General features: G+C 42.1%; 1 protein-coding gene and 1 long non-coding RNA gene across 12 annotated transcripts; one reads left to right on the top strand and one right to left on the bottom strand.

The window, feature by feature from the left end:
* Positions 1-305,317: 305,317 nt before the first annotated feature.
* Positions 305,318-320,896, top strand: LOC121465463. Its single transcript, XR_005976664.1, has 3 exons — positions 305,318-305,339; positions 306,680-306,757; positions 320,849-320,896. It is a non-coding gene; the product is annotated as an uncharacterized LOC121465463 (long non-coding RNA).
* A 35,764-nt stretch (positions 320,897-356,660) lies between these two features.
* Positions 356,661-923,613, bottom strand: Sema6d (semaphorin 6D). 11 transcript variants are annotated; one of them, XM_041678890.1, is made up of 22 exons: positions 923,382-923,613; positions 864,858-864,980; positions 716,187-716,267; positions 527,938-527,965; positions 368,719-368,880; positions 368,204-368,315; positions 367,616-367,676; positions 367,435-367,497; positions 367,227-367,328; positions 366,896-366,986; positions 366,327-366,446; positions 365,587-365,675; positions 364,663-364,880; positions 364,422-364,553; positions 363,956-364,111; positions 363,699-363,866; positions 362,826-362,966; positions 362,653-362,730; positions 362,244-362,305; positions 361,831-361,887; positions 360,240-360,407; positions 356,661-358,544 (listed from the first exon to the last, which is right to left on the bottom strand). In XM_041678890.1, the coding sequence occupies exons 5-22, from the start codon at positions 368,825-368,827 to the stop codon at positions 357,259-357,261; spliced, it is 3,213 nt and encodes a 1,070-aa protein (XP_041534824.1). In that variant the 5' UTR covers positions 368,828-368,880; positions 527,938-527,965; positions 716,187-716,267; positions 864,858-864,980; positions 923,382-923,613; the 3' UTR covers positions 356,661-357,258. The 11 variants fall into 11 exon arrangements, with proteins under 11 accessions (XP_041534824.1, XP_041534818.1, XP_041534825.1 ...); XM_041678884.1 differs by having other exon boundaries at positions 356,662-358,544; positions 363,699-363,872; XM_041678891.1 differs by having other exon boundaries at positions 356,662-358,544; positions 360,252-360,407; positions 363,699-363,872.
* Positions 923,614-1,153,433: the final 229,820 nt, after the last annotated feature.

Raw genomic sequence — 1,153,433 nt, 5'->3', positions numbered from 1 at the left:
TAATGGGCTAATCAGTGTTTTAACTAACACAGTTTCTGTATGGTTATTTTGGGACTAAGCTAGCCGGGTGGCTAGGACAAACAAGCAGCCCTCTCCTTGCCCACGTAAAGAGGAGCTCCCCTCAGGTTCGGGCACAGGCTCAGCTAGGGAAGAGTCGCGGGATGGGAAGGAATCCGTATTGTGCACTGTGCCAATTGATGGTTTCGTTTCTGGATTTTTATTTTAGTGTTATTTTGTAAAAATATTTTATTTTGTTTTTGAGATTATCATATAATTATATCATCATCTCCTCTCCTTTCTGTCCTCCAAATCCTCATATATCCTCTTCGCTCTTCAACTTCTCTTTTCACTGTTGATGTAGATGTATATGTATATACAAGTATCTTCCTAAATATAGCCTGCTCCATCTGTATAATGCTACCGCACGCATGTTTTCAGGCTGATAGTTTGGTTATTGTGTAACCAGCTGCTGTGCTCCTCCCTGGGGAAGACTATGTCTCCCACACTCAGCCTTTCTTACTTGCCCATAGTCCTTTGCATAGGCTTGAGGCCTTGTGCTCTTTTCCTCCTCCACTTTAGCAAGTTTATTGATGTTTTTCTTGGTCTCATGTTTTGGCAGCCAGGTTGGTGAGGCCGTATGGGCACAATTTCTGACATTATTAGAAGACGCAGTTTCACAGCAAATTCCCTGTTCCTCTGGCTCAGACAATCTTTCCAAACCCCTTTACCACGCTCCCCAAGCCTTAGGTCTGGAGGTTGTTTTGTAGATGTTTACATCAGCACTGGGCTCCGAAACTCTGCATTTTGGTTGGTTGTGGTTTCTGCAGTGCTCTCCTCTTGCAAAGAGAAGCTTCCTGGATGAGGACAGAGGTTGTCTGAAGCTGTGAAGTGGAGGAAACGGCAGTCCTGTTGCAAGGACATTTCAGACGTGACGGGAACGGGTCATAACAGATTTGGGTAGGCTCTGCGTCTAATGGTGGTACATTTCTAAGGAAAGATAACCTTTAGCCTGAGAGCTTCAGAGAGACAGAGCCAGGATGTGTGTAGCATAGACAGGATTACTTGAAGGAACAGGCTCATGATATGGCTCAAATCTACAGGCCAAGGAGCAATCTTCAGACCCAGAGAAGAGAGCTCAGCTTTTGGCAGCACAGTCCCTTCTGGTTTCAGGACTCAGTCTCCTGTTCTATTCCAGCTTCCTGCTAATCAGTCGTGGTCCACCTACATTAGAATGGGCAACCTGCTTTACTCCAAGTATTGACCACTGTCGCAAACACTGGTCCTCTCCCAATATTCTCATAGAATCGTTCGGATTAGCACTTGATTAAGCATCTGAGGAACATGCTTCATTCAGTCAAGTCGGTACAGAAACTAACCATCCCAGAGACATACAGACCAAGATGAAGGCAGCGTGAAGACTGAAGCAGAGACTAGCAAGGCGGATGCCAAGGAAGATGATGCAGGACCCGAGAGGCAGGATGTTTTCTCCCTAAGGGACTCTAAGCAATCCTCTCTCAGTATTTTCATTCTGAAGAGCTGACATGCAGATCTGTGAATAAACATGCTTGTGCTGTAAGCTACCAGGCTGCTGGCATCTTGTTGCTGTAAAACCTGGGAAAACAACATGTAGATAAACTCCTGAGAGCCATAGCTGCCTTCCCTGTTAGAGGAAGAGTCTCGGGCACTGCTGAGAATAATGCAGGCCCACAGCTTAGTGTGGACCTGGGAAGAACTAGGGAGGACAAAGATTAGCTTTGATGTGGGCTTCTCAGGGTCGACCACCCAAAATTCAAAGGCAAGCCTTCCTGAAAAGAATGGCAGTATCTATACCAGAAAAGCAGGGTCAGCTTTCTTAAGTGGGAAGCCGTGTTTCAAAGTCAATAAGAAAATTATGGCATTTGAAAGGCATAATTGGGAAACAGTATACAAAAGGAATAATGAATGACCAGTAGACAGACATGTGATTGGTCCAGCTCCTTGGGAGGCTGGCTGCCTAGAATCACACTCAGGATTTCCTCCCCACCGATGCCTGTAAAGATCTGTCTCCAGGGGAGCAGAGGGAAGGCCTTCACTGAGCCAGATCCAGCAAAGTGGGCACTGTGTGGCTTGATCTCTCAGTGGGAGGAATCGGTGCAAAACTGGAGTAGAGATATTTGGAAATGGAAACAAACAATCAGCTAAAGGAAAGCCATGGGTCTGTGGAAGTCCACTTCACCTCAGCACAGTGACATGTACGAGAAAAATGTAAGAATTCCAGGGAGGAGGACTCACTGGAGGCTAAGAATAGTTCAAGCTGGAGGGAACTGTTTGGTTCAGGTTGTTATACCAGTGCTTTCCACTGGGGGCTGTGGTGTGGAATATTTAACTATGTAAAAATGTGTTACATTTGTTTATGCTGCAGAATAGGAGTTTAACTATGTGAAGGTGTGTGACGTTTGTTTCTGCTGCCTTTGTTAATGATGTAAAGATGTGTTTCATTTGTTTATGCTGCATTTGTTCAGTTATATAAATATGTGTTGCTGTTTCACCTTGCCTGCCTAAGGCACCTGATTGGTCTAATAAAAAGTGGACTGACCAATTGCTAGGCAGAAGAGTGATAGGAAGGGAAGGAAGGTGGAGAGAATAAATAGGAGGAGAAATCTAGGCCAAGCATTCATAACTAATGAGAAGTCTCCATGTCATGATTTGGGAGCTGGTTAGTGGCCCAAAAGAAAAGAAAAAAGAAAAAAAGCTTGGTACAGGACTAGACTCTAGAATCCTCAAAAAGCCTTTTACACGCTCCATGTCTACCAGACTGTTGGTAACAGCACCATTTGCAAAGACTCTGAATTGGGAGCTATCCAAATATACATCCATGGTAGTCTGGATAAATAATTAGGGAGCTGTCCCTTAATGAAGCACCGTTCAACAATGAGGATGGAGTACCAACCTCTCAACAGGAGGGAAATCTCTGAAATAAAATGTTCAGGAAAAGCCCCTTTTAAATTTCCATAGTTAGGCAACATGTCAATGAGAAGAGGGCCTGGGGGTGAACTACGTGCACAAACATTCTGCCATCTGTATTCCTTTCTGTAAAGCCAATCTAAAACTCCAAAGTCTTACAAGGGATGTGGATGTAGTTCTGTGGCAGAGTGTCTCCTTAGCAGGCTCCAGAGTCAGTTTCCAGAAGTGTCAAGCGGAAGCTTATATATTAAAGAGCTGTCTGGGTTGTTTCCTAGGATAAAAATACCCCAACAAAAGCAAATGAAGAGAAAAAGGGATTTATTGTAGCTCACCATTGCAGGTTACAGTCTACCGTGGGTGGGACGGCACAGCTTGGGGCACTTTGAAGAACTGATCCCGGTCGAGATCCGAGAGCAACGAGTTAACCAACATAACTAGTTATCAGCTGGCTTTCACTACCCTTACAGTTCAGAATCCTATGCCTAAGGAACAGTGCCACCCACAGTGGGCAGGTCTATCCCACTTCAGTGTGTTTAAGATGATCCCCAGCAGACATGCCCACAGGCCCACTTGATCTAGACAATGCCCCATTGAGACATTTCCCTGGTGATTCTTGACGTGTCAAGTTGACAACTGGAACAACCATCCCAATAGTATACTGTATGCGCGATTGAATCTACATCATCCTCAAAGATGGACAAAGTTAGTCTGCTATTAGAAGCTGAGCTAGTTACCATTGGGGGAGTGGTATGCCTGGAAGGGCAAATGAGGAGACTTTCATTGTGATGTCCATCTACTGATCTCTGTGGTAGTCATGTCACATTGCTCTGTGCTTTTGTGAAAATGTATTGAGCTGTACGCCTGTGGGCTTTTTTTTCTGTGCATATATTTTGTGACAAAAAGCTTAATGCTCTTTTAACTCCTAGTCCTATCAAGACTAAATTAGAACGTGTATGTGTGTGTGTGGGGGGTCCTTGGTAATTTTTACTGTGTCCCAGCTTAACTTGTATCTGAGATTGTTTGTCGCTGCTGTTCGTCTTGTAGGCAGAGGAGTTAGACACCAGTATTGCACAGCATCACACATTCCAACTTCTCCCCCAAGAGGTAGCGCTCAGAGCTCTTGGATCCCCAAAGATGGGAGGGACTGAGGCTAGCAGGACTCCGCAAGAGGTGTGCATTTTCAGCCCAGGAAACACTCACCTTCCGATTCTCATTTTTTCTTTTTCTGGGGATGTCTATGCTTCTGCCTGGGAATTTAATTCTCCATCTTAAATGCCCTTGTCTAATGTTGGCCCGTTAGGGGCAAGCGCTGTGAACAAGGCCTCGCCATGCTTCCCACAAACAGTTAGGGAGCAAATAGTCTCATGCATCTTGAGAATTATATTTTAACTAATTTGTTCTTTCTTGAGTCTCTACTTGAGATTTCAGGAAAGTGTGGGGGAACTAAATGGCAGAAGAAACATTCTCCTGCTTTCCTGATGGGCACCCTCAGAGTGTGGAAGTTAGCGTCTAGTGTGTAACATATCCATATGTGGAAATCTGGGGAGAGCGAGGTTTCTAAGGGGCAAGGACTAACAGGTTCTGGGCTTACGGAAGGGCTGTGCTCCGTGGGCAAGTGTGTGTGTTGAGTCACCCCTTCATTCTTCCAGACAGTTCAGTGGACTCCCCAATGGGACCCCTATCCATTGTGAGCATGGATGAATTCATGCTGATACATCCCATTCCTTGGTCTCATACTGGGTTAGAACACACCAACACCAACTAATGACAACTGACATTTGCTGAGTGGCCAAGTCATACCATGTACATTCTACAAATTATTTAATTTAAGCTCACTTCAGTCCTATGAGTACTTACTTTCTGGTTGAACATGTGGATGCCCAGAATGAACAACTTCTCAAGGTCCCAGCACCCGTGTCAGAAGCACAGCAGGCTGTGCTGAAGCAATTGAGTTCCACAGCACACGCCCTTCCTGTGGTGGGGTTCTTCTTCTGAAGGGATGATGCTCTGGTTTGATCCCTTCTCTCCATCCACACTCCTCTAAGTGACAGACCTTGTCATCTTGCTCATTCTTTTCCTCCTTCTTCCCTCCCTCCCTTCCTTCCTTCCTTCCTTCCTTCCTTCCTTCCTATCTTCTCACAGTTAGTTTGAAAGGATACCTCCTACTTCCCCCACTTCTCATTTCTATGAAGAGTACCTAGTAAGTTCAACAATGCTAGGATGCTTGGGACTTGCTGTGTCATTTCTTTGCAGAGTATTTGGACTTGAGGAAAAACTCCACAGTATGGACAATACATCACCCTGGTGTGTTCATGAAGGTGACAAGAATTCATCCAGATCAATCAGGACGTGATCTATTTGGGTAAATTTTATGGCGATGCAGGTGTATCCGTTTGTGTTTCTATTGGACACTCACAGAGTGGAATGATTCCACACAAGACTGTATAGACCACAGTGACTAACGCTTTGGGCCGCTGGCCTGGGGGAGAAGACTCTGGCCATCCTGTGTCTAACTCAGGGTGGGCCCAGGGCAAAGCTGATGTACAGGTGTTCTACAGTGCCCATTTCTTCTTCTGGGCATTTCAGGTCCTTCCTGTCAGTGAATGTGAGGCTGGGGTCACATGGAAATTGCATCACTTGGGTCATTACTGATTCTGCTAGCACGTGGTGTGCCATGGTGGGGTAGGGAGCAGCATCCTCATTGAATAGTCACTGGCACTTTGGCAGTGGAAGGGTCACTGTCCTCCTCCCAAAAACAAGTGATATATTATGCACCAAGTTTTCCCATGTACAAGCATCAGGGCAGCCCCAGCGGATGAGGCTGACATCTCTGCCGGGACACATGAGGAGGCAGGTTGGGATGCTTGACACGCCACAGCACAGGGGATATAAGATGTGAGTTTTGTTTTCTGTATTGCACGTGGATTTTGCATAGAAGAAGACACTTAAGGTCTCTGTGCTCAAAACAATAAAATCTGACATTGACCTGAAACACTTAAAGTTAGCCACAGTGTCTGTGTTTTTATTTCCTTTTTGATAAGGGCCCATTCTACTGCTGTTTCGTGGTAAGGATGGTATGCGATTGCAGATAACAATAGAACGTAAGGATGCTACTTCTAGCTCCACTCTGGAAGCCACTAAAGAGGAATGCTCAGCTCCTCTACAAATTCTACTGATTAATATGCAGAAGCAGGAACTTTACAACAGTGGCACATGATCCATAGGGTGAGGATTTCTCTGGCTGGGGCTTACTCAAGTACGAGGATTTCACATTTTCTCCTGGATGTTGTGGCCTCAGTCACTCAGTAGGTGCCCATGTGACTTCATGCCTCACACTGTGCCTCTGGGCTCTGTGAAGTTGGTACAGCAATGGGAATTCAGAAATTCACAATGGAGACAATGCTAACTCATGTTAGCTTGGGTTCCCTGGAAAGAAAAGTTAAGGTTCAAGCTTGTTAGCACAGCTTGGTTTTAGGGAGCAGGGGCTGAGGACTGTGGGAGTGGGACAGAACAGAGAAGGAGCAAGAAGGGTGCTAATAGAACTAATTTCCTCCAACTGAGTGAGATATTTTGCTCGATTTCACAAGATAATTTAAGAAAGAGTATCAGCTGGATTTTGGGATGATCCACCCTGAGGAGATAAATGGTGGCTTATCCACCACTTCCTGTTTTCTCAATCAGCTCCAGAAGAGTTCTGCCACGTGTTCTTTACTGCCTGTGGATCCTTAGCTATACGCACAGCCCCTGAGTCTAGCAAACTCCTGGAGCAGAGTGGGGAAGTCAAAGCTGCTGCATCTGTGTCTTCCTCTGGCTCTCAGAATTCCCGGATTCTGTATAAACTTGGCTCTCCAGTCAGCACCTGCAGCTATCTGTGGCTTTCTCTGGGTAGAGAAGTGTGCTAAGTCCACATGCCAGGGAGCTAACAACCCTGGGAGTTGAGAGGTGATGGACGGATGCTTTGCTACCTTACTGGATATGCTCATTAGAACGCATGCGCTGTGCGGTCTTGTCTTCTGAGACTCTGGGTAGTGTCTAAGTTAGCTACAGCAGCAACTTATCCACCAATGCATTCTTCATCTGCTGCCTTCTGGTTCCTCTCTCATCTTGCTATCCCTTCATCAATGGTCCTGGGGTTTCTGGGGATGTGACTTGGTGATAGAGGTGATGGAGCACTGCCTAGCAGATGTGAGACCCTGGTGTAGTAGGAGACTGCTTGTTTGTTTCCCGGCTGCCCGGCAGTTCAGCCCTGACATAACCACACAGAATCTATATTAATTAAATCACTGCTTGGTCCATTAGCTCTAGCTTCTTATCGGCTAACTCTTACGTAGTAATTTAATCCATTTCTATTAATCTGTGTATTGCCATGAGGATGTGGCTCACCCGGCAAAGTTCTGGCATCTGTCTCCAGCAGGGCTACATGGCATCTCTCCTGACTCCGCCTTTCTTCTCCCAGCATTCAGTTTAGATTTCCCTGCCTAGCTCTGTTCTACCCTATCAGGCCAAGCCAGTTTCTTTATTAACCAGTGGTATTCACACATACAGAGGGGAATCCTACATAACCCTAGATTCAATCTCTCTCTCTCTCTCTCTCTCTCTCTCTCTCTCTCTCTCTCTGATGGAGGAAGGTCATTGGCTAATAAAGGAACTGCCCTGGCCCATTTTATTGGTTAGGACATAGGTAGGTGGAGTAAACAGATCAGAACGCTGGGAGGAAGAGGAAGTGAGGTCAGAGACTCCACAGCTCTCTCGGGAGCAGACGCCTCAGAGAGAGATGCCATGCTCCTGGCTCCTGGGCAGATGCACGCTATGAAGCTCCGACCCAGGATGGACTAGGCTAGAATCTTCCCGGTAAGACCGGTTCTCACAGATTATTAGAGATGGGTTGATCGGGATAACAGGATTAGCCAGTAAGGGCTAGGGCTAAAGGGCCAAGCAGTGATTAAAAGAATACAGTGTCTGTGTAATTATTTTGGGCATAAGCTAGCCGGGCAGGCGGCCGGGGGTGCTGAGAACGCAGCCCCGCCGCCACCCCTATTACTACAGTTGGCGCCCAGACATGTGGACAACTAAACCCATTTAAAAAACCTGAGAAGGCTTAAAAATAAGGGAAAGAGAGTTTAACACAGATTTTTGCTGTTTGTTGGTGGCGTGCTGTAGAGAGATTTCCTGATTCGGCAACAGTAGCAGAAAAAAATGCTGTGTCATTTTAAAGCATGACTTCCTGGGGCTGTGCCGCCATTGTGATCTCTGTCTGGCTCCTGCAGGAGACAGAGCTTTTGAATAGAGCATTTGGAGTAAAGTGCTACGATTTGTTTGATGGCAACTAGACTCGCTGTGTTCTTGGGTCTGCTCTTCTTGTTAGAGGCAAGCATGCGCTTTCATCTAAGAGACGCTTCCTGACTCAGCTTTAGCTGCAAAGCCTGCAGCTCATTAAGAGGTCCTGCCACGAAACACTTAAACGGTGTTGACGAAAAGCTGAACGCATGCTTTTCGGTTTTCAGCCATAGCAGGAAAAAAGCTGCGCCGTTTAAAAATGCCGGCTTTCTGGGTTGTCCTGCCAGGGCAAACTCTGACTCTTTTACACAGGCGGTTTGTGCGGTTTGCAAGCACAGGCTGCTGAAGCTCGCTTGCTGGTAGGGACCTTGAAATGCCGTAGAGTTGTCACAGTAAACATGGCTACAGCCAGTACCTCAGCCATGAGGCTGAAAAGCTAAGGAATGGGCTGGATCCAGCCGGCAAAGCAACGCCTTTAATCCTACTGATATTGCATGGTAAATTAAAGACTCATGTGGTCAGAAAAAGAGAGATATACAGTAAAGAGAGATTCAAAGACAAAGAAAATTTTTAAATGGTTTACAGTGTGTTAAAAATATATGCAGACTAAAAGTTGAAGTTCTTAAAGTAAAAAACAAAAAAAGGAAGAGAGTTGTTGTGTGTGGTAGCACACACCTTTAATCCCAGTGCCTAGAAGGCAGAGACAAACAGATCTCTGTGAGTTCAAGGTGTAGTAGTGTACACCTTTAATCCCAATGCCTGGGAGGCAGAGACAGGCGGATCTCTGAGAGTTCAAAGACAGCCTGGTCTACAGAGTTACTTCAGGTCAAAGATATAGAGAACCTGTCTCAAAAAGCAAAAAGTTAAAAGTAAAAATAAACGAAATAGAGGTTAAAACAAAGCTGTACAAAGATGGAAAATACACAGAGAATCTTGATACTGTATGCTATTATGCTCTCTTTGAATTGTTTGAATGCTGAGGAAGGAGCAACAGCTGCTAAAAGATATTTATTTATAAATACTGCTGAACTAATCCGACATAGATATTTTGGTGCCTTGACTTTGAAATTTGGATCTAAGGACATGATGCTTTGGAAAGGAGTTTCTTATTTTGTTTTCACAGAGGATGAGACCCTGTTCATTTCTTCTATTCCGATTTGGTATGATGGACCACGCCCTCCTGAAGGGATGGTGTGAACGCCTTCAAAAAATTGCTTCGCTCAACTGCCAACTGAGATGAAACTAGCACACAGGTTATACCATGAAAGACCAAATTAACGACGCCCCCATTCAGCAGGAAGCAGTTTGGAGAGAAATAACTGCGCCCAAATTCCCAAAAAAATGTTTATAAATGTTCTTTTACATTTAAAGGGGGATATGATATAGATATGAATAATTTGCATTAGTATAGATTTTGCTTTATTGATAGCGATTTAAGGTCAATTTTGTTAAATGTATAAGTATTTCTGATATTGATTAAGGTATTGTGATTGTGTAGTTCATTTAAAAATGTAATGTATATAGGTAGTTAATAGATAATCATAATAGTCAAGTTTGTAGTCATGTTAGTTAGATTTTCTAGATATATAGAGATATATTTTAGATAGACATTCTTCATGTCTTTCAAAGATTACAGAATAGGACATTTAATGTTTTAATAACTGAGGACTTTTCATGACAATGAGACACTCTGCTCCTGGCAGCACCAATCTATTTCAAGAGGAAGATGGGCATCGAAGAGGCTCGTTATGGAGTTTTGATAGCCATTTGGGCAAGAAACTGCTCTTGCCTGGACTATTGCATAAACTGGACACAGAGAACCCGCAGAGAGAGGACTACTGAACTTGCCTAAGGTGAGATGATCTTTCGGGGTTCCTGATTCATTTTGAAAGAGTCTGCGAGACATTCTGCAGGACACAACAGATAGTGACTGAACTGACTTTGAATTTTCCTGCTTTATGGAAATGTCTGCTGGATACCATGGGCCTGAAGGCTGAAGATGGATGCCCCAACGGTACAAAAGAACTTTGGGTGACTGTCCAGGCAGCGAGATGTCTTTGTCATTTCTAGAGTTTGAAGTTTCTTAGTTCTTGTTTACTTAGGTAATATTATATCTTTCTGGAGTCTTTGATGGAGTTAAGAATAGTTAGTTATAGTTATACTTTTCCGTAGTTATGATAAAGATTATTGTAACTTTTACTTGATAACTGTTTTGTTATTTAAAGCCTTTTTTTTTTGTTTAAACCGAAAAAGGGGAAATGATGGAGGAAGGTCATTGGCTAATAAAGGAACTGCCCTGGCCCATTTTATTGGTTAGGACATAGGTAGGTGGAGTAAACAGATCAGAACGCTGGGAGGAAGAGGAAGTGAGCGCAGAGACTCCACAGCTCTCTCGGGAGCAGACGCCTCAGAGAGAGACGCCATGCTCCTGGCTCCTGGGCAGATGCACGCTATGAAGCTCCGACCCAGGATGGACTAGGCTAGAATCTTCCCGGTAAGACCGGTTCTCACAGATTATTAGAGATGGGTTGATCGGGATAACAGGATTAGCCAGTAAGGGCTAGGGCTAAAGGGCCAAGCAGTGATTAAAAGAATACAGTGTCTGTGTAATTATTTTGGGCATAAGCTAGCCGGGCAGGCGGCCGGGGGTGCTGAGAACGCAGCCCCGCCGCCACCCCTATTACTACATCTCTCTCTCTCTCTCTCTCTCTCTCTCTCTCTCTCTCTCACATACACATACACACATACATGGTGACTAGGAAAGATAGGTGGGGGGTGGGAGGGAGAGAGAGATGGGGGCAGAGAGATTTAAACTAAAATTTAGAGTAACCTGGCACTGTGGTACACACCTTCAATACTAGCACTTGGGAAGTAGGGCAAGGTGGATCAGGAGTTCAAAGTCATCTTTGGCAACATAATGAGCTGAGGGCAGCCTGGGCTCCCTGGGTGTTAAGACTCGATCGGGAAACAACAGCCAACTATTACTAGAATCACCTCTCAACACTTCTCTTAGCACCTGATCCAGGGAGAGCCCAACCTTAGGGAACGAAGAGGCCCTTGTGGAGGTGAGAGCATTGTAGTTCAGGCCAGTGGCAAGTGCTGCCGTATTATGTCTCTGTAAAGTTGCTCGAGGGCACTAGAACTGGTCGCTAATGGCCACTGAGGCAGTGGTCAGGGGAAGCTGAGGGGATTAAAGGTATCATAGGCATTAATAAAGTATCATACACACTGGAAAAAGAATCATAGCTCAGTAGCGTAAGTAGTATTTACCCTCGTAGTGACCACGCTAAACACAATGTGACATGTGACCAGTGCCATAAGTCTCACCATCTGTCAAATGATATCCTAAAACCTCTGAAGATTAAGTCCCTGGGGGCGGGTGTGGAGAAATGATTCGGCTTTTAAGCATACTGACTGCCCTTACAGAGGTCTGGAATCCCATCCCCAGCACCCACAGGGTGGTTTGCAAACATTTATAACACCCGCTCCAGGAGTTCTGACACCCTCTTCTGGCCCCCACAAGCACCTGGCATGCATATGCTATGTAGACATGCATGCAAGCATCGTACCCATACACAAAAAATAAATATAAAATATAAAAAGATCAAGTCATTTTCCGAAGGTAATACTAAGGAAAGGACAGCAGTGGTACCGGAACCCGTGTCCCCATGCCCCACCCCCACCCCAGGGAGAATGTCTGTGTCCTTGGTTCAGGCTGATGAGTCTTAGTCACAGCTATGTAGGTGCTCATGGCCGTGGTAGCCAGCCAGCCTGTTCCACTGATGTCTGCCAGAGCCAGTCCCTTAGGTGGATGTGTCAGTGAGTGTACACAGGATATAGGGAGTGTGAGAGGTGGGGGAATATGAAGATATAGACCATTTCCCTGAGAGAGAGAGAGAGAGAGAGAGAGAGAGCGAGCCTCCTATTTCTGCAAGCAAAAACCCGGCTGAACGCTGGTTCTCGGTTTGGGTGTTTTTCCAGGCCCAGGGGCTGTTTCTAAATTAAACTCTTAACTAGCCATCTAGTAACACAGAACAAAGCGACTCTTGGGTGACTTGAGTCTAAATGGGTCAAAGGCAGTGATATTAAAGTTTCTCACACACACACACACACACACACACACACACACACACACACACACACACATTAAAAAGTGCAGTCTCCAGAGAGGCTGGCCCCTGTGGACAGTTCCCACGGAGGTAGCACGTCAGAGAAAGACTGTCTCAGCCAAACCCCAAGCCCCATTGGCCTTCTTGCCAGGGCTTCTTACTGAACTCGAGAGGAGCCCGTCTTCCTAAGTCCCTGCTGTCTGTCAGAGCCGAGGACCCATTTCTGTGCAAATGATTCACTGTTAGAATTTATGCCACTTCATCGCAGTCTCAGGGACTCTATTTTTTTTTTTTATGTCGGTTCCTGTGTAGTGTTTCAATGAGTCTTTCTTCTTCTGTCTGTCTCTCTAGCCCACCTTTGCCAACACATTTGAAACAGCAGCCGCGGGCTGGCTTTGCGCCTCACCCCAACCTCTCTCTGCCTCTAGCAATCATTCCTGACAAGTGCGGAGCGGGCAGGCGCGATGACGTCATCACGGAGGATGCGAGGAAAGGGAGCTTTTGGTCCTCCAGCCGCCACATGCTGTGAGTTCAGCAAAATCGGTCGTACCCCCGCGGTCTTCTCTTCTGTTTGAACATAAAAGTCTCTGTGGCTATCAGTCCCTCTCCAGGGCCCTGCTTTTAAGAACACAAGAGGGAGGAAAGGATTAGAACGGTTTAGAGTATCTGGAGTCTTCTCATTCACAAGCATTCTCAGTGAAAATTTGTCCTTGTGGCAGTTCAGTTAAAAAGGCAAAACCACATAGGACCAGCACTGTGTCCCCAAATGTGTGGCAGAGGGACAGCGTTTATAAGAAGTAGACAGGCTGACTGATATGTGGACACATCACAAATGGGGCCACCTAGCCTTGGTGTGCTCAGCTGCAGACATTCTAGTCTCAAGGTAGGGGAGGGATCCAGAGTCGGGAAAATAGACTTCTTCTCTCTGCATTTTAATGCCAGTGGATACAGTTTCCAAAGCCTGGCTACGGCGCCTGCCAGTTCCTTTGCATTTGGCTTTGGCTTTTAACGAGCACCCAGAGTGTCATCTCGCAAGCTTTTTGCTGAGCATCTAGACAATGCCTCCAGGGCGCCGTGCTGTGGCAGCGACTGCCGGACTGCCTGGGACGTTACAGAGGCTTCTACTCAGTCACTTCGCTTCCGCTTCCGTGGCTCCTGGCAGGCAGTTGGATCTGGGAGCGGAACAGATTTCCAAGAACGTGCATCGCAACCTGCGAAGCGTTCTGCTGCGCTGGTGGCATATGCTGACTGAGAATAGTGCCCACTTAACAGGCTGTGCAGGCACAGGAAAGGAATCTGATGTGCGCTCGCCCTGACATGCTGCTGTACATGTGGAAGCCGGGATAAAGTTGAGCAGCAGATGGAAAACTCCGAACCTTTTATTGGCCATATGTCACTTTTGAGTGTTGGCCAACAAACCAAATTTGTAGCTAATATATAATGATTTAAGCAGAAAAAAAAAAAAGAGCAGCCGTGCTTTGATTCTTGAGGCTGCTCCTCCTCCAGCTCCCTTAGCTGGTGGGAGTTCCTGGATGCTCGTCTTCAGCCTTGCACTGCCTCCCTGTATAATCCCTAGGTGGTTTCATCTCCCCAGCCCCATGTGTGAGCCACCTCCAACTTGACCTGTTTCTCTGCTGCTTCTTCCTTGAAGACTGAACCACCAGACTTTTTGTTATTACAACGATTTTTCAGTTTGATAGAAAATGCTCCAAGGAATGGACATCAATGTTCTGCCGGCTGGACAGAGTCTTTGGTTTTCTCCGATGTCTCCTCCAGTGCCAGCATCTCGCCAACCCCTCTGGGTGCCTGGGATGGCTTCCTGTTCAACCCAAAGTGCTTGTCCTTGGCATAGACTCGTGGGAGGGCAGCCCTTCCTGATTTATGAGGTTGTGACCTAGGAGGGAACTCCCCTGGAAAAATGCCACTCTCTTCCTGTCAGAGTCATCTAGGAGGAAATGATGGATGTTAGGAATAAAGAGACCGGGCCATCTTCTGGCTCTTTATTCTTTTTGGCTCTTCTGTCTCATGCATGGAAGCGCCAAGACGCCATTCTCAGCAGCCACGGACAGACTGGCTGGCTTCATGCTTGTGGCCCGGGAGAAGACGGTCCCTGTCTTAAAGTGTGAGTTAGGTACTTGTGCCGGGAAAAGCCAAGAAAGGAGAGAGGGCCATGGGAATTTAAGCCTGCAGACCTGCCAACAACTCAGCGGTTCAGGCAGGAGTGTGTCATTGCTGCAGCTGTCTCAAAGCGACTCTACAGTTGACATCTTAACCAACCCCATCCCAAGTTTCTGTACATTAATTCCCACAAAATTCAGCCTTCTCCCAATGTTATTCAAAAGTCATGGAGCAGCATCGTGACTAAAACTACAGCAGAGTGTGTCAAACGCAACGATTTCCGCAACATCTGGAGGAAAGCCCATTAAATAGGGAATAAAATTCACATTCATCATGGATGCTTGCACTGCTTTTGAGTTTTTATGAAGAGAGGAAATAGAAGCATCTTTCCTGTGGGGAGCTTCAGCTATCTGTTCCTGTGCTGCACTGGACACCCCACAAAGAACTGGAGTTTGGTTTATGTATTTGCAGGAGTTGACTGTCCTTTTAGGTCTAATTAAGATTTTCATCTCGAAGCAACTTTACTTTGGGGAGTTTCCAGGGAGGCTAGAAGGGCTGTGTGAACCGCCAGGTGTGCATGGCTAACCATCAGAGCATCTTTTACACGGGAGAAGATTGGAGAGCACCCAAGTGCTCATTGTTGGAGAGCCAAGTGATTGCACGGCCACACAGCAGAGTGCAGCTGTGCAGAGCAACGGTGGTCTCCAGACCCAGAGGACTGAACTCCAGGGCCCATGCCAGTGGAAGCCAGGCACAGAGCAGAGTGTATGTGTCCAGACGGTATTTGTTCATGCTCAGAAAAGGATTGTTTGGAAGGCTATAGAAGGGAGCAGGCTGGGGAGACCCAAGGAAAGGGCATAGAGGAGGCAACACGCTGGTGATGTTTTTATCTTTCAGGATCTACTCTTTGTACCCTCTGCTCTGAGGAATCTCTCTCTCCTGGCTCACCTCTGACATATTCTAAATGCCAAAGCCTCCAGCTTCCTCGATTTCTCTGTGCACTGTGAACCACACACTCCTTTAGCACAAAGCCACTCTGTCCAGTCTACCAAAATTCTGTTCAGTAGCCCTGTGTGCTAGAGGTGGAGCCGAGCTCTCGGACTGCCTGCCGTCTTTGCATGGTTGTTATAGTGGTTGTGCTGCAATCTCCATTTTCCAAATGAAGATGTGGAGGCCCGGAGAAGTAATCTTGCCTTGATTTATGTGGGTCTGAAGTATTGAACTCCACAGAGCTTATCTCCAGGGCAAGTTTATCATGATGTTTTACGTGCAGGCCACACAGCAACACTTTCCCACCCTGTCTGCTGTCTGTTCACCTCAGCTCCCCTCAGCTCCGCACTGACTTGTTTCTACTACACTACACACACGCTACCACACACATGCAGACACGCTAATGTGCACACATCTTTACTGGCTCTACTTTCTTCCCAAAAAAGAGTGTATTCAAGGTCCCACCTCCATCGTTGTCTCTCTAGTACCTACCTCCCATCTTCTCAGAAGAGTTTTGACTCACCCAATGGGTGTGCCTTCCAAGCCTGTGCCTATGTAAGCAGGCACTCATTTCCTCCCATCTGTTGGACATTTCATCTTGTTGAAACCAAAGAACCACCTTGCCTGGAAAGTAGTCTCCTCACTGACCTTTACCCCCAAGAAATCAGCAGAGTATTCAGGCCACATTGAAAGCATAAAGAAGCTGGTTCTGAGATTAGTGAACACATCAGAAATAGCAGCAACAGAGTAGATGAACTTGGAAGCAAGAATAAAGGGCAAGCAGGTAAAAAAGCAAAATGATCTCCTTCTTTCATGTCCTTTTATCCGGGCTGTCACCATGAGCTGCTTCCTGAATTCAGGCCAGACTTCCCGCATCGACTGAGGATTCTTACAGACATGTCCACAGGCCAACCTGATGTAGACAAACCTTCACTGAAGCTCTCTTCTCAGGGAAGTGTAGGCTCACTCAATTAAATTTAAGCCCAACTCCACCCCTTATCAACATGACATACAAACATATCACTTAAAAGCCAACACCTTTCACCCCTTTCTCCTCTCATCTTAGTTACCTCTCTCTCTCTCTCTCTCTCTCTCTCTCTCTCTCTCTCTCTCTCTCCCCCCCCCCCCTCCCTCCCACCCTCCTTTCCTCTGATCCTGGAGGAGGGAACCCAGTGCCCCACTACTGATCTCCATCTCATTCGTTTCCCTTTCTAAGTTAAGATAGAAAAACAACGGGGAAAAGTGTGCCTAAGTTGCCCAGTCAGGCTTGGAACTTTAAGCCTCTAAAACTTGTAATCCTCCTGCCTCAGCCTTCATGAGCTGCCATGCCCCACTCCACCTTTAGTCTTGCTCTTCTCCAACAATAAGGACCCCTCATATGGCATGGTACCTGTGAAATCAGCACGAGCACTGTCAAGTACTAACCAGGATTTTAAAAATGAAACTCCACAAATGAAAAGGCTAAGACTACATGCTACTCTAAAGCTGCCAATTCTCCATAAATTAACTATAAAACTAACAGACTCTGAGTAAAATTACTAAGTGTTATTAAATATTTTCGTGAAATTGGATACACTGGGATAAGAGTTTCAGCGGAGAAGCAAGCATGCCAGAATATCCAGGAAAATTTGGAAAAGGAGGACTGAATGGGAGGAGCAACCCCCTCCACCACTCCCTTGTAAAGCCGGGGACAGTAACCTAAGTAATACAGATTCATATCTGTGCATGGATATACAGAACCACAGGATCAACAGAACTGAAGCTGACCTTGCTACTGGTGAGGATGTAGGGCTTAATAAAGGTTGAATATCTTCATAAGTACAGAGTAGTTTTACAATTCAATAAATAATGCTGGGACAATTGAGTAGCCATCTGGAAAATAATAGAGTTGTATTTCTAAAACTCTTCCTAACAAAATGAGCGCCAGATGGACTATCAACACGGAAGTTTAACTGTCAAGGGTCTAGAAAAACACTGAAAAGCTATTTAATGGTCTTGCAGTTGAAAAGGCCTTTTGAAGCATGATAAAATTAAGGAGTCATGAAAGAAAAGATGAATACATTTGGCCATAAAAATCAAACATTTCTCCATGGTAGAAACACTAAATAAAGTCAAAAGACAATTCAGGTACAGGTTAAAAAAATATTTGTAACAACCAAGTCAGATGAAGGGCTAAATCTGTTAAAATACAACAAACTTCTAGAAATCAATAGAAAAAGAATCAGCATTGTATTGGAAAACATGCCTGGGTCCCTCACAACTGGCATGCATGATTCAAATAGCATTTTAAAACTGACAGTCCAAGATTTCACGAATGTATTTTTTTTTTTTTTGGATTTTCGAGACAGGGTTTCTCTGTAGCTTTTGGTTCCTGTCCTGGAACTAGCTCTTGTAGACCAGGCTGGCCTCGAACTCAGAGATCCGCCTGCCTCTGCCTCCCGAGTGCTGGGATTAAAGGCATGCGCCACCACTGCCCGGCCCGAATGTATTTTTGACCAGCTTGTTTTGACAAACCCATAGGGAACTATACACTGGGATGGAAACTAGAACTCTGAAGGCTGCAACTTCAGAATCTCCACCGAAATCTACTGTGTGAAACCCTTTACACGTCACCTGCATACTGGGAATGTCTCCTCCAATCACATAGACTCTCACAATTAAAAACCTGTGTCTGAAGAAATATAGAAATATTTCAATGCATTTCCTGTAACATTGACCATGGTAGTGCGCTTTATCATTAAAAAGATTAAAGAAAAAGTAAAAGAAAACAGAAAAACAAAGCACAGAGACTATCGAGCTACTCTCTGTTGTGTCGGTTGTGTTTGTCTGGTGTCAGAATGGAAAAGCCTGGGCTCTTTCACCCGTCTTCTCTGCCCTCTACACTCCTTACGCTCTGGTTGTGTTGTTAGCCTGTGTGTTCCCATTTGAACTTCCCGTTCCTTTCTGTGCTGTCCCTCCCTGCCGTCCTTCACTTGCTGAGCCCTCATCCGGTCTCCATGCATCCTTATCGTGAAGGGCTGCTGGGTCCTCCTCTGTTGCCCATCCCAACTACAAGTCTGTCTGCATTCACCTTTTTTTTGTTGTTGTTTGTTTAAACAAGGGATTTGGCATTTTTGCTTAGTTGGTATCTGTGTGACAGGGGAGGGGCACAAACATACCATGGCCTGGATGTGGAATTCAGAGGACAACTTCCCTGTGGAAATCCATTCTTGTCTTCCACCTTGCGTGTCCATGGCATCAGGCTTGGTGGCAAGTCTCTTTACCAGAAGAGCCAACTCACTGGCCCCTGCTCTTACATTTGACACCATCCTTTTGCCACAGGAATTTGGGGTAACCTCTTTAAAAAATAATGATATCTTGAGACTCTTCCTTTGATGAAATACAACAGATATTAGACAAAATTGGCTTACATTTTATACCCAAGACAAAAATACCTTCTTTGTTCTTCTTTGATTACATAAATAATATACACATATTTTTAAAAAATGGAAAACGTCAGACCTGGCCCCCATGTGTGTACATGTCTGTGATGTATGTGGTATGCATGTAAAAGATAAAAGAAAAATAAGTTTCTTTGAGTAGAATTCTTAGACAAAGAATATACTTATGTCAAAAAGTTGAAATGTGTTATCATAATGATCTCTGGAAAGATTCATAGTTTATTTAATACCATTGACCAAGACCCCAGTATGTGCCAAGAGCCTCGTGTTGGGTTGTTGTGGAGTCTGATATGTTGTTGAAGGAAGATTCATAGCATTGTTGAGTTGGTAGACATGATTTGACTCAGTTGGAAGTTCAAGGGTGATTTCCCGAAGGAGGAGGAATTAAAGGTAAGGCCTGATGATCAAACAGGTGTCAACCGGCTAACGAGAGAAGTGAGTGCTCACTGGCTCATAGAAACACAGCTGGACCGGAAGTGAAGAGAGCTTGCTTGGAAATGGGTGAGGGGTGGGCATGGACTGACGAGGCTGTAAGGAAAAAGAACCAACCAGAGGTGGGCTTAGAGGTCATGACAAAGATCCTACTTTAATTTTTAATTTTTTTTAAAGATTTATTTCCTTATTTTATGTATATGAGTACTCTATCTGCATGTACGACTTTAAGCCAGACAAGGGTATCAGATTCCACTACAGATGGTTGAGAGTCACCATGTGGGTGCTGGGAATTGAACTCAGATCCTCTGAATGAGTAGCCAGTGCTCTTAACCTCTGAGCCACCTCTCCAGCCCCCTGCTTTATTTTTTAACAGGAAGAAGAGATATAAGTAGAGTCTGAGGATCATCTTTATATCTTGAAAGATAATTTTGGCTGAGTAGAGGGAACTGAGTAGAAGAAGCAAGATGGAAGACAAGTTGATAAGGTAGGAGATCGTTGCAGGAATCCAAGTGGCAAGTGAAAATAGCGTAAACAGTTACAGACAGGCACAGTCAAGGCAGAAGTACAGGAGAGCAGGTGGTTTTCTGAGTTTTAAAAAATGAATATATTTCATTATTTTTTGCCTTTGCCAATCTTAAGTTGTATGCATCGTTTACAACATAGAGTATATAAATACAGTATATGTATATATATTATAATATTATATATAAAATGTTTTTTGATAATGATTGAGGTTGAACATCTTTTTGTATTATATTGACTGTTTTCATTTTCACTTCTTTCTTTTGAATTACTTATGAATGCCCTTTAGCCATTTTCTTCCTGAGGCATGTAATCTCTTTCCTTCCAGAAGGTAGTCCAAGGTCCCAGGCTGCATTTTCATTACCATGTGTTTGCTGTCCCACTGACAGATGAGACTTCCTAGCTTTGATTTATCATTTAATTAAATATGCAAATAAATTATTATCATGTTGATAAAAGACAGAACTTAATAAGAATCCCTGTGCAAAATCAAAGCAAGGTTAAACCAACCTAAAATACCTAATGAATAACTGACCGTCAACAACATACACGATATAGGTTGTGTGATTTGGGGTGTGTGTGTGTATACCATAGCTAAATAAGACCGTCTTTTCCTTCATTATTTATGGTTTGGTATGATGCCTAAAAGTTTCCCCATCTGAAAGATTCAAAAAGTTATCTTGTGCTGCTTTCACAACCATATATTTTCAGGTTCTATCAAAGACCATGCAAACCAGACATCTTTAGCCCAATCTCCATCCTCTCTACCCCCAGCTTTACCAGATGGACAATAAAAAACAGTGTTGAGTTAGTGCTTCGGATATAAAACCAGCAATGTAAAACTGGCCCTGTGTCAGCTTTTGCTACCCCGAATGGCTTTGACTTTGCAGCTAACATGGACACAGATCAACGTCCTCCCTAGGTTTACATATCATGTCTCTGTATATGGGCCAAGGGGCTACCAGACCATGAGTTTTTGGAAGACAGAAAACACATCTATTTAATTCCTTTGGTGCATATGTGGCTGGACCTCCTTCACAGCCTCAGTCAGCAGAACATTGCAATACATTGTTCCGTAAAGACGGCACAAATTCTCAGCCCAGTGAGGAGGTAGGGTGCTTGTCAGCGCTATGGGGCAGTTAGGGTGAGTAAGCTCTCACCAGAAGCCACACAGTATGGCAAATACAGCGACTCAGGCTGAGCAAAGTTGCTGAACACTTTCTCTTGTCTCCTTTAAACCCTCTCCAAAGAGAGTAAAAAGCCAACACAACAGAATACACCCCCTCCCTATTAAGTACCCGTATGAGGATGTTGTTTGCTTCAAATTTTCCTCAAGCGTTTGCATTCATCATGTTTGGATCCTTAGTGTTTTATCATGGATTTCTGGGTACAGCAGAGTCAGGGCTGGCAGAACCCATGAATTGGGTGGAAATCCTCTGATTCCTGCCCATGCAGTACTTAGTTGTAATCAAAAACAAAACAAAACAAAAAACCCCCCAAAAAACCAGAAAAACAAAAACAAAACAAAACAAAAAACCAAAACAAAAAAATCCAATAACCAAAAAACCAATTTATTTCCCTTTCCAATTCTTCTATGCATTTTGGGGGGAAATTGGACTCTGTTGGAAACATGCCATCATTACACAGGCTGTCAGGTCAAGTTCATCTTAGACTCTGCAAGGGGGTTAGTCATTGAAGCAGTGCTGTCTTCAGCAGCTTCTTAGCACAGAGCCAGCAGACCGTCTTGCTGCACTGAGGCATTGGTCTGGGTGGGCTGAAAGCCTGGCTTTCTTTCTGTCCTGGGTGGCCAGCAGGTCCTGGTTGACTTGGACAGAAGCTGTCAGCTGGAAACCTTCAGATTCTGCATGGATGTTTACCTCTTCTCTGGGCAAAGGAGGCAGGGAATTGAGGCACTTGTGCAACACCGGACAAAGTTCATTTGAACAGTTCTGGTTGCCATTTGAACAGTTCTGGTTGCCATTTGAACAGTTCTGGTTGCCATTTGAACAGTTCTGGTTGCCATTTGAACAGTTCTGGTTGCAAGGAGCAAGCCGTTTTGAACCTCAGTTTCTTTATCTGAAAACCTCACAGAAAAGGGCTCCAGATGATTTGGGGAGAGCGACCAATCCAGATGTCCAGTAGATGCTCCCATGATGAGTATTAAGAGAACATAATTTCCCAGCTGTCGAGCTACTTCAGGCTTCCTGTCTCTCTTGGGCTGCTGACCGGAAGATTCCCCGAGCATCAAGGACAACAAAAGACAGACTTTGTCCTGATTTCTTGCCACAGTAAAGTTTTCAGAATGTAGATTCCTTGCTGTTTTGAAAGCCTGGATGACGACTCCCTGGTATCTCTTCAAATGCTTCAGCCTGTGAGTTATGGCTTCCGCTGACCTCTCTGCAGGGTGGGACAATGGCAGGCAACATCTGTGGGCCACAGTAAAGAGCCAGCAGATCAAAGCTGCAGCTGGGTTAATGATGCTGTGGTGTTGGTGTAGCCGTCTTGAGGGTGATAAAAAAAAAGAGAGAAAGTGAAATAAGGAGAAAATATCCCAAATTCCCAAACAAAGGCAGATGTTTTGTCTTAGGAAAGAAGCTTGAAGGATATCAATTCAGAAATTTGACAGTCTAACAGCAAACTGAATACTTAACTGGATTAAAGCATATTAAAAGACATTTTACAGTAAAATTGACCCTTCAAAGAAATACAATCTAAATCCCCTCGATTCCTAAGCTTCTCACTTTCTTCCTTTCTTCAGTATACAAGTCACTCTTCCTATTACCATCTCTCAGGCTCAGGATGGGCTGGCCTGGAGATGTGATGGATGGAACCTCCTCTTGGGAATTTCAGAAATTCTATCTGTCGACTTGTCTGGCTCCAGCAGAGACCAACGTTAGGGAGTCTAGTGTGGTGGCGTTGTAAGGAGGGAATGGTCCCTGGGTCTGCAGGACAGTGCAGAGAGCCCTGAGATTTGTGAGCACGCAATTCTGTTCTCACTGGGTGCTCTACTCAGGTATGACTGTGGGAAAGTAACTCCACTTCTTACTGTCATTCTCATTCAGACTTCAAAGTCATGCATGGATTTGCTGTGTATAGCTATGTTGGTGAAATGTACGCTCTGGGATATGTAGGACTTCAAATAAAGGCTGTGTCCTCTTTGCTAAGGCTCTGTCTGCCTGAAGGGGTGACTGTTTGAATGAGACACTCTCTTAAAATGGGACAGAGGTGAGATTTTGGAAGTTGAAACCTAAGCAATACAGCTAAGGTCACAGCAGATCAAGGCTGGCTTAGGTCAAAAGGAGTCTAAGTCTGCTAGAGTCAGTATGGGGCAGTCCGGAAGGTGAAGAGGCGTGTCAGAGGAGAGGGAGACAGGAAGCCATCTGCAGAGCACCCGGGGAGTAGCCCTCCAAGGTGACTTGGCTTTTGGCCTAGCCTTGGTTCCAAGATAAGGTTCAAAGAAAGCGGAGAGAAGGCTGCATCCACTCCCTACAGGCGGCAGGCAGATGCTGGGTGCTGGCTGGGATGCACGTAGGGGGAGGCTGTGGAGAGATTGAAGTTGGCAGACAGGGAGAAGGCAGAGATAAAAGCAGAAAAGAAAATGAAATAGACCAAAGTCTCTGTTTTTAGGTAATGAATAGCTGCAATTCATCTACTTTTATGTTGTCTGGAGTTTGTCCCTTACAGTGTCTACTCTCCATGCTAAAGTGGTTTCTTGGGCCTGCCTGAGTCCTATGCACTGACTTCCCATTAGGTGTGAAGATGCCATAGGGTGGAAAGATGCATCATGGGAACAAGGGGGAAACTACAGTGCTATTAAAAATTAATAAAAATGAATAAAGAGAGAGGAAGGAAGCCGGTCTACTTGGAATTCCCTAGTTCAGTTTTCATTAGCCAGTCAGATGGGTTATGAGCTGCATACAGGAACAGCAAATAGCAAACGATTTTAGGAAAGACTTCAGGGAGTGGGGCAGAGAAGAGGGGATCAGGTTCTAGACCAGTAAGAGTCTCTAGAGCAGAGGTTCTCAACCTTCCCGATCCTGCAGCCCTTCATGTTGTGGTGACCCCCAGCCAGGCGATTACTTCATTACTACCTCATAACTGTGATTTTGCTACTGTAGTGAATCTTATGTTTTTCGATTGTCTTAAGTGACCCCTGTGAAAGGGTTGTTCGACCCCAAAAGGGGTAGCTAAATAGAGTTGAGAACCACTACTCCAGAAGGAGAGGTGTTGGAAGATACAGCGAGCTCCTTAAAGGAAACCTCTCTTCAAAGCTAATTCAGATCTTTTGTGTCCTGGAAAGAGGGCTGATTTCATTCATGGAAGCCACAGGAGGAAGTCAACAGCAGCTTCAGAGAAGGCAGTGTGTGTGTGTGTGGGGGGGGGGTGGGTGCTTTGGTTAAGCCCACCTATTGAGAATCAGAGCACTACCACAGTTTAAAGCCAAATTAGAAGTAAAGTTTAATTAAATACTGGCCAGGTGGATGGATTCTGGCCAGGTCCACACCCAGGTTCCTGGAAAATGGCCCCAAGTCATGGTTTGCATCAGCTTAAGAAGGAAAATTCATAATTCATTGTATTTCCTGTCAGGGGTAAGCTTACATCCTGACATACCTCTAGCCTTCATGCAATCAGGAGCAAGCATATATCCTTATGTATTTCCTGCATGTGAACCTCCTGCCCACATGTAATCAAGTACATCTTGTGCAGTTGCATCAAATAAACTTGTTTAGGGACATGAAAACTTGTGGCTTGTTATCTCCCATAAACCTTACCCTCCAGTATTTCAGGAACCATCTGTCCTTGGGCAAGGGACTTGCAGATCAGAGGCATTTTTGTTTCATGGATCTCTAGGGCATAGTAATTAAAACTTAAAATGTAACTTTGGCTCTCACAATGTGACCTGGAGGTAGTTTGGAAGAAGACCTTGGCTCTACTTTGAACTCAGACAAGGGACTTTGTTCAGTGAGATATGGTAAGAAGCAGCAAGGAGAGGGGTCTTATTTGAAGCCGACTCCGTACCCAAGGTCAACCATGATACCTAAAAGCTATTCTCCCAGCTGCTTGTGTACCCAGTACTTTGCCAAGATGTTTAAAGCTTTCCTGTGAGAGCATATCAGTCAGGTCAGAACATAGAGCGTGCAGCCTGGAGCAGGGCATGGGATCCAAACACGATAAGAGCAAAGGAGTTTCCCTGGGGACTGTGAATGTGTTCCAGGCCAGGTGGCGGGCTCTGTTATGGTCAATCTCAAAGATCAACTTGATGGGACTGAGAATCAAACCCCTGGGCAAATCAGAGGACATTTCTAAGGGAAGTTTAACTGAGGAGGGAAGACCCACCCAGAATGTGATTGGTACCATGTAGCCTTCTATGGGCTAGGACCTTCGGCAAAATAGAAAAAAGAAGCATTTATACGGGTCTTTGTTTCCTGACCTAGATGCTATGGGACCTCATACTCCTGGTGTCACATCTTCCCTGCTGTGATGGATCATACCGACGACTCTATGCCAGGTAATCCTGCTCTCTCCGACAGTGCTGCTATTTAAATGTTTACTTATTTATTATTTTGGGCATGCATGTGGCATGGTGTGGAGGCCAGAGGACACCCTCCACCTCTACATGAGTTTCAGGGATTGAAGTCAGGCTACTAGTGTTTCCTGGCAGGTGCTGACTCCTATCACTGGCTTCAAAGCTGCCATCAGGTACTTGGTTACAACAAGAACCATTTAACTAAGATGGCTCAGTGGTTAAGGGTACTCACTGTTCTTGTAGAGGACATAGGCTCCATCCCCAGCGCCCACATGGTATTGTCTGTAACTCTAGTACTAGGGAATCTGATGCCCACTTCTGGTTTTCTAAGGCATTGTACATGTGTGTGGTACATACATTCAGGCAAAGCATCCATACACATAAATTATTATTTTTCTTATTGTTGTTGTTGTTACTATTATTTACCTAGTATAAGGTCTTCTATCTTCAAGGTTCTTTTTCATTTTCTGAGACTGACATAAATCTCTTGTATCTTGACTTGATACCTGCATTCCAGTCCCCATGAAATTCCAGAGAGTTTCAAATAAGTGTAAGCAGAGACGGGACACCCTACCAACCCAGAATGGAGCCTGAAGCATCCTTCCTGCAGCCAGATGCTGTGGCTACACACAGCATCTCACCTGTGTGAGAGCCACTGCCGGTGGAGCTCCCCATACTCACACGCCCTCCCGAGAATCTTAGCTCATCCTTAGTAAGCAGGCAGCATTTCTCATTCATTAAGCAAGAACTCAGAGTCTAGTAAAGGTAAACATCCTGCTAGGATCACAGTGCCTAGGTGTCCAGCCGCACCGACTCTGATTTTTCTAATTAATTCCATTTGCAGAGCTACTGTTGGGATTTCTAAGATTTTCCTCAAATTCTCAGCTTATTTCACAAAACCTTTACAGACATTCAAGCTTACCTTGAAGAACATTGTCAAATCAGGACTACTGTGGTGGTTTGAATGAGGAAGGCTCCCATAGGCTCACGAGTTTGCATGTTTGGTCTCCAGTTAGTAGAACTGTTGGGAAGGGCTGGAGGTGTAGCTACCGTGACCCCCAAATATGCTCTGGTACAAACATAGCAGCCTGGAATATGTCTACAAAACTGTGGAATGCAGTATGCTATGATGTACCAAAACTTAACCATGTACCTGCGGATCCTATGGACTTCTAGGGCTCAGAGATAAAGCAAGGGTTATGTTACACCTTACTGAACTGAGAACTCTTGCCCCCTTCAGCATGGCTCCTCACTTTCAGGGAAGATGTTGAACCTCTGTTGTGGTTCACTGTCTTTGTGGATATGTTGCAATATTCTTAGGGAGATCCACCCAAACCCCCAAAAGCCCCTATGCAAAGAACTGACAGATTAAGAGACTGGGTTGTCCTCTGTGGTGGCTTGAATGGGAATGACTCCCATAGGTCCCTATATTTGAATGCTTAGTCACCAGGGAGTAGAACTATTTGGGAAGGATTAGGAGGTGTGGCCTTGTTAGAGGAGGTGTTTCAGTAGGATTTGAGATTTCAAAAGCTCACATTAGGCCCAGTCTCTCCATCTCTCCTTCCCTCCTTCCCTCTGTCCCTCCCTCTCTCCCTCTTCCCTTCCCTCACTCTCTCCCTCCTTTGGTCCCCTTGCCTGCAGATCAGGATGTGAAGCCCTCAGCTACTGTTCTAGCACCTTGCTTGTCTGCTTTCTGCTACGGTTGTAATGGACTAACCCTCTCTAAAATTATAAGCAAGCCCCTAATTAAATACCCCCTGTTTTATTGTAAGAGGTGCCCTGGTAACAGTGTCTCTTTACAGCAATGGAACAGTAACTAACACACCCTTCACATGATGTTACACCTGAGCTCATGGAAAGATTGGTTCCATTGTCAGACTGGTTTGTAGGAGCCCTGATCATGTCTAACATGGGTTATCAGCACTAGATAGAGTCTACAGCTTCCCCAGGTCCTGAGATACTTGCATCATTTGGTCCAGGATGTGCAAGTGCTATTGAGTGTTTGAATGTTTTATTCATGACTCAGAGTAACTGGAATAATGCTGAAGCCATCACCAAAGCATTCCAAAACTAGGTAAAGTTTCACACTGATGTGGGAGTGTCATATATCAATCTGTTGATTTCATTGGTTAAGCAATAAAGAAACTGCTTGGTCCTCATAGGTTAAAACATAGGTGGGAGGAGTAAACAGAACAGAAGGCTGGGAGAAAGAAGCTGAGTCAGGAGTCACCATGATTCTCCCACTCCAGGCAGATGCAGGTTAAGATCATTCCTGGTAAGCCAGCTCATGGGCTACAGCAGATTATTAGAAATGGGCTAGTCCAGGTGCGAGGGCTAGCCTAGAAGAGGCTAGATAGAAATGGGCCAAGCGGTGTTTAAAAGAATACAGTTTCCATGTAATTATTTCGGGTAAAGCTAGCCATGTGGGCGGCCAGGTGCCGGGGACGCAGCCCCGCCGCTCCTATTTCAACAGATGGCGCCCAGACGTGATGGGCTAAATTCACTTAAAAACCTGAGAAGGCTTAAAAATAAGGGAGAGAGAGTTTAACACAGATTTTTGCTGTTTGTTGGTGGTGTGCTGTAGAGAGATTTCCTGATTCGTCAACAGCAGCAGAAAAAATGCTGCGTCATTTTAAAGTGTGGTTTCTTGGGACTGTGCCGCCAGTGCAAACTCTGGCTTTAAAGCATTTCAACTGCTTTTATGGGACTGGATGTTTCTGTTCCCGCTTGGGATCGAAAGGAGAGTGCTCTGAGACCGTGCCAATGGCTCAGCCGCAGCTCAGAGGTACAAGCAGCTCCGCCATGCTAGTGGTGCAATATGCAAGGATCAGAGGCACGAGTGGCTTCGCCATGTTGGACTGGGCGGGGCCAGCAGGCAGTACCTGTTTTTGACCTCGGAATGTCACAGCTTAGATTCTTAAGTGCCTAGTGATTTAAAGGCACAAATCAAAAGTGCTCCTAGATAGTACAAAATTGCAGATTCACAATAGGACAGATTCAGACCACTAAATGAGTCACACTGTTGGATGAATGTACGTAGGCTTGAGAGAGAGAAGAAAAAGAATATAGAGAATAAAGTTAATGGTTTAAAAAAAAAGGTAAAGTCTTTAAAAGAGACAGAGTACTGATAGTTAAGAGATTAAAAGAAATAAAGAAAAATAAGCCATGTAAAAATGGAAAATTCACAGAGAGCCTGGATTATGTACATTGTGCTTTCTTTAAAATTTTTGACTGTAAAGGAGCTAAGTACAGAGAGACATTTCATTACATGGGCTGCCAAGCTAAAACAGAATGGATATAAGGGTATTATGATTTCAAAATTTGGGTCTAAGAATATGATGCTTTGGAGAGGGTCTTCTTTTGTTTTCACAGAGGACCAGACCCTGTGGATTTCTTCTATTCCAATTTGGTAGGATAGACCACGCCCTCCTGAAAGGTTGTTGTGAACATCTTCAGAAAATTGCTTCGCTCAACTGCCAACTGAGATGAAACTAGCACACAGGTTATACCATGAAAGACCTAATTAACGATGCCCCCATTCAGCAGAAAGCAATTTGGAGAGAAAAAACTGCACCCATGTTCCCAAAATATTGTTTATAAATGTTCTTTTACATCTAAAGGGGGATATGATATAGGTATGAATAATTTGCATTGGTATGGATTTTAAGGTCAATTTTGTTATATGTGTATGTATTTTTGATCTTGAATAAGGTGTGATTGTGTAGTTCATTTTTAAAATGTAATGAATAATTAGGAAATATAGGTTGTTGATGGATAATCATAAATAATAGTCAAGTTTGTAGTCATGTTACTTAGATTTTCTAGATATATAGAGATATATTTCAGATAAGCATTCTTCATATCTCTCAAAGGCTACAGAATATGGCATTTAAAAGATTCTAATAACTTAGGACTTTTCATGACAATGAGACATGTCTGCTCCTGGCGGCACCAATCTACTTCGAGAGGAAGATGGGCATCGAAGAGTATCGTTATGGAGTTTGATAGCCATTTGGGCAAGAAACTGCTCTTGCCTGGACTGTTGCATAAACTGGACAAAGAGAACCCGCAGAGAGAGGACTGCTGAACTTGCCTAAAGATGAGATGGTCTTTCGGGGTTCCTGACTCATGAAAGAGTCTGCGAGACATTCTGCAGGACACAGCAGAAAGTGACTGAACTGTCTTTGGAATTTCCTGCTTGATAATAATGTCTGCTGGATACTTTGGGCCTGTAGGCTGAAGATGGATGCCCCAACGGTACAAAAGAACTTTGGGTGACTGTCCAGGCAGCGAGATGTCTCTGTCATTTCTAGAGTTTTCTTATTCCTTGTTTACTTAGGTAGTATTATATCCTTCTGGAGTCTTTGATGGAGTTGAAGAATGAATAGATAGTTATAGTTTTCCTTAGTTATGATAAAAGATAAAATAGATATAAATATTGTAACTGTAATTCTTGCTTGATAACTGTTTTGCTATATGTAATTTTGCTATGTTAAAGTTAAAGCCTTCCTTTTTTTGTTTAAACAGAAAAAGGGGAAGTGATGTGGGAGTGTCATATATCAATCTGTTGATTTCATTGGTTAAGCAATAAAGAAACTGCTTGGTCCTCATAGGTTAAAACATAGGTGGGAGGAGTAAACAGAACAGAATGCTGGGAGAAAGAAGCTGAGTCAGGAGTCACCATGATTCTCCCACTCCAGGCAGATGCAGGTTAAGATCATTCCTGGTAAGCCAGCTCGTGGGCTACAGCATATTATTAGAAATGGGCTAGTCCAGGTGCGAGAGCTAGCCTAGAAGAGGCTAGATAGAAATGGGCCAAGCGGTATTTAAAAGAATACAGTTTCCATGTAATTATTTCAGGTAAAGCTAGCCGTGGGGGCGGCCGGGTGCCGGGGACGCAGCCCCGCCGCTCCTATTGCAACATCACACACAGAAAATGACCAGCAAATTTGTTAATGTGTTGAGGGACCAACAGTAAGAGTCCTCCACAAGACTTGCCTTCAACATAAGAAGGATGTCTACCTTGTAACCACTCTCCCTTGCAGCCCAGTGGTATATGCACGGTTTTCCCCATAGCTACAGGAGGCTTTCATCTTTCCCTTTTCCTCAAAGCGGGGAGGCAAGAAATCCAGACATCAAGGAACAAAGCCAAATACTACAAAAAGCTAATGGACTATTCACTCCAAATGAGAACTTTAAAGAGGCACTTTATATGCAGAAAGGACCCAGAGCCAGCACCAATGTTCTTATAAGCAGAAAAACAAAATCTACAAATCAAGTTGTAGGGAAAGGGTATCATCGTATCCCTTCATATATTCTGAGCCCGTGTGTGATTGTGGAGGACTTCATGAGACATCCTGCTTTGTCAGTAACAAGCAACAGTCCTAGGTTTGCCTAATAACCATTCAAAACCTCATCCAGACCCGGCCTAGGTTCTTCTCATTTGTCTTGTTTGCTGTCTTGCTGATGTTCACTGGATGAGCAAGCTTTTTCCTAACTCATGCTGTGGCTGGCATCCAGAATACCACTGGGACCAAAGGCGGTGGATTTTTCTCTCTGTCTCACAGGGAACAAGATAGAAATCCTCCTAGCAATGCATCTGTCTTCTAGCTTGTGTTGAGAGTGACACACATCGCAGTCCTCCTTGGCCATCCAGGAATGGATGGACTGAAGACGCTCCAGTGTCTGCTATGCTCCTCTCACTTTGTGTGCTGCTGTCTGGCAACAGAAGCACTCATGAGAACCCCTGCACTTAGACTCCAGGGCCCTGCTCCGACCAGGTGCAGAGTGGTTAGGTGATGTACACAGTATCTGGAGCAGGCAGTGGTTTAGCTGGGAGGAGAGCGGTTGGATGACAGGAAGGGATAGTTTGTATTTACATGGTGCTTTGGTTCTCGGAAGGAGTGCATGTGGCTAGTCTGGTCCTTCAGCCTTCACAATGCCATCCCTGTGTCACCCTCGTGGCACGGAGAAGTAACTTTTCCACTTTATAGGGTCCATCACCGTCTTTTGTTCTTGAGTTCGGGGCTGCCTCTGCATTCCACAGGTACATTCAAGATGAACTGATAAGCATGAATTGAGGGCATGGACTGTCACACAAAGCAATGTGACCACAGAGGCAAGTGAAAGCAGTGACACTTGGGTCATAGTGCAGAGAACTCCTGCTTCAAGAAGCCATTGTCTCCAAGTATGGGCTTTGGATAGACATCTTTTGGGGGGACAGTGGGTATAGACTATGCCTGATGCTGCTCTGTCTACCTTAATGGTCTTCGCCTTGTCACGAGGATTAGGAAAATGTTTACAGTGGTGGTTGGCACTGTCAGTGAGTGCGTTATTGGGATTTCCACCACAGCTGAGTTCACTGCGTTAGCTTTCTAGCCTCCCCTTTTATCCAGCATCTTTTGTTTATAGATCCTGGACCCTATACAAGATCTGCTCAATCATAGCCTCTAGTTGGAGGCTGGGAGCTTGCATTTTATTAAATGTCCTTGGCAATTCTGCAAACTGGCTGAGGGAGCCAATTCTCCAACCTGCCCCGGAGCCAACTTAAGCTAATGTTCCTTACCATGGTCCGACTTCTTCCCTCCAGCTACTCTTTTCTCTGGCTAAGCTGTCTACTGTAGCTGTCAATGCCTGTTTCCTCATCTTTTTTTTTTTTTTTTTTTTTAGAAGGAGCTGTTGTTTCCTCTAAGCTCATCTGGCCTTCCCTGCATCCTGGCTGTACTCAGCTCTTTCTTCCCCTTCCACTACAGGCTCTCTCCGGCCTGAGTGTATGCAAAGCAGACACTTCTTTTTTTCCCTACATTTTCTCCACCTCTTCCTCTTTGTCTAGCAGACTGTGAGCCATGGTTGGGATGTTGATGAGGAGGCCATGGTACTCCTTCACCAGTCACTTCTGCATGGAATCTTCCACTTTCATCCACTCCTGGGCAGATTTTTTTTCTGTACCAGTTCAAGACCACACCTGGCCCCTCCAGACCTGTGTTGTGCGATTGGTCCCATGCCAGTGCTTTCCACCTTGCCTACTCACGCAGGATGTGAGTCTCCTCCCCATGGCTATCGCTATGGTTGGATATGGCTCAGAGTGATCTCTGTCTGTGGTCTGGCTGCTTAGCCAGGCCGCTGACCTCATCCCTGCACTTGAACATGATGGTCCTTGCTATGGGTAGAAGAGAATTCTTAGTCTGAACTAGGAAACTCTTCAGTGGCAAGGAGGTCAGAGATCAGGCTGGAGATACAGCCTCGTCTCAAGTGATAAACCTTTCCTGGAGATGTGGAACAAGGACAAAGGCAGCCAAGAGACAGACACTCCTGGGCTTCTGCAGCCATCTCTTCCAACTTGTAGGCTTATTTGACTCTCCTCTCTATTGGGTTTTCATTCCCTTCCAGTCCTTCCCTTGCTTTGTCCTTTGCCGCAAGGGGTTCAGAGTGGGAGGATAGTGGCAGGGGTGGGGATGGGGGTGGGATGTGATAGTGACATCCTGTCATTGGCATAGGAAGCCCACAGGCATGGAGCTTCCTTGGGGGGGAAGTCTTCTGTCTCCCCACATTGCTTTGTTCCTAAAGGAAGAGAGGGCACAGTGACTTGTCCCGAGGAAAATTTATTATCTCTTATTTCTTCAATGTGACTCTTCTCTAATCATCAAAGTTAATGATTTCTGCAAAAACCTATGCTTCTACATAGTCTTCCAGTTGACAAATACTTACTCAGATAAATTCTGCCCAGGGCCTTGGGACAGGGGTACCTGCAACAGGCATGGAGGGGGAAAAGACAGAGACAAGCCTGTGACTTTCACAAGGCCCGCGGCAGTGCAGACCTCCAGGAATGGATCTCTAGTAGAATCAGACAACTGATGGAACTAAAGGCAATTGGGGAATTACACATCAAACTCAAGGCCCAGAAGGTCTCAGGAAATCCTTGTTGGCTGGTGTACCTAAGAGAAGCGTCGCGGCAGAGGAAGCCCTGTGACCGGTCGTGAAGGTCAGGTGGGCTTGTCACCAGACAGATAGGTGAGGTGGCTCTCTAGGTGGAGTCAGCCTAGGTCGCAGGGTTTGGGATGGTTCTGATGTATTTGCACAGTAAACAGTGTTTCCTTTGGGTGAACCTGGGGTTTCTGAGAAGGGAAGTGAATGAGAAAGCCGGAGATGCTCAGGGCAGGTCAGGGAGCTCCATGTCCCAGGCACACATGTAAGATCTGATGTGACCGAGGGCCACACTGAGCCAAATCTTGTTTGGAAGCTGAGTCTCTCCTCCTAGATCAGGAAGATCCCAACACTGCAGCATGGGAGTGATGTGGGAGTGTCATATATCAATCTGTTGATTTCATTGGTTAAGCAATAAAGAAACTGCTTGGGCCTCATAGGTTAAAACATAGGTGGGAGGAGTAAACAGAACAGAATGCTGGGAGAGAGAAGCTGAGTCAGGGAGTCACCATGATTCTCCCACTCCAGGCAGATGCAGGTTAAGATCATTCCTGGTAAGCCAGCTCTTGGGCTACATAGATTATTAGAAATGGGCTAGTCCAGGTGCAAGAGTTAGCTGAGAAAAGGCTAGATATAATGGGCCAAGCGGTGTTTAAAAGAATACAGTTTCTGTGTAATTATTTCGGGGCATAAGCTTAAGCTAGCCATGTGGGCAGCCGGGTGCAGGGGACGCAGCCCCGCTGCTCTTATTACAACATGGGAGGAACGGGCGGTGGCCATAACATCCTGGGGAAGGTAGATAGTGCAGGAATGGACTATTCCATGGCAACCATTTCTGGTGGCATGAAGAATAACTAAGATCTGCTTGGTACAGGGAGGCTGTTTATGCTTCTGGACACTGATTTCTGTGGCTAGGAAGCCCTTCAGCCCAATGCTCATTTCCATTATTCTGTCTAATGTGCATCTTGTGTAAGAGCAAGCCATCTAGGGATAATATAACAAATCATAGTCCATGCTACAGAAAAAGAAGGGAGTAAGGGGAACATATGCAGAGGACCACAGAACCATGGAGAACATCTTAGGAGATGTTATACTATAGTGTTTAAACACAGTAAGGACCGAGCACAGCCTTGTTTATAGCCAGTGCTTTGTTTTGTCTTGTTAATGAATTTCAGGATAATGGTTGAAATCTAATTAAGTGTTTTGGAAGTTGTGGTTTAGCTGTTTTCAGTTGTGCAATGTTCCGAGCTTCTTCTTGGGACTAGAAGACATCCTGGCGTGTTAACCAGTTGTTACAAGGCCTTTGATTAGGTGATTGCTCCATCCCAGCCAGGAAGTATGTGTGTTGGGCTTTGGTTTTTGGTAAGAATATATCCTTGGGATAGTATGTTTATCATGCCGGGTCTCAGAGGTGGAAATCACATTACTGTCTTTATGGTGTCTTTTTGGGGATGTTGAAATGTGCGGGTGACAGGGCATGTAAAGAACCAGATGGAAATCATCCAGCTCCATAAAAACACTTACGGGAACTCAAAGGCGCAAGGCCAGGACCTGGACAAAATTAATCGTCTGTATTCTTTTCCCTTGTCATTATGGATCTTCCTTTTCTTTCAGAACCGTTGATCCGTCAAAGAATAATTGCAAATATTGTGACAAAATAGTATCATTTTCGTTCTCAGTAAGAGGACAAGAAAGACCACCCAAGTGGAAAGAAAACAATTAGCCATTGTAATTATCAACAGTACATTGCCAATGATGCTTAAGTATGTTCTCGTGGTAATGTTATGTACTGATATGGTTAAAGTGAATATAAGAATAGATTTTCTTCTCTTTCCTTTTGGCAGGACATGGTGGGGGAGGGTGGTTGGAGTTGGGAAGCTGCTTGTCGGAACAAAAAGGACTCCAAGGCAGCAACGAGAATCAAATCGCAGACATGTCTCCAAGAAGAAGGCGAGCTTGATGTCTGGCTCCGCTAGTTCTCTCAGGGCCAGTGTAGCGATTCGACATGAACCAAAGCTCTTTATATAACACAAATTCACTTTCTTTAATACTGGAAAGCAAAGTTCAAATTCAGTTGTTTCCAAGGCTGCATTCCTGCTGCCGTCTCTGGGGAACAATCTTCCCTTGCCTTTCCCTGCGCCTGCTGGCTTCAGGCGCTCCGTGCTGAGTGCTTAGAGCTCTGACTACCGTCTCTCTACCATCTCCTCTGTGTGGCTCCACATCCGAAACCTCCTCTTAGAGGTGCAGTGTGAATCCGGGTCAGTCTCTGAGATCTTCAGCCCTACGCACAGGGTTCTTACACACGCACAGACTCCTTGGGACACAACACCAAAGGTGCACCATCTGCTGGCACAGGGCGAGACACAGCATGTCCAATAGACCGTGGAGCAGTCTCCTGCATTCTGTGCGAGTGGATGAAGCTGTAGGAGTCCCTGAGCATCCTTGGAACAAAAGGAGTTGTATAATTTACTGGAGAGAGTTTGTAAATTTGTTTTTCAAAGCATGGTGCGTTCTGAAATCTTATCAACAACTTTCCCAACAGACTGAAAGGCTGAGAATTAGATTGGCCAAGAGAAAGCAATCTGCAAGAGACAGTCATTCCAAACAGCCCTTGCTACTCTTGTTTTCTTCTGAGACACAGAACACGTTGAACTAGTCTAGTCGGACATCTGAAAACATTAAATCTCTGAAAAACTGAAGGGTTATAGAGTAAAGAAATGCCTTTAGAACAAGTCCTTCCTAAACAAACCCGAGACATCCTATATAAATATTGTACATGTTAGTTCTTAACGATGCTCCAAGAAGGCCGAGTTCTCTGTAAAGCGCCTCTGGTTTGCTTCTGCTCTCTGAGAAAACAGCCACTCATGTGTTCGGCTCACTCTCCTGCAGTGTTTGAGACAGACCTAGTGAAATTGCAGGGTTCCCCTTTTCAGAGTAAGCAGCAAGAACAAAATCATGTCAGCATCATTTCCCAGTTTCATTTTTAATTGGCTAGTGTGCCATTGATCACCGGAGAAGAAGCGAGTAAATGAGGTTTGGCTTGGGCTTAGGAACCTGCATTATTACCTTGCGCATTCATTTATATCATTTCCCACCATCCACCTGAAGTGTAGTTATTTATTAGCATCGTGGTGTGGTTACAGATCTATCTGCAGGGCTTAACGATGGAAATTGAAACTCTGTGATGATTTAGTTGAAAGTTACCGGAGCGTTTGCAAAGCTGCCAGGATTACAAGAGAAACCACATGAAGAAAATGTCTGCGCTACTTGCTCTAAAGTGGGTATTCAAACATCGTCAGCGCTCTTACCCACAGAAAGCTTCTCTAATTTATAAGCTCCTGGATGAGGGATGAAGGTAGCTGTAGGTCTGAGGGAAAGTAGCTCGTAAGAATGACATTAGGAAGAGTGATTGCGTGTTTTAACACATAAATCAGGAAATAGGACAAAAGAATTCCCCTGATTTGTTAATTTACTTGCCTCTTAAACGGTATCCCCAGTTAATAAATCATATAGAAAACATTAAAAATAAAAAAAGCACAAATCTCTTATTCAACAAGCAGTGTATACCACTTTTATGACCGGCGTGGTTTTAGTGGTCAATGGGAGAAAGAACGAGCAGATAAAGCAAGTGTCTGCAGATGGAATTCAATCACTTTTCCAACAGGTGTTTATCAAGTGCTTCTACAGACCAAGTATGGGCTCTTGTCGATGCTCAGCCGCTTCATAGACACATACATCTGTGATTGCAACCGCTTGGGGGCTCAGATGGCTCTGAGCGCTGTCCCTGGGGTTTCTGGGAGTGCTCAGAAGTCTGCCAGGAGTCTCTTGACCCTTCTTGGTTCTTTGTGTCGGAACTAACTATGCTTGAGCTCGGTAGACTTGAGTCCCAGAGTACAGAAGTAGCAGATTTGGGCTGAAATTTTGCTCTCATTTCCCTGATGCCTGCATGACCACAGGCTCAAGCTATAATTATAGGAATCGACACTAGAAGTTTATCTTACTAGGAGTGGGCCCTGTGACCTAGGACTGGCAGTACCATTGCTGCGAGCACTCTGGGTCACAGTGTTCAGCTAGTTTGTTATTTTATTCTCCCTGTGGCCATGACCTCTCCCTGCAATTGTCTTCACATGCCATTCTGGTGGTCTCTGGTCTCCTTATACAGCCTCAGGACATCAGTTCCTTTCATGTACTAAGTACCCCTGAGATCTATACCCACTAGGCTGAGATATACATATGTGTAACTTTGTTGGTTTTTTTTTAAAGCTGAAAATAAAATTCTCTTTCTTACTGTATAGTGTGACCATGGTTTTCCTCCCCCAGCTCTTCTCAGAATCTGCCCCCCTCTCCACCACTTAAATTCATGCCTTCTTTCTGTCTATCTTAGAAAATAAACAGCCAGCTGGGCAGTGATGGTGCACACTTTTAATCCCAGCACTTGGGAGGCAGAGACAGGCAGCTCTCTCTGAGTTTAAGGCCAGCCTGGTCTACAAGAGCTAGTTCCAGGACAGGCTCCAAAGCTACAGAGAAACCCTGTCTCGAAAAACAAAACAAAACAAACAACCCCCCCCCAAAAAAAAACAAATAAAAACCCCCCAGAATTTAGAAGCAAAAAGAAAAAAAAAACCATAGGAAACACCACATGCACACCCACACCCACATACATACACACTAAAGCACAAAATCAGAAGCCATAATATCCAAGCAAAATACCAATAAACAAAAACTGCCCAAACAAAGCAATCTGACACAGAAGTTTTCAAAAATACCAGTGAGTTAGCTTTGTGTTGGCTACTTACTACTGAGTATGGGACCTACCATGAAGTGGGGTTAATATACCCAGTGAGACTGCACCAGAGCAATAAATAAATAAATTTCCTTTGCAAGCAGATGTCATTTAGAGATAGAAAACAGATTATACCTGAGGAATTTGGGGATGGTGGGCTTGGGAATATAACCACTAGGCCCAAACTAAACAGCATGAAGTTCAAGGCAGGGCAGCCAGCCCGCAATTTACAGAAGTAAACACATAGATGAACTAGCAACCAACCACAAAGGTAAAATCCAAATGCTGATACGGCTCATAGAAAGAAATGATGTTGAAGTCTGGGGACAGTAATTAGAAACATGGGTTTTGTGGCAAAGATAAATTAACTGACAAAAAACCAAGTGATCTATATCCAGATCTTCAGGATGGAGAATCACAGCTTCGGTGTGGTTTACCATTCAATACACAAATATCGAACTTCTCTGAAGCAGTGTGCTGGGCGGTGGTTACCCAGCCATGATTCAACTGGCCTTTCAGTAGCTTCTGGCTTCAGAAAGTGTCAGAAAGATATGACCTGGAAAGATATGCCACTTCTTTACACGTGTCCTGTGAACCAAGAAGAGAGATTGGTACCTAGCCCAGTTGTCATCAGAGAAGCTTCATCCAGCAGCTGATGGAAACAGAGGCAGGCCCACAGTTAAACATTAGGCAGATGTCTAGGGAACTGAGATATCTAGGGAATCCTGGAGAAGACAGGGAAAAAGGACTGTAGAGGGACGGTCAAGGATACCACAAGAAACCTCACAGAATCAACCAACCTGGGCTCGCAGGGGCTCACAGAGACTGAACTGCCAATCAGAGAGCTTACATGGCACTAACCTAGACCCTCTACAATATGTTATAGTTGTGTAGCTTGGTCCTCTTGTGGGACTCCTGACAGTGGGAACAGGGACTGTCTCTGTCTCTACTGGCTTTTTGGACTCTGCTCCTTATACTGTTTCTCCTTGCCCAGCCTTGATACAAGGAAAGGTGCTTAGTCTTATTGAAACTTGATATGCCATGTTTTGTTGATACTCATGGGAGCCCTGCCCTTTCCTAAACAGAAATAGAGGAGGAGTGTATTTCTTTTTTTTTTCTTTTTCTTTTTCTTTTTTTGGTTTTGCGAGACAGGGTTTCTCTGTGGTTTTGGAGCCTGTCCTGGAACTAGCTCTTGTAGACCAGGCTGGTCTCGAACTCACAGAGATCCGCCTGCCTCTGCCTCCCAAGTGCTGGGATTAAAGGTGTGCGCCACCACCGCCCAGCTAGGAGGAGTGCATTGAGGGATGAAATAGAAGGGGATAAGAGGAGGGAGAAGAAACTGTGACCAGGATGTAAAATAAACTAAATAAATTTAAAAAAATGCACAACCAAATAAAAAGGAATGACTTTTCTACCTTTAAATGGGAAGAGACAATCCAAAAGAATAACTTCTGACTCAAATATATGAACTCCAAATTTCAATATTTGTGAATAAAATGTTATGGGAATACTTTCAAGCTTATACATCTTTGTGCTACTGCCCATGGCCGCCTTGGGGACAGAGACTACATAAGCCACACATGCTAGAAAACTCAGTGTCCTTATGCCCCTGGGACAAGAGAGTGGGTGACATAAGAAGTATAAGACTTATACAAAAACGTGGAGGTAAAGATGTCCTCCAATGTGTTTCTGGGGCAGAGGTTGCGAAGGAGGTTTAGTTTACACTTTCCCGATTCTCTCTGGAACCAAAATACAACCAATGTAAGAGACTTGAGAATGATGGTTCTTCATTGGCTGTCACCCATACCAGAACCCGGAAGGAACAAGATAAAGAAATGAGCATTCTGTAATATACTACTTTATAAGCCGTAGCAACAACACTTCAACTTATTCATCATTCTACTTTTTACACACAAGCCTGACTTCTGCTATCTTACCCACTGTCCCCTATGTGTTATTAAAACACTGTTTGGCCAAGATAGCCTACACGAGATGGAGTTAAAGAGAAAGGGCTATGTATCAGTCATCTGCAAGGTATGCTTTCCAACCCTCAGCAAGCCCAGGGTTCTGCAGGGTCTGTGTGGTGAGTTTTCTAGTGTGGCCTGAGGAAAGGGTTCTCTTCGAGAGACTCCTTCCTCCTGGAACCTAGGATAGGAAGATGTGATTCTGATTTCAGTGAGAAAGGCTGTACTATCGAGCATGGCCAATCTCTTCCCCCTCACTTGGCTGAGGATTGCTGAGGGAGGTAACAGATCCAGGACTCTTAAGCCCAGTGTTCCTTTTACCTTGGGGTTTGTCAGGTGAAAGTGCAAGCTCATCTTCTGATGGGCTCCACATGGGTTCAGGGAGAGGAGACCAGCACTGGGTGGGTAAAAACATCTTGCTTGTGTCCTTACGCTGCCTGCCAGCAGCTTTGTGACTTGAGGAGATTTACTTGTCTTCCACGCTCTGGTGATTTTTAAATGAGAAGAAGTAATATCAGCTTTATCACTGGGTTATTGTGAGTTTTAAATAAATTAATTCATAAAAGCAATTTAGAATATCTGGCACACAGGTGGGTGCTTAATGTTTGCAGTGACGATAGTAATTAATGATGGTGGTGATGCCGGTGACGGTCATGAACATAGTGATGGTGATGATGCTAGTGACAGTGTGATGACCATGGTGATGGTGGTGATGCTGCTGATGATAATGATGACCATGGTGATGGCAATGATGTTGATGATGATAATGATTACCATGGTGACGGTGGTGATGCTGAAGATGATGGTGACCCTTTTGACTTTTCTCCTTTAGCGATACCAGAATCAACCCTAAACACTATTTAAGAATCTTGATAATCTAATTGCATCTCCCCCTACTTGAGGTCCTTTTCAGAGTTCTCTCCAGATCCCCATTATCATTTATTTATTGTCCGGCCTCTGTTCTGTCCCCTTAATCCTGATTATAGTGACCTAACACATATGCCAAGGCACCAGTTTGTTATCAGTGTGAGCAGCATGGGGAGACTCAATGCTACAGCAAACCACAGTTGACCTGCTTTCTAACTTAGATCACCTATCATTCCCTGTGCCTCAGAAGCAGAGGCCACCACAGCTTGTCAGACTGAATTGAATTCTGTTCTTGCTTTGACAGTGATGAAGGTCCCGTTCTCAACAATGTATTGCTGCCTTAAATCAGCCTTGAGTTTGAAGGCTGAACAGGTATCCAGTTACTTACACTGAACTCTTGGTGCCTTCCACCGGGCTGTTCTGCCCTAGGAAACAGTTTTACACCCCCAGCCTGACTGACACAAGGAATGTGTTATGATTCTTCAGGAGGATTGATCCTTAGCCATAGTTTCCAGGGAGCCTTCTACCCTTGCTTGCTTCCTTATCCGTGGCTGACTAATTTGTTATTGACTCAGTGTCCTTCTCCTTGCACTTGGCTGCTCACCTCCATGGCAGAGATGCTGGCAAAGGCCTGACCGGATTGTAGAGAGGGGGATGTTTCAGCTATCAATTTCTGTGGAACAAATGATCCCAAACTTAGCTGCCTGAAACAGCAGGTGTCTGCTATCTCAGTTGCAGTGGATCAAGAGACTGGAAGTGGCATCCTTGAGTTAGAAGGACTCGGGATCTCAGAATGCTGCAAGTAAGATGTCACCCAGGAAAGCAGTCATCTGAGAGGTAGAAGATACCCCAAGATCATTGGTTGAGATACTGGCTGGAGGCTTCGGTCTCTTGACATGGTGGTCTCGCTACGGGCTAATCACACAATCCAGTAGCTTCCTCCATGTGAGCAGAGATCTGTGGAAGTGGCAACTACAGATTTTATAACATGGCACGGACGAGGGGCACCTCTGTGCACTGTGCTCATTCAGTGCCATGGGGGAACGTCTATACTGAGTCTGCCACAAGTGGAGGCTGGGCATCACAGCCTGCTCTCTGGCTTCTCATTTTCCCACCACTGTCATGGGTAGCACATCTTCATTCTTGCCCGAGGAGACAGCATTTAATATTTAATAGATGAATCAGCTTGTATTAAACCAGACTGAGAAGATGTGGTTCCTCAGGTGTCCTTTCTCAAAGATAGGTCAACGCAACTCAAGCACAACGTCTCTTCACCTGTGAAATGAGAAAATCCACTTCTCCATCTGCTGCTGCAGCAGTGGACAGTGCAGGGAACACAGAAGAACCACCTTGGGCATTCCCGTCCATGAAGGAGAAAAGGGGGGCAAGAAGTCATTGGTGCTTCAGAAACAGCAATCCTAACTCCAGGTGAAAGATTCAAACATTCTTTTGCTAAGTGTGGAAGTCTGGGAATAATTCTCCCTGGGCTGGAGGCTTTTTGCTTCCTTTCTGAGTTTTCTATCTTTTTGTGTGTGTGTGCAGATGAGAGGGTGTGCAGGTGCACAGGAGTGTGCAGGTGAGGGGCAGGCAGGTGCACAGGTGTGTGCAGGTGAGGGGTGGGCAGGTGCAGAGGACTGTGCAGGTGAGGGGTGGGCAGGTGCAGAGGACTGTGCAGGTGAGGGGTGGGCAGGTGCATAGGAGTGTGAGGGTGACAGCAGGCAGTGCACAGGAGTGTGTGCAGGTTAGGGGTGGGCAGGTGCACAGGAGTGTGCAGTTGAGGGGTGAACAAGCGCACAGGAGTGTGCAGGTGAGGGGCAAGCAGGTACACAGGTGTGTGCAGGTGAGGGGTGGGCAGGTGCAGAGGAGTGTGCAGGTGGGGGTGGGCAGGTGCATAGGAGTGTGAGGGTGATGGCAGGCAGTGCACAGGAGTGTGCAGGTGAGGGGCAGGCAGGTGCACAGGTGTGTGCAGGTGAGGGGTGGGCAGGTGCAGAGGAGTGTGAGGGTGAGGGCAGGCAGTGCACAGGAGTGTGTGCAGGTGAGGGGTGGGCAGGTGCAGAGGAGTGTGCAGGTGGGGGTGGGCAGGTGCTTAGGAGTGTGAGGGTGAGGGCAGGCAGTGCACAGGAGTGTGTGCAGGTGAGGGGTGGGCAGGTGCAGAGGAGTGTGTGCAGGTGAGGGGTGGGCAGGTGCAGAGGAGTGTGTGCAGGTGGGGGTGGGCAGGTGCACAGGAGTGTGTGCAGGTGGGGGTGGGCAGGTACACAGGAGTGTGTGCAGGTCGGGGTGGGCAGGTGCACAGGAGTGTGTGCAGGTGAGGGGTGGGCAGGTGCGGAGGAGTGTGCAGGTGAGGGGTGGGCAGGTGCAGAGGAGTGTGCAGGTGAGGGGTGGGCAGGTGCAGAGGAGTGTGCAGGTGAGGGGTGGGCAGGTGCACAGGAGTGTGTGCAGGTGGGGGTGGGCAGGTGCACAAGAGTGTGTGCAGGTGAGGGGTGGGCAGGTGCAGAGGAGTGTGCAGGTGAGGGGTGTGCAGGTGCAGAGGAGTGTGCGGGTGAGCAGTGGGGAGAGGACAACTTTGGAGATTGTTCCTTGGATGCTTTAAGAGAACAGCATCAATATCAATATATTTACATATAATAAATATATAACACATAATAATAAAATTATTACTAATCGTTATTTTATATAGTGTCTCTCACTGGTCCAGAGCTCCCTAAGTAGATTGGCCTGGGTGGGCAGGTCTGTCCATCTCTGACTCCCCAACTCTATGATTATAAATGTGCAACCCCAAGTCTGGCTTTCCCACAGAGATCTGGGGCTTAGCCTCAGGTCCTAGGGTTTTTAAAGCAAGCGCTTTCCCGACTTTCTCGGTAGCAGTCATGGCATCTGTGAGGACAGCTTGTATTTTCCTCATTTCCCTGCATCTCCATTCTTGTCACACTCACTGGCCAGAAGTTCTAGCACGGTGCTGGGGAGGGGGGCGGGAGGGGTGAGAGGTGAGTCTTCAGAGATGAGACGCTTGGTTTTTATGAATCAGCTGGACCAGGCCGTGAGATATCCAGATAGCTGGCTAAATATCAGTTCTGGGTGTGTCTAAAATGTTTCTGCAAGTGATCCTGCCTTTGAATTGGTAGGCTAGATGTAACTGGTGCCTCTCAGCATTGTGGGTGGATGTCATTCAGGAGCCTGAATAGAAACAACAACAACAACAAAATCAAACCAAAAACCAAACTAAACAGCCCAGGAACATTGGATTTACCCAACCTGGCCACCCCACCCCAGGCTGGTTACTTGAGCAGAACACCACCCCTCTGCTCTCACACTCCTGCTTCTTAGTTAACTGTGGCCTAAAATCATCTTTTCTCTCACCTTCTCCCTCCCTCCCTCCCTCCCTCCCTCCCTCCCTCCCTCCGTCCCTCCCTCCCTCCCTCCGTCCCTCCGTCCCTCCCTCCCTCCCTCCCTCCCTCCGTCCCTCCGTCCCTCCCTCCCTCCCTCCGTCCCTCCGTCCCTCCCTCCCTCCCTCCCTCCCTCCCTCCCTCCGTCCCTCCCTCCCTCCCTCCCTCCCTCCGTCCCTCCGTCCCTCCCTCCCTCCCTCCCTCCCTCCCTCCCTCCGTCCCTCCCTCCCTCCGTCCCTCCCTCCCTCCCTCCCTCCCTCCCTCCCTCCCTCCCTCCCTCCCACAAGTTGCTGTGTTCTCTGGAGAACCATGGTCAACAGGAGGAAAGCTCTGAGTTTTTCTCACCCCACTGTGGTGCTAACTGTAGATATATATTTGCTTCATCCTGCCTTGGAGGCAGGTTCTCACTGTTCCCCAGGCTGAAATGGAACTCACCCTGTAGTTCAGAATGGCCTCTAACTCCAGGCTCCTAGCCCCGCCTCCTGAATGCTGGCGATGACATATGCGAAACCATCTGTACCTGAGGATTGTTCCGAAGGCTTTAAAGGCCAACTTATTTAATAGTTATGTTTCCTCTTCTTAAGCTTATTGATAAGTCATTACCTAGGATATGATTTCTCTTGGTGAATATTTCATGTGTTTTATAAACAATATCCTGCTATTGCTTCTTCTATAAATGTTAATTAGGCCAAATTGATTTCGTTCATGTCTATATTCTTATTTATTTTTGAATATTTTTTTGTAAAGTAGTGAAAGGGGTGCAATTTTTAAATACAAGTATAGAATTAGCCATTTTTATTTCCCATTCTATTCCTTTGGTTGAATTTAGTCTGATACTTTGTCCTTATAGAGCAGTGGTTCTCAACCTTTCTAGTGCTGTGACTCTTTAATACAGTTCCTCATGTTGTGGTGACCCCAGCCATACAATTATTTCATTGCTACTTCATACTGTAATTTTCCTACTGTTATGGATTGTGATGTAAGTATCTGATATGCGACCCCAAAGGGGTTGCGGCCAACAGGTTGAGAACTACTGTTCTGAATGAGTAGGTGGTATATGAGTACGGAACCCAAGATATCTACTTGAGAGCTGCATTGAGGGGGTCACAGAACTGGCTTTTATAATCCTCCATTTGTCTGCAGTCAGCTATCAAAGGCAGGCTACCCCAGAAGGTAGGCCTGATAATGGTGAGGTAACTCTTTTTAGCTGAGGTTCATAGCTCACAGCCTTCTCCCAGTAAGTAGTCCTCCCAAGCAATTGGGGGAACAAGTCTTCATCCTAGAAGGAATACGAAGACCTAGGTAAGACATGACTGACCAAATTCAAGATATCTCCTTGGGTTTGGATTTTAGCTAATCAGCACTTCAGTACAATTAGACTTATGTGATATTTGTATTTTATTCAGAAATCTTAATTTAGGGCTAGTATGTCTCAGGGAGTTGATCCTCTCGTCAATATTTGATATCTTTTTATTACTGTTATTTCCCTTGACATGAAGTTTACATGGTTTGACATTAAGAACCACTGAGGTTTCCTTACTTCCTCCGGCTTTACTTTGTGTAGTGTTTTCAGGAAACACCAATCAAAAGACTGACATTGTTCTGTCCTAAAACAGTGGCAGCAATAGCTAAAATGTACTATCAGAAACTGAGTTTAAATATTATGGTATTGACTGTGTTCTCTCTGCTAAGCAATCTGCCAAATGCTGTATTATTCATTAATCCCCAAATACCGTGATTATCTCTGTTTCCAACAGTTAATAGAGGGGATTGCTAAAATAAGATATTTGTTGGCTAAAATCACACTGTAACTAAGTAATAGACGCAGAACTCAAAGTTTAGTCTGATTCTATGATTTAATGTCTTAACCACTAGATTATTCCCATTGTCTTGTTTTTGAGCTTGGGGTTGCTGATGGCTTTTCCTTTGCAATGGGCCAGTTAGGAAGTAGATTACGTGTACAGGCCGTAGAGTTTTTCTGACAGCTGCAGCCTCTCCCTATAACACAAAACACCTGTGGTGTAGCCTTAGCAGCCTTCCAATACAGCGTTATTTAGAGAACAGGCGGTGAGTTGGGCCATTTTGAGATGCCATTTACCAAGTCCTCTAAGTTTTAGGTGGATTCCTTAGATCCGATCTGTTGAAATCTGTATTTCTCTTGTTCTTATTTTGTAAGTTCATTCCAGGTCATCATAGCTAGCAGCAGAGCTTAATTCATATTTCAGTTAGTCATATGTGCTTTAAATCAAACCTATTTCCCTCATTACAAGTATTTTTTTCCTATTGAGATTTTTTATTTATTTATTTTTTTAGTGTATTTGTCTGTCTTTGCAGTATCTTAGATAAGGCAGACTCAAAGGCATTGTGGAAACACTGGATTGCAGGGCTCTGCCAAGGGGAATAGGAAGGTGCTTCATGGTAGGATAAAGCTTCACTGCAGCCTGCCTGTGGGATCTTGAATCACCGAGGCTTATCCAGCACACAGCTGCATACAACTCCAGTGGTCACTCTAGCTGTACACAACTCCAGTGTTCACTCCCATGAAAGAGTCACTTAGATCCTCCCGTGGGCTTCCAATGTCATGTGTCACGGGACTGAATCCTTAAAGAGAGTCCCTCTGTGTCCTTCTTGGAGATGTGCTGGGAAGGACACAGATACCCTTGCTCTTGAGGTTTGTGCCAAGTGACCTGAAGTGTGCCCTTGTGGCACCCACTCTCACTGTCTAGTTCCAGACTTTGAAGTCTTACAAAATGAAAGAGGGAAGTTTCTTCTACAAAATAGTCTAAAATTATAAATTCACTTTTTACTGCAGGGTAATAAAAACACCAGATCTCTCTCTCTCTCTCTCTCTCTCTCTCTCTCTCTCTCTCTCTTTTGCAATACACATGCAAATGCACACACACACAAATATCAATGACAAATGCAAAATACATACTTAGGAATAAATTTAAAGGAGAGCGGTTCTAAGACATAACATTCTAAACTTTTTTTGAAAATATTGAAAAATGGAAACAAATAAAATGAGAAGACAACATTTCATTAATATAGTTTTGACAAAATCATCATTACATGGATTGTAGTTATCTAAGAACTGATGGTTTTGTTTTTTAGAGGGGGACATCTTGAGTTGAGATTTCCAGGAGGACTACAGTTTCCTTGCAGAGTTGGGTTTCTAGTGCTGTAGCCTGGGAAAGGGGTAGTGAGTGGGGCAAGCTGAGAAAGGCCTGCACGGCAATTGGAAGAGGGCTCCCCTATGCTCGTGGGCAGTCCTGGTACGAGCTCAAACCTCGAGAACTGCACTGAGCTGGGACAGAGGACTGGCTTGTGTGGCCCCTCATCCACAGGCCATCATCCAATGCATGCTATTTCTGGAAGGAGGCCTGATCAAGGGGAGCCGTACTCTGCTCCAGCCAAGTGTACATCTGCAGCAATATCCTGGCAGGACACCTAGCATCTGGGGAGTAAGTGTTTGCTCTGGAATGAAGACCTGGTGGTTCATCACAACATTGGCCAGAGACAGGAAACTGCACACAATTTCCGTCTTTCTAGTTTGAAACAACAATAATAAAAAGCAATGGTGTGTATTACCAATATAAAACAATATAAACAATATAAAACAATAGCTTTAACCAAGAAGAATGATGGGGAATTTTCTTCAAGATATTGCAATGCACTAGGGAGTGGCCTGCAACCAACACTGACTTGCATAAGGATACGTAGGCTGACTGACAGAAGAGAAACACAAGGCCAGAGCTATATAAACTGACAAGATGATCCTCCATGGTACGGGTAAGGGGAACGTTTTTACTGTAGCTATGAGAGAGAGAGAGAGAGAGAGAGAGAGAGAGAGAGAGAGAGAGAGAGGCTGAGGCATCTGGAACAGGCCAGAGTAGAGGGAGAAAGCAGTGAAGGCTGAGAGGAAGCCTGAACGTGGCCAGCAGACTGGACCTGGGCACAAGAGAAGCAGGAACAGGGCAGAGAGAGAGGAACATAGGGAAAGGGAGGGCACGGGAAAGCAGAGAGGTGGGGAGGAGGGACACACAGAGAGAGTGTATCCAAAATAGCAGGGTTATAAGGAGAAGCTGATGGGAAGTCCACAAGTTAGGCAAGCTCTGGGAAGCCTTGAGAGCGGGAGAGAGGGGCTAGGAGGCCAGCGGGAATAATCTACTGGGTGCTTGCGATACCGAATGAGCCTGCCTGGAGACCAGCATGCACTTTTGCGTATTGACAGACTCCACAGACAGCCATTTGTCCCTTGCACCTCTATGAATTTGGGGAAATGGAGTTTCCTTTGGACTCGACAAGAACCATTGTCTGATTCCTAAGACATGTCGCATCTTGGTGTGGTAGAAACAACACTGGGTCCAAAATGAAAGTAAATTCCTTAGCTATCAACTTAAACTTCTGAATTGAAATTTTAAACGTAAAAATGAAAACCTAATAATACGGAAGCATGTAATAATAAAGGAGGAAATAGACTTTGTGAGTGTGAGGGCTAAGACAGAAAAATTAGCTCCCAAATGAGGTTAACATGTCAGAATGGCAGTATACCTACAGTAATTCACAAATCTTGCATTGATAAGAAGCTTATTATATAACAGACAGTGTTCTTAGGACTTGATGGGGATTATATCTAATCCTAAAAGCATGTATTTATTTTTATTTTTATTTTTATTATTATTATTAGTACTAGTAGTAGCAGTAGTAGTATTAGCCATACTGCAGATTGAATCCTGGGCCTCACACATGGTAGGTAAGCACTTTACCTATAAGCTATAACACTTATATCCCCAAATTTCTCTCTCTTTCTCATTTTATATTTGCGTGTGTATGCACACGTGTGTGTGCGTGTGTGTGTGTGTTTATGCATGTGCGGTGAGTGGAATGGGAAATGTTCCCCTAGGCTCAGACATCTAACCGCTTGCTCTCTGGTGGGTGGCACTGTTTGGGAGGTGGCCCCGTCATGCTGGAAGAAGTCCATCACTGAGGATGGGCCTTAGGAGTCACAGCCGCAGCCTCCTTCCAGTGTGCTCTCTCTGCTTTGTGGCTCGTGTTTAAGGTGTGTTTCCTGAGTGCTTTGCTACTTAAGTCATACCTGCTGCTTGATATCATGAGGGGCTTGTATCTCTTTGGAGCCATTTGCCAAAGTAACCCCTTCCTTCTCTAAGTTGCCTTGGTCATAGTGTTTTATCATAGCAATGGAAAAGTAGCTAATACAAGAGTCGTTCTAGAGAAACAGAATACCTAAACTGATGACATGATCTCTGCATGGTTAAGGGAAAGTTTGTTTTGTTTTGTTTTTTTGTTTTTTGTTTTTGTTTTTTTTTATTGTAGATACGAGAGAGAAAAAAGGCAGAGACATCTGGAAGAGTTCAGAGCAGAGGGAGAAAGAAGTAGATTGAATAAGGCCAGCAGATTAAACATGGCGGAAGGGAAGCAGGAGCAGAGAGGAGCAGGGGAAGCAGGGAAACAGAGAGAAAGAGGATATCAAATATAGCAGGGTTGTAAAGAGAATGCGCAGTTGGGGAGCCAAACCAGGGAACTGAGGGAATTTAGGGTAGGGGAGGAGGTGAGAAGGGGCAGGATGCTATCATGGACTTTGAAATGTGTAACAGGTACTTGTGATACCGAGGGAGCAGGAGGCCAGCATGGGTTTGCTTATACTAATAGCCACAATGGACAGCCATTTGTCCCTTCTGCCAGTAATAGGGGAAATGACTCCTTTTGGTAGAGGAGAACTGACTTTACAAGTTCCTGAGGAACTAACTGTCAGGAATCTTCCTACATTTCAGGTTGAGCCCATTTCTAGATATTTGTGGAAATAGAGTTTCCTTTGCACCTGACAAAGAATAGTAAGGATTAATATTTTATGGTGAACTTGGTGGTATCTGGATCTGTCTCTTCAACTCCAGGAAATCTACAGCTACTCCCCTCGTAGCATGAGGAACACTGAAAACTGCATTATAAAACCTTTGATGGGCTTAGTAAGATAAATGAATCTGATACTCCCAATTTACCTCTTGGGTGGAGCATGAAATTTAGGACTCTTAAAAAAAAGCATTTAACAATTTATGCAAAAATGAAAAAAAAAAACAAACCAAACAAGGATTCGGTCTGGTTGCCTCTAGTATCTCTGGATGAACCGAGAAAGAAAAATCATGAGCTCAGTAATAAAATTAGCCAGCCCCAGATTTGCATAAACAGTCTAAAGACGTAGTGCTCAGCCTTCCTAATGTTGTAACCCTTTAATACAGTCCTCATGTTGTGATGACCCCAACCATAAAATTACTTCATTGCTACTTCATAACTGTAATTTTGCTACTGTTATGAATTATAGCATAAATATCTGATATGCAGAATATCTGCTATGCAACCCCTGTGGGATCACAACCCACAGGTTGTTCTAAGTGTGCCCTGGAAGAGAATCTTCTCTTCAGTAGCCACAGAATGCAAGTTGCTGAATATCAAAGCCAAGTCTTCATTATAAAATGAATTAATCTGTGGCAGAAATTCAAATCCCTGCCTGGGAGGGTGCTAGCAATCAAAGCAAAGGCACCAGTAAGTGCCGAGTGGACTCCTGTAACTCTAAGTGCCGAGTGGACTCCTGTAACTCTAAGTGTGGAGTGGACTCCTGTAACTCGGGGTGGAGATGTGTGATCGGAGGACCTGGATGAGGCTGAGGACTTTGAACTCTTAACTTCTGAAGGGTCTGTCTCACCGGAGGAATCAGTCTCTCCATTCTCCGCAGAGTATGCATCCCTACTTGCCTCCTGCAGGATATCCCAGCAAAGACTAAAGGCCAGCACTTCTGCAGGAATCCCCAGGTCTCTGGTGCCAGATTGGGCCTGCTAAGACACCCAGACTGATGGAAAAACAAAACAAAACAACTAAAACAACCACTGGATTCTTGACCCCTCTAGTCTGAGACAGTCATTGCGGGACTGCCTGGACCACATCTTGTAATCCAGTCCAATAAATCCCCCTTTAAAACATCCATTTATCTGTAAGTTATGTTCCTTTAGAGAACCTTTACAGAATCAATATGTGTGTGTTTGTGTGTGTGTGTGTGTGTGTGTGTGTGTGTATGCAGATCAAAGTCAATTGTGGTTGTCATTCTTCAGGACCTGTGTGCCTTGTTGAGACAGGGGCTGTCACTATGACCTGGAGTTGCCAATTAGTCTAGGCTGGCCATCATGTAGCCCCAGGGATCTACCTGTCTATATCTCACCAGGATCAGTATTATAGGTGCACCACAGTATTCTTGGATTTTTACGTGGGTTCTAGGGTTCAAATTCTGTTCCTTCTGCTTGTGGAGCAAGCAGTTTATTGGAAGAACTATCTTCCTAACCATCTCCCTTTTTCTTTTTAGTTTTATTTTGAGACAGGTGCTCCTAAATTTGCCCAGGCTAGCCTTGAACAGACAATCCTCTTGCAATAGCCTCCTGAGTCGTTGGAGTTGTACAACTGGGCTTTGCTTTAACATGTTATTATGGTCTCTGTTTCACACAGGAGCAGACCAAGGACTAGACAGGGCTATCAGGTACTCAAGTTAACTCAAGTCAAGTTAAACAAGGACCACGAAAAGTGCAGCTCTGAACCAGTTTGGAACGGGCTATGCTATAAACGAACATAAATGACAGCGACATCCCAGCAAAGAACCTTCACAGGAAAGACTGATCCATTTCCAGTTATGGGTATGAATATTTTGTTTACATGTATGTATGTCCTCTACACATGTGTCTGGTGCCAGAAGAGAGCATCAGATTCCCTGAACTCGAGTTACAAGTGGTTATGAGCCACCCTGATGGTGTTGGGAACTAAACCTAAGTCCTCTTCAAGCACAACACAGGCACCTAACCACTGAGTCATCTCTCCAGCTCCTTGCAAGCAAATACTAAGACAGAGAAGTAAACTAGAATGACAAGAGTGTAGGGAAATAGTTACTTTACCACAGCTAGTGAGAAAGCTGAGTTCAAATTTTTGAAAGAATTTTTTAAAAGGTTTAGCAATATTTTATTAAAAGTTTTGTCCCAGATATGCTACTAATAAAAAAGGTTATCTTAAGAAAAGTGTATGTGTTTGCATGTGCATATATGTACTCATATGTATATGTGTGTATGAATGTTTGTGTGTGCATGTATGCGTGTATGTGTAAGCATGTTTGTGCATGTGGACATATGTGTGCATGTATGTGCATGTGTATCTGGAGTAATGACAAGATTTTATCTCTTAAAGAAGAAGGTATTTTTGAGCTGGATGTGGTGGCACATGTCTTTAATCCAAGCTCCCAGGAGGCAGAGGCAGGTTAGTTTGAGGCTAACCTGTTTTATAGAGTGAGTTCCAGGACAGCCAGGGTTACTCCAGTGAAATCCTGTCTCAAAAAAATAAATAAATAAAAATGAAAAAAGAAAAGAAAAGAAGACGACGATGACGACAAAGAAGAAAAAGAAGAAGAAGAAGAAGAAGAAGAAGAAGAAGAAGAAGAAGAAGAAGAAGAAGAAATTTCAACTACTGTTTGATCATTACTGGAAAGCATGTGCATCTACATTAACCTGTGGGAAACTGGTTCAGATTTTCTCACAGAGGAAGGAAGATATGCACAGGGCAGTGCATGTAACACCAGAGGTGTCCTTCCTAAAATGTTGGAAGTGTTACGCGTAGATGGTGAGTTTATGAAGATTTTTCTCTTCATCAACCCTTAGGTCCTCCTTTTCCACCATGGGCTAGTGTGACTCACGTCATTGCACACAGATTTTGGAACTTATTATTGCCTTTGAGCAGATATCTTTAATTCTCGAGGCTTTCCAAAAATGGTCACCTGCAGTTACCTTTTGAGTTCAGCATTTAAAATTTCCGATAAAATGTGCTTCAACCTGGTCCTTTGACTTCCTTCTTGCTGCTTTTTAGCATGGCTCCTCAGGGTGTGTTTGCTCCTTGTACGGAGAGAGCAGAGAGAGCGTGCTGTGTCATTTGATGAGTACAGCAGGCAGGAAACAAAGCTGTACCATATTCTAAGTAGGTGTGGATCTGAATGAATCGGCTGAGGAGAGGCTTTGGGATAGTTTCTCAGGATCTTTACTTTCTTTTTAGTATTTTGTATTCAGGGGGAAATTGAGAGCCTGAGGAGGAGAGAGAATCTTTCAGGTTTCTAGGTTTTTAAAATTCGTGTCTTGAAGCCCATCCACTGAGTTTCCTCTCCAGGATCCCTGGACTCTCCCTGCCCTTGAATTTAAATATCTTCCGGAGAAAGGAGAGAAAATGGGACTTTAGTTTTTAGTTTTCAGGGCTGATTTAGAGAGGCAAATAGCTCACAGGTGGTGTCAAAGTCTCTGTTTTTATTTTTGCATGCCCACAGTCCCTTTGCTGACATTGCCTCCGCGTTCCTTCTGCCTCCATAGGATTCCTACGTATACAACCAAGAAGAGGGAAGAAAGAGGCTCATGTGACAGCGTTGCCATGGACACAGCGGGTGCAAGTGGGTGTGAAGCCTTCTCAAATAGAGCAGAGTTTATGATACCACAATGGCTGTAAATGGCCTTGTTCTTTTTTTTTTCTCAAGTAATTAATTGAATACTTCATTTGATCACAGTTTATTGATCTGCTGAATATGAATTTCATTCCCATGTGTGCCAAAAACCAAGCTACTTCTGTCCTCAAGCAACTCATAGGTCAAAATTCTGATACATGGATGTTCATCTGGGTGGCTCAGAGAGTTGCAAGAGGACAGGTTTCTAGACCTAATCTCAGACCTACTGTGTCCAAACTGCTAAGGGGACGGTTATGAAACCTTAAATTTAGCAAAGTTTACCAGCTACATCCTTCATTGATCTCTGCTCTGAGGATCACTGCTAGAGAGCGTTGGCTTTGTGATGTGTGAAAGGAAATACTAGTAACTAAGAGGCCACCTCCAATGTGTTTGCTAAGCCAGCCAGCCCTTCTTTTACTCGTCTGTTACCCCATTTCTCCTGTGAGCACCCACATCAAGGATGACATTCTTTCCTGTTGCTAGGTAATCAGCCTCCCAAACACAGCACTCTATAGCCACAATGATGTGCTTTCCCACAATCCCGTGGGCTGGCTTGGATCTGCTGTGTGATTCTCCTGTCTGCCTGGTATAGCCAAGGCCACTCAGGTGGCTGGATTAAGTTGGGTGGTCCGAGAGACATTTTGTCATCTGAGGGTCCCTCTCCAATGCCTCTCACTATTTGCACCTTGTGTTCATTTGTTATAAGACTTTGAAAAAGAAAGAAAAGGAACTAGATACTGGAGACAGATGGGCCTCATCATGCCACACTGTCTAGCAATCAGAGCAGGGGTCAGTCCGACCCAGACCTACTAAAGGAGAAATGGACCCACCTCTTGTTGAAAAGAACAGGAAAATGCCGATGATAGTCTCTAGTTGACAGAGATTTTTGAAGATCCCCTTGAGTTCTTGTGCTGACTTATAACTTTTTCCCACCTGTTGACTTCAAAATGCTTCAGGTTAGCAGCCCAAAGACTGCTCTAGAAACTGGGCAGCTTAGGTGAACATCTTGGCTAATGTGTGAGTAGCCATAAATGAGCCATAAAGTTTAGTAGGGGAAGGCTGCAAACAGAAGATGGGTCCCACCATAGTGACTATGTAAAAGAGAGCTAGTGACAGATGAAGGGCAAACAAGGTTGCGGATGCAGTTGCCAGGCGAGCACACGGTTGGATGTGTCTAGACACCAATGCACAGTGAAGCCACAGTTGGATATTGTAATAGTTCTCGTCTTTTTAAGTAGGAGTCCAGATTTTTCAGGCTATAAATAGAAATTCTTTTTTTTCCTGCTTTGTTCTATGGCTGGACATTATTGGGTACCCCAGGTTAGGTTGGCTCTGGAAAATGGTGAGTTTGGATGGATGGAGCAAGCAAGCAGCAGTGGAATGCCAGGTCCCTGCTGGCCTCATGGAGCTAATACTTGGGATATGAGTCAGGTTATGTTTCTTCATCCAAATACCTAAATTTAGGTTGCTTTAAGTTAATACTAACTCCTTGCAAGAGCTATGAGGCCAAATGGAATCTAGCCTTCCGCACTGCCTTCCTCTTCTGGGAATACTTCCCCTGCCATCTTACTCCCGCCACGGTGTCTTTCTGTTGTTGGAGGGAATGCTGGCTATGGCTGCCTTGGGGCTTCTGTGCCACTCTAGTTCTGCCTGGGATGTCCCTCCCCTACAGTCTCTGTCTGTATTCAGGGTATCACTCTCTATAAAGGAGAATGTCTCCTCCACGCTAACCATTCCCATCATCTCGACTTGCTATCTCCATGAACCTGCCATGTCCACCATACCATACGGCAAACTGCTTATTTCCTTGTCTCTCTTTATGCTGTATGCTGTCGTCTCTCTTTCCTCAGCTTCAGAAAAGCAGTGGAATTTTTTCTGCTATTGTTTTTAGTGCTTGAGGCAGGACCTAGTGCCTTGTGGGTACTCAGGAATAATTTATTAAAAGCAAAAGAACCTTCTTGTGAGACTTATATAACTAAATATAAAACCTAGGTCATAGTAGCTCTCTCTCCTCTCTCCCTCTCTTTTTCTCCATCCCTCCCTCTCCTTCCCTTTTTCTTTCTCCTCCTCTCCTTGCCATGCCACTGATTTAATCGAGGGTTTTGTACAGTAGCCCATAGCCCTTGAGCACTTGTTGCACTGATCTCTCAGCCATGGGTTGCAGAGCAAAGAGACTTCCAACTTCTCTGTGACTTAGGCATGTATTTAGTTTTTCTGTCTCTTCTGACACGAAGATCATGGAAGAGACTCAGCTTCTACAAATCTTAAGGAATTATAGGGAGGAAAACATTTTGGCAAAATACCAATGACCTCTCTATTTCCTATTAGGGTCTTGTTTAGGGTGAGAACACTACTGTCAAGTTCACAGTTAATTGCTTTGAGTCCATTCTGTTGGAGGAGAAAAACATTGTGAACTTATTACAGTCTTAATGTACGAGGAAGGAAGGGGGATGCTGGGACTCCTGGGGAGGAAGGGAAAACCAACGGAGAACAGAGGTGTCAGAGTCTCAGACACTGAGAGAAAGGACTGAGGTGGGGAGGGTATCTTTTGTATGCTTATTTTTCCTTGCTTTTGAGACAGTAGCCAAGGCTAGCCAGGTACTTGTAAGCCTCCTTCGTCCACCTTCACAGGTAGAGCAGCACTCCAGGTGAGATGTGGGGCCTGATACTGTCCAGGCACATTGCAACACATGCCAGGAAGATGTAGGTGAAACTTTGTTGGGTTGAGAATTCTCAAATAAACTGTGGTTATTTTTCTAAAACATGAATAAGCATAAAGACCCAGGTTTGTCTCAAATGACTGGGCTGAAATTCCATTTCATCATTTCACCTGTGAGATCAGAGGGGCATTGCTCAATCATCTTTCTGAATCCCAGTTTTACCTTCTATTAGGAAGGGGCTGGGGTTAGAAAAGAACTACCTTGCTGGGTTGTTAGGGAGGCTGTGTGAAAGATTGTGAGCAAGGCACCGGGAACACACACATCTGTTTACATCATGGCTGCTGCTCATCAGAGGTAGAATAGAATAGTAACCACCATCCCGGTTCCAGCATTTCATAACCCCAAATTTCTGCATTTCATTGTCCATGTGGTGTTGTTGGGGTTTCTGTCCTGCCCAGTTCCTGCAATTGTTAAGTCCCAAAGAAATCACACAGAGGTCTACACTAGTTATAAACTGATTGGCCCATTAGCTCAGGCTTCCTATTAACTCTTATAACTTATATTAGCCCATTATTCTTGTCTATGCTAGCTACGTGGCTCAGTACCTTATTCAGCAAAGCAGTCACAGTTTACTTCTTCTGTGGCTGAGTCATGACTGTGGACCAAGCGTTCCTCTTCCCAGAATTCTCCTATTCTTGTTTCCCAGCCTCTACTTCCTGCCTGGTTGTCCTGCCTATACTTCCTGCCGGGCTGCTGGCCAATCAGCATTTTATTAAAATACAATTAACAGGGCACAAACCATTGTCCCACAGCAATGTGGCACAGTAAATATAATAAATACAAGATGAATGGCTCCAAAGTGCTGTGGAAGTCAGACAGTATTAAGCAGTGAAATTAAATGGCTAAGTGTCATAAATAAATGCTAGTTATTACCCAGTGCTAAGGACCAGTTACTATCACCTGCCCTAGGCATTCACCTCTAGACCAGCTCCTGAAAACATGATGGTCCTTCATCCTGACTTTGGTCCCCACCCTCTTCCATCCTTCCAGTTGCAGCATCAGGCTCCCCTGGCTGCTCTCAGGATCCCCAGATAGAAGGTAAACACAGACTATTTTCTTGTCGGACTGCCATGAGTGATCCTAGGGGCCATGAAGGAAGGTCATATTTTAAGAGCTAGCACTGCAGATCTATCTGAAGGTAGCCAGAACTGCTGATGAAGAAGGGTGCCCATTTCTCTCCCAGAAGGCTTTATAAAATGAAAGCCTTGCCTGAAGATGGAGTCTGGATCCTAGGACATCTCAAGATCCCCCTCATTAATATTCCTCCTCACTCTCTGAGTTTGTCTAGCTGCTCTTTCCGAAAGTAAGTCCTTTCAGTAATTAAATCTCTGAAGGTGCTGGGCATTCATTATCTTGAGCATTAATTCTGAAGGCCGATCAGGGGATTCTGCAATTTCAAATCATTTGGTAAATGGTCATTTGATTATTACTTTGGAGGGAGTTAGAAAGAGATCTTTGGACTCCATTGTTGTTCGGATGCCTGTTCTTGAGGTTTCTGTGTTTAAAGATCTTTGATTAAATGGCTGTACATATAGATATCCTTTGGAGTTGCCTTGTAGACACACTGTCTCTCTGTGCTACAAGAGCTGCTTAGGGACTGGACACGTCTGTGTCCTTGTGCGTCTCTCCCTGTCTGTCATAATATAGGGCATAATCAATACATAGTTTGTGCTGTTTGAGTTTTTCACTGGAGGTTAGTTTTGACCTTTCAAAAACTCACACCAATCTGAGAGGGAATCGGCTAATTGATTAGGGTCAAATTTAGAACTATAAGCTGAAGAAAACCCATCATCCATCCGTTATTTAGAAATAGTTGATGAAGATCTCTTATAATTCTGAACGATCTTTAAGTGTATATGAACCTTACTTTTGGTTGTCAATTTGTCACAAGTGGAGTCACGCCAAAAAAGAATTTTACCCAGATCAGGTTGGCTTGTGGGGATATGGACTGTTTCCCAATCAGCACTTGCCTTTTGGGGGGATTATGAAGGTATTTGAGGCCAGAACATTGACATCCTAATTCTGGGAGTATAAGAGAATATAATTTTCAGAGAATGTAAACTTGAATACCCCATGACACAATGCTGAGTCTCTAGATACCCCAGAACATACACTTAGATACACTGTGGTTTTGGTGAAATTCTCTGGCTCTGGAGTTTCCTAATTTGCCAAGACAAAGGTGCCAGTGAGATGTTGGTTGCCTTGCAGGTCTGAGACTAGAGGTGATGATGGTCCACAACACCAGCTTCAAGGACCAATTGAACAAGGCTTACGTTTCTTTCAAAAATGTAAATTCAGAAAAAGGCCCAGCTCAGGGCTATTGAAGGGACTAAAATGACTGAGTGTGGAAGACAATGTGGGAAGCATCAGATCTATAGCACAGTGGTACCCAGAAAGAGGTTAATCTTGTCTGTGAAGGGAACACTTTCTGCATCTGAGAGCATCCTGATCCTTGGCACACCAAGGAAAGAAGAAAATAGTCTGTGCGGGCTTTCCTGCTCAGGAAGCTGCAATGTGCTGCCTCTTAAGATGGGAAGCCTTGCTATGTTCCCATAGGCTTTTCTATCCACCCTTCCTTGTCTTTGTTCTCCCTGGTGATCTATTAAATAGAACCGTCTATTCCTTGTAAACATGGTTTAATGATTGCGTAGTATCTTTGCATGAAGTTCTTCCTAACGAAGGCTCAAGACAAACGGTTTTTAGAGCTTCTCCAATGCTCCTTGGCTCCCCAACCTTCCTGTGGACAGTTCTCTGAGTCTTGGTCCATGAACTGAGCTCCACTCTCTGGGCAGCGGAAGCTGAAAAATCTTCATCTCTAATGTGGAGTAAGGATGGCGCTGATGACAACCAGATGAGTCACTGCTAGAGACAAAGGTATCACATATTCTATTGACATTTCTTGCCAAGGGGATGAGATGAGTCCATTTTAGTAGAGTTTAGCTGAGTACCCGCTACATGGGAAGCACTATTAAAGTGTTAATTTAAAAACTGTACTATGTAAATTAGTTTCCATACCCTTCTTTTCTTAAGGCCATCAGAGGAAGGTGTTTGCTGCCTCTGAAGCCAATTTTAGGCAACCCATTCAGTTCCACAATTAAGAAAAAACATCAGCCTTTCCACAGCTCCCCAAGACAACAGGTGCCCTGGAAAGGTTCCCTCTTTTCTTGGTTCCGTCCCCTTCTTTTGTGTTCTATCTTTCCTTCCTTCCTTCCTTCCTTCCTTCCTTCCTTCCTCCCTCCCTCCCTCCCTCCTTCCCTCCCTCCCTTCCTCCCTCCCTCCTTCCCTTCCTTCTTTCTCTTTCTTTTCTGGGGGCGGGTACCGTGGCATTCCAAGGCTGTCTGCTGTGATCTTCCCCCTGACATCTGCACTTTTTACTGCTGTACCACACGAGTCATGAGGGGGTCTCTGACAGAGGTGCAGCTGTTCTGTGGCAATCAAAGAGCTTCTCATGCTCTGCTCCCAGGCACATGGCAGTGCAGCAAATTGCAGCTCAGATGCCAGCAAAAAGCCAAGCCCTCTTTCATCTCTCTCCTTTGAAGACACCCTTTGTCGTGTTTTCTCGTGAATAGCATCTTGAGGCAGTGTTCAGTTTGGCCTGTTTGTCTTGCTTTTCATTCTGCTTTCCACTTGGAGAGGCCATGGAAAGCCTGGGTCTGTGGAGAAAGTCCTCTGCAGACCACACAGAAAGGACTAACTTTGGGGGCCTTGCCACAGCCACTGGCCTGTTCAGGATGCCTTATCTGCTCAACCTTCATTGCTCCTTACAGGGAACTAACACAAAGTTACCAGCAAAGATCATGGAATGACCTCTAAAATAGATGAGTTTCCTCATTGAAATTTGTGCATCAAAGTTAGGGCTATTATGTAAAATCTCTGTGTTTCAAATATTTTCATCTGGTTGCTGTGAATCATGGAGCAACGTTGAAGCCAAGAATTTGTTTAGGGAGCATGTTGGGTCCTGGGACTAACTACAGCCTGGAGATTTTGTTCCTCATACAAGTAAAAAGCAGAGAGATAGAGATAGATGATAGATAGATAGATAGATAGATAGATAGATAGACAGACTAAGTTCTGTGTTTGGCATTGGCTATTGCTTTTCATTACCAGATGTTTCCACCCAGACTCAGTGGCCTAAGGAAGACGCCATAGTGTAGGATGGTTGAACTGTCTAAATTCTGTCTTAAAAAGGGTCCCATGAGAAGTCCTGAGGTCATCAGAAAGATCCTGATGGACAGGGCTTTCATCTTGATTCTGCTGCTTGCTCTAACAAGATTTGTTAACAAGGTCTGGTCCTTGGCCAGGTAGGGTGCGTTGTTGAGAATTTCAGTCGCCATGTGAGGAGCAGAGGACCGTTTCTGTTTTCCCAGGCCTAGCACCAAATCTGGGATGAGAATCTACACTGGGCACCCACTGAACAAGCAAGAGACATACGTTATATCCAAGCTTTGTATTACCCTAGTTCTCTTGGGAAAAGAATCCTCCCAGGGTCCACATTTCTGTTACAGAATCAAGTACGGTCGACGGCAGTTTCAAAGTATGGCTGCTGTATATCCGGTGTCAAACCCCAGAATGCTTTCTCTAGTATATAGGCCGTTTAGAATACTGTCACTTTTCCACTGAGCAGTGAGGCCATCTCTCCATGATTTGCTGGTGTTGAAATCCTAACAAAGAGAATGTTGTAGAATTGATTTTGCACACTTAGGTCTTATCACTAAAGGTATTCTGTTCAATGCTTTCTTTCTCCTTACCTCTTCTTTTACTTGACATTGAAATCCAGCCCCCATGTTTTAAAGCAGCTCATGCTGCATACAGGAGTTTGATTTCACAGCAGAGTAACCAAGACCCTGAGCTTGGGTCAGTGGACGGTCCAGGTTTCAAGCTTAGTATGGCTGTTACCATGCGTGGTAGGCCACTGTCTGAGGTCCTTGTTTTCCCAAGTATTATTCCTTCAGTTTGGGAATAAGGGCATTCTTCCTTTCTATTCGGTGGCTTTAATGGAGCCACAGAGTTCATTTGTTGTACGCTTACTCCCCAGTGAAGCACTGCTGAGAAATGGGACGTTTAAGAGGTACCCAGGTTATGAGGGCTCTGCAGGAGGGGGTTCACGATGCCCAGGGTGAGTTTGTTGTACAGACATACTAAACATCTGTGTAGAGGAACTTTAGTACTGCAACACACACCAAAGAGAGCTGTCTGTGCCTTATATACATCTGGACGAGTTGTGCGTGCTGTCCTGGCTCTTATCCTTGTTTCAGAAGGGTACAATAGTCCGTCTGCACAGAAGCCAGGGTAGGGGACAGGAAAGTGTCACACTCTTAGAGCCTGAGTGTCTGGCCCCAGCTCTTCTGTTAACTATTTACCAGTTTAACTTCCCCGTACTCTAGTTTCCCCAGCCATCAAAATAGAACTGCTGTGGTTCCTTCCTCATAGAGCTGCTGATCTACCTTAAGGAACTCAGTCACCAGAACAGTGCTTGGCCTGTTCGCTGTTAGAAAATATCATTTCGTATCAGTTACCGATATTTCTCTTTTTTCCTGATTTCTTTTTTAATTAATTAATTTATTTATTAAGGATTTCTGACTCCTCCTCGCCACCGCCTCCCATTTCCCTCCCCCTCCCCCGATCAAGACCCCCTCCCTCATCAGCTCGAAGAGCAATCAGGGTTCCCTGACCTGTGGGAAGTCCAAGGACCACCCACCTCCATCCAGGTCTAGTAAGGTGAGCATCCAAACTGCCTAGGCTCCTCCAAAGCCAGTACGTGCAGTAGGATCAAAAACCCATTGCCATTGTTCTTGAGATCTCAGTAGTCCTCATTGTCCGCTATGTTCAGCAAGTCCGGTTTTATCCCATGCTTTTTCAGACCCAGGAAACAGAGCGAGGGCATTTTGTAAGTTACCGATATTTCAAGCCAGCATTTTAACCACCTCCAGTGTTCTGTTTCGGCCAGATGTGTTGGTACCTCCAACTACCAGCCTGATTCTGATCTTGAGCACGTGAGCTTATAAAGACGATCCTTTCTTTTCACACTAATTATTTGTAGAGCATGTGAATAGGTGTGTAAACCAAAATACATTTTGTGAGACACTTGAGAAAATTGGATAGTTCTCCATAGACCCTCAGGGGAGCCAATGGACATACGGCCTAAGAGGCCAGAGAAATGTCGCTGTCCTAATTCAGAGATATGGAGATATAGATTATTAGATAGAACTTGGCAATGGTGCACAACATGGCAATTACTATAGAGACCTTATAGACTGACCTGCTCAGTGACAGGCAAGGACCCAGGGCTAAAGTGGCTGCTCTATACTGTCCCCTCTGTATCAGATATGAATCAGGGCCTTGACCACTTTATGTCCCAGATAACCTAGTTCATTTATTATTTTTTTTGAGTCAACTAATTAATTTAGATTGTTGTGACAAATGACTTGGGTTTTCTATTTTGCAATTATCTATTCATCATTTTTTTTGTTTTTTTTTTCTTGAATAAAAACTGTGGTAGACAGGTAGTTGTGACAAAGCAATATATTTAGAGAAAAGCGTCATTGCTCAAACTAGCTGAGTGTCAGAAGTAGTGTCAGAAACATGCAATTACCAGTTTGCCTTGTAGTCGGAAAGCTCTGTTGGTGTGCTAGCTAGATTAGGTGTGTGATACCATTTCTGCCTTCAGTTCAGGTGACTCTGAGGATACCAGGAGGCGCACCAGCCTTCAGGCATTGCTGTCGCTCAGAACCCCTCTTTGATGTGTTGGAACAAATGTATTATCAATACAAAATAAAAGTGGAAAGCTTGCCTTGGCCCTTGGTGCCCTTGCTAGCCTTCTGTACCAGTTGCTGGGTTTCTATTGCTTCAGGTCTTTGCTGCTTCAGTGTGCTGTTTAGGTGGTAAAGGCCCCCTCATTTGAAGCCTCTGCCTCAGAGCTGGCTTAATGAGGTCCCTGGAACTGGTGCTATGTTTTCCTGCACAATTTTAGGTTCCCAGAGAGATGGATGGCGTGAGACGGGCAGAGGGGGCTCATCAAATAGGCCTGAGCTACCAAGAGCTCCGACTGCGATTCCATCATGTGGTATTGGATGGCAGTGGAGTGGGATGAGGTGTCCCTTTGACAGAAAGACAGTTGAAAGGGAAAGAAAGTCGGGAGATAAATGTTTCCGTTGGGGACTAGGAGTAGAGGCCACTGTGTCTGAACATATATGGGTTCTAGGCTGCAGTGGCTTTTGAATGTTCCAGGGGAGATTTCTATCTGACATAGGACAAGGCTTTAATTAAAATTTCTCTTAAGGAAAGAAACTTTTCTTTGCGTGTTGGGTACTAGGATTAATCTCAGTTCGGATGATGTCCCCATGTGGCTGGTGAAAGAATAAAAGAGCCCAGATGTATAGACAGTGGGTGGTCGTGCCTTCTCCCTCCCCGGTCAGCTTTCATTTGAATGGCAGTTCTTTGCAAATAAAAAAGTAGAAATGTGCATATACACAGAGAGATAGAGGGAGGCAGAGAGAGAGAGAGAGAGAGAGAGAGAGAGAGAGAGAGAGAGACAGAGAGACAGAGAGGCATACACACAGACATCTTAGACGAAGGTATCTTTATTTTCTTGACTATAGAGAGCTCTCTGCCTCAGTCTCTAACAGGGAGATGATACACAACCTTGTGGGAAGGAAGTCCACTCAATGCTTTCCCACTTTCCCGGTGAAGTCCTTCTCCCTCTCAGCCAGTTCTCAAGGCTGCAATTTCCCACTTGATTGCAGTGCAGCCTGATGACTGGGAGAGTCAGAGAACTCAGCTGTGAACCCAGACTCTTCTATTTTCTTGGTGTGAGACCGTAGGTGTTAAAGTATCATCGTGGAGGCTTCATTCCCTCAGCTGTAAAATGGGATCTTTTCCATTGCTGCGTGATGGCAGAGCTGGTGACACCATCCATATAACTGTAAGGTAAGGTCCTTGTCAACTATCACGTACTCAGTCCTTGTTACCAGTGTTAACAACAAACAAGTACTTGGCCATGGTGGAGACAAAGGGTGAGATTACATCACTCGGAAGAAAAAGACATCGAAGAATAAAGTTCATTGAAAGCAACATGATTTGGAATAAAAAGCTTAGCTATAACGGAAGACTGTTGTGTGGGTGTGTTTATCCTGATGCATTGACAGTATGGAGATATTACCAAATTAGTTAGATGATTTATCTTATCAAAGTGCTGGTAATATTGGGTGTGGGAGGTTACTTATTGGGAAAAATGTGCCAAGCATGGTGGTTTGCTTGAGGATAGCCCCTTAGGCTCATGTGTTTGAATGATTAATTACCAGGGAGTGGAAGAGTTTGGGATGGATTAGGAGGTGTGAGATGTTGGAGACAGTGTGTCACCGGAAGTTAGTTTTGACCTTTCAAAAACCCACACCAATCTCAGTCTCTCTCTGTCTGCTGTCTTTGGATCAGGCCATAAAGATCTCAGCTGCTGCTCTAGAGTGATGCCGTGCTTCTTGCTATGATGATCATGGACTAATCGTCTATACCTGTAAGCAAACCTCCAATTGAACGCTTTATAAGAGTTGCCTTGATCAAAGTGTCTCTTCATAGCAATAAGACAGTAACCAAAACATTGAGCAAGGCTGACAACCTATGTTTGGATCCCTGGAACCCATCTAATTTAATAATAATAGCAATAATAATAGTAACAAAAGGAATACAGATGTGGTGGTGTGTATTTGTAATGTCAGCTCTCCTAGATTTGCAGGAACCCCTGGAAGCTCACTCGGGAGTAAGTCACACAATGGAAAACAAGAGACTCTGCCTCAGAAACAAGGTGGAGAGTGACAGCTGACACCTGAGCAGTCTTCCCTTTAAGAGATAGCGCCTAATGAGAGGATGTTGGCCCATGAAGAAGATATTGGGACTCTGGTCACTTCCTTCCCCTTCTGATTCTGGGTCACAGTGAGATGAACATCTTTTTCTACCACCTCCTCCCACTAATATCAACATCCTCTCCTAGACTGGTCCATGGGTTGCATTCAGTGTCCCCACTGTCCATGCTTTACAGTAAGGTTCTCTTAGTGTGGAAGATTCTAAAAACTTGGACAAACACAGCATCAGGCAGCACAGAGTCAGTTCCACGAATAAGGCTCTGCCCATTCATACCTTCCTTCCTACTCTTGGCAACCATTGCTTTCTTTTCTTTATGGTGTCCATGGTTCAGCCTTTTCTTCAACATCATGTAGCTGGTGTCCCATAATATGCAGCCTTTGTAGGCTGACCTCTTTCCTGGAAATATGTATTTAGGGCCCCATGTGTTCCTGTGACTTGATAGCTTGTTCCCTTTCAGCTGGACTAATATCCGCTTGTTGGATAAAATCCCACTGTCCTTCACCTGGCAAAGGACGCCTTGGTTCCTTCCACATTTTAGCAATTATGAATAAAACTGCTGTAAATTGTCCCTAGTCAGTATTTGCATGCACTCAAATCTTCAACTCAATTTTCTGGAGTAAAACTTATGTTTAAAACCAAGGAGCTTGGCTGCTGACCATATTGTAAGAGGATGCTCCAATGTCAAATGTCTTCCACCCCAGCTGACCGTGTTTCACTTACACAGAAAGTTCCTTTGCCTCACGCCGTCACAGATGCTCAGTCCTGTCAGTGTGTGGCACTCTGGTCCTTCTGGACATCTCTTGCTGCCATGTGACTTCCTGTGCGTTCCATCACAACTAGGTCTACGGTATCTCTTGCTGACCCTTGCTTCTTGTCTTTCATCTTTGGGGATAAAATGGCCAATAGTGTGCCTCCTTTTTAATTAGGATGATTATTTTCTTATGGTTGAATTTTGGGAGTTCTTTGAATATTTTAGTTAGCAGTCTTTGATTAGATAAACGTTGAGCACATATTTCCTCCCCGGCTCCGGCTTTTTCTCCTAGTGGCGGTATCTCTCGCAGTCCAGAAGGCTGCATTTTAGTGGCGTTCTTCCCAGCAATTTCTCTTGTGGATGATACCTTCATTCATTTTCCTCTAGAGCACCACTGCTAAACCCAAGGCTACCCGAGCTTTCCTCCGCGTCGTCTTTTAGGACTTTGATAGTTTTGGGTTCTCCATCTGAAGTTAATTTTGGAGAAGGGTATAAAGATCCCCCCCCCCCCCAGATGTGGCTGTTTGTGTCTTCCTTTCGGTGTGGCGGTTCATCATCTGGAGGGGTTGGTGTGGAGGTTTACAAGGGCAATTTACTGATTCATTTTGGGCCGTCACTGTTGGCACTGGACACTAGTAGCCAGAGCCTCTGCATCTCTCAAGCAAGGTGCACTGTAAGGTTCTAAGAGGGAGCGTCCCTTGCTGCTTTCCCACACCTACCAGTTTTTGACACATTGGATTAAATTTCAGCCCTGGGCCAATTTGTCAAAGAAACAGGAAATGTCTGTTGCGATGACATATTTGCCTGCAGCTGAGGTTTGAAACCAGGTGGTAGTTTTTTTTTTTTTTTCTTTTAGAGAAGCAATTTCTCTCCGTGGGAGAGGTTGAATCACTGGGTCAGCTCAGCACAAAACCTTTTGCTTTGTGCGGATGAGCCTTTGATATTAAGAAAATCTTTTGATAAATATGTTTAGCCATGCTGAGAAATTCTGGAGAAACTTGAGGAAATAAAGGAGACAGTCTTTTGGGGGTGACTACCGGGAGAAATACCAAACCTAACTAGATAGTGATTTTTGTCAGTATCCAAAGGGTGGGTAAACGGCTGTAGCCTCGTTATCAGCGCCCTGAAGAGACGGAGGGATAAGAGGCTGGGAAGCATAGTTTTCACTGCCCCAGAGGAACCTATGGTTCTGACAGATATTGAGAACTACAGAAGAATCCCTGGTTCATTTTTTTTTCATCTCCTGGGAAAGATAAGGACTTGCTGCTGCCGTTAGCCTGAGCTGGCTGTGGGGTAAGGGAAGTCACTGCCGTCTCTCCCTCCTGCTATCCTGCCTTTGTGACTCTATTGCAGGAAAAATCAGTAGTTAATGCTGAAGACAAATCCAGCAGCACCCACAGAGCATAGCTCCCTGGTGCCTGCAGAACAAAGATGTCATTTGTGGCCTTGGTAAAGAATTGTCATGACTACAGAGGCCTGGATCTTCTGTGCTGAGGAAACCATTTTAGCAACAGATGCTGAGGTGTCTTATCTATGCATCGTATTGGGTATCATCCAAAACCAGCTACAGATGCAAGAGAAGCCCAGTGTAGAGGAAGGCATCGCACACGTTAAAAGCCAGTGTTCCTTCCTCTTGGCTCCTGGGGTTGGGTTGCTCAGCTTGGGTCCAGGAGCTGTCTGTCCATTTGCCCTTGCAGCCATAAGGTGCTCACTTGTATAAGAAGCCAGAGAGAAGCGTGGAGCTTGGCAGGAAGCACCACTAGCGGTGGCCATTCACAAAGTTCCAGGTGTCCCAAGGCAAACACTTTGCTGTATTGATCGGTGACCTCCATCCCATTTTCTAACTATAAAAATTGCTTTGTGCTTTATAGGTTGATTTATAAGTAACCCCTCCCCCTTTCAAATGAAGTAATTGCCTTAAGGCATTTACCAATGGTTGTTTAAACACATAGGATTGGTCATGATAATGACACGAATCATTATAACAGGGCCACCATCCACTGTGGTGCAGACCCCATGCTAGGAGCTTTGCCTCTCTTTCCTTATTCACCCTTATGACAATCATACTAATCCATCCTCTACGAGTACCTCAAAAGAGTGACAAACTGCAAAAGGAGGCTACTGGGCATTTTTAGTATGCATGTTTTTGCTAGTTATGCTTTGAAATTTTAGCTTATTGCTTCCTTAGAACATGTTACCTAGGGGATTTGACTCATGGTGTAGGTATGTAGTTGGGAAGTCAAGCTATATAGGTTGGCTGCCTATTTTTAAAAGGTGACTGCAGGCTAACATGAACAACCATAAAAAGGAAAGGTAGCCACATCTCACCAGCTCTCCTCCAGCCAAAAGTTGGAGCTGGATAGTGCTATGTGTCTTCGTAGATGAGGAGACTCTTCGGCACAGCCGGCAAATGGTGGCATCAAAGCCAAACTGGTATCCCTGCAATGTACTGGTCGCCTGGCTTCTCTACAAAGCTGGGTGTGGTGGGGTGTGAGCTCATCAAAGACTGTGGAGGTGTGGTGATGGGGAGGGAAGATGAGGATGCCTTTTGGGAGCAACTCCGACTGGCCTTTTGAAGACTGAAGTCTTCCTTTCTCTGAGGCCACCTATGCCTTCTGTTTATGATGCAGTTGGGTTTCTACTGGCAGTGACAAAGCCTAGAAATAGGCAAGCCCGGTCAGAGGCCAATACTTGGGGGTGTCTTAACAGCAGCCCATTGGCTTAGTCAGTGCCTGCTTCCTCTGGAAACTCTCCCGCCTCAGGTAACTGTCACAGCAGATGAATGTATCGTAAGACAAACTGACCGACGCTGACTATCCAGTGCTAGACCACCACACTAAGCTGGGCCAGCCGCTGGGGCTTCACTGGGAATGTAGACATGAAACTTAGAAGTTCTAGCCTTGGTGGGGCTATGAGTGTCCTGGGAAGAGGAAACTGCTCATCTGCAGCAGGAGTGGGTGATGTAGCTGCTTAAGGACGGAGTCAGAGACGGGATGCGGGTTATGTTCCAGGCACAGGCTCGGTTTGTTTCTGAGGCCCCTGGGTCCTTGTTCTGGTGCTCAGCGTGATTATGCGTGAAAAATTTAATATCGTAGAGGAAAGCTGTACGTCTGCTTCAATCAGTTAAGTGGGCTTCTGTTCTTGGAAAGGGGTCCTGACCTGTAGTGTCTGTGGTCCAGGTCTGGGTAGGAGGAGATGCCTGAAAAGGTGGGACATGCAAGTGTGGTGGGGATGCTGGCTGAGGTAAAGAATTGGAGAGAATAACTGTCCCTACGGTTTCTGTGAAACACTGACAAACCGAAGACGCAGAACACAGTACCAGGTGTAATAAGATGATGCAACTGTTGGGGTGGGGGTGCAAAGCTTACCCTGGCTGATGATGCAACTGTTGGGGTGGGGGATGGAAAGCTCACCCTGGCTCTGTGACTTCTAGGTTGGAATGGATGTGGTGATCGTGAACAGGAGGATGGAGGATCGGGAAGTTGCAGCTGATTCACCGAAGGGGTCCATGATGAAAGCAGGGAAGCATGGGCACCAGCGGCGGAAAAGAGATTGTGAACAGAGCCCTCTGGAACAGCCCCGGAAAGGGAACTGGAGTGGCTCAGGGCTCCTGCGATCCCTGAGGTCTGTGGCTGCCCACACAAGCTGAGTAGGACAGAGAAGGAACCTGGGCTCAGATGGAAGGCAGCTAGCAGAACTACCGTGCTGGACTCACAAGTAGCAAAGACCATTATTAATTACAAGTCTTTGTCTCTCTGTCGTGACTCTGTGGGGTGCTAGCAGATTCACACAGAAGCAAAACCACCTCTGTCTTTTTGAAATGTTCCCCCATCCTTCTTCTAAGAATACTCTCTGATCCTGTGAACATTAACTGAAACAAAGGGAGAACCAGGGAGAGCATCAGGTGGAATTCTTGCTCCATTTTACCAAATTAGGTTAAAATAAAAGGGAAAGGAGCGCCAATGACCCAGTGGTTAAGAGCACTGGCTGGTTTTCCGGAAGATGCAGGTTTGATTCCCAGCATCCACATGGTAGCTCACAATCATCCGTGACTCCAGTTCCAGGGGATCTGGTGCCCTCTTCTGGCCCCCCACAGACACCAGGAATGTACACGGTAAATACACATGTGAAAGCAAAACACCCATATACATAAAATAAAATAAATCTTAAAAAACTATGAAATAAAATGAGAAAGAGAGAGAGAGAGAGAGAGAGAGAGAGAGAAATTGCTTTGTAGAGAGAGGTTAAGAAAAGCTGTGCCACACAGAGAAAGAATACACTCTCCAGATGCTAGGCATAAGATTTTTCTAAAGAATATTTAGATTCTTTCTTCTGGAATGGTTTCTTAGTCTTCACTGCAATAAGTCCTATGACCCTCGAGGAGAGCATTTCCCCTTGGGTGGTCCCAGCTCCATCTGGCAATATGTACCAGGTTGTATTTGTGGGAAATTGATTATTCACGTGCCATTTCACACGCTCTATATGTGAATAAGAGAGAAATGTTCTGGGTGTTGTGCACTGTTGAATCTGCGCACGTGGTGACCTCAGCACATTTAATCAAAGCATTATAAGCAATTACTGATTCACCCGTCTTGAGAGAACATTACCTGGGGCCCAGGAAAGGCAGCGTGTAAGCACGGAAAAACCTTATTAGTTTGTAGGGAGGGGGCGATAAGATTTCAAGCATAGCCTTGTCCTGGTGGAATACTCATTCTCGGGGAAGCTGCTTGCAGCATCTCGGGGAAGTTGGATTGCAGCAGCAAAGAGGCCTTTGGCCTCTGCTTACATTAATCTTTTAAGCGGAAATGAAGCCGCCTAGAAACATGTGGATCTCCAAATGGAGGAGCGCCTGGTACTTAGACCATGGGCACTTTAGGAATCACAGTGAAGACCAAATGTGGTACGGTACCTGTGGGCCTCTTAGAGGATCTTCCTCCTGGGGCTGAGTCAGTGGAGCAGGCCAGACAGCTTTGTTTGTTTCCGGGAGGCAACTCATCAGAAAAGGACAAGACGAGCATCTCTGGCTGATGGGCTGTTAGAGGTTTAAAGAGTTTGCCTTGGATGACCTCAGGGAAAAACACCATCCTCTCTGGCTTAATGCGAATTAAATTTTCGATTACTCCAGAGGCAGGAAAGGCAAAGTCTCCAAGCATGCTTATTTGTGGGAAGGAGGATGAAATCAAACACTCCAGCAGAAGGATGCCTCGCTGATCCCAGGGCATCACCCCTTGCCACTCAGTGGCAGGGGAAATTTGATTTGAGGGGAACAGATATTTTAACCGGAGCGCTCCAAATCCACCTCCACATGTTTGATTCTGAGAGAATAGCTATACTAATTTGCATAACCTGGGAAGGAAATGGAGCATTTCCATACTTCCTTTTCCTCCCTGTAGTAAGAATATTTCATATGTCTTTAGTAGTTAAAGGAAAATTCAACATAGGAATGTGTGGTCCTCTTTAGGGTGTCTTCTTGTGATTTGCCATATACATGGGTGTAGAGGATCCCCTCCCTGGGGTGCTCAACAAAAATAGGAATTGGAGAAAGGAGAAAGTCTCACGATTTTCACTAGTGAAAATTATGTGTCCTTTTCACCTGCTTGAAAGAAGGCAGGAGGAAGTAAGTGTGTGTGTGTGCATGTGAACATGTGTGTTTGTGTGTGTGAGAGTGTATACTTCCTTGAGAGTTTGGGCAAGCAGTCTATTCTATAGGCAAGAAAGAACAATCCACTATAGATGTATTTGGGTCTAGAATCAAAGGTCTGGGTATGTAGTTCAATGGTAGATCACTTGCCTAGATAAGTGAGTTACTGGGTGTGATCCTCAACACAGGAAAGGAATACTAAGTTTCCATGAGTTTGGAGTAATTTGGCTGTAGGTGTTCTTGACTAGTACACACCCCTTGGATGTGTTTGATTTGGAGAAGGTATGACCTTGAGAGTTCTGAGTATTTTCTATACCCTTGTTTGGAGGCAAGTGTGTGGTTCTGAGGGTCCCTAGCACACCAAGAACACATTTTTCCATGGATCCCTTCCCACAATGGCTGCTTGGAAACTTAATACAGCAGAAAACTATGAAAAGAACAGACACCCTGCATATTTCCAAGCCTTTTGTACAATATGTATATATGTATGTATTTATATTCATGTATATATATATATGTATATATATATATATATTAGTGTTTCATTGTGACATTTTCTATATGTAGATAATGTGACATCACTAAATTTTCCTCCTGTTACCATCTCTTGCTCCATGGGTGCGCATCCTATTCTCTAACACTTTTTCTTCTACTTTTCTTTCTTTTTGGGACTTTCTGTTTGCATAAGGAAACACATGATGCTTGTTTTTCTGTGTCTTGCTTATCCCACTAACATAATCTCTGGTTCCATCCATTTTCCTGCCAATGTCATGAGTCCCTTCTCAATGGGCAAGTAACAGTCTGTTATGTTGCTAGTCCACTTTTTGTTTAGAGCATTTTTCTGATTTTTGACAGAATTGGCCTAGAACTCACTCCATAGCCCAGTAGGTTGATTGTTTTATACTGTTGGTGGGAATGAATGAAGATTAATACAACCATGATGGAGATTGACATGGAAGCTCCTCAAACACTCTCTTTATTTAAAGTGTACTGAGATCTGATAATAAAAGCAAAAGCTTCCCGAAAGGTATATGTGATATAGGTGGTATGTTCAAGTATAGGTGTATAAGCTTAGATTTTCAATCACCAAGCAAGATGCTTCAAAATTGAGGAAAATGTACAAAACTCTGAAGCCTTTATGCGCTAGTCATGATTATGACATCTGATTGTCTCTGAGGCACCTGAGGATGTTTAGAGTGTGACACATGCCTTTCATGAAGGAAGTCCCTCCATTTCAGGAAAGGATTAGCTAGAGTTGTTTGTACTGTTTAGTTTGTTGAATAACTTTTATGAATCCCCTTATCTGAAATGAATGTTGAACTAGGAACAAGGCTCACAATAGGTCTTTAGAGAATGCTAGGAAATGAGAGCTTGCAGGTGGAGGATCAATGGTGATGGTGTAAGCCAAGTCCTGATCAACCGCACTGTGCAGGATGCCATAAGATGGTGTGTAGAGTGAAGCTTCTGTCCTGCCCAGTCTAGTAGTCATTCAATCCCAAACAAACACAGAGGCTTTTATTAATTATGAACTGTTTTACCTGTTTATTCAAGCTTATTGTTGACTAGCTCTTACAACTTAAATTAACCCATAATTCTGGTCAGTTTAGCCATGTGGCTTGGTACCTTTTATCAGGAAGGCATTCTCATCTTGTTTCCTCTGTGTCTGGCTAGTGACTGAATCTCTGACTTTCCTTTCCCCATAATTCTGTTAGTCTGGTTGCCTTAACTTATACTTCCTGCCAGGCTACTGGCCAATCAGCATTTTATTAAACCAATATGAATGATAAATCTTTATAGTGTACAAGAGCATTATTCCACAGCATTTCTTTTTTTTTTTCTTTTCAAAATAAGACCCTGAATCTAATCTCCTTTGTTTAGCTTTTTTTCCTGACCACTGTCTACAACAATTTGGAATCAACACATTTAACAAAGACAAACATCCATAGCCCAGTTTTGGGGAATGTGGGCATAGTTTTCAAGGCTACTTCCTGCTGATAATCTTATGGGAATCCAAAGAAAATTTAGAATTATGATCAAGTCCTGACTGGAGTATTCTGTGAAGCTTGATCATCTCAGCCAACAGTCTTGAGACTGTTCTGGATATAGAACTCAGAGGAAACTGCAACAGAGGTGCTCAAAAACATTAAATTATCTGGGCCATTAGCTCCTATCAGAGATTTTTCATGGGGTCTCCCTTTATCAAACCTTATTTTTCTTAACCCAGAATGAATCTACAGCCTCTCATTTACCATGGAAACAAAAACAAAACCTCTTCTCCAATGGAGCATATCTTTTGACTTAAATTTTGAAGTCAAGGTGTTTTTAAAATATATAAATTGGATTAATCTAGCAGCATATATAACCAAATGTCTTTTAGCAGCTCTTGTTCCTTCCTCAGCCATCAAATAGTTCTAAGACAACACAATAACCTACAGTATCCAAGTTCTCTGTGTGTTTTCCATCTTTATGTGGCTTTTTTAAAAACTCTATTTCTTTTATTTTTATTTTGTTTTTGGTTTTTTGAGACAAGGTTTATATTTGTATCTTTGGTTGTCCTAGAACTCACTCTGTAGATCAGGCTGGCCTTGAACTCACAGAGATCCACCTGCCTCTGCCCCCCAAATGCTAAGATTAAAGGCATGTGCCACCATACCATGATACTCTATTTTCTTTTTCTAAAAAGAACTTTCTCTATCCTTTTTCTTTTCTCTCCCAAACATACATGTATTTTTAAACACACTGCAAATTGTTTAGAGTTTTTTCATCTGAATCTATCTTTACTTTATATATCTACCTTTTCTGAGCACATGAGTCTTTATCTGCTGAATGGAATGACTAGTTCAAATATCAATCCATTTTTAAATAATTGAACAGACACTTTAGTGTATATTTATAGAGAGAGACAGAGACAGAGAGGAGGGAGGGAGGGAGAGAGAAGGCAACTAGTAAGGCCCATAGTCACCAAAGAAAGTCAGCAAATAGTTCAGTGTTGGCAAGAAACCTTTGGCAGAGTACCTCTTAAGCTGTAATCCCAAATCTTTGATAAAAGAGACATCTTCTCTAACCACTGCTAATGGGGCAACTTTAAAAAACATCATCATAAAGTCCTAACTAGAGAAATGAAAACTTAGTGGGAAATCTCACAAGCATACCTTGAAGATGAGCCATCTCCATTAATTATGAAAACATGGGCCATAATTGCACCTCAGTGTGGCATGCTAGGGACACTGGTATGCCAGAATGCTCCTGACTTGTGTATTCAGGCTGTGGCTAGTGGGAAGATAGCAGGTTTAGTGTGGGCTAAAAATCATCCCCTCAAATAATTAGAAAGAAGGAGGCCTGGGAGTATTTTATCTGGAAAGACAACTGAGGGACACAGGAAGCCATCTGGATCATGTGACAGATGCCTCATTCTGATTTCTTCTGGCTGAGAATCTGTTGGTAAAAACAACAGAAATAGACGAGCTTTGGTTCCCCAGGGAACCTTTGGGGGAGGTAGGCTCTATTTAAGTCAGAGGACCATGTTCTTTAAGCCAAAGTGGTCCCTTGGCAGGTTGGTTGTACCCGAAGCTTCTTGTACAGAGTGTATCTGAACGGAACGTCAGCTTGTTCAGGAGATGACACTTCTGTGTCCACACTTGAGCGCACAACTATATGTGCTGCAGAAGTTATACTTTAACTGAAAATGAAATCTGAAAAGCAAACACATGAAGTCTGTCCTTTTAGCCACACCCCAGGCAGTCCCATTTCCCCTTTTCTCATCCAACTATCTAGATCTCCAAGTCTTCCTGCTTCCAGATGCCCCTTTGCACAGAACACCCACCCTAGTCCTGTGCAAAGTCAAACACACTAATTTTACTCCTTGGGTGAGAAGCCTGCCTAGATTCCAAGTCTCTATGAAAACTACATTGCCAGTACCTGCTGTGGCCTTCCAGCAGTGCTCAGTCAAGGTATCTCTGTTCCCGTCTCTCCTCTCCAGCACATGTGTCCCCAGCTCTAATTTCCCTTACACTTATTGTTTCTTTCTCTGGACTCCCTTCAGCCCAGCTAAGAATTCATGTTCTTTGGGCAGTCTTTCTGATGGGCCCAAGAGCATCATTCACTGATTACCTTTGATGTATACTGCACACTGCTCTCTCTGCTCTGTCTGCTCTCCCCCTACTCTCTCTCTCTCCCCCATTCCTTTCCCTCTCCTCTGCATTTTAGGCAACCACTGAACCACAGATACCTAATGCAAAGAACTAGTAAAAAGATCTTTGGAAGGGTTGGGGAGGAGGCTTGATGTGCAAACATAAGGGCTTGTGTTTAGATTCCAGCACACACATGCAAATCCAGGCATGGCCGCATGCGTGTGTAACCCTGGCACTAGAGATAGAGGTGTATACAGCAGGATCACTGGGCTTGACGGCCGCCAGCTTAGCAGAAAATGGCCAGCTCTAGGTTCACTGAGAGGCCTTGCCTTAAGAAAATACAGTGGAGAGTGATGGAAGATACCCAGCATTGTCCTTCGGCCTCAGTGTGCACAAGTGCACAAGCATGCACACACACACACACACACACACACACACACACTCTCACACCGAGGAATTCAGAAAATTCTATGATTGCCCCTATATCTGAGGCCCATGCTAAGGATTTAAATGGCAGCCTGCAAACCATGTGCTTACATACTGAGAAATTGTCAGTCAAGACAGGTCCATCTTCCTGTTTTGCCAAGCACATTCTGTTTGTGGCATTACCAAATATGCATAAAGCTGCTTACTTTTTAATTGCTAAAAGTCGGCAAAATACCAAAGAGGACTGAATTTAAATTATCAACGAATGTCTGAGAATTCTTCTGATGAGTTGGTGACATTTGCATGAGAACAAAACGAACACATACATAATTCATAAATTATCATATATTTATTGCATGAAGTTTGTTCTTTCACCTTAACCTTGGCAAAGAAGAATCACTAATTGTGTGATTTTTTTTTCAAATAATTTTAGCCCTCTTTGTACTAGAGAGTAAAAATGATTTGGTGTACATTTTCAAAAAATTTGAAACGGGGTTGACATTTTATTTTTAAAGAGCTAACTTCCTTTAAGTGTCTTATCAAATAAAAGGATTGGCAGTTCTGGTGAACAGGACTTCCCTGGATGCCGAGACAAGTGCCAGTGTCCCACTTCGTGCATGCCTATTGCCCCACATGCAGTGTGAGCTATTTAATATTGCAAAAATATTCGGCAGTTGCTACAGGCAGCTGTTGCCAACACCTCGGCAATCCGCCTCGGCAACTACGATCTGGAATAGAAGAAAAAAGAATCTCGGCGTGACTTGGAGATAGAACTTCATTCTGCACAGCTTCACTTCAGTAATGCTACTGCAGGGCGAGCATTTGATGGGCTAATAGATCCGTTTTTTTCTCTCAGCTAAGCAGGAACTGTTTTCACCCAGAAGCCGTGTCTGTCATGGATGCTGGACAAGCAGCCAGGTCTTCCCAGCAACCGGGCACGGTTAGTTGCCTTTTGTTTTGAGGGTGGAGAGCAAGAGATGTAATGTAGTGTTTGCCTTGGACCCGAGAAGAGCAAGCTGCAGGAGCAGATGACTTCAGCTGAGACTCATGCCTCAGTGCAGAGCGCTGCAGCCTTGAGTGGCAAAAATGCCTGCATATTTGTCACACAGTGTTTCGATGTGTGCACCCTCTAGTCCATGCAAGACCTAACGAGCAAGGCAGAGCACACAGGCCCTGGGCCCCAGTACAGGAGCATAGCATGTTTTGGATGTCATAAAAAAGACAGGAGGTGGCCGTGTTTGGGCTGAGTACAAGCCTGAGGTATTGAAGGGTTTGGTTTCTTCTGCAGCATCTCTCTTGAGCTGCTGATAGCTGAACTCTCATGGTCTTCTGTGTGCTTTTGTCCTAATGTCTCCTTTCCTCTCATTTTTAAAATAATGTCATCAGTTGTATACAGTTAGGATCTACCGCAACCACCTCACCTCACCTTAGCTACCTCTTTAAAGGTGCCATTTCTAAGTGCAATCGTGCCCTGGCATCTCAGCTCTAGGACTTCAACACATGAGTGTGATGGGGTATATTACATACTCGGTGCACAGCTGTGATAAAATACCCAACAGAATCAAATCAGGGGCAAGGATTTCTTATGGTTCGTGGTTTCAGATATGGACCCACCAGGCGAGAAAGGGATGGTTGAACAGCCCATGCCCAGTAGTGGGAGGATGTGACCAAGGCTGTTCACACTACAGTGGATTAGGAACCAGAGAGGCATGAACCACAACCTGGATATCGTTCACAGGTCCTTGCCCTAGTGACCCACTCACCAACGAGGCCCTACCTCCCAAAGTTTCCAGAACCTCCCACAATAGAACTATGAGAATCCAAGAATCCAAAGCACTCACCTGCCAGGAAACATTTCACATTCAAACCCTAAGGGGAAGGATGGAAATAATTTATAACAGATTTTAAACGGATCTTTTATTGTGGGTAGCCCTGTCTGGCCTCGGCCTCCCCTTGAAGACCAGTACCTGTCTCTGACTCATGGAGATCCACCTGCCTCTGTCTACTAAATGCAGGAATTAAAGGTGTGTGCCACAGGGCCCAACAGTTATCTTTCTTTGAAGTTAATATCAGAATTTCTTTGAATTACCCTAACTCCAGTGCAAAAATTCAGTGCCTGTGTGGACAACAGTTCCCAATGAGGACAGCGCTAGGAAACACGGGGATGATGTTAGCTTATTTAACTGCCCTAAACACCTCCCTGTAGAGGCAAGCAGGCTGTCTGTATGACCACATCTCGTGGGGAGCTGCTGGGCACCGTGCTTGCTCTGGTGGACCCAGATGTCTTTCTCATTTGCAGCAGGCAGAAGTTCTGCCCCACAAGGCTCGACAAGGAGTCGAGAAAGATCTCGCAATGGCCGTGAGCAGGAAAGATGGGAAAGATAGTTGACAACTTGGTGAATCTGACTGTTTCAGAGGTCTTCTTGGCATATGGGGTCCTGATTGAGGGTATCTGTTGCGGGAGGTCCTCCCACTCCTCCAGCCTATCACCGCTGAGGTACCAGCCCACTGGGGCGTGGTTTCTCTCCCTTTAAAAAAGCGGCCACTTCCCTCTCCTCTCTCTCTTCACTTCCTGCTCCGCCTGCGACTAGACTCCTTTCCTGGTTGCGAAGAGGGCTGTTGCCTGGGACAGTGATCTGTAAGTTTTTTCCCCTTTAAATAAATACCACCCTAATAATCATAACCCCGAATTGGTGTGGCATTGTTTGTGACTTACGCCTTCAGGTATCTGTGTGAACAACATATATATTTGACCTGTACTTGGTCCTCCAAGGCCACCACCAAAACAGCAAAGCAAGCCTTGTCATTGACAGATTTCTTTGCTGTTGGGGGGGATTAATGTACGTCTTAGCTGATTTAACATTAGTTCTTCTCATCAAGTTCCCCCAATCTTGTCCTTGTCTTCTTTTTGTGTGTAACTCACTGTGTTTAATTAGAGTTGCTTGCATGAGCACAGCTGGGAGGTTATTTGCTGAAGCATGGGATCAAAATTTATTACATACATGCATAAAACTGTCAAAGAATAAAAAAATTGAAAAAATAGAATATGAGATCTATGAATTGCCTAAGAGTGTACAGAGCCTAGCATTTTGGCTCATAAGAATATAGGAGTGCACTCAGGAATCTCTTTCTTCTTAAGGACATAAAGGAAAAGTGGGACTTGCCGTCCTGTATTTGATGATAGACCCTTCTGAGAGATGCATTGTTAGGTGCTTTTGTCTGGGCGGGCATCTTAGAATGTGCTGAAACTGACAGCTACAGTGTCCCTAGGCAATCTAATCTGGTACCACTGTCATGTCACAGCCCAGCATGCACCTCTGGTGTCACTCAGAAGTGACTGTTGTGTTTCAGTATTCTCGACCTTCAGCAGAGCCCTGGCCCTCTGAAAAGTCTGTCGTCTGTAGATGTTTCCTGGCGTTATGAACATAATTAACTACAGTGTAACACGGAACTAAGCACACATTATTTTGTCTCCATATCCCCTGTGTAGCTATACAATCAAAACAAATTTACAAGTTTAGTAAAGAACAGCCTGTAAGAGCCAGTTCTTCCACGTTAATGCTAATATTCCTTTAACTTAAAAATATTTTACTGTGACAAAAAGTGATATATGTGTATAGCATGCCTTTTAATACTACACCTCACATTAAAGTTGAATAAGAACCCATATTTTACCAAAAAATTAATCAGCTACATTTTATAGCTTCCTTCAAGGGGAGCTTCTACTCTAACTGTGCAGACGAGACTTTGGTGTGAATGTGGTCAGTGTGAATATGAGACTTTGGTGTGAATGTGGTCAGTGTGAATATGAGACTTTGGTGTGAATGTGGTCAGTGTGAATATGGATCACACAACCCCGAGTGGGCCTTGGGTTTCAGGATTCTGTCACCACTCTGGGCTTCGTGAAGATGGCGCAGACTCCCTGCACTCTCTTGTCTTATTGTACTCACAAGCCATGGACAGCACTCTCTCCTGGTTGTCTGCTCGATGTGTTATAGGCTTTAATTCATGCTTCGGTAAACAAGAACCCTGACATAAGATGCGTTCACGCTCTTGAGACCGGTGACATCACCCATAGCACTCAGACTGAGTGAGAGTTGTAGGGGCCAAAGTCTGGCGTGACACAGTGTTTGTCCGTATTGCTGAGACACCATTCAGTTCCACAGTGTGTGGTGCTGTGTGGTATAGTCAGAGAATTATGTACTCATTACCACCACTTTGGAGCATTTTTGCCACTTGTCCCCCGTTAACTGCATTTCTTCATTGTCTTCTAAATCTTCATCCTTTCTAGCCCACGAACCCCCTGGCAATTTTCTGTTTCCACAGGCTCGTACACTGTGGAGTTGTCTGTGTAATGGGTTCGTATAATCTGCAGACTGTATGTGTGGCTTCTTTCTGAGCTTCGTGTTCTCCAAGCTCATTTTGTTGCCCCAGGACCTTGAGTCTTTTGTGGCTGAATAATGTTGCCCTTGAGGGACTTCACATGTAGCTGTTCGTTTCTTGTGGCTGTTTGGGTTGTTTCCACTCTGGGCTCTTTAGGAACCATCACAAGTTAGTGTGCTGGTATGTTTCCATGCTCGTGGGTGTGGAAACAGAGGCCACACAGAAGCTCTGTTTAACTTCTCCAGGAACGGCTGGGATGGCTTCCATAGCAGGTGGATTGTTCTCTTTCTTTTTAAGAGGGTTCCAGTATCTCCAGCTTCTTTCAGAACTTTCTATTGTGTGCCATTTTGAAAAGTTATAGCCGTCCTAGGGATATGAAGTGGCGTTCCACTGTGGTTTGATTTCTATTCCTCTGATCATATGGTTTAAAATACAGTGTTCTGAATGGGCATTCAGCGGACAGGAGACAGTGAAACAAAGTGTTGGGATTGCTAAATCCCAGGTTCTTGGACTCACTACACAACCTTGGTAAGACTTCAGCATCTCGAATGTTAGCTCCCTCATATCCAACTTGGAATCATTACTCTTTGGTACCAAGGTGAGGACTCACTGAAAAAGTTTTTGGCATGACAGCTGCCCGGCACCTGGCAAGGTCTCCCAAACACAGTAATCTCTACTCCTCCTGGCTTTGAAACCCTAAAGGCCTTGTCCTGGTTTCTAGCTCCCTGTCAGCCTTTGGTAGGCTCACCATGTTGGCAGTGTTGGGCTTGGTATGCCGGGCGGAGGAGGGTACAGCTAGGCACGCCTCAGGACTCATTTGGTAGCCACCTGGAGCCTGTTCTGCTTCTGAGTGGGACATTTGTAGTTGAGGACTCTATGGAATTCTCTGGAGGAGTTATGAGAATATAGGCCAAAGTGAAACATTTGTCGGGACCTCAAAAAGTTTGGGCAGAGGTGGGGATGGCCCATTCTCTATGATTGTTAGACACAGCCGTCACTTGTTCAAACCAACAAGCAGGGCAAGTTTTACGACACCTTTACATAGTCATAGAGCTGGGGCATTTCTGCCTACGCAGTTAGGATAAGCAGCACCCAACCCTGGCACCGGGTGACGTTTACCCCCTCGACTCCATTCTCTTTGCTGGATACTGTTGAACCATCTCTGCCTTACACAAATTTCTGTCCTGCTCTAAGGTCACCCAGAGAATCATTAGGGGTTTCTGATTTTCATTTGTTCTCCAAGCCTGTGCTTTGCAGAAGACAAAATGACCTCTGTTCCATTAGAAGGAATTAACGGACACTAATTTATAGTCATTTTGCTTCCCATTAAATGTTGAATGGAGGCTATAAAAGTCCTGGGTAGAGGCCATCCAGGAGGTCCTAGACTTGGAATATCTGTGGCCAAATGATTCTGGACTTCCAAATCAAATCCCACTGGAGGACTGGTGTTGCTCCTTTGCATGGTGTTGGATGCCCCTAAATCTTTGTGTTGGGCATTGAAGCAAAAAAAAAAAATTGCTATGAGGTTTCTTAGAAAGCCGATGGCTTCAGGAAGCTGCCAGAGCAGTGTGAACACATCAAGCGCCACTGAGGCTCCTTCATAAGGCACAGTGTGTCCTCCAAAAAGGTTAGGCAGCAACGGGGGCACTACCAGAAGCAAGAGCCTCCTTCCCTTCTCCAGTGTACCTCACCTTGCTCACAGCGTTTTGGGGGTAAGGACAAGAATGTCCAAACTAGGAAGCATGTGCTGCAGGAAAATGCTATTCGGTGAGCCTCCAGGCACTGACCCCAGCTGGCAGCACCACAGGTGCACCTCGGTAAACACGCTGAGGGCTTGGGAAAGGTTGGTTGAATGGGGCTAATGGTCTCTCAAATGTCTTGTCCTGCTTCTTTTGAACTAAGGATGCAACCAGGGAGAAGGAGTTAGCAAAGGCATCCTAAGAAGGTGAAGATGTATGGGGGGCATGGAAGCAAAACAGAGGACTGATGGGGTTAACACTTATTAAAGAAAAGCAGTTTGCAAAGGCAAAGAAAAGAACGGTGCACGAGGGAGGGTGAGTCAGTCAGTTAGTCAGTCAGTTGTCAGTCAGTCAGTCAGTCAGTTGTCGGTCAGTCAGTCAGTTGTCAGTCAGTCAGTTGTCAGTCAGTCAGTCAGTCAGTCAGTTGTCAGTCAGTCAGTCAGTCAGTCAGTCAGTCAGTCAGTTGTCAGTCAGTCAGTCAGTCAGTCAGTTGTCGGTCAGTCAGTCAGTTGTCGGTCAGTTGTCAGTCAGTTGTTGGTCAGTCAGTCAGTCAGTTGTCAGTCAGTCAGTTGTCAGTCAGTCAGTCAGTTGTCGGTCAGTCAGTTGTCAGTTGTCGGTCAGTCAGTCAGTCAGTCAGTCAGTTGTCGGTCAGTCAGTCAGTCAGTCAGTTGTCAGTCAGTCAGTTGTCAGTCAGTCAGTCAGTTGTCAGTCAGTTGTCAGTCAGTCAGTCAGTCAGTTGTCAGTCAGTCAGTCAGTCAGTTGTCAGTCAGTTGTCAGTCAGTCAGTCAGTCAGTTGTCGGTCAGTCAGTCAGTCAGTTGTCAGTCAGTCAGTTGTCAGTCAGTCAGTCAGTTGTCAGTCAGTCAGTCAGTCAGTCAGTTGTCAGTCAGTCAGTTGTCAGTCAGTCAGTCAGTCAGTTGTCAGTCAGTCAGTCAGTCAGTCAGTTGTCGGTCAGTCAGTCAGTCAGTTGTCGGTCAGCCAGTCAGTCAGTTGGCAATCAGTCAGTCATCAGCCTAAGGGTTTGTTTCAAGCCCTGACCAGCTTCAGGAGTAGAAGAAACCTAGGGAATCCCCTCAGATTATAAGTATGGGAAGTCATGTCACATTTTGAACATTGATCATTTCAGGTGTAAATATTCATCAATGAGAGTATCCAATAATGATATCCTCATAGGGTTCTGATAAGACTGTGTACAGGGGAGCATTTTGTAAACCAAAGGCACTGTCTCATGTGTACCACTAGACTTTATGGCCACTCACTGATCCAGAAGCTGGATCAAAACCATGCAACGGCTCTAAAAATAATAGGCTTTTTTTTTATTATACCCTGGTTCATAGTGACTCAGACCAAGTCAACAGTTATCAGTTGGGGTATGGTCACATAAATAGGGGGCTTTGATTAAGACAGTCACATTTTTAGACTCTACAAAGTCTTGGCATGCATCTCCTCCTACTCTGTGGTGTACTTGGTAGGCACATCAATATCTCATAAGCAGTCCCAGGTGGAGGCTTAGCCTGTCTCTCCACCAGGATAAGTGGGCGTGAGGGTGCCGAGTGGAGGGCTACTGAACGATGACATGGTGAAGGACAGTGCGGTGGCTACGTCACTGCACTCATCTCCCGAGTTTGCAGTCTTACTGGAGACAGAGCCTCTCAGGTAAGAAGGGCTGAGCCTGAGTCTTGTTTAGTTATATGACCTTAGGTTAACTTCCCAGCATCTCAGATGTGTTATCTGGAACAGGAAGAAAGTGTGGGGACTAGTCACAACAGCATTCCAAAGGATTTGGGAGGACAAAATAGGAGACAGTGTGTTTCTCAAACTGTTTAAATGAGGAGCATGCTAGGAGTCTATTTTTTCGTCCTGTAGACTGTCCTCTGTCCCTCAGGGGAAGCCTGGATGGCTTTTCCGTATAAGGTCTGCGTTCTGTCACAGGTGCCTGGGACCCACCGAGTTCTTGCTTGCTGATTAAGTGCTCATCACAACCTTTACGTCTTGCTATGACTTTTTAGACCAACTGGCTGGGAAGAGGTGAGAACTGTACCATCCATGACAGAGCTCAAGGGCCAGGCTGCACTTCTAAGGAAGCCGCTCTCTGGCTGTCATTGGCTGTGAATACCTGCTGTGTGCACTTTCCATCATTTTTATGATAAAGAAGGCGTCGTCTGTGGCGTCTGCAGAATCCTGCTCGAGAAGCCAGTTAGTTTAGGGCATTTCATTTCAGATCACTTCTCAAGACTTCGGCGGCACTGTTTCTTATTCCAGCTGGCAGTAGATCTTCCTCAGACTGACAATAGCATGTCATCTTTTGAGCCTAACTATAGCCATTTAGAAGTTTCTCAATCCCAAGCAAGGGCATTTGTTTTCTTTAAGGTGGCGGCTTCTTTAAGGCTGCCTGCCTGATCCTGTCTGTTTAGGAACGAAGCTCCTACTAGGTCCTCACAGAGCTGGGCTTCTCTGCCCCCAGCTTCTTTCTTAGAACTCAGAAATGGCTCATCCAATACGAGTTACAGAAGGCACCTGCACACTAGGTTTGACTGGTAGCTCATAGGTGCGCCTGGCCCAGCATATGAAGGGAGACGGAGTTAGCATTCAGTATGATGTGTAGCTATCTGGAGAAAATCTGTTCTTACACAGTCAGGATTTTTTTTTATTTCACCTGGGGGAAGCTGACATCTTTCAATACTTATGATGCACTGCCAACATATTTTCTCCCTTTTGGGTGCCAGCAGCAACTGCCAGAATTTTTTCAATAGAGAGAGATAGGGTTGACAGTTTTATTTTGCTACTGTCTTTGAGAGACAGAGGGAGTTTATTTAATACCAAATTCTTAGGTCATTGACTATAAAGTCATGCATCTATCTTAAGCCTTAGTTTGATAAAATTAATGAGCTAGGAGCCATTCTTTGCGGAAGGAAAGCATCATAGAGAAAGCACTAATTCTAAGAGCTGAAGACCAGGACTTGAATCCTAGCTTTCCCACCAATTAGTTTGATGGTCACATGTGAGACATTTAACCTTTGTTCATGTTAATATCCTGCCTTGTAAGGTGGGGGATAATAAGGACTTCAAATCAGCCCGTGAGTGTGATTGCAGGTGACACCAAGGGGAAGATTATCATCCCGGAGACATTATCCTTAGAGCCACTGTGAGCTGGGAGGTACATCTTAAATTTCTTGGACTTGATCCTGTAATTTTACAGATGAGAGGAATTGATTCCTGCTGTCTATAAACCATCTAGTTTATGCTATTTTGTTGTATCTGCTAAGCAAAGGAAGATAATATTTAGCATACATAACTGTAGCGTATCTCAGAAACTCACAGAACTTAGACATTGCCTTGCCCACCCAAAAAGATACCAGGGCTAGGGCTTGAAAAATAATGGCCAACTTGCTTTTGATGACTGAATTTTATCCCAGCATCTTCTAAAATCTTTTTTGTCAATTCACATGTGTTCACGGAGTTCACATGCGTGCACGGAGTTCACATGTGTTCACGGAGTTCACATGCGTGCACAGAGTTCACATGTGTGCACGGAGTTCACATGCGTGCATGGAGTTCACATGCGTGAATGGAGTTCACATGCATGAATGGAGTTCACATGTGTGCATGGAGTTCACATGTGTTCACGGAGTTCACATGTGTGCACGGAGTTCACATGTGTGCACGGAGTTCACAGGGATGAGAATTATTCCTGCTCTGACAAATGCACTGAGGTGCAACAGCTAGGCCCAGAGGGAGACGCCAGGAAAGTTGGAAGGAAGGGCGGAGGGCAAAAACAGGAAGATGGCGAGAGCTGTCCAGATAGTAGCGCAGTCCATGAAAAGCCGCAAGACTGCTGATTTGAAAGAATGCCACAGCTGGAGATTGCCAGGCTGGAGAGCCCAGAGGAAGGTGAGATAAGATTGGAAAGGAAGTGAGGAGCCTGAGCTTTCATTGTATGAGTAAGAATGAGCAGACAGATTTTCTGGAAGGATATGATACCTAGGCTTTGCTTTGGTCTTGCAGGGGTGCAGGGAAAGGTGTTGGTCTAGACTCTCGTGCATGTTGGTCAAACGTTTCAGCATTGAGTTGCATCCTCAGCTTAGGATTTACATCTTAAAACTTCCCACGGCTGCTGGTTGAAGTGAATCAGATGTGAGCCTGGCCCCTGGCCCACAGGGATTCTGGGTAAGCTATGGTCTGAGTCTCTGAGAGAAGATAGTCCTGACTTTGGAATAGGATACTGGCTTTAAGAGGAGTGTTTCAGGTCCTGGGAGACATTAATGAGGCAGCCTTGGAGATTTTCTTATGAAGTTTCAGCGAGAGGAACAAGGGATCCCAGCAAGGAGTCTTGAGAGATCATGGGGAACTTAAGGGAAGGTAGAAAACAGAGCTTTGGAAGGCAGGGAGTGGCAAGGAGACCTCAGTGCAAATGTCCTGTTCTTGCACCTATGCATTCTGCACTAAGCTGAAGTTGCTCAAACTGGTTCCAACTTCAAGTAGATTTTGTTTTAGATATAAACTACACTGGGTTGTTTAACTCCTTAGTCAGTTTTGTTTATGGGTAGGCACCGTTGAAAAAAAATGTTGCTATCTAGTCCTCAGCTCCAAGTTTCCAGCCCCATGGAATGTGGATTTCACTAGCACAGGCTCTTTCCGCTCCCTGTTCACCCTTCCTGCTCGCTAACTTTCACCAATGACCCAGTAAGTTCACTTAGCCTGAGGCCATCTAAAACTTTTCTATCACTTGTTTTCAGTTTATTGGCATTGTCACCCCAGGCAGCTGGTTAAGCTTGGTCCTGGCTGAACATTCCCACCTACATTGGAGGTGCTTTCACGACCTCTGGCAGCCTGGAGCCCACTGTAGGCAGCTTTAATGTTTTGGATGCAAAACTGACCCATGACATCCCACCCATTAAAGCCTTAAGTGCCCTCTATTGGCAACACATTCGTTCTATGGCGTGGAAAGGATGTTTGCGCACAAGACTAACATGGAGAATGTCCCATGAAGACGTGATTTTATTCCATCAGCTTCACTCTTGGACATCACTTCATCCAGCTGTCTATCCATCCAATGAATACACACAAGTCTGTTGAGAGTTCACTGTGTTCTGACGATGAGGCACCAGTGAGGAAAGGAAGCAGTTTGACTTGTCTGTACTTCTCCTTGATGATATGGAGACAGACCGAGGAGGATGGGGAGGTCCGGCCTGGGATGATGCAGCCAGGGACAATAACTACATGACTTGTGTTCCCTTGCCACAATCTCCCCTCATGTTTGTTTGGGTTTTTGAGTGAAAATTTTGTGAATGTCTTATACTAGATGGCTGTGGCTGTGTAAGACACTCATGCCTTCTTAAATATCAGACGTAAGGCAGGCGTGGTGGTGGATGCCTGCAATCCTAGCATTGGAAAGGCAGAGGTAGGAGGACCAGGAGTTCAAGGTCATCCTCTGCTTCGCAGGGAATTCAAGGCCAGTCTGGTATTCATGAGACCCTGTCTTTAAATAGATACATAGTAAGTGTGTAAAATAAAATTAAGACATGTTTTAAAATGTCTACTAGCCTAAGGATAAAAGTGTTACCCAGCTGAATGCACCAGGATCCTTCTGGGACTGTGAGAGTTCCTTGGTACATATACACATATGACGGCATCTAGAAAGAGTGTCCATAAGAAAGAGAGAGAGAGAGAGAGAGAGAGAGAGAGAGAGAGAGAGAGGAGACAAAATCATACTTTGATACAGGTAGAGATGACAGAGTGGGCCTGAAGCTGGGGAGCTGGGTTTGAACCCTTAATGCGTATGTTAAAAGTCAAGAACAGCAGGGCATGCTTCACTTCCAGCACCAGAGAGGTGGAGACAGGAGGAGTCCTGTGGCTTACTGTCTAGCCAGTGTGGCCACACTGTGAGCTCCAAGTTCAGTGATATATCCTGTGGCGAACAAACAAACAAACAAACAAACAAGCAAAATTAGGGAGCTAAATTAAAGTAGGCCTTGAAGGAAAGATTAAGAATTTTGAAGAGGCAGGAAAACCAGTTTGAAAGTTGAGGATTGCGTATGGAGATTTTGCATAAAATCTCTTCTTCAGAGCACAATGAATTATCCTGAATTCCAAGAGCATAGAGTTTTGAGAGTAGGTAGGGAAGGGAGAGGCTAGGAGAGACTACAGCTGGACTGAGAAGGGCATAGGTTGTCATTGCAGGAGTCTGAGCAAACAGTGCCCTGGTGCTACAGGTGGAGAGCCATGGACAGGCGCTCTTCGCTACATCACTGGGTGGGACCTAGACAGAGTGGGGGGCAGTTCCAGGGGATCAGCCCAGAATCCCCTTCACCGACTCTTGCTCTCCTAAGTCGTGGGATGAAGCCTAGTATTCTTTCTGTTCAAATACTTCATGTAAAACCCAAACACTGTGCAGGTTGGTACTTTGCCGATGTCCGGTGGCTCACTCACGGTGCTCACTAGGAGAGGAGGTGGCCTAGAGAGGTGAAGCCATTTCCCAATGTCACCAGCTAATTATTGGCAGAAGCAGGACTCAAAGGCAGCCCTTCTGTTCCCAGTCACGCACTCCCAGCTGACCCGGGCTGAGAGTTTTGACCCATGTGGGTTTCTCATTCGCCTCCTCTCTTGCTTCTTTCTGCATGGGTGGATGGAAGAAAGGGCAGGCTTCCTTCCAGGGTGCTGGAAGTTTTGTGTCCCAGCCAAGGTCAGTTCAACGTTCTTATTAACATAAGGTAGATAATAGGTGCCTGAAATCCGTGGACATAAATATTGTAATGTAGCCATATCGTGTTGCAGTTTCTTTCAAACCAGCACTTCAGTTTTTATTTACTTTTATGTATTGCTGGCTTAGGGCCACGAGGTTTTCCATCAACAGAAATGGCTGCTGATTGAAGCTATTTGCTTTCTCCTCTAGCAAAGAGGGGAGCGAGGCCCTTTCTCCAAAGCAGGTGTTTTTAGATCAAGATGGGCCGCTGAATGGCACAGTAGGGAATAGACTTAGCAAAGCCGTGCAGTAAATTGAACTGGTGTCGGCTCCCGATTTAATGCAATCCTCAATTTTGTCATGAATTATATATTCTTCTTCAGATTGATCATTCCTCTCACTGATAAAGGGACAGTGCTGTGCCTAGTGGGTTTGGCCCCTGACCTAAGAGATATTCTGATATTTGATACATCAAAATTCCCTGGGATGACAAGTTGGATGAACTCTAAAAGCTATAAATCTGCAGAGCCAAGAGAGGGGTGGGGCAGGCTGGGCGAAGAACTCTCCTCTCCCCTGAATGCACCTCCATCGACCGCCATAATGGCCCGCAGTTCCTTGTCAGCTTTGTACCCGGTGTAATTTGCAGATTGATTGTTATTCTTTGGAAGCCTTTCTTAATTAAATAGTAACTGCATTTATTACCCTTGGACAAAGGAGATAGATGAGCTTCTTGACAGAGGACAGGCTTAGTTTCTTGGATAGTTTCGACTATAATGGACTATAGTGTTCATAACTCCTGGACATCTCTTTTCCCAGCAGGGTGTCTACCAGGAGGGCAAACCAAGCAAGCCAGCATCACCTTATAGAGAAATACAAATGGGATGCTTTGCCTTGTCTTGCTTCTCTAGGCCGTGGTTGCAAACATTAACTCCTCAAACTTGTCTGACAGTTTCTGTGGATCAGATGGGGAAACTGAGGCACAAGGAATTTAGAGGTTTGCCAAAGCTTGTCTAAAGCAGAAAAAAAGGGACTAATATGAAACATGAGTGAGTGACCTTGTACTTCAAGCTGAGTTTCTTCAGCATCTTTTTGGACCCTCTGGAGGTGGCTTGAACTGCCACCTTTCTAACAAGGCCAGTGACTATGAATCCTCAATAGGTTTCAGAAAGAGTTGGGAGTGTGTATGTGGTCTGGGCCACAGCTGGGGATTTTTTAAATGTGCATCAGGACCCAGGGTATGCATCTTCCATGTTCTTCCAGTCGATGAGATGGCCAATCGTGGTGCAGAATGCACAGCCAAGCTTTCTTGTCACACAGGATCATACAAGGAAATGTGATGCAGAGTCAGGATGCCTGACATCGAACCCAGTGAGTGGGGACACTCGGGAACACGTAGTGCCACCTGGAGAACCTCAGCACCCTTGGAAGGTAGAACTTTGTCCTTGCCTCTGGGAAACATATCCTCCTACCCTGGAGATTCATGTCTCTTTGATAAAACTCTCCTGACTTAGAGCCATGGCAGCCTAACAGTTGGTCCAAGGTAATATGTTCCTTTTATCCACACTGACCCTCTCATACTTCACAGCCCTCCTCATTTCTTCCCTTCCTCCACCTAATTTCCCTGTACTCCTGGAGGCCTGCTTTATGAACTGCCTTTCCCATGGCATTCTCAATGCCTCCTCTCGGAAACTGCACCTTTCCTCGTCTCTCTGGGGCTTTGTGCCTGCACGACTTCTTCCTTAGCTGTTGTACATGTGTCAGCCTGTGGAGAGAGACTCGCTCGCCAGCTCTGTGTCCCTCATCATCAGCCACCACAGAGACTTACATAATGGCATTTATTTGTGGAGTTCAGTTGACTGCTTAACTTATGCTACTTCTGAGCAGCTGGCCCCAGTGATCCTCTACTGATTAGAGACATATACACACACATTTGCTTCCTAGAGAGTGAAGAGTTGAGAAGTCCACATTGGCAACTGGTATGGGCCACAGAAGTCATTAAATGCTATGTCTCTGTGAACATGGTGGCACCATTCAGCCATCCCGTGACTGCTGTGTCCAAGGCGCTTTTCAGAGTCAGCTTGCATGTCGCCTTGCTGTGCTCTGGGCTGACTTTACTCATTATCGGAGCAGAAGTCCATTTCTGTTTCATTTGTTCCCCTTCTCAGCTCCTTTCCTTCTTTGTTGTCAAGCGTGACAGCCTGTTCCATGGTGCCCGCCCTTCCTCTAGTCTTCAGCAGCGGTCTCCAGGCGAGGCGGGGGTGGGCAAAGGATGGTGCTGCTTCCGAGGGCGGTTGGAGGGATGGAGGCTACAGGCTGGAGTAAAGAGGGAGTTCTACCTTCTCTCTCCATCCTCTGCAGATCCCACACTGTGATGATGGGCCCAGGGCCTCTCTGTGTACCGTGTCAGGTCTGGTAAAGTGTCTTAAAATGGCCTTGAGGGAGGAATTTAGGTAAGCAGGATGTAACTAGGATTGGGGTAGTACATAGCTTTCTGTTAGAGCAACATTGATCAGAGAGCTAAGAAGATAAAGTCCTCAGGCTCCACACATCTGTCAGCAGACACCGGAAGTGGCTCTGAAGGGCTACTCAACCAGTGCTGGGTGACTTCTCAGATCCTACCCCAGACCACCTTCCCCACAGACTCTGGCCATGCTGGGAGGCTCTGGCCCAGGATCCATGGGACTCCCTTCGCTGAAATACCCCTTTCTCTTCCCGCACTGCCTAGGTAATCTTGGTTCTGCTTTGGATACTTGATTTTACCCATTCACCAAAGCCAGAGGTCTTCTTTGAGACCCCCTGATCAGAGTTATTCTATGTTGAGATCATTATGTTGAGTTATTCTATGTCGAGCACTATTGAGTTTTCAGAACAGGAAATTTTTCCTTGAGGGGCAACATCGTAGAACATTGAACAATGTCTCCATCTCTTACCTACTAGAAGTAAGTAGCATCTCTTTTATTGTGACGGAAACGTCTCTAGCTGTAGTTAAGTGTTCCTTGGGGGCTAAGAGCCAGGCTTCTCCCACCTGAGAGGTATGGCTTTAGACTGCTGTCTCAAACTCACTCCCTAAGTTTTTTCCTCTCTAACATTTGCTACATTCTTCATACTTCTGGATTCCTTTGTATGCGTGTATGTCATTGTGTGGAGTGTATGAGTACGTGTATGTGGGTGTATGTTCTCATGCATGTGTGCAGAGGCCAGACGAGGAGGTTTCTTTCCCTGTTCTATTAACCTCTGCTTTGTTTTCTTCACATGGGGTCTGCCGCTGAACCCGGAACTAGCCTGGCAGCCAGCAAACCCCAGGGATTCTTCTATCTTTGTCCCCCACAGTGTTGGGGTTATAGGCTTGTCCACAGCCACACACAGCTTTTTCCATGAGAGCTTAGGATTCCAACTCAGGACCTCATGCTTTCATAGCAAGTGCCCCCATCCATCGAGTCCCCTCTCCCCTACCCCACATGTTTCTTGGGGCTTGTTTGATGTTCCCTTTCTTCCCCAACTATCAGCATCCTGCTGGCAGGCAGTGTCTAATGTTCTTTGCTGTGCCTAAGCTTTCAAGCCATACTAATGCTGGCAAAGGAGTGGATAGCAAAGACCTCCCGAAGATACCTCTCTGATTTCCTCTTATGACAAATGGTTGCTGTGGAAGATGTTGAGAGTGGTGGTTTTAGCACTGAACGTGTGAGCTGCTAAGTGTCTTCAGTTAGGAGACTGGATGGAATTTGGGCTCTCGGCCAAGCACCCCATGGGTAACTAATTAAACTACAACTGCTCCCTCCATAGTCAGGTGCTAAGTGTTCCCAAGAAGGGGCTGATGTCACGTGGGGAGTGACCTTTAAGTGGATCAAGAGTCACATGAATATGGAATGCCTCTCTCTCCTCTCTCTGGAGAGGTCATTTGACACATGTCCTGAGGGGATAGGATCATGCTTGAAAGCTTTAGAAAACAGCCCTTTCTCATTGCCACTGGAGTGGGCACAGCCTTCCGGTGTGTGATGTGGGCGGCGGTGGAGGAAGCCTGGCACTGTGTGGGGGCGGGGGTTGCAGGAGTTGCCTGGAGCAGCATTCTTCAGACTTGAAGGTTCCAGCATGTATGATTTATTGCTTTATTTTTCTCTCCTTCCATCCCTTTTTACGACAGGGCAAAGGACCATAAGCAGAGACAAATGGAGACCCTTTAGGCCCGCCTTTGATGTCTAGGGCCTTTGCTGCCTGGGGAACTGTGTGCCAGGCCTGGTGCTAGGAGCTTTCTTGTGCATGGTCTCAATAAGTTCCACAGCCCAGGGAAGGTGGGCCGTCCCTCTGCTTCCTGGAGGAGCGAATGGAAGCGGCAGCCAGCTGTTGTATGGATCACACATCTGGAAAGGAGCTGTCTAGTTCTCTCTGGGCTCCTCTGTGCCTGCCTCAAGCCTGACCGGAAACCCTTCCACCCTATACTTCTGTTTCAGGAGCTACAATGAGTGGCTTGTGGCATGATAAAAGCTGTCGTCACCACTGGCCCCGTGACTGCACCTGACTGTGTCTTTGAAAATCTCTTTATGCAACTGCAGCTGAATTTTCTTAGCCGTCGCACTTCCGAGATAGCATAGGTCTCTAGAAACAAAAGAAAAGCTGAGAACTATAGAAGCATGAACTCGGGAGGACAAAGGCTAGAGGAAGCATTGTGATGATAGCCTGGAAGACTGTGGCTGGGAGAGTAAAAACCCATGCCTTGGACACTCGGGTGGGGTGTGTGCAATTCAGGTGTTTGGATCAGGAATGAAAAGGGGTGCAGGGTGATGGGGGAGAGCCAAAAATATAGAGCAATTCCCATTTTCAGAGTACCAGAAAGAGTGTAGGTGGAGGAAGCGGCGAGGGTCCTTCCAGCTCCTGTCTTGTTGCCCACCCCTGCTTTTGAACCTCAGCAGAAAATGTGAGAATATTCAGAGAAAGGTGAACCAGGAGAGCCTTAGGCCTAGAGTGCCACTTACAGCCCAGACCCGGGCAAACACAGTCCAGGCAAACAGGAATTAAATTAAGATCTGCAGACTGAATGATAGGATCCCAATAACCTCTACTCTAGACAGTGTCCTGGGGTCTATCAACACCCCCATGGAAGAGAAGTCTCTTTGAGAGGAGCTCAACAGAGATATCTCCCGGAGGACGGTCCAGCATGCCCACATTCATTAGCCATCGGCTCTTCAGGCAATTTACACTGCCATGTTGTAAATCAGTGGTTTTCAACTAGTGGGTCATGACCCCTTTGGGGGGACTGAACAGCCCTTTCACAGGGGTCCCATGCCAGATATGGCTTATCAGGTATTTACATTACAATTCATAACAGTAGCAAAGTTACAGTTATGAAGTAGCAATGAAGATGATTTTATGGTTGGGGGCGTCACTACAACGTGAAGGACCTATATTAAAGGCTCACAGCCTTAGGAAGGTTGAGAACCACTGGTGTAAACTACCATACTGCAAAAAGTGTGTTTTTTTTGCAGCTACTGGAAAACCCATGTACTTGCTTTTCACGGCCTAAGAGATAGCAAGCTTGCTTTGGTATCTGCTTTTGACAGCATTCTGGGTGCGAAGGCCTGGTGCATTTCCCCATTACACATTTTAGCCTCCTTTCCAAACTTACTTCTTCATCCTTCCTTCTCAGCATCCAATCTCTCAACCCAGTTTCTGTCCGCTGGTTTTTGGTTTGAATTAGATGAAGGCTTGGATCTACTTCATGGGGGACCAGTGGATTAAATCCTCACTCCCTGCTCTTGATCCTGGCTGTATCGTTTGCTATTTTATCATGTTGGTGGCTTGTGTTTCTCATATCTTATGCCCTCTTTCCGTCTTACTCTGAAGCCTGTAAGCACAATCTCAGATGTCTGGGAATAAATAACAAGAGATTTGAAGCTTTTTGTGCTCTTGCCAGATTCCATTATCTAGAAATATGTTGGCAATCTTATATAAACATATGTTTAAATTTCTATAACCAAATGTATCCTTATGGATGACTTATTATTATAGCTGAATATGACTATAAAAATGTAACTTTATTTACAGGTGTGATCTATTATATGAATCTACATTTTTATTCAATCTTATGCGTACTCAAGGAAGAATGTGTCAGATTTTCCCCCTTGAGAATAAAATCACATTATTTGTGAAGACTTAGCAGAGATGAAATTAGTGTAAGCAGCAGTTACTCTATTGAATCTATTGAATAAATATTCCCAACATATAGAACAGTCAAATGTTCAAAGATGATGTTAGGAAATATTTCAAGGTGACCTTAGCTCCAGAGTTAAAACAAACAAACAAAGAAAAAATGGTGTGAAGGCCCGTCCAAGTGTATATTTTACAGAAGAAAGTCGGGGTGGAGTAGGTGTGGGGTGAGTTTTGAAGCCAGATCATGAGTTCAAGGTCTTTGTTTATTGACTCTGTGATCTTGGGGTAGCGGCATCACCTTTCTAAGGGGCCTGGCTAAGATGGAGATCTCCTTAACTATTGCATAGTTTGTTATGCATTGGGTGATTACATATGCAAGCACATTTGACTGTAAATTGTTACCCATTTAAATTGCTGTGCATCCAATCCTATTTGATTTGTTTTGTTTTAGCCCATTGGTTCCAGTGCTTTAGGGCAAACACTTGTTGGATGATAAATTAGCGAATTTGTGAGACAGTGCTTTACAATTATTTTGCCGGCATCCAAGTCATTTATAGATATTTATAAAAATCAATGATTTATACATTGTTCCTGGGTAGCCAGAGCGTTTGATTCGGAAATAAAAGTTAACTATTTGGGCTTTCAAGTCTCCTGATTTGGGACATTTAATAGCAGTATTTATTAAGAGAAATTGTCATCATCTTGCTCAAATATGAGATCATAGATTTTTTAAAAATTTAGATATAAAAACATCTTTTTTTGTTTTTACATACAAGGCAACTGAAGCTCAGAGACACTTTAGAAGCCAATAAATTTATATCATTTATTCCCTCTGTAAGTCTAGAGTAATTGTGGATGCATGCCCAGGAAGCACACTCTTAAAGGATGTTTTTAAAAATGTGTTAAGCATCGTGGACAATATGAGACAGAAGCATATCTTTAATGAGCTCGTCATCTAGACCTACTCAAGATGCTTCAGTGTCCTGATGCACTAATGCTGATCTGGTACCACAGGGCCAGCAGGGTGCTTCCAGGGGTGGCTTTGACATGAGGGAGTAGCCTTGTGTCACAGGAGAGCATCAGATGAGGCTGGCTTTGTGATACAGGAGAGCATCAGATGAGTTTTTAAGGAAGCACTTCTGGGAAAGAGAGTGTGGGGAGCAGGAGAATGAGATCATTCAAGCGAGGTTAGAATTCTGCTGGCATCTGTCCAGGGCAGATTAACCTGATCCATTGAAGGAATCACAGGGGTGAGCTACACATCAGTATGCTCTTGTCTCGAACGTAAAACAACTAGGCTCTTCATAGTCTTGTTCTACTTGGCCATTGGCTAAGGGCTGTGATGGGTAGCATTAGAAAATATGTTGATCGCTAGGCCCCTTAAGCCTTTGAGAGTATGGCCAAATTAACCCCAAGAGCCAGAGAGAATGTTTCTGAAGAAAGTCACAGGGCACGCACAGAAGGATGCCAGATGTGCAGAAGTAATGAGCAGAGTCTCAGGCAACCTTGGGGACAAACCAGCAGCTCCCACAGGGCTTGGTTAATGACAGAGGTTTAAGGTAGGAAGGGCAGTACAGGCATCATTGCAGCATGGATAGAAGAAGTAATCTGCTTATTCTCTCTCTCCCTCTACCCCTCTCTCTCCTCTGCTACCTTCTCTTCATTCTCCCATTCTTCCCCTCCTCTCTCCACCCTCATCTTCTTCCCGATTAGTTTTTCTTTCTGTAATTTGGTTTTAAGGGAAAGACAGCCAGTGGAGTCTCCTCCAACAGAAGGAGGATTGGACGGTTGTTTACCCCGAGACATCTTAGAAAGGCCCGGCCCTGGGACAAAGCAGAAGAAACAGAAACAGCAGGCCCTCCAGAGTTACACCTTTACTCAGAACAAACAGGACTTGTGGATCTTCTCCTGCGTGAAGCTGGTGTGGCTCATGTGTCTGCTCTAATCTACTGCATTCTCTCGGTAAAGCAGCTCCTCCCCACTCTGTATACCTTCGTCTACTTTGTAACCAAGTGGTCCTTGTTCATGGGCTCCTCCATACCCAAAGACTTCCCCGTATCTCAACTTTTCACTTTCGCTTCTGTTTCTCCTCCTCCTCCCTCCTCAGCATGTCGGACCTCAGATTCCAGGGAAAGACGATTGGGGCAGGAGGCATTTAGTGGTAGTGCAATGATAAATTGCTGCCCCCTCTAAATTATTACCCTAAACCTAGATGCTCTAAGCTGATCTGCCTGACTTTGCTTGAGGTAGACAGCAGGGTCCTACAATTTAATATAGCTTCTGTTCTAGTTCATTATGTCCCGTGCTCTAAACACTGACCAAAGCCAACAGAAAGGAACCTGGAAGCAGGAACTGAAGCATAGACCATGAAGAATGCTCCTTAACTTGCTCAGTGGTCTTTAATATACATCCCAAGATGGTGTGACCCACGGTAAGAAAGTCCTGCTCACATCACTCAAGAAAACGCCTCACAAGCGTACCTCAGACCGTGATGGAAGCAATGCTTCAGTTGAGATTCCCTCTTTCCAGGTCTGTGCAGGTCTCTGTGGAGCAGACAAAAAAAGAACTATGACAGTTCTATTTGGCACTGTGCTGAGTACATGTATTAATTAACTTATTTAATATTTTACATATATTAATTTATTCAATCATTTCATTCATTCTATCAACACACATTTAATTTCATCCATATTTATTTAATTATCCTGTAAGGGTGCTCTAAAATTACCTGCAGCTTGTTGATGAAGAAACTAAGTCCCAGAATTTATATAACTGGTAAATGGTGAGTTTCTTCCTTCAAGGGGCTGTGAATCATTAGCTTACAAGGGATCTATGGACAGGAAGGTCCCAGAACTGGTCCTTAGTCAACAGCTTTGTTTCCACATTAAAGTTCATCAGTTGTAATCATTAAGTCGCATGTCTGTCTAAGTAGAACGGAGCCTGAGGGGTGATAGGGTGTCAGACGTGGGACAAGGAGTTATTTTAATACTTTGGGTTTAAAATGAACAAAATATAAAATAATAATAATAATAATAATAAACAATAACAGCCTTTGCTGCATGGGTTTCTCTACTAGTTCCAGTTTTGACATAATGTTTAGGGTGAGAGCCCCAATCTCTAGTAATTGGGTACCAAACCTGGGATGTCTGCAGCAATGGCACTGTGTTCCTTGAACAAAGCCTGTATTTTTGGAGATGCTCCATGTTACCACTGCTCCAAGAGCAGATCTTCTCCATCGTGAGGGGCCTGCCAGGCTGGATGCATGGAACTAAAGTACCGCAGTTCCCCCTTATGTAGCACCAAGGACTCTGTAGGAATAACAACTCTGACATCTCTTGGCAACCTGGAAACACATAGATTGCTTCTATTTAGTCATTGTTTTAAAAGGGTAGAATTAAGTATTGTTTTCTCATTGAAAAGAGTAACCACAAAGAGATGGGGGACACATAGTTTTGGCCTTTGTCCACACAGAAATGCTTCATCAGGCAGACAGCCTTTAAAAGCCTGAAGGAAGATGTTCGGGGAGGAGGAGAGAATGCAAACGTGACTCCCACACCTGGCTTCCTACTTCCTTGGCTCACTGAAGTCAGATCACCTTGGCAAGAGCTGTAAAAGCATCCTTACACACAAGATCTGTGTCCCAGTCGTGCAATGAGTCAGAAATGTGACGAACCCAGTTATCCACCACTAAACTTCTTCATTCCCTCACAGAAAGGAAGGTCGAAATACACCTGAGAATGAAGGAACGCTTAGCAGGACCCTCTGAGGTGCCTTAACAGATACTTTCTGCCTCACTCTGTCCTGTGGTTGCCTGATGATCGAGTGGCTGTGCTCTGGATGAATGGAAAACAGTTGTCGGACTTGGTGTCTTCAGCCTTGTCTCAGATTGTAACCACAGTTCCGCACCGTGGTTTCTTGTCTGGAAATGGAAGTTATTGGTCACCACGATCCTTTTCAGACTCTATGGAAAGAGACTTCTTTGAATATGGAGGATTAGGTGACCCAGACTCTCAGAAGGAAAACTAGGGTTGGATCAATGAAGGCTGACATTAAGTCTAACATTAGCTGAATTTCATCTTAGATGCTGGATTATGTCTTAGCTTCTTGAGCTATAAAAACAGCAATGCAAGTAAGATCAGCAATGAGGAAGAAAGGTTGACTTTGGCCTAGGGTTCAGAGGTCTCAACCTTGGCTACTGGCCTCCATTGCTTGAGGCCTGTGACCACACAATCTGTTACAACAGAAGCATGTGGCAGAGGGGCTGCTTACCTTTTGATGTGGCCAAGAAGTACAGGAGAGGGATGGGAGGAGGCCAGGGTTCCAAGATTCCCATCAAGACACCTCTCCAATAACCTAGGCTCCATCCACCTGAGAATAACCTCACAGACTAGAAGCGAGCCTTCCACACATGTGCCTTCAGGAAGCATGCCAGAGCCAAGCTGCTTTTCAAATCTAGCATACAGTACACATGTTTCTTAGGGTTTCTATTGCTGTAATCAAGCACCATAACCAAAATCAACTTGAGAAGAAAAAGCATTCTTTCAGCTTATAATTACAGATCCCAATCCAACACTGGAAGAAGGCAGGGCAGGAGCTCAAACAGGGTAAGAACCTGGAGGCAGGAGCTGCTGCAGAGGCCATGAAGATGTGGTCCTTATTGACTTGTTCCTCATGGATTTCTCAACCTGCTTTCTTATAACACCCTGGAACAACCAGCTCAGGGGTGACAATCATCTGGGCCCTTCTGCATCAACCATCAATGAAGAAAATTCACCACAGACTTGCCCACACACCTATCTGATGGGGGACATTTTCTCAAATGAGGTTCCCTCTTTCAATATGTCTCTAGATTGTGTCGAGTTCACATCAAATGAACCAGTATACTGTTTGTCTGTGACTCCTATATGCAGCGGCTCCTGAGCCTGACAAGTCTGCACCCAGGTCTCCTTCCCAGTCCAAGTGCTTCCCAGTGTCGTCCTCCTTTTCCCAGAGCAGTTTCTGGTGACAGTACACCAGACAAGCAGGGGCAAGCATGGGATGACTGCTGCCCTGGAGAGATGAAGCTGCTCAGCTCACAGTGCCCACAGAGGTCCTCTCAAGGTGCCTCCTCCAGAGATGTAATTGGAAATGCAATAAGGCCCCATTTTATGCTCATTGAACTCTTCCTTCTAGCTTCTGCTTAGCCAAAGGGCACATGGTCCCTCCTTCCAAGAGAAGAGAGAAGCCAAGGCAGGCACGTCCACAGAAGCCTTTCTGTAAGTCTCTGTTTTGCAAGGCTCTTTCCCAAGGCAGGATTTTCATATCCTTTGCCTCATTACTGTATTAACCCTTGTCAACATTTCTTTCTACGTTTCGTGTCTTATTGTTTGAGATAGTATCTCGTTCTGTTGCTCAGGTTGGCTTTGAACTCCTTGGCTCCAATGACCCTTCTTCCTCAGCTTCCCAGGTAGCTGACCCTATAGGTGTGGGCCAGTGACCCAGCTCTAAGACTTTTGTGCTTTATTCAGGCAAGTGGAAGAGAAAAGAAAATGATGGCTTTTACTACTTCATGGTTAGCCAAGGAGTAGGAAAACTGCAAATAAAAGACTGGAAAAGAGGCGTGGAAGCAGCTGGGCTAAGGCCCAGTTTCCACAAGAGGATACTGAAGGAAGGAACCCCAGGGCCTGGAAGACCCACATTACATGGCTCCTTAAACAATTATGCCATGGGAAGAAGTCACCTTTGGTTCATTTTCCTTGAATAAAAACACAAAAGGATATATTTCTAGCTTTTTAAGGGACTGCCACCCTAATTTATGACATTTGTAGGTAACTGGATAGAGCTGGCCATAATCAACCATTCTGAGTGAGGTAACTCAGACCCAGAAAGAAATGACACACGTTCAGTTTCCTATGTGGATGCTAGCTTTAAATCTCGAGGTGTGTGTGTGTGTGTGTGTGTGTGTGTTTAAACTGGAGTACCCATAGAAGGCAGGAAACTGATGATGTACCATGGGGAGGGAGGTTCAAGGAGGAGAAGATAGAGTGTAGGTGGGATGGAGGAGGAATAGAGGTAGAAGGGATAACTTGGGCAGCTCATGGGAGGGCAGGGCAGAGAAGGTAATGTAGGGAAGGACAGCTAACACTGAGAGTCTTTGCTACAATAACAGCTGGCCTGGAAATAGATGCCCACAAATGCAGCAGTGGCATGAATGATATGGGGTACTAATCACGTTCTCGTTGGACTTTGAGGTCCACTCTACTAGACAGAACTCATGCCTGGCACAGTTAATGGGACTAAGAACCCATGGCTTGCTAGGTCATAAGCCCTAGAGGGGAACCTGTTAACTATTAATGTGCTATATAGACATGGAATTAAACCATCTTGTTTACCAAGATCTTGTCTTTATACTTAGGGATTAGCCTGTCTCTCGACTAAGACAAAATACCCGCATAGATAGGGAGAACGGTCATGAAGTCCCATTCCAATGAGCTGGTGGTAACTTATGGCTGCCGGGAGAGAGAGAGGGGCAGTTTTCTTCAGGGATGTGGCCCATGAGAGGCTCACTATCAAGTTTGCCTTAGCCGGACTACCGGTGACCGCTACCGCTTCTGGTTCTCCCTCCTTGCTCCTGAAGTTCTCTCAGTAGACAAGCCCCCTTCTTCTGACCCAGACCCTCAGAAATCAAAACTTGAGCTGTTGATAATTTACCCAGTCAGAGACACCTCTTATGGCAGCAGAAAACAAGCAAGGGAAGGCATCAATAACATGGTTTCTCTAGAAAAAAAATCAGTTTCAGGATCGGTCACATCTCAATAAAAACAAACTACAGGTTTCCTTCTTCACACCAGGAAGCCCTGCCTGTCCCAGAGCGGAGACCAGCAGTGAACTGAGCTATGCAAGCACCGAGTCACGACAGCTCAGAGTGCTCTGGCGATAAGGGCTGTGAAAACTAAATCCGAAGTGCCATGGGAGTTGAGGGAAGGGAGAGATTTCAATTTTCTTTGAATATCGACTTGCTGCTGCATAATAACTGTAATATCTTCTAATAATGACAGCCAGACATTTCTCACAAGGGCTAATGAATCACTCCATTTAGCTGTGACAACAGCAAGGGAAGACATATCTTCAAGGGCCCAGGCGTGATTTTCCTAGCCTTGTCCCAGGGATATAATGTGCTTAAACCTTATGACAAATTGACTGCTTGTGGCGAATCTACATGAACCCTTTCAAGAAAAAAATGGAAGTCTGGGCCTGAGCTAATGGGTTATTATTGGCAAGGGAAATAAAATTTGGGCGGGGAGGGTATAGCTAGACAGAAGGACTTGGAAAAGCTGTAGAGTTCATGCTTGGCTTGGGAAGTTGGGAACCGGAACCGTTCAAAAGGCAGGGGCAAGCCTTCCTTCAACCACAAGCCATCATGTGTTCGATGTGCAACATTCATTTTGTGTACTGAGGCTGAGGGTAAAGCCACCAGACAGTTGCACAGAATAATGGGAAGGAAGTTTAAAAATTGATTAAAAAACAAAATGAAATAATAGGGGAGAGTACTGTGCCATGGGTTGTTTTAGTTACATTTTGTCTTTGTGATATTGATTTTCTAGAAAGGAACAACCCCTCATTTACACTGCCAGTCATGCTTTGATGTGCCCAAGTCCCAGTTGGGATGTTTGGCCAAGGTTTCATTCTGTGCCTTTGCAAAGAGGAAGTCAGAGCTGTATTTGGACTACTTCGGAAGTACAGTCTTGTCTCGGCAGAAGCATGAGTCCCCATATGCACATCATCTTGTTTAGTTAGTGAACATAATGAACAACAATCATCATTGTTGTTGTCTTTGCCATCATTACCATCCTCATCATGCTTGCCCTTTAGTAGCTTCAAGTCCTGGGTGCCCTGTGGTCAGGAGACACATGCCTGAAGAGCTGTAGAATCGAGCAGCCTGGCAGAGAAGGAGCAGGCCTAGGCAGTCTTTCAGAACCCAAGTGGCTACAGCTTTGTACAGTTCCTTGGTCCTTACCCACATCTCTTCTGTTAATGGGACTCAGCCACCCTGTAAGTGCCAGCTCTTTCCTCAGCCTTTTAGCTGTGTCCCTCACATGCCCTCTGACTTCTTGATCTGTAAACCCACGGTTATAGCCTCCTCATAACCTGGCTTTTTCATGGCTCATGGTGGCCGCAAGTCTTATCTTACAAACATGGCCTTTCCTTCCTGCTAATGTCTGACCCCACCATAATTGAAAATGCAGTCAGACCAATTTGTTCTCTTTTGTAGCAACTAAATTAATTTTAGAGATGTGGATAATTGGTTTCTGTACAAATTAGCTCTCAGTGGGTTACATGGTGTTGATCTGTGGGGGAAAAGGAGGCTCAGTCTTTTGGGGTTGGCACTGGGATGACCTACAGCAATACAGTGATGTGAATGAGAAAGACTCCCATAGGTTCATGTTTGAATACTTGGTTCAGTTGGTGGAACTGTTGGGAGGGTTAGGAGGTGCAGTCTTGTTGAGGGGGTGTCACCGGGGGTGGTCTTTGAGATGTCAAAAGATAAGTACTATTTCCACTGTGGTCTCTCCGTCTTCCTGTTTGAGAACCATATGTGAGCTCTGGACTGTTTCCGCTGCCATATTTTTGTTCTATCACCGTGGACTCCAGCTCTCTGAAACAGTGGCATGCCCAATTAAATGCCTTCTTCTATGAGTGGCCTTGGTTGATGTTTTATCACAGCAGTGGAATGGTAACTGAGACAAGCAGGGACCGCAGGCAGATGCATAAAATGCGCATGGAACATCTCTCAGGGAACCTTCCCTCATCTGTCCCCGTAACCTCTCTGCCAGTTAGGAGAACCAAGGTCCAAGCCTGTGGATACTGGAGCTGGTGGTTCAGAAAGCTCTTGTGTAATTTCTACCCATCAGTAGTCATGGCAGGTCAATACTCTCTGCAGATGTCCTTGGAAGACTTGTCAAGGCCCTTCAATACTGGGCAAATTGGTTTAAATGAATTTGTCACTGAAAGTGATCAATGGCAGAACAGAGCGGACAAAGATGTCTCTTCCGGCACCCTTCTGTCACTCCACTTGTGAGAAATGGGTGCACCACATATCAGCCTTGGTGGTGATGAGGGAAGGGTTTTTACAGCCAGCAGCAGGCTTGACAGCAAACCCAACACTGGCTGGATTAATTCAGAACAGGTGTGTTGTATGGGCAGCACAGTGTTCTGGGAGTCTCCCCAAAGCTTCAGAAACCGTGTGTCTGTATATAACCCAATCATGTCTCTGTCATGGCTGCTGAGCCTCACAGTTCAGTTTTCTCCTTAGCATTGTAATTAGAGTTTCTATCTCCGTACTAAACTTGGGGCGGAAAGGGTATATTTCAGCTTACAATTCTCAGATAACCCTCCACCACCAAGAAAAGTCAAGGAGAACCTCCAGGCAGGATCCTGGAGGCAGCAATTGAAGCAGAGGCCATGGAGGGGTGCTGCTAACTGGCTTGCTCCTTATAGCTTACTCAACCTGCTTTCTTATAGAACCCAGGACCACTTGTCCAGGACTGGCACCACTCTTAGAAGGCTAGACCCTCCCACATATATCATTAATCAAGAAAATGGTTGCTAGATTGCAGATTGGCTACATTTACAGAGGCATTTGAGGGTACCTTTCCCAGAAGACTCTAGTTTGTGTCAAATTGACAAAAACCTCGCCAGGACAGCTCTTCAGCCTAGGACTCCTGCTGCTAAAACTGGGCCACACTTGCTCCTAGAAAACAGGTATCTCTCCCATCACTTTTTATCCGATCAGACTTTCTAAAGCCCAGGTCTTTCCCAGTTGACAAATGGAAGAGGGCTGGCCGGATGATAGTTCTGGGTTTTTGCCCCATCCTTGCTGTAAGGAGAGCCAGTAATCCAGGGGCTTGACGGTTTCAACAGGGAGTAGCTGAATGAAGGGCCTTTTCCCAAACATAGATCTGAGTTTCTCATACTGGGAGAAAATTAAAGAAGGGCTCTCCCCTGAAGTTCTGGGCAGCCTTAGGACAGGGGAACACCATGAAAAAAGTGTTTTATGAAGATGGTCTGGCCAGTGTTTGCAGAGTAGTACTTTAAACTATTTGTTTATTTATTTATCTAATTATTTGCCTGTTTAGTTTTTTTGTGTTTGTGTGCATGTGCATGTGTGTATACACGTGTGCAAAGATGTGCTTGTCTCTCCATTCTCTTTTCAAAACCTGAGGATGACTTTAGCATCTTCCACTATAGTTCATTGTCTTTTGGCGGCGGTTGGGGGCGGGGGGGGGGGGAGACAAGGTTTCTTACTGGGCCCAAAGCATGCTGTTTCTGGTAGAATACCTGCAAGCCCCAGGGATCTGCTGTCTTCACACTCCAAGGCCCTGCCGGATTCAGCTTGTATGTGGGTTCTGGAGACCTGAAATCAGTTCCTGGAAGTTGCACAATCATCCCTTAACCTACTGAACCATCTCCCAGACCAGCAAGATATTTTACAAGTGAGATTTATAGCCGAGAGCTTACCAAAGCTTACCTAAGGAGAGTTAGGAACAATATGCAGGGTCCGCACACCTACGTAGGAGACCTGATTGCTTTATTGTGTCTCAGTAGGGAAGGGAACTGTAGCTCTAACATGTATAACGCCTTCTTAAACATAGTTTGACCTTTCTGTTCTTGTTGAGAATACACTAGGACAGACTGGAGGCTACATGGACGGATACACAAATAGAAGATGTGTAGGGGTCATGTCGGAAAGGAAACTTCCATTCAGAGGCCTGAGCTAAGCTCCATGACCATGTTCACTTGATGCTTGTGGAGACTTAGGTAGGGTAATCCTACCATGAACCTTAGATGTATGATCTATATCACAAGGGTAAGAGCACCTACTGTGTAGTGTCACACTGAGAGTTAAGTTAATGTGGGAAGAAGTTGGCAGAGGAGCTTGTCCAAAGTGGGCTGCTCATAAGTACTCGTATTAATAATGCTATTCCTGTGTGTGGCCACTAAGGGTGGGCTATTTGGGTACCATGGAGGTGAGGCAGGGGAGGAAATCTGAGAGGGATGGGGAAGTTGGAATAGACAGGAGTGGGTGATGGACAGGATGATGGATGGATGCGTGTGAGATGACTCATCAACGAAGTGTCTGTGATTTATTGATGAGCCATCTTCTGATTGGTTCTCAGCATTAAATTATTTTGATTTCAGCTGACACTTTTCAGATAAAATGAAAGAACAACTGAGAATTTGTTCTGATAACAATGGACCTTCTGAGACCCCAAAGACTAGCTTAGCTATATCAGAGAGAAACTAGGGAAGAGGCAGTTTCTTCTCTACATTCTTTATAAAGAGAAAATGGCTAGAAAAAGAGAGAAAAACTCTACATCAGACTCTAGCCAGTGCCCCCACCCAGATCCAGTCTCATTGCCTTAAATTCTCATTCCAGGGCAATAGGTTATAAATTGCAAACAAATAGCTAGCTCGCCTTAGGGATTGGGTATCTCACGAATAAAAGAGTCAGAGACCCAGAAGGACAATGGTAGAAAGTAGCCTAATGTCCAGATCTCACCTCTAAGCTGAGCTGAATGTCCCTGTGCTGTCACCCCAGAACAGGGCTCCCGGACAGTTTTGTCTGTCCTTACCAGGGAGAGGCGACTGTTGCTAAGTCACATGCTTGTCACACTAGCTGCTTCCACACTGGGCTCATCTCCTCTAGCTGAGGGCAACTTGGGGACAAAAGGCAGAATTTGTAGATAACCCAAGGAGGCTTCAAATTACCCGATACCTGAGTATTCAGAGTGTGTTCAGGAACCAGAAGCTTCAGCATGAACTTGGGAGCTTGGGAGAAACAGAGTCTTTGGGCTGCTACCTGAGACCTACTCAGCCCACCTGTACTTTAACATGGTCCCCAGAAAACAGGGATATCATTAAGTTCTGAAGGAGAGATGGAAGGAGACAAGCTTTCTGGAAAGTAAAATGATGAGGCACCAGAAGAAAGAGAACACAGTGAGTAGTTAACTTGCGAAGAAGCATTTGGCCTTGAATGTAAGAACCTTCCCAACGTTGTCTGGGACCTGCAGGAAGCAGCCTGTCACCAGCTCCAGGTGCAGAGCCACCTGCTGAAGTAGGCTTATTAAGCTCAGCATGAGCTGGGCACTTGCCTTCCTCCCTTCAATGAGAAACAGATTGCGGGGCTGCAGGCTATGCGATGGCGACAGTGGCAACTTCCTGTTCTCTCCCCAAAGTCACCTGCAATCCTGAGGGATGCTACCAACCCCAGATCACCCTGCCTGGGATTTCAGACTCTGGTATAGTGTAACTTTCTCAACAAGGTGGTCCTTTGAAAACCTCTCTACGTTAGTAACAAAGCAAAACATCATCACCACCCAGGAGCTCATCAGGGTGTAAAAGCCCCAGAGTTTTTACAGAGTACCTAGCAATGGAGCCCAGAGATCTGTTAATTCACATATGGAGCCTCCAAACATGAGATGGAAGTGAAGTAGCTCCCCTTTGGCCTGACCTCATAGGGGTTGCTCACCAAGATTTTCTTCTCTGATGGCTGTTATATTCCTAAACTATCAGCAAGAAGGAAAAAAAAAATAGCCAAGTTTTCTGTTTCAGTGAGAATCTTTGTAAGTAAGGTAGCTTCCTAACATATGTACACATGCTCCCTGCCCTTCACTCCCTCTCTCTTTTCCTCCCTCCCTCCTTCCCTCTCTCTCTCTTCTCTCTTTTTTCTTTCTCTCTCTCTCTCTCTCTCTCTCTCTCTCTCTCTCTCTCTCTCACCCACACACACACACACAGAGTTTTGTGCACTGTCCCCATCAGGTTCTTCATCACACATAGACACACACACACGTAGACACACACACGTAGACACATACAAACACAGACACATAGACACACACACACGTAGACACATACAAACACAGACACATAGACACACACACACGTAGACACACACACGTAGACACATACAAACACAGACACATAGACACACACACACAGACACACACACATAGACACACACAAACACAGACACAGAAACATGCACACACATTTTCTCTGTTTCAATCCCTGTTCTTCATCTAAATAAATAAGGAGATGATATCAAAACCATTCAGTAGCTTCTGTGTGACCTGGAAGTCAGGGATGATTTGGGTTTTGCCTTGTCAGATTAAACTGAATGCACAGTTCTGTGAAGTTACCCCAAAGGAGACATCCCCCTGGAAATGAGGCCATCTTCTCTTGCGTATAGTGAGGCTGTGTAGTATTTTGGTGGGGTCTGTTGGAGTAACCACAGACGTGGAAAACCTCAACTATTTTCTGCCTTATTTTGTGAATTCCCTTTTTATTACAGTTCAGCAATGCTGCTATGCCTCCAGTCCTCTCCAAAGAAGAGCTTCAGCTACCTGTGCCTGCTTTCTGGTTCCCCTTTCCTGAAATGTGAGAGGCCGTCTTGAGAGGCATAGCAACAGTGTTGGTGTTAGACGCTGGGAACTATCTGTTTTTTAAGGAGCAAGATGCTGGTCTTTGGGGGGTCTTAGTGATGCCCTGCTCTGTGTCCAGCTCCACAGCTCAGTGTACTTTAATGAGTGCGTGAGTGTGCATTTGACGTGTGATGGAAAGGTCATAGAGCAGCCAATAGGAGAGCGAGTGCAAAGGCAGTGTCTGGCAATGCAGCTCCTAGATCTAGACATGCCTTGAGTAGCTGCGGAGTGTTGGAGAAAGTGTGTTTAACTAGGATGAGAAAACGTGGGCTCTGGTCCTTGACCAGAATGCAGATTCACTTTCCTGTAGAAGTCTGAGCATTATCCTGTTACATCCCGTCAAATGGTGATATTAATACATGTCCTGCCTATTCCACAGAGACGACTACACCTAAGTCATAGGTACAGTCCTTCCGTGTCTGCAACCTGTCTCCTGGGAAGGGCGGAAATGATGAACGGGTGGGCTCTTCCAGCTGGGTGGTCCCCAGCCTCTTAGGGGAAGGACTCTAACTCTTTGGTGTTGGTGAACAAAAATTTCTTTCAGAGTGCCCTCATACGCCTCCTGAAACAAAACGTGGTTCTTTAGCAAAGCCTTTGTTTGTCTGGATTCAGAGCCGTCCAGAGGAGCCACAAAAAAGGATCCCTCACCCCCGAGTGCCCACGAGACTCCGCTGCCAGTGTCCCCTTCCACCCAAGCACGATGTCCAGCCTCATGAAGACAGTCTCTGTTCTCAGGAACATATCTGCCCTCCGTGAAGTTGAATAGTGCCCATTCTCTGCCCCTTTGCACCTTTATTTCAAAGGATCTCAAGGCCACGATGCACTCTGCAGCCTGCTTCCTGCTGGTGGACAATAAGGAGTCTTTCACTGACTACCCCAGTTGAAATGCCAGCACCCCAGCCATGCAGCATCCAGACAGCTGCTCTGGGCTGGGCAGAGCACATCTCTCCATTACAGATCATTAGAATGCCGTATGCTAACCAGGGCTCAGTAAGACAACATAAAAAAATAAAGTGTGGATTTTTACAAAACTCATATACCCAAACCAACTTTTCCACCAATCCCAAGAAGCCAGAATAGTCTCATTAAATGAAGATGCAAATTTAGGTCCTGTTTGCTTTTGGTCTACGGCAAATGGCCCTTTCTATAAACAATCAGACTTCTTAAAACACGTCTGTATAAAGACACTTAAGTGTAATAGAATAAACTTCACTCGTTTGGGTTCCCGAATACCTGTGGGTAGCAATGTGTTTATCCTGAAGCAGTTCGGCAAAGGGCTCACTGTGTGTCAGACCTGGGCTAGGAGCTGGGACCCTGACATTAATGGATGTTTCCCTGGGCCCAGACTCTAGCGTACTAATTGTGTATGGAACTGTCAAACACATCCAGATGATCACATTTCCTATGTTGAAGGAGAAAACTTGGGACAACTTCAGACCTCTGACTTGTGGTCTTACTAATAAGTGGACTCTTGGGAAAGCATCTCTAATACTCAGCGCCACTCACTGTGTGTAAACAGCCTGAACATCAGCTCTGAGCATGCCTCCCAATGTTTCAGTGTTTTTTCTTGTACCAGCTACAATGGAAACACAACTTTTTTTGTTGTTTGCTTCAAAAAGTGTTCAAAATTTTGGTTTGATGGGATATATATATTTACATATACATATACAATACATGTGTATACATATATAATACATACACATAATACATACGTATTATATATATACGTATGTATTATATGTGTATCTTAAAGTTCCTAAGCAAATGCTGCACAGATGAAGAAATTTAAGAGTGATTAATCTACTGATTCACATGCTGGTCTAACCAAGTGCCTGGAAGCCCTCACCACCCCAGCTCTTTGGTTTCTGTACTGTGTGTGTGTGTGTGTGTGTGTGTGTGTGTGTGTGTGTAGCAGGTAGCTACTTTTAAAGTTATCATGACTCCCTCATAGAATCCCTTAGGTCTATTGTGGGGGGAACAATAGTTTTCAGATATTTAATTGACCATACGGGCGGGGCACAAATGGGGGAAAGTGGGAAACATGGGCTTCTTGAAGCTCAACCTTCCTCCTATATCCCCTCCCCCACCAAATTCCATCTTCCCAGGGGACAGTTTCCTTAGAGACAACGGATTGAACTGCAGATGACATCATCTTAGAGGCGAGGGAAGGCACATTAAATATTCATAAGTCATATAATCGAGCACTCCTCACACCTCTTGCCCAGTTTCTGACACTAGGGCCTGGGATGGAACCAGATGCAAGTAATATATTTACCAATTTCTGGTCTCACCGCCAATGCTGGTCCAGCGGCCGCGGTTTGGAAAACACTGATTTTTCATAGTATCTATCACAATAGTTTACAACGGAGGGAACGGAAGTTTAATGTGTGCTTAGGGTTTAATGAGACCATCAGCAGACAATTATTGACCCCTTCCCCACTACTCACGCTGTGCAAGGTCCAGGGTTCTTTTCAGTCTGCATGGAGCAGCCCCAACTTTGGTTACCCTTAACTGAGAACTGACTTCTCCAATATCAGACACAGTTCCTGAACACTGTGGAGTGGACCTTCTCAAAGGCAAGGGGAGAAACTAGCCAACTTTGAGATGTTTGAGGCTTATGAAAACATCATGTTAATAAAACAAATCTGTAAATTAAGCATTAATTTACTGTCGTCCTAAGATGATGGCCTGTAGGTGGCAGTGTCTTCCTTCTCTATGTAAAGCCCAGGTCCATTTCCCCCAATGCTCAGGGAGTTACAGATCACACCACTGCCTGGGATGGGTGGGACACGGGGCAATGGGATCTAGAATTCGAGAACAGTACCGTTCCTGATAGACACATGAGGATTGAGAGGGTTGAAAATGTTTTTATTTTCTACTTTAACAAAACGACCTAGTTATCGTTTATCCTCCTGAGAAGAGCTGGAAACTGGACCAGGATAAGCACAGTGCTCTCTCTGGCACTTAGGAGTTCGCTCTGTGGAGGCTCTGAGGCTTCTGGCTGCCAAAGCATCCTTTGATGAATAAAAGCTGGGGGTGAGGAGGGAGATTTGGGGGAAAATATTCTAGGAACGGCATCACAGAAATGCCAAAGGGAGAGGAACAAGCCTGTGATTGTTCGTTAAGAACGGACAATGATTTGCCATGAGTTCCCTATTTCCATATGACCCGGGCCTTGCAGATGGCCTGTGGTCACAAGGTTTCCATTTTGTCAGCCGTCACTGACGCGGAGGAAGAAACTTCCCTCTGCTTTCAACTCTATGATGCAACCATCCGTGCAGCACGGGCTCTGCACTCAGTTCTGTCTCCTTCTCAAGAGCCTGCCCTGGTCCCCTTTGCCCGCTTGCCCCTGAAAGCCACGGAACCTGAGCCACCTCTGTGTCGACTTCTCCTCTGTCTCCACCGAGGGAGTCACGGAGACCTCGCACTGTCTTCTCTCAAGCCGTGCAAACATCACGTGAAGTCCCTCCCAGTTCATCCTCCTTGACTGCACCCCACTCTTACAAATTTAAACTGTTGCCTCCAAGCGTGAGCAGAAATAAGTGTAACTTTCCGGCGGTGCTCCAGGCAAGAGGAATCCTTTCCTTCTTATTCCTTCAGACTCATCTCCCTACTCTCCCTCCTGCATTTATGGAACCCCAAACTTCAAAAATAATTTTCGACATTTGCTTTTTGTACATTTTGTTCCTATATAATTATAACATAGCAAATTATAGTATATTTAATATATAATTTTATATGTTAAAATATATTGAATTTATAGCAAATATATCCAATATACTTATTTGTATGTTTAATAGAATATATATGTTAAATAAAATATTAACATAATTTAATTAATAATAATAATATCTGCTTTTGGAGATTAAATGTTCCTGTGGGGAGCACTTTCCACAGTCTCTTACATGGCCGTAGTCATCATTTCACAAAGCCTACAGCATTCTGTAGTGTGACATGCCTTTGTCACACTAATGTGAAGTGCCTGTAGCAGTGGGAAGTCACTTCAGCACACTATCATACGAAGTGCCTTTAGCCTGCCGTAGTGTGATGTGGTGATATGTCTTCAACATACTTTAGTGTGCTGTGCCTTCAGCACACTGTGGTGTCGCATGCCCCCAGCACGCTGTGGTGTAACGTGTCCCCAGCACACTATGGTGCAGCGTGCCCCCAGCACGCTGTGGTGTAGCGTGCCCCAGCACGCTGTGGTGTAGTGTGCCCCAGCACGCTGTGGTGTAACGTGCCCCCAGTACGCTGTGGTGTAGTGTGCCCCCAGCACGCTGTGGTGTAGTGTGCCCCCAGCACGCTGTGGTGTAGTGTGCCCCAGCACGCTGTGGTGTGGTGCCCCCCGCACGCTGTGGTGTAGTGTGTCCCAGCACGCTGTGGTGTAGTGTACCCCAGCACGCTGTGGTGTAGTGTGCCCCCAGCACGCTGTGGTGTAGTGTACCCCAGCACGCTGTGGTGTAGTGTGCCCCAGCACTCTGTGGTGTAGTGTGCCCCAGCACGCTGGAATGTGTCGTGCATGTTTACCAGTTGTTTCCGACTCTCAGCCCTGCCTTGCTTCTTTCCATTGCCCACTGATAGCAGTCATAATGCAGTGACTAGCTTATTTCCTTATCGTTTTCATTTATTTCATAATTAGAGATCGGTATATACTTAATTCCTTAACAAATTTTATCCTAAAATACTTGAATTAATGAAATTGGTTGTCCGGCACTTCATACGCTTATACAATGTACTCCCACCTCCCACTCCTATCTGTCTCCCCGCCTCCTTTTTCCAAAGGTCCTTTGGTTTCACTTTGTGACCTCTGAGTCTGTAGCCATAGGCTTGGAACTCTCCGCTGAGAGGCTCACCAGTGGGCGCGACAGAAGACAAGGACTCTCCCTCTACTGGATTCTGTCTGTAACCGGCGGTTCAGCAGGGATGAGGGGAGTCCCACAGAACCCTCCCCACCATGCTCATCGCCGACAGGGCCAGTCTGGTGCAGGCTCAGTGCAGGTAATTGCAGAAAATAAAGAGAAAGGAGAGCGTTTTATTCTTCCTCATATCCCCAAGGCCCAGCAGAGAGGTAGGCAGTGGATGATAAATAAGTGTGCCGTGCTTCTAATCAATTAATCCCACTCAAGATAGCACTTTCTTCTGCTTCCCCAGTGAAATCTCCTTTTCCTACCCCAGATGTTCCCTTCTGGGCATTATTTGACTTGGCAAGTCAATAAATGGCTTGACTTCCATAAGAGGGAGGATGGTACAAAGAGAAAGGCGGAAATGATGAAATAAAAATGTGTGGGCAATGAACTACCAGCTTCCACAGGTCCTGGAGGTCACCAACACCCCTTCAGCGTCGTCACCGACTGGACCAGCTGCCTTTTGGGTCTTCCTAGATAAATTGACCTTTCTTTAAGTATCACAATTCATGTAGATTAAAAATTCTTTCTTTCTTTTTTCCTCTTATGCATTCCCTGTTGCATGTTCTATCGTATTAGTATGACAGTGTGGCCATTATCTGCTTTGCCTGCTGTCTTCAGCAACTGACCTAAAAGTGAGGTCTTGAACATCGCCCTGCTTTTAATGGGAGGATCTGATTCAACAGGCTTTTAAATTCATCTGTGTGATTGTCTAGCTCGTCCATGGGGCCAGAGGCCTCTGTATCTCAGGACGTGTCATGGGTGTTCATGATCCCGAGTACACACCACTTTGATACTGGCCAGCGGCGTGCATTGGTATTCCCTGTGATGTTGAGGGTGAAATGCAGAGAATGCTCAGAGCGGACCTTTAGAAGGAGGCTTGGGGGCCCATACCGCGGCTGCGAGAATGGCGTTTGATCATCTAACCCGGGCCATCACTGTCAATGACTGATAAAGCACAACTCTTATTGCCATAGGAAGTGGAGAAAAGACTCGATATGGTAACACACCCCTTTCATCACAGCATTTGGGTAGTGGGGGCCAGAGAACCCCAGGCCAGCCTGAGAGAGCAGTGACTGTCATGATGGTCTGCCGTGGGCTGTTGTGTGGGATGACGGGTGTTCACCCTGGAGAGGCACAGCAGACTCAAAAAGTGAACCAAAGAAGACTGGACCTATGTGTGCCACTTCCCCTAAGCCCCAGTGGAGTGGGAGTCAGTGCCACACAGCAGCACCCTAAAGGAAGCAGTGGCTGCAGCTTGTGCTGGGCTTGACAATGCTACACACCGGAATTCACCACAGAGAGCCTCAGTCTGTGCAGAAGCCTCAAGGACACTTTCTTTTTGCCCCAGATCTATGGTGACTTCTAATACCTTCCCAGCATGGCAATGCCGGTTGCCTGCAGTCATTCTGTAGAGATGTTTCCCTGCTGGAGTGAGATAAACTTGGAGGATTTCAGCTTTGTGTGACCTAGAAGACAGCAAATGGTTACAAATGCCTGGAGTGAGGGAAATGTTCTAAACAGAAACTATATCCTGGAAAGACTAATGTCTAGCCACTGCTAACTACACTGACAGATATTTGAGATTTACACACACAATATATATATTATGACCAATAAAATGGTCCAACACCTACATTTTTACTAGATGAGATATATAATGGGTATGTATTTAAGGCGTTATGGTAACAGGAACACCAAAGTATCCACTCCTAGCTTAACGACGTCTGATGCTGACGAGCGTCCTCCCCGCTGGGATCACTTTTCTTCATCCACATCTGGAATTTTACTCTTTCTGTCACCTTTCTTCACGGTTTTTACATTTATGTCTCTAAATAATCTATTTAGATTTTCATAAATGGAGCTTTATGGAAATGGGATATAATACTATATGACTTGATTGTGTGTGTGTGTGTACATAGGTATGCATCATCCAGAAATATTTTCCTCTTTATCCTTTTGCTTTGAGAATTCTTTATATTCATTGCTTTCTGATACTTCATGAAAACAAAATAACAAATTATTTGTGTAAACTCTTATCAATGGACAGTTAGCGCTTTCCAGGTGTAAGGATCCCAAAAGGCTGTAAGGGACATCCACGCTGTGTTTTGGAGCACAGATACAAATATCTCCTGACATGAAAATACTTATACCAGAAGAAATGTTATCTTAACTTGGCTGTGTTAATGCATTTAGCACAAGGGCACACACTCTGATGATGTGGACGTTTGGGAAGTAGCGACAATAATTTCCCCTAAAGTATCTAAGCAGTGAGTCTAAGAGAGCCGTGGTTACCATAAGGCGGTCTGCAGGACCTGGCCGGGTGGGATAATGGGTCTTCAGACTAGAGAGATATGGGAGGCCCAGATGGTAAGCAGAACTGTTTGCCAGAGTGATCCTATCAACGTACACTTCTGTTAGCATGCCAGGCAGTTCAGACTGTCATCTATACTGGTCTACATCAGCTGTTGCCAGGCTTCTACACCTAAGCCAACAAAGTAAGAACAAAGCAGTTGAGGTTTTAATTTGCATCCTACTTTTGATGAAGCTGAGCACACACACACACACACACACACACACACACACACACACACGTACATATATAAATGTATAGATGTGTGTGTATTTATTGCTCATAAGTATTTCTTCTTCCATGAAATGCATATATATATCCAAATTTAATGGGAATAATGCTTAATTTTAGATATTACTTATATGTACAATTTGTTAATCATTTGCCAGTTACAATGTGTGGCAAATGCCTTCTACTAGCTGTGAGTCAAGTTTTAGTTTTTTCATAAGATTATGTTAATATTTGACTATTTACTACATACATCTATATGGAGAAAGTAAATTCTGAGCCGTTTTAGATCCTGGTGCCTGGCACAAAGCAGTGTTGATCTTTGGAGGATTGCAGTAGAATTAAACAGCTAAGGCCTTGTCCTCACTGTTTACATCCTACACAAAGGGAACGGTTGGTTAGTTGTTGCTGAGTGGTTGTTCAGGAAGAAGAAAATGGAGGCAAACTGCGGTCGTTTTCTGTTTGCTACGAAGAGACCATTATATCTCAGCCCACTCTTTCTGCTTCCACTCTGAATGGAGACAGAAGTGCCCCCCACAGACAGAGAAAGTGGAAGATGAGGGTCAATAGCTGCAAGGTTGGAAAGAGTTGGGGCGAGCACAGTTCCTGCCCCTGCCCTCTCCACTGACCCACCAGCTCCAGCTCTTCCTGTCATGACTTCCAGCGCATCCCTTCCTACCCACTGACCTGTTCATAGGTTATTTACTGTGTTTTCCTGAATCCAGGGCAGATGATAAATCCTAGCGGCGTCAGTCTTTTGTTGATCATGGTGTCCTGGTGGTTCTCAGAACAAAACATCAAGCAAATAACAAAATCCCCACTCATTACATAGATGAACCAAGACTCGTGTTTACCCATCCTGCCCTCTTCTCTCCCCCCTGGCTGTTATCTCAGCTTGCTCTGTGTTGCTTCAATCACCTCCACTTCTTCAGCATAAAAAAAGATTTATCATCATTTATAGTCGAGATAAATATACTTTGATTTTCTGTCCTGCTCAACTTGTTTTAAAAAAAAATCAATGGCTTGGACAATGCCATTGATATCAACTAGATCGAATCCACGCCTGTGTGAATCAGAGGGATGGAGTGAGTGGCCGAGTCTATAGGAATAGAAGTGAATAAACACTAACACATACCTTCCCAGTGGGGGACAAAAGGCACAGCGATGTAAACTGTAGAGAAAATGTCCATGTCAGTGGTCGACACTCATTGGACACTCAGGGTTCCTTGACTCTTCTTCAGTGAGAACGCCACATCGTTCCTCGCCTTTGGGCTATTTCTTCCTTTTTTTATTAAGAATTTTTTTAATACAATCTTTTCTCATTTTACATAACTATCCCTTTACCACTCCCTTCCCTCCTCCCACTTTCCCCACATTTCTCCCACCCTACCTCCCCATCCATTTCTTGGAAAGGGTAAAGCTTCCCATGGGGAGTCAACAAAGTCTGACATTTCACTTTGTGGCAAGACCAGGGCCCTCCCACCTATATCTAGGCTGAGTAAGGTATCCCTTCAAAAAGAATTGTGCTCCGAGACACCAGTTCAAATACTAGGATTAAATCCTGATCCCACTGCCAGTGGCCCCACAGACTGCCCAAGCCTCACAACTGTCCCCCACATTCAAAGGGCCTAGTTTGGTCCTATGCAGGTTCTCCTGCTATCAGTTCAGAGTCAGTGAGCTCTCAGTAGCTCAGGTCATAATTCCATGGGTATCACCATCATGTTCTTGACCCCTTTGTTTATATTATTGCTCCTCACTCTCTTGGGTTGGTCTCTGGTAGCTTGGCCCAGCGCTTCACTGGAGATCTCTGTGTCTGCTTCCATCAGTTGCTGGTTGAAGGTTCTATGATGACAATTAAGGTAGTCTTCAATCTAATTATAGGGGAAGGCCAATTTAGGTGTCCTCTCCACTGTTTCTTAGAGTCTTAGCTGGGGTCATCCTTGAGGATTCCTGGGAATTTCCCTAGTGCTCTGTTTTTCCTATAGCCTTTTAATGGTTCCCTCGATCAAGATATCTCTTTCCTTTGTCTCCCTCACTGTCCTTAGCCCTTCTTGAGCACCCCATTCCCTCATGTTCTCCTCCCTCCCCTTCTCCCCTCTACATACCCTTCCATCCTCCCTTCTTGCCCCTTCCTAATTTTCTCAGGAGGTCTTATCTGTTTCCCCTTACCAGGGGAATCAACGTATGTCTCTCTTAGGGTTCTCCTTGTTACCTAGCTTCTCTGTGATCATGGGCTATAGACCGCTATCCTTTGTTTTATGTCTAATACCCACTTATGAGTGAGTACATACCATGTTTGTCTATCTGGGTCTGGGTCACCTCACTCAGGATGTTTTTTCTAGTTCCATCCATTTGCATGCAAATTTCAAGATGTCTTTGTATTTTACCGCTGAGTAGTACTCCATTGTGTAAATGTACCACATTTTCTTTATTCAGTCTTCGGTTGAGGGGCATCTAGGTTGTTTCCAGGTTCTGGCTATGACAAATAATGCTGCTATGAACACAGTCAAGCACATGTCCTTCTGGTATGAGTGTACATCCTTTGGGTATATGTCCAAGAGTGGTATTGATGAATCCTGAGGTAGATTGATTCCCAATTTTCCGAGAAATCGCCATACTAATTTCCAAAGTGTCTATATAAGTTTGCACTCCTACTAGCAATGGAGGAGTGTTACCCTTACTCCACATCCTCTCCAGCATAATCAATCATTGGTGATTTTGATCTTATCCATTCTGACCAGTTTAAGATGGTACGTATCTCAGAGTTGTTTTGATTTGCATTTTCCTGATGGCTAAGGATGTTGAGCATTTTCTTAGTGTCTTTTCAATCATTTGCAATTCTTCTTTTGAGAATTCTCTATTTAAATCTGTATCCCATTTTTTATTGTATTGTTTGGTAATTTGATGTCTAGTTTCTTGAGTTCTTCATATAATTTAGAGATAAGTCCTCTGTCTGATGTTGGGTTAGTAAAGATCTTTTCCCATTCAGTAGGCTGCCATTTTGTCTTAGTGACTGTATCCTTTGCCTTACAAAAGCTTCTGAGTTTCAGGAAGTCCCATTTATTAATTGTTGTTCTCAGTGTCTGTGCTACTGGTATTATATTTAGGAAGTGGTCTCCTGTGCCAATGCATTCAAGGCTACTTCCCACTTTCTCTTCTATCATTTTCAGTGTGGTTGGATTTATGTTGAGGTCTTTGACTTATTTGGACTTAAGTTTTGATCATGGGGATAGATATAGATCTATTTGAATTCTTTTACATGTTGACATCCAGTTATGCCAGCATCATTTGTTGAGGATGCTTTCTTTGTTCCATTGTTTTAATTAGTGTCTTTGTCAAAAATCAGGTGTTCAACGATGTGCGGATCAATATCAGGGTCTTTGATTCAATTTCATTGGTTCACATGTCTGTTTTGATGCCAATACCAAGCTGTTTTCATTACTGTAAGCTCCACAATAGAGCTTGATGCCAGGGATAGTGATGCCTCCAGAAGTTCTTTTATTGTACAGGATTGTTTTGGCTCTTCTGGATTTTTTGTTTTTCCATATGAATTTAAGTATTGTTCTTTCAAGGTTTGTGAAGAACTGTATTTGGATTTTGATGGGGATTGCCTTGAGTCTGTAGATTACTTTTGGCAAGATTACCATTTTTACTATGTTGATCCTACCTATCCGAGAGCATGGGAGAGCTTTTCATTTTCTGATATCTTCTGCAATTTCTTTCTTTAAAGACATAAAGAAACCTGTTTTTGTCACACAGGTTCACTCTTTTGTTTAGTGTTATCCCAAGATATTTTATGTTATTTGTGGGTATTGTAAATGGTGATGTTTCTCTGATTTTTTCCTCAGCACCTTTATCATTTGTATATAGAAGGTTTACTGATTTTTTTTGAGTTGCTCTTGTATCCTGTTGATGCCAGAAGTTACAAAATAATTCCACACTAGTTCAGAATTATGTATAGTAAAGGGTTATTTATTTAGAGGAGACTTACAGATCACTGTCATAGATCACAGTTCTCTGCACGAATGGGGAACAGGAACAGAGTCTAGCAGCCAGAAGTGAGAGCAGGAAGTAAGAGAGCTAGTGCAGGCTTTACAGCTGCATTTATAGTATAAGAGACCATGCCCAAGTAGGCTGGTATCTTAAAGGCTACTGGCCAAGGAGTGGAAGGAACTCCCACAGCACCCTGCCACATTACTGAAACTGTTTATCAGCTGTAAGACTTCCCTCATCAAGTTTTTGGGGTCATTTATGTATACTATCATATCATCTGCAAATTGTGAAATTTGGCTTATTCCTTTCCAATTTGGATCCCTTTGATCTCCTTTTGTTGTCTTATTGCTCTAGCTAGAACTTTGAGTACTATGTTCAGTAAGTATGGAGGGAGTGGACAGCCTTGTCTTGTTCCTAATTTTAATAGAATTGCTTTGAGTTTCTCTCCATTTAATTTGATGTTGGCTGTTATATTGCTTTTATTATGTTTAGATATGTTCCTTATGCTCCTGATCTCATCAAGACCTTTTTTTTTTTATCATGAAGGGGTCTATGATTTTGTTGAATGCTTTTTCAGCATCTAATGAGATGATAATATGTTTTTTTCATTCAGTTTATTTATATGGTGAATTACATTGATATGTTGAACCAACCCTACATCATCAAGTTGGGATGAAGCCAACTTGATCATGGTGGATGGTTTATTGATGTGTTCTTGGATTTAGTTTGCTAGTATTTTATTGAGTATTTTTGCATCAATGTTCATGAGGGAAACAGGTCTGTAATTCTCATTCTTAGCTGCATCTTTGGTGGCTTGGGTATCAGGATAACTGTCACCTCATAAAAAGAATTTGACAATGTTCCTTCTGTTCCTGTTGTGTGGAGAAATTTGAGGAGTATAGGTATTAGCTTTTCTTTGAAATTCTGGTAGAATTCTGCACTAAAACCATCTGGCCCTTGGCTTTTTTTATTGGGAGACTTTTGATGACCACTTTATTTCCATAAGGGTTATAGGTCTATTAAAATTGTTTATCTGTTCTTTATTTAATTTTGGTATGTGGTACCTATCTATAAAATTGTCCATTTCCTTTAAACTTTCCAATTTTGTGAAATACAGGTTTTTGAAGTATGACCTGATGATTCTCTATATTTCCTCTGCATCTGTTGTTATGTTCAACTTTTCATTTCTGATTTTGTTGATTTATATATTCTCTCTGTGCCTTTTGGTTAGTTTGGATAAAGGTTTGTCTGTCTTGTTGATTTTCTCAAAGAACCAACTCTTTGTCTAGTTGATTCTTTTTATTGCTTTCTTTGTTTCTATTTTATTGATTTCAGCCCTCAATTTTATTATTTTCTGGCATCAATTCCTTCTGGATGAGTTTGCTTCCATTTGTCCTAGAGTCTTCAGGTGTGCTGTTAAGTCACTTGTGTGAGATTTCTCCAGGTTCTTTATGTAGGCATTTAGTTCTATGAACTTTCCTCTTAGTACTGCTTTCAAAGTATCCCATAAGTTTGAGTATGTTGTGCATTTATTTTCATTGAATTCTAGGAAGTCTTTAATGTCCTTTTTTATTTCCTCCTTGGCCCAGGAATGATCCAGTTGAACACTATTCAATTTCCAAGAGTTTGTAGGTTTTATGCAATTTGTGTTGCTATTGAGTTTTAACATTAAGCCATGGTGATAAGATACATGGGGTTATTTCAATTTTTTTGTATCTGATGAGATTTGTTTTGTGACCAAGTATGTTGTAAGTTTTAGAGAAGGTTCCATGAAGTGCTAAGAAGAAAGTATATTCTTTTTGTTTGGGTGAAATGTTTTGAAGATGTCTATTAAGTCCATTTAAGTAATGATATGTTAGTTCTCTTATTTATCTGTCAAGTTTCTGTCTGGAAGACCTGTCCATTGGTGAGAGTTGAGTGCTGAAGTTTCCTACAATTAGTGTGTAGGGTTTGATGTGCAATTTAAGCTTTAGTAATGTTTCTTTTACATATGTGGGTGCTCTTGTATTTAGTGCATAGATGTTCAGAACAGAAATTCCATCTTGATGGATTTTTCCTGTGATGAGTAGGAAGTGTCCTTCTCCATCTCTTTTGATTGACTTTAGTTTGAAGTCTATTTTGTTAGATATTAGGATAGCTACATCTGCTTTTTTCTTAGGTTCATTTGATTGAAATATCTTTTTATAATCCTTTACTCTGGGGCAATGCTTGTCTTAGAGATTGAGGGGTATTTCTTGTATGCAGCAGAAGGATGGATCCTGTTTTCATATCCATTCTGTTAACCTGTGTCTTTTTTAGGTGAATTGAGTCCATTGATATTAAGAGATATTAGTGACCGGTAATTGTTTGTTCCTGTTATTTTTTGGTGGAATGATGTGGGATTTCCCTCTGTATGCTGTAAATATGCTTTATTACCGTTGGTTAATAAAGAAGCTGCTTTGGGCATATGACAGTGCAGAATAGGGCAAAATGGGAATTTCAAGCAGAGATAGAGGAGAAAAGAAGGTGGAGTCAGGGAGATACCATGTAGCCACCAGAGGAGAAATAAGCCTGTGCACCAATACTGGTAAACCAGCCTTGTAGTAAAATATAAAATAATAAAAATGGGTTAATTTAAGATGTAAGAGCTATCTAGAAATACGCTTAAGCTATTGGCCAAACAGTATTGCAATTAATATAGTTTCTGTGTGATTATTTTGAGTCTGGACAGCTGGGAAATGAACAAGCATCTCTGTCTACAAATTAGTGCCCAACATGGGGCTAACTACATCCACATAAAACCCGAGAAAATTTGGAAAAAAATTTCTAGACAAAACAAACAAACAAACAAAAGAAAACAAACAAACTGTTTAGTCCAGCTTTTTGGTAGCCACTTCCCCCCCCCCCCCATGGGCTCTGTTTGCTGGTGACAAGAAGGGGTGCCACAGCTTGTTTAAGAAAAGGTTTACTAACTCAGCACAAGAAATGGCAGCTTCCATGGTAGTGTTTGTGTGTTTTCCTTCTTTGGGGTTTGCTAGTGTAATGTGTGAGGTTATTTGTCTGTGTTTCTGTGGGTGCAGTTAATTTCCTTGGGTTGGCGTTTTCTTTCTAATACCTTCTTTAACACTGGGTTTGTGGATAGGTAATGTTTAAATTTGGTTTTGTCATGAAATAACTTGATTTCTTCATCTATGGTGATTTAAAGCTTTGCTGGGTATAGTCTGAGCTTGCATCTGTGATCTCTTAGTGTCTGGCTTTCACAGTTTCCATTGAGAAGTCAGGTGTGATTCTGATGGGTCTTCTTTATATGTAACTTGGCCTTTTTTCTTTGCAGCTCTTAATATTCTTTCTTTATTCTGTATGTCTAGTGTTTTGATTATTATATGGTGAGGGATCTTTCTTTTTCTGATCCAGTCTATTTGGTGTTCTGTAAGTTTCTTATACCTTCATAGATATATCCTTCTTTAGGTTGGGAAAATTTTCTTCCATGATTTTGTTGAATATAGTTTCTGTGCCTTTGAGCTGGAGTTCTCCTTCTTCTATTCTTATTATTCTTAGATTTGGTCTTTTTATGGTGTCCCAGACTTCCTGGATGTTTTATGTTAAGGATTTGTTGAATTTAATGTTTTCTTTGACTGATGAATATATTCATCTATTAGATATAAATGAATCTATATCATCTAATAGAATTCCTCTATGGTATCTTTAACTCCTGAGAGTCTCTCTTTCATCTCTTATAATCTGTTAGTTATACTTACATCTGTAGTTCCTGTTTATTTACCCAGATTTTCCATTTCCAGAATTCCATTGGTTTGTGTTTTCTTTATTGCCTCTATTTCAGTTTTCAAGTCTTCAACTGTTTGAGCTGTTTGCTTCACCTCTTTGATTGTTTTTTCTTGGGTTTCTTTAAGAGATTTATTGATTTCCCCCCAATATATTGTTTGTCTTTTCCTCCATTTCTTGAAGGGAATTTTTAATTTCTTCTTTAAGGGTCTCTATCATCTTCATAAAGTTATTTTGAAGGTCATTTTCTTCTGGGTTGAGATGTTCAGGTCTTCCTGTTGTAGGACCACTAGGTTCTGGTGGCACCATATTGGTCCTTATGTTGTTGGAAGTATTCTTACACTGCTGTCTGCCCATCTTTTCCTTCAGTGGGTGCAGGTGGGGCCTGTGCTTCAGAGGGTCCCTCTTCCTCCAATTGATGAAGGTGGGGCCTGTAGTTTAGGTGGTTACTCTTCCTTTGGATGAAGGTGGGTTTATGCCTCTAGTGGGTGCTGACTAGGCTGTGGGGCTCCTCTCCAGGGGCAGTCTGGGCAAAGGCTCTGGTGGTCACAGATGTGGTGGAGGATGGTAACGACTGTGTGGAGGCTGCTTGGGGTCTCTGGGGCTTGGTGGGTGGGTTGGGGTGTTCCTTCCTGGGCAAGGGCTAGAGAGCTAAGCCCTCTAAGCCGGGTCCCAGATGCTTACCTCTCCAGGGACAGTCTGGACCAAGGCTCACTTTTGGGCTATTTTATAGGTATGTAAATTGTAGATAACCCATCACAGATAAAATAAATTTTTTCTGTACTGTGGAAAGTCAAGTGGCACTGTTGATCAATGAGTCTTTGGATCCATTTAAAGACTTCTTTGAATGAGCAGAAATATCTGCCCGGTTCTTCCACTAACTGATGAATTAAATAAAAACCTCACTACATTTTCATGGCATGTTTAAGTGACAATCATGAGTTTATCTCATTTGGAGGATTATTCTTTAACAAAATAGAAAGGGAGAAAATCTAAATAATGGCTCCTGTGGAAAACATTTATGTTCTTAGCGCAGTGTGAGCTACCAGAGGCTGTAACTGAGCACTGTTTATTTGGATATTAAATACATCACTTGGAATTACTATTCTAAGCCCCTGGTCAACTCTTTTCCGTGGTGACCAAACAACTGATCATTTCAATAGTTGTTATTATGAACCATTTAAAAATATGGTGGGAAGCCGGGCGATGGTGGCACACGCCTTTAATCCCAGCACTCGGGAGGCAGAGGCAGGCGGATCTCTGTGAGTTCGAGACCAGCCTGGTCTACAGAGCTAGTTCCAGGACAGGCTCCAAAGCCACAGAGAAACCCTGTCTCGAAAAACCAAAAAAAAAAAAAAAAGAAAAAGAAAAAAAATATGGTGGGAAAACCATTATGGTTTTCTTCCTTAATTGAATGTTTCATTATTCCTGATAGCATTTTATTCTAAAAAAATGTGGGTTGGTTAGAGTTTATAAGACATTCATCTAGGATCTTATTCTAGAAAGTCTATAAATATTTCCTTAGAAAGTATTTTCCAAGTCCAATATCTGTTCTATTCAATAAGAATCTGTGTGTCTGTGTTTGTGTGTCTGTGTGTGTGTGTGTGTGTGTATGAGAGAGAGAATGAGAGAGAGGCAAATAATTATTTGCCTAATTATTTATCATAAATGCAAAAGAATAAGTCATTGTGTCTATTTTTCTCTGAAAATCAATATTTGTATAAATTTAATATATTTCTAAATTTAGTGTCTCTCTGTCATTATTTCAAGTGGTCATAAATGGGCTAGGCATTCCTGCTTTGAAAATAGTCTCCATACATCTTAAGAATAAAAAAGACATAGAAAAACTTAAATTCACCTTTTCTTTCTTAAAATATAGCCCGAGTAAAGGATGCTTTTAGGCATGGCTATATTGGAACAAGAGTGCTACAAATGCTGACTGAAATTATACACTTCTCTCATCCATACTTGACCAAAAGATAATTTCAGGCATTGCTTCGGTTCTGTGACTGCCAGCATCTGGAGGTCAGGACTGGGCGTGGCCAATTCAGGGTGCTTCCTGTGAGGAGAATAGAATGCAAAAGAGTAGAAATTTGAAAGTAATGCTCAAAGATGAGGCGGAATCACCCCTTTCCTAAGCATGAGCATATTTTATATCTTTCATAACTGTTCTTTCTTCTTCTTTGAGAGTTGCCATCTGTCCTTAACAATCCATTACTTAAGTTCATTTGATCATCCTCTGTAATGTCTAGACTTGAGGGTTTGACCTTAGAAATTAAGAAGTCTTTCAATCCCTCATTACCTCATTTGTAAAACAGTGTTACAAAAGGATTTTTCTCGTCTCTTTGCATGGTTGTTTGATTTAGATCAAATTTGAGCATGTTTGGTCAAAAGGATATTTTCAATTAAATCTGATGAAATAAGCCCTATCTACTCTGTGGTCTCTGTGGTTCTATGTAACTACAAAGGGTATGCAACTGTGCAGGTAAAGGTGCTTGCCTGATGGCTTGAGTTTATCACCTGGGACCAACATGTTGGAAGGACAGAACAGACTCTCGGGGCTCTCCTCTGACCTCCACGTGAGCACCCTGGTAAGCACACTCTCCCACCTCTGACCTCCACGTGAGCACCCTGGTAAGCACGCTCTCCCACCTCTGACCTCCACGTGAGCACCCTGGTAAGCACACTCTCCCACACCCACACACTTACGCACTCACTCTAAATAAAAACACGTAACTGAAAAATCCAACAGAGGCGAACACAAGTGGTGCAGATACAGTCTCCATAAAAACGGGTCTCCAATGCGCATGTGCACATGATGCATCCAATGTCATGCTGCTTTACTGAGCCTGGATCAAGACATCTAGGAGGAGTGAATGTGATCAGGGTGCATTCTTAAATAATCAATAAAAGCACAATGCTGAAAAAAAAGTCTAGGATAGAGCCAGTGACTCTGCACTTCAGCAGGTCTCAATCGATACCCAGTTCGGTGGCTAGGTCCCAAACTCTTGATGGGTCAACAAGAGGCAGAGTCTAAGAAAAACTAGATATCCTTATATGCTCAAACTTAGGGGAAACTGGAAAGTTCAGTGTTGGCCGAAACACAGGAAAAGACTTGTGGTCTTAAATGATGGTGAGAATTCACTTCTGATACCTGAACTCAAGATGAAGCTTAAGATTGCTTTCATTGTTGCTAAGGAAACAAAACCCAGTGCCACCTATCTGGTCACATGTTGGGATAAGGGCACTCACCTGCGTAGGATTCCAAGCGAGGATGATCGACACCGCTTCTGAAATAGTGTATGAAGCTGTTTAGCCAAAAAGAACGATGCTGTTTTGCCACTTGGTTTCCCTTTCGCATGTGCATATACATGTTGAAGCTTTGTTTGCTAATGTGTCTTTGTCTGCACATGCCTTCTTACACATGAGTTCATGGAGAGTCAGAGCATCTTCTATTTTCTCTGTAGACAAACGTGCTTTATGTTTGTAATAATATTGATGTCGTTGTTTCGTTTCATTAAACATCAATTAGGCTCCCGAGATAGTGAAAGCAATTCCTTCCCCCAGGCTGATCAGCTCTTGCTGGAACGACCACGTTACTGGCTTCTCATCCCATGAGGTGTCTGCAGCAAAGGTACAAAATTGGATAAAGCCATCTTTACAGTCCACTGACTCATTAGGTGTCCCCTCTCAGGTGACCCAGGCATTGTTTTTGCTCTTAGTGTCATGATGACCTTGTACCAATTTCCTTGCTCAAACCCCATTCTGCTCTCAAAAACGCCCCTTCCTTGTCTCCTCAATTTGGAGCTACTATAACCAATCCATCTCTAGAAGACTCCACTTTAACCTTGATGTCATCAGCTGGAGAATCTGTTCCTTGTTGCCTGAAAGGAGCTGCTGGCTTCTTGGCTGGGAGCCCTCCCGGTTCTCATCTTACCCTGCCAGCTGCTCTCTTCCCTCTGCCCTCCTCTCTCTCTCCCATGCTCCCCAGGAGTCAGCTGGACCCTGCTTGTCTTGAGTTCAGCTCCATTTCTGGGTGCTCTTTGGAAGACTGCAAGCCATCCGCAGTGCAAGGCCCTCTCTAAATTGTTGTTTAACTACCCAAGGACAGTTCATTCCTTGCGGCTTTTTCTGTCACTGGTTTTCAACAGTTATTTCCCCCTCGCCACTCAACTTAGAGATCCAGCTCTTTAAACACCAATGTCTCGGCTCCCTGTGCAGAAGTTTTGGATCATATATGCTTTTGATACCAAAGTCTTGGACAAGAAAATGTTTATTAAAACATGGATGATAAACTAATTTGAGAACTTGCAGGATGGATGCAAGGGGCCATTCAGCTCAAATGTTAATTGGGGCTTCTACTGGTATCTCTGAGGGGAAAGATAATTTTAGAAATCTGGATGAGGCTAACCGTTCTTTCCAGACACATTCCAGAGCTGACCACTGTCTGGAGCTTGCCTATTGTCCTGGGTCATCCTGATGCCATGGTAACTGCCCCCTCTGTTGCTATCCAGTATCTGAGCTGCCAAATAAGACAGGATGGAGCAGAGAATGCTTCTCAGGACTCTTTACCTGGCCTTATTCTGCCCCCGCCCCCCTCCAAGAGGGAAGAATGGTACCTACTGAAGAAGCACACAGACTGAAACTGAAAATTGAAGTTCATCTGAGGGAGGGCTTGAGAAATTTACGTGTGTAACACAGCCCCTGGCCACCCGCACCCCATACCCAGAACTCCCGGGTTGTGTAGGACATGCTATCCAGCTTTAGCTTCCCTGCTTCTTTGGCCAACCTCTAACGCTAGGAGGACAGCCCTAACCAGCCTGCCTGGTTCTCTGTCCTTTGCCTGAGAAGATAATTCCAAGTCTCTCCTGCAGATAGACAGCAGAGGTTTCCAGCCTTATTGGTGGCCGAGCCTCCGTATCCTGCTTCACGAACACTTCCCAGCCGAAAGCTTTGGACTTTGCTTCACGAGGTCAGCACTAATATCAGAGCACTCCATTCCTTCCTTCTACTCAATCCTATTTAGGAACTCCAAACCTAGCTACATCACTAAGAATGGTCGTGCTTTAAATTGTTTCCTCATTGTTGACATCTGACATACTTTAGCTTTGAGAAGTCCCAACTATAAACCAGTAAAGAGACTGGGCAGAGTCTGGCTTTATTTACCTGCCTCATTCTTTGCTGGCAGCTCTAAGATCAGCAGTAGCCATGTTTCCCTATGGAGACAGAGTTGCCTGGGCTTCTGCTGCTGCAGCTCCACCCTGCCGATAGAGGCTTGTTCTGAGTTTCTTGTCTAGTCCTTCCTCCGAGTCCCAGAGGCTGTTCCTCGAAAGCTAAATTCTCATAAATGGCACCCTGTTTTCTAGATGGTGGATGAGCATGGTAAAAAGAATGAAAGGAACAAAGAAAACCTAAGTAAGAGATTGAGAGAAGAAATTAAGCTAAATCAAAAAGCAGTGTATAGACTTGATTCCCAGCACTCTGAATCAACAGCTTAACAGATTGTCTATGTAAGAAAATCTATATTTTCTTCTATTTTTATTGGTTTTTATGGTAATGAATCAGCTAAATATTTTTCTATTGTCTTCCTTACATTTTAAGAATTTTTCTTTTAATAGTCAAGTGTTATAATGGTCTGAATTTGGTTTAGTTTATGGTGTTGGTTTAGGACAGCCTCAGGGATCAGGGAAGACCATATTGGAGGTGCTGGAGGTACAGAGGCATATCTGCTTGCCGTGCTCATGGGCACTCTCCAGAACCACAGGTGTGACCCAGATTTTTATCCCTTTGAAGGGTTCTGCTTTTGGATAACACTCCCTGTGTGATATTTGGTCCTAGATGCAAGAACAATATTGACTGAACTTAATTTGAGTATTCTTGAAATGAACTTAGAGATGCCAAGAAATTCTTTTTCAGCCCAACCCCTCCCAAAGAAGAAAACTAAACAAGAAAAGAAGAGGAAAGATTCACTTGCTGCTTATCATGAAGTCTAAAACATGCTAGGGTCTTTGGAGGAGGAAGGCATTTTGTGTAATTTTAAAATGGGAGAAATTTCAGAAATTTCAGAAAAATTTGAAAGTTGGATAATAAAGAAAATGGAACCTTTCTTTATAGCAGCATAAACCAAAATAAATTCAGACCATTATAATACTTGAGTATCAAAAGAAAACAATACTTAAAACACAAGGAAGAATAAGGTAAATATTTAGCTGATTCCATTCCAGAAAACCCTCTCCACAGCATTGGAAGAGACTATGGAGGAAAATACAGATTTGCTTATGTAGTGAGATAAGAATCAAATGTGTCAAGCTGGATTAGAAATAGCATTAGACACCGTATGTCAGATTGGAGGAATTTGCTTTAAATAACGTAAATGTCTGAGCAGTTTTTCCAAAGCAATATGAAAAACTCTTAAGACGTTCATTGACAAATCAGGTTTTTAGAAAAGCATGAGGAATTCACGTGTGAATAAACTTTCAGTTTCATGAGCAGTCAAAGAAATGCAAAATAAAATGATAAGTGTCTACTGTTCATATGAAAAGCTGTCACTAAAACTTAGCCAAATGGGACTCAGGTGATAGTGGGATGATATAGAAAATTTTATACTCTGGGCAGACAGTTCATCTGATAGCTTCCAGTTTAGAATTAAGCATCAAAAAATTGAAATAAGTGAACATAATACACATACACCCCCCACATGCCACACACTGCACATACATATATAATATTTGAGACAGAGCTAAAGTTGCCATTTGTTGTAGGAGGCCACTTGTTTGTTCCCAGCTGCTTAGACCAAAAATAACCACACAGAAACTGTATTATTTGCAATACTGTGTGGCCAATAGTTTAAGTGTATTTCTGGCTAACTCATACATTAATCTAACCTATCTCCATTAATCTGTGTATTGTCATGTGGCTGTGGCTTACCAGCAAAATTTTAGCATGTCTGTCTCTGGCGGCAGCTTCATGGCTTCTCTCTGACTCCACCTTCTTTCTTCCAACCTTCAGTTTAGCTTTCCTTGACTAGCTCTACTCCTTTGCCCTATCACAGGCCAAGGCAGCTTTTTTATTCATTAATGATAATCACAGCATAGGGAGGGGAATCCCACATCACCTCCCCTTTTCTGTCTAAATGAAAAGGAAGGTTTTAACTTTAACATGGTAAAATTATGTATAATAAAACAGCAACCAAGCAAGAATTACAGTTACAATATTTATATCTACCTTATATTTTATCATAACTAACAAAAACTATAACTATCTGTTCTTTAACTCCATCAAAGACTCCAAAAGGATATAATACTACCTAAGTAAACAGGAAGTGCAATGTAAGCAACTTACAAAACTCTAGACTTGACAGAGACATCTTGCTACCTGGACAGTCACCCAGAGTTCTTCTGTATCATTGGGGCATCCAATCTTCAGCCCACAGGCCCATAGTATCCAGAGAACTTTTCCACAAATCAGGAAATTTCAAAGACAGTCACTTTCTTCTGTATCCTGCAGAATGTCTGGCAGACTCTTTCATGAAGCAGGAACCACAAAGGACCATCTCACCTTTAGGCAAACTCATCAGTCATCTGCCCATGGGTCCACATGTCCATCTCACACACCATAACATCAAGCAGTCCAGGCAAGAACAGTTTCTTGCCCAAATGGCTAACAAACTCCATAAGGAGCCTCTTCAACGCCCATCTTCCTCTTGAAGTAATTGGTGCTGACAGGAGCAGATGTGTCTCATTGTCATGAAAAGTTCTAAGTTATTAAAATATTTCAGAAAATGGAAACTAGGGTTTCCAATATGCTAGACAAGTACTCAACCAATCAAGTCCTATCTTCACCACCACCACCCTGCCCCCATGTATAAAAGGGGTAAGGAAAAATGCAGCTAAATTATAAAAGTTGGAAATAACTAATAAATCATAAAAATCTGTGTGCCACACTAGTAGAGTGCAATATAAAAGTAAAACATATGAAATGAGAAAAATACCATTGATATAACTTTGTATTAAAAAATAAAAAAATAGGTCAACTTTAACAGCATCTATGTATTAGCTTTCTATTGCTGCAATGATAAATCACCACAGACTTAATGGCTTAATACCATGTAGTTGACTATTTTAAAGTCCTGGCGTGCATCTCAAGGTCTTGAACCAGCATCTGCAGAGCTGTGTTTGCTCTCAAAGGCTCGTGGTAGAATCCACTTTCTTGTTCACTCCAATTTGGTGGAGGGCATTCCCTGAGGTTGCTGGATGAGGGCCTGGGTCATTGCTCTCTGCTTTTAACCCACATGAGGTAACATCATGGATGGGAGAAGGCAGAAACAATGAAAAAGTTAGCTAATAGAGGGGAGCGCTGTGACATGCTGAGCTCTGGACGTGATATGGCTGTGGCCCACATCAACTCACAGTAGTCCTAGTCATCTACGGAAGACCAAGTCTGTCAAAATCCCCCGTAGATGGGGAGGAACCATGAGGCCCGTCCTTGGTAGAGGAGTTTTGGTCAGTTGATGGCTACTGAGGGAAGATGAGTCACTTTTTGTGGGGATACGGCCACTAGGAGATTGCTCACACTACAGAAGATAACCCCACACCCATGAGCATAGAGACAAAACTAGCTGGACTCAGGAGGAATTTTAATAACAATAATAGCAAGAAAAGGACATGAAATCAGGAGAACAGTGTGCAACAGATAATATTAGAGAGACGCAGTGGTTGATAGATACAATTAAAATACATTGCATAAATGTAAAGATTTTCAGAAAGTAAGTAAAATATTAAAAATTCTCTAATGTTCTTTTAATTTTCCTGAAGTCAGGAAAAATATCAACACAGTGATTTGGGCTGGGCTAACAGCCCAGCTGGGGGAACAATTAACACACAGTTAGGGACTGCTCTGTGAGTTTCCTCTTCAAAGGGGACGTCTAATGGGGGAGAATCCCCTGATAGTAATATCCTGTGGAATCTGAATGCCTTTTTCACTTTCCAGTGGGTATTTCCCATAGCCTTAGGCCTTTCTTGAAAGACACTGGTTCAGTGCATGCACATTGTCATGAAGGATAGTCAGTCAACACACACTTGGAGATCTTTAATGTCTCACGGTTACAGGTATTGGTGGCACACAGCGGCTGAGGTCAGAAGGCTGTGTATTGGTATGTGTAGCTTTTTCTGAGACTAACAGATTATATAAACTAAGGGAAAATAACATTCTCTGATCAACACTACAAGACTCTGCTCGGTACTGAATATTTTGTCTATTTTCTGTTCCTTTGACCCTAGGTCCTTATTGGGCCATGACGCTATCTTGCCTTTCCTTTCTCTTTATTTAAAGTGTATTAATACAATCCTCTTTTAATCCTAGAAGGTGTTTTCCCACCTACCTAGTTCCCACAGACAACGCTGCCTTCTCTGCCACCCTCCTGTCTGTCAACACTCAACTCCCCGTTCTTATCCCCTTTATTTTAAACCCACATGGCCAGAATGAATGACTTACTGCAAAACAGAATACCGATGGCCCCCTTCCAAGAGAGCTTTCCCGATGGATGCTTTCTCCTTCCCTGTGGAACTTCTGGCTCCTCCACTCCTTGGTCTTGTGTTGCTTTGGGGATTTTCATGATTAGAGTGGCAGAGAGAAAGGGCAGACCAGAGAGCAGTCTGGAGTGACAGTGTCCTTCACCCCAGAGCTGCTCTTTGCTGTAAAGACTCTATTCTCTCACTAACTCCAAGCCAAGCAACTGGGTTCTCACTGCCAACCTTAATAGACACTTCCGGTAGAGAGTGACTGTTCTAAGCTTAAGGGCCATTAACTCTAGCTTCAGTAAATGCAATGGCACTGCTCCCTGGGCCCATAAGCAGTCCATTAGGCCACACTCGGGTTACTTGACTCCTTGCCTGTCCACTTCATTGTCTTCAGTGTCGCTCTAGACTCATGTCCCTTAGCTCCGTGTTCTCTCTGCACTGTTCTTCCTAAGCTCCCGCAGGTAAACTCTCACCTTCTCTGCCTTCTGTCTCTGATCTTTGCTTGTTGAGAAAAGACATAGTCTACATTGGCTATGTTATACATTATCATTCCTGTGTTGTACAATACCAATTGTTTGATTTTCAGCTTACTTCTTATAACGAGTAATTCAACTATGTCAGAATATCTGCACAGGTCCTTCACAATAACAATAACAGTAGTATTATGATTGCTGTGATTTTTTTAATTATTAAATTGTGATTGCTAATAATTGTACAACATTATTGTTGCCTGATAATACTATCAGCAAATATTGCTATTGTACTTAACCATATTCCACACCTAAGTATTTAACGACGATTAAATCACTGACTTCTCCCATTAACCTTAGAAGATAGGGAGGGATTGCTAACCCTTCCATTTATGAAGCCACAAAGTGTTTAACCAGTCCTTGGTGGTCGGGTGCTGGGTGACAGTCTGTGCTCTACTGTATCCCTTAGTGTAGTCTACCCATTCCCATTCTCTCAGTGGACCATTTCTCTTCTGATGTCATGGAGAAAATCAAGGCCATGTGGACATGGGCTTTCTGACTTATCTTCTGTTTCTGTATTTTATCTTTTGGTCCCTAAGACCATTCTGGCTGCTTCACTTTAATCTCAGAAAATGGTATTTTCCTGGCCCATTAGGCAGCCCTGATGAGTTCTTGGCCCGCTCTCTCTAAAGAGGCACATTTGCACCAAATTGTTCCTGTTCATTCCTAGGATCTTTAGTTTTTCCTCCCTTGAGAGCCTCAGCTTTGCTAAGTGTTGGTCTCCTCCTCATCCTAAGAATGTCTGAGCCTCGAATATTGCATCAGGGAGAATGTGACTGTTCCTTTTTCCTTCTCAGGTCATGTCCTTGTATCCAGGTATCTGCTTTGAGTTCCAGGTCTTGCCTTGCCTTTCACAACTTTGGGCTCCTAATTGTGTTCAGGGAACGATTGTCCCAGTGGGTTGATTAGCTTGTCCCTGCCTTGTCTCCTAGAGGTGATTACATCCCCTTAGAAACAGAAACTGTGCGTGTCTCCATCAATTAACTAGCCAGCTAATGGTTTCATTAAAGCATTTTTTTTCTCCGAATGCCTACTGTACATTAGCGATCCCAATCAGAATTAAGAACCCAAAACGAATGTAGCTGCCCTTGAATCTGGCCCTGGTAAAGGGTAGCTAGCTACCTGCAGTAATACCACAATGAGAGTTTTGGTGGGGAATCTGGACATAGGCACTGTGCAGAAACCATTCTTACATCATTAAAACTTTAGGAAAAGAGACATATCCACAGTTTACTGATAAGGCAACTGGCCCATGCAAAATATTTAAGTTTCCTGATGTTGTGCAGCTAAATATGAGATCATGTACCTATGATATGCATAGGGTGGATGACCTGAGAGCCTAGAGGACAGACATCTGGGGAGGAGAGTCACTCCACAGGGTTCAGCAGCATCAAATTTGCATCTTGGAGGAGGAATAGGTATTTGGTGGACTGGAACATGATTCAGACCAAAGAGTCTCCTTGGCGTAATTCCAGGACACACCGCTGTGAAGTAGTCAATAGTCATGAGCTTCAGCAATGCTTCTGCCCAGGAAATTCAGGGCATGAATAAGCTGGGAGTCCTTAGATGGTGACTGTGTGATAGAAAGACTTGCAGCATAAAAACATTAGAGATTTCCGTTATGTTTTAATGTTTAGCAAAGGGCTGAATTGTTTAAACAATCTATCTCACACTGGAATTGCAAGTAAATGCGTCTCACAGGGTTGGAGCCAGAACCTGTGGCATTCCTATGAGCTGGAACAGTTCAGAGCCTTCTTAAATTCATTATTATGTAACTTTCTGTACCTTCCATCTTTTCTTATTGTAGTTTGTGAGTTTTCATCCTTGGGGATGAGGAAGGTGAAGTAATTTAAGACACTCCTTGGTCTGTTGCAGAAGGATCCAGAGACATCGCAGTCTGAACCCACTCTTTATTCTTGTCCATTCAGATGTGCAGTGGGCTGTGAAAGATTGGAATATCCAGTCCAAGCAGCTATGGTCCTGGTTGAGGAAAGGGCAACATCCAGGCAAGGGGCCTAATGCTTACATCTCTGCAGTATTACTATGAGGATGTTACCCATAATCTTCACTAAGAGTGAGCTGACAGCTTTGGCAGGCCTAGGCTCAGTCTACAGAACCATTCCTGACTCCCCTATCCAGGAGTTCTTTCCTCAGGTTCACAATTCAGACCTCTGTCTTTAGCTTACGGTAGAGAGAACTTGCCTTGCTGCTCCTTGACTTGGTCATGTGACTGAGAATCAGGCAGATCTTCCCAACCTGTGTCTCTGATGCCATCAGTTCCATGGGAAAGTAACTAAACCAGGCTTAATATAGCAGGTCACGTTTGGACTGTTAAAAGTCTTTAACTCATGAAGATAAATTCTAAAGTCTCCAAGAAAGGGGGAGAATTTTAAAACTGTGTTGCTCTTAGAAGCAGCTTCTTTCTGGAGCAGTATTAGAGTGCTAAGTGTTCTGTCCAGCAGGTTTGGGGACATGCTGCGCAGTGCTCTTATAGGCAAACAGTAACACTGTTCTTACTGACTTAAAATGCATGACAGTAAGTTGTGGCATGTCTAGGCCTTTTCCAGGTAACTAGAAAATTATATATGGACGGTGCAACTAGTATTTCTCAAAGTTTTTTTGTTGTTCCTAGAATCTGTTACATGTTTTGTGGGCTACCAGTCTGAGATACTTCTCTCTGCCTCTGTCTTTCCTCATGTCTCTGCCTCTCTCCTCCAAGCAGGATTAGCTTTCACGAACCCTCCACTGTCTCAAAGCAAGGTGATAAAGTAGGAAATGCAAGTAGCTTATGCATCACTATGGGATGGGTTCCAAAGGCCCAAGTCCTTGGAGAAAATCAGAGGATTTCGAATTCCTTAAAAAAGAGTATCTGGGGTACAGACACACAATCAAGAAGGACAATTCTACAATTAGAATCGGATGATAAAGGAAAATACCAAGGGAGGGAGAAAGGAGTGCACAGAGCTAAGGCCTGAGGCAGATGAACACGGCGAGGCTTGGAGGAAGACAACTGGGTGGCAGATGAAGGACAGGAACTGAGTGTGGCAGTACAGAAAGATCTTCATCTTCCAAGGCTAGGTGAGACGCAGTAGCAAGCTTGGCTGGAGATGACCTCACCTGTAACCTGTGTGTGGGTGACTGATCTAGGATCCAGGGAGCAGCATACTCCTCGGGCCAGGGTTTGGCATCCTCAAGAACCTTCCAGGGAACTGTGGAGTGGTTTAAAGGCTGCTGTGAAGGCTTGGGTTTGAATTCCTAAACAACTGGAAAAAGCATACTATTATAAAAGGTGAGGAGAGTTTAAATACTCTCAGTCCTTGCCTTTTCTAGGGCTGGGACTGCCTACAATCAGGTCCCAAGGTGAGTGAGCATCTCTCTCCACACCAAATCTCCGGCTCTTGAGATGTCCCCATTTTAATACCTGCCCTTATAAAATTTGCCCAGCATCAGCCCATCATTCACGTCTTGATATTTGTCATAGTTAGCACACAGCATCCTCTACCAACCTGGTCTTCTGGTGACTAGGAAAGCGGTTAATGAAGCTCCATAGACTTCGGTATACGGGGAAAGGACACTGGTTCTTTGAACTGGCTCGTTATCCTCATCTGCAAGATGAGCCAGCTGCAGCAGAACATCCCTGAGCTTGGTCCAGTGCAGGCGTGCATGATCCCCCATCCCCCTGAATAGCACAGGCAGGCTTACAGGCACCATTTTTGGAATGCTTACTTTTTCCATTCCCTTAATCAAGGCCGTATTCTCATGGACTGAAGGGCCTTAGTTTGTGCCTTCTTGAAAAGTGACATTATCTAATTTATTTGTTACTCAACTTATAACCCAACCATTCATTTACATATTATTGAGTGTTTACCATATCACTGGGTTGCAAAAACTAATACATGATCACTCTCTAAAAAAAGTTTAAGGGCGAATGCATTGATTCTCAATCTTTCCTGTAGCCAGGAAGCCCTGGTGGACACTGATAAAATCCTATTATATTAGGAGTCAATATTTATTGAGCACTTACAGCCTGCCAGGCTCTCTGCTTGTTTCAGATGTGGTTTTTATTCCTCATTTCTTTGATGTACTTTTCTTCCATTTACACATGAAGGGATGGAAACTTAAGCTCAAGTACCCGTGGTTAATGAACTTATAGAAGCAGGATTGTGTCCGGAGCAGCTCACAGTGAGAGTCTACGTTCTCTATCCTGGAACAATACCGGCTGCTTCTGAAGCTAGCAGCTAAAAGCCACACTGTACAGTAGCAGGTTCTGAGATTCAGTGTCATGTGCTCGACAGTCATTGTCTCATTTAATACTAACAACAGCTCATAAATGGCCAGTTTCACAATCTACAGAGAGCGGAGAAATTCTTTACTTAAAAGGCTTAAATCACTAGCCCCAGGGTACCCATCTGATATCAGAGGGAGGTGAGGTTCAAAGAGTATGCCTGGACACACCTTCAGGTCCCCAGACTCCTTGTCCGATAACCAGGGAGACAAGACTCAAAAGAAGCATATTTATTAGCAGCAAGGGCAGTGTGAAGTCTAAAAGAACAGCAGGAATTGGTCCGTGGACTGAAGGAAAGCTCACCTGTGAGCTGAGGTTTGAAAGGGAGGAGGGACATAACCCTAGAGAGAAAAGCATTACGGGTAGAGACAGAGAAACAAAAAGTGAGGAACAAGACAAGAGTGTCAGGCCAAGAAGGTGAGAATTGGGGCATTCTAGGTCCTGGAATTGAGCAAAGGAGTTTGAATGTCCTTTGGAGTCAGCTTCAGGGTGACTAACTGGGTTTCAGATATGGGGTGTCTTGCTAGGTTGCTCTTGTAGAGGGATACTCTGTCAAGGAGTTCAGGGATGATCAGAGGTGTTTGGTGGTGGGGGCAGCAAGTCCTACAGGGCGTGTGTTGGAGGAGTGGAGAGACAAGAAAGAAGACTTATGCTATTGTAACCAAGGCTCAGTGTGATAAGAGGCCAAATTAGGGGCACATTAATTTGAGAGATGCTAAAGGGAGAAAGAGTGAAAGAAAGATATGGCTGTAGTCTAGGCAACCCCCAAGAAAAGTCTGAGAAGTAGGGCCAGGATTCAGTTGTCTGGTGACCCCTAGGAGGTGGAGGAAGAATGGCTGAAGGGGAAATGAGATGGCAAATGGCTTGGAGCTGAACTGCACGGCGAGTTTTTAGCTGGAAATGTTCCGTCATCCCCTCTCTTTGCGAGGCACAGGGAGGCTGAAATGACATGGAGGGTTTACACTCCTGGGAGATGCGCACAAAGTGCTGAATTGGATTCCTACCTCGGAATCAAGCGTCTTTCGGAAATGAGATCATTGATCATTGAGCTGGGCGTGGAGGCGCATGCCTTTAATCCCAGTACTCAGTAGGCAGAGGCAGGAAGGCAGATCTCTGTGAGTTTGAGGCCAACCTGGTCCACAGAGTGAGTTCCAGGACAACCAAAGATACACAGAGAAACCTTGAATCCAAAAACCTGAAAAAAATAAAAAATAAAAGGAAATGAGATGATCATATCATTGTAGATGTACTTAGTTCAGACACAGTCATTCTGGATTCGGGTGACGGCTAACCTGTTAGGACAGGTGTCCTTATTAGAAGGACCGTTCTCTCTCAGACACACACGTAGGGTCACTGTGTAGAGATGATGAAGATGAGGTCTTGTTGATACAGGAATGACAAAGATTTCCAGAAGTGACGAGAGAGAGAGAGAGAGAGAGAGAGAGAGAGAGAGAGAGATAAATAAATAGAGCCTTCTGAACCTCAGAAGGAGCCAACACTGAAGACATCGCAGAACTGTAGCACAGTGGATTTTTCATGTTCAAGATTCCACACTTGTGGAACTGTGATCTGGCAGCCCTGCCTAGCCAAAGCACCAAGTAACCAATGATGGCCCCTTCTCTGAGGAGAAGTGTAAACCAACTGACTTAAGCTGCTTTGAGGTCAGGACTATTCTGACCTGGGATTTTGAGTGGCAAAACAATCCGTGGAGTCATGAGGAAATTAATAGAGAAGGCTGGAGATGGAGAAGGCCTAGCAGGGGCGGGGAGGGGGTGGGCATGACACCTGTTGTGAAGCGCCTAGAGCTCAATGTGGCAATGAAAAAACCCAGGTAGAGCCTTGGTACCGGAAATACCACCCAAGGAAACACACCTGCAGAGGGAGTGAAACTGGGAGAAGACGCTGAGGTCTGATTGGAAGAGTCCTTAGGATCTCCCACTCAGAACTGTCGCAAGCCATTGTCATGAAGGTAGCTGTAGTGAGGATGAAGGCAGGAGCCGAGGGCAGACGACCACCTGGTCAGGCAGGAGGCGAGCAGGAGGCCGCTTGCTGTATCCAATACGGTGAAAAGTCTACACATACAGAGTCATCCGTGTATACAAGGCAAATGCGAGCCTTGTGTTGTCCTGCCGTGAGTGACATCCATTCTCACTGCCTCCTTCAGCCGTGAAATTGTCCCTGATCTAGGAACACCCACCTGGCTGTCCTTGAGGTTCAGGAAATGGGCTGGGCCCCGTGCTGGCGATGTTGGGTTTGCAGATTCCTCCTTTTCTTTATTTTATGGTCCAGGAGAGAGTTGTTTTATTAAGGGATTCAAGGAAGAACGGAGGAAAAGATCCACCTTTCCGAGTGGACTGAGTGTAAGGGGTAGGCTTGTCAGCCACTTCTGGCTGATGGTGTGTTTGTTCACTTCTGATACGAGTGAGCATGCATGCCTAGATCACTCCAGTGACAGGGAAGCACCTCCCATTCCTGGAGACCTTTGTCTCACCAAGTGTGCTCACCCGGATGTACCTCATATGATCCTTGTAAGCCATCGAAGTAAATTCTGGCACGAATTTGCACAATCCATCACGACTGTCAGTAAGAATTCATTTATTGACTCTGTAATAATTGTCATACATCCGCCTTTCAGCCCCACTGGGGATTACATTCTCAAGCAGTAAGGAAATATGACTTTCAGTGAATTAAGAGATCTTTATGTAGTTTATAAAATGACCAAAAACGCTGGGCTGGGCACGTTATCTAAAGATTCAAGCAGATATCAGGCAGGGCCTCTTAGAGAGCTTTGACTGACAGGACAAAATGTACGAACGAGGAGTGATGATCCAGTAAGAGGCTTTTATCAGGGCAAATGTGGGAAGCAGAACTGCTTTGAATGGCTTTGCTGATTGCTTTGGAATGTTCCCTGAAGAGTTTATTGAGCAGGTGGGGTAGAAAGGAATTCATCCTGCTGGAGGGAGCGGGAGGCTCCCAGCAGAGGGTGCTCTGCTCTCCTCTCCACAGGGTTTGCTTGTTGGAAAGCTCCAAGGATTGCTGCTAGCAGGCCCGGGTGCCTGAGGATAGGAGGGGTCTTTCCTTGTTGAGCTTTGGAGGCTCTGTGCCCACCCCAGTTCAGATAATACCTGGGGGCGTGGCAGGTAAAGTATTAGGAACAAAAGGTTTCCATACAGATGCCTAGAGCTATCTTAAAATATAGCTTCACTTGGAAGGAAGAAGGGAGGGCGGGAAGGAGGGAAGGAAAGAAGAGAGGAAGGAAAGAAGGAACGAAGAAAGGAAGGAGCAGACATTGCTCCAACTTTTGTGCATTGGATGATCTCGCTACTCAGAGTGGCCCATGAAGCAGCAGGATCAGAAACAATGGGAAATGCTGAAATGTAGGCAGCCTGATGTCACTGCAAGCCTCCGGGGCTTTGCTCTGTCCGAGGACACTCCAGTAGGCCAATCTAAACGACAGCAGTCAATAGGTGCTCAGAGCACAGTTTTACTTAAACACAACAAGGTTGTTTATTTAACCTACAACGGGCCTAGTCATCCCCACACAGGCCTTCCCGTCAGTGTTTGTTAGGTCTGCAGGGGAATGATTGACGGTACAGAGGCCATCCTGGGACTTCCGCCCCTCACCACCTTCCATATGGCAGCAGGAGCATCGTTCTTTGCCTCAAGTTAGCTTGGGAGAAATTATCCTCAATTCTGTTGAGCCAGTAGAGTGTTGGGGACATGGAGGAGAATCATGGGCATTGCAGTTGGATGTGGCTTCAAATCTAACTTACCTCTCAGAGTCTATATCCACTATAAAATAAAGCCATAAAAAACTGGGATTTTAGCTACCCTGTAGGGTGTTTTTTTTTTTTTTAAGCTTCTCTATTATTGTATACTTTCTAGAATCTAAACACATCTAGACAATTACTGGCAAGCACATTGAGGTTTTTTGTTTATTTATTTGTTTGTTGTATTTTGTTTCCCAAAAGTCAAGAGCCTCACTAACTCCTACCACCTCTTCTACAAGTAGAACGAGGTTCAGCTGCGTCAGGCATTCATCTTCGTCAAGACCCGGCTTTCTTATGTGCATCATAAGATTCAGCTGATCCTTGAGATCCTGCCCAGGATGGGACTAGAGAATGCTTCTTATTCCTGCCAGACACACACACAGGGATGTGTTCCTTACTCTGTCTGTTCCTGCCCCCTTCTCACTTCTTGGGCTACCACTAAATGCACAAGCCAACTGTCTCTGCAACTAAAGCCCGTCGGCTTAGCATAATTCCCTTGGGGTGCCAGTTCTTGCCCTACAAGTTGGCATTCTAGGTGAACTCCACATGGTGAGCAGTCCTAACCCAGCCCAGATGACTGATGTGAGGAGGTGGCTCCTAACACAGAGAGTGTGGCTGGGCTGCACCCTGTTACCGAGACATTATAATCCCACTTAGAGACAACATAGAGATCTCAAGACTTAAAAGATGCCCAACCATGAGTCATTCTTCTTACCATGAGTGTAATGAAACCTTGGAATCACGGCCTCATTCTTGGGGGGAATGTCACAGTAACGTACACATTATCAACTTAATTTTAAAAAGCAGTTGTGAAATTCAGCTCAACTTGGCGCTGCTGGTTAAGCAATTTTGGCTTTGGCTGGGGGTTCTTGAGGTGAGCGGGTGTTTGCTTTGTGGCTGGGGCTGCTGAGAGGCGCACAGCCAAGATGGTTAATCTGGGTTTTCTCTTTTTTTTTGCTGAATAAGGGGTTTACCTGAGTCACTATGGTCACCCCCATACCCCCTCTTACCTTCCCCAGACCCCCTCTTCTGCTCCGTCCTTCCTGAGAACCAAAGGCAAAACAAAAGCAAAGCCCAAGGAGAACACAAGCCTACTGCTTGTTTCTTGGAGGTCCAGTGGTGAGGAAGGAAAGAAGGCTCGCTAGTTCATTTCCTGGGTGTGCTTGCTGCGTCTGGGAGTTGTCTCTCACCTCTCTGATTCTTTTCCTTGCTATCCTGATGGAGGAAGGTCATTGGCTAATAAAGACACTGCCCTGGCCCATTTTATTGGTTAGAGGATAGGTGGGAGGAGTAAACAGAACAAAATGCTGGGAGGAAGAGGAAGTGAGCTTAGAGACTTGACAGCTCTCCTCTAGGAAGCAGATGCCTGAGAGAGACGCCATGCCCCGCTCCCGGCATGAAGCTCCGACCCAGGATGGACTAGGCTAGAATCTTCCCGGTAAGACCGGTTCTCACAGATTATTAGAGATGGGTTGATCGGGATGTGAGAATTAGCCTGTAAGTGCTAGAGCTAAAGGGCCAAGCAGTGCTTAAAAGAATACAGTGTCTGTGTAATTATTTTGGGGCATAAGCTAGCCGAGCAGGCGGCCGAGTGCTGGGAATGCAGCCCCGCCGCCCCCATTACAACAGATTGGCGCCCAGACGCGTGGACAGCTAAACCCACTTAAAAAACCTGAGAAGGCTTAAAAATAAGGGAGCGAGAGTTTAACACAGATTTTGCTGTTTGTTGGTGGCGTGCTGTAGAGAGATTTCCTGATTCGGCAACAGTAGCAGAAAAAATGCTGTGTCATTTTAAAGCGCGACTTCCTGGGGCTGTGCTGCCTTTGCAATCTCTGTCTGGCTCCTGCGGGAGACCGAGATTTTGAATAGAGCATTTGGAGTAAAGTGCTACGATTTGTTTGATGGCAACTAGACTCGCTGTGTTCTCGGGTCTGCTCTGCTTGTTAGAGGCAAGCATGCGCTTTCATCTAAGAGAGGCTTCCTGACTCAGCTTTAGCTGCAAAGCCTGCAGCTCATTAAGAGGTCCTGCCACGAAACACTTAAATGGTGTTGACGAAAAGCTGAACGCATGCTTTTCGGTTTTCAGCCGTAGCAGGAAAAAAGCTGCGCCGTTTAAAAATGCCGGCTTTCTGGGCTGTCCTGCCAGGACAAACTCTGACTCTCTTACGCAGGCGGTTTGTGCGGTTTGCAAGCAAAGGCTGCTGAAGCTCGCTTGCTGGCTACAGCCAGTACCTCAGTCATGAGGCTGGAAAGCTAAGGAATGGGCTGGATCCAGCCGGCAAAGCCACGCCTTTAATCCTACTGATATTGCTTGGTAAATTAAAGACTCGTGTGGTCAGAAAAAGAGAGATATACAGTAAAGAGAGATTCAAAGACAAAGAAAATTTCTAAATGGTTTGAAGTGTGTTAAAAATATATGCAGACTAAAAGTTGAAGTTCTTAAAGTAAAAAACAAATAAAGGAAGAGAGTTGTGTGTGGTAGCACACGCCTTTAATCCCAGTGCCTAGAAGGCAGAGACAAACAGATCTCTGTGAGTTCAAGGTGTAGTAGTGTACACCTTTAATCCCGAATGCCTGGGAGGCAGAGACAGGTGGATCTCTGAGAGTTCAAAGACAGCCTGGTCTACAGAGTTATTCTAGGTCAAAGATACAGAGAACTTATCTCAAAAAGCAAAAAGTTAAAAGTAAGAATAAACAAAATAGAGGTTAAAATAAAACGAACAAAGATGGAAAATACACAGAGAATCTTGATACTGTATGCTATTATGCTCTCTTTGAATCGTTTGAATGCTGAGGAAGGAGCAACAACTGCTAAAAGATATTTATTTATAAATACTGCTGAACTAATCCAACATAGATATTTTGAATTTGTATCTAAGGATATGATACTTTGGAAAGGAGTTTCTTATTTTGTTTTCACAGAGGATGAGACGCTGTTCATTTCTTCTATTCCGATTTGGTATGATGGACCACGTCCTCCTGAATGGTTCCTGTGCACGCCTTCAAAAAATTGCTTCACTCAACTGCCAACTGAGACGAAACTAGCACATAGGTTATACCATGAAAGACCTAATTAACGACGCCCCCATTCAGCAGGAGCAGTTTGGAGAGAAAAAACTGCGCCCATGTTCCCAAATATGGTTTATAAACGTTCTTTTACATTTAAAGGGGGATATGATATAGATATGAATAATTTGCATTAGTATAGATTTCGCTTTATTGATAGAGATTTAAGGTCAATTTTGTTATATATATAAGTGTTTCTGATTTTGATTAAGGTATCGTGATTGTGTAGTTTATTTAAATATGTACTGTATAATTAAGAAATATAGGTTGTTAATGGATAATCATCGATAATAGTAAAGCTTGTAGTCATGTTAGATTTTCTAGATATATAGAGATATATTTTAGATAGACATTCTTCATGTCTTTCAAAGATTACAGAATAGGACATTTAATGTTTTAATAACTTAGGATTTTTCATGACAATGAGACACTCTGCTCCTGGCATCACCAATCTACTTCAAGAGGAAGATGGGCATCGAAGAGGCTCGTTATGGAGTTTGATAGCCATTTGGGCAAGAAACTGCTCTTGCCTGGACTATTGCATAAACTGGACACAGAGAACCCGCAGAGAGAGGACTACTGAACTTGCCTAAGGTGAGATGATCTTTCGGGGTTCCTGATTCATGAAAGAGTCTGTGAGACATTCTGCAGGACACAACAGATAGTGACTGAACTGACTTTGAATTTTCCTGCTTTATGGAAATGTCTGCTGGATACCATGGGCCTGAAGGCCGAAGATGGATGCCCCAATGGTACAAAAGAACTTTGGGTGACTGTCCAGGCAGCGAGATGTCTTTGTCATTTCTAGAGTTTGAAGTTTCTTAGTTCTTGTTTACTTAGGTAATATTATATCTTTCTGGAGTCTTTGATGGAGTTAAGAATAGTTAGTTATAGTTATAGTTTTCCTTAGTTATGATAAAGATTATTGTAACTTTTACTTGATAACTGTTTTGTTATATGTAATTTTGCTATGTTAAAGTTAAAGCCTTTTTTTTTTGTTTAAACCGAAAAAGGGGAAATGATGGAGGAAGGTCATTGGCTAATAAAGACACTGCCCTGGCCCATTTTATTGGTTAGAGGATAGGTGGGAGGAGTAAACAGAACAAAATGCTGGGAGGAAGAGGAAGTGAGCTCAGAGACTTGACAGCTCTCCTCTAGGGAGCAGATGCCTGAGAGAGACGCCATGCCCCGCTCCCGGCATGAAGCTCCGACCCAGGATGGACTAGGCTAGAATCTTCCCGGTAAGACCGGTTCTCACAGATTATTAGAGATGGGTTGATCGGGATGTGAGAATTAGCCTGTAAGTGCTAGAGCTAAAGGGCCAAGCAGTGCTTAAAAGAATACAGTGTCTGTGTAATTATTTTGGGGCATAAGCTAGCCGAGCAGGCGGCCGAGTGCTGGGAACGCAGCCCCGCTGCCCCCATTACAACACTATCCCACATGATTCACAACTTTGCCTGTGCTGTCTGTGAGTCTCCACTTCTCTGGAGCCACGTTCTCATTCTCAGAGACACTTCGTGGCACTGCTGTGTCCACCATCTTAGGTGGGAAGTAGAGCCCTGCTCTAGGTGGGAGCTGCTCCAGAGCTAGGCAGACCACTCTTTCTACTCTTCCACAGAGAAAAATTTGATTTAAGTTTGTAGTTGTTCTGAATTTTGAAGAAACAAGTGATCAATATGCCCATAAATATTTATCAAGAGCTTAGCTTCATCCGCTTTACCAGAGGCGTGGACGAGCAAGGATCTCGGCAAGACTGCGATGTTAGGGGGAGAAGTTCCTGGGCTTCAGGTTCCAGAAAGAGCCTGGCGCAGTTCTAAGAGGAACAGCTGGGTGGGGATTGTAGCCTAAGAGGCTTGCTGTAGAATGCAGATTTCACCCAAGTTTTGACTTAGAAAACGAGGCGAGTTTGCCGTCTCGCTCTTTAACACATTCCCTTGCTATCGTGTACGATTAACGTGTCAATTAGCCTCATGATCAAGCTGCTGCTCCCCCGGAACACTCCATCTCTCCAACAGTTGGTGCGGACTGCAGTAGTCTGTTGACTCCAGTGGGAGGGTAGGACCAAGAGAATCTTGACTCCACAATGTCCCATCCCCCACTTCCCAGACATGTGCATGTCCTTGCAGACCGTGACTCCTGTTTTCACTCAAAAAGAACCCCACTAGATTTCAAGGAAACACTTGTGCTCTGTCTTCAATAAGTTCCTACTGCGTAGGAGCAAGATGACAATGTGATCAACAACTAGTACCTGACTCATTCACACAAGGAGTCCTGGAGGACCAGTTTGGACATTTGGAGCTGTTTCTCTCTGTAGAGTACAGGCGCTGAAGAGGGTTCAGAGAAAAAAAAAAAGATCAACGCCATGGGGAGAAGGAAAGCAGGTAGTAGAGTTGAGCTTGTGGGAAGCTTCCTGTTGATGCCAGACCAAGAGCATTTGTGGTGGCTGTCAGCAAAGGTTCCATGGGTGTAAGGGTGTAAAGACAGGAGCTTCTTAACCTTTCTGATAAGTCTTGGCCAGAAGGAGCAAAGATCTGCATCTCAGAAAGGGATGCTGTGGGTACCGAGCTCCAATTCTCCCTCGTGGTTCGCTCTGCAGCAAAGGAAGCCTTGGCAGACGCTATGGCTTTGATGTTATATTACCTCATCTTCATGTCACAAGAGCTCCTTCTTGCACTGTAGCTTCTCTGTCTCCTCTCTTGGCCAACACCTCCTCAGGCTTCGGTCCTGCTCATTAGGTCTTTATTTACTCTATGAGTCCATTCTCTGAGGCACCTGTGGTGCTTGACATCACCAATTCCCTTTGGAAGAAGTAAGAGACCCATCGTTTTGCTCCCAAGTCCAAGAGATTGATGCTAGGACTCTTTTTTTCTCTCTTCAACCATCATCTGCTCCAGGAATGAAGTAAGAGCTGGTTGCGTGGATTATTATAATCCAAGGATAAACATGAAGAGAAAAAGACTGGTCTGGCCTGGTACAACATAAGATGTCTGGAGCAATTACTGACATTGTTCACTTCTGGTCTTTAAGTAGAACTGTGTCTAAGGAGAGTAACAGCAGGTGGCGAGTGTTGGTAGGGTCTTGTTCCATAACTTCCCTCTACCTACAAGAATCATTCTATGGGGCAGTTGTACTTTAACAGACAGAAAAATCCCACAGGAAGAAGAGAAGGATGGACCCTTGTTCCCTATGTTGAGCCTGGCCATGAGCGGGAGGGAAAGGGTCCACCAGCTTCTTCCAACCCTTCCCAGAGTCCTTGATCATGCTTCCTTGGCCAGCACTGCAATGGTATAATTATTTTCCTTTTGCATACCCTCCATGTAGCTATATACTCCCTGAGGGTGCTCTGCTTTTGGAGCCCAAGTAGTGGAAACAGAATGAATCCAAGTTGGGTGGAAGCAGGAAAGGCATTCCCCCCACCCCAGAACACAAAAGACTAGGTGCGCATGCACCTGATCCTTGTTCACTGCCCATAGCCAATGAGTGAAGCTTTGTCCAGTGCTGTATTGTGAGCTTTGAAGTGACATAAAAGCCCAAATTAAGTGTGTCTGGAGACTCAACTATATACTCTTTGGTATAATCTAGATTACTGTGCTCTCCTGCAAACTCAGAGAACTGGGATACTTAAAAGACGGTGTTCAGGGTTCCTCCCAAGCTCTCCCTTGCATCTAGCTGCAAGGCCGTGGGCTGTAGTTTTGCACTGTATGTTAGTTTCCTCTACCCTGTGCTGTGATTGTTTAGGGTGGGGGCAATATGTTTCCTATATTACCCATAATGCTGAATGCTTTGCCTTGTACATAGAAAGGATCATAAATGCCTGTGAGCTGGATGGACAAATAGAGAATATTATATAAAATTAAAAAAAAAATAAAAAAAAAGAACCATTTCACAGCTGGGTGTAGCGTCAAACCTCTTTAATCCCAGCACTTATCTCTGTGAATTCTGGACCAGCCTGGTCTATGCAGAGAGTTGCATGACAGCCAGAACTGCTACATAGAGAGAAGAAGAAGGAGGAGGAGGAGGAGGAGGAGGAGGAGGAGGAGGAGGAGAAGAAGAAGAAGAAGAAGAAGAAGAAGAAGAAGAAGAAGAAGAAGACTTGCTACTAGCTAAGGCTTTAAAGAAAGGCACCCACGGTGACAGAAACAAGGAATGGGGAGGGTTTGGGATATGGAGGGGTGGAATTGAGGAGACGCGAGGGGGCAATGAAGTGGGAAGCAGGGGGCATTAGCAAGGAGCAGAGGATACACAGGAAGATTACCTGGGGCAAGGCTGAGAGGCCCAGAAGGAAGGGCTGCTGCCAGCTGAGAGGTAGGAGCCATTAAAATGTATAATGGACCCTTGTTCTCAATAACAATGGAGTGGATCTCACCAGCTTTGACAAAAGTGGCGACACCAAGCTAGAGGCAAATTCTGCGAAGAATTTCCATGGCGTGTCCTTACAGCCAAAAACCATAGATAACGCAAAGCAAGGGACACCTAAAAATAGCGCTTAGAAGTTTTATCCCACAGATAAGTTTTTCCTATTTCTTTTGGAGAAATTCTTCACGTTTTAGAAAAATTGGGAACAGTGAATGCCAGCGTTAAGCCTCAGAAAGGAAGTTATGATTTCAGTTTCTCACTCTGTCACCTTTTAGTGGTATAGCTTGGCGCAAATTGCTTAATATCTCCAAACCCCAGATTCCTTATCTGTAATGCAGGAACCATTAAGATGCCCTTCTTGTGATTGGGGGGATGGCTGCTGAGCTGCTGCAAGCGGCTGGAAAGTGGCTGTTGAGAACAGCAAGCTTACCCCACGCTGCTCTCTTTCCCACAGTCTCACGGTTGGGGGGTGGGGTGGGACCTGATAAACTAATTTTTATGAGACAGCAGAAGGGAAAATGCAAAATGATGTAGCTTCCAATTGTCTCTGTCGCTGATTGTTGGCTAACTCTGGGCCAAGCGCTGGTCTTTAATGAATGGGAGTATGAAACTTATCAAGATTAATGACTGTCACAGCTGGTAGCCAGATGTTTACACGGTTCCCCGTGTTTCGTTGCAAATATATCAGTGGAAAGGGTTGAAAGATAGAATTAAGCAAATAAGTGCATTATTTTGAGAATAAATAAGTGTTGTTTTGGAGGGTAGGAGATTAAGGGCCTAATGTATCTTGATTAGACTAATATTAAAAATTAACATTTATAAGCCGTTGATCTAATTGAGGTATTATTCAACTGGAGTCACTTGTGGAGGGGACTGATATGGCGTGCCTGCTTATGGCTAGACAGCCAGCAGTCGGGTAGCCCCTAGCTGTGCAGCACGTGACTTCTCTGGCCTCAAGTATGAAAGGGCAAATCATCGCGCTTAATCGAGGAAGGATAAAACGATTTTGTTTTGCACGTACATTTAGGTTCTATTTTGGCATCATAATTATTTTTGCAGCTGTTAGAATTGTACAAAGCCTAATAGGGAAATAGATTGGAACCTAGACTAGCTCAGTACTTTGCAGAGGAGTCCAGTAAATAAAAACTCGGTGACTGACTGACCTTATTCATGTCACTGCTCCTAAGCTCCAACTCTTGAGTGAATGGAAAAAGGTTAATTGGTTGGAATAAATTCATGGGAGTTCATTTATTTATTTATTTTAGAAGCAGCCTGGATGTGAGTGATTACAACAACACAAATGGATGGAGGAGACAGGTTTGGCACACATGATCATCTTGACCCAGTGAGGAAGATGGGAAAGGCACTGCCCACTCTGGTCTTGAATAGTCAAGGGGCACAGTCAGAAGTGACCACGCTGTGCAGGGAGAGAGTACGGATGGCATGGAGCAGAGTTCAGAAGCTCCAGTAATTACATTTATTTTCCCGACTTAGAAAGTCAAATCACAAAGCTCTGCAGTAGCGCCTCACTTCCCCCTGCAGTAACAGGAGGCCAGGGATTATCCACAGGGCACCCACAGACAGCATTTAAAACTCATAACCCACAAACACCAGTGTAAAAAGTCCACACATAGAAACTCTTTGATCCTGTCCATGCCCTCAATGAGCTGCCAAGCCCAAACTGCATAGAAACATTTAAACAGAGGAATGTGATGGGCAGAGGCCCTGACCTCCCCAAACACATTGAAGCTCAAATCCTTGAAGCTCTGCATACATTTATGTTCCCTATCAAGGGAGGACTAAGAAGCAGAATTGGGGTCACTAATCAGTCGACCTTAAAATAGGAAAATTTCCTTACATTTTTCTACGTGGGTTCAACCTAATCACAATGCTATTTAAATAATGGACAAGGAGAAGGCAATGTCAGAATGAAGTGACGTGGCGTTCTGAGGCAGGGTCTTGCACTGGGGAGTCACACTGCTGACTGAGCCATATTCCAAGCCCCAGCATTAACGCCTGAAAGGAAAGTTCATTGGCAACTTCCATTTTACTTTCTTAAGAACCACGTATCCTGTGCCAGTGAGATGGCTCCGTGAGGAAAGGCGCTGGCACCCACTCCTGAGGTGACCTGAACTCCACCCCCAGGCCCCAAGTGCTGGAAGAAGAGAACAAACTCCTCCAAGCTGTCCTTTGCCTTCCACAGCTTACAACCCCTCCACTAACAGGTTACTATTCTACTTCCAAAGGTTTTTCTCTGGAATATTCTAGCAAGCTTTGAAAGAAGCTAGGGTCACTTTCCGGACACTCCCTCCTGTAAGCTTGTGAGGAAGCAGCAGTATCAGAATGGGAAGTGACTTTTACTGATGGATTCTCTCTGCATCTAACTTTGTTCTTCCACAGCTCTCTCCAAACCTGAGCTCCAGAGATTTCATGCCTAGAGGTACAACTAGGACATGACCTCCTGTTCCTCTTTGTGCCCTGCCGAGCCCTCCCACGTGCCCTCCCACGTGGCTTGCCCACAGGACCACCCACAGGTAGATAGCAACCCACTGGGAAATTCCCAGTATCCATCATGGCGGTGAATACTGCCAACACTGGTGGCTTGTGGAATGCCATTTTTCTGTGCCCTTTCAATACACTAGCAGAGTGATTCTTGTGATCACTGCCAACCTGTAGAGAATTACAGAATGGATTTTTTTGTGTGTGTGTGAAAGACTGAATTTACATAGCTTTGTCTTCTGTTGCTTATTGGGACTGGGGGAAGATGCTGCCTTTTATACACAATTTGTGTGGCTTTATTGGAGGTCACTGGATTAGATTCACCCTGCTCACTCACTGGCCTGGAATTGTTCTGCGTGTGCTAAGGCTTAGCATTGAACCATCTCTTTTTCGATGATCTTTTTTAGATTTGCATTGCTGTTTCTGCCTGCAAATTATTTTACGCAATGCCTGCCCCAACCCAATACACACAGAAGCCTAGGATTTGATATATTTTAGATCTATTTTTCCATTGGTAAGTTCAGGACCCAGGAATAACATCATGAACTCGACTGGGGTGAATCCTCTTCACGTTGGTGTCTCATTTATCACACAGTGTTTGTATTCAGTTAAAGAAACAAATAGCTAAAGGAAGATACAGAGCCACGAGCCCATGTCTGTGTTTCGTGAGACTGACTCCATTTGTGCCTTTCTCTACATGGGCGTTGTGAGCGGCTCTTTCCAGTGTGGTCTTCAGCAGCATTCTCTCCTCTGCCCCCAAATGTGCAGCACCAGACCTTCCCCAAGACTTCAGTTATTACCAAAGGTTCCCAAATGGCAGAAGCTCTGCAGCTGAGAGCCAATGCATTACAGCAATGGTTCTCAGTCTTCCTAATGTTGCCACCCTTGAATACAGTCCCTCATGTTGTGGGGAACCCCAACTATAAAATTACTTTATTTCTACTTCATACCTGTGATTTTGCTACTGTTAGGAATCGTAATGCAAGTATCTGATATGCAGGGTATCTGGTAGAAGACCCTAAAGGGGTCATGGCCCACAGGTTGAGAACTGCATTAGAAGGCTCCTAAATGCCCAGCTTCAATCATCAACTTTGGGAATGATGAGCAGGCTCAGCTGTCACTCAACTGTGTGGCTCGCCTGTGGTCACGTTGTTGACAGGAGTTACAAGGCTTGGATGTGTGGTCTTAGCTACAGGCAAAAGCATATGTGCTCAGTAGATGGGGAGCTGGGGAGCTGGGGGGGCTGGGGGCTGGGGGGCTGGGGAGCTGGGGGGCTGGGGGGCTGGAGGGCTGGGAGGCTGGGGGTCTGGGCTTGCACACTCTGCTTGGCTCTGTTCTCCAGCAATCGGGAAGGCGGGGCTTTTACTTTCCAGCTGTGAGTGACCACAACTCAGACTAACAGTGTGACCCCAACATACTTGAATGTGCTAAGTAGAAATGGTCACAACCATAATTTTTCTAAAATTATTCTTGTTTTGATTAAAAAGAGAAGGTTCTTGAAGTTGGGAAATGAGGTAGTATTTTATTGACCGTTTCTTTAACAGCTATGGATCTGTCCTGACACTGGCTGCTTCATGTCCTGTCCTGCTGGCATCCTAAATAGAACCTGAGTCCAAGTTCATTACCATTTGCCCCCAGATAGTATTTCAAACTATCTCATATTCTGTTCCCTAACCTTGAGACAAGAGATGCCTAATTCTGTCACTCTCCTTCAGTCCTTCCAATATACAACCGCCAAATAATCTCTCAGTGCACAGTAAGTACAGTGTCTTCCTAAACCAAAGCTGGGTTAAGCTTCATTAAAAATGAAAAGTAGTTCTCAGTAACCCCAGAGTTCAAATTTTATATCTCAAAAATTAGGGTCTGTATTCTATCCATTTAACCTGTGTTTTCCTCCTTCCTTTTTTTCTCCCCCTTCCTTCCTTCTTTCCTTCTTTCTCTCCTTCCCCCATTCCTTATCTTCCTGATTTTCTCCTCTCCTCTCCCTGTTCCATTATCTTTTAATCAAAGTGTGACCCAAAGTTAACCTGCGTTATAATCTACAAAGAAGCAGGTTATAATGCAGGTTTTCTTCCTAATCTGAGAATGCCTGTGATAAAGATCTGATTATGTCTACAAATTAGCTTACTGTCCCACCCCCCCAGGTGTGTTCAGCCTTTGGGCACTGCAATAGAACATTGCTCCTTTAAGTTCCTGCTTGAGACCTGAAGCCCAGTAACATAGTGTTTTACCTAAGCTGGCAATTTTGTGAGAGGCACATGCACGACTGTCTGATGGTGCACGCGGCGTGTGGGTGGCAGGTTAGACTCACCTGTAAACCCCGAGTGTTTCCTCTGGGTGCTTTTCCCCTTAGGGCAGCCAGAGAGAGCTAGCAGGATGGAGAGTAGGAGAGATGAGAGGAGGCCAGTGGCTACAGCTCATGTGCCAGAAAATGTGGCAGGCCCTTTCCACTGAGTCTCTCATGAAATATTTGTAACCCTGCCCTGCACTTTATAGAGACGTAAATAGAGGCTTGGCAAGGCTCGTGTACTTGTCTGGTGACTTGCACTTGCTATGCAGGTTAAAATCCCATTGCAAATCCATGAAGTCAGTACTCAGCTATGACCTTGCACTTCACTGGTTTCTCGATACAATTATATTACATATTTTATGGAGGACACTCTTTGGGTAGGAGATCTTGACAAAAATGCCACAGTGGAATGAACATTGACCATACCATCAACCTTTGCTTGATTTCTGATTTGGGCATTTATTGGTACCCTCCAGATTGACCTAGGGTGTGGCCGTGCGCCTGTGGCTAGTAAGAGACCAGGTGATGGGAAAGAGGAGGGTAAAGATTAGACCTGTAAAGACAGGGAGCCACTGGGTGGCAAGAAAGATGCCTGGAAATTTCCACCTGACTGCTGTTTACGTCCTGGAACTTAGTGCCACAGCTAACCAAGCTTGAAGGGAAGTTATACCATGTTTTTGTTGCTGTTATTTGTTAATTTTATGTGGTATGGAGTCCAACAAAAACTCAGGGATGAATGGCTATTTGGGGGACTCTCTCTATTGTCCCAACACAGTAAACATCTGTCTCCCTGCGTATGCTGCATCACTTTTGCCAGGGATTCAAAACATCTGAACAAACAGCTGGAGGGGAAGGCTTTATCTCAGCCCTGTTGCAAAGGCCTCAGTCCATGCCACGGTTAGCTTGCACCATCACCAAGGGTCTCCATTACCAAGGGTCTCCATCAACAAGAGTTCCCATCACCAAGGATCTCCATCACCAAGGGTCTCCATCACCAAGAGTCTCCATCCCCAAGGGTCTCCATCACCAAGAGTCTCCATCACCAAGGGTCTCCATCACCAAGAGTCTCCATCACCAAGGGTCTCCATCACCAAGGGTCTCCAGCACCAAGGGTTTCCATCACCAAGATGTAGAGCATCTTGGCCGCAGGAAGGGGAGCTGCTTGCCTCACAGTTCACAGGAGGCAGGAAGCAGGAAGATCAAGGGGAGACTGGGGACAAGATGTAGTCTTCAAAAGCATGGCTTTATAGCACGCTGGGTCTCAGACTCTGAATTTCCTCTGTGCATAAGCCTTCTCCACTGACCAGTGCTCTGGATCCAGTGAGTCGGGGTATATGATTTGAGCCAAGCCAAACACATGAAATAGAAACAAACCCCAAGACTTGCCTTTGCCCATGGTATCTGCTAAGAAGGGCATAGACTATGAACAGTAAACTGGAGGTCCTTGGAGATTAGAGCTATCTTGGAGGGGCCAGGAGACAGGAAAAGATGGGTTGTGGTCACACCACTGAGTCCCTAGATATTTTCCTGTCTGAAGCTAGGGACTATCCTAGTTTTATCCTAGGAAGTCTTATATACAAATGACAATAATTTTCTTATTTTGCTCAAGCTGATCTGAATAGAATGTTTCCTATTTTTTTAAAAAGAAATAGAATTCAATAAATGGTCAGTATTAAAATGCACATAAGATACTTTCAGTTCCTCCCACAACATACATCTTTGCATATAATAGATTCTCCAGAAGGGATGACTGAGAGAATGAAAGTAAGTAGGAGGGAAGGAAGGAAGGAAGGAAGGAAGGAAGGAAGGAAGGAAGTCAGGCAGGCAGACTGACTCAGGCCACCCCCATTAGGCTACAAGAATTTTGTTACTTTCTTTTGTTTTAAATACCCTTTCTGGCCACACACATTTAGGAGCCCCAGTTATGAAAACTATTCCAGAAGATGTTTCTCAGAATTTATCTAAAGACCTCTAGTTGCAGGAAGACTGTGCCCACTCCTGAAAGAGGAGCCTCACCCAAAGAGTTTGATAAGCATATTCATGACTTCTTGGTGACAGTATACAGTGGGGGTACACTGGAGACAGCATTTCAACGTTGCCAGTGGGCACCCTCATATAGATGACTGCGCAGGCCTGTCGGAAGTGGGCAGAGGAAATGATTCTGCAGCAGATCTTTTCAAGGGGCAGGGGCACAGGAAAACAATTCAAGTCCTTATTATGTGAACCCAGTTTGCTTTAGAACTGCATGGACTTTCAACAAAAGGCACATGTACCCACATGGATAAAACAGAGAGCAAGAGAGGACCACGGGTCACACAGTCATAGCCAATTACCTTTATCAATTGCTAACCTTGGTTTTATGGGGTTTTTTTTTTTTTGGTTGTTGTTTTTGTTTGTTTGTTTTTTGCTTTTGGGGCAGAGTATTTCTCTTAGCCCTGGCTGATGCTGAGGTTAGTTTTCCCACCTCAGCCTCCCCAGTGCTAGAATTCTAAGTGTGAGCCACCACACCCAGGGACAAGCTTCTCTAGTAACGCGGAACATCTGGAGCTTTGCCATTCAGAGTTAAACACACTGTTCTAAGCATTTAACTGATTTCATTTTCACCTAATTCTCAAAGCAGTTCCTTGAAGGTTGTTCTTATTACTAAAATTTATGATAAGGAAAGTTAGAATAGAGGGGCAATTGATCAGCTCATGGAAGCCAGTAATATATGCAACAGAATATCTTTTTTTAAATATATATATATATCACCTGAGGGGCTGCCAAACACTGGCCACACCACATACTCAACTCACTTGACGGGTTCCAAGACTTTCACAGCTACCTTATACAGGGCCTTTGGCTTTACTGGAAGAGAGTCCCATTAAGTACCTCGGGCAGGCCTGGGACTTCCTACAGAGACCAGGCAGGTCTGTTCCATGGAGAGCAGAGCGTGGGGTGGGCAGAGATAAGGGTGTTCACTGCACACTGTCAGCCAGGGTTTCAACCGAATCCCTGCTCTTCTGCCGACTGACTGATGACCTTAGCTAATCACTATCATGTTCTAATAATTTGCTGGCAAATAGCTTAATGTCAGATAAACCCTAGATTGCTAGCTGGAGTTCTATGAAATCATCCCCCCCCCTTCCAATGTCCTTTGTGAACTGTATCATTGTATATTTTATTCTGATATTGCTGTTTTTGCTGCTCAATATGGATGACAAAACTTAAAAACTTAAGCCAACCATTCGGGGGGGGGGGCTTTAAACTGAAAAACTGACAAGCGTTGGTTGGGTGTGAAGTAAAGCTAAGGGACAGCGCCCATCAGACCACCTCACTGCCTTTGCCAATCTGCAAGAAAGCGCATCAAATTCAAAAGTGGACTTGGCAGGCAGGCTGGCTGCTTCTCTGTCCTTGAGCTGCAGAGATGAACTCTCTTGTTTGTTGCTGTTAAGCACAGACAGAACAAACTCCCTGTTTGAGTGTCCTGAGAGCAGGAAGAAAGAGTGCTATTGTCATTCAGAGCTTGTGACTCAGGAGGAGCTGGAGCACCAGCGAGTGGCAATGGGGGAATGATACTGTTACAGAAATCAAGGGCACATCGCCAGGAGCCTGAAAATGCTATCACCTTCGTGGCACTGTGTACAATGATGTACAACGTGATTGCTTAAGTTCAAGTAGTATGTGCATGCGCGCGCGCACACACACACACACACACACACACACACACACACACGAGTGCATGCAGGTATACATGTATTAGGCTAGAAGACCCAATCCAGTAGGGATCAATCACGCTTTTGGCTTATCCAACTTCTGCAAACTATGGTCATGAGCAGCCTTTGTTGTATCATTCTGAACTTTACTGGCAAGGTCAAGGGTCAAACAAGAGCATGTGGCCTGAGACAGAGCTCCTTGCCCTCTAATAGTTGGGATTTCCATCTTAATCAGAGGTGTACAGGTGGTCCCACACTCAAATTACTCCTTAATCTAAATGTTTTCCCACAGGGGAAAAGAATACAAACGCAATTATCAGAGAAAGGCATTGACCTGGTTTATACTCAAGGGAGGATGCAGTGCCCTGGTGCCTCTATTTCTAGGACTGAGTTAGTTCTTTTGGCTTCTGTCTTCTGCTCTCTGCTTCCCTGCTTTCTCTCAGCGCTTTGCTCCCCTCCTCCATTTGTTCTTAGGCATGTCTTTTTCATCTGTCTCTCTCTCTTGGCTTCACTTTCTGTGTTCCTTGTAAACTGTCCCCTGGTGGTGTGTACTGTGACCCTCGGGCCACAGGGGCCAGTCCCCATCCTGCTCAAGCTAATTCTATTACTTCCGGTTAACATATGTCATGCGGTGCCCCTCGAGGTCAGCATTCATTGGTTAGAATAGTGCTATTATGGCTGATATGTGCAGGATTAAGAGAAAAGCAAAGAGGGCTTCTTTTTAGGAGTCTCATGGTTTCTGGGATCAACACATTACTGCAGCTGATGGGCAGGACCCTTGCTTCCCAGTCCCTCTGATTCAAAACATCTAAAGTAAGTTTATGTGGTAACGAAGGCATAGTAACTGTGAGTCAAAGGCAGTCACATCAAATCAAATAGTGCTTTTAAATTCCTCTCTGAAGACACTCAGGTCTCGCCATCAGGTTGAGGAGAGTAACCAATAGCCTTGCCCATAGCCTGGGATGTTTGGTGGTTTCCATGGGACCCCTATGGCCAATGACCTTAACAAAATGTAAGCCATTCCTGGCACTGGAGGTTTTACTTGGTAACATAAGAGTTCTATTTGGGGCATCGTCTCCCCTATTATTGGTGATTCCATTTAGATTCCTTTCATGTGTGTCTATATTTTAGGAAATATCGATGGTAAGAGGTTTCCCTGAGCCCTTCAGTGCTAATGTCACTCCCCATAATCCCTCCTTTACCCATCTCTTCTGTCCCCCTCCCTGTTTAATCCTCCTGTTCTAGTTTCCCCTCTATCTCTCCATAACACTACACTCTACTTCCCCTTCCTTGGGAAGATCCTCCCCTACCTCTAGCTTCTTCCTAGGTATCTAACTTCTGTGATTATTTGGATTATAGCACACATACTGAGGCTTAACTACTAGCATTCACCCATGAGAGAAAACATATGGTATGTATCTCTTCCAGTCTTGGTTACCTTACTCAGGATGATTCTTTTCTAGCTCCAGACTTTGGGACACTCAGTTTTAAACGTGATGTCCTCATCAAACCCCTCCCCTCACGACTCAGAGATCTATCTGGAAGAGAAGGCAGAGAGATTGTAAGAGCCTGAGGTGATGGGAAACCCCAAGGAAATAGTATCTTCCAGACACAGTAGGACTGACGTATATATGTGAACTCAAAGAGACTATAGCAGTGTGCATATGTGTGCAGGTTCAAATCACATGGGGTCCCAGCACTGAGACAGGGAAGTAAATGTGGGCTTTCACCAAGAAGCTATCTGTAGTTGATACCCACTGGCAAAGGAAAATTAGTGGAGTTTAATTGGGTATATTAACCACACTTGCCCCATGACCAGGAGTCCTGGGCCTCGTGAGACAAATTGAAGGTATTTTTGTAGACTTCTTTTTGTCTCATCTTGCTTTGTTTGGGCATTCTTTGTCCTGTATATTGCATCTGGCAGCTGAGAGAACTAAAAGGGGTAGCCTAGTCCACACTATTGAGGCTTTGCCTTTTACCCCAAGCCTGCCCTGAGCCTTGTATAGAGGATTTGCTTGTATATTGTAATTCTTTGTGTGGTATATATGTATGTGTGTTTCTTATTTTGTTTTGTTTGTTTTTGTTGTTTGTGTTCAAAAAGAAAGAGAGAGAGAGAGAAAGAGTGTAAGTTAGTAGGTAGGGAGGTAGGGATGATCTGGGAGGGAGTGGGGGCGAGGAGAAACATGATCAAAACATATCTTTTTGTTGTTGTTGTTTTTAAAGACATTCAGAGCTCTTGAATTTCTATTCAAGAATGGTATAGTTTTACTAGTAAAAGGGAGTCCCTAGGTACTTTGCCAGAGAGTGGTATGTTCCTTCCTCCAGCCACTCCATAGTGAGCTACTGGGAAGCCCAAATAGCCTTTGTGAAGGCTCAGGGTGAAAGGCAAAGCCCCAATAGTATGGGCTAGGCTATCCCTTTTAGTTCTCTCGGCTGCCAGATGCAATTCCATTTCATCTTAAAAATAATATTTTGATCCCCGACTGTTTCTGGCTAAATGTTACCTTTGACAAGCTATGCACAAATCACCGTTCACAGCCACACTCCCTTTGTGGCCGATTCTGCTTTCAGCAGTGTCGGAGGGAAGGAGGGCTCTCAGAAGGATGTGTGTGCATTTGATATGCCTGTCCCTGCTCGCTCTGAAGGTCAACTCTAGCATGCCTTCCTGGCAGGCTGACATTCCCCAGGCTCTCCAGACATCTCCCACTAGGCTCTGGAAGCTTCCTAGCCCTCCCCATCTTAGACCAAGAAGTAAATCTAGATACTTCTTTTTAAGGCTAGCTTTGAGCCTCATGGTGCTCCTCTGTGTTGAAGAAGAGAAAGGAAAGGCAAGACTCTGGCTGCCATCTCCCTGTATGTTTGAGGATCTGTGTATGTGCGTGTTCCCAGCCACACAATTTTAGGAGGTTGTTTTGTTGAAGGCAAAAGATGGGGTGAATTCTAAGCTCGAGAAAGAAGTGGCTCTGAACAACTATTATAGCTTTTCTTGGGAACTTTATATGCGGATTCGAAGTTCACTTCATTTTTACCTTGCCTTTAGCTTTGCATGCATTATATACATGAAGAACAATAAATATAACACAAACATACTTGCACATGCATTCTTGTGTTTATATGCATGCATGTGTTATAATATATAGCATAAAGAAAAATGAAGTGAACTCTCATGCAATATAGCATACTGCTTTAGAAAGACGAAAGCAGGGGTACCAATCGCTTGTATCCATAGCTCTATATCCATAATTGAATTTTCCTTTCTTCTCCTATCTATTGTTTCTTTTTACTATGTTGTTTTTTTAAATATGTGTCATTGGCATATTCTTTTTTACTATGTTGTTTTTGTTAATATATGCCATTGGCATATTCTTTTTACTATGTTGTTTTTGTTAATATATAATATAATAAAACTGGCATATTTGCCTGTTTTAAAATATTACATAGACTGGTTTCTGTGATTGAACCTCACCTTTTCTTTCAATACAATCTGAGCTTTGTCTAAGCTAATATGCATATGTAGCTACAGTTCATTCATCTGCACTGCTCTACAGCATATGCTATGACTGCATCATCTGTTGCAACAGTTATCATCTGTTGTTTATGGACATTATAATATGGCCTGGGCTTCTGTGTGCACACTCCCACCTTATCGCTAATACACATAAGCCGTAGTTTCTCTAGGGCACAGATTATGTCTGAGAGAGCAGGATCTCCAGGGAGATCCAGCATCTATTTTACTGCCTTCGGCGAAATAACTTTCCAAAGTGGCTGTAGGGCTGTACACTGCTAAGAGCCGTCCGTGAAGCCAGTCACATGGAAAATCCATGCCGGTGTTTCCCGTTGCCACCCAGAGTGTCTGCAATGTGGAAGGGTGCATCACTGAGTTGTTTATATTTCTCTGCATACTGACAGGCCTTAACATCTTTGCAAGCCTTGTTTACCATCTATATTTGTTTAGGATTTGGATTTATTTTTTTGCTGTTTTTCTTCTGGGATTATTTTTGCTTTTTACTTGTCAATCGATGCAAAAAATTTAAAATATATTCAAATACTCTCTTGCATTTCCATGTGATATTTTTTTACTTTGCTTATGATGCCTTATACATTTTAATGTTTATTTTATACACTTTGTTTATTTACTTATTCACTTATTCATTTGAGACAGGGCTCACTAAGTTGTTTGAGCTGGCTTGGAACTCAATCAATAACACACAGTAGCTTTGGACTTATGATCCTCCTGTCTCAGTCTTCTGAGTTCTGGAATTGCAGGTATACACTAACACACTAAGTGTATACACAGTTCAAACACCGATATTTCCCCCTATGATTAAGTTTTTCATCATGTTAAATGAATCATTTCTGATATGAAGATCTTTAAGCTGTCTGTTCTCTGCTAAAAGTTTTCAGCTTTCACTCGGATGCTACTGGCTGCAACATTATAACTGTTTTCATTCGAGGTGTGGGAAATCAAGGTTTTGCTTTTCTTGTTTCCTTTGTCAAGTGGATGATCAGAAGTCTGTGGATCTGCTCCAGCTGAGCAGAACAAGATGCCAAGACCAGACAGGTTAAACAAAGAAAATATTTTGGGGGAGGGGGCTATAAAATCAAAGTTGCCGTTGGGCTGACTTCCAGGTGTGCCTCTCTTGCTGGATTGTAGTCAGCCTCTTGTGTGGGGACTCTCTGATGCCACCTCCTCTTCTTACAAGGATTCAGGTCTCATTCAGTCAATTGTCCTCCTTTGTGATGTCGTTCACTTTCGTTACTGCCTTATTGGTTCGATTTCCAAATGAGGTCACACATGGGGATTGGGGCTGTGACTATGCATTAGGGGAGGAGGTGAGCCAGACCATCCATAGCAAGTGTGTTACCAGGTTACTCTTATCACATGAGCTATGGCTCCACTCTGCTGTGCTTCTGCTCATACGGTGACCGCCTTAAACTCCATTCTCTGCTGTGTATTCCAGTCAGGGGGTCTAGGTGCTACACCTTTATCAAGGCCAAGTGTGTGGAGTTAGAGCCTTGCATGGAGCCAGGATTTTCCAACTTCACCTTATCATTCCGCCTTAGGAGTATAGAGATTTAACATTCTGTTGATCTATATCAAGTTTAGAAGCAATTTTGTCCATTTCTACTAATAATCTTCTAAGGATTTATGGGAGAAATCATTGAATCTGTAAGTCATCTGGGGAAAATGGATATACTTATAGCATTGAAGGTTTGAATCCTTGAACGTATTTCTCTCTCTCTCTCTTTCTCCCGCCCTCCTTCCATTTATTTTTCTTTCTTCTCACAGGAAAATATTCTGATATGTTTGACATAAGTTCTTTGGACGTAGCCTGGCTAGCCTTAACTGTCAGCCTAACGTTACAGCCTAGAACCATCTGAGCCTCGGCAAAAGAACTGCCTGGTCATGCTGGCCTGTGGGCACATCTGTGATGTAGGAAAAGAGAAGAGTGTAGGTGGGTGCAGTCCTCTCTTCTTAATTGATGTAGAAGAACATAGCCCACTGTGGGTCGCACCATTCCCGAGCAAGTGCTCTTGACCTGTGTAAGAAAGCTAGCTGAGTCTAAACCTCCCTAAAGCCAGCTAGCAAGCAGCACCCTCCATAGGTCCTGATGTACTTTGGCTGTAAATTGAGTTCCTTGACCAGAGGTAACTTTGTGTGGAATAGCAAGCTGGCCTGCCTTTAAGATTCAGCCTTGAATTCCTGCCCCGATGACCCCCTCAATGATGGACCTTAACCTGTAAGTGGAAATAAACCTGTTCTTACCCTGCTGCTTTGGTCATGGTATTTTCATAGGAAACAATGAAACTAGAGCAATATGTATCACGGCAACATAAGCAGTAATTTTTGGTGTATTTCTATTGCTCTGGCCAATATTGTATAATATACTCTCTTAGTGTTGTTTCTTAGGTGTATTTGAGCACTAGTTTCTGTATCTGGACTTAAGGTTGCTACACTGTGAGCAAAGCAGGTATCCTTTTAAACCTATCTACTTCCTCCCCCTCAGTTACCACCGCAGAAATGCTCCCGCTTTCTGCGCCTGATAAGTTATGTATTTGTTTTAATCTAAAAATGTATGCCTTTTTTTTAAATTTTCTGCTTCTTGGCATTACATGTTCTCCGTACTTTCTTATTTAATGTAATATGCTTTGTAACTGTAGGCATAGTCCCTTTCATTCCCGATTTCTTGTGCACTTGTACTTGAATATTTTCTTGGCTGATTTCCCCATAGATTTGTTTTGTTGTTTTCTGGTTTTGTCTTTTGAACCTTTTCCTCTAAGCCGTCTTTTGGATTTGTTGATTCTCTGTCTCTATTTTCTACTTTGTCTGTGAGCGCCACTGTTATGGAAATTTTAAAATACAAGAATAATATTGATTGGCACAGGCCAGGTGCGCTTATATGTATAGCAGTACACCTTACATGTATAACAGTACACCTTATATGTATAACAGTATACCTTACATGTGATCTTGTTTTCACCTCGCGATAGATTTAGGAGGGAAACACTAGCATTCCGACTGTTGAACAAATTAGGAAACATGAAATTCACAGGGCCACTGTGATGAGAAATGGAAATTCAAACCCAAGTCAACACTGAGTTCCTCCTCTATGTTCGCAGAGCAGAGCAGAAGGAGAGACAGTGTGTAACTCCAGGGAATACATTAGAGGGGGCAGGCATTCGGGTGTGCTACGAGGCACAGAAGAGTTTTGCTGAATTCGGACTTGATGCCATATCCCGTCCCTGGCTCTCCCTCTGCAGCGCTTTGATGCTAAGGGCGGTCGATGGAGAGAACTCAATTACCGTATGAGTCCCACGTAGCCTTTTCATTTCCAGCTATATCTGAGCCAAAAGATAATGGAACGCTTCCTGCAAATTATCAAATTGTCTTGCTATGAATTGCAATTTTTTTAAAAAAAAATTCAATTTTTGAATTAACTCACAAACAGCTTTCCAGGCATTTTCAAAGCTGTTTCTAGTTCTTACACAGCCGACAACGTCAGCAGCTGTTAAGCAGACAGGCCTTTTACTATAACCACCCCGCAGATGAAAATATCAGAAGTTCAGTGACGCGCTCAAGGTCACAGACGTAGCAGGAAGCTATGGGTCTAGCCTCTCACACTGCCTACTGCTTTTCCCCCTCACTCACACTTTTCACATCCATGGAGACTGACTTTTAGGTCTCCATGAAAGGCACCGATAGGTAAAACAGCGTAATAAAATGTTGTGTAAGTTGTAGATATAAGGGAGTTGTGAAAATAAAACATTGTGAGATTTGGAGAGAGGATTAAGGGAAATTTTCTGTGTGCGTCCTGCAAGTATGTGCACACCCAGGTGTGTTGGTAGGGGGCTGTGTGTAAAATATTATGAGAGATTTAGGTAGAGGATTATGGGATGTGTGTGCATGGAGGGTTGGGTGTGCAGATGGGTACATACGTGTGAGCATGTGTGTATGTGTGCTAGGATGCACTTGGGGATCAAGGACAGTCTTGGGTGTTATTCTTTGGAAGCCATCCACCTTGTTTCTGAGACAGGTTTCTCACGGAACCTGAAGCACATGACTTACAGAAACTGGTGATCTACATTACTAGTCGTTTTGAAAAGATTCTCTCTCTCTCTCTCTCTCTCTTTGATTTTTCAAAACAGAGATTTTCTGTGTATCTCTGGCTGTCTTGGAACTCACTCTTTAAACCAGGCTGGCCTCAAACTCACAGAGATCTGCCTGCCTCTGCCTCCCTTGAATGCTGAGGTTAAAGGCGTGCACCACAACCGCTTGGCTACATCACTATTCTTAAAATCATTTTTATTAATAACAATTGTGTATCCGGGCTGCTGAATGGCCTGTCTTTTCAAACACTTGGTTGCCTTAGGACAATGCCTTCAAGCCCTCAGCTCCAGCCACAGACCTTGTAGCTGAATCTCAGACTCATCATTCATTCCTGTTGGTGTCACCATCCCTAAATTCCAAGTCAGATACACTCACAGGAGCTGGGGGTGAAGCTCAGCTGACATGGTGTTCACCGAAGATTTACTCCAAGGCCCCGGGTTTATTCTCTTGTACTACACAGAACTCATAGATGCAGAGGCAAGAGAATCAGAAGCTGAAGGTCATTTGCAGCTACGTACAGAGCTTGAGGCTAGCCTGGGCTACACAAGACCCTGTTTCAAAAAAGCAAACAACAGCGTGCTAGCATGTTTCTCCCAGCATTTTCACAAGTTCCTGGCCCATCAGGAACCCCAGCTCACTTCTCATATCTCATTTTCTGACGTCACACATCTCTTCTCATTTATGTCCTTATTCACTAAATCCTACGGGTTAGCCCTCCCTTGCACTGATCCAAATCTCACTCCTTTTCTCTCTCCAATAGGCCTACTTGGCAAAACCACAGCCTTGGTTACATGAGGTCATCCACACCTCTCCTCCTGCATCTGGGCAGGGTATAGCCAGAGAGGGTGTAGGAGTGGGGGCGGAAGCTGTCACCTTGCTGCAGAGACACACTTTAAATTTACAGGCGCAGACCCCACCTGGGCCCTCGACACTGCCTAGCCAATTTCTTCTTCTCTCTAGTCAATTTACTTCCCACTCTTTGAGAAAATTATTTCACACCTTCTGTCTCCTCAGACCTAGGCTACGTTTTTTCACTCGGAGCTGATCATCTCATTTCCTACCTTGCTGAGAAGCAAGAGCAATCAGAAGACAGAAAGCATCTTCCTGCAGAGAATGCATAGCCCTCTCGGGGCCCCATCTCCTGCCTCTGCTCCCTGCTAAGTCCTGGGCACGACCTGGCCTCCTCTCCACCCGCAGCCGCTCGCCTCAGCACCGTTGCTTTCCTAGTCTCTGCTCGCTCCCTGGTCAGGCAGACATAGAGGAGCACACACGTGGTTAGGGAGGAGTTCCTCACGCTCTTCCAGGTGAGGGAGGGGCAGAGGAGCACATGCTGATGAGTGACTAGGAACTTGGTTCTGCCTTCCATCTCATTCTGCTTTCTGCTCTACCCAGCAAACACAAGGAAGAGACCTTGTTTATAACTGTCCATCAGTGCAGGAGTTTCAGGAAAAGACGTCCTTACTTCTCTGTATAATGTTATCATTTATATTTTAGTTAGTAGAACCAGACCCACCTATCAATAATTTAGTAAGTAGCAAATCATACTTTGATATTTCACTGCTTGTTTCCTGTTTCTCAGAAGCAGCACTCGGGAATATGCCAAGAGGCTGTTTTTATTCAGTTTTGTCAAACTCTTGACAAATCCTATCTTTAAACACCTTCTTCCCCCCCCCCCCCCCAGTCTCATTCACTGCTAGCTTGCCCTTGTCTTCTACCTGGTAGACTAAAATTGGCGTAAGGATGCCCCTGTATTCCCCCTATATAATAAACTGCAGTATGACCTAGTGGTAGACTAATGAAAAACCAAGCTAGGAGTACACTTTCGTAGCAGATAGTTGTGCCTCGGTCCTTCACAGCAGCAGGACTCCAGTCACTTATGGGTGGCCATTTACCATGTTCAAACCAGGCAAAAGCCAAGTCAACCAATCAAGCTGTCTTTCTACCCACCAGTCCCACACGAAGTGGGGCTCTCCGCTCCTCTTCGGCTTCAGAAAGAAGCCCAATTTGAGAGCCACTCTCTGCTCGATTAAATTCTGCTAAGTTTAATTTGTCTGAAGTTTTCAGTTGAACATGCCTCTTTCAGCTTTCAATATACCAGCGAAACTGTTCTGTCGGACAAGGGGCACTAGCAGATGCCACGTTCGGTGGTCAGTTCTCAGCGCATGCGTCTCTCGCTCTTCCCGCCTCATTTGCCACAAATGATTACCCCAGCTTCCTTAAGACGAAATGCTTCCTACCCCCAGCCTGCCCTCCCAGAATTCCAGAACTTTCTTGGACACTTCCGAGGTTGGTTCTCTTTTACTTCACAGATGAGCATGCGTCACGTCCTTCTCAGTCTTCATTTTCCTAAGCTGACGTCACCATTCAGTGCAGTGTGTTCTAGACTCCAATCCTTTTCTTGTACCTGCTCTTGGCTTCCTTTTGGATTTCCTCCCTCCACTCCAATCCATTCCTTGTGCCCACCCTTGGCTTCCTTTTGAATTCATAGCTTCTTTTTCTTTCATGGTGTTGTTACACACGTCCACACAGGTGTTTTAGTGTGTGTGTGTGTGTGTGTGTGTGTGTGTGTGCAATAGACAAACAGATAAATGCAACCTGCTCTGTGCATTTCATGTTATCTGGTTGCTTGTACTTTATGATTTCGGAGCTGACCACTTGACACTGAATATCCTATCAGTGGGCTCATCCATAGGGAAGACTAATTTTTCCACTTGGCATCCCTTAGTTGCCTGTAGTTATTATTATTATTATTATTATTATTATTATTATTATTATTATTATTATTATTTGTCTAGTGTTAGGGTCCAGTCAGAGCCCTCTTCCATGTCAGCATGTCTATTGGTGTTGTGCTTGTTCAGGTCTTGTTTAGGTTTCTGCTTCTCTGATGGTGATGATGAATCACACTCAGCTCTTTCCACACCACTGTACTTCAGGATGCAGAAGGAGCATCTAGCTCCATTTCACGCTGCCGTGCTGTTTCCATGCTTATGGGTAACAACACTTTCTTTTGACTCCCCTCCCGGAACCCTAATACTTTCATTATTTCCCATCATCCTCCAGGTTTGGCACCCCAGCTCACAGGTGCCGACCTCCATCTTTGGTTTGACTGCTGTTTTTTTCAATGTCCCTCCAGACATGCCTTTGGCACATTGTCACTTTTCCAGATGATTCTCCCCCTAGACTCTCCCTTGGCTCTCATTTCGCTGTCATCCTCTCAGAGACACTTTCCCCGGTCACCCCGTTGTAAGTCAAAAACCCCTGGAATTAGCATCCCCTGTTGTTGTTTTCCCATGCTTTGTTCCCAGGACTTTTCTAACACAGCACACATATTATCTTATTTGCCTGCACATTGTCTGTCTCCCCAGCTAGAATACAAATAAGATCTGTGAGGACAGTGATTGTGCCTGTTTGGTTTCTGAAAACAATGTCCAATCATGGTAACGCTGCCTGTACTTGTTGGACAACTCAATGGGTGGTGGACTGAATCTGAGCAGAATTCAGCTTTCCTCTAGCTGGTCCGGCCTTGCCTGGCTCTCTTGGACAGCGGCTCTCAGCTCCCGTCTCCTGCTGCCTGCGTTCTCCATCTCTTAGCCACGACCCCATATTCCTGCATTTCTCTCTGCATCCTTAACTCCTTACCTCTCAACAAATATAGAAACTTCTCAGAGGTCATTTTTGCAACATGTATATATAAAAATATTTTTCAAAGTTTTACATCAAAATTCGTTGTATAGAAATATATTCTAAGGAAAGTTTTATATATATACATATATATGCAAAGATGTTTATCTCATCTTTAATCAGAGGAGTAAAAAAGTTAGAAATAGTATAAATATTCATTACCTGGTGGGAACATGAATTGCATAGACAATGAATAAACAAAGGATGACTAGATATATATCTCAACATGGCGACATATTTATATGTTAAGAACGGTAAAATATCAGGCTATAGGATAGTGTGGTGATTTGAATAATAATGCCCCCCATAGGCTCATGTATTTGAATGCTTTGTCACCAGGGATTGGCACTATTTGAGAAGAATTAGAAGGTGTGGTCTTGGTGCAGGAAGTGGTTCATTGCAGGTGGGCTTTGAGGTTTCTAAAGCCCATGCCAGACCCAGTCTTTCTCTGCCTGAGCGTCAGAATGCAGCTCTCAGCTACTTCTCCAGCACCATGCCCCCCATGATGATAGTGTACTAAGCCTCTGAAACGGTAAGCAAGCTCACAATTAAATGCTTTCTTTGATAAGAATTGCCTTAGCCATGGTGTCTTTCCCAGCAATCAAACAGTGACCAGGACAGATGGGAAGAATGCTATTTTGTTTGCTATGAAGTAATTCATATATGCCACATGGGGTACAGAAGCAGAGTCTTATAACTTTATCTGTTCTTTAGACTCAGGTTGGTAGAAAGAGGCAGGGTTTCTGGGTAAAACTCTTTAAGTTTAGAAATGGGAAGACATACCAGAAAAGAAAAGATTGATACAGGTTGACATTACTCCCAAAGTTCACACAGATAGAAACTTCATATGTGTGTGAAGCTAGGAAATATTTTCAGTAAGTATGGACATGGTTATATAAATACATCACTCAAATTGATAAGGAAAGCACCAAGTTTTGTGGGTTATTATTTTAAGATGTGTTCCATTTGTTTTTGCTGTGGAACATTTGTTTAATGATGCAAAGATGTGCTGCATTCTTTTAGGTTGCATTTGTTTAACTCTGTGAAGCTGTGTTACTTTGCCTGCCTAAAACATATGATTGGTCTAACAAAGAGCTGAATGGCTAGTAGCTAGGCAGGAAAAGAAAAGGCGGGGCTGGCAGGCAAAGTGTATAAACAGAAGGAGAAATCTAGGAAGAGAGGATTGAGGAGGGAGAAAGAAGGAGGAGGACTACAGGGGCCAGCCACCCAGACAAGGGATCAGCCACCCAGACACACAGCAAGATACGGAGTAAGACATAAGAAAGGTATACAGTAATAGAGGAAGGTAAAAACCCAGAGGCAAAAGGTATGTTGTATAATTTAAGTTAATAAAAACTGGCTAGCAATAAGCCAAGCTAAGACTGGTCATTCCTAAGTAAAAATAAACCTCCATGTGTGTATTTATTTGGAAGCTACGTGGTGGCTCCACCCCCAAAGTGCAAAAAGCCAAAAGAGTAAACAAACAAACAAACAAAACCCCCAAAACCAACCAACTACAACCAAGCCTAAAGCGTGAAATGGCTAGCAAATGGTGAAGAGACAGAACTAGCAAAGTCAGGAGTGAGTGTTCTTGATCACCAGGGCTCAAACATTAGCTGAAAACTCAGTGGCTTGTTGTGTTAGGGAAGGGATTGTGTGACTACTGATGCCTGTGAGTGTGCATTTGTGAGCAACAGAGTCTATACACATGTGCGTAGACATACCCTACCCAACAGGGACAAAACCATTCTGTGTGATAAGCTTCTATGTGGAGGACACCCCACTCTGGGACTGACGAAGAGTATTCACTGAATCTCTGTTGTGTGCAGATGTGGTGGCATTTATGGGCAACTGACGGGCATTCTAAAGGAACATTTTCTACCATTATATCTTTCTAGTTTAGAAAGCTACTTCATAATTATCAGCGTTGTGTGTGTTTGATTATAGTTTTTGAACACAATGCAATGCATATCAGAGGTATGGTGCCACCTGTCATTCCAGTAGGAAGGGAAGCTGAGGCAGAAAAAAAAAATAAATTGTGGGCAGTTTGAAGCTACACAGTGAGAAGCTGTCTTAAAAAAAAAGATACCCTCCTGACCCAGTCTTTTTTTTTTTTAAAAAAGGTTTAATTATTCTGATGCTATTTTATTTGTAATATATTTTCTGTCCTTTATCAATGTAATCTACTTACTTACATCATGTTTTAGTGTAACTTACAAGAAAAATAACATGCCAGAGAAAATTGCTTTGTAAATGTAAAAATGTAAATCAAGTAAAATTCCATTGCAAGTCATTGGTGAGGCTCTCTCTAACATTGATTGCTGGGACAAAATACCGTCAAAGCAGCCGCTGCCTTATTATGCAGACTGCAAAATGAACTTTAAAAAACTCCAAAAGGTCAATGTCTTTCTTTTTTCCAATCAGGCTGGGTAAAAACAGGGCATTAGAATGAAAAACTATTAAAATTATGTTCCTTACTCCTGAGCCGAAAACTGTTTACAACACATAATTCTAAAAGTGTGAGTCCCGCTTCAGCTTTGGCATTGGGATGATTTTATTAAATGTAGGCATGGACATTCTGCAATTTGGTAAGAAGTGGAGAGGCAGGAGGATCGCAGAGGGAAAGGGTGGACAGGCGGGGATGGTGACCTAAGGGACCTACTGTTGTCAGGCCAACAAGAGTCCATCTTTGAAATCTGCGGTGGAGTTCAGAGGTCAAGGGCTTCCCCAGTATGCCCGAGGTTCTGGGTTTAATCCCCAGAACTACAGGAAAACCAAACATAACACATGAGAAAGCACACCTGAGGATGCACTCTCAAAGCAGACTTTCCGCTGACCACGCCCTTCTCACAGGGACGGAAATACTTAGCTGTCAAGAGCATTCATGAATTCTGATGCTCCTGTACGTGGGCTTGGAAAGCAGTGGACTAGTCCAAGGAAAGAAAACACAGGAGACCAAATTTCTTAACAGGGTCTTCAAAAGCCTCCTCACTTCCTGTTTGGCTTCTCTCCAACAACTCCTTGCCACGCTCACAGCACACAGGTCTGGCATTTTAGCTTCCTTGGTTGGTTGTCTTCTTAGAGCTTCTATAGACCATCCTTATCCTGGTCCCTGGTTCTCCTATACCCTTGACTGAAGTAGCATCTCTTGATAAGAATGACTTAGAACCTTTATTCCTCAGACCTAGGGTCTGTGCTCTGATTTGCAAACCAGGCTCTCCGTCTAGATGATCACCTTAGCATTTATATCCTGTATATGAATATATACATATTCATCTCTATGCAGCCCTCATCACAAGACTCTCAGATCCCAGATAGTATGGGCCATCGCATTCAACTTGCTATTCATCATCTAGTGGCTGGATGAAATTTACATGACACTTTCTCCCAACTCATATGTTGAAATGTAACCTCCTTAATTATGATAGCAGTGGGTAGGCCTGGTAGGAATGGACAAAGGTGGGTCCTCCAGGAGAAGACAGGCAACTGTTAGGACTGCTCTCCTCAAGACTCAAACAGTAGAACCTCATCCCTCAGACACACCAGGCCCACACTAGACACTGAGTCTTCCAGTTCCTTGATCTTGGAGTTCTCTCGTGAGAACCATGAGGCATTCCATTTCTGTTCTCCATAACTTATCTAGGTTCGGGTATTTTGTTATAGCGGCATAAGCCCCTAGGATGGTGTACAATACGCATTTGAGTGACAAGCAAAGGGTAATTGGTAAGCAGTCCCTGACCAGCTAAGCCTGCATGGGAGGCCTGGATGACACTAGCTTATGAGATACGGGGGTAGAAAGGAGAAACTGGAAAATATCAATCGTTAGCTTGATTTATTTCAAAACTTTGCTGTAAAGTTTGGGGAAGAAGCCAAATCTTCAAAAAAAAGAAAAAAAAATTAGCCACAGAGAAATGCCCAGCCAGGCAATCGCTCTCTCTGGACTCGCAGGGGGTTATCTCCACAGCTTGTTTTCTCAGGAGCGCCCACCTTCTCAGATGCCTTTCTGATAGATTAAACCAGGAAGCCACAAATGGGATTCCTGGGGACACTCGTTGGCTTTTCTGGGGTGAAGGCAGGGAGCTTCTCCTGGGGTGAAACATCTATGGTTTCTCTTTGCTCATGTCTTCCTGATTCATGGATCTTGACACCATATCCATTTGGTACCCTGTGGCTGTGTGTTAGCTGCAGACGCTGGGAATCACTCTCTGCAGTAAAAACTTGGGCAGCTTCTCTCCCCCCTGTCTTCCCTCCCCCTCCCCACTACTGCTCAAGTTAAATCTTTTTGTTTGGTGGGAATTACTAAGAGACATGCTCAAAGCCCAGTGAAGGTAGTCCCCTTTCTCCTTATAGCTCCATGGAGGGGAATCAGTAAGGTACTCTCCAACTGGCCTTATTCAAGGCCTTAGGGAGGTTTTTCAGTCTCTACCACAACCCGGAGAGTAACATCTTGAGCTTAGCATTTCCTTCAAAGATAGATTATTTCCAGATTATAGAGCAGGCCCCTTAAGTAGCCTGGGAAAGACAGACCATTAAGTATGACAACATACCCAGCCCGCTCAAAGCCCTTCCCTTCTGCTAACAAGCTGCATGCAGCAAGCAATCATTTCTGCAGCTTCTGGACATTATTCCAGGATGTCCCTGGAGTTAGCCCACCACCTTCCCAGAGTGTTGGGTGTCACAGATCGGACAACTTTACAGCCATTTCTACCTCTCATCATGTGAAACTTACTGAACAAAGATGACCCACACTCAAGGACACCCTAGGCAACATGACCCGCAAAGGCTGCTGGGTAGTCGCAAGGCCCTGCCTGCCCACTGGCACTGCTGTTGATCAGAACCAGCTAAAGTAGGGCTGACCCGTGAGGATATGCCCCCCCCGCCCCCTTGGATCTCTCTCTCCTTCCCTCATTATCTGTCTTTCCCTGACTCTCCTCTCCCTCACAGGATCTGACAATTGAATTTTAGACTGGCCTTTTGGGGGATTATTTGTTCTTTTCTATAGGGTTCCAAGCCTAATCCTCAGCTCCAGGCTAAATCCTTGCTCTTAGCAACTGCTGGGGGCTTGTTAACTGGCACCTTGGTGCTTGGATCCCTTCCCAGGCTTCTGAATATGTCTCTGTCCCTAGACCTTGATCTCCGAAGTCCCTTTCCAGTTTTCCCAACCCTCTTCTCTCTCTGGTCATGATTGAGCACCAGCTGCTAACTTCCTAGTCACCTACCACAGCAGCTCAGTTTTCTAGGCTTACCCCATCCTTCCTTAATCCCCTTTCTTCAATTGTTCCCCCACCCCATCCCTTCCAGGAACCTACTACCTTAGTGTGTTTGATTACTATTTCTGCCTTCACTGTCTTGTTTCTCAGTCACTGATGACCCCAGTGTGTATTAGCATTTCAAAGCCTTTACTATCAACTGTTTGCTTCTGCTTAAACAAAATCCCTGGTGTTATTAATTGGTACAGAACTAGACAAGGTATCAATTTTCATTGTTTTTTTTTTTTTTTGTAAATACTTACCTTGGACTATTTTAGCCTTTTCTAGTGTGGCTTGCCTTGGCCAGTGGACTTAGAAATCTGGAAACAGTAGTACCTAAAGTCTGTTAGAATTTGATTGATGAGTAAGACCAGGATTCCAGGTTTCCATATAATGTTTCCATTCCCAAGGAAATGGGAGACAGCCCACAGTGGCCATCTTCATTTTCACATACCCTTTGGATTTGATTTTCGCCCCATTACCAGATTCCTCTTTCCAGTTCACTGTCCTGCCACTTCCTTGCCCATTTTGGCAGATGTGAAGGTTGAGAAGCCATTGCTTCACACATTTCCTATGGGAGGAATGGACACTGGGAATGGAGGCGTGGGTCTGAAACTTCACATTCTTTCAGTATAAAAGGTGAAGTCATGTTTGTAACATATTAAAAGTGAGACCCTTAGGACTGCTGTAATTCCTCCTGAGAGTGCAGTTGGAAAAATAGTTGGGACAGTTTTGTCTATATGAGAGGAAGAAAAAAGAAAGGCAAGAAAAACATCCAAAGGGTCCTCAACAGGCTTTGCCATAGACATCAGGAAGATTGGTGACTTCTCGGCCACCATTGCCTACCATAAGATGTGCACTTTGGAGAAGATGTCAAGGAGCCTTTTGCCAGCTGATGTGAGCTCAGGAGGCGAGCATTAAGTTTCTCCTGTTACAACCTCGTGTCCCCATTAAGACACAAGGTTAATGGGGAAAGTTCCTGGACATTATAGTTAATGGAAGCTTTGTTTAATAAGGGAAGGCATAATTTTGTAGTTGGCTAGACTGTGTACCAGGAACTTTTCACCAGAACCCTGCAGAGGCCTATAGGCAGTGCCTTACCAGCAAGAAATGCCTTCCGTGTGTACCAGCTGTAATGCCCAGGGGATGCGGGCAGTATGGGCCAAACCTAAGGGAAACCCAAAAATGAAAATCTGTTTGTTGAAGTCTCTACTAGACAACTGGTGCGGGAGAATTGTCTGTATTCTGTCAATCATGTTTTAAATAAATGCTGATTGGCCAGGCAGGAAGTATAGGCGGGAAAACCAGACAAAAAGTAGAGGTAGCGCAGTGAAGTGAGAACAGGAGAATTCTGGGAGGAAGGAAGCCCATTCTTCTGAGTCCTGCCCAGACCACAGAAGAAGCAGGATGTGACCTGCCCTGCTGATAAAAGTACTGAGCCATGTGGCTAACATAGATAAGAATAATGGGCTATATAAGTTATAAGAGTTAGTAAGAAGCCTGAGCTAATGGACCAATCAGTTTATAACCTATGCAGACCTGTGTGTGATTTTCTCTGTGACAAAATGGCTGGGGGACTGGGAGGGACAGAAACCCCAACAAGCCTGGCCCTTCATGATACAGACATCAGCATCTGTAAAAATGGCAACAGTGTATCTGGTAATCTTCTTTAGCAAGGGAACATGATCAGTTAGGACACAGGACGTCATATTCCAGCCTTAAGAAATTCTCTTCTAGAAACAGGTAGTGTTGTTGGGAGGTACAAGGAGAGATTGGCCAGGGTGGCCTTCAGGGAGTTTCTTTGGTATTTTATATAGTTTGGCCCACTATTTGATTGTCTATGTGTAACTCTGTCTCTGTCTCTCTCTGTGTGTATACACATGTGTGTGCTTAGGAAGGCCAAAAGTTGATGTTGGGTGTGTTCTCCAATTTTTTTCCAGTTTATTTTCTGAGAGAGGATCTCACTGTACCCACAGCTCACTGATTTGGAGCCCTGAGGTTCCAACTGCTCTTCATCACACCCCTTCACACAAGTGCGGGTGTGTGTGTGTGTGTGTGTGTGTGTGAAAAGGTAGGTCCTTGTTCTTACAGAGCAGGCACTCTGCCCTCTGAGCCACCTCCCAGGCTCACCTGCTGTTTAATGAACTGTTTACAGGAAAGATCCTCTTTGAAGATGGAAAAGGTGGTATTGTGAAGATAAGAGGGGAAATTGAAAACCAAACATGGTTCAATAGTGTCTGTCCTGGGGAAATTCAAGAGGCAAAGCGCTGGGACAGACTTAAAGCACACATTTTAATTAGGAAAGTAGCACATACTGATTGCTCAAAATAATGACATCACACACACACACACACACACACACACACACCAGGCACACACAACAAACAGACAGACAGAGAGAGAATAATGCACTTACATCTGCATTGCTCCAGAGAAAATAGAAATAGCACTTTTTTCATTTTAGATTTTCCTGTTTCCCTTCTAAACGTTATTTTCCTACGGATATTTTTTTTTTTACCTAGTTGAAATAGTATTTCTAAAAGGTATGTGCAACTTACTAATCTGTTTAAAAACACATATTATTAAATATTTCTTATATCTTTTTATTGCCATATAAAATTTTTCAATCAGATAACTATTTTTTCATTTATTCCAGGATGGCAGTCTCTTGAACATGTTAATTTATTTCCTGTGTTGGAAGATAAACTCCTTAATGTACAAGCTTTTATCCAAAATTCAAATTATTTTTCTTAGGCTGTATTCCTGGAAGTATATAAACTGGGCCAAAGGATTGTGACGCTTTTCAGGTTCGTGATGTATTTTGACAAATTGCTTTAGCAAAGGGTGGTACCAATTTGCACTCCCACCCGCAGAGGACTGAGTAAGACAATTTTCAAAGTCTTTGCTAATTGGAAAAGTTAGAAATAGCATTCAATTTTGGCTTTACTTTGTATTATTTTCTTTCCACTAAACTTGAAAGACTTCTCATCTCATCAGCTAGTTGGGAAACAAGATCTTTTTAAAAAGAAAATCATGTGCAAATTGAGAATCTTGTTAGGGCTTCCTACTATTTTGCAAAGGTTGATGCGAGCTACAACATATGATGGAAACTGAACAAAAATGAGAGCTATTAAGTAAGCCCCTACCAACAGAACATATTAGCTTATACGTTCATGGTATCAAATGCCATTTGGAAGGGAGCTGAGAGAACGTGTCCCGGGATTCTACTAGAATCAGGCCTGGGGGAGGCAAGAGAAAGTGACATTTTGAGAAAGCATTTCCTTGGGAAGATGAGAGGGTCTGGGAAAATGAGTCTGGAGATGCAAGCAGGTGATGTAAGGGTGAGCACCACATTTACTGTAGCCCTGCAGGGCTGCTGTGGAGTCAGGTGATGTAGGTGTGGGCACCACGTTTATTGTTGCCCTGCAGGTCTGCTGTAGAGTCAGGTGATGTAGGTGTGGGTACCACGTTTACTGTAGCCCTGCAGGGCTGCTGTGGATCGGGTGATGTAGGTGTGGGCACCACGTTTACTGTAGCCCTGCAGGGCTGCTCTGGATCGGGTGATGTAGGTGTGGGTGCCACGGTTACTGTTGCCCTGCAGGGCTGCTGTGGAGGCAGGCACTGTTGTTCCCATCTCAGCAGAGAGGGTATGCTCAGTCATCGTTCAGGCCACTAGGGAGACAAAGTGTACATTTTCTCAATGTCCAGGCAAGCACATGGAAGGCTGGGTAAGAAGGGCATGGGAAAGGAAAGAAGGCTTTCATGCTGAGTCTGCTCAAGGCCTCTCTCCAGATGAGAAGCAAGGATTCCGAGCAATTAACAGAAGTAACTGTGAAGGTTGGCTACACAGGAACAATAATCCTTTTCATTTAAAAAAAATTTATTATTTTTAAATTTTGTATGAAAGGGCATTTTGCTTGTATGTATGGGTATGCACCACTTGTGTGCCTGGTGCTTTCAGAGGCCAGAAGAGAGTGTCAGGTCCCCTGGAACCGGAGTTACAGACAGGTGTGAAGTTGCCATGTGGGTGCTGGGAATTGAACCTGGGTCCTCTGGAAGAGCAGCTAGTGCTTGGTAGTCCTTTGTTTCAAATCAGAATGTTAAAATAGCAATGAACCACATTTAAGGTTAAGCCTCATGCACTTGCTCTTTCCAGAGCTATAAACCTGCACTTTTTTTTATTTTTAGTAATTCCACCTCTCTCTATAAAAAACAAAAACAAAACACTCCCTAAACCGCACAGTTTTTTTTTTTCTCCCTGTGTAACCCTTGTGACCTATGTGGCCTTATCAGACTTCAATCCTGTCCAGGGTACCTTCAGAGCCACTTTATGACCTCACTGACCAACAGGAGGGACAGGTGTGTGTGTGTGCATATGCATGTGTGTGCAGGCATGAGCATGTGTGTGTGTATGTGTGTGTGTGTGTTGTGGAAGAGGTTCCCAAGAAATCATTTGAAGGATATAAATAGAAGTCCTGTGTATAGCTACTTGGACACACTTGAGAGCCCAAACCCACAGCTTCTGAGCACACTGTCCTTCCCCAGAACCTCTCTCTTAACTCTGCACTTAGATTTCTGTTGAAATATCATCCTCGCTCCAACTCTGCTTCACACCAGCTTTCCCTAAGGTTCTCTTCGGCTTCCCTTGAAGAGAGGTCTCTGAAGAGAATTCCTCTGGCTGCGGCAGGCCACAGCATGACATGGGTATCAAGCCTCCACCCACTGTCACAGGCACAAGCTGTCTACCTCCAGGTTGCTCTCTGTCAAAGCAGGCGGTGTCTCCTGCGAGGACACGCACATCCTTGAGCACAGCTGGGCAGATAAACAGCCGAGGCCTCCTGAATGTCAGGTGGAGCATCCATCTTTCCCCAGGAATCCTGTGATCACCTTCACATCTGCGGGCATTAAACACGGCAGCTCAGTCTCTTGTTTAGACTCCCTGTTGTACGAGTCATAGTTCAGGGTCTATTTTCCTGCTTACCGGTATCTAGAGGCTGCTATGGAGGAGGTTACTATGCTATGGATGAGGTCCCATGCTCAAGGCTTGGGACATTCGTTTAATGGTTCTATCGACCTTCCTGTAGCAAGGTGCATGCCTCCCTGACTAACATACCTACATCCCTGGCTAGGTTTGGAATGTGCACGAAAACGTTATTATTTTACATAATCAAAAGGGCAGAGGCACTTCCTTTTTCTTTTATGAACCGCCCTTCCCTTTCCTCTCCTTCCTTCCTGGGATATCCCCATCCCTTCCTTTCCTGAACAATTCAGAAAGCCTTGGGGGAGGGCAGCCTGCCCGAGGAGGGGGTGGTGTGAGTCAGTAGCAGGATGTGGGGTGCCTCCTGGGATAATGAGTAGACTAGGAAACATTTTAAGATATAATGGGAGTCAGGTTTCTCATTGTCAGAGAAGGGAAGTACAGCCGTGAAAAGAAAAAATTAGGGAGGTAGATATATCGCTGAGAGAGAGGTGACCGGTCTCAGTACACAGATCCCTGCAGGGTCACGGATGTGAATCATGTATCCAGGCCACAACACTAAGGTCCAGCTCTCTTGAAAGAGACACAAGTGGGCAGACACCCCCACTCCTACCCTTGGAGGTGAAACCACCAGGCATGAGACCTTGAGTCTATCTCTGCTTCCCTGGGCTTCCCTTTTCCCTCTGCCCCACACGGACCCTGGCTCTCATGGAACCTCTCCACTCCAGGGCTTTGTTCCTTCTCTGTGAAGAGGACTGAGCTATAGGTCACACAGCCTCAAAGAAAAGAACAGAATGAACGCAAAGGCCACCAAGGATGAGGCACTTCTGCCCCAAGAGTTATCCCCACAATAGGCCACCTTGCCTCTCTGACTTTAGTGTCCCCATACACTCCTGAGATGAATCTATCTATCAGTCTTATCTGTCTATATGCATACATACATCCTCTAACTTTATACATAGACAGTCTGGGAATAGAAATACCCCAACAGCAAGGAGGATATTCATGTCTCAGTAACTACATGCTAATAAATAAACCAAGAAACCCCAGAGATGAGACAGAGAACATAGAGTTCTGAAGCGACTCCTTGTGTCAGAAGGTAAAGATGTCTCCAATAAACAGGGTACATGGTGGAGGGGACATGCCAAAAAGACACAGAAATTAGCCTGAGGGGTTCCCACACACTGACTCTTGGACAATATAGCAAAACAAACAGTTATTATAACAAAGCTACTGAGAAAAGGCAGGGAGCCTAAGAGGAGTTTCTTTGTCCTGTAGGGAGTAGCAGGGACTCGGCTAGAAGTCAATAGGTCTCTTGTCATGTGGGGCTCACGTGTAGGCACTAGGAAGAGATACGCTGCATAGAAGTGGACAGTGGAGACAGGGTTTAGCGTGGGAGAGTCAGTCCGGGTTTTGACTGTGTGCTGTCTGACTGTGTGCTGTCTGACTGTGTGCTGTCTGACTGTGTACTGTCTGACTGTGTGTTGTCTGACTGTGTACTGTCTGACTCAGTGCTGTCTGACTGTGTGCTGTCTGACTGTGTGCTGTCTGACTGTGTACTGTCTGACTGTGTGCTGTCTGACTGTATACTGTCCGACTGTGTGCTGTCTGTGTGCTGTCTGACTGTGTACTGTCTGACTGTGTGCTGTCTGACTGTGTACTGTCCGACTCAGTGCTGTCTGACTGTGTGCTGTCTGACTGTGTACTGTCTGACTCAGTGCTGTCCGACTGAGTGCTGTCCGACTGTGTACTGTCTGACTGTGTGCTGTCTGACTGTGTGCTGTCTGACTGTGTACTGTCCGACTGTGTGCTGTCCGACTGTGTACTGTCTGACTGTGTGCTGTCTGACTGTGTGCTGTCTGACAGTGTACTGTCCGACTGTGTGCTGTCCGACTGTGTGCTGTCCAACTGTGTGCTGTCCGACTGTGTGCTGTCCGACTGTGTGCTGTCTGACTGTGTGCTGTCTGACTGTGTACTGTCCGACTCAGTGCTGTCCGACTGAGTGCTGTCTGACTGTGTGTTGTCTGACTGAGTGCTGTCTGACTGTATACTGTCCGACTGTGTGCTGTCTGACTCTGTGCTGTCTGACTGTGTGCTGTCTGACTGTGTGCTGTCTGACTGTGTGCTGTCTGACTGTGTACTGTCTGACTCAGTGCTGTCTGACTGAGTGCTGTCTGACTGTGTGTTGTCTGACTGAGTGCTGTCTGACTGTATACTCTCCGACTGTGTGCTGTCTGACTGTGTGCTGTCTGACTGTGTCCTGTCTGACTGTGTGCTGTCCGACTGTGTGCTGTCCGACTGTGTGCTGTCTGACTGTGTGCTGTCTGTGTGTTGTCTGACTGTGTGCTGTCTGACTGTGTACTGTCCGACTCAGTGCTGTCCGACTGAGTGCTGTCTGACTGTGTGTTGTCTGACTGAGTGCTGTCTGACTGTATACTGTCCGACTGTGTGCTGTCTGACTGTGTGCTGTCTGACTGTGTACTGTCTGACTGAGTGCTGTCTGACTGTGTGCTGTCTGACTGTGTACTGTCTGACTGAGTGCTGTCTGACTCTGTGCTGTCTGACTGTGTGCTGTCTGACTGTGTACTGTCTGACTGTGTGCTGTCTGACTGTGTGCTGTCCGACTCAGTACTGTCTGACTGTGTACTGTCTGACTGTGTGCTGTCTGACTGTGTGCTCTCTGACTGTGTGCTGTCCGACTGTGTCCTGTCTGACTGTGTGCTGTCTGACTGTGTGCTGTCTATGTGCTGTCTGACTGTGTACTGTCCGACTCAGTGCTGTCTGACTGAGTGCTGTCTGACTGTGTGTTGTCTGACTGAGTGCTGTCTGACTGTATACTGTCCGACTGTGTGCTGTCTGACTGTGTGCTGTCTGACTGTGTACTGTCTGACTGTGTGCTGTCTGACTGTGTACTGTCTGACTCAGTGCTGTCTGACTGAGTGCTGTCTGACTGTGTGCTGTCTGACTGAGTGCTGTCTGACTGTGTGCTGTCTGACTGTGTGCTGTCTGACTGTGTGCTGTCTGACTGTGTACTGTCCGACTGAGTGCTGTCCGACTGTGTGCTGTCTGACTGTGTGCTGTCTGACTGTGTGCTGTCCGACTGAGTGCTGTCCGACTGTGTGCTGTCTGACTGTGTGCTGTCCGACTCAGTGCTGTCTGACTGAGTGCTGTCTGACTGAGTGCTGTCTGACTGTGTGCTGTCCGACTGAGTGCTGTCCGACTGTGTGCTGTCTGACTGTGTGCTGTCTGACTGTGTGCTGTCTGACTGTGTGCTGTCTGACTGTGTGCTGTCTTACTGTGTGCTGTTATCACTCATCAGGGCATCAGATGTAACTGTGAAAACCGCTGCTCAGACACCCTGGCCTGTTCGAGGAGCATCCAGGATGATCATGCAGAGTCTTTATGCATGCCAGATAACATCGGTGTCTTCCACTTGATGGAGACACCCAGACCACTCTCACTTCACTTATCCTTTCTCTGCTTGTGACCTACACTGTGGCATGCCCACTTGCTATAGCCTTTGCCTCAGCCCCATTTTTCTCGGCCTGTAGCTGTGGGCCTCTTGGATGAAAGAAGGGGACTATAGTAATTCTGGTTTGAATTTTATACTGCTTTTTTTTGCCTCCAGAAAAAGGCAGTAGGTTTCCTTTTCTTTATGGATTTTTATCCCAGGCAGTAAGTTTGCATTTTCCCTGTAATGTGGGCTCCTTTTCCTCACTTACAGTGTGTCTTTTTCTACCACTACATTACAAAGAGCAGAGGAGGTGGATGTGACCACTGTCACCTCAAACTGTCAACAATACAGTTATTTCCATACAGGTAGATCAGAAAGAGGCCCAATCCCTGCTCTAGAAAGAGTGCACAGAATCCTCCAGACAAATAGAAAGGGGAAAAGAATGAAGAACCCCTTAGTACAACATCCTAAGCTCAAATAACCCTTTGGATTCTGGTCTGCCCAAGGAGGGGGGCTTCTCTACTTGAAGTTTGAAAACTTGCCAATGACCCTCATTTCCATCTGGAGATGAACTGTGTTCCTGTCTTTAGTTCTCCTTACCTGTTAGTCAGGTACCAAGCCCACGCCTTCCTGGTAGGAGTTGGCTCTGGTCTCCACCCTAGTGTACTGCAGTCACAACTCTGATTCCCCATCACATTCTGAGCCAAGATCTGCTTTGCAGGGATTGTCTTTCTGGCCAGGATCGCCTCCTTCTGCCAAGGGACAGGCAAGCAAGCCTTCTACCATGGTGATCCATGATGTCATGCAGCCTTTTCCCATCGTTTCTAAGTGAGGTGATGAGGAAGAGGACCGCAGAGGTGGTGCTATAGGCTGGTGATGACAGAGCCAACTCAAAGCAGAGCCGAGACCAAGGCCCACGGTTTCTTTCTCTTCTTGTAGTGTGCTGCTATGGGCAGTCTGAAAGTGGAGATGCTAGTGGCAGAATAAAAAAAAAAGTAGAAAATTTAGGAAGACATAAGGCAAGGAACTAGAGTCCCCTCTTACCTATTTCATCTAGAACAGAAAAAAGAGGGGCCAAATAAGCAAATTATTTGGATATTGACTTAAAACAGTTTTTCTCAACAGCTGAGTTGAGTCAAATAATATTTTTTTTTGTGTGTGTGTGTGATGGGTCCTGTCCCGTGCATTGCAGTGTGCTTACCTGCTTTGCTGGCTTCCAGCTACTACAGGTGCTGCACCTCCAAAACAGTTTCCTCTGAGAGATTGAAGCATCCTACCCTGTAGGAAACCTGAAGAGCAGGAAGGTGAACAACTCAAATAGTTACAGGAAGTTCCCCAAACTGACCAGATTCTCTAGGCCCCTTCCTGCAAGAGTAAGCAATAAAATCTGAGAGTCCATCTCACACAGAAGAAAGTTGAGCTGCTGAGAGTCTGGGGCCAGACCAGATGCCTGGAAGAAACAGAAATCACCCCAGCTGCCTGGAAGAGCTTTGGACAACCGAGGCACCTGGAAAGGTTGCTCTCCAGCCCGTTGAGCTGATTAGAGCTGCACAGTGGGCTCCAGGTTCCCAGCGTTGTGACCTGACACCCATGCTGTCGTAGGCTTTGGTTTACAACTGTCTTTGAGTCACTTCTGCTCCTGTAACTCCTCGCCCACATTCCCGTGAGCAACCCCCACCAAACTCACTGGTTCGCCAAGTTGGGCTTTAGTGGCATCCATAGTTAGGGTCTGTTGTGTCTTCTGTATCTGGGGTGAGTAGATGTGTGTGTTGTCACACAGCACCCCCTGAGCCCAAAGTCACTCTTGGCTGAGGACATCTGTTCAATGACTTGACTGGAACCAAGCCGTCTGGATACCCAACAATAGGTTATGAGTTCTTAGATTCTGGCAGGCAGTACAACTTCAGCCTGTGTGTCTCAGGCTCTGGAGAGAGACTGCCCATCTTGAGTGGTGACTGAACCACTTACTGGCGCCATGGCTTCCCTTGGGCTAAACTGTCTTTTTTTTGTTTTTTTGTTTTTTTGAGACAGGGTTTCTCTGTGGTTTTTGGAGCCTGTCCTGGAACTAGCTCTGTAGACCAGGCTGGCCTCGAACTCACAGAGATCAGCCTGCCTCTGCCTCCTGAGTGCCGGGATTAAAGGCGTGCGCCACCACCGTCCGGCTTCTTGGGCTAAACTGTTTAGGGCTACACAATATTATCTGCAAAACACTTCTAAGAGTGTTTGTCAAACAGAGATGTTTAATAATCAAAGAGAGGGCAGGGATGTAGCTCAGTGGCACAGTGCTTGCCTGGCATGCGCGAGGTCTTGGTTTCGATGGCCAGGGAGAATGAGGAAACCTTGAAGACTGTGTGCTGGAGTGGATCACAGCATTCTAGATGGCTCATTGCCACTTGCGTTTGCTCAATTACAGTTTGGTAACTGATTGAGAAATTAGATTTGTCGTCACTTAAGGAGTTTATTCTGAAAAACAGAACCAGATCAATGTTGACTAAATGTCACACTAAGTGGAAGTGGCAAGGAAAGCAACTAAGGTGCCCCATCTTTGCTTCAAATGCAAAAATAGATGGGGAGGTCTCCATGTTTGTTTAAAATGAAGAAAGAAATGGTATCGATTGCTCAGACCTCAGGAGCTTTTGTTCTATGTTGTCTTCAGGCAGTTTACCAGAAATGCTTACATGGGAGTGATTTTGGAGCGCAACCTGTCTCCTCTTTAGCATCTAGAACAGCCTATGCTGCCAGTATTCTTATTTAGGGTCCCTGCAGTCAGAAAACAGAAATGCTTCAGCATGATTAAGCCATGCTAAGTCCACTATTAGTCGCAGGATGTAAATCCCGGAAGACACTGCAATAATGTTACCAGAGCTCTCTGTGCCATTGTCCCTGGACTTCCTGGAAATAGTTTGTGGGAATGAAAAAGTCCCCTGGGACAGCCACAGTATGGCCATGGCTAGGCTCCCAGAGCCTGTAACCCTCACATGGCATGCGTGAAGGCGCTCCGGCCGCGGAGCGGTCTCCAAGCCGTGCAGTTTGACTTGGCGGTTGTCTGCCTTCCACACTTGTGTTAGATCCTCTGCCAGAAGTATACATTTATTTCCTTTTTCCCAGCCTAGAAATGTTTGATCACACCGACTCCTCTCCCTCCTGTGACCATCCTTTAAAGAATGGCGGCAGCTCGCTGCATCTGGAACACTGGATTTTGTTGTACTGTTCCACATGTGTTAGCTTTTTCGCGAATGTTGCTCTTGCCTCAGAAACGGTTGTCAGCTCAGTAGAGAATTTCCCTCCCCCCAACCCACGTGATCCTTTTGTAGTTTGCTTCTTCTTTTTTTTTTCTTAACAAACAACAAAATAGCCTTATATGCTTTGCAGTTCACAATGTTCAATCTTAATTAAACTAAGTTCAGCATGCAAGCGGAAATGACTAGCGGTGAGGGGCCGATTTCTAACACTCATTGGCACATTCGTTCTAAATTTAGACAGTGCCCTCCGAGGCCTCCCGATTGAATCACAACCTTATAATTAATATTTCCTGTTCTTCCGCTCGGTGTGAAGTCGTCAGGCCCAGTGGCACTTGGCTATATTTGCAGTATTTATTCTTTACAGATTGTATGCCACTGTCTACGACCCAAAACCAGGAAACAAGATGACTGAAAAATACAGTCTGAGTGGCAACTACAAAATTCCAGCTGAATAGCTTGAGCCAAAAAGAAGTCTCAGGCCTAAGGGAAAAAAATCTTGTTTTTGAGGTATGATATGTTCAGCTCAGTGGTTAAAGCTTTTGCCTGGCATGACTAAGGCCCTAGGTTCCGTCCCCAGTGTAGCAGAAAGAATCTTATTTTCAAAGTAAAATCTATTAATGTATGTATATCAAATCAAATCCTATTATACTAATAAATGAGTTTGTGAATACACACCTGTGCATAAATGAATAAAGATGGATAAAGGATTTTATAGGGTATTTATTTGTTTATTTATTGCCCTTTTTATTGAAAAACCTTTTTTATATAGTATGTTCTGATCTTGATTTTCCTCTTCCTCAGCTCCCCCAGCCTCTACCCAGCTCACTACCTAGCCAACTCCATACCTTTTCTTTAAAAAACAAAAACCAATACACACCACACATATACGACACACCATATATGCACACACAGTGCCATATACACACACACATATACCACACACATACACACCCCGCCACAGACACATCACATACCACATACATACACCTCACACCATATATACACATACAATATCATATGCATACACGCACACATCACACATACACACACCCCACACACATCACATACCACACACACACACACACACACACACACACCGCACATACACACACACACACACACATACGCACACAAACACACACATACCACAAGAATTTAATTTTGGAAACCTTTCAGTTCATTGTGATATGCTGGGAATTCCAAATTGTATTAGAATTGTGTGAGGGAGGCAAAGGTGTGAAGAACAGGATCCAGAAAGTCAGTAACCATCTAAAAATTGACAATGCCAAGGAGACCAGAGTCAACGGGGATTTTGGAGCTGACTCCGTGGCTGCTCAAGGCATGGGTGCTCCTCTTGAAATCACAGGCTGAAATGTGTTGATTGGCTTTAGTGATGACGCTGCACAATAGTAACCAAAAGATTTGGAGTGCTCTGGGTTCTCTCTCTCTCTCTCTCTCTCTCTCTCTCTCTCTCTCTGTAAAAATCATGTCTTAGATGAAATAGCAACTGCTGAAGTAGGCCAAAAGTGGACCGAGTCTATTCACAGTTAAAGGATTCTGGCTCCATAGCAGGGCACGAGAAACCATAGCTAAACATCCCTTACATGGGTGCCTCACTCATGGAGAAGTTTCGGTCACTGGAGGTGAGAGAGTCATCTCTTTGTCTGGAATGTGTCCAGTTAGCTGTACACTGGACCCTGGACCACCCAGTGCCTTTACTCTCAGGGAATGAGGCTATGTCTTAGAGAACTTTGAATAGTTCTATCCCTCTCCCTATGAAATAAGCCCCTGCTGGCTAGGGGTCTTGATTGCCAGGGCTGGAAATGTTTGGCTAAGGATGACAAGGGAATGAAGAAAGGATAGCTGTACAGACGCACGTCCCGAAGATCTGGGGCCAGCTTAGGGTGGGCTCATTCCAATGAAGTGACACCCAGTACTATCCGTAGCCTAGAACCTCAGCATGTTCATCTGGTCCAGCACAGCGAGAGGGTTTAGATAGTCTCAGGAGAAGGTGTTTGTAGGTCAGCTGTGAGCATCCAGGAGGAGAAAGCTGCTCTTGCTTGGTTTCTTCACACTGATCAATTGTCCATAAACATTTCTACTCAGACCTCGGACAAAGCTTAGTCATTCCTCGGAGCCAGGCCTGTGTGGATAATGGCCAATATCCCAATCCTGCGTGGGTCTGAAGCCTTGGAATGTTCACAGCACACACACAGGACTCCCCTCACTCAGGGCTTCCTCCGCTCCCCACACTTGATGTCTCTATGAGAATGGGCATTTTGATGATCTTCCAGGTTACTCAAAGGCTCTGTGATATTTGAATATCAAATGCCTTGAGGCACTGCCTTGTTGGTCTGTCACTTCCGAGTTCTGTGTTCTTTTCTAAATGTGTCATGGCAAGGGCTCTGAAGTCCTTTCCCACCGTTCTCACCTACGTCATGACATCCTCATGTGGCTGCCAAGCGCATCTCCATGGCATCCTTTGGATGACACAAGGCTTGCAGGCTCCCAGAGGCTTCCTGTGACCTTCAGGGTTGAGTCTGGACCTCGCCCTCACTGGCCTGTGCTCCAGCTGCACCCACAGAGCCACGGGCGCTTATCATTTCCCTGCCGGGGAGGAAGCAGCTCAGTGATCATGGAAACTGTGAGTTTGACGGTCTGGGAAGTTTCCGGAGGAGATTAGAGATGGCAGGAGTCCAAGGAGCCCAGAACTTGCCTTGTTTTCTTTGAACATTTTGTTTCCTGCCCTGGGAGGAAAGTGGCCGCCTTGCTCAGCTCTCTGCCTCGATTTTGTCATCAGACTCCCAGAGCCAACTGCAATGGCATCCGTTCTAGGCACATCTTCTCTTAGCAGTCTTGGTTTGCTCCAGGAGTTACTTTCCCTGCACTGGACACAGGCCGCTGTGTATCAGACTGGAACAGTGTGTAGGTTTCAGTCTTTGAAAGCAGGTGCAGACTGAGATTCAGGAGCAAAAGAGTCATTTGGGATCAACATCTTTGACCAGAAGACAGAGGAAGCAGGAGTTGGTAAAAGAACACTTCAAGTTTGTGATAAAGACCTGGAAAAGCCCTTGTGTTAGTTGGTTTCCTATTGCTGTGGCAAAATACCTGAAAAAAATTAACTTGAAAAAAAGAGAAAGGTCGTTTGGGATCATGGTTTCAGTCTGTGGTTGTTTGGTCCTGAAGCAAGACGGAATAACATGGCCGGGACCAGGTAGTGGATAAGTAGTTTATCTCAAGTTTCCAGAAAGAGGAGAGAGAAGGAAGCAGGGAGGAGAGAGTGGGGAGGGAGAAAAGAGGAGGAGAAGGATAGAGTGGGAAGTAGAGATAGAGAGAAGAAAGAGGGAGAGAGGAAGAGAGAGAGAGAAAGAGTAGGGAACGGGGGAGGAGTATGAGGGAGCATCAAGGAGCATCAAGGAGCCCTGGGAGGTCAGTATCTCCCGTGAGCTAAGTTCCTTCCACAAGGCACCACCTCATCAATGTGCCATCACCTTCCCACAGCATCAGCAGCTGGGACCAGGACTGTAAACATGGAGCTTTTTCTGGGAGCCTTAAGATCAAAGCCATAAGGACCTATGTCAATACAGCAGGCTGTTCTAGAAAGAGTTCTGGATACTCGGCGTCTGGGACAACATGACGGGGGTCTTTCTAATTTTGCCTGACTTATCAGGTGCAATATCCCAAGGAGGACATGACCACTGTTCAGCAGCTTTCTACAGCTGAGGGCCTGGCAGTGACAAGCCTTCTTCAGAGTCCCATGTATTCACCAAACTTTACTGGTTTTTTTTTTTTTTTTTAGTCTGAGATTATGAACTTTAAACTTTCTCCAAGGGGAGAAAAGATATTTTCAAACATTAAATGCAAAATGTAGCATAGGTCACAGTATATAACAGGAATTCTGTCCAGTGTCCCTAAATGAAGAACTCATTTCCTGAGCTCTGTCCTTGTCCTTTCTCATTTGTCCCACCTCACCCTTTAGTCTGACAGAGGCGTGGGGACTGTGCGTGTATTTCTTAGACATCTGCTCTGTCCTCATCATCTTCCACTTCCCTGCTCTGTCTTCGCTTATCTCTTGTCTTTACCCCCGGCAAAGCTGTTTGTTGATGATTCCCACTGCTCAAACCAAGGACAGCCAGGCTACAGGAATCATAGGCCCACAGGGAATGACACTATTAGGAGATGTGGCCTTGGTGGAGAAGGTGTGGCCTTGGTAGAGAAGGTGTGGTCTTGTTGGCTGAAGTGTGTCTTGTCACTAAGGGTGGGCTTTGAGGTTTCAGGTGCTCAAGCCAATATAGGGTCTCACTCTTCCTGCTGCCTGCAGGTCAGTCCAGATGTAGAACTCTCAGCTATGTCTCTGGTGCTTGTCACCATGTTTCCCGCCATGATGGTAATGGATTAAACCTCTGAACTGTAAGGTAGCTCCAATTACAATGTTTTCCTTTAGAGGAGTTGCTGTGGTCATGGTGTCTCTTTACTGCAAAAGAAACCCTAACTAAAAAACATGGTTTGACATTGGTGGACAGGCTGTTGATAACTTTATCTCATCATGTTAAATTAAGAAGAGGGTGTGAGTTTCATAACGCAGATGAAGATGGCGTTGACCTCTAAGCCCAGACAAGTAAAGTAAAATAAAGCCCTGTGCCTTTCCTCATTTCATCATAATAATTTGGTGTCCTACTGAACTCGGGTTCTAAATGAGCTAAACGGGTTTGTGCCTGGACATCTGGAATTCGGTCTTGGAAAAACTGAAGTAGGACAGTACTTTTCACAGCCCTTATGGGGGCGGCCACAGCGCTGTTCTTCAAGACATAATAAAAACAAACCACGAATTCAAACAGAAAAAGTATGTACTAACTACAACACCTAAGTTTGTATTATTCACTCCAATAGATATGACATCAGTTTGAGTAAAAATAAGTAGAACATAATTTAGGAAAAAGAACAATTTAATAAACAGGTGGGCAACATGCACTGAATGCTCCTGCGGGTAAATAGAGAGACTCAGTTGACAAAGAACTTAGTTGTTCCACAGTCAAAGCTGAACCAAAAGTTAGCTTTAATGGATTTGCCAGACTCCACCTGCGTTGATTATGCAGCGTGCTTATCAATATTTAGAATTTGCAGTGTAACAAGTGAGCTTCTGTCTTGTTGACTGATAAATCCAAACTATGTGGGCTTGATGAGAGCAGGATGTGCGCTCATGACACCGGCATGAACTTCTGTGCTTTGTCTCTGAACACAGTTACACAGAAAACAACTGTGTAGAAGGAGATGGCTGGGAATGAGGGCAGCTCTCTCAGAGCAGTGATCCTGAGCCTTAGAACATTAACTCCTATCCAAAATTAAAACATAATGTATTTTCCAAACTCATTTTCAGCATGATTCGGCAGCCAGTTTCAGAAACATAACCCCGAAGTTATAATTACATTTAAGCTTTCTTTTGGTGATCAAAATGAATCCTGAGTCTTCTATGATTGGAGGGTACAATAACTAGTTAACCCTAAGCCGCCACCAGTCATAGCACAGTCCTGTGACAAAGGATACAGACTGAGAGGCAAGCAAAATGCAGCTGAAGATGTGGGGACACAGAGAAAACTCTCACCCTGAAAGACGAAGGGCTGAGAAGGAGAAGCATTCGGTGGAGTCTGTTAAGAGCCACAGAATTGCCCCCGTGCCTGACTCTGCAATACTGTGTCTGTAGCTGAGGGTCTTTGTCAGTGGAACCACCTTCCTGCATCAACATATTTGAATATATTTCAGTTCTGTGCAGCAAAAGGTTCTCTAGCCAAGATATTAGATGACATCAATGCACCATGCTTAAAAAAACAAATTGGAGCAATTTCCTAATCCCCTTCTCTCCCAAAAAGGTTATGCAGCTTCTGCTACAAGTAATCCAGACAGATATTGCCTCCAGAATACAAGTCTAAATACTGTTTGCTTGGAAATTCACTCACGGTGTTATTTTATTTTTTAAATCAAAACACTTCTGTAAGATTGTGCTATGGTAGCCTCCATGTTTATTTCCGTAGGAGACCATACTGACTCATGTTACTTACAGAGAGAATCCATAAACTATAAAGTAGGAAGGGAAGAAGAGAGCAACAGGCCAATTGTCGTCTTCAGATTATGTTCCAAGCTCGTGGTGCATGTTGTCTGTGGACTGTTTAGGAAAGGGACATCCCTACCACCAGCTCAGGCCGAGGCTGATGCCACCGATGACAAGGCACTAAAGTTGTTACGACAAAGGTGGTGAAAAGTGGAGTCCTATTATGGAGGGGACTTTCTCAGGGGAAACTGAGGTAATTCTAGCTGTCTTTTCCTTGGGCATAGAAATTGGATGCTCTTCTCAGCATTCTAGCCTACTGCTAAACAAACTCTGTAGACTCTTTGTTTCTGTCATTTGTTCAGTAGCAGAACCTGTCTACTTTGCCCTGCTCGTGTGGGTGTTTAGTATTTGCCATGAGCTCTGGACACGATGCTTATGTACTCTGGGTTTGCATGGATGTGCTTAGGGAGTTAAAACACAGAGTTTTCATTTTGCCCCTCCTAATGACTAGACAGTAATTATATTAACTAATACTCTCTCTCTCTCTCTCTCCCTCCCTCCCTCTCTCTCTCTCTCTCTCTCTCTCTCTCTCTCTCTCTCTCACACACACACACACACACACATATATATAGCCAGAGGTCTTTCCATTTGTCAACTGCTTAGTCATTTCCTGGGAGACGCTAGAGTCCTGCGTTAGGATACCTCGTTACTCTGCTGGAAAAGGACAATTCTAAATTACTATCCTGGAACCAAGCTAAATTAAAAGACATACATAACAACAGTATGGAGGACTTGTGAATCACCGGTTGCACTTTGGTATTCCTAATAAATCTCAGCATTGGTGAAGAAGATGCCCTGGATAACTCAAAGCTCTTCCTTCTTGGAGCAATGGAGCATGTTAATAATTCTATATTTTGGGGAAGTGAAAAGAAAACAGAAACCGCCAAGCAGTGGTGGCGCACGCCTTTATTCCTAGTACTCAGGAGGCAGAGACAGGCAGGTCTCTGTGAGTTTAAAGCCAGCCTGGTCTACAGAGCAAGTTCTAGGACAGTCAAAATACAGAGAAATCCTGTCTCAAAACACAAACAAAGGGATAGAAACCATTAGCACTGTAATTGTGGCCCCCAGCAAATGATAATCCAGCTGGAACATATTTCGCCTCAAACCCTTGGTTTATTCCCATGTGAATTCATTATACAATTGACAAAGTAAAAAAACAAACAAACTCAAATCTTTCACTAGGAGAGCAGAAGTCAGTATTGTTTCTCACCTTTGGACTGATGAATGTCCAGCTAGTTTGACAACGGTCTATGAAACCATTGTGTGTGTGTGTGTGTGTGTGTGTGTGTGTGTGTGTTTCTTTTGTCTATCACTTTTTTGAACTCCAAATGTTTGCTCCTAGCTCTGAGGGTGGAGCAAACATTGATGATACCGCAGAATGTATCTAGCTGTTTTGAAAGTTATTCTCCATGAGCGCAGGCCCAGCTCTTGGAGGTGAGGACTCGGGCACAGGCAGTTTTTGCACACACTACTTTTGGGAAGCAGCTTGCTAAAGTGGGGGCGGCAAAGCACCCCACACTTGGCTCTCAGCCCCACAGCTGTTGCCAGCAGGCCGTTTGGATGTGTCAGTTCACAAAGCTCTCCGGAGGCTGCTGTCAATTTTCATTTCTGTCACTGTGAAGTTGTTGGCTGTGCTTAGCATTGTCTTCCTTTTGTGGTGGGGGTGTCATCTTTACCCAAGCCGTCATGCTACATGTAGGCAAACTGTGTAAGCAATTTGGGGAACTAAACTTAAACATTCATGTTGTGTCTCAGATGCGCCTCATGAAGGGCTCTGTTCCTCCTCCTCCAGCTTAGGCTTGGGTTGCAGAGTTCGGATGATGATACTGTATTCACGGAAAAGAGGATTTTGTTCGAAGATGCTCAAAAATCCTCAAAGGCATTTTTCAGACAGCATTATGTAAATTATTACCTGAATACACGGATTGTTCTCTTGTACAACAGAGCCTCAGACGTCAGACAGTCCTGCATAGATTTAGAATATTGACAAGACTTCTGTTATCCACCTACTCATTAGCAAGGACTTTGGAGTTCCTACTATGCACCAGACACAGAAAGTCACTGCCTGTATTCTCTTTACTGGGTCTCATAGCCTGGACCTGGAGTGATGTGTAGATTGGATTTATCTGAGGTACGGTTTACCTCTTGTCCTGCTCTGTCTTTTCCGGGTAGAATCCTGCTATTGCCAGGACTCTGGGAACAGGGACTTATACCTCTTTCTTACTCCTGGTTATAATTCTTCTCTGGGATGAAGACTGTACACCTGACACAGTCAGTTGCTGGGATCCCACTCTAGAGAGCTTTGTTGGTTGATGGTGTCTTTGCACAGGGCTCCGGTGTTTTAGGGTTTGTTGTCTTTCAGTGGCCAGCTGAGAAGCCTTCCTTCGAAGTCAGCTGTCGTCTGGAGCATGGCTGAGAATGACAGTTCTTTGGAGGTTTTCAGAAAGGGCTCAGCATTCTTCTTTACCAAGGTTTTGAAATCTTATTTTTTAATATTTGACATTTGTTTTGCATCATGCACACCCATTGGACATGCTGCTGTGTTACGTGGGGACCTTAGAGAAGCGTGCGATGTAATTCCAGCACATCCAATCCCATAGCCCTCCTTCAACTGTCTCTTTTCCCCAGACAGTTTTGCTCTCCCCCCCCCTTTGCCCTCTCTCTGTCACACACACACACACGAGCTCAGTCTTACACATCTACATACAATCTAAAATCTAAGAGCTACAGATGAGTGAAAACATGATATTTGTAGTTCTGAGGCTGGTTTAGTTCACTTAACATTATTATCTCCTGTTGCACCCATTTCCTGTAAACAACACAACTTTATTCTTTATGACTAAAAAACATCCCGTGCCTCTGCATACCACATTTCCTTATCCTCTGCTCTGCTGCTGGACACCTATATAGGGTCTATTCACTGCCAAACATAGCATATGAAGTATCTCTGTGACGGCAGAGTTCTTTGGGTACATCTAGGAGGTTCACTCAGTCCTCATGGCCCAAGAAGGGACTTCTGTAACTCCGTTTCTCTGCCATTAATTCTGCCCTTTGCTTAACACAGTTTAGCCATATATCAGAAATTCCTATGCACAAATGGATCAAGTTAGTGAACAATTACCTGTGGTGCTAATATTTGATTTGGGGGGTGGGAGCAGAGGGTATAACTTAGTGGTGGAGTATGTGCTTCTCATGTTCAGGACCAAAGAAAAAATTTCTTATTTTCTGTAAGTGACTAGTAGTGGAATTAATAGTGCTATTTTGCAGTTCTTTTCAGATAGATACTTACTTGACTGTATAACAGTCCAGTGGTAACTGCAGCTGTGATCTCCATTTAAGAAGGCAATAAATAAGTCACAGAGTAATGGGCTCTCTCTAGATCAGAGCTAGCAGGCAGTATGGCTGAAGTTCAAGCCCAGCCTCGCCAGCACACATCCATCACTGTCATCCCATGGTGCTTCTCCAGAGCTGGGGGATAATTTAGGTTCATATAATGACCAGATAAAATATCCCTCTAAACACTGAAATACTACTAGTTGACTAATCCATGTCTGTACCCCATCAAGGCATACCCACACCCATCCATATCTACTCGTACCCCCTCACAGCCACCCATATACATGCACACACATACCCCCCCGTACCCACACCCCCACACTCATACACACAGCCAAACATTTCCACCCACACCCATACCCACATACATCCGCCCATACCACCCCACACCCATACACTTACATCTCAGTATATAAACGATAAGTATGAACAAGAATATTGAGTGAAATGCTGAAGTTCTATTACTATAAAGCATGCAGAGGCCAGCATGCCAAGCTGTAACCATGTAGTGTTTTACTCATTTCTGGTATCAATGAGCCCTTGTCACATCGACATTAAGAGTTAGAAGAGTTGTCCCACACTGCTGTTGGAGACACAGTGCCTTGCTGTAGGAAGATCTGGGATACTACACTGTCAATGTCTCTTCCATCACCTCAGCCTCTGATTTTGGAGTTCCCCTAAAATGTCTTTGTGCTGGCTAATTTTACCTCAGTTTGCCACTGGCTAGAGTCATCTGAGAGGAGAGAACCCTGATTTAGAAAACGCCTCCATACGATTGGGCTATAGGCAAGTGAAGTAGTAAGGGCAGCGGCGGGGCTGCGTCCCCAGCACCCCGGCCGCCTGCTCTGCTAGCTTATGCCCCGAAATAATTACACGGACACTGTATTCCTCCGAACACTGCCTGGCCCATTCTCTTCTAGGCTAATTCTCACATATTAATTTAGCCCATTTCTAATCATCTGTGTGTAGCACCCCAAGGTGCACTTACCGGGAAGATTCTAGCCTATGTCCATCCTGGGTCGGAGCTTCATCCCGGGAGCGGGGCATGGCGTCTCTCTCTGAGGCGTCTGCTCCCGAGAGAGCTGTGGAGTCTCTGAGCTCACTTCCTCTTCCTCCCAGCGTTCTGATCTGTTTACTCCACCTACCTATGTCCTAACCAATAAAATGGGCCAGGGCAGTTCCTTTATTAGCCAATGACCTTCCTCCATCATTTCCCCTTTTTCAGTTTAAACAAAAAAAAAAGGCTTTAACATAGCAAAATTACATATAACAAAACAGTTATCAAGTAAAAGTTACAATAATCTTTATCATAACTACGGAAAACTATAACTATAACTAACTATTCTTAACTCCATCAAAGACTCCAGAAAGATATAATATTACCTAAGTAAACAAGAACTAAGAAATTTCAAACTCTAGAAATGACAAAGATATCTTGCTGCCTGGACAGTCACCCAAAGTTCTTTTGTACCATTGGGGCATCCATCTTCAGCCTTCAGGCCCATGGTATCCAGCAGACATTTCCATAAAGCAGGAAAATTCAAAGTCAGTTCAGTCACTATCTGTTGTGTCCTGCAGAATGTCTCGCAGACTCTTTCAAAATGAATCAGGAACCCCGAAAGATCATCTCACCTTAGGCAAGTTCAGTAGTCCTCTCTCTGCGGGTTCTCTGTGTCCAGTTTATGCAATAGTCCAGGCAAGAGCAGTTTCTTGCCCAAATGGCTATCAAACTCCATAAGGTGCCTCTTCGATGCCCATCTTCCTCTTGAAGTAGATTGGTGCTATATCATATCCCCCTTTAAATGTAAAAGAACATTTATAAACATTTTTTGGGAATAAGGGCGCAGTTATTTCTCTCCAAACTGCTTCCTGCTGAATGGGGGCGTCGTTAATTAGGTCTTTCATAGGTGTGCTAGTTTCATCTCAGTTGACAGTTGAGCGAAGCAATTTTTTGAAGGCGTTCACACCAACCCTTCAGGAGGGCGTGGTCCATCATACCAAATTGGAATAGAAGAAGTGAACAGCGTCTCATCCTCTGTGAAAACAAAATAAGAAACTCTTTTCCAAAGTATCATATCCTTAGATACAAATTCAAAATATCTATGTTGGATTAGTTCAGCAGCATTTATAAACAAATATCTTTTAGCAGCGGTTGCTCCTTCCTCAGCATTCAAATAATTCAAAGAGAGCATAATAGCATACAGTGTCAAAATTCTCTGTCTATTTTCCATCTTTGTTCGTTTTATTTTAACCTCTATTTTGTTTATTTTTACTTTTAACTTTTTGCTTTTTGAGATAGGTTCTCTGTGTCTTTGACCTGAAGTAACTTTGTAGACCAGGCTGTCTTTGAACTCTCAGAGATCCGCCTGTCTCTGCCTCCCAGGCATTCAGGATTAAAGGTGTTTGCTACTACACCTTGAACTCACAGAGATCTGTTAGTCTCTGCCTTCTAGGCACTGGGATTAAAGGCGTGTGCTACCACACACAATAACTCTCTTTCTTTTTTTGTTTTTTACTTTAAGAACTTCAAATTTTAGTCTGCATATATTTTTAACACACTTCAAACCATTTAGAAATTTTCTTTGTCTTTGAATCTCTCTCTACTGTATATCTCTCTTTTTCTGACCACATGAATCTTTAATTTACCAAGCAATCTCAGTAGGACTAAAGGCGTGGCTTTGCCGGCTAGATCCAGTCCATTCCTTAGCTTTCCAGCCTCATGGCGGATATACAGGCTGTAGCCATGTTTACTGCAACAACTGTATGGCATTTCAAGGTCCCTGCCAGCACGTGAGCTACAACAGACAACACTCAAGTCCTCTCTCTTGGTAGCCGGCCCTCCTGCCTCAAACAGTCAGAGTTTGCCCTGGCAGGATAGCCCAGAAAGCCAGCATTTTTAAATGGCACAGCTTTTTTCCTGTTACGGCTGAAAACTGAAAAGCATGTGTTCAGCTTTTTGTCAACACCATTTAAGTGTTTCGTGGCAGGACCTCTTAATGAGCTGCAGGCTTTGCAGCTAAAGCTGAGTCAGGAAGCCTCTCTTAGATGAAAGCGCATGCTTGCCTCTAACAAGCTGAGCAGACCCGAGAACACAGCGAGTCTAGTTGCCATCAAACAAATCGTAGCACTTTACTCCAAATGCTCTATTTAAAAGCTCTGTCTCCCGCAGGAGCCAGACAGAGATCGCAATGGCGGCACAGCCCCAGGAAGTGGCGTTTTAAAATGACACAGGGTTTTATCTGCTACTGTTGCTGAATCAGGAAATCTCTCTACAGCACACCACCAACAAACAGCAAAAATCTGTGTTAAACTCTCTCTCCCTTATTTTTAAGCCTTCTCCGGTTTTTTAAGTGGGTTTAGTTCATCACGTGGGGCGCCATATGTAGTAATAGGGGCGGCGGGGCCGCGTTCCCAGCACCCCAGCCGCCCGCTCTGCTAGCTTATGCCCCGAAATAATTACATGGACACTGTATTCCTCCGAACACTGCCTGGCCCATTCTCTTCTAGGCTAATTCTCACATATTAATTTAGCCCATTTCTAATCATCTGTGTGTAGCACCCCAAGGTGCACTTACCGGGAAGATTCTAGCCTATGTCCATCCTGGGTCGGAGCTTCATCCCGGGAGCGGGGCATGGCGTCTCTCTCTGAGGCGTCTGCTCCCGAGAGAGCTGTGGAGTCTCTGAGCTCACTTCCTCTTCCTCCCAGCGTTCTGATCTGTTTACTCCACCTACCTATGTCCTAACCAATAAAATGGGCCAGGGCAGTTCCTTTATTAGCCAATGACCTTCCTCCATCAGGCAAGCTTGTAGGGCAATTTTCTTAATTAGTGACTGATGTGGGAGGGTCCAGGCCACCATGGGTGGTGTCATCCCTGGCCTGGTGATCCTGGTTCTATAAGAAAGCAGGTTGATCAAGCAGTACCCTTCCATCAGCTTCTGCTTCCAGGTTCCTGCCCTGACTTTTGAGTTTGATCTCCTGTCCTGACTTCCTTCAGCGATGAACAGTGGTGTGGAAGCATAAGACAAACAAGCCCTTTCCTACCCAAGTTGCTTTTGGTCATGGTGTTTCATTAAGGAAATAGTAATCCAAACTAAGACAGTCTTGCATGAAGATTTCCTTGCAGATAAAATAGATGCTACAATTTTGTCTCTTTCACAATTATGTTAAGAGGTAAAAAAAATAATTTATGAATGGAAGTCCTGTGAAATGGACTGTTTTAATGAAATGCTGGGAGAGCTCTTTAAAACCAGATTATATTTTAAACTATTACCTCCAGGCGCTCCCTAGAAATAACACTCTCTCCAAGTAGTTTTTATTAACAAGAAATAGCATATCTAATAAAGGTCATGAAATTCCTCTCAAGTGCATGAGAAAATCTCTCTCTCCCTCTCTCTCTCTCTCTCTCTCTCTCTCTCTCTCTCTCTCTCCTCCATCTGCCACTTGTGTGGTCACACGGTGACTCATTGTTAAACCCCCTTTTGCTTTCTCTGCTGTCATTGATTTGATGATTAATAACTTATAAACAAGTGGCTCCTCTTTCAGTTTTCTCTGCAACCCCCAGAGAGCATAAGATCTCTATTTCCTAGCTGCCCTCTTCCCCAGTCTGGTGGGATGTAGCTCACCAGGCAGGGTTAGTTTACATGGGGGGCAATGTCTTCTCCAGGAGTCAGAGTTGAAGAGAATGAACACATTTCTGCTAAGATGGTTTCTGCTGTTGCCAGTTGAGTGAAGCAACTTAATGAACCACCAAGCAGCCGAGGGACTCATCTAGAGACACGACAACAAAAAACAAGGCCCTTGTCAGAAGTCCCTTCCTCAGTCACGGAGGAGGTGTTACCTGAGAGTACCACTTTTGGGATTTGGTTGCTGTGAAGCATATCTATGCTCTGTGCTGGGTGATAGAAAGTGAGGATCATAAGACAGCCCCCCCCCCATACAGCTTGTTGTAGGCAGGAGCTGTGCAGCCCCCTGCAGTAGACTCCCATCTCAAACTCACACTATACCATTTCATTGCCAGCCTCTTTTAAAAGCACATTTATTAGGATATAATTCACATACCACAAAATTGCCTCTTTAAACTATGCCACTGGGTGTCTTTTCAGTATGTCTGTGGAATTGTACCCTATCATTCAGCCATCACCACAGTCCACTGTAGGACATTTTTAGTGTCCAGGAAGAAGTTTCAGGCACATAGGCAGTCTCCCTCCAATCCTCCTTCCCCACTCCACTACAGTCCCCACCACTGGCAAACCCTAACCCATGTCAACCCGGTCACAACCACTGGCAAACACTAACCCACATCACCCCAATCTCCACCACAGGCAAACACTAACCCACGTCACTCCAGTCCCCACCGCTGGCAAACCACTAACCCATGTCACCCCAGTCCCTACCACCCCACGTTCTGTCCTCTTGTGTCCAGCTTATCAAACCCTGAGGCTCATGCTTGTCATAGCCGGTGTCAGTGCATAGCTCCTCATCATGAGCAATAACATTGCATTCTGTGGACAGACTACGTGAGTCTTTCCAAGATCATGTGCTAGAAACTGACGTCCTGACCTAACAGCATTGGAGATTGAGCCGTATGAGAAGCAATCAGACCATGTGGGCTCTGCTTTCATGAACAGATCAGTGTCACTATCATGAAGTGGGCTCAGTAGGGGAATGCGTATCTTGTGAAAGGATATGCCCAGCCCCTTTCCATTCTCTTGCTCTCTTGCCTCTAATGCAGCTAGAAAACATCACTGATGCTGATTTCTGGTCCCTAACTTCCCATTTTTAGAATCATTTCTTTTCATTTGAAATCCCACGGTCTCACATATCCTGTCAGAGCAGAACAAAGCAGGCTAAGACACAACACATTTTATGGATCTACTCATGTATTTTGAGTGTGGGGCTACTATGAATAATGAACATTCATAGGAAAAGTTCTATCTGACCATGTGTGTTGTGGCTTGGATATGAGGTCTCCTGTAAAATGCTCGTGTGTTGAAGTCCCGCTTCCCAGTGAGGTAGTGTCAGAACTGGGGTCCTGGGGAAAGCGACTGTTGTGGGAGGGCTTTGATCCCATCAATGTCTTACCTTTGATGAACTCATAGAAGGAAGAAGGCAGGGCCTAACTGGAAGTTACTGAAGGCATACCTTGGAGATACAACACCCATGGACTCTTCCTCCATACTCCCTAGCCACCAGGAGGTAAGAACTCTCTGCCACGTGCTCCCACTACCAAGATCTCCTGCCTCTCTTGAGACCCAATAGGCCCAGCCCACCTTGGTTGAGATCTTTGAAACCATGAGCCAAAGCAACACCTTTTTCTTCTTTTCAACAAATTCTCCCAGATATTTGCCACAGTGATGAAATCTGGTTAGCATGGTGTATTAGTTTCTTTTCTGTTTCTGTGATAAAATATCATAACCCAAAGCAACTTAAGGAAGAAAGTGCTCATTTTGACTTACCATTCTAGATGTTTAGAGTCCACAACAGTGGGTAACCTAGTTTGGTTTTCTCTTATTGTGATAAAACATTGAGCAAAAGCAACTTGGAAAGAAAGAATTTATTTCATCATGAAAGGAAGTCAGGGCACGAACTCAAGGCAAAGGCCATGGAGGAACACCCCTATTACTCAAGGCTTGTTCAGTATGTTTTCTTAGACCATCCTAGGACCACTCGCCTAGGGGTGGTGCCGCCCACAGAGGGCTGAATCCACATCAATCATCAGTGAAGAAAGTATCCACAGACAAGCCTAAAAGCCAATCTGAGGGAGGCATTTTCTCAGTTGAGGGTCCCTCTACGCAGATGACTCTAACGTGTGTTCAGATGACAAAAGTCTAACCAGTGCAGCAGGCAGACATGGTGGCAGGAACTGGAAGCTGCTAATCACATTCTCACCCCAACACGAGTGGGGGGGCATTCATAGGACTGGAGAAAAGCTATGTACCCTCAAAGACTGACCCCAGTGGCATATATCCTCCCGCAAGTCTTTAACTCCTGATGCTTCCCTAACCTCCCTGAAAAGAGCCACCAGCTGGGGACCCAGCGTTCTAAGGGTATTTCTCATCAAAATCACCACGCATTGTGTACTTTTTTTTTCGGACACATTCTAGGAGTTGAACTACCAGGTTGGTTTGTGATTGTACACAAAATACTTGTCTATCTGTGCAAAGAAGACCCTTCAGCATCACTAGAAGGAAACTAGATTTGGAGTATGATGATTCCCATGGCTGCACATTAGATAGTTAGGAGATCTTTTATATTTAGTTTCAAAACTTGAAACCAGACCTACTGGGATAGCCATAACATAAGCTATTTTATAATTAAGTAAACAAACCCCAGAGTGAGTGTCATCCTCTGCCTCAGAGTCCTGCTGGAGTGGATAAGCCAGGATTTCTCCAGCTGCTGCCAAAAAATGCATTTGGCATCCGCTCAGAACCATGCCCTCTCCTGAGGCACTTTGGAAGGTCTAGCCTGAGTGACATTTGTAAGAAAACATGCTTGAAGTTACTGGGTCATTTTGTGTGCCTAGGAGCCAGGGCAGAGGGAGCGGCTGTATGAGATGGAGCCAGCTGAAGCTGAGAGGGCGGCGGAAAGGATACGTGATGCTAAGCGATGTTTCCAGACTTCAGCATCCACATGCTTGCTCAGTGCTCGAAAGTCAGAGGAGGTTACTGGGATCCTGATCTCCATCCGGGTCCTGGCTTCCCCTACCATCAATCACAGGGCTGCAGACCCTAAAGGACCTCACTGGAGCTATTACTGCTGCTTAAACCCTGAGAAGTCAAGGACCCAAATTTGTCTCCTCTTAGCTTTTCTAGATAAACTAATGCTTATAAGAACCAAAGATCCCACACCCGGTGAACTGGGAAGAGCGAGGAGAAGACACGCACGCTCCCAGTCCCATTCCTCTCTTGCATAACCAGCAGATCTCATCCAGTCTTTCAATTCAATTAAGTTCCCCAAGCTTAATCATCTGGCGCCTGTTTCAAAGTTGGGCCGCTTCATGGTAGAGTGGAAAGGCAGCTTCACACCAGAAATCAAGAACAATTGAAAACAAAACGTGAAGCCTACTGGATAGACTGTGTGCTCGACATGCCCAAGGCCCTGGGTTCCATTCCCAGCACCGAACCATCCTCAAAACACCTGAAAAGAGGAGACAATTAGGAAGTTACAGGATAGCATTAGCACGCTGCCTGGGCAGCCTTCCTCCGTCTCCTGCACACCACACAATGGCCTTCAAGACTGTCTTTGTTCTGGTGTTTCTCTGGGCTCTCTTGCCCACGGAGACTCCCCCACCCCTTTCCTTCCTCTGGGTAGGTTTTAATTGGGTAGACACTGCTTCTCAGACTTGAAAGTACACAGGCGTCACCTGAGGTCTTGTTAAAACACGGATTCTGACTCAGCACATTGGGAGCAGCCCGAGAACCTGTTTCTCTAACAAGTGTGTGGGTGATACCAGTGCGTGCCATATGCTTTGGGATGGGCAGATTATTTGATTATTTTAGTCTCTGCTTTCTGCGTTCTCTAGGGAGTAGGCAGAGGCTCCTGGGTGCCTGCCCTAAAGCAGGCACCCCTAGGCCAAAGAAACTCCTTTTCCAAGGAAGGAGAGCGCCTGATTTCTCTTGTGCTTCTTCAAGGGAGAACCCCGCCAGGCCTCTGTGACACTGTCCCAATTCTCTCATTTCTTCAGAGACACTGAGGAACAGCCTTCTTATATTACATAACAGAACAGAAAAATCACACTGGCATGGTTTCTAAACAGAGGGACTTTTAATAAGCCAGGCGCGCAGACATTACAAATTCTCATTCCGCCTTGCATTTTGTCATCTATCTTCTGGGAATGAGGCTTAGAGATCGTGGTGTAACTCACTTAGAACAACAGACAATTGTCACAGCCTGTTAATTCCATCTGCTTCTGACGGGGAGGGGAAAATGGTTCCGTAGTGAAGTCAGAGGGGCTCAGACCCAGACAGGGGTTTTCCTGAGGGTCCCACAGCGAGAGCTGTTGTATAATGAGAGGAGCAAAGGAAAGGAAAAAAAGAGCGCCTTGGCCGCCGGGTGATTGAGGCTTCTGTCTGCCAATCATGCTTGATGACGTTTGAGCCTTCTCTTCAGAAAACAACAACAACAACAACAACAACAACAAAAACACAAAGCACTGTCTGTGGGAGTCGCAGTGTAGATAAGGAGAGGAATGAAAGGGATGTTAGCTCCAGTCACATGTTGTGTCTACATGTGGACCAGGCCTCTAACTGAAGTGCCCACAAATTACCAAGTGCTTTTGAAACCAAAAAGGTCACTGCCTAAACATCCCTCAGTTTCTTTAGCTTAGATTTCTTTTTATAAATTGAAACTTTATTTAAAAAATAAGACAGCATGCACCTGAATTAATCAGACCCGAGATCTATACATCTCAGTGTATAGACTTTTACGCAGAACAGTCATTAGGAAGCTGTGCATAGGTACATTGGATTCACATTCATTTCATGACTAAGATTATTGGTTTTACTGTGTAAAATGTGTATAATTTCAGGATGACTTCAGCAGTCCACTTACTGTTGTTGGGAGCCAGGATTTTCCGCCATCCGACTTGGGACTTATGTCATCTTGGGTAAGCAGTTCAACCTTTTTGGCTTTCCTTTGTTGGTGAGCTGATGGGACAGACTCGTGCTATTTTCCCTTGGAATAAGTATTGGATTAAAATACTATACGTCATTCAAGTAACGATGACTAATGCGGAGTTGGGGTTCGTTTCTTTGGTGCAGAGCCCTTATACACTAATCCACACTAGGGATGCCAAAAGATGCTAGGATGTGCTATTTCCTGAAGAAACTACTATGTCCAATCTGATCACAAAGGCCACCTCCATTCCGTCATTGCCTAGCCTCCCACCCTCTGAGTAAAAGCCCTTTTCTCTCCCATTACCTGCCTCCTAGCCTCTGAGTCAGAGGCCATCCCCTCTTTCTCATTCCTTGTCCCCCATTATCTGAGAGTCAGAGACCCACCCACCCCTCATCCTGTGAGTCAGAGACCCTCCCCTCTCGTCCCCTGTCCCCTACCCTCCAAGTTTTAACAGCATGTCTTGTGACTTGATGATTTGAATACAAGTGGGAAATGATCATTATATAATACCTGAATTCTAAATAAGTTTACATAGTTAGCAATTATTTTTAAATTTTTAAAATAAATTTAGTAGCTCCCATTTCTCAAGTTCCCAACTTAGAGATTTTCCAGAGCCTTCCTGCAAGCCTTGAAAAGTCCCCTCCATTCAGTCCTTGCGTTGACATATGAAGTTGATGTCAATTATAAAAGCTTGAGTGAATTCAATACTTTCATACATTGCAAGTCAAAGTTGTGTGCATCTGAAGCTAATTACTTAGGCTCCCGAGACTGTTCTTTAATTACTTGACCAGGGGAATGTTTGTATGATTTAAACATTAGCTTCAATATTCTCAGTCAAATGTTTTAGGCTCTTATAAAAGCACATCAGATTGATTTTTATGGCCAAGCTAATGGTTGAAAACTTCTTTTGAAAGTGGTCCAGAGAAAGAAAATAGACTTCAGACAGGTTGATTCGAGGAGAGGGACAGATACAAGGGAAGCTAAAGTTCATTATCAGCTACCATCTCGGGAGCTAGAGAGTCCTCTAGGAGTCATTTCCAGGACAAGAAATTATGAGTTATCCATTTCCCTCAGCACTTGAGAGTCTTCCTCAGGGGGTGGCATTGTTGGTGCAGGAGCCCCAGTAGCAAGCAGGCTATTACAGTAACCCACGCGGTGAAGCCTAGCCGTCTATTCATTTTAATTTCTTGGGTAATTGGTTTCATCTATTAGCAGTCAGCCACATATTTAAGCCACAAATGACTTTTCTCCATTAAAAAAAAATCAACAAAAAACTCTTTCCTCTTGGGTGTGATGGTCAACTGAGCCAATAAGCCTGGTGGATTTTGTTAGCTTCTTCTATCAATGACTTCCGACACCCCTGGGATTGCTAAATAAGGTCTACTCAGTGACTCCTGCCAATTATTTTTTCCCTTTAACAAAAATGTCCCAGAAATGTTGTGCATTTTGCCATCAGTTTTCCTTGATTATAAAACCCAGATTTATAAAATGGACTTAGTGGAATTCACGATTTCCGCAGAACACTGCGGACGGCAGTTTAATATGTCATTTTCGAAGGACGGGAGGAGCTGAGTGGCTTTTACGGTCAGCAATAAAAGCGCTCCTTCCTAAGAGACAGCACCGTGATTTTTATGTGTTTCTTGCATCTCAAACGTGGATTTACTTGAACTACAAAACATTTACACTTTTCACAACCAACAAGTTATTGACTTTGCAAAGGAAATGTGAAGAGACTCTCTGCTGCCTTCCCTGTCACCCGTCCCAAATGCCTGCGTTTTCTTCTGCTGTCGTCACTATTATCCAATAACCATGCCCGGGATAAACAAGCCAGTGTGGCCCATTGGAAGCTGGAGCTGAAATGTCCTGCCATGATCTTATGGGGAGAATGATGTGATTTATATTATCCTTGAAAGGATGACAGACATCTGCTCAGAGCAGACAAAAATCATCATTTGTAGTTGCCCGTTGCTGGAATTCTATGGCATTCATTGGGATGTGTGTGATTTATATTCGTGCAAAGCTCTCACTTCCTGGGTACCACCAGCACTGATCGCCAGAGGCCTCCTCTCCAATTGTGAAACATGGTCAAAGGGAGAAAAAGAGGAAGGATTTATTACTTATAAGGTTAGAGCAAGAAAAGACAATATTCTATCTTGGAAGAGTCTTTGGGGTCAGTGAAACTAGCTGGCTTACCAGAAATTTTCTGTGTTTCAAAATCTCATTATGAAAGATTTCAAACTCAAAAGATATTACTGTGATATCTATATGACAGAAGGGTAAACAGATTTTGTGAGTGGTCCTCTAATATCTCTCTCTCTCTCTCTCTGTCTCTGTCTCTCTCTCTCTCTCTCTCTCTCTCTCTGTCTCTCATTTTTGGATTTTGAGACAGGGTCGTACTGTGTAATCCGGGATGGCCTGGAATTCTTTAGGTAGGCCAGATGGACTCAAACTCACAACTATCTTCTTCCCTCTGCCTTCATATATTAGGGGATACCTAGCCCTTCCCTGATATAACTTTGTAAAGTAAGTATTATGTCAAAATTACATTGAAACCCTCTTGTCATTCACCCCCTATTTGCTTTATATAAATGCAATTTTCAAAATTTCCCATGCATTACTGCACATGTACATTACTATAGTCCATGTGTGTCTTGAGAAACGTCCTAGGAACCCACCCACATATTTATAATTCATCTATTTACAAATCACTGAGTGGTTTTCTTTGTATCCATAGATAATTGAAGTCATTGTCACCTTGAATTCTACTGCTTCTTAATTTCCTTAGAAGGAAATCCTGTGCCTTTTCTTGATCCCCTTCCATATTCCTCCTAAGGCACTGTTAATCTATTTTCTGTTCCCACGAATGTATCTGGAAATTCCATACTCGCAAATTACATACGTGTTGTTTTGTGCCTGGTTTCTTTCACTGAGCACAGTAGTTTGGGCTTTGTTTATATTATAACACTCCATCATCACGTGCCCATGCCAGAATCCATTTGTCAGCCGATGACAGACAGCTTTTTTTTCTGCCTTTTGGCTCTTATGAGTGATGTCACCATCAACATTTGCATCTGTGTTATTGTTTCTTTGGGCTTGTACTAATGACTGCGTGTTGGTTTTTAATCCAGACAGTCCAGTTCATTGTAAATGCCACATGGGGCTTTGCTGTACTAACAAGTCTAATGTGTTTCTCTTTTCTCTCTGTCTCTGGTCCTCTGTGATATCCTTCTGTCTCTGTGTGCATGTTGGGTGTCTTCCTCCCACAGATATGACTACATGATAGACTTCTCTAGTCTGCATATTTTCCGCCAACGTCTCCTTCAGCAAAGCAAACACATGTCAAACACATTTCACTCAAGACATAAAGCATAGTCCTTACCCACATTTCTCCAAACTCATGACCTCTGTCAATATTTTGGCCTACATATCACTCATAACTTGCTTTAATATCCCTCTTCCTGGGCATTAGTGCAGTCGAGCCCAGTCCCATGGGCTTATTGATTGTTTCCCCACTTCCTCTACAGAATTTCATAGAGATTGATTGCAGCTTCCTATTGTATTTTTGTATCAATTTGAAATATTCTTTATAGATTATTTTATGTCCATTAAAAGAGATTTCAAGTATCTTCTCCTGGCCTTATCCATTTCCCTCAAATTTTATTGCTCTTTTGTGCGATGTGTGTAGGTGTACACGGGGTGTGTGGATGGGAGGGTGTTGTGTGCACTTCATGGTGTGTGTGGAGGTCAGAGGGTAACAGTATGGGGTCCGTTCTCTCCTTCTGCCTGTATGTGGGATCCAGAATCAAACTGAGGTGTAGATGGAGGGATGGAGATGGCTTGTTCATTCCCAGTCGCCTACATCTGAATAATCACACAGAAACTATATTAATTACAGCACTCTTTGGCCAAAAACTTGGGCATATATCTTGCTAGCCCTTATATCTTAAATTAACCCATTTCTATCATTCTGTGTTTTACTATGAAGCCCATGGTTTGTTACTTCTTGCTTCTTGGGCAGCTACATGATGTCTGCCTCCTTCAGCAGCTACATGGAGTCTCTGACTCTTCTCTCTCTCTCTCTCTCTCTGTATGGATTTCCTGCCTGGCTTTACACTGCTGAACTGTTAGCCGAAACAGCTTCTTTACTAACCAATGGTAATAAAACGTATTCACAGCATACAGAGGAGAATCCCACATCACTGAGGCCATCAAGCATTTTTCCTGCTGAGCCATCTCACCGGCCTCTGTTTTCCTCATTTTTTTCCCCTTGAGATAAAAAATCTCACTGAACAGCCCAGGTTGGCCTGAATGTCCCAAGTGCTGGGATTACAAGTGTGTACCACCATGCCTGGCTTCCATTTCCCTAAAATAAAAAGAAAATATATCTTTTCTGGATAAGGTGGAATATATCTATAATCCCCAAACTCTGGAGGCAGGAGGATAATGATTATGAGGCCAACTTATGTTACATAATGAAGCTCTGTCCACATTAAATAAATACATTGATTTTAAATTTTAATACAAATTTGCCAGTGTTTTTCTTTATGACACAAATATCTTACAGCCTGCTTCTAAAATTCCTTTCTGTGGGTTGAGGAGGTAGCTTAGTTGGTAAAGTGCTTGCTATGGAGGACCGAGAGCCTCAGTTGGCTCCCCAAAGTCCAAGGAAACACCGAGGTATACGGACCTGTGCCTATAATTCCAGGGCTGGGAATGTGTGGGAAAGCATGGGTGAGTCTTGGGTCCTAGCAAGAGACTCTGTGTAAAACACACCATGGGTGAATTGTTCATAAGCTGTACCCAGGGGTGTCATTGGTCCCCGTGTTATCAGAAATATACATGAGCACATGTGCACACACATAGATGTGGTCCCAGTGGACACTCACACAAGCAATTCTTTCCAAAGACAATGGTACTCTCCTTTGTTTTGTTTCTATGTAGTGCTTAGTTTGGGAATTTTTCATACTAAACCTTAAGTTCATTTGGAATACTATATGTGTGTGTTTTCATGGAGTTAATTTAAAAAATCTAATTTTGCTAATTTTGCTTTTAAAAAATTATCTTTTTAAACACTTAATTGTCCTAGCATTGTATACTAAATACATTACTCCCCTTACCTTGAAATAACATTTTTATGCATATATATATATAAACATGCATATATATGTATATACGTTGTATTAGGGGTTTGTATAATTTGTGTGTATTGAGGAAAGAGTGTAGAAAGAGGAGAGTATTTATGTCTTGGCTCCATCTTTTGTTTACCATAGTATCAAGGCCACATTATTATTTAACTTTATAGCTAATCTTGTATCTGAGAAGATAAATCCCTTTCCTTCCCTCCACTTTTATGCTTATCTTCAAAATTATCTAAAATATTTATTATTTTTTGTTATTCCATTTACACATTAGACTACATCAAAATTGTTACTATACATGTGCTAAGTCCCATAAAAAGGTCTTTGGCCTTTTTTATGGCAATAGTATAAAATTTATACCTTTGTATCTTTACTGAGGTAAGTACGCAATGCAAAGTGGAGTTTGTAATTTCCAAGTGAGTTCATGGCCGAAAGGAAACAGTATAGCAAACTCTAGGATCTTCACAACCATAACTGGACATCCACAGAGTGTGATGTGTCAGCCTTTCCGGTGTGAAGATAGCCATTGTTGGACTACGAAGATCATATCTGGTAAGCCAATCTAATAAACTCCCTTTAAAACGGATTCATCCTGCCACTTCTGTTCTACCGAGAACCCCAACTAACACCAGTGAATATCCCTGGAATCTCTCACTGCAGAGAATGAAACTGAACAAGAAGAGTCCCAGCTGCAGTGTTCTGCATCTATAAGGCTGCTCCTAGCCAGTGACATCATGTGGCAGTGATCTTTCTGGATCCAGTAGACTCAGTAGCCTCTAACAGGCTCAGTATGGTGGTATGCTGTGCTCTCAATGTTCAAGAGGCAGAGGCAGGAGGATCTCAACTTAAGGTCATACTGGGCTGTCTCAAAAGTTGAAAGTATCTCAAAAACAAACAAAAATCAACATTTTCACATACCACCTTGAATGCGTGGAATGCCCAAACCTGCATACTGATTGTGTTTTTAAAGAAAAATTTAGCTGAATGAAACTGCAATGAATAAAGTACATTTTAAAGAATAAATATTGGTAAAGGGAATATTTACCAGGCTTAAGTACAGCAACTATTAATTTGTAATCTCAGCACAGCCTCGAAATTTACAAAAGCGGTGGAAGAGATGACTTAGTGGCCAAGGGTGCCTGCTGCCCAGCCTGACGAGCCCTGTCCCATCTTTACATGGTCAAGAGAGAGAAGTCGACTTCAGAAAGCTATGCTCTGACCTCCACATGAAGTCTGTGGCAGGTGTGTTTCTGTGCCTTTAAGTTAGTTAATATACATGCACGCACAAACATATGTGCATATATGCACACCCTTTGGGTTTTCTCTTCTGGCTCCATGTCCTCAATCTCTTTCTTTCCTTGTGGGCTCATCTTTAGCATACACTCTGCCTGCCCATCCTTTTCCTGATGGCTTGGGCTGCAAGCCTAGGCTGGTTTGAATTAACCTCTGCAGGTATAAAGGGGCACCACCCACACCAAGGCCCTATCACGCAGCACGGGAGTCTCTGAGACAGGCTGGTGCTCACTGGGACTCCAGACCACACTAGGTACAGAAAGGACTGCGGCTTCTCTCTTTGACTAGAACCCAGCAGATTCTCAGGAGCTGACGTCTAGTCATGGGCAACACATGCTTGGGCCTGCTTTTCATTTTGTTTTCCTTCAGGGAAAGATTACATTGTCACCCAACTCTCGAACAGAAACTGACAGACTTCTACATCACGCTGCTAACAAGGGACGTTTCCAAGGCCACCCTTCCACAGAGACTGGCATTTTCAGATGAGCCAGCTTCACCCAGAAGACCGTTCCCAAAACCTGGCCAAATGAATGTTCCTTTTGCTCTGAACACTGCCAGCCCCACGCTGGCTCTGGGGACCCTGCCTCATATGCTTCCAGTTCTTCCTGTTGTTGGTTTTTGCCACTGTTGTTTTTCACCTCTTGTTTGCATTCCACTTTTGTTTCTGGTACCTTGTGAATGTGTATGTGAGCATGTTGTTGCGTTTTTCGCAGCGCTCTCTAACTGGAGAATCTCTGCAGCTGGAGGATCTTAATTCCTCTTTCTCCGTTGTCTTGTTCAGAAAGACTCCCCCTGCAGTCAGTTACTAGCAGCGTACGGGCTCTGGTGCAAGAAGGCCCGGGAAATGCAGCAAACTGAAAATTATTCAGGACCATGGGAACACGGGTTCGCCCAACAATAGACATCCTGCCTTGCCATTTCTATAAATGACTTCTAAAACTGTGCTATGCACTAGGAAATAGAATTAATGTTCAGGGAAACAAATGCAAGAAATTCTTTATGGCCTCTGTACTGAAGGAAAACCAAGCACACAGTTTGTCAGGAGATAGAGAAGCCCAGGGATGGGAGTCCTGGGATCTGAGATACTGATCAGTGTCCCCTTGTCCAAGAACAGGGGGTCCTGTTAGATTTGCACCTGTCTCCATCCCCAAATGCTAGAGAACAGCACACCATCTGGACGGTGCAGAAGATAAGCACCTGCTAGTTTAGAATAATCTCAGGCTCCTCGCTCTTCTGTCTAACCAGTCAGCCATCGAGGAAAGAGAGATCATATTACTTTGCTAGAAATTGTGAAGAAAAGAAAAGAAACATAGAAAGCAGGACGCTATGCCAGCGTAAACGCCTAAGAAGCCGACAGTTTGGGAATGAGGACGTCCTGGAAGAGCGTGCGGGTCTCCGGCTCGTGGTGTTTTCTGCTCTTCTCCCCATTCTACCCTTGCACACATGGACTTGTGACGAAGTAATCATGTTTTGGAGAGGAAAACCACCGTCCCAGAGGGTTTCATGGCATCTAGATTATTTAGCTTTTGAAGCTGAAGCGTGTTTGTACCCCACCTCCCAGCTGCTTCCTCTGTGTCGCCAGCCTTCTGTTTTTCTTCAGGTGATCTAGTGGAGTCCTGACTCGCCCCAGCCAATCCCAGCCATTCCTTTTTCCTGGCAGCATCTGACTCTGATAGCAGTTGTGTGACCTACGGCATGAGAGCTGGGTGTGGGGGGAGCTGGTAGAAGATTTCCAGAAGGCTCTTCCTTCTCAGAAGAGATAAAAGAAGCTAGATGTAACAGTCCAGTAATCCAGGACTCAGGAAACTGAGGCAAGACTATCAGAAGACGAACTTGGAAGACACAGTGAGCCTGTTTCAGATGGGCATAGTGGACAAACAAGTGATCGCGAGCAAATCTGTTGTCTGATTAGACGCTGTTGTTTGTCAGTGTTGTTTCTGGTTGTGGAGTCATCTTGTGAGTGTGAGGAACACCCTCTCAAGATGAGGCCAGTGTGCTGGCATTACACTGTCTGCTGGTGTTCTTGTGTTAACTTGACACAAGCTAGAGTCATTTGCCCCAGCTGAGAAAATGCCATCAGATTGGCTTATGGACAAGACTATGGTGCTTTTTCTTAATTAGTGATTGGTGTGAGAGGGCCCTGCCCACTGTGCTATCACTGGCCAGTTGGTCCAGGCTGAACAAACCATGGGGAACAAGCCAGTAAGCAGTGCCCCTCCATGGCCTCTGTATCATCTCCTGCCTCAACTTCCCTTCATGATGGATTGCCAGAAGGACAGGTAAGCCGAGATAAACCCTTTCCTCCCAAGTTTTTTTTTTCTTTCCACAGTGATAGAAACCCTAATTGAGACACAGTGGACCGAAGGAACCATCACAAACAGAACAGTTCTTAGCGGCCAACCTCCAAGTAAACAATCTAATCTTTCATCTTGGTTTATTTGTTGGTTATTTTCTCGTTAAAACTGCTAGCTGTTGGTGGCCATCCATCTTAGGCTTCCAACTGTGAACTGTCAGGGACAGTATGATGCAGGTCTTTGGGGTTGTTCCAGGACAGCAGGGAAGATGTCTGTATGACACCAGAGGATTTGGTCTTTCCTAGGAACCCTAGGCTCTGACAGCTGGTGCCAAAGTGGAAAAACACCCCCAGAAGGTCAGACATCTGCCTTACTCCCTACTCCTCCATCCAACCAACCCAATTACAGACACAGAGACAGAGGCCCACTGGGAGTTGAATTCCCCACTTTCATTCCCCATCACCACCCTTATCCCAGCTCTGCTATATGATGCTGTATGATGCTGTACAGACAGGCTTTCATTCGGAGGTGGTAGAAGAATAAAACCGAGAGCGAAATGCTCAAGATTCTGGAAAGAATAAGGAGGCAACAGAGGACCCAATGTGTGTCACCAGCGGTTGTTTACCTCTTTCAGTGACTAGTAAGGTTTTTTTTTGTGTGTGTGTGGGGGGGGCATTGAGGAGGTCTCAGTCAGTCTCTCTGCTTCCTGCTTAGCTTCTGTCTCCATTGTCACTTGTCTTGGGCTTCTGTCCCTGGTGGCTGGGGTCCCAACAAAATACAGGGGATTTACCGTTCAAACAAGAAGATAATCACCCAGAAATCAGATTCAAATTTGCACTGACTAAAGAGACGCTAGAGAAAGAAAAGTGTTATGAAACCTTTTCCTTCTCACAGACTTGGTCCTGGGTCTGGGGAGCCCACCTTGTGTGTGCAAACAGGCTGTATTTACTTGAATTGGAAGCCCTTCCAAATGCTTAGAAGATGGGAAAGTTTGTCACTGATGTAGAAGAATTAATGCTTATCTTGTTAACTGTCAAAGCTCAAAAAAAAAAAAAAAAAAGAAATCCTCTACAAACCCAACTTTGGTTAGATCCCAAATGCTGTTCCTACACCAAAGAAATAAGAAGTCAGACTTCTCATTTGTGCAGGCAAAAATTACGATGCATGTCATGCTGTCATTATACAAAGTGACTTTTTTTTAAGTAAATAAAATAAGCAAGCAAACACACACATACACACACACAAACCCCTCAGAGGCTCACCAATGCCTCAACCTGGAGCAATAAAGCTGTGTTGAAACACTTGCCATTAGCGACCATATGGTGTCAAGCACCTGGGATGTCCTCTTGACAGTGTTGGCTCATGCCTTGGCCCCTTGTTGAAGAAGCATCTCTACTGACAACACAGCATTTAGGGACCCACCCTGGGTGCTGTGATTCTCTGAGTTCAGAGTCTAGTGCCCCCTATTTGCTGTTCAGGGTTTCCTAGACTACTTTTTGAATCAGAGAAAGTTTGCACTCAGTGTTTCCTTGCGACTTCTCCCCATGCCCTGTCCCTGTCAGCATCTTTTGTGCAGATCACCGACAGGGAAGAAGCTGCCTTTGATAAATCTTGGCATTGAAGGGAATAGGTCTGAAAGATGAGAAGAGCTACTTGCTTGATGAGTCTTCCTCTGCTGCTCTCGAGTTTTCTAACTTGAACTTTCAGACTATAAGAGTTGTAATCCTCAGTAACACCAAAGGCAAAGTCATTTTCTGCTTGTAGTACTGCAGATCAAGAAATCTTAGAACTCAGAAGCCAGACAAATGACAGATACATTCACAGATTTCCAGACAACATAGCAAAGAACTCTTAATGCAGATAGAGGTGCAAAGTGAGGAAAAGGCTTCTATTGATGCTCTGAATGCATTGAGCTCACTGGTTTTTGCCTTTTAGATTTAATCTCTCACTGCATGGGAAGAATTTGGCCAGAAGAGGGTATATAGGTAGGTTCTGGATGACACCTGCTTGTTGTCCTTTATTCTTCCCCAGTGGGTTTTGTTACAACAGAGCCAATAAAAAGCACTTTTAATTTTCTAGGGCAATCTCCCAGTGTTCAGACAACGTAATCTTCTCTGAGATCAAGTTTCTGACCGTCTTTCATTAAGCTGCTTGAACCAGCAGGGAAAGTTCAGTAAGAAAGCGTGGGTCACTGTGAGCTACAGTAACATCCAGTCTGGCAAGACAGGTCCAGTGGTGCAATAATGGCACAGATGTCTCAGGAATAACCAACAGTTGTCTGCTTCAATTTAAAGCCATTCAATATGAGGGAACTCATGTCCAGAACTGTAAACCTGGCTAAGAGTCCAAGGCCTGAAAGATCACAGAGGCTAGAGGCTAAGGGAAAATCTATTACTACCGTTTTTTGATAAATTGACATTTATTCAAGTGCCTTCTAAATACTTATTCTTCTAACCATAGATGATGAGCGTTATTCTTCTTTCTGCAGTGCATGTTGGCTAACACAGAGACTCACTCACAGCTGGTCAGAGTGTAGGAATAACTGACTGTGGAGTGCTCACTCCCAGATGAGCCATCTCCATTACTCCTTTGGTCCTTAAAGCTCAGGGAAGATCGCTGAAGAGGAGATGAAATTATTGTAAGAGCCAGGAGACCAGGAGTACTACTGTGAAATATCTTCTGGGTAGGACAGGGATATTGTTTCTGTGAACTCGCTAAAGCTGTGCTGCCTTCACAATACCTGTGAAAGACCACACTGGCCAACATGAAAGCATGGATGAAGGGCAGGCTCACGAGGCCCCAGGCTTAGTGGTGGAGCCACAGGCATTTAATGGCTTCTTGGGGGAAGATAGTCAGCTTTCTTCAGGGACACGGTCCCTGGTCCAAAAGACAAGTCGCGCTACATTCATGTGTGTGTATGGGCAAAGCTAATTGGACTCAGTGGGTTATACTGTGGAGGAAAACTTCTGTAAGAATCTGTTACTGTGAGACTGATTGACTGATTAGAATTTCAGTGCTGTGGGGGATTGAAATGTTACATGTCAAGAGACTAATTACCTTGTCTTGGGCTGACTCTAGCCCTCGGGACCAGCCAGGCCGGGCCCACCTCTGGGTCTGAACTAATAATATCTTGTGACTAATAGATAGAAACTTTTTGAAATCTATTAAGGTGGCAGAGCTCTATAGTCCACCAATCCGAAAGCTACGAATGCCATCAGATAGCATCGTGGGCCTATAGGAAAGTTTCCCCCGTCTTCCTATAACTGTTTCTCTGGGGTCCCCACCAATGTCTTTTAAACTTGCCTTGGTTTATGACTTCCTTTGTTCTGAAAACTATACATGATGCTGCTTCCACGTTGGAACATGGAATTTTCAGTAGCCTGAATATTTGTTCCAGTGCCATGACCATTCAAAATAGTTTCAGAATAAACCATTTCTTATTTCTTTTAAGATGAGAAGTGTGATTTTTTGCATCAGCAATACAAAATTATATGTGATATTACATATTATATATATATATAATATTTTTTAAAATATAAAGAAAGGGACATGAAGTTGAGAGGGGGGTGTAGGTGTGTGAATATGACAAAATTGCCCTGTATTCGTGCATGAAACCCACAAGGAATTGTGAAAGAGACAGAGTAGGCTAAGAGAGATCTTAGCAGTGCTCAATAGGCCATGTGCATAATATGTTTGCATCTGTAATCAACTTGTGTGAAAAATGCAAACCACTGGGACTCCTGTGAGAGGTTTGCTTCTCCAGATTATCTGAAGCAGGAAAACCCAGCTTAAATTTGGGAGGAACCTTCTGGTGGCTGCCCAGATAACAGGACATGGAAGAAGCTGCCTTTTGACTGTGCGCCCTCTCACTTTCTAAGGAGCTCATTTATGCCGCCACTGGAACTTTGCTTCACTGATAGTAGAACTTCAGGCTTCCAACAAAGACCGGCAGCTCTCCAGGCCTTCTCCAGGCCTTCCATGCCAGACAAACACTGTTGAGACTTCCAGCCTCATGGACTGACAATACAAGATTCCCAGCCTTTCCAGTGTGAGATGCTAAATCCCCTTCCAATGTATGTATGTATGTGTGTGTGTGTGTGCGTTTATTCTATTTGCTCTGTCCTTTAGAAAACCCTGACTTATATGCATAGTGCCTGCCTTCCCCAGCAAATATACAACCATGCTCTATTTCTTACACAGTTGTTGCTGGGGTGTGGGTTCACTCTTCTCTATCATTTGTGTCTTTCAAGTGCTAGTCTTGAAGCCTCTCTCTCCACTCTACCTCTGCAAAGCTTATATTCCTTGGAATGAAGCGGGTCCAGAGACGACCTTATTTATCTTCAGCTAGTTCTAGCCTTCTGGAAACTTACAGGAAAGGTAACAAGAATGGCAGTATCATTTTGAACCTGTCTACAGGACTCCTCTGTTGGGAGCAACTGATGCTTTACGTGTAGAAGATACAATCCCGTCCTTCCATTTTTTCTCTTTGTTATTTTATTTTTATCTATTTCCCTTTTGTGGTTTAGGAGGCCCGCAGACTGCACCTAAACCAAAATGCTATGCTATGCTGGAAGGCAGGTGGTCTGTAAGACCCCAGGGATCAGCAGCCGTTGTCAGAAACTATGAGAGCCACGGCTCTGGAGATGGTTATTTCAGCAGAAGGTTCCAATAATAAGCATTCTGCACTAGAGAGACATCTGGAGTCAGAATTCTCCTCTGGTTCTTTTTATATTCATGTAGGCAGTGCAAAGGAAACCAAAATCTTTGATAATGGGGTTCGCCCTAACTCATATAATGTATCTATTTCCACTTAGGGAGAGTAAGTGATGGCTTGGCATTGGTTTGGAGACTTTCTTAGATTCAAAGAATATGCTATGTGTGCAAATCAATGCTCCTAATTGCCAAGGAGGAGCCCATTCCTGACTCAGTCTTTACCGTTCATCCATCATCAATGCCGCACCAGCTTAGACATCCATCTCACGAACGGGAGCCCTGTTCTCAACATCCTATGTATGGAAACTCAACTTCATTGTGTCAACAGCTCCATGGGGGTCGATATTTTCAGTTTCTAGATAAGGGACTTGAGCAGAAATGTTGGAATATTTACCCAAGATCATATAGAGAGCACTTGGGGGAGGGGCTACTGACTCCTCCTGCCCAGTGTTATTTATTGATAACATACTTGCTTATTCATGCTGGTCACAGTTTAGCTGAAATCCCTGTTCAGTCAGGTTGATGCTTAAGATGCTAGTGTACAGAGAGGACCGGAGACAGGCCCCTTACTGTACTACCTAAAGAACTTTAGTTACAGGATGGAGGAAAGATTCTGGAATCCTCAGGGAAGGATGAGGACTAGGCAACATAAAACTTGGGGAATTTTTTTAATTGTTAAGGAGAGAATATTTCAATATTTTAGTGATGAGAAGTAAGTGCATCCTTACGTGACTTGAATATTTGCATGGCACAAATATTATTTAATTTTCTTTGACCGAAAACCCTTTTCTCTTTAACCGAGAATAAAAACACCAGTTATGCAATTTTGCCAACACACGCAATTCGATATTATTCACTTTTTGAGGGAAATATCTACATGGACTTTATCTTTGGACTCTTCCTCTGGAATTAGTTTAGGTGCGACTAGTTCAAAAGCAATATTTACATGTATAATTCATGGCGGGTGTAAGTATGGAATTAGTAAAGGAAGAATGCCCCGCGGGTGAGAGCGCACCTCCATCTGCATCTGTGTGGCTCAGGTCTCTCTGGCAGTGCAGTGCAGTTTAGCTATCCTCTGAGGAGCCCAAATGGAATTATAAGAATCAGATAAAGAAATCATTCACAAAACGTGTTCATTTAATGAGATTAGCTATCCTTGAAAGAACGAATAAGGAGTGTACCAACGTGAAGCTGAAATTGCCGCCCAGCACTTTAAACACTTGCATTGGTTTAAATATGTTACTGAATGCAAATAACCTGCCCTAGGTGGGGGGAGTGAGAGCCTCGGCAGTAATATCTATTGAAAGCAAAATGCATTCTCAGATCAAGCGCTGCGATCATTGTTTGCACACAGGTGTGTATCATGAGGAGCGTGTTAAGAAAAACTGGAATGAAGAGGAGGCTCTTAGGTCAGGATGACTCCAGATCTTCCACAAGCGAAATATAAACGGTGGGTGCAACGAAACCAGGGATGCAACCAGTTTTGGAAAACACCAGCTGACAGCTACCTAGAAGTCCTCACGTTTGCCCGTCAAACACATTTTGGCTCTTGCACTCAGCCCATAAATGCTGGCCACCCATGCCGGGGAGCATTCTGCACATCTCTGTGTCTGAGCATTGCTTGATTCAGATTCGGAAATGGCCCCTTGCACAAATAAATTCTATCAAATTTATATTATCTAAATGTTTTATTTTAAAAGATAAAATCAGTTAATAGCTTACTTTACCCAAGTGTAAGCTACTAAGCACACCCTCTCCCCAAAAAATCCTTCTAGTGGACCGTTACAACTTGGATGTGGTACATCAGCCCTTACTCACCTGGTAGCCTTGTGTAACCAGATACCAGAAGGTCCTAAGGTGATGATCTCATTTTAATAAGCAGCAATGAGCCAGACCCTTAAAGCTACTAGGGTACTTTCCCCTCAGCATTGAGAAAGGCTGCTTAGGTCCCAGGCCAGGCAGGATTCCTTCTGAGAAACTCATCCGTGATTCTCCTGGCGACAGTTGCTAGTTCTGGGGAGTTAAACCCCATGAATGTGCTGGCACACCCAAAAATGCTCACCTGAGCTTTTTCTTTTCTTCAATAAAAGGGCTGATGGGGAAATTTAAACTTGCCTTTGTGTGGGGAAGAGACTATAGCCAGTGGATAAATGCAGCCTGTCTTCTTGTGAACATCTCTGAGTTCCAGGCATGGGATCTAGGAAGTCTACATTTCTTTGCTGTTTGGCTGTTTTCCAGACCTCCCTGAACTGGTGACAAGCCAGTTATGAAAAGTATCAGGCAGGAAAAGAACTGAACCAGTTGACATCATGGCTTTTCTCTCGTCCCAGGCCTGGACGTTTTTAATGCTGTGCTTGAATTATAGGTCCAGAAGGGTGTCCCTCTGAACGCCTGCTACCTTACTTACGACGGCTCTGAGGGTAGAAACACAGCACAGTTGACACTTCCGGGAGTAGGCCCTCTGATTGGCTGGCTGCTGCATCTGCTCAGCCTGCGGGCGTTTCTTTAGCCCGAATCTTGCCAGCCCCTCATAAAGCGCTCCTCTAGGGGATAGGACTGTGGTCCGACCTGATACTATAATCCCAGTTACAAGCTGACCAGGCCATTCTCTGATTACAGGGCTCCTGGGTTTCGGGTTAAGATTTACTTCCTTAGCTTTGAATGACAGAGGCTGCTCTAGAGAGTCATTTTCCTTTCTCTTTTTATAACTCCTGTGTTTCAAGTTGGTCGGGTAACCTGGTGCAATGACCAACAATAGAGACAAAAAAATCCAGCCATAACTTACAAGGCTTAAACCACCATCCCACTGCAAACTTGAAATCACTTGCGTTCTAGGACATTCACCAGAGTCTAACCAATCACGGGGGCTTCCTTTGACCACTCCTTCTTGTCCCCATCAAATATCCCAGTATGAGAAGAAGCCATGTTGATGGGATATTTGTACTATATTATCTCGAATTATGTCAGACTTATGTCTGATGATTTGTGTTGATTCATGAATCTTTAAGGGGTCGTCCAGCTTCAACCTGACTCATTCCGCAGCAGTGATTTACCTAAGATCCAGTTCAATGGGGTGCAAAAGCGCTGCCTGCGTTCATGTGAGCTCCAGAACCCCTGTGCAAATGATGCTGTTCACCACTAACAAAAACCATTGGACGGTTACATGGTATGACGGATGAATGCAAATGAAAGAGACAGCACACAAGTCCGGGTAGGGGATTCCATTTCAGATTGTCTTCGGAGCTCCCGTATCTACGTTCTTCACATGATTCCGTTTTATGCACCAAGATCAATTTTACACTGGACACAGAACAGATGTAGACTGTACTTTCCAAGTCAAAGCTAATCCAAGATAGGCTGGGATTGGAAATTTATTTGGAAAGGAATTGCAAACATACGCCTGAAGTTAGCAGGAAACTCACTACCCGCTTCCGGTGTCTGTATCCCACCTCTGTTTGCAGTCCAGTCCAGTCCAGTATCCTCCAAGTGATGCTCAGAGAACCGCAGATCTAGGTAAAATCAGAAGTCTAAGTTACTTTTTCTATGGCAGGTCAACAGATTATATTCCAATTTTCAGAATGATTAATTAGGTTTTTATGTATCAGATTATCTGCTAAAATAAGGGAAGTCAATGTTTTAGCTTTGAATTAAGATAGAAGATGCACAAAGGTGAGTGAATGTGTTAGGTTTGGTGAATCGCCTCAAACTGAATATATTTATGTCAACAACACTCAGACAGCAATTTCATGTCACAGCCCATGCGTGGCAGTCCCTAAAGTCACCAATGCTCTCTCAAACTCCAGACAACCACCTCCTCACCTTATAACTGTATACATTAGTATCTGTTCTTTTATACTTCTCAGAAATGGATAGGTGTTAAATGTATTTGCTGGGGTGAAGGGGTCATAGTTAATAAGAATCTTCCATGCTTTTGCGTTATTTGAAATCACTCATGCATTGTATGACTAAATCACGATTTATTTAGCCATTCTATCACTGCTAGACATTTGAGTGATTAGCCCAAAGATTTTTTTATTGTGTTGAGCTGTTAGAAAAAATAACAACCCACCTCCGGCTGGAGAGACGACGCAGCTGGTAAAGTGGCTGCCGTGAAGCATGGAGACTGCATTTGGATCCCTAGGGACCAGGTCAAGCCAGCTGCGGCCTGTAACCTTGACACTCCTATGGCAAGGTGAAAAGAAGGACAGGAGAATTCCTGAGAGTTCCGCAGTCTTGACCTGACAGGTGCCAAGGTCAAGAGGAGACTGTGTCAAACAAAGTGGAAGGTGAGCAACGCGCACAGCTGTCCTTGACCCATCACAGGCGCTCAGGGGTGCATACGCCGGCACTTGCTCACATGAGCCGCAGACAAGGAAGAATGAAGCCATTCCCTCAATGGGAGTAAGGCATTTTAGAGATTTGATAGATTCTCCCAAGGGAACAATGCTAGCTCAGACTGTGGAATTGGTAAAGTCTCTGATGCCGAGGACGGACTAGGTTTGTCTCTCTGTCTCTCTCCCCGCACCGTGTGTGTGTGTGTGTGTGTGTGTGAGAGAGAGAGAGAGAGAGAGAGAGAGAGAGAGAGAGACAGGAAGAGAGAGAGAGAGAGAGAAAGAGAGAGGGAGAGAGAGAGAGAGAGAGAGAGAGAGAGAGAGAGAGAGAGAGAGAGAGAGATTCCCAGCCAGCACTTTGCATTGAGCCCTTCCGTGGCTGGAACCCGAGCCTGGCAGTATGGAGCATTAATGCTGCATGCTCCAGTCAGAATGAATGGCTGAATTATTGTGACATTAGTAAACCGATAATTCGTTTCCTCAGTCATTGTTCCTCACCTCAAGCTGGTTAGCCAAGCCTTTTCAAAAGCTTGCCTTGCCCGACCTGCTCCCGGTTACAGTCCATTTCCAGCTCCTCTGTATAAAATGCAATCTTGTCAAAGGAGAGACACCTGCTCTCAGCAGGAGCCCTTCTCGCCGGCTGCCAAATCCTGTGTTACAGTGTCTAGAAACAAAATGATCTTTCCATCTGGAATGTGTCCGCCATGACTGCCTGCCTCGAGTTCACTGCCAACCTCTTCTGCCAGAACGAGGCAGAGAAACGAAGCAGGAAGGCTCTGGGAAGTGAATTTTGATGATTTTTCTTGACATTGTGGTTGTAAAGTTATTTTTCTCTGAAGGAGGTCTGTTTGCTTCATAGGTGACCTCAGCTAAATATGTGTGGCTTCTAGTGGTGGGGAACCTTCATTTATGGCCTAAATTTGAATTTATTTTTGTTACCCATTTTGAAGTTTTACAAACCTTGTTTTAGTTTTCATTCTTCTTCATGAAGACTCCCTGATCCTTGGGATCACAGCCTCCCTCTGAGGCAGAACAGGCTAGAAGGCAAGCAGTTGTTCTTGACTTTCCCTTTATAGGTCAAGTTCTTTGTTCTGGGTAGAATTTTATTTATTTATTTATTTATTTATTTATTAAAGGAATACTGAGAACTCAAGAACAATCGCAGTGGGTTTTTGATCCGACTGCACGTACTGGCTTTGGGGGAGCCTAGGCAGTTTGGATGCTCACCTTAGGAGACCTGGATAGAGGTGGGCGGTCCTTGGGCTTCCCACAGGTCAGGGAACCCTGATTGCTCTTCGAGCAGATGAGGGAGGGGGACTTGATCGGGGGAGGGAAATGGGAAGCGGTTGTAGGGAGGAGGCAGAAATCCTTAATAAATAAATAAATTAAAAAAAGATTTCTGTCTCTTCCCTGCCACCGCCTCCCATTTCCCTCCCCCTCCCCCAATCAAGTCCCCCTCCCTCGTCAGCCCAAAGAGCAACCAGGGGTCCCTGCCCTGTGGGAAGTCCAAGGACCACCCACCTCCAACCAGGTCTAGTAAGGTGAGCATCCAAACTGCCTAGGCTCCCACAAAGCCAGTACGTGCAGTAGGATCAAAAACCCATTGCCATTGTTCTTGAGTTCTCAGTAGTCCTCATTGTCCGCTATGTTCAGCGAGTCTGGTTTTATTCTGGGTATAATTTTTAACAGTACCCGTCAAGTCCATCTGATGGGCAAGGCATGCATAGCATCCCTTTATCTTGGTGAGAATTTATCAGTGTCCCTATGATTTCCGGCTCCCTGCTGTTTGGAGCCTTGGAGAAGCAGATGTCATCTGAAATGTTTTCCTGACTGTTCTCTGTTGATAGCTACTTAGCAGAACTTTGAGACTTAGGAGTATTTGCTATGGATGGGCCATCCATAGGCACATCAGCCTGTAGGCCCATGTAGGGCAGACAGCTTGGTGTTTTGAGATGTCGTATGGGAAATAAAAACTTAAACTCTCTCAAGGCATTCTATAAATCATAAAACATAACACAATTGTAATTTTAGTTGAGTCCAGGAATAATTAAATATTTGAAAAGTGTCTAAATACTCTTTGCCTCCAAATTGAATGCAATCCCCCCAAAACAGCTCCAAAGGAAAAACTCCAATGGAAAAAACTCTTCACTTGTAGAAGCCCAGCACTAATCTTCCTCCAAATTCATTTTCTCTGCAGGTGAGTAACATCCCGTGGGCTCCTTCCTTGCATCCTATTTAATTAAAACAACAGTAATCAACGGCTCATCTAGCTCACTCTCAATAAACGATTGTAATCTGCACAAGTCTGTTTTGTTTACTTGTTGCACCTTGTCCAGGAAGAGAAAAGGTAGGTGTCGCCTTGGTGATGTATGTGAGGAGGCTACAGTGCCGAGGGAACAAACTCCATTTAGCCATGAAGCATTTCCTCCCCTGCAAGCTCAGAAAAGATTTCCAATTATTTGTAAACTGATAACATTGTATGGTTTCCTACTTATTACAGACAAGACACCAGAAAACAACAGGTTTCACAAAACTGCCCAGCAGCCCATTAGCTGTGCAGCGGTGCTAAATATCCATCATGGGTGTCCCCTGTGGAACCTGCTAAGGGAGCAGAAAGGAAGGAGTTTCCCATCAGGACTCTGAAAGCTAAGAAATCAAAAGCAAGATATGGCTCCTCCCACTAATGATCCAGCTGTGGAGGACTGAAGTGTGTGTGTGTGTGTGTGTGTGTGTGTGTGTGTGTGTGTGTGTAGGTAGGTAGGTAGGATGGGGGGAGGAAAGAGAGGGAGGGAGGGAGAGAGAGACTGAGAGACAGACGGAGGGAGGGAGGGAGGGAGGGAAGATGGGAGGGAAGGAGGAGGGAAGAAGGATAGGAGGGAAAGACAAACAGAGAGACAGACAGAGGGAGAGGGAGTAAGAGGGAGGGCGGGAAACAAGACAGAGGAACAGAGAGGGAGAGCTGAAAAGAGACAGAAAGAGAGACAGACAGATAGACAGACAGACAGACAGACAGAGGGAGAGATGGAGAGAACATGGATGGTACATACCCAGTAAAAAAAAAGTCAACAAATGTCCCAGATCTCCTAACTGTGAATGGATGTTTTATTACGAACTCTTCCTGGACAGCTTAGTGATTGCTAGCTCAGTTTTCAAGATTGAAAAGTTATTTTTTCCCTTCATCTCAATGTAGATAAATTCCTATTATACTACGCTACAAGCAGGAAGCAATTCAACCACGCTAAGCCAGAGACGCTGAGACAAGATAAATGACTCCAGGTCAGTGGGGCGTATTTAAATCCTTCCGACCAACGCTTTGAAAGTTGATCTTTTATGATTTTTGCCTTCCTAAGGTATTCCCTCCTCAGATGCTGGGATCCATATTGCATCTGTGTGGGCACACTAGAAACAGAAAGATAGATGCCAAGCTAAAAAATTCCAAAAGCTGAGAAAGCTTAAGGATTTGTGATGATGATATTAGCACTTTGAATGTAGAAAATAACAATTTAATATGACTGGTGATTCCAAACATTCTAGAATTAGAGGCACTGGCTTTAAAAAGAAATTACTACTTGTGGGTTCGACAATCTGGTAAAGGGATAAAAAAAAAAAAGAGCCATCTTCTAATCTCAATGGTTCATAATAGAAGGCAAGGCCATAACCTTCAGGTAGCCACTGAATGGAGACCCAGATCTCTGCCTGGTCATCTTTCTGACAGGCCCTCAGCTTCTGCATCTATACCAGTTCATGATGCTGAATCAGTTCTGAGAGTAGGAAGTGATTTGGGGAAACAGGTGGGTTCTCATCAATGGTTCAAAGTCAAGTCCACAGATTGGCACCTGGTTGAGAAGTATCTGGAAATCCGGACTAGCTGAACATAGCGGACAATGAGGAATACTGAGAATTCAAGAACAATTGCAGTGGGTTTTTGATCCTACTGCACGTACTGGCTTTGTGGGAGCCTAGGCAGTTTGAATGCTCACCTTATGAGACCTGGATAGAGGTGGGCAGTCCTTAGGCTTCCCACAGGTCAGGGAACCCTGATTGCTCTTCGAGCAGATGAGGGAGGGGGACTTGATCGGGGGAGGGGGAGGGAAATGGGAAGCGGTTGTGGGGACGAGGCAGAAATCCTTAATAAATAAATAAATTTAAAAAAGAAAAAAAAACATCCATAAAAAAAAAGAAGTATCTGGAGTTGTCATTAAAAATCCACATTTGGAGGGGGGGCATTTTAGGTCTTTTGCATCAGTCCTTTGACTTGAGTCCCAGAGATCTGCATTTACTAGTGGCCTATTCAAACTGTGGTTGGTGTTGCTGTCCAGGAATGTCACTGTCCTCACACAGATCACTGTGCGAGAGCTGTGTTCATACTGTTGCCCTTTATCCCTGGAGTCACCCAAATCATTCTGGTGTTCGGGGAACCACCAGGGCCACTTTAAGCTGTCACCACTAAGGCCTTCTAAATGTGTATATATATTTTAAAATCAGGCCTGGTCCTACCCTGTGATGATACATAAGACACGCATGCTCTGAATTCAAGGTACCGCTGCAGCTTCCTTCACGTGGGGTCTTGTCACTATCATGAGAACATAGGCAGTTTTTCTTCCAGAGAGTACCTTTTGTACTATTCCTCACAATGCTCTGGCAAGGGTCTGCACATCGTCATTCCTGGCAGGAGTTGACCCTGGGAGGAGAGTCACAGATGTGAGGACCAAGGGACAACAGGACAGAGGCGAAACAGAGTGGCCCTGACCAGTACTTTTATACCCCCTGCACAGTTTGGGAATCCCTGAGGAGCATGAGACAGAGTCTCGGACATTCATAGCCAAGGGGATACGCTACTGCTATCGGCCTGAGCACACACCCATAAATCTACCCCCTCTGCAATACACCACTCAAGTACAGAAAGACTATCTTCATGATTGCTAAAATGCTTGGTCCCTTCAAGGAAAAGGCTCAGACAGAACCCACAGGTAACAGAAATTAGATGAGGTCTGAACTATTTACAAGTGGATGAGCTCTTGAATGACGGTTGACCTATGGTATTCATACATCATAATCAGAGGGCAGAGTTCTCCAACCACGACCAGTTTTAACAGCCTGAATATGGAGATGCCCACCCTCACGTGACAGACTTTTGCCTAAACAAGAGGAGCAGAGCAAGAGTATCCATAAGAACAAAGTGTGAAAATGCCAGAATGAAACCCATTGTGTTGCATGGTGTGCTGGTTTGTTTTTGTCAACTTTACAAGTACTGGTGTCCCCTTAAAGAGAGACCTCAACTGAGGAATTGCTGCCATAGGGTGGGGGGCAGTGGGAACATCTGACTGTGGTGGTTTGAATGAGAACGGCTTCCGTGGGCTGAAATATTTGAATATTTGGTCCCCAGTTTGTGATCTATTGGAGAAAGACTAGGAGAGTTGGCCTTGTTGGAAATGTATCACTGTGAGCATGTTTTGAAGTTTCAAAAATTCATGCAATCCCCAGCCTGCCTCTCTCTGCCTCCTGCTTGTGGATCAAGATGTGAGCTCTCAGGTGCTTTTGCCACCATGGACTCTAACCCTCTGGAACCATGAGGCCAGCTAAACTTCATATTCTGTGTTGGTCCTGGTGTTTTTTGCATACCAGGAGAAAAGAAACTAACACACAGACTGAGGTGGGAGGGTTCAGCCCCCTGTGGGTCCACCTTTCCTTGGCAGGTGGACCTGGTTGTGTAGGAAAGGTAGTTGAGCAAGCCAAGGTCTAGAAGCCAATAAATGATGTTTTTCAATGGTCTCTGTTTTCTGTTCCTGTCTTCAGCTCCTGCCCTGATTTTTCTCCATGATGAACTGTAAGCTGAAAGATGAAACAGACCCTGTCCTCCCCAAGTGGCATTTTATTTGTATTTTATCCCAGCAACAGAATGTGAACTAGAACGTAAAATCGGCACACAAAACATAGGATACTGCTTTAGTGGACCTGACTGGGTTTTGTTGGTATTGCTTGTTTGGTTGGTTTTATTTGGGGGGAAGATTCTGGAAGCATTTGGAACCTTGGACTGCAAGTGCTCAGATCTTAATGAGCCTTTATTGTGGGCACTTGGAAGATAAGAATATTGAGAGAACTGCAGACGATGAAGGCCTTGACCTAAGAGGGGTTAGAGACTCTACCTAGGCCACTCCTGTGATAGATTTGAGTTAAGAAGCCGTGGAAGTGGAACCTTTGTTTTTCTGGCACAACAGCTGTGCCAAAAAATCAGCTGTGATTAATAAGAGACCAGCAGCATTGAGGTGAAATCTCCTGAGAAATATTTCCTCGGGGTCAGCACACAGAAGCTGTGGTCCAGAAAGTGAGAGGGCTGTGTCCCGAGCTGGCAATAGAACTTGGCGATTCTGTGAAAGTGTCTCCATGTGGTAGTGGTTTTGAAGGCATGAGGGGGTTGTGGAGAGCAAGTAAGCCTTGGGTCAGACTTTCCCTGAAGAGAGGCCAGGAGGCCATTTGTGAAGGTGCAGCCTTAGCTGTGGTGGAGACTCTCGAAGATTGGAGATGCCAGGGCTGTGAGATGACCACCAAGGCAAGTGTCAGCTGTGAGTGAGTGGGACTGAGCCCACAGGACGCCCTGTGTGTGCTGTGGATGGCAGACATGGAGTTGCCTAAGCCCTTTGGAGCCCAGAAGGCGGTGAGTCAGAGACAACAGACACCGAGCTGTTTACACTGTAGAATTTGGGTTTTGCTTTGATCTTATTATAACCGTGACCTGGTTCTTACCTGTTGGGATAAGAAGTATTTAATTTGTTTCTGATTATACAGGAGCACACAGTTAAGATGGTAGTATTTTAAAGAGAAAGGGGACTTTTAAGTGACAGCATTTAAAAAAAAAAGATCATAGGCTTTTAAAATCCAGAGCATGTTTTACATTGTGATATTGGCATGAGATCTTGGAGACAGATAAGAAAGGGAAGGTTATCCTTTAATAATGATGTGTTTGTCTGTCAAGTTGACAGGGAGTCATTTGTGCTGGGTAGCTTTTTTCGACTTGGCACAAATTAGAGTCGCTAGGGAAGAAGGTATCTCAGTCACGGAGTTGCCTCTACCAGGCTGGTGGGTAGGCACATTTGTGGGGTATTTTTTAAATTAGTGGCTGATGTGTGAGGACCCAGTCCAATGTTGGGGTGTGCTACCCCTGACAGGTGGTCCTACGATGTATAAGAAATGTAGCTGAGCAAGGCATGGAGAAGAAGTCTGTAAACAACATTTTTCCATGGTCTCTGCTTCAGTTTCTTTCCCTAAGTACCTGCCTTGGGTTTGTGCCTTGGCTTCCCGTAATGATGGGTTGGAGTCTCTAAGCTAAATAAACCACCCTTTCCTCCCCACATTGCTTTCAGTTGGCTTTTTATCACAGCAACAGAAAGCAAACTAGGTCATAGGTTATTTAAAAATAGTAAAAACCAGGCATATCCTTGAATGAGAACAAGTGGGCACTAAAGCGTAGCATGTGTAAGCTATAATACCCACCAGAAGCAGCAGTTGGCTAATTGCTAGGTGATGTCATTTCCTAATAGATACCTCTTGCGGGTGGGATTGTGTTGGTGCTCTTACTGCATCAAAACAAAGCTCTTTAACCTAGAGAAGCGAAGCACTGTTGTGACACTTGTGGATTCTGAAGTGACGCCACGCACTATGAAGGAAGATCTGGGGAACTAGATAGGGATGTTGTTTATTTACTCAATGGCTCGCTTTCCCACTGAAACCCTTTGAAACCCAGGATATACGCCATGGTGACGATGTCTTAGGCAGTTGTTTCTAAAGCCAAAATTAACTCATTCCCTGTATTCTGGAGTTGGAATTTTGTTTTGTTCCACCTAACCCTGACGTCCCTCTGTCGTATGTGATCACTGTCCCACTTCTGTGTCCCCAGTCAGTAATGGGCTCCCTGGGAGCAGAGTCTGCACCAACTCTACCTTTCAGAAGGCCATAGCGACTTGGGGAAAGCAAGAGCTCCTGAGCATCTGTTAAGCTAAAGTTTACAGCTGAATAGCAGAAGTTATGAGCTGGTCTTCTATACACCAAGAGTGTCTTTATTTTTCTGATATAATGGTGTATCAGCATATTTCACACTAAACCCGACATCTCTGGAGTCTCCCAAGACTATAACCTGGTGGGAAAGATTAGCAGCTGTCTCTTCAGAGGGACCGTGCTCCTGGTTTCCCCCAGTCGCTCTCCATCACTTATGTTGCCTGTGGTCACCTTGTCACCCTTCTCCAGGAAGCTTTCTCTGACCTTCCCTGACGTTAGCCCAGAGGAAACACCTCCACGTGAAGATGCCTGGTGCATCTGTGTTTACAGAGGGGGTCTGGAGCTAGCTAATCTGACCAGTTGCTTGCTAGCTGTCGAGCAATCAGTTAGCTGGCGGTGCTGGATGATCTGAGCTAGTCTCTGAGTTGACGAAAGTTGTCTGATCATAGTTTGGTTTAGTGTTTAAGGCTTGTTGGCTTCCTGGAATGCTAATAAAGCTTCTGTGTGAGATTAGTATAGATAACATTAATATTAGCATCGATACCTCTTCTTAGTCTGAATTTCCTTGGGCTTGACACTTTTATAAAGCCTTTCTCATTAATTATTTCTACCAGTCCACTCAGGGCTTTATAAATGGACATGGTTTGCTCTCCCGCAGACCTGTAGTTGGCTGTCTGCTCTCAGACCTTGCTATGCTGGGACTCAGTGCTGGCCATGGCCTCCGGCCTCCAGATGTGATGATAGGTATCTCCCAGCGGTCTTTCATCTCTTGCCAGTCCCTCCGTTACTGACCAGCCCGTTTTCTTTTCTCAAAGTTGAAACATCACAATCTTCTTACATTCCTTCTAGCTCTCTGGGTATCTCTGTGCAAATTTTCTTCCATAATTACCTCTACTCAATCAATGTTAGAAATCTGCAAGACTGAATTCTGGTCTTTTTCTGACTCCATTCTATATATTCTGGCAAAGCAAACAAAACAAACGTAAAGCGCCTTATTAATGTCTGCCCTCAGCTTCTACTCCCACTGGAGTGATATTATCCGCCTGTTTATCAATAGCCCTTATCTTTCTAGGGAGCTATTAAATAATCTGTGTCTTCTTTAGGATGTCTCAAGGGCATTTCAGCTTTAACTTATCCCCCAAATAAATTCTTACTCCTTCCCAAATCGATCCTCTTGCAGAGGTCTGAAGCTCAGTGAATAGCACAGCTGCCCACTTCCTCCTCGCTGCTTTCTCACTGATGGGATTGAATACAAGGCCAAAGTCAACTTAAGGGAGAAGAGGTTGGTTTCAGCTCACACTTTGGAAGTATTCAGTACATTCGTGTGGAGGAGGCATGCCCACAGGTGTTCTCTAAGGCAGAGGGAGTGTCTACAGCTGATAGCCACATCTCAGTGACTAGGAAAGAAAGACTGCCCACGATGTCAGGTGAGGCTATAAGAATTCAAGACTCGTCCCTACCCCCACAGAGCCCCACTTGTTATGTGAGGACTGAACAAAAGGTTCTACAGCCTCCCAAGGTAGCACCACCAGGTTCAGACCAAGCGCTCAAAGTCATCAGCTTGTAGATCTATAGAGACTATTTTACATTCATATGACATAGTCCACTCCAGTCCCATAGGCGCATGGCCTCATAAAGCAAAACATATTGTGACTGAATTCAAAAGTTCCCATAGAATTATAGCTTATAGTCCCAATCCCATGCAAAAGTGCAAAGTTCAAAAGCCTTCTTCTGTGCCTCCAGATAATCTCTTGTGGGGGTCCTGTTCAATTAAAACTCAAATTATATATCTTTAATGTACAATGACACAGGATAACCATTCATATTCCAAAAGAGAAAACTGGGAGAATAGCAGTGAAAATTTGGGCCAAAGGACCAAAACCTCCTAGGCAAACGCCAAGTCCTACAATTTGTGGTAGCTCCAAGGGATCAGAGTAGCCCTCCCCCAACTCTGACCTAAAGCAGGCATGGTATGCTGGCTACTTATACATCAAATCGGTACAAGCTAGAGTCATTTGGTAAGAGGATGCCCCAACTGAAAGGATACCCCCAACAGACTGGCCTGTAGTTAAGCCTATGTTGCATTTTCTTGATTGATGATTGATGTGGGAGGGACCAGCTCACTGTGGGCAGTGCCACCCCTGAGCTGGTGGTTCTAGATGCTGTAAGAAAGCAGGCCGAGCAAACCGTGGAAAACAAGCCAGTAAGCAACACTTTTCCATGGTTTCTGTATCCGTTCCCCGTTTTCCCTGTATTGAGTCCCTGCCTTGAATTCCCTCAGTCATAGACTGTGATATGTAACTGTGAGCTGAAAGAAAGCCTTTTCTCCCCAGCTTGTTTTTGGCTATTGTCTGTATCACAGCAATAGAAAACAACTAAGACTTGGTCTTTCTCTTGCACTGTGTCTACCCGCTGCCTACAGTTCTCCTCTGCAGACAGTCTTTGTTTCTGCTACCTCTGGTATTCACAGCTTCCCACGCAACCTTCACAAGAACTCTGTTGGGAGAAGCCAATGTTGCCACATGTTTTCTAGTCCCAGTGGCCTTCTGGAACCTTAGCACAAGCCTCATTATTGCATCTTTTTTTTTTTTTTTTTTAATTTTATGGTTTTTTTTTTATTGCGAAAAGAAGAAAAAAAACATAAACAAAAAACAAGTTTCCACCTCCTCCCAGCCTCCCATTTCCCATCCCCTCCTCCCACCCTTCTCCCCCTCCTCCCACCCTTCTCCCCCTCCTCCCACCCTTCTCCCCCTCCCCCCACTCCTCTCCCCCTCCCTCTCCAGTCCACAGAGCAGTCCGGGTTCCCTGCCCTGTGGTAAGTCCTAGGTCATTATTGCATCTTGCATGTCTTCAAAATAAGCACTACACAGTACACGGATGATGCCAAGTTCTGTGCCTTCTTGAGCTACAGCGTGGTTCCCTTGGCCTACGACTGCAATGGTCTCTGGGTGCCTTCCTGGCTAATCCTGTGGCAGGCATTTTCCTCGGCATCTGCTTTCCCCAGGTTCATCTTTTCAGACAGTTTCCTTTAAAATTAGTTTGCACTGTTGTGCCCTGGATCTCTAGCTGAGTGGAGTCATGCCCTCCATGCATCCATCTCATTGTCGCCATGCAGAGTCCGCGGTTTCTCCTTAACGGAGCCAGTCTCTAGCTATTCGTACCCGTGCTGTCTACAAATGTAACTGCGTTCACCCTCCTTCCTTGCCAAACTGTATGTTCATATTTTTCTGCTTTGCTTTCTGGTCTATCTTGCTGGAAATCTGCGTAAATGCAGCAAGCAGTACCCATGCCACAGCCTGGATGTTACATTGTCTTGACACTCCCCTCACCAAAGAGTTCAGACTAGGACTTTTGAATTTAATCTCATTTCAGCTTCCACAGTCAGGATGTGGGCACACACAATCCTATTTTTTGTCGAATATACCGCAGATGGTTTTGTAGCTCATTTCCTTGTCAAGTCCTTGTTCCCTCCTAAGGCCTCATGAGCACTGTGTTTAATGACTAGATTCCTGCTGACCCTGCTGTTGTGGCCCATTAAGTTCTTCTTATGGCGTTCTAGGACTTCTCTCGCCCTACAGTTCCGAAGATTTCAGCATTCCCCCCACAAACCAGTTCTAAAGACCTGTAAACCACACAATTAAGTTTCTCACAGCAGTGGCCCCATTTCTTGGTCCCAGGGTTCTTTGTATTTGTGTGTGTGTGTGTGTGTGTGTGTGTGTGTGTGTGAGTGTGTGTGTGTGTGATTATGACAAAATATATGGCAAAAAGTCACTAAGGGAGAATAAGTTTATTGGGGCTCACAGTTGAGGGGAGCTGGTCCACCTTGGTAAGGAATGCATATTAGCAAAAGGCAGTGAGAATGTGAGGAGGTGGTTTGGTCATATTTTAGAGGAACAGGCAGCAGAACCTGGACAGGAAGCAAGCCCTGCTACAAACCCAGACCCTCTTCCTCTGCAGAGACTCTATTTCTTAAGGGGACTAACGAGGACCATACTTCCCTATGCATCACCACCAGCTGGGAACCCAGTATCTAAACCCTCGAGCCTGTAGGGGAAGATTTCACATTCAAACCACAGCACCGCTATGCAAATGAGAGGACAGGATAATGTACGATGCCTGCCTCTCCACTTGATGGTAATCCCTCGCCAAGTCCAACATGCACATGCCTTGAATCTGTCCACTTGCCTCCCTCTCTCTCATCCTCTTCTGATCCGAGCTCCCATTAGCTATCACCTGGGTAACTCAGCTGGCTCAATACCTGGCCTCTTCCAGTTCATTTCTTGCATAAAGCCAGGGTAATCTAAATGCAAATGTGATCATGCTTAAAGAACCCCTTTAGTGGGCTTTCCTTGCTCTTAGAATAAAGACCGGAATGCTTAAACAAGGTGTGCACGGTTTGTCCTCCACCTGCTTTTTTCCCCTGAAGTCCCACTTACCAATCCTATCCCATCTTTCGTTGTGCACAGACTACCCTGGATGTCTCTGCATTCTCAAATGCTGTATAGTCTCCTGAATAGACGGAGCCTTTGTTTATATGGTTTCTTATGTCCACATCTGTCTGCTTTCTTTCTAAAACATACGCCTTCAATTAAGTACTTCCTTCTTTCTTTCACTTTCTCTTAAATAGCCCTTTTCCAGAAAGCCCTTATTTTCTTCCTGTTCTAGTTGGCATCTTTGTTGCTGTGATGAAACACTCATGAAAAACAACATGGGAAGAAATGAATTTATTTCTGCTTAGAGAGTACAGTCCATTACTGATGGAAGTCAGGGCAGGAACCCTAGGCAGGAACCTGGACACAGGAGCTGAAGCAGAGACAATGGAAGAGTGTGACATACTGGATTGCTTTTTATGACTTGCTCATCTACCTTTTTTATACATCTCAGGCTCACATACCCAAGTATGGCATTGCCTCCAGTGGACTGCGACCTCCTACCTCAATCATTAGTCAAGAAAGTGCCCCATAGGTGTATCTACAGACCACACTTATGGAGACAGCCCTCTTCCTAGGCAAACTCAGTATGTATATAGTTGAAAAAAACATAACCAGTGCAACTGACTTCTCATCAGCTTGACACATGATTGTTGCCTATAAAACATAGTCATTTTCTTATTTATCCCCGAGATCTTGTGTATTCTCATGATACCATCACAATAATCAATACAGTCCAGATTCGGAGATTCTACAGTCTCTAATGGTTTTAACACCAGTACAAAATCTCTTTAAAATCCAAAGTGGGCTCCAGTAAAATAACAAAATAAGTTTAATGCTTTCCTATTCCAACAGAGAAGAAGCAGGACACAGTTACAATCAGATCAAAGCAAAACAACAATCCAACAGTTTAAGTAGCACAGCGTTCAATGACTGGGACTCATTCATGAAGTTCTGGGCTCCAAAGGGTTTGGGCAGTTCCACCTCTCCAACTCTGCCATCTATAGCACACATAAGTTGTCTTGTGGGCTCAGGGTGGCTCCACTTCACAGCTGATGCTGTCCTTAGTGGTCATCTGACAGTCTTAGCATCTCCAGTATTCTGGCATCTTCACTGAGGAGGCTGCACCTTTGCCAATGGCCTCCTGGTCTCTCTTCAGGGACTCTCACTCTGCCACACAGTGCTAAGACTGAACTTCTCCCCATGACCCTTTCATTCCTGTATTCTTTACTGCAACTGATGCTGCTCTTTCACCAATGGTATCCCCTAGCCTCCCTAAACAGTGTCATGCTTCAGGGCTCTCCAGGACCCCATTGTGCCTACAAAATCAGTACCACATGGGAGACTCTTAAACACTGGTTAAGTCCAGCAGCCAGCACAAAATCTAGCTTTGTACCCCCACCATCAGAGCAGAACTTATGTGTGCTGATCCTGAGAAAACACTTCCCAGATTTCATGTCAATGATGTTGATCTCTTTCTTCTTAGTCATAGGTGATTTCTTGGCCCCAGGTAACCAGTGCCGATTGTCCTGATAAAAACAAAGGTTTCATTTCAATGGTGCTATTCATATACCTTAATTTTTCAGCCCCAGCTGACTAGAGCCACAGATTCTTAATTCAAAATATCTTAAGAATTAACAGGTCCTAAAGCAACTCAGGAAAAATAGATATCTGTGGCGCCTGTTAGCTTACCAAAGCCCAGGCTAGCCTTGGCTCACTCAGTACATGTGGCTCTTCCCAGTTCTCCCAACTACCCTAAACTTCTTCAGCCCGTGGACTTTTCCTTCCCATAGCTTCTCATTCCTATACACCCCTGCTATTTCAGCCATGCTCTTCTCTCTTGCGCCTCTCTCTTGATCTCCTTTGCTTACACCCTCTTCTCCTCTTTCACTCTCCAATCTTTCTTTTCACAGCCTGGCTCAGGCTACTGGTCATGTTTTGTTTGTTTGCTTTTGGTTTGGTTTTGCTTTTTTTTTTATTTAATTTTTACATCCCAACCAAAGTTTGCCCTCCTTCCTCTCCTTCCAGTTTCTCCTTCCCCTCTTCCCCTCTTGCTATCCCTTTTTCCTCTGTTTCAGTAGAATACCAACTCAGCCGCAAACCCTTCAGCCTACAATTTGTCCTGCCTATAAGATGTACTAGGGTAAAGATGGTACAGAAATTGTGGGAGTGACCAACTAATGACTGGCCCAGCTAGAGACCTATACTCTGAGAGGGAGCCCACTGGAGGGCCAGAACCCAGAGTCGAGATACCCCAGAGACCTTGGATAGAGCGAAACATGACTGGCAATAAACAAACAAACAGTCAATTAAATGGTTCTTAATGATATTCTGCCATCCTCATAGATTGTGGTGCCTAACCCAGCTGCCACCAGAGAAACTTCACCAAGTGAAGGTGTTTATCAGCTGTAGGAGTTGTCTGATGGAATTATTGGGGTCACTTATATATACTATCATATCATCTGCAAATACCAATACTTTGACTTCTTACTTTCTAATCTGTATCCCCTTGATTTTCTTAAGCTGTCTTATTGCTCTAGTACTATATTGGGTAGATATTGAGAGGGTAGACAGCCTTATCTTGGCTCTGATATTAGTGGAACTGCTATAAATTTCTCTCCACTTAATTTAATATTAACTATGGACTTGCTATATATCGCCTTTATTATGTTTAGCTATGTGTTTTGTATCCCTGATCTTTCTAAGACTTTTCTCATGAAAGGGTGTTGGATTTTTGTCAAAGGCTTTTGCAGCATCTGGTGAGATCGTGTGTGTGTGTGTTTTCAGTTTCTTTATTTGGTGGATTACACTGACAATTTTGATATGTTCTTGGATTTCAAATCTTTTACTGAGTATTTTTGCATCTATGTTCATGGGGGAAATTGGTTTGTAATTCTTTTTCTTTGTTAGGTCTTTGTATGGTTTGGGTATCAGGGTGATTGTGGTCTCATAAAATGAATTGGGCAATGTTCCTTCAGTTTCTATTTTGTAAAATAATGTGAGGAGTGCTGGCATCAGCTCTTCTTTGAAAAACTGCAGGAATTCTATGCTGAAACCATCCGGCTGTGGACTTTTCTTGGTTGGGACACTTTTAATGACTGTTTCTATTTCTTTGGGGGTTTTGTGTCTATTTAAATTCTGTATCCGATCTTGATTTAACTTTGGTAAGTGGTATCTATCAAGAAAATTGGTGTGCCAGGCAATGATGATGCATGTCTTTCATCCCAGCACTTGTGAGGAAGAGACAGATGGATCTTTGTGAGTTTGAGGACAGCCTGGTCCTCAAAGTGAGTTCCAGGACAGTCAGAGCTGTTACATAGAGAAATCCTGCAAAAAAAAAAGAAAGAAAGAAAGATAAAAGAAAAGGAAGGAAAGAAAGAACGAAAAAAGGAAAGAAAAAAGAAAGAAAGAAAAATTTCCATTTAGACTGTTCAATTTTGTGGAGTACAGGTTTTTGAAGTATGACCTAATGATTCCTTGGATTTCCCCAGTGTCTGTTATGTCCCCCCTTTCATTTCTGATTTTGTTAATTTAGATATTCTCTCTCTGCCTTGTGGTTAGTTTGGATAACTCTTTGTTTCATTGATTCTTTGTATTGCTCTCTTTGTTTCTATTTTATTGAATTCAGCCCTTGGTTTGATGATTTTTCTGCCGTGTACTCCTCTTGGGTGTGTCTGTTTTTTTTCCTTATGGAGCTCTCGGGACTGCTGTTAAGTCACTGCTATAATAACTCTCTAATTTCTTCATGTGGACACTTAGTGCTGTGAACTTTCATCTTAGCCCTGCTTTCATTGAGTCCCATAGGTTTGGGTATGTTGTGCATTCGTTTTCATCAAATTCTAGGAAGTCTTCTCTCTTATTTTTTCAGTGACCCATCGGTAATTCAGTAGAGAGTTGTTCAATTTCCATGAGTTTGAGGGTTTCTGTTGTTGTTGTTGAAATCCAATTCTAATCCACAGTGGTATAGGGGGTTATTTCAATTTTCTTGTGTCTGTTGAGGCTTGCTTTGTGGCCTAGTATATGGTCAGTTTTGGAGAAGGTTCTGCGAAAAAGTATTTTCTTTTGTGAGCACTTGATTTTTAACAAAGAAGTAAAAATCATACAATGGAAAAAAGAAGGCATCTTCAACAAATGGTTCTGATGTAACTGGATGTCTACATGTAGAAGAATACAAATAGATCCTTATCTATCACCCTGCACTAAACTCAAGTCAAAGTGATCAAAGACCTCAACATAAAACCAGACACACTAAACATGATAGAAGAGAAAGTGGGAAAGTGGGAAGTAGCCTTGAATGCACTGGCACAGGAGACAACTTCCCCGACAGAACGCCAATTGCACGGACACTAAGATAAACAATTAACAAATAGGACATCATGAAACCACATGTAAGACAAATGACACTGTCCACAGGACAAAAAGGCAGCCCACAGAATGGGAAAAGATTTTCTTCAACTTTGCATCTGATAGAGGGCGAATATACAAAATATATAAAGAACTCAAGAAACCAGATATCAATAAACCAAATAGTTCAATTAAGAAGCAGGGTACAGCCAGGTGGTGGTGGTGCATGCCTTTAATCCCAGCCCTCGGGAGGCAGAGGCAGATGGATCTCTATGAGTTCAAGGCCAGCCTGGTCTATAAGAGCTAGTTCCATGGCAGGACAGGCTCCAAAGCTACAGAGAAACCCTGTATCAAAGGGGGGTGGGGGGGTTAGTGTGAAGATCCAAACAGAGAATTCTCAATAGAGAAATAGCAAACAGCCAAGAAACACTTAAAGAAATGTTTATCATCCTTAGCCATCAGGGAAATGCAAATCAAAATGACACTGAGATTCCATCTTACATTTGTCAGAATGGTTAAGATCAAAAATACAAATGACTGCTCATGTTGAAGAAGATGTGGAGCAAGGGGGACACTCTTCCATTGTTTGTGGGATCGCAAACTTGTACAGCCCCTTTGGAAATCAATATAACTGTTTCTCAGAGAATTGGTAATCAGTTTTCCTTAAGACCTAGCTATACCATTCCTGGGTATGTATATATCCAAAGGATGCTCCACCATACAACAAGGACACTTGCTCAACTATGTTCATAGCAACTTTATTCATAATAGCCAGAAACTGGAAATGGCTTAAATGTCCCTCAACCAAAGAATGGAAAAAAGAAAATTTGGTACATTTACAAAATGGAGTATTACTTCAGCTGTTCAAAGCAATGGCATCAAGAAATTTGCATGCAAATGGATAGAACTAGAAAAGATCATCCTGAGTGAGGCAACCCAGACTCAGAAAGTCACACATGGTATGTACTCACTCATAAATTCATATTAATAGTAAAATAAAGGAGAACCATGCTACAATTCACAGACCCAGAGGAGCTAAGTAGCAAGGAGGACTCAAGAGGAGGACATGGACTCACCACGAAGGAAACATAGAATGTACATTGCCAATGGAGGCGGGGGTGAGACCTGGAATGGGGAATGGGGATGGGAAGGAGAGATCAAGTTGGGGGAGGATGGAGGAAGAGAGTACCTGGAAAGACAACTGGAATCTTGGGGCATCTCTGGGATGAGCTAGAAGCCCAGTGCAATGGAAATTCCCAGGAATCTATGAGGGTGACCCTAGCTAAGACTACTAGCAAAAGGGGTTCCACTTAAGCCTGAATCAGTCATTTGTGTACTACAGAGGAGAAAATTTTATTTTAGGGTAAAATTTCATTTGGTAATTCCGTTTATTAGAAACATATAAGCCCAGCCTAGCCCAACACCCTGTTATACTTCATCAAGAGCCTTTCCTCTTTTCTAGCACATCGTATAAACTGCCGACAGAGCAAAGTGCATAGAAATTCCTTACAGAAAACAAGAACAGAGTTCATGTCATCTCTACCCACACCCGAAATTTCAAATTCTTTTGTGGCTTCAGAAAACAAATGGTAAAGTTGGATGACTAATGACAGAAGCCGCTTTAGGAAGGCCATTACAGGGAAACTGGAGGCAATATTTTGACTGATTTGGCACAACAAGCAAGCCGCGCTGATAAGTTTCTAAATTGGTACTATCATGATCTTTAGCAATTGTGTATTGTAAATCATTCGTCAATCAAGCACTCAATATACCGTGGTGTGCTCCAACAAGGACAGGCTAAATATGATAATTAGGTAAGATTCTGATCATTATATGAACATGAAGGGAGGGCTTCTGTTGAGTGCGTGGTTATGCATGGTTATCTGGGTATCTGTATGACATAACTAATTATCGCTCCTTCTAAAGCACAGAGACACTAATGAACTCCTGTTTAACTTCCTGTTCGGGCTTGGGTTTAGATAGTCTAAGAAGAATTCCATAGTACTATTATATAATACTAGTATCTTCAATTTCTAATCACTATTTTGCTAATTGAGAAATTCTTGCCTTAATAACCCGGGATGAGTAGAACTATATTTTTCAGGATTCTTTTCCAGGCGATAGTGGGCAGACTTCATGGGAAAAAACATTCATAACTGAATAACAAGAGATTCATAGCAAATATTTAAAAGCCAGAAGAGCTGTGCTCTCTGGGTTGTGGAATATTTTTATGACAAACAAATGAACATGCAAGTAGAAGAGTGTGTTTTCCAGAGTGTTCTGCTTGGCCTTTGAAAGGCCAGTGTTCAGTGATACCCACTCCTCTGGATGCAGAAGGCAAAGCTGTGTGCATTTAGCAACCTTGCCTCTCTGTATCTAGCTGTTTCTCATACTAGAAATGACCGTCAGTGAACACAAAGGAGGGCAGTCATTGCTTAAAGCAGGATGAACATTGAGGCCTCCTCCCCATCAGGCACTCCGACCAGTTGGTGTTTTGCTTGAGATCAACGCTGATCTGCAGTGGGAGATTGAACACAGCCTTGGCTGAACTGTGGTTCTGAGCGCTGCATCATCCAGGAATTGAATCCTCTCACACAACCCGTGACACACACTCATTTATCTTCCCGAACCACATTTGACTAATCAGATTCTCTTCTTTTCCTCGTTGTGGCTTTTATTCGTGCTTTTTTTTTTTTTTTTTAGATAGACGAGAAAACAGAGTTATCCTCCCAACCTCTCCATACAATTAACATCAAGGAGAAAGAACAGACTTCACGACCACAGAGAAAAATATTATCCAATTACATACTGAAACCGGGACAAATAATTATGTCAATAAAACTGATTGGCACACACAAAAAAAGCCAGCCCCACGAAACCAGGAAATCTGGCAGAACAATAAGACTTTTACCGACTGCAGGATCTCATCCCCCTTTCGGTCTGTCACCTGCTAACGCAACTGGACACATAGACAGTGGTTAATGGAGCCAGAGATGTGAATATAAATGTTGCGGCCAGAGTCAGTTAGAGGCAAGTTAATCAGGAGGGCTGGATGCATCTGTGTTCTGGGGAGGGGGCCTTTCACCCTCCTGTGCAAACCTTCACATAACTGCACGAACTAAGCAGCCTTCCAGGCTTTCTTAACATAACTCTTTTTTTTTTCTCACAGACAACTTAGAAAGGAAAGGAAGTATTTTAGCTATGTGAATACACCAGCCTTAGAATTCTGTCTTCTAGACATGAGGGAGGAAGGCTCAATTCACAGCCATGCATCTTTGCAGCAAAACAGCAAGCCTCCACACACAGCCTTCTCTGACTGTTCAGCTGCTTGAGGCCGATGGTTCTGGATTGTGGAGGTAGACCATGTCTATCCAAAGGGATGGGTTCAGTTGGCACTAGCCTTGCAGTCCCAGTGCAGAGGATACAGTCACAATTTGGGTTGTGAGTTTGTAGATACAAAGTACTCAATGCTCAAGAGTACCTGAGTCAATGCAATATTGCTAAAAGGGAATAGAAACCCAGCTCCCATTGGTTCCAGAGAGCCTGGATAAGGTAGGTAATAGGCCATGTGGGTCTTGTTCTCATATGTGTGTCTGAATTCCTACTCAGAGGAGCTTAGGTGCTTGGGAGGTTAATTAACTAAGGCTACTTAGCATACGATTTCATTCATTATTGCTATAGAGAAGTAATTTTACCCTTAATTTTCTCTAGCAGTTATAGAGTGACTGCTAGAGAAATGCCATGTTGGCTTGGCCTCAGACATAACCATCTCCCGGTCATATTATTCTCCAATTGGAGTGACTCCTAAGTATTATGGATCTAGTTGTAGGACAGGACAAGGGCCTAGTACTTAACTAAGACATAAAGGTAGATTTGCAATTACAGTATTTTTTTTTTAAGATCCAATGTCTACAGTAAATTTCTAATAACCAAAAGCCAGTTTAGCTCTTGTATCTAAAACAATGCTGGGTCTTTTCCAAGTGGGTTTGTTCCTTTCTCTAAAGGACAGAATGGCATTAGCAATGAATGCCAATATCTGTGTGACCAAGAGAAAAGGGGAAGCAGGATGGTCCCCTCGTGCCATGCCCTTCCATGCCAGAGAGCCAGCTGTGGGACCGGAGGATGAAGTGAGGAACTAGGGTCAGCCAAGATGCCAACTGGACATACGGAAATGTGCCTTGCCAGGCCCATGTGAAGGTCTGATGACCGAGAAGAATGGCTGGGGCTGGGCTGGAATAGAAAGGGCTTTGAAATTGTGATCTTCATATTGTGTAACAGATTCTTATCTGCATTCACAAAGCATCAAAGTAAAGATTCACATTCTTCTCTTCTGAAAGACAAGGGGTCTCTAGGCAGGAGTTGGAAAGGAAATTCTCAGGAACAACTGGCTGGACCTCCTCAGAGTTCTTCTTCAGTTTCCTGTGTGTCTCATCGCCACTGACCTACGAGTGAAACCACTCTGTAAGTGCCGAGTCTCCTGCCTCTGGGAGACTTAGAGAACAAAGACGGCCTAAGGAAGGAGGGTCATCTTTTTCCCAAGGAGCATCTCCAGCTGACTTGCTGTACCACACGGAGCTATGGTCAGTCTTTTCTCCACTCCTGCACTGAACCCTGCGGGGCTATACGTGGTGACTAGCTGCAGCCCTCTGAAGAACAGTGTTTAAGAGGTGATGTCACAGGGAGCTGAGCCCAAGACCTGTCAAGTGTGCACAGCCTACACACTGGAGAGTCGACCCCACAGGAGTTACCAAGGCTAGGATCCAAAGTTAAAACACCCACGCCTGGGGCTTCCTTCCCAAGCCCTGTCAGTGCCTGGGACACAGAGGGCTGGAGGGATGCGGAGAAGAGTGTCTTCTGCTATTCTATGCTGATGTTTAAAGTAGGTGTTATTTTTGAGTGGTTTGAAGTTGGCTGAAGAATGAGAAAGAAGTACAAAGTTCCCAACGGGAGGCCTCACACTTCCCCTCCCCCTCCTCCTCTTTACACCTTGCCTGAGTGTGGTGTATTTCTTACAGACTAACGCCCTGATGGGTCGTTAATTAGCATTCATAGTTTACATGAGGGCTCGCTCTGTGTTACACGTTTGATTGGTTTTGACAGATGCATTATGACAAGTATTCACCATTCCATTGTCACACAGAGCAGTGCCATTGTCCTAAAAGTACCCCTCGCTGGCTCCATCTCTCCATCTTTTCTCTACTAGCTCCCAGCTATGACCTCTAGCATTGCCTTTTCCAGAACATCATATAGTTAGCATCAATGTATCACATAGCTTTTCAGATTGCATTGCTTCATTTGGTAATACGTAATTACATTTCTTTCATTTGTGGCTTGCTAACTCAGTTTTTTCAACACTAAATAATACTCCCATCATGAGGCCGCACTGGTTGATTTATTCATTAAATACAAGGAGACATCTTGGTTGCTTCCACGTTTTGGCAACTATGGTTAAAGACGCTAAAAATATTTAAGAGCAGTTGTACCAATGCGTGATCCCATTAGGCCACAGGGAAAGAAAAGTGTACTAAACCCATATCCTCGACACAACACATGGCTGTGTGATGATAGCTGGCTCATCAGTCTTGGCTAAGCGAGCAACGGAATGTGCAACAAATCTTGTGCGTGCGGAGTATCGTGGACAGAACGTAGTTCTCTCAAATCCCTACGCTGAAACTGCAATTACCCGGCGTGAGTCAGAACGGATCACAAGATACACAATGGAATCCACTTTAAGACTTTATTCAGAAAGAGAAAGACAGACGCACAGACCTGAGGAAGCTGGCACAGAAAGAGAGCATAGAGCAAGCGTGTCCAGCTTTTAAAGAGTGCCTAGCGCATGCGCACAGGGGCTTACATAGCTGTGGCACATATAGATCATGTGACCATGCTGCACTTGCTCGGCCCTGGAACCCAGAAGTGCCAGCTCTTGGGGTGGCTAGACGTTTTGCCAAAGGACCGAGTAATGGAAATGATAAACAGAAGCTCCAGCTTTCCAAGTGAATATGTCGGGACTTACTATATCTACAGTGTGTTTTAATGAGGTCATGGTGGTGTGATTCTGTGTACTTAAAGGAAAAGTCACCGGTGATCTCTCTTTATGCAAACAAGTGGAGAGGTAACAATCCACAAGACAGAAAGATGCCTCACCAGTATCTCCTGTACCTTGGTTTTAGATTTCTGGCCCTCAGAATTTTGAGCAAGTCCTTTCCGTCATTTGAGCCCCCAAGCCTGTGATGCTTTTGTTATCATAGCCTGAGGAGACAATGGTATGGAGTCTGTTTCTCATGGGGCTGTTGGTGATTGAAAGGTCAAGAATGGAGGTGAAGCCATGTAAACATATTCTGCAGCATCACTAGGGGTCTGCAAAGCAGGTGCCATCACCCCCAGCTCAGATGTAAGCAGTGCGTGGACAAAAGGTGCGGGACAGGGCTCCAGGAAGGCATCCAAACCACTTCCTTGAAACCCATTCCCAGATAGAAATTTCTCAGGCAGGCAACCAGGTCAAAGTGCACACATAACTTGAGTGCAAAGTCCTGCTGTCAGCTCCGCCCGTTCATGCTTCCCCCAAAATAGTTAAGCCTACTTCGGCATGCTGCTCTTGCCACCATGAAACACAAATCTTGTCAACCTCATGAACAAATTAAATTAATATTTAGTTGGTAATTATTGATGTGGGAGGTTTTTATTTCTTCTTTGACTTATCAGTTACTTTATTTCTCTAAAAGTTTGCTCATATTTTTGGTGAAATTGTAAGGAACCTTTGTATACTAAGGTGATGACTAAGGACCAGTCTTTGCATCATGAATCTTAGGTGGACTGGTGTGATGTTTGCTGGATTTTGCAATGCTACTACAATTAATTGATTGATTTGTTTACATTTCATCCTTAGATGCTGTGTTCTGAAATTCGCACGGTGAGGATTAACTTGCATTTCTCTCTATTTGCATTCATTCCTTTGTTTTGAATTCTGCAATTAAATCTTTAATTATCCTGGAAATTCCCTTTAAAAAGTAAACAGTGTGAATGTTCTGGCTGCATTTAAAAAGCACGAGAGCTGCTCTGGGAGCCATTCCTCCCATCCAAGCACTAACCAGGCCCAGTCCTGCTCAGCTTCCAAGAGCAGAGGCTATCGGGCAGGCACCATGCATCCAGTATGACATAGACTCTGAGCACTATTTCTCCCTGTCATCTTGAAATATTTGTGCTGAATCTGAAGGCCTCTCATTGACAGTACAGGTCAAGAAAAAGAAGGTAGGCAGCGAGGGAAAAAAATAAAATGGGACCTAGAAGGAAATTTTGTTTTATTTTCAAAGCCATGTAGAAAACTCATTTGAGTTTTTTTTTTTTTTTTTCCATCTTCTGAATAAGCAGATTTGACAGGACGTTCAGTGATGCTTCTATCCAGCCCGGCCTTAGAAGATTAGGGATGCAAAGGGCAAACCGTGTCTTTCGTCTGCTCTCTCTGAAATAGTCCCGCTGTATCCCAAACAAAACATCATATCAGAATATGATCTGAAATTATGCTTGAGCTTAGAGACTGCTGGAAGCAGCGAGGATCCTGGAGCATTCTGGTCACCGATCACTTTGCTGATAAGGACATCAATTCCTAGAGGACCCACCGGGATCCCTCCTCTGGCTAGCTGCTGAGGTCTCTCTGTGGCTCCTCCTCGCTCTCAGCTCCCCGGCCACCATCCCTCCATACCCTCATCCCTTCCGTTTCATGTGACTTTTCTTCTGCTCAGAATTCTTTCCCCCACTGTAGTAATAAGAGGCGGCAGGGCTGCGTCCCCCACACCCGGCCGCCCACATGGCTAGCTTATGCCCCAAAATAATTACACAGACACTGTATTCTTTTAAGCACTACTTGGCCCTTTAGCTCTAGCGCTTACAGGCTAATTTTCACATCCCGATCAACCCATCTCTAATAATCTGTGAGAACCGGTCTTACCGGGAAGATTCTAGCCTAGTCCATCCTGGGTCGGAGCTTCATCCCAGGAGCTGGGCATCGCGTCTCTCTCTGAGGCATCTGCTCCCGAGAGAGCAGAGCTGTGTAGTCTCTGACCTCACTTCCTCTTCCTCCCAGCATTCTGTCCTGTTTTCTCCTCCCACCTATCCTCTAACCAATTAAACGGGCCAGGGCAGTGCCTTTATTAGCCAATGACCTTCCTCCATCATTTCCCCTTTTTCGGTTTAAACAAAAAAAAAGGCTTTAACTTTAACATAGCAAAATTACATATAACAAAACAGTTATCAAGTAAAAGTTACAATAATCTTTATCATAACTAAGGAAAACTATAACTATAACTAACTATTCTTAACTCCATCAAAGACTCCAGAAAGATATAATATTACCTAAGTAAACAAGAACTAAGAAACTTCAAACTCTAGAAATGACAAAGACATCTCGCTGCCTGGACAGTCACCCAAAGTTCTTTTGTACCGTTGGGACATCCATCTTCAGCCTTCAGGCCCATGGTATCCAGCAGACATTTCCATAAAGCAGGAAAATTCAAAGTCAGTTCAGTCACTATCTGTTGTGTCCTGCAGAATGTCTCGCAGACTCTTTCAAAATGAATCAGGAACCCCGAAAGATCATCTCACCTTAGGCAAGTTCAGTAGTCCTCTCTCTGTGGGTTCTCTGTGTCCAGTTTATGCAATAGTCCAGGCAAGAGCAGTTTCTTGCCCAAATGGCTACCAAACTCCATAACGAGCCTCTTCGATGCCCATCTTCCTCTTGAAGTAGATTGGTGCTGCCAGGAGCAGAGTGTCTCATTGTCATGAAAAGTCCTCAGTTATTAAAACATTAAATGTCCTATTCTGTAATCTTTGAAAGACATGAAGAATGTCTATCTAACTGAAATACATCTCTATATATCTAGAAAAATCTAACTAACATGACTACAAGCTTTACTATTATCGATGATTATCCATTAACAACCTATATTTCTTAATTATACAGTACATATTTAAATGAACTACACAATCACAATACCTTAATCAAAATCAGAAACACTTATACATATAACAAAATTGACCTTAAATCTCTATCAATAAAGCAAAATCTATACTAATGCAAATTATTCATATCTATATCATATCCCTCTTTAAATGTAAAAGAACGTTTATAAACCATATTTGGGAACATGGGCGCAGTTTTTTCTCTCCAAACTGCTTCCTGCTGAATGGGGGCGTCGTTAATTAGGTCTTTCATGGTATAACCTGTGTGCTAGTTTCATCTCAGTTGGCAGTTGAGCGAAGCAATTTTCTGAAGATGTTCACAACAACCTTTCAGGAGGGCGTGGTCCATCATACCAAATCGGAATAGAAGAAATGAACAGCGTCTCATCCTCTGTGAAAACAAAATAAGAAACTCCTTTCCAAAGTATCATGTCCTTAGATCCAAATTTCAAATTTAAGGCATTTTTAAAGTATCTATGTTGGATTAGTTCAGCAGCATTTATAAATAAATATCTTTTAGCATCTGTTGCTCCTTCCTCAGCATTTAAATAATTTAAAGAGAGCATAATAGCATACAGTATCAAGATTCTCTGTGTATTTTCCATCTTTGTGCAGTTTTGTTTTAACCTCTATTTCGTTTATTTTTACTTTTAACCCTTTGCTTTTTGAGACAGGTTCTCTGTGTCTTTGACCTGAAGTAACTCTGTAGACCAGGCTGTCTTTGAACTCTCAGAGATCTGCCTATCTCTGCCTCCCAGGCATTCGGGATTAAAGGTGTACACTACTACACCTTGAACTCACAGAGATCTGTTTGTCTCTGCCTTCTAGGCACTGGGATTAAAGGCGTGTGCTACCACACACAACAACTCTCTTCCTTTTTTTTATGTTTTTTACTTTAAGAACTTCAACTTTTAGTCTGCATATATTTTTAACACATTGTAAACCATTTAAAAATTTTCTTTGTCTCTGAATCTCTCTTTACTGTATATCTCTCTTTTTCTGACCACATGAGTCTTTAATTTACCAAGCAATATCAGTAGGACTAAAGGCGTGGCTTTGCCAGCTAGATCCAGTCCATTCCTTAGCTTTCCAGCCTCATGGCGGATATACAGGCTGTAGCCATGTTTACTGCAACAACTGTATGGCATTTCAAGGTCCCTGCCAAGCAAGTGAGCTACAACAGACAACACTCAAGTCCTCTCTCTCGGTAGCCAGCCCTCCTGCCTCAAACAGTCAGAGTTTGCCCTGGCAGGATGGCCCAGAAAGCCGGCATTTTTAAACGGTGCAGCTTTTTTCCTGCTACGGCTGAAAACCGAAAAGCATGCGTTCAGCTTTTAATCAACACCATTTAAGTGTTTCGTGGCAGGACCTCTTAAGGAGCTGCAGACTTTGCAGCTAAAGCTGAGTCGGGAAGCCTCTCTTAGATGAGGTGCTTGCTTGCCTCTGGCAAGCAGAGTAGACCCAAGAACACAGCGAGTCTAGTTGCCATCAAACAAATTGTAGCACTTTACTCCAAATGCTCTATTCAAAAGCTCTGTCTCCCGCAGGAGCCAGACAGATCACAATGGCGGCACAGCCCCAGGAAGTCGCGCTTTAAAATGACACAGCCTTTTTTCTGCTACTGTTGCTGAATCAGGAAATCTCTCTACAGCACGCCACCAACAAACAGCAAAAATCTGTGTTAAACTCTCTTTCCCTTATTTTTAAGCCTTCTCAGGTTTTTTAAGTGGGTTTAGTTGTTCACACGTCTGGGCGCCAAATGTAGTAATAAGAGGCGGCAGGGCTGCGTCCCCCACACCCCACAATCATGGTTTCCTCCTGTCCCTGAGTATGATGCTATGTGACAGTGAAGGCTGGGGACTGAGGTGGCTTGCAACCAGAACTGCATAATGGCTTGAATTTCTTCTCAGGAAATTTACCACTTAAGGCTGCCATGTGTTTTTAGCCCCCCTTGGGCACTTTAAAATATTGTTCCCCTAAGGGGACTAGAGATCTTTTTACTTTTCTTAGGAGAAAATGATTACAGCCAAAGCAATAAAAATCCTTCCTCTTTTGCCTAAAAGCAGTGAAATGATTACCTATATCCTTAATTTAAATTCCCTCTGACAGTGCCGCCACCACTGCAGCTGGAGGGGATGAACCGACCGTCTATTGTCAGCGCAGAGGCAGAAGGGAATTTTATTGACCAGGGAGGATAATACGCATTAGGGAAGTCAAGCAGGTCTGCACTGACCTATTGGAATACAGTGTGGGGTCAAAGGGCACAGGGTCTGAGCTGGAAAGCATCCTTAGCTTAAATGCCAGTGGTGTCCCTTTGTGCATTCTGCTGCGACCCTTTGCCTGGTCACCGGTCCCTCTGGGGCTGGCAGGAGAGCGGCTTTCAGCGGCTGGCTGCTTATCCTTGGTTTCGCGAAGAGCTTGCTGCCAGTCCTCTTGGGGCTGCTGCTTGAGTTGGAGCACAACAGCTGACGGCTGCATCGTCAGTCCCAGGAATTCCATCTACATGTTTCCAGGGCCTTGGTCCAGCAGGCCACTCCTTAGGGGGATGGCTTATTGTGTTTGTCCTTAAAAAGGAGCCCTCAGAAACCACTCCAGGGAATGTCCAACCAGCAAGCCTGCTCGCATTACACCCCTCCCCCTCCACTGCTGAGTGTCTCTGAGAAGTGCCTCTCTAGGGACCCTTGTTCCTGGTAATATCAAGACCCAGCAATGCATGGGACTTCTTGTTTATTTTTTTCCCTTGTTTTCCATGCCCAGGGGGACAGTGACTTGCTCTGAGGTCATTGTGAGTTCAGCTAATGTCCTGGGAACTGGCTTCAGGCTGCCTTCCCTGTGCCCGCTGCAGCCTCTGTATACTTTCTGTGCGTGTCTCATTAGGTAGGTATTGCTAGTGTCCCTCCTTGACAAGAGAAGAAATGTGTGACCCGAGGTCTTAGTTACTTCTGCTGCTGTGCTCAGACACCGTAGCCAAGACAGTTTATGAAAGAAAGCATTTAGATTGGGGCTTACACTTTCAGAGGACTAGAATTTGTGACCATCGTGGTGGGAAGCATGGCAGCAGCTATGGCATAAGAGCAGGAGCCAAGGGCTTGCAGCCTGAGACACAGCGCAAGGCAGAGAGAGCTTACTCAAAATGACATAAGTTTTTTTGAAACCTCAGAGCCCACTCCCAGTGACATACCTCGTCACCAAAGCCATCCCCCCTAATCCTTCCTGAACAGTTCCACCAACTTGGGACCAGTATTCAACCACACAAGCCTATGGGGGGCATTTTCATTTACAACCACACCAACTAAACTTGTACTAAGTACCTGTCCCAGAACAACACAGTCACTGAGAGAAGAACAGTGATGTGAATCACGGTTCACGCCTGCTCCTAACACTATTTTCTCTTGTACTTTCTGGATTCCCCTGGAAATGGCTATCTTGATATCCTGCCCAGAGTCACTGTTGACAGAAGGCACTCAATTTCCTACACAGTGGCAGTGTTGAGTGGGGACTGTCTGTGGTATCCTTATCTGCCTGGGAAGTTACATATCTCCTTATTCCAGGAGTTGTCCCCGAGGCTAACTGATCAACTCGAAGCACAGCTTCTTCTGTGGCGTGTTCTCTGGGGTCAGGCTAAAGCAATACCACCTGAGAGGACATGCTTCCTAAACTTTAATTCCTAGACCAGCTTTACTTTCCTAAACACCCCATGACAGTACGACTACCACCTCTCCCCCTCTTTGAAAATCCTCTTAAGGATTCTAGGGGACCAAACCTCAGGCAGTTCCCAAAGTCTCCACTATGATTTTTTATAATGGCTTCATGTTAGAACTTGTTTTTTTTTTTCCAATGTAACATCACCATGGGCTCACATAGCTCCTGTCATGTTATGCAAAAACAGCTTCTTTTTTTTTCCCCCTGGATCTTTAAAAGTTCTTTAAGATAAGTTAGATCTCCTTGGTCAGTTTGAGCCACGTGGATTTGATGAAAGAGAGGCATGTGATTGACAATAGAAGAAGAAAATGAAAGCAGATGGGGCCTGAGGTGCCAGCAGGAGATGGCTCATGGTGCCACGGAGACTGACAAAGTGATCCGAGATTGCTTACCACTTGCTGGCCTGCCACGGTCGTCACAGAACAAAAGAGCCCGCAGTCCTACATCCTACTGGGATGACGCCAGGAAAATGGCCATCGTGGATTGATGGTATAATTGTCTGTGAACACGAAGCCAGGGATCTCCAGGTGAGGAAGGAGGGGGAAGTGGGAAGGTTGCGGGAAATGAGGGCGAGAAAGACTCCGCCTGGCTTTGACTGTGCTAGGTAGAAGGGCAAGCTGGTGGAGATGGTGGCCAGCTTTGCATTCTTCTCGGCTTGCAGGTGAGCTTGTGACAGGCTGTGACAGAGGCGCTTCCTTCCTGGTAAACAGGCACGGCCGAACTTTCCAGCATAAGCATCAACTGTTCCAACAGTATTAGCTCCAAGTGCAGATGAGGGGGAGAGTGCCTCCCAAAATTGCACAGTGTTCTGACTCTCAGCCAAGAGGATGACTTTCTGCCGCTGGCTCTCCATGAATCAGCAGATGGTGCCTTTGTTTGTTGGGCAGAAGCACGAGAGCTTACAGGCCAGAGTGCCAGAGGAGACTTCAGGTCATAAGCAAAGGGCTTAGGGTCCAAACTTCCTCCCTTCTCTTTCCCCAGGGAGCCAGTTTGGGATGTATCTGAGACTACAGATTGTGGATGGCTATTGAGTTGACTCATGGCTGTTGGCAATGTCATTACAATTTTAGATAGGAGAGGCTTGACATGGAGCCAGAACAAGGGCTTGGCTGGTTTCAGGCAGAACAGATTGGGAGGCCAAGACCCTAAGCATGCACACACCGGGGTGCTCAGACAACTCAGGCAGGTGGGAAGGAGGTCTAGACAAGCAGGTTGCGCTCAGCAGAAGCAGGGTGCAATCACACAGGTGTCCTGTGGAACTTGAGTGAGATTGGTTCTGATTGCTGCCACAAGAGTGCTTGCAGCAAGGCCCTCCAGCAGAGAGGGGGTATGAGGGAAACCACCAATCAGGTTACAGCAAGTGGTCCAAGGTCTGGATCCAGAATTTTAATTCACCAGAGGTCAGGTATAGACAATGCAGAGTTTTGCTTTGCTGCACCAAAGCCCATCTTCTTAACTTTGTGTCCTGACTAGTTCAAGAGCACAGAGAGCCTTCACGCCTTAGGTGGGGTACTGTTTCTAACTCCCTCAGCTAAGACTGCCTTAGTAAAATCTAAACTTGTTATCACTTATGCTTAAAACTTGGTAGCTCTGACCCAGATATGGTGATACACGTCTGTCCTAGTGCTTCAAAGTTGGCATGTATGTGCACATGTGTGCATGTATTATATATGCATGTAAGTATGCATGTACATGTGTATGCATGTATGTTTGTGCACCACATGCATGCAGTGCCTGTGGACGACAGGAAAGAGTCTCAGATTCTCTGGAACTGGAGTTTCAGGCAGTTGTAAATTACCGTGTGCATGCTGGGAATCAAACCTGGGTCTTCTAGAAGAGCAGCCAGTACTTGTATCAGCTGAGCCAGTTCTCCAGCCCCAGCTCTCTGCTTTCCTAGATGGCATCTTCTTGCTGTGTTTTCAGATGGTGAAAGAGCAAAGGAATTTTCCTAAAGCCTCTTCATAAGGGTGACAATCCTATTGGCGATGGTTCTTCCCTCACAACTTGATTATTATTTCTTAAAGGCCTTGCCTCCCTGGGCTGTTGGCAATTAGGTTCCATCGTGTGAATTTCAGGAGGACATAAATCTTCAGCCAACAGCAGAAGGCTTGGATGAGTAAGTGATCACAAGGTCAGGTTTACCAAGGGTGAGACTCTGATTCCGACAGGATGAGGAGGACTTCTGGCTTCCGGAGGGAATTTTTCTTCCTTTGTGTGGCTGTTAATTTTGGTTGTCAACAAAGGATGAGGAAAACTCAGGATGATTGATCTAGTCTATCTGCAGAACATACAGACCCATGGAAGAATGAGCCAAATGGATGTCACAGACCTCATTTATAAAGGATACCAAACAGGGATCAGAATGGTGTGTTGGGTGTCCAAACCCAGGTCTAAAAAGTCCTTAGTGTGCTGCACCTATGTGCCTGAATATGCCCGAGGGAATTTAGCATCATCTTTCCAGGACTCTTGACCCTTCTTATGTCCACTTAGAGATGGTGCCATTTTAAGCAGGGAATGATTTGAAAATAGTTTGTAAAAGATATGAGTGTGCATATGAAAACTGTGGAAAACAGGTCAAAGAATGCCATCATGAAAGGCATTTAGGATTTCCATAATCCCAGATCAATGCCTAATATTTAGATAAAAATCACAAATGAGCTAATCAAATTAGGAATGGATACACACACATCTGTGCACTCCACCACCTCCTTCGGGCAGTTACATGCATTCCTACCACTGTCTGAATGACTTTGGATTCCAGGAAATGGGATGTCTTCCCCATGGTCATGCAGCTGGTAGTTATGGAGCCCAGGATGGAAGTCAGCAGTCTGATTATGGATTAAAGATGCAGGTTTCTCATGTGTAAATGAACATGTTTCATCTGGATCCTGCAAGTAAGACTCATTGTGGACAGGTTTTAATATATGGCATGGGTTAAAAAAAAAAAAAAACCCAAAACTACAAGTGACCACTAATCTAGCCAAGAAATTATTGTTTTTTTAAACAATGCAATGTCTGCCATTGAAAATTTATATATATGTAGGATGTTATACATGCATTGCTTTGTAATCCAATTTTTTCCCTTCATAATTTCTTGTATTTCCCATGTCATTAATTTTTATGACATCATTCAATTATCAAAATGTATCATGACATACTTACTGGATTTCTTGTTAGGTGTTTGTCTCTGTCTTCTTATTTTTGCAGCTACAAACTGAATTGACATTAACATCTTTGAAAAGTGCATCTTTATGTACATCTGGATTAATCTGACTATATTAAGTTTCTAGAAGAATATACATATACATATGCATACACACACATATGTGTGAAAGGGAACACACATTTATTAGGTTTTTTAAAGTCACATCTTCCGAATTGGTTGGAGTTCTTCCTCCAGAGCATCAGGTGCCTTTTCTTGGTATGCATAATAGGCCTTGGTAAGAATAATGCTCAGTGTTTTGAGTATTTTTCAGAAGATCAAACCATAGCAACATTGAGTTGGGAGAAACTTCCGAAGCTGGTGGTTCCACCTCTTTCTCTGGGCAAACAACAGTGTTTAACCTGAAGGTGAGAAGTGTCAATAACGCTAACAGCAGCAGAATTTCAAAATGCTGCCATCCCAGTTCAAACAAAGCCATTCATAAGCCTGGCCTGGGCGGTTGTGTCTCAAGACTGGTGGGGCATCCATGTCAGAACTGTCTTAACTAGGAGACGGAACCAGATTTAGTGCGAGGATTTTGGAAGGAATGGAAGATTCTGAATACCACTGTTAGGTCCTAGCTTGTGTGTTTATTATTGCCACTATAGCTAATACTGTAAATTTAAGAGCCCAAAGTGATAGAAATTTATCTTAAATTCCCAAAGAAGTCTGAAGTCAAGATTGGGCAAGATCGATTCTGTAGCAGGACATCTACAGGGTTTTGTTTTTTTTTCCCTAACTTTGGAGCTGCTGGCGCTCTGGCTTCCATACCAATGTCTGCATCCTGTGTTATTACATTCCTTTCTCTATGCAGTCAAGCTGCTCTCTGTCTCCTTTTCACAAGGACACTGGTGATTCTACTGAGGCCAACCCAAGTAATCCATAACAATCTCCCTGTGTCTGAATCTTTAACTTGAAGGCCCAGATGCAGACTTGGTTTGAAGGCCAAGGAAGCTGTGACGGGATTGCGAAGGGAAATATGCTGATATGTCACAACTACTTTCCAGATCACAGTAGGGAATGGCAGCTACTTGGAACAATGTCAAAGAAATATCACTCCTGAGACCCCAAGGCCATCCGTAAACAGGACTTCATGAGGGTCACAACATCACAAGGCTCAAATGCTTGGAATCAGCCAGCACTTTGTGAGATGCTGGCAGACCTAGGTATGCTTGTGATGCTCACTTGGCCTAGTAACCCCTGCCTTGGTATTAAAGAAATGGAAGAGGAAAAAGGCAGCTTCAGAAGGGAACCTCCAGGACTATTATTAAGAGTCCATAGAGAATATGGACTCAGGAACCATCTGAGGGTTGGAGGAGCTTACACTGAATTGACTTGGTGAGGTCAAGACAGAATATTGTTGACTTCCCAACCGTTAACCTCACATCTCCAAGCTGGTGGACCTGGAATGATGCGGATTATACAAACACTCCTGTGCTGTGTGGCAAGAAAAAGTCTGTGGCATAAAAGACCATCCTTACCACACAGCTGCAGTGATGGCTAACAAGTGTAGCCACACCTTTGAAGAAGTTTCTTCCTGATCTTCCCTTCCCCCATCTGATCTCCATATTTTTTCCATATTTTTTAAAAGGGTAAAATGACTTTCATTTTATATGAAATGAAAATATTCTGGTATACTTTGCTGATCTCATCTCTAATTTCTCTTCTGACCTTTTTCCTCTTCTCTAATCTGAAACACCGATGTGAACAACATCACATAAGCCTATTTTAATGCAACTGATACAAAAGTCACTCAAAATGTCTCCAGCAGAGAGAACTTTGCAAACAGGCTTTCTGAGATGGAGGAGTATCTCTGCTTTGGGCTAGAGGCCAGACTGGAGACTTCATTTCTCCCTGCTTCTACAGCCCTCCTCCTCAGTTGGCTTTGTCCTCATGTGGCTCTCCTCATTTGACCAGAAATGGCTGTCGCAAACCCAATCTTTGTATCTGGGAACTATTATCAAAAAATAAATAAATAAATAAATCTCCCAGTAGCTCTCTTTGACGGTGAAAATCTTGCTGGGTAGCTTCAATAAGCAGCTAGCCCTTTTCTCGATCATCACTGATGACCTTGAGTTTCTGAATGAGCATGTGGTCCAGGGGTGGACTGTGGCTGCTTCCCAGGGAAGTACCTGCAGAGCCTAACAGTCAAAGAAAGAGTGATTGAAGAAGCAACAATATCTGCACCAACAGTGGGAGCCTCAGGAATGCCGCATGTCTATGCAATCATAGACATGGATTTTTCACACAGGACCCCTGATGATTACCTATATACGCTCATGTTAAAGAGGTGCCAATCCACTTCTTTGAGAAAGGGGAAGCAGAAGCCGGGGAGAAGCTATATGCACCTGCAGCACAGATCTTCCTGTGATGGTGTTAAATTGATTTTGACAGCATTTTTCATGGAGAAGACTGCAAAATGATTTGAACAGTTATCATCTATCAGTTTAAATGTTTTCAATGACAAACGAACTCCCAACTCAATGAGTTTACAAGAATAAGGGAAAATTATATCTTAGAGTACAAAATATTACAAAGTAGGCTAATTCCTGGGCTGGTTCATTCTCTTTAGATTATGTTCCCTTTTGTCGAGACCAAGTTTTGTTATCTAGCCAGAGTGTTCAAGGCTAGCCTCAAACTCACAAGCCTTCCACCTCACCCTCCCGAATGCTGGGATTGCAGGCACGTGACACCTTCCCCAGATTAGCTTTTCCTTAAAGATTCCCAATGGCCTCACTCATATTTCACTGGCCAAGACTGTCCTCTATACCTACCTCTAACTTGCTTCTACTAAGGCAGAAGCTTTATCACCACTTTGGCTCTTCAGAATGTATCTGTAACTATGAGAGGAAGAGTGGGCCTCAAACCCAAATCAGGTCCTCACCATCAGGGAGGGAAAGGCATTGGCATGCAGGGGCCAACAGATACAGCTGTTATCTGTAGAACTTCTTTTTGTTTTTGTTTTTTTTTTCTATTTACACTTCCTATTTCTCAGAATGGCCAAATTACTTTGAATCTGGTGTTTTATAGCTCAACCTGAAAATAGTTAATTTTCTTTGCTATTATGTTTGGAATTTTAAGTGGAAGCTAGGAAATGTTTTAAGGAGAAAAAGAAAATAGACAAAACCAGTAGGCATGGACGTTCAGAGTTCTGATTGAATGTGATAAAGGGTAGATGAAATAAAGACAAGGCTTGAAGGAACCCTCTAGATGATAGGTCTTATTTGTTTTGTGTTTGGGCAAGCGCACCTCCTTTTCCCAGGCCTGCAGCTGAGGGCCGGGCTGTCTGGGATTAATACAGCTTCTGGCGCTGTGCTCTCCTAGCCTTGGGGCACACATTCAAATTGTCATAGTTGGTCTGCCTCACTGTGACATTCTTCAGTGAGGAAAGCAAAAGATTGTGCGGCTGGTGAGGACTATGGCCAAACATTAGCCCTCCACACAAGAAAGTCACGGGCTTTTTAGCACCTAGCCTTGTTTTCCTTCATTAAGGTTAAATAATACCAAGTTCACTCTTGGTTTCCTTAGGACAAGGCCCAGCAGTGGGTGAATTAGAGGCCACTTAATTATGCCTCGTGCTGTGTCAATCCTCTGAGATTGCTAGGGCTTGTTAGGGAAGGGTGGACAATCTGAGCCCCCTCTGACTGCAGCCTGTGAATGGGATCTCCTTGGCCTCTGTCTAATAATAAGACCGCACTCTGGTGGCCCTTGGATGCCTGCCTTGTGACCTGCCAGGCTGTTGTGGTCAGGGCAGTGGGTGGCTTTGCGATGGCTTTATTTGGTTGCTGAATGGACATTCTCCTCATGATTTCCTTTGTTCTCATTTTATTAGCAACCTCCCTGGGCAGAGGCATTTGTACATGTGTGGCCATGGCAAGGAGGAATATTGCAGGTTCACAGGGAGGGGAACAGTCCCTCGGGCACTTCATCCATCTTGGTGGGTTTGTTTCTTCAGTGTTTTGGACTTTTTTAGATTTTTACAAGACTCAGATAATTTATAATTTAGGGTTGTACAAGTGCCAAATCCTTACTTAATCAGGCCCCTAAAGTGGAGTAGCCAATTCAGTGCTTTTAACTACTGAGCAATGGGCAGTATTATCTCTTTGTGAGCAACTGAAGCCTGAAGAGACTGTGTCTTCCTCTTGGCCACATAGCAAGGAGGTGGTAGATGTGGAGGTAAAAACCAGGCTTAATTTGCATCGGAGTGTGTGCTTTTTACTGCCCAGAGAGACAGAAAACTGAGCCCCACCCTCTTCTTTGATTTTGTTCCTGAAGGAAAGTGGGCACTGAAGCATAGCACAGCCCCAGGCCTCTTACTCTTCAGGTGGTTTGCTTGGTGCCAAACCAGGAAGGACAGAGAAGCACAGATCTCACTTTTTATCCCTGGGGCAGCCACCAAATTCTCCAAGATGAATACTTCTATTTATTAGCTGTTGTTGGCCCAGACCTAAAGGTACCAATTCTCTCTCTCTCCCTCCTCACTCCCACCCTCCCCCTCTCTCTTTCTCTCTCTGTGACACACACACACACACACACACACACACACACACACACCAAATAAGCAAAAGAAACGTTAGTCAGACTTCTCTAGAACAAATAGTATTTGTTCTCTCTGTATGTGTGTGGGGGGGGGTGGGTGTGGTGGGTGTTGGGGGGATGTTCATTCTGCATGACACAGTTTAGTATGTAGTTTTGGTTAATATATTTATGGAGGCTGAGATGTCCTTTCCTGCCATGTTGGGGGCTCATGAGAAGTGGCAGTGTAGGTTCAGGGTAGATAGTAGACGATAGAGCTTCCAGCCCAGTCTAAAGCCCTGAGAATGAGAAGCATCAATGACAGAAGATATGTGTCTCCACTAAAGCAAAGCAAATCCAGCCTGCCTTTGCCTTTTGTAGCATCCAGGCTCACCATGAATTGGATGATGACTATCTATCCACTCAGGGAGGAGCATCTGAGTTATTCACTCCAATTCCCAAGTTAATGTCAGTAACATCCTCAGACATACCCCACATAAAATTTAACCAGATATCTGGCATCAAGTTGACACACAAAATTTACTGTGACAAGTACCTTTGACTGGATGAAGGTAGTGTTATCAAAGGAACAGGTCCCACGTCTTTCTTTTTAAAATATAACTCAGACATACCATTTTAATCTTGTTAACACACTTTTTTTTTTTTTTTTTTTTTTTTGGTTTTTCGAGACAGGGTTTCTCTGTGGTTTTGGAGCCTGTCCTGGAACTAGCTCTTGTAGACCAAGCTGGTCTCAAACTCACAGAGATCCGCCTGCCTCTGCCTCCTAAGTGCTGGGATTAAAGGCGTGCGCCACCACTGCCCGGCTTAACACACTTTTTAAATGGCTGCTGTATAGATAGCCCTGGGCAAGGCACTCAACATCTCTGAGTGTTGAAGACAGTGTCCACCATGCAGTACTGAGAGGGTTCAACAAAGCGAGACAGAAGTTGAATTTAGCAGAATGTTTTTAAGTGCCATCATCATTATCATAGTTATTTGCCTCCATGTCAGAGAACAATGTCAGGTAGATTTCTAAAGAAGATTTCAGGTGCCTAGATACTTTGTGTCACAACTCTTAAGAAAGGCCTTGGTCACTAGATCACTGCGCTGTAGGGAACGGGCCCGGAATTCTGATCACAGCGAGTAGTATGTCTACGGATTTCCATTCCCACATCAGGTGCCTCTTTCTCATCTCTATTGCTTGGGCCAGCTTTCCCATTCCTGGCCTACTATAGCCATCCACATTTCAAGAAACAAATATAAGAATATTCCCCTTCCAGGTAGGTGAGCATCCCTAGCATTTTCCCCAATGAGTATTTTTAAACTTGAGATTTGTATGGCTCATTCAGAACCATTTTACCAGAAAAGGCAGCCTCAGGGAAAATAACTTAAAAGGACACGTGAAAGATGGACTCGGCCTGTCTTGGTGATAACAGAAATATTGCTGTTATTAATATCAGGCACTTAGAGAGCTCTGCCTTCCAAAGGAGCTCAAAGCATCGCTCATATATTATCTTATTGTCCCCTGCCATATGCGAGGATGTAAAAGACAGGAATAGGAAATCTTCGGGAATATAAAAGAAAAAGAAAAGGAAAAAAAAAAAAAACGCTGTTCACCGAAGTTCTTTGGGTTGAACCCGATCCAGACCAAAACATCACAGCCTGGTAGGGGGAGCTAATGAATCATTTTCCTAGAAGCACAGGTCACCGAGAGGCAGGTGTGTGAAAGTTGCCCTTGGAGGAAGACACCTGTGTCTCACCTGGGGAGGGAGAGGATGTGCTTTGCCACTCTGGACTTGGCAGTACCCTTCAGGACACACAGTTGACCTTCCTGGCGACGCAGCCCCCATGAGAGACTGATTCCAGTGTCCCTCCCTTGCCATTCAATAATGTCAACCTCTGAGCTACGGACCTCTTGTTTGAAGGGCTCCATGGTGGGTCAAGTAGTGGAGGATACCTGGGGTTATATTCTTCTACTGCCTAATAATGAAGAATTCTACACAGTATTGCACAAATAAAAAGCTACCATCAAGTTATAACATTTATGACATTTATTTATGCTCCAACCTTCAGCCTTAGTCTAGTCTAGACCATTCCAATTCATATCCATATTCATCCTAACTGGTGCTTGACAGAGTGTGAGCGTAGCAGCAGAGGGTGACAGGCCCACATGGGTGTAAGTACCGTGATCTCATGCTGACTGGCAGTACAAGGAGGGCTCAATCCCATCTTCGCACGAAGAGGAATATATGAGTTCCTGTGCTGCCTTCCCTTCATGATGGACTATAAGCTACCGGATGAAATAGACCCTTTCCTCCTTGAGTTGACATTGGTCACTGCTTTTGTCAAAACAGCAGGAAGCAAAGTAAAATAATAGCCACACTGGTTATTGGGGTGGGGAAGAAGAAGAAAGATAAAGGATTTTATAAACTTTGTGAGCTGAGCTTAATGATTAATAGTGTAAATGCCATTGATGGGCAAGAACCCAAGCCCTGCCCTCAAGGAGAGGTAGCTGCTATATTCGTTATGTATTCCTTTTACATCTTAGTTGATGATGTAAAAGCTCCAAGTAGGATTAGAAGTCTTGCTAAAAGAGCAGTGAGGGAAAAAAAACAAAAAACAAAAAAACAACAACAACAACAAGCAAACCCTCCTGGGTTGAGGTAGCTCTGGGACTTAGCAATTTGAGACACAGCAATTACAGTTCTTTCGGTCAGGACTGACCTTTGAGGAGATTGGCTCACTTGTAGAAGGTCAACATCCCCTGGTCCTAGCACAAGCAAGTTCTGAGCATGGCAATAAAACGTAGCCAGATAACCACATAGAGTCTTTCTCTTTCTCCTATCCAGCGGTGATCTGAGGTTCTTCAATCCTTCCAGAACACACTGATTACATAGTTAACTCTCATACATAATGTGGGTACTGGAAAATCAGCCTTTACAAGGCAATCAAAGTTGGGGAGTCTTCCTGTTAGAGACTTGAAATGTGTTTTCACAGCAAGTTAGCAGTTGTTCCTGAATGAGTTTATTCCAAGGATCTTGCACTTTCCCCCAGCTCCTGGTTGAGGCGGGTTACGCAGGGTCCTGATGGGTTACAGTAGGATGGTGAGTCCATCCAGGAAGGAGAAAAGTGAGCAATTGTGCACTCTATCAAGTCTCCATTTTCCAACTTGTACTTTCAAATTTCTGTATTCAGACTCGAAGAAGAAAAATCAGTCTCCTTGAAGACTCTTGAATGGCAAGTGTTCTCTGCTGTGTTACTCCATTTTGTGGACAGTAAGAACCCACATCCCCAACTCAACAGAGGACAACTCACAGCTCTGCTCAGAGCCTGACTTCCTGATTCTTTATTCTCCTCTATCATCCAAAACTGGCCTTGTGTCTATTCCAGAGAGGCACGCCTGTGTTCCAAACTGGGAAAAGGTTACTTTCTCAGACCAGAGGCTTGAAATCAATCTGGGAACCAACTGGAAATACCTTTCAAACAGCCTAGATTTCACTGTCAGGAAAGGGAGGGTGGATTTTTAACTCCTCTTTGTTTCTTTCTTTCTTTGTTTCTTTCTTTCTCTCTCGTTCTCTCTCTTTCTCTTCCTTCCTTTCTTCTTTTTTATTTTTAGAATACTCACTCTTGTATTCTTAAGGTTTGTTTTGTGGGATGATGATGCATCTAGGTGGCAGAGTAATTGCCTCATATGTGTGGTTTTGAGTTTGATTCCTAGTACTTAAAGAAAGAAAAGAGGGAGGGAGGGAGGAAGGGAAGGAGGGAGGAAAGAAGACTAGTACTGAGTTTAGTTCTGAGTTTCTTTGAAGCATTACTAGAAAGTCTGTTTTTTTCTCAGAAAAACATTGGTGACAGACCCAACACTAGGATGGTGTTCAGATGCTGCCTGTCACATTGTCTTCACTTATAAATCCTGGACCTCACAAAACTCAGGAAAGGCTCTTCTCACTGGTCCCAGGCCTGTGGATTATTTTTACTCTGTAATCATGTGGAGACAATTTTATATTTATTTCTTTTCTGGAAAGAAAATAAAGATTATGGCAAAGCAATCCATAACCTAGATGATATTAAAGTTCCATTCACCTCTGCTATCTATTGGTGACTGATGCAGAACAAAGATCATCAGATCAGAAGGGTCTGTCATCAGTAAGGGGAGCTGATCCTCAGGCCCCAGGTGAGTGTTTCACCCACAGGGCTGGAGCTGGCCCAGGGGGAGTCTATTTGGGCTTCTGTGCCTGAGTTCTGACTTCACAACAAACTTGGTACCATTTTCAGCAGTAAATTTCTTATGAAACAGAAGTCTAGAGGGCGTCTCGCCTTGCCCCCATGCTGACTGTAATTCCTCTTGCTTCTGGTGGCCAACAGAAGAGGAGACCTTGATGACCTGACTTGTGCTGTGTTCCAGGGAGCTGAAGGTTCACAATCTCAAGAGACCTCAACTTCACTTGTTTGTATAAACAGTCATGAACCCAGAAAAACAGGTACCAGAAGAGGGTTACCAGGACCCCAATCACCCAACAAAAGGCTGCAGAGAATAGTGAATATGAAAAATGTCTCCCTCATTCCTAAGTAATAAGCTCAGACTGATTAGAAAAACATATTTAGAAGATATTATTTCAATGCTATACAAATAGGCACCTATAGAAAAGAATAAATAAAAGATCCCTTCTGGTTAAAGCGCAATCACCACACCAGATGTGGCAGCATGTGCCTGTAATGCCAGCAGTGAGAAGCGGAAGAAACAGGGTTACCACCAGTTCAAGGCCAGCTTATCCTACAAAGTAAGACTCTGTTTTCGGAACCAATACTAAATAAACTAACCACTATTGCCAAAAAAAAGCTAAACAATCAATAAAAAAGATTGAAGTCTGATCTATTTCTCAGAAAAGAGAAGTAAAAAAGAAGACAGAAAAAAATCAAGATAAGATAATATATGTAGGAAAAGGAAACATCTGGGAATGATCATCGAATCAATACATTCTTTAGCAGGAAAAGAATTGGGGATGGGTGAGAAATAAAGAAGAAGAAATTTTCCCAGAGCCCTAATTCTGGCATGGTCCAATGGAAACGGTATCCAAGGATTAACTCCGAAGAATAGAGAGATCCCTCCTCTGGACACAGTCTTGTGAGCCAGATTACTGAAGGGGAGATATGACCTCCACACCTACAGATTTCCAAGTACTGGGGATTGAACCTGGGGCCTTGTGCATTTTAGGAAAATGCTCTAGCACTGAGCTTCTCAACCCTGAAGAAATTATGTTTTAAATACCTGAAAAAAATGAACAAATAGATATCAGTCTTCTCAAGAAGCAGCATTGGATGCCCTGAGACAGTGAAACAAGAAACTTCCAAGTACTAAGGGAGAATGAAGTTTGTGTCCATTCGGGGGGGGGGGGGGAATCTTTCCAGATAGACACACTCAGGAAATGCATGTCTTTACTAGCAATGTGCAAGTATGAGTCTATGAAACTCGTGAGTATGTGCAAAAAGTCAAGCTATAGCTTGTGCTGATGGACTTCTGCCATAACCCCTGGAAGTCTGTCCAGGCAGCTTGTCTCCCGGCAGCTGCTGGCATGGACAGAGAATACCCTCACATTGCTGTCCTGAGGCCCATAGGCTTTCATTACACCGGCCGTTGCCACTGCCACCTCTCAGAAAGAGCTTTTGATGGTACCTACTTCTGGGTGTATTTTTTCCCTAACTTGGTTCCTGAGCAGACAGTGGATGGCTGAACCTTGAGTAACTTGCTCGTGGTGCAGTGACAACGGAGTTGAGGAAAGTGGACTGAGACATTTGAGTTAGCAGTGGAGGAAGCTAAGCTTTTGTTCAGAAAGACTCATCTGTGGGAAGTCCCCATATATTGAAGGAAAGTTTAGATTCTGACTAGAAAAAAATAAGCAAATGACCACACAAGCTATCTTAGGCATGTGTGATGATATGTTAAAAGAAAAAAAAAAATGACACCTAATGTGGACAAGTTAGAAAAACAGATAAAAGAAGGAATATAGTAGTATAATTACATTGATGAAGGAAAAGTGAACGGGATCTGGGCTACAGTGATGCGCTGAGGATATAGGCTTCCAGCTTTGCCATTAGACATATTCCTACCATTGACTGGGGACCACAAGCAAATCTCGCAAAGGGGAAAATGTAATCCTAGCAACTTGTTCCAACTAATAATACACACCATTTACATAACTATAATAAGACAGATACATTTTTGTCTTCACTTACAGTGTTTTATATTTGTAAATAAATTCCTTACTTGTAGCTGGAGGACAGAATGAAACTGATCTTAACATTGACCAGTGCATGATGTAGGGATGAGAGGCTGTGTTGTTGGGGACAAGAGACAGGTGGAGAACAAGCCCTCTTCGCTTCACAGGAAGGTCATCAAACATCCGTGGGGCAAGAGATGTATTCACAGGAGCAAAGAGAAGCGCTCCAAAAGGGTTAGATTTTAACCATCACCAGCTGGGACTAAAGAAGGGGAACGGCATGAAGAGTCAGAGCTTCGTGTTTTTTAGCTGGACGTTAATTAATTGAAAAACTTCTAAATCTGGCAAGATGCTGTGTTACAAACTTACCCTAGAGGTGAGGGAATAGCCCAGAACAAGTGAATTGACTGATCATGGTGGATATAGCTGTGGGCAATGAGAATGAAGAGAAGGAAGGAAGGATGCCTGGGTTTTCAGCAGCATGTCCTGAGCCATTAGTGTGTATGCACATCTGCACCTCCCCACATATCTGCAGTTTCTGCATCCATAGATTCAACTGGCTATGGATGGGAAACCCATGAAAAAGTAAGAGTGTGTGGTGAACACATATCGGCCTTTTATGTCACCAATCCCAAACATTACAGTACAATGGATATATATAAAACATTTGCCTTGTAATTTGTGTATGAAGCCTGTAGATACCAATAGAACTGAAAAACTCCATGAAGACAAAAAGACAGTAAGTGTTTTCATGGAAAAGAACCAACTATTCTCTTTGAGAAAAGCAAACACTAGATTGATGATCATTTGAAACAGATTAGAGAATTACTTTTAAAAAATTTGTAATATCATATACATAGTTTTGTCAAGCTCACAGTTAAAGAACAATGACTTACTTTAGTCTTTCCTGAAAATTACTCCCAAATATCATGGCCTAAATTTCAGTTTTAAAAGATATCCGCAAAGACCTTAGCGGAAAACTCTTTTTTCCCGCCAAGCACCTTACTTTGACAGAAGCTGTGAGTTCCACAGTTAATTCTCTTCTCTAGGTCAGTGTGTTACATGAAAGACAGATCAACCCTGACAAGAGGGAACAAATACCATCATTAGCAAAACCCTAACAATGGGGAACAACTTGCTGAATTGGGGTCAGTTTGTCTGCCTGGTGATGCTGTTCCTCTTCGTGGTTTCGTACTTGACTCATCCCCATTATGTGCTTGACAGTTTTGTAACTAATTGTAGGTAATTTTAAATCTTCATTTTTGGAAAGTTTATATATATATATATATTATATAAATATATATTTATATATAAATATATAATATTATATATTATATATAAATATATAATATTATATATATTATATATTATATATATTATGTAATATATATATATAATACATATTTTAAGAGATGTGGGCATACACAGAGAGTGTTCACCCAGAGTTTCAGCCGAAGCAGGAAACAAAACAGCAGAACCCCTCTGAAACCTTTGGATGCTAACCATGGCTAGAAAATGGAGTGGATGGCAAAGTCTGCTAGAATAGGGGCTCTTGAAACCCCCAGGATCCACATCTTGGATAAGTTTAAGGGAGTATAAAAGCAGAGAGAATCCTAAGTGATACGCTAAGACCATGTCAGAGCAGAAGCTTCAGCTGTGACAGGCAATGTAGTGGGAACCCAAGGGGACCTCCCTCCAGTGCCTTTTTAAGTCATCTTCAGTCTTCAGTGGACTGCCGTCTCGTTGGCTACTCATGTGGTTTCTTTCACCTCGTGGGACACTTGTCACCAAGAAAGGCGTAGTAGCTGTAAACTCGTTTGATTACCATGGGACTTGGTAGTTCACTGAATCTCTTTTGCATTCAACAGTATTAGAGTTAGGTAAGACTCCGGGTTGCTTGAGCAGAAATTTCCTCAGCTAACAAGCACAAAATAACCCAGATTGTGTACTTTTCCTAGGAGATTTGCCTATGCTTTCTAATGTTAAACTTTTGCACAGTGTGCTTGACATTGGGTTCCCAATTCTCCTCCGTCCTTGCAAACACTTGGGAAGAAGCCTTAGATGTAAAAGGAAGTGTTCTGGGTAGCCCCAGGTAACCTCAAGGTCAACTCTACTTAGGTCTGCACACACCCTTGGTGACCTGTTAGGCAGTTCTACTGAAAACAAAACCCACCTACTGTAATCTCTCCTGACCTTAGTGAAGGTCATATGGACTCTGGGTGCTTTCCGAGGTAAACTCTTTACTAGACAAGCTTCCCTCTCTCCTACTTAGTATACAGAAGAGGGTTAGAAGTTTGCTCGTTTTCCTCTATGAGGAGGATCATAGCTAACACGAGCAATTTTCACCAACCCTTGGCCTCCACCTCATTCAGGTCCTAGTGCATCTTGCTAAGAACAGAGTTCTTAGACTTTCTAAATTGATTCTTGATCTTTCTTTCCACTGCTCCTTCGTCTGTCTCCTAAGAGAAAAGTGCTTTGTCTTTTTCGATGCTGAAACCTGAACCCCCTGAGCAATGATTAATATTTGTTTGTTAACTGTTCACTCTCTGTGAGCTATTTCAAATCCCATGCTTCACAGTCTAACCCAGGTTCTAAGAGTGCTTGGTCCATCCACTCTGCCCGTCTCTACTCCTGTGGACTCCATCAGCCATGTTCTTCACTTGACCTCATTCGGTTTTCACTTCCTTTATTGGACACTGGCATACCATTTGTGCACGCAGCTTCTCAACTAACCTTTAAAAGCTGATGCCATTAGCTACCCATTTCAATGGACTGACAGTATTCTTGAAACCTAAATGCTATGCTGTGGTATACAGGACTCTGATGTGGCTATGGTCCATATGCCTGTGCCTCCAGCCTCATCATGGCCTACTTTTCTCCTAGTCCCAACATTTCTCTCACTGTGGATGTCTTTCACTTAGTTGAACATGGCTAAGTTCTTTTTCAGACTGAGACTTTCATACATTTGAAGACTTCTTTCTTTTCTCCCAATCTTTTGTTGGAGGATGCCCCCCCCCCCCTTCTTGCTCTCTAATCAGCCTTTCATCATCACTCCTCAAAGTTTTTCTCTGTGCCTTCTAAAGTAAGCTAGAGCTTCTGCTAATACAACACGAACTGCGGGATTCATCAGCACTTGAGCTGCTGTGCTAGGGTCTATGTTTATGAGCATGTGTGTTTGTCAGACACCTGCCTGCTACTCAAACATGACTTATATGCTGGATGGGAGTGCATCTCATTCATCTGATATGAATATCAGTGTTATGGTTCATATTTGAAATGCCCCTATGAGACTCATGGTTTGGACACTCAGGCCTCACACCAGCCCTGGTGCCAGTTTGAAGGACTGGGAGCTTTGTAGAGTTTGGGCCTTGACAACAAGTCATTAGCGGAGGGCCTGTAAAGGTATAGCTTCATTTCTGGTCTGTTCTTTCATCTTCTTGGTCTCTACCTGGTCTCCATGGCAACAATCATCACCACAAAATCCTATGCTCATGGGATGAGTCTTTCCGGCTACCATGTCTTTTCCACAATGATGGACCGAAAGCCACCAAAACCATGAGTCAAAGTGAATCAGTTTTCTCTTAATACAATAATGAGAAAACAAAACATAGGTAGGTAACCTACAAAAAAAACCTCATTGACTATTTGAACAAGTAAAGTATAGATAGTGAATGCTAATTTGTGTGTCCTTAGAGTCTGTGAAAATGGGTTTCTGAGTGGTAAATTAAAATATGACAGAAAAACTTAAAGTCTGTTGGCCACTAGTGAGGACAGGCCAAACCAGACATGAGCACACAGAATGGAAAGAAGATGAGGCAATGGGATGAGAGAAAGTGGGACTAGTCAGCTCTAACAGAAACAAGGCTATTCCTGGGTGTTGCACATCTGCACAGAGCTCCTTGGCCGAGGACACTACGCCATCAAAGTTTGAAAGCTGCATCCTTGTTTTATTTTTTTCTTTTTATAAAGATTCATTTTTACTTATGTGCTTGCATGTGTATCCATCTACATGTGTTGCATGTAAGTGCAGGTACCAACAGAGACCAGAAGAGGGCACGGGAGCCCTGGAGCTAGAGTTAGAGGGAATTTTGAGTAGGTGTTGGGGGACCAAACTCAAATCCTCTACAAGAGCACAAGTGCTCCTAACCCCTGAACCATCTCTCCAGGCCCCACATGTATATGATTGTAGATTGTCTACCAGTTATATTATAAAGCACAAAAGAAAATAATTTTGATATGGTATTTTTATTCATTCAACATATCTAAAATAGTATTATTTCAACATGGAGCCAATATAGAAAGTTAATGAGGCATTTACACTGCTTTTCAAAGAACTTTTCACAGGTTAGGATATTACACATGCAGCAACTCACAGTTCAGACCATTTACATTGGAAGTATCCAATAATCACTGAGGCCGGCAAGTGACTACCATTCATGGACAGCTTTGCAGGTTTTGTGTGTTTATAACAGTATGCCACAGACTGGGGAACTTAAACTGCAGACAACTAGCTCTCAAAACCAGAGTAGCAGTATGGCCAAGTTTTTGGTAAGGGCATTCTTCTTGGCTTGATGACAGCTGCCTTCTAGTTTTGTCTTCTAGGGGCAGAGAGGGAGAGAGAGGGAGGAAGGGAAGAAGAAGGGACAAGAAGGGAGAGGAGCATTGGTCTCCTTTATTCACCTTATAAGGCCATTAATCTTATCTTTCAATTCCCATCTTCATGATGTCATATAAGCCTAATCGCTGTCCAGAGATCTTGTCTCTAAATATACAATGGGAAGGTGAGGTTTTTTTTCTGCATATACATTTTTTAGACATTCATGCACTCACTTCTCAGTTGGTTTCTTCAGAAGCTTATCTGCACCAACCGTGAGCTTGACCTGATGTTCTTATGTGAGGGTACTATGTCAGGTAGGCCATGACTCCTTAGATGGCACACCCCTGGAGTCTGGCTTGCTCACCTGGTATGTCAGGCTGACGTGCAAGAGAGGAAGCACTTGTGTGTGCCTCCAGAATACAGAGCCAGAATGGAATTTCAAGGGGGCAGATTGCTTTGAGAAGTTTAAACAATAAAGAGCCCTGTTCTGCAGATCTTTTTATGAAAAGAGCCAGGCAGAGGCTGATGCCCACTTGGGCCAGGATTCAATAATTCACTGAGAGCTGCTATCAGATGATCTTCCAAGTGGCTTGGAACCAGGAGATTGTATAATTGAATTAATCTTGCAACACTCTTCCAATAACCAGTATTTTCTTGCAGACTTTCATTTTGCATTGGAAAATGCTTTAGGTGACGTTTTATTTTCTTAGCAAAAATAGGTTTTTTTTTTAAACTCTGGCTACAGATGCTGAAAGAACGAAAACTAGGGGAGGGGAGGACTCTTTGTAACCCATTGTTACCTGACTGAATTTTACCCTCTGCTGCATGTTAGGTTTGTCTATATAATACTATTTTTTGACTACATGTTAACTGACAGTAGCTCATTTTTGTTTGTATTTTTGTCAATGAAATGCCAGCAGCATGAAGCAATCAGTGCTATTTCCCAATAGAGAGATTTTTCTATTATAAGTCTCAGCAAGACTAGCAAATGCTGACTTATCATGGTGTCTCTGCCCAGCTTGTTAGGCACCGACATAATATGTTATGCCTCTTTTCGTTGTTCACCATAGCCTTGGTCAAGGGCAGGCCTCTTTGCTGACCTCCTGTTTCCTTTGCAGAGAATATAGTTCGTTCCAGCCAGAAAGCAAAGGAAACAAAATATTATCCCTCTTTTTAAGTTGAAGAACGTATAGAAATAAAGTTGATAATATGAACAGTACAATATTGTAGTTTACAGCAATGAGCATTTCTTATTTGCTTTGCTGAAGTATTAAAGCTAAAATTGTATTGGTTTATATGAAAATGTCCCCCCAGGATCTCGGGCATTTCAACACTTGGTCTCCAGCTGATGGCACATTTTTTGGGGATGTCTAGGTGGTGCAGCTTTCCTGGAGAAAGTGCGTCGCTGGGCATAGGCTTTGAAACCACATCTAGTTTCCTTTCTCTGCGTCGTGCTAATGTTAGAAGATGTGAGTTCTCAGCTTCATGCCTCTTAGTCATGCAGATTGCTGCCATGCCTTTCCACCAAGATGGTTGTTCTCATCCCTCTAGAGGTGTAATTCAAAATGCGAAACCCTTTCTTCCATGAGTTATCTTGGACACAGTATTTTAGCAACAGAAACTAGCTAATGCAAACTTCTTCTAGAAATTCACAAATTCACTTCTGGTATTTTGGATATGGTTATTTTTAGGCCCAAGTACTTCCTTTCTTTGTGGAGAGAGTATTGCTCTTTCAACTCAGAACCATTTTCTACACGGTCTTTACTCTTCAATCATGGCCTGGCTCCCACCCTCCTTGCATGCATTGCCTATGCAACACCTGCACCAGGATCCCATTATGATACAGTAATGCTTTGTTCTCTGTTTGCCCAGCCTAGGGAGCAGGCTCCTTGGGTTCTCTTGGCTCTTCATAGGCTCTTCTTGCCCTATCAGCTACCAGAGAGGACACATTCAAAGACTCAGCTCAGGCATTAACTCTGTAGTCTAAGCCATAGGAAAAGCTATGGGATGCTGAACAACATCCTACTAGAAGTAATTTCACTCAGGTGAACATACGATCCCCTTTCTGTTTTAATCTTACTAACTCAGTCTTTCATTTTGTAATATATTGTTTTATGTTTGCTTATTTAAAATACTGTTGCTTATTTGTAAACTATTTCTTGAATAACCATATTATGCCAGCCACAATGCAGAGAGTAAAATTCATTTTATGTATGCAGGGATGCATTTTTTTAAAACACTACCCTCACTGTGAAATTTGTAACTCACAGAGTGGACAATGTGTGGTGTCATGTGGTGGGCCTGTGGGGAGGGAGAGAAAGCTCGCAGAAGAGGCGGGCTGTGAGCCAGGCTTTCAGGAATGCTGGGCACTCCTGGCAGTTGGCAGAGGGAGGGTGGGGGCAGCAGTCCAGGCAGGGAGGATAAAACAGAAAGCACAGGGTATGGAGGAACAACAGGTGATAAGGTAACCGAGCTGTGGTGGAATGTCTCCGAAGCTTTGTGCTGGCAGACTGTACGAAGAATAAGGGTTAGGTTATTTTTGCCGTAGGGACTTTGCTGTGTCTCCCTTAATCTCTAGGATTACAAACAAAAATCTAGCTGAAGATAGAGACTATGGAGCCTTCTAGAATATGAGAAACAATTACGCCACATTTTGGTAGTGGTGGCAGCCATTGTGGCCTGCTCCGTCCTCTCCTTCTCTCTTTTCTCCTCTGTTAGAAAATATAAGAATGCTTTTTGTTGTTATGATTTTGCAGACAACAGTGCATAGATTGTCTGAACGTGGAGATATTGGGTGACACTCTGTACCGGTTTCCTATTCAGAAACAAGACATAGTTATTTCATAAATACCCAATGTTACCGAGATGAGCTCTGCGGGGCAGGATCTGCTGTGGAGGGCTCTGGGCAGTGCTGGGTAGAATGTCTAAATTCAAGTAACCACCTCAAAGCCCTATTGTAATGAAATTGCCCTTAACATGAATGCAGACACTCACACGCAGGCCTGTGGCCACAGAAAAAGGAGCAACCCCACCATCTGGAAAGGGCCATGCAGTTTTCTGAGATAGCATGACTGTAGGCTTATCTCCCGAATTGAATTTGTGGATCCCATGTGAAAAGAAAATACACAGTGAAAACCTGTGCTCTAGACAGCTTCAGTATCCCACAGCGAACACAGTGGAAAACGGCTGACACAACAGAGCCTAATGACTCGAAAGGTAGGAGCAGGAGCTGTAGAGCTGGAACGGTGACAGCGTGCGTGCCTGAAGGTAGAATCATCCAGGGGCCACACTGCATGGTGCGTGCAGACACAACCTGGATCCTCAACACACACGGTTCCTTGGCTTAACTTCTGATAAAGTACCGTTTACTTATGCATAGGATTAATTCTAAGTCTTTGCTGCTGACCTAAATGCCATGTTCTTCCAGCCTCCAAAGAACGAAAGCAGCAAGCTTCCAACCTCGCAAACTCACCACCATAAGCACCTTTCGGAGCTCCCCTGAGCCACGCCAGAGACTCCAGCACACGTTCAGAAAGAGGTGTAAGCGATCGATGCGCTGACTTTGAACAAGCGTAAGCTTCTTATACTTTAACCAGTTTCTCCAAACGCTGTCTCAACTTCCCTCAGTCACCTGTGACGATTCCTCATCCGTGAGTGTAAGCATCTGTTTCTTCCTCCTGAAGCTCTGTCACCCAAATCGACTGTGTCACCTTAATACTCATCTATTCTCTCCTTTTCTACATCAGCCTCTTTTATCTAAACGCTTACCTTAAATTAACCCATTTCTATCAGTTTATATTTTACCAAGAGGCTCGCAGCTTGTTATCTCACACCTTGCTTCTCTTGAAGCTCTGGCTCTTATTTCGAGAAAGCAGAAATATTCGCCCCATTCCTTTGCATTTTAGTAGCTACTTACAGGATGGTTTTTAATTACACACAGTATAGCAGTCATAAGCCACGTGATCTACTCTGCCAGCTGTGAAAAGCAAGTCTGATATTGTGAAGAGAGCGGGCTCCTCCAGACTGGCCCCAACCTGACAGGTCCTCACAGTCCTCAGCAGACAGCTCATGTTTGGTTCATCCACGTACATCACAGATATGTCGTGACAAATAGGGATAAGAAAGGTTTATGGTTCCCCCCAAGGAATCTGATGGCGAAGGATACCTAGCCTCCTTAAAATGGGGTGTTCAGGCTGGGAGGATGGCCTCAGCGGGTGAGTGCTTGCTGTGGAAATAGGAAAACGTGAGGTCAGCTCCCCAGCATCACACAAAAGCTGAGCATGGCAGCATATGTCCTTAACCCCAGTGCTGGGGGTGGAGACAGGTAGATGTCCACAACTCACTGGCCAGCCAGTCCAGCTGAAGCAGCAAGCTTCAGGTTCAGTGAGAGAGCTTGTCTCAAAAAAAAAAATGTGTAGTGTGATGAAGAAGGATATCCAGCATTTTCCCAGGGCTCTGCATGTCCACACACACACATACACAGACACACGTGCGCACACCCTACCACACACTAAATAAAACAGGCTGTTCTGTATAGAGTAATTAAAATCATTGTGATACACTTCAAAATATGGCTATTTAGTCTCCCCACCATCTGTCTCGAGTCTCCAGAGATGCTCTGTGAAGAGTTTAGATTGCTGAGATACTGGGATCTAAATTTAAATCCGAAGCGATGTGTGGCCTCAGATCAACCTCTTCCTGAGTATAGTTGTCTCATGATCCAGGTAAAGATGCCTTAACATCAAATGGACATGCCCGTTTTCTGGGACAGGTGAGCATCTCATTTATATTTAGTCCACATTCGTAATATTCAAACAATATTTGTTCTGTTGCATGGTGAGCTGTTTGTGGCCTAAAGACACCTCAGATCTTTGACTGACAATCTTCCCTGGTCATGGCTCTGTCCAGCCTTCTTCTTTATCAGACTCACTGGGCAGGATGGAACTAACCATCCAGGAGCCATTGCTGGCTGTGAAAGCCTTCTCAGAGGGTCTATGCTATGTCACCTCCCCCAGCAAACCAGAACCTCCAGACACCTCGAGTGTATCAGACACCAGCACCTCCTGCTTTCTCCAGCTGGTCTCACACACAAGGGCACAGGAGCAAGGTCTGACTAGTCAAATGTCTCTGTGTCACTTGGCTGTCAAGACTGCAGCTTTCACTGTCACACAGTGGTGCCCTTTGGATCAGAAGAGCCCCGGTGTCTACAGACTCGATTTTCTGGACTGCTAGCTTGTGTCTGAGTACATTTCCCAAGCATGGCACTATATGGTTCTAGGAAATGCTGATACAACTGTAGCAATTTTCTCCAATTTGTTCCTGACAAAGAATTCTCTTCAAAATTGAGTTGGCTTCTTTTCTTTTGTTCAAAAATGCTGGTAAACACAATTAGCCTCATTAACCTCAGTTTCTATTTCATAACCCAAATTAGCCTACAATCACTGGTTTGCTGGAAAGCACAGTTGTTATTAGTATTTGACTGATACAAAAAAATCTGCCTCTTTAAAAATCTTCTTTGACATTTCAGTGCATAGGAAAACAAGTCTGAACCTTCCTACGTTAGCATTGGGGATGGAAGTAAAAATAAATCGGGGAGTTAAATCAGGGATCTCAAGCTGAGACATGAAAAGCGGTGTTCTTGGATGTGGGAACTGGAGAGGAGGCACGCGCTAGTGTGCAGGTAGATGGGATGAAGCCTGCTTTCTGTGGCCAAAGCAGGTTACTGATGACACTGACGGACATGCCATCTACAGGCCAAATCAAGCTCTCATGAGAGAAGAAAGGGAGAGAGAAAGAGAGAGGGAGGGAGCGAGCGGGAGAGGGAGAGAGAGACTAGAGAAAAGGATTTGCCTCCTTGGCAGGGTTAAAAATGTCACTGAAATCCATACTGGTGGCCAGCTTAGGTGCTGACACCCTTTTGTGGGAGCAATGTGAAAGTCACATTTTGTGAGCAGTCTCCACGTTTGATCTTTCTCCAGCTGTCACCTAGAGACAGACTGCCCATATTCTCCTAATCTACAAACTGGGGTCAGGAATCCAATCAGAAAGTTGTCTGGCCATTGTTGATACAGTACTCAAAGCAGATGGATAACATGGTTTGTTTCTTTTTGTTCAACAGCTAATCTAGAAAAATAAAGACAAAAAAGTGGGGGAGGGGAAACTAAGTTGAAGTAGTTCAGCTAGGTCTTTGGAGGGTATTAAATGCATATGGCCAGCGGAGTCAGGCCACGGCAGGCATCCATCAGAAGGAGCGCATAAGTCTGATTAGTCCCTGGCTAGTTTAGTCTGTTCTGGCTACTATTAGGGTCTGAGAGAAGCCCTCAAAGAAGACCAACAGCCATGTATGCAATAACAAGAGTGCTTTATTAATTCCAACGTTGGGGTGGCATTTGACGACCTCCAAAGAAGGTCACAGCTCCCTTTAAGCAGAGTTAGGGTAATTCCAGAGAAGAGGGATTAATCTGGGGCTGATTGGTGGAGGGAAGATAAGTACGGGGACTGATTGGTGGAAGGTCCTAGTGGTTAGGAACCTTCCAACAGCAGAGTGGCAAAAGCTGTCTTTGGTTATTAGGAGAACTTGGGGGCGCCTGCTGAGCTGGCAGAAGGGGCCGTGGTTTTTCTGAGGACGGTCTGCTTAGCTCTGTCCCATTTTAGTGAATTAAAACTAAGGCTTAGATTTCTATCAGGCTACTAGGAGAGTCTAGTCTGCATGCACGTACACACACACACACACACACACACACACACACACACATGGTAGACTACAACATATATTCATTTCTGATAGTCACACAAGGTAAGAAGCCCGTATCAAGGCAGATGCTATGGCCGCGAACAGCTCAATTCCTAACAAATAGTCTGCCATCTTCTTGCTCAGCTTTCACACAGTAGAGAGGGCAAGGGGCTCTGTGGGGGGTCTCATTTATGAAGACACTAATATCATTTATGATGGATGCGTCCTCATCACTTAATCACCCTCTAAGGCCTCTTGACATCATTCCATTGTGCAGGAAAGATTTCAGTGTGGGTTTAGGCAGGGAATGAGCATTCAGGTGAGGAACTAGGTACTTAGTGAGGGCAGCGTCCTAGTGTTGACTCTTCTGGGCTGTTTGAATTGTGGACAGCATTATAACAAGAAATATGTCACTGCTCAGAAATGTAAAACTAGTAGGACTCTGTGTGTGTGTGTGTGTGTGTGTGTGCGCGCGCGCACGCGTGCTCGCGCGTGTGCGTGGAATGTAAACCACAGAAAAATATACTAGTTAGTTGTGGCCAAGTTGGCATGAACGAGAGTCATTTTGAAAAAGGAAACCTTAATTGAGAAGATGTCTTCATTAGATTTGCCTATAGGCAAATCTCTGGAACATTTTCTTGATTAGTGATTGACATGGGAGGCCCAGGTCACTGTGGGTGGTGCCACCCCAGGTGGTATAGAAAGCAAATTCAGCAAGCGTGGAGAAACAAGCCAGCCAGAAGCATCACTCTATGACCTCTGATGGAGTTCCTGCCTTCGGTGTCTTGCTTGAGTTCTTGCCCTGCTTGAACCTTGGCTTCTTTCAGTGATGAACTGTGTTTGGGACAAAGAAGCCAAACAAACCCTTTCCACCCCAAAATGGTTTCGGTCGTGGTCTTTTTCACAGCAATAGAAAGCGAACCAGACAAGCAGCTTTGTAGGTCCTTAGGCTGTATCTGGGGTAACTTCAGATAAGATTTGTGGGATAGCACCCTCCTATGCTAGGGAGATGACAGATCTATGTGTAGAAAACATCCCTTCTTTTATTGGCTATTAGGAGTCCCAAAACCTGTCTATCTCTGAAACTCTCTGGGAAGATAATAAACAAGGCCCGAACAAACCACTGTTAAGGTTCTTAAAAGAGACACGGTCCTGTCCTTACCTGCTCCCTCCCTCCTGGCTGTACCACTCAGCAAATTCTTCATTTCCAAAGTCCAGACTCAGATGATGCCCTGGGCGTGCACCTGCTCCAGGACCCTGCAGTGTCTCTGTCTATGCAGACACTGGCTAAAGGGCTGCAAAGGGAGGCCAGGTGTCCTGTCTGGTGGCCAAATTGCAAGTATGAAGTTTTATAACGCAAAGGGAGGTTCTCTCATGTAATCCTCTAACCTCCTAACAAGCCCCATAATAGTGAAATGAAATAGTCAATCAGTTAGGAACCAATGTGGGGCAGGAAAGTAGTTTTCATTAGGGACCCAGGACGTCAGAAGCAATAAAGTCACAAGAGGGGAAATTAGTCTTATTTTCTCTGTAGCTAGCTGGAGAGAACCGTATGTGGCATGCCACTGTGTGTCTGTGTGTGGCAGTGTCTCTGAAGCATCTTTCTCACTCTCTCCGTTTTGTTCATGTAGGAGGCTCTGTTTGTGCACTAGGCAGTGGGAATGGCCGTGCTTCTGGGAAGTGGATCTCATCATTAGAACTTCCTTGACAGGAGTATCTCATTTCAACTTACATCCCCAGCAATGTACCCTACCAGAACTGCTGTCTTCCAAATAATGACAGACAACCTTTACTTTCTGAAACGTGGTGTTGATTGCTGAGCCCCCCCATCCCCACCCCCACCAGATTCCACCTCCTCTGAGAGGTATCTCAGACATACACTCCCCGCCCCCCATTTTAATCTCCATTTGTTTCAAGCTAATATCACATATCCTCCAGAAAGAGGGAAGACCCTGGGGGTGGTTATTTTGACAAGCTATTCCGGATAGGAACCTCTCTCTTTCCCTGACATTCATGTCTTGTTTCTTTTGGGTAATTAAACACAGAAAAGGTCACCTAGCATTCTGGCAATAACAGGAAATGGGGAGGGGAGCAACAACAAACAATACAAGGAAGGCAGCACTATTTTTACTTTTCTTCCCGTTTCTCTAGGAGGAATTAGCTATTTATTGATTATTCATATGCCACCTCCTTCCTCTAAGACTCTCAAGGCAGGGCGATTTTAAAGCACCCCAGAAACACCTGCATGTGACTAAGTTTAATTTCTTGGCAAAACGCCATCGCCACACCAAGACGAAAATTTGATTTGAGGGCTTCTAAGTTTCAGTGAAATGGAAAATTTGTCTCTGTGACAGCATCTGTACTCAGTGGTACCTGTTCTCTCTCCCACCATCCGCTCCTGTTAGCTTCAGGGAAGTGCTTCCCAGCTTGCCTTGCTAAGATGCCCAAGCTAAAACAGCCCTCCGCACGATTCCACTCTTTTCAATTTCCTGTGCATTCTCATCTCAGCTCCACAAGGAGTACAGACTGCGTTTCCACATCCAAGAATTTCAAGACCCTGGGTGATGATGAACCTCCTTCAATGGGGCACCATAGCTGATTGACGACTGTCTAGGCCAGTTCAAAGTACATCATCAATTGCAAATCTGGTCCCTTCTTGTTAAACCGAGTCTTTGTCATGCTGTGAACATGACTTTGGCTTTCCCCCCTCCGCAGCCACTGCCATGCTCTTCTTTAGGCCTTAAGCTGTCTTTATAAATAGTTCCCATTCTCCATGGTTTTGCTAAAAGACTACTGTCATAGGAGGCATAAGAACTGGTTTTTGTTCTTCAACACAGGCACTCAGCAACAACAGCACGCAGCAGCCTGACATACCCACCCCCAGACATGCACACTGCTCTCCGGGGCAGCTGTGTGGCTTTGATGGTTTCACCTCTGTTCATCCACCTATCAGCAGGCAACTACATGCCACTCTTGGCTGAATCCTCTCACACGGAAGGGGCTTGGCGAGCTCTGAGATCACCGAGGAAGGCCTTCACAAGGAACCCTGTATTTCCTCCACATGGTTTCTCATCTCTCAACAAGTGACTCAGGGTTGGTCTTAGAAAACTGTCAAGTTTGTGGAAGAAAGAAAGACAAGGAGGACCCCTTCAACCTCAGCTCAGGGTTGGCACATCGGCCTTTTGGCTACATCCTTGGGTTTGAGCAAGGCCACCACAGTTGCAGAGCTTAAGGAAAAAAGCTGTACCCCTTGTTGGTAAGACTCTCAAAATCACATCTCCCTGGGAGAGGATGGGAGGAAAAGAGTGAAGAAAACGTGTGCCCTCCATCTGCCGCAAAGCTTTGGATTACCTGGCTCAAAGAAGTTCTCAGCTGTGGTTTATTTCTGCTGGTTTTGAAAGCTATTTTAAAATGGGTTTATTTACACATTTATTTTATCTCCATTTATGACTCCTTCACAGTCAGGAACTGCGTCTCATTTATTGTTTGGGCCTCGGGTTGCTCAGCGCACTAGACATATCTCAAATAGAAGCATCCTAAAACCAAGGCAAGACAGAAAAGAGAGACAGAAGAATTTTAGATCCAGCCTGACCTCAAGAGATTATCTCTCCCGTCAGCCAGGTTGGCATGACCCTCTCTGAATGGAGGATGATGAGAACAGCCACCAGAGCGCTGACAGCAGCCTCCTAATCTAGACTCGCTGCCGTTCCTGAGGCTTCGGCATCCATATTCCCATTTTTCATCAGAGATCAGCCATCTTCCAATTTCCTCTTTGCTTTCCCCGCCTGCCTTCTCTCACTGAGCGGCAACTTGACCCTTGGCTGGTAACAGAGATGACTCTATGTCTTTCCTAGACTTTGAAGCCTGAGGCACAGTAGGAGATGACTTCCACCTTAAAGTGATTATTTAATCAAGGGGTTTCAGGAGAATTACAGTGTGGGGCATACTGGCTCCCTGGTACTTCCTGGAGCCCTTCCTAGTGCTCCTTTCATCAATGCCCCTAAGGCCTTCAGACGTGTTGTGTTCCCTCCACTTATCACGTCCCGTTGCTCCATCTTTCTGACGGAGCTATGTATGGGGACAATGAAGGCAGTGAAGGGCAGGTTTCACTGAGCAGGAGAAATGGGGAGACAGGGTTACACAGATCTCCTTTTGATGAAAGCTCTCCACTCTGCAGAGTGAGGTTCAGTTCAAACTTCAGGTTTATAATGAAGCTTGCTCCCACCATGACTTCCCTTGTCACTATCTGAGGCCTTGGTTTGCAGAACTCTGTAGCAAGGACTTTTATTATCAGGACACATCCCAATAGTTCTCAATTCTCCAGTCACAGAGCTGAGAAAGAAGAGCCTGGCTTTTGTTCCCTAAAACACCTTTTAAAGAAAGCCACACATAGCCCAAATCTGAGCCCTCTGTTTGAGATTTTTGTCTATTTTCTAGCTCAGTTAGTAATCCAATGCCTTTCTGATTTGCCTGAGCCTCTGTCTATGAGTCAGCTCTTACCTTGATGTGACTGTGGCTTTGAGGCTTTGGGATAATCTGGTAACTCATTCATTCTTCCCAGCCACAGAGCTAAGTTGACTGGGGTTCTGTTAAGCTACCTGTCTTCAAAGTGACTGCTTCCCCATAACCTTGTCAAGCATCATTCTTCACTGAACTCCAGTACCCTTGGAACTTGGCCTTCTTGTTAGAAAAGATACTTCGTAGAAAGTGTACGATACTTCTGGGGGAGGGGTTGGATCCGTTACTCCAAAATCAGTTGTTTTATTTCGCCATAATCAAGATAGAGTTGAAAATTCATGAGTCAGTTCTCTCTTTAGACTGCCTAGAAATGGTTATTAGACCTGAAAATTGGTAACATGCTTCAGGGAAAGAGAATGTGCTTTTCTAAATTCTCTTAGATCAAAGGGACCAAAGCTCAACTGTACCTTGAGCAAAATGCAGAATGTATTGATCCATATAAACCAGGGAGAAACTGGATACAGAAACTTGGCTACACATCACATACAATTCACATACAAATGTAGGTAGTAACGACAAAGAAGGAAGTTATTTCATGGTTTCCAAACACTTCCCTGAAAACCCACTCTGTTGTCTTCCTTCCTCAGAGATTTTGTGATTGCTTTCACATTATACACACACACACACACACACACACACACACACACACACACTTTGGGGAGAAGATTGATTTCATCAACAAAGCATGAGGTCCCGACTTTGGTCTCTAGCACCCACAGAAGAGCAGAGTGTAGCATCACAGGTCTATAATTCCAGTGCCCAGGAGGTGGAGACTAAGTTTAATTTTAATTTAACATACACAAATTCATGGTCTCTGGCCTCCTTTTTTAATTGTTACACACATGCACACATACACACACATAATCTGTTCAGTCCATATAATATAACTTGTATGTATATAATTTCAGGACTGACCACTTGGCGTTAGATAACCAATTGGGAGACTCTTCCCAGGGAAGACTGTTTCTCCTGCTCTCTACATTCCTTAGAAGCTTGTAGTTCTTAGTCCAAGGGTGGGGCCTGTGAGATTCCCCCTTCCATGTTAGCACATCTGTTAGTGTTGTTCTTGTTCAGATGTCATTTAGGCAGTCATGTTTATAAGACTTCATGGATGTAGCCTTCTGACATTTCTAGGAGACACAGTCTCCCAGTAGACACTCCAGTCCTCTGGATCTTACAGTCCTTCCTGCCCCTCTTCCTTGATGCTCTGGGAGCCTTAAGTGAAGGAGTTATGGTGCAGATAGTTCACTTGGAGCTGGTTCTACCTGATAGCTTATTCTCTGCATTTTGATTGACTGTAGTTTTTTGTAATGGTCTCTGTTGCAAGGAGAAATTTCTCTGTTGAGGGTTGAGAGCTACACTTGTTTGTGGTATAAAGGTAAGTATTTAGAGTATGGGTAGGGATTATGGTGGTTTAGTTAAGTGACGGTTGTAGGTTTTCCAAGATCCATGACCTCACCAGCCCCAGGTGGTTGGCTAGGTTTCCAGTACCGGGCATGATTTCTCTCTTGTTCTACAGGTTCTAAGTATTTTAAGATTCACCTAGGTTATTTTTTGAGGATTGAAAAGTTGGTCCTATTTCATTTCTTAGTCTCCCATTACACAGACAAGTCACAGCCTATTCTCAAATTACTGGAAAATGAATTGTTTTCAGTTCGCAGATATGGCATGCAAACATGTAATGAGCATTTGAACAAAACCTTTGGTGAAATCGCATTTTCAGTTCTCTTAGTTAAATACCGAGAAATGGATGGCGGAGCGTATAATGGCACAAGAAACACTTCGACCTGCAGTGTTTAAGCTCCAGCAGTGGCCCAGCCTGCCCTTCACCTCAGTGTGCCAGCCTACGGAGGCACCATAACTGTCAGAGCCCTTGGTGTGTTAACTGCCACTTTCCCTACGTAACTTAGCAGTAGGTCGCAAACGATCATTCAACGTCAACATCATTAAAGGAGGAAAAGATCCTTGGACACATGCCTTATTAGAATCTATGGAAGTTCTCTGAAAGACAGGGATGTAAAAGCCACCCCCTCCTCCCCTCCTACACACTAATGTGTACACAGTTCTGAATGTGCAGGTCTGTTGTCCCCAGCCAAGTCACAGTCAAACTGAAGCCCTGGACTGTTGGGACTAATTGAGTCCTGGCTTTCAGCTGCTCTACCCTGCTAGAACCTTCTAATTGAAGTTACTAGAAGCTGTGCCTAGCTTAGAGAATCAGAGGATGGGATTTTCACATGTTGGCCATTGACTGCAGTGTATTTAAGTCTACATGGTGTTAATAAAGAGGGGCTTTGGTATCAGAGTTAAAGGACGGCATGTCGGTCTGTCTCTGCGTCTGTATTCTCAACCTCCAGCCCCTTTCCAGAAGCTCACGAACTGGGTTCTCGCACACAGAGCACAGACACAGGGGCGCCATGTGCAGCGCTGGTCTTCCCCAGAAATTGTTCTCATGACTTCCATTGTTGTTTTTGTTTATTCTTTTGAGAATTTCATGCATCAGCGAGGGCTTTCACCCCCTCCATTCCAGGTCAAAAATTATTTCAAGAGGTATAGTAATTTCCCTCATGGGGTCATAGGTTTTATCCTTATTGATGGCATTTTAGTTTCGTCTCTTCCCCAAAGAAGGTGTTGATAAAACTTTGAATGCCCGAGTTTATTCTGGAATGTGGCCCCAGGAAGCCCTGCGGAGGCATGGGAGGTGTGGGGGGAGGTGAAAGGCTGTTGGCATCATGGCTCATCCATACTGTAAAGTGCAGAGCAAGAACATAATGATGGTGATGGTGGTGGTGGTGGCGGAGGTGGTGGCGGAAGCTTTGCCCCTTGGCTGTCATCTTCTACCCTTCCTGGCTGAGGGTCCCTTCAGGGGTACAGTCACTGACTCTTCTGTGGCATGGAACGGGTTAAACAAATTTTGCAGCCAGATGATCCCACTGCCAGCAACTTAAGAGGAGTGTCTTAGTTAGGGTTTTATGGCTATGAAGAGACACCATGACCACGGCAACTCTTATAAAGGAGACATTTAATTGTGGTGGCTCCTAGGTTCCGTTCACCATGGCAGGGAGCATGGCAGACGTGGTGCTGGAGCTGGGGGTCCTTACATCTTGATCCACAGGCAACAGAAAGTCCATTGACTGTCACACTGAGTGAAGCTAGAGAAAAAACCTTAAAGCCCACCCCACAGTGACACTTCCAACAGAATGCGTGGCCCAGATTAAAGGTGCACCCTCCAACCTCAAGGTCTGGATTAAAGGCATGCGTCGTCATCCAGCCTCCTGCAATAAGACCACACTTTCTTCAAAAAAGCCACACTTCCTAATAGTGCCACTACCTGTGAACTTATGGGGAATCAAATACATTCAAACTAGCACAGGGAGTCAAATGGAAAAACTTTTCTTAGGAGTTTGGGGACCAAATTTGATGTCACGAGTGGGCTAGAAGGAGAGATGCAGCATTAGCATGATGGTGTCATATGACATATAATGTCCCCTGAAATCACTTCTGGAGTAGGCCAAGGAGGGGAAAGGGGCGGGAGGGATACTTTTGGTGGGTGACAGGGTAGAGATGGTGTTGATGGTGTGGGGTCTATTCTCCGTCACTTGGTGACAACTGCTGGTGGGACATTGCAAGCTTCAGTTGATGTTATCGCTTCAAGAGACTTGCAGTGGAATCCAAACTGTAGTCTCTGTATAACTTTTAACTCTAGTCCATAATTGCTATTCCTGATACTTTCTCAAAGATGCCCAAAGAATGCCCCTCTCTTCTTCCTTCTGTGTTCACTTTTATCTTCGAGGAGAACTTTCAGTCGTTGGAACTTTGCAAACATACTTACTGAGCAACTGTTATGTGACAACTGCGTTACACACTGAGGATCCAAAGACAGCACCGGCGGACTGTGCCAAGCACAGTCTGCACAGCTTCCTGCCTGCTAGGCCGAGAGTCCGAGTATGTACGGGAACATGGGCTAGCTTGTGTTTCTCCTTTGCTTGCTTTGATTCTAGAACATATCTGGAGGGCTTAATCATCATCTCCTGATATTAAACAGTTCCTCTCTTGACCATCAGTGACAACTTTAGAGAGAGCTGCTGATTTTGTCCCAGACTCCCGATCCTCATTGCCGACATTATGTTTATCAGAGTCCAGGTGGTTCATCCTTAGGTCTCTGTCTCTGCACCTTCTTACTTTTCCTTGTGCTTTGTCCAGTCCTGAGATTTGTATTTCCGATTCCCATCTGCCATCCCTTCCTATGAATTTCAAGCTATAGATTTTATTTCAAATTTCCATAATTCCTTTTTTCCATGAATTTCCATAATTCATGCTTGTGAGTTCCTACTGGCCTCTGGTTTCTCATAACCCTGACCGTGTTTATGTCTTTCCCGTCTTTGGGTCTGACATCATGTTTTGCTTCATTTCTCTGGCCTGGTCTGCTAGACCACAGTTTCTACCCGGAAAATGTTGGTTTTTAGCCCCACATAGCCTTTCTTTGTGGACAGGCCACAATACAGGCTCCAGCCCTCTGCACACTTTCTCCCTGCTCATCTTACCCCACCAAGCCTGCTGGCTCCTACTATAGGATTGCTCCCCTAATTAGTTGGTATATCATGCTCAGTGTGTAGAAGTTATGTGATCTATCCCCACCCTGCTTCTACCCACCAACCATAGCATCATCCATAGTTCTTGCCTGGCATTTATGATAATAGTTGATAAATGGAAATTTTCCCAACCATTCTTGCTAGACTGTGTAATTCATTTTCCGTAGGAAGGATTGCCTCCTGCCATCCGTACATCTGCTTGGTCTGTGATGCCCATGGAGACAGGCCTTGGGTTTCTTGTTTTATTCAATAGGTTGTAATCCATTCTGATATTGTTATCTTGAAGTTCAAGTTGCAAAATTTGGCCATTAGAAGATCCTACTTTTGTGATTCCTACTGTTCCCTTTGTCTTTGATCATTTACTTAGTTTGTATCATGTAATAAAGTGCTCTGGATTTAGCTTTACACAAGACTTGTTCCTTCTGAACAAGTTGAGTGTGTGTATCTGTGCATTAATATGCATGTATATATGTGCATTTATATGCATGGATATATGTATATATGTATTTGTTTTATAAATTTTAATTAGTTAATTAATTTATTAAAAAGCTATTTTTTCTCATTTTACATACCAATCCCAGTTCCCACTCACTCGTCTCCTCCCGCTCCCTCCACCATCCCTCCCATTCCACCCCCATCCATTCTTCAGAGAGGGTAAGGATTTCCATGGACAGAGAGTCAACAAAGTCTAGTACATTGTAGGAACAAGGCTCTCCCTACTATATCTAGGCTGAGCAAGATATCCCTCCAAGAGAATAGGCTCCAAAAAGCCAGTATAAGCAGTAGGGATAAATCCTGGTCTCACTGCCAGTGATCATGCAGTCTGTTTCAGCCATACAACTGTCATCCACATTCAGAGGGCATAGTTTGGTCCTATGCTGGTTCCGCTGCTGTCAGGCTAGAGTTAGTGAGCTCCCATTAGCTCAGGTCATCTGTTTCAGTGGGTGTCCCCATCATGGCCTTAAACTTGGTATTCTCACTCCTTCCATTCTTCAGCTGGACTTTGGGAGCTCAGCCCAGTACTCCTCTGTGGCTCTCTGTCTCTGCTTCCATCAACTGCTGGATGAAGGTTCTATGATAACATTTAAGACAGTCATCAATTTGACTACAGGGCAAGTCCAGTTCAGGAGCTCTCCATCTCTGTCCTTCTTCCATCTCGACCATCCCATATTCCCTCCTCTTTCCCTTCTGCCCTCACTTCTCCCTCCACCCCCATACTTCCAATTTTCTCAGGAGATCATGCATAATTTTCTTTCCTAGGAGGATCTAACTCATTATCCTTTGCTTTACATAATTGAACAAATATCCTTGTTGTATGATTGAGCATCCTTTGGGTCTATGCCCAAGAGTGGTATTGCTGGGTCTTGAGGCAGGTGGATTCCCAGTTTTCTGAGAAAATGCCATACTGATTTCCAAAGTGGTTGTATTTGTATAAGTGTGTCTGTGTGCATGTTTGTATATATGTATATTTCTGTGTAGATATCTGTATCCATGTGTGCATCTGTGTATATGTTTGTATGTGTATCTGTGTCAGTGTGCCTATGTGTATTTGTGTGCCTGTGTGTATGTTTATGTGTATGTGTGTATGTATGCTTGTATGTGTATATTGTGTGCCTCATTGTTTGTATATGTATCTGTGTATATATATATATGTGTGTGTGTGTGTATGTGTGTACACAGCTTATATTTTGTCCACATTTTAAAACGCCAACTGTTCTTGAAACTGAGAGTTCTCCTTTCATCTTGAAGCTGCAATGCAGGGTTGCAGAAGCTGATCTCACCATTCCCTCCTCACACTTGCCATTCTCTTCTTTCTGTGTGGCAATTTTTGTGGCTAAAATCCTGTGAAAGATTTTTCTCTTTCTACTTACCTTGACTTTGAATATTTTCTCAAATAACTGATAACCCACTTAAATGCCATCTTGCAGCCTACATAGTATTTCATGATTAATCATTTTTCATTTAATGTCCAGGTTGTTTTTGGTAAATGACAGTACTGAGAAGGTCCTTTTCCATGCTGCAGTGGTACTGGGTTCCAGGTTCACTCGTTATCCATCCTCTGTTTCCCGTGACAAGTTCTGGGGTCACTGGCCTCTGTCTGATTTCATCACTCACAAAAATTGCAGGGCAGGCTCAAAGAAAGACACCAGCTATGTCCCCACTCTTTCTTAAATAGTTTCTCTGTCAGAAGCTGAACACCATTCTTGGCTGCACCAGAAAAGCCTTAGTGTGTCTAGATTCTTTCACTGACTATAACCTCTTTCTTTCCACATAACCCACCTTCCTCTGTCTTGCCAAGATATGAGCATGGGTCCCATGGTTTCGTTCTCTGAACTGCTCCTCTTCCCTTGGTTGTTTCTCAATTCCATTTGCTTGGCTTATTCATGCCCTGTATTAAATCCTCTTCATTGGAAAAGGTCTTTCTGGGTAGATTTTCACTGTGCTTCATTGGGCCCCTATACTTCCTATGTACAGCCTCTTTATTGAGAAACAAATACTATCAGATCAAGAAACAAAATACTATCAGAAGTTGAAATGAAAAAGATTTCCTTCTACAAATAGAGAAAGTGACATCATCCATAAAAGGGCAGCAAGCACCATACTGGAAATGCTGATAGTTAGATCTATTTTCTTTCAATATTCAAAATAAATTAAATATGTATATTTACACATATAATCTACTAAATGAAAAATAAAATGACTTTAATATGTAGAGACTGAATAATTTTAAATTTTAATATATAACTGGTTAAAAGAGCTTTGAAAGAATGCAGGTTGCTATTTATTTATTTATAAAGAAAAAATAAAAAAAGAAATTGAAGAAGATACCAGAAAATGGAAAGATCTCCCATGCTCTTGGATAGGTAGGATCAACATAATAAAAATGGCAATCCTACTAAAAGCAATCTATAAATTCAATGCAATCCCCATCAAAATCCCAACACAATTCTTCACAGACCTTGAAAGAACAATACTCAACTTCATGTGGAAAAACAAGAACTGCAGGATAGCCAAAACAATCCTGTACAATAAAGGAACTTCTAGAGGCATCACCACCCCTGACATCAAGCTCTATTATCGAGCTACAGTAATGAAAACATCCTGGTACTGGCATAAAAACAGACAAGTTGACCAATGGAATCAAATCAAAGATCTGGATATTAATCCACACACCTACAAACACCTGATTTTTGACAAAGACGCTAAAAGTATTCAATGATAAAAAGAGAGCATCTTCAACACATAGTGCTGGCATAACTGAATGTCAACATGTAGAAGAATGAAAATAGATCCATATCTATCCCCATGCACAAAACTAAAGTCCAAATAGATTAAAGACCTCAATATCAAGCCGACCACACTGAACCTGAAAAAAGATGAAGTGGGAAGTAGCTTTCAATGCATGGGCACAGGAGACCACTTTCTAAATATAACACCAGTAGCACAGACATTGAGAGCAACAATAAATAAAGGGGACCTTCTGAAACTGAGAAGCTTCTGTAAAGCAAGGGACATGGTCAATAAGACAAAAAGGCAGCCCTTGGAATGTGGGTGACAGTTGTATGTCTGGGGCAGACTGCGTGATCACTGGCATTGAGACCAGGAGTTATCCCTACTGTCTGTATAGGCTTTTTGAAATCTATTTTCTTTGGAGGGATACTTTGCTCAGCCTAGATATAGTAGGGATGACCCTGGGTTTTTCCTCAAAGCAGTGTGCCTTACCCTATCTAAGGAGTGGATAGGCTGGGGTGAGGTGGAAGTTTGAAGGAACAGAGGAGGAGAGGGAGTGGGAACTAGAATTGGTATGTAAAATGAAAAAAAAAAGATAGTTTTTTTGTTCTTTTTTAATTAAAATTAAAAAATCAATGTATAAATGCTTAAAGCAGCTTTGAAAGAATTTGTTTGTATGAGAGAGACACACAGGCAGACAGAAAGCACAAAGGCTGGGGGGACGGCAATGCATAGCACCTACATAAGGTCAGAGGATTATCTTGTCTTCCACATTATTGTTTCTGCTGTGATGCTTTGGACTCCAGGCTAGTTGTCCTATGGGCTGTTCTGTCTTGAGCCCATCCTACTGGAGGAACACTGGGATTTCACCTGTGCTTCGCCACAGCTGCCTTTTATATGGCTTCCAAGAGTTGAACTCAGGTGGTCAGGTCTGTGGGTCTAGCCATTTTTAGCCACCGAACCAGGCCCCCAGGATAAAAGTTTTCTCAGCCAGTTCCCTGTGACCTGTTTTTATCACTGCTCTCAAGAGTTGGTCTACGCGGATGAGAGCCCTCTCTGTAGACTGATTACTATGAAATACCATTCTACTCTCATAGTTATGTATAGAGGTGAATATAAATGATCTAAGGTTATTGATGAGAATAAAGTAATCTATGAGACTGTTCCCATCTCTTAAACCCTATATTCCACAGTGCCGCGTGTGTGTGTGTGTGTGTGTGTGTGTGTGTGTGTGTGTAGACCAAAGTTTAAGTTTGGATGTCATTCCTCAGAATTGTCTACCTTATTTACTGAGACAAGGTAACTTAGTTCAGGTTTCTATTGCTGTAAATGGACACCTTTACCATGGCAACCCTTACAAAAGAAAATATTTAGTTGAGGCAGCTTACGGTTTCAGAGGTTCCGTTCTTTATCATCATGGTGGGGAGCATGGTGACCTGCAAACAGACATGGTGTTGGGAACATAGCTGGGAGTCCTAGATCTTACAGGCAACAGGAAGTCAGCTGAGACACTGGGCAGTATCCTGAATACAGCAAACCCCCAAATCCTCCCCTACAGTGACACAGTGCCTCTAACAAAGCCACACCCACACCAACAAAGCCACATCAGCTAATAATGCCACTCCCTACGAACTTATGGGGACATTCACACTACCACACAAATTTTTTCACTAAGGCTCAGAGCCCACAGAAATGCTTAGATTGACTGGCCAGAAAGATCCAGGAACCCACTTGTCTCTACATCCCCTGTGCTGAGATTACAAACAAGCACTACCACATTTGACTCCTTCCTTGAGTTCTGGTGATGGCATTAAGGTCCCGTATCCATGGAGAAAGTACTTTACACACTGAGTCATTTCCCAGCCCCTCCATGGTCGTTTCTTGCTGTCATCACTTTAACCACACAGCTAGGCCACAGTGGTTAGAAAGGGCACATGTTCTCTTGTCTTCCTCCTGGGCTTTTGTGGTTTAATTCTTCCGTCAAATGAGCTCACCAAGAGATGCGTGCCTGGGTCCTGGTACTTTCCAGGTGTCGCTTCCTCTGTCTCTCTTCGGCTTTGTTGGTCTATGATCTGACTATCCCTGCTCTGCTTTACACCGAATTCACCCCCCCCCACACACACACATCGTCTCCTTTATCATCTTCAACACCTCTTCCCCGTTATGGGTCAGTTCTCAGATTCTCTGTTCTTATACTAATTTACTAAAATTTTGGGTGCCTCATTTTTAAGTGTTTACTATCCCAACACAGGCATCCTTTGCATGTAACGTTTTGTCTATAATTCTGGGTAGACTGACCCCAGCTGGATGCCAAACCAGGCTCTGAACTTGATTATGGCCACTGACACTCCATTCTGGGCGGCCAAGTGTCTGCTATGACTTCTGGTCAGCACAGTAGCACAACCCCAGCTACCCAGGAAGCTTGAGGTGGAGAAGTGACAAGGTCAAGGTTATTCCTAGAAATTTAGGAGGATTCTGTATCAAATTTTAAAGATCATTGTTTGAGGGGGTTGAAAGGTATAGCCCAGGGGGCCCAGCTTGTGTCTCACACGGGTGACGGTGTGTCTTCAGTCTCTGGCACAGCACAAAGTGCTGTGTACTGGAAAGGCTCACTATGCTGAAGAAAGCTGACTGTCCAAGAGTCAGAATTTTTGTGACTCCATGTTTAAACTACTAATAGCTTGAAATGTGTGGTGATTGTGTGAATAAAAATGGTCCCTGTAGGCTCAGAGGGAGTTCCACTGTAAGGTGTGGCTTTATTGAAGCAGGTATGGTCTTGGAGGAGGAAGTGTGGTACTAGGGATGGGCTTTGAAGTGTTCAAAGCTCAGGCCAGGCCTTGGGGCCCACAGTCTCTTTCTGCTGCCTGCAGATCTACTGTGTGTGCCTGCACACTGCCATGCTTCCCGCAATGAAAATAAAGGACTAACCTCTGAAACTGTAAGTCAGACCCAATTAAATGTTTTCGTGTATAAGAGTTGCTGTGATCATGGTGTCTTTTCATCGCAGTAGAACACTGACTAAGACATGTATGATTTTTTTTCTAACTCCCAGAAAGTAGGTTATCAGCATACTACTGTGTTTGGGTAATTAAAATAAGAGTAGTGAAAAGAAAGAAATGGTTTCCAATCGTGACTAATCAGACAAATTTTGTTGAGAATAATATTTTAATTTTTTTTTTTTTGGTTTTTCAAGACAGAGTTTCTCTGTGTTGCTTTGGAGCCTGTCCTAGAACTAGCTCTTGTAGACCAGACTGGCCTCAAACTCACAGAAATCCACCTGCCTCTGCCGCCCGAATGCTGGAATTAAAGGCGTGCGCCTCCACTGCCCAGCGAGAATAGATTTTTAATTGAAAATCCTTTTTAGGTGGTCTTTTGGAAGTTCATGTCAAAAAGCTGTTCAAACAGGTAGGCAAAAAAAGAAAAAGGATGGTTAACTGGATTTCACCAAAATGGACTGACAGCTGGGGAACCTGCATGGGACCGGAGTAGACCTTCTGAATGTGGGGAACAGTTACATGGCTTGATCTCTGTGTTGGGGGGATACCTGGCAGCTGCAACAAGGCCTATCTTGGGTGCATGAACTGGCTTTTTGGGGCCCATTTGCTATGGTGGGATGCCTTGCTCATCCTTGATCCAGGGGGGAGAGGCTTGGTCCTGCCTCAGGTTGGTATGCCAGACCTTGTTGACTCCCCAAGGAAGGCCTGACCCCCTCTGAAGAGTGGATGAGGAATGGGAAGGGGGAGGTGGGAGGTGGGAGAAAGGAGGGGAGGGAATTGGGCTTGGTATGTAAAATGAAAAGCTTCTGAATGAAAACGTATGAAAATAAAGAAAAGATACACCATACCCTAGAAAACACAGCCTTGGAGCGACCAAGGAATTTGTATTAACTATATAATGTGTCTACAAGTCACCAATCGATAAGGCACTTCCATAATGAAGTGGGGAAAGGTATGAAAAGATACTCCTCAAAAGAAGATGTGCAAGTGGCCAAAAATCACATGGGGAAATAGCTTGATAACATCAGAAGTGACAATTTTACCCTCAGGGAGGGAGAGAGGGCTCTCATACACTGCTGGCAGAAGTGTACAGTATAGCTGCTCTGGAAAACCTCTGGCAGCTCCTTGTGTGTTACACACACACACCCCCTTTTGATCTTGTAATTCTACTTCTCACCAAGAGAAATAAAACCAACCCACAAAAGATTTGCCAAAGACTTCAAGACAGTTTTGTTAATTCCCGCATGGTTGCAGCAGCCTGCCTCTGCAGTAGAGACAGCTGCATGGTCACCTGTTGCCAGGTGCCTTTCCCCCACCGGCTATGTGACACGTACACCCCTTAAGAGTGCCCGCCAGGCACAGCTTGCTCTTTTGCCTCTTGTACCTCTCTTGCCTTTCTTGCTTGTTTTGCCTCTCTTCTTCCTCTTGTCTCTTTCCTGTGCTGTCTGTCTGTCTGTCTGCTGCCTGCCTCTCTCATGTTCTCAGTCCAACACTTTCACTCCCCGACTCTGCTCCCCCAATAAACCTCTTTTTTGTTGTTTTGTTTTGTTTTTTTGAGACAAGGTTTCCCTGTAGCTTTGGAGCCTGTCCTGGAACTAGCTCTTGTAGACCAGGCTGGTCTCAAAATCACTGAGATCCTTCTGCCTCTGCCTCCCGAGTGCTGGGATTAAAGGCATGTGCCGTCACCTAGCTTTTTTTTTTTCCCAATAAACCTCTTGTGCTAACTCTGTGGTGTGTTTCTTAGTGGCTAACCTGGGCAAGGCCTTAAAGGTGCCCACTTCACCTTTTTCTTTTTTATCCTTTCAAATTTTACTCACAGTAGCTTTAAACTGGAAACAACCCAAAAGTCTGTCAGTAGCAGCGTGGGTATAGACATTGTAGTACAGTTGCATCATGGAATACAACTAAGCAATAAAAAGGAACAAATCACTAATGTGGGCATCAACATGAATATTAACACTCGCTTCACAAAGGAATCAGATGCCAGAGTCTATAGTGCTTCTACCTTTGTGGAATTCAAGAACAGACAAAACTACCGTTGACATCAAAACAGCAGTTTCCTTGCAGGGAGTCAGTGCATTTGGGGGTAACTACGAAGAGATGCAAGGAAGTTTCTAGGGTGACAAGTGACTCTGCTTCCTGCTTAGGGTATAAACTCCAGTGCGTGAGTTTATCAGAGCTCATGATCTATATGCAAACCCAGGGCTACATAATAAACAAGAATAAAATTAAATCCTCCCCTCCAAAAAGCAACTTAAATAACAATGCCCAAATGGAGCCATCTCTTGACGTTTCAAGGGCAGGGAGGGATCGAAGCTTTATCTGCTTTAATGATAGAAAGTACAGATCATCAAATGTGAAGGAGGACACGGCAGAAAGCAGCTTACCTTAGAGCATTGCCCGGTTCACACGGTGCTGTCTTAATGCCCTCCACCAATCACTCTGCTTCAGCTTAATGGTGCCCCAGGAATAGTACTCGTATTCCTGGTTTGACCTGTTTATTCATTGGTGGAAGTAATCAATTCAATAAATCACTGCAAGCCTCTCCCGCTGTTTGTTAGTATGGAGCTGATGAGCGACAGGGCAGCCTTGAGGCTCCGTGGGACCTGCATCCCAGCTTTGCTGACTGTCACCCAGCCATGAAGATTTGAGACGCTCAAAGGAGCAGTTAGCAAGCTGAAAGCGGTCACTGAGGAAGACTGGAGGCTCGGGCTGATAGAGCAGTTCTAAAACAAGGTGTGCAGCCTGCCTGCCAACAGGCTACCGGTGTGCTTCCAGAGCAAGATGGCTGCAGTACTATCCATTAGCAGGGGCCATTCGGGTGATCCCTCAACAGTGAGTCCCGAGCCGTGGACGTTCGTGTTAGTGCTAGCTTTAAAGTAAAGACATTCCTAATTGACTGACTATGTCTCAGTACTCTTCTGGACGTTTCTAGGAATTCCTGCATGGTTTCTGTGCACCTTGGCATCACCCGTCAGCACTCTCGATCTCTTCTAGTCTGTGAGGTCCTAGGACCTACAATGTGAGGTCAACTCATCCAAAGTCGCTTTGCCACCAGGTGGTTCCTAGATTTCATGGCTTGCCAAGCCCTACTGAAGACATAGGGAGACATAGAAACAGCACTTTCTGGAAATATACCAGAATGGGTTGCCTTAGTTTGGGCCACAGCAAGCACAGCACAAGCTGAATCCTGTTTCACGTGGAAGCCCCAACCCTGCTCACGACTGTCTAATTATGATCAATAACATGTTTGTATTAATAACCGTGTACTTGGCTATAGCCTTGATTCTCTAATCAAAACTCCTTTAAATAATAGTCCAGCCCCGCCTCACACAGACACCCCTGTCCGTTTTATTGAAAGCTGAATTAAAAATAGAGCATGTTGTATTCCTTTTAACTCATTTACTATAGGTTATTATGTGTCCCTGATGTCAGTGACATTTGGGCTAGAGGTCTGTGGAAACATCTTAGCCTGGGACAGAGGGCTGAAAAGCAAAGGTCGCTGGAACAATTGCTGTGTGTCATGCTCTGACTGCCTCTCACTTCCGTGCACCGTGGGCACCGAGTGTCAGTTTCTGCTCCCTGGCTGTCTTCCTCTAGGCCTGTGAGATCAGTGAGGGTCCTGAGTCTAAACCAAATGGAAAAGGCAGTTTGGTCACTCCTACGACTGTGCTGGAAGCCAGCACGCAATGGGGGCACACTTGCGCCAATTGTTTTATGGCCAACCAGTTGCTTCCACATCAGCTCTCGTCTCTGGTCATATGTGAGGGTGCCTGTGGTAGGACAGAGGTCTCCAGTAAGCCGCGTTTAGCCTCATCTAATGTTTCCTGACCACAGTTTTCTGAACCTTGCTCTCCCAAATCAACTTTTAAATAGGCCCTGCTAACATTTTCATGTCAAACAAGAAAACACCGAGCCTTCTTGTTCTTGGCTGTAGCCTCCATGACCCTTATTCTGCTGTGGTGGCAGCCTCCTTTCCCAGGAGACTTCTGACCCATTGCTGATGCTAATTCACAGGAGCGGGTTCGCGTATGGCTACATAGACTGGGGCAGACAGGGAGCTTGCAGGCTGAGCCCAAGGGAAAACAAACCCAGATGAGTATTTAAAACAGGTCTAAACAAAAGAATAGGCGCTTGACACAAGAAAATCCTCCTCTGCAGAGTTCTCTCAGCCTGTCTTTTGACTGTCTTTCTGGCCTCTGTCTTACTGTCCTGCCACCATATTCCGGTATTCATGAAAAATTCTAGGCATGATATAGGACCTGGGAGGTTTTGAGTTTACTGCCTGGTTGTGTTTCTTCCACTGTGCGGGCTTAAGAAACCAGAGCTGAAAATGAAAATGTTCACCAGCAATTTTTCCATCAGTGCACCAGGGGAAACAGTCATACTGCCTCTTCCTCCTTCTTTTCCCCTTAAATAAATAGCACTAAAAATTACAGAGGCACAGCTTGGGATGACTTTAAAAGCACACCCCTAGATCCCCATGAAGATAAGCAGCAGCCCCATTAAGGGGCTCCACCATCAGCTAAAAGGGATGTCTTGGGTCCACAGTGGGGAAGGAGGAGAGATGCTTTCACAAAAATAGCATAATTTGTTTCCTGGAGAAGACGAAGAGTAAAACACAGGCTGTATTCCTCCCTGTCTACCTTGCCGGTCTCCCCCGTGGAAACCTGAAGAAGCTTAATGCTCACGAAGGAGAGATCAAAATGAGAGTGTGGTGAAGAAGCCTCATGAAGGGCCGGAACAGAAATGCTGAGCAGTGAGGGTTTTCCCCGAGATCCTCGTGCCTTTCAATAAAGATAGGGAAGAGGAGGCCCCTTTCTATCTTCCTTCAGCAAATGCAGGCAGACTCAGCTAATGGCAAAGGTGAGCCAGCAGAATGGAAACCATTCTGTTTTCTTTTGAGCAAACATCAAGTGCTTTTGTGTGCCCAGCATTGTGCCTGCTAGAAGAAAAAAAAAAAAACATTTTAAAGACTCAACCACAGAACTCATTTTGGTAAAAGGACTTTCCAGGAACTAAACATTTGACTCAAATGACCCAAATGCCAACCACAGCTGAAATACCCGGTCCTGGATGTCCGTGCAAGGGCTGTGCTGTTTCTCTACTTCCTCCAACTCGATTGTGTGCAGTACGTGACATCGCTTACATGAGACAGTGACCAGATTTCTCCCCTCCGTTTGACCTCAGTTTCTCTGGATGTGTGGCTGTAGAATCATCTGACTTTGAGTCATTCAGAGCCTTCTGGCAGATGCTCTGTGCACTAAAAGTCTCGATGTGCTTGTTTGCAGTCACGGTCCAGACACACAGTCAGGACTCTGCTTGGTATCCACACACTGGATCTATAAAGTGCCTTACTGAGACACTCTGGAACTGCTCACTAAGGGAGTTGCCTAGCTTTCAGTCACCATGCATCCTTTTCTGTTTGGTGAATACAAAGATTGCCCAAATGTGCATTCTATGTTCGGGACAGTGTACTGTCACAAAAGCCAGTCTTCTGTTTGCAAATGTAGGTGGCTCAGTGATACTGCCTGCAGCTGAAGGTGGCCATGTTAGTATTTTGTCTTTTTACAACCTAGGATGGGTGTGTGTGTGTGTGTGTGTGTGTGTGTGTGCATTTGTGTATGTGTGTGTCTCTATGTGGGGGGGATGGGACTCGAAAGGTGGAATGGAAATGGAACTAGGCATTTTTGCAGAAATTACACAATTGTAAATTGTTGATAAAATGTCAGTTTGTGTGTGACCCCTTAACAGCATCAAAAGAACAATTGCTTGGAAGCTGAAAAATAACCATTTCAGTGAGCAAACAGGTGCACTTGTCTAGGTGCCGCACCTGAGAGCTTCCTTATCTCTCCAGCTAACCAGGATTGCAGAAACCAAGGCCTCACTTGCCCACTAGTCTGAGGAAAGGCACCCAAAGCTCCCTAGAGCCCCCCATGTCCTGACAGCAAAGCAGATCACTTCCAGGGAAGACAATTGCCTGTTTACTTTTCATTGCATTGAAAACTGAAGGTATTTCATAATCAACTGAAGACATCTCATAATAAGCTGAAGATAAATCATAATAGGATCAGAAAATTCTTTCTGAATATTTCACTGCGCTGTGCTCTTTTGGCAACTCTACAAGAAATAGTGCTGAGAAAGACTAATAAATCTAGGTGGGTATGAAAAGCTTAGGGACGTTATTTATAAAAACTTAACCTGCTGGAGGACGTCTTTCTCCAGGTGTAGAATGAGGAATTACTTAACTCTTTTGAAGCTTCTCGGAGAGTTTACTATAAACTATGGATACCATTTGCTCGTTCTCTTTGTCTTTGATACTTTTTAGGCAGGGTCTTGTGAAGCCCACGTTAGTTTTGAACTTATTATGAAGCTGAGGGTCACTTTGAGCTTCTGATCCTCCTGCCTCCACCTCCCACGTGCTGGGGTTGCAGGTGTGCACCACCACAGGCCTGGCAATTTGTTGTCCAGGTTTGCTTATACTTATTCTAAATCTTGGAAGTGAGAAACAGACCTTCAAAATCACTTCGGAGTGGCAATCAGATAAACACATTTGTTGTTTGGCGCAGGGATGGGTGTGAGAGACCAGTCCTGAGGTGAGTTCAGATGCTAAGTCCATTCCCGGTGCCAAGCAGAGTGCAGGCACTGTAGACTTATTTTCCTTTTCCTCCCCTTCAGATATCCTGAGAGTTCGATAAAAGTGAGTGGTCATAAGCTATGGCATTAAATGAAGGTGCATTGGTGGGGCCTTTAGTCTGGACATGTGTGCCATGGTGACCCTATTCCTAGTTGTCTTGACTACCTAATGTCAGCTACCAAATCACCTGAAAGCTTCTGGCTCAAGATGTTAACTGCATATAACAACTTAGATGAGTTAAGAACTTGAGTGCTGAACTGAATATCCTGGTTCTGGATCACCTACATTATTGCCATCAAGGCGTTGATAAGGGTGACAGATGTGTGAAGGTCTGGCCGTGACCAGAGGATTAGATTCCAAGATGGCCCACTCACAACTGTGAGCAAGAGGTCTCAGTTCTATGTAAGATATAGTCCTCATCCAACGTAGAGCATCCTCAGTGTGTGGCAGCTGGCATTCCCAGGATGTGAGGACCTGCAGAGACCATGGGAGAAGCTACTGACTTCTATGACTTCGTATTTAAACTCACACACTGTTGAGTCTGTCTTATTCCTTCTATTAGAATCAAGTCACCAAGTCAGGCCCATACTAAAGGGATAAGAAAGTAACCTCCATCTCTTAAATGGGGCGGGGGGGGGTGAATTATAGATATGTCTTATAATCATCCCAGTGACTGAATAGAAGTTCTGATTTGTGCAGAAAGAAAGGAAAAATACAATCTCCTAAGTCTGTTTGGACCCTCTTTGTTGTCTCGGATAATTTGCCTTCTAAGCCCCAGGCCCACCCGTATCATATTTGCCTTCTAAGGCCCAGGCCCACCCCTATCATATTTCGACACCACTCAGTTTAATTGCCTTCTTCCCACACTGACTCGGAACTGTTGACCTTCCATTAATAAATCTCAGCACCACACTCAATCTATGATTAAAAAGAACTGAAAACAGATAGACTCAGATGCTCGCAAAACATGGAGTTGAAAGTTGAAAACCCCCTCACCCCAAAGCCCCCATGAATTCAGAAGACAAAGGCGAAGGAGGCATGGAAAGAGAAGAATTCTCTCTCCACTCATGGGATTTTCCTCTTGACTGCAGCATCCATGAGTTCCAGGAACTGTTGCTAAGGCTTCCCAGAGGATTCCCTTGGCTCCTGGAGAGGGTGGGCAATTCATCAATGTGGGGCCAGCATGACATCTCGCCCATCACACCTCTGCAGCTCCCCTGAGCTTCTCCCCCCTGCTTAGTAGTAATCATGGCCCTAAATCACTCCCAGCTCATTATGGTCCAGACTCTGCCCATAGACAACACTATAACCCACCAGGAAGTCTGATGAGCCTTTCACCGACTCCCTTTCATGCTTGCTAGCCGCTTCTGGGATTAGCAGCTCACAGGGCACAGCCGGCCCTAATGGCCTTATCACTTGGCTACCTGCTTCTGCCTCCCAAAGGGAACACCCCTTAGTGTATCTGAGCCAGAGAGTCTGGCCGAACCATCCTATTACTGTTTTATATAAAGCACTTACAGAATTCCTAGAGGGGAGAGGAGTCTCTAAGGAGAACTTGTCTCATTAAGTGTAGCCTGCTCTCCAATCAGTCAGAGAGGTTCTGAGTAGAGAACTAAGACCTTTGGGGGGCTTGGTGGTGCTAATGCACTGACCTCCAGGTACAGGGGCACCGTAATGGGGGGAATGATCTCAAAGGAGAAGGAAGAAACCATGCTTTTGTCCTCCGCCCCACTTAATGGGGTGGAGGAAGCCGAGACAGCTATAGAATGATAAAAATGTACCCAACATCAAAGCTCCAGGGTTCCCACACCTAAAAACTCCCCATGATATGTTCTTCCCTTCCTTTCTTTCTTTTTAGAAATTCTCCTCTCTCTGCTCTATAGGATGCTCAACTTAGCCCTAGATAGATAAAGAAAATGGCTTCTGAAGATGTGGTCTTTTAAAAGCCTAGAGAAGAAAGACCAGACATTTCTTTAAAAGGCTTCTAGCCACAATGTCTTTCAACTCTGATTTATAGGAACCAGTCAAAGAAACTCCTGGGAAAAGGCTTTTCCCCCCTTGCTAAGAAAGCATCACAGAAAACAAGCCAACTCCCAGGTTGACAGGATGCTGTCTGCAGAGAACTTGGGGGTTGCATTTAGAAAGGTTTGCAGAGCAACCCAGCGAATCAGAATGCAAGGCTTTCTGAATGCCAACTCATCAGGGAACTCATTCTGTCGCAGGTTCTGCAGAGACATGAGCCTTCATCACTGTGGCACATAACGCCAGGGCTGCTCTCTGAAGATCATTTTTGTTGCCAGAGTGGTCCTGGAAGGTTTCTCCCTCTTCTCCCCCAGGCTACTCAATGCAGGGAACAGCATTTTAAGCAAGCATTTGTGCCTGGTGGCTTGGGAAGGCATCAAGAGGGAGAGAGCAAGGAAGAGAGGAGGGAGGGAAGGAGGGAGGGAGGGAGGGAGGGAGGGAGGGAGGGAGTGCATGTGGCAACACTATTTTCCAATATCAGAGGATCTCAGTTGAGCAATGTTGCAAGTAGAGAAATGTGTTGAACCAAGACTCGGTTTGGTTCTTTGACAGTGAGGGCCATGATCATTAGAACTAAAAGCAGGTCTTCAGGTGTTTCTTCCTGAGAATCTTCAGCAGATAAACTATCGGTCACCTTTAGAGTAAGTTGTTAAGGGATTGGAATACTGGACTCTCAAGCTCAGTGAAAGGAAGTGAGGGAAAAAAGTGCTGTCTTCTTTTCTTGTTTGAGCTGTAAGAGTTACCATAAAATTCACACTTCTTACCGCGTGTGTGGCTGGCCGTGGTCCAGATGATGTCTGTTCCCAGCTTGAGGGTGACTTAGAACAGTCTTTTGCTGCCTACCTTGGATGGGCATGCAGAGGAAGTGACAAGAAAGTTATCACTGTTGTAAGATGCAGGGGGAGCTGCCTGCTTGTTATTACAGCAAGCGTATCCTGTTCAGTGTGATATATGTGATGGACAGTCCTCTTCAGAAGAGGGGACTTACATTGCTAAGTACTTTTTGTAACAGGGATTTATGCTTATAGAAACATCTCTCTAGATGAGGCTTTGAAAATGCCTCATGTCTGATCCAGGGGCCCATATATTATCTTTGCCACAAGAAAAAAAAAGATGAAAAATATAGCTTTATATGAGACTTTGGTGAAATAAGAACTTAGCCAGGTTTTTTTTTCCAATCTCGCTATTAAAACTTACAATTAAGCTAGTATATCTTTTCCCCTCTTTTTATTATAATGTCTGTCTTCCACAAAATGTATGTGTTTGTCATTTCCAGTAATAACGGGCAATTTCATGTCCAAAATTTCAGCAAATCAAGTTCTAGGGCAGTAATCATCATCAGATCATCCTTTAAATAAGATCTGGGCAGATGGTGATCATGGGCTACTCATGCTCCATAGGTGATGAAATCCAGCAATATTTGTCTACAGTGTAATTATTTTTCTGACGAACTCTTCCTACATCAGCCATCTATACAAAAGACTTAGGAACGGATCTGGTTCCGGACCCACAGGTCCTATAACAAAAGGTTATAAGCATGAAGCTATCACCATTTTCTCATCATCCAGTGGGCCCAGGTGTGGTGGCACATAGCTTCAATCCCAGCAGCTAGCTAAAACAGAAGGGTCTCAAATTCCAGGCTGGAATGGACTGCATAGTAAGATTCTGTCTAAAAGAAAAAACCCACAAGAGACAGACCTGAATATTCAACTGGGCACTGAGAGGTGACATATGAGGAACTGGCAGGGTAAGGCTCGTTGTTTATTTGTTATGACTTCCTAAACAATGGGCGAAACCCTTGACTATACATAGAACAATAGATCAGATCCCCTAGAACACACCTAAGGCAGGGTTGAAATGCTGGTGTTTCACTGAGGTGGACCAGGGCATATGAAGAGTGTCTCAAAGAACTGGCAAAGCACATGAAAGGCACTGGCTCCTGTGCCAGCCACAGGTTCGAAAAGAAAAACAGTTGGCTGCTTGCAGAGCTCTGTGGTTGTTAAGAGAGCCCCCTGCCCTGTAGACCAATCAGGGAGAAGGGTCAGTTTACCTGTTTATGTCTCTCTGTTTCCGCCTCTGCTCACCAGGTGTACCTCACTGGTACCAGCGATAACCGGCAATTTCATGGCCAAATTTGAGCAGAATCAAGTTCTAGGGCAGTGATCAGGTAAGATCCATGGCCCGATCCCAACATAAGCGCGCAGAATTTAATTGTAAGAATTGTACCATCTGTGGAGATGATGGTTAGAGTTGGAATTTTGTTATATGTGGAGAAATGAGTACTTAAAGATGGCCGGAGGGCTGTGGAGCTGCTTAAGAGAAAGCATGAATAAGGCTGAACACGAACAGTGCAATCTGTATCAAAACTGGTGTACCTTGACAATCCAGACTGTTGAACGTTACCAAGCCCATTCAGCTTCCTGGAAACTCTGCCAAGACGAGCTTGGAGTGATTGTAAGTCCTTTGTGAATACCCTTTTCAAAGCCAAAATACCTAGAGATCACACACCTAACACTGCAGCCAGGCAGGGCTTGCCGGTACCCATGCATGTCCACAACCCAGCCTGTAAACATGCTTATTAGACCACTGAATTGCTGAAGTAATTGGACTAAGTAGGCTCTGTCCATCTGGGGCCAGAAATCATTCAATTAGTCAAACCATGATTATCATAAATACCAATAAGCCTGACTCTGGCAATCCTTTCCAGGATGCAATGTGGTCTGGAAGTCAGAGGTGTGGGGAGAAGGATGCACACAGTGCCTTGATGAGAACACTTCAGGGACAAGGCTCCAAGTTGCATCATTTTAAAAGTATTTTAAATTTATTTGTGTGTGTGTGTGTGTGTGTGTGTGTGTGTGTGTGTGTGTGTGTTTGGGTGTGCACGTATATGTGCAGGTGCCCACAGAGACCAGAGGTATCAGATTCTCTCAAACTGGAGTTACAGCTGGTTAGAGGTGTCTGACATGGGTACCAAACTTATGTCTCCTCCAAGACCATCAGGCACTCTTTACTGCTGTGCCGTCTTCTCTCCAGCTCCAATGGTGCCTTATTTTAAAGAACTCTACATAATCCAGTGTCTCCTGAAAGGTTTCATCATATACCATTCCTTTCTGTGTAACAACAATCTACCATGTGAGGAACCAGTAGCATAGAAAATATGCCACCTCTAGGCTGCCTTGAAGTGACATGTAACAGGCTCGAATTCTGGCAGCTTAGAACTAAGTGAGCATTGTGCTCCAGGCCCGCTTGTGACATCAATTCTCTGTCACTTTAAAATCAAGTCACACACCCACACTCTGACTTAGTTTCTTCATTCTCTAAATAGAAAAAAAAAATACTGTCTTACAAGACCGTCAGGAAAAGCAGATCAAGGACTGGATGCAAAGGCATTTTGAAGTTAAAAGGCAAGGCAAGAGAACTCCCCACTCCTCAAATGAACAATGTGGCTTACGATGGATTCAACAAGCGCTCTCCTTTTTACAAATGAGTTCTGCACTGATCTGAGCAGGTTTTGTCTTTTTCAGCAGACTCTCACATCAGTTTATGAATGCAGAGAGCCAAGAAGAGCGGATGTTGAGTGGTTGCCAGAGTGAAATGAGCGAGCCCTGCTGCCAGCTTCCCACCAAAAAGTAGGTGCTTGGACCGTTTTTATTCAAAAGCGGCTCTTTGAATGCACTCTGTGCTGAATAAACACCCCCAAACGCGTGTGTGGCTTCCTTGCTGTGGAGACAGGGTGGGAGTCACTCAGTTTAAGTGCACACATCTCTCCTGAAGCAAAATGGAAAGAGAAGAAGATGCAGTCATAAAATCCTAGGATGAAAAAATAGAAAGGGACTTTAAGGTTTATCTGGCCCCTTCCCCTGTTTGGCAGAGCTGTAAACAGCCTTATTCTTGATAAAGTGACTTTTGGAAGAAGGGCTAACTCAGTTTCCTCTTGTGGAACCCAGCATCTCACTTCCAGCTTTTGCTCTGGAAGCTGCGGCAGGACAGTCAGCCTTCAAATATAACTCAACCACACAAGAGCGTGCCAGGATTGCATAAAACCCCTCTATGGTTAGACTATGAAATGTCCCCCATATGTTTTAGTTCACAGTCCTCTACCTGGCAGTGGTATTTTAGAAGGCTCTGGAACTTTTAGGAGGTGGCCTATGGCTGCAGAAAGTGGGTCACCTTATCAAGGAGTGATTTGAGGGTTCAAAGCCTGGATCCTACTTCCCTTCTGCTCCCTGCTTCCTGATTGTAAATACAATGTGACCAGCTAGCTAGCTGTCTCACACCCCTGTTGTCCTTCCTTCCCCTCAGACTGTAAGCCACAACAAACTCTCCTCCCTTACAGGCTTCTTGCCAGCTATCTGGGACCAGCCATCAGAAACTAAGTGATACGACTCCCCATGGAGGCTGTGCAGACACTCAGCCTGCACTGTGGCTAAAATGGCTTTTCTACAGAGACTGCCAGAGAGGAGATGAAGCAGGCTGTGTGTCTTAGTCAGAGCTCGAGATAGGACAGGGGAGGCTGTGGCTGAGCTATGCTCTGATCCGTGGAAGGAGGTTTTAGAGTGTGTGCCTTGCACAATAGCTCTGTTTTCTAGGCAAGGAACTTGGCTCTTATAGCTCCTGTCTGCCCGTCACTGGCTACACATTTCCACAGAGAATGTTTTTCCCAAGTGACGTGGTTCTTGTCCTCAGAGGCAGTTGTCTGGAGGAAAGGGCAGCTGGGAGATGTTGCCAGACTCTCCTACAGCATCAGGTAAGGTTTGGGTCACAGCGAGGTCAGGGATCTGAGCCTGGCATCCCCAGCGTGCAGCTCACAAGCTGAGCATGGTTAGGGGAAAGAAGAGGCAATGCCTAAGATTACTGGCTTGGAGACAGGTATTCCCTAGGACTCCTGGGGGCTGGATAGGACAGGAAGCCTCGCAACCCACTTTGTCTGAGTGAGTCATTGTCCTTCTCCTCTTCACATGTCCTTTAGGGTCCCTCCTAGGTTTCCGCTGCAATGATTAACAAAGGCAAGGAACAAGACATGTGTGATGATGTCCCCAGTGCCTTGGTAAGCAACCCCTAGCCCCAGAAATTCATCAACAACTGTTTCCATCTGCAGAGGGAGTGGTGAGCTGGAAGGAGGGCTCCTGGAGTAACAGTGGGCATAGCGTTCCACCTTGAAGGGCCTGGAGAGCATCTCTTTTACCCCGTCTCAGGTCGGAACGCAAACTCCTGCTCTCGGCCACATGAGTCAGCAAAGGTGGGAATGTTCCTTGATTTTGCACAAACATAAGTCAACAGTGCTTGCGAAAACAACCCACTCTTCTTATCTCACCCTGAAGAAAATGTTAGTCCTTTTCTTTGGAGAGATTAGGTCTCGACATCTGTAGCATAGCTCACATAACACTGTGTTGTTGGGAATGAACTGAGCACACCCCCACTGGAGGAAATAGAGGCTCAGGGAAGTTTAAGCAGCTTGCAAGCTCTCTCTTGTCATACTGGGGGTTGAGCCTCATGAATACCAATCAAGTGTTTTACCACATAGCCATATGCTTAGACCTTTCTGTGCAAAATTTTAGCACGAGGTTTAACTAAAGTTCCCCAGGCTGTCCCTGACCTCACTATCGCATAGGTAGGCCTCAAAACATGTGGTCTTTTCTGCCTCAGCCTCTCATTTAACTAGGATTACAGACCTGAGTCAATAAGTCCAGCTAAGTGTCACTGTTACATATACACGTGTTTGTGTGCACGTATATGCATGTGCTCAGAGGCCAGAGGCCAGTATCTGACTTTTTCCTCTTTTTCTGTCGACTTCATCTTGAGACAGACTCTCAATGAATCTGAAGCTCAGTGTGTTTTCTAGACTGATGGGCCAGCAAGCTTTAGGGACAGTCCCGCCTCTATCTCCCAGCCTCTTGTTTATAGATGTGTAACTCTGCCTGGATATTTACATAGGTGCTGGGTATCCAAACTCAGGTTCTCGTGGTTTTGCAGCAGATACTTTACCCATCTCTCTAGCCCAAAGTATGTCTCTTTTAAGTTAGCAAACAACTGGATGTCAAAATATCAAAGCTTTGGCTGAGAAACAAATATTCCCATTTGCATCAAAGCCAGTGACTGCCCTCGAGAAGGTGTGGTGCCCCCAAGAAGGCACAGTGCCCATGTGCTCTATTCAAAGTCAATGGGGAAGGGGAAGGTGTTAGGTACTGGGAGGGACGTGAGACTGGCCTGAGCGAATCTGGAGACGGTCTTCCCCAAACTTAGAGAATGGGTCAAATATTGAAATTCAGGGAAGTCAGACAAGGTGGGACAGGAAAGCACAGCTTGAAGGAGGCAGAGCTGAGTAGAGGAGGTGTCGTCAGAGCGGGGCATGGTGGGTCTGGCAGAAGGACGGCACACTGAGGTAGTCTGGAAGGGAAATGCGGGTGAACTTTGGTTTGGAAACCAGGCTGTGAGTGTGGTGGTAATGGAGAAGGGATGAAGATCGAGTTCCCAAAGTCGGCTGAACTTGGAAGCAGGGATGTGGTGGGTCCTGCCAGAAGGGGCCACATGGATAACATTCCCTTGTAGAATGTGTTATTTTGGGGTGCTGAAGATGTGTCTGAAGTAAGCACTATTAAATTACAATGGCCCCAAGTGAGATCAGTGTAACCCGCTGGGTAATACCCCAGAAAGTGTGTCGAGAGCTAATGGCAGCTGGCTGAAAACAAGATAATGGCAGGAAAGCATACAGAGGAGGCACCAGGGGCACGGAGCTGGGTGCCAAGGGACAGGAAAATGCTGAGAGAGGCAGCCTCACAATTTGTGCCCGAGGTTGGTGTACAGGGTCAGATATGAGGGTAAAGGGAATAGTCTGGTAGGCACTGGTGCCAGGAACTCTTATAGTTTCTCTTTTCCTTCTGAAATTTCAATAGACTTCTGACAATACATCGATAAACCAGAAGAACTTGCAGTGGTCAACGTGCCTATGTATGGGAGCCACAGAGGAAGTGGAGGCCCACAGGGAACAGGGTAGCTGGTCATTAGAGAGAGATAAACTAAGGGACAGAGGTCAGAGCTGCTGGTGGTAGGACATAGGTCATGAGAAGCGAGGGGAAGGAGGTGGACAGCCTCAAGGGTTGTCTTGTGACGGACGGAGCTAAGCCCCCAGGTGACAGCCACCTGGGGTCATCTCTAACAAAGCCAGGTGTCAGATCTCTACTCCGTCTAGTCTTCTGTGGGTACAAAGTTGTCACTAAACTGGGAGGATATCACCAGCAAAGGCCCTGTCACTGCACTAGAGATGTTTATCTTTCTTCTTAGAAAGGACAGCTCTTCAGAGGTCTTCCTGCATCTGCCGAGACCTCCCGTTGCAACAGCCAACTGGAAACCCATCAAATAGATGTTTGAGGTAACATATGCCAATCCCTCTAAGTGTCTAGACCCTCAGTCCTGAAAGGGAACCCACCTTATCTCAGCGGGGAGGTATCGCTTCTCACCTCCAGCCTTGGGGAGCAAACGGTCCAGGTTCCACACCCACCAGATTTGATTGGAAGCAGGAAGGCGAGGAAACTGGGCAGGAGACGCGCTCCTCTGCTGTGGAGGAACTGTGAGAGTCGACTCCAAACAGGGCTGTTCTTAGGCTGTGCTAGGAATCTGCTTTTACAGGCACCAGTTCCCATGCACTGGTGCAGATTTTACAGTAAATCAGTTTTAATTATCTTGAAGATATGCATCATGTTTACCTATGAATTTGGATGATACTGCCTGCCACTTCTTTTTAAAATTTTTAAAAATGTTATTTGTGTGAGCATACGCTACAAGTATGTAGGTACCCAAAGAGGCCAAAAGACCAGAATCCCCTGGAGCTGGAGTTAAAGGTGGCAAGAAGTCATCAGACCACCTTTTCTGATATTAAATCGTGGATATTATCTACCACTGGGAGTCAGTATTCTTTAAATTTAATTAATATACTCTTTATGTGTATGAACATTTTGCCTGCATATATGTCTGTATTTGTGTACCACGTGCATACGTGGTGCTCAGGGAGGCGGAAAGAGGTCTTTAGATCCCTGGAAATTAGAGTTATAAACAGTTGTGAACTATCATGTGGGTGCCCAGAACTGAACTCAGGTCCTGTGCAAGAGTAGCAAGCACTCTTGACCACTGAGCCATTCATGTAGCCCCTTCTCTAGTCAGTGTTTAGGGTGACTGACTGCTTGTGTGCTGATTAGCAGCCTAGCCTTCTTGGAACAGAGCTGGCAAGTGTCAAGAACACCATCCGCAGAAATCGTGGATTATGATTTCTGAAGAGAGTGTTGTTTCTAGCTAGTGTTCTTAGTTCAATAGCGAGGGAAATTCAAGTACCAAAAAAACAGTGATGAGGTCAAAGGCCTCCTGCCCAAAGCCTTGGGAGAGAACTGACGCATTGTCTTTAAATCGCTGCATAATCGACATATATTTTGATTTACCATTGTGGCACTCCCAAACTCCTGACTGTGCCAAGCCTCTGAGCTTGAGAGTCATGTGTGACACAGCAGCACATAGCCAATACATGGTCTAATGTAGCAAATTTAGAACAAGGCACGAGGAAGAACTGAAACCAATACATGCTTCAGACCATGAAATGACTTGTCTCTCTCTGAATGCCTCCCAATCTCAGACGAGATGGAACATGAGAAGTGGGGGAGGATGCAGCTACACAAATGGATTCCTCTTAAGATAATAGGTACATGCAAGGGAAAAGTCATTCAGGTATGTTGAGGTAATGGTTAGAGATATTCCCAGTGAGCAGAGAGTCCGGAGACTTAAGTTGTTTCACTGTGAACCTCACTGACGTCTTGATTTCTCAGAAGGTGGCATTGCTGAAAACAGGGATCAATTTACACCTTAAGAAGTGTGGAGGATTTAGTGAGAGGGCAGACAGCAAATCTTAAATAAAACAGAGACTTGGCCAAATCACTGCTTTTGGCCCTCTCAGGCAGCCCTCGTTGAGATGGCTTCTTTCTGAGATCGTTCTAAATTGTAAACAACCAGTATAGACATCTTGCCCTGGTTCTCAAGGAGGGAACTCAGCAAAGGAACACAAGCAAAACATATGGCCAACATCTTACATCTCCTAGTAGTAACAGTGGTTCCCATTTTTTTCTCCCCAGGAAGTAACCAACTGCCACTACTTTGGGCTCTGGTGTCATTGTCAAACACTTTCTCCTCCTTTTCATGACACATGTATATGATTTGGCCAATAAGAATGACTATTTATCTCATCAGACAGGTGGATGTCTTCAGGGGGAATACATGTGCTTAAATTTGAACCAACAGCACCTCCCTGGAAATTCTCCATTGGGGAAGCATCTGAGGATGGGTGCTCTTGCCTTAACTGAATTACTTTTCAGCTAGCTAGGAGCCCCAGGTTGATAGCTAAAAGGCGTGGTCACCTCATGCAGAGTCTGAATTAGCAGGTGAGGTTCTACATGTTTCTAAATTATACTGTTGGTGTGCTTCTTGGTGGTATAAGCAAATAAATCACCTTTATGTTAAGTGTCCGTCATGGGTAAACATTTCAATACCAGCTGATTTGTTAACACAGACAAGAGACAATATTCCTACAGTAGTCCCTGAGAATCAGAAAACTGAAACGTGACACGTATATTTTAGCAGAAAATACTCGAGAGGTAAAACAAATAGGAACAGCAAAGAAAAGATAACTAAAAAGGTAAAAATTGAGCAATCAGGGTGTAGAGAAGAAATGAGAGAGAAAGACATCTTCCCAAGATGAAAGGCGCACAGAGGGGAGAAAAAATGTGAGCTAGCATCTCAGAGCGGTGGCCAACAGCTGAAGCTAGAATCCCAATTAGAATTCTTATTTATAAAAGTGAGCAATGAAGGATAAATGCAAAGGCAAAGACATGAATACATGACCTGCATGGTGTGTATGTGTTATGTGGATTACAGCTACAACCATGTTTACAAACAATACCTCTGTCATGTAGGCCAAGCATCGTGTGAGGCAGCTGTCATGGTTTGGATGGGAAATGTCCCAGTCAGGCTTGTGTATTTGAACCCCTTGTTGAAATACGGAGCGGCGGGCTGTGTCCCGCCACCCAGCTAGCTTTACCCGAAATAATTACACGGAAACTGTATTCTTTTAAACACTGCCTGACCCATTAGTTTCAGTTTCTTATTGGCTAGCTTTTACATATTGATCTAACCCATTTCTATTAATCTGTGTAGCCCATGAGCTGGCTTACCAGGAATGATCTTAACCTGCATCTGTCTGGAGTGGGAGAATCATGGCGACTCCCTGACTTAGCTTCTTTCTCCCAACATTCCATTCTGTTTACTCCGCCTACCTAAGGGTTGGCCTATCAAATGGGTCTAGGCAGTTTCTTTATTAATAAGAAATCACTCCCACATCATTTCCCCTTTTTCTGTTTAAACAAAAAAGAAAGGCTTTAACTTTAACATAGTAAAATTACATATAGCAAAACAGTTATCAAGCAAGAATTACAGTTACAATATTTATATCTATTTTATCTTTTATCATAACTAAGGAAAACTATAACTATCTATTTATTCTTCAACTCCATCAAAGACTCCAGAAGGATATAATACTACCTAAGTAAACAAGAAATAAGAAAACTCTAGAAATGACAGAGACATCTTGCTGCCTGGACAGTCACCCAAAGTTCTTTTGTATGGTTGGGACATCCATCTTCAGCCTTCAGGCCCATAGTATCCAGCAGACATTTCCATGAAGCAGGAAATTTCAAAGACAGTTCAGTCACTATCTGCTGTGTCCTGCAGAATGTCTTGCAGACTCTTTCATGAGTCATGAACCCCAAAAGACCGTCTCACCTTTAGGCAAGTTCAGCAGTCCTCTCTCTGAGGGTTCTCTGTGTCCATTTTATGCAACAGTCCAGGCAAGAGCAGTTTCTTGCCCAAATGGCTATCCAACTCCATAAGGATCCTCTTCGATGCCCATCTTCCTCTCGAAGTAGATTGGTGCCACCAGGAGCAGATATGTCTCATTGTCATGAAAAGTCCTAAGTTATTAAAACATTAAATGCCATATTCTGCAGTCTTTGAAAGATATGAAGAATGTCTATCTAACTGAAATGTATCTCTATATATCTAGAAAATCTAACTAACATGACTACAAGCTTGACTATTATTGATGATTAACCATTAACCTATATTTCTTAATTATACATTACATTTTTAAATGAACTACACAATCACAATACCTTAATCAAGATCAGAAATACATATACATATAACAAAATTGACTGTAAAATCCACACCAATGCAAATTACTCATACTTATATCATTTCCCCCTTTAAATGTAAAAGAACATTTACAAACAATATTTTGGGAACATGGGCGCAGTTTTTTCTCTCCAAACTGCTTCCTGCTGAATGGGGTCGCTGTTAATCAGATCATTTAGGGTGTAACCTGTGTGCCAGGTTTATCTCAGTTGCCAGTTGAGTGAAGTAATTTTTTGAGGGTGTTCACAGGAACTTTTCGGGAGGTCGTGGTCTATCATACCATATCGGGATAGATGCAATCCACAGGGTCTGGTCCTCTGTGAAAACAAAAGAAGACCCTTTCCAAAGCATCATATCCTTAGACCCAAATTCTGAAGTCATACCCTCATGATATCCGTTTTGGTTCCACTTGGCAGCCCATATAATGAAATGTCTCTCTGTACTTAGCTCCGTTACAGTCAAAAATTTTAAAGAAAACACAATGTACATAATCCAGACTCTCTGTGAATTTTCCATTTTTACGTGGCTTATTTTTCTTTATTTCTTTTAATCTCTTAACTATCTGTACTCTGTCTCTAAAGACTTTACCTTTTTTTTTAAACCATTAACTTTATTTTTTATATTCTTTTTTTTCTCTCTCTCAAGTCTATGTGCATTCATCCAACAGTGTGGTCTTTTATGTCTGAATCTGTTTTATTGTGAATCTGTAACATTTTTTTACTATCCAGGAACATTTTTTAAAATGTTAAGCAGTTCTTAAAAACTTAAGTTGCGCCATGTACAGGTAATATGGTACCGCCTGTGTCCTGCCCAGTTGAAACCTTAAATGTGCTGTTTTTATGGTAATTACGGTAGTTCTTGCCTGAGACCAGCACAGTTCAGCATGGCAGAGCTGAGCCAAGCCGCTCCTGCCTCAGAGCCATTTGGTGCCCCTGAGCCACACACAGTTTCAGGCACATAGTAGTCCACATTGCCATCAAGCAAGCCGTAGAGCTTTACTCCAAATGCTCCATTCAAAAGCTCTGTCTCCCACAGGAGCCAGACAGAGATCGCAATGGCGGCACAGCCCAGAAAGCCGGCATTTTAAAATGACGCAGCTTTTTTTCTGCTGCTGTTGCTGAATCAGGAACTCTCTCTACAGCAAGCCACCAACAAACAGCCAAAAGCTGTGTTAAACTCTGTTTTCTTCTGTGATAAAAATTAAGCTCTCTCAGGTTTTACGTGGAGTTCATTAGCACATTGGGTGCCACTCTGTTGAAATACAGAGCGGCGGGCTGTGTCCCGCCACCCGGCTAGCTTTACCCGAAATAATTACACGGAAACTGTATTCTTTTACACACTGCCTGACCCATTAGTTTCAGTTTCTTATTGGCTAGCTTTTACATATTGATCTAACCCATTTCTATTAATCTGTATAGCCCACGAGCTGGCTTACCAGGAATGATCTTAACCTGCATCTGTCTGGAGTGGGAGAATCATGGCGACTCCCTGACTCAGCTTCTTTCTCCCAGCATTCCGTTCTGTTTACTCCGCCTACCTAAGGGTTGGCCTATCAAATGGGTCTAGGCAGTTTCTTTATTAATAAGAAATCACTCCCACATCAACCCCTGGTCCCTTGCTTGGGCTGTTTTGGAAGGTAGTGGAACCTTTTTTGGAAGGGGGCATGGATGGTGGAGGTTGATCACTGGGGTGGGCCTCTTCTGCCAATCTCTCTGCTTCTTGGTAGCCACTGTGATTGACTCAGCCATTTGACACAGCTGTGAGCCCCTAACACCATGATGGACTACGTAACATGAACTATGAACTAGAATAAAACTTCTTCCTTGAAGTTGTCCCTATCAGGTATTCTGCAGCAACGACAAGAAAAGGAAGTAGTATAGCTTCAGTACTGCGTTTACTGTTTATAAGTTAGAGCCCTAGGGAAATAAGTTCATTTCATAAGTGAGAAAAAAAGGGGTATAAAGAAATTCAGTAATTAAGCAAGAGCACTTTAAAATGACAGAGATGGGGTTGAAACATGTTCTAGTAGTGTTGATGTTCTAAGCTGACATGTATTGCAATTTCTCATATGGTGTGTAAAACAAATGGAGTCAGAATGCTCAACAATACAACACAGGAAAAGCAAAGGCATGTTAGTAGTAACAGTAAATCTGATATGTGTGTGTATATATATATATATACACACACACACATATATTCCATACTTCTATAGCCAGAAAAACAAGTACAAAATTATCTTCATGACTAAAGCAATTCAGGATAAAAAAGAAGAAAGAGCCTTATGGGTTCTGAACAAATAGTAAGGGTAAGATAAAATAAGAGTGACTTCTGACTTCTTAGTGACCTTTGGTGACAAACTACCTTTGATCAGTCATGTGAAAATCCATACGAAAAATATTTTGATATCTTATCATTATATCTACCTTAATTTATATTTTTGATTTAAACTTATTCATATGTCACGTGAAAAAAATGTATTTACATCATATACTTAGTTAAAAAATAATTTAATGGAGCAATTATAATTCAACAAAATACATTAGATGGCTGCAACATGAGGTAGTGACTAGCAGTCACAGATGAGGACCTGCATCATTTTCATGTCGGAGCACAGGGTTATTCACTGATTGTGACACATGAGCATCTTTTCAACTCTGCCTCTCCAAGAGAATATGGGGCAAGCAGTTCAGCTTTCACTCGTGTTCTCAACAAAACACAATAAAATCTTGGTTTTAAAGTGAAACGAAGCATGCCCATTAACCGTGTCCTTGGGATGAAAAGAACAAGAGATGCCACCAGTATGTCACTCCTCGAATCCTTTACCACCATGGGACACACACGAGGAAAATCTCAGTTACACAGACACAGCAGGTGATGCTACTAACGTACAAATATCTGTATTATACTCAGTAAATTAGGTATACCTTTATTCCAATACTTATTGATACATTGGAGTACATCAGTGATGTGGGAGTGATTTCTTATTAATAAAGAAACTGCCTAGACCCATTTGATAGGCCAACCCTTAGGTAGGCGGAGTAAACAGAATGGAATGTTGGGAGAAAGAAGCTAAGTCAGGGAGTCTCCATGATTCTCCCACTCCAGACAGATGCAGGTTAAGATCATTCCTGGTAAGCCAGCTCTTGGGCTACACAGATTAATAGAAATGGGTTAGATCAATATGTAAAAGCTAGCCAATAAGAAACTGAAACTAATGGGTCAGGCAGTGTTGAAAAGAATACAGTTTCCATGTAATTATTTTGGGTAAAGCTAGCCGGGTGGCGGGACACAGCCCGCCGCTTCGTATTACAACAGAGTGGCGCCCAACGTGCTAATGAACTCCATGTAAAACCTAAGAGGGCTTAAAAAGGAGAGAGAGAGAATTTAAAACAGCTTTTTGCTGTTTGTGGGTTGCATGCCGCAAATAAATTGTCCTGACTCAGCAGCAGAAAAAAACTGGCTGTTTTAAAATGTCGGCTTTCTGGGCTGTGCCGCCATTGCGATCTCTGTCTGGCTCCTGCGGGAGACAGAGCTTTTAAATGGAGCATTTGAAATAAAGCTCTACGGCTTACTTGATGACAATGTGGACTGCTATGTGCCTGAAACTGTGTGTGGCTCAGGGGCACCAAATGGCTCTGAGGCAGGAGCGGCTTGGCTCAGCTCTGCCATGCTAAACTGTGCTGGTCTCAGGCAGGAACTACCATAATTACCATAAAAACAGCACATTTAAGGTTTCAACTGGACAGGACACAGGCGGTACCGTATTACCTGTACATGGCACAACTTAAGTTTTTAAGAACTGCTTAACATTTTAAAAAATGCTCCTGGATAGTAAAAAAATGTTACAAATTCACAATAAAACAGATTCAGACATAAAAGACCACACTGTTGTATAAATACACATAGACTTGAGAGAGAAAAAAAAATATAAAAAATAAAGTTAATGGTTTAAAAAAAAAGGTAAAGTCTTTAAAGAGACAAAATACAGATAGTTAAGAGATTAAAAAAAATAAAAAAAATAAGCCACGTAAAAATAAAAAATTCACAGAGAGTCTGGATTATGTACATTATGTTTTCTTTAAAATTTTTGACTGTAAAGGAGCTAAGTACAGAAAGACATTTCATTCTATGGGCTGCCAAGTAAAACCAAAACGGATATCATAAGGGTATGACTTCAGAATTTGGGTCTAAGGATATGATGCTTTGAAAAGGGTCTTCTTTTGTTTTCACAGAGGACCAGACCCTGTGGATTGCATCTATCCCGATATGGTATGATAGACCACGACCTCCCGAAAAGTTCCTGTGAACACCCTCAAAAAATTACTTCATTCAACTGGCAACTGAGATAAACCTGGCACACAGGTTACACCCTAAATGATCTGATTAACAGCGCCCCCATTCAGCAGGAAGCAGTTTGGAGAGAAAAAACTGCGCCCATGTTCCCAAAATATTGTTTGTAAATGTTCTTTTACATTTAAAGGGGGAAATGATATAGGTATAAGTAATTTGCATTGGTGTGGATTTTACAGTCAATTTTGTTATATGTATATGTATTTCTGATCTTGATTAAGGTATTGTGATTGCGTAGTTCATTTAAAAATGTAATGTATAATTAAGAAATATAGGTTAATGGTTAATCATCAATAATAGTCAATCTTATAGTCATGTTAGTTAGATTTTCTAGATATATAGAGATACATTTCAGTTAGATAGATATTCTTCATATCTTTCAAAGACTGCAGAATATGGCATTCAATGTTTTAATAACTTGGGACTTTTCATGACAATAATATCTGCTCCTGGCAGCACCAATCTACTTCAAGAGGAAGACGGGCATCGAAGAAACTGCTCTTGCCTGGACTGTTGCATAAAATGGACACAGAGAACCCACAGAGAGAGGACTGCTGAACTTGCCTAAAGGTGAAACGGTCTTTTGGGGTTCATGACTCATGAAAGAGTCTGCGAGACATTCTACAGGACACAGCAGATAGTGACTAAACTGTCTTTAAAATTTCCTGCTTCATGGAAATGTCTGCTGGATACTATGGGCCTGAAGGCTGAAGATGGATGTCCCAACCATACAAAAGAACTTTGGGTGACTGTCCAGGCAGCAAGATGTCTCTGTCATTTCTAGAGTTTTCTTATTTCTTGTTTACTTAGGTAGTATTATATCCTTCTGGAGTCTTTGATGGAGTTAAAGAATGAATAGATAGTTATAGTTTTCCTTAGTAATGATAAAAAATAAAATAGATATAAATATTGTAACTGTAATTCTTGCTTGATAACTGTTTTGCTATATATAATTTTACTATGTTAAAGTTAAAGCCTTTCTTTTTTGTTTAAACAGAAAAAGGGGAAATGATGTGGGAGTGATTTCTTATTAATAAAGAAACTGCCTAGACCCATTTGATAGGCCAACCCTTAGGTAGGCGGAGTAAACAGAATGGAATGCTGGGAGAAAGAAGCTAAGTCAGGGAGTCGCCATGATTCTCCCACTCCAGACAGACGCAGGTTAAGATCATTCCTGGTAAGCCAGCTCTTGGGCTACACAGATTAATAGAAATGGGTTAGATCAATATGTAAAAGCTAGCCAATAAGAAACTGAAACTAATGGGTCAGGCAGTGTTTAAAAGAATACAGTTTCCATGTAATTATTTTGGGTAAAGCTAGCCGGGTGGTGGGACACAGCCCGCCGCTTCGTATTACAACACATCAGTAGCAATAAAAATAATGACATTACCTGGTCAGAGATAGGTTACCATTTCTAGCCATCTCTCAAAGGTGAGTGTCAACTTGAGCCTGAGTACTCCAAACAATGAGAACCAGCACAACCCTTGGAGAGAGAAAAGCACCAACAGCCATAGCTGCACACTTACTTTTCAGTTCTGCTCTGTGGAGGTGCATTTGCTAGGGTGGAAGAAAACAGTGTAATTTCACTTAGCAGTTTGCATTTGTAACCTTTAAATCTTTGGCATAGAGAAAATGGTTTTTCATTCTGCGGACCTCACAAATGTTAGGACCGGCCTGGGTGACACAGAGAAATAACACAGACAGGATATGGCTTTACTTGTATTTTATAGCTAAGATCAAGAAACACTGTCAAAGGCCAAAATAGCTTCTGCTGCTTTCTCTTTCTCCTTTCTTTCTTCTTCCTCCTTTCTTCCTTCCTTCCTCTCCCTCCTTTTCTCTCTCTCTCCCTTCCTTCTCTCTTCCCTCCCTCTCTTCCTTCTTCCTTTACTTTCTCCATTCCTTCTTCCTCCCTCCCTCCACTTTCATTTTCTTTTTTCTTTCTCGCCACCACTCTTTCTTGTTTTCTTCATTTATTGTTTTTGTTCTTTGAGACAAGTCTTGTTTTATAACTATGTAGCCCAGGCTGTCCTGAAACTTCCTTTGGAATCAGGCTGGTCTAAAACTAGTGACCTTGCCCTTTTTCAGCCTTTGGAATGACAGGATTCCAGGTGTGTGCCAATAGACAGGAACCCTCTGTGCAGTCTAGCCTGACTTTGGACTAGCATTCCTGTGACCTTTTCTTCCTTCTGTATGAAAACACTAGGATTATTGCAGTGCTCAGACTTTAGAGACACATCTGGCATGGGTGCCCTATTTGTAGTTGAGCATTCCATAGATGTGTATTCTCCTCATTTGCCCAGTTTTGTGTGTCTGCATTAACCACCATTGAGTGCACAAAGAAACTTCCCAGATGAGGTCAGAGAGCGACACTAAACTATGGATCCAAAAATAGGACCTTAGAGGGAAGCTAATGTGTTCATTAGCAAAACAATAATAGTAGTTTTACCCCTAATACTGGAGTTCCCCAGGGATAAGTGCTTGGCCAGATTTGTAGAACCAGGCACATGTTTCATCCTGTGGAGTAGACTTTAAGTCCAATTGGAAGTGACTGGTTACCCCATAGCAACCCTGCCACTGTTACATGGGCCTATCTTCCCACATAAGACATTACTATAGTTCACAGGACTCATAGCTGAACAGGACTGATGATGACCTCCTGCCCTGAAAACACCCTGTCCAGGACTATGAAAGCTAGCCAGCTTGGAACCAGCTTGATTTCTTCAAGTCTAGTGACCAAAGTGTATGGTACCTTCAAGAATAGGGTCTTACCATCAGGTTGCTGCAGACAAGCAAAAGCCATGGCTAAAGCCTGTGTTGTTTGAGATATCCGGGTAATCTTGAAGCAAAACTGAAGCGAAGCTCTCCTGCCCCTGGCACTGGACTTTGTGTCTGACTTCTGGGAGATGCATTATGTCCTGTGTAGAATAACTCCAACTAAACTCTGTTTTAAGAAATTAAATGTTTTTTTTTAATGTGTATGGGTGTTTTGCACACAAGTAAGTCTTTGGAACACACATATGTCTGGTGTCTATAGAGGCCAAACAAGGATGTCACGTGCCCTGAAGCTGGGGTGACAGCTGCAAGCTGCCTTGTAAGTACCTGGAATTGAAGCAGGTCCTTTGGAAGAGCAGCCAGCACTGGGACTAGTCTATATAATCTATAATACACTTAGGAAGTTTACAAAATGGGTTTCCAGGTGACTTTTCAAAGCATCCTTATTGTTACTTATCTTTTGCCGCCATCCCCTCCCCAGCACTACCCTCTCTCCCCTCCCTTCACATTTAAACCTCCTTCCCCATTATTCTCCCTTTCCCCTTCATCTTACTGGGTTCTACTGCCCCTCTCCTTGAGATCCATCTTCCCCTTCCCACATCGGTCCCTTCCTAGCTGCCTGCATTCTACAGGTGGATCGGGTTAAACACTCAAAGCTAAAGATCCAGACAGGAATAAAAACATGGGACCCTTGTCTTTGCTGGTTCTGGGTACCTCACTCAGTATAATTTTTACTATTTTCATTCCACGTACCTGTAAGTTTTATAATTGCATTTTTTTTTCTTGACAGCTGAATAGAGTTCAAGGCTCAGAGAGCATTGCCTGGGGAGAGATGCTGTAAGAGCTACCATGTGAAGGACCAGAGCAAAAGGGTGAACCTGATGGAGCCACACCCACACTGACAGTGCCTGCAGTAGGCCTGTGCTTAATTAAGTCTGACCACAGGCTAAGCTAATGCGGAATGGGGAGGCTCTCAAGAGTCCCCGCCCCTAGCTGAGGAGCTGCTGGCACTTGATGTCATCTGGAGGAGAGAACACTATTTTCTTCTAGGAATGTGGCCCCTGGAAGAGAGACTGATCATGGTTCAGAGACTATCCTTAGACCCGTGTTTGTGTGTGTGTATGTGTGTGTGTATGTGTGTGTGTGATGTCTCTGGCTGAAGGTCCTTCACATCCTTGATTTACTTTCTTCTTTGTACTCCATATCACATGCATATTTTCCCATGGGTAGTTATTACTTTTACCAAAATATAGAAATGAATGTGTATGTGGGTGTTTATAGAAAACAGATTTAAAAAAATTGGTTTACCAGCAACTGATACTTGTTGGGCAATTTGTTTAATTGGGGTTCCTGACTCAGTGGCATCAGCCGGTATCAACCTGCTAGACTCCACCTGAGTTAATCTGCCTCATTCGGTGATTTGCAAAGCACCATATGCTGCCCCGACTGAATGTTTTACACAGTATGAAATAATTCCTGTTGACAGGATAACCACAATTACAGCAGGTAGGCTAAACTACGGGAAAACAATAATCAAATTAAGGAAACAGTAAGTAGACAATTACCTGTGCCCACTACCAAATGTTGCCACTAATCCGTTCAGGATGTCTGCAGAGCATTTGGCTGCCAACAGCTTGAGGGACACTTAGGGGGATGTTGGGGTGTGGGCACGGGCCCTCTGGAACGCACGTGTTTATGAGCTGCTTAGGACTTATTAGTGGCATTCAGTCTTAATTTTTGCCACAGTCTGAAACTTGAGTATTTAGCCCATGCCTCAGAACCTGAAGGTAGAGGCCCGGATCAAGACTGTAGCTATACATCTGCTTTTCTGCTTGGCTGGATGGTGTGTGCCTTAGATTAATCACTGATTTTTTTTTTGTTAATTTGAGTATCGAAAGTCAATGTTTAATTATTCAACCCAAACTACAGTTGCATCATCTGCAACAAGTCCTGATTCTCTGCTCTGTCACCGTCTTTTGTCACCAATGAGCAAGACACCGCAGAGTGAGTGGGGAGATTGCCCGCAAAGAGTCACAGTTCTCAGCATGTGGGTCGCGACCCCAGATGGAGGGTTATTGAGCCCTTTCACGGGGGTCACCATAGATCATCAGAAAACACAGACATGTACATTATGATCAATAACAGTAGCAACATTGCACTTCTGAAGCAGCAGTGAACATGGTTTTATGGCTGGGGGGGGGGGGGTGTCACTCCAATGTGGGGAGCTGTATTAAAATGTCCCAGCATTGGGAAGGTTGAGAACCACTGCTCACAGAGTCCTGCTGAAGCAAGCTCGCCACAGGCACTAGTCAGCCCTTCCCTTTCCTTCCCTCACCTTCTCTTCATCAGGATGAACCAATTGATACCTGTGTGCCCCCCACCCCCCCCCCCATGAAAACGCAGCTGCTTAATCTTCCCAACATGTGCTCCTGGCCAGGGCTGGGCCCCCCAAACCTTAAAGGTCAACGTTTCATTGGGCAGTGCCTCTAAGAGTGAGCAAAACTGCTTTTTGGAAGGAGGTTGAAGGATGCCATAGACCCAAGAATGCTTTTAAAAATGTGTTTTTAGATTCATTTATTTTATTGATTTATGTCTATAGTAGTTATGCCTGCATGTATTTGTGTCTGCCTGGTACCCTCAAAGGTCATAAGAGGGTGTCAGAGTCTCTGGTTCTGGAGTTACAGATGGCAGTGAGCTGTTGTGTTTCTAACCACTGAGCTAACTCTCTAGCCCAAGAAGGATTTTAATGTCTCCTGAAGCTAGAAGAGAAACTCCTGAAGGGACACTAGCCCATCTGAGCATGGGACTCTGGCAGCTTTTGCCCTTCCACCCTTTCCCTCTGCCTTGAAAACAAACAACCAAACCAAAATAAAACATTAGATTACTAACCACCAAGGTCTCTTTCCTTCTTTGACCACTTCCTCCTCCTGAGGCTGACTACCAAGGTCCAGCTATTAAAGTATTGAAGTCCAGCCATCAAAAACCCCCTTTGGTTCACCTCATTAACAGGCCCAATCAAAATTAAACACCTCACCCTAACATGGGGCTTCCCGTTTTACCTTTATAAACTGCTGTTTGCCTATGAGTCACGTCTGTCTCCCTTTCCCTTGTCCCCTGCCCCTTCTCCCTCATCCCCATCTCCTTTATCATGCCATCCTAGCCTCTTCTAACACAGACCTCCCCTTTTTCTCTTCTTAAAAATTACACTTGCAAGGTCATTTGCTGCTGTTTTTCTGCCTGAGTCAGAAAGCAGCCATTTTGATTTTTCTTCCCCGCCTAATAAGGGATCTCTCTGCAAAAACAGGTGTTTGGGTATGGTTTGTGATCAACTCAAGGTCTAGGAGGAAGCCCCTGCAGTAGTGTAAGTGTGGGCATTTTGGTGACTTAGGTCTTTAAGAACACTAAATCAAAATTTGCCTTCCAGAACCTTTTGCCAGACAAATCAGTATGTCACTTACTAAAACTTAAGAAGCCATAGTGTCTAACATACGTGTGGAAGAGCAGGGAAGCGTGGCAACCGAAGCTTAAGGGTGAGGTATAAAACCACACTGCACAGTTCTGATGTAAAGGTACCACAAAGTCCGGGTGTTGCCACCTGCAGCGATTGACATTAGCATAATCAAGTTTACTTGCTTTTAGTTTATGACTTGCAGACCACAGTGAGGCTTGATTTGTTTTGTTTCTTCTAAATTATGGGCTGTAGCTTGGAAAACAAGAAAGCAGTTAGAGAAGATGCTTACAGCATCTGGAGAGACTAGCGGTACCCTGGTTTTCTCGGAAAGAGACCACGAAACCCAACACTGAAGCATGGAGAGATTTCTTTTTTTTTTTTCTTTTTTTATTGAGAAAAGGAGAAAAAAAAAACAAGTTTCCACCTCCTCCCAGCCTCCCATTTCCCTCCCCCTCCTCCCCCCCTACGCCCCCTCCTCCCACCCTTCTCCCCCTCCCCCCACTCCTTTCCCCCTCCCTCTCCAGTCCAAAGAGCAGTCAGGGTTTTCTGCCCTGTGGTAAGACCTAGGACCTCCCACCTCCGTCCATATCTAGGAAGGTGAACATCCAAACTGGCTGGGCGACCACAAAGCCATCACATTACATAGGATCAAACCCCCGTGCCATTGTCCTTTGCGTCTCATCAGCCCTCATTGTTCGCCATGTTCAGAGAGTCCAGTTTTATCCCATGCTTTTTCAGTCACAGTCCAGCCGGTCTTGGTGAGCTCTCAATAGATCAGCTCCACTGTCTCAGTGGGTGGGTGCATCCCTCGTGGTCCCGACTTCTTTGCTCATGTTCTCCCTCCTTCTGCTCCTCATTGGGACTTTGGGAGCTCAGTCCAGTGCTCCATTGTGGGTCTCTGTCTCTATCTCCATCCATCACCAGATGAAGGTTCTATGATGATATGCAAGGTATTCGTCAGTATTGCTCAAGGATAGGGTCATTTCAGGTTCCCTATTCTCAACTGCCCAAGGAACTAACTGGGGACCTCAGCTTGGGCACCTGGGAGCCCCTCTAGGGTCAGGTCTCTTGCCAACCCTAAAGTGGTTCCCTTAACTAAGAATTGTGGTTCCGTGCTCCCCTGTCCAACCTTCCTTTATCCCAATCCATGGAGAGATTTCTTACTAGACTTCCCACTTAAAGTGGGTTTCTCTGTCTGAGATGCCTCCCCAGCTGGCATCTCCCCAGAAAGTATTTCTGTGTACCATGGACCTAGTTGGTGTCCTTAGAGATCAGAAGAGAGTATCAGCTCCCCTGGGACTTGGTTGCGTGTAAGTGCTGGGAATCGAACCTAGGTCCTCTCTGCAAGAACAACCAGTGTTTTTACCTGCTGAACTAACTCCCCATCCCCAAGAAAGGTTTTAAATGACTGCTAACAAACTCCCCAATATCTACTCCCCCCCCCCACACACACAGAGGCACGTACACATGCACACCTCTTCTTCCTCTGTCTTTGGCTTCAAAGTTCCCTATCCCAAGAATGACACGGATTTCCTGAGAACACCTAATCATATTGTTTGAGTTGTGAGACTCTGGCTTAGAAACAAACAGCATACATTGCTCTGATGTGACCAAGTGTTCTAGAGCCAAGTTCACCTCAAAGGACAAGGGCAGTGTCACCACGGAGAAATTCAGGCTCTGAACTCACAGCTTACTTCCCAAATCATAGGCCAGCATCACCCAGTCCCCATGCCTCTTTCATACATCTGTAGTTGCTAAGACATTCATGTTAATACAACCACTGATGGTCTATAGATATGCTTTTGTAATCAAGATCTAATGTCTGTTTTTGTCTCCTCAACAGACCCCTCCTGCCTTGCCACACACACAGAGGAGAGGAGGGAGAGAGAACCTTGTTTTAGGGGATGCCATATTATTTATAAATATATTCTCTCTTTTGATAACCAGGTATCTGTTTCTTTTTGGTACATAGACTCACAGCCTCTCCCTCTCCACCCTGGCCATTTCCCAATGATCTGCCTGCCTGAGCACTGGTCATGTCAGCTTTCCTATGCCAGCTACTCAGCTTAGCCTCTGGCTGTGACTCCTGGCATTTCAGCTGAGGCCAGCGGAGCCTCTGTTGCTTGGATATCAATGCAGGCAGCAAACCTTTTTTCTGAGTGTTCCTTTGGCCCTAGATACAAAGAGGAAAAGAAGCTAGAGCTACTTCAAGTCTCCTGTTCAAAGAGCAATTTAGCTCATCAAAAGCCAAACTCGTAGGCATCCCATGCCCTCATCTGTTCCTCTCCTGCAAAATTACCCCAGCTAAACGTAAGGTATTCCCACCCTGTGATTGTACAAGCTGAAACCCCAGATCAGAGTTACTGGGGTCTCCTTTTCCCTCATGCTCGCAGGCACTCCATCAGTGAGAAGGCTCCTCAGGGAAGCACTCTCTTGTCCTGTCTATCCCACTCAACCCTTATTCTAGGCTGCCAATTCCTGAACTTGGTTTCCCTGCTACCAGCTTTATTATGTCAAAACAGGGTCATATGTTCAAAATCATTTTCGGGAATATAACTATAAACCTCCCCATTGAAATCACCAACTGGCCATTTTAGGGAACACCTAAGCAGGATACTGTGGCCGTTGGTCTTTGCCCTTCCTTATCTTGGCTTCTTCCCCTTCTCCCCTTCTCTCTACTCTTCGAGCTCATGGGATCGATCATCTCCTCTGTATCCATTCCCGCTGCCTCTTCTGGCTGACTCTCTGGGGCTCTCTTCCTATAGGAGCAGCATGGTAACCTTTCTCTGCTCAAGGTGTTGTTCACAGTGAGGACAACCCCTAGCGCACAGTCTGAAGCAAGTTCTCACGCTAGTCTAATACTCTTGCTATCTAGGCTTGTCACTCTACGCAGTGCCTCTCTGTCTTAGGTCCTTTCCTGTTGCTATGACAAGACACCAAGACCAAGGCAACTTATAGAAGAAAGAACTTCTTTGGGGGCTCACTATAGCTCATGACCATCATGATGCGAGCATGGCCTCAGACAGGCAGGCATGGCGCTGGAGCCATAGCTGAGAGTTTACATCTGAGATGCAACCATGAGATAGAAAGAGCTAAATGAAAACCACACCAGCTTTTGAAACCTTGAAGCTCACCCCAAGTGACACATTTCCTCCAATAAGGCTACCCCTCTGAATCTTTCAAGCAGTTCCACCAAGGGGGCAAGTATGAGCCTACGGAGGCTGTTCGCATTTAAACCACAACACTTTCTGAGGTTTTGCTTTGTTTTGCTTTCTGTTCCTGGGCATATCACCATTGGACTATAAACTCTAGAGAGTAACTACTTTTAATATTGGCTTACTTTTTTCCTTAAACTGAAGAGAATTGTGACATGAGATGACAAGTGCTAGCCTTGCTTCTGTGTTTGCTTGTCTCCAAGTTAATTACTCTTTGTGAAAAAGGGAATGTCAAAACTAGCTGTGGAGGTTGGGACCATCACATCGATGGATCCATACTTGACCCACGCTTGGAGCGAGCCTGACAGGAGCAGCTGTGAGGAAGACTTTACCTAGCATGGCACTGTAGTTGGGGTGCACTCAAAGAACACCTCCTACTGAGCACAAGGCAACAGAGTCTTGTGAAAAAGAGGGGATGGGGTGAACCAATAAACCTTTGACTCCCCCTCCCCACACACATCCACAAAGAGGGAAGCATTTCCTTCCGGGCTTCACCTTTCAATGGAGTGTGTTTCTGCCACTATCAGACTAATGTCCTGTTCAGGTAGATTGGTCTGTTCAGCACAGAGGCAGACAACACAGAGGAAGTCTGCATCCTAACTCAGAGAACTTAATCCAAGACCATACCATGGGTTGTCCGAACACCAAATGACAAAACATAAAGACGGATTACTTCAAAATGCACAGACTGCTTCGGTGCACAGTGTTTTGCCTCCCGTCTTCCCGAGTTCTGCCTTTACCTCTAGCTCTCTACATCAGTCTTCCTATGACATTCTCAACATTCTCCTTCTTTTCTCTCGTTCATGCTCATTCCTATCTATGACTTTGAGAATATTTAAAATACTAGACTCCCTCTCTTAGACAAAAAAAAGAAATCTCTTTCCTGAGCTTCAGACATTTATGCCCACATGCCAGTCAGATATTTAAATTAACAGCTTTATTGAGAGGAAAGAAGCATATGATGAGCTTCACATATTTGGAGAAAAAATTTGCTACATATGGCAGCTGCATACAGAATCAAGGGATGTAGGGTCCTCTGTGCTGTCCTTCTCATCCTCCATATTCCCAGGAGAACTAATATGCTTTTACTGTATGCAGGAGAACTAATATGCTTTTACTGTGTGTCATTTTTCATGTGCTTGCTGGAGTTTACATAGGGGAGCTATTTAGTATCTGTCCTTTGATGCCTAGTCTCTTTCGCTTAGCAACACTCTGGCAAGGTGCATTCAAACTCCTAATTCAGTAGCTCATCATCTCATTTTATTGCCAAAGAGCGTCCTATTGAAAAGTTCTACTTCAGTTATTTATGTATTTGATCACTGATGTTCTTTATTGTTTATGGCTCTGATGAACAGAACTACTAAGAAGTTGCTTCATTTCTTATCCATAAATGCCCAGGAGTGAAACATCTATCAAAAGAAGAAGAAGAAGAAGAAGAAGAAGAAGAAGAAGAAGAAGAAGAAGAAGAAGAAGAAGAAGAAGAAAACATGAAATTGCTTCTAAAGTTTGCAGCTTTGGAACCTATGGGATAAGCCAAGTACAGAGGAAGTGAGCCTATTTATATGACTCTGACTGTGTACAAGCTCCACTGTGCCTTTATCTTTGCCAAACACAATTAGGGCTGGCTGTGTTACCTTCAGCCATTACATTTAGTTAGGGAATTGTTAGGGGAGGTAGATGGGGAAAGGGAGGGGATGGGAGGAGAGGACAGAGGGGAAACTGTAAAATAAATGAAAAAGTTATTTAAATAAAGATATAATAAAAATACAGCTCTCTGCTCTCCCCCTCAATATCTTGTTTCAGTGATATTCTTGAAAATCCTGTGTGGGTCTCTGACATCTTCTCACAAAGAAACTAACACCTCCTACAAACTTGGCCACTCCCTTCCTCCTTCATACTGCATCCCTGTGCTATAACGGACACACCCAGCAGGTACCTTATCCAATTGCAAGAAAGGAAAATAAATGAACACCCACAGCATTACTGTGCACACTGGAATTCACTACAAACATTAACAGCCATTTCCCCAATTCTAGGGACCAGTGAGCTACATCACAATCCAAGCCGAAACTGAAAATGAGCTTCCTTTGAAAGGGGAATCTTCAGGGAGTCTGCCTTCAGGACAGCACCAATCGCAGTGAAATACAGCATTCATATTTCTGAGAAATAAGCCAAAAGAGGGCACTAGCAAGAGACGGCTACAAATTGTCATTCCTTTTGAGTTTCATGCTTACGATTTAAAAACTTACCACCCAAGGGAGAAAAGAACTCAGAGGCTTCCCAGCCATGAGTAGTAAGAAGCAGGACTGTTTCGGAGATGCCCGTGGGATGGCTCCAAAAGCCTTCTACCTGGAGGACTGTGTGCTCCCACTCCCCTCATGGCCTTAAACAAACCCTATGAGGAGCTGGAGAAAGGAGATCCACCTTACAGCGCCCTCCCCCCCCCCATTGGGTTCACCTTTCCCTTGCTAAGTCATGCACTGCAGAAGGGGCAAGTTTACTCTTTCTTCACGTCAGTAAATAAAAGTTGTAGCTACTGAATGCACTCATGGCAGACTCCAGCCAATGAGAAAGGATAGTTTTAAATGAAAATTTATTGGACTTAATATTATCTTCATCATCACTACTACTGCTAAGCATCAGCATTGTGTGTGTGCAAGCGTGCATGGCACTGCATACACTCAAGAGTCAGAAGACAGCTGGTGGCAATCAGTTCTGTCTCCCTCTTTACTGTGTAGTTTCCGGGGACCAAATTGAAGCTATAGGGCTTGATGGCAAGAGCTTTTGCCTGCTGAACCACCTCATTGGCTCAGACCTTTAATGCCCAATCTCCATGGATTGTATTTAGTTGAGTACCCCACTCCACACCTCACTCGGTAATTGGTCTCATACCTCTTTTGCCTTCCAGTCTTGTGCCCTGCATTTTATGGAGACCTTGTAAAGTCACCTGAAGTTTCTAAGGAGAGAGGACTCTGATTTTAGGATGTGGACCTGCTCCGTATGACTGGGGCCTAAATTCTTCATGAGCTGAAAACCAGCTGTTCTCAGGGCCAATAAATCAGGAAAGCTGTCTGGGCCTGGCTGCTAGAGGAGCTATCCTGTGACCACTCTTGCAAGTAGGAAGAGGAGGGTGGGGGTAGGGTGCTTGAGATGAAAGGCAGGATTTCCTGTGGAAACTCTGCTTGGGCCTCTGCAGTTAGCGATCCGGCTTCTCCTCATCAAGTGCTAAGTGTGAGCCAGTGTGAGCCATTGGCTATCCATTTACCTCATTACAAAAACAGGCATTGCCTTCACCTGAGCAAGACCCAAAGCATCGCTTCAGACGTGCTTGTGGTAACACTGGTAAGAGGCGAAAGAGGAAATGACTTCATTTCCAGCTTCAAAGGGGAGATTCCCAAGTTCCGGTACAGGGACAGCCCTTACGATTTCAGAGATCGGATCTTGATGTGTCCACACTTACTCCCTTCTCCGTTGTTAGGGGACCTGGATGTGGGCAGATTGGAGGTGGTGGTAGGCTTTTGGCATGTTTGTTGTGAATATGGGCTGACTGGGGAGTGTGAGCCACTCAGCGTGGAAGTGATCTCTGCCACATTTGTGTCTGGCCTTCAGCTGAACTGGCTGTGTCATAGAAGACATCCAGATATTACCCTAGCTGTGAATGCCGGGAAGGGAAGTGAGCCTTGCTCAGAGCAGCCTCTGGCCATCTCTGCTACTGTGGTCTCCATGGATTGACACTGTTTTAGAAGATTGTGGAGCTTTTTGAGCATGGGACTTACCTGGCAGACACAGTGCCTACCTGGCAGGACTTCCATGTTTGGGGGCACTGCTACTCTGGTTCAAGCTGTTTTCTGATCGACTAATGTAGTGAGTCTCAACCTTCCTATTGCTGTGACCCTTTCATACAGTTTCTCATGTTGTGGTGACCCCCAACTATGAAATTATCTTCACTGCACTTCATAACTGTAGCTTTGCTACTCATAGGAATCATAATGTAAATGTCTGTGTTTTCTAAGGGTCTTAGATGATCCCTGTGGAAAAGATCATTCAGTCCCCACAGGGTTGAGAAACATTGCTCTAACATGTGAGCAAGCCACATGCCATTTCCACCGTCACAGACATGTCTCTCCTACTCCCAGAACAGCACCATTCTTTCCCGTCATGAAGCTGAGAGCCCAGATAAGTTCCTTCTTCATTAAGCTACCACCTTTGTCTTGGGGAAATGAATGAATCTGAGTTGGCCCCGATGATTTGCCACCTTCAGTCCAGCCCAGTCACCATCTGCATTACCCCCCAAAGACCCCATTCAACCCACAGTCAACTATTGACCCATAGAAAGGGAACACAAATTTTTTAATTAATTAATTCATTTATTAATTAATTAAAGATTTCTGCCTCCTCCCCGCCACCACTTCCCATTTCCCTCCCCTTCCCTCAATCAAGTCCCCCTCCCTCATCAGCTCGAAGAGCAATCAGGGTTCCCTGCCCTGTGGGAAGTCCAAGGATCACCCACCTCCATCCTGGTCTAGTAAGGTGAGCATCCAAACTGCCTAGGCTCCCCCAAAGCCAGTACGTGCAGTAGGATCAAAAACCCATTGCCATTGTTCTTGAGTTCTCAGTAGTCCTCATTGTCCGCTATGTTCAGAGAGTCCGGTTTTATCCCATGCTTTTTCAGACCCAGGCCAGCTAGCCTTGGTGGGTTCCTGATAGAACATCCCCATTGTCTCAGTGTGTGGGTGCACCCCTCGCGGTCCTGAGTTCCTTGCTCATGCTCTCTCTCCTTCTGCTCCTGATTTGGACCTTGAGATTTCAGTCAGGTGCTCCAATGTGGGTCTCTGTCTCTGTCTCCTTTCATCGCCTGATGAAGGTTAATATTCAGGAGGATGCCTATATGTTTTTCTTTGGATTCACCTTCTTATTTAGCTTCTCTAGGATCGCGAATTATAGGCTCAATGTCCTTTATTTTTGGCTAGGAACCAAATATGAGTGAGTACATCCCATGAAGGGAACACAATTTTTGACCTATAGATTGATGATGGTTGTTTCTCCGGCTGCCAGGCTTTAGAATGTGTCTTATAGAGGAAGTCACTCCTGGAGCCCTGGGCAAGGACAACTCCTATAAGCCTCTGCAGCTTATGTTGCTTTTCAAGATCTCAGCCTATTCTTTTGTATTTTCTCTAAATTTTATCTTTAAAAAAAACCTTGCAAATAAAAGCTAAGGCTATATTAACAATAAGTAATAAAATAAAAATGAATAAGGCTAATTGTTTTTCTAGTTGTAGTTCTGTCATGAGCCTTCTTGTTTTGGGTGGTAAATAAGTCCATAGAATAGGTTTGATACTGAAAGCATACAAATTCAGTGTGAAGTCTCACAGCTTCTGTTCTGAGTGCCACTTCTAAATGCATAGACGTTCATTATGATGTAGAGACTGTGTCTGGTTAGTATTGGTGAGTGATGTTTTCTATTCGTCTTTATCCATATAACTTCAGTTAATGTTTCTCCCTTAGAGTCAGATATCCAGGACCATGGACGTGTGTTTCCCGTGGGAGCAACTGGGCTTGTATATGAGTTTCAGGCTTTGCTCTCGTAGCGTATGCAGCTGCCAACTCAAAATAATAGACCTGCTCTCCGCCGATCCCGGGCACTCTGTTACCTGAACTTTCCTGGTTGCTGGGACTGTGATTTTAAAGTTGAAGCTAGATAGGGAGATGAGGATTCTGCTATAGAGAAAGCAAATGCATCTTTACAAAATTGTTCTTATAAGACCTGGGCAGGGAAGCACACGGGCAGCGAGAATTTGCGTACTGACGTACTTGGCTCGCTTTAATCTTCCGTCTTTTCTCTCACTCATTCTGCTTCTCTTCCCCAGTACTCCTGTCCTCAAAGCCATGCGGCCTTTCAGGATACAGATGCACAGTTCCCAATTATCAGGCCCCCTTCATGCCATTTTCTCCTCATTTTCTCTTTCTTTGGCCCAGCTAAAATTAGCATCGCTTGCTGGGACCTGTAGTTAACCCAGCACACAGCTCGTTCTCTGAGTGGGCAGCCAAGAACACCTTCTCAGCCTGGATCCCAGGGCGGGCGTGGATGTACTGTGCTGAGGGCATCAACATGGTGCTCAGCCACACGTGTTTGTTTCTATTCTAAGGGATACATTTGGCTGTTTATTAAGCAGCAAGAAACAGTGTAATCTTCACCTGCTGACAAAATGAATGTTGGGGAGATGCTTCTAGATGCATGGCATTGATGTCTGAACAGTAATCAGCTGAGTTTCAGTGCGGCTCCCGGGAAGCAGAATTTTACTAGGGAATCTGACATCCCCAAATGGCATTTTTATTTGATCCAGGCCCCAAAAGAACTTTACTTAGCTGAGCAAAAGCAAGATGTATTTACGAATTTGATGTGTCAAAGTTACCTCATCTCATTTATTAGGAGGTCTTATCATTTCTGGTTCCTTCATTTCAAGATGTAGGATATTTACTAAAAAAGCCCAAGAAGAAACCAAGTTAGACGAAGGAAGACTGAATGGGTTAGTCAGGATGCTTTTCAAGTTATAGGAAAATTATGGTAACTATGTACTTTATTCTCCAAAGTAGGATAGTAAGGGAAATGAGGAACTTGTAATAATTATATCAAGACAACAGGTGCTAACCCGGCGAGTCCTAGGGACAGGGCTGTTCAAAATCTGCCAGGTCAAGGAACTGAAGAGATAGCTGTGAGCCATGTACTTCCCAGTGCAGGTACGAAGACCTGAGCTTGACCCCCAGAGCTCCCACGGCAGGGTATTTGCAATGACGCTTGCTTGTAGTTCTAGTGCTTTGGAGACAGAGGCAGGAGGATGCCAGAGGGTTGTTGGACAGTCAGCCTAGCCTAACGGGGGAGCACAAGAGTCCCTGTGAGGAACCCTGTCTTAGAAAACAAGGTAAATAACTTCCGAAGAATGTCACCCAAGGGGGATGCCCTTTGACCTCCACATGCACACAAACATATGTGCATCTTTATTTGCACACGTGCATGCACACACACACACACACACACACACACACAGAGAGAGAGAGAGAGAGAGAGAGAGAGAGAGAGAGAGAAGAAATATCCCAAGTAAGATGGGCTTAAGTAATGAAAGAGGTTCACTGGCCTAGACAACAGGAAGTCCAGCAGTCCAGAGGCTGGGTGGGCTTCCAATTAGTTCTACCAGCTTATAGCATCTCCCCTCTGCCTTCTCGGCTGCAGTTGTATCCTGCTTCTCATGGTTGTTGGAAGGACACAAGAAGCATTTGGAGTACCAGGCTTCAGCTTTCAATCAGTAGCAGAAACAGCACATCTGCCCTGGCGTTCCAAGTGAGGATGCCAAGGCTCAGGTCCGTAGGGCACGTGCCCAGTGTCATATACCCTACGCTGCCAAGGAAAGGGAGCACCTTGACTAGCTTCCTCCGCAAGGGTTCACTGTTCCAGCAGTGAGGAAGCAGTTTCTCATCAGCGGCTGGAACAATTTTCTCCATAAAATCTTGATAATGTTTGAAAATCATTTTTAAAAGGCCGGCAAAAGGACTCAGCAGGCAGAGGTCCTTGTGCACAGGGGTGGTGACAGGAGCTGAATCTCTGAATCTGATAAGGTGACAGGAAAGACCCAACTTCTAGGAGTTGTCCACACACCCACAAATGAAGAAATGGTGAAATTTTAAGAAGGGGAGAAGATGAATATGGAATGGGTAGCCAGCAAAATGTCCACTCTATAGAAACAAACTTATATTTAATCAAGTCACTCCTTAATGCTCTGACTGTAAATGGAGGCTTCTGGGGTCGGTTCCCAGAGTGAAACCAAGTCTCCACCTTTCATTCTCATGTGACCTTAGGCAAGGTGTTTAAACCAGGCCTTATTTCTCCATCCCCCAAACAAGGAAATGACAGTAACTTCCTTGTACAGCTGCCATGGGATTAGCAAGAAACTACTATACAGTGGGATTATGACAGTGTCTGTCCTGTAGTAAGTGCTTCACAAATGGCAGCATCACCAAAATGGCCATCAGACAGCTGCTTAAAAGGTTTGTGACGTCATATGTAGTGGAGGGTTGGGGCCCTGTGCCCTGAGGCATGCCACGGGACAGAACTTCTCTTTCGCAAGGGAGGTCAACTAATTCTAATCTCCCCTCCAGTCTGCCTCTGAAGTGGCCATAAATAAATTTTGTAATCTGCTCTAGACACGCAGATCTCACAACAACACTAGGCAGATCTTGTGACCGAGCATTCCAGAAACTTCCTGTCCATACCCTGAGGGAAGGAATGCCATACAGAGAGGTGAAGAAGAAAGCTGGAGGCAAACAAGCTTTGTCCACTTTCCTCAGAGAATGTTCTTGGCATCTAATATTTTTAAAACCTCCATAAAATGCAGGACAGGACCTCCCAGCTCCGAGAAAACTGTGGCTTTTACCAGAAGCCAGGTGAGACACATCTGCTGCTGCGGTCCCCTGAGGACATGGCTATATAGTGCCTGTGCTTGGAACCTGATACTTCACCCTGGCTGCTCCCTCATCTGCCAGTTTCCCAGTTGTCCTTTACAGAGAGTTGAGAGCCATAAGCAGGGTGTTGCACTGTGGGCCACTCCTGCAAATCCACCAAATTTGGTTCTATGGAGCCTTAATCTGTAACTGATTGACCAGCAATTCCATAGCCCCAGACGTGTGCCTAGGCCTGCAGTGTGGACAGTTAGGGTCACCAAACCCTCAGTCCAGACGGAATGCAGCAGAAGACACCCCAGTTCTGCTGCAGAGCAGCTTGCTTTCCTGAAGGGAAGGATCCTCACACCTTTTGAGGCCACAGAAGTCCTTTGTGTTGATTGCGGTGTGAGAGTAAAAGAAAAAAGCTTGTGGTTTTATTGTTGTTTTTCTTTGTTTTGTATTTGTTTTGTAGACATATGTTATCAGTAGTGCAGAAATTCACTTACTTGGTTGAGGGGAAAATTCGAAAGGCAGGTGTAAGCTGAAGAGGAATGGGGAGGGGGTGTGGGTCCTGGCCGGAGCTGAAGAGCAATACAAAAGATGAGACCACCTGTCAGGTAAAGCCAAGTGCCAGAAAAGGTCAGATGTCTGCAGCCAAAGGTGAGTCAGTCTTTCATCTTTTCTTTTAATACATTTTTCTCTTTAAAAAAAAAATAGAAGTTGCATAATTACATCATTTCTCCCTTCCCTTTCCTATTTCCAAAACCTACCTGCTTTCCTTCAAATTTATGGCCCTGTTTTTCACTAATTGCTATCACATGCATATGTGTCCATGCATATACATACATATTCCTAAATACAACTCTTTCTGTCTGTATAAGGTTTCATGTATGTATGTTTCCAGGGCTGACCGTTTGGCATTCTTAAAACCACCACATGGTAGATTATAGGAGTTTCCCAGTGTTTCACAGCCAAGAGAGTCTCTCAGATTTAAGATAAATCCCCCTGGTTGTCACATCAGGCCAATTTATGTCTTCACAGGGATAAAAGCATGGGGGAATGATTTAGAGGCGGGAGTCAAGGTGGTGCTTTAGAGATGCCACAGCAGAAAGGGGATGAGGCTTAGTGACAACCACTTCTTGGTGACAGGAGAAAGGGAGTGTCAGATGGAGGCCTGTGATAGCGAGTGTGAAAGACTAGGGAGACAATGGTATCGCTGACAAAGAGGGAGAAGGCGGAGGTTGGCCTCCTAGATCTGCAGTTGAATTTATAAGCACAGGATTGGCATGACCAGGGCCTTGAGAGGAAAGTCAAAATGATGTCAGAGTAGTGGCGAAGGCGTTTTCCCCTCTGCTCTATTTTCCTCAGCACAAGCAGGGAGCTGGAAAGCAAGCAGAGAGAAAATGAGAGAAAAATGTGGCAACAATAAAAACATCTACAGATTTGTACATATTCTGCCCAAGTGTACTCATTAGCATTCTGTCAATGTTAGGTGCTATCTAGTCCTACTTTTGGGTGTGAGCACGAAAGAAGGCAAAGTGGGTATTTTTATTTTTGCTTCGTAGGGGCTTTTGTAACAAAAGCAGTATTTCAAAAATGCTTTTTGTTACAAGGCAAGTTACCTTATGACATTGTGTTCTTAATACAGACTGAACCAAACATGTGCACAATTTAGTTTTATTCTCTGCGGATTTTTAGGGTTAGATTTGAATAGATTCTTACAGTCAAAGCACCACACACACACACAAACACACATACACGCACATACACACTGTAGTCTAGTTAGGCATAGGAAAAATGAGTAAACTTCAATGGCTGGACTTTGTGTAGACAGAAGTTTCTGTTGTGCCTAGTCCCACAGCCATTCAGTCCCAACAAAATATACAGAGATTTATATTAATTATAAACTGTTTGGCCTATTGTTCAGGCTTATTATTAACTAGCTCTTACAATTTAAATTAACCCATAATTCTTATCTATGTTTAGCCAAGTGGTTTGGCACCTTACTCAGTGAGGTATTCTCATCTTGTTTCCTCTCCATCTGGCTAGTGACTGCAGACTGAACCTTTCCTCTTCTGAAAATTCTCCTAGTCTGGTCACCCTGCCTATACTTCCTGCTTGGCTACTGGCCAATCAGCTTTTTATTAACCAATATGAGTGACAAATCTTTACAGCACACAAGAGCATTATCCCACGGAAACTTTGTTTCACTAAAACCATCAAAAACATGGCATACCGATAGAATGGCAATCTGTCCTTTTCTTTACAATGGCCTTCCCTTATCATTACCTGAATGCTGTAGGGAATCCTTTGGCCAGTAGCCTTTAAGTTACCCACCCACTTGGGCATGACCTCATATACTATAAACCGCCGATATAAAGTGGATTTGATTGCTGTTCCCCATCTGAGCAGAGGACTGTGATCTGTGAGTCTACCCCTTTATTATACTCAATCCTGAGCTAGTATGGGATTCCTTTTTAGCATCCATCTTCATCTGATGCCCAATGTGGATCCCGACTTCACAGCTTCCTTTTAATCTAAACAGAAAAGGGAAAATGGTGTGGGAGGTCCTTCTGTCTATGTGTTGCTTCTATTGGTTAGTAAATAAAGAAACTGTCTTAGGCCTGCACAGAGCAGAATAGAGAGAGGTAGACAGTGAAAACTAAGCTGAATACTGGGAGAAAGAAGGCAGAGTCAGAGTCATGTAGTTCCACTAGAGACAGATGCCGGAACTTTACTCAGTAAGCCACAGCCTCATGATGATACACAGATTAATGGAGATGAGTTAATTTAAGATATGAGTTAGCCAGAAATACGCTTAAGCTATTGGCCAACCAGTATTGCAAATAATATGGTTTCTGTGTGACTATTTCAGGGCTGAGTAACCAGGAACAAACAAGTGGCCTCCTACTACACTTGTGCAAACTATCTTTTCCCATCATGCATCTGCCTCTCTGGCTCACTCGAAGGGTAGGTAAAAAAGAATGAATGTTATCCTGGGAAAGCCCTGACCCATTCCTGAAATCCCTCAGCCATCCTACTTTAACTCATGGGTAATACTCTTCTCTGTTGAGGTTTGCCTATGAAACTGGACACCCAAAACTCGGTCATGCTATAAGAAGCACATTCACCCTTCAAGAGTATGCCTGTACCCTGTAATAAACTTCCTTCTGATTATTTACTCTGTTTTCTTTATGTATTCTTTCTCTGATAAAGACAGAGACCAGAAATCCTGAATAAAGGTTTCACTCCAGTCTATATTGTTAGATACTTCCATAACCTTCATCCAAAAGATAAACAGGTACATAGACAGACAGACATGCAGGCAGGCAGACAGACAGATACACAGAATTCTTTTCTTACTGTCAGTGTCTACAAAAGACCAATTATCCAAATTCTCATTGCTGATTAATATAATTCCATTAAAGGAAAGAAGTATTTTCATTACAAAAGGTTACCTAAGATTTTTAAGCCCTTAAAATTTTCTTCCTGTATGTGTAGAATCTAGGAATTTCTGAACTGAGGATAATAAAATACGCCTCTGCCTCTGGAGTTTGCATCTGGCTTCGGAGGTGCAGATGTGTGATTGTAATGCTGGGCTAAATTAAAATTCAAAAGGGGACTCTGTCTTGCCCAAGACCAAGTACGGAATCTTATTTTTCTGTTTTTGCTCCTCCAGCATGCTTTGATTCTGAAACCAGCTTTAGGGTTTTTAGTATCACTATCTCATCATCATTATTAAACCAATGGCAAGCAGCATGTTCCGTCTGTGTGACTAGTAGTTGCTCAAGTGATGGTTGCAAACAAATGAGTCAATGAATCCATTGTCTTTGACAGAATCAATTCAGTGACTCAAGCTTTTTCATTGGCAGTTTTGAATTGTTACTTTTATCAATTCAAAGTTATGGATACAATGAAGTAATATTTCATGTTTTTGAATGTGTCTTTCCCTGATTTATAAACTTGTTTAAGAATTTAATTTTTGCTTACCCACTTGACCTACTACTGTCCACTCGTCTCAATTATTTAACAGCTTAAATAGACACTTAATAAGTATGTAAATGGCAGCACCTTAACAAAATGCGGGTTTCTTCCTAAGTGTCAATTATATGCCTCGACATTCCCATCTATCTGAGTGTGTCAGTAAGACTCCAATTACACTGGTTTACAGCTGATGGAATTACGGAAAAAGAAGATCTCTCTCCTACATACTTATTAGACCTCAGTAAGTGTTCCTCTGCAATCTGGTGCTATTCAATTATCAAGTAATAACTGTCTTAATGAATCTAATTGAAAAGCTTATTTCAGACTCCTATCCCAAAGAAGAGCCTTCACTTGGTGGAGTCATTCTCCTGGATTGAGCCTGGTTTGTTACCCAGAAAGAAGCGGCTTCCTGCAGCAGACAGTCACACTCTGAAAGCCTATAAAGAATTTTAAAGGCATCTGTGTTTCTGTGGTTTGTATGGCATGAAAGATAAGGCCCGACTCAACCTTGCTACTCCAGGCTGCGTGATCGAGAACACCACCAACCTACATACATTTTCCCGCTCAGTCTCTACAACACCCCCTGAAATGGTTATACATTATTATCCCAACTGAAGAGATTTAGAAACTGAGCATATTCTATTTTTGCAGGACAGAAAATTCAAGTAGTTTATATGTTAATAAATGGTAGGGATCATGATTCAACCATGGGGTGGTGTTTCTATCCCTCTGAATCTACCACAGAGTATAAAATTGTTCACAAGAGCAAATATTTGGAATGAATGTTAGTGTCTATATGGTGACATTTCTGGTTCCTCAGGAAGTTCAGGCCAAACTTACACAACAAAGTGGGGACCCATGCAAGTCTCTGAGGCCCAGGCCTGAAGGACAGTGCTGTTTTGTTTTGCTTTGTTGTAAGACAGTCTTGCTTGCTCAAACTCATGTAGATCAGGCTAGCCTCAGACCCTTGATCCTCCTACATCAAGTTGACCAAGGCCAACCTGGTCTACATGAAGCTGGGATTATGGAAGTCAGGTGTATGTTGATCTGAATGGAACTACATGGCTTAAAAACAACACTTAGAAAACAAAACTGCATAAACTAAATATGCAATACACTACTCGCAAATCTCTAGCTTTTATATCATATTCTTCCTTTTTTGTAATTTTGTCTAGATCTACAATTGCATAATTAAACTCCTTCACTGCCAAGTCTAGAAATTATCTGATATATAAAGAGACATCTTAAAACATCTCACTGTGCCAATTATTTCCTTTTATTAGCAAATTTGATCTCTATAATGTCTTGCGTGTATGCAATGCATTCTGGTTCCTCTCCCTGGTACCTTTCATGTCCTTCTCCCCTCTGCTAGCCCTGCTTCTCCCTCACGAATGTCTTTCCCATGTTCATTAGTTGTTGTTTGGTTAGTGTCCTACATACTTAAACAGGACATACTGTGTACATCAAGGTCTATTGGTATCACAATGCAATATATGGACATACAACAAAATGCTATGCTTTTTCCTCTCCCAGAGAGTTAGTTAGTTACCAAAATACCAGAAGTGAAATGTAGGACCCAGTGCAGCCCTTCCTCATCTGAGGCTGACAGTTAGGGAGCCTGGCTTACACAGGCCCACTGCCTGGAGACACCGCTGTTATGAATTGCCGGTTGCCACTTGCCATGACCTGTAGTACTTAAAAGCTGGCGTTTAGCAACCTTCTCCCTATCTTTCAATTCTTATATTTTTTCTGTCTCCTCTTTTCATTGTCCCTTGAACTCTAAGGGGTTGGAGTCACTGCCTTTGTCAGAATGAATGCCTGGCTTTCCCTTATTCTCAGCTGCTTTGAGGCCATGGGTCACCGCATTCACCTCTGTTCAGGGATGTTTCTCTGATTAAAGTCGAAGGTGTGAATGTCTATGGGTGTAAACCTGGACACTTAGGAGCTGGAGAGGTGTCTCAGTTGTTTAGGAACATTTACTGCTCTTCCAGCGGACCCAGGTTTGATTCCCAGTATCCATATGGCAGTTCATCACTGTCTAGTAATTCTGATTCCAGGGGATCCATTGCTTTCTTTTGACCTCTGTGAACACCACGTATTCATATGGTAGACTGACACACACACAGGTCAAACACTTAGGCACATACATTAAAGAGCAAATAAAGAAACATTTAGAAAGTGGTTTGTTGCTATGCCAATTAGCTAAGCAACACTATTAGGATCCCCTCTAGGATCTAAGATTTTTCAGTTGTGGGGTTTGGATGGGGTTATCAGTATTAAGCATGTATTACTTCTTATAGAGAAGGCCTTTCAAATTTAATCAATAAGAGGGTGTTTGCCCCCATAATGGTTATGTTGTTACTGCACCAATGAACTCATCACACCTGGTAGGGTAGCATTACAGTGCTGGAGTTCCCAGCTGGCTACAACCATGCATGCTGCAGCCCCCACAACCATAGCAACTGCAGAACACATCTGATGCTATGATTGGTAGCCATGAGGAGCTTCCATCCCAGTCCCACCAGCTAGATTCCTCCATAGCGTGTCCCCAAGATGTGACATCCACAGTAAGAGGGCTTTTTATCCTCTGATCCTGGTGTGGAACTCCGAGCAATGGCAGGAGAGCACATGGGCCATCCTTCCTGTGGAAATATCTCTCTCTTGACACTGGGGCTTTTGTTCCCGTTACACCCGGTACCAGTCTTGTTTACCTTTGTAGGTTTTGTATGAGATAACAGTATCTTTGGAAAATGAGTTTCATAGCATTAACTTTCATTCTGTTTTGTAGGATAATTTAAATACAATGGCTGTGATTTCTTCTTTGAAGACCTAGGAGAATTCTGCAGTGCATCTGCCTGCCTTGTCCAGGGTTGTTGTTTGTTTGCTAGTTTGCTTTTTGTTGTTTTCTTTTGGGACTTTGTTTTAAGTTAGGAGTATTTATCATGGTTTTAGTCTCATTGATGGTTACAGGTCCATTTAAAAATTATTTATGACATCTTGGTTTAATTTTAATAGGCCATATACACCTATAAATCCAGCCCTTTCCTTACATTTTTCAACCTAGTAGAATGTATATTTTTGCATTTTCATTGGTATCTGTTATAATGCCTTCCTTTTCATCTCTAATCGTATCGATTTGGGTGCTCTCTTATCTTCTTTTGGTTAACTGATCCAAGAGTTTGCCAATTTTACTTATCTTTTCAAAGAGCCAACTCTTTGTTTTCATTGATTCTATATATTTTTGCTCTATGGTTGTTTCTTTAATTCTGCCTTGATCTTATGGATCTTTCCCTGTCTCTCACTTTTTAGTTTGTTTTGTTCTTGTTTTTTTCCAAGGGGTTAAAGGTGCATGCTTAAGTTGTCTGTAGGGATTTCTCATTTTTATGCACGTTGTTTTGTTTTTGATGTAGGTATTCAGCATTACAAATTTCCTCTTATAACTCCCTCCATTGTGTTTGATAGATGTGAGTATTTTCATTTCCATTCAATTCTAGAAATTTTGTTTTTATTTTATTCATGATGTCTGTAGTGACCCGGTTCCTATTCAGTAGTGTTCTGTTGGTCTCCACACGCCAGTGTCCTCCATAGTTTCTGTTGGTGCAGATGTCTAACTTTATTCTATCATGGTCAGATAGAATTAAGGATGCTACTTTAATTTTCCTATATTTGTTAAGGGTTTATCTGCATCCTAAAATGTGGTCTAAGATAGAAAATTCCATTTTTTAGTGTTTGGGTGATGTTCTGTAGGTATCTGTGCAGGCTAAGATATAATAATCTAGTTTTATTATTTCTGTATCTTGATATCTAGGTTTTTGAATATCATTTATTAAAGATGCTATTTTCTCTAGTGTGTGTGTATTTTTTGGAGGCAGCAAAAAAAAAGATGGATCCTGTGCTTTACTCCAATAAGTTACTCTGTGTTTTCTTATTGGGGAACTGAAATCATTAGTATTCAGAGTTAATATTGAAAGTTGTGTATTAATTCTGGCTACTTTGATGACTGTGTGGCGTCCCCTTAGACATCTTTTGATTAGCTGGCCTGGTTTTGCTTATTTTTCCCTGTAGCCTCTTAGCTATATCTACCTTCAGTCTGAAGTAATTCGCCCAGGGTCTTCTGCCTTCTGTAGAATGTGCTTAAGGGTCAGACATTTTTTTTAATTTGTTTAAATGACTTTAAAAAGAACTTTCCTCTTCATATGTAAATGCATTTTATTCATATCAAATCTGTTTTTTACTCCCACCTCCAACTTTGGGGTTCCCATGCCATACCTTTCTCCCACTTTCATGTTCTATCTATCTATCTATCTATCTATCTATCTATCTATCTATCTACAAATACACACATACAAGTATATACATATGAAAACACATATAATGTACTGAGCCTAGTTATAGTTACCCACATGTACACTGTTAAAAGACTGTTAACTGTAGCATGAACAACCCACAAAGTTCCCCAGTTGATGGAGGAGGGTCATCTTTTTATCTGTTGTTTTATTGGTTAAGTAATAAAGAAACTGCTTGGCCTCTGATAGGACAGAAAATTAGGTAGGCAGAGTAGACAAAACAAAATACTGGAAGAAAAAAGCTAAGTCAGTGGGTCGCCATGATTCTCCCACTCCAGACAGACGCAGGTTAAGATCTTCCCTGGTAAGCCACCTCGTGGGCTACACAGAGTATTAAAAATGGGTTAGATCAATATGTAAGAGCTAGCCAAAAAGAGGCTGAAACTAATGGGCCAAGCATTGTTTAAAAAAAATACAATTTCCGTGTAATTATTTCGGGTAAAGCTAGCCAGGTGACAGGAAGCAGCCCGCTGCTCCTATTACAACACCCAGTCTGGAAGAAAACTGACTTTCTCTCCCATCAACTGCCTGTGGCCTCGGGAGGCAGAGCTCCACCATCCCAGCTGGAACCCTGACTAGACTGATGCTTCGCTTGTCTTGTGCAGCACCCACAGCTGTAGAGTTCACAAGTGCAGCTTCTGAGTTCATGAGTCCAGAAGATACCGTTGTTCAGCTGTCCTTCCCGACCTCTGGCTCTTAACGGTCTTTGCACTTCCTCCTCCCCAGTATTCCCTGAGTCCTGCAGGAAGAAGAAGTGATAAAGATGTCCTAGCAGGAGGAGCACTCTGCGGTCAATCATTCTTTGCACTTTGATCATCTGTGGTTTTCTGTGTTAGTGTCCATTCCCTGCCAAAAGAACCCTCTTTAATGAGGGGTGTGAGCTGGGCTAATCTGTGTCTTAACTAAATACGCATTTACAAGATAGACACTGTATCAATTTAGCGGAAAGATAATACTAGGAACTCTTCCAGGGTCTATGACCTCTCTAGACATGGATTCTTGGCCTGGCTTATAATATTAAACATGAGCTCCCTCCTATTGACCTATCCTTAAATCCACTCAGATCACTGCTGATGATGTCCCAAGACATTCATGCCACTAGGTCACAAATGCTTGTGCCTTACCAGGCAGGTTGTTAGTGTGTAGTGTGGTTCACAGCTGAGGAAGAACGAACTATCTATCTATCTATCTATCTATCTATCTATCTATCTATCTATCTATCATCTGTCTATCTATCCATCTCTCTATCCATCTTCTCAGCCTGTCTGACACCTTTTAGAATATGAGCAATGACCGTCAGGGAGGAGGTTTCTAGTTTAGTATTAACTTGATTTTTCCAAGTCCTATGACTATGTGGCATGGTGTTTTCATCAATATGGTCTCACCATCAAGTACTTGTGGGCAACCAAGTAAAACGGCAATAATTTGTACTATTTGCTGAGGTCTTTTGGGCCACTCAATCCTACCCCTGGGACTGGACGTTTTGTTGACTGGTCTATGGTTTCTGAGTTGAGCATTAAGCCTCCATATGGAATAAATATAATTTTCCTCTCACACACATACTGAATATATATGAGCATATTATATATGAATATATATTCAGTATTCTTTGAAGGACTGGTTTAGTGGCTATGAATTCCTTTAGCTTGTTTACAACATAGAACTTTTTTCTTTCTCCTTCAACTATAGCAGATTGTTATGTTGGATAAATAATTAGTCTGGACTTGCATCTATAGTCTTTTAAGGCATAAGGCACATTACCCCAAGCTCTTCCGGCTTTTAAAGTTTCCATGGTCTTCATGTACGACCTTTGACTTTTCTCTTATAGCTTGACACATGCTTTCTTTGTTCTGTAATTTTAGTGTTTTAACTATAATATAATGTGGGGGGTTTCTTTCTGGCCCTATCTCTTTGGTGTTCTGCATAGCTATTTTACCTGAATGGGCATATCCTTCCATAGTTTTAGAAATTTTTCTTCATATATTTTATTGAAGAATTGGCCTATGCCTTCAACTAGGAATTCTTCACTTTCTCCTTATTAGCAGTTTGATCTTTTATGGTGTCTCAAAGTTTCCTCAAATTCCATTCGTGAGTTTTCATTTTCTTTGATTCAGTGGTCCAATTTCTCAAACCCTGTGTTATATCTGACCCATTCTAGTCTTACAATTTTGACTGAGTTTTTTTTTTTTTCCAGTTGGGTTGTTGAACTTTTCACTGCTGTCTTCATTTCAGCCTAGATTTTCTTTTGTACTTCAAGTTCTTGGTTGAAGTCACTTTTCATATCCTGAATTCTGTTCATTGTTCTTCTAGTCTCTTCTTTCTGTTTCTTGGCCCTCCATCAGGAGTTTAGCAATGTCCCCATTAAGTTCATCCAGGAGTTTATCCACTTCCTTGAGTTCTTTGAATGTGTTTATAACTGCTCATTTAACTTTGTATCCTGAAATCCTTCTGGGCTGTCCTTGTCAAGGAACACTGTTATAGGATTCATTATCTTTGTGGAGGACAAAACTCTCTTGGCTTTTCCTATTGCATCTCTTTCTCTGTTGGGACCTGGATATCTGGACTTATGTTCTTGGCTGTGTATTTTGTATGAGTTTGTAGTCCCATCTGGGGTTAGTGGAGGTTTGGTTCTATTTTTTTTTGTTGTTGTTGTTTGTTTGCATTTTATGCCATCCTATCTTAGTTGATTTTATAACTGGGAGAAAAGGCTTCATGTTCAGTCTTTCAGACACTTGGTATGGACTTGTGAATGGGGAGGCTGGGATAATTCCAGTTTGGCGGCTTCGAGAGGAACACACCAGGGCCCATCATGTGTGACTTAGTCTTGTTTTTGTTCATTTGTTTATTTTGGAATGGTTTTATTTCCTCTTGATTTATAAAATATAGCCTAGTGGGTATAATATTGTCGTCGATAGCTATAATGTTTTATAGTTTGGAACACGTTTCGTAGCCCTCAGCTTTGAAAGTTCCTATCTAGTAGTCAGTCATTATTCTAATGGGCCTGTCTTTATCTATGACTTGGACCTTCTCTCTTGCCTATTTCAGCATCCTTTCTACGTTTTTGATTTTTGTCTTTTAACTTTGTGCCATGAGGCATTTCTTTTATGGTCCTGTCTATTTGATGCTCTATAGAACAAACCTCTTTAGTGAGATTTTGGGGGTTTTCTCTTATGATTTTATTGAAAACAATTACAATGTCTTTGTCCTGGAATTCTTTTCTTGCATTGTTATAGTTTATATTTTTCAGTTTCCATTGGAACCAAAAAGATCCTCTGTGTTTTACTTATGCATTTAAAAATGATTGTTCTCTTTGAGCATATGACCCAGTTCCTCTGTCTCATCTTTTAGTCCTGATCCTCTGACTTCCACATGGTATATTCTGCCAGCAGAGCTGCACACTGAACGTTGTATTTGGCTAATTGAATTTTCCTTTTCCAGCATTGTTCAACTTAGTCTTTCTTCAATATTTCTATTTCTTTATTGAATTCATTTTTCATGTCCTGAATTCACTTTCTTATTTCATTCAGCTGTTTGTTTTTCTCTCAATCTTCAATCAATTTTTTTCCTGTTCTCTCTCAGCTCAGTTGGATGTCTGTGAAATCTTTAAATATGTTTGCCATTGCCGCCTTTGCTTTTGCTGTAAGCTTTCATTGTTTGCTTTTTCTTTTTAGTTTGTGGGCTGAGATCCTGACCTCACACATTAGGTAAGTGCCTTACAGGGAGCTGTGTGCCCAGCTGGGTTTTAAATTTTGTTGATTTCCTCACCGTGGAATCTCAGGTAAAGTGGATAACTTAAGTTTGGTGTACTCTCACTGGCTTTGGTAGGTGTTCTCATAGGCTCAGCAGTTGACGCCCAATAAAGGCCCATGTGATGAATGAACCATTGGGTTGGCAGGAGTGTCTCCATTCAATGCACTCCAGTTCCCAGGGAGTGTGCTTTTCTCTCCCACAGGCCTAGCTCCACTACGAGGAGAAATAATACTATGGCCGTTTTTCCCCGCGCCATGTTGTATTTTCATCAATCATCACTATACTAGAACAAAGAGGAGAACTCGGCTCTCAGATTCGAGTCCCCTAGAGAACTATAGGCTGGTGCAGGGTACCCAGTTGACGGTGTAGTTATGGGTTTTGTCCACGTGGAAAGGAGCCCTTTCTCTACACCATGGCTAAGAGTACAGGCATGACAATGTGTGATATATGCATCCTCTAGATGCTTACGACACTTCCTGCCACTTTTCCTGAGCTCCTGTCTCTTTGGTCAGTGGGATACTCCTGCTTCTCCATTTCCTATCAAGGCTAGAGATTTTCTTCATTTTCAGCTTGCCCACCATTTTCTTGAAATAATCTGTACCATTGTGCTCTAAACCCCGATTGCAAGTGCTCCCATAGGACTGCTGGTGCTCCCCCTTGGGCTCTTATAGTGAGAGACTTGTTTTAATCTTTTTCTAATCTCCGTTTGCTAGTATACCGTATATTGTTTATAAAAGACCTCTGATACACGCCTGCTTGATGAAATGAAGGTTTTCATTAAACAGACAATTCTGTCTTATAAGCATAATTTACAGACACCTGTGAGAGAAATGAGCTCTCATCACTGAGGCCGGGTTGGGAAGGGCCTAGCATGCAAGACCCAAGAGGCTGGGTTTTGTGATTACTTACTGGTTTTGCTGTGGAAAGAATGGAAAGTTTTTTTTTGTTTGTTTGTTTGTTTTTTTAGCAATCAGAGGGTGATTTCATGATTAAGGCAGATTTAGAAAGTTCATTTCGATGGTTGTGTAGACATTTGATGTGTGTCTGAGTTTTTGTTTTGTTGCCAAATTGACAATGGAAACTTTTACTGAGAATAAAAGGTTTTGGAACTCAAGTCCAGGTGCCGCTGTCTTCATTCTAACTGCTCACTGGTGGGGATAAATGTACCTTACCCACCCGCCATAGGCTAGTGCAGGGCAGAGTTTCAGAAGGCGGTGTGTCCCCATGAGACCAGTACACAGCCGCCTGTTCTATTATTTATCATTTCCATAAAGAGCTGAGTTATGAGGAGCATCCAGATTCTTAATGACCATGCAAGGGAAGGTACTCTCTGCTAACATCCTTCTGGAAAACAGAATGCTCTGGGCTTCAACAGTCTTCAAAGTGACATCAAAATTGCATGATTTTTTAGCCAGGTAAGATATGAAAAACTCAGTTTGAAGAAGATTGTGGGTTTACATCCACCTTGTGAGAGGCTGGTAGTGATTTTCACACCTTCACGTACCCTTTGGCCAAAGCACTTAGGATTTTCCCATCCAAACTATTCGTTCATCAGAGTCTTGTGAAGAACACTTCAAATTACTAACGTCTGGGTGCGGAGTAGAGATAATGATTTATTTTAATTATTTGTTCTGGGATCTGGCCCAGACACTGACATTTTTAGAAGTTTCCTAAGTGATTTTAATATCTAACCAGATTCGAAAAATCATTAAAATAATATAAGCGAATATGCAGATAGCTAGCTACACAGCAGACATGGGAGAGTTTCACACTGTCTGTTCCTATTAGTCCATCCACTGTGAGTGTTCTGTTACTTAGGGTGCTCTCAGCTGGTAAAAAGGTTTTGATAAAAGTTGGAATAAGAAAGACATTATTCTTTTCACTCATAGAAACTGTAGACATATTTTTGCTGATAGTTTAGAATACGTGTGTGTGTGTGTGTGTGTGTGTGTGTGTGTGTGTAAAGAGAGGGGGGTAGGGAGAAGGAGGGATAAAGAGAGAGGAGAGAAAGAATATGACAGAGCTCATTCCTAAAATTCTAATTCCTTGCTGGCTATATAAACTAAGAATCCCAGAAATGTCTCTGCAGGAGGGAAAGGAGGGAGAGGAGGAGGAGAAGGACGTCGTCTTTCTGGGGAGGTCTTACAAAGTGTAGGAAATTGCATCTTTAAAAGTAGGAAGGAGGGAGAAACCTCAGGAAATTTGGCAAAGGGGCGTGGCTCTTCTGACATCCTCAACTGGCATGCTGAGAGGATTAAGCTGCTAATTACTTTGTATTTTCTCAAGTTCTCATTACCATAATCACCTCATTGTCTTCAAAGCTACCTGCTGTCCTTCAGCTGCCTTGAATCAGGGAAGAAAAGACAAAGGGGAACAGAGAACTCTAAATCACAGCCCTTCCAGTCTGGAAGATGGATGAGGGCTGCACAACTTCTTTCTCCTTTGTGAAGAAACCCCTCAGTTCTCCCAGCGTACCCTCTTTCTTATTTTTAGAGACAGTCTGGATGGCCATCCTGGGACTTACTTTGTAGGCCGATATTGAATTGCAGTGATCCTCCTGCCTCTCCCCGGTTGGGATTACAGGCTACAGAAGTGAGCCAGTGCCCGGCCCACAAAGTCTTTTTCTGCCTTTTGGTACCTTCACATATTCAGAGTCCACACATCTCCAGAGATGCTCTGTTTAGATGCTTTAGCAACCAGATGGCATTGAACTTGAACACTGCTCTGTCCTCTCCCTTGTTACCACATCCAATCTTTGGGGAATTTATTTTTGGTGGACAGAAAATTCATCCCTTTTTTGAGACCAATTAACTAAGCAAAGTCAGATTTCTCCAGAACGTCTGTTTTTCTTTTATAAAGCATACTTAGAATAAGAATGTGCAAAAAATTAAAAGCACATATGATGTGGGATGACCTGCTGTATGGTGTGGATATGTGCTGCTTCTTCAGTTGATGAATAGAGCTTCTTTAGCCTATGGCAGAGCAGAATATAGCTAGGTGGGAAAGTCAAACTGAGTACAGGGAGAAAGAAGGCAGAGTCAGGAGATGCCAAAATCCCCCAGGGAAGAAAGAGGTGAGTTAACAAACTACTAGTCTCATGGTAAAATATAGAATAATAGAAATGGGTTAATTTAAGTTGTAAGAGCTAGTTAATAATAAGCCTGAGCTAATAGAACAGTTTGCAATTAAATATTACGCTTCTGAGACGTATTCAGGAACTGGCGGGTAGGAGAGAAATGTCCATATATTCAAATATATATATATTTGAAAGAAGCACTTTTTAAAAAGTATTTCCATTTTAATGATTATAACCAGTTTTAGTATTTTTGCATGATTCTTTCTAGAAACACACACATATGACATATAAAATAAATTTGAATTTTATTGCTTTCTTTGGTTTTAGTATTCTCCCATTTTCATTCATTTGTAATCCATGCTCATCTTAGTTAAGCAAACATTGTGGTCTCTTTAGAGCTGAGCTCCATAAGTAATCAGAAATAAGCATTTACTACATCCAAGGACTATGATGGGATAACTCAGGTAGTCTTAACCTGTGCGGCTGGAAGAAGCTGCTGTCAATTCATTTGGCATCTTAGTTGTATGGACCTTCCCAGTACATACTGACCAACCAAAGCCCAGTTTACGGGACCCAGTGAATGCTAAGTCTCTCAACCTGAGATGTCACGGACTTCAGGGCCTCACTATGCCCAAATGCTAGGCAATACTCGACAGCTGTCACTTTGCAGGAATATCCCAGGAGCACCACATTCTCTTTCCAGCTTCCTCAAGCTGTCCATGGTTAGTGCTTCAGAGAGAGGCTGAAGAAGACGCCAATCCTCTTATTTGGGAAACTGATTTGTAAATGCTAAGATGCTGTATATTTTTGTCTTTCCTCTCCCACTCTGGGCCATATGCTTCTCCAATGCTTATTAGCATTAGAAGGTCCAATTCTCTGGCCAGGCCTTGCCACCTAACTGACAGTGTGATTCTTGGGCAGTCACCGTATCTGTTTCCTGCCTCCCAGAAAGGCTTGTCGGTTCAAATGAACAGAAAACCATTTTCAACTACCAATATGCAACTTCAGTTCAGTATTAAAAACCAACCAACCAACTAACCAACCAACCAACCAACCAACCAAACAAACAAACAAACATTTTCCAAATAAGAAATCAATACTCCTACCTCCAGAGCCCCTGTGGCACTTCATGGTGTAAATCCTCTTTGCTTATGTTCCACCGACGCAAAGCAAACTCAGCCCGTGGGTTTTCTTTTCTAGTGCTTGATGTGGAATGTTTATTACAGTGGCCACGCATGTGAGTGGGTTCAGTGACTGTCTCACTTCTCAGTGGCAGGCTGGCATGTAACCCTGAACACGGTGATCATTCTACTTCCGTGGCTTCTCCTCTCTGCGTGAAGTACTGGAGACGGAGTAACCTTCCAGACCCGTAGACCCTTTTCAACCTGATACGGAAGGTGTGAGCTTGTGCCCTGGGCATGAGCATATGTGACTGAGCCGGGATTTGTGAGCTGACTATCCTTTATACCTCCATAGCTGTCAGAGCCCCACTGAATTTAATGCCTATACAGTGAAAAAGGGAATACTAAATCTTACTCCTAAGAAACTGTTGAGGATTAACTGGACAGGGATCCAAAGCCCCTGGAAATAATGTATACATATGACGTCCCTGTATTTTATTTTTCCCTTCACTATCCAAACCCAGAATAAAGAGCCCGAATGTGTTCCAGAGATTAATCACTCTATAATCAATATCTAATTTAAAAAAGAATTATATCGAAATACAGGGGCTAGAAATATGCCATTTTCTTTTGTATGTGATTCTAGTTGACTCAGGGCCTAAATGTCTAGGACATTGTCTGACCCCTCCCTTCGTCCGCTACATGACTCCACCACGAGGTAGATTGATATTACTAGAGGTTCACTCCTTGTTGTTGATGGTATTGAAACTATTTGATAAAGACTGAAACACCGACAGAGATTTAAGTGTTTAACATGTTCTATATGCAAAAAGAGTAAACATCAAATATAGATCCAAGTGAAGTAGCTTAAAGGGCATTGTTTATCATGCCGTATTTTTATTGCTAATCTCACATATATTGCTCATCCAACAGGGAAAAGGCCCCACACATTCATAAATGGCCTACAAACCAAGCTCTGGAATGAGTAATATTTAAGCCCAGCATTCATAAAGCAAGGAATAGAATTACCGAGCTGACAGAGACCATAGAACTGTCAGAGAAACAAATGCCAAACCGCCTCTGCTCAAAAATGAGATAGCTTAAGTTGAGAGGGGTGGAGTAGCCTACTCAGTCAAGCGTTAAGAGTTAGTCAGACCCATAGCTCTTCAGCCACGATTGGAGGGCTGTCTGGAAACCGTGTTCCTTGCTACCCTCTAACGAGGATGAGGGGACGAATGTGAAGTTAGGCGCTCTCAAATGTTAGAAAGGTAAGTCCCTCTGGTGCCTGAGCAGTATTTAGACTACCATGTCACTGTCTGATTTGAGAAATGCTCTCTCTCACTCTTCTGAGCCTGAATCAGCATTTCCAGGGTTCTGTCGGGCTCCAACAGTGCTATTTCCTAGAGTACTCTAAGTCAGTGAACTGCGGGGAGAGGAGCTTGGGTGTGCTGTCTTGGGTACTTGGTTGTATTTGTGCCTTTTCTCTGTAGCTTAAAAATGGATTCTCTGAAAATCCTCAAATCCCTCTGCCGTCCTGCTCTCCAGTAGGACGCGAGCATCCATCCTCCGAAAGTGAAGCTTGCTCTTTTTTAGGCACAGCCTGCATTAAACCATCAAGGATGCCTACGAAAAAATAAAATAAAACAAAACAAAACAAAAAAAAAAAACAGCTAGGAACACCCATGAAAAGAGGAGAAAAACGATGCCCTTTCTGAAAGAAAGGAAAACCCAATGGACCTAGAGAAATTGCTGTCCATAATATAAGAAGTAGCAAGGTCATAAAAACGTGCACTCGGGGAAGTAATGCAGTGCGAACATTAGGCCAACGACACATTTTTCTTATGTCTCTCCACCAGTTTGCCCCAAAGCAGCTGCAAACTGATGCTTGCAGGTCCTTTTCAGAAAAACAATGCCTTCCTGGCTGACTCTCAGTGCTGGACAGGGGCTTTCAGAAAGCCACGTGCAGCGGCAGAACGGCTGCCTACAAAGACGAATCGACACGCCTGTCACCAACTTAGGTTGAAAGAATTCCTGAAACAAATGAGCAAGTCCAAAGCCAAAATAAAGGGGGAGCCTAATTTTATTTTTTCGAGAGAGTCTTACTTGGCCTAGGCTAGCCTTGACCTTAAAGATAGTCTTAAACCCTGATCCTCCTGCTTAAACTTCCCAAGAACCAATGTTGCAGGCATGTAGCCATACTCTGTGTATCATTTCTGAGAATGAACACTAAACTACCTGCACACTAGGCAAGCACTTGACCAACTGAGACACACACAGCCTTCACCCCAATTTCCACAATGATTCCCCATCTCTCTGAACGGCTGCACGTGATGCAGGACGTGAAATGAAAAGGGGCTCAGGCCACTGGACGGACACTCGGGTCCAGATGTCCCTAACCCCTGGTAAAAGGATACCATAAAAGGGGTGAGACCCTAGATGGGGTACGGCAGTGTCTGCCTAAGATGCTACTGAGGTCTTCTGACAAAGGTCTTAGAAAAGCTGCAGGTAGTCTTTGGCTGGGAGAAGCTGCTGAACCCAACAGGCAGAGGCTGGGTACAACCTTCACTGCATCAGAGACGGCTTTGTGCCCATCCATAAGGGCCAGGGCCAGCTGGTCCCAGCGAGTTACCTGCTAAGTGAAATGCCACAGAATCCTACTTACACTTTCATGTTTGCGGAATTCATCTCTTATTATACAATGTGTGGAAGCCTTCCATGCACCAACAGCAAGAACGGTTGGCCAGTTATAATTCTGAACTAACGTTTTCATTTTCAGGTGATAATTTGAGTCATGAATTCTTTGTGTGATATTTCTGTATTTATATATGTGTGTGCATGTTTGTATGTTGGTGCATGCGTGCCATGGCACATGTGTACAGATCAGAGGAGTCCATCTTCCTCCATGCTTGAGACAGGGTCTCTTGTTCATCTCAGCTTATACTACCCTAGCAGGCCTATTTGGGGGACTCTCCTGTCTCCCATCTGTTAGGAGCACCGGTGTTAGAAAGTGCCACTGTACCAAGCTAAAGATGCTGGGGGTTCAAACTCTGGTCCTGATGATTGCACACCAAGCACTGTACCCACCTAGCCATTCCCCAGCCCAAAGAGTATAAATTCTAAAATGCTCTTCGAACTAGACCAAGGCATAAGATCAGCATTTGGTTGTGGATGCAGGATCATCAGCCATGTGATTTTCTGAACTACTTGTCTAACTTCAGGCTCCAGCCTTTAACAAGTCTTCCAAGGGGAAAATGGGAGCATAATGTAAAAAGGTCACAAATATTTCTGATAAGAATGTTACTAGACTTTGAAATAAATATAGCATGGCTAACATAAAAAAAATGACGTATAAACCTCTTAAATGTCAAAAGGCAGGGTGTAATGACTTGGATATTTTATTTTGACTTTACATGCGGTGTTAAAAACCCAAAGTACATATTATTTACACATCCACAATACAAGTTTACAAGATATCTATACATGTTAAAGTACTCTATAAAAGAGTATAGAGCCACTTCACTTTAGGGTTATTTTTTTTTTATGCCGTACCATTAAAAAAGATACAATCTGTGTTTACCTTTGCACAAATGGATAAAGCATTTAAAAATTAAATTAACAGAATAGAGACTAAACTCCATGTTAGAAATTTCAACATAAATACTGATAGAACTCACAGTACACTCTAAGGCAGCACAATGTTACAAGATGTTAGCGGGGTCACACAGAGTTACCACGCTGGGATTAATATTTGTAAGGTAAATGCAGACACATCGTGGGTGGCAGACTGTGTAGTGCTTACTGTTGGTTGGTTTAATTGATTAAAGTGTAATATTTTAGTTGCAAAGCTGAAGTAGTTTGAGAACAGGTGTTTCAGCTTTTAAGGAATCAATGTTTTTTTTTTTTCTCTCTCTAGAAAAGAATATTCTTGAAGGAAAAGACCAACTCCATCAATATTCTACATTGTGTATAAAAACGACCTGGTGTTCTGCACCCGTTCCTCCCCGCAAGTAATGCATGCCATCGTCACTGTCCCAAGATAGCGGCTGAACCCTACCTGACTGGGTCAGGAGCCTTCCTCAGCTGTGGTACTTTCTGACTAGGTTGGACAAATGACCGACTGATGTGCAGTGGGTTAACCAAAGTTGTCAGTAGGCTGCACACACCATCAGCCTTCAGTGGGCTCTGCCAAGCTACGTGGAGATGGCGTTAGAGACATGGTTTCCGCAGGTGCCACGTTCCCTGGGAACCCTCATCTGACTTCACATTTCCAGAAGAGCAGGGGTGGAATGTTTATCATGACAAGGGCGGGTGCTGCTTCTGATTCCGGTGCGTGGGGGACGGGGAGGGGGCGGGGGCGGGGAGAGTTCAACAACAAATTGCTCGAGGTTGCTTTCTGACTTTGTAAGAAGTCATTGGGCGCTGGCTGAAGAACATTTACAACTGGCACATGGGAAATGATGCGCTAATAGTGGAAACACTTCACATACTGCAGAACTTCTACCACTCTCGTGAATAAGGCACAAGATGCACAGATCCGGGTAAACTCACATGTGGTATTTACAGTTCACTGTCACTGCCTGCATGACTCAGGAGAGCATCATCAGAACACAGCACAGAGGACAGGGCGGCACCAGTGTGGGCTTTAAGGCCCTCCCTGGTGAGCCGACTACAATTCCTTTTCCATCTCTTTCTTTCGTCCTCTGTTTTGGTTTTCTCTTTTTGTCTTGGGGGAAGCAAGGGTGAACAGAAGAAAATTTTTTGCTATGCGGAAAATAAAAATAACACAATCAAAAAAAACACTTATGAGTGTGTCGAGGGTTAGGTAGCTTTGATTCACAGTGGACGGGTAAACGTTACTACTGAATACTGGTAGATACATCAAGGGTACATCTTAGTAACTCTAACTTCTTAAGCTGGCAAGGCTGGAAGAGAAGTTCTGATGAATAGCAGCACAAAATTATTTAGAACTCTTACATGTTCTTACATGACATTGGGTACCACATAGGTTAAGTTAATCACTTGACAGTCAAAGGAGCCTCGACTTCCTTTCTCGGAGCTGAACACAATGAACTGGTGGTGTGGGAGGAAGTTAGCTGTCTTCAGTCATGCTTAGTGTAAACAACTCCATAGTACAAAAAGACGCAATGGGCACCTAAATAAATCCTAATGGGTACAGAACTCTCTCTCTCCCCCCCCTCCCCCCCCCCCTCTCTCTCTCTCACACACACACACACACACCCCTCTCACACAGTTTTGTTGGTGGCATCAAATAAAAAAAACAGTGCCACACATGAAAAAAAAAATGCTACAGTTTGGGTCAAAGATTGATATTTTTTTTTTTTTTTTTTTAGCAAACTGCTTGGTAATCTACAAGCTCATTTTGTTTTGAGACATTCCCATCTTTTCATTTTGACATTTGTGCAAGAGGCAAGGTGAATGCATACATATTAAAATGTTCACATTTAATGGGAAGACCACACATAATGGCAGTCTAAATTGAACCCATTTTCAAGTATTTGTTCAGTCTTCTGAGTACTGTGTCAGCTCTTTCTACTGGCGAAGGGAGCCCTTCCAGGCTACACACCCCTTCAGCGTCAAACAAGAGAAATGGAATGACCAGAACCTCCCTTTGCTTCAGGCAAGTACACAGAAGCCAGGATGCAGTAGCTACATGTGGCAAGTTCTGATGTTACCAAAGTTACAGAGTTTCTTTGGCTACTTGTTTCTCTTAAAATACAAGCAGGTATCTTGTCATAAGGTACCCTCACAGCGACCTCAACAACAGGGACAGGATAAAGCCACACAAGAATAGCACACTTGAGGCCTAGTAAGTGTATTTGTTCAGTGGTCTGACCGATGTGGTTTGAGGAACAAAGGAAGGCTTTGGTGGCACATCAGGTTTTAAGGATGGTGTCCTCTTTAGTCCCGTCCTGGGTAGGGTGCCATTACTGGTATAGCTGCTCTGTCTAGAGAGGGAAGGCTGCAGGTGGACACTCACGGGTGTCCCCTGAATGTAGTCCACCTTCGCCCCCGTGGGAGTAGGCATATACCCTCCACGGTTCATACTCGGCTGTCTGGATAATAAAACACCATTAGGTGAGTTTAAGTTTTTAGGCACGGCTGATATAGAGTGCCTCTGGGAGGAATTTTTATGATAACCCCTTTGTCTTTCCAGAGATGTCATTGGAACCCCGGGAGTGGTAGGGACATCGACTCTCTTGGTTGGACTATTTCTGGGGAGTGTTGAGGGAGGGGAGTACAGAGATGCCTCCCGGTTAGGGACCTTGGGTGGGACCTCAGACATAGGTCCTACGGGGTCCAGCATGAGGGTCTGATGCGCCATATGGATTTCTCCCATGATGGCTTTGGGGTTACTGTTTGGGTCATTCAGATGCTTCAGGAGGTCGTTAAGGGTGTTTCTGGAATCCACAGAACGCCGGTGCTCCCTCTTACTGGACTTTGTAAGAGGGTGGTCGATGTTCTGAAGCTTCTTTTCGGCTTTGTGAGCATTAGAGTTTGAAAATGACGTGTTGTAGTCGTGGGTGGCGTTTGGAAGAACAATAGCGCTGGGGATGTGCCCGTGACTTAGCGGGGAGTGGGGTGGAGGACTGGAAGGAAAACACTGGGGGTGTTCTCTCCTCGAAGCACCGTGGCCATGGGCCTTGTCCGAGTGGCTCTTCATGGCCTGCAGGGTCTTCTGGTGGAGCACAGGCGTGGACTCGGGTGTGGGGAGAGCAGCCAGCTCTGGAGGCTGGCCTCGATGCTCCATGACCATGGATTTTGTATCCGCGTTGGGTGGCAGCTCCTTCCGACTGGTCAGCAGGTTGCTGTAGAGTTTAGGAGAATCAATGTTCTGTTGGTATTCCTTGACGGGACTGTCAAAGAGGCCATTCAGCTTGGCAAAGCTTCCACTGGAGTCGGTGCACGACTGGGCTGATTCGGCGTCTTTATGGATCTTTCTGTTCTTGCGAACGAACATGTCACGGTAGCAGTATACAGCCACGCCTGCAATGAACGCACCCAGGACGAAAGCTGCGAACACACAGGTGATGAGGACGTTCATATGGACCATCTGGTTGGAGTCTCCAGATTGAACTTCCCACCGTACACCTGCAACAGATATGGGAAGACTTTGAACGAGGTGCTTTCCAAACAATGATAAATACAAAAGTGCTTACACTGAACCAATGCTATCTTCAAATGCCCTATAGGCCTAGCTTATAGGATCAACAGATCCTCACGTTTCCCATCTATTTCCCCTCCCCCTTAAATCACACTACAGTCTCCAGAAACATATATGCTTGCTGCGAAAGGCAACATGACTCTTATCTTCCATTTGGCATATATCCCCCCTCCTTTCCTCCAATCTCCCTTAAGCAGCTGTTAGGAATTTTAAGAGTTTCTATCTAAAGAGAGGAGTTAGAGTATGCCAGAAAACATTTACCTTACGCTTCTCCCCTAATTCCTAAATCAGGACTAAAGAGTTGCAGCTGGAGTTAAGGCAATGCCTGAATTAGCAAAAACACACATCACGGTAGGTAAAAGAGCTATGCTAATACAGTTGTGTTAACCAGAACAAAAGCGTAGCTGGCTACAAACTAAAATCAGGTCCTTGGTCAGGGTTAATTACAATGTACTCTGGCGCATTCTCGTCTTCACGGATCTACTTTGAAATTTCATCTTGGGATGAAATATTCACGAAGTAGCTACTATGTAAGAAAGCCGGGCAGTGTGAGAAAATCATCTATGTATTAGTTTCAGAAATATCGCTAAATTATCTGGAGGTATTTGAGGAATACTTAAATTAGACCTAGGGAGTGAAGAGTGAGTTAGTTGGTAACCACTGGAGATTTTAATGCAACCACAGACATCTAAGGATCGATTAAAGAAGGGTTAGATTAAGAGGTATTCAAGTCCATTCTGTGTTATCCATGCAACTATCCCAGAGTAACTGAGTCCGAGCGAGTGGGAAGGTTCTCTGGTGTTAAGAGAGTACTACTAAGGCCTTTAATATTAGTTGGTTTAAATCAGCTGTCAATGTTATGGAAATTTCATGGCATTGTGAAAGACCAGGAGAGAGAGGAAGAAAGAAATGGTATTACTGAAGAAATCAACAGAAATAATGAGTATAAAATTGTTTTCAATGAAAATATAAAAAAAAACAAAAATCAACAGAAGTAAATCATAAATGACAAGGCAATGCGGTAAGAACTGATTGGAAACCTGATACCACCGTGTATGCACAAAGGGATAGACTTCTTTTCCCCAGAGGAGTAAATCTAATAAGCAAATTGGTCAGGCAGCTTTTAAACTTCATCTATTATGTGCCGAGAGTAGTAATTATGGACAAGCACTATGTCATGTTTTATGGCTTGTGGCATCTGAGTGACATGTCACTCCACATAGCCTTTCCGCATCACAGGTCCAGCTGAAGCTAAGCAAGGGGCAGAGAAAGCCTCCTAGATAGATAGAATTTTGGTAACAGGATATTTGTCATCTGAGTTTTTTTTTTCATTTTTTTTTTTTTGATATCAAGAGGGTGACCCTCAAAATTCTCTGATATTCAGCAGGCTCTCAGTGTCTCCAGGCCGAAACTGGCGCAGATTAGAATGCCTGAGTGGCTCTTTCAGGAGCTATGTCTCGGGTAGGAATGCACTCAGACTTTAACCACGGGGACAGCCAAGTCACTGTGGCCAGAGAACCTAGAGGAAGGCACCTCTAGTTCTACGGAGCTTCACCTCTGAGAGCCGTGCGAGGAGTCAGGTTTCCATGCAGTTGGAGAGGAGGTGCCTGGCCAGGCCTTACCCTTTGGGATACCTGATATAGTATCAGTAAAATCAGAAGTGTATGGGCCATCTTGAACTACAAATTTCCGGGAGCTCGTCAGTTTAGGTCTCCAGGTATCAACCACTTTAGATGTAATTTCTGGGCTACTTGCCACAGTGGCAACAGAAGATGAAGATACCTCCATGTCTGTGGTGGCAAACACAGATGTCCATTAACACGGCTAGCGTTGGAAGAGTTTTCTGATTGCTTTGTTGCACTTTTACCGTCTGAGAAATCCTGCCTAAGAACTGGGTTAAAAGCACACCAGGGGGACTATTCCAAATCCTTGTCATGTAAGAGAAGTGTAAAAACTAAAAACGGACAAGGAGGACAAGTTTATGCAGATTTCAAAAGTAAAGATATGAGAACATTCCTACTGAAGTCTCCTCGTGGAAACGTAACGTGAGCCCCAGCTCGGGATGATCCTGCTTCCCTCCAGATCTTGGGGTTCATTTGATTTATTTGTAATATGTATAGTACAGAGGACTTTTGTGAATGGTTGGGGTCTTTTACCCTTCCCTGGAGAAGCTATAACGGAATTATAGGAAATACCTGGCCAAGGCCAAGCAAACAGCTGATTTTGGACCGGATAAACCAGTTCTGCCTATGAGGCCATTGTGCTTCTCCAGGGCCTCTTGTCCATTTGGAGATTTCTCACTGCACTGAGAGGTCCCATCCACATGCACACAAACCTTGCTGTGCTCTCTGAAATGCCTGGGGAGTTTCTTCCAAAGAGTTAGCAGTAACTCATGCACAGGCAATGGCATTTATACACTGACTAGGGATGCTGAGATCCTAGAGATGGGTCATCCTTTTCTCCTCCCCTGAGGGATAAAACTGATGGGAACCCTAGAAGCAGTGTAGACCAAAGAGCAACTGAACCTCTCTGGATCCATTACCAGCTTTAACCTAGTAGATTTCCACGAATATACAAGCATATGCTTTTAGACATGGTAGAGACTGATCCAAGAGTCCCAGAATTCTAAGCAAACACAGACAGATGTGCACGGAGACCCCACTGTACATCGTCACACATCAAAGTCCAGCTTCATTCACCTGAAGCTTCTCTCACACCACTGAGATCACAACATTCAGAGATTCCTGGGATTGCCACAAAACATTCAAAAAAGATCTTGAAAACTCAGAAATACACATTTTCGCAAAATGTGTATTGTTCATTCCTTGGTCTTATGAAAGGCGGGGAGAGAAGGGGGACATTATGCGGTTCCGTCATCCATGGAACATAGATGGCCAGAGGGAGCATTCACAATGCAAGGGGTTGAGAGAGAAGGAAGCTGGGCGGCCGGCGTGCAGTTGAAATGCGGTACATGTCAGCCCACTTGACTTTCCTTAAGGATGTGCCTGGGTCAGTGATGAATCAATAACATGCTACAATGGGTGGACGGCTGAGTAAGAAAACATCTTTCAGGACCTTCAGAGGGTTTATGAGTCAAAGCAGAAAAATGAAGGGCTGCCAAACTGCGCAAAAGGAGGAGGGGGAGAGGGGCTGAAAATGCTGAACCGAAGGAAAGAAAAGGTTGTTAATTCAAAAAAATTAAAAAAAACTAACCAGATGTTGGACCGCCAAATATTTGGTAATCTGGTGTAGTTGAAGTAGGCAAACTTTCTAAAGGGATTAAAGGAACAAGTGATCAGTGAGAAGCAACCGAAAGAAAGCAAAAAGTTTATGAACTCCAAGTCATAGGGAAAAGTCAAAAGGAAAGACTACAAATTAAAAGTCTACCGGCTAGACTACCTTTCTCTAGATTGCTTTTAACAGAAGTTCAAATGGGGAAGAAAAAGAAAAATTCAGAATCTTTTCTAACGGACCCCCATGACCAAACAGCTCAGCTTTTGTGAAGTTTACGTCAAATGCTAGGTGGTTTGTGTCCCGAGTCATTCTAAAGGCTGGTTGTAAAATAATGTTGGCGTGCAACCGTAGTCAAAAGCAGCAGCAGGAGGGCAGGGAGGCGTCTGTCTTACCGTGGCAGTCCCCTAGGTGGGCCGTGTTGCCGTATTCCATGTCTTGTTCATATCCTCCAGCGCTGTGGTTATGGAAAGCAAAGAAGTCTTCAGTTAACAGCCTTCATAGGGACACAAGGGACAACCAGGACAGAGCCGAGAACACAGACTGATTAGTGACGGTAAGCAGAGAGAACACACTGACGATTCAACAAACTTGCCGAAGGAACTACTTGTTAGTTTATCTAGGATGTTTGAGAGAGTGGAATGTTCTTCCCCAGAATGCACTGCCCTCAAGGGCTGCTGAGTCTAAATCCCGTTTCCCTTGCATATTTTAGGTTTTTCTCTTTTAAAAACTTTGCCCGTACCAGAAAAAGAAATAAAGGAAACGAAAAGCAATATATCTGGTTAGGTGGTCCGGGGTACTTACAGCATCCCTAAGGTCACTCTCTCACAAACGCCCTGGCTTAACCAGCCACAGTACGGGTCCCGTGAGGCAATGCAGGACCTGTAGAAAAACCAGACAAGCTGTGACGTGGATTTTCTTAATCAGCACAGAAAATGCCACTGCAAGCCGGAATGCGCGGGGAAACACCAGCTTACTTTTTACAGGCTCCGTAGCGCTCACAGCGGCTGAGGGGGATGCGCACAACGCAGCTGGAGAAGGCCACGTATAAAGCATGGTGATCTTTGTCCAACTGTAATGAGACGACCTTCCTATCCTCCTCGCTCTCAGCGCTGCACCTGTTTTGTGGGTACGGTTTGAAGATATACACTGAAGTCACACCCACGCCAACGATACATGAGGTGTGTGGGATTTGGCGGCTAAAGCAAGCCAAGGAATTGTGGGATATGGCTCTATGCTTTTGCATAGCCGGGTCCATTTCAAGCTGAACAAAGGGCGTTTAAAAGGGCTGAATGGCATGGCTGCTGTGAAGAGTGTGCTGGACTCTAGAGAAAGAGAAGGATGCTATTCTAACGTGCTTAAGTCCTCCCGTGCCAGAGGCCTCTGGGTGTCTGTCTCATGTGCTCTATTCCTCTCGCTTACTTCTTCTGTATTTTAATTGTCTGAACATTCTCAGCTCCCTGGCTAGAACAAAAAGCTAAACACTTAAGTCTATCCTCGGTGAGCATGCTTACAATCAACTGTACCACACGCGGCCTCCTGAAATAGATCTGCGAGGTAAGATGGTGCTGAAATGTTCTCATTTTTCACCGGTGAGAAAGAAGGGCTGACTTATTTTTAAGCTCATCAGCTGTTCACTCTCCTTGCCCTAGTGGGCTTTACAAAAACAAACAAGCCTGAAAGGTATTTCAAGGGGGAGATAAGTAATAAAAGAAGAAATAAAACTCAAACAGAACCCGTAAAAATCACCACTAATTTAGAAGTCTGAGAGGAAATGGCCAGAGGAGATACACACCAAGCCTTTTTTTTTTTGAGCAGAGCTGAAGAGATTTCTCCTCAGACGTACTTACTTGGCTTGGTTGTATGCTTCAATCTCTTCAAGCAATACGCTGTCATTCAAAGAGAAGGGACTGGTCTTCGCCAGTACTTTAAGCACCACACCAGCTTCAGAGCCAACAAAGATGACTGTGTAGTTCTGATAGGGCCCTGCTGCACGGTCCACTTCGATGGCCGTCAACCTGTACCTAGCAGAGGAGAGAGGCAAGTCAGACCAGGCAGTGGGCAGTCACCGAGCTGTGCGGTAGAAGTAGACTACCCTTGGTCTCACCTGACCCGTGTCTTTGTGAACCAGGGCTCATCAGCGATGGGCGGAACAGCAGAGTCCATCAGGGGATGGGATTTGATGAAAGACAGGGTCTCATCTGGGAAGTCGATGGAAGTTTTGTAAGCTTCCGCGAGGCCGTGTTCGGCACAACAGCCAGGCCTGAAATGCAAACGGCGATCTTCAATCATTCTCTCTCACATAATTGTATTTAAGGAGTGAGCACGCCTTCCGTGGGAAAGAGGTCAAGAGAGGAATGAATGGCAGCAAAGCCAGAGGAGCAATATAATGCTCCAGAATTCCACGGGCCCTTCACATCCACAGGCACAGGGTGTAACAGGACACCATTTACTGACTTTCTGGGGGCTGCCTCAGAGGATTGCCCTGCTGGGAGGGAGGACAGACAGACAGAGGGTTCCAAGGTTCACAGTGGTTTTGTTCAATACAAAAACCTTTCGACTCTTTTCCTTACCTTGGTTTTGGTACTTTGTCTTCGGGGACTGCCGTCCAAACAGAGTCAGGGGTTTTCTGTTCTTTGAATCGCCCTTTGAACACTTTCTCAATGTCGTCCATGCTGAAGGCACAGACTGCAGAGCCGGGAATGCTGAAAAATGAGAAAACCGTGAGGAAGAGGCTGGCAATGGGGGCCATGCCAGGGTCCAACAAGGAGCACAGTGCACCCCTGGGAGGAGCAGGGTTCTGCTGGTTCCCACCTGTTGAGCTGCGTGGTGAAGACCCCAATCACGGTGGGGATGCCATTGATCTGTATTATGTCTGTGATGGACTGCAGGACGTCGAAATAGAAAAAGGAATCTCCGGGGACAGAGCAGTTAAGCCGAGCCTTCAGGAAGGAAGTCCAGTGTTTCTCCAGGACCCGCTGTGAGCCACCCATGTCGTTCTTACAAATGCGAGCCACGCGGGAGTACACAGCCTACCGGGAGACAAAAGCCAAGCGATGGACGAGGTTATGAGCATGGAAGAGGAACATGGCAAAATGCTGCTACTTAGGGGAGGGACAAAAACAAAAACAAACAAACCAACTCGATGTCTGGCTCAAAACTAGCTGCCCCCTCACTGCTTCCGAATAGGAAGCGAGCAGTGGAGAGTTTTCCCCACACTGCCAAACACGCTCCCCAGACATGAGCTAGCTACCATCCGGGCAGAATGAAAACCATGTCTGAACTTCTGTATCTAACTTTTTCTATTGCTTCTCATTTTAAAAAGTGGTGTCACAGAATGTGGTCACAGAAGAGACTGATGTACTCAAGGAGTTCATGTACTTATACAGAAACACTCTAAATTGAATGGGGCACGGGGGGTCCCCTTCTCCATTCTGCCTTTGACATGGGAAATGATGAGACCATCAATGGCTGTCTAAAGAGTGAAAAAGAAGCCCCCACTTTCTGTGGTGATAGAAATGAAAGCCCGAGGAGGCAGCTGTTCCCACTTTGGGCATTGGGAGGTGTTTCCCAGCCATCAGCTGTACCATCAGCAACCCGGTTCCCTTACTCGGCCTCACATGCACTGAAGCAAGCTCTCTAAAACAGGACAGGAGAGCACCCAGAAGTCTGCCAAGGTGGGTGCGATTCCACGTGGTTCAAGTTCACACTGCAGCATATCTAGCTGTATATACTTGCCTTGCCCAAGTTATTGTGTTCCACAGCGATTTCTCGGAAGAAGAAATAGACATAGTTTCCATATTCGATAGCATGAAGAAAGTGTGGTTCTGGAAGAAAATTGAAAACAAACCATTCTTAAGGGATGATTCAGTTAGTGTAAGACCCCCAGCGGCCAGGTATGCTGCATAACTGCCCTTGCAGCAATGATTCCTTGGAGTCCCAACATGGGTGTGTTCAACTTCAGGAGCCTGTCTTTAAAGTCAGCTAATGGACTGTAAACACGGCCTACAGGGAACTGAACTACAGCAAAGGTCTTTGTTTCAACAGATTTGTTCATTAACCTATTTAGCTAGGGAAGGAAACCTCATATTGAGATTTTTGTTTTTAAACCTCGGAAGAACAAAATGACTCTACATGACTTAACTCATTGGTTCTCACTACTAACGTTCCAAGATGGGTGGACAGGCAAGGGAGGGTAGATAGTATTGCGTGCATTTGGAGTGAGACAAACTGATACCCGAAGACAAGGCCTCTCTTTAGCTGTTGGATTTTGCTTCGGTCACTTGCATACTGGCCTGGATGAATGTCCCTGATGACATGTCGACTGGTCTGATCATTCCCTGTCAATGCCCCATTCATAAGCAAAACACCACGCGCTTATTCTAGATGAGCAATCAAAAGTCCTGCCCTGAGCTCCCTGGTGGCCTTGGCCATCTGAGCATCCCCAGCAACCCAACGGCATTGCTCCTCACGGGTACCTTTGATCCATTTGGAATCATATTTTATTGTGCGAAGGGCAGATCCATCCCCCATGCTTCTGTAAATGACAGCATCACTGGCCAGGAAGTCAGCCACTGTGGCAGAATAGAGCTTCCCATCTGAAACCAGAGTTATAATTTGGTAAAATAACCATAATTCCCTACGGCATGTCAGCATGGTCACCTTCCGCAATGTTTCACCTGTCACCATTCATTATCCGTGCAGTAACCCACACCTGGGCTCACCCTCGCCCTCTAATTGGCTGTCCTACGATATTACCTACTTTGACAGATGAAGGGTCTACACACCAAAAATTAAGCAATGTATTCAGGGTCAGCAGCTTAGCTAATGACAGAGCCACGTGCAAGAAGGCTTATATCCCAGTCACTGAGATACTCTTTTTTTTTTTTTTAATGTATTCTTCCTGACAATTTGCTCAACTGGCTTTAGCTGCTGAAATGCTTATGTCAAAGTATCCACCCAAAGTCTGAGCTTTCTCCTTCCTTTAAATTCTTATCTACCTTCAATGTCATTAATCCTTGATATTCAGAACACCACAGCTTCTTACCAGCAAAAAGGGCAACGTTGGTTTGTCGGGCATCAAATGGGCAGCGTGCCAGGCCGCTAATTTCTTCCCCATCATACTCTAAGGTATTCAACTGCAAGAGGAAAGAAAAAAATAGCTGGTGTCACATCTGTTCAATGTACTTATTTGAAGGCAATATTGCTTTATTTATACTGAAATTCTATTTGAGGGATTCTGCTTTGCATTCTCTTATAACACGAGAGATAAAACAAATCACTGGGTTACAGCACGGAAGGTTCAGCTCTACTAGCAAACCAGTGAAGGATAATATAGTTGAAGGGGAAAAATAAGTCATCATCTAAAACATGCTTACCCTATAGTATCTACACATCGGGTTGAAAGCATTGGTACCACAGACAAAAACCATCTCATCGTTTCTTGGAACAAAGACTTTGATGAAGTTGTGGCACTCATCCTAAGGGAAGAATAAGTACACGGCTGTGAGACATCTCCTGTGCTGATGTTATGATGGCGAGCCCACAAAGCGGGGGACATAGCAGGCACACAGCCGCCGCACTCACCTTATGCTTGCCTTTCATCGCGCAGTTTTCTCGATCCTGTTGTCTGGACCTCCACGTCAGCTTCTAGATTAACCAAGTAAAATCAAAGTTCAGTTTTAAAAGGCTGCGCTTTTGGAGGGGGGCGTGACTGAAGTTCAGAGGGTGTGTGAATACATTTGCCCTCTTGTAGCTAGCGGCTCACCTTGCTTGGTATGACCTCTGTTTTGGGGATTTCATTTAAGTTCACTGTATAGACTTGATCTCTGTTGGAAACAAGGCAGTAAGTCATATCACGTGAAGGCGTAGGTGCTGAGCTTATTTCATCTTTACAGAGCTGCCATGACTGCTCTTTGAAGATCACCAGGCTTTTCCGTGACTTCAGCGAAGTCAACAGAGTACTGTTTCATTAGTGAGCTACTTCTGTGAAATCACCACAGTCAAGGACCAAAGGAGGCCCTTGCTTCCAGGCTTGGACAAACTGACAGCGCTTTAGCGTGGCCCTATTACTGATATTTGCTCGAATAATTCTAAGTTAGAAAAGAATAAAGGATGAATTTTCCCCTGCTGCTTTAGGACAAAAGAATGACGTGTGATTTCTGGACGTGTCACAGAGGGCCGTGGCTCTGTATTCTGTGCCTGCTACCCAGCATGCTCTTCATGGACAGTATTTTTGGCTACTTGCAATTCTTGATCACAATCACATATTAGTTTTTCATGAACTAGACACATTAATGCAAGCACCACAAGAGAAAAGAATTTTAATCTAATAAACCAACGAAAGGAAAATTACCTGCCAGCAATATAAAGTGTGTCTCGAATTTTCAACATCAGCTGAAAGTCCAGCCTATGCTGCGATTCGTTGCCTGAAGGGCGTCCTCTAAAAACCGGATATTGCCTTGAATCTGCAAGTAAAAACAGGCTAAACCATCAGTCAGGATTACAGAGTTGAAGAATCAATAGACAGCATTGATTAGCTGTATATAGTACTTGTAGGAAGGGTTTTAACTAAATTCCTCTCTTAAGGTCTTGAATATAAATTAGTAAAAGATGGAGAATGTCAGTAAAATGGTCTTTTTCTTTTTTACTGAAAACACACAATTTTTACATATGGGCTGCCGCAGGACAGCACCCAGCAGAACTGGCTCCGTTTCTGCACGGTCGAGGAAAGAAACGCAGATGATTTATTATTGTGCAAAACATTGTAAAGACGTATTAAAATCTGTCTCTGGTGCTGAAAATGGATATACACAGAAGACAAACTTAAGGTTTCCTTTGTAAATGATGAGGCGGCTTGGGACGACTTACAGTGATAATCAACAGTGTTAAGGGGCTCGTCGTCTTCAGGGAAGCTGACCGCCCGTAACCTGGAGGCCAGAAGGAACAGCACGCAGAACCATAGCAGAAAGAACCTCATGGTTGGCCAAGAAGAAATCTGAGGGCCGCTCCTCAGAAATCCCACCTAGCTACCTGGAAGACAAAAGCATCATGGAAGACCTTTATGCGGTGGGGAAATCACCTTCTCTGTAGACGATTCTATTTTTTGCCCACCTCTTCCCATAGCTCCCTGTCTACAGAGATACCTGGCAGCGGCAGACAGGTATCTGCTAAAACAGACAGAAGGCAGCGCTCGGCTAACACCTGGTGAACATATTGATGCTTTAGGTTCATTTGCCAGGATTTTGGAGGCAACTCTGTGTCGTAGTGGCAAAACCACCAGATCCACAAACAGAAGTGTTGGCTGCTGACTTGGCAAGGAAGCCGGTAAAGTAGGGATCAGAATTTTAACTAAACTCCAATCTGTATCCCTTACCCCAGTTCTGAAACACATAAATACAACACGTCTCTTCCTCCCAGGAAAGGCCCAAGCTGCCTTGAAAAGCCAGAGCTCATGACCTTGCCCTCAGCCACTGGCTTTTTGCACCATCGCCCAAGCCAAGCCACAGTTCTGCATTCTCAAACAGGTGTTTTGAAGACTGGCTTGCAAAAAGAAATCAGTGACCTTGCATTAGGGCGAAAGGGATCGAAAAGAAATAAGACAATTTTGTGAAAACCAATTGGTAAAGCAGGAGGTGACAGAGTGGGCCGGCTGGTACCAAGCTTCTAGGGACACCGACATTCTACCATAAAACCACTCAGGAGCAAACCAATGTCCTAAGTCCACAGTCCTCTACGCTTTATTGGAATTTGAGCTGTAGGGGGCCTTAGGAACCATCAGTCCCGACACCCTCCTTTGTTAGATGGGAAAACTAAAGACTGGCAAAAGGCTGGATTCAGTCCGACTTTCATGGAGCCTCAGGGGCAAGGCTGGAGTCCAGAGCAGTCAGCTGAGTCCCTGACCAGACTCTCCGCTCCAAACCGCAGAGAGAGAAATGGATGTTTTTCCTTCAAACAGATGGCATTTTGAGAGGAATGGCTATATTCGTCATTTCTACTGAAGTTATGTTTCACAGATATTAAATCACACATTAAATATGTACAGTTACTGTAGATCAATACCCCAATAAAACCATGAAAACAGAACAGAGTTAAAAAGATCTGTGTACGTTAGCGACTCATTGATAAAATGAATTGTGTTTTCTGGGCCGATGGGAGCGTCCCCTCTCTGGGATTCTAAGGATTTCATCAATGCCATCTTCTCACAACCAGAGCTGTCACGACACTCAGTGATCAAAAAAGGGCTCCCTCTGTACACCTAAGAACTGTGGGGGCAAATGATAAAAAGCCGTCTCAAATTCTGGAGAATACAATCATTCAATAAATTAAAAAATGCGAATATGCACAGCACACACTATTTAATTTGAACAAAAGCAAAAGTCAAATACAGATGAGTAAAACTGTAATTTTAAAAGCAGGCCTAGTTTTATATGGCGAGAATAATGCTTTAATAAAATCTCTGTTAATAGATAATGAGTCCAGAAGTGAGTTAATAAATAAAAATGCTTCACAAAAAAAAAAATGGGTGAATGGAAATGAATCGAGCTTGCAAATGGATGGAACTCTGCCACTGCTGGCTGACTGACCACAAACGATCTCTAGAACTGGTCTCCTCTATAAAATATGGGAATAGCAAGCCGGGAGGTGGTGGTGCACACCTTTAATCCCAGAGGCAGGTGGATCTCTGTGGGTTCAAGGCCAGCCTGGTCTACAAACAAGAGCTAGCTCCAGGACAGATGAGCAAATGCCTGCCTGTTGTACAGTAGAATCTAAGCATGTTAGCACTGTGTGCGACCAGGTTAGTCTCCAGAGTCTGGACACCGTCTAGTGAAAAGCCGTGCTAAAAACTAATGGCAATTAGTCCAATTTCTCTTACAAATAAAAGGCTGTTTTAAAAAACACCAAAGGACTATGTTGAGAATAGATGTTACAGCTCATACCCACTTATCAGCAAACCTTCTCTTGAGAATTTTACCAAGCCAAACCCATGACTGTATTTCTAGTATTTCTGCCTCACACGCTTTCGGCTGTGACAGCACAGCCTTATTCCCCTTGCCACATCTTCTGAAGCAGCCTCTCCGGGTCTTGTCTCTTATGCTTTCTGATTGTCAAGATCCCAGACGATTCTAGCAGCCTAAAAAGACTAATGATGCTCTAAGCACCAAGTCTGGCTGTGGCTCCAGTCCCGAACTGTATCTTCTGGATGGAAAGTCACTTGGCTCTTTCTGCCCAGAATCATAAAAAAATGATCTCCAACGCTCAACTGCTCCTAAAGAAATGTGGCAAGACGCGTGCAGAAACAGAAAGTTGTGTGAGGCTTTCTGCCACGGCTCAAACCAGCCAGGCAGCATCTGAATTTCCCCACACAGGAAGTGGCCCTCATCTTCAAGATCTTAAGCCAGGTCATGCTGACTCATAGCTCGCCCCTAGCTAGGGCTGTGCTGTCACTTCCTGTAGCACCTCAGCTGACATTCAGAGCCCTTCTCCCCATGCCCTGCCGCAGAATCAAGTACACCACCAATGGCTTCCTGCCAACAAAGCAAGTTCTTTAAAAAAAAAAAAAAAAAACAATCCATTCAACCCAACCTTCAGCCACCTCACCTGCAGACTGACGACTGTACAGTTCTCCCACTCTACCTGTTTTCAAGAAAAGAGAAGGTGATCCTGAGCTAGTTGTCTCCAAGGTTAAACCACTCCATCCTGCAGGGGAACTACCTAAGTAGGGAGGTGAACAACAACAATAGAATAGCTTCCAGAACACCCTAAAACTGACCAGATTTACTAGGCCCACCCAGCAGGAGGAAGCAGGAAGCAGCTGCAAGGAAGACTGAGGGGGGAAAGCACAAAGAAGACTCCAGAACAAGAACAGCTGCCTGGAAGAGCTTTAGGTCAACTGAGGCACCTGGGAAAGACACTCTCCTGCCCGTTGAGCTGCAGGCGGGCTGTGAAGGGTGCTCCAGGTTCCCAGCTTTTGTAGGCTGTCACCCATGCTGGGATGGGTTTAGTTGCTGCAGCTGTCTTTTGAGTTATTTATGTTCCTATAAGTAACCAGTCCCTTACCCATATTCCTGTAAGTAACCACAATAAAATGCATTGGTTCACCAAGTTGGGCTTTGGTGGTCTATTGTGGGTTCCCTGTCTGAGGGGAGAAGAGAATTTTGTTTTCTCTCCCCAGGAAACTATTTGCCACACAATAGGTAACAGTACTTGTGAGAAAAGCAGCATCACCCAGTCACCCAGAGAGAACTATTCACACAGTTCAGTATTAACCACCCATTGCTAGACATTCCAACCCTATGTGGAGAGCAAGTAAGAAAACTAGGTCTACAGATACACTATACATTAGAGTTATCAAGCGTATATTCAAGGAACAATGCTGTGTGTAAGCGTGGCGGTACCCATGGTGTATGTGTACGTGGCGGTACCCATGGTGTATGTGAACGTGGTGGTACCCCTCTTTAATCCCACTGCTTGGATCTCTGATTTGAGGTTAGTCTGGTTTTCTTAGAGAGTTGCAAACTAGCCAGAGCAATGTGTGAGAGTCTGTCTCAAAACAAACAATGCAAACCTGTGCAAAATTTACTGAAGGATAAAGGAGACAAAGGGAATGTCACCCAAGAACCAGAATCTATAGAGCAGAATTAAGTGGAAATCTTACAGCAAAATCTACATGCAACTAAAAAGTCTTAATAACTGTGTTTAGTAAGGAGTTGGTGGTCACTGAAGAGAATTATCAGTGAACTGGAAAATAAGTTGAAAGAAGTTATCAGACAGAAATATGGAGAGGGCCGGTGGTGGTGGTGGCGCACACCTTTGATCCCAGCACTCAGGAGGCAGAGGCACAGGTGAATCTCTGTGAGTTCGAGGCCAGCCTGGTCTACAGAGCGAGTTCCAGGACAGGCTCCAAAGCTACAGAGAAACCCTGTCTTGAGAAACAAAAATCAAAAAAGAAAGAAAGAAATATGGATAGCTAATACTGGAAAAGGCAAATCAGAAGAGTAAAAACAAAAAAAAAAAACACATGATATTTAGAGAGAAAAATAACAGAAGGAATATTTAGCAAAGTAATGATACTATTTTTTCTGAAATTGACAAAAGACTATAAGCTACCCATTAATAAAAACTTTAAGAACTTCTAAATAGAAAGAAAAATCATACTTAGACATATTATACTGTAGATACTAAAAAACAAACTTAAAAAAACATTAAAAGCTAAAAAAGATGTATTACCTTCAAAAGAACAAGAATGGTCCTGACAGCTGACTTGTCGATAGAAATGATGGAAGGCAGTAGACCATAGAATGAGATTTTTAAAAGTGTTGAAAGAAAATAAATTTCCAGCATAGAATTCTGTGAGCATTGGAGGCAGTTTTTTTTTTCTTTTTAAAAAACACAAAAATGTTTTATACAAACAAACCTTAAGAAAGTTTCTGTTAGCAGATCCAAACTCAAATGGAGGTTTTAGGCACAAGAGTTTACACAGAGGTCAAAGCAATCCCTTTTTATATTCAAAATGCAGAGATCATATTTGAAACCCATGACTCCCAGATAAAGAAGCTAGTCCCTAGTCTGTGGCCTTCTGAAAGCCCTTTGACATCCAGGAAAGAAAGTTCCATCCTACCTGTGACCCAGTCACCAGGGCTCAATGGGGAGCACTTCAGCACCGTTGAGTCCTCCTACCCAGGATCTAGGACCTAGAAGCTGAACTGCTTTCTTCTGGCTTCCTGATGACTCTTCTGGCCCTTGAGCCTTCCTTGGCTTTGCTTGTCAAGGCTCACGTCCTTCTTCCCTTTCAGTATGTCTGATAACATCTCAGTTTTTCTAGAGCTTTCCAAAGATTTTAGTGGTTCCCTCACTCATGAGTCCACCCTGTGATTCCTTCTCTGAAACTAGGAAGTCAAAAGCCAAGCCTGGCTCAGCTAGATCCTAACCCTCTGGTCCTCGCAGCCTGCTTGCTTCCCCAATTCCATTCTCGCTGTTCATTCTTCTCATCGGAACCTTTAGCCCACTAGCTGGTCTTTTCTCTCTAGTCTCAACATTTCTCTCAGATACTATAATTAAAGGTCATGCATTTCTTGAATATGTCTATAGATGCTGCAGACTCCCCTGCCTGCAAGAACCTTCTTACAGGGGCCCTATCCTGGACAAATGGCCATTAATCTCCATATCTACCCCACAGCATGGAACATTTGCTTTGCTTCAGTCACAAGGAACAGAGCTCTTGACCACCAACTACTGATGGCAGTTTGAGACTCCAAAGAGATCCTGGTTTGTTTTCTAAACTTGACTATTTTTTAAAAAAACAAACTTGAAAGTTTCTAGTTTCAATTGACAGTCTACATAACCCTGCTTTCTGTGCTCAGCAAAATAACTAAGTCTGACAAAGGAGCATCTTCAATACCTTGCCTCATCCCAAGACACACTGACTCTTCCCTGTGCTCTTTAACCAGCTTCTGAAGTCTTTTCTTCATGTGGCGGGTGTGTGTGTACACATGCACATACTGTATGCTTTCCTCTGGGCATGTATGTATCCAAGTGGAGTGTGTCAATCTGCATGAGGCCAGAGGCTAATACTATGTATTTTCCTTGATCTCCGGGGTCTCTTACTGAACTTGGAGCTCTTTTGCTGATGACGGTTAGCCTACAATACCTCACCACCACCCACAGACACCAGCACTGGGACTGGAGACATCTGTTGTCATGCCCGGCGTCACCACAGATGCTGGAGATCCGAATTCAGGTCAGTGCAATACTTTATTCACCAAACTTTCCCCCCAGATCCTTCACCTTCAGTCTTTTCTTGAACAGAAAGACCACACTCTCCCACGCCCCTTCTCTCTCTATTCTCTCCCCATCTCTTATAGAAGATGACTTTTAATTGATAATTGATCGAATACTGTTGGGTATTCATATTGTCTCAACCCTCATCTCAGCAAAAGAACAAACACTCCCATCACCCAGGTCCTGCAGCTACTTCCTCTCTCTCCCCGTCCATTCATGGAGGCTTAAACTGTTTATTCTCCCTCTCACCATTTCCTCACCTCCTCCCCAGTCATCTACATCCTGAGTTCTTACTCTTTCTAAACAAGGCCTCTCTGTGAAGACACCGAATACCACAGATATTTACAGCTCTGGGCCACACTCTGCCCAGGGTCCTTTAGTCACATCTGTCTGTTTATCAAAGTGCCCACTTCAGCTGAGACAAGGTTTTACTCTACAGCCCAGGTTGTCTGGAAGTTCAAGCCCAGGCTGGCCTAGAACTCTTGAATTCTTCTTGCATAGCCTCCTCCTGCTGTGATTGTGGAGACTTGAAAGACCACACTTGGCTCCTCCCAGTATTTCAAACCACCACCTTTCTGTTTCCTTCTTCCGACACTTCCTTCTGACCATTTTTCAGCCTCCTGTTCATCTCCTTTTTAATTTTTTCTTCTTCAGACAGAGTCTCACCAAGTTGGCTTCAACCCTGGGGGTTCTCCTGCTTCAGCCTCTACAGCCCCAGGACTGCGGGCATGCACCTGCCACCATCCTGGCTCCCCCATTCATTTTCTAGATGCAACAAGAAATATCTTTCCAAGATGTAAGCCTTGGCATGTGACTGCAGAGCCCTCCAAAACCTTCCTATCAAAGCCCCAGTGCTGTGAATGTGGTCTTCTGGGCTGTTCTCATCCTGTGTCCTCTCCTTTTCAGCTTCATATTAAGCCTCTATCCCTCCTAAATGGAGTTTCTGCCACCATGGCATGGTGCTGGGCACTGGAAGATGGTATGTACCACTGGCACCAACAAGGAATTTTTCAACTTATCCTCTGCTCGGGACCTTCTCCTCTCCCTCTTTGACCCATTTACCTTTAACTCCTCATTTCTTCCCCTTTTTCGAGATAGAGTCTTGCTATGTATCCCTGAATGGTATTGAACCTGCTACGTAGCTTAGTTTACAAACTTCCTTTCACCAGTCCTCCTGTCTGCGCTGAGTGCTGGGATTACACACACACACACACACACCACCCTGACCAATGTGGACAGAGGTTCTTGATTTCTGTTCTTGGCCTCCTTAATCACAAGATTTTAGAGCTCCCAAAAGATTCTCCTGTCCCAGAGGGATATCTGGCTAGGTTATCAACTCTGGAGGCAACTTCTGGAACTGCAGACTCTCGGAGGGCAACAGGAGCTTTTCGGACGCCAATTTAATTTAGATTTATATCAGACTATTAAAGAGCAACAGAAGGTAGCAGACTCCAGGAGGACAGGCATCTGGGGCTCCACTCTCAACAGCATTGATTTCACTGCAAAGGCTGTGGACTAAAGAGAGAGGGGGGCAATCTGGAATTAATGAATGCCATCTACTCTGGAGTCTGGTGATGATCACAATGATGGCCCCTGGAGTTATAGAAATTCTGCCTGACAGCCTTGTAAGCCAGGATGGGAAAAGAACAACGGGTTTGGGGAAACTGAAAGAAAAGAGAAGCAAGTTACTTGCTATTCCTTGGAACCTACCACGATATGGAACAGAAACTGAAGGCCAGTTACGGAAGAGAGATTTATTCCACATTCACTTGTGTGGATTCTATAGAGAAGTGTGCTCTATGTAGGAGTTTGGGCTTGAATCGGTCATTTACAATAGTACGTAATCAGACGGGTGGGTGGCATGACTTTTGGGTCATAAGCAAGTGGTAAGCTCACTACTATGTGTGATGACATGGCAGGACCATAAGCCACCCGTGTGTGTATGTAGACTCCAGATAGACCCTTAAGTAGTGTTGGAAGAGAGTCATCCGGGTCCTACAGTCTGGGTGTCTCCTCACATCCAGGCTTCCAAGGATCTTGCCTGATGAGGTGTCTTGGAGAAGAGCTCCTCTTTCATTGAAGACATCTCTCCTGTGAGCCTACACCCCGGCCTTTAAACAGGTTCCAGGTAGTAATGAATGCATCCTCTTAGGAAGTGAGAAGGCGGCAGCTGAAAGGCCTTGACTCTGAGACCCTTATCTCTCTGGGGATAAAGACGGTTAGAAGGAAGAGGTGTCCAGCACGACCGTGTCAACCGTGTTAATGACAGGCTACAATTAACCTCCTAAAACCTTGCTCTGTGATAAATACTGAGGAAATGACAACGTAGCTGTCTGGTTTTAAGTTTTGTATTGTGCAGCCCTGCAGACCAGGAGAATCTGGGAGGATGTGCTTGCTCAGTACCAAGAGGACCATGTCAGGAAGTCTCCTATCAGTGTCAGTGACATCGAGGGAAGAGAGAGACCATAGACCAGGTCACTGCAGACCTGGGTCAGACACGAGTTGTTCCGCTCCACTGGCCTGAGTTTCTTCACGTGTTCTATCAAAATGCATATGAACCTTTATTTCTTGAAGGGCACATGATCTTCTTCTGAGGGTCATAGGTAAGGCTCTGAGTTCCCTTTCAGCTACCCTTCTTGGATCAATATTAACCTGGTGCAACCCCAAGCCCCACTGGGCTTCTCTCTCTCATCATAAAAGCATCCCAAGCAAGTCTAATCAGAAACAAATCCTGTTTGTACCATTCCCCACTCCCCACCACCTTTCCCAGCCAGACTTCTTTGATGAGCAATCTGAACCCATGGTCTCTACTTTATCACTTTTAACCTACTTCGGTCTAGCTTAGCTCCTGCCCACCCATAATCAAGTCCAAAGCAAGCAATCCTCATTCTAAGGCCTGGTTAATCAAGGCATGTAACAACGCTGTACATGTTTGCTGGTCACTCCTGTGATTCTTGATACTCCATCTCTTTGGACGGGCTGATCTGGAATGCTCCAGGTGCCAGAGATCAGCAACCTCTCCCAGGTCATCTCAACAGGCCAGGTTCCTCAGACCGTGTTCTTCAGGTCTTAGTCAGAATCTTTAGAGAGTTATTTGCCTCATATCTGCCTTCTTCACTGTCGCCAGCTCCCCGAACCTTAGAACCTCATGTTCAACACAGACCTTGTTCCTAACCCAGATCCAGCTGCCCAAATCTCTGCCAGATACAATTCAGTTTTCTAGACTCTGAAAGCTGAGCCCGAGAATCCTCACTTGGACATTGTCGTCTGAACAACCCCTACAGGCGCAGGCTTACTGCTCACAGTGCCTGGATTCATATCTACTTCATATTATTTTCTAGTCATGTGGCTCTGGATATGTCGCTGACACCATGCAAATTCTTCTACGGAACTCATCACTGTACATGTCTCTATTCAATTTGGATGACAACATTACATTAACAGATTTTTGCAACCAGTCTCTCCAAGAGAAATGGGATGGCTGGATGTCAAAGCATTCTCTTCCATCCCAGCATCAGGCACAGAGCCTGGCCTCAAGGAGGTTGCCTGAAAATATTTAATAGTTACAGGACAAAGGCAGCATGTGGGGCTTACGCATTAGGATGGACACTGATGCAGTGGATGGTCTTTCAAGGCTAATGTATGCAATCTACATGAGCCCTCGGGTCATAAGCCTCAGACTGTGAAATCAAAAGGCTGTAGGACAGATGGCAACAGCTGCTGATTTTCACGTCTGCCCGTTGCTAGAAAACCAGTCTTTGGTACCAGAGGAACCCAGGACGAGGAGCTAAGTTATTCAATTTCCCGGTCACCCCTGCCCCATATTCCATTTCTGCTCACTTCATAGCTTTCCTGAAACAGAGAAGAGTGGTTCTCGAGAGAGACGCTAGGCATGCACAAGTCTGTCAAAGAAGCCTACTTGATTTGATTCTATGACCCAGCAAACGTCACAGAAAGTCAGCCTGCCTCCTAGGTGGCGGAGGCTTGAGACTCTGCACTGGGAATTTCTTTGCTTTGTTAGATGGCCATTTTTTCTATTCTAAAGTAAGCTGTCCTAAAGCACAATGTAGGATAAATCAGTATGTACACACTCATGCTTTCTTTCCTTAGGGCTAACAGAAGAGAAAAAGGAGGCAGTGGGTACCACACAAGGGAGAGAAGGCAGGAGCTGAGGTGCAGACTCTGTTTGGTCTATGATTAATGGCTTGTTTTAAAAATCTATGTTTCTTAAACCTTGATCCAATTCTGATTATTTTCCGTTTGTTTTATGTGCATGAGAAGAGCTGGCAAGTTGAAGAAGTTTTGTGACGAGCAGCAGGTTTTCATTATGTGTCCGGATGTTCTTAAATCAATGAGCACTACTATTGGAACTGGGAAAGCTTCGGTAATTCTATTAATAATTCCAAGAGGAACTGAAGTGAAAACAAATTGAGCAGGAAGGGACAGAGAACAGGACCTAACCCGTCTTTGCCAGATTCTAAGTCAACCAGAATAGAGATTGCACAATGTGTCCTGTAATCAGAACCACTGCTGTGGGGCAGATAATTCCAGTCAAAACTTGCCCACAAGATTTTGCCTGTCAGCCTTCAACTCGGAGAGGATAACATTTTTTAAAGCTAAATTGTTCTAGCAACAGTCCTCATTTAGGGTGAAACTAACACAAGCAACTGATGAGAAGTCAGGAAGAGGCTGGATCTCAGGCAGAAGAATGCGCTATCTGGGACAATGGCAAACTATCTGAAGAGATTGAGATGAGGACCCGCTCTGTGAGAATATAAACAGGAACCTTTTGCAATCAAAAAGAAAAAAAAAAAAAGAAAGAAAGAAAGTGCATAGCAAGAGACTACTGTGGCAGGAAGGAATAACAGTCTTCCTTTTGTATTGTTATTTTTATGCAGAGGACGGAATGGTTTCCAGGCTAACGAGTTAGCAGAGACATTAGCAGCAAGGTCATCCATCATCATGCTTTCTTCACTCCAGGTCTCAGGCAGGCTGTTCCCCTTCTTTGGCCTCTAGAAAAAGTAACTGCTCTAGACAGAAGAAGGACCCGGGCTCTTGGGAAGACTCCATGCCAAAGGCCTCAGCTTGTCTTTGGAACACCAGCTTTCTCCACCAGATGACTTGCTGTGGCTGCCATATGGCTTGTGTGTGACATTCTGCTGGGGATAATGGGGCCCGGGTGTGTGCCTGAGTGCTGCCCACGGGGTCAGGACGGCAGAAGTAAGGAATGTGTGCTCCTCTTCTACCGACAGGTCAGATGCGACCACTCTGTAGCCTTAGCTTGCAATATTATTCAGGGTGAAATATTGTTTCCGAGAACATGAATAGTGCACGGGCAAGGGGGGCGAAGAAGGGCTACTGCTATTCTGTCTGGCAAGGGAAGAGACTAAGCCGGGAAATGAAGGCACAGAGGCTGCAAGAGCACAGAGGCTGGGACGCAGCAGCAGCATTGCACCGGGATCCAGGGACCTCTGTTTATCACCGCGAGAGCAGCGCTACCTCACTCTACCGCGAGGGGCTCCGGTCTTCATGCACAGGGCCCGGTGAACCACTTACAGAGGTCTTCAAATGGTGTCTTGTTTTGAAATTGTTGACAGGTTTATAGAAGGGTTAAGATTCAAACCAGCCAGAGAAAGAAAAGTGGTATTCAAGATCAAACGAAGGAGCATTTAAAGTCAAGAACAGTAGGTCTGTCATCCAGTGTTCAGCACCTTGTATCTGTCTTCTGCATGTACACATGGAGACACGTATGTGTGTGAAATAGCAAGTGACGAATACAGAGAAGGACTTCTACCCTGATAGACAGAGGGTCATTGAAATGCTTCCTTAGCTGTCCACACGGTTCTGAATTGTTCACAAGTAGAGGGATAAAAGGCAGGACCCTGGACTACTGTTGCAACTTCCAGTAAGGTACAAATTTGCTTGTTTTTTTCCCTTAAATAATTACTTTTTTGACAGACAAATTTTTGTTAGACGGAAGGAAGTTCCTAGAGAGTTAGGTCCAGTCCACTAGTCCAGTGCCAAAAAATGAAGCCACCGTTGAGAAACCAGGACCGGAGGATTTCATTGCCAAGCGGAATTCCCAGGAGGGCCTACATAGGTGTGGACCACAGCTCTACTGCAATTCTCTGACGCTGCACTTTGGTAATGTTTGGAGCCACAGAAGCAGAACTGGAGTCTAGGTAAATCTGCACAGATTCTCAGGACCTCCGCTGCTGATCCTTACTAAACACAGGACAAAGGCGTGAGCAGAATTCACTCTTCTACTGCCCTCTACTTACCCCACCCACTACTGAGCAGTGGGGTACACTCAGTAGAGTAGGGGGGTGCCCAGCAGTTTAGCTTCGCTACCCACCCAGCTCCCTGACCTTGAACTTGCTAATTAACCCCTTTGTACTTCAGTTGCCCTGTAAAAGGGGGTGGGGTGGGGTAGCTGCCTCCTTGGATTACTGAGGAGGGATCAGCCTTCTAAAGAACTTCTCGAGTTCCTGGCACAGGGAAGCACCTAATGTTTTTATTCAGGGTGGGTGTCGGGAAGCCTGTTCAAGGCTTAAGCCGTGACCTTGAGGACGGGCGTGGGGCTCCAAGACTGGAGACAACCAGGCTTCAAACGTTTTTCTCTCCCTTCACTCTTCCTCCCTTTTCTGAGCCACCCCAGAGGATGTTAATCTTACCTTCCTTACCAAACACACCTGGAGGTTAGAGGAGGCTAGAAAAAAAAAAATCTGGATTTTCCTCTGAATGCCTTTAAGGATCCCTGAGGCCGGAGGAAAGCGAGCCCCCTCCTCCAGCTTCCATCTGTACAGTCAGAGCCGGGGCTAGACCACAGCTGATCTCCAGCACTGCTTCTAACTCATCAGATTCTATGTTTGTGAATTTGGTGCCTGGGCTCTTTAACCAAATGATTTCCAATTCATACTTGTAAATTTCTGCTATAGCATCAGCGTTGCCTAGGATACAAAGTGCATGTGCTTGGTCTCCACACAGAGACAGCGGGGTTCTGCTCTGCAATCTCTGCCTGTGATCTTCCAAGCCAAACCACAAATGGAATTTGCATAGCAAATGAGTCTCCACTGGGACTTAAGAAAGTAGGCCTGACACTCTGATGGGGTCCCAGATGACAGGAAAGGACACATTTGTTCCCCTACAACCAGGTGGCCACAGGACACATGGACTTTAGGTATTTCCTGCCCCAGGGGTGAGGAGCTGCAAGTCTCTCACAGGGCACCACTTTCTTTTCTAATTAACGATGATAACGCACACCGGAAGCTTAGTTCACACACACTCAGGAGCTCTACCCAGGCTTCTAAGGCCCTCCCTGTACCCAACTTCACAGTTGATAGAGTTGATAAATTACTCCTGGCCTGAAAGAGGGGCGCCCAACTCTCCAGTAGTATTCAGCTTAGCTTAGAGAATAAGCATCTTAGTTTTCAAAGGAAATATATTTCTTACCTACTCTAAAGGTTTAGGCACACACCGGATCTCTGGAGAACTTCATGTCAGGGGCCTGAGAAGAGAGGTCGTATCTGTGCTGTTCTCTGTTTTATCTTTAGAACCCACAACTGTGTTTGGTATCTGGCATCTGTTTCCACGACCTCTTGCTGAAATAGGGATGGGTTTTTGCTGTGCAGACCAGGGGTTAATGAACCACTTGAGGGCATATAGCTTCTCAGAGGCTTCCGGACCATCTGTCCTCAGGCCCACTGCTCTCCCTCTCACCTCAAGAGCTAGTCTCAGAGAGCCTCAGAACAGTCTTGTGTAGACAACAGTAGTTTCCACAATGTCACCAACAAAGCCCTACAATTATGGTGCCCAAGAAGAAGCAGATAGAAACAATGGATCGGGCCTCTCTTAAAACCCTGTCTACTGGACAAGGGAAGACTCAGTACTGACAAGTGCGGCCTTCAGCCTTCTGCTCTTGTGTATGCCTTCTCACCACCTGGAGCCCTTTCCTCTTCCTTCTCACGAAGAATTCCTGAAAGTTCAACCCCCCTGTGCCATGCTTCTTCTTCTTTACCATGAAGCGGCGTGGCTGTTGATTTGGGTGCTGCAAGCTGTGCCATCTGTGTCTAGAAACAAATTCCTGAGAGAAGGCTTGGTTAAGTGAACTGTGGCCAACCTTGCCCCTTATGAAGAAAAGAAGGTGGGAAGCTTTCAAAGGGCACTTCCCCCTCATGAGGGTGAGCTAGTTAACCTTGGTAGTCAACTTGACTGGACCCCGAAGCAACTGAGAGCTAAGCTGTTCCACGTAGTTGCAAAGTATTTCCTTGACCCAGTGATGTGAAGCTGGGGGGCCCACAGTAGATGACAGCACCACCTTCCAGGGGTAGCTCACCCTGACTTAACAAGGCACTGGCGAGCTCATCTGCCCTATTGTGGCTGCTGTCTCTGTTCCTCTACCATGATTATAATCCAGTTTTATGGGGCTTCTAATGAAGAACCAAGACCACTGGCTTCCCAGGAATGCTTAGGCCTTCAGCAACTGCTCAGGTAGCCACTTCATAAGTGGAAAAATTACTGGGTTCCCAGTCTCTCCAACATGAAGACAGCCATTACTGGACTACCCAGACCATATCCTGTGTGCCAATCTATTAAGTCCCCTTGCGATAGGTATTCATCCTAACAGTTCTTCTCGCTAGAGGACAGTTAAGTGGCAACATCGGCAATGGTTACACCAGTTATGAAGAGAAACACTATAACATTAAATTATGCCCATCACTTGAGAGCCACCCTTTCTGATGGTATGGGTCTGACCACTGGGCTGTCCCTGATTCTGCAATTCCTGGAATACACACAGATGCTTATGTTGTTCCAGGGGCAGGCTCTGATTGATTGCCCATCAAGCCTAAAGCCTACAGCTTCAAATTCTATCCTAGTCACTGGAAATGTCCCACGGGTGGGGGGGGGTAGGGTGGTGGGGTGTGCTAGAACACAATGTGGCTATAGACGGGTAAAAAGCCCGAACAATAGGAAAATCATCGAGAGGAAATTAGCCTAATTACCTTAGTAAGGAAAAGAGGATTGCTTTCCTTTACACCTCCTACCCTAACAGATTTACAGCTCTCTGATGAAAAGAAAGGATTACAAAGCCAGGGAGGCAAGAGTGTAGACTCTTTATCTAAGAGTTCACTGGGACAAAGTGAGGTGGCCAGCAAAGAGTTCTAACAGGACGGGGTGGGGGAGGGGGTGATGATGGGGATGGGGTGGGGAGACAAGAAGGCCTTGGGCTGGGGTGTGAGTGGCTTCCTATGGTCTTTCCAAAATGGGTGGGAAACAGGGCTGCGGTCCCTTATTCATCATGGTGAAGGCCCTAGCGGCCTTCAGATGAGTGCGTACTAAAAGCACAGAGGTCTTGTGCAACACAGGTAGGGGTGCTTTTGAGGTATTCTAACCATAACTCTCATGCCCTCAGAGCTACCTCAGTGCCTCTGTGACACCCTCTCAGTCTGTGCTATCTCTCTGCTGTCCCAGAAAGAAACAGGGTGTCCGTGAATAAAGACAACCCCAAGCAGTGAGGAACTTCCTGTACGCGTGGGGGCTTCCTGGGAGCCCCCCAGCTCCCAGTCTTACCTTCTCTGAGGTGGCAAAAGGATGTGTGCCTCTGCTGACCACCTCACTAAGACTTTAGAGGGGCATGTGAGAAAATACGAGTAAAAATACTTTCTAAGTCGTGAAGGTGCTATCCAAGTGGGGAAGAGGCTGTGCTATTACGAGGACTTTATTTAGCCACAGTTTGCAGAGCCCAGGAGGCTGGTGTTGCTTCTGTTGGAGCTCAGAAAAAGCCCCCGTCCAAGGGAGCAGTAACTTTGCAAGTCCCCAGCCCTGCTGGAACTCCCAGAATTCTCCTCCACCATCCTGGAGAGCAGGCGAGTTCTTCCGCACCAAAGTCCTTCCTGAAGACCCATCCACAGCTCGGCCATGTCTCCCTCTGCTCTTGAGGGCACGCCCTGCACGACTACAATGACGGACTTGCATGGCCGGCAGCATGCTCTGCAGCTACTTGCCGGACTTTCTGGTTGAGCTGTGAGTTTGCAGGCTCTGTCACACAGAAGAGAATCAAGTTCAGGGACCAAGGCCTTGCCAAGCTATTCCCTCTGGCAGCCCCGCAGAAGGAGCAGAGTTTCCCACGGTGTTCTTGGTTTGCTTCCACGTGACACATCCCGGAGTTCTGTATGCACTATGCAGATGCTGGTAATTGGGAAACAGTGATTGATCACTGCAGGCCAGGGCTGACTTTGAACAGAGCTCTAGGCCCTGTGCTAAGGTGAGCACTCACTGGGAGCCATTTTTTCAAATTTACCAATAAGGAAATGAAGAGGTGACTTGTCTTCAGTCACAACACAGCAGGCCTTAAGTCTGTCAGATGCCATTGTCTGGGGACTTGGTTAGTAGACCAGAAAAAGTTAACACTGATTAAAAGGAAAATGACAGGGGAAAGGAATTTTAAGTCTTTAAAGAAATCTTTTTCCTATTTTTAGCTCAGTTTTATTATTTTTAAGACAGGAACATTGCCCACATTTCTTCCTCTAGTCAGATGACTTGACAGGTAGCTACCAGAAAAGTAAATAAATCAAAGCTAGGAAAGAAAAGGGGGTGGAGGTCCCTGCTGGAAGCCAGGCCTGAAGCCACAGCTGTCAAAGCCTGGAGAGCGAGCGCCAGTCCCACCTGTTTCTTCTCCCTTCACCTTCACAGTCAAGTCTCAGCCCTGGGCAGCGGACTCTCTCTGACCACCCACCAACACCTACGTTTGCCTTTAGGTGGTTACTGGGCTTGAGAAGGCTGCAGTCACCTTCAGTCTGAAGGAGACAGAGTTCTGAACACTCTCGACAAAGTTGCTCCAGCCTCCTTGGAGACAAGCAGAGTGTCAAAAGATTAGGGCCCCCTCTTTCCAGGCCCTTCAGATTAAGAGGTTTCCTTACCAACTTCTTTTGGCTGATTTGGCAGAGGGGGCATGCTGGGGAGCACATAGCATGCCTGTGCTATTCTGCAAGGCTTGCCTACTTCTGGAACTTTCTCTTTTCAACAACAAAGCCCAGTGAGACAGGCGTTCCCATCTCTACTCCTCGTCGGCAGACTTTTAAAAAGTGACAACATGGAAGACTCTCCTGGACGATGGCCCAGCTTCTTGCCACATCCAAGAAACAGCATCTCCATAAAACCGAGAGAAGGAACAAGTTTTGATTCTAAGCTACTCTAGGGCTGCAATGCTGCTCAGTGGTAGAGTACCTGCACTATACACACAAGGCCGTGGGTTCTCTCAAAAACAAAAACTGGCCAACCAATAAATACAATAAAAACATTTTAGTTTCACCTCCTAGTATCTGTAACACTGGAGAAACACCTTACATCTGACAACAGGAAAACCATCTGGATCTATAATACACAGTTGTTTGAAAGGGCACAGACCGGATAGACCAAAAAAAAAAAAAAAAAAAAACCTGTAAATAATGCAAATAAATGCCAGTAGTAGCAATGTTTGCAAGTACTGCCGTCAGCAGCATGACTCCCAATCGTTTCTGTCTCCTGCCCTATGTTACTCATGTGTTTAAAAAGAACTTCTGGTTATTTCACCACGGCCTTCTATGGTTCAGATTCTCCCCCTGGAAGAGATTCTGGAAGACTGGCTCAAGAAACTACAGATCAAACAATTTCCTAACAACTGTGTCTCAGGATTTCTACTGCTGTGATGAAATACCATGACCACAGTAACTTGGGAAGAAAGGGTTTATTTGGCCTTCACTTCCACATCACTACTCATCATCAATGGAAGACAGGGCAGGAACTCAAGCAAGGCCCGAGCCTGGAGGCAGAGGCCATGGAGTAACCCTGCTTCCTAGCTTGCTCATCTTGCTTTCTCCTAGAACCAAGGACCACCATCCTGGGGTGACCCTACCTACAGGGGGCTGAGCCCTCCTACAGCAACCGCTAATTTAGAAAATGCCCTAAAGGCTTGTCTACAGCTTCATCCTATGGAGGCATTATCTCAATTGAGGCTTCCTCCTCTCAGAGGACTCTAGCTTGTGTCAAGTTGACAGAAAAACTAGCCAGTATAACTAGTAATAGAGACATTGAAATCAACCATTCAGTAGTTGGGTGGGGTTCTCTAAATCCAGCTGCTAGCCCATTCAAAGGTTAAGAATTTTCCCAGGATTAACGGCAACACATATACCGGACACCTTTATTCTTTTTGAGGTACACCACACACTTGGCCCCAAAACCCTTCAATCTGTCTTAACAGAGAAGGGCAATAGGTTGCTAGAAGCCACACACAGCCACACAGCCTGGTTTCTTATGGCAGGTTGCAGGGGTGAATGACAGAACTGTTTGTCTAACAGGGCACCAACCAGCTCAGGAGAGGCTGGGCTGGAGTCCGTGCAGCCGAAAAGGTATTTTAGATGCACAGAAAACCTTCTCCTTGAGTCTCTAAGAAGCAGTGGTACAGAGGCAAGCACACAACCCCTCCTTGCCACAGGTGTCCCATAGGCCAGCTTCCCAGCTTCCCAAAGGGCTAGAAACACTGTATGACAGCTTAGGCACATCATCACCAGCTGTTTTCAAATTCTTCACCTCTGAAAGTGAGTGAGCCCTCTCTGCAAATCTGCCAACTGGAGTAGAATTTGGCTGAAGGGATGCTAGCGCCAGTTCTGACATAAGACGTAATAATGGGGTAGTGCCCATATCTTAATGTTTGTCATGGGAACCTAGCCACCGTAGTAGTGGAAGGAAGCCCAAATTGCCACGGAGAAGCCTGCGTGGCCAGATCCACTGCAGAGAGAGACAGGCTGTTGCTCTTAGCTGTAAGGAAACATCTTGCTGATGGGCGGCACCCGGTCATCATCACCTCAAGACTGGCTCCTCCAGCCTCAGCCACGCTACCTCAGAAACTAGTTGGAACAGAGCGGAGTGTTTCCTGAGCTCTGTCTAAACACAGAGAATTGGCAAGCGTGCGAACTTCAAACGCTAGGATTTGGAACGGTCGCCCATGTAGTTTGGTCGGGGATATCCTCCACCCTGAGCTTGGGGTGTGTGTGTGTGTGTGTGTAAATCCTTTCCTAGACTGTCTCACTATTGTCTCTGTCCTGAAATAGCATTTCCTTTGTTCGCTCCTCTCAGTTCAGCAGAAGAGTGAAATTAGCTGTCAGCGCTGGGCACCCTGTGGACCCAGTGACTTTGGTCAGAGCCCAGATGCTCTGACAATTGTCCAGGAGCAGCCTTCACGCTAGTCTACGTCTCACCCAGGATGGAGTTAGTCCTTAAAATGTCTTGTTCCTGTGTCTTCAATAAAATAAAACCAGGCTCCTTGTTAGCAATCATAGAAGTAAATACTAGCTTAAGGAAGTATGATTTCATACAGGTCAAGTGGCTTTGCTTGGAGGGACATTAAGTGTGTATGAACCTGTGTGTGCATGGCGTATGCATTAGTGTGTGCATATGTGGATGCCGGTTTTACATGGAGTGCTTTTATTACTCTTCATGTTTCTTTTTGAGATGGGTTCTCTCATGGAAACTGGAGTTTACTGACTTACTGGGCTGGATAGCTAGTGGGCTCTGGATTCTCCCACTTCTGCCTCTCACTGCCGGAATTACAGGTGCGCACTGGTCATGTCTGCCTTTCTCTGGATGCTGGGGATACAAACTCAGGTCCTAAAGCTTGTGCAGCTAGCACTTCACTCACTGAGATATGGACCCGGGACCCTACTAGTTATTCTTTTTAAAGGATAATACGGATGAAATGAACACATTGCACATGGAAGGGTAACAGCACAAACAGTTTAGAAAATAATCTGTTGAGGTATAACACACACTGGGAAAAAGACAGCATCTTCAACAAGTGGTGTTCGTCAAACTGAACGGCTGCATGGAGAAGAACGCAAATAGATGCATCCTTATCACCCTGCACAAAACTCAAACCCAAAGGGATCAAAGACCGTAACATGAAACCGGACATAGTGAGCCTGACAAAAGAGAAAATGGGAACAGTTTTGAGCTAATTGGCACAGAGATGACTTTTTGAACAGAACTCCATTAGCACAGGCACTAAAAGCAACAATTAATGCATAGAATTTCATGAAACTGAAAGGCTTCCGCACAGTAAAGGACACTGTCACTGAGACAAACACAGTCTATAGAATGAGAAAAGATTTTTACCAACTACGCATCCGATAGAGGGTTAATATCCAAAATAATAATGAACTCAAGAAACCAGATAACAAAATGAACCAAGAAAACAACTAAACCAATAAAAATGGGGTTCAGAACTAAAACAAAAGAATTCTTAATAGAAAACTCAAATGGCCGAGACACAAATGTTCAACATCCACAGCCATCAGGACACTGTTAATCAAAACTACTTTGAGATTCATCTTACACCTGTCAGGATGGCTGAGATCAATAAAGTAAGTGACAGCTCATGTTGGTGAGGATGTGGAGTAGAAAGATCATTCTTCCATTGTTTGTACAGTTACCATAGAAATCGTGTAGTGACTTCTCAGGACGACGGGAATCAATCTACCCCAAGATCCAGATAATCTTGGGCATTTACCTGGAAGAGATGTCATCTTACCACAGAAACATTTGCTCCACCATGTTCACCGCAGTCTACTCATAATAGCCAGAAATGAAAAACAAACTACATGTGCCTCAACAGAAAAATGGGTAAAGAAAATGTAGTACCATTTATAGAATGGAGTATTACTCAACAGTTAAAAAATGAAATCATAAGTTTCAGAGACGAATGGATGGAGCAGAGAAAAAAAGATCACTCTGAGTGGGGCTTCCCAGACCCAGAAAGACAAAATATAGTATGTATTCACTTATATGTGGATATTAGCTTTTAATTAATATTCAAGCTACAATCCATAGAACCACAAAGATTAGGTATAGAATAAAGAACTAAGGGCACAGACCTTGTTAGGAAAAGCAAATGGAATTATTATAGATGGGTGGGTGGGTGGATAGATAGATGGATGGAGATATGAATGGATGGGGACCTGGAACAGCAAGATCTAGTGGGGAGGAGACAAGGGACAGAATATAGGCAGAGGCAGCTAAAATTAAGGGCTATGTGAGGGGAAGTATGAAAAACTATCACAGTAGAAACTTCTTAAAGCATATACCTATATGAAGGCAATCTAAATGAAATTATCAAATAATTGGGGAGACAAAATCCCAACTGGTTATCTCTTGCCACCAGATAAAAATTCCAGTACCAGGACTCGGTTACATTTAATTAAGTTGTTGGCCAAAGAGATCCCATGGGAACTCCCAAACAACTCAGGCTACTGCCACAACCACATGTTGCTCTCCACAAACCGACACCAAGGCCCCATTGTTGAAGACAACACATGTATAACTTTTTAAACACAGACAGGTCGAGCTGGAACCTACAGAGTACCCCTATGCTCTAGCGACTTTGGTACAGGTACTCTGCATGCTACCAAAAGAGCAGCATCAACACTAAGCCAGCCACAGACTTGGTAATCTACAATGGTGTCCTGCTTCTAAGATACCCTAGGGTAATGATGGCAAAATGAAAAGAAGAGGAAAGAATCAAACAAAATGAAAAAGAAAAATAATCTGTTGAGGTGAAATATCCCCCCTCTTCCCCAAACGTGTACATGTCAAAATTGGTCGTCTTTAACTTAGTTTTACTTCTGACAATTTATCACAAGGAAAATCTAAAGTATGAAGGAAAAAAGACAAGAAGATCTTATTGACAACAAAAATAAAGAGATAACAGCACATCTGAACATATAAAAAGTTTAGATAAAAGTCTATTTCATCAGACTCGTGGAGTAAAAAATAATGAGATTAAAATTAAATCTTCAATTTATGATGTAATGGTAAGTGGGAAAAAAATAAAAGTACAAAATTATGTGTTTACATTTTCTAATTACAGCTATATAAAAATGATACAAAGTAGCAGGAAATAGAAAACCATGGTTATTTCTGAGTTATTTCCCCTTAAAATAATACTTTGTAAATTTTTAAGATAAGAAGCAGAGAGGAGTCCAGTATGGTGGTTCATGGTTGTAATCAAAGCATTCAAAGGCTGAGGCAGGAAGATTGCTGCAGCGGCAGGCTTAATCTGGGCTACACAGTAAGTTCCAGAAAAAATCTGAGCTACAAAGAACCAAAATACATAAATATGAAAAAATAGAAAAGATGAGGAGGAAATGCACCATTAAGTAAATAGAGTTACTGTCCATTCACACAAGCAAAGTGTTTCTTCATGAAGACAGCTGTCATTTGCTTTTATGTGAGTGTTTAGTTCTCACGTATATATGCACAAGTATATGTCTGGTGCCCTTGGAAGCCAGAAGAAGGTATCAGATTCCCTAGATTTGGAGTTACAGGCTGGAAACCAAACCTGGGTCCTCTGCTAGAGCAGTAAGTCCTTAAAACTACTGGGGCATCTCTCCAGGCTCCATTTCCCATTTTTAATATAAGCCTTATTCAGACTGTCATAAGCATCCACAGCAAATTAAAAGTCACTTTTTTCTGTTGGTACCAGGATTATGGGAACTTTTACATTAAAGTTAAAAATTATAGTCACGTAGAAGAAGAAAATCTGTTACAGACACCTCAGTGATCAGATCTATACCACCGAAATCTAGTAAAACAAAAACAAAAACAAAACAAAACAACCCCCCCCCCAAAAAAAACCCACTGCAACTAAGCACATAAATCTTGAAAACCAAAATCACTGGTAGACCAGTTGCTCAAATATTATGATCTCCTTCCTGCCCTGTAAAATCACACATAGGAAAATACCCAAGGATAATCAGGCACTTCCAAATCCCAGTCTCCTGGTGAAGCCCTGATGATCATGCCTAAACACAGGATGCTCTGCCAGCTCCTTGCTCTTCACTGGGACCATCACCCTACAACATCATTACCCAGATAAGTGACCAGGTTCTATACAGCACATAACTTCTATTGGAATGTGTAAATAATCATTAACTGTCTGTTTTCAGAAACAATCTTATATGGCTGGATTGTCTCCATTTGCTTTGAAGGCGACGGTGGTTGGAACTCAGTCTACTGAGGAACTTGGTCACTATGAGCCCCATTTGTCAAGCATAAGACACATATTAGAGCAGAGAAGGCTGAGCTGTCTTCCTGCCTTTATTTGTCGGCGCAACAGGTCAGCACGCAGCCATCTCTGTAGGCCCACGCAACACTTGTAAACATAGCCCTTAGACCACATCTCTTCAAAATGGAGGTCCTGACCCCATCTGGGGTCACGTAATTGGATGAGGTGGTGTCAACAAGAGGCTTCTGAATGTGCAACAAGGAACTGAAAACCCAGCGTGGCATGAGTCGGAGGTATTTCTGGTAGCATTTGCCATGCTGTGTCATGGGACCTCACCACAGCCTTTGTTCTTAATGCATCCTGCTGGCTCTTACTGCTGAGCCTAACATAAGGCCGCCTAGCACTGTCGAAAGATGTGGGAAGCACGCTGGCTCCGATTGAGCCTACTGTATGTTATACAGTGTTGTTACTGTAACACGGTTTTCTGCTCTTATCGAACGCTAATAGTTTCCAAAACCCAGTTGCTTTTAGTATTTCCCTGCTGGAGTTCCTCAGCATTTAAAGAACAAACCAGCGTAACTTCAGACTGTACTGCATTAGACTTTAAAAACATTGGACTTGAAACGCTGCTGTTCGAGTTGTTAACTTGCATTTTCACTTTAAAAAATTAAATTCTTACATGAATTTTGGCTTGAGACTAGAAGAGAATTTGCAACAGTTTCTGAAATAGCCCTGAACATAAACTTCCAATTTTGGACCACATGTTTATGCTAACTATTGTAAGATCAAAGTATTAAACACCTCTGAAAAATGTTGAAGATATTCTCTGTCAAATATTCAGCTAGGAATGAATTCTGTATGTAGAAATAAACAAGCACCTCTATCTCACTAGTGTGCAGGGTTGCTTTCTTCTTTAATAAATTATAAAATTACACATACACCAAAAAATAATTTCAAAATAAATTTTTTATGTTTCATTATCAACAAATGTTTGATCGTGTACCTATTTTATAAGACCGGATACCCAAGGTACTCATGTACCCAGGAGTCTGTCAAAGCTCCTCAGGAAAGGGGTTGTGAATGGAACCAAGGTGCTAAAGCTATTGACTCAGAAAACCATCAACGGTGAAACTGGATGTGGCGGCTCCCAGATGCCATTCCAAAACTTGCAAGGCAGAGGCAAGAGGATCAGCCCAAGTCCGAAGCCAGCCAGACTACAGAGTGAGTCTCAGGGCACCAATGAAGGCTATGCAGCAAGAACATGTTTCAAAATACCAAACCAAACCAACCAAACCAATTGGTGCTGGGAAAACGGCTCACGGTGAAAACACCTGTCAGACCAAGCACGAGGACTGGACTGGGGCCAGATAGCAAATCCTTAGCACCCATGTAGGTGTCAGATGGGCATGGAAACCTGTCTGTAACTCTAGAATTTGGAAGACAGCAAACAAGGACCCAACCTCCATGCCTACAAGAGTGAGCCGGCCTGACAGACCAGCTATGTCAGTGAGCTTTGGGTTCAATAGTAAAACCACACCTTAATGAGTAAGTAGAAGGTGACTGAGGAAGACTCGCAGTTCAGCCCAAGGCCTGCATCTGCATTTGCACACGCGCAGAAATAGTCACACACATGCATTCAAACATGCACGCACACACACCACACACACACACATACACAAGCAAACCAAACACAAAATAGTTGGCATAAACCATGAAACAAAATAAATGGCAAAGTAAAACCCCCAAACCCAAAGTAAAAACTGACCAAACAGAGCCCAATCCATGGAGGATTGGTGAAGTATCTCACGAAAGGAAATACAAATTTTCATTCTATTCTAAGCCTTCCCCGCTAAGCACTCCCCCTCTTGCATAGCAAAACAGGAAGATGTCAAGACATTCTCTACTAGTGTACAACTAAATTAAGTATGGTTAAATTAAGAGATAAATAAGCTGCCCCCCTGAGACTAAGGCAGGAAGATTGAGACTGCAGGTCTGCCTTGGCTATCCACTGAAGACTGTCTAAATAAATACCTTTTACAAGACCCAATGATATTGTTCATAGTGCTCGGCCTCTCTGCCTCAATCTACATTTTTTAGTTGCTTAAAATAATCTACATTAAAACCAATGAACTGGTGTCACAGTAAAAGCTAATTAATAAAAAAAAATCATAATACTAAGTGTCATTCCTTTGATCCCAGGCTCCTGACGCCATGACTTACGTTGTCCAGGCTTCTGCCATGCATCAGACGGCAGAAGGCTGCCCATCTCTCTGTTGAAACAAGGCAGCCATCTGTTTGCCAGAGAGGCAAGCTTTTGATGCTAGTGTTTAGGTGGGTGACTAGAGATGCTCAGATTATAACATTATTTTTTTTTCTTGCCCGATCTATCTAAAATGGACTCAAGGGGCTGGAGACTCAGCAGTTAAGAATAGTAAAGAACCCAAGCTCGATTCCCAGCACCCATATCTGGCAGCTCATATATAGTTATATATGTTATAGCTATAGTCATCTGCCTGTAACTCCGACTCCAGGGGATCTGATGTCACCTCTGGCGTCTGTGAGTTCCTACACATTCATGGCATACACTCACGTATACACACCTATACAAATAAATAAAAGTCTTAAAGTTTGCACACATTAGGGTAGTTGCAAGTAGCACTGACGATATATCTAAAAGTGCTTTTGGAACCTCAGCTAAGTTAACAGGCATTCTTTGGGCTTTAAATCCTGAAGTTTCCAAGGGACCTCCACCTGATGAGAAGTCCGTGTCTGCTATTATATATCCGTTGATGTTTCACATGTAAAGGTGCCCACAGAGCTCTGGCAGGATGGACGAGCCAGTCAGGCCTAACACATCAACAGTAGCACTTTCCTCGTGCACCTTAGACACAGATTCTCAAGAATTTGCTTGGCCCTTGTACCTTTCCTGAAAGCTAACTTAAGACGACAGGGGACATACCGAGAGCTGGCATTGCTGTGGTACCGTGATGAACACAGCACTGCTTTGATTGGCTAGCACTCCTGCCAGAGTCTTGGCAGGAAGCCAGACAATTCTGAAGGATGCCGATACTGGTATATAAGACTTTTAAGGTCTCAGATATGGATTATGTTTTTAAGTATGGCCAAAGCACAGGAGTGAGTTAAGTCTCCTTGGGGAAATTAGCATAAAATCTATAGAGAGGAAAGGACAGATCCAAGTGAGAAGAGCAGAGGGATGCCAGGGCCCATCAATCTGACTGCATGCTGGAAAGCCACCTACAGTGTGCAGGCCTCTACTAGACATCAAAGATACTAACTGTCCCAAGAGAAGTCTAATTTCAATGATTCCTTTGGTTCTATAATCCCTATGTCCCAATTTCTAGTTCAGAGAACATGGTTGCTGCAGACAAAACCCCAACTCTGACCCGCCAGCATATCACTTATAGCTTACTCTTTTAAAGTGTGAAGATCATGTCTTCATTTACAACAAAATCCAAGGCCTGGAAAACTTAGGGGGCTTCCTGGACGGTTGGCACAGTGGGGTCTCAGATCCAGGGGTAGTGAGTCCTTCTAGCTTAAACCTCCACAGTCAACACATAGCCTCAGGGCCAGTCAAGCGGTTGGCAGGGCCCAGGCACGGTGGAAAAGAGGTCTGTTAGGAATGTTAAGATGCTAACAACAGAGTATTCTTAGCAAGACAGGACCAAGTGCCCTACACAGGTCACATGCCCATACAGCTGACCCCGTTAGCAATTATTCCAGCAGATGCTACTTCGTTTTGTTTTTGGAGGCAAAAAGGAAGTCAGATTTTAATGATAGAAAATGAATTTTGTTTAAAAAGAATCATGGCATGAACAAATAAATAAGTAAGAATGTTAAGGGTCTTGATATCTAAAAAAAATCACTAAGATGCAAGGATAGGCTGAGCTGATTCCATAACTCATTGTAAGTACTCTGTCCATTACCTGTATCATAATCATAGAATATCGTGCAGCATAGTAAATGTTTGGCAGGGCCAGACTGCGTCTAACAGGCAAGCGGCAATGTATGTGTGGTAGACTGGCCCAGAATGGCTTCAGCAATGCCGTGTTCTGATCAGACCTGACCATGGCATTTCTCCTTCTTTGTGAAGGTAACCACCCAAATGAGGTTCCCTCGTAGCCAACCTATACACAAAGATCTCGAAGGCTTTCCTACGTGAATGTTCCATGTACCGCCACACATGTTTGATTTGAAAAGAAGAGTGACACACTGGTGAACCTACTACAACTCGCTGGATCCCATGCCAAGTGCTTTCCATCAGTTACAGTGGGAACGGCTCACGCCGTTCCTGTTAGGCGGAATCACTACACCAGTTTATCAGAGGTGAAAACGAGACTCCCAAGAGGTTCATTAGCAGGGGCCGACTCTGAGCTTAGGAGCGTTCAGATCATGGGTTCAAGAGCTGGGAAAGAAACGGTGAAGGTTGCACTGACAAAGGAGCGGGGGCAGAGCCACTGTCTTCCTCTATGAGGCAATACTTCCTTGATAAAGTCTCAGTGATGTTTCACCTTGCTGCGCAAAAAAAAAAAAAATGCAACTATAAAATACCGAAAGTAGAAATCGCAGATATTGAAAATCTAGGTAGTTAATTTTTATAGCTCCATGCAAAGGCGGATCAGCTGTACAAAGATAGGTAGAAGAGGGTCCTCCTTGCCCAGGTTTTATGGTACTTTAGACCTGATTTATTGTTTAATTGTACCAGGAAGAAAGAGGCTAAAAATGGACAAAGGATAAGAACGCTTATGCAGACGAACTGCATTTAGGTACCTGCACTCTGTGAGAAAGAAGCTTAAGGAGCAGTGACTTTCCTTGGTAGACACAGGACCCATCACTGGTACTAGAAACACAGTAAACTTGAACTTGGGACTTCAGGGGTTAACGACTTTTTTTTTTCCTTTAAGTAGGAGCAGGAGAAAACTGTGAATTTACCATCATGAAATGTCTCGGTGTTTCTGAAAACCCAGTTAGCGTTTCTGACTCTCAGCAGATGAAAGTGCCTTTATAATTATGACTATATTTACTGTGATGTTTCCAAGTTAATCTGGCAGGGGGTCCTTGTTTCTCGTCTTAAACAAGCTTCGGGGAAAAGAGGGAAGCAGGGAGAAAGCAAACGTATGCTTTACACTGAGCCCACGTTCGGTAGCATTTTCCTCCCGTGTCAAACACTTTCTGTATTTTTAACCGGCTAGTCAAGTGTAATTTCTATTTCAGGTGTGTAAAACATTTAAATAATGGAGAAAAAAAATATTTCTTGCCAACCACGAAACTTGTACTGTCTGGAAGCACCCACGGCTTTACTGTTGTAATGTACACAGCAGAAACGTAGCATGTATAGGTGACAAGGTGCAGCTGTAAAGAGCTCGGTAGCCAAATACTACTTTCCCCATGCTGCCAGGAGTGTACCCGTCTCCCCTACCTGGGACACTCACGACAGTCCCACTCTCTGGTCGAACCCTGGCTTAGACTCCAGATTTGAGAGGGAAGTCTATCACTTGCTAAGCCATTCTGACAAGACTGGCCTCTCTGGATCTGCTGGATCCAGATGCTGCTCACCTGAAAGCCAGGTAGGAAAACCCACGGAAAACACCCAAACCTTTGTTAAGTTTGTCTAGCTAAAGAATGAATGGAGCTCAAAGCCAGCGCATCTGAGGACTCCTTATAACATGACACGAGGCACCTTTGAACCCCAGTTCTGTTTTCAGCCCACAGCATCCTCATCACAGAAAGCCCGGCATCTGGAGCAGCATGGAGTTCCAACAACACCAAGGTTGGCTCCCATGCAGTGTGCTCAACGGTTCTATGTCTCTTTAAGAAGACTTTCTCCATTTTCCAGGATGGGAAGCCGAGCCTCAGAGCGACTATCTACTCAATTTCTGGCATCCACCAGACAAGCCAGGGTTCCCACCTCTGTCTATCTTGACTTCAGAGGCTCTGTGTGGAGTACAAACCTCCCAGTGTGTGGTAGCAATGGATCATTCCAGGAATCTAGACTGACACACACGAGTGTCAAGGATGTCTCTATAACAGCGTAGTTACTTTTCATAATTCTGAGTCTGGTGAAATCATGAAGGTAGTAAGATGATTTGAGGGAAAATGTGATCAAGTTTCAAGTTCCAGTGGTGGGAACTGAGCAATGGTCCTCGCCAAGCTTGCACCTGGGCTGGACCTCCTCATCTTTGCTTCTGTGAGTTGGGCAGTCCAGGGAGCTGAGACTGCAGAGAGCATCTGGATTAAATGCTAGCATGCTTTAGAAAGAGGCATATTTGTTAAAGGAAACATAGGAATTCTATCCTATTTAGAAGGCTGCTTTTCTATGCTTTCATGCATCTACTGCAAAGTCTGGTCTGAAAATATCAGCCGGAAAATTCCAGAAACAAATGACCCATCAGTTTTAGGTCAAGTAGCCTTGAGTCACGTGAGGAAGTCTCAGCTATCTCACTCAGCCTTGCCTTGTCTGTGATAACATTTTAGACCTGCCTGGGAAGGGAGGGAGTTTTAGAAGGACTGTCTGCATTAGGCTGGCCTTAGGGCACCTCTGCGAGAGATAATCTCGACTGAGCTAATTGAGGCGGGAAATCCTGCCCATGGTTGGTGGCATCATTTCCTGGAAATGGGATCCTGGATTGTGTAAGGGTGGAGAAAGCTGAGCACTGGCAGGCCAGCCTTCAGCCACTGCTTCCCGCTCTTGACTCTGGATACAATGCGACTAGCTGCAGCGAGTTCCTGATGCCTTCACCATCCTTCAACCTGGAATTGGAAACCAAATGACCCCTTTCTCCCTTAACTGGCTTTTTTTAGGGTATTTTATCACAGCAACAGGAAATGAAACCAGGGCACCTTCCCAGCTGGTCTAGGAATCCTCTCTCTATCCGGGGACGCCACACTATGGAAGCCAACTGCCTACTGGACACTTAGCAGCTGTCTCAAGGATCAGCTGGACGGCTGCTGATATTAACAGTGCTCAGCCCAAGCAACCCTTTCTCTGACTCGGTAATGACTTCAAAGTCTAACAGTGATCCAGACAGCTGAGGTGTGCCTGAGAGAAGCCATTAAGTTACGTGTAAGGCAAAAGCAAAAATACAGTAAAGGTGTTTTGAAAAATACCACATTAACCCAGCGTTTACTAGTGTGTACTACTTACTGCAATGCTTCCATTTGGTATTAGCTATTGCTGTTAATCTCTTACTGAGTCTAATTTACACATTATCCTTTATTACAGGTATTTATCTCTATATGGGGGACACATGGTATATATAGCATTCAAGGCGCTGAGGTTTCAGGCTCCCACTGAAGGAGGTTCTGGAATGAATTCCCCATGGATGTTGGGGGACTACTGCATTCAATCAAAAATGACAAATTTGTTTTGGAGGTGCTACCACCCCCTCCTTTTTCACAAAAGATTTTGCTAATCAATGAAGACATTCTCTCTCTGACTTTGGATGCCAGCCTAAAATTTTCTGCAATACAATCAGAAACAGTCACAGCCCATAAGCCAGGGCCGGCTCTGTACTTTGAAACTCCTTGCCCTGTCTCTGCTACATGTTGGAAGGGGGGATGGCTCTTCAGGGACGAAAGTGAAAATTACACACCAAGAAACTGTGCTACAACATCCTAGCAAGTCCCGAGAGCTGAATGAGGTGCAGTTATTGCTAACTGAAAATATTATCTATGTATTTCTGAAAATTGAGTCTAAAAACTATATTAACAGCAATGAAGTGTAAGTGATCCCCAAAGAAAAAGACAGAGTGCTGTAAAATGTAAATGACAGTAATAAATTCGAAAAGTCAGGCTATCTGTTGTTGGTCTCCGTACGCACACAACTGTGGTGCACACAACTGGATCGTGCTCACGTTGTGAACTCGGTTGTTAAATCACTGCCGCCTTTGCTCTTACAACCGAGGAAGATACAATCTGGAGATACATGGAGCATTATAGAACCCTGAAGGTTCTAGGTGCTATTTTACCCTCCAATTCACTTTGTTCTAAGAAGAGAATGATGGCCGTTAGGCCGGGGCCTCTGCCAGGCCTCAGGCTGGTGCCCAACAAGGCAAGCTTCCAGATTACTAGCTCTGTACTTTTAATCTATTTTCAAATACAGTTTTGGCTTTCAAAATTATAACTGAATTTACACACAAGACAGAAGAGGGGCCCTGACATCTTTTGACTGTTCTTCAAATTCTAGCAGAACACAGACTCCTGATTGAGTGAGTAACTGGCCTTTGGGAAACGTCAAGCTTCATCAGCCAGAGACAGTCGTGGTCATCAGGGATGGGTACAACAGTCTTGCTTGAGAAACTCCATCCAGTTGGCCAAGAGGCAGTGCCAAAACCAGCAGGTGACAAGACAGTTGCTCCTGACACTTTCTCCATTTACCCTTGCTGAGTGGACAGTTCCTCTGAAATACTTTCCCACAGATTTCAAGCTTCAAAATGGCCCAGGTCCCCAAATTGTCCCTGCTTTATTTGGCCATTTTTTTTTCCCAGAGAAAGGCAAGAGGTCTCATGAGCCCCTTGCCATCCAGTTAGTAAATACCTACTCTCAGGAAAACAAACAAAAACGCAAATGTGTAGCAGACATAAGATCAGTACAGTTAGTTAATGTCCGGGTTGTCACCAACTATCATGACTCTATTTCAAAGCTGCCAATTGACTCCCAGTCCCAACACTGTGATTCTCACCACTCATGCCTCTTGGTTTTACTCTTTGCTCCACCAGTTAAACTGAAGAGCTTTATGGCGAGTGGTTGAGATCATGGGCTTCAAAGTCAGAACTGGGCAGAAATTCTGACTCTACTACTTCAAGGTCCTCACAGGGACTGAACTATGCTGGGCAGAGTAACGTCCCCACCCTTAAGAAGTGGTAACACTTGAGTTCCCACAATCTGTAAATACCCTGACCTTCTTGGCAAGAGGGAGAGTAAGCTAAGGACCTTAAATTTGGGAACTGATCCTGAATCATCTGTAGGGACCAAAGTAATTGTGATGGTCCTAAAGAATGCGGAAGAGGGAGGCTGGCAGGCCAGAGACGCCGATCTGAAGTAGAAGAGAGAGAATAACTGCGAAACTGGAGGAAGGGGCAAGAAGCAAGAAGGACTAAACATGACCTCGGAGGCCGGAAGAGCCCTCCTGGCACTGACGTGCCCTGCTTCGAGCCCACTGGCACACACCTCAGACTTCAGACTCCTTCTGACTATAAAGTAATGCATCCCAATTGTCTTAGGTTATGGTTTGCAGCCATCTATGGCAGGTGACATTTCTGGGAGAATTAGTGTTGTTTTCTACATAATGGGAATAAAACAAGTCGCTGTCCCAAAGGACCGCCGCAGGTCCCTGAGTGAATGTAAATAAAGCCCCTTCGGTGCTCCACACAGATTAAGAACTCAGTGTTCAGTCATTATGCCCATGATATTCCCCGGCGTCAATGCACAGACTGTTGTTTACAGTAAGCGGTGATTTTACTGTGTGTAATGGCACCTTGCATTTTAACAGCGCTTCCATGTTCATGCACTGTTTTATCTGACGCTCAAGGCGATTTCACGGGGCAGCAGAGCAGCATCCGATGAGGAAACTGGCTTTGCCAAGCATGGATGGAGGGCAAGGCAGCTGTTTCTAAGTGCAGTGGGCTCCTGACCTCAAGCTGTGCCTTCTATCAGTCGACAGATGCATCACCTACGTAGGATGAGACTAATGGATAACGAGGAAGCTACACAGTGATGGGACGGCATGCTCCAGACACACACTTTCCCGGGTGGGATCAGCCAGGAGTTTCAGCCAAGCCTCCAGCCCCCACTCCCCCGAGCATGGCAGAAACCTGTCTAATGTGTCTAGTCAATTGTGCAAAGCACCAGAGGAAGAGTTACATTCTGACCACAGCAGGCAATCACCTGGTGCCCTGAAGCATGAAGTGTGATTACCCTTATCTCAGTTTATCACTGAATCAAGAACTGTTGCTAGGAATATTGGCCCAGGGCTCCCGCTTATGAAATGATATAGGCCAGTCAGCAGAAATAAGTCAGGCCCTTTTTCTTTCATGATTTCTGCTCACTGTGGAAATCTTTTTACACACTAGAGGGGTTTGTTGTTGTTGTTGTTTTGTTTTGTTTTTAATAAGCCTCTTTAGCTTGGAGCGTATTTTATCGCTTTCTCTTCTCTTTCATAAGCTAAGTGAGATGCTCTGGGCTAGCAGGAATAGGTCATACCTACCTAGCGGCCTCTTCATGCCAGCCTTGCTGTCCAGTCATGTGCTGATGTGGTAGCCTGTATTTCTCCCAGATGCTAGGCCATTGGCAGACACAGGACTGTCAGGGGTACCATGGCTACACTGCAAGCTCTTTTCTGAAAGGGTCAACAGACAGCAGCATTATTTACCTGGTGTGCCTGGAGGAGGGTTAGGGCTCTGCGAATCTGAATTTTAACCTGTGTGATGTTGACGAGTATTAAAGTCTCAGGATGGCTGGTTATGGGTCTGAGACCTGGATTGGCTCAGGAGTGTGCCTGAAGAGTTTAAGGCAACTTTCACCAATCCGGGAGCCACCAGCACAGAAAACACACCATCCTTCCACACCACCGGCTGTGTGCTCCAGAGTCTGACACCATGATGGACAAACAGCAGATACCTAGGGTGGAGATCTTCCACAGAGGTATGGAGGGGCTGAGGGCTGTCTCCACACTGCCTGTGACTGTCCCCTTCCTAGCCTACTGGACGGAGGGTGCTGTGGATCTGAAGTCCCAGCCCGCACCCCAGTCAAAGAGCAGAGACAGATTCACATGCATCAAGGAGCACAGAATGAAGGCTAAGAGCATATGCTCTGGAGCCAGACTACATCTATTTTTACCTAACAGACAGAGGTGTATTTAAAACACGACTGCATGCCAAGCTCTATTATAAGTGCTCCTCAAATATTAATTCATTTATGTCTCACAACCCTCTTCAGACACAGGTGCTACCAGCACAGTCTTCCTTTTAGAAGCCCCAGAGAGGCTAAGTAACTTGTTTCAGATCACACAGTTTCTCTGTCACACTAGACTCCGGCTCACGGATCCTAACTTCTTCCTCTCATTGTTGGGTTTAACGAGAACACACTTAACCCTCCCTGCCTCAGTTTCTTCCTCTGTACGTGCAAGTCTTGTTAACAGTAGCCATCTTTAAAAAAAAATGCTGATCAAGGGATTTAGCATATTTACTTGCGTGTCAGACGCATGGTGAGGATTCCCATCTGCCAGCCCCTTGCTCCCATTCTCGGGGGCGGGGAGAGGATTAAAGGAGGCAACATATTTAAAGCACTAGGCACGATGCCATGACACACGGCAAGCACACAGCAAGTGCTGTTATTATTAGCCCCATTGAGCCGGGCCAGCTTATTTTAGATCAGGTCTAGAAGCAACTGTGGTGGGCACAGGGGAGCCGTGTGTCTGTCCTTCACGTCAAGCCGCCGTGCAGGCAGCAGACCAGCTAGCTACTAGACTTAGCAGGCTCTCTGTTCTAAGTCACCGGGATATTCCTAAAAAGTTTCCCATGTTGCATTTGCTCGTGATTAGCCCTCTCCCTAGGGACCTATTTTGCAATTTGTGATTGATGATTAATCGGCAGCGATTCTTCACTGAGACTGTCATGTAAAGTACTGACTTGTGAGAGACAAGCGGACCTTGGAAAACTGGACTGGGGGTAGGGGTGAGGCTTGGCAAAGCAGCTCACCTGACCATTCCTAATGTGCTTGTTTTCTTCTTATTCCTCCTTCGTTACATATTCTAATAAGCATACTTACATTTCGGAACGTCTGGTCTTTCCCCCGCGCCCCCCTCCGAACTTTATTACATCCACCATTAAACTTAACTGTGTGTTGATTCTAATTGATGTTAACCTATGGGTTAAAGGTTAACAATGGCTGAGAAGCACTCCCGGTCCCACTGAGCTTGGAGGAAGGTTTGTGACAGAGTAAGGGAAGTAACAGTGCTGGCGAGGAAACAACACAGGGAGCCACGGGTGGCAGAAGTTTGTCCTGGGAGCTCAGAACCACAAAAGAACGTTCGCTTCCTAAAGGATGTAGTCATAATTTTCCCCGTCATTTTCCTCCATTAGGAAGACGCTGCCCTAGCCTCCAACCACCCCTTGCCATGGAAGACTTTACCAGCTGTGCGATAAAACTCACTAATCCATTTATTACAACCTTTGCTGACCTAGTGTGTCTTCCTTGGCTGACTTTCACCAGGCCACAGCCTCAGGGAGCTGCCATCTAAGTGGGACGGGCACTCCAGTTCATTATCAGGGTCCTACTTCTCTCCTGCCAACTTGCTTACATACACGTGCAACTGTTTTAAAAATTAAAAGTCTATGTTCAAAGTCTTTTTGTGGTAAAAAGAAAAAGCTAAGGCAGATACGCCAGCAGCCTAGTGAGGGGAGGTCTTGCTGGGTCCTCAGCACTGACTTTGTGAATACAGACATGATCCACCTGCAGCTGGCATGGGGTTTGTATTCCTCAGCGCGGAGCGGTCTGAGTTGTCACAGGTTGATCCCATGCATTCTGATGGCTGACTCTATGGGGCCAGCAGCCCAAGGATACTCGATTCAGCGTTGTGACTCGCATAGCCAACGGCCACTGTGCACCTGAAACACAGCTCTGAAGAAGGGAAGGACTCAGAATAGACAACTGACCTTGACCCCAATCCCACCCCACCCCAGGGCCTCTGCCTAAGCTGTCCTCTATGCCTGGAATGCCTTCTCTTTCAACAGCTCCCCCTCCGCCTCTTACGGCCCACCTGTCCAAATGCTACCTAGCTCAAGAACCAGCTCAAATATCAGTGGCTCTACAAAACCCTCCCTGACCACCCTCGCCAGAAATAACCTTCCTTTCCTCGGCTTCCACAGGGCTGGGCATACCTTCTCTGGCACTTAAAACCCACCGCATTCTGCCGTGGCTGTTCACCTAGAGCTCTGGAATCTTGTCATGCTCCTTTTAGGACGCGTGCAGAGCAGACACTTGGTCAAAGCTGCACCAGCATGTTTGCGCCAGCAATGGCAAGAACAGAAACTGCGGAATACGTTACTATGTCTGCGGCCTTTCTTTTGTCGATTGCTTCTAAAACTATCTTTCCTCGATCCGCCAATCACCCAAGGGAGTCTTGGGTTCTTCCAAGCACTCCTGTAATAACAAGTGAGGTGCGAGACAAGGTGGAGCTGCCCAGCGTCCTGGTTTGCTGCTGACGGTCCAACTGAGGGACAGAAGTGTTTCCTTGGTGAGCTTCCTCTGCTCCAGCTCTTTGGTGCCAGGACAAACTCTCTTGCCTCTACTGCTAAATACGGACTCCAATAACAGGCTAAGTGGTTGCAGATCCTCCCGAGGCCTTATTATACATGTACTGACACACTGAACTCTTACTCTTAAAACCTAGGTTTCCTTCCCTTAAATATATACTGAAAACCGTAAATTTCAGCATCATGTGCAATGGCAATGCATATCTAGTTTTTAGACTTTCCTTTCATAGGAATTCTGAATAAAAAAGGCACAATAACAAGGAAGTTACTGCATGGGAGACAAAGTCTCAGCAGGGTTTGATCGCTCAGGTCAAAGTTCATCTAAGCACTAAGAACAGTGGGAGGCCTGCTGGAATCTAGTCAGGCTTCAGACAAATCCCTTCAACCCTGAAACTGTGACCCTGGGAAATGAGACAGTGGTACATAATAGATTGTCACTTAGCAGGATCAGGAAGCAAAGAAAGGACAAGTACACCCAGACAGCACTTTTCTGAGAGTTCATTGCCAAATGATCCTAGACAAGAAAACCCAACAAGGAGAGCAGTGCTGGGTGAGGGGCCCTTCTGCGACCACTGAAGAGGTCACAGTTGTCCGACCACCAGGAATACATGTAGGAGAAGAATAGAACCCTATGGTTTAGGTTAGCAAGAAAGACACAGCTCAAGAACATCCCCACAAGGGTAAGTCACTCAATAAAAATATTTTCCCCCAAATGTAACTTCTTCATTCAGAAGAGCCAGAAACACCAAAGCAATCCAGTACTGCGAAGAGAAACTGTGGGCTGGAATGCTTAGAGGTTTGGCTTCCCTACTGGGTGACTCTGTTTTCTCGATGATCAACTCATGTTAAGGGAGCCTACCTCCTGTAGATGTTTGACTCTTCCACACAACCAAGATAAAGATCTTATTAGCATGTCTAGAATGTAATCACCACACTATGTTCATTGTGGGCACTGTGATTTCTGCTCCCTCTTTTTCTCTCTTCTTCCTCCATCAATATCACCCTCCTTCTCCCTACTACTTTGTGGTTGGGTTCACTCACACCAAAGCATGAAATGATCGCACCCCTTCTGCACATCAAATTCCCAAAGAAGTATTCTCTGTTAGAAAAGTTCAAACCGGTGAATGAAAAGCTGTATCTTGTAAGAAATTCACCCACCCAATACATGTTATCCTTTCCCCAACAAGCAATGGCTACCCTTACAGATATAGAGAGCGGGAAACAACAAAATGTCATCAAAAGCGTGTGTATATGGACCGCAGGACTATATTTAAGTCCATCACACAGTCTGTGTAAAGGGATGGAGTAAGGGTGTGTGTAGGTCACTGAAGAGCTAGACAGGTCTTTTTCTGTCTCTAGTGGTTCTGGGTCACAGGCTTAAGGCTATTTTTAGTCCCCTTTTCACGTTTCCGATAGAGTAAGTTCTGAAGGCGTAGGATGAGCAGGGACTGGACGCAGCTTTCTCATTCTATAATTCTGTGGCTAAATCGTATCAGGTCTAAAGTGTCACTGCTGTGGCCACAAAGTGGCATGTGGGTAAAAGACCAGCCAGCAGGCCTGCAGGCAGGTGTACTTCCAAGACTGGATGAGGGCCTGGCACAGGTTATCAAAGGATGAAACTTCCTGTTCTGGGTGTTAACTTTAGTTACCACAGCCAGACAATGCTGCCAGTGGTGTGGAAGAAAAAATAGCTGTAGCCAGCTGTGCTATTCACAGTTGGATGGGTTCTGTGTACCTCCAAATGGTGATAGAGCCAGCAGCCTGTTGTAGCCAAGGACAGGATGATGGATGGTCTACATACTGTGTCCAAGTGCAGAGAATGGCAGAAGTTCACTTCAGGGTTGTTAAAATGCTAATCTGGGGGAGTTAACAAAGTCTGATAGAAAAGTTTGGGAAGTACGAACACCTCACGCGGGCTCTGCACTCCGCCGCTGAGCTGCAGGCCCTTAGATGCTCTCTGCTCGATGTTTTGTTTGGTTTTCTTCTTTGAAGTAAGAAGTTTGAGGAGTTTTCCTGCTGGGGAGAACTGAGAACCGCCTCAGCAGTCAGCTACACTGCCCCTGTCATCAAGGTCTGATAGGAAAACAGCCTGATGACAGCCACCTCGACTGACAAGTGTCCGGTCGTGCTTAACGGAGTCACGGGGTCTAGTGCTTCCGTGGGGCACAGGAAGAAATCAAGATACTTTTCCTCCCAACTGAGTTGTCAGCTGCTCTCAACAGCATCCCAAGACACTGGATTGGGTAGACGTTTGCTGTTAGACCTCTGTTCACATAAGCCTCAGAGAATGCCGCCTCCCCCTGGTGTGGCCGACCCAGGATGCAAACCACACTGACAGCCCGTTCATCAGTGCTGAGGGCAGGAAGGCCTGCACTGGGAACATTAGGCGCAGATTATCTTGTTTTCAAGTTTTGTGATACGGCAATTTGCACACACAGAAAAAGAGACATATATTTCCATGTCTTGCCCCACAGATCTGGTTTTCCAGTCAGCTGCGCACATGCAAAAGCGTGTCTGGCCACAGGGTGTTGGCTCAGGGCTACAGCTCCTTAACAAATGGCAGGTACTCACTCAAGGAGTATAGACGAGCTGGCCTACCTCACCTGCCTCTCGCTTCCTCTAGAAATAAATCCAGACTATGCGGGCTTAAAGAGCCTCGATAGCAATAAAAGACAATATTTTGTCCTGCAATGTGTTAGGGTAGGAGTTTGCCTCCTATGGCTGCTGCACTAATACTGGTCAGGCATTCAGCCAAGCTCTTAGCTCTGAATAAAACGCCATCAGAAGAGTGAAAAATGACCCCATTTCAGATGCATTTCTCACTCTTTGTATCTTAGTGAAACTCACAGGCAAGAACAATGACTAAGCTAATTACCATGGCTCGTTATGAGGGAACAGCAAGAAGAGCTCCCTCAGACTCAGTCCGTCCTCAACCGTTATGGGTATCTCTCCGAATCAAAGTTCTGAACCCAAGCGACTTGCTCACGGCCTTTCAAGGAACAGAAACTACCAGGCAGGATGCAAAGGCCCACTTACCCAAATCAGTTACTGGACAGTCTTCCTGTGCAGCAAGCCAGTGAACTGAAGCCCCCTGGATTTTAAAGTTGCCCTCGCTCTAAGGACTAAGGCTGACGTCACAGTCATCTTTCAAATCCATCAAACCAAGGGAGGCATGACCAGATGGTTCTGGTGCTATTAGAGGACATCAAAAAGGGGGAAATGGGGTGGCAAAATGCCCACAGATCTAAATCAAACTCAAGTTAACCAGATGTCTGGTCATGGAGACATCACAGTGTTCCTGGCACATTCTCCTGCACCACAGAAAGGCTGCTCAGAGAGGGGACCTAAGTAGCAGCCTTAGGAGAAACGGGATGGGTACCAATTTTATGTAGGATCCAATAAAAAATGCTTACTGGATTGTTGATGTTCCTGAGCGTGCCAAGCAGAGAAATCTTAGGATCTTGTATTTAACTGTCTTTGGGCGCACATCTCAGAGACCTAAACAAAAGCACTGGCAGACTAAAAAGCAAATCTCAATTACGGGTGAGCTGTAGTTTATCTGCAGATGTTTAGGCTCTCGGTGACACAGACCCGATCCTAGAGCTTATCTGTAATTTTTATGTATCTAAGCCGGGGTAAATGTTTGTGTGTAATACGTGCTAGTTTGAGAGAATGAGCCTGTCACTCACTACATTAAACGCCACTGAAGACAAGTTAATTTCCTAGGGTAGATACTCAACACCATGAAGAAACAAAGCAGCAGGATCTATTGTTTTATACCACCGAAAAGAGAGGAAAACACTTCCTCCAACTGTCTAAGATTTTACAATGCAAGGAAGAAAAGCCTTGAAGGTTTTCTCCAAATGGGGAGTATTTCTCCCATTCAGGGAACAGAGACTAAACCAATTGAATAAGAATGTTAACTCTTTCCCTGGGACCTCAGCATTGAAATAAACAAAAGGACCTACTTTATGGCATCAAGAATCAAGTAGAAGGAAGGGGCAAGGCACTCATATTTTGGTACTTACAATTTGTAGTAGCTCCAAGTTCTGGGAGGAGATTTCTCATAAGTAACCAGAAGCTGTGTTGATTTAAGGGAAAGACGCCTGAGTGGCCGACATGGGGTCCAGTTACTGTACACAAAGTCTGGGGGAAACATCTATAATAACGCTGTCCCACTTCGAGGATACTGGAATTGGTTACTGACCTACTGACAGGTCCAATTCCTCTGGCGCTCTAACTCATATCCTACAGCAATGCCACCTCCAACACCCTGACCCCCACCCTGGCAATTTTAAAAAAGCCAAGTGCAAGATTTAAACAGTCTTCTACTAATGGTCCTGCTAGACTATTAATGAGAAAAATTCTAAACTCAGTTTGCATCCACACCTCCAAGTCCTTTCTGGCCTTTAATTTAGAACCTAAGAGTTAGACCTGCCACTTGGAGCTGAAAGCGCTCCCAAATCTCCCAGGGCGGCTACTGCCTCTGTTTCTACAGACCGTCACTGCAGCAAGAGCTGGAAGTTTCCCTACCTGGATGTTGGGCTCGCCTTGCCTGCCGCTGCTCCCGGCTACAGGACGCCTTTGGCCGCTAAAGAAGCGGCTCATACAAAATTGACTCTTCCTTATTTGTTTCCATCCATAATTGATGGGAAGCTGAGAGCGTAACACGTCTCCAGGCTGAGCCCTTGCCGACTGGCTAAGACCCTGTCCACAACGCTTCGGTGAGTCATTTCCAGCCAGCGAACAAAGCAGGCAAAGTTGCGGGGGAGAGTGACTGGGAGCCTGGCGGGTGGGTGCCCACGGTCCCCGCGTGGACAGCCAGTGTCTCCGCGCTCCTGGGCTGTCCTGCGTCCTCGGGGCAGAGGCTGGCCGGCGGCCTGGGTTGCGCTGGTGGTGCAAGCCCCGCAGCAAGGAAGGCGGGCCAACCCTGACGGTGTGCGGGGCAGCACCGAGCCCGCCGTGCCTGGAAGAAACTTTTCCTCGCGGCCCCGGGTGTCTTTTCTTCCCTTAGGGGTGCGCCTAGGAGGAGGGCCGAGCCGCCCGCCCCGCCCCCCAGGCCGCCCACCGGCCGGCTGGGACCGGTCAGCCAGACCTCCCCAGGCGCCTCGGGCACCACTGGAGACCGAGGGGCTTGGGAAAGCTATGAACTCCACGGAGCTGCGACACTACACCCACGCAAACACACGCGCCCGCACACAGCTGCGCTGCGGGCTGGGGGTCCCACCCCCATCACGCACCCAGAGCGACAGCCGAGCTTCGGAGACCGTCTTACCTCTCATGGGGAAAGCCTGCGTTAAAAGACAGACAAATAAAGCTTGTCACGACCAAACGGAAAAGCCGACCAAGACAGTGTGCAGAAAGAGCAATCCCTCGGTCTCGGGTCTCGCCTTGCGATCCAGCCCAAAACTCGCCAGCTCCAGCCCTGACGGCAGCGGCGGCGGCGGGACCCAGCGCGAGCAAAACAAACCGCTGCCCTGCAAATGGTGTAATTCGATCCATCTCCGAGTCGCTCCCCGAGAGCCCGGCTCCCTCGCCGCTCTGCAGCTCCCACCGCGGCCAGCGCCGCCCAGAGCCCCACGCGCGCCGCGGCCTCGACCCTGGTGGCCTCCGCGTCCCTGCTCGCGCTCGGCCGCGCGCCCAGGCTCTCCCACCTTAGAGGAGCCGCTCCTCCCGCGCCTCCTGGAGCCGGGTCGTCCTGCTGGCGCCGCCTCTGTAGCCTGCAAAGCCGCCTCTCCCTTCCCTCCCTCTCCCTTCCTCCAGGCGCCCTCTCTACTCTCCCAGCCGCCCCCAGACGTCCCGAGGACAAATCGCTGCAGCCCAGTGGTGCTGTGGGCGCAGTTGTACCCAGAACTTCAGTCTTAGTTTTCTAGTCTAAGATTTATTTTTGAACTCATTCTTCTAAGCCCCCTCCCCCATTTATCTTTATAATCACTAAGCAAAACAGCTGGTAAGAAGCAATAAAACATAGCTGTATCTTTAGAAAATACAGAAATTGCCTACTAAAAATCTTATTTCCACTTTGAATGAAAGCCATTCAGTACAGTATAATTTTGCAGGCTAATGAACCGGTTTTACAGGCGAGTGTTTCGTTTAATACGTTGTGGGAGAAATGAAAATGTCCTTGAAGGCGACATCATTTAAGATGGACTGTCATAAATGAAGTAAAAGAATCATATATTCCCAAACAAGAGGATCTTCATTCAAAGTTCATATCCAAGAACGGGCTGTGTTTATTCATTTGCAATCTAATCATGTATCACTTAAGGGTTCTAACTGGCTGGAATCAACCAAGGAGCCTCCGCTGGGGGGGGGGGGGGTAAGAGAGGGAGGGAGGGGAGAGGAGGGGAGAGGAGGGGAGGGGAGGGGAGGGGAGGGGAGGGAGGGAGGGGAGAGGAGAGAATTTCCGCCAACTTTTGGTTTTCCCTTGAGTGTGGTTAATTACCGTGGAAAGAGAGTCGGGCCATGCAGGAGGCATATTCTTGTCCGAGGTTCTTTTTGCTAGCCCCCCCATACATGTTTACATTTATGAAGAATATACCAGAAAAAGGCATCCTGATTAACACTTGGTAGCCAAAAGCAAGCCAGGAGAGAAAGGGCAGCCTTTTAAAATGCAAGCTAACCCCCCCCCCCCAGTCCCTCCTATTACAAGAAAGGGGTATGGGGCGGAAAGAGCAGCTTCTGAGACTCACTCAGTGGTTTTTCTGCTGTTAAGTCTTTTGTTGCCTGGTTGGCTGGTGTTTTCTGGTTGTGCTGGGCTCTGACATCATTGCAAGTTACTTGGCAGTCAGGGCCCTCCCCTAGCCAACTTCTGACCCAGAAAGCTGGGGCTGTTTCCTGGCCAGCGGTCATTTCTTGTTTTCTGCCCTGCAGGCAGAGGGTACTGGGCACTGCATGAAGATATTAAGAGTTGGAGGAGGAAAGGGCTACTTGGGTGGTGATGGAAGGAGTCACCAGCCACCTAGGAACAGGTTTGTGAGTTGTCCCATGTCAGCAGTAGCAACAGAAGTTCATTCCTCCAGATTCCTGCCCACCTCCCCAATCTCACCGTGTGGGTCAGGCTGGACTGCAACTCCTTGTTTAGAGCAGCTTGGCCTCAAACTTAAGGCAATCCTCCTGCTTCAGCCTCTGGAGTGTTGTTACACCTGGCTTAGATTGAGTTCCTCTACATGTGGGCAGGTTTAGAAGGACAAAGACCCAGAAGTGACAGTTTTACTCCAGACTGAGTCCTTAAATCCAGGAATAACAAGAAATAATGGTCAGCTGGGTGCTGGAGAATAAACTGATGGTCACTTGGGAACCATGAATTACATGTTTTCACTCTTAAGTATCAGTCTGGACCTCGGGGTCATGCTTGGATTTGCTGTGCTGGAGGCCAGGAAGCCAGAGGATGGCATGGGAACTCTTGAGGGTTTGTCCTGTCCCTGATGGGGAGTGGTGGAAGGAAACTGACACTCTTTATTTGGTCTCCAGTGGAAAGAGATCCAAACCAGGCCCTCAGGCAGCTGCCAGTGCTGTGGCTCATCTGATTCCTGTCCTTACTGCTGACTCTACACCATTCAACTCTTTAACCCTGTTGACTTCTGCCAATTCCCGGTTCTCCCCACCCACCCTACGCTCTAAGCACTAGTATTGGCTGGTACTCAATGGTACCCCAGAAAGCCAACTCTCATGATGTTTCTGTTCTCTGTGGTACTCTATCATGTTTCTTAGCTTCGTTTCTGGTTTCTTACTGAACAGCTCTTGTTTAGGTGGCACATTTCCCTAATCCTGCAAACCTTTTGTCTGGATCTGAGTGTCTTCTGTGCTCCAAAATGCTGTTTGTTTTTGTTTTGTTTAGGTTATGTCCCAACTGGCCACGTCTTAATGGAGCAGGGTTCTCGCCTTCTTTCCTTCCTTGTGCAGGCCTGGTTCCTTACACAGGATGCGCTCTCTGTAAATACTGGTTGAGCCAGTATGACACTGGAGCCTGCCACCTTCTCGTACTCTCTTCTGGGCCAGATAAGAAAGAACTGTCCTCTTGCCATCACTATATTATATAATCCCCCCATACTTTGTGTTCCAAGATCTCACAGTGCCACTGAGAGTATTTGTTAGATGTTTGTCAATGAGTGAACAGAAGCCCTTGGCTCTTTTCACTCCCCTACAAACTTCGAAGGCTAGATTCTACCCGGATAGCAAATATGCTTTTGCATTTTCTGCATGGTTTTCCCATCAATGGTACGCAATAACTCGTTTCCAATTGAATTCGAAGCATAATAGCTATCTAGAATCTACAGAAAATCTTTGTGTATGAATCTCAGTAAAATGTATCAATCATCAGATAGTACAGTTCCTTAACCATTACTGCTATTAGACAAATACCATGCTTAACATATGCCAAGCTGTTCTAAGCTCTTAAAAGTATTAGCATGCAGCAATTCTATGAAGCAAGTACTATTATTAACACCATTTTTAAGGTGAGGAAACTGAAAGAGAGACATTTTAGTGTTTTGGTTAATGTCATACCTGTAACTGGGATTTCTATGCTCCCTCTTACTTTATGAGGTCTGAACAGCAACCACTAAGAATGAAGTTTTTGGAGTTTATAAAGTTTGATTTCCAATCCAGCTACTTCCCAGTAGATTAGTGATTTGGATAATTTATTTAACCACAGTGGGCTTCATTTTCCTTATTTGAAAAACAAGGATGTTAATAAAACTTTAAATGGCTTCCGTAGTAGACTGGTCATTATAACACATGTGACTTGTGAACCCCCTTGCCAGGAGCACAGAAGGCACTGAGTAAATGCTAGGCAACGCTTTCTAGATGCCATGAAGGCAGTGCAATCTTGGGATACTACAGAATTGGGTTAGAAACATAATCCAAACTTACAGTAAGTGTGAGACTCATGACTCAATGGGTGTGTTAATAAATTTTTGTCACTGCTACCTCCACTCCTCTATCCATGTGATATGTCTTTTAATTCAAGTGTACAAACTATTATTCAATCGATAGGAACAACGTTTACCGCTACCTCCACTCCTCTATCCATGTGATATGTCTTTTAATTCAGGTGTACAAACTATTATCCAATCGATAAGAACAACTTTTTGCGTGGATTTTCATGAATAGCATCGTGTAGAACGTAGAATCCCATAGATGAAGGTATTGTAATTGAAATGTCAAAGGGAGAGGTGTTTTCTCCAATGGCTTCAGTTTGGAATGCGCAGACACTGTTCCTTGCATTCACACATTATAGAAAGTGCTTTTGTGGCAAGGGATTGCTTTCAAAACTAATCTAAGCTCTCCATGACATGATAAATCATTAATAATATAGACTCACATCTCTGCATCTGCGTAGACACAGCTGGCCTCCTTGTGTCAAGAGTTTGCATATGAAAGTGACTCTGCCAAGATATTTCATTTTAATGAAAAATATTTATCATGGTAAATCTTAAGCTTCAAGATTTTGCTGGCATAATTCATTTCTATTGCTATGTTCTACGCTAGTGTAGCACATAGCCATACCCATATTTGGAATAAGAAAATGTGCTTTTTAAACTTATTTTGATTCCTACCCTATCTTAGCATAAATATTTTCTGCCATTCACTCTGTGTAAAGAAAATGCACCATGCATTTTGTCGAAAGAATCATCAGTGACTTCTCAACTTTTCCTAATGCCTTCACAGGAACCACTGCTGGGCATGGGTGTGTTTGAGCGGAAGGAAAGATGCAGGTTTTCCAAAAACCATTGTTTATCCACCAGTCACATGCACAGCCTTCAACTTTGAATGCTATTTAGGTTCTCTGGGGGAAGATGAGCATATGCATGATTATATCTGATTTATACACACACACACACGTGTGTGTGTGTGTGTGTGTGTGTGTGTGTGTGTGTGTATGTACATGCTATCACCCATACAACTGCTCTGAGTCATTTGTGAGTTATGAGGAAAAACACTTATTTAAACCCATGAATATCTGTAATAAAGCAAATCTCACCGTTTAAGCTACAAGTGTCTGCATTAATGGTGAGGGTCACAAGATTGTTTCTCCAGAGCTTTTCAGCATCAACAGATTCTCTATATAGAAAAAAAGTGGCTGGCCCTTAGAGGTACCAAAAGTGATTCGTTGCCAGAAGCCACTAGAGCCACCTACTGGCTGAAAACACAGAACAAACCAAAACAAATAAACAAAACAGAATAGGATTCTGGGTAATTAATATCTTTCCAAATAAAGCCTCTCCAAATGCATGCTCTGCCTTTTCTGTTTTGCTTTTCAGTCAGGGTGTACAATAGATAGTTTACTAACGGCAAATGTATGGGGTTATTACAAATTATACTGCTAAAATGTGAAGGAGGGAAGGCATTCCATTTGGGGGACAGAAAGAAATTGATACTGTGCTATAAAAATCAATAGTAAGCCTTATTAGTGTTCAGCTGTAATAATAGGCTTGTTCCGAATTCCCAAAGTCCAGTTACATGCTGATGCAGCGGCAAGGTCGATCAGATCATTCGCCACCAGGCGTTTAAACCTGCGCCTTGGAAGCTGGTGGCACTGAGTCCAAAGTGATGCCAATGAGGGGTCACTTGCACTCTCTGCACCCGTCACTTACAAGGATCTTTGGACACTGCTGTAAAAAAAATCTCAGAAGAAACACAGTGTGTCTAACCTTTGGTGCCATAAAGTAATATGTCCTCAGTTTCCTTGACCCCCAGATACCTATGGCCTTTGAACCTGCCGTTGGGTACTCTGTCAACAAACAAAATCGTGGCAGACCTGAACATTTTTATGACAAACTTTCTCACCAGTTGATCCCAGCGATCAAGCTCCATTTAAACGTTAGTGATTCATTTCGCTAGCTCTGCAGCAGCTGTCTGAACTTACATCTTTAAGAAAAGATTAAGAGGAAGGACTAGCAGAAAACTCCATGGACATTCTGCATCTGTTACAAAGCAAGGCAAAACAAACAAGCTGGCTGAAAGGTTTCTGGAAAGTTCCTAACAGACTTGTACAAGCCCTGGCTTTGACTGCTGACCTGGTACGGGTACCCCAGCAGCTCACTCTTCAGGTCTTGTCCCATAAAGATGTGTCTCTGACAAGTGTGTGCACATGTGCGCATTTTCCTCTGTATTCTCGGGTATGAGCTTTACGACTGCTTTTACTATATTAAAATCTTTGGAATTATGTTTATAAACTATTCCAATATGCTCTGAATTTCTGGGTCATAATTACCAAATAAACAGATTCATTTCTCACCACAAGTTTTAATTAAGAACTCTAGTTACACGATTATTTTCTAATGAATAATACCCACTCAGTACCCAGGCACACTATTAAGTGTTTTGACTCAAGAGCGTGTTTTCTAAAGACAGTTCCTGTGAATCTGTTTCTCATTTGTAAGCCATCAACCTTGGTAGCTGTCATATTAGAACAAAAGGACAAGCCTTGTTTTCTGCATCAATATAGGTGGGAGATTTGGGAGGAGAGGGTCATTCATGATTGCTGGAAATAAATTAATTTGACAGGAACTGTTAATCAGCCATGATTTCAGCTTGTAGTGACTGTCCGACTGATGAAGTCTATGTTTTAGTTGTGGTTAGACCCTTTGCCTAGGCTATCCTTTCATCGAGTATTAGCTGGGCCTTTAGTTATACAAGAGGTCCACAGAGTAGCTTGTTTGAAAGCATGGCCCCTGTCTGGGCTCCTGATCCTTAAATATATCTTTATGCCTTCCAACCTAGTGAGGAAACAGTTTGGTTTTGATTTATTTGCCAGCTTTTATGCTGAAGAGTAAAAAATATAAATAAAAAAGTAATCTATTTTTGATAGCAGGTGAACGCGCAGCCTGTGGAAGAAAGGATGTGGTCTCTTTAGAAACTACAGCTAGACTTAACCGTTTCACAGGAAACCACCAGGAACACAGAAATGCCCAGAGTCAATGAGTTCTAGGCATTGTGTGAGAAAATGGGGGACACGACACCCATCTACTCACTTCAGATAAGGAGGCCACGACAGACCAAAGTGCAGATATAACCAAAGTCCAACTTGGTGAACCAATGAGTTTTATTAGGGTTACCTACAAGGACATGGGGGAGGGGTTCCATACAGGAGCGGCAATGGCTCAAAGACAGCTGTGTCACCAAGGCCCACCCCTGCATGAGCAAGAGCACCCCGGGAACCTGGGGTACACTGAACAGCCGGCATGCAGCTCAGCAGGTTGGAGAAGGTCCTCAGGTGACTCAGTTGGCCTAACTCTTCTCTAGTCAGCTCAGTCCTGCTGCTTTCTGCTTCTTCCAAGCTGCTGGTCAGCACTTAGAGTCTCCCCCCCTCCCCCCGACCTTTTTGTGCAGTTTCCATTGCTTACTCTGGTGGTGGTAGAACGGGGGAGCGGCTAGAGAATCTGGTTGGTTTCAGGGACCTCCAGAAGTTATTTTGAGTTTGTTCACCTTCCTGTTTAAATAGCTGGGAATACTTCAATGGAATATTTGAATCTTGTAGGAGAGATTATTCAAAGATGGAAGATTTCAACCTTGTAGGACACTGTTACACAACACTAGGGGAACAGGGACCCTCCCAGATAAAAATCACAGTCTTCGCAAAATCTAAGGGTTCCAGAATGACTAGAAGGAGAGAGAATCACTCATTCATTCTTGCATGCATTCATTTCGCCGTTCATTATTAATAGCAGCAGTCTGCTTTGTGTAAAGCCCTGTGCCAAGATAAATGAGAAATAGCTCACATTCAGACAGCAACTGAAAATTTGAAAAGCAGTTTTATCATTCAGAATCCCGGCAGGGAACAGATGGCATACTTGACTTGGGTAATTCGAGGAGCCGTTTGTGAAGGTGAGAGTGGGGTGCAGGGAGAACACAGGGGCCAGTTACCCCAGGGGCTGTTCTACCCTCAGTGTCTAAGGAACTAGAGGAGGAAGCGATGAGCAGAACCTGCGGTCAGGGAGGCAAACAGAGCCCCTGCAAGAAGCACTGACCTTCAGCAGAAGGACTCTGCCAGCCTGAGGTAACCTGTGCTGTGGGGAAGGAAGGAAGTAGCAAGGGTCACCCTTTCTGGTCCCCCACTGTGTGTTTCATTGGTTCAGCCTCACTGGGGCCAGAAGGCAAGGAAGTCACTGATACCTTCCTTAGATTCAATCTCCTCCTCCTGTGAGAAGCAAAGTCAAGGGAAAGACTTTGAGTAGGTCTGGTGGAGCAAATAGAAAGTCATTTTATTTTGGCCTTATAGAAAACTTTGTGAAGGACGCTTTGGCTGTGGGATTGCTTCCCGGAAGCAGGTAGCTGAGTAGAGCTACATCCGGAAACCGGAACTGCTGAATGTAGTTCTGAGCTTATCAGGGCTCCTCTACTCTCTGCCCTTTGATCTTCCTTATTACACTTATATCACCACACAACCTTATTAATACATTTATCACCAGCCTTTGTGGGTGAGGGGACTGAGTCTTTTTTGTTGTTGTTGTTATTTTAGTCTAGAATGCTGGCTGGGACAGGGACCCTGGCACTTTTGAGAGATGGGATAATGAGTGAGAGAGTGAGCACCCTAGCTGGGCAGGAAATGGATCACATGACATGAAGCTGTGGACAGTCAGCCCGATGGTACAGGATAAAGGCAGTGGATGGATACAGGGAACAATGAGTCACGGTGAAGGTTATTAAAGGCTTCGCCGCAGGGAGGGCTCCTAGGAGTGAGTGAGTGAAGTTCACTGAAGACAGGCATCAGGGATGCAGGTCTCAGCAAAGGAATTACTATAGGGGAGATGGAGGAGGGGAAAGTGGGAGGGTATGGCAGACTTGGGGCTTGTGCATGATACCAGAGGCCAGTAGTGACTGAGAAAGCTAGAACACACGTGGAGGACACAAGAACTGCCACTGGGCCTTGAAGGTTTTCCTGGGTGTTTAGAAGACACATATTTTTGAGGGTATAAATGGTTGGAATGATCTTCAGCAGCCACTCGAACATCAGAGACAAGGAGGAAATATTAAATATTGGCAGGAGCAAGATAGAGGAAGCTATCAAGAGAGCAACTTGCTGGAAGGGTCCAGGAGTGGATGATGTCACAGTGGAGGAGCTGGAGGTGGCTACAATAGGCTCAGGGGCCAAGGCGCTTCTCAGACTCTTCAGAGAGATATGGGAACATGAAGTGATTCCCATGGAATGGAAGCATAATTCCCATAAACAAGAAGAAGGACAAGCTGGACTGCTCAAGTTACAGGGATGTTAGTTTGTTGGGCCATAGCAGCAAGATCTTCTCCTCCATTATCCTGCAAAGATCAAGGGCAGAACAGAGGAAATCCTAGCAGAGGCCCAGTATGGATTCAGAGTTAACAGGAGCGCAATTGACCAGTTCTTCACTTTGAGGCAACTGGAAGAAAAATATGAAGAATTTTCAAAAGACATACATGTCTGCTACATGGACTTCAGGAAGGCATTCAATAGCATTTGGAGGAAAGGACTTTGGGAAGCCATGAGGTTCGACAGGTACCCAGAAAAAAAATCATAAGAATATTAGAAAATGTCTATAAAGATACCTTTGCATCAGTCAAAGTCTGTGGAGAACTTAGTGATCAGGTTAAGGCAATCTTAGGAGTGTTGCAGGGAAGTGTTCTCTCACCACTATTCTTTAATATATTTCTGGAATTAATAATAACAACAGCCCTGGAGGATGAGGAGAGAGGTGTGCAGATAGTTAGTGTGTGAATCAATAATTGCATTTCACCGATGATACAGCACTACTTGCTGAAAGTCCAAACGAGCTGCAGGCCCTGGTAAATAGAGTGGTGGAAGTCAGTGAAAACCTTGGTGTGAAAGTAAACATGGAGAAGACTGAGATACAACACATGGGAAGGGCGCACAAGGATGTTAACATTGTAATAAAGAATCAGAACCTCAAGCAGTCAACTTTGTCTGTCCGGGAGGACACCTCAGTTCAAACAAAGGAACGATTTCAGATATCATGAGGCAGATAGGGATAGTGAGGGCTGCATTCCAGGCACTAGGAAAGGTTTGGTTAGCAAGAGACATAACGACAACAAAGTTACAAGTCCATGAGACACTTGTCTTGAGCCACCTTCTTTACAGCTCTGAAACCTGGACAATGCTCCTCAGAATAGCGGTCGAATGTGTTTGAGATGGCGTGTCTCAGGAGGATTCTAGGTGTCACATGAAGAGATAGACTGCACAATGATGACAATAAGAAACATCTTCATCTACAGAAGAAAGTAAACTACAGGGTAGTTTGAGATACTTCGACAACGTTATGAGAATGAATGACAGCAGATACCGGAAGATAACATTGCTTGGAGGAGTAGATGGGATAAGACAAAGAGGAAGGCCCTAAAAATGCTGGGTAGACAGCATAAAGGAAGACTGTGGAACCTTGGGTATGACAATAACACAAGCATCTAGGACTGCCCAGGATAGGAACAACTGGAGAACCGCCATAAACGGGCTGCCCATGCATGCTTAAGCATTCCCGGGACATAAATGATGAATAAAATGACGGGTCTTGAGGGTTTACTTGGAAGACACATCTTTTTGAGGGTATAAATGGTCGGAATGATCTTGGGGTGTTAGAGCTTTGAAAACAGTGTCATCCAAATGCTCCTCAGCCAGAAACTCAAGGGAAAAGGGAAATACTTTAAGAGGTGAGAGTGGAGGAGGAAGGACGTTGGTTGTCCTTGGGAACGGACGACACTGGCAGTGGAAGCAGAAGCCTAAGGAGCATAGCCATGTCCACTAGCAGCACACTGAGTCACAAATGCTTGGTTGGACATCAGGGAGGGGTCTGGGCACTTCCCATAAGGCTCCTAGTCCTAGCTGATATAACGCAAGTTGAATTAGTATGAGTGAGGGAGCCACAGAAAGTGGAATGTATTTGCAGAAGAGGGAAACTGAGTTTTGTTTGGATGTAGACCTTAAAGTGCTAGCATAGCCTCCATGAGTAGACAGTCATCAAGACACTGGGAATAATGTAGATGATGATGGCGGTGGTGATGATGATGATAATATTGATAATAAGAGCTACTATTATTTTCATTATCATTATTATTACAGCTAGTAGATCAGGGAAACTTCCATCTTCCAGGGGAATACTAATCTGACTTCTGTGCCTTGGGTGCTTAGAATGCTCAGAGGGCCTGGACACAGCTTGTCATCCTCCACATACCTGGACTCTGTCACCCATGCGGATGCCCTCTGAGGAGAGCTACGGCCTCCTTCCCACTCTCACACGCAGCTTCTATGCAGGAAAAGTGGGCCTGGTGGCTCCCTGCTCACTGCATTTCTCCACTGTCTCTGAGCTGACAGTTCCGTGACATGCTTTGCGCTTGACACAGAGGATGCCGTTGGAAACTTCTGAAACTTTCTTTGAAACTGTCCAAATCCATTAGTCTAGAAAGGCTTCAGGGACTCTGGTCCCCTAATATGGTATAATTGAGGAATATGTGGCTACAATTAATTTGCTTAACCATAATCGCTCATGTAGAATTAAGAAACCTTAGGCCGCGATCATTAGCACTTGCTTCGAAGACCTCGGGGAATCTGAAAAAAAATACAGCTCAATGGATTCTCTGACTTTTCTCGGGCAATATGCAGATCTCTGTTTTACTTGGTTGAAAGGTTAGGATGGAACAGTAAAGAATGGCTCACTTCTGGATGATGAAAAGGGGGACCGATACAATGTGCACTTCTTGGCCAGGGTGAATTTGGAAGCAGCTTTTTAAAGGCAACTTAGGATAACGCGGTTAAGAGAATCATAAGAACAGCCATATAATTTATTTTTGTTTTTTGAGACAGGGCCGTGTGATATTGTCTAGGCTTATTTTCAGGTATTCTGAGTGGCTGAGACTCCGGGTCCATCACCGGAATTTCCTCTGCTTCTGCATCCTATGGGTCATTCCCAAACCACTTCTCTGGTGCTCTCCTAAAGTGGGGTGTGGGGGTAGAGAAGCAGGGTGGAAAGGACGGCAAATGAGAAATCTAATTAAATTTAATGGCACATATCCAAGAAAAAAAAAAAGTAAGTCTTGACTAACATCTGTAGTTTCAATTTCTGACTTGTAAATTCTGGCATTGCCAGGAACTTGCGCTTTTCCCTTTTTTGCCCAACTATCTGGTATTAATGGGAGGAGAAATAAAATAGATATAAGTACTTGTTAATTTCATAGAAACCACTTCAAATTACACAGACTGTCATAGAATGTATGTTTAATTATATAAGCAACCTTTGCATTAGAAATTTCACTTTATTACCCTCCCGTAAACATTTTATGAATCCGTTTAGTTTATGGTTGCTTTAAGAGTAACTGAGAGGCAGGGATAAACTACAGAGATTCTTTTCTTGTGTCTTAAACGCCTCCCATTAGAACTATAATTTAGTGCCGTGTGTAACCGAGCAACTCCAAAGCAGAGATGGGACAAATCTATACTTTCATTATTTAGTCAAATGTTGGGAAAGCAGCATTTGGCTTTTAATGAATATTTAATATGTCGGGAAGCTCTCAGGACTCAACGTTAGCAGTGGGATCTGGTTGATTGCAGCAGGGACCAAACTGGCATCTGGCCTCCTGAGTTCTTTCTCCCCCTTTCTTCCTTTGATATTTCTTAAGCCGCAAAGAGGCAGGCAGAACTCCCACAGCAACCTTTACTCAGAAAGTCCCCCCACTCCCTACCCCCTATCCCATCCCCTGGTGCTCCGGAATGGAAGATTAGGGAGAGGACCCCCTACACTCTACTGCTCCCAACTGTGGAGGAGCTGTTACCTTTGGTCCTCATCCTCAGAGCGTACCTATTCTTTGATGATTTCTGAGACCCAGTGGCCCCCACAAGCTGCTGGGAAAACTGGGTGCAGAGCCATTTTTGTAACAGCAGCACAGACTTTGGTTCTTGCTCATGTCTCTCTTGGTCAGAGTCTTGTGGGAAGGAATACCAGGCCTTCCAGGCTGGTCAGAGGTGAGACTGGATGTAGAGGGAGGGACTGCCTGTGTGGGTGGGGGGAAAGGGGAAGCATTAAGTAACATACTCAGAAAGATGTGAATTTTAGACCCTGTCTGTAAAGTAAGTCATGATACCCTTTAAAAATCATTCGTATGTTATTTAATTCTGTTTTTTTTTTTTTTAACTAGGGTAAGTATCAACAGTAGAAGCTTTGAATATTCATTTGTTTCATCTCTGGGATCTCACAATGGCATGTTCCAGCTTGTCGGACCTACTTCCCTTGGTCATTGTGATTCAGAACAAAGTAAACAACATTTGTGAAACCATCTAAGTTTTAAGAGTGGAAACTCTAAAACCCCGTATAAAGCCGACAGACTCGTAAAGACCAGTGTTCAATCTGTGGCCATGTCAGAGGTCTTGGGGTGTTTTGTTAGACTGTATACACCATGCTAGCCACCCTCCTGCCCATATGCTAAGCACTCACAGCCCAACCTTCTGCTAGGACCCTTGACTACTGCTGCTTCGTTATTCGCTCTTAATGTTGTCTCCCATAGGTTCCTCCCAGTTTTCAGTAGTGAGTTCTGGTCAACATGGGCCTGGTTCTTATCACTGGGCCTCAGAACCTTGCCCACGTACACGCCTACTGAGTGGCTGGCTTGAATGTTACTGCAGAGTACCAAGCAGGCAGTTGTACTGCTACTAACACGGTACCTTTAAACGTATCTTGGTTCTTTCTGTGAAACAAAACTGGAGTAGGATAATTTGCCACATGTAAGCTCTTCCCTCCAAAATTAAACCGGGCAGCTCCTTTTAAATAGAAAACAGAACTACAGCGATTAGAAATCAGTTGCTGCTAATATCTAATGTGATTTCTGAGGTGCTGGCTAACGTAATAAGAAAAGAAAGCAAAATATAATTATGGAAAATAGCAAACATAATGTTTTGAAAGGTTAAGTGGGTCTAGCATTGTTAAAAGTTCATAAAATTTTAATTTTCTTTCTTTCAAGCATATTTTTTAATTAAATATCTCTCTCTCTCTCTCTCTCTCTCTCGTGTGTGTGTGTGTGCGTGTGTGTGTGTGTACGTACAAGTGCCCAGGGATGCCAGAAGAGGAAGACCCATCCTCTGGAGCTGGAGTTACAGGTAGTGAACTACCTGATGTGGGTACTGGGGACTGAACTCTGCCAGAGCAGTCAGTGCTCTTAACCACTGAGCCATCTCTGCAGCCCTGAAAACCGCTGTCTTCTCTATATATCTAAAAGACATGTAAGTGTCGTTGTAACACATAAGGGACAAAATAACCCCTTTTAAAGAGTAAACCAAGCATACGGTTGTGAGGAAAAACTTGGATCTAAATGTGAGGACTATGATGGTGTTCCTCAGAGGAACAAAAAGAAGGACTGGCTACATGGAGGTCCTGATGTTTTCTCTGTGTAAGGCATCAGTTCAATAGAACCTTCCGTCACCTCCGGGTCTCAGAGTTCAGTGTCCCTGTAATTACACTATGAGGTCCTTCTGCAAAGACATAAAAGGCTGCTTTGAAAAAGTTCAGACTGTGCTACAGCTCTAGTTTCAAAAATTCTGGGGGAGAAAGTAATTCTTGGCTCTTCCTGTAATTACGAACGCTTTATAGCTACTGCAATTAAAACAGCATTACAGTGGTGGAGGGAGGAGCCTCAAAGAAGGTGACAGAAGAGAACGCACAGATAGATACATGGATGTTATTAAACAGCATATGATATGAATTCAGACTACGGTTATCTTAGCATTCAAGCAACAAGCAAAATTAATTATCAAATAACCAGTTTGATAAACGGTTTATCTGCTTGGGGTGTGTGCTTGCAAATGCTAATATCCTATTTCACACCCCATCATTCCAAAAAAAATTCTAATAACCAGCTAAAATTTAAAATGTGGAAAAATGAAAGTGAGTGTTTCTACAGACTTGGAGTAACAAAGGTTCTTCTAAATATGACATAATACCAAATACCATAGGGAAAAAGGTATTTTTCTAACTATAAAAACTTAGTCAGGTATGGTGGTACACACCTTTAGTCTTTAGCCCTTAACACAGGGGAATCAATCGGGTAGATTTCTGAGTTTGAAGTCAGCCTGGTCTATAGAGATGGTTCCAGGATAACCAGAACTACACAGAGAAATCCTACCTCAAACCCCCACCAAAGAATAAAAATGTATGTACAGTACAAAACAGATGTTACCGTGGCAATCAGAAAGAATTCACAGTAAGCACTAGAGCACCAGGGCCCTGGTTACGACAGTGGCTGTACTGAGCAACAATTCCCTTACCAAAGACTTCCTGCTTTGCTGCTTTCCAGAGCTGGGAATCGACTCAGGGCTTCACTCAGGCAGGACCAGCGTTCTATCAAGGAACGCTACCTCCAGCCTCAAATTCACACCTTTAGACCCAACAAGTCAGTGCCGTTTTGTATATTAGAACTGGGTGTCTGCCGTTGTCCTCACTCAGTCTGCTCTCATCGTCACAAACAGGAAGTCAGTGTGCAGAGCCACCAGTTCTCCCTCGTCTTCCCCTTTGCTACCAGCAGCAACCAGCCTACTCTCTGTCTCTATGGCTTTGTCTTGGGCTAGTTCAAGGATATTGGCCCATATAATATGTGGCCTCTCTATGACTGACCCCTCTCACTTTGCATAGAGCTTTCAAAGTTTGTTTATATTGTAGCATGTGTCAATACTTTGCTTTTTAATGTTTAAATAAAATTGCTTTGAATGGACATACCATGTTTAATTTACATTGTCATTCACAAAGGGTTGGGTAATTTCTACTTTATTGTCTATTAGAATTAATGTTTCTATAAATGCTTGTATGCAAGTTTTTTACATGGATAGATGCTTTTATGTTTTCTTGGATATATACTTATAAGTGGAGTGTATGTGTGTGAGTGTGAACTGTTGTAGGTGATCTTTCTCTATTTTTCTCCACTTTATTTTTTGAGGCAAGATCTCTCATAGAATTGGAGCTTGATGTTTTGGCGAGGCTGACTGGACAGCATGCCTTCAGGATTGCCTGTCTTGCCCTGACCCCAACACTGGAGTTACAGGCGTGGGCTTCCATGCCTGGTTATTAATGTGCATTCTGGGAACAGAACTCAGGACCTCAGGTTTGGTAAGCAAGCACCTCACCATCTCACAGCCCAAGTTGTGGAATCCTATGATAATATTTGTGCTTAGGCTTTTAAAGAACCCTCAAATACATGAACACCCTAACTGTGCCATAACTTCACCAACACTTTCTCTGTCTAAGTAGATCACCGTACTGTGTGTAAAATGATATGGTGTTTTTTCCATCTTTTATGTGCCTACTGACTTTTTGGATATCTTCTTTGAAAATGCATATTTTATGATTAGGGTATTTGTATTTTGAATATCTTCTTTGAAAATGCGTATTTTATGATTAGGGTATTTATATTTTGAATATCTTCTTTGAAAATGTCTATTTTATGATTAGGGTATTTATATTTTGAATATCTTCTTTGAAAATGCCTATTTTATGATTAGGGTATTTATATTTTGAATATCTTCTTTGAAAATGCCCTATTTTATGATTAGGGTATTTGTATTTTGTTGTTGAGTCTCGGAGCTCTTTATATATTATGAATTCATTTCCTCATCTTTGCAAGATTTGCAAGGGTCTTCTCCAATTACCTGGGTTTCTTTCTACCACGTTCCCCTTTTCTTTCCTCTTCGGTTCCTTTACTCCATCTCGTTCTCCTTTTCTCCCTCTTTTTCTTTTTCCTTTTGATGTGTTTTCTTTTTGCCTTATTCAGAAACCAAATACACGGAACATTTCATAACTCTTGTTCATTGTTTTACATAATTAAGGGAGACAAGAATAAAAATATGTATGTATAATTATTTGTGGAAGTATTAAGAGATGTTGGATCGGTACAAAGAACAGTTGAAATGACTAACTTGGGGGAGGTACGGCAGGAGATGGGAGTCATATATTTTAGTGTGTCTTTCTTTGCAATATCTTGAGTTTTTGAGTCATCAATTACCTTTCAAAATTATTCATGAATTAAAAGTTATGTGTCATATGATTTTAACATTTACATTTATATAAATAAAATGATTTTTCTTGTATAAGCAAAACCAAGCTGTTTACCTGCTGCAGTTGTTCTGGTTCCTCATAGCTGTAACAAGCCTTCGCATCATACTAGGAAAGGGTGCAGACCTGCCTTGCAGCACAATGGCCGGGATGTGGGCAAGCCAGGATCTGAAGTCCATCCTCTATTTGATCTCAGTCCAGATCTTCATACAATGAAAGCAATTCTTTGTACTTTCTTGATGATGCCTTTGAAGCTCCAAACTCTTCATTTGAAGTTGCCTGTCTAGCTTGTAGGTTATTATCTGCACTTTCTTGCAACTGTATTTTTTAGACAGGATTTCATATACACTATGTTGGCCTCAGACTTGCTGTTAATGCTGAGGCTAGTATTAAATTCCAGACCCTCCTGCCTCCACCCCAAAATGCTGAGATTACAGGGGTGCAGCAGCATACCTGGCTCCACGGCAGCACTTTTGATGTCATAGCTAAGAAGCCATTACCTGACACAGGTCATGAAAGCTTACGCCTGCGTTTCCAGTATGAGCACATGCTCTTACATGTTGGTCTGTAATCAATTTTGTCTTAAATCTTATATGAGGCAGTGGCTTGAGTTTATGGCCTTGCATGTGAAAGGATTGATATTTTTAATATAGTCAGAGCACTTTAATAAGAAAAGTACAGCATGCCAATAATAAAATGGACAAATGGTGTTGAATAGGCAATTTCAGCTAACTGACCTGTAAAGAGATATTAACTATAGTAATAATCAAAATGCAAATTAAAATAATGAATTATCATTTACATTCAATGAAGTTAGTAGAAAAATTCATCACTTACAGTGATAATATGCATTCTTAGACTTTTAGAGTAATGTTGTATGTTAATTCTGTGTGTATGGAAAAAGTATACTTTATACTGAAATAAAAATAAGCTATAAAAAGATGGTATAAAGAGATTATTATATAAATATATAACCATTTTTAAAAATCAGTGTCAAATAGGGATACATGTATGTATATGTTGTGTTCATGTGTGCATACATGTGCGTATGCATGCAGATGATGTGTGCACATATATGCATGTGTTTGTTGTATGCTTGTATGTGCCTGTAGATGTGTGTATTAATGTGTGTGTACGTGTGTATTCATGTGTGTATGAAGTTTGTGTGTATATGTGCATGTATATGTGTATACGTGCATGATGTTTGTGCATATGTACATGTGTATTAATATGTGCATGATGTGTGTACATGTATATTCATATATGTACATGCATGTATGTACATATGTGTGCATGTATATGCGTGCATATCATGCATGTGTGTGCATGCACGTATATGCATGTGTGTATTCATGTGTGTGTGTACATGTTCATTCATTTGTGCATGTATGGTATATATAAAAAGATAAGTCTTTTTTTCTGTACTCCCTCATGTACTGTGATTTCTTTATCTTTCCTTGAGCAGGAATTAATTCTACTTTCAGGAAAACTTATTAAACTTACTAAAGTTTTCTAAAATAATTCATATATTTGATTCAAATACATATATACACAGACATGCATATATACTACACACACACACACACACACACACACACATAAAACTTTCCATTTCTCCTTGCCTTGAAAAGATAAAGAAACAGACCATATTTAAAGTATTATTTTAGTCTCTATTATAGATTTGGCTATTTTAGGGAGCTGAGTGTAGTGTGGTTGTGCACGCTTGTGTATGTCAGGATTCATCTGTGGATTCTTTGGTAGGAATTATCTGGGTAATTCTATTGATCTTTCACTTTCCTCTACGTCAGTACAAATTCAAAGGGAAGAAATCATCTCTCACATGCATTATTTTTCTCTGCATGGCTGTCTGGAAACCGTCACAAAATGGATTGCAGCATAATGGTATCTTTTCTCATTTCCTACCCGAATACTGACATGCACAGAAGTTCGTATGTCTTACCAAAATGTGTTCTGTTTCTGATATATGATATGCATAACAGTTATAGTCTGCCATAAAGTCAAATAAATAAATGCAATCTGTTGTATTTAAATAGCAAAATTGCATTTGCTGTCTGACAAATATTTTTATTGATTATACAGAATACCTCCAAAGTACTATAAAGTGAATGCATAGCCTATAAGGATTCAATTCTACCATGTCATAAATTACAGTTATCTGGAGTTAATGAGTTGGCTACAGTAAACTTAAATATTGGATTAAAAATTTGCCTTAGAATGTAGAATACTTGAGCTCGGGAGATCACTCAATTGGTAAGAGCATCCTGCATGGGCACGGCAACCTGAGTCCAAATGCTCAGCATTCATGTAAACAGCCAGGTGAGGTCACTTGCATGCCTGTAACCCAGTGCAATGGGGAGGCAGGAAAACAGGAGGATCACTGGAGGTCGGTGGCCACTGATCTAGATCCAGGGTCAGTGAGAGATTGTGATTCAAAGGAGTAAGGTGGAGAGCAATAGAACAGATAGATAGCCTATGTCCTCCTCTGGCCTCCCCTGGGTGCACAGTCACATACACACTACAGCACACACACACACACTACACTACCATACACCACATATACACTACAGCACACACACACACACACACACACACACACTACACTACCATACACCACATATACACTATAGCACACACACACACACTACACTACCATACACCACACACACACACACACACACACACTACACTACCATACACCACATATACACTACAGCACACACACACACACTACACTACCATACACCACACACACACTACACTACCATACACCACATATACACTACAGCACAGTCACCACTATGTGACATTCACACGACAGCACAAATGCTACAGCACACGACAGCACAAATGCTACAGCATGCTCACGCATACCCGCGTTACACTATCCTCAAATACACTATATGCACAAATATTATAACATAGTTACATGCAACACATACAAACATACATGTTTTAGATACACCATGCACACTCACATACACTAACACACAAGCACAAACAAACACATGCACACACAACTTCAAAAAATTCTTTTGGAGTATTGCAATAGGATGTGTGCTTTTAAAATACATGAAAACTTTGAAATAATATTTTGCTCTTATTGTTATTAATGATGATGACTTCATTGCAATTATAAATTAAAAATGTTTATATTTAAAAATACTCTGCTCTTTGTAATAAATGAACTCACATTGAAACCATGTTCAAACTCGCTCTGTTTATCCTGTCCTTTAAACAGGCACACAATTGCACTTACACAGATGTGGCCGCGGGTACTATACATTCTATAGGTTTGGACAAATTTGCACTTACACAGATGTGGCCGCGGGTACTATACATTCTATAGGTTTGGACAAATTAGCACTTACACAGATGTGGCCGCGGGCACTATACATTCTATAGGTTTGGACAAATTTGTGGTGAAATGTATCTACCATTAGAGTATCATACAGAATAGTTCTAAAGCTTTAAATACTGCAATGTTCCATGCAGCAATGTTATTCATACTCCAATTTAGGTACCGAAAAAGAGGAATTTTCCTTTTGCAAAATATTTAAAGATGGAGTCATAAAAGTGTGTGGCCTTGCAGACTGGCCATGTCGCTAACTTCATATGTTTAAGTTTCCTTCCGTGTTTTGCCATTCGCTTACTAGAGAACATGTTAGTTGGCTCCAAGTACTGGCAATTAGGAACTGCCAAATTCTTCATGTCCAGCTTTTCTCTATATGTGAGTTTTCACCTTTGGATGAATACCAAGGAGTTTAAGGGCAGGATGGTATGGTAAGAACATGGTTAGTTTCTAAAACCAGCACTAATGATTCGGTTTTCTTGTGCACTTGACAGCCTAGAGTCATTTGGGAAGCGGTCTACTGGAAAGGACACCAGACACGGGCATGGGCAGGTGCGTCAATGTGCTATGTGTCTCTGTTTCATTTTCTGGACTTGCTTCATCAGCTAGAAAAGACTGCAGTGGAGAAGACAGGAATGGGCAATGTCCAGACAGACATGGAGTCAACAAATTCAATATTCAAGCCCTGATTCTGTCGTAGATGATTGGGGAATTTAATTTGGTGAGTTTGATTTCTTCACGTATTGAATGGTGATGATATTAGGCTTTAAGGTTATTAAGGCTTTAAATGAGATGCTATAAGCCAAACACTTGGCACAGTATTTGGTACAAAGTAGGACAGCAATAACTATGAGTCTTTCCCCTAAGTCCTATTATTTAAAGAGGGTTGGTTTCTGAGATAAAATATTGGTGCTCATTGAGCAAAGATGAATGAAAGAGAAGGTTGAATAAAAATACTTGGAAAAACCAATAAAGGCATTTTCCTCTCGTCGTCACTGGGCCAGGCACACAGTGCTCGATAATTTGGGTAGATAATTAGGACAACAAATGCAATTTAGTGATTTCTGTACTTCATGTTCTATCTCTTCTATGCTCAGCCACTTCCCTTATACCAGCTTTTTTCTCAGCTGTTTTAAATGTAAGTTTATTGACTGATACAAAAGAGAACGCCACAGCTACTACTTGAAGGGTGGTAGCTAGGTTGGAAAGTATTAAGAAAACCACACCATCTAGGGATCTGGTCTCTCTCTAGCTCATGCGATAAACAGACATATATTATGCAAACTCTGACACTAGATATGTGAGATGTCGCAGTGACAGAATGGCTGTGGCCACAGGAAGGCTTATGTGGGAAAAGCAGATACTTGACTCTTTATGTCAGCTTATGGGTACAGCAAGAGATACCTGTACACTACGCCTTTCTTTGTGTGTTAGCCATATCAAAGGAAAGTAAATGGGATGAAGAAAAAGCGGCAGGTGAAATCCAGACTAGAATGGAGTCCCAAGTTAATACACATTTATAACTTAGTGGACTCACAGTTTTTAGGGACCGTTTATATAAGAAAACTTTGTTTCCCTCCCAAGAAGTTTCCCTGGTTAGGAGGTTTGGGTAGCCATGCCTTGAAGAAGTCTTAAGGGAATTTTGTTTCTATTATTAGGGGTTTTGCAGCACTAGGAAAGAGCATTAAAAAAAATTTGTTCCTGTGTTGGAAAATTTGTTCACTGTGTCCCTTATAGGCAGCTAAACTCACAGTGTCTGCTTCTCACTTTCTGACCTCTTGCAGAGCAGAAGAATTTCTAAAACTGCTTGCTTTTCACTGTTTTCTGACCACCCCCCCTTCATGAGGACCACTGTTCAAATATTAAATTTTATAGACTATAAAAATATAATCTTAACGGGATCTCAATACATCACAATTTTAATAAAGGGAAATAGTCATCTTGAGGAGAAATGAAAACATGGATGATTTCCAGCACGCGTGTGTTAAATACTCAATGATTTCTGAGAGAACAGACAATATTGAAGGATTCTAAGGATCATCTACAGACAGATCTTCTGTTTTATTGATGTAACCACTGAGACCCAGAGAGTTAATGATCCTCTGGGCTTAGTGAATTAGGCAAACACTTTATGAGAATTGGATCTAAGACATTTTACATAAGAATATTCTCCAGAGAAAGCTGGTCTTGGGTTCACAAGAATGAAAGAGCTGTCCCTGTTCCTCACCTGCTACGACACTCAAGAGAGTGGTCTTATACCTCATCTGGGTAGCACAACAGAGCCAACCTTGCTGACAGGGGCATGTGGCCCTACAAATATGCGCGAGAGATTTGGTCCAAGCCCTCAACTGTCATATGGTGGAGTGGGTGAAGGAGAGATGACCCCCACACCCTTTCCTTCTTTGCTGACTGTTGTTGGCAGCAGGGAGTGCAGGTGAACTGGCTCTGAGGGAGTGAGGGCAGGAAAGTTGACCCCCACACACTTATCTTCTATGAGGGGGAAAGAGTAAGGGAAAGATGCCTCCCCCACACTTGCCACCTGCAACAGGTGGGAGAACAGGCCCTGCACCATGACTGAGCCAAACAGTAGAGCTGGCTCTGGTGGGGTGAGTGCCGGTGAGCCTACTCTTTACTGCCTGATGCAGTGGGTGAGCTAGCCAGGGCAATGCTGGAGACTTGCTCTGTTGGTATGGATGAGGGAAAGCTAGCAGACTGACCAACCCAGCTACTGCCCAAGCCCAGAGCCAGTGCTATGAGTTGGCCCACCCCAACATTCACCTCATCTGTGAACTGCTAGAACATGTGAAAAGCCTGGACCTGCAGATCCAAAGCCTCTGGATCTCCATGACATAAGACAACAACTGGAAATCCGCGAGGAGTCCCAGGGAGGGCCCAGTACTGATGGTGTAGCGGACACCAGAGGCCTAGAACCAGACCAATGACTCACTGCGATGGATACTTACAATAAAGATGTATAGACTGAAGGATATAGTGTGTGACTCACTGTGTCACACTGCAGCTTCCACATGGAGATGTGTATATGTTTGTGTGTGTGCGTGTGTGTGTATGTTAGTTTGGTTGTATTTGTTGGGATTAAGAGGGTTCAGGGACACAAATTCTCTCAAATATAGTTCATTGGATAACTGTATGAAAATAATTAGAGATAAACTAAAATAAGTTAAAGCATGGAATTCAATAAATAATAAGTCAATGGGGGAAAATATTGCCACGATCTTTGATAGTGGAAGAATAAATGAGGTAACAAGCAAGTAAGAGCCATGGCCATTGGTAGAGATCTTCTAGGTGTGCCCAGAAGTTTCTGTGGGAGCTCAGCGAGGAATCAGGTAGGACTTAGGGGTTTCAGAAGAGTTGGATAGTGTCTGAGTACAGTTCATGTCAGGACCACTCTGGAAATAGAAGTGGCTTTCTTGTCGTTCTCTGCTCTGGCAATGTGGAAAGAGAAAAAAAAAACAAAAAAAACTCAGGTCTGTGTGTCCTGGTTCCTTGGTACTTATAAGTTTAAAGATATGCATTGCTTTTGCACTTCCTGGACAAGAGAAATGCAGCGGACACAGTCTAGTATGGTCTTTAAAACCTGGCATTTGCAAAGAGGGAGAGCAGAAGGACAGGAACTATATCATGTCCCTACTTAGTCATTCTATAGCTGCTTACTAAATGACGGCAAGAACTCCATCACGTGGGTAGGATATGAAGGATGACGGTGATGGTCATGATGAGGATGAAAACCATGGCTATGAACATAGCCATTCCCATGTGTTATGCTCCCATTTATTCTAGCCCTATTCACCACTTAATAAACCTCTGAGGTGGATACTGTCACAAGTACTGTATCTGTGATATGTATCCTGTCCAGAGAACAGAGGCTCAAGCACCAGCTCTGTCACTATCATGGAACACAATGAGAGAAACCTGAACTTCAGCAAAGCAACCTTAGTTTCTTGTCTACAAAATGGAAATGATCTACATGACAGTGCTGTTGAAGAAGGGTCCTTCTTCACAGCTCTTGGCTTCCAAGAAGTTCCTAGCAGATGTTAGGTCCTCCCTACATTCTCAATTCTTTCTCTTTATTTGTGGCTTCAAGAGCCATCACCTGATGCTTTTGCCAAGAAGAGACACCATGACAGAGAACTGCCCCCAAATTGTTATAATGTTTATTTGTTGAAATGTTTGTGAGACTTGCAGTCATAGGGAGTAAATCCCATAGCTTGATGCTCAGACATATTACACCTCAGGAAACCCTGAGGTTTGACATCCTGGAGGTGCTGAGCAAGACATCTTGCTCAGGAGTCTTGCAGAATTTTACTGCAGACAATTTTGGGATGGGCAGAGGTTGCAGAATTTCAAATTATTACTTGCACAGAATAATGTATCTTTATGTATTTGAAGTCCCAGATACCTAAAGAAAGGGAGGATTTAAAGCACGGTTTGTAATACATAAATAAAGTAAAATAAAACCCATGATGTGGAATTCTCCTCTGTATGATGTGACTATGTTTTATTACCATTGGTTAATAAAGAAGTTTCTTTGGGCCTACACAGGCATAATAAAGCTAGACAGAAAAAACTAAACTGAATGCTGGGAGAAAGTCAGAGAGAATCCATGTAGCTGCTTTCAGAAGACAGATGCACAGGAACCTTGCCAGTAAGCCACAGCCATGTGGCAATTCACAGATGAACAGAAATGGGTTAATTTAAGATATAAGAGTTAGCCAGAAATAGGCTTGAGTTATTGGCCAAACAGTATTGCAATTAATACAGATTTTTGTGTGGTTATTTCGAGTCTGGTTGGCTGGGAACAAATGAACAGCCTCCCCCAAGAAACCCAGGAAGAGAGGAGTTTGAAAACATCAAGTCTAGTAGTATTGAGACAAATGAGAAAACATCTTTTGTGCATATTCAGCAGTGTGAACAAAGGTGCATGGTTGTAGGTGTGTATGTGTGTGTGTGTGTGTGTGTGTACGCTTTGCAACTGATGTCTGCAAATGTGCACAATAGTTACCCATGGCCTATTGACCACAGGCCATCACCAGAACCTGTTCTGACTGGATACACTGGTGTTTTATTAGTTACAAATGTCGACCAAGTTTATCATAGATCAATAACTCATTACATGCTCAGAATATACAAAAATCCAATATGAATCAGCTTGCTGTCACATCTAAGTATTTAAATCTCACACCAATATGGACTTTAAGTCATGTGACTCCCATTTTTCTTTCCTAGACAAGCTCTGGTGATTGAGATATATTTTGTATTTTTTTTTTTTTTTTTTAGAAATAGCTTTTTGCTTTCACATCATTTGGAAGTTTTGACAAAAGGAAAAGTATCAAGTGATGTTAGGTCTCTAGATTTTTATAAAACATACATATTTCTCTGTGTATGTACACATTCATGCCTGTGTACAATACTCACCTCCTTTGTAGATAAAAGCCATCAGAAGTTTTAGTAAGTTGACGTAGCATAGCTCAATCGAGAACAACAAATCTCTCCCAGCTGGTTTTAGCTAAGCCATCGTTGGGACATTGTGAGGGATTTAACGATGCCCAGACTCTGGCTACACAGTTTAGTCCATGGTCTGTTAGGGCCTGAGATGCAGCCTAACTAGACAGTCTGTATATTATTATTCTAGCAAGAATCTTAAAGGCAAATAAAAACATACTACCCTTTCTTCTTTGCCTATCTGTATTTGAAAATGCCAATTTCAGCCTTAGCATTGATATTCCAAATCATGCTAAGTCCACAGAACTTTGATCTTCACTGGACTCAGCCAAGGACCTTAACTGAGGGTGCCCACCAAACAAACACCGACCTCCTAGTGCTCAGCAAGCTGACTGTCTGTCTTCCTTAGGCCTTAAGCTCAGGAGGCACATGCCAAGTACGAGGCTGTCAGTCGATGAATAAATCATCTTTATCAATATTTCCTTTAGATTTGCCTATAGCAATGTCTATTCAAAGTCAGCCATGTTTGGAGCTCAGGATTCTTACCCCAGTATCAGCATACATTGTTTCTGTCTTAATAAGGACAAGAGATGCTCTAATTGACACAGACGTGTTACAAATCTTCCCTGCCACACTTCTCTCTCTTGTCACTTGTATATCAAGATGTTTCTGATCTGAGAAAAGCTTCCGTGTTCTTCATGCACCTGACTGACGAAAAAAAAAAAAGCTTGGGCTGCCAGACACATGTTGATCTTTTTGAGCTGGACTGTTTGTATTCATATGAGCCTAGAAAAATACTGCCATTTGTATCAGGTGAGTGGGCACAGGGTTCAACTACAGGTCTGTGAGCCTGATAGCTATAGGCAGGAGGTATGAGTACTACTCAGACTGTCCTGCAATAGCTAGGACGGCAGGAATGAGTCATAAGGAAGTTTCTTACATAGTTAAGGAGAGGTAAGATTTCTTTCTTCCTTTCTTTCTTTCTTTCTTTCTTCTGTCTGTCTTCCTTCCTTCCTTTTTTTTTTTAAACAAAACTTGGGAATTTGAATGTGGAATAGTACAGGTTTCTTTTGTTTTTGCTTTGTACTTTCTAGGCATTGTCTCACTTTGCACCCTGGAATCTGGAACTCACTGGTACTCCAGGCTGACCTTGAACTTGTGATTTTCTAGCTTCAGCCTCCCTGTAGTTAGGGTGACAGGAATGAGCCAGCGCACCTGGCTTTCAAGTTTTTTTTTTTTTAAATTTAAAAATATATTTTTAGTAATGAATAAAGCCTATGTGTATATAGGTATTCTATATTTGAATGTGTGTGTGCATGTGTGCGTGCAGGTAGTATAATGTTCAAACCAGTATAAATACATCTATATTTTCAAATATCTATTATTTCTATATGATGAAAATATTCAATATCCTTTCTTCTAGCACTTGCAACACACATTGTCATTATCTATAGCCCTCCAGATAAGACCGCTTAGTCATGTCTGAACGTAACTCAGTAGCCTTTGATCAGCCTCTGCCCTCCCGCCCTCCCTCCACATTGCTTCCCCAGACTCTGGAAACCACCATTCTATTCCACAAGACTGACTTTTCAATATTCTAGACAGAAGTGAGATCATGTGATTCTTGTCTTTCTGTGCCTGACCTAGTTCACAAAGCATAATGATCTCCAGGTCCAGGCTCAGTGCCATGAACGACAGGACTTCATCCCTTCTTGTGGGGGGAGCATCGTTCTGTAGTGTATCCATTCCCCTGGCCTATATCTGCTCAGCTGGTGAATGCATGGGTATTGCCGTAGCTTGGCCACAGTGAATAGTACCACAGCAAAATAGACGTGCAGATGTGTGCTCCACATACTAATTTCATTTCCTTTGGACACGCCCTCGGTAGAGAGACTGCCAGCTCATATGGGAGTTTTATTTTTAACTTTTGTGGGATTTCCATGCTGTTTCCTACATTTGTTTATAATCCCGCCAGCTGTGTGCTGAGGCTCCTTTCTCCTCGTCTCTCTGCTGGCACCTGTTGTCTTTTGCCTTTGAAACAGCCATTCACACTTGGGTTTCCAGTTTCACTTCACTGATGATTAGAGATAAAGAACAGTCTTCTTCTCTATTCCTGGTGGCCAGTTGGACATCTTCTCTTGAGAAATGTCTACCTGAGTAGACACTTAGTTCATATTTGTGGGGATTCTCTTGGTCCGTTTTTGCTTCCGTTTTATTTATTTGGCTATCGAGTTCCCAAAGTTTCTTATTACCCTGGATCAGACTGAGGTAGACTGTAAACTTTCTAATGTTACATACACCACTTTGTAGAGTCATAGTTTCTGGTGGAAAGGGATCACAGCTTTCTTGGTTCCCTTGCAGCCATCGTGCATAAAAATCAGTGCCTTCCATGAACTTTCCTCAAGGGTGGCACATATCACATACTTGTTTGGACATTAGTTCTTGGATTCCTCTTAAAGATTGTCTGATTAGCAATTTTCCATGGAGCCCAAGAATGTGTCTTTCTAACAAGGTTGCAGGAGACTCCCCCAGCTAATCTTGGGGCCCTGGATTGAGGATCATGGCAGTAAATTGTTGTAAGATATTCCAGACCTCTCTATGCCTCAGAGTACTTTGGAAAGCTCTGGAAAATACCACATACCATGTCCGTGTCTTTAATTATTTTTATTTTATTTTTAATTCCAGGTGATTCTAAGGATGTATAAGCAGAAACAAGAACCACCACTTTAGAGGTTACAGGTTTTAATGGTGAGTGTAAGGTAGAGAAGGGTTGAATTGGGTCAGGTGACTCCTTTCCCTTTTAATTGTGTAGATGGCGAATATTTCCTTCTATTTCTAGTCATACATATTGTAACTATTTGGTAGGGCTGACATAGCAGAGGGTAGGTGTCTTTTACAGCAACAATTATGTTTCACAATGACAGAGGCCAGCAGTCCAGAAACGAAATATCTGGAAGGTGGCTTCCTTCTGGTGCCCCTCAGGGAGGGGTCTACTTCACACCTTCCTTCCTGGCATGTGGATGCTGATCTCTCTACTTCCCCCACCCCCGCCCCACAGTCTCCTCTGTATGGGGGTTGGTGTGATAGTTTGAATACAATTGGTCCCCATAATCTCACAGGGAGTGGACTGGCATCGTTAGGAGGTGTGGCTTGTTGGAGTAGGTGTGGCTTTGGAGGAAGTGTGTCACTGTGGAGGTGGGCTTTGAGGTCTTTTGTTTATGCTTCACTTAAACAGGAAGGTGTCATAGTCTCCTTCCTGTTGCCTGCAAGATGTAGGATTCTCAGTTACAGCTTCAGGACCATGTCTGCCTTCACACAGCCATGCTCCCCGTCATGATGGTAATGGACCATACTTCTGAAACTGTAAGTGAGCCCCCCCCCAATAAAATTGATTTCTTTATAAAAGTTGCTATGGTCATGGTGTTTTTTCACAGCATTAGAAACCCTAACTTAGACAGTTGGGTGGAGTTTCTGTGTTTAGATTTCTTTCTTTGGTACACATAAGAGCCATATCAGACTATAGCCGTCTCTGATATTCTCAGATTAGCTTGATTATGCCATTTTGTGTGTGTGTGGGGGGGGCACTGGGATGGAAGAGTGAACCTGGGAAGAATGGGAAGTGAGTGTGATTGAGGTACACTGTACACAATTCCCAAATGATAAAAATATTTCATTGGGGAAATTTTTTATCTCCAGATAAAGTCATATTCTGAGGAATTAGAGACAGGACTTTAATAGGTGAATTTTGTTTCCTTTGAGGGAGGAGAGCAGAGGAATATCAACCTCTAACACAGGTTGAGCCTTCTAATATTGAGACTATGGAGGATGGGAGGCAGGTAGGCTCTGCTTGATTCCTGTTTCAAACCACAGCTTACTCTAGTCATAGAAAACCAGCCTTTTGTAATGGTCCCTTTCAACCTATGGCACAGGCTCTCAACTTTTCACAGTGATTTTGAGGCAAAGAAGTGGTACACCAGAATGAGCACCCAGGTCATTGCTATTCAACCATAAACCAGTCATACATTTCCAGGAGCCCATCAAGGGACACCTAGGGATCCCAAGCAAACCTGCATATCTTTCCAGTGTAGATGACAAAGAACTCTCTGTTTTTACATGGATTTGCCATGCTCTGAGCACCGAAGAGACAGACCTAATGTAGTTTTGGTTTTTCTAAGTATAATGTACTTTAAAAGTAATGAGACAACATTTAAGCTGCAGGACAACTTAATTCTTGATGCTGAAATAGCACTTGGGGGTTATTTTAGGCAGAGAAAAATTATCTAATCAGGTCTTAGCATGATTATTTCCTTGTCAGATCATAGTATAGTATTCTGATAAGTCCACAGAGGAAAAGGAAAACTGAAATACATATGTTTCCACCCATGAGGGGAATGAAGGCAAAGGCAGGTGTGCGAGAGAGTGCACGCGTGTGTGCATGCCTGCTTCTGCTACTCCACCAATAACTTTTAGAAAAATATGCAAAGTTGAGCAAAATCCCAGACTAAGGGAAAAAATGAACCTTCTGAATTGTTTTGACAATTATGTAGAAGAGGTTTTCTGTGTTTCAGCCACTCTTACCATGTCTCACCACCACTACCTCCTCCCCTTTCTCCTCTTTTTAAAGACAGGGTCTCACTCTACTGCCCAGGCTGGGATCGAACTCATGAACTCAAGTGATTCTTCCAGAGTAGCTGGGATGTAAGGTATGAGCAGTTGGGTAGACTCACTTTGCATTTCTATAGCAACCCAGACTCTTTCAGGTCTCAGAGTTTCTGCCTTTACTGTCCCATCTGCTAGCAATACTGGTCTAGAGCAGTTTTGATAACCTGAAGTTCATATACAATGTTGCCTCTTGATGGTTTTCTTCTATTATTCCATATGCATAGTTTTCTTTCTGGTTTTTCTTTTAAAAAGACAGTGCACATGGTGTGTGTGTGTGTGTGTGTGTGTGTGTGTGTGTGTGTGTGTTTTCTTTTGTTTCTTGGCTTTCCTTTTCTTTATGATAGAAATTCTATGAAAGAAATACCTACTCAACACTTTGTACACGGTAAGCACACAGTTCAGACTTTTTTAAATGAATGATCTGTGCATACTAAAGAAGGGGGCACGGGCCCATGCAGTTGACCAGTGTGTTACATTAAATAGACTCATCGATTCCACGTCCCACCTGGGATGGTTGATATGTTTCCATTGGCACCTACTATGAGCTTAGTTCCACCTGGGAGCCTTATATATATAATCTAAGACTTAAATCCATCTTTCAAGGTAGATGCTATTAACAGTGTTTGCTGAAGAGAAAGCTAATGGTTTGTTCAAGACTAAAGACCTAAAAATCAATAAAAAAAAAAAAAAGAAAAAAAAAGACTAAAAACCTACAAATTAGATTAAGGCTTTTGCCTTAAAAGACAGCCAGTTGAGCAAGTGTGGCAAACCTCCTCAGGACATATCACCTGGTTGGCATACTTTTATCAGTATTCAATCACACAGGGACCAAAGTAACTGACAACAGAATTCAGTTATGTGATGACCAAGAATGCTTTTCTGCATCCAGGATTTCAGCTTTCCCTGAGCAGGTCCCTAAAAAGCAAGGTGACTCAAATTGTCCCTATGAAAATGAAATTCAAAGGAATGATCACAACTAAAACCTGTCTTAAAATTCCTAACACAAAAGCATTGTTGAGCAAGATAAATGTGAGCAGATAGCACTGACAAGTTCAGCAATGTCAAACCAACTTAATTTCTGTTTTGAGCCACGGGAAGGGCATTGTGTCCACGCCCCTTCTTCCTGGACTCTCCTTATCCTGTGTGAGCATTTAAGGAATAGAAAGTGTATTATGCTCACAATGATTAAATATGGCTTATACATGGTGACTCAGAGTTGGATTGCCCTGTCTTTGCCAAGATCCATAGCCAGTCAGGATTCATTTCCTTTGTCTTCCTTCGAAGCTCTTATTTCTCTTTTGGAAAGTCCTTTCAGCCCACCAAATATGCACCTGATATGTTTGCTGAGCTGTGGTATATGGGTAATTTGTGGTTGGAAACCCTACTCAAGAATACTTACTAAAGTGTATGGACTGTTAGCTCTAGGAACCTTAGCAAATATTGTGCCATGTCCTGATATTTCCAGTCAGGAAACTCGGTACAGTTGGGTGGGTTGCCAGCTACATCTCGAAATGGTACACTGAGAACTCAGAAGTGACATAGGTCAGGAAGTCCTCAGAAATATTTTGCCTCCTTGATGTTTTTCATGCATGTAACCCTGAATCATAGGTCTACGGTTGGAAAGTACCTTAAAGAATTTTTTTCCCTTTTCTGTCTGTCTGAACTTGTCCTTGTCTCTACCAAATTTCTTAGGTCTTCCTCAACCCCAGTGAAACACCTGTATGATGAGGTAAGTTTTGCTTCCATGGCCTTAGAAATGTGTGTTGAATATATAAGTACTTAATAGTATAAATTCAGTTTTATGTTATTGGTTTTCTAATAGTTGAACACTGGCATTTGCTTCAATAGTCCTTAGATTCACCTTGGTCTTTGGATTCCAAATTGCCTGGACCCTTTTGTAAAGCTGATTCTACAGTGTTCATGTGGGATGTCCTTCTGTATGTGTGTTGCTTTATTGGTTGATGAATAAAGTTATTTTGGCCAATGACTTAATAGAGTAAAGCCAGGTGGTAAATCCAAACAGAGATATATGAAGTAGACAGAGTCAGAGAGACACCATGTAGTTGCTGAAGAAGAGAGGCACCCTGAACCTTTCCAGTAAGCAACAGCCTTGTGGCGATACACAGATAAATAGAAATGGACTAATTTAAGATATAAGAGCTAACTAGGAATACGCCTAAGCCATTGGTCAAGCAGGGTTGTAATTAATATCGTTTTTGTGTGCTTATTCGGGTATGGGCAGCAGGGAAACTAAAGTGCAGCCTTCACCTACACAGTACTGTCTAATACAGTGTGTGATGTTATGCTTGTTCCTATCAGCTCCAAGGAGGACAAGTCAAGACACAAGAATTTTAGGATTAGGTATTTCACCTGGACTTTATTTCTTCGATAGTAACATTAAATTATTGACTCTATTAATTCATTCTATCTTCAAACCCTATTCTTCAGCTTCATTTACACCCCTTACTTTGTCTACACCACACACACATATGTATACATATATATACACACACACATATTTAAATACTTAGGTCTTACAGTGAGTTTAGATTTCCTTCAAGTGCCCTCAAGATTGTTATACCCAGTCTTATTTTGGTCACCTATACTTGAACAAACCAGAGGGACATCAAATTCTACACATCTTAAATTTTCATCAGTGTTTGCTTTCCTTAACCTTCTGTCTCCTAAATGATCTAATCTTGACTATTATGATCAGATGACAAGAGACTCAAATGAGAAACACTGGTCTTCATCTGTGAGTCTTCCCTGTCCCCACATAGCTAATAACATTCAGTTATGTCTGCCTCAGAAACTCTGACTTCCCCTTTGAGCTCTGTCACTGGGCGTCAGTCTGTGTTGCCTAGGTTTCTTCTCTATTTTTCCATGTATATCCAGGTTCCTCTTTGTGAGACTCTTATCATATTACTTCCTTGCTTCAAACTGTTCAGTAAATTCCCGTTGTTTTTACAATAAAATTCCATCACTTAGCAGTGCTTGAGAGACCTCCCACTTGCGGCTCACAGTACAGTTCTGTTCCTTCAGTAAGTCATGCTCTATACTGCTCTATCTGGAACATTCCACTGTATGTATCCTTCTTGGCTACTTCCAAGACATTTTCTCTTTTAAGAGCAAAATGTAAATGTCACTGCTTAGGGGTGTGGAAACCATCTCCTGACAATTCAGCACCGCCAAAGTTTCTCCTATCACAACACCTGGCTTTACAGTTACATTCTGCTACTTTATTGGACTGCTTCTCCTAGTGGGTCCATGTGCTGTAACACAGACAGGCCACTCCATAGACAGAGTACCAAGTATGACGGCAAGCCAATCAGGCGGTTACAATTTTCCCAAGAAAGGAACAAAGTGGTGCTGTAAAGATGCACATTTCTAGCTATGCTTAGTGCCTAATTCTTTCTTTTTGGGGTATTTTTATTGTTACTATTAGCAGTATTTCAATTTGAAATCACTTGTATATGTGCCACTTGCCTGGTTCACCAACAATTTTGATGTTCATAAAGGAATGCACACGCATGTTGAGGGGATGATAAGGTTATGTCCTGAAAGGTATTGCATGTGACAGGAGAACTGGAGGCATGGGGAAAGAGAGAAGTAACCCTGGGAACCGCCTCCTAGCCTCTCCAGATGCCCCCACAGTGACTCTGCATGATGCCTGTTGTTCACCCACATGACACTAGTGACTTGAGGAAATGTACTAGCATCGAATATGTCCTAACGTCTGAGTGTGTGTGTGCGTGTGTACATGTAAGGTGTGTTTTCCTGCAGAATTTCATTCTGTACAGTGTGGGATTTTCTTTTTACTGAAGTATTTGAAGTTGTTCTAACCATGATTAGATGCCTGACACTTCCCAGCTAGGATTGAAACTACCACTGAAACGACTGCCAAAAAAAAAAAAAACCTTTCAGAAGTTTTGAACATAATTAAGTGACCCTTCTAAAATATCTAAATACTTAATGCATTTTCTCATTTTTTGAATTCAATCGCTGACACAATTTTACTTGTGAACTATTGTAAATAGTTTTATAAAATGACCCCTAGTGAGAGTAGGTTAGAATATAAATAATTGAACACATGACCTACAGTCCTCCTAATCACATGTCTTAGCACCCCGCAGGAACGCACCGTCCGTTTTCCATTTGCTCGCAAGTTAAGAGTCAATGTCCATTATGCTTTTATTTCTCATCTGTCCCACAAATCCAGACCCACTGCCCTTTGGCGGAACCTCTTCAGGAGTTCTACTCACCCCCAGGGTATCTCAAATACGCTTCTTCTAATCAAGCCAAGTTTCGCTCTGGTCTTGAGATCTTGCAGAGGTACTGAGCAGCGTCTTCTTGAAGTGCAGAGCCATTGTGGGGACATGAGACATCTTAGTGGGGATAGTTTTCCTGTCGGGTTTTATTAGACACCGTGTGTCGCTGGCCGTAGAGCCTCTGAGGGGCATCTGTTCCCAGACCCTTTGCCGGTCTCACCGTCTCAAGGTCCTCCCACCAGTCCAGATGGGAAGTCCTCCCTCTCCTTTCATGGTTTGCCTTGCGGCTTCCATGGTATACCCCACCAACCCCAGAATGTGGAAGAAGCATTTCCAGGTGGGGCAATTTTGATAACTGTGGAGGATACCATAAGATAAATCCCTTCCCACTCCCCATTCACAGGTTCAGTGGGCTGCTCAGCAATGTAACCATCCCTACACGGCCTTTTACAAGGCTTCCTGCTCAACTAGGCAACAAGCTCCAAAGGCAAAATCTAGCCCGACTCTGCGATGCCTCCCGTGTGCGCAGCCTTCCCTGAGCGGCCCGTTCTCCTTTGCTGTCCCTCACGCTCCTCTGATTTACACCACTCAGTGATCTGTTAACACGAGAGCACTGGCCTCAGGTTCTGATTCCTACAAACTCACAGACAATTGCTGCGAAGGTTACATAAAGCATCACTTCGCAAGAGTGCCGAATGCTACCGTGGCCTCTTCGAGATGCACAAGCTGAATCCCGAAAGTGAAAGGCCAATCTCCTCCATACTTAGGGATCCCTCAGCGGAAGTTGAAACCCTGAAGCAATGTGTTTCTCAGCACCACATTTACTCCTGAAAGTCAGCACATGCTTTCTTCTTCCTCCCCACTCCTCTTCTGCGGAGGAAGTGTATCTACAGTTTATCAGATCAGTCTTTGCTCAGCTTCTGCCCTCCGACTCTTGCCTCTGATTGAGTCTCGATGGGAGAAGTCATACGGTGAGTTAAACCAATTCATGAGAGAGCAAATGAATGAATGGAGTGACTCTCATTTTTTTAATCAAAATTAATAGATTTTGAATAATTAAAAGTGAGATTGGTTGTGATAAACCTGCCAAGTCATGTGAAATTTTAAAGGGAATTTCCATGTCTTATAATTTGCTAAATATTTAACTTTCAATTATTATTGTATAACTGCCAAAATAGAAAGCTTAGGCAAGCAATGTTCCTTTATGCATTTAACAAATTATTACTAAGCTCCTGGAATGTGACTGTAATCTTAGAGCCCTAGCAGGAGACATTGCAGAGAACTGCACAGTCAAATCTTCCTGCTTTCAGGGAATTGCATGCTATGTCATGCCTCTGATTTCAGTGCTGATTGTAACCCAGGTTTTAGAACAAATGGTTATACATTATGATGGTTAATCTCTACTGTCCACCAGAAGAGATCTAGAATTACCTGGAGAAAGAGCCACTGGGCATGACTAAGGAGGATTCTCTTAACTAGGTGAAGGGGCGAGGGAAGACCTGCCCACTGCGGTTGGCACCATTCCCCAGGGATTCTGGAGCTGAACACAAGTAGTGTTCACTGCTTGCTCCTCCTTGGTTTGGGATGTGATGTGGCCAGCTGCTTCAGATTTCAGGCATTATGACTCCTTGCCATGATCGGTTGGACCCTCTTCACCTCTAGTCAGAATAAGTCCCCCCCACCAATTGCTTCTGTCAGGGTATTTTACCACAGAGACAGGACAAGAAACTAAGACAAATATGATACCAAATAAGCACACACACGTAAAGTTGTCATAGTCTTAAGAATAGTACCTAGTATGTAGTCTGTATTCAATGAACGCTAGCAGCTATTACTATCATTATTGATTTTTAAATTATTGCTATCAATGGCAAAGCAGGCTGGGGAATACTACCTGAAATACCATAGTTCCCATGAAGATAATGCAAGCATGACCACAAAACCACCCTTCTAGTGTAGGCAGTATTGCTGTGGTCTTGGGGGCATCAGCATCTTTTGGGAAGAGTGGAATGGGGCATGTTGCTTTCCTTACTTGCAAAGTGCTCAGGTATGAGGACCTTTGAGCCTGCCGTTCTGATGTTGACTCTACATAAAGATAGAAACCAATCTCTACTCCTTCGTAGAGCTGTGCCTCCTTGTTGCTGGTCCTTAGTAGCTCTTGGGTTTTGCTATTATTAGGTATTGGACTTTGGAAGGCCAATAAGTACATGTTAATAGAAAGAAAAAAAGCATTAGTTACAGATTACAAGGTCAGAACACAATGCATTTCCTTTGTATAGCCAATAGCTCGCTCATCCATGGCCCCACCACCTGAACTCCCATGGAAGAGGGATCGTTAATGAGCCTGGACATAATTAAACAACTGTTTTGTGTATGTGATGCAGGATGCCTGTTGATAAAAATAACCCATATCAATGTACATTAAATAAATGTACAAAGCTGATTTTTTTCTTTAAAGAATAGCTACAAGACATGAAAGTAAACTTCGATTTGCATTCATGTAAAATAGTTGATTCAAGATGAGGGTCATGTTTTCCACATGCAGACTTCATAATAGATACAAATCTAAAGATTATGACATTTTATAGACTATTACTATTTTCTGTCTCTGCAGCCTGGAAATTACCACTTCTAGATGCCAGTCTTAGGATAAAAATATGAACATATACTAATCACCCCACTTCATAGCCTGTTCTTTGCTTCTCTGGGCTGCCATGGGAATTAGGTCAGAAGCAGGCTCGCTGCATTCAGGGGCATTGAGATCAGGCTGTACCTTTCCCTAAGTTGTTTTCATAGGGCATAAAGCTTTTGTTTTCAGGCTAAACTTTATCCTTAAAGTCTCCATTTTAAAAATGGCATTAAAATTCACTTTGAGGACAGAGGGTGATTCCCTTCCCTGAGCTAGATACATGAGCATCACCTTCTGTCCAGAAACTCATAGGAGGCACAGACTGATAAACAACTTATTTCTATGTATATAAAGTAAATTTGGACCATGTGAGTACATGGGTGTATTGTAATCACAGCAGGAAAACCAGGTCAGAGAGCTTGTCAATCAAGGAATGGGAATCTGGACCCCATAAAATAGGACATCTAACAATGCCATGGCAAAGACCTCAGGGACATGCCATTCGATCACCCAGTTTCTGATTTCTGTCTCCAAGGAAGTCCTCTTTGGAACCTCTTAAACTCCTGAGTGTTAGTGTTAGTAAGTAGGTTTGGAGCAAGAGAACCTGTGCTTGCCTTGGTTGGCTCCAGTCGGAAATCGGGACTACTCGGCAAACAGCTGCCCTAAAATCTGATAGAGCTTATGAATTTATTGTTATTCAGTAAATTCTGATGTTACAGAAAGACACACATGTGTCTATTATGTTTCTGGCAGTATGTTCATAACAAGGAAATTAGCAACATTCATTGAATTGCTTTTTGCTGAAGAAAATTTATCTTTCTCCTCATAAACAGTGCCTATACACTGTGGAGGATCCGTCAGCAGTCTTGGGCTGGCAGAGTTCTATGTATTGCTCAGTTCAAATGAAGTCACATCAAAAGATGAGCAAGTTTTCAGTTCAGCTAAGACATTCGGCAGGGCCACATTGTTCTTATAGCTGGAGAGACTTATAGCCTGATTACCATTCTCCTGTATGCTGTGGCAAAGCCACCCTGATAAAGAAGAAACATCCGGGGCTTGCTGATGCTCAGAATGAGTACACTACAGCTTGGAAACCTGGCCATTAGGGTGTTTAATTTTGTCTTTTGAAGTTGTGACTTAGACTGTTGAGTGCATGGCAAATACAACTTGCACAAAAATTATCTCATTGAGTCAGGGTGTCTTTCTTGGCATATTAAGTGGCTAAATGGATAAAACAGTCAGAGTTATCCTTTAAGTTCTATGTGTGTCCCATCCATCATGCCTTTTCAGTGACATTCAGTAGGATGGATGCTATACTTCTGAAACTTGGCTTCTTAGGAAATCTGAATATTATTTGAAATGGCCAGGCCTAAAAATTTTTCTTTGAGAGTAATTTTTATGATCAATTACTTTTATTTCTGATTATATTTGAGAAAACTTATTATCAACTACACCACTGTAATATGCCATTCCTTTTGGATGGAGAATCACTAGTATAATTTGTGGCAATAAACTACTCATCATCTAGTAATGTTCACAATTAATTTTTAGCTCTTTTCCCGGAGATCCCATCACTCTACAGGAGGGAAGCGAGGGATGAGTATATGAAGCTGATGAGGCTGATGTCTTATAGTGCTGAGTGGTACCTACTGGTACCATCTCTCTACAGGAGGGAGGAGAGATGTGAGTATCTAAAGCTGGTGAGGCTGATGTCATGAAGTGCTGAGTGGTACCTATTGGGTCCCATCACTCTACAGGAAGATGGGAGGGATGAGTATCTGAAGCTGGTGAGGCTGATGTCACATAGTGCTGAGTGGTACCTACTGGGCTGAAGCAGATACCCGCTTCCTCATTTACTTATTCAGTTAAGTCCTTTTCTTGTTTTATTTTTAGCTGCTTGTTCAGTAGCTCTACCCTCTTCACACATTTCAAAAAGGCTTTATTTACTTTCATTTTATGCATGTGAGGGTTTTGCCTACGTATATGTCTGTCTATCACTTGTGTGTCTGGTGCCCATGGGGTCCAGAAGATGGCACTGAATCCCCTGCAACTGGAGTTGCAGATTGTTGTGAGCTGCCATCTGGGTGCGGGAGTCGAACCTGGGTCCTCTACAAGAGCAGTAACTTAACTAATGAACCATTTCTTCAACCTCTCAATACTTTTAAATATTTTGATTTAGTGTTTAGATGTATATATTTTGATCCAATCCACCCAATTCACTTCAATTTCTTCCCTATTTCTCCCAATGCCTTCCTCTTCCAATTTCATATTCTTTTTCTCCCCCTACCTACTTAAGTTAAATATTCACTGAGTCCACATAGTGCCGCCTGTGTCTACATGGATGTAGACACATCTCCTAGAGCATGGGTTGCCCCATGTGGCCTGTATCTCGGAAGAAACTGACTCTTCCTTCCTCAGCAGCCATTAGTTGCCTATAGCTTCTCAGCCAGTAGTGGGACTTCATGAGCTCCTCCCCCTCTCATGCTGGGGTTTTGGCTGGCTTGATCTTGTTCAGGGCTTGTGCATGTGTGCAGCTATACTGCCATGTCATATCATGTCATGTCACGTCACGTCACGTCACGTCATGTCACTGTGGATATTTACTCCCCCTGGCTCTTACAATCTTTGTGCTCCTTCTTCTGCGATGATTCCTGACCTTGCATCCCTGAGCTTGCAAATTTAATTTTCCTTTTAAATGCTTTTTTTAAAATTTGCTTTTCCAGAACTCACTCTTCTTGCATGGCTGAAACTCTGTAGCCATTGATAGCAACTCTTCAATCATCCCCTCCCCAGCAACTGACAGTCTACTTTCTGCTGCTATGAGTTTGATTTATCTGTTTGTTTATTTGCTCCAAACCAGAACCTTGCATGCAGTATGGAAGCACACTGCTACCGTGCTACAGTCCCCTCTCAGCGTAGCTCCTTTAGATATCTCCCGGAAGCGCGATCACAGTACTCAAGCTTCTTCCGTTTATGTCAAGGCTCATCCCAGCGTTCCTCTCCATGGTAGTAGATGACAGAATGACTTCTCTCAAGACAGAATAGCATTCCAATATGTGTGTATACATCCTCACCCATATACTTGCGGTATTTAAGGAGCTTCCGTCTCTAGGCTGTTGCGAGTCATGATGTGATAAACATGGGGATTAAGTATGTTTCTGGCATATTAAATTCAGTTCCTTGGGATGGAGTTCCATTCATCCAAGAGGAGTATTCCTCGGCGCATGCTAATTCTAAGTGTTGAGACTGTGACAGCAGTGGCTCCACTTGACACTCCCGAGAGAGCAGGAGGGCTTCCGCTTGTCCGAGACGTAAGAACACTTTCCCTTAGCTGTTGTGCTAGCGGCCATCCTCGCAGGGGTGAGGGGAGGTCTCCGTGCATTCTCCTTAGCATTTCTCGGAGGATTTGAAATGTCAGTCACCTTTCATTTGTATGTGCTCTTCGAAGAAACGTCTACTCAAGTCCTTTGGCCCTTTCCAAATTAGGCAACTTCTGCTTTTGCTTTTGAGTTGATATGAGTTCTTTGTAGTGTTAACCCCTTTCGTGAGAATTTTCAGTTTCTGTTATGCCACGTGCCACTTACATGGAGTCTTTTGGGGCAAGGCTTTGCCTTGTCAATAAAGATCAGACTCCCTGATTCTACATTTATGGCATTAGCCTCATTTCTTTGAGGGCAATGCTATTTTAAGTATACATAGTTTATCAGAAAAGCCAAAAATTGACTGCACAGTGCTCATGTTTTTGTGGATTCAATTGCTTTCACATCCTTTGGTTCACAGCAAGAATTGAGTATAACGTGACACCAGACGCAGGATCCGCTGACCAGAGGGTTGCCAGGTGAGAACATGAGGCATAGCTTCTGAGACAGGATATGTGTGTAGTGATACACTCCAGGGGGCAGGGTCATGCTAAATAATAGGAAGAGCAATATGAAGGAATGGGATGGAAAGCTTCTGTGTCAGGTGATGGAAAGGGCACCAAAGGTAAGATCCTATTAATGTGTTTAGGGAAAGAAGCTGGTCCCAGTAATCACACCTGGGCAGCACAGGTGCCCCTTTACATGTTAGTGTATGGGGATTCAATGCACATCCAGTCACTTCATGATGGAACTATGCCATCAGGGTCCATGAGCAAGTGATTGGACTGTTTCATGAACTGGAAATACGTGGATGCCTCCCAGATCTCTAATCCTTGTCATGAAAATGCGAGGTTGGTTTCTGTGCTACTTCATAGCTCCTGTTGTTACTGAATGGCTTGGAGAAAGGGGGCAATCTAGACAACCTTGCAGGCAAATACTTTAAGACACATGAACCCTGCCTTTTCCTTTAGGAAAACCAAGATAAGCACATGGCCCAAAAGGCCGAGACTAGGACAAACATCCCCTGTCTGAGGCATGTTATGGACCCACTATCTGTAGTTATCTTAACGAGTTTTCTTCTGCTATCTCAACATTGGGAAATTTCTAATGGGGAAACTTATTTAAAGTTTTACCATTTTAAAAGATACATGTTGTGAAGTAGTTTGGACACGGACAAGGGAGTTGTGAAACTCAAACAGAGTGGCAGATGTTGCTTCTTTGCTGGGGCCAAGAATCAACAGGAGAAGAGGCCAAGGCTGCCAAGCAGCCCAAGGGGATCCTGGGAAACCAGGCCTTTTCTTCTTTTCTCCCAGGGACAATTGAAGGCCTCCTGTGAAGAAGAAAAGAAGCCAAGCCAAAAGGAGATTTTTCCTAGCCAGAAAATATGAACAGAAAATATTATCCTATTTCTACTTTTCAGAATGATGTTTATCATTATTTAATTCAGTCATATGATGTAGATATGTACACTCACACACAACATTGTCCAATTGCCCAAAGAAGACAATTATCCCCTTCACAGTCACTCAGCCCTAAGTGGCAGAGCTCAGCTTCAGATCTGGGTCTTCTATTTAGCAAGCCAGTGCCTTCATTTCCTGTCAGTCAAATTAAGCAAACCCCCACGAAGGCAGTAGAGAAGGTGGCACAAGCAGTGTTTGCAGCAGCAGCAACTGTCTGTCAACTCTGAGTGTGAATATATAGTCTAGGACATACACAAAATTAACATCAAATTCTCAATTTTCAGAGTCAGGAAATGCAAATACAGGGTATGATGACCTTTTCAGGTGACCAGAGTTCATAAGTGTTATTTTTTTAAAAAAAATGACCATTTGGGATATTGAGTCAGATATCGTGTTTTCTGTTTCCTAACACTAACTGACTTCATGACCCCAGAACCTTAAGTGTACCTCTCTCAACCACACTGGACTCATCTAAAATAGACCACACAAATGACCAGCTCTGATACTCACTTGTATGGGTTAAGTAAGGCATCCTAAGTTATCCATATGGTATATAAATAACAAGCAATATATACATAAGGGCTAGAGAGACGACTCAGGGGGGAAAATAATTTACCGTATAAGCCTTAGTATCTGAGTTCAAGTCCAAACACCTAATATTTAAAATGTAGGGCATGACTGTGTTAAAATTAGAGGCATGGCACCTCTAATCCTAGTGCCGTGGGAGGTGGAGACCAGATCTATAGGGCTTGCTGGCTGTCTGCCTAGCTCTGGGCTCAATGAGAGACTCCATCTCAGAGGAATAAGACACAGGGAGATGGAGCAGGGCACTGGGTATTATCCTCTGGCTTTCTATCTGCTTACACACGTGTGTATACCACACACACCAATACTGCTCTCACACAAAAATGTATGTGTGTGTGCACGCAAAAGAATGCAAAATAAAGGGCCCGAACCCTGCAGAGAAAGCACAGAACAAATTTTAGCTGTTAGAAGACCAACAACAACTAAAGGTGAAAGAATGGTTGCGGAGAAAAAGGTGAAGATTAGCAGCCCCTTTGCCACTGGCATTTGTGACGCTTTGTCATTGACCAGCTAGACCACGTTTTCGTCGCATCTTTAACTTGCAAGCCTTCATTTTCCTCAGTGGTAGAATGTGCACAGCTGGACTTGGAAGGAGCATAGGGTCGACGAGAAGACCAAATGAAGCCATGTGGAGAGTTCTGAGACACATAGTAAGAAAACATCCTGAAGAAAGGAGGAAGGGGAAGGGGGAAGCAGGGAGGAGAGGTGGAGAGAGGGACCGAGCTAGGTAGGGGTGGAAGAAGGGGATGGAAGCCAGAGATGTTTACAAAGGACATTTTGAGTGTCAGGGCCTGGGGACCTCTGCTAGGGTCCTTCTCTATGCTGCCACAGCTCACTCACTGGCTCATTGTTTGATGCTGGGAAATCATTTAATCTGGGATGATAGTTACTGTGGGTGTGTACAGTCTGTACCTTTCTGTCCCCTCTCACCGCTCTGGGTGAGATGACCTTGAGGTCTCCTTCGGCTCTAGTTTTCTATGATAAAATTATGTTCTGTGGGCTGGTGATGCCTCTACAATAAAAGGAAAATAGCAAAACCCCAGGCTAGAGAACGCGTCACATGCTCTGAGATTTGCAGTAGAAAATTAATGTTCACGGGCTAAGCATGTTGGGAAAGGAGACTCCCCATTTTCACACTTCTTCTACAGAGGCTTTTAATTTAGTCGAATTATATTGCTTTTTTTTGCTGCTCAACAGCTGTCAAACATGGATGAACTTTTTGAAAATTCTTTAATCATCTATTTTCCTACAACCCCTGTCTAAAAGCAACCTCATAAGAATTGCTAGAAATTTTACAACTGATTCCCACATACGGAGGGCCTAGTTCAGACCCACGGAGGCTTCACAGCTTTCCGTCCAGAGTTCATGAGTTGCCCCCAGCTTGGTTCAACTGCCTGCAGATTTTTCCATCATGATCTTGATCTCACTTGTTTCCGTTTTCCCTCCTCCCTCTCTTTGACTGGATTCCCAGAGTTATCTGAGGGGCCCTGGCATTAGGATCGATCCCTGGTGCCGGAGCTAGTTTGTTAGAGCCCATTCCCTACGGTGGATGCCATACTCGGACTTAATGCAGAGGGGAGGGGCTTGGCCCTGCCCCAAATCAATGTGCCAAATTATGTCAACTCCCCATGGGAGCCCTTAGCTATTGGGAGGAATGGGTGGGGGGTGGGCTGGGAGGGAGAACTTTGGTTGGAATGTAAAGTGAATTAAAAAATAAATGAATGTAAGTCAGACGGAGGTGGGGCATGCTTTTAATCCCAGAACTCAAGAGACAGAGGAAGGTAGATCTCTGTGAGTTCAACGCCAGCCTGGTCTACAGAGTAAGTTCCAGGATAGGCACCAAAGCTACACAGGGAAATCTTGTCTTGCAAAACCAAAATGTATAAATAAATAAATAAATAAATAAATAAAATGTTAAAAATTTGCTAGAAATTTAAGCTTTTCCTTACATTAGATTTGGTTTCAAGACCTATAGCTAGCTAGATACAGACATCACTGTTCACAGAGAGCCAAACATAGAGCACTTTCAGCAGGCACGGGATGTCAAAGCAATCTTGTTTATTTCTCTCATGTAACAGTTGGGGATGCTGGGCTCAGAGAGGCAAAGTGTCGGAGGCAGGGTTACATAGGAATGGACTATGACCCCTGTAGTTTTTAAGCCTGTGTCTCACACCTTCCATCTCACCCTTGGGAGATGGAACTGTCTCCTCTACTCTCGCATCCGCTTGACTAAGAGAGTGGCATTGGAAAATGTCAAGTCTAAGCTATGAGGGATTTGAAGTTTCTGCTTGGGTCTCTTGAGGCATTGTCTTAGAGTGAGCTCCACCGCTGTATACTGTGAGAAGCCCAAACCACATAGAGAGACTGCTGAGGAAAAGAAGCCACATGTTTCTAGCAAGCTTCTGTCCTCTAGCCAACACCTACTCCGGGTCCAGAGAAGGAGTTTCATGGTCGTCCTGTTCAGTGGCTCCTTCAGAAGACCCAAGCCCCATTTATTATATATGACCACACAAACACCCCGGGAGAGCACTCATATTGAGCCACACCATGCTAAATAGGCATTTCAAGATATTGTGCTAGGCTGGTTTCCTCTGCAGCAGTGGGTTTCCTGAGTGTCATCCCCCTTCTTGGGTTTGAAGAGCTAATTTAATTAGCATATACATTTCAGTAATTGGGTAGATTTGAAAATGACAGCTATTAATTTGAGTTTACGTGGAAGAACAATTTAACATCAGAATTGCTCAAATCTCAAAAACTGTAACTTCTCATCTTTCGCTGGCTCAGAAAACATGTGTCTTTCGTTGATGGTTGCAATGTTTAAATGTGGACTTATGAGTTATGAGTAGATGTGAGCAGAAATGTGTATGATTGTCCAAAAGCCTGTCTGAAGTTGCAGAATTAGCCAAGATATAAAACCTTTATACCCCACTTCATCTTCTAGAGCTGATCTGGGTGTGACGGGGAGAGTCACAACCAGTAGCTTGGAAAATAAGGGGATATTGAGGGCAGAGGTTGCATCAGAAGTTTTCCTGCTCTAACCAGGAAAAAGGAAAACATATTTTGTACTTAACAGCAATTGAACTTAAAGCAGGGAACTGGCAACGTAGACACTGACAATTGCTTGAGAAGCCGGACTTGGTGACAGGAAAACTTAGAGGTCAGAACAGCTGGTAGCTATGACTAGTGCCCATGGAAGGAAGCAATGATGCCAGTTTCTTCCCATAGTCAGGCAGCCATGCAAATCCCAGGCTTTTTGTACAGCTGCCAACCTGTGAGAGCCGCTGAGACCTTCTACTAGCCAGGATTGCAGTAAGCCACATGGATGGCGGTGTGACCAGCCTGTCATTCTCACCACACAGAAGGGAGACTCCTTACTGCCTTGGAACTGGAGGAGCTAGGGGGGTTTCCTGTTTAAGCCACTGTGCATTGGCCCAGGCCTCTGGGTCTTACACACGTTTGGCTTTTCCCTAATGAACAATGCAGTTCTACACTAGGTGCCTTTTTCTTTCTTTTTAGTGGAAGAGCAGGAGAGTGCTAGGCGCTTCTGTTCAGCCATCTTGAAATCTCTGTTAACAGTGTTTTTTTTTTTTTAAAACCTGGATCAAGTTTCCTGAAGAACATGCTTTATCCACACTGGGTTATGAGGGTTAACATGACCACGAGGGGTTGATCCACCTACTGAAACAGTGTGCCTGATCTAATGGGAGCTCACCAAGGCCAGCTGGACTGGGTTTGAACGAGCATGTGATCAGACCGGACTTTCTGAAAGTGGCTGACAATGAGGGCTGACTGAGAAGCCAATGATAATGGCTCTGGGATTTGATTCTACTGCATGAACTGGCTTTTTGGAAGCCAAGTCTGTTTGGATACACACCTCCCTAGACCTGGATGGAGGGGGAGGGCCCTGGACTTCCCACAGGGCAGGGTATCCTGACTTCTCTTAGGACTGGAGAGGGAGGGGGAAGGGAGAGTGGGGGAAGGGGAAGGAAATGGGAAGAGGTGGAAAATTTTAATAAATAAATAAATAAAAATTAAAAAAAAGAACAGCTGTCAACTAAAGCTAACTTCTGCAGAAATTAAGTACAGATTTAGCTTTGTTCATGCAATTTATTAAAGTGATTGTTCAGAAAGTGATTTTCATGAAAAATTAAAACTTGAAAATCATAATATCATCAGGTTTGTCATCGTGGTCTATATACATAACATCAAATCCTAAGAAATAACATAAAATGCATGCATATTATTTTGTTAAAAACAAAAAACCAGAGCACAGATGGCTTTGCCTCATAGCCTGGGCTGATTCTCAACTGATATTGAGATGGATGTTCCCAGTGCATGAAAACAAGCAAAAGCTTCCTTCATCTTCCCTCCTCTGTAGAAGGGGACTTCCTCCACGGAAAGCTTGCCAGGTCACTCGGGGTGTCCAGTGACAGGCCAGTAGGCAGTGTCTTCAGCACGAAAGCTGGTAGACAGTCATTTGAAGGCAGGGGTTAAGTTGGAGCAGGAAAGGGGAGGAGGGTGTTCTCAACTCGTGTTGATTTCTGTCAGACTTTAGCTGAGGTTTGTGAAGAGATGATTGCGATCTCATCCTTCACAGCCTGGTGGTTCCTGTATAATTATACACGCCCGAGCTTAATATTATTTCAGAGAGAGGAAAAGATGCAGCAGATTTTTAGCCTCGGGGTTCTTATGATTGGGGACAGATTTTACTCTCGCAAATAATTTTGTTCCTTTTTCACCTCCTTTGCAAGGCGTAATTGTAGGGCTGTGGCTCACGTGGGAGCCAGCCACTGGGGATATTTTCAGAGTATAGAGGAAGAGTTGCCAGGCTAAGGGAGCATATATCATTTAGGACCCGATGACACACAAAAGTGGCCCTCCTGTGTTTCAGGCGGCAGCCTGGGAAATGATGGATTTCTCTGCCTCCTGTCTCTGGCACCAGAAGTTAACGGGGTTTAGTTTGTGATAAAAATCATATTTGAAAAAGTCCCCTGTCTTTCTGATAAGGAAGCTTTAAAAATTTAGGGATATTTCTGAATGTCATTTAATTTTTGCCATTTACATTATTAATGTGTTCAAATATTATTCAGTTCTGTTTATTATGCTGTACTGAATTAGTATGCTCTTTATTGACACACTGCCTAGAGTGGAAAATACAAAGCAGAACCTCAAACTAAGTGAAATGTTCCTATTGATATTACATCATTATCCTTATTGAGCCAGAAAAAAAAAGAAAACTGAAGCAATTAGGAAAATAAAACACAGTTGAAACGTTTTTATTAGCATCCTTAATACATGTACTCAGGATCGCCAATAAACATTTCAGTGCAACCTGGTGATAGAATAAATTGCATGCATAATATAATTATTTCAAGTTAATTAAAATATTATTATGATATACAGTTCAGGAGGCAGCACCCCATGCTCCTCACTGATTTCTTCACCTTAAAAGGCTTCAGACTCCCTGCGAGTGACCTCAGTAAACAGTATGGATACTGCCTCCTTTTAGACGTTTCTGTAGCCAGCCATCAGGAGAGTCTTAGATATCCCCACCAGAACATCTCTAAGACTTAAAATCTGGTAGACAGTGAGATGCCCAAGGAACCCACTGCTCCATGGTGCTGGACTCACCCATGGCAAGATGGCTAGGCATATACAATGTTCACTAGTATGTATGCTGGCTTTGAGCTCACACTTCAAAACCAGGCTCCCTGGTTTCAAACCATGACTTTCTAGTAACTGTCAGCAAGTTGTTTGACCTCTCTAAGCATTTATTCTATTGTGTGTGCACGTATGTGCCTGTGTGTGTGTGCGTGTGTATGTATCCTGCATGGTTGCATGAAGGCTTGTATGTGATATCACAAAAGGGCGGTCGACATCTTCTATGCCTTCCCATTGGTACTGTGTCTAGCAGTGTTTGGCACATGGTCCTCATGATGTGGTTGCCTGCTATTATCTCATGCTGTTTGGCACAGAGCAGATTCTCAAGGAATAGTAGCAGTTATTTTTACACTCCCTTGGGTGTCCATGAAGCAGAATGTCCTTACTTCCTAGTCTGCTGAGAAGTGGGTACCTTATTCTTCTGCCATTCATGTTCATTCTGATGCCTAGCCTTCATCTTCAGCCTGGTTGCAGGCCTACTAGATGGCTTCTCTCACACTCTTTCTGTTTCAGTTTACTGCCCCCACTGTTAGGTTTGGAAACTTAAAAGCACTGTGGCCTCAAAACCACTATTCCCCTGCCTGGCGGTGGTGGTGCACACCTTTAATCCCAGCACCCTGAAGGCAGAGGCAGTAGGATCTCTGTGAGTTCCTGGCCAACCTGGTCTGCAAAGTGAGTGCAGTGAAATTCTGTCTTGAAAAACTCATACCAACCAATCAAACAACACCCAAAAACAACAACAACAAACCCACTATTCTCCTTGTAGCCTCTCCCCTTGCTAATGCCATCTTGTGGTGTCAAAGGCCTGCTTGTATTCTCTTGGACTCTACTTTCCTGGTTCCTTGTCTTGTCAGTCTAGGCTTTCCTCATAGAAACCCCAAGTATTTTGAATTATCCAGTATTCCAGCCACTGCTTCATTCCCCGTGCTCCCTAAAAACTGTGGCTGTAGTCACTTTCATTTGTGGGTCCTCTACCTGGTTATTCAAATACTGCATGCCTTCCTTTCTGTTTCTGTTTGCAGCCCTTGGACATTTCCAGTTACGCATGTGGGTTCATGCACATCTTCTCTATTTGGCACAGGGAACAAATACTTAATGTATTATTGTATAATTTAATTTGTGTCTATGTTTTGTACATACCTTCGGGACAAAGGCTACCTTGGACAGTTCTGTTGAGTATGTCAAACTGCCCTTTGTCATGTTGCCTAGAGATAAGCGAAATAGATAGCACTTCAAATATTCTTAGTGGAACTCTCCTGTCTGGCTGGAATGACTGTTTCATTTTTCAACTCAATTCAGCATCATTTTCTGGTTCTTATGCACTGTGTATAATGAGATTTGCTTTGAGTTATCAACACTGCAGGGGAATGTTTAAATTAGAAAGAGAAGCCCCACCATCAATTTCTTTGAAAATGGAATAAAAACACAAAGATATTTCCCCTATATTCTATTATCAAAATATAATCTAAATTCAAAGCTATCCTGCCAACAATGGCATTGTTTCCTCAAGATTGTGAATTTGGTTTGGAAAACGTATTTATCAAAAGTAATTAAATGGAAATAAAAATCTTTATACACTACTGCATAATATTTTTTTTGCAACCATAAATAGTATTGGCTAATGCTGAACAACTAACAGAATGGATGGAAAATGCAGATATCTTTCACAAACTCTCCAGACTTGGGAATTGAATAGTCCTTTAAAACTGGAGGTGGGGTTAGATGGAGGGAGCAGGCTTCACAAACTCTGATGAGGGCGTGCACGGAGGCCCGAGAGTCCCTTGGTTTTTCTATTCCTTAACCAGGAGAAGGTCAACACATCATCATGGTCCTTCAAAACTTGCTAAGCTTCATTTCAAGGAACCCTAAGATTCTAGGAAGAAACCATGGGATCCATGTGCTCTCCTTTCGCACCTTCCCTTTTTCTGCTGTGCACTGACCAGGAGTTCCACGAGCCTTCCCCTCAGTTCTACCAATAGACACACACTCAATAAGTGAGGCTAGGCACTCTACAACCATGAGCTAGAGCTCCAGACATGTGTGTGTGTGTGTATAGTATGTGTGTGTGTGTTATATGTGTGTGTGTGGGATGTGTGTGTGTGGTGTGTGTGTCTATGTGTGTGTGTCTGTGTGTGTGGTATATGTGTGTGTCTGTGTGTGGCATATGTGTGTCTATGTGTGTATCTGTGTGTGTTATGTATGTGTTATGTGTGTGTGTCTGTGTGTGTGGTATATGTGTGTGTCTGTGTGTGGCATATGTGTGTCTATGTGTGTGTCTGTGTGTGTTATGTATGTGTTATGTGTGTGTGTCTGTGTGTGGCATGTGTGTTGTATGTGCGTGTCTGTGTGTGGTATGTGTATGTCTATGTGTGGTATGTGTGTGTTTGTAGGCTTGCGTGTACTAAGGTGTGTGCAGAGGTCAGAAGACGAATGTGAAGGCCGGCTCTTTCCTTCCGCCATACAGGCCTTGGGTATCAAACTCAGGTCATCAGGCTTGGCAATAAGAACACATATGCGCTGAGCGATCTCACTGGCCCTCAAGACACTTTTTAAAGGGTAATTAATTGTTCCTCAGAGCTTGTACCATGTTATCTGCCACGGACCTGCCCGTGTGTGAGTAAGATAAAATGAGGAAAACATGGTGTGATTCTGTGCAGGAGTTCACAGTGTAACAGAGCAGATATTTTAGAGCATTGCTTATGGACGAGTAAGGAGGCATAAACAAGAAAGGACTGCACTAATTTTTCTCTTTTGGAGGTGGTCAAAAGGGGGGGGGGTTTACAGGGGTTTCCTAGTCAATGGCCATATGAGCAAGCTCTTGAAGGACACACAAATCTCAGCGGCAGGGGACTGCCCAGGAGATAATATACCCAAAGATGGAGAGCAATTGAAATTTATGTGGACTGAACAAGAAGGGGGCGTGGGTAAACTAACTGACTATCGTCTACCGGGGCTGTTTTACAAAACTGATAAAAAAAAAAGTTTAGTTTCCTAAAGCAATATAATCCTGGGCCTCTGCAAGGCATGTGTCTGGTAACTGCTGGAGGGAAGCGCCTGTTCAGGTCAGAACCTAAGAAGTTTGTTATGACTGACCCATGTGCCACTCAGCAGAGAACATGCACATGCCCTTCTCCAGAAGAACTGAGAAGACAGGACAGATGCAGAAGGGAAGGAATTTGGTAGAGGAGTTTACCTGTGTGCACGAAGAGACAGGTGGGATTATCCTGAGAAGGGAAACGGGCAGGGGCTGAGGGAGCTGCTGTGAAGAGGCCTGACAGGAAGCCATGGAAGATGACAGTGGAGGTCGACTTATTGTATAGGCAGACTTGGCAGCTGGCATGAGAGGCCTGGGGGATCTGAGACAAGAAAACAGAGGAGCCTCTCCTCATGTCTAGGGATGGATGGCTTACCAGCATGTGTCCTAGTGTGTTCTTTGCTAGGCGCTGTATCAAACACTCCTGACCCGGAGGAAAGCAGAAACAGTCTCGCTCCAGGAACTTGTGACTGGATAAGAAGAGATACTTCCCTACTACCAGAGCATCTCCAGAGGACTAAAGGGACCCTCCAGCCTCTTGGGCTGTAAGCAGAGCACAGAAAGGGCAGGATGGCATGAGGCTTTTATCTTATTGATTTTGTAATCTCGGAAGTATAGGAAGCCAGGGCAGGCAGCAGCAAGCAGAATAGAGGCCATACATTACCCAGATCTTTATACCCAAGGTGTCGCGATCCTGCCTACATTATAAACAACCCAGTGGAAATTAGTTGGCAAGTCCAGGTGGGAATAGGTCAGACATTTGTACGTCTTAATATTTTCCACTGTTTTACCCATTAGCTCTTCTCACAGTACAACAAAGTACAAACTGACCAAAGTTATCCGAAAGCAGTTAGTGCCATGCAGTAGTTTAGATTGCTGCTTTAACCATTTGCTCAGGCCACGAGGTACATAAAAGAGGACATAGAGCCAGCAGGGTTCAGTACTAAGATAAAGAGATGCCTGGTGACTATACTACTGTAGTAATCACATTTCAAAGCAATTCAAAAGACCATTTTCCTGGTTTGAGAAAACCCATATGGAATGAACACCCTTTTCAAATGAAAGAATCTCTTCAAAGAACCCGTGCCTGGGAAGAGAAGCAGCCTCTCCAGACGTTGTCCAACGTGGCTCTGGGATCTTGGGGATTCCCATCACGTACAAATTACAGAGTGCTCAGACTTTTACTGGAAGCATCCCAACCACTCCAGACTGCATGATCCCACTCCCCAGTGCTGATTTGTTGAAGCCTAATGCCCACAGGATGGTGTTTGGAGGTGGGGACTTCAGAAGACATCAGAGTCATGGTAGCAAGATTAGTGTCCCTATCAAAGGTCGCTAGAGAAGCCCCTCAGACCTTCTGAGACACACCAGAACATGATCATCTATGAACCAGAAAGTGGCCCTTCCCTGAAGGGCCTGAATCCTGAACTTCCTACATTCCAGATCTGTGAGTATAATAACTTCACGTTGGTGAGAAGCCGTCTCTTGTGTGGAGTTTTGCTATTACAACCCAAGGAGGCTGAGAACTCTTTGTGCAGCGTTGTAGGGAGATGGCATGCTGGATGATGCAGCCCAGCATAGGACTTTGCCATCCTGGACTTGAACCCCAAATTGTTCCATGAGATCGCTCATTGTTTCAGAAATTCGAATCACTCGATTGTGACTGTTTCAGTCATCCTTGCTTTCCAACTGACCAGCCTCTAATTTGATGACACTTCGTTAGGCTCCCAGATCCTGTGGAGCTGGACTCTGAAGAGATAAATGACAGGGTCATTTTTGTGTGCCGTAGTTCCAGGGGTTTCAGCTGGAAAGATGGGAAAGCTGGATGTGGCAGGAATAACCTGACTGTCTGTTTACAACTCCAAGGATCTCCTGGAGACAACTCGTCTGTGTGGCTTAGGCTAGTTCCCAGGATAGCAGTGTAGACAATGTCGCAGAGTAACTGAGTTTTTGCTACAACTCATCCATGTGGCTTAGGCTAGCTCCCAGGACAGCAGTGTAGACTGTCTCTCAGGGTAACTGCGCTTTCTCTGCTGCAGTCTGCTTAGGATTGTATAAGATCACAGAGGAGATATGAGGATGGCGACATATTCAGAGAAGCTTTTTCTCTTAAACACTTAGACTGTATTAATATATTGGCACTTCATTTGCTGTTTATGTGATGGGCACAAATCCTGGATATACAGAACATGGACAGAGAAGAAGAGGTGTAGGGAATTCTCTCACTGGTCATGGAAGGAGGAAGCAGAATTTTATGAGGAACTGAGCTTAATTCAGCACTGTAGTCTGTACACTGAGTGATGCATCCATGTATTGCTGTTGCCTATTCTTGCACCCTACATGGTTCCAGTTAGGGGGAGATGCCAGGAAGCCAGGAAGACGGGCCTCATTCGGAAGCGTTCTGTGCTTTGCAACCCTCCTGGTTTCCTTAATGGAAATTAAGGAAGAGGTAACTGAGCAGGGGTTCTCCCTTCAATGGCACAATGACTGTCAGTCAGGCTGTTCCTACACTGAATACCTGGTGGATTCCTTCTCAGATGCGGTCATGGGACGCTGGCTGCACCATGGCACACAGACTTGTCTGGACCTGACTTCCTGAGGCAGGAAGGCCGGTCTAGTTTTTGTTTCCTCTCACAGCAGTGAGGAAGCAAACACTGTTGGGGCAGGAAGTCTGAGCAGGGATTTGCCGACAAAAGCATTTTTGTAGGTTTAAGGAAAAGGTGTCTTATAAATTTCCTCTAATAGCTGGCTGACCACGTCACCACGTCGTTAGAAACACGCAGGATGTGTGACTTCTAACGCTATGGGAGCATTCACTATGGAAAAACACCCAATGTTAGGATAGGAATATTAACAGTCTAAGAATTGAGACGGGGCGTAAAGATCGAAAGAAATCTAGAACTCTAAGTTTGTTGTGGATATACTGGGCTGTACTGGCGAGCCACTGATGAGCTCTTCTAGGCTGATGCGTTCAAGTTCCTGGAGAGATGGCTCAGTGGTTAAAAGCACTTGCTGCATCTGCAGAGAGCTCAATATGGTTTACCTACACATAGCTTACAACCACCTCTAACTCCAGTTCCAGGGAATCAATGCCATCTTCGTACTTTTATGAGCACCAGGCATGTATGTGGTACACATGCATACATATGAAAAATGCTTATTCACATAAAATAAAAATATGTCTTTAAGAGAAAAGGGAGAAAAGGAATTTCCCAACCCAAGGCTGCTCAATGGATTCTCTAGTCTTATTTTTCTGTCTGACTACAGTTTGGGCTTCCTAAAGAGTTCAAAGGAAATACAGAAAAGAAAACAAACACAGGACTAAAGAGAGGAAAGGGAAGAAACAAAAGGATGGGAACACAAGGACTTTGAGCCCCTGAGAGCCTAAGACATGCTCTAATGCCACAAGAACAGACACTGCTTTCCTTTCTGTTTTTTTTTTTCCTTCCTCCTACTCAATGCAGTGATCCTGACTTTCAGAAAAAAAAAAAAAAAGTTACGTAATATGGCTCACCAAGTCAACAGGAGCATGCAGGGCTTTGCATCGGGTATATAAGACAACGGAAGACATTGTTAGGAAGTACAAAGTGGTTGGAAAGATGGGATGCAAGGTCTTCCAAATAACACCAGCCTGCTCTCCTCACCTCTGTCAAAGCCAAGAAATAAGTCCCTTTATGGCCATTGCAACAGGAGTTGTGCAGCATCCATGCTTGCTGAGGTCACTCATGAGGCCTGCCTAGCCTTTCCGTCTGTCTTCCCCATTAATGGAAATATGGTGACCAACACATAGAATTAATAGATGGGTTTAACCTGAAAGACACTGAACAGAGGGAGTCTGGGAGCTCTGCCGTAGGTTGCCTGGTTCAGTTCCGGGAGGCTGTTAATCACCTCAGACTGGCGAGACTCGAATGAAGAAGATGGGAAACTTTAGCAGGGAGGCAGAAAGCAGGACCAAGGGCGTGTGGCAATCGTGGTGAATGGCTTAGTTATCCATACGACAGCTTTTCACCCCAGTTCAGTTCCCAGGTTCCAGGGCAGGCAGCTCACAGCCACCTGTAACTCTAACTTGAGGGAGCTATGATTCCGCTGGTGTCTGTGGGCATCGGGTCTCAAAGGCATACGTCCCCACACAGATATATGTACATACACATATTTAAAAATAACTTTAAATGTCTTTAGAAACGAATCATCCTTGGAGAAAGAATCATTATCTTGACTGTTTTCTTACACACATAATTGGAGCCTGCAAAATGTTCTATAAATAAACACATGCATTACCCCTCCGGAGTCCAGGAGTTATTTAGTTAAGAAATCTTCTCAAATAACTCAATACAATAGAATTTCCCTCTAGGTATCACTGTGTATGTATATGTTTCAGGGGTGCAACCTAGGGCGCTGAACATGCTAGATAGGCAGTCTGCCATAATGGAGCTACACTCTTAGCCCAGAGGGATAGGTATAGCCCCAATTGGTCTTGAACTTGAGACCCTTCTGACTTCGCCTCTTCAGCACCTTCCTCTTGGAGGGTGATAACATGGCTGGCTTGTCTCTGTAGGTTTGAACACATCATTGGCGCCTTACTACTTTAAAGCGAGTCACATTGTTTTATGCACGTGTCTATAAATACAAGGCGTGAGTAGGAATCACTGTAAATACGTGATGCTATGTGCAACGACAAAATGTCAAGGGTAACAACTGCTTAGCTGTGAAGCTCTGCTAACATATCTAGTGCCAGTCATCCTTAGAGTTTCTCTAACACTCTTATCTGAATTTTTATTCATGTGAAAAATATAAATAGTCAAGATAAAGAAATATAATCCAGTAAAACTAGAACAGCTACATAAGTCAAAAGGCTTGGTTCTGGTGCCCTGGTTGGGGGTGGGGGGTTCCTAATAGACTGGGTGTCTATGGGCTACCACTTTTCATTTCAATACAGGAGAGCTGGGTCAAATCAGTTTAAAGACCATACCATTTGCCTGGTTTTCTGAATGAGATAGGCATTTTTAAACTTTGTCTTCTCCCTTCTGGGCCGCTCTAATGTGTTGACAATTCCCATGGCTGTTTTTCAACTGAATTCAACAAAGTGCTAAAGTCTTCAGATTGATTTTATTTCCAGAATTTTGGTGAAGGACTGTAAGCATTGTACTGCCCTATGCTCTGAGTCTTAATGATCCAAGAACCTAAAGTCCATGGTTTTGTTTCTGGACAAACAGTTTATTCTAAAGGAATAAAATTAGGTCTGCTGTATATTAATAAACAAATACCATCAAAACCCCTAGACATATTGCTGCTGCAGAAATGAAACAGAGCAGAATCCTAAGTCTCTTACTTCACAGAGCCATCTGAGACCAATTCGGCATCGGGAAATGAAGTCAGTCAGTTCCAGTCACTCTGTATTGAGGCAGAATGAAGAGTTATTGGCCCGAAGCATTCAGCCACTCCAAGCACCTCACTGTACTCTAATAATTTTCTATTTCAAAACATGACCAACCTTTTGCATAGTGAACCTCCCATGTAAGAACTGATCTGTGTAACTTGTAGGGGCTCCTTCTGCTAACTCAACTAAGGGAGCTGATGTTTATTAGATACATACACTCTAGCAGATACAGTCGAATATCTCATATGTGGTACCTCTTGGTTCACTAAAATTCCTTTAGAATAAACTGAATATTTGGATCACCAGTGTCATCTGGAGAATGGCAGAAATAGAGCACAGGGTTTCTAATCTCAATCATTCACTGTGCCCAAACACACATCCTCGATTTCTCATTAGTAACTTTGATCTCTCCAAAGGGTTCATTTATTCTGTGAGCAACAATGCTGACCTCCCCTTACTCTAATGCCTGGGTCTGGATGAAATGCAGTCAGCTTCATGGAGTCTTTTGAGCTTCACTCAAAGTTGGTATAGGCTGGTACTCAAAACATACACATAGAATTTAACTCATGTCATTTGTTTAAAATATAGGTTTTTAAAAGAAATTGGTCTTTGAGAAGTGTGGTAAATATGTATACTTTGGAGAATTGCCTAATAGGAAGGTTGTTGTAGCAATGTGTTTGGGCACATTTGGGATTCATTATTAAAGAGAAAGGCAAGACATTCTAAGAAAAGGGCCCAAAGATTGAGTTACAAACAAATCCCAACCTTTCTGATGTTCCAACACTGGTATTAGTGAATGAAAGAGAAGAGGGTTACTCCATGAAGATCTGGCTAATTTTAGGATTCAGTAATGCTTTTAAAAAAATGGCACATTTCAGAAGCGGATGTGCCATCGGCAATCTTCTGTTACTGGTAATTCCTAGAGATGCCTATACTCCATGATACCACTCTAAGCATCGGTGGCAATGCCCCATCTCTCTCTCTCTCTCTCTCTCTCTCTCTCTCTCTCTCTCTCTCTCTCTTTGATTTTACACATGCTAGGCTTGGCTTACTGGAAAACTGTGCCCTTTTGCTCTTCACACATGTCAGAAGCATGGTGGTCAAACATGGACACACTCTGACATACATCCACGCTAGCTTTCTCTCTGCTTCCAGTAAGACATGTCAGCCATGTCCCTGGGATTTATGTGCTATATTTGAAGTTTCTAGTGATTGGCTTAGAAGGGGGTCTCAATTCACTGCTGCTTTGGGGGAATGCCTGAAACCACTGACCATTTTGAGCTGTGATCTGGGTAAGATGTTCAGGTTGATTCTCCAACTGGGACAAGAGTAACAGAAGATTCTCTTGTGTGTGTGTGTGTTTTCGAGACAGGGTTTCTTTGTAGCTTTGTAGCCTGTCCTGGAACTAGCTCTTGTAGACCAGGCTGGCCTTGAACTAACGCACAGAGATCCGCCTGCCTCTGCCTCCTGAGTGCTGGGATTAAAGGCGTGTGCCACCTTCGCCTGGCTCATGACAGAAGATTCTACATGAGTACCTTGAGAAGTCTTCACCACCTCTTAAGGGACATGGCTTCTAATATGACTCTTGCCTGCCCTTTTGACATTTAGAGAAAAATCTCTCTGCAACCAGGCAGTGTGGTTTTGCTTTATATAAAGGATTCCAGCGTCACCTTCTCAGGACACAAACCGATCATTATTCTCCATGGACACACAAGCGTTATTACCTCCAGAGTGTCCATTTTCCCACAGCCAAAACCCCTCTGTATGCTTCCTGGAACGGGCTTTTCACTATTTCTGCCTTTTCTTTCCGAGCTCCTCCCTTCAGGAGAGAATGTGAGAAGCCAGCACTTCATGCAGTTTCCATAGCTTCGCTCCTCACCCAGAAAATCTCCAGGACTGTAGATTCAGCAGGGCAGCGCCAAAGTGTCAGCGCCGAAATAGATTTCAAAGAGTTGAACTCAGCTTGCTAAGTACAGACTACATCATCATAAGGACTTTCAACATCATAAATTTTCATTCCCTTTTTCTGTTCAAGTAGAAAATAGAGGGAGAGACTTATACATGTGAGAAGGACCTTCACTCAAAAACAGAGCCAAGTCCAGTGTTTGGACACTGTGAGTGAAGCAGTGTCCCCAAGGAAGTGCATACTAGAGATTTCCATATGGAGAGGGAAGGAGGGCTATTGGGTCCTTATAGGGGTGCCTGAAAGGTGCTTGGGGAAGATCTGAAGAATTCGCTTTAGTTTCTTCCAAGCAAAGCAGGGGTGGAAAAAGGCCTGTCCCTGTGCCCGAGTGCTTGGATCTGAACAGCCCGGTTCTTGGCAAGTGTGTTTCTTTATACTGCGAGACCAGCTTAAGTAATGAGAACAGTTGACTTCACTTTTCAAATGACCTAAGTTTGCACTGAAGACAAGTTCTCTTAAGTTGTCCAAATAAACACAGAGAAATAAAGTGACACCCAGTCTTCAGGATCCTTGGAGTGTGGTGACTCTGGATGCAGACTAACAGTGCTTGTTATGCCCAAACTAGCTTCTAAGTGAACTGAATGTTTTAACTGGTAAAGGAGACTCATATGGCAAGATTTCAGAAATTATAAAAGACTGCCCATAGGAAAAAATTTCCAAACCTTCATAAACATCATCCAAACAGATTCTGTCATTAGTTTGTCATCTGTCCGTCTAGATAGAGGTAGAGGATGCTTCAGGCAAGAGCCTGGTGTTTCAACGTACCCCAACCTTCTCTTTCCTAACCTTCACGTACCTTCTCTGGTTCATTCTGTCTGTAACGTTGTTTCAACGCCAATAATTTATTTATTGGGCTTTTTTTCTGTTTGGGCACATTTAAAGTTTTCCCAGGCATGTACTATAACTTTTCAAGAAATATGTTCTTTTTAAGAATAGCCATGGGCACATTATTTAACCTGTTTGTTTTTCTTTATTTGTTAATTGGAGACAGCAATCCTGCTTATCTGTGCCAAATGTTTTCTTTTAAAAAAAATAGGATTTTTATTTATTCTTTGATAATTTCATGTAAGTGTATTTTGATTTTATTTTTCCTCTCTTCAAACTCTTTCCAAATCTTTACCTCACCTCAAAAACATATTCTTTTTTTTTAAAAAAAAAAAAAAGAACAACATGAAGAACATGGAGTTCAGTTTGTGTTGGCTGACTACTCTTTGGCATGGGGCCTGCCTTGTGGTTATGCATTCAGTATCACTCCAGTGAAGGAAACTGGCTCTCGCTCACCCAGCAGTGGTCAAATGCCAACAGTTCTTCAGCTGAGGGTGGAGCTACCTTAGGATAGGACTTCCTGCCCACCTCCCCAACTCCAGCTGGGATTTGTATGGCTTGAGCTTCTGCAGCTCGTGCTGTCAGCGTGTGTAGATGGTTTTCTGTCAACTTGGCACATGCTAGAGGTGTCGGAGAGGAGGGAGCCTCAATTAAAAAACTGCCTCCATAGGATTAGGCTGCAGGCAGGCCCCTAGGGCATTTTCTTAACTAGTTACTGATGGGGAGGGTCCTTCCATAGCCTCTGCATCAGCTCCTGTCTCTGCATTCCTCTTCTGTTTGAGTTCCTGCCTTGGCTTCTTTCAATGAGCTGTGACATTTAAGCCAAATAAACCTTTTCCTTCCCAAGTTGTTTTGCTCATGGTGTTTTACCACAGCAATAGAAACCAGAACTAATACACATAGTCTCTGTGAGTTCACATACATTTCTGTCCTGTTGACTCTGGAAGATGCTGATGCCTTGAACTTATTTACAACCTCTGGCTCTTACACTCTGTCTGCTCGGTCTTCCACATAGATCTCTGAGCCTTGTAGGGAGAAGTATGATATAGACATCCCATTAAGGGAAGAGCATTCCAAAGTATGTTATGCTCTGCTTGTTGGCCAGTTGTAGTTTTCTTTGTCAACTGCCACCTAGGGCAGGAAGGAGCTGCCATGGTGAGAGTTTAGCAATGCACATGTCTGTGGATGTAGCAAAGTGCCGGTGGGAGTCATTTTTATTGCTGTGTTCATTTAGCAGAATAACTGTAGTGCTTTTTCCCTAGGGCCCATGATTTATCAAACCTCAGGTTCTTGGCCTCCTTGAAGTCGGATATGGGTTCTATTTCATGGAGTAAGCCTTAAATCTAATCAAGAGGTTGTTTGTTACTCTCATAGCCTTCACATCTCTATTGCACCAATGGACATCTGTCTTGCCAGGTAGATTGCTATTGTCCTCACTGGATTCATATCTGGGTGAGATTGATGATTCTCTCCTCTGTTTCTGATTTTAGCCTTTTCTACCATATTTTCTTGCTGGTCAGGATGAAGTTTCCAGTTGCGTACCAGACTTTGTCATGTTCTATGTCAATAAGTATGTGGAGACTTGCCATCAACTTGCGGAGGGTAACCGATAGCATTGACAATAGCCTGTGAAGTTAGGGGTCTCATTGGCAAAAAACTCAGAGAGATGTAACCCATCCCTAGTACCAGGGTTTTCTTTGCTGTCATATAATATATATATATATTATCCCCCTATTATAGGGTAACTCCCCTTATCTATGGCAAACACTTTTGATTGGCTGGCTAGCAACCATGCACTCAATTTAAGTTTTAGAGATTTATCTTTGAGTTTGTAAACATACAACGTGTTTTAACAAATTAAATCCCTGCCCTGGTCTTTTAAGATTAAAAAAAAAGTTGGTGTTTTGGTTGTCCACCAGGACTAAATGTTAGGATACTATTGCTGAAGATATCACATGCTTTGCTTGTTAGACAGAGAAAAGACAAGCTCAACTGCCCTGGAAGCTTTCTTCAAGATACGCCCACTGCTACAATAGTAACCTGAATGTTATGTGGGCGACCACCCATTTTCCATGAGAGAGAATTCATGCCTGGTACCATAAACCTGGTCAAAATCCTGTGTCTGAGGAAGGCATTGGCCCTAGTGCAGAAGATGCTACTGTTGTTCCGATAAATAGACATTAGGTGCCTGTCAAATTGCCTTCTAAATGTATATGTGTTTTTCCTGTGGATGAATCCTACCATCTTCTTTTTGCAGTGGGAGGCAGCTAATGCAGACTCTTAAGTGGCCAACAGGCTGAGAATAACTGACTGTTGAGTGCATAGTCCTAAGTAGGATGCACACGTCAACTAACTTCTCCAAGGTTCAGCAAACACGAAAAAATTTGATTTTAATGATCATTTAAAAAAAAAAACAGTAGGTTCTTTTTGTAAGACTTCATCTGCTTCATTTGTAAATAATAAAAGTAAAACTGAGACCATAAATACTTTGGTTGGATATATTCTTCTCAGACTTTCAAATCTTAGAATATTTGGTTCCTAGAGCTATTTGTAACATACGTAACTTTAATATTTTGTAGATGACTGGCCCATCTTCCTGATATAACTTAATCGAGCCATTCCTGTTTCTTCATTGATTTTAGCATAACACTTCTCATGTACCAACGTTTCTAAATAGATTTGGCTGTTTTAGATTCTTTATCATATTTTATTAATTCATTTGTATAAAATATGCTAATACAAAACTGTTTATTATAGAAATAAATTTTTATGGTGATTGAATCATCTGTTACTTTTTCAGAACTTTCTTACTGTTCTTTTATGTTTATCTTTCCATTGCACCATTAAATTTTGTCTCTATTTTGAAATATTCCAATGACATTTGAAAGGCAAAATGGTAAAATTGTAAAATTAAAGTAAAAACTTGTTGGTAGGGGCTAGGGAGGATGGCTCAGCAGGTAAAACCCTTTTCTGTGCAATTCTAACAACCTAAATTTAATCCCCAAAATCCACATTAACAAACACAAGCACATGGACACAGACACGGACATGGACACAGACAGCAACAACAGCAATGCAGTGGCTTGCATCTGTAACCACAGAGTTCCAAAGCTGATATGGGAGGAGGCCACCAGAGAACAGGCTAGAAGTCTGCAGAGCAGCTGCAAGCTTGGGGTATGTAAGCACAGTGTTAGGGAGGCAGGTTCTGGGGAATTGTGGAAAGGAAAGAGGAGAAAGAGACCTAGATAGACCTTGCCTCAAAAACCAGGGGAAAAAAACAAACCCACTCCTGAAAGTAGTTCTCAGCTCCCCCATGAGAAGAGCTGAGTGACTCCCCATAGCCACTGCCACCCCCAGTTTAAGAAAAGCATTGTTGGGAGATGGTCACAATCAATTCATTTGTAACCCATTAATAATATTTTTTTTTTTGCTCAAGAATCAAACAATACCCCCTTTATCAAGTCCTTCAAGAGAACTGCAGAGTTTTCACTTGTAAAATTATGTGGGTTGGGACCAGTGAGATGACTCCATAGATAAAGGTTTTTCTTTGTTTTTTTTTTTGTTTGTTTGTTTTTTTTTGTTTTGTTTTGTTTTTTTTTTTTTTTTTTTTTTTTTGTACAAGGCTTAAGACCGGAGTCTGATTCCTGGAACCCATGTAAAGAGAGAAGAATGGAGTCTACTCTACAGAGCTGTCCTGTGACCTCCACATGCAGGTTGTGGCATGTGTAGCCATACGTCTGGTAACACACACAAATAATAATAATAACAATAATCATAATGATAGTACATTTAGTGGATCTATTACTGAACTTATTCCTATGTTGTGCCATTTAAAAGGGTGCCTTTTCTTCCACTGTATTTTCTAAATTGTGTGTGTGCGCTTGTGTCCAGAGATGTTGAATGCTTTCCTTCTTAAACAGAATTTGCTTAACATAACTGCATGCTACTGCTTTATAGACTGAGTCTATCCAATGCCATCAACTACAGTTGGAGACATCATGACAGGTGCTGGGAAAGGCCAGAGCACACCTTCAGACACATGTGTTGAGGGTGGGGACAATTGCTACAATTCAACATGGAGGTGAGCAAAATGGCTTTGTTAAGAGTCATTCAAGAAGACCATTGCTTGATGAGGGAGGGGGACTTGATCGGGGGAGGAGGAGGGAAATGGGAGGCAGTGGCAGGGAGGAGGCAGAAATCTTTAATAAATAAATAAATTAAAAAAAAGAAAAAAATTGAAGCTGAGTGGTGGTGGCGGCACACACCTTTAACCACAGAACTCAGGAGATAGAAACAGGAGGATCTCAGTGAGTTTAAGGTCAGCCTGGTATACAAAGTGAGTTCCGGGACAGACAGAGCTCTGTCTCAAGCCCCTCCTCCCACAAAAAGCTTGAAATTTAAGTTCTAGAGGTTTTTTTTTTTAAAAAAAATATTATTTCTGTATCTCTTACTATGTACATTTTTTTATGATTTGAAGTTGGAATGCATCTTATAATGTATATATATGTATTTTGTAGAAATTTTTCTTTCTCTCTGAAATGTTATTTACCATAAAAATTTACTGCATCTAAGAATAAAAAAAATATAAGATGTATATTATAACCATGCAGATTTTCATGTTCTATCCCAGAAAAGCTAGTGTACTTTAATATATTTATTAATAGTACTTAAAATTCATTGCTCAAAATAAAATGCAGACGATGGGGTGATTAAAATACAAGTGACATTTAACATCTTTGAATTCTCAAAAGCGTTTAGTATATTAGGGAAAGAGTAGCACTTCGTTTAAGTCATGAAAGTTTCTAAACTCAGCTACCAATGCCATTCTTACAATATGGCTACAGATGGTTCACGAAAATTATAATGAAGAAATGAAGCCCTCTGCCACTGTGTATTTTCTGTTAAAATTTATTCTGAGTATGCTGACTAGTTTTATATCAACTTGACACACACCAGAGTCAGTTGGGAACAGGGAGCATGAGAAAATGCTGCCCACTGATGGGTTATTGATATGGGAATACTTAGATCATCACTGTGGCCACTGCCACCCCTGCTACCCTGGCCTGGTGGTCCTGTGAGCTACGAGAAAGCAGGCTGAGCAAGCCATGGTGAGCAAGCCAGCAAGCATCACTCCTTCATGGCCCCTGAATCAGCTCTTACCTCCAGGATCCTGTCCCATCTGAGCTCCTGTCCCGACTTCCTTTGAAGATGAACAGTGATGTGGAAGCCAAATAAATCCTTTCCTCCCCACATTATTTGTAGTCGTGTTGTTTCCTTATAGCTATAGAAAGCCTAACTAAGACACTAAGTTAACTTGGGAGAAATCAAGGTGTAAATGCTGAAAAGGAACAGAACAGACACCCATACTTTATACATATTCTCTTTGAGCTAAATTCTAAATGAACATAATAGGAAAATTAGGAGCGGCAGAAATTAACTCGCTCATATACTTGCAATCCCTAGTTCAAAATTAAAATGGGAAGAATTCTGTTCATGACAACACTAATAATATTTAACACCCTTGAAAAAAATAAGAAAGGGTGGAAATGAATTTAAGGAAATCATAAAAGTCTGCTAAAGTATATACAATTACAGACACGTGGGGGATCTTATTGCTTCTTTCTACAGAAATCCTAATTACTAAGGCACTTAGACCAGAGAGATTTAACAGCTTCCCTTTTAAAATCTTCATATTAGGGTTTAAAAATTTGCGGCTTAGTTGGCTTGATGCTATTGTCTGTCTGTGCTCATTTTTCTCTAGAAACGTTAGCATCACTTTTTAATTCCGTTTTTGGTCTTTTACAACAGGAAGGAAAATGAAACTCTGCACTTTCTCCTTGTTTTACAGTGTGGCAGAGATTTCACGTATCTCACTGTGCATGGGAGCATACAGAGAACAGCCCTGCCACCTGAACATGGCCACTGTGGTAGTTTCAGGAGACATGTCCCCATAGGCTCAGGAATTGGAAGACTTGGTTCCCAGTTGGGGGTGCTGTTTTGCAGGCGGGGTTGGGAGGCACAGTCTGGGCTTTGAGATTCTAGTTTGCTCTTTCTGCTTTGGCTTATGGAAAGTGTGTGTGTGTTCTCAGCTTTGTGCTGGGCTGTCGTGCCTGCTGTCTACTGCCATACTTTTCCACCATGATGAACACTCTTATTCCTCTGGAACCATGTTCCAAAATAAACTCTTTCTTCTAGAAGCTGCACTGACCATGTCACTAGATCACAGCCACAGAAGAGTAACTATTACTCTTGTATGTAATAGTAACTATTACTATTGCACACAGGTGCCACATGCAACAATCAGCAACCGCATGATGGTCGGTGTCAGTCTGTTCCTTTACTGGTGAAGAGGTGCTAGCTATTTTTCTGCTATGTAGAAGTTCACAGGTTTATGGAAAACTGGTCAATCCAGAGGGCTCAATTCTAAACAGCGGAGAACCAGTCAAGGAACTGTGACCACAGATAAAGGAATAGGGAAACTTAACACAGATAGAATTGATGTTTCCATTGGTGTCTGAGCTTATTTCCCAAACCACGTGGAGTGGTTTGAATGAGAATGGCCCCTACGGCTTATGCATTTACATGCTTAGTCTGCAGTTGGTGATCTGCTTGGAAAGATGGGAAGCATGGCCTTGTTGGAGTTGGTATATCCTTGTTGGGGAAGTTATATCATTACAAGTGAGCTTTCAAAATCCCAAGGTAGGCCCCGTCTCTCTCTCTCTCTCTCTCTCTCTCTCTCTCTCTCTCTCTCTCTCCTTATGGATGAGAATACAGCTCTTAGCTACTGCTGTAGCACCATGAGTACTCCTATGTTCCTTGACATGAGGATAATGGACTAACCTCTGAAACTATAAGCCAGTCCCCAATTAAATTCCTTCTTTTATAAGAGTTGCCTTGGTCTTGGTGCATCTTCACAACAATAGAACAGTGACTAAGACACAATGTTAAGATAAATCTAAAATCCTGATAATGCACAAGGAGGGTTTCTTTTAGTAAGAATTAGGTGCTAGATGAGTAAGTTACTCTATGCTCCTGACTCTGACTGCTCATATTCATTTTGTTTTATGAAGTCATCACAAAACCTGAGCTGGAAAACATGGAGCTATTGCTTGTAGTGAAAACACAAGGTTGGGTTTTTGTGAGCTACTGGACACATTTTAGTCAACATATCAATACTTAATCTTGTTTTATGTATGTTTTTATTTAAATACATCTCACTTAATATGTATTTTTAATAATTCAACATTGAGCTTACAAGGAACAGCATCTTAAGTTACACCTAAATGAATGAAGCTTATGTAATCATGGATTTTCTCCATAAGATATGTATTGAGCCAAGATATGTGTTGAGTAAACCAGTAATAAAAGGTGTGTTCACCATACAAGAGGAGAACATGGGTTTATTTGTACTGAGAGCATGAGACAACTCCAACACTCTACCATTCTATAGATGCCCAAATGACGGCTTGAACGTCAGGAGTATTGACTTTGATGTCACAAATTCTGCCAGGTAAGTAAATTTACAATTACAGTGTGTGAATGATGTGAATCCACTGGTCTGAATTTTCAATTTAACAGCCCGTGTTGCCCAGGAAAAGCTAAGGCATTGTGGAGTTTTCAATTGTAAGCTTCAAGAACACATGAATAATTTGCAGCTTGATTCTAACCTTTGCCTTTCCCACAAGTGTCCTAAATATTAATAATGAATGTATAAGTTATCTTCTTTAAAGAAACTGAATATAGATACAATATTTACAAGATGAGGCATGCTCACATTGAAACAGGATATTGATCCATGGAGTCTATCTTCTTGGACTTTTTTCAGTCTTATTTAAGATATTTGTTAAGTATTTATGGCAACCAACATACATTCACATTTTATTTTCTTTCAGGTTCATGACTTTCTGTTCAAAGAGAATAATGCACCTGCAGAGAGGTGAATTCCCAGTGGAGAGGCAATTTTTAACTCTGCTTCTCACATCAGAATAACCTGGTTAGTTAAAATAGGAAACAGAATGTTCAAACTCACACTTAGGCTAACAAATCAGACCAAGGCTTCTGCAGTATACTTGATCTAATCTCAGGTTATCTGATTGTGCGTCAAGGGTGAAATCCAATGAGCTTCATATTGAGGAAGCCATTCATGACATGTCACTCAGATTTCTATAGGAAATCAAGCAAACGATGATGAGCATGGTGAAGGTGATCATGCATGTGCAAGCCTGGTTGGTGGGCCATGTAAATAATTCTCTAGAGTCCTGTAATTTAACTGAAATAGGAAAATAAAAAGAGCCCTGTATTTTGGGGTGGAAACTCATTGCCATATTCTCTTTCTTCCTTCATCTTAAATCTGCTGGTTTTAGGAAGATTTGTAGTCACATTAACATACCAGAGGAGATTCCATATTATCCTAAATCCCCAAAGGTAAAGATTGCTTCTATTCTTTATTAAAAAATATTTATTTCCCCCTATCAATGCCTGAGGCCAATGGAAGAACTGGCTCTGAGGTCAAGAGAGAGGAGAACTGCCCCATCCCCCAACAGCTGCAACACTAGAGAGAACAGGCCCTGCACCTCACCTGGGGAGCACAACAGAGTCAACCCTGTTTGCAGAGGTGTGGGTGAACCAGCTCTGAATATGGGAGTTCTGGGAGAGCTGTCCCCACTACTCATCTGTCATGTGACCTTCTTCCTTACCAGCTGCAGCACTCAGGAAAGTGAGCCCTGTGCCTCCCCCAAGAAGCACAGAAGAGTTGACCCCGATGGTGGAGGATGGGTGAGCCAGCCCTGAGGGTGTGACAGTGAGATAGCAGGTCATGCTCCCCTCCAAGGCTAGGTGGTGGTGAAAGTGAGGGAAAGGTACCCTCTCCTCTTGTCCCTACTACCTGTAGGGGGCTGTGGAGTTAGCCCTCCCCCTTGCCAGCTGCAGCAGGCAGGAGAGCGAACCCTGCATCTCTCCTGGGCAGCACAGTAGAGCTGACCCTGTTGGTGGAGGGCAAGGGAGCTGTGGGCAAGGGAGAGTCGTCCCCATTTCTCAACTGTCATGTGGTGTCATGGTCCAGGGAGAGATAGCTCTCAACAACACAGGTGGGAAAACTGGCCCTGAGGTCATAAGAGCAGGGGAGCTGTCCCTGCACCTCAACAGTTGCAACACTTGGGAGAGAGGCCCCTACACCTTGACAACAACACAGTAGACCTCCTTACCATTAGATACATCTACAAAACAACTCCTGCACCTAAGGCTTGGGGGTTATTGCAGAAGAAGAGGTGGAAAGACGGCAAGAGCCCAAGGATCAGGGAGTTTGCTTTGAGACTGAGCTTCCTATGTTGCTTTTGAATGAGTTGACAGAGTCCAGTTCAATGCCTGGAAGGGGCATCTCATTAACTTGGTGCCGGACATATTCAGGAGACACTGTAGTTATTCCGGAGTAGAGAATGACAGGGGCCTTTTATCCTTGGTTAATCCTGTGTTGTTTGTGGACACAGTAGCATGCTTTCTGCACATGCATGTCTTCTGGATAGGTGCTTACAAAGCATCATGTAAGAGGAGTGGAAAACAGGCCAGGCCACAGATTCACAGAAATATTAGCAATTGGTACTAAATAATTACAGTGGAAGTGCCTCACTGAAGCACAAAGATAATAAAAGTTGCTCTTAGCTAAGGGTTTAGGCAAAGCTTTCAAAGGCACTAACTCCGAAAGTGGCTCCTGGAGAACCATTATGTTGTGTCTAGGGAGAAAAGAGTATGTCAGTCAAAGCAACGTTCAACAGATGAAGGAAACACTAGTAACAGAGACTCGGCTCTCTGCAGGCCTATCTGTGAAAGGACTGACATTTTCTCTAGGTTTGGGAAGAATGTGTGGGTACTGGGGAATGAACACCAGCAGTCTGCTGTTTTGTGATTTTTTTTTTATATAATTTTCATCGAGTATTTGAAGAGTCTCTGTTATGTCCTGTGGAGTCAAGTTTCTTTTAATGTGCAGATTTCATCGCCCATTAAGCGTGCTTACATGGGAATAGCTTCAGGTTACAGTTCTATTTGAAGTTTTCCTATGTAAAGCGTGATTCTGCCTTGATTTAAGAAAATTTCTCATTATCAGGCATTTTCCTTGTAAACTGATCCTCCTCAATTATATCTTGCCAGGTGTGCAGGCGTGTTTCTCTGCTAAGAAGACAGAAGTATTTTAATCCTGCTTTTTCCTAACTAAGGAGAACCGGGATAATAAGTATACAACGAAACACTTCTATCAATGTTCTGAAACTCATGGTACCATGAGTTCCATGATGGAGTATTTGACTCTTGTATTTTTTCACTATTTAAATTATCATGAATTATGTAATTAGGCAACGGTTTAATTTAAACAGAGCTTACTAGCAGTTAGACCAGGAACCTCTCAAAACCATTTCTACTCATTCACAGGGAGCAACGTGGTCAACATATATCTGACTATGATGACAAGGTGGATATGAAAAAGATAACTTGCTTCAATAACTGATACCCAGTGGGACAACTGTAGAATCAAGCCAGTCTGTTGGCCCCTGCTTTGCTTTAGATGCGCTGGTCACAGGGATACAGGAGATCTTTTGTGCTGATGAAATAGTTAGAATCACTAGAACATGGTCTACCGCTGAAGTAAAGCCCACAGTGCCCAGTAAGAACCTCTGGTCATACACTTTTCCAAAGTGCCCAGCCTTATTTGGCTACATAATTCCACAACTACATTTTTAATTTTGGAAAGTAAGGAGTGGGTGCTCGAGAAGAGGAGGAGGGGGCCTGGGGAATTCCCAGCCTAGCATAGACTTCAAAGACCTCCTCTGCTAATCTTCTAATGTCCCTGAACTCCTCCATAAACAGCTGCCCTTGCTAGTGAAATACAGCTTAACCCTTTGGATGCTGGTTCCCAGCCGGCTCCGAAACGACACAAAAACTAAACAGGAAGCAAAGCAGGTGGGCTGTCTCCTGAAAACATTGAATATTTTCCCCATTTTCCTTTTTATCTTTCTATGCCTTAGAAATCCGAACTGAGTCTCAGTCTCGAGTGAAACTTCTACACGAGAAGCACTGTGCAAAGAAAGCGAGGAATTCTAAATACTATGCACCCCGAAGCACTCCAAGTGAGTGTGGCGCAGATACCCACACAGCTGTGGTTTACTTCCATACCCTTCCCAACAGTCAAAACATGGATCCAGACCTACACCTAGAGGAACGGAGTGGGAAAATGGAGTGCACAATGTTGATTTGTTAGTCGTAAAGAAAAATAATGTTATGCCATTCACAAGGAAATGAACGAAGGAAAGAGACTGCTGTGTCCACCCAAATGGATCGGTCACAGAAAGACAATGCCACGTATGTGCTCTTACATGTGGGGCGTAGATAAAGAAAGGCAAGTTGTGGGAGGAGAAGAGGCTTAGTTTAGAAGAGGGAAAGATAGGGTATCAGGAAGGGGGTGGGGAGGGTAAAGAGAGGGTGAGGGTGACCAAAAATATGTGCTGTTTACATATAGAAACATCAAAAATGAACTATGCATGAGAACTGTGTGCTAATAAATTTCCTTTAAAGAAGATGCATAAGACACAGAGGCCACACAGTTCCTAGAATGAACAGCAGAACTGGTATCAGGTGGAGAATCTGAACTGGCTTGAATTAGGATTAGAAACTGGTGAGGGGGCAGGGCACAAGAGATGTTTTTTGTGTCTAGCTAGGTTGGTATGACAGGCTAGGCTCTCCTTTGGGGGGGGGGGACTTAAAATCTTCAACCAGACAAACTTAGATTTGAATCAGATATTCCACCACTACGGCACCATCAGGATTTGTCTTATTTCAGTTTTGTGTGCCTGCCATTTGCAGCACAGTAAGCTTTGATAGCTTATGGCCTACAGGGAAAGGAGAGGAGAGGAGAGGAGAGAAGGGGAGGGGAGGGGAGGGGAAGGGAGGGGAGGGGAGAGGAGAGGAGAGGAGAGGAGAATGGACCTTTGCACCCTCGTGTCATCTGGGAGAGTTGAGCTGCATGAAAAAACAAAGAAACCTGGACACAGGGAGAGCATGCAGTCACCAACACACAGAAGCCAACCTGTACCATCAGAGGGGACAGATGACACATTTGTCATCAGTATTTATTTCCAGATAATTATAACACCCCTTCTTATGTCACAAAATTCGAGTAATTTTCCTATCACCAGGAACAAACCCCAGATGCCACAGAGTTAGAAGTCCAAGCCAGGACTTTGGCCTCGGGTCCATGTGGTACCATTATGTTTTTGGTGAACGGAGTAATCCTTTTGTGCCTCACTGGCCTTGTTTGTGTTGGAACAAAAATATACCTGTATAAGTGAGAAACACTAGAACTTTCTTCTGATGGCGGTTGCGAAGAGAAAATGGTCAGGACATTGCTGGTATGGCCAGGGGCTCCATCAATGTTATCTGTGCTTGTGTTGAAGGCATTGTTGGTAGTGGTGCAGGTGGTAGAGAAACAAAAAACACCTAGGATCAATAATTCTGCTCCCAAATTTTTTATTGCCTCTGCCTCGTAGGCAGATACATCTTCAAGAAATAACTTCTGGATGGCCCGTGTTTCTCCACACCTACATTTCTTCCACCAAGACTGAGCTGGTCAGGGAAGTTTTAAAACATGGTATCAACTGTCACTCTTGCCTCTCGGAAACTGCCTCCAGGAGCTGTTACGCAGTCATATCTTTGAGAGGTTGGAGGCATCCGGCCACACGACGAGTGTGAACTGCCATCTGTTGGCTCTGCGTGCCTTTGTACAGGGAAGCCATGGCGCCCTTTCTTTTGATGACTTGGGGCTGGTGATTTTTCTCTCTTTTGTGAACTAGGAAAGCCCCTTCCTGTGCAGGCAGCGCCGACTGGGGCCGTTCTGTCAGCTGATGATGTCCCGATAGCTTGTGCGGTTCAGGATTGAATGACTCACTGACATCTGTGTCAGGCGTTTATTTTTAGTCCATTCTTCCCCACACATATGTCTCTGGGATGTGTTTCTCTTTTCCCTCTGGACCAATGTTTCTGTTGAAGTGACACACAGAGCATTGTTCCTGAACCCTCTGTCGCTTTTGTCTTCCTCACACTACTAGAACGGCCACAGGAAGCTACAGAAAAGATGTTTTCTCACATTATTAGATGGATTCTTATGGTTTTTGGCTTCAATTTTATATATTAAAATAGGCCCATTGGAAGTACACACACATACATTCAGATACACATACACAGTTATGCAGAAAAATGTATGTGGATGTGTTACATATGTGTTTAGTGTTATCAGCGTATATCAATATGTTCAAGGAGGCATCTGAAAGATATAGATTCATTTATAAATAAACATGTAAGTGAGCACAGTAGAGGTAAAACTTATAGATCTTAGAAATTAATGCAAGTTTCTATTTTTTTCTTGCAGTTTAATTTATCTTGAGTGCCCAGAATGTGAGTATCTCCCAAATTGTTCATATTACACGCGTGGATAAGAATTCTCTAGCCATCATCCTTCTGCCTCTGTTTGGTGGATGCTTCCTTCTCTTCTCAGCTCGGGGAGAGCTTGTCCTGGGCTGCTCTGTGTCGCAGCAGTTGGTTTCTTCCATTCTGTGCAGTAACTCAGGATGTTTGGATCGGCCTCCCTGCAGGCTGGCAGTGGACTTGGCGTGGCTCACCTTGAACTCTGGACATGCTGACTGTGAGTTCTGCTTGACTTTGTTCAGTAGAACTCTTACAGTCCAAAAACATGGGGATTTGGCTTTGGATTGATTTAAGAGATAGCACGTTTCTATCTCTTCTCTCTCTCTCTCTCTCTCTCTCTCTTTCTCTCTCTCTCTTTTAACACGCACATTTTGTCACTAAACCTCAATATGTCTTGTGAAGTGTGGGAATGTATTTGACTCTAAACATTTGCCCACGCATACAAATATTCCCTCTCTTCCACGTGTGCCCCCAATGTTTACCAGGCCTTCCATCCTCCTGAAGAATGAACACAACTGCCATCACACAATGATGTTAGTTCCCAACGAGCTTCAGTAACACCTGGACAGCCTCAGGAAGAGTAGCCCACCGCACCAGAACAAACCACTGGGTTTTGTTTTCGTGCACACGCTAGTGCCTGTTGGCATGCTATTAAAATGTTTGAATGGGGGGCCTGACACCCGCTACGTGGTGAGGTACACTTTACAACCCAACGGTGTTCTCCTGGGAGACATGTAACTACAAGAGTTACGCCGCTGTCTTATCTTTGGAAACCCCATATCAAGGTAAAATTGTACCTGCCTTTGAGTCAGTGTCGATGACAGAGGAGAAAATCACCTGGGGATTTAGCCGGCTGCAGAGGGTGGAGGCTGCCTAACAATTAACCGTGGCTTAGTTGATTATTGCTAGTCAGAGCTGAAGACTGCACGAAATCCAAATGCCAACTGCTTTTAATCCTGGGAAATCCCATTCTTATTTTGCAAAACTTATTTACTGTAGCTCCTTCTCAAAGAAGATGCTGGGTGGATACGTACTTTTTAGCTAGAGACAAACTTGTCCAAAGGGGACAGAGTAGCCAAGTGAATGTGAACACCCAGTCCCCGTAAGCATTTCTGCTCCTCTCTCTTCTAAGGTTTGAGGTCAGGCAGCTTCTGCCATCGTGTCCTCAGAGCATAAACACGTGTCGTGTGAAAATGGCTGTGTATAGGCTCAGGCCTTGGGCAGAGAAAGAAGCTGCCAATCATGCCATAGCTGTATCCTCCATTTGCAAATACAGTACCGCCAGGCAATGTTCTCTGCCTTCAAATAATTCTAACTGGTCCTTCTCTAAGAAGTGCCTTCTCTTAGAGTAAAATGCAAATCTTCCTAAATGTGCCCAGCTGATGCTCATGTCTAGTAGATCCTATGACCTCACATCATTCAGGTTGGCGGGCAGAGCATGGATGTGGAATAAGCACATTTGCTCTGCATCTGTTTCCTGCCTTACAATTCCTGCTCTCTAGACTCTCTGTGCTGAGGCTGTGTTTCTGTATGTGAAAGGGATGGTGGAGTGAGGAGTCCATAGGTAGATCCAGGACGGAGCTGACTACCAGGAAGGTAAAGGCAGAATTTGAATTTTAGATTCATCCCTACCTCTGGCCATCTAAAGGTGAAGCTGAGCACCCAGAACCAATGGTGTAATTGATCAGGCCTATCTAATAAACCCTCTATAAAACACTGGATTCTAAGAGTGGTCTGCTGGTTGAACACAGAGAGCTCCCCGCAGGACAATATATTTAGAAGGATAAGGAAGTCCGTTCTCCTTCACCATGCATGCTGCCCTGTGTGTCTCTGGCATCTGGCTCTTCACTGGTACTATTTATAAAATGTCTTACAATATATCAGCAAACATAAATAAAGTATTTTCCTGAGCTATTTGAGCTGCCTTTGCAATTTTATTGAGCCCCAATAGTAGGCTGTGGGTTCCTTACATTTTTAGGCAACTCATCAGAGGCATCCCACCAGCTAGAGACTGAGATTAGCATCTGCAGTGAGCAATGACAGTCTTGTGGACCTGAGTCATGGGACCTGACGCTGCCACAAGGCAGCTGCTGATGTCCACTCGGGAATTGATTGGGTGTGGGATATGCTCCCATGTAAACACTGTTGGAAGTATCGTGCCTGCTATTGTGAATTTAAATGGGAGAAGGACTTGAAAATGTATCTAAAAGAGCAGTAAAGTAGTCTGTATCAGTAAAGAGAAGCCTAGGAGCAGAGGCTGGGGAGTGTCAGACAAAGAGCCCAGGTAGAAGCAGCTACTGCTTCCTGGGTGCTTTGCAAAGCTCACACTTATCTGTGCTTACACTGCTACCTTCAGGGAGGAGAGGCGATCCTTCCAGGTGTGGCGGTTACAACAGCAGTCGGCAGCTGATACAGTTATGACGACATCCGGAGTGTGATAGATGGGAGGAGGGAGGGAAAGGAGCAGTGTTCCCTTTCTGCACTGCCACTGTTTTCTCAAACAGGCTTCCAGTACAGTGGCTGGAGCTGCATAGGATTTGGTCCCATTCTCTGGCCCCCTTCCTTGGATTCTCAGAGCTGCCTTCAGAGAATCAGGTTTCAGAACCCAACCGATTCAGAGTAAGTTTCATCACCCTCATGCTTGTTACCCTGCAAACAGGCTCATGACAACATCTCCAGAGCGCGATGCTCCTTTGTTGTCTTGGAAACAGTTGTGTTTGCCCTTTTAGAGACAAGCAGAAGAGCTGTGTGCATGAAAGAAGAAAAAGAAAAAAACACCTCCAATATTCTAACTTTAGTCCCTGTACTAGAGGTATTAGCTTCATTTGGTCTCGCGAGACTCTGTTCTCCAAAGAAAATGCCTGTAGTTAGAGAGGGGGCAATCTTAAATCCTCTGCACTTGTCCTTATGACCCGCTAGTGCAAACTACTTGCTGTGGAAAAGCCCTTCTTGCTGGTCAGTTTTGCGATGCTCTAATAGAATACCCAAGACTGGTAATTTATAAAGAGCAGAACTTGGTTTTCCTGCAGTTCTGGAGGCTGAGGCGTTCAAGAACTGATGATGCCGGTATTGGTGTGTGATGAAGGCCTTCCTCCTGCATCCTCACATGGAAGAAAGCAGACGGACAAGAGAGCAACCTCCCGTCTCTACCAAGCTGCTTGATAATGGCACCAAGTTCGTCACCTGTGATGATGCCGGACTAACACAGAAGAGGTCCTTCTGCCACCCTCAACTCTTAAACACCTTGACTTTTGCTATTGTCCCAGTGGCAGCGCCTGGATTGTATATTCAAACCATTGCAGCATCTCTACGGCAAATAAGCAGAAAACTAGGATTAATTCTGTCAAAATGTGCAGTTCAGGCAACCTGATTTCATCATATTTAAACAGATTTGCCTAATGAATGTGGCATTATCTCTGACACATGGCTTCAGTGCTGACTGCGTTGCGTATGCTTTTAATAGTCTCATGTACCTTCTGCTTTTTTATCAACCATACATTTGGGGTCTGGTAAATTACTTTAAAAGTCTAGGAGCAAATATTAAGTATAAAGAATAAGAATTCTGACTTTTGAATCTTTTGTTGTCTTATGATTTCACAGCATATAAAACAGAAACACCGGGGTGAGACTTAACATAGTGTTTTTTTTTTAAGCTCCCCAGGTGTATGGGGGATGCATTCCCTAGTCTAGACAAAGAAGGATTAATTGGCTGCCCTCAAAGGCAAGCTTCATGATCTTGCTTAGGGCTGTGTCAACATCCCTTCAAAGTCTGTGATGATGCAAGACCTCGGGCTCCAAGCTAAGCCAACTCAACCAGAATCTGCATTTTACTAAGAGACTGGGATCTTCTTAAAGGACATGCATGGGAAGACCTGCTCTGTCATGCGGCACTCCCTGCTGGGCTCTGCATTTGAAAACCTAAGCTAAGTCTCTCCTGCCTCTTTCAGACATGAATCAGGAGCTTTGCCAGAGACACTGGGAGCCTGCTCAGTGGACACGCACATTTCCCTCCATGTGTAGGATGTTACAGAGCAGGGAAAATATGGGCCCTTGATGGGTTATGCGACTGAAAGGACCAACTTCATTCATAACAATTAGTTCAAATATGTTCTCCATCAGAGAACGGCAGCTGGATGTGTGCAACTTTTCACATACTGTGTGTGGTTGGACCACTTGTCAGTGCAAGCATGGCAACCACAGAACGCAATCCACCAGCGGTTAGAATCGTCTGTGATTTCAGTCACCTTTCCTTGGGTGCATGGCAACTCCTTCCTGGCATTTGGATTAGGGAATAAGTCTTGTCCCTGTCCTTGTTCCTGCCTCTCATTCTCTAAGTCCACTAGCTTTGTCTTTCTTCCAGTTGCTATCCTGGTCTGCTCCCTCATCACCTTCCACACTGTCTCTCACCCTGTCTCTCTTGATGTATCTAGAGAACGCCCCATTTTCCAAACAGAAGTGTCTTACAATAAAAGAGCAAGGTAACACCATATGCTGTCTCTGCACCTCCTGTCTTCCTGCCTTGCTTTTTCTCGATCTGGAATGCAGTTTCTTCTAGGCCATCTTTTTACACTCAGGTCCCCCCCTTTTGCTCCATCGCAGTATTTCTCTTAAAGTTTTATCATAGACCCTTGACTGGCTGACTCCCTCCTTCTAACACTCCTTGGATTGTTGCATTATGTCTATGGACGGGGGTTTTACTTCTTTAATAACTAGACAGAGAAGATTTTGAGAGTATGACCTACACCTAGGTACACTCACAGCACGCGATTTGAGCAAATAAAATCAGTCAGCAGTGATTTGAGCTCATGCATGCTTGTCTCTGTTCCTTTTATATGGTGACAGAGTGAAGAAAGCGTACTGGATGCTGAACGATCATCAACACCATAAACCCTGTGCTTTATGTTAGTCATCTGTAAAGAAAGTGTTAGAGGTAGTGAACTCTCTTGCTTTCTAGTCCAGATGCTCCGTTCCTGTTGCTATCTAGTGGCTAGAGCTTTTGGTGGCATTGAATACTTCAGAACCCACTTTAGTCAGGACATGGCCTATGCTATACACAAACCATGGTCGTCGGGTTATCTCTAAATTATAGAAAGAGTCTGACATCAGTTAGGTGGGTTAGCTTCACTAAGAAAACTGGGTAAATGACACATTCAACAAACGTTTGCTAAGTAGCTACCTTGCTCCAGCCATATTCCAGAGCCTTGGTGATCCACCACTCAAGATTAGTGAGAGAATCAAATAGAGAAAGGAATCACTTTAGCAGAGAATGCAATGTTCTTTCACAAAGCACACCCACCCCCAACACTACCCAGCATAGGGGAGTGCCTAATCTAGTTTAGAGATTACCAGGTGTGGTGGTGGTGGGGTGAAGCCTCAGGTTGAACCATCAGCAGCAGAGAAAAGAGCAGAGAGAAAAGGTGATGCAAACAAACACAGACAGGTGGTGCATAGAGGGAGAGAGGGAAGGAGGAAGGGAGGGAGCCCTAAGTCCTCACACAGCAGCAACCAATTGCCACACCAGGCTTCACAGCTAGGTTCTCTGCCAACAAACCACTTTCCACTCCCTCTCAGCCTTGCATCTTGAAGACTGTCTGGGAATTCTCAATGTCTGCCTAAGCCATGGTGTTTCTAGAACGGTTCTTTTCCTCCCTGCCCCTGATGCTTTTCATGACCATTATTTCTCCCGATTCCCTGACAGCTGGTCCCGTGGGATGGACACCAGGGAGAGGGGTGACTGTTGTGTTAACCCAGAGGGCCCCTCTTCCCACTCCACGGCATGGAACTTGGCTTTGAAAGGTGGACCGCTGAGAACTGGGTTTTTATCACCATGGCTTCCTTTACCAAAAAACGTGAGCCTCGTAGATATGAAGAATAATGGTGAATGGCTCTGAGGTCTCTTGATTATAAAGGAATGTGGGGGTGTATAATAATGTTATCACTTTCTGTTCCAGAAATAATCTCTGTAAAACGAAAGGTAAGTAATTTCTAGCCCTCTTTCTGGACTGGCCTGTGGCCATATTTACCATGAATGTCCCATCCTTTTGGGTGCACATAATTTGGGTGGTTATGGAGCCTCACTTTGCTCGAGCACTAAACAGTGAAAAGCCAGACAGCCAACTGATGACCCTCAGTTCATAAGACAGGGAGAAGAACCTCCAAAACACCAAGGAAACCACCTACAAGCAGAGCTTTTGTTTTGTTAATAAGCCTCTTCGTGTTAGGCCACCCCTCCCCCAAAAGCTTCAGAAACTCCATCAGGGCCACTAGGCTATTGCTTGTAAGAGAGTCACCAATTTCCCTAGTACACAGGGCAACGTTTCAAGCTCTAGACAGGCACTCTCATAGATCTATTCCAAAGGCAGGCAGACGTGGTCTCCAGGATCTCCATGACTACACCAAGAGGGGTGGATGATAGGACACTGCCCTGACATATCTCCATCTATTGACTTCTTGAGCTACCCGTGTCCAGCCCAAGAGCAGGGCTTTCCCTGCCAGTGGTGTGAGAAACTGTACATGCAGTCTGGTGTCAAATAGTTCTTAAAAGAAAAAAAGGGTAACAATAAAGCAAGGCATATAGAGTTGCAATAGAACTAAGCCCTTTCTGAACAGAAACATAGGAGGGGTGGATTGGGGTTGGGGGAGGGAAGAAGAGGAGGGAGGAGAAACTTCAGCCAGGATATAAAATAAATGAATTTTAAAAATTAACATTACACACACACACACACGCACACACACACACACACACACACACACACACACAATGCATGCTCTTTCAAAATACAGACATTTTTGGAGCAATGGTCGATATGCATGGAGTTTTTAGGAGACACTTCCTACATACCCCTCATCTTCCCTTCCTATTAGTAACAATTTAGACCAGCACAGTACATTTCTACTGGTAATGAGTGGTTCTAAGATGTAGCCACTAGCCAACAGCTGTAGTCTAAATGCCTATGCCTTTTAGCTAATCTTTTAATGCTCTAAGATCTCATTCTGGACACAATGTCACAGGCTGTTGTTGTGTGTTCGAGTTCTCGCCTTTGTTGCTCTCTTGTTTTCCTTATTTTGGTGTTCTGCTTGAAGATGCTTATTCCAAAATTGTTGTTGTTGTTGTTGAGATGTGCTGGTGAGATGACTCAGGGGGCAAAGGTGCTTTCCTTCAAGACTCATGACCAACGTTTTCTCTAAAGGACTCATAGAACAGAAAGAAAGAACCGACTCCCACAAGTAGTCTCCTGGCCTCCACATAAGAACCGTATGTGCGCACATACATGCTGAATAAATCCAGGAAGTTTTTTTAAAAGGAAAAGGTCGCTCCTTTAAAATGTCTATACTTTTTTCATTATAAGATTAGGACTAAAAAGTGACAAGTCAAGTTCATCAATATTTGATTTTGTTATAAGCATTTCTGTTCCCCTTTAAAAGTCTTCTCTAGTAAGGTCGGGGAAACAAAGGATGGGGACCAACTGCACATTCAAGGTACACTTGAATGGTGTCACATCGGGTGCACACCACCAATATGATGCTCTACTGCTATTGCGGACCTTGGCCTCTCCGGCACTCTCCACCAGTGTGATGCTAAGGTGGATGTTGGCCTCGATTGCCTGGCCAAGGAAGTGCTCAGCTGGTCTCTCCACTCCAGAATTACTTTTTCCCCATTCCCATATTGTGGTCTCTGAAAGGAAGCTACCGTGCTTGGCCATGGGAAGGAATGGGGAGTTCTGCCCATTTCCCGGAAGCAATGAATATGCACAAATTTGTTTCAAATATTCAGCATGGTTGTTTGGCTCTTATTTCCCATTTATTAGTGTCATTAATCATTTGTCCCTAGCATTATCGATTCACGGATTACCTACTACTCTATTTTCTTTCTTAAGTTGATCCAACTTTGGCCATTCAGGGTCTTTTTCAGTCATGCCTGGTGCTCCTTTGGCATACCACACCACCGTGTTCCTTTGGACTGTTTCCTCCCTTTGGCTTTGTAAAACACACAGAACCAACACTGCAGATGGGTTTCCCCATGTGTGGAAAATGGCCACCAGTAGTGGTCTATTTAACAGGCCTGCACTCAATCCTTCAGTGAGGCTCATCATCAATATAGGCTAAAACAGAACACAAGATCAGGCCCCGTGTGAGCAGGGCCCACGTCCTCCCTGCTGGAACAGTGCCCTTGGTCCCAGGTGGCACTATAACCAAGTATGAAGGAGATGTCGAAGACAGACAGATGGCCGGACAGAAGAACAGGCAGAAGGGGTTGCAAACCATGAGCCAGACATCTTCTGAGACCAAATGCTGCCGCTTCAGTCTTGAGCACTGATCGTTCGCAGCTGATAGCAGCAACCAGCTAGCCAGGTCCATTTGCTGACAGGCCATCTGAGGCAGCCAATTTCAGACACAGTTTGGGGAGCTTTCGGGTTAGAACAGAGGGAGAAGTCAGGAGGAGAGTGGAGGGGAATCATCTCTGTGGGGTCATGTGCCAACTCAAATTAACGACTAATGACAACAGATTGTATTTAGCAGATTTTTAATATAAATTAGGTTAATGGTGACACATTTGAAATAGTACACTGAAAAAAAATCCGTGTGTAATAACAAGCTAACAGATGTTGGCATTTTTATTATTAATTATACATTTCATTATCATCTGATTATTGTCAAACATCGCTTGACAGGAAAAAAATTGTATAAATGATTCATACAGGTTTGTTGTGATGTTAAAAGGGTCTGTTTTATTAATGGAGTGACTTCCGAGTCTTCTGATACCATTCTAAAAACCTTAGGATTAAGCAATGCACAAAACGGGGCACTCAGTTTCGCGTTGTGACTTGTCTTACCCACTTAGTACCCAGCTCACAGAGGCTTCATGGGGGCACGGTGGCACAAATCAGAGGCCCAGCAGACACCATGAAGACATTTCTCAAAAGAATCTCAGAGAGATACTGGGATGAATGTGTTACTTCTGAGTTTGGGAAATGGAATTTGTTTTTGTCTTATTCCAGCAAAAAGAAACTAAGAAATGGGCAATGTGGATGACCATAAAATGAAATTTAAGGTAAGATTTCACTCCCATTCACAAATCTGCTTATCCAGTGCATGCTCAGAGGATAATCTGCCTGTGCTTGCAATGCAGCCGTTCTGCTCAGACAGCATCCCACCTAGGATTTGCTGAACACCGCACACTTCTTAGGTATGGTACGGAAGGAAGCCCTGTGATTTGTGTGCTCTCTGGGACTTTTGGCAGGCACTGGCTGGATTACTGGGATGAAGTGTGTGTCACCAGAGGAGACGACCAAAAGTGATACTGGAGGCTGAGGGTACATGGAGGAAAAGGCAACAGAAGGATCATGAGTAAGAGGACCAGGAGGCTGCTGTGGTCAAGACTGCTAGCTACGTCAGGGAAGCTACACCCATGAAATCTCAACAACATGGCTGCCTAAGCAAGACCTGAACAACTCCAATAATAGTCGACATCCAACATAGATGGGGAAATCTCATGGCATCCCACCCCTAGATGAAGAGATACAGGAAATTAACAACAACAGTCAGGGAGAGTTAATTAGCATTATTCATGGATGAGCTACCTGATTGGTCATCCAATACCGAGTGTTTAGCCCTAGAAACATACACAGCACTGAGCTGACTCCACAGGCTAGGTTTGTATGTTGATTCATTTCTATGGAGGATTAAGAAGTAAACAAGAAAAGATGTCAGACACAGGAGAAGGTGGAGAGAGGGAAGAAATGGTATAATTCTATTTTGATTAAGCAAAATAAATCTCTCCTAAAAAATGGTACAGGGGCACCAGATAACCTTGAGAGAGAGGCAGTGGAGTCAGAGACAGAAAGGACAATGTGTACTAAGTCACTTCTGCTCTTATTCACTTCCTTTGAAAGAGCCTAAGAGAAAAACTCTCTGGAAGTATCTACTCCCAATGGCTTATTACAGCATCACCCTGGCTCACTGCCTGGTCTACAATTCCCGGGGTGAAAATCATTCCCATTGGAGAGCTGTAAGATGCCGGTGACTGATGAGATCACGGTGAAATACTCCTGTTTTCCTGAACACCAAGGAAGGTTCCTGCCATGCAATGCTCTAAGGGAAATGCTGTGTCCTGTATCAGCTAAGTGACTTTTCATGGAAACATTAACCTGGCTTTGAGCCCATCGTCAGGTCCGTGGTTGGCCCAGCCAAACACCTGCCTGTGATTCTCAACTGAAGCAGGTGGTGAGCAGGAGCAGAGAGTTGGAAGAGTCAGAGTTAAAATCCTGCCAAAACTACACTTGGGGCAGACACCGTTTGGAGCAGAAGGAATATTACGCTATTCAACAAGACTGTGTGAGAAGCCCTGGGGCATCCTCCAATGAGGTGACTGCAAGCCACTTGCCTTGGAAAGAGCTAAGTTGTCCAGACCCAAAAGTGAACTCCGAAGTCTGTATGCCCTTGACTCACCACTATCACCTTTGCCAATGCTCAATTACCATTTACTCCCAGTGTGTCTACATAGCTCAGAGCCCAGCCTGGATCTGGATGAGATGAAAAAACAACAAGAGGTGACTTTATCAGCAAGGAACGACCAACGAGAAATGTTTATAGGAGACTCCTGCCTGTAGCACACGGTGTGGAGAGGGTTGTGGGCCTTCCTGTACAACAAGCACCATAGGCTGGTAGTGCCACAGTGGGGCAGAACCAAGTACAGCAGGTTCCCCGCTGCAGCCCTGGTACAGAGTTTCTGGGTGAAACCGTAGACCACAGTGGGGCAAAAGAATGTCTCCTTAGACCATCAAGGTCAAAGAGTGTCACTTTTTACCATGAGGTGTTCTTTGATTTGTTTTCTTTTGTTCGTTTGTTTGTTTTGAGACAGGGTTTCTCTGTGTAGACCTGACTGTCTTGGAATAGACTCTGTAGACCAAGTTGGCCTCGATCTCAGAAACCCGCCTGCCTCTGCCTCACGAGTGCTGAAATTAAAGATGTGCGCCTCTGCCTTCACACCTAGTCTTCATGAGATGCTCTTGATGTCCTGTCCACACATGTGAACTCACAACAGAAAGAGGCAGTGAGGGCTGCTATATGGCTGTGCCCAGGGTGTTGGGTGACTGCAGGGGTAGGTGTCCCTGAGAGTGCTCTAGCCAAAGGAGACAGGGCCAATTTGCTGAGGAACTGGAGACAACCAAATTTAGAAAATGACCACAAACCCTGCTAGAAGGAAAGAATTTTGTCAAGGACAGAGAGACACATTCCCGAATCCTTACAGTTTTATTTGGATCCGGATGTGATCAAAGTAATAGTTGAAGTTTTTAAATCCCTTAATCCACAATGGAGCAGACTACCTGTGGTGCGTTGACACTCAGTTCTACCGTGAGTCTTAACTTTTACTTCTTTAATTTGTATTTACTCTTACAATTTAGTGATGTTTTGGTAAGGTTTAATACCGGGCAACCATCATCACAGCCCAGTTTAAGAACACCCCGTGTCTCTTTAGAATTCGGTGACTGTTTAGTCAAACCTGTTTCTCATCTGCATTTGTTTGGGGAGCAAAACAATACGAGCAGGAACCTGCAGGAACCTGGGGTCTGCTATGTAAAAGCTTGCAGGCTGCACACTGAGCTTTATTTCAACCCTTTCTAAAACTATACTTTGAAATAGGGTCTCACTAAGGTACTTTTGCAGCCTCAAATTTGTGATTTTTTTTTTTTTAAATCTCAGCCCACTGCATAGCTGGGATGACAGACAGGCCTGCACATCACCGTGCTTAGTCAAAGGTTTCATCCTTTGGTCAGATGCAGTTTTTTTTCACACTGGCAACCTGGACCGAATTTCCAACTCTCATTCAGCATTTGGTTTAGTTGAAACAGGCCTGACACCGCCCCCAGTTGACCTGCACCTAAGCTTTGATTGTTCCTTTCCATGTCCCCTGGTTGAAAGATACCCAGTTCTCTAATGATCCCCATTGCAACCGTGTTCACGCTCAACTCAGGTCTAGCACAGATTCCCCAGGTTACAGGTTCAGTCCCCCTGCTGCCAACTTCAGATATCAGTCTGGGCATGAGGTACTTCTAACCAGCCACGTATTATACATATTTATATCTTGTGTGTGTTTTATGACAATTGAGTACCTAAAAACCCTTTCTGCCTTGGGAGAAGTTACTCTTCCTAGGTCCAGTCAAGTCTTAGAGATTTTTTAGGGCCCTCGTCTTTGAGAGACAAACTGTGATATCTCAAGACACATCCCCCACACGTTGGAACTCATGTTTGGGAGACATGACATTCTTCTGATTTAGTCATTGCAGGGCCAGGGACCAGATAACTGAAAACCAACACTGAGACCAACACCAAACTGTTGATGCATCTTTCCTTTTCTTGGGGACCTGAAAAATTCTGTGTTCTCAGTATTGTCCCATTCATGCCCTTTGGTCCTCTATCCTCCTGGTGTTTGTCCAGAGTGGACAGGGACTACAGAGAAGGGAGATAGCACAGGAACTTTAGGACTCGGGACTCACTAGGTGGCAAGTTCCCTGCTTTTCTTGTTGTCTACCACATTCTTCGCAGTGAGCTGCAGGAATCTCCAGCTGGGAACCATGAGGTTTTCTAGAGATAACAAGGGATTAGTCATCAGGAGGATACAATGATAAGTGTGGGCCCAGCAAGCAACCTGCAAGCTCAGAACTGATGGAGCTGAACGGGAAAACAAATGCATTGTCACACCCGAAGTCATCAACACTTCCTCTTGGTGATTGACAGGGTATCAGCCAAGTTCTGTACAATCTGATGGACAGAGACAACCTGTAGGGTCCAAGAGAGGTAGAATGCCCTACTTCAGAATCTCAGGCTGCACTTCTGAGGTTGTGCTTCTGGAACCTCCCACAACGTGGACCGTATCTTTGCCATAACCTAAGTTTCTACGACAATGGAGGATGGCTTCTCTGTCTATGGTGGGATGCAATCAAAAGCTAATATAGGAAAGATGAGAAGAAAACCTCCTATTAATTAAGACTTAAACAACAAACCTCCAAATAATTTATGCTCAAAGAGTAAGACACAAAGGGAAAAAAAATGAAGACACAGAACACAGTAAAAACAAATATATCATATCAAACTGTGTGGGATGTGACGGGAGTGTGCAAGAATAGGGGATGTTACAGAAACAAACTTTCACAATATAAACAAAGAAATGTCTGAAACCAATTCTCTCTTTCACTATCTCAAGAAACTAGGAAAACAAACGCAAAATAAATCCCAAATAAGCCTAAAACATTCAAAAGAGAAAAAAATCAATGATATTGAAAGTAGAAAATTGATATATAAAATCAAATAAATAACAAACCACTTTCTACAAACATCAATGAACTTAACAAGATGTTAGCAAGACTGACAAACATACAAGGTCATCAATATCACAATATCACCAATCATCAATATCACAAATACATCACTAAAACCCCATTGTCTTCTAAAGGAATTCATGCCAAACACACTCCCATGAGAGTGTGTTCCTCTCCAATGGCCACTGCTACTAACTTACCATGAATTTTGAGCACATATTAAAACAGGACACAATTACTTTCGTAGGGTTCCGGAGATCCAAACCTTAGACGGGTTCTCCACATTTCTCACTGGAGGGAAGGTTACAGTCCCTTGCATTTTCCAGTTTCTCTGTCTTCATTCTCATGTCCCTTTCTTCCATCTTGAAAACTGAACATCTTACTTGGGTTATAACATTGTCTTCTACTTGGCAAATTGTCTACATAGCCCCTACATGAAGGATCTCTACGATCACATGAACTATGCCCCAGGATAATATTTGCATTTCAAACATTTTAAATTCAGCACATCTGTAAGATGGCTCATGGCATTTATATACCATTTATTTCTTCCCTGAAATTAGGACGCGGTGTCTCTGGGGCCCATTATGTAGTCTACCATAGAAGAATCCAAAACTTTATATTCACAAATACAGTTTTGAATGAGTGGAGTTCAAAACTACAAGCTGCTCACCTTCACCAGAATGAAACACACAAACAAAATAGCCTTGCAAGCTAATGTAATGGAAAGTTTAATCAAATGGCCTCTGACAGGGAATTTCAGACCCAGGGGTCACTTCTAAGGAGATATACCAGTCTTTAAAGAACCATTAGCACCAGTTGTACAAAGTCTCTTTAAGACAGACGTACAGGGAGACACAATGCCACCAATTCATGAGATTGGCATTGTTATATTGCCAAAAACAAAGATGGTACACAGAACAACAAAACCAAGCTGCAGACCAATATTTCTCATAAACTAAGATGCAAAGATCCACAAAAGTTTAGTAAATCAATGCCAGTAATATATAAGCAAATTATGCACCATGACCATGTGAAATTTATTCTAAGTATGCAAATCTGGTTACATATTCAAAAATAAATCAGTATAATACACTGTACCATAAGGCTAAAGGAAAAAAATCACACAATACTATTAATACATATAGAAAAAGTATTTCACAAAGTCTAGCACTAATTTATGGTCTCAAAGAACCTCAGAATAGTAGGAATGGAGGGAAACTTCCTTAGTTTGGCATGTATGTTTACAAAACTCTAATAGTTAATACACATAAAAGGCTATTCCGGTAGGGGGATAGCACTTAGCGTAGCGCTTAGCAGTCTTATTCATGTAGAATGAAAGTCCCAGCCATTTCCCACAAGGCAAGAAAAAGAAATCAAACACAATGCTAAGTGGTCAGGAAAAAAATGAAACCGCCTCTGTTTGCAGAGATGATTGTCTACATAACTAATTAGGTAATCTACAAAATTTCTAGAATAGTTAGTGAAGTCTTATGATCATAATGAACATGCAAAGGTAATCTTATTTCTACATAATTAAAACCAAATACATGACTATTAGAAATGAAGGTTGTTATTTATAATTAAGGATGGAAATGGGTGAATGTAACAAAATCTACATAAAGTCTGTATGCCAAAAATAAAAATAGAACATGATGGAAATGGACAAAACCTGAGCACATCAAGAGCTAACACTACATTCAGGAACTGAGAGATGGTGAAAGGAGACTTCAGCTCTGTGTGCTGGCCCATTGATTTAATATCATCCCTGCCCGGTTTATGGAATGTTCTACTACTCTTACAACTGTGTGGGAAGCCCAAACTGTCACAGAATAGAGGACTGAGATACTTCAGTGGAGACGAGAGGGGAGCTAGCTTTTATTGAGTACTTACTATCTCTCCAGCCTTTCCTAGATGTCATAGCATGTATTCTCACAACGTCTCCCTGAGACTTCAAGCTATACACTGATTAATGACAGAAATAGTCTAAGAAATGTATCTGTATCAGCTACTTCTCTGCTGCTGTGATCCAACATTGTGACAAGGTAGCATACAGAAGGAAGATTTTATTTGGGTTTCTGTTCCAGAGGGTTAGGAATCCATCATGGCAGCAAACAGTGGACAATGCAACAGGAACAGAAGCCTAGAGCTTACATCTTGAATCGTAAGTACAGAGCCCAGAGAACGAACCAGATTTTTAGCTCTGAAAGCTGACTCAGTGATGCACTACCCCCAGCGAGGTCTTACAACCTAAACATCCCAAACAGCGCCACCAACTGGAGACAGAGTATTCAGATAGGGGCAGCACATACGGGGCACATTCACAAATCAAACCTACTTCTCCCAAGGCGCTGATGAACCAAACAATGTGCAAATCAAACAAGCAAAGGGAGAATGACTCAGTCAAGCAGTGTTGTGAGCTGCAGTGTGGCTGCTGTGAGTAGAACACGGCACTCTTTTACACTAAAGTAGGAGACACACACATAGACGGAGGATAATATAAAATAACTATGAACACTATAGTAAGTACAGACTAACATAGCCACATAGTTACTATAGCAAGTGTTATGTACCGTACACTGTACTTCCATACAAGTGACAGCAAGACACTAAATGTCTTGCGTTCAGGTGTTCTCTTGTCTAAGACATCACTCAGCAATAGAGTTTTCTCAGCTTCATTGCAATTCCACAGGTCCACTTATGTTGCATATTATCAACCAAAATGTTATGAGCACATGGATGTCATGGGAAATGGCAACTGCTGAAATGAAAGATAAGCTGACTTAGAAAACTTAGTGGATAGAAGCAGAGCTGGGCTTTTAACACTAACCAAACTTTAAAAAATGCTGGAACATAGATCAATGCGGTCAACTGGTTGACTAATTACTTCCCATCATCAGTATGGTGTTAATTTACCAAACAGACTCCTATACTCTAAGTGGCGTGCCTTTCAATCTAGACACTTCCTATTTTGGCATTTGTACAAGTGAATCTGAGAATAATCATTTCAAAGAGATGAACTGATTTTCATTTTATTTTTCTTCTTCCCCCTTCTCTAGACCCAAAAACCATCACCAGAGGGACAGTTGTAGACACTGATAAGTGGGTCAGTGCCACCACCTGTGGGATCTGTCCTGCTGATTACTCACTTGTTCCCAACAAGGAAACCTATGAATGAAATGCTATCAGCTTCTCCAAGACTTGAAGAAAAGACTTGAGACTATTCCCTAAAATACAATATATATATATATATATATATATATATATATATATATATCTGTATAAGCTTTCTGGCAAGTATTCTGCCAGTCACTTTGAGTGAAAGGGCACTTCTGAGTTGGAGTTTCAGTGGCATGCTCATTGGAGAGCAACCGTACACTAGAGAAATCGCATTCATTCATGTCACATGTCATGCATCAATGGCCCTAGGAAGCTCCACGTCTTCTCTTCTGTCCCTGGACCTCGTTAGGGAATTTGCTTCACACAGCCTCTTGACTTTGTACGGAGACAGCCTGGTGACAGGATATCCCCTCAGGCACTTGATACAAGCCTCAATCTTCTCCGCCTGAATGGAGAGGTCAGAGAGCTTTTCAACTCCATCCGCCTGCGAAGATGGTGACTTGGGCGAGTGTTATAAACCTTAAAACTTACAAATAACCAGCTCTGTCACTCTGTCCCTCCCATAATTTTATAATCTCTTACTTCTTTAAGCCCCAGGAAATCCTCAGCTAGGAGATGCCTTAATTAGTGGTCTTCAAAATAAGGTACAGTCACCTTGACACCACGAAAACCTTTGTACTAGGGTAGAGGGGAGAAAAAAAATACTGAAATCATTTGTCTATACTTTGTGTGTATTTTCTTTTTTTTTCTTTTTTTTTTAAATATTTATTTATTTATTATGTATACAATGTTCTGTCTGTGTGTATGCCTGCAGGCCAGAAGATGGCACCAGACCTCATTACAGATGGTTGTGAGCCACCATGTGGTTGCTGGGAATTGAACTCAGGACCTTTGGAAGAGCATGCAATGCTCTTAACCACTGAGCCATCTCTCCAGCCCCTTTGTGTGTATTTTCAAATCGCCTTTTGTGAATGCTGTATAATATTTAATATAAGGCAACTTTAAATAAAGAGATATTTCTGTTTTATGTATATTACCAATATATTTTTTCCTGATCAGCAGTGTTTAAACATCAACACTGCAGAGCTGACTTGTTCCGCTCTGCCTGACCCGCGATTAACCATTTTCTTCTTAGGGAGAGCAGTTTAACAGCCTTCGCAGTAACTCATGGAAACCCTTTATCGCTGTCTGTACTTATATATCCATTCACCTCACTCACTTAGCTCTTATAGCACATGACAGTTAGGCCATAAGCTTGGTCCTAGGCTTGGGCCAAGAATTACTTCCCTTCTCTGCGAGTAAAACTTTCCCCAAAAAGCAATCTTAGAGAGAGAAGAGATCTGTTAACTAGAATTTTAAGCTCTCCTTGGCCTTTTCTTAGCAGAAGAGAACAATTCTACCCTCTTGTCTTAAGAAAAAAAAGATAGTGATAATAATATTTAACCTGCAAGTTATAAAATCAGAATTTTATAATGGAGCTCATTAACTCAGCAGTTGTTATTTGGAACACAGGTTGAAGTGCAGTGTGGCTGCCTTGCTCGGGCCACACAGCCCTTTCCTGGAGCCTGCGCGAGGCTGTCTCATTTGCTTCAGTATTTCCCATCAAATGTATTGCATTAGCTCATGACTGGGTAATGGAAAGGAAGTGCTCCGGCCACCACGCAGGTCAAATTCCCTTCCCAGCTGAGTATATCAGGCCTCCTTTAATCCGTCTGGGGAACATGCATTTGCCTGTGATTTTCTTCGTGTGTCTCCTGGCTAGTTATGCATCTTCAGCGGTTCTGCCCTGCATTTCTGCTCAGCCTCCTGTTTCCTTGACGGGATTGGTGCTCTCTGAGGATGACCCAGCATTTGCCATGCTACATTTCAGCTTTTGATGAAATCATTCCCTAATCTTTGAAAAGGACATTCTATTTTCCCACCACAGCCAGGATTCTGGGAACCCAGATGATTAAATTTTATATACAAATTTGATGACTCTCTGCCTGTTTTTCTTCACAGTGTTGATAAAAAATGACACGGTCTCTGCGGTAAGGCATTTGATACAGCTCCCCAGGTCAGTGTCATTAATAACCCTTCCTGTCTGGTGTCTTGAGGTTAAAACTATGCAAAGCAGTGAAATAAACGCAATAGTATGGGTAAATGCAGTCAGTCTTTCAGATCCACAGATTCTGCATCTATGTGTTTAACCAACCACACACTGAAATATAGTCTTTAAAAATGACACCACAAACCTTTTTCTGTTATTCTTAAGACTAACAACTATTTATAGAGCTATTATGTAATTTTAGATGTCACAGTTTAGAGATGATTTAAAGTATATGGAAGAAGGTATATAGATTACATGCAGATATTTTACAGAAAAGGCTTGAAAGCCTGCAGATATTGGTGTCTATAGAGAGTGAACCTGAAACTTGGGGAACATGCTTGCGGGACTCTTGTCACACTGTGAAGGATCTTTACATCTTCCAATAATACAGCATGTGAAGGGAGACCTGAGGAACAGGTGGCAATGAACTCACGATCAGATGACGATGTAAAGTGAGATGAGAGCACGGGAACATTCCAGAGGACAGGGACAAAGGGCCTAGCAGGGACCATTCCTCCCAGGCACTGAAAGCATCCACATGACAGGAGGGGGACCAGGATTCTGGTGATAAGATTTGAAGCAGAGGTACATCTATATCATCTATATCTATCATCATTTTTTCCCATATCCTGGCATGAGCCCTTAAATGCATTTCATTGATATGTAGAGGAAGATTCCTTACAGCTGTGCCTGTCCCTCTGTTGACCATGGCAACTGTGGGGTGAGAGCGGACCAATCTGGCTATCTTCCTCCATACACAACAGTAGTGGGAACCATCACACAGTAATTCCTTCAGTAATCACTTGCCTGATGATAGTTAATACTATATGCCAAGGAATGATTAGTCCACTGGCTGGCATAGCAGGGTCTATTTGATTAGCAGAGAGAAAAAAAGGAGCATCGTGTTGTGTCTGTTGTCCTTTCTGTAAAATGAGAATAATAATTTTAATGATGAGCTTGTTGCGAGCATTAGACGAGCTAGAACCAGGTAAAGGACACACACTGGTGTACAGTTGGGCACTTAGCAAATGTTGGTTACTGTGTTGTGATTGTCTGGACAACTAGAAAGAGGAGAAAAGACTCTGAGCCCATGGGGGTTGAAATTGGGCTGCAAGGTCATGAATGGGCTCATGCACTCAATACGGATCGAGACACATACGATACAGAGCCTGGTTAAAACTCCAGGCAAAGCTGCTCGTGCACCTAGGCAGGAGGGAACATGACGTAACTCTCTATTTTACTCGAAAACTTAGCTGTTCAATGAGGAAAGAGGGAAGAAAGGGAGGTTTGAAAGCACGGAGGTTGGGGCTGAAATGGCAGTGGACTTTTTGAAGCTTTCTTCAAATGCCAGATGACCCTGCATACTGATCCCAGGTGCCTTTCCTCAACTTCTGCCTTCTTTTCCTTCTAAGGGCTGTGTCCCAGCTTTCTTTGGAGGACTCCCTGAGGATGTCAGCTGCAGAATGCCCAGAGTCCTTCCAGAGCCTCTCAACTTCAGGAGGGTGTCCACGGGGTTCAGGCATAGAGAAGGCCCAGCTCCTTCATCCACCAGGAAACAGACAGGGAAAGCCAGGCTCCAGAGTTCTCACATGGGGCCAGGTTGGGGCCAGGCCTTTGTCTGAAGATCAATCACAGTTTGCCTTTTCCTTTCCTTCCCCAAGGACCAACTGCACTGCTGTCTCCTAGACTTCCTTAGGAAATCATAAACACCCAAATTCTCATTTCAGAATCTGATTCTGAAGAGCTCCTAAGACAGGTGCTGGAGCCAAGCGATGCAGAGCGGGAGAACGCCATCAACAGACCAGCGGTGCTAATGGCAAACTCAGCTCCCACAGTTTGAGGCCGATTCCTCCGTGCCTTTCCTGCTGACTGATTTGGATGGACTGAATTTCCTGCTCGGCTCCTGTATCATGTTCGGGACAGAGGCCGTATTCCAGGGAGCTTCATGGAAATCAAACAGAACTTCAGTTCCCTGGGGAGGCAGAGAAGTGGCTCTCTGACTGCTCTCAATCCCTGGGAATGAAGGGAGCTGTCTTCAATCTCACCCAGGTTTTCAATGAGTGGACTTGACTTGAGTCCTTCCTTGAGGCTCCTGGCTTGATGCTGCCACAAAAGGCTTTGGTGAGGAGAGTTCTAGATATTTGTAGATCTTCACTTACCAGTTACCTGCCCACACTGTTGCTGGGTATTTGGTCGTTAAAAGATTCCTCACTGCCTCAACCTTCTGGGTTACTACTTCTCCATCCAGGGGGATCCAGCCACTAACTTTCATAATCTCTGGAAATTAGGGGTAGAGTTTGAAAATGACTTTTGTCCGTGCTATCTTGGAGCTGTCCATGGATGTAAAGATATTGGTAAGCATTGCTGCAGAGGCGCTGGACTAGGAGGATTGTGTAGAATGAATTGCATCTACTCAATAGGTAAAAACTACACTAGAGAAGATGCCGAGCTGAGATCCCCGTGTGTAACAGCTGACTGTGTTCTGTGTAGAATAGTAGGACTTCTCAATTCTCTAGGGCACAGGGACATCCAGCAGCTTCCAAAACAGTAGAAGTGAGATGAGGCATGGCTGAGAAATGTCACACTTCCTGCCTCCCAGATATTGCCCATCATCCCCACATATCTCCAGGAGGCACAGCTGCTGTCTCTGCACAGGTTCTGAGCTCCTTCCCAAGGCAGACTGAACGTGAGTCATCTTTGCTGATTCACTGGGCTTAAGGATTTAGCTGCTTCAGCTAAAATCTGAAAAAACATGGTCTAGGGGAAGAGTTTGGATGAGTAGGAGCTTGTAACGCCCACGTTTCCATTTCTGATCCTGACCGTGGTCACCATTTGGCAATCCTTTTGTTGTAGTTGGCAAAAGTGGACTCACCATCTCAGATTCAGTTGAACATTGTGGATTTAACTGGTGGGGTTCTCACTTGCTTTTGTAGTTGGTAAATGAACATACATGTATGTGTGCTCCCCCAGTGGGAATCTGATTAACTGCTATATAGAACTGAGACATGCTAGGGTAGTTCTAGGATGTTTTTTAAACAGTGGCTGTCAACTAGCAAGAGTACAAAAAACACTATCACCGGGAATTTTATCTGCCTATTGTGTGAACCACATGGATGTTACATCATATACATGAATATTTCTCCCATTCATGCAGAGGGTGGCACAGCCCAGGACTTCTCACGTTGTGGTTTGGATATGGTTTGAGTGTCTTCCCAAAGACTTTGTTAGTTAGAAGCTTGGCTCCTAGTGAGGTAATCTGAGAGGTGTAGAGGAAAGTTTCTGTCCTGCCTGGTCCTTCGGCTGTTCAGTCCCAAAGAAACACATGGAGGCTTATATTAATTATAAACTATTTGGACTCTCAGCTCAGGCTTACTGTTAACTAGCTCTTACAACTCAAATTAACCCTTAATTTTTATCTATGTTTAGTCATGTGGCTTGGTACCTTTTTTCAGTAAGGCATTCTCATCTTGCATCCTCGGTGTCTGGCTTGCAACTACTTCTCTGCCTTTCCTCCTCCCTGAATTCTCCTAGTCTTGTCACCCCACCTATACTTCCTGCCTGGCTACTTGGCCAATCAGTGTTTTATTAAACCAATACACAAGTGGCAAGTCTTTAGAGTGTATAAGAGCATTATCCCACAGCACAGAGATGGTGGAAATATTAAGAGACTGGCTTAATCTGGTCCCTGGGCATGGGGACCCTTAGAAAAGATTGTCATTCTCATAGCACCCTTGTTAATTCCCTTGAGAGTGGGGTTATTATAAAGAGTGGCCAGACCACTGAGTTCTGTTGACTTTCTGTCCTGCCATGATATCCCTTTTAAGAGCCATCCAGTTTAAGTCTGCCTCAGAAGTATGCTGTGATGCCACAAAGGAACTTGTCATTAATGGTCAAACAGGTGGGGCTGCCTGAATTTGAATTGTCACCCTCCCAAACTGTAGACTAAACCAACCTTTTATCGTTACAAAGCACCCATCATTAGATATTTTGTAATAGAAACAGAAAATGAACTAAGACGTCAAATTAGGCTACTAATCGTTTTGCCTGAAGTCATACAAGAATTTGACCTGCCTCAGTTTTCCTTGCCCTGCCAAGGGTAGCCAAACCACATTTGTCAGAATTTCCTGAATCCCAAGGTTAAGCCAACAGACAAACATGTTTACTATGAATTAATTTTTGAAGAAATAAAAGATAACTAAAGGGGAAGTCCAATCCACTCAAGCCACCTCTGATTTATTGCCTCTAGCACCCATCAGACCATGGTGCTCTGAAAGGATGATAAAGTGTCAACACGGCTGGCTGCTTTGCTTTTGAAAAATAACCCAGGACCAGATCAATAAGTAACTAGAGGCTGCGTGTTCATCTTAATTTTTAAACCTTAAATATTAGTTATCCTTCTCCTTCTACCTTAAATCTATGCAAAATCTCCATTGCCTTGATAATGAGAATACAGAAGCTAAGGCCAGATGAACCAAGGAGAACATAACAAACCCATCCCTCTGCCTCCAGAGTTGTGAGCATCCTGGTATAGCCCCCTTACTAGGAGGTGTTGCTTACCAAGTATACTCAGGAGCTAGAAGCAAAAGTATTCATCCACTAAAACAGTCCCAACAGATGTACAGTCCTTGTGCAATGTGAGCCGCCACATGGGCCTATGAGGTTGTTCTTCAGAGAGCTAATGCATGCAATGAATATGTTAGCAGAGACTTAGTATCTCAGTACAAGATGAGTGTCTTAACTGTTACTTGCTGGAACTGTGTTTCCAGTGCTTAGGTTGGTTGAGTGTGACTTGGTGATTGGGTTGTCACAGCCAGCCCTATCCTAAGATAGACACACTCACAGCCTGTGCAGGTCAACTGGTCTAACAGGAACAGAACTGGGAGACACAACATATGCAAATAATAAAGACTGAGCTTGGGAATGTCTGCAGAGGAGAAATGTCTGTGACCTTTGCATTTTCCAGGCCAATAATAAAGGCTAGGTTCCTAAACTTTGTCACTTTTATTTTCAAATAAGAACATTATAAATACTGTAGATCCATTTAATTTCATCTCTTTTTTTTTCCCTTTTCATTTTAAAGGTCCACACTTAGATTAAAAAGCAGGTAAGTCCTTATGTCTCAGACTTAGCAAACAGTTAAATCGCCAGGCCAGAAGTGCTAATAATAACAGACCCTTGTTTTTTACCCCAAGGTACACTGATTTATAGAGGCTAGAGGCCCTGAATTCTACTTCTAACACAGTGGCTCTCAACCTTCCTAATGCTACGACCCTTTAAAACAGTTCCTCGTGTTGTGGTGATCCCTAATCAAAAAGTTATTTTTGTTGCTACTTCATGACTGTAATTTTGCGACTGTTATTAAATGTAACGTAAATATCTGTTTGCAGGCTATCTAATATGCTATTTTAATGAAAGGGGTCACAGCCCGAAGGTTGAGAACCATCTTTCTGACAACTTCCCTGATGGTTGGTTCTAAAGCTAGTTGGCAGACCACATTTCAAGGCAAGCCAGTTAGTTAACACTCACTGTCTTTCCTGAGCTCCACTCACTTCATTGTGGGCCAGGCAACTCTACCTTGCCCCTGTCTCTGGTCTTTAGACAACAGGTCATCTGGTATACCACAGTCCCATTCACTGATTCCAAATCACATGTCATCCAAGGATGAAACAATGCCACCCTGCTGCAGAGCTACGAAGTTTGGAGGATGGAAATAGTACTCCTCTACCATTTTACTATCAGACAGGGCAGGTTAACAGCCTAGTTGTCCAAAGAAGAGGGAAAAACACTAAATAGCAGGGAAGGACCAGGACAAGGATAGTGTGGTCTCGTCTAACTAGTAGCTAACGTCTCTTCCTTTGGTGACTTGGCTCTCCTTCCAGGGAATCCATTTTGGAAATCACCTGGCCTGGAGAACTGCCTACCATATCTCCCAAGCCTCAAGTGTCCATCATTGCCACAAAGGCACAGTCCTGGGCCTAACTTCGGAAATTCAGCCTTTGTCTGACCCCTGGAAGGGGATTCAGACAGTCAGCAGTTGATTGCGTAATTTATATGAGATTATATTATGTCTTTTTGGTCTGCAAAGCAACCTTAAAATGAAGTACTTATTAGCCTCACTTTGTAGATGGAGAAACTGATATTCTTGGGCCACCAGCTTGTTCAGTGCTTACCCAGAAGCCAACCTGCACAGCAGCCACAGACCAGACACTTCGAGGTTATTCTCACTCTGCTAGGTTCCTCTTCCTGCCCTTTCTAACAGGGAGGTGGCAGAGGTCAAACGTGAAGCTAAATACAGACTGGAGATTAACTCATCTATTTCTGTAATAGGAAAAACACACAAAATCCCTACAGCCACATCACAGAAGAGTGACCCAATTAATTCAGTGAGGAGATCAGCCACATTGATCGGCTGAAGTGTGGAGAGGACAATGCAGCTCATTGATTGAATGCTTTACTTTTCAGAGGCTTGTATAGACATAGCTGCAGGCAAGTCTTTCCTGAAAGGGTTGCCATGACACCAGCCAATGGGTCTACTCCCCTTGGCTCCCCCTGCTTGCTAGGGCAGGCCTGGCAGGGCCTCCTTGGTCAGAGGTCTGCTTGCCTAGGTCACTATCTGAGTTCTACTCTTGGATTTGATGGCTTTTCAAACAAATGGCTTGTCTTTCAGGGCAGCTTTATTTCAATTACTAAGTACCTCTTGACTCTTTACATTTACAAATTACTATCTATGCTCGTTTTGTTAACAAGCCAGGCACAGAAAAAGGACCCATGGTAATATCCCCATTGTAGAGAGGATGGATAAAAGTCCAGGGAAGCTTAGGTCATTCAACAGGCTCTACTGGGGCCAGAATGGTCTCCAGGAAGATACATCAATGAAGATGCATTAACCTTAAGACTCAAGTCAATTAAGGAAGAACAGACAGGAATGAGAACAAACATGCTTCCCAGGTACCAAATGGATGTGCAGCAGAATCTTGTGTGGCAGAAAAGATATCAAAGAGAGGGGTGAGGTTGAGAACACCTGGCTCCCTCAGGAAGGGCCGTGTTCTAGCTGTTTGCTAGATGAGCTAGATCAGTATTGAGCTCAGCCTGCAGAGGAAAATATTATTCCATTTCCCAGATGAAAAATCAAGTCTTCCTAACTTATAACAGATGGGTTAACAGACTTGGATTGTCACCCAAGTAAATTATCTCTGCAGGGTGCATTTAGGGGCTGTGTTGAATGGTCCTCAGCAGAGGAAACACTTTGTTTCTTCTTTCTGCTCTTAAGTGGATATATATATATCCACTGGTACATATATATATATATATATATATATATATATATATATATATATATACCAGAACAGAGCAAAAGGTAAAACTTTCCATTTAACTCGGGCCTTCTCTCTGTTATAGTGTTGCATTTAAAACACATAATAATTTATCAATAGCAGCTTTGGAAAACACTAGAACTTTCTACTAACTTCTAAATAGGTCTCAAGTGTGTGAATTTCACACAATACAGAACATTAGCAGTACCTTTCAGGAGCCCCTTACATCTTATCACTTCCCACTGGTCCATTACCAGCTCAGCCAGTTGCATCCAAGCAGCAGACTGAAACCTGAAAGATGGTAAATTCTCCTCTATCCATTGCCACCAACTGCAGAAATCTGGGAGTAGACCTGGAAAACAGTGTAAGCTGTACCTGAGGCCAAAGTCAGCTAGCCTAGGTAGGAGATCAAGGGGGGTTACAGATGACAGTGGCACACGATCACAGGGAGCAGCTGCTTGCTCTTGCTGGCCCAGGAGCTGAGCTCCTTGCCGCTAGTATTCTTTGCCAAGACTAACCTGGGACTAGAAAGTCAGGTGGAGAAGCATGCCAAACCTAGGCTGCTTCTCAGCGTTCAATTGATGCAGTTGAGGGCACTGGAAATACTTCTTTGCACACATAAAACACACCCCAAAACTAGGGGTCCAGGAGAGGTGTATGAGCTTTAATTACTGTATATGTTGAGGGGGTCAGGAGGCTGATGCTGAGTGTGCAGTCTTAGCTTTGACGGCCACTTTCCTACTGTAGGAACTTCCTGAAGGTAGAAAGCACATACAAACCATTTCCTTACAAAATCTCACTTGCCTATCATCTAGCTACATAAATATATCCTCATAATTAAGTCCCTAACAGTGCTTTTTTTCCTTTCCGGAGTTCAATAACAGACAGTCAATACTTCTCAAACTTATTTTGATGTTGTTTTAAAGCATCTACCATTGAAACATAGCCAAACAGAACAATGGAAATAGATTTTTCAGTCAAGGGCTAGATACTTGAGCAAATCGCCATTGAAAGGAAGTGAGATTAAGTAAATAATTAACTTATAATGAGTTAATTCCCTAATAGGTTGTGATGGGGATATCTTAGGATGTGGAGAAAAAGTATCTGTCAAATGTATTGAGCCAATACCGGTAAAATAATGGCCAAATATTGATAGTGACCAGATCATAAGTGAAATATTTTATCACTCAATCATGAAATCAAGCCTAGGAGACAGATATTGCTAAGACTCCAAGAGAAAATCGTAAGCTCTCATGTCAAAGGACAGATTATACACAAGGGCCTGGGTTCCTGGTCCTTGTATTTCAATGGATAGGATTTTAGCCTGCAAGAGGCCCAGGATCTCTAGGGACTGCAGGGCACTTGTGTCGTTCTGGGGGTGATATGTGAGTAACAGTATCTAGAAGACGGGAAGGGCCGAGGGCAGGTGTTTGGTAGAGAGTGGGGAGGAAGGAGGTACCACCAAGATGACAGTTTAGATGTTGTGGGTTAAGCCAGAATCTGGGTCACTTAAGACAGGAGGCTCTTCTCTCTTGGAGGAAGAAAGGACACAACTACAAAGAATTAAATTCAGATTCTTGATGTATTTTACTGCTGAGTAGTACTCTAATATGTATATATTCCATACTTTCTTCATCCATTCTTCCATTGAAGGGCATCTAGGTTGTTTCCAGGTTCTGGCTATTACAAACAATGCTGCTATGAATATCGTAGAGCATATACTTTTGTTGTATGATAAAGCCTCTCTTGGGTATATTCCCAAGAGTGGTATTACTGGGTCCAGGGGTAAGTTGATCCCGAATTTCCTGAGAAACCACCACACGGCTTTCCGAAGTAAAAAACAAGGGCTTCTTGAATTTTGCATGCAAATGGATGGAAATAGAAAACACTATCTTGAGTGAGGTAAGCCAGACCCAAAAAGAGGAGCATGGGATGTACTCACTCATATTTGGTTTCTAGCCATAAACAAAGGACATTGAGCCTATAATTCGTGATCCTAGAGAAGCTAAATAAGGAGAACCCAAAGAAAAACATATAGGCATCCCCTGAATATTAACCTTCATCAGGCGATGAAAGGAGACTGAGACAGAGATCCACATTGGAGCACCGGACATAATTCTCAAGGTCCAAAGCAGGAGCAGAAGGAGAGAGAGCACGAGCAAGGAACTCAGGACCGCAAGGGGTGCACCCACACACTGAGACAATGGGGATGTCCTATTGGGAACTCACCAAGGCTAGCTGGCCTGGGTCTGAAAAAGCCTGGGATAAAACCGGACTCTCTGAACATAGCGGACAATGAGGACTACTGAGAACTCAAGAACAATGGCAATGGGTTTCTGATCCTACTGCACGTACTGGCTTTGTAGGAGCCTAGGCAGTTTGGATGCTCAACTTACTAGACCTGGATGGAGGTGGGGGTTCCTTGGACTTCCCACAGGGCAGGGAACCCTGATTGCTCTTCGGGCTGAGGAGGGAGGGGGACTTGACTAGGGGAGGGGGAGGGAAATGGGAGGCGGTGGTGGGGAAGAGACAGAAATCTTTAATAAATAAATAAATAAATAAATAAATAAATAAATAAATAAAAAGAACAGATTCTTGATGTAAGGAAGGAATTTAACGCTTGGGACAGTAAGCAGTGGCAGTGCTGACCCAAATGAATCGTTGACAGAGCCTCTGTCCATCATGACTCAGCTGTTGCAAATATTCTTGATAACCCAGAAAAGTAGTATGGGACACACTTTGCTTCTAGGTTATGAGGTTGGTGTGTGTGTGCTTCCCCTGAAGCCAATCTGCACTGACTATAGAGACTGATTTGTTTTGTTAGGGTTTCTCTAATGCCATCATCCAGATCTCTACAGTGATGAACTAGCCAGCATTTAAAAAAGAAATTAAAACTTGATATGAAAAGGCTTAACTGGCACTTAGCAATGATGGTGCTAATTAGCACTAATTGCGCTGCTTAAATAGTCCCTGAGTAATAACATTCATTTTAAAGTCAGAGTTTTGGCTGGGTGTGATGGCACATTTCTTTAATCTCAATACTCAGGAGGCAGAGTCAGGCAGGTCTCTGTTAGTTGGAAGCCAGCTTGGTCTACAGTGAGTTCAAGGCCAGTCAAGTCAGCATAGTGTGACCCTGTTTCAAACCAAAGCAAACAAACAAAAGCAAGAGGTTGTGGGGCTCCTGACATAAACATCTTCTTTATTTACTTTGTAAGCTCAATGATGCTAAGACCAAGTGTTGCTCATCTCTTTACCAGCCCCAAATAGATATAGGTGTTTCGGTAGAGAGAATGGTAGCTTGTGCTAGCTTTTTTCCTTGAGGAGAATTACAAGCTCTCCAAATGAGGAGCTTTGACCATCTTGTTCCTGGTTGTATCTCCAGTGTCTGGGAAGAAGATCTGGTGCATAAAAGAGTACAAGTAATATCTGATGAGAAATGAGTCGAACATTAAGTAAAATTGTGCCAGAAATGTAGCCAAAACTTCATGTATTTCCTGAAGAAGCAATGAGGGCCAAATCTACCCCTCTCCCAAGAATTGAAGAAATAGAATAGATGATTTGAGGTGAAATCTCAAAGAGTATATGGGGCTGGGTGGTGGTGGCACATGCCTTTAATGCCAGCATTTGAGAGGTAGAGATGGGCAACTCTCTGTGAATTCAAGGCCAGCCTGGTTTACAGAGCGAGTTTCCGGACAGGCTCGAAAGCTACAGAGAAACTCTGTCTCAAAAAACAGAGAGAGAGAGAGAGAGAGAGAGAGAGAGAGAGAGAGAGAGAGGGGAGAGAGAGAGAGAGAGAGAGAGTAGTATGTGTATATGGGGAAAGGGTAAGAGTGCTGTATCTATAACCAGTATTAACGTGCAATCTTATTTTTGTATGTTTGTGGTTTTGTGTAGTTGTATGCACATATGCTTTATGTAAATATCTTCCTTGTTCACCATACCATCTTATCTTTTGAGGCAAAGTTGTTCCCTGACCCTTGAGCTCCTTGATTTTCCTGGCTGGCTGGCTAGTGATCTCTAGATATATTTCCACTCTCCTTCCCCTAGTGCTAGAATGACAGATTAATGCCAACGAACCCGATTGGATCTGGGGCTCAGAATTCAAGTCCTCATGCTGAGCCATTCCCCAGTCTTCCACATATATGCTTTTCAAATAAGAAAGTTAAAAGTTAAACTTCCTAGACTTTAAAGTTCCTAGACTTGAGATTAATTAGTGGTGTTCATTCTTTCAGAAACACCGGGAAAGCATTTGCAGTTCTCGGCTTCATATGACTTAACATCACTTCCATGCAAACTCATCTATGTGGCTTTTCATGAACACATTTACAATCACTCTAAAATATGTTCTTACCCACCCCGTGCTCACACACCCTGTGCTCACACACCAAGTTGCCAAGATAATAAAGGTTTGCTATCAATGAATCTATGAGATATAACTTCTCTGTTCATTTTAGTAATCCAGAATAAAACGTGGAGGAAAAGAACAAGGGGTCTGCCTTAGTCACTGTTCTATGGCTGTGAAGGGCCGCCATGACAAAGGCAACTATCATAAGAGAAAGCCTTTAGTTGGGGGTTTGCTTATAGTTTCAGAGGCTTAGTCCCTTATCAGCATGGTGGGGAGCATGGCAGCATGCAGATTGGCGCTGGACTCTAGCTGAGAGTTCTATGGCCTGATCCCCATAGGCAGAGAGAGAGGGAGAGAGCCTGGCCCTGGTGTGGGCTTTTGAAATGTCAAAGCCACCCCCCCCACACACACCAGTGATATATGTCCTCCAACAAGTTCACACCTTCTAATCCTTTTAAAGAGTTCCACTCCTAGGTGATTTACCTTCATATATATGTGCCTACAAGGTGCCAAGGTGCAGGGGAGGGCATTCTTATTTGAACTACCACAGAGGCCATTCAGTTGTTTGAACAGTTGGATTAAGAGTTTGGGTTAAAAGCTAATACCCTTCACTTACAGGCTCATTCCTTGAACCATTGCTTTCTGACAGGAGACTAACAAACACTTCCAAAGACAAACTCAATACTAGGGAGCGACAGAAGAACTTGGGAGTCAGGTGGGCACTGCAGCAGAGATCCAGGGACTTAGGGAAAGGAAGTGATGTGTGTGCACATGCATGCATTTGAAAAGGAACACAAGGCTACCACAGGCTTGGTTCTCCCAGAACCATTTTGGATACAGGCTGTCTCCATCACACCAGTTCTTTTTTTTTTTTTTTTTTTTTATTTTTTTTTAAATTTATTTATTTATTAAGGATTTCTGCCTCGTCCCCACAACCGCTTCCCATTTCCCTCCCCCTCCCCCGATCAAGTCCCCCTCCCTCATCTGCTCGAAGAGCAATCAGGGTTCCCTGACCTGTGGGAAGCCCAAGGACTGCCCACCTCTATCCAGGTCTCCTAAGGTGAGCATCCAAACTGCCTAGGCTCCCACAAAGCCAGTACGTGCAGTAGGATCAAAAACCCACTGCAATTGTTCTTGAATTCTCAGTATTCCTCATTGTCCGCTATGTTCAGCTAGTCCGGATTTATCCCATGCTTTTTCAGACCTAGGCCAGCTGGCCTTGGTGAGATCCCAATAGAACATCGCCATTGTCTTAGTGTGTGGGTGCACCCCTCGTGGTCCTGAGTTCCTTGCTCGTGCTCCGTCTCCTTCTGCTCCTGATTTGGACCTTGAGATTTCTGTCCGGTGCTCCCGTGTGGGTCTCTGTCTCTGTCTCCTTTCATCGCCTGATGAAGGTTAATATTCAGGGGATGCCTATATGTTTTTCTTTGGGTTCACCTTCTTATTTAGCTTCTTTAGGATCACGAATTATAGGCTCAATGTCCTTTATTTATGGCTAGAAACCAATTATGAGTGAGTACATTCCGTGTTCCTCTTTTTGGGCCTGGCTTACCTCATTATGATCTTATGACCCCAGGAGCAACATAAAGGGTAGCACTTGGCTCTTAAGTTTGTAACACAACATACTATTCTCTCAAAAACACCCCAGTTTGAAGTCTGAGAATCAGCCCCAAGGCTTAGCAGAGGAGCTGAGGAACCCCATTTCCACAAGCAGGCTCATTGGAACTCAGGGAGGGCTCAGGCCCGAAGCTCTCCCCATGTTCCTTTGTCTTCTTGGCTCTCTCTCTGCTATAATCTTAGGTTTGATCTTCTCCAGGTTGCAGGGACTCCTGCCAAATGTCACCACTGTGCCCTGGCTTACTCAAGCCTGCAGGTTTGTTTTTACTTTTATTTTGTTCTTGTTTAAAGGTACTGATTTGTTAGCTTCTGCCCTAGAGACTCTTGGGATAAGTTTTCTTTCCCTAGAAATCTCATCGCTTTTCTAGTGCTCCACCAGAGCCCTGCAAACAGTAAAGGTGTGTCTTAATTTCCTCATCACTGTGATCTTTTCCTGTATGACATCCCATTTTTCTTCATCCAATTAATATGTTATTAGAGAAAAGATGAACATTGTAGGAAAATATTTTAAAATCCGTGTAATTACATTTTACATGTGTAAACACACATCTTTCTTATGTTGTATATAGTCTTAGAATATGGTTTTAGTTTGCTGTTTTACTAAAATTAAATTTACTAAACTAAAAATTTATGGAAGGACCTTTAACACATGACTATTTTTTCATAAAAATATTCTTCCATCATCAAATAATTTCTTGATTAATAAAGATTTGTGCTGTGAAAGTCACCATGCAGCTAAAAGACTGATAATATTTAATACCTTATTAATTCTAGAGCAAATTTCTAGATTTCCTGGGTGTGTGCATGAATGTGTGTGTGTGTGTGTGTGTGTGTTTATATGGGTGTGCAAGTATTTGTGAGTATATGAGTGTGTGCATGTAAATATGAATGAGTAGTGTATATCAATATATATGGGTTTATGAATATGTGAGTATGAGTTTTGTATGGGTATGGGTTTGGGTCTATACTGTATATGGATGTATGTGGGTGTATGAGTGTCTGTGGATATATGAGTGTGCATGTGTATGAGTATTGGTGTATTATGTACATGAGTGTGTGTGTGTATGTGTGTGTGCGTATGTGTATGTATGTGTGAAAGTGAGGGTAGGGGAGAACAAGTTGATAATTATATATGATACTAACAGTTGGACCCTTTGCTGTTGCTCCCAATATGACAGGACTACATCTACTTTCATTAATGGTTACTGTACACTTTCAGAAAGCTGACAGGTCCTCCATCATCTGCGTATCATCTTCCATATATAGAAACATATACTCTGAACAAATCTAATAGAACTTTGTGAATTGCCATTTGATGTATTCATTAACTAACTCAGTGACCAAATTGAAACAAGTTAAGGAAGCAAAATTTTACTTAGGTTTATAATTTCAGAGGGTTTAGTTTGTTGTCAGTTGGCCCTAAGTGAGAGGAGAGAGAGAGAGAGAGAGAGAGAGAGAGAGAGAGAGAGCAGAGAGCGAGCATGTACGTGTATGTGTGTGTGGGAGACATGTGGGGAGCAGTATGCATATGGGTGTATGTAGCCTTTCCTGACTTCACGGGAGAGGTTTTCCATGTCAGGACATGCTATGTTTATGCCAAATTCAAGGGGACCCTACAGCCACTTGAATGCATTTTGCCCAAAAATGAAGCGGTGAGACTCAACTACACTCATGTCAAGGCTGGGAATACTGTTATTTATCACATAATAGCAATTAAGAGGAAAATGGTAATAAAAATAAATTATTGTGTTAGAAATAAAGCATCTAGGAATGAAGTAGGATTTCTTTGGAAGAGTGTAACACTCTATCTGTGTACATTTGTGTCAGGGTTTTACATAAAGCCTCAGTTCATAACTCATTGCCACCAAGGTTCACACAGCTCTGCAAATTTTTAGCACAATAACAATAGGATTATACAGAAGCATTTATTCTTTTTTTGGAATAAGGGCTGGTTAAAAATAAATATACTGTGGGAATTCCATGGTGATAGTAGGAGCTATTACAGCTTTGGTGGAGAGCAGGGCAATACTAAAGATTCTCCCAGGAAGGATTGGTCCTAACAGGAAGACACTCCAATGATGTCATCCAGCTCACGTGATCTCTTTATGCGTTGTGAGGCATAAAGTATCAGCTTCCTGTAGGGTGGCTAGATCTGGGTGTTTGAGGACTAGGTGATTAATTAGATGTGATTACAAAGACTTTAGTCAGGTTTAGGCCTTCGTTGCCCTGGAGACATGGCTTGGTTCCAGGGGAAGAAAACATTGGAAGATTAAATGTAGAAGAACCTTTGTATCAAGTTAACTAATTCATTGGAAGTCAAGAAATTCAGCCTAGGCTGGCCTAGAATTTGTGATGTAGCTGAGGAGGATGACCCTCACACTCGATCCTCCTGCCTCTACCTCTTAAATGCTGGAATTACAGGGATACCCACCACAACCAGTTAGGATTTTGTTTTTAAAGTTTGTTGCTTGTTTGTTTTGTGGTAAGTTCTCACTACGAAAGTTTAGCTGGTCTGGAACTCACTATATAGATCAGCCTGGCCCTGAACTCATAGATATACTGTTGCTGCCTCCTGAATGCTGGGACTAAAGGCATATACCACCACACCTCCTTTTATTTGATGCTGGGGATGGAACCCAGGGCTTCATACATGCTAGACAAGCATTCTACCAATTGAATCCCATTTCCAGGCAAGAAGTATTTCTTTGGGATTCTTCTTCAAATCTCAGTTATTTTTCTTCTATTGAAGGCTACCAAAACTTCAATTTCTTCAAAGAATACACTATGAGATAACATATGGACATGTAAAATATGGAGCCTCGCTGGACTTGGCAGATAGTTTATCAGTGCCTGGTAGGTGTGGCAAGGGGCAGTGGGGTCGGCACAGCACCAGGGCAGTGAGCTAGACTGCTGCTCCTGAGAGCCTTGGGGAACGTTATGCTAGTGTTTTGAAGGTTGACTCTGAGTCCATGACGTCATCTGGGAATTTCCAGAAGGAACTGGAAGGGAAGCAGTCTGGAGCTTGGGGCCCTGCATGAGCAAGGGATGGTTAAGCTGTTTGTCTTTTCTGCTGCTTTACTTAAAGAAAATGTCTGAGACTGAGTAGAACACAAACTTACTTTCTCAAGATCAAGACACCAGTGTTTGGCCCTTTAGCTACAAAAGCAGAAAGGCAGCTCCTGCTGACTTCCACAGGCCTGCCTCACAGACCTCTTCCAAGCACAAGGGAGCAGCCTGTGTCTTGGTCATCAATCATTCCCATCTCCTAAGACGATGCTACAGGAATGGCTCTTCCCCCAGCACTAGTCATGTTTTCAGGATAAGGAAGAAACGGGTGACTCTGGGTTAATTGGACTACAGGTATTTAGATTTAGACCATCCTAGAATTTGCATATCACATATAGTTGCTGCTTAGTGCAGAAAGTCTTACATTTTAAATAAATTTTAGAAGCAGGCAGTAAAGTTCAAAGAACTCCTTTGGTGTCAATTAAGATCTGCAAAAGTTCTTTTAAATGTCTAAGGGGGATGCTCCACAGAGAGGCAGCTTAAGTTAACCAAGCTGGAAGGAGCTGGGGAAATGCCTCTAAAGAGGTTCTGCTTTCTCTCTTTTAACTGGTGAATTCGTGAATCAAATTTTTACTTTGTGCCTAGCTATGAATACACAGGAGCATGATGGCAACGGTCACTGGTGAACTCTGTCTTTTGATTGTTTGTCTTGTCTTTTAAATATGTGCCTGTGTCTGTGTATGTGTGTGTGCACGCATGTGTGTGTGTGGTGTATGTGCATCCATACAGGGAGGTACTCATACCTGCATGCATGCAGATATGCAGGCGCTAGAGGAGTAAGTACCTGGATGGCTTCCCTTTATTGCCTTTTGCCTTTGCTCCTTGAGGCAGGGTTTTTCACTGAATCTGAAGCCCACTCTTCCAGGTAGGATGACTGACCAATGAGAGAGACCTTCCCACCTCTTCTCTGACCCATTATGGGGGTTATAAGTGTACTTGGCCAAGCTTGGCTGTTGTGTGCTTTTGCACAGCAAGAACTCTTACCCATGGAGTCATCTTCCCAGCTTCAAGGTGTTTGGCTTAGTAGTGCTGAAGCGTGACGTACACACATGCTATATGCTCATGGTGTAGGCTCATGGTGTAGGCTCAGAGTATAGGGTCTTTGTATATGCCTGCTTCCCTTCTTATTAACCTTCTTATTTTATTTTTCAAAACATTTCACTTTTTTTTGAAGCTACAGGGGGATGGACTATGAAGGCATGTGTAGACATATGGGTGTGGTCACAAACCTTGTGGCTCTCGGCAATCTATGTGTTACATGATTCTGTCTGGCATGATTTGGGAAGCTAGGCCTAACAGTCAATGAAAATTCAGAGTATTATTTTAATAACACTGCATTGAAGGTTGATGTGAGCTTGAAGAATATATGAAGAACAGAAAAAATTCTTAACTATATGCCCATTTAAAAAAGTATAAACACAAATAAAATACATGTTTATAGACAAGCAAATGATGTGGAAGTGTCATATATCAATCTGTTGATTTCATTGGTTAAGCAATAAAGAAACTGCTTGGCCCTGATAGGTTAAAACATAGGTAAGAGGAGTAAACAGAACAGAATGCTTGGAGGAAGAGGAAGTGAGCGCAGAGAGACGCCATGCTCCCCTCTCCCGGGCGGACGTGAGAACTCTGCTCTCTGAGGCACACGCAATGAAGCTCCAACCCAGGATGGACATAGGCTAGAATCTTTCCCGGTAAGACTGATGCTACACAGATTATTAGAAATGGGCTAGTCCAGGTGCAAGAGTTAGCAGAGAAGAGGATAGATATAATGGGCCAAGCAGTGTTTAAATAAATACAATTTGTGTGTTGTTATTTCGAGGCATAAGCTAGCCAGGCAGCCGGGGTGCTGGGGACACAGCCCCGCTGCTCCTATTACTACAAGCAAAAGCATAGGTTCTCTTAGTAAGAGAAGAGTAAATGTATTCTCTGATGACTTTCATATGAAGCGTGGCTTTCCCTTAGAGGAGATTCTTAGAGAGTCCAATGGAACTCAAGGGGAAGGCTCAGACTGTGTACACAGTTCATTTGATTGTAGCAGAAAGACAAGGGTGCTGAGATACCAGAAAGAGGGACACGGGCACTAAGTCTTCTTGAATGTACCCACAGAGAGACTTTGTATTAAGGGACTTTAGTGATTTGTAAGTAATACCCACTCATTGGAAATAATAACATGTATGTTCATGCCCAAACATGAGAGGTTTGTTTGATGCTTGTGAGTTCTTGACAACCTGCTGTTTTGAAATAAATTATGAAAGAAATAAAAGAGAAGACTAAAACACATGCCACCCCACCCTCTTTCCTGGTAATAGTCAGTGACGTTGCAACCTGAATGGAGATCTCCTGAATCTGGTATTGAGGATTGTTTACCCTGTTCATCAGAGAAGGGACCAAGGAAATTCATTTGATCACCTTGGTCTACATACGAACATTTCTCTCTGCCGGGAAAACAACCCCCAGCTCAGGAATGAGTCCCGATCTTCTCTAAAGGGTTACCTATTATCTAGGAAAGACAATGGCTAATGACCAAGCATGAGGAAGCCAGTTCATGAATCAGTAACTTGTGGACTACAGACTAAGTCATCTGAGTAAGACTACTGCAAAGTTCCTTTAAGGAAATGGCAGCGAATCCAAGTCTTCTCCCACTTGGCACACAAACGAGCCTTCCCGGCTTGGTTTACATGCAAACCAGAGAAGTTCTAAATAGTCTTGAGGGTAGAGAATATCCTAAATTCTTTGAGGCCAAATTATAATTGTGCAAGGAGCCCTGAAAGAGAATACAATGGAGAAACAAAACAAAAACCAGAGAAACATCAGCCAGAGAAATGTTTGGCAGAAACCCTGCATGTGCTTGGCATCACCCTAGACCTCTGCCTGTCTGTGGAACATTCAAACACTAATGCCCTCCGTCCAGACCTTCATGGACCCTGAGCAGGTCAAAGAGTGTGTTGTCAACGTGCGCCTCTCCCTATGCCCTACATCCACAAGAAAGCTGGTCGTAAGTACAGCGTCGTTTGTCTGCAAGACACCCTGAATGGAACTGACATCCTACTAAGCATGTCTTCTTCAGTGAAAATATTTTCCTGAGAACCTAAGTACTTTTTCTCTAATGAAGAGGCACTCCATTCCAAACAAACTACATGTTTGTTTGTTTGAAATAAAAGATAAGTAGATGTTTCTTTTAACTATAAAGGAATGCTGTGGGATAATCCTTTTGTACGCTGTAAAGATTTCTCACTGGAATTGGTTTAATACAATGTTGATTGGCCAGTAGCCAGGCAGGAACTATAGGTGGGTCAACCAAGCTAAGGATGATGGGAAGGAGAAGGGCAGAGTCAGGAGTCACCAGCTAGCTGCTGAGCAAGCAGAACCTGTAAAATTGAGGTAATATGCCATAACCATGTGGCAAAGCATAGATAGAAATATGGGCTAACTTAAGGATAAGAGCTAGCTAGCAAGAAGCCTGAGCTATTGGCCGAGCATTTATAAGAAATAGCAAGCCTCCAAGTCAATTATTTTGGAAGCGGCTACCAACCTCAAAGTGGGGTGAGCAGGTAAGTAGACACTCAAGTGCTGTGCCATCCCAGTCCTTGCTGCTGCTAGCTTGACTTCTTGCCTTGTCACACACAATAACTTAAGAGGCCTCAGTTTTCCTAAGGTGAAGAGAGTAGGAAGTGTCTAAAATTGCTCATTTGTTGCATGACCTGTGGCCTGCCCATATGGTCAGTTCTGAAGTACCATGCTGTAGACACCATTATGGGTTTTTGGTGACTGAGTGTGTGTGTGTGTGTGTGTGGCGGGGGGGGATTAGGTACCATTTAACACCCAGTAGGATCCATTTGTCCTCAGAGGAAACACTCCAGGAATCCCAGAGGAATGTGACATTTAAAATTGTACCTACTCTTTGTGCTATGTTTTTTCTATATGTATAAACTTTTGACAAAAAACTTACTTGATAAATTAGGCACTGTAAGAGACCAACAATAATATTTTAGATCTTAGATACTTCATTATGCAATTGCTTTGGTTTCCTTATAAAACCGAGAATATTTCCCCTCCCCTTTTTCTTTCTTAAAAGACGCACTTCACAGGTTCTTCTGTTGTCCAGGAATTCCCAGCAGCCCCGACTCTTGTGCTTGGGGCTATTCTGAAGAAGTCTTACTTGAAGATAAGCACCACAGTAAATCAACTGCTGATCTAAAAGCCAAGCAGGCTGCTGACTGATTAACATGATTAACTGATTAACATGTGCACAAGGTGGATACAATGGGCTGGACATCCACCGGACAAAGGAGCGATTCACATCCTGTTTGATTCTGAGCAAGCCAGCAGAAGGGGTCATCATGCTACTTAGAACAGGGCAGTATACTGCTATGACTGACTCATTCCTGGAATTTTTCTATCCCGTAATTTTAGACCTTGATTGACTGTTGAAATATGGGATTACAGAAAATAGGACACGGCAGGGATGTATATGCCTTTTCTCTCTATAAATGAACTTTTCTCAGTGTCTTGACTTCAAGGGTAGCACAAGATATTTAGTGAGATCTTTCATCTCCCTTCCTACCCCTTCTGCCCCTCCCCGCCCCCATCTCCGCTTATGTGCATGTACACATATTTGCCCATGGAGTAAACAAACAAACAAAAAAACAAACAAACCAAAGACCAGAGGATGGCACTGGGGACATTGGGGTGTCTTTCCTCAATCCTTTCACTGTCCTTATTTATTTATTTATTTATTTATTTATTTATTTATTTATTTGAGTCAGGACCTCTTACTGAAACTGAAACTTACTGGTTAACTAGATTTGTTGGCCAATGAGACTCTAACATCTGCCCATCTCTGTCCCTCAGTACAGTACGCAGTAATGCACAGGGCTTTACAAGGGGATTGGGAGTGTGAACTCATGTCCTCATGCGTAGATAGCATTTTACTGACTGAGTCACCTCCCCTTTGAAAGTATCAAGAACACCACATTTTAAAAGTATGGCACAACTTTGTGCTTTATTAGAATCGTGTCTCAGTGCCAGAAGGCACAGTAGACATCATCGCTCTGTCTTGAACATTGGGTCCTGGCAAAACTTGGCTGAATGCCAGAGGTCAGGCCCGTGGCTCATCATCAGGGATGCCTTGAGAAGCTGGAGTGGGGCACAGCTAAGTCTGAGAATTCCAGTGAAGGACCCTGAGCGAGCTTTCCTTTCCACAGCTCACACACTCAAGAGTAAATGCAAGAGGACAGCAATGAAACTGGATAGTGTGCTATCATCTAACCGAAAATTCACATTTCTTATTGTTTATAAAGCTTATTCGGGAGGATGCCCGATTTCCTTGAAACATCTGAAAACACAGGAAGAAAATTCATGGTGTATGTGTAGCCAGCTTGCAAGGCTTCTATTCCTCTTGCATCATGCCAGGCTTAGGCTTTGTGACAAATACAATCTAGTAGAAATGATGGCACCTATGCCATAAAAGGGACTATGGCATCATGGAGTAAGAAGGGAGACATTTGGACTTTGTTCCAGGACGTGACAAAGATGCTTGAAAGTTCTTGGGAGTTTCTGGCTTCTCAGGGCAGCCACCTCTAGAAAAAGACGTCTCCTGACACATGGATAGCCTCAATTTTAATTCTCCTTTCCTTCACTTGGATCATCATCTTCTCAATCTGTAGAGGGCATCCTGTCCTCTTCTCCCAGGTACCCCCTGTGGTTATAGTTTATTGTTTCTCCAAGCTGACTGGGTCCTGAGCATTTGCTACATAAATGAAATTTCCTCCAGAATAACGAGATAAGTTTTAGCTGGCTCCAGATAATGCCATGATGAGGATTAGCTGCCAACAAGCCAACACTGGCCAAGAGCGTGAATGCCACGTTCTGAAGACACTTGAGTAGCCTGTGTGGAACTGATTAGCCTATGAGGAATTGAGCTGCTGTTAACAGCCTTCTTGGTGCGGGACTGTGGAGAGTCTTCTGCCCAGTTCCATCAGGCACCAGGTTCCCAAGGACACTTGATTTGCTCCCTAAGGCTGCCGAGCACTGCAACTCTACTGCTGACCTTCAGAAACAATGTATTTCTGTCCTGTTTATTTACTTACTCAATGTTAGGGTAACATTATACAGTAGTAAAATATCTATCCTTCACTGAAGATCAAACACAGGGCCTTGGCAATGCTAGGCAAATATTCAAGCTGTTCCTACAGCCAGTATTATCTTACAGCATGTTAAAGGCCCTACCATCAGATCTACCTAGTTCTTTCTAAAATTAAATTTTTAGAAAAGAAGTGAAGGCCACACCCTCTGAACTGGAGATAAACCAAACACATTGTAAAGTGTACGTTGCGTATTAACAGAATTCCAAATATTCAATAGTGCATTCAGTCTCATCCTGTGCCAAGTGCCAGTGTCCCCTTGGCAATCATCTTCCTTTCTTTTAACTGGAGGTATTACCCTATCTCTGCTTAGTTCTTTAATGGAGGAGAAGGCAGGTTCTGCCTCTAAGAAGAAGCTGCAGACTTTCGAGGCTCTATTTTTGCATAGGATTATCTGACCGGATAGATTCCAGACTCCTTCTAGGAATTACATTCTGCAGCAGCAACTGAAATTAAACCTCCCGCACATGAAGTTGATAACTACAGAGGTGTGGGCAATGCCCCCTCTCTCTTTAAAGCAAAAATAGCTTGCTCTGATCCTTATCCTATTAGATAGATAAGAAACTCAATCTTCGTTTTCATCGAGGTTTCTCTCTTTCCTCTTTAATGTACCTTTCACTGAGGTTCTTCTTCCCCCTCCAACTTCCAGGGTCGGGATTATAGTCTTAGATGTTACCACAGTATCAGGACACACATCATGTTTTTGGGAAAGCTGGGCTAAGGATGGAGTTAATTGGTAGAGTACTTGTCTAGTCAAGAGAGGGCTGGAGAATTGGTTCCATGGTTAATAGTACCACTGTTCTTGCGGGGCTGGGAGTTGGATTTCTAGCACCCTCGTCAGGTGACTCACGACCACCTGTCACTCCATCGCCAGTCGATTCAACACCCTCTTCTGGCCTCCTTGGGCATCCACAGGCACACACACACACACACACACACACACACATACACACACACACACACACAGAGAGAGAGAGAGAGAGAGAGAGAGAGAGAGAGAGAGAGATAATAAAAACAAGTCTTTCTTTAAAAAAGTTAGAAGAAACAGAAAAGATAAAAGCAACTTAGCTATGATGACTAACTTCAGTTGTCAACTCGATGAGACAGAGACAGAGCCAGGCGTCATTTAAAGCACAATTCAGTGCAAAAACTACAGGATTTCTTGGGAGGACTGTCTAAGAGGCTGAGAGCTCAGGATGAATAATGTGGGAAAAGGAGAATCTCTCTCTCTCTCTCTCTCTCTCTCTCTCTCTCTCTCTCCTGGGCACCTTGATGTGAGCTGCCATGCTCTGATGATCTAAAACCCTGAGACTGAAATGACCTTTTCTTTTTCTTAAGTTGTCTCTCTCTCTCAGGTATCTGCCACAACAACAGAGGGTCAAATAAACACAGCGGAGCAGCCTTCAGGAACCCCAGGCACTCTTCAGAAACACTCAGAGAAGCAGAACTTAGAATGCAGAGAATGGAAAGCACGTTTAGAAACATCACCGAGGCTGCAAGGAGAGCCGGCAGAAGGGGAGACCAGAGGGAGGGTGCTCAACAGCACACAGGCCCACTGTTTAGGCCCGAGAAGTTGATCATTAAGTGCAAAACTTAAAAGTCTGCAATTATTGATCTCTTCTCACTCACCTACTTTCTCAGTATTATCTATTTTCATGAGCAACAGTATCAAACCATGAAAATTCTTAGACACCACACTCATATCCTCATCTCAAATCCTAGAGTTAGTCAGAAGGCCAGTGCTGATTCCGGTTCCCCAGAGCCGCTTACCCTGTTTAATTGGATTGATAGTGACTGCTGTAATCGCATTCGATGAGACTGTGTGCCGTGTGTCTGGGCTTCCTTCATCAGTGTGAGCTGCCCTTGTGGGATACACACAGAAGCAGCCTCTAGTTACTGAGGGGACTTCATAGCTTCCTAGTCCTGTTGGCTGCTGCCAAAGATTTTAAAATATCTATAGGAAGCCAAGGAGTTAGTCCTTGGAAGGCGGTCATGTGACTACCTAGCAGCCCTGTTTAGGGAAATGGCTGCATTCTAGGCCCCAATTATTATTTCAATAAAAACCTTTTTTTTTTTTAAAAAAAAGTATTCAGTGAAGTTTAGCAATAGGAAGCCTACCATTTTCTTCCTGTTTTATTGCTATTTATTGCTAGAAACTCTGACTGCCTCTAAGAGACTTTTTACTATTTATCTGTATCTTTGATTAGGCCTTGCTGTGCAGCCCAGATTAAGGCCTAGCTTCCAAGTTCTGGGATCTATGCAAAAGATGGGGTGGAAACAGAGATGATGAAAGATTTTAAAGAAACAATATTTTCTAGACAGAACAGAGCTGATATACATGTGAACTCAGAGAGGCTGTGACAGCATGCACATGGCCTATACAAGCTCAAGACAGACAGAGTCCCAGCATGAAGAAGGGGATGGGGGAACAGAGTCCCACCCCCACCTGAGAAGCTATTCACAAACAATACCTGCTAGGAATAAAAAATCAGTTTTCTCCAGTGCAGTGACCCTGGGTGTATCCATCCCACTCTAGGGCTGGCCGGCCATGGCCAAAAGTAGCTGGCCAGCTCAAGTTTGACACTTCAAATTTTTGTTGTTGGTGTTGCTATTGTGTGTGTGTATGTGACTTTTTTCATTCTTCCTTTTTAAAATTTTGTTTTTAAAGGGAGAGAAGGATGGGTAGGAAGGGCTTGAGAGGAGTTGGGGGATGGGGAAGGCTATGAGAAAATATACTGCATGACATTTCAAAGAATACAAAAGTGGTTAAAATTAAAAAAAAAATGACATGAGTCTAAGCAGGTGCTACCATACCTAGCATAAAAGATACCTTTAAATAGCACCAGTATCTAGTAAAGCTTAACTTCCTCTTTTCCCCCCTGTGATCTGAAAACTTAACAATTTCTAAAAGTAACATGGTGAATAATAGAAGATGTTAAAAATACTAGTCTCTATGTGTAGACGGAGCCATAATTAATACCTAGGAAGCCAGATGCTCTACGGCAAAGATGCCTCAATTTTCCAATTAACACATGGAGAGCTTTAACTACTTCAATTGGAAGCCCAGCCTCCACATAAGACAAGGGGGCCAAATGTACCACAAGCACACGTAGCTTCAGAGAAATGCCGAGTCCTGGAAACACACCCCATCTTATTAGCTTCAGCACCGATCTCATTATGAACAGAGTTGCTTACACTTCTTCCTTCTGACGAGCATTCAACAGAACTTGGATGTGTGCCCTTTTGAAAAAACCGATTCCTGCCTTCACAAACCAGATGGTGCACATCCTCTACACCCAGGCCTCTAACGGAATCAAAAGGGGCTCCTATTGTGTGCTATAATATAATTAGTACATCCGCAAGAGCATGTTCTTATGGAGACTTCTGGGAGTTAAACAACTTGGCTAACGCGGTCCCGCAGAGTGGGACAGGAGGCCACATGCCGCTGAGGAGTCAGGCTATGTGGAGGGGCTTCTTCTTCTTTAATTCTTCCAAAATAGGCTTCAGTGGAGGTGTGGGGCCCTGCCTCATGGGCTCACAAAGAAGCTGTCTTCTGTCTTTGACTATCAGAGACAAACAGTCTGCTATCTCATAAAGGAGCTAATCAAGCAAGAAAACCTCCCTCGTCCTCCCTTCCTGACTTCTTTCCTCTGCCCCTTTCTCTCTCTTCTGGCCTGATCCAGCCAGATTATATGTGTAGGATATTCTAATCACCATCATCAACAGCAGAACCGACACCCACTTGTGACTACCATTTGAGTATCACACTCACCACAGAAAGAAACTCGCATCCAAAGACAACTACATCATTCTGCAGTTAACCAACAAATCGGAGAATAGTATACTGTCTCCTACCTTGGAGATTATTCTGTCTTGGCAAAACCTAAAAGAAAAGACAAATGCATTAGTGTTTTTGTTGCTTCTGACCTTTGAAACCACAGAACTGAATTAAACAAATAGTTTCTCCAATAGTTTAGCAAAATGACTTATTCTACTTAATTTAACCGTTGGTTAGGGATACGTTTGGGGTGAGGGGGAGCCATGCACCAAGAGACTAAGCAAATCTCATTGCATCTAGGCTCTGGAGATGTGGAACAGCATTTTGAGGCAAAACAAAAACCTTTGACAACTTGGAGGTTGCCTGTCAACTGTGTCTTAGACATCCTGTCATTCCTCACAGGTCAGAGAGAACAATTCCTTTGTGGTAAGACCCTGTTCATGAAATGTGGCATCTCCTTCTCTATACAGTTGTCTAGGTTAGCAGTCAGGCTACATTGGTCACATGACAGCAGAACAAACTCAGACGGGTCATGATCTGTGTGACTTGCACCATTCTGTTGGCCTAAGTCTGAAAAAGCAGAAAGAAGAGTTTTTGAATAGTTGGGTGCCAAAGCTCGATGCTCAGTTCAGCCAAACATCATGTCCTCTCCCCAGTTTGCTTTTTGGAAGCTTTTCTTTTACATCCTAAATATGTGTGTGTTTAAACTTGGGCTGGGAAGATTTAATTAAAAACAATTCCATCACAGCCGTAGGAGCCTGTGCTTGCTCGACCCCCCAATGCTGCACGGCTCTCGGACACCTTTCCCTTCCTAAAACCTAAGATGGTCTCTCTCTCTCTCTCTCTCTCTCTCTCTCTCTCTCTCTCTCTCTCTGGTATTGTGCCAATTAGAAAAGATGTGTGTTGAGCAAACAGCTAAGAAATCCATCAAAAGGTAAGGGTTCTTTTTATTTGAGTGCTCTTTCCTAATGGGTGGGAATTGATTGATTAGCTCACCTAGAACAGGGTTAGCCTCGGGCAGAAACAGCTTTGTAGACCTTAGTGGACTGGATTTAAAAAACAAAAAAGTAGAAAATCAACATTAAGAATTCAATGGACTTCAAAAGCAGAGGAAAACACAGTCTGAAAGTATGTTAAAATCCTTTCATTTATTTCCAATCAAATGGCCTCGTAATAAATTATAGTGCTGTCCTGTCTAAGACTCTGCCTTAGCTGGAAATGTGCTCAGGCTATGATCTCTAAATTCAGTTTACACTGAAATTTTCCAAACTTCATACCCCATTTAATTTAAAAGTCTTTATGTCAAATATGTCGCCTTATGGACGGCTCCCCTTCCTGTGCCCCTCTGCTCTGCCAACATCACACACATCGGCTTTGAGACTACTTTCAAAAAGAAATTTGTCTAAATAGAAAATTTGCCTTTCAGAAAAGACAAGGGGCAGAAGAAAGCATCCGTTAATCCCCTGCCTCTGGCTGGAATCAACAGAAAAAAACCTTCTTGAAGGCCAACAGTGTCAGCTGTTGCTACACTAACCTTGTCTCTCGCCCACTTTGCTATTCGGTGTTTGGTATCTACAAGTACTCTGCTCCTGGCACAAAGGGGAAGGTTTTAGAGAGAGTAATGTTTCAATTTCAATGTGTGTGAACATTGATTGGGGTCCTTGTGAAAATGCAGATTCCTGGGCCAGTCCAGCTGCACTAAACCAGGCAGGGGCATTTCCAGTGTGTTCTACGGAACTGGAATCTGGAGACCACAAGTTGAGAAGCCCTAACTGCTGCGTGTGAAATGTTATAGCACGGAAGCTTAGTGTCAAGCGTTGGGTAGGAAGGGTTTGAAGTGGATAGTCCAGGTGGGTGCATTGGAGCACACCTGTAACCCCAATGCATGGGAGGCTGAGAAAGCAGGGTTACTAATCTGAAGCCAGTGTGACTACATAGCAAGTTATGGGCCATCTTGGGCTATATGATGAGATCCTGTCTCAGGAGGTAAGTACATGCTACTTTCCCACGGAAGAGAATATACTCAGTAAATGTACTTGAAGGAAGTGGTATTCAGTAAACACAGTCCCTTTACTACTTACAGATCCCTGCCCTCTCTTTGTGATTTCCAGATATCTGACCTACCGTAAGCTCTGTTGTGCTTAATCAACATATATACAAATTACCGAAAGTCTAGATGATGGAGCCTAATTAACGTGGTGTCCATTCATATTTTAATTCTATGTAATCCATGGAACTCTTGAAATTCATGGCTTAGGAAAAAGCATCCTACTCTTTTTGAAGACTCTTTCGATTAAAGAGGTAAAAAATGGGATGGGGAAATCTAAACGATTAATGAAATAGTTTAGCCATAAGCTTGAATAAATCCCAGGTGTCTGCCGACACCTTCTCCCTTCTGGTTTAGATAGAAATATCCACAAAGAGCTATGAAGTAAATACAATTAATCATAATCAATCATGCACTGTCGGAATTTGCCTAAGAACCAAAATTGTGAAGTGGACACATGGCACCCTTCTGCTGGCTCTAATTCTCCACCAGTTCACAAACTATTGTGTTGCTTGGTTCAGCACAAGCCTTCCAACCTCCAGTTTACAAGTGATACTGTTAGAAAAAAATCATCGAAACGTCCAAATACATGCCACCAATCCTGGCATTAGGAAACATTCTTTTCCAGCACACATACAGTTTGCACAAAAGATAATGAACACACCATTACTCTCTATATCAGTCTCCCTTTCTTCGTTTGCAAATGCTAACTTTGGACTTACTAAGTATTTACTAGGAGATCGTGATTAAGCTAAAATTAGGGACTGTCTACTGATGCCAACTTTTAATGGAAGGCATACATAAAAACATATGAAAAATTACCGTGTTCGTGCCACCATTATTTCACTGAAATGGAAAGATTTCATGCTAAGACACAGGAAGGAACTAAATCAAACGCGGCACTGTCCCTGTGTGTTCTGTTGTGTGGCCACAATTACTCGGTCACTGTGTTAATTACTGCTCTGTGGCTGCAACCAGGTGTGGCAGGCAACCTAAGGGAGCAAGGGCTTGAGGTCTCATTGCACTGTGGTGAGAGGAGTTAGGTCCCTTAGGCAGTGAGGGCAAGAGCCTGTCATGTAGAACACATCACCTTTCCCCTGAATGGATGAATGACCCAACTGGGCCAGGGGAGCCTGTGTAGGACCTGTAGACTGCTCACTGGCTCCACCCGAGTTGTGCTCACAAAGGACCAATCCTACTAAAGATGACGTCAGTCGCCATCCTCCTTCCACCCTGAGATAAATGAGAGCCCTTGGGCAGGGTGCAGCAGAGGTTTTCTCCTGCTCTTGGCAGTTCCTTTCCACGGTTCCCTAATAAATACATTTGCTCCGCACACCGATTGCCTGCATTTGCTTATGCTTCAATGCACAAGATATTTAGTGAGATCCTTCATCTCCCTTCCTACCTCTCCTCCCCTGTCCTGCCCCGCTCTTAGGTGCACGTGGACACAAGGAAGTGAACAGGGAAGCCACTGACTCAGCGTGGGGGTGGTGACTTCGGTGGCTGTTGTTTATCCAGAGGCCTAGCCAGGAGAGGAGGGAACATTCTTAAACAACCAAGATCTGTGGTGGGGAGAAATGACAGCCAGGCTCACACACATTCTGCTGGGCAGTAAACAGAGTGGGGGCAGTTAGCAAAGGCAGACCAGGGCAAGGTATACCACTGTCCCCAAGGATTTGCTTCAGCAACTCCCTCTTCCATAGAGACCATGCAGCTCTAGCACCTCTCTACGGTCTATCCATCCGTTCTGGGTGAGGTCAGAGACCTCCAGATCTCACGGTCTTTAGAAAAGTTCTTAAAGCCCACCGAGAGACCCGCTTTCCTAATCTAGCCATTCCCCAGTCCAATCAAACTGACAAGTTACCCATCTCAGGCCCTGAGCAACACTCTTCTCTGCATTAATCTTTGGGACACCGCTGTAGCTTTCTTCCACGTTCTCTTTTCTCTGGAGATATGTACCAGAGTGGACGTGGTCTTCTGCAGGGAAGCCTCACCACCCAGCTTCCCCAGACCATCTATTTCTCCCCTCTTCATCTGTTAGCACCTGGCAACCGCTGTTCTCAGGTGTTCCTCAGCTGCTTTCAACCGACGTCCGCTGGATCCCAGTCACACTGAACAGTTCCCAGAAGCACAGGTCTCCAGGCCATCACCTGGCTGGCGGTGCCTGTATCCCTTACATACAAGCCTACACATGACCTTGGGTATATTTCTTTCAGTCTCCTTTTCAGCTGATAAACACCTGTTCATTCTTTAAAACCTCATGTCACACCACTTCTGTGGGGCTGTGCTCAATTTCTGCAGACACAGTTATTTCCTTATTTGTGCTTCAGCCTAGTTCTTCCTGCCCATTCCAGAATCCTCATCAAACTGTATTAGCGTGACCTGTGTTTAAACCTGCCTCTCCCCACTTAGACAAGGTGTGTGTGGGGGGGTGTCTTGGAAGCAAGCCTTCTTACTTATGTAATAAATATCAAATATCTACCTCGTGCTGTGGGATTTTATATTGTGAAATGCTGGATGGCGAATAATGCGAATATTTGATGGGTACCCGATAAATTCCATGTCAGGGCAACAGTGAACAAGTACCTCCTGAGTCCTCTCCAGGATGCCCCGGTTGTTATGGGCCGCCTATTGGCTGTGCAGCTATGGAGAGGAGCAGGTACTCAGTTGCTACCGTAATGGAACTGCTAATTTCAGAAAGGGGGAATATTTTCAGATTAAGAACTAGGCTTTATGAACAAATGAGAACACTGGAGGGGGGGACATGGGGACCAAGCAAAAGCTATAGCTCGTGCTCTCAAATCAAGGAATGCATTCATATCTAGTAAAACTGGGCAAAACAAGTTCTACACTAGCGTGTGCTTTAAAGACAAATGAATAGCATCCTCCAGAGTTTGTAAGCCTCAGTGACACCCAGGCTGCTAAGCGGGAGATGGGAATTATGTTGTCGTTGTTGATGAATGACGTTCCCTCAGGCATAGTCAACAGCAGTGCTGTTTCACCCTGAGCTTTTTGCCTCTTTTTTTTTTTCCTTAAAGAAGAGAGACCATGATATTTACAGCTTTTCTTCTGGTTATTAAAAAAAAATATTAAATTCTTCCTAGACAATTGTCCAAATCTAAGAACGTAAGCTAAAATTCCTCATTTTAGAAAATTTCATGCCATTTTCTATTTGGATTGAGGGGACAGCTCTTCTCTTGACCAGTCGTTGAACAAAGAGTAATGAAAGCTTTCGGAAATTCAGACAGAATTAAAGTCAAGACAGTTCTCAGAGGTGAGGGAACTTCTGGGGCTTGGGAAGGAGCGGAGGGGGAATGGCCATCGCTTTAGACCTCATCGGTACCAGCTTTGCCCATTCCCTCAGGAAAAAAAAAAAAACATTCTGGGGCTTTGCGTTCTTTATGATGCTTCCCACTAATCAGAAGAAAAACAATGTGATTGCCAATGCTGCTTTCCATAATGACACACACACACACAGTTATGAGAAAATTATTTTTGAAAGAATGTGTTATGGACACAGTTTCAATTGATTTGACAGTCACCGAGCTACTATGCAATGGAAACAAAAATTATACAATCTTTTTATAATTTTTGTGAAGGGCCCTTCTAGATGCAAATTTTTATTTATGTAATTTTCCCAGGCTATAATTTGACATAGACTCTGTCTCCTAACCAAGGGTTTGTTGTAAACACTATTTAGTTTGTAATTACCATATAGTTAAATGTCTAATCACAGAGATTCACTCCATGATCATTGACAAAAATGGCCACACTTAACACAGAAGAAATTAACACCGAGGAAAATGGGGCTGCCTCTAACCCGTGCCTGGACAATCAAACAGAGCAAAACGACCGGACCACAGCTACAGTGACGGGTGACAGACAATTAATCTGTGCTGTCTGAATCAGAGAAAACATGAGCCTTAGACCTGTTTTCTTGCTCCAAGTTGAGTTGGATGCCATGAACGGGAATGTGGAAGGACCAACGGTGGAAAAAAAGAGGCATTCCAGAGATATTTGGAAGCACCAGGAGAAGCTATCTTCCACATTTGCCTTTCTGTCAAGCTCCTCTCTGTGGAATATTATTTTTCTTTGCAGGTACTCATTTTTAATGTATTCTTAGAAAACATTGGATATTCCTTCTACCCTGCACAGATTCTATTACCTTAATTTCAGAAATGATAGCCAGTTTGGTGATTGCTGGACAGCAGGCCCCGGCTGTATAGTGTCAGCCAGAATGCCTCTGACAGCCGAAAGTAATGGCTTGCCCTGAATTCCACTCCCATCACCTTTCCCGCGGGTCACCATTCAGTACCTCCAGATGCTGGGGTCTTGAGGGTTTGCTGCTGTAGTCAGCTCTCTTTGTTGCTGCCCACATGGCTCTGCCCATGCACTACCACCCCCAGCCAAAAGCCTCACCTGGCACCCTCTTACTGGTGCCATCAGATAGTCTGCGAGCCAGAGACAGGAGATATTGATCCCTGTAACATGGCTCAACTTCTGTGACCACCTGTGCAGGCCACACTCCAGCCACACATTTGTGGCATCTCTACCCGTCTTTATTCTTTTCTCTTCCGACATTTTCCGCTACCTAGATTCTCTGTACCATCTTGGTAGCTTTTAATTGTTCCTTTTTTTCTATAATTTTAGGATACATAAAAAGAAATCTGTTTCTATTTAGTTTTCACAAATATGGTGATAAGCCAGTCCAACATACTGACCTAAATGCTTGGCTGGGTCCAGATGTTCTTGCTACCCTGGAGCAGACACCTGTTTTTTGAAGGCGCTCTCCTGCACCCACAGTCCTATGCAGTCTCTTGTAATGATATATTGGGAATATGGACATTTGGGTCTCTTTAGCATTCATGCTGAGACTCTATCCCCAGTGTGCCAGTGCAGGAGAATTGAGAGTAGGCCATAGGAAATGACAGCGCCATGAGGTCCTCAGACACGTGAATGTGGCTTGTGTCTTTGTACAAGGATTTGAGGGCATCTGTCAAACCTTTAGACTTTTCTCCCCCTTCTACTACATAGGGTTGTGGTAAGAATATGCCATCTCTGAAGCAAAAGCAAGGCTCTAAGTCAGCGGTTCTCAACCTTCCTAGTGCTGTGACCCTTTAATACAGTTCCTCATGTGGTGGTGACCCCAACTATGAAATTATTCTGTTGCTACTTCATAACTGTTATTTTGCTACTGTTAGGAATCAAAATGCAAATATCTTATATGCAGGATATCTGATATGCAACTCCTGTGAAAAGGTCATTTGACTCTCCAAGGGATTGTGTCCCGAAGGTTGAGAACCGCTGCTCTAACCGGACATCTTCATCTTAGAATCTGCTGTCTCTGGTGCTCAAGGAAAGATATTTCTATCATTTATGAATTAGCTAATTTAAAGTTCTTTTTTTACAACACCAGGAACAGAATCAGACAGAGCTAGCTCTCCAGATCTGACTGCAGCTGCCTGAGAGAGCCTGCAATGCACTAGGTAGGGCTGCTGTACAAAATGCTCCACCCAGGCTGGGTTATAAAAGCAGAAATTTATTCTCTCGCAATTCCAGCGGCAAAACTCAAGGTGTTTGCAAGGCCATGCTCCCTCCGGGGCTGTGGGTAGAGCCTTCACTGTCCTTCTCAGTGGGAGCCCTGGGTCTTGGCATTCACAGGTTGTTACAGCACCCCTGTTTCCACACCTGTCTTCTCCCCATGCACCACCTCCCCCATACAATTATATTTTATTAACATCCGCCCTATACCAGTATGACCTCGTCTTATCTGACAATATCTGCAGACATTCTACGTCTGAATACAGCTGAATTACGAGGTATTTGGAGTTCAGACTTGGTAGTTTTACTGCTGAGGGTTGAACACAGTGCCTTGAATCAAGCAAGCTCTGTAGCGTAATTCAGCCCCCAAGAGACCCCAACCTAGAACCACCCAGGTGAACTAAATTAAGACCCAAATCTATGCGACCTAATAATTAGTAGTGTTTAAGTCACACCACTGGGGAGTTGGTTGCCCCATAGTAATTAATAAACAAAATGCTTATCTTGGCTTGGGTCTTCACAACTGCTGCATTCTGGCTTCTACAAATAAAGCCTAGACATTTTTATTTTCATGCAAGATTACTTGGGCCTTCTTGGTATTTTCCCTCGTTTGTTTTTGTCTTTTGTTTATAAAGACAAGGTCTTGTTATATAGTCCTGTCTTATCAGAAACTTAGCAGATAGACCAGAATGGCCTCAGACTTGGGTCCATCATCCTGCCTCTGTCTCACAAGTGTTAGGGTTATAGGCCAATGTCATCATTCTTAGACAAGCTTGATATTTAATCCAGCAGACACGGTCTCTGTTTGAGAAGGTGCCTCAGGCTGCATGTCTGTTTTCGTCCCCCCTGGTGTACATTGTAATGACGAAAGGAGAAATTCATCAAATGAATGCAATATAAAGAAAATGGCAAGGGGCATGAGCAGGTCAAATACTGAAGATTTTATTGAAGGTGTGAAGAAGGTATTATATAAGAAGATAACACTAAAACTCAACAAAGAAACTGCAAAGAAGCCAATTGATAGTGCTTGGTCTGCCTTCTGGACAGAGCCCAGGCAGGGCGCACATCAAGGAGGCAGGGCTTGGGGAGGATCAAAAGGTCCTTCAGTGTCAGCAGCTGCTCCTTTTTCTCCCCAGTGCCCTTGGAAAAGCACCTCGTGGAGAGATCTACTCTTGCCTGTGTTGTCTACAGCCCCAGGGCAGAAGCCGTGGAGCATCCGCCACGCGCGTGCACCACACACGTGCACATTACTGTCACCACAATCCCGGGCCACCTTGTGGAAGAGTGGTCTCCACTGTTCAACAGCACCCTTGGGAAGTTAGTCCACTCAGCACTCTGGTGCGACTTGCCTGTCCTGTCCACCCATGACTTATACTCATGGTGAGAGAAACTGCTGAGCCACAGCACCATTAATTAGTGTCTCAGTCTCAGCGCTGTTGGCAGTTAAAGCCAAGAGCTTCTTTATTGAGGGGCCATGACCTGTGCACTGGAGGGTGTTAACAATATCCTTAGCCTCTACCTATTAGACGCTTCCTTAGTTATAACACCCGAAAGTGCCTCTAGACATTGTTAGATGTCCCCAGGTGAGATGTGCGTGTGTGCATGTGTGCGTGTGCATGTGTGTGTGTGTGCGTGCGTGTGTGTGTGTACACATGTGTAGGGATGTCCACACATGCGGTGGCCAGAGGACAACCTCGGGTGTTATTCCTCCTCAGGACTCATCCATCTTGTCTTTCAGACAGGCTCTTTCACTGGTTAGGCTAGCTTGGCTGGTCAGCAAGACCCAGGGATCTGCCTGTCTTCACCTCCTACGCACTGGGATTATCAGCCAGTGCCACCATGCCTGACTTTTTTATTCAGGCACTGGGAATGGCATCTCCCCAGCTCCTGATGCTTTGAATTCTTGACTGGCTGCTACTCTCTTTGGCTATTACTATTTGTAGGTCATACAACTCCATTCTCTCTAGGAAATATTAGTCATGTCTAAGACTTAGTACCATCTAAACTCTGATTTCCACACTCCAAATTATTTCAGAAGTTTTTCTTCTATCTTTAGACAGAGTTACACAGTTACCAATTAAGAAGCTACTCTCTAGGCTTGTCTGCAGTCTGATCTTATGGAAGTATTCTTTCAATTGAGGTTCCCGCCTCTCACATAACAGTAGCATAGGTACATTGCCATAAAACTAGCTGGTACAATCCCTCACCTGTGAGGTGGAAAGAGACACTGGGAACTGGGAAGGACTTGGACTCCTGGCACATCTGCGGGTAAAAGTAGGGAAAAGGACGTCACAGACAGTGAGAGGACAGGCTTTGTGGGGTTGATTGGGAAGTGAGAATGCTGTGAAGAGTCCTCTGAGCAGACTCACTCCCACTACAGGGACCCAGAGTGAATGGGATGGGGGCAGTTGGTCTTTACCAGGGTCAGGTTCTTACAGCTGGGGATGCGTACATGCAACCTCCAACTGCTCTTTTCAGATTGGTCCTTAGCAAACCAATATTACCAGCCTAACTGGAGCCTAGTCACTTGGACATGCTCATCTGCCAAGTGACAGGAGATTCCAGTGTTTTTGTAATTTATAAAGATAGAACGTTGCTTTTTCTGTTTTTGTTTTGTTATTGTTTCTAAGACAAGGTCTCATTATAGCCTTGAATAGCCTGGAACTAATTATTTAAACCAGGTTTGACTATAACTCAGAGAGATTTATCTGCCTCTGCTTCCTGAATGCAGGGATTAAAATTAGGTACCATTAAGTATGGCAGTGCCTCATTTTTCAAAAGCAATGTTTATTGTGCCAGCAGTAGTCTGTAAAATTTGCCGCCACTTGATTTTGGTTTTGTAAATAAAGTTTTATTGGAACATAGTCAAAGTCACATTGTCAAGGATACTTTTACTTTACAAGGACTAGAGCAGAAGAGTCCTGACAGACTAGATGATCACAACAGCTAAATATTTATTAGCTTGGCCTTCAGAAAAGGTTTTTAACCCCACGCCTCAGAGCCCAGAATACAAACTTCTTTCCTCAGAGCTTCTTCATGCTGCAGGCTTGCATACCTAGACAGAATGCAGAAGACTTGGCTTCTCTGCAATGTATGCTCAGGTTTGGATTTTCTTGCACTTTTAATGAACGATACTGTTTCAGTGGGACTCATTTGGTGCTTCCATCAGGCAGGGACAAAAGACAGAGTGAGCTGTAGAGGTGGGGTATTTGGTTGAGAAAAGTGGAGGTGTGATTTACTCCAGGCTATGTAGTCATAGCTGAAGATTTGGAGTTAGGGGTCACCAATGAGAGAGAACTTACGATATTTGCCTCTCTGGGTCTAGGTTACCTTACTCAATATGATGCAAAATGAAACCACTGTCAGTATGGGACACTTGGGAGGCAATAGGGAGGGGGATAGCACCTGATCTAGTGATCTGATGAGGGAAATGGGAAAGGGGGCAGGGCTCAATAGAGATGGGAGAAGGGGGTAAAGACAGAAGAAAGGGAGGAGTGTAAAATAACAAGGATGTCTAAAAAAGCCAAAAGTACTGTTAACTACTTACCTGAAAAAGAGAGACAACTAACTCACGTAATTCGGTGTGTAAATATACATACATAGTTTTGTTGAACTTTTCTCATCTGTACTAACAAGGCTTCTTCCAGGAGTTAAAGACCACCTATTGCTGGAGACACCATGTACTTCAGAAGCAGAGCCCAGAGTCCCTGAGCTAGAATTGACCTGAATGCCCTTCCCTGAGGACTAGCTGTCATGGTACCAAAAGGAGGGAGGCAACCAATAGTCTTACCCAACCATGTTGCTTATGAACCACAGTGATGACCAGCATGGCAGGGCAACTCTATGGGTACATTAGGGGCACAAACACTTTTGTGGTAATCAACAGTGCTCTAAGTGGGTGCAAGACCTGCTCAACATGAGGGAAATTGTGCCTACTACTACAGACCTAGCCAACTACGCAGGAATAGTGGAGTCATGGATGTTGGAGGAGAACCTACAACCACCACTTTACTAAACCAGCATCATCCCTACTACACTCTAAATATTTGTCCTTATACCTACAGGAAAGTGCTGTCCTCATCCTTCATCAAGGAAACTTCACTTTGCAGTAGACAGAGACCATTACAGAAACCCACAGCCGATCAAAATGCAGAGTTGTGGAGCCCAGTTCCAATGGGTACAACTACGAAATACTTCACACTTAAGGCTCAGGATACACTCCAAAGAGGAGATGGAGAAATTGAAAAGCCAGGGGAATGGGGAATTTGCTGTGAGATTGTGTCTCTTAGAAATGTCAGAAACTCCAACCGTAACGTCTCACCAACATGACAGCCCAAATGTAAGCTGAACAAAGACCACAAGAGTAGAAATGTCAAAATGCATAGGGGAAAGCCCAAGAGGCCTCAACCCTACACAAAGAACTACATGCAACTAAAGGATACTGAGAGAGGGAGAAATAGTCTTCCTTGGAGATGAGCACATCAACTGGCTATCTGATACCCAATGATCAGACCTGAAAACAAACATGCAGGTAACATTCCACAGACTGAGCAGGTTATATTTAGGACTCTGTATGTATATACATATATGCATCATGTAATAACAATGAAAAAGAGGCCCTGGATTTGAAAGGGGTATATGAGAAGGTCTGGAGTCAGGAAAGAGAAGGGAACATAGCATTGAAATTATATCACATTATCAAATCAAATAAAATATATAAAAGAAGTGGCAGTGAGGTGATGGATCTGCATTGAAAGGCCAACAGATAGCAGAGCACAGAGAGCCTGCCTCCTGGTCTTCCCCATCACATCCTCTTTCTTAGTTTATTTTTAGCTCCTTTCTGTTCCCCGAGTCTCGTCCAGCCTCAGAAAGCCCCTTCCTCCTAAAGATGTACACACCACCCAGAAGTGCCGAAGCCTCCATCCCCTTTCTACTCAAACCAAGACCCCACTGACCCTATGTCACTACAGATTCTAGCCCGCCCTGCTGGCAGCCTGCCTGGCTACTGGAAACACCCTGGGGAGAAGAGAATGAATGCAAACAAACAGATATTGGGGCAAGGGAGAAGAAAGAAAGCAAGAAAAAAAGGTCAAATTTCATTTTTGAAAGTCTCATCCAGCATAGAAATACGTTTCTAGCTTCAAAATCACAGCAAGACAGTTTTCCCTAGGGTTCCACAGTCAAAGCACTGGGGCCTTGCAAAAGCATCTGCTCTGTAGGGATAGCGTTTTGTTTTCGGAGAAAGTTCACTCAATTATTTGGAGTACTGTTACTCCACACCAGCTGCGGGCATCCAGAAGCTCGGTTCCCATAACTCAGTTTTCGAAATAGTTTCGGCTTGAAGGTGGTTCCACCATCCCGAAGTAAAATCTTGTGGACGCATTTGGGTAATACGGCCACCTTTTACACATTCGCATCTATCTATGCCTTCACATCAGACAAAGCCCTTTGCTAGGGATGACCATATTTCATCTTCCCAGCTGATCTGGGAGGTAGGTCAAAGGTCACTTCTTCCTGGAAAGATCAGCAAGTTAAGGCTCAAGCCGGTTAACCTCCTTGTCTGCCCAGAGCCACCTGGGATATAAATAAGCAAGGGACCAAGGCTCTGCTCTCTAAACCGCTGGGATTCCGCTTGTATCCTTGCTGTGTCTGGTAAATTAATGTACAGATTCTTGTCCTGTAAGAGGAGTCTCTGAGTTCCTATGCCTGCCAGGCCTGCTTGCGGGAGAAGTAAAGGAAGCATCGCAAAATATTTAAAGATAACGAATGGCATAGAAACCTTTGAGAAAGGCTCTTATGCTATTTTTGTAATTAAGGAATTTTAAACGTCACTGTCAACTGTGATTTTAGGAAGGATTGCTCATGTTAAACCCCGAGAAACCGAATATTGATAGGATTGGTGGAGGGAGGACTGCAGGACTCGGGGAGCCACTAGTGGTTTTGGTTTGGAATAGATAGAATCCTGACCCAAGTCATCGCCTCTCCTTTAAAAGCCCCATCAATCGGAAGGGCTCCTTTCAGAGCCTCTAAGTGCCCGGCAGTTAGAGCAACGCTGAGGCAGAGCCCCAGTGAATGTCCTTATTTTCCAAGTTGAAATTCTTCTCTTATAAAGTCATTTGCTTCACGCAGTTGCTTCTGGGATTAAATAGGTGGATAGACATATTTTTAAAAGAAACTTGTTTATTTATTATCTATATGTATAATATATATGTATACATATATAATATATGGGTTTCTTGTTTGCCTGTATGTCTGTATGCCTGTGTACCACATGCATTCCCTGTACCCACAGAGGTCAGAAAAGGGTGTTGGATTCCCTGGGATTGAAATTACAGTCAGTTATGAGCAGCTATGTGGGTGCTGGGAATTAAACCTTCTTGATGAGCAACAAACGATCTTTACCAACTGAGCCATCTCTCCAGCCCGGATTAAACAGAAAAGTCTTAGCACAGGGCATAGCACATAGTTATTGGAGGAATTTTATCATACTTATCAATAGTATTATTGGTATATTACATATTTTTGACCTCTCCCTGGCCTCAAGCTGAGCTCTCTCTGGAGTTGGGTGTGTGAAGAAGCCTGGTACAGGTGAGATGGCTTTTCCTTCATTTCTCGCAGGGAAGTATTTTTTTGTCCCTATTAAGCCTACCCAAGCCTCAGGTAATGTTATCTTTCCCAGAAGAAGACAGGCTCCCACGTAGGGGCTGTCAGAGACAATTTGGGGGATGTGAACAACTTAAATGAATCAGCCCTGACAAACCTGATTTACAGATTAAAATACTGTTGTGATATTTACCAAAAGTATATATAGCAAGTGAAGACACCTCCGACAGGCAGACATTGATTGCCCGTGTTAATCAGCTGCTGCAAATTAGCTTCAACCAGAAGCAAAATGCTTGGGAAAAGATAAACCTGGCCATAAATAATTCCAATTTTGATGCATTTTGAAATCAAGGAAGAATGGTGTTCAGGTTTGCTGCAAGGTGACACCTCCGCTGTGTTCCATGAGGTCATATCGGGTTTCATCCGAGTATTGGGAGAAGATCGAACTTGACATAAACAGATGACAAAGAATGAAGGCAATTGCATCAGGTGCTGGTGCATTAGGCGAGGCAGAGGGAGAGGAGAGGGAGGCCAATGTCTGCATAATTCTACTTAATCTCTCATGCTTTTAGTGCTATGTCCATAGCCCCTTCATCAATATCCCCAAATCTCTGGGCAGAATCAAAAATCTGTAGCCTTAAAAGAGACCTGGAGAAGTGCTCTTTCTAGAAATCCCGGAGCGAGGTGACTGCTTAAGAAGACATGTTCTGCCTTTCAAAACTTATTTGTTGAATGAATAAATGAATGAAAAATTCTCTTTCCCTTCCATTCCCAGAAGGCTGCTTTGCCCTCGGGGTATGAAAAGGGTTGTGAGTCTGGAAAGGCCCTAGGGGCCTTATCCAGTCACTCATTCATTATTTATACGCTGCCTACTTCTAAAAAAGATTTGAGGCAGCTTACAACAAAAGATACCAGCACTAAAGAGCCTTCTCCTCAGCCATTCCTTGCAGGGTTTCATTATCTGTTCCATGACCATCAAACATGAGTATTAAATGGTGATTTGCATGGGATGCTATGCCAGGGGATGAATAAATCAGGCAGAGCCAGGCTCTGACCTCCATAAATTTCCATCTGTTCAGTTTGCATTCATTCAAGTCTTTTGACAAATATTTATTTGCACATTCCATGCAAGGCTCTCAGGAAGTGTGTGGAGGTAGCAAAAACGAGTTGCCTGCAAACCATGCCTTATCCTCAAGAAGTTTACAGGTTAGCACAGGGGAGCAAAGGACAGCACACACAATAGTACTGGGATGTGGATTAGGAATGCATATTAATCCATGATGTCAGGTGGAGAGGATCCATGCAGTGAACCTGTTGCGTCCAACAGACAATAGGAAACAAGAGCAATTGCATTTGTTCTTTGTGTGGCCTAAAGAGAAATCAGCTAAAGCAGATGTTGTATAACAAAACTTCTTTTGGGGAGATACAACACACATGTCTACTCACTCCAGATAGGGAACCCACACTAGACCAAAGTATGGATGCTCTGAAGTCCACGTTGGTGAACTGATGAATTTTATTGGGTTTACTTACAAGAAGATAAGCGAGGGCTTACTTACAAGGGCAGAAATGTCTCAAAAACAACTGCATCATCAAAGGCCACCCCAGCATGGATGAGAACCTGGAGCACACTGCATAGCCTGCAGACAGCCTACAGTCTGGAGAGCGTCCTTTCCAGGTGCCTCGGTTAGTCTTTCCAGGTGCCTCAGTTGCTCTTCTAGGCAGTTCGGCTGTTTCTTCTTCTTCCAGGCGGATGGTCTAAGAGTATTCTTTGCAAGTTGACTCAGCTCACCTGAGTAAAATGCTCAGTTTTTATTGCTTGCTCTGGCAGGGAAGGGCCTAGTGAATCTCGTCAGTTTCAGGAACTTCCTGGAACTATTCACCTTCCTGCTTAAGGAGCTTCCCAGCATGATGGAATGTACCTACAGCAGCCACAACGTAGACAATGGCAGATCAGGCTGCAGGTGAGGCTGTAAGGAGAAGCCTGCTTCCTCATTCTCCTGCATCACTACTTTGCCTCTTCCTTCCATTTGCATCTGGTTACCCTGGGCATTGATGCTGGTCCAGCTGCCTAGCTTTGTGTTACCCTGAAGACCAGGACATACAGACTTGCTCTTATGCTGATGTTGAAGGGGTGAGTGGGAGTGGGTGGTGGGAGGACTGGAAGGAAACACTTTTACATTGGTCTCAACTGCACCATTGCTCAGCACTACCCCAGGACTCTCCTCCCTCTTCATGGACTTAAGAGAAGCTACTGAGTTTCGCCGAAGACATCAGGACCCAGCGTGAGGGAACGGGTGGTAGAGGAGCCTTGACTAAAGGGTTGAACACACAGCAGCTACCTGCCCCAGACCCACACAGCATGGAGCACACCTCACATCGCCCGAGAGGCAGCTGCCCCTTCTGCTTAGCGGAGATGAGGATTCCAAACAGGCTGCTTTTTGTAAGGCGTTTACCCAGTGGCATTTAGTCCATTGTCAGTTTAAATTTATTCTTCTGTCTTCCTACTGGCTTTGATAAAAAACAAGTGTCAATCTATCTACAAAGAGAAATCCCACTACAGTTTTCAGTGGTTCTTCGCTAGGCCTGGTAATCCACTGTCAAAAAATCTCTAGCGCCTTGTGTCTCATGTCAGTTAGCATGGAAGCCCAGAGCCAGGCTGACGCTCATTGACTCCATCATTAGACTGCGCAGAGCCCTACTCAGGGGCTGCCAGTTGTTCTAAGCATGGCTGGCTACTTTTAAACTTGCCAGCAGCCGTGATGGCTTACTCGGCACTCGGTGCGCTCTCCCTTCCTTTCGCCTGTGGGATGAAACACTACACCACAGGCCAGCTAAACCCGACAGGCCCGCCGCCATTATGCTGGAGGAAGCAACGCATGAATCGAAGATTTGTTTGGTAACAACCAAGGAAACAATGTTCCCAACAGTACCCTCTTCCCCAGGGTCCAGATGAAAGGTTCCTCTGGGGACTGCTGCCTTCTATATATACTCCCATCGATAGAGACCAGCTGGATTTCCACATGTGAAATGAGAATTCTTCAAACCACAGATGTGACAAGAACTGAAAAAAAAATTCCTCTGGTAGCTTCTCTTCACATGTCACACAAAATTCCAATTACTCTCAATGTCTATTTCTGTCTTTATGCACAACCATCATTGATGTTTAGCTATGGTGCCCACTTCTCTAGTCCCTGTTCTCACCAAGCTCATTCCCACTTGGACCCTCCCTCTCTCTTAGAATGCTCTGGGCACAGATTTCTACATGTCCCTCTCCAGAATCAATTCAGTTCATGTGGACTTTCTCAGATATAGTTCAGGGGCCGCTCAACACAAAGGAGAAATGTCCTGTTTCACTCAGGAATTCTCAACCACATTCCATGGTTTAACTTCTCAAAATAAAATATATTTATATTATAAATAGACATAATATACATTTAAATATATATAAAATTTTGGGTATTGGTAAGTATTTGAGACATCAAATATATATATTATATAATATTATAACATATATATTTATATGTTATATATAATGTATATATACACATATATGTATATACATATGTGTGTGTATGTTTTGCTTGAATGTGATTAATGCATTTTCCTTTTTTTCCATTTCAGACATATGTATTCCTAAACATCACTGTGTCCTTGAGAATGGTACAGTGTATATGACAGGACAAGACTAAAGGGGATTTGATCCCCACCTTGGTCTCTCCCTCTGCTTGTCTTGGGAAATACTAGCCACAGATGTGGGCAGGGCCTTAGAACCCCAGAGCCCCACAGAGGCCAGCATTTTAAGAACTCATCCCATTAGATGGGAGCGGGCTGGTCTGTGTGGGCTGCTGTCCCCCCTCTCCACATAATTATGTCTCGGCCTTAAAATGTAATCGCTCTACGAAGTCAGATAACGGAATTAGAAATGGCTTTGAAAGGTCATCCCGGACAGGTGGATTATGCCACATTCCTACAGGGTCTGAAAACTGTTTAAATTTGGGGGAAATTTCCTCGCAGTGCTAAGTGAAAGGTCAAATTAGAAAGCCCCCAAAGAGCTAAGGACCACCCCCCCCAAATTCCTTGGATTTAAATTTTCCTCTTAGGAGAGTGCCTGAGACTGCAAGGGTCGTGGTTGGACCGCTTCAGCTCATCAAGCGAAGTAGAGGATATTTCCTTACGATTCTTTATGTCCGCAGTAACTGCGTGTCTCAGAGATGAGTGGAGTGGCAAAGTAATTGCATAGTGAGAAGCGTGTATTTACGACTATTTATGCTTCCTAGATTGGAGTACAGGGTAATTATTTTTGGTCTTATTAAGTGCAAATTACCAAGTCATCTTCAGGAACATGCAATTACTACGGGGTGGAGTCACATGCCACTTCCTGAGCAAACTGAAGATTTGACTGAACACAAGCAATATGATGTATGTGGTTTTATGCGCACACCACGGGTCCTGTCTTCTGCACTTTGGATATGCAACAGAGGCCATTTTTTTTTTCTCATCCCTGGTCATTTTCTTATTTGACTACATCAGCTGTCAAAGGCTGGTGCTACTTAAGAATTCATATTTAGGGATCCCCCAACCTAACCCAAACTTGCCAAGGTGAAGTCTTGCTCTCTGTGTCTGAATGAGTGTGTTCCTATCACAGCCCCGTGACCGTGTCGTCCTCAGTATAGTTTTGAAAGAAGAGCGTGAGTTCCTAGACAGTTATAGCATGTTTTTGTCTGTGACTGTGCAGTCTGCTATGCTTTCTAGACTGCACTTTGAGTAGCAGCCTTACCCCTACCACCCCCTCTTGTGAAAGCGGGAGCACTGTAAAGACAGAAGTATACATATGATCTGCTGACTACTCCCTAGGAATTTTCTGTAATGTACATGCCATCAGCATTCACCTTTTCTATGTGCTTCAAACTTTAGCGAACATATGCATACACACAGAGACACACGGGCACATACCTGAAGGGATGGCAATAGGAGGCAAAGCAGAGGCTAAGCAGTTATCTAACTCACGGCGAGAGCACAGGTGAACCTTTTCAGTAGCTATTCCCCAAGCATGCTCACAGGCAGTACAGTTTGACTGGTCTATATCCACTATTTAGAAAGCCTGGTTGGTGCCAGACTCGTTCCCTTAATTGGGATAGCTTGGAGAGATGGTCAGTGCTTTAGGATTTGAAGCCAGAGGACCTAGGAAGTCAGGGCAATGTTCTGTGGCCCACTTTCTTCATCCGTAAGTCAGGAATACCAGGAAAACCTCTCTCTGAGGGCTATTTGGAGGAGGAAATAATATCACACACGCAGATTGCTGTTAGCACTGCGACTGTGTATAAAAGTCTCCACAAACGCAGCTATTATTGATATATTAAATACCAGATACCACATTTATATTTTTGGCGCTTGCATTTTCTTCTCTATACTCCCACTGAAAAACAAAATCAATGGGACGATTTTTGTAGATTTCTTTCCTCTCATATTTTTTAAAAAATCCACCTAGGGAACAATAGAGCAAGCTTGCCCTTCTCAAGGCAGAGAAAAGGTTAACTTCTGACTTCAAGCAAAGCCAGCTGGAGAGGCAGGCTGTCTGCTCATGACAAGGCAAAGGAAGAAAAGCTAATTTTAGCCATCACTCCAAAGTGGCTGTCCAGTTCCTATACACTCCTCCAGGTCCAATCACTTCCTCCCTGGACTGTGAGGCCTGAGACTCTTTGCCCAGGGAGCCTTCCATCCCTGGACAGAGTGAAAATAATTCTGAAGTAACCTTTGAATTAAAGATGCTTGTGCCTTAGCTTCAACATATCCTACCCTTCCCCCACTGCCAAATACCAGCCTTCCATTTCTTGCCAATTGCCTCTTCCTTTTTTCTTGAAAACACTCACGCAGCCCTGTGACTCTCCTGCCATCTTTTTCTGAAAGAGACTTTTTAGACCTGTGAAATGTGGCTGTAGAAAACGGCGAGAAAGCCCAGACACACGTCAACTTGGTCTTGTCGTAAGCGGGAACAAGGAAAGCAAAGATTAATGATGATTGCTAGGATGAACCCATAAGCGTGTGTAACTTTTCTCACCCTTACCGCTGAAGCCAAACTATCAGGGGGGAAGGCACGGAAATTATGCAAGCAAATGATTTTACGAGCCTGGGTTTTCTGCTATAAAGATCATGAAACAGAACATACATTTGTAAAATGCAAATATTTTTGCTTACTAATATTTATAATTAAAGCACAGATTCTTACTCAAACAAAACCCTTAGCTTGGGGAATAGAAGCATAAACAGAAATGCAATTAATACTTTTGCCGACAGCAGGTTTCTTCTGTAGGTGAGAGAAAGAAAGCCTCCATGTGTGCACAAATACCAAGATATATTCGTGCGGGTACAGCAACCCACATGCATAGAAAACATTCAGGCAGCGAGAACTCAAGAACAAAGGGAAACAGCTAACTGCTGACCACATGAGCCTTCTTTGGTTCTGGATAGATAAGTGATGGAGAAAAGGCTTAAGGGACACGGTCTGGATGTGAGGCCTTAAAGGGATTAGCCAAGCCAGAGGCAACTCTGCCTGAAAGGATTCCATAGTGCCTAGCCCGGGTCCAAGGAGTATTGGAATAAAAGCAGTCTTAAAATTACAGGGCTGTACGAGGCCTCAGTAATCTCCCAACTCAATCCTAGATTTCCCAGCAGAATAAACATTGCAGTGACTGACTGCTTGCCAGGGACCCTGGTGACTCCGAGCTGATGAGCTGCTTCTCCTGGACTAGGCTCCGGGGAGGGCAGTGCTTGCCTGGGCATGGGCTGAATGTCAGAGAGTCAAGTTTGAGGATGAATTGTCACTGGTGGGAAACTAGCGGGGTTAACCATCCTTCTTCCTTTGCTTCCTGGTCATAGACATGATCAGCAAGGTTCTGAAGGGACACCTGGGGCTAGGCAGGCCTCTTGTCCTGCATTAGCCTCAGCCCAGGAATGTGTCTCACCCCGTCCTGGCATGTGACAGGCAGATGTGCTGAGGCCAGGTGTCCGTTTTTTCTTAATTCAGCTCAAGGCTGATATCTGTATTTGTAAAAGGTAAATTCTAGATTGTTTACATTATCAGAGCAGATTTTGGTGAGACAATAAGCATGGGCAAGGAAACAGTCCTGAAAAGAAAGTTTGGTAGATCCATTATGATTACATGATAAAGCTATCAGGAGCATGTAAGGTAAAGACTACCACTGTGAAGCATTTATCATAGGGGAAAATGTCATGTAAATATTTCACACAAATGCACATAGAATCTTCTCTATCACAGTTCCTTATCAAAGCAGGCTGAGAAGAACTGGGAGTGCCCAGCAAGCTCTCCTTTGCGAACTCTGATTGCTGTGTGTCCCTCCTTCAGCCTCTCTACAGATGAGATACCGTGTGACGCTTCACTGATTTTCTTACAATAACTTCTGGATGCTACCCCAAAGTGCAACCAGATAGAGCATCACTTCTCCTAGACTGCCTCCACTCAGGCTGCCCCCTCCGCTACCTTCTGTCTCTGGTCCCCAGCAACGCCCCCCACTTAGTGCTTCATTGTTCAAGTCACTAAGAGAGCATTGGATATCATGTTGACCTGGCTTCCACCTTTCCCCTGCCTGGCAGCTTTGTATTATTCTTTGTTTCAGACAGAGGGCATGATGAAAAGAATCCATACCCATGCTGATCCTCTTTGCCCATCCTCAAAAGCATTGTAAAGGGACAAATTACTACATAATTGATGTGATTAATTTGTTTCAGTGAGTGGAATGACAATTGTGTTTCCAGCAGCTCAGTGTTCTGAACACCAGGCCTGGGTTCACTCCCTAGGTAGGCATAGCCTTGCGAATACCAGTCCAAAGTTTTCTCCTTTTGTAAATATTGTAGCATCTTATTTTCCATGTCAGATTTTGAAAAAAGAAGCTGAATAGTCTTATGATTTTACCACTTCAACCATGTCTAACAAGACAAAATAAATACCACTCCTTAACAGCATCCAGTTGCAGTCATGTGAAGAGGCTGGGACAGATAGAACTGAGGTCTATCCCACAGCCGTTTCATTGAACTAGGTCATGATTTTGAGTAGGGGAAACCATAGCCTCCATCTGAGTGGGAGAAGGCTATGATAGCCAATTTCAATTGATATGCCTATGGGATTTTTGTTTCTGTGCTTCAAATAGCTTTTAATCACACGAGGGAGAAATGATTTATGACCTGAGATGCCGATGGGATGCATACACTGGACGTTCCACTGGAGCTTTCCTCTCTTTTCTGGAGGAGAGAGGTCCTGTGTGAATGGGGAGTCTCAACCTGCAGTCTCACTCTTTCCACAAAGAGTCACAGGTTCCTGCTAAGTGTCAACAGCTACACAGAGCTGGCTGATCCCCAGCCGTCCGGCTAGATAAATACCATGTCTCTTCCCATGTTTATATATAATAACCGTTTGGGGTCACAAAACAAATCATTGTGGAAACAGAATCCAAAACCAGTTGCAAGCACCCAGAACGTGAGTCCTAGGCACCCTGTGCCTAGGTGTCTAGAACTTGGAGAACCATGAAATGGCAACACTGAGGAAAATTAAAATTGAGTGAAGGAGAACCCAGTACAGACAGGCTTTATCACAGAAGTCTTGAGGGAGCGGTGCTGCGCCTGCGCAGTAAGAGCTGGTGGCAGCAGCGGTAATGGAAGCATGAGGAGAGGAGATGGAAAGAGTGACCTGGAATCACTCACACGCGACACTTAAAGGTTGAGGGTTGTAGTTTGGGGAATGCAAAACAAGCAAGAAAGCAAACAACAATGCAACCCACAGTTTGCCAGGGAGACATTACTGAAGAAATGTAAAGTCCGTAGTTGGTTGGTTCCCGAGGAGCAGCCGATGACCAGCAAGGATGTCTCCACCGTTGCAATTTAACAAGCGTCAGTGCTCTACTGGCTGCGAGGGACTGAGAGTAGCAGTGACACACACAGGCATCTCAGCGACCCGCAGATGGGTGGCGGTGGAGACAGTGAACAAGACAGAGTGAGCGCGTAAGATCCCGAAGGGAGACAGGACAGAGCTGAGAGGCGTGAGGGTCATTTGTAAAGACAGCTAGCATTTGGTCCAGCAAGGAATGTCACGTGTGTAACCCCCATGTTCTGGAGCTCGGAGCAATGCCACATTTCTTGATTAACTTTTGCCTGTCTCATAAGGCTTCGTTTTGCTATTTTAGCTTGCTTTCAAAATTTCAAGTTCTATAATAAATATGTAGTGAGATGTCTTCAAAAAAAGATTTATTTTCATCTTAACGGCTATTATATCATTTTCTATTAAGTATCTGCTCAGATGCCCTGGTTATTTTCCAGTCCTTGCTGTTATTCCCTGGTTGTTTCTGGGTTTTCGCACCCTGTGCCTTGAGCTGAGAACTCCTTTGATCACCGCCACTGAGGCCTCCCGAGCTACTGAGCAAGAACACTGCTTATGAAACGCTCCCAGGGATTTCAAGCACAAGGCTTTACGTTTTTAGGAGTCAAGTAAAGCTGGTTTGTTTTTAAGATTTAATTCCGTAAGGACAGAGTCTGCCCTATGAGATGTGGCTTCTCTCACAAAACTGAGCAGTGTCTGATGGTAAAACTACAGAAGACGTGAACTAAACCATGTTTGACTGATTTACTTGGACTAATATTGTGTTTTAACATTAGTGATACTACTGTTTTTGCATGTTCTGATTTCCTAGAAAAGCCACAATACTTTTTTTTTTTTGTACTTTTTTATATATTGGAAAGCACCCCCCCCCGCCCCCATGTGTGTTGTGTGAAGTTGGGTTCTTAGGGCTGCATTAGACAAAGGCCTTTTCTTGAAACCGGATCTCACCTAGCCAGCACAGGGGGAAAAGCAGCAGGTACATTTCTGTATGTATGCTATGCCACAAATTTTAAAAATAATATAGTAATGCACAAATTATTTTTGAGTAATAGCTTACAGAATTAGAAATTATCAATAAGCCTCATTGAAGAGACTTTTGGGCGTAAGGAGCAAGCCACTCTAACACTAACTGTGAATTACTCTCTGGAGATGGCACCCGGTGCTGCCATGGTTGAAGTAATCCAATGTGCTTTGTATTCAAAACCAGAAAGTACCTCATGACAAGTTCCTCCCCTGACAGAGCCTACAGTAACGCTGGCCTGACCGACAACAGTGTGAGATTTGGCTTCTGATTAATTCTGCTTCTGTATATTTAGCTTAGCGTCAGAAAGGTGACCCATTCCAGCAAGGAAAGAGATGGGCTTTGTTTATCAAGGACTCTTTGCTAGAACAAGACATCATTTTGTTTTGTTAGTTCCAGGTAAAGATCAGGGAATGGATACGTCAAACATACACACATGTGCGCGAATTTGTTTAACATCTAACACCCATTCTGAGACTTCGTACTTTCTTAATTTAACCAACATTACCATTTCCCCATTCCTTACCAAACAGTGCTGTTACAAAACTTCAGTATTTGTGGTTGATTCGATCATTTCCAGTGATGCTCATGGAAGTCTCAGTATGCAGAAACCACAGCGGCTGAGACAAACTATACTCCAGTGGTTTTTCAAGAATCCTTCTCCGCCACAAAACAGCCAAACATCTCATGCTCGGCTCTCTCAGGTTCACACTGGACTGGCAATGGCCCTGGGGTGTTTTGAAGTCACTCCGTAATTGTAAATGGTTAATGAAATTCACTGAGGAATTCTGAGTCTTGCCCTTTGACTTAATGTACTGCTCGGAACTCAAGAATTCTCTAATCAGTGAGCAGAGCATCTGCAATTGGCACTCTTGAGGCCAATGGCCGTGGTGGCCACTTGAATCCATTCCAGGAACATTTGCCTCTGAAAATATCCTTTGTGTTATTTTCAAACGCTTTCTTCTAAAGCGGCCTCCAGAACTTTCCCACCCAGTCACAGAGTGAACACATCAATGCTGAGCTTAGCCCTGGCCTCAAGTGTACTTCCAGTCAGTGGGGTGAAGCGAGATTTCCCGCCAGAAACGCTCCCATGACCCTTGTCAGTTTGAAACAGTCAGAGCGAGCCTGCAAGATAAGATGGAGCCATAGCTTGCAGGCAAGAGAGCATGAGTGTAAGGGAGGGACCTCAGATCAATTCTGATGTTTTGTGCCATTCCAGACTGCACGCACACTAACGTTTATGTCAGTGTTGGATCAGCTTTGGAAAGTCGAACGCTTTCTAGCTCAACATGAATATTTGGCAATGCATGAAACTGTCTGTATCTTACTGACGCTCTTTCGATTGGCTGGACCCTTTCTCACAGTGTTGGGCCACACTATCACAATTTCCAGTTGGCTGAATCATTAGGTTGGGCCATGCTGTATGGTTTTGGCCAGAACTTAATCACTTGGGACAGCACATTTTGGGCACTGCTGTAAAACACCTACTCTGTCTTTCTTCAAGGGTCACTGTCATGGGCACAGAAGCCGCTGTGACTTTGGTCATGGAGGGAAGATCCCAGGGACCAGATAAGGCCGGGCCTGCAGGCTGACCAGCAGAGTTAAGAGCAGAAACAAAATGAGAACAGGAGCTCCGGTTTCATCTGCTGCAGGCCCGATGGTCAAAAAGTCAAGCAGCCCCTCCTCTTGCCAGGTGAAGACACAGTTAAAGGAGTGGCAAGCCAGCATGGGCGTTCACCAAGCATGAAGCATGGTATTCTTAAATATTTATTTCCCACACAACACAACACAACACACCTCAAATCTATATAATTGTTCTGTTTGCAAGAAAATTATAGGATTTGCTATAAACAGTATACTGTGAGGCTCGGCCCAGGCAGCATGAACTGGTGATGGGTTATAATTTCAGTAGAAGTCTGAGCTACTTTTTCAAATGTCACTGGAATACCCCCTTAACTGTGCATGTCACCTCCTGATCTGGGGGAGTCATGGCTCAGTGGGACCACCTGCTCTGTTAGGGTTAAGGCACATAGAGCCAGCGTGAGGGCCACCGAATGCATAAATGCCCGTGTTTCTCATTTCTCCAGGCAAATAACACAACGGGGCTCAGATAGGGGCATAAGATTGGGATGAGGCCGCACAGAACACTGGAGGTTTGAGGTTTAACAAAAGGAACGAAAAGAGTTTAAGAACCAAGGAGATTTCGTTGGTCAGCATTTTTAATGTCTTCGTGGAGGGATCTACAGAAAGACAGTTCATTAAAGTCTGAATGCTTGCATGTGTGTGTGTGTGACCAGTTTCTGTGCCCCTTTCTGACAGATGCAGTCAGTCTTGAGGGAGTGTCTCTCCGATGCTAGAATGGGAATGCCTTTAGGATCCTCAAGAATCAGGTACCTATGTTGGGCATCTAGCAGGTGCCCTGAACTGCTGTCTAGTCTCTTATGAGGACCGTCTATATCATTCCTTGTTAGACACAAGTGTGTGGTGTGGGGCTGCCATGAGCATCCTGGGCCAAGTGGCTCCCAACCCATGGAACTCAAATCTGCTCAAATGAACATTGCATCCACAATGACAGGGGCTCTGTAGGCTGGAGGGCTCTTGGGCAGTGTCCCTTAGAAAGCTCACAATATGAGCAAAAGACCACAGACCACAGAAGGACAGCCAGTGATGGCCGTTGCTGGATTTCTCACTAGCAAGGCGGGGCAGAGAAGCAGAAGCAGCATCAACTTGGCTTGGTTTTAAATAACAGTCAGACAGATTTCTCATAACTTTATGTGATGACTGAGTGGGCAGTTGTGGAAAGACAGACACCTTTCCTTTACAATACACCTCATCGGCAGACCAAAGTGAAATTGTTATAGTCTGTAGCCCTCTTCACACAGAAAAGGGTTCTGAGCTTGGAAATGCTTCCTGTCCTTTCCCAAAGAGGGCCCAAGAGGCTTCACATAGGCCTTAGAGCCCATGAAGGTCCCCTGAATTCCACAGAGCAACGTTTTCAGACTGCTGGTCTACTTAGCACTCATTAGTGCAGAATTGATGATAGCCATAAAATAGCATTAATAATGACACTACTATATCTTCTTATAGCACAAGAAAAGTTTTCATGCATGCTTTCTCCTTTGGAATCTGCAGTTACTGAGTTGGGTGAAGCCAATACCCCATTTCCTCACGTGGAACCTCTTGCCTGCACACAGTTCCAGAAGCCAGAAGCATGGTGCCTTTAACTTTTATTTTGTTTTACTTTAGTTTGAGGAAACAAAATATCAAACAGCACAGAACATGCACAAACACTTACGTTCTCACCATGTGAAATGGATGTATATACTTGAAATTTAGCTATTAAGGAAATATATATTCTTAGATAAGTATTTCTCCTATGGTTTCCTCCCAGGTCTGTCACAGTTTTCCCCTCCAGGTATGTCCTGCCTTTTGACGTTGTGACACAAACCACACACTCATGCTTATAAAAAATATCACAATACAAAAAGGTTTTCTAGTATTTTAAGTAAGTTTATGATTCTGTGTGGGGCTCCTCACAGCTATCCGTAACCACAGACAGCCTGATAAGCATGGCTCTGACACCATACAATTAATGTAATGTAGAATAGATCTTTATTCATATCTGAAACAGATAATTGTTCTGTAAGCTTAGTTCGGAGTGATCTACCTCATGGCACACGTGCCCTGTCCCTCACCATTAAGTTGGTTCTATGACTCAAGAGTACTGCATCAGCTGACCTTCACCTTGCTTTTCTCTACCAGTGGGCATTTGGGTGTTTCTGACCACCCACATTTTAAGCATGGGCACAGAGGTGAGCGAGGATTAGGTGAAAGGCCTTCAAGGGACACCGAGTCTACATCAAGGTCAGCCTCATTAGCTGTAATATTCGAGCCACCAACTTCCATTTTACTGACAGTGTATGAATATTTTAGCATGTCTACGTTTATCCAAAAATTCCAGTCAAACTGCTTTTCTTTTTGGGGGGAGATTAAATTATATCACCTATTCCAACAGATGTCCTCTGCTACTACTGGAACTGAGCATTTTTCATGTTTATTTGCCCTATGGGTTTCCTCATCTATAGACCTAGTGAGTTCATTTCCTTCAGATTTCTTGGGTTGGATAGTGTGTGTGTGTGTGTGTGTGTGTGTGCATGTTTACATGTGTATGGGCACATATACATGTATGTGCCTATTCACGTGGAGACTGGAGGTTGACACTGAGTGTCTTCCTTTACCACTCTTTATTTTGTTTACTGAGGGATTCTTCCTGAACCCAGACTCACTAATTCTCATTCTTCTAGGTAGCCAGCTAACCCAAGACTCTGTGACTCCACCTCCCTAGAGCAGAGATCCCAGGTGGCTGCCATCCATGCCCAGCCTTTACATGCATTGTATAGCAGGTCTTTCATCCACGGAGCCATCTCCCCAGACCCCAGTCATTTGCTATTTAACTCATTCATTTGTTTATTTATCTCTTCCTAATTTTTAACTGAGGACATACTTTCTGCCAGATCCAAATCAAGGAGCCTGGTGAACCCGTCTTCATGGGCTTGCATTCTACTGGGGACCAAGCAAATTAAGCCTGTGAAATAGTGCCAGAGAGCAAGACCAGCTAGGAAGAAAGAGGAGTAAAACGAAAAATCAGAACCATGAGAAAGTGTGCACCTAGCATCGGGAAGTGGTAGTCAGAAAGGTGCTCTCAAAGGAAACACATCATAGCAAAAACCTATGTGAAGATAGGCAGTTTAGAAGAGGATAATTTTAGGATCTTGAATTCAGAGTAGACATCAAAAAGGACTGAGGTGTGAGAACCTTCAACAGGTTCAACTTCTCTTTTTAGTTGCCTACGGCATCATATAACACTATTGTCTTAAAGTTTGTTCTTATTTATGTAGTTTTAATTCATGGAGCTAAATCCTCTTGCTAGTGAATTTTTATTATATTGCTGTATCTTGCTGATGTGTGAAAGTCCGTTGATGAAAAGCAACTGAAGAGGGTAAGTTCAGGTTTATTTTCACTCTCTGTTCAGGGTATGGTCTGCCATGAGGACTTCATGGCATCTGGAGCTCAACACGGCTGTCACACTGTATCCACAGGCAGGGAACAGAAAATGAGTAGCACCCCGTTGGTTTCTTGTTATACAGTCAGGTCCCAAGCCCATGGAATGGTACCCACATTCAGCAAGTCTTCCACCTCAGCTAATCACATCTAGACGGTCCATCCCAAGCACACTCAGGGCTAACCTAATCACTAGGTCATCCCTCATCAGAGTGTCTTCTTGTCTTCGGTGACTTTAAATCCTATCAAGTTGTCAATAAAGATCAACCATCACAATCGCCTACCTGATGACACCTAACACAGGGGCGGTTTGGGTGGGGGTTTCTAGTGCAAATCCTCACATTCTTTTTTAGTTTAATCATGCTAACTGATTCAAAAATCAATGCAAAGTTCAAATAAAAATAAAAATATGTAGGGAATCATAACTAAAGTAGATGGCAATGCATAGGCTACACTGTAAAGGGAGTTCTGTGGACAACTTTTATGCCCTTTCTTTCAGCCGTTCATTCTGCCAAGCCACTCCACATATTGGTGGGAGAATCACTCCACACATTTCTTTCAGCTTCCAGCCATGACCTCACCATCAAGAGCACAGAAGCTGGGTCTCTTCCCTTGTCTGAAAGATCAAAAGGGGAGAGGGGCATGAGGCCTCCCTTGTCAGCCACACCTTGCTTTCTTCCTTCAAAGCAGCTGGTCTCTACTGGGATAATCACATGACGGACATTCGACACAGTTCTCTCTAGGCAGAGCAGCTGTAATGCTCCATCGGAGGGAGGGAACACCTAGCCTTGGCCGCCTTTTATCTGCGTGAGAATCCAGAGCAGCCGAGTTCTGAGACACACTCACTCAGAGTTCCTGTTTGGAATAGGCTTCTCATCTCAAACGGACCCCCACTTACCTAAAGCAAAACTACAAAAGTACTGCCCAAGAAATCCCCCGCATTGTCCTTCATGTTGGGAAACCCAGAGCCACCTTCTTGTTTTGACACATGTAGGAGCTTGGCTTGGGCGCTTAATTTTTAATACGTGTATGTTTTTTTGCACCACGACATAGAGTTGGTTCATGATTCAGTTCATGTGAACAAATTCTGGACTTTCTACCTCTTCCCCCACCTGCCCCAAACCTCTTAGTTCTCAGGGAGGTAAACTTCCCTGTATTCAACCAAAGCAGCCCTCTTGTGAAGTACAGGGCTGGTCATGGCCCAAGCACAGGGATTCAGACTTTGAGAATATCCACAGACCTTTGAAGACTCAGAAACATACGGATTATAAAGCCGGAAGTGACCTCAAGAGATGACCTCATCCAGCCATCTGCCTTTGTCAGCTGTCAGACATTATCTCAATTTTGAGGATGAGGTAACTGGGCCTTTGTGAGGTGATGTGACCAACCCAAGGTCGTGTGCCAAGGAAGTGACCGTGGTGGCCTATAGCCAGGCAAAATTAACTGCTTCTTTTATGACACGATTAGTCTTCCTTTTGTGATATTAAAAAAAAGTTTACAATTTTAAAATTCAGCTGTAAACGAAGGGAAAGTAGTCCAGTGGTAGGGTTGAGAGCTAAGAGAGGCTCTCAAGAGAAAACAGAAGGACAAAGATGGCAAATTTTCAGACTTTGCACAAAATAAACTTTCAAATACAATATTGTGCATTTTGATTGCCATTTTTCTGGAATTTTATAATGATGAATATAATGTGGAAAAAGAAGAAAATAATATATTATATATTTACTATTTCATTTAATTCTCTTTCTAAGAAGCCTAACAAGTAGGATCAGCTTTATGATCATTTTCCCCAAATACCAAATTTTGTGTGGTTTAGATTTCAGAAAATTATAAAGTCTGTATCACAAATTAGAAAATAACACATATAATTCTGTGGTCAAAAAAATCTGTGGGTTTTTTTTAAATCCCAAATTAAGCATTTTTCTCATGAAAGGAATTAGATAAAGACTATAAAAAGTGCACATTGGTTCAAGCAAGGACTTTGCAGACATCCACGTTCAGAGCAGGTCAGGTTGTGACATCAAATGAGTTATTTAAAAAGATCCTGTTTTCGAGAGATTTCTGGAATTTGAAATTGCTGATAAAGGATTGGGAATCCAACTTAATATCCTTAATTCTTATCATATCAAGAATGAAGAAACAGGCTTAAAGTCTAACTAATTATCTAAGTTCCCACAGTCTAAGGCCAGCAAGAGAACTCACAGTGAAAGTCCCAGTCCCCGCCCACTGCCCTTGTGGTTACCTCTGGGGACAGCTTTTTCTTCTCAAGAGACCAGAGCACACTGTGGGCCAGGTGATCCCCACTCTTCGACATATATACCTGCAAATAGACTAAGCCCCCCAAGAATGGGTGCATTATAAGTTAGCATGAAGGAAATTGTTTGTGGGTATCATGGAGGTGGCGTCAGGCTGAACTGAAGTGATAATAAAGTAGCGGTGAGAAACCTCTCAAAGGAAGTATGTCAACTGAGATGTTGACCACAGATTTGTACTTGCCAAAAGGAAATGATTTTGCCTGTTAGCACCAGCCTTCGTGAGAGGGTGAAGGACAGTGTAAGGTGTTTCATTACTGTCTGCCACAGGACATCAGGCAGAGTCATTTTGGAGAAACCCGCTGGATGTTTGGACTTTCTGCAATAGGAAATAAGCTGTGTAATCTTGCAAGTGTTGGTCGGCGCCTGCATGGCAGCTATGGACCTAGAAGACACTGTGAACAAACACCTAAGTGAGGCTCTAGCGATGCCCTCAGGAGGAGCAGACAGAAGGAGAGGGAAAAGACACAAAGACACGCAGAGAGTGTATAAAGGCAGAAGAAAACCGTAAATTAATTGTAGAGGGAAGCTAAAGTGTGATCATCTAACCGGAAAGTTCTGGAATGGCTTCGGAGATGATTTGTGAAGACAGGTGTGGAGAGAAGTGAGTGAAAGCTAGCATTCCTTACAGCAGAGACATAGCCAACGAGGGCTAATATTTGGCATTTAGAATGATCTTGATTACAGGGTGCAGAGGTAACTCTCTGCATTAGGAGGGCAGGCTGTTCTTCTAAAGGGCCAGGTTTGATTTCCAGAACATACATAGTGTATCACAACTGTCTGTAACTCCTCTTCCAGAGGATCTGACAAACAGGTAGAAAAACCACCCATACAAACTAGATAAACAAATAAACAACAACAAAAAATAACAACTACCTTGTTTAGAAGAGTGATATAGCATGCCACAAATTATGTCCTGTATCTGAGTTGTGTTCTTTCTAAAACATTTTTCATGGATTCCAAGACCTCTTCTGCCACACTTGCCAATGACTTTAGTGCACTTACTTACGAGTTGGGCAGCTCACATTGGTTGATGAGATTTTGATCTAAATTTTGAGCTTCTAATCTTTGGCTATGAATAAAGCTGCAATAGTCTCAGTCAAGTCATTATTTGACATATGTTTTAATTTCTCTTGCAGATTAGAAACTTGAATAGTTTTATGAAAACTGAGTTTTAGAGAAATTAAATTATTGTTTGTAAAGTAGCTGTCTACACCCCAAGATTTACCAGTTATTATTTTAATTCAGATCACTGTGGTGTGTGTGTCTTAGTGACTCCCCTTTGTAGATCCCTGATCACTGAAAAAATGCACATTTGTATTTGCTTACTGGCCATATGCACATCTTCTTAATTCAGTAAAGAACAGATGTGTCAATCATGTTTCTTTTCTGTGATAAAACACTGTGACTAGCCAGGCAGTGGTGGTGGCGCACACCTTTAACTCCAGTTCTGGGGAAGCAGAGGCAGGCAAACTTCTGTTAGTTGAGGCTAGCCTGGTCTACAGAGTGAGTTCTAGGATACCCAGGACTGTTAAACAGAGAAACCCTGTCTTGAAAAACCAACCAAGCAACCAATAAACCAACCAATTAACCAACCAACCAAACAAAAACCCCTAGAAAACCATCATGACAAAAAGCAGCTTGCAGAGGAAAGGGTTTTTTTTTGTTTGTTTGTTTTGTTTACAGTCCCAGGTAATACAACAACACTAAGGAAAATCAGGGCAGGAACTCAAGCAATGCAGAGACCCAAGGAAAAGCTGATGTAGAGGCCATGGAGGAGTTCTGATTACTGCTTTGTTCCTCATGATTTTATCAGTCTATTATATCTCCCAGGACCAAGAGCCCAGGGGTGAAAACATTCACAGTGGAGGGGCTCTTTCACTTCAATCATCAATCAAGAAAACACACCACAGTCTTACCCATAGGGCAATATAGGAGGGCCATTTTCTCAACTGAAGCTGTTTCTTCCTAAATAACCCTGACTTGCATCAAGTTGACACAAAACTAGCCGGCACAAGAGAAAAATAAACTTTTAATATTTTCTGTAGTTCCTAGCTGAGCTTTCTGCTCTCCTTTAAAGGTATTTTTAAATAGTTATTTAAATGTATTGTGTGTGTGTGCATGCGTGCGTGTGTGCATGCATGTGTGTGTGTGCATGTGTTTATTGTGGTTACCTTAGGCTACACAGGGAATAATGCTCCTCCCAGAAGCCATAGGTTCCCCAATAAGATGACCAGGGACAGGTATGGGACACCTTCCTTTCAGTGTTTGGTTGGAATGTGTCAGAGACCCTCAGTACAAGTAACAGCCATTGCTCTTGGTTATGCACCAGAACTTAATTTTCAAACCTTTTGCTGAAGAGACTACCTAGTCTGTTCGGAAGACTCAAAGAAATCAAGCTAGACTGACTTGGAAGCTTCCTTGCCTACCAGCTAGCTGTCATAGTCCTGTGCTATGCAGGCTGCTGGGGAACAGAAATCATGACTAGTCAGCTCAGGTGTGTGAGCTATAGTAATAACTGGTGTGGCAAGGTTTCCCCATGGGTGCTACAGTGGTGTGGATGTAATTCAGTAACCAACTGCTTTCTTATTGGATATAAGGCCTACTCCCCAGGAGAAAATAATCTGGCTGCAAATCTTGCCAGGAACCAATGGTTGGGGAGTTTGCAGGTCCCGGGGATAAACCTAGTGGTTTATTCTGCTGGAGCAAATAGTACCAAAGTGATCTTAAGTTCCCGTGTCTCTACCAAGAGATTATTGCCGCTCTCAGACCTCGTCAGAGGTCTGCGGCATGGATGATGGCTAATGCAGAGACTCAACAGAATTCTTCATTTTATAGATCTGAAGTATCAATACTTTTATGGTGTCATTTATCACCAAATTGATCTATGCATTCAGTGCAACTTCTCAGAGGTCATTAGGATAATTTTAAAAATAGAAATTGAAAAACTTATCCCAAAATGTAATAGAATACTTAGCAAAACAAAGAGCAGAATTGGAGGACTGGCTCTTCCTAGTGCGAGGATGTCAAGAGCCATAGTAATTACGTTAGAATAGGCACAGAGATAGACAAGCAGGGAGCGAGAGTGGAGGGTCCAGAATGGACATATATATGATAACTGGCTTGCAGAAAGACTGGGAAGGAAGTTCAGCAGTCTTTTCAATAGCCTGGAACAGCTAGACAAACTTTTGTGTTTTTTTTAAATAAAATGAAAGGCACAATAAATCTGAAATATAGGAACAATAAAACACTTTGAAGAAAATCTTCGTTAGCTGTAGCCAATCAATGAGTTGTACAATCCACACTGAAAACAAAAGCCATAAAAAAAAAAAAGTGATAAACGAGATTTGTTAAAAGTAAGTAATGTACGTTTATGGCTGGGGAGGTGGCTCAGTGTGTAAGAGAACTTCTTCAAGCCTAAAGATCTGCTTTTGAATGCCAGAACCCATGTTTTTGGTTTCATTTTTAATATCTGAGCATGCTGGCAATTGCCTATTACCTCAATACTAGGGGACAAAGATGAGTAGATACAAAAATATCTCTAACCAACCGAGCTAGACAAAACAGCTCAGTGAGATGACCTGCCTCAAGGCAAAAAGCCAGATAGCAATAGTAAAAGGCCTTCAACATACTGCTCTGGCCTCTTATATGTGCACATGGGCACACACAGCAGCAAGTCATGCACGCTACAATATGACACACAGACACACACTATGAAAATAACAATACTTTCTGTGTGTGTGTTGCCTCACTCAGAGCAGTAGCATTTTCTAGCTCTGGCTATTTAACTGTAAATTTTTGTTTTCTTTATAGATGATTAAAATTCCATTGTCCATAGGCACCCGATTTTAGCTATCTGTTCATCGGTTCATAGACATCTAGGCTGAATTCTTGGACTGGCTGTTGAGAACGCAACAGTGGTGAATGTGAATGAGCATGGGCTCATTCTCTGGTTGAAGTGGAATCCTTTGAGTCCACATGAGAGGCTCATATGAGAAATTTATTTCCGGTTTGTTAAGGAACTCCCACACTAATGTCACACAGTGGCTGCACCAATCTGTACACCCACCAATGATGTATGAGGGTTCCTGTTGCCCACAACCTCGCCAGCATTTTCTCTCTTTGGTTTTCTTAATCTTACCTAGTCTGGCTGGGGTAAGATGAAACCTCAAAGTGGTTTTAATTTGTGTTTTCGCAATGGCTAAACATACTGAACACCTTTAAAAGTATTTCTTATCTATTTGTACTTTTTCTGAGAACACTCTGTTCAAAGTACAGAGAATAAGTGTTAGTGGAATGCTCAGCCACAGATGGGATACTGTGTCACCCCAACCCTAGGGCCAAGGGACCATTGAGGGTGAGGGAGCACAAAGATTTTTAACAGCCTGAGGTCATGGAGGACTAGAGAGAAAGAATGTCCTCTGGGCATGACAGGACACTGCACTCAAACTCACAGCATCTGTGGTTGCTGGTAGAACACCTCCCCAAGATCAAGCCAGTCAATGTTCCAAACGTGAAGTGGGAGGAGCACAAGAGCCCCTGTTGCTAAGTGACAAGCTATTGACAATCAATAGTTTCTGGAAGAGGGAGAATCTAAGGGTGTGTCTCCTGGTAGATCAACCATGTTCCAGGGGATGGCTCCACACCCGTGAGTATATGGGGCAGCAAATGTTGCATTTTGGGGGAGTTATTACAGAGAGAGAGAGGGAGGGAGAGGGAGAGAGAGAGAGAGAGAGAGAGAGAGAGAACAAAAATGAAGTTGGGAGGGAGTAGTACAAGTGGAATAAAACTGGGTGAAGTTAGAAGGAAGAGAGGAGGTGCTGAACATGATTAAATACATTGCATGAAACTCTAAAAAAAATCAATAAATTATAATTTCAATGAAAAAATTCTCTTTTTGGTCATATCTTTCAAATGTTTCCTTACAAATTATAGTTTTTATTTAATAAATCTTGTACTTATTTTTATGTAGTTTGCTTTTTAAAGCAGATTTAATTATGCAATTCATACTTGCTTCAAAATCGTCATCACCCCACCTTAATCTTTGAGTCCCGGTATTCCAGGCACTCATTCCCAAGGGTTTGATCCTCTGCACTGTATACATGCCTGAGAGAGAGGTAGGGAGCAGGAGGATCAGAAGTTCGAGGACATCTTGAGTCACTTAGGACACTTTAGGCCATCCTGGGCTAAATGACAGCCTATGTAAAAAAAATAGTTATTTCCTTAATTTTTCTTTTTCCCCCCTATATTAAGTTCCTGGTTTCCTGTAACAGCATGACAAACACTGGGTAACACCAACAACACAAACATGGTACCTCACAGTGCTAAAGTACACAACAGTAGAACTGAATTCTTGACAAGGGTAATTCCTTCTGAGGGATGTGGGGAGAATCTGTTCATGCTTTTCTTCATGCTTCCCCTTGCCCAGAATTGCCTGTCCTATCTGCATCCTGTCACCTGTACTCTTCACATGTCTTTCCATACTGTTGGTCCTCATGGTCCAAGCCACGGTCCTTTCGTTTTCTTCCCTCCTATAGATCGCCTATGGTCCTATGCTTGATGTTCATCCATGATGTTTTGAGACTGTTCAGTTTTCTTCACACCTTGGCTCCACCTTCTCCAGACTGGGGCTCTCTGTGCATTTGTCCCCTCCATCATCACTTCCCGTTCTATCTTACATCTGCTCTTTATCTCTTTTTGTAAGTGCCTTAACTTCAGATATTGTGTTTTTAATTCTAGAAATTTTTGATATTTTGATATTTAATGTCTATTCAATGATTCTTTGTCCTTTGTTTCTTTTCAATATTTATCTATTTTATGTACATGAGTGCTCTGTCTTCATGCATATCAGAAGAGGGAACCAGATCCCATTTCAGATGGTTGTGAGCTACCATGTGGTTGCTGGGAATTGAACTCAGGACCTCTGGAAAGCAGCCAGTGCACTTAACTGCTGAACCATCTCTTCAGCCCCCTATTTGTTTACTTTTATTTTTAATTGATTTTAATTTGTATATATGGGTGTTTTGCCTGCATGTATGTTTATGCATCATGTGAATACATTGCCTGTGGAGTCTACAACAGGGTGTTTGATCCCCTGGCTCAGGAATTATAGACAGTTGTAAACATCCATATGAGGTGTGGGACGTGAACCCAGGTCCTCTGAAAGAGCAGCCAGTCCTCTTCGTCATTGAGTAATGCCCATAGTCCCATCTAATTTACCTTTAAAATAGCATTGATTTTCTTTTCTGCTAAATCCAAAAATCTAGTGTGACAATCAGAAACCCTCCTTATGAACGATGTGTTCTCCTTTCACTATGGGCAGTCTCCTGCAGCTAGGTTTTGATATATTCGTACAAATGCCCTATAGATAAGGCACAAGGGAAACTTTGAGCTCTGATTCATGCTTTAAATTGATATTTTGTTCTTGTTTTGTTTGCCTAGTAATTTAAATAAATTATATAGCTAAAGTATCTGTTCTCTGTAGGCTAAAGCTACCAGTGTCCCTACTCAGTGTTACTGACATTTTGTGCTTCCCAGGCAACTCCCTGAAATTGTATAAGTTAGAGTTCAGGAAAAGGTTAGTCAAAAGTTATTCTGAAATCCCTTAAGCCTATGAGGAGTCCATTCTGCTAGGGGACCTTGGAGTAGACTTGGAAACATGTTCAAACATTAGTACATTTGCAGGTTGATTCTAGCTTTTGCTTCCTTTTGGACTGTCTCTGATTCTGAGTATGCAGGACTGTGAGAGAGTTCAGCTGACTAGGAATGTCTGGGTGCCTTGAATTTCCTGAGACCTTTCCTATACATTGGAACTCCTTTCCAGTTAATCCTGTGCTCATGCAGAACACACAAAGATCTCCTTATGCTTATGTCACCTCCCAGAACTGCCTACAATTTATTTTATCTATCTGTAATCTAATTCATGGCTTCTTTCAAACAGAACTTCAGCATTAGAAGAACAAGACCTCAGAGTTACTAGTCCTCTAGGCTGAATATATTAGCTGTCATTATTCTAATACATGCCATTCTCCAGCATGAGGGAAAGCTGCTGGGTCTCGTGAGGTAGCAGAGCAGGAAGGAGATAGGAGCAGCCCCTTTAAAGGACTCGACCATCTACTCTTTCCTGGTGTGATCCTTCTGACCCAATGCATCTTAATTTTTTGTCTGCCTTTGACTGATCGCAAGCACTGAGCAACTGTTTCTGAGAATTTTTCAGTCGTATAGCTTCTTCTGTGGAGGGAGACTGCTTATATCTCTGTTCTGCTACGCTTGAAGCGAATGCCTTGCTTTGAACTCTTTCTAAACCTTATCTTTGATTTCCCCAGCACTGTGTATTGGTTGTATGGTATCCTTAAGACAACGATTTTCCCCCAGAAACTCTTGGTTCCAGCAGCTTGGCAGACAGCTAGATTAATTCTGGAGATGGCTCAGACAAACAAAATGGATAGAAACTTTCCATACCAAACTCTTAACTTAGTCACAGAAAACAACAAAATCTCTGGCAATCACTGGATGTCATAACTTCCTCTCGATAAGCCATTTGGTACTATAGATGTCTCAAGATCATTGATCTCTATAAAGTCTTCCTAATTACCTGCCCCACTTTGCTTTCTCCTCTTTTATTCGAGGCTTCTAACTTCTGCCATTACTTTTAGGGATTATATTGATTACATTATGTTCATCTCCTAACTATTCTTTTGTACATTATTATGCCTTATGCTCACAGGGGATGATAATTATTAAAGGCAGAAACAAGTGCTATTTGCCATGTCCCATAGATTTTATTGCAATACATACACACACACACACACACACACACACACACACACATATATTACACACACACACATTGCACTATTTAGAGTTAGTAGGTTCATTTGGGTAGTTTCAAGCAAATGGTTACCCGATGGGTAACAGTATCCTATGCTTTTGGAAAAGCTGGTAACATCAAAAGATACTTTTTACTTTTCTCTTCACCCCATGGCCCTTGTCCGATCCCCTCGCTTCTCAAGTATGTGCTGACAACTTTCTTCAGGGATCCTTTCCTCCTTCCCTCCTTGAACATCAGGGAATGATAGCCACCGCCTGTATTATTTGCATTTTCTGTCCTGCACTACAAGTTTTTATGTACATTACTTTCTTACTTGATACGAATAGCATCTTTTGGCAGGGATTTATCCCTGAAATCCCATTCTCATGGGTTGAATATAATGCTACAATAATCTTGGTACTCATAGAAGGAATTAATGACTGCTTGAGCTCATTCTTGGCTTCCTACACTTGACTCAGTTCATAAAATGCAGTGGTTGACATGGAGAGACTGCCGTATACATTCAGCAGTCAGCGCGGGAAGGAAACTCAGACTGTTGTTCTTTCTCATACCAGTTCCCGGACGTCCCTGAGTGAGGGGCAGAAGTGTTTGGATGCCAGCCCAGGGTGGCATCGTGATTTTGCCACCCCCTCCTTCAGTCATGCAGAAGGAAACTGGCTTCAAACACAGGTTCAGCATCTTAGAACTCCACGTTTCCTTTAGCACTTTCCTTTATGTCTAGTGTTTTGCATTGACATCCTTTCCTTACCAGCAGAACAGCTGACCTTGCATTCACTGGTCAGTAACAAATTAACTGGGGCTGCTCAAATGCAGAGTTACCAGGTCTAACAACCCAAGCTCTTTCTTTGATGAAAAGACGTTACCCGACTCCAGGGTATTGGCAGGCCTTAACAAGGGAGTAAATTTAAAACCAACAAGCAAATGCAGACCTGATGTGATTTCCCTAACACAAACAGGGAACAAACGAACCCCATTCTCTGTGAAGTGTGTCGCTACTAAACTTTAATGATAGTATCAGTTCTGCTTGATGAGGGCAGTAGTGAGCCCTTGGTTCATTTATTATAGAGACTGCGATTCAAGCGGACTTCCCTGCAGCTGGCAGGTGGCCCAGCATTAGCCAATGAATGCAGGCCACATTCATGCTGTACTTAATGAGGGCAGCGCCCAAGACATCGACATCAAGCAAAGCCTTATATACGATTTTTCTTAGGACTTAATGGCAGAGCTCTGTGTTCGGAAGCTTGTTGATGTTTCAGAGCATGGTGGGCTCAATTTTTTTTTTTTTTTTTAAGGAAAAGAAAGAAAAAGGAAAATCAGAATGATGGTGTCTCCAATAAATAGCAGATTATTAAATCAACATTTTCATCTCAAGATTTGCAAAGCAAAGCTAACCAAGGACCTGCTGCCAGGTGGACACTGACAGAGATGGACTCGACTCATCTATGTGTTGCGTAGAAAATTATCGAATTTCTCCTGGGTCTCTTACCTTTCACCCATTCTCCCCTCCGAACTGTGCTGACTCCTCATGTGTTAGGAGCACTGCAACTTCCACCTGTTGAGAACGCATTATGTGGTTGCCTTTCCAGATGCTCCTCATGCCTCATGTAATCATGACAGTCCTTTATAAGCTACGCGTAGCCATATGCGTTTTAGTGATGAGGTCCTGAAGACCGAATGTCTAAATGACACACCAGTCTCATAGCTGCTAATAGGTCAAGGCAGGTTTTTTTTTGGCACTTGATGGCCTCTGTAGTGAACATCCTGGGCTAGCACTTTCAATCTGGAATTCGACGTGGAATGCACTGAAGACAATCCTTTCCCTATCGTGTTCCACCTTCTCTGTTCGGATCAGAAGGCAAGTGAACATGCAGCCCTTGTCCCTCTGCAGAAAAGGGAAGCTACATGGCAGGGGTTAGTGGTTAGAGAAGGACTGTCTTAATGAAGGTTATACTACTGCAATAAACATCATGACCACAAACAGTCTCAGGAAGAGAGGGTTTATTTATTTATTTATTTATTTATTTATCTATCCTGACTCATGGTCTGCCAAGGGAAGCCAAGGCAGGAACTCAAACTCAGCAGGAACCTGGAGGCAGGAGCTGATGCAGAGACCATGGAGGAATGCCATTCATTGGCTCGCTCTTTATGACTTGAGTAGCCTGCTTTCTCATAGAATCCAGAACCACCAGCTCAGGGTGGGCCCTCCTACACTGGGAAGAAAATGCCCTTGGGCCTGCTCCAGCTGCATCTTATGGGCATTTTCTCAGTTGAGGTTCCCTCCTCTCAGATAACTACAGCTGTGTCAAGCTGACATAAAAACTGGGTACCGCAGGGACTTTGCCTACCTCTTCCCATTTAGTTCTGGGCGATCACAATATCTTAGGAAGTCATCCATGCTGAACACATCTGTAACATGGCCTACAGACAATGACTTAAACAGCACGAACACCAAGAAATAGCTTTCTCCTACGTTACTTAAGTAGTGCACACTGGGCATCTCCCATGCAAATGAGCAACACAAACAAATGTGCATTCTGATATGCAGTTCTCACAAAGTTCATTTCCTCATCTGTTTCGTAGGATTATCTTTGCTATTCATTCCACATCATTATAATGTTAAGCAGAAAGAGCACAGAGAATACAATTTTACCTACGCTACGATTACAAGCCGGAAGAACCGTGTCTGCACATGGAGAATACTTGGAAGAGAGTGCCGGTGGAGAAGTGGGAATTTATTGGTGTGGTGGGATTGCAGGATAATTCTTCTTTCCCCTTTGCATTCCTATTAAAGTGATTATTGTGTTGTTTGTGTAATAAGTACGTTTTTAAAAGCATAACAACAGTGAATTCCAATTAAAAATAAAACATGTAAGATATGTGCCCACACCAATGGGAAGCATAAATGTAGCTAGTGCTTCCATTTCTGCAGGAAGTCTGGCTCCTAATGAGGCCTTCGGTCTCCCTGACACAATGCACAGCCAGGCTGTACTGTAGGAAGGATGTGTTGACGAGGGTCATCCTGACAAGTGAGTGATAAGAGGCCAGGGGCTACCACTAGCTACTGAAATGAAGTTTTCCCTGTTATTTTTGGGTCTGGGGTTCTGAATAAAGTAAAATAATTAGTAATGACTACAATGAAAGGATCTGTAGAGATTCCAAAGAAGAACTTCACCCAAATTATAGCCATCACCCATGGTGACCAATAGCGCTCCAAGATCTAGGCTGCTGACTTTCTATGTGGGAACCCCAAAATAAAAAATCTGTGTGTGTGTGTGTGTGTGTGTGTGTGTGTGTGTTTTTAATACACAGACTCTGGCTCCTCATATTCACTGAATCAGAAACTCAGAAACCTGAATTTTAATAACCTTTCCACATGATTCTAACGTTTGGTGCACTTTGAGAGCCACCCCTGATGGATACTTTTCAGGGTTAAGGTGATGGACCAAGGAACACCTACTGTAATAATAAGATCACATTTGGGTGTGCCTGTCGGGGGTGCTTCCAGAGGAGTTTAACTGAGCAGGGAAGACCATCCCTGAGTGGATATAACATCCTGTGGACAGCCATCCAGGGTTGAACAAGGAGGGGGGAGGAGCAATCTAGCTTGCACCAGAATGTACCTCTTTCTGCCTCCTGGCTGCAGATCCAACATGACCAGCCACCACCCATGCCTCCTTACCATTGTGTACCCTCAACCCACGAGCTGAAATAAATAAAGCCTTCCTTCATTTGGTTGCTTTGATCTGGTATTTTGACACAGAAATAAGAGAGTGACTCGTACAACTCCTACCATCAAATTCTCCTATTTTCAAAAAGGTCACATGATTCCCATTACTCTTTGTAGTGTTTCAGGTTCAAACAATGAGAGGTATCAAAATGTCACGTGCTACCTGGAAGCAGTAGACCAAAGAGACTTGTTCTTAGCATATTAGAGAAAGAAAATGCACTGGGTTTGTCCTGGACAGCTGGTGTCCCGGAGGGTTGGAAGTGGGGATTCAGCCGTGCCTGAGAGCAGATTTGGGAGGATGAAGCAGGGTGCTGGGAGGCCGAGGCTGTTGTTACTCAGCTATGAGCTTCAGAGGAACTGCTGATGGAACAGTCTCGAGGCAGGCAAAGCATGGTCCAGCAAACCTTACTATGCAAGTTAGGGTGTCAGTCAGCAGCAGCAGCTCAGCCATCTTGCTTGGGAAGTGGCTCGTGGCTACCTCGCCTCACAATGTTGTATTTAAACATTGATACGCCCATTCTCTGCACATAGATTAGGGATTGGTATTTATAATGGGCCTGTCAGGCACCAGATTTCATAAGCCCCTCCCCCACAATGCAGCTTACTTAAAGTGTGCAAAGCTGTATCCAATCAGAGCAAAGGTAATGTGCAATTCTAGTCTGCATTAATAATTACAAATCATTTATCCTGGACTGAGCCCCACCAGGTATAGTTGCTTCCTGGACTCACCACAATCCCTCTGAGTATAGGACCTTTGCTGTAGCTCTTTCTCGCTGATGGCTCATGAGAGAAAACACACAGAAGTGTCACAACCAAAATAGAACCTTACCTGTGCCATGTTATGGATGCCACCTACAGAAGTACCTAGAGAAGACGGAAAGGTCTGTGCGTCTCCCGCGTCACGTCACTGTTTATTACCTGAGTGTCGCTTTAGGTTCGGCTATGGAGCCACAAATCGTGCTAAAGATGAGTGGCCGAGTGACGAGGGCATGAGAAACAAGCTTTCTTGGGAAGAAAAACTGAGTGTTGAAGCCATTGGCTTGCCATTTTGTTCTATGTAGGCAGGATCAGCCCTAGACAAAGACTGCACGAATTCTGTTCCGTCTTCGCCTCCACCCAGGCCCTCACACACACAGTATCCTTCTGAGAGTGTCAACCATCCTCTCTGTCACCTACAGCAGTTAATTGCCCTCCCCCTTCTATAACCTGCATCCACATCTCCTTAGCCTTTCCTCCCACCCAAGGAGCACAGTTCGCTGCCTCTTGTCTTAAAATCATGCAGACAAGTTAGGAAGATGGATGCAGGTTAGGGGAGTACTGAGTTCAAATACTGCGTCCACCATACCCTGTGTTGATCAGCTTTCTCCATCGCGGTAGTATCTGCGATAACCGAAATAAGGAGACAGCACACAGGCTGCTGTTGTGTGGAAGAACTTAGGTGGGATTTGATTCCCTTTCCTCCACTTTTCTGCCCTTGGCCTCACTTCGTCTTTCTCTTCCACTCATTTTTTAGGTTACCTCTGTTTCTCTAAAGTAGGTTGCTAAAAACACAGTGCTTTTGTAATGCCCGATCCCGAGGCAGTTCCCCCTGTTGGGGCTTGTACGTCTCCATTAACCACATGCTTAAAAGAACCCACTTTCTATAACAGGGTTTGGTAAAGACCCCTGAGGACAATCTGTTTGTTCACAAATATTTTATCATTTTTCTTGTTCTTAAGAACCAAGATGGGATTCACATTTTTTTTTTTCATTTTCATCAAACAAGATGGAAAATACAACAGGAAAAGAAGTGCTTTGACCTTGCAGTAAATGAAGCCTGATCTGTGCCCCCAACACAATTTCAGCATCATTTCTAATCATGATGTTAAGGTCCTTTTACCTGCCTTGGTGTTCTCTCTTTTCAAGTTCAATATGCACTGGTCCAGTACATCAGTGGCTTTAAGAGGGCTCGTCCAGGCAGGAAATGTGAGCTCTTGGCAGGGCTCTCACACGCCAGCAGAAAGGAAAAGGTGATAGGCCGATGGGCGTGGGTGTAGACGGGAGGTGTTTTATGCAGCCCACTGGGAAATCTTCACGTTAGAAAACAATTTTACAGCCGTATCGTTAAATTAACTGGGTAGTTAGAGGCAATTATGTGATAAAGTAAAAATATTTATGCTCTTTAGAGCTCCAAAACTGTCGTTTGAAGTGTGACAATTTTTTAAGTAATTTCACCTACAACTTTTGTGAGAGTCTGTATCTCAGGGCATAAAACGAACTGGGTTGCTGTGTCTTCTAGTCACACTTCCTAGGCTCAGAAGGTTTGTTTTCTAAACAGGCCCAATTTTGAATTTAAGATTCGAGCATGTATTGCCTCTGATAAATGTTCAATATGTATATGAGCACAGCCAGCGACACTGCTTGGCTCTGTGTTATAGTAGTATTTGTACGTGCACATTTGCACATGTGTGTGCATGCATGCATGTGTGCATATTGTTGATAAACATAAGTTCACTTTCTCCTATTTTTTTCACTGTTGAAAGCTGCAGTAAGAACCATGGGCCAAGAAAATTGATCACCTCCTCTTATATTTCCTATGAAACCTATTTATCACTGCCCCTACAAGTTGTGTTACTGACAAAGTCCATTTCTATTCTTATATAATTGTATGCACAAGCTATGTTTTTTTTAAACTACTGTGCATCTTTTCTGCCTATTTAGCTGTTTGTTTATTTATTTATTTATCTTTGGTTTTGAGACAGGGTTTTTTTTTTTTTTCTGTATAGCCATGGTTGTTTTGGAATGTGCTTTGTAGACCAGGCTGGCCTCGAACTCACAGCAATCTGCCTGCGTCTGCCTCCCAAGTGCTGGGATTAAAGGTGCACGCCACTACCACCCCATGCTGTGTTTTTCTAAGTACTCTCTTTGGTGTCTATTTGGTGCTACATGCACTCCTTGATTATCATCCATCTTTAATGCTGTTTATAAATTTTGAGATTATATTTACAGCATCCATTTCTCCCATTGTGTTTTTCCCTCCATGTTACCCTGCCTTCTCTTTTTCAAATTTGTGGCCTCTTTTACTTTAATTGTTGTATGGTTGTTTGTATGTATGTTTGTGTGTGTGTGTGTGTGTGTGTGTGTGTGTGTGTGTGATGTTACTCGTATGTATGTTTTCAGAGTTAATCATTAGATACTGGATAACCAATTGGTGTGCTCTTACTTCTCTCGAGACGATGTTTTCTCCAACTCTCAGCAATCCTTAGTTGCTTGCAACTCTTTTTCTAGGGTTGTAGCCTCTTTCCTCTTCCATGTTAGCATGTCTATTGGTGCGATCAATGCCTGGTACTACGGTACCGGAGACCTCGCCCTCTATCCAGGACGAGTGAAGTCACGAATCTTGGGGAATCTAAGATTCCCACCTTACTAAATCAACACAGTCCCTAATTTCATCCTCAGTGTTTGTCCTCACAGCCACAGAGAAGTGTCGGTCTCAGCCCTCAACAAGTCATCACGAAGCTTCTCTTTAGAACAGACAGAGATTATTATAGAAATCACGACTGATCAGAATGCAGTTACGGCGCTCAGTCCAACTGACATATCTCCAACACAACTCGTGCACCTCTATAGCTCAGGGGCCTGTGGAAGAGAAGACAGAAAGGCTGTAAGAGCCAGAGGAACAGGGAATGTTCCGTGAGATGTGTCTCCTTGAAATGCCAAAAGCTGCACCCATGAGGTTTCTCCAACATGACTGCCTAAACTCGGCTATCATTTTAATAGGTTGCAAGCTATTCTTTTGACTGGCCACCTCATAATTCAGTATTCTTCTCTGGGCACTTCAGTGCCCAATCTCTCACAATGGTATGCAGTGCTGTGACAAATGTGTCCATACTTTTGGGTTCTCTTTCTTTATTCTTTTTTTTTTCTCAGTTTGGGTCTCACAAGTGATTACCATAGTAGAATACATGCACTTTTTAAATTTAGCTTTTGATATATACAGTCAAATTATTTTTCAAATTCCCATGACTTCCAGTCATATATAAGTTTTCTTGTATCTACGTGTCTTTCAATTCTATCACAATAGGATTATATGGTTTTGATGATATCATTCATAATTTTGATGCATTTACTGTGGTTCTTAACCTTTAGCTCTGCTTGACAAAGTATGGTTTTGCTGCCCCAGCTCTAATAGACGCTGATACCACCGCCTTCACGGACAAATGTGTGCAGAGAACAGCACCCACGCAGCCTCAGATGTGAGAGTTGGTGAAAGGTGGTAGTCTCACTCAGACATTTGCCCTTTTGTGATAGAAGCTTGGAGGTGCAAAGGCACAGCCAAATGCGAGGAACCCACAGGTCACATGGAGTTCAGCAGCCCCTTTCTCACCCCATTCGCTCCTCTTCTGTCCATTCAGGATTCCAGGTCCTGGACTGGTGGCATTCCCTTTTATCCAGGGTAGGATTCCAGCCCTTGGGTATTAATACTTAGTCTCTCTAAACTTTTGTCATTGGCCAACTGCCTCTGGAAGCCACAGGGAGTGTGTGTGTGTGTGTGTGTGTGTGCGTGTGTGTGTGTGTGTGTGCACTACGCTCATGCCAACCCTATAACTTGCTAATACACAAGCGTCCATGACACCTTGTACGGGTCAAGACACTGGAATGAAGATAAGCAAGGGAGATAAGTGCTGTCCCAATGGCCAGACAATCAGAAGCTCCCACCAATACAGTTCAAGAGCTGTGGTTCTATAATTATGAGAGAATGGCTCAGAACCAGAAACTCATTTCACACAAGAAATGAGGAACCCAAGTCAGAAAGAGATTTGGATAAATGCAAGTAAAAGGTGAAAGCCTCCCTGTCTCTGGAGGTGCCAGGTCTGAAGCTTTGCAAGGCCCCCCTTGGGCTAGCTTCCACAACCACAACTTTAGCCTGTTATATGTGATGCTCTACTATTTTCTTTGTGATCTTACAGAGGATTTATGGTTATTTTATAGGAACTGTAGACATTTAATAGTGATAATGACACATTTCTCTATTTTCTCCAGTATAGAATTTGGTGTCTACTTTGGTCTCCATTTGTGACGCATGTCAGTTCCTTTGGGGCTTATAACATGGTGATTAAGGAAAGGGAGTGAGAAAGTAATACAGACATGGCACACCTGTGCAAGTTTTTGAAAATGATCTGGGAGGCTTCCAGGAAAGAGCTACTTGACTTAGGGCGGGGTGTTGATCCATGGCGTTCGAACTGAGCCAAGGAGGGTTAATGAATGGGGCTTCCACAGCATAGCTGATGGGCCTCGAGAATGCACATGGCCCTGCCTGTTCTCTTGAGCACAGGATCAGATTCATTGGCAACAGTTTTGTTCTGACATCAGGGAACGTGTTTCACAGCCTAGAGAAAAGGTGTCGTCAAGACTGTGCTCCCAGACTCACCAAAGGCAGAACAGGCAGCACCATGTTACTGCTGTTGTTATACAACATCTGTCGGAGAGCATAGCTTTGAAGACAGATCCCATGGCGCTTTTCAGTTCTGCCCCCTCACCCCTCACTGTGTTAGAGAAGGGCGAGGTTTGCTTGCTTCCATATCATTTATATTTTTTCAAAAAAGGACCTAGAGAAGATACTTTTATTCTCACTTGAGATACACTTGGGCTGTGTGTGTGTGTGTGTGTGTGTGTACAGAGAACATCAGAACACAAAACGAACCAGACACAGGAGTGTATACATGTTAGCCCCGTCACTTGGAAGGCAGAGGCAGGAGATTGGAGAGTTTGAAGCTGGTCTAGGCTACATATTGCTTTCTTGTCTCCAAAAGCAAAACCCTTCCACGACAAAGCAAAACATAAAATGCCTTGCAAGGAAAGAGAACCTAGCTCTGGATTTTATTTTTGCTCTATTGCTTCTGTTTATTCTCCTTCATTTTAGCTTCTCATACTATAATAAAAATAAAATATCTTAAAATGTTATGTAGTACTATAAAACCTTCTACATGCTGCCAAGTGAGTCAGGAGTCAGCGTTGGGCAATGAGACTGTGTATAATGAGAACTTAAAACATCTATAGATCACCTTTGCGATAAATGAACTGCAGTGTGTGTGTGTGTGGGGGGGGTCCTATGACCTTGTCATTATGTTCTATGGAACTTTGGGCAGGATTTAAGTAAAAACAAAGTCACACTGTCCTGGGTTCGCAGTGAAGAAAACTGAGTCTCTCCACTTCAAGAGCTTAATTTATTTTCAAAATACAGAAAGAATGTGAACAAGAGGAAAGAGCGAGCAAAATCAGTACCCAAAGGCTTCTAAGTCTCAAAGCCAGTTTGCTACTTGCACGTGGTTATGCAGTCTTGATGGGCTGTGTTCTTTGGTGGTACACAATGACTTTGTTCAGCAATGCATAAATAACCCCCTGCCCCCGTGCGAGAAATTGGCTGCCATTCTAGTGCTCCTCCCTCACAGGTCACACTGAAAATATTCATTTCATCTAAGATGGAGACCAGTGACCCCTTTCCCCAAACCTCCATGCTAGGAAATGGATTGTGGAGGGTTTGCAGCGCTTTTATGCCCTGATACAGTTTTCAGGCAGGGAAGCAGGGCGGTACTGGGGGAAAATGAGGAACCACAGCCCTCCCTGTAAGCAGTCTGTGAAAACAGGTGCTTTTAGGACCTCCAGAAGGGAGTCTTGCCTTCACTTCTGGCTTCTGTCAGAAGACACTCATGCACACAGCCGACAAACGTCTCAGGTTTCTTCGAACCAGAAAGCTCATAGTCCCCAAAACCCAAGTCGACTGCAGTATTCCTTGCTATGTTTTCTTCACCAGGTGCTGCCGGGGAAAGTTCATATCTATCTCTAAAAGGGCTGGATGAGTCCTTGGAAAGCACATGGCTCAGTGTGTTTGCAGCCCACAGAACTGGATGAATGGATTCAGACAAAAGTGGACAAGCCTTCAGCAGTATGTCCTTCTGACTCCATGGTCACTCTTGTTAATACTGATTAGATAATGCAGATATTATAAACATTAAATAACAGTAGTTATAGATAGTGCAGTCTTTTAGAAAAGTCATTATAATATCATGAGCTTATATAGTATACATATTTTAGATTCAAAATCATGCACATATGTAGTAATATGGGGCGGCAGGGCTGCGTCCCCCACACCCGGCCGCCCACATGGCTAGCTTATGCCCCGAAATAATTACACGGACACTGTATTCTTTGAAACACTGCTTGGCCCATTCTCTTCTAGGCTAATTCTCACATATTAATTTAGCCCATTCCTAATCATCTGTGTGTAGCACCCCAAGGTGCGCTTACCGGGGAGATTCTAGCCTAGTCCATCCTGGGTCGGAGCTTCATGGCGTGCGTCTGCCAGGGAGCAGGGCATGGCGTCTCTCTGAGGCGTCTGCTCAGGAGAGCAGAACTGTGGAGTCTCTGACCTCACTTCCTCTTCCTCCCAGCATTTTGTTCTGTTTACTCCACCCACAGGGCCAAGCAGTTTCTTTATTGGCCAATGACCTTCCTCCATCACACATATGCATATATGTGTATACAGAGTTGATACGCATATATGAGTGCACGCGCGCGCGCTTGTGTGTGTGTGTGTGTGTGTGTGTGTGTGTGTGTGTATGTGTGTGTGTACAGAGTCAGTGTCCCATAAACCAAATTGCTAGTTTCTTGGGGCATACTGAGGATGCTTACGGTCTTTTCTACCATGTTTTGGGAGGCCTCTGTGTTGTCCTCAGGGCATTGGTGCTGTTGTGAAGAATGTCCAAATGGCCACTGGAATGACTCAGGAGACTCCTCTGAAAGCTGCATTGAAAGGGGCAGGGGCTCGCTCCACATTTTCAAACACGTGTGAATTCCCTTGCCTACACTTTGTGTACTTTCCCTTTTCTTTTTTGCTTCTGGAGAGGAGAGGGCCAAGAAAGAACGGAACTTGGCCCAAAGGGAGGTGTTTCTGGCAGGTGTGCAGGTTTTAAGATAATAAAAGCATGTAGCAACCAGCAGTCCCCTCAGCTGAGTACCAGCTGCCTGTCAAGGCTGCCTGCTAAAGCCTGCTTTGGAAGCTTTCTTGGCTTCGGGAACTGTGGGGACTCACGTCTGTGTTTCCAGCCATTTGATCTTGTTACCACTTAGCCATCACTGGGGATTCCCAACTACTAAATCGGGTAAGTTGGAAAACTCTTCACTTCACAGTGGTCCCTTTCAAGGGTGGCAGGCAGCACGCGCCGCCTCATCTGAGGCACACTGTTTCCCTCAAACAGCCAAGGTGAATAAGTGGCACACAGATGAAGCGGGATTCAGGGCTAAATGTATCCACAGTTGCATATCTGGGGAGGAAACAGCCTTCCACTTCAGAGGTGGGAAATTCTGGGTTCTTCCCCTTCTGAACTAAACTCGGAGCAAATGTAGGTGAGAAAGTGGACCCCTTTCATCTTCTTCCTGCCGCGGGAGCTGCAGCGAGCTGACACTCGCTTTCATTCTCATTGCTTCCTTGTAGGCAGGCTATGGACATTAATAAATGTTTCAGATGTACATTTTTACAAGGGTTTTGGAGGCCTTAGGCCATTGTAGCCGGTTTTCGAAGATTCCCTTTATGCTGTGCGCACAGTTTTGAGTTTCGGAGTTAGATCCCGTGAGCCTGGTCTGTTCAAGTGTAGGTAGCTACATGATTGAAACAAATCTCTATTAAGAATAAAGATGGATGAGTGAATTTCCTTCTACTTTATTGGAACTTACCAAGAACTGATTTTTTTTTAAAGTAGCCAGAAGCCAATATAACACAGCAACTGGGGCGATGTTAGAATAAATGTTTCAAACCAAAACATGAGCAAAATCATACTAAACCTATTAAAAAAATTATTAGCAGAATTGGAAGGCTAGGGATTCTTGCCTGTACTATTTTCTCTCCAGCTCTGACCATCGTCACAGTAGGTGGTAGCCACACAGTGGTTGTTCTGTGGCTAGTGCTGTTTGTATTGCCAATGGTCCCGGAAGCATCTTGGGGGATAGCAGGTTCTAATTTGGACAGTGTACATCATCACCTTCCTCACGAATTTTAGGAAAATGTTCCAAGCACATCAGCAAAGCTGCCTCACACATAATAATATTGGTAGTAAGTATGTACATTCGAGCAACTTAATTTAATATAGTTGTCTTTTTTTAAAAAAAATAAATTTGTGTAAAGGAAAAGGTACTAGTGTAGGTATATTTCGACAGCAGTGATCCTATCATTGATTCTTCTGGGGGCTGGCTGAGAATATTTCCATCAGCTTGCATCTTTCTCTTGATGTACAAATGTTAGACAGAACTAGGTTGAAGTCGTGTGACAGAGTCAAGGTTATTGCCTGGATACCAATTAGCTTTGCACTTGAGACATATGCGAGTCACTGAGGGCACAGAGTGCCCCTTCTTCTGACTGGCAGCTGCATATCTTGCTCTCCAGGGAAATATGAGTGTGAGCTGCTCAGTATGACCAGTCACTACAGTGATACACACGAGCAGGACATCCTCCTTCACGATGCATTTTCCCTTCATAGCCCGAAGAGATACACTTATGTGTCCTAAAAGTAAATGGTCGGAGGAACTAGTGCAGAGAAGGTAGCTTTTGATCCTATGGTTTTATTTTCTAGACTATTCTCATTAGAATTTATTTATTTGCTTATTTGTTTATCTATTATTTGTGTGTGGACGTGGGTGAGGGAGCATGTTTTTGCCACATGCCACATGTGTGACTGTGTAGCAGTCACAGGACAAATTTGGATGTCAGTTCTGGACTCCCATTTGGCTTGGGACAGAGTCTCTTTGCTGCTTAGCACTTTTTATGCCCAGATACAAGGCCCATGGACTTTTGGGGATTATCCTGTTTTTACTGCACGTCTTGTTGTGGGAGCACTGGGATTACACACACTTTCTATTTTTTCTCAGCTTTTTATGGCTTCAATATGGTCCTCATGCTTAAATAGCAAGTACCTTACCCACTGAGCCATCTTGCAGCCCACACCGGAATTTAAAAATAGAGGTTAGATTGTAACCCACAAACTCATTCTGTACCAAGGATTTTTTTTTTTCAAAGAATTACTTTGAGGTGTGACCCACTAGTCACCTGTGCCTGTCTAATGTAGGCTAACTGGCTAGATTTTAGTCAAGCCGACAAAACAGTTTAATAGAAAAGAAACTAAACTTAGAGTCATGCCTACTTAGACTAGACATTCGGTGCATTGCTGGTTTCTACTTGTGTTCCCTTGCAGAAGGTAAATGATTTATTGAGCCTCTTTCCTAAAACATAAAATGAGATGTGTTTGATAGTAGTGTTTTTTTCATGAGGTATGAGCAGAAATGTGCCTTTCTCTCTCTCTCTTTTCACTCTTCCCATTTTGTCATTTTATGTTTCATCAAATGAAGATGACTTAGCACCGCATAGAACTGTATAGAATTCCTTCCACTGTGAGCAGGCCCACCTCTAACCTCCCATCCCCACTTTTATATAAATGGTTCTGCTATAGTCAGGAATGAGTCCTGTCTCACTCCAGTCTTTTTGGCCTTGAGGTTTGTGTAGCTCTTTGTTTTCTATCCAGAGCAAGGCGTTCACATGATCTGGAACTGTCTCCTCACTGGGGATAGGGAAGTTGAGAGAGGAGGGAAAGGCACAGGGGAATCTTACTACTAGAAGTCACCAACAAGACAAAATCTCAACTGGAAAAAGGCAGGCTGTCTTCCGACATTCACTCCAGGGCTCCTTTCATTCATTCTGTCCTTGAAGAGCAAGGACTATTATTTTTCATCTCTTAGCTCATGACAGATACCATGAGTCCAAATTACAAACTGATTGTGTTTACTGAAGCCTCAAAGCTGCATGTCCAGTCATCTATTCATGGGAATGCAAAATAAAAGAAAACTATACAATTCAGGTCAAAAAGCGGCAAATTGGAAATGAATGCACCTTTACATTCTGAGTTAACAGCTATTAATATAAAAAGTATCACATTGTAACTATTGTTCTGTGGTAAGGGTGATATAGCATACGGCAACTCTACTGAGATTAAGTATGATAGCTTAAGGAATATGCCTTTTTCGACAAACCACTAGCAGCCTTACTTACTATTGATCATCTGATCCAGAATAGGTATTGATAGAACGTAAGTCGATATGTGTCCACGATTTCTCGGTGATGGATAACTTAGGGGCCCATTTTAATTTACCTTAATTTGCAATTCAATTGGTCATACAGTTTTCCCCAAAGTGTTAATCAATTTTCAATCAAAGAAGGTTGAAGTGCTACCCTGAGTCCTTTCAGAATCGTAAAGTATTATTTATTCTCCAAATAAAACTGAACTCCCAATATGTCTGCATTTTCTTGGCAAGTTCTGCATTATGGATTTGTTGGTTACTGACCCACTTGTACCATTGAAAGTCTACTTCCTTTCCCTTCACCTGTGTCCTTTTGCAAAGACACCAGTTAGTGCACAATGACTTGTTAAAGTACTACAAATCAATCTTTATTTTAATGTCGACTCACCTTTCTCTCTGTGTGTACTTGTATAGAAGAAACACCAGCCCAGCTACTGATCAGTGCAGTCGTCCAGGACACATAAGAGATGACAGATCTAAGTTCTTCAGAAGATTTGCATTAGGCTATTTCTATATTGAAGGCTATCAAGAGGAATATAGGCTGTCCTTCCTATATGCACCCCTTATCATTGATCCCTTTGACCCCCCTAGATCTATGGTTGTCATAGATGGGAACAAACGACTCTGCTTTGTATTTCTGAAGCCCTCCATGTTCCAGAAGGCTGTCCAGTTCCCTCACAATGTATCTACCCTGGATTCCGCTTCCCTGGAACCCTTGGCAGAACAAGCACTAATCCAAATTGTTTGATCTTACAAATCACTGAGCTACAGTGACCCGAGGTTAATGAAGCTACCACACTAGCTCTACAAGAGAATGAGTCATGGTATTTTTCTTTAAACATGCTTTTGGGGTTTGCCTCCCCGACGTAGTGTCTGACAAATAGTAAATATTTAATTTTGAATCAGTCATCTCTACTCAGTAGTTAGGTTTACAAGACCAGAATGCGAGTATTCACTCAAGGCCATGATGATGATATTAAACTTCACTTCATGTCACGTGATGAGGGAACCCTGGAGACTCGGGATGCTTAAGAGGCCTGATTAATGCTTTGTATTATTGGTGGTTTGATCCACCACAGGTAAGGGTAATAAATTAATTTCATAGAAATAAAACTTTAAATAATGACTGGTATATCCATTCATCCATCTAATAAGATATTAGAATAAATTTGAACTTGAGCCTACTGCCTTAGGTTTGTTCTGGTGATCAACAAAATGTCCTTCCCTCCCATTTTAGAGCTTGGAAAGGCGGTTGCTTCTGAACACAGACTTAAAAGATGCTGAAGATAACTACTCCATAGACTAGGAGTTGGTCTGAGAACATCATGTCTTCCTGCGCTCACTTTAAAATCTCTCATGCTCATCTTTGCAGTTTTTATTTTTTTATTTTTATTTTTTGTTTTTCGAGACAGGGTTTCTCTGTGGCTTTGGAGCCTGCCCTGGAACTAACTCTGTAGACCAGGCTGGTCTTGAACTCTCAGAGATCCACCTGCCTCTGCCTCCCGAGTGCTGGGATTAAAGGCGTGTGCCACCATCACCCGGCTCATCTTCGCAGTTTTATTTTCACTTGTTTGCGAGGTCATGTGTACTTCCTTCTGGCACTGTGAAGGAACTCACAGACCACCCTTGATCTTAACCAAAAGGATAAGAGGAGACACATGAAGTACCAAGACCAGCTTCCATTGGCTGACATCTTTTTGTCGTATAGTCATAGGGCTGGAATAGCTGCTGGCTAGTCACAGAGTTACAAAGATAGAGGGGAACACCCTGTGCAGGCTACCTAACTAGTCCATATCCTTTAGGGGGAAAGAGTATTTTTTAAAATAATGACCTATACGTTTTGATGCTCCGTGCCTACTCCACAGACGCTTGCAGACACTGCTGACATGCGCATTTGACTTGCAGAACATGTCTCCATCGTGTCCTACCAGGGCTTCTGTGACCTCGCAGCATGATACACCGCTAGAATTGTTAATAGCCGGGTTAAAGGAAGACTATAAATGGAAAACAATCATCTTAGAGGAAAAAAGAAAAGAGTACTTCTTTAAGCTCATAATATTCATTTTTTGAACAACTGAAGGGAAAAACAAAATATGAAAACCTCTAGTTTAGGAAGATGGAAAATCAAAATATATATATAGCTTGTGCAAAGGTGTCTCTCTCTGTGACTGGCACACAAGCTTGATCCGCCACCACAGCATGCAGACACAGCAAGTCTTTCACAGGGCGACTGCAGGACTAGGGTGCATTTTTATGGCCTGCCTGAGTAGAGTGGGGCTGAGCACGAAGGGGAGCCTCAGGGTGGGAGCATATTGCCACATTTAGAAAGCCGTGCATGTTCTCAAAGGCTTTTGCTTCAGAACACCGCCAGCTCAGCTTTTTGGCTTTTGTTCTAATCAGTTCTTCATACGAGATATTCTTTCCGGCCGCTGGGTTATTTTGCTTTGGAGAGAAACATTTCTTGAATATTATGCTGGAAGTCAAGGGAAATAGACTATAATACTATAAGAATTTATTATTGGCTGATCATTATATCAAATCCATAAATCTAGGAGCACCTGCAGTTCAGGTCTATGATTAGTCTTCCCAAGGATTTCACTGGCTGTCAATGTCTTCATATTTTTTTTTTTTTGTGCAACGGCAGGCTCACTCTGTATCTATGCATATATAACAGTTCTTTGAGGGAATGAGAAAATGTTTCGAAGGGTCTTTTCACAAATCAAATAAGCAGCTGCAAATGGAGAAATAACCATTCTGTCTCTGTTTGGGAAACAGCTCTGATCACTCAGGGTATTGAGAAAGTGCACAGGGAACTTCTTTAGAGCAGCTCTGAATATACCATGAGCACCAGCCCTGAGCTAATTCAGCTCATTGTACTCTTGGCAGCTCTTTTTGAATTGCTCACACTTAGCAGCTGTAAAAATAAAACAAAAACACCCTTGAAATAAGTTAGGTCCATATATGTAAAGCGCAGCTGCAGTCTTCCCTTAAGTCAGCCGTAGACGCAGGGTGGTGGTTTGCAATGGTGTTTTGTAAAGGGAAAAGAGCTTGGCTATGTGTGGAGATAAGATAGGATTGCAAAGAGGACTCCTTTACACACTACACACACACACACACACACACACACACACACACACACAGAGACAGCTCTCTGTGTCCATATTCTGACATCATTTCACCAAGTTCCATAGAAACTGCTGCTCGAGACTCTAGTTTTGTTCAAGTTCACACAAGATCACATAGAGAGCAAGCAGTTTTTTTTGAGGCTAAAAATATCAGGGGATCTAGATTATTCTGAGCATAAAAAGATTTTTATTCTTTTAATATTTTACTATAGAGTTTTTTTTTTTTTTGCTATTGTTTTCTATGCTCACATGGGTTTGGTAGGAACACTTAAATACTGCAGGAGTCAAATTACATGATGGTTTTTCTTTCCTATGTTGTGTGGAAATGCTTGTCATCTCAGAAAACTCTAGAAACTTCCTTTAGGTTGGTATCTATTTATGACACACACAGCGTCCTGTTACAGCATCTACTGCAAATTTGAACATGCCATTAGAATTCTTCCATGGTTCCCTGCACAGTCACCATGAGCGACATACCTTCAGACTGCGCTGTACTTCCTGTCCCATCTTTCTTGCTGTTTTTATTCCAGCTATCTTCTACGCTGACAATAAATGTTTTGTTCTTAGGGCATTCGGTCTGTGTTCACACTTCTCCCCTGTGATTCTGGAGGATGCTCTCTACACTGCCTCCGGGATGCCTGGGATGCTCTCTCTGGGACTATTTTTCCTTCCTGCTGATAGTGATCTTCCATTGGAAGCATTATTCAACTTTTGTAAGGCAGCCTTAGCAGCACATTTTCCAGATCTGCTCAAAGATGGTGTGAATCAGTCTAGTGTAAGATAGATCATACCGTCTTCCAAGCTACCCAGGACTTGGAGCTTTTTCTTTTCCTTCATTCCTCAAAAGTGATAAATAGACAATGATCAGTTATGCTGGCAGCTACATATATGTCTAGTTCCCCTGTCTGGTTTATACCGGCTGAATGTAGTTAGTCTACTTATTCCACTCTATATTCTCACCCACCCTTTGCTAAACACACGAGAAAGACAGCTGACCGGAGAAGGGACAAGGAAGTGCACAGCCAGGTTCCCAGTCTGAGTTCATGGAGTAACAAGTTTCCTCCTCTTGGTGGCAAGGGACGCCTTGCTAACTCTGATGGATCATCTCGCATTGAGAAGTTACTCCCCATAAAAACTTGGAGATAAAGCCTTGACATTTTGTTCAGATCCTGTTAAACTTGATCTTTCTAAGCTGCAGGGGAGGCTCATTTCTATGTGGGTGGATTCTCTGAATTATGATTTATTCACAAAACCATGTTTTAAAGTTCTTATTAAGAATTAGCACCTACTCTAAATTAATTAAGTGTTCACAGTATGACTTTCATTACAGGGTTTGAAGTGTTTTGAATTCCCAGAACACCCGACACATCCATATTCAAATGTGAAAGTGCAAAAATAAAAGAAACTCCACACATTACAGAGCTAAATATAAAGGCCTTTCAGATCACGGCCTTAGTCCCGCTGAATGAGCAGAGGCCTTCAGAGCACCCGCTCTGGTTTCACGTGCATTTGTGTGAGCACAGGGAGGCAGATGCAGACCCATTTTACAGAGGAAAAGAGAAACACTGGGGGAGAAGAGATTCCTCTACAACTCTGCTAGGACAGAGGGCCAAACCCACACCTCCTGAACCAGATGGGGCCCCAGACCCTATGCCCTTTGTCCCTTTGTTTCCTTGTTTCAACCGTATCTGCTTCCAAGAGCACTAAGCCATCCACCACTGAGAGATGCATTTCCTTCTCCCCCCCTTGTCATGTTTCTATTTGCACCTATAAGATGAGTGGCAGTATGGCTATATGACAAGTCTATATCTTACAGCAGAGGCATTTAAAACGGCACGGCTTTAACATTATAAATCTTTGATGTGAGCCCATTTCTCTTGAGAATAAATTTACAATGTTTTAATTGTCACTCCGGTACGTGGTGGCTGGTGACAAAGTTCTAAGCAGATGCGAGAGGGATTTCAGTGACAGCACCAGGTGATGACAAGTGCGTCACAATATACCTTAGGAGAAAATGTTTCTGCTTAAATCGCCGGGATCCATCGTGAAACCCAGCAAAGCATTATCCTTGCCACACACGTTCTAATACTTTGCCCAGGAAACATGAGGTGATCAGTTTCCCTGAGGCCCAAGCCACAGCTTGATGACTGTTAGTAAGAGGGTATTTTAGGGTTCTTAGCTTACTGTTCTTTATCTTAGTCTTATCCTATGGACTCTACGTGGACACTCTGGAAGACAAGAGGGAATTATCTCTTTCCCTTCTCTTCATTGGTTTTATATGTCCTCCGCGTGGTTTGCTGAAAAGATGCTCTTTCCTTCATATACAATATTCTTTTCTAAACTTTATTTTTTTTTATTCCCTCTGATGAATGTGCTGACACACAAAATGATAATTCTATGAAGATTCTGTGATAATGGGAAAAGTGTGTTACTAAGCTCAATAAAGGAGAATTTAAGTACTAAGCTGTTAACACTGAGCTGGCGTGGCGGTTCCCAATGGCACTCTTTTCCTGGCTTTTTCATGGGTGGGCACAGATAGCCACTGTGTTTTCCTTTGTACCACTCCATGGACCAGTACATTCTGGCACTCATAATCCAAGGGTAATAATTAATTTATATATTTCCCTAACCACCACAAAACCCTCTTACTGGGGAGTTCCAGATAAACGGTTGTTGTATTGAGTTGGAACAAACAGCTATATCCACTTTGGAGAACAGAATTTAAAGAACACCTGCTAATTTGAATTATGGCTCAATCTTTTAAACGTACAGCTCAGAATATTTTTGTAATTGCCAACCAAATCAAATCCAGATATTCAGATATGGCCTTAAGAGTACCTGATGACCTCAAACCTAACCGGTTTTCCCTGCCTCACGGCCAGCTGCTCCTCCTGGGAGCAAAACTAAGGTGACAAATGATTTTTTGTTCATGCCCAACATGAGGGGACCTCACAGCATGCTGTTTCCCTTCTTTGCATATTCATGTCACATTTTCCTGTGTCAAAATGATTCACCTTCAGTGCCTCCGTCATGGGGCTTTCCTTTACACTGTCTCTAGGTAACACGCTCTTCATCCTCTGTTCACTGAGGATGAGTAATCTCGTCTCTGCATTTGCACCACACTGTGGAGCATGCCGCTGTTGGCAGTTGTCAGAGATCCTTTTAGGGCAGGGGCCTAGCTGCCTTGCTTAACTCTTCTCAGCCATCAAGCCATCATGCAGAGTAAGCACATCAAAGCTATGTAACCAACTGCAAGGAGAATTGTTTTCCAGAGTTAGTATCTAGAGATGCAACATCATCTTAGGGGGATTGGCCTATGCTCAAAGCAAGGATTGTGACTTGAACATGCCATCCGCCTTCCATCTTTGTCTCTTATGAGTTGGCCTCGTAAGTTACTTCACATCCGTCTACCGCCACATTCTTACCTGTGGCATGCAATCACTCTCATATCTACCTGGAAAAGTTTAGAATGTAATGAGCACCACATAGAAAGGCGCAGCACTTAGCATATAGACAGCATGACAGAAAGCCTCAGAACAGTTCCCTCCTACGCTGTTACTGCTTTCTGGAAGGTCTTTGTCCATCATCTTACTGGTCTTTGTTACCTTCTCTCTCCTCATCCTTGATCTGGAATTGTCTGGTTTGAGCAGCTTTTTCCCAAAGCTACTCTACTTCCGGCGAAGTCTTTTTTCTACTTTTCCTGGGATCAAAATGATAAATAACTGCATTTGCATTTCCCATGGGCTGGGTGGGCGAAGTTTTCATACACAGAGCAAAGTTGCAGGAATGTATTAAGCCAACAACAAATGGATTATTGGTGGGTCAGAGAGAGGAGAAAGATATACTAATATATTGGAGATAGGATTATGAAAGGAATTTACATATTTACATGTGCAAGGAAGCTAGAGCAAGAAAATGCAAAATTTTGTGTTGGGTAAAAACTGGATCATTTTATATGGGAAATTTCTTCCATAATCACAAACATCCCGAAAGCATAAAATGGCCCTTTAACAGCGGAATAGTGGGAGCTATATGCAGCTCAGCAGTAGAACACTTGCTTAGCACTCATAGGAGCCTAGGTTCAATTTCTACTATGGCAAGCTATTTCTACTATTCCCAAGCTGAAATAACCTACTCATAGAAGAATGTGTTTGTGAAAGTCGACACACCAGCCCAATGCTTCATATTGTAGCAATACCAGTAGTTCTCCTACTTTTTAATGGCAATTGCATTGTTAAGTACTTTAACATCTACCTTTCATGAATAGTCAGTCACTTTGGGCTGAAACACACTTTTGTGTCTATGGTTATTATAGGTTTCCAAACTTTCCTAGTTGGTTTTTCCCTCCCAAGTAATTGGCACTTCGGCCACAATGCAAGTGGGGATTGATTTTCTATATGGTCATATTAAATACAGCTCTGGGTGCCTTTTTACTTTATGTAAGGTTAACATAACGGTGAATTTTTTTTCTGCTAAAAGTTTTTACAGAAATTGCTTTAGTTGCAAATGGGACAATGTCTTGCCATATTGGATTTTGAGACCCTCATTCATTTGGAGCATTGATGCACACTCAATCTGAATAGCAGAGGCTTGTATGGGCCAGGCTCAGCTTCTCTGCTAAGCCTAGATAAGGAACCTGTGCATCCCACACCCCTCTAAAGAGTCAAAATCTCTCTGCTGATTCCTTCCCCAGTTACCCTTTCCGGTCCCATAGACAGAAGATAAAGGTCCAGCGCTGGCAAAAGTCAAGAGGTGAAGGAAGCTGTGCCAGATGCAATCCCTGTCAACACCCAAGCAGCCACCCACTCCTCAGAGCCCATCCCGACTCAGTGACTGTGAGACTTCACTTACTTTACTCTTCATCCTGAGACAAAGTCAATCTACGGAACCTTAAAGAAAATAGACCTGTGAAGACAGTTGTCACCAACTAGTGGAGTCTGTGTATTTGAAAAGGTCAAACTGGCATGATAGCTGTGTAGTGTGCTACAAATTTGATTCATTGTTGCTATTTTAATTGTTTTTAAATAATGGTTTTCAAAAGAGAACTGAGACTGCTTATAATGCTATGATGCTCTGTTTTTTTTAAAATTTTTGAAGTGGGTATCAAATTATACCTATAGGGAGTTTTTTTATTTTTATTTTTTTAACTTTTAAAAGCAGTCTCATGCAGCACAGGCATCCTCACATTCTCACATTCCCCATCGAGCCAAGGATGACCTTGAAGTTTTGGTCCTCTTGTCTGTGTCTCTTGAGTGATGGAATTACAGGCATATACTATCATCCCAGGCTTTACACGTAGATTCAAGCTCTGCTTTTGAATATTTTTCAAGCAACTCACCACTTTAATTTCTTATTATCTACAGGCTCACAAGCAGGTAGGAAAGGAAACATATTATTTCAAGAATAAAAATTTTATAGACCAAGAACATCTCATTTTATTATAGTCATTATATGGGTTATCTTCAGTAGCACTTAAAATATTAATAGCATATGAGGACAGTTTTTTCCTCCATTTTACTTTCAAACGTGATCTCTAAGCCCAGTTGATCTCATTGCTCACCATCATCTACTCATTGTTCCCATCCTTGTCATCATCGAAGATTGTTAGCACATGGGGAAATCTGGATGCAATGGTGTAAGCTGTGTACCATTCTCACTGTATCTATGCTGACCCAATGGTCAAGGAGAACATTTAAGTGTATATATGGTGACTTTAACGGTATCTATCAGAATACAAAGACTAACAAAATACAGCCTAACAAAAGATTTTAGTGACACTGATGTGGTCAATGTGTCAAACTTCTTCTCTTTTCATCTGTCCTGGGAATAGCCTTGAAGCACGTGTCCATACAAGATCACTACCAGGTACTGTGCGATGAATCAAGAGGAGAGATAGGCGACCCAGCAAGAATCAATCCACACACTCGTTAGCCAATTAAATAGATTCTTTTAAAGATTTGGGTTGAGAGACCCATTAAGACATGGCAAGGCTTTACTCTGACATTTGAGGAAGGTTTAAGGCCAATAGAAGGACGGTAACATATTTAGAGATCCATATAAGTAAAGGAGACAATGAGCCGCAACCAATAGCCTTACTGAAAACTGAGGAAGTAGCAAGAATAGAGCCCATCGGAGCAGAGATGAATGGTGGTGAAAACCTAGAACAAAACTGGGGGGAGACAGAGTTTCCAGGAACATCAGCAATACTTCAGAAAATTGAAACTCTTAGATTTTAATTAGCATTCATTGAGGGTGGAATTTTTTCGTGTTTTTATCGTGATTATAGTTAGGGAGAACTCTTGGAAACTAAACTAGCATTTAAAAAGACAATAGTCAATTACAACAAACTAATCTTTGGAGGGTTAAAGATATGCCTGTATAGACAAGCCTACTTCCTGGGCTGTGATTTCATTTTACACTGCTTTGGGTTCTTGCCATGGCTAATGGTGTTGAATGTCATGAAGAGAGAGGAAGTAAAGTTAAGTTCTGATACAAATTGTACAGAGAGAAGAACATGGCATCTTAATACCACAAGAAATGTAAGTCCACTGGTTACTCTAGGACACATCCCTTCCCCATGTAGGTCAATGTATAGCAACTTGACTTCCAATTGGTGGTTTGTGGGATAATGAATTACTGTGGGAAGGTTCTGAAGGAAGGGAGGGCCGGCTGAAACTAGGGCATTTTCTCTTTATTATTCAATACTTCACCATGTCCTGACATTGACCGGATATTGCGGATGATTCTGGGTAGAGAGTAGGGTGTACCCTAATTCTCACTGTTCACCATTTTCATGAACAGCCTCAGAGGAACCAGTGGCTATGTGTAGTCCAGTTCATCTGTCAATGAGGCACTAACTACAAACGCATTTGCTGGAAAATGTGTGTAGGGACCCAAAGCTCCACTTAAAATAGCATCTGCCAAATGTGCAGTTCCTCTCTAATTCCTGGCAATTTTGGTTAAAATTATGTTACAGAATCCAGTGTGTGTGGCCACGGAATGAAAAGTCAAACATGATTTATCTGTGCATTTGGTGGCCAAAGGGCAGAAAGGAGGTTTATGGTGAAGATTTCCTGTTTAGATCTCAGTTTTCTCACAATCTTAATGTCAGGCTGATATCCTGCACATGTAATTTTGAAACATCTATTTTTTTATATGTTTATTTATAGTTAAGAGACAATATAGTTTCTTTTCCAGGAATCTAACTTGATAGGAAACTTTCTCACACATATAACAATACACAACTTTGGCATCTTTTCTTTTCTAATTTTAACTTAGGCATTGCTATGATTGTATAAAGGCAAGTTGGAGAGACTGCCACAATTAATTTTTCCTGTTTTTTATTTTTTTGTGCATTTTTGTTGTTCTTCATAAAATCAAATGGTAAAGTAATTAGTTTGGTAACAATGAACAACTGTTGAATTCTTAATGCTGGTGAGATAGTATGGGTCAGCACAGAGAATGGCCTAGTTCTAGCCAATGAGAAATGAGAGGAAGTGGTATATCAAATATCTGGGCAGCAAACCCAAAGCAAGGCTCTTCCCTTCCTCCATCCTAGTGTATGCTAATATGTCTTTTGGGACCATGTGTATAAGCAAACACCAGATAATTTTTTTCTTTTACTCTCACATTTACAGATGAAGATTAAAATCTAGTCTCTCCTGAGTGATGATCAACTGGGGCACAGAGAAATGAAATAATAAAGTCAGCAGTAGATTGAGTGACCCAAATATCAACTTGTCAATTGTCCTAGTTAGGGTTTCTATGGCTGTGAAGAGACACCAGGACCACGGCAACTCTTATAAAGGAAAACATTGATTGGGTGGCTTACAGTTCAGAGGGTCAGTCTATTATCCTCTCTCATCATGGTGGGACATGGTGGTGTGCGGGGCAGACAAGGTGCTGGATAAGGAGCTGAGAATTCTGCATCTTTGATTTGCAGGCAACAGAAAGCAGTCTGAGACACTGGCTCTAACTTGAGCATTTATGTGACCTCGAGGCCCATCCCCCACTGTGACACACTTCCTCCAAAAAGCCACACCCACTCCAACAAAGCCACACCTCCCAATAGTGCCATTCTCTATGAGCTTATGGGAGCCAATTACACTCAATCTATCACACCAGTTTTCCATCTCTCCATGCTGAGTCCCCCCACTGAAGTCATCTGCCCAGAATTATTAGACAGTGCACCCTGAAAATACATGGACATTGAGAACAATCTAGATATAAGAGGCTGCCTCTTAGGAATTCTCTCCTTATGCATGAACCATTGGCATGTCCCTGAATCAGGTGAAAATAAATGTAGTATATACACCTTAGCTTAAGCACTCAGGAATATACTGTGCAGGAGCCTCAAGCTTGAGTTTTGTTCTTGGTACAGAGGTCTGGTATGAGGACCTGAAATGGCAATCATAGACCCCATGTCTGGCAGGCAATAAAATAATGCTATCTTCTGGCAGCCAGGAAATGGTTACTTATAGAGTACAGAAACTTTTATCCCTGAAGTAACACTGGGAACCTGGCCTTAAAATAATAATAACAAAGAATTCCGCTCTACTCCTCTGACATGCAATATCTTGTAGTCTGCAGGGGATTTCCCTACCTGCTGGGGGTTATAGACTGTGGAAAAACAGCTGTTAGCAGTTTCAATAGTGGATTATTTTACAAAATTCTCATGAAAAAAATCACATGGATTTCCAGTATTTATTTATTTTTCCTTTTCTTCAGGAGGCATCTAAGAAGGAATATAAATTTAGTTTCTTTCCTCCCATCCTCTTGCTCAAAATGGCCTGAAGGGAACGGATGCAGTGGGAAAATAAAGTAAAAGGCTATGAGTTTTATAAGATCGGCATACAAAATTGCTTTCCATATTCTGGGCTGCGAATTCAATCAAACACCTTTTTTTTTTTCTCTTCAAGAAAAGAAACTCAAGCACAGTAGCCTACATCTCAACAAGAGTATCTTTCATCAAGTGTTTTCATAAAAAAAAAAAAGTTCTGAGCTGCTGGCATTTTGTAGCAAGCTCCTACCATCTACCCACCTGTGGTACCACAAGATTTTGCTTTTTGGTTTGGGGTATTTATATGCAAATTTCAATCAAAGTATCAATTTTCTAAAACAAAGCATCCAAGATATTCATACATTTGAAAAGCACTTGTGTGATACAAAGCAAAACATTGTTTCCCAAGTGACTTCTTAGCCAACATAGGATTCACTGTGTCAACTCAAGTTTGGGGGAACATTTTTTTGGGGAGGAGGGGCTGTTCCAATTTTTTGTGGGGGAGGGAATGTTCCCTGGAATTTTATTCTTATGGGAAAAGCGCTACCATTATGGTTCAGGCCCACTTCACACCCACTCAGCCAGAAATGTTTGAAAACACTCCTTCCTTGGGCTAACTCCAGCCAGGGGTCAGTGGGTGAGAAAAGCCGGAGATGATGAAGAAATAAAGGACAACCCAGATAGGAATTACTGGTTCCATTTGCGGCCCACCACCACTACCAGAAACCAGAACTAACAAGGGGCGAGGGGTGGGGGAGAAAGCATTGCCCATTCCCGGCAGGTCAGGGCAGCTGGTTGCCCATCGCCACAGTGACTACAATTATCTGTCAGTCTGGTTACAGATCAAAAGCAAGGGTCTACCACCTTCTCCGAGGCATGGCTGACCCTTGTTCATGCTCTAACTTCTGACTAGACAATCAGGCCTGCTAAGTCAGCTCCTTGGGGAGGACTGGCGATAACATTCAGACACGGGTAAGACGTCTCAAGTCACTGCTTACGTCACAACCAGCTTTTCCAGGAGATAACTGATCATAGGAATGTATCTCAAGAGACTGCTCGTGTTAGAGCAGTGTTCCTGGAAAAACACACACACACCAGATAATTTACTTGGTCTAAAGGTTCATTTGGCTTTGATTCCCAGTTGGCTGGCCCTGTTGCTTTGGGACCGGTAGCCACCGTGATGGGCAGAAACATGTGAAGGAGTGAATCCTCTCACCCCATACCTAGGAAGTAAAGAAGAAAAAGATTTTCCAGAGTCCCACAGTCCCCTTTGCAGACATGCTCTTTGTCACATACAACTTCCCACTAGGCCTCACCTTTTCAGGAGTGTGCCACTTCTCAGTGTCAACCCCTGGGGACAAAATTCTTAGCACAGAGACGCTTAGTGGATATTCGAAGTCCGCACTGCATCACTCTGCTGGACCCCAGTCCTCACGCTGCCCCCTCCCGCCCTTGGACTCTCTATAATATACGTAAGCTTTAGGTCCTTTCCTTTGTAAGAGGCAAGGGAGACCGTAAAGACCTAAGCGGCACAGCTATGACTGTGGAAGGAAACACACAGGCCGGGTGAGGAAATACCTTCCTGGAAGAGGCACTAGGAAGCCACCAGAATGGGGATGAAATACAGAGGGACACATACTAGAAGTGAGAAAGCAAGGGTGTGGCTTAGTGGAACCCAGCTTCCAGTTTAGGAGCTAAGAGTATCTTCCTCTGCCCTGTCCCCCAGCATCCCACACCAAAGAGAGAGACCTGTTATCTAAAATGGCTTCCCCCCAGTGGATGCAGACAGCATCTATCCCCACTGCATTTCTTCTTTTCAAATAGCTGTTTGCTCCCCTGCTACCCCCTCCCCCCCCATGCTAGGCCTGAGAGCTGCAGGTATATGACTTAGCATTCCCCAAGGGCTTCCAGGCTCCTGCTACCCTTAGTGGAAAGCGACAACTACATGATTAGAGTTTCTGGACCTTACAGTGAAGTCAGACTCCCAAGAGGATTTCCTAACACGCTCCTGCTAATTTGGAAGAATTTCCTTAACCTTCTCTTGCAGGAATTATTTAAGCCAGGGTTACCTGCTCAAATGATCAGGTTGGCTTTCAACCTACAAATCCCTCATTGCGCGTGGGTTCAAAACCCCAACTTGAAAATCCAACCTAGGGGGAAGAGGTAGAAGAGTCCGAGAAAGTGGGAAGGTCAGGCAGAAGAGGGCTGGCTGCCTGTCTGGGATGGAAGAAGGTCTGAAGTGCACAGAAGAGGTCCCAAAGGCTTTCTTTAGCCAGCCAGATGCACAGTGTGGCTCCTTTTCACACATGACCTGGCAATGCTGGGCACTCTCTAAGTTAGCTCAAAAGGAAGGACCGTAGGGAGGTGTGCAGAAGAGCCCATGATCTGAACCCACAAACTGTTAGAGATCTCTGACCTGTGCTTCTCCCAGACAATCATTATTCCTCTTCTTCGCCTGTTCCAATCAACTGAGAAAGAAGAGAGAGAAGCAGAGGAGCAGGGAGGGAGAGAGAAAGAGGGAGGGAGAATGTAAGCACTGTCAGGACGCAAAGTAACATCTCCATGTCCTCCAGACGGCAGCTGAGGACTTCAAGTGGACTGGAAGAGGAGACACTGAACGACTAGAGAGACCAGAGCAGAGAACAAGCCCATTGCTACCACACAGCCCTCTTTAGGAAAAGAGCAGCCCATGGGGACTCTTGGAAAGCCAAGGATCTTCTGAAATTTCATCTATTAACAATATACTTGGGAACAAATCCTTTGTCATCTCATTAATATGCCTTCCCTGCTTCACTGGGTAACAAGACCTCTTGTGACTGCTGCTCTCCGAAAAGACCCTAATATTTAGTGCCTCGAGTAGGCCTGGAAAGCAATTACTAAGCAATATATTTCAAAAGGCTGAGCCCAATTCATCTACCAGGGAAGGTAAATATCCTTATTTGCTGCAAGACACTATGAGTCGGAAGAGCAAAGACTTCTCAGCGTTAATGAAAATCTCGAGACTACAGAACTTCCTCCTTCTGCCTAACGAGGTTTCAGAATGATCACACGCCCGAATCTTTGGGGGTCTGACTTGGTATTAAGTCGCTCATAATTAGGCATAAACTACAGCAGGCTTTCTGTTTGTCTATGATTTATCCGTGGTATCAGGCATCTTTAGAAAAGTAAGCTCTTTATATTCTTTTTATCAGCAGAAACATCATTAATTTGTTACCCCCCCCCATAAGGCTCAAATTATTGCCAATGTAATGTCAGAGTCAGTTGCAATCAGCAGGCACACACGGGGATGGTAGGCAGGCAAGTGGAAACACAAGCCCAGACACCTGCTTGAAAAGCTACTGCTTACCCTTCTGCAGAATTCTCAGTCTCCTGGGAGAGAAGAGAATTAGGTGGGGCATGTTAATTCAGGATGGAATAAAATGGCTTCAGTCTTGAGGTACATCCACATGTACCCAAACACAGCAGCTTTCTCGCTATGCAGTGGTCTTGTCAGAGGAGACATAACACACAAAACTGTCATTAAATTACTCACTAAAGCCAGTTTATATCAATGGCAATAGATTTTTACATAGATCCTATTCTGAAGCAGCTGCCCTGATTTATATCTATCCCACGTCCCTCGCCTCTCCTGGACAAACACCAGGAGGAAGGCATGTTTACATGTGGCTGTCCTATGCCCAGGGTGTTTAACATGATTATAGGCCAAATGAGGCTGCTTTGTTTGTTGTCTCATGACTCCCAGAAATCCAAAGCTTGGGTAATGTGCTACTGGCATTCTGAGTTGCCATGTAATGATGTAGTGGCTTGGGGGAGTACAGCGAAGCCACCGACGTCCAGACGAATTGACACGATTTGCTGCCGAGGAAGCAATCTGAAAATAATAGGCAGAGATCCTGGCTCCTTTTACATTTAGGGGAGATGACAGTCATCATGGTCATAGAGCGAGGTCAGAGAGTGTGCTCTGTTCCATCCATGAGGGATGATGCTCACAAAACTGTTTGGCTAACTGCATGGGAGACTGGTCATGCTTGCTTGCTTCATCTACCTCCTAAGAGTAGAGTGGGGAGCAGGCTCTGAGGAGTAAAAGCCGGACACGTCAGACCTTCCTGTTTAAGTCTGAGCATCATTTCATGAGTTTTACAAAATGGGGAGACTGAGATGGAAAAAGGCCACTTTGGGCTACAGAGCAAGTTCCAGGTAACCTGGAACTACACATCAAGTTGCAGGTTAGCCAGTTAGCCTGGGTTACCAAATGAGGCTCTTTACAAACAGAAGGAAAAAAAAATCCCCCCAAAAAAGTTCTACCAGAAGTTCTACCAATGATAGTCTCATTGACATTTTTTTACTAGATTGAATTTATTTTGTTTTTAAATTTCACATATATATGTAAAATTTAAAAACAAAATAAATTATATATTTATTTATATATAATAAATATATATAATATTTATGTCCCCTGTTCCCTTCAGACTCTCCCTTAGGTGTCCTGCTCCCTTTCAACCTCATGGTCTCTTTCTTTAACTACACGATTACACATGCACACATATACACGGCATGCAGTCATTTGGGGAGGGCACTTATTTATTCAATCAACTCTTAGTATACGCTGGCTACATGTGAGCTTAGGCACACACAGTCTTAGAGAGGCAGAGGTGAGTACAGCCAGAGTGGTCTTTGTGTGGTTCCCATTGTAGCTAATGAGTCTGTTCTGAACTTCAAAGCAGAAGAAGAGGTCCTCAGAAAGGCAATTCCCTGAAGCTGTCCTAGCATCCACAGTGTTGTTCTCTTGCAACACTACAACTCCCAGCATTCTGCTGGACTCCAGCACACGCAAGCGCGGAACACATTTCCCAGAAACTTTTGCATTCCCCATTAAAAAGCGGGGGCCACCACAAGCCCCCTCTCTCTCTCCCTCTCTTCTCTTCCCCGCCTTTCCTACCGTGTCTGCACATCCCTTACCTGCCTGTTACCCCTCCCCCATTAAAGTGCACCCATGTGGGACCGCTGCGTGTTGTGTCTTCTTCCTCGCGTAATGTCTCTACCGTTTAACCCGCAGAATTAAGAACAACAGTGGTGCCTTCCTTCGACTCGGAGACCTCTCCATCCGGGTGCCTGAGGCTTTTGCCTCTGGGCTTCACCGGTACAAGGTCTGAACCGACCACCTGCACCCACCTTCACCTGTTTACCACGGCCATCCACCATCTTCTGATCCGTGAGTTAACCTGAGTTGGCTTCCTTCCCCCCGGGGTGCTCAGAGACTGTCTGGCCGGCTTTCTTTGGCGCGTCCTGGTCAAGGTCGCCAACCTCACTCCCCTTCCCCCCCTGCTTTTTGCCCTCGGCTGAAACCTGCCTCAGTCCACGCCCGGGAGTTCGGTGCTTCCGGCCTTTTTCTCTTTTTTTCTAACCTTTCCTGTCCTCTTCCCGGCCCGCTCCGCCGTGGTGCTTTTTTGGGCTGTACGGTCAGCCCCGATAAGCTTATTTGTCTCCTCCCAGCCGGGGCCTTTCTCCCCCGTCCGGTAGCTGGGCTCAGGCCAATTAAGCTATAGCATGTGGCCGCCATGTTCGCGGTACTCCGGTACATTTTTGCGGGCAGGCTCCGCTTCAGCTATGGGCTCTAAACATTCCAAGCCAATTCCCCCATCCTCCCCTCTCGGGCAGCTTCTGGAAGCTCTCAAACCTCACGCCCTGATTCCCTCCATAAAACTATCAATGCCATCCCTCCAGGGACCCTCTGCTCCCGCCGCCATGGATCCCGCGGACAAACCTCAATCCCCACCCCCCTGCCTCCACACCCCCCCACCGCGCCTCAAGGGGCCACTCGCTCTCGCTCCACCCAGTCGAGCGACAGCGACGGCTCACCCATTCCTCTTTCTTCCAAGGTTTACTCGCCTACACCTTTCCCCCATGTCGCCTCTAAATGTTTCATTCCTAGGTCTCCAGGAGTCCCGCATAAATATTCTTCTGGGTCACCTACCGCTCCCTCTCCAAACCAGCCTCACCCCACTTCTCCCGCAACAGGTAGCGCGCGTCTTCGAATTCTTCCCCGTCTCCTCTCCGCCACAGGTCACACAGGCAGCTTAAAGCATCTCCTCCCTGTCCTACGCCTCCCCCTCGATCTTCCAAAGCCCCTCTAGGCTCCCGCTGTCACTAACCACCACTCTCCCGTTGTTACACCTAAGGATATCAGGCTCCTAAAAGCTACAGCAGCCTCCTGTCAGAACTGCCAAAAGTCAGATCCCAGGACCAAATATTCACTTAAAACACCCAAATCTGTCTAAAGCACTCGGAATCCCCTGGAATTTTCACATACCATACCATCCTCAGTCATCAGCTGCCAAGCTTGAAGGAATTCCTCATTGGATTCACCTGTCACATCTTAAACCATTTATCTCCACAGCTCAAGATCGGACCTTGTTCTCTTAAGTTCCAAAGGACGCCGGATTCAGTCCCCTCTACTACAGTCTAAGGAAAACAGTGGTCCCCATCCATCGCTGTGTTAACACACCCTCCCTTCTTTAAATTCATAAATAACCATTTAGCTGTCGTTACAGGTACCATCATTAAATACGGAGTCAAGGGCTCAAGTGGTAAGCAGATTCTCCTCAACAAAGTTCTTTGACATAGCAGGTCAGCCGCTGACTGCAGCAGAGGCCCCTGAAATGTTAAGGAATATACGGCTAAAATCTATTTCCTTTAAGACACTCTATTTAAGCTCCAGGATGCCAGCCTAACCCACCTAAACAAATCAAACACAAGCGGATCATTATCCCACCTAAACAAATCAGACACGAGCGGTTCATTAACGGAATAACGGAATAAGTATCATTTAATTTTTTTTATCATTCTTAACCCCAGACATCCTAAGACTCCCTCATCCCAGATTTCCTCTCCCTCCCTTACCTTAGATCCCCCCCTTCTTTTAATTTTTTCTTTTACTAATGCAACTTTTGCCTTCCAGCATCTTAATGATGACCCAGCTACTCAGGAAAAGCCAGACAGATTTCTTCAATCAGCTACCTCAGACGACAGCCACGACTTCAAATGCCAGCGGTACAATCAGCCATCCCAGACACCAGCGACCTCAGACACCAGCGACCAGCTACACCAGTGACCGCAGACACCAGTGGGACATCGCCAGAATAATTGGACATTTCCTGGACCCCTCAACGCCCAAAGCCAGCAGGAAGCAGCCATGAGAGACCGGACTACGCCCCCATTCCCTACCCTTTAAGGTCCCCCAATTTTTTTTAATCAAACCAAAAGGGTGAAATGTTGTTCTCTTGCAACACTACAACTCCCAGCATTCTGCTGGACTCCAACACACGCAAGCGCGGAACACATTTCCCAGAAGCTTTTGCATTCCCCGTTAAAAAGTGGGGGCCACCACGAGCCCCTCTCTCTCTCCCTCTCTTCTCTTCCCCGCCTTTTCTACCATGTCTGCACGTCCCTTACCTGCCTGTTACCCCTCCCCCATTAAAGTGCACCCATGTGGGACTGCCGCGTGTCTGTGTCTTCTTCCTCGCGTAATGTCTCTACCATTTAACCCGCAGATTTAAGAACAACACACGGTCCTCCCCAGACTGCCACTCCTTCAGCTACTCATATATGGGACCTCTTCCCTAAGGGCTGCCATCGAGGAACATAGCTATGAAGGAAGGAAAGTCCAGGTGAAGGAGCCCGAATGGAGCCATGAATCTGTAAGACTGAATCAGAAATGGTGCAATTGAACCCAAATCATTAGAAGAAGTGGTTCCACTCTTGTTATAGTAACACACACACACACACACACACACACACTTTTCCAAACCATTTTTTACCTTATTTTTCCTGTCTGAAGCAGGACAACTATAGGCAAGGTAACACAAAATCCAAGATTTTTCTTGCATGCTTAGACCCTTGGCTTCTAAAGCATGGGCAACATAGGCACCTAGCAGGCACCATAAACTCCCACGGTGGCCTTCAGTTCCCTGATGCGCATGCCTGGTACCATCTGTCATTATTTTGTTTTAAATTCCTCGACTCTATCTTACGTTGCTCACTATTCTAGCAAAGTTTGCCACCCGTGACTGGAATACAGATGTCCGTGAGATATCTCTTGGAAATAAGTAGCTTCCCAAATTGCCTAAAGATCCATGCGCAGTGGCAGGATGTCTAAACCTGGTTTACTCTGCCCCGTGCCTACATAGATACTGTACACCAACAAGTAGAATTACAGCGAACATTTTAGACTCGGCTGTCTGGTGGCTCAATTACCTCACCGCAGGTCATGCCCCAAGTGTGAAGTAGAAGACATTGAAGCATCCGGTGTCTACAGCATGTCTGCTATGCGAGAAGGTGTTATGGTGAGAAGGCAATGAGCACGCGTCTGTGTCACAGGAGGCAGGCTTTTCCTCCTCACTCCGCGAGCTGGGGATCCCGGGGCTCAGCTTCCTTAGATCTCGATTTCCTCAGAGCATGCTCCGTTTGCATTATGACTTATTAAGTGTGAATGAGATCCCCAGGATATGATTCTTTACAGCGAGTCCTAAACTATATTTTAAAACCAAAGGGGAATCGACTGTGTATCACCCACGGCTCCCTGCGACCCTGACAGGTGAAAAGACCCTGTGCTGTGGAGACGAAATTGCCCATAGACAGGCCATGAGGCAAAGGTTCAGCAAAGGACTTGCTTAAAGGAGAAGCTCTTCTCTCCCCCAAGTTCATGTCTAAAAGAAGCTGAAAGGTCAGCGAACACAAGGCAGGATTAACCAAGATGGAGACCGCAGGAAAAGAGCCTGGATCCCAGCAGGAAGCCCGGTGTGCAAGCATGTGAAGCCACCATACAATGGTGACGGTACTGCATGGCAGTCCCATGCAGCTCAAAGAGTGTCCTGGGCTCCATCCATCATCCTTGCCACTTGCTCATGAGGAGGAGAGCAGGCACTGATAATATAAACGGCACCATCAGAAAGAGCCATCATATTCTACTGGAGCCTTATGCATTGTGGTTGCCCCTTACAGCTACAGGGCACTCAGGGAGGAAAAAGGCTCAGTTTTCAGGCCAGAAGCTGCATCTCCTTGGAGACATTAGGAGGCACACAATTTTTTTTTGTTTGCTTGTTTTATATATATATATATATATATATATATATATATAAACAGTGCTTTGGAAAACCATTTCTCACTGATTAAAGCCTATCTGGTCTCATATTTTACAAATGATTTTTGCCGTCTTCATGTTTATTGAATATAACCTGCTTTCCACAAACTAGTGAGGGTCGGATTTCCTCTCAACCTTCTGCTTGTCCTCTGCATGGATAATTGCTTGCATCACTGTCCCAGTTTTTGTACTTTCATTCTTTTTATCTAAAAAGGAGTGGAAAAAGATAAGAAGGAAAGAACCAAAGGGTTTCTCATGCTTACATGTCGCACGGTAAATAATGTGCTCGGCAAAGCCTTCCCCTTCCTGTAGCTCTCGGACTCAGTTTTCCTTCTCTTCTGTGCCTGCCTCCTCACAGCCTTCTGCCCTTCCCCTTTCCACTCCATCAGTCTCATACCCTCAGTCACACCCTGCAACCTGAATTCTGCAATTCAAGTTCAAAATTAAATACAAAACAGTCTTATCCCTGGCAGCTGGGATCATCTTCCTCTCACTACCATCACTGACTTTTGATAGGTTCTGGGGACATTCTGGATGTAGGAACTGGTCATAGAAAAACAAAGCCCCATCATCCTGGGCTGGGAGTGATATGCTGCTGCTTGACATAAGCTGCTGTGGCCCATGTGCAAAGAAAGAGCCACAGTCCTGACGGGATGGGGGTGGTGATGGGATTCCTGCGGGACAAATATTTTCCTTCTGAGGATGCAACCTCAGGCATTTCTGAAACACGGAGGAGGTCCACACATGCCAATGCAGTAAAATGGAGGTTCGTTAGTTCCTGGGGGGGCAGGGACAGTATACATAGGGCTTGCAAAGCCACATTGTAAAAGATCCAGAGGTTTGAGGTATAGATTGTTGTTCTTTAAAAACGAAGGTGGTGTAAAGGAAACAGAACAGCTGAGAGTCATCTCAAGGGCAGGAGAAAGGACTCCTCCCAAGTGATAATCTCCGGCCTGGGCAAGAAGGAAAGGAAACTGAATAAACAACAGCAAGAGGAACAAAACCCCCAAAGCTTCCATCTTCTGTGGATTTGGCAGGGCAGGGGTGGTGGTGGTAGCAGAATGAGATATATTTTGCTCCAGTCTGGGTTACTTGAGGTATGACCAAAAAAGAAATAGGAAAATTACAAATAGAAGTCCTTGGACCACAACATAGGTGTGTAATGAATGCCTGGAAGGGCACAAATAGGTTTTTCCTATAAAAAAAATTCTCAGCTGTCACGCCAGAGTCTTTGGAGTAGGTGGATTTCACAGTCCGGGCTGTCTAACTTCCAGACATCTGTCCATGATCCAATTTCCAATACACCCACTTCTGACTGTGCTGTAGCAATGAGCAAACCAGGAAGCTGCAGGTTCAGGGACAGTCAGGGAACTGATTGCCTGAGGAGTCTCTTTCTATTCTGGACAGCAAGGATTGCAGGTGGTGTAGGTGGTGCAGGTGGTGCAGGTGATGCAGGTGGTACAGGTGGGGCAGGTGGTACAGGTGGTGGTTCATTTCTCCTGGGTAGTCCAGCTGCACACCTGCAAACCTTATGATGCGCAGTATTGCTCTTCCTAGAAGTACAGCCAGGACGCTGGAGATCAGAGTGCAGTACTGGACTTTCAGGGAAGCAGAACTCTGTACCAAGGCCAGCATAGCCCTCAATAGCCTTCATTCTTCTTAGCACAGAGATAAGAAAAATGCATTATTCAAGCGGCTGCCTCTAAGTATGGGTTCCTTGACACAGCAGACATGGCTTTCGAGCAAGGGTGAGAATATTTTGGCGCTTGGTAATTATTTTGCATGAGCAAGTCTGAGGCCATATATTCCATCAATACTCATCGCTTTAATGATGTCCTCTCTGAACTAACTGCTGTTTTCATGTGAAACAGCCTTACTTATTATCTGGTGTTCAAGGACAGAGTTCTACAGTGCATTCTGATTCGCAACTCCCCCATCAGCGATACAGACTTTACTTCTCCTTGCTGTGTCCATAAGCAGAGCTGTGGGGTAGAGCTCCAAGCAACTGGCACGCTAGGAGTCTTCCTGCTTCCTCGGAAATTGTAGCAAAGTTGAGGTGGTAGAAAATTAGGCTTTTCTTAAGTCCACCCAGTTCGACTGTTATGGCTCAAAGTTCATGATCTAGATTGGAGGACATGGCCACTCTGATGTGTCAGTGGATGCTGTGGGCAGTTGGGCACAGCTGCAAGGTGCCTGCCATCTCATTGTAGAACAATCAGTCTTTCCTGGCTGCATTTATGTGACTTGTAAGGCCCAGGTACTAATGTCATAGAACTGAACTGAAGGTGGCTCTGTACGCTAATGAGCTAAATAAAGGTGGAGTAACTGATCAGTCCCTAAGAAAGGGTTCTAGAATTCAGGGTCTACTGTAGAATTCCTGTAAACCACAGTGCTGTTCCTATTAATAAAGTCATCCATTTATACAGGGTATAGCAGGGATGGCTGCATAAGTGGAGTTAAATGTCTTACTGGTCTCGGGTTCAGTTCTTTAGCAACCATGTTTTAGAGCTTGGCTCATGGGTTTCCAAAACTGGCTCCTACCTCTACCTTCCCTTTCAGATCCACCCAAATTACAGTGTGGCTGTGAGAATGCCTCGGAAGAATGACTGCGTAGTGGAAAGGGTAGTTTTTGGAAAGGTAATTGCCCTGTTTGTTGGTTCTGCTCCAAGTCTGGCCCACAAAGTCAAAATATATAAAAACAACACAAGGTAGCCTCATTGCAAAGCTGTCGTCTGCATGCTCAAGCCTTTCGTAAGTGGGAGACACAAGGCCCACATGCCCTGTCAGGATCCTCACTCAAGGAGAAGCCAGTTGGTTTTAACTCCTTTGGGGAGGGGCAGGGAGGGGTTCTCAGACAGCCACCTCAGCCGAGGGTTGATGGAAACCATTTAGTTCCTTGGACTCTGTACTGTAGTCTCTCATGTTGGAAGCAGAGTGAGGAAACCAGGCCATGAGGCATATAACCCTTTATGAAACATTTACAAAGCACTGGCCCTTCCCCTGTTTGTATACAGAGTTTTCAGGCATGTTCTGTTCATTAGATTAAGCCCAAGTAGACAAGGGCTTTCAGTCTTTCTTATACAACTCTCTTCTGTCTTGTGTTAGTATAATTTCAAGTCCTTTTCCAGAACCAGAGAACTGACAGTGTCGGTCCAAGTTGCTCACCTCTAGGTCTCTGGGCGTCTAATCCCACATTTCTGTGGAGAACCCTCCCATCATGACTGCATTGATACTTGGCACCTGACCCTCAGGCTTCATCCCTGAATGGATCTACTCGATTTGATGGCTTAGCTGTGTGGAAACTGTGAGTGATTTTGGGATAGGACAATTAGCTCTTCCAATCACACACCTTCAATAGAATGAGGTGACATTCACTCTAGCGGGAAGGCACAACACATCACAATGAGAACTGCAGCATATGGAGCCATGTGGACCACAGCCCTGGTACCCTGATCACACGGCTACAAGACTACTTGAAACTACACACGTGATTAGCAGCAGCCATGACAGCTATCAGTGGTTCACTTTCCCAGTGTCTAGATGTGATCTGCAGTTTGTTGATCTTTACAGTCTAGAACTAAGGTCACACGGAAAGGGAACGTGTGAGGTGTTGTGCCTATGACACATATTGGCAATGCTAAAGGACTTTAATAATTTAATGGACAAAAACCTTGCTTTACTATAGTTAAAAATGATTTAGTGTATATTCTAAAATAGCTACAAAAACTTTGAATCCTTTTAAAACAAGCAAATGATAAATGTTTGAGATGAAAGTTATGCTAATTACCCCGATTTCATTACCACCTATTGTATACATGTATCAAAATATCATATTGCACACATAAATATGTATGATTATGTCAGTTAGAGGGAAAAAAGTGTTTTTTTTGTTCCAACAGAAACAAACACAAGACCAGGCAAAATAGTTCTTCAGGATAGACAGCTCAATGGTCAATAATACAGGAATCTGCAGGCCCAAATGGCTCTCATGGCTCACGGGTGTGGTGTGACATCGGCCAAAGCCATTTCTGTCCTCAGTGGAGACTGAAGACAAATTCCTCCTCATTACAACCAAGCTCTAAGGTTAGTATTCAACTCTCTTATTTTCTCTACTACACCTGCCCCCCAATACACATAAAGGAATTTCTAAGACATTTCCTACCTCCACAACTGAGAACTGGACCTGGCAGGGGAAGTGGTTTTTGTATGGAGTGCCGCAGTGGTGGTCTTAGAGCAGCCTGAAGACGCGTGACCTCCACACCAGAGGAATCCCAGAGAGGGTGACGAAGTATGCCCAACCATCCCTACTGACGCCATGGTTCTCCCCAGGATAGCTCTGAAGGCGGGAGAGGGCTAAGGTACAAATCAGTCGCTCAAGAAACAGCAAGCATCATTTAAAAACCAGTTTCACAGGCATCAATTAAAACATAAAGAAACTGGAGGCTTTACACATTAACATTCCTTTAGAAGGTGGTGCCTATGGATATCTATTTTATACCCAGATTTTCTTCTCATTAATTAGATTATAATGTACTTGGTTAATTCTAACAAGGTATTAATGCCAAATTAATCTGAGTCATAAAAATAAAGTATTTCTGGGTTTTATTCAGCCCTCCAAGAGTTGGGAGCCATATGGCTGGTGATAGCGGAGGAGTGAGGTCTGTGGGATGACTCGCTCTGCTCCCATTTAAGGAGGCCCATCTTCATTCTTCTGCCTCATGGCAGCCTCCGCCTTGTAGTCTTAGTTCAGGTCCATCTCTCCATGAGCAGTCTAGAAACCTGCCTGTGGTCCTGGCTCCTCCTGAGGTCCCAGGACAGTCACTGTGCCTCCTGCTGTCCTTCTCTGCTTTTGCTGATCATTTTCCCCTCACAGGACGTGGCTTTCCACCTGGATGAGAAACCCTATAGACTAGGTGTCACCACGCATTTCTTGTTTATATATGCAAGGACCTGTACCCGAGGCTGGTGCTTCTTTATAGGTGGACACACGTGTGAACAGACCCATAAGCGTCTCCTACAGGCCATGTTGAAAGACACAGAACATGTTTCTTATAGAATCCCCATCTTCAAAACCAAAAAGGAAATAGAGGAGGATGGGGATCACCATATCATGATGGTAAAAATCAACAAAAAAGTGTTTTATAACCAAAGAGAATGATACATTTTAAATGACAACCCAAGGCTCTTATCCTCAAACCAGCATGTGTTAGAATCACTAGGAGGACCCTTTTTGTAGGTTCCCATCTCTATAATTTCATCCTGAATTTGGAAGTGACCTAGATGTTTTCATTTCTCGCTAATTTGCAGGTAATGCCGATGCCACAAGTTTAGGGACAATTTGGGGGAATCTATAGGTGAACAGACAGTTAAGTCTAAGGTGATGAAGAGCAGCTTAAATGCTACTTTTACCTTCATGTCTTAGAGGAGTGAGGCACGGCTGGGCAAAGAGACTGGGTGGGCAAAGTTGTAAAGATAGTGGGCACTCACAAGCTTGGGCATGGAGAGGTGAGGCTGCCAGAATTCAGGACATTGTTCTGGAGGCCGTCAGCACTATGCCAGGGAACCTAGGCTACTTATGAAGCATCAGAGGCCATGGGGGAATGTTGCAGACTTATTCCAAGAAGAAGCTGACAACAGAAAGCAAGGGCATGATGGGTAAGAGCTGGATAATTAAGCCACCTGTCCAAGCTGCTCTATTAAGGAAAACCAAAATAGAACTGAAAGGTGTTTTTCCAACAGCCCCTCTGTGTGTTCTTGGGGCTCAGCCCCTCTGTGTGTTCTTGGGGCTCATCTGAGCAGGCAGGACAAAGGCTGCTGTGCTGGAACTGGGGGTCGACTTTCATTCTCTCTCTCACACGTAGAGACACAGGTACACAGCAGAATTTATCACCTGCCTCCACACACACCCACATGAAAGAACGTGTAGCGCTGAAGATTAGATTTAGCCCCGTGTTAAGTGTCTGAGGGTGGAGGTGTTACCACACGCAGCATGGAAACCCCATCTACCACACAGAACGGAGGAGATCAAGAATGGGATCTCACCCAGCAAATAGAGCCTGCTGGAAAGACGACAATCATTATGTTTCGGCTCTAACTCCCCAAATAAAAATCACAGCGGATAGACAGGGACAGGCGCTACTCTCCACATAACAAGTGTTTTCTGTAGCCCTGCGAAGGTGTGGTTAAGCCAGGACACTGCGAAGTCAAGAAACAGCACAAGACCACACAGCTTGTAGCTACAGAGCAGGCTGTGAGCTTAGAAAAGCCAAAACCCAGGCTTTATGTGTTTGACTACCAGATGAGGTTTGCACTCTCAGGAAAACATTTGGAAGTCATACACACATTTGAAAACCAAACTTTTGCTTTGTGTATACTATACCCCCCCCCCCAATTATCTTCATCTTCACTTTCCCTTCTTGTCAAAATTCTTAAATTTCTCTTCCATGCCAAGCATTAGGCACATAGGCGGGAGCTGCCTTAGGAAAAGAGACTGTTCTAAGCAGGGAAATAATTCTAGTTATGGAATTATGTATGTGAGCGGTTTGTAAGGTCTTCAGAGGGATCAAACCACTCCAAAGGCCATTTCCTTGGAGGGTGGCTTTGGCAGTCCTTGTAACTGAAGTTCCAGAATCTATCCCCAAATTCATTCAGTTGCCCATCACACCCTACACTGAGCCTGTTCCTGATGCCAAACAGAATCCAAAGTTGGGAGAAGAGAGTGGCAAGTGGGTTTAAGACGGTTGCCTGAAAGCAGCTCATTCGAAGTCCTTCTTCAGCTCCTCCTTGGAATGCTGACCTTCATTTACAGTTTGTGACATTCATGTCAAAAGCTTGCCTGGAGCGTGAGGTTCAAGCAGAGAGAACCTGACCTGGTCCTCGGGCAGGTTCCTTTGTAGCTTCTAACCTCTCATTGAAAAGTTCCAGGCGGTTAGGAGCAGCGGCTCACTTTCCTCACAGACTACCTTCTGTCTTTTTATGGGCAGGAGTGCACAGCTGTGATATTAACCACCGATGCTGAAATCTCTCCACGTGGCTTCAAGGCCACCAGTGGCCTACCTTCAGGTACAGAGCTCCAAGAGCATGCAAGCCCACTTCTGTCTGTAGCTGGAAGGTCCTAGAGTCAACCCAGATCCCTTCAAGATACAAAAGACGCTTTAACATATGCCGATGCCCCAAACGACTTTATAGACACAAATCCTTTTAATAAGCTTGAGACAGGCCTGACTTTATTTAAATGTTTAATTCTGAATGTATGTACGCCTGGTAGTAATGTTCACCATCTGTCTGACACTGCGTGTTGAGGTAATTGTCAAGCTACAGTGTGACATATGGCGCACATATTTGGACCTTAAATAGAACCGCCTTGGCATGAAACAATTGGAAACGAAGATGTAATCTTTGGTATCATTCAAGTTGAAGTTGAACAAACAGACAGTTCTGGGCTATTACTGTTTTCTTATTTTGTGATAAATACGCCTCCACAGGCAGGCCCTTCAAGCAGCACTGGAGTGGCAAGCTTGGCTTCAACGCACCGCATCTTTTCCTCCCTACTGTATTGCTTTGGAACCCAGTCAGGAGAATAAGGCTACAGGGGAGAGCTGCAGCCAGTCTTGGGCATGGGCAGCATCTGACCTTAGCCAAGGAGTAAAGGAGGGTCCCATGTAAAGGTACATCTGGGCTGTGGCCTTGAAGGACTTCTTAGATGATCACTAAGAGCAGCGGCTCTTGTCTCAGCTCATCCTTCTGCCTCCCTAGCTTTCCTTTGCAGCCTTCTCTTGCTTCCTTTCTCTAATGAGTCCTTCATCACAACAAATCTGGTGGTCTCGGTGTAAAGGGGGAAGAAAGGACAGAACAAGGCCGTTCCCCAGCCCTGCTAGTGCCCCAGGATATACACATGGCTCCACGAGAGAACAACAGTCTTTTCAAGTTATTTTGGTTAAATGATTGTGACCTTGGAGTGACAAATATCCCAGGCATTGTTCTCTTCTTGCTTTAAATACTCTCAGCTCTGTAGCTCTGGGCACAGCTGCATAGATGCCTCAAGTCGGACTTGAAAGACTTACTTACTGTTGGCTTCGAGGATGAGTGCTGCTATTGTGGTTGCTGCCACTCACTGGCTCTACAGCAATGTAAATATGGCAATAGGGGTAAATGTGACTCCCGCAGCGGTGGGGCTGAGGACGTGGTCCTCGCCTCTTCTCAATGGGCACACCCTGTCATTCATTACACTCGGCTCTTCGTACAATACCAGCTTCCCTTGCAGAGTCAGCATAGACACTTGCCCAACTCTGCCCTCCCCTTGCTCATGCTCACTGCCTTCCCATTTATCAAGGGAGACAGCAGGTGGTCCTGGGAGGAAAGCAGGATAGTCAGCGACGTGCAAGCCCTCACGCACATGAGGAGACCCGGTAGGTCAGTCACCAAGTCCAGCCTTGGTTTTCCTTCCAGTCTAAATGACGGCTTGATTCCACATCTTGGAATCCTGCCAGGGCTTGTGCTTAAGCCTCCAGCTTTACATGTCCTCTGGTCCTAATTAGCAACAAGGCTAAATTTAGCCAAGGTCTCTCTGGTGCCACTATGGTCACAGAAGGCTTCTAAAATCTCACAAGAAGGCATGTGATTTTGTGGAGCCAGGACAAGGCAAAACACGCCCGATTGTCTGCGATGCCGAGCGGTTTTGAGGCAAAGTGATAGTGTTAGCCACTGAAGATACTTAAATTCTGATGCGGGTCTCCCTTGAGACCCTGAGTGCACAGGGCTGTGGTCTGGGGTCACGTTCTCAGAGACGCCCGACTCAGGGGATGAGATGAGGAAAGAAGATTCTTTCTCAGGCTTCCTGCTCACTTCGGATTCCTGCTGCTATGTGGCTTTGACCCCTTTTCTCCAAATCCCCAGGGCATCTTCATCTTGCTTCCCGATTCCTGAGGGAACCCAAGCTGCCCAGCGATGACTTCCCACTCCTCAGCCGTGCCTCTTGGCCAGCCCCACTGCCTGGCTGTTGTTTTTCTCTTTCTCCACAGGTTTTATTTATTAGACTTTCTAAATTCACAAAAGAGCTTCAAGAAAATCTAGTGAACAATGTGAAGATGCATAACCTTGACCTCCAGCCACAGATTACTAACAACTTGCTGTGTTTACCTATGTTCTTGCTCTACGTGCATGCATGTATATGCATGGTCTCTGTCATGATTTTTGTCTGGTTGCTATGATTTCTGGGAACAAGTTAAATACCCTGAATCCTTCTTTTTTTGTATGCTTATGCTGGCAACACTAATATTGCTTAGATAGCAAATGGACCATTATCAGAGGCGTAGGCACGGATGGTGTAGTGCTGGTCACTACACAGGCCATGTGCACATTGTCCTACAGAGTCCTTTGCTGTATGCACGGACTTGGTGTTTATCCCATCAACTGTTTTGTACACTGTGCCCGTTGTTCTGGGACTTGTGTTGATTCCTGTACTGGTTGACGCTGACTCCTGTCTCACGCCCTGGCTGTGGTGTGGGCTTAGGAACCTATCCCCACTTCTCACACAGTAAAGATGCTGAGGACCCTATAGTGAGAAACACACACCTTATTGCCTGCAGTGCCTTCGTCCTGACACCCACCCTGGAGTCCCTAGAGGTCCTTCCACTCCCTGTGTCGTAGGCCTCTAGCACCCACAAGTTCAACTGCCCAGATTCTCTTTCTTACTCCTGGCTTATTGGTCATTTTTCTTGTCCCCAGAACTTGAACAGTGCAATTGTGCCTTCCATCTGTACTTCTACCCAGTGACCTAGGCCGAGACGACAGCAATACAGCAATGAGATGCATTCTCCTTCTCCGTATACCTACTCCAGCTCACAGAGTAAAACAAATTTCCAGTCCTCTCCCCAAAGGAAAAAAAAAAGAGCAAAACAAGCGGACAAACAAATGACAACAGTGAGGATAAATGACAACACTAGAAGCAGGGTACAAAGAGGAGGAGTCGGTTGCCTAGGTTGTGGGACAATGGGGACAACTCAGGGCTACTTAGTTCCTATGAACGCTCCCCACTAAGGCAGCTGGTAGAACTGAGGATGGATCTGAGCATGCCCATCTTAGCCTTTCCTCTAATTTCATGCCAGGGAGACCTGTCTGGGGAGATGGTTACATAGACATCATCCCTCAAGTTGTAGGAACGGTGGGGGACTAGCTTAGCTTGGAGGCTGTGTTTAGGTGACTACTTGTGCTATTTTGTGGTGCACCCAGGCGACACGACATTCTCTAGTTAGCTTCATCAAAATAAAACTACCATTTGAACTCTCATCTGCCTGCTGATGGCAGCTGTGTGCTGCTTCCATCTCAGGAGGACAAGATGCTTCCCTCTCTGGTTATCTGAACCCCACACCGCTGCCTGCATTTTCTAAAGAGTCTTAACCAAAGTAGAGAAACACAGGTTTCCTCACTCCATCAGGAGGGGTGGAAGCGAGCTATTTGTTGGCTCTGACGTTCTTCCACTAGAAGCGGGGTGCAGAGAGGAAGAGTCGGTTGCCTAGTTTGTGGGACAATGGGGACAACTCAGGGCTACTCAAGCAGGGTGGGAGAAGCAAAGATAGAGGCCACCCTCCAGCTTGTACCATGTCCTGAGCAGTTAGCCTATCTGGAAACTCCAGGAAAAATTCAGAAGGCTGGAAGGCCCATGACCCTTGAATTTAGGTGCAAACAAGGTGGTAGAAGGCCCCTTTCGAACTCTTTTGAGAAAGGGAAACCCTGGCCCTTTTTCTGCTGGTCACACACTGGTAGTGTCTCTGATCTCCCAGTGAGCCTTGCTGCATTGCCACTGTGGGGAGAGAGAAGGCTTTGCTCTAGCTTCCAAGGGCGTCTGCATTTGCCATGGAAACTGAGCCTTCCAGGTCCTCTGGAGATGCTCACGTATCTTTACTAGCAGGCACTGGAGGTCTGTTTTCTACAACAAAGTCCCGTCCTTGGATACAGAGAAGATTAGCCTGTGTTTAGGAAGGCCTGAGTGATGGTCTAAAGTTCAAGCTACAGTAAACAGGAGGATCGGAATCTCCTGGCCTTTTGCTGACATCATAAAGATTTTAAATGATCTCAAGTGATCTTGGTTCCTTTCTGAATGACAAGCAAAATGAAGAGAAAAGAATTATTATCTGAGAGAAAAAGTGGGGCCTGGATCTCTCATGTAAGCTGGAATGCAATATGTGTGCAGCTGTGTGTGTGTGTGTGTGTGTGTGTGTGTGTGTGTGTGTGTGCGCGCGCGTGCTTATGTAAGCATGTATGCAGACATGAAGGAGAGCATGCGGGTAAGATTCATGCCATCTTTCTAGGTCCTCGGACAGTCTGAGAATAGCGGCTTTGCCTCCACACACAGACAGTTTGAGCAGAATGGCCTTGCTCCGCTCCCTCCACAGCCCTGGAATCACCGCAGCCTTGGCATCTGGGCAAGACTGAATGTATGGCTTGACCTCTTGTTTCATCTTGAGAGCTGTAACCATGGGATTTATCACAGAACATGGCACAACTTAAGTGTTTAATAAGAGGGTCAGCCATGTGTGTCCTTTGCTCTGAGTGCGAAGCAGTCGCGGGTGGAGGTTAACAGCCTGGGGGTAAGACACAGCTCTGTCTTTTATTAATTTGATGACTGGCTAGGTTATTGGACCTCCCTAAGTCTCTTCCTCCTGTCTATAAAGTAGAGATAACAATGAGGGCCATTTTGTGCTGTTGTTGGAGAATAACACAATATGACCAAAGCATAGAGTAGAAGACGAAAATTAGTGCTTTGTCAGCAGACCGGGTGCTCAGACTATCTGTGTAACCTAGCAGGAACAGAACAGGTTCTCAGTGGAGCAGCCCGACATCATATCATATGTGTGTGTGTAGTCCTGCTGAGATGCGGTGGCTTTCAAAGACTTCAGAGGAGACGTCTCAAGCTCTGACAGGCCAGGAAGTTTTTCAACAATCATTTCTCATTTTACGCAGTGTCTGCATTACTTCAGGGTTAGAAATCTCCTGCACTGAACATAAAAAAATCTCAGTGCTAGAAAGAACAAAATTTGATGCACAGACATTTGACAGATATTCTTGTGAAACCTCATTTTACCAATAGATCCTCTCATACTATACACAAAATACTCTGCATTAAACAAATGGTCCAGACCCTTGTGTTTCTCCATGGTCCTGAGAAGAACAGGACAATGCATTGGAGAGGCTGAGATGGTGAGGAGAGACCAGCTCAGGAGACCTGGGCTCTGGCTGTGGCTCCTTTAATAGCTAACCCCTGACTGTGGGCAGATCACCCCACCTCTCTCGGCCCATTATTGCCCCTCTATGATGCTAGTTCAATACATTTGGAAAATGGGGAAGAGTCGGAGAATTCCATGGTGCTTGTGCGTCTTCAGCAGCATGGCACGTGACAGAGGCACGAGTCAGCAATATCACGTGCTGGTCTAGCTCAGGTGACCACTATGGAGATGCCGTTTTCAAGACAGCTGCTCTGCAGAAGATCTGTCTTTTCAACCCTATTCTGTGCACGCTTTTAAAAGAGGTGGTCCTAGCGCGCACATTAGGCCCTAAAGAGGTATAGCTTCCCACACCTGTGTGCATGTCACCTGCTACTAACATCCAGAACTGGGTCTGAGTCCATGATCCAGTCCATGATGCACTCTAAGAGCCATGGTTGGTACTCTGGCTCTGGCATAGGGTACCATATGGACAGTAAGCGAATCGGATGCTCTAACCCTCATCCATAAACTAATTGCAATATTCGTTAAGCATTCAATAAGGGGCAAGCTTTAAACAAGGCAAGTTTATCTTCATGAACATTCCTTTCTGGTTACAAGAACTCCCATATTAAAGACCCAGAGACTGCAACGTGGTCATTCACGGTGCTCTAGAGAGTGAGCCGCGGGGCTGTTGGCTACAGTGAAGTCCCTCCCTGAGCTCATCACACAGGTGACCTTGGCCTCACCCCATGAACAGCAGCTGTCCAAAGATCTCCTGGAGTTTAACTCACTTTCTTTTTTCTTTTCCTGGCAAAGAACAAACTAAACTTAGATTTAGAATTAAAAGTCAGCATGATGAATTGTGACCAATGAGCAGGTTTACTTCCAGAAAAATCAACACAGAGAAAAAAACATTTCCTTCATAATAGATGCAAAAGCAGAGAATATTAGAATCCCATGTTTATTTGATATAAAAGAATGTTTCCCTAAGACATTCAAAATATCATTTGAGTTTTTAACACTCTGTCTGCTGCAGATTTTTGTAATGTATTATCCAAGCACGTAGTTGTGTCCACTAAAATAGATACTACTCAAGGCAGGGAAATGTATTGATATTTCATGTCTATCAAACACAAATAAATACAATTACTGATGCTTTGCTTCAAGTGTTATGACAAAAATGTAAAGTGCTCTAGGCTTTAAAGAAAGATGAAACTGGGAAAATGAAGGCGCCCACAGGGTCTTAGTCTTTCCCATTCTTGTAAGTTCGTCCGAAGAAATCACAGTGAGATTGGTTTCAGTCTAAGGCAAATATTCCTCCTTCTCAGGTGGGATACTGTTTGGATTTAGTAGTTTGGGTCAGAGGATGCAGGGGTAGTAGCAAGCAGAATAACACTGTTGTCAACGTCAAGATAGATTTCACATCCCAGTGAACATTCATATGACAGGAATAATCTGGGAATGTGTTTTCATTTATTGAAGTAGAAGAGAACAGCCTTGCAAAGCCACTGTGACCTGCCCCTGTCCCAGTCCCATGGCTTGGGTCACAGGTCTCACCAATGACAGCACAGATTTTCTTATTTTTTTTTTGTTCCATCTTGTTCTTTTTATTCTCACTTCAGGTCAGAGGTGAAAGGGCAGAATCTTTCTTTGTGGGCTTACCTCTGGAAGCCCTCTTCCTGGTGTTCGGACTGAAACAAAGACCTAGAGAAACTGCATATGAATTCTAGAGTTCCTGAGAAGCCCACTTCGCAGAGTACTTTGAAAGTGCTAAGGTTATTTCTGCTCTCGCTCATTCTCCTCCCTGTGGTCAATGACATGAGTCAAACACATTTGCTCAAACCCTGTAGAGAGATGGGTCCCATCACTATACAATGTGATTATCTAATTTGTTTCCTGTCAAAAACATATTTTGGGCATGGTGTGGAAGATGGTAAGTGTTATGTCTTTTTTGGGTCACTGCTGAAATAAGTGCATGGGACAGACATGCTAGGCTCATTATTCATCCGTCTCTGGCTAAAGACTGAAATTGTTTTTAGTGTGGATGTAAACACTTAAGAAACTCAGAGAGATATTTTCTTTATATTTTCTCCGGGCTCAGCTAGCTAAAACCAAAATTACCTTCTGGTTTCTAAGCCAGAATAACTCATAGCCAAGACGGCAATGCAATAATGAGCAGGCCCACAGGCCAGATGCCTAATTGCTGCTGGAGAAATCGGGATATAAGTGAAACTTATGGCACAGCTCTGGTAAGAGGGCTCCAACCGGTAGGTGGTACCAACATTTTTGATATTTGGCAATTCGGGCTTTCTGGACAGCTTGCTGAATGTTCTGTCAACTATTGTAGGTGATTAAGTGTTTCTTAACAAACTCAGGTTGGGCTCCTTGGCCCTAGATGACCAGCACATCTGTTAATAGCGATAATTTCCCAGCATCCTCTGCTGACTTGTCCATCTTTCTTATAGGTGAAGGGAGATGTTTGCTGGCTGTATTAAGCAAGTGCTGGTACATATCTGGTTTCTGAACTAGACTTTAGGTGTCATGCTTAAACACGGAGATGTCTCTTCCTCAAGATATTGAAGAAGCCTGTCTTTGGTTTCATGTGGCAAAACTCTAACAGCAGACTGAATGGTAAGGGAAAATCCCTCCTCACAAACGAGTCTCCTGGGTAAGAAGTCTCTTGCTGGCCACTGTTCAGTCACAAGTCTGGAATCCTAACAGCCAGAACTGTTGAGGTTGTCTGACTGGAGGAAGAAAATGACCCCTCTTGCCTTTGGGACCATTTCCCCAGGTGCAAACCTTGTTTGAATATTCTGCATTGCCTTGCCTACAAATCCTCACACATCAGACAGTTGTGGGCAACTTTGCATCACGAGTGAACCACAGTTGTTTATATAAAATGGTCTCTCGAGAGAAAGAACTAAGGCATAATGTTCTAAGGTGGCAAAGGAGCACTTAGCAATGGTCAAGACCCTCAGCTCGGCAGGACATAAGGAACACTATCATTCACCTCTCTTAAGTGTGACCCTGAACTCACTCACTCTGAAGGGAATTGTATTTACAGTAGACTTGGCAAAAGGAAACCTTTGAAGTAGGTTTAGGAGAACAGCAGAAGGGGCAAGTTACCAGGGCACGATTATCGTGCTAGAACTCTGCTCACTAAAACCTGGTGCCAACATGGACCAAGTTCAATTGTTCTTTGAACCACAGAATACAAGAATGTTTGAAAGCAGCGGGAAAGGGACTAGGATGCTGTCAATTTTAATAAATGTCTAAAAAATAGTTTCAATTTTATCATTGCTATAAATATGGAATAAATTCATACACATTTATTACATTGTGGTCTAAATTAGTTTGAATGATATGAATACATGTAATAAAGTCTCAATTACTGGACATAGAAACATGCAATTTAGGAATTGCTGGCAGATGTTGGTATCTTTATTTTTTCCCCATTTATAATTTAGCTGCCCAATTACATTTGGTGGCATTTGATGAATAACTGTAGACAGAATGTCGCCACCATGAGTGTAATCAGGCTTCATGTGATCCACCTAGCACCAGGTATGTGTTAAGCGAAGAGAATCTTTGTAAGAGCAGAGTGGCTTCTAAACAGAAAGAGACTCTGTGTTCATCAGAAGGTCATTCTGCCCAGGCCTCCTCTGACTTCCTTTGAATTTGGCTATGAATATGGTTTTCTAACAACCTGGAAGTTCAGCACTGCTGTAGAGGGAAGGGATTTCACAGGGCAAGGGAGATCTGTGATTATCATTGATGGGTTGCTGTCTTCAACCAGCCGCACTGACCCGAGGAACGTCTGTGGGTAGGACTGCTCATACCGCCTTTGCTCACTGGAGACCGGAACATAGCACAGGGATAATCACTGCGTATTGGCATCTGTGGGCCTGACGCTTCAAAACAGGATTCATCCAAAAATGGAAAAACCATCAGGACCATAGCCTATGTCTTCTGGATATGGTTCCACTTTTAAACAGATATATCCATCCATCCGAGGTGCCTTAAGCACGTTATAGATCTAGATAAACACCAAGATCCACAAGTGTGCAGCCCTGAGGCATATGTTACTTAAAATAATACAAATGAAAATTTTAATATAATCTTAATTCAGGGCTGGAAAAATGAATCAGCCATTAAAGGTGCTTGCCACTGAGCCTGTGATCCCAAGAAGCTACAAGGAGAGAACTAACTATTGCAAGCTGTCCTTACCTCTACTCACAACACACAGCATCCACATGAACACACACACACACACACACACACACACACACACACACACACACACACTAAATAAATGCAAAATTATCTTAGTCCATTTTATGAGGCTAATAATAAAATATCAGATATTACCATATCAATAAACCTTTTCAATGTTTTTGCTATAAATTATAGTTCAGTATAATAATCAGTTAGTTATTTTTAAGAGAAAATATTTCTCTTTATTTAAATTTAATGATAGGAGCTAATGTATAAATTTTATGTCCATTCATATATATATATATATATATATACATATATATTAACCCTTATTTATAGATCAGAGAAAATTAATGTCAGCTTAGAGACTAACATTTTTAGAAAGCGAAAGGCAGAAGGTCAGAGAAAGTCATATGTGAGTTTAACTGCTATAAATAGCACATGGAGAATTTTTGATGCAGACGATATTGACGCTTCATTTTATAGCTGATTTTAGCCTGCCTTTGCAGAGACGTGGAGAAAACCATGGGTCTGGAATGGGGAGCCAGAGGCTGAGCGGCTGGGCCTCTCTCCATCGTATTTCACAGTCTTCATAACCTCTGGACTTACTTGAAATTATCAATCGTACATAAAATCTCATGACTTTTAGTGCTTAAATTTAAAACCATATGAAGAAAGTGATGAGCAAAATGCATATCATGTATGCAGAATGTAGCCACTGTGATAATTCACGTAATTATTGATATCTTCAGAGGCAGAGTGACTGCAAATGTACCTGGCATTTCTGGCTCAGCCACTCTCCTCTCTGTCATTATGTTCCCTCTCCTGATTTAGTCATGGAAACCTCTTGCATTTCAGAAAACTCTCAAGGAGAATAATATCGACCTTTTTGTAGTAACCTCCAGGGTCCCTGAAGTAAATCTTTTCCACAACGTATAGCATACACTTTGAGTTAATCATGGATAAATACATCCTCCAGAATTGGTGAGGCTTGCTTTGCTTTCACAATTTGTGGTACCACAGGCAGAGACAGATTTATAAGCATTAACTGACAAAATTACTTTCTAAATAATTCTAGGGAACTATAAAACCAGTGAGAGTTGGACTCCTGGAATATTTCCTTCCAATATTTTCCTGAGAGGTTCTTCCCTCCTCGCACCCAGACATCCCTCCCTACAGCCTTCTGACAGTGGTTTTGTAATCTGATGTGCTTATCAACATTGGCAAGAGATGGAAAGGGTGCATGAAGTGTAAAAGTCCCCTTGTTTGTTTTGTAGTTTGGCTCTAGACCGGCCTCTTATACTCCAACAGGAGAGTAGGATAGACACATTTCTTACTTCAGGAGGCATAGGTTATATGGTCTACCTTTCTTGTTGCTAAGTATTAGGATCCTGGAGAACACTCTAAACGACCTGTAGATAATTCATTAGGTTTCTTTGGCAATGTACTTCTACTGTGTAAGTGTTAGGTTGTAAAAATATGTTGGATCAAAACACAAAGACAGTGTTTGCGATGATTACGCGTTGGAGTTTAGTTTGAATCACTGATGGTTTGAGTCATATTGAAGCTATCCTCTAGACCACAAACTGATGATGTATACAAAGCAATAGGAAGTCATGGGGAGATTTATTCTGAGGTGGTTACTATAAGACGCTTTGCAGTCTTGATGTATCATTTGCATTCTAAGAGTAAAGACAAAATTTGCAGAAAAAAGGACCTAATAGAAACTAACTAGAAGATAAAGAGGAACAAAGCAGTCGGGCAATGATGGCGCTCATCTATAATCCCAACACTCAGGAGGAAGAGGCAGGTGGATCTCTGTGAGTTTGAGGGCAGCCTGGTTTACAAAAGCTAGTTCCAGGACAGGCTCCAAAGTAACAGACAAACCCTTTCTTGGAAAAAAAAAAAAGCCAAACAGACAGACAAACAGAGGACCAAAGCATAGACTATGAGAATAGTGATAATAGATTAGGAAGATTCCAAGTCTTTATTAATGATTAATTGAGAGTATGGTAATGCAACTAACAGAATAAAAAGAGCTCAGCTAAAGGGAAAGATGGGTTTGCCTTTAGGCTCATTTGAGTGCTCGTTGGAAAGACTATCACCGACCCTGTCAAGATGTACTGGGATGGAGCTCCAGAGCTGTGTTAGCAAGTTGAGGCCAGATATAAATACTTAAATGGTATCTACTAGGGAGAAGTTTGACACCGAAAGAATTGATTAGAGAGAAATTTGTGTTAGCAAGCATAGTCAAAAAGAATTAAAAGAAATATTACTTTCAAAATTAACTAAGTGTTAATGTCAAAATGAGATGTAAAGGACCACAGAACAATGATTGACAAAAGACTCTCTTTCCTTTCCTTCCTTCCTTCCTTCCTTCCTTCCTTTCTCCCTCCCTTCCTTCCTTCCTTCCTTCCTTCCTTCCTTCCTTTCCTCCTTCCCTCTTTTTCCCTCTGTCACATGTGTGTAGGTAACACAGAGACTTTCTGAAAATGCCAAGAGAGCAGGTGTTGGTGGTACACACATTTAATCCCAAGACTCGGGCGGCAGAGGCAGGCAGATCTCTGTGAGTTTGAGACCAGCCTGGTCTACAAGAGTTAGTTCCAGGACAGGTTCCAAAGGTTCAGAGAAACCTTGTCTTGAACCTCCCCCACCAAAAAAAAAAAAAAAAGGAAAAGAAAACAAAAAAGAAATGAAAGAAAATGCCAAGGTAAGGTATGCTTTATGTATCTAGAGACTAAGAGAAAGCAAGAAATAGAATCAAACAAAAAATATAATGCATTATGGCAACAAATAGGAACACTTCTTCCTCATGGAGGCTGAGAGGTGGCTACAGGAGCCTAAGATGGAAAAGCACAGCTGTCAGCTGTGATGCTGGACTGTGAGACAACTGAGTCTATAAAGTCATTGTTGAGACTCGGCTATTGTCTACCAGCAGTGAACTCAGGGGCTGCAACGTCATTATGTTGGTCCAAACGAGAGAAGAAAGAACACAGCAGCAATTCTTTTTCAAGCACGCTCTTTGGTACCCTGGAAGTTACAGCACCCCAGGTAGGTGGGATGGCAGAGTGTCAGCAAAAAACTGTTACCTTGATCAGAATGCTGAGTGCTTTGGACAGAAAGTCCAGAAAGTAAGAGAGTAGGAGGAAATTGGGGCTCAGTGACGTAGAAGGGGGAAGAGTGGAAGGGTGCTGTTGGAAGTGAGTTAGGACCACTTCAGTGCGATGAGATGGAAGGAGAACGCTCCTGCCTTTCCTGGAGGGAAATACCAAGATGTCCACACTGAGCTCAGAGAGGAGAGCGAATCCATCCCACAGGATACGAAGTTGTGTTGTAAAGTCTCTGTGGACATGAGAAAGTATTGGTGGGGCTTCAGGATGATAAAGAAGACATTAGGGACATTAAAAGAGCAGATATATCGAAAACACAATTTCCATCTGTCAGATCAGTGATCAGATGCCCCTTGTTTACACAGACACAGTACTATACCAAAAGATGGCACAAGACTAATCATAGGAAACATGGAAAAATCCCTGGACCGCTTAGTTTTGGCCCAGCTAGAGAACTTATGGAATCTGCGAGCATAATAAATCACCCCCAGTGCTCCATTAGGCTGCATTAGCATCAGTAATCAGAAATCTGAAAACGAAGCTTAATGGAGAAATGGAGGTGAGTCCCTTGTGTTTTTATTATGCTCCATTTCCTAGTCAGTACTGTTTCTCTCTCCCCTGGAGAATTTCCTTTTGGAGCCCAAGTGAAAAATGGGACTATAAAAGAAATATTGATTAGTTTAACTATCTCATTAAATTTGATTAACCTTTTAAGAGTATTAGTTGGAGCTTTAAGCTATACAAAACTGAGTAATACCTGTATGCCCTGTGGAGGGCACCTTTTAAGGAGCTGAGAAACGGATGAGAATTGAGCACTTAGGAAAGTGAAAGTTTACAATCCAGAATTTTCTGCTGTTTATTATCATTTTTTCCTGTACATTTTTCTCATAAATTGATAATTGTTTCATTTATAACATTTGTGAAGAGAATTATAAACCAAACTAAGTTTTGAAAGAGGACAACAGGAAGATGTAAAAGCACCTCCCAACCCACACCCACGCACCCACCCACCCACACATTCAAAAGAAAGGTTCTCAGAACAACCCTTTACTCTAGAACTTGACTTCTGGAAATTCTGCAGCTCTCGCTTTGGATTTACCGACTAGTGGACGAGCCCCGAGACCCAAGGAGAAGAGTCCTGGAAGGGGAATGGAGCTACTGGGATAGAGAAGTAAATGTATCCCCAAAATGTCAGAGCTGCCCCAGCCCCTCACTGAGGGAAGTGGGCTGCTGTTCAGCAGCAGGGTCAAGGCACGGACCCCAGGAACCCTGAGCCACACAGGGTACATCATGAGCTTCAAGGCAAACGAGAACATAACCAATAAGGAGAAAATTGGTGATTTAAAGAGTCCAAAGAAAGGATAGTGAGGTAATCTCTGTTTTCCTGAATGGATACACTGCAAAAATAACAGTTATTTGTAAAACTCCTTTCGTCGGGCTCAGCCACAAAAATGGTTTCAGCATTTTCCTTTCCCACTTGGAATAGATTTTTCAAATGAAATGTAAGACTTCAAGAACAGCCCCTTATGTAGTTGACCTTTTTAAAATTCAGTATTGTTATTGATTGTCCACAGCATTTTCTTTCCCTGAGATATTGGTATGGTAATCAAAGTTTGGAAATAGTCAAACATGATTACAAAAGAACCCCAACACCAAGTGCTTTTTCCACAAGCAAGTACATCGCTCTCCCAATGACTGTGTTTATGATTAAATATTAATATAAGTGCTAGCAATGAGAACAATGGCCTGTGATCTTGTACAGAATGAATCATCAATGAGTGTGTGTACCCATTTGAGTATATACTAATATGTATGTGCACACACGTATGACATCTCCAGATATCTTATGTGCAAGACAGAGATAAAACACACAAGAATTCATGCATTTTGAATTATAGTAGATATTGCCTGTTTCCTCAATAGATGTTTGTCATGTTAAGTAAATTATAGCAGCTGATTCTTCACTAGTTTTATATGTATTGCTAATTTTAAAAATTATATATCGACAAATGATGTTCACAATGCCTTAAAATTAACAAAACTCAGGAAGCCTGATTTGTAGCAGCTAACAGCTTTCGACACATTCCGCACCGAGGCTTCACTGCTGCTTGGACCATAGTTTAGAGCATTTGCAGCCCCTTCTGGGAGCCTTCCTCACTCTTTCAGAGACAGTAGTGATCTCTATAATGCAGAGTCTCCCTTTCCGCGTGGCTGGAGGAGTTCATGCTTCATATCCAATTTTAAGGCAGAGTATAAGATTGCTTTTGAAGAATATAGACAGGGAGAGCCTTCAAAACCACAGCATTGCTGTTCATGTAATCCCTGCTATTTACTGTTTGATGGACATCTGGGAATAATGGGCCGGTCCTGAGAAGACAGTGAAGCTACCATGACAGCTGGCGGTGAGTGCCTAGGGATAAATGTAGAGAAGCCTGGTCCCAGCAAGCACATGGGTACTCGAGGAACTTCCAAGTGACTTTGAAATTTATGCTATGGAGATAGACGGGCCATCACCCCAGCTGACGTCTTACTGACACTTTGTGTTCCATGAATTGAAAATCTGAATTTTTCACTGTAGACTTTATTCAATTGAAGGTTTCCAAAGCGCCCTTCATTTTTGATAGCGTATCTATCAGGATTACAGATTTTCTCCAAGAAAGCACATTCTGTTACCTATGGAGCTCCCGTGTCCTCCACTGAAGTTTATGGCATGCCTGTTGTAAATGTCAGGTGTGTGTGATGTATGTGTGCACACACACGTGCGTGCGTGTGTAGAAGGGTTATGTTGACTCTCTGATGGTTAAGTGGGCTTCTATGTTTTAGTGAGGATGTGTTTATTAATTTTTTCAGTTGAGAATACCTTTAAATTCTTTTAAAAACATTTAGAACTTCACAAATATATGTACTACATTTTGGGCTCTTCCTCTCCTATCAGCCTTTCTCCTAAGCACCTTTCTATCCTGCTGAAACCATTTCTTTTTAACAAGCCTGTTCCTTTGCGGATGCAGTTTTTACCCACTGTATTTAGTTAGGATTGTTAGTACAGACAAAGAATATGGGGTTATTACTGGGATATGGACAGCATAATGGGGGTTATCCCACTGAAGAAAACGGCATTCCTTCCTCAGCACCAGTGAACTGCCGATGGTCCCTCAGCGAGAGAGGAGGCTCAGGAGCTCCTGCCCACGCTTCTTGTGACATTGATTCTAACAGCTTCACTCTTGCTCTGGAGCCAAATTTATTGATCTGAAATTCAAATGTGTTTGGTTCCAGCTCAGAGTTGGCAATGTCTAAGTCAAGGTTGAGGCTAAAACCAATGTCAAAAATATGTACAAATTTTGCTGACCCTTTCTCTTTTGTGATGTTTTGCCATGTTTGTTGAAATATGAATTTACATGCAGTAAAAATATCACTGTTAGGAACGATCCTTCCAAACACAGTGATGCAGCCACCAGTGCAACAGGGTATTACCCACAGCCCCTTCTTCCCCTTTGCCATCAATGGTCAGATCACTGTCTAAAGGGGACATCTAATCATGGAATGATCTATTGTGGAAAAGTGTGGATAAAACATAACCCCAAATCAAGTTCTTAAAGTGGGATACTTTTTCAGTAGAAAGCAATGTTACAAAACATGTACTCCAAAGCATGCAACTATATAGGACATTAGTAAATTAAGGCCACATACTTGCAAAGTTGTCTTCAGAACAAAATAGTAGGAGTTCGTTGTTCTAAAATGATGGACTGTTAACTAAATTTTGGTCGCCATTTTTGGGTCTATGAGACAGGATTAAAGATATTAGTGTTTTGGGGGCTGGAGAGTTAGCTCAGCAGTTAGAGAACTGACTGCTCTTCCAGAGGACCCCAGTTCAATTCCCAGCACCCACATGACAGCGCACAGCCATCTGTAACTCCAGTTCTAGCAGATCTTATAGATCTCATTAGAACAGTAGCCTTCTCTGGACTCCACAGGCTCTGTGCACACGTGGTACAGAAACATACAAGGAGACATGTAAATTAAAAATAATACATTTTTAATGAAAATGATTTCGGGGAGTTAATACTGTGGCTTGTTACAGGCTAAGCTTGGGTCATAGAAATTTAAATAATGAAACTGAATTCCTTAGGCACGAAATAGCATCAAGACTTTGGGTTTCTTTATCTGTTTCATGGTGGGAGCAGGGGCAACTTCTGAGGCAGTCCCAATTACATATATAGCCTCCCATCTCGCCGCACCCAACCTCTGCCTTTTAAGGGTTCTTTGTGTGTTATTGTGAAGCAAGTTGCTATTCCTATTTCAGGGCCCGTCCTTAAATTACAAGTGATTCTGTAATAGCGCCCCTAGTGGCCAGACTTTGTAAGCTACCTAAAGAACAGAATTGTGGACACGGAGAGTGACCCTCAAATCTGCTCTTCTGAAGACAGGTTTGAAAGACGGTGAAACTATTTTTAGAGTTTAAAAATGCTTAAAAGAAACCAAAATCCACTCTAGTGCTTAATTTTTGTAAAAATCTTCTTTTCCTATTGGTTTGATGGGTATAAAATCCCAGGTAAGGGTGTGTAATACAGTTGTACATTTTAAGCTCTTGTCTCAAGATCAAATGCTTACAGAGCTGGGACACAGCACTTGCATGTTTGCCTCAGAATGTGTATTTCCTTACCTCACTGGACTAGAAGCCAGAGAGAACTCTTGAAGTGTTAATTGCGTTTTAAATTTTTATCCCCTTAGCCAGTAATTGGAGAGAAAATTCTTTCCAATAATGTGGCTTCTAGGCTAACTGACAGAGAACATCTGGGTTTCCTCCCCCTTAATTTCCATCTAATTTAGACTAATCCGATTTTCCAGTGTCATTTGGAGGCGTCTTCACTATGGTTAGCATCCTTTAAAAAAGATTTATATTTATTATATGCATATGCTTGTTTTACCTACATGTATGTCTGTGCACCATGTATATGACTGGTGTCAGTGGAGGCCAGAAGAGGACACTGGATTTCCTGGGACCAGAGTTACAGATGACGTGGGTGCTGGGAATTGAAAATAGGTCCTCTGTGAGAACAGTCAGCACTCTTAACAGCTGCGCCGCCTCTCCAGCCCCTGGTTTTTAATGAGGACGTTACCACTCTTCTTCAGCCAAGTTACTTTCCTATTTCCTTCCTGAAGATGCTCTGCCTTCTGCAGCCAGAGACGCTAAAGGTGAAGTCAGCATGTTCTTGGCTTGCTACATCTCACAGGGTCTACAACTCTGCAGTCTCGTGGTCGAGACTCACCATTTTACAAAGCTAATAAAGAGCACAGAGAAGTACAGAGGCCAAGTGCACCAGGCTGTGTATTAACCAGGGCTCTTTCTTCAACACTCTCAGGCTTAAGGGGAGACAAACTACCCCTATACAAACAGAACAATCCCAACCCCAGGCAAAGACAAGAGTCACACGCCATGACATCACTTCTGCAGAATTCAGTCGAAGTGCACATATATCTATAGAAACAAATATATACCCATATAAATAAAACTGGAAACAAACTGAATATGATCAATTCCAGTCTTCATAATCAGCCATCATTCATTATCTATGTGTGGCTCTCTTTTATCTTATTTCAGTTCAAAAATAACAAAGCACCAGGAACCAATTACTCGGTTTTCCTTATTAGTGAAATATGTTCACTCTCAGCGAAAAGGGTTCACTCTCAGTCTGCCAGCACTGGTTTCTTTCTGCATTGTGTTTCTAAGGGCCAGCTGTGTTGGAACTCAAGTGTGTTTGTACCCATGCTCCATTAGATCCCAACATAAAAATAAGTCAAGGGGCTTATGGAGCTTCCTACCAAACAGCACCTTTGCTATGTCTCCATCTTGGGTCCTTTGGGGGTGAATGGAAGGATAATAGAAAAATTAAAATATTTTGTTACTGTGCTGCTAAGAATATTGTCCATGCCTTCTGATGGTATATTGGTGCACCTCTTTCCCCTTCTATATTAGCATGCATCATTGGAAGGGCAGAGAGACTTGGATGCTCAAGACTATGAAATAATGCCAAATCATCACAAAGCATGGTTTCAGAATGCATCCCCCCATGTGCAATTTCAGAGAGACCTCACTGAACTGCATCTTCTCTAGAACTTGATTATATTAGATTTCTCAGATTTTTTTTCTCTAGTTGAAAGGTTATAAAATGGCACCGCAAACATAGGTGGAAGAAACATCATTTGATGTGCCATTTGAGCAAACACATTTAATTTTCTCCCACCACTGCCTATTGAGTAATCAATGTTTATTGTGACATTTGCATTTTTTATTTGCTTGAATATTTTATATATTCAGAATTTTAATACTTTGTTAGATGGATGCTCTGTAGATCGCACTTCACCAGCATATGGATAGTCCTTTTATTTTTTTAAAGGTGTCTTATAGAAAATAAAAGTTTTTGGGATTGTGATTTATGGGCTGGTATTTTTTTTGAAACTTTTAGCGTTTAACTCCTGCAAGATACATATTAGAATCATTCTTTAACTGAAGATGCCCAGACTTTAGCAAAGTACTAAGAAAGCAATGTGATCCTGAATTGATGTTTTTTTTTTTAATTTTTGTATTTTGTTTGCTTGTTTGTTTGTTTGTTTGTTTTGAGACAGGGTCTCATTGGGCAGCCCTAAATGTCCTGGAATTCACTATGTAAACAAGGCTGGCTTTGAACTCGCAGAGATTTGCCAGCACCTCCGTTATGAATGCTGATATTGAAGAAGTACACCATTGTAACTAGCCACATTTTTTTTGTATTATGAGACTGATTAAAAGTATGCAGGTGACTGAATTCCAAAGAAAATGTCAAAATGGAAGTGCAGAAGAAAATTACTGTGAAAAGCGGTCTTCGTATGTTGCATCCACAGACTGTTGGTGAGCAGTACCTCTGCCTGCTGCCATGATGGAAGAAGCACCAGGCTGTGCTTCCCAGGTGTGCATTGCCCTTCTGTTCACTTCAAGCTAGTTAAGAAATTGAAACTTTTAAAAGTCCTCTAAAATTAAACTTTCTTTTACATAAAAAAAAGAAAATAAAAGTTTTTTTTCAAAGACAGAGAAACATGTACACACACACACACACACACACACACACACACACACACACACCATGGAATTCTATGTAGTTGTTTAGAGGAATGAGTGACACGAGTATACACATTGACTTGAAAAGATCTCTAGGAGTGTTGAATAACAAAGTTGAAAATCACATGTGTACTCCCGCTCCATTTATATTAATAAAAGACCCAAACCACAAACGTTACAAAGCCTCATGTATATATGGAAACACATAAAAGGGAAGCTAGAAGAACATCTTCCAACTGTTGACAGTCGAGGCAAAGGCAGGGGAAGTAATGAGGGGAAGAAAGAGTCTTTCATGTTTCCTCTGGATATTTCTGTACTCTTTCAACCATGTGCAAAGAAAATATTGTCTGTTGCTTGTATAATGGAAATAATAATGAGAGAAATAAAGGTAGTTACGACAGACACCCGAATGCACAAACCGATCGAAAGAACGGAAAGAAAGGCTGGAAACAAGTGCAGATGTATCAGAAATTCAGTATTTGATAGTGGTGGCCTTTAAAAAAAACAGGTTTTTGCCTTTATTATGTGGTGGCTTTTTTTAAAATACTGAATTTCTGATACATCTTCACTTGTGTCTAGCCTTTCTGTTCTATTGATCTGTTTGTAAGTTTTCTTTCTTTCTTTCTTTCTTTCTTTCTTTCTTTCTTTCTTTTTTCAAGACAGGGTTTCTTTGTAACTTTGGAGCCTGCCCTGGAACTAGCTCTTATAGACCATGCTGGCCTTGAACTCACAGTCTCTCGAGTGATGTAATTAAAGGTGTATGCTACCCCATAAAGGCAATATACAACAAGCCAACAGCCAACATCAAACTAAATGGAAAGAAACTCAGAGAGATTTCACTGAACTCAGGAACAAGACAAGGGTGTCCACTCTCTATATACCAATTCAATATAGTTCTTGAGGTCCTAACTAGAGCAATAAAACAACAAAAGGCAATCACGGGGATATGAATCGAAAAAGAAGAAGTCAAACTCAACTATTTGCTAATGATATGATAGTTTACATAAGCGACCCCCAAAATTTTACTAAGGAACTTCTACAACTTAAAAACACCTTCAGTAATGTAACAGGATAAAAGATCAACTCAAAAAAATCAGTTTCCCTTCTTTACACAGATGATAAATGGGCTAAGAAAGAAATCAGAGAAACATCACCTTTCACAATAGCCACAAATAGCATAAATTATCTCGAAGTAACTCTAACCAAACAAGTGGAAGACTTGTATGACAAGAACTTCAGATATTTATAGAAAGAAGTTGAAAACACCAGAAAGTGGAAAGATCTCCCATTCTCTTTGGTAGGTAGAATTAACATAGTAAAAATGGCAGTATTACCAAAAGCAATCTACAGATTCAATGCAATGTCCATTAAAGTCCCAGAAAAATTCTTCACAGACCTTGAAAGAACGGTACTCAACTTCATATGGAAAAGCAAAAAACCCAGGATAGCCAAAACAATCCTGTACACTAAAAGAACTTCTGGAGGCATTACAATCCCTGACTTCAAACTCTCCTACAGAGCTATAGTACTGAAAATAGCCTGGTATTGGCATAAAAACAGACAGGAGGACCAATGGAACAGAATTGAATTGAAGACCCAGATATCAATCCACACACCTATGAACACCTAATTTTTGACAAAGAAGCAAAAAATTATAAAATGGAAAAAGGCATATTTAATAAATGGTGCTGGTATAATTGGATATTAACTTGTAGAAGAATGAAAATAGATCTATGTCTTTCGTCATGCACAAAACTCAAGTCCAAATGGATCAAAGACCTCAACATAACCTGAACCACACTGAACCTCAATGAAGAAAAAGTGGGAAGTACATTTGAATGCATTAGCACAGAAGACCAATATAACCCCAGTAGCACAGACACTGAGAGCAACAATTAATAGATGGGACCTCCTTTAACTGAGAAGCTTCTGTAAAGCAAAGGACATTGTCAACAAGATAAAACGACAGCCTACAGAATGGGAGAAGATCCTCACCAACTTACATCAGACAGAGGTCTGATCTCCAAAATATACAAAGAACTCAAGAAACTGGTCATCAAGTAAACAAATAATCCAATAAAAAGTGGAGTAGAGACCTAAACAGGGAACTCTCAACAGAGAAAACTACAATGGCTGAAGGACACTTAAAGAAATGCTCAACATTCTTAGTCATCAGAGAAATGCAAATCAAAACAGTTTTGAGATTCCATCTTACAGCTGTCAGAATGGCCAAGATCAGAAACACTGATGGCAACTTATGCTGGAGAGGTTGTGGGGAAAAGGGAACACTCCTGCATTGCTGGTGAGAGTGCAAACTGGTTCAGCCCCTTTGGATATCAGTATGGTGATTTCTCAGAAAAATTAGGAAACAGCCTACCTTAATACCCAGCAACACCACTTTTGAGTATATATCCAAAGGATGCTCAATTGTACAATAAGGACATGTGCTCAACTATATTCATAGCAGCTTTGTTTGTCATAGGGAGAACCTGGAAGCAACCTAAATGCCCCTCGACTAAAGAATGAATAAGGAAAATGTGGTACATTTACACAATGGAGTACTACACAACAGAAAAAAAAACATTTTAAAATTTGCAGGCAAATGGATGGATCCAGAAAATATCATACTGAGTAAGGTAACCTAGACCCAGAAAAACAAATATCATATGTACTCACCCATAAGTGGCTTTTAGACATAAATAAAAACCAGCCTACAATTTACCATCCCAGAGAACCAAGACAACAATGAGGACCCTAAGAGAGACATACATAAATCTAATAGTGAGTAGAAAAAGACAAGATCTCCTGAGTAAATAGGGAGCACGGGGACCATGGGAGAAGGTAGGAGGGGAGGAGAGAAGAAAGGAGGGGAGCAGAGAAAAATATATAGATCAATAAAAACAAAACAAAAAATGTTAAAAAATGAAAAAATAAGAAAAGACAGTAAAGGGAGACTATTCAGTAAGTGGCGTCAAAACACATGACTGGCAATTTTGTGGTAGGAGGTGAGAAAAAGGAAATGACACATTCCTGTGTTATACCACACGCCACATCCAGTTGAGGAAAAGAACTCGAAAAAAGAAGGAAAACTATGAAAAGTATTAGGAGACTTTGGAAGGTAATTCATTTTTATAACACAGGATTAAAGTGATCTTCATCACCAACATGGACTAGGGCACTACTGTTAGACAACAACAGAGAAATAATGGCTGTGCACACAGAGGTCTGTGTAAAGGTGCTCACTGAAGAATTGTAGGCTAACATCCAAACCAAATTAAGATCCCTAAGATTTCCCTGTGGTTGATTGGTACTGAGGGAGGCAGAGTCATTTTTCTTTGGGGAAGTAGCTTTTGGAAGGTTGCCCAGGCCCCATTGGATTGTGACCCTTAATATATTCCATTAGACTGCATGAATTTGTGTTTTCATAACCACAGAAAGGTGGTACACAGAAAGGTGATACCTGCATATATGTCATACCTTGATGTTCTTTAGTGTTATTTTGTTCCACTAGATTTGAAGGAAGAGAGCCATGCTAAAAAGAGAACATGTTAACATCCACAAATACAAGAAAACATGTGATGTTTGTCTTTCTAGGTCTGGTTATCTCACTCACCATGACGGTTCTCATGTCTACCTGTTTACTTATGAAATTCATAATTTCATTTTTCTGATGGTCGAATAATATTCTTTGGTATAAATGTAGCACATTTTCATTATGTATTCACCAGCTGATGATAGCTAAGCTGTTTTCACTTTCTGGTCACTTTGCCTAGATCAACAATGAACATGGACAATAAGGTATCTCTGAAGGAGAATGTAGAATCCTTTGGTATATGTGAGAGTGCAGAATGTATAGCTGGGTCAGCTAAACACACTCCATTTGTAATATCCATAGCAGTTAGTAAATCAATAAGGGGATATGGAGGTATTTTCAAGGGAGGAGAGTGATATGAGATTTGGGATTCCCCTCTGTATGCTGTGACTGTTTTATTGCCACTGGCTAATAAAGAAACTGCTTTGGCCTCTGGCAGGGCAGATTATAGGTAGGCAAGAAAACTAAAATGAATGTAGGGAGAAAGAAGGTAGAGTCAGGCAGATGCCATGCAGCTGTCAAAGGAGCAGGATGCCAGAACCTTGCTGGTACGCCACAGTCTCATGGTGATACACAAATTACTAGAAATGGGTTAATTTAAGATGTAAGAGCTAGCTAGGAATATGCCTGAGCCATTGGCTATACAGTGTTGTAATTAATAAAGTTTCTGTGTCATTGTTCAGGTCTGGGTGCCTCGAAACCAATGAACAATGTCTTTTTACAGGAGAGAGAGATTGCAGTGCTATAAAAGGGTAAAAAGAATAATAAAACATGAAGAGTTAAATGGGAGGAAGTATGGGAGGACAGATCAGAGGTGAGAATATTTCGAGGATCATTAACGCTTAACCATATTTCCAAAAATTTATATGGAGACATACTACTGTAGAAGCTCCCTAAAATATACACATGCACAAACATAAAACATTTAAATGGAATTCCCTAGAAGGGGGCAACAATGCCATAAGTCAGTATAGGCCAACCAATAAAATCTCCAGTTCAAGGAATGGGTTACCTCTTTAGGAGCTGTTGGATAATGGGGTTCCATGTAGTCTCAAGCATTACAGGCTACTAAGAACAATCTCAGTTACTCTCCAAAACTTGACAGTAAAATTCTATTGCTGAGGAAAGCCACATACTTGAGTCATAGAACATGTAGACATCAAACCTGTATTGAGCTGGAACCTTCATCCTAACTGGCTAGCTCTAATAGTATTGAAAGGCCCATGATGGGAGGAGACAAGCAATCAATTGCAGCCAGCTGTGGACACCATTAGCTATGATAGCATCTAGCTCTAGTCCGTAACAAGAACCTGTAGCTTGATAGGTCATCATCGGGGGAGAACGGACTACTCTTATTCTGCTAGCTGGATGCAGTAGTAAACTGATTCCCAATGACTCCTGACGTTCTATCCATAGATTAATGCATCTCCCAACCCCCATCAGAAAAACTTCGTTTGGTAACAGACAGCAATTAACACAGAGACCCACAAGTAGTCAAGATGTAGAGAATGATATGCTATGGATTGCTCAGTCTGAAGCAGGACATTTATGTCACACCTCGTCCTCTAGAGACTCAGCGACTGTTTCAGAGGAGGAGGTGGAAAGGTTTTCAGAGGTTAGAGGCAGTGGATGATTGCAAGGAAACAGTGTTTTCTGCACACAACAGCTCATGTAAGACTTACGTAGACTGAAACCGCAAGCGTGGAGAGGGGACCTGCACACCAAGTTCCACCCCTAGCTAAGGAGCTACTGTTGATGGCTAACTTCTTAGAGAGGGACAGTCAGTTCTGTTTGAGGATATGGCTCCTGGTACATGGACCATGCGCCAGCGAAGGGCCACATAAACTGGACTTGATGTGCTAAAACAAATGAAAAAGATGATACAAAAGTTGTGTAGGAGAGAAGAGTAGTGTTGGTCTCTGAGGGGGGGGGGGCTGATTTTGATCAAAACTTGTTCTTTGGAATTCTCAGAGAACTAATAAAAAAGTATTTAGAAATAAGGTCTGTGGGTACTGCAATGTGCCTGCTCCATAAATGTTTATTGAAAAGCGGTAGCATGTTAAATCTTCTATGTGCCTTGGCTGTGGGGCTCTTAGCTATAGGGCATGTGGGGGAACCATGATGGATTATTTCTAAAACCACACTAAAGATGTTCTGCTAACTGTAGTATAGATGCAGCATCCATACCATGAGCTAATTTGCTAGACCACACGTTCCTGCCCTGTGAAAGTGTACATGCTCAGTTGTGGAGACTTTGCAAAGGTCAAAGGTTCACTCAAATATAGTTACCCTCTTCCCTGTGTTCCAGAGGAAGACTCCAGTTTGATGAGAGAGTGTATGAGGCCAAGATGACAGATGAGATTTTCTGAGGGGCCCATTTTCTTCATTTTCACGCATATTTGTTTGGCAGCCTTGCTCGTGAACTCACAATGAGGGGAGGGTGTACCACAGCTGTCCCAGTGCCCCAGACAGTGTTCAAAGGAGACTGCCAGCCTCTTCATCTTACCCAATGGGAAACCACTTAACCAACACAGGCCTGCAATTCCCTCCTACCAACAGAACCAACATCCAGAGTTCCATTGTCGTCAAATCTGCTAAGACCTCTCACTGTTCTTCCTGCCTGTGGGACACATCTGTTTATTTTCTTGACATTAGTTACACATTACAAATTCACTCGGTACATGGATGGAAAGAATCAGAGGGAACATTGAATGCAGCTGTGAAACTCTGTCTGATAGACTTTTCCATGTTTTAACTAAAACCGGATTCGTATGCCTGGTCACACAGTATAAACAATTTCATTTTCCGAGTAGCCTTGACACTGGACATCAGCAGACTTAGGCTTTATTAACTACTTCGTGTGTTTCTTCTAGCCATACCCTCCTACCCAGTCCACTTTCCCTCATTAAGTTCACTGCAAAGAAGTTTTCTGGTTATCTTACCCTTTCATTATCTATAAAACACGGTCCAATAACATGGTCTTGTCATAAAGCAATGCTGCTGGCCCTGTGGACAGAATCCCCCTCGTTCCTGTTAGGAAGTAATATTGTCTCCTTCTGTTCCATTCACTGTAAATGATGAAATAGCCCACAGAGTTGCTATTCTGAGAGGAGTTGTACCACATGCCTTGGCTTTAGAGAATGTGGCATCTTCCAGGGTGGCAGTGCTCATCTGGGTCTATCTCTTTCTCCCATGAAGGGGATGCAGGCTCAATTACTTAGGTCTTTCTGATTTTACTCTTTGGAATGTGTCATCAGTTATGAACAAGTTAAGTCAATTTATTGACATCATTCTGGAAAGCTGGATATGTATCATAGTTGAGCCTGAAATTATTCTGTTTGGGTTATGCTTCCTCTAACTCCTTTTGGTAAAGATTCGGTGCTATTAAGCCACTTTATTTTACTTTATACAAAATATTTGATTTTATACCTATTTTTGTGACCTTTATTTTGTGTGTCAGGAGGAACCTTGGAGTTCTACTTAATTATCATCAAATTATATTATTCATTATTCCAAAAATAACTATTTTTCAAAAATATACCATGTAGGAATGGAAGTGATCAAAAATACATCAGATGGTTTCATTCAATATGACCTATTACTTTAACGTGGACATAAACTTATTGTTCTAAGTTTTAGTGATATGGTGATACAAATATGTCATTCACAGCATTATGAAATTGGAGAATCTATATTTTATTAATTAATATCTAGATCATCTTAATTAATTTTTAGCATAATATCTACAGCCACTGTGAGGCAGTAGTGGCGCACACCTTTAATCTCAGCACTCTGGAAGCAGAGGCAGGTGGATCTCTGTGAGTTTAAGGCCAGCCTGGTCTACAGAGCCAGTTCCAGGACAGTCAAAGTTGTTACAAAGTGAAACCCTGTCTCAAAAACCAGAAATAAATAAGAAAGATAAAGATATTGACAAGAATATACTGAACTTGAAACACAATAAAAAAAACAAAGCAAAACAAATAGCCACATCAATTTCAATAGGAGTTTTTCCTAAAATGAATATTTGTAAACACTTGCAAATCACTGTGTTAGCTGAAGACGCATGATGTATATGCTATAGCCACCCAGGGCAGCCTTCAATGTGTAAATGGAGAAAGCATCTTGTAAGTGAGTCAGCTATAAATGGAATCCACTGCACTAGATATCACATGACATTCAGTTTCTTCGCCCCTCCTCACAATCTGCAACTTATGTTTTTTCTATTTTTCTTTCATTGAAAATAGATTTTTATACAATATATTCTGATTACAGTTTCCTCCCTACTGACTCCTCTCAGATCCTCCCATCCTCTCCCATCTGAATCCCTACCCTTTCTCTCTTTTGTTAGGAAACAAGCAGACAGCTAAGGAGTAATAACAAAATAGAAGATAAAATAAAAACAAACTGGAATAGGGCCAAGCAAATAAACAAATAAGAAAAGAACCAAAGAAAAGTGCAAGAAACATAGATGCACATACAAGCACACATGCACACACATGTGCACATACACACATGCACACAAAGCGCATGCACACACGTACACACACATGCACACACATATACATGCACACACATACACAGACACACATGCACACAAAATGCATGCACACATACACACACATGCACACACATATTCATACACAGACACACACATACACACATACATGCACACACGCGTGCACACATATGCATGCACACATATATACATGCACACATACATGCACACATACATACATGCACACATATATACATGCACACACATATACATGCACACACATATACATACACAGACACACACACATACACACATACGTGCACACACGTGTGCACACATATACATGCACACATATATACATACACCCACAAGTAGCCCTGCCAAAGCTTTTCTCACTCTACTTTCTTCACAGCCCTGAACTTCTAAATTGCCCTTTGCATTCACTGTTCTTCTGACACTGAGAGAGTTGATATTGTGGTCTTATTTATTTATATTTTAGCTGTGGAAGAATGCAAACACAGAAGATACAATATATATTTTGCTTTCTTTACAAATTATTATTATTGTGTGTGTGCACAGTTTTGCATGATGTATGTGGGTATGCATCCCATAGCACACGTGTGAAAGTCATACGACAGCTTTAGGAAGCTGGTTCTCTCACTTCGACTTGGGTCGTTGTCCTTGTGGAACAAGCCTCTTGACCCACTGAGCCTTCTCACAGGCCCTTTCTTCCTTTCTGGATGGAGTTAAGTTTAGAGATTATTGAAGGATTTAAATAAGAAATGATTCTGTCATTTTCATGCCTAGGTCTCTATGACTCAAGTAAATCAAGCCAAGGAATGGAATATTAAATTCATCAGCTAACTGGTGGTAGTGCTTTAGATGCTTGTGAAGAATTCTAACAGTATTGGAAATAAATTACCTAAGATCTAAAGTTGCTTTGTGGTCTTTTCAACAAAATATTTTATCAAAGCCTCCCTGTACTTCTGCTGATAAAGGATCTCTGATGATGTGGCGAGGGGAGCATTCCCAAAGAAGACAGAATTACCCTCCTGTTGTCACTGCTAGGGCAGGAGTTTTAGCAGTGCTACACAGGAAGTATCCCTGAATGCCTGTTGGTGGTGCAGGGATGTTTTATGGCGCTACGCAGGAAGTACCTCTGTGCTATTACTGCTGAGATACTGCCAAAGAACTGCACAACGGGGAATGTTTCCAGGTTGGTGCCAGGCAGAAGATAACTCTACTGCCAAGAAGGGACTGAAAATGCTCCTTCTGTTGCCAAAGTGGGCTTAGGATGCTGTGAAGTGCAGACAAAGTGCTGATGGTGCCAAGAGGAGGGAGAGAGGAGGGTTCAGGGTGAGAAGAGGTGCAGGGCCAGCCCCTCTCTGAGGCTAACTAGGAAAGCAGGATTCCAGAAAGTTGGGGAACTAAATAAAACTTGCTGCTTGGGTCCAATGTGAAATGGACTTTAAGCTTTTGCATGGAGGAAGCCCAGGGATGTATGAGTAATATCCTTGAAATCAGAAACATAAAGCTTGATATGAAAGGTAGTTTCAGTAGACCGAACAAGTCCCAAAACACAACCACAAACAACTGAGCAGCCAACGCCCATTCTTCTGCAGGAGCATAAAGACATGCTCACCAGCTCTCACTGAGAAGGGCAGGCCATACAATGGGAAGGTAAACACTCAGTGACATTTGTGGGCATTCTGCAGCAAATGGAGTCCACTTGTCACCAATTACAAATATGTACTGTCATTCTCTGTCCTCTGAAACACACACTCTGAACTCAGAGTAAATGCAACATCTCCTAAACCTCCTCTATTGTCTTCAAAGAGTTCTGAGTCAATACACCTCATCTAAGTATCAGCAGAAACCCGACTACACAGTGCAGCTAAGTGACAAGATGAGCCAGCATCGGGCTCATAGTAAGTCTCCACAGACACTCAGCAGCTGGAGGGTATATCTCCATAACTCAATTCTTACCAAGTGCATAGAACTTCCCTTCCAAGAGTTCTGACAATTGGTCCAATGGTGACCATCCCTAAATGAATGAATTTGAATGTTCCCTAAGCCCCAGTTCTGTAATAATTCTCCTTTTACTACAGGTTTTCTTTTCTTTTCCTGTGCTTTTTATCTAATAAATTATGTGATGATCATATCTATTGTTGGTTTTCTCTCATGTAGGGAATTTACACTTACACTGAGGTAAATAAATACGTTCACTTTATTGATTGGAGTCTCCCAAACACCCAATAAAATGTACTATAAAATAACTTCTCTATACTTACAGAGGTTTTGAATAGTTATGAATCACAAAAGTTTACACCTGCTCTAAGTCATGTATAGCTAGTTAACTGCATTCCTATTGACCAAATACTAGCTTTAATTTTATATTCTTTGCTTCTTTATTACATTCCTGTAAGAAGTCTACAAACTTAGCTTTCTGTTTTTAGTCATTTTATATTATCAATCTCCTTCAGATCCCTGAATTATATAACCCTATCAGCCTATCCAATGCATAACCTGCACAATAGCTTTTGTTACGTTATCTATGCACGTTACTGGTGAGTGATAGCATTTAGGCATCATCTATGCTGTGAGCTCAACTTGATTAGTGGAGGTTTCCAAATACTCTAAGAAGGGTTCCAGTGCCATTCCGAAGTCATATTTGATAGAAATGGCTGTAATGGGACAGCTAATGATGTCATGTTATTCCTGGTATCACCTTCACCTTCAGAAGCTCATCATATAGCTAATATGCGGCACTTCTTTAATACTTTTATTAGAAAAGCTTTCTACCAATCCCTCTTAAATTTTTTTTTGTTATGCTTTTCTCTGTTCACTCAGTAACTCATGGCTACTTTTTATCATATTGTCATTATACAAACTTAACCTAAATTCTATACTGATCACTTACTGGACCTCATAGTCTCAGTGACTTAAACATTAATGCACCCATTGCCCGGAATCCAGACTCTAGTCCATGGATTTGCTTGTTTTCCTTGCATGCCTTGCTCTGTTCAGTCCAAGACTTCTTACATGTATTTGCAGTTTCTATTGGGAATGTCTTTTCTACTCTCCATTGCCAAAGACTTTCCTAACCTTTCTGAGAGATGGAGAGGCTTTCCACAATGGAACAGACTGGAGAGATTGCATGTCTATTCTCTCCTTCCCTCCGCTCATGTATTCAGTCTTTAGCATGTTTTTACAACTCTGTGTCACCAATACAGAGCTGGGTCATACTAGCTACCACTGGTTAACACATAACATGTATCTAATGTTCTTTTCTTTCCACCAGCAGAATATATATATATATATATATATATATATATATATATATATATATATTTACACACACATATATACACACATTACACACAGTATATAAAATATATATATATATATATATATATATATATATATATATATATATATATCAGTCCACAATGAAGACAGACTGAGAAAGAATGTTTTGCACAGCATCAACATACACCATCATGGAGCTCAGTGCCTCAGTGAGCTGAATGTGACAGAGCTGGCAGTGGCCCAACTTCAGTGTAGGTGCCTCTAAGCTGTGATGGTTATGAGGTAAAACAAACATGTATCTATCAGTGTCCTGTCTTTGAAAACCCTCAGTGAAGGCTGATTTGGGAAGAATCATGGAAAATATCCCACTGCAAATAATTGGAGCTCAGGTTTCAAAAGCTTAAGCATTTGAAACATTTGCTCCTTTCCCAGATCCCATCCAAACCCTTTTCCAATCTGCCAACACTACTTGTCCTCTCCGTGCTCTTAAGTGCTGTGCTGCTGTGTAGCTGTGAACGGGGGCAGCTGTGGAGTTCAAGGACACAAGGACCAGGCTGACCATAATTTCAGAATCTGAGGACTGGAAGTGTTTGTGACTGTTCCCTTTAAATGGGGCTCTCGAAATCCTTTCTGACCTGTCTTCATCTACTGGAGACACTCTTCCCAGCCCTATCAAAATAGCCGTTACTGAGCTGCGTCTTTCAGGAGTCGCTCAAGATGTTCAGATCGCCTACAATAGTGCAGCTGTGATTCAGGGTCAGGGCACTGATGGCAGAGAGTTCCTGAGAGATGCTGAATTTTACAGTGAACAAAGCCCCATTCTTAGACAATTTCATATTGGTACAGATACAAGAGGATAGTATGAATGAAGAACAATACAAAGAGCACAGAGCTACAGCCTGGAGTACTGAAGAGGGACGTCTGGTATTGCTGGTACTGAAACTGAGTTGACTGGTTGAATGAAGGACCACAGCAGAATGAAGGCGAAATGTATGAATAACACTACGCTTTCCTTGGAAAAGGACAAGGAGAACCAAGGCAAAGCACTTCGTTCTGAATCTTAGAGTTGCTGTTGAGATGAGATGTACCCAGGAATAAGTAAATGGGGTGAAAATGATGCTGATAAAACCTTAGGTGCTCAGAGGAAGAGCAGGAGGTAGAAATTAGGCAAGGATGTCACTATTGTTATGACAAGCAAATCTTGAAACAAAGGAAGATGCTCGTTGTGGGATAAATGTGTTGGATAATATGAGCTCAGGAGTGGAACTGAGAAAGCTCAAAGCACTGCTGAAATTAAAATGTGGGGGGCTGGAGGGAGAACTCAGTCTTTGTCAAGAGCTTGTTTTGTGAGCGCGAAAACTGGAATTGAAAGCAAAGAGTCAAATGCGATGGTTCATATCTGCAGTAACAGTGCGGAGGAGACAGAGCGAGCCATGTCTGTGGTTGGAAGCTTTTTTTCTGGTCCATTCTGTCCTATTGGACCAGTTTCTCTCTCACTCCCAGTTCCTGAAGTCTCTGAGACTAAATACTAATTACAAACTGTCTGGCCTATTAGCTTGTTATTAGCTATCTCTTGACCCTTAAATGAATCAATTTTTATTATTTTATGTTTTACCATAAGGTTTGTGACTTGTTACCTCACATTTTGCTTCTCCAGTGACTGCTGGCATCTCCCTGACTTTGCCCCCTTTTTTTCCCCCTGCATCTCTGTTTGGATTTCCGGCTTGGTTCTATTCTAGTTGGTTATTGGACAAATCAGCTTTTTTATTAACCAATGGTAATGAAACATATTCACAGCATACAGAAAGGCACCCTACATCACATATCCCTGGGACTCATTGGCCTCTTGGCCTAGCCTAATAAGCCAGCTCCAAGTCAATGAGAATCCCTGTCTCAAAATCAAGATATTGATTTCTAAGGAAAGACATTAGAGGTTGACTTGAGGCATCTACATACATACATTACCCTCCCATACACAAAATAATTAAAATTAAATAAAGATATTGAAACATTAGGTATTTATAGAATCCTAGGAAATATATTTCACCAAGTAGCCAATCCGTAATTTCGAATTTCTGAAAAGGAGGGATTAGACTTTCTCAGGCAAACACTCAGTCACTTGTATTTAAGAGTCATGGAACTGGGGAAGTTGCTGGGAATTATTTCTTGCATTTGGTAAAAATAGCAAAGAGCATGGTTGGACATGAAAATTATGAATATAAGACATGTTATAACGTGTTCTTACTGGATTGAGGAGGACTCATTTGTCTTTAGAGACATTTTACTTTGAGGGCAAGGCCTTGTCATTACCATAGCTGGTCCTTCATCTACCAAACTGTGATGAGTCAGGCACCAATAAGAGAAGGCTCAATGCGCTCTCGCACACCTGAGTCATACATACTCATGTATCCATTCGAGCCATCCTTTGGATATGGCTGGAGCATGTCACCTGAAAGCCCATGTGCTGGGAGCATGGTCCCCAGAGTAACAGTGTTGGGGTGAGGGAACCTTTAGGAGACAATGTCTCATGGAAACTGACCAGGGCATGGGAGCACAGTGATGTGAGAATGGATTAATACTTGTTCTTTCAATTGTTCTCACTTGTAATAAATTAAGGGCACTCCACATATTCAGTCCCCCGTTCACATGGCTAAATCCCTTTCTGCTTGCCCACCATGTTGCAACACACTGTGTAGCTTCCGTCTGTGTCTGTATGGCGAGGGTGACTCCTGTAAGGATCATGATTGTGTACCTCTAGGGCACTGGCTCTCAACCTGTGGGTTGCAACCTCCAAAGGGGTTGCATATCAGACATCTATATCTTACATATAAAATCCTGGTATTGCAATTCATAACAGTAGCAAAATTACAGTTATAAAGTAGCAATGAAATAATTTTATGGCTGGGGGGTCCCCCACAACATGAGGAACTGTATTAAAGAGTCACAGTGTCAGGTGGGGATGGGAATATGAGTGATCAGGTTGGGGGTTCTGAAGGAGGAGAGTGACAAAGAGGACTGCTGGGAGGCATTTTGGGGTCAGGAAATCTAGTGTGAGGAAATCTCCCAGGAGTCTACAGGGAGCACACCAGCTTGGACTCCTAACAATAGTGGGCTAGCATCCTGAACTAGCTGTCTCCTGATCAGATCAGTATCTGGCCCAACTGTCATCAGAGAGGCAGCATCCAGCAACTGAGGAAGGCAGATGCAGAGACCCACAGCTAAATGTTACTTGTAGTTCAGGAATCCTAAGGGGAAGAAAGAGGAGAAAGGAGTGTAGGAGCCAGAGGGGTCAAGGACATCACGGGAAGGTTCACACAAGCAACTAACCTGGGTTCATGGGGCTCACAGAGACTGAACCAACAACCAGGAAGCCTGCATGAAGTTGACCTAGGCCCTCTGCATATATGTTAGCTGTGTAGCTTGATCCTCTTGTGGGATGCCTAACAGGGGGAACAGGGGCTGTCTCTGACTCTTCTACTAGCTTTTGGGACCCTGCTCCTCTTATTGAGTTACTTTGCCCAGCTTTAATACAAGGGGAAGTGCTTAGTGAAATGAATTAATAAAAATGCTGCAGGATTCCCGGCAGCTGCAGTGGGCCATGAGACCACACCATAGGTCCCCAAAGTGCAGGCAAACAGAACAGGCAGGCCACGAGATCACGCTGGCTGGTCCCGCAGGGAACTTCATGGCAAGAGACAGATAGGCATGCCATGCAGAGTGAGGCTGGATATTTATTTAATGGGTTATGGAAGGGAAAGAAGAGAAGGAGAAGAGCAGAGAGAGGCAGAGAGAGAGAGAGAGGAGAGACAGAAGGGAGAGACAGAAGCTGCCTCTTCGAGAGTGAGACAGAAAAGGAAGAGACTCAGGCTGTAAGCAGAAGGAAGATCAGCCTGCCTCAGTGGACTGGGGTTGGGGTGGGGGTGGGGAAGTGAGGGGGGTGGGAGGGAGTGGGCATGGCTTTTCTCTTAAAGAGACAGGGCAGACCATTATACTTAGTCTTACTGTAATTTGATAAGCCATACTTTATGGATACACATAGGAAACCTACCTTTCCCTGGATGGAGATGGAAGAGGTGGAGTTTGGGAGGGGAATGGGGGGAAGGGAATGGGAGGGTAGGACAGGTTTGGGAAGACTGTGCCTGGGATGTAAAATAAATAAACAAATTAAAAAAGTAGGGGGTCCACAGTGTTAGGAAGGTTGAGAACCACTCCTGTAGTCTAGAGTCTAGACTCTAAGCTCTATTTTTATTCAAACCTAGCCTCAGGTATTTTGTCATGGTAACTGAAAACTAATGCTATTAGTTATGGAACATAACTATGTGTATATTAGTGCATAGAACACTTAATCTTGGTAATTGAAGTAAAGCATCAGCACCAAGGAATCTGCTTGCCTGTCATTGACTGGCCTGTAGGCTGAGATCAAGGTTCTAGCTCCTTTGGCAAAAACCGTGAAAGATACCAATAACTTTTGAGCAAGTCCAACCAGGACTGGTTTATGCTTTAAAATATGCAGAATAGGTGAAGGAAAGTGGATACATCCATCACCCTCGTTATCACATTTATCTTTGCCACATTTTGAATGCTGGTCATGGTCCCACCCCCCTTCCCCTCTTTATCCCCATGGTACTAACATGGTGCTCATGATTCTTGGCTTTCACCTCATACATCCCACAGTTGCTTCACATAAGCCTGACACCAACTCCCGTTCTGGAAGCGTCATCTTTCTTAATATTTCCGGGACATAAAGATGAACCATATGCCCAAGAACTTTAAACTCTGTGCGTGCCCTTTTCTTGACACTTCCAAGAAGTTAATTGTCTGTTTGCCTTCCTGTAATTACTTTAATTACACACCATTAGCGGTTACTAATAAATGCAAGCGTGTTTGATTATCATAAGCTTCGTGTTCCCATCCCATCTGCAGGGCTTTGTCAAGGCCTTCGCATGTGGTCAGAATGGAAAGTGAGGTAAACAAGCACATTCACATTTAACCTTTAGGGCTAAAGGGAGAAGGAAAGATAATTCATGAATGGGGTAATTGTTTCCCCTGCCTCTGGTGCTGGCGGCTTTCTCTTTACAGCAGCTACGTGTATATGCTATGCGCTCATTTATACAACAGCAAAAGTTAAAAGGGGTTGAGGAATAAAAGCTGCCTAATTGCTGCTATTATCGCAGCTCAAAGAGAGAATTGCTGGGTGATATTATGAGGATCGAAAAACCATTGAAAATTTTATTGATGGAATGCTATTGCTCTAACTTCGAGCCACAGAAAATGAAGGTCATAATTTCAGTTTTTTTATGGGCACATGACTGGGCATTTACCTGGAAAGAGTATGAAGTATGAGGAGACTAAGCCATATCCCCCTGTCATAGTTTCTTAGATCATATTGAAATATCTGGCATGGATCAGTTTATCCAGTATTGTTTTTGATAAGCTTTTCTACTAATGAAATCACCTGTAAACTGGGGAAGACGAAACATATTGCCGGGCGATGGTGGTGCACGCCTTTAATCCCAGCACTCGGGAGGCAGAGGTAGGCAGATCTCTGTGAGTTCAAGACCAGCCTGGTCTATAGAGCTAGTTGCAGGACAGGCTCCAAAGCCACAGAGAAACCCTATCTCGAAAAACCAAAAAAAAAAAAAAAAAAAAAAAAAAAAGAATGGTTTGTTACTGTGTATCTCAAAGCCACAACAGAAAAAGAAAAAAAAAACTTGAAAAAAGCAGTAGCAAACCACAAATTCTATCTGTTGATCCTTTGGGTACCTTGAATGTATTATTCTTATTTATTAAAACATTATTAAATACAGAGATGCAGCCCCTGGTAGGCCTCCAGTGCTCAGGGGATGACCTTATACCTATAAACATACGAACAGAAGGAGTTGAACTCATTGGATAAAAAAAAATCCTGAAGATAGAAATCTGGGACGGGGATGTGATGGTAGGGTGTCCGGGAGGTGATGTGGGGAAGTCAATACACAATGCATCCATGTATGGAGGCGTTCTTAAAGAGTAAGCAAAAATATACTTCAAAATTGTCGAATACATCTAAGTTTATTTCTAACTACAGAAATACACTTTCCTCTAAATGTGCAATGATGACTTAATCCCAAGTACCTGGACTCTTCCCCTTGAGACCAACCTGGGTTATTCTAATTCATTCTAACCCTTTCTTTCCTTACACTCGCTGCTCCTTAAGGAAGAGTGTTTGCTTTAAGGTCTCTAGAAAGAATGGCCCCATCTAGGAACCACAGCACCGGTAGTGTGCCTCCTTCCGCGTTCTCTGCATGCTATCACCGTGCACCTGACACCACAATTTACATGCAGCTTCTGGGATGAACTCACGGGGCATTCAAAACATGATTTCCAGATGAAAAAAAAAAAAAACAAAACCAAATCCTATCTACTTTTGCCCAAGAAAAAAAATTAATTTTCTGAAAATTTGGAGTTTGCAAATTGAGCCAGAAGTTTTGGGCTAATTAAATAAATGTTTGTGCCGCAATATGAAGCACCACCGTTCATCAGGGCTGTTCCCAGACCGTTAACTTCCAACTCTAGCACGTGGACCATTTTCAGGACTCCGTCGTAGTCACTTTTTTCTTTTCAAGAGTCAACATATTCTTTTCCTTCTCTTGTAAAAGTTGGATTTATTTTTAACTGCATCAACAAAACATAAAAATTGTACATATGATCATGGGATGTCTTGTTACGTGCATACACTTGTTTAAATCAGGTTAAATAGATATGACTCTCCAAACATCATTTCTTTTTTTCTTCTTCACGTGTTTCCTTTTTAAAAAATACTACCTTTTCTCATTTCACATACTAACCCCAGTTCCCTCTCCCTCCTGTAACCAAGTCCTCCTAGAAAAGGAGGGTTTAGAAAGTGAATGGATCCCAGTCAGGAAACACTAAGAAAGAGGACAGAGGAGTCTAAGGCCAGGGCACGTGGGAGGAATTCCTGCGAGGAGGACAATGTCTGAAGCAGCCCTCACAGCGTGCTTCGGGTCTAACAGCCCCAATATAAACCAAGTTTCCTTCACCCCTAGTACGAGTTTTATTTCTAAAATAACTTCAGGGTTTTATTAGTGGAGATGGAAACACGAGGAAGGTAGTAAACCGAGGCAGAGTGAGGTAGGAGAAAGAGTACCCAGATCTAAGCTGTTGCTAAGTTCCAGTGCTGCGTCTGTCTGAACCTGGAAACCACATATATTAAATTCAAACACAGAACATCTATCTCTTTCCCTCAACTAAAGGCTTGCATTCTAAGACTCTTAAGGCCATTTAGATTTCTCCTTAAGTGAGACCTAGAAATTAACAAGAAAAAGCCATCCCTGACCAGATACTAACTTTGGCTGTTTATGTCTCTGCCCGCCTCTCCTGTAAAACCTAGGCTTCAGCGGACCACCACCACTAAGAGTAGCACTGATAAACAGAGGAACGGATGTGTGACCTGAGCGCCAGCAGGCCCAGCACAGTCACCTGCTGATGGGCTGCCTCTCTTCAGGGTGTCCCACTTCCTTCTGAGAGAGAGTCTAGTTTCCTTCAAGCTCACTGGGAGAGGTCACATTGTCTTCCCTACATGCCACTCTGCTCGCTGTTCAAACCCTCAGCTACAGGCCTTCCATTTGCCTGCATGGCCACAAACAACTTGAGGGGAATGCTCCTAAGAAGGGCTCTGCCTTAAAACCTGCCAAGGCGATTTCATAGATAAGTAATGAATGAAAGAATAGGGGCATACGTGCTATGCTGAAGTTATAATGAATTAGGGGTATCGGTATCATGTTTAGAATGGAGGAAACAGGAGGACGAGTAACCTGATACACAATCCCAAACGCCAGTGGTAGAAACGCTTTTCTAATTCATTGACAAAAACTGATTTAATAACACGATCCGACTGAGCATGACCGGGGATGCTTTCAACTTCGCTGTCTTCCAGCACCCTCCCCTCACCCCCAGTACTGAACCCTATCTGCCCTGTATCCCATCCCTTCTTACCAGGAATCATAGGCTCTCCAACAGAGATTTCATTCATGAGCACTTACTGAATTGAGGAATAAGGACAGAGTTCTGGGGACTCTGGTTACTGTAGAAGTTGCCTACATAAACATAGAATCTGCCAGCAAAGGAAGTGATTAAGAGATATAGGACAGACAAATGCAGGTCAGGGATGCTAATAGGACGATGTTTGGAGCCCTGGCATTTAATTAGTCTCCAGGATGTTCTGTGACAGGCTTAGATGTTCCAGGCTTTATTTCATCTCACTCAAAATGGATGAAGAATACTTCCTTTGCCTGTTATAAAACGTACCTGTGATTATTGGGTTATTTACTTAGCCCAGTGCCTAGCAGATGAACAGAGCTAAAAAATGTTGGTTATGATTAAAATTATGAATTCATCATATTGAAGTTAAGTTTCTTATTTATTCAGCAAACATTAATTGCATGTACACTCCCTGCTTGGTACTTGTATTAATATGCTCTGTTAATCAAGTCACAAATTGACCCCCAAACTCCAGTAACTGAATATCACAGAAGATGATTTCCGGCTTATATTGCACATCTAACAGGAAGATTCTGCTCCACCAAATACAAATCCACGTCGATGAGGATTATCCCATCCTGAAGCCATGTCACCCAGAACATATGCCTGCTAGAACATGCCAGAAATCTACAACAGAAAAGAAGGGATCCATGCATCACTTCCATTCAAAGATCACTGCCCATAATTCATCATTGTGCCCTGTGTAATTACAACGGAGCCCAGCAACAGAGAGGACAGATAGACCATTTGTGAGTAACATTTTCCTGGCCTCTGTATTTTATTAGACACTAAGAAAATAAAAACGATTAAATTTATCATGTCTTCGCATTTAGCAATAGGCATGTGTATTAAAGGCTTTAATACAGCCAGGATCTACTAGGGAGCCTGTGTAAGTGAGATTCATTTGTTTTGCATGTGCAAGTGTGCATGTGTGTATGGTGATGGATGTGTATAAAACTTGAAGTAAGTGCCCACATGTGCACAAGTGAATGCCAGGGAAGACATCAGATGTCTTTTTCCATTGTTCTCTGCATTAATGCGTTGACACAGGGTCTCTCGCTGAACGAGACACTGACCATTTTTGGTGAGCTCCCAGGATCTGCCTGTCTTTACCCTCAAATACTGGGGTTGCAGCCTGTGAAGCCATGCCTAACTGTAATAAGGGTGCTGGATGTTCAAACTGAGACCTTCAGGCTTGTACAGCAAGTGATCTTACTTACCAAGTTACTTTCCAGATTCAGATTTTAAGATGACTTATGGAGTCATGTAACATTTGCTGTATGTATGCATGTGGGTACATATATATGTAAGTATGTATGTATGTATATGTGTATGTATGATTATAGATATGTATATGCTAAGTTTAGGACTTAACAGCACCTGGCTCTTGTGCAATACAGTTTGCATTGTTCAGAAATTAATGTGTTTTGCAAAATGTTTATAACAATTACACGGGAAAATAAAAAAAGATTTCAACAGCAGTGGGAAAGCATTCTTTAGTTAATAAACCATTTGCTGACTTTCTGAATTGAAAGAGGAGAGGTTCTGGTTAAGAGATTCCAAGTGTGATGGTAACCAGAAAGTTCTGAGTACATCATGTCACTCTGATCTTGTCCCAGGCAGCGACAGCCTCTTCTGGATACTTTGCACTCTATGAGTACATCAGCAAAATGACAGGCTATCAGGAACTAAGCCAGAATCCCTGGCCTTTTATTCTGCTTCGTGAGGCAAAGAGAAAGGAGGCCACCAACTTCTTGGGTGCAGCCAGCTAGGAGTTCAGCTTTTCCTTTCCCTTTATCCTTGCCAGACAGCCTGGGGCTGGCCTTCCAGGCTTTGGGCTTTCTTGGTCAGCTGTGAAAAGCATGATTCTCAGACCCCATGGACTTGTCAGCAAGTCACTTTCCCCCAGAGTGATGGCAGGATTGGGAGATTGTAATACTACTCCCATAACCTGGGTGCTAATAGATGTTTAAGAGGCTAAGAGGGAGCGAGTTTCTGGATCAAAGAAAAGGAAAACTATGATAAATTTTTAACAGTGTAGGCATTTTTTCTTCCATAATTTGCTGATGATCAGACAAACCCTTTCCTTCCAGGGGACTCCAGGAAGCCTGAAAGACATGGTTCCGAAATCCATCCAGAGGCATACTTCAAGTCTTTGGTTTCATAAGAAGCTTTTTTGGAGCATTAATCCCAATTCTCTAACGCATGAAATATTCAAACTAGTGCTTGACAAAGAGGTGTAGTTGGTACAAATCTGTTTTACATATAGAGGTCCCAGGGAACTATGAGACGGCTGTTAGTGATGCCTTTCCCCTCAGACTGCTTGTAAACAGGATGCTGGCCCTTCTACGCTTGGGTTGGCCTTGGTGACTCTTGGCCCACGGACTTCCCTGGCCAAGCTACAGACTCAAGTGATAGTGACTTCAATTTGGCCTGGTATGACCAAAGATCCACTGGAAAATGCCCACTTTGTCCAGCACTGTTTTGGACTAGATCCAAATCCCTGTCTAGGCAGCTGAGAAGAGAGGGCCAGTGAAAGCAGGTCCTGTGGGCTGTGGGGCAGGTGAGGCCACTTTTCTTTCCCTCCAATGACTGCCTGTCTACCACCTCTTCCATTTTCTTTTCATTCCTAAAGTAAATGAAGTATTTCTTTTTCTCTTGGGCTGACCCCAGTCTGTCTGAATTTGTCCCTTTCTGTGAGCTCCCATGAGTCTGAGAAACAGAGGACTCCCTGCCTTCATCTGGACTCACCTTCAAATGACAAACATTTGCCAGACAAAGCAAAGATGCACCTGGAAGCTCTTTCTCCAGAAAAAAGAAATGATAAATTTGTGTTTTCTTTATATCTACAGATCCGTGTGCATCCAGGAAAGTTAACCTTGATGGGTTAAAGCACAATGAGGCTGTAAGTGACTGAACTCCGCCCTAGCCCACAGAGTTCCACTTCGGTCAAGGCTCCAGCTTCACTCTCTTGTTAACAATGTAAGCATCCAGTTCTCCACCGACTCTTTTCTCTCCAGATGTCTCATTTAATGCTCACCTCCCTTTACTACATTGGCGCTACTGAGGTTTTATTTTTGTTGAAAACTCTGAAAGTCATAAGTAATTAAAACACAGATAAAAAGATTGCTGTCACACAGATGCTAAAAAGTGGGCAAAAGTTGACCCCCTATCTCTGGCTACAAAGCATGGTTCCTGTCACTGTGTTCAGGCATTCTTAGTCCTCCAGGGCTATCCCTGGACACTGACGCTAATCACAGACAGTGGCACAGCTGGGCAGTCAGTGAGGGTCTGATACGCTCATTCCTCCTGGTTCACTCTACCTTTTTTTGCATAATTGATTTTCATAAAAGGCTTTCTTTAAGAAAAGAGAAGCTAAGACATGGCATCCATCTGGCCTCCCAGGGCAGATGCCCTACTTTGGAAATAATCAGAGCCGAGAGAACGATACACAGCCGCCAAGGGGTCTTCTCGGGATACAGTTACTCAGAGCTCCTCTGTTCCCTGTCGTGGTTATCACATTAACTCACGAGTCAGTCAGAGATGAAACACCATGCTCTCTTGTTGCGCCAATTTTATCTCAGTGTCCAAAATATTAATTGGGAAATATGAGAATGAGTGAATTTCAGCTTGTTAAAAATACATTTTCCAATTTGAAGGAAATATGAAATTTCCTCCCCTCTTCTGATTGGGAAAGGATGATCTAACCGATAATCTGGTACATGAATTTAATACTGCCAACAATTAGCCAAGGGATCATTGGGAAAGTATGCCTCATCATGGTGGCAGCATTTGAGCGCATCCTGACTTCTCCATGAGTGGGGATGCTGGAGGCCACTCCTGTTCCAGTGGCATTTGGGTCCCTTTAAAGTTGGAAGAGCCACAGCCAAGGAACTGTCTCAAAGCTCTGCTGTCTTGAAAAGTTCTCCCATCCATCAAGTCACCTTCTGATTGATTGCTCGAAACCTTCCCCTCCCTGCTTCAATCCAGGCTGTTCTCTGCTGCCCTCTCCTGCTAAGTCAGCTCGTCCTGAGGGCAGGAGTAGGGGCTAGATCTGGGGACTTTTCAATAGGCCATGGAAGCCAAAGAGAAGTTGCTCAGTGAGCTGTAACTTCACATAAACTATCAGAAGTTGATTTCAAGGGGTGATGAGGAAAACAGACAAGGCAAACATGTGTCCCGAATTGGAAAGCTCCATCTTTGGGAAGAGAAGTAGCATTTTTAAATACCGGAACCTTGGAGATGCGGTTGTATGCACTAACATGGTCCACAGGCCGCCAGCAAAGCATGCCGGACTGGTGGTTCCCAGCATCACCTGCGTCAGGAGAGATGGCAGCGCACTGTTTTGCAGCACTGATCCACTCTCTTTGAGAGTCACCCAGCAGTCATGTGACTCACACCGGTTACAAACAGCCTTTCTTTGGCTTTCTTCTCTTGTCATTTAGTCAAAATCAGCATCATTTCCCTCTGTAGATGTCACAGGACTCTTCTGCTGTGCAGACTGCCTGCTGGACACAACTATTATGCTCGATTTATTCAGTTACCAAAAGAATACATTTTATACAGAACTTAACTTGGAATCACCCTGTTAAAAACTCAGTACAAGGCACAAAGCAAGCTCACCCAGATGAGTATCTAGTGCACTCTAATCAGTGTTCTGATTATTCATCTTCATTTTACCCCACTGTGCTTCTCCAAACTGACAAAGCATTCAAAGCTTACATTTTGATCTAGACTTAATGAAGAATCCATTCTGAAATAGTCATGAAGCAGAGATCTTTCTTCGAGGAATTCTCATGCCAGCCTGACACAAAACTCTAGATTAGATTAACAGTCTTCAAAAGAGAAGGTATCTATGTGCCAAGGCAAATGGAGTACTAACACCATTACAGGAGGAAGATATCCACTAGAGAAGCCCGCACCTTACTGTGAGGAGCCCAGGCCCAGACAGGAGGCCAGGCCCAGTGAGCGAGGAACTCAGGTCTTCCTGTGAGAGCCCAATTCTTATTGTAAGGAGTCCAGGCCTTTCTGAGAGGAGTCCAGGCCCAGGCTTTTAGGCTACTGATAGGTGACCACTAGGTCCAGGACTGCACATTCCATAGCAAATAGGAAAAATGAAATAAAAGATACTGGGTATCAATACAAGCACTGAGATTATGCTGCCTGCAGATTGTGAAAGAAAGAAAATCCACTGAAATGAAGTTTCTAACTCCAGTTGATCAAAGCATTTCGGGGCTGCATTCAAAAACTTTCTCCATGCAAAGCCAGTCTGTGAGCCGAAGGCGTCAGGGAGGGCTTGACAAAGCATGGAGCATGCGTCCTGTGATTCGCAAGGCTGTGGCAGGCAGAAACATGGTAGGTAGAAAAGGATGTGGTAGGCACACAGAGAAACTGTTTCTTTAAGTGGTCCTGGTTAGTTTATGAACAATCCTGCTGTTGTCAATGTGCCTCTCTCCCTGTGCACTGACATACCAGCCGATGACAAGATTCCCCTAAAGTCTATTCATGCAGGCTGATTGCCACCCTAGTTATGTGCACATGGCTTATGATCCCACATCATAGGAGTTTCCACGTATCTACTTGCCAAAGAAATATTTTCTTATGAAAAAAATTTTAAATATAAGAATGAATTGAAAGAGAATCTTAAGTATACACCACATCTTGGGACAGTTGTTCTATTTGCATAGAAGAACTTATACGGTAATACTGAGGGCTTGGGTTTGGGAACGCGGATGGGAGATTGGGAGTCACATGAAGCCACTTTGACTAGCTGACCTCTATCACCCAGCACAGTAAACAGAGAATAGGAGTTCATATGGATCTAGGATAATGAGCATGAAGAAGCAGCCTGCGGGGAAGCTAAATGCTCAGACATGTGAGTTGCGGACAGACATGAAACAGGATCTGCCACTGTGGTCCTATTTCCAGCAGGATTTGTCAAATGTATACCTGAGCAAGATTCTACATCTTGGCTTAACAAAATTCTCCACAAAGAGAAACCAAAACCTAAAGAACCTACCCCTGACCCCGACCTCAAAATGCCTCAGAACAATTGACCCAGAAGTCTGGGTTCAGACAGTGGCAATTCGGGTTGCCAGAAGTTTAACCAAGAAGGGACACACCACCCATGGGAACAATTAAAATAATAATAAGTCTAACTAAATATTTTTAAGTCAGCTTCTTATCCCCACCACGCATGAAGTTCCCAGGCCTTTCCAGACTGAGGTCCTCCTCCCTGCCATCAGGGAGCTCCCACTACTGCTCCTCAGTACAACACTCCATTTTAAAAGGTTGTTGATGATTTCTCTAAGCTAGGGAAGAAATTATGTTTGTAAGGAATCGGGCACTTTTTCTGTGCTAAACTAAGAGTTTATGGTACAGAAAATCTTGGCCTTTCTAAAAAGTTCCAAAGGACTCTGATCAAGGGGCAGTGAGAGCTGCCATGGATATCACCCTGATGGTCCATTCTGTGAGATGCTGAGGGTAAATTGTAGTCTTAGGGAACTTGATCCCTCTGGCCAGTGTGTCTACCAGTTATGAGCAATTTTATCTGGATTGTTCAAGCCTAGATATTGGATCTTGGCAACTGGTCTCTGATTTCTTGGTATCTTGGCTGTGGCATAAGAAAGCAAAGTGAAATTCTGCTTTAATGCTTGTCTGCTAACAACAGCCATGATACAGAAGAAGGGTCATGACTGCAGGTGGTCCAGATGCAGATGCGCCTCCATTCCCCATCCCCCCTCTGGCTCACTTCACATCTCACATGCCCTTATCCAGGCTTCACATCTTGGCTGTCTGGGCCTTGCTGACCCATCTCCATTCTCAGACTTCAGCATCCATCCATTAATGTCTATGAATCTGATCATTCTCAGTCCTCACCACTTGTGGCCTGCTAGACTGGGATCAAGGTTTAAGTGACCATGTGTCTAAACCATCTTCTCTGTTTGATTTTAATGGTTAAAGCAAGCGATCATGATTTTTTGTTTTGTTTTGTTTTTGGGAATGTTGTTAACTCACGGATAAGTCTGTTGTTGCAAAAAGTCTTAATGATGGAAATCACTTTGGGATGCACCCACTCTTTCTATGAGGAATCATAGATTTTTTTTTGAATCATAGATATTTATATTCACACAATTTTCCATGTGACTTAGATCAGACAGAATTCTGAATTGTGTCTCTCAACTGCTCCGTATTTTCATTGAGGCAATCAGGTCTAGAGTAGCAAGTGAGAAATAGGCACAAGCCTGTTATCCCGGTTTACTTTCTGTTACGGCTATAAACGCCATGACCAAAACTAACTTGTGGAATAAAGAGGTTACCTGGCCTACACATACCTATTATAGTCTATCACTGAGGCAAGTCAAGGCAGGAACTCAGTGCAGGAACCTGGAGGCAGAAAATGAAGCAGAGGCCATGGAAGAATGTTACTTACTGATCTGATCTCCATAGCTTGTTCATTCTGCTTTCTTACTGTGCCCAGGGCCCCCTGCTCAGGTATGGCACTACTCACAGCAGGCTGCACCCTCCCACATCAATCATTAATCAAAAAAATACCTCACAACACGCTTGCCCATGGGTCAGTTTGATGGAGGTAATTCCTCAGTTGAGGTGCCTTACTGCCAGCTGACCATAACCGGTGTGAAGTTGACAAGAATGAACAAGCATACCCTTCATTAGCAAATGTGTGTCCAAGCCTATGCTTCAACAAGCATATTACACAGATCACCTATCTGAAATCACAGCAAGGCTGTCAGTGTTATTGCATCCATGTTATACATGTGGAAAATAGCTAAGGCCCGGTGAAGCAGAGAAAAGTGCCCCCAACCTCACAGCTACCAGGAAGGGGCCCAATATTGTCTTTCTTCTGTTTCCTAGTGTAGCAGACACATCTCCTAAAAGCTCTCACCACAGCACACCGTAGGAACTCTACCAATCTCCTCTTGGTATCCCAATTGAGAAAGGAAAGAAATACCATGTTAATCTGAAGCAGAACACTATGTTGTATAATAGGACTGTGATGAAGGGAGACTTCCAACTGGCGCATGTCCATCAAGATTTGCTGGTTTATACCAATGCAGCGGCTGTTGCCTTTTCCCATCCCCTCCCTTTGCATTTAAGCTCATCCATTGCCTGGCACTTTCTTGTCTTTTCTCCTACAAATCTGCCAACCTTGGAGAGCACCCAGGGTACAGAGCTCCCGGGCGCTATGGCAGCTCACTTCTTGAGGCTGCATTTTCTAGTAGATGTTAGCATAAATACCACAGTGTTTTCCTTATAATTACTTTAATTCACTTGTTCCCAAGCAGATCTGGAGTGTGTCAATCTATGGGGATTTCGGGAGTTGGAGATGATTGCTGGTCCATGGAACATAAATCGCTGTGAACACATGGATACTTGGTGTACTGCCTTCTAAGCAATCTCAGCTTTGCATTGTGGAGGTCACGGGCTTTTATGTTCATGTGGGCAAGTCACAATTTTCTAGCACTGCAGGTCCTCATTTCTATAACAGTAACAAAAACATTTATCACCACGAAGAAATGGGAGTAGAATCAGTGAGGCTATAAATTGGTGTAGTCATTAGGAAAATACAGAGTAGAAAACCTGACTCCCCCCAAAGAAACCAAACACCAAAAAACAAAACAAAACAAAAACCACTGAAACTAGAACTACTGTGAGCTCCAGCAATCCCACTCCAACCACATTCCCGGATGACTTAAGGTCAATGTCTAGATGTGAAAAGCTCTGTGCACTCAAAAGCTCATCCACTTCAGTAGTTGTTATTACAACTGTAGCCATGACACAGAAACAGGGGGTGTGTCTTCCCACTTCTAAGTGAAGGCAATGGCAATGGCATCGTGTTTATAGCAGAGCAATGACTCAGAATCATGATTCAGAAATCTCAGCACTTGTGACAGCATGGGGAACCTTGAGGACACTGTGCCTAGTACAATAAGTCAGGCATGGGAAAACAAAGTCTGCATGGTCTCACTTACACGAGCAAGTCAAACAGGTTAAACTCAGGACCGGAGGGAAGAAAGGTGATGCCAAGGACTCAGAGAGGCGAAAGGGGGCGAGTTGGGTCAGAGGTATAAACTTTCAGGTCCAAGATGAATGCGTCCTAGATCTCCACATGGTAGCTGTAGTTAAGGACAGTGTATTATATACACGGAATTCCCTAACCATCATTCTTAGCTCTCTAATCTGATACAAAAGCGATAATCATGTGAGGTGATGGATATGTTAATTTGGCTGGAGCAATAATTTCAAAACATGTATGCTGATCAGAATGCCACTTTGTATAATAAATATATACAATATATCATAGATATAATTTTTATTGGTTACTTCCCCCTAAAATTTGGAAAGAGATAAAATAAATTCTTACATTATTTTTCACCATGAAATTAGGCTCTTAAAATTTTAGCATGTAATTCATTTGTTTCTCACACGAGTAAACATCATTGGAGAATTAGAAGACTCTGCTAGGTAGAGGATAAAGTCAAGGCCTTTCCACGTCACAGACTTTTGAAAGAGTTTAAGCTAACTGGTAGTCCCGCAAAGCAGGTGTCCAGGCAGTCAAGTTTTATCAGGCACGCGTGGATGGTCATCTGCATGCAGGTGAACACACAAAAATCTATATTTAGAAGCTTATACTTGATGGCCAATTAACAGTAGGAGAGCTTAGCTTTCAAGGCCAAATTTGAATTATTATAATCTCATGAGCAATATTACCGGCTTCCTCTTGCAATAAATATTCGTATGCTAACTGGAAAAAGTGTATTTATTGGCAACCTACACTGTGCAAATCCTATGATTAGTGGGTAACTACTGTATAGTCTAGGGGATATACAAGAGACAGGAGATAGGACGCACAGAAGAGGAGTGGGGGGTGCTTGCTTGAGGTTCAGATTTGCTCATCACAGGGATTCAGAGCCTTTCTGATTGACACGTGACCTCATGCGTTCATCAAAGAACTGCCTCTTCCATTTGATTGGGTTGAATCTTAGATAGACCCATAAATCTCATATTTGTCAATTAAAGAGTATATCTTTGTGTCTTGTCAAGAGTTCATGGCTGTTTATGCTCATGGAGGGAAGAGGTACACAGTGGCACTTCAGCACCTCCATCTGGGACTTCTGTGACTTCCCACAGTTCAGAGTGGTGACGCATTGGGCAGCAGCTGGCAGTTCTTCCAGTCAGCAGTCTTGGTAGGAAGGAAACAGTAGATCTTGCCATAGAATGCAGTACTGATAGCTCTGGGGGCATCCCCAGCAAGAACCCAGGCACACTCAGCCCTGCCTTAGTACAAAGCAAAGGCAACAAGCCAGGGCTCTTGTATAGGATGTGGGGGTGCCACACTTCACACGACAACCGGTGCACTTTTGAGCACACAGGAGAGACCTCTAGGGGACAACATGCTGTAGGACCTGAATTTATGACAACAGCAATCAGGGAAATGCTCAAAAAACCATGCTTGTGATCTTGCAGAATATTTGAGAGGGAAATGTATTTTACTTTTTTTCTCTCCAAATTTCACAAAGGAAATTTTTATTTTGTCATTGCCATCTTAGAGACGAGCCTCTCCAGTTCCAATAGGTTGAAAGCTGTGTGCACTGAATGGTGGCCCATCACCCAAGATACGTCCAGATCAAATCCCCGTAATCTGTGAGACCTGGCAAAAGTCAGGCCTGAGTGCAGGGATCGGGGAGGAGAACAGAGGAATGGGAAGCCAGTTTTGGAACACGCTGCTGACACAGGCTCCATCACAAACTCAGTCACAAATGTCTTCCTAAGAGTCAAAGGAAAGACTCTTTGGAGAGCACCCTGAGGAAATCCAGAAGAGGCAATGCGACTCTATGTGACTACAGGCAAAGAGGGGGCTGATGCAGGATGAGTCAGGGTGAACTGAAACCTCTGGAAGCAAGACAAGGCAAGAGACGGGTTTCCCCAAGTCCTCCAGGGGTCAGAGCTTTGTCCATAATTTGAATTTCCATCTCTGATCTCTGGAACTGAGAGACAGCTCAGTTCCAAACACTGTTATGATAATTCATCTCAGGCCCCCCAGGAAACCATTGTAGCAGACACACACAGGTCCCGAGAAGAAGAAACTTCTTTCAGATTGAAGCTCATCCATTCTTTAATTCTATTCTGTTGGATACCCACTGTATCCTTCATTACCCAGAGTTCTGTAACAGTGACAGCCCCAGCAGTTCTCAGGCTCTGCATCACGCTCACCACCCTGGTCAACAGTCACCACATCTTGTTTGGAGATGTACTGAACAGTACTGAGGATGTTTGGCTCTTCGGACTCTTTCCCTTTGTAAACTGAAAGCTATAGGTTATACTAAGAGCAAAATGAGGCTGCTGTGCGGCCGGCATGAAGGGAGCTGGGTTCAGAAGTAGTGTGGGGTTGAGGTGATCTGAAAATGATTATTGAGAAATGATGGAGGAAGGTCATTGGCTAATAAAGGCACTGCCCTGGCCCATTTTATTGGTTAGAGGATAGGTGGGAGGAGTAAACAGAACAAAATGCTGGGAGGAAGAGGAAGTGAGCTCAGAGACTCGACCGCTTTCCTCTCGGAAGCAAACGCCTGAGAGAGACGCCATGCTCCTGGCTCCTGGGCAGACGCACGCTAAGAAGCTCCGACCCAGGATGGACATAGGTTAGAATCTTCCCGGTAAGCGCACCTTGGGGTGCTACACACAGATGATTAGAAATGGGCTAAATTAATATGTGAGAATTAGCCTAGAAGAGAATGGGCCAAGTAGTGATTAAAAGAATACAGTGTCCGTGTAATTATTTCGGGGCATAAGCTAGCCGGGCAGGCGGCTGGGGTGTTGGGGACGCAGCCCTGCCGCACCTCTTATTACTACAGAGAAAGGCTTCTAATTTTGAAGAAATAATATGCTTATATTTGGAAAATTGGAAGGACTGGGCAGAATAGTTTTGGATCTCTAAAGATCGGACAACATTCCAAGCTGGAGATTACGAGCGTCATGTAGAGTAAATTGTGCAACCCACCTGGCGATCAAAATCTTGTGCTAAAATAAATAATGAATCCAGGGCCTGTTTGTTCTGTCGTTTCTGCTGTGGAACCTCTGCCCTCCGGCTTACTATGGATCTCTTCCTTAAATAAAAGTGCCTCCCTTACTGTGAATCCTTTCCTTAAATAAAAGTGCCTCCCTTACTGTGAATCCTTTCCTTAAATAAAAGCCCTTCCCTCAGCCAAGTTCACTGCTGACTTAGTTCTGTTGCCACTGTTTGTCATCAGGCGTTCCTGTCTGTGTGCATGCCTCTTCGACGCCATCTGTTTCACAGAGGGATTTAGCGAGTTCCAAGTCAGGCTGTTTTCTCGCCATACCTCAGCTTTCTCCCTCTCATACAGGGTGAGCTAAATATTCATGACAAACGAAGAAGTTACCTGTATTCTTGCCTAACCTTGGTAATAAAGAAGAGAAAGGCTTTTTATCTGTTCACTGGGAACAGAATCATTATAATTTGCATTGGCTTTCGAGCAGGACAAAATAAATAAACACAGACCAGAACAGCTAATGCAGTTTGCATTTTATCTGAGAAACCAGAATTGGTGATTCTAATTCTAGTTCATTAGAGTCAACAATTGAATCTCCGGTGGCACAGTGTCAAGAAATGTATTTATGATCAGGGTAGCAATGGTGCTGCTCCCAATCAACACTCACAAGGACAGCAAGCGAGAGGCTCAGCTCCCCTCAAGCATCTGCAAGCACATTGCTTTGGGGCCCTGCTGTGTGGAATGTGTCCTCCAGAATTGCTTTTCCAGATTGCTAGCCAGCCATGGGCCAGGTAAGGTTCAATGCTGAGACCCTGGGATAAAGAGGCATCATTGTTGGCCTTAAAACTCTAGCTGGGAAGCTGAAGCAAAGCATCCTCCATTTTTAGTAATGGCCCTAAACAATGAAAACACAAGGAATCCCAAGCAACCGTACCAAAACAATGAGAACAGCACAAGGCGGGGTACATCTCTTCATCAGCCATTACCCCAGGATGTCAGAGAAGTGGAGACCATGCATGACCCTGGTGGTGGTGGGCACCTCTATGGCCCTAGGAAGACTTAAAGCTGATCACACTAGATGGGCGTAAAAGGGAGAAAGTCCTATCTAGACTCAACAGACAGCACTGTTGGGATCATCTAAGGAGACCTGCTAGAACACAAGGTCTTGGTCCTATGGAAGAACATGTCAATGATTGAAGAATATGTGTTCTCAGCGTTCTTTTCTCCTAACAGACGAACATGGGAGCAAACTCAAGTTTCTCCCTTTAGCCCCCTTCAAGCACAAGTTCAAATCTTAGGAATTTACTCCTTTGGGACTGTTTGAGCATTTGAATCGGTCTTAGTTCATCCCCCTTGCATTATGATTCCAAATGGAGTGACTCAAACAAGGGCAGAATGCAATTAGCTCTCCCAAAAGTTTTGTGCCAAAGATCCCGTATTCCACACCAGCAAAGAACCTAGGAATGAACATTGCCATGCTAGTATTACTGATGGTAAGGCCAGAGGTTCTGCCTTGTTTCTGTGTATTCTCTATCTTTGACTACTTTGTGAAGATTTGCCTTGGATGTATGTGTTTATTTATGAATCTGTTATTCTGTTCTGTTCATTTACATGAACTGTTTTTGTATCCATACTGTACTGTCTGCCAGATAGTTTGGGCCTATAAACTGAGTGCTGGGAGAAAGAAGGCAAAGTCAGGAGAAGCCACACAGCCCCCCTGCCAGAGACAGATGCTGGAACTTTACCAGGTAAGCCATAGCCTCGTGGCAATACACAAATTAATGGAGATGGGTTAATTTAAGATAGGAGCTAGCCAGAAATATGCTTAAGCTATTGGTCAAAACAGTATTGCAAATAATATGATTTCTGTGTGATTATTTCAGGTCGACATGGCCAGGAATGAATGAGCAGCTTCCTACAACACTTTTCTGTTCTCTGTTTTGCATATTTTGACTATTTGGGGATCCTTGACTTCTCAGATCCATTTCCCAAATGCTAGAAAATACTGTGATCATGTGAGAATGTACTGCTTATTTAGGAGTGAGGTGGAAAGATGAGACAATCACCGGCTCATCACATCTGTTTTTTGTTTCTATCCTTACAGCTTGGCTTGTCTTGCACTGTCTTTGTATAATATTTTTAAACTGTTGTTTAATGTGTGCTTTCTGGTATTCGTTGGTTCTTTGAAAGGACTGTGGACACAGGGTCTCTGCCCCTTCCTCTGTAAAGGGGAAGTCAGCCTCATCTTTTTGTTGTGCCTTGGTCATTATGGCAGTCTGGAAAACTCGATAGGCTTGCCCCAGAATATTGTTATTATATCCATATAATGAAACAAGGGCTAAAAAGGATATGAATTACATCAAGAAAATCTAATTAAAGCATTTTAAAAACCATCACATTACTGTAATATGTAATTCTTTTCTAAAATGCTAAAAGGTTTCATAGCAGTGTTATAATTATCAAGGTTTAGTGCAGTGTTGAACATAAATTACATTTCCAGGTATTTGCCAACAACTTTATGTGATATGAAAATATTTGCAGCTTTTCTTGGTGACAAAAATCATAAGAGCTACCAATTTTACTGAGATTGGGACTTCGTATTCACAGTTGAAAGGGTATTAAATTTCAATTAGAAATTACTGAGAGTCAAGATGCATTTGTTTTCTAGTGAGGCTCCCAACTCCTCAGCATGGGGAGAAGCATCAAATATGTAGGTGGACCTCATGCTCAGAGACCTTGTTTCAGAGGATCCCTGTCCTCATTTGTGTATTAAGTCAAATTACAGGATTATCTGCTTCCCTACACCTTATTTCGTAGTACTGGTGACCATCTGTAGATGGCTACTGTTAGTGATTTCCTAAAAAAATATTAGGGACAGGTGAACTAACAGAGAAAGCAGTTACTAATGTGCAAAGCTTCCATCAGTATCCAAGAACAACATCGGCATTAGCTACTAACCATTCTCAACACCATCAGGTGAGGTAGGAAAGCCGATGGGGCACTCACACTCACATACCATGAAAGTCCTCTCTTTGAAAAATGCCATGGAAACTCTTGCCCTGGAACATCCATTAGTAGACTCTCTCAATCAAGTCATTCTCCTTCTCATCTTCATAGTTCTTATCAGTTATTCATGTCAAAACATCATGAGGGGAACAAGCATGAGAAACACGGCAGGTCTGGAGGTAGCGGGAGCCACTGCTGCTATATCTCACCTTGGTCTTCAGAGCCCCCTCCCCCCCCCCGTGAGGGTTCAACTCCTGCAGGAACTACCCCGCGTTCCCAGCATCAGGCATTAGTGTGACCCAGTGAGGGAGAGGAACTGTGAGCACCAAAGATGTCCTGCCTGTGCTTTGCTTTTCCCTCATCACCCAGTTGATATAAAAGCACTATGAACACTCACTGCACATGCATTAGAACAGCATGTGAGTGCAGCTTTATGCCCAAGTCTCTTTGGAATGCAAAAGTCATTTTAAAGGACTATCCAAAGTGTATATAAATGAATCTAGGAACTGCCTCATAGTAGTATTTTCTCATTCTAGAGCTATGTGACAGGGCTTGGGATAAACATGGGGAAGAGAAGGCTGTTTGGTTATCCTTTCCCAGTTTTTCAACTGCCATAGCCGCTTCTGACATCCTTTCCTCACTATGCCCTGCTAAGTTGCCCTCCTCCTGGCATCTGGTTCTGATTCTGTCCTTCCAACAAAGCTGTTTGGAAGAGTCGCTTTTTCATACCTGTACCTGTACCTGCCAGGCTCAGGCTACCGTTGGACTAATAGTTTCTACCACCCAAGTGTAGACAACCTTTATCTTACAGAATGAGAAAAGGATATTCACAGAAACAGGGTAGCATGCCCAGTATCACAGAACTAATGACGTCTTGACATAAGTTTCAAACCTAGACAGAAGTTCTGACTGCTGAGATGAGACTCAGTGTCATCCACTCCCACAACACCCTATGTCAGGCAAATCAAAAACAAGGATGATTCAGAGAAGTGTCACATTATGACAATACTTCCAGGACCCAAAGAAAGCCCAGCAAGAGTTTGTCCTATTAGTGTCTGTGAGAAATAAAAATTCTATCCTATGGAAATGGATATACCTTGTGACCAAATAGCAGAGGAAGGTGTGTTTGTGTCCATGTATGCGTACGTGTGCATGCGTTGGTGTGTATGCGTGCATATGTGCATGTGTGTGTATGTGTGTATGTGTATATGTATGTGTGTATATATGTGTACGCATGCATATGTGCATGTGTGTGATGTGTGTGCGTGTGTGTATGTATGTGTATACATGCATATGTGTACCTGTGTGAATATGTGTGTGTGTATGTGTGTGTATGTATGTGTGTATGTTTGTGTATGCGTGTATGTGTGTGTGTGTGTGTGTGTGTGTGTGTGTGTGTGTGTGTGTGTGTGTGTGTTGATGCAGCCTTCAGGCTGGCCCGGTTGTTTCAGTGCTCCTACCTCAAGATCCCATCTCAAGACAGCTATTCCTTTCTTGCTACCAAGATGATACTAGGTCAGTTCTTCTTCATCAGACCCCAAGGCCAACAATCTATCATCATGAAAATGTTCTTAGTAAAAGGTTTTGAATACATATTTGTAGAATAACAACAAAGTCTTATATCAGAGGAATAAAACATGATAATATCAAAATGAGAAGCTTTGAAATCACCTTGGAAATTAAAGCACGACTTAGAGATGAGGGGTCTTCTGAGGGTCAGGAACGGCAAGGAATCCAGACCAGAATGAGGCCCTTAGTTTACGTGTATGGCAAACTCTCAGGACTCCAATGTCAAGCTTGGGGCATACATACCAGTTTTCCATGAATGTTCACTGGGCACCTAACAAAGCATGCTACTTTAAACCAGCCTCTTAGTGACTGCATTGTATGCCAGGACATGCTGGTGACAGCCGCATGCTTTTGCTAGGCTATTCTTTGCACCATGAAGAGCGGCTACAGTCACTGGGAGGTCAGATGTGATGGCCAGACAGGGGCATTAGAGGCTGAATCTAATAAATCCCATGGCTCCCATCTGAGTAGGGCATTTCTGTTTAAGGCATTTGCTCGGCATCATTCTACCTCGTAGCTTCATCTGCAAGGATCTCAAGCCCATCTCCGGCATCTCGGGGATGCCGGCTGTGTGATGAGAGTTGTATGAACTCTTGTTCCTCCCTCTCTGTCATCTTTTTCAAAAGAGCTGTTAGAAGTTGTTCACAGTGAAAAAGCAAGATGATTTGAAACAGATCAAACCAGTGACATTTGATTCTGTAGCTCTGGGGACTGGGCCTCTTTGTTTTAGCTCATGGACTAAAACTTGGAACTTATGGATGTGTTGTTACATAAAATTGAACTCTTCCCTGAACATGAAACACAGATGGATCCTAAGTGCCACTGCAGTTCTTTTCTCTCAGTAGGATATAGAGCTTTGTGGACATAAGAAACTCAGGCATTTTAATAGTTGATTTGTACCTTTGGGGCCTCCATTGTCATAACCCTTACAGACTCACTGTGAGTAACTAGGTGAAGCTTAGCCTTCTTGGTTTACTTTTTTCATAACTGTTCCTTACCTGAAAGAAATTGTCACTTTCATTTAAAACACATTTCTTTTCTTTTTTTGAAAGGGCACTTAAGTCATTTTTATCTAAAATAAATTAATTAAATTTATCTCTCTCGTTTGCCACCATATGACCTTTTGAGAACTTAGGAAATGAATTTTTTCCTAATATTTTGCTTTCCAGCTTGGCAAACATTGATGCTATTTTAGATTCTGAACAAAGCTGAAAAGGTACAGACTTCTTTTAAAAATCACATCAGCCACAAAACAAGAAAGGGTAAAATTTTAAAAACTTTTCTGCTGTGCTGTGAAATTTGCTTTCCGTCTTTAATTTTTTTTCCCAGCAAGGGTTTTATTTATTTATTTAATTTATTTATTTATTAAAGATTTCTGTCTCTTCCCTGCCACCGCTTCCCATTTCCCTCCCCCTCCCCCAATCAAGTCCCCCTCCCTCGTCAGCCCAAAGAGCAATCAGGGTTCCCTGACCTGTGGGAAGTCCAAGGACCACCCACCTCCATCCAGGTCCGTCTTTAATTTTTTTAAAAAAAATCTAGTGTGTGTGTGTGTGTGTGTGTGTGTGTGTGTGTGTGTGAGAGAGAGAGAGAGAGAGAGAGAGAGAGAGAGAGAGAGAGAACAGGAAAGCCTTGCCTTCTATGTGTTGGTAGAAGACAATTTTGGGAGCTAGATTTCACGTTCTTAACTAGATCCTGGGTGATTGAACTCAGGTCGTCAGAATTGGCAATATGCACCCTTATCTACTGAGACAACTTGCCAGTCCTTCTCTCTCTCTCTCTCTCTCTCTCTCTCTCTGAGACAAGGCTTTTCTGTAGCTTTGGGCTTTGGTGTCTGTCCTGGAACTAGCTCTTATAGACCAGGCTGGCGTCAAACTCACAGAGATCTGCTTGCCTCTGCCTCCCAAGTGCTGGGATTAAAGGCGTGCGCCACCACCACCTGGCTTCTCTTTTTAAAGGAATTACAAAAGAAAGAGTGAGGATGACCTTACAAACTAATGAGACCAATTGGAGTCAGCTAAAACAGCTACCTAAAAGTGCTCCTGGGGATAACGGCAACTGTAAAAATGTCCACTAATTTAATAATGGTTTGTGTTGCTGTTTAATAATTGCCATTGCTGCCGGGCGGTGGTGGCACAAGCCTTTAATCCCAGCACTAGAGAGGCAGAGGCAGGCAGATCTCTGTGAGTTCGAGGCCAGCCTGGTCTACAAGAGCTAGTTCCAGGACAGGAACCAAAAGCTATGGAGAAACCCTGTCTTGAAAATAAAAAAATAAAATAAATAAATAAATAAATAAATAAATAAATAAATAAAATTGCCATTGCTTGTTGTTGACAGTCAAAAGTGAACAGAGACTAAAACAGATGTTCTACAGTGAACTGAATTCAATCTTTTATTAATAGTAAAAACAGAAGGTAAATATCTCCAAAATATACAACAGAAAGAAAATCAATAAAACACACTTTAAGTGCCATTAAGGCAAAGTCAACTCAGGGAGGCCTTAAAGTCTACAATGAATAGAATTCCAGGTAGCAATTCCCAGCAAAATGTTAAATAAGGAGAGAATTATGAGCCAGATTTGGGAGGGAGGAAAGCATCCACTGCCTCTTGTTACTCCTCCCCTCTTTATTCTAGTAATTTTCTGGATATCTTTTTCCCATTCGTTACTTCCCTGGGGCCCACCCATTTCCTATGCCTGTAGGAGGAACATGGCATTCCCATCCTCTGCTCCCAAGAGCTAGATTCTAGACCAGACTCTTTATTCCACCCACTGTCCTGGTTGCCCATGCCCCTCACCCCCCTTTTTTTTTTGCCAAGATTCTACTAAAATTGTTCATAAACTTCTGGAGGACCACAAGAGATTCTGGAAGAAGCTTTAGTTCTCCCTTACAGTACACACACCAACACATAACCGTATAGCCAGCACAAGGGCTGCTGGGAACCCTGGGTGTTGCCCCGTGGATCCCTAGATAGTCCCTGGTGTTGAGGTTGAAATTCTTGGCATAGTTTGTACGATGTTTTCTGTGCCTGTCTTTCACTTCACGAAGGAGGCAGGAGAGCACACTCTTGGTGACTCGAGAAGCCTTTATGTGGCTGCTTTTAGCACTTTCACTACAGAACACTTCTTGGATCCTTTTTTTATACATTGTCCTTTCCTTGGTTGGAGGTTGCAATTTCTTTTCTACCATTTTGCTGAAGGATGTAGGTTCTGACCAAATTCTGTAGAGAATGAGTATCATTTCTGAAGCAAGGCCATAGAGAGTAGAGAAGAGACAAATTGGCCAGGGACTTCCTGAATCTTATTCTTTCCTGGTGGGCATGACTATATCCTAGAAAAAGTCACAACCTCTCTGGTTATCTCCAATATGTTAATCTTACACTACTGTCTTACACTACTCTGTTTCTTTAATAATTAAAATTCATCATGCTGAATCCTTGAGATCACCCTGTGAAATACCTAGGATACAAACCTAGAATATACATATGTAAAGACCCACAAACTGAGAAGTGACCCAAAATACATGTGACCAGAAGGAGCTACTTTCTGAAGAGAGACACTACCTCCTTCAAGAACCCCCTTACAGACTAGCCTGCTCTCCAGGGGGCTCAGGAAACAGTTCTGCGCTTTAGTGACCACACCAGCAAATACTGCCCCCAATTTGCAAGGTTGCAGAAACACACTGTCAATGACCACACTGCGGCCATTTTCTACCCAATATCATTTAGCATAGTAAGCAAAATAAGCATGTCTTGAACCAATACATGGACTGAAATAGTTCTCTTACATTATCTGGGCACAGAAAGGAGCAAAGGAATTAATAAATTGGATACTTTGGATTATTTTTAGCTGGGATTATCTGGTTTATCACCACGCTTTCAAAGCAAGAGCATCTCTGCCTGTGCAATGAGCAATCAACTCATTCTATTTTGCTTCACGTCTAATCCTATTTTGTAAGGGATAATTTAAAAGATGCCAAAAATTCCCGGTATACGAAAGGTCAGCCGCATCTCAAAATAGTTCTAGCTGGTTTCATAGTTGTGAAGGCTGGGGTGTTTCACAGAGTTTTTCTAATTCTTAGTAACATTTTTAAAATAAGTGCCACGGGATAGCTAAGCCCATAACTTGTCCTCTAAATATGCATTTAGAGGCTTCTAATACATACTATAAATATGTATTTAGGGATTTTCTTATGCCAAATAAAGTGTGTCATAATAACTCCTTTGAAAAGAGCATCCCTGTCACATTGCATGTGTTCAGTCTGCTAAAACATTCATGCTATTTTCCCGGTAGTCCAGAGAGTGCGATAAGAGATGGTAATAAGACACCGCCAGCAGTGGGTAGAAAAGCTTAGATTCCACACGGGATGCAAGCCCTCCTCCTTTATACACACAAGGTGTGTGGGAGGCAGTGTGGGACACTTTGCTTATTCTCATAAATAATGCAGTGCAGTTGCTCACATGTCAGCCCATAAATGGCAAACATAATCGCCCAAACTGGGTCAGCCAGGTTCAAAGCAATCTGTGAACGGAAACCTTCCCACAATCCCAAGCAGAACACGGGCCCTCATTTTAGATGTGGTTGCTACACTACACTGGCTTCTACAATCCCTTCCTGGTCACATCATTGCATCTCAGAGCATGTGAACAGCATTGATTTTGTTAAGGTAAAATGTTGCTAGGTCGCCCATGCTCACCCAGGACTCATTCTTCCTGCCTCAGTTTTTCAAGTGCTAGGTTTACAAGTGTGCCCACCGTGCCCAGTAACACCAATATCTTTTATTATAGACTCCACCAGGAGTAAATCAGGCCTATCCTTTTATATGTATTTTTCAACTCAAGTGATATATACTGGAAATAGTGGCAAAATTTAACCTATGCTTAATTTTAAACATGACCTGGCTACAGATGTTAATAATTTTCCCATATCTTGGTAAATTAGCATCTTCTTGGATCTGAAGAAGCAAGCTGAGTTAGAGAACTGCATGTACCTCCTAGGTTCTGCCCAGGATACGTTTTACTCCATCAAGTTCTTTTTAAAAGTGCACAGAGAACATCAAAGAGTGTAGCTACAGTAGTGCATGTTGGAAATTCTCTTTGACAAGGACATAGTGGCTGTGAATGGTGACAACAGAGTAGGCCCCTTTGTCATTTGTTAGAATAAGATTCTGGATGGAACAATGCACCCTGACCCCCAGGGAAGGATGAAGCACCCTTTGGCATGATGCACTGGCAGGAGATGCTTTGGAATAAAGCAACCAGTTCAGCTGGTCCTTAAGGAAGATGATACTCAGTTTGGGATGCTTCCACAGCCTGGACAGAGCCCTTCTCAGCAAGGATGCTCATGGGAATGGCCAACGCTGATGCAGGTTGTTTACATCAGTCCTACCTGCTTCTCTTTGTATGCTCTCCTCTCTCTACTAGGCCCACTCTCCAGGGTCTTCAGTTCATTTCATTCCCCAACAGTCCAGCCTAAGTCCTGGAAGACCTCTTCATGAAATCATTTATTTTTTCCAGGTACCAGGCAAACTGTCTTTCTGCCAGGCTGGGAAACAAGTCACCGGACAGACACTCCTCTGAGAGCTACCTGCTCAAAGACTTACCCATTTCCAATCTCAGGAGTGAAAGATCAGTTTCTCAGTCAGCAGTGAGGCTGTGCTGAATAGACTCAGGGGCCCACAGCACGTTCACGGTCTGTGGCCTGGCCTAGATCAGCTGAACCTGATCATACAGAGGTTAAGTGTGCCACACTGGAATGAGCCAAGATCAAGGTTGGTAATATGGAGAGTAAGGGCCTTGGTCTGGGCTATGAAAAGAGAGTACAGAGCAATAGAAGGGAGACAGAGTGAGGGCACAGCATCCTGGTGACTGAGCAGGAGGATTTCTTGATTTCTTTGCGAGGGCTTGCCTGATAATTCTGCCCTCACTTAGACAAGACAACATTGGGTACTTTATTTTGGAAGAGGAAGTATTCTGTAGAGCTTGAAAAAGATGGGTGTGAGGTCACACCCACTTAGCTGAGTCTCCAAGTCACTAACACATCAACTGATCACGCAGGGCTTTTTCCAAGACCGCGGATCACTTCAGCAGCCAATAAAGAAGAGGTGCTACCCACAAGTATTTCACAGCCATTTACAGGCACTGAAAGCTTCAATTCAGGATAATGGAAAAGTATAATTGGAGACGTAAGCCTTGTTTACTAGTAGGAGAGAGAGCGTAAAGAATCAATTATGGTTGATGACCCTGGGGAAGCTTTCCAAGCAACACTGGCGAAACTTCGGAGGTCTTTAGTGATACCTGTAGTGACGGTGTCAACATGGTAAAGCGTAAAGGAAGAGCATGCCAAACGGTGGGCCCTAAATGGGGAGTTATGTATGGCCTAGGGTGGCTGTAGCATGTGGTTTATCCCACTGAAGAACAAGGCCAGGCATGCAGCAGGAAAGAGTGTGCTTTGTGCTGAGATTCTCAAACTGTTTCTGTTCACAGGTAGGGATGCCTGGAGCGTTTTAAGAAGGGAGTGTGTTATGTAGTGGCCTGGGCTAGTGCACTCCTATCTCTCAGCTGAACAAAGCTCACAGCTTTCTGACCACAGGCTGTATCTGCTATGCACACCCGCAGGCTGCTGCTTACAATGTGATGGTGAAGGAGGGAGGGGGCATTGTGCACTAGCTGGGTCCCTGGTGCCGCCTTTCCGAAGGAAGCAAGTGGGATTTCAAGCAGAGGAGGGCGGACTTGTTAGAAAGATGACATGGAGGAGAAAGGCAAATTGCTGTGAGCTTACAGGTAATTGCCATGTGTGACCTAATGCCAGCTCCCCATGTTCCCGGGATCAGGGCATGTGTTCCGTCATCACCATTTGCATTGCCCACCTTTTAGCTTAGAAGTTGGAAAGCAATTGCAGAACGCAAGAATGTGGACATTACTACAAATGTTTTTTTGGGACTCGTGAAGTCATCCTATTGGAAGTGACTGTGGAAAGACTGGCACCCCAAAGACTAGTGGTCTTTCCCATGGGGTCAAAGACGAGTCACTTCCTTCCTGAAGTGACCGGTGCCTCCCCATTCTACATGTTGAGAAAGGCACCGCATCCAGCATGGTGGGGTGAAGCAGAGCAGCAGGCCTGGCTATCCAGAGCAGAGGGACAGCAGGAGGACAGAAAGAAATCTGCATGCCAGGTCCCCTTCTTTCTACAGACAGTTGTGTCTTCTCCTATACAGGCTCATGCAATTCATTTTCCCCAACAGGGGGTGTCCTGGGCCATGATTATTTTTGCAACCCATCTCCTCCCCCGAGCCTGCTCTGTGTTGCAGCATGGGGTTGATTTAGCTGTCAGAGGCTAGTCATCTCACCCTGGGAAGACGACCTTTGGAAGTGGTAATATTCGTCATATATAGAGAGCTTAAATGGAGCCCATGAGCATGTGATGAGTGGGAGGAGGGCATGCCTTGACTTCTGAAATGCCATATGCTTTTTTTTATTTCCTTTTGTAAGTTGAAAAATTGAACCAGAATGGTAAAAAATTAAAAATCAAAACAGATTGCCTCACACCAAACTGAAGGGAGGTGGAGACATTCGGCAAGAGAAGAGCATCTTAAAAGGTATCAAATAAAATAATCAAACACAGCAGCTAAAATTCAGAATAATGGAATTTTACACCAAGTCAGTAAATGTGGAGTGTGGACCCGTGTGCACCATGGTCACCACATGAGCACACAGGATCAGATGAGGACCATCTAGGCAGGGTTGGCATAAAGCATTTGCTCTGTTGCTAAGGTACAGATATCCAGGTTCTACTGGTGTACTTTACAGTCACCCAACAGGCCCCTCACTGAAGCCATCTCAACACAGCGACAAAGTCACAACAGTGTAAGAATTTCACTGACACTTTAGAATCTGAGATAAGAGTTGGGCTGTAACCTGACCTTTAGTGACTCGGGGGTTTTATAGTGATATTCTCTTTGTATTTTTAATATTTTTATAAACAGATAAAACTTGCCTGAAGACCAGAGTGCAGAGCTAAGACACTAGAGGTCAGGCAGTGGTGGCACACATCTTTAATCTCAGTACTTGGGGGGAGAGAAGAACCTCTGTTTGTTCAAGACCACCCTGGGCTACACAGTATTGAATCTGTCTAAAAGAGAAACAGAGCTCACACAAGGGTGACCCCAGCACCTGGAATCTCAGGCCTTTAATCCCAGCCCTAGGGAGGTGGAGACAGGAGTGATATGGCTGGGTGGAGAGAGGAGTATAATGTGGGAGAAGACAGGAACTCAAAGCAGTCTGAGGATGCAGTCTGAGGAGACAGTCTGAGGATGCAGTCTGAGGATGCAGTCTGAGGAGACAGTCTGAGGACAGGACCGCCCCTTTGGTCTGAGCATTGGTAGAGGTAAGAACTCTAGTGATTGGCTGCTCTGCTTCTTTGACCCTTCAGCTTTTATCCCGCTAGCTGGCTGTCAGTTTTTATTACTAATACCAATTAGAATCCATGCTATAACTCTCTTTCTAAATCAATGAATTCGAGCAGGTCATTCAGGAGGTATTTCTCCCAGCAGGTGTGAAATGATGAGTACTTCTGATGCCCATATTCCAGGATTGAGGATGCAGCCAAGCTTCCATCCTTGGATGCTTGTCCTGGATTCAAAGACATTACCTAAGCCTACTTGAAGCACACCAACTGACTCTAAACTCAGACATTTTTCTTATTTAGTGCCTTGCTGAAGGTGCATTGCATCCTTGTCTACCTAAGACCCCAGCACAGCTCTTAGCGCTCTGCTAGAAGTCACCATCTCTCCTCCCCCTGCAACATTAGAATTGTGTGTTCACTGCCACCCTGTGAAAACTCTTGTTATGCTCCTCATGAATGAACGGCTGCTCACCCAGACATCACACATATAGTAAACAGAAATAGGGTAAAAGGTTTCTGGCTTATGTTGTGGTTGCTGTGGAGAGAGATAATGACACAGTCATACTTCAGCTGGGTGCAGCTCACAACATGGGCGGTGGACAGTGCTGATGGGCAGGTGAGCAGAAGAGATGCTCGTGTCCATATCCCATAAGCCATATCACATATCCCAAAGACACCCCAGCTGTCTAAGTCATTTCTTTGTCTCCCACCGTTATTTGTTACCCTTGCCTCTACTTTGGCTGAACAGTAGTGAGATATTAAGAAGACAATTTCCCATGGCACATGGTCATAATTGAGCAATTTCCAAAAAACTCTCAGCCATGAAAATATCGCCCCTTATTATCAGAAAGCTGAAGAGCTTGCAAAGTTGCTAATGTCTCCTCCAGTCATGTCTCAGTGAAAGCTCTTTCTAAATGCATTATATTAATTTATGTGGATAATTTTTAGTTTTGGTTGGCTAGTCATAACTATATAAAAAGTAACACCCAAACTCCATACTTATATATAATCATCTGATAATCTGTCTGCTGAGGACCAGACACCTGGGAGGATCTCAGCAGGTGGCTCTGGCTCCCCAGGTGGTGACAGCATGTGTTACAGCAGGCACAGGCTGGGGGTACTCGGCTATTGCATTCTGGATCTGCAGTCTTGGGGGCTCTATCTGTTCACTCCACATTTGCTGCTTGGGCCTTTCCCTGCAGCCTGGGGCTTCAGCACAGTCAGACTGTTAACATGGTGGCCAAAGATGTCACAAAATGACTCCCAACAAGCAAGTAGATGCTCTACGGTATTTTACAACCTAGTCTCAAAAGTCATTTCCGTATTTTCGGTGGGCTGGCTCATAGCAACATGCCAAATTCAAAGGGAGGGACATAGGGCCAAGAGTGTAGGGGAGGAACGTCAGAATGGGATGTGGTGTTGCTGTTATCTTTGGAAAATACCATCTGCCATAAGGTGGCATATCCATCACCACATTCCATGATCAGCAATCGCTTTTGCTTGCTGAATTAGAACTGGTACCTTCCATCTCTGGTTACAAAGGCTAATTTTCTAGCGAGTGCACTCTCTTGTCATCATCTGAGTCCTCCCCTGATTGAGGAAGGAGTCTCATGCCTTTTTCCCTTCTGGAAAATGCTATTTGGTACACATACCTACAACTTAGAGGGACGGGGACAATAAATAATAACTCTGGTCTCTGTGGATTTGTCGGAATTTAAGGGGTTTAGAGCGCAGCAGCAGGATTTCCTCTATTTCATAGCAAAGCCTTTTCTGTGCAGACAATCAAAACCAAAAAACGGTGACTGTCGTGGTCCAGCTTGGGAAGGAGGCTATCCGAGGATGCTCACAGGGAAGTCACTTCTCTTCCTGGCATTTCTAACCTGGCTGATCATGATGATGAGACAAGGAAATATCTTTTTTTTTTTTTTTTTGCTTTTTCGAGACAGGGTTTCTCTGTGGCTTTGGAGCCTGTCCTGGAACTAGCTCTTGTAGACCAGACTGGTCTCGAACTCACAGAGATCCACCTGCCTCTGCCTCCCGAGTGCTGGGATTAAAGGCGTGCGCCACCATCGCCCAGTGACATGGAAATATCTTATAGTTAGGAAGGTGGCTAGCAGCCAGACTATATCTGCGTAATACTTAGAATTTTAACCTGGGAGAAGAGCTTCCCAGCTGCGGCTTTTTAAAGGTACAGTGATGGGGGGCAAACACCATCCTCATTGGACGTGTGAAACTCATAAGCACACTGAATACATATCTGGAAGCTGAGGAAAAGGAAAGACATGGAAACTACATACATAGGCCATACGGCTTGCTGATGACAGAAAGTGGGGGTCAGGACACAGAATCTTCAAGCAGAGGAACTAGGCATAAAATCTCTGTCTGCAGACAAAGGAGGCAGTTGGTGTCCACATTACACACAGGAAGTTTTACTCCTGATGTGACATCATAGCCCAGGCTCTCTCATAGGAAGGGACTATATTGTGTAGCTATTTCCTTTGAATTTGAATTATCCCTCAAGAGAAAACGGGAACTTAGAAAATAAAATTTACAAGGGTCAGGAAGTTCCTGAAACAAACAAGATTTATAAGGTCCTCCATATGCAAGATTATATGGATGGTAATAATCTCCTACCAGTCTAGCTGCTTCAGTCTGGGCATAGCCTTTGGGATTGTGTGTGTGTGTGTGTGTGTGTGTGTCATGACCTAGGCTGGGGTCAGCTTTTCAGTGACTATGGTGCTCGGTGTCACCCATATTCTTTTTTTTTTTTTTTTATTTTTTATTTTTTTTCATATACATATAAGCACACACATTCTCCCTCTCACATGCACACACATATATGTATTTCTAGGATGAGATGGACAGGATTCATATAAAGTCTTTTTTTTTTTTTTTTTAATAATTTTTTTATTAAGAAAAGAAGAAAAAAAACATAAACAAAAAACAAGTTTCCACCTCCTCCCAGCCTCCCATCTCCCTCCCCCTCCTCCCACCCTTCTCCCCCTCCTCCCACCCTTCTACCCCTCCCCCCACTCCTCTCCCCCTCCCTCTCCAGTCCACAGAGCAGTCCAGGTTCCCTGCCCTGTGGCAAGTCCTAGGTCCTCCCCCCTCCGTCCATATCTAGGAAGGTGATCATCCAAACTGGCTAGGCTTCCACAAAGCCAGCACATTAAGTAGGATCAAAACCCCGTGCCATTGTCCTTGGCGTCTCATCAGCCCTCATTGTTCGCCATGTTCAGAGAGTCTGGCTTTATCCCATGCTTTTTCAGTCACAGTCCAGCTGGCCTTGGTGAGCTCCCAGTAGATCAGCTCCACTGTCTCAGTGGGTGGGTGCACGCCTCGTGGTCCCGACTTCTTTGCTCATGTTCTCCCTCCTTCTGCTCCTCATTGGGACCTTGGGAGCTCAGTCCAGTGCTCCAGTGTGGGTCTCTGTCTCTGTCTCCATCCATCACCAGATGAAGGTTCTATGATGATATGCAAGATATTCGTCAGTATTGCTCTCGGATAGGGTCATTTCAGGTTCCCAATCCTCAGCTACCCAAGGAACTAACTGGGAACCTCATGTTGGGCACTTGGGAGCCCCTCTAGGGTCAAATCTCTTGCTCACCCTAAAGTGGTTCCCTTAACTAAGAATTGTGGTTCCGTGCTCCCCTATCCATCTTTCCTTTATCCCAATTCTCCTGATTCCCCAAGTCCCCCCTCCTTCCCTTCTACCTTTTCTCTCCCCATCTCCCCTTACCCCCATCCCACCCCACCCCCAAAATCCTAATTTTCTCCCCGGCAATTGGGTCTACTTCCCTTAGCCAAGAGGATAACTATATGTTTTTCCTTGGGTTCACCTTCTTACTTAGCTTCTTTAGGTTCACCTATTGTAGACTCCGTGGCCCTAATTTATGGCTAGAAACCAATTATGAGCGAGTACATCCCATGTTCATCTTTTTGGGTCTGGGACACCTCACTCAGGATAGTGTTTTCTATTTCCATCCATTTGCCTGCAAAATTCGAGAAGTCATTGTTTTTTACCGCAGCGTAGTACTCTAGCGTGTATATATTCCATACTTTCTTCATCCATTCTTCCATTGAAGGGCATCTAGGTTGTTTCCAGGTTCTGGCTATTACAAATAATACTGCTATGAACATAGTTGAGCAAATGCTTTTGTCATATGATAGAGCATCTCTTGGGTATATTCCCAGGAGTGGTATTGCTGGGTCCAGGGGTAAGTTGATCCCGAATTTCCTGAGAAACCGAAACACTGACTTCCACAGTGGTTGCACAAGATGGCATTCCCACCAGCAATGGATGAGGGTACCCGTTCCTCCACAGCCTCTCCAGCAAAGGTTATCCTTGGTGTTTTTGACTTTAGCCATTCTGACAGGTGTAAGATGATATCTCAAAGTTGTTTTGATTTGCATTTCCCTGATTGCTAAGGAAGTTGAGCACGACTTTAAGTGTCTTTTGGCCATTTGAACTTCCTCTGCTGAGAATTCTCTGTTCAGTTCAGTGCCCCATTTTTTAATTGGGTTAATTAGCATTTTAAAGTCTAGTTTCTTGAGTTCTCTATATATTTTGGAGATCAGACCTTTGTCTGTTGTGGGGTTGGTGAAGATCTTCTCCCAATCAGTAGGTTGCCTTTGTGTCTTATTGACTATGTCCTTTGCTTTACAGAAGCTTCTCAGTTTAAGTAGGTCCCATTTATTCAATGTTGCCCTTAATGTCTGTGCTTCTGGGGTTATACATAGGAAGCGATCTCCTGTGCCCAGCTCCTGTAGGGTACTTCCCACTTTCTCTTCTATCAGGTTCAGTGTGTTCGGGCTGATATTGAGGTCTTTAATCCATTTGGACTTGAGTTTTGTGCACGGTGATAGATAAGGGTCTATTTTCATTCTTCTACAAGATGTCATCCAGTTGTGCCAGCACCATTTGTTGAAGATGCTTTCTTTCTTCCATTTTATACTTTTAGCTCCTTTATCGAAAATCAGGTGTTCATAGGTTTGTGGGATAAAATTCGGGTCTTCTATACGATTCCATTGGTCGACTTCTCTGTTTTTATGCCAGTACCACACTGTTTTCATTACTGTAGCTCTGTAATAGAGTTTGAAGTCAGGGATGGTAATGCCTCCAGAAGATCCTTTATTGTATAGGATTGTTTTGGCTATCCTGGGTTTTTTGTTTTTCCATATAAAGTTGATTATTGTCCTCTCCAGATCTGTGAAGAATTTTGATGGGATCTTGATGGGGATTGCATTGAATCTATAAATAGCCTTTGGTAGAATTGCCATTTTTACTATGTTGATCCTCCCAATCCAAGAGCAAGGGAGGTCCATCCATTTTTTGGTATCCTCTTCAATTTCTTTCTTCAATGCCTTAAAGTTCTTGTCAAATAGATCTTTCACTTCCTTGGTTAGATGTACCCCAAGATATTTTATGCTGTTTTTGGCTATTGTGAATGGTGAAGCTTCTTTGATTTCCCTCTCTGCTTCCATATCCTTTGTGTATAAGAGGGCGACTGATTTTTTGGAGTTGATCTTGTATCCTGCCACATTACTAAAGCTGTTTATCAGCTGTAGGAGTTCTTTGGTGGAGTTTTTGGGGTCGCTTATGTACACTATCATATCATCTGCAAATAACGAAAGTTTAACTTCTTCCTTTCCAATTCGAATCCCCTTGATTCCATTATGTTGTCTTATTGCTATTGCTAGAACTTCAAGCACTATATTGAAGAGGTATGGGGAGAGTGGACAGCCTTGTCGTGTTCCTGAGTTAAGTGGGATGGCTTTGAGTTTCTCTCCGTTTAATTTGATGTTAGCTGTCGGCTTGCTGTATATAGCTTTTATTATATTTAGGTATGACCCTTGTATCCCTAATCTCTCCAAGACTTTTAACATAAATGGATGTTGAATTTTGTCAAATGCTTTTTCAGCATCTAATGAAATGATCATATGGTTTTTTTCTTTCAGTTTATTTATATGCTGGATTACATTGATAGATTTTCGTATGTTGAACCAGCCCTGCATCTCAGGAATGAAGCCTACTTGATCATAATGGATAATTTTTCGGATGTGTTCTTGGATTCGGTTTGCCAGTATTTTGTTGAGGATTTTTGTGTCGATATTCATGAGTGAGATTGGCCTGTAGTTCTCTTTCCTGGTTGAGTCTTTGAGTGGTTTTGGTATCAGAGTAACTGTGGCTTCATAAAAGGAATTTGGTAATGACCCTTCTGTTTCTATATTGTGGAATACATTAAGGAGTATAGGTATTAGGTCTTCTTGGAAGTAATTCCTTACCACTCACCTAAAAGTAACTCCAAGCTATTAAGATAGTTCATTAAGCTAGCTTAGGGCCTGCCATCAGTGTCCTCTCTAAGAGGAATAAATGTTCATTCATGTTTCCCAAGAAAAAGCTACACAGCAGACTGGTAAACAAAGAAGTTTTAGGTTTGAATATCTCCAAGATAGCTATGCAGGTAACAGCCTTGGAAACAGTTACTTAGAGAAGTTAACAGGTATCATCTGAACAATAGATTTCAAGAGTCTGGAGGCAAAACTTTATAAAGTATATAAAGACATGGGGTAGCAGTCACTCTGAAACCTCTGCAATATCTAATGTAACTACAAATACTAAGGGAAATTAGGGCGGCATTTAGTTGCTTTCATAACTCAATGAAGTGTCCATGTGTGGGGAGACACTCATCATTTGTGAGTTAGAAACCTGGATGATCATCTGACTTGTAATAATATCAATAATACACTTAGGACTGTTGTGTTCCAAGTGACCTCCCCGTGTGGAGCTACACCCCACGCATCCTGCAGCATCCCAACCTAAAGAATCACATGGGATCAGCACTGGAAGGTTACAAGTGCTTTCTCCAGTTTACCTTTTGGACTGAAATGTTTCCTATGAACAGATATCCAAATATACTGTGGTTTGGAACATATTCAGATAAGCCTCATTAAAAAATAATACCTACTGGCTCTGATTCCATAAAACGTTTAGGTATATGGAATCTTCTCGGGCCAGTTTTTTTTTTCTGAGTCAGCTGGCATATACTATTGCCAAAAGTCATGTAGATATTACAGGATTTTGTAGTTGAAAAGACAGCTATGCTTTGAAACTTTTGCCCATAAACACTTAAAAGACAAATAGTGAACGGAGCTATTATTTAAGTTACATTGTGTCTACATTCTTCTATAGCAGTAAATACACTGTTTAGATTGCTTGTTATGATGGGAACATTTCATTTGGTCACTTCTCAATGCATCTTGTTTTAACCCTGACAGCTTATACTACACACTTCTTGCTTATGACTTTTGCCCACTCTGCTATGGGATAATGCTTGTACACTGTAAAGACTTGTCACCCATATTAATTTAATAAAACACTGATTGTCCAGTAGCCAGGCAGCAAGTATAGGCGAGGTGACCAGACTAAGAGAATTCTGGGAAAGGGCAGAGATGAAGAGGAATCAAGATGAGAATGCCTTACTGAGAAAAGGTACCAAGCCATGTGGCTAAACAAACATAGACAAGAATTATGGGATAATTTAAGTTGTAAGAACAAGTTAATAATAAGCCTGAGATAACAGGCCAAAAAGTTTATAGTTAATATAAGCCTCTGTGTGTTTCTTTGGGACTAAATGGTTGCAGGACCAGAAGGGACAGAAACATCTGGCTACAAACTTCTGGCCACTTTAGTTTCTTTTCAACATTATTTGTTCCCCTGCCACTTGCTTTTCCAAATGAACCTTTTATTAAATTCCAGTCAAAATATGAAAACTATTATGTGTGTGGGGGTTGAAAATAACCTCTTAGGATCTAGACATCTATCTGGAAGGACATATGATCTATATGGGTAACATTATTCATACATAAGAAGTACTGAGGCTCATAAAATGACAAAAATAATATTACACAAAGCAGGTGCCTGAAAGGACAGTATTTAAGATGAATTTTCCAGGGCTGCCATGAAAAGTTAAGCGACAAGCGGAGTATAAGAAAGGTGGCGGCATTTCAAAAAAAGGAACAAATTAAAAACTTACATTCAAGCCAAGGACAAGCAATTGTATGTCAGTTGCAGTGCTTGGTCCTAAAGGTCAGGAAGGAATGAGAAACATGCATAGCAGCATTGGAGCGTGCCAACGGGCTCCTTGAAAAGGGTTGACGATTCTAATTTTATTTTTTTGTCATCTTTTCATGAGGTAAAACACCTGAATTGGTATATTCTAAATTCTCCTGATGTGCTTAGCATTTAGAAGACCTACCTACATGCCACATTGATTAAACATCATTCAACACTATCTCCTCCTGGGCTTTGTCTTCAGGACCAATGTACCCTTCCTTTCCGTTTGGATGTCAGCGGAAGTAACTCTTACAAAGTGGCCATTCCTCAGGTGTTAGAGGTAATTCTCTTCCACAGGTTGTGTGGTAGATTTCCTCAGAGCTGTTTCCTCCCAGCCCACTCTCAAGATCCCACTCAATACATACTTGCATCTGACTGCAAACCCAATCCTCAGGTCTGTGTTCTTCACCTACTCTAGCTTGTTGTCCCACCGATTTCTTGCCAATAGTAAATGAAATCCAATCACCACCCAGAGGATTACAAACTCCCAATCGTCTAATTTGTTACAAACATCCACTTTTCTGTCATTTGGTTTGGCTTTACTGCTGGTGAGGCTAATCTGTAGCCTTTTTTAGTCTTGACTCCTAGGAGACCATACTTAAGTTCTTTTGTTTCTTTGGTCTGCCAAGTTGCTACATTCCTCTTTTGCAGGTCTTCCATGCATTCCTTTCTCTGTTTCTAAAGCCTCTGTCTTCCTCTAGTCTTTAATGGACATACAACTCTCCCTCTGTGTTTTCTTCCTTCTTGCTTTCTATATCCTTTGGTCCTTCTAGGTTCAATCCCCTGTGTGAGTCACTTGCCTTTCTGCACCTCCCCAGATGGATCATAAAGATTTGCTCCATATATGCCGGAGACTGACATTTCCGGTCACTTGAGGCTGTATCTTGGATGTCTTGTATTTTTTTTCCCTCTTGTTTTATTACTGGCTGGAATCCTTTCTCAAATGAAACAACTATCTCCTTTGTATTCAAATGGCAATTGTGATTGTCTGGCAAGAATTTTAGGAGTATTTAGATGAGAGACTTTTTGGCTTAAATTAATCTAGACTTAAACCTACCCTTGATTTTTATTGTCTGCTTAACTTGGCCTCTATCCTGGTAGCGAATAAATTCGGTATAAAGAATCAGATCCCTAGAATACTACCATAGTGTGGATGTTTCATCAGTGATATGCTGCCTACCAGTCTCCATCTTTACAAAAGGAGTGAAAAAAATCCCATGATAAAATATGGCAGGAGTTGAGGGAGGGGAACCATATTCAGTATATATTATGTGGAAAAATATATACTGGAAAAGTAATACAGACACATCATGGCCAAGAGGAGATTGTGCAGATCACATAACTCTAAAATCAAGTAGGTGTGCTCTATCCCAATAAACATTAAACACATATGAAACCTATTTGCTTTCATCCACAGCTATTGTTTGATTACAAATTAAAACATTATCAATGCAGTAATTTTCGGAGTATTTGTTTACAAGACTTTAGTTATATCATGTGAAGAATAAAAGGTTTTCATGGCACAGAAGTTTAAAATTCACTCAAGTTTGAGTCCCCAGATGAAAGTTTTATTTTGACATCTAAGTAATTTCATATTTATTTCTGTTCCTCAGTGAAATGTCACCCTAGACCCCCCCTCCCCGGTTTATCTTTCGCAAAGTGTTTTCTGGAGTACTTTCTCAAAACCTGTCTTCTGGTGTGACTATTGTTTAACGGAACCAGTTCTGTACATTTGAGATGCAGCTGCGTGCCAAGTTAGCAAGAACACTCCAGAGGACGCAGCTAAGAGTAAGTAATTTGGCTGAATGAACAGAATTATGGACATCTGGTGGGGGCAAGGACAAAAGGTCATGGCGGTAGTCATTGCATACACTTGAAGACGTGAGGGAATAGCTGTCTGTGCGGCAAGACAGTCTGCCAAACCGCAAATGCAAAGCTTTGTGTGGCAAATCAGTCTGTGGGACCGCAAATGCATAGCTCTATGTGGCAAGAGAAACTGCCGAACCACAAATGCGAAGGACTTGGTACAGGTGTATTTTGGGTAAACGAGAAACAGCAAGGCGATCAGTGTCAATGCTGCAAGGAAGAGGGGCAGCGGGTGGCACAGGGTGTACTGAGCACTTGTTACCAGGATTTGGACATTTACTGTTTGTGAGGCGAAACTATCACAAGAGTTTGGAAGAGTGACATGATCTGGTTTAGATTTTAGAAGATCACTCTGGCTTCTGAGTGAAGAGACTCTAGGGGGTCACGGATGATCTAGGAAGCTGCCATGGTTTTTAAAAGGGGCATGAAGGAAAGGATAGTGGGATTTAGGATACATTCTTTTTCTTATTAAAATTTTTTCCATATAATATATACTGAATATGGTTTTCCCTCCCTCAACTCCTGCCAGATACTCCCCTCCTCCACCCTCACCCAAATCCACATCCTTTCTTGCTCTCTCCTGACACAGAGTAGACCAGGTCTTCCAATAGATAGGATGTGAAAGAAGAAAGAAGTTGGGAGAATTCCAGATGTTTATGTCTGAGTGTGTGGAAGACCACTTTGAGTGAGTGAAGTCAAGGAACTCTGGCACAGTCAAGCTGAATTGCAGGTCTATGCAGGAGTCCTGGAAGAGGATCGCTCAGATAGGCACCTGCCTATCCTATTTCTCCTAAATGTAGAAAGGGGTGTAAGGAGAGCCGGGTCACCAAGGAGGAGCCTTTCTACAATAGGCCAGAGGACTTGAAATTTCTAGAGGGTGTCTATAGTGTTTTAAATTATGGGGGGGGGGGAGGAAGAGGCAGATGGGGGTGTTTCTTAGAAGAAAAACTAAGCTCAAAGTTTGAATTCCATCTCACTTCTAGGAAAAAGAAATTTGTAATGAAAGGAAATTAGCAGAGCCATCTTGTCCAGATTCTCACACAAGCAAATCTAGGTTATAAAGGACTCTTGAAGTAGGGTCTCCTTAAGTCAGAGGAGACAACAGTGTTAGGAGCCAGCCTTGACCTGACCTCCTTATCCACGGTGAGGGCTCGCTTCTCCTTTCAGGTTGAGGCAGAGAGTGCTTAGTTATCTTGATAACTTCAGATTGCGGTGGGTGGAGAAAGATTTGGGATGAAAAACTGGGATTGGTGGCATGCTAGCAAGTGTTCGGAGAGAAATTTGCACATGGATCTCAAATCACTCTGGGGCCAAGCACTAGGCAAAGGTGCCGACACACTGGCAGACGGCTAGTAAGTACTGATGTTCATCGACACTGACCGTTGTCATTGCTTGCCAGACCATAAGCTAGGACTCTTGCTGAGATTACACAAGGTTAAAATTAAAGTTCCTTCCACAGACTGAAGGCACAGGTAACTAACTGGGTGTTTCCTGGAGGAACCACTAGGGACTCCTTTTCCAGGATGAACAATTGAATCTTTGTTAGTGCCAGTGGCAGGGACATAAAACCAAACTATCTGTTGGTAATGTTTGGACCAGGTGATTATTTTTTCCCACAGCCATCTTTTACCTCCTAATACTCAAAATGATTAATTTCCAGTTTAGATGGGCATTTTAAATACACTAGTCACTTACAGACCATTAACGTTTCCCAAATGGCATCTGTAGTCATCATATAAAGCTAACAATGACATGGCGACCAGCTACCAAACTCCACATCAATGAAGGTTCCATTCCATTCATCTTCCACACGGTGAAGGGGGAAGTCTCCAGCATCTGCTCACTGGGTGTGTCCACAGTGCCAGGTACTCTGAGATGAGGGACTGGTCCAAGGAGTGGGAGTTCCTTCCTTAGTTTCCAAGTGGTTCATGCTGGTTTTTCTCTTACAGCACAGAGGGCATAACTTATCCTTTCACTCCCATAAAGATGTAAAGACAATGAAAATTTAAGTATGGATCATGAGCACATGTCCTTCTTCATTACCTTTCTGTTATCTTTAATTTTTTATTTTTTTCTCTTTATTTTGTGTGCTGGGGATGGGGATACAAATGGAAGCCAGAAGACAGAGCTAGAATGTGCTGCTTTTCTCTTACAGGGATAAAACGCCATGACCAAAGCAATTTATAGCAGGATTTATTTGGGCTTACAGTTCCTGATGGATAAGAATCCTTAATGAAAAGGAAGCATGGCAGCAGGCAGCCTGGTGGGGGCGGAATGCTGAGAGCTCACATCTGGAAACACCAGTACAAAGTAGAGAGAAAGGGGAAGGGGAGGAGAGGAGAAGGAATAAATGGGAAATGTCATGGGCTTTAAATCTTCAAGGCACACTTCCAGTGCCACACACCAAAACAAGGCCACACATCCTAAACCATCCCAAACAGCACCACCATCATGGGAGCTCATGGGAGACATTCTCATTTAAACCACTACGAGTAGTTATGGGAGATTCAGGTCATTGTGATCTGCCTGATCGGGTTGCTAGGACTTAAACAGGAGCCCTCATGAAGAGCAGCAAGTACTCTTAACTGTTAAGCCATCTTTCCTGCTTGTGCTATTTTTAAAAAAATAAAATTGCAATGAGACAAACTAGAAATAGGGTCTTAGTGATGTAAAACATGACTTTTCATTAAAACGCACACAGAAGGCCACTGAACACTACTTTAAAACCTTCTCCCAAATATCAACGTAAGTCAGATCAACTTGGTCCATTCAAATAGTGCCTCTGCTCAGAAGGAGACAAATCCTGCATCTCTCCAATGACCGACTAGAATACATCCCAATAGAATCGGTATTCTGAGCTCCAACAGGCAGATGATTCATCCTTTTCTTAGCCAAATCTCAGGAGGAAATGAACCTGGCCCTGATGGTCAGGGACTACACATGGTCAGCCTGCCGCACACAGCTCAGAGCTTCTCCCAGGGACAGTCAGGAGAACTTGACACAGGGGAAGGGGGTGGTTAACCTGCCGCTTTGTAAAGCCACTGTCGTCATGGAGATGGTGAAGGGTAACCAGACACCATCCTCAGCTGCTAACAGTTGAAGGACTGAGGAATAAGGATGAGGACCGGTGGTTTAGAGATTGAGTTCTTCCCACAATAATCACCTTGTAGAAACTGGGGGCTGTTGTTTCCAGTATTTTCCTCCTGCTTCAGGAAAAGGGTCTTTCAAGAAAGGCCCAGCTTCCCCACCACCACCTACTAACCAGGAAATCTGATGAATAAGTCAAAAAATAAAAAGGAACTAAAACCTGTGTGATGCTTCTAACATTGTTAAGTTTCAAACTGGGCTGTTTTTCAGGCATTTGCATTTCAGTGGTTTTTAACATTTGTTATCTTCCATTAGAACCAGACAAAGGTGTGTGTGTGTGTGTGTGTGTGTGTGTGTGTATGTTTGTGTATGGTTTTTAACATTTGTTATCTTCCGTTAGAACCAAGACAAAGGTGTGTGTGGTTTTTTTTTAACATTTGTTATCTTCCATTAGAATCAGACAAAGGTGTGTGTGTGTGTGTGTGTGTGTGTGTGTGTATGTGTGTGTGTGTGTGTGTATGTGTGTGTGTGTGTGTGTATGTTTGTGTATGGTTTTTAACATTTGTTATCTTCTGTTAGAAGAAAAACTAAGCTCAAAGTTTGAATTCCATCTCACTTCTAGGAAAAAGAAATTTGTAATGAAAGGAAATTAGCAGAGCCATCTTGTCCAGATTCTCACACAAGCAAATCTAGGTTATAAAGGACTCTTGAAGTAGGGTCTCCCCTACTTCACAAAGGGGTGTGTGTGTAGGGGGGAGTCTGTGTGTCTGTGTGTGGTTTTTAACATTTATTATCTTCCTTTAGAACCAAGACAGAGGTGTGTGTGTGTGTGTGTGTGTGTGTGTGTGTGGTTTTTGATGACCAGCTGTGTTTAGTCCCTTTGAAAGGTCAGAGGAAGTCCCCTTTCTTCCCATCTGGTCTGTTTCTTACAAAGAACACACTGACATAAACTCACATTCCTCTTGTGAAAGAGGTCTCATCTGTGGGCTGTTTTTGGCTGAGTCAATGGCCCCTTACATACGATTCTGAGGAGCCTTGTGGGACTACACATCATCCGTCTTTGGAGCGGCCTCTCTATTCCAGACATTATTTATATGGTGTGTAGGGTACAAAGTTGGATCAAACACAGACTTGGCTCATGTTGCTTTAGTCCCACAGTCTATCATCTGCCTACAGTGCATCTTTCTGAAGATGGAGTAGAAAAAATGTCTTGTTGATGCATGGAACATCAACTGAGATAGAGCAAGGAAAACAGAGGGAAGTGGCTAGGATGGTGCACAGTAAGAAGAAACAGAGGAGGAAGGGGGAAAGCCTTCTCTTTAAACACATGGATTGTTCTTTTAGATCAAGCTTCCTCTTCAGTCCTGCCCCACCAGGAGCCGGTGGGACATTCCAAACTATACGGTCCAGGATGGGCTTTCTGTTGGTGAGGGATTCTTCCAAAACTGAAGGCATGTCTCCAGACTGTTTCAAATGTTCTTTGGTACTTTTCCCCCATATTTTTCATCATGTTTGTAAACACTGCTCTCTTGTTCTTTTGGTGTGTCTGTGTGGTGTTCAATTTCTTTTTTATTTATTTTATTTATTTATTTTACAAGCCAATCCAAGTCTTCAATCTAATTATTCTGCCCAAGTTTTTTCTCAATTTTCTTTCTTTCTTCCTCTCTCTTTCTTATTTTTAATTAACACAACTATCTTAATTGTATATCTGTATTGTTGTCATATCTCAATTAGGTCTTTTATTCTGCCACCTCCATTGCCTCATTGATTTCAGCTGACTCTGATGGGATTTGGAATGGACTGAGATGAGCAGTAACTTTTCTAACAATCTTAACGTTCAATACGACACTCAGAGTATTAAGGACTATTTCGTCTCCATCTCGCCTATGTCCTATAATTAAATTGATTCTGAACGCATAATCGTCCTCTGTGTTTACCCCACCATGCTTTGGGGAGCCTCCATGAAGTATGCAGATGGACGTTTCAGGATTTGATGGTGCACTTCTAAATCTGTAAGTCAGTCACCTCTCAAACTCCATAGTTTCAGTGAGAATAACTTTCTAATTCAGCATTAATTTCAGTGAAAATCCTGCCAAGAATATGTCATCTATAAAATAATGAACTGTAATGTCAGACAAACAAGTACATCTATAAAACAAAGCAAGTGGTATGATTTATTAACTAACACATAAAAGCACTAACTATGAGAACAACTGCATTGTGGCTGCATTTTATTAAAATCTAACGAATTCTATTCTTAGAGCAAAATCTCACACAGTTGATTTTCTCTAGAGATAAAGGGACAGGGTCATGGCTCAGTGGCAGGTGCCACAAAAGTCGAAAGAAAAATCCCCAGAACCCACAACAAAGCTAGGGACGAGTGTGAGTGTCTGCAATTCCAACATACTTCTGGGCAGATGGGAGTCAGATGCATCTCTGAAAGCTCAGAAGCTTGGTGTATGTGGAGGAAGAATGAGAGGCCCAGCCTCTAAGTGGAAGGTGAGGACTGACACTGAGATTGACTTCTGACCTGCACGTGTCCAGTGTAGCGTGACAGCAGCCACACAGGATAGACTGCTAAGAGAAAAGAACAGGCTATGACATATACAAACCTCAGCAATGACAAGCCACTAAAGTGACCCTTGTGAATTTCACTGCTGCTATCCCACTCAAGGATCCATGCGGATTATATGTGCATAATAAAGGGCCACGTTAAATGGATGGGTACTTTGACAGCCATCGCATGTGGCTGACAGAGAAAGCCCTTATCAGTATGCCAGTGGTGCAAGCCACAATGGCTGGACTGTGGCTCAGCTTCGCACTCTCCATCAAGGGAGCCTAGCAAAAGAGGCTGAGGGTAATTAAGAAGGAAATGTCAGCCTCTGCAAAATAAAAATGAGTAGCATTTATCAGATGGTTAATTATAGCTACAGCTTCTCCGTGGCTTACAAATGGCTGTATACCACTGTTCCTCAACACTGTGCAGTGTGTGGCACAAACTACGCACTTTTGTGCAATGAGTCTACTCTTTTGTCTGTTGTCCAAGCATTGGAAGAATCCTCACACAAACAGTAGGTGACTCATTTTACTCCCCTGGGGTATGAAAATCCGCGAAGTTATGATGAATCACTGGTGGTTTGGTTCAGTTCTTGATTTCTAAAGCACATCTTGACAATTCTTACTTATCAAAACAAATGTCCTACTTCCATTTGGCCATTCAGATTTTCAGCTCATCTGAGCTCTATTGTTTTAATTTGGGAGATATAGCAGCTCCCCTCGGGATAGCCAAACCAAGGCACAATTTGGAGTGGTTAGTGCTAGAAATGTTGAATCACATGAATCTGCAGTGTGCCGACCTTTGATACTTCCTCAGAGACTAGGTCAAGTAAGCTACTTCACCGTCCCATCCTTTTTCTTTTGGGAAATTCAGTCATTAACCGTATATAGTAGCACAAAACTGTAGGTGTAGAGAGGAAGAGGGAGGAGAGGCAAAGAGAGTATATTACTGGAGAAAGAAGGACAAGGAACCAAAATATTGCTAACATTTAGTGAGAAAACATACATTTCCCGCATTACGCGAGTCTAGACCTAAATTGTTCTTCGTTTATTTCTATTGATCTACCTTTATCAGACATACTTATTTAGGGAAACCATCCCTTCTTTTTCTCTCTTTTCTGTGTTGGAAAGGACAGGACTTCAGAGTATCAGCCCCACATAGTCCATGAGGCAACATTGGCTCTTCCGCCAGATGTTTACGACACCAGAATTAACAAGTCTGAAATTGCTCCCGACTCTTTCGTGTTCATGAATGATTTCACAAATTAGAAGCTTTCACCTTAATCAAAGAAACAGTCTCACACAGCTCTAGGTGTGTGGGTCACTGCTGGTGACTGAGCTGGTTATGTAGGAGGGTAAACATGAACCAACAAGACTTTACATCCACGGAGGGAGTCTTGAAATGTGGCTAAAGTCTGTGCATTCCTAAAAGATAAGGAAATTCTGGGTTTATTTCTAATTATTAGCCTTGTTTCATGAGAAACACTAGGAATTGTTTTGTCCCTTGCAGCCTGTCCTGAATGTCAACGGCATCTTCAGCTGGACTGCATCTATACCTAGGCTGTGTGTTTCTTTCCATGCATGTGAATAAACAGAAGATTCAAACCATATCAGATAGAACACATTTTTGTGGGAGGCCTTGGAATCGGGAGCCGCATGATTGGCTCCCACACACATGCTGGAACTCACAGGGCAATAACAGCACAGTGTTCCTGATACCCCAGCAACAGCGCTACCCTTCAGTCCTACCGCCACCCCACAGTTCCATCCTTGCCAACTAGAATAACGTGGGAAATGCCAGTTTGGAACCACTGTGGGAAGATTTTGGTTGACTGAATGTTAGAAAGGACTGCAGATAGGAAATTATGTTCTATCCAAAGGGTAGAGCCTTGATTTGAAAAGCATTTGGGGTGGATGAGTCTTTGAAGAGAAGTAGACTGTGGTATGATGCTCAAGGTTTGTACTTAGAAATGTTCATTTGAAAGTTATCCTTTGAAATATATTGTGCATATCTTACTATGTTAATTATTCTATTGAGCTTCAGCTAATATGTTAAATATAATTATAAAACTCAACAGTAATATAAAAATCCCACTGAACAATCAAAATTTTAATGAAGAACCTTAAGGATTGCAGTACAGGGTTGATGAGATCACCCAAACTGACAAAGAATCCTGCCTCCATGCCTGATGATTTGAGTTCAATACCTTGGACCCAAAGAGCAGAAAAAAAAAACACACACACATACAACAAAATATAATCAAAGAATTGCATTATAATACATCCATATATAGGCATGTCTCAAATTAGAGCTCATAAACACCACAGGTGTCATGATGTTCTATACATAAAGTGGAGCAAAAAAATACACTTTGACCAAAGTGATAGAGGCGTCAAATTGTGAGTTCCAAAGAAAGTTTAATCATTTTAAAGTCACTGGTTCTTTAATGCCTGTATAAGTTGCCACATAGGAGATTGATTGGTTGTGGTTTTTTTGGGAAGCCAATGACCCAGGCCAGCAAAGCTCTACATGGTCTGCTCCTATATGGCAGCACTGTACCCTCACTGTCTCAGAGCCCTCGTTGATGATATGATGGGGGTGACGTTGAAGGGGATGGAGCATTTAAACTTATCTTGGCAGGCTTGGTGTGAGAAGGCAGCCACTACTTTTCTCTGCTTTCATTTCCATACTGATGCGCTTCGACAGGCATCGACCAAGTCGGACATACATAAATTTTTAGCCCTCTGCAGCAATATTCATATCTTACTTTTTGTTTATTTGGCTTTGAGGTCTTTTTAAGGGCCTGCAAAGGGTTGGATAGTAGCAGGCACAAGAGAACCCATTAGGATGTTGAGAAGATACACAAATGCTTTCTCTTTCAACATTCCACCTTTCTCAGCCCTGTGTTCTGCCTTAGCATTTGCAGGCGCGGAAGCTCAGTCATCTGGCCTTGCAAAGTAGAAACTCAACTCACCACAGCCTTTTAGTGTCTCTGCTTTTATCTTACATTTACTCAATTTAAAAATTAGTTATTTAATTTTGGAGTGACACCATTTCTTTTTCCTAGATAAGGCTAGCCTGATGAGCTGCCAAAGAGAACCATATGTCTAGATGACTACAGACAACAAGCAAACACATGTCAAAGAAGGGTGAGGTTTGGCAGTTACAATGTAAGAAAGATGGCCATCAAGACAACATGTGAGTTTCCTCCCCTTTGCTAACAAAAATTAATTCTATTACTTCCCTTTAGCAGAGAAAATTGTATGACCTACTAAGAATGCCGTTCTTCGGAGAATAGTGTCAAATGGGAAAGAAGAATAACTGCAGCAGAGGCAGGTTTTGGCGTTCAACCTGAAGGTCAGAAAAGCCAAACAGCCTGCCACTGGCTCTTACCTCTACCTCAGTTCAAAATGGTGATCCTGCCTCCAGGAAACTCAGAATGAGACTGTGTGTCTCCTCCCATTTTATATTCCTGTGTAGTTCTAGGATTAAAGGTGTGTACCACTACTGCCTGGTTTCTATGGCAAACTAGCTTGGCTAATGGGATTAAAGCTGTGTGCCACCTACTGCCTAGTCTGTAAGGCTGACCAGTGGGGCTGTTTTACTCTCTGAACTTCAGGCAAGCTTTATTATTTATTAAAATACAAATGAAATACCACTACAGTAAATATTTAATGTCTAAACATAAGAGTAGCTAATATACTCTTCCCCCCCCCTCTCACTTTGAGAAATATCTGGAAAGTAAGAAATTTAAGAGAATGGCTAAATTGTGTTAGAATATAAATGGGAACCTCTTACTTTTACATACACACTCTATGGGTTCATTCCAGATTATCATGGAGGATACTCTGTCTATATCTTGTCATTTACCATGCACAAAGTATAGAAATAGCATAGGTAACCAATCAGCTACCACTGAGTCCCCAGACTGTACTTTTCTAGTCAGTGGGGAATGATTGCAGAATGGCCAACAAATTCTGAAAACTTTAAACTTCTAGAGACAAAAATAGACATCTTTATTAATCTTAAAAACAACGACAATGTTGAGCTAGTCTAGTTATGAATGGAGTTTGGTCAGGACAGACTTAGTGCCTTGGCCACATAGGATACTAGACGTCTGTTCAGCAGAAAAGCTATTTCGTTCTGTGCCAGTGTATTCTTTCCCAGACAGCTGTTTCCCAAAGAGCCGTGTGCTTATGGCCAATGCACAACTTTATTAGTATTCTATTGCCTTACTAGGAGATATGCAGTAGATTCACAATACCATATGCTCAAAATGTTTCAAATGAAGTCAAACAGAAACTCTGTTAACAATTCCTATCTTACTCTTGAAGCGCTGGCTAGATTGCATACTCATTTTGTAATATCTTCACATTCCATCTCACTTCCATGTGCAATAACAACACGATTTCAATATCTAACAATTTACTAGTTTTCTAAAGCTTGACCTTTGTAAGCATGTTAAGAAGGGAGCCTATCATCATATAAGAAAACTTAGAAAATTTGTCCACAGAGACAGGAAGCAACGGAGCCAGCTACTCGTCAGGATGACTTCTGTGATAATACAGACTCTGTGCACTTCATTATAACTACCCATAGTCTACTCAATCCCAGAGGGCATACAGAGTGCTGACTAGTTTATCCAAACTTGGTACAACCAAGGGTCATTTGGGAAGAAATACTCTTAATTTAGAAAATGTCTTCACAGGATTGGTCTGTAGGCAAGTCTGTAGGGTGTTGTCTTGATTGATGTTTGATGTGGAAGGGCACCAGTCCTGGGTGCTACAAGAAAGGAGCTGGAAAAATCATGAGGAGCAAGCCAGTAAGCAGCATTCCTCCATGGCTCCTGCATCAGTTCTTCTTTTTATTTTGGATTTCTACTGAGCTCTACATTTTTCTCTGTTCCCCTCCCTGCCGCTCCCCTTTTCCCTTCAACCCTCCCCCAAGGTCCCCATGATCCCAATTTACTAAGGTGGTCTTGTCTTTTTCTACTTCCCGTGTAGATTAGATCTATGCAAGTCTTTCTTAGTGTCCTCATTGTTGTCTAAGTTCTCTGGTTCTTAACTCCATGTCCTTGAGTTTCTACCCTGACTTCCCCTGGATAATGAATGTGGTGACTTGAATGAAAAATGATGCCCTATAGGTGAGAAATATTTTTGAAATTAAAGTCAGTCCAGTGAGATGGAGAGCAGGGTGGGAGGGAGAGTGGCTTTCCATGTGTTCACAGGAAAGACTCTACTCTATTCAAGCCCTGCACCAAGTTGATAAGTATCCCCAGTTGTGGGTTTCTCCACTGATGCAAATCCAGCTGAATTAATAAGACTAGGTTTAATAAACAGAGCAAGCCAACTCTCAGGTGACTCTGGGGGAGGCAGGAGACAGATCACACGGCAGGTCCAGTGATGGGGTCTTAAATACTCTGTAGGCATGGTCCTGATCATTTTAGGACAAGGAGCTGCCACTTGGTGGGCTTTCTGAAGATGAGATCTGAAGAGAGGAGAGAGAGAGAGAGAGAAAGAGAGAGAGAGAGAGAGAGAGAGAGAGAGAGAAGCTAAAGTAGAGTTCCCAGCTAAACAACTGGGGTGGTTTGGAGAGAGAGAAGGGAGGCTGAGGTGGAAATTCCACCTAAACAATAGGTTCACAGAGAGTGCCACTATTAGGAGATGTGATCTTGTTGAAGTAGGTGTGACATTGTTGAAGGAAGCGTTCACTGACAGGTTGGTTTTGAGGTCTTAGATGCTCAAACCAAGCCCAGTGTCTCACGTTCTTCCTGCTGTCTGCAAATCTGGCTGTAAAACTCTAAACTACCTCTCCAGTGCCATGGTCTCCTGAAGGCCACCATGCTTTCTGTCATGGTAGGTAATAGACTAAACCTTTGAACTGTAAGCCAGCCCCAGTTAAATGTTTCCTTCTAAGAGTTATCATGGACATGGTGTATCTTGGCAGCAATGGAAACCATAACTAAGGCAATGAACTAGGAGCTACAAGATTAACCAAATCTTTTCCTCTACAAATTGCATTTGGTCATGATGCTTTCTCATAGCAATAAAAACCAAAATAAGAAGTGTCTTAGGATCACATACTCTCTGTAGGAAACTCTGCTTCCAGTACTTTATTCTTGCAGGGATAATGCCTTGTTTAACTGGAGATACCATCTTTTTCTCCCATTGCCTTGTCTAATCACACATTCACATGAAATATCTGTATTGGGTAAGGGATCACTTACAGTACACAATATACATAGATAAAACCAAGTCTGGTGAACTTCACATGAGTACAATGATGAACCACACACAAAGTCTTATAAATCCCAAGAGGATAAAAACACGGGGGGGGGGTGTTGAAAAAGAGCTCTAAGAAGACATGGTGACCGCCAAGATATCTAGGTTAGTAGGAAAGTAAAATAGTAGGTTTTATAAAACAGAGCGAGAAAAAAGTACAGAGTCCATCCTGTTTTGTGCTACCTCCAAGTCTCAGGCATCTGAGATCAGTGACATTTTTAGTCAGTCTGATTGTATTTCTCCCCCTCTCTGTTTTCTTCCAGTATCTAGCCCAAACTGACTCAGCCCTCACCTGGTCCACAGCTTCCTCCTTTTCTTGCATTTTTTCTCTTTTACTCTTTGCTCTATCAACCCAATTCTAAGCTCTGATGTTTTTTCCCACTCATACCCACAGTAACTACTACTATATTAGTATGCACAGTGCTATTAGTATTTATTTGTTTTATACAAAGATGAGAGATTAAAGAGTGAAGGTCTTCTATTTGACTATTACTGTATCTCCATACTAGGCCTGTGCCTTAATAGTGGTTATTGTGAAGACATTATTCTACTCTTAGAGGGATAATAAAGATTGAACTGGATGTTCTGAACACTAGCAGATCAAATAATACCTTAACCCTACTATAATGAACAATGCAAACACTTCCACTAGAAAAACAAAAGTGATTTTTTAAAAAAAATGTCCCACCAATGACCTAACCCTAGATGCACAAATTCCAACATAAAAACCGAGAAAATATGACTTCTCTGAAAATCATTAATCCCACAGTAACAGCCTCAAGTGAGAATGAATTGGATAAAATCTCAGATGAAGAATTCAAGGGAATGATTATAAATATGCTCAAATAAATCAAAGATGACAAACTCTGCGATGAATGACAAGAGATCACAAAATGCTAAATGCAAAAAGAAAATCAAAATAAGATATAAAAGTATAATGTAATAAAAACATATACATTTTAAAAAATAAACTAAAATACTAGAAATTAATACTTGAATGAATCTAATAAAATTACTTCATTAAAATCCTCAATAATAGTGTAGATGAAAAGGAAAACAGAGTATTAAGGTTGGAAGATAAGGTAGAGAAATGGAAATATTCAGGGAAGGATAAACAAAAATTGTAAGAATGTATGAACAAAATATTTGAAATCTGATCTACGTGACAATACAAAAATTAAATCTATGTATCATGGGCATAGAAGAAAGAATAATTTTACACTAAAGGCATAGAAAACTACCAGTAAAACAATAGCAGAAAATTGTCCAAGTCTAGAAAAAGAGATGCCCATCCAAGTACAGGAGGCATTCAAAGCACCAACAGGCAAGACAAGAACCTTTCACTTATGGTGTAGTTAAAACACAACATATGCAGACAAAGGTATGTTGGATGGTATAACAGAAACACCAAGTCACATATAAAGACAGTCCCATAAGACTAGCAACAGATTCTAATAGAAACTTTAAATTCTGGAGGGTTTGGAATGATATATTTCAAATTTTAAAGGACAAAGGCAACCTATAATACTATACCAAGAAAAACTATCTGCCATAATTGAAAGAGAAAAATAAAACTTTCCATGATAAAAACAGGCTAAAGGAATTCATAAGTGCAAAGTCAGATAGATCCATGGAACACACTTGAAAGACTTTGTTGGACTGAAGAGAAAAACAAACACATTTATGAAGTTATAGAAAATAATAGACTATAATATAAAAGTAGCTAAACAAATAAGAAATAGGAAAACACTAAACACTACAAAATCAACAAAGTAGTAAGGATTAATACATTATTTCACTAGTAAACTGAATATTCACATTTTTAATTTCCTAATCAAAAGACCTGTAGTAACAGATTGGATTACAAAACAAGGCCCATCTATTTGTTTTCTGCAAGAAATACAACACCATCAACTATAGAGGTAACTTTAGGGTGAAGTGATATAAAAAAGGCAAAGAAATGGAAAGAGGAAGTAGGAAGCCATTCACTTTTGTAATATATGACAAAATCCTTCAAACCAAAACTAATCAGAAGACACAAAGCTCACCTCATACTGATTAAGGATAAGGCTGGCCAATAGGACATTGTAATATTTATCATATATACACTGAATATTATTGCATCCACTTTCATAAAACAAATACAATTGTGTATAAATATTCAGAGTAACCCCAAGGCAATAATAGCATGAAACTTGATATTCAACTTTCGTCACTAATTATACAACTTTGACCAACCACCAACAAACAAGTAGAAAAAAATAGAGAAATATCCAAGTGACATAGACCAAATGAACCTAAGAGATAGCTAAAGGACCCATCCAAACACCAAGAATAAGTATTCTCCTTAGCACATGGGACATTTTTCTAAAATAGATCATCTAATACACAAAGAACGTATTGGTGAGGAGAGGAACAGTGAAAATGACCACGTATATTCTCTCTGATCACAACGGAATTAGAATAAGAGAAACTAAAGGACATGCACCAACTCAAGGAGGTTAAGTAGCACGCTGTTGGGTGATTAATAACATCTAATACATCAAGAAAACAATTTTAAAAAATCATGGCATCTAAATAAAGGTGAAAACACAACAAGACACAGGACCATGGTGTTATAAGGAGAGCAGGGCTAAGAGGCAAGCTTTCAGCTGGGATTGCTTCCACTGAAGCCAGAGACATCTGAAATAAATAAGGATGCATGGTAAGGTTTTCAGAAAGCAAGAACAAGCAAATGCAAAATAAGGAGAAGGAAATAAACAGTTAAAATCAGGCCAGAACTAAAGAAATAAAAATAGGATCAAATAAAGAATGAATGAAACAGAGTTGTTTCATTGAAAAGATAAAGTTAGCAAACCCCGAGTTAATCTCACCCAAAGAAAGAGAGATGACACAAATTAATAAAATTAGAGACAAAATGGGAACATTATAATAAGTACCACTGAAATTCAGAATATCATTAGAACCTATCTTAAAATTTAAAATATCATTAGTGTATACCACTAAATTGGAAAATCTCAAAGAAATGGATGAATTTCTATATACGTATGACTTAACCAAAATTAAACCAGGATGAGATAAACAATTTAAATAGATCTCTAATGAGCTATGCGATTAAGGTAGTATTTTGTGGAAAATCTCCCATTTTTAAAAAGTCTAGAGTTTTTAAAGATGGGTTCATAGCAGATCTTTTAGGTAGAACAAACACTGATGCCTCTGAAACTATGCCACAGACAGAGAAGGAAGGGACACCCCTTTGCTGGTTAGGAGAGATGTTTATTGACTTGAAACATCCATCATCCTCTGGTGAGATAGAGCTTCAGTTGAGAAAAATATGTCTATGGGATTGGGCTATGGGCATATCTGTGCAGCATTTTATTAATTAGTGATTGAGGTGGGCAGTGTCCCTCCTGGGCAGGTGTCATAGTTTGTATAGGAAGGTAGCTGATGTGAACCTGGGGTTCAGGCCATTAAGTCGTGTTCCTCCAGTCTTTGCTTCTGTTCTGCCTCAGGATCTTTGCCCTCCTTGTGTTCCTGGCTTGACTTTCTTCAGCAATGGACTTTGCTTTGGATGCCAAATAAACCCTTTCTTTCCCAGTTGACTGTGGTCATGATCTTTACCACAGCAGCAGAAAGCAAGCTAACACAACTAACCATATGACTTAAGAAGAAAAGTATCACTCTGATATCAAAACCAGATAAAGACATCATTAAAACTGCAGGAAAATGTCTCTTGATGAACACAGATGCAAAAGCTGAATTAACAATGCATCAAAAGACCATCCTCCATCGCAATGTTGGCTTCCTTCTAAAGATGTAGGAGTGGTTCAACACATTCATCACAGCAGGTGCTGAAAAGGCGAGTGACAAAATCCATGTCCCTTAATAACAAAATCCCAGAAGAGACTAGAAGTAGGAAGACTATATCTCAGCTTCATAAAGTAAACATGTAACAAATGCATAGCCAACAACATACATTATGGGGACAATTCAAAGCCTTCTTTATAAAATCATGACAGGGCATCCATTTTCTTTACTCATTCAATACAGTGTTTTAATAGAGACACTTCAGAGAATACACTAGGAGAGGTAAGCATAAAGGAAACATGGAGGGGTGGAGTGACCTTATCTTCACATGATGACAACATACATGAGACCCTAACAACTTAGAAAGGGCTCTAGGCAGTAAATTGAAATCCCTCCACTGCTGGGCAGAGGTGGCACATGCCTTTAATCCCAGCAATCGGCAGGTGGATCTCTGCGAGTTCTAGGCCAGCCTGGTCTACAAGAGCTAGTTCCAGGACTGGATCCAAAGTAACAAAGAAACCCTGTCTTAAAAAAAAATCCCTCACTGTTTCTGGGTCACACCTTTGGATTTAGTAATAATGGTAAGAATACACACACTATGAGTAAAAGTACTTTGTGGTGAAAAGTACTTAGAAAGCACTAAATCTAGAATTTGGTTTCAGCAATTATCTTTAAAATAGAGAAGGTAACAGTATTCCGACCTCATAGCAAGCCTACATGGTTATCTCCAAGACCATGTATTTAGCAGAGCAGAGGTGGAACTGGACATACTTCCTCATGTCATGTCCTCTGTCCTTTTCCATGTGTGTTTCTCTCTCCTTCCTTGAAATACATTTATTCATAATGTAAAGTGCCTTGCTTTTCAGAGTGTTTTTCATAATCATAATTCTGTGGGATATTATAAAATGTGACAGGAAGGAGTATAGGGAGCCTGAGAAATGCTAGGCCAGAGTAAATCAAAATATATCTCCCATGCTATTGTTGTTCTGTATGAGTTCAGAGATCTCCAGACCCCTTAGACTACATGGTTCATATTTCACATGTGTATATAGTGTGTTTCTCGAAAAATGTTCTTTATATCAACTAACACCCTCTGAGATTTGGGTCCTAAAACACACATATTGAACAATACTCCTCTTTTCAGTTACTTCTGTTCTTCCTACATCAATGCTTCAGTGAACAATGCTGTCATTGAAAAATGAATCATCTCTCAACAGTATCACAAAGAAAATGCAAATAGGTATTATTACACCCTGCTGGTGTTTGAAATTGTGTTTGATACCTGACTTATTAATTCCTTCTTACAATAGTTTAACACATATAAAGTAGCATGTGATTTCTACCATTTATATGCTATCATAAAAATGATGATTATGTCTTTTAACAGAAAATATTCTCTTCAGATTTATGACTTGAAACTGGTGTGGAGAAACTATACGAGTTTCAGAGTTCTTGCCGCAAAGGTGAGAAGTAGAATCGCTGTGTTTCTTCAGACACTGGAGGCCATATTCAGAGCTAGTCCTCGCCACCAATGCACCCCGCTTTCGGGAGATAATTGACATCATGTTTGTGTGTGTGTGAAAGACACAGTTTGAATTTCTGTTCTCTTTGGGAAGCATACATCTGGGATGTACTTTTGTCTAACAAAGAAAATGCTAGTAGAAAATCAAAATCTACCTTCGAATCTTTCCTTCTGTTTTTATGATTTTAACTAGCAGCTCTTGGGAAGAAAGCTGATTACCACCAACGGTTTGTATGTCTTAACCCTCCCTATGTAAATGTTATTATTTAATATCTTCACATACCCCTGAACCACATCTTTTGGTTCAGTTAATCCAAATACCTTCATGCAGGGCACTGAATATCACTCCTGAGCACACTGTGTTTTTCTTTTTCTGTGTAAAGCACCTGTCAGATTTTCATCAAAGGTATTTGATAGCAATATGTCACAAAGTGGAACAAAATAATTACTATAACTCTTGCATTCAGGGATCACAGTGGCTGGTGAAGTTAAATAACAAAAACAAAATCTGTGTGTATACTTTCTGGGAACCTAAAAATAAATATGTAAAGAAGGCTTTCAGGAGATGGGACAAATGGATAGAGCATGGACTTATTAGCACATATGGTGATCTAAGCAGTCTCCCATAGGCTGTCCCCCTGATTACTATAAAATACCTGCTAATATCCAATAAACACAAAATTCTCCCACAAGGAAGGATTAGAAGTAAGAACAGGTGTTTACTGGGCTAGAGGTAGAAAAGAAACCAGACTGTGCACTGAAGAAAAAGTACCCTTTCCAACCCTAAACTGTCCTCACACTCTGTGAAAACTTGTAAGGAAAAGTCCTTCTAGTCGAGTTCAGGGACCATCTGAATTCCAAAGGAAGAAAACGAAGAAGAAACATGAAACCACACTAGAGCCAAGAAGGGCTAAGATGCTAAACCACAACACAGAACTAACGCTTTCACAGGAGGCCTTGATGAGTCCATTAGCTTCCTAGCCAAACAGACTGGACTCGCACTTCCTATTCAGGTATATGGATGTCTTCCCCTGCCATTAGGCTCAAGGACTGATTTTCCCTTTAGAGTTCTCTGGTTCTACTGTACCACTTGGTCTGCACCGAGAAGTGCTCACACACCACCCATTAAGAATAGATGAATAAACCAGTCAAAACATAAATCAGTGGAGCAATGGTTGGACGTTTATTCTCAATGTATTTTTCAGTGAGCCATGAATTCATATACTGTAATTTGACCAAGGTGTACAAGAGATCAAAATAGTATTTTATTAAAATCTATTGTATCCTCATCTGTAGATATGTAGAAGCAATAGAATTCATTCTGTGCTGCATTTTTTCTTATTTTTGAGAATAAGTTTCCCCCTTTAACTGAAAACATATGGAGTATTTAATATCTTTGTTTATATTCCAAGTTCTTGACTTAATATATCCAAGGTAGATACTATTTTTTCAATCTGCAGCAGTAGTGAGAGACTTTGGTAAAGGGTCACTGAATGTGCCGAATACATGGGATGTTTTGAGTGGACTTTTCTAGTCAACCATATGGCCAAGCAAGTACACTGAGCAAACAAACAATTTACTAATTGTGTATATCTGGTGTGCCACTTCCTACCTCAGGCCTCTCTAGCCCTGCACTGTTTCCTTGTTCACAATTTTGCAAACTTCCCTGACACATAAAATTGTGTTTAAGATTGTTGGTGTATTAGAAACAGAGAACTGAGTTGTTTATTCATTAAGGACAAATAGTGTTTGCATGGTCCCAAAGATTAGTGTTGTCTTTAAGTTATTTTAGCTATACTTAGTGCTCACAGCAAGAAAAGTTGGAACAGTAATAGCAAACTCTGGTTGTTTTTTGACGCCGTCCATTCCCCAGTGTACGTGCACACACATTTGTCCTGGAAAAACAAGGCTGTGAAAAAATAAAATTAAAGTTTGCTTACTGGGCCCCTTAAGTCTGAAAAAAATCCATACTCTAATTTGTTCCTGCGATGGTGAATATTTCCTACACATCAAGACAGACTATAAGACATCTAAAACACGAAGTACAATTTTTCACTTGAGAAAAAAAATTGATTCTTTTATTCTGTGAATTTGTAGTTGCTGTTTTTCTTTAGGATGTCATCGAAAGGTCTAATTGCAGTATATGTTTCTTTGATGAGAACTTGGGATTTCATTAGACAAGGTCCCAGGTGGGCTGTCAAGTATGTTATTAGCTATGCTTTGACTAAGGAAGCAAGGGGGCAGGGAGGGAGCAATTGTAAGTGTTCACTGAGTTCTAACAAGAAGAGTTATTTACTAGTAGTCTGTTTCTTGGTTAAGAATTTCTGATAGGAGGAATTTATCAATGGAGAAATTCTGAGTTCTAAGCGTTAAAGCCATAAAATAGTATAAAGGACACCCACACCTGTGAGCACCTCCCTTTGGGGTCTGTAAAAGAGGTAGTGCTAAGAAGACTCCTGTCCTCACAGGGTTCTGTCACTGAGCTTGATTTGAAACATAAGTAGAAGAGGAGCCCACCAGCATCCTTTGACATACACTGAGCACTGCACACACTGGGGTCAGTCGTAAGCCCTGCACAAACATTGTTCTGGACTCAGAGTCTACCCCAGTCATAGTACTCACACTGTCCTATACTCAGAGTCAACCCTAAACACTGTATACACACTGCCCTTGACTCAGAGTCAACCCTAAACACTGTATACACACTGCCATTGACTCAGAGTCAACCCTAAATAAACACTGTATACACACTGCCCTTGACTCAGAATCAACCCAAACACTGTATACACTCTGCCCTCGACTCAGGGTCAACCCTAAACACTGTATACTTACTGCCCTTGACTAGGAGTCAACCCTAAATAAACACTGTATACACACTGCCCTTGACTCAGGGTCAACCCTAAACACTGTATACATACTGCCCTTGACTAGGAGTCAACCCTAAATAAACACTGTATACACACTGCCCTTGACTCAGAGTTGGCCATATATATGCACTCTGCCCTTGACTCAAGGTCAAGATCAGTTTCAAACACTGTACATACATTGTTCATGGCTCAGAGTTAACTCTAGGCCCTATGTGTATATTACCTATGACTCAGATCAACTCCAAAGTCTGTACACATACTACCTTTGACAAAGAAACAAACCCAAATACTGGACACACATTGCCCATGGCTCAGAGTCAAATCCAGGTAATCCAAACTGTCCATTGTCCAAGAGTGAACACCTAACACTACACATACATTGCCCATAACTCAAGTCAACCTGAAGAAGTGCAAACACATTGACCATAACTGTGTATCAGCTCCTAGCCATACATACACATTATTTTTGACTCAGGTCAACCTTAAGCACTGCAAAAACAAGACCATGATTGAAAGTCAACCCCAAGCACTGCATTCTCATTACCCATGACTTGTTATTAATTCTAATCACTGTACACACATATATTACCTATGACTCAGTATCTACTCATGCCTACACAGACATTACAGTGACTTAGAGCCAATAGAAAGTACATGAACCATGCTTGCATCTCTTATTTTTATAGAAGGTCACTTCCCACCGTTTGCTTCTAAAGCTCTTTTTAGCCCAGTGGTCTTTCCCTCTCTTTCCTAGCAATTTTGTTTGGGTATTGGCCTTCCGTCTCATTTGAGTTATTTTGATGATAATGTCTCCTTTAAGATGATTATTTATTTAAAGTTCAAGCTAATAAAAATAACTTGTCCCATTAAAAATATTCCAGAGAGAAGAACAAGATTTCAGAATGCTAATTGATCATGTTACCAGCCATCCATGAAACATATGCCAAAAATGCTCCGAAAGGTTCCAGAATGTCTGTCGCAGCTATAAATCTTTTACAGGTACAATTATGTGAAAACAGAAATACAAAAAGTGCACCCAACAGCTGGAGTTAGATGGTTTACTCAAGTCAAAGTATGAAATTAGATTTAAATGAACTGGATTAAAAGGAGGAGGGGCACCCAATTTAATATGGACATCCATCAAATCCTCATTCACATTTCTTCTGGCTCCAGAGAAACAATACTGCCTGAGCACCGAAGCTGGATGAAGCCTCTAATGAAGTGTGAAGGGATGGCCACACAGACACAGCCAAGCAGCGTGTATTCTCCTTTCTCTCTGCTTCTTTAATGATACAGAATCCAGAATTGTTTTAAAAAGGCAGGGCCAGTTAGGAAACTGAGCTTGGAAACCGATCCGTTTCAATTGTCTCCACCACTTGTCATTTACTTATACCCATTTCATCACTTAAAGATAAAGATTATCAAGTTGTATTTTTTAATGTAATGATAGCCAGGGCAAATAGTAACATACAATGGGGAGAAAGAGATGGGGAGGGCAGGAGAGAGGAAGAGTAGGGATGGGAGAGGGCAAAAGAAAGCAGGAAGGCGTTCATTTCAAATCACTTGTCTTTTGGTTTTCAGCCTCAAGGGAAATAAGCAAAACACAAACAAATGAACAAAGGTGCTTTTAGTCTTACTGTTCATCAGCCATGCTTTTTCTTCCCCATTCTTAATTTTCTTAAACTGTTTCTGCCTCTGTGCAAATTAATAAAATCACACAGCAAGAAAGGACATGCTGATAATTAGATGAAAACAAAAAAAAAAGTCATTATGTTAAATTTTAGATGACTGACAGATTCTGGAACGCACACACAATTGGGTGCTGATTTTGTCCCTTGATGGTCTTATTTACCTGGACATGGGTAAACATTTGATCTATGAAAGCTTCATGCCGCCAGCTACACAGTTCCCAGCATCTCATCTTTCCCATCGACTCCAGAAGGATTTGTTTGGATCTGTCACCCGTGCCATTGTCGCCTTTTCTTCAGATCTTCCACCTCCAAGAAAAGCTCCTATCACCTCCTCACCCCAGCAGTGAAGCTAACATAATGCACACTGAATACAGAAGAAAATTAAGGCAGCAAATACTTAAATAAAAAAGTGGCACAGATAGCCAAGTTGGCCAGGAAGAAAGAAAAAAAAAAAGAATTTGAAAAATCAAGTAACTAACTTAAGCAAAAAGTCAAGGAGTAGATGCTGAAAAGGAATAAATTGCATTTACTGAATGCTCACCAGTTACAAGGGCTTCACATCCCCATTTTAGGGCAGTAAAACACAGAAACTATATAAGAAAGAGAGTCATACAATACTGTGTAGCTTGCACAGTACTGTGTCAACGACAGGCAATAAAGTCAGAATCAAAATATCAGGACTTAGGTGCCACATGCACACCTTACCTCTATAGTGCACCATCTCTGTCATAGCAGCAGTGGGGATCCATAAAGGCATTCACAATTATAAGAGACTGAATGCTGCCTTGCCATGGGGTCAGAAAACAAACCAGGAGTGTAGGAGAGCACGAATAGTGAGTAAACAAATTCAATTGTTAGTTCACTCCTCTTGTTTATTCCCATAATGACTCTAAAGTACTACGCTTCAAGATCCTTGCAGTGTCTCTGTATTGTAAGAGAAGGGGGCAGCCAGCTATCTTAGGATTCATGCCAGCCCCATTGGCCAATGTCACTAATGGTGATAATGATTCTTTTGTTAGCTTCAGAGAACTCAATAACTGCCTTAAGGGCAAAACAGAAAACAGCTTTACTTTCCATATTCAGTGGACTTGAGAGTATATACTAAATTAGAACTCATATTTCAGTCCCACAAACTGACTGGCTGAAGGTAGTGTCCCTAACACCTATGCAGAATGACAATCTCTTCTAAAACAATGTTTTGTTCTTTGTTTCTTTGTTTGGTCTCAAGTGGAGTGCACAATATGTAAGAATTATTTATAATGAGGCTGTAGTTCTCAGGTCAGGTATACAAGCACCATTAGTCAGAGAGAAGAGCCTTCATAGAAGCTACCGAGATTATCTCTCCACTGTGTGTGTTGGAACCCACACCAAAGACGAGCAAAGGTTCAGAGCAGTCAGGACTAGGAGATGCCAGAGCACTACATCAAGAGGGATGCGAAGTGGCAGTCTGTGCAGCTCTTTATTCTTTATGGCAAGGAATGAAATGGGTAGCAGAGGAAAATAGGGAGGGGAATATGTTATTGTAAGTGAGTTGGTGGGATGTAGTTGGAACACAGGTCAGGAAAGAATGTCATGAAGTGCAGGGATAAGTTCCACAGCTGAGTGTGCTTGTCATGGGCCAGATATGACCATCATGACAGTGTCTCTGCTGCTACAGAAAGCAGAGCCTGCGATGAAGAAGGAATCTCTGGCCTCTGTAATGATGCATGCCAATGCAGAAGGCAGTGTGAAACGACATAGCAGATGGCCACTGTTAGCCTCAAGTCAGGAGAACATCTGTGCATTGAGGACAAATCGCTCCTCAGAAGGACAAGTGTCTCCTCAACAAGCAAGAGCTCAAAATTCCTCACGTTCTTAAACCCTTTGGTCTTACTGCTGCTGAGTGGAATACAGGACCCCCTTATTTCTCCTTTGTACCTACAGTCTCACTGTTACCATCTGCCTTGAGCTGGATGTTATCTATCATTGGCTCCTGTGGGTAGGACATCTATCGTTGGCTTCTGTGAGTAGAACATCTGTCAATCATTGGCTTCTGTGGGTAGGACATCTATCGTTGGCTTCTGCTGTAGGTCACCACATGAGCGTAGACCTTCTTTCTTCTCTAGTCCTCACATCATGACTTCATTCCCTCTTGGTTCTGATCTTGCCCTCTGATCTAAAAGTCTTTCATAGAACCCTCTGGGGTTCAGAGCAGCCAGCACCAAATCTGTTTACTCTCAGTCTCTCTGGAAACTTCCCTTTGACCTCTCTGGTGAAACCTAGCTGAAACCTGAGTTTTACATGTAGGACTGATTCTACTGAAGTCCTCACAAGAGAAAGTGTTAACTCCCCTGGACCCCTTGGAACAAAGAGCCTAAAAGCATGTTCTGTGTCATCTTGGTCAGTTATGACTGGGCTCAGACATTTCCTCTTCTTCCACAATAAAAAACCAGCAGTCACTCTCAGAAAGTAGAGCTATTCTACCCCATAGGTTTCTTGGCACCCCTTCCAGTATATACCTCCTCACTCACTGAAAACTTAAGTTCAGGCTCATGAGTCTTCTCAGTGATGCCTTTTCTCTTTGACCATTTTCATATTCGATGTACATTCCTTATGATGCCCTGGCCTCTCTATTTCCAGACTTTTTTGTGTGTGTTTTGTTGTCCACTTTTCTTGGGCTACTCACTTTCGTGGTCACGTTTGCATTTCATCATTACTGACAACTGAAGTCAGCAAAGTCTCAACTTTAAAGACTCCATTCTACAATCGAGATTCTTTTTATTCTGATCACAAGTGCCTAAGCCCTTTAAATACAGAACTCATTCAGGACCGAGAATCCATCATTTCTGTGTTGCTACCTCATAATCCTCCAGGACAGTCTTTCATACTCATTCTGGTGTCATCGTACTTCCTTTACCATTTCTCTGTACTTTTCAGGTAAAACTTTGACGCTCATTAAGTCTTACAGGTGGCCACTTTGTCCCTGGGCTGGAGAAGACTAATGTGTCAAATGTATGACAGCTCATCACAACAGAACTTGTACTTTCATGACCCCAAGTGCCTACCGACCCTCCCTGCCCTGCCTCTAAAGATAAGTCCTTCTCCATCTTTTTCAAGGTCAGATTCTCTAAATAAACACAGATATCTACCCTCTGCTTCCTTACCAAAGCTATAGAAGCAGCCTTTGTGGTGATATACCCAACTGCTGCCATCCCTGTACAAACCATGCTTGCTCCACTAATGTCTGAATCTTCTGTGTCTGCTCCTCCAGTTTATATGTGACGCCCAATCACTAAGGTGAGAGTTTTGGCAGGCGAGTCATTTGGGGGTGACTAAATAATTTCTGATAATTTTTCCCTCTTGCATTGATCTTACCTGGATTATCTCCTCCTCCTTCTTCTACTTCTTTTAAAATATTCTCAGCTCTCTTCCTCATGGCCTTTGCACTCTCTGTTCTCTGTGCCTGCTACAGTCTTTGCTGAATATCAGCCTCATCTGGGCTCTCATGATCTCCAAGTCTTTCCTCCCCCTTTTAGGAGATATCTATATAGACAGGCTTTACTAGGCCACTCTGTGGAAGGGAAAACCCTGCCCATGACACCTCCACCTCCTTCTCCATCCTCTGTCCTTCTTACTCATTCATACACCTATATCTAATACAATGGTAAAGAACAAGAATATGTTTGCATATTTTAGACATGTTTGTCTTGTCCATCATTCACCTTCTACACTACAGGACAACCTTAAGGGAGACAGAGACTTTTATCTGCATGATTAATTCCAGTGTCTCCAGTATATAAAACAATACATTGCAAACCCTAATTGGTGACCAATAAACATTTGTTCAGTGGGGGAGACAATGAAAAATAGATCTATAAAATACTGTGGAAAGATAAAACAGATATTTCACCATGCCTTTCATGTGGAGTGACATCTTCTTACTCTGGGTTCATCTTTTGGTAAAACCAGGATGCGAGTGGACTCTAAAAATACGACGGTTTCCCTGGTAGCTTCTTGACAATGTGACAACATAGCTCTCTGAGCAATACAATAACACTAAAACTCAAAACAAACCTGTGAACAACACTGAAGTTCCTGCTTTGTCTTAGCAGAAATTACACATGGGGCATATCGTATCCTTTTGGGATGCTCTCAAAGTCTCATTTTTAGTGTCTTTTTTATTACTTTCTTAAACATATTCTGTTTTGTTCTCTCCCTCTTTCAAACACACACACACACACACACACACACACGTGGAGTCTAAAAATAAAGTCCATACTATCTAACAAGAGGTCCAAGCAAGTCTTTCTTTCTGGTTGGCATTAGCGTATATCACAATATGCTTAAATAATGTCTATTTCTCAGCCCGCCTTGCCTGTTGCATTTCCAAACAAACACATATTATACCATAAAGCTCAGAGAAAAGGTTTTTCAATAACATATTTTTATGAAGTAACTTTCAAGATTTAATTAGAATTTTTTTGGATGGCTGATAAGATGAGAGATATTATTAAAAAGCATTCCCCCCTCTTCCCCTTACTTCAGTAGCATACTTGAGTCACATAGAGATTGCTATTTACTGGAGGTTCTCAATCTGAAGAATTTCTCATCGGTCACCTTGCTTTTACATCATCTTTTCAGATGTAAAACTTGAAGGGAAAAATGACTTTGATACACCAGAAAAAGATTCCTAGTGATAGCTGGGGCCTTGGAAGATATGGCGGCTTCCTGGTTCTTCCTCAGCCATTGTGGTCGGCTGCAGAATAACTGTGGGTGACCTGAAAGGAAAACCTTGTTGTCTTCTGGAGTTACTTTGAGACAACAGTGGAAATGGCTGAGGCTTAGAGAGCAGCTGTTTCTGCTAGCTTTTCTCCATTCAGACTCCTGCTCTTAGGACAAGTTCTAGAGGGTTCCAGAGAGCCTCCCACCCCTTCCCAGTTATCTCTCACCTCTACTTTGACCTTGTACAGAAGAAAAACCAATATTGCGAAGAAAAATAAGTATTCATTTAGTTGGAAACACTATAAATAAAAAGTATCAGACCAGCCTAATTCCAAGAAAATTGACTCACCCAGTTCTTAGTAGTGGGATTGACCACATTGATGGTAATCATGGCGTTGTTTTTTTTTTTTTTTTTTTTTTCGGCTAATTGGGTTAAATTACAGTCACATTGAAATTTGGGTGCACACCTCAGGACATCATTTCCTCTCAGTTCATTCTTACAATTCTCTTTGGTTGTCCTATAGATTAGCATCAGAGCTGTGTGGCCCAAAGTAAGTTTAAAGTAGGTACTACGCTGGGCAAAATGGGCTAGAGTCAGAATTTAAGAGACGATTAAGAATTTGTTTGGTTTTTGAGAAGAAATTCATATAAATGCAGGTATGTTTGAATAGTTATAAAAGCAAAAGAGAGGCTTTCATGTGTTGTGGGGTCCATGGTTCTGTTCTGGAGGATGGGGATTCACGTAGGTAAGCATATTTGCAAAGGAGACCCCCAAGAAAACGTGCAAGTTTTATCCTTGTGAAGGGAAATGGATGACATTACTGGTTGGTATTTCCTATGTCAGCCAATTTCTCTGACCCATATCCATTATGTTAGCGTTCTTTTCTAGCACACTGGATTAAAATCTGGACCACGTGTGCTTAACTTCATCCATTATTCATAAACCTTGATTGCTTCTGACATTAGTATATGAACAAGGAGGTCTAGAAGATATTCCATGCCTTGTGTAATTATTGAAATTTCCTGTTTATCATTTAGGTACATTTTCTAACAATTGCAGCCTTATTGCTTCAGGATAGATATATGATCAACAATTCTTTGTAGAGACAAACAGTACAGTGTGCTCAGGCAAACTGTGTTTTTTGACCTGGCACCAGCCCCCCAATTCATATTGATTATCTTCAGCATCTGTAATGAAATGGAGTCCGAGGGTAAACTCAGGGCTTGGTGGGGGTGTTGTTTGTCTTACAGAGCAAACACTTGAAGCAGGATTTATGGAAGCAGAGGGCTGTGGGTCAATAGTTAAAAAAAAAAGCTTCAAATGTAAACAGGCAAGGTACTTTCTGAGCTGTGAAGGAGACAAGAAAGGAGACTGATGGGGTGGGGAGGGTGGGGAGCAGGAAGATAATTGTAGATTGGTTTTGTAAAATAGTCCACATCTGAAAGGAATTAAGAGAGAAGTGAGTCCGAGAAAGGCCAATTCTCCTCCAACTCCAACTCTGGAGACCCCTTCTTCCCCATTTCCTGACAGGGATTGCACAGTAAACATTTCTCTCAAAAGTCTCCCATATTCTCTTCTTAGCTGGTGTTCTAGACCACTGAAACTGGAATCAGTGTGTTAAATACCAGGGACAGTACACAAATAATTCATGGACACATACAGTGATTGGCTTTTGTTGCTATCATAATTCAATGAGGAAAGCCCAGGGTATCTGAGCTCAAAGCAACTGCAAGTGTTTGCTCAGTGCAAAGTCACACCCCAGCCTGAAGAAGATGCAATTCTGCCACAGCCCAGTCTCACCAAATGTCTTTTGAGGATCAAAGGTTCTAAGGCTAAGTTCTGTGTGGTAATTTTAATCTCCTCAAAGTGTTCCTTGTTTATTTTTTCTCCAGGTAAGTCTTCAAAAGAGTCAAACTAATATTAAACACAGTAGAGGGACTGGAATTATACATGATACCCCAAGACCAAGTTCTCAGCACCAAGGGATTTATTTGCCCCAGAGGGCAGGGAATAAGAGACAAAGACAGGAGATAGAGGAGGGGAGAGAAGGGAAAGGGAGGGAGGGAGATGGGGAAGGAGTATTTGTTCCACAAAGACAAAGGACTGCCTCTGGATAGAGAGAAGACAGACAGGGCCTAAAGAAAAATGGCAGTTTATAAAGCTAAAAGGGGAAGCCCCAAGTTAGGATGAGTTGTTTTGTTTTGACTGGATATGTTAATTAGGGCAGTCAAAGGGGAGCTTTTGATTGCTGGACTTCAGTACTTTGATAGCTGGACTTTGGTAGTAAACCTCAGGAGGAGGAAATGACCAAAGAAGGGAATAGACCTTGGTGACTAGCTTTAGCAATATAATTTAATGGTTTTTCACAAGACAGAGGGAATGGGGGAGGAAGTCAAGGCCTGCCAGATATATGTTTGCCATGCTTGGGCTAGCTAGAGTCCCTTCACATAGTTTTATAGACTAAAATCCAAATCTCAGTATTTAAAGAATTTCTGGATTTAAAATCCAGAAAAAAAGAAATAAAAATATCTCCAGTTGAGTCAGGCAAGGTTTCAGGATTTGGGAAGATTCCAAGGCCAGGTTCCTCCTCCCTGACCTTAGTACATCAAGACAGCCTTTTTCAAATAGGCAAGCCTTGTTATCAATGACCTTACATCACAAATAGGGAACAGAAAGGCATTGTCTTTGGTTCTCTAGCAAGACAGAAACTCTAGGCTACATTCAGGGAAATCTCCCCATATCTTTTGTTTGTTTGTTTTGTTTTGTTCTTTGAGGCAGGGTTTCTCTGCATAGTCCTGGCTCCCTGGAACTCACTTTGTAGACCAGGCTGGCCTCAAATTCACTAGATCTGCCTGCCTCTACCTCCCAAGTGCTGGGATTAAAGGCATGTACCACTTAGGATTTCATTAAGGACAATTATATTCTCACTCTTGCTGACTCCTGCCCTCCCTCCCTCATTCTACTGCCTGCCCTTTTTTGTCCTTTCAGATTCCAGGAGACCTGTTTAGTTTAATTTCTGGCTCGTCTGGTATCTGAGATATTGTTTGTGTACATGTACATTTTATTAAAACTTTATTATAAAGAAAATGTAAACAAAAGACATCATGCACTAAAATCAATCAGACCCAAAGTCCATCTGTCTCAAGAGAATGTGTATTCAGTTAGAACAGCTGTTCTGAAGCTGGGCAGCTTCTTGTTAGACTTCACTGCTGTAGGATAATGCTCTTGTACACTGTAAAGATTTGTCACTCATATAGTTTAATAAAATGCTGTTTGACCAGTAGCCAGACAGGAAGTATAGGTGGGGAGACCAGACTAAGAGAGCCCAGCTAGCTCAGTAAGTAGAGCATGATGCTCTTAATCTCAGGGTCATGGGTTTGAGCCCCACATTGGGCATCATTTGTAGATGGACATTTCTATCCCATCTGGTTCCACAGCCATTCAGTCACAAAGAAACACACAGAGGCTTATATTAATTATAAACTGTATGGCTTATTGACTCAGGCTTATTATTAATTAGCTCTTACAACTTAAATTAACCCATAATTCTTTTCTATGTTTAGCCATGTGGCTTGGTACCTTTTCTCAGGAAGGCATTCTTATCTTGCTTCCTCTGTGTCTGGCTAGTGACTGCCTTTCCACTTCCCAGAATTCTCCTAGTCTGGTCACCCTGCCTACACTTCCTGCTTGGCTACAGGTCAATTGGCATTTTATTTAACCAATACAAGTGACAAATCTTTACAGTGTACAAGACCATTATACCACAAATACCACATTTACCATGGAGGTATTTTTGGTGGTACACGAATATGTTAAATAGTATCTGCAGTTTAATGATACTCCAATTAAGATGTTTATTTAAATTCTACATCTAGATAAGGAAACCATGACTCATATTTGAAAAAAATCAATAGTTTGGTAGTATCTCCTAGGAAGTGTGGTTAAGCCATTAGATGAAATATAAAAAGCAATTATTTTTTAATTTTCAAGAGCACCATGACATTCAGGTATAAGACATTATAATAGAAGCAGGCAAAACAGGCCAGGGGGTAGAAAGGCAGTTACCATCAAAGCTAATGCTCCTGAGTTCTACCACTGGAACCTAAAAGATGGAAGGTCAGAACTGACCTTGTTCATTATTATTCTGCCTCACAAGGGCCCACACTCATATACACACAGAGACAAGAATGAACAAATGAATAAATAAATAAATAAATGTAAAAAATAGAAAATGTTTTTTGTAATATTGTATTACCAGTTTTGGTATCAGTTTATACAATGCATTTTCTAGCTTCTGGCACATTTACCATCATTCTTTCATTGTTCGCAAGCAGTTTTTAAGAACATAAGCATTAAAACCGAAGTTCATGTAGTAATATAAGTGAATAAAGTCACAGACAATTTGAGGGGAACAAGTTTAAAAGCTAACTATGAACACTGATTGCTAAATTCATCATTTTCAGATTCATAGATACAGAGCTATCTGCTGTACAACAATGTCCAACAAGATGGCAGTCACTGTCTAGTCAGCATAGCATAGATATGCTATCAGGCCTCATGAAGATAGACTCAGAAGAATACATGAACTATTTTAAGATGATATTCTTCAGAGAACCAGATATGCTGATGATGGTATCACACCATGGAGATCAGTCTCAGATTGAATTGGATAAGAAATGGGTATTATTTCTAAATTTGACCTATTAACTTCAACAATTCGAACTCCCAAGAATTTCCTAATGCCTAAGATGATATGATGGAACTTGAAGAGCGTGGACCACTCTCTGTTTCCATGCCTACCTTATATCAGACAGCATACAGACACTGTGAGGCTGTCTATGAAAGATGCAAATATTTACTTGCTGATGCTTCCAGCATTTATTCCTTGGCATCAAATCTAAGACTATACATGTACATGTGTATGCACACACATGTAAACATACACACATAGGGGTGAAAGGCTTCTATTTTTAAAACCATCTTTCAATAACACAATTTGAACTCATCTGCTGGTATCTTCAACACTATAACGTTGTTTTGAAGTCATGGCACACAGATGTGCCTCTATTGGCAGCAAGTGTCCAGTGTGGAAGCCACACCATCAGTGCCGAACATTCTTCTTGTTATGTAATCACTTAATTAACTACAGATTTCTTTCCCTCACAAGCCAACCTCAAGGTTTATGTTAAGGCTGTGACTGCCCTCTACAGAACTTCAAACAGCCACTTCCTCTTTCGTCCCACTGACAGAGACTTTGTGTTCTGACAACTAATACCTCATCTTGGTAGATACAGCTCACTGTCGTCAGATGTGAATACTGTGTCCCCTTCTTGATCCAATTGTACAGCATAAGGAAAGACAGGTATAACATAGTTTTTCTAGTTTTATCCAGTCCAACAGTGCTATGTTCAATGTTTAAGTATTCATTATGGATTTCTCTTATGTTTTCTTTGGTTTTGCTAAGATAATTAGCAGGGAAAAGGTATGGATAGAAACATACTGACCTAAACAATTTCATTTTGCATCTATACAAAACGCCAGAACGCGGTAACATTTTCTGTCCTTTGTGGTTATGTCTTTAAATCTTACCACGGCAAGCAAATGTGAAAATCCTTAAATTGCTCTCCTCAGAGTTCCCATGTCAACTGGCATCTGCTCAGGTTGGAGATCCTGCCAAAAGTCAAAGGAAAACATTTATGAGACAGAGCCTGATGGCTGATTATTTAATCCTCTGTGTCCAGCACTGCCAGCAAGCATGGGCTGTGAATGCCTGCTGCTGGTTTAATAATAAGCCCTCTTACATACAGCTGAATGCAGTGTACCAATGGATGCTTCCCCCTGCTCTAATAAGAGACCGATTATTGATCTTCACCTAGATGTTCCCATTGAGACCAGGCATTCATGAATACAAACAGAAAAGAAAAATGGCACAATGCATAATTAGCTTTAATAAATAGGGGCATAATTTCTATGGAGAAAATGGTGGTCAATCTAATTTTAATGAGGACAAACAGGCTTTTGCTTAATAGTGCATAAGAGGTATAAGGTCTCAAATATATTCAACAGCCAAACTAAACAGCAGCCTCCAACTTCTGTTTCTCCCTTTGGGATAAAACTTTAGAGGCTGGGGTGGACTACCTTCTGACCACACTACTAGAAGAGAAAAATATACACCCAGAAGTGGAACAGAGAAACAAAATGAAGATGAGTCTATAGGGAAACCTGAACGTGGGAAGGATGGTGGGGAGGAATTGAATTAATGTTCAATCAGCTCTTGGAAAATAATTAAAAGACTAGAGATGCCTTAGGTTAACAAAAAATAAATAAAAGGATGACTCAAAGCCCAGAAAGATAGCCCAGTGGGTAAGTTGCCTTCCACAGAAGCATGAGGACAAGTGTTTGATTCCCAGTACCCAGAGAATGGCTGGGCATGATGCATGACTATAACCCTGGTGCTGGAGGAAGGGACAAAGACAGACTTACTCAACATCCTAGCCAATCTATGAGGATTATGTCTAGCAAAGAACCCTTGTTTCATCAAAAAGAATGCAGAGAGCAATTGAGAATGATAGCCCACCTAGACATATACCCTCCCACACACACATTATAAGCACAAGCCTACAGCAGGAGCATTCACAGACATGTCCACACAGTTTTCCACTACACAAAAACACATGCACATGCCCTCCCCATGAGCATATATGTAAACAAATCTCCATACACCACACACACACACACACACACACACACACTATTCATTGAGAGTCTCTGGGGTCTGTCAGTTACACTCTGAAGTTCCAAGTCATTATCTTATTAGAAGGTACATAGGACAGGACTGAATTGTTCATGCATCTGAATTATCTAGTTGTTGCTCTGAGATGACAGATAATTTGTTGCCTTGTTTGACACAGATGAAATATGCACACACACACATATACATACATACATAAACCATACAAGATGTTTTAAAATTAGATCAAGTCACATGTAGCCCTTCTGATATAGACTGTGTTTTAAAATCATATCTTCATGTTAACTTCCTGATGGGAAGAGAAGACAAGCCTTATATCTACCATCTGCTGGGTTTTTTTTTTTTTTGTGAAGAATGTACTTGATATTTTACTTTTTAAGATAAAGAAAATGGGTCATTATTAAGGATGATAGTTTTCATTTGTGGGTTTGGCAGAGTTTGTAAAACTGTAGGTTCTTGAAGCTTTCCTTCCTAACGATTCTTAGTCAGGAAACTGGGATGGTTTCAAGATCAGGCCATCCTGTTTCCCCTCACCCAGAGAACCAGCTAAAAACTAAACAATAGAGGCCACATTGACATCCATTAGAAGGAAAACACCTTTCAGTGTTAGCTGGTGCCTTGTGTTCGCTGATTCTACCATCAAGCAGAAGTGCTTGTTAGAGGCAACAGCTGTGGTATTTAAAAGAAAACTCACTTTTTAAGACTCAGGAACCGCCATCAACAAAATAGGTAGGATTTGTGTGGATGGGGAAGATTGCCTCACACTTGTTTCCATTGTGTTTGGAATAAATGGCATTATTAAATCCAGGAAGCCTGACACAAACACTCTACAATGTTTTGCAAAAGGGGTCGAATCGTCTACTTAGAGAGTTTGCAAAGGTCATGTGTTTATTGTATAGTACATTTGCCTCCCATCTTATTGAATACACCAGAAGACTCAACCTCGCATCAGACTTGTGAGTGGAATCTTCTCTACAAAGAACTAAGCAGCCTTTGACCTCAGGGAACTGGCTGCAGTCTTGTTGCTGCTTCTCACTGACTTTTCAGCCTTAGACAAATCAGTCTTCATCTACCACCCACTTTTCCCTTCTATGAAATCAGAACACTAATCTAGGAAATGCTGAGTATTCTTTCAGCTCCGGCATCCTTAGAAATGCTGAGAAAATGGGGTGTGGAACTGGACAGTATCTCTAACTTGACATGTGCTTTTGGCTAATGTTATGGGGAAGGAAGTGAAGTCCAGAAAGCCATGGCACTGAAGTAAGACCAAAGGTTGGATCCAGAATTTCAGCTCATATATCAATGCATGCTTCACTCTAACCCACAATAAGTTTGCACAGCTCTATTCCCAGCGCACACTTGCTCACTGACCAAGGAGCATTCCTGGCAGGCTTTTCCTTCCTTGGCTGAGAGAGAGATTCAGTGCATCCTTTGGGGCTCTCTCTCAGATTTTCTCAGGGAGAGAACATATGTCCTGGTCCCAGGAGGATCCTTCTCCCACACTCACAGCTGCACAACACATGAGAAGAAGTTATGTACAAACTTAAAACATGCTCAGTGTTAATGAAAATGCACTGGGGACCTTCAGATGCGTTCCAGGCCATTTCTATTATCAAAATATTGCTAGGTTATCTTCTGGACCCTTCCCTGGACTCAGACATTAGTATTTTGAATTCACCACAGATCCTCATTTAGTTGTCTAAAGGTCAATAATTGGCGAGAGCACCTTGCAAGAACAGCAGGCACCCCTTGATTTCCAGTCTTATGGGGATCTGTGGGTGTATACTGGAGTGAATAAGGGGCACACACTCCTCAAGGGACAGGCTCGTGTTCCCTCAGTTGTCCTCTTTGGAGTTTTCAAGCAGGCCAGGAGTGTATTTGTTGTCTTTGCATAAATCAGTTTATCCAAATCGCTTTGCTGTGTCTTTTTGAATTTTCTCGACACTTCTTTGCTTATCAAGGCATCACTTGCCCACTCTCCAAGTACTGTTTTTATCCTGCTGACATAAAGGATGTACATAACAAGGCTTTTATTTATCTCACAGTGTTGAAAGTAGAACAATTTTACATGACAACTGGTGCCCAATAGTCCAAATCAATTAGCTTCGCTTTAGTTTATAGGTAAGGAAAGGTTTATCCAAAAAGAAGCTGGAAAGTGGTTAATGAAAAGAGTTTCGAATCAAAGGAAGCTAGAGCAGATTGAATCTTTCGATTTGTTGAGTCTTCCATTTGCAAGACACTGATTTAAAAATTCCATGTATACACACATATACAATATCATGCTGTAATATTACATTCAATTTTCAGAAAACCCTACTCAGCAGATAAGTTATTGTTCCCAGTTTACAGACACAGTAAGTAATCCTCGGAGAGCGTAAGTAACTAATAAGGTCAAATAGCTCCCACTGGTGATTAGCAGAGGTCATGCTCAATCCACCCCAGAGTTTCTGCACATGGCAGAATGCAGCAAAGGGTTTCTTACCCATCACCCCTTACCACTTTGTGTCTGAGTAGCAGGTACAGAAAGAGAGTGGGTTGATCCAGGCCATTCTATTGATAGACAGCAGGCCCATGACAGCTTGGACACAACCCCACTCACTGCCCTACTTACAGGAACTATCCTTCCTTCCATTTTTGTGGAATGAGAGCACCGAGGATTGAATGAATCTTTCAGCATCCGAGCAGGGGACCGGACAGACAGACTTTGCTAACTATGTCAGATCGTTTAGCTCCAGCAGTGATTATAACTCAGTGGTTGGAAAATGTGAAAGTCTGGTTTGCCACAGTAGACTCCCACTTTCCTCCAATCTTATGCACCTCCCATGAGGTACGTGGTGTCTTCTCCTATTAAGAAGGTGGACAGGAATGGGGATGATGAATGAGCGAACCTGCCCCCTATGGAACAGAAACAGTTCTGTCCCCACGAGTGAACATTTCCCAAATACTCTCATAACAATGACGATCTAATTCTATTTTAAATGACAGTAATTCACCATATTCTATGCTTATTTGGTTAGTTTTTACCTTAGCAGAAGGAGAGAGAGCACGAGCAAGGAACTCAGGACCGCGAGGGGTACACCCACTGAGACAATGGGGATATTCTATCGGGAACTCACCAAGGCCAGGTGGCCTGGATCTGAAAAAGCCTGGGATAAAACCAGACTCGCTGAACATAGCGGACAATGAGGACTACTGAGAACTCAAGAACAATGGCAATGGGTTTTTGATCCTACTGCACATACTGGCTTTGTGGGAGCCTAGGCAGTTTGGATGCTCACCTTCCTAGACCTGGATGGAGGTGGGTGGTCCTTGGACTTCCCACAGGGCAGGGAACCCTGATTGCTCTTTGGGCTGACGAGGGAGGGGGACTTGATTGGGGGGGGGAATGGGAGGTGGTGGAGGGGAAGAGACAGAAATCTTTAATAAATAGATTAATTAAAATAAAATAAATAAAAATTAAAAAAAAGTTTATGTACTTTTGTCAAGCACCATAACAACAACCACAAAACTAAATAGGATGGCATAGCCTTCACTTTAAAATAGCAGTTATGTTGAATTTTATTTTAATTTTGGTAGGTTTTGTTTTGTTTTGTAATGACCAACAGAAGAGAGCTCATATGCAAAGTGGGCAGTGTAACCTCCTGACAGAGACAGGAAGTTGTTCCTCAGTGTCTACCATAGATGGGTTCCAGCAGCACCTACAGATTCCTAACTCTGGATGTCAGGTCCCTTAGATTTGAGCATAACCTATATGAATATTATAGATATATTTGAGCATCACCTCCTGCATATTGTAAACCATGTACAGGTTACTTATAATACATAAAACCATGCAAGTGCTGATAAACATTCATTCAAATGCTGACATGTCCAGTAGAGAAGCACTTTTTCATGTATTCCCAATGGTTGCTTGAGCATAAAACCCATAGATATGGAGAGCCAACTGTACATAGTGAACAGTTAGCAGAGACGATAGTCAATACACTCATCTTCCCACAGACTGTTGCCTTCTATATTCATTTGGGAGTGAGAACACCTGAAATCTCTTCTCGGCCAAGCATATAATACAAGGTTAAGTACTTTGCCTACGCTGGGTATAAGGGGTCCAGTTTTCCTTCCCACTGCTTTACATTTTTCTCTCTTCCATCTTCCAATTCCAATAACCACCATTTTGCTTTCTGTAGTTGTTTGAAGTATTTAGATTGCCCATAAGTGCAATCACACAGTATTTTTTTTATCATTTCTGATTCTTTTCACTTAACATATATCAAGGTTCATCCATGTGATTGCAAATAGCAAGACTTCCTTAGTTTTAGGTTTAAGATCTTTTTTTTTTTAAGATTTATTCATTTATTATATATACAGTATTCTGTCTGCATGTATGCCTGCAGGCCAGAAGAGGGCACCGGTTCTCATTACAGATGGCTGTGAACCACTATGTGGTTGCTGGGAATTGAACTCAGGACCTTTGGAAGAGCAGACAGTGCTCTTAACCACTGAGCCATCTCTGTAGCCCTGTTTTAGGTTTAAATAATATTTTTATCTACTATGTGGAAATAATATATGTTATTTCCACATATGTGTTATTTCCATGTATATATGGAAATACATATATATGGAATTATATGAGGCACACACACATACATACATATACACACATACACACCAAACGTAGTCATTATCAGGATTGCCCAGATGAAATTAGTGATCCCACAGTACTCTGGCTGCTTGGTTTTGTTGTCATCCTTGTTCACATACAGGCTGTTTTCTTCTCTCCATTTCTCTATAGTTGACGAGGGTCATTTGCCTACAGATGTGAGATGTTGTAGGTATCACCTCAGTAACATGTGCAGTCACTCAACCCTTTTTCTCATTCTGCCCATGCAGTCATCAAACAGGAAATTAAGGACTGTAAAGTGAAGAGAGGAGGAACGAATGTCACACACAGTACGCTCTTTTCAAAGAGCAGCTCTCAAGGCTCCTTGCACAGGCTGGGAGGGAGCTGCGCTTCCGAATCTGTTGCTGCAGGGCATGTGTCTCTGCATACATATGCATAATGTCCCTTTCACACTTTGGAGCTAGCAGATGCTGCCTCTGCTTGGGAGGTGTTTGGTAATCCACTTGAAATTGGGGGGACTCATAACTCATTTATGCAAGTGGCAGACCCCTCTAGATGATATCTCTTGCTCTAAAGAATGATTGAGAGAACCATGGAATGGGGCCAAAAAATGACAATGAAATGCTAGCAGGATAGCAGTTTGCAGGAGGCATCCAGTCAGAGGAGGGGATTACTCCAGTCAAAAGAAGAGCAAGCTCGGGCAACAGAAAAGGTCAGAATGAAGGAGGCAAGAACTGGCTGGTGTCAGGGATTAATTGTGTTACTCTAAAGAAGACCCTAGGCATTGGCTCACTCCACAGGCAGGCAGATATATAGCCCTATGGACTCTTCATGCCAGTGAGCACTAGGACAAAAGAGAGCTACTACTTCACGCTTGACCTCCAAAATTTCTTAAACCTTAAAGATAGTAGAATAGGGAATATATCTGTCCACACAGGGACAAGGTGACTGAAGATGTGGTCCTTGCTCTCTGGAACAATGTCTGATTATAGGAGTACTCTGGAACAGGTTCTGATTATGCTCCCTTGACCATGAGCCTCCAATGAAATCCTTTTACAATGGATTCTCAAAGTTTTGGTTTTGTAACATCAAGATCATGGCACCTCTCCCTCCACCCCTGAGGTGGCCTTACCCTTCCTAACCAAGTGAGAAGCAAGGCTTGCTTCTTAGAAACCTGCCCATCTTTCCACAGTCATTCTGTCCCCTTTGGCCCTGGCCACAGGGGCTCCTTTACCTCTAGAGAATTTTCTTTTCATCATGGTTTTGGTCTTCTCTTTTTCTGGAACACCCTACCCCCACAGATTTTCCACATGCCCTTGCAGAAACAACTTGCTGCCTCCGCAGCGGGGCCAAAACATTCTCATGATACCTTGTATGTGTTTCTACATGACCACTGAACACCTTGCCTTGGAATTTGATTTTAGTTTTCAACTCACACACAATACAAACTTCTAGCGAGGAAGAGCAATTCCTATAAAAACACCTTTAATCCAGAACATTGAGCATGGAGCCTATCTTATACAGGCTTCATTAATACATGGAAATGGAAAGAAAGTATACAATTCACATCATTCTTTGATGATATTTGGTGAAGCCTCCCAAGAAGATAGCAGATCAGAGCACTGGTTTGCCATCTTTATCCAACCACCTTTCATCCTCGTCAGCAACTTCATCTTTACTAACACTGACACTCCTGGATTGCTCCAGTTCCCCTAAGGTCACTGTGTGCAGCAAAGGGTCTCAGATCTCTGATCAGAATGACTTGAACTGAAATTTAGAGTGGTCAACTGTTAACCAAAGTTGGAAAAGGCTCAGAATCTAGATGAAATTTAGATCCTTCCTGGGTAAAAGCAACATGCATGCACACCCAACAAACCTGTCTTGAAGAACAAGCTGAATTGTGCCTGTCCAGATTATTAAAGGTTCTCAGGAAGTACAGTGTTAAATTTTGCACTCCGCCTTCAGCACTTCCCATTCTAGGCCATCTGAATAGAAATTACTAACACTGGAGAGGGTTTTTCTATCAGCATCATCTTGGGGAGATTGCCCACACCCTCCCAAAGAAGTGCTTCTTTTGTGAACCATTACTGTTATTGGTAGAAGTGAATTTTCTTTCTCAGGAGTTGCAGGCACAAAGTGAGCTATGGTGTTTGAGTGAGAATGGACCCCAGATACTTGGATATTGGGTTCTTAGTTGCTTGAACTATTTAGAAAGGATTAGATGGTATAGTCTTGTTGGAGGAGGTGTGATACTGGCGGTAGTCTCAAAAGCCCACACCAGGCCCAGCTTCACTCTCTTTCTTCCTCCACGGTAAACATAAGACATGAACACTCAGCTCTAGCGTCAGCACCATGCCTGCCTGCCTTCTGTCATGTTTCCCACCATATGATCATGGTCTAACCATCTGAGACTCTAAGCAAACCTCAAGTTCAGTGCCTTGGTCATGGTGTCTCTCCACAGGACGAGAACAGTAACTAGACAGAAGCTGAGAGTCACTTCTAGGAAACATGGTAAAAATACTGCTTTTGTGTTCGTAGCCATAATTCTAATTAAGGCCTTATACTTCTAATCCTGAAACTGCTACATCCTTCCTAGATGGCCTTCTGATTTATTGGATTTCTACTCTTACCTTGTGCCTTCCTCCGTGCTTTTAAATATGGGTGTGTCTGTGGGTAGAGTCTTCTCTCTGTCTTCCACCATCCACTATCTATGTAGATGAATTTGGGATGCATTCTCCAAACATACTCGACTCCCCACTCTTCCTCACACCAGCAGTGTGCCACACTTACCTCCATAATTAAATTTATCACACTTTGTCACAAGCTGTTAGTTTATGCATCTTACTGATGTATTTAGAGATTGCAAATTCTCTAAGGATAACGGTTCCTACTAATTTGTGTTTTTTTTCCCACAAGGTAGATATTGGCCAGTTTTTTATGGAATTGAATGAAATTGAACCAACATGAACTCCCATTCACATTCCATATTATTGATTGGCTTGCTGTCGCCCATCCAGGATGTGTGTAGGCTGAGTATGTGTAGTGACTGTGCTTTTGCTCTTCTCCTCAGGGCTCCTTTATAAACAGACATTATACAAGAAGGGATTTGTACAGTTACAGGTCAAATTAGTACAGAAGCTAGGGAAGCTGGGCAAGCTTGTCAGGCAACTCTGGAATTGTGGGCACAAGCCTTTTATTAAACTATCTTGTTTCTTCCCATTCAAGAAATCTAAACTTCCTTCAGCAAGTTGCAAGAAGGCAATGTCCACTTCATTGAAACGACATGGTCCACCAGCCTGCCCTAGCCTGCCGTGCATAATCGTGCTTCCTGCACTGTCCTGATGATCACATGACTTTTCTCCTGTGCATCTGTCTCCTAGTCACTGATGCAGGATGGCATTACTCTTACACATCCATTCCTGTGAAGGAAGAGTAGGCTGTCACTGGCATTGTTGGCTTATTTCTTGACTTGTGTATTTGTTCACTTATAGAACATTCATTGGTCCTGTGTTTTATGTTAAGTGATATAGTAAGATGTGTAAGACAAAAATCCTGAGGCTTAAGAAAATCACAGGGGATAGGGAGTAGATGGAACATGAACAAAACACAGATTAACAAGACAAACTGAAAATTTACATATATCTATATCTGTTACGGGAGGTCCTCCCACTCCTCCAGCCTATCTCCGCTGAGATACCAGCCCATTGGGGCGTGGTCTCTCTCCCTTTAAAAAAGCAGCCACTTCCCTCTCCTCTCTCTCTTCACTTCCTGCTCCGCCTGCGACTAGACTCCCTTCCTGGTTGCGCAGAGGGCTGACGGTGATCTGTAAGTTTTTTCCCCTTTAAAAAAATACCACCCTATTAATCATAATTCCAAACTGGTGTGGCATTGTTTATGACTTACGCCTTCAGTTGGCACCCAACATTTGGTTTTAGAACCTCTCCTTTCCCCGCTCGGCTGCGGGCTGCGAGTTCGGCTTGGCGGGAGCCCTTCCTTCCTCAGCCACCGCCGGCGGCCTTGGCCTCCCCAGGTGGATTTAAACTCCACAGGCCCGCTTAGTCTCAGCCGCGTGGTTCGCTCTTTTCTGAGTCATTTTTAAATCTCCCTTGCAAGCACAGCTCTTAAGTGGCACGAACCAGAGCACGCGGTTGCTGAAAGCTGCAACCCCTCAGGGTGACTCTGTCACGTGGAGGCATAAGCGGCTTCCAGGTTGCTCTTCTCTACCCCTGGATTCTGGGTTTCTGGTTCCGTCTCTGGAATTGATTTAATTACATTTACTTTGTTGAGCAACTTACATTTTCCAGTTTTTAACAAATACTAGGCGGACTCTGAAACAGGACTCTGTTTTTGTCGCGACTTGGCAACAGCGCCACCTTCTGGATAATAGGTAATATGGCAGTTTTCGTTTCCAACGCGAATTTTACTGTTCTGGTTGCCAATACAATGGGTTATATCATGCAAGGTTTATATGACTATGGGGATAACTTAATTTACTGGTTACTAGGCTTCAGTATTCTTTTGAATATTCTATCATTTAGGAAGATCATGGCACTCCTAAGAACCATACAATCTTTACTAGAAACTCATGCAGGTCAGGAGATTCAGGATTCAAAAGAGACAATAATAAAGACAATAATAAAAAGACTTGAAATGATTGAATAAATGATTGGAGCTGGTGAACAGAGTAATAAGGCACAAGGACAGGATAAAATGCCAATACCAGCTATTAGAACTGGCTTACCCAAGGTTTTAGCGGCATACCCTATACTTAATTCTGACAAAGTGTCAACTTCTAAAGGCTCAAAGGGAGTCAGAGAAGCTAGATGGACGCCAATAGCAATGAATGATCTAAAAGAAATTAAGCAAGCTATTTGGCTTGCACTCTGCATATGTAAAGGAAATGATAAGGACTTGGGCTTCTAATGTTAGAGCTACACTCCATGATTTCCATCAGTTAGTGTCTGCAGTTTTAGATAATGGACCTTCCTTGATGTTGGAATTTATTTCAGAGAAGAATCCAAACATATGGAACAGCAAGGAAGAGCAAAAGGTGTCAAGGTTTCCCAAGATCAAATTCTTGGTGCAGGAGAATATGCTGATCCACAGGTCCAAGCTCTTTATGATGATGAAGTACTGTGTCTATGTCACCAAGCACCTTTAAATGCTTGGAATAGGATAAAAGATCCAGCAAAAAGGGTTGAATCATATACTAGAATTAGGCAGGGACCGAGAGAACCCTTTATTGACTTTTTGCAAAGATTAATTAAGGCTCTGGACATAGGGGTAACAGACCCAGAAGCTAGACGAATACTTCTTGAATCTCTAGCTTTTGAGAATGCAAACATAGAATGCAAAAAGATAATTGGGCCTTTAAAGTCTAGATCAGCACCTATGGATGAATGGATTCAGCATACGATGAATGTTGAGATGTTTAGTTATAACGATGAACCTTGGGTAGGAGAAGCGATTTCCACAGCAATGAGGAGACATCAAACTGCCAGGTGTTTTAATTGTGGTAAATTAGGACATCTGAAAAGGGATTGCAGGCACAGAATTTCTAGGAATATTATCTCCTCTGGGAATGACAAAAATAGGAGACCTAGGCCTTCAGGTATATGCAGGAGATGCGGTAAAGGCCGACATTGGTCCAATGAATGCAGGTCAACAACAGACAAACAAGGCAACCTGATACCATCGGGAAACTCCTTGAGGGGCCTCTCGCAGGCCCCCAAGCCAACAGTGGCCCAGTCATTCCCAGTCACAGTGGAGAACGTGCCTCAACAAGAAAATTGAAAGCTCCAATTTCTGCTGTAAAAAGTAATACTGGTCTAAATGATGAAATACGTGTGGAGGATGAGTCAAAAAACCCAGTAGGACAGAGTAAACGTATATTTTGGCAGACTTCTATTAATGATCAAAGACCAAAGCTAAGAGTCTGTATAAATGGCACTTTTATTGAAGGCTTATTAGACACAGGTGCGGATGTAAGTATCATTACCCCAGAATCTTGGCATCCAAATTGTCCTCTTCAAGAGGTAGATGTTCAGTTCCTGGGAATTGGAACCCTATCTCGTGTAAAACAAAGCACAAGATGGGTTGAATGCATAGGGCCCGAAGGGCAAATAGGAAGACTAAGGCCATATATAGCAAATATTGCCATAAATTTATGGGGCCGTGACCTGCTACAGCATGGAATACCCAGATTAACATTCCTGTAGTTCCAGGAACTCATAATTCTGGGAAGGATATGATGAGGTATTATGGAAAAAGGTCACCAGACATTCAGGCTGTACAAGAACATACAGCAAATACCAAACCTTTAGAGGTACCAACAGCCCTACCTTTAAAATGGCTAACTGAGAAGCCAATATGGATCAAACAGTGGCCTCTAGCTGAAGATAAACTACAGGCATTGGAACAGCTGGTGCAAGAGCAACTAGATGCTCACCATATTGAAGAATCAACCAGCCCTTGGAATTCTCCTGTGTTTGTTGTAAAAAAGAAATCTGGTAAATGGAGAATGGTGACAGATCTAAGAGCTGTCAACAAAGTAATTCAACCTATGGGCCCACTACAATCTGGAATTCCTTTGCCTTCTCTGTTACCAAAAGGATGGCCTCTTATAGTTATTGATTTGAACGATTGTTTTTTCACTATACCGTTACAAGAAAAGGATAGAGAAAAATTTGCCTTCACAGTGCCTACTTATAATAATTCTCAGCCTAATAGGAGATATCAATGGACTGTCCTCCCACAGGGTATGCTCAATAGTCCTGCACTGTGCCAATATTTTGTAAGTAAGCCATTGGAAATAATTCGTAAACAATTCCCCAAGTCCATCATTTATCATTACATGGATGACATCTTGTTATCTGATTCAAATAAAGATACTTTAGAAAGGATGTTTGAAGAAGTAAAGAAAGTCTTGCCTAGGTGGGGATTACAAATTGCCCCTGAAAAGATTCAAAGAGGAAATTCTATTAATTACCTAGGTTACAGAATAGGGTTAGAGAAAATTAAAACGCAAAAGGCACAAATTAGGAGAGACCACTTAAAGACTCTTAATTACTTCCAAAGATTGTTAGGAGACATTTCCAGTCTACGACCAGCTGTTGGGATAACACCTGATCTAATAGTTCATTTAAACAAAACCTTAGATGGTGATAAAGATTTGAATAGTCCAAGAAAACTGACAGCTGAAGCAGAAAAGGAACTGACAATGATTGAGGAAAAATTACAGGAGGCACATGTGGATAGGGTGAACCCAAATCTTAGCTGCATCCTAGTCATATTGCCTTCCAGAATTTCTCCTACAGGGATTCTAATGCAGAGGGAAGATATTATTTTAGAGTGGATATTTATACCTAATAAACCAAGTAAAAAATTAAAAACTTATGTGGAAAAAGTCTCTGAATTAATTATAAAAGGTAAGCTGAGACTTCGTCAACTAGCAGGTATAGACCCAGCAGAAATTATAGTGCCTTTTACTACTGAAGAAATAAAAAAGTTATGGGAAGACAATGAACTGTGGCAAAGAGCTTGTGCTAATTTTTTGGGAGAAATTAATAGCAACTATCCCAAAAGTGGTAGACTTAACCTCATAAAAAGAACTTCTTGGATTCTTCCTAGAATTGTACGTGATGCTCCAATAACTGGAGCCCGTACGTTCTATACTGATGCAAATAAATCAGGGAAAGCAGGTTACAAGTCAGATGAATTGAGTAAGGTGGAACAAAGCCCTTATAATTCTGTCCAGAAGGCAGAATTATATGCCATTCTTATGGTGCTAAGGGATTTTAAAGAACCTCTTAATATAGTTACAGATTCACAATATGCAGAAAGAGTTATCTTGCATATTGAAACCGCTGAATTTATACCAGATGACACAGAGTTGACTTCATTGTTTATCCAGGTACAAGACATAATCAGGAACAGGCTTTGTCCAATGTACATAACACACATCCGGTCCCATACAGGTCTGCCTGGTCCTCTAGCCCAAGGCAATGCAGAGATTGATCAATTATTGATTGGAAGTGTGTTGCAGGCCTCAGAATTTCATAAGAAGCATCATGTCAATAGTAAAGGCCTAAAGAAAGAATTTTCCATTACTTGGCAGCAAGCTAAGGACATTATAAAGAGATGTCCTACTTGTTCTTTCTATAATCAAACACCATTGCCTGCAGGGAGTAACCCAAAGGGTACTAAGAGAAATGAAATCTGGCAGATGGATGTGTTCCACTTTATGGAATTTGGTAAATTAAAATATGTACACCACACCATAGACACGTATTCAGGTTTTCAATGGGCTACTGCCCTGAGCTCAGAAAAGGCTGATTCAGTAATCACACATTTATTGGAAGTTATGGCCATCATGGGTATACCTGCGCAAATAAAGACAGATAATGGTCCAGCATATGTATCTAAGAAAATGAAACGCTTTTTTGATTATTATAATATAAAACACATTACAGGTATACCAAATAATCCTACAGGTCAGGCAGTTATAGAAAGATCAAATCGTACTATAAAGGATATGCCGAACAAACAGAAAGGGACCGAAAATACCCCCAGAAATAGATTACATAATGCTTTATTAACCTTGAATTTTCTTAATGCTAATGAGAAAGGAACGACAGCAGCAGAGAGACATTGGATAATGGAAAAGTCTGCTGAACTAAATCAACCGATTTATTTCAAAGATGTGCTGACCTCTCAATGGAAGCCAGGAGATGTGCTACGTTGGGGAAGGGGTTTTGCTCTTGTTTCCACAGGAGAAGAAAAATTGTGGATACCATCAAAATTAATAAAGTTTCGATTTGAAGAGGAGAAACCTCTTGGAAAGGAGAAATGACAACTTATCCACAATGATGATATTCATACAGGTGGTAAGAAAAACAAACATATCACTAACATTACTAACATCCCATAAGGATTCTCCATCTGCTCCTTGATAAAACTGCTATCCCTATCACAAACAATTCCTATTGTGGTTATGTGAGTGGGGCTCAAGAGTGTGGATCTCCCTTCTGAAGGACCACTGTCCCAATGGGGATGCACTGTGGTCTTCCAGTTGTATCCAACAGGACCAACTCTTTGTCATGGACGTTTTTATGATATGGTATGTAATTGAGAAGAAAATATGGTGAAGCACATTCTAGAAGAACCCCAGATCAGCCAATGCCACTCTTCCCTGTACAATTAACTACCAGCCCCGTGTAGCTGTTTAAATCAAGTTTACTCCAGGTTAAATGCAGTAGATATCCCACTCTTGAGAACATCAGTCACATTCATAACTAGTAACGTATGAGCTCATGGCTACTATGCATTACTGTGATCAGGCCCAAAGGATGCTGCCCTTTAGAATGAACAGAACTTGTATTTATCAATTTATTATTACTAATTTATGAGTTATTTACATTCTGGGACCAGAGGGACAAGGACAAGAAATAAAAGTTATCTACATTGACAAGAAATAAAAGTTATCTACGTTGAAGGGCATAGAAGATCTTATTGCACACAGGGAACCACAGGGAATTTAACATTATTTGAATGAAATATAAAAATTGTAGAATTTGAGTATGTTGGTTAACTTTTATGGTAAACTTTATATGATTTAGAATTACCATGGTAACAGATGTCAGCGTATATCTGTGAATAATCATCAAGATTAGATTAATTGTGGTGGAAAAACCCACCCTAAACTCAGATGGCACCTTCATGTGGTCTGGAGCCCTGGGCAGAACAGAAAGAAGAATATAGCTGAGTACCAGTTCTCAGGCTCCTAACCATGGATGTAGTGTGAATGCAATGGCCAGCAGCCTCCTGCTTTTTCTGCAGTGCTCTCCCAGGCATTATGGATAGCATCCTCCATGCTGGTAAGCTACAGTAAACCCTTCCTGCCTTAAGATGCTTTTGTCAGTTGTTCAGATGCAGTGACAAAAACACTAATTAATGCATGGGATGAAGACAGGTTACAGGGTGAATGGCACAGTGTACTAATAAGAACTGAATGAGAAGATGGAAGGGCAAATACATCTTGAGAACCAGAACATAGACATTGGGTTTTCCCCAATGGCTTTATTTTCTTTTCCAAATCTTTAAATCACCAATGTGTAAATATTAACACCACTGCCAATGCTTTATGAGTTTTGTCTAGATTAAATGAATCCACATACTTGATGCAATACATAGCAGGTGTCAAGCACTCAAAAATGAGATTTTTAATCATTTAATCAACAAGGAATGTAGTACAACAATAGACTTGAACATCAAAATAAAATCACCATTTGTTATAGAGACGTAGGATGCAAGATAATTAACAGTGCCAACTACAGTAACAAGGAGGACTAATACTGATAACTTAGTGTATATTAGACATGATTCCAAGAGCTTTAAGTAAGCTTATTCAATTAATTTGTTCACTAGTCCTACAGAGTAGGATGCCAATGCTATCTCCCTTCTACAGATGAGAAAAACGTAAGTTAAATAATCTAACACAAATCATATTTAATGGAAGTAGGTTTTGAACCAGGTGCCTGGCTCCTGAATGCGTTTATGCCCTTAGCTGATGTGGGAGGTCCTTCTGTCTGTGTGTTGCTTTTATTGGTTAATTAATAAAGGAACTGGCTTGGCCTGATAGGGCAGAGTAGAGATAGGCAGGGAAACCTAAATTGAATGCAGAGTCAATGAGAAGCCATGGAATCCCTGACAGAGACAAATGCTGGACAGACCTTGCCAGTAAGCCACAGGCACATGGTGATATACAGAGTAATAGAAATGGGTTAATTTAAGATATTAGCCAGAAATATGATTAAACTATTGGCCAAACAGTATTGCAAATAATATAGTTTCTGTGTAATTACTTCAGTTCTGGGCAGCTGGGAACAAACAAACAGCCTCCTACAACAAATTGGTACCCAACATGGGGTCCAAACCTATGACCCTGAGATTAAGAGTCTCATGTTCTATCTTCCCACAACAAATTGGCAGTCCAATGACTATATATCCATGCGAAACCTTAGGAAACTTAAAAGGGAAATCTGGGCACAACAGAACAGAGTTAAGCATGGCTTTTGGTAACCACAAATTATTTTTCTAGATAGGTTCGTGATGAGCAGGGGTGTTGTGGCCTCTTTAAGAACAGTGCAATAATATAAACTGTGTGGCTTCTTTATAAATGGCAGCTTCCTGGTTCATGCTGTCAGTATGAACTTTGGCTCTTCCAAGATACTGATCATTTAAATGGAGTTTGTGAGCAATGGGTTACAAATTTCTTAATGGAGTGACATAGGCTCACTGCATACTTAGAAATGGGGCAATTTGTCTGGCTCTTAGAGACAGTGAACTTGTTTCTGCCATGTTGGACTGAGTGGAGCAAGCAGGCAGGGCCATGTTTGCCCTAGCAATGCCACTGCTTAGGGTTTTAAGAAGCACTTAGCATTTTAAGAAGCCGTACTGGTCAGAAAAGGATTACAGATACACAATAAGGACAGATTCAGACATAAAAAACTTCTAAATGAGATAAAGTGTCTTTAAAAAATGTACATAGGCTTGGGAAAGAAAAGAAAAAGCGTAAAGAGACAGTAAATGTATAAAAGAGTACAGAGAATCATAGATGAAAGGAATAAAGATAATAAAATAAATATTAAACTTGTAGAAAAAGTAATAAAGTAAGAAAAATAAGCCACATAAAGATGTAATACACAGAGAGTCTGTGTTTTCTTTGAATATTTTGACTATTAAAGAGCTACATCTTGAGAGACATTTCATTATATGGGCTCTGAGCTAAACCAACATAAAGGTATCTAAGGATATGTTGTTTGGAAAAGAGATTCTGCTATTGTTTCCACAGAAGATGAGAACCTGTAAAATCTATCCAGACTAATGTGGTTTGATGGACCAAGACCCCATGAAAGCTTGCCATGACTACCCTCCCCACCCAAAAAAAAAAAATACTTCATCCAACAAAAGGCAGAAAGCAGTTTGGAGAGAACTATATCCAAATTCCCCAGTATTATGTATAAATCTTTGTTTATATTTAAAGAGGGATATGATAGAGAGAGGAATATTTTGTATTGGTATGTATCTTGGCTTATTGATACAAATTTAAGATCAATCTTGTTATATGCATATTTCTGCTCTTGATTAAGGTATTGTGATTGTGCAGTTCATTTAAAAATGTAATGTATAATTAAGAAATATAGGTTAATAGATAATCAACTATAATAGTCAAACTTGTAGTCATGTTAGTTAGATTTTCTAGATGTACAGAGATGTATTTCAGATGGATAGGCACTCTTCAGACCTTTCAAAGACTACAGAACACGGCATTTAAAATGTTTTAAGAGCGTAAGACTTTTCATGACAGTAAGACACATCTGCTACTAGCAGCCATATTTACTTCAATAGGATGATGGGCTTCAAAAAGGCTTCTTACCGTGTTTGCTAACCATTTGGGCAAGAAACTGCTCTTGCCTCCTTAACTGCCTGATGAATTAGACATGGAGGATCCACCGAGAAATGACTGCTAAACTCGCCTAAAGGTGAGGCCACCACCCTTCGGGGGGTTCCTGTTTCATAAAAGAGTCTGCTAGACATCCTGCAGAGCACAGAAGAAAGTGACTGACAAACTGCCTATATAGGCAGACCTGACTTTGAAGTTCCCTGCCTTATGAAAAAGTTCCAGATACTATGGGCCTGTAGGTTGAAGATGAATGCCTGAAGACTCCTCAGAACTCTCTTAGATGGCATAGGGAGGGGAAAGAGAGTCACGGTGATGCTTCAAAACCAACAGAATGAAGTTGATGACCAAAACAAACTCCCACTTCCTCATTGAAAAGCACTGATTCACTCCCTCACACACACCCTCGGGCATCCCTGTTATTGACACTCTCATTTCCTGACTTACATGCTATTCCCTCTCCAGGGCTCTGCTGGGCACTGCTGCTCCTGAGTTTGTTTGTTTGGTTTTTACTATGGGTTGGCTTTACATCCTTCCCTTTCATTGAGTAAACTAATTCAGTTATTCTGAAAATTTGTTTCAGTCCTTCAGAGCCCAGCCTCTCCTCACCGGTCCCATGGTAGGACACTAATCTGGTTCAGCATTGGTGACAGGAGCCTGGTTTTTGTTTCTCTGCTTCTGTTTTAATTACTAATTAATTTATCTGTTGACAGTGGGATGGAATAATTGTGGCAGGGCACATGCGCAGCTATCAAAGGCAAGCATTTCTTGCTAGTCTCACATATTTGACAGGCTCCAAAGCAGATCGGAGGCAACAGCCAGCCAACAGAGAGGTCTAGGAGTCCGGATTAAAAAATGCAAGGGTTCAGGTGATATCTGTACAGTTCCCAAGCCTTGAATTTTAAGAAGGTGACATCTGCCTTGGTGCCCGATTGAAAGAAGACCAGTAGACCTGAGTAGTCCTGGGACTCTCCTTAACCTAGGCAGTTCACTGAGGGGCTGGCTGAGGAGCAGAGCGACCTCTGTCACCTTCAGCAAATCACTTACTCTTTTATTCCCTGTTGCTATTTTTACCAAGAAAATGTTGATGATCGATAAAAACAATAAAGACCACAAAACTTCATTAACCGACAAAATATATTGCAGTTTGTATTTTTAAAGTATGTCTGAGTTTATAAATTATTCTTATATGAGGAATTTCTAAGAGGAAGTGACTTGTAGTTTTCTGGTGAGGACTTTGGATCAAACCAGCCTAATAGCCCTGGACAGGGCGTTTCTGCTTTGATGTTCACCTGGGCAGTCTGGTTCCAGAGCCAGTGGCTTCCCCACCCCATCATAGTTCACCTTTCTTTAATCCACAGCATTTTATCTCAGTCACATGCAATGACATCAGGTTGGTCACTAAGAGGTGACTGACAGCTACTCAGAACTACCCTTCAATGCCAGAACCAAAGAGGCATCTCAGTAACTTCTAGTACCCCACCTTCCTGCTTTCCCTCAGAATTCCCATATGCGTCTTTCCCTACATCCATGCTCCTAATGTCTGAGCTTTTTCCTACTTTTTTCCACACATCTCAATTTTATTATGGGTCTTAGAATCTTAGAGGTTCAGGGAAGAGCAAATGGGATCTTTTGTTTTGTTTGTATGTCCAGGATACTAGGAGAAAAGAGCAAATAAATAAAACCAAAACCCCTTTTTTCATTTTATTGGCTGAGACACAGACTCTAGGTCTCCAGGTCCTACACTGAAGATTCATAGATGATAAACAGAAGCCCAGGGATTGGCAGCTCAAGAGTGTCCTTGTGACATCAGATGGTCTGAAAGGGCAACTCACTCAACAGCAGCCCGTAAAGCAGGAGCCAGTGCCGGATTAGATAAAGAAAAGGACATCTCTGTGCAGAATGAAAAAGGCTCTTTCAGGGTATGTCAGAAGGCGGAAAGCTAGATTGGAACTGACTGCAAAGGGGATTAAATGGTGCACAAAAAACACTTCCTAAGTTCTGACTAAGAAGGGAAAATTTCTTAATCATTCTTTAATTGTGTTTCGTAATTAGTGAAGTCACAAATGTCACAGCTGGGATTACAAGATCTTTCAAAAGGCAGGATCTTTTCTGGAGTTCTCCTTGGGGAAGTGTTTGGTAGGGGGGAATGGATGTTGGGCTGACATCCTTTTAATTTATAAAATGATGGGAGGACCCAGATTTTGTGACCGTATGCATTCATAAAGCACATTTTGAAAGATACTTTTCATTTTTTTTCTGTTTTGCATCTATTTTTGCATTTTTCTCTCCCAAAGGAAGTAGAAAAACAGCAAGGAAAACATTTTCAGAGGAACAAAATCTCAGCAAACAGACACCGGAGTTGCTCATGAAGCTGCAAGGGATAATGGATCTATGGCTTCACAGTGATGGAGCACACATTTCAATGACACATGGCAGAGGATGAGGACAGATGAAAGTTTCTAAAGGAAGTTATTCCACTAAATGTTCTTCCTCAGTACCACAGAAGGCACAGAAAGCAGGAAATTTACTAATAAAAAACAAACATAAACAAGATCACCTCTGACAGCTGAGCATGTGGAGCGCCAGTGTGCAAACAGTGCAGGGAAGCAGAAAAGCAAACCTTCTAACAAGAAGAAGTTTTGATAAAGCACAAAAGAAAAGCAGCAACTATGCTCATATTTTTGTCCTTTAATATTGCCTTGGCTCTTGTAATGTGTCAGAATCTTTGTTCATTGTTAGGATTGCCAAACAACTGGGTGGAGGAGGGGCCTCCCAATATAAAGGATAAAGCCTTTTTCCACATGTGTGCTCCTTCTTCCTCTTTTGTGTTTTCCTGTATAATTTCATTTGGTTGAAAACTTTGAGTAAACAAAAAAATCATGTAGAATTATGCCTTATTACTTTCTCTAGTCTAATATATGAACATAAGACCCAGGTACCAACTGGGCCTCAAGAACCTTCTGGGTTGTCTTCATGGAGATTTAGGGTATCTGCCTAATTGGGGTGTGTCCAAACTGGAGTTAGTGTTTGCACCCCACGCTCTCCCCAGCTTTGTTTTGAAATCCTCACCAACCTCTCCTTTAGCTGGAAACCATGAGTGCTCGGATAGCAGGCACGGAACGACTTGAAAAATTTTGTACTTGGCTTCATGTTTTGCCTGCACTGTTTCTAAATTCTTATCTTTGTCTCTAAACTTGTGTCCTATGTAAGAAGTCCAATGGGACAGCAGAGCATACATGTGACAAAATGCTCACATTCAGAAGGAAAGCATGAATATTTAGTACTGTCAGCAGCAGCTTCTCTGAACAAGAGGCCCTGGCTTAGTCTGTCTTTGGATTCTGTAACAGAGCATTGTAGACCGGGTGACTTTTAAAAGGAAGAAATTGATTTCTTATCATTGTAGAGGGTATAAGTCTAAGAATACCATACCAGCATCCGACAGGGGAGCTCCTGTTTCACCATCCCTTACAGCCTGCCTCTGCAAGGACCAATCTGCTCAAGATAACATTATGTCCAGCACAAAGGCAGGCCCTCCTTGATATAATCACCTCTTAAAATTCCTGATCCATTGCCCAGGAGAGGGCTCTGAAGATAAAAGTACTTGTTGACAAACTGAGAACCTGAATTTAATCCTTTGGGACCCACGTGGTAGAAGGCAAGAACTGACTTTTGCAAATTGTCCTCTGCTTTTTCACAAGTACACACTCCTGCTCTTATGTACTCTCTATCTCTATCACGTTCACATGCACACACACACACACACACACACACACACACACACACACACAATATAATAAGATTTACAATGGTTCCACCCCTGATGTGCTCACAGAGGCCATTTAATTTCAATATCAGTATTGGTGGGAGCATTTTTATTATGACATGCCCCCATGGTTTCACTTTGCAATAGGTTCTTATCTTTGTCATTGAGAGGGAGTCACTGTGTCAAAACATGAAACAGTCCCATTCATGATCAGCAGCCGAATGAGAATGGAAGCAGGTATACGGATGCTCAGCTTGCTTCAGCCATTTTTATATGGTCTCAAACCCAAGGGGTGGCACCCCTGACTTTAAGGCTGGTCTCTCTACATCAATTAACATGTTCAAGCCAATCCCTTAAGACACGCCTGTAGGCCAATGTGATTTAGACAACTCCTCATTGAGAAGCCCTTCCCAGGTAATTCTAGATTACATCCAATTGACAATTAAATCTAAGCACATGCCTCCTTGTTGTCCATGGCCTTTTCCAATTCATGTTCAGGCATGTTGGTGAGACTTTATGGATGTTGCTTCTGGCATTACTAGGAGACATGGTCTCACAGCCAACTCCCTGACCCTCTGGCTCTTACAATCTTCCCACCTCCTCTTCTGTAAAAGGGCAGCAACAATAGGCAGGCTGGTGTGACTGGGAAAAGGCTGTGAAGCCCCAGTGCAGTACAAAGAGAGGCAACTAAGGAATGCTGAGTGGGAGAAATAATCTTCCCTATGGAAGAGCACCTTGGCTGGTTATCCAATGCCAAATGGTCAGTCCTGAAACAAATACATACAAATAGTATTATACAAACTAAGCAGGTTACATTTAGAAATATATATATATATATTCCTATATATTCCTAATATATTTATATATACATACACATATGCACATAATAACAAGTAATAAAAAAGAGATAAGGAATTAGAAAGAGAACAAGGAGGATTTGGAGGGAGGAAAGGGAGGGGGAATAATGTAATTATAATCTCAAGAATAAAATAATAAAAAATAAATTAAGCACCAGTGTGGTATTACAAAACACTACAGATCAGAGAAACAAACAACAGAAATACACTTCCCATAGTTGTATAGTTAAGGCTGAGGTTGGAAGGCAACTGTGTTGAGGTGGAGGGGGATGTCCCCCAGGTGTACAGAGAGCTCTAGCACCTGGATTATTTTTTTCTTATTTTTTGGTATAAAGACTTAGGAGGTACAGAGGTCTTTGTGCTCACAGTTAACCACTAAGGGAATCTAGAATGTTAATCACAAAGGGTTGTTCCTCCAAAGGAAGAATGCAATACCTGTTATCCACCCGGAAGGCTGGGAGCAGACACACTGATTAGCCTGGTGACCTTTCCATGATCTGTATGGTAGTGACTCCTAGCACCTGATCCTCTCCCAGCTCCTTATCACATTTTTTTTTCCAGTCAATCTACAGATCCTATCTTATGAACTTTACAATGAGTTTCAATGTACTCATGTCTGATCTGTATTTTGCTTATTTTGTTCCTGGAGTAAATTCATGTACATTTTGTTGTAAATACAGAATTGAGTTCATTATCACCAGAAAAGTTTTCACCAAACTGTGCTGTGCTTCAATATGCCTAACGCAAACCACTTCGAGTCAAACTCCTGAAGTTTGAACTAGTACTGACAACTGAACTGTGTTAAGCCAAATTGCCTTCTTGCCTCCCAGGAGGTCACAGAGATCCCCTGCCTAAAGAAACTAATCCCCAGATGGGACTTTATTCTAACCCCTATATCTCAACCTCATTAGTTCCCCAAGTTTCCACCAATTATCAACACACCAAAGACTGATTGTGTGGTTCCTGGAGTGACACCAAAATCCAATCTGTTACAACCCCACAGAGTAGCTAATCTTATATATCAGCATTTTGCAAATGAGATTCAGGCAGTGTGGACCAGAACCCATGTTTGCGCTGTATCCTGAAGTATTCTAGACTGCACCCCATTTTGGTTCCTGATGGTCATTTGCATGATAAAACCATACACGCAGTCTTTCAGATCAAGTTCTGATAACTTGCCTAGATGTGGAGGTACACATGGCATCCATGCATCTTCCACAACATCTTCTACAACAGCCCTTGAGGGCTGTACAGGCCTTTGCTGGCTTGCTTATATACTTTAGAACATATGCTTAAAATATTCAGTTTTCTTTAGGCTACACTATAATTAATGAATAGTTAATGGAACATCATTCCTTTTTTTAAAAAAGGTCTATTTTTATTTTATGTTTGTGTATGGAGTCAGGGTACACTCATGTAGCTGTGAATGCTCACAGAGGTCCTTCACCAGACATGGATACTGAGAACCAAATTCATGTCCTCTGCCAGAGCAGCAAGCACTCTCTGCCACCGGGCCACATTTCCAGCCTTCCCTCCTTTCTTTGCAGTGCTGGAGATCAAGGCCAGGACATTTCCCAGGCTAGGCAACAGGAGTTAGAAAGAGTTTAAGAGATGATTCATGACAAAGTTCTGCTGTGAAGGATGTGACTGCTTCATTTAATTTCTCCATCGACAAAGACACCGAAGATAACTTTTCAATGACATTTTCGAGCTCACTCCCCAGGAGCAGAATTATTTTTGAAATCCCAAGAGTCCTCTTTGAAGAAGCTCTCTTCCTCCTCGAACTGCTTAGAGGAACAATGATGTATGTTTTCGAAGGTACAGCTAATTGAAGCATTTCATCTTTCCCGTTGCCTGCGTTTCAAAGTAGCTATCAGATGTGTAATTTTACAAATCAGATACACTGCAATACCACACCTTTCTATAGTTGGGCACGCCATTATTTCTCATGTTTAAAAAAAATGCCAAGAGACGCAATACAGAATTGGAGGTATGGCATCTCAGATAAAGGTTCTTGAGAGACCGCAGTGATCATAAATGAAGCTTAGTCGGAAATGTGATGGGGATACATGAAAGATATCCTTTTCCTCACTTAAAAAAAAAAAAAAACCAAACTTCGTAGGTTGCCACTTCACAGTGATGTCTTAATATTCTCTCATTTAATTATGTAAATCGTCGAAGAAGGCTGCTGGTTATGGTAATTTGCTCTTGTGGAGGTCTGCTTCCCAAGGTAGGCTAATTTAAATCAAATTATAACTAAGGGAGATTTACCACTTGTTGATTCAGACAGATGGTCATTTATAATGCCACCAATAGGCTAGTAAAAACTGCAGGGTTTCTCACGTGAGGTGGAACTGTAGTGAACCCACCGTGGAAGGCATCAGCTGAGATGCTATGGGCGCGGGGGGGGGGGGGGGGGGGCAGGATTTGAGATTTCTATTGATGTCACCCGTAACTGAAGCAGTCTCCTTTGTAGAGGAGTGATTAGTGACCACCCTTGACCCTGACTACCTCCACATCAGCCTTTCCCTGCAAATCGAGTTGAAGTTCCTCTCCCCAACTCATTCATGCCCTGTTTGATGTACGTCCAGCGTTATTCAGGGTCTGCTGCATTTGTGCTTTACAGCCATACCAAATGTTGAACGTAACTGAGAAATGACCATTGTAAGCCACTGAAAGGTTCATGTGTCCCAAGCCCCTTCTTTTCTTTCTTTTCAATTAAAGGAGAAAAGAAAACCATTTAACGACGGGCTGCTTCAGTTTGAGAAACTAAGCGAATCCGAGTCCGCTCTTTGTGGCATGGCTGCATTTGTCGCACAATGAGCTCCCTCTCTTGCTAAGGAAACTGACCCTGTACACTGAAATAGACCCTGAGAAGTACACTGAGGCTGAGGGTGCCTCGTCCTCTTTGCTGCAGGCACGACAAGGGGCCAACTAACTCAGCTTTGCCAAAACCGAGACTGTGAACGTAGCAAAGTCATTCAGACACTACACTGAAGAATCAGACAACGGTGGAGCCAGACACCTGTCTTGACTCCTACTTGATATAAGACATTTGGAACTGTGGTCAGTTTCTGCATCTCAGGGTTCTTTATGAGGACAGCATCAGCAGTTCCTTCTCATCAGGGTGGTATTGTAACCGAACGAGCTAGGGCCTTCAGAGCACAAAGCTTCAGACAAATGTTCCTCTTCAAAAGCAGCAGTTATGGATGACAAGAAGGATGGGAAAATTCAATGTTTCACACAAGGTCTAAAGTTAATATAATTTTTTCCCTTGTGTGTGCACAACTGACCTTCACTTAGCTCTCCAAACCGGCTAGCAGGTTACAGGTGGTAACACTGGTTGTGTCGCTAATTGGTACTGTGTATGGTAAAAGATATGACCAAAGCATGTATGGCGGTGTCCAGCTGGTGGTATCCCAGCACTCAGGAGTGTGCGGCGGGATGACTGGCTAACCAGCAAGACTGTCTTAAATAACAACAAAGAAGAAGAGAAAAACCTGAATCTGAACTAGGAGGCACAGAGATGGACTATAAAGATCTGACCAGTCACCTTGGTCTTCTCTGCTTGTGCTGTGGAAATTATAACTGGTATTTCCTTCATGCACACCCTGGAAATTGTGCCCAGGTGGTTTTTACCACATGAGGTACTGGCACTTACAGATACAAGCCTCTTCAAACTCTGATCTTTTGATCTCCTCTTGCCTATGACCTGCACTGTTCAGAATCTGACGAGTCTCCCACAGAAGAGGAAACACTTGGGCCTGGAAAGATGGCAAAGGAAGTGTTTCTAAATGAGTACTAAGCTGAATATCTTCTATGGCAATCTTGTGGCTCTGAATATTTATCTGAACCCAAGAAAACTTTTGGGTACCCGATGAAGTCCTGAGTGAACGTGTACTATTGACACGAACACAGCCATGTCAAGGATTCAAATGTCTCCAACCTTTCCCAGGTCAGGCTCAGAGGAATAGCACAGCCTTGCCCTGGTCTGGGTATGAATGTCGAGGGAAGGTTAACCTTTAGCTAAGACCTGTGTGTGCAGAAACTATCGATTGCAGCTTGCCCCCCTTCCCCGGGACTTCAGGCTGAAATACCTCCCCTACAGAGATCCCCTAAGGGATTACCTAGGCTGTGCTCCCTGCCACCTCCCTCCTTTGTGCAAATATAAACAGCATCATGTTTCTGGGAGGTTGTTCTTGCATTCCCATCAACGCTCACTGCCCACCCGATCCCAGATTTTCTGTACAGGTTTCTGTCATTTCTTCTTCCACCATGCTCTCAGTTAGATCAGTCCCTAAGCTGTATAGGTCATGGACACACACACACACACACACACACACACACACACACACACACACAAGTTTAGGAATATGGCATCACTAAAACAATATGGGTTCTAGATCTCATTACACACACTGTTTCAATTTCCTAGAGGCTTTGTATGCATTTCTGCTTCCTGGAGAGTATTTTCTCCTGTTGACTCTAGGGACTGTTGAAGCCATTTGCAGGAGTCAAGGACTTCGTGATTAGCATCTATTTATAAGTGCAGGTTGTTTTTCAGGGTGCCATATGCTAGTGACTGAACAGGACTATACCCCTTCTCCTCAGGAGGGAAGTCCCTGCAGAAACACATTCTGTGGCTGTCAGAGTGACTGATGGCCCCAAGGATGGCTCTCACTTTCCAGGATGTCTTTAGTTTCCTGTCCACAGTCTTTCTCAAGTGGAGTTTCTGCAATTAATACCATGTGTACAATTATGTCTATTGTTGCTATAACCCGCCACCACAGAGGGACGTAATGTTATATGTGTGTGTGTGTGTGTGTGTGTGTGTGTGTGTGCGCGCGCACACACAAACCTATAGAAGTAAGAAGATGATTCACCCTTAAATTTCGCCAGTAAAACTCAAGTGATTAGTGGGACTGTGTTCCTTTTGGAGTCTTTTATGAGGAGGACTCATTTTCCCGTTGTCAGGTTTCTAGATGCTCCATCCTCTTATGAATCACGGTCCTCTTTCAACTTCCCCAATCTTTAGACTGTGTAGAAAGCACACCCACATCAGTCTTTACCTCTGATCTCTCCCCTTACTCTCTTCCTTCAGGGACCTTTCCATTTAGGTTGAATCTGCCAAAGTCTTTAAAGCAGGCCTTCTTGAATGTTTTTATTTGAGAATCTTTTTCAAAAGACCTAAGAAATTTTTATGTGAAGCCAGAAATGCAGGTATATAAAATATGTATGTAAATCAAGCACTTACTGATAATAAATCATAAATTGATTTCAAATAATTCCTTGAGATACACATTTACACTTATAAAAATGAAAGTAAATTAGCATACCAATGAGATGAAAGTACTTGGTTGATAGTTAATATTGAAGGACACAGAGTATCTTCAACAATTTTTAGAACCAATAAATATGTTGATTTTATAATTTTTGTAATGATTGGTATATATATGCATATATATATACACATTTATATATGTATATGTATATTCCAAATCACAGAATTATGTTTCGGGCCATTTCAGAAACTGTTAGTAATCACAAATAACAGCAATTGATATCTTAATACCAAACCAATATATATTTAACAATTTTTAATACAACTCAATTCAGCAACTCAATTTTTAGACCTCAAACATTCTAACAGTACAATCTAACAATATACTAATTAGATACTTACATGCTCAATAACAATAACAGGAAGTCAACAAAAATCTTTATTCCCTGCCTACTCTGACAGGAATCTCCCCCAAGTGCCTGGTATATGACTTCAAGCACCCAACAAAAGACCCAGCCTGCCCAGTCTTACAAAGGAACATTGCTCCAGGTACCCAGCCATGTGCCCAGCCCATGATGCCCCTATCGTCCAGATGATGATAGAGATGCTGTCTCCTCGGAAACAACGATGGCCTCTCAGCTCTGCTACCTTGGGACTTTCCTCAGACTACCCATTCCTTTACCCTCCCTTGGCACTCTGGGCTTAGAAAGCTCTGGTGAGAGATGAGGAGATTCATCCAAAGCACCAAGTCCACTGTGGGTTTGTAATCCTTTGGAGTCTGTCTTAAATCTAATCAGAGAGCAGTAGCTTTCCCTACAGCAGCCGTGGCGCTATTGCACAAGTGGGCACTTCTTGCCTGGCAGGTTGGTATCATAGTTTGTGGGGTTCACAGCTGAGTAAGACCAAGGAATTTCTTTATGCCCTAGACATTGCTTGACAGAGTTAATATTGTAAGAATGCCATCTTACCAAAGTCAATTTACAAGATTCAGTAAAATCCCAGTCAAAAACCTGATCAAAAGCTTATGCCAGGGGAAGCCATAGGACCGAGAGAGGAATTTCATTCTGATGTTCAGTTAAATTGATACCTTCTAAATATGTACATTTATACCCATAGATGCTTAATGCTCTCAGTCTTTATCACAGAAACTTCTCATTCCAAGGAATTGACATGAGTATAGAGACTTATGGCTGGGTAATTATGGCAGTGAGAATAAGTTACAATAAGCACTCAGTCCCGAACAAATAATTTATACTATCTCCTCCAAGGCTTGAGGAACATTGGAGAAGGGGTAGAAAGAATGCAAGAGCTAGAAAATACAGAGAAGTCTAGGAAATACCATCTGTAGGCACTAGGCAGTTATTGTGGTTTTCAACTCTCACCAACTGTTGATGACTGCTGTGGGTTAGCACAAGAATAGACTCATCAACAGCGAGGCAGGGACAGTGGTGAGGCCCAGAGGGCGCTACCCCTTTCATGGCTGAACTACTTCCTACTGACAGATCCAGAGGAAGGGGGAGTCATTGACTTCAATTGAGTACACACTGGTGACCCCACCAGTCTCCAATGGAAAGTTCTAACAAAATGGTCACACAGATGGCCATGATTAAACTAAATGGGCCACAAAACCCTAACCACCATGAATCTGGGAAAGGGATTGGTAGAGAGAAGGAGGTAGGGGTAGGAGGGAGATAAAGTCAGTGAGAACAGAACATATCCAGAATCCATCACACACGCGCACACACACATTTGTACATGCAATTGTCAAAACAATTAAATTAATAGTCTTTGCCTTCCATATTTAAAGCACTCTGTTTCTCTAAGAGAGAAAACCTTGTATGTATAACAAATTTCACAGCATAATACAACATAACACCGTTCTCTAACCCAAGCTGAGACACGACAGTGGCATTCACTGGTGTGTGGTGGGACAGCACAGGGGGTGTGAAGTAGACACACGGTGTGGTCAGAAGAGAGCCAAGGCTATAGTGAAGCTGTGCCTCACAGCAGGGGCAGGGCTCTCCCAAAGCCCTTGGACTCATCAGTCACCTGGCCCTGTTGTTTCATGGTCAGAAACCCTTGTGTTTCACTGAGCAGGAATTCGGACCTCTGGGGAGGTAGCAGGGTATTAGTCTCACAGCTTGATTTGTAACATGTTCCCTTCTCTCTTGGACAACTAGGGTGGTTCTAGTGGTATACCATCTTTACAGGAATCGAGGAAACTGGCATGCAAATCTTTCCTGTGACCTGCGATTCAGAGGAGGGGCATCGGTTGTGAGAGGCAGTGGAAAGGGGCACAGAGAGTCTGGCAATTAAAAAGTAAACCCATAGAGAAGACGACACGGGAGGTGGGATTGAAAATTAATTGTAAACCCGGGGGATGATGGGCTCAATTTGGAGGTTAACATATGTAAGAAAGGGGAATAGAGAAAGGCTAATGGTGGAGAGAACGGATATAAATAGCTGGTACTCTCAAACTCCACTTTCTCCCAGAAGTGTAACCGCTGTCGGAGTTGTCTCTCTTTCTCCTCAAGAATCTGGGCTTTATTATAATGATGGCTGCCTACTTCATTGGGTACTTCCATCAGAAATAGTGAGAGGGGCCAAAAGTATTTGTGTAGGAACCACACAGTAGCTATTTCACTGCTTTTACCAAAATATAAAAACAGCAAAAATCAATAGGTGTGTAGTAATATGGGGCGGCAGGGCTGCGTCCCCCACACCCGGCCGCCCACATGGCTAGTTTATGCTCCGAAATAACAACACACAAACTGTATTCTTTTAATCACTGCTTGGCCCATTCTCTTCTAGGCTAATTCTCACATATTAATTTAGCCCATTTATAATCATCTGTGTGTAGCACCCCAAGGTGCGCTTACCAGGGAGATTCTAGCCTAGTCCATCCTGGGTCGGAGCTTCATCCCGGGAGCGGGGCATGGCTTCTCTCTCTGAGGCGTCTGCTCCCGAGAGAGCTGTGGAGTCTCTGACCTCACTTCCTCTTCCTCCCAGCGTTCTGTCCTGTTTTCTCCTCCCACCCATCCTCTAACCAATAAAATGGGCCAGGGCAGTGTCTTTATTAGCCAATGACCTTCCTCCATCATAGGTGTAACTGTCTCTAAATTTCATCTTGGGCCTCTTTTGAAAATGTGCCCTTCTGTTTAGAGTTGATAGATCATGCTAGTCTGTGCCAGCTTACCACAATTCAGTACTAATTGCCAACCAACTGGAAGCTCAAAGTAGAAGCAGCTAGGGTCACCTCTCACCAGCCTCTTTGACCCGGCCTTTTAAGCAGTAATGGGGGCTACTGTCTGATGGACTGATTCAGAAGATGAGAGCATCCTTTGGTAGGAGGTTACGAGATGCCTGGCAGTCATCACTTATCTTAAGCTGAGTGGAGCTCTGCTAGGGACTCCAGGCACCTGATGGGACACACGAAACACTCCCTGCCTTGACTTCTGCAGCGGCAGATGGGAGACCTGGCTTTGGTCTTCATCCCTCTGCCGTCTGGTGCATCTGTGACTGAAGAACTGTTCAGAACAGAGGAGAGCAGAGTTGGCTGAGTGGGTTCCTGAGAGCTCATTTGAGGAAGCCTTTCTGAATACAAACGTGGAGAACAGACTTCCGATGTTAAAGGGACTGTCCTCCAGAGAGAAAACACAGCAGAGAGGGTTAACTGGAAAGAGTGTGGTTCACCGAGGTTGCAAGGGTTCAGAGTCAAGGAGAAAAGGCTCCTCTGGCTGACGAGAATCCTTTTGAGAAGAAAAAGAATAAAACCACAGTAGAAGGTGACCTGAAGGTGGAGGTCTGAATTGTTCCCTCCTGCTTCTTGATTATCAATTGTGAGGGGAAGAGAGTACAATTCAGACAATACAGAAAATAGAGGAAGAAACTTCAGCCTAGCTGGAGAGGATTCCCAAGCTAGAAAAACCACAGGAAAGGAAGATTAGAAATTAATGTGAATGATAGCCCATAAGTAGGCTAGGAGATTCACGGGTTGCTTTCTACAAATGTCTTTCTACCAAAGACATTCCTGAGGAACTGTTATTCAAGCTAAAAAGAGGACCTATGGTCTTGCAAAATCTGGGGGCTTGAAAGAATTGCACATGCAAGTATCTTCATACAGGAAAAGTTTGTCTTATTTGAAGAACTGGAAACCGAAAAAGAGATGACCATTGAGAGAAAGTTAAATGTGCATATGAGGTGAATTTCATTGAGATTAAACACTCCCACTCCGCTGTCTCTCATCTATTTTCACGAAATGGAAATGTCCATTCGCTACCGTTATATTTGGTCATGTGACTTGTTTTGGTTACATGGTGGTTGTGAGGTTTTCTAACAGGTAACTTTGCCCTTAGCACTGCCACTAAAATCTTAGCGGCCAGGGTGCAAGAAGAGGTTTAAGAGAGAACACATTTAGATTTCCCACATTGCTTTTCTGAATGCTTGATCATCGAGAGGAGGATGGGCTGTGGATGTGATGTGGATACACACAAACTCACCACACATCTTGAAGCTAAGCTCATCTTACCACTGAGTTCCAGCTAACCAGCATTCTTAAGGTGAAACAGTGGTGGTGCCGGGCCATTGGTTATGCAGTGATTTATTTTATGCCTTATCTTGGGATGCCTTGGTTATCACCTCAGACCCCTTCTGAAAAATAAGTGAAGAGCTGTAAGCAGCAAGTGACGTATGAATTAGGTTTGTAGATGCACACTGTCTGAGGCTGGAGGCCACCCAAGTCAGAAGGACACATCCAGAGGGGCTGGCAGGATCGAGTGAAGGAGAGGTGAATGTATTTCACATACATACTGGAGGCAGAAACAATAGTTGCTAGAATTACATAGAGAAGGACGAAAGGAAATCAAGGAAGCAGAGGGCAGCTCCCAGGTTTCCAGCATGAAGATCTGGGTGAGAGTGATAATACTGGGGTGTTTCCATGTCATCATTGCTTTCCACAGTAATAAAAATTCAAATGTAGAGTGATTTCCTTCATCATTACTCTGTGATGTGTGTTGGTTTGTTTTCTGCTTTATTCTTTTGTCAGAGGTTCAATAGTTAACCTTGAGGGACATTTAAGTTTTGAATAATTTAAATTTGGGAGGATGTAGAGTCCTTAGACCAGGGATGACTGGGTCAAAATTTTTCTGTGGCATTTCCCTTTTCTGTGCTGAGTTGCCATTCCTCCAAAGGCTGGAAACAGACTATGAAAGGAACACACTCACAAAGAGCAGTGCGTGCCGCTCTAGTGAAGAGGCTCAGCCTCAGTGGCTAGCCCGTGGACCATCTCCATCACACACTGCTCCCGTGCCTTTGTGTGCAGCCAGTGCACGTCCTCACAGCAGCTCATTGGAGCAGACACTGACTGATGTTACTCCCATATAGAGCTAAGGGATCTGAGGGAGAGTGTCTAAATTACTTGCCTTCAAACACCAAGAAACCATCATATAGATTTCTCTAGTCTGTGCGAGGAGGATGTTGAAGTAAGTTGGCATCCAGTACCACATTTGGATCTGAAATAGTGACTCCTTTCCTTCGCATGAAATAACTCTGTGCTTATTCTTAGGAAATAAATCTGTTACTTCCTTCTAACAAGCAGTCGAAAAGGGAGCTTCTTCCAAGCAAATGGCAGGTTTTTGTTAGACAGATACTGAACACAATTAGTTCTCGGCACTGGAAAACCTGGAGCCAGGCGTCTCACTCCACAACAAGAGTCTAACTCTTACTACTGATCATTTTCCCCCACGCCCATATTCCCAGCATCCTCTCCCATATCTTCTGTTCTCCTTTGTGTTTACTTTTCATTTATACAGCAAAGGTTTTTACGTCTCCTCTAAAGCTTTCCTAAATCTTTTTAAAACACGGAGAGTCACAAATTAGTCAGCAAACAGGTCCCAGGCAAACTTTGAAAGAAAGCACGGATGTGGAAATAACTGAGCGCATATCTGAGTCTCTCATAAAGGCTAAGTCCCCTTGATGCATATTCATCATTCTGTTTCTAACTTTAGGGTTTGGTTTTACTTGTGTGTGTGGTGGACACATGCATATCTATGTTCTTACGTGTTCACGTGCACACATGTGTGGAGGCCAGAGATGTGTTGGATGTTATTGTTCTTTTTTCTCACTGCTTTTGAGACAGGGTCTCTCACAGAATCTAAGCTCATGATTCCCTAGACTGGTTTGCCAAGTAACCTCCAGGGATCCATCTGTCTCTGCCATGCCCCTCCATGGCTGGGTTATAGTTGGAGAGACAGATGCATTGCACTATACCAGGCTTTCCCATGGGTGATGGGGATTTGAACTTGGGTTCTCATGTATGTGCAGCAGGTCCTTTACATCCCAGTTCATCTCCTTGGCCTTTACTCTTGCTATTACATAATTGGTCTCAAGAGGTAAGTCTTAATAATTCAAGGTTACAAAACTAATTTGGGACAAAATGAGAATGATTGTAAGTTGTGCCTAATTAATGCTCTGCTTTGCTTTCATTATTTTCATTAGTAAAAAATATACCCAACTTTAAGAGAATTAATAGGGCTGGTGAGATGGCTCAGGGAGTAAAGGCCCCTGAGTTTGAACCAGACTCACGTGGTGGAAGGAGAAAAGGAGAAAACCAACTCCTGAATGTTGGTCTTTGACCTTCACTTCCACACCATGGCATGTACACACACATACCACACACACACACACACACACAAACACACACACACACACACATACATGAAAAATAATAGCATCTCTAATATCCTGCAAACTCATCCCTTGTGCAATAAGACAGAGTCTGCACTAAACGTCTATGGCTAAGTGGTGACTTAGTGCCGGACCTGACCACATAAAACATCCAGAAATCAGAGGCCAGAGAGATGCCTCAGTGATTAAAAGCACCGAGAGACCACATGGCAATTAACAACTTTCTGTAACAAACAAGCTAGCAAGCAAACAAATAAATAAATCCAGGACTGACACTTTGCTTATGAAGTCCCATTTTACTTCTTGGCTTCTATTAACAAAAGCTACATAGTGTGGAACTTAGTTTGATTTCTATTGCTGTGCTGTGACAAACACCATGACCAAATAAACAAACAAACAAACAAACAAAAAACCTGCTGGATAAGGGGTTTATTTGGTTTACATATTCCAGGTAACTGTCTATCACTGAGAAATGTCAGACTAGGAACCCAAGACAGGAACCTGAACATAGGAACTGAAGCTGAGACCATAGAGGAATGCTGCTTACTGGCTTTTTCTCCAGTCTTGTGTTCGACTACCTTCCTTCTACCTCCTAGTACCACCTGTCCAGTGGTAGCATCGCCCATAGTGGTGGACTGGGCCCTACCACATCCATCGTCAACTAAGAAAATTAATGAGGCGACATGGATAGCAAGACCATGGGAACAGACTGCTTGGAAGCATATGGCGCTAAAGATGGCGGGCTTCCAGACATCTCCTTCTCTGACGGCTAGACCTGGAAGTTGGTGCCATGGCCCCTGCACCGCTAGTGACCAGCCTGGAAATGAGTAGTACTCACAGTGACTTGTCCCAGCATGATTCTGTCATCACTGCTCCCTAGTGGCCACCAAGGTCACCTTGCTGCCTTATTTGAAATTGTAAGCAGGCAAATGTTCTTACTTCTAAACCCTGGTCCAACTGGCCCATTGGACAGAGTACTCCTCGTGACTAAAATATACATGATCTGAGCATCTCTGCAACCTCATTTATGTATGTATGTATGTATGTATGTATGTATGTATGTATTTATTTATTATGTATACAATATTCTGTCTGTGTGTATGTCTGCAGGCCAGAAGAGGGAACCAGACCTCATTTACAGATGGTTGTGAGCCACCATGTGGTTGCTGGGAATTGAACTCAGGACCTTTGGAAGAGCAGACAATGCTCTTAACCACTGAGCCATCTCTCCAGCCCCTCTGCAACCTCTTATAAGACAATAAGATGTTACCTGGATGTCCTGAAGTGCTACTGATTGAAGGCTCCCAGCTGTTGTATTCCAAACTCAGTTCTTCCCAGACATCCTCAAGCAACAGATATCTAACGATTGAACAGGCAGGGATACTAGGAGATGCATGTTTGAGAGACATGGACTTCCCTGAAGCTAGCATCAGTGCAGAGAATTCCTCCCAGATTTTCTAATCTCCCATTAGGCTATAATGTGGTCTAGGATGGATCATCCCTCTCGGTCTCCTTCTGAGAATAGTCTTGTTTGAGCTGCAATATTTCTGTCATTCTTACTTCTTTCTCCTAAATATTCTTGACAGGGGCTTCCTCTAATAAAACTTCCTCATCTAACCTCGCTCTGGTGTTCGTACCCTGAAGGGCCTAGACTAAGACACTTATGCTCTTTCTCTCTGCTGAGTTCAGTTCCTCTTAACGCTACTCCCCATTCCTTTCCTATGGATAATGATCAGTCCCCTGAAGCCCTGTCCTCAACCCAATGGCTTTTCTGGCTCTCTACCCTTTCTTTGTAGAATAGATAAGCTATTGAATCTTAAATTATGGCTACCCATGTAGATGTTTGAACTCCTCTACCAGATGCTGAGCCCCTCAAAGTCAATGGCACCAAAACTTCCTGAAACTTTATACCACCATATGCCAGGCCATGTGCTTCAGAGTTCACAGATGCTGTGCATCCATTTAACCCTCATACATGGTCACTGAGGTATACACCAGCACATCCGTTTGCCAGGGAAGAAAACCTGAAGCCCAGAAAAATGAAATGACTGGCCTGGTGCCACATATCTTGTTTATTATAGTACCCCTTAATTTGAAAATGAGCTTGGGGACTCAGTGCTGTTTTCAAGTATTTCCTCCCTGATCAAAGACTTTTCTTGTTCACTCAGTGCTATGTAGTTTACCTGTTTTGTACCTCAACTCTTATTTTTAAAAAAAGGGGAGGGGGTTGCTACATTCTGTCCAGTAGAAGCAAATAGTCATTGTTTGGGGTTAATTTTTCCCCATTATATTCTCATTGTCTAGATCCCTAAGTTTTTCTTTTTGGTTCGTGTTGATCAGGGTCTTACACGTGTGAGTTCTTTCCCCCCGTGTTGGTGTAAGCAGGCATAAACAGCAATGACCTCCAGGCTTGCAGGCTTGCTGTCAGATGCAGATTAACACAAGATACGTTTCTCTGTCAACGGCAATGCAGACTGTAAGAAATTATCTCAGGAAAGTAGAGGCCAAAGAGCGCTTTCCTGTTCCTGGTGAAACAAGAAGAAATGAATTTCTACATATTCATATAGCAATTTGGTTATGGAAATTACAATGGAATTCTCTCTTCCCAGTTCCCAGAGGAAAGGCCGCCATAGCCTCCACAGCTGAATGGCTCAGTATAACACCTGTGAAAATTGCCAACACGTCTATTCCTGTGTCTCTAGGTACTGTAATCAGAAGCCAGGTCCAAGGAGCCCTGGCTGACTTAATGGCACTTCCTTACTCTTGAATTCTTTATCACAATGCTCTGTTTGTAGTACAAATTGCTTTATTAAGTATTGATGAAAATCCCTAAAAATACCCCTCTATCTATCCAAGAGCTGGATGTAGCATTTGCATGAGTTATGGAAACCGTTGTATATAATGAGTCAGAACACTGCCTCGTGAATTCTGCAGTAAAAAAATATACAGTCCAGCTCCACGAATGTAATTATTCAGGCACCCAGTCTGATTTATCATCTTGATGAGAAACTAAGCCATGAAATATCCCCTGTTAGAAATCAGCCTTCGCTCATTTTGCAAATGTACCCGAGAGAAGCAGGGAGGGGGGTAGGAGGAAAGAAAGCAACCAAACAAAGCAACACAAAATCCCAAAAGCAACAAATGATCTGTCAAGAAGAGAGAAAACAGAGTTCTTTTCCTTTACTTAAAAGACTGGTAATTTATAGTTAATTTTGAGATAGACAAATGGGAAAAGTACCCACTCCTGTGTGTGTTTTGGGCAAGCAAGCCTGACTCAGGGCTGGGAGGTCTGCTTTCACACAGCTTACTCAAAAGCAAAACCTCAGGTGGGAAGCAGAGGGAGGAACTTCTGGGCTTGAGGCTTGGAACTGTCCACACAGACAGCCTCACACGCCACAGCTAGGAGCTGATTGGTCCTTTGCGGGCAGCAGGGTCTTTCCAGGTCCCTGCTCACAGCTCATTGCTCAAATTAGTGGAAATGAGTCACAGCCTGTGCAAGCAAGTGGGGCTGATGGAACCCACTGAGGTCAGCTTGCCGAGAAAGCCCTGCAAAGGAACCCAGGAACTTCTGACAGATGGAAAGAGCCAGAAGCTGATGAAGATGTCTTAGTGGGAAAAGGGGAGGGTGGTGGAGAAAAGAACCAAGGCTTCAGGCTGGAAACAAGGGACCACTTGGTTACTATAAGCCAGAAAGACAGCAGATTGTGAATCTCTCCTCTTCCTAATCTGAGAAAGAGCATAAAGATGCTATACTAAATGTGTGTGCGGTATTTAGGGGGTTCTGTTTCTTTAATATAATTTCGGGCTCCTGGGAGCACCTTCTGTGAAAGCTGGCTATTGTCTGTTCAAATATGTGAGATAAAACAAAACAACATAAATCTTGCTAGTCTTTGTAGAGGGTAAAGGGTATCTGGAAGTTTTGATGTTTTAAAAGACTCAGCCAAAATGAAATTTGGCACCAGCAATATTTGAACCTGTTATAAATAAGAACGTAGTGATAGTCCTTATGGAACCAGCTGCTATGTGTGTCAGTGTGGATGTGTTCTGAGGAACCAGAAGCTTGCGGCTGGATCTTTTTTTTTTTTTGAGACAGGGTTTCTCTGTGGTTTTTGGAGCCTGTCCTGGAACTAGCTCTTGTAGACCAGGCTGGTCTTGAACTCACAGAGATCCGCCTGCCTCTGCCTCCCGAGGGCTGGGATTAAAGGCGTGCGCCACCACTGCCCGGCCTTGCAGCTGGATCTTGAGGGGCCAAGAGAGGCTCCTGAGAACAGAGGTCATCAAAAGCTAGATTTATGTAGTATGCTAAGGACCTTTCAGTACAGCCTGGAGGCCCAGACCTCTGCTCTGGAATCAGAAGGAGTTTGGGTAGCAGCCATGTCTCTAGATTTATAAACCTGAGCCATCAGTAACCTTTCTGATTTTCAGTTTTCATTATTGTACCACACGGGGATGATTGTGCTACTTAAATCATTGTGGTTTTGGTACATAACTGTGGAAAAGTATTTACTCATCAACCCATAACAAGCACAAGGTAAACAGTCCCAGACATTATTATCATTACTCTACCGTGAGTACCAACCCTCTGCCAGCACCACTCGTAAGCACCTGAAGTGTACGCTCCTCAAGAGGTGCCCACAACCTCAGACATCCACTGGTAGCCAGAGGACAAGAAGAGCTAGAAACTGGGAAAAGTGTTGGCTTCTGCTTGGCTCAGGTGGCATTTTGTCTGACTTCCTGCCATGGTTTCCAAGTGTCCCATCTGAGCTAATGAATCACTAAGGTTGACCTGACCCTTGCAGGAAGACTTTGCCTATCAACGGTTCAAAAACTGAGAGCAGCGGAGCGGGAGATGAGCTCTTCACCCTTGATCCTAAGGAATCATGATCCACATCTTCCCTAAACAGCAGATCTAAGCAGGGCCACACAGTTGTGCCAGAACTGTAAGCAGTAGAGGGCTATGAGGAAATCAACTGTTCCATTCAGGACAGACAGAGGAGAGATCACCCTCCTGTGAATATTAGGACGAGCTTACATAGCTTGTCTTCACTGACTAGGACCTGCGGCAACAGTTAGTCCAGTCATGCTTCCCTCCTATTCATGCTTTCCCTCACCCCATTTCTGTGAACTGCAAGAGGAGACAAGTCATGTCTTAGCCACAGGCAAATCCTGTCTGAGCCTCCACACAGCACACACTGGTCTCAGGCAGCTCTAAAAATGCTTGTTGACTGGTTGTGCCACACTTTTACAGAGATCCATCTTAGATTAGGAGGTCTCAAGGGTCCCTGGTCCTTGGGCAGCTCCTTTTACCATGTGTTTATTTGCAAAAGAGTTCATCTTCCTCTGTTCCAGTTTCTCCGTTGTGTTGATGTAGTGCTGTTCTGCTGAAAGGGAAAGGCGAGCATCCCTCAAGCCTCCCTCCTTTATTTTCTCACCAGCTAGGAGGGTCATGTGAAATACCTTGAGGTCATTTACAAGGCTCCCAGTTCCCCTAACTCAAAGCAGTCTGTGGCTCAGAGTCAACAATGAGTGCACCTTTGTGGAGTGAACAGAGAGGAGATAGAAGGGAAAGAGGCCATCTGTGGTCCCGCTGAAGAGAGTGCTCATCATCCCCCATCTCATCCATCACGTCTCAGAAGACTTGTTCAGTGGCTATGAATCCTCTGCGAAATGCTCAAATTGTGACAATTTCCCCCAAACTTTGCATCAACAGGATAATCCTTTGCATTTACATAGAATTATTTTCCTTTTCTTTTAAAGTGTGGTCATAATGTCACTTTGCCTTTCCTCTTCTAATTTTTTCCACCTAAACACAAGGATACATACTCCTTTGATTGATCACCTTAAAATCTTTTAAAGGACTGCAAAGCCACTCCTTACAGAGTGACTTTAGGTGGAGTGTCCCGGAGACACTCACATGGCTAGTTCTCAAGACCAAGTTGTAAATTGCATTGGTTTAAGGTTCATCTTTGTGGAGATTTAAGAAAGAAGAGTCCTGTAGAAGAAGGTCTCTGTGATGTTCTTTTGCCCCCAAAGGAAAATAATACCTAGTGGCCATTTCTAGCCACAGATACAAATATAACACCACCAACTGAATTGTTCAAGTGTCCAGAGGACCCATGGATGACCTGAAAAGGGTCTTCCAGAAACTAAGCATCTACTGCAATCTATATTACCACCTTGACCATGTAGAAACAATCAATTTTCTCTACTATATCAGTGTCGATCCATTTGTCCAACTGTATCATCTACCAAAACAAACAAATATCAACAAACAAACAATAATAAACGATACCCCCTGTCCCTGTGCAATTAGGCTTGTAGTTTCAGCCTCGCTTAATCGTAATTTTAAACTTCTCTTATGTGCATTGGCCACAGTTATGTTTCCTCTAAGTCCAGCTTGTTCAATTCTGTTTTCAGCATCTGAATTGCCTTTGTTAGGGACTGAAGATGTGAGTGGCTTCTGATGACCTCCGTTTGCCTGTCTGCAAATGGCTTTTAATTGACTCCTCTGCCTAACAACACCCTTGAGCTGCTTTCTTTTTTTTTTAATATTTATTTATTTATTATGTATACAATATTCTGTCTGTGTGTATGTCTGCCCGCCAGAAGAGGTCACCAGACCTCACTACAGATGGTTGTGAGCCACCATGTGGTCGCCGGGAATTGAACTCAGGACCTTTGGAAGAGCAGGCAGTGCTCTTAACCACTGAGCCATCTCTCCAGCCCTATGACAATGGCTATTGTGATGGGATGTTGAATGTTTGCTGATCCTTGCTTACTGTCCTAACACACCACTCATCTCTAATCTGCACAAAGCCAGGCCTTCTAGAGAGTGAACTCTGATCGCACTGATTTTCATCTCTAAGCCACAGACGTCTGCTCTCAAAAGTCACCGGGTCTGCTTTCTACTTGTGTATGTTTCTTTATCCACTTATGGGGCTCTTCTTATTATTGGAATTTACAAAATCTAATTCAAATGAAGTAATCAAGTAATATGAATGGGCAACATGAAGAAAGTTTGTGTTACTATGCATGGTGGTTAATCTTAACTTCAACTTGATGGGATTGAAATCACTTTAGAAACAAACCTCTGGCCATGATTTGAAGGGATTATCTAGATTAGTTTAATTGAGACGAGACGCTCCACCCTAAGTGTGATTAGTTACACGGTCCATGGGCTTTACTCCAAGATAGAATAAAGAGGAAGGCCAGTTGAGCAGACGCACACAACATTCTCTGTTATTTGACTGATGCAACATGACAAGCCATCTCAAAGTTCTGCTGCCTGATTTCCCCACCAACATGGTCTGCATCCTTGAATTGTGATCTCTAGTAAATCTTTGTATTGGCGGAGACTGCTTGTTCATTTCCCTACAGCCCTGACTCGGAATAATCACACAGAAACTATATTATTTGTAATACTGTTTGGCCAATAGCTTAAGCATATTTTTTACAAGGTTTTTCTCTGTTGCTTTGGAGCCTGTCCTGGAACTAGTTCTTGTAGACCAGGCTGGCCTCAAACTCACAGAGATCCACCTGCCTCTGCCTCCTAAGTGCCGGGATTAAAGCTGTGTGCCACCACTGCCTGGTTTGCTTAAGCACAATTTTAGCTAGCTCTTTTATACTAAACTAACTCATTTCCATTAATCTGTGTATCACCACACAGTTTTGGCCTACCAACAAAGTTTCAGCAGGCTCCATCAGAGGCATTTGTCTTTTGCGGACGGCTACATGGCTTCTCTCTGACTCCACCTACTCTCTCCATATAGCTCTTTCATCCTGGTTTTACTCTGTTAAGCCACTGGCTGAAAGCAGCTTCTTTATTAACCAATGGCAATAAAACATGTTCACAGCATACGTCACCTCCCACATCACCTGCGCTTCTATAAATTGCCTTTCTTGGACATTTTACCACAGTAGTGGTAAAAATAATGAATATACTAGGGAAATTTTGTTGATGTAAAAATCTTCTTCTGAAGGTCAAATTGGTAACATAGCTACAAAGAGTCCAGGGGAAAATTGGATCAGAGTAGGACACAGCCCATTGTTCGGCAAGCATCTCAGATTTCTCATCTTATTTCCAAGGACGTGAACTTGGATGCCAAGAATGAGAAAGAAAACACTCTGTAGGTGCATTCAAAATTTGTAGTTGTTGCAAACTCACAAATTTTTAGGTTAAAACCAAACGCTTTGCATGTGTCTCATGTTTTTATTCATTTCTTTACTATGCGCTGCTGGTTGACCAGCCATTTAAAGGTTTATCTCGTCTATCGCTATATGCCCTTAGTCACTAAGTGACTCTCTCTGTGGAAATTTTTATATTGCATGTCTCTGATTGTGAGAGCTACTAATATTTAAAAATGCTCTGCACCAACATTATTTTTTCAAAATCATATCCAAAATCTGTGTCATCTAGGATGGTTTCCTTGATGAATTTCACATGCATTTCATTTGCTTTTGCCAAACATCATTAGCACAAAGGTTCGGTCTCCCCTCTCTCCTGGGGTTCTTAGATTGCCAAGCACATGATTTTTCAAAGTAGGTTGATCTCCATAAGTATAATACTATTTTTTTCCCTAGGTGGAGGCTGCTGCTTTTGTTTTTAAGTTTCTTCCAGTGCTTATGGCAGTACTTTATACAGTGAGATTAGCTCAGGAATATTAACTGACCTACTATTTATGACTCTAACGTGAAAGGATTAAATAAACACCTTATTCACAAACATATTCTTTCTTTGCAAGTTGCAATTTGGATAAAGACAGAAGCTGTTTTCCTACATACATTATTCCTACAGTAAGAGCTATGAATGTTTGGTCAGAGAAATGCAAAGTATTAAAGCTAATTAATAGCATGGCAGAAAGTGTCTTAATTCTTCCTCATGGTTAATGGGTTCATTTAAGGCTTTATAAATTCAAAGGTCTGCAAGTGAACTAGACATTGTGTTCTTGGTTACAGTTATCCAAACAGACTCTTCCAACTCAGTGGTGCTCTTTCTATATTTTAAGAGCAAAATCTTTGGAGCCAGCGAAATGGCTCAGTGAATAAAGGCTCCTGCAGTCAAGCCTGGTGGCCTACATTTGACCAATCAAACCCCATGATCTACAAGTGACAAAAGGAAATTCCCCAAGTTGTATTCTGATCTTCATATACTCACCATGGCATAACATGCACACATACACACACACACACACACACACACACACACACACACACACACACTAAACAAAGACAATAATCAATAAAAAGTAAATTAGAAATAGTTAAATAAGAAAAAGTGAATGTTTTCCTGCTGCCATCCCTACTAAGTAACTGCATGCTTACCTTCTGTAAAGACCAGTGTACGTGTTGGTGTATTCTGTAGGTACGATAAATAACCAGGCCAGCTCAAGAACAACAGATATAATTTAATAATTGAAAAAGGGGGGAACTCATGCTACAGGAGTGGGAGGTCCGAAGTCCAAAATGGTCTGGCGAGCACCGTGGAGAGAGAGCATGCCTATCTACCCTGGTTTTTCTACCTGGGCTCCAGGCGGCCACACCCTAACCAGATCCAGATGTGATTGGTTGAGCTTCCCCATCAGACCAGCACACCAAAAAGTAGGACAGGTTTCCTGGGTTGTGATTAGCTCATTAAATTCTGTGACACCACGGCAGAGTTTCCTGCTGACAGTGTTTTCTCTTACGTGTTCTTATAACTGCCTGATATAGAATAGAAAGCTTAACCTGGTCTGGATGCATTGAGCGGACATTATCTTCCCAAGTCATACTCCATTGAAGAGTAAATTGTGGCAGCTGGTGGAGGATCTAATAGTTCATCATTTATGTTGTGCATGGTCCTAGTCTGTATTGGGAGTGGGTTCCAACTCTGAACTGCTCGAACCCCTCAGGAGCTATTTAGATTATCATGTAGTTTCTCACATCAAGAAGAGCATGCAAGTTCGCCACAATTTTGAATGTTGTTGCAGAGCACACAGTTCTCAAAGATTATACACCAGACAGACAGACAGACAGACAGGTGGGAAGGCAGGCAGGCAGGGCAGTGTTCAGGAAGTTCCTTTTTTCTTTGACACTGCAAACAAGGGTCTGATGTGGAAGGAGGTGGAAGAAGAAACAGCATTTGGTTTCAAGCGGTTCCTTGAACAGTCATTCCTACTGGAGACACGGATTCTGTAAAGGGGAGAGGAGTTTTTCTGCCTTCCCTCCACTGACAGAGCAAGGCTTCTGCATTCTGGGGAGAACTGCTTACCCCTTCCACACGCCCTCACTATTCCTCCCTACCCAGGACTCCTGAGCTCTGATCCCGAAGTCCCCACGAAGTTCCTCACCCCCGTCAGTGCCCTCTGCTTCCATCCTTGTGCCAGGGACACTCAGCAGTGTGACGATCATCACTTATTATTTCCATCCCGTTGCATTACTGGGAATTACTGAATTTTTCCCATGAGGCCACTTGGGCCTGTTTCCTGATGGCTCCAGTCTGACAGCCAAGCCCTGAAATCATTTTATGTTATTAAGAAATAAATTTATTATCACTGAATAAGTTATATATTTGATTCAAAGTTCAGGCTAAATGGGAAATTAGATTATTACTATCTTCCTGGAAAGATTTTATTATTAATTTGTTCATTTGAAATTTAATAATTCTAAGCAAGTCAAATAAATTATTTATGATTGTATTTTGCCCCAAGATACAAATCCCACATATCTCTAGGCTTTCAATTTCTTTTCATATATTGATACTTTAGAAGTAGAAATGCTGAAAGGGAAAAGAAATATTGTGGAAAATAAAGTTCCCGATCATCAGAAATCAGGAACCAATTGCTGTTTTAAGCCCAAGTGTTTACTTAAATTATCATTACAACAGAGAAACAATAGATGGCTACCTATCCAAACCACACCTCCCACTCCATCATGGGAAAATCAGAGGCAGATTAATGTCTGAATACCATCCACAGAGAGTCAAGGAAGGGGTCTGTGGATACTGCTGCTATTTAACATATTTTACCTCCCGGGAAGACAGGCACCTTTTAAGTACATATCTCCAGAGCAACGCATAACCTAATAAAGAGCCACTGTCCCCAGCTTCCATTGTCTGTGGAGAGTTGTTTATCTTCCTTTAGCAAGCTCGGCAGAAAGAGGAGCAGTTTTCCAAAACTTAGATGAACAATCTGGGTTTTACAAAGTAGCATTTTGGTTTTCTCGCAGTAGCAATTTTAGGCGACACCAGTGCTTGGCCAGAAAGCCGAACACAAGTTATAAACAACCCTTCACATAACCACTGGGTGGACATCGTGAGCGAGCCAGCTTCCATGTGCAACATCATTGTGAAACCAGTTTGGCATTTGGTTTGTAAAAGGAGAAGGCAGTTTGTGTGTGTGCGCGCGTGTGTGTGTGTGTGTGTGTGTGTGTGCGCGTGCGCATGTGTGTGTGTGTGTGTGTGCGCATGTGTGTGTGTGTGCGCATGTGTGTGTGTGTGTGTGTGTGTGTGTGTGTCTGGGGTGGGTAGGAATGCGCAGGAGTGGGGATACTGATGTGGACGTCTGGCAGTGATCAGTGCTTCAGCAGAGAGGCACCAGGTTGCATACGAATTAGCTATTTTCAAATGCAGGACAGGACACTAAAAAGAAGCAAGCAGGAGTTCCTTGACAGGCAGCTGTCCAAAGAAGGGCAGAAGAGGTCTGAGTGTGGTCACTGAGCAGAGGGTGCAAGGAATGCAACACCCATGCATTCCCTTGTCTACTAACACAATGTCCCCGAAAAGAAACTGTTGAGGCATTATCATGGTTTTGCTTCTCAAAAGACTGGCCCATTGTATTAATTCGTGTCAGTGGTGTGTTCTGTTTGAAGACCCAGTGTAAACCCATTTTAAACAAGATGCCTTCTACATGTGGGCTACATCCTGTGGTTATTTATCTAAACAGTAGACAACTGCATGGCTGGAATAGGCAATCTGAATGATTCAGCCTCATTGTGGAATGCACTTGGGTTCTCCCACACACAAACACACACACACACACACACACACACACACACACCCCACCGCCAGCAGCACTTGCCTTCTCCATTTTAGACCTATTAATGCAATAGGACATAAATATGTATAGACTATTGTCTTTTAAATTATTTTCAGTGCATTATAAATTCTCATCCATACAACTTATTAGTAGAATAAAATTATATTTGCCATGCATCCATGGTCATTTAATTTTCAACAGATTTATGCAAGGAAATCCACATCCTTCTCTTTGTCTTCTAAGAATTAGGTCTGGAACTAGGTCAATAGACCAGTTCTCTTCTGAAACAGAGTAACTGAACTGGACTCCTTTTAAAATCTCCCATGGCCTATGTTTAAGGTAACTTCTTGGCCCACCTATAAGATAAAATGACTAAAATGTACAAGATATCCACCAATGTTGTAATTTAGCAGGCAACTAAGGGGAAGAAATAAAATTAGCAACTCTCCTCGGAGGAAATAAGAAGAGAGGAACAGATTCACGAGGGGAAAACAGGCTTTGGGAAGAAAACAGAAAGACAGATCTGAAGGAAGGAAGTGAAGGAGGGAGAGGAGTGGAGGTGGGGAGTGACCATGAGGTTCCAGGGCCCCCTGATATGCACTTGAGGGTCTTCCAGCTGAGAGCAGTTCTGCACTGGTTACACTCCAGGACTTCCGTCCACACTCTTGCTACTCCAAACTCTATCCTGAAGTATTTATAGAGGCCCAGTCAGTCTGGGCTTTCAAAGAATTGGAACCACTTGGAGACTCAAGTCTTTGAAATGTTAAACTCTTACTGTGGTCCACCTGCTTTTCATTTCAAGGGGGCAATAGCAATGAAGTGTAGTTTAAACATCAAGAGGGCATAGAAGCAGTGAGAGCAGAGGTGAAAAGTTATGAACTTCTCTATGGCAGAGAAGAAGGCAGAAGCCAGTCTGGGCTGTGATCAGGTGTCAGTGTCATCTTTTTTTTTTTTTTTTCGTAACTCCAAGTACCAGGATTGGAAAAGATGCTCACATTTAGGCACTTGTAGAGTTCTGATAACAAGATGAATGGAGAGTTTAACCCAAACATGGAGACCTTGCTGTTCTTCCTCTCCTTTGAGCCAGTGATCCGGGGTCTGAGGATAGAGTCTGAGTGATCTCACTAACCATGCCGAAGTCCTAACATTTAAGACAGAGGGCATCATTCATGATGAAGGCAGGGGAGGCAAGCTTTAACACCTTATGGTGGCTTATCTCTGCAAGAAACTCTGAGACTGAGAAACAATGGGGACTAAGGACAGAAGGAGAGAGGGGCGGAGTCTATGGGTTTAAGGGTTTAGCCTAAGCATAGTCTTTCCTCCTAAGAGGATCCTCCAAAAAAGGAGAGAAGATTCAGCCTTCACCCTAACTCTTGGTTTTCTTGTTTTCAAGTCTTAAGGAAAGGTCACCAGAGGGTAAAGGACCCTCTTGATGTCCATACTACCTTGATGGAATTTCTTTCCTCACCCATGTCTTGATCGTATTCACTTCTCAGCTAATATTCTAACTACCTAGGTTAGCTCCTTCTAGGTGTGTCCTTGTTTGTAACAGGGCACTAATTACATGTGTTTACTATCAACCATGAGCAGATTTGGAACCACTCTAAATGTTTTTGTTTGTCTGTTTCCTTTCTTAGGATTTAGGAGTCTTTGGGACAGGGTAGCCCAGATAGGAGAGGTTTCCTCAGGTTACTCTACATATCTGCTGTGGACCAGCCCTCAGTGCTCATCAGTAGAATGCACACACATGAGTCATGTCTTGACCTTTCTTCATGACCATGCTTAAAAACAAAGAGCCTTGGGGGGGGGGATGTTGTTCATTTCTTTTGTTTTGTTTTTTTATATGACTGGAAGGAGAATTCTTCCATTTGAATTTTAATTCCATTTAAACAATTAGTTCAAAAGCTAGAGGAACATTTACAAGAGATGAAACACAGGTTTGGGGAGCAAAAAAATCCACATTGTATGAAACAGAGTCTGAAATTGAATAAGAAGCCTCATGAGTAAAACTCTTTCAATGATTACATGATAATTACCAATATTTACTTATGAGGCTGGAAGATATTGACCTTATTCTTCATATTCCATAAAAATAAGTTCAATTTGTAGGTAGAAGAGCTTTTCAGTTAAAGTAAGATTACAGTGTGTTACCCATGGCTCTTCTTCCCATTGCATCCTCTGTAAGGCCATCTTCTTCCCCTGGTCTCCGTCATCTCATACCACTGCCTTCTTTCTTCCCTCCTAGGGAGCTCAGAGCCAGTCATGACGGCACAAGTTTGTAATTCCACTATTAGGGAGGCTGATGCAAGTTCACAGCCAACTGGGCGAACTGGTGGCCACTCTGGGTTACTATTGCCAAAAGCCAGTCTCAAAACAACTAAAAAGAAAAGAGAAAATGTTCAATAAAAAGATGATACTGATAATCATGCACGATGCTAATGCATAGCAAGGTGCTGTGTCAAATAAGGGGTACATCACAATTTTCAGTTCTCTGCAATTTTTATTCATATTTTAAAAGGGCAAATCAAGAGTTGAACATAGATTTCAAGAGGAGCCTTCTTGGTCCATTGGTATCCTACTGCCCATGAGTGGGTATCACTGTCACTTGAGATGCTGTCTTTGGGCCACCCTGTGGGCACTATGAAGTCATCTCTTCCTGCTTGTGCCTCTCACCCCGTCGTACACAAACAACAGGTTTGTGCTTAACAATAAGGTTAGGGGCATGGAGCAATCCCTTGAGAAGTAGGCTGGGAAATATAAGCTAAGATAGATTTTAGGCCTGTGTATTCCTTGTAGAATTACTGTGATCTAAGTTTGGCATTTGGTGACCTTGTCATCAAGGAACTGGAAGTTAGGAATTAAAGTTATGTTTCTTGTGACACACAATCTGGATTCTATTTCTCTCCCGAAGCCCGAAAATGACCCTGGCTAGTCCTATGATTATCGACTGGAATTAGCAATGGAGGACAGGCTAGTGGAAGTGGAGCCTGGGTGGCAGAGGATAACATTTATAAATATCCTGGAGCGAGTTGCTGGAGTTGTAGGTGCAAAGTTTAATGTGGCTGTTTCTTTGCCTTCTGGAACCAGAGGCCCCAAAACAAACAATCTTGTGGTTTTATTAAAACGCTAAATACATGGTGATTTTGCCATGACATTTACCTGCTCATGGAGAAGAGTGTACCAAAGGGGCTCTGAGGGTCCCTGTGGATTTGTGCTGTGTAAGCTATAATTTCAGCAAACAGTTTCTACAGAAGCGGAGAGGTGGGTGAGACAGGGAGCTTTCAGGTCATGTGTATTTTGAGGCTAAATAAATACGGAGGTAACTTCGGCTTTGCATTTATTTCTTTAGACCCAGCCCTACTTCTGTAAATTTCTGAGCTATTCTTACTGTAGGATCGGAGGGAGGGGTGTCCTGGGATTTGTCCCAGGCTTGAATTTGAGCGGGCAGTATGGTTACCAGAGACAACCATGAACACAATTGCTACCAGAGGCTGGGTGCCAACTGAGCAGCGGTTTTCAGGTCAAAAACCACTGAAGCTTTAGTTGGGTCTAAGAAATGGGCAAAGTGCTTAGAGATGAAAGAAACAAACAAAGACGGGGCTGCCTCGGGCCACTCACTACACCAGAGAGGTCGTCAGAGCCACTGTGGGAATTGGGGCACTGTGGGCTTCTGTGGGCTTTTTAACACTTAATAAGCTGTACCCTTGAGCTGCCGAACCCTCAGCAAACTTTTAGTTCCCTGTCTATAGATGAAAGAAAGCATGCTACTAAATAATTTGCAGTCCTGCTGGGACCCTGCTGGGACCACTGGGGAGAGTTTGGGAGGCACCCACATGGCACCTGAAAAACAGATACTCCATAAACAGATACAGATAAACGCGATAAAACTCATTATGAAACACAAAATAGGCCAAGAAACCATAAACGGAAGCTTACTGCAATATCCTCCAAACACTGCTTGATATGTATTCCAGAGAGCAGAACATTTTAATACATACATGGAGATGTGCTCCTTCTAAACTCAGTGACACATGCAAGCGAGCCTGTGAGTCTTTCTTTACTTCAGGAGTAGAGAAAGTAAGGTGACATCTATGGTAGCCAGGCACCTCAGCCTCCTGCACAGGCCTCATGGTCTTTCTGCCCTCCTGGAGATCCTTGCATTTATGTCCCTTTAGAGGAGTGTTATTAATAAGGTATGTGAGTCTATTCACTGGGGATAGCATTCTAGTAGCAGGGAGAAAGTGGCTACCACACTTTGGAGTTCTCATGAGTGATGGCAAGCAAGTACCCTCGCTTGATTCATGTGCTTCAGTGGTCTACCACGTAACAGCTTATTAAAACACAGGTGGGAGCTAAGTGTGGGTCACTCCTGGAGAAAGCTGGGCTTCAAGGGTGCAGTTGTAATGAAATAGCATTAGATGGACTGAAAAGGGTCTCCGCAGTTTCATCCCATGTGCAGAAATCTTTTTAATGAAACAGTGGATCTAGGCTTTTCATGGACTATGACCCTAAAGGAGAAGGAAATAAAAGTCCATATGGATGCAGGGAACATTGGGCCCTCAGGTCACGCGAGTCAGTTCTGTGAGCACTGAAATCATTGAGCAAATCCTTCTCAGTGTTAGACTTCTCTGGAAGCAAACTCTGACAAAACCTTGCTTCCATATCCAAAGCGACCCTAAGTCACATCCCACCCTCAGCTCCTGTATGCTCCCAACCGTGCTCTTCTTTCCTTTCCCTCAGAGGAATACAGTGCCACCTTCCTATACTCATGACGACATGTGATTGAGACCCCGTTTTCCTCATCTCACCTGCAATGTCCTCATTGTCACTGTCCTGTTGATATTCCTCATAGGAACACTTTAAGCATGAGAGCATAAGGGATGAAACATTGGGAATGAACAGATCTCCAGGCTGTAACGGCACATGCCTTTAATCCCAGCACTCGGTAGGCAGAGGCAGGAAGATCTCTGTGAGGTCTAGATCAGCCAGATCTAAAGAGCAAGTTCCAGGACAGCTAGGGCTGTTACACAGAGAAACCTTGTCTCAAAGAGAGAGAGAGAGAGAGAGAGAGAGAGAGAGAGAGAGAGAGAGAGAAAGAAAGCAAGAAAAGAAGAACATATCTCCTTTACTAGAAAACAGGTCCAAGCAATAGGATCCTGCCCCAATACAACTTCTTATCTGCTGCATAATACATTTTTGTGATTTTTGTCCTAAAACAGCAATTTAGAAAATTGCCTTGCACATCTCTCCACTGTTGCTGGTCTTTCTTCTTTGCTAAGCTTAGTGTGAGCATAAACTTTCTGTCTAGTACCTAGGATTCCAACCCTCCCATCATAATTCTAAAGAGATCATTCTCCTTTGGCTTCAATTTTAAGATACCGATTATCAGAAGTATGGCTTGTGTTCGGACCCACTGATCACTGCAGCCATCACTGGTCTATTGTAGGAATTAATGCACAAGAACCAGCATATTAGAGTTCTGCTGAATCACTGAACCCCCACCAACATGCATAGCATTGCCATGAGAATAAAGGGAATTTCTATCCATAGAGGCCTTCTGATAATGAGGTCCCCTGATTCTCAATTAACCTACACAAAGGTACACTAAGTGGTCATCTCTTTCTTTGAGGTGGTTGCTTGTTACAAAGTAAGTAGGAAAACACTATGGACAAACTGAACACTTTGCACACCAGACATAGTGTTCGGCAGGTTGCATTGACACAGTTCTGTAAGAGAGATGATTTCTCCCTGATTCACAGATTAAGGCACTAAAGCACACAATGAAACAAAAGAAAACCCTGTTATTTTGTTTTCTCCCTGGAAATTTCAAGGCATTGGGTCAGGCAGTTCAAAGAAGTTGCAACTTTAAATGTTTTCTCTAATTTAATGATTTCTCTAATTGTCTAACAATACAGAAAAGTGCATGGGTCACAGCCACGACAGTGGGATACTCCTTTGTCATCAGTTCCAAAGCAAGAGGAGAATCCCAGGATCCTCTTGGATGTACCTTCATTTTCTATTCTTTTTGTCAAGGATCAAGGAGTACCTTGATTTCTGACGTCAGCAGCTTCTTTGTCCATTATTGATGTCAATCACCTGGCTTCTCTTTATCCCGCAGTGCTTACGACAGTGGCCCTCCAAGTTGCTCACAGATGAAAGGCATAGTGTGTTCCCCAGCTCAGTGCTCACAGGTTAAATGGGATGTTTAGCGGGACACTCAGGGTCAAAGGAGTGTCTGTAAGGATTGCTCTTTGGATCTCTCACTTGGGCAGTATGAAGAAATGCTAAATGCAGAGACGTGAAAGAGGGGGAAATACTTTTAACTAACTAGATGAATCTGGTCTCCAGCTCTTGCTGTTCCTGGCTTTTCCTCTGTTAAACTACGGATGAGACCCTAAGAGTGCCCAGGAATGAGGGGTGGGTTGGAAGGGTGCCATAAAGGGGATACAGGCAAGTCTACCGCTGTCATTTGCGCTGTTGGTGAGGGTTCCAGCATGATTTTGGGGCCGGGAGAGTCACCAGGTGACAGAGCTGCCTGTTTTTCTTCGTGGCTGTGTACCAGAACCAATGCCCACGGGCTGCTCAGAGCAGCTGTTTGGGACTTGAAGCTGGGAGTTTGGCACAGCGCTACTGACAGCTCATCCTAGAGGTGATTCTTGCTGTGGCTTTGGGGTCATAAACGCTAGTATCTAAGCAGAAAGATGAAATGCTGAGTGAACCTCTGGAAATAGATCAGTAAGGCTGTTAAAATGCTTAGCACTCTACTATTTATAATGAATAGTAAAACATTATGTTCAAGTCACACACCAAATGTACTTCGGGGCATATAAAGGAAGGGCTGCTCTACAGGGGCCTTGGACTCTTGAAGTGCCCTCATTTTGTCAGACTTTTGATGATGAGCCAAGGCTTGCCATCAGGAAGGCAAAGGCCTGCTCTGATACTATTTAATTAGAATGTTAAAGAGATGCTCATGTCAGCTTAAACCCAAGGATTGTAGTATTATTTAATGAAGAGGCCGGTATCCTCCATTTCCTTTCCCGCTCTCCATGTATAAAAGGAAGGAATAATAGTTGTAATGACAAAACTACAGATCAATATTCTCCCTTTCTAACAATTTTTTTTAAAAAATTTGCTCTCCCTTTTGGCTATCGTTTAGAAAAAATTAAATTATGCTAAAGTAGTAACCACCAGGAATCAGTTCATATGCTCCAAAGGTGAGAATTCCAGGAAATCAAATGTTTTAATAGTAATTGTCTGGCACGAGAAGACAAAAAGCAGGTCTGTGCCTGATCTGTTTTCTGTTTTCAGCAGTGCCTATGCCAAGTAGCTCTCTAGGCGTGTAGGGTGTGCTAGCGCATCACACAGTCCAGCCAGCATAGGGTTGAGAAGGAAGTCAGGACCACAGATGGACTTTGTGACACTTACAATCAAAGTAACAATTGGAGGAGATGCAACTGGAACCTAAGACTACCCACCAATGATTACTGTGCTGTTACCGGCAGCAGGCACTCAGGCAAGTGAATTATGGCATAGGTATCTCAGGGCAACCCACAAAGCCCTGGAAAGCAGTTGCTATTATATCCTCCTGAAGTGACAATGAAAATGATGCACACAGAGGTTACATTAGCATAAGGGATTGCTATTATTCTGCTGCTCCTATATGCAAGCCTGAACCTTACTAGCTGTTGCTTTTCATAGGAGAATTTAGTCACCTAAGTAGTTAGTATTGCATTGACTCAAAGCAACATTTAATTTGAGCTTGCCAAAGAGTTAAACATGGGTTCCTTATGGTCTGGTGGTACCTTGTCTTCCTAGCTTGCCTTTTTTTTATATCCCTTCTTGCCTATTATATCATTACTAATTTCTAATAGTATTCAGTCTTTAGTGTGTCTATACAGCATAGTCTAACAGCATGCCTCTACCTTTCTGGTGGCCCTTTTCCAACCTTCTCATACACAGGGTCATCTCTTTCTGAAAGTTGTCTTTAGATTTATTTTATGTATATGTGCATTTTGCCTGTGATGTGGGTGTACCTTCTTGTGTGCTGTGATTACCATTAATGAATGAAGAAACTGCTTTGGACCTATAGCAGGGTAGAACTTATTTAGGCAGGGAAAGCTAGGCTGAATGCTGGGAGAAAAAAGGGCGGAGTCAGAGAGAAGCCATGGATCCTCTGCCTGAGACAGATGCTGGGAACATTACCTGGTAAGCCATTGCTATGTGGCAATACACAGATTAAGAGAAATGGGTTAAATTAATATGTAAGAGTTAGCCAATCAGAAGCTAGAGCTAATGGGCCAAGCAGTGTTTTAATTAATATAGTTTCTGTGGGATTATTTTGGGTATAAGCAGCCAGAAACAAACAAGTGGCCTCTGCCAACATGCCTGTACCATATGCAGGCAGTACCCACAGTGTTCAGAAGATGGCATCAGATCCCCTGGCATTGGTATGGTTGTGAGGTGCCATGTGGGTGCTAGGAATTGAGCCCAGGCCCTCTGGAAGAGCAGACAGTGCTCAGCTCCATTCCTGACCAGTTTTAGCCGTTCAGTAATATCTACTCATCCCTCTAGATCAAGGCCCAGTGTCCTCTCCAAAGCCTCTCCTCATTCTTCAAGTGGACTTTACCACTTCTCTCATTCCCCAGCAGAATCCTGCCCATGCCACATGCATAGACTTAGAGTGTTCAGGATATCTTCACTGCCTGCCCCAGTGTGCCTTGGTCGCAGAGACTTTGATAGAGACAGGAGCCAACACATCCTTTTGAAATTTCTACCACAAGGCAACTCAGAACTGTTGCACACGCTGATGTAGGTTTAGAATGCACAACAGCAGAGGGTGCCATCCAAAAATATCACAACATGAATGGCTCACCTGAAGACATGCAGTGGATTCCTCGTCCAATAAACAGTCACCTGGTATCAATAACAAGACATTTCAAAAAGGAAGTCACGTGGAACAAATAGACCAAGACTGTGGCACATGGCACATTTGTAAGTACCACATGGCATGCTTGTGTGTAACAGAATGATATGGGTTGACCTTCAGCCTAAAACTCCTTTATCTTTTGTGATCCCTTTCATCTCAGTTCAGTCAGAACTTGGATGCTATAAAGGGAGACACCAGGCCCTAAGTGACCCAGATCATAATCTAACATCTAAACGCTTTCTGTGAAAGGTTGATGAGTTCTCTTTCTAATGCTATATTTAATGTTACTCAGGCTTTGACAAACTAATGTCATCAAAACTAGGAATAACTATTCGACTCAGTCAAGCGACTGGATGCTGATTTAAGAACAAATTGCTGTCAGACTAAAAGAGATGCATTGCTTTTAAGCCAGCATGAAGGTCTTTGGGCTTCGCGGGCTGCCCACCTGCAGGAGCCTGAGGGCACCATTACACGACAAGGAGATAAAGATTATTCCCACTTCACTAGGCAGAGCTTCAGACCCCAGGAACAGGCAAGTGTGCTTATGCTAAACAAGGGAAGAAGCCACCAACTCGCCTACAAAGCAGAAGTGAAGTTGCTTCCGTTTTCGCCTCGCCTGCGAGACTGCCATCCTGAGGCCTGATGATCAGCAGGCTATCCATTATGCTCAGGCCAGCTCCTAATGAAGGTTCAGACCGTGGGGTACCATCTCACAGCCTTTCAGGCCCTACCTGGCCCACTGAAGGGCGAATGAGAGGAAGTTGCTTTTAATTTTCTCCTGGCCTCTCCTTTTGTTATCTTACTGCCTGCCATCTCCCAGATGCTTGTGCTTGATGGCATCTGTGGAGATAAAGATAAGGGTAATTTCTTGCCTACGATGCTTTTCTTTTGATCTTTTGTGGTTTTATTTTTGCACTTTGGAGTGTGGTCCTCCTACTGTGCAGACAGATGCGCCTGGATCCTATTGAGATGCAGCCCAGAGCACACAGCCCAGAGCCAGGCTGTTCTGAGATGGTTGCAATCTTTTACATCCTGGGCCCAGGGAAAAGAGCAAAGGAGGATACTGGAGACATAGGATGTGTGTGTGTGTGGGGGGGGGGGGGGAGTACAGCACATAGGCGTGAGGCTTAATGCAGAGGACTCATGGAATTAAAACCTGGCAAGGAGAGATGACTGCCTGCCTATCCTGTTTGGCAACCTTTTAGGGGATTGGCATGTATCATATGTTGGTTACATGGAAAACACACCCAGCTTCCACATAAAACCTTGCATTTGTAGGGCACTATGATGAAGGATGGAGGCCGCACCGCTGCATCTTCGGCATTGACCCTGAGTAGCCCCTGGAGTAAGCACATTAGCCGCCCCTCCTTTTCTGCTTTCGGGCATCTTCCCCGTGCTGGATAGGAGACAAACAGTTCTGCATGCTTTGTTCATTTTGAAACTGTGACCCTACAATATAGCAGACCTCCACCTACTCATAGAGCTGGCCAGAGCTAGATCTGACAGGAAACTTCAGCCCTCTGAAAATAATCCCATGCCCACTGACCAAGATCTCTTAAGAAGTTCTTGTTTTAGACCAAGTATAATCAAGAGCTGTCCAGAGCGACACAATGAACACCATCTTAAGACACACCATGCAGAGTTCACCCAACTGAATCTGGTCCTAGACCCGGCAGCACATCTCAGTTGGGTCAGCATCCTCTTGAGGTGGGTGTGTGCCTCCCTTCTGTCTGTGTGGTAGCTTTCTCACAGTTACCCCTTACGAGGAGCTTTAGTTCAAGTTTCTTTTTACAAATGTTCTCCTACTTTGGATGCCACGCTTTGTTTTGATTTCTGGGTGGTGAGAACGTGGCCTTATTTTTGGGCTCAGAAAAGACCCTGTTTTTTTCATGTCCCTGGATTTAACATCACTATCTGGAAATTCTTCTGAAGGTTTTTTGTTTGTTTGTTTGTTTTTGCATCCCACATCTAATTATTTACCTAGTCCCCCGTCAGTGTGAGTAATGTGGAAGATGAGCTCACATTCATAGATTCCCTGTCCTGCTCAGCTTTAACTGTCAGTTTGACAGAGCCCAGAGTCATCTGAGAAGAGATCAGAGTCAGCTGAAGATTACCTAGAAGAGATTGACCTGTGGACTTGACTATGGGAGATTGTCTTGATTGCTAATTGAAATTGGAAGGCACAGCCCACTATGGGCAACACTGTTCCTAGGCAGCTAGTCCTTCACTATATAAGAAATATAGCCTGTGAGCTAGCGCGTAGCATCCTCCACGATTCCTACTGGACTTATTTGACTATAAAGTGAGTTATTTGCTCAAATGTAACGATGTATGGGATAGCAAGCAGGCCCCCCTTTAAGTTCCTGCCTTGACTTCCCTCAATGATGCACTGTGATCTAAGATCGTGAGAGTAAACCTTTGCCTCCCTTGTGATGATTTTGGTCAAGAGATTTTTTTTTGTCACAGCAACAGAATGAAACTAGAACATCCTGACAAACCAAGCCTCTCCCGCAAAGGCTACTTTTGGCTAGCTTTTAGGATCATAGTGCTCAGCTGTAGGAGAATGACGTCATGGAGTGGGGTCCGCATATGCTTTTTGTTGCTATGATAAAACACTGACCGAACCAGTTTAGGGAGAAAAGGCTTTATTTTAGTTTAGTAGTGAGAGTCCATGATTAAGAAAAGCTAAACGGGAACTCAAGGCAAGAGTTTGAAGCATAAACCACAAGGAACACTCCTTACCGGCGTGTTTTCCATAGCTTTCTTAGCCGGCTTTATCATACAACCCAGGACCACCTGCCCAGGGGTAAAACCTCCTCAGTAGACTGGACCTTTCCATATCAATTATTCATCAAGAAAATTCCCCACATTATACCCACAAGTCAGTCTGATGGAGACAGTTCTTCAGCTGAGGTTCTTTCTCCCAGGGTACTCTTAGTTTGTGCCAAATTCACAAAGCTAGATAGTTAAATGGCTTAGAGTCCAGATTCTGAAGTCAAATCACATGACTTCAAAGTTAAAACTTCAATACTATCTGGTTCTGTGACCTTGGATCAGTTACTTCTGTGCTTTGGTTTTCCTTTTCTTCTCGTTCTTTAAAAACAGAGTGATAATAATATGTATAACCTAAAGGTTTTGTGAGCATAAAACTAAGTTACCACATATAAAGTTCAGGACAGTTTTGGTGTATTTTCTGCTTTGAGTATTAGATTAATTTTGATGGATACACAAAATATTTTATAATATTAAAGGCATACCACACAATGTATGGCCATCTGTATATATTACATATTGACTTCAGGATATCTACCACTTCAAATATGTATTGTTTCTTTATAGTAAAGCTGTCAAAGTTCTTTCTTGTAACACCGTGAAATAGCTTTGTACTACCTATGGACACCCTATCATTCAACGGCACACTGGAACGTCTTGGCTGCATAAGTGCATCTTAGTGCCCATTGATGGGCCTCTCCCCACCATTTCCTCAAATCCGTCTGATCTTTGGTAACTACCAATCTTCTTTCAACATTAAAATAGTATTTGCAAACATTCCACATTATGGAAATCGCGTGCTTCTTGCCTTTCTGTGCTTGCCCTCTCTGCTTCCGTGTCCCGAAAGGCAGGATTAATTCTTTGCTGTGCTCACATCATCCGTCTTCATTCTTTCATCAGCTGACGGGTCCTTAGGATGTTTCCATCCCTGCTACCGTGAATGGAGCTGTAATGAGCATGGGAGTGTAGATGTCTCTTTGACATGCTGATTTTATTTCCTTTGGATATGTCTATAGCAGTGGGAGTGCTGGAGCATATTCTGCTTCTATTTTTTTTTTTAATCTTGGAGACACTTCCACAGTGTTTTATATAATGGCTGCACTAAGTAACACTCCCGCATCCTCACTGGTGCTTGCTAGCTTTAGTCCTTTTGATGGACAGCCATTGTTCTTTTGGTTTGCATTTCCCTGATAATGAGTGACATGGGTTTTCTTTATTTTCATATACTTACTAGCCATTCATATATCCTCCTTTTAGAAATGTCTCTTTAGGGTTCCTATACACTTTTAACACTGGGCTATTTGATTTTGTGCTGTTGAGCATTTTCAGATCCTGTTCCATTCCGAATTTAGCAAATATTTGCTCTATTTTGGATACAGTCTCTTCATTCTGTTGTTTTCATTTCTGTGCAGAAGCTTTTCTAGTTCTATGAAATCTCACTTCCTGTTTACTTATTTATGCTTTGTTTCCTGCTTTTGGAGGGTCTTGTCCAAATAATTTGCCTATTATCTTGTTCTAAAATATCCCTTTTGTGTTTTTTAAAAATTTTTCATACTTTCAAGTATTTCGTTTTAATATTTGATCCATTCTGCATTTACTCAGCAGTGGGGTATATAGAATGCTCCTGTGTTAGTTGTCTGCATGTTGCTTTCTAATTGCTGAAAATATCATTTTTCACAATGAATATTCCCAATGTCATTCTCAAAAACCAGTTGACCATAAATGCATGTGTTTGCCTTGGCTCTTTCCTGCTCCATTGGTCTATGTGTCTGTTTTATTCCAATCCCATGCTGTTTTGATTACTACAGTCTTGACGTATACTCTGCAATCAGGAAGTTATAATGTCTCACAATTTATTGGTGAAGTTAGCATGACTACATACACATATGTATACACACACACACACATATATATACATATATATATATATATATATATATATCCATAAAAATTATAAGCTTGTTTTTGGTAGTTTTGGAAGAATATCATTGGCATTTTGAGATGATTGGGTTGACTCTGTAGGTCACTTTGGGAAAGTGGCCATTGTGACAGCACTAACTCTCATGATCTGTGAATGGTGGGTGACTTCCCATATTTAGTGTCCTTTCCTTCATTGATATCTTACAAGTTTTGTTAACTAGATTTTCATCTTTATGCTTACATTCATTTTTAGGTGCCATTTCTATGGCTAGCTGCTGCTGTTGTTTTTTTTATAACTACTGTGAGACCTTTTCTAGTGAACACAATCTGGGCAGATGAGTCACAGCATTCAGAAAGTATGCTAAAGAACCCAGATGTTGAGATTTGCAAAGAAGTCAGGCTGCTCCAGGAGGTGTTGGAATTTGCTTTGAGATTGGAAGGCCCTAGTTTCTCCCAAGAGTAAATAAACATGTGAAGGTGCTGCATTGAGAAACTCTGCTGGTCCTGACTCATCAAACCATCCTTTAGGAATGAGAACATGCCGAAGGTGTGGCCAGTGTGGAGCTGAGCTGTGCAGCTGCCTGCTATCCTGTCTCCCTCTTCATGATGGAGGCAACGTTGTGGCTGTTGGTGGCCATAGTTCAACTCTCAAAACTCATTGCTAGGAGGCTTCAAGGTACATTCTTCTTTCTCCCCACTTACTGCTGTGACTTCCAAGGAGCCCAGAGCATAGTGCAGATTCCTCTGGAGTGGCTAATCCGAGCGAGAGTCTGGGAGTGAGGTCAGCATGCATCTTAACTCTCTGATGGAGATCCTAAGAGACTGGAGGACAAAGGCACTAAAGATCCCCTTGCCTAGAAATAAGAATTACCATGCCAGCTGTGCAGTCTTGGGGCTCTGTTTATTCAGAATTACAATATTATTGTAATCTTGGCTTATGTTTATTCATACCCCTTAGCATAGGAGACTGCCACTCCTGTACCAGGCTAGGCTGGCTATTGTCAGAGCTGCACCAAGGCTTGAGCGTGTCTCCTACGATGTTCTCCACTGCCTACCCAGCTGGGCTCTGCCCTTCCTTGCTCTCCGTGCACCCTCCCACACCACCTTCTCTAGCCCTTGGCTGATGACAATTCTGCTTTCCAATTAAGGCTGTCCACCCTGTTTTCAATAATTTAGAGGAGCTGACCACAGAAATCAATGTTTTATAATAAAATGGGAACACATTTATGAAGCCTAATTTACTCTAACAAGCTCATTTTTGTTTTAATGTTTTTAAATCTTGGCAATTCTATTAAATTGGAAGTCTTGAAGGAAAGTGTTGCAAGGATAATTACATGGTACGGTTTGTTTTCCAGTCCCGGCTTCACAGAGAAATCAGCAATGGGACAGAAAGCCAGTGGCTCTGCCCAGATTCCAAAGAGAAAGGAGCCAGAGTGCTGATATAAGAAGTGAGAGCCACAGTGGAGGCATGGAACCAGCATCCCAGCACAGGCAAGCGGGCTAAGCTGGTCTTCGCTAGCACCCTGGGAATTGACCATATGAGCTATACTGTTTCTAAGACATTAGGAGATACTACAGGGACAGTGTCTCAAGCCCATTCCTCTTAGATCTGCCAGGCTGGCAAGGAGGCTAATTTGTCCTTAAACTTCCCCAGTGAGTTCTTATGACAATCCTGTCAGGGGGAATTTTACCCACTTTTGCTTATGGGACTACTATTAGTCAACAAAATTGGACCAAGTCCTAGTCCAGTTTAGGTTATTTTAGATAGATGGGTAGATATTATATAAATAGGAATTAAATATTTCAAATAATCATTGTGCTGTCAATAAAATTCAAAGCAGTATGGTTTTCTATGACTTCATGCTTTATTTTAACCGTACATTTCTTTTTAGTTTATATTTATGTTTTAAATGCTATCTAAATATCATGAAGCTTCCATAAATACTTAAAAATTAAGCAAAATAGAGAAAGAAGGTACATAGAAATCTTTTGGGTTCATACCATATTTCTAATTCCATCCATTTGCATGCAAATTCAAAATGTCATATTTATTTATTTATTTATTTATTTATTTATTTATTTTACCACTGAGTAGTACTCTAATGTGTAAATGTGCCACACTTTCTTTATCCATTTTTCCGTTGAGGGGCATCTAAGTTGTTTCCAGGTTCTGACAATTACAAATAATGCTGCTATGAACATAGTTGAACAAATGCTTTTGTAGTATGATTGAGTGTCTTTTGAATATATTCCCAAGAGTGGTATTGCTGGATCCTGAGGTAGGTTGACTCCCAATTTTCTGAGAAACTGTCACACTGATTTCCAAAGTGGTTGCACAAGTTTGCATTCCTTCCAGCATTGGAAAAGTGTTCCCCTTACTCCACCTCCTCTCTAGCATAAGCTATCATTGGTGTTTTTGATTTTATGACCCCAGATAAGACCCTAAGCAATAAAGAGGGTGCCTGAACTGGCCTTACCCTGTAGTCAGACTGATGATTATCTTAAATATCACCATAGAACCTTCGTCTAACAACAGATGGAAACAGAGACAAAGACCCACATCAGAGCACTGAACTGAGCTCCCAAGGTCCAGTTGAAGAGTTGAAGGAGGGAGAGTGTGAGCTAGGAAGTCAAGACCATGAGGTGTTCACCCACTGAGACAATTGCCTGGGCTAATGGGAGCTCACCAACATCAACTGGACCGGACATGAACGAGCATGGGATTCTGAATGTGATTGATAGTTGGGGCAGAGAGGGGCCAATGACAATGGCACTGGGATTTGTCTCTACTGCATGTACTGGCTTTTCGGGGATCCTATTGTCTTTGGATGTATACCTTGCTCAACTTGGATGTAGTGGGGAGGGTCTTTGACTTCCTACAGGGCAGGGTGCCTTGCCCTCTCTTAACATTGGAGGAGGGTTTGGGAAAGGTGGTGTGGAGAGAGCAGGAGGGAAGTGGAAGGAGGGTAGGAAGTGGAAATTTGGATTATAATTTTTTAAAGTAATGAAATAAAATAATAAAAAAGAAATCTTTTGGGTTGTCATATGAGGAGAAAACTGCTCTCATAAACTCTGTTCTATAGACCTGTATTTTCAAATTGTGAGCCAGGACACACTGCTCTCTGATGGACCACTTTTCTCACCACACTACTGTCTTTTAAATAATGGCGGTGTGGTGCTTGTCTAGGTTGTGAATTTGGCTACACTGGAAATAACAAAAAACAAAGCAGTTGGATACACCCATAAGGAATTTCTCTTAATTGAATCATTTGAAGTGAGAAGACCTACCTTTAATCCAGATCTTTTGAGGCAGGAAGATCCACCTTTCATCTGGGCCGCATCTTTTGCTGGCAGCCTTTGTAGAGGACATGGGAGGAAGCAGCCTTTGTTCTTTGCCTGCTTGCCTTCACTCTCACTGGCAAGTTCATCTCTTCACTAGCATTAGATTTTGCTTCTTTGAGATTCCAGCATATACCGAGGATCAGCTGAGACATCTAGCCTCATGGGCTGAATAATACTGGATTCTTGAACTTTCTGTTGGTAGACAGTCATTGTTGGGCTAGCTGGATCACAGTTTGTGAGCCACTCTAATAAATCTAATTATTCTCATTATTCTCACTATATATTCTGTTTGTTCTATCCCTCTAGAGAACGTTTACTAATACAGGTGGGTTCCAGTCTTCTGCGTACCATGTAATTGAATTCCCATTGATCACCTATGGCTTCAGAACAGATGAGCTGTGGCTACAGTGATTGAGAACTACATTTTTAAAATTTCAGAGTCTTAATTAACTTCTACAAAATTCCCACACAGGCTAATGATTAGAGTATCAGATACCTCAGTTCTGAAAGGCCCTGTCCACAAAAGTTTCTCAGAGCAGCCTATACATATCTGCTAAGCAGGCCCCGTGTGTGCCCAGGGAAGCTGAAGAAGGCCAGCATTAGGAGACGAAGACATGAATATCAGATGCAATCTAGGATAACAGCGCCAGTTGCATCCAGGCATCATTAGTGGACTGAAGGAGTCATTAAGTGCTAGAATCTCTTTGCTGATGAGCAGGATGTGTGTCTGCTGTGGCTATGTCACATTATCTCCCAGGCAGGAAGAACATTCTGGAGAATTTATGTTCTTGTTTAGATGGCTAGAAACAGAACAAAAAACAAACCTCTCGACGTGAAGGATCATTTCAAACACACAGCACTTTGGAATGACTGTGGCCAGACACACAGCCAGCACTGTCAGTGGGGAGGCAGACCAGCATTGCTCTGTTGCCTTTCAGTAAAGCACATGGGAATCTTCCTTAGAGGATCCCTCCTCCTGCTTGAACTATTTAACCCCTCAAAACTATGCTGTTTCATTGACTTTGCTGTAAGATCAAGCCTGGTGGAACCTCTGTGAGAAGAGAGAGTGGAACACAGCTGAAATGTAACTACCGTTCCACATCCTTCTTAAAAAAAAAAAGATATCAATAAAATGAGTAGGTACTAATCCCTGGTAAGATTATTTCTGTGGATTTGGAGTAAATGTTTTGACCTCAGTAACTGCCAGTGACATATAAGTATAATAAATGTCTGACTCCTGAGAAGCAAAGGAAGTGGATGTTTCTCTACTGACCCTTCAACTCTTCCAATTCCAGATGACCATCAAGTGCCTACCATCTATCAGGCGCTCCTCTATGGGTTTTCCATGCACATAACTACTTAAGCTTCAAGTTCTGAAGCATCAGAGACTAGGAGACCGACAGAGGAACTGGGCTACTTAATGAATCCCCATCAGATGGTGCTGACATGTGTGTGTAATTCAAGCTATTTCCATCCCAGGAAGAGGAGTAGACCTACATCTGGACTGATCAGACATGAAGCCATGGCACAGCAGATGCTGTTAAAGAGCCCACACAGTCCCTGTACAGTCAATACCAGGGTGAAATGCCTTATTTTCCTTTCTTTACCCAGACTCCTGATGCTTCTTGGTTCACTGACGGTGGACAACAAAGGTTTCAAATTTGCTCCCCAGATATGGCTACCTTAAATTTATGTTTAGTAAATGGAAGCATTTGAATGTTGCTTGCTGTGGCTGTAAGGCCTAAATCAGAGATTGGCTTCACTGAATGAGCAAGGGAGCCTCCCCTGAGACTGATGAGGTCCATATTCTCCTGTGTGGGTACTGAAAGAGCTCCATTAGCACATTGCCACTTCGGCCCCCACAAAACGAATTGTCGGCAAGTGGTCTCTTAGTCCAGAGGCCAGGAAAATACAAACAGAACACACAGAGATGATTCCCTCATCAGAACTCAACAGATGACCCAGGCAGGTTTTGGAGGTTAAAGGAACAAGATTCAGGTTTCCTATCACCCCATCTTCTTCCCTTTCCATGATTCCTGAAGTTCACAAAAAGCTCCTGCCCATGTTTACAATGGATCATCACTAGGAAGGAAGCAATTAGAACCGAAGCTCATTTATGCCCGCTCACTTTATGATTTTTGAAAAGAGTATCTGTAAATGAATTTGGAGAGCAGGTACCAAAATCACTGCCAAGAGGACAACTTGTGAATACAAAAGATTAAGAGACAGATGGTGGCCATGAAACGGTCAATGGCTGATCTTCCACAGGTCATGAAGATCATTTGACCATTGAAAAGTGACCACTTCATCAGAGGGCTTCAACATCATTTTATCTGAATTCTTTGGCATCTTCCATTCACAGATGATAGCCACACACGCTCTCTGAGTGGACAATGGGGGTGTCAGTGAATGAGATCCACTACCTTCAGGGAAAGCTCAGAGCCCTGACCGGGAATCACCTGTGTGGCTCTGGGAAAATGACTCTCTAAAACATTCCGAGGTTTGTAGAAATATGTGAATTTATGTCCCTTGGTTTTGAAACTATCCAATACATTTGTAACACACTAATGACGTTTGATAAACAATGCATTTCTTTTGTGGTTGTATGTGGTCTTTCACCAAAACTATCTTGCCTGCTGGAGGGTGAACTGATGTCATCCTGATGGACAGGGACATTCAGTCGCAGCCAGGTCTTTGGAAGATAGTAGGTTGTCAAGTTTATACTCAAGTTAATCAAGTCTCAGCTCTTTCTAGGAAGTGTTCATTGGACAGTTCTCTGGGATGTGTTTTGGTTTATTATGGACTATTCTACCAAAACATGCACAGCCCCACTTAGGGAAGTATCAGGAGCTGTTCATGATCTGATTGGAAAGTTATATGTTCACTTGTGATAGCCAATGTTTTCCTTCCCTTCACACTATAAACAATTAAAATATGGCTGTAGTCTCACTAATACATAACAACTAATTGCCTTGGGGTGACGTAAAAATGAGCCCTGTACTGACAACATTGTTGGTTTGCTATTAACACACTCTGAGAGTTGAATGAGAAGGCGGAGTGAGAGGGAGGACAATGGATGTGGGATATGAGGCAAGACAACAAAGCCGAGAGTGATGAGAAAATGAGAATATGAAAAAAGAAAAGAACAGAGAGAATGACCGGAAAACCTTCCTCCCCAGGGTGGCCTGCATCAGACGGAAGTTGCACACAAGAGACTTCCTCCCACAAGGAAGCTATAAGCCCTGCTGAGCAGAGGCTCTGTTGAGCTTCTGAACATTCCCCTAGGTCTGGTTCCTTCCTCCTTTGGAAGTGTCTTTCTCAGCAAACTTCCTCTGTTTCTGTTGCTTGTCATGAGTCTGTCTGATGTTTTGTTTCAACACAAGGACCTGAGAATTCCAGTGGATACTCACCAGACACCACTGTCTGGTGGTGACAGATAGGCACACCAGACAGAATTTCCTAGACAATGGACACCTAACCCACACAGATGTAATCGGATTTATTTTGTTATTACTTTTAATATAAAATCCCAGCCTAGCTGTCCTTGAACTTAGGATCTTACTGGGTTCATAGGATTGTGCCACCATACTAGACTTCTGCCTAAATTTTGATAGGAAACTCTGGTGTGGAGCAAAATGAGAAGAAGGTTCAGTTCTTACAGTTTATGATACACATTTCTTAATTAAAAATAAAATCCAATTAAAAACAGCAATCTGCTTTCCAGTTCTCAATCCATATAGCTGAGTTTTGTTTTCCTCTTCCTCTGTTTCCTTCTCCATCTTCCCAGAGCATACAGCCTGCTGAAGGAGGCCCTTCAGACTCAAGCTCAGAGCCCTTCTGGTGTATTGCAGCAGGATCTGCTACCTCCTCTGTGCTCCTGTAGTTTCATCAGGCGTGAATCATACTTTAAAATGGCCATGGTGCAATTCACATTCAAAACCAGTCAGGTCTGTTTCTCCCTAGGAAAAGGACAGGCCTTGTCCTATTTACTTAGAGCGAGGAGGAAGCCTGGCAAGTCCGAACTGACCTCTGCGGTACCTTCTAACTTACAGATGGGCCATCCCTCATCTCCCTGTCTTCCCATCTCCCCAGTGTCTGCTCATCTCTCCTAAAAGCACACGTTTCAGGGCATAGTGGGGTGAGAAGAAAAGAAAATAGACAGTGAGACACAAAGAACGGATGAGGGAGGACCGCAGTGTGAGGAGCTGGGCAACTCAGGCCCAGGCTGCTCAGAGCATCGCCTTGAGCAGCCTGTGTGGAGAGCTGCATTCTATGCTTGCTTCGCTCTCCACGTAGCTGGTGTCAAATGCAGTGCCAAGAAACACTGTAAACAGACTTGGAAGAGCAATGTTAAACAGCAAAATGCCCCTGAAACGGTTTTTGTAATTACAGCCACTGCATGGAGAAAATATAGCCTTCTAATTTACAGGCCCTCCTACAGCCAGGGTCTGAGGCACTCCAATCTGTGATGTAAATCACAGGAGTCATCTAGCTAGTCATATTCTGATGACAGGCAGGTGGACTAGGTCCCTTCTGGCGCTCTCAAAGGTGGCTGGAAAGCTGTTTGTGCAGGTGCATGGTTCTGAGAGGAAAGGCAAGTGGGAAGGAGGTTTGCCGGATGGAGACCGAGTAGAGTGGTCGGAGCAAAAGGCTGTCTCTGTAAAACCCGTGATGGTGAACACATTTCTAGAAGATGCTGAGCACGTGTTCACAGTCTTTACCCTGCCAGTTAGCACATTTGAATTTTTCTCCCCACCTTCTCCCTGGGTTCCTGAAAGCTTTCTTAGGCAACATCATTTGCAAATAAAGTGAAGATTTCTCTTTGTCATTACAAACCAAAGGAAAATAGTGCCATCATCAAACTCGTGAGAGGAGGGAGGGGTGGCACCACCTTCTGCTCTGTTCTTTTCCCCTTTGATCCAGAATTTCAAACCTTAGTTTTTCTATCTGTGTTTTACTGACAGGCATCTCAGGTTCTAGAATGGTTTGTGCTGTATGTGATTTATTCCTATCTTCCTTCTAGTTCCCCAGCCCTCACGATTTCTTCTTGTACCCTGGCTAAGTTAGACTCCTCAAGAGAATAAGGTTTAAGAACATGACCTTTGGGTATGCAGAAATGAAGCTTGCTGGTCCAGATTTAAATTCCAAACAAAGCATTGCCATCTTGAACTGTACAGGCAAACATTAGGTTCTGACTTCTCCAATCGTTTCCAAAGCTCCCTTCAAATGATCAGCAAAACATTCCTAAATCCACTGGTATAATTCCCAACTCCTTGGGATGGTTTGTTCCTTAAGGATGGGCACTTACCTTTAAGGAGCTTAAAGCTGTTAATTGAACCTAGTTTGTCCAATTCTTTTATTCTTGGACTTATGCTGCAACAACCAAGAAAGCCATGATGCTGACTGCAAGGCCTTTTGTTGACCCTCACAGAAGTGGGGATGTGATGATGGGAATGCTCAAGGGAAGGGTGACTTCTACTTCAAAGCCAAATTCCATGCAGTCTTTCTTCTCTAAAATAACAGGGAGATCCTCAGATCTCCAATTTTAACCTCAGAATAATCAAAGAGGGATAAAGAAATGGGGATGTACTTGGTCCATAGGAATCATTAGTTAAGACTTGTAAAATTTAACATAATGTAAAAAATTTCAAACCAGTGGCATTAAATTTTATCCTTCCTCACCCATCGAGTACTCAAAGCTTCCCTCATGGTTTCTAAGGCAGAGTGGTAAAGATAAGGCGGCTTGTTAAAGATAAAGAAAGTCATTAGTCTCCTGATAAGACATCTTATCTTCAGCACCTTCTCTTTAATAATAAGACTCCTTCAGTTCAAAGATGAGCATGTTGATGGAAATCAATCAGTCATGCGCCTGCCTGGTGTATTATGAGTGTAAACAAGGGGAATGTAATTAAAAAGAAAGTGCAGTTATTTACTTTGTATAAATTATTAAAATACTGTTAGCATAGATCATTGCATCATTCGTATTATTTTTAAGTTAGAGCCAATCAATCTATTTCATTAAGAAATGGCTTTCCAGTCTTCAGTTTTGTGTATACTACACAAAACAATGCAAGTTCAAAGGCCTTCGCTCTCTCAGTCAGAGAGTCAATACTCACTTTCAGATGCACAGGATAACAGATTCTCAAAGGTTGTTTTAATTTTATTCCTTGAGTTTATCACTTCTTTTGGTCAAAGATGTATTTTCCATTTCTCCTGGATAACAGTTAAACCTATCCCTTTCCTGTTTCAAGAAATCTTCCATGTCAGGGCTATAAACAGGTTGTGTTTATCAAAACCCTATTCTCAAGCCCAATGATCTATGAGAAAGAGAAGGTAGGAAGATTCTGAGAGTCAGAGGTGATGGGTGACTCCAACAACATCTCCCAGACACACTAGGGCTGATGCACCTACGAACTCATAGAGACTGTGGGAGCAAGCACAAGACCTGCCCAGGTTCAAACCAGCCAACACCCTAGCGCTGAGAAGGGAAGTAGACCCAAAGTCCCACTCCTAATGAAGAATCTCTCTGTAATCAAAGCCTGCTGGGAAAGGGAAATCAGGATTGTTCAGTAGACTGTCACTGAGTCCATCAACCACACTCTATGATAGGCCCCATGCCTACATGCAAACAGAAAGTAGACTCCATGTTTTGTTTGGTGTGCATACATTTTCCTTATATTGTTTGAGTATTCTTTGTCTTATTTCTTTTCTTTTTTAAGTTTGTCTGTTTTGATTTCTGAAACTATTTCCCTGATACTTTGGAAGGAGAGGAGAGAGCAAGCGTGAGGGAGGTGGAATGGGTAGGGAGGAGTTGGGGGAGGGAAAGAATATGATCAAAGCATGCTGTATGAAAAGAATTAAATTAAAACATTTAAAGGAGAATACGTGAAAGTATCTAATTGTTTCAATCTTTTAACAAGCAGTTTTGGAACACCCTTACTGTGTGAGAGATCTTGAGCCAGGATACAGAAAAGAACAAGCATAAAATTCAGCTTCAAGAAGCATCACATACAGTAATTCAGGTCATTGGTAATTACACAACCAAGTACAAAGTGATAAGCGGCACAGAAAAGCAATTGTGGCTCTGGGGATTCTCTGTTTTACTGGATAAGGAAAAGTCTAACACTAGCTGCTTGGGCTTGGATGATTATTATGCCCTCTGGAAGGACAGCTTCGCAGGTGAGTTAGAAGGAAAAACGTTATGTGCCTTTTGAGTTGTTTAGTAGATTAAATGAGATGATGCTCATGAAGTACCTGTCATAAAATAGAGGCACAGTTATGTTAGCAAAGAAAAGAAAGTATCAAAGTGGGGTCCTGCCCTGGAGTGCCCCCCATACTCATACTGTTGCTGGAGCACAGAGGTGTGCAATTACCAGACAAAGCAACACCTGTCCCTAGTTAAATGGAGAAAATCATCTTGCCACACTGAGAGTTCAGTAAAGGAATTGGACATTCAGATTGAACCTTGAATGACAGATGAGAGGCAAACATCAGACAGTGGGTAGAGAGAATGCATGTATCAGAAGAAAAGGGGTGCACGAGGAGACACGAGCAAGACGCTGTAGGGTGGGAGAAGGATCTGCTGCTGTGGTCTGTTTGCTGGGCAGGACATTTGCAAAGGACACATGTCACTAGTAACACACAGCCAAAAAAATTACACAGCTTTGGCCCTGCTGTAAATGTGGGGTACTAGAGGTATGGGGAGGGTAGGTACAGAGAAAACCATGTTATCTGTCCATAGCTACACCAGTGCCACTGCGGACCAGCCAATCAGAGTGGGTTTTACAATAAAGGACGTTTTTTTAAATTAAAGTCTACTAAGCTCCAGATATTTCTTTGAGCCTTGACTCATAAGACTGCATGATTTTTTAAGTTAGAAAAAAATGACATACTTAAGGGGCACATTTGGATTACAATTAAAACATACATACATACATGTGACTTAGGTGTACAACTGAGTTGCAGTGAGAGCACACGTATGTGTATACACATGTGTGCACTTACATAGACACACAGTAATTTTTTTCAGGATACTGGAAAAATTAAATGGGCTTGTGTTAGACGGACTTCTGAAATTGATAAGCCCCGAGGAGTTATTCTCCAACAATGGAGTGTTATAATTTGTTGTGCTGTTGCTGCTCTTGTTGGGTCCTATATGATAACGCCATGACACGTCAAAGGCTGTTTCATCTTCTATGGGTGAGGAGATAACACGTAGCAATAACTAAGACTAAGCTAGTACTTTCTTCTCGAATATAGTCAGCACATTAGCACGGAGACCAAAATTCAATTTACTCCAGGCCGTTACCAAAATCTGTTTTTATATTAGGCCTTATCTCCAGATTCATATATTTTTATAATGATTTCAATTCCATGTTCTTTCCTTCATCTTTTGGTAGCAGCAGTGCCGCTTAAATGCGGCTAGAATTCATTGTAGCGTGTTTTTCATACTATAGCCTCACGCAGTATTGTCTGTAAAAATAGCATTCCCATTTAAAAAGCACTCAGACAAAGGCCTTTCAAAGAGTAGAACCCCTGGATAATATTTCCCTATCTTTATATTCAAAACATCTTGGCACGCTGACACGGTGGTAGATCTGATTCGGAGAGCGCCTCTTCTTTGGGCTTCACCGGTTGCACCATCGGGCCCCATAGAGTCATGAAGGGGGAACAAACAAAGCCAAAGTGCATGTGCCGCACGGAGATGCGAGCCTGCACCTGCAAAAGCACCAGCAACACTCCGACAGTGAAAGAAAATTGGACCCACAGAGGTGCCTTCTGCTTCCAGGAGAATGTTGTTCTCAATATGCGTAGCCATTCTGCTAGCGAGGAACATGATTCCCTTCTGGGTAAGAGAAGCAGGTTGCAATGAATGGCTCTGGATGCGTCCCCTGTACCGACACCATGGAGAACAAATAGGCACATACTTCATGGACGTTTGCTCTGGCAGAAGTAAGGAGAAAGGAGCTCAGTGTGACCTCCCATTACGATGTCTGGCTCATTGTCATAGCCTTCCCCTAAAGGCCAGGTCCGTAAGGCAGAAGAAGAGGTTACACCTGGCTACCCAAAATCAAGGCTGGCATTCAGTGTCTACCTTGAGAAAACTTCTTGTTTCTTCCAGTACCCCTGCCTCCTGTCCTCTATTGCTACCTCTCCCTCTTCTTTCAAGACAGGACATGGACGTTGTCTCCTTGGAAAGGTTTGCCCTACCCATATATTATAGAATAGTACAGCAGACAACATTAGAAGAGACAGAAAGTAGGGTGTGTGTGTGCGCGCGCGCGTGTGTGTGTGTGTGTGTGTGTGTGTGTATGTGTTCAGACAAACAGGCTAGGCTTTGAATACTCTGCATGGCTATTAGCCTCAATTTGAAGGTTCAAATGTCTGATCTCTGTTGATACATTACTGTAGTTTTGAATAATAATAAGGTTACACGGCCCCAACCAAGAAACACAGCTGGCGTCTAGAAATAACACACCAGTGATATTAAGGGTTACTAGCCAGGAAAGATTTTTTATTTACTTTCTAATCCAAGGACTGCGTTGACCACTGGGTTCCCAAGGACAGATTTAGGAAAGAACAGCTGAGGGAACTGAGATGGGAGTGCAGGGCAGGAGAGACCATTTAACTCTTATGAGGCTGGTAATAGCTAGCTTACATTCATTCATCCTTTCTGGAGGAAGAACACAGAGAGTCTCCCTAGATTAACAGAAAAACACATAAGGGAAAGCACCGTGACCTGGACGCCATTCTAACCCAGGGATTTGTACGTATGGTCAAGCCAGTTCCAGCTACTGGGAGCTGGCCCAGTGATTACAGATGCCCAGCAGGTTATGGAAGAGGAGTGACATAGTTTGTATAGACCAGAGAGTTGGATCAATACTTTCAACTGTTGTTTGGAGGGATAGGGCCACGTTGCACTACAAGAGACAACTTCATTTAATTTTCAACACTGGCTGCAAATAGGTTTGCTTTATTGGAAGAAATGTATCAGATTTGTTGGGTTTGGATTTTAATTTATACTTTAATTTTTACCAGTTGCTCTGAAGCCGTTCCTGACATTGTAAAGCAAATTGGCTCTGTGCTAAGAAATAGATTTCAGTGGAATCGCGGATGCTGTGGAGGGATTGCAGGTTGTCATCGCTTCTGCCAGACTGGGGGGAGGGGTCTGAAAGCTTCGACTTCTTTTTAAGGCATTTTAAGGGGGAAAAAAAAGGAATGAAAATTCATTTAAGGAAGAAACCTGGCCCTATACCTAGATACAAAGTTGAAGTTTTACTTTTTAAAACTGCACAGTTTAAAACTGAAGACAAGCTTAGCAAGTCTTGGATTTACCATAGGCTATCACTGTAATTTTTCTGCTTCTAAATTTGAATCGGCTTTATTAGCCTTTTATTCAAACCTTTATGGCTCCCCTCTCATTACCTGTGCTAGTGTCTGCTGCTTGAATTCTAGTCCCCTCCACCTTCTTAAACCACAAGGAGACAGGAAGAAATTTAGAGATTAAATAAAATTCTTTATCATTCACATATTATCCAGAGACAATGTAAGTGGCTTCCTTAGACACAGAAGGAATGGAGGCAAAAACCATGTCCAGCTAGAGCAAAAACCCTGGCCTCATGCTACCGTTCCATGACCTTACAAATCTCCCATTTCCCCTTTCAACAGGAGATCCGTGCACAAAATAAAAAAATCCAGTGTCTGAGGATCCTTAAATTTCACAGGAAAGACAGGTAGGCCTGCAATCCAAATTTAGTGATGTCACATGCTTGGCAGGACTGGAGTGACCATACAAAACCTTTGCCTTTTCCTCTGGGAGCTGTGGATTCTACAGCCAGTAGCAACAGGGTTTCCTCATGGTGTTATACTGGGTGGTGCTTAAGCAGTAGTTTCTTATAACTAGATATGAATGCTTCAATCATTGTTCTGTGGTATAATGGACAATATGTCACATTAAAAATATACAGTTTGCGAAACCCTGTTTCCAAAAACCAATATATATAGACACATAGGGCTAGATTCATCAAACTACATATATATCATATATATATATATATATATATATATATATATAGGCAAATAGGGCTAGACTCATCAAACTTTATATGTTCTCTAGCCCTATGTGTGTCTATAGCTTTAAAAGTGCCATGGTCAGGATAAGAGCACAGTGGGGCATCCCTCCCAATGTGCCCTTGTACATCCTTACTCTCCTTCAGCTTACGCGTTGCTAGCCATGACTGGTCTGCTCTCTGTTACAGGAAAGACCTTCATATTCCCTTGGAACTTCTGACAAATACATAGCATACCACATGGTACGTATTTAACTGAACAAATTCTATTCAGTTTTATGATCTTCCTATGTAGTTGCTGATTTCAAATGAATTTAAAGCTTTATTTTAGAGTCTATGTAGGCTAGGCTGGCCTTGAACCCACAATCCTCTAGTAGTCTCCTGTGGGTAGACGTCACAAATATGCAGTGTAAGCTAGAGGCCTGTTTTGAAGTTGCAAAGTAGCAATCCACTGTGTGGACAGATAACAGCTTGTTTAGACACTTCATTTGTTGATGAACATTTGAGTCATTTCAGGTGCGAAACTATTACAAAGAGGACTCTTAGGAGAATCATTCATATCAATATATGCTATTTTTATCTTGGGTGGATGCCTATTAATGCAATGGCTGTTCATTTAACTTCCCTTAAAATAATGGATTGTTTTCCCAAGTGTTGTGCTATTTTGTAACCCCACCCCCAACCCCGCTCAAGAAGGATATGGAGGTTTCAATTCTCCAAATACTTAAAATCTATGTATTTCTACATAAATTTTAGATTCTGCTGTCAGTTTCACCCCAAAGCCCCACTGGCTACAATTTGGAATTGTTCTTAAGTGTGCATCAAGATGGGGAGTGGAATCCCCTAATATCAAGTCATCCAGATCACAGATTCCGTACTTTTTCCCCATAAACCTTTGGCTTCTTTTTTTTTTTTTTTTTTGGTTTTTGGTTTTTCGAGACAGGGTTTCTCTGTGGCTTTAGAGCCTGTCCTGGAACTAGCTCTTGTAGACCAGGCTGGTCTCGAACTCACAGAGATCCACCTGCCTCTGCCTCCCGAGTGCTGGGATTAAAGGCGTGCACCACCACCGCCCGGCTAACCTTTGGCTTTTTAAAGTTCTTTTTAGTGCTGCTTTGCAGGTTTTGCTAAGTTCCACCCATGCTTTTAGTTCAAAGAACAGTTTAGTTCTCTGTCATGTTTTCTGGAACAAGAACCATGACTGTCGACTATGTCTAAGACTGTCTCTAGAGGGAGACTTTCAATCCCGCAGAGCTGCTTCGTGATCCAAGTTGCTTATTTAAACTTGGCATGGCCAGTCTTTGAATTTTAGACCTTCTCCCAGGTGCCATAGCATCTCACAATTTTCACTGATATCCCCCTAGTGACTAATGATATCAAGCATTTTTGTGTCCCTACTTGGCACTGTACCGATCTCGTTTGATGGACTGTCTGTTCAAAGGCTTTGCTATGGTTTTTGTTGGCTATTTTCTCTTTATTCCTCAACTCTGGATGTGTTGTTGGCAGATGTGAGTTCCACTGGTGTCTTGACCTTGCGTTCCCATCACAGCATCTTTTGAAGCAAAGTTTTGAGTTCATGTTCTCACGTGGTTTGAGCCGTGAGCACCCTTGAAAAGTTCTTCCTTTCCCTCAGAGGGGACGGGCATCATGATGGGGATGGAATGCCCACTCACCAGCAGCTCTGTTTCTGAGCCCTCCATGCTATGGTGCTGATACCCTTCATCCTTACTGCAATACCACACTATCCTCCTCACACAGTCTGGGAAGTTTTCTAGCCTGGTAGTGTTAGTCCTGGTTGTTCATTTCTTCAGAGCTGCTTTGGTATTTTATGCCATTTGTATTTCCATACAGATTTTAGATTCTGTTTGTCAGTTTCTCCATAAAGTCCCTGTGGGTACAATTTAGAGTTTTCATTTTTAAGTATGCATCAATATGGGGAGTGGGATCCTCTTAATATTAATTCATCCAACTCACAGATTCAGAACCTTTTTTCATTAATTTTTGTCTTTTTAAAATTTCCTTTAGCGTTGTTTTGTAGGTTTTGGTAAGTCATGCCTAGCCTTTCATATTTATCAGTTCTGAATATTAGTGACTTTTAAAAAATGTTAAACCGTGTTCAGAAAATTATTCTAAAGAGTGTGATCATAAGCCACTTTATTAACAATAAACATTTGTTAAGCTGTCATGCTCAGGGAAAAAAATACTTAGAGATTTGCAGAATGTTTTCCCCATCATCAACTCAACAGTGTTTCTGAAAATTACAGAAAAGCTGTGCTGTTTGTTACTTTTGAGATGATTAAGGGAAGTTAAGAGAAAAAGTTGATAAAAATGAATTTGGTAATGTTTTTGAGCAACTAATTCCTAACCCTGGCTGTTCCTATCATCAGAAGAGTGTGGCAATATGCTAGAAGAAGAACAAAGAAAATTCTCCTGGTTGGATGGGGTGAGAAGAAATCCGTGGTCAGCCTGCGGTTTCTGATAGGCGAGGTCTCTGGTTTCTGTTCTGCCCACACTGGTCTTCAATACACTTACACAGGAGCCCATGGCTGTGAAGCTGGTGGTTTTAAAGAGGTGATATGCTGTCCTAGAGATGACATAAAGCAAATTCATTGCACCTCAAGGCCCATGGTTGGATGGGTTCAAAGCCTGGTGCCTCCCAGATCTGCATGTGGAAGGAGTGGGGAAGGGGAGCAAACAGATGCTTGTCATGGCAGACTCTCCGCTCCCCACATTCCACAGAGAATAACACGAGCCTGAAGGCTGAGCTACCTGAATCCTACAGTGAGAGACTGTACTCATGTCACGTCTTCTGGAGTAAGAAATGCCACTGTCGCCTGTGTCTAGGACTGTCTCTAGAGGGAGACTTTGAATCCTACAGAGCTGCTTAATCACGCAAGTTACTTATTTATACCTTTTACGGGTATTAAAGCACTTGATAGCACCTTAACTCAACTTTAGCACCCAGAGAGTAGGTGAGCATTTGACTGGTTCCCTTAATGTAGCTGTTCGATGTTTTTATTTGTGAGTTCATTACAATCAAGTGATTTTCATTTTTAAAAATTAAAAAGAGCTGTAACTATATTCTGGTAAGTTTGGGGAGAATAGATTTCGACTCAAATTATTTGATAAGCAATAAAACTTAGAAACAAAACCAGACTTCTCCCTCATAGGTGCTATTTCCCACTTTCAGAAATAAGCTGTCTCATTCTTCTATCAAAAATTAGTTTTTGATTTATTTTATGTGTACATGTTTTGCTTTCAGACATGTATGTGAACCATGTGTGTGTCTGGTGACCATGGATATCCGAAGAGAGCATCAGGTCCCCGGGAACTGGAGTTGAGGTGGGTTGTGAGCCATGGTGTAAGTGATGGGAACCAAACCTGGGTCCTCTGCAACTTAGCCACCCACTCCAACCCCTCATTCTTCTACCGTTTGATCTACAGTGGAACATCACGGGCAGTGTCTCAGTTTCCGACAGTTATTTTGTGGGTGCGGGAGTGGGTATTGCATTTTATGAGTGAAAGTAACCTAGTGTTAAGACCCAAAATGGGCTTAAAGGTTCTGCCTGCTCTGGGGAGTTTTATGGTGGTGGCTTAGGCTAGAGTGTGTAGAGCTGAGCTCCTGATGCCACCCACAGTTCCTTTCATTCCAGCAGCATGACAAGGCTGGGGAGTCTATCAACAGACATTGTGGACCCACGAGAGTTCACGAAACTGTTTCTCTTCCTAATCAAGGCCGCATTGTTCTGTTTCTTCCTTTTTCCTTTGCAGAATACGGTCATTTTTGCCTAGGGCTATGGCCTAACAACAGGATTCAGGAATTCATTCCCCATCAGCACCATGTTTTCACCAGCCAGCTGCAAACAACTGTGGGAGTCAGCTGACCGTTCCCATGTATGACCCCTGAGAAAGGGTATTTTCTAGTAAAAAAAATAGTTTTCACAAGAAATGTGAAATAGTGTGTGTGTGTGTGTGTGTGTGATTTTATCTTGATAACAGGTTTGCCATTTTTCTAAAAAAAGAAACAGAGAGCAGATAAGACTTCTGAACTAACTGGAAAGATTGATCTTCTTAAGAAGAGTTAGTGCAACACAACCCTTATCCAGATGTGTGTGCTTCCATGGGCATTGCCCTTCAGTTTTTAAGCTGTATTCGTTTGTCTGTGGGCATGAGGGATTGCTGTTGTATGTGTGTTCGTGGTGTTAATTCGTGTGTGCATGTGTATGTACATACATATAGAGTGCAGAGGTTGACATCAGATTTGTCTCCCTCAGTTATTTTTTCACTCTATCTATTTATCTATCTATTATCTATCTGTCTATCTGTCTGTCTATCTATCATCTATCTATCTATCCATCATCTACCTATCTCTATCTATCTTGTATCGATCTCTATATTAATCCCTTTATCTATATCTATCTATCTACATATATATATATATATATACACAGAGAGAGAGAGAGAGAGAGAGAGAGAGAGAGAGAGAGAGAGAGAAAACCTCTCACTGAAGAAGGACCCCAAAATTCAGCAGGAATAGCTGGCCTGGAATTCCCAGAAGTCCTCTCATCTCTGCCCCTCCGGATATATGGCCACGCTCAGCATTTTAAAGGGTGGGAGCTGGGACTCAAACACATATTCTCATGCTTGCTGGCAATCTCTTCTGCCTATGATACATATAGCTTGCCATCTTTGTTTTGATGTCACTTGAATAGAAAGGACCACAAAAACAAACAAACAAACAAAAAAAGCAAAACAAAAACCACCGTTCTGCCCAGTGTTCTCCAGCCTTCTCTCATGTCATGTCTGTGTCATCAATGGGGCACCACACATTTACATGTTTACTGGATGATTTTTGTCTTCTTTCCTCTAAATTAGAATAAAAATTCCATGATGGCAGGGTGGCGTGCTCTCTTCCTGATGATTTCCCATAACTACAACAGTGCGTGTCTGGAGGTAGGGGATGCTCGGTCATCTTGGCTGACTGAGCAGGTGAGATGTCATCAAGCTGATTTTCTGTCACTTTCATGATGGGATTCGCCACTCTTCAGTAAACTGCAGGTGGTTCTTCCATGTCCAAAACGAGTGGACCACTAATGTCTAGATTGGTGGAAAGGCTGCGACAGAGTGAAGAGTAGGCGTTGGGTGTGGCCTTTGAATCGAGGAGAACATGTGTTGTCTCTCTCTTCCTCACTTCTATTTATCTTCCTTTATTTTATGTGTATACATATTTTGCCTGCATGTGTATTTGTACTATGTGCACACCTGGTCAGAAGGTGCTGTTGAATCCCTAGAACTGGAGGTACAGATGGCTGTGGGTTGCTGTGTAGGTGCTGGGAAGTGAACTGCTCTCCCCGCAGAGAGGAATAAGTCTTCTAAACCACTGAGCCACTGATTCAGCTCTATAGCTGTGTTCTAGAGAAGGACACTACACACCTCAGCTTCACTGTGGTTCATAATATTAGTTTAGTCTCACAATACTGGTGACTGAACCCAGAGCCCCACACACGCCAGGCAAGTGTTCCAGCACATTTTCTAAGATTTCATTTTAAGACATGCTTTCAATGTGGGGCCCAGAGAGCCGAACTTCTAATTCTCTTGCCTCTGACCCTTGTTTTAGCTGGGATTACAGGCCTGTACTATTAATTTTCTCCCCCAGTGTCTGGAGAACATCCCAGTGGGTAACAACGCTCACTATACAAGCATGAGGACCTGAGTTCAGTTCTGAGTGTCCGAGTCAGAACTCGGGGAAGGCTGCACATGCATCTTACACCCCAGCACTGTGCATAACTGTGGAACTCAGAGCATCACTGTGGCTTGCTGGCAGCAAACCTTTCTCCAGCCTCAGCTAGACATCCTGTCTCAAAGGAATAGGGTGAAGAGTGATAGAACTGGATCCTTGCTGTCCTCCTGTGGCCCTCAAACCTCCTTCTCCCTCCACCACACTCTTGTCAGTCTCTCTGTGGGTTTGATTGATTACATTACTTTCTTTTCTTTCTTTTTTTTTTTTTTTTCGAGACAGGGGTTTCTCTGTAGCTTTGGAGCCTGTCCTGGAACTAGCTCTTGTAAACCAGGCTGGCCTAGAACTCACAAAGATCTGCCTGCCTCTGCCTCCCGAGTGCTGGGATTAAAGGCATGAGCCACCACCACCTGGCGATTACATTACTTTCTATTGTGATATACATTTCACAAATACATAGTCATTAAATTCTATTTAACTGATTATAAACTATTTAGCTAGAGTAAGAACAGAAGCACAATAGGCCTGGGTAGCATTCACGTCAAAAGAACTCTTACAAGTTTATCAGTAATGAAAGGTTACCAACCCAGAGCTTTCCCCTATTAAAGTTAATAGCCACAATATGGCAGCTCCCATGTACCAAGCTCCTATCTTACCACTACCAAATTATCTTAGTTTACAATGAATACTTGATTGATTTTGTGGAGCCTTGACTCTAATTCTTCTGGTAACGTAGGTAAGCATACAGGCACTGAGCGCTGGTGCAGCACCACTGTATACGAGATGGGTCAATGATGCATATGGCTCAGGGCACGATGTTGGCTGCTGTGCACATGAACAGATCCCTTCTGTGCTTCAGGGACTATTTCTCTTAATCTAATCCCACAGCACTGTATCCGTAGGATGATTTTTGTTGACTCCATCACTACCTAACCTGGCAGACCACGGTCTTTAAAATTGTGGCCAGGCATCTCTCTCACCTATTCCATTCCTTAAGAATGAAGGACCCTACAGGCACAGCTAGGCCCTAGAGGGTGAGTGTAGTTCTTGATTTAAAGCTTAAGTGGACTTAGAAAACCATTTCCAGCTGCATTCCAGGGAGAGGTAAACAGCCTGCATGGTAAGCCGAAAGCCTCCACGGTCCTCTTTCCATGCCACCCAAGGGCACGCTCCCAAGTTCCTCCGGGTTATATTTAACCACAACAGCAACATCAACAACAGACAATTAGAGGAAAGCCTTGGGCTTAAAGATAAGCTGTCAGGGACGAGACCAATTTCCTTCATGGATGCTCTATTCAAACTCAGCTATTTCGGCAGCCTTCTTTCACTGACACATCTGAGACCGGACAGGCATCTTTCTCCAATCCTGCAAACACTTTTTAAAGTCTCCACCCTTGTCTCTTAAACATGTGCAAACCAATTAAAGCTCCTATATTATGCAAATCAGGGGGTTTTGTTAGTTGTTACTGCAGCATGGAGTGTTGCTGGAGAATGCGGCTGGGGGTACAGTTTCGAGGATGTGCTGTAATGTGCGCTAATGCCATTTACATTCGTTCTTCACATCGTTAGCTAACGAGAAACAGACAGAACTTATTCCAGACTCCAGCCACTGGAAGAATGGTAAGGGGTAAAGAAAGTGACTCTTATGCCAGAGATGAGTCAAGCTGTATTGAACTTTTCATCTGGAGACATGCAACTTCCTCTGTCCTCACTCCCTTAGTGGGTGCTGCGCAGTCAGAGCGCTGTCATTGCTCTACGGGACGGAAAGCACGGGTTATTACCATCTGGATATCTTCCTTCCCTGTCTCCTCTCATAATGGCTGGGGACAAAGACATTTACCACACGTCTATTTTTGGTTTTTGTTTTCATTTCCTGACCAGTCTCTGGTTTCATTTCTATACAATATTTCTATTAGATAATCTTTGACATTGTAAAAAAATACAGATAGGGTAGCAAAAGTAATAAAGATGGGAGTGTCATTTCGTTTTGCTGCATTTCCCTATGTTATTTGGCATCAAAACTCATTCTTATAAACGTGTTCATTCATTTCATGCTGCTCCAAACAAAAGAGCTAAGACTATTTAGCTTTTTAGTCTATTTTTAAAATGTGTACTGGTAACATTTTTCCCACATAATGAAAATTAAAAATATCATCAACTGTTGAAACATACTTTATCATATAATTGCATAGTATCCACTTTACTCAATTGTTCAGAATTTATTTTTAATTTCTCAGAATTATAACTGGCATACTGAACACCTTTCTGTATACTACATATATACACATATCAGTTCAAGAAAATTATAGAAACGAATATGGGATCCTCTGTATTGGACTGTCATCAGAAACACCCATCAGCTTTTCCTGTGCTGATTCTTTTTCACTGTGGCCTGGCATGTGGTAGAGAATGTTAGAAAATGAATGGAAGGCAGATATTTTGTCCTCAGGGAGTTTGGGGATAGAACCAGAAATGAAATCCATTGCCTGGACCGCTGTAACTTGAAGCTGTTGCTGTAGCTGAGAGCTTCAATGGGTAACAAGAGAGGACAGTCATGCGACAGGTGTACAACCCTCACCTCTGTCTCTGCCTCTGCATCATGCCCACATCCCGAGTCTGACAGCTGGACTCTTTCTCTCTCTTACCTACCTGGGATGTTATTCTATGCCCACTGAAGCTGAGCATGGAAGTCATTTCCTCTTAGCAGCTTTTCCTGGTATCTCCTCAAAAGTCCCCAAACCTTTGATCTGAGAAATCATTGTTTGTCAATACGTGCAGATCACCCTTAAAGAATATAGCTCTGGAGAACAGAGATTGTGTCTTTATCAACACAGACCCAGAGTCACAGGGAATCAGCAAATGTTAGCTGGATCAATAAATAGTCACTGGTACTGATATCAGGAGTTTGGCCCACTCACCTACACAACACGATAGGCTACTCCATCATTTTTGAACTGAGATTATCAGCTTAATGCCTGACTTCTGAGTCATAGCAGCCCACTCATCCATCAGTAACTCCGGTCAGCCTCATAAGGTATGACCTACCTCTCCTTCGTTAGATGGTATCTCCCAAGAATGTGGGTGAAAAAGAAAAGGGATTCTATTATCCGTAACTTCTGAGTCACCCACATTCTTTACACACACACAAACGCCCACGCTGACACACATGCTGAGGTGCCACTCATGTCTGCGTCTGCAGTCAAATATACAAATAAAATCTGAGGCAAGACTGAAATGGAGAAGAAGGAAAGGAGTAACATGAGAAGAGCAGAATATACAGTGAGACACACAACAAGAGATCATGTTTTGTGTGTAACGATGATTGCTGGGTGAGAGACAGGGGCACGAATGGATGATCAGGGTAGAGCTAGCAGATGGTAACTGGGAAGAAAGGTAGCAGGAACGGGCACTGTGGTACTGTGCTAATGTCAGCTTACAAGTCGCATCTGGGAGTCAGGAGGCCAATCACAAAAGCAGAGGCAGCTAGCATACCTATGGGCTATTTCAGGCAAAGGTGATGATGGTGACAGAATGGGAGAAGGATATGACTACAAAACATTGCTGCCCAAAGTTTAATGATCAGGAGATGAGTCTTGGTATACTATTAAAAATTCAGATTATCCCAATCCTGAATATATTTTGGCTCTGTTAACTGTGTGGCAGAGGCCAAGACTATAGTTTTTTGTACACATACACACACACACACACACACACACACACACACACACACACATTAGATTCTGAGGACCTTTCTTTAAAAAAAAAAAAAACACTAATCAAAGGAAGTGAAAAGAGATACCAAGGCAGGGAAGAGGCAACGAAATGAAATTATAAAAGATGCCCAAATAATGCAAGCTTTGGTAAAATGCAATCATTGAAGTAAATCATAGTGATTTTATTTACTTGGTTGGATTGAGATAATGATCCCAGAAGTTGACAAATCTGTCAGTTTGCACATGTACCTGTATCTACATCTATCCATCAGTCTGGATAGGTAGTCACCACAAGAACCATGATGCCTTTCTTATAAACCTATGGTATGAGATGGATGGTGTATTAGTGAAGAAGTTAAGCCTGTGAGAGAAAGTAGGCTTACCACACATTTCCAATATATGTCCCATAAAGCTTCCCTGCCCCTCACCATGTTGTGCCCATGAGCTCCAGTAGCTTTTCTTAGTGTCTTGCAATGTGAAGATTGTTTTTGCTGTCTGTTTACCTCTATCGAAGGTCTGTGAGGATAGTTTGTTTGTCTTGTTCAATAGAGGGCATAGCATCAAAGACAGTGTTTGGCGTGTTTTAGAGTTTCAAACATTTGTGCCGAAAGAACAGGCAAACTTTCCCTTCGTTGGTGAAAGTGCGATCCAAGGCAATTGACTAGGAGGATAGTGCTGAGGTAAGGCTAACTTGTATTGTCAGAATGAAAAGTTTTAGCTTGACTGATACCTTCTCCAAGAATTCCGCTGAAGAGAGAATAATTAAATGATAAACTGAAGAATATGAAGATGATGCAACACATCTAAGCCTGCTTTTCTTGATCTAGAATCCACTATGATCTTCTTTTAAAATACTTTCCCAGCAATGTGCTGACAAGAGTGTTAAGAGCTTTCCAGGAGCTCAAGTGTGCCAGAGTTCAAGAATGGCAGGAGCAGAGGCTAGCCAACAGAGCCAAGGTTGGCCCTCCTACAGCAGACCTGACCTGGAGGCCAGACCACTGTGCAAGACATAGTGTAAGCTCCAAGGAGACAGGGTGGTGATGGGCTAATGTTGTCCTGTATCCATAGCATATACTACCAAGCAGGCCCTCCCTCAGTCTGCACTGATGGGAGTGTTATTGTCTAGGTAGTCTTGTGAGTAGGACAATATAGATTTTCAGGCTCAGAGTCTAAACCTACGTATTCTGGAAAATTTCCGCATGTGTCTTGCATTCTTGACTAGGAGTTTAGATTTGATTTCATATTGAGATCTGAGAAAAGGTCCTATTGTCCTGATATACACCACGTGTTTGTATGATTTTCTCGAGAAACCTTGTCTCTTCCGGCCTTTGGTCTGATGTCTGACCCCCACTCTGGCTTAAATTGCATTGATTTTTCTTCCTTGTCTGTCTGTCTTTGGGTATCTGTTAAAATTTACAGCTTACCTGCCTTGGGGGTTTTCTTTTAAACTCTCATATAAGTCCTCAAGCCTCCACTTTGCTCTATCCTTAAATCCTTTTCTTCATAAGACTAAGACCTCCAAGCGGGGATCGATCCTAACTTCATCTTTTTCATTTGGAATGATCCATCTGAGCATCTGGAGCATGGGTCTGGGAACTGGGAACACATCTTCCAGGGGCATTGGCGGTTTATGCACCGTAGCATGTGGATAAGCCATCTGGGGTTACATTGATGGAAAAGGAATAGAGAGAGTGAAAAAGGGTGGCATCAAGGAAAATCTATCTCTTTGTCCCTTGACAAACTTCAGCTACATAAATGCAAACATTTCTAAGGAAGTCACCTGTGCTCCTTCAATAATTGTGCTTCACAAGCCGCGTTTCAAAGCTCGTTCCCACATTCCTCGTTTCAGCTGGGCATTTTCCAACTGCCCTGTGAGATCTAGTTGCAAGGTTCGTATGGCAACACCATTTGTAAACAACTAAGGAAAATGCAAGTCAGGCTGCAGCCTGATTGAAGCTAGGAAGGCAGCTCTGAGCAGGCGGGCAGAGAAAGATGGGGACCCCCTATTTGACCTGTTTGCAATTCTGCTCTTCACGCGGTGAGTGAACACATTAGTAAGGCAACACCTTTGAACAAGAACGTGCGTAGCAAATGCTTTTAGCAGGGCAGACCAGATAGAATGAAACAATCCCATTTCTTTCTGATCGGGATTAGTGTGAGTGTTGTACTGGTTAAGAGCTCAGCCATTACTGCTAGAAGTCAAACGAAGTAACGTTTATTACCGCATTTTATAAGTCCCTTACAATTGCTCTGATTTGAGATTTGAGGCATGATTGTGAACTAACTCAGTTCCCGTTATTTCACGCCCAGCAGCAAAGGAATTAGTGAAAACTGCATTAGAGTCTGATTCTGTAATGGTCTTCATGCTGTTCCTCTCCAGTGCAGTATGGCTTGGGCAGATTGTTCCCCGGCAAGGCAAGAGTGGACAGAAGCCTTGGTTTGGACCCCTAGTGTTCAGGGTAATTTAATCACAGGCACTTTTCTGGGCAGCCTCCTGAATCTCCTACAAACCAAATCCAATTACCCGTGGAGTCTCTAATAACTGACGAGGAGTATTTTTCTTTCTTTGTTTTTTTTTTTTTTCCTTTTTCCTTTTCTCCCTCTCTGGTATCTGAGGAACTGACTGAGGCAGCAAATTTATATGGTTTTTTTTTTGTGAGAAAAATTTGGTTTTTATTTTGAAGAAACAATCATAAATGCAGAAGACACATTGATCTGTAATCGGCAGTGTCACTAATGACTCGGCGACCCTAGGCATGAAGGAGATGCAGGAAAACAAACTCGCGTGTAATACAGACTCTGGATCACCGGCTAGAGGCTCCAGGAAGAGAAAGGGAGCAGTATGGAGGTGATTCAAATGGCAAAGAGGGCTTAAGGATGCTTTTGCCTTTGGCATCTAGGCCTGGCTTGGTTACTGGTTTCAAAAGGCAGACATCTGTCACCGTTAAGATATGTGAAGGAAGTTAACATTGACAGACCCTGAATCTAAAGTCTTTCACCCGAAGACCTTGATATCAAAGAGTTAAGGGAGGTGGGTAACTGAGCATTGCCTGTTCCGAGTGCAAACGGCCGATGACATTGCGGGGCATGCTGCAGCGTGAGGCCTCACACTCTCCTTTTGGTGTGTGTGTGTGTGTGTGGGGGGGGGGTTATGACACAGATGGCTTTCAAAAATAAACAATGCCATTGTGCGGCAAGCGGAGCAAAGAAAGTCAGCACCGTATACACAATAATGACAGAAACAGGAAAAATATTATTCAAACTCACTCAAGAGGAGATAATAAAAAGAGATTCAAAAGAGCAATGATAGCCAGTATTAGGGGAAGGTGTGGTGCATCTGGCAGGCACATATGCTGCTGGCAAGAGAATAAGTTAGTACCAACCTTGTAAGGCAGGAAATCTGCATAAGAATAAATGCGTTTTTTCTCTCAACTGCTACATAAAGATGCATAAAGACTATGTGCAGTCACAAGCACAAATTTAAAATAAAATGCTAAAGAAACGAATTAAATAAATTAATAATGCTCATTACAATGGAGTAATTTCAGCCTTGAAGAATGAGATGAAGCACATTCACCTGTGTGGAAGGATGCTTATAATATATTCCTAAACAAGCAAAAATAGATTCCACAGTGGCATATCATATACACATTATGCCTGTATCTTATACCCATGGGCATAGATAAAATATTTTATATTTAATATACAGATGTATACGTAAATTTATGTAACCATATGACACAAGCAAATAGCATTAGCATAATCTTCATGTAGTATAAAGCAATTTACATATCAACATGCACCTCTAAATACATTTGTATATGTCATATGCTAGTGAAATTTCTTGTGTTTGGCTCGGTCATTAAATACAAGTCAATACAATTTTCTCCTCTTCATCTTAGCTTATTGAATAACATTTTCCATGGAGAGAGAATAACTGTCCCCTGAGGAGAACACAATAATCCCTGTTAGGTAAATGCCACTAATGCAGGCAGCATCACCACTGGGCTTTAAAGTCACTGAGCAAATGCTAGATGTGAACTAGGGTATGAGACTAACTCCAAATAGTTTTTCAAGATATGCCAGTCTGAATGGGAAGAAGAGGGCCAGCCAGCCTCTTAAGCAAGCACTGGACAGTAATATCCCCAGTGGTGGACACTCATGCTGCCAGTATGATTCCCAGAGAACACTAGAATTATTTTTCTGCCATCCTTCACCAGGATCTCCTTATCTGGATACCTCTGTAAATCTCAAACTAAATGATATTTTGCATGACAAATGTGCAGGATGCATGAAGAGTGCCCCAAATCAGAAAAGATAAGGAAAAAAAAATGCAAAATTGTCTCAGATCAGAACAACTAAAGGGCCATGAAAACGAAACACTGTCTGAGGTTTTGGATGGAATCCTAGAATAGAAAGAAATCCCAAGGAAGAGGAAAACACTGGTGGATTTTAAGAAGATGGGACACATACCTAATAGTATTTTGCAAATGCTAATTTCCTAAAATTAGGGAGAGGCGGGCAGGTGATGGGTATAATTAGGAACCACTCTGGTGTTCGGGAACTTTTCAGTACTCATAAAATTATTTTAAAATGTGGGATTTTTTTTTTCTTGTTTAATTAGGGGAAGTATCCTCTGCCTACCTTCTGGTTTTGATCTTATTCCACAGATGTCAAGGGAGTCTTGAAGCTTTCATACACAGTTTACACTGTTCATAATCGCAGGCACACCCCTTGGCAGTGTGGCTAAAAGAGATTTTCACAACCTGTAATGTTCTGGTGATGAATTAGCACATCCCAGAGTTTTAGGAACGCCTTCAACCAGGAAGGGGTTTTCTGCTCTTTGGAGAATTAGTTCCCAAGAATAAGTTTTGGGGTCTAGTCACCCCCTGTAACTCTCAAAGGTACCTAAACAAGTGCTGAACACACAAGTGAGTTGTTTGATGCATAAGGAACACGAAACAAATCTCTGCTGCCAGCTCCATATACTCAAAGGCACATATGCTTTTCTTTGTGAAGAATTCACATTCTCCAAATGTGTTTCTATAATACAGTGGAGCATTTCCTGTGCAGAATATTCCTATTCTCTCATCATAAAACTCATGGTAGCAAAATAGCAAGCAGCAGATTTTATCCACAATAAAAATACTCTTAATGTACACATACCTTTTAATTTTTACTCAGAGACTATGTTTAATGGCCATATTTTCCCTCAGTGGGTGCTCAACAAGTACTACTAAATGATGACTGTTGAAATAATATATTCCATCTCTACCCATAGTCTCTGGAATCAGTCTCTGCATCCCTCTCTGGGGCAAGTCCAGCATCTGTAGTTTGGAAAATAGTCACTTCTGCTGTATTTGATCTAGTGAAATCCAGAGCGCACATAGATGGACTCCCATATGCTGCAGGTTCTTCACTGGGGCAAAGGGCTGCTAGGGCTGGGCCTTGCAGATAAGATCTGATAGGTACATAGACATTTCAAACTAATTTACCAGCCAAATCTCTGTGAGTCTTATGAATGAGAAGCCTGGTGCCGAGTTACTTAAAATTCAGCATAGAGAAGAAAATCCTTACAGGGTCATCAAAACGTTTGTGAGAATCCAGCCAGGTAGTGAAGCCAACATGCAGCTCCGCAGCACAGTGAATCCCACCTCAGCCCACAATGAAGCAACATTACTGTGAGGGGTATAAAGAAGACATGCTCTCCCTGTCACAAGAAATTCTCTGGTCTAAGAAAGGAATGAGAAGAGCAAGCAGAAACCCAAACCAGAGAAGAGCACAGTAGTGGATTCTTCCACCCGAACAGAAGCACTCAGCTGTTTCTCATGCACAGCAGGGAAGAGGCGAGAGGATCTGAGACTTAATGGATGGGAGAGAACACTTAGAGGAGCCCAGGGAGGGAAGGGCAGTAGCAGGCTTGAAGAACAGAAGGCGTGTAGTTAGGAAATCTTTGACGCAGTGAGGAATGAGATGTTACCCACCAGGTGGCTCAGTAGGACATGTGAAAAAAAGAAACAGGGAAAAGCCATGACTGCACTGGCAGGTGGGACGGGACATGAGGGATTGTCTTACACAATGGGTGGGCAGCTCAAGATCAGTAAGACAGCTAACCATCAATCACTTCCTATTAGGGAAATTTGGTGACCGCATTTTTATTGATACAAAGATTAAGTAAGCAATGGACAATAGGAGAAGGGAGTCAAAACCTTAGAATACATAATGAATATTTTACTGAGTTGAGGTAGAAGGATTTTAAGACTGGCTTCAAGGCCAGGGGTATGGATAGATGACCCTCAGGGATGGATGCAGAAGGGAAGTTCATGAAGTCCTCTTGGATGTGACAGACTGAGAAAGCTGAAGAAGCAACCTCCCAGGAGTGCCCCAGAAAAAGGCAGAGGGAAAACACAGAAAGTACATGAAGACATAGGCTTCTGGATTCCCATACATGGGGCTTGAAGATGCCACTTTGTTTCAACTGTAAAAAAGGAAAGAAGACATTGGACAGACTTCTTGGGTCTTATAGAGAAGGAATCTGGGTGAACCACTGCTTCCAAGAGGAAACAGCTAGGGCAATAAAGCAGAGATTTCAGGATATGGGAGCAAGGGGATCACAAAGGGACATAACTATGGAAGCAGCAATTGCGTGGGACCTGAGCTGTACTGGATGAACTGTTGAAGATAGATTACATACAAATACAAATGTTCCAATTCCCAGAAACCAGCACAAGAACAGGTCTTCACAATTCTGTGCAACCTATAACCAAAAGTTAAATTAGATACCAAAAGTACTAGGGAAAAATACTCTATGCTTCCAGCACAAATGGCAGAAAAGGAGCCATTTTGGAAATGTCAGAATGCTCTGTTTTTCTTAGCAAAGTCTTTCCAAAGGAGAAACTAGAAACCAGAGACTCAGCTGGGGCATAACATCCCCTAACTGATGCCTCAAGTCCACTCAGCATCCTATGTAAGAGAAAAGAAAAGCACATCTAAGCCCCTTAGAGCTATCCTATCTTTAACAAGAAGTCAAGAAGCTATCCATGATGTCTGTGAAGTTCTGTCTAAAGACCTGTACTTAAGAAGAGACAGACTGTAGGCATGGACAATGCTTTTTTTTCCCCTCCTATATCTTGTATATCTTGTACTGAGTATCAAGTCATCACATTGTAAAGAGACCGAGAGCATCAAACCAGATTTAGCAAGGCTGTTGAAATTATTAGTCTGGAAATTATGTTATAATCCAGAACAAGGAAGAACTTACGGACAACACGTGCAGAGGTGATGACAAGCCTGAAGCATAAGCAAAAAGTGATGCCTTTGATGGATCCGGGGGAAACTCGTTTTCAGTCTATTACAAACTCGTCAAAGCAGAGGCACAACATAGCGTGGAAAGGTTTCATTCCATCTTCTGTTTCTTGGTAAAAATCCATCACTGAAGGTAGTCAGGGCAGAAGTTCTGAAGCAGAAGCCATGGAGGGATGATTCTTACTGATTTAACCCTCATGACTTACTTAGACTGCTTTCTTATACAACCCAGGATCACCTGCACGAAGAGGGCACCACCGACAGTGGGCTGAGCTTGCCCACCATCTATCATTAATCAAGGAAATGCCCATCAATTTGCACATAGACCAAATTATAAAGGCATTTTCTAGACTGAGAGTGCCTATTCCCAAATGACTCTAGCTTGTGTCAAGCTGACATAAAAGTAATCAACACACCCACCCATGTATATCAATTCAAATGGCAGTAAATCAAATATAAAAGACAAATTCTGAAAGAAGCCAGAGGGATCCTATCTATGGGACAAAGTATTACATCAACCTTACCTCAGAAATCATGGAATACAGGATAGAACAATGCATTTAAAGGCTTTCTTTAGCAAAAAGTAAGCAATTTGTGATGTGGGAGTGTCATATATCAATCTGTTGATTTCATTGGTTAAGTAATAAACAAACTGCTTGGGCTCATAGCTTAGAACATAGGTGGGTGGAGTAAACAGAACAGAATGCTGGGAGGAAGAGGAAGTGAGGTAAGATGCCTCAGAGAGAGAGACGCCATGCCCCGCTCCCGGGCAGACGCACACTATGAAGCTCCAACCCAGGATGGACGTAGGCTAGAATCTTCCTGGTAAGACCGGTGCCCACAGATTATTAGAGATGGGTTGATCGGGATATCAGAATTAGCCAGTAAGGGCTAGAGCTAAAGGGCCAGGCAGTGTTTAAAAGAATACAGTTTCCGTGTAATTATTTCGGGTAAAGCTAGCCATGGGGGCGGCCGGGTGCTGGGGATGCAGCCCACTGCGCCTATTTCAACAAATTTGCAAGCTTAAAATTCTATAGCATGAATTTTTTTTAAGAGGAAAAGGGAATTAAAACTTTTTCAACAGGTATTGACTGTTGAAAAAGGACCTGCCTAATAGTAAGAGTTTTGGAGACAGAAAATTAGAGAAGTTCAAACCTGAACTCCCTGAAGGAAGGGAACGTGCCAGAGAAGGAATAACTGAAGGTGAAATATAATCTTTTACTCTTCTTGTTCTTAATTGATCTAACAGATCAGAAACTAAAATCAGAAGATAGATCTTTGAAATGATCAATAATATTGATAAAGTTCTAGCCAGACAAATTAAGGGGAAAAAAAAAAACACGTGCTGCTACTGTTTTGAAAAACAAAACAGGGAACAAGCTTTGGAGTCCATGAATATATCACGTGGCTGTAACTGAGTGCTGTGCACTAATGTGCACTTACAGATTTGGCAACCCACATGCAATGGACCAATTCCTCCAAAACACACCCTGCCAACAACTACGATGAACAAACAGATTATTTTAACAGCCTGGCAGCTATTAAAGAAATCAGATCAACTAATAATAACCTCCAGAAAGCACCAGGTCCGAATGAGTTTGTTGGTGAACATTTATACCAAGTACTAAAGGAAGAAAGTAAACTACTTCTCCACCAGTATCAGCAAACAAAGCCTAGAAACCTCTTCCTACCACATACGATACTTGCATAGTCTAACACCAAACCAAACACAGAATGCAACAAGTAAAACTGAGACAAGTATCATGCACAGTCATAAACACAAAAGGTCCTCAGTGACAAATTATCAAGTCAAGCCCAGCAGTGTATAAAAAGAACTGTACACAATAAGTGCGAGGTTGTCTAAGTATGTAAGGCTACTTTGGCATTTGAAAATTAGCCAATTAATTCCATATATTCAGATTGCAAAAAGGAAAAACTGCACGATCATATCAGTAGGTGCAGAAAATATATTTGATAAAAGTCTAATAGCCATTTATGATTTTAAAAAATGTTCCAAGAAAGTTAGAAAAGCCAGGGACTTTCTGCAGCTTAATAATCATTGATCAAAACCTTACAATAACATGATTTACAGTTAGCAACTATTGACTTCTCTTCTAAGACCAGAAACAAGACAAGGAAGTCTTTTGTCATTGTCTTTTAACATGTACTAACACATGCAGTCATCAAAGACAAGGAAACAAGTGGGATAGTGGTTTGAACAGAGAGAACAAAGACACCACTGTTTACAGATGACATGTTTGTCTATGTAAAAATTCTAAAAGAACTGACAGCAAACATAAGCATTTGAATCAAGAAAGTTGCAGTTAGATTATTAGATTCAGGCTAATAGAATCAAAGTCAATGACTCTCCTACATATTATCAATGAGCAAAAGGATCTTTTTTTGTTTTGCTCCTATGGCATATTGAATTTAGGTAAAAGTCTAGAAAATATTAGTAAGATATTTTATGAGAATGACTACAAAACTCTGATGAACATCAAAAGACTAAATCAGTGGAGAGAAAGAATTCATATTCACAGATAGGAAAATAGTATTATCAAAATATATAATTTCTAATAAACTTCATCTGTGAGTTTGTAATCCATGATACCTATTAAAAGTTGATCAAAAGACTCCGTGAATACTGAAAAACTGATTGTAAGGTGTCTATGGAGAGTCAAAAGGCCCAGAAAAAATCGCACAATATAGACAGAGTAGAAACTAGAGGACTTGCATGCACTATTCAAGGTCAAAACAATAGATACGAACAGTAATCAACACCGCATGGTACCAGTGAAGGGATAAACAATTCATTCAAAGGATCAGAGTAGAAAGCCCAGAAGCAGACTCATGCAACACTAGTCAACTGAGCACTGATAAGGAGCACAACCTTTTCAACAAGTGGCCCTGGAATAAGTAGAGAGCCGCACAGAAAATAAATGAATCTAAACAGATGCCTCACCCTTTCCATAAAACTAACTCAAAATGGATCACAGCACAAGATGTAGAAAACAAAAACTATAAAGCCTTTAGCAAACAATGTTAGAGAAAACCTGGATGGCCTTGGGTTGGCAATGGATCCAACACACCATATCAGAGGTATAGCCCTGGAAAGAAATAACCACTCCTCTTAATGTCATTAAAATGAAAACATCTGTTATGTGAAGTACAATGCCAGCAATGTCAAGGAACAGGAGGCAAGCCATAGACTAAGAAAACATTCGCAAAGTCATATCTGATGAAGGATTGCTATCCAAAACCCTGAAAACATTTACAAAATCCAATGCGAAAGAAAGTCACTCAATGTGAAAATTGGTCAATAATTCTAACAGATCTCATCAAAAAGGACACATAGATGGATGCGTAGAAGATTTTCTTCAGCACATATCAAGGACGTGGGTATTACACAATGAGATATCTGTTCACAGCTATTTCTATGACCAAATACACAGTGATGAGCAGACAAAGTACTGTCAAGAATGCGGGTGACAGGCATTGTCATTCATCGCTGGAAGGGCTCAAAAATGGAAATGCCACTTTGGCATTCAAAAGTAAACATACTCTTATCAAACAAGCCACCAATAGTGCTCCTTGGTACTTACTCAAAGACTTAGCAAAATTTGTATCTACAAAATCTTGTACATGGATATTTTTATTGGCTTTATTCATATTTATCAAAACTTGAAAACAATCAGCTTGTTCTTTCACAGATGAATGAATAAGTAAAATTGTGATCTATGCGGACAAGGGAATATTAGTTAGTCCTGAGAAAAATGAGCTACCAAAATATGTAAAGATGGGAAGAAGTTTAAATGCGCATTACTACGTGAGAGTAGACAACCCAAAAGGCTTCCCATTGTATAACTCTAGCTGTGCAGCATTCTGGCAAAAACAAAATTCTGGAAACAGCAAAAATATTTTTTTTACTGGGTGTTGATAGCCAGGAACAAGATGGCTAAATATGGCACAAAGTCTTTATTTTACACGCTTGTGTGTGTGTGTGTGTGTCTTATGTGTGTGCTCTCGTGCCTGTGTATACTATAAGACAGGAGTGCGGCTCAGAAGATAACATTTAGGAGTCAGTTCTCTCTGTCTCTCTATCTTGTAGGTCCTGAGAACAAGCCAGGACATCAGTGGCAAGCACCTGTACATGCTCAGCCATCTCACCACTCAGCACGGGCATGTTAGAGCAGTGGGTACATTCTACATGGTACTCTAACGGCAGATATATGCCATCATGTATTCATTCAAACCAAGTGAATAAATAACTCCAAAGTGAATCCCAGTGGGAACTCTGGGTGATTATGACAGGCCAATACAATCTTGTCATTCTTAAAAAGTCTATATTCTTGTGGAGTTGTTGAATATATGGGATGTAGTGGGTACGTGGAGTCAAGAATGACATGAGAAAATAGTCTTTTAAAATAGAACTAAGTATTTGTATTATAAGTAAGTAATATGACCCAAAGTAGTCTAGAGACATGTTATCAATGGGGCAGTCATAGATCCCATGTGGCAACCAGCCACCGTAGATGTGACTAGTCTGAATTGATACATGCTGTGGCAAAACACGCCACTCCAATGCCTCATTGAGAAGAAAAGTAATCTACATCATTCATAATTATGTTAATTAGATGAGGCAAAAAATTTAATATAGGCTAAATTAAAATGTTCTTATTTTCTCACCTTTTTAATATTACAGATGTTACAGCTATGTAAGCACACCTGGGTTTTGTGTGATCACTCTTCCCCCACTGCTAGCTACATGCTCCATCCTCAGCATTGCGGTCAGGTTCAGGATGCAGAAGAAAGCATGTGTTTGTGGACAGAGGATTCCGGAGAGATAGACAGGAAACAGAGAGTAGAGGCACCAACGATCACCATGAGTGATCGTTCTTCTGCAGATCCTGGTGAGAAAAACAGACTGAACAGAGCAGAAGTGCACGCACTTGTGAAAGGCAGGGACCTGGGCTCATAGCACAGTGATGCCCTACAGTCACTCAGGCAGGAGGAAGCTGGAAGCCAACTGGAGAGGATCCTGCCCTAGCGGGACACTGGATAAGGAGGCACTGTAGCCATTTCCTCAATCAAAAAGTAGAAAACAGGTCTGGGAGAAGCTTGAGGACACAGGTATGTTGGCCAGAACCCAACTGCAAAACCTGGTTGTCATGTTGCCTGTTTTGAACTCCCTGAGGAACAACACCCAAAGTTGGTCTCTGGCCTACACACACACACACACACACACACACACACACACACACACTCACACTCACACACACACGTTCACCTACACACATATCCCTACAACTAAAGACAAAGAGTCACAAGGACCAAAGCTGTCATTTACTTGTGACATGATGCAACTTTGTTTGGGTGCAATAGTGCTGAGGGATGGTAAACCTAATGAAGGTGCTGCAGCAATAATCTTGTCAGCCGCGCTCACCGATGTAACCTTAGCCCGACACTGAATGGTTAGGAAAGCATCATTCTTAGAACCAAGAGACTGCGGAAGTGAGGCAGTACCCAGCCCCCTGCTTTCCAACCCTCAGAAAGATGCCTTCTTGGATAAAAGACTGCATACAATGGCAAAGTGGACGATCTCCTCACAGAGTGCTCTAGGAAATGGCAGAATCATTGAAGGTAGCTCCATAATTAAGGGCCATTGCTAGGAGCCACCTCCTGTGGCTTTGGCTGCTGGAGGCATTTGGTTTACTTCACACAGACAGAGGATAAAACTTATGGAAGAGATCTCCCATAGGCAAGGGAGAAATGTGAACAGCCTGGGGTACTTCCTGGCTTTTGTTAACTGCTGTGTGAAAGAAAAGGCTATATATAGATTTTTTTCATTCCTCTTTCTGTAATTTTAATGAGACCCAGAGTCGAAGTATAAAGATTTAAATTTTCAAATCCAAAAAATAACGTTTAATTTGTAAAGAAATGGAAATGCATTTTTTTCACTTCAGGGTAAATATCACTGTGCTGATCTGCAAAATGATGTGATTCTGGAGTTTAATAATCGCAATATATGCAAAAACCCTCCAGTCCCTCTTGGCAGATTTGCATACAATATTCTCCCATGATCCCCTGTTGGCTACAAGTGAATTATATTTGAGAATCAAGAGGTGAAAACACCGACAGGATAAGGGTATTAAAATGCTGTGTGTCTTGGGCAGTAACTGAATAAGTAACTTCTCCTGAGTCCTTAAAAACATGACGCTAGCTCTCACATAGACTGGCAGATTGAGTGTAGGAGCAACTAACTCTTACTACCTAGATAAACTCTTAGTATAGCAGAGAACACATTGTACATCCTTGAAACTGCCCAAAATAAGAGGGCAGATCATGGCATGATCAGGAAAACAATGAAAAGATGCAACGAAAGTCAGGTTCCGTGGATCATTTCTTCCTGTGTTTGTTGTTAGCAACCTTGAATAGGCTGCAGCAGGGCAAGAGGCTTTCTAATGAGTGGGAAAACGAGCGTCCCTGAAATTCTTCTAATCAAAGCACTGGGTAGCTCTGAAGATTTACAAGTCCCAACTGTGTTATTACGATTCTCAGTTTCAACCAAGAAATTAGGGAGTGTGTGATACAAGCAAACCTGATCAAGAAAGGAGTCATGTGACCAACTGTGCCCAAAGCCATCAGGAAAGACACTTCTGTGATAATCTTAAAGAAAAGGTGTCAACAGAGGAACTAACAGTTATGTGTTTGTTTTCAAGTTCTGCAGATTAAATAGAGATAGATATCTCTGTCTTTATTTTGAGCACAATGCTCCACAGACAGTGATGTTATTTATTAAGATGTCTGCAGTCTTTTGGTTTTTCGTAGGTAAATATTTGGATAATAATGCTCCCAAAAAGACTAGGGTGAGGCATGCGTGAGACCCAAACTTTTAGTACATAGTAAGTCTTCATAAGAATTATTATCATTATTGGGACTAGGGAGATGATTCATTGGTGTCTTTTTTATGGAAGCATGAGGACCTCGTTTTAAGCGCTGGTGCCAATGAGGTAACTATATGGACTTGTGGTCTCAGCATGTGGAATACAGAGACAGGAGGATTTCTAGGGCTCGCTGGCCAGCCAATCTATCTAGACCAGCTCCAGGTTTAGTGAGAGACCTATCTCAAAGATGGAGAGGGCCTGAGGAAGAGATCCTGATGTCACCCTCTGGTCTCCCCACGCTCACTCACAATCTGAAGGGTATATACTTTCAACCTACAAATTACTAGCAACACCAAGATAAACTTAGAACACTGCTTTGTCTTCAACACAATTGCTTTAGGACTTCCCTTCTGTAACCTCTTTCAAAATAATCCATGAGCAACCATGGAAGCAAGACTGAAAATAATGATTATATTAAAATGAGTCAAACCTGTTCTGCCAAGCCCAGACAATAAAAATCTGGACCAGGAACTGAACACCACGTCATGAGCCTCCATAGCTCTGTCCCTCCCCCAGTCCCGTTTTAGCATGCATTCTCATACCATATCACTGTTCCGTTCCTCCGCATGCCTCAGCATACCTCTGGACCTCCACACTCCCTGCCACAGCCTCATCTCTCCCCACACCTCATCATAGCTTTGTCCTTCTCATACCCCATCACTGCCCCCTCCAATACCATCGCACATCCCCCATTCCACATCACAGTCCCATTGCTCTACCTACCTTCACACTCCCTACCACATCCTCACCATGCCCCACAGCTTATCACAGCCTGGTCCATCCCATCTCTCTAAAATTCATGTCATTTCCCCTATCTGCATAGTTTATAATCGACATGAAGTGTTTTGAAAAGTAAGTCAAGCTTGCAACATTTCCATCACTAAGTCAGTTATCAGCACATGAATTTGTTGAGTTAATTTTTCATCTTATGATTACATCTCTGAAAGCAAACGCCACTCTGAAGCCATGCTGGGGACAATGTAAGTTATATGCTTGAAAGATGTTGGAAGATCTGGTAGCAGTGTGTCTTATCTTCAGTCACTCCATGCAATGCCAAGTCAACAAATGACAGAAAAAACAGATGTTTTGGCATGCTTTGTCGTAAGACTCTTTTAAGTGATAAGAGAAAATGAAATGGCATGGTTTCAGTTCCTATCCAGCATAGCAGCATAGTTCCATGTAGGACAACTTCTCCATGAGTACTCTTCCTACAGGGAGGAAGGACTGACCAAGTTCCCATTTTCTGTAGGCAACCACTGCTGTCTTCTGTAGTGATCTGTACGTAACCCCTGCTGTCTTTTAGAGTGATCTGTGAGGAGCCCAAACTACCACGTTGCCAGGCCATAGCCATTCTTGTCTCTAAGAGTCATCCATCTAATTTGTTCTAAGAGATGACTGACTAACACAGTCAGGAACCCCAGAACCTCCGTGTCTCAGGGTGAGTTTGTTGAACTCTTTTGGGGAAGAGGTCTGGAGTTGCTTATAAAAATAAGTTTGTTCAAATATTTGTGTACTCTGGAAATTATAGGTATTAATTTAATACTCTTCATGTGAGGAAGAACAACATCTTAATGGGGATTATCTACCTTACATCTGAAATTATGCCAGCTGTGTAAACCTTTATTCCCACTCGGCCTCACAATACCACATTCCAGTTTGAGATGGGGCCCAGAAAGAATGGTAATTTATTCACTGGCCTATTGGAAGCATATGACAGGCCTGGACTTTGTGCAGAGGGACTTTGCAGGAAGCATACACCAGGGAAAACAGAGTAGGAAAAGATCAATGCTTGGTTTCTTACTTTGTTACTTGGTTTCATAGTGGTGTGATCAAAACTTCATTATCTTTTTAAAAATAACCAGATCAGACTTGGACACATCTTTGCAGATAGAAAACATGCTAAAAGACCAAGGAAGTTTTCTCCATATTGTAAGATTCTTGATTAATTTGGCAAACAAAGTGTGCTTCTATACACCCTATGTCTTCACAAGCATAACACTTCATGCATCTTGCATACTATCTTAGAGAAGTCAGCTTTAAATGGTGACACATAATTTATACAATTACTCTTTTGCAAGTAACAGTGGGTCTTATAATCTTCCTTGGGAGGAAATGAAAAGCTACTTTGGAGATGAGAGCAAGCTTCTGACAGAAGCAGTTAGCATGCCTCCCTACTTCTTACTTACGCTCTGTCTCTCTTTAGCATCAGGGCAACAGCTGGCTGCAGGCAAACACTGCTCATGGTCACTAAATTCCTTCATTATATTCTGAACCATTATTTACCTTTCTGTTACATATGTGTATACCTGTCAATTTTTTTTGCACAAATTAAGAAAACATCTTCTTGTCATCGGACTGAGGAATTTTCTAAGTCTTGGGCTTAAGTAGACCTTTCCAGGAAAAATCTTGAAGAAAATATTGGTAGTTCAACCAGTGCCCACTTCTTTGCTTTCAAGCTCCTTCTCTTTATTTTTATACGATAGGCAGTAACTTCTACTAACAGGTAGACTAATTCTTTGACAAAATGATATCATATATTTTCAGTTAATAAGTTCATTTAATCTCAAATGTGCAAAAACAGACGTAGTTCATTGCAAGTTAGCATGTTTTTACTTTTGTCTATGCAAATACTACTACTTCAAAGATTAACATTTAATCATCTCATTGCTTGTCACAGTAGATCAATATGACATATACTAAAGATGCCCTATTATAGAAAGGAGGAAATGAACACACAACAGATGCATGTCAATATGCAGGTAAAATTCATATCCAAGCAGTTTAGTACATGTACCTATGTTCATAAAGACAACAACATACTGCTACCAGCAATGTGGAATTTGCTCCTACATAAAGCATTTGTCAAAAGACTGTGCCGGGGAAAGTGAAGCTCTGTCTCCTTGGTTGGTTAGAGAGCTACTGGAATTAAGGTACGAAAAAGGGAGACGGCAGTGACACCCATTAATGGTGGGATTATAATTCATTTCTATTATTATTTGTTCATATTACTTACGTTGTTTTAAGTATGTTTTCTGCTTCTTCACAGTGAATATGTCCCTTGAATAATTAAAACAGTAAAATAGAAAAGAATTACTTGCAGAACCCTCGAATAGCAGTGCCAGCTAGAAGATGAGTTTCTATGAAACCATGCCTCTCTTCCAAATGAACTAGCATCCACCCTATCACCCTGCAAACGGAGGCAACTTGCTCTTCCATCAGCGCTCAGTTAATTTATTATTCAATGCAACACCAGAAAGAGAGGAAATCTGAGAGCCAGCGCTCTCTGAGTGGGCAATAGACACTAACATCTTAACATCCTATGTTGTCTCTATGGGGAAGCCTCCTTGCTGTCTGAGGCACTCATCTCACTGCCTCCAATGGAGACTCCTGCTGGTCCAGGCTAGAGCTGCCACGTGACAGGGAAGCCCAGAGGACAAAGGGAGTGCTTCCTCAGAGGAGAATGATAACTCTTATGATGATGACAGCAGAATTAGAAAGGCAGTGATATTCTTCACTTAGCATGCTCTATAAAGTCCTCAAAAGCATTCTGTTTAGTTGACCATAGAATAACATTGGAAAGAAAAACAACTCAGATGGTTCTTAAAAGTATAAACATACACATTTATAAAAAGAGCTCAAATGGAGTTACTCTGTAGCAGGGAAACAATTTTATTATTAGACCCTACAGGCTAAAAGAAAAAAGTACAAACAACAAATAAAAAAAATACCAGTGTCAGCAATGGGTTACTTCTATTGGCATTGTTGGCCAATGGGGTCTCATAGACCCACAGTGTTGCAGACTACCGCCACTGCTCTTCATCATGCTAATCCTTGTTGTCAACTTGATTACATCTGTAATCAACTAAAACCCAAGCAGCTGGCTGTATCTTTGATAGGTTTTGTTGATTAAGAAACTGGAAATGGAAAGATATACCCTAAATATGAGCCATACCTTCCAATATCAGTCCACAGAAATGGACGTGGAAGAAGGAAGCACAAAGTTATAATGAATCTTCTCACTTCAAATGATTTAATCAACACAATCTCTCATAGATGTGCTGCTTGGTGTCTTGCTTTGGTCTAATAGTTCCTCACCATGACCCAGTTCCTCTACTTAGGAATAGTATTGCATATTCTATGCTATTGTATTGTTTGCAAGTAAGTAATTTGTCTTTGATCTTATAGGGCAATAAAGCAAATATGATTACATGTAATGCATGACATTCTCATAAGTTAATAAAAAGATATTTTAAATAAAAATGTAAATGTAAAATAGAGAAGGCCGTTCAGAAGGGCAATGCAAGCAGCTGAGTTATACCATTCTCAGAGGCAAGGCGCAGCTTCACTCTTAGCAGAATCTAGTAGTCAAGAGAGGAATGGCCCTCCTTCCTCTCTTCTGTCAGGAGGTGCAACCCTTGGCCAGTGATCACGAAGCAATGCCTAGGCTCCTGCTTGCAGCACAGGAGCCCTGGAAGGATGTGCAGCTAAGCAGCTGAAGTCACATTGCTCCACAGATGCTTTTCTGCTCTGACAGTTTGAATAAGAATGCCCCAAAGGTGTATGTTTGAGTACTCGGTGCCCAGTCAGTACTGTTTGGGACAGATTGCCAAGTGTGGCAGTTTTGGAGCCGTGCTATGGGGGGGGGGGGGGGGTTCAGGCTTGGAGGTTTCAAAAGACTCATGCCATTGCCAATATATCCTCTGTGTCCTGCTTGAGCGATGTGAGCTGAGCTCTCACATGTTCCTGCTGCTTTGCCTTTGCTCTGCCATCATGGGTTTTAACCCCCTAAACAGTAAACACTTTCTTTTTATAAATTGCTTTGGTCATGGTGTTCTGTCACAGTAATAGAAAAGTAACTAAGACATACACTTTTGATTTCACCAGGCTGTCCCATGGGCAATACAATTGGCAATTACCTAGCAATGCCACAAAAAGCCATCTACTGACTGTTTACCAACTCAAAGAGGATAGGTATGGAGGAAGGTTCAACTTACAGTCTACTGGGCTAAATTTTACAGCATATAGAAACTGTCTCTAGGGGCCACTTTTAAAGAATTAGATCCTATTTGTCTAGAGTAGTGGTTCTCAACCTTTGTAACGCTGTGACCCTATAATATAGTGTCTCATATGGTGCTGATCCCCAGGCATAAAACCATTCTGTTGCTACTTTATAACTGTAATTTTGCTTCTGTTATGAATCACAGTGTAAATATCTGATATTTATAGGATATCTGATGTCTGACCCCCAAAGTGATCTCAATCCACAGGTTGAGAACCACTGGGTCTAGAAAGTGTGTGGGAGGCTTGAATTAATATTCATAAAAGAAGCCCAGAGGACTCTTTTTAGTCTTGATCAAAGAATTATATGAAAAATTGGTGTGTTGTGGAATAATCTTTTTGCACAATGTGAAGATGTGTCTCTCAGATTGGTTTAATAAACGCTGAATAGTCAATAGCTGGGTATAATTTTCAGGTCATAGAAAATTCTGGGAAGAAGAAGGATAAAGACACAAGGGAACACAGAGGGAGCATGACATGTAGAACATCAGGGAAAAAGCCATGAGATAAGCAGCAGCACAAAGATGAATAAACATGGGTTAATTTAAATCATGAGAGCTAGCTAAAAACAAGCCTAAGCTATTGGCTGAGCTTTTATAATCAACAAGTCTCCGGGTCATGATTTGGGAGCTGGCTGGCAGGACAGAGAAAGATTTGTGGCAAATGGTGCTAAACATCTGGGCACATATTTCCACATAAGACCCGAGAAAGCTTTAAAAAATGGTTTCTAACACACAAAAACAGAATCAGATACAGCTGCCTAGTCCCACAGTCTCTCATGCAGGACATGGTACATAAATATGGCTCCTGGCCACTGCCTGTGGGTTTAAGCCACCTGACTATCATGGTCTAAGCCATACATGGTTTAAAGTTTTGCTCGTGCACACAGAAAAGATTACAGATACGAAGTAAAGCAGGTACAGATGAGAAAAGCCTCTAAACTGGTTAAAATGTGTTTAACAATGTGGGTAGGCTTAAGAAACAAAAGGGCATAGAGAGTCATAAAAATGTTTAAAATAATAAAAAGTATTAAAGGAGAAATAATAATAATAATAATATTAAAAGAATAAGTCACATAGAACTGGGAAATACACAAGGGATGAGTCTGGATCCTGTATGGTATTGTATTGACTTTAAAATTTTTTATTACTATGAGCAAATAATAGCTGCTGAGAGAAACTGGGTTATAAAACTACTAAAATAAACCAATCTATATATTTTTAGTGTGTCTTAACTTCAAAATGGAAGCAACAAAAATATGTTACACTGGGGAAGAGGTTATGTTTTTGTTTCCAAATAAAACAAAAGGTTGCGGATTCATTCAAGGTTGAAAGAGATCAGATTTGATTAGGGTAGACCTCATGAAAATCCTGACTATAAATATAAAGAAATAAACCTAAAAAACTATAAAATAGGTGATACATACTTTATCTGATCAAACATAAAACAAAAAAAATCATTTTTAACTGACTTGTGCTCATTGCACATTCCATACATGTGTTAAGACAGATATGTGTGCTACCTTTGAAAGTTTGTGTGTTCTTAGAACAAGGGGACCAGACACCAATGAATACAGGTAACCCAGGTGATCCAGCCTGTCATATTACCTCTGTTGCAGTTTCCTCAGAGTTCTGCATCTGAAACAGCTTCAGGGATGCTGACAGAGATGTTCCAATCACACAGACTATTCCAACCAGGACGTGACCATTATCCTAATTTTTCCAGGGTACCCCAAAGATTCCAGCACCCCCAGAAAACAGGAAGCAGCTTAGAAAACACCACATCCACATTCCCAATAGATGGGGTGGGTAGTTTTTGGTCATTCTGAGGGTTATGGATTTTTGGCATCATTTAGGAGGGTTGGTTACAAGTTGACACTTGTTATAGTTAAAAAAAAATATTCTGAACAAAGGGGATTAGATCCAATAATCTCTTTCTGAAGAGAAAATGGGGAATATAATATAGAAAAGATGAAAAACAAAAGGATGGATTTTTGAATCTAATTTTCAACAACCACTAACCTCAAATATTTTACAGTGGTATGAAATTTTGTTTATTTAAAAGTATTTCTGTTATAGTAAATTATGTGTTTCTATTCTTTTTTAAGGTGTTGTACCTATGCTTCTCACTTAAAAGTGTAATGTTAAGTTCTATTTCTTGAAATCTATTTAAGACAATAAATACAGTTTAATAGCCATGTATAACAATCAAACTTATAGTCACATTAGGTATATTTTCAAGGTCATACAATGATATATTTTAGATAGATGATCTTCAAAGACTTCAAAGACCTACAGAATGTTACATTTAAAACATTTTATAATATGTGGCTTTTCATGACAATGAGACATATTTGCTCCTAACAGCACCAATTTAATTCAAAGAAGATGATGGATATCAAAGAAACTCCATATAGAGTTTGCTTGCATTGTTGCAAAGCTAGCCATTTGAGCAAGAAACTGCTTTTGCCTTGACTGTTGCCAATAAGCTGCACAAACTGGACAAGAGGGACACAGAAATGTGAAACCATAAAAGTCTATTTAACCATTTATTAAAGGTAGCAATGGAAAAACAAGCTCATGAATACAGAACAAAGTAGACACTGCTACTGATGCAGCTGTTGCCATCCTGTCATTTCCAAGTTTTTCTCCCAAAGGCAATGAGGACCTCGTGGCTTGCTTAGGCTCCAACTGCCCAAGAGAGTATGTGTGACCCTTCTTCTCTGTTTTATCTGATCATGTCTCTAGAGAAAACCATGCCTATGGCAAGCCACCCCAAAAGTCCTTGGTAAATGGACTGAGGTCCCACAACATTTTTCCTTTCTCTTTTAATTAAGAAGGTTCTCATCCTAACATAAATTACATACAATAAGAACTCTCAAGTATTGTCCAGAAGAACAAGAGGTAATAAGAACTCTCAAATATTGTCCAGAAGAACAAGAGGTAATAAGAACTCTCAAGTATTGTCCAGAAGAACAAGAGGTAATAAGAGAAACAAAAATAAACTACAACTAACAAGAACAACATCAAGCAAGAAACACATTCTAACTGTCTAAATGTCTAGATCATAGGTCTCCAATAGCTGTCCTATCCTGAAGAGTCCAAGTCTTGTACCTAATATAACCTTAGCTAAGATATGAGAATATCATAACTATAACTATCTATTCTTCAATCATATCAAAGGCCTGAGAAGGAAAATAATATAACCTGAATAAGCAGGAAGTACAAGCAAGTGACTTCCATAAGATGCAAGAAATGACCGAAACAGCAGGCTGACTGGACAGTCACTCAAAGTTTCTCTGCAGTGTTGGGGCATCCAACTTTAGCTATAGGCCTAGAATAGCTGATGGATCATTTTTCAGAAGACAGGACAATTTGAAAGGCTGTCATAGCTTTTCTTGGCAATGTTTAGCAGTCACTTTTCCTTGTATCCTGCTTGTCCAGATTGGAAAGCATGTTTATTCTCAGCAATCAAGGCAAGGGCAGTTATTTGCCCAAATATGTCAGTTTTGCCAAGAAGGAAATAAGTTTTATATGGACTGTTTTTGGTGCCCATCATTCTCTTGGGAATAGACTGGTCCTGCCAAGCGTAGTCATGACTCACATTAGCAGGATCCTAAATTATTAAAATATTTAGTTGCCATATTCTGTAAGTCTTTGAAGTGTTTACTATCTATGCGGAATGCATCTTTGTGCATCTAGAAAACCTAACTAACATAACTATAAGTATGACAAATATAAATGACTATTAATCTTTAAAACTTAATAATCTATATAACTTAAAGATTATAGTTTCACATTATAAAAATACACAATCTATAAACAGATGTGCAGTATAATGACAATGGCTTCAAAATTGTGACAATATATAAAAGTATCTTAATCAGATATAGAAATCTATAGTGCAATATGACAAAAAATCCTTTATTTGAATCCATATACAAAATATCCTAATCAGAAGTAGAAACGTATATACAGTATTACAAAAATAAATCCCACAACAGGACACAGAGGAAAAAGTCTGCCAAAATAAGGCAGGAAAGTCCTTCAGAACTCCTGCTTAATAGAGTAGTTTGCCAGATATTCTTGGCCTGTAGGCCAAAGATGGATGCCCAGATATTGCAGAGGAACTTTCAGTGACTTTCTAGGCAGCCAGATGTCTTTGTCAGTTTTATAGTTTTGGAATTGGCTTGCACTGCACTTCCTGTTTACTTGGGTAATATTGTATCCTTCTAGGGTCTTTGCAGGTGTTGAAGGCTAGATAATTATAGTTTTGTTTGTTGGTTCTAACTGTGTGTGTGTGTTTTTAATTTTTCATAAGTGAATATGTGACTTCACACCAAGCAGAAGAATCTTGATATGTCATAATCAAGTAAGAGATGAGGATAAACATCAAGCAGCTCATAGATTCTAACAGAAACTTATATTCTCAAACTGCCCATAGGCACATCTTGAACTATGGTTAAGACAATGGGTAAACCTCCTTCTGACAAAGGACAGTTATTTATTCACAATGGTTCAAATCAGTAACTAGTATGACTTTCCCCAGCACTGTATTTAAATGGAATAGCCTCCGCACTCTTCGTACCTTGCATCCTATTCAGGTATCCATATATGCAGAGCAGGCAAAGAATGTTGCAAGTGTGAGAGTTGATGCTGGTAACTGGCAAAGCAATTTTGACATCACAAAAGTACACGAACCTAATGTGTTCTCTCTAAGGCAAATGGTTAGGAGTGTTATGACTGGGCCTTCCTGGAATCCTGGAAATGATGTCATCAATACTGAGTCTAAATTTCTATCATGACTGACAACACTCAGGGGGTGGGGTCAGAGGGGTGGCTTTCACAGAGCCAACACACTCTCCAAGTTTAACAATTCCTAATTCACTCAATAAATATTGAATGTGTGTCCCACATAATTTAATTCAATTCAACATGAAAATTCCACCCTTATGTGGTATAGAATTTAAAAGAAGGAGAGAAAATAATCAAAAGAATTAGCACAAGAAATAAGCAAAGCAATAAAAAGATGTTGTGCAGGACATAATTTCAGATTAATTGTTCTAAAAGAACATCATGGAAAAGTGTGGAGTTTAGGCAATACTGAAGAAAGAGGAAAACCATGTAGAAGTCATGTGGAAGAACCTTCTAGAAATTGGGATCACGAGGGAGCTAGAAATTACAGCAACTGAATGAGTGGCTGTGTGTAAAAACAACTGCTTTGAAAATAGAACCAATGCTGAGATCAGCAAGCATCATTGAGAGGATGTTTCTCTTCCATTTACAGTTGCCTTGGACCTTGCAGAACAAGGCTGTGCTCAGGGTTTTGTGGGCATAGCTTTGAGGCTTGCTTTGTTTCTGTCCTGCCTGCTTCCGGCTGAAAAATGAAATTTCAGTGCCTGAAGAAATAAGGTGAACGGTGTCAGTTTGTGTTCTGTACTCACAGAACAGCTTAGACACAGAACCAGCTTGACTTGTGCAGTAGGTGCCTCACCATGAATGCCTCTATTAAAGTGCCACTCATTATGCCCACGTTTTCTATGACTGGTGACAAGGTACCATTTGGGGGCTCCAAGTGGCACACATGTCTCACATAGTTCTGTAGGTCAGAAGTCTGTGGTGTCTCCATTCTAAACTCACACTCCATCAGAAGGGCCAGATTCTTTCTCACGTACCCAGGGCATAGCGCCTTTGCTGTCTCCTGGGTCTAGGGACCAGACACTGGTCCTTCTTTACTAATCCTTACCTTCCATCTCATAGCTAGCAGAGCTAAGCTGAATGTTCCTCACACCCCAGCAGCCAGACCTCACTCTGTATTCACATCTGTAGCTCTTGACTCTCATCCCTGTCTCATTTTTTTTGTCTTTTCGGGGCCTTTCTGATTACATTGTACCCAACCAATAATCCTCTAAGTCTCAGTTTAATCTCAGTTGCCATGCCACTTTTGCCATGAAGATAACGTGCTTACAGTTTCTGCAAATTAAGATTTGGATGTAGTTAGGAGCCATTGCTACAATGGGCATGCTTTTTTCCCTCTCCATTTCCCCATTTTTAGCAGATGATCAAAGGTTCATAAGAAAAGCTTGCTTTAGGCACGTAAAGCCAGCAAGAAACACAAACGCTTTTTACATCTTGGGAATTCTGAAACTGAAACAATTTAGGGGCTAACAGTTACCCTAAAAGGGCAACATAAGATTACAGGATAATAAAAGCAACACAAGTACTAAAGAAGCTGAGTCTGCATAGCCTCCTGGGTGTATTTTTAATAATGTATAAATTATGACAAATGAATCATTCACTCTAAGACTTGGTTTCTTCACATCCATATTTCAAGGTTACATGAGTAGTTAGGAGGACGGTATGATATACACACACTAAACATCTGGGTACCACCACTGGAATTTGAGTTCTTGTGACATCACCGATAATCTTCTCTTTATTTGTTTCCTACTCCTTTAATTTAGTACCTGAATAAAAGCCTAGATTTAAAAAGTCTCTTCTGTAGGAAGCAGCTTTAGCTATAACTGATTTCTTCTTCCCTTATATTCTGGGGGACTATTGAACTCGCCACGCTAACGAAATCCACCCAGATACCAAGTCAGTAGTTCTGGACAAACCCTGCATCTCTCTTTGAGAGAAATGCTCTGGGGTGGTTGTTCCTGCCCCTTCACTCCCCAACAGCTGCCACTGAAAGGTAGGGGCACCTGGCACAGAAAGGCAATGAAGAGCACAAATCAAGGGAGCAGTCACTTTTAAGGTTAGAATACTCTCAGGGCAATGCAACATCTGCCTGCTTACCTTTAGAGCCATCTGCCTCTGCGGGGAAGGCCTGGGTGGCAAGAACAACAGCTACCTGTTTTGTTTCTGGTAAGTCCTGAGTTAGTCCTTCATGCCCAAGATAAGCCCCTTGGTAGCCCACATTAGCCAATTAATTTCTGTAATATTTGACATTCAGATAGTTTGGATGCCATGGAGCCAGCTCCCTCTGGACCTATACCTAGATTCACGCTAACATTTAGGTTAGAAGAGGCCTGGGTATCTTGCTTACATGATTTTATTTATGCTGCCTTTTGCTGGTATAAGTCATTGAATGTTGAGTACATGCAAGGGAAGGCTGAGAAAGAAAGGATGATTTGTCCCAAGACAACAAGAGTTTTATTTTTGTTGATTCCAAATTGACTTCTCTCTGACCCAATGCCTAGGCTCCTCTTCTCCTCATCTCAAAAGAGAACCATTTCTTGAGGAAGTCAAGGTTATCTTCCAACTCTGTAGTAGAAATGTTGGCATCAATACAATACGGGAGGCCTCTGTAGGTGGACTAAGACAAAGGTCAGGGCACTCAGAGACAATACTGTGTCTAATACATAGCACCCTGGACTGAGCTTATACCTACATTATGTAACAAGCTGTGTCAAGCTAAGTCTAGGTTTAAAGGACTTCACAGAGCAAGTAGGTGGCAGAGGGAAAAATTGGTGACCGGGGTTGAGGGCTAAATAAACTTACTCTTTGAGCCTTGCTAACAATGGATCAATAATGTCTCTTATCCCAGAACAAACTTGCAGGTGCCAGGGTGAGAGTCTCAAAGGAAATGATTCACCCTGTGGAATCTGCCTGTGTTGAGAAAGAACAGTTGTAGGGTACAAATGTACGTAGGTTTACTTGCCCAGGTCATGTTCTGGTTTTGTGGTTGTTCCTAGATGTCACCATTCCCTTCTTCACAGCCCCCAGGATTGGCCACACAGTACATGTAACCAGCACCCTAGGAATATTTTACCTTGAATACATTCTTCTCCACGCTCCTGAAAAAAAACCGACGTCTCTCTCAGTTATCCTTTCTCCTGATTTCTCAAGTACACAAGGTTCAGTTGGCACTACTTTACAAGAGCAATTAGCCAGAAATTGCCTTAAAGACAGGAAAACAAACATTAGATTCCCTTGCTGGGGAGCAACCTCTGAGTTAGCACAGGCTAGCACTGCCTCTGAGCCACCACGTGGCTGGGGCTTGAATGGAAGAGAGCCAAGCTGTATGATCTGCTGATCCCATTCGTCTCCACGTTTGCTTAGATGAATCAGAATTTCCAAATTTCCGAAGGTTCCCTAACACGTGTCCAATAGCTACATCAAGAATAAACACATGCTAATGTGTCCTTGACACAGCCAGGGCCATTAGCAGGGGAGGTTGACTCCACTGTAAAACTGCTAAGGGCTCCTTCAAGGAGAAGTGACGACATTGCCTTTAATAATTCTCCATGCTCAGTCTGAGCTCCTTGTCGCACTTACACATATGTGCCTGTAATTTTCTACCAAGAGCCTACAGTTTTATTACTGTGAGCTGGCTCCTGGGAGACAGTTGCTGCAAAGGGACAGCTTTGATGGATGCAATTTGCTCAAGTGTGTTTAAAAGATCCCATCCAGGCTAGTTTGTCATCAGCGGCAACAAGACAAATATTTTGATTTATGTTGAGCTCATTAATTATTTCCTCACCAGTTCCTAATTTGGAAAAACTCCATGTGTGCTAAATTTATTTCTTTTTAATTTTCTATCTTCATGCAACTGAAAACCCTCTTGGAGTCCTGACTGGACCAACTGTTGTTTACTGGCCAGTGCTGATAGGCTTACTCCCCCTTGCCAAAGGTAAATACCCAAAAGGGATCCAAAAATACATTGAATGAAAACTTGGATGAGCACCATTAGTCCTTTAATTTGAGTGAAAACAGTCTTCAAAGGTTATGTGCTGCGAGGGAGATTTGGCTTATTAAGTAGGCTGGAAGCTGGTAAATAATTGAAGTTCTTCCAAGCTGCTCCGGTTATATCCTAACCTGGTTATTTGCAGCAGACCTGCATGGGGAAGCAGAACAATCAGCTGGAACGCACCACGGTGTATCTGACTTGTGTATTCCATAAGGATCAGCTAATTCGCTTATGCGCTAGGTGTCATTGCAGCTAATCTGATCCCCCATGTCACCTGGCACTCGAGCCTCTGCCCACACTCTCTTTGTCATCAATTTGTTCCACTCTTTGCCTCTGTTACTGCTTCTGCCAGTCTGACACAACTTTGAGCATGCTGGGGACTAGCTGGTACTTTCATTGCTAAGCGGGGAATGGTAACTCAGGACACCTCCGCTGTCACTCGGAGGTGCAAATGAGTCAAGGTAGGAAATGAAACACAGTGTCGGATGAACAGAGAACAATAATAATTGATGTTAATATTGTCCTCATTGCTACGCTCTTCACGAGAAGCAGGAGAAGAGGCGATATGCCAGTAAGACGGCGAGGAGGCATAGACCTAGCCAGGACAGCTGGTTATAGAGGAAGGCACTAAGACCACCCTAAGGCAGACCGAACACAGGGCGTGCACCCTGACTCTTGCCAGCTCTTCAGCCTGCGAAAGGAAAGCTGTTGAGCCACCCTCTGCCATCGCGCTGTTTACCACTGTGCCCAGAGCAACACAGCCCCTGTGAGGGTTGCGAGGGAACAATGGATGCTGCACCCAGTGGCTCCAAGTCAGTTCTTTAGTGGCACCAGTGGGAACTCCATAACCCCTTCTAATTCTGGCTCAAACAGTTCCTTCCTGCAGGTAGATTCACACAGCAAGCTGTCCTAAATGCCTCTGGTATTTTTAACTTCCCTTTTATTGATGTTTAGAATAAAAGTATACATTCCCAGCGAGAAGAAAAAGCAAACAAAAAGCCCTTTCCCCCTCCTTCGTACATTAAGCTAAGCCTTAGAAGTCATAAATAGCTTGGAGGAAAACACGAGAGGACTCCAGGAGGCTAGGAGGCAGGCCAGGCTCTGAAGGCTTCTCCCCAGGGTCCCACCTCCTAGGGCCTGACTCATCTCCTGGTTCCCCTTGCTCCCAGTACTGGTTTCCTTGTTAACTGCTCATTTTAAAAGTGAAATTGTTAGACTGTAAATCAGATCATGTTGCTTCGCCCACACAGAAGCATGATGCTTCAACAGAAAACCCAGAGTTCTCGTCACCCCATCAGGCATACTTTGACACTCTTTTACACTCCAAAACTCAGTAACTTTATCCTCTTTGGCCTGACTTCACCTTCAGTCTCTCTAGCCATTTATGCCCTAGTCTAGAAGCTTGCAGCCTCTTGTACTTCACACGTGTGCCCCGTTTCCTCTCAGTGTAGAACGTCTTCACTTCTTCCCGAGTCCTTGCACAGATGGCAAACATCACCGCACAGACACTTCTCAGAGCCCCATGGAAAGGAACCTTCTCTCACGGCCTCACTGTGACGGCTGTTCATCTACTCTAACTTGTTTAGAAATGCCTACAGCTGCTTGTGGGGAGGGGCCTAGTACTCCCTGCTAAACCATCAGCACCCAGGCCAATGTCTTAAGTAGATGTGGATTCAGTGTTTAATGACTAAAGAGAAAAAATCTCAAGACTTTTCCATCTTATCCAGAACAGCATGACATTTTATAGCTATATGTTATATGTTATAAACAGAAATATGTTTGGGGGACATGAACTCGATGTCAGGGGCCACATTGAAGGGGAACAAAGGAACATATTATATAAAAAAGATGATCCTGGATTAGATCTGTATCATTCATTTGTCTGGGGACAGTGGCATCAAAGAGAGCTTCTGGAATCATGCAGGAAATAAAATTGAGGAGTAAGAGGTGTGTATAGTTGGGCTTGATAAAACAATTGAGAAATAACAAACACATCTTGTACATTTAGGGTCTATATATAACCAAGACAAACATATAATTTTAAAAATATTATCTGTTCCTTTTTGGAGCAGCTGACTTGGCTGCCATTCTCCTGCCCATCGCCGGGCGCAATCTACTCAGCAAACTGACTGCAACAGGAAGTCCCTGAGTTCTGTGTGCCCTTGAGAAAACAAAAAGAATACCTTCACTCTGATGATTCATTTTAAAAGTGGAGAGAAATTCTCAAAAATGGGCCTGAGAAATGTTTGGGGAAAGGCGGGAAGGGCTGTGTTGTAATTGCAGCCATTTTCTTTTCATAGGCGAAAATGTAAAGATGACTAAAGATGACTTTCAGAATTCCACTTGCCTCTCTTCTTTCCCACCCAGGCACGTGCCTGTCAATTCCCCTTTCAACAGCCAGCCTTAAAGAGATGCAGGTGTTAGAGCATATTCATATGGAAAACACTTCTCCGCCACACTCTTGAATTGTGTGGATATTTATGGCAGAGTTAGCGCATCCTCTCAGGAAATCTGTCTTTCCACTGCAAGTCTCCTACCTGATAACACTCCCATGTTACGGTTACACTTCCAATGGAACCCCTGTTAGAACAATAGACTCGCTTCTTTAGTTTTACACCTGTGTAAAATACATTCAGGCACGGAAATTGTTTCCCAGTGAGCATGCCTTTTTGCTTTATTTTCTGTCTCACCCGTACAGGTTCCAATGAATGATAAAATGCACGAAGGCAAGGTGGTCCTCGGGACCGGGTCTGCTGTATTCATAGCCACAGGTTTTGTAGCTTTCATTTTCAGCGGGCTAGGATGCCATAAAGCAAACATCGATTAAAAGAGGCAATGGGATAGCAACCTTATTGCTAAAAGTAGCCACGCCTTTACAAGGTCAGGGTAACTGCTGGATGAGCTTGACAGGCAGCTCTGAATGGCCTGTAGCTGTTGTGGCATCTTTCACCAGGCTCCAGGTAAACAATCCAGTAAGGAAGAAGGGGTGGTTGGGAAGGGGAGGACAGAGGTGAAATCAGAAACCTGAATCCTTAATTAAACTGAAAACCAGATGTGTGATTTTTCACCTCTAACAGATTAGCAGGAATGGTTGATTAAATCAGGAAATTGACATCTGGATGTTTCAATAGATTTACCCTAGAGAAACCATGACTAAATTCTGACTCCTTTGAACCAGTGGGAGAGCATTGGGCCCCTTGTGGAGCGAATATTAAGTACTTAGATTGGTGAATCTTTCAGCTAACATTGAAACAGATCTAAGCATGCGAAAGCCTGAGAGAATTGGCTTAGCTAAATCCAGCAGACAAAAAAAATAGCTTCACATGTAAGCACACACACAACAATAACAACAACAAACATGAAACAGGATTGCTAGAAAAATCCTGAATAATAAAAGAATTTCTGGATGGACTCACCATCCCCTATTTTAAGTCATGCTACAGAGCAATAGTAATAAGAACAGCACAATACTGGTATGGAAACAGATTTTTTTTTTATCAACTGAATTCAAGTGTAGTCCCAGACATAAATCCACACATGCATAGACACCTATTTTTAATAAAGAAGCATCTTCAACAATGGTGCTGATCAAACTGGATGGCTGCATGGAGAAGAATATGGCAAATAGAGCCATCCTTAGCACCCTGGACAAAAGTCAACTCCAAATGGATCGAAGACCCCAACATAAAACCAGATACACTGACGCCAATAGAAGGGAAATAGCCTTGAATTCATTAGCATAGGTACTAAGATCTACAATTAGCAAACATGACCTAACAAATCCAAAAAGCTTCTGCACAGTATCAACAGGAGAAACAGACATCCTTTAGAGGGCTAATATCCCAAATATATAAAGAATTATACACCAAGAAAGCAAATAACCCTATTTCAAAAATGGGGTACAGATCTAATGGAGGATTCTCAAGAGAGGAAGCACAAATGGCTGAGAAACACTTGAAGAAATGTTTGAAATCATCAGACACCGGGGAAGTACAAATCAAAACCGCTTTGAGATTTTATCTTACATCTGCCAGAAAGGAAAAAATAAACCCACAAGGGACAGCTTGTGCTGGTGAGAATGTGGAGTAAGGGGAACACTCCTCCATTGCTGGTGAGAGTGTAAACTCATGCATCCACTATAGAAATCAGTATGGTGATTCCTTAGGGAGACGGCTATCAATCTACCTCAAGATCTAGCTATTTTTCTCTTTAGCTTTTACCCAAAGGATGCTTCAATCCACAACACCAACACTTGCTCAAACATGTTCATTGAGGCTCTCTCATAAAAGCCAGAAATTGGAAATAACATAGATGCTCCTCAAGGGATGAACTGGATAAAGAAAACGTGGAACATTTACACAATGGAGCTTTACCTAGCCAGAGTGAGGTATCTCACAAAGAGAAAGACAAATATGGTATATATTCATTTAAATGGTGATATTAGTTGTTAAGTCAATCATAACCAAGCTACAATCTGTCAAAGCACAGAGGTTAGGTATAAACTAAGAGACTTGGAAATGGGGGAAATAAATATCCCTTGGAAAGGGAAATAGAATAGATATGGATGGGTAAATATGGGTAGAGACGGGAAGAGGAGGATAAAGTGGAAAGGGGGAAGGGAGAACAGGATGAGGAAGAGGATACAAGAAGAGACAGCTAAAATTAAGAGCCATTTGAGGGTTAGTATACCTAATACAGTAGAAGCTTCCTAAAATATATACATATATGAAGGTGATTTAAGTAAAATCACTAAATAATGGAAAATAGAGCCCTAACTACCCATCTCTTGTCACCAAATGAAGCTTCCAGTACCAGGACTGGGTTACATCTTTGTGAGTTGTTGGCTAAAGGGTCTCATAGGAACCCCCAAACAGCCTAGGCTGTTGCCAAGGCTACAATTTGCTCTCCACAGACTGATGGCAAGGTCCATTGCTGACAACACCTATACAACCCATTGAACATAGAGACATTGAACTTCTGCCTACATAGTCTTCACTCTGACATTCTAGCTCCCTTGGTACAGAAAGGTATTCTACATTGTGCCAAAGGAAAAACGTAAACACCACGCCTGCTACAAAACATTTTATCTAAACCGCGTTCTGCCTAGAATATATGCTAGTACAATGGCATCAAAAAGCTTGTGGTGACAGACAACCAATATCTGATTTGACTCAAGACCTACTTCATGAGATGAAACCCATACCCAGCATTGTTTGGGTGACAAAAATCAGGAGACTAGATAGCCTAGGAACCTAGGGTAAAACCAAATACTTTTTTAAAGTAGCAGAAAAATGATTCCTAATGACATTCTACTATATTCATAGATCAGTGCTGTGGTAATAGGGGCGGCGGGGCTGCGTTCCCAGCACCCCGGCCGCCTGCTCGGCTAGCTTATGCCCCAAAATAATTACACAGACACTGTATTCTTTTAAGCACTGCTTGGCCCTTTAGCTCTAGCACTTACAGGCTAATTCTCACATCCCGATCAACCCATCTCTAATAATCTGTGAGCACCGGTCTTACCGGGAAAGGTTCAGCATGTCTAACCTGGCGGCTTGCTTCATGGCGTGTGTCTGCCCAGGAGCCGGGAGCATGGCGTCTCTCTGAGGCGTCTGCTCCTGAGAGGAGAGCTGTGGCGTCTCTGACCTCACTTCCTCTTCCTCCCAGCATTTTGTTCTGTTTACTCCTCCCACCTATCCTCTAACCAATAAAATGGGCCAGGGCAGTGCCTTTATTAGCCAATGACCTTCCTCCATCATTTCCCCTTTTTCAGTTTAAACAAAAAAAAAAGCTTTAACTTTAACATAGCAAAACTACATATAACAAAACAGTTATCAAGTAAAAGTTACAATAATCTTTACCATAACTAAGGAAAACTATAACTAACTATTCTTAACTCCATCAAAGACTCCAGAAAGATATAATATTACCTAAGTAAACAAGAACTAAGAAACTTCAAACTCTATAAATGACAAAGACATCTCGCTGCCTGGACAGTCACCCAAAGTTCTTTTGTACCGTTGGGGCATCCATCTTCAGCCTTCAGGCCCATGGTATCCAGCAGACATTTCCATAAAGCAGGAAAATTCAAAGTCAGTTCAGTCACTATCTGTTGTGTCCTGCAGAATGTCTCACAGACTCTTTCAAAATGAATCAGGAACCCCGAAAGGTCATCTCACCTTAGGCAAGTTCAGTAGTCCTCACTCTGCGGGTTTTCTGTGTCCAGTTTATGCAATAGTCCAGGCAAGAGCAGTTTCTTGCCCAAATGGCTATCAAACTCCATAACGAGCCTCTTCGATGCCCATCTTCCTCTTGAAGTAGATTGGTGCTGCCAGGAGCAGAGTGTCTCATTGTCATGAAAAGTCCTATATCATATCCCCCTTAAAATGTAAAAGAACGTTTATAAACCATATTTGGGAACATGGGTGCAGTTTTTTCTCTCCAAACTGCTTCCTGCTGAATGGGGGCGTCGTTAATTAGGTCTTTTATGGTATAACCTGTGTGCTAGTTTCATCTCAGTTGGCAGTTGAGAGAAGCAATTTTTTGAAGGCGTTCACACCAACCCTTCAGGAGGGCGTGGTCCATCATACCAAATCGGAATAGAAGAAATGAACAGCGTCTCATCCTCTGTGAAAACAAAATAAGAAACTCCTTTCCAAAGTATCATGTCCTTAGATCCAAATTTCAAAATCAACGCATTTTCAAAATATCTATGTTGGATTAGTTCAGCAGCATTTATAAATAAACATCTTTTAGCATCTGTTGCTCCTTCCTCAGCGTTTAAATAATTCAAAGAGAGCATAATAGCATACAGTATCAAGATTCTCTGTGTATTTTCCATCTTTGTTCGTTTTATTTTAACCTCTATTTTGTTTATTTTTACTTTTAACTCTTTGCTTTTTGAGACAGGTTCTCTGTATCTTTGACCTGAAGTAACTCTGTAGACCAGGCTGTCTTTGAACTCTCAGAGATCCGCCTGTCTCTGCCTCCCAGGCATTTGGGATTAAAGGTGTACACTACTACACCTTGAACTCACAGAGATCTGCCTGCCTCTGCCTTCTAGGCACTGGGATTAAAGGCGTGTGCTACCACACACAACAACTCTCTTCCTTTTTTTTTTTTACTTTAAGAACTTCAACTTTTAGTCTGCATATATTTTTAACACATTGTAAACCATTTAAAAATTTTCTTTGTCTTTGAATCTCTCTTTACTGTATCTCTCTCTTTTTCTGACCACAAGAGTCTTTCATTTACCAAGCAATATCAGTAGGATTAAAGGCTTGGCTTTGCCAGCTAGATCCAGTCCATTCCTTAGCTTTCCAGCCTCATGGCAGATATACAGGCTGTAGCCCTGTTTACTGCAACAACTGTATGGCATTTCAAGGTCCCTGCCAGCAAGTGAGCTACAACAGACAACACTCAAGTCCTCTCTCGGTAGCCGGCCCTCCTGCCTCAAACAGTCAGAGTTTGCCCTGGCAGCATGGCCCAGAAAGCCGGCATTTTTAAACGGCGCAGCTTTTTTCCTGCTACAGCTGAAAACCGAAAAGCATGCGTTCAGCTTTTCGTCAACACCATTTAAGTGTTTCGTGACCTCTTAATGAGCTGCAGGCTTTGCAGCTAAAGCTGAGTCAGGAAGCCTCTCTTAGATGAGGGAGGCCCTTGCTTGCCTCTAGCAAGCAGAGTAGAACCGAGAAATTGCTGCTACCAAGAAACCAGGCACAATGCTTTTATTTTGTTCTAGAATTACTTCCCAAGCTGTCTCAGGCTTTATGTGGAAGCAGTTGTCCACGTGGGCGCCATATGTGGTAATAGGGGCGGCGGGGCTGCGTTCCCAGCACCCCGGCCGCCTGCTCGGCTAGCTTATGCCCCAAAATAATTACACAGACACTGTATTCTTTTAAGCACTGCTTGGCCCTTTAGCTCTAGCACTTACAGGCTAATTCTCACATCCCGATCAACCCATCTCTAATAATCTGTGAGCACCGGTCTTACCGGGAAAGGTTCAGCATGTCTAACCTGGCGGCTTGCTTCATGGCGTGTGTCTGCCCAGGAGCCGGGAGCATGGCGTCTCTCTGAGGCGTCTGCTCCTGAGAGGAGAGCTGTGGCGTCTCTGACCTCACTTCCTCTTCCTCCCAGCATTTTGTTCTGTTTACTCCTCCCACCTATCCTCTAACCAATAAAATGGGCCAGGGCAGTGCCTTTATTAGCCAATGACCTTCCTCCATCACAGTGCCTTGCTCAGCCATCCTTCAGGAAAGCTTTGTCATTCTCCTGAAGCAGGTGGAAACAAAAATAGAGATGTACAGCCATACAATATACAGAGAGCAAGAGACCTTAGAACATTCGGGAACTAAACAGAATGCCTCCATCAGATCCCTCCCGGTAGAGCTCAGGAGACCTTGCAGAAGAGGAGACAGAAGGCATGTGAGAGCCAGAATGCCTAAAGGACACCAAGAAAACAAGGGCCTCTAAGTCACCAGGATGGATGCACATATGAGCGCACAGACTAAAGCAGCATGCATACGGCTTGCATCACTCTGCACCAGATGGGATCCTAAAGCCGAAAGCAGTGGACTCGTGCCCTCATCCCTAGCCCAGGAGCAAATCTCCAACTGGTAACCACTTGCAAGTGAAAATTTAATTTGCTCCAAGGGAGTCTCAGTAGGGAAACAGATGACTTGAATGGTAGGCCGCATGCCCAGCGGTAGAGAGCCAGCAGACATGAGCTCAACAGCTTCTTTGGATGTTTCTTGTCTCATAATGTCCTGTCAGGGTTTTCTCTTTTTCTTTCTTTTTTAAAAAATATTTATCATATTATTTCTTCTTTTAATTTTTATTTGTTTTTATATATTTTTCTTCTCTTTTTACCCTAAAGGTCCTTTGTGTATATATTCTGCCTTCCAAGTTAGTGTTTTCATGCGATCCCTGAGTGTGGAAATGAGTGGGCCTGTTTCTTGCACCTTCTCTTGGGCTCTCCTCTTTCTGTTTTTTTTCCTATTCTGATGTGTTTGTTTTTGTTTTATCTTATTTTATAGTATCTATTTTCATTATTCTTCCTTAGAAGTCTGATTCCTAATGAGTGGATCTGGATGGGAAGGGAGGTAGGGAGGAGCTTGGAGGAGTAGAGGGAGAGGAATATAATGTGAGAAAACAAGATCTCTTTTCAGTGGTAGGGGAAATATAACCTCCAGGATTTGGTTTGGACATGAACTAGATGCCAGTAAGTATGCGACAGGCCCAAAGAGATGCCAAATCAAATTGTAGCTCTAACTCTGATGTGATTTCCCTGACTCTAACTCTGTGCTTCACTCTACCAGTGTGCTTGGCCCTAACAAACTTTCAGCGTCCACTTTAGTGCAGTCCCTGAGACATGTGCCCTCTACAAAGATGATCTCTTCCTAACAGCAGATCTGGTTCCTGTGCAGATGGCCTTCTTGCTTGGAGAGCACAGCAGCTTGAAGCAGTAAACCAATACATATTAGGACTTCATCCTTGAAAGGAACTGTGCTGCTCAGGTCATTACATTGTCCATTTATCTGGGGAAGACACAGGAAAGACAGCCAGTGTTCAGCTCTTCCAACCTTGGCATCATGGCTTCCACTGAAGCTGACATAACATAACATTTTCAAAGTAATTTCTTACACACATGTTCACCTAATTCTTGTAAGCGTGTAAAAATTTAAAAGATTTTATAAACAAAACACCTTGCCTATAAAATAAAACACTACATATCTGCACCATCATTAGAGTTCCCAGAAGGCTTACAAGAACAAGTCTTTCTGCAAGAAGGTGGCTGGGACCTTGCAGCCAGGGCTGTTCATGGCAGTCCCTTGCCCTCTTCATTCTCCTGGCTTTCTTAGATGCCCAATGCTAAGCTAAAGCTGAAAGAGTCTTAATGGCCTCTTTCAAAGGCGACAAGATGAATGAAATATTTCACAAGAGAATTAAAGGGTTCAGGTTTCAGTCCACAATGCCCAGAGAGTAGGAGCTAATCATTCTCAAATACTGAGGCCCTGAGCTGGTCAACTCCCATCTTCATCTTGCTCAGCTGTAGATAATAATTGGGAAGAAAGGAATAAAAATGGATGAGTTATCCACATTCTGTTCGGCCTTTTAGCCAGAGGCCAGGAGAAGGAAGGTTTCTCAAAGTGCAGAGGGGGAATCCTGCAGGAAAAGACCCAGGGGCATTCTGCCAAGAGTGCCTGGGGCTTTCTTTTCTTCTTCTTTTTTAATGCAAGAAAGAATCATTTCATTATTTATAATAGCTGTCCTTTTCCACCTCAGGAGAAAGCCAGAGAGAGGAACACAGACACACTCTTTTCATAGTCTTAGAAATTTTATGTCTTGGTCTTGAGAGTGATTTTTTTTTTAAGTAAGTAACTAGCATCATCACAGCGGAGGGGGAGGAGGAGATTCCCACAGTCTTTTCTCACCCTCTCCAGAACCCTGCGGCTATTAACTCCTCCCGGACACAGCTCTGAAAAGTACTTGCGGAGCATAGTTCCGACGTTTCTTTTCAGGCATTTCTTAAGAGTGTTGGAAAGCGAACAACAAAGCAAGTGTCTCTGACCCCTGTCCTGCCTCTGTGGCTGGCCTGACAGCTCTGCTGACGTGGCAGAAGGAACAACAGCAACACCACAAGCAATTGAAAAAAGAAAAAAAGAAAGATTTTTAAGACCAGCTAAAGGCTCTTTGGAAAAGACTTAATTGAGTTCATTTCTTTACACACAGAGAAGTGGCAGGATGGTCATTGGGCAAAATGTATGGATTGAGCATGCTAGATATTTTAATTACAGAAAATTGGGCATTTCTGCCATAATCATGTATAATAATTGAACATTGCTACATTAAATCACTTCTAGAATGAGTAGACAAAAGACACGGATGGATTTCCTGTTACCCAGTGCCAGCATCAATACAACTGTTAGTGATTAATAAGACATCCAGGTTGACACCGACTGTGTACATCACTCTTTGCAAAGGTCTCATAGCAAGCACGGTTTCCTGCAATGAGACCGCTTGGCAGATCTCCTATAGAAGAATGCAGAAGGATGCTAGCTGCACCGGCCTTGAACCCAGGAATCCAGCTGCTATTAACCCAAGTTGAGGCTACCTGCCATCGCCAGTGAAGGGTGGAAGCCGGCCAATCTAAACAGCAAGGTTCACACTTGTAAGGGCAGACGGCCTTGTAAGGAGCTGCAGGAGTGCTGAGAGAATAAAAACAGGAAGCCCAGTGAAGATTTAGAAACTAAGAAATTACAGCAAAAAGCTACATGGGCATGGGACTTCTAGAGTTGAGAGGAGTGGCACTTGAGTATCAGCAAATGATGGCTGGAGAAAGCTGGCAGTGCCATGGAAATGATGGCTGGAGAAAGCTGGCCGTGCCACGGGGTAAGGATCTACCCTGCTTGGCTACCAACCTTCCAGGAGTCATTTTGATCCCGTGACCACCCCACTCTGAAATTAGACATTTTTCCCCAAGAATTGAGTCATTCTATTAGGAGATTGGATTCAGTAATTTCAGAAAGAAACGCAAGAAAATCAATCTCCTGAAAAAGAAAAAATATCGCATCAAGAGCACTCTGGAGACAGGCTGCACAGGCAGATGAATGAGTCTGAGGAGACGGAGACAAAGACTGCCCAGCGACACGAAATGAATAGCAAATATTTGAACTGGTCTGTCCGCTCACTCAGGAAACGATTCTGTGAAAAGCCATTAAAACCAAGGACTGTGTTCTCTATCGAAGTCAATGCTCACCTGTCTGGAGAAACCAGGCCAGGGAACAAGGCATCCTGGAGAGGAACTGTGGTTTGCCTCCTGGAGCATGCAAGCTTGTCTGTCCACACGTCTGCCTGGCTGTTAGCCCTCTGTGGAAACCCAGACATGTTGGGCTCTGTAGTGTGCACACTAGGTGAGCTCACAGCCTGGATCCCAGGACCCAGCTCATTAGATGCAGAGTTAAGAAGCCCACCTGAAGATTCTAAAGGACATCATTGTTTTAAAAACTCACCTGCTTATGATAAAAGGAAAACACGGCCAACAATTGCTTAAAAAGAAAAAAAATCATTTGAATATTTTTTACCTTTACCCAACAGCTACCAAGTAAATTTATTAAGATTTTGTTTTATAAGGAATCATGACATATGTCCAAAGAGATTTTACATAGCCACTGTGCACCAATCCGGCATGCAGTTCCAGGCTGTTTTCCCCTCCTGTACCCTAGTGTTCACTCTGAAAGAGGAAGACTGTAGTAATAGGAGCGGCGGGGCTGCGTCCCCAGCACCCCGGCTGCCTGGCTAGCTTATGCCCCAAAATAACAACACACAAACTGTACTCTTTTAAACACTGCTTGGCCCATTCTGCTTGGCCCATTAGCTCTAGCTCTTACTGGCTAATTCTGATATCCCGATCAACCCATCTCTAATAAACTGTGTAGCTCCGGTCTTACCGGGAAAGATTCAGCATGTCTGACCTGGCGGCTTGTTTCATCGTGTGCGTCTGCCCGGGAGAGCGGAGCATGGCCTCTCTGAGAAAAGCTGCATGGTTTCTTAGCTCACTTCCTCTTCCTCCAGCATTTTGTTCTGTTTACTCCTCCCACCTATGTTTTAACCTATGAGTGCCAGCCAAGCAGTTTCTTTATTTTTTAACCAATGACCTTCCTCCATCAGAAGACACTAAGCCTTTTTAAATATCGTGTAAGTTCCTACCATGCTTTTCTGAGTGTAGTGGCCTTTCACTGATGTTCAATGTTCAGGCAAGAGTTCAAAGAATAAAACAGTTCAACATTCTCATTTGTATTTCTCTTCTTTCAAGGTGGCCTGACCTATGTTAATGAGTGCATCCTACATTTGAGAAAAAAATAATGTCTGAGAAGTGAAGAGTAGAAATTCTCTAGAAAGCTTGCATATGCTTGGCATATCTTCCCAACAGCTCAGCAGGTTGACTCAAGTTTCCAGGAAACCAAAGTCCAAAACTCTGCTGACCTTTGGGAGTTTTGTGTTGATCCAGACAGAAGAAAGCAGAGAAAGAACAACTGATGATGGCTGTAGCTTAGAGAAGGATAAACAAAGGCCTTCGGAACATTAAGATATCAGCAAGTACTATAATGTCAACAATAAGAGGGTAACGAAAGGGAGTGCATGGATGCTAGAAGAAGGCAGAGATTGAAAATTACCCAGTTACAGAGAAGCAGCAGAGGGCCATGTATATTAAGACCAAACTGAGATATTTACAGCTAAGGTAACGTCCCTTTGAAAGATCTTCATTCTCTGGTTTAGAGGTAAAAGGAAGAGGCATGGTGGACTCATTGAAGGCTTCCCTCAGTCGTCGGGCCCATCCTGGATGCTGTGGATGTGGAGAGTCCAGAATGGAGTTCTACACTTGTACCTTTAGGGCCGTAGTTTACTGAAGTGGTTTAGGGATCATGGATGTAAGAATCGCCCTCTATACATGGCAGAACCCCACCATTGGACACAGGTTTCTTCTATGAACAGAGAGATGCACTTGTCCTATGGTCTTCTATACACAAGGAGATCTTTCTGTCCTGGGGCTCTCTGGAACTCCAATAGGATAACCACACTATCACAGACTCCTGTTTCCATCTTTGAGCCATGGTCTTGTTCTTCATTTCTGTACCAGTTATTATGTATCCAGGTTGGATAAAATGGTAGTCATGTGATTGTCCTTTCTTCCTATAGAACTGAAGGCACTGGAGAACTGAGAGAGCCTGAGTAGACATCACTAAATACCGCATTTATGAAAACATACGAACATCCTACTCTAAGAGCTGGACAGACATGTAAACCATACAATGCAGTCAGAAGACTAATACAAAGTATTAACTTGTGAAACCATGGTCACTTTTGTTGTATTACTTCAATGTCTAAGTTGTGAAATAAATTATGCGACATTTATCTGTTTCTGAAGGTTTTTAGTCTACATCTGTACATATAAGTATGAACAGACATGTATGTGTATGAGTAACTTGATTTATGTGATATAGTATATTACAAAATATGTTATTTCTAGCCACATAAATACAGAGGATTTAAATTTATACATGCAGACTTTAAAATATTTCAATTATTATTTAGTCAATGATATACTTTCCTTTATATTTAATCACATCATTCTATCTATACAGAAGGATGATTATCCTCCTCCTAATTTCTTGGCATTTCTCTTCTTCCACTGCAGTTAAGTTCCCATAGGCAGCGTGGGAGTCGTCACCCTTTGAGAACATAGGAATGAGAGTTAAATGAAACATTCTCATTTTATTTATATGGAAAAGAATGCATTGTTTTCAAATCTGGGTTACTGCTTGGCATGCCAACGGTGACACAAATGACCCTGGTGGGCTTGGGCATTCCAGTTCTTCTTGAAAGCTTCACAGCAATTCCTGCAATTTTCTGCTTTTCCTAGAGAGATGAATGCAGCCTTGTGTTTCTCAGATGAAAAAATTCCCTGTCAAATGGGAAATGTGTTGCCCGAGACTCAGGAGATGTTTCCTCCAGTGGATCACCTAGTGAATCTTTGCTTACAGAATGCCCAGCTGCTTTCTCTTTTTACACTCAGCCAACATACCTGATACCAGCCTATCTTTCCTAGGTCATTGCTTCAACTTTCCCAGAATGAAGTTACAGCCATGTGTTCCCTCCCGCTTATAAGCAGGAGTCTGCCACCGCACTACTCCCAGGACCCATCTGGAAGACAGATGGGGCATGTTGGCTCCCTTCTTCTTTCCCCCATTCTCAGCGTCAGTCTAAAAGGCCCTGAATCTTATCGTCCTGGTGTTCTTGTGAGTCCGTATACCTCCTGCACCTTGGTGCTGCTGAAGTTTCTGCAGGACTGGGCACACTCAGTTCCCAGTTCACTTCTCTAAAGCAGCAGTAGCTCCAGAAGAGAGCTGGACCCTCTTAAATGCTTTTGCTTTCCTGAAGACACGACATGTTTTCCCTTTCACTGCACATCTGACCCCGGAGTTCTTTGTTATCACATTGTTTCAAAAGAAAAAAAAAAATCACATTACTCTAAGAATATAAATCCTGAAAAACAAATGCTCAGATCTGATTTTAGTCTACTCTTTCCATCTGTATTTTGGCCTGACTTGTTGGTGCCCTGAAAACAAATCACCCGACATGACTTCCATTTCATCTCTATCTTGGTTCCAGCTATTGGGTCTCCATCTTTCTTTACTCTCCCTCCCTTTCAACTCTGGGTTGCCCGGCAACTTCAAACAGCTGGTTGCCCAAACAGGGAAAGTAAATGGGATTAACTCTGGAGGAAACTAATTGAAGGCAGCATTAGTACACTATGCGGCCAATCAGAATTCTTCCAATACTTGTTGATTACCTTGCACTCTGCTGCCTTAAATGAGAGCATGGACTATGCAGTGTTACAGGTGGAGAGATTGCCACAGACTTGAAATATTAACAGCAGCTCCCACATCCACACCAGTACCAGCTCTCTGCTGGAGAAGGATCCCAAAGTCAGGTCACGTGTCTCCATGCCCCTCTCTTCTCCTGCAAGAGACCCTGTGTGCATTCGCTGACTCTCTTTCCTACCCATTCAGTCAGTATGCATACTACCACCGTAGGCCTTTACAGAAATTCTGTGGGCTCAACGGCGAGCCAGTCCTCGGTTTCAACCTCAGCTCCAGTCTCCTCCAGCTCCTGGATACTGAATTCGGTTTCTTAAATTGTCTAAGTCTTAATTTTAAGATTGGCAAAGATCAACTTATCAGTGCCTGCATCAGAGAGACATTGGAATGGTTATGACAGAATATAGGAACAGCGACTACAATGGTTACTGCCTAGCTTAGACCTGTTAATTCCCCTCTCCTTCCACCTGCATGTGGAAGAAAAGCTAATGGTGCTTTGACTAGCTTGGAGCTTAAGGCTGGTATTTCAAGCATAAAGCCACAACATATGAATGGGAGAAAAAAGAGGGGATAAATGTGCCCAGTGACTTTACTGTTGTGATGTGGGATTCTTGGAGGCCTCTTCAGGAAGGATGAGGCTTAGCAGGGCACTGGCAATTTCATTCCTCAGCATGACTGGAGCTTTCTGAACTGCTTTTTCTTCACTCCGGTACTGTCTTCTTAGCTCGTCTCCCTCTCATAGATACGAAGATTGTGTCGCATGTGCAGTAGGAAAAGACAATAACGGAGCGCTGGCAAGATGGCCTGCTGTGTGCAGGTGCTTACCACCAAGCCTGCCGACCTGAGTCTGAGCTATGGCACACACATGGTGGAAGGAGAGAACCGAGTTCCACAAATGATCTCCAACACATGCTTTCCCTCCCTCTCCCTCTCTATGTAAACCAGAAAAGAGATAGGAGAGAGAAATAACCAATATCCTGTATCCCGAATAGTTTTCAAGAGGCTCACAGGTTTCAGGGTTGGGCCTGTATGACAAACTGCTACTGCCTTCTTTGGTTTATTCATTCATTTGACAAATAGCTGTCTTTTAATAGAGAGAATAAAGTATGAACACTAATCCAATAAAGAAACAAATTTTTTTAGCCATTTTTTTATTTGTTTGTTTTCTTTCACCAAAGACAGAGTCCATCTTTGTAATCCGGCCTTGCTAGAGATTATGTGTTTCCTCTACTTGAAGTCAGATGGCTTTGACAACAAAAGCAATCGGAGGAGAGGCAGACAAAAGGCATACTGAAACTACACAGAATAAATACATAATTCAATGATATTAACCTCTCAGCTACCTGGGAGGGATTCTTTGTAGCTCAAACAGGGAGCCAGCCGGTGAAGAGAAACTGTGTTTATCATTTATTTAATACACAGGGCTGATGCCGAGAGAAGAAAAGTTTAAAAGTAATGTCAACAGCCAAAGGATCACACTCAGAGAGTCATCCGGCTCACCTTGCGCATCTCCCCCAGGCAGAGCTGACATGAATTCATTCAGGGCCATTCTATTATTCATGCAAGGAACTGTCCATCACAAACGCAATATGAAAAGGAAGCACGCCGAGCAAGGTATGGCGTATCAACTCTAATGACTGGCGGTTTCATTTCATGACTTCTGGGCTGTTCATCTAAAAGTACCTGAAGTGAAGTTTGAAGCTCAGGATGATTTAAAGGGAGCATCGTCAAACTTTAAGAAACCATGTCCTCCTGGTTTGCTGGGAAGTGCAAGAAATTGAGTTGGAAGGAGGGGATGAGGAACAATGCAAAGCTTGACAATAAGAAGAGTGGGGGGTAGTTTTCCCCCACCCCCAAGTCTCTCAGGCCTACCCCACAGAAGTCGCTAGTCTTTGGGATAATTTGGGAAAACTGCTCTCACTGTTTCTAATTCTAGATCAACAGAAGAGAACACAGCAAACCTCCTGTAATACCTCATTTGCAGGAGATCCAGAGCATGAGTGTGATTGCTGTCTGCTGGCAGATGCACACCCCTGTTGACATCTACAACAGATGGAGGGAATAAGGGATCATAACAAGCATGAGACCAAGCAAGAAGCTGGGACCTGGTACAGACACAAGACCAACAGTGTCCACTCAGAAGTGAGCAGGGGTCAAGCTAATGTACCCAGTGATATTTCCAAGCCACCTTTCCAAAATAGTATATTAATGGTTCTAAGTGTTCAAATGCCACCAGACAGATAGGTTAAGTACACCAATTGGCAGATGCCTAACCCCTCCACCTCTCTGTGGCAGATGCCTCATATTTTTTGCCTTAAGTGAAGACCTCCGTGTGAACCACTGAACTGGAAACTTGAGGAGAACAGTTGGCATTTCAGTCACAATGATTAGGCTTATGGGATTCTGAGGGTCCAGTAAGAGTATATGAGGACAGTGAAGGAAGCCAAGGCTCACTAAACCAAGGAAGGGACTTAAAAACAGGAAGGCAAATAGAACAGGTGTCATGGACCCAAGATTTTTTATCCTAGGAAGCCAAGAGCAAAAACCATAGCAGATGTTTTGAAGATCCTGCATGGGCCAACAGATTGCAGGACTTGCCGCCTGCGAATGGCTCGCATTTGCCAGCTGTGGAAGGATAAGGAGGCAGGCTGAGTCTGAGTAAACGCAGGGTGGAGAAAGGCCCACACAAATGTAAAGTGTTGTACTGCTGGATTTCTGGTCAAGCTCTAAATTTCCTACAGATGGGTACTTCTTGCAATGTGTGCAAGCAGAAGCAGCAACCGGAGTGCTGGCCCACCTACTGTTGATGAAGCTTGGAGCTCTTCCTGGGGCCACAGAGACCCAAAGACTCCATGGGCCACTTCCAGTAGAATATGAAAGTCATCAAAGAAGAGCTCTGCGCCAAAGAAGATGAGAGTAGCAAGTGAGCATGAAGACACAAATGTGAGCAGCAGCCCCAGAAGACCAGAGAGCAAAGCCACCAATCAAGGAGTCCACAAAGTCCCCAGCATCTGCCAGTGTCCTCATGGGGCAGGCTCCACAGACATTTAAACGTAGTGGCTCAGGATGGTACCTGCACACACACACACACACACACACACACACACACACACACACAATGAATGCCCATACACAGGAACACATATGCTTTTCCTTCCCTTCAGTGTATCTGTTCCATGTGCCTGCCAAAACTTCATACCCCTCATCCTGCCCCTGGGATTTCCTGGAAGGTGGAGATGAGGTAGGACATGGGGCTGCAGGGAAGGGGTTTCTCGTAGCAAGAGTCTAGATCTGGTTCCGCTCATCACCAGTGAGTTTCAGGGATGGACAGAGCTGGCCATAGAGCGAGGACCTGAGAGCACTAAACACAGAACAAGGAAATAGGAGTCAATCTGGGAGAGACCAGACGGCCCTACAGTCTGCTGCCCACCAGTGCTCATCAGGACTCCCATTGGAAAGGCAGAGTCTGAATATTGGTGCGATTTAGAGGGCAATGGTGTAGAAGGGGTTTGACCCATTCACACAGAGTTGACTTCTTCACTACTTGCCAGGACAACACCCATAAAGGGTTTCCCATGATAGATGCTCACAGCACCTCCTCCTCTCCTTTCCCATGCCACATCTGTTAAGGACAATGAGCTAGACCATGTGTTCACAGAACATTTAAAGGTATTTAAAATCTGAATCTATGCCTGTTCTATGACCATCCAACAGAAAAATGTCTATTCATTTATTAAAATACATTTGCTACAGTGAAGATAGCAACAGCACACACAATAAGCAGAGAACAAAAGCTCTGTCCACTACCAATAGAATGGCTGAATAAATTGTAATAAAACATAATAAAAGAATTTTCATTGCGGTACAATATTCTGTTGAGAAAATAAGGATACAACTCACTATTAAAATGCCAAGCAGATAAATCAGATACAAAAATATATATCATATACACATATAAATCCATATATATATATACACACACACACGGACACACACACACATATACATACATGTGTATTGTTTAAAAATGGGTAAAAATGCTGGGCACAATGGTGTATGACTGTACACTTATTACTTGTAAGGTAGAGACAGGAGGATTGCAAATTTTGGGCCTCCTTGAACTATACAGCTTCAGGGACTGACCTGACTAGGTTATAAGGCAATAAAGAAAGGACAGAGGCACAGATACAGGAACAGAAAAGCTGGGATTGTGTAGGCTGTGCACCAGCCCCCAGGCCCAGTGCACTGGAACAGAGGAGGTGGGTTTATTGTATACAGCTGAATCAGGAGGTAGGGAATTATAAGCAGTTAAACCAGGGCACAGGGTTATCTAATCTTAATATTGGTAGCAGGTCTGTAGGGGAGCAGTCTTAGGCTGCAAGCCTCAGAAAGGGGGAAGCTGCATCAACATTCAGCACACACAGTCAACGTGGGTACATGAACTGGGGGGAGGCTTTCCAATGGGTCTTATGCACTGGGGTCCTTGGCATGGCTATACTTATGTCAATACACATTCTCTGAGAACTCCTTCTGCTTCCCACATGGGGCCAAATTGAAAAACACAGGGATATACTATCTCAAACAAATAGACAAACAAACAGAGGCAAGGAGTATCCCTGCTGTAAGAAGCTGGTAAAGCCATTATTCAAGGGGGTAGTGGGGTGCTCATGGCAGTCTGGACAGCAGTTGTATCAATATTAGCCAGTGTTCTGTTTCAGTGAGCGCACACTTGCATATGCACACCTCTTCTTGGTGTTTGAAGAGGAGGAAACAAAGCACATTTTTACCATAGAATTTATGGCATAAAAATACCAGTGTCAGGGAATGTCCCAAGGTTCCAATGACTAGTAGTAAGGGCCGACGGTGGCGGTCAGAGGCATCAGCTGTGCTGGACACACACCTTCTCTCCTGTCTCTGGGGTGTGAAAACTGCACTGCCCGAGGCTGACGGGCCTCCTGGTCTTTAGAGAATGCAGCAAAGTGTGAAGTTACGTGTGAAGCCTTGTGCACGACCTGTCTCTGCAACCCCGTGTATGCTAGTGTTTCTCTCACACGGAAGCCCACAACGGCCATGAATACTTGATGGCAGTTTTAAAATGACTTTCTTTGTCCAGTTCACAGGTTACCAACTGTATGTAACATAGGCAGCCTTCTTTTTTTTTTCTTTTTTTTTTTTTTTTTTTTTTTGATTTTCAAGACAGGGTTTTTCCGTAGCTTTTGGTTCCTGTCCTGGAACTAGCTCTTGTAGACCAGGCTGGCCTCGAACTCACAGAGATCCGCCTGCCTCTGCCTCCCGAGTGCTGGGATTAAAGGCGTGCGCCACCACCGCCCGGCCATAGGCAGCCTTCTTCACCCTCATTCATTCCAGTGGAACTCCCTCCTGTCCCCCAACTCCCCGCCCCGGGTGGATTCAACTTGCAAGGCATCCCAGGTCTATTTGTATGGCTGCTGTCTGCTCGACAAGAGTGCACAGAAGAATGGTGTACTCTTCCTAGACAAACCCACCTGTGTCTCAGAGTGGAGCATCTGCAGTCTCCCCAACCATCAGGCATGACCCCGAGGAAACAGATGGCAATCCCACTGGAATTGCTACAGAATTATGGAGGCCCAGGTTTAGGAACTACAGTCGGTGGAAGGAAGGTGACCTCTATTTCCCTCCTTCCAAAGTTTTACCTAGGGTTTCTGAAACCTCAGCCCAATCATTTCTAGTATCCTCTGCTTTTTCCCATGGAGTCTCTGTGCTGCCGAACTTCCCAATTCCTTTCCCACTCCTAAGCTTTGTGTTGCTATTTCTCTATCAATTTAGATTTGTTATTATGTATTCATTGAGCTCATAAATAGAACTGTGCCCTGGAGGAAGAGCCTGAGAAATTAAACACATTGTATTCAATTTATTTTGAAATTAACACTATGGCAAGTGAACCAAAATTTCATTTCTTTATACACTGGTTAACAAACACGCACTTTGGCAGATGCGCAAGCTCCTTTCCCAGCCTCCCTTCTTCCTGTAAAGGCTTTATGGGCTGGAAGTTCAAGTCGACAGACCTTCCCCCTTCTCTCCAGAGTCAGGACTTCCCTTCTTTTGTTGACCGTCTTACTGTCTTACTTAAGCAAGCAGGCGGATGTTGCCTTGCTTTCTGTTTAATTGCTCCTGTGGATGTGTGAAGCAAAGTTCTCAATGAGATGCAAGCAGTGCTGCCCACACAGCAATAAAGGGGGCTTTGTGGGCCTCCCAGCATGGGCTGCATCTCAGCCTTGGGGTCCATGGTCCCCTTCTGCAAAGGGCTCGGTGACCTTCAGCTTCTCCCTCCCATACCAACAAGAGGCTCTGACTGTGAGAAACCCAGCAGGTAGGACAGCCAGCACAAAGAGCCTGTCCCCCGGCGGGCGTGTCTGTCTGCCTTTGCTCTGACAGTCAATTATTATGACGTAAGTAACAGTTGTACTTCCTGAGGGTGTGAGGCCACCAGCGCGAGGGCTGACTGAAGCTATTTCACCTGAAGATTTTTGCTATTCAGCTAGCTTTCCTGTTAATACACTGATAGTAACGGTGATTAGCAAAAATACTCTTCATTAATTTTACACCCGAGTGACAGAAAAGAAGCTTGCTAAGTGCTTCAGAAGAGAACAGGCTTACATTCGGGTGCAGAGAGAGCAACATATTTTCTGGTTACGAACAGAATTATGGCTAAAGCCCACAGCAAATGAACAAACAGAAATTACCTGTGTTGATTCGGCATCATTCTCAAGACGGATTGCTCACTTAAGGAAGGACTTTCACCTTGCATAGACTCGTTAGTACTTCAACAGGGCCAGCAAGGCTATTGATTTTTTTATCCTTCTGTGGGTTCTCTTAACATAAGTTAGATGTCGCCAGACCCAGGTAGCCGTAACTATCATTAATGCTGAAGAGAGCAGACATTGTCCTCTGCATGACAGGCCTGGACTTCTGCAGCATTACACTCTAAAGGAACGTTGACAGAGTATTCCATACAGTTCATAAGGGTTAGGTCATTCTTGAGGGCCTAGCACTAGAAATCAAGGGTAAAATGAATGCTTTATGTCCCTCTAAAATTCAGTGCACAAATTTGTTGGCTCTATTGTTTGGGGCCTGTGTGGCAGCGAGCACCGTTATTTACCTCATGGTGGCTCAGAATCAAGGAGGGCCAAGAGCAAGACAGGACTCCACTATCTCCTTTAAAGACACAAACACAAGGGCATTTCCTCTCTATGTCCCACCATATAAACATTCTACCATCTTTGAATAGTACCAACAGTCTAGGGACCATACCTTTAATGTATATGTCACTGGGGGACAGTAGAAGTTCGAAATGTGACAGGGACTAAGGAAGACCCGTGTTACAGGGCCAGGAATCTAAAGGTCATGTGGAGATATTGGGAAGGGAGAAATTCCCCCAACCTTACAGATCTCGCAGGTGAATTCCGATTTGGCCTCCTGTCCTTAGATGCCTTTAGAAACCTAAGCTGAGTCCTCATGAAGGTCCCCGCCACAGCACTTAGGAAAGTATTCATGACAAATTGCCATTCCCAATACACCGGTTACGTCCTTAAGCCCAACCCAACAGGATGAGTTGTTGCTGGATCAAAAATAGCTTTCCTTTGAGATTATTTTTGATCAAAGCGAGGGGACGGTAGAGATAAATGTTTCGAGGGGAGCTGCTGTTTCCTTGGAATGGTTTTACACTGTTTCCTTTCTTCTTGTTGGGAACCCTCTTTTGAAATGGGGGTCACCTTTGCCAGCACCTCTCAGAAGATGGTTTCACTAGGGCAGTGCTAGCATGAACCTTGTGCACCCTCCGTCTTTTCTGTTTTGCTTCTTTTCAATGTTTATCCTCCGCCCTGAGTTGGACAAGAATCATTCATTTTCTACACAAGGGAGAACTGTTAGCCTCATTCTTTCACCTGGGCCCGTGCACCCAACACACAGCAAAGGCTCAGTTCCCTCCCTACCCCCACTTTTTGTCCTACTTGGATAGAGCAGAGGCTAAGACCTGGCCCTTGTACGTGGTTGGGTTGCATATGTTGCTGTCCTCCTTGTGCCTTCATAAGACTAGGGAATAGTTCCCAAGTTTACCTACTGCAGGAAAACCAGAGGACCACTCTTTTTCCTTTTAAATGCCCATCAGTTCACACTTTCCTATTGTACCAGCATGACACAAACAATTTCTCTCCTCATCCTGTTTGATTTGTCATTTGCAATATGACTTGGCCTATGCCTAAGTGAGCATTTATCAAAAATAACAATAATAATTTTGAGATGTTTTGGTTTAGGCCTGTGTATTTCGTTAAAACAACAGGAATACATATGATGAATGGTGTTTCATATCTGTACATAACCAATTGAAACATTTTTTGAGAAAACTATCTTTTAGATGCATGTGGCTACGCTGTGTTCTCAAATTCCCAAGTGGGAAGACATGATGACACCATGATGTCTAGTTTCCTGAGTTAACTGAAAGGTTCAACCACATTTCAGGTGAATTCATACTTGAGAAAGTAAAACTAAAGTAACAGATATATTAAATTGTCTACATAAGATGCTGCTATAGTGAGAATCTTTGGACATTTCTGAAGATAACAAAACTAGGATTCCTTGAACAAGGATTTTTTGAATGTCTTGATGTGGCTAGATACCATTAAAGCAAAATGAGACACGATAGTGGGAAGGGCCCTGGCTGAACCGGGGACTGGGGCTTCTCTCTCATCAGTGCCACAGGGAACTACCAGCCTCTGTCTTCTGAGTGAGTGCTGGGATTTAAGGTGTGTGCTACCACAGCCCAGCAACAATTCTGGGTACTTACGATAAATACTCATAAAATGAAAGTAGATAATTTTCCATTTGCCACAGCATCCAAATGAATAAAAATGCTTAGGAAAAATTAATGGAGATCTGCAAAACCCATGTTCTTGCTTTGCTTTTGAAGTTTCAGGAGCTAAGTCCAGGACTATATGCAGGGAAACACATTGCTACAATGGAACGTTGGTGGAAGATATCAGAAAAGATTTAAATTCATGAAAATAAAACTAAATCCCATGTTCATTGACTAAACTATTGAGTGTCCAGTGTTGTCCTCTTTGTGAGATTTGCTAAAGTGACATATAGAATCAACACAGTCCTTAACTGATCCACAGATGGCATTTGTGGGTTAGGTATTGATGAGCATATTCTACTATTTATATAGAATTGCAGGGGATTTAGTCAAAGCTTAGAGGGCTCAAACTTTTGCCCTGTTGAAACTACCTATGAAGCTATAGTAAAGATGGGCAGAATGTCACTTCGAAGAACTGATAGAGGTTAATGAACTCTAACTAACATCATAGAGATAAAATCACTTTTCTGTGATCAAATAATATTATTTTAAGAGGGTTCTGGACCCACTTAATGGGAGAAGATAGTATTTTTCATAAATGTTTTTGGAGAAAGACAATATCTTTATTACAAAAAAGAAAGTTGGCATATACCTTGCCATACTATCTAAGATTTAATTAAAAATGTATACTCAATGCTGAGAGATTGTGCAGATTATAGTGATTGATGTAAGCACAACGACTTGAGTTTTGTCTCCCAGAAGTCATACAAAGAAGTCCAACAAGGTGGTATGTGCTTGTAAACCCTAAACGTGGAAAGTAGCTAGCCAGTTAACCTCATTTAACTACCAGATTCCAGACAAGTGAAAGACTGTGTCTCAGAAAAGATGGTAGACTTATCTCTGAGGAGTGACAGCCAGATCATCTTTGGCCTCCACATTCACATAAACTATGTGTACACTAAGCTAACATGGGAATAACTACCAAGAATATATGATCTAAAAGTATCAATGGGGAAAAAAAGAGACTGTCATATGCATCTAAAGAATGTCACCCAATTATATTTTATCAACAAGAAATTCTCTGAAGTTCAAACTTTGACACAGAGTAAGTACCCCATGAAAAATCATTCATGGATTTAGAGGGATTGAAACCAGACAGTGTTCTCTATCTTACCATAAATTAAGAAAAACAATAGGGAAAAGAATCTCTTAACAATATTCTTTCACATAATCCACTGGTCAACAAGAGTTCTATTAAAAAAAACAAAGACAGAAAGAAAGAAAGAAAGAAAGAAAAAAAGAAAGAAAGAAAAAGAAAAGGTGTACATCAAACATATAGTGGCATCTTATACAGTGCTGATCAGGAAAATTATAGCATTGAATGCTTATATTTGCTATAAGAAAAAAAAGACCTCAAGTTAATAACCTAAGTTTTTACTTGAAGAAACTAGATAAAAAGCAGAATAGATATAAATCCTAAATACAGAAAAGAGGAAGAAGTAAAAATTAGATAAATCAATATTATTGAAAATATAAAAAGAATAGAGATAAGTCTTTGCAACCCAAGCAGGCTTTAAAAATATTAATAATCCTGTAGTACACCTGACAAAAAGAGAAGACACAGATTTGCCAATCTCCAGCATGAAACAGCGATTCTAAACAAGTCCTCTAGTCTCCAAAAGGAAACACAAGTCAACAGACTCCTCGAACACAATCAGAAGTGATATGAAAACTGGATTCTTATAAATTTCACAACGTAAAATACAGGGTATTTTCTAAAAAAATATAAACTAAAACTCAACTAAGAGGAAATAAATAACCCAGTGTGGCATTTGCTTCCCATTGCCTGCCTATCCAGATGTAGAATTCTCAACTCTTCCTCTAGCTCTGTATCTGTCTGCACACCACCATGCTTCCATTCATGATGATAATGGACTAAACCTCTGAAACCTTTGAGACTGTAAGCCATCCCCATTTAAATGGTTTCCTTTATAAGAGTTTCTGTGGTCATGGTGTCTCTTCCCAGCAACAGAAACCCAGAATAGGACAGTGGTTTATGAATCCAATGCAATTTCTACCAGAGTCCCGCTTCATATAATATATATGTGTGTATATATATATTGGGCCAAAATTATCTCACGGCCTGTACTTTGAGGCCTGTAGGACAGAGAAAAGCCTGCCTCAACTTGAGGGAGTCTCAAAGCTACCAAGGATGAGACAGCAAAATCTAGGTAGACACCCCTACAGCCAGAGGGAGGACTTGGCAGTCTCTCATTGGCTGGAGGTACCCCCACATCACAGGATGTCACTTAACCTATATAAGCTGATGCTCACAGTAATAAAGTGAGTTCTTGCTTTGACTTGAATCTCTATCGTGTCTGATTGTCCTGTATTGTGGGGCTGCAGGCCTGGCAGACAGCACATTCACCTTTCCCTGGGGAATAAGGAGGCTAAGGAAACCTAGTATATATAATATTATTATATGTAATATATTATATATATACATATTACTTTATCACTGTCTGGCACAGTCCTAGAATAGCTGAAATAATTTCGACAATGATAATGATGACCCTGCTATTAATGGTGGCAACAAAAGTACTCAGAACTCTGTGGTAATAGTTGACTGGATATAGAATAGAATACAGAAATCAGAAACAGACTCAAAAATGCTCAGGTGATCTATGGAAAGGGGATAACAGAAAGTCTATGGAGGAAAGAGTTTTTACACCATATGGCCTATGAAGACACCAATAAAATGTACCTTAACTTAAACATAAATTTTGCACAAATTCTCAAAATGGATCAAAGATTTAAACATAAAACACAAAACTACCAAGAAAACCAAGACATAGGAGCTCAAAATCAGTTTTATAACTTTAGACATTTTTAGACTAACCCCTAAAAAGTCTGGTAAGGTGAAAACTTACTAATAAATATTAAAAATAAATGTTTGTTGAGAGACAGGCAGAAATGTGTCAGAGGCATAGCACTGGTTACTCTTCCAGAGCATCTAAGTTCAGTCCCCATCGTCCACCTGATGTGGGATAATGTTCTTGTACAGTGTAAAGATTTGTCACTCATAGTGGTTTAAAAAAAATGCTGACTGGCCAGTAGCCAGGGGAAGTATAGGTGGAGCAACCAACTAGGAGAATTCTGGGAAGAGGAAAGGCAGAGAGGCCATCACTAGCCAGATGAAGAAGAAGCAAGATGAGAATGACTCACTGAGAAAAAGTACCAAGCTATAAGGCTAAACATAGATAACAATTATGAGCAAATTTAAACTGTAAGAGCTAATTAATAATAAGCTTGAGATAATAGCCCAAACAGTTTATAATTAATATAAGCCTCTGTGTGTTTCTTTGCGAGTGAACAGCTGCAGGATTGGGTAGGACAGAACCCTCCTTCTACACCCTGAACTGCTCCCAACTGCCTGGAACTCTAGCTCCAAAGGATCTGACATCCTTTTTTTCATTTCTATTAACAGCAGGGTCATCATTATCTTTCTGTATGTACCATATGCATGCGCACAGACACATACAAACACACATAAATCAATAATAAAATAAACTTTTAAATTATTTTCTCATCTAGGCAGTAGCGATGTGTGCCTTTAACCCTAGCACTCCAGAAGCAGAGGCAGGTGGATCTCTGTGAGTTCAAGGCCACCCAGTTCTACAAAATGAGTTCCAAGACAGCCAAAACCCCTGTCTTAAAAAAACCGAGTAAATAAATAAATAAAAATAAATAAAAATTTTCTCCATGAAAGGCCAACTGAAGAGGACAAAAGACAAGCTTTTTCTATGAGAATACTGTTAAGTTTCAAACCCAGAAAACAGCTTAGGTGCCTATTTAATGTATCAAAGCAGACTTGGCTGCCAGGTTCTCCCAGCATCCCTCAGTCCCTACCTGTCATAGGGTATGGCTCTCATACCCCAACCTCTACCCTGAATTGTCCAGCCTAGAGCCTGGGCTGCCCATTTCCTGGAGGCTCCTCCCTCTATAATCCAGACATTTTGTTAACCACCCCTTCCCTTTTGGACATCTGGCCTCCTGGCTGCTGCACCTTGTTCCCTTGTCTCTTCTCCTTTCCCTTCCCCCATCCAGCATGGCCCAGCTCGGTTTGTTCACGTGTGCTCTGAACTTTCTCTGATATCCCCGCCTCTCGCTATGCTCCTCCATCTCCACAAAAAGCTTTCTCCTCCCCCATAGCTAGGAGCAGTCATGTCCATTCCTTTTTATTTCCTCTTTTTTATTCAAATTCATTTCTCAGTTGCATATAGAGAAGAATTCTAATATCTAAATATACAAAGAAATTCTAAACTCAATAGTAAAACATTGGAAAACATAATTAGAAAATGATCAAAATACATAAAAAGATGCTTTATTAAAATGACATACACATGATTAATAAAGATACAGAGGTGTTCACCACAGCCCCCAGGAAATGTGAATTTGAACCCAACCTAAGATTTGATTATATACTTCTAGTAGCTATAACAGAAAGAGGGAAGAAATTCATTGATTACTCAGGCAGACTGTGAACAATTGTTATTTTCTATCGATTTGTATTGCTATAATTTTTTTCTGGGATATTGTTTAAAAGACCATGGTTAATAATTTAAAAAGAAACAGAAGCGTGAAAAAGGCAAGGATTTCACTCTACCAATCCAGGTCTAGTGAACCTTGAGTCCCTTAGACACAGTTGAGGGAGGAAATGAAAACGGTCGGGCATCATTAGTAGAACAGCCTGGTATGTTGAGGGAATCTGAACGATCACAGTTTGGAGACTAGGATCCCAGTCATCGTTAAGGTTTGTGGGCACTGAGAATGGAGAGCAGATAACACATATTATGACCTAAAAATAAGAAGCGGAGGTAGAATGTGCAGGGCTACAGATCTTCAGATAACGAGTGTTCCTCACAAAGGACGAGAAGAGTTCCTGAACCTCCGGAATGTTGCTGGAATCTGGACGGTTAGCACTGAACTAACTGAACTCTGCTTGGAATAAAGAAAGGGCCTCTGGCTGGTTTTAATTGCAAGTTTGCTTGTAATGGGTGTTACTGGCACCTTCTGATACATCCCTTTATGTCTGCTACCCATGAGGGTGCTTGTGAAAGAGATTTCGGGTAGTTTTGATACGATGCTTCCAGGAAGAAAACCTCGGGCAAATGTAGGACAGGTGCCTTCATCACTGACATCGTACCATCCCAGCTAGAGAGCCACAGACAGAAATCTCCCCGGGAAATCTTTTCGTCTATTTGTTATAAAAGATAGTAAAGGCTAAATCATGGTACCTACTTCTACTGGCATTCCCACAATGCTGTCAAGAGTACACTGGGCAAATGACAAAAGAGAGCCATAAACAGTGGTCCTGGGGAAGCTGAGCCCACTTTATTTGGCAAAAACCTTCTGGACGCAGTGGGATCTGTTTATTCTTCTCGCTGCTTGAAGGTACCATTCTGTCAAACAGAGGGCTCGTGACAAACGCTATTTAAAGGAACTGCCGCTCATCCTAAACAGCTTCCAGTACACAAGGGAAGTTTTTAAAACAATACCCATAAGGGAAGCCATCCTTCTACAGATGTATTGAAAGTGTTTTCTTTCAGGATTTATACTTTCAAAAAATTGGGTCATAGTCATTTTGGAGCATTGGGCTTTCCATGTTACCTTTAGTCTGTCTCCTCCCTTCCGTACTGGGCATACACATATCCATTAATGTGTATGTAATCTTGTATGTTCCTGTGGCAATATCTTCCTTGCTGGGGTACCATAAGTACTGGAGTACCTGCCATTTACAATCTGAATAGTCAGTTTTACAGGATTTACAGTCTATACTGCAAAGTCCTCATAGACTAGGCCTCACTAGTGGATATGGCCATGTTTTACAACCCAGGAGCATGAGCTATGACCTTATGCTTTAGAGGAAAATTAAATCCTGTCTAAATCCTCTCTTAGAGTCTTCCTCTTTTGACTTGTTCCTGTATTGCTTCACAGTCCCAGGATGTTTGGGGATAGCCTGCACTTTTGTTCCTATGAGTTTGTTACTGAGATATTTTTACTAATGAAATTTAGGTGTTCCTACAAGAGGCTAGTAAGGACCTTCCTGCTTATAGCACCTCTTTCCCCCTGCCTTCTGGCCACAGACATAAAAAACCACATTCCTAAAGTTTTGCAGATCTTCAATGCAACCTCTTCCCACATATCCTTTATGGCTAGTGTGAGAGTTCCTTCTGTATATGTGTTGCTTTTATTGAATTTCTTTATGAATAAAGAAACTGCCTTGGCCTTTTCATAGGGCAGAGTAGAACTAGGCAGGGAAAACTATACTGAATGCTGGGAGAAAGAAGGCGGAGTCAGAACAAGCCATGTAGCCCCATAGGAGACAGACTCCAGAACTTTACCAGGTAAGCCACATCCTCATGGCAATACACAGATTAATAGAAATGGGTTAAATTAAAATGTAACAGTTAGCCAATAAGAAGCTAGAGCTAATGGGCCAAGCAGTGATTTAATTAATACAGTTTCTGTGTGGCTATTTCCGTGCTAAGCAGCCAGGAACAAACAAGCAGTCTCCTACTACACATGGCCCTTCTAAATTTTGGGACACAGATTCAAGTTACTCCTCAGTTTCTAGCCTGTAGCCTAGCCAAGCATCTTCCTGAACTTGTATTTTCAAAAACACAGATCTCTGATATCTTCTCTAGACCCTAGAATGACTATGCCTCCTTCATACTTGGGAAGGGAAGAAGAGTAAAGAAAACATTTTATGATGAACCTACAGAAAAATAAAACCATGTTTTTCTTTTCATGAAATCCTACTATTCATTTTATAACCCCAGTGAACAACACAGACCCTCATAGAAATGGAACACTCATGAATATTTAATCAGCATACAAGTGAGGCACAGGCCACACAGGTGAAGGCTCATGAGGCACGTCAACTGTGAGGCCTTATAGTAAAGCTAGTCTGCTTCAGGCTCAAGTTTCAGGATTCAGTGATTCTTTTTTTTTTTTGCTAAATAGTCATGTGACAAACCTTGACCATGTGATGGAGAGTGTGAGGTTTTAAAGGTAAGGTTATCCAGGATTCCCATTTAAGATGATAGGGAATTGCAGAATTGGGAGCCATGGTGATGTCACACTCAATTCTAAATGCACACATCTCAAGCAGTGGGGCAGATGACTGTTAAATCCGACATTCCATATATTAAACCAATGGAAAAATGAGAAAAGCATCAAACATCTGAGAGCTGCGTTTCCTCACCATCTCTTCCAATCCCTCGTTGTCATTAACGTTTTAATCATTCTGAGTGAGTATCAGCCTACAGTACATTATACACATCTCCACTGTCTTGAGCAAATCACAGCAAACATAATTTAACCTCCTGGGATTAATGTCGTCATTATAAGCGTTCACTGTTCCAGCCCATTTAAACATGGGTGCCTTCTAGGCACTTGGGTTTAAAATTGGACTTTTTTTTCTTTTATACAACAGGAAACAACCTTAGCCTCTGAGTCTTCTAAACTAAAAGCTTCTGTCTTTGATTATTTTGGCGCATTTTCCTTGCAAGCATTTCTCTCACTCACTGCTTGACAATAGGATATGCCACTTTGTTGGACACTGGTTCTTTTTTTTTCCTTCACAAGTTTTACCTCTTTTTTTTTTAGGAGCCAAGAGTCCATGAGAAATTGAGCTTCTTTTTCAGTTAGGACTAAATAAGAAAAAAATAGATCTGATTTTCATCGAGCTGATATTTTGACACCTGTTTTTTGCTTAATAGAATATTTTTTAGGCTCACGGTTATTTTAAGTCCACAATAGCAAAGCAGCTGACTTATCGTTTCTAGGATGCTTGACATTTTTTCAGAACAATGCCATAACTTGGAACCATTTGCTTCCCATGCTAATCCTATCATTTTATGCACTTATGGAGTATAAAAGGCCTGTGTCTCTGTAATCAGCTGAGAGTAAGTACTAATGCTTCATCCTTCACTGCTTGATCCCCAGTCTGCTGTAATTCCTGGCATACCATGTGAACACTCTGGATAGTTAAAAACCAATTTACCCCACAGCAGATTCTGATGATATCGCAGATGACGAAATGATTGATAGGATCTTTAGAATTGGGCTATTAGGCTCACGTACTTGGAGTCGCAACTAGCAATGAGTATAGATACTCATATGTACACTAGCTTCAAGTTTCAGAAGAGAGATGATTAAGCAACATCAGATGAAACCAGAAAGGAAGCAAGTGACAGAGACAACAGACATGGTGTGGGAGCATTAACCAGTATGATTGTGTCTCTGCTTCACCTGAAGTAAATCTGAAATTTCATTCCCAAATGACTATCCAAACAAACCTAAGTTCACTATATATTTTACGGACACAATGTTAATTTGGGGTATTTAAATGTCCTATATAGGATCAGATATTTGAACACTTAGTCTTTAGTTGGAGAGGTTTTAGGAAAGTACAGTCATATTGGAGTGTATATATTCATACCTCGTTTCCTGCTCACTATCATTTAAAGATATGATTTCCCGCTTCCTGTCCTGCCACCATGCTGGACACTTGCTGTCATGATGGACTCTAATCCTTCTGGGATCAAAAGTGCAAATGAACTCTTTCTCCTGTGTTACCAAGGTCAATGTGTTTGTCATAGCCACAGAGATATAACTAATATAGTAGCTTTTACTTTACTGCTGTTGTCCGGAAGAAAGAATACGAAGAAATTTGCTATTTTCATTCCAGCAGGGTTTGCCTTCCTTTTTTCTGTCTTGCAATGTGCTTTGTGAGGAAGGTCCCTACAAGGAGTCTACAGAAGTATCAGGCTAACAAGATGCCAGGCCTCTGATCGTTGCAATCTGTGATTGTATCACCATACGCCAAAACAACTTTCCAGATGTGCCACTGGGATCAAAGAGATTATCTAGATTTTCTGGAGGAGCCCTATGCCCTATGCCATATTGCAAGCAGGAGCTATGCTAGCTGTAGTCAAGGGAAGAGATGTGATCATAGAGGCATGAACAGAGCCAAGACATGGGAACAAAACTCACTCTGTTGAGCTGCTGACTGAAGTTGGAGGAATGGTCGTGTGTCAAAGGATCCAGTGGTGCCTAGAATGAGGACAAATAAGGATACTGGTTCTACCCTACAAAGCTGTAGAAAGGTGTGATTAAGGGAACCTCGGCTTTAGCCCATTAAGAGCTGTGTTGAATAATAGCAGACGTGTGTCAGAGAATATTCAGCATCCAGCCAATGTATGCCCTTTGGGTCTTTGTCAGGTTAATGTTGGGTCTTCCCTCCCCTTCCTCTCAAATGTAAGCAAGCACGGCCACAGGTCTGTAACACTTCCTTTGGCTTATTATTTTCTTTACACCACTTAGCCCCGCAAGCTATCATAAAATATATTTGTTTACATTTTTTTCAGGTGCCGCTCTGAAGTTGTAATCTATCTGGCAAGTGTTGATTATTATTGGCCCTGTCCACTCGTGTATCAACAAGACGGAGAATAGATGCCAACAAAGACACAATAAATGTTCAAAATATTTTAATAAAAAATGAAGCCGGCGTAGATCAAGGTTTGACTAGATGAATATAATTCCTTCTCTTGTTAGCAAGAGTTCCAGAACATCTGCTACTTTTCTTCCTAGACGCCGTCACAGCCTCGTACTGAAGGAGTGCACAGAACCCCACCCCAGAACTCCCTCCTCTTATGAATAATGTGAATCTATCTCCTATGTCAAGCCATCTTGCATGAAGCAGTATGGACACAGCCTGCCCCTCTGATTGTGCTTAATCCTGCCTTAGAAGAATTCTGCCCTTGGCATTCATCGGCACATCTCCAACAGAACCTGCTCTTGGGCTTTCCTGGTCCTTTGTGAGCTTCCCATACTCTTTTAAAGCTAACTCTTCTCATCCCCTGGTATGCTTCAAACCCTAATTATCAGCGTCTGTTTTAGACTGACTGTAAATACACTGACTTGAATCTGCCCCATGAAGCTTCCCAGCCCTTCTTTTCACATAACTTCTCCCGTAAAGAGTTCTACCTCGTAAAACCATAAAGAATAATTTTTTTTTAATTTCTGCATGGTTCTAAAGAAAAAAAAATTCTAGGCTCTCAAAATTTAAGATGAACCATGACAGTATAGGGACTTGGTTCAAATAGGATACAAATAATACCCAAATACCCACTTCACAAGCAGATGCCTTGAGAGGCAAGATGTAGAACAGAGAAAAGCCAATCTGTCCCCAAACCTGGATGTAAAATGGTATAACCCCTGGTCTGTGTTTTACTCTTTGGTATTTTGTACACTCTGAATCATCCTCTCCCTGTGCCATTAAAACTGCCTTTCTCGAAAAACCAAAAAAAAAAAAAAAAAACTGCCTTTCTCACGAGCTCCAAACACCACTTCAGCTTGACAACTCTGATTTCTCAAGCAACTCATGTTTGTGTGCTAAGTGCTAGTCTGTGTTTCCAGGATGTTACAAGTTCATATTGTAAGGTTCTGAGAACATCCCATGTATCTAGCAATCCTGAAACCATCTATGCTCAAAATCTTTAGTTAACACCACATCCATTATATAATTTTTTAAACTCAATTCTCTAAAAACATTTATAAGCATACATTTATACTATGCATAATATATTTACACAGAAGATCCAAGATACATTCTTAGTAAAAAGTTTCACTTATTTCTAAATATTCCAAGTATTTTTTTTTAATGACTGGAGACTGCTTCTATACTGAGCAGTCATATTATTTAAAATATGTTTTGAACCTGGTATAGAGTTAGATATAAGAATGCTGATAACCTTTTCTCTTTCAGGTCCCAGAGAAAGTTGTCAGTAGATTGTAATTTAACTCAATTTCTGTTATTTTTGCAGATTTAACAAGACTTGAAACCTGAGCCCCCAAAGTCTGCATACATATGCATATACTCCATGGCTCCTTCTTGCTTGCATGCCAACCACAAGTCATTAGTCTGAAGCCTTACTTGATTGAGCCTGACCCTGGTCTATGGCATTATGCAAAATACAAAGGTACAACTGGGAAGAGAATTCTGCTTGAACAGCTCAGCTTTGAGAGGCTGGGAGCTGTTCACAACCTTGGGAAAAGCAATCATGGCCAACTAAGCAAAAGTGGACTGGCACCGCATATGAGTAAAGTCTGGACTCTTTAAAAATAGGAACACATGTAATAACTCCTTGTGACCATAGGCACTTAATCTTCCCATACTACCTCCTTCATGCTTCAATAGAGACTAGTTTTGTCACAATGAGACTACGAAGAAAGAACTGGGTTTTGACAGTTTCAAGATGTAAGTGTGGTCAGTGATCTGACTGAACCCATATGAGCAGCAAAAAGCAAAACTGGAATTTATACGCCTAGAAACTTAACTTTAGATCCCAGCTACTTTTGGGGGTGGGAATCTTTTGGTTAATAATGGGTAGTCTGACCCTCTAAGAACTCTAAGGACCAGAGCCAGGAACACAAAAAGGGAACAATAATGTGCTATAGAATTTTCTGAACAACTTGTACTACATCCATTAAAGTAAACTGCTCACAATGAGGACTATAACGAGAAAGTGTGTGACCAAGCACACTGAGAATGTCCTCTGGAGGCAGAGAAACAGGTGCCTGGTCACAGTGTTTGGTTATTTGTAATAATGTTTTAAAAAATGTTTGTTTTTTATAACTCTTGGTTTCCCCAAGATTTTCTTTTTTCTTTCTCCTCTTCATCCTTTCCCTCTCCTTTCTTATTCTCTCCTCTTGCTTCTCTAAATCCTTACCTCACCCTCTTTTTCCTTTTCCCATTCCCATCCCCCTCCCAACAATTTGGTGGTTATATAACTCAAATCAAGCACCACTGAGTATACATGCAGTATTTCCTGTCAATTGCTTTAGAATTTATTTTGAAACAAAATACATAAAAAGAAGCTAGGATAGAGAGAGAAGGGGGAAAGTGGGTAGGAGAGAGAAACAGGGACACATTCTACTACAGTTGCAAGAGGACAAAACAAGTTTCAAAAATTAAGACAAACAAACAAACATGAATTCACATTGTGCTCACTTTAATTTTGTAAGTATGTAAATCTTGATGGCCTGCCCATAGCCTCCTGGCAATGGTGGCCTCACATACCTCCGGGTGGACACTGTGCCTTTCCCTCCTTTGATCCCAGCTCTTTCCTTTGTTGATGTCTTGTGATGGCCTCTGGTTGCCAAGGTCCTTTTTATTCCTGATGGTCTGCAGTTCTCACAGTGCCTATCAGAATTAGATAGAAATGGGATACTGAATAATAACAAAACGAATCCGCTCCAGTAGACCATTTAACTCCAGCAATGTTTTCTAAATGCACACATTCTGGCTGGCACACCGTTCTCTCTGAGTCTACAGAATATTGCCATTTGCATTCCAATCCAGGCTGTGTCCCGGCCTTGCTGCGAGATAGATGAATCTCTCATTCTTTTGGTGTTTTAATTTCCTCAGTGGCTAAACCCGAAAGCATATATCCAATCTACCTTTCAGAACTCCTGAATGGATTATAGCGAAACCTTTCATAATGCGTTGGCTTAAAAGATTTCTCTCTGAACCATATTGATGCTTTCAATATTCTATTTTCCCCAAACAGTCATCAATAGGGCTCACAAAGGAAATATAGTCATATAATTGGATTAATTTCTATAAATCTTTGGATGAACTCAAAACGTTTGGCCTTGACTAATCAATGAATTTGGATTTTTGGCAAGCAGTAATCATGCGCACATTTCAAGGATCTGCCATTTTCTAAATAAAACAATCTGCTTTAGCTAATTTCAAGACTGTAAATGTTAATATGCAGCAGTATTAGAATACAGTTTCACTGGACTACGTTCGCTGATGGTCTGAGGAATCAAGATGCAAAAACAGCCACATGGATGCCAAAGCAGGAAGTCATCTAGAGTCTCCGATATCAGATCATGACGGGGTCAAGGTTGGAAATTTTTAAAAGGGAATCTAGTGGTGGTGGGCTGACTTGACAGGTGAAGTCGGGGGGGGGGGGGAATAGACCTTCCTATACAACTAGCAGTTCTGTGAACAGTGTCCTATTGTATCTGAGTATTCAACCTTCAGCTCCGCCACTGCTTCATGTGCCCCAAAAGACAAATATGAAAGCCAGGGAGGAGACAAAATGTATATACTCAAGAGACTGGCCACAACCAAACCCTAGGTACTATATTAGAGTCCTCATCCAGATGTTGAGTTAAAAATCTTCAAGTCTACTTAAGTCACGAAGACCAACCAATGAGCCGACTGGCATGTGTTCCTTTGTGGGAGGAAACAGTTCTGGGTAGAAATCCTAAACTGGAGCTGTTAGGAAATGAGAGGATGATGTGTGTCCCCTCCTTTGGGAAAACAAAACACTGTATGAGAAAGACACACAACATATAACCGAGGACAAGATTTAGAAAAACCTACACATAAAAAAAAACAGTTCTGAGCTTTTGAGTATTTCTGATATGGGAAGGACTTCAAAAGAGTCATCCCAAAGCCTCATGTGACCTGCAAAGGTTCTTGTTACAAATCCATGTTAGACGTGCAGTGACTGAAACTTAGACGGGCAAATAATAGTCATAGAAGACCCAGTGTAGGATTTAATGGGCCAGGTACTAAGTGTTTGCTTACATATTACTTACACAGTCCTCAAAACATCTTTATGGGGTAGATATTAGTGTCATATACATTTACCATATGGGAAGCTGGTGTATGAGATATTAAGGAAGTACAAGGTCACATGACTCCCAGATAATATTTTTTGGTTTCAAATCTAGGGAGTTTGGCTCTAACAAGGGGGTGCATAAGCACCGTTTGCTACTCTGCATTATATAGAGTGAGTGGACAAAGAGAGGGTTAGACCTGCATTCTGTAGACGGTTTGCTCTTCATGTCTAATGTTAGCTGCTCATCAGAGTCAAGCAGGGAGTATTTGTAGTAGGAATTCTGTTGAAGGATATGATCATTTTACCAAGTTTAAAAATCTTACGTTCTCAGCTGAATTTCTTCTTACCCTTTTTCTAAATATCAAGGAATCCTAAAGAATATACCAAGCACCTTCACTGTTGCTAAAAGTGGTAATTCTTCTCTTGCCTCATCAGACTTGGGTAGGCCCATCATCAATGACCCCGAGTAAGCAAAGACATCAGCACACCAAGTCTGGGAGACCTCTGTGGCCTCTGCACGAATGCACATTAACTGACTTTGAGATGGAGCCATTGCCTGCTTCGCCTTTATTTTTCACCTTGACAAACACACTGAACTTCAAGCATGGGGAAATTCCCTGATGAGCACTTTGGGAACACAAGTTCCTTTTCCTTGAGGGAAGCAAAATCTACTGAGAAACACTGAGATATTGACAGCTAGATGTAATTCATATTGGAGAGATAAAGAGTACTCTTGGCTCTTCACCCAAGTCCAAGTTTCTGCTGTGTGAGAAAGTTAGAACCGGCTCAGGTACACTCTGGGGCTCCAATCAAGGCTCATAAAGGTGAGCTATGGGGATTTGCAATATGCTTAACCACCATAAATGAGTCCGGGCAACTCTGCACACTTCTCAGGTGCCCTGGAGAGCCAGGCAGATCATCGTTATCATTGTTACTATTTTATTCTCCAAGTACAAGCTCACAGCATCTTCTCTTCAGTGGGCTGTGTCCCTGAGAGCAAAATAAACTCAACAATTTCTTCCCGCAACATCTCATGAATATTAATACCTTCTTTATTTATTGTTTGGCAAAATATGACAAAAATAAAAAATGCACTACAGCAAAAAAGAACAAAAATACACCAAAAATATCTAGCTTGTGTCATCATCATTATCAATAAACACACACTTGACAAGCATGCGGCATGTACTACTTGGCCCCAGAATCCTTTCTTACCAGTGATTTTTCTGAAAAGGTGTGGGCGATTCTTTGGCTGCTACTCACAGATTCATGTTAATTTTGGAATTGCGCAGACTCTGTGTACACTGCATTGGCACAGGAGATATGCAAGAACGGCCTTTCAGAAACAGATTCCCAGGGCCTCAGAATCTTTCCTCTGAATGCTTTGTGCAAGAATCTCATATAAGACAAAGAGAACTGAAGCAGTTTTGATTGAAAGGAGTAGATGTAGCCCCTCAATCCAGCCCCTGTCTCACATCCCATCACAGCCCGAAGCAACTGTAAGAAGACTTTGAGTTTGCACAGCACACTTGCAAAGTCCCTGATCCAGCTTGCAGAGAAAGGCCCAGAATATCAAGCCAATTAAGGCCGCAGAGGCCAGAGAACCAGAGGCAGAGCTGGGAGTAACATCTCCACCCCTCAGTCCTCATCTAGTGATCTTTATAAACTGTTTCCTGCCTCCCTGCAGAGTACTATTTAGGGGTTAAGTAAAAACAAATGCTTATCCAGACAGCTTGCTCTCCAGCTCTGGTAACTAGCCTCTGAGGATGAGCATGTGTTCCTGGAGCCACACTGTGATAAGCAGTCAGAGGACTTGCAATAGGAGACACGACAGAGAGTGTCCAGGATCACAGTGTCTGCTTTGTGTTTACAGACAAGGGAATGGGGCATAGGAAACCTTGCATGTGAAAATCCTTGAACTCTGGCAGAGGAAAGTGAGTCTGGCCATACCCAAAACTTGACCAGCATTCCAGAAAACACATCTGTCAATCTGCTGTGTTTCACTTTATCCCCTAGAGAGGTCCTGAATTCAAGGCAGTGCCTTTGAGTCACAGGCAAAACTGTTGTCAAGGACAGAAAACATTATAATAGTTGTATGTATCGTGCTGTATATGTAGTTTAGTAAAAGAACAGTAGCACCTAGCTAGACGTCCCCATGTAACTCCCTATGTGATATGTCGGAACATGTCAGTGGGCGTGTCTAATGTATTCTCCAGCAATGATGACACCCAGGCCCATTGTCTCTGGCTTGTGAATAAATCCCTTCAGTAGCTGTACCATAAACTCAGCTTGAGAGAGCATCAGATTCTATCTTGTGATTCGGGTACAGTCATGAGCAGTGGAAAATCTTGCCTCTCATACTGTACTCTGTATCCAGGTTACTCCATAAGCTATATTCTTCTTCCTCTTAGAGGAGGTTTTTCTAATATTCAAAATAGATATTCTTTCAGAAGTTCTTACTCTCTTTCATAGAAGAACTGGCTTTGGCCTGCCACATACACAGTATGATCTTTTCACACAGAATGTACTTGAGGGGCTGGAGAGATGTCTCAGCAGTTAAACACACTAGGTTTTGTAGAGGTCCTCGGCACCCATAATCACTTGAGGGAATAGAACACCCTCTTCTGTCCTTCAACTGCACCCAGCAGATGCACAGACATGCATATAGCCAAAACACTCCCCCCACACAAACACACACACAAACACATGCTAAAATGTAATTGATGCAGTTGACCAATTGTTCCTCCCAACAGCTTCAGCAGAGGAAGATTTTATCTGAAAGTTGCTAGAGTTATTTTCTTATTTTTTCCCCTGTATGTTAAAAGGTTTTAAAAACTCCTTTACACAGTAGAAAAATAAATCTAGCAAATATAATGGGAAAAGTTACATTTAAAAGGGTCCTATAGAGTTGTGATTTTGTTATTAACCATACTGTGATTGTTGAGAATTCTATGATATATAGAGTACTGAATCATGACATCAAATACTTAAAATTCCATTGTTTTCTATTGGAAAGACACGGTTTAACATTGGAAAAGCGTGGAGACACAGAACTAAGAAGTCCATGTGGCCTCCTCTGTGGTCACACTGTAGATGTCAGTAGGTGTGACACTTTTCTCCAACCACACAGAAAGAGGCTGATGTTCAATCTCCTACTCCAACTATGAGTTTTAGATGTACCAGTAGCAGATTAAGAAAATCCAAACATACCCCTCCATCAAAGTAATTTAAAAAATCTATTGAGAACTATGATAATCTACTACAATTTCAGAATTCTGGAAATAGCCAAGAAGGTACAGTATTTTAGAAGACATTTTTTAAGCCAGGTTGTGGTGGCACACGCCTTTTATCACAGCATTCAGGAGGCAGAGGTAGGTGGATCTCTGTGAGTTTGATGCCAGACTGATTTACAGAGTGAGTTGCAGGACAGGCACCAAAGCTACGAAGAGAAACCCTTTCTTGAAAAAAAAAAAAAGAAAAGAAAATATGTTTTAAACTGACCAGGAAGTGCAAATTAGTATGTTTGTCCTCAGATTATCCCCTGCTAGACACCTAGACAGTAGTCCTGTAAATGACAACAGGCTACATTGTGGAAGGTGACCCTGGATGGAGCTAGGAGGAGCAAACTGGTTAGGAACTGCTTGACTGAGGATGCCTGGGAGACCTGCGCAATAGCCAGTCTTAGGAATTTACCTACGCTATTGATTGCCACAGAACATTGCCAAAAACACAAATAGGCCAATGTGTTTTAAAACTGTCTGCTTTCACAGAGCCTGGAAACTGGTCAGAGCTTTCTGAATTGGACTTCTTAGGTATGTCCTAGGCCTGCACATGATCTTTCTGGTCCCCAGAAATGTCCTATTTTCCAAAAATACCTACCTCCCAGCCTTTCTTCTCAAATATGTTATTTAGAATATTGTTTGCCCAGGTGTCATCTGAAGACAGAATTTTCTGTTTCACCCAGTCCCGCAGCCATTCAGTACCAAATAAAAACACAGAGGCTTATATTAATTATACACTGTTTGGTCTGTTATTCAGGTTTATTACTAACTACCTCTTACAACTTAAATTAGTCCATAATTCTTATCTATGGTTAGCCATGTGGCTTGGTACCTTTTCTCAGTAAGGCATTCTTAACTTGCTTTCTCTGCTTCTGGCTGGTGAGCTTCGGGCTGGTGCCTGACTCTCTGCCTTCCTCTTCCTAGAATTCTCTCAGTCTGCTTGCTCTCCCTATACTTCCTGCCTGGCTACTGGCCAATCAGTGTTTTATTAACCTAACACAAGTGACAAATACTTTCAGTGTGCAAAAGCGTTATCCCACAGTAGACATCCATTCATTTCAGGCCACAGACATGAGAACAGGGCTAGAAGCCTCCCTCTCAAGGTCAGTTCTCGTCACTCCGATAGCCTTGCATTGGAACTCACCGCTAAGAGGAGTAATTAAGAGATGCCCAACTGGAAAGTAAGAAGCAACAGTATCAGTGTTTGCCGCTGATCTTATATGTTGAAAACCCCAAGATTTCATGAAATTCTTGAAATCACCAAATGAATTCTGTAAAATGAAGGCTACACAGTCAAATTACAAAAATCGTGTGTGTGTGTCTATCAGCAATAAAGTATTTGAAAAAGAAACTAGTACTGAAAGGAATCAAATACTTAGGAATAAATGGAACTGAGACAAAAACATGTATTATAAGCAACAAACAATCTTTGGAAAAAATAAATACTTTACAAAATGGGAAGACAGACCATGTTTACAAATTGGCAGAGTCTATAGCATTAAGGGGGCACTGCATCCCCTGTGTTGATCTGCACACATAATATAATAGCTATCAAAATGTGTCATTCCTGTATGGGCAAGGTGACCCTAAAATTGACAAGGAAATTCAAAACATTATACTAGACAAGCAATACTGGAAATGAAAAGCAAGCTTAGAGGACTTACAACTTCCTGATTTCAGATCTTGCAGTGTGGTGCAGGCATAAGGACACATGTGGAATTATTGAACAGGATCCAGAAGCAAGGAGACCACAAACCTAGGATTTCTAACCAAGTGCACCTAGCTCATTCAATTGGGAACAAACTGGCATTTCAATAAAAGGGGCTGGAGCCACTCAATATTCACAAGAACAAGGATGATTTGGGGTTCTTGATTCAAATCACACACACACACACTCACACACATACCACTCAGGTTAAATATCTAAATATAAAAGCAAAAAAGCATGATCTTGGATGGAAACACAAGTACAAATTCTTGTGCCTGAAAGCAGTGGTTTCCTAAACAAGATCCCGAAAGTATATGCAACAAATAAAATCTTCCCACCACTGTGACTTTGTTGTTATAAGCCTGTATGAGTGAGGCCCAGAACACTGCTGAAGGCAACACAGCAGATAAAACAGAAAACCTTTATACATTAAGTACTGATAAGGACAAGTCTCTAGATTATGTAAAGGACTCTGAGCTAAGATCCCTTGCTTGGGGAAGAAGCAAACAATGTCTATCATTCCACCAAAGTTCACCAAGGGGACCCTTATTTACATTAGATGAGGAGTTATGGACAGGAGCATAGGAAACCTTAAAACAGCTATACTGGAATGTCTTCACCTAGCAGTGATGATGACCTCCTCATGACTGCATCCCTTCACCTATATCCCTAGTCCCACCCTCCACAAACCCAATATCACACACTAAAATTAAAGCAGAATTGCATTTATTGGGAAGCAGGCATGGATAATCAGGTGAGAATCCCATATTTCCTCTCCTCTTTTTCTTGTCTTGTTTATGTTTCCATTTCTCTGATAAAACACCATGACCAATCAAGTTTATAAAGGGAAGTGTTTAACTGGGCTTATGGTTCCAGAGGGTTAGAATTCATGAAGGCAGAGCACAGGCATCATAGAAGGAACAGCTGAGAACTCACATCGTGAAACACAAAGAAGAGGCAGAAAAGACACTAGGAATGTCATGAGTCTTTTTAAGCTTCCGATACTGCTCTTAGCAGTATAATTTCTCCAATGAGGCCATACCTCCCAATCCTTCCCAAAGAGCCACAAACTGGGGACCAGGTATTTAAATTCAGGGACTTTCAGGGGACATGTTTTACAAAGCACTATGGGAGTCAATGAGCTGAGCTGTAGTGAGTTTGTGTTAGCAGGTTCAGCAGAATTCCTGAAGATGGTGTCAGTTTGGCTCTGAGGATAGCCCTTTAGAACACACACATCCCAGTGATAAAAACACAGACACCCAGCTGAAAGATGTGGGAAGCTTTTGAAGTTATTTCTCCAAGGATGATACTAAGAAATGAAAATAAGCATGTCCAAAAGTACTTCAAGTCCTTGTTCATTAGAGAAAGGCAGCTTAGACACATTAGGCAAGACACATGGTATCATGTCCACTAGGTTGTGTTTAATAAGACATACAAAACCCACAGAATACTCGGTGTTAAAGAAAATAGGGAAAACCAGAACCCTTCTTTGTTGATGAGAATGCAAACTAGTGGACCTCTTGTGGAAAACAGCTTGAGCAAGATGTTCCCTGTAATCTGTCACTTGCTTGTCTAGGCACTCAACCAAGAGACAGGTCCACACAAACATTGCCATAAATACCACCACATCACTGCTATTCAGAAATTTCATAGATGGGGGCTGTGAGATGGCTCACTGTGTAAAAATGCTGACTTTTCAAGCATGAGGACCTGAGTTTGAATCCCCAGAACCCATGGAAAAGCCAGATGCGTAGTGTGGACACTTGTAATTCCAGTGCTTCAATGAGGAGATGGAAAGTAAAGACAGTGCAATCTCTAGAAACTTGAGCCATCTATTCTGGTGCAGACCATGGAGAAACAACAAAGAGACCCTGTCTCGAATAAGGGGAAGGCTATCTTCTGGCTTCATTGTTCATGCCATGACACACATATGTTGCACACATGAGAAAAAGAGAAAGAGAGAGAGACACACACACACACACACACACACACACACAGAGAGAGAGAGAGAGAGAGAGAGAGAGAGAGAGAGAGAGAACAAGAGAAGTACCTAAATATTTTAAGTGTCAAAGTATTTTATACTTTAGATATTAAGGTACCTAAATACTTTGGCTAAATACATTAGTTGATAGTGGGTGAATCAAAGTCTATCTTCTACTGTTAAGTGCTATACAGAGGTGAAAACATCTGGAGTCCTTGCACATATTGACCGCCTATTTGGATGAACTTTCGAAGTGCTAGAGTACAGCTAAGGACAGATATTGTAGTATTACATGTAAGTAGGATCCAGGAACGCTGAGTATGAAGAGACAGTGAACAGAGCAGTGGTTCCCAGAGGTTGGTAAGAGAAAGAAACAGACTAGCTACCAACAAATGTCTCCTGGTTTCTTTTTAGGGCAAGAATCATATTATAGAATTAAATAGTGCTGATGCTTGTACATTGTTGTGAATATTCTTAAAACCATGGAGTTTTATTCTTTAAATTTGCTGATTTATTTTCTTCTTAGGATTTTTTTTGTTCAATATCAATACCAAAGAAAGATTCTTGCTTTTCTCTAGCCTACAGTTCAGATTTTTAGAAGCAACAGATGCAGGATAGGTATTATAAGCATTTCTTGTTGCAATTGACATCTCCTGAAGGGATAAGCTGCAGGGACACAGTTCTATGTAATGAAAATAGAATTATATTATGAAGAAAGCAAAAGTAATTATGAGTTTGATATATATAGTCTTTACAACTGGCTGATTTTGGAATGTATATGAGCCAAATTTCATTCCCTGGAGTATCTATGTGTTTAAAAGTATTTAAAAGTATCCCTACCTGGAGAGCAAGAGTTGTTATGGAACAGTGATGTGGGTGTGGAGGACCTGCTGTTGGGTAGCAGGAGTCACTGTGATGGGTGGTGATGTGTGTGTGTGGGGGGGCTTGCTGTTGAGTAGCAGGAGTCACTGTGATGGGTGGTGATGTGTGTGTGTGTGGCCGGGGGGGGCTTGCTGTTGGGTAGTGAGGCTAGAATCCTGGGAATTAGCAGAGACCAGGAAGATCTAATGCTCTAATAAAGTGAGGAGTATTTAAAGCGGGAGGGCTGGGGAAGTGGATATGCAAATCAGGTTAACAATAACATCTTAGGAATTGAAAGGTCTCAACACTCATGAGGAGATATTCTCCAGGGTCATTCTGGGGCGTGTCAGGTGAGAATGGCGTGGCAGATCGTTCTTGAAGGATCCCAATGGCTTCACTGGGCAGGGAGCAGGAAAAGTAGAGGATGAGACCGAGGGAGACAATGGGGGTAAGGAGTGGGTAGTGAATAAACAGTCCTTCTCCTTTATATGTTCCTAGTAAGTTGAAGTGAAGAAACAAGTTCTTAGCTTCATAGGAAGAAGACTAAGGAGAGGATAAACAAAGAAAAACAGAGAGAATGCCTCTTAAAATCTGACTGCTGGTGTAGATTTATTTGCAAGTACATTTAAGCATTATGCTAATTACTCATGCATCAATCATCTGTATTTCATCGAGAGACGCTCAGGGAGCTATTGTCTTTCCTGATGGTTATTGAGTCAGCATCAGAGCCAGCTGGAGTGCTGATTAAAACCTAGATTGCTGGCCCCACCCTGGGGATTTTCAGTGGCAGAACTGGATGGGGCCTAAGAATGTGCATGGATGACAAGTTCCGAGGGATGGCTGGCAGTTGCTCATCTAGGGACCAAGGACACCTTGAGAATCAGTTACTGAACAAGGCAGAGTTTCAAGGAAGACATCCTGGTGGCTCTAAAACCTGAGGAAGGATGGGAGAAAACAGTGGGGTTAGAGTGCATGCCACTTCTGCTAGCTCCCGGACGGAGAGCAGAGGAGAGGGAAGCAGGACGACCTTGGCACCCTCACATGTTTCTATACCAATTAGCAATGTTGTTTGAATTTTCAGATAAAAAGTTCCTGAATAAAGCCATGGAAATCCAGGGTTAGGAAAAATTACACATATAAATCTTATTAATGGACACAGTGAAAATTACGAAAGCAGGAGCTGAATGAGGTGAATAAAAAAATGTTCTGTAGATCTCTGATCTCCCTTTTTTAATGCTGTGAAAAGACACCATGACTACAGCAACTCTTCCAAAGGAAACTTTTATTGGGGTGGCTTGCTTACAGTTTTGGAGGTTCGGTCATTATTAGCATGGCAGGGAGCATGGCAGTGCGCAGGCAAATGTGGTCCTGGAGCTGAGAGCCCCGTATCTTGACTCAGAGGCAAGAGGAAGGTGACTGACTGTCATACTGAAGGAAGCTTGAACAAAAGAGACCTCCCCCACGATGACAGTGAAACACTTCTTCCGATAAGGACATGCTTCCTAATAGTGTCACTCTCCGGGGACCATTTGCTTTCAAACCACTCCACAAGGGTTATCGTATAAAATTTCAGTTGAGTGCTCAATACAATTGTTTTTTCCCCAGAGCCGAGCACTGAACCCAGGGACTTGTTCTTTTCTATCAAGCACTGTATCACTGAGCTAAATCCCTAACCCTGCTCAAAACAATTCTGAAAGAAAAAAAGCTTTAAGACGCCTAAAGTAAAAACATAGCTGACAGTTGCCAGAATTTCACACCAAATAAAAACACAGAATATACAATTAAATCTGCATTTCTGGTGATAAGCATTGTTTCATTCTTAACATAAGATGGTTTTGTGTACTATTTGGGACAGAACTAAGACACTAACATGTTTTCATTAGGTATTTAAAATTTCAGCTTAACTAGTGCCTTAGGGTTTCTATTGCTCTGATGAAACACCAGGAACAAAAAGCAAGCTGTGGAGGAAAGGGTTTATTTAGCTTGCACTTTGGCATTGCAGTTCAAGGCTGAAGGAAGTCAGGACAGCAACTCAAACAGGGCAGAGATCCCAGAGGCAGAAACTAATGACACAGAGGCCATCGAGGGTGCTTATTGATCCATTTGGCTTGCTCAGCCTGCTTTTGCACAGAATCAGGACCACCAGTTCAGGGATGGCACAGCCCACCATGAACTGGAACCTCCTCCATTGATCCAGGTATTCATTAGATGAGGATTTAATATGCTGACAGTTTTATAAGGAGACAAAAAAAAAAAAACCCAACCACATCAAGTCCTGCATGTATCCAAATGAGAAACAAAAGGATGTAGATAATGTAGAAGTTTGAAGGATACAGTGTAATGGGGGCCAGTGTGGCTGTGACAACTGAGACAGGGAGCAGTAACATTGAGTCCATAGAACTTCAGCTGTTCCTACAGCTGCAGAATTTGAGTATCTAAAACCCCATGCCGAGCTCTAGCAGAAGCGTGAGTAGCATGGGTGCAGACAGCAGGCAAACGGGTACAAGAGGAGAGCCGCTGCTGTGGACATGGCCTGCTCTTGCCCATGTGCCTTACTACACAACTTGTATAGCATAAGCACATGCACCAATCCTCATCAATATTTAACATGGCTCCATGATCCATGTCCTGAGGACTACACAAAAAGAACGTAAATTGCATAATACCAGACGAAGCTTAGATACTGAGCCAGTGGGACAGGACACTGACCCTGATGACTGCATTGTTTTCAATTAGAGAATAAGTAAATCATTGCTACTAAAACCCAAGAAAAGATACCAAGGAAGTTTTGCTCATGGAGAGAAAAAAAGGCAGCATGGGGAGGAAGTCAACTTTCTCTGATTGGGGTTGGAAATGGAGGTCCTGCCTTCTGTACACCCAGGACCATAACGGAAAACTCTCCTGGGAACCAGCCAATCCGGGTGCTAACTCTCAAAAATGTTTCCAGCTACACAGTGCTTGCCTGAGCTTCAGCTTCCCAGCTGCGAAGCAACAGTTTGGGATTCTATTCTCTCGGGGCCCTTCCCATTTAACATTCGGTGATTAATTGAATAAATCATCCATTCAGTGAACACTTACTGTGAGTCTGCCATATGCAAGGCAATTTTTCTAGGACATATGATGGATTCAGAGAGAGTTGTTTATTCATCATTGGGTCAAATAATGAAGCAAGTAGTTTGTCCCTTCTCCTGTTGAAGGAGCCACCTGGGCACTCTGGACGGTGGGCCTCTGGCAGAAAACTCAAGCAGGACTTTCCAATCTCCTTCCATTTCACTTTGGAATGTGAAATGTTACCCCTTCCCTAAATTTCCTGAGGAAAACCCCACTTACCTGCACAACATTCCCTGGGGTTCCTGCTTTCAGCCTTTCAGTAACTCATCTGATGATCTCATGTGTGCCAAAGCCCCCCAAAAGGAAGTAGGGTGCTCCATCTGAGAAGCTAGCCATATAATGGTGCATTTCAATCTTCCTTTTCTTTTTACATATTAGTTACTCCAACCAGTAACTAATTCAGAATAAATAAGAGACAGAGAAATCAAGGCATCATTTATCAAGGCTGTTCGGTGTTAAACTAAGGGCTATTATCTCATTACGTCGTCACAAACGGCCATGACAACTGTTTATTATCCTCATAGGTGAACCTGGACAGGAAGCAGACAGGGAAGCTGCCGTCGCCAGCCAAAAGCACCAGGGAAGGAGTAACTGCCTTTTCTACCACCATGGTCTCCTTGGGCTGGAGAGCACTAATTCGGTTAGACTGGCTGGCCAGCGAGCCCCGGGGATCCTCTTGTGGGTCTGTCTCTACTTCCTCAGGAATACGATTGCAAACCTGGGTCACCACACTCAGCTTTTGCATCAGTTCTTGGGACGGAACTCAGTCCTGCTGCTGACAAGGCAAACACTTGGCCCCCTTGGTCATCTCCCCGGTCTTCACGGGAATATTTATCATAGAAATATTTGTTCACATTGTCACCTGTCACTCATGCTGTAGGAGACAAAGACTGCAAGACACCAGATGACGACTAGGTTAACATGGGAGTGGCCCAGGCAGATGAATATTCTTGAAACACTGTGTTTTGTTTACAGATATCTTTCATTTGTGCAGAAACTGCCTTTAGTAGCGATATCACTATTTAGACAACCGTGTGTGCCTCTGAAAGTGTGACCTCTGCATGAGTTCTATGTGTCACAGTGATCACCACTGTCTCCACAGCTGTAAGAGGTGGCTCACAACCATAAGAGCCCTGCACCCTCAATAAGATTTTACTGTGACGTTAAGGGCTGCCAGGGACATAACAGTTCTGTTTCCCTGGCGTCTCTATGTGCAAGGACTTAAGTAACATGCTATATGAAACATAAGGATGAGATTCTTTGCTGCTTGTGGTGGTGCACACCTACAAATTCCTGTGCTCTGGAGACAGGGGCAGGAGCTCAGGGAGTTTGGGGGAGCATAGACAGGCAAGGCTAAACTATATTGTGAGACGGGCTCTTTGAGGGTCTTAAAAAGAACAAACCCAAACCAAAAACAGGTTTTGTCTAGTCTTTTTCTCTTTATATGTAGATAATGGTGGTTATTTCTCTACTAATGTTTTGTGCCAGGGACTGTTTACTGGTTCTCTCAGGCTTAGTCCTACACAGGGTGAAAGTTTCAGAGTTGATTCCTTTTTAACTCTGTTCATTGTCTACTTCCTATCAAATATCTCCTCCATTTTTCAAGAACAGAAACCCGATGCTTTCATGCTACCAACATTTATTTTAGTTTTGTGCATCACACTGGGGCTATATAGAATTCTGTTCTGTGGCTCACTGTATCAACTAGCAATTGCTGAATAAAAAAATTGTCCTAAACTGTAATGGCTGAAAATAACGTCCGTTTATTCAGCTCATGAGTGTGTATATCCAAAATATCCTGGTCTTGGCCGGACTTCCTGATGGATTTGTGGTTGGTTGAAGCCTTCTGAACATCGACTTTAGTGATCCTGGTTGTGCTTCCATTTGCCTAGGATAAATGATCTGTCTTGGCTCTGATTCAGAGTGTCTCATCTTCCAGTAGGTCAGCATGGGCGTGTTCATCACTGTGAGGCAGTGCTCTACCGCAGCAAGCAGAGGCAGGCAAGGTGTCATTGCCCATGCTTCCAACTCGCACACTGCCTCGGACTCTTTCTGTTGTTGTTTAGAGACAAGATCTCAAGTAGCCCAGGCTGACTTCAAACTTGCTACATAGCTACAAATGACCTTGTGCTTTTGATCTTCCTTCTTCTACTTTCTAAACTCTCAGCTTGTTGGCTGGAGAGATGGGTCAGCCGTTGAGAGCACTTGCTGCTCTTGCAGTGGGCTAGAGATTGGTTCCCAAACCCACACTGGCCAGCTCACAGTCACCTGTAACTCCAGATCCTGGTAATCTGATGCCCTCTGGCTTCCTGGGCACTTATGTTCATGCACGCGCATACACACACATACACACATGCATGCACATACGTACGCATGTATGCATGCATACACACACACATATATAATATATATATACATACACTCACTCACACATGCACACACATACACGCATGCACATATATATAATATATATATATAAACACTCACTCACACATGCACGCACACACACATACACACATGCACATATATAATATATATTATGTATATAATATGTATATTATATATATAATATATACATACATACACTCACACATGCACGCACACATACACATGCACTAACACATCACTCACACACAGGCACAATTTAAAATCGTTTATTTTATTTTCTAAGTGCTGGGTTTACAGAGTGGTGCTGCTGCACCCAGCTTCCCAGTACACTATATCAGACACAGTTTACAAGGCCACATAGGCACAAGAGGTAGACTTTATTTTCCTCTCCAAAACCAAGCTACTAATTACCCGATGGAACCAGAAGTGGAAACTCAGGATCCATTCTACAAGCAGTCACCCAACCTTGTTCTGTTTTCCTCTTTTGCTTTTAAATTTTTCTTTTGTGCATGAATGTGTGTGTGGATCAGAGACAAAGTTGGAGGGTTGCCTCTCATCTTCTATTAAATGGGCCCAAGAGCGAGATCTCAGGTCAACAGGCTTGATAGCCAGGCCCTTCACCCCGTGAGCTATCTTGTTGATGCCCCAAACTTCCTTCTCCATTGCTGTCATCTATCTCTACCCATTAGTTAGATAACTTCTAACTAACAAAAATAGCTAACTAATCTGCTAATACACTGGTGAATATTTGTGCAATGAGCTAGGAGATTGGGGTGAAAGCCCTGCTCTAGGCTCCCTGGAGATGAACCCTGGCTCCAGAGGAGTGGACCCTGTGCTGATTTTGGCCATCAAGAGACAGTGGAAGAGGAAGAAGGTAAAGGGAAGGAAGAGGATGAGCTTTCTTCGCACCCTTTTGGCTGTGTTGAGAGCGGTTCTCTAACAAAGGCTGGTTAGTTTGTAGCTATGCCTTGTAGTGCAGGCCCTCACCGTGTTTCCAGATAACTCCCCTCCCCGACACACAGTTCACCCACTCTTCCCATCAGCAACTGTGCTCAGGGCTTCCTTGCTGCTCCACCCAGGTACTTTGGCATTCTTGGATGATTTCATTATAACTCTGATTCTCCCGAAGCCAGGTTCCCTCCAAAGTCTATTCCTACAGGCTCTTCCCGAGTCCTTGGGCCCCTGTCAAATCTATGAGTAGACAGGCTGCTAACCTCAGGCAACAATAAATAAACAAACTTGGACAGTAAAGAAATTACCTATTTCTATCAACCTCTGAAAGAATTTAACATTTTCTTAGTTATGGATGTAGGTAAAAGGCAACAACATTTCCTCTGATTTTGTCACCCCCAGCTAAGACAGATGTTTTCACATCTCATTACAGGTGTTCAGGTGTCACTAGATGCTGTTTATTATTACCACAGACACTGTTAGATATGAGACCCCCACTTATTTAAATTCCTATTAATAAAGACATATTTATTCTTATGCAAAAAATATGTTGCTGGTTGAATTTCAGTTTACTTACAATTCTTTCGCCATCTTTATGCATTTTATGTGCTTTTTGAAAGGGTTCATTGCACCCTCAGCCTTTCCACCCCCCCCCCCCTCTCTCTCTCTCTCTCTCTCTCTCTCTCTCTCTCTCTCTCTCACACACACACACACACACACACACACACACACACACACTTTAGAACTCCTGAACCACAGGGATGAATTATATTTCCTTCAAGGGTATGACTGGCACATGTTATTTAACCAGGGGACCTGCTCCAGATGTTAGATCGGTATTTAATGGAACTAGTCTTTTATGAAGCACATTTAGAAACAGATGTCCTCCAGAAATGACCTATGATGTGAAACCTTTGGAAACAAAAGCAGTTTGTGACGATATCTGTTCGGAAAAGGACTGTTGTCCTCACCCCTGTGGGGTCCAGCACTCATGCCACCCCATGTCTCTGTCACTCATCTGCCTTACACGGAATTCTGCAGTGATATTTCATTTGTATTTTAATAAATAAAGCTTGCCTGAAGATCAGAGAGTAAAACAGCCACACTGACTGATCAGCCTTACAGATCAATCAGTGGTGACACACAACTTTAATCCCAGTAGCCACACTAGTTTGCTATAGAAACCATGCAGTAGTGGTGCATGCTTTTAATCCCAGCACTAGAGAGGAATATAAGATGGAAGGAGACAGCTTTCTCACACAGTCTCATTCTGAGGATTCCTGGAGGCAGGATCACCATTTGTGGACTGAGGTAGAGGTAAGAGCCAGGGGCTGAATGTTTTATTTTTTCTGACCTTCAGGTTGAACCCTAATTTCTGTCTCTGGGTTTTTATTAGTAATTCTACAGAATTCTTTTCAGGGACTGTATATTTTCCATCAGGTTCCATGCTCTTGCTGTTTAACCCACCCTCCCCTCTGTTCCTGACAGAAACTCTCCCAGTAGCCTGAGCTGAGTCTATGAGCTTTATACTCTTATATCCATGGTGAGAACACAGAGGGGGACCACATCCTCTGCAGCCACGCAAAGAACAAAGTGATTCCAGAGCACCAAGAAGGCTTCCTCCTTATCTCCAGTTTGAAACAGACCTCGGAGCGCCTTTGCTGCTGGAGTTCATTTTCAGTGGGGTTAAAGCAGTCTCACTATTTTTTTTTGAAGGTACCGCTGGTTGAGTACTAATGAACAAAGATTCAGAGGTGTCCACCAGTGTGCTAGCCACTGTGCACTGAGAGTGGGGGTTCCCTTCTGTCTCCTTTGGTATTCCCTGGTCCCAATACTTAGAGCTCAATTATGCACATTGAGGGAATAAATGAGATGCAAATTGAAGCTGGGCAAGCAAGGTTTGCTTTGTCAACAGATTTAGTCACTGAAAAACCTGACTGAAAACTTTACGGACAACCTTCATATTTTATTCATCATCAGGCCACCAAGGACCGTGTGTATAAAGTTGACTGGTACCTGCTGCTCCATTCCCCCTAGACGTTACCCTTTGTTCCTGGAAGGCAGAGCTAGAGGCAACGCATTTACCCACAATCCCCAGCAGTGACCAATTTTGCTGTTTTTTTATTATATGAAAAATTACAAAACTATGTATATCTTCTTTGATTTTTTTTATCACATCAAGGGTTAAACCTGTCAAAGCTAAACTTCAAAATAATAATTATCTGGTATTTCCTTTAATAAATATATTTTAAAGAATCTGTTTTACTATGTTTAATTTCTTATGTGTGATATGTAATACTCTCTATAATATTACATTATATAAGATCACCCATAGTCTTAAAGTATCCTTCCTTACATAGTGAACCACCCTGTCCCACTTCTTCCGAGCCTTTCAAATCTAACTTTCCACTTAAAATAGAAAAGGTTCTGTTTCAAAATTATCTAGAAAGCATTTGTAAATTAGTCTTATCTTTAAAAAAGATTGCAACCTGGGAAGCATCTTTTCCACCATTCTGTCTCATTTAAGCTCATATATTTTTCTTCCACGGCGATTCATCGTATTTCCCCTGGAGTTGGTTATGGGTTATACTGAAACGCAAGTCCTCTCCATTCTCTCCTTTTGCCTTCCTTTGTGCAGCACCCGTGGCAGGGCTGTGGGAAGCTCTTACACTGAAGGTGGTGTTCTGAACTGTGCTACACATGGCCAGCTTTCCAACATCAAGCTTGCATGCTGTCATCGTCTGTCAGGTGGCTCCATGTTGCCCTTCAGCTTTGAAGGGGAAGCTCAAAGCTTAGCTTCCCCTGTGGACATTTTATCTGCTGGGAAATAAAGTAGATCCTTCTGTCTGGTAAGTAAAAGTGTAGATGACACGGGGAGGATATTGTCCTGGAAAATGTACTTCCTGGATTTACAGGCATAACATGCTTATTTGACTTATATTTTTGGCCTCTGCCGTTACAGTCCCTCATTCTGACTTTCCCCTTGCCGTCCTGTGTATATTGCTGCCTTCTTCTGTCAGCGTTCATATGGGAACTCCGCTACGGATCTTTTCGGAAGACTTGACACCGCTGTAAATTTAAAATGACCACACTGACTCTGAGTGAGGGCTATAAACAAGAGCTCAAGGGCTAGTCTGTGATCTTTGTGACAGCTACTGGCACCATTCTGAGCACTGGGGCTTTCTTTTATGTTTCAGAGGGCTATGTGGCTAAGTCTTCATGGAAAATTTCCTTCATTTCCTATGTTTGTCAACAAGGTACTATGAGTCAAGAGACTTATGGGACAGAGATTCCTGGTCCCCCATTTCTGGATGCCAGGCTTCTGAGATTGAGGCGGTTTTTCTTGAAGGATCAAAGGAAAAATCTGCCTGAGGATGTTTCCTTAGTGTCCGATGTTTAGCAAATAAGTCTTGGTGTTCTTCAACTTGAGCATGCGTCACTTCAATCTCTACCTTCATCACTGCATGGCATTCTCCTTGCATGCATTCAATTTTCCCCTTTGTGTGAGTCATGGAGAGGCATCTGGATTGGATCATCTACAAAGACCTTCTTTCCAAAGCGGCTCCTGTGCACGGGGCTGAGAGATTAGAGTCTCGTCTTCTTTGGAAGAAACACAAAGCAACTTATACAGGGTCAAAGACCATGAAGGACACAAAGAGCCTGTAAAGAGGCTCCAGGATAAACAGGTGAAGCAGGGTGTGGTCTATAAACCACAGATTTCTCCTGGGACTCTTCCTGTCTCAAAGGGTCTAGAACCTGCTTTGGAAACAGTCTGTTAATTGATTGATTCATGTTGTGTCTTTGTTTTGGTTTATACTGAGTACTAATGCAGTTCATTGTCTGGTTCTGCTTCGTCTTAACGTCTTTCACGGTTCAGCCATGTCCCCCTCCCTACTGTTAATTTCAGCCCGGTTAAGTACTGGTTCACTATTTGCCCTGATCACAAACAGCTCCTCTTCCAGGTCTCTTGTAGTAATTTAAGGGCAATGAGTCTTAATGCTTCAAGTCCATGACAAGTTCTCTGGTGCACAGGAAAACATCACTGAGCACATGACAATGTCCAGAGGTGTGCTTGTGTTGTGCAGAAGGCCATAGGGTTTTCCCAGTGACTCTGGGTTGTGAAACCACTACAAAAACAGCTACATATGTAATCATGTGACTCAAAAAGGCTTCTATCTTTGTTGTCTAACTGGCTAAACACTGAGATGCTTTGCAGTTAGAGAAGTCCCAGTTATCTCCTTGCAGACAGTGAAGAAATGCTTCTTCGTTTTTGTTAATAGAAATGATGGGCTGCAAGTTTATCTCCAAACAGACGTGCACTCCTAAGGGCTGTGTGTAGGATTCTTCAGCCAGCCAGCATCTCTCTGGGTTTCTCTTGCATTCTTTCCTTCTCTCTCTCTTCATTCCTCTTTCCAAATCTTCATTCTCAGGCCCTGCCTGGCTCTGTCATGTGCACACACCCATGAGATGTTCCTATACAAGATAAACAATAAAACAGCACTTGACCACAGTGTGTCATGATGGCTATGAGGTTTTGGCACTGGCTGATTTTGGTGGCAGCAGAGACACAAAGGGCCACAGTTTCCAAGTTCTACTGGGAATCCTACTCCCCAAGAGCTGTGCTTGTTCATCTATGGTGGTACCTCAGAGAGATGGCAAAGCTTTCCTCTGGTCTGAGTGCAATAGTGGAGAGTATGTGCAGAAAATGCCCACCCTTGCCTTGTCCCTCAGCTATTTAAGTCCTGACTACTGTTCCCCTGTAGAGACTGTTCCTATCAAGATTAGCTAAACATGCCCCTTTCATCAGCTGTAAGTAACAGCCCTGCTTCTGTGCTCACGTGGATGCAATCACCCACCTCTATGTTCAGCTATATATAATAAATACTTTGACATTCCCAAGTGCTGAGACTTCTCCATCAGAGAGAACCAGTCCAACTGATCCCAGATTTTCTGTGTGTCAATCTCATTGTCTTTTCTTCATCCCATCGATGCTCCAGCCAGTTCAGGTCCTAGAGCCCAGCAACCTGCAGCAGGGTAAAACAGTCAGAAATCACAGACTTGGATCTGAACTTTGATTCTTTCATGATGAGAAAATTGCCTTGCCAGTGCTGCTTAGCATCTCTGCATCTAGTTCCTGTTTTATGATATACAGGGAGTATGTTTCACCGAGGTATTTTGAAGATCAAATAGGATAACAGAGAACTGGGGCAGTGTCCAGCATGTTCCGAGGATCAATGCATCCACACTTTCAATTTCCATGTTTACCCCAAAGCAAAATCTCCAGGAATCCATTGCTTTGCCTGTCACAGAGCTTTCACCAAATGGAGTTTGTCAAACGCTCCATCGGTCTCTGAAGGAAGTAGAAGCATCAGTTATCATAAACAAAATGGAGCAAGAAGGCATCCTCATAGAAAGCTCTCCCCTACAGTCCAGGCTGCCTCAATTACAACAGATTGGGTTCCAAAGTTTCGTTTGTGAGTCACTTTCTGGAAACTATTTTCGAGTGGCGGTTAAATCCTCAAGCTGTGTCAGAGGGGTATATTTGACTCATATTGGAACTAGCTGGCATATTTTCCCTCTAGGTTCCAGGGGTAGAACTTCACAGAAAGGACGATCACATATTCCTAAAGAGACATAGGAATACACGCAACACACATCATAGTCTACCTAATAGTATCTCTAGTAGCTCCCTCTTATTTATTTGTTTTTATTTTGTTTTGTTTCGTCTTTTGAGATGTGGTTTCTCTACACATCTAATAAAGATGCTAAACTTACTCTATGCCCACACTGGTTTCTAAGTTGGGATCCTTCTGCCTCAGCCTCTTTACTGATGAAATTACAGATGAAAAGTATCTTTTTATACTCAGTCCCATTGTGGTGATTTTTCTGTTTTCTAATGATTATCTTTTGCAAGGTACTCTTCCTTCATGCACCTTCTTATGTAAGTTTATTTGTTAGTGTGACTCTTAGAAGATAATGTTGCGGTGTCAAATATGCTGTGGATTAATTAAAATAATAAAAATAAAGAGTTTTAGTAATGACAAATTTCCCTTTTAAAGTGTTACGGTAGCTTGCTGCCCCAACCATATTCCCTGAGACTCCGTGGGTTATTTGAGACGCTATAAGAAAATACCACAGGCTGCCAGCTTAGCCACAGCAGGAACGTACTTGTCAGTGCTCTGGAGGCTAGAAATCCACAGTCAAGGCACCAGCAAGCTAATGGTGGGCTCACTTCCTTACAGATCCTGCCCAGTGTCTTCTGGGTTCCATATGGGAACAGAAACCAAAGCTTTGTGAGGTTCAAGCTCCAATGCCAGGGAAGGAAGATGGCCCCAGCAAATGAAGAGTCCCAAAAGACTGAAAGGCATTTTATGGAGATAAGGCTTATTTTGTTCACACCAGGGGGAAGACTGCTGGACAGCGCCACCGACACAGACACACAGAGACCATCACACAGGCCGTGTGGAAGCAAGCACACAGACCTACGAGCAGACACACCCAGGCAGAATGGCAAAGGTAGACTGAAAGGGCTCAAGCCTCCGGCCTCAAAGTCATATTTATATCAAATCACGCTAAAATGGGACTCTGTCAAAATTAGTTACATAAATGATTACCTCACTGTTTACTCTGTGGCTCCCCAGACGTCCATCTGACTCATAACCCCACAGTGTCCAGTCACAGCCATTTTAGCTGACTCATGCTGGGTATCACGATGTTCATCAGCAAAGTAACCAAACCGCAAACTCCCCTAACTGCCTTCTCTCCCCCGAAAGCTTGTCCCTTGCCTGTCATTTATAGGGAGTTAACCCATTCATAAAGATTACTCTCATGACCTAATCACACCCCAAGTTTCCACTTTCTGTCACCATTACAACCTTAGGGATTTCAACATAGGGATTTGGGGTGAAGTACACATTTCCAGACCCCTGGAGTCCTTTTTTCATATCCTGGCCAATGTCAAATGTATCACATTTTTTAAATGTTTTTCAACTCCTGAAATAAAAGTTAATTGGAGGTGATGTTTGTCATTTTCAGTTGAACTTGCTTATTCGATAATTGTTTTTATTTTCCAGGGGGTTGCCATTTGCTCATTTTTTTTTACATGACTTGTATATTTTTCTTTTCTTCTTACTGCTTTCACAAGCCCTTTGAATATCAGAGTCAGACCTAACATTTGCATGGATATTAGAGCCCTCCCTACCCTGAGGAGGTACTTTTGAACCAAGTTAAACACTTCTTTGTCTTCAAAGTCCTTGACTTTCCCTTAAGTTGTCCTGCAGTCAGACTGTGTTATTGGGCTGCCCTGCGGTAGAAACCAGTCAAATTTCCTGTTATGAAGCAACAACAATGAAGAACCAGAAGGCTGGATTTAAACATTCTGCTAAGAACTGTGTGTTTGTGTGTATGTTTGTTGTGGATCTTTGCTAATTTAAATTATCCTTGAGAAACAGTAGTGATCTAGACATCTTATTCCCAACACCACAAGACTGAGCACAGGGTTCTGGGCTTCAGTTAAATACGTTTGTGCCCTCCTATGAGCCATTGGCCCTGTCGGCTTCAAGAGACTTCTCAATCTACCTTCATTTCTGGGCATCAACAGAATAAAAAAATTCAAGGTTGTTTACTGACTTTTGGGAACTAGAAGGATCTCTGAAGAGATGGTCTCTTTGAAAGAGTGTAATATTTACTGGTATACTACTCAATTTCTTTCTTCAATGCCTTAAAGTTCTTGTCAAATAGATCTTTCACTTCCTTGGTTAGAGTTACCCCAAGATATGAGGATCAACATAGTAAAAATGGCAATTCTACCTAAGGCAATTTATAGATTCAATGCAATCCCCATCAAGGTCCCATCAAAATTCTTCACAGATCTTGAGAGGACAATAATCAACTTTATATGGAAAAACAAAAAACCCAGGATAGCCAAAACAATCCTATACAATAAAGGATTGTCTGGAGGCATTACCATCCCTGACTTCAAACTCTATTACAGAGCTACAGTGATGAAAACAGTGTGGTACTGGCATAAAAACAAAGAAGTCGACCAATGGAATCGTATAAGAAGACCCGAATTTTATCCCACAAACCTATGAACACCTCATTTTTGATAAAAAAGCCAAAAGTATACAATGGAAGAAAGAAAGCATCTTCAACAAATGGTGCTGGCATAACTGGATGTCAACCTGTAGAAGAATGAAAATAGACCCATATCTATCACCGTGCACAAAACTCAAGTCCAAATGGATTAAAGACCTCACTATCAGTCAGAACACATTGAACCTAATAGAAGAGAAAGTGGGAAGTACCCTACAACAGATGGGCACAGGAGATTGCTTCCTATGTGCAACCCCAACAGCACAGACATTAAGGGCAATGGGACCTACTAAAACTGAGAAGCTTCTGTAAAGCAAAGGACACTGTCACCAAGACAAAAAGGCAACCTACTGACTGGGAGAAGATCTTCACCAACCCCGCAACAGACAAAGGTCTGATCTCCAAAATATATAGAGAACTCAGGAAACTAGACTTTAAAATGCTAATTAACCCAATTAAAAAATGGGGCACTGAACTGAACAGAGGATTCTCAGCAGAGGAAGTTCAAATGGCCAAATGACACTTAAGGTCATGCTCAACCTCCTTAGCGATCAGGGAAATGCAAATCGAAACAACTTTGAGATATCATCTTACACCTGTCAGAATGGCTAAAAAAAAAAAAAAAAAAAAAAAACTCCAATGATAGCCTTTGCTGGAGAGGCTGTGGAGGAAGGGGTACCCTCATCCATTGCTGGTGGGAATGCAATCTTGTGCAACCACTTTGGAAATCAGTGTTTCGATTTCTCAGGAAATTCGGGATCAACCTACCCCTGGACCCAGCAATACCACTCCTGGGAATATACCCAAGAGATGCTCTATCATATGACAAGAGCATTTGTTCAACCATGTTCATAGCAGTATTATTTGTAATAGCCAGAACCTGGAAACAACCTAGATGCCCCTCAATGGAAGAATGGATGAAGAAAGTGTGGAATACCTACACATTAGAGTACTACGCTGCGGTAAAAAACAATGACTTCTCGAATTTTGCATGCAAATGGATGGAAATAGAAAACACTATACTGAGTGAGGTAACCCAGACCCAAAAAGATGAATATGGGATGTACTCACTCATAATTGGTTTCTAGCCATAAATAAGGGTCACGGAGTCTACAATTGGTGATCCTAAAGAAGCTAAGTAAGAAGTTGAACCAAAGGAAAAATATATAGTTATCCTCTTGGCTATGGGAAGTAGACAAAATTGCCGGGGAGAAAATTGGGATCTTGGGGGTGGGGTGGGATGAGGGTAAGGGGAGATGGGGAGAGAAAAGGGAGAAGGGGAGGATGGGGGCAACTTGGGGATAAAGGAAGATTGGGATAAAGGAAGGTAGGATAGGGGAGCACGGAAGCACATATCTTAATTAAGGGAGCCACCTTAGGGTTGGCAAGAGACTTGAACCTAGAGTGGCTCCCAGGAGCCCAAGCCAAGGTCCCCAGTTAGTTCCTTGGGCAGCTGAGGATAGGGAACCAGAAATGACCCTATCCTATAGCAATACTGACGAATATCTTGCATATCATCATAGAACCTTCATCTGGTGATGGATGGAGATAGAGACAGAGACCCACACTGGAGCACTGGACTGAGCTCCCAAGGTCCCAATGAGGAGCAGAAGGAGGGAGAACATGAGCAAAGAAGTTGGGATCACGAGGGGTGCACCCACCCACTGAGACAGTGGAGCTGATCTACTGGGAGCTCACCAAGGCCAGTTGGACTGTGACTGAAAAATCATGGGTTAAAACTGGACTCTCTGAACATGGCGAACAATGAGAGCTGATGAGAAGCCAAGGACAATGGCACGGGGTTTTGATCCTAAGCAATGTGCTGGCTTTGTGGGAGCCTAGCCAGTTTGGATGTTCACCTTCCTAGATATGGACAGAGAGGGGAGGACCTAGGACTTACCACAGGTCAGGGAACCCTGACTGCTCTTTGGACTGGAGAGGGAGGGGGAGAGGAGTGGGAGGAGGGGGAGAAGGATGGGAGGAGGGGAAAAAGGTTGGGAGGAGGGGGAGGGAAATGGGAGGCTGGGAGGAGCTGGAAACTTGTTTTTTTTTTCTTCCTTTTCTCAATCAAAAAAAAAAAAGAGTGTAATATTTACTGAGAAATTTAGATGCTGGACAGAGAGGGTGGGGGGATTGGAACAGCGTACCCTTCTTGCGTTCCTTTGTGACAGCTCCCATTTTCTAGGCTCAATAAAGAGTAGTTAATGACTATCAAGACAGATTACACATGGTATATTCTGTCCAACAAGTAATTAGTAATCAATGCTTACTATCGTAGTTAGCTTTAGTTGCCGACCTGACTTACCCTAGAGTCCTCTGATTAGAACATTTGATTGAGAAATTGCCTGGACCAAACTCGCCTGTGCACATATCTGTGGAGAATTATCTTAATGGTTAGTTGATGTAGGGGATGCCAGACCACTGTGGGTGGAACCAACCATAGGCAAGTAAGTGGTCCTGGGCCCTATAAAAAAGATAGCTAAGCAGGAACTAGAGATTAAGAGAGAAAACAGGATATCTCCATGATTTCTGCTTTAAATTCCTCTTAAACTTCTGCACTGGCTTCCATTAGGGATAGACTGAGATCTAGAATTGCATTCCTAGCAACTCCTTTCTTTCCTACACTGCCTGCTTTCAACGTGTTTTATTATAACAACAGAAATCAAACTGCAACACTTACCAAACCAAAAGAAGATTCTGGCATCTTAGTGCATGTTCATGGAAATCTATTGCATATTTTAACACCTTTATGCTGATGTACACTCAAATATTCCCTAGTGATATGATGTATCATTTTAGTATTGTTCTTTTAAAAACAAAATGACTGGTCAGTAGTAATAGTTGTAAAATAAGTAACAGAACTAACTGCAGACAGTATACTGTGTCTTTAGGATTCTTGTCCTTTTATAAATTTAGCCTGAATACTTTTGGGAAAATAGCACATCTATAAACCAATAATTTTAAAACATAACATTTCTAAGTGGAATATGTGTCTTTGGCAACCACTTTCTAGTGGCCCTTGGGTATCAGTTCTCAGCCTTTCTGTCAGTCATTTGTGCCTTACAAGCAATTGTCAAGCAGCTGATGACATGCCTAAGTAACTTCTTCTAATCCTGAAAATCATGATTTTCTGTAGGTAAATGAGATTTGTTTAGGACAAAAACAAAACACACAAAAGCTAAGCTACAGTTAATTAATTTTAATCAGGTGTAAAATCTTGAGAAACAAATGCATGCACCTTCTCATAGAGAGATATGACTGTTCTGAACACTGTTTATTTATCTTTAAAACAGTTAAAGTCTCTCGATACAGACAATTTAAATGTGTTTATGCACATATGTATACTAAATGCTATGTAAGAAAGTATCTGATAAAGGTATAAGGGTAGCTTATTGTGTTAGTCACTAAAGATATATTTATTGTTTGAAAAATTCCCAACCTTTTGAAGAAGCCCCACTTTTAGTAAACTGTGTTTGTGCTTGCTAGTTTGCACAACTCCCTTTCATATACACATGAACCAGAAAGAGCATCTTAATGTTCAAGGACAGCTACATGCTGGTTCCAATAACAAGGCTTCAGAAAGTGCTCTTTCTTCCTCTAAAACACTTCAGAGAACAAAGATGCTACAGCCACAGATCTTGAATAGCTTCTGTCTAAATTCAGGTAGATTGCACAGTATAAAATATAAACAGCAGATGTTAATTTGAATTTAAATGCAATTGAATTGTCCGTCAAAAGGAATATGGTTCAGATTTATAATTAGCTTCTAAATAAGCGAAACCCTACTCCTGTCTAAAATGAAACTTAATCTGTTCATTGAGCAGTCATCAGCTCCTGTGTTTGCACCGCTCACAGACAGAACAGGCACTTCTCTAATGGGCTTTTAAACCCATGTAACTGTCAGCAAAGTCGGAACAGACTAAATGGGCAGATGATGCTACAATTAGCCAAACCTCCCTTTGCTCCAGCAGCCAGGTCTGATGCGGTCTTTGTGCTTGTGTGCACTTTTCGAAAACTAACTCAGAAGCTGTCCTGAGAGAACTAGAAAGTTTATGTCTTCTATCTAGTGCAGTTGGTCTGTGCAACCTGGACCATAAGAGACTACAGCCTTCCTCAGGGTGAACCTTCACGTAAACGGTGGCCACTCAGATCAGAGTTGACAGACAACAGTACACAGTGAGAGCTGATACCACGTCATCTTTCCCTAACAATTCCATTCTTCCGTAAGTGGAGGAGCTAGACGAGAACAGATGCCAAATTTTCTCATTATGTGTATTCCATACACAGTGCCTTTTTAAAAAACAGCCTGATCCCAATTGGGGCACTCGGTTAAATAATCATTCTGCATTCTGCCGGCAATATTGCCTGCTGCCCTGGCCTTCAGATGTGCCTTTTCTTCTTTTCCATTACAGGTTCTGCTTGTGAACCTTTGACCACCTTCAACTTTGTCCTAGTCCTCTAACACCCACCCACTGTACCTCCTTCCCCTTCTAGACTTAATGGATCTTGCATCTAGTCCACCTTGAAATCAGATTCACTTCATCTCCCCCCCTTCCCCAAACACACCAGATAGTGAAAGGAACAGCGACCAGGCTCCAGGAATAGCTACCAACAAAACAACCGGACACCACATTGCTCATGAAGCTTTTTGTAATTTTCACCGTGGGACACACCCCCGTGACATTCCAATCATCAATTATCCAATCTCAGAAGTAAGCCCAGGTCCAGGAGCGACCACCAGCAAGAGAGGAATCAAGTCCTTGGCGCCTGTTTCCTACTTGTTAGAGAAACTCTGACTACAAAGGAGAGACATGCTACAATCCCAGGAACAGGGACTGTTTTAATTTCTTAAAATAAAGGAAGTACCGCTCACAATTGCTGACAGTTCATCAATAGCAACAAATTACCTGCCGAGTTCCTCGGAGATGATCAAAGAACATCAGTGTGCATGTCTCTGTGGCAAAGACCTTCTGCCACAGCCTGTCATTGTCTTATAAATTGTCCCCAAACTTGTCATTCACTGAACAATGCTAGGCATGCCACAAAAAGTCCTTTATTGATTTTGCAGCTAGGCTTAAAAATAAATGATGCTAGCCAAGTCTAATGGGAGGTGTGAATTTTGAAATTTTAAAAAAAAATGATGGGGACAACGTTCAGCATAGGAACGTCAGACGTGAGCTCATTGACACCTACATGCAGTGGATGGAAGGAGCCAAACCACACACTATTGACACTGGAGATCCCCAAACCATCTACCTTCCCTGGGTATCCCTGGTACCATATGGAATCCAATAATGCCAATTAGGATATGCCAGACTATTGACGAATGTGTGACACTAGTACTCTGTTGTATTCTGTGGGAGCCCTCAGTAACTTCAACGCCTATATTTAAGTTAATATTAAATAGACTTTCATGTCACGAAGGAAATGCTATGCCTTACCTTTGTACTATTCTATGCGTGTGTCACGTGCCCCCGGTCTCTTCAGGACCTGAAATATGACTATTGCAACAGAGCAAATGAAATTTTAATTATTTAAATTGCCGTACCCTAAGTGAAGAACATTTCCCCCACAGCAGGGTTCTGGTGGAGGCTACATTTCTAGAACTCCAGGGGATTTTATCTAGGAGGGAGGAAAAGTTTTTTTTTAATTTTTTTTTTTTTTGAGGAAAAGCTTTAAGGGGGGGGGAGAGGGATGGTACTGGAGAAGAACAGCCGTGCTTTCTGAATGTATTGTGTAAGTCAGGTAGCTTGGAACATGCTTTCTGCATATGTGCACAGCGATGCTTAAGGCCCCAACAGCAGGGGAACAGGAGGATCTGACTCTGTATCTTCATGGAATCTCTTGCCATGCTCCGTCATCCACTGGCACCTGCATCCCTTTGAATGAATTCATATGGTTATTACCGAGTCACCAGAAACAAATAGAGATTAAAAAATTGTCATGCCATATCATCGGGTGTGTAAGAAGGAATGCTGAAAGGCATGGATAAAAGACATGCTATTTTATGCATTTGGCAGCAGGCATATGAAATGCGTTGCTGTTAGAGATGGCATAGGCTTAGAGGGAGAAAGAATTAGAGAAAAAAATTGACTCTTTTCTTATTAAGAAACGTTAGGAATGCTTGAATGATCAACACTAAAATGGCATTATCAGTGATCGTCATAGCTGTCACCATCATTTACAGACTCCTTCCTGTCCTTAAAAGCCTCTGCTTAGAGTCAGCCACCCTTTGAATTTCCGGTGAGAATGTTGCTGTCAGAGATAAACTAGTAGACTGGAAAGCAGCAAGGTTTCAATGGTCAGCCTCTTTCTTATCAGCACAAGTCCAATCGCCCAGAGAGTCTCCCAGGTGCACTCAGTGGAGTGATGCCCAGCAGATAGCAAGCAGCATCAGGAAAGAGACATGGGCCATTGCTTCAGGGCCGTGTCCAAATCAGTGTGCCTATTTCTTAGTGACCCTGAAGACATCTTACTCTTCCCAGCTTTGTGACTGGTATTTCACTACTACTGCCAAGGTCAACATTAAAATTTGCTATGATTTTGTTTGGCGTGAGTCACTTTATTTCCAGATCCATTTTAAACATTTACGTTTTGTCAGGACCTATGAGGTTTAGAAGACATCACCACATCTCTCTCTCCCTAGCTTCAACACCTTTCTCTTCAGTCTGGTCTGTAATATAGGCATACAATTGCTGCAGATGAGTGTACCTTTAAGCACGTAATAAAAAACTTGGCTATGTACACCATCTATCTCATGGTACCTGGAAATAACTTCAGGGAGTTAATTATTAAATAATCAATAACAATAACCCTTTAGCAAGACTTAATGTGCCAACATCTAACTCAGTCCTTGGCACAGAAAGCTCACCCCATAATTGGTTCTCTTTTCCCTTTCTTTGTCTTACCTCTTGAGAATCAGATGATAATACTAAACCCCAGTTACACATACATTTAGCCAAATATTTTCCACTCTGATTCCAAGTCACAATAGAAGTAAAAACTCTATTCCAAATCTTGTAGAGCTGAGGCTCTGCAGTGTTTGCCAATTCTTTCCTTCAGACAGTTTGTTGTTATTTACAATAAAACACCCACAGCCGTAAGTTTATCAAGTTAGAGTTGGCGTCTAAAGGAAACATCTACCTTCAAATATGCATTTTAATAAAAATAAATAGAGTCTTGGAAAATTATACTTTGTCTTATCAATAGATTAAACCAAGGCTGGGAAAATACAATTTTTATCTTGTGGTTGGGGTAGCTTTAGAAATTGGCCTCACCCATTGAATAATTTATGTGCTAGATTTTGTAGCAGATACTATGTGGCCATTAAGGAGAGTTGGTAAGCCCATAAGTTTGCATAAGGACACAGATACAAAATGCAGAGTTATTTGAAAATAGCCAGGTACATACTCATAGGCAGGTTAAGGTTTTTAAAGCAAATTGGTTTCGTTTGAATAATTTTCAAATACATACATGAATAAAAAGACTACAAAGAATAGGAACATTATTGCTCCTAGGGATGGTGGAGAAAATTTATTATAGATACAAGGGAGAGCACAGCCAGGGGCAGGGACATCTGAGAGAGTCCAAAGCAGATATGACTAGACTGAGCTGGGCTGTGTAGGGAGAGAGGGGACCAGGTGTAACAACCAAGAGGGCAAAGGTAGAAAAAAGGCATGTAGTCAAAATGGTTGGGTTAAATGGGAAAGAGCAACCCAACCTTTGCCGTATGTGAGCCAGGAGAACCCTGCAACAGGTAGGGACTAACAGAAGCAGGGGGAACTGGTGGCCAGTGTCTGCTTTGACAAGTTAAATAGGCACCTCAGCCATTTGTCTCAGCTTTGAGACGTAACAGTACATAAGAAATATAGAGCAGTTGATGCTTTGAATTAAGCTTAAATCAATTAATATCTCCACGATCATTTCACACACATACACACAGCAATTAATACCTGTTACTCTTAAGAGGGTGGGGACAAGTCATTTACGACTTGTTTTATGTTGATCATATAATTTAAAATTTCCAAGTATATATATACATTATTTTCTAAAACTATGATCAGTCATTAGGTGATCATTTATTATGAGCATTTTTGTTTCTAATATTCTATGGTAGTAAACCAAAATAGGTTAGTTCATAGATATGTTTATTTTATTGATAAAAGGCTTAACCAGGTTATTACTTTCTTTGCTAATTTCTCGTGCCAAATGGCTGGGCTTTTAAATAGATGTCTTTGAGGAAAAAATGGGTCATCACTGGCTTGGGGATTTAACAACACAGTCAGACAAATAACAAATAGGCAAGCCTTTCTACCTCTGTCTCCCCCCAAAAAATGACGGCTTGTTTCTTCAGAGTATCAGAGCCCACAATAACTTCTATTTATTTATTATGACTTCAGGAAACTCCAGTTTCTGTTATGTATTCTTCTGGATTCAAACTCAAAACGGCAATGTGCAGAACCCATGAAACCCCGGCTTGAATGGACTTTCCTTGAGCTTCACTCAGAGTTCCACTAAAGTCTGCATACTATAATAGTCACTGAAACCGACTTTCAATTCAAAAGCACAACACAAAGCATAATATGTTAAATACATTTTAAAAATTGGAATTTAAACCTAGGGGTATATCACGGAACATAAAGCCAATATCTTTCTAGGAATAAGACATCTATCACAAGAGATCCTGGGCTCCTTATCCACTCACCCCCGTGCCCCCTCCCCATTCCCTAAAAAGAGAGTGCAGTACCTTTCTTTCACTTGGGGTAAGAGCCTGACAGTTACTCTGGCAGAAGAACTGCCATTCATTCAACTTTAATGGCTCGATAGGCCCTTGGTGATTGTTCTTTCGGCCCAGTGAAAGAGACATGAGTATGAATTTCAATCTTTTCCTCTTCATGCATAAAGACCAAGTCAGGATTGACAAGCTTTGATAAATGGGGTGTCAGACAGTTAAGGCTTGTCTGCCATGCGGACATTCATGAAACTTAGCACAGAGGACCTGACCAGGCCACGAGGACCGGGAAACACTCTTGAGTTTCAGAGTTTTCCCTACATTCTCAAATACAAAGTTCAGGACAGTTACATCAGTTCAGAGAGTTTGTTCCGTGTAGCATCACACACATACTTCTTAAGCATTGTTTTCAATAAATGCGTCTTCAGACAAATTACTTTCCTTATTGAACTACATGAAGAAAATGTGCTTGTCGTGTGGCTGACACCTGTTGTCACGTGAGCCCTCGTAACTGGAAAACTACTGGACCGGGAAGGCTGGTTCTGTGGAGTGCAGATTCCATGACCTATTTCCTGAAAGTTAGGTGCCCATGCCATAAGTGTTTTCTAGAATTGTGTAATCTTTGCTCTTACTTACTGGTAATTCAGTGTTAGCCTAATTAAAATGGTAGCATTTTAGAAGAAAAATAAGCAACTTAAATTGTATATAGCCTGCCTATTTATTTTATCATGGAAGAGCACCCTGATATTCCACATGCATAAACTGTTGACCAATATTAGGTAACAGGACATGCTAGAAATAACAATAGCCTTGGGCCACAGAAGACTGTCCCGGCATCTCAGAGATCAACAAGAAGACAGCCACAACTCAATGTGTGGTGACCTGTCAGTATCCTGAAATCTGATGGGTTAGACTTTTTCTGAGTAGCAACCTTTTCTTATGGTGATTCATATTTGGAAAATAGCCAAAGCAAATGAAAACAGTGGGAGTAGATAGAGGAGGCCTTCAGACGCCCAAGAAGTTGACCCATTCCTGTTTAGAAATGAAAACCCCAAGGTCATAGGTAGGACCCATCATGCTCCATCCTGTCCTGGTCATCAGAAGGATTTAGTGAGGCCCAGGGCCTCAGAATATGATACTATAGTGTCCTGAGTACCACAGTATCCTGAGGGACACAGTACGCTGAGTGTCATGGCACCCCAAATATCATGGTATCCTGAGGGCTGCAATGCCCTGAGCTCCCAGAAGCTTCTGTCCATTGAGAAGCAGATAGATGACTGGTTGACTCAAACATCACTCAACATTAATGCAACTTTTGAGTCCATAATGTGAAACAGAGTTGAAGAATGCCAAATGGTTTTAAAACTATGTAATGTAATGAAATATGCTTAAAGTTTGTTTCTTCCATGATGTATTTCTTATTGTTCCTGAGATATGAAGAAGAGGAAAGCCATGGAATGTATTACATACAATATACTAATGGGTATATTTTCTTGCTACAATCCCTTGTCTTGGTTGGCTTTCTATGACTGTGAAAGACACAATGACCAAAAGTAACTTGGGGGTGTCAGTGGTTTATTTGGCTTGCATGTCTTAATCAAAAGTCATCACTGAGGAAAGTCAGGGCTGGAACTCAAGCAGGGCAGGAACCTGGAGGTAGTAACTGAAGCAGAAGTCATGGAAGAACGCTGCCTACTGGTTTGTTCTGCATGCCTTGCTTAGCCTGTTTATAATACAATTCATGACTGTCAGCCCAGAAGTGGCAGTGCCCCTAGTGGTTTGGGCCTTCCTCCGTCATTCATCAACCAAGAAAATGCCCCACAAACTTGCATACAGGCAATCAGATGCGGCCATTTTCTCAGTTGATATTCTTCTTCCCAGATGTCTCTATTTTGTGTCATGTTGACAAAAAGTTAACTAGGACTCCCCTCTGTCAATCACAGAAAGCACCAAACAGCCAACAGTCATCTGAGAAAAAAAACAAGTCAAAAATCCCCTCATGTATACACGGTCTCTTGCGTCAACTGAATGCTTGACTTATTTCCTGTAGGGAATTAAAAACAAGGCTATATACCACACCTGTCCTTTTATATTGATTATAATAATGGCAACAACAGAGTGTAATACTATTTGTGTGTTTTCTGTGTCTCTGACACCATTGTAAATGTTATTAAGCATTTTACCTTACTTAATATTATAATTATCCCATAAGGTAGGGATATAGTAATTTTACTTTTAAAATTATATGATAGTATATGTGAGTACAGGTGCCCATGGATACAAGATGCCGCTGGACCCAGAGTTGCATGGGTTTGTGAGCTGCCCTGTGTAAGTATTGGGAACTGAACTCAGATCCTCTGCAAAAGCAGTACTTGCTGTTAACCATCATAGAGTCAAACTTGAAATGCTTTTATTGCTTTTATAAACCCAGAAACCAAAGATCAGAAAATTTTAGGATTTGTCCCAGATTTCATAGCTCTGGGTGGTGCAGACAGGATTTAAACCTAGGTGTTCTGGATCCGCAGCTGGACCGCCGTAGCTAGTGCAGTGCAGTGCCTCCATGGGTGTCTGTGGAGGCTCTTCAGAGGATCTGTTTTCAAAGTCATTCTTTCTTGTCTGTTATTGATCTTACATCATTGATTACCAATCCTGGTGAAGAATCACAGTTACCTAAGGGACATACTTAAAGCAGGTAACCTAGTCCTGTCCACAAGATACTCTGATCATACTAAGTTGAATTTTAAAAAGTATGGCACAGTGGGCAGCTGGACACACAGTTCAGCCAATAGCATGTTTCCCTAGCATGCTAGGCCCAGAGTTCAATTCTTATCTCTCCATAAGGTATCATGTCTTTAATCCCAGAACCCAGAAGATCAGCCTGTGATATATGAGACCCTTTGTCAAAAACAAACAAAAATTCACAGAGATTCCTTTGGGGTGCTGCTTCAAGGATCCATGTCTGGGAGCCATTTTTTTGGACTCTTCTGTATTTGAGGACTGCCTCACTCACTACAGAAGCTACCTTGGAGCATGGGGATCATGGAAGGAAGAAGGATTCGGGGAGGGACGTAGATGGGTGACCCTGTGTCTTGTTCCAACAAGGTTCTGCATCCCCTCTCCCACAGTAAAGTCTTCAAGGACAAGTACCAAGTACTCTAACTCTGATGTGGACTTCCCACAACAGGAAGAGTGGTTCCTAAGGCATACTAAGTGCTCAGCTAAACTTCTTCTTTTTTAAAATGAATCAGTAATTTCAAGGCAATACGTTTTCTGACTACCAATTGTTTATTCCTCTGATGATGAAAGAGTCACCGTGTTACCACGGCACTGTAACTGGGAGATCTGGAAACACCTCGTTCACTACAATGGCACACGGGAAGAAGAGGGTCAGGAACTAACAGAAAAACCAAGCAAACATTGATGCCTGGCTGGATAAACTACACATTAAGAAAGAGGCCAAGTATGATCTTCTATATTCATTTCTATACATTCATTACACCAACGGGTGTGCTCATAAAAATTCTTCCAGGCCAGCTCCATAGGGCCCTCGATTGAACCTACCCACTTTCCTCGGCCTAATTGGCCACAATAAGCTATTGGGCAAATAGTTTCAGCAGCCATGTTTTAAAGTCTTCTCCTAGAATCCCATTTAAAAGCAGTGGTAGGTGGCATTTTTTTTTTAAAAAATCTTTTATTGATTTGCTTTATGAAGCATAGTGGAGAGGCTTCTTCGCTGTTTGTTTTTGTAGCAAACCTGGAATATCAATTTGCTATTGCTGGTGTATGGCAGCTACTTCAGTAGGAACCCTCAGTGACAAGGGTTTCTGCCTGGAGGGGAGGTGTGGAGAGCCGCAGAAGACTGTTGACCAGATAGGAATGCTAATACTTGGGTGCACACATTAATACATAGGCATTAATTCAACTATTCTCAGAATGAAGACCTTTTTAGCTGTTACAGCATGAAAACTGTACACAGTTTCTCAATCTTTGTCACCATCCTATAAACAGTCTGCCACAATGGTTATTTACACGAACTAAGTACTCTATGCAATACAAAGAGGATTTGTGGTGTGTGGGAAGGTGTGTGTAGGTTACTGTAAACATCCCCACTGTTTCCGCTGAGGGACTTGGAGGTCCGCACATTTCGGGGGAAGCAGCAGGGAATTGTCTTAAGAGGCTAATGGATGGGATGGCTGTATTTTAAAGCTGAGGAAACAGAACCCCATGATTTTAAGAAATGGAGCAAGGAGGACATGGAGACAAGACTACCCACAAGCCCACAAGTCTGTAAGTAATGCACCCAAGACAACAACTGCTTTCTAGGACGGAACTCCTGTATTCATTAGACATGGGAACATTTTACAGATGTGCCACCCACTGTACATAAAGCTGGAGGAAGCAGACAGTTATTTCAGGATGATGAGGAAAGCATCTGGAATGATGGATGTGTGGAAGCCATCGGAACTAAGAACCTGTATGTTTTATCCCTAACTCTGCCGCTACCTAAGACTGTGCTCCACCTTCCTCACCCACCTGCCCCCCAGAACAGTTCCAACCCCCAGCCTAGAATCCCTGCCGTTGTGTTGCACAGACCCCACATCTGGAAAGAGAACAAACCAAGAAGGAACATGGATGAGCTGCACTTTGTGGTTCTCCTCACAAAAGCCATGAACCATGGCACTGAATTGCAGTTCTGGGAAAATGGTGTGCACAGGAGTGAAGAGTGAAAGACAGGCCCAGCTCAGTTCTCAGATGACAGGACCCACGACATCGAGCAGAGCTGTGCCATGAAGCTCCCCACAAGGCCAGAGGGCCTCTTGCTGACAGCAGTTCAGCAGCTATGACCTAGAATTGTCTCCTGGATCAATCAATCTGTAAGGTTCTTAGACCAGTATTATTCTCTTGGTTTTTATTTCTAGAAAAGTTATATTAGTGGACACTGAAGTTTTGTGGATTGGTTTTTAAAAATATTCAAGGTACACAGCTTGAGCAGACTATATATTTATTATTATATTTTATATATTATATTTATTCCTGAAATCCATATATTCTAAAATTTCAGTATCACAGGGAATACTAAAACTGTTATTCTCAAACCCTGTGAAACATTAGACTACCAAAGACACAATTATATTTATCTTATTTATGATATTAAAGTACATTTATTTTAGAAGGGGATCAAAAGACAATATAAAATAAACAATGTTCAATGTGAAGATCAATTTCCTGATATGAATTTTAAATTTATCAATCTTTTCATATAATATAAATAAACATTAGATTTATTTCATACAGTATTTACTTACTGATACACTATCTTATATATAATATTTTGTGCATATTCGTGTGAGTACATATATGTGTATAGGTATGTGTTTCTGTGGGTGCTAAGCAGGTAGAAACCACAGGCCAATCTCATGTATCATCTTCAGGAACAGAGTCCAACTCCTATGAGACAGGATCACCCATTGGCTGGAAGCTCACCAAGTAGACTAGAATAGCTGGCCCTCCAGCCCCAGAGATCCTCCGGTCTCTTCCTCCTGGTACTAAGATCACACTTAGGCACCACCATGCCTAGCATTTATTTGTGGGTTCTAGCAATTGAATTAAAATTCCTCTACTTATGAATTAAGATTTAACTGACTCATCTATATCCTTAACTCATGTATTAAATTTTGTATTTCACTATTTTCAATTATACTGTCTCATAAACATAACTTATTTCTTCTATGTAATTATTTGAATGGCTCAAATATCAAGATATATTGATATGGCATAATATACAAAATCACTTTCTTGTTAGATTTTTAATTTGCTTCTAATTTCTATTAATATTTATTGCAGTAAAATGTATCTCTTTGTCTTGTTATAGTTTGTTGAAATATTTGCATAAACAACGAGTTGAAAGGCAGATATAAAAAGGCTGTGACTTTTCTTAAAGATGATCATTTTATTTTTGAACAGGCTTGTACTGATAATGTTCCCATCAAAGCGTACACATATCACTTTTACAAAAACACATTATTTTTGTTATGTAGTATTTATTTTTATGCATTGAAGAACTTGGTGGGGTGGTACAGATACGCTTAACAAATGATCCTCAACAATTATGCTTTTGAGCCCGCTCATAACAATCCTGGGTTTGCTCTTAAGATTCAATTATACATTGTTTTACTCCTCCTTATTCATTGTGAACATTTCATCAAGTATAATTCCACACTGATGAACGGTTAGGCTGTGTCTGTGCATGGATTACTTTGATTTGGGGTGGTAACTGTCTCAAAGAAGAACAATCATAGAATTGTACACTTGATTACAGCATAGCTCAAGATGCCTATGGATTCAGGAGAGACAATGAATCATGCACTATGTTTCATTAATAGCATACTTTCAACACAATATAGTGGAGATCTCTGATTATCAGAACTGGGTTTACAAAAATAAACCCTGATGTATTGGTATGCGTTTCTTTTGTCTGGCTTGGTTTCTGAGAGTAGGTTCTACATTGGCCAGACCAGTCTTGAACTGGTGACCATCACGAAAAGCTGATATATAATCAGAACTGTAGGTGGAAAACAATGTATTAGTTACTTTCCTATTACTGTGACAAAAGTATCAAGGTCAATGACATATATAGATAAAGGAGTTTATTAATGCCTGTAGTTTCAAAAGGATAAGAATCTGTTATGGAGGGGAGATGGCAGGCATGGCAGCAGGCATGGTGACTGGAACAGCAAGTTGAAGACTCAAATCCTGAACCACAGGCAGGAAGCAGAGAGAGCTGTAAGACTTTTAAATTCTTAAATTCTGCCCCTAGTGACATATTTCCTCCAGAGAGACCACATCTTCTAAACCTACCCAAATAGTGCCACGAACTGGGGACCAAGTCTTCAAAGATCTGACACTACAGGGGCATGCTCACTTAAGCCACCACAAGGTGTTAAGGCTCCAACTCAGATGTAAAAGTTTTAAAAATTGGGATGGTGGAAACTGTGGTCAGGTGGATGTTGCTTTTGATGGTTTTCAACCAGCTTCCTAATCTGTGGCTTTCCTATCTTCCGTGGGCCTCCCTTGGCATTCATGTAGAGTGCCTTGTCAATCAGTGATGTCATGAGCTTCTTTTACCTTCACCTCCAACCCTGTACATAGTATTCTTTGCTCTTAAATGCTCTCAGTAGAGAACACATAAACCCATTCTTCAAAAGCATAGCTGTGTTTCAAAAGTCTCTGCCTTAAAACATTGGCAAGCGTGCTCACTCACTGAAAAGTTTTAAATAATAGCCAACCTGGTAGTGAATGATTTGTGTATCATTTAATTTAAATCTTCCAAAATTCACTTTTAATCTCTTTTTTTTTCAGAGTATTTAAATACTGTGAACAAGATCCCTAAGTTGCTAGGCTACAGTTGGGTATTACAACTGTGTAGATGGAGATCTTGTTTCCTGGCTGCCCAGACTTTAAATAATCACATAGAAACTGTGTTAATTACAACACTGCTTGGCCAATCAGCTCATGCATATTTCTAGCTAACTCTTACATCTTGAATTAAACCATTTCTATCAATCTATGTATCACCACGAGGTTCGTGGTTTACTGGTAAGGTTCTCTGGCATCTGTTTCCTTTGGCAGTTACATGGCATCTCCCTGACTCTGCCTTCTCTCCTCCTCTCTCTGCTTGGAATTCCCACCTTGCTCTATTCTGCTGAGCCACTGGCCAAAACAGTTTTATTCATCAATCAATAAAAGCAACACATATACATGTATCATTTAATTTCACTCTCCCAAAACTCACTTTTAATATCTTTTTTTTTCCAGAGAATTTAAATAATGTGAACAAGATCCCTAAACTGATAGGTTACAGTTGGGAATTACATCTGGTTTCCTTTAAATACCTATTGATTTTAATATTGTATTAAGCTTTGTTTCCAGCTCTGGAGAAAGGGCTCAGATCTTCACTGTGTTCTACAGTGATGCCTGTGATTTTTATTGGATGCCTTTCAGAGAAAACATTCAGTCAGGTGTATTAGGCAGACTTTCCTCTGGCAAAATACACACATATGGTCAAATGTCTTGGCTCAATCCAGACCAGAACTGACTTGTTGACCCAGAATTGTCTTTGTTAAACAGTGATTGACAGTGGAGTGTTATTATATGATACACACTTGATACTGCTGTGAATGATGACCTCCGGTCACGCACTTTTACTGTGGCTAATCAATGGTCCTTTGCATAAGCCAAAATGGCTTCCAGTGAGAGAAATGGCAACACTTTTGGAAGACAGGTTCCAGAGAATATGTCATTTTGTAGTGATGTAAGCTTTACTGTTCAGGGATATCTCAAGACCATCATTTGTAGATTAGTCAGAAGCAAACAGTATTGAGATCTGAAGCAAAAGTTCCTCATAAATTAGCTCAAAAGATATGATTATGGAAACTTAGCTATTGTGACAAGTCACTCCACATTTGCTGAGGTCTCTTCAAATGCCACCCCTGAGGGCACATTTGCTGTGAACAGCTCACAGCTCTTAGCTAGTGTTTCTAGTTCTAGATAGTTTATGTCTCATCTCCTGCATGGTTGTTTTCTTTATAAGACATTTTCTGCAAAATTACTGACACACAACACTAATTTGCATCAACTTCAGTCTTTTAAATTAATAGAGTAGAAATCTGTGGGTTCTTATTGTATCCATAAACAATTAGATTTCTCCAATAACTCTGAAAATGCACAAAGTATTTCACTTTGAACAGTAAATGGCAAGTCAAATGGGCAAATAAGGAACATGGCAGTAAGGAAATGGGTACTAGATTATTTTGTGAAAAACAGTACTTTAAAAATCACTTAGAAACTTAATATCATAAACATTGATCACTTTGTACTTTCACTCAAAAGAAATGGTGAATCTTGTTTGGGGAAAATGTGGCTGAAACATATTTTCCACCATAGTGGGTACACACTGTAGCATGGACACTTGGTTTTTTAAGTCCTTTGGTTTCATTTTTTCTTCCGGTAGAAGTAAAATGATGGAGGAATTTGCCCACTCTCTAAAACATCAACTTGAGTTATTAATATTGCCAGACTTCTGTTAATATGGAAAAATGTCTGCATCATTATTGTAATGCTTTTGAAGTGACTCTTAGTAGATAATTTGATAGGAAACACAAAAATCAGGGTCAACAGACAGATCATTAATTTGTCTTTTATATTTACTACGGTCCTGTTTTTTTATTGCTTTAAAAGCATTATCCCTCTATTTCTTAGACAAATTAAAAGTCTATGAATTTTGTAAATGAGGTTGGTCTAACAATCCTGTTCTGACATATGGTAGAGAGTTCAGTAATTCACGCCATTCATCCTTAATCGTTTATATTTGGAAAGTCTTTTTGTAGAGTGCAATGTTCATTCATTTTACTTCATAAAACACTTGTGTAAGTATTGTTCTCCACTGACAAAGCAACATAATGTAGAGACAAATTATTTGGAAGTAAATTAAAAAGACTGAACATCCCAAAATGCAAACCACTCTAGAATTCTACTAAATAGCCACAGAAGACAAGGCCAAGCATGGCTCCCCTCAGCCCTGCAAAGACACAGCCTACTTTGGGCACAGCTCACATGTCCCACCAGTGGCTCCCTCTTTCCAGATCTCCTTTCAAGCACATTTTGTAAACTGCACAGCTCCAGAGAAGCAAGAATTGTGAAGCCATCTTACTGTGCTGGAGAATTTTTTCAGAATGATGGATATTATGTAGGAAACTTTGAGGTGGCATCCTACGTTAACAGGAGAAAAATGTCTCTTTATACATATGTATAAAAACATTTTCTCTTTATATATGTATGTATGTATGCATATATACACACACATATATATAGTCTATAATGTCCTCCCATGATGCTTAAAGAACATTAAAATCTGCTGTGTATTTTAAACTCAGTATCAAAATGTATGAATGGGTGAGATGGTACCGGCAAAGTTGTATGTAGCAGGCTGAAATGTCAGGTGGATTTTATCCAGAAATGGAAACTGGCTGGAATATGGGATAATTAATGTTCTTCAGTCTTCAAATTGAAAAAGCTAACAATAGTGAACACTGGCTGAAACAAGAAGATATTTACTTCATGTATATTTTCTGATTTTAGTAAATGTGTTGCTTCTATACTTATCTGAGTTTTATAAAAGGTATTATCTTAAAAACAGAAGGGATTATAAGTCCTCCTTACATATGAACCACTTAAATTTGTACAATAGGCCGGTGACACTTTTTTTGGCTTTTTATAGTCTCAACATACTTTTTACAAACATAACTGTCATTCCAATGATGCAATAAAATTACTCTAGCAGAGTCAGGCAGTGGTGGCACACACCTTTAATTCCAGCACTCAGACAGCAGAGTCGGGCAGATCTTTGTGAGTTTGAGGTCAGCTCAGTCTACAAGAGATAGTTCTAGGACAGGCTCCAAATTCTGTCTTGAGAACCAAAAAAAGTTAGTCTAGCATATACTTATGAAGTGGTGGGGACCCAGAGCAGAATTCAGCACTCCGAGTCACTTTCGCAGGTCCCCCATCAATCTAAGGAGATATATAACATATTTTGTCTTCTTTCCCTGAGGAATTTTAACTTCAGAGTGCCTGACTGCTTCACTCTCTTTCAGGGGTGCAGCACAGCCAAGTGATGAAGACCACGAATCCCAAGGGTAAATGCAGCTCCTCACCAAGCAGCTGGAAGCTGATTTTGTGCCTCCATCTGTCAAATGTTGTTGATGACAGAAGCTTCACAAAGGGTCTAGCCAGACCGGGCATGCAGTATGAATTCAATGGGAACCACTTTTATTGTTAGAGATTCCATCTTATACTCCATCTCTCTATATAAATATATCCCATAACAAGCCTTACACACTTCTTCTAAGAATACATGAAAAGAACTACCTTAGTTCAGTGCATTTTTGGTGGGAAAGACATTTTGAGGAGTGGTTTCTCACATAGAGATGAATATGTGTGAAGATAAGGAAGTAAATTTATTTCTAATGTTTTTATAGGTTTTTTTAAATGGGGACTCTATTTTTATATTTATTTTTAATTTTTAAAGTGGTAAATATCGATATTTAGTCCACTGATCCTTATGGAGAGCATGTTCCACTTCAGGTGCAGTTGTTGACACTGAGGATTTCTGCAGCAGCGGAGGCATCCACGGCTTCAAAAATACAACCCCACACTTCCAAACCTCACGATTCTTCCAGCTAAACATGTACTCTTCAGTGGATGCTCAACCGATTTGAAATAGAGCTTCTCTGCTCTGTCTTATTGTAGGAGGGTTGCCATAACAAATCCACAGAGCAGCTGAGGGACAGACACTCTGCTCGCATGCATACATACACTTGCGCACACACTTCTTCAGGAACAGTTATGAGCTGCTCTCGGTCTTTCTTACCTACACCAGCCCGATCTTCCTGAGACTATCTAGCTATTGGTTCCCTAGAGCCGCTCAGCTCCCAGGTGGTGCTGCCTGTGGTTGGTACCGAGAGCAATTGACAGCATCTGTTTTCAGAATGCCCTTTTCCACCATATAAGTCCTCTCCATTGGCCAGTAGATCCAGTTACTCATCCTAACAGATTATTTGATCCCACTCCAATATTTTGTGGAAGGATTTCAAATACAGGTCAAGAAGTCAAACACAAACAAACAACCCGACACAGGGCTGGCCGCTTCTGGAGATCATGCGAGAGGATTACCTCTAGTAGAGGCTCCTGGGCATGGACAGAACCTGCAGGGGAAACACTGCAGAGGCCTTCTGTGGGTTTGTCGCTTACATTTGAGTCCTCAGAGTGATGGCTTTGAAGGAAGTCTCTTCCCAAACACGCATTGAAATGTCTTCATTTAGGTGCTCTAACGAAGCACAAAAGCAGATCTGCACAGCTGCCCTCCCTGCTGTCCCCAACTGTGTTTCTATATCATTGGTTACCGCCAGGTACCTGTGCCAATGAACTGCAATGAAAATTTGGGACCCTGGATAGAGAAGAACCTAGGTTTGAATTCCTAGCTTAACAATTTAAGTTTGTTCCACCCTCACCATAACCACAGAAACAAAACTTAACAGAAGCACCATACCCTACTGTCAGTGTGAATCCGGGTCCCTGTTCGAACATCTTCAGTGACAGGGGCCCTTGACGGAAGAGCCGGCAAAGCAGGTAGACAGGAACTGCTGTCCCCAGCAGCTGTTTGAGCATTAGGGAGGAACAGAATGAGGGACAGGATAGGGGTCTGCGCTCTATTACTTTAAACTCAATTTTAAATGGATGAATTCAAATGTTTATATCCACCACAGACAACATGCCATTGTGAATGGGCAGCAAATGTGGAGAGTCTACTCTTGCCTTACTGAGACATGCTAGCTAACTTTTTTCTAGTCTGAGCAGTCTCCTTCAATTAAATATTGTCCAGACTGAAAACTAAGCCCTTATCAAACCTGTTTATAGAGTCATTTCCTGGAGGAAATCTTTTCATGGAGTATACGTAGTCTCATATCTCTTCCTTTCTTCAAGGTAATTCCTGGTTTATGGCCATGAACGGAAGGTAGCACCAATCCGTCGGGTTGAATTTTGACTGCTCCCAGTTTTCTCACAAAAGAATAGAGCAAGCCTTTTCCCATCCAATGAATAATTTGAAGTAAAATTAAAAATATTTAGCACTGGGTGTGGTGCACCATGAACCAGGCAGAATGCGTGTCAGTCTGATACACATCAGAATGGGTACAAACAAGACGAGGCAGATATGCCATTGTGAGCCAGCTAGACATATGTCCTGCAGGTAACTCTGTAGTCGGATGTCTCATCGAGAGCTTTGGAAGAGCCTGCTGGTGCCCTTTACTGCTCTCAATAGCTGCAACTACTTTTCTAAGTCCTTAATGCTACCTCCAGTAGCAGGGAGCAGCTTCATTCAGACCTTAGATACTCCAAAACTGAAAACATGACTGCTGAATCATGAAAGAGGGATCTTTGGAGGTTTATTGATTGATGAACTGGGCTATTGCTACTGTTCTACTCTTCATAGGTCATACTCAGCTTCTCCTAAAACCTTTCAGCTAATCCAGAAAGCAAGCATGGTCCTTAGTACTCACCCCACACTCTATCTACTCAGATCTGATCCTGAGTGCAAGGACAGGGAAACCTCCCAGCTCCCTAACACCAAGCTTGCATTTTTTAATACAGTGTCCTATGACTGCAGGGAGGAGGGAAGAGAGTAGGGAGTGGCAGGGATGGCTTCCCATGCTCCCTGTCTCATCTCGTCCACTCCACCCACTGGAAAGCATTATCCTCCTCAGTCTACCCTGTCTTTGTTCTTCTTTTTCTACTTAGGTTTAATAGATTTAGAATTTTATTTTCCTCAGTAATATCCAGTCTTCAAGGTCATGATGATGATAAAGAAAAGAGTCAAATGGCAGAAACTCTAAAACGCAATGTTACTCAGTGACTCTCTCTTTCAGACAGCCAGCTCCGTCACTCTTAGGACAAACCTCTTGGGTCTGCAGGAAATATTCAAACAATTCCTTCACTTACTGATTTTAATATAAATAACAGCTATGTGTAATCTATTTTGAAAACAATCCAATAAGATATGTAAGTACTAACACTTGGAGGAACACTTGGGTTTACATAGGAAATTGTATATTAAGTGTGTAAATTCAAATCTCTCCGTCAAGAGATGAAATATTTTCTGATAAACTGGCTTTTGCAAACCCCCACCCACCCAATAGGAACTGGTTGGCTCGCAAAGTCCTTCTAGAGAAGCTATGAATGATCAAAGGAGACTTTGTGCCTGTTGGGAGTTGGCTTTCCCTTGATGGTGCTGTTATGGCTGTTAAATCACAGGCTATAACGAACTGATCTTAAACTTATTTAACTGCTTTCCTCCTCCCTCATTCATTTCCTATCCCACGACTTTACAAAATGACAAGACTGAAATTCCAGTCTTTGAAATAAAAATTCAAAAAGAAGCAAGACAGATTACATATACAACAGTTGCAACATAATTTGAAGAGAATTGGAAATGCCTCTCCTGCCATTCTCTGGTCCATCTCATCCTGGAGAGGCCTGTCCCTCCTCCATTCTCCTCAGGGATCACCTAATTTGGAAAGGCTTGTCCCTCCCCTTTCTCCTCAAAGTTCACCTCATCCTGGAGAGGCCTGTCTCTGCCATTCTCCTATGGATCACCTCACCCTTAGTTCTCAGAGCACAAATTCACTGCTAATACATCATAATATTAGCCCATGGTGAATCAGGAAAGCTAGGTTCTTTACACATCTAGAATTTAAGGATCTGTATAGAGCACAGGTTCATAACCTCACAGGCTGCCTTAAGAGAATGTTCAGTGAAGGGTCATACCCCCACAGACTGCCTTGAGAGGGTATTCTATGTAAAGGGATCGAATCTCACAGATGTAGGGAACGATTGTTCTCACGTTCTCCATAGGAGTCCACTAAAGATGCCACAAACCACGGCCCAAAGCCAACTGCAGGTGACACGAAACTCCAAGCCACTGTATATCAAAGCACAGATTGGACCACACTGACAGAGAAAAGCTTTCTATACTGGCAAGTGATTTTTTCCCCCCACAACGGTGCTAAGATCCTATTCACGTGTCGTTTTTCCAGCATTTGAAATCTGGCGCTTTTCCCAGTTACTAAAAATTCTCATGAAAAGAAGCAGTCACACAAACGTAGCCCGACAAGCCGAGGTTCCTTTGTTGGCTTTCTTCTATAATTGATATTACACGTATATTTAGAATAAACGGACAGTGCAGGCTTCTACCAGCTGCTCATTCTAACGTGGTCCAGATTCTCTTGAATTGTGTGTGCAACTTCAGCAGTTTCTAATCATCTTATTTTAAATACCTCTGCTTACAATAGGAAAAGGCTTAGAGCCTCATTTAAATTAAGACATTCCACATAACTCTGCCTGCATTCTCTCAAAATACTCAGCCAATTAGCATAAGCTACCTTCTAGAGGATTTGCTCTAAGTCAGGTGGAAAGAAATATTATTTCAGAACCAAAGAAGAACAAAGCCATGAAACAGACAGCAAATCAAATAACTGAATGAATATTAAGCATGTTTAATTTTCCCATATTTTAGGAGTCTACGTTCCCTTTTACAGTGTTCTGCCATAAATGGTTTCTGGGCATACATAGTCTTCCAGGACAGCTCTAAAGGGACAAAATATTCAAAATATTGCAATCCTCTTCTTTCAGATGGCAGCCCAGAAAGTCTCAGCAGATTCCAAAATAATGCAGGCTCAATCACCTTAGGGTGCAGTGAGCTGAAGCCCAATCCCCAAGGCATTAAATGCACCGGGAAAACTGTCCTGAGTCTGGCAACCAACCAAGGAACTGGCAACCAACTTTAGGCATGGCCAGAAACAGAGACTTCTGACAGCGGGGCCAGGCTGCCACCTGCAGGACAGCAGGAAACACAGCTCCACAGATGCCAGTCAGTTCCCAACAGTCAGAGATGAGACTGTGTGCTGTGCTAAACTGTTTCCCCTCATTCTGTTCTCCTCCCTGACAAAAGAGCTGAGTCGTTCTGCTCCATGGCTCACTGATTTGCTGACTGACGGGTCAAATCCCCAATCACCACAAAAGCATGCTGCCTATCTTTCCGTTTCCCTTGTTCTTACCTGGGAAAATACAGCACCAATACCCACTTTATCATATTATGGAGGAGATTGAAATTATACTCATCAAAACGCGAAGATAATATATTAGTGTAACTCCCAATACAATTTTTTAAAAGTTAGAATAATCTAAGTAAAGAACAGAACAAAGAAGCAGGACCCAGATACCAACCGCCAAGTGAGACGGGTGAGAAAGTACTGGATCAGGAGCCCCTCCAAGGCAGGCTGCTACCTCAGGCCTTTGTCCTCCTTCCATAAGTCTGTCCTGTTGCCCCCTCTCATCTTCCTTTCCTTCACGCCTCGCTTGTCCTTTTCACAACCGTCAATCGTTACTCAAGAAACTACAGCAAACAAAACAACAACAACAACAAATCTCTTCCGTTTCAGCTAATTCACAACCTAATAACATTTTGTTTTTTACAGAAATAGGATTCTGGAAGTAATTTTGTCGTCCTATTGTGTTTCCTCCAGGTAACTTAGCAGAGAGAAGGCTGGGCAGAGCCGAGGCTCTGAGAAGATGCGGGTGGGTACCAATTGGTCCCTACAGGATGCGCTGTTAGTCTGAGAGAACTGTAGTGACATCTCCTGGCAAGACCAAAAGAGCATTGCCTGTCATGAAACTTGCCACACTGTCACAAATTTATGATCAGAAACAATGACGAAAATATATTTTCTCACATGTACTGTTCCTTGATACCAAAATATTCCATCTGGAGAGAGAGAGAGACATACTTGAATCTATGTTCGAGTGAATTCCATTTTAAAAACCAGCTGAATCCAAGGAAGAAGGTCGTCACATTTTTATTCTATGACATCCAGCAACTAATGCTGATTTTATCTACTCATGTAGGCATTAGATACACAAAGCCCATGCAGCAGTATCTAATGCTAGGTAGTAACATTCTATAGAAACGATTTTCTAAAGTGTCTGTAAGTAGTATTTCTATCTGGCCTTTTTGCAAACTGTTGCTCTGAAATTTCTTTGACTGCCTGGACAATTAACTCCCCCACACTTCCTCTTCATCCCCAGCTCCCTCCCTATCTCCAGCATGATAGTATCTACATAGATCTGCCCTGACGGAAAGCATTTTCAATCTATAGTCCCCTCATTCACTGGATTATCTCTCTCCAAATTCTTTACCTCTTTCAAAATGTACCTGTGTTTTAGGAAGCAGTGTGATCCCCTGCATACCAGAGCTAAAGTGAAAATAGATATTAATATCAAGTATCTACCCCATTTCAAACCTTGTGACTGTGAAGATGGTTCTAGAAATATAGTCTACATTCCCTCCCTTCGCTCTTCCCACCCACTTATATAGTCAGTACTATGTGCTTGGGCTTTATGTTAGGTATTAGGAACATAAGAAAAACCACATGGCAGATAGTAACCTTGCTTCACAGGATATAATTCTAATCATCAAGTAGAGAGGAAAGGAATCAACAGCACAAATTTAAATGGGGTCTATGAGGAAATAAATGACAAAAAAAATGACAGGAGTCTGTGCAAGAGTGGAAGTCAAGGAAGGGCTTCCAGAAAAGCATGAGGAAGGAGTCTGTGGTGGCACAGGCTTTGAGTTTTGTGGAAAGATTAAAGAAGATTTGAGTGGCCGGGGTTGAGGTTGATGAATACAGTTGGATAGATGACCCTCATAGTAAAATCAGGAGCTTGCAAAGAGTTTTAAAGGAGCAGGTCTTCACAAATAGCTATGACAAAATAGAACTTAGACTATTTCCAATTATCACTTGATCCTTTTGACAGCTTCTGAAGCTAGCTCTTGACATCCTCCTTTTTACTAATAGAAACACAGGAGAGAAGCAACTCCCCCAATCCCTAGTCCTATAGGTTAGCTTGGAAATGTCACTGGTGAGACTCACCACAGTCCTGGGGTCTACACATCAAGCTATACAATAACAACATTTTAGATGATTGTTTCTGTAAAAGCAAGAGTTGGGAAGAAAGCCTGTAGGAAAGCAGAGGAGTTTTTGTTCCAGAAGTGATGGCCAAAGGATGGTGGAAAAGATGGAAAATTAAATTAGCCTGTTGTGTATCTGTGTTGAAATCCCACAAGGTCCTGCTGATAGAATGGATATCATGGGCCAGAGAAAAACCTGGTGGGAAATGCATCTTTCAGAGACAGCTGAACCACATTGCAGAGATGGCTTTCCCCAGAATCTCCTACTGCTTTGTGTCTAAACTGCACATATTTTCAAAGCATTTGCTATGTACTCCCTTCGGTGCTTCATGGGGGCTCCTTTCTAATAGCACCCATTCTTCAGATCTTTTATATGTACATACTCAGCATTTTAGCCTTTATTAGTGAAGTTTTACATTGTATATCACACCATCTACTTTCGTTTTGATAATAACTGGCCTTGGGAAAACTGCTTATAAATGCTTCTTAACATTCTACTGGGGGCTGGCCATGTGTAGTTCAGTAGTATAGCACTTGCCTAGCACAGACCAGACAATGGGTTCAATCCCCAGCCCCACAAAAATACCTGTCAGAAGAACACACTATAATTTCTTGCTCTTGTTGTTATTCTCCCCCCTCCCCCTCTATCTTTGGTTAGGCACTGTTTCTAATTTTTCATTTCTTACTAATTCCATTCATATAAATATTTTTATTGAAGTCATGATTGTTTCCTAGGGCTAGGAAAATAAACATGAAATTTATAAGTCATTCATTAATAAATTAGTTACTTATTTTTGCATTTCATTTCACTACAACTATTCACATCGGCCACTGCACTGGGAGAGCCTGCAAGAATGCAGATTAGCTGAGAGCCAATGCTGGTGGATGGATGGATGGGCGGTAGGTGTCCACGAAGGCCATTTTCTGATGCCTTCGGTATTCACAGTGGCAAGAAGATAGACCTTCATCTGAGAGTGAGGCATAGCCAGAGGACTGTTCTAGAAGAGAAGAGAAATTGTCCTGCCGTTTTCCAGGAAAATGGATGGAGCCAAGTATACAGTCAGATTACCTGAAACCAGTAGCTACTTAAGGCAATTAACGTGAGGTCACAGCATGGCATGGTCCTTTCGTCTGGCATGTGCAGTTCCACAGGTTTTAGAAGTCAGACTTCATCAGGACCCAACTTCCAAATCTTCACCTCCATGCTAATGGCCACTGTGTTGTGTTACTTCCTGGTGAACCTCTAGCATTTTCGTCTTTCTCGGAATCTCTGCCTTTATCTCAGCAGCCCTGGACTGTACTCAGACCACTACTTCCTCTTCCACACTTACATCTGCCCTTTTAGGTTGAACTGTCCAATCAATCTGTACCTTCTTTCCTCCCACCCACCCACCCAAACTGAGAAGCACATCCTTCCTCTCAGGCCCACAAGGCCTGAGCTGTTCAGGGTTACTCCTTTGCTGATCCACTGTCAGTACCTACTCTATCCTCATTCTTTAAGGCAGTAGACTTTTCTTCTTACTAATTCTCGTTCCAGTTTTTCAATAACTTGAACAGGGTTGGCTCGCTTTCAAGTTAATGAAAGTCAACTTTTGTCTAGGTACAGGATGCTTTTCCTTTTAAATCTTCAGCTGTGGAAAGATCAAAGTTGCCTTGATCATCCTCACAGGACAGCCTTTTCACTCCTGAAGACACTTGTAAGCAAACACTAACAACCGGCAAGCAGTTATGTTAGGGAGAAGTCTGAAAACGGGGCAAGTTTTCACTTCCACGTGTTGCTTGCTTGCAAAAGCAAGATTGTCTACTCAGTTTTACAATGACCACAATAATTAAGACAAATGCCATGTTTGTATGATATTTTTAGCATGTCTATACATTTCTAGTTTCAGTATGACTAAAATATTCTCACTCACTCACTCACTCTCTCACACACATTCTTATTAAATTTAATTAAACAATCATGCTAACTTCAAATAGAAGTTGCCAGTTTATTTTATTGACACATGTTTAAAACTTTTATTGTCATTTGGTTAATCCAGCAGGCAATGTTGAAAATTCTATGTTGCTTACCAAAATAAGTTTTTTAAATTTAGTAAATGGTGCAGTTCTCTCGGAAGTTATATTTTTTAAGGCAGGAATTACCACATAAATATGGCAATTTCATAAGGTCAGGCCCAGATACCCACCAAAGAAGAACAAACAGGACAAACTTCCAGGGGGCACACATATTAATAAAGAAAGCCTGCAGTGGGAACTAATAATCTTGTATGAGCAATGGAGATACAGAATGATGTTTCCCCTTTAATTCTCATGCACAATGTACAAAGAAACCTCATGTGCCATTAGAAAATTAAAACAAAATTTCCACTTTCATCTTTAGAAGCAGCCATTCTTCAAAATTAATCCACTTAATAAAAGTTCAACTTTCTTACTCACTTTTCTCTTGTGAACTTTATTTTACATGCTCCGAATTAAGAAAAAAAATGGTACTTCTAAATCCTTGAGTTCAAATCCATCACTCCCAAAGTTATTCACACCAGGACAAGCTGGTGAGGAGGAATACTTAGCAAATTTCCAGTCCCTTTAAGGACAATCAGAAGACAAGCTCTTTGCCCAAATGGAATGAAAGCTTACGCATCAACCTGAACACACCTGCATGGCGGGCCTCATGCCTGCACCGTGTAGCAGTGTGGTCTATAAATAATCCTCTCGGGCTTCTTGCCAATTAAAACTCATCACGTGGCACACACCTTAGATGTCAGCAGTTAATTTGCATGTCAATGAAACAATAATTTGATGAAATTTCAAAGCTTTATGCACTATTTATACCATACTTGGAAGCACAGTGAGTGTACTCATATGCAAATTTTTATTGTGTTCAACGATCTCTTTAAAGGCTGCATTTCAATGATCAGCGTTCATCCTTGCCAGAGTTTCGGTTTGGGACAGCAGATCTGCATTTTAGACATTCAGTTCCTTTAACATTGACTCCAATTGAGACGTCTAAGGGAAAAGTTAGTCCCGTCCACCACACAGTAGAGAGGCAGCTGCTTCGATTCCGGACTCTAATCCCTTTGTGGTCTTAGCTGCAAACATGACACCCTGGGTCAATGAGGTTTTTTATTCAAGTTGATTTTTTCTTGCCTTCCTTTCCCCGCCTCCTGCCCAGATTTTCTTTAGCTAAAAGGAGCACTTTTGTGGGTGGTCTCTTCTAAAAGTTGAAAATGGTTGTTGATTCTAGGACAAAGGGAAACAACCAGTGGGCACTTAGACTTAACTACTGTACTTAGGAGCAGTACTTAGAACAAATACTGTATTTACATGGACAGAAATTTCAAAAGCTGCCAGCCTGGTGGGGCAAACTTGCTATTGGAATGGCCACACCTACCAATCAGTGCCAGGCAAGTAGCAAGCGGAAAAACCAATGAGGGAAGGAAAGGAGAAGGTGGGAGGAGGGAAGGAGGGGGAACGGGAGGAGGGAAGATGAAGAATGGGAGGAGAATGAGGAGAGAAGGGGAAGCATGAAGAGAAATGAGGAGAATTTGAGGAGCTAGAGAGATGGCTCAGCGGTTAGGAGTGCTGATTGCTCTTCCAGAGAGAGGCTGGGGTTTAATTCCCCACAATCACGTGGAGGCCAACAATTGTCTTTAACCTTAGTCCCAGGATCTGCCCCCTTCAGGCACTATACACAGGTAGTAAGCAAACATTCACGCAGAATAAACACTCATACACCTAAAATAAATTTGTTTTTGTTTGAAAAAGAAAGAGTGCATGAGCTTCCAGTTTCAGGGCATCATAGTAGTTCACCAGCATTCCTTTTTGTCCTCAGCTCTAGAAAATGCTGGGAGTTTACATACGCCTAGGAAAATAATAGAAAATGTGGCTGCTTTGCTGTATTGCCTAGGGCTTGTTATGAGAGTGCTCCACTAGGAAGTGTGTACTCAACGCCATTAAGATCAGGGATTGGGGTTTCATTTTAATGCCATAGATGTATGCATAAGTTGACACAATTGTTAATCATTTCTCACATCTTCATTCAGACAAGATACAGCTACCATGAATAGAGACTACTTGGGATCATAGTTTATCTCTTGGTTTGGCTACTATTCTATTACCATTAATCCTCCTTTTAGACCCGTTTAGATTCTGTTCTAATTACTTCTTCACATCTATGTTGATGAGCCCTCTCATTCCACAACTGAAAACAAAAGGATGTATCCTGACAGAGAAAAATGAGTAGATAAACAGAGCAAGATAAGAAAAAGGAGAAAAAGAGCATCATTGTAGATCCGATCATTTGTCTCCAGCCACTTAAGAAAACTACATTAGTTCCCTGAAAACACATTTTTTTTTAAAAAGGCTATATAATATATCATGAATTATTAAATTGACTGTCTTAGTCTTTATCTTACAAATGCTTTCCTTCTCATTAATTAAGTTGCTCTTCATCTTAAAAGAAATAGAAACCATTCTTGATTTTTAAACTCAACATTTAACTCAATAATATTTTCTTCAATTAGTTTACATCAAAGGAAACTGAAAGTACTATATTGATGAGCATAGTTTAGTCATTTGACCAACATTTCTGGTTTTGTCTACTCAAGCAAGTGAATGTCAAACATCTCTTGTTTAATGGACATCCAGTGAGCAGCCATGGAAGGAAACCAAAAAGGTTTTGCTTAAATATTCCGGAAACACACACTAACTTACTTCACTCTTCCATAAAGAAGAGTCCTCCCCACAACAGTACAAGAAAGCAGAGCCTTTGTTACCTATGTGAAGCCAGAGCCAGCAGTCACATGTAGCCAGCAAAGGCAGGGCTTCTGCTTAGGAAAGTGGAGTCTGGGGGAGCCAAATGCCTGGCATGGGCTTGGACTTATGGATCCAGAAGAGCTTCTTAGTGCATTCCACTCAGGGAAAGCTGCTCTTCTTCCTGACTGCCAAGTTCTGACTCAAATTTTAATGGAAGGTACTCTCCTTCTCTCCTCACCGCTTCCCTCACCAATCACCGCCCCCCACCAAGTGTTCAACAGTATGTTCCTTCATACAGGCTATGTGGAACGTATTTACCATACACTTATGACACAGGGGGAAAATATCAAAAGACTCAGGTTTAAGAGGTATTGATTTAAAAGGCTATTCATTTTGAAGAAAAGTAGCCTGACATAGACTCAGCGAAGACTTCAATGACAGTGTACAGTACAACTAATTCTCTATCTGGGGGTCCTGAGAAATTACAGCAAGGGGTTGTAGAGTAATGAATGTTTGTAATTCATTAGCTGGTATTTTAAAATGCAAAGCACACCATGACATCAATGATGTTCTTTTAAATCTCAACGGACAAGCTATTACAATGAGAGCGCCTGGAAAAAGACAGCACACTCCAATATATATTTGATGAAATTTCAGTGTTTCCATAATGGTGATTCAGTAGCATTTCATAATTTATAGAACGACGAAAATATCCCCAGATTGGTTTAAAAGTACAGATTTTATTTCTAGAAACATCTCATGAAATTTTAGCAGTAACATGTCAATACTCAAAGCTTGCTAATGGCCCTTAATATGGCTTTAGTATGCCTTTAAGAAAACAAATAGTATTTGCTGAAATCACAGTTTTTTCCTCTGAAAAAGTAAGTAATATTTTAAACTGCTTTTTCTTCTTTTCTCACTTTCTACGTTCCTTCAGCTCCTAGATAACAAAACAATGCCTCTTTCTTCCTGTGGAAGAGAAAACTCAATAAATAAAATGGCTACAGGGCCTCAAAGCAGTAAAATTATGGCTTTCTAAGGAGTTGGTTTTTCTTTTATGAAGAAACACATTTTAAAAAGACCTTTCCCAACGCACATTAAAGTCAGGCATATTTCAATGAAATACTTATTTTGGCAGTGCTAACTAAACATTGCTGACTGATAAATGAGACCCAAATAATTAAGTTCTGTTCTTTTACAATCAAGATTTAGTGTAGCCATCAATCTGAGTAGAATTTAGCGTCTGGAGACTTTGGAAGATGAACAAGCTACTAACTGAAAAATCGGTCATGTGGGGAGGTGGTTAAATGACTGCTCGGTTTGAACGTAGCTTTGGATAACTTTCATGTCTTAATCTTCATTAGAACTTGGCTGATCCAATTGCTCATTTGTTCCTGCCTTAACTTGGACACTGAGTGCAAGCAAACAGAAGAAAACCTGCACAGATAATTCAGTGCATCCGATGAGCGGCACAGTGTCCAGAATAAGATGTAACAGTAGGCTATAGCCAAAGTTCTTCTCAATAAAATAATGCAAGTAAAACAATGTTGTCATAAAAACACTTAGCTTAGAAGCATTAAAAGTGACAGGGAAGAGAGAAGAACAGATTATTCTTTCCATGTGTGTCTGTGGAACTGAGAGGCATGCCCAGGTTTCCACTGTTATTTATCATCTACCTAATTCACACTTCACAGCCTTAGAATCAGTCATCCAGCTTTTCATACTGTAATCAACACCCACACTTCTCCATCTATTTCTCTTCCCTCCGAGAGCAAAAGAAGCTACGGTCAGAGAAATGTTCACACGAGGTGTTTCTCCTGGGGGCTGAACTCCAGGTTTCAGCAGACAATGCCCTTAGCAGGTCGTGGGCACAACAACATCAAATCCAGGGAGAAGGGCAGTGGTGTTTGTTAGAAACTACTGATATCACGACCGACTACAGATACATAATGCATATGCATAAATATGTGTGCATTCGATACCCACATGAAATGATATTTAAATACCTCTGGCCAAGAGTTATGCATATGAGGAAAAGCAGGGACAAATACATCCTTAGGTCAGGGACTAAGGCACTGACACCTTAAAAAGGTGATATTATTGTCGTGTAAAGAGTGGGGGAAAAGCCAAATAAGAATGTATATGCTATGATGGAAAGAAAGTGTCCTGGGGCTCCCCAAAGAGGAGAGGAGGGAGATGAGGCTCCCTATGCCTCTGTCTCCATCCACTTCCATCCTTAAATGCTAACATCAGGGCTAGGGTGGGGAGCCATGGACTCTAAACCACTGTGTGGTCATATGTACAGAAGAACTTACACTTTGTTTATTAAAAGGGACTCCTCTCCCAAAACCGTGCAATCTTACTACTTGAAGATACAAAAAGAATGAATGCAAATCCACGAAGAGAGGGAAAGGGCCAGAAAAAGAATAAACCCCGCCCAAGAACAGGGAAACAGGTGCTAGCAGGAGAAAACAGCCAATTGCCCCAAATGCTTAAAACTCCACCTTCATTATTCTGAAAGCAATTTCAATACGAGAGGGGATATCATTCTTGCTTCTGAAGCTCCATTCGCTGGGCTGGCTGTCTGAATCAGTCAGATCTAAGTTTTGCACTCAGAGACGGCTTAGGTTGTCGACTACTCTTGCTCTCTGAACCAAGAAGTCCCTTTCCAAAAATGTGTGGTAAGATGACTCCGACCCCCACTCTTCCAGGTCAACACTTTTATTAACCTAGAGAGCTCTGTCTGTGTCGCTCAGCCCGGCCCCAAGAACAGTCACCGCGAACAATGAGCCAGACGAGGGACCCACCCAGTGAGCACCTGCTAGCGGATGCTCGAGCCTGGGAGCGGGCGCCCGGCCTTGGGTTCTGGTTCCCCACCCTGCCCTCCCATACCCCAAGAAAAGCCTGGAGGCAAGTGGTTCCCTGCAAGAGACTCTGAGCTCCCGAGTCAACCCAGCCTCCCAACACCCATCAGTTAGAGCCGCTGTACCTAAAAAGAACATAAGCCCAGCGGTGCTGCGGGGTGGTCCAGCTACCACCTACCAGCGGCCCCGCGGGTTCTGACAGGCACCAGCGCCCCATAGCCCACACTGAAATCCCCAGAGCTGTGGGGTAGAAAGAGGTGGAGCCGGGAGCCTTAAAGTGGCTTCCTCTGGCCCGCCCCTGGCCTGGCAGGGCTCTGGGATCGGGTAAGACACAAAAGATGGGCAACATCCGAGCTTGCCACTGTGCCGTCGCCGGGGTGAGCGGCGGGGCCTCGGGTGGGTCCCTGTCTCCTCTCCCCACTGTCCATTCCCGCTCCCCTGTCCACAATCCGGCTTCCTGGTCCCAATTCCAGTTCCCTAGTCCCAATTCCCGCTCCCTGGTTCTGATCTTCTCTTTTTGGTCCCCATCCCGACTGCCGGGTCCCTATCTCCGATCCATGTTCTCCGCCCGCGGCGGGAGCATCACTGGATGCCGCCGAGCCCGGCGCGCTTTCCGGGAGCTCGAGTGGGCAGCGAAGGGCGCGGGCGGCGGAGACAAGAGACACTTACTTGCCGGGAAGACTGAGCGCCACTCGCTCCTCACTCGCAGGTGTCCGGCCCCGCGGTCCGCGAAGGCTTTGGAGCAGCTTGGAGCTGGGCACTTGGCGAGCCCGGGACACCCTCGCCTCCGCTCAGCTGCGCGCTGTCCCCCGCACCCGGCACGCCGCGGCACCATCCGCAGCCCCAGGCCTCTGCCCCGCTCTCCCACGTCGCCCGCTCCAGGCAGACCACACCCTGTCACCCCCGCAGCCCTCCACTCCTGTCTCTTTGACACTTCACCGGTTACTCCGCCGCCCGGCGTCCTCCCACCCCCTCAGCCCACGTGCTTCAGCGCTAGCTCCCAGCTCCAACTTCCCCCGATGGTCCCCGCCCGCCTGGGAACCTCTGGACTCAGGCTGGAAGGTGCCTGGTCCTTCCTTCCACAAGCCGAGCCTTAGCACCTAGGTCCTTCCGTTGATGGTGTCACTACGATGTAATGTGTGCTGTATACTGTATATCATGTATTTTGTTGTTCTTGCTGTTGTTGAGCCATGCATTGTTACTTTTAATATCAGAGAGATGTGTTTATTCCCAGAAATCAATCACTGATTGGTCACTGGCCTTGACCCATCAGCCCAGTTGTTGCCACTTGCAGAAAACCTTCCAAAGTCGCTTGCATCATTTCAGCCAAATCAGCCTTATTTCCTTTCTATGTGTGCATGTATGTACGTACATACGTATGTATGCATGCATGCATTTATTCTCTTTGTGGATTTTTTTTCTGTAGGACTATTTTATTATTAGGTTTTTTTTTGTTTGTTTGTTTGATTTTTGTTTTTTTCATTCCTGCAAAGTCTGAAGTTCCGTCCTGAGGGCTGCCTCCTCATCGGTTCAGTCACGGAGGCTTCCTTGCCTCCGTTACAACTTTGTCAGCCGCCTCTAGTGTAAGCCTCAAGACATAGTGTAAATTCACGGATGCTCAAAACTGCCCCTAACTTATGAACATAAACTTTGGTCATTTTATATCACGCTGAAATGAGGAGTTTAATTGGGTGCTTGGCTGAATCCCAAATCCTAGGTCCTGTAGAAACCCGGGACATTTTACATTTGGCTGAGTGATTTCTCATACTATGATGAGACTTAGCAGGGTTAATAACTTGGGCTATCACTAAATGTGACACTTTAAAGCTTTTTCTAGAGTATGGACTCCAAGTACCACACATTCACAAGCTTGAGTCCTTGGGCCTTTCGTAACAGTGCACTTGGATGCCCACTGCCCAGCCACAAACGGCTTTAAGGACCGCTACCACAGAAAACCTCCCGGACACCTTTCTTTTCAGAATGACATCATTGTTCTCTTTACCTCTTATTTTAGCCTCACTTTCTTAAGAGTTTTAAGAAATAAAATAATACCCTCTTAAAGGTCTAGTTTCACTCATTGTCTTAACTCTGACATATAATAAAATTTCTATGCCTATATCGTGCCCCAGCCACTCACCCAGATAACCTTATCCCTTAGTAAGCTCGTGCTTACTAAGAAGAGAGACCACCCACCTGCCAGCACTGCTGGAAGAGCTCTGCTCCTTAGACATTGTATAGATGACACCAGGAGGAGAAGGGGGATCAGGAAGCTGTTTATTAATCATTGCAGCAAGGACTGGATTCCCAGCAACCTATCTGGTCTTGACCAGCCCAACACCTGTCTCATCACAATGTCATAGACCTATTAAGGAACAAATATTTGAAAAAAACATATGCATTTATCCATATTTAGCTGCATTGCCAGAAACTGAGCAGAAGTCTGGTGGACTATTGAGACAGACATAGACAGATTTTCCAGATCGAAAACTCTTGGTAACGTCATGAACACTATAACCTTCATTTAAAATATGGGAGGAAACTGATCTGTCTTAGCATTTCAGGTTGTCTGTGTAAAATAACTCAGCATTCAAACTTGGATTCAAGGTTTGTACTGGCTGGTTTTGTGTGTCCACCTGGCACAATCTACAGCCATCAGAGAGAAAGGAGCCTCAGTTGAGGAAATGCCTCCATGAGATCCAGCTGTAAGGCATTTTCTCAATTGATAATGAGGCAGGGAGGGCACGGCCCATGGTGGGTGATACCATACCTGGTCATGGGTTCTGTAAGAAATCAAATTGACCAAGCCAGGGGAAGCAAGCCAGTAAGCAGTACCCTCCATGGGCCTCTGTGTCATTAGCTCCTGCCTCCAGGATCTTACCCTGTTTGACTTCCTCCAATGACAGACTATGGTGGCCTAGCAGTGTAAGTAAAATTAACCCTTTCCCTTCCAACTTGCTTTTTGATCATGGTATTTCCTCACGGCAATAGAAACCCTAACCAAGACAAGGTCCTTCATGATCTGTGAAAGACACCTCAGCTAAGCTGCCTTTGATGGAGCACACTGCCAGGCTAATTTTTGACTTCCAAAACATGGGTACACATGTAAGGCAATCTTGAAGTCATGAACAGACCAGTGGACACCAAGGTTAGCCAAGTTCCAGCTCCCTGGAACCTCTGAATGTTGCTATGATGATGAATGGCTTCAGAGATGTAGTAAAATACCTTCAGGTGGAAAGATTATCTTGACCCTTGAGGACCCTAAATGAAATCACATGGCTTCATGGATGGGAGGCAAAAGGGGAGTTAACACAGAGAGAAACAATGTGTGCTTGAGGGCAAAGATTACAGCAATGTGGCCACAAGCCAGTCAGTGGCAGAGGACACCAGGAGCCAGAAGGAGCATCGAAGAGTTTCTCCCACAGATCCTCTGGAGGGAGCATAGCTTTGGTTTCATGTTGGTTTCTATCCAGTGAATGTGATTTTGGAAATATGGCTTCTAGGACTGTTTTGTAAAAGTCTTCTCCAAGATCAAAACATTCCATTCTTCAGGAGAGCTCCTTAAGCAAGAGTTAAACAGTCACTATACCCCCAAAATTGCTTCAAGAACTTCCTGAAACTGGCCAGGCAGTGGTGGTACACACCCTTAATCCTAACACTCAGGAGGCAGAGGCAAGCAGATCTCAGTGAGTTTGAGGCCAGCCTGGTCTACAAAGCAAGGTCCAGGACAGCCAGGACTGTTCCTCAGACAAACCCTGTTTTGAAACAAAACAAACAAACAAACAAAAAAAGAACTCCCTGAAACTGGCCAGATTCTCCATGTCTTTTCCTACCACAATAAGCAGAGCCAAGGTGCAAAGAAGGTTGTCCATCAAGAAGAACTGCCTGGAAGATGTTTAGGGCAACTGAGGCAACTGGAAAGGATACTCTCAAACTTCTCAGCTTCCTGCAGGCTGGGCTGTGTACTCCAGCTTCCCAGCTTTGTGAGCTGTCACCCATACTGGGAGGGCTTTGGTGATACAGCTCTCTTTGAGTCATTTCTGCTCCTGTAAGTAACTTCTCACCCACATTCCTGTAAACAACACCCATAAAACTCACTGGTTCACCAAGCTGGACTTTAATGGTATTCGTATTTTGGTCTGCTGTGGGAAGATTATTTTGGGAGAGTGGACAAGTGTGTTTCATCTTCCCTGGAAAAATCTCATCACACAGGACTAACTAAAACCAAGTTTATGGTGATTTATAATAGCATCTCAAGGAAAGAAATTTCTGAATATGTTAAGTGTCTTTCCATGCCTGTGGGTCAAAGAATCAGAAGACATCCTAAATACCTGGTCCTTGTCCTTTGCTGTGGCTGGAGGACCTGCTAAAGAGTAAGAAGGACTGACCCCAATGGAAAGTTGCATAAACCATCTGATTGGGATGTTGCCATTTTAGTTTTTAAAAATAAATGGAATAACTAGGAGATAGAAGACTTACAATAGATGTACTACCTAAAATTTGTTATCAGCTATCCAAGAATGCTATCTAAAGTCCGCAGGTATTAAAGTTTCCTTCCAGTTTACAAGATGTAGGATTTCGGTGCCAATTTTTAGAAAGGCAAAACATCCCTATTGTCAGCCAAGAACAGTCAGTAGAAATAAAGCTCTGTGTGAAGGATGAGCCAGCCCTAGAGACAGGCTCCACAACACCAGACCTCCATCCACTGTTATATACTGCACACTTTAAACTTAAGCATAGATCTCATTTAAGTATGCTAAAATAAAAATTAAAGTAAGATATAGCTGCATTTTAAGGATACATGCTAGAATTACCTAGTGAATAGCAAAAATTATACTTGCTTTAAGTTAAAAGCATGATTTTTTTTAAAAAAAAACAAACCATTTGTAGACTCTTCCTCAATATATTTCAGATTCTGTTGATCTCTGTGATATCCATGTACTTTATATTCAGTCATAGTAGATTTAATTTGGTTATCTTTTAAACTATGTAAAACAGAACACTTCTAGTAAAACTATAGATGGCCAGTTAATAAATTTTTACTACGACTCAACACTCCATGTAATGTTTGGGGCACTAAACTGTCTTTGTTTCACATCATGTTAACCACATAGTAACTGGAGCTTCTGAACACAAATTAACAGTTATCATTGATTCTCCACTGGTCTGGCGCTGTCACCCTGCTTTAGAAAGTAGAAAAGAGAGAATGAGCTGATCTGGTAAAGTTTAGTCCCAGAGTCCCCAAATACTCAGCTACTGGTGGATTTCTTGTTGTCTTGTACAGTGTTCAGCATGTTACTGTTCATCAGGTGAAGAATTAAATTCCATTGTGGTTTTTTTCCACTTGTAATTACTTCATCCTCATTCATGGCTTCTTGAATTCAGTACAGTATTTCTAGATACCAGCAACTGAATTATTCCTTCCCTTTTGTGATCTAGCCTTCAGGATTTCTGGCATCAAGATACATGCAAGCTGTCTGAAAAGACAGAAGAGGAGAGGATGCTAGTGTATGGGCAAGTCAGAAAATCAGTTGTGACTTCACTTCCTATTCCACAGAAACAGAGTACAAACCATGTTCTTACCCACTTTACATCTGTAATCTCTTAAATTTATCTCTTGTGCTGGAGGAGGTGGTTCTGCACGTGAAATCACAGGCTGCATAGGGACTGGAGCTGGGATCCAGTGGACAGGGTGACCCATGTGTAACCTACATGGAACGTGTACCCAAGGATATTCCAACAAAGAGGTTAGGTAGACTAGGAAGTCAGGAGCTCTAAGTGCCAACAAGAAGCCTTAATATATAAGGTAAAGAGAGATTGAGAAATGCCCAACAACCAACTTCTGGCCTCTACAAACATGTACACACATGTATGCTTACCCACACCCACATGCTATTCACATACATGTGAACACACACACACACACACACATGAATACCACATACACATAAATGCCAAAGAAAAATATATAACTTGTCATCTTCTTCATTAAACTCCTTGAAGCCTCCTCGTTGGAATAAACTTGTTTGGAGGCAAGAGTTGGACAGTTCCTAACTTAGAGTACTTGTTAGTTGAGTGAAACAACTGGTTTTTAATCAAGTTGATATCCCACTCTCCAAAGAGGGAATAACCATAGCCATCTTATGCTGTTTATTCTTGAGAAACACCAGTATGTCCAACGTCAGGCCTCATACAGAGTTCTTGATCAATATGTCTCAAAGCGCTTTTGACCTTTCCTTCCGTAATTCCACACTATGCTGTATCTCCCAACCAAGCTTTTTGCAAGAATTGGCACATACTAACTCCTTAAAATCTATTAGTCATGTAAGATAGTGGATGAATGGGAGGCAACTTTGCTAAAAGTGTTGTGAAATTGACAAACTGATGTGGAATTCTAAGAGGCAAGTGCTAATACTAATAATTAATAAGTAATAATGGATGATACCAGCAAGTCTTTGATTCTGGCTGAGCCTTGGAGAATTGCTCTGCAAGAAATGTTTGATGCTTTGCCTTTTTCATCTAAAAATCCAATTGAGAGCCCCAGAACAGCAACATCTATTGATCAATGGATGCTGTTTCATTCATTCTGCTTGGCTCTGTAGGAATTCCCATTTATCCTAAGTACCTTTTACTTTTCCTGTATTTTGACCTACCTATGTGGATTCAATTAGTGATGGTTACATTTAACAGCAAAGGCGGCTTCTGTCCCCTTGATCAGGAATGTGAAGCCCAACTGACTGCAACGCGTGTGATTTTGTAGTCACCAGGATGAAGCTCCCAGCATAGTCCCTGGGCCGCTTTGAGCCTCTGATGTCTGTGGACCACTGCTGTACAAGTTGGAGACAGAAAAAGGAAAGAAGGGAAAAGGGTTGTTAAAAATGACTTCCGATGTTAAAAATATCTTCCAAGTTAAAACATACTTTTGTGTGTGATTTTTTTCAAGGTAAACAATGATTGTTAATGTCACAAATTAATATTTTACCTTAAATATTTGTGATTATACTTTTAATAACACAGAATCCCTATTGCTTTTACCTGATACTTTTCCTTTTATTTATTTTCAATTATGCTACAGAGTATGAAGTTTCATTATAGCATTATCAAGCTTAATTTGTTTTTGTAGATTTTTCTTCCCTCTCTTGGCTTAATTTCCCTGTTGCCCCCAATTGTACCCTTCCAATTCTGGTAGCCTCATTTCTGTTTTCATATTACATACATTCTAGTACATTCCCCCTTCTTCGGAACATTTTCCCCTCTTCTGGTACCATTTTTAGTTTCATGAACTACAGCACACACATTAAATTTAGGATACAAATATGAGAGAGAAACTATGTGGTTCTGAGTCAGGATTACCCGATTTTATATAATAGCTTTCAGATCCACCAACTTGACCGCAAATTGTGTGTCATTTCTTTGCAAAGCTGAATTAAATCCCATTCTATATATGCACCACATCTTCATTATCCATTCATCGATTGATGGACATGTAGGCTGGTTCTACTCTCTCATTAGAAAGTAAAGCCATCATAAACCTGGATGTTCAAGTATGTCTGCAGTATGATAGAGTTATTTGGGTCTATGCCCAGAGGTAGTACAGCTGGATCAGAGTAGTTAGGTTTGAACTTCTTGGACAGCTGTCACACTTCTTTTGGAAGGTGGCTTGTACTAGTTTATAGTCCCAACAGCAGTGTTTTCTTCCCCATATCCTCACTAGGACTTGTTACCACTTGTTTTCTTGGTGACAACCATACTTATTGTATTTTTATAGGTTACTCTTTTTGGACACTTTAAAATTTTATTGGCCATATTTTTTCTTTCTTTCCTTCTTTCCTTCCTTCCTTCCTTGAGAACTGTTTTGAATTATATTAACACATTTATTGGTTGACAAATATGATTTTGTGGTTTACTGTTTGTAGTTTTTCATGCAGTCTCCTTCGGCAGTCCCTGTCTGAAGCGTAGATGTCAGTGACCTTTCATTCTGTGTTTGCCTGTTCACTCTGCTCTCAGTTTCCTTTGTTGCGTCAGGGCCTCTTGATTTGTCAATTCTTTGAGCTGTTCCCTGTGCTGTTCGAGTCCTATTTAGAAAATCTTTGCCTGCATTTAGGTCTAAGGTATTTTATCTGTTTTCCTGGGGGATTTAACCATTGTTGGTTTTGAACCAAGGACTTAGTTCCATTTGGTTTTTGTGCAGGGTGAGAGATGTGAATCTAATTTTAGTCTCCGGCAGATAGATGTCCAGTTTTGCCAACACATTTTGTTGAATAGACTTTTTTTCTTAGTATGTATTTGTGGTTCCTTTGTTAAGTATTAGGCCGCAAAAGCCATATCCCTTTGTTTTTGAAACCTCTATTATATTTTTCTCTTCACCCTTTCTCTCCCTCCCTCGTCCCTCCTTCCTCGTCTTCTCTTTTTTATTATCTGGTACAATATTGTCTATCCCTCTGTCTTGGTAGTATGATTCAAGAGTCCCAGCAGTATGCCTGTGTGCCATGGTTGTCTGTCCACGTGCATTGCAGTAGTACTTTCGAGTTCTGGGAAGAACAGCTCTAGAATTGTGATGGGAGTCACAGTGACACTACAGGGTAAGCTGGGAGTATACCCTTTTCCATATCCATTCTGCCAAGCAGGAGGTGCAAATCACCTAATGTTTTTACTTACTATTTTTTAGTTTAAGGTTTCTATTTTAAAGTTTTTTTTTCCATTTCCTTGATTAGATTCATTCCTAGGTACTTTAGTTTGGTCAGCTATTATAAATGGGCTATTTTTCTAATTTTGTTTTTATTAAGTTAATTATTGTTATAAAGAAACACTACTGAGTTGTAGCCTTCAACTTTATTGCAGGTGTCTATCAGATATAAAGGTTTTCTGGCATAAAGTATTTTAAGTATAACATGTGATCTGCAAACGGGTGATTTAATTTCTTTCCTATTTGTATCTGCTTTATATTTTTCTCTTGTCTTATTGATGTACCTAAGACTTCAAGCACTATTTCTGCAAGTAATAAAAAGAGGATGCATGCTGGTAGTTTTTTTCCAGATTTTAGAAAAAAAATGCTTTTCATTTTTTCCATCCATTTTATATGATATTGGCTAGATGTTTGTCACAAATAGCTCATATTATTTTGAGGTATGTTCCATGTTTTACTAATTTTTTTTTTAGGAATTTATCATGTTCAAACTTGATAAATGCTTTTTCTATATCTATTGAGAGGATCACATCATGTCTACCCTGAAAACTAATTAGATAGTGTATTGCATTTGTGGGTTTGCACATGTTGAACCAAACTTGCATACCTAGGCTGAAACTAACCTGATTGCCATGTATAATTCCCTTAATGTATTTTTAAATAAATTTTTCTTAGCATGAGCAATACTAGGTACCATATGGCATTTCCAAATAATTATATTGAGCATTTCCAAACAATTTTACTGAGCATTTTCTTTCTCAATATAATACTTTCTAGACCTATCCATTTTTCTGCTGTTTTTTAAGTTTCATTTTTATAGCTAATTAAAATACCTTTGTGTATGTATACTAAATCTTAGTTATCTATGTATCCACTGATGCACATATAGACTTATTCCATTTTCTTTGTCAAGAAATGTGGTTAAAAACATGGACACACACACACATCTCTGTGGTAGGCTTTAAATTCCTTGAGTAGGTGCTCTGGAGTGGTATAGTTCTTTCATGTGATAGTTCAATATTGAATTTTTTGATCAACCACCAACTGATATCTGTAACCATTATACTTGGTTTCACTCCTAATAGGTGTTTCACATTTGTTTACTGGATGATCATAATCCTGAATTAGTTGAGATGAAATCTCCAAGTGATTTTAATTTAAAATCCCTAATGGATAAATGTGTTAAACCCCTTTTAAAATAATTTTGGACATTTGTGTTTCTTCTTTTGAGAACTCTCTTTTCATATCATGAAGCTGTTTGTTGACTGGCCATTGTAGGGTTTTATTTTTCTTTTTGATATTTAATTTTTGCCCATCTCAATTACTGACCCTATCTGAAGTGTTACTGGTATGGATTTCTTCCCACTCTGTTGACCATCTGTTTGGTGGGCTGATAGTTTCTTTACAGAATCTGTGTGACTGTTTTTGTTTTATTTGTCAATTCACTAGGTTCTTTCCTATGCTCTGACAGTCCTTTCCTAAAAGTGTTTCTCTGTATCTTTACCTTAAAGTGCTTTCTGATGCTTATGTCTAGCGGGTACCTTGATTCAGGTTTAAAATTAATTAGGTCTTTGATTCACTCTGAATTAATTATTTTTGTTATGGGGTAATATATGGATCTATTTTTTATTCTTCTACATATGGAATTAATGTGTTCCTCAACTCATTTTGAAAGTATTTTTTGTCAGAAACCTTTGTACCTATACTCATTCGGGGACATGTCTATAGTTTTCTTTTTGCTATGAGTTCAGGAACTGTCCTTCCCTTTCTATCTGTTGGAACAGTTTGAGAATTACTGGTGTTGGATCCCCCTCAGAAGTTTGGCAGAATTCAGTTCTGAATCCATTTAGTCCTGGCTTTCCTTGGTAAGGAGATTTTAATTCCTGTTGTGCTTCTGTTTCACTTTAGTTTTGGTGAGTCACATGGTTTAGAACATTTTTAGTTTTTTCTAGGTTTTATTCCATATTGAATATAAGTTTCAAAGAAATCCTGTACATTTTGTTTGTAAATTATTACATTTTAATTCTGGGCTTTCTATCCCTTTTTATTAGTTTGTATAGTGATTTTTCAATCTCCTAACATTTTCAAAGAACTAACTCTGTTGATTTCATAAACTACTCTTTATGTCAATTTCATTAATTTATGTCCTAATCATTATTATTTTTTACATTTTGCTGAGCTTTGATTTGGAATTTTCTTTCTTTTTTTGTATGGAATGTTGAAGTGAATTATTAGTCACTTATTTGGACAGCTCTCTGTTGCTCTCTCCTTTTTAATGTGAAGATTTGTAACTTCTAGCTATTCTCTTTTACTGTTTGTCTTTGTCCTATTGGTTCTAATAGGTTTTGTCACACTTTCCATTTTAATATAATAATTTAATTTTTTTTCTTTTCTGATTTCTTTAATGAAATTCAAATTTTAGTCCCTGAATATTTGTGTTATTTTTGAGGTTCCTCTTGCAGTTATTTTAAATTGTACTCCTCTGTCTTCTGATATGTTTTTAAAGATTTCTTTCTTTTGGGGATGTTTTTTAGGATTGATCTGTGCTCTGCAATTTGATCAACTTAGAGAGGGTTCTGTGTGCCACTGAGAAGAAGGTGCATTCTTTATCTGCTGGATGGAATACTTTTCAGATAGACAGCTATAGCTGTTGAATCTAGTTGAGCTGTAGTATGAGGTCTGAAGAACTAGATAAATCCAAGATTGGAGTATTGAAGTCTCTTACTCCTTTCTCCACACCTTTGTGACAGAAGTCTTTTAGTTATATGAAATTGTGAAATTATGAGTCCTAATATTCGGTATTGTCAAAGTTATTAATAGTGGAAGTGTTCTTTTTTGCTTTTGGCTTATTGTGGTTGATGTCTACTTCATCAGATATAAGAATCAATACACAAGGTGTCTATGATACAGCCATTCCTAGATAGTGTAGTAATAAGGAGCGGCGGGGCTGTGTCCCCGGCACCCTGCCGCCCCCACGGCTAGCTTTACCCGAAATAATTACACGGAAACTGTATTCTTTTAAACACTGCTTGGCCCATTTCTATCTAGCCTCTTCTAGTCTAATTCTCACATATTAATTTAGCCCATTTCTAATCATCTGTAAAGCGCCCCTAGGTGCACTTACCAGGAAGATTCTAGCCTATGTCCATCCTGGGTCGGAGCTTCATCGTGTGCGTCTGCCTGGGAGCTGGGAGCATGGTGTCTCTATGAGGCATCTGCTCCCGAGAGGAGAGCTGTGGAGTCTGAGCTCACTTCCTCTTCCTCCGAGCGTTCTGTTCTGTTTACTCCTCCCACCTATCTTCTAACCAATGAGGGCCAAGCAGTTTCTTTTTATTTAACCAATGACCTTCCTCCATCATTTCCCCTTTTTCAGTTTAAACAAACAACAACAAAAAAAGGCTTTAACTTTAACATAGCAAAATTATATATAACGAAACAGTTATCAAGTATTACAATAATCTTTATCATAACTAATTGGGATATCAGAATTAGCCAGTAAGGGCTAGAGCTAAAGGGCCAAGCAGTGTTTAAATGAATACAGTTTGTGTGTTGTTATTTCGGGGCATAAGCTAGCCGGCGGAGGGAGCTGTGTGGCAGAATGCAGCCCCACAGCTACTTCTACAAGATAGATTGATTCTTAGGTTGATTTTTAGTTTTTTTTTTTAAATCTTTCTTGGAATGATATTGGGATTCCCTTCTGTATGCTATGAATATGCGAATATGCTTTATTATCATTGGTTAATAAAGAAACTGCTTTGGCCTATGGCAGGGCAGTATATAGTCAGGATGGAAGAGATATAGAAAGAGTGTAGGCAGAGTTAAGGAGATGCCATGTAGCTGCCAAAGGAGAAGGATGCCGGAACCTTATTGGTAGGTCACAGCCTCATGGTGATTTACAGATTAGTAGAAATGGGTTAATTTGAGATGTAAGAGCTAGATAGGAATATGCCTAAGCTATTGGCCAAGTAGTGTTGTAATTAATATAGTTTATGTGTGATTTTTTTGGGTTTGGGTGGCCAGGAAACTAATGAACAGTCTCTGTTTACATTGGATAACTGAGTTTCTTGGAGACAGCAAATAGTTGGCTCTTGTTCTTTAAACCAGTTAGTTAGCCTACATTCTTTTATTGATCAGTTATATCCTTCTGCATTTACAGTTATTATTGAGAGGCGTTTTCTTTTAATTATGCTTTTATCCTGGATCCTGGACTTCAGTAAATGAAGAAATGTAACTGAGACATATGGCTTCATCATCTTTGCTTCTGGAATGTACATATAATATGAACAGATCCCTTAAACTCAAGCTTTTGTAACTCCCCTGCCATTACAAATCATTAGCTGGAATGTGAGTCAAAATAAATACTCACTTTGGTAAGCGTCTTAGTCATTGCTCTATTGCTGTGAAGAGACACAATGACCATGATAACTCATATAAAGAAAAGCATTTGTTTGAAGCATGCTTACAGTTTCAGAAGCTTAAACTATTGTCAACATGGCAGGGAGCATGGTGGCATGTAGGCAGCCATGTGGCACGCAGTCAGTCATGGTGCTAGAGAAGCAGCTCAGAGTTCTAACTTTGGATCCATAGGCAGCATGAAGAGAGAGCCAATAAGACTTGCTTGGTCTTTTGAAACCCCAAAGCTCACCCTCAGTGATATACTTCCTCCAACATGGCCATACCTACTCCAACAAAGCCACAATTCCAATCCATTTCTAGTAGTGCCTCTCCCTGATGACCAATCATTCAAATATATGAAGCTATAGGAGCCATTCTTATGCAAAACACCACAATAAGAATATTTTACCATACAACAGGACTAGAAATTATGGTGATTGATGATCTATACATAGCTGATTAGTTTGTTGGTATTTGATTTCCTCTTTCCCTTTACTGTTAACTGTTTGCTTGTTTCCTGTGTTGGACTTTATTGATTCTCTCTACCTTCTAATTTATCAGTTCCTCTCATTGTATACATTTTTTCACTGTGTCCTCATGAATGATACTTTATACTTCCCCATTATATAATATTGCTTAAGAAATTTTCTACAGAGCTGCCTAGATTGTCTTAATCTACATTTATCTTGAAGTAACTTTCTTTCTCAGTAACTTCTAAGATAGCTTTTCTGGTATCTCAGTCTTGACTGTCAGTTCTTCCTTCTGGTCATCCTAAGCTTTTCTGGCTTGTAGCATTGGTGATGAAAGTTCTAAAGTTATTCTGATCTATTTGTTTTTTTTTTTGCTTGAGTTAGTTTCCCCTTATAACTTTTAGTATGATTTCTTTGGTTTTTATTTCTGACATCTTGATTATATTGTGAGAAGCTCTACTTTGGCTCTATCTATTTGCATCTCTAAATGCTTCTTGTGTTTTCTATTGACTTATTTGCCTATGATTAAGAATTTATTTGGTAGAATTTCACATAATAGCAAAGGTACAAGAATATAGAAAAGAAATAGATAATGAAAATAAATAAAAATAAGCAATAACAGAAAATAAAAGTTACTATGCCCTCAGAATTTCTTCCTCACTGATGATATATGACTTTTCTCTCCTCATAGACTGTATTTACCTCTCCTTGACTGATGTCTCATTGCTCTTTCATCCCCAGTATCTTCAAATCTCTATTAGAACCCAGGATTTACGACCACACAAGGCGGTCTCTCTGGGCTTCCTCACCGGGACTACTTCTTTTTCACATATTACAGGCCTCAGTGGCTCTCTGAAGCAGGAGTAAAGGCCAATGTCCTCCTCAGTCTTGCATCTTTTGTGCTTTCAAAACCAGTACTAAGTGCATGACACCACCAAGTTGGCCCAGCTTGGAATGACTCTGGTTCTCTTGGACCACAATCCAGCAACTTTTTTTTTTTTTTTAAATATTTATTTATTATGTATACAATATTCTGTCTGTATGCCTGAAGGCCAGATGAGGGCGCCAGACGTCTTTACAGATGGTTGTGAGCCACCATGTGGTTGCTGGGAATTGAACTCAGGACCTTTGGAAGAGCAGGCAATGCTCTTAACCACTGAGCCATCTCTCCAGCCCTCCAGCAACTTTTATATGCTAACGCTTGTGAAAAACTCTCCAGGAGGGCATTTCTAGGAGCAAGAAATCACTTTGGTTCTCCCCTTTCATAAACTTTCTGCTTACCTAGAAGTGGTCTTATCCTGAGGGCATTTTTTCTGTCTTTCCAATTCAGGACAAAAGGCTCCTTCCGCAACAGTACCATTATCATTATTATTTTAACAATTACAACCTCTCCTAAGATGTACAACTTGGCTGCAACATTAAGCCTCACAGTGCACTTTTCTTCCCCAAAGTGCACATTGGTATTTCGTTCTGCCCCACTTGTTACTATTTTTATTGCAGGCTACATAAGAATAATCAGCAATCAGTGATAAACAACATTCAGACTCAATTATTCCATCTTATAATTTCCTCCATGAAAGAAATTAATTCATTACCTTTTCATTTAGCCTCACACAAGTTCTCATGACAAAGACTCAATACTGTCATGTTCTCTGCCAAACTATCACATGAGTGATTTGTTTCTGACAGGCTCATTGATTCCCACTGAACTCACACAAGCCAAATCTCTACTGTACACAACTCTCTCAGCGTTCTCAACTTCCAATTTCTTAGTAGGATGGCTTACACATTCTACTTCCACAAGCCAAAGTCTATTACAGCCCTAAGTTCCAAACTCTACCACAAAATAATCCCAAAGCATAAAAGCCACATGGTTGGGACTATCACAACACCCCAGTTTCTATAGTAACTTCTGTACTGGTTCCTTTTCTGTTCCTATGATAAAATACCCCAGAGAAAGGCAGTTTTCCCATCAGCTATTACACTGTGATAGGTTAACTTCTAGATCACTCCATTACTTTCCCACACCTACAAAACTCCCAAACAGTGCCTCAAACTGGGTGCAAACTACCTGAGCCAATGGGGGACATTTCTCACTCAAACCACTATGCTGTCAACACATTTAACACTGGTCAGTGGGGCCACTGTAGCAATGGTGGATATGGTGCATTTGTGGTAGAAGTTTGCTGGAGCATGCAGAAAATGCTGGGCTTTGCGTCTGGGTGACAGCAAAAGCAACTAGACCTGATAACATGGTAGCATCAGTTCTCCATCCTGAAGTGTGTTCATCCATCCTCTCAGACATGGCTTCTATTCCATCATTTTATGAGGAAGTACAAATCAAACCACATTAACCAACTATTCCAAAACCCATATGCAAGGCATTTCACCTACTGAGCTTGCAAGGAGAAATTAGGTAGTGTGTTTCAGCAGGACACAGTGTTGCCTTCATATAGTTGGAGTTGCATTAATCAGAAGAAAGAGGGAAGAGGAATTAGGTGAACATATGTCATATTCTCATTTGAATACTATACTCTTCATTTTCATCTTCTAAATGCTATTTATTACCCATTGGAAATTTAAATGTGCTTTATCTTGGTAATGTTTTCCTTCCTTCCTTCCTTCCTTCCTTCCTTCCTTCCTTCTTACTTTTCCTCAGATTTATTGTCTCCCCCTTTATCCAATTCTAATCTATGTTTGATTGTTCACACAGTATCTTGTCTCTGTGCTTTGAAAATCTTTTTGTTTGAACCCCAAATCACTAATTCATATTTTCCCACATTTAGTATAAAGGCTTTTAGAGTCTTTGATTCCTTGTGATCTAGACAAACTTACCTTGTAATATGTCTGGAATTTGTGCCCAAATCCCTTGATATGTGGAGGAAGAATAAAGTTAATATTGATCATTGAAACAACATAAGCTATGAACATAAAAGCTCAATAATGGGGACATGGGAGTCCAGGACATCATTGTCTCTGACCGGGCACATTTGGGTTTGAATCTGGTTTGCAGTCTCCTGGAACCTAAAGTTTTCTCTGATTTTAAATCTATCGAAAAGTATGAGTGGCTCTTGATGTCCCAGTCACCTCTGCTCCTGGGGACCTTCTTCCCTTATTGTTGCTTTCTGTCATGTATTTGGACATGAGACTTGCAGTCTTCTAACAAATTACATACCCATGGAAAAACAAAGGGATTGAATGACCTGATATGCTCAGGATTCTCATCTCATATTTCATATGACTATCACTAACTCCATTTCTTATATCTGTTCATGCCTTTTTGACTCAGTTTTCTTATGATACATCAACAGAAGGGTTTACACTCTTTACCCAACAACACATCTTTTTCCTTGTCCCTGATTAGAGCACAGGCCTGGATCTCGGAGCGTGCTTGGCTATCACTAAATCATGTGGAATAACAAGACAGAAGTAGCCTCCAACACTAGACTGTCTTTATTCTGTTATGAACACAAGGGAAATAACATTTCATTCATTTAAGAGACTCTTATTGTGCTCTACATGTTACCCACCATATCTGGCTAACATTAATCTGTTATGATCAAATAACTGAACAATTTTCTTTTCCCTAGACAAATGTAATTCTGAGAGATTTTAAGGAATTTTTTCATTCACCTTATTATTTACATTTTTATATTCATCCCCAGGTCTATACATATATTTCTACTCTCATACAGACTTGTTATTTTTTAAAAAAAATTCACAAAATCCTATTTTAGAGGATACTTTCAGTGGCACATGACTACATTAAGATAATTTGTTGGTAGTTTGTTTCAGCCATGAATTTTTGCTAACAATTTATTTTCCATACACATGGAAAATAGCAATAATTTGTTAATTTCCAACATTCTGTGTGCTTGCTAGGGTAATTTAGGTTGCTCTTTCCACTCAGTATTACTATGTAACTGCAAGATGTGCCACTGTCCAATGCCAACGTGTGCTGGAATGTCTAAGATGTCCTTTCTCTGTCTGCAGCCTCCTTCTCTCTAGCCTTTTATTATTCTCCTGTATAACCCAAGCTTCTTTATAGCATGCTGGTAAGCTTCCATAAGAAGGTATTTAAAAAATAAGGCCAAATTTGCAAGCACCCATTAAGCCTTTCATTGAATTTCCCTTGATGCTTTTTAATTGATTACTAACTTAGCCAGTGACAGTCACGTGGATATGTTAGTGTTGTACAAACGAAACACGATAAGTTATATGATAAAATTAAAGAGGCTGGGTAATAGATATGTGGGGTTTTGTATTTCTTTGTTTCTGACCTGGTGAATGTAGAAAGGAAATACATAAGGGCTAGGTTATCTAGAAGTTCTGTTCATATCAGCTGTGACTCCTTAGCTTTCTCTTTTAGATTTGTTTGTATCATATGAAGTAAGGAACTAGAAAGGCCTATAATACGGATATACTTTTTTTTAACCAAATGAGTAGATGTGTAAATCATGGCACAAAACATTTCAGTAATTTAAGTCATAGATTTGCTAAGTAACAGAGACAGGACTTAAAACTAAGCTAACACTACACTGTGGAATAGTATCATGAACAATACTGCCGAGTATGAAGCCTGATTGTTCACATATTATGAATTTAAGCTTTATTTTCACAACTAGAAAGGAAATTTAAGGCTACATTTTGTGCAGAGCTGCTGGATTAAACCTTATATTTGTTTTAAAATGTGTAATTATAATTTTAGTTGTACTAGTCCTAAACGTGAAAACTATCTCATCTTTGTGTATTGGCCACAGTTCTAGACACAGGGTCCTTCTGCTATAGAATTCACACACTCTGAGAGAATGCTGTGTCTACTGAAGCTGACCTGGAGAGTGAGTGCTGCCACTGGAGAGAGATGGGGCCTGTGTCTGAGCCGTTCTCATGTCAGGCAGAGCTGTTACAGAGAGTTGAGCATCACTCTCCCTGTGATGAACTAAGACACTGGGTTGCTAGCTAAGTCTTCACAAACTCACCCCCTTAGTGCAGCACCACTGGAGAACAGCTTTGGCATCTAAATAGCATCCATTGCAGTTCGTGTCATTACTCCAGGAATGCAGTAAACTCAAACCAATTGTTGTAGGTACTAAATGGAGCCCCAAATGCTCTGTAATATAATTTATTTTGCAGAAATATCACAAACTGTTTCATGGGTAATTATGCTTGATGTAGAAAAGTACAAACTCTGAATGTGAAAATTTATTATGCGGGTTGCATTTAGAAGAGAGATAGGCAAGATTCTGGCAGTTTTCAAAGATTCAGGGAAGAAATTTCAAACTAAGACCCAACTCTTTTTAAAATCGAATTTGAAAAGTTAAAGGGCTTAGTAGTGGGAGGATTTTCTCATAGAGAATTAGGTTTCTATTACCCTTTGCTTCAAATTGTACTCCAAAACATAAATAAATTAAATGATTGTATCTAGTATCTACCCAACTCCTTTCCTATGTATCATTTTCAATTGTTTGTGTAAAGTGCCACACCATAAATTATCTGCCCTTCCTCTCTGCTGTTCCTACTCATTACTGTCGTTTCTGTGTTCTCTGTGCCAGCAACAGGGAGATTTGCTGCTCTTTGGGCTGGACCATTCCTGGTTTGCCATCTTGCTCTTTGCCTTACTCTCATTCCTCTTTCCCATCCTTAGTTAGATGTCATCTTCTCCCTAAGAACCTGTGTGATTGTTCACAGTGCCACCATTCCCAGAATCCCAGGCTCATTCATCTGCTCCACTATTTTTATAGTAAACTTCACAATTCTGTCTACAACATAAACTACTGTCACTTTAACTTTAATGTCACGTTTGGCATCTCTAAGCAAAACTCTCTCAATGACCTGAAATTCATTTTAAGAATGTTCACTCTACTCCATTGCCAAGCACAGGGGTTTCAATGGAGTGTAATTTCTATTCTTGACTCATCATCCTCAAAATCCCTGATTTTCAGTTTTTGTATAGCATGTGGATTACAAGACAACATAGTATCTAAAAGCACAAATGTAAATTAAGAGAACGAAAATGAGAGTAAGAGATGGGGAGGAGGAGAACACAAAACACTATCACAAACCACAGATTAGGTTAAGTGTGCCTATCTATGATCTCTATACAGTTATACCATAAGTAAATACAATTATTTTGTTAAGTGCCTGAGGAATGTTCATAAAATTAATTGAGTCCAATTTTGCCAATGATGCTGACTTTTAAAAACTGGACATTAGGTTACATCCTTTTCTCAAGAACAAACAAAAATAAAATTTAATTAAGATTCCATTTAAAAACAATTTAGTTAAAGGGGGAATAAGAATGCAGCCAGGTGGTGGTGGCATGCATCTTTAATCCCAGCACTTGGCAGGCAGAGGCAGACAGATCTCTGTGAATTTGAGGCCAACCTGGTCTACAAGAGCTAGTTTCCAGGACAGGCTTCAAAGCTAACGCTACAGAGAAACCCTGTCTCAAACAAACAAAAAATAAACAACAACAAAAGACTTGATGCCTTTATTGCCGGGTGGTGGTGGGGCACACCTTTAATCCCAGCACTTGGGAGGCAGAGGCAGGTGGATCTATTTGAGTTTGAGGCTAACTTGGTCTGCAGAGTGAGTTCCAGGACAGGCTTCAAGGCTACAGAGAAACTCTGTCCTGGAAAACAAAATAAGAATCCAATTAAAATATCCTTAGGACATAATTAAACCACGAAAGCATGGATAAAGACTTCTGGAAAATTCTCAGATACATTACAAAGGTGAATTTGTATCTTTAGGGACTATCAGTAGGAAATAAAAAGATGATGAATGAAGTAGCATTTTATTTAAGAAGTTAGAACATTGTAAGAGGGGTAGCTCCAAGGAAGGCAGTGAGAAAAAAGTTATGGGTTAGGAAAAAAGGAAAGCAAATAGATTGAAATTCAGAATGATTTCTAAAAATAACTAACTCTGAAAAATATAGTTATCTCTGGGAAATATAATTATTTAAAATAAGTATATAAAAATCAAAGCATTGAAACATATACAGAAGAGATTTTTAATTTTGTATAAAAATTTCATGCATAGTTAAGTATAGATATATAGAAGAATTCTAATTTTGTGCAAGAAATGATAATCAGGGCACAAAACCCTGTAATTTTGTCATGTATATAACTCTGAAACATCTTGGTTAGGAAAGGTTTATAGGCAAGTTTTTATTTTGAATTTACAAAAAGCTGTGGTCACCATGCTATATGAAATATTCAGGAACTTAGCAAACAGCACTCTACCCATAGAGTAGAGTGCCTATCTCAGGCAGGTAAGATGATTCCATGCCGAGATGTTTGCTGCTGAAGCTCAGGACCTGGATTCTACTCCTAGGGCTCACATTGCTGAAGGAAAGAGCTACTTCTACAAGTTGCCCCAAACTTCTACATGAGTGCCATGGCATATGTGTGAACACACACACACACACACACACACACACACACACACACACACATAATGACTCTTTAAAAAGGACAGTCTCACTGATGTGCACACTAAAATAACAACACACATAAGCAACATTCAATATATTTAGTGAACTTGCCCATTTGTTATATAGAATAATATCCAATGAGGGAAGGACAGTATAGTATTTTAAAAGTGTAAATATCAATAGCTTTTCACTAGAATATATTAAAAGTTTAAGTGGCTGCAAGATCTGTAAACATGTTTCAAGGTATGACAAAATATATAAATCTTAAAGGAATTCACAGGTAGATTACCTTTGACAATAGGAAATAATGATTCTACAGGTTTCTGACAAAAATAGAAAAACATCATCAAAGACTTTTGTGATTGTTTTTATAATATATTTTAGAAAGAAATAAGTATAAGGTTCATGTTAATATCATGGTGTTCTTATAAATGATGCCGAATTCTTTTTATCTAAATGAAATAGAACAGACAACAATGAAACAGATGCTAATGTAGTAAAATCTTCGCACATGCCAGGGAGTCCTCCCAGAGCATGTAAAGTAGGCACTGGAAATTTCAAGTGCCGACTTGTATAACAAATGAGAAGAATGTGAATATCAACAGCAGGCTGCGTGTGCTGGGTTTACCCAAGCTAGAAGTGATCGGTAGTGCATGGCAGAAGATCTTTCTCAATTCCCCAGTCATTTTAAAACATCTGTATAGAAAACGACTAACCGTCTTAAAGGGCCACGTGGGAGAATGACTTGTACCCGATTTGACAAAGTTCAATACTCTTAATTTGCAGGTAAATGTTATAACTCATTAAGAACGGCAGTCATGGTCCTTTGAAAAATCCCAAAGAATATTTGGAAATACATAATTAGAAATGTGGAATGAAAATTTAGGTATCAAAGCCATGAGACACTATGATAGCTATTCTCCCTTGTCAGCTGGACACATTCGCAAAAAGGCACGTTGGTTGAGGAATTGCCTCCACCAGATTGGCCTGTAGGCAAGGCTGTGGGGCATTTTCTGAACTTCTGATTGATGGAGGTTGACCCAGTTCATTGAAGGGAAGTGACATTCCCAGTTGGGTGGGCTTGAGCTCTGTAAGACAGGTGCCTGATCAAACCATGGGGAGCAAGCTAGTAAGCAGTAGGTATTCCTTCATGCTTTCTGCTTCAGTTCCTGCCTGAGCTTTTGCCCTGATTTCCCTAAATTATGGATGAGAGTCTTGAGTTGCAAGATAAAAATTGCTCTTGCTCATGGTGTTTCTCACGATACAGAAAAGCCAACTAGAGTAATCACGATGCAAATTCATAGAGCCTTTAAAAGTTAGTGTCTGGAGTAATGAAGACACATAAGGAGATACATATTTTACATTGTACACAAGATCAAGCAAGTCATGAAAGTAAGATAGGCCGGGTTACATAATTTTCTATAAGCATTGAACACCTATGAAAGCACAAAACAGTATTAGATAGCGAGATATAGTGGTGCATGTCTATAAAACATGGGAGGATGAGAATCAGGAGTCAGATTTCAGACTGGGCTACACAGAGAGGCCCAGGCTAAAGTTAAAAGAATAAAAGTCAATTATATAATGGTGTAAAATAAAATTCCTCTTTTGGGTATGAGAATATACAACTTTTTTTATCATTTTATAGTTAAACAAAATTAATTTTATAAATACATAATTATGAGTTGGTATTAAAAAGAAGCTCAAGGCAACATATGATTTTGGATGTTAATATGGTAGAGAATTTCTTGCCCAGCTAACAAGATACACTTGAAAGAAAGAAAGTCTTGTTTAGCCTCATGCTCACAGAGTTTGCACAAACATGCCGACTCCCCTCTGTTGCTTCTGGGCTGGAAGTGAGTCAACAGGGCCTGGTAGAGGGAAACATCTTGGCTCATTACAGCCATGAAACAAAGGGATACAGGAAGGCCCAAGGTATGATGCTGTCCCCAACTCATGCCTCCTGTTACCTATTTGGTTCAGCTATGTGAAGCCTCTCAAACTTTCCGGCACTTCCACCAGCTAAGGGCCTAGGCACCACCACAAGAGTCAGAGGGGACATTTCCTATTCAAACAGCAGCAATGCACAATGTTCCCTTAAAATGCCAGAACGTGACATTGGTAATATTTTTTAATTCTTTTAACTTTTATTGATTCTTTGTGGATTTCACATGTTTTCTGATCCCATCGATCTCCCCATCCCCTTACATTCACCCTCTGCCCTTACAGCCTCTCCCCTCAGAAAAAGAACAAAAATTTAAATGAAAAACCAAAAATGAAAAGGAAAGAAAGGAAATGAGAAGAATCTCATCGTGGAATGTGCACTGTGTTCTGTTGAGTCATACAGTTTACCCTTTAGTCCGTTTATCTTTACTTGCAGTGTTCATTGCTGTGAGTCATTGCTCTGACTCGAGGACTCTGGCTTCTGCTACACCACTGATAACGGGCTCTCACTGGGGCGCCTCTTGGATATCTTGTCCTGTGTCATGGAGATCCTGCCGTTTTGGATCTGTAGGTTCGTCCCTTTCACATGCTCCAACAGTTCATAGATTCAGTGCCTGTTGGAGTGGGATAACGCATAGCCCTGGTTCTGGGTCAGGTGATAGCTGGGTTGGTCAGCTCTACAGCTTTCCTCCGTCATCACCACCCAGGACATCACCACCCATAGTCACTCAGCAGCACCGCCTTAGCTAGCTCACCCAAGGCCAGCAAGGAGCAAGGGCAGTTCTCACGTCCTCGCATCTGGTTCACTGACACTCACACCAACAGGGCAACTGTGCTGCCCGGGTGAGGTCCATGCCTTCTTCTGATGCCGGGGTCCTCCAGAAGCCTGCTACCTGGGGCAAGCTAGTTATGCAAGAAGGGCAGGGCTGGCTCAGCACAGCATGGTTCTAGTGACCCCTCCTGGGCTAACAATGGCCATGGACATCATCACAGACCCCAGCTGTATTAGAGCCGTGGACCTAGACATGGCCCTTCGCAGCAACTTGAGCCCGGATGTTACCATGGCTATGGTGAGAGCAGAGTAGACCCAGACCAGTGGCATTGGGAATTTTAACAATGATTTCTTCTTGGACTTTTGAGGATCAGTGAAAATTTTTTTTCCCTTTCCTGTCTTTGTGTACTAGACTTTTTATGAGCACAGGTTACTTTCATAGAAAAAATTCAGACTTTAAATATCAATATTAATTGTTGACTAAATTATAATAATATAGTTTATAAATTTGGGGTTGGCATATTGCATAGTTTGAAATATGTCTATTTCCAGTATTTTTTTTTTTGTTGAGTGAATGAAAAAAAGAAAGCACTAACAAGAACAGTTCTTTTGTTTTTACTATTTTACTTTATATGTGTTTGCCTGAACACAAATCTAAGTAGTGTATGCATGTAGTGCCCACTGAGGCCAGAAGAGGGCATAAGATCTCCTGAAACTGGAGTTAGAGGCAGTTGTGAGCCACCATATGGATGCTGGGAACCCAAACACTCTGCAAGAGTAGTCCATGCTCTTAACTGCTGAGTCATCTCTCCAGCCCAGGATCTCCATTTTTAGAATTATGCAGGCATGGATGGCATTTAAGAGGCATGATTTAATAGTTATCACCTGTATAATAAAACAGCAATTAAATGATTATGTCCTGATTAAATTTAATGTTCAAATAAAATAAAACAATCTATTTATGCATGTATTTTTTATTTCCTAATCTAATAAGGTAATTGGATCCTGAGAGTCCTCTCAGCTAGGTAAACGTGAAACTTCTATCCTAGTTGCTGGATTTGATGTGAGGTCTCCTCTCTCACTGGAGCTCTGGGTGCATTCCAGGGAAGGCAGGGAGAGCCGGAACTCTGTAGTCAGCATTTATACAACGGCATACGATGCTGTAAAGATAACGAGAGCTGTAATGGAACGTGTATGTCAGGAGAAAGGATCATTAAGATATTATTACCTTTATTTGCAGGTTCTGTGTCTCCACTGTAGTGGATTCGGCTGTGTGTTTCACTGGAGTGATGCCAGGAACTATAGTTTATAGTTTATATGAAATGCTGTGCCTCTGATCATGGCGAAAGCAGTTAAAAGGAATGGTGTTAGGAATATATTTTTTTTCATATGCCCAATGATCCATATTTGAGGAAGGGTGTTAGCTAATCTGTGTATGTGTGTGTGTATGTGTGTGTATGTGTCTGTGCATGTGTGTGTATATTCATGTGAGTGAGTGATTGCAAGTGTGCTGTAATGCAATTTTGGTCACAAAACTTCCTTGGATGTCATTCCTTGCTTTCCATCTTGTTTGAGATGGGGTATCTTTCTTGCTATTGCTGGTCACTCAGTTTCCAAGATTCCCTTGTCTAGCCCCTGTCCAGCTGTAGCGCACTGGGATTGCACAAACTGGTTGCTATACCTGGCTTTACATGAACTCCCCAGACTGAAACTCAACTCTACATGCTTACATAGAAAACACTACCCACCGCGCCATCTTTCCAACCCATTGGTTAACTTTGCAATTATCAATTTATTTAGGGATACTTATGTGATTTGATTATTAATCTCATGCACATCACACATATTTTCTTCTAAGTGATGACTTGTCATGTTTCCCTGTACATTTAAAGGTTAGAAGGCATTAATACAGGTAAAGACCATTAGTCCTATCCTTCTATAATCTGTGCCTTTTCCAGCTCATAAGTATCCTCCTAGCTTTTTCCTTTGCTCTGAGTTTCAGCTGTTACATTTACCTCTGTTTCACTTCAAAGTATGTGTCGTGGATATTAAACTGAAGGCACTGATCTAAAATACATCATTCAGGCGTTTGGCATATTTGCTAAGACGGGAACTTTTGCCCTCATCAATTGGCTTGGTAACTTTGCTACACGTACCTTTTAGCATACACACCTGGCCTCCTTTAGGGACGTTCCTCCCCTGTCCCTTCATCCACAGGAGTCACCTTCTTAGCATGGTAGCACCACGAGCACTAAAACAGCCTAGAACAGTAAAGTCAGGCAGTGTGAGTGTTCTAAAATGCTCAAGTGTAATTTTCATCAATTTTGACTTAAAGTTTCCCATTGAAACCCTTGGTTGATTTTCGTTGACTGCATTGATTTACTTAGGATGACAGTTTTAATAGGGCTGAGTCTTCCAGTCCCAGGGACCTGGCCCCACAACGGCGTCAGGTGTTTCTAATCTCCTTCAGCAGTGTTATTTGTTTTAAGCACAGTGATCTTAAACATGTTTTGTTTAGTTTTTTTCCTAAATGTTGAATCTTTTGGTATGAACATAAATCACTTTCCTTTGATTTCATTTTCTAATCGTTTGTTGCAAATGCTTAGAAATGTAAAAGTGTATTTTATTTTAAAATGTTCACTTCTTGTCCTGCACACTTGCAGAATTCATTTTTCTTTTTTTTCATTTTCTTTTCCACTATTGAAAATATGTTTTTCTGTACAATATATTCTGATTACGGTTTCCCCTTCTCCCAACTCCTCCCTGCCCCTCCCCATCTCCCCTCCCATCCAGATCCACATCTTTTCCATCTCTCCTTAGGAAACAAATAGGCATCTAAGGAATAATTATAATAAAATAAAATAAGGTAAAACAAACCCAAACAAGTTGGAATAGGACCAAACAAAGAAACAGAAGGAAAATGAGCCGAAGAAAAACCACAAGAAACACATATGGACCCAGAGACACAGATGTTTCCACACACAGGAATGCCATAAAAACTCAGACTCTGACTCATAATGTATACACAAAGGACCTATGAGGTTAAAAAATATTCTCTGACACATTATGAGACAAAGAACTTTCTTCACGGGAGTTTCAATAGAGAAACAAACCACTCTTAAGGGGATCACATCCACAGCAGTCGATGGCCGACACAAAACCAACAGGACCTTTGCGGGATCTTCGTTCATTTATTTTTCTAACAAGTATTTCAATTGTTATAATAAATGCTCTTTATTATTTACCATGCAGATGACCATCACTTATCGATAAAATAATTTGCATTTACAGTGTAATTTTTCTTTTGTTTATATTGTTTTAGCGAAGTACTCTGATATAAGTTTGATTAGAATTTTGGAGAGTAAATATGCTTGTCCTTCTTCCCCCAGGTTCAAGGGACAAACATCTGCTGTTTGTAATTAAAATTTAGATTTTCAATAGTAAATATATAAGTTGTATTTTATGGGAAAATATGGATAGTTGAGAAAGAGAAGTTATGATTTTTCTCTTTTTTAATTTAAAACATTTATTTATTTTACATCCTAACTGCAGTTGCAATTTTCCCTCCCTCCTCTCCTCCCATTCCTTACCCCCACTTCCCATACCCCCCACCTTAATCCACTCCTTTTCTGTTTCTGTTCAGAAAGGGGCAGGCCTCATACGGTATCAACAAAGCATGACATCATCAAGTTGCAGCAAGACTAAGCACCTCCCCTTATATTTAGACTGGCCAAGGCAATCCAGTATGGGGAATTGGTTCCCAAAGGCCAGTCAAAACATTAGGGACAACTCCTGCTCCCATTGTTAGGACTCCCACAAATAGACCAAGGTACACAACTGTCACATGTATGTAGAGGGCATAGGTCAGTCCCATGCAGGCTCCCTGGTTCAGTCTCTGTGAGTTCATATGAGCCAGGTTAGTTGTTTCTGTGAGCTTTCTTGTGATGTCCTTGATCCCCCTGGCTCCAATGGTTCTTCCTCCCTCTCTTCAGCATATATGAAGACTTAACAATAGATTAAGATTTCTTTGAAAATATTACCATTTATTGGCTGAAATATTGAGCTTCATGTCTGTGACAATTGAAGTATAAGTAATAGTATCATAGAAAAGTATGATAGTAAGGGTCCCCAGAGAAGGTAAAATTCTTGGGTGTGCCATTTTAGAAGAAAGAATAAAGGAGCCAGATAAAGGGGAAGAGAGAGAAGGATGAAGCAGGAGGTAGGGGAGGAATAAAGCAAACACCAGTCACTAAAAAATCAACGGTAAAAAGATAGCTGGTAAAATCAGTTTTCCAATTTAATAATCCCAGGAAACATTTCTTTATTAAGGCTCTTGGTATCTTACAAAATACCAGTACCACTTGTGGTATAGTAGGTCACCACATACTTCTTATAGAGTTTCTTTTCTGTGCTCCAGTGGAGACAGAAACCTTACATCACTATTCTTGTGTTGCTGGAACCTTAAACTTCCCTCCTCGGCAGGCTTCTTTGCTGTCATTTACTATACTATGCCATGGATGCCTGTTAATATCCCTAGCATAGTCAGAGGACCACATCTCCTCCGTGTGTTTCATTTATTTCTTTTTCTCCAGTTGCAGCTTTGGCTTTTCCTGATGTGAACCTCCTTTCTGTTTGGTAAGGGAACGGAGTAGATACTAGGTGAAAACTAAACTTGGCCTGCTTATGAAACACACAAATTCGTGTTTTATAGAGACTTGTATGTTCTCTCTGTATAGAATTTTAGCTTAAACAAGAAAAAGTTAAATCTGTTGAGTTAGAAGCATGCAGGGATAGCTCATTATGCATCCATGGTGCCCCTCGGGCATTGCAAGCTCAGGGACTTGTTTTGTATTTCGTAAGAGAGAATGTAAAACTCCTTATGCACACAATTATCACAGTATATGTTAGTTCCTATTTTATATTCTGGATCTAGTTAGAGCCAAACATACCTGTGCTTCAGCACACAGCTTTTTCCCACAATGCCTTAAAGCCTGCTGTTTGACATGATCAAATATGGGTAACATGCCAACATATCCAGTGTTTATAAGATTATTAATGTGGTTTGAGAAGACATGCAGGTTTCCAGGCTCATGCCCACACAGCCCCTCTCCAAACACCCCCAGTTTGCCCTCTGCTTGAAATGGGCTTTAGATGCCACAGTATTCCCATCACTCCTTCGGCTACCTCTCTCTTACTTGTGCTGAGTCACAGTAGCTGTTTTTGCCACCCGGAAAGTCCTTTCTCTCCTTTTCAACACCATCCATTGTGTCATACCTAGTTAGGATTTTATTATGTAAGGATTTCATGCATTCATATATATTTTTGTTTGAGTCTACCCTGTTCCTCCCCTTCAACTACTTTCCTATTCCCCTATCACTTTCTACTCTTCTCTCAACTGTGTGTGCTCTTTGTTATTGTGTTTAATCTATTGAGTTCATTAGTGCTGGCTATATGAGCATGTGTGTGCAGCCATCTCCTGGAGCATGGATAGCCTCTCATAGACCACATTTTTGAAGAACATTTAGCTTCCCTTATCCAGCAGCTATAAATTACCAGTCGCTCTTTAGAAAAGGTCAGAATTCTTGAGCCCCTCCCTGATCCATGTTGGTGGTTAGCTGGCTTGATCTTGTACAGGTCTTGTGCAGGGAGTCCTCACTGCTGAGTGTGTTGTGAGTCCATGTGTGCACTGTGCTGTCATGTCCACAAAATGCTACTTTGTTCTAGGCTTATACTCCCTCTAGTATAAGCCTATGCCTTAGGCATGTAGTGTGATGCAGATGTTTCATTTAGAGCTGAGCTCTCAATAGAGTTTTATCCTCTGATCATTGACCAGGTGTTGGGGATGAGCTCTATATTGATTGCCATGTATTTCAAAAAGAGTGTTCTCTAGTGAGGGTTGAGATGCATTAATCTGTGGGTATAATCAGGGTTCAGTTTATTGCTCTATCAATTTGGTAGAATAATAACACTAGTTTCTTTCTATCATCTAGCCAGACTGACAAAGTTCACAGTACCAGCTTCATGAATGCCCTCTTGGGGAGGGGGATTTTTGCCTCTATTGCAAAACTGGGCACATCTTGTCTTTCCAATCATCATTGTACTTCACAGGGTGCATAGCTGATTAAGACTGTTGAGGACTTTTATTCCTTGGTTGCATGAATAGAACCTTCCAGCACCATGCAAACTATTAAGTAGTATGCCCACTTCTTAAGAGTTAATATCAATGCCTTCTCTTCTCTATGAAGACTTTCCTAAGCCATTGTTGAAAGTCCCCATTTCCTTCTGTACCTTCATGATTAGCACATTTTCAACAGGAGAGCTTGCTTATTGCTTTATTCATGTGTATTATCTGAACTAAGCAAGCCATCTCTAATTTGCCTTTATATTCCAAGTGCTAACAATGTACACATTAAGAACTGCTGATTGAGTATTTCAATATATAATTCAATTTTTAAATTTTTCTTTTTAAATTTCTCCTTGCTTTAAACACTGTTTTAAAAATATTTAGCACCTTAAACTTATTACTAATTGTTTTTATTCATTGTATTTATTGCCCATGTTTTCCCATGAAGGTACTATCCATCTTTAATACATATTGAGATTTATTTAAGTGATGGATAAAATAAGCTCTGTTACATATTTTTTCATATTTTCATGTGCTTTATTTTTGATCTTTAGAACAGTGGACTGAATTTATATGCTATTTTCATTTCTAGTTTCTCAGTAAATATTACACTTTAATCTGAAAATTTTCCTTACTCAAATTGGATTCTTTGTGATGAGGTTCTAAAGTCTGTTAAATATTTTAGTACTAACTAAATGTTATCAATACTTATCAGCCTTAACAAGCTAGTGCAAATAGGTTTACAGATGGTCCTTGTTACACACACACACACACACACACACACACACACACGATGAGAGAGCTGTGTGCTTTCCCTCACTCAGCACACGCCTGTCTACCACTACACACTGCAGTTGTTTGTTGTAAATTTGGGGTGGTCACTGCACAAACATAACTCCCACCTGCACCTGACATCTTCAAACATCTGGAATTTACAACATCCTCAGAAAGCTATGATTTTCGTTGGACTGAAAAACTTTCCAATGATCATCCTACAGCCATTATGCTAGCATGCACCATTGATTATGGTTATATCAGAATTCATCACAACGAGCTTCTCTTTTCTGTAAACATTTATTGTATGGCCTGAGCTTGGTTGTGCCATCAAGAGTCTAACTTTTCATGTAACCCAGGCACTGTTGTCTTTTCCCCTGATCTCCATTTGACTTTGGGTTTCTATGCTCTGTTCTTGGTCCGTTCTGTTGTGTTACAAGCAGCAGGGCTGCGTCCCTGGCACGCGGCCGCCCGCATGGCTAGCTTTACCCGAAATAATTATACAGAAACTGTATTCTTTTAAACACTGCCTGACCCATTAGTTTCAGTTTCTTATTGGCTAGCTCTTACATATTGATCTAACCCATTTCTATTAATCTGTGTAGCCCACGAGCTGGCTTACCAGGAAAGATCTTAACCTGCGTCTGTCTGGAGTGGGAGAACCATGGTGACTCCCTGACTCAGCTTCTTTCTCCCAGCAATCCATTCTGTTTACTCCGCCTACCTAAGGGTTGGCCTATCAAATGGGTCTAGGCAGTTTCTTTATTAATAAGAAATCACTCCCACATCATTTCCCCTTTTTCTGTTTGGAGTGATTTCTTATTAATAAAGAAACTGCCTAGACCCATTTGATAGGCCAACCCTTAGGTAGGCGGAGTAAACAGAATGGAATGCTGGGAGAAAGAAGCTGAGTCAGGGAGTCGCCATGATTCTCCCACTCCAGACAGAGGCAGGTTAAGATCATTCCTGGTAAGCCAGCTCGTGGGCTACACAGATTAATAGAAATGGGTTAGATCAATATGTAAAAGCTAGCCAATATGAAACTGAAACTAATGGGTCAGGCAGTGTTTAAAAGAATACAGTTTCCGTGTAATTATTTCGGGTAAAGCTAGCCGGGTGGCGGGACACAGCCTCGCCGCTCTGTATTTCAACACCGTTCTTCTCTATAACTCCCACAGACTATTCAGCAAGGTGTTCCACCTTTCATGAGTCAACAGGAGGGAATTCTATTTACAGGTATGAACTCCACACTTCAGTAAATTTCGGGTACACAAACTGAGATTTCATGGGCCGAGCGGTATGCAAGTGTTGTAGGATGCTGTCCTTTGGGCACGTCAGCCGTTGTCATCATCAGAATAGCTGTGACTACTCACCAGAAACACCCAAGGTCCAGCCTGTTGACATTTACTCACAGAACAAAGAAGTGCGGAGGGTTTCCGGGCCTTTGCCTGACATTTCAGCCACCCCCTTAATGTACCTACCTGCCTGTCAGCTGTACGTAACTCTGCTCTAATTGCATATGACCTCACGGTCTCAGGAGATGCCAGAGTTTATGCAGTGGGGGAAGGGAGGTTAACTGGATTGGAGATTCCATCCTGCAGCTGCAAAGCCATCATTACCCATATTTCAGCTGTTCTGGGGTCATCCTCACTTAGTCTCTGTAAAGAAGCCCCAAAGCTCTTTGGTTTGCCAAGTTTGACTTTATAATATGATCTATTGGTGGAAGCAATAGAAAGTTTATAGAGAATCCCATTAACTAAGGGAATGTGTAAATAAAACTACAGAAGGAGGTACAGCAGGATGGTAGGGATGTAAGGGTTTTCTAGCCAGAGGCACCATGAAGGTCCAGAGAAAGGGCAGTCTCTAAAGGAAAAAGGGAGGTGGTACTGTCAAAGAGACATCCATTTCTGTTTCAAAAATTAATGTAGGCCAGCAAAAGTCCATGGCCTTAGGAATACTATAATGATAATTTTCACTCAGGCCTTACAGTCTTAGCCTGGTGTGTACTCGAGTGTCCACTGACACATCCTAACCCCGTAGGTGTGAACATTCTAAGACAGGAATCCAGAATGGAGTAGTCTTCATCAACCATTCTTATAATCAGCTGCTGCACTCAAGAGGAAGGGCGTGCACCCTGCCTGAGTAACATAGTAGAGCTGACAAAGTAGACAGAGGCAGGAAGGAGCCAGCCCTGATGATGTAAGAGTGGAATAGTTGCCCATGCACCCCTCATCTGCCATGTGGTGGCAAAGGCAAGGGAAAGATGCCCTCCCCCTCTCACCCCTGCCACCTGTGGCAGGCATGGGAGCTGACCCCTCCCCTTTACCAGCTGCAGCGCTCAGGAAAGTGAGCCCTGCACCTCACCTGGGCAGCACAGTAGAACTGACCCTGTTGAATGGGATGCAAGTAAACCAGCTCCAAAAAACGTGAACTTGGGGGATCTGGCCCCGCCCTCATCTGCCATATGGTGACATGGGTAAGTGACAGAAATGATCCCCACCACTCCCACTGTGGCAGTTGGGACAGCTGGCCTTGAGGTCATCCTAGAGTGGGAGAGCTGTCACTGCCCCTCACCAGCTGTAACACTCAGGAGAGTGTCCCCTATACCTTGTTGGGCAGCACAGTAGAGCTGGCCCAGGGTTATAGGTTGGCCCACCCCAACATCAACCTCATCCATCTATGATCTGCTGGAGCATGTGAAGGGGTACATCCTGAAGATCCAAAACTGCAGGGTCTCCACGACACAGGGAAACAACAGGACACCCGACAGGAGTCTCAGCGAGGGCCTAGTGTCAATAGTGTAGCAGAAAGTGGAGGTCTCAACCAGACAAATGACTCTGCAATGATCACTTCCAAGTAAAGACAGCTTCCATGATGAGATTTTTCTTTCTCATTTTTTTAAAATAAATTCTCTCTTTGTTATTATTTCTTAAATTTTATTTTATTTTGGAGGAGAGGTTACAAGGGCAAGGGTAGATACAAAGGGGTGGGGAGATGAACGGGATCGAGACGTATGATATACAATTCACAAAGAATAAACAAAAAGAAAGTTTTAAAAACATTCAAATCCAACCAAACCCAAATATAAAACATCCTAAAAAAAAAGATTTCTAGCAGAACTTAGTACTAGTTTAGGTATTTCATAGACTTGCAACCCTAGTTTCTGTAAGTAAACTCTGTGGCATTCATGTGATGAAATGGACATGAAATACATTCCTGGGAACATGTAACATCATAAGTGAGATGGGATGACATGCCTAGTTTGATCACACTTATTAGGAGGCCATATGTGATGCAGAAAGAGAAGGAAAAGCGATTACTAACTCTAAGTAATTGGATTTGTGAGTCACCCAAGAGGCAGATAGGTAGAGATCACTGAAAAACTCAGAAAGGCTTCCAGGTGTCGCCCACTATTTATTTCTACAGCCAGGATACTGGTTTTGTGATGAATCTTAAAATGTTCAATGTGTTATGAATATAATCCATGTATATTGAATAATTAATAAATTATAAGACAGAATATTATACTAAAAAGAACCTAGGAAATATTACATTGCAGTCCTACTTAGTGTAATGGCTGTAATAAAATTTCAGATATGAGCAACGGACCCTCAAGAAATTAATAGACTTTGGCAACTGGATTTCCTGCAAATACTACATGTCTTTCTTGCTTCATGTTGCACTAAGAACACAGAACTAAAAGATCAATAAGAGACGCATAAATGTGTAAACGCATTTAATGGTGCAATTTGCTTAAGAGTTCTTAGGTCAGTGTATACATTCATAGGTCAGTGTGTGTGTGTGTGTGTGTGTGTGTGTGTGTGTGTGTGCTGAGCATGTCTGGCTGTTTTCTCTGTTAAGATTCACTGAGACAAGAAAATCCAAGAATTCACTGAGATAAGGAAAACCAATAATTCCCATCTTCTTCACTCTGTATCCTAGAGAGTCTTTGAAAGTTCTCCTCCTCCACACTCTTGGAGGTTCTACTTCAGCACAGACTCTCATAGTCTGGTTTTTCCTACATTAGTGGCTTTATAAGTCATTGAAGCCTTGCCTCTTTCCCTGTTAAGTCAGTTTTCACAAAATTTGTAGCCATCCCATTCTCTCCATAACCCAAACTTCTGCATCAATCCATCCCAATGTTACCTAACTTCCTGAACTCTTTAAACCTGAACTCTTGAAAATGATAGGCATCTTCTTGGAAACACCAGATCTCGCCTATTTTTACCCATTATTTTTGCACAAGTCAGGTTTCAGTAACCTTGTTTGTCTTCTTCATTTGGTGTGCCTGTACTTTGCTTTAAGGAGATCTTTGCATATTCTCTGTCATCTTGGCAAATAATTCACCTTTATACTATGAAAACTTGAGCTATTCTTGCTCCTTTGATCCTCATTTCTTCTACTGTTGTTCTAGTTCCTGGCACATGGGAAGAACTTAATCTTCTGTACTTCCTTGAGTTAGGGAGCATATCTCTATAATAGAGTTTTCCACAACATAATGGTATTATTACTTCTTTGTGTTCAACTTCCTCTAGATTCTGTGTGTTTTGAAAGTGGATGTGTGGCTTATGTCACTTTTTATGGGAGAGGGCTTGAGACTTCACATGTCAAGTAGTTTTATTGAATAAATACGAGGAAATATGAGAACTGAGTTGATGAAACCACTGAGAAAGATAGAAATGCAGAACTGGAGCCTGCACAGGGGAGAATGGAGCTAGATAATGACTTTCCTACTAGGAAGCTAGCAAATAGGCCAGAGGACAGAAATCAAAAGGCAAGTGTTATTCACGGAATGTGGAACATTCCTCAACATAGAACACTGGCCTTAATCAACGCACTACTTCTAAAGATAATTCATAATGGTAGCAAACCTGGACAGTGCGTGGCTAGAACTCCAGACAAAACAGAAAAAGAAAATGAAAAAAGAGATTTCGTGTCCTCAACCTGTGCCATGAAAATGACAAGCAAATATTTTGGGAAGGAGAAAGGAGGTGCACAGAGCTACGGAAGAGCCTGCATGGGCAAACACAGGCTGTGTGATGAAATGTTTGATCAAATGTTTGTTTGAAATGCTGCTGCTCTTCTCCACTGATGAAAAGCTGCTCTCCCAACATTTGCTTTCTGTCCTTGTGAGAGCCAGTTCAGTGAATCCAATTAACCAAGCAGAACAGAGGACCTGCGGCCAGCTGTACTCTCTTAAGCCTTCCCATGGGGTTGTCATTCTGTTGTTTAAATGTACTTGGCCACTGAAGCACTTATCTGAGCTTATAGGAAGCTAACTGTACCATGTGCATTTTTGGAGAAAGTAAAAGAGTTTTGGGGAGGCAGTCTTGGTTTGTGGGAATCTGTGCAAACAGTACAGAGGCCGGGACTATGGCTTCTTCCTTGACAGCCACTGCAACATCATTTACTGTACGGTGCCAGGCAACATACAAGAACTTCTCATGACATGCTGTCAAACTACCTGTCATGTCACAATGGTCATGTGGTGGCCATTATTTTACAGAAAATAGTCTGATCTCAATGGATAACTTGTTTATGGTCACATGGAAGTCAAACATGGATCCAGTTTCAGGGGTAGATTTTCATGAAGATGCTCAGACTTCAAGACTGTTCATTCACATTGCCATTTTATTAGTATCCCTGTCACTGGAGCCCCAATTCTTTATCTCATTTAGCTCAGATATTTAAGAACCAGAATTCCAGCCCAAACATGCCCTTTCTCATGTTCTTTGTACAATCCTCATCAAAACCATGTCAAACAAGACTTTCTGTCTAAAATGGGCTCAGTTCTTGTTTTGTGAATAATGAATGAACAAAGGAATCAAGAAAAGAAAGAGCTGAGAAAAATGAGTAGGAACTCTGTGCTCTCAAACTCACTATGATGTATTTGATTATCTGCCTTGTAATTCAAGTCACAAATTACTAAACCCTTTTCACCTATGTCTGTCTGTCTGTAATATGTATGTTTTGGGTATGTATGCTTATTTGCATGTGTATGTAATTCACATGTACTATGCATGTGTGCATTTAGGCATGCTTGCATGTGTGTGTGAGTACACGTATGTGTGAATGGGGAGGGTTGAAGTCAATGTCAAGTGCTTTCTTCTTCCGTTTTATCTGTTGAGGCAGTCTCTTGCTGAACTCACAGCTCTCAGGTACCAACTTATATAGTCAACTTTCATGCCCCATAGATATCCAGGGTTTGCATCTCAAGTTCTGAGATTATAGGTAGCCTGTACGCCTGTCCAGAATTCATGTGCCCTACAGAGATCTGAACTCTAGTTCTCATGCTGAGATCAGTGCTTTATCCACTGAACTGTCTCGCCAGTTCTGAACTCTTTTCTTTTAGCTGTGTGAGTGTGGTGTGAGGACATAATCATGTGGCTGTGTGCCTATGCTTGTGGAGGCCAGAGGTCATCATCAAATGTCTTCTCAAGTGGATCTCCCAGTATTATCATATTTTAATATTTATTTTATAGATTGTGTTTGAGTGTTTTTACTGGCATGTGTGTATGTTCCATGTGCATTCCTATACCGCGGGAGGCCAGAAGATGGCATCAGATGCCCTGCACCTGGAGTTCTGAATGGTTATGAGCTTGCATGAGAGTGCTGAGAACCACACCTGAGTCCTCTGAAAGAGAAGCATGTGTTCTTAACTGCTGAGCCACCTCTCTAGCCCTTCAATTATTTTTTTTTAAATTTATTTATTTATTAAAGATTTCTGTCTCTTCCCCGCCACCGCCTCCGATTTCCCTCCCCCTCCCCAATTAAGTCCCCCCCCCCCAGCCCGAAAAGCAATCAGGGTTCCCTGTCCTGTGGGAAGTCCAAGGAACCCCCACCTCCATCCAGGTCTAGTAAGTTGAGCATCCAAACTGCCTAGGCTCCCACAAAGCCAGTGCATGCAGTAGGATCAGAAACCCATTGCCATTGTTCTTGAGTTCCCAGTAGTCCTCATTGTCCGCTATGTTCAGGAAAAGCCTGGGATAAAACCCTTCAATTATTTTTAAGATAACTTTTCTTACTGACACAAAGCTCACTGCTTACCATGACTGGCTGACCCACAAGTGCCGAGAATTCACCCCTCCACCCACTCCAGTCCCTTCCTGCACTGGGATTACAGCCAGGCACAGCCACTCTAGACTTTTACAATAGTACATGGGGCCAGAAGTCACATCCATTGACTCAGCCCTATGAACTTTGATTCTGATTTTGTCATAGTTTTGTCTGGAGATCTAGTTCTTTACTTAGCAATGGAACACTGGTTACCAGGGCAAAGGTTGAGAACAGGGCTCTTCCACATCCTTCAGGTTCATTGGGTTTGAAGTATTTCCAGTTAGTCCTCCCAAAGTTATTATAGAAGCAGAACATTCCAGAATGACTTTCTTTTAACTTCACCTGCTTCTACTGCCTTGCAAGGAGAGTGTCCCAGCTGTTTTTATCTTATTAGGCTGTTCTGAGGCCTTATCTCCTACCTGGTTTTCCATAACTAATTGAATGCTTGGGATAAAGCTTCATCTAAAATGTATTCTGGGCATATTTCTCACCCAGTTAATTACTTTCATGCTCATTAGTATAATTGCATGTTTTACCTGCCCTAGAGAAAGGACACCAGAGTCAATAGTGGGGAGATTGGAGAGATAGGAAGAGAGGCTAGGCATAGCTTGCTTGGTCTTACTGAAATCAGCACCCATGGAGCCCACTGCAGAAGAGAAGCACCATTCAGAGGGCCCTAAAGCAGCTCATGATCACCTCCCATAAGGCAGACTCCCAACACTGTAATATGATTTTATGATAAATCACTCATCTGTAAGGACAGGTAGGCTACAAAAGTAGGGTTGGACCTTAATCCAATGCCAGATTTTCTTCTATGAAAAGCTGTTGTCAAAACTCTGTCATTTTACTTTTTATATTTACCTACTTTTATTTTTAATATTAGAAGACAACTGTATGTAACAGAATACTTGGAGAGTACAGGAAAGAGCAAATAAAATAAAATTCAGCTCTATTCTTAGCTACTAATATGCTATGCCTATGAATCTTTTGATATTTTCACACACCTACACACCACATGTGCACACATGTAGGTTTTTTCCCCTGGAAAGTGATTGAGAACATATGATTTACAGGGATGAGAAAAGTTGTAGGGATCTTCTGTGCAATGTCTGATAAGACCAACAAAGTGTGCAGAACCTCTGCATGGAGACAGACGATAAGCCAGCTCCTTCACAAATACCCCATTTATTCCAGGGCTAAATTGTGACATTATTCCAGTCAGATTTCTAATGCTTTCTTATTCACATGGATCTGTGGATTAAGGGTGATGTTAACTTCCATTTGCATGTATTTGGCCCATAGCGTAGTGTTCAGGATAACAGCACATTGCCCAGTCTGTAAACAACTGTTTCCCACACTACACAGTACACAGTTCAACCAGAACCACAAAAATGTGGTATTTACTGTTTCCTAACTAAAACCTTTATTTAGAAGCCATTGTTAGTACACCCAAAAAACTAATGAGTGGTGAATGAATTTATAATTGCCCAAGTCCATTGCTGAAAATACACTGTGAGTAGACTTCTAACCATATATACAGTTTTATTTTAAAGATAAAGACCACCATTTTGTTAGAGAAACATAATTTCCTACTATATTCTAAATCTTATATTTACAAACATAGATAAATGTAGATACCCTCTCTCATCAAAGAAACCTCTCCTTACAGTAAATGGAGAGCACCACAGAAAATCATACCTGGATGCAATGCAGAGATCAATGGATTTGGAAGAGTCCAGCCCCAGCAGATACATCCATGTAACAGCTCCTCCACCCATGGCTCAAGAAAGTGGGACAGAAAGATAATAAAAGCCGATTACTAGAAAGTCTGCTGTAAAACAGCCTAGAAATTGCTAAACAAGTCTAGAACAATAGCAATTTTAATGAACATGTTAATAAAGAAAGAGGAAAAGACCACAAGGTCCCAACTATTGACTGCTGTTAGGAGAGTTAGCCTCTCACAGGGATAAGCTTCTTATTGTTGTCTAATGCAGAGTGATCAGTCTTGAAACCATATACATACAAACAACCAAAAGTCTGTACACACACGTGTGTGTGTGTGTGTGTAACAATAATAACCAATAAAAAATAATAAAATAATAAAAAATAATAACCAAAGAAAAAGAAACTCTCAACTTGAGAGTGGGAGGCTTTGGAGGGATTAGAAAGAGGGTGGGAGGAGCTGGAGAGGGAAAGAGGAGGAACTGATATAACTCTATTTCAGCCAGAAACATAAAATATGGGCCATAATTACAGCTTAAAAGTTAGTAATTTATTGATAAAGTCTGTGTAGTAAACTCAAGTTTCTATTTTGTCTTGAGAGCCTTTAAATTCATATAAAAATGCAAACAATACATTTTTGTATATCTGCAATGATAGAATACCCAAAATTATTTGTTCACATTTGATACCGGTGTGAATTACACAAAGGCGAACTTTTTTTTTCTTGCAAAATCAATGAAAAGTAGACACAGGGCAATATGGTATGGCTTCCACCATTGCTCTTTTCATAAAGAGAATATGCATATTGATGCATAGTTAGTGTTTTGTAATAGTAGTTTCAAAAACGGTTTATTAATTGTCTGAATTCATTGCAAAGAAATTGGCTTGCATATTGATCTCATATTTCCAAAGTCCTGCTGTAATTACTCATTTGTGCCCGGAGGGAATTTTTGCTTTTTGTTTTTGTCAGCTCTTTCTAGTTTTCTAGGAAGAGAGTGAACAATCATGTTATCTGCAAAGATAGTTTTATTCTTTTTATTTCTGTTGTTGTCTAACTGGCTGATCTAAGATTCCTTCTATGATAATGCCAGCAAGAATGTGGTGTTTTGTTAATCTCAGCAGGAGGTCTGAGTTCTCACATTTAAGAATAAGGTGAGTTGATTCTTTCACCCGTATTGTTGACTTGGTTTTCATCAATGTTCATCATGAATATTGGATGATATATCCTTTTTCATTCTCATTATATTTTGGGGAGATTTGTGAAATATTTATATTAGTTCCTTTTATATTGACAATAGATTGTTCTCTTATACAATACATCACAACAACAGTTTCCTTTTTCTTCACTCCAGTCATCTCCTCCCCATCTTCCCTCTGCTCTAGATGTACTCCTGCTTGTTATGGTTAACCACTGAAGCCATCAGCTCTTTTATTTATAAAAATAAAGATTTTCTATTAGTTATTTAACTTCCATAATCAATATTAGTCTGTCCAGATTTTCTACTTCTTCATGACTTGTCTTGGTGGATTGTAATTGTCTAACAATGTAGCTGTTTCATCTAAAACACTTATCTCTTGCCATGTAAGCATTCCTACAGCATCTTAAGTTCTATTTACTAGGGTGCTGTCAGTTTCAGTATTTCTTCTTTTGGTTTTGTTTTTAAATATTGTTTTTTAGTCTAGCTAATTCAGATTAGGCATTTTAAATCTAGCTGTCAGATCCATTGAATCCTCCTTTTGTTAATCTAGTATTTATTTATTTATTTATTTATTTATTCATTATTGTATTATTGCCCATTATAACCTAAGTTGGCTTTGAACCCATGATTCTCCTCCTTCAGCTTGATGAGTATTGGGATTCTGGATGTATCACCAGTTGTGCAGTTGTGGTAATTTGAATGCAGTTGACTCCTATAAACTCTTAGGTGTGACATTCTTTGGAGGTGTGGACCTTGTTGAAGTAGATGTGGTCTTGTTGAAAGAACTGTGTCACTGTGGCGCCAGACTTGGATGACTCTTTTGTTTAAACTTTTCCCCATTGTTACAGTGTACTTGCTATTGCCTTCTGATCAAGATGTAGTGAGCACCATGTCTGCCTACATGCTGCCATGATGGTAACGGACTGAAACTCTGAGACTGTAAGCAAACCACCCCAATTAAATGTTTTCTCTTATTAGAGTTGCCATGGCCATGGTGTCTCTTCACAGCAATAGAAACGCTAACTAAGACACCAGTCCTGCTCTGAGATTCCTCTCTCTCTATGCAGATAGACCTACAGACTTCTTAGGGCTGATGCTTGCTGATCAACCTTCTTAATTATCTGTTGAGTATTTAATCCCCCTGTTAGCATATCACTAATCTCTTACTTCATAACTCTTAATATTTGGATTTACATAGCAAGGTGGGTTGATATTAGGTTTATACATATTTATAATTATTACAATCACTCAGTGAATTCGGCTTTTTATCATTGTTTAACATTCTTCTTTGCTTACTTTTAAATTTAGTTTTAACATAAAATCTATCTTCTATCTATGCTTGATAACCTTCTTTTTTATTTTCCAATTGTATGTGAAATATTCTATTTTTTCAATCTAAGAATATTTTTAACTCTGAGATGAGTCCCTTATACATAGTATGTTATCGGATCAATTTTTCAGATATATTATCTCACTATATAACTAGTTTTCTTGCTCCCTAGTCCTAAGCTTAGAAGTGTGAAGTACCACACACAGTTATGCTTTAAATTCTTAAAAAATATTTTCAGTTATTCTTTGTTTTCATTGAATAATTTAATCCCTGTGGATTCAAGGAAATATAGATAGGTGAGGAAGGGCTACTGGAATTAATTCCTCCTTTTCCTCCTTCTTCTCCTCTGTTTCTTGTTTGAGATATTGGAGGATTTTCTGTAATGATTATGTCCTAGCTTGCTTCTTGTTATTGTGATATACACCAAGACCCAAAGGAGCTTTGTGAAAAAAGGCTTTCCTTGGCTTACATTTCCATTATTGATAGAAACACAAACAAGAACCTAGGGCCAGGAACTGAAGCAGAAGCTGTGAGGGAATAGAGCTTATTCTCCATGGCTTTCTCAACTAGGTTTCTTTTTTTTTTTTTTTTAAATTATCACTGTTATTCCTGTTTTTTTTTTTTAGGTTGTTACTTTACTTTTATTTTTTTTTTAATTGAGAAAAGGAGAAAAAAAAAGAAAAAAACAAGTTTCCACCTCCTCCCAGCCTCCCATTTCCCTCCCCCTCCTCCCAACGGTTTCCCCCTCCTCCCACCCTTCTTCCCCTCCCCCCACTCCTCTCCCCCTCCCTCTCCAGTCCAAAGAGCAGTCAGGGTTCCCTGCCCTGTGGTAAGTCCTAGGTCCTCCCCTCTCCGTCCATTTCTAGGAATGTGAACATCCAAACTGGCTAGGCTCCCACAAAGCCAGCACATTACATAGGTTCAAAACCCCGTGCCATTGTCCTTGGCTTCTCATCAGCCCTCATTGTTCGCCATGCTCAGAGAGTCCAGTTTTATCCCATGCTTTTTCAGTCACAGTCCAGCTGGCCTTGGTGAGCTCCCAGTAGATCAGCTCCACTGTCTCAGTGGGTGGGTGCACCCCTCATGGTCCCGAATTCTTTGCTCATGTTCTCCCTCCTTCTGCTCCTCATTGGGACCTTGGGAGCTCAGTCCAGTGCTCCAGTGTGGGTCTCTGTCTCTATCTCCATCCATCACCAGATGAAGGTTCTATGATGATATGCAAGATATTCGTCAGTATTGCTATAGGATAGGGTCATTTCAGGTTCCCTATCCTCAGCTGCCCAAGGAACTAACTGGGGACCTCGGCTTGGGCATCTGGGAGCCACTCTAGGTTCAAGTCTCTTGCCAACCCTAAGGTGGCTCCCTTAACTAAGAATTGTGCTTCCGTGCTCCCCTATCCAACCTTCCTTTATCCCAATCCTCCTTTTACCCCAAGTTCCCCCCATTCTCCCCTTCTCCCTTTTCTCTCCCGATCTCTCCTTACCCCCATCCCACCCCACCCCCATGATCTCAATTTTCTCCCCGGCAATTTTGTCTACTTCCCATAGCCAAGAGGACAACTATATGTTTTTCCTTTGGTTCACCTTCTTACTTAGCTTCTTTGGGATCACCAATTGTAGACTCCGTGACCCTTGTTTATGGCTAGAATCCAATTATGAGTGAGTAAATCCCATATTCATCTTTTTGGGTCTGGGTTACCTCACTCAGGATAGTGTTTTCTATTTCCATCCATTTGCATGCAAAATTTGAGAAGTCATTGTTTTTTACCGCAGCGTAGTACTCTAATGTGTAGATATTCCACACTTTCTTCATCCATTCTTCCATTGAGGGGCATCTAGGTTGTTTCCAGGTTCTGGCTATTACAAATAATACTGCTATGAACATGGTTGAACAAATGCTCTTGTCATATGATAGGGCATCTCTTGGGTATATTCCCAGGAGTGGTATTGCTGGGTCCAGGGGTAGGTTGATCCCGAATTTCCTGAGAAACCGAAACACTGATTTCCAAAGTGGTTGCACAAGATTGCATTCCCACCAGCAATGGATGAGGGCACCCCTTCCTCCACGGCCTCTCCAGCAAAGGCTATCATTGGAGTTTTTTATTTTAGCCATTCTGACAGGTGTAAGATGATATCTCAAAGTTGTTTTGATTTGCATTTCCCTGATCGCTAAGGAGGTTGAGCATGACCTTAAGTGTCTTTTGGCCATTTGAACTTCCTCTGCTGAGAATTCTCTGTTCAGTTCAGTGCCCCATTTTTTAATTGGGTTAATTAGCATTTTAAAGTCTAGTTTCCTGAGTTCTCTATATATTTTGGAGATCAGACCTTTGTCTGTTGCGGGGTTGGTGAAGATCTTCTCCCAGTCAGTAGGTTGCCTTTTTGTCTTGGTGACAGTGTCCTTTGCTTTACAGAAGCTTCTCAGTTTTAGTAGGTCCCATTTATTCAATGTTGCCTTTAATGTCTGTGCTGTTGGGGTTACACATAGGAAGCGATCTCCTGTGCCCATCTGCTGTAGGGCATTTCCCACTTTCTCTTCTATCAGGTTCAATGTGTTCTGACTGATAGTGAGGTCTTTAATCCATTTGGACTTGAGTTTTGTGCATGGTGATAGATATGGGTCTATTTTCATTCTTCTACAGGTTGACATCCAGTTATGCCAGCACCATTTGTTGAAGATGCTTTCTTTCTTCCATTGTATACTTTTGGCTCCTTTATCAAAAATGAGGTGTTCATAGGCTTGTGGGTTAAAATTCGGGTCTTCTATTCGATTCCATTGGTCGACTTCTCTGTTTTTATGCCAGTACCACACTGTTTTCATCACTGTAGCTCTGTAATAGAGTTTGAAGTCAGGGATGGTGATGCTTTCTTATACAGTCCAGCTCCACATGTCCAGGGCTGGCACCACCCACAGTGGACTGGGTCACCCCACCTCAATCACTGATCAAGAAAATGGCCTAAAAACCAATATGATGGGACCAATTAGTCAATCAGGTTCTCTCTCCAGAAATGCCTCTAGTGTGTCAAACTGTATTTGAAAGACATAATCTGATAAAAAATTAACTTTGTTGGCATACAGTATTTATGTGTGTATAATGTTTTATGGCAGAAATGCCATTATTTTAATACTTGTTCCATTAATTTTCTTTAATAGTAACAGCTATTAATAGTTTTATTCTTGAAACCTCATCATCAGAATTAAATTGCAGTTGAAATGCATAGGTGTTCCCTGTGCTCATTACACCACTGATACTTGTGTTTTGTGATCTGATGTGATGAATTATTGGGCTTTTGCCTGTGCTTAAAGTATCTCCACAGCAACTCCTACAAGGCCTGCCACTTGAGGATGAACATGTTCAGCTTTTGTCTGCCCATACACAGCTCTGCTGGGAAACATGGTCTGGCTTGGCAGGCTTGCTTGCCTTCTATGCTTTGAATATATCATCTTATTCTCTCTGGGCCTCCAGAATTTCCAATGAGAAATCTGCTGCTGGTTGTGTTGACACATTTTTGTATGTGATATATTTATCTTGTTCTCCCCTCAGGAAGTTGCCCTTGGTTTGGAAGTTTGGCAGTGCACTGTTGAATGTCTTGGTAACTTTTTTGGATTGGCTTTGATTGGTGTTCTCTCTGATTCCCATTCCTGAATACTGATATGTTAATTCAGATTGGGGAAGTCTCAGCCATTATTTTATTTTTAACAATGTTTTTCTTGGCGCATTTTTCTTTCATTTACCTCTCAGTCTTCTACTGTGAGAAGGATTTGGCTCTCAGTGGGGCCACTCTTTTCTCACAGGTTTCCTCCCCCATTTTTTTTTTTACTTCCTTTTGTGTTTTTCTTTTGTTTTACAGTCAGATAAATTCAAGTGTTTTGTCTCCCTGCTCACCAATTCTTCCATGTTTGGTTGGAGTCGCTGTAAGAGCTACCCTTAATATTTGTCCATTTTGCTGCCATATTCATTTCTGGACTTTCTGCTGCTTTTTATTATTATTTTTTATCAGATTGTGTTCTTATTTTTTTATCATCACATTTTCTTATGTACATTCTCATAGCACATTGTACTTCCATACAAAAACTACTTTTAGCATTTTATCAGTTATTTCAAACTTCTCTTTTTTTGGGTTCCAGTGTCATTGTTGGCTGTTCTTTCGTTTTCCTGCTGCCCAGACACGAAATAAGCATACAAACCTGTATTATTACACTGCTTGGTCAATTAGCTCACACTTCTTATTGGCCAGCTCTTCTATCTTAAATTAATTCATTTTTATTAATCTGTGTATCGCCACAAGGTTGTGGCCTACTGGTAAGGTGTCTGTCATATGTCTCCTGTGGTGGCTATATGGCTTCTTTCTGACCTGCCTGCTCTCTCCTTCTCTAGCTGCTTAGAATTTCTGACTTTGCCTATTCTGCACTGCAATAGGCCCAAAGCAGATTCTTTATTAATCAATGGTATTCACAGCATACAGAGGGAAATCCTACATCATTCCAGGTTTTGGAATTGTATATGTCACTTTCGTACTTACGTTGTGCATCTGAGGAAAAAGTCCTTATTTTGACTTTGGTTGGTGTTGTTCTTTGAGAAGATTAGCATCTCAATTTTGGTTCTGTTGCCCAGTTTGCATGGGATATCTAGTGATGTCCCTGGGCAGACAAAGTTTGTTCTACTCTCTAGTTGGCTGCTCCAAGACTTGTTTTCTTTTGTTGGGTGGAGTTGCATTTCTGGCTGAACTTCTCTGTGGGTTAAGCACAAATGCAATGATTACTTTGATGAACTCTGTTCAGACCAGTCTCAGAACATAGCTCCTGCCTGGGCAGTTCTAACCTTGGAGATATTCATAGTTATAGGCTGAGCTCTCAAGTTAGGAAGGATTGCTACGAAGACTGAGCAGAACCAGACCGTACACACCTTGAATACTCATAGCTGTCTCTCTTGGAGTGGAGTCGTGAGCTGCAACATGGAGTTCCTTCTCTTCCTGTGTCAATAAAGTCTAACCTATACCCTTCCCTAAAATGCAAGGAGTTGAGAATCTCCCAGATGATGCTGGCATGTATTGGCAAGGTTTATTGTGAGGTGAGTTACTGAATCAGGCTTATATAATCTTATTACCAACCCTCCTCCCCCACATAATGAGGACGGGACTATCATCTCCGTACCTGGGCAAGGTTATTTAATTGAATTCTGAAGCTCAGCTTGAGATTAGCCATCAAGAGGCCCAAGTTGGGCCAAACTTTCTAGCCTGCTTTTGTTGGCAAGGGGATCATTTTGCCAAGGGATATACGGTTTGTTGATATCTGTAATTGTGTGCACAGCGGGCTGACTGCACAGCAGAGACCTCAAGATCTTCACCTTGCTTTGAAAGTTTGCTTTCTCTTTTTCCTACTATCTGACTCTAGGTGATCAAGATGAGTTCTGTTCTATATTGTTCCTCTGAGGTGACCTGAATAAGCTTCCTCAAAAGCCTTCAGCATGCTTGGGAAGTTACATGCTTGCCTTTTTTTCTCTTTTGGCACTGTTGAAGTTGTGGGCTGTGGGGATTTTTTCTATGTACCACTGTGATGTTGTTGAAGAGGGATGGCATAGTGTGATCAAAGGGAGCATGTGAAACTTTTTGAGTAAGATATGAATTCATTTCTGTGGCCCAAACAAAGCTCTTGGGTGTGTTATCAATCTGTAGTGTTTCACTGTGGCTGATAGCTAACTGAACATTGTGTAGGAGCCAGGGCAGCCTCAGTCCTCACCCTGCTACCTTGGCATTTACTGGGCTCACTGTTACCCACACCAAGCCTCCAGAAAGTGTTCTTTCACACTTCTTTTCTTTTGTTGCTACTGGTTCTTATGTGGTTCTCCAGACTGATAAACTGGGATTTGGGCTATCTATCTGTTCTGCTCTGTAATATTTAAGACTTTGTCTTATTACCTCATAGATGGACCAAAGCACAATGATTCACTTTCCAGTTTATTCTGCGTTTTACTTGTTATTTTGGTGGGGGTGGCCACTTCTAAGCTCTTCCCAGGTTGAAAACTGAAAGTCTCTAGACTATCTTAAAGTAATTGTTTTATCAATTGCCCCGCAGGTACAGGCTTCAGTTAATCTTATTCCCAGTTAATGGCATATTACTTTTTTCTTTCAGCTTTCAAAGATATTAAGGACATATTATGCCTCACTGAGACTGGTTCTGGGGGGGAATGGTAGCTTTCTGATGATGTAATTTAATAGAGGTCTAAAGAGCAAGGAAAGATAAAACCTTTCATAGATAAAATTAGCCGTCTTTCTTACCTCAATGGTCTTCATGCTGGGATGGCTTTCCCCTGGGGCTGCATTCAGACTTCCAACCAGGCACTCTGGCAGGAAAGGTTTTAAAGAAACCCATTCCCAGGCATAGACTGCCATTTATGTAGCTAGAATCTCCTGGTTTGTTCTCGTTTACTAATTTCCCTTTCATAATTGCCTCCCCTACTTTACAGAGGAAAGCGACATATTTTACAAAAAGGGAACTCTGCAACAGTGAGGAGATGCTTGTGGGTGAGGTGCCAATCTCAGGGATAAAGAGTGAAAGCGGCCGCTCAGACGATTCATTTTTCTCATCAATCACGTGCATGCCAGTTTACTTTGCTCAAAACCCAATCAAGTGCTAATCTCGTAATGGTGATATGGTCATATGCACACGTGGGTTAAAATTAGCATACAAAGTATTGGGTTATTTATTTATTTATTAAAGATTTCTGTCTCTTCCCCGCCACCGCCTCCCATTTCCCTTCCCCTCCCCCTCCCCCAATCAAGTCCCCCTCCCTTGTCAGCCCAAAGAGCAATCAGGGTTCCCTGCCCTGTGGGAAGTCCAAGGACCGCCCACCCACTTACAGCATTCTCAATGAAAATTTGTTTTGTTACCTCTCCTCCTTCAGTCCTCATCCACCTCCTGCCGCCCTAATCGTCTGTATTTCCTGCTGCCTGCTGGATTTGGAAAGGCGTCTTGTTTTCTAAGCACCTTGAGATGTATCACTGGGTCATGTGAAACATGTCTGATCCTTCAATGAGAGCGCTTAGAGTTGTAAAATGTCCTCTCAGGACAGGCTTAACTGTGTACTGGGGGGGGGGGGGGGGTCTGCTAGGTCTTCTTTTCATTTCTTTCTAAGAATTTCCACTTTTCCTCCTTTTTTCTTCAAGACTGCAAATCTGTAATGTTCAACCTTCAAACATCTGGGTGATGTCTAGAGTTTACCATTAATTTTTAGCTTCATTTCACTGTGGCCTGGGAATATCAAGGTTGTTATCTCAATTTGCTGCATTAGACAAAGTTTGCTTAGTGACCTGTGATGTCACACCGGTTTTGGAGAAGGGTCCACTTGCTACTCTGGGGAATGTTTATTACATATCTGTTGCATGGGATATTTTGTAACTATCTATTATATTTAGTCAATCTTTGGTAGAATTGACTCTGATGTTTACTTGATGATTTTCACTTTGGAAGACTAGATAAAACTGAGTGTGTGGTACTGAAGTTTCCTACTATTATTTTGTCAGGAACTATGCATACTTTATGTCTTTTCGTGTTTGTTTTAGGAAATGTCAGGCCCAATATCTGCTGTCTTAATGCTTATGCTACTTCTCCTTGATGTAGTGTGCATGAGCATGCGATATCCCTCTTCATCCCTTTGAACTAGCTTTAGTTTGATATCTGCTTTACAGATTAATGAACAAATGTACCTGCTTGTTGACCGCTTCAGTTCCTTGGTGAGTTGATTTTCACGCAGTGATACTCAGTTTTCTTGTTGTCAGAGAGAATAGTTGGCTCTTATTTTTAAATCGAACATTTTTTATCTTTTTTCAAATGGTGAACTGAAGCCATTTGCTTTAAGGTCATTATTTAAAGAGATTTATTATTTCTTATGATTTTGGTAGATGGCAATCTGTTTGCTATATTATTGCTATTTTTTCTCTTACCTCCTGGAAGTTCGGAGTTTGGTCTTTTCTTGTATTGGACGTAGTTGATTGTCTGACTTCTTTTTGGTTTATCTGTTGCTTTCATGGTATTCTTCTTCTATTTGTTCTTATGGATGAGACTTTGTCTTCTTTCTCTCTGCAGGATAGTAGTTTAAGACTTTTTTTAATGCTGGCTTGGTTGTCACAATTGCCTTAAGTTGAGTTGGTCTTGAAATGTCCTCATTTCTTCAATTTTGAAAGACAGCTTTGCTGCTGGTGTCTTGGATAGCAGTTATCTCCTTCAGGGGTTAACAATACATTATTCTCTGTTTTTCTGGCTTTTAGGGATGCAGACAAAAGCCCCTACACTCACCTTCCTGTCTATGCGTATGAATTGTCATTTTTCCATTACAGCTTCTTTACTCTGTATTTTTGACATCTTGATTATAGCATATGGTGGAGTCTTCTCTAGTCACACAGTTGAACTACTAAATGTATCTTGTGTTAGATGTCAACTTCTTTTTTATAGGTTGGGATATTTTCCCACTATAGTTCTTTAAATAATTTGTCTAGTCCATTTGATTTATTCTAATATCTTCTTTCTTTTATCCCATTGATTCTCAGGCATGGTTTCTTGAATGCATCCTAAATTTCTTGGAAGTCTAGGATTTGTTTCATAAGTTTTTCTCTGCATATGTCTGAGTGTATCACTATCTCAACTTGGCTTCCATTCCTGAAATTCATTTGTTTCAATGGTCCTGTCTTTTGGTGATGCTTTCTGGTCTTTTTTTTTTTTATTTAATTGATTGTTTACCTTTTATAATTTTTGATTGGGTCCTTTTCAGATTGTCCTTTTTCTTGCTAAACTATCTTACACATTTTGTACTTTCTCCCCCAGATTGCTTACTGTTTCATTCACTTACAGACAGGTTATCAAGGTCTTAAATATTTTTAGTTTCTACATCTAATTATACGAGTTATCTGTATTAGTTATTTGTTGTGTTCAAAAGGAGAAATCTAAGCTTTTCCTTAGACAGTCCAGCTACCTCAGGAGTTTGGGCCTATATTATAGAGGAATCAAACAGCTGGGATCATCATGGTGTGTTGGGGTCATCATGGTAGGTTGGATCATTATGGTAGGTTGCTGTCACATATACACTGTTGTAGAACTTTTTCATCAGGATTGTATGTTGTGTGATGCTTTACTCTTTTGGCTTGGGGGGCGGGCTTGTTTCTTGCCAACTTTTCTTAACTTAAATTATTGCAACTGCCTTTTGCCTCTGGACTTTTTAATTTTCTTATTTCTGTATATTTTATTTTCCCTCTTACTCTGTGGCTAGCTGGATGTCAGGGTGTCTGGTCCCTGATGTTCTCCTCTCCTTGTTCTCTCGTTGCTCCTCCTTCTCTTCCAGATTCCTCCTTCTGTTTATACGCTCTGACTGCCAGCCACACTCATCCTTCCTCCTGCCTTGCTACTGGCTGTTCATCTCTTTATTAGACTATCATGTGTTTTAAGCAGGCAAAGAATCACAGTTTCACCGAGTTAAACAAATGCAACAACTACCAGACCACAAGAATGACACAGAGACTTACTATTAATTATGAAAGCTTGGCCATTAGCTTAGGCTTGTCCCATGAACCCTTATAACTTTAATTAACATGTTTTTATTAATCTACATTCCTCCACATGGCTTGGTTGCCTCTACTCTGAACTGTAGTCTGACTACTTCAGTGTTTCCTTGGCATCTCACTGGTATAATCTGTATGCCTAGATTCCTCTTCATTTTTCTCTTTCTCACCATGAAAATCCTGCCTATCCTTTTCTGCCTAGCTAGTGGCCATTCAATGGCTTTTTACTACACCAGTCACAGAAATACATCTTCACAGAGTATATAAATATCACACAACACTTTGTTGTGTTGTGCACATTCATTTTGAATGGATGTCACTTCCGATTTTAATTTCCCTCTTTTCCAATCTATTTGGCTGGTTGTTTAATTTACTGTGGATTCTCTTAGAGAAAGGTCTTCAATAGTTATTGCATTTCTGTATCTACTTAAGGCAACGGTACATTAATGCATCACTTATTTCTGGACAGTTCTGGTTTTATTTAACAATAAACCTCTTTTGCCTTTCACAAGTGCTCTTGTTCTGGTTCATGGACATTGATATGGGGCTACCGGTTGAAGAAAGAGGGGTTTGTAGGCTTTTCTTTTGAAACAGTGCATCAAAATTTAAGTAGCAAAACTGAGAATGGCATGGGAATATAGTTTAAGAGTAGGTATGGTGGGAATGAAAACAAGAACAGAACTATGAGAGATAAGGGGACTGCCATAGATTAGAAAATGGAGAAGACAGTTTCTTTGTGTGAGGATGTAAGAATAGGGAAAATTCATAATGACTATTCTTGTATGATAGAGGTTAAAACACAGTAAACAATGAACGTAAAATTTCAGGTAGTTATGTTAATTACGTTTCTGTTGCCTTGAACACCACAACCAAAACAACTTACAAAAGTTTATTTAGGCTTTAAGTTACAATGGACTAGAGTTATAATGGCATGCCAACAAGACCAGGAAACTGACTGATCATATTTTCATCCACAAGCATGGGAGCAAAGAGAGAGAGAACAGGGAATAGGGCAAACATCCATAAACTCTCTAAGCCCAAGTCCTTGGATGTACTTCTTCCAGCATGCCTAAACCTGCTGAAGGCTCCATATCCTCCCCATACATCATCACTAAACTGGTCCCCAAGTTTTCAAATATGTGAACTCATGGGGGGTCATTTACCATTAAAATCATCACATTTTTCCTGACGACCATAAGGTTATAGCTATCTTATGATGAAAAAAATGCATTTAAGCCATCTCCAAAAGTGCCCATAGTCTTAACAGTTTAATACTAATCAAAAGTTCAAAGTCCAAAATCTCTCATGAGATTCAGAGCCCTTTATTAGCTTGACCCCTTATAAAAATATTTTTTTTTAAAAAAAAATTATGCCTTCAACATGCAAGAGCACAGAATACACTTAACCATTTTCCAAATTAGGAATGTGTGCATGGTGATTGGAGCAGAGGAAGGCAAGACATAAACCTAGCGATACAAATATGCAAACCTGTAGGGCTGTGTCTACTATCTTGGGCTTCATTTTCAAGGGGCTTTGTCTGAAGTTTTGTTGTCCGCAACATTCATTTTTTCCCTTGTGTTCTTCCCACTCTGTGTATATAGTTTTCCTTGGACACTGTCTCATGACACTGGGATCTTCAACATCTTGGGGTCTCTAGTGAAACCCAGGGTTTACCTTACAGCTTCAGTGAATGTTTTCTCAGGGGTGTTTTGCAAGGACACAATCACCACTTACCATATATCAAGTGACCTCAGCTGGTCTCTGAAACCTCCTGAGAAGAACTCGTGACCTCTTCAATCTTGCATTCTTTCATCTCCAATATCAGTACTACATGGATCTTAGGCCACCAGCTTGGGATGGACACTCATGTCTTTGTATCTCATTTGCAGCAACTTCTTTTACATGCTTTCTAGGAGCAGGAAACCCCTTACGCTCTTTTTCACATGTTGGAGGCTTAGCTGGGTGGAGCTCAACCTCAGGCAATCTCTCATTTCTTTCCTAAGCAGAGAAGGTTTCGCTTTTATGGTGTTAATCTTAGCAATTACGCCTTCCTTCTCAAGACAGGCCTTGGCTACAATCCTCAGTTTCCTAATCCTTCATTTCCTCTTTAAACTAGATATTTTTCATTTCTTAGAATCTTACTTCTCTCTCTCTTTTTTTTTTTCTTTTTCACTGTAAAACTGAATAAGAATATTCGGCAAGAATCATGCAGCAGGCTCCATGCTACTCTATCTTGTGATTTCCTCTACAAAAGAATCTGCTGTATTACTGTTTAATTAGGCTCAGTCAATTCTTTGGACAAGGCATAATGCAGCTATATTTTTATTTATTTATTTATTGGTCAAAATACTGTAAAACAGCTTCTAGCCTTGTTGTTATTAGAGACTTTGTTCCTTCTGTGAGCCAGGTCCCAGCTGTTGGCCTTACTTTTGACAGTAATGTCTTCTATACTTCTACTGAAAGACCCTACTTCTGCCTGCATACAGAATTCAACAAATTTGCTAACCCGAGCTTCCTAAGTCTTCTGCATTTCTCCAAAGAAAAACCCGAATAAGCATGGTCAGGATCTTCAGAGCACCATGCCTCTTCTGGCAGGAGCTTCCATATTCGCTAGGTACAATAGAAACTTGTGACCACAGTCTCCTTAAAGAAGAATCCATTTTGGCTTAGATTTGTAGAGGACTTGCATGCTGCTTATATTGTCCTCTATACAAAAGGGAGAGAGAGGTGGGGGGGTGGCTATTATGCAAAGCCCGCCTCTACTGATGTCGTTACTCTGGCAAGACTATACCTCCTAAAGGTCCCACATCCTCCCCAAACACCAAGTGGGGATCATATGTTTACATATATAGTTATATATGCAATAATTAAAGCATAAAATGTTATAGAAAAAGATAAAAAAGTCAAATATGCAACATAAATAAAGATAGAATGAAATCATATACTAGCAGACCAGTCAAGACACAAACCAACCAACCAAACAACAACAACAAAAAAAAATAGCCAAACAAAATGGCATAATTTTGTTTCCATCCCAAACCTTTGTTTGTTTTTTAGTAGTCTGAGATTTGTGGATTTAGATATATATGAAGTTCTGACACGGATGTTGGAGACAGTTGATGTTGGTTCCTGGATGGTTGTATGCATGCATGCTTTTATTGTCTTAGTCTTTAAGTTAGATACCTATTGAGAATTATAGATCAATTGTCATCTATATTTGTTATATTTATAATTAGGCTAATCAGGTTCTTTAGATATATAGAGATTATATTCAGTATAGATAGTATAATCTTCAACCTTTTCAAAGAGCTGTAAAATATGGCCTTTAATCTAACGTAGAGTTCTTTGATAATGAGACACAGTCACTCCAGGTAACACCAATCTACTCCCTAGAGAATGTTGCGCACCAAAGACACTCCACTTTGAGCCTTTCTTCTTGGCAGAACTGGCCTCTGGGCAAAGAAATGCTTATACCTCAACCACTGACAGAGATACAGAGTATCCGTAAATGGATAAAACAGGACAGTAATATCCTGCCAAGACAGGGAAAGATAGTTTTAAAAAGTTTCTTGCCTTTAAAAATGGTATGTCAGTTACTTCAGGCCTTAGCCAAAGTTGGTTGCCTCAACATTACAAATAAGACTTTGGGTGATTGCCCAGGTTGTCAGTTGTCTCTGTCATTTGTTACACATTTTGGAACTTTCTTGATTGTACTTCTTCTTTACTAAAGTAACATTACTTCCCTTCTCAGATCTTTGATGGAGTTAAAGATTAGATAATTGTAGTTACCTTCCTCATAATTTAGCTAAACTTAACTTCAATACATTATTTAGACTCCTTGAAATAAAATGCTTAGTAAAACTTTTGTTATACATTTCTTGCTTAATATTGTTTATTGCTTGTAATTTTATATTTGGTATCTGTTCCTATTGTATATAATTTTTATTAGGTGTGAATTCAATCTTGTTTAGAGAAAAGGCGGAGATGATAGGGAAGCTCAACCAATCACATCTGGTTAGGGTGTGGCCGCCTTTAGTCTAGGTAGAAAAACCGGGGTAGGTAGGATGCGGGCTCTCTAAGTGGTGATCACCGGACCATTTTGGATTTCGGGCCTTCCACTCTTGTAGCGTGGGTTTCTCCCTTTTTCAATTATTAAATTATATCTGTTGTTCTTGAGCTGGTCTAGTTATTTATCTTACTGACTGAGTACGTCAACACTGGATTGTGTAGATGAGGTTATCTGGCCCTGACTGGGTAACTGTAGATGGGATAACTGGCAGGACCAAACCTATGGTGGGGGCATTCACCTCTGGAATGCTAAATGAGAAGCCAATGCTCTGTAGTTTGAACACTGACTTCTGGATGACCAACTGAGTCAAAGCCTTGGGGTCCATGTTGACCTCTGGAGCCATAATCAGAGGACAAAATCTCAGTGACTTACTAACTGACCTCCAAGGTGATCCACATGCTGACCTTTAGAATTACAGGCAATGTCAAATCTTGTGCTCACAATAAACTCCAGGATGATTGACAGGATTTAAAGCCTTGTTGGTATGTGCTGGCCTCTGGGTCATCAGTCAGGGAACAAAGCCTTGACAGTATATGCTCATGTATAGAAATTTGACATAATTTTTTGTACTGATTAAACTGTGAAATGTTCCTGAAATCTGAAGATACTAGCAACTTGTCTAAAAGCACATGCTTGCAGGCAATGATCAGACTCAAATATAGTTTTCTAATTCTACTGTCTGTTTGAACAACTTTGCTATTAGACTACAAGCAAGAGAATGGAATATAAGTTAATTATATGTCTTATAGCTTCAACAAAAGCTGTGATAAAAGGAACGTTAAAAAGAAAGAGATTATGTTCACTGCAGTTCTAAAGAGTATAGTCAGTCATAACAGGGAAGACATGACAGCCAAAACTTCTGTCTGGTCACATTGTATCCACATTTGGGAAGCAGAGAACAAGAAATGTTTGTGATCATTGGCTTTTTTCTTTTGACTTAGTCCAGGACCCCAACCCATGTAATAATTCTTCCCATATCTATGGTGAATTGTGAACATCAATTAAGTCAATCACATAATCCCTTTCTAGACTTGCCTCTCTGGTGTTCTAAATCCTGTCAATATGAGAATATTGCCCATCACAAAGACACTCCTTTTCAAGCCCATATATCAAGATCAAGACAGAGGGGATGCTTTTAAATACCTAACAAAGGGAGGACTCCAGGATTATTCTAATTATTGAAAAAGGCCTCACACTCCATAGTATGTGTGTGTGTATATATCTGTGTGTATGTGTATGGTATGTGTGAAGGGGTCTGTATATATCTAATGTGAGGGATATTTATATGAGTGTGTGTATGTGTGTGTATCTGGTGTGGGGCAGGTTCTTATGTTAGTGTTTGTGTATGTATGAAGGTAAATGTTTATCTGATGTGTGTGTGTGTGTGTGCATGTGTGTGTGGTATGCATGTGTTAGTGTATATATATATATATATATGTGTGTGTGTGGTATGTATGTGAGTGGGTTATGTATTTGTGTATATAAGTATGTGTGTCTCAAGTATACGTATCATGTGATGGTGTGTGTGTGTGTGTGTTGTTTTCCTGGCATGTGTGTGTTTTCTGTGTATGTGGTTCAAATAGCATTATTAGGCTATAGCTGACATTCAGGGACTAAGTACTAATATATGTCTAAGGTCCTAGACTTATTCTCTAGTGTCATATAAAGAAAAATTAAATGAGCAATAAAGAATCCAAGTCTCTAATGCTCTTACATGGAAATATATCAAAACCAAACAAAACAGGAGAAAGCCAAGCAAAAACCAGAGGTGTGAAAATTGAGTAACTATGGCAAAGAAATTTATGCTTTTGTTTTTGTTGTTGCACACAGATTTTAATTAAGATCCCTTCCACTGATCCCAGTAAATCATCACACACACAGAATCATGAGGGAGTGCTAAAACTCCCGTTCACCTCACCAGACTAGTGTCCTATTCCTGTAAATCAATCCTGGGATGTGGGTTTTGGTCAGAATATGTGCTGATCAGGTGAGTTTTATGGAAAGAGAATTTTATGCAATCAGCAGTTATTTGTGACCTTATTTCAAGCAGCAGTAAACAAACTGTCGAAAATAACCTATTGGAGAATGCTTGATGATCAAAACCAAGTTATAAAAAGATGTGGCCATTGAACTCTTTCTTTTGAGTCGCTCGCTGCATTTCACACTGTTAGAATCTAGTAAGATGCCTTTTGGAAAAAGTAATATGTTCATTTTAATTACACATGTTGAGTTAATGACTGAAAAGTCCTCTCTTCAAACACAAATGTTCCTTACCCTGGGGATACTGATTGCTAAAATCATGAGAAAACTGGAACATGTATGCCTACAAATTGAAGACTGAGAGTAACTTTAGAATTCATATGCAGGCAATATTCACTTGGCAAAGATTTTCTTATGACATCAATATGATTAATTATGGCTAGAGTTCTCTGGGGAGTTGATCATAGTGATGCACGAGTAGTGGTTGGTATCTGCTCTAGTCTTTTAGAGATAGATATTTGTTGTAGTTTGAATGAGAATGGCTCCCATAGTCTCATTTGTTAGAAGGTTAGTCCCTAGCTAGTAGAACTGCTTGGGAAGGATTAGGAAGTGTGACCTGACTGGAGGAGCTGTGTCACTGGGGTTGGATTCTGAGGTTTCAAAAGCCCATACCAGACCTAATTGCTCTCTCTCTCTCTCTCTCTCTCTCTCTCTCTCTCTCTCTCTCTTCCTCCAATATAAGCTCATAGCTAACACTTCAGGGCCATGTCTGCCTACCTGCTGCTGTGCTCCCTGTCATGATGTTCATGGACTCACCTTCTGAAAATGTAAGAATCAATCCCCTAATTAAATTCTTCAGTTTATAAACTGCTTTGGTCATAAAGTTTCATCACTGCAATAGAACAGCAACTAAGACAGTATTCGTTCTATTTTAAGTTTTATTTATTGTAATTTACATATTTGAATGCTTGGATGCATGCGTGTATATGTACCAAGTGTAAATCTGGTATACATGGAGGTCTCCTAGAACTGGAGTTACAGTTGATTATGAACCACCATATGGGTGCTGGGAACTGAATCCTGATCTTCTGCAAGAGCAGAAAGTACTCTTAACCACTGAGCCATCTCTTCAGCCGCTGAATGCTGAATATTTCTTAAATTAAATGTAATTGTTTTACGTTCACAAATTTCTCAATTATAACTTTATAGTTGAATTTTACAGATTATTCAAATGGTAACATTAAAAATGTTTAGAATCCTTGCATGCTGCCACATTTACATCCAGACTTAAAGAAACTGTCAAGAATAAGCTAAGATTAATTTGCAAAATGTACTTTAAAAAAGAAGCCAACTCTCATTGCATGTTTTGAATCTTGGTGTCATCTATGCTAAAACCACCCAGCAAGATTTGTAAGGCATACATCCTAGCCTGGGCTTGCTTTGAGCTGAGCCTTATTTTTGTGTGCAGAAGTGGAATGAATTATAAGTGATTATAGCATTTAAATTTGGGGTTTATTTTCAAGTGTAGTTGATTTGACTTAAATGGGGATTTTGTAGCTATTTAGTAATTAGGAATGATAGTTCTCTGCAATTCATAATTGGACCTCAAACAGGTGTTTTCTTTATTTCCTCTTTTTTGAAAAATTAGAAGTATTTTCAGCCCCGACAGAAAAAATAAATTTGCAATGACTACCAGATAGTGTAAAATTAAGCTAACATAGATGGTTTGTTACACTTTCAGAGAGTATTTTTATTGCATCCAGCATAAAGTTGCATGTGTTCCATTTGAGGTTTAGTGAACAGTTAACCAAGGAAAATATCATACACAGGCATTAGAAGAAAGGAAAGAGTAAAAACAAATAAATTAGTACATATTAATTCTTGAGACAGAATCTACAGATACACACACATGAGTGCAAGCAAACTATTCCCTTGGTGAACTAAATATTTTAGTGTAGAAGAAAATTTACATTTTGTGTGTGTGTGTGTGTGTGTACAAATATACACTTATGTGGCCAGATGTTGGTACTAGATTTATCCTTCAATGATGTTCACATTATTTTTTGAGTTAGAGTCTTTCTAAACCTGATTATTGGTTCCAGTAGACCATCTGGCCATCAAGCCTAAGGATCCTTCTTTTTCTACTTTCTTCATTCAAGAAATAGGCTGTGCAACTGTGCCTGGCTCTTTCATAAGGCCTTTGGCAATTGGCCTCAGGCCCCCATACTTATGTAGCAAGTAGTCTGCCAACTGAGTCATCTCTCTATTGGGTCCCCCCACACAATTTATGTCTATTTCATCATAAGAATCAAACATGATGACTAGAATTTTTGCTAGTCTATGGTTCTTGTGTGAAGCATTGTCAACCCAAGTGGATTAACTTCCTTCAAGCTATACTTACTCTGAGTGTGTGCGCGAGTGCACACATTTCTCTTCTTTTTCTTTTTATGTGTATATATACACATACGAATATACTTACATATTCTATATAATAAGTAAATGTAAAACAATATGATTCTTTGAGATTTTTTATCAAGCAGTTGGTGTTATTATGACCCTCCTCCTTCCTTATGAGTTGAAGCCACCTTCTGTTTTTCATATCACCTCATCCTACCATTCTATTCTCAAGCCCCTTTCCCCTATGGTCTCTTTATGTTTTTCTAGTTTCTGTGTTAATCCTGTGTTGTATATTCACATCTGAAGACTTAGAACAAGGAAATACAGGTGGATGAGAATATATGGTATTTATAGTTCTTAAGTTCAGGTTATCTTACTCAACAGAAACTCCCATAGGTCTCTCCAGATATCTGAAAATTTCATGATGTCACTTTTATTCATAGCCAAATAGAGTTTCATTGTGCATATGTATCACATTTTTCATTGCCTGTTCATGTGTATTTAGATGTGTACTGTTTCCTGGCTAATGTAAATAGGGTGGCAATGAATATTGCTGAGTGAGAATCTGTGGAGTAAGATGTTGGGTCCTTTGGGAATATACCAAGGAGAGGTATAGCTTGGTCATATGGTAGACTCTCTTTTCTGTTTTGAGGATTTGTTATACTGATTTCCAGGGCTGCATTCCCACCAATGTTAGTGAGAGTGCTTACAATCACATTAGCAATTTTGCCAGTTGTTTTCTTGATCTTAGTCATTCTGACTGGGGTGAGATTAAATTTCAAATATTTTTCGATGCCTTACACAAGAAATGCATGCTAAGAAAAGACTCTAAGAAGTGTGGTATAGTGAGATGGGAAGAGAGTGCCTTACCAAAGTCTGCCTTTCACAGAGAGATTGAGACATGGGACCCTCTTGTTGAAAAAGAAACTCTATAAAAGCATATCTGGTAGACACGAAAGAATTGTTTGGGTTTGAATATTGTCCTTAAAGCATTGTGCCCATGTCTATTACTTTTAAACTTTTTAACTATGAGTAGCTGCCAGCTGACATAGGTGCTACAAGAGCAGGGTGTATCTGACTTGATATTTAGATAACCTTATAAAAATACTGAACTCTATTGTAGTGATATGAGCGGCAGGGCTGCGTCCCCAGCACCCAGGCAGCCTGGCTAGCTTATGCCCCAAAATAACAACACACAAATTGTATTCATTTAAACACTGCTTGGTCCTTTAGCTCTAGCCCTTACTGGCTAATTCTGATATCCCGATCAACCCATCTCTAATAATCTGTGAGCACCGGTCTTACCGGGAAGATTCTAGCCTATGTCCATCCCGAGTCGAAGCTTCATGGCGTGTGTCTGCCCGGGAGCGGGGCATGGCGTCTCTCTGAGACATCTGCCCCTGAGAGGAGAGCTGTCGAGTCTGAGCTCACTTCCTCTTCCTCCCAGCATTCTGTTCTGTTTACTCCTCCCACCTATGTTTTAACCTATTAGGGCCAGCCAAGCAGTTTCTTTATTGCTTAACCAATGAAATCAACAGATTGATATATGACACTCCCACATCACTCTATGTTTAGAATGAGATTAGGTAGGGGTGGAAAGGTATATTTGGGGAAGCATAACAGGAAACATTGGGGGCTTCCTTAATGATCATGATGCATTCCTTAAATGATGATTTATCTCTTAAGGTCAAAAATAGAAGCTAATAACAAAGCTGTTCATGTACCATGGTAAGCAAAAACCCTGTTTAAAAATAGATAAAGATGGCCTGAGCTATACAAGGGCCACTTGAGTGCAATCCACTTGGTGGTCAGAAGTTTTCCTTGCACTGATGACCCTTCCTCATCTCAGGACCTGAACCTGAGTTGAGGTTGAACCCTGGCAAAGAGTTATCTCTAAAGATGAAATAAGCGGCACTACATGTTGGTGGGAACCAAAGGTTTAGTTGGCTAAAGGCCACCCGGCAGAAAAGAAGACAGAACTGGTATTAGAAACCCAGCCTGCAACCTGGAGCTAGTGAGATCATGGTTCTTAGGAAAGAATCAAATACCACCAGTTTGCTAGACCAGAAAAATTCCTTATTGAAGTCTAAATCTTATACTTACACCCACAAATACGTGTAGCTACCCACCCTTCATCAAAGAAATTTCTCTTTATAGCAAATGGAGACCATCACAGAAAACCACAATGTTATATAAGGCAGAGATCGATAGATCATGGGGAGTTCAGCCCAAAGAAATACATGATGCTCAGGGAACATCATGGAATAAAGATGGTAGGACACAGAGCATCAGGAAATTTGCTGTGAACAGTGTCTCCTAGAAATGGCTGCATAAACAAGCCTAGGAAAGTGGCAGTATTAGTGGTCATGGTAACCAGGAAGGAGAAATTTCATGGGATTCCTGCCTAAGCAAAAAGGTATAGGCAACTAATGAATGCTGGAAAATAGAGAAATTAGTCCCCTTATAGGTTATTCAATGCAGTGTAATCAGCCATGAAACTGTTTTCACACAAGCAACAAAAACCAGACTCTACAGAGTGCATGTATATATTTGTGAATATATGTATATATATATATATATACACTTATATAATATGTGTATATATACATATGTAAGATAATTGTATATGTGTATGTGTGTGTAATGATAATAATAAAAAGGCTATAGATTTCTGAGTTGGGAAATGGGTTGGAGGAGGGAGGGCTCCTGGGAGGTGCTGCAAGGAGGATAGGAAGGGGAGAAAGTAATGCAATTCTATTATTATTAAAATGTATTTTAAACAATCATGACTATGTAAAATTTGTTTTGTGCCATTAGTGGTTACACTAACAGCTGTGGTAATTTTAGTATGATAGAGGTTATTATGTGGCCCACACAATGTCTAAATCTACATGTCAAGTTAAAAATGGTTTGGATAGAATATTTCCTATTAAAATTGCAGAGTAGCATAAGCTGGAAATGATCTACAAAATGGCTTTAGGAGGAAGGTTCTCACAAGATAGACCAACAAAGAAGATTGTGCTATCTCTTCCTAGTACACCAGGTCATGTGGAGCTAAGCAACAAAGTGGCCAGAAAAGTGAAACAGTCACCAAGAAGCAGTGTTGAACTGAGGCTAGAGATCCTCATAGTGTTGAAGGAAGCTGAAGTCGAAGACTTTGATTTCATGGGATAACAAATTAGGAAGCAGTGACCTGTGCTAGAGATGTGCGCCAGAAGAAAGCAGCAATTATTCAGATACTAGGCCATTGCTCTTCCTGTTGGGCCTCTGCATGCTGCAGAGGATGTATAATGTCTTCCTAAATTGTCCTTTGATTAGCAAATGTTCTGTTTCATGTCTTCATTAATTTAAAAATTTACTCTAAGTAAGAAACACTTAATCCTAATGTTTTCTTTAACTTTTCATTGTAGTAATATGAACGGCAGGGCTGCGTCCCCAGCACCCCGGCCACCTGGCTAGCTTATACCCCAAAATAATTACACGGACACTCTATTCTTTTAAACACTGCTTGGCCCATTAGCTGTAGCCCTTATTGGCTAATTCTCGCACCTGGACTAGCCCATTTCTTATAATGTGTAGCACCGAGGTCAGCTTACTGGGAAGATTCTAGCCTATGTCCATCTGGGGTTGGAGCTTCATCGCGTGTGCCCCCAAGAGCTGAGCTATGGCGTCACTCTGAGGCGTCTGCCCGGAAGAGGGGAGCATGGTGTCTCTGCTTCAGAGAGCAGAGCTGTCGAGTCTGAGCTCACTTCCTCTTCCTCCCAGCATTCTGTTCTGTTTACTCCTCCCACCTATGTTTTAACCTATGAGGGCCAAGCAGTTTCTTTATTGCTTAACCAATGAAATCAACAGATTGATATATGATACTCCCACATCACTTCCCCTTTTCTGTTTAAACAAAAAAAAAAGGAAGGCTTTAACTTTAACATAGCAAAATTACATATAACAAAACAGTTATCAAGCAAGAAGAATTACAGTTAGAATATTTATATCTATTTTATCTTTTATCATAACGATGGAAAACTATAACTATAACTATCTATTCTTCAACTCCATCAAAGTCTCCAGAAGAATACAATATTACCTAAGCAAACAAAAGTAAGCAATTTTCAAAACTCTAGAAATGACAGAGACATCTCGCTGCCTGGACAGTCACCCAAAGTTCCTCTGTACCATTGGGGCATCAATCTTCAGCCTTCAGGCCCATAGTATCCAGCAGACATTTCCATGAAGCAGGAAAATTCAAAGTCAGTTCATTCAGTATCTGTTGTGTCCTGCAGAATGTCTTGCAGACTCTTTCATGAATCAGGAACCCTGAAAGATCATGTCACCTTTAGGCAAGTTCAGTAGTCCTCTCTCTGCGGGTTCTCTGTGTCCAGTTCATGCAACAGTCCAGGCAAGAGCAGTTTCTTGCCCAAATGGCTATCAAACTCCGTAAGGATCCTCTTCGATGCCCATCTTCCTCTTGAAGTAGATTGGTGCTGCCAGGAGCAGAGTGTCTCATTGTCATGAAAAACCCTAAATTATTAAAACATTTAAAAATGCCATATTCTGTAATCTTTGAAAAATATGAAGAATACCTATCTAAAATATATCTATGTACATCTAGAAAATCTTAACTAACATGACTACAAGCTTGACTATTATTGATTATTCATTAACAACCTATATACATTACATTTTTAAGTGAACTACACAATCACAATACCTTAATCAATATCAGAAATACATATACATATAATAAAATTGACCTTAAATCTCTATCAATAAAGCAAAATCTATACTAATGCAAATTATTCACATCTATAGCATATCCCCCTTTAAATGTAAAAGAAAGTTTATAAACCATATTTGGGAACATGGGCACAGTTTTTTCTCTCCAAACTGCTTCCTGCTGAACGGGGGCATCATTAATTAGGTCTTTCATGGTACAACCTGTGTGCTAATTTCATCTCAGTTGACAGTTGTGCAAAGAAATCTTCTGAAGATGTTCAGAGCAATCCTTCAGAAGGACGTGGTCCATCATACCATATCGGAATAAAAGAAATGAACAGGGTCTCATCCTCTGTGAATACAAAATAAGAAACTCCTTTCCAAAGCATCATGTCCTTAGATCCAAATTTCAAAGTCAAGGCATTTTTCAAAATATCTATGTTGGATTAGTTCAGCAGCATTTATAAATAAATATCTTTTAGCAGCACTTGCTCTTTCCTCAGGCTGGAGAGATGGCTCAGTGGTTAAGAGCATTGCATGCTCTTCCAAAGGACCTGAGTTCGATTCCCAGCAACCACATGGTGGCTCACAACCATCTGTAATGGGGTCTGGTGCCCTCTTCTAGCCTGTAGGCATATATGCAAAAAGAATATTGTATCCATCAAATAATTCAAAGAGAGCATAATAGCATACAGTATCAAAATTCTCTGTGTATTTTCCATCTTTGTGTGCTTTATTTTAATCTCTATTTTGTTTATTTTTACTTTTATTTTTTGCTTTTTGAGACAGGTTCTCTGTATCTTTGACCTGGAATAACTCTGTAGACCAGGCTGTCCTTGAACTCTCAGAGATCCACCTGTCTCTGCCTCCCAGGCATTCGGGATTAAAGGTGTACACTACTACACCTTGAACTCACAGAGATCTGTTTGTCTCTGCCTTCAAGGCCCTGGGATTAAAGGCGTGTGCTACCACACCTTGAAGTCACAGAGGTCAATCTCCCTCTGCCTCCCAAGTGTTGGGATTAAAGGTGTGTACTACCACACCCAACTACTCTCTTTCTTTCATTTTTTACTTTTAAGAACTTTTAACTTTTAGCTTGCATATATTTTTATCACACTGTAAACCATTGAGAAATTTTCTTTGTCTTTGAATCTCTCTTTACTGTATATCTCTCTTTTTCTGACCACATGAGTCTTTAATTTACCAAGCTATATCAGTAGGACTAAAGCCGTGGCTTTGACGGCTGGATCCAGCCCATTCCTTAGCTTTCCAGCCTCATGGCTGAGGTACTACTGTAGCCACGTTTATTGCCACAAGTCTCTGGCGTTTCAAGGTCCCTGCCAGCACAGCATTATGTCCACAGACAACACACAAGTCCTCTCTCTGTAGTCGGCCCTCCTGCCTCAAACAGTCAGAGTTTGCCCTGGCAGGATGTCTCAGAAAGCTGGTATTTTAAAACAACACAGTTTTTTTTCCTGCTGCTGAGTCAGGAAAATTTCAAAATGGAGGATGTACCATTTTGTGCTAGCTCTAGTGCTGCCAGGTAGGAGCAGCACTCAGCACTTTAATTCTGAGACTGAGCATGCAGCACAGAAATTCTTTTCATCCAAGTTACATCCAAATCTGACAGGCAGAGCACTGCACAGTCTGAAAACACGTCTCTTTATGGTGGCAGGAATCCGCCATGCTCTTCTGCCTGCCTAAGCCTGATTTTGCCATCTGCCCAGGTGCAAGCAGGGAGCACTGAGCCATCAGCATGGTCTTAGAGCACTCTCCTTCTGATCCCAAGTGAGAACACAAACATCCAGTCCTATAAAATTCATTGAAATGCTTTAAAGCCAGAGTTCACGCTGGCAGCACAGCCCCAAGAAGCCGCACTTTAAAATGACTCAGTGTTTTTTTCTGCTGCTGATGCCGAATCAGGAAATTTCTCTACAGCACACCACCAACAAAGAGCAAAACTCTGCGTCAAACTCTGTTTTTTCTCTGTTTAAAATTAAGTTCTCTCAGGTTTGTAAGTGGATTTAGCCCATCACATCTGGGCGCCACTCTGTAGTAATAGGAGCGGCGGGGCTGCTTCCCAAGCACCCCGGCCACCTGGATTGCTTATACCCCAAAATAATTACACGGACACTCTATTCATTTAAACACTGCTTGGCCCATTAGCTCTAGCCCTTACTGGCTAATTCTCGCACCTGGACTAGCCCATTTCTTATAATGTGTAGCATCGAGGTCCGCTTACTGGGAAGATTCTAGCCTATGTCCATCCGGGGTCGGAGCTTCATCGTGTGTGCCCCCGAGAGCTGAGCTATGACGTCTCTCTGAGGCGTCTGCCCGGGAGAGGGGAGCATGGTGTCTCTGCTCCAGAGAGCAGAGCTGTCGAGTCTGAGCTCACTTCCTCTTCCTCCCAGCATTCTGTTCTGTTTACTCCTCCCACCTATGTTTTAACCTATGAGGGCCAAGCAGTTTCTTTATTGCTTAACCAATGAAATCAACAGATTGATATATGATACTCCCACATTCTAGAGGACGACGTCCCCTCTCCCAGTAATGTTTGCCCCTGGATTTAGCGTCATCATTTAGGGGTTGGGAGGTTGGGGGAGGAATTTTATAAGCTCAGGGATCATTTTGAAAAAAAAAAAGAGGGAATGATGGGATAATAGATTTATAATTGTGAGTTACTGCTTTTAGACAAATATATTGGTATCCATTCTTGTATATTGATACAAAGTTAAATTATATTGACTATTGTATGCATGCATGTTTCTATCTCTGTTTAAAACATTTTTTATGTATTGACATATATTGTATTGATAAATTTATATTGTATATGTTTACCACATTGCAGTGTACATTTCTAACTCTGATTAAGATACTTATATAATGTTTGTGTATTGATATATATTTACCATATTGCAATGTATATTTGTACAGTATTTATATTTGGAGGTCATTATCCTCATTTGTTACACAGTTGTTTATTGTCTTTGTCTTTAAGTTAGATAGATATTGAGAATTATATAGATAAATAGTCATCTAAGTTTGTCATTTATAATTAGACTAATATAGACTAATTAGACTAATCAGGTTCTCTAGATATATAGAGATTATACTTAGTATAGATAGATAACCTTCAACCTCTTCAAAGAGCTGTAGAAAATGGCCTTTAATCTAACTCAGAGTTTCGTGATAGTGAGACACAATTGCTCCTGGCAACATTGCTCTATTCCCGAGAGAATGTTGAGCACTGAAGACACTCCACCTGGAGCCTTTCTATTTGGCAGAACTGGTCTTTGTGCAAAGAAATGCCCATTCCTCAACCACTGACACAGATACAGAGCATGCATCAATGGATAAAACAGGACTGTCATATCCTGCCGAGACAGGGTAAGATAGTTTTGAAAATTTCCTTGCCTTTAATAATGGTATGTCAGTTATGTTAGGCCTTAGCCAAAATTGGTTGACTCAACATTGCAAATGAGACTATGGGTGATTGCCCAGGTAGTCAGTTGTCTCTGACAATTGTTGCACATTTTGGATATATCTCGTTTGTTAAGTAATATTTATTCCTTTCTCAGATCTTTGACGGAGTGGAAGATTATATAATTGTAGTTACTCTCTACATTATTTAGACTCCTTGAGATAGAATGTTTAGCAAAACTTTTATTCTCAATATTGTTTGTTATATTTATTATTTGTTATTATTGTATATAGTTGTATTTGGTTTAGTTCTGTCTTATTTAGACAAAAAGGGGAGATGTAGGGATAAGTCCCGCCCCTAAGGGGGCGTGTTCTCCTCAGGCTAATGTTTGCCTATAAATTTGGTGAGCATGCTCCTAGCCGCTGCTTCTGCTTTCCTGGTCTCCGCGGGAACAGTGGTTCTGTAAGTCTATTTCTCCATTAAAGCTGTATATATATTTTTACAACCTGTCTGCATTTGTTTACGCCGTTACATTTCATCTTTGAAAAAATGTATGTAATTTTATTAAAATATTCTGAAAATGAAGTAAATGTAGACAAAAGAAGATGCGTTCGTCCTTGCTGTGAATTCTGTAGTGATCCTATTTGGCCATGGGCCCTGTAGGTACATCCTGCGGTTGGAATACCTCTGAGAAATATCCCTGATATGATTACTGCTGGCATAATCACAAACATGATTAACTATAAATGCACATGTTAGCAACGATGGCCACAAGACACAGGGGATGTGGGCCCTGGAGTCTGGAAGCTTTGTATAAGGCAAGCCCTGTGGCTAATCTGATTTGAGCATCTCAATTTATAAGATACAGGGACACAAAGACAGGCTTAAAGCATTCCTGTGCCTGCTCAAACCCACACATCCTTCTAATCAATAATACTTTCCATTCGAGAATAATCCTTATCTTGAATCAAGTCACCTACTTGACTCAGAATTCAGCTGTCCAAATGAGGCTTCTGAGTCCTTGAGAGAGCACTCCTGTCTGTATTAGGGTTTGTAAACAAAACAGGGAAAATTCCAAAGGAAATCATGAATAGACAACAGCAAATTTCAAAGAATACACAGCCCAGCTTACAATATGATCATAAATTATTACAGTCCTGTTACATAAACATGCACCACTCCAAAACTGTCTTGTTCCTTCAGTTGCTTCTTTTTTTTTGTTAAGCAAATTTTTAATGTTTTAGGACATTTATTTTATCTTTGTATATAGGTACACATAACCATAATTAATAAATGACATTTGAAGGTAATTGCAGATAGCATAACAATTTACTCTTAAACACTTCTGTATGACTCTTTTTAAATTAATTAATTAGTCTCCTTTTTTATTGATTCTTATTGAGCTCTACAGTTTTCTCTGCTCCCCTCCCTGCCTCTCCCATTCCCCCTTTAACCCTCCTGTAGGGTCCCCATGCTCCCAATTTACTCAGAAGATCTTGTCTTTTAGTCACTTGCCTCTTTTAAAAGCACAAATCACTAACACTTCAGCTGACATTGAACATAGCTTTCAGGTAGGCTTCACTCCAGAATTCTAAACTGCTGGTTCTTTTTGAATGATACCAGATGTAAAACAGCTTGCTATTGGACATTAATCCTTATGTGGAAAAATTAATATGATCAAAAATCCATATTATTGTACATTAATACACACACACACACACACACACACCTTGGTCAATAAGAGGTAATACTTAGTTTGAAGTGTGCCAGACAGTGAAGACTTAAGCAGGTTTCTAGTGGTACTTTCTACATTGAAATTTAGAAAGGAAGAGAGCAAAGGTCACTTTGATGACATACTTGAGTGAGTTACTTGGTGGAGTTTGTAATGTTGAATGTAGTTCCATCATAGACAAAATTATTTCCCCCAAGTTTGTTCTGGAAAACAGCCCCATCTTACTTCATCACCAAATCCAAGAGTCAAGTCATTTTGGTCATTGCTTCAGGGGGTTCGTCTGTGGTCATTTCTCTCCTTAGTGCTTCCAAATTTTCACGTGCGCGCACGTGTGTGTGTGGTGTTAACAGCCATGACATCTAGCAACCAGATATCTAATTTCTCTTTCTTCCAATAATATGATTTCAGCCTCCTTATTCTCATGTCAGGCAATTTTTATGTAAAACACTAGTATCAAATCTAATGGATCTGATGACAGTTCTAAAACCTTTCTAAGTTAATGGCCTTTCCATTGCATTTAAGTACTGTGCCTCTCATGTGCTGCGATAAGTGTGACATTGCCATTATAAGGTCTTAAGTAACCACTCTGAGTGGGACACTACGCATTCCTCAAAGCTGTAATTGCCTAATGCAATATATCATTGCCATTTATGACTTCTGTGGGACAAAAATACCACTTTAACTTCCTGAGCATTTAGTTATAAATGTGTAATTAGATTGTTACTTTGTAAGTGGAATAAATTCAGAGGAAAATAGACCCATTGTAGACTGTCGCTGGAGTTTTATATTTACATAAAAATGTTAAAAACTACTTGGAGACAAGAGTAAGGGGCAGGTGACATAGGCGGTTTTAAAGTGTGGTTGAGTATGTAGACAAGGATTCAAGCTTAACAAGAACTTCATTGAGTTATAACTATAATAAAACATATTGCTAACATTTAAATTATACAACTGGATCAGCTTTGACCTCTGAATAAACCCATGAATCCATCACCATAGTAACGAGGAGATCAGAGGTCATATCCAGTCATCCCCAAAGTTTACGCCACGTATAAGTATTCCATTTCATGTCCATTTTCCTACAGCCCTATCCCCTGGAGATATCTTACTTGCTTTGTGTCACTACTAATTAGCTCATACTTTTCTATGTTTTCAGATAAATAAAATCCAGAATTGTGCTCCTGTTTAGACAGGCTGCTGTTTTAACATGTTTATTTTGACATTTGGATAATTTGTGTACATGGAGTTCATTATTTTCATTGCGATTATATCACACAGCTACATCAACTGCTTTTTCTATATTAACTGTTCATGGGCATTGGAATTCTTTCAAATAAATGATTACAAAGAAATCTTGCTGGTGTTATAAAATCTTAGTAAATAAAACATCACTTTTAAAGTACCACTCCAACCAAAAAAGTAAAATTTATGGCTATCATTTAGTATGAGAGATATATTATTTGTGTATTTGGAGACTAATTGTAAATACTTCAATTTGGTCTGGCTCTACACACACACTATGTCTCTTCTTGATGACCATGTGTGTCCACAGAAGTGCAGGCAGCTGGTTCAGCACTTCTTGTTGATCTGACCCAATCCCAGTGAAAATTTAGTCATGAAATATGTGAAATATAGATATCGACAAGGTGATCCTTAAACTAATATGGGAAGCAAAAGAACTAGAATAAGCAAATGGTTGGGAAAATTAAATACAAAATTGGAGGACTGAAACTATTCAATTCAAGACCAACTGCAAGATACAATAACTAAGAAAATGTGGGACTTGGGAAAGGCTGCGTTGTAAGTAAAACAGGTAGGAGGCCAGAATTAGACCCAAACAAATGTGTTCTATTTACTTTTTGAACAACTTCGGAAACCATCCCACAGAAAAATAATGGTCCTCACAAATAGTCTGAAACCATGGATGACTGTTTTTAAAAGGAAAGCTGATATAGCTCACAATTTAGATGAGCCCTGTGGTATCCTTCTCTATACAAGGGGAGTTACCTTTTACTTCAAGTTCTTGGGTTATCTTTATTATAAATAGATGCTTTATTGTATAAAAGTTTCTTAGCCTTTCTGTTTCTACTGACATAATCCTGTTTTTATTCTTTAGACTTATCTAAAATCATTATATGTGCTGACTTTTAGTTGTTAGAAAAGTCCCATCAATTTGGAATTGACCACATTTGATCATAATGCAGTATCCTAGTCAATGGTGCATGACTGTTCTTGATACATCTATATTTTTTATTTCTTATACTGTCTTTGCCTGGATTTGGAATTATAATATTGCTAGCCTCGTGAAATTAGTACTGACCTGTTCCTATTTTTTTTTTCCTATTTTGTGGAAGAAAGTTTTAGAAGTAAGAATTATTTCTCACTGATAAGTCCAGAAGAATTTTCTAGCATGAAAACTTTTTATTTTGGTAGTGTGAACTGTAAATTTAATTTTTATAGTCTATGGAGAGCTGCTAATGGTGTATATTTTACAGCCAGTCTAGATTACTTGTGCGTTTTGGAGGGTTGGTTCATTTTGTCTAATTTGCTGTCACACTCTTATTTGTAGTATTTCTTTATTTTCAAATCCATGTCAATGAAAGCGAGGATGCTCCTACACTTATTCCTGATTTTTAACTGTCTCTTTCCTCCTCCAACAATTGATTCATCTGTCACTTTTTATGTCTAGATACAGGTTTAGTGATTTCGTTCATTTTTTAGGGACCTTACTTTATTTTGATTAGACTTCCATGTTAGAATTTTGTTTAAATATCCACCTTAGCTTTCCTTTTTCATTTTTGATCTTATTTGTCAAAATTTTCAAGTATTCCACGGTAGAAAGTTAAATGATCAAATTTAAATTTCCCTTTGTGCATAGTTTCAGTAGTAGTCATTTTTGTGTTTTGTATTTTTACCTTAATTTTTCAAAGTGTTTATAAAATTCCTTGGAGACATATTTATTAACCCATGGGTTATTTAACTCCATTTTTTCAGTATTGGAAGAATTTTCAAATATTATGTTTATGATGCTAATTTTAAAAGGTTATGATCACAAACACACTTTATATGGCTTGAGTCCTGTCAGATTTGTTTAGCCTTTTTTATTCCCCAGAATAAGACCTAATACAATAAATACTCCCTGTGTTCTTGAAAATCATGCATTCTCTATATGTTGGGTATGATACCTTTGAAATGTTAGTCGAAGTAAGTTTTGTTAATAACTTTATTCAAGTACATTAAGTTTTTCACTTGTTTGTCCTTAAAAAAAAAGGAAAGAAAGAAGGAAAAAGAAAAATGAAAAGGATGTACTCAGACCTCTTAAACATAAAAGGAATCTCAGCTAGGAATAAATAAATGCTCTAGAGTTTTGAACATTCCAAGGTTAACTGGAACCTTTTCCTTAACAAGCCAGTCATCCCACTTGTAATGCTCTCTGCAGACACCATTGCCCCTCCCTTTACATCACATAGTCACAGAAGCCTGAAATCCCAGGGCAAGTAAATGTGTTGTATTTGTTTAATGATTGCTATTGTGCCTCCTGCCATTAGCGGTACTTATAAATGTACCATTTCCCAAACTATGTACAATGCCAGAAGACTAGGCTTGTGAATAAACTGGGTTGCAAATTTACACAGTTTTAAAACAAAGACTGTGTTGTTTTTTTCCCTGCCATTAATTATGTATTATAATTGGGCCAAGTATTCATCTCAGTTCCCTAGTGAAGACAAACTCTGAACTAGGGGTGTTGGAGGTCTTAATAGTTTATTCCCTTGCTAGTGTGATTAGGGATGCCTCAGAGAAGTGCATGAAAGGGCATTTTCACTGAGATACGAAATTATCTTACTGGCTTTGTGGGTGTAAGAATTATCTTGGAAAAAGAAGGTGGTAAGAGTTTGCAAATTATGTGGGCCTGACCCTTGTGACATTTTCAATTTTCTTCCAAAAGAAAATTGATGCTTTTCTTCATGACACATTAAAATAGAAATTTGCAAACAAAGAAAGGCTTTAAAATAGTTTTTTTCGAGGAACAATTCGGCAATACCATTAAAGATGAGAACAAGCAAACTTTGAGATATTATATTCTCTATAGAGAATTTTGGCTCTAGATAAATGTTTTACCATTCCTACAGGAGTAGGATATTGTTAAAAGCTCCATTTTAATAGTATTTTTAGAATCAACTTCACTTATCCTAAAGATGAGATATATTTAATTATGTAAATATTGCATTGAAATTCAAATGACTTATACAAACAATTATGGATAAAACTCACCAAGTAATAGTTAAGTGTTTTTTTCAAAAATAGGCATGTCATATATATTATTTAAAAAATTATGAAAATATGTTTTCAAGATGCTGAGTAATTAGTAGGATGAGAGAAAATATGAATGAGGATCATCCTGCATCTTCAGAATAGTGGACACCATAGAGAAGGAGAGAAACATGTAGTGATATTTCATTTGTATTTTAATAAATAAAGCTTGCCTGAAGTTCAGAGAGTAAAACAGTTGCATTGATCATCCTTACAGACGAGGCAGCGATGACACACACCTTTAATTCCAGTAGCCATGCTAGTTTACCATAGAAATCAAGCGGTAGGTAGTGGCACACTTTTAATCCCAGCACTAGAGAGGAGCATAAGACAGGAGGATACAGCTCTTAGACACAGTCTCTTTCTGAGTTTTCTATTTATTTATTTACTTATTTATTTATTTATTTTTATTTATTTATTAAAGATTTCTCCCTCCTCCCCACCACCGCCTCCCATTTCCCTCCCCCTCCCCTAATCGACTCCTCCTCTCTCATCAGCCCAAAGAGCAGTCAGGGTTCCCTGACCTGTGGGAAGTCCAAGGACTGCCCACCTCCTTCCAGGTCTACTAAGGTGAGCATCCAAACAGCCTAAGCTCCCACAAAGCCAGTACTTGCAGTAGGATCAAAAACCCATTGCAATTGTTCTTGAGTTCTCAGTAGTCCTCATTGTCCGCTATGTTCAGCGAGTCCAGTTTTATCCCATGCTTTTTCAAACCCAGTCCAGCTGGCCTTGGTGAGTTCCCGATAGAACATCCCCATTGTCTCAGTGTGTGGGTGCACCCCTCGCGGTCCTGAGTTCCTTGCTCGTGCTTTCTCTCCTTCTGCCCCTGATTTGGACCTTGGGATTTCAGTCCGGTGCTCCAATGTGGGACTCTGTCTCTGTCTCCTTTCATCGCCTGGTGAAGGTTAATATCCAGGAGGATGACTATATGTTTTTCTCTGAGTTTTCTTGAAGGCAGGATCTCCATTTCGAACTGAGGTAGAAGTAAGAGTAAGTGGATGGCTGTTTTGTTTTTCTGACATTTAGGTTGAACCCCAATTTCAGTCTCTGGGTTTTTATTAATCGTGCTACACAAAGTTTAGTAATACCATGGAGAAGGAGACAAAGATCTGAGGTAGGCTTTGCCCTGGGTATAATCGTACTGCTTTAGAGGTGGAAAGATCAACAGACTTTCTGCACAGCCCTGTGATTTGTTACCTGACAAGGCACACTATACTTTACATGCATACTCATTCTAGAAAGCACACCAGATACTTGAAAGGCCTATTTTAAGTTTCAGGATATTCTGATACTTTAGATATCATGAAAATGTAACTCTCAGGTGACTGAAAATATACCCTACCCCTAATTTTATTGTGGTTAAATAGACATAAAAACATTCACTGTGAAAACCATTTTAAAGAGTTCCTTGGTATGGAGTCCATTAACATTTGTGTGATCACCACAAGGATCTATCTCTAGAATTCTTTCATCTTAAAAAGTAAAAAATGCCCACCAATTCAACAAGTCCACATTCCCACCTCTCTCCTGCCACTGTCAATAACCACTCTTAGAGATTTTCAATATTCTGAGACACTCATCAGGGGTTCCTATGCTATTATATTTTTACATCTAGACTGTTTCACTAAGTGTAATATTATAAAATTTCATCCATGTCTTAGCATGTGATTAATATTTGTATACATTGATTGTACATGTGTTATGTGGCTTTGATCTGGCGATGTGCCTTTTTCATATTTTAGCTACTGCTGCTGATACCTCTTTGAAGCTGGAGGGACAAATAGATCTTTTTCTAAGAAATACCCAGACTAGAATTTCAGGATGTGTCAATCTCAAAGTCAACATTGGCTATCTTCTGTGATTGTTCTCTGTATTGGGAGGCCGCTTGTTGGTTCCCGGATGCCTGGCTAGCTTAGACCTGAAATAATCAGACAGAAACTATATTATTTCAATCACTGTTTGGCCCATTAGCTCTATCTTCTTGGCTAACTCTTACATATTAATTTAGCTTATTTCTATTAATCTGTGTATCACCACATGTTAGTGGCTTACTGGCAAAGTTTCAGCATGTCTGACTCTGGTGGCGGTTTCATGGCTTCTCCTGATTCTGCCCTTCATTCTCACAGCATTCAGCCTAGTTTTTCCTGCCTAAGTTCTGCCTTGCTATATGTTCAAAGCAGTTTCTTTATTCATTAATGGCAATCACAGCACACAGAGGGGACTCCCTCATCATTCTCCATTCCATATGTTGAGGCAAGAAGACTTGCTGAACACAGAGTTCAACAATTTAGCTAGTTTAGCTCGCCAGTTTGCCCTGGAAATGCCCTTTCTGACGTTAGTTCTAACAGAGTTCTGATGTTATAAGGGGCCTCTGCACCCACCTAGCTTTTATGTGTGTTCTTTGGATCCAAACTTTTGCCCATATTTTTGAACAGCAAAAGCCCTTTCCACTGAACTATTTCCCGCCCTACTTAGAGTGTTTGGAGAAGTTTCATCCTTGTTCTCCATAGCAGAAGAGAGGCTTAGGAGAGGCCTTGCATGTTGTCTACCTGCAGTCAGAATGAAGGAAATGGCTCAGCGTGAAAAGACCCAGTTACAGCTGAAGCTGGTTGGATAGCCAGCATCAAGAACTGAGGTTCAGAGCTGACCCTGATAGCAGCACGGTATGTTGGCACAGAGTTCCTCCTTGGAGCAGCCCTGGGTATAAGGACTCTGTTGAAAAGGGAGAATTGACTGTCTCAGTTGGTAGATTGGTCGGGAGGATCTTTAAAAGGGAATTTTGGAGGGAACTAGATGATGTCTCTTTGGAAACGTAGGTGAAGGGTATGATTTTGTATCTTGTAGTCTCTGTGTGCTGCCATAGTCTTTTTGAGAAAAACATGGGGACTCAGACAGTCCAAGGAACATCACATTCTCAGGAGTCAGACAGGCTGAGGAAAACTCAGTCCATCTCTTCCCATGCTTGGCACTTGTTTTGTTGATTTTGTTTTGTTTTAAAATTTGTTTGTTTGTTTTTGTGGAAATGTTCTGGTTGTGATGAGCTGAGTTCAGGTGCCGAATCAAGTAAAGGCTTCTGAAAATGGTAACACCCCAGCACAAATGGAAGCCCTTTGAGTGAATCTGGTCCCTGACCACTTATTAGGATATTGGTGAAGATCGGCAGCCAGCCTGGCATCTTGAATATTTTCAATTTCTCTTAAAGGGAACTTGACAAAAAACTTTCTTATGGCTTTCTATATTTGGGTACTCTCTCTTAGTGTTTCTCATGTAAGATTGAAGGGGGCACTCCTTCAATTGTGATAGATTGGAGGAAAGTTGATTATAGGGGTCTTGATTATGAAGCATAGAAACTGGGCAAACAAAAACTTAGGGCAGGACATATGACCCCAAAAATATGGAGTAACTTTGCTTAGGTATACTGGCCTCAAAAGCAGTTACCTCTGGACCAAGAGAGTATAATCATAAAGAAATAAATGAGTATAGTTTTTTTCTGGTAAGAGATGATTTGAGATAGTGTGATGTAGGTGGGACCAGCAAAGACTGGAGAGATGGAGGATATGTGTACTAAAGGTGATGGGAAGTCTCAGCTATGGGTATGGTGACATCTATTTATAGAAGCCCTCTTGGTAGCATAGAAGTGATAGAAGGAAGGAAGATAAGAGGAACATGAAATGCTGGGTTGAGTTTATAGTTTAGGGACTCATTTTGGTGGTAAAGGAATAGAAAGGATAACAGCATTTGTGTGAAAGAATAAAGTGAAAAAGAACCATTAAGTAGAAGGTAATGCCAAGGTTACAGAGAGCTTTTAGGCAAGGAAGGGTTTATGTTTGCTAAGAGTTTTTCCTAAGAAATAATGGTTAGGTATTTTCATAATAGAAAGGAAGGCTATGAACAAACTTAGAAAGGAATATGTCATAGAAAGTTGGAGAAAAATTGTTTGAGGAGGATGGAACTTAGAGACAGTTTTGGGGTGAGAGTTGTCTTGGGGAATTGATGGTAAGAGAAAGAGACAAGAGAAACTACTGCTGGGAGTGAAACCTCTTGAACTTGGGAGAACAGTGTGCTGTAGAAAGCATCGAAAAGGGTGTGGTAGGATACAGGGCTTCAACACATCCCAGGAGACAATGCGAGAAGGATGCTGTTAAGACCAGATGGTATCAGTCAGTCTAATCACACATTTTCCTTGCAAAATCTGAAGAACCACAAATTGGCAGAGGATTAGAGAACTTCTCCTTGAACAAGGTAAGAGCAGGTATTCCTGTTGCCTTTATCCTCCTCAATCATGAGTGTCTGTTGCCATGCACCCCTAACCTTAGGAGTTTGAATAAAAGGAAAAAAGAGGCAGAATCAAAGAAACACCTTTTCTTTTTCTTTTTTCTTCAATTGGGTAAGTATCCTTCTTCAACATGACATCTTGAGTGCATGCCGAGACACTGGTGCTCCTTTGACTCGCAGATGTTGAGGGAAAATGTCTAGTGCTTTCCTTACCACAGTTCAGGCTGACTATAAGCCAGCAAGGGAGAAAGCCTGATCTTGTGAGATGAGATGTTAGGACGCCCTTTCTTTAGACATTCCTTTAACTGCATGCTACTGATACACATAGTTCTAGCCGAACACTCTCCAAATGAGGTGAAGAGAACTCACTTTCTTTTACAACACAGGTGGTCATATTATGATATAGGGATGTAGAAACCTGATTACTATAAATCTACTTCTAATGTCACCCTCCAACTAGATTTGTTTCTCAGATAGATAGCCAGGCACACGGGGAGATATTTCCTGTGCCCAGACTTAACTCTTAAAGCGCCATCACTATAAAGTGGACCGTAATTCAGATGGTTTCTTTCTGTGAACAAGCTGTTTTTCAGTTCTTACATATCTTGACAAAATTCTATGGGGAATGAAATTAATCATGGCTTCTTTTTTCTTAATACAGACCAGTAGGTTATTTGAAATACTAGGATGTTTAAAGACAGTCAGTCCAAACCAAGCATTCTCTTGTTCCTAGGTAATCACTCTGAGGAAAGAAGAAACTGCTTTCTGACATTTCGTGGAGGTCCCCTCCTTCCCAGCTCACATATCAGTGGGCAATGGGAGTTCATCTGGGCAAATCTTTGCATGCCACTAGAAGGACAAGCCTTTTGGTCTACCCTGTCATCACTGTACTCGGTATCAAATGTATGCAGGCTATTCCACCAGACTCCTTCTCTTTTTATTATCTCCCCTGTTCTTCAGGGGGATAGATGCCCTTCATATCCCAAACTTCAACTGCAGGGTTAATGTATGGAGATTTATAGATTCGTGCATATTTCATTTTCTTACTTGCAAGATAGTTTCTGTCCAAGGTTATCGGAACCTGCTATCTCAGGTGACCCTTGCTGGAATGTAGTTCAATTCTCAGACTTTTGTGAAGAAGTAAAAGTATGTAAAAGAGCCTTTAAAGAAATACAAGTGTTGATGTAGTTAACCCAGCATTTGCAATAGACAAGAACCTTATTGCTTAATTATATATCAACAAGTAATCTTAAATTTGTTGTGTTACAAGGGTAATTTACATTCAACTAGGCTATCAGACTTTTAAGTACCTTAGAAAATATTCTCTTAACAAAAATCTGAATTTATTTCATTTTGATTTTGATTGAGCTTCATCCAACTGTTGCAGTAAAGCTAAATCCACAAGACAGTGAAATTGCCCTTTAGGGTGCTATAGTCAGGATTATTGAGACAATGGGAATCCCGAGAAAGAACTCTATTATTCCCTTGACCAGAGAGACCATGGTACTTGAGAGACTGTACTGTGAGCAATACACAGTCCCACAGAAGAGTCAATAGAGAGAGGAAAGAAGCCACAGTTAGCAAAGTCCTCAACATTCCACGGCTGACACAGCCAGGGAAGGAGCCGTGGATCTTACTCCAGGTCCTTGAATGTGAATCCTGAGGTTTTTGACCTGACTTTGATCTGCACAAAGGTTAATTTTTAGCCAGTTAGATGGTCCTTAACAGGACAAGTAGAGAGCACACAACGGGCAAATGACTAATAGCAATATACAAAGTAAAATCTCAAAAATATATAAAGAGCATTTAGGCCTATAACCTCTGTGCACATTACCCTGGAGGAATTGTTCTAACTTATGTTCTAGGTCTCTCTCACTCTCTTTCCCTCTCCCCACTCCCTCTCACTGGCTCTCCTTCTTCTCTCTCCCACTCTCTCTCCATAGGCAGTTTACTGGTATCTGCTTTTGAACATCTTAACTGGATCCAGGGTTCTTATACATATTAAGAGAAACTTCCTGCATTGGGAAAGCAAAACCTTAAATTAAACTGAATTATGAATGACAGAGCAGAGCTGGAGGAGGCTTGACTTAACCAGGCTTTTCTGTATCTTTATTCAGAAGATGGACAATTGATATTAATGTAACAAGCTTTACAACTACATTTTTTATAATAAAATCACTTAATTGTTAAAAACAACTGGTAAATTAAAAACATCATCTAATTAAATTAACCATCATTTAAACAAGTACTTGCCCACAAGCACTTGCCCGGACCTGAAGTCTATGCATCTCAATGAACATGTCTACAGTGTGGAGTAACCATTCTGGGGCTTCACAGTGAATTTTAAAGCCTTCACTATCAATTACATGTTTATGTATTTTATCTACCACAAAAGAGAAGAGTTCATGACAGTTAAAATTAGAAAACAATGAACTTTGTATATCCTTTTTCATGAGTCCTGTATTCTGAATAGATCTGAAATACTAACGCAGGCCAGAGGCCTGCCCAGTATCCCATAGACTCAAGGGCATGCAGGTTTTACTTGGCTGATAATCAAAGAATGGCTAGCTTGCCTAGGAATTGTAGCTGTGATGGTGATTTTGAACCTGTAATACACAAATTAACATGGAAGATCAAAACTGGTTGATCTAACCTTATGTTTACCATCAGGGATACAACTTCTGACTTGACACATTGGGAGTTTTATATGAAGCTCATTTGATGTGGGATGCCCTTCCGTATGCTGTAATTGTGTTTTATTACCATTGGTTAATAAAGATGCCGTTTTGGCCAGTAGCCAAGCAGAATGGAGTCAGGTGGGATATCCAAGCAAAGATAAAGGAAAAAAGTAGGGGGCATCTGAAAGATGCCAGCAGCCACTGAGGAGGCAAGATGTGAGGTAACAAGCCAAAAGCCTCGTAGTAAAATATAGATTAGTAGAAATGGGTCAATTCAAGTTATAAGAGTCAGTTAATAACAAGACTAAGATCATAGGCCAAATAGTTAGTAATTAATATTAAGCCTCAGAGTGGTTATTCTTGAACTGTTGGGCAGGAGTTGTGCCAAAATAACCACTCAGAAACTGTATTATTTGCTACACTGTTTGGCCAATAGCTTAAGCATATTTTTGGCTAAACTCATATCCTAAACTAACCCGTCTCTATTAATATGTGTATCGCCACGTGGCTGTGGCTTACCAGCTAAAGTTCAGACCAGCATGTGTCTCTGACTGCTCCATGGCGGCTCTCTGACTCCACCCTTCTTTCTCCCAACAGTCAGCCTAGCTTTCCCTGCATACCTAACTTCTGCCTTGCTATAGGCCCAAAGCAGTTTCTTTATTCATTAACCAATAAAAGTAATACATAGACAGAAGGACCTCCTACATCATGGGAGAGAAACCCCAGTTACCGTCATTCTTACCAATGCCTTATGTCTGATTGGATGGGGAATGTGCACATTCTTTTTTTACTTCCCAAATAAGATAATTACAGTCACCAACCTTTGATAACTCCTTTGATGTAAGTTGTTTATGTGTGCCTACTATACTATTAAACTGTCAAAGACATCTTGTCTAAACATCTGTCTTTGTCAGCAACATATTCTTAATGTATATTTTTCTAATGAGGATCTCCCTTTTTTAAACTTGGAGAACTGCATTTACTGCTTTTGAGGGCCTAATGTTGATGAAGCACTTGATTTTGTTTATTTTGGGAAGTTTCATTTCTTCTTCACTAAAGGATAGTACTGATAAGTCTCCCAATTGTATAGCATTCTTCACCATCAGAGTTTTCCTGTTTTCTTTCAGGTCACTGAGTACATCATCCTGAATTATGAGGTTTATTGCTTAAAAACCAACCCATTCCTCAATGTATCCAAGTTTGTCAATTCATGATAGATTGCTTTTCTCTGGTAATTTCCACATTTGTTTACTTGACTTTTATGTGTTACAACCATTCTGTAGTCTTTTTAGGATCATTTGGATAATGACATGCATTTGGATGCTCTTTAACCCAGAATTGGAAGCCTTTTCATTATCAGTATTTCTTGGAATAAGCTTTATCGTCTTACCTTTTCTTCTTGAATTTAGACCGCCAGATATCCTCTTACTTTTAGTTACATAGGCTTTCTCCCCCTCAGTCTTGTTTTCCTCTTTTTCTTCTAACTGGATCATAGAAAATCATTAGAAAATGACCTACTCTGAGATTCAAAGTCTTTTTATTTTGATGTGATGGAGTCTGTCCTTGAAGCTCTATTGAAGTTTCTGCTCTGACAGTGATTTATCAAGTTCCAGGTGTCCATTTGGCTCATTCATATAGCTCCTCATCATTAATCAGTAGATTTTATTCATGCCTTATTTTGTTGTCTCTTAAGTCCTCCTATAACTAGATGAACTTCTTGGAGATTATTACTGTAAATTATTTGCCACATACTCAAATTGCCATTCTTTGACTCAACAGCTTGGTCTTTATTTTGTCCCTTTGGTGGTATGCTTCTGATTTTTAAATGTCTTTTTAGAGCAATCAATTTTCCCACTCTGTGAACTGGCTTTGACAGGTAAAAGCCTGCAGTTGTCAAACTAGTTACAGACTCTGACATTTTGGTCCTTCTCTATAAGTCCACCCACCCCACTTCTCTTACCTCTTCAGTGAGAGCAGTGTTAGATTAGGGTAATTTTACAATGCCAGAGCCATATCTTGTGCTGAGAGCTATACTTTGTCTTTTCCTAGGACAGTGTACTCCAAAAATAGGATCCATGTTTGTCAGTCACATAGTCTTCCCTTCCTTATCTATAAGAGTTCTCGTGGCCTTCTGCCACAGTTCCCTTCCTAGATGTCACTCTTTCTCTAATCAAGCAGGGTTCAGTCTGGGTAGAGTTTAATATTTCTTGGCTCCTATCAGATTACTACTTTTTTTCTACTGGAATCCAGACTTTATATGGCCAGGAAATCTTTCTGTTTTGTTTACTACTGTTTTCCTATTGTCTAGTCCATGAGTGAGTGTTTATAGAGAAGAAGAAATAGGAATTTTCAAATGAATGATTGGCTGGAGTAGTGTTCTACTGTTTTCCTCCTTGTTTTGAAGTAGTGTTGCAAATACCAAGCCTGTTCTACCTATTGTTAGTGAAGATAGAGCAGAACAAACAGCCCTTCCTGGGAGGGTTGTGGAAGAAGAAGGATGCTTTGCTATTTGTTCACCAAGTCCTGCTTGGTGATAACAACTCAATACAAAGACTTGCTTCCTCTATTCCTGTCTTTGAAGGCATCTGGTGCTACATAGGAAACCTGACATTTGGTGCTACATAGGAAACAACTCAAGGAATACTGTACCCGTGTATGTTTGTTTTGATATTTAATAAGAAAATAAGGTAGAGAAACGTTGAAGTCAGTTATCACTTTTGTTACATACTTTGGGGAAGTCTTGAGGTATTATCATAATTCATCATATGTAGTTGAATTTTATAATTGACCAGATAAATAAAGAAGGGATAAACAGAGGATAACCTACGTATGGATTTAAACTACCCTTAGCAGTAAGTAGATATTTTCTTTATTTTGAACTGTTTTAATAAAGAGTTTGCTCACCATTAGCTACCCACTTATTACCTGCACTGTGAAGAAGAGTAACGAACACTGTGGAGCTGTAGGTAGTGAATACACAGGGACTCCACAGAGCTAGCAAAAGTCTGCAAGAATGCTCAGGGAATAACAACATGGACACATTGTAGAGGGTTTGACGCTATATGGTTAAGGGAGATTACACTTAAATTTTATTTGAAAAAGAAAAGATGGATATCAAAATTAGCAGGTTAGAAAAAAATTTTCGGTGGCGCACGCCTTTAATCCCAGCACTCGGGAGGCAGAGGTAGGCGGATCTCTGTGAGTTCGAGACCAGCCTGGTCTACAGAGCTAGTTCCAGGAGAGGCTCCAAAGCCACAGAGAAACCCTGTCCGAAAAAAAAAAAAAAAAAAAAAGAAAAAATTTTCGAAAAATTCTGAGGAAAGGGGTTTGAGAGTACTAATACCGAGATTATAATTTAGGAAAGGGGTATAAGAGTAATGATACTGAAAGATCATAACCTAGAAACTATAGAAACCTTTACTTGTGTCTTTACAAAAGTTAAGTTCGCAGCACCCACATTGAGCAGCTCCCAATTGCCTGTAACTCCAACCCCAGGGTGTTTCGTCATCCTGGGCTTCCACTGACACCTTAAACATGTGCACATACCCATACAGAGATGCAATGCATGTACATAATTTAAAATGAAATAAATATAGAAAAGTAAAGTATAAATAAATCTTATGACAGATGCTGTGAAACGTTTCCATATCATTCATAGAACCGTTAGGAAACTGATGCTGACTGCAGTAGTAAGGGAGGCCAAGGACTGTCTTCTAGATTAATTTGTAGTAAGGGATGCAGTAGTAAGGGAGGCCAAGGACTGTCTGCTAGATTAGCTTGTAGCAAAACCTCGATGCATCTTTCCTATCTAGAACATCAAGAGAAACAACTGAAAAAGACAGTAGCAATGCCCTTAACTAATACATTAATGATACCAAATTAAATTCTGTAAATTATTTTATACTAACAAACTTATTACTACTAAAAGGGTTTGGAGAAAAACAACAACTGTCATGCTGACATATTTCTGGAATTGCTAGTAAGGACAGAAATGTGTCATATAGAATCACAACAATACAGGAGTGCTGTTATTATTCATGAGTATTAAAAATTAGGAAGTTTAAAGTCATCACAAACCATGATTTGTTATAATGAGGTTTGGAAATGCACTTTAAAATAATACTAAGAGCAAGAGAGTTATCAGCAAAAATATTTATATTATGAAAACTTCAGAAATTCCTGAATGATTAGCTTCCTGGCAACAGTGCAGTGTGTGGCTGGAAGGTTGCTCTTCAGACAGATGCTAAAGAGGTCCCTGAGCCATTTGTATTGCTCAGTGTCTGCCTGTCAGTTATGGATCGGTCAGTGGGCTCCTAGTTCATTTTTATTCTTACTATTAATTTGGAATTTGCACACTTATTGCCATAAGATTATATGAATACATTATATTTATAATTAGAAAACATAAAATGGGTGCCACATAAACAAATATATCAAATTCTGTTTAAAATTCAGTCCCCCCACTAGAAATCTTTCCCTGATTAATCCCAGTGATATTGGTCATCATTCCACAGCGCACCCCACGCTTATGCATTCAGTTTGTACCATACTCATTTGCATGTTTAAAAAAACAATTTATGAACATAATTACAGTGTTTCTGCATTTATATAGTATGATCTCCAAACTGAATTATAAGCTGGAGGTTACTAGAAAACACCAATGCATTTCCAATGCATTTCTAGAATAATTTATGTGACACTTTCCACATGGCAACTTGTTAGCATACTGAGAATCAGAAGACACTTTGGTCTGGACTTGTCTGGCAGGAGGAGGAGGTGAAAGAAACAATCCAGCATTCCTACAGTTCTCGTTGTCGCTCAATCTGAGTTGCTGAATTAAAATAGAAGTATACAAAAAGATGCATCCTTACTCTTCTAAATGCTCGCTTTTATTTTAGATTCTTCCAACAACACCTTTCAACAGTTTGCTATACTAATTTTCTGCTCATAGATGATACTCCTTTCCAGTTCCTTTCAGAATTCACCCATTTTCTTACTAGGTTTTGATGGCAAAGGAAAAACGGTTAACTGCTTCTTGTGGATAGCAGCTGTAATCACTCACTAGTTGCTTGATAAACACAGTACCAGATGTATAGGCATAACAGAAATGAAAAGACATCAATGAACTGAAAATTCTTGCTTCCAATATTCTGGTAGCAAACAATCTGTAAAGCTGATTGATGATTGCTTTATCCTTGATAAACGACTGTAGTTGTGACTTTCTGGGGTCGCTTAGTGAATCCTAACCCCCCTCACCACTCTCCATCTGTTGGGAATTCTTGCTCTTGATCACAGAAATGAGTTAAGAAGTATCCCCCTACATGCGTGTGCCCCATACATATATTTATTAGCTAAGGAACACTACAAGTACTTCTTGTCACTGGCAGAAGATAAAATGTGACACCTTACCTGTGGTAATCAGTGGACACTTTTATTAATTGCAGGGAACAGAGTTTTGATTGTAAACTGTGAGGAAATCTTAAAAAAGGAAACTGGAAAAAATTAAAAACTAAAAACAGGAGAAATTCGGAAAAAAGATGGAAAGGAAATGAGGTAGGCAAATATGGTCACATAGGTTAGAGATGATACTATTAAGATAGGTAGATATGGTTACAGTACCTATTAAATAATATTATTAAGGTAGGTGGATAGGGTGTCACAGTTTTGCAAGCTTTCTATAAACTTGAACATAACTTGGAAGAAGAAGACATGACTGAGGAACTGTCTCCACCACATTGGCCTCTGAACATGTCGATGAGGACATTTGCTTGATTGCTGAATGATGTAGAAGTGCCCAGCTCATGGTAGATAAGGAGATATGCCTAGGTAATATAATAAAGCAGGCTGAGCAAGTCATAGAGAACAAGCCAATAGGCACTGTTCTTCCTTGGTCTCTGCTTCAGTTACTGCCGCCAGCTCCTGCCTTTAGTTTCTGTCTTGATGTCCTTGGGCGATGATGGACTGCCACCTGTAAAACAGAGAGACCCTTTCCTCTGCAAGTTGCCTTTGGCCAGGGTTTTATCACAGCAATAGAGACCAAACTAAAGATATGGTTATAATATGTATTGAACAGTATTAAGTAGTGTAGGTGGACATGGTTAAAATGCCTACTAAGAGATACTGTTAGCAACTAGCTCAGTCCAACGTGGTAATAGATAGATAGATAGATAGATAGATAGATAGATAGATAGATAGATAGATAATAAAGTAAGTAAGTTTCTGGCACTACACTTAACCTTTGAATGACAAAATAAATGTAAATACTAGAGAAAAACAGCCAGGGGAAAAAAAAGCAGCAAGAGCAGAAACTGGACTGACAACTGAGCTGGCCTTGCCTTTCTATGGCTTTAACTGTAATTCTGGCAGCAAATTTTAGGTACAACATTTGACATTATACAGCTAAAATTGAAAAATAATGATTCAGGGCTGCGGAAATAACTCGATGATTAAAGCACTTGCTGTGCTTGAGGACCAGAAATTCATGTAAATGCTAGGTGAGTGTGGTGGCTTGCCTGTAACTCTAGCCTAGGGAAGGCTGAGATGGGGTCCTCAGGACGTGTTGGAATGAGACTAGCCATATCTATGAGCTCTGAGTAGGACAGAGAGACTGTGACTCAATGAAACGGGGAAGAGGAATGGGGTTGGTTCATGACATCATCCGTGGCTTTCACATGCGCATGCCTGCTCACTCCTACCAAAGCCCCTGCCTCCCTACTCCCTCAATTCCATGTTCTCTCTCACTGTTAAAGTAAAGCTGAACAAACCCACCAAGTTGATTCTAAGTCGGCCAACTACACCTGAACATGGGACCTACCCGATTGTGTGATTTATATGCCCAGTGTTATCCCATTGAAGAAAAGTAACTTCCATATTTTCACAGCTATCTGTCGCCAGTAGCTCCTCAGGTAGGGATAGGATTTCATGCTCACCTCCACCCCTCAGTCCTGGGATGTTGTGTAGTTTGAGTTTGTGCTGGTCTTTTTCATACTCTCAGGCTCTGTGAGTGTCTATGTATTTCTGCCGTAGTATGTCTGGAAAAGGGTGTTTCCTTGAAGTCATCCACCATCTCTGACTCATATATATATATATTTTCTATCCCATATTTACATAGATGGCTAAGCCATGAGTGGAGGGGGTGTGGCATAACTGTCTCATTTAGGCTTAAGCATCCCATAGTCTCCTAGTCTCTACGTTTACCAGTTGGCTTTCTGTGTTAATTGTCAGCTACTGCAAACACAGAGGAGATTAAATCCAGGACACAGCCTAACCCAAAGGTTAAACTTGAGAGGACTATCAAAACATGATTGATGCATGAAATCCTGGCATTGTATCAGCGGAGACAAATTCGAGCAACAGAATGAAAAGTAATACATGCTGATGAGCAAGAAACATCTGAGCACTGAGGAAAGACTTTCGGATGAATTCTGCTCAGTTGCGTAACAGATCAATAAATATGTTGTCTTTTTCCCAAATGAGATTAAAATCACCTTGGATTTTATCAGATTTAGTTGTGACACCAAGATGAAGATTAATACCCAGGAGGGCTAGTGATAAATCAAAGGAATTGTTATGTTCTGCTTATTAACACCATACACTGTTTTCAACATTAATATTTTCACAAGATGAACATGTCTTATATAAGCCTTGGCTCCTAATTTTGATACAATTGCTACAGTATAATCACTAGCAGAAAAATATTACCTTCTGCTCTAGCACATGAGTGAAGACACGCATGCAGTTTGTATGAAGTAAGGAATTTCAACTGAGCTTAATGAAAATGGTTAACAATGGTGAAGGAACTGATGATATGAACAAATCACAGAAATATCCTTGCCTTTGGGGGACAGCGCTACTACACAAGGTGTATGGTATGTTTAGGGGTGTCTAAAATATAAGGAAGAGGCCATACGGGATGTGACCTTCCACAACTAAACAGTCCTCCACCTCCATACTGCATAGTCTCCTCTCCTCAGGGCATCCTATCTGCACCACCCTCACCTATAGACAATTGATCCGTACTTAACTTCAGTTGCTGTAATTGCATTCCACCCACTGGGGAACTTAAAGACAAAGCATTTACTTCACAGGAATCTGAAAGTCCGAGATCTGGTGAAAACAGGTTGAGTTCTTCAGCCTGCTTTGCAACCCTTTGTCTTCCTCTTTTCTTCTCCTCATTCCTTATTTTATTTATTATTAGTATGTGTGTGTGTGTGGGGGGGTAAATTCTAGCTATGTTGACCTCACTGACCTAGAACTCAGTATGTAGAGCAGGCTGATCTTGAATTTGTGATGACTTTCTGACTGTGTCCCAAGTTCTAGGATGCCCCTGCCTGGCTGCACCCTTGCCTTATGTCATGTGCTCACATGGCCAAGGAAAAATCCTCTGTTGTTTTTTCTTACTCATAAACACATTGGAGGAATGTGTCCTCATAACGAAGTTACCCACCGAAAGCCCCATCTGGGCAACCTTGAGAGCTGGGGTGTCTACATAAGGCAGGGACTGGACACAAGCACTCAGGCCTCACAATTAGCAATGCCACTTCAGTCGAGCTGAGTTTTGTCCTCCATCAGTGTGGGCTAATGCTGCCTTTCTCCCTCTTTTGTTTCCAGCAGTTACTTCCTTTCCTCAAGGTTAAGTTTTTCAGCTGTCATCACTAGGACTCGGTAATGCACATCTTAGATTCCCCTTAGAGTGTATTTTTCATTATGAGAAATCCATGTAAAGCTTTGGAAATGTTGACTGTGTTTTTGTCCCAGAAACAACAAAGTGGAAACTCGAGGCACACTTCTGCAGAGAAAGTAGATAACGCCATGCTCTGACTTATTCATAAAAAAATCACAGAATCTTGAGGCAATCAGTAAACAGAATGCGGTACTCAAGGACACAAGGGAGATTTTCCCGAGTTTCCCACGTAACATGAAATGTGGCGCAATTCCCTTCCTGTCACACACACTTCTCTTGTAGTGGAAAGCTCTCAATAGAATTGCTAGACAAATAAGATGGTTATTTTCCCTCTTCCGCTCTGAAAACAACTCTATGACTTATCCCCTCAGAAGTGTCTTTCTTCCCCGTGTTTCTCTGCTGTCATTTCCTGCTGGGTCCCAGGTGTTCCAATGGAATGAATCAGCTTCAGGGGTCAAATACTACTTCCCTGGAACAGAATCGCAAGAGAACTGTGAACACTTTTCTCATTTTAAGTTTTGGCTTCTGGGTTCTCTTGGCTTATGACACTTTGCCACTGCTTGGTATTCTACCTCTCTGTGGAATTCTTTGAAAAATCAGGAGAAAATATGTTCTCTTTCTCCTCATTTAAAATTGTGGGAGGTGACAAATAAATTGAATTAGTTCACCCCACAATCATGAGGGCCAGAGAAAGAACTATCAACTACTGAAAATTTAGAAGAGAGGGTGACATAATGTCAAATTTGAAGACAAGAATAATAATAGATTTTTAAAACAACAATTAGAGAAAAAAATGCTTCTAATTTTTTTATGAGGTAAAGAAGGAAGAGGAGGAGGACAAGGATGACGAGGAGGAGGAGAAAAAGGAGGAGGAGGGGGAAGAAGGAGAAGGAGGAGGAGGAGAAAGCCTCAAATAAACAAGAAACCTGCTTCATTCTTTCTACATAAGGAAATCCAAGGGCTGTAGAAGAATAGCCTTACAGGCCCTGTTTTCGTTCTTCTGAGGGTGGAAGGTGTTGACACAGAAGGGGACTTTTCCACCTTTGAGCATCTTATTTTGCTACAGCCTTAGTCAGATCATCTGGAGTTTCCCTGCTGGCTGAAAAGTACATTATAATGGACTGCTGACTCCTGCCTAGGTGGAGGTGTGGGATCATATAGACCTGAGCAATGGATGCAGAGGCAGTGGGGTGCTCCCAGAGAAGCTTCTGAGGAGAGGAATCCCAGCCTGAGCAAGATCCTTGTCTTTCCCGAGGTTTCTCACAGAACACCCCAAATTTCCCTTCTTAGCTTTGCTCTCTGCTGCCTGTTTCCTCAAAGCAGGCACTCACGAATTACTTGCTGAACAAACTTTTGCCTGCAATTAAATTAAAATTTCCTGTTGGGGGAGGAAGAAAAACATTTTTAATTATTGAAAAAGACTGTTGCAGCTCCAATTTGTTACTTAGGAGAGAAACTAGAGGATCAAGATCAATAAATTATCTATCTTTTTGTCTTGTTTAATTATATTTTAACCCTGTTTTACTATATTTATGGGAAAACCAACAAACATTGAGAAAAATGTTCTTTTAGAAATTTCATTAGTTAATACATAAAGAAAAGTGAGAGAATTTGCTGTTTATGATACCCCATAAAATCAAATTTAGGGCAAGTTTTCCATTGGAATCTAAGAACAGTAGGTGAGAAAGTTGTGTGTAGGGGATGTTCTACTCTCGCTATTCATGGGTGATACTGGTTTCTTACATGATTTGACTTTTAAGTAAGATTAGTTGTATTCATTTTATCTCTTCCTTTCTTTACCCTACTTACATAAAAAGGAACTAGTTGCTTATACACACAAGGCAAGAGCTGCATAATTTCTACCCATCAGAAGACGTTTAACCTTCAGCAATCTGCAGTGCTTTTAATTCCATCCTGAAGTTCTTTCTTTGCCTCTACTTTCACCACAGCCTTGTTTACAAAATTTGAGAAAGACTTGGTGTTACCAGTTGATGAGCTTACTTAGAAATATAAAAACAGGGGCTGGAGAGATAGCTCAGTGGTTAAGAGCACTGACTGCTTTTCCAGAAAACCTGGGTTCAATTCTGAGCCCCAACATGGCAACTCACACCTGTCAGTAATTCCTGTTCCAGGGTAACTGACACCCATGGCAAGACACCAAAGCACATAAAATAAAAATAAATAAACCCTGTAATTAAAATTAAAATCAATATAAAACCATTCTACAGTGATATGTTTCCCTTTGATTTATTTAGATCTTCAGTGTTTAATTTTTGAAAAATAAAGTACGGACGATGTATTTGATCTTTAAACATATACAATTTATAAGCTTTCAAAATAAGCAAACATTCTTGAACATTTATACAATGAGTTACTCCCCACTGGAAGTGGAGTGAGCATCCAGTTGAGCAGGCCTCCTCATTTTTATTTTTATATCCTCATTACATATAGGGTGGAATCTGCCTCTTACTCTAGAAGGCATGTACGAGCACCAGAAATAAGCAAGCAAAGACTGTTGGTTAAAATGATTTTCTGACAGCTACCATTGTCACCTGGCTTTTTTCCATTTTCTTTGATTTTAACTAAAGTAAAATGTCACAAATTGTTATATGAAAATATAACATTTCATAGTGCTTGGTTATGAAAACCCACACATTCTAGAAATATATCAAATGCAAACTGAAGTGTCCCATTGTCCACACACCCCATTTCCTTCTGTTCCTGGTGATAGTTTAAATTATAACCTGAACACTCAATTCATAAACGAATGTGTGAACTTTTAAACACAACTGGGGGTGTACTAATTATGGAATGTGGTTACTTAATGTTTCATTCAAAAATCGAGACCAGGAAAGATGGCTCAGTGGGTAAAGGGATTTGGAACCAAGTCAAATGACCCAAATTCAATTCCTGTAACCATATGGTCAAGGCAAGAGCAGATTCCTGCAAGTTATCATCTGACCTTTGCACATGTATGCATGCACACACACAAACATACACACACATCTATATATATGCATACAAATAATAAATGTGATAAAATTGTTAAAACACTACTGAGTTTTTTGAGTTGATCTTGGATCCTATACATTACTGAAGATGTGTATCAGGTGTAGGAGTCCCCTGGTAGAATTTTTGGGCTCATTTATGTATAATATCCTAATGTCTGCATATAGTGAAAGTTTGACTTCTTCCTTTTCTATTTGTATCTCTTTGATCTCCATTTGTGGGCTTATTGCTCTAGCTAGAACTTGAGTATATATTAAATAGATAAAGAAAGTGTGGACAGCTTTGTCTTGTTCCTGATTTTAGTGGAATCACTTTGAATTTCTCTCCACTTAATTTGATGTTGGCTGTCAACTTGCTGTATATTGCCTTTATTATGTTTAGATATGTTCCTTTTATCCCTTATCTCTCCAGGACCATTATCATGAAGGGGTGTTAGATTGTGTCAAAGGCTTTTTCAGCATCTAATGAGATAGTCATTATTACTTTTTTATTCTTTTTTTTTATTCTTTCAGTTTATTTTTGTGGTGGACTACATTGACAGATTTTCTTATGTTGAACCATCCCTGCGTCTCTGAGATGATACCAACTTGATCATGGTAGATGAATTTTTAATGTGTTCTTGGGTTCAGTTTGCCAGTATTTTATTAAGTATTTTTGCATCAGTGTTCATGAGGGAGATTGGTTGTAATTCTTTTTGTTTGTTGAGTCCTTGTGCAGTTTGGGTATCAGGGTAACTGTAGTCTCATAAGCAGAGTTTGGCAACAGTCATTCTGTCTGTTTCTATTGTATGGAACAATTTGAGAAGTATTGGTATTAGCTGTTCTTTGAAGTACTGGTAGAATTCTACCCTGAAACCATCAGAACCTGGGCTTTTTTTTTTTTTGGTTGGGAAACATTTGATGATTGCTTCTATTTCATTGTTTATCTGGTGTTGATTTAATTTTGGTATGTGGTACCAATCCTGAAAAATGTCGGTAGATATTTTGTCTTTTATTGAAAATAGGCTTTTTTTCATATACTTTTTTTCTGACTATAGATCCCTTCCTCATACTCTGCCCCTTTTCTCTTCCCATCTGGATCCATACCCTTTCTCTCTATCATTGGAAAACAAGCAAGAACTAAGTAACAATAAAATTGAATGAAATACAGCAAGGTAAAACAAAACAAACAAACAAGTAAACAAAAAAAACCAACAGATCAGAATTGGGCAGACCAATGAAACAGAAGGAAAAAGAGTCAAAGCAGAAGCATATAGATGCAAAGACACACAGGGTCCCACACATAGAGGAATCTCATAAAAATGCCAATCAGGAAGGCATAATATATACACAAAAGACCTGTTTACAAATTAATACTCAACATTAAAAGTTAAATGACCCCCAAAGATTCTATTGAGTTTGTTCTCTGTTGGCCATCTACTGCTGGGCACGGAGCCTATGAGAAAAAGTGGTTTGTTTCCCCAGCAAGACTCCCTTGAAGAAAACTAACTTTTTATTCACCAGTGGCAATCAATTGAAGATTGCTTTGGATTAGGGATGAAAGCAGCACTGCCCATACAGAAAAGGATTACTTTAAGGCCTAGCTGTATCCCTTAGTAAAGTGAAGTAGCCGGACAGAGTCGCTGCCACACTTAAGAAAACTGGCACTACATGTACATTTTTGCAATACATGTGATACTTTCACCATTTGCAAATAATATGTCATTTAAAGTTTAACCATTTCCCATTGCAAGACCAATATAATTTTTCAGTTAATTCAAGGAAGAATTTTTTGAATAGATCACAAAAAGCAGACATTTAATGCAATAAGTTAAATGAACACTTAGATAATTTACAAATTTGAATATCATCTGTATTTTGGCCAGTGTATTTGAGAATAGATATCAAGTTATACTTTTAAAGAAATTTATACTATAAAATAAATATGAAGTATCATTTTAGTATTAACAAATAAAAAAATAACATCAAACCATGCTGCTCCTAAAAGCTAGAGGTCAGATGATGCATCAGGTGGATCCTATTAAACTCCATAGAAAAACTAGTCTGTGTTTCTTGAATACTTCTAGCTAGTAAGAGGAAGGGGGACCTGACTCTGCCTATAATTTTATTGTTAACGTAGTTTTCAAAATGTAGATAAATGAGAGGGGGAAAAACACCAATAATTTAGCTAAAGGTGACCAACCTGAAGAATTCTAAAGGAGACTCTGAAGAAGTGCTGCCTGAAGACTAAGATCTCCCTAATCTTCGTGTCTCATGGATCAGCCATGTCTGGTGTCTGTGTTTCCAAGACAGGGAACTGAAAGCTTCAATCTGAAGAAAGGGATCAGTGTAAAGGGACGTAGTAAGCAATGTGTCATATGGTATGTTCTACATGTGGTGGCCCACACTGGACAATGGTTACTGATAAATTAAGGTTCATGCAAACCTCACGCATTTCTGAATACAAATAGAGGAAAGAACAATGAGAATATAGACACCAATATGGAGAAATGTGGAAAAAATAAAATAATGGCTATAACCAAACAATCTACACAGGGATTGAAATGTTATGTAGCTCACCTCAGAGGAAGAGGAGAAGGAAGAAGCGGGGGAGAGAGCTACAACAGGACTAAGGCATGTTATAAAGTAAATACGTGAAGATAATAGCAGAGGAATCTAAAATTGTGTTGCAAAATATTAATAGGAAACCTTCAAGATAAAGTTAACTCCATCTCCTGCAAAAGTGATTAGAAATAAGACAGTAGAACAGAATACCTGAATGAATTAAAGCCCCACCCAATAGTGCCAACAGTGAGGCATGCACATTTAAGAGAGACCACAGTTTCAGGGGTGATACTCATAAGTAATGTTTTAGAAACAGTAAGGAAGTAAAACCACAAATTCTAGATGGGATATATCTATCATAGGCTGCATCAGTGGATTAAATTATACTCTTAGTGACAGAACATAATCAGCAGACTCAGAAACAGTAAGTTGATCCAAATACCCAGAGAGGAAAGGGGGTCACTCAGAGAGAGATACTGAGACTGTTGTTGAAGACACCTCATACTTAAGCCATCAAACATGGTGAAACTCAACTGGTACCTGACTAGAAGCTTCTCTCCTACTAACTAGTGATCATGGTGTTGGAAGGCACTATACATTTTACTGGAGGAGAAAAGTATTTTTTTTTTGTTTGTTTTTCGAGACAGGGTTTCTCTGCGACTTTGGAACCTGTCCTGGAACTAGCTCTGTAGACCAGGCTGGTCTCGAACTCACAGAGATCCGCCTGACTCTGCCTCCCAAGTGCTAGGATTAAAGGCGTGCGCCACAAACACCCGGCGAGAAAAGTATTCTTTATTCTAACCCAGATACGATAACTATGAGTTACAATAGTGACCTGATAGCAAAATATACCCACTAGTGCAATAGTGCAAAAGTTGTTACGGGAGCAACTACTCAATTTATTCCTTTACTTATTTAAGACCTACTCCATGAGATGCAAAGCTGTTAATACGGCTAAGGACTTAAGACCAGACGGGCTAGGGGTCCCAGGGGGGAAACCTATTACTTTTATTGTGCTAAAGGAATATGGCAATAAATTGACTTCTATAGACATAGTGCTATACCCCATAGATTAATGCATCACTAAATCCATGTCAGAGAGGCGTTTCCTTGCAGCAGATGATAATTAACATAGAGACCCACAATTGACCAATGTGCTTAGAGTTAGAGACTTCAGAACATGCACTCTTAAATGGGATCCTTCGATCACAACCTTTTACCCAAGGTTTAAGGACCTATGCAGAAGAAGAGGGAAAATTGTTAGAGCCAGAGGTGATGGAAGTCTCCCATGAAACTGTTCTTCAGACATGATGGCACTGATACATATATGAACTCACAGAGAGTGTGGAAGCATGCATAAGACCTGCACAGGCTCAAGCCAAACCAAGTCCATCATAAAAGAGAAGTGTGGTGTTTTGAAAATGGCCTGCAAAGAAAGTGACACTATTAGGTGTTGGAGGAAGTATGTAGCTGTGGGGGCGGGCCTTGAGGCCTTTTTCTCAAGCTTCACTCAGTGTGATAGTCAATGGACTTCCTGTTGCCTGCCTATCAAGATGTAAGGACTTTCAGCTTCAGCACCATGTCTGCCTGCCTGCTGCCATGCTCACTGGCCATGATGATCATGGACTAAATCTCTGAAACTGTAAGCAAGCCACCCCAATTAAATGTTTTCTTTATAAGAGTTGCCATGGTCATAGTGTCTCTTCACAGCAATAAAACCCTAAGATAAGGAGGAATGAACACACTCCTAGCCAAGAAGCTATTCATGACGCTGGTAGAGGAAGTAATGGCTAGTTTCTTCAATGAAGAGACCCTGGTATATCAACCACAGCCCAGGGCAGGTTTCATGCTCAGGAGTATTTAGCCAACACTAAAGGGTCTCCATGGCTTGGAGAGTGCACGTGTCTGTGTGCTTTTATTGTAGTTGTTTTTGTTTGATAAGAGAGAGGAAGCACCTGAAACTGGGTGGGATTGGAAGGAAAGATTTGGGAACAGTTGTGGGGAGAAGAAAGAAGACAATCAAAATATATCAATATGCAAAACTTGAACATAAAGGCTTTAAAAACATTTTAAAATCTGCAAGAAAAAATTCAGTAATTTCTAATATAAAAAAGTATATGTGCGATATGAATATATGTGTACATGCATGCCCATATGTGTGACTGCAGATGAATGCTTGATACAGTGCACATGTGGAGTTCAAAGGACAATTACAGGCATTGTCTTCCATCTTATTTGAGAAAGGGTCTCTCACTTGATGCTGCATGCACTAAGCCATACTGTGAACTCTCACGGATTCTCCCATCTCCATCCCTGACTTTTGTCTTAAGAGCTGGGATTACAGGTAAATCCCACTTCCTCTGAATGTAAATGCATTCCGGGGATTAGAATCCAAACAGCAGCACTGTAACCATTGTTCCACCTTCCTTCCCAGCCTTGTCATTTCTAAGGCAGATAGGAAAAACAAGGAAATCGCCAAGTTCAGAAAATTAAGCACATAAGAGAGAATGCAGCCATGTTTACCTCTAGAGTCAACTGTAGAAAGCCTGACGCATTATAACTAGCTAGAATAGTCAAACATGGAGGCTGAGAAGGAGAGCTCTGTCTGCCGACACCTCGGCTCATCAGTAGAGCAGCTTGGTGATGAACCATGAGGTTTGTTTTCTTCCTTTAGTGACTCTGTGATGCCAGGTAACCATTAGACCAGTATTTAGCATATACAAGTAGAAACCAATGAAATTTCAAATTAATTGAAATTAGATCTTCTGAAGACATGGTGAATGAAATGGGGAGCTTGAAATGGTGACATTTGACCTGACAGATCTTCAGAAACTGTTGGATTCATACATCTCTGTCCATGTGGGAAACTTTAAGATTAGAGATGAAAAACCAAAAATCAAAAACAAAAGCAAGAGAAAGGATGTGAGACTTTTGATTATAGAGTGTAACTGTCATTAAAAAGTAAAACAAAAACAAAAACTGAAACCAATGGCTTACAGCTCTCACCACAATTACCAGTAGACATTTCAAGGCATGTTTCATCTGCCTCTTAGATATGAAAAGACTATTTACAGAAAGTTTTAGATTTTAAATTAAAAATCTCCTTCTCTTGTTTGTATATCTCATATATAAAATAATTCTAAGGAGGACTTAGATTAATGTTTGCTTCCATTTACAACTTAGTTAATTAAACTCCCTTAAAGATTTTGAACTTCATTTATAAATTTAATATGTTCAATTATCTTCGTGAACACTTTAATTATCTGACAAACAAAACAGTTCAGAATACTAAGGCAATCCATATAAAACTAATAAGTTAAGCTTATAAAACCATGAATCTTTAGTTTCCTTAATGGTAAATTATTATTGGCAACTTAACAAAACTTGAGACTTTTCAATTCAAAAAATTGCCTGAGATAGTCACCTATGCATTAAACTAGGAATTGAAATGCTAATCTATAAATACTCCCTTGTTATCTCTATTAGATGGAGCAGCTCTAAAATGGGCACAGTATGCTTTGATAGACTTTATCACTTCAGTCTATTCTCTCCCCAAGTTTATTCAACTAAGAAAAAGGATGCCTTAAAACACCAGACAGACATGGAATGTAATTACAAATAAAAATTACATTTTTAAGCAACAAGTGGCTATTTTCCTAGGTAGCTTCTGACTAGAGGTGTTGAATGGAAAAATGAGACCTGCAGTTGAAAATACAGAAATTTCTATCTGTTAACACAACAGACAGACCGAGTCCTTGTAGTTAGTCTAACAGAATCCATATTCACAAACTCAGAATGAATTTGGCTGAAATGCATGTTCTCCATATCTTCAGACTGATTTTGATAACTAAACGCCCTCATTGGGTTGGAGTAAAATATGTGTTTATTCTATCAGACTCCTCTTACTGATCTCTTTGCTGAGGTGTCATGATATCTCTGAATATGTAGGTGATATACATGTGGGTCCTTCACCTCATCTGTCTCTACTCACATTGTTAGTCATGGCACTCAAGGCAAAACCCTGGCTCTAGCCAGTCAGACCACAGTTGTGATAGAAACCAGGACACATTAGTGGGTAATGGAGAAAATAGTTAAAAACAGCTTGAATTAGTTGTTACTGGCTGGCAAAATTCACTCTGTTGATGTTCTATTCAGTATTTTAATAAACACCTCAGAGAAAAATGAGCCCGTAGTGATATTTTGTTTGTGCTATAGCAAATAAAGCTTGCCTGAGGATCAGAGTGTGGACTTAGCCTCTAGTTTGTCATAGAGGCCAGGCAGTGGTGGTTCACACTTTCAATCCCAGCACTTGAGAGGCAGAGGTAGGTGAATCTCTGTGCGTTCAAGGCTAGTCTGGGCTACACTAGATTGATCCAATCTCAAAGAGAAACAGAGCCAGGTTGTGGTGGCTCACACCTTTAATCTTAGTACTTGGGAATCACATACCTTTAATCCTAGCATTAGGGAGGTGGAGACAGAAAGGGAAAAGACAGGGTAGAGAGGGGAGTATAAGGCAGGAAGAGAAAGAAGTTCAAGGCATTCAGTCTGAGGAGTTGTTGAGACAGGATCGCTCCTCTTGGTCTGAGGATTCAGTAGAGGCAAGAACTGGCTGCTCTGATAATGCTTTGTTCAGCATTAACCTATATATCTGACTCTGGGTTTTTATTATTAAAACCAATTAGAATTTGTGCTATGTGAACCTCATGCAGAAATAATAAAATAACATTCTCTATGCCTGTGTAGAACATGCTTCTTGTTAAATAGTGAAAAACAAGGGCAATATGACAAGAAAAGATAGAACAGAATATGTATCACATCAATTGACTTTGAGTTACAAAGGTAATGGCATTTGAAAAAGCAGCGTTCCATTAAACCAAACAGGACTCCTGCCAGAAGTGATACAGAAAGAAATTGTGGGTTTTATCACAAGTATCAGGTAACTACAGTGTATGAAAAATGAGCTCACCATAGATAAGAAAGAATATAAATATGTCAAACATACCACAGTAGAAACAGCAAAATGAAGCATGGATCCTTTTAGTGAAAAAAGTGAAACATAAGCAAGAAAATGCAAGCAAAACAAAATAGAAAAAGATAAATTGCTGGAGCAGAAATATTTAGAATCTTCGAAGATGGATGAAGCTGACCAACGTCTGCGGTCATGTGTTGTTTTATTCAGGCTTGTCCTATAACTGTGGCTTGAGGGTTAGCTAGACAACACTTGCTTTACCATGTGTGCAAATACATTTTTCCAAACTCATAGCCTTATTTCCAATGATATTGGATTAGTATAATTTGCTCTTTTATTATTGTCTGAGTTTATAAAATATTATACAGTGTAATGCATTAAATTTAAAAATCATTAGTGAAATATTTTCAAAAGAATAACAAGTGTTTTAAAAAATTGAAACAGACACTAATGTTAAGGAAACAAAAATTAGCTCAAGAACTGGTTCTTTGAGAGAAGTAGAAACAATTTATAAAAATAAAATGACTTACAACATTCCCAACAAAGATAAGAAAGAATATCAAGCCTTAAAATCTGCTGCTGATGGAACAGCACAAATGATGAATAAATAATTGCATAAGATGTTTTCTTAATTTTGTGTAAATGCATTGTAAACTTCAGCTAGAAACATATAATCTATTAGTTGCTTAGCTTAATGCAACATCTTCTTACTAAAGTATGACAAAAGCATTACCATTCTCCCATTGCACCAAAATCAGTAGGCAAGGGCATTTTCAGGAGAAATTTATTAGGAAATTAAATAATTGATAATCCAGCATTGTTTAGAGTCTCCTGCTTCTCTTTCTAGCTATGGCAAAGTAATTTGTATCTTGTTTTTTTATCTCAAAAATAGCTATGAAAGCAGGATAAAAATAATTAAGATAGAGTAGCTATTTAAAGTTATGAACTAGGGATATCTTGGGAACCCAGGTTCTGAGAGAGAGGAGAAAGATGCTGTATTGAGTCTAACATTCTCCACAATGTTTTTCTTGATATCTTTGTGAGTAGATGGCCAAGAAGTAAGCAGAGGGTGAGAGACTCTGGGAATACCTAGGCTTTGCTTCTTTTTCTTTTACTTGTTAATTTTGTTTATTCAGCTTCCTTTATTATGCAATTGCTTTTGGTCAACTTTATCTTTTCTCTTTCCAACATTCTTCTATATTCTGTTTGCTTTATTTTTTTGTTTAATTTAGATTTTCCCTCCCTCCTTCACTGCCATCTTCCTTGTCTTTTCATTATATCTATTTTTATTCTAATTAATTCTTAACTGTATAGATTAAATTGTTTTTGTTGTTTTCTTTTTTTCCCAAAACATCTTTGGCATAGTATTTGTGTTTAATTTATTTAAATTTTATTCCTATGCCTGGTTTGGTTGGGTGTTGTTGCTGTTACAGCTACATATTTTGTTTTGATATTTAAATGACACTATATTCCCCAGGTACACACATGAGATCTGATAAATACTTTCAGCTATGTAAGGAAATTAAATCAACATCTAAAAAGCAGCAGCGTTTCTACCTCTCAGCCTTGAGCAGCTGAGAAACAAATGTGATGGGGGATATCCACAAGAATCTCAAAGTAAAATAAAATTCTTAGAAGTAAACTCAAGGATGTGAAAGTCATCCTGAAGGAAAATTTATTGGTCCAGATGGGGGATAATGAAGACATCAGAAAATAGAAAGATTTCACCTGCACGTTTATTAGCAAAATAAGTATTATAAAAAACACTCACACTGCTGAAAGTGAACTTAAAAATGAATATAATCTCAGCTGAAATTACTCCAACAAACAGAAGTAGACAGAACAACATTGAACTGTACTGGGTTGCACAGAGGACCCTGTGGTCCAAGAGCAGTCCTAAGTAGAAAAGTCAACTCTAGAGATGTATTACTCTGAGTAACACTGTGAGGTTCTATTTTTTTTTTTAATTGCATGGTATTGGTCACACATGAACATTTAGAATAACAAAAGAGTATAAAACCTCATAACAAGCCCACAAACTGTGATAACCTAATTTTTGACAGAAGTGTCCAAAACAGACATTTCTGAAGACAGCTTCAAAAATGCTGGCATAGAAACTGAATATTCACATGTGAAGAAAACTGAAAACCATCTCTCATTTGGTGTAAGAATCAGTCAAAATTGACCAAAGACTTTCATATAAAATCAGGAACTTTCGAGACTTTTAGAGAACAACACAGGAAAAACACTTCAAAGGGATAGGAGCAGGGGAAGACTTTCTGATGTTCCAAGAAAATTATCTCAGGGTTTGCCAGATGAGATTTAATGAAATTTAAAAGCTTCTGTCCAGCAAAGGAAACAATTTTCAAAGTGAAGATAGCTTACAAAATAGAAAACAAAAATGTATGTATTTTTACCTACGTATCTGGCCAGAGATTAAGATTAAGAATCTGGAAGGAAACCCACAAATTAAAATAAAGAGAATCACCCAAATCAGTGAATAGGCAGATGTATTGAACAGAGAGTTGAGAAGAAATGTACATGGCCAATGAACACATGAAAAAGTGTTCAATACACTTAGCCCTGAGGGAAATGTGATTGAAGCTACCTGGAGATTCCATTTGGTCACAGTCAAAATGCTGTCATCGATGAAAGCAAAAATGACCACCAATGTTGAGGAGGAGGCAGGGAGATGAAACCTACAATGCTGGTGGGAATTTAAAATGGTGCAGCCTCTAGCAAAATCAGATCTACCATTCCTGAGTTTCTACTCAAGGACCTGGAAGTCAGCACATGGCAAGGTTCCTTTCCTAGCTGTTATGGTTGCACTAAGTACAATAGCCAAAGCGTGTGCTCAGCCCAGAGGGCCATCAACAGATAAACAAATTATCTATTTTAGAACCAATGCAATTTCATTCAGCAACAAAAAGAAGGGAATTGTGATGTTTTCAGGCAAATTGATGGAATTGGAGATGATGTTAAAAAAATAAGCTAGATTCTTAGAGGCGAAAACATAACTGTGCTCGTATGCAGAATCTAAATTTAAACGTGTAAGCTCAAAGCAGAGGCGAGACCATCTGAGGTGAGGAATGGGGCCGATGAGAGGAGGGAGAAGGAGTGGTGTGTAGTAATATGAGCGGTGGGGCTGCGTCCCCAGCACCCCGGCTGCCTGGCTAGCTTATGCCCGAAATAATTACACACAAACTGTATTCATTTAATCACTGCTTGGCCCATTTCTATCTAGCCTCTTCTAGGCTAATTCTCACATATTAATTTAACCCATTTCTAATCATCTGTGTAGCGCACCTAGGTGTGCTTACTGGGAAGATTCTAGCCTATGTCCATCCTGGGTCAGAGCTTCATCACGTACGTCTGCCTGGGAGCTGGGAGCATGGCGTCTCTCTGAGGCGTCTGCTCCCGAGAGGAGAGTTGTGGAGTCTGAGCTCACTTCCTCTTCCTCCCAGTGTTCTGTTCTGTTTACTCCTCCCACCTATCTTCTAACCAATGAGGGCCAAGCAGTTTCTTTTTATTTAACCAATGACCTTCCTCCATCATTTCCCCTTTTTTGGTTTAAACAAACAAAAAAAAAAGGCTTTAACTTTAACATAGCAAAATTATATATAACAAAACAGTTATCAAGTAAAAGTTACAATAATCTTTATCTTTATCATAACTAAGGAAAACTATAACTAACTATTATTAACTCCATCAAAGACTCCAGAAAGATACAATACTACCTAAGCAAACAAGAAAAAAGCAACTTTTAAAACTCTAGAAATGACAGAGACATCTCGCTGCCTGGACAGTCACCCAAAGTTCCTCTGTACCATTGGGGCATCCATCTTCAGCCTTCAGGCCCATGGTATCCAGCAGACATTTCCATAAAGCAGGAAAATTCAAAGTCCGTTCAGTCACTATCTGTTGTGTCCTGCAGAATGTCTCGCGGACTCTTTCATGAATCAGGAACCCCGAAAGATCATCTCACCTTAGGCAAGTTCAGTAGTCCTCTCTCTGTGGGTTCTCTGTGTCCAGTTTATGCAATAGTCCAGGCAAGAGCAGCTTCTTGCCCAAATGGCTATCAAACTCCCTAACGAGCCTCTTCGATGCCCATCCTCCTCGTGAAGTAGATTGGTGCTGCCAGGAGCAGAGTGTCTCATTGTCATGAAAAGTCCTAAGTTATTAAAACATTTAAAATGCCATATTCTATAATCTTTGAAAAATATGAAGAATGCCTATCTAAAATATATCTACGCACATCTAGAAAATGTTAACTAACATGACTACAAACTTGACTATTATTTATGATTATCCATCAGCAACCTATATTTCCTAATTATACATTACATTTTAATAATGAACTACACAATCACAATACCTTAAGCAATATCAGAAATACATATACATATAACAAAATTGACCGTAAATCTCTATCAATAAAGCAAAATCTATACTAATGCAAATTATTCATACCTATATCATATCCCCCTTTAAATGTAAAAGAACATTTATAAACTATTTTTGGGAATATGGGTGCAGTTATTTCTCTACAAACTGCTTCCTGCTGAATGGGGGCGTCGTTAATTAGGTCTTTCATGGTATAACCTGTGTGCTAGTTTCATCTCAGTTGGCAGTTAAGCTAAGCAATTTTCTGAAGGTGTTCACACCAACCCTTCAGGAGGGCATGGTCCATCATACCAAATCGGAATAGAAGAAATGAACAGGGTCTCATCCTCTATGAAAACAAAATAAGAAACTCCTTTCCAAAGCATCATGTCCTTAGATCCAAATTTCAAAGTCAAGGCATCAAAATATCTATGTTGGACTAGTTCAGCAGCATTTATAAATAAATATCTTTTAGCATCTGTTGCTCCTTCCTCAGAATTTAAATAATTTAAAGAGAGCATAATAGCATACAGTATCAAAATTCTCTGTGTATTTTCCATCTTTGTGAAGCTTTGTTTTAACCTCTATTTCATTTCTTTTTACTTCTATTTTATATTCTCTGTATATTTTTGACCTGGAATAACTCTGTGGACCAGGCTGTCCTCAAACTCTCAGAGATCCGCCCGTCTCTGCTTCCCAGGCATTGGGATTAAAGGTGTACACTATGACACCTTGAACTCAAAGAGAACTGTTTATCTCTGCCTTCTAGGCACTGGGATTAAAGGCATGTGCTACCACACCTTGAAGTCACAGAGGTCAATCTCCTTCTGCCTTTCAAGTGTTGGGATTAAAGGTGTGTACTACCACACACAACAACTCTCTTCCTTTTTTTTATTTTTTACTTTAAGAACTTCAACTTTTAGTCTGCATATATTTTTAACACACTTTAAACCATTCAGAAATTTTCTCTGTCTTTGAATCGCTCTTTACTGTATATCTCTCTTTATCTGACCACATGAGTCTTTAATTTACCAAGCAATCTCAGTAGGACTAAAGCTGTGGCTTTGACGGCTGGATCCAGCCCATTCCTTAGCTTTCCAGCCTCATGGCTGAGGTACTGGCTGTAGCCATGTTTACTGCCACAACTCTATGGCATTTCAAGGTCCCTGCCAGAAAGCGAGTTTCAGCAGCCTGTGCTTGCAAACCGCATGAACCGCCTGCGTAAAAGAGTCAGAGTTTGCCCTGGCAGGACAGCCCAGAAAGCCGGCATTTTTAAACAGCACAGCTTTTTTCCTGCTATGGCTGAAAACCGAAAAGCATGCGTTCAGCTTTTCGTCAACACCATTTAAGTGTTTCGTGGCAGGACCTCTTAATGAGCTGCATTTTTTTGCAGCTAAAGCTGAGTCAGGAAGCCTCTCTTAGATGAGAGCGCTTGCTTGCCTCTAGCAAGCAGAGTGCCACAAATGTTTTAAAGCCAGAGTTCACGCTGGCAGCATAGCCCCAAGAAGCTGCGCTTTAAAATGACACAGCGTCTTTTTATCTGCTGCTGTTGCCGAATCAGGAAATCTCTCTACAGCATGCCACCAACAAACAGCAAAAATCTGTGTTAAACTCTCTATCCCTTATTTTTAAACCTTCTCAGTTTTTTTAAGTGGGTTTAGTCCAAATTTGTAGTAATATGAGCGGCGGGGCTGCGTCCCCAGCACCCCGGCTGCCTGGCTAGCTTATGCCCGAAATAATTACACACAAACTGTATTCATTTAATCACTGCTTGGCCCATTTCTATCTAGCCTCTTCTAGGCCAATTCTCACATATTAATTTAGCCCATTTCTAATCATCTGTGTAGCGACCCTAGGTGTGCTTACCGGGAAGATTCTAGCCTATGTCCATCCTGGGTTGGAGCTTCATCACGTGCGTCTGGGAGCTGGGAGCATGGCGTCTCTCTGAGGCGTCTGCTCCCGAGAGGAGAGTTGTGGAGTCTGAGCTCACTTCCTCTTCCTCCCAGTGTTCTGTTCTGTTTACTCCTCCCACCTATCTTCTAACCAATGAGGGCCAAGCAGTTTCTTTTTATTTAACCAATGACCTTCCTCCATCGGTGGTGGAGGCTGTAATGGGTGAATTGGAGAAAGTTGCAATAGTACATTTGAGAGGTCGCAATTAAACCCATTACTCTGCATTTTAAATAAAATTTAAAGCATTCAATTCCTGAGAGAATGGAGCTCCAGGGAGAAGACAGATTGGATTAATGCCGTCTGTTTTATTGTTATGAATAGTGCTGAGTTTCTCTAAACTTTGAAGCCGGTGATTCCCACCCTAATGGTGATTTAATCTGGAACCTCTGGGAGTTAATAAGGTTTAGATAAGTTCCTCAGGGTCTTCCATTTGAAGACCTCCACCAGTGTCTGAACTCTGCTTCACTGTCCTGTGAAGACTCTGGCTGTCTGCACAAGACCACTGGAGACTATATCCTGCTATAGCCATATCTTTGGTTTTCTGGTTATAGTGCTATGGGAAAACCCATATTTTTGTTTAAATTGCCTAGTGTCTGGTACTGGCAGAATGTCTGCCTAAAGCAATGACACAATATATAAACAATATAGTCCACCAAAATCAAGGTAAAATTTAAGAACAAAATACCTTGAAAGCAAGTTAAAACATAAGAATAATAAAACAATATAAATAAAAACTCAAAATATAACTAAAGGCAATTAAAAATACAGTTTGAGCAGAATTCGAGGGATATGTCTTACAATATTTGTTTATATATATTTGTTGCAGTTTTCAGGCATTGGAAGCATTCTTAGTGTCAGTTCTCTTTATATTGATTTTGGTATGCCCATGTCTTTTAAGATAATGTAATAATTTTAAACATTTATGAATCATTTTTTGTATATCAGGAAAAAGTTTTTGTGTCAGATAGAAAATAATTCATAAAGCATAATATTAAGGGTGTTTGGAAAACTATATTAGCAAAACAATAAAATAATGCTGCAAACTCTTAGTTCTCGAATCCTTTTTCCAAGAAGCTGTAGTAATACATTATATGCTACATCTTTTCATTCAGTGATTCTTACATGAGCAAATTTGGTATTTCTGTCTTAGATTATTGGTTTTCAACTCAGCCTTATGATTTCGATATTGTTACCTTCAGAGAGACATAGGTAGGTGAACATAGATTTATGACCATTGCCCAAGCATATTTTTTTATTTTATTGATTTTTATTGATCTCTACATTTTTCTCTGCTCCCCCCCCTGCCTCTCCCCTCCCCTTCAAACCTCATAGAAGAGAAAGTGGGAAGTACACTTGAACTCATTGGCACAGGAGACCACCTCCTAAATAGAACCCCAGCAGCACAGACACTGAGAGAAAGAATAAGTGGGACCTCCTGAAACTGAAAAGTTTCTGTAAATCAAAGGACACGGTCAACAAGACAAAATGACAGCCTACAGAATGGAAAAGATCATCACTAATCCCACATCAGACAGAGGTCTGATCTCCAGGCCTAATTTTGATTACTGCACCACTTTCATCAGTTTTCTAGTTTAAAGAAAGAATATTATATTATATTATATTATATAGTTAATCAGTGCATGAAAATTCTGCTTCTTTTGTTTTTCCATTGTGATATAGCCAACTGTGTGTAAATCCTCTGTCCGTGGAAAACTTCCATCTGTTGTAATGTAGAAGGAACATCCGAGTGCAAGATGCCTGGCTTCTCAGAGGACATACTACTAGCGTCACGTTCTTGTACTAGCTTGCTGAGTAGAAATCAGGGGAAATCAAGATTTTATGAGGTTTGGTGGTGAGACTAAATACATCTTGCATGCCCTGGCAGTCCTTATTCCACAATTGCCACAGAGTTCACAGTCAAGTGGACCCCAAATTCTCAAATGTACAAATTATAAGACACACAGACTACATTTTGAGTCTATATGGGTGGTTCAATTAAGAGTTATGAGTAAGTGTATTGAGCTTTCCTCTATGGGTGAAAATATTGTGTTCCATCAAATACACAGAAGCTTTGGAAATGGGACAAAGACATCCATTAAGCTTGAAAGTAGTACTTCGGATCCAGACAGCACTTTGTAACCTTGAAGCAGCCTGCTAAATCAAACCTATTATTTTAGAGGCCAACCAAGTTATCCCAAAACTGAGGAGAAAGGGCATATTTTCTCAAAATGCTTCTAGCACCTCATACATTAATTATCTTAGCTTGGTACAAAAAGAACTTCCTTGAAACATTGCAAATATAAACCAATGAATCAGGCTGGTTCTCAGGGAACAAGAAGTGGAGAAAGGGAACAATGAGCTAGAAGAAAGTCCTAACAATGGCTCCCAAATATGGTGGTGCTTCTTTGATTAAGAGATCAAGGGAACACCTGGAAGTCCTATACTGTTGATCCTTTTGGTCTACCTCAAAACAGAATCCTATTTCTTAACAAAGTCCTCACAGTTGAGAAGTAGATGGCAGATGCCACTGCCTTATTCTCACGCTGGAGATGCATTACAGACCACAATTTTTTTTCCCCAGTTGTCATGCTATTTTCTGCAGGATCTAAAGCCCACCCTTGACCTTACATATCCAGCTTCAAGAACAAATCATATTTCTCCTAACATTCCATCAATATGATACTTTTCCTTCAAAGTATGCATGAGAAGAAAGGAGCAAATTTATTATTACCTTGTTGGTCAGAAATTGTCTAAATGAGACCATCAGTCTTGGCGAGCTTGTGTGCAAAGCTGAACTATTCACAAGAATTTAGTTTGTCAGAAAAGAATATGTTAAAAAGCAGCATTTAATAAAATAATAATTTTATTCTATGTTAAATGGGACATATACATAAGCTAATAATTTTAGTTCATAAGGATTAAAAAGTTTTTTGTCATTAATCTTGATTTTTTACATCTTAATGTTATTTTCATCTTTCAGTAATATGGACTAGGTGAGCAGAAACATTGTCATATTAAGACATATTTTCATATATTAATGATCTAGAATTTGAAAAAAAATCTGAGGAATATTATACAGTGAGGAGATGAACTGAACTCGAGGGAGAATACCATGATTATAAGACCCGTCTTTTTATGCTACTATTTCAATGGTTTCTGGCTTGCAGTTAAACTAATCCTGCCTTTGTTAGTAGGAATTGTACCTTTACTGTGTTCTTTCTCTAGACTTTTTCATACATTGCTTGCAAACTTTAATAACACGCTGTTTGAAGGTCTATGGAGGAAATGCCTATGTACCATCCCTAACCTTGATGTAATTGAGTTGTAAAATCAAAATTCATTTGGTTTCTGTTTCTGCCTTGTAAGCTTAGGTTTCTTGCTGTGGCTACATTGGAAGTGTGTTGGTTTGCCCAGTCAGCAGTATTTGGAGCGCTTTGTAAATACAACACTGATTACAGACTTTTCCTGTTATACATTCTGCTTCCTGACTGCTCACGTTTGTGTGCAGTTTGTAACATTAACTTTATGAAGTCAGGTGTCAGAGCACATCAGACGTGTTCATCTCTGAACCGCTTTCCTCTATGATAGCCCAGGTTGAGTATCTGACCAGGAAAATTCTGTCACAATTCTGTGTAGTTTGGTTTGATACTCTCTGTACCTTTGTTTTAGAAAGTATCATTTATGGAAGAAGATGGCAGTTAAGCTACTTCTGGCAGAAACTTCTTTTGTTCTGTGTATAATAGCTACAGTCTGCAATTTCCTCCATTCTTTCTGTGTGTGTATGTGTGTGTTTTGAGGGTTTGCTTAAATAAAAAGAATGAGAAATAAGAGCAAGATTGACAAGGCACAAAGGCTCACCTGTTAGTTTTACATTGAGTCATTTGTAGCATACCTTCTTGAAATGTCAATGTACCCATCTGATTCAAATATGAGTGACACTAGAACAAACAGATTGTTGCCACATTGGGCGTCAGCAGACCAGTATACCATATCCTAGAATAGCATCTGTTGGCTGTGCCAAAACACCTGCATTTCATGTATGAAATAGGTATAAAATTGAATTTAAATGCCTCACCTTAAGTTATTGTGATAGTTAAAAAAAACCAAACTAATGTAATGCAAACAGAATAATGGGTAATATAAGTACGAAATAAGGGCTATGAAACAGCTGTTTTTTATTTTCATTGTTATAATATCTGTATGGGGTTCATTTAACTGATTTTATGGCAATGGCTTTCCTTCTTTTGATAAAAATACTATATGCTGAACGTATTAAAAACTGAGCTATATTGGACATGTAAAGGAAAAACAAACAAATCAAATTTTACTGGAAAAAAACATTAGTAATGGTCAATAAAGTCACTTTGACAGATTTACTGTGTTTTCTTTATGATTTTTTATATTATTCATGCTTAAAAGTAATAAATAATTATTACAAAATCTATAAAATAATTATAAGTATAAAATTCATACTACATAAGCATTTATATTTCTGTGGAGAGGAACGGTAGGTACCCACAGATACACACACACACACACACACACACACACACACACACACGTGAGAAAGACTATGAGAGAGAAAGAGAAACTGGACTAGACGTGAAACATCTCAAGAGCACTGCATCAACTTTAAATAGAGTTCCCAGATTTGAGAAGGTATTTTTCTCAAGATTATACTTCAATCCAGAACAGTAAGCATATGGAAAGCCTTACCTGATAGACTCATTATAACTTCTCAGATATTTGTTAGATCTTTATAATGCACAAATGCTTTTTTATACATAAAACAATGTATACAGTTTAAACAATGATCACATCACCACAGCCCAGCAAATGCCACTCAGGAAACACGTCTTCTGCAAAACACTTCAGTTCCTTCAGTTGCTGTCTCAGAGCGAACTTTGTTCACTTTTCCTCACGTTTGAAAATTTATATTCCCTTTCTCTGATGAGCTGCTAATGTTTCCACTAACTGTGTTCATTTGAGAGTTTGTAGATCCTGGAAATATTACCTTGTTTGAAAGAGTGATTGAAGATACATATAAGTTAAAATCTGTGGGGTAAGATTATCCTGGATTACCTGGGTGAACTTTTAATGTTATCACCAGAGTCCTTCTCACAGAGGCAGAGGAAGAGGTGGCAGGCATACATGAGGTGACCAACAGCAGAAGCAAGGAGACAAGGATGCTATACACTGGCTTTGGAATAGACAATCACAAGCCAGGGAAGAGGTGTGAATGGATTATCATTTAGAGTCTCTATGAGAAATGTAGAGGTCAAAGTAGCCATGCTGTGCTTCGGGCTTCTCGGAGTGTGATAGTAAACAGGTCTGTTGATCTAAACAGTGGTTCTCAACTCCTTTGACACACCTCTGTCTCCAAAAATATTTATATTGCAATTCATAACCATAGCAAAATTGCAGTTAGGAAGAGCAATGGAAATAATGCTATTTCTGGGGCTCGTCACAACAGGAGGAACTGTATTAAAGGGTCGCAGCATCAGGAATATTGAGAACCACTGTAAATCATGGTATCTGTGGTGAATTATGGAATGTGTGTGCTACCACGATCTGCTTTCTTATCATTTTTATGCAAAATCTTTAAGACTTCTTTCCCCCGTTAATTATTATTATGCAGTTTCTTACGAAGAATGTTACGGTACTATCTCCAGGATTTGCTGCTAAGTCACTCAAGAAGGGAGACCTAAGTGCTGTTTTGCCAGAATGTGTCCACAGGAGGTTTCAGACCAGCAACAGGTAACGAATATCTTGGTTGAAAATTAGCCAGGGTTTTATGGACCCAACTGTGTGACTAGGATTTGCAGTTCAAGTTTCCTGCAGAAACAAAGGCAATTCCAAAAACCCCGCTGCCTTACTACCAGGGATTCAAGACAAGGATGGTAAGTCACTGTCTAACTTCAAATACAGTAAATGTGGGAAAATGTGCCTTGGGCTTAACCTGCATATTGTTTGAATTAAAGTGCACATCTCCCTTGGCTTACCACTTCCCTTATTACTTCTAGCAGATAGCTGCTCAACAGGTTTATTCACAGTACCTCGCCAAAGTAAAGGGGAATATCCCAATTCTTTCATGGTGGTGTTAGCATGGCGCTCATCATGAAGGTTTGGTATTGGTTTTGATTTTATGAAAGATTATGGGATTATTCACCCCGATTGCTGAATTCATTTACCTCCCTCTTGAATGTCCTCACTTGCCACAGTGGCATCACGTTGCTCATCACGGCTCAGACACTGGCTGCACTGTGGGACTAGAGCGTCCTCTGCATTCTCCTGTCTAACGCTCTGTCGTGCCAGAGAGCCAGCTGATGAGACTAAACTGATCAATAGTCCTAGAGTACCCCTAAGGAACTCTGGAGGAGTTGGGGGTAATCATCTATCAGTTCTCTTCTCTACAAAATGGAGATAATTTTTCCCTTTTTTTAAAAGAATTGAAAATAGTTATTTTACAACAATATATTCTGATTATGGTTTCCTCTATCCCAGATACCCCCACTTCCCCACCTACTCACATCCATGCTCTCAGATAGGCCATGGACCTAAGGGAAAACAAAACACTTTGGACAACTAAGGAACATTGTATTAAAACGAGGAGCATTCTGCTACAGCCATCACCACAGACTCTTCCTGCTGCAGTAGATGGGAACAAATGCTGAGAGCCACAGCTGGACCACGTGCAGAGAGTGAGAGACCTTGAAACAGTCAGTCCTAGATGGGATAGCTTCGTGAAATTGCTACCCTCAAGGCATAGGGAACTCTGTGGAAGAGGAGGCAAAAAAAAAAAGATGAAAATGGGAATACTTTTCTTGCATAAATTTCTTGTCTAAGCCTGTCACTTGCCTCTTTCACATGAACTCAAGAAACAGTTTTTTTTTTTTTTTTTTTTTTGTTCTTCTGCTTACCATCCCTCCACTTGATCTCATCTCATCTGGGTTTAGTTGGATATAAAGAAATGAAAGATTTTCTACAATGCTTTCACACATGGCTTTTCATACCATAATCACACACATGTCACAAGACCTCATGAATTTATTCACTCAGAATTGGATAAATTATGTTGAAAAATAGATACTTTAAATGGAACAAATAGAAGGAAACTTCTGGCTTCTTCTGATGCAAGGAGGGAAGTAAATAGGATTAATAACTTACTAGAAACATTCTGATTTCCGCCCTGTCCCTCAGTATAGAGTGAAATTGTCACAATCATGCATGCAGTGTCAGTGATTCATTTCATTTTCAAAGTGTCTAAGTAGCTTTTAGTTTTGAAAATGAAAGTTCAGATAAAAGAAAACATTACTGTGTTTTGTGATATATAGATTGTTTTAAATATTTGACTTTTAAAAAGTAATAATGGCAGGGTTTTTACGGCTTTTGTGTACCAGACTTATTTGAAGTAGACTATGAATATTCTTGTGTGGGCAGACAAATCAGACCCAAATATCTAATAATTCTTTTCTATGTATTCTGTTTCAATTAGAATGCACTCTAAATCAGTCTAGAGCAAACACATTTAATTAAAGCCAATGAATTTAGGTCCCCTCCCACAGTTGTTATCCCTTGTGTTCCTATGAAAACAGTCAGACTTACTCACTCGAGTGTGTTGTAATCATGGGTTTGGAAGGAAAGATGTTTCCCTTTAATGTCCCAAAAGGACAATTTTCTTCATGAGGTTAGTGTCTCTTTAATAACCCAGGGAGCATCTGTTCCAGTTGGTAGATATTTCCTCTTTACTGAATGCTTTGAGATCTGATTGGGATAAATACACACACACATACATACATTCACCATTCACATACATGCTTACACACTCTTATACACGTTCTGACACACGTTTTCACACACATGTGCATATACACTCCTATAGACATAGCATTTACTCTTGAATATGAGAATACAGAAGCTCTATTTTAAATGAATGTGATGATCACCAGGTGGGTGGGGATGGTATGTGTAGGAATGAGGAGGGAAGGGAATCTGGGGGCAGCCGTCACTGATGCCAGTTTTTGAAACATATGAGACTGAAAGTCTTTAAAACTCTACATAAAGATTGGGGAGTTCTTTCCAGACAAAATACTTTATTTTCCATATTACTAGAGAAATTGAAAAGGGGAATTTTGATTTTGTAAAGACCTTTTCTGCAAATAAATAAAATTAGAATGTCAAGCATAGCTACAAACACAGGATCATTCCTAAAAACTCGGGTAACTAGAAAGGATTTTTCATATCCCCAGGATGAGGTCTGGGAAACCAGGCGGGAGAGGGGCGGTCCAGCAGAGGAGTGCTGCAGAATCGGACACAAATTAAGTTTAGATGTAAAAGATGTTTTCCATTGTGTTCCCTAGATCTTTCGTGCCTTCGTGAGATTTATGAGATGTTTTCCACCCTCCCTGAAAGTCAGAGCCCCTTCATATTTCATTAGGACCCCGAAATACTGCATTAATTTTCTATTGCCACCATAACAAATTACGGCAGCCTCAGCAGCCTAAGCAACATAGGTTATTACTTCGCAGCCCTGTAGGATGGAAGGCTGGCTGGCAGCTGATTCCACTGTGGCTTCTCGCAGGAATCCCAATTTAAAGGGACTGCTAAGAATTGCTAGGAACTTCTGGGACGACTCAGGGAGAGTACTGCAAATTCATTGACGTTGTTGACCTCCTATACTGCGTGCAGCTGAGAGCACCATTTCTGAAATCTTGCACAGGGTTTGGGGGATTGCTCCATTATTGATGTCAGCCAGTATCATTCGCTGGTGCCAGGCAGCTACTGCCAGTCTCACTATATGAGTTCCACACGTCAGAGTTAGCAGAGGAGCCGCCAGGCCTGCCCACCATGGATAGTCTCTCCTCCTGCAGGAGAACATTCTCTGCTTTTTAGTGTTTGATTATATTGGATCCACCTGGATAATCAGTGCAATCCCTCTGGATTACATGCTCAACAGTTGCTCCAAGGTCTGTTTTCTTATGTCTTGAGATTTTTGTTATGTTTATGGGCATCTTTCAAAAAAGAATGTCTGCACCCCAAATACTAAATCAATGATAATTTGTGTGTCCCCTTCTCTTCACTGAATATGCATTTTGTTAAAAATTTTCTCTAGACTGAGGAACAATAACACAGAAACCTAGATAAATAAAAGTTAAAACCACACTAAAAGATAATAGGAATACCAGAAAAAAATAGTTTTTGTAACATATGTACAAAGTTTTACATTCTCAAGTTTCTAGTTATTATTTAAAGAAAAGTGGATCCAGCATCACTTTATCCTCGGAGCAATTTCACCAGCCCATTTAATGACGTTCGATAAAGAACGCATATAACGCACACCTCAATCAGACTTTCCATGTCTCAGTTCACATTCTAAACACTTCTCACCACCCTTCTTCTTTGTTCTCATTGCTATTTGGACAGACTATTTCTTCCCATCATAAACCTTCAAGAGAATATAATCATGCAAGGCACAACTTGACTGCGCTACTGTTTTGGTCAGCATAAAACAGAGATTCTTGCACTAATGTGTGAACTCACAGTGACTAGTCTTCACCGCTCAGTACTCATAAGTAACTGAGGTTTCACACTGCATTACACCCTTTGAATTTTGTCTTGTAACATTTGAATTATTACTTTTCAGTTATTAATAATAAAATATTGCTGGGTAGTGGTGGTAAATCCCTTAATCTCAGAACCTGGTCAGCAGAGGCGGGCAGATCTCTGTGAGTCTGAGGTCAGCCTGGTCTACAGAGTGTGTTCCAAAACAGCCAGGGCTACAAAGAGAAACCCTGTCTCAAAAACCCATTGCCAATACCACACACAGAAAAAGAATAAGGACATTATTATCCTCATGACTACCAAGCTAGTTAATATTTATAATCGCTTATACTATAAATTAGGTAGAATCTGTTAAATCATCCAATCATCCATCTTGATTTAGAAGTATTTTTTAATGTTTTTCCCAAGAACCATAAGTGCTGACATTTTTAATTTTAATTAAAATTGAATTTTAGAGAGTACATCCACCTATTCAGACAACTGTTCAGATATATGGAAAACAGCAAAAGTGTGGCTAGATATTTTAAGGGAATTCTGACATTCATATAAAATATATTGTAGATAAGTAGTTTAGAAACTTGATGTCATTGCTGTACGAAATGTTCCAGGATGATCTTTGCATGAGATTTACTGAGCTAAAATTTGACCCTCCTACACCATTTTTCCAAGATTTTCTAGATAAAATTTTTGGGTAAAGCCATCCTTATAGGTACTGGGTTTCTTTCTTTAAATTTTTATAGTATTTAAAATATTTTATTATTTAGTGTGTATAGGTGTGTATGTGATTCCGTGTGCCATATGTGTGCAGTGTCTACAGGGGCCCGCAGAGGGTATCCCATCCCCTGTAACAGTTGCGAGTTACCATGTTAAACCTGAGGATCATAACCAGATCTTCTGTAAGATCCTCAAGTACTCTTAACTGATAAGTCATCTCTCCAACATCTTTAGTATTTTTATTTTATCTAAATTTTTTATTTACAATTATTTTGAAAATTCCATGCTGTTTTGTTTTGTTTACCTTTCTGTCCCTCCTTCTCACCCTCCAGTTCCTCTCATTTTATTCTGGACAACTCCCTCTCAAATTCAAAACCTCATTTTTAATTATAACTACATATATTGTTTGTTACACACACACACACACACACACAGATACTATTAAGTGCGCTCAGGTTTGTTTGTATATACCTTCATTATGGGCCATTTATTGCCTGTAGCTCTTCATCTTGGCACATGAATCTGTGTCACTTATGCATGGCTTGTTTAGGCAACTGTATTGTTGAGATTATGGGTACAATTGATTTGTCATATCTAGAAGACAACATTTATCTGTTGTCTGTCTTTCTCTTTTCCATAATTTTCCATGAGTCTTAGTAGATGTTGTGTTCTCGATGTAACAGCTGAGAGTCAGCACCACACAGTCATTTATTCTCTGCATTTTGACCAGTCATGGCTCTTTGATATAGTCTCCATCTGTTGCAAAAAAAAAAAAAAAAAAAAAAAACTTCTTTGGAATCTGGTTTCTTATATAAGGAATATTTAATAACAAACACATACTTAAAAGTATTTAACTCTTCCCTTTTAACCATTCCATGATGTTCTCAAGGTTTCTGCTGTCGGACAATGCTTTATGTACACTATAAAGATTTGCCACTCATATTAGTTTAATAAAATGCTGAATGGCCAGAAGTCAGGCAGAAAGTATAGGTGGGGTGACCAGACTAAGAGAATTCTAGGAAGAAAAAAGGCAGAATCAGTCACCAGCCAGAAGCAGAGGAAGAAGATGAGAATGCTGCAATGAGAAAAGTTGACCAAACCACATTGCTAAACATAGACAAGAATTATGGCATAAGTTGTAAGAGCTAGTTAATAATAAGCCTGAGCAAATAGGCCAAGTAGTTTATTATTAATATAAGCCTCTGTTGTTTCTATGGGACTGAATGGTATGGGACCAAGTGGGACACAAACCCCGATTCAGGTTTCAATACTACTGAAGGAGAAAAATAAGAAATGCAGAACATTAGTGTTTTCTAAATGTTAAGCATCTAAGCTCTGATGGAGGAAGGTCATTGGTTAAATAAAAAGAAACTGCTTGGCCCTCATTGGTTAGAAGATAGGTGGGAGGAGTAAAAACAGAACAGAACGCTGGGAGGAAGAGGAAGTGAGCTCAGATTCCACAGCTCTCCTCTCGGGAGCAGATGCCTCAGAGAGATGCCATGCTCCCAGCTCCCAGGCAGACACACGCGATTCAATCCAGGATGGACATAGGCTAGAATCTTCCCAGTAAGAACGGTGCTACAGTTTATTAGAAATGGGTTGATCGGGATATCAGAATTAGCCAGTAAGGGCTAGAGCTAAAGGGCCAAGCAGTGCTTAAAAGAATACAATTTCCATGTAATTATTTCGGGGCATAAGCTAGCCAAGCAGGCAGCAGGGGTGCCGGGGAGGCAGCCCTGCCATGCCTCTTATTACTACAAATGGCGCCCGACGTGATGGACTAAACCCACTTAAAAAACCTGAGAAGGCTTAAAAATAAGGGAGAGAGAGTTTAACACAGATTTTTGCTGTTTGTTGGTGGCGTGCTGTAGAGAGATTTCCTGATTCGGCAACAGTAGCAGAAAAAACACTGTGTCATTTTAAAGTGCAACTTCCTGGGGCTGTGCTGCCATTGCAATCTCTGTCTGGCTCCTGCGGGAGACAAAGCTTTTGAATAGAGCATTTGGAGTAAAGTGCTACGATTTGTTTGATGGCAACTAGACTCGCTGTGTTCTCGGGTCTGCTCTGCTTGCTAGAGGCAAGCAAGCGCTCTCATCTAAGAGAAGCTTCCTGACTCAGCTTTAGCTGCAAAACCCTGCAGCTCATTAAGAGGTCCTGCCATGAAACACTTAAATGGTATTGACAAAAAGCTGAACGCATGCTTTTCGGTTTTCAGCCGTAGCAGGAAAAAAGCTGCGCCGTTTAAAAATGCCGGCTTTCTGGGCTGTCCTGCCAGGGCAAACTCTGACTCTTTTATGGAGGCGGTTCTTGTGGTTTGCAAGCACAGGCTGCTGAAGCTCGCTTGCTGGCAGGGACCTTGAAATGCCATAGAGTTGTGGTAGTGAACATGGCTACAGCCAGTACCGCAGCCATGAGGCTGGAAAGCTAAGGAATGGACTGGATCTAGCTGGCAAAGCCACGGCTTTAGTCCTACTGAGATTGCTTGGTAAATGAAAGACTCATGTGGTCAGAAAAAGAGAGATATACAGTAAAGAGAGATTCAAAGAAAGAGAAAATTTCTGAATGGTTTAAAATGTGTTAAAAATATATGCAGACTAAAAGTTGAAGTTCTTAAAGTAAAAAACAAAAAAAAGGAAGAGAGTTGTTGTATGTGGTAGTACACACCTTTAATCCCAACACTTGGGAGACAGAGGGAGATTGACCTCTGTGACTTCAAGGTGTGGTAGTACATACCTTTAATCCCAGTGCCTAAAAGGCAGAGACAAACAGATCTCTGTGAGTTCAAGGTGTAGTAGCAAACACCTTTAATCCCAATGGCTGGGAGGCAGAGACAGGCGGATCTCTGAGAGTTCAAAGATAGCCTGGTCTACAGAGTTATTCTAGGTCAAAGATGTATGCTCAAAAAGCAAAAAGTTAACCTAGGAATGTCACAGCTTAGATTCTTAAGCGCCTAGTGATTTAAAGGCGCAAATCAAAAGTGCTCCTGGATAGTAAAAAATTGCAAATTCACAATAGGACAGATTCAGAACACTAAATGAGTCACACTGTTGGATGAATGTACGTAGGCTTGGGAGAGAGAAGAAAAAGAATATAGAGAATAAAGTTAATGGTTTAAAAAAAAAGGTAAAGTCTTTAAAGAGACAGAGTACAGATAGTTAAGAGATTAAAAGAAATAAAGAAAAATAAGCCACGTAAAAATGGAAAATTCACAGAGAGTCTGGATTATGTACATTGTGTTTTCTTTAAAATTTTTGACTATAAAGGAGCTAAGTACAGAGAGACATTTCATTATATGGGCTGCCAAGTGGAACCAGAATGGATATCATGAGGGTATGATTTCAGAATTTGGGTCTAAGGATATGATGCTTTGTAGAGGGTCTTCTTTTGTTTTCACAGAGGACCAGACCCTGTGGATTGCATCTATCCCGATATGGTATGAAGGACCACGTCCTCCTGAAGGGTTGCTGTGAACATCTTCAGAAAATTCTTTGCTCAACTGCCAACTGAGATGAAACTAGCACACAGGTTATACCATGAAAGACCTAATTAACGACGCCCCCATTCAGCAGGAAGCAGTTTGGAGAGAAATAACTATATTTATTCCCTATATTCCCAAATAATGTTTATAAATGTTCTTTTACATTTAAAGGGGATATGATATAGGTACGAATAATTTACATTAGTATAGATTTTGCTTTATTGATTGAGATTTACGGTCAATTTTGTTATATGTATATGTATTTCTGATATTGATTAAGGTATTGTGATTGTGTAGTTCATTATTAAAATGTAATGTATAATTAGGAAATATAGGTTGTTGATGGATAATCATAAATAATAGTCAAGTTTGTAGTCATGTTAGTTAATATTTTCTAGATGTGTGTAGATATATTTTAGATAGGCATTCTTCATATTTTTCAAAGATTATAGAATATGGCATTTTAAATGTTTTAATAACTTAGGACTTTTCATGACAATGAGACACTCTGCTTCTGGCAGCACCAATCTACTTCAAGAGGAAGATGGGCATCGAAGAGGCTCGTTATGGAGTTTGATAGCCATTTGGGCAAGAAACTGCTCTTGCCTGGACTATTGCATAAACTGGACACAGAGAAACCACAGAGAGAGGACTACTGAACTTGCCTAAGGTGAGATGATCTTTCGGGGTTCCTGATTCATGAAAGAGTCTGTGAGACATTCTGCAGGACACAACAGATACTGACTGAACTGACTTTGAATTTTCCTGCTTTATGGAAATGTCTGCTGGATACCATGGGCCTGAAGGTTGAAGATGGATGCCCCAACGGTACAGAGGAACTTTGGGTGACTGTCCAGGCAGCAAGATGTCTCTGTCATTTCTAGAGTTTTAAAAGTTGCTCTTGTTTGCTTAGGTAGTATTGTATCTTTCTGGAGTCTTTGATGGAGTTAAGAATAGTTAGTAATAGTTATAGTTATAGTTTTCCTTAGTTATGATAAAGATTATTGTAACTTTTACTTGATAACTTTTTCGTTATATGTAATTTTTCTATGTTAAAGTTAAAGCCCTTTATTTATTTATTTATTTTTGTTTAAACCGAAAAAGGGGAAATGATGGAGGAAGGTCATTGGTTAAATAAAAAGAAACTGCTTGGCCCTCATTGGTTAGAAGATAGGTGGGAGGAGTAAAAACAGAACAGAACGCTGGGAGGAAGAGGAAGTGAGCTCAGACTCCACAGCTCTCCTCTCGGGAGCAGATGCCTCAGAGAGATGCCATGTTCCCAGCTCCCAGGCAGACACACGCGATTCGATCCAGGATGGACATAGGCTAGAATCTTCCTGGTAAGACCGGTGCTACAGTTTATTAGAAATGGGTTGATCGGGATATCAGAATTAGCCAGTAAGGGCTAGAGCTAAAGGGCCAAGCAGTGCTTAAAAGAATACAGTTTCCGTGTAATTATTTCGGGGCATAAGCTAGCCAAGCAGGCAGCAGGGGTGCCGGGGAGGCAGCCCCACAGCTCCTCTTATTACTACAAAGCTCCTTTCCCTTAGCCAACCATAGTTGTTAATCTATTGGGAAGGCAACTCCGGATATGCTCAGTGTCTTGAAAAGTGTTTATTGATATGACAATTGTGATGCAAACCTGGGACTATCAGGCAAGGATACCAATGTGTCTTTTCCTATTGAAACATCCTCTTCTTTTCTATGATTACTCTGCTTAAATAAACTGCCTGCAGTGACTTCATAATACCAATGAGAGATAGGCTACTACCAACCAGGTGATGCACTGTGCTTCTCCTTTGATGTTCTATTCAGTTAGCAATTGGTATCTCACACATTATTTATTCATAAGTTTTAGCAAACTCATTACTTATAATATGTTTAAGGCACATTGATGACAATTCAGTTTAGGCATAACTGAAAAGATTTCTCTTCCCTCCCCAGTTTCTGTATGAAGCTTTGTAAATCATAGTGACAGTCTAGAATTGCCTACTAAGATTACATGTAAGATTCTTAGCCACTTGTTTACTGCTCTTGAGGCTCTGGGGCATGGGAGGATGGAGTTGATAAATGAGGCACAAAAATAAACCTCATGTGATAGCCAACTTTATTAAGAACATCAGACAATTTATACTTTGAGATTTAAAAGGAGTCACATGAGTAAAGTGTCCAATCTCAAGGGCAGGCCACACATGGTGGGCAAGTTGCGTGTGGCAGACAACCCACACATGGCAATAATGTGTTTTTCTAAAAAGGCATATAACCAAATAGCAATAGTTAGTTGTAATGAGTAATCTGAAGTAAACTTATTCCTATCCGCCTACACCTTGGAGGGGCACAGAAGCATAAACAAAGAACAGTTCTGTGTTTTTGGAAAAAAAATGAGGTCACAAGAATGCTGCCTTGGTTTCTTGAAGTTTTCTCACAGGCATTCAGAAATCTTATACAACTCCATTATTAGACTCTGTTCCAACAAACATTAATCTAAAAAAATCTCTGAGTCCATGACAATATTAAATAGACTTATACAAACTACTGACCATAGGAGCATTATGAGTGACTACACAGCAGGCAGTGGCTTTCACACAGGCCGAAGACACCTGGTCTAGGAGGATCCACGACTGGAAACACCAAGCATCCTGAGGCTTCTCTGTGGTCTGAAACCTAATATTCTATGACGGGCCAATGTGCTGAGTTTCTGACAGGATAGCTAGAACCTTTCCAGAGAGCATGATGATTGTTCCTTTGTGAGTGCCACAACTACTGTATCATTGCTGTTACAGGCACAGACCCCGATACCTTTGAAAAGGTAGATCACACATTCACACACATGAGATTATGTGGAACTTTGATTTCCAAGCATTGCTTATCGTTCTTCATTACAACTAGCATGCATTTTACTTGTACATAGATATATACTCTTAGTTCACTGTTTTAAAAAATATATTTATGCGTGCTATGTAGTGCGTGTACACATGCGTGTAAGAAACATGCATATATGATTCTGCATGCAAAGGCCAGAGGTTAACTGCAGATGTCTCCTTTGCTTGCATTATGGAGTTCACAACTCAGCTAGCCTGACAGGTCAGTGAGCTCCAGAGATACATGTACCTCTGCCTCCCCTGAGGGTTACAGTAATACTGCATGCCCAACTTTTAACGTGGATGCTGCTGATCAGACCTGAAATCTTCACGCTTGCATGGCAAGCACCTTATTGACTAAAGCATCACACCAGCCTTCCAGCCTGCAAAATATGAAAAAAATATTTAATTTACTTATGTAGTTCATATCTCTAGGCATCATTATGTTTACTAAATTTATGTTAAAAATTGTGCCATCAATATCTTTCCCTACTAGGTCATTTAATATTGTATATATTGGTATTCTGTTGGAAACCAATTCATTTGTTTTCAAAATTCGCTTTGCTTTATAACAATTGCATTTACTAAAATGACCTTTCTTTCTTTTTATTAGTTATGCCATCTAGCTTATGATTGTTCCAATGAGAAACAGCAGTGGTCCTTATTATTTTCATTCAAATTAGAATTCTTTTCTCTTGGTGTAATGACGATTTTAAGTTTTTACTTCTCTGCTGATTTTCTCCATATTTCCCTTCACTTTTTTGAGCTTTAAACCATGAAGATGTTTTATTTTATTTTTGCATTCAAGAACATGATTGTATTTTAATGAATAAGTTGTATACAAACTAGTACCAAAACAAAGAAAATACAAAACATGTAGCATTTCATTTGACATCCATCATGACTTGCTTAAAGACTCATTTATAAATGGGCTTATAAATAAATAACAGATGTTCAGTATGGAAACTCAAAAGAATAACAAATAAGTAAAATAGCATGAAGATTTAATAATATTTAATAAATAGTACTTTATAATATTATGCTATCATTAACCAATACATGTATCACTGTTAACTAAAAGCTTTATGATTTTAGTAAATGATCAAATCCTCTAATTCTTCTTAGGGCACTTACTCAAATTTAAATTTTATATACCTTGCCACTGTACATCAAAGCAATATAAATTATTTTGAAATAGCTATAAGATTCATATTTTCATGTAAGCGTCCTTGATACTTAGAAAATATAAGGCTACTCTCTCAACAGATGAATGATGCATTTATATATATATATATGCATGAAAAAATGCTCCCAAAAGTACCAGAACTCCTTAAACTTCGGTTAACACTGTATGTTAAAATCCTGATGAATTTTAAATGGAATAAAAAACTTCATTTATCCTAAATGCCTCTCGACTGAAGTATGTACAAGGAAAATGTAGTACATTTACACAATGGAGTACTACACAGCAGAAAAATAATGACATCTTGAAATATGCAGGCAAATGGATGGATCTAGAAAACATCATTTTGAGTGAGATAACCCAGACCCAGAAAGACAATTATCACATGTACTCACTTATAAGTGATTTTTAAACATAAAACAAAGTAAACCAGCCTACAAATCACAATTCCAGAGAACCTAGACAACAATGAGAATCCTAAGAGAAACATACATGGATCTAATCTACATGGGGAGTAGAAAAGACAAGATCTCCTGAGTAAATTGAGAGCATGGGGACCATGGGAGAGGGTCAAAGGGAAATGGTGAGGGAGGGGAGCAGACAAAAATATTTATCTCAATAAAATAAATATTAAATAAATAAATAAATGCTTCATTTAATATTGTTTTAGATTAGTACATGGTACAGGTCTATAATCTCAGGCTGTGCTATGAAATTGAACCATTTGAAAAGAAAAAACAAGTGAAAAATTTTGTTATGAATTTATGATCAGTTAAAATGAACTTTAAATCAGCTTCAAAATTACCCCACAGTCTTTATCATGAGAAGCACTTCATACTTAAGAAAACACTGAAGAAGCCAATGTCAGTTCTATCATACTATTCTGTCGTATATTATTTTCTCCATTTCCTGAGTTAGTCCAACATCAACAATAAAAAATTCTTTAAATGTGTGAAATGTGAAATATTGTCTTTAAAGACATCTTCCAGTCTCCATCCAATTAGCGAGTTCAGTTTTAATGATTGGTAAAACCATTCACGCCACATCTTCTAGACATTTTTACAATTATGAAAGTTGTATAAACAATGATTATCCATTTTGGTGACTCCCCATAGGTTTCAGGTAACACTTTAGGAAAGTAGCTTTTCTTGGACTCCATAAGTTAATACAAAGGTAGATTTTCATGAAGGTATTTTGATATCGGGTATGGGACGCTTGCTCTCCTACTGGCATTCTTGTTATCTGCTGCTCTGTTTCTACTATTTGTTGTACTTGTTTATTGTTTACTGTAGGGTTTTTAACAATTGATTTTGTTTTATGCTTGATAATTTTTACAATGCATTTCTTAGAGTCTAGAAGGCTGAATTATGTCTGTGTTGAAGTTTTCTCTGATTGGGCTGTTAATTTATTGTCAAGTCTGCTTTATCTAGTTGTGTGTAGTTTTAAGCATTTAAGGGTAGATTTTAGAATATTTCTTCTAATGGGTCTAGAACAACTCTATTTTGAAAACATGAAACCTTCTCTAAAATTGATCACAGAATTAGCAATAAAGCAAACCTCTACAGATACAAAAAAAAATGGAGTAATTCCCTGTGTCTTATCAGATCAGCACAGATTAAAGTTAGAATTTAATAAACAATACTACTCTCAGAAAGCCTACACACCCATGGAAAATGAACAGTAACCCAGACCCAGAAAGATGAATATGGTATATACTTACTCATTAGTGGATAGTAGCTATAAACAAAGGATATTGAGTGTAGTAATAATAGTCCCACCTCCTGGCTAGCTTAACCCTGAAATAACCACACAGAAACTGTATTCATTCAAATACTGCATGGCCCATTATCTCCATCCTTTATTGGTTAACTCTCACATATTAATTTAACCCATCTCCATTAATGTGTATCGCCACTTGACTGTGGCTTACCAGTATGAGTCTAACCAGTGTCTGTCTTGGGCAGGAGAACCATGGTGTCTGCCTGTCTCTGATTTCTTCCTCCCAGAAATCTGTTCTGTCTTCCCCGCCTAACTGAGTTCCACCCTATCAACTAGGCCAAGGCAGTTTCTTTAATAACTAATGAAAGCAACACAAATACAGAAAGGCGCACCATTTGAGCCTTTACTTCATGATCCTAGAAAAGCTAAGTAATAAGGTGAACCCAAAGAAAAACATATATAGATTCTCCTGGAAAGGGGAAACAGACAAAATCACCTGAAAAAATTGGGAGCATGGGGGTTGGGGGAGAAGGGAGAGTAGAAGTGGAAGAGGAGGAGAGAATGGGAGGATTAAGGAGAACTTGAGGGAATGGGATAGTTAGATGGAGGAAGGATAGAGATGAGAGCAAGGAAAGGGATATCTTGATTGACGGAGCCATTATAGGTTTAGTTGAAACCTGGCTACTAACTAGAGAAATTCCCAGGAATCCACGAAGCTGACTACAGCTAAGACCCTAAGCAATAGAGGAGAGGAGGCCTGATCTTGATTTGCCCTGTAGTCAGACTGGTGAATATCTTAAATATCATCATAGAACTTTCGAAGCAGCAAGTGATGAAAACAGAGGAAGAGTCTTTGTGACTGTGCTCCCAAAGTCCAGTTGAATGGTGGGAGGAATGAGAATATGAGCAAAGAGGTCAAGACCATGATGGGTTCACTCACTGAAACAGTCTACCTGAGCTAATGGGAGCTCACTAACTCCAGCTGGACTGAAAGGAACAAGCATAGGACCAAACTAGTCCCTCTGAATGCGGTTGAAAGTTGCATGACTGGGGTAGACTGACTGGCTCACCAGGATTTATTATTACTGCATATGCTGGCTTTTGAGAAACCCATTCTCTTTGGATGGATACCTTGCTCAGCCTATATATAGTAGGGAGGGTCTTGGACCATCCCCACAGCAATGTGCCTTACCCTCTCTGAGGATTGGATGGGGGTGGTGTGTGTGTGTGTGTTTGTGTGTGTGTGTGTGTGTGTGTGTGTGTGTGTGTGTGTGTGTGTATGCGCGCGTGCGTGTAGGGAATGGAAGGAGGGGAGGGAGTGGGTACTTTGATTGGTATTTTTAAAAAAAATCTAATAAATTAAAAAAAAGAAAACATTCCCTTCTCAGGTTCTCAAAAACACAATAGCTAAATTGCTAGCTGTGTCTCTCAAGTGCCTCCAGCTCTATTCATCTAGTAGATTTCTTTCCAGCTCATTGGTCCACAGTAACTGTTCTCTTTGACCTGTGAAATCTTAAAGTCATGAACAGAACAGTCTCAGAAACCCCAAGTACCTGTTTGGAGTTTTCTTCCTTGGGAAGTTGTTTTCCACTGTGACCTTCCCCTTGAATTCTGGCCTCCCCTGGTTTATCTTCCATCTTCTCTGCTTTGCTTTAGATATGGAGGGACTCATTTAAGGACCTTCAGGTTGAAGTGGAATTCACTGCAGGACTGGTACCTCAAAGATGTTTGCAGCACAATGCTTCAAACTGTTGCATCACAGACCATATCTAGGTTGATACTGTTTTTGTCTTACGTAAGAGTAAGTTTGGAGTTTCTTGTTATGGAATAAGAACCAGAAGTAAGAAAAATAAACCTGTTTTCTTTTATGTGTTGCCTTAAAAGTTGTGTTTATAGCCATCATGTAACATTCTAAATTTACTCTATGCCATAATCCAATCATCTTTTATTACTCACTGTCCATCAGACAGGACTTAAGTTTTAATTTTATCACCCTCCCCCAGAAGAGCACTTACCCCTGATTCTCTCCCTGTACCTGCCATGCTTTTTCTGGCAAAGTCCTGGTATATCATCTCAATTCTCAATTCTGATTTTTCTTGTGGGACTATGGCATCTTCTTTAGTTTTTTTATATTACTTTCCCCCCCTCTCTTTTTGCAATTTGTCTCCCAAACCCACCAGCCTTTTTTCTTTGTTTTAAGTTTGCCTGGTTACAACATTTTCTGTACTGAATTATAGCTTTAATCTTATAAGTTATAAAAACCTGGGAACGTTTTAGGACACAACATTTTCTTTTCTACCTTAAAAGTCTCAGTTTGTAACTCTGATTTGCTTGTTAGGTCATCTTAAAGGGCTTCTGGTATTGAGTATGTGGTATTTAATTTAACTTGGATCACAACCCTCCCAGGTAGCTAGAATAATTACCACTATTATGAATACAGAACTGAATCCCAGATAACTTAGTTTTCAAAATTTCATGTTGCTAGGTAAAGAGATAGAACTGATACTCAAGCCAACTCTTCCCAGCTCCAAAGCTGGTGTGGCAACAGCATCACTCACTACAGCACATTTGTTGGGTATTTCCCACATTCTGTCTCATGCACTGTTCAGTTAGTATGATGAATTCTCTGACCCAAGCCGCTTAAGGGAGAAGGATTTATTCTAACAGTTCAATGGTACTTTATGGCTCAGGGAAAGGAGCCCTGTCACTGCAACAGGGGCTCACAGCTGGTCACACTGCATCTACACTCAAGGAGAAGCATGATGACTGCCTTTGCTCAGCCCACTTATTCCTTTTTCCAGTCCACTGTTGGTGGATGAGTCTTCCCATGTCACGGAACCCAATCAACATAATCCCTCCCTGGCCTGACCAGAGCATCTTCTCCCAGATGATTCTAGATTTCATCATTTGACATTACAGATGAGCAATCGCAACTCCTGTTAACCCAGCTAACATGACAATAAGAGGGGCTGCCATGATCCTTAAATACTCATTCAATATTAGCACAGCTTCATACAATGGCAGGCTATCAGATTGCAAGGGTAAATAAAAATCCAGGTAATACTTTCCTTTATCACTGCTGTGACAATATACCTGATGGAAGTGATTTAAGAAGAAAGATTTTATTAAGTTCTTTGTTAGGAGAATGCTGTCCATGGAGGTAGAGAAATAATGACAGAGTTCACAGTAGTGGAATCTGGGACAAAAATTCTTCCCACCTCAGTGGACCAGAATGAGGGAGAGCTGGGACCAGGGCAGGGTATGTCTGTAGCCCTAAATGTCTACCCTCAATAGCTAGCTTCCTCCAGCTAAGTCCAGTGTCTTAAAGGATCCACAATCCTCCAAAACAGCACCACCAACTAGAAATCAAGTGTTCAAGTACAGGAGTCTGTAGAAAATATTTCCCAACGTAGGTATAACAGTATATCTAACTTTATAATGCTCGGATTTCTTCAACAGTATGCCACTCAGTGAGAGTGTGTTGGATCCCTTCTTTTTATATCCTCAACCCCTTAGAGTAATCCAAATTTCATAGTTTTCATTTATTCCCTATAGATGTTCTAATAGGCAGCCTCAAAGTTTATATACAACTTTCTTTCTCTCAGGTGTATAAAATATGTCATCCTGGCCATGACTGAGAAGCTTCAAGATATTTGAAGACAGCGTTGATGTGGTTACCTTTTTAATCTTCACTATTTCATGCTGAATATCTTTAGAATTTTTTTGTTGTTAATTATTATCTACTTTAAATTATATCTACTTTTAAATTATTGTTTACATTAAATTATTTCTGATCATAGTCCTGTATTTTAAGGCATCTAAAACTGTAAAGCATTACTGTCTGTGATTGCCCAGGCTTTTCTGAGACTAATAAACAAAAAGTCATTGCACAGCTTTTACTTTTGCTGTCCAAGATGAAAAACAGAACAACCTAAATAAAGGAAGATTTCCCTTTGGTCAGTGGAAGAGTTAAAGCAGTTATGAGTTATAGATGGACACCTAGGGGCCGAGTCTTCCTGTAGGAAATCAGCCTGTTTTCAATATAACATTTTCTCCTATCTGTTCCCTTTCTTCAATTCTGTTGGTTTCTAATGTTCCCTAGAAGACAGAATGAATGGAAGAAGGGAAGTACACTCCACTTTTCTCTCACACTGGTCCACATGAATAACCAATGAAATCCAAATGTGAATGTAGATTTATGTTTCTGCAAACTAGTTAGCACAAACCTTCAGTAATCAATACTACAGTATTAAAATTAGCTTTCACTCTAAATCAACAGTCAATGGATAGGAATTGGAATATAATGGAAAAAATGTGGACTACAAGAGATTATAAATACATATCACAGAAGATTTCCATTTTAACTGGGTAAATAAAGTAAACTCTGCTCTAGATTGAATGGTTGATTGTGGTATTTTCTTAAGTTCCAGAAATAGTCAACTCTTGATTTTAAAATTCAAAAAAAGAGGAAAGCACCCACTTCCTATCCCATAAAGGAAATCAATACTGCAATCACGCCAGCCATCTGCTCTGATTTGAATGTTTTTCTCAGCCTGTCATAGGAAACGAGCTCTCAGTAATACATCGCCCAATCCTTTGATGCATAAATATCAAGGATATCCATAAGCTTCCTCTGAAGAAGAGAATTAGCCCTTGAGCCAACATATGTGATAAGATATAAGAGAAGATTCAGCTGTCTTTCCTCTATGGGCCTGTGCCTCTGAGCAATGTATGTCCACCATTGCTGTACCAGGATGCTGGAGAGCATGGTTCTCACACAGGAGCACGCCTACTGTCTTGCGCCACACTCACGTTAAGAATGCACCAACACACAACATTAGTCTCTCTCTTGAGCCATGTATCCATTTACTCAGTCAACTTTAAACTTTCTTTTGTTGACATATGATATTTTTATGTAATTGGGTTATAGCATGTCAACACTTTATAAAATGTATAATGATGAATCAGAGTACTTAGCATTTCCATCCTGTTTATTCCTCCTTCTCTTCCCTTCTAACTTTCCCAGTCTCTAGTGACCATTTGTCTATCATTTTCTTCTGATATTATTTTCGTAGATTCTGTAAGTGAGAGAAAATATGACATATATCTCTATGAGTATGACTTACTTCATTTAAAATGATGTTTTTGAGTCTGCCCATGTTAATCATAAATTATGCCGTTTCATTTTTAAGTATAGACAATGTTTTAGTGTACCTTTGTACTGTATTTTACCTTTTCACTCATCAGTTGATGACTACCAGGCTAATTGTAAATATTCAGTATCTTTACACTGAAATAAGCAAGGATATAGATGTCTCTTCATCAGACTGACTCGATTTCCTTTGGGGTCAGCCAGGGTCAATCAAAAAAAGTGTTGGTTCACTTTGAAGATTATCTGGTATATGTGCGGCTGGGGACTATTGGCTGGATATGCCTAGATACACCCAATGATGGGACTGCTCAATTGCATGGCAGTTCTGTTTTAGTTTTTCTATGCCCTTCGATACCCATCTTACATTATGTCTGCCCTAATTTGAATTTTCACCAAGATACTGCTGGTTGAATGTTCTCTGCATCCTTACTAGTATGCTATCTCTGTTATTTTTTCTTATGATGATAATTCTTACTGGGTTAATGTGATATATCAGTGTGTTTATTTTTTTTTAACATTTCCCTGATGACTAGTGATATTCAAAACTATTTCCTTTACTTGTCTCTCTCTCTCTCTCTCTCTCTCTCTCTCTCTCTCTCTCTCTCTCTCTCACACACACACACACACACACACACACGACACACACACATATATATATATATTTATGTCTATTAAGATTATTTTCCTATTTTAAAATTAGGCTATTTGGGTTTTCTGGCTTTGCTTTTTCTGTTTTCTTTTCCTATTGAACTGCTTTGAGTTTCTTCTAAGCACATAAATACACAGAACAGCCTGGTGTAAAGCAAACAGAACTACATGAGCACATGGATAGATCCTAGAACAATGTAAAGGTCAGAATGCATTCATAGCAGAAATCATTAAATAAAATGACAAATTTCACTGACACTCTGTGTGCATGAATTGAAATTAATAGAGAAGAGGTACTTAGACAAGAGAAATTCTTGATGCTATTTGTTTTCCTCAAATCTCTTTTCCAGCCTTCAGTGCTTTGAGGTAAACTCCTACATTTGAGTTTTTTGATTCACTTCAAACCGCCTTCTAGTTTAACTGGATCAACACAAGACAACACTAAAAGGAGCTAGTGGTAAGGGAGGGTAAACAGGTCCTGGCATATTTTCCATATATTTTCCCAGGCTTCTGATGAATGCACTTTCTACCAGGTAATTCTCTAACAGCATAGACACATCCTGGATTCAGTGCAATTTCTATCCTTGTCCTTTTAAGTTTGGGAATACTAATGGTGATTGAATTTCTGGTCTCAGGTATTCTGGCATCCTTTGTGGGGTTCCTACGTCCTGCTTGCACAGTCAAATTATTCCTGAGCAAGGCCTCTGTGGTTGAACTGTCAATCAGTTTTCTCTTCCTGTTAAGTATCTCCATTGGTCACAATAGCTATTACACACTGGGACAAGGAAAATGGCTTTTACAGAGAATGACATGCACCTGCAATACATGCCGCTCACTTTGCAGACAGAACAGAGGGGCACCCCTTTGAATTTTGGAACCTATGTTACAGGGTCTGAGTGAATTCTACTGTGCTTACTTGCTGTTCTCAGGAGACCAGGACCAAAACACCTTCCTCAGTTGGCTTAGTCTGTGCATTAAGCTCCTCTCCTCCTTGGACAGTGTGATTCAGTCAATCTAATGGTAAACAGATATCTGAGGCTGACAGAGATAGCATCAAATCTTGTATATAGCTTTCAAGAGATAACCATACTTCATTCTTCATCTCTCTAATGATTTTGGAGAAATAGCATATCCCTTTCTTCCACACAGTCTTTTTTCTTTAAACTGCCTTGTTTGCCACTGTGTCTAGCATGTTCTGAACAATGGAACACCAAGCAGCTATGTGTTTTGAAGAATTCATTACTAACTGAGTGCTAGGCAAATTATCAAATGCTTGTTGCGTTTTTGGTAGTTTGAATAGGAATGGCCCCCATAGACTCATGTATTGAATATTTCATCCATAGGGAGTAGCACTATTAGGAGGTATGGCATTGTGGAAGTAGGTGTGACTTTGTTGGAGGAAGTGTGTCATTAGGGGTTGGTCTTTGATGTCTCAAAAGCTCTAGCCAGTACATTTCTTGCTGCCTGAGAATCCAGATGTAGAACTCTCAGCTTTTTTTCCAGTACCATGTTTGCCTGCATGTAGCCATGTTCCCACCAGGATTCAGAGGAATCAAACCTCTGAACCGTAAGCCAGCCCCCAACTAAATGTTTTCCTTCATAAGACTTGCCATAGTCATGGTGTCTCTTCAGAGCAATAAAACCCTAAGATATATGTGTAGATTAGTAGGTTATTATAAAATGGGAGGCTCCAAGTTCCTGATAAAGGATTGTTTTCTAGGGGTCAGTTTTCTTGTAGATGAGTAGTTTATTAATACTTCAAGCAGAATGTGGTGGCTCACACTTTAATCTCTTCACTTAAAAGGCTAATACTGGAGAACTGCCTTGAGTTTCAGGCCAGCATAGGCTACATAGTGAGTTTCAGGTCAACATGGGCTACTCCCCAACTCCCAAGCTAATGGTATTAATATGCTTCTACAAAGAAAGTGATACACATGGAGTTGTGGTTTTGGTTAGTGGTAGAGATCACTTGGTTAACAAGAGCAAGGCCCTAGGTTCAGTCCTCAGCACTGAAAAACAACACAAAACCAACTGTCCCACAAATCCCAGACACGCATTTAAGGAAGTTGTTTGTGACCTCAGTGCTTCTCCATCTGTCACCCTAGCAAATGCAGCCTTCAGAGCAGAGCGTCTCATAGCACTGGGTCATTGACCAGGGATTCGTTTTGAAGCTGAAGAACAATTACCATCAAGTCATGATTCTAAAATCCATTTTTCCCACCATCAATCAGTGACTTGTCTGACGGATGGAATGGTTTCCCATATGCCCACCTTTTAGTATCATGTAGGATACACTATTATTCAAAATGATGGTGCGGGCAAAACATTATCCATTGGCCAACAGCTATAATACCATAGTCCTCAAAGCCTTAAAGCACAGGTTTAAGAAGAGAGAAGTAAGATTTATAAGGACATATCTCATTATTTTACTTAATAGTCTGCTTATTGGCTTTGCCGGGTCTGGTTTCTAAGGAAGGAAAATGCCTGCCAAAAAATTATGTGTCTATCAAATTGGGTTATGGACCTGTTCCCTCACTATCTTTAGCTACTGATCTCACTGAGCTAACTGGCAACAAATAATCTTATTTTACCGACTGGGGTGATTAATTTTGAATAACAAGATAAAACTGGGCAAGAAATACTGGTTAGAATCCAGGAGATTCCCTTTGGAGATTTTAGTATTTACATGCCCCATAAAAATAGTCATCAAGGACCTGAAGCCAGCAAATTGAGGACAGATGGGAGAGGTGGAGCTATTTGAAATTTTAGGGTTATCTTGAGACAAAAATATCTCTCATTCAAAAACTTAAGTGAGTATGGTTCGATTGTGGAATAGCTGATGGAGAATTGGAAAATACGGTAATCAAACTTGGCCTCAAAAACAGAAATAGTAGCAACTAAATAACATGTTAATGAGTATTTATTTCCTCACAAATCTTGTATGAAAAGTATTGTTGTTAAGTAATATTAAATCTAGGTGTCTGTAGAAAGTATTACAAATTGCTAAAACTTTGCCTGGGTTTAGATGACTAGTACAGTGTTCTCCCCCCACCCCTACCAACCCACAGATATAGTTTTCTTAATCTAGCCAATAGATAGGAATGGATGTCGAGCAGAATGTCCTGTTTTGGTAATTTTTTGTTTGCTTTCCTAGATTCACTTTTTTCTTTTGTTGAAACTGCTTTGTGCTCACTGTTGTGGAACCATGATTCCGACATCACCCAGATCCCTGGGTAGGCTGTCTTCCAGCGTGGTGCACTCAGTGGGAGGTTTTTGTGGGAATTTCTTTCCTGTCTCCCCCATGGCCTGGTGATGTACTTGCACTGAAAGCTTCATCTCTTTTAACTGAGACTATTGCAGGGAGACCTGTCGACACAACTCCTGTATCTGCCAGCCTCTGGAACTACTCTTCTGGTTTGTCACTTCAAGGCTTCCTGTGATTGCCTCGCTCCCTTTTAAACTTTTTCTCTATTAACTTTACTCCTCACTGCACCTCTGTAAATAGATTATGGTCTCAGAGTTGGATCTCTGAGAAGAACTGTGATTTCTTCTTAGTAACAAGACTGACAATTTATTGTTTATAAGATATAGATCTAATGTTTGAAAAATGAAGCTTTGGGCTAAATCACAGCCCATAAAACTATAACATAAGGTTGGAGATCTGGCTCAGCAATGAAGAGACTGCTATTCACACAGAAGACCCAAGTCCAGGTCCTAGAACCAATGTCTGGCGGGACACAACCACCTGTAACTCCTGATCCAGGAAATCTGATGTCCTTTTCTAACCTCCACAGATACCACCCACATGTATAGACTCACATGTAAAAACATGTATGTACATTATTCAAATTAGAAATAAGATTTGAAAACTACAACCAAAGTATCACACACCAAATAAATAATCTGTTGCCAATAATAAGGGAACAATAAGAGATGTTTTATGCTACATATTACGATAAGATGCAAATACTTATTAACTACCATTCCTGAGCAGTTTTTTAAAACCTATTTTATTGTCATTTAATAGTATTGATGTTTTGCCTTCATGTATGTCTGTGTATCACATGTTGTTCAACGCATGCGGAAGCCAGAAGAGATCACTGGATCTCTTGGAACTAGATTTGTAGATGGTTGTGAACTGTTATGCAGGTGCTGAGAATTCAACCTTTGTACTCTGATTTGTATCTGGACTTTTACCTTCAAGAAAACTACACTGCTAAACACAGCTTAAGTTGTGGCTTTTATAACTTGATTGAGAAATAGTTGCGTGCTGGAGATATTCTTGTTTTGTGTCTTGTAAAATTCTTACTCTACTTTCCCATTTAGAGTAACATAAATGAAATGGATTGTTTTGCTTTATTTTATTTTTATCTTAATTTTATCTAGTTGCTCAACACCACGTACCATCATCACAAGGCTACTACAATGGTACCTTGTTGATGCAGGCCAGGGCATCCTTTCTGTAATTCTTTCCTACGTATCTGTCTATAAGTTGTGGCTTGAATGTAAAATGCTTGTCATGGGCTTACAAGTTTGAACACATGGCCTCTATCTGATATCACTGTTAGGAAAGTTATGGACTCTTTAGGAACAAGAATTTACTGGAGGATTTGAGTTTCATGGGCTGAGTTTTTGGAGTTTATCGTCAGCCCCATTTCCTTCTACTTGCTGCTTTTAAGATTCAGATGCCACTGTAAGTCAAAGTCAGTGCTTTCTCCCTGAAGTTGCTTTTGAGTATTTCATCACAGCAAAAGGAAATCAAGAGATAAAATTGATAATGAGAAGTGGGGCAATGTGGGGGAACTCCTTTAGCCATTGGCCTTTGAGATGCTGGACCACTTTGGGCATGTTGGGCATGGCCTTGGGTACCATAAAAACAGATGTATAATTGTGCACACTCTCTCTTGGTTGCTGGATTCAGTTCCTGTTACCCCGCTTGTGCAGAGGACTGCTGATCTTTGAGTCTACCCCTAAATAAAGAGCCCTTTATTATACTCCATTCTGACCTGGTGTGGGACTGCTTTATTGTACTCTACTACATCTGACATCCAATATGGCAGTGGAACAGGGGGAACTCAGAGACTATTTACAATTATACCAGACAGTAATGTTGGAACTTAACCATCACTTTAGTTTTAACAGGACCCCACATAAATAACATCACCCCCATGATGGCTGAAAGTAATTCTAGACGACAACATCCCCTCTTCCTACAAAGTTTGTCCTCGGGATTAAGGATATCAATTAAAGGTTGATTATAACTGGTAGAGGGCTGGGGTTTGGGATAGAAATTATGTAGGCTCAAGGATGTCTTTTGAGAGAAAAAGGAAATTGGATGGAATATTAAGTAGATTAGTGTGAGCTTACTTACACTAATAGCAATAGTAATAAAGTAAAAACTTGTGATCTATTATTTATAAATAATTTACATAGATATAGATTCTTGTATATTGATACAAATTCAAATTATTTGTTATATTGAATATGCTCCTGTTTCTGTTTTCAATATTTGTACACTTATAACAATGTTATTTGTCATATTGTATGCATGCATGTTTCTACCTCTGTTTAAGACATTTTCTATATTGATACAATTTTAAAATATATTTATCAAATTTCACTATATATTTCTACCTCTGATCAAGATACTTATGTATCATTTACATTTTGAGGTCATTGTCCTCATTTCTTGCACAATTGTTTAAAGATTGTTTAATATTCTAATATAAGGCCTTACACTTTAAGCTATATAGGTATTAAGAATTATAGACAAATAGTCATCTATGTTTGTCATACTTACAGTTAGACTAATCAAGTTCTTTAGATACATAGAGATTGTATTCCGCATAGATAGGTAATCTTCAACCACTTCAAAGAACTGTGAAATATGGCAATTAAAAAGCTTAGCATTCTGTTTATGTGAGACACAATTGCTCCTGGCAACACCAATCTATTCCCAGTAGAATGTAGGACACCAAAGACACTCCACTTGGAGCTTGTTTTCTTCTTGGCAAAACTGGCGTTTGGGCAAAGAACTGCCCATGTCTCAACTACTGACAAAATGCATGGTGTTCAATCTGAACAAGGAGGACACAAAACAAAACAACAAAACAAACAAACAAACAAAAAGTGCCAAGTCTTGCCACGTCAGGATAAAAGACAGTTTTAAAATTTTTCCTGCTTCTGAAAATATGCTGTCAGTTATTCTAGGCTTTAGCCAAAGTTGGTTGCTCTAACATTGCAAATGAGACTTTGGGTGATTGCCCAGATAGCCAGTTTTCTCTGTCATCTGTTGAACATTTTGGAAGTTGCTTGATTGGACTTCCTGTTTACTGAAGTAATATTATTTCCCTTCTCAGGTCTTTGATGGGGTTAAAGACTACATAGCCATAGTTACTTTCCTGTTATGACTTAGCCAAGTTATTTCTAATGCAAGACTTATACTCTTTAGGATAGGATAATTATTAAAACATTAAGCATATGTTTCTTGTTTAATATTACTTATGCTGATTATAATTCTAATTTTTATACTTGATATCTGTTCTTATTGTATATAGTTTTGCATTGGGTTTGGAATTCTCTTATTTAGACAAAAGGGGGTAGTAATAGAAGAACTCCTTTAGCCTTTGAGACACTGGACTACTTTGGGCATGACCTTGGGTACTATAAAAAATCATCTCTCTTTTGGCTTCTGGATTCGGCTCCTGTTCCCCATTTGTGCAGAGGGCTGTTGATCTGTGAGTCTACCCCTAAATAAAGAACCCTTTATTATACTCCATTCTGAGCTAGTGTGGGACTGCTTTATTGTAATCCACTACAGGGTGACACTGTGATAAACTCAGCCATGTGGGCCTTAGACATTTGCAACCACTTTGCAAGCAAATGGGGAAGAATTTCAAGCCTTGGAAAAGAGAAGAACTTGGGTGGCAGAGCAGAGATTGGAGGGCCATTCTGTTAGATCTCAGAGAACAATGTGGACTATGCAATCCCAGCTCATGAAGTTTCAGAGGGAAATTGGGCTGTGTGGGTTATTCATGTTGCCATCTAGCAAAATATCTGGTTGCATTTTGTCTATGTCTCAAGAAATCGATGCAGCTGACTTCCAAGTTATGCCCTAATTCTTTAGGTGGAGGAAATTGGAAGGCAGGACAATACAGTGTCTGTACCATGGCTATTGCTCTCTTCTCTTATTCATGACTGCATTGAGAGTGAGCAATAAGTGGAACAAAAGAGGTCTAAAAGGTTGAAACTTGGTGAAGCAAGCTTATAGTTGTGAAGAGGAAGAATCCATATGATAAAGCACCTGTAACTGATAAAGAGATAAATGTCATTAAAGGGAAACTTCCAGGTGTGCCCTAGGACAGTAGGAATGCTGCCCTGACCATCGAAGACTCAGACTAAGACAGTCAAGGTGTCTTGCACTGTAGTTCCAGAGAGAAGCTAAAGTTAGTCAGCGTGTGACAGGGTGATAGTCCCTACAAGGAGGATCTGAGAGGTCACTATGAATTGTGAAGATAAAGCCTAAGTTGCACTGGGGAGCAAAGAGTGAGATGCCAGAGCCCTGGGACAACTGCTAAGGAAAGCTACAGGCATGGAGTGGAGCTGACCCAAGAGAGTCTATACATGCTACAGGCAGCAGAGTTTGGGGCAAGGGCTCCCTAAAGCCTTTGGAAATAAAATGATTCCATCATGAGACCCAGATACTGGATGAGGATTTGATGTTTTTCTCTGCTAGTTTTCTGTCTTTCTTGGGCTAATGTTTTTTGTTTGTTTGTTATTCCCCTACTCCTCACCTTCGAAACCAGGCTAGACTTGTACTCTTATCCCTTGTATGGAGGTGTGTGTAATTTGTATTTTATTTTATTGGAGATTAAAATGAAGAGATTTTAGATTTTTAAAGTGTTGGAACTTTTATCTATGGAGGCTTTTAAAGTTGGATGTCTCTGGGACTTTCATTATAACATGGCCATGATCCTATGGGGTCAGGGGTAGACGGTTACAAATAATACAAGTTTAGATGTGAAGTTAACAAGAGCTGCGAGGCATGATGGCTTGTGTTAACTAACAGCTTGATAGAATATGGAATCACCTGGAAGATGGGCTTCTGGGCACACCTGTGGGAAATGATCATCTTACTGGGGTCAGAACCATTCCTTGGCCTGGGACTGTGGACTGTGTACAATGAAGAGGGCAAATGAGAGCACTGGCGTTCATCCTTCTCTTCTTTTGACTGTGAACATAACAGAACCAGCTGCTTTAAGTTCCGTCTACCTTGACTCTGAAATCATGACCATGGTGAGCCAAAATAAACCTTACCTTATTAAGTTGCTTCCCTCGGGGGATTTTATTACAACCACAATGGAGTGATGAAACTCTACCCTTGTAAGAATATTTCACTGTCTTTACTGCCACAATTTGTATAATAAGTTCTTAAGTCTGATAACTTAAGTACCTTTTTTTCTCCAAAGTTTTAATACCTTTGAATTTTCATCTAAATTTTAGAATCTATTTCAGTTTTTTAAAGTGTTAAAAACCCTTGAAATTGATTGGTATCACAATCAGTGGTCTAGTTTAGGAGAAAAGACACCTTTCTAATTCAGTTTTCAATCCATGAACCTATCACACATCTACGTTTAAACATGTTTTATATAATGCAGCATGGTTCTATATAGGCTTTTCATGCATTTGATTAGAGGTATGCAAAAGTATTTGATATTATTCTAAGTGATATCATTTTGTATTTTAATCTCCCATGTGTTATATAAAGAAATAAAAGTTTTACACTGCTTTTATACCTGAAGCTACATTAAATTGTGTTATCAGTTCTAATAATTAAATGGAGAGATTTCTTTTGGACTTTGCATGACCACAATTATGTGTATAGCCTTAAAATGGAAATGGCATTTTGCCCTTCAGAGTCTTTACTCTTTAGCTCTCTGCCTCATTATGTGGGCTATTAATAGAATTGAATGAAATGGGATGGAAGTGATGGGAATAAGTAATTTAGCCCCATTCTCTCTCTCTCTCTCTCTCTCTCTCTCTCTCTCTCTCTCTCTCTCTCTCTCTGTGTGTGTGTGTGTGTGTGTGTGTCTGTGCGGTGTGCTGTGGTATTTTCTTTTAACAATTTACAATTAAAAAGATTTTGCTTTTGTTTGTTTTCTTTGTTTTCACTGTAAATTCTTTTCCCATTTTATGTGCACGGTATGTTTGCCCTTGTGTACGCCTATGAAAGCCAGCAGCTGGCATCAAGTGTCCTCTTCTATAACTTTCTACATATCAGCTATTTGAGAGTTTTGAAAACTTTCTTTGAAATTTTCAAAATCGAGAAAAAATTTTAAAGCATATTTTGAAAATTTTCACCCTTTACAATTCTTCCTACATCCTCACTTCTCTACCACCCTACTTTGTGCCCTTTAATTTTTTAACCCTTCAAGACCAATTTGTGCTGTTCAAATATTTTTGAATATGTGTCTTATATCAAAGCATGGTCAACTTACTAGACCTATGCTCTTAGAAACACTGGGTCCTCCCCAGTGTTATGTTTCAAGCCTGGAACAAAGGTTTGAGATGCCTATTTAACACAACAAAACAGACCTGGCTGCTAGGTCCTCCCCTCATCACTCAGTCCCAATCTGTTACTTGGACCCCTAGCTTGCATACTCTACCCCTACCCTGAACTCCAGCCCAGGGGTGTTGACTGAGACTGCTTCTTAGTTTCCTGGCTGCCCAGACCCAAACAATACCAAAGAAACTGTATTAATTCCAACACTCTTTGTCCAATAGTTTAGGCATATTTTAGCTAACTCTTACATCTTAAATTAATCCATAACTCTTGTCTGTGCTAGCCACGTGTCTTGGTACCTTTTATCAGTGATGTAGTCTCATCTTACTTCCTCTGCATCTGGTGACAACTGTAGATTGAGCCTTTTCTCTTCCCAAAATTCTCATGTTCTTGTCACCCCACCTATACTTCCTGCCTGGCTACTGGCCAATCAGTGTTTTATTAAACCAATCCAAGTGACAAATCTTTACAGGGTAAAGACCATTTTCCCACAGTATAGAAGGCTCAGCTGTTTTTCCTATATAGTCCAACCATTTTGATTACTTATTTTTTGTATATTTGGGCCTCCTGGTTTTCTCTATCCCTTCCCCACTTCTCATATGGCACAGCTCAGTCTGGTCATTGTCTATTCTGGATTCTTTGAGATGTCCCTGTTCCTGCCTCTGACTACGCTCTCCAATATATCTACATATCTACAATAATCTTCCTCTTCCATCATACCTAGGAGCGTCCTTTTCTTTATATTTCTTCTTCTTCTTCTTCTTCTTCTTCTTCTTCTTCTTCTTCTTCTTCTTCTTCTTTTCCTCCTCCTCCTCCTCCCTCCTCCTCCTCTTCTTCTTCTTCTTCTTCTTCTTCTTCTTCTCCTTCTTTTTCACCCTACCCCTTCCTTCTACCTTTTTCTCTATTCTTCTTCCTTCTCATTCTGCCTCCTTCTTTCTTCTCCTCTTCTTTCTTCTTCCTTTTTCATTCATTTTGTGCTGAAACTGAAGGAATGACATAAATGAGCTCTCTTCTGGAGAACTCCGCCATTCTGAACCAAGCTGCTGGTCAGAATCTCGTAAAGTATGCGTGATTATCTGTTTGTGCTGGATTCTGCCACTCAAAAAATTTGATTCCAAATTCTAGAGTCTGATCTTCAGCTGTTGCTTCCCTTTACCTGATTTCTAACAGCTTTCTCTCACCTTCTTGGGCTCTGGCCTGCCCTCCTCCTTCTCATTGATAACTGTCACCCTGAGCTGCCTGATTTATTTACTGATACTACAGAAGCCACACCAGTGAGCCAGAAAGCTCATCTTGCCCCTACTGAGCTCTACTCACAAGGACAAGAAATGCCTTTCCCCTGCCATTTGGAACATTTTTTTTTCTCTCTGACAAGTTTACCATTAAGATTGGGTATGCACTGGATGGAAATTCTTGTCACCATGCCTCAACTACCCATATTTCTTGGCTCTGGCCTGCTCCTCTCATTTTCTTTACTTCTTACCCTCCCTGCTTTCTCTATGATTCCCCTAGGAACTACAGCCTATCTGCCTTCTCACTAAGGTATCTTTCAACTCCCCATTTTGCAGCTTGCTTTCTTCTCAGCTCCCTCTTGGAACTTATACATCCCTCCCTCAGAGATAGTCTGCTTTGCCATTCTTTCTCTCTCTTTTCCTCCATTGACTCATATTTTATTGCCAAAGTTTGGCCTCAATACGAATTAGTGAACAAAATTTGGCGCACTTGATTTCCAAATTCTCACAAATTGTGTCACCTTCTGCACAAACAAATGATCCCAAAGTCTCTTACCTTAGACATTCTGCTCTCCACTCTTAAATCTTTTATCTCTATCATTTATTTGCATCCTGCTCTCAAAATAAATGGTTAAACAAAAATATGCTGTAAAATCTTATCTTAGGATTTATAAGTTGTTCATTGTATGTGGATAAAGAATCTAGTCCCTGTTTGAAACCCAATTTAATCCCTTAATCCAGCAGCTTCATGGCTAGGAGAAGGGCTTCTTAACCAGCTCCCCTCTCCATGCTAGGATTTGGTCTGGATTGGACTTAGACTGATCCTATGGCAACTCTTTAAATTCGTATGTGCAATTGCCCTGCTGTATCCAGAAGACGATCTCCTACAGCTATCCCATTACCACTGGCTCTTTCATTCTTTCTGCCTCCTTTTTGACGTATCCCTAAAACCTTGGAAGGAGGGGGCGATGTATAGATGAATCTTTTAGGACTGAACACTCTTCAGTCTTTTACTCTCTGCACTTTGGCCACTTGTGGGTCTCTGTGTAAGTCACTCTCTACTGCATAAGGAGCTGATTAGGTAAGGTTGAGATATGGATTGATTTATGTGTGAGACAACTGCTCATTAGGAGTAAGTTTAATGCTATGCTGATTAGGAGGATCATAGTCATCGGACCCACCCTTAGGGCCTATGACTTGTCTAGCCACAAGCTCTTAGTCCTATAAAGGTGTTAGGTATGGACTTCACTTTGGGTAGTAAGATTTAAATCAATTAGAAACCATGTGACTAACCCAGGATGTTCATTTCCCTAATGTCCCAGTGGAATGTATTGCCAGACAAATTGTTATTGTAGTTTATAGCTGAGTTTGAGTAATAATAATAATTTTTCTTTGAGTACAAAGTCTCTCACTGAGCCAGGAGCTCAAAGTTTTGGCTCAACTTTCTGGACAGCAAGCTCTGGAAGTTACTTCTATACCACCCACTGGCCCCTAGAGATAGTTTACAGAAACACACCACTGCACCCAGGTACCATGTGAGTAGTAAGGGGTCTGAACTCGCATCTGTTCATTAAATGCTCTTCCTCACAAATCTCCCCATCTAGTCTTTCTTCTGTCAAACAGAATGTTAATAAACATAAATAATAAAGTGAAAAAAGAAACAAAACAGAAGCAGGCCAGTTTCAATTTGCTAGAATTCCTATAAATTGCTTTAGAATTCCAATACACGTCATTCCTCAGGTTTTTGGAAATCACCTGGTTTGGGGCTTCATTCAGGAGTGTATTATTCTGATAGATCCTTAGTGTTTGTTTATTTATGTTTGATATAATTGTGGAAGAGGAGAACAGCATCTGCAGCAGTAGAGTAGCAGGAATGACCTTCTACTATCCCAGGCATTCTCAGATGTGACCGCAGGTGGCCTGAGCTGCTTAGGACTTCTTCTCTTATTTGAAATCACATCTTGTAACCGCACACATCTTCCTGCAAACAAAGTAAAACTGTTAAAATAAAATTCAATTCCTCAAAAATCCTGTATTTTAAATTCTCTTTACATTTCTGGTATAAAAAGGAACCCATTATTCTACATTAAAATTTTTAAAAACTTAAAATAGGTCACTTAATTTACTTGGAAAACATTTACCTTAACTTTTTAAAGGTCTGCACTTTACTTTTCTTTTATGTGACCAATTGTTGGATGTTACAGCAAGATGTTGCTTTTAGAAAATGGTGTAAAAGGTTTACTATATTTTTTATCCTCAGTGTTTCTAGAACTGTTATTCTATTATCATTCTTTTTGCTTTGTCTTATATCTAAATTTTTGTGTATTTTTCATCATTTGATATTTATATATCAAATATATGTGAATAGAATGTGTTTTGATTAAACCCACCCACATTTCTCCTATTAAAATTTCTCCCTTATCTTCACTAGTAACCTTCCCTTCTTCATATTCATCCCTTCTCTCTCTCTCTCTCTCTCTCTCTGTCTCTGTCTCTGTCTCTGTCTCTGTCTCTCCACATGCCTATGTGTTTTTATATACATTTTGTTCCATAAAGTGATGCTCACCATCTTTTCATGTGCTTATTAGTTATTTTTATATATTTTCTGATAAGATACCAATCTTTTTTTTCTTTTAAACTTTTAAATAAAAATGTATTTTATCTTACATCTCTAGTGCATAATAAGACATATAAAGGATCAGTTAAAATACATGAACCTTCCCTGGACTACCCTGGCCACATGTATGAGAACAAATCTGTGGCACAGCTGTTGCTCTGGAGATCTGAGGATGAACTGGGACTGCCTGGTCTTTAAATAATGTGTCATTCTGTAGAGCAGGTCCACAAAGCCACAACTGATGTTTACCCATGAGTGTTGGTCATATGTTAAATATCAGCTTCAGGAGGCAACTCACATTTTCCCGAGGATGCACTTGTTTCCAAAGCTGCTTTGCTCTTCTGTGTTCCTTACATCCTCCCACGTATCTGATTTCAGCAGTCTCTGACTCTCTCTGCTCTAAAGCCAGGATTCCAAGAGCCTTTCTTTTACCATTTTCTTGAGCTCATAGCATCTATGATACTTAGAAAACACAAAGTCAGAGAAAAATACACTTTTTAAAAATTAGATGAGCAGGGAGTCACAAAGCACGTGATTTTAGACCATCTCTTTACTAATGTGCGTCTCTAGATGTCATGAACTCATAGTCTATGATCTCACCAAAGAGAAAAGCACAGAACTTGCCGCCCACCGCGCCCCCGTGTCTGCTCTCGGTCCGCTGGCACCCAGTTACCAAGCTTCGGGCAAGGGGCTAGAGGTTAAAATACACAAACACACACAGACAGAGAGACTGCGACACGGGTCATCCTTGAATTCCCCAAGAATGCTCTCTTTATTATGTTCAGGGGCAGATCATATAGAGATAGCCACGCTCCAGCCAAACCCACCAGAAACCACTCTCCTGTTATCAGAAATTCCTGAAGGTCTCGTACTCAGAGCAGCTGTAGGCACTCAGATCAGGGGAAAACAAGTTGTTTCAGGATCTGGGGTCTCACTGCTTCCAACAGAACCCTGGTTAAATGTGTTATATGTTATGATTGTTGATGCTCCTGATAAGAAACCATCCAATGTCTTTTAGATTCTCATACTAAGAGGGCTCTCACCTTTATTTGTGAAAGTTGTTCAGCAGATTAGTTTTAAAAAGGTAAAAAATGCACAGCCTGTTTGGATTTCATTAAGTCTTCTGAGTTCCACGGTAATCCAAAGTAATGGAAGCTGCTCTTCCAGAAAACCTCAAGTCCCCCTGCTGTATTGCGGCCCTCAGTGGGATGTGCCAGTAATAAGTGTATCTTCTTCTTCCGGACTTAACTGTTTGATTTGAAATATGACTGTTTCATTAATAAATAGGATGCTTAAATTGGCAAATTAAAAGTTCTCTCTATGTGCTTAGACTCTGATGACACTGCTCTGCACACAGTGCAGTAATTACTTGGAGAAATCAGCTATTCCAAAGTAACTGGGCAGCTAAAATATTTTATCAGGTAAATTACCAGTCACCATCAACATTCATCAAGAAATCATTTGGATTTTATTACAGGTTGACATTTATTTATTTGCCCAATTTTTAAAATTACAACTGTTGCACAATTGCCCCGGGTTGCAACTATAGAAAATTAGCACACTAATCACATTAATTATCGTAAATAAAAGGTTATTAAAGAGCTACTAGTAATAGCATAGAATGTTTGAAAAGCAACTTGCAGTGTTCTTAATCATACCTTAAAGTCACAGACAGCATTGCAATTTCAAGAGCTTTTTAATTTCTATAGTTACAAGCTGTACTACTTCTGCCTGTGAGTGCTGTTCTTGGCACTATTTTAGAAATGAAAAAAAAATAAAACCCTTAAACACCCAAATTCAAGACATATTTATAGTCAAGAACCACATTCCAGGACCTTTAGCCTTTAGTCTGTTTCCAGATCAAAACTAGCTTTTCATCGGCCTTCTACATTCTGTTCTACCATCATATTCACAAGTCTAAGTTCTAAACTACATCATGCCTCATGGTACCAATCTGGTCCTTTTGTTTGCAATAATATTTCCCCATAAGAGTGCATGCAATGTGTTCTGAAGAACTTTCCAGATATGAGCAAGAGCATGCTAAGTTTTTGCTTAAAGTGTTCAGAGGGTTTCCAATGCACTACAAAGCTACCAAAAAATGATTCTGTCATAGGATCCACGCCACATGATCCCATCTACAGTGGCATCTCCTGTTTCTCTCTTTATTACAAAGCCCAATCACTCTGTCTACTTCCCATTGCCATTTTTGGACTGTTGAAGATTTTTCAAGATGGACCTTACCTTAATCAATCTTATACTTGGCCTGTGTAATGTTCGACTCCCAGAATTGTGCAGAATTGCAGTCTTTTTCAGAGAGATGTCACTCAGTGACTGAGCTTACCCCTTGTTTTCTCCCCTACAGCCTGTCTTGGTGTCACTGTGCTCTATGTTATGTATAGGGCATCTTTTTCTACTCGTAGAATTCCGTTGCCAGCATACTTGCTCACCTGCTTGTGAATTGTGATAGCCACCGCAACAGAAATCATATGCATCATTACTGCTGCCTGTGTTAGATGTTGAGCAGCTTCAACTGATTGGCCCTGAATATACCACAGAAGATTTACCCAGAGACCTCATCATCTAAGAACAGTTTTCTGGGCCTTCATCTTAGTTTACAGTACATGCCAGTCAGTTAATGTTTTAGGAAGCAAATCAAGCACGAGAACGAATCAGGAAATGGCTAAGTGAAATACTGTACACAACTTTTAAATTCCTTACTGGGATAATCATAAGATGCATGCTGTTTCTTTCCATTTCTGGTATGATTTATTGTAGAAGTAATTATATTTTCGAATGCACATCCACAAGCCTAAATTCTAGACTACATCGTGCCCCACACTACCAATATGGTCTTTTTATTTACAATAATATTTCCCATAATAAAAGCCCATAGTACATGCAGTAAAAACTGTTCCATGTAATATATACAATTTATTGACATACAGTACTCCAAATATTTAATATTCCTTAAATAAAACCAACAAAGATACTTTTAAAAAAACCCACACGTATTTTCATGTCCTTAGTACTTCATTGGCTCCAAGAACTTAATTATACTATCCTTTTTCTCAACTGTTTGCTTTGTATCTTTTAATTCTTATCTTCTTGTCTTTACTGGGTTTCCATCTGTAATCTGTACACATACACACACCCCTCCCCCATCTTTGTCTTGCTTTTCAAGGTTGACTCTGAGGTTGAGCCTAAAAATGCTGCTGCTGTCTGACCAGTCTACACAGGGCATTCCCTGCATGAGGTTTTACTTTTTTTTCTACTCCAAAGGTAGACCAGTTATTCAGAGTCACAGCAAAGAGTTGTGGATTTTGTGGAGTTGACCGGTTGTCCTTAATACTCATGCTTTTCTCTTCATAGTAGAGCTTAGTATCAAATGAAATAAAGGCTTTATTTTTTGGAACTCCTTATAAAATCTTTGTTTATATTTAGAGGATTTGAGTCACTTTGTATTCATACTTTTGTAAAGAAAAAAATATGCATTTCCCGTATTGTGTCTTTCTGGCTGTGATGAGGAGCTGGTGGTATAGCCCCAGCATAGGGACCCTTTGCAGCCTAAACACACATCAGCATCTGGTTTCTGATGCTCCACAAGCCAGCCTGATGTAACAATGTGTAGTCAATATGAAGGAGATGTCTTTAAACAAATTTAATTTTTATTATTTTTCCATTTAGTCTTGGATGATTCTAAAGGCTAGAACTGCCTAGCATGTTGGCCCATCATTCACTCAATATGCATATTTATGTATATTTATTTCTACAATAAAAAATACAGTGCTTTAAAACTAAACATGATAGAGCTGGAATATGCTATTTTAAAATGTCATGTTATATTTGCTTTTAAGATTTTTTATTAGTTCTTTGAGAACTTGATATAATATGTTTTGATTATGTTGTCTCCATTCTCAAATTCTTCCCAGACCAAAGAAACTTCCTGGAGTTAGATGGGAATGGATATTGACCTCCTTGCCTGCCACCCAACTTTGTTCTCTCTCTCTCTCTCTCTCTCTCTCTCTCTCTCTCTCTCTCTCTCTTTCTCTCTCTCTCTCCACTAAGTAAGTCTAGTTTATGCTGCCAATATTAGGTGTTATACATTTAAAAGAAGCTGGCAAAAAGAAAAAAAGAAAGAAGGAAACGAATGCTGTCAAAAAAAGAAAAGAAGGGAAGAAAGAATGAAGAATGGAAGAAAGAAAAGTTAAAAGAAAGAAAAAAGTAGAGAAACCACTTTTTTTTTTCTTTTCTAATACAGAAAAGAAGACTCAGGTGAGGTAAGCCAGAAGCTTGGAAACTCTTTACTTCAAGGCTATAACTCCTCTGACTCACATCCACAGAGGTATTCTGCATAACTGAATGCTATTTCAGAATACCCACCTTTTTGATATCTAATGTTTAGAAGGAATGCTATATTTTCCAAAGAATAGTATATATATATTTACCCACAAACTCTCTCTGTATCTCCCTTTCTTTTCCTCTCTATGAAAAGTTAGTTTTTTTTTTTAGACAGCCAACATTCTAAAGAGGCCGTGACATGATTTACTTTAAAATTTACCATACACATTTTCTAGTTTTTCCAAAAGATCATTTTAATGATGCTAATAAAAAGCAAGTATTAATTGATTTCTTCTGGAAAACAAATATGCTAATTTAGAATATACTTAATAAGGCAAACAATGGCTAATTAGTACATGAAAATATATATGCACATACCTATTATCAAGGAAAACAGGACTACACTACCTATCACCCCATCAAATATTGTTCGAGCTAGAAGTACAGGAAATCTGCTGTGAGACTGTGTCTACTAGAAAAGCCAGGGAAATAACACCCATGAGGTCTCACTGTGACTACCAAAACAAGATCTGAATAATGACAACACCAGCATGCTAATATAAAAGGGAAAAATGTCATGGGGCCTCAACCCTATATGAAGAACTATAAGCATCTAAGGAATGCTGGGATCATGGCAAATAAATAGTCTTCCTTGGGTAGAGGTCGCAAATTGGTTATTCAAGGCCACATGGTCATCCTTGAAATTACATACATCTATGAGTAGAGTTCTTTTCATTGAAGAAAAGATTTTTAGGATTGGGACCTTCTGTCCTACTCTTCTTCAGGTTCTAGGACTTTGGTTGAAACTTGTGCAGGTCTTGTGCAAGCTGTCACAGTTGTTTCTAGACGATACTGTTTCTTTGGAGTCATCTACTTCCTCTGGCTCTTAAAGTCTTCCTATATCCTTTTCTGTCTAGATCCCTGAGCCTTGAGAGAAGGAATTTGATAAAGACACACCATTTAGGAATGAGTGATTGCAACTCTCCCACTTTCTGCACATTGTCTGGACTCACATTATGGAGGGTACCTCTGTTAATTCCCATCTACTACAAGAAGTTTCTCTGATGAGGATTGAGCAAGGCAATAAGTCATCAGGAGTCATTTTATTACAATGTTCCTTTAGCAGAATATTAACAGTCATTTTTCCCTCTGGGATTTATAACCTATCTAATCTCAGGTTCTTGGCTATTTTAGCAGTATCAGATGTGGGTTTCACCTGGTATAGTGGGCTTTAAGCCCAGTTTTTACGAAGTGGCTGGTTACTCCCATAACATTTTTGTCACTATTGCATCAGTATGCACTGAAGGCAGGTCACTCTTGTAGATTACAGGATTTGTAACTTGATTGGTGGTTATATTTCTCATTTGTTATCAAACAGCATGTTCCAGCACTGTAAATGCTAATCAGCATATCTAAAGCTTCTAGTGAGGCAACAACTCTATTTCTCCATGTTTAATGCCATAAGTAAATTGTGTCTTTAGTAACAGGGTCTTCTCATCAGGTTGTGGAGCGCAAGCAATATCTTTGGCAATAGCCTATGGTATTTGGGAGAATCTGTGGGACTTCTTTGTCTAGTGACTCAATAAAATGTAACCCAATCCCTTTCATTTTGTATAAATGTCAACAGTAGTGGTAGTGGTTTCCACATGGCTTTTTCAATGCTTTTTAGTGTTAGTTGACCTTCTGCATACTCCCTCATTACCCTTCTTTCCCAGTCTTCTCTCAGTTTAATAACCATATTCTTGTTTCCTATCTATCTCTCTGTAACACTATATTCTAATTCCTCTGAGAGAACACCTGAACCACATTGGTCATTCTTACTAGGTACCTGACCGCTGTGGCAATATTATACATATAGATATAATGAAAGCTTAAAAGCTAATATTCACATTTAAGAGAAATCATGCAATATTTATCTTTTGGGGTTACCTCACTGAGGTATTTTAAAAAATAATCCATACATTTAATTGCAAGTCTTTTCTTTACATATAAATAATATTCAATTGTGTAAATGTACCACAGTTTTGCTATTCTTCTATTCATTGGTAGACATTGAGGCTGTTCCCATTTTTTTGCTTTTATGACTATAGAAAATGAACATGTGTAAGAAAGTACCTCTGAAGTAGGATGTAGAGTTCTTTGAGTAAATGCCCACATATCTAATAGCTGGGTTTTATGGTGGATCAATTTTCAGCTTTTCTGAAGAGCTTCCACAGTGGCTGAACAAGTTTGCACTCCCACAAGCAATGGCTGAGTAGTCCCCTTTCTCTACATCCTCACTAGTATATGTTGTCAATTATTTTACTGATCTTGGCTATTTTGACAGGTGTGGGATAAAATCTCAAAGTAATTTTGATTTGCATTTGATGTTGAGATTTTTTTTCAAGTGCTTTCAGCCATTTGTGTCTTCTGAGAATTCCCTAATTTTTTCATTTCAAAAATTTTTAAATATGTTTTTTAAAAGAGGTGATGTCTGAGCAATAGAGAATGAACATGGACTAGTTGTTAGATGAGCTGGGGAAATGCTCTGATTAGGAAATTGCTTTATTCTGGACTTTCCCTACCTGTATCTAGTAAGTTATGAAGAAAGCTATGAAGAAAATGCCTTAACAAACATATATCTACATGTTTATATTATATGTATATTTTTTACCTTCCAGCATGTCAGCCAACTATAATTTGAAAACTTCCAATCCAAAATAAGAAACAAAATTGTATAAAGGTGGAAGTCCAAGGTTAATGGGCAAGAGAACAGTTTTCACTGAGATAAGATTGCCTCAGTTATGTGATCAAAAGCCATCTTTACAATCATTTCCATGCAGAGACCTGCTGTGATTCCATTTAATCTGATGAATTTTGCAACGCTGAACTGAACAAGAAGCGTGGAGCATTTTAGAAACAGAGACTGAGGAGTTAAGTGTGTCTTCAGGTAAATGTTCTTCAAAGTAGTGATTGGTCTTGCCCAATAAAGCTTTGCTTTAAATGTTGTTTTAATTGAAACTTTTAATCCAAATCATGTCTGAGGGTTGTTAAATGTTTCTTTTTTGCATCAATTCTGGTTTTCTTAATATTCCTTTTCGTGCTACATTTTGTTACATTGCCTGGCTCATTATACTGAAAAGAAAGATAAAGTAAGCTATTAACATCCTCAGTGGCCGATGAGATGTGATGATGTTGAATGTCATTCATTTTTATGAGTTGGCTGTCAGTCTGGGTTGCCATAAACTCCTAATTCCTCCTGAGCTTGATGCCATGCCTAGTGCCATGATAAAATCCTTAAGAAAATTCCAATAGTTATACATTAAAGCAAAATTAGTAGAGCTTTTATGAAATGCCCCTGAAAATTCAAGTGGCAGTGAGCAGGACTTGCTTTACAATGTGGTCATTGTTTGCTGTGCGACCCCATGTCTTCATAATGCCACTGCTGTTCTCTTTCTAGATAAACGAGAGAATTCAAGTTACCTGGGGAGTTGGCTGCAGAGCCTGTTTCTTCAAGACCCAGAGAAGGTGAGATGATAAAACAATGTTATTCTTTCACCATTGTTACCTGACATCATTGCATTATGTCATTTGTCAGAAACTCCCCAAAGTTGTCATTTGAATAGAAAAAAAAAACTAGTTAAGTATTTGAAAAAGAAAGGACATACCGAGATTTCCATGCCATTTCCATTCACAGTAAATGAATGCTATGCACCCTTCAACTTTTCCTCACACAACATAGAACACGGCCACAAGGAAATCTCTCCTGGGACAGATAATGCTGCATGACTTAAGTATATGTAACCCGAAGATGCAAAGTGTCATTCAAAAGTCAGGAGTTAATACTCAGAGGTCTATGGAGCATTTTTGTTTAGCTAACTATAAAATAGGAAGCTGCAAAGACAGGGAATGTTGAAACTTAAGTGGATGATAAAGTTCATGATGACAAGTGGGACTCGGGAGAACACATAGTGGAGAATGGTGTTCCATTTCTGTCCGTCATTGCTGCTCTATTCTGGGACAGAAATATCTTGAAGATACAAACATGGTTCCTTTTTAAACTCTGTTTAACTTTCTTTTGTGTTAGTAAGATGCAATACATAATCAAAAGAAACCTGATAAAGTGCTGAGAGGCTCATGCAATATGATATAAGCAGGGTGCAGAAAAGCCACAGTCTCACCACTGAGATTTCGGTCATCCCGGATTTTAGAATGTTTGATATGGCTCCCTGTGTTTTATTCATCAATTCTTTTGCCTACTACCATACTAGTATATTTTTTCTTCACTTACAATGGATGGTCAGTGGTAACTTGTGGTATTTTTCTGATAGACTCCACAATGTCCATTCTTTTTAATCACCGTTATTGCCCATTCTCTGGCTTTCACCAGTTGAACCTTGTTGAGACTGGTTTTGATATGGGTAATTTTCTGAAATGGACTCAGTGAACTGCAGGTTCGCTTTTTGTCTGCAAGTCTTCAGTCTTAGACTAGATATGTTGTTTGTGCCCCTCACTTTGCTTCCTACATGGAAACCAAACACACCTCAAGTTGCTTTCTTTGCGTCTCCCGTTACATTGAACTAAGGTTTGCACAGCTTGACAGAGAGAACAAAGAAATTAAACTAATATTTTAACATACAAATACATGTTTCTGAGTACATGTTCACTTTATTCCAGCATCTTCTTGAATATGACGTGATGTGTATCCAATCACTTACTAATTCATTTAACAATATTCATACTGTATATGAAACCCTGTATAATTTATAGATTATGTAATTGTCTTTCTGGGAAATTGCAAAAGCCTAAGAAGAAAATTTAGTCATTTGGCTAGTGGCTATATTAAGACATTAAGATTATTTTCATATTAAAATTGGTTTCCCACATTAGAAATATTTAAATGATATGCAGGAGCAATCTCATTCACAGGAACCACACTGATTATACAGTATTTATAAGTAAATATAACAGCAAATATAAATAAACCACATCAAATAAAGAAAAATTTTGACACACATTAAATGAATCCCAAATAACTAAAAGCCACAATTATGCTCCAAATGGAGAATATTTAAGATTTAAGAGATTTTTTACTCTTCCAAAACATATTAATAAATTAATAGCATTGTCTCTAAGTCATGGAGCAATTTTTACAGCAACCTGATAAATAACCTGTCATGGGATCAAAGAAATAATGAAATATTAAAGTCAATTAATCAACTTGCCATAAAGGTGGCTAAGACTAAATTTTCTATAGAAATTGAATGAATTGAAACAAACATATAAACTTGAATGAGTGAAGAATTAAGACATAAATAAGATGGTGTAGTAAGCTAATGGCAAAAATGTGGATGCCTTGAAAGATCCTATCTTTGTAATTATTTGTTAAATTTAGGATTATATCTTTACCTCCCACTTTATGAAGAAATCATTTCACAAGGGATGAAAGATTTAAACCTGAAAACAGAAACGTTCAGAGAAACAGCTTATGTATTCTGTGAATAATGGATTCTAAAGGCTTGACATTGAGCATAGAAGTTATGCAATAAAAGGCTCAATCCATTAAGAAAAAAAGCAATAGAAAATTATGCACAGATATATGTAACATTAAGGAACTCATAACTTAACCAAATGGTGACCAACCAAATAGGAAATCTATAAAATGTATAAATGAATAAATTATGAAGGAAGGAATGGAATTGACAAGTAATATATTTTGTTTTAATTCTAATTTTTATTGTATTTTATGTATGTGTGTAGGTGTTTTGTCTTCATGAATGTCTATGTACTACACATGCCAGTGCCCATGGAGGCCATAAGACTGTTGTATTCCCTTAGAACTCGACTTCCAGAGGGTTATGACTCACCACGTAGGTTCTAGGAAAAACAAACTTAGCTGCTCTGTAAGAGCAGACAGTTCATTAATCACCAAGACATCTTTCTAGCCCTAGGAAATATATTACAAAATCTTATTTCTTGTAATAAATGCAATGTCACCTAAAATGTATATTTATATCTTTTTTGAATTTTATTATTTTATTTTATGTCTATAGGTATTTTGACTGCATGTATGTCTGTGTACTATGCATGTGCCTAGTACTTAAGGAGGTCAAAAAAGGGCATATGACTCTCTAGAATTTGGTGATATAGATGTTTGTGAGCCACTATGTGGCTGCTAGGAATGGAACTCATCTCTAGAAGAGCAGTCAGTGATCTTAACTGTCGAGCTGTCTCTCTATCCCTTTTTATATCATTTATAATAATCACACTGCTATGGTACTTAGAAACAAGTCCCTTGCTTAGATTTTGGGGGAAATGCACTTCAGCACATTGATGATAATAGTACTCTGATATGACATGACTAGTATATAGTAACTTAGAAGTGTGTATACCATAGAAGACCATGTTTTGCCAGAACTTCAAAATAATTTTAACACGCCAGGCAGTGGTGGTGCATGCCTTTAATCCAAGCACTCGGGAGGCAGAGGCAGGCGGATCTCTGTGAGTTTGAGGCCAGCCTGGTCTAGAAGAGCTAGTTCCAGGACAGGAACCAAAAAGCTGCGGAGAAACCCTGTCTCAAAAATCAATAATAATAATAATAATAATAATAATAATAATAATAATAATAATTTTAACAATAGCAATAATCAATATCCAAATGTTCCTGTCTCTGCTATGTTGGTGTGGAGCGACCAGCTTTCCCCACATTTCTTCCGCTCAAGGAAAAGAACAGAGATAGACACCAGGTCACCAACTACCCAACATGGAACCCTGCAGAGTCTTGGGCACTGCTGCACCAGAAGCTACAGGAACCACTCCTAGAGCTGGCATCAGTGCATGATGTCAAAGGAAGCAGAGGTGTACAGGATGGAGCCATGTTGCTGGTCAGGTGACACTGTCATTGGTAGTCTTGTCTTCATTATAATAATTAGTTTTCCTTTGTATTACTGTATACTGTACTAAGATTCTTTTAATAGCTTCATTCTCTGGTAGTGTGAGAGATCTAAAAAAAAGCAATTGGCATAGGAAAGATGCATTTTGGCTCATGGTCTCAGGGGAAGCAGTCCATCATGGTAGGAGTGGGCCATGATGTTAGGAGTAGTTCATGGGAAAGCATATTGCTCACATCTTGGCAGAGGAGATGTAGAAATTGGGTAAACATTGAAGCAGGTTAAAGACCCCTCTGAGACACTCACTTTACCCAGGGCCCATGCCCTTAAAGTTTCTCAGTCTTTCCTAACAATGCTACCACCTCAGGGTAGAAGCCTCCAAATACATGAGCCAATGTGGGACATTTCACATCCACAACATTACTTACGTCACAGTCCTCTTAGGAGAGAAATGGTATAGAATATGAAGAATTAGGTACTTTCTCCATAGTCATGTAGCTACTCAAGCAATGAAGGCAATTGGCAGAAGCCCTTAATGTTTGCAGTATAGCACACAAATACTAGCATGCTGAGATTTCCTTTTCACTTGTGCTGATGATGTTTCTAATTTTCCATTTACTTTGCTTTAACTCTGTGGCTGTTCTATGTTTTTTTTCTTTTCATGCATTTATATCAGACTTTGTTTCTTCGTTTTAGATACTGATTTCTTGTTGAACTCTATTATAGTTGGAAACCATACTTGGAGGAATTCCAGTTTTCTAAAATCAGTTAAGATGGGTTTTATTACCCAGGGCATCATCCTGGAGAGCAACCGGTGTGTGCTTGAAATGAAGGTATACTCTCCTGATATTTTACATATATCTTTTTGGTCCATTTGTTATATAGTGTAGTTCAAGCTGTGTTTGTATTGATTTCCTGTCGGAACCATGTTGTCAATTATCTTACGTGGGATATTGCTGTCTTCTCCTATTACTGTTTATTTTTTTACTGTATCTCTTTTAGCACTGTCAGTGTTTGCTTTGTATATACACTTGCTTTGGTATTGACTGCATATATATTATTTGTTATATACTCTTGTTGAAGGTCCTATTTTATTGGGATGTAATGATCTTCTTTGTGCCTTGTGATAGTTCCTGACTTGAGTCGGTAATGTCTGATTGAAGCTCAGCCTCTTCCTCCTGCTGTTGATCACCACTTCCTTATGTTGGATTTCTTCTTGCCATTTACATTCAGTCTGTAGACACTGGAAAAGAAGCAATTGGGATCTTTATTTACAGCCCAGCCTTCTCCTTTATGTCTTATGGTTGTTAATTTTCATTCTTTACCATCTGAAGAATTTATTCCCAGGTAAAGCCTACTTTGACATTTCCAGAACTGCTTTCTCTCTTAAATTCTTTTGTTCCAGTCTAATACTCTTGTGTCATCCTTTCAGATCCGCTTTGATTATTTTCTTTGTCTTTTTGTACCTACCAGAGGTTCTTTTTTGTGCTCAACTCTAGAATGTCGCAAAACCTCTCACTTACGGGCTCACTTTTTGAGATGACAATTTATTCCATCTGTGTACAATAACTGCCTGATTTACCCTCACTCCAACTTGATGTTATAGTTATCAGATTCATTATCTTGTTATTTTCTGTATCAATCAACCAGTTTTTGTGCTTAGTTTTCTTTAATATTTTATCTATTAAGGTTTATTCCTCAGTTAAAAGTGATTTGCATACAACCTTTCAGTGTTCTATTGTGCTCTTCTCGTCTGCACATTCATGTCCACTACACTTGTGTCTCTGATCCTTTCATGTTGCTGTTTACTGCCCTTGGTTTTGCTTTGAACACTTTCCGTTAACATTTCTTCTGAGGCAGGTCTAGTTGAAAAAGAAAAATGAAAAGCTCCTTCAGTTTTTGTCTAGGAAAACAATTGTCTCCTTGATTTTTAAAGCACATTTCTTTCCTTGCCAAGTATAGTGTTCTTGGTTGGCGTTTTATTTTTTTATTTGACTTTGAAGACATCGTTCGAATTCATCCCAGGCAGCAAGGTTTTTGCTAAAGGTCTACTGCAAGGGAATGGAAGTGGAATGAGTTGCTTTAATTCCACTATCACAGTTCTGTCCTTGACATTTGGCAGTTAATTTGTCCCTACTATAGACAGCTATAGGCTCCATCTACAAGGAATCATCTTGTCTTCCTAAAGGTGAATAACTCATTTCTTCCATGAAGTTGGGTAGTTTTGGGGCAGGATTTGGTTAGCCAGGTCTCTGGTGCTTTTCTTTATCTCTGATCCTCCTAGGTCTTCTGAAAAGTGTATGTCTATATGGTTATGGCATGACACATGTCCCAGTAGTTTATTGTTCTTTTCGTTATTCTGTCTTTATTGTTTATCTTCTCGTCTTGATGCTTCTCCATCACTTATTTAGTGGTGGAGATGTTGTGGTACTCTCTTTATGTGTTGCATCCCTCAGCTCTGAAACCTTCCTTGGTTGATGTTTGAAGCTCAGTTTGTCAGGTTTAGTGGCTAATGCCTTTGCCCACTGAGCCAAGTCTCTGCTCCTAGGCATTGGTTTCTTAATAAACAACTAACTCTACATTATTTTGTCTCTTTGTTGGTATCACATGTGTGATTCTATACTTTTGCTGCAATATACACGTGAAGAAGTAATTTGTGCCTGCATTTGAAGATCACCTTCAACAGAAAAGCTTGCCTAGACATTCTGGGTTTCTGGTCTTGAATAATAGGCAGGTTTCTACAGACAAAGTTTCAGGTACTTGAAACAATAGGCTACTATCTATATGTCCAGACAGCAGAACTGCCACCAAAATAGCCTAAGCAGCTTGGCACCAGTGGGCTTGATAACAGCTTAGACCCCATGAATCTAGGAATCAGGTTTGTGATCCTTGTACCCTGGCACCAGGCTTTACTATGAACTTTGCCTCCATGATAATTTAGATTTAGTTCCATTTAAAAAGGACATATGAAGTCATAATTTAAGTGTTATACAATTCACCTGTGAAAATATGGAGTTTGTTGATTTCTTTTGTTATTGTTCATTCACTCTTGACCAGTCAATTTATGGATATTTTTGTCACTTCATAAATCACTGACGGGCTCAATCGTCTGATCCCTGACTACTTACCTTTCCCTAACCAAGTAGTAATGTAATTCATACCAATACAGACTCACCTGTTCTGGTTGTGTCTTGCAAATGGAATTGTACACTATATTTTCACTTGACAAACTGTAGCATGCATTATTCATTTAGTTAGTTTTGTGACTAAATGGTAGACATTTAAGTTATTCCTAAAATTTGACAACTATGACTCATGGTACCAACAATAATGTACCAGGTTTCATGTGGATGTATCTTCACTTATCTTGAGTTCTATCTGATAGAACCAACAGAGGATGTTTGAAGTCCCTGATTTCTTCACATCCTTACATTCTTACACCATGTGACTTGTTCTCTAGTTATCCCAGTTGGTAGACAGTGAAATCTCATGATGGATTTTACTTTTAGTCTCCTGATGATCTGTAATGTTGTATGTCTTTTTAAGTATGTGATGGTTGCCTAGCTGTTTTCCTTGGAGCAATACCTATTTGAATCCTCTGCCCACTTTTAAAATAGGGCAGTTTGATTTTATTATTAAGTTATAAAGAGTTATTTATGTGTCCTAGGCCCAGGACCCTTATAAAATTTGTAAATGTTTTCGTCAATTATACATGTCGCCCTCTCTGGCTTTTGATGGTGATCACTGAAGTATGACCACTTTAAATGCTGACAGAGCTAAGCATGTCTTTCTTTTCTCCTTACATAATTATGCTTTTGATATTCTATCTAAGAATATATTGCCAAAGAGATAGTCATAGGGAGTTACTTATAAGTTTCCTCTAAGGGTTTTTATATGCTTTCATCTCTTACATTTATATCTTTGATCTATTTTCTGTGACGTTTTTCCTAAGTTAAGAGATAGGTGTTCAATGTCACCAGTGCAAATGTCACTTGCTGTTGTCTCAGAATCTATTGCTGAAAAGACTATGCTTTTCCTGGTATATAGCCTTGGGACCCCTTTTAAGCATCAGTGGAACATAGACACGTGACTTCATAGACACTGTGTCTGTGTCTCCAGATATTTTCATGTGGTTTTTCTTTTTATATTTTTAGTCTCTTTATTGACATTCTATATTTAATATGACATTGCCATGCTACCTTACTTTTCTTTTTAATCACGTTCTTCTTCTAATGCATTCTTCCATGGATTTGTTTATTAATCTGACATCTAGTTTCTTTCCTAGGCAACTCCATTCATCTCTTCTTGGCTGAGGTGTGAAGAACAACCTCTGGCTTCTTGTGTGTGTCAGATACCATTTCTCTCTCCCAATACTTGCCATTAATATTTCTTTCTAGTCTATTTTTGTCATAGCTGGCTGGATAGTTCTAGCCAGTACTATATTCTACAGTGCTATGGAATGAAAAAGTGCCATGGTTCTGATGCTGCAACTCATGAATGTTTCCTTGACTGTACCCTAGGCAGCTTAGGATGCAGCTCATTCGCCCAGAGCTCTCTCCACTGTCTCTTTACACAATACTTTGCTATAATGTCTTGCTAATTGACACCCAGTTGCTGTGATGTTTTCTGCTATATCATGAGGCATGCATTGTCCTACATAGTAAATCAATAACTTTAGGTCTGATAAGGAGACTTTCTGTGGAACTAGCAAATAGGATCAGCAGGTAAAGGAAGTAAATATATTTGCCTTGTAAATATCACTGCCTAAGTTTGATCCTTGACACTTAAAGTGAAGGGAAAGAACCAACTCTGAAAGTTTTACCTCTACACACATGCCATGGAATGCATGTTCCTACATTTACCACCACCACACCTGACAACACACACACAGACACACAGACGCCTCACACACACGCACACATGCATGCATGCACGCACACACACTCTTACTTAAAAAAACAAACCAGAAATAACTATCAGAAGGATAATAATTATCTCAAAATGCGTGGGAAATAACACAAAGCTTAGTCAGTTTGGGGTCAAGTGAACATACAGCACAAGTGAACCCATGCCGGGGATGAGCCAAGAGGGGTTTACGGCAATCTGTGCACACCTCTGCAAAGAGAGAGAGAGGTTCAATCCAGTTATCTCGGTTTCTACATCAAGGTCATAGAAATTAAATGCATATTGCCCCCAGTGCTAGGAGAAGGGAGGCAATAATGATAATAACCTTAAATAAGTATAATTGAAAACATAAACAGAAGAGAGAAAAGTCAATGAAATGGGACACTGACAAATCTCCAATGAGAGTGACAAGTTATTAAAGAAAAAAGATAAACACCAGCACTATGAGGAGTGATGAGGGAGCTTCCCCCAGACTGTATAGACACAAAAAGTATAATGGGGAGATTCTATGAACAACTCAATACCTAAATCACTCACAGCTTAGATGGTGCCTTTTCAAAGTTCTATCATGAATCATCGCTACACTGCAGCTCACTCTCGCTGCCTTATATCTGTAAAAGAATTTGAATTTCAAGTTGAAATTTAACAACCACCAAAAAAGAAATTTCTAGTCCCAGATGGTTCCACTACAGAAATATTCTAACTGTTTAAAATGAACAAAAACAAACTCAACATGTTTGTGAGCATGTAGTAAAGGAGATTCCCCTATCATTTTTAGAACCAAGTGTGACTGTGATGCCCACGCCAGAAAAAGACACAACCGCAAAGGAGAAGGACGAAGATAGTCACAAATGTGTCTGCAAGGATCTTTAAAATATGTTAGCAAGAGAGTGTGACAATATATAAGCTCATATGAATGGGAGCGTGGATCGTAGCCGTGCTGGGTTTATTCCCAGCGGAATAAAGGCTGGCTTTATTCTGAAAAGTCATTTGGCAATTTCTCCTAAAACTAAAAGTGTATTGTATGACCCAGCAGTTGTATCCCCAAGTATTACTACCACAAGGGAAAGATTCATGTTCACACACACAGAAACAGCTGTACAAAAATTTAACAGTTTTCATTGTTTTTGACATAAATGCCCAAGCTGGAAAAAAAAAATCCAGATGCTTCTCAATTTCTGAGTAGTTACAGAAACTGTTGCACATCCATATGTTAAAGCATCACTCTGCAGAAAAGAGGTACAGGCTATTGATTAGGCAGCAGCTGGTGTGAAATTCCAGAGCCACACATCACACATGTGAAATCCAGCCACTTTCCATCTGCCAAGTTTAGAGTATTTTCCTAAGATCTTCAGCCATACCATTAAGTTATTTATTTTAGTTCTCTGATTCTTTATTTTTAAAAACATTTTAAAATTCTCTGGGTGGTGTTGACATATGCCTTTTATCCCAGCACCCGGGAAGCAGAAACAGGAGAATCTCTGTGAGTTCAAGGCCAGCCTGGTCTACAAGAGCTAGTTCCAGGACAGGCTCCAAAGTTACACAGAGAAACCCTGTTTTGAAAAACAAACAAACAAACAAAAAATTTGATATGTATGTAAGTGTGCCTCTGTGTGGGTATGCATGTGAGGGAGGCGCCTGCTGAAGCTAGAAGAGGGTTCAAACCCCCTGGACCTGTACTTAGAGGTGGTTGTGACACACCTTATATTAATGTTGGGAGTACACTTGGTCCGCTGTAAAACTTACACCATTCTCACCTTTCCTCTGATTTTCTTTCAATGTCGGTGATTTCATACTAGGAGTTAAATTTCCTTTGTACATTTTTCAGTGACATATTATTAATCTCTAAAGACTGTACTGATCAGCTGCAGTGTTTGGAAAGTTTCTGAATAGTTTATTAGGATAATAATTTCTACCTTTATCCCATTATCTTCTGATAAGAAATGGTGGATTATTCTTTGTAAAATGCCCTTTGATACTGGCTCTATAGCATCAACTGTGATCTGTTTAGGAGGAAATTTCCATGTGCTGCTGAGAAGAACGTGCATCTTACCTTTGAAAGTCATCAATTTCTGCAACTGTCTGTGGAATCCATTGGATGCATGTGCAGTTGAGAGCAATAGTTTCTCATTGATTTGCTTTTAGGTCTAGGTGACTCTTAATTTGATGACAGGATTTATTGTGGCCATGCATAATTATTATATCTGCAGTCATCTATGCTCATGTCCTCTAGCATTTCTTTATAAAACTGGGCATATGAGCATATTTTTTCATTGCATCTTATTCTTAATGTGCTTGTTCTTTTTGCTAACATGAAATGAATTTTTATTTATTATGATTGTAGTTAGACATCTACTTTTTCAGATATGAATTTTACTGTTTATATTTAACTTCAAAAAAACCACAATGGAGATTAACGACATAGAATCAGGGAGATGCAGAACAACAAAGTTGTTTGTCCAAAGAAAAAAAACAATATTAGCAAATGATTTTTTTCTTGAAGCTCTGTCTTCTAGAAATGGCATGGAGATTTTCTTGAATCTGAGCAGTAGTTTGTTCATGTGAGATCCTCATAAGGTTAAACTTGTTAACATTTCCTTACAGAAACGTAAGGGCCCATAGGATACCTATGGCAACACATAAATGGCTTAGGTCCGGCCCACTAGCCAACACAGGAACAGTGCAGAATATTGAGTGCATAAGATAAATGAGATTGTGTCCCTCCTGAATATGTACAAGTGATTAGTGATTGCTGTGACAAAAGGCTCTCTGTTGATGTTGTATATGACAATAAACTGTCCTTGCTTTGTAAGTATTCCTGCACCCATCTGCGTTCAAATAAGTAGTTTCACATATATTTCTTGGTATATACCAAGCTAGACCTGGGTAGACCACTTATTTGGTCTGTCCTTAGGGTCCTATTTGGGAAAGGTATTTGTTTATGTCTTCTCAAGGAAAGTCACATACTGTATGCTCAAACAGGGATGTGATAGAATCAACAATGGTCGTAAAAGTTGTATTGTCTTGATTATGCGTGATGAGACATACAATTGAATTGATGCTACTCTGTCTAAGGATGGGGAGTATACCATTGCTATCACAATAAGATTGTAATTTCCCAACTTTATAGAGTAACATTATTCTTTGTAAACAGTTACATTGTCTCTGTTATGAGCGATAAAACATGCAACTATGGCTACTCTGTCTGAATAAGGAATACCTGTGATGAGTCGCCCAAGGTCTCTACCTTCCATTGTGCGTTATGGAATAGGATAGAGGACTGTTTCCTTGATGAATGCAGTATACCATATGAACAGGGTGGTTCCTTAATAGCTGATGAGCTAGGGAATATGTTGCAATCTCTGGAAGTAGCCTGCTCTTGTGTGGCCTTTGTATTAGGTAAAAAGGCATGTAATTTAGGATTAGCTGTTATCCAAGAAATATAATAGAAGACAAGCAAAGGTGAAAACACCTGGGATGTTAGTCTCTATGGTAACATCTGAATTTGTAGAGGGAAAAGAAGATGGCAGAATAACCTTGCTGTTTCTTATGATTTACTAGAGGAACACAGGGGGGAAGTGAGTGAAAAGGAGCATCGTGCCCCTGTTAGGATCCAGAGATTTGGAAAGAATAGGATGGGGGGGGGGGGGGATGAGTCTAAGTGACAGAAACAATCAGGTGTGGGGGTTCACACCAATATTCCTAGAACTCTTGGAGGTTGAGATAGAAATATCAGTACAGATTTGAGGCCAACTTAAGATATTAAAAGGAAATGGTGCTTCAAAAAGTATGGGAGAAACAAATATGATTGGAATACAATGTAAGGAAATCTTCAAGAATTAATACAAATATTATTTTAAAAATTATAGCAATACATACCTTAGGTACAACCTTTTGTGCTAGAGAAGAGACTAATCATGGTTGAACAAGAATAAAGACAGGGTTTGTAACAATGATTCAGTCTAGTTGAATATGATAATTAGGGTATATTTTGCCTCTGAAATGATTAAATTAGGGAAGACTTTTAAACAAAAAATTAAAAGAGTCTCTCTCATGGCTGTTTCATGAGGTTATAGTGAAGTGGGTGGGATCAGTCTGAGTAAATAAAAGCTTAGAAACTGAAATAAAAAAATGCCCGTATTTCCTTGAGACAAAAGCTGAATAATATAGAAGCAATATGCAGGAAATCATCAGTGATCCATCGGCTCATCTGGACCACCAGGGACAACTGGATATCTTCTGTAGAATATCAGAAGTTAGAAGGCAATAGGACAATGACAGGCATTTCTGTAGAAATGTGTACAGTCCACTGAGGAACAATGGAATCTGCTCACTGTAGAGAAAAGAAAAAAAATGATAACTTAGTAAAACTTTGAGGCTTCAGTGGAGTTCTAGTGACTTTGTTGAGCCCTAGTGGCAGGACACAGCTTTACAAGTTGTGAGACTCTGGCTGATCTCAGTGACTTAGATTGGCTTATAAATAGACTAGGTTCATAAATTGGACTGCTCTTAAAGCAATGAAAGTATAAATGAAAGGCAAATAGACAAATAGGGACGTTCAGGTCATTGATAGGAATTGAGTTTGTATCCTGTTGAAGTTCTGGGGAGAGAATGACAAGAAAACTAAATTTTGTGCTTTCTGAACCTTTGGGGAAACTGAAAATCTGAACAATAGTTCAACTAAGGGATAAATGTTTATATGCCTACATATGTAGCATGTGTATAGGTGTAAGTCATGAAAATGGAAAAAGTAACATAAAAGGAGAAAAAAACAGTTTTGTAAGGAGAATTTTCATAGAATATATGTGACTTGAGAGAGGAGGGGAGCTACTCTAGGGTGGCTGGATAAAGAAGAGAGAAGAATGAAAGGGGATGATCTGTAAGAGCAAATATATGAATACACCACAATAAGACCCATTGCTTTACAAGTAAATTAAAAATAAAGAAACACACAAAAATCTCCCGAATCTAGCATATGTGGAGAAGGGTGTAGTGAGGGAGCAAGGATGAAAGAAGCAGAGTGGAGGTGGGATATGATCAGAGTACATTTATGCATGTATGAAGCTCCCATAAGGAAATAATAAGACAGTTTAAAAGCCAGTCACACATGGTTTAAGTGGTACAATTTGAGATACAACTTATGAATAATTCCCAGGAGTCAGTGCAGGGTGTGCATAGGGTGGAGTTTATGTGTCTGCTTCAAGATTGAGGGGATTTCTGGTTGCCAGTGTGCTGGCTGTGCTACTGCACTGTGGCTTTGCATGGTTTTTGTGGGTTTTTTTTGAGTGAACAGAAGTTCTGGCCAAAGTATAGATGCCTTCTCTCTACATTATTTTCAGAGATCCATATGCTGATCAGGAAGACATGGAGTTATATTTTAATTCCAGACCTTGAGACAGAGGTTAGGAGATTGCTTCCTGTTTGAGGTCAACTCTCCCTCCATAGAAAAATTCAGGCCAGCCAGGTCTATTTAACAAGACCAAGTCTCAAAAAAAAAAAAAGAAACAGTTTTAAAAGTAAATGTATGAATAATTATGATATAGGGAAAAAGATTATGCTATAGCTACATCTGTTTTATAATTTTAATTTAAAAAGTTAATTTAAGGCTCATACCATCTTGCAAGTAGAAAAAATGTAGAGCCTGAACAGTTATAGAGGATATGCTTTGGGGATGCTAAATTAGATGACTGAGTCTCCTAGTTACTTGTGACTGCAAAAAACAAAAATGGTATTTAGAATTTCTGATGTTAAAATATTGTTCGTGTACTTATATGTTTTAAACAGCATAAAACCTTTTCTAAGACCCCTCAGGTCTGTCAATGATAGTAACAGTAAAATGTTGTATTTCTTTTTTTTCCTTCCATGACACAGGCCTATGGTATATCTGTGAGATGATATCCATATTTTTTCATGCGATAATGTTCACAGGACAAGCATATACTCAATCCAATGTAAGATAGTACTTTAAAATAAGGCTATTATTATAAACTGATACACAAAGAGGAAACCTTCTTAAGCATATACAAATTTCTTTTATACTCCTATAAAAAGAGCTGTTTTTCTTTTGAATGTTGGACTGTGCTTTTAAATTAAAAATAACCCCCATCTGTGTTTCAGCCTTTCTGAACGCTGAAATGCTGAGGGACTTCTGTGTGAATGTCTGGAATAGATTCACTACATCATTTGCTCTGGCAGCACTGAGGGAGGAGGTAATAAAAATCTATCTGCACAGAAGTTCCAGAAAATCTGATTATGGGGCTGTCCTATTTTTTTTTTTTTCAACTTGACATGTTAGAGTCATCGAGGAAGAGGAACCTCAATGGAAAAAAATGCCTCCATCAGATAGTCTGCAGGGAATTCTATAAAGTATTTTTGATTAATTATTGATATTGGAGAGCCAAGTCTACTGGAGGCTATGCTACACATTGACCTTTGGTATAGGAAGGTATAAGGAAACCATTGATAGTAAGACTGCTGAGAATGTCAAGGCGAGCAAGTCAGTAAGCAATGTTCCTCCATGGCTTCTGCTTCAGTTTTAATCCTATTTCCTGCCCTAACTTCCTGCAGTGATAGGGTGTGACCCGAAAGTTGTAAGATGAACTAACTGTTTCATCCCAAGTTGCTTTTCGTAGTGGTGTTTTATCATAAAAATAGGGAAGTAACTAAGACAGCCAGCTAGAAGAAACTGGCATGCCACATCTTGATCAAACATAGTATAGTTACATACGTATCCACAGTGAGAATGCATGTTGACCTGTTCCAAATGATTTTGATAATCACAAGAACACATTTGCATGTCTGTCCTGGGATTTTCATCAACTTGCATTATAAGGGTCCAGACCATGAAATAAGAACCCTGCCAATGCCTTTGACATTCATCTTAGTGAGAAAGAAATGTTACATTATTTCACTGAGGGAAATGCTTCCCTGTTATATATTAAAACTCTGATGTGGAATTCCTCTCTGTATGCTATGAATATGTTTTATCACCATTGGTTAATAAAGAAGCTACTTTGGCTGATGGCAGGGAAGAAGGTAGGTAGGCAGGAAATCCAAACAGAGATAGAGGAGGAAAGAAGGCAGGCTCAGAAGACGGCAGGTAGCTGCTGAAGGAGAAGGATGACAGAAACTTAACAGTAAGCCACACCATCATGGTGATAAATATAGATTAATAGAAATGGGTTAATTTAAGATGTAAGAGCTGGATAGAAATACATCTGAGCCATGGGCCAAACAGTGTTGTACTTAGTATAGTTTCTGTGTGATTATTCATGTCTGAACAGCCGGGAAACTAACACGCAGTCTCCTTTTACAAAGTTCTCATCTGTTAAGGCACCAAAATATTGTGAAAATTACAAACAATGCAACGGAAGAAATAATATCAAAACTGAGATCATCTTGATTAATTTGTGTGATGTTCCGATTTTTCATGTTCTCTATTTTAATTTCTCAAAGGACTCATGACTTTCCAGATTTGAGTTAACAATTAGAGATACATCCATTAAATCTTTGAAAGCCATCATATCTTTTACACTATACACAAATAGTCTCAAAACCAATGATTTACCACAGTATCTAGGTCATTCTCCTGGCATACCAGTGAGATGTGGTCCTTTGCTTGGACAGCACTGGCTTCAGACTGACATTTGAGGTCAGGACTGCCCAAATCTCCTGACATGTTCATCACTTCTCTGCTGTGCTTCCTATTGCCTTGGTATAATATTGAGTGGTAGGGTAGTGGTGAAGTCTACCTGTCATGCTCACTCTCTCTGATGAATAAAATTCCCACACTTGCCATTCAGGATGGCATCTTTGATAGAAGCACTTCCAGAGGATGAGACGTTTTCCTTTTCTGTTTGCTGAACTTCTGTAGTAGAAGCTGAATCTGATGAGAGGCTTATGGTGTGTTCGAAAAGGATTCCTTTCTTTTGCTTTTCTTTACTTTGTCACATGATAAATTGAACGTTATTGAAATTAGAGCAGGACTTGCCTAAGATGGTCAGTGGCATTGCTCATAATTTATATGAATTACAAGTTGTTATGTGAGGTTAAGTTTGTGTTAATAATGACATATTCATCTTAGTTTTGCTTCTTTTTGAGTTCTTATTGGCTTTTGCCCTCATTTGTGCCATCCTCAGGAAATGAGCTTGTGTCTGGCTCTCTCTTAGTTTTCCCTCATTTTACTCTCTTTAGCCTGAATTTTTACATGACTTTTATTTCACTTTTAAAATAGAAAGGTTTTTTAAAAGATATCCATCTGGAAAATGTGCTATATTTGAAGTGGTATTTTAAGTATAATTTATTTTTTTAAGTAAAATACACAATTCAGATTTTCTACTTTTTGTGTGCCTGTTTTGTAGATTTGGTATTATGAGGGAAGTTTGTTAAATTCATTGGTTAAGTTTCTTCAGATGTTGCCCTTATCTTTTTAATGCCATTAGAATCCCAAAATTTCATATTTTGTTTTTCTCTGTTTTCCTCCTTGTTATTCAGAATCTGCATTTTGTTTTCTTCATAGCCTTGTTAGATGACTTTGTCTTACACTAGATGACTATGTCTTATACTGGATGACTAAGTCTTACACTGGACTTCTTAAAGTAATAAACCTCTTATTAATTTCTTTTTGAAATTTTTATTTTATGTGTATCTATAGGTGTTTTTCCTGCTTGCATGTATTGCATACCTAGGAGGCCAGAAGAATTTTCTGGAATCCCAGGACCTGAAGTTATGGGTGGTTGTGAGTCACCATGTAGGTGGTGGTAATCCAACCCGGGAGCTTTTTAAGAGTAGCCATTGTTCTTGATGCGAGGGTCATCTGGATGTAACACCTGTTACCCCATTGACTGCCAGAGTTGATTCGGCTAATCTGGATGGCTAGGCAGATGTCCCCTTCCCCCCTCACTGCTCCATGTGCGTCCCTCCTGAAGCTGCATGCTCAGTTGAAGATGAAGACCTTCCCTGAATAGAGGAGGACCAGTCTTCAGTTAAGAGTATACCAGTAGCTGCACTCCCCTGCTAGAACCTCCAAACAAGCTCTCAAGAGTAGCCATTGTTCTTAACCATCTCTCCCCTGCTGTGGAATAATCCTCTTGTCCACTCTAAACTTTTGCCACTAGAATTGGTTTAGTAAAACATTGATTGGCCAGTATACAGGCAGGAATGATGATGGGAAGAAGAAGCATGGAGTTGTGAGTCAATGGCAGAGGCAGAGAAAGCAAGATGGATATACTGTGTTAAGAAAAGGTACCACTATGTGGCAGAGTGTAAATAAGGAATGTGGGTTAAGTTAAAATGGAAGGGCTAGTTAATAATAATCCTGAGCTATTGGCTGAGAATTTATAATTAATATTAAGCCTTTGTGTTACAGTAATTTGGAAAGCAGCTGCCTATTACTTGGGATCAAGTGACTCTGAGAAAGAAACTTTTGCCTACACCAGCCCTTAATTTTTTAATTATATAATTGTTTTTTCACTGTTAGTTATTGTTATCTTCTTATTTCCATCTATGAATTTTCTCCCAGTTTGATGTTAAGCTGTTCTGTAATTATTTTGATATGGCTAGTGATGTCAGTTTCCACTCCTTATTTTCTACATCTTAACTTCTACATTTCTGTCCAAGCAGTAATATCACTCAGGATTTTTTTTAATGTTACATTGGAATTACCATTCAGTGAAAGTATTTTGAATACCTTACATATTGTTTACATTAGCTCTCGTGTTATTTAGAAGTGTGCAGTATTATGTACAAACATCTGAACATCTCATAGATGGATTTTTGATGGAGGAAGGTCATTGCTTAATTAAATAAACTGCTTGCCCTGATAGGTTAGAACATTGGTGGGTGGAGTAAACAGAACAGAATGCTGGGAGGAAGAGGTAATGAGCTCAGTTAGGCCATGCTCCCTTCTCCCAGGAAGATGCACGTGATGAAGCAAGCCACCAGGTCAGACATGCTGAATCTTTCCCGGTAAGACCGGTGTTATACATTTTATTAGAGATGGGTTGATTGGGATATCAGAATTAGCCAGTAAGGGCTAGAGCTAATGGGCCAAGCAGTGTTTAAAAGAATACAATTTGTGTGTTGTTATTTCGGGTAAAGCAAGCCGGTGGCGGGAGCTGGGTGATAGAATGCAGCCCCACAGCACCCCACAACAGATTTTTATTAACATATTTTTGGCTCCATTTTTTCCTTTGTTCAGAAAGCAATACTAAGCTATTTGTTATTTAACTCATGCTCTAAAATGTCATGTTAGTGATGGTAGAGCCCTGATAATCAAGAAAACTTGCCTGTTAAGGCTGTCTGAGAGAAATACAGAGGACAAAGACATTCCTGCCCGAAAACATGCCTCTTAAGATGGAGCTCTATCAGGGCACTGCTGGGACATGGTAAGAGCAGAACTTTACAAGGAAAGGAGATGTGCTGATAAGTACAGAGAAAATAATATCATGGGCAAAATCCACTGATAAAACTTACTCTGTGTGTAAATTCAGAATACCTTGACACCGTAAGAATAGACCATGAACTGTTAGGGAATTCAGAATAAAGATTAAAAGTCAAAATAATTAAAAATAATAACTGCATAAATATGTTGAGATCACAATGCAGAAAACATGAAATTGGCTATTAAATATTAAAAACTTTGAGAAGAATGGAGAATATGGGTAGATTTTTTTTCTTACTGTATTTATCTGTCCTTTGTTTCCTATCTTTACGATAATGCTAAATTACCATCATTTCAAAATATCATTTCCATACTATAATTCTATAATGATATTATTATGTATATTATACGCAATGTGAAATCATAGTAAAAGATATTTTCATAATTGATATATGGTAGCAGAGAGGCCAAACTCTTTAATATTTAATAAATATAATATATAAATATAATAGGCAAATAAATAAAAATCAAAGCAACTACCAAATTTAATTACTTTAAGAAGAAAGGAAGACTGTAAGAGGAGGAGAAGAAAGAAAAGACCCTCAATAAATTTAGAAAACAAATTGCAAAGTGGTTGGACAAAGACCTTATCTGTTCTATCTATTATCTTGAATGTAATAGGTTACCTTGTCCAGCTAAAAGAGACAGTGATTGAATGGGTTTAAGAAATAGGACTCTGCTTTAGCCTGCTTGCCGGAAACTCTTTATCTCAAAGGACACTCACAGGCTGAGAGCCATAGTTTGGAAAAGATATTTCATGTAAATTAAATCCAAATGAAAGCAGGAGTAACTAAAGTTTGTTAAATAAATGACTTCTAATTCAAAGCAGTGATAAACAACAAGGAAGGCTATTACATAAAGATGGAAAAGTCAGTTTAACAAGGTGAAATTAAAAAAAAAAACAGAAAAGAACCAATATCAAAGCCCAGATAAGTAAGGAAAGTAACACTTAAAGGGAGAGATAGTGCTATCAAAGAAAGAGTTGGAAATTTTAACAATCAAAACTTAGGAATAGACAAACTTGTCAGTCAGAAAGCTAAGCAATTCATGCAGTCAAATCACACCCAAGAAAAAAATGTACCTAACAGATACCCGCAGGTCATCCCATCAACCAGCAGTAGAATACACAGTATCCTCATCAATGTGAGAAGGAACTTTCTCCAAAGCAGAGTAAAGGGGAAGCAAGAAACCAGTCTCAATTAATTGTTTTGAAATGGAAACCATCTTTCTCTTCTATGAGTTTAGTGTGGCTGACTTTATGTTGAGGTCTTTGATCCATTTGGACTTGAGTTTTGTGAATGGTGATAGATATGGATCTATTTTTATTCTTCTACAGGTTGATATCCAGTTAGGATATCACCATTTGTTAAATATGTTTTCTTTTTTCCATTTTATATTTTTTGCTTCTCTGTCAAAAATCAGGTGTTCAAATGATGCCAGAAGTCACAAAATAATCCCACATCAGTTCAGAATTATGAATAATAAAGGGTTATTTATAACAGTCCTCTGCGTAAACAGGAACAGAGTCTGCCACCCGGAAACAAGAGAGGAAGAACATGCTTTACAGCTGCTTTTACAGTATAAGAGACCATGCCCAAGTGGGCTGGTATCTTAAAGGTGATTGGCTGAAGGAGTGGAATGTGCTCCCATAGCACCTCCCTCTTTTGTTTATATAAGAGAGTTCCAAACCAATACAAAACTATATACACTAGGAACAGCTATCAAGTATAACTAGAATTACAATCATCATAAACAACATTAAGCAGGAAATGTATGCTAAATGTTTTAAGAAACATTTTATCCTAAGGAGTCTAAGTCTTGTATAGCAAATGGTTTGGCTAGATAATAAGAGAATAATAACTACTGCTATCTAATCTTTAACCCCATTGGAGACCTGAGAAGGGAGATAATATTACTTGAGCAGGCAGGAAGTACAATCAAGCAGCTTCCAAAGTGAGTAATATATGACGGAGACAATTAGCTACCTGGGCAATCACACAAGGTCTCATTTGCAGCATTGAAACAGCCAACGTTGGCTAAGGCCTAGCATAACTGACAGTCCATTTCCAGAGCAGGAAATTTTTCAGAACTGTCTTACACTATCTTGGCAAGATTTGACAGTCTTTTTTCTTGTGTCTTGCTATCTGGGTTTTCCATTTGGTTCCTTTGGGTCTCCTGTATGTTTTTAGGCCATTACCAGGCTGTTTTTACTACTGTAGCTCTGCAGTAGAGTTTGAAGTCAGGGATTGTGATGCCCCCAGAAGTTTCTTTATTGTACAGGATCATTTTGGATATTGTAGAATTTTTGCTTTTCCATATGACGTTGAGTACCATTCTTTACACAGACACTGAGAGAAACAATTAATAAATGGAACCTTCTGAAACTGAAAAGCTTCTGTAAAGCAAAAGACACAGTTAATAAGTCAAAACAGCAGCCTACAGAATAGAAAAAGATCTTCACCAACCCCACATCAGACAGAGGACTTAACTCCAAAATATGCAGAGAATTCAAGAAATTGGTCATCAAAAGAGCAAATAATCCAATAAAAAATGGAATACAGACCTAAACAAGAACTCTCAACAAAGGAATCTAAAATGCCTGGAAGACACTTAAGGGAATGTTCAACATCCTTAGCCATCAGAGAAATGCAAATCAAAACAACTTTGAGATTCTATCTTACACCTATAAGAATGGCCAAGATTAAAAACACCAATGACAACTTATGCTGGAGAGGATGTGGAGTAAAGGAATATCCCTCCATTACTGGTGGGAATGCAAACTGGTACAGTCACTTTGGATATCATTATGGGCATTTCTCAGAAAATTAGGAACAACCTTCTTCAAGATCCAGCAATACCACTTTTGGGTATATACCGAAAAGATGCTCAATTCTACTCCAAGGAAATATACTCAACTATGTTCATAGCAGTATTGTTTGTCATAGCCAGAACCTAGAAACAACCTAAATGTACCTTGACTGAAGAATAGGTAAGGAAAATGTGGTACATTTATACAATGGAGTACAATACAGCAGAAAAAAATGACTACTTAAAATTTGCAGGCAAATGGATGGATCTAGAAAACATCATATTGAGTGAGGTAACCCAGACCCAGAAAGACAAATATCACATATATTCACTCATAAGTGACTTTTAAAGCAAAGAAAACAGCCTACAAATCACAATACCAGAGAACCTAGACAACAATGAGGACCCTATGAGAGACATGAATCTAATCTACATGGGAAGTAGAAAAAGACAAGACCTCTTGAGTATATTGGCAGCATGGGGACCATGGGAGAGAGTTGAAGGGAAGGAAAGAAGAAGGGAGGGGAGCAAAGAAAAATATATAGCTCAATAAAATCAATTAAAAAGAAATAGAAACCATCTAGTAGTGTAGTTAGTTGGTTACAGGATAACTTGGTTTCAATTCTCCTTACCTATCTTGTAAAGGTTTTACAGTAATAGGCTTCCATATTGCTTTTTTTTAAAGATCTTTTGTTCTGTTTATTCCTTTCTATACTCCACAAACTACTTTGTCTTTCCCTTCTCACCCCAATTTAGCCCTTATTGTCCTATTATTCTCCCTTTAACCATTTTACCATTGCATTCTATCTCTTCTTCCTTGAAAGTCCCCTTAATCATATAATCACTTGTTAATTTTATGACCTCATGCATATTCAAAATGAAACACATTTATTTGAAGAGTCAAAGCTAACAACTACAAGCAATAGAAAATGTGGCATTTGTCTTTCTAGTCTGGGTTACCTCACTCAGGAAGACTGCTTCTAGTTCCATTTATTTATTTGTGAATTTTATTATTTTGTTTTTATTAATGTCTAAATAATATTTTCTTGCACAAATGTATTATACTTTCATGATTCATTTGTCAGTAGATGGATAATGATAAAACAGCTGTTTCTAGTTCCTGTTATTCATGTTGCAGCAGCAAACAATGGGTATACAGGTATCTCTGGAATAAGTTATAGAGTCCTTTGCGTGTTGCTCATGAGTGGTACAGCTGTATCATGCGGTAACTCTATTTCTAGTTTTTATGAGGACCCTCCATACTGTTTTCTATAACTGTGCTAGTTCATCCACCCACCAGCAGTGAATAAGTGTTCTCTTTTAATGGCATCCAAATCAGCATTTGTCCTCAGTTTTGTTTTTAGCTTAGCTATTCTCACTTGGGTAAGATTAAATCTTCATGTAGTTTTAATTTGCATTTTCCTGACAGCTAAGGTTGTTGAACATTTTTAAAAATTCATTTTTAGAGAGCTCTCTGTTTACTTTCGTGTCTCATTTTTATTGGGTTGTTTGTTTTCTTAACATATTGTTGTCTTGTATTTGAATATTCTAGATACCAACAACAGGCTAAAAATAATAAAAATCCAAGTTCAAGAAATGGGTTATTTCTTTTTAATTATTGGGCAGTGAGTTCTCATAGACCTCCAGTCATTATAGGCTATTGCCAATACTATTGGTTATACTCCAGAACTTGATGGGAAGGCATCATTGAAGATACTGAACATTTGGGGCTTAAAACCCTAGGAAATCAAGCTGATACTCACCTGGACATTCATGTCTTCTGGCTAACTTGTAAAGATGTTCTGCACAAGATGTTGGTGAGGAAAGTAATCATTACCCCTACCCAGCTGTGAACCTGCAAACTAATAATGAGTGGCCTGGGAAGAGAGCCCCACTGGTGCAATATTATCATGAACATCATGAAAGTAACATTAATTTAAGAATGGATTTAAGCCCCACTACACAAGACGAAAACCTTACCTCACACCATTATTGGGTGAACCACCTATGTCTAGATTTATCACAGGACATTGAGGAAAGCCTATTTCTCTTCTGTTAAATGGACAAAGTATTAAAGTGGCTGTTTATAGCTTATTCTTGTAGATTACTGCATCGCTTAATCCTCATCAGGGAAACTTATATTCGTAATAGATGATGTTTAACACAGAAGTTCACCATTGACCAAGATGATGGGAATAAGAAACTACACAATGCTCAGCACTAAATGAACATTTTATCATATCCCCTCCTCCTGAGGCCTAGGGATCATTGTGGAAAATGGGGAAGACAAGAGTATAAAAGCCAGGAGTTTGGGATGACTAAAAGGAAACCGTGTCTTCCAGACACAACTGCACATATGAAGATACAGCATATATGACAGTGTGCACAATACCTGTGTAAGTTCAAGCCATGTCATATATTAGCATGGAACTTCATATCCTTGTGAAGCTGAGACGTTATTGGCAATTGATAGTTTCTGGGAGAGGATGAGTCAAGAGTAAAATCTCTAGTAAGTGGACCAAGTTCCAGTAGAACACCATACCTCCAAGAATATATAGACCCCATAAATTGAACTTGATAGACATTTTTTTACAAATGACACAACATTGGGTGGATAGGGAAGTCAGGTGGACCAGGGAGTAGTTAGAAGGGGCAGATTAGTATGATGAGAACATATTATTTAAAATTCTTAAAGAATTTAATATCATATATATTTGATATATATGTGTGTTGGTGTGTGTACTGAAATTGTACTAGGTTTCTTTTCCCAAAACAATATAATAAAACTAGTAACTTCTAACAAGAAAGATTTGGATGTAAACAAATACACAAAACCTTACAAAAAAATCTAAGAAAAATAAATCAACAATCACAATTTGTTAAGTCGTATGGAAGTAATGACCCAAGACACTGAAACTCAAAGCATACAGCAAAAGTATAGTTAAGGAGGAAGTTTGAAGCAAAACATCACAGAAAACGTAGAACTGTTTCAGTAATTTTACTAATGTATATCAAGGAGATCATAAAGCAGGAACCAGTCACACTCAAACTAGTGTAAGGACAGCCACCAACACTAGAGCAGAAAAGCTGATACAGAGAAAAATAAAAGGACCAATGAATTAAAGTGATGATTCTCTGCAAAAAGATAAATGAGGAAACTGTTAGATAGATGAGGAAATCGAGTGAATACCTAAGTAGATTAGAGATGTAAAAGACTATATTACAGTTGGTGACACAGAAATACAATGGATAATCAGAGGTTATTCTGTACAACTAGGTGCCAGCATGCTATGCCCTTGTCATGCCACATGTGAGAGATGGGACACTCTGATTCTTCTGCTAAGTGGGCATAGTAACCCACTGTAAATGATTTATCCTTGTAGATTAAATTGTCTCTTGACAATTCAGAAAAAAACACACATTCCTGAACATATAATCTTTACCAAACACAAACCATAAATCAATAGACAACAACATTCAATAAGATTACATCAGTAATAACAAGTCTACAACAGGAAGCTTCACTGATAAGTTTTGTAAAATATTGAAAGAATTAATTCACCAGTTCTTAATTATTCCATCAATGATGAAGGAAGAATTTTCCAGAAACTTTCTGGGTGATGAGTACCACTGTGATGTTGAAAGCAGAAAGAATATAATATGAGAAAAGAGAAATTAGATGCCATCATCTTGATGAACCCAGAGGAAGAAATCATCAACAAAATATAAGAAAGTGGTATCTATATTGCACATTATAAAAGTTATTTTCAATGGTCATGTGGGATTCCTAGCAGGGTGCTATGGTGTTGAACATATACAAACCAATGCATGAAATCTGTGTGATCAGAAGGGAGGAAATGCACACAGTCATCTCACTTGGGAAAAGCCACTGCAGAGAACTCAGTGCCTCTCCAGTATATAAGGCTTAAATAAATGAAGTATAGAGTCCACACAACTCACCACAATAAAATCATATATAGTGAAGAAGAGCAAGCACACTGAATAGAGAAAGGCTGTGTGCTTCTCTCTAGGCTCCAGCACAAGCCAAGGATACTCAGGTTCACGGCTTTCCGTTTTCACAGTACTGGAAGTCATGGCCAGAATCATCAGGCAAGACAAAGAAATAAAAGCCATCTATATTGGAAAAGGAGAAGTCAGGTTTTCCCTGTTTGTTAATGCCCTGATCGTTATCTTACATATAAAACATCATAAAAATGTTACCATAAATATGAGCAAAAATAAGTATATTTAACAAAGTTACAAGTAGTAAATTCAACATACAAGGACTAATAGCATTGCTGTATAACCAAATCATTTGAAATAGAATTGAAGAAAGCAATCACACATACAATAGATGCACCTTATAAAGGTTATTTTCAGACATCACATGGGATTTGTTATAGAGATGAAGCAAAACTAAATAGTTAGCAATACATTTGACCAAATAATAGAAGGATGCCTAGAAAGGAAAAATTAGAAAATAAATAAAAACAACCAAAACTGGAGATGATGATGGGCTAGAAGAACTGAGAACATGTAATTGACTCAGTGATCAATACAGTCCCTAACAAAATCCTAATGATGCTCTTCACAGAACAAGAAAAGAAGCACCTAAAAATTTCATAAAATTGCAAACAAACAAAAATAACACAAATAGATACAGTAAGCCTGAGGAAATTCTCTGGCAGTACACCAGAGGGATAGACTAGCTAAGAAGTAAACTCATGAACCAGCATCTACATCATTTTGGAAAAGGCACTGGAACAGACTAGGAAAAAGGGATGTTTATAATTAGTGCTGCTGAGAAACTTGCACATTCATGTGAAAAAGAATGAAAATGAACTATTATCTCCTAGAAGTTATAAAACTAAACTCACCAAGTTGCCGTGGTATTCATTAAAATTTTAAACTTGAGAGAGCCAGGTGTGATGGTCACATATTAACCTTGGCATTTAGACGGCTGAGACAGTAGGATCACCAGTTTGAAGCCTGTCTGGGATGTATAATGAAATTCTGTCTTATGAAAAGCAAAAGTCAGTGTCCAAGATGTAGCTCAGTTAGTCGAGTACTTGACTTGATGCACAAAGCCCTGGTTTGACTCCCAGCAACATATGGTCCAGGTATGATTTGAACTATACTGTAACTTCAGAATTTGAGAAGTGGAAGAAGGAAGAGATCAGAAATTCAAAGTCACTCTGGACTACAGAAGGAGTGCAAGGACAACCTGGGATACATAAGACCCAGTCTTAAAACAACCATAATAAAAGCAAATACATAACCCAAGAAAATCCCCCATCCAAAAACAGTGTAAGTTTTCCTGATTTCTAGAAATATTAGGATACAGTGGTTCCTCATCAGTATAGCATTGAAGATACTTAAGCAGCGGTCATTTTAACCATAATTTAACATTAACTTATGCTTATTAACATAAACAGTAGTGCCAGTGTTTAACTATGGAGGTGTGTTTTTACTGCATGTGTGTAGCATGTGTATTATACAGTGTTTTAACCCATTGGGCATGATGTGTTTCCTGCCAGAAGAATCCACTCATCCTTTTGGAAGTCTTTGAGGAAGACACAACAAATGGTGTGTCTTTCCCAATATCGTCATCTTGCCTTTACTTTTTAAGAATATTCTCACTATACACAATTGTCTATTTTGTAAATTCTTTTCTCCTAGCACCTTAAATAGATTATTTTTTCCCATAATTTTCTGTTTGAGGGGCTGATCTTAGATCTTGTTTGAAGTGGGGGCTGTGATTTTTATTGGCCATACAGGAGATTTTGTTTTGAATTTTTAGCCCTTGACTCAATTTTTCCTGTACAGCACCTTTTTGTGGTTTCTCAGGGTCAGAAATTGGGGTTCAACCTAAAGATCAAAGCAAAACAGCCAACCACTAGTCCATACCTCGACCTCAGTCTGAAATGGTGAAACCACCTCCTGGAATCTCAGAAGAAGATTGCATCTGAATGCTGTCTTGCCCTGTCTTATATTCTTCTCTGGGGCTGGGATCAAAGGCATGTACCACAGGAATTAAAGGCATGCACCACTCAATTTCTATGGCAACTGGGGTTAAAGGTGTGTATCATTGTGGCTACTGAGATTAATGGTGTGTGATACCATAATCTGGTCTGTAAGGCTGACCAGTGGGACTGTATTACTCTCAGAACTTCAGGCAGTCTTTATTTATTAAAATACATAGCCGGGCGATGGTGGCGCATGCCTTTAATCCCAGCACTTGGGAGGCAGAAACAGGTGGAGCTCTGTGAGTTTGGGTCTACAGAGCTAATTCCAGGACAGGCTCCAAAGCCACAGAGAAACCCTGTCTCGAAAAACCAAAAAAAAAAAAAAAAAAAAAAAAAAAAAAAAAAAAAAAAAAACTGAAATGCCATTATAATTTCTTTCTTGTATTTGATTAAGTTACTTAAAAATCAGGTGATGGATTTTATTTTCAAATTTTCAAACTTCTTGGCCAGCATTATTCCCTCTCTTAGTCTGGTACTTTGACAATTGTCTCTGGATTTGAGGCTCCTTCAGTGCATACTACTGTGGCTCACAGGCTCTCCTTTCTTTCATTGGTAGAATCTGTCTGAAGCTTTTCTGCATAATACCAGTGTTTCTTTGATGTGGGATTCCCCTCTGTATCTGTGAATACCATTGGTTAATAAAGAAACTTGTTTGGCCTAATAGGGTAGATAGGCAGGGAAAACTAAACTGAATGCTGGGAGAAGGAAGGCAGAGTCAGGGAGAAGTCATGGAGCTGCCTCTGGAGATATACACGCTGAAACTTTGCTGATAGGTCACGATGCCATGATGATTCACAGATTAATGGAGATGGGTTAAATTAAGATGTAAGAGTTAGCAAATAAGAAGGTAGAGCTAATGGACCAAGCAGTGATTTAAATAATACAGTTTTTGTATGATTATTTCGGTAGTCTGTGTGGCTGGGAAATGAACAAGTCCCTCACACAACATTTCTTCTTCTGACTGACTCTCCCAGCAACTAGGATGGTAATACTTCATTATGTGAAAAAATGTATAGTTGGTTCTGATTTTCTTCTTATTTACTGTATGCTTGGTAGATGCTGCTTATTCATCTATGTAAAACTCATCCTGCTATTGGTTTATTGATATTTTTAATTTTAAAATTCCTGAATTTTATCAAATAATAGTTGAGATAATTTACATCGTCTCTGCTTCCATCTTTAATGAGTCACATTAATATATTTTACATTTATTTAGTTTTGAATGCATGCTATAAAATTCAACTTTTAAAAATATGCAGTTGGGTATTTTTATGTATGCATCACGAGACACAATCATTGCCACTAGTCACCTTGAGAACAGTTACATCTGCTGTAAAAAACCCAACACCATTATCCATCCGTTCTGAACACTTCTTCTTCTGAATTCTCAGACCACTAATATGATGTCTATCTCTAAGCAATTATTTTGCAATTCTAGGGATTTGATTCAAATAGAACCACATTATTGTAATCTTTTGTAATTAGACTTTGTAATTTAATGTAATGTTTTCAAGAGCATTCCATATTGTTTACAGTATTAATAGTTCATTTCTGTTGATTGCTGAGGAGTAGTCCAGATTATGACTATGAAATATTGTATCTATATTTGTATCAATCCAAGAGCAATCTGAGTTGTCTATGGTATATATAAACTGTTGTAATTAATTCACTCAGGAACACTCACTTGTATGTTTTTATATAGGAATATATTTTCAAATTTTCCAGGTAATGTATCAAGAAACAGAATTGAAAGTCATATGGTAGCTTTAGTTTTTAATTCCTTAGATTCTACTGAGCTGTTAACAGATTGGCGGCAGCATTGTGTTGCATCCTCATCAGATATGTGAGAGAGTATTCTTAGAGTCTCATCAGCACTTGCCTTTGCTTGACTTTGATTATTGCCCTTCTAGTGGATGTGAAGTAGTATCTCACTGTGGTTTTGATTTGCATTTCCCTGATGACTGACATTGTTAAGTTTTCCATGTGTTTATTAGTGATTTGTTTATCTTCTTTGCAGAAATGCCCTTCCAAATTCTTTGAACATTTTAAATTGGGTTATTTGTGATTTGTGATTGCATTGATAAATCCTTTCTATGTTTTGGATATCAGTCCTTCATTAGATCTGTGCTTCCCACATACTTTCTCTCATTCTCTATGTTATTTTGCAGTTTCTTGACAGTATCCTTTGAAGCATAAATGGTTTTAATGTGGAGTAAATGCAATTTATTTTTTTTTTTTGCTCCTTTGATTGCTTGTGCTTTAATGTTTTCTCTAAGGAAAAATTGTTAAGCCAAATCCACCAACATTAAATATTATGTTTCAAACTTAAAACTCTTATATAAATATAATTGTAAAAGATTTTTTTCAAAAATGATACTTTTCTGGGCAATTTGAGGTGATTCTTCTGCACATGTGTTTCCATGTTATCGTTAACAGCTTTACAAAAGGTGCTTGTTTCACCACGGATGGTTTTAAGACCTTAGTTTAAAAAAATGACTACAAAGTGTCTCATCTTTTCTGAACTCTTGATTCTATCCTTTGGATAGTAACTTAAATCTGAGCATTATCACGATCTTGATTGCTTCAGCTTTCAGTGGCTTGAAATAAGAAGTATGGATTCTCCTACTAGCTTTCAGTTCCAACATGTTCCTTCTGTTGTAAGGCACATGTGACTCCTATTCAACTCCACCTTTCCAGGAGGGCAAGAGTCCAGATTAGAGGGATGATTTAGTTGAGATTGAATAGTTTCATTTTAGAGATTCCTGGCATCACACCTAGTTATTTCATTCAATGTGATGTATCTTTTGATTTATTTAGGTCTTCCATTTATTTAAGTGATGTTGTGTAAGAATCTACTACAGATTTGCAAAGAAATCATGAATGATTTTTAATTTTTATTACATTATACATGAAGTTTTCTTTAATTTCATTTTCAGAATATTATTCAGATGTACAAAATGCTTTTATTTTTCCTTATTACACTTATAATTAATAAAATTATATAAAATTTATAATTTATATAAACTATTTTAGTTATAATTGTTTTTCAGTAAATTCTACACACAATATTATGTCATCCTTTGGAACATGGGTGCTTTTCGATTTGTTTTCTTGCTTAGTTGTCCCATGAAGGACCTCCAAGACACAGCTGGATGGAAGTAGCGAGTGGAGACGTCTGTGTATGCTTTCATGGAAGAAACTAACTTGATCCTTTCACCATATCATGATTTTAGCTGTGGGAATTTTCAGATGTATCCACCATCGGTGACAGTAGGTTTCTGGATTCCGAGATTCTCTAGTGTCCTCACAAAGAGGTGTTTTATTCATTATATGACTTATCTGGTATAGAATTGCAGAGCTCTCAGTTGGCAGTCTTTCTCCATGTTTTTCTTGTGAAGTTCTTATATAGAGCTGTGTTAGCTACTCTTTGATTGTTGTGATAACCACCATAACCGTTTCAACTTACAGATGAAATTTATTTGGGCTTATGGTTCCAGAGGGCTAAGAGACCATTATGGCAGGGACACCTGCAAGCACTCAGCAGGCTTGGTAGCAGGAGCAACTGAGAGCGTACATCTTGAACCTCAAGTAGAAAGTAGGGAATATGAGCTGGGAATGGCAAGTAGCATTTAAAGCCTCAAAGCCTCTCCCCAGGGATGTTTTTCCTCCAGCAAAGTCATACCTTCAAACAGCGCCACCAGCTGGGGAACCAAGAATTCAAACATCTGAACGTATATATGGTGGGTATTGTCTTCCAAACTACTACAGAAACCCAGAGTGATGTCCCAAATGTCATCCTCGTGCATCAGTATCTGCCTGCTGCTGAGTTCTGGGATCTCATGCATGAGTTACTTGCCAGCTGCTCAGCTTTTGGTGTCTAGTGATTACCCCTATGCCATCATGCACTCAGAGTCCCCTGCTTGGGTCCTGTATCACTTTTGCACAGCTTGTATCAACCCTTTGTAGCTGTTTCCAGGATTCCTGCTTGCTTCATCTAAAGCATTAGTTATAAAAGACTTTAGCATTAAATTTCTTTGCATTTCCAACCCTTGGAAATCACTGTGCACCAGCCCACAAAATCAACTAAGCAGGGCTCATAGGAGACCACAGAGACAGAAGTGATGATCATGGACTCTGTATGGGTCTGAGCTAGTTTCTCTGTATATAAGTTGTGGTTATGTAGCTGGATGTTCTTGTGGGTCTCCGAAAAGTGGGAGTTAGGGTGTCTCTGACTCCTTTGTCTGCTCTTGAGACCCATAACTCTTTTTCTCCTACTGAGTTTCCTCGTCCTGCCTTGATTTGTGGGTATGTGCCTACTCTTATCGTAACTTGTTATTGCAATGTTTGATAGATATCCCTGGGAAGACTTTACTGTTTGAAGGGAAAGAGAAGGAGTAGATCTTAAGGAGAAGGAAGTGGATGTGGGGAGATTAGGAGAAGTGAAGGAAGGGGAAGCTGTAACTAAGATGTAGTGTATGAGAAGATGATAAAATAAAATTAAAATTACAGAATTTTAGTGGTTAACAGAAAAGAAAATGACTATGTTCTTTGAAGGTGTAAATTAATATTTTCCTTGAATTCTAGACATTTTAAGTGATTATTTTCAAATCTTTTCTTTCTCTTTGCTTCCCTGTTCTATAGACAGCTACTTGTGCTTTCTCATGGGCTGTGGCCTCTGAGGCATTGTTCCTTCATTTTTCCGAATTTTATTTCATTTTGTTCCTTTCGATGAGAATCACTTAATTTACCATCCAAAGACTGTATTTTTCCTGTTAGCTGCTAGAATATGATGAGTCCCTCCAGGGAACTATTCCTTTATGATGGTCCATTTCAGCTCCTATATTTCTGGATGTTTCTGTGTTATAATCTCCACTTCCAAATCTCTTTTATTTGATGAAACACAATTTTCAGATGTTTCTTTAGTTTTTGTTTGGTGGTTTTCTGCTCAATGGTATATCTGGCTCTTTAGTATGGTAGTTAGCCAGTGACTATGCTGCAGCTTTTTTGATTAAATAAATGTTTCTAGGTTTATCAGAAGCTTTGGTTAATGTGTAGAATTTTGTAAACCTTATTATTCATTTTTCATTGTTACTATTCCTTCGTGCTGTGTTTTTAAACTCTGTCATTTTCATTGGTGGTTCTTCTGACAAATTGTTCCTGCTCAATTTTGTTGCAAACCTGGAAAATATTGTGGTAGAGTCTGCAGACTTCTTCATTTCATTTCACTTGTGGTTTTTGGGAATCAGTTTTGGATGTTATTTTTACTTGACTTGGTAATATTATGATCTATCGAATTGGGAAAAATAAATAAGTAATAGTTTGAAACAAGGCTTATCTTGACATCAGTATACATGGAACTTTATTATCAATCTACAGTTCCAGGAACTAAAATGGATATAATTCTGTACAATCATCATTTCACAAGTTCTTTCATTAAATAAAGATTATTAGTGTTGAGAAACAATCTTTTTTAATTTTTTATTTTATGTGTGTTGGTATTTTGCCACAGGTGTCTAGTCCCCTGCAACTGGGTTACAGACAGTTGTGAGCTGTTATGTGGGTGCTGGGAATTGAACCCCGGGTCCTCTGTTAGAGCAGTCATTTATCTTAACCTCTGAGCCATCTCTCTAACCCGAGAAACATTCTTATTAGATATTCACTTAATATTTTCCACTAACTTATCCAAAGTGTCTTTCTTTATTTAATACTCGAGTCTTCTATAACTTATTAACTTAGCCTGTAGAAAGTTCCCCAGTCCTCAGGTATGTCATTGACAATAATTAGAAGGACATTTGCTGGTCTGAAACCTTGTATTCAACCACATGTAGACTGAGGCATAGGAGGAGGCTTATGTCTGGACTGATTACATGTACATGTTTAGGCTTATAATGTTCCCTGAAATAAGTATAAAAGCAATTTAATAGAGCATTTACTGTCTATTAGGTATTATAGAGATGACTTAAAGCCATGGGAGAGCAAGTGTTTGTTCCATGCAGACGCTGAGCCTTTAGTGTGAGGAAAATGAGCATCTGTGGATTTTGTGTGTTTGGGGAGAGGACAGGTAGCTATCATCAATCACGTATGTCAGGAGTTGGATGAAATTTCTAGATCTGAATGCATCAAATTTCAGCTCTAACTTTTTAAGTTACCACAAGATCCCCTTTGAAATATTTCCTTTCAAGGTGTATCTATGAAAATTACTTTATCTTAATAATTTTGTGCTATAGATTTTAAAGTTTTTCTGAGAATCACATTGGTATAATTAATTTAGTAACATTCTCAGTACTTACAACCTTCCCTTTTGTAAATGCATCTATGTTTTTGGACTCTTCTTTTAACAAAGCACTGACTGTTGACTTCACTCGGTGTTCCTATTGTGAGTAGATGCTGTAAATTTGGATAAAACACCCCTTCTCTACAAGATACCTACAGAGTACAAAGGAACAAGATACATAATATTTTTATTACCTTGACGTAAGTGCCATATGTTGGATTGCTACATCAAGTTGTTTTTCAAATAAAAATCTTAGAGTAATCATTCACTGAACTTATCCAATAGACCAAAGACAAATAACAAAGTATTAGGCTTTTCCTTATATTGAACTCTCATGGAAACAAAAGGGTTCCTCTGAACCTGGGTTGTTATCTTTGAGAAAGAATTATCTGTATTTCTTAGGTATTTCCCTGTTTATGTCTTTGCAATTACTTGGGTTTTTGCTTTTGTTCCAAGTTAGGCAGAGCTGACTCTTTAACTTCTTATCAGCCTTTTGTCTTCTGATGCCTTGTTCCTTTTCCAGAGGTCTGAGATTCATCAAAATCAAGATTTAATCACAGGGACTTAGGTAGGACATTCTGTGAGGATATGGTCTATTTGTTACCTGGCCTTGCCAACACATGCGAATCCACACTGGATGATGTTCTCAGGTGTCTCTCATTCCTACCTCATACTTGCCTCACATTCATGCCTCAGTTTCTATAAAAACTCTGAAACCTTGAAGATCTCAATATTTATATTTATTGGAAGTGTAATATAGTCAATTAAGTGTATTACTTTCTTACTGTGTTTTTCAATTTTTAATTCAGAGAAGATTTTAAAAAACTTATTTTTTTCAATAACAGAAATAATCGAATTTTCAGATGCTCTTAAGCAGTAGAAGCAAATGAGACATTTAAAAGCAGCATCTCACACTCATCTATAGAGTAAAGAAACAGTACCACAGTACTAATCTTAGGGACTGGAAATCTCTATATAGTATACTTAGGATGTTTACATTAGTGCTTTAGAATAGGCCTTAGATTGAGAGACTGACACTCACTTTGTTAATATTTTTACTCATTTAAAATGTACATAATTACTCTATGGGAAAGGAAGACATGTAAATTAAACAGCTGGTGATTGGAACAGGAAGGGTCAGAAGAGAAAGAGAGAGAGAGAGAGAGAGAGAGAGAGAGAGAGAGATATTTGGGAGCTATTTCTGGGTGAGGTAGAAATCTAGTACAGTGGAAATTCCTATGAATCTATGAGGGTGATCCGAGCAAAGACTCCTAGTAATGGGGGATACAGAGCCCAAACCAACCTTCTGTAAGTAGACAAGGCTTCCTGAGGAAGGATTGGGACACCAAGCCAGTCACAAAGCCTTTGAGCTACAATTTGTCCTGCATCCAAGATATGTTGGGATAAAAGTGGCACAGAAATTGTGGGAGATACTGCTGGTTCAGCTTGAGACTCATATCATGAAAAGGAACTCACCCACTCACCCCTGACTCTGCCTGCAGGGCCTGGAACTAGAACCTGAGTAGTAGCCAAAAGACCTAAGATAGAACCAAATACAATTGACAAAAAAGAAAAGAAACAAGAAAGAAAGAAAGAAAGAAAGAAAGAAAGAAAGAAAGAAAAAGAAAATAAACTCAGACTATTGCTATACAAATAGTCTGTCTGGAGCCTAGCAGAATCATCAAAAAGGCTCTATCCAGCAGCTGATGGGAGCAGATACAGAAAGCCACAGCCAAACATTAGGTGTAACTCAGGGAATCCTGCAAAAGAGGGAGAAGAAGGATTAAAGAAGCCAGAGGGGTCAAGGGAACCACAAGAAAATGGCACAAAATCAGCTAACCAGGGCTTATAGGTGGTCATAGAGACTGAAGTGGCAATCATGGGGCCTGCACGGGTCTGACCTAGGGCCTCGTCATAAATGTTATGGCTGTCTTAGAATCTTTTGCCAACTTTTGACCCTTTCCTCTCTACTGGGTTTCCTACTCCAGCCTTAATATGAGGGGAGGTGCTTAGTCTTACTGCAAGTTGATATGCTATGTTTTCTTGATATCTCTTGGAGGCCTCCCCTTTTCTGAAGGGATAGGGAAGAGGAATAGATCTAAAAAAAAGAGAAAGGGGGAAAGAAGGCACTGGGAGGAGAGGAGGGAGCAAAAACTGTGGCTGGGATTTAATAAATAAGAGAAGAATAAATAAAATTAAAACCTTTTCAATTTGCCTCACATCTCAACAAAGCAGTTCTTACTACTATAAAAACATGCAGTGATTTCTGTCTCTTAAGTATTTCCCAAACAATAATTTTATATATTTACAGTCTGTAACTACAGTTCTGTGAGTCACTCCATTCTAATAAAGGAAATTTCCTTTCTTTTTTGGAAATCATTCCATGTCATCACAGAATATTTTCTGGTTCTCCTTTTAAGGCCAAACACATTTTAGCATGAAGGTAGACTTACTCATCTTGTCTGTCCCCAGTCAGTAAGGGATAGGATTTTCTCTATATAGTTTTGGTGTACAGGATGGGCATGTATTGGCAAGTTGGCTCTTTTTAACAGTATTTGAAAATATGCAAACTATTGAATCATCATTTATCATCTTTTCATCTAATACCTTCTAGGTATTATTTTTATCTCCTTGAGACAGTGTTTGGAGCTGTGGCTAGCACTTAGCTTATATCCTTCAGCCCCTGTTTCACGAGTAAGCTTCTGAATTTAAGAGACTTCCACTTTAAATTCAACCAGTTATTTTCTTATGGTGTGTTTACATAGTGTTAATAATTTTTCATTTACTCATTATCAGACACATTATTCACATGGAAATGCATGCTCAATTTGGAACTTAATTTGAGCAATATTATCATTTTGCACACACTTTTAACACATAGTTATTTAAATAATCCAACTTTCCTTTCAATTTAGATGTCTATCCTACCATATAGAAAACTCTGTCCGTATCTATATTGGAATATATTTTTACACTGTTCTAACCGACTCTGTTGTATCTTTATTTTTAACCGCACAACCCCCTTTTTAGTTTATTGCTGTATATGTGTGTGTTTTGTAATCTTAAAGGTCTATTTATTTCTTAATTTTCTTCTTTTCTTATATTTTGCCTATTTAGTTTTTCATATGACCTTGCACTAGCTTTTGATAATTTTAATGGCACTAAATTTAAGTATTATACAAAATTTTGTTCATGTGAGAATCATACTCTTTTGATGTTGAAACTGTCTGTTTCAAAACAACTTTTATGAACTTCAGTTGCCCTTACTTTGATGATGAAACAATTTCAAGTTTTATCCACATGGAGTTTACTTTAGATAATAATTTTTTAGAATGTTTATTTTTGTACAGTTTTACTGTTGGAAATTAACATCCGTTATTGCTCCCAAAATATTGCTGTTTAGCTTGTGTAGGTTAGGGATTTCTCTGTATCAAAAGGTATCCAATTCTCCTTGAAGAATTCTTCAACTTATTGATCTGGCAGATGTAGTATCTTCTTTATGATATAAAATACTATTGTCTTGAAGTAGTGGTGATTTCATTTTATAATCTCAATAACAAAACCCCCAAGAAAGGTGCTAAACAACATTAGTAACAAGGATAATTTTGGACCATTTATCACATCACCCTGCATCCATGACAGCTTCCTCATCCATTAGGGTCCCTAAATGTCAAGCATAGTAAATACTAGCATTGTTTAGCATATTGATCCTAGACTATGAGATATATGACTTCAGTACTCTTTTCTCTGAATATTGTTCACACACACACACACACACACACATTTATTTTTCTACTTAAAATAGTAAAAACATGGGGTCAGTGAAATGACTCAATGGGAAGGCCTTTGCAGTAAAGCTTAAAGATCTGAGTTTGAATTCTAGGACCCACATGGTAGATTGAGAATCGATTCCGACAAGTTCTCCAACCTCTTTGCATATACGTTGACATGTCAGTACACAAACACGCACCCACACACAAACACTAAGAGAATAAACAAATTAACTAAATAATGCAATAATATAAAATTTTAATTGAAATGTTTAATGATAGAGTTTTCTAAAAACATATTCCCCATTTGTTCATATCCAGAAAATAGGCCCATTTGGACTTTCCAGGCTCATTTTACTATGCTATGATGTATGTTGGTAATATTTTACTCACGGTATGTCATTAGTTGTGTGATTAAACACATTGTTTACAGTAATAATCCTTGATATTTCTCATTTTAAATAGTTCACTCCACTTCACATAAGCCCTGATATTTTTTCTTTTGTGCTTTGGAAAAATTGAATAGCTTCAATTTTTATGGTTAGCCATAGATCGCCAACCTTTAATTAACCTGATGCAGTAAACTGACTTTTAGGTATGGATCATTGATTGCTTTATCTCTTCTTTAATGGTCATATTCTCTTGTGATTTTCTAAATCTTTTACAATAAATTTATATGAACAGAATACTTCTATATAGTAGTGACTGATTTATCTGAGTTATTATTCTGTCAAGTGTTTACGGATAAAAGTATTAAGAATAAAACAATTAGGAAGTAGGGATTTGCACAACTATAACATGGTTGTGCCAATTGCATCATGTGTGTCTTTAGGTGCTTTTAATTCCACGTGATCTGTCATAAAACGGAATGAGTCAGTGGCAGCCTTCTGCTCACTGATATTGCCTGTCACATTGACTCCTGTTGTCTTCACTCTCACATTTTATATACATTATATATAATATAAATATATAAATATATATATAGTCTACTTGATAGCCGTATCTGCTACACCTTCATTTTTAGGCTCAACCTACATGACAGTGGCTGTGGAACATTTAGTTTCAGTTTTTAAAAATAACTTATATACATATAGTCTAGAGGCCATCATCATTTTTTATTATTTATTTGCATTTTATTGGATTTTATTTCCAGACCCTGATATTTTATGGTTCTAACTTTTTTATAGATCATTAGAGAACAGTATTTCTGTATAAACTGTGAATTACTTACTTTACTACATGAATATAAGCAGTTTCCATTTGTTGACATTGTATCAATGTTTGAGTTACATGAACTTTCTGATTTAGTAGGAAATTCATTTGTATATTTTATTTTCTATTACTTAAAGCAGTTTTTAAACTTAAATATATTTTGATCATATTCTCTTTCTCCCCAAAGTTTCTCCAGATCTTCTTCTCCTCCCAACCCACCTAACATTAAGTTCTTTCTTTAAAAACAAGTAAAAACCTAATACAACAACAAAGCACACCAATGTAGAAGGGAGCGGCATGCTGCTTCCTGCCACCCAGGAGGAATTCCAGCCACTGGCTAGCTTTACACCCGAAATAATTACACAGAAACTGTATTCTTTTAAACATTGCCTGGACCATTAGTTCCACCCTCTTATTGGCTAACTCTCACATCTTGATTAACCCATTTCTAATAATCTGGGTAGCACCACGAGGTGGTAGCTTTCCAGGAAAGATCTGAACCTGCGTCTGTCTCAGAGAGGAGAATCATGGTGACTGACTTCACTGCCTTCTTCCCAGCATCCTGTTCTGTTTACTCCACCTACCGAATTTTCTGTCCTATTAAAGGGCCAAGGCAGTTTTTTTATTTAACCAATGAAATCAACACAAAACAGAAGACTCTCCTATATCACGCCAAGCCTTGAAAACAAAATACATCGCCAAAAAAGAACAAAAAACAAACAAAACCCATTAAACTGTAACCAAATAAAAAGCACATGCATGTGCACACACACACAAATAAAAAGAAAACAGAAAAAAAAAACCTTTGGAGTCTGTAATTTCATGGCCAATTCTGAACATGAGATTCTGCCCCTAAGTGGTTGATATATCCAGTGTATTTTTATTGGAGAAAACTGATATTCCCTCTCCCAGTAGGTATAGGAGGAATATTTTCTAATGATGGTTGAATAAGGACCTGATCTTTGAGTATAGCAGGACCATTTACACTCATTTATCACTACAAGTTTTACTGTTGATGTTGTTACCAATAGTATTTAGTTTCAATCCAAGTTCCTGGACTGTCCTGTCTCAAGTTATTGGTCACCCAAGTGGTATCTAATGGTTCTGTCTTGCACAGTGGGCCTTAAGTCAGTCGCATTATTGGTTGGTTATTCCCACAAGCTTTATTATACAGGTAATACACTCTTGTAGATAAACGGTTTGTGACTGGCTTGGTGTTTATGCTTCTCTTTTGATAGTGTGCAGAGAGCCTTCCTGTAACAAAGATGCTGTGATACAGAAATGAAGGCTCTATGTTGTTTTCGGCTCAGCATCTCCACGTTCAATGCATTGGGTTGGTGTTGCTGACAGTTTGGGCAATAGCTTAGGCTGTTGGAGATTCTCTTGGGACCCCTTTGGCCAACAACTCAATTAAATGTTACCCAAATCCTGGAAGCTTTGTTTTGTGACAAGAGATGGACAGTTACGTCTCTGTCTCCCCATTATTTGGTTTTATTAAGATTGCCTTCATATATATTTTAGGAAGTTTCTACTCTGTTAGGTTTCTATAGTACCCCTCAAACGCCAGTTAACGTTAGCTGTATCTCCCGTCTTCCCTTCCACCATCTCTCTCCTCTTCTCATTCCCAGTTAATTTTCCCATTTCAGACTCACTCATCTACCCATAAATGTCTATTTTGTTTCCTTTTCCTAATGATATTTATCTGTTCCTTCTATTTCCTTACCCTATACCTACCCTCTGTGGAACAACAGAGTGTAGCTTGGTTATCAATGGCAACAGCTAATGTCCACATGTAAGTGAATACATTTGTCTTTCTGAATTTGGGATACCTTACTCAGCATATATTTTTTCTAGTTTCATCCATTTGCCTGCAAATTATGTCATTCTTTCAATGGCCAAGTAATACTCCATTGTGTAAATGTATCACATTTTTTTTTAATCCACTCTTCTGTGAAGGAACATCTAGGTTGTTTCCATTTTCTATCTAGTATGAATCAAGCAGTAATGAATGTGGTTGAGCAATAAGTGTCTTTGTGGTAGAATAAAGTATCCTTTGGGTATATCATTTAGCTGTTTTGAGATGTCTAGTGTTTGATGTATTTATTTTGATATAGTATTCAATTGTTAACTATGATATCATAAAACTCCTTTATTTGTCTACTTCTGATAGCTTATTTTAATTATCAGATATATTGTTGCTAATTTCTCACCTGCCCTTGTGTGGTTCTAGCTTAACTATTTGATCCTGGTTCATTTTGGTCTACCTGCATAAATTTTTATGCTATCTGGCTGAAGTCAGGTTCAACCAGTGATGAATTTAGTAAACAAATAAAGTTGTGTTTGTGTGTGTGTGTGTGTGTGTGTGTGTGTGTGTGTGTGCTGGATTTTTAACACTGAAGCTTTCCTTGGCTTCCCAGCTGGGGTTGATACCACGGTTTCAGTTCTCCTACTGATTCTTCTAACCCCAAAGCAAGCCTACCTCCAACTTCCCTGCCTTGATGGTATATTCTTTCCTGCTGCATCTGTAACTGATATGGTCATTTAAAGCAATGATAAAATCAGGATAAGACCCTTCTTTCCACTACAACAACAACAATAACAGATTTTGTTTCTGATTGGTTTAATGTCTCAGTCATATTATTGCATATGATTGGGTCTCTAGTATTTCAGTAAACAGTTTTAACTTTTAAAGCCTTATTTTTTAGTATTAACATAAAGATTTCTTCACATTTCCTCTGACATTCATGTTTCAGAGCCTTCCCTACCTCACAATAACTGTTAGTAATGGGTTTCTACAGCATCAGACAGATGTGTGCACCCTATATTGATAAAGTAGTTGCATATCTGCCTTAGCTAGTCATCCTATTACGTGAACTCAGTGCTTACTGCCAGATGTTTTACCCCAGGCTTTAATTATCTTTCAGTTGACTAGCATTGTGCCTCTAGTAGATTTCTTAAGCCCTGCTTAGATGGATTGCCAGATAAAAAGACGTCTAGTTAAAATCTGATCTTAAGATAAAGAAGTAATTTTTAGCACACATATTTCCTAAGTATTTCACGGGGCTTTTGAGTTACTGAATCTGGAAATTTGTCTGACAAATGGCCTCGGTCCGTGCTATCTCTTTGTATGATTTGAAGTTTACAAAAAATGATAAACCTGTGTTTTCATAGTGTTGCCTTGGCTTTTCCTGAGACACGGGCTATATTTTCAGCTTAGTATTCAAGTTTTCTTTTACTTTTTTTCTGTAATATTATTAAATTATTTTCTGAATTTGTAGTAAATTGAAGCTGACTGCAATTGTTTAGTGTGGTTTTTGTTTGTTTGCCTTACCACTTACCAAAATTGAGTGGTGGGGAGTATTACCCTCCATTTGAAACTCTGCTCTTTCTGACCCAAAGTAAAGAGAGAAGTGAGACTATGAAATATTCCTCCCTTCTTTTCTTCTCCGCTCCCTCCCTTCTTTCCTCCTATCTTCCCTTCTTTTCTTTTTCCTTCTCTCTCTTTCTTCACACTTCTCTGTACCTTTTATGCCATTTCTTCCATCTCTGTCCCTTCCTGTTTCTTTCTTTGCCTTCTCTTTCCTTTCTCTCTTTTACATTTTCTCTCTCCCTTTCTCTTTCACTCCCTCACCTTTTTTCTCACTCTTTTATCTTCTTTCCTTTTTGAGACATTGCCATGTTATATAGCCCAGGGTGACCTTAAACTCTTGCCCAAGCCAACTGAGTGCTGGCAATACAGCTATGTACCACCACCTTGCCTGGTTTAAGGCTATGCAATATCTTGTGCTTGCACCTTGCAATGAAGCCTCTGGGGTTTCAGCTGTGATGGATGGTTAGATGGTCACACTACTCCAGGATGAAGTCAGATTCATGCAAGGAAAACAATGGTAAGTTTTGGCTAAGAGTTTCGGCTTCTGCATTTCGTACATTCTCTTTACAGTATAATTCTATAGGTTTTGTTTCTATTTTTAATAATTTCAATGCCAGATACCCCCATATCAACTAATTTTCATTGTTTTTTGTGGAGAGTGAGTTATTGAAATTTTCTTTGTTTTTTATGGTTTAGGGGACGAGATGGTATAGCTTTTCCTCCTTGTCAGCTACTGACAACAAGTACCCCCAAGGTATTTCTCCATGCAGTGAGAAATATTTCTCCCTTCAGCAGGCTCCTAAAAGGGGCAGAGATATATATGCTTGTTTGGGTGTCTTTTATACTCCTTGAATGCTATGTTCATCAGGGCATTTTCAGATCTCAGCACAAGTAAGATTTCAGGGTTGGCCCTTCACTTGTGGGAAGTGTGGCTGCTAACATGCATCTCATACACCATTTCAGTCTCTCTGTCTCCATCATCATTCTGAGGTCAAACATGTGGTCTCTACTACATGTGGTCCTACTTCCTCTTTTATCAGATGTGAGAATTTTTCATCTAGGTCCTTGCTACACAATTAAGGGAAAGTGTTATTTTTAAAACTCCCCCTTCCCTATTATTTTGAGTGATTTCAAGAAGTAAAGTCAGTAACATTGCAATAATTATCCTCATCTGGGAATTTTCCTAGCCACGTTTAAAGTTTGGATGTTTCCAAGTTTGACTTCATTTGATGGCATATCAACACCTTTAAGTGAGCATAAAATATAATATAAATTAACAGTTAAGACGTAACAGTAAGAATAGATGTGATGTTACATGCCTATAACCCTGCAATAGAGACGCTGAGGCAGGAGGACCTCCAAACTGTGTAGTCAATTCCTGGTTGCTCTGGAATACAGGGTAAGACTCCATTTCAAAGCAGGAGGAATGGCTCTTGGGGAGAGATAGGGTGAAGAGTGTGGTGGAAAAATTGAAGAGAGGAGAAACTGTGTTTGGGAGGTAACGGAGAAGGATAAATAAATCATTTAAAAAGTTTTCTGTATTCTTATATTCTATAAGGTTCTTATACTCTTCTTACTATTCAATTATTAAATGTAATTAAATTTATATAAATTTTCTCCCAGTTTATGTTTTTTCCTTAAGTTCACTCTGGGTTATTTTAGCTGAAGAGCATATCTATTTTTGATATAGTTAACCTTTAGTTGTATTTTTCATTCTGTAATTTTTTAGGAGAAATTCTTTCCTACTTGAAAGCTTTTAAGATATGTCACAATGTTCTGCCAAAATCTTCACTGTCTTCTTGTCCATTATAATATGTGTGGGGTGAATCCTGTTGCTCAGTTTGAAGAAGAATTTAATTTATTTCATCTCTTGTAGAGTCACCAGTCTCCTTGCAGAAGAGTCAATTATTTCTAAAGAGTCAACAGTAATTATTCTCTGCTTTACAAAACTCTTAACTATGTGAGTCTGTTTCTAGAAACTTTTACACTTCCTTGGTCAATCTGACTGTTACAGCTTAGGGTAATACTGATTTAAGATCTACTGTCAGGGCAAGATTTACACCTTTTAATTTTAAAATACATATTACTCAAGAGCTTCCAAAAAGTCTTATAATGCCTTGCAATATATTATCTTGTGCCTCCTTATATGGTCATTTCTTAATCTGAGTAATTTTAACAAATGGAGATGCCATCTATATAAGATTTCAATCAAGAGTCAAAATATTACCATTAAGCAATCGATTCACATTCTCATCCATGAATGGGAATCGATTGCTTAGTGGTAATATCCACCAGCATATTTAAGTCTACCCATTTCAGAGCCCTTTTAAAGAGAATCCACACTATATATTCTGTTATGCTTTGCTTCTCCTGCTCAATAGATGGTGTACCCTAGTAGCTCATATTGTTCCATGTGGTTAGAGAGTGTATGCATGATGTTATACTGTATGAATTTGACAGACCTCATATATCATGTTATATTTGTGAGACTTACATAGCTTAAAATTGGGAGCTTTTATGAAAATCACACTGCACATAATCTAGTTCATGTTTATTGCTAAAGAATGCTGCAAATTTTTATCCTGTATATATCTATTTGATATATAGGTGGCATGACTGGGTCTGTGGGCACACATAGTGTCTTCCAAACCATTTATTAGAGTGTTTGCCTGGCAAGCAGATAGTTTGGAACTTATTCTGGGAAAGAGAGAGAGAGAGGATTAGATTAAAAATACAAATGTGAAGTAACAACATAGTGACTGATTTTACATCAACAGGATTCAATATAATTTTCATGGGGTTTTTTGTTTGTTTTGTTTTGTTTTTATGGGCAGAGGAATAAAGAGACCAAGACTCATAGCATTTCTCTCATTAATGTGTTTTGTTTCCAAATCCAATTCAAGGAGGCAAATAATGAACTATAAACAAACACAGTTAATTTCAAGTAAGAAAATGTGGCTAAAATATATGTGAAATATTTTGGATAAATAAATTAAAATCACCAAATGGTCACTGAATCTGCTGAGACCATCTAATCATAAATACAGCAGAGTGCCTCATTATTTAGTATAAAAGTAGGCACTATAAGGCATGTGATTGATGTGGGATTTGGATAATGAATAAAATGTTATTGGCCAATGGGTTAGCAGAGTAAAGCCAGACAGGAAATCCAATCAGAGAAATGTAGAGAGAGTAGGTGGAGTCAAAAAGATGCCATGTAGCTGCCAAAGAATAAAGAGGCTAGAACCTTACTTGGTAAATCACAGCCTTGTATCAATAGATAAGGGTTATTTAAGATGTAAGGGCTGGCTAAGAATATGCCTAAGCAATGGGTCAAACAGTGTTGTAATTAATATAGTTTCTGTGTGATTATTTGAGTTTAGATGACTGAGAAATGAATGAATAGTCTCCCTTTACATGGGATAACTGAAAAGATAAGTTTACAAAGTTCTTCAAGGAACAAGAAAAAGAAAGATAATTGAAAGAGTATGTCTTGACTGGAAAGGGAGTGACACAGAAGAAAGTTAATTTACTGCAATCCAAGTTTGATTTTAAAATATTGTTTAAAGTGAGGAAGTACCAAGGGACTCAAAGCAGGGGGATAACTCAGGGAGTAAAGACTCAAATGAGCAATGGAGAAAGAGAAATAGGCATCCAGGGCACCAGGAAGGCTGTTGTCAAATAGAACCAGGGAGGAATGAGACAGGCAAGCAGTGTGAGCACAACCAGTGCTTTGGTTAAAATGTTGTTGGCATTCAAAAGAGTTCCACACTAGCCCAGGAAACAGTATAACAAAGACTTATTTATCTTGGAGTAAACTTACAGAAAGAGTAGTGATCTGCAGTCTTCTGAATGTGCTGGGAACCAGAACTGAATCCAGTGGTCAAAGGGCCCACACACAGTTTACTTCTGCATTTATAGTACAGGAAACCATGCCCAAAGTGGGCTGGTATCTTAAAAGCTATTGGCTGAAGGACTTCCCACAGCATCTCCCCCTTTTCTCTAAATAAGAGAGTTCTATGCCTAATACAAAACTATATACAATAAGAACAAATATCAAGTATTATCCAGAGAACAGAAAAGGTAAATATATATATATTAGAGTTACAATCAGCGTGAACAACATCAAGCAAGAAACATATGCTAAGTATTTTAATAATTATACTATCAAAAGGAGTCTAAGTCTAATATTAGAAATTGCTTGGCTAAGTCATGAGAGGAAAGTAACCATGACTATCTAGTCGTCAACCCCATCAAAGACCTGAGAAGGGAAATAATATTACTCTAGTAAACAGGAAAAACAATCAAAAGGTGCAAGAAATGACAGAGACAACTGGCTACCTGGGCAATCACCCAAAGTCTCATTTGCAATGTTGGGATAGCCAATTTTGGCTACAGCCTAGAGTAACTGGCAGAACATTTTCAGAGGCAGGAAAATTTTCAAAACCATCTTACTCTGTCTTGGTTTTTTTCAGAGGCAGGAAAGTTTTCAAAACCATCTTACTTTATCAGGTTTTTTTTTTTTGCTGTATTATGCTTGTCCAGTCCAGACACCATGCATTTAGTCAGTTTTTGAGGCAGGGGCAGTTCTTTGCCCAAAAGTCAGTTTTACTAAGAAGAAAACAAGCTCTGAGTGGAGTATCTTCAGTACTCAACATTCTCTTGGAAATAGACTGGTGTTTTCAAGAGCAATTGTGTCTCATGTCAACAGTTCCTAAGTTGTTTATATGCCACCATATTTCACAGTTCTTTGAAGTGTTTGAAGATTACCTATCTATGTGAATACAAATCTTTATATTTCTAAGGAATCTGATAGTCTAACTATGACAAACATGGATGACTATTGACCTGTAATTCTTAATACCTATGTAGCTTAAGACTAAGGCTTCATATTAAAAAGTTAAATAATCTTAAAACAAATGTGCAACAAATGAGGCCAATGACCTAAAAATGTAAACAATATATAGATAGTATCTTGATCAGAGGTAGAAATATGTAGTGCAATATGAAAAATTTATCCTAAAATTTCATCATTATACAAAATATATAAAGCAGAGGTAAAAACATGTATGCATATAATATGACAAAATAACTTGCATAGGTACACAAACATTGTAAACAGAATTAGGAGCATGTTCAATATAACAAGTATAATTTGAATTTGTATCAATATATAAGAATCGATACCAATGTAAATTGTCTGTAAATAATAGTTCACAAGTAATCATTCTATTACTGTTATTATAGTGTGAGTAAGCTCATACTAATCTACCTATTGTCCCATTCCATCCAATCCCTTTTTTTCCCAAAATATATCCAAGATTACTGTCTGGTACAAAACAACCCTGTACAATAAATGAACTTCTGGAGGCATCCCAGTCTATGACTTCACATTCTACTACAGAACTATAGTACTGAAAACAGCCTGATATTGGCATTTAAAAAAGACAGGAGGACAAATGGAACTGAATTGAAGACCCAGATATCAATCCACACATCTAAGAACACCTGATTTTTGACAAATAAGCCAAAAAATATAAAATGGATAAAAAGAAAGCACACTCAACAAATGATGCTGGCGTAACTGGATAGTAACCAGTTATGAAAAAATGAAGGTAGAACCATATCTTTTGCCATGCACAAAGCTCAAGTCCAGATGGTTCAAAGACCTCAACATAAAACCAACCACACTGAACCTCAAAGAAGAGAAAGTGGGAAGTACACTTGAACATGTTGGCACAAGAGACCACTTGCTAAATATAACACCAGTAGCACAGACACTGAGAGAAACAATTAATAAATGGAACCTCCTGAAACTGAGAAGCTTTTGAAAAGTAAAGGACATGATCAACAAGACAAAATAGCAGCCTATAGAATGGGGAAAGATCTTCACTAACCCCACATCAGACAGAGGGTTGATCTCCAAACTATACAAAGAACTCAAGAAATTGGTCATTGAAAGAACACATAATCCAATAAAAATGGGGTACAGACCTAAACAGGGAACCTTTAAAAGAAGAATCTAAAATGGCTTAAAGACACTTAAGGAAATGCTCAGCATCCTTAGTCATCATAAGATGCAAATCAAAACAACTCTGAAATTTCATCTTACACCTGTAAGCAGGGCCAAGATCAAAAATACTGATGACAACTTACGCTGGAGAGGATGTTGGGTAAAGGGAACACTCCTCCATTGCCAGTGGGAGTACAAACTGGTACAGCTGCTTTGGATTTCAGTATTATGATTTTTCAGAAAATTAGGAAACAACCTTCCTCAAGATCCAGCAATACCACTTTGGGTATATACCCAAAGGATGCTCAATGGTACCACAAGGACATGTGCTCAGCTATGTTTATAGTAGCATTGTTTGTCACAGCCAGAAACTGTATACAACCTAATTTCCCTTCAACCAAAGAAAGAATAAGGGAAATGTGGTATATTTACACAATGGAGTACTACACGGCAGAAAGAAAATAAGGACATCTTGAAATTTGCAGGCAAATGGATCCATCTAGAAAAAATCCTTTTGAGTGAGGTAACCCAGACCCAGAAAAACAAATATCATATATATTCACTCATAAGTGGCTTTTAGACAAAAAGGAAATAAAAAACACCCTAGATTCATAATCCCAGAGAACCTAGACAACAAAAAGGACCCTAAGAGAGTCATACATGGATGGAATCTACATGGAAAGTAGAAAAAGACCACATCTTCTGAGTAAATAGGGAGCAAGGGGACCATGGAAGAGAGTAGAAGGCATTGGGGCAGTACAGGAGGGTACCAAAGAAAAATATATAGTTCAATAAAAACAATAAAAAACAATTAGAAAGCAGAAAAACCTTTATTTTATTATCTCTTATTCTCTCTCTCTCTCTCTCTCTCTCTCTCTCTCTCTCTCTCTCTCTCGTGTGTGTGTGCCCATGGATGCCCAGGGAGGCCAAAAGATAAAATTAATTAAAACAATTAAAAGAAAGAATCTCATGTCCATGACAGCTGGAAGTAATTCTAGAAGGCATCCCCTCCCAACAAAAAAAGAAAAAAGAAAGAAAAGAAAAGAACCTATTGGTCTCGAACTCACAGAGATCTGCCTGCCTCTGCCTCCTGAGTGCTGGGATTAAAGGGGTGCGCCACTACCACCCGGCTATTAAAATATCTTAAATGCCATATTCTGTAGCTCTCTGTAGTGCTTGAAGAGGACCTGTGTATCTAACATATATCTCTCCTGGACCTTGAAAATATACCTAATATGACTACAATTTGATTGTAATGACAAACTACTAACTTGCATTTCTTATAGCCTAGTTAATTGCTAATAGAAACTTTCAAGGACTAGAAATTTGCATTTAATTTTAAATGAACTGTAGAGGTACAATAAATACCTCAAACAAGATTAGAACTATATGTACAGTATGTTCTAACAAAATTAATCTCAAATTTGCATCAATATACAAAGATCCATATCAATGTAAAATATTTAAAACAAGTAGTTGCTTCTTAAAAGTATATTCAATAATCTACTTGTTTATTCTATTTTTATCCCCCTTTTCATTTTAGAGTATAGTCAATAACCTACACTTATATCCTATCATATCTATGCCCCCTTCTTTTCAAAACAGGAGCACTGAATCTAATATCCTTTATATAGTATTTTCCTAACATTACCAATAATAGCTAATCAACTCCACTAAACACAAAAAATATCCATAAGCCAATGAAAAACTAAAAAAACACCCACCAAACCTCTTGAGATGGTGGGCATCATGTTCTTAAATTATATATTGTATATTAATTATTAATAATATATAATTAATATAAAAGTTATAAATATATGTTTATCTTATAAATTTAGTGATACATTTATACCTTAAGAAAAGCTCTAAAGAGTCAAAATAAAACAAAAGTATTATGAGATAGTGGTGAGATAGTGGCAATAGAATAGTCTTTTAGTTTTTGTTTTTTCTTCTGTCCCATATTAGATAGTTATTCTGACAAGAAAAAGATTTTTGATTTTACTTTAACAAGCATGCTTGGATTTAGAGGAGAGAGTCATACTCCAACTCCAAAGTCATCTTTAATTTTTAACTGAACTGGGACTACAAAAATACCATTTGCTTTATATGTCTGTAGAGAACAGCAGAAACAAACATTTGGGAAGATTTATGAAATTTTATTCTGTTGGAGATGTGATATGCTAATAGGCCAATTCCAATTTACTCTTTTTTTCTTGGGACATTTTTTTCTGAATGATTTGTCCTTTTTCTTCAGATGTCTTATTGGTCCAGTGGTACTCATATTCCTTACCTGAATGCCTTTATTCTCCTGAAATGACAAATACAAAACCCTGTCCCAACCCTATTTTGGGGAGATTCCCTTTTGGCAAGTTACATCTGATTTAATGAAAAGCATTTGTTACACTTCAGTTTAGTTTAGAATGAGCAACCCTACTGTTTGATGAACTATTGTCTCTTCTAGTTAAGAAGTCTCTCTTGTTCAAACCAAACCTTTATCAGTTTTGATGGTATCCGTGGAATTTATTGTCCTGTAGAAACAAAACAAAATCCCTTCTCCAAGGTAACACATGTCCTGGTTTCCATTCTGAGGTCAGCACATCTTTAAAGTATACAGGCTGATTGGGTGGCAGCTGGAGACTCTTATAGAGTGGCTGCCATAGGAAAATTCCAAGCGCACTCAAAGGTTTGGGGAAAAAGAAAAGTGAACATAGCTGGTGGGGTGATGACTCTAGCAGTGGCTACTGTGTGCACCTCCTGCATGTGCCAGTGGCTACAAAGCCACAGGCAATCAGCTTGTGAATTCATGCGCTAAAGTTGGGTGTCAATGGCCACACGTGTTTTAATTGGGCTTAATAATAAAATCCCCAGAGCCAGGGTAAATGCAGAACAAAAGACAGAGAAGCAAGCCACAGCCAATTCTCACCTTGCTAACTTCTTAGCCAGAGAAAGAACTGAGCTTCTGTTTCTTTCCGACTTAACATTTCTCTCTCTATCCAGTCATATCACTTCCTGCCTGTCTGTACAGATCTCCAGACCTCTATGGTTCTCTAGTGATTATCTCTGCCCTCTGATATTCAGGCAAGCTTTTTTTGTTATACAAACAAAACATCACTGCATAAGGTTGCCAAGTAACCTGTGTTCATAAGTTCCCCAGTTTGAGCTTGAAAATTGCAAAATATTGCACTAGACCAAGAAAAAAAATTGAGTTCAGTGGAGTACTGGTTTTGCAACCTTAACACTACCAGTGTCTGAGATAAATGAAGGAATTGAAGAGATTTTATGTTTTATTTGGGGCCGTTGGTTGGCATGTATTTCCAGTTGCTTTTACTTTCTATTACTGGCTTTTAGTAAATAAAAGTTCTTAGCTCAGTTTGGAAACCAGTATTAACATAGGGAACCAATGTCAGTCCTGGAGAAAAGAAAGAGAGATTAATTACAATTGAAGCCAACTTCCTGGAGAGATCGGGGGAAGCAGAGACACCTCCACACTGTGTTAAGACACAGTGAAGTCAACAGGAAGAACCAAGAATGACATGTAGAAGTAATTGCAGAGTTATGATTATTTATGTTAGAACACCTGTGTCCATCCAGGTGAACTTGGAAATGGTTTATAATAGTCTCTAGCTTTAATTAAATATGATCAGGGATGGCAAAGCAGAGAAGAGGATGACTCCAAGGTTAGGAGACAGGACATTATGTTATTCCTGGAAAAGAGATCACACAATGATAGCTTGAGACTAAATAAGGCCCTCTGATAGTGGCTTATTTTGAATAGTATTTATAATTTGATTTAATTTGACCATCCAAATATTTGAGTATTTAGATTATAATTAGTTGTCTTGAATCCTTAAAGAATGGAGATCTAAAGTTTATGTGCTGCAATTTCTTCATAAAAATAATGGGCTAAAATTAAACTGATGTCATGCCAATAGTGCCCCATAATGCCTCCACCATCTCACAGTTCCCACCCAGTGAAGCTCTCTTATTTATGGAGCCTGTTGTTTTAGTTTATATAAACACATGAATATAGGAAGCATTAGTGGATGTTGGGAGGGTAGGACACTGGTTGTCACGTGGATGTTCCCAAATGAGAAATCTTGCCAAAGGGTATAAACAAAAGAGATGTGACCTCACTTCACTTTTTTCTTATAAAATCTATCAGAGGGTCTACAGAGATGATGTCTCAGTTGGTAAACTGATGGCTTGGGCGAGCATGAGAACCTGAATTCAGATCACCAGCAGCTTACCAAAAAAATCAAGCATGGCAGTGTATGTCTTTACTCTCAGCTATGGCAAAAAGACAGAGGGATCCTATGGCATTCTTGGCAGCCAGCAGACTTGCCTATATTAGTGAGCTCCAGGTTGATTGAGCGACACTGTCTGATAAATATTATGAGAGTGATTGAGGAAGCTTCCTGATTTGGACATCTGGACTTCTGGCCTCCACACACGTGTGTACATGTGCGCGTGCACACCAAACACACACACACACACACACACACACACACACACACACAATCTCTCTCTCACTCATATACACATGCACACACATATATTCACACACAGCACACGCACCCACACTGGCATGTGCACATGTATGCATACACAAAAATTTACTTAAGATATGAAGAGAAATATACCATAATTATGACATCGAACTTGGTGTGCACAGTACAGTGACAGTTCCCTCCACTGAAGTCTGATGTACATTGTCACTAAAATGATCCTGAGTCTGGAACAAAAGTGTCTAGAAAGACGATAGAAAGATGCAGAAATAATGCGTTTTCTCAGACTTCCCGTGACATAAAACTGATGGCCAGACAGTCATGCAATTGATTCATGAAGACATTATTATGAAGAAAAGCTGCGTGTGTGGCAGACAAACATCTGCTCTGAGCATAGCTGCAGGGTGGGATGTTATTACACTTTAGTTTAGAAAATGCAGAGATTTCTCTTCTCCATTTGTCTCCTAACAAGGTTTCGTTTAATCGAATGCCAGTGGGTATGGAACCACGCATCGGATGTTCAGCACAACCTCAAGGAGTGGGATTAACTCTAGTTACAGGAAGAAAGTCTTTAAATATCAGCATTTCCTACTATTGCACCCATGCTGAAGCAGCAGGGTTTTAGTTACGGGTGAAAGCGTTGTCTGGGGCTCTTCCCAGTTGTAATGGTTGGTGGCTATGGACATGTCCAATGCCCACTGACCACTCCTAACGATTCTTTCTGTATGACTTGCCTACATCATCTCATTCCTGGCTATCTCGGTCTCCTTATCTATAAATGAGTGGTAATAATTTCTTTTAGTAGTGAATAAATCTGATATTAAGCTCCAAGATCATTTTAAGCGTTATAAAATCTCCAAATAACATAAAATACTGTATAAATGCAACTGATAGCTTATGCTTAAAAATTCATATTATGAGTAACTCTTCTCTGAGTGAATAGAATAGTGGAAAGTACATCCTGTATATTCCTTTGCTTAAAGGCTTGGTCACAGCAGCAAAGTGTTCAGATGAAATTTGATATTTTTTTAAACACTCAGGTAACTTCTTAACCAAGATAAAGGTATTTTCTAAGGTGCTAGTCATTTTCTGTTGTGACTCTAAATTCTACTCCCATTGAAATATTTGAGAGAAACTGAGTATTTTATTACAATACCCACACAGGTTTATTTTATAATCTGTTTTCATAAGCCATAACTAGAAGAAATAATATGCCTTATAGTCAAATTATGGGATATTCATATTGTGAAGCATGATTCAGCCTTCAAAAGAAGCCAAACATCAATATATGTAACAGCACAAATGGATTCCTGGAGCACAGAAAGAAGCAGAGCATAATAAAATTATTCCACATGGTTAACTCTGGCTCTTCTAAGTATCAATTAGCAATGACACAATTCTTTGTAATAATGAGATTAACATCTGGAAATATGTCTTCTGAAATAATAGAAAGAGAAAGAATATGTGAGTACCCCCTATTCTATTTATTTTGTATTTTAAACATAGTTACTTTTTTCATCTGAATTTTTACTAACTCTGTGACTTAAGGTATCTTTTTTTTCTAATGAACATCATGATTCTTTAGATATGAAATAGTGAATGTCTTGAAATCAAGTACAAACTGTCCTCTGACAAAATGAAGAAATCCACTTATAACCACTTTTCGTTCTGAAAACGCAAATTGCATAACAGAAACATATTATTGAGTGGTTGTTACATGAATTTCAAGTAAAAATAACTGTATTCTTTTTCACTGTATGATATTCACTACAGACACGCCAACAAAGGTCTCTAGGGAACATTCATTACAAATATACCTCTGAGAAACATTCATTGCACATACACCTTCAAAGCTCTGTAAGGAACGGCCCTACCATGGTCATAACAAAAAGATTTTGGGATTTTCTTGATAACTTCATCAGGAACATCTTGGTAATTTCTTATTGACTACATACTTATCAGCTAAATTATCCCTGCTTATTAGAGAGGTTAGCTATTCCTCTGTATCTTGCGTGTTCCATTTGAACATTATGGGAGTTGAGCAAAGACAGTAATTCTGAGAGTGTATCACTGAATGTTATGTGGGGAGTAAAACTGGACTTTGTTTTCTTCACTTGGGACAGAAACTGTGAGAGTACATTTAGAAGTCAGCGGTACTGTGCACTGCACACAGCCATAGCAATCCTCATATACAATTTGTCTAAGCTGTCTGAATTCTCTTTTTCACCCCCCCCCCCAAATCATAAAATCATCCCACATGGAGCTAGGAAGTGTTATTCAATAATCCTTTGGGGGAAGACCATATTTCTTTCACAATTGTTTCTCAAGATATAACCCATCACTTTTTCAGTTTGGCGTACTTCTCAGGTTTAATTTTTATCCTAATTTTGTTTTGTCTCATGAGGTTCTGCAGAGGAAAAGGTAAATGCTGATGGCTGATGTCAAAATCACCCCAATTTTATGCTCTAGACACTTCAAAAACGGGAGCCATGTTACACTTACAGATAAAATTTCCTTTTCTATAGACCTAAGTATCCTCAAAATAGTATCCAATTAAGCACAACTGTTTCTATAAGGAACCATGTTTTCATCAGTGCTTCATAGAGAACACACTTTGTTTTTCCTTATGATACCACCAATCATTTTGGACATATTTATCTAGTTCCTCTCCAAAAATGAGCCTTCTAAGAGTGGCTATAAATCTGAGTGTAAATCCATAAAATCATATTTTTCTTCCCATGTTGTCTTTAAGTCCTAAATACATTTTCTGAAATGCCCAGTTTCATGGGCAATACAACATTAGTGAACTATCTTCAAGATGAGGTCATGATGACCTGGTCCAGGGATCACAGGCTGCAGGGAGTCAAGTGGACTGGTATCACTAAGATCTTCTACTAGCTGAAATCTAAAGTGTTTTCTGCAATTTTCAATGAGGACAAAAACATTTAGGCATACAACAATAAATGAAGAAAGTGTAGTAACTTGTGCATGTGGTGGAGATGAAAATTTTCAACTAAGCACATTGGTAGGGCCACGCCTGCAGCTTTGCCGAACACAGTGATTCTCAGTATTCCGAATGCTAAAACCTTTTAACACAGCTTCTCATGTTGTGATGACTTCCCCAACCATAAAATTATTTCGTTGCTACTTCATCTCTTCAATTTGCTACTGTTATAAACCATATTGAAAATATATAATATGCAGGATATCTGATATGTGACTCCTATGAAGCGGTCATCCAATCCCTGAAGCAGACTGGACCCACAGGTTGAGAATTGCTGCTTAGTTTTCGCATTGTGTCTGCCAGCAGATCAGCTAAATGGTGTTTCTTAGCTTTGGAGTGAATATTTCATTCCATGGGGTCTGAGTTCTTGGTGGTATTATATTCAGTACGTTATTATAGATCTCATTGATCATGACTAGTGTGCAAAGGAGTCCCTGAATCCAAGAGTATTCCTTGTGTCCATTATATAGCATCTGCGCAGTGGCTTACAGAAATAAATGATTCATCACCCAGTCTTAATGTGTGTTCCCTTCTCACCATTGTGCAGAAAGTGAAATGGAAATTGCATTAACACCCCAAACGCTGATGCATTGGCTATTAAGCTTCAAGATGTCTACATGCACTTAGTTCAAGGTCATAGAGGTGAGAAATGCAGAGTCTTTCACTGGGTTAGGAAACATAGCAGAAAGAGAAGAAAACGGCTTAGCCCTCCTCTTTTGACACCTGGATGCATAAAACTGTATTTTGGTTCCAGCTTTAAGACTACACTGTATCGTAGAGAACAACAACTCGGAGTCAAGATTGTCTGTTAGCTTTTGCCACATGTGTATCTTCAAGAGTACTTTCCCTTTTCTGTCAATTTGAAGCTCTGAGTAATGGGGAATATTTTAAGAATAAAGAATTCTATGGGTCTGTGTCCATTGCTTCCTTCTTACCCTTAAAGCTCATATGCCAGCTATTAGATATTTAGCCTGAAAGTCAAATAAAAGCCACATCTATCTGTATTCTTATATCCACTTTCCAGTGTCACATAAACTGTTCTGTTTGTCCACAGAACTATCTGAGTTGCCACTTTCATGGACAATGAACTTAGCCTGTGAGACTAACAAAGATAGTGACATTTTCTTCAGTCTTTCTACAGCTGATTTAGCCCAAGAATATTAAATAAAACTCATGAACACAAGAATGTTCTCTTTTTAAAAGTAAGAGTAATGAGGAAAATTGGATTGTGCATCTAGTACTATGTGGGATTCACTCCCGAAGGTGCTTTCAACTGACTTGAGATCTTAAAAGCTGGGTACTTCAAACCTTTGCCCCTTGGGTGTGGGAGACCTTAGGGCGAGTGAGGCAGATAGTGGCCGCAAAGACCATCATGGATGAGAGAAGTTCTTTTCACACTGAGGTCATCTGAATAACCCTCACTAACTCTTAGAGATGTCCCTTTGTGGGTAATAATCATCAAAAGTGAAAGGCGGCACCAGGTGTCTCAACATAAGTTGCAGTGTTTCGTGTGGGCATCAGACAGACACACTGAATCTGCATCAACTCATGGCATGTATGAAACAAGAGCAGCAGTCCTCAAACACATATCAGGATTTGTGGTGGTCAGGAGCCCCATGCATGTGAATAATGCATCCATCACAGAAACAAAACTCAGAATATTTGCACATTGTGGATACAATGCCAGATACAAATTATATTTTAATTTCTGATAAATATACTTAGTTTATAAATGTGTACAAGTTATTTTGAGATATTCTTGTAAACATAACCTAAAATTCATATTTTGAATAGATCTTTTGAATTTTAAATTGTGATATTGACAGGTTTATGTTATTTTCTCCAAATTTCTTCTAGGAAAAGTCTTTTTATCTTTAAAAAGCCCTTGGGATTTTATCACTCTGGTTAGGGTATTGGGTACAAGTTTGACAATTAGAAACAATTCATCACTTTTGGGTAGGACAACTGGCTCATCCTCCCTGCTAACAGAAGAGGTCCAGGCAATGGGGACAAGAGAAGTCAGGTTAAAAGTAGATTGCTTTGAGAAGAGAAGGCTTTGGTAGAAACAAAAGGTGGTTCATGGAGTAGCTGTTGTTTTGTGAGGAGATTTTATTAAAAAGTGAGGTAAGATGATTTCTAGAAATGTTGCTCTTTCTTATAAAGCTCAGCTTCTCCTTTGCTGGTTCATCAACAGGCTTCTTTTGATGGGAATGTCATGAGATGTTCAAATTGGTTTCATTATGTTTTCAGATCTCGGGAGAGCTGACCCACTTGTGGTCTTGTTTACTTTAGCTGACATCAAAGTGCAGCATACAGCAGTTGCATTTGTAGCCTTAGGTATATCTTGTCAAAAGCCAAAAATGCTTCCACGTACTTTTAATAAGATTAGAAAACAGCAATTTGACATTCTCTGAGGAGTGGTCTGTAAAGTTAAAATATGGTTCATTGCAAATGTCATTCATAAATTACAGAAGAAGTATCAGTTTCTAAATTTAGGAAGTTATTTCAGAGAAGAATCCTTGTTGGGGGTGTGTGTTACATCTAGTTCTGCTTTTAAACTCCCCATTAATCTCATGACATACAGACACATGTCTCTCTGTTCCTAATTATGACTGCAAAATGAGCTGTAGCTAACAATGCCATTTAGTTCTCCATTAGCATTTATATCATTACAGTCAAGTTGAGAATTCGTGCTTTAGTTAGGATCCTTCAAGTTTCAAAGTAGAATATAAATTAAGAAATGGACAACAGCAGGCCTATTTATCAAGCTAATAGTATAAATCAACTCACATTTGTGCCTTTATCAAAATCTGAACTCATGATGATTAAGAGTAACATAGAGGGGCTGAGTTTAAAAGCAGAAGTAACATATGTAAGAGTGGGAATGGAGGGATTTGGAGTAGGGAAAGGGGAATAGGTAGCATAATGTTTCATTTTATGCATGCAGAAAATTCTCAGGACTAAAGTAGTATTCTCTTCCTAAGGGGGCAAAATTTTGGCAGTATGTGACATTTCTGCCTATTCTTGCTTGAAAGGTGTCTAGTGATTACTGAGTAACAAAGTATTACCTTAATTTGATAATTAAATTTCCATTATTATAAGATGATTACAGTCTTAGGAAATAATGCAAAAATTCAAGCTTTATGTATATTTGAAATTGAACCTCACCCTCCTTTAGTTGAGGTACATAAAAAAATATGAGTTTGAGTTGGAGAGCTGTACTTTGTTTCTGTCTTCATCTGCCTTGTGTTTCAAAAGGTGTTCTGAGGTTTATTATACTTATCTGGGCCCTTCAGGGAGAAAGGGGTTGGTTATAGATGGAGTGGTGGTTTCTGACTTAATGCATGAAAGGTCTGTATAGTAAATGTTCTACCAGAAGTCAGAACCAATGAGACAAATTGCCAGATTTCTAATGAAAGGAATATTGAAAACAAAGCAACAACAAAATAAAAAATAATAACAAAAACAGAAAAAAACAATAATACACCCACAGTAAGAAACAGAATAGTCACTGTACCCCTGCTCCCATCAGTACAGTCTCTGTGAACCTGAAATCCAAGGTGAGGGACCCAAGAGAATACATGTATTACATTTATCCACTAATTTGCTCTATTGCCCTTTGGTTCTCTTGCTTTCTCTTTCTGACCTGCCTAGCTGTGACAGGTTCCTGATTCTAGATGTGTTTCTTTATTGGTTCAAGAGAATCACTCATGCAATTTTAGTCCTGAAAATTGCTGAGATGTCCATCACCATGCAGTGACCTTTTGCCATCAGTAGCCCTTCAGATCTGAAGGTCCACATGTCTCTCTTCCTTTAAGATCCATAAATTGATCCCAAAGTTTGATATACATATGAGTGTCCCTGAGTAAGCCACAAAGGGTGTCCTCTGGACTCCAAGTGCGAAGGTAATCTCTATCTCACATGGATGCAGCCTTGTCTGAGGTTTCTTTATCATGTCTATTGCATTTGAAGTCTTTGAACATTCTTATATTGAATGTCATGTTTAGAACAACACAACAATTTCGGTTTAGAGTGATCTAGATTTTCAGAGCTGGATTGCTTTAGTTGCTCTGATAAAATACCTTGACAAAAGTAAATCAGGAAAGAATGGGTTTATTTCAGCTCACAGTCCATGGGCACAATCCATCATGACTGAGGAATCAAGGCAGCAGAGACTGAAGAGGCTGATTAAATCCCACCCACAATCAGAAATCAGATAGTGATAAATGTCTGTGTGCAGCTAGATATTTTTTTATTACAGTTCAGCACCCAACCCCACAGTGAAGCTTCTCACTCTTAGTGTGAATCTTCTCACATCAACAACCTTAGGCAGCATAATTCCTCAAAGGCATGCCTAGGACTAAATACTGTCTCACGAGTGCTCCGGAGGCTTATGATGCCAGGGTCCCCTCAAATCAACATGTAACAAGGACCATAATGTGGAATCCAGTGGCCTTTTAAACTCTGAATCAAGCTTTACTGATGAGTAGTATCTCTGTAAGAACCCAACTTCAAGAAGTGATTGATTAAAGGAATGAGTTCATACCTCTCTCAGGCCAACAATGTTTTATTGATTACAACACACTCTTAATTCCAGCACTATCTTTGAGATGCATCAAGATGAACTGTGTTTTGAACTTCAGATAGGTGTGGGTCCCATGCCTGGCTCAATGTCTTTGCTATTTCCTTAATTTTTACCCATGTTTTCAGAAACATGACTGTGATGGTAGATTTTGCCTGTCATCTTGATGAGATTTAAGATCACCACAGAAATAGACCTCAGGGCTTATTCGAGAGGAGTTTACTAGAATAGGTTAATTGAGGTCGAAGACCTTCCTTTTTTAAATGTGGGTGGTGACAGTCCATGGGATAAGCAAGTTAAAACAGGCATTCAGTACTCTTGGCCTCCTGACCCTAGAAGCAAGGTGACCAGCCACCTCAAACTCCTGTTTCCCTGACTACCCTGCACAGCAGACTCTACTGCCTAACTGTGAACCAGGATGAACCCTTCCTTCCTTAAATGGCTTTAGTCCCAGCAATTTTGTCCCAGCATTTACTAAAGTAAATAAGAGAAAACTGCTATTGAGATATGGGGCTGTTGTCATAATGAACCTACCACAAGGCTAAGTCTTTGAAATTGGTCAATGATAGGAATGTAGAAGAGTCTGAAATGTTGGGCTACAAAAACTCTTGCATGCAATAAGAGGAGCTTTATAGGTCACGCTGGTAGTTTTGAAAATCAGAGGTCTGAGAGATACAAGACATGGTGGCCTGACTTATTAGGCTGCACAAAAAAACAAGGACCTTATATGGAACTTCTCATCAAGTGGCCATTTATGTGCTATTCTTGCAGATACTCTGGCTGCATTCTCTAGGTTTTCTAGCAACTGGTGAGACTGGATCAAATATCAACAGAAGAGATTCCAAGACAGGGCATCATTGGGGATGTAGCCTGATCGCCATTTATTTTTATCATCCAGGTCTATTGCGTTCAAAGAGTGGAGGGGAAAGAGAATGTCAGTTTGTTGACGAAAAGAGTGTGAGCAAGTTTAAAGTTACAGACAATGGGTAAAACTTAGAAACCTTATGTCCTACCATGTAAATAAGAGATAGAAGTAAACCTCAAATAGGTTATTTCCAGCATCCTGTGACTGACACTATCTTTTCCCATTAATTCACATTTGCTTCATTGTCAAGGTGTTTATATTTACCCAATCATGTATTCATGAATATATTTTTGAATTTTTTGGGATTCTATTCTCCTGTCCTTCCCTTTAAAATGTTACTGTTGTGATTATTTTAGCTTATTTCATACCTTAAAATTGGATCTACAGATTGAGCAAGTTTTCTCTTTTTTGCCTATTGGAAAATAAGTAGTTTATCTCTTTCAGTTCTTCGAATTTCTAATCAAGTTTTGATGCACAAAACATTGTTAGTATTTTGATGTTTTGTAGTGAATATTAGAGAAATTTGAGGAAATTTACATTTTAGCAAGTTTAAGAAAGCTATAGCTGTATATAAATTGTGTACTTAAATTTTTCCAGAAATACTTTATACTTACAATATAACACATATAGTAATATTCATTACCGTGTATTTTATAATTTTGTGTAGTTTTTTATAGTCACTTATCAGTGTATGTGGATCTAATTAATTTATATCTAATAATGTTATATTTAAATATTCTATGGTATATTTAATTCTAGTTGCATGTAAAGAGTTGCTATGTTCATAAATTTGTAGAATTAATATTGTGAAAATGATATTACTACAAAATGAGGCTTACAAATTCAGCATGATTTCAATCAAAATCCTAATGATATTCTTCATATCATTTTTTCTTAAATTCATATAGAACCACAAAGAATCTTGGGTAACCAAAGTGATTCTGAGGAGAAAGAACAATGCTTGAGTAGTTAGCAACCCAGATTTCAAGATTCATTACATAACAACAATAAAAATAGCATGAAACCAATGTAAAAACAGCCAGGGAGAAGGGTGGAACACATGAGAGACACAAACATCAGTATATGTGAATACAGATTTATATGCTAAAGATGACAAAAATACACCCTGAAGAGAAAAACAATAGCAACATGAATAACTGGTATTGGGAAACCTGTATATACACTTGTAGAAGAATAAAATTAATCTGGTATTTATCACCCCAATCAAAAATTAATGTGAAATGGACCAGCAGTCCTCAGTGTGAAACCTGAAACTGGTAGAAGACAACAAAATATCCTTGTTATTTCATTACCATGTTTGTGGATTTACTATCTCAAGAAAACTTCAATGTATTGTACTCTTACACTCTGAACAATGCTTCCTTATTTCACTCACATACCAATTGCACACCTCAAATACTGTCCACTGCATCTTGGGTTTTCTATTTATAGCTCCATACCCACCACTTTCATGCCATTTTCTTTTCTGTGATGTTTTGTCTCCAGCTAAGCCTCAAGAGTATCTCATTTACAGTGAGTCGATATTGAGGTCTAGATATCTCTTATAGATCCTTCTCATTTCTTATTGCTTTACTGATTATGTTACTAATTGTTCAACATATTTATAACTTTTTCATGATCTTGATAATTCAATCGTTCTGACAACTTTTAGTTTGCTTCTATTGAGTGAGCTTTCTTTTTCACATGGATTTTTTGAGGTTTCTTGACAAGTCTAATAATGATTATTAAATATTGCTCGTTGTCATTTCTAAGCGCTGAATGGGAAGTGGGTACTCATTGTGCATATGTGGAGCCACTTGAGTTTAAATTTCAAATTTTATCACAGGAAGTTGCCATTGGTGTTTATTAAGTGTCTAATTTTTGATTTCTCTTAAGGTATGGTCCATCTGGACTATCACACGAAGTTTTCAGGTTGTTCCATAAGGTTTCTCCATTTTGCCTGGTTAAAAGTGTACCATAGGCCCACACAATGTGCCAATCGCAGTTCAACTGTGGGCTGTGACCGTCACACATGTGGGGCTCCAGTCATGATTCAACTCTGGATTTTGACCATCACACAGTATGAACTCCAACCATGGTTCAGCTGTAGATTGAGACCAACAAACAGTATGAGCTCCAACCATGATTCAGGCATGGATTGTGACCATCACAGGGTGAGCTCCAGCCATGGCTCAGTTGTGGATCCTGACGATCACACACTGTGTGCTCCAGCCATAGTCCAGCTGTGTACTGTGACCATCACACAGTGTGAGCACCAGTCATAGTCCAGCTGTGGATTCTTTCTATGTTTACTTCTTATTATGCAGGGACCTAAGAGGCATATCTCTAGGGCTCCTGGCTGCTGTTCCCTTCTGTCCTATGCTTTACCCCATGACTTCCAGAAAATTCCATTCCCTTTCTCTACTGTGATTTCTGTCTCTTCAGACTAGTGTGACATTTTTTCCCTTGAATCTCCTTTTTTTCTTTTGACAGTCCAAGGCTAGAAATGACAAGCCACAAAGACGGTTGGGATGATCTTTGAACTATCCTCTTTTGTTGCATCTTTACTCAAACCTGCACAGGAGTCAGAAAAGATTCCTTACAGAATTCTTGTTTCAACAGAGCTGTTTAGTTTTTGCTTTGGTTGTTTTCTGTTTTGATTTGCTAGTTTCATGTGGCAAATTTGGTGCTATTTGCTTTATCACAAGTGTTCATTATTGAATTTTAGATGGTATATAAAAGGCACAAAAATTATAGGCTTAGTCATTCCCCCGGGTGTTCATCAAAGGCTGTGAAACTTGAGGAGGGGCCTAATGAAAGGAAGCTAGGTCCCTGGGGGCATGACTTGGAAGACCATTATGACTGGCCGCTTCCCCTCTAATTTTATTTTCTAGCTTCTATGAAGTGAGTAGTTTCTTTGTCCTTGTTCCTACCACAGGCTCAAAACAAGGAAAATTAAGCTATTGTGCAGTGAAACTTGGATCCAAAGTAAATATTTACTCACTTTAAATTGATTTCTCACATGTTGTATGTAATCTAAGCAATATTTATTTTCAATAAAACCTTAAAGTGCAAAAGAAAGACATAATGTTGGATCTGGTTAATGATGAATATTTATTGAAATAGAACTCTTAGCACTACACAACTATACAAATATGGTTAAAATTCTCTGAGCATCAGTTTTCTTGTAGAGAAATGGCAAATGAGAATATTATCTGAAAGCATTTGTATATATTAAATAACATATAAAGTTCTTTGTACAACACTTGGAATTTAATATGAACTCAATGACACTTTAACAATTGGTTGATATGTAATGAGGCTAAATATGAAAAACTAAAATAAACAAGATGGAGGTTATAAATTTACAGTCACATCATTGTAAATTGCTAGAGTAGTGATTATAAAATACTCAGACATAGTTCTGAGGCCAATAAAAGTATTTGTAAGATGTTTATGTAAAGCACGGCTGAAAGAAAAGATTCTAGGTTCACAAGTGCTACTAATGGCTCCCAGGAGAAACAGAGTTGGCAAGGACAGTGCAACCCAGACTGTGAGAACATGATGTACGGGTTGAAATGTAAAGACTATTCAACTGGGATGCTTTACCAATGGTTTCCAGTTTCTGTTCTTTGAGATCTGTAAATAACAGCCATTGTCCCACTCAATAAAGACAGTAATAAAATTATACCAGCTCCAATCAATGTCCTGCAGAAATATTGGCTCATTTACAAGGACAGACAACAGAGAGTTTTGATTGTTTCTTGCTGGTAGCTGTCCTGGTGGTAATCTTTAGTGTCTAAAGGGGGAAGGGAATGGTCACATGGCATTGGTATTACATCAAAGGAAGGAAATCTGAATTTGGTACAAGTTGCTTACTGATGGAAAAGACAGGACATCTGGAGGTTGTAGTGACTTTTGTAGGACTCAGGCGAACAGTGACTTAGGAGATGTAAAGCAGCAGCATTCCCAGGTGTGATTAAATTAAAAACTATCTGCTTTATCCTTTTTTGAGTGCTGATCATGGGTGGGGCACTATTGTAATCATGTTATACACAGTGATTCATTTGTTCCAACAGTTACTTCAGAAGTAATTACTATTATTCTTTCTCATTTTACACATAGATAAACAGAAACAAAAAGAAATTAATTTTTATAAACTCACGTAGACATGGATTCATCCATCCATCTATTCATTTTGACACAGTGCCTTGAGAAGCACCTGCTGGTCGCTAGTCTTAAGTTATCTTTGTAGCCCAGGATAGCCATGAACTCTGATGCTTCTGCCTGCCCCTACTGAGTGCTAGTATTACAGATATATACCACAATCCCAAGTTTACCCAAAAAATTTCATAATATAATTACTTGCCTCCTGATAGTAACACCCAAATTCTATATAATCAGATTTTAAAAAAGTCTATAAAAGATATAAATAGTATTTTCCATTTTTAACAAACAATCATTTTCAATGAAAAAGCAAGAAACAGACTAATTTCATGGAATATTGTGGCTCAGTGAGGATATAATCAAGCAATCAAACAAAAAACTCTTATCAAAAATCACCAGCAAGACTCTAAATGTTTAAGCCACATAACAAAGTAAATGAATAGATACCACATTTTTCTTTTTCAATGTTAAATTCATTAAGTACAATAAGAAGAAAATAATGGAAGAAACAATGTCACAAAAATAAAGTATTTAAGACACTGAGAACAAAGATTGGCATATAGTCAGAATGTAGTAAAAATTTAATGAAGTAAACATTAATAGCTGATGAGTTAGAGTAAGATCTTATCAAGATCTTAAATGTGCAGTTTCATATTATATTTGTCATTCAACAAATGAAAAAAATAGGTACTAGATGTTGAAGTCTGATTTGCTTAAATCTGTGAGTTTTAAAATGAGAAAGCTAAGGTTTAAAGACTCACAAAGCTTTCTTTTTCTGCACATTCTGCCAAGATCTTGAATTTCTTTCTACATCATGTGTTTTGTAGGCTGGAAATACAAATCACAGCAGGTACTCACAGTTATTTTAAGAATATTTTTCCTGTAATATTAGGAAACATTTGTAAGCATTTTATCAGGGAAGATGTGCTACAAAATCCATTCTGTCTGACACCTTAGTTCACCCATGTGATGGAATGAGGCGAGTGACCCCTGTCCTGGTGACAGGTGAGAGAAAATGATACTGAGAAAGTTTTAGCGCTCTGCTCAAAGACAAGCAAGCTGCAGAGAAAGCATCAACCAAGTCATTTGATTCCAGGCACCCGGTGTTTCCCCACTGCACTCCTGGTATACATGATGCTGGACTAATGGCAGGCATGATGAATCCTCCCTATTTTCAACAGAACTAGCTTAAGGTTCCCTAAGAAGTGGATCCTTGGTGAGACTTAGGTGTGTGTAGTTCAAGTGAAAGCAGAAGTTACGAATGGAGACACACCTAAGAGGAAGAAGCAATCATTCATTACTCAGCAACAAGAAGTGAGGTCAGCCAATAGCACCAGATTATTTCTGCTGGGACTTGTTCAATTGCAGAGACAGTCTAAGCTGAGATCGCACCACTTTCTTAGGAACAGCTCTATGAACTACCATTGCCAGATAATAGAAATATTGTCCATAGTCAGCTAGTGAAACATGAAAGGGCCCTCAGAGCTCTGGGAGTCACACAGCATGGCACATAGTCTGTCCAAACCTCCTTATGACACACTCCCTGAACAACTGTGTGAGACTCTAAGAAAAGCTAATCTGTAAAAGGAAAGGGTATGGTTAAACAGATACAAACACTCACAATGCATGACAGTTTTAAAAAACAGTGCATGACAGTTTGACTCCATAAAAAAATGTGAGGCTGAAAAATGAAATAGGATAGAGAAAAAAAAACCACTTACTTAGATAAAGATGGGACACATGTCATATCTGCATTTATCCCTCTAAATTGTGCACATGAATGTTCATATTTAAAAGATGAATTAAAGAAAACGTGCTGGGCTATTATTTATATAAATATTTAATATGTTTGAGGGAATGTTTTGGTATTTGTTTTCTCCCTCGGAAAGCGTTTTTGTCTAATAGAATGTGTTTTGATGAATGAGGTAATATGCTTTGTGACTTGGACCTCTATGAAGAAGGCACCATCAATCTCTGGGAATGTTTTGCTAAATTTCATTTACTTGGCATTCATTTTGAACAGCTGTAATCTTCTTAGACAAGTGTAGTCAGTTACAGGAAAAAAAAAAACCCTCAGTGTCCACAGGTTTAGGATTGGCGCCTTCTGTCTTAGCAAATGACCCTAGTACCTTAGAGGACAAGATGGGTGCAATACTGTGCTTCCCATACTCAGACTTTACTTTCATTCTGGTAAGATGACACCCTCATCTGCATCCTGGTAACAGGAGGAAAAGGCTCTATATCATCATTGCTATATCATCAGCCCCGAGGGCCAGGGTAGGACAGGCTTTTCCAGCTCTCTGCTTAAATCTCTGTAGAGCTTCTCATAAGCATGCTTAATCAGCCTTTAATTTTTAGCCTTTCTGGGAAGTATAAAGGTCCTTATGCAACTTCAGAATCAAAGAACACAGCTCCCTGTGATTACTGGTTTTATTACCTGAAATTAACAAAATCATTTTTTACTCACTCTACATTCTCTCCACTTTTGTGCTGGTCATGAATGTGTTTAAATAGCAAAGTGTAAGAAAATAATGGGCCACATCATTGGCCCCTTGACTTCTCTGAACATATTTTTAGGCTGACGATAATTTTTGATATTTTAAATGTGGTTTCTGCTGCCCGTATGCTCTTGGATGTGTAGCATTCACTGGAGCCTTGTCTACTGAGCCAGGACCACACCCGTGGAGAAAACTGACTGTCAATTTCCCAGAAGCTATCACCTGCCAATAGCTCCTTAGCCATAGGCAAGACTTCTTACCAACCTCCCTTTTCCATGCTGCCATTTTGTCTGGCTTGAACTTTCACTGGTCTTGTGCAAGGGTCTTGTGGTTAGTAGCCACTGGGAATTCATCTATGCAGCAGATCATTCCCTGCAGCTCACAGTTCTGGTCCAAGTCCAATGGGAAGAGTTTCCTTTGGACATCACATGGCACCCTATATATGCTTTCTGCTTTATGGTTCTTTTCTTTAGTATAACTCTGAGCTCTACAAATGGGAACTGGGTGTGGCCCTCAACTAGTGTGTGTGCATCAAAGGTGGTTCTTTCACTGCGTACATTGAAACTTGCTTCACTACCAGGACTAGGGATTAAACAGCTTCCTACATTTTTTTTCCTAACTAGATTTGTATTCTCATGTATTTTATTTCTATTTCCTAAAGTATAGTATGAAGGTGTTTTTGAGTCCCTTGTTCTGTGACCAGTGTTCAATAATTAGAATTATAACCAAACCGACACAATATATAGAAGATGAAGATGTGTTCTAGGGTCATGTTGTTATTGCTTGAAAAACTAGATTTTTTTTTCTGAAATTGTTAAACATCTACCTCTAGGATCAATGTTGAAATTTTAAAGTTATTATGCACGAGAGGCCTGCACAGTCATTCTCAGTGGTGGCTCAATAAAAAGTTAGCTCCATTCTTTGGTTTTCTTCTACTTTCTGGTTCGTAATCTCTATATCAACTCTAAATCAAAACTATTATACATTTCTATTTATGAGCTAATAAATTTCATAGACTCCACTACCCTAAAGAGTCTTGATTAGTACTTTAGAGCTCAAATATCAGCTTAACATAGAATTCCCACTATCTGAAATGTTCCTCACAATTGTTATCTGGAGGTTTTTTCCCTTACTAAAGTTGAAAGGATTCAAAAAAACAAATATCAGAGTTAGCAGAAAGTTACCTGAAAAATAAATTGACTGGTTAGAAAACAATAGGGCTGTCTAAGGAACCTGATCATCTCCGTTCTTCATGCACTATTTATACGAAGAAGCCAGGTGCCCAGTCTACTGGCAGGCATTGGAGAGTGACCAATGCTGGTATGAGAGTGGGGTCTCTGATCCATGATATGAAAAAATGCAGCATATGAGTTCCACACTTATCCCAGAGCTGTCTTTCAAGGGCATTTTCAGAACAGACTCCCACAGGGAACTAACTGGCAGAACTAACTGGCTGAGAAGACAAGTCGTACCCACTAAAATGTCAAGGCACAAATCCTGGAAAAAGGAAAATGCAGACTATGTCTGTCTGCTGTTGGGTATGTATAGAACCTATCAACAATTTCAACAAAACAAGACTTGGAGACTGGGAAGTTTAGTTTTCTGGGACTCCTCCCTTGCTATTTTGTCTTGGTTAACTATTCTTTTATGGCATGTTCCAAAGAATCATAAACTGAACAAAGCTTTTAGCACCCACGCTGCTCCACAAATACGGAGTTTGAATCCAAGCATCTCAAAGGTGGGAGACAGACCTTCATCAACACCAGGAAGATTGAATCCAAGGAGGAAGAGTTCATGAAATGAAAGATGTTGTATTCTGAGGAGGAGTGAAACCTTGAAGAGCACTGTTAAGGAGTCATGGATCTGAATTCAGAGGCTCCTGGGCTGCTTCCAAGTAACTATCGACTTTGTAGAAAAAGTCATCTATGCAAGGTGGAAATTTTATTGGGAACTTTTAGGATTTTTTCCAGATTTAAAAAGATACAATTAATGAATATAATTAATATCATTATTATGTAACTCATGGTATATAATGTGATTACTTCTATTTAGTTGTGCATTTTGAAGCATTACTACAGCTAAGCAACTTAACAATAACCACATTTAATATGTATGTGCGTATTGAAAATACTTAAGATCTATCATCTTAGAAAATTTCAAGTATACACACACATACATATACGTGTGTGTGTGTGTGTGTGTTTATAACCATTCAGGATATTAAAAATCAGGAAGCATTCATCCTATCTAACTGCCTTACAGAACCATACTATTATAACAGTAAGACATCACTCCTAACCAATTTCTTCTCCAACTTCTTTTCATGCAGTTACCTGTCACATGATTTATCCTCTTCACCAAAGGTCCACTGAGAGAAGACCATGTTCTCCAACTAGAAACCAAAGCCCTCTACTCGCATTCAGAGTCACTACAGCTAGAAAGAAGGCATCAGTTATAGAGGAGCTCATCTCAACTCGAAGGCTAAAAAAAAAAATCATATTTACTAGTGCCCATGTTTTCTGCGACTAGAGAAATTCAGACTGCTAAAGACCTTGATTGTCACTCTCTAGGAGATGTTCTTTGGTAAAATCAGTCCAGTCGTTCTCTCTTTAGCCTCTTCTGTACTATTAACTTCCTCGGGGATAGTCTCAATCACTGGGAAAAGTTTAATCATATATCTCAAGGAAAAGGCACATTATGTTTTATTTTAACACCCGTTTATTATATTCCTTGATATAAATTGGTAGACTTGTCTCTAACATCTTTATTTTTACAAAAGACAAAGGAAATGTCTGAGATCCCATATGTGAAGGCATTCATGGCCCTCTTCCAAGACATCTCCATTTCCCAAGAATAGGGAAACCCCTAAAGAAAGGAAACCTAATTCTGTTCCTGACTTCATAGATGATACGCTCCTGAAAGTTCCACATATCTAGTATGGAAAACTCCCTTACTATCCACTTTCTGATGGTTCATCAACCACAAAGCTAAGAATATCACACATAGCATCTGAGGCCACTGTGGTAATTTCCCTGCTTTGTTCTAACCCAAATGCCTCATTTATCCACTAATATATTTAATAGTGCCTTGATTTATTACTTTCTTTATTCTGTTCCTAATAAAAATGACTTCATGAAGTTGTTGGAGATATAGAATTTAGAGTATCCCATCTTCTGCCTGAGATTAGAATTATGCTGTTGAATCAGAAGTTTTTAAAATTTAAATGTGGGGAATCAAGGAAGGAGACAGTGTTTAAAGAATCTCTGTTTGGTTTTCCAGCTGATCTTATGATTAATAGTTATATTGTTCTAACTTACAAATATTTAATACATAAAAATTTTCACTAAAGTAACATCTCGAGTTTTGTTTGCTGAGCAATATGATAACCAATAAAATTTGTAAAATTAGATAAACAATACAATAAAATCTGTGGCTACTTCATAAGATTATTATTATTTGATTATTTATCCAAAATGTGTGTGTGTGAGAGAGAGAGACAGACAGACAGACAGACAGACAGACAGAGACATACAGATAATGACAGAATGAGAAGGTCAACTCATATACTCCTATCTATCTATCTATCTATCTATCTATCTATCTATCTATCTATGTTATAGATATTAACAATCTGGATCCTGGGATGATTTTTGACTACTACTGACTCCCTTGAAGAACAGGTTCTTCAGGGTCATTATTTTGACCAAACCTGGGTAAAATAGAACATTAATGAACTAAAATTAATGGAAAATGGTCATTTTAAAATCTGCTTAGCTTAGTTAAAGGCATACAGAGGTCTAATATGTTTCATTTCATCATAATTATTGTTTCTGTTTTACAATGTATTTAGGACTCATCATTGTGTTTTTCCTGCTTAAAGCAAAAGGTCAATATGCTATAACAGAGTTACAAGGATTAAAACTTCAAGAAAGAAATATGACATTGATATAATTGAGTTAATTATAGTCAAAGTTATTACAATTTCTTTTTTATTTTTTTGGTTTTTTGAGACAGGGTTTCTCTGTGGCTTTGGAGCCTGTCCTGGAACTAGCTCTGTAGACCAGGCTGGTCTCGAACTCACAGAGATCCACCTGCCTCTGCCTCCCGAGTGCTGGGATTAAAGGCGTGCACCACCATCGCCCGGCCAATTACAATTTCTAAGGAAAAAATCAAAAACTCTGAGATAAAAATTAAGGTTCCCTGTTTAAAACAATATTATTTTCTTAATTTTAATCCAGTCCTAATAAGCTTTATACAAAATTGGTTCAAAGGAAAATAATTTTGTGTTTTATTATTTTACTGGATAAATCATCTAAAACTTTGTTATGGGACTTCACACAAATGTTATTTATGTGTTTCTTGTGGAGATAAAACTTTCAGTTGCCAGATATCCACTACTACAACAGGAATATTGTGACTACAAATGTTTCCTTTAAAGTATTTCTTCTTTCTTCTATTATTCAAACAAAGTTACAAATATTTAAATCTATTTTTACAACCTTCTGATTGTATCAGTGGCCTCTAATCCTGTCTACTGATGAATAAATAGACAAATATCATTGATTTTCAGAACAGACCAAGACTTTCAACTACCTTAGCCTAAGAGGCTCCAATTTGTTTTCTAAACATAGAACTTTCCATTTTGAAAAAAAAAAATCGGTTACTTTTAAAAATAAGTGATAAACATCCTGTAGACATTAGTTTAGAACTATATGAGATGTTCCTAATAAAGACGGACCTAGTAGTGTAAAGTATTTTCAAACATAATAACTGAAGATTTTTAACTGATTACAAGGTATTTCCACAGTGAAGAGAAAGAAAGAAAAACCAAAGGAATAAAATGCAAGCATAGTAGCTCTCCTAACCAGGGTTATGATGTGCATTAATTTATGGTGTAAATCAAATCATTATGAGTCAGTTTAGTACTCTGCCCTTTAATAGGATAACAGTAATACGTTCTATACTAAAGCCTATGGCCTGTATAGTCACAGATTTTGGCTTCAATAACAGTGCCAAACACGAGTTTTAACTTGTAGAGTAGAAATTAAATCCACACAGAAAGTGCTGGTTTCAAAAGCAATCTATAGACTCAATGCAATGCCCATCAAAATCCCAGCAAAATTTTTCACAGACCTCAAAAGAACTGTACTCAATTTCATATGGAAAAGCAAAAACCCCAGGATAGCCAAAACAATCCTGTACAATAAAAGAACTTCTGGAGGCATCACAATCTCTGACTTCACAATCTACTACAGATCTATAGTACTGAAAACAGCCTGATATTAGCATTAAAAACAGATAGGAGGACCAAATTGAACTGAATTGAAGACACGAATATCAATCCACACACATACGAACACCTAATTTTTGCCACACACCAACGAATACCTGATTTTTCGACAAAGAATTAAAAATACAAAATGGAAAAAAAACATATTCAACAAATGGTGCTGACATAGTTGGATAGCAACCAGTTATGAAAGGATGAAAGTATATCCATATCTACTACCTTACACAAAACTCAAGTCCAAATGGATCAAATACCTCAACATAAAGCCAGCCACACTGAACCTCATAGAAGAGAAAGTGGGAAGTACACTTGAACATAGGAGACCCCTTGCTAAATGTAACTCCAGTACCACAGACACTGAGAAAAACAATTAATTAATGGGACCTCCTGAAACTGAAAAGCTTCTGTAAAGCTAAGGACATGGTCAACAAGACTAAACGACAGCCTACAGAATGGGAAAAGATCTTCACCAACTCCACATCAGACAGAGGTCTGATCTCCAAAAATATACAAAGAACTCAAGAAATTTGGTCATCAAAAGAACAAATAATCCAATAAAAATGTGAAGTACAAACCTAAACAGAGAACTCTCAACAGAGGAATCTAAAATGGCTGAAAGACACTTAAGGAAATGCTCAACATTCATAGTTATCAGAGAAATGCAAATCAAAACAACTCTGAAATTCCATCTTACACCTGTAAAAATGGCAGAGATCAACAACACCTATGACAACTTATGCTAGAGAAGATGTGGGATAAAGTGAACACTTCTGCATTGCTGATGCAGCCCCTTTGGTTATCAATATGGTGATTTCTCAGAAAATTAGGAAACAACCTTCCTCATGACCCAGCAATACCACTTTTGAGCATATACCTAAAGGATTCTCAATTGCTACAAGGACATCTGTTCAACTATATTCATAGCAGCTTTGTTTGTCATAGCTAGGACCTAGAAACAACCTAAATGCCTCTCCACCAAATGATGTATAAGAATAATGTGATATCAATGGAGTACTACACAGCATAAAAAAAATAACGACATCTTGAAATATGCAGGCAGAGGGATGGATCTAGAAAACATCATATTGAGTGAGGTAACACAGACCCAGAAAGACAATTATCATATGTACTCACACATATGTGGTTTTTAAACATAAAGCAAAGAAAACCAGTCTACAAACTACAATCCCAGAGAACCTAGACAACAATGAGGACCCTAAGAGAGACATACATGTATCTAATCTACATGGGAAGTAGAAAAATACAAGATCTCCTGAGTAAATTGGGAGCATGGAGACCTTGGGAGAGGGGGAAAGGAGGGGAGCAGAGTAAAATGTATAGCTCAACAAAATCAATAAAAAATATTATATATGCAAAAAAGTACTGATTGCTCCCATGACATTCCTCTCACTATTGTACCAATGGCCATGTTTTTCTAGGCCGGTCATTATCATAGCTCACAGGGTTCCCTTGTGTGTAAGATTAGTGGTTAAATTTTTTATTCCAGTAGCATGCATAGCACCTTCTAACACCATTAATGGATGAAGCAACTAAGTGAGTGTCAGATTGATTTTCCCGTGTTCTGTGATGCATTTAAGTAGTGTATTCAGAGACTGAGTCTTATTGCCAAGAAGGAGGGTAGCCAAGAGAATAGGCAATTGCCTGTGATGTCTTATTGTCTATGGGACCTCTCTGATGGACAACTCCAAAAAAGACAACCCACTCACTCCTGACACTGATTTTAATTTGTTAGCTTAGGGTACCTAAGAGGAGCATTGTCACCTAGCTATACAGCAATTTCATTTTTAGCTCTTTTTGTTTATGTTTATTTTAGAAAGCATCTACTGTAATAAGTTTTCCATATGATTGTTCAATTTTTCTTAACTTTTATTTATCCCTCCCCTGTCCTCTTTGCTACTCTGCCTTCCCATTCCCACCAGATACAACCCCTTTTTTCCATTATTCCCCTTTAATCCTTTATACAACTGCCTTTTATTTCTGCTCTATTGAAATCCTTCTTCCCACACTAAGTCCTTTCTTCGATGGAAATTCCAAATGGAACACATATAATAAAAAATTCAATCCTAAAATCCATAAGTGAGGGTAAAATGCGACATTTATCTTTCTGGACCTTGGTTACGTCATTCAGGATTCTTCTTTCCTGTACCATCCATTTGCCAGCAAATGTCATTTTTCTTATTCTCAGTCTTCATCAGAGAAGCACGGTTTTTTTTTTTGTTGTTGTTGTTGTTGATGATAATTAAATACAGAAATCCATCGCTGGCCTAAGGGCACTGAATAGAAAACAGTGGGATGTGCAGCCCTAAACAGGGCATTTATAGGCCACTCCTTCTTCCCAAGGTGACTACAGAAGATCATGAAAAATTCTAAGAGACAGAAGCAGGAGATGACCCCAGGAAACAGTGTTCCGCGGATACAGCATGGCAGTTACATATATGTATTCATAGCACTTGAGACAGCATGTATGCTTAAGACTTGCACATGCTCAAGTTAGATGAAGTCCTATCATAGAAAGAGTAGGTAGGCATGAATTCCTATGCCTAGCCAAGGGACGGTGGGCAGTTGGCAGCTTTCTGAGATAGAGAGAATGAGTTCATTAAGGGAAGGCTTATACTGTGCCAACAAAGCCAACATCCCAGACTATATGGGCAATTCCAAATGCATTTGCTAGGTTTAGATAGCAAAATGGCCAGGGAGAAGCATATGCACTCCCCTTGAACAATGGACTGGGTGTGCTTCTGTAGCAAACTTTAAGCTACACATTTCCAATAAACCCCAGTCTGGTGGTAGAAGGACCAGTATAGTCCAAAATAGTTTTGAATGTCTGTAGAATAAAGCAAAACCTGGGTTTTCAAATAAACTTTAGGGAGAATCCCCTAGTTATCATCTTGTGCCTATTTACAACTTAGCATACATATGAGTAAAAATCAGATGCATTATGGCAAGGGATATGCGTAATCAAAAATAATCATATGACCTAATCTATCAATCAGAACAAGTTGGGCTTGCTGTACCCCAAGTAACCAACATCCTTCTTCTCCTGGACCCTAAGAAAAGAAACCCCTCACTCATGTGATGCACTGTCTGTTGATAAGGTATGCCTCTATCATCTGCACCATTGCATCCACTTGAATAACTTACCTTGCTGCATTTGGGAATCTGAATAAACTCATTTCAATGCTGGCTTCTTAAAATAAGGTCATGGAAGATGGTTTTAGATTTTGAAATAACAGCAGTCTTCAGATATTTATGGAAAGTTTTGCAATGGGGTCCCTAGTGTTTAAGGTACATGGGATAAGGTAGGAGCCAAATGAGGTGACACATTGTTAGGAAGGTTAGTGACTATGAAGTTCAACTTCTGCTTTCTATTTTCCTAACCTCTAAAAGTGACCTTTATTTTTATTTGCTTTACTCACTTTTGCATGTGACCCCTTAATTGACTACACTGACACCCTGCTATTTTCAGTGCTTTGCACTTCACCATGCATGTATGAATTAGTCCCTCTCACACTTTATCAGAGCATGCCTTATCCTGAGCATTGCATATGGCATATATTAGTACATATGCTATACAGGATTCATGCAATTTCATTTTTGACTGTCTTCGTATTACTACATTAGCTATGAAAAGTCATTTTGTAGGGATAAATAGTTCTTCACAGTGGGAGCAGTTTGGGCTAAGATCTTATAAATCAGTGTCAGAGAGACATGGCTCTCAGGTTTGTCTTGGTCACATTAGCCGTTTAGCTGTGGGCAAGTTGTTTTTAACTTTGATAATTTAGCTTATGAAAATAATGAAGAAGTACCTACTTACTACATTTGTTGTGCTGATTAAATCCGATGATGCAATGTCACATAGCAAATGTTTGACTAGCTGTCAGCTGTCAGCCTTCTTTTGTTGTTTTAAATATAAACTGATATCATGTACTTTCTCTCCAAGTTAGCTTTTCAAATCCCTATGGATAACACTCTCTGTAAGACATCAGTGTCTACAGAAAAATTAATACTATAAATATACCAAAAATGTCAAATATATTAATTATTAGACCAACACACTTGTTAATTTTTTATTTAAAATTTATTTCTTAGTCAGGCAGTGGTAGCACATGCATTTAATCCCAGCACTCAGGAGGCAGAGCGAGACTGACCTCTGTGAGTTCAAGGCCAGCCTGGTCTACAAAAGCTAGTTCCAGGTCAGGTTCCAAAGCTACAGAGAAATGCTGTCTCAAAAAAAAATATTTCTTTCTGCCTATATTCTTGTTTAAGGTGGTTGAAGGTAAACCTGAATTGTAAGAGTCATCTATGATGACGTACTGCATTGCTGTATGCTATGTGAGGGGTTGTGAGCTCCATGAGGCTCAACACTATAATATATTGCTGGGGAACGGAGTCCAAGGGGCAGTCTTCAGCTTATTTTATGCTATGGACTGAATTGCTGCCACCACTCATTTGGGATGTCAGTTCTTGT

The sequence above is a fragment of the Microtus oregoni genome, unplaced genomic scaffold (genome assembly GCF_018167655.1).
Source record: "Microtus oregoni isolate MIOR12 unplaced genomic scaffold, Mior012 000031F_ref0000149, whole genome shotgun sequence".
NCBI lineage: Eukaryota > Metazoa > Chordata > Mammalia > Rodentia > Cricetidae > Microtus > Microtus oregoni.
This window is presented reverse-complemented; position numbering and strand designations above follow the sequence as displayed.

Excerpts from the sequence above, each read along its gene's own strand:
- Sema6d (XM_041678884.1), bottom strand. The coding sequence starts at position 368,827 with ATGAGGTTCTTTCTGCTATGGTTCTGCGTGCTGTTCCTTCTGGCCTCC. Across the intron at positions 367,498-367,615 it reads CAGAGGTCATACCAAGCAAG|AAGCTGACGTGGAGGTCCAG; the intron begins GTGAGCCGCTAG and ends TGGTTAATCTAG. Across the intron at positions 363,873-363,955 it reads TTCACAAAGACACGGGTCAG|GTACAGGTTGACGGCCATCG; the intron begins GTGAGACCAAGG and ends CTCCTCTGCTAG.